Below are 1,153,433 nucleotides of genomic sequence, written 5' to 3' on the forward strand. Positions count from 1 at the left end.
ATCTTGTTGCACATGCCAGGCTGTGAATTCTCAGCTGGTATAAAGCTGGTAGAGTTGCCAACCCCCAGCCTAGGAGGTATTGCAGGGAAGGAAATGATGTATTAAGGCAGGGCATAATACATCTCCACTCTGCCAGTTTACAGCTGGCATATGCTCCTTTAGGGACCATAGCCAGCTCTCGTAAGTTAGAGTAGCCCCCGTCTGCTCTAATTTACATCTGGGCAAGGACAGCCTGAGAATCAGCCTGAGAAACTGAGCAGATCTTTGAGATGCTGAGCAGATCTTTGCACGGGACAGATTTGACCCATAACATTAGATAGGACAGACTTACAGAAAAGACCTAAGGTAACATTTTCTAAAGCACCTTAATAACTTGGGCTCCTAAGTCCCATTTTCAAAAGTGACATGGGCATTTAGAAGCCTAAATGTCACTGAAAAACAATGGAATGTGGACCAAGTGCCTAAATCACTTTTGAAAATGGGACTTAGGTGCTTTTGAAAATGTTTACCCTTTGTCTGAAAGAAAAAAGAAGAGAGCTACTACGTACGCATTGGATGTATTTAATTACCTTGATGTTAAACGTCTCAGTTTATTCTAGAAATTAAATACATTGTTAACAGTTAACACAAGAGGTCCTCAAGTAGCTAATATATCTAACAGAAACACGGGCTGAAACCTATTAGCCTCTGCATCAAAAAGTTCAAATTCAGGCTTAGTGTAAGCAGGTGCAACTCCACTGAAATCCAGGAAGCTGTATCTGTTCTTAACCCCACCCACGGACAAGAACATACAACTGGTGAGAGAAAAATGGAGATAGTGGGTGAAGTTTCTCCATAATGTAACTGCATTGACCTCACACAAGGTCTGAATTGGAAGTTATGGTCTAAGGCAGTACAGCTCAACCTTTAAGAAAAGCCACTTCATCATAGAATGACTTTGTAAAGAGCCATCTGTGACAAAGTTCCTCCTCTGCCTTGGTGGGTCCTGCGTTTATTGGTGGATTTGCTCGCCTCAGAGGTCCACGGCAGCCCTCAGTTTGGCCACTTTCATGGCTCAAATCTGCCGATCACTCAGTTAGCCTCACCACTGGCCAGCATATGGAAACGGAAGAAGAACAATCCCCACAGTCTCTGCTGATCCACCTAGTGGATCGGGGAACAAGCCAGAGACCTTCCCCTCTGGTGGAACCCACAGTCCAGGTCAACTCCTCCGGTATCAGGTAGGGAGTGGGAGGGATGGGGGGAACCCGGGCCCACCCTCTACTCCGGGTTCCAGCCCAGGGCCCTGTGGATTGCAGCTGTCTGCAGTGGCTCCTGTAACAGCTGTGTGACAACTACAACTCCCTGGAATACTTCCCCATGGCCTCCTCCCAACACCTTCTTTATTCTTACCACAGGACCTTCCTCCTGATGTCCGATAATGCTTGTACTTCTCAGTCTTCCAGTCATATACCTTCTCGCTTTCAGCTTCTTGCGCCTCTTGCTCCCAGCTCCTCGCAGGCACACCACAAACTGAAGTGAGCTCCTTTTTAAAGCCAGGTGCCTGATTAGCCTGCCTGTCTTAATTGATTCTAGCAGCTTCTTGATTGGCTGCATGTGTTCTAATCAGCCTGTCTGCCTTAATTGTTTCCAGAAAGTTCCTGATTGTTCTGGAACCTTCCCTGTTATCTTACCCAGGGAAAAGGGACCTACTTAACCTGGGGCTAATATATCTGCCTTCTATCACTCTCCTGTAGCCATCTGGCCTGATCCTGTCACACACCATACCAAAACATTGTGATGACCCGACAAAGTGTCTTATATTCAGAATCTGGGACCCTGTACGAGAATGCAGGGCTCGTCTGTTGGATCAATCTGATGTCTGGTGCTGGAACCCTGCATAGAGAGTCAGAGATTTTTGCAAAGTCACTCTCAGCTCAGATCAGGTGTGTCCAATTAATTCCAATCTAGGAGAATGAGGGGTTGCAGTAACTTTATAAGGCACAGAGAAGAGCGTCTCCTCAGCTCTTTTCCACCTCCCTCTCTTTTACATGGAAAGGAGGGAAAGGTTTTCCTTTGCTTGGTTCTCTAGTGGCAGGGAGTGGTCTCTTCTGTTTTCCTGACTCCCCTGACCCCAGCCACTACTGGCTGTTAAAAGGGAAAGGGCCCTTCTCCCCCTCACCTGCCTCCCTACTGGCTGCTGCTAGGAGTGGGATTACATTTGTCCTTTCCTTCCTTCCCTTCCCACATTGAAAATGCATGGCTCCTGCACTATCAGTGAGTTTGATCAGTGCTCCTCATTTTCCCTGGCCATATATAAATCAGCCTGGCAGCAAATTGATAATCTACAGTCTTCTTGCTCTGCCTTGGTCTGTAACTGACCATGTATCACAGCCACAGATCTTGAAGGAGTTTCATGCACAGCCCTTAAAAGCTGTGTATGTGGACCTAGAGCAGAAGGCAAAAGGATCACTGATCCGGAGAGGTCTCTGAGGTCATTTTTAAAGCAGTTGGAACTGAGGAACCCCACAATCATAATGATGTCCCTTAAAGAAAACAGAGATGGGGGCAAAATTCAGACCAGAATTTCAAACATTTTTAAATGTAGCCATGTTCTGATCCAGTGCTTCAGTTTAGTCCATTATAAAGACAGGAGACATTTGTAAAATATAGATATTGTTATATTATCGGGAAGTGCTATACATGTGCTGGACCCCCTTCAAGACACAAACTAAAGACAGGTACTGCCTTGAAGAGCTTACAATCTAGAGGGTAAACTCACTCCGCTCATCAGGAGTCTTTCTATTGACTTCCATGGGCTTTGAATCAGGCCTTCAGAGACAAGATATGCTGGGAAATCAAGAGGAGGGAATAATTTATGTTTTTTATATATCTATATGATTATGTATCTGGGGCCAGATTCTCAGCTGGTATAAACTTGCATAGTCAATTAGCCATTGATACATGGATTTACAACAGATGAGGATCTCTAACTACATATTTACTCTTTTATTATGAATTCACAAACTGTGGGCATGGCAGAAAAAAAACAGGCTTAAGGAGGGATTTGAATAAGCACGGAGGACGGTGGTGATTTGGCAAGCTGGGATTCAGAGGCCATTCTACACATAAAGAGCAGCCTGGAAAGAAGAACTCAGTTTAGAGTGTGAGAAGGAAACCAACAGAATGGTGAGACAAGTACTGGCTGGGTCTGACTTTAGATTTCAAACTCTTCCTATGTCCAGAGCCATTTGAAACTGGGCTTTTATTTCAAACCTATTTATTAAAAAATAAACATAGAGAGGGACCATTTAAACCCCTCATAAACAGCCAAAGAAGATGCTGATTTGTGCACAGCAGCATTCTGTATACAGGTATGATTTTTATTACCAACGTGTAACTTGAACATCAATTGCTAAGACTTATTTGCTTCCCAGAGAGTAGACTCTCTCTCAAAATGGCCTGTATTTCTCCACATTTGAATTCAGTGAGGAAAATTACACTGTAGAACAGCAAAGCTAATAAACATTTAACATTTTAGCAAAGGAAATAGGGCCTGATCCAAAGCCTACCAAACTCAATGGGAGTCATTCCATTGAATTCAGAGGGCTTTGGCTCAGGTCATAGAATGTCAATACAAAAAAGATTTGCTTTCCTTCTCCCCTGAATGTTAGTTTTCCAGTCTGAGATCATCCTCACTGTGCTCACATGCCAGCTTCACACTGTTCCTTAAGTTTCATAAGGTCTTGCACCAGGCTGTGATCTGCTCCATGTGTAACTTTCATAATGTTATAAGCCTTGAGAAGAGAGGAAAAGGGACAGGTTAGTTCACCATTTCTTACCTTCAAGTTCACATCTGCAGCTTTACTTTAGGGCAGTGATTTTCAACCTGGGGCATGCAGAGGTCTTCCAGGGAGTACATCAACTCATCTAGATATTGGCCTAGTTTTATGACAAGCTAGATAAAAAGCACTAGTGAAGTCAGTGCAAACTGAAATTTTATACAGACAATGACTTGTTTATATCACTCTATAAACTATACACTGAAATGTGAGTACAATATTCATATTCCAATTGATTTATAATTATATTGTAAAAATGAGAAAGTAAGCAATTTTTCATTAATAGCAAGCTGTGACACTTTTTTATTTTTATGTCTGATTTTGTAAGCAAATAGTTTTTAAGTGAGGTGAAACTTGGGGGTACGCAAGACAAATCAGGCTCCTGAAAGTGGTACAGTCGTCTGGAAAGGTTGAGAGTCACTGTTCTAAGGAACACAGTCTACATGTGGACTTGCCAATGCCACCTACTCTGCTGCTCCCTGTCTATTGTGCTGGTGATTCCCTGCCTTAGAAATTCCTGAAATACCCCCATCTTAAGTCACACCAAGGCCATTACATCTCATAAGACATTTCCCGATTCATTCATACTGCTTTTGACAGATTCCTGCTCTGGTTCTCAAGTCTGAGAGACCAGATTTCAATCATTCTGCTGTTGGGGAAGAATCTTTTCTTAAACAGTGTTTGGAAATTCACAGTATTCTTGCCAGCAACTTAGAGAAGTATGGGCTGGATGAATGAACTATAAGGTGGATAGAAAGCTGGCTAGATTGTCGGGCTCAACGGGTAGTGATCAATGGCTCCATGTCTAGTTGGCAGCTGGTATCAAGTGGAGTGCCCCAAGGGCCAGTCCTGGGGCCAGTTTTGTTCAATATCTTCATTAATGATCTGGAGGATGGCGTGGATTGCACTCTCAGTAAGTTTGCAGATGACACTAAACTGGGAGGAGAGGTAGATATGCTGGAGAGTAGGGATAGGATACAGAGGGACCTAGACAAATTAGAGGATTTGGCCAAAAGAAATCTGATGAGGTTCAACAAGGACAAGTGCAGAGTCCTGCACTTAGGATGGAAGAATCCCAGGCATCGCTACAGACTAGGGACCGAATGGCTAGGCAGCAGTCCTGCAGAAAAGGACCTACGGGTTACAGTGGACAAGAAGCTGGATATGAGTCAACAGTGTGCCCTTGCTGCCAAGAAGGCCACTGGCATTTTGGGATGTATAAGTAGGAGCATTGCCAGCAAATCGAGGGATGTGATCGTTCGCCTCTATTCAACATTGGTGAGGCCTCATCTGGAGTACTGTGTCCACTTTTGGGCCCCACACTACAAGAAGGATGTGGAAAAATTGGAAAACATCCAGCAGAGGGCAACAAAAATGAGTAGGGGACTGGAACACATGACTTACAAGGAGAGGCTGAGGGAACTGGGATTGTTTAGTCTGCGGAAGAGAAGAATGAGTGGGGATTTGATAGCTGCTTTCAACTACCTGAAAGGGGGTTCCAAAGAGGATGGCTCTAGACTGTTCTCAGTGGTAGCAGATGACAGAACAAGGAGTAATGGTCTCAAGTTGCAGTGGGGGAGGTTTAGGTTGGATATTAGGAAAAACTTTTTCATCAGGAGGGTGGTGAAGCACTGGAATGCGTTACCTAGGGAGGTGGTGGAATCTCCTTCCTTAGAGGTTTTTAAGGTCAGGCTTGACAAAGCCCTGGCTGGGACGATTTAGTTGGGGATTGGTCCTGCTTTGAGCAGGGGGTTGGACTAGATGACCTCCTGAGGTTCCTTTCAACTCTGATATTCTACGATTCTATGAACCTTATTTGGAACTGAAATAATATACATAATCTGGTGGGATGAAACGGCTCCTCTTTGTAGAACATACCAGAGCAGTCAATGGGAACAAGCACGATGGTCTCTAGAGTGAGGCGGTTAGGGTACCCACCTGGAAAGAGCGAAACCTAGGTTCCAATCCCTGCTCCAGCGTGGAGATTCAAACCTATATCTCCCATTCCCCTGCTGAGTTCCTAACGATGGGGCTAAACATTACAACATAGGCAGCGTCTCCTGACCATTTTATGAATTGAGCCCTTTAAAAATGCCCAGAAACAAAACATTTTGGGTCAAACGACCTGTTTCATTTAATCCAAAATGGACGTTTTCAATTTGCAACTTTTTGTTCGGCGTTTTGGTTCAACCCAAATCACCTTTCTTCCCCCTTGATTTGAAACTGCCAGCGAACTAAAAAAATCAGTGATTCGCCCAGCTCTGGTCACCACTAATGAACATAACACTTCTCTTCCCTCCCAGACACCTAACCGTTACAATGGCAAATATTGCATCTGGTCTCTCTCATTTTCTCTTTCCAGGGTGAACATCACCTTATTGCAGAGGGCTCCAATTAAACCCTGCATTAAGGGTCCTACCCTGGTTCCATTAAAATCAATGGCAAGTTTATCAATGACATCTTAAACCCTAATCCTGGAGCCACTGGAGGGCTTAAGTGGTGCTGAGGGCCTTATGCAGGCCTGCTATCCTGGCGTGATTTTCAGGCAGTGTAAAACACTTTCTACCAAGCTGAAGCTCAGAAAGGCAAATGCAGTTTTTGTTTTCGGAACACTAGCCTGTTCTCTTAAGCTTTTCAGACTTCCCACAGTAAGTAACAGAGATGAGGCTGGATCTTGTGGTCTCCCTCTCAGTTTAAGGAATAAATCTAATTATGAAGAACTACAGTAATCGTACCGCTGCAACACAGGGCATGGTGTCATCAGCCACACACTTTCTCCCTCAAGAATATAAAAACCCATTAGATGATTGGTATGAATGTGCCTCTATGAATGCAAATGAAAGCACAGCACATTCATTTGTGTCTGATTTTCACTGGGATTGGACGAGGTGCTGAACATCAAAGATGCATGTATCCGTATGCAAATGTATTGACGCATCACTCCATCATGATGAAGGAAGAAAGCAAACTGCATTGCACTGATGTGGTACAATGTGAAGGCCAGTGTACTGGAGAAATTATTTTTGTTTCACCTGTGTCTCTTGATTAAAACAAATGCTTGTTACACAGGGTAAAGGAAGAACAAAAGCCTTTAGATTCAGCCTCATTCTACAATAACCACAGCTACTGTTGCTCACACAGAATGGAAGCAGGGTCTAGAACAAAAATCTGTTTATATAAAGGGGGATTTCTGAGGTGTTGCATGGCAACTGGGGTGAGAGGGTTTACCCCGCTTTCTCTTCCACCTACCAAAGGGTAATAATGGTGCTGGGTTATGCTAGGAAAGGACACAGCTCAGCATCTGGATAATGTGTCACCATAGTGTGTATAAAAATTTTCTTATTTGCATGTTTATAAACATCATGCCACTACCTCAGCTACTGGGATTATAGTGAAGAAATTGATCCCGCTCATTTATAGTGATGGGCACACTAGAGTGGAGGGACAGGTTAGTGCTGTAACAGGGGACTCGTGAGCAAAACATCCAGGCAGCGGGGACTCTGCATTGAATAGAATGGCATGGCTACGATGCCGGGGACAGGACCAGTTACACACTGAGCATCTGCTCACAGAGCTGCACCTCCTCAGGAAGAGATCCATGGTTCACAGGGAAGCGAACCACGTAGTGCCACCTGTTAGTGGGATGCTGTGTGCTCTGTCCTCCAGGGTAAGTGAGCTGGGTGAGAAACCTAGTCCTTCTTCCAGGCCTTTTAAGGGGTGATAACTGCCCCAACAGGTCCCAGAAGCAAGTAGTTCCTGTGCTCAGGTAAATGCAGGGACTGAACTTTGCCCAGCCATTCACTGCCCCAACCTGCCTTGTGCAGCCAGTTAAAGGCCACATGCCATCTGGCCTCAAGTGTCACAAAACCATGGAATGATGGAGCAGTGGCCATTACCCAAGCCCCAAGGATAGAGTAAAAGCCGAGAAGGAACGGTGCTGCAGCCCTACGGAACAGCCATGGGATGGAAGATGAATTCCAGCCCTCTGCTCCACTTAGTTCCCCAAAGTCCAGCTGTGCACAAGCTTTGAATGGTGAGGAATTACCTTTCTGAACTGTGATAGGTGATTACTATTTAAATCAGTTTTTAATGCTTTGGTCAACAAGTGCCCTAGAAGTCAATCATACCTCTTTCCTTGACAGAGGTTTCCCATGTGCTCTAGGCACACACTTCTGCCGTTGACCTAATATGACAGTGCTGCTCCTTCAGGTATCTTTTCTCCTGATAGCTCACTAGTGCACTTCCATTATTGCCAATTTATTAGAACCATTCCTGGCTCCTCAAAGCCAATCTGCAGCTCAGCTACAGCTATTTGCTGGCAAATGTTTCACTGAACTATAATCTTACTCTCCCGTGTTCATTTTTTTTCAAACTTTTTAGTAAGGCAGAGTTATAATAAAACATTAATATACTACATCATAGATCACCCGTTCAGGATCAGGTTAATATTCAAAGAACCTGGCTAAAGATTCTGGCTTGCCAGCTGGGCAGCCCTCCTCTTCTGAGTATGCTAAACAGTGTGACCAAATTTCTAAATACTTATCCTCCTTTTGGCAGTTCTCTTGTGCATATACTTTGTGTGAAAGCTTTTCCACTACAAGGACAGTCTATATTTTACTATACCACAGTTCCATAGTGGGGTCACATTTTTTCAAATCACGAGCAATACAGAGTCTAGCTATTAACAATAAAAAAAGAAATTAATTTGCCTTTGTTAAAATGAGCCAGTTTCAGATTGTATTCCAGAAGTACAGTATTGCCTCCCTGTAATGTGGCCATTTCCTACTGGAGGATCTAATGTATTCTTACAGCCAGAAATTCACTATGGTGGAGAGGGCCATTACAAGGTCCTTTGCATCATTTAACCCCCAATTTGGAGCTGCGGAGACAAGAGGTAAATGGTGCAGGCGGGCGTTGATAGTGGGCTGACATGGAATGCAGCAATAGGGGCAGCCAAGGGGAAGGGGCATGACATTTGTTTATTCGGGGGTCTTAATACACTGCACACATAATGCAGAGGGGGTTGTCAACCCACAAGCTGGAGTAGTGGCTGTGGAAATCAGATTACATGGGATTTACATGAGTGATGTGAATCTCACTCAGATCCCAATTCCTTCTGTCTATCCCAAATCCTTCTCCTTAACACTAACACTGCAATCAGTCTGGCTAACGTTCCAGGAAGGATGATATTCAGTGTTGGAATGCATTAAACAGAGGACTAGAGTATAGCAGTTCCGGAACACAGGGAGGGACTCTAACATATCTAATTGCAAAGGGCCAAATCCAGCCCCAGTATAACTCTATGACTTTATGTGAGTTACACCAGGGAAGGATTTAGCATAAGAAGCCACATTCTACTCTGATTTACAAGGTAGCACAAGGCAGCCCGTTAGTCCCCTTCACAGGCTACCTACATTACCGGTCTCCCCAGTTTCATGCAGGTGGATGAGGGGAGGGCGGGCCGCATGGGGAATGGGTGGACCCTCAGCTTTGGCTTCCTCAATACACCAACCAGTGCAGCTGAGCTGGCACAGATGGGGAAGTAATTAGCTAAGGTGAAGATCAATAGCAGATTACTGATCCATGAAAGAAAGAGGGGAGCAAGGCTGGAGATTGTGATTCTGTGATTCCCTGTTCCCTCCCTGGTCAGTTCCTGGAGAAACACTGCTATGTGCCACCCCTTACGGAAGGTTTCAGAGTAGCAGCCATGTTAGTCTGTATCTGCAAAAAGAACAGGAGTACTTGTGGCACCTTAGAGACTAACAAATTTATTTGAGCATAAGCTTTCGTGGGCTACACGAATTTGTTAGTCTCTAAGGTGCCACAAGTACTCCTGTTCCCCTTACTGAAAGCAGATCTTAAAGTGGCAAGCTGACCCCAAACTGGCAATATAGTTTAAAACAACCAAACACCCCTTTAGTTCATCCAAATCATACATTCAGCCAGTTCTATGGGGATTCTCCTGATGACCATTTCTATCTAGTTTCTTACAATAACATAAGAGAATCAGAAAAACTAATACCAGGCAAGATGCATGTACACCCACTAGAATGTTATAGTAACATCTATGAAAGCTGAACTCGGACTGAGGACTCATTCCATCTCCTGACCAGTGAACTGCGCATGTTCGCAAGCTATAAATGTCATAGGGGAAATGGCAACGCATATTAGCTGGCACCAGACAGCCATATGGCTCATTGCTGAATAATGAAAAGGAACCAGAATTTATTACTTTCTCATCAGCTTTTTTAATAACCACAATTGGACACAATTTAAATTAAACCTATCAAGTGAGGATTTAACTTACTAAGACTAGCTAGGACAGACATCACATTAAATACTAATTTATTATTAAAAACATGGAAGTTCTCAACTATTCAACATACATTCATAATCAATTGTTAAACCTCAATCAATCTGTAAACAATTTTGTAAGGAATATAAAATAGTAATTTACACATGTAGTATATGGATGTTAAGTAATGGGAATACAAATATACAGACAATGTCTGCATTGAAGGAGACAGCTCTTAAGTTCCTCAATTGTATCACTGCTAAACAAACATAGAAGATAAATGGAAAAGAAATAAAATAATATCAATCTATACTTTGGGTCAGAGCGTGCTCTCAGTTATTCTCATGGAACTGAGAAAAAAATCAAGCCCATTTACAAGGACCATCCCAGGGAAAAGGAGGAGAAAGAGGCAAAATGATCTTATGGGTTTCAGAGTAGCAGCCGTGTTAGCAGCCGTGTTAGTCTGTATTCGCAAAAAGAAAAGGAGTACTAGTGGCACCTTAGAGACTAACCAATTGGTGCATCTTAGTGCATCTGCATCTTGAAATTCAGGGTGTACAGAATCCAACCGCATAACGTTAAGAAGAATGGGACAAACTCTGCTCTCCATTACATCAGTGCAGCTCCACTGTCCTCAGGGGCAATCAGCAGGTGACCATTAATACACTAAGCCTGATGTTGCTCATATTGCTGTCAGTGGCTGCCATCTTCACCTGTACCATGCTGTTGTTTAGTGCTTGTCTCTCACTCTATGTCTTACAAGTGGGGAACTGCGGCACGGAGGCAAAGTGACTTGCCCAAGACCACATAGGAAATCCGTGGCAGAGCAAGAAACAGACCCCTCGGAAAAGAAGGAGGGTTCAGTGTGTAGGGCACTGGATTGGGACTGTGGAGACCTGGATTCAATTCTTTGTTCTACCACAGCCTTCAAGTGTGATGTTGGGCAACTGACTTCACCTCTGTGTGCCTCATTTCCCTACCTGTAAAAATGGATAAAAGTGCTTCCCTATCTCACTGGGGTGTTGTGAGGATAAACACATTAAAGGTTGTGAGGTGCTCAGATACTAGGGTGATGAGGCCATAGAAGTACCGTAGATACAAAGAACCCACATCTCCTGAGTCAGAGGGTAACCGCAAGGCCATTCTCGCTCCCCAGCCCACCTCATTCAGTGTAGCTTGGGCTCCTTTGTTTCAGTAACAATCATCAGACGCTATGACATTTTCTATTGCTCCTTTCTACTGAGCTAAGAAGCTTTTAGGAATCATTTATCATTTAAGAGTACAACAAGTTCTGGAGGGAAAGGAGTCTGAGCTCAATGTAAATGATTATGCAGCACAGAAGGTGATGATTTGGGGGTAGACAGCTATGAGGATCACTTCTTTTAATTTGCTAACTTACACACATGGGGAAAATATAATGCCCAGATACCTGCATGGGACTCCCATTCACTTCAATGGGAGCTGTGCATATGCATCCAAAGCCATGACTCTGGCTGTGTATGCTAGGGATATGGAAATGGTGAATAGGCTTTGTTTCTTTGTGAGAATGAATGTCCTTGCCCCTGGTCTGATGGAGCCATAACCTTATTGATATATGGCTTAAGCTGATGAAAAGGCTTGACATTTCCCAGAATTCCACAGAGCCGTGGGGTGCAAATGTTCTCTACGCCCAAGTTTCCTCCCACTTACACAATGTATCTCCACTGACTTCAGCAGAGTTACTCCAGATTTACACTAATGTAAGTGAGAGAAGACTCAGGCCCCCGTGTACAGCATCAGCTATTTCTGCTTGCTCGGCTACACGGTAGCAGCTTCTGGGTAGCGCCAAGTCTCACATGAACGTGAGTCCCACAAAGAACATGACAGGAGTGAGTGTAAAATGAAACTGCTGCTTCAGCCGGCCTTGTAGCAAAGCATACCAATTAGGTGCTGTGTAGCGCTTGTGTTTTGTGATACAGTTTCAACAGAAAGCCTTGCCTGGCGTCAGTGCTGAGCCCCATCCTAGCCTAGCAGCAAAAAGACAAAAGGATGGAGCAGATGGCTTTCTGAGGCAATGAGCAGAGGAAAAAAGGAGAGAGTGTCAGACACCGGAGATGGGGAGAGAGACTGGTATAGGACCTCACTGTGTGTAGCTCCTTCAGGCCTGACTCTGAAATGGGCAACATCAATATTACAAAGTAGTAGCCAGAAGGCATTGGGGCAGCAAGTCTTATTGGGAGCTTGGGATGGGAGAAGACTTATAACCTAATGTCCCAAAAGCTGCTGTGGAATAGAGATACAAACCGCCTGTGTGTGTGTTTTCTTCAATATTTTTTAAATGGTAATAATGGTAATATAATGGCAGAGCAGAGCCTGGGGTGGAAGGAAGTGAATATAAACTCAGTTCAGGCACAACAGGGACGGCTTAAACCTGGAATATAACTAGATAGGAAGCATCTGCCAAAACGGATCCCAGTGAGAGAAAGAATTGGAATGATAAAAAATAGCATGGATTAACAGAAGCTGCTCACTGATTTGAAGTGGGGCTTGTAAGAAAACACAAGTGTTAAAACAAATTGAGCTCCTCTCTCAACTCACAGAGCCCAGAACCTGTGGAAATGTGGGGCAGGGCTTCTGTTTGGGAGCAGGAGGGTGGGGAATGCAGCGCAACCATTGCTATCCTCCTTCCACAGTTCCCATTGGAATTACACCCACTTTTCCTCCCTCGTAGGAGAAGAAGAGCATCTGGCCATTTAACATTACCAGTTTCTCCTTCTTTTTTACCCTTCACACCCACTCCGACAAGGAACAACTCAGGGCATAGTCAGAAATAAGAAGAAGGGGGAAGAACTGCATAAGGCACTGAAATATTTTTACCCTTCTCCAATTTAATAGCTGTTTTCCATTCAAGGTTAGGGGGTGATTAATGGCACCTTTGTGCTACTGACTAGTAATTAAAAATGACTGATATTAAAGGAAGCCTGCACTTGAAACACTAAGCAACAATGACCCATCACCACGCTCTGCAGTTATTGCCTGGGGAGTTGGCACTGAGAGAAAGACTGGGGAATGGTATTCAGAAGCATAAGGTGCAATCAGAGCTGGAAGGGGAGGAAAATATGGAGGATTCATGGAGAATATGGGAGGGGAGGAACACAGTAGTCAACACTGACCTGCTTCAAGGTTTTCAGTGCTTGAGGAAACATGTCTTGAGTATGCTGCAATTTGCCCACTCTCATCAACTGGACAGCCCTCAAGGGATGAAAGCTGGAATAATACAGTCTGTGGAGAAGAGGAGGAAAAATATAGTGTCACTCTGTCAGCTCTCACCTTCACAGTCTCTGCCTCCGTGGAGAGCTATTAGGGTGGGACTGCAAAATCATTGTGAATTTTAATAAAGTACTCAGAGAAAATTAGCTGCACTACTAAGAAGCATGAAATACTGAGGGGAATTAACAAATTATTATTGTCTGTCTCTGTGGAATACCTTTTACATTATCCTGTTAGAAAGTGACAGGGGATGGGATTATCTCATACACTACTGTTGGATAGTACAGTCACATTTACTGTACTTGGTGTTCAAAAAAAGAGAGAGAGAGACATTCAGTCTCAATACCACCAAAGCGATTTCATTTTCAAAGGGAAGTTTCAGCATGGAGCCCAACCCTGGATTCCTCATTCAGGGTAAGCCCACAGGAGAGGAAATGCCTGGAAACCTTATGACAAAAACAGTGTGTGTGCTGATTTTGAGAGCTGCCTGTGGAGTTCCCTCCCATAAAACAGTTGGGAGAGAATATGTTCCAGGAAGCTTCTAGTCACAGGGCTGGGCATTGTCTGGACAAGGTATCAAGAGCAAGTAGGACGTATTTGATCTCTCACAAATGCTCTCAATTATCTCAGTTTTACACAAGGCCAACGCTCCATTTCACTCCTGACTTACATTAGTTTAGGCGGATGAAAGCAGAATCACGATTCACGCCCTCTTGTGTTTAGAGCAGGGAACACATGTAATGCTGTGGTACCACAGTACACTGTGGAAGTGTCAGCATTGTATGGCAACCTTTCCGCATTTCCAAAATTGCAGAGCATATCTTTATTAATCATGCACGTTGAAGATTAAGGACCAAAGCATATGATTCCGCAAGGATAAGCATCACCTCTGATCAATATAAATAATCCATTTTCTCCATTACACCAATAATGAACTCTTAAAGGTTCTTTCTGAGTATAATCATTGGAGAAGCGCTGACTATAAAATCCCTGGGAAGAGACATGTCCTCTTTTACAATTCAGTAGGAACATTTTCAAAATGGTGGATTAGATTCTCCTTTCACTTATCCTGTCCTTACCTATGGGATTCCACTAACTTCAGCAGATTTATTTCTGATTTACACCATTGTAGGTGAGAGGAGAATTAAGCCCATTGTCTGGAGAAATTAAAAATAAATAACCTGATAACAAATTAAATGATTTGAACAAGTCGGATGTGCAGGAAATGCGCAGAAAATCCATATGAAAGGGGGATAAATTACCTTCCCCTTTCACTCTATGCTGAAAATGCAACCCTGAGTAAATATAGGCATCTATTTCAATAGCAATGAAGTAGAAAGTTCCCTGATTACAAATTCCAAATGAAGTATGGAAATATAAACATCATGTAAAGTAAACACAAAGAAAGTTTCTGTTGATTCCAAAAAGCTGCCACGAAGATGTACAAAGATACATAGGTAACGTATTTCTGACACATGCACAATATGGATGAGACCCAGCAACAACAGCCTCTTCCCCCAGAAAGCCCCCCTTCAAGCAGCAAAAGCCAACTCATCCTTAAAATAGCCAAAAAAATTATCCCATGCCTTCAAAATCTCCATCCTTTGTAACCACAAAGCACTATGGGGATGCGTTAGATTGCAAGATGATTTGTTTGGCCTTTTCTCTGACCAAAAGGAATTGAGAACCACTAGACCAGAGTGAAGAAAAAGATCAGCAGTAGCAGTGTCAGTAGCTAGTGAATATGGCAGTCAAAGTTTTCAAGAATCCATGGCTCCGAACAGACAATTGGTTTGAACACTTGAAAATAACCAGTGAGTTTATTTTTAATTTTCAGTTTCGGTTGTTACATCTATTGGCACGGGGACATCCATCCCCAGTTATACTGGAGGAAAAATGTAATAGAAGCTGAGTAGGTCAGATTCCAGTGTGATTACAGAGGAGTAATAGTAACTTCAATAACGATGACTTAGGGGGTAGACATGGTTAGCTGGCAATCAATTACAATACCTCAGTAAAACCTTCTAATATCCATATAAATGGTACATATCTGATTGTATGCCTCTATCCCCACCACCTGTATGTCAGTATGACTGCTACACTGGAGGACGGGCTAAAATGGGGCCCAGCTGGGGCCACCCCCTGCAGCACCCCACAGATCCAGAATTGTGTAGGGAAGACCACCACCCACAGCTCTGGGATCACTAGGACCCGATGGTGCCTCCCCCTTCCTCACCATGTGGCCTTGGGGGAAACTGCAGAGAGGAACCAGCCAGAGCTGCTGCAGAAGCAGCCAAAGACGGGACCTCCAGACATTCCGAGAACTTTCTACACTTTTGACTGCACTTCCTGTGCCCTATGCTGATTGCCTGTTTGTCCAAACCTCTCCCTCCCCTTTCCTCAGTTTCATCTTAGCTTCACTCCAGGCCTGCCCCTCCTATCCTCTTTCCCCCCTGCCCTGTCTCCTTCATCCCCCCTTCCTTCCCTTTTCTTTCAATTTATCTGATGCCCTCCTATTTAAACCTACCTAAAAGAAATCATGGCACTAACATGACATTTGCTACCATCACACGGTTCACTTTGCTAGTGTATTCTACTCCTCTGCTCATCCTGTATCCATCTGTAAACTCTCCAGCTCAGGGACTGTCTGCTACTCTGTGTTTGTACAGTGCCCTATTCTTGGTTGGTCTTTAGGCACGACTGTAATAAACATGAATATAACATAATAATAATAGGCTTCTGAGGCCCTGATCCTGCCATGTCTAGCATGCATGCAGGCTGCTGAGCCTGTGCAGAGCCCCTCTGCCTTCAGCGGGGCTGTGTGTGGGCATAGCAGTTTGCTCATGCGCTACTGTGGCTCTAGCTTGTAAGCTTCTCAAGGCCAGAGCTGTCTCTTCCATTGTGTCTGTGGAATGTCATGAACGGTGGGGCCCCAATCTTGAATAATAACAACTGATGTCAGTGGAGCTAGACCAGATTTCCTAAGGTTTATCTGAGATAGAATCTGTCCCTGTATCTCAATGGATATTTGTGTCCAGTTCTTAAGATAACTGGAATCCAGGAAGATTTAGGATTATGGTATATACGATACTAGACAAAGCAGAAGGCAATTCAACAACATGTCAGGCACACAACCAAGAACACTTCCAGCCATAAACGAATGCAAGTGGAAATTTCCGAGGAGGCGGTAGAGGAAGCAAGCGTGACACTGAGCGCGCTGAGTACATAAATATTTACAAAACTGTTTTACTGTGCTGATTTATGTGCTGATCTTATGCATGTGTTTAGTTACATTTCGCAAGCCTCAGTGCTAACATTTGAAATAGCTATTTAATCACCGTTCTCTGGAATAAATCTGTTGAACCATTGGAACGTCTTTTGTGTAGGCACGTCCATGGGGCCACCTTACAGGACGAATCTGAACAACATGCAGCTCTTCCGGGAGAAATGTGAAGAGGCAAAATACTGTTGGCTTCTTCCAGGCGTCCTCATTCCTGTGTACTGTCAAAAAAACTGGCGCATGGCAAGGACTAAGAAGATGCCTCAGGTATTTGTGAACCAATATGTTATCCCCAACAGTTGCTCTGATCAAAACAAGTGGTTAAAATTAAGACTCAGGAACGGATTCACCAGCCAGGGGATTGACATCTAAAGATCATCACTAAGAGGCTAAAGACCCTTACACAGAAACACATACTTTAAAAAGCACTAAGGCTCAAAGAATCTTACAGCCTCAATCTAGGAAGGATTTTCATGGATTTATCTGGGCCTAAGGTATAGTAAGAGCAGAGAAACTTACTGAGAACTGAAATAAAGGCCCAGAGTTCCATCGAGTCCACCTTTCCGGCCAAAGTCTGACAGTGTAAAGGAAAGTTAACCCCATACTACAACTAACAGGTAAGGCAACACTGTAAATGAAGAGGTTTGGGGGCACTGAGAGGATGTAAGGATCCATGGGACTAGAACCCTGGTCAGTGGAGCCTGATGGCTAGCATTGCCATGTTGTCACTGGGAGGGCAGGCAGAGACATATCCAGGGAACACTGTGGAGACTGGGCACTGCAGGAAGTACTACCTCAGTAGTCCTCAACCTATTTACCATTGTGGGCCGCATATGCAGCTCTCTATGTGCTATGTGGGCCGCAGCCACATGTTAGGATATAGATATTCAGGCCTGTCTGTAAAGACCTATACTCTAAGAATTTAGATGTATTCTTATCACTTAGCTAGTTATAGAGGTATAAAAGAAAGAATCAAAATCACTGTCTGCCGGTGTAAGGGCTTTCTCTTATTGTGACAGTCTGAGGCCCTGTTCTTAGGCTAAGATCTCTGGCTAAGCAGCAGAGGCAGCCATAAGCTGGGAAGCGAACGGACACATCCTTACATTCCAAACTAGTCACATTGAAATAAGGTGCTATTGGGCTGTTAGGAATACAATCCTGTCCTGATAATGCCTATCACCTCCAGAGAAAGGGAAGTGCCTAGAAAATGTAAAAGGAAACTTAGTTTGATAGCATCCTGTCTGGCAAGAACTCACTTATCAATAGCTGGGATGTGAAATCCTAATTTCTGTGGTGTTCTATCACTGTAGTCCCCATTTCCCTATTGTTTGTCTGTATAATCTCTGTCTGGTTCTGTGATTGTTTCTGTCTGCTGTATAATTAATTTTACTGGGTGTAAACTAATTAAGGTGGTGGGATATAATTGGTTACATAATCATGTTACAATATGTTAGGATTGGTTAGTTAAATTTCAGGAAAATGATTGGTTAAGGTATAGCTAAGCAGATCTCAAGTTTTACTATATAGTCTGCAGTCAGTCAGGAAGTAGGCAGGGAATGGGAACAGGGAATGGGGGTGGGGAAATTGAAATCATGTTTTGCTATGCGGGGGAATGGGAACAGGGACACAGATAATGCTCTGTGGTGTCAGAGCTGGGAAAGGGGACACTGTCAAGGTTCCTTCCCCACTCTGAACTCTAGGGTACAGATGTGGGGACCTGCATGAAAACCTCCTAAGCTTACTTTTACCAGCTTAGGTTAAAACTTCCCCAAGGTACAAACTATTTTACCCTTTGCCCTTGGACTTTTGCTGCCACCACCAACTGTTTAACCGGGTTACTGGGAAAGAGTTGTTTGGAAATGTCTTTCCCCCCAAAATCCTCCCAACCCTTGCACCCCCCATTCCTGGGGAAGGTTTGGTAAAAATCCTCATCAATTTGCATAGGTGAACACAGACCCAAACCCTTGGATCTTAAGAACAATGAAAAAGCATTCAGTTTCTGAAAAGAAGAATTTTAATAGAAGTAAAAAGAATCACCTCTGTAAAATCAGGATGGTAAACACCTTACAGGGTAATTAGATTCAAAACATAGAGAATCCCTCTAGGCAAAACCTTAAGTTACAAAAAGACACAAAGACAGGAATATCCATTCCTTTCAGCATAGCTTAATTCCTCAGCCATTTAAAGAAATCATAATCTAACGCATATCTAGCTAGATTACTTACTAAATCCTAAGAGTCCATTCCTGTTCTGTCCCCAGCAAAAGCATCACACAGACAGACCCAGACCCTTTGTCCCCCCCCCCCCTCCAGCTTTGAAAGTATCTTGTCTCCTCATTGGTCATTGTGGTCAGGTGCCAGCGAGGTTATCCTAGCTTCTTAACCCTTTACAGGTGAAAGGGTTTTTCCTCTGGCCAGGAGAGATTTTAAAGGTGTTTACCCTTCCCTTTATATTTATGACAGACACTAAGGAAGGAAACTGGAATTATTGGAACTGGAACTTGCTGAAAGTTCACCCCAATAAACATCGAATTGTTTGCACTTTTGGAGTTCAGGTATTGTTGCTCTCTGTTCATGCGAGAAGGACCAGGGAAGTAAGTGGGTGAAGGAATAAGCCCCCTAACACCACACACTATATATACTACCTGTATGGCCCTGAGGATGTCACATGGGCCACAGCTGTGTGCTGATTGGGCCAAAAGCAGCCGTTGGTTGAGAACCACTGAGTGATAGTACCCTGCAGGCCTCTGACTGGTCAAGTGCACTATTTAACCCTGGATGGGGCCCCAAGAAGTGGTCTGGGCAACTATACAGATTTCTGGCCTGCTGCAACTCCAGATATCACCTTGCTTTCTGATCTCTGATCTTCAGTCCTATCCTGACTCTTGCTTTCTGATTCCAGCCCGGTACTACCTCTGATCTCTGGTCTCTAAACCCGGCCTGACTGTGACCCTGACTCTTCCTTATTGCATCTGGCTCTAGCGATTCCTCAACTCCTGCTCATGGATTACCATCTTGTGGCCATCCTTGACATATGGACACCAGCCCAGCTGGGAGTTTTAGGCCAGATTGCCTATGTCCCAGTCCCTTACAGAGGAAGACTTTTCAGTTCTGTAGACTATCACGTTATGGGACTGCACTTGCAGCTGGTGAAAGCTTTCAATGGAACTATGCCAATTTACACCTGCTTAATATATGGCCCGTATTCTAAAAAATGAGATTTAATTATCTTTACTTCCATAGCTACAAACTACTTTGAAATAATCAACTCCTTTTCCAGTTCAGCCATGATTTTTGCCTGGATGATCTCCTGCAACAGTAGCTGACTATATGCTTTGTGGAGAAGTATTTCCTTTGCTTTGTTCCAAATATATCTGCTGTTCATTTCTTTGAGGGACCTCTTGGTGTCCTCATATTACAGGACACCATAAAATAAAAAAGCAAGGACTGATTTGTTTTACTTATGCACTTCATTTTCTTTAATACTGTATCACAATCAAATCCATTCAATTTCTACCCTTTCCTGGCTAAATAATCAGAGATTTTGCATTCTCTTGTGAGTTTAGCTAGCATTTGGTATTAAAAAAGAGAGCATCTATACCCACTATCATTTCTGATACTTTACAATTTAAAACAGATTAATAGATTTGCACTATTTTCTGTAATTCAATTTGCGGGGCTCACACTTACACCTCTGTCTTCAGTCTGATCTGATTTAAAACTCTCAGGATTTATAAACCCTGAAATGAGGGTTTATAATGGAAATGTTAAAAGACCTTTTAATTTGGTGACACTAAGGGCTGGTGCTACACATGGTTTTAATATGTTCTCTAATGTCTCTTGGTGTAAGTTAAGTAAATACAACAGCATAGAAGACCCGAAGTAGTTTAAGGATCTCTAGCAACAGAGAGAGAATTAAGAATGAGCTACCAGGCTACAGGAAATATGATGAGCAGAATGCAGAGGTGTCAGCATCAGCCTTCTGAAGGAAATGTATTATCTAAAGCTGGTGGAATTCATTGTAAATAAATTATCCAACAAGTTTGACCTAATTTTCTGTTTTGACTCAATCTTGATTTCTTTGACTATGCTCATTATTCATGATTTCAACAAAATACCAAATTTTACCAAATTTCAACCTGTCGGTTATTTGTAAACTGTTCTCAGCTATTTGCTCTTTGTTATACAATGTGTGATTGGTCACCTAATTCACATATTTTTTCTGCTCCTTGATTGAATGGCTGAAATTTTTTAAACAAAAGAATTATGGGAAACATATTTTCAGCATAAATTTAAGGAGAAATAATGATTTGTGCTAAAATACATGAAATGTGTGGTATCTATTATCATGTCCACAAATAAATCAGTGGTTGTGTGAATACTCAAACAACAAATTCTATGACCTCAACAATAAAAGTAGTCTGAACTACATTTAAGTCATAGATTCGAAGGCCAGAAGGGACCATGATCATGCAATCCTCCTACACAACACAGGCCATAGAATTTCACCTGGTAATTCCTGCATCAAGACCAGTAACTTGAAGTTGAAGTAGAACATATGTGGAAATTCACTATTCAGAAGAAATAGTCTGAAATCACTTTTTTATATAATTCAACCAACCAGTTCTAGTGCTTTTAACATAATTTAACCAGCCCCATGCAAGAGCATTGCCCGGCAGCTAGTGAAGAAATGGCACTGGCATTTAGTGTAGAGACAGTCTCTCCACCAGTCTATTGACTGGAGAGCTCAACATATTCAAAGTTGAAAGAAAATATGAAGGGAAATATTTTTGAAACAGGACTAAAGCATTTTGCTTTGTACTTTAAATGGTAAGGGCAGAATATAATCCGCAAGGTTCCCCTATGGAAGCCTTTAAAAGCAGTACCGACTAACATGCTATTGTGTCTGTGTTTGGGAAGGTGGGCTCAGGATTATCTCCTTTTTTAAAGTCTTATTCTTTCTAGCTTTTTTTTATTTCATTTTGTTCTTAACAACCTCCCATTTATTACTGTGGATCAGATCAGATTAAACTCCTTCAGGACGTGACATTACCCTACCCCTCTATGTGGCAGGCCTGTCATTTTAGAACAGCAGACTGAATCCTTCACCTGGGGGAGAGGTGATATACTCCAGCTGCCCTGAAATGTTTATTGTCCGTTTTATTCCCCTGTCACAGTGTCTTGCTGAAACAATCAGAACAGCAGTGAACAATTTAATGCAGGCCTCACCCTTTTTTTAATCTTTCCCAAACTTGACCTCTGTAGATTAGGAGTGTGAAATTGGCTCCTTGGCACCAGGAGTCAGGATTTTCTAGTGCTAATTGCTAGTGTAATGTCTGAGTGACATGCCTAACAGCTCCACCAAGCACTCAGAAGGAATGAAAGGGAAAATATCCTAAGATTTTTGCCCTTTAAAACCTCTCACACAATGAAGCAGTGAATGGTGACTTGCTGCTATATTACTGTAACACCTAGATTCAGGCCCCACTATTCTAAGCACTATACAAGTACAGAATGAGAGAGTCCCCTGCCCTAAAGAAATGGGAAACTGAGGCACAAAGAAATTAAGTGATTTGTCTCAGGTCACAATAGGAAATCTCTGGCAGAGCCAAGACTTGAACCTAGATCTCCTGACTGAGCCCTGAGCCAGTGTTTCAACCACAAGACCATCCTTTCTGCATGCAGAAGGCCTGAATCTCATTTAGCCAAGGGCTGTTTTACACAATTCTGACAGTGCAAAAGGGCCTTAATGGGATTGTAAATGTAATTTATGTCTTCTGTACACTGCTATAGTGATGTAAAGCAGCCGTAGTGGAAATAAAAATCAGGCCCAGAGCATTCAGTTTAGAAACTCTTGTGCCAAATCCTGAACTTCTTTTTGTTCCTTCAATGGGACTTTTGCCTCAGTAGGAAGTTCAGGATTTGGCACTACTAAATTATGGATCAAAATTCCCCTTCATCATATACAGATCTAGCAATGTCCCACTACACCTTGTTTCAGTAATTTAACTAACACGACCACATAATCAAACGCACGCCTAAATCAACTGAAGTCACAAGAAACATTAGATACCCATTGAATAAATTATTTCCTCGGTCCTTTGGTCCTTTTGCTGTGTTCCACATGCGGATAATTTGTATCAGGTTAATCAAATGGATAGCATCTCAGGTGCTGGCTCTGCTAAAATGTGAATTATAACTTAACTAAATGGCAAATCAGACACAAGTAATATCTACTGCAATTTTCACTTTCATTCGCCATCCATCTCACTCACCAATTTAAAATCCTAACACAGCAGCTGAGCTGCCCTGCCCCCAAGCTGTCAGTCTAAAGTGTCCACTTTGAAAGCTCTGCCTTTTTCTGGCATCAAGCTATTGATTTCAGATATCAAGGAAAGAAGATGCTGATTCAGAGCTGGCAGTGGGGCACAGTTTTCCAGAGATGGTCATGCATGTCCTGCTTGATCCCTGAGGAGTCCTTACAGCACTCCCATATTCAAATTCCTGCCTTGTGGCTACCATCTTTCTGGCTGAGGTGGACAGGCTGGACCAGGTCAGTGTCTCTCACTTATTTTGAACAGTGCCGGGCATTCATTTCTTTCAGTTGATGAGCACATTGCTTCAGTCCCCTAATAGCCAAAAAAAAGCAAGAGACCAGGATGGCAAAGAGAATGCATCTCCCACAGGGCAGGGCATTACCACAGGGCCACTAAGTCAGCAATGTAGCAACCTATTTCATAATATGTGTACCAAAGAGGCGGGGAAAGGGTCAAAAGGAAAGTGAAGAGGAATGGGTGAAAACGGCAGGGAGGAGGGCAGTAGGTAAAAGGATCAAGAAAAAGAACGGTAATGCAAGAGTAAAAGATAATAAAGGAGAGCAGGGGGAGAGGGAGCTAAATTACAAGAGAACGATGTACACTGGAGACAGTGTAATTTTGTGACAGTGACCTTGGCATTCATTATCTTCTCCAACAGTAGATCAATGAGCAGACACCCATCTTCCACTCTAAGTATGTTACATCCCCTTGGAGTGCAATTAAAAGGCTGACCATAGGCACAAGTCATGCAAGCCTGGGCCTCTGCATTTTGTGAGCGGACCATTTTGTCGCTCTGACTTGGCAACACCCAGTGTGGCTTGATCTTTTCTTCCCAGCAACAGTATCAAGAGTGCCTGGAAAGAACTGAATCTCGCTGCTCGATCCCTTACACCCTGGGATCCAGGAGTGGAAAGGGAATTTCATCTACTCAATTTCTTCTGCCCTCTACTGCAGCTTGGGGTCCCATCAATTACAATGCCAGCCCAGCACACGCATAACTGCCACTAGTGTTAACAGAAGCTTCAGGCACATATTGAGGGGAGACCATATCCCCGGCTCTCAGAACAACCTGCAGCCAGGGCTCCACTCCATGGATCACCTGGTAGGACAGTACTGTCATCTTCAGCCCACAACCCTCAATGTCCTCTCTCCATATGCCATCGTCTCAGGTCACCTCAAAGTACAGATTTCCTGCAACACAGGAAACTAGTGGGGTAGAAAGTAGAGCACTGGTGATCCTGGTTAACTGCAGTGCAGAGAGATTCAGAATTCCTGTACTATGGCCCACGTGGTGGTGAAGAAAGTATTTTTCCCCTTCATGATTACATCAAGCATAAGTGTCGTGGAAGAGCGACAGCTGCCTTGTCCTTGCTTTCGCTCTTAAGAGACAGGACCAGTTATTTTGTGCTGTGGGGAATTTTCTATTTACGTCACGGACAAGCCAGTTCAGAAATAGGCAGGCTGGGATGTGGTGACTGGTAAGTGTCAAGAAGGAATAAATGCAGCATCTTGTCTGGCTGGATTTCAGTCAGTCCCCACTGCTGGAGGCTATGGCATTATTATTTAATATTATTTCAGTATATAGAGCGTGGATGGTATGCTACCAATAAGCATTTCCCAGAGACAAATGAAGGCTAAGGCCTGGCCCAAAGCGTGTACGGAGTGAGGTTAAGATTGTAGCAGTCTTGGTAGAGCTGCTACTCTCCATCCTAGGTAGGTGAGTGGGACTTTGACTACACCTCTTCACTGCGCTATCCAGCACAGCTGAGCTGGCACAGAGGAGGAAGTAATCCTTGACTGGTATAAGGCTAGGCAAGATTATTTCCTCCTGGAAAGGGTGAGGAACCAAGGAGTGAATTATGACTCTGAATCATAGTTCAGTCCTTGATCTGCTACCGGGGCAACACAGCTACATGCTGTCCCTTTCTCAGCATACATTGGATTCTTACAATCTAGCCCTAAATAAACAATATACAAACAAAGGATGGGGAATGAGCTAAACGAACTACAGTGGCTGACAGTAAATTTGAGCACCAATATTGTTGGCTCCATGATTTTTGGTTTTTATTCTATGTATTGTAAATGCTGTTATACTTCCCTTGTAGTGAAATCCTATACAAGCGTAAAAGAAAATAATCTTTCCACAGATTTTTTTCAACCCACACGATCAATTTTCAGGATGGTTCAAAAATCCTATAGAACAGATCTCATTCTCTATTACTTTCTATAGGTTTTTAGGGAAACTTGTATAGAAGCCTATTCAAATTCTATGAAATCCTGTTGTTTTCACTGTGACACTGTATGGAATCTGGGGGACCCCTGAGGATATTATGAATATCAATATTGTAAAATTGCAATGAGTTGTGCCTGATATGCCATGTAAGGCATTTGCAAAAATGTTATAATTTGCCAGATATGATAATCTGGTCTATATGTTTGTATCACCTTCATATTATGGGTTATAGATATGTATGTATGTATGTATTTCAAAATTTGTGCTATGCTTCTGAGTGACACCCCCAGAGAGTTTGGCATCAGCACTGCCTAGCCTGTTTGATGGCCCATTAAGTACTCCTGAGGGCATTCTGTGCCAAAAAAAATTAAAAATTCTGTGCACAATATTTTAAAATTCTGCAAATTTTATTTGTCAAAAAAATGTCAAGGCTCCAGCATGGCATTGGGGAGCACAGGCCACTGGCTGCACAGAGGTAGAAGATCACTGTGCAGCTCCCCACTGGGACATGGACTCAGCGGTGAGGCTGTACCCAACCCTGACACAGTGCAAAGACCTGGCCCGCCTCAGAAACAACTCAGGGTCCTGCCACTCTGTGTGGGCAGGCAAGCTCAGCAAGGCAGGATCCAAGTGTGGAGGGGCTTAATGTGGGGGGATCCAGGTCTGGGTTGAGGGGGTTCTGTATGGGGCAATCTGGGTGTGGGCAGCTCAGTGGGGGATCCGGGTGCGGAGGAGATCTGGATGCACAGGGGCTTGTGGGGGGTTCTGGGTGCAACAGAAATGGGACTCTGCAGGGGGGTCTAGGAGAAGGTGCTTGAGGCTCAGCGGGTGGGGGTCTGGGAGGGATAGAGCTCGGCAAGGGGGTCTGAGTGTCAGGGGTTCAGTGGGGGGTCTAGATACTGGGGGAGTGGGGTTCAGTGAGGTGGGGATCCAGGTGCAGCTGGTTGGGGCTTGGTGGGGTGGGGATCTAGATGTGGGTGGCTCATTGGGGTGGTCCAGGAGCAGGGGGAGTAGGGCTCATCGGGGGAGGGGTTGTCAGTGCAGTGGGGGTGAGGCTCAGTGAGAGAGTCTGGGTATGAGGGGGTCTGGATGCACAGGGGTTGGGTGGATGGGGGAGCAGCTCCCTGAACAGGGATCTCTCCCCCTGCAGCTGAGGAGCGATGGGTGCAGGAAGAGGGGGGGAGGGCTACATGACCATTCTTGTGGCTTCCCTTTGCCTCCCCATCAAAAAGTCATTTTTCTGCAGGGAAGCAAAGAAATCTGTGGGGAAAATAAATTCTGCACATGTGAGTGGCGCAGAATTCCTGCAGGAGTAGTTAAGGACCATTAACTATACAAGTGATCCATTGAGAGAAGGCAAAGGATACACCTTATGACTCAGCAAGGCATGCAGGGACATGCCTATGGACAGAACTCTAAGGCTTCCAAGCCATCTGCTGGGCAGCTTGTGTTTGGGACAAAGGAAGCACAAGCCGCATGGCAAAAGACTAAAAAAGACAGCTACATCTTCTCCATTTTGTCTTAATTCCTGCTTCTTATCTCTGGAGTAACTTCGTTTCTACAAACAAAGCTCTGAACAAAGGACTGAATGACCTATCCAAGCTGTGGATGTGTCTTCTTGTTCTTTTTTCTTTATAATAAATCTTTAGTTTTAGATACTAAAGGATTGGCTGGCAGCATGTATTTTGGGTAAGATCCAAAAGATCCAGAAGTAGTTTCTGACTAGTTGGGGAGTTTAACTTCAGTGTTACCCACCAGTCTTGGGAGTATCTGCTCTCCCTTTTGCAGCCTGCCCTGATCTTGGCATTTCCAGTGACTGTTACCCTAGGCATACCGGGTCACGTTCACTGCCATTAAATTCAATAGGACTTTTCCATATAGTTTGTCTTAAAGTTCAGATATCTGGTTATTCAGCAGTCTTGGTTCTAGAGGCCTTTTCAGAAGAAATGCATTTTAGAGGAGAAACAGGAGGTGTGCAGAATGCACAGAAGTAGCTCTAGCATATGGAGTCATGTGGAAACAGGATGTGGAGACAGGGAGAAGGATGCAATAGAGACAAGGAGTGAGATGTATTGATTGGACAGGGCCCACGGTGGGTTGGAAATGAATTTGGTTTTCAGGATGCTCTGAGGCCATATTCAAGTTGCAGTGGGGGAGGTTTAGGTTGGATATTAGGAAAAACTTTTTCACTAAGAGGGTGGTGAAACACTGGAATGCGTTACCTAGGGAGGTGGTAGAATCTCCTTCCTTAGAGGTTTTTAAGGTCAGGCTTGACAAAGCCCTGGCTGGGATGATTTAATTGGGGATCGGTCCTGCTTCGAGCAGGGGGTTGGACTAGATGACCTCCTGAGGTCCCTCCCAACCCTGATATTCTATGATTCTCGGCTGATATAAATTGGCATTGTACAGCAGCTGGAGCTCAGGCTCCTAATATTGCATAAAATCATATGGAAATGACATTGACGGTGTACCTGTATCTTGAGTTTAGAAAGCACATTTTATAAATTATTAAATTAAAAACAACAGCATCAGCACTCACTTTCACTGGTCACTATTCTCAATACAACTGTGAAAAGAGCTGTCTCCTGAATGTGTGCAATAGACCAGCTGGATTAAAGATCTCCTCTAGCGAATGGTCAGCAACAGTGACAAATTTTGAGTTCAACAATTCTCATACAACGGGGTAATATTTCATGCTAACCATAACACAGCCAATATGCCTAATTTGTGTCATCATGTTAGAAGACCTAGGAAACCCTGACAACTGCAGTCAGGAACAGGGCCGGCTCTAGGATTTTTGCCGCCTCAAGCAAAAAAATTTTGGGCTGCCCCCGCTTTTTTTCGTGCCGGCTCCACCCCAACTCTGCCGCTTCCCAACCCCTTCCCCAAATCTCCGGCCCCGCCTCCTCCCCCGGTCGTGCCCATTCCCCACCCCATTGCTTCCTACGGCTCCCCCCCGCGCAACCCCCCACCCTAGCTCACCTCCACTCCGCCTGCTCCCCTGAACACGCCGCCGTTCCGTGTCTCCCCCCTCCCTCTCAGGCGAGGGAGAGGCAGTGTGTTCAGGGGAGCAGGCAGAGCAGAGGTGAGTGGTGGGAGGGGAGCGCAGGAAGTAATGTGGGGGGTAGAGGAACCGCTCCCTGCCCCAGCTCACCTCCACTCCACCACTGCTGCCTTCCCCGAGCGCTCCGCCACTCGGCTTCTCCTCCCTCCCTCCCAGGCTTGCCGAGGTGATGACACAAATTAGACATACTGGCTGTCTAATTGACATATTGACCAGACTAGAAAGAGGAGCGGAGTGCAGGGGTTGGACAAAGACTGGATGGGCGAATTGGTGGGAGTCTACAGTGGGAGAGCTGAACCCTGTAGAGGAAGGGGGTGCTAGAGAATGAACCGGGGGATGGATGGGAACAGCCAAGGGAAATGGAACAGGTAGGCAACTTTGTGTAGAAAGGGAACATGGAAAGAGAGAGGGAGAAGAGAGGGTAAGTTCCCAAAATCTAACACCAGGTTTGTGTTCAGTTTTGGGGCTGGGTGAAGGGGCCCTAACAGAAGCAGCCAGCCCTTTTTATCAGCACATTCTTATTTAGTCCAAATCGGTTTGCCCACCTTGTTTCAAATTGTCTGCTAAGCTCAGGCCTGCTGTGTTGAAGCCTGCTGTGCTGTCATTTGATATCAGAGTAGCTAAGGCTGTTTCTTTCGATTTTATTAAACAGTCATAGTCCTTGCAATGGGGTTTTTATATCCAAATAGACTATGAAACGAGTTCAGGGTGTAACCTGCATATCAAACACAGACCTGAATTGGATTATTTTTACTGACAGTCCAGCATTTCTACTGACACCAAAAAATGACTCTTAAGCCCTGTCCAATGATCACACTCCCCATCTCAATAAACGGAAGCTGTAACACACCACTCCCCTGAATAAAAACAAACAAACAAACAAAACCACGTGGGCCTGAATGCTCAGCTGTGCCGAGCTCACTCTCAGGGCAGCTGAGAGAGGTAGGGCAGGCAACTGTAAGCTTCCCTGATCCTGGGACAGGCCAAAGGAATGCTCTAAATCATGCTGACAGCATCAGTCCTATGTTGGCTGAACATCAGCCGGAGTGTTCTGTCCTCCAGCCTCCTTCCCCCTCAAGCCAACGTGTTCTCATTGTGTAGTGGCGAGCAGATAGAGCTGGCTACATTTGCTTTACACTACCCACGGATTCCACCTATGTCATTATTAATAATTATTATTTGTGACAGGTTTCAGAGTAGCAGCCGTGTTAGTCTGTAGCCGCAAAAAGAAAAGGAGTACTTGTGGCACCTTAGAGACTGAGATGCTCAAATAAATTTGTTAGTCTCTCAGGTGCCACAAGTACTCCTTTTCTTTTATTTGTGACATGTTTCCATACACTTCATTGCCTACGTGCATGAACAGGAATGTCAAGGCCTAACTTCAGTCACCCACATTTGGGTATTTTGGTCTTAATTGTTCCATGCCTCAGTTTTCCCATCTTTATCTACCCTGCATGGCTGATATGAGACTTAATTAATTAAAGTTTGTACAGAGCTTTGAGTGCTTCCGGTGGAAGATGCTGTAGCAGTTCAAAATAGCAGCAGCAGTAGTAATCAGAAATTATACATTTTTTGTAAATTATGCAATTATAATGCAATGGCTGAACCAAGACCATCTGTCTTATTTGGAGAACTTTAACTTGCATGCAGTCATTTAGCTGGATAGAAAATTTCCTCCATTGCCCACATGGAATTTCTCTGCTAAACTGTTTGAAAGAATCTTAGGGAATTAAGAAAGCTGGGGAAAGAAGAGGGGCAGGGGAAATCACATTTCGACAGGAAGAAAGGGGACCTGTCAAGCACAGTAATAGTCTTCAGTAGTCCCTCTTGGGTTCTAAAGTGCTGTCTGAAATACTTATCAATGCAAAGGATAGATTTATCCAGATAACTCCATTGTGTTGCCACATGACAAACAGGAGCTGGGCAGTAAGTAGTTCAAGAGACTGAGGCACTCTTATGCTGTCTGTCTGTAATCAGGAGTCATATGTTCAGCTCCTAACTCCTAAGTATTTTTAGAGCAAGGGGCTGTCAGCTGGTACGCTGTACACCTTGGTTAATGAGTGCTTCTACCGCTTGGGAGGACAAGGTGGGGAGGGACTCTTAAAAGGACATTTGTTCAGTGGGAATTACATCCATGAAATGAAGATTTCAGTTCTTCCAGGGTAAAGCAGTTTTCAAGATTTCATGCTTGGCATGGTAATTCATATGAATAGCCAGCTACATCTGTGAGCTACTCTCCCTAATGGCTGAAATTATCAGATGGCAAAATACCTTGGGCAATATCCTCAGCTAACGTAAGTTGGCATAGCTCCATTGACTTCAATATTCAGTGTATTGACTTAAAGGGGGTTATGTCATTTTATAGCTGAGGGTCTGCCTTGTTGCATACAAGTTACACCTAATGTTAATAGGAAGATCGCATAATAACAGTGTAAATTTCCAGAACAATACAACTTAAAAAACGTTTTACAATATTTTGGGTTAAAAGATTGATCTTCCACTTTTTTGAAGGAGTGCTGCTTTCCTTGCAGCATGCATCTTTCTACAGCAAGTACATTGCTAAACATAATTTCATTTGCATGCTATGCATTCCAGATGGGTTCACAGCGGGCTTTCAAACACCCCAAATTTCAGAGAGGGGTCAGATCCCGGTTATGATTCAGGATCACTGTCTAACATCTAAGCTATTTAGAAAGAGAATACTGCTGTTCTAATGTATATCAAAATGTTCTATTAAACATCTGATGATGTCTGGTTGTTAGTGTCCCTGCCCAAGATGTAAATAACTTGTTTAGAGAAGCGTGAAACAGGAAGATGAAGGACACAACCCAAGTGTTCCACACAGAATTCCCACTGAAGCCAGCCGAGCTTTGTGTGAGCATCAGTTACAGAACTGGGCCCTTAGAGGGCTGAGTCTAACTAATGATGTATTTGCATAGGCAAGATAAGGGATGAATAATTCATTTGTATAAGCTACTGTGCTATGAATCTGGGGACCTACTGAATTTGCCTATTCGGTAAAATAGAAATGGAGGATTTGCAGAATAGCCACTCCAAACATCTTTAAAAGTGTGGGATACAGCATGTGAGGATATAGTTCATCAGGACTTGGATGGCCTTCCTTCTGTCTAATGGCTGCTATTGTAGCTCTCGGGATAGACATACACTGCAATGACAAGGCGTTTCATTTTAAGGGCCAACCACTGGTTGACTTTTGGTTGTTGGAACTGTAGGGCCTGGGATGGAGAAGAGAAGCTGCAGGTGCTCAGCACCTCTCAGAACCAGACTCATAGCTGAATTCTGGAAGTAGACATGCAATGAGCAATAGCATGACCATATCTAGCATGGGCCCACATGCTACCCTGCTCGGGAAAAAACAATGGGTGGCTCTAAACCCCAGAGGAAATCCTATGAAACCACATATTGGGCCTGATCCAGCACCCACTGAATTCAATGCAAGTCTTACCATTTACTTCATTGCATTGGATAGGCCCAACAACTTCCAGCCTGGCTTCTCTGTCCTGGAGTCAGTGGGATGGACAGCTTTGCAGGTCAGAAGCCTGCAAACTCTACTGCTTCCTAAGGTCTGTGGTGAGAGCCAGGAATAGTGCTGTGGATCCCAGGCCATACCTGCAGAGGGCTGTGCCTGTTGCTCATGAAAGCTTATGCTCAAATAAATGGGTTAGTCTCTAAGGTGCCACAAGTCCTCCTTTTCTTTTTGCGAATACAGACTAACACGGCTGCTACTCTGAAATCTGATTCCTTGACACTGGCAGCCCACTTCTCATAGCAGCCTTACTGCTATTGGTTAATGCCCTCTAACCATACACTCTTTCGAATGAGGACAAAAGGCATGAAGAGGGAGTTACTGACTGACTGAACTGAATTCACATTAGAACTCTGCTGTTCCTAAGGGGAGCACAACTACAGAGATTGGCTGCTCCCTGGCTCTGCCCAATTACAGCCTTGGTTTTGGGCTCCTGAAGCCACGCCGCCTTTGCCAGGGCTGCTAGAGCTTCCAGGGTGTCTATAGACAGGACAGATCAATGCAGTGATGCTACTGATCTCTTCTTTCTGCAGCCTTGGGGATTTTTCTGCAGCACACAGAGGTGGTAATGTGAGTTTCCTGTTCCAGCTATAGGAAACACAGCCTGTCCTCACTTAAACATTGTTTTAGTCTGTTAAATTTCCATTTTCCAAAGCTGAAAACAGTTTTATAAATTGAGATTTGAAAAAGGCATGATCAGATTCTGTGCTTCAGAAGCCGAGAGTAAGACACAGTGTCTCCTCTAACTCGAAGGCACTCGAATAGAAGAGTTGTCACATTCTCTGTAAAAATATACAACTTGAGGCTACCACATTTTCTCTATTAGAGGGTTGTAGGTAGACAATTCCTGCTCATTCCCACTCTCTCCCCTTGTGAGACTACCCATTTTATTTTAATCCATGTCTTCCTTCTCTCAGTTCTGCCCAAGGGACCTCTTTGGGTTCATCCTTCTTAGTCTTGCTAGCTGTGGTGCTCACAAACCACTGGTTCAATCCTCTTTAGAAGTCTGAGGACTGAGTGGAGAGCTGAGCACTGATCAGAAGAGCACTCCCATACAGAAAGTACATCAGGGTGTTCTCTTCCATATTCTGCCTTGCTATTGCACTCAAGAAAGAACAGAAGGTGTGGGAACAAGGTGGATCTCTGCATTGCTAGTGGCAGAAGAGTACTGAGTGGCAAGCGTGGGAAGACTCCTTCATTGGTGGCCCAGTGTACCAGAGAAAATTACGATAGATGGTGCTCTTCTGCTCTGGCCTTACTGCACCCTGTATTTAGTTATAGTTCAATGAACTGGTCCATCGTGGGGGTGGTGGTCATATTCTCCAACAGAAAAAAATATAGTTCTGGTTAAGATCTTAACTATTTACCCAACCCTGTTTTGCAGTTTCTGTTATATTAAATGCAATTCCCCTCACTTTTCATCTCCCCACCAAAAAACCAAAGAATACCAGAATCTAGTCAGTTTAACTGTGCTTTCAATTTTTAATGTCCTACTTGTTATTTTTAAAGAAAACAATTAAACGAAAAATAAAAGAAACTAAGAACGATTCAGTTTGTGGAGCTTGCAAGCTTTGTTTGCTCTCCAATGGAGTTTGTTAGTTCCTTAAACCAACCAATGCATGAGTAAGGTCCAAGACTGCAAAGTTTTGAACATCTCCTAGGACATACATTTAACTCTCTCAATGAGAACTGAAGGCATTCAGTGTCTTCCAGGAAGCAATCAGCACTTTGTAGGTTACAACCCATAGCAAGCTGCAGATGAATGCCCAAAGAAGCTATCTTTACATTTGTCCCTATAAATTCTGCACTGACTCACACACATGCATATCCAGGACATTTACATCCCAGTTCAGGTGGACTGCACAGGATGTAATTAAGCTTGGAATCTGGACCAGGGAACTCTTCTATGGTGCATTCATATGGTACAGTTTTCAAAGGAACATACTTTTGGTAAATCAAATCCAATTATTTTCAAATCAAGAGAAAAGCACCTGTTCCTCAGAAAGGACTCTGTTCATGCCAAGTTCCACATACGACTCACTGTTGCTGTTGTTGTGTCTTTAGAAAGTGTTAAAGAAGTGTTAAAGCTTTTTTTTTTTAAACAGTGAAGTATAATTTACACTTTTCCATAACTCAAAAATAGATAAAGTGTGTTTGTCCAAACTTAACTCTCCCCACTCCCCCCCCCGAAACCTTTAAGGATGAAAAACCATAGAAACATTCATTCTAAAAGATTAATTCTTTGAAGACTTATAAGGGTTTGAAAACAAGCATTTGAATCTCATCTCATGCGCACTAGCGTAAATAAGCAGTAACCCCGTGAAGCAAATGAAGTTACGCCGGTATAAAACTGGTGCATCTGAGATCTGAATCCGGTGCAGGGGCTTAATAACAAAATATGTTTTACAACCTTAATTATAGTGGCTACCAACAGAGACTGCTAAAATAATAGCATTGCACTTTTTTCCTGCTAAAAATTGTTAGCTAATTTTGCTATACATATGTATTGAACTAAATAAGAGGGCTTGATTCTAATCTCACAACAGTGTAAAATTGGTAGTAACTATGGAGATCAGAATAAGGCTCACTTCTCAACGGACACTTAATTAGTTGCAATAAAACAGAAGGGCTGAATAGTTTGTTTATGCAAATAATCATTTTTACATGTTGCAATAAAGCATAAATTATGTTAGCTGTGCCAGTAAATTTTGCAAAGTATTATTTTCTTGCAACTGCTGGTTTGAGGCATGATATAGTAGGCTGTTTAAATGGCATGGCATTAATTTCTCGGTGACATTTGTTTATGAATAGAGATGACCCAAAAGGGAAATGTTGCTGCACCTCTGAACATGGAAGTGCGCTGACGGCATACACACTATTCTACAGCATAGGTATTCCCACTATGGCTCACACAGTTGGGTGGGCCAAACAGGAACATAAGCAGACATACCGACTGCATTAGCATTTACAACTAAGAACCCACGACAGATGAAATATGACAGTACTAGAAAATTTCCCCCATCCTTTCATTTATGATATAATTTATTTTAAACCAGTTCCAAGTGGACAAATATTCACATTAGGAAAACCACCACTATCACCACATCTGGCACTAAACTGACACCGTTCTTGTTACTCTCAACAGAGAGGCCAAAAATTGAAAAGCCTTAGAGGCGAAACTGCTCTCTCACTCCTAGACATGGTCCTTCCCGGTCACTCTGAACAAAGCTCACGGCTGAGGCCTGCTGGGCCTGTGCTACACAGAGGTCATTAGTCTCCAGGGCAAGTCAAGGAGGCACTTTTCTTGACTACTAAATTCACAAAATAAATATACATAATGTTTATATCATGTAAATACAGTTAATCTGGTTAAACTAAACACAAGAACTATCTCATTTCTAACCTGCAGCTCCAGTCTGCACGTGCAACAACGCATGAAATCACATGATGTGGTGCAACTAGTCACACTGTAGTAATGGCTCATGACAACAGCAACAACATACAAGTTATACACGTTCTGTTATAAAGAACACTTTAAGGATATCAATTTAGCTATATGTTTGGGACCTTGGCACCTTTCCTACTATGATTGTATTACAGTAGCACCCTGTGGAGATTGAGGCTCCATTGTGCTGGGTGCTATATAATCATTCAAATTTCAATTTCTAAACATTACCCTTTTTCCTTATTACTATTACTCAAACAGCTGGGAAGACAGCTGCTCCTTTAATTTTTTCCCCTACATTAATTAGCCTTAACAAATACCCATTATTTACATTTAATAACCTACCTTGTGTTCACTTAACAATGAAAAGCCTGTCAGAGGCATTCCAGCGATTTTCTTTTCTTTTCCAGAAATGTGAGTTTGAGCAGAATAAAATAAAAATCCTCAGCTATAAGTTATGGTTCTGATACCTATGTGACACCTAGCTTTTGGTTATCTGCATTCTTCAATCAGGCCACTGTTGTGGTCTATTGTCAGCTGACTGCTGGAATACACTGATCGCTTTCTGTCCCGCTGTCCAATTACTCTCCCCTTACGCTTGTACTTTTCTTTTTGGCGTCCTTTTTCCCCCTACTTCCACCACCACATCCTCTCTAAACTCCCCGCCATACAATCTGCCACACTCTCCGGCTCCCTGGTCTCTAATTTCATCACTCCCTTGTCCCCCTCACTATTCAACTTCTACTCCATGTCTGAGGTTTGGCAAAGAGAAACTGCCAAGATTTCCAGTCTCTGAAGTGATCAGAGATCTTGTCTATTTAGTCAGGAGTCTCACACATGGAGCACAGCAGCAAAGCAGGGAAAATGTGCTGGTACACTCTACTGAACCACTTCAACCCCTACTTCCCAAATGTCAACACTTTTGTAGTCTGACAGGTCCTAAACCATGTCTTTTAGTTAAAAGATTTGAATGGCCATATTACACATAAGCAGATTATGCATATCAGATTGCTGTACAGTATCTGGAAAACATTCAACCATCTGATTCATATGGTGTAAGCTAATCAGGATGTCCTTACCACCAGATAATCAATTCATAACTTTGATATTAATTACCGCACTGTCTGAATGTCACTATATCACATAACACTTCAGAGTATAAACATTTTTTAAAATTTTACACTCCATGCCTCCCTGATTTACTGTTCTAAACAGATTTTACTGCTTTGGCTGTAATCGGCCATTTTTGCAGAAGAAGGAGAGGCTATCTAGTTTGCAGATATGCCAGGCTATTCAGACTGAAATACAGCACATGGTCACGGAAAATGGATATTCAAGCCAGAGGGCTTGATTTATAACTTTTTATTGTACAAGTGGCTATTCCAGTATGCACGCAGATTTAGCACACAACTCATCTGTTACATATTACTAATCTAAACCCAGTCTGAACATATGATCTAAATGTGAAAAAATGTCATCGTTTCAGCTTTTTAACATTTAAAATGTCTGGTCATGCACTGACTTTTAGGAGGAGTTATCATCAGTTATGAAATGTGGGTAAAAACCTACTATGTAATAAATGCCCAAAATTTAGTTTGGATTAGATGCTGTGAATAAACAGAATAATCTCTGCAAAATCATTTGTCCAAAACATGGATGGTACCCCTTGAAAATAACAAGGGTACTATATCTTGGAACGCAGATCCAAAATGTGTTTGAAATCTAAAATCCCATACTATTTCTGCAGGATGCTGTATACTGCATTTCTGTCGTTTCATTATTTTTGACAGAAAAACACATTTTATTATTCAATATTCAACTATGAACTCTTGTATTACATATAAAAATAATGCCCGCTGTCTGGTTGCTTAAACTATGACATTTGAATAGCTGTTTAAGTGCGACCAAGCCCACTACTACAACCAATTTTGTGAAAGGAACCTCTGTCCACTAGGAACTAGCTCAAAACCACTAGCCCATTCTTTGAAATCAATGAAAAGCCTTTAGAATGTGCATTTGATTACTACCAACTTGGGCTGGATTTGAACAGGCGACCTAGAAGTGAAAGGTTCGTATCCCATTGCCAATTTCCAGAACCATTCAATTACCAGATTGTGAAGAAAGCATGCTTAGCCCTTTAGGGCACAGGAGAGAATGTTATGCATCTCACAACCACCACTACCCAGCTGACTTAGGAGTGCAGAGGGGCTTTGAAAAGTTTCCTTTGTATTTTTCCTTAAAGGCAAGGAAGACTGCTGCTTTTAGGGTGCCTTCAGGATGGAAAATGACAAGTTAACATGGAAAACAATTATTGGGTCTCCAGAAAGTTCTACCACAGACATGGGGCTCTCTATCCGAGGGTAAATTGCAATATGCTCAAATTAGATGTAAGAATAACTTTTGCATGATTAGGTTGGTAAACTGGTGGTTTTCTATTTTTATCCAAAATAAACGCTACACTAAGTATGAATTATTAAGTATGAATTAAAAATAGCAGATTGTGCTTAATGTGCTAGCAAATATAGAGCTACCAGCAAACATCATCAGTTGCTATAGTAATATCATGTCTTAGTCAGTGCCTTAAAAATCAAGGACTAAGGTGAATTTAGTCCATTACAGAATTTGTGTTTTCCCATTACCTTATCAGTGTTAACGGATTTTCTGTCCAATCCCCTTGTAGATATTATATAGATTGCATAATGACTACAGAGCATGGGACAGTTCAAAATATATGATTTGAATTGTTATTGAATATGGACCTTTTCCAACACACATTTCATTTGTTTGGTATCTAATTTACATCACAGTACCGATATTTCCTTTATGCTTATGCAAGGCAGACAAATGACAGCATCACCATTAGGAAACTTGGAAGTAGATCCAAGCAATACAAGATATTTAAAGCAAAATACAATAGTTAATTATTTCAAGTCAGCAATCTGGATGAAATTCACCCCTGTGCGGAGGGGCAGCACAAGTCCTATGTATCAATTGGTCCCACTTAAACCCTATTTTAAGGACTTAGATAAAACTTAAGAGGGTGCATAAACCTTGAGCTGCATGTCTTTATGTGGGTGAATTTTATCTACTGAGAATATACCTATCAATATGGCATTGAATTTTAAGATGTTAATTAGCAAATCAAAGTCCGAGTTCTCAGGCATTAGCACCCAAGATGCACTTGTTGACTCTTCCCCACCCAAGAAAACAGGGAGTTACATGCACAAAGTGAGCAGTTACAGTCAAATTCAGCTACATTCCTGGAATCTTAACATTTAACCTGCCCTGAAGGAAGATGGTGTGCTTTTTCAATTTGTCTTTTTCCCCTTTCCTTTTTAAGATTTCAGTTTTATTCAGTGGAACTCACCCTCCAGGTCAGGAAATCCACAGCAGGACAAGTGCTGGTTCAAGGCTCTGGGATGTTGTATGTGTGCACAATTACCTGTTTTGCTCACACAAATGCAAGCCTTTAAATGCATGACTGAAGCAGCAGTGACTGAAATTCTAGTCCCTTGTATATAAAAGTGAGCAAGTATTTGAGATTCATGAATCATTAGTAACCATAGAGATCTCTACCCCTGCATATATCTAATCTAGCTCGTCATTTCCAGGGATGACTGATTCAAGGATCTGGTTTGGATAAAATAAGAACAGAACCAACATCCCTAGACCTTCACCTATTCCTTGAATTGAATGTGAAATAAACTTTTTCTCTGAGAGTCAAAAAAAACTGATAAGCTTTTTCCATTTAAAAAAAAAAATCATCCTTTGGGGTTCTTTGTTCTTCCTAGTTTTGGTCAGAAGAGGCAGCAGAAGTGTGAGAAAAGCATATCCATCCTAAATTGTGAAATACAGGAATTTGGACAGAAAACCTTTTCCTCACAATTTCCAGGAGTTTGGATATGCTTAACCTTCAAAATGAACATGAGTGTATGCATCACTGGGACTCGACCCTGCAAAGTGCTAACAAGCACTTTCCGTGGAAGTTGGGGGCACCAATCATCTTGAAGAAGGTGATCAGGGACCACAGGATAAGTCCTACAATGTTTAGCTAAAATACAAACTTGAAATATGGGGCTTGCATTCAAGGCCCTGAACAATTCATAGCATTTCTCCTATTGTGTTCTCCCCAACCAGACTCCTCCTGATTCACCAAGGATACCAATCTTGATGCCTCATTAATTTATTTCACCCAATCTTATCTCTGTGCAGTCTTCTGTGATGCCTCCCATGACCTCCTTATCCCAGTCTGACAATCCATGGCCCTTTCCTCATTCAAATCCCTTCCTAAAATCTCACTTCTTCTACAAAGCGAGATTATAAAAATTACAACAGGAAAAAAACCTCTACATTACTCCCACTTCTGGATTTTCCAGTAAGACTATCTTCTGTGCCTCTATCCATCAGGCTGTAAGCTCTTAAGGCACGTGCTCTCTTTATACTACTGTGTATTCTGTAGTGACAGGTAAGCACTTAAGCACAAATTCTATCCCTGTTCAGGAAAGCACTTAAACAGGTGTTTAATTTCAAGCAAACGTTTAGGTCCTATTGACTTCAGTGGGACTTAAGTACCCACTTACGCGCTTTCCCAAGTCTAGACTCACTGTTGGTGCTAAACAAACAATGAATCATACATTCTGCTCTAAATTATATGTTAAGCCTCACTGACTTTTACTGGGCCAAGCACATGTCAGAGAGCAGAACTTGGCCCAGTATTAATAATTCAAGAACATCTTGTGGACTCAATTTTCAGCTAGGTTGAGTCACAACCTCCTGATGGTGGGTGTAATTTGCACCATACTTTGATCCTCCAAAATGAAGTGTGGGCACAAATCTGATTAGTAGGGCTTTTAATTAAATTATCTGTGCCACTCTCAAGTAGCTACAGGTACATGTCATCATAGTGCACAACAGAACTCCCACCCCAATTCTGTGGAGATAAACTGCACCTAAAAAAGAGAGGCCACCTAGTTGAAAACATGCCCCTGTATGTGTTAAATTTTCAAACATTTTCAATGATTGCATTTAATAAAAGCTGTAGCAGTAAATGTCTATAGATTAAGAGCACAATTCTCAAAGGCTCATAGCTTCTAAGTTATTTGAAAAACAGACACAATCTACACCGTGAAAAATTTAATTGCACTTCAATTACCAGTTAGCGGAATAGCATGAGATATGTATGCCTTCAGTTTTTAATAGCTTCTGCCACTTCCAGCAAATCGTAGAGAGAAATAATGATGCTTTGAGTATTCTTTCCTTCTGCTCCTTCCAAAATTAAAAAGACTTTAGAATCAAAATGAAGATTCAAATTCTTCTGGATCATTTGTAATCCAGGAGGACCACTAGCAATAATGAATATGAACACACAAATGCAGCTGCAGTGCTCATGTTAGCAGCCATCTAATGCAAAAACTTGCCTCTTTGGTCGAGTTCTGCAACATTAAACTGATGAAAAGCTCTTGGCTGGACTGTTTATTTTAACACACTCAAGACTACTGCTTTGTTTTCTAACGTCCTGGCTTTAACTCTTAAAAAAATCACTCCGAATATTGTAATAGTTTGCATACTGTCTGCATTTGGGACACTTTAACTGTTCAGGAAGAGCACAAAGTATTGTAAATACAGACAAATCCTAAAATATTTAGATAAAAATATATCCGTGTTCCTATGGCTTTTATCAAAAAGTCATTTAATAATTCAGACATGTAAGATTGGCTAGAGCGCTGATCCAGCACGGTTTTTACACTACACTCATCACATCATAGTACCTGTGTAGCAGCATACAAAACTATAATGATCCTCTGAGCAGTCTACGAATAGAACTGAATTTCCTCTCCCTCTTTCCAGAAAAAAGATGAATTTTCAGGAACTTCATTTCACTGGCCTTGTCCATCACTGCTTTCTCTTTAATCCCTCCCATCCGAGAGCACATTAACTCTTTGTTCTTTACATGTGTTTCTCATATGGGAAGGCTAAGGCAAAGAGGTAGTCCTTGCGTTTTGGCTTGCAGTCTGGTGGAGGGGCGTTTCATAGCTGTGGGCCAGCTGACTGTCTTCGTAGTAAAAACATCATTCCACGGGTCACTTCACTTCATGCAGTACAAGACAACGGAGGAGAGAGTGGAGTGTGTGTGTGGGGGGGGGGGAATGTTTGCCTACTCTTACCTTTAGGAAGGAAAGAGTAATAAAGAAGAAACATGGAGGAAAAGGATGTTTGAGAGGTTTTGCCTCATTGCCAGAAAAAAAGGGTCTGTTTTTACCATGGAACAATTAATGCTTGTTAGCTATGTCACTGCAGCCTCCTCCCCCCACCGTTTTTTCAGTGAAGATATAGCTTCAGAGTAGGTTTGGCTTTATTAGAAATCAATATACAAAGGTGCAGCATCCAACCTATTTTAACAGACACGTACATACCAGAGCTTTCCTTGGCCCTAGCCCAAATAAAGAAATATTCTTAGCTCTCACTAATACTCCCACACAGACTCTAAATAAAGTACCTGGACAGGCACAAAATAAGAGCCTTTAACTCACAGCATCTTTCAGCCAGCACACTTTCTCTAGGGTCAGTGCCACAGTTCTTCCTCAGTCTCTGGACCGGTTCCTGGGCATAGGATCCTCCTACTCGTGTCCTTTCCCAGAAAGGAGGAAGGGAGAGAGGTTGTTTCTCCCCCTGGGAACACACAGCCTAGCACTCCTTCCTGTATTTAGTGAGCCACCAGTTTTTGAGACCTTCCTACCTAGCAGGTTAAGCAGGCTCTGGCATGCTGTTAATCCCTTCCTGGACACAGTGTGGGGTATGTACACTGTGTCACAAAAAGGAAGTGAGAATAAGGCTATGGCTACACTACGAGGTTTTTAGCGACGCAGCCGTGCTGCTGCAGCCGTGTTGCTAAAAGCCGTGCAGTGTAGCTGCTGTTTGTTGGCAGGAGAGGGCTCCCCCTTCCATCCCCCACATGTTGCATCGGCTTTGTCGGCAGGAGAGCGCTCCTGCCGACAAAGCGCTGTTCACACCGGCGCTTTTCGTCGGTAAAACTTTTGTTGTTCGGGGTTGTGTGTTTTATTAACACTCCTGAATGACAAATGTTTTGCCAACGAAGTGCCAGTGTAGACAAACCCTAAGACATACAGGAAGAAGAGAGGAGATAGGAGAGGGACATACCATACAAATCCTGTTAGCAGAGTTCTCTCTTAACTTAGGGAGACTCATCAGAGAGTGAAGTTGTTTTGACTATTTTCTTCTGGACTCAGCTACATGAGCTGTCCCAGCCAGGAGTGTTATTAAAACTCACTGCTTCACTGACGAGCTCTATGAGATACAGCATTTGAGTAGGAGGCTGCAGCAACATTTGTGGGTGTCCCTCCTGGAATCTGATCCGGTACGATGAGTCTATGTGCTCATATTTATGTGGGGCGGTGAGGGCCAAGATTGCTTCTCAAAACTATTTTTTCACAAAGGCAAAAACCCATCCAACGTAATTGGTTTGAGCTAAGCACAGTCTGGCTAATGTAAATTATTTGGAGGCTGAGAGAATGAGACTTCCTTGCTGTGATAAGCTCTCTTCTCTTCTTTGGTATGACGATATAAATAAGATCGGGAGAGGGTTGGCCCCAGTCCTGTAAAAGCGCCAGAGCGTGACATTAGAGGTTAGTTGAAGTAAAATGTTCCATTTTGTTACCATAAATTTAGGAATCAATACTATATTTAGAGAGCATCACTGAGCCAGAACCATACATTTTCATCTGAAATCATAGAGCACACTAGTGATTTTGAAAGAAGCACTTCTACTTGTCTCATTGTGTCATGCCACACTACTATGTGTGGCCTCTCCAATGCCCTGCTGAGATGAAAAGTAAGAATGAAAGGCAACTAAAAGAAGGACTAACATTTAAAAAGCACACACTAATTTGTGGATAAGATATCTTCTATCAATGCACTTGTTATCCAACTTGAAAGTTCAGCAGACGTTGGATGTCCCCTGGAAGCAAGTAATTTTTAAGATGCATTTCACACGTACAAATGTGTATAAAGCCCACATATGTATGCTGTAATTATCATCATACACACAGACTGCAAAATAAAAAATCTGTTATGCTTATACTGTCTGTTTTCCCTGACAGGTTTAAAATGTTGACAATCTTTAGTTTATTAATAGCACAATATTATTGTTTTCTTTAAAAATGAAGCACTGAGAAGCCATGACTCTCTAGTGTTTTGAAATCCATCTGATAGGTGGTTACAAGGAGGTTAATACTAGTATGGTCTATTTTATGATTCTACTCCTCAACTTACGTGGCTTTTTTATATACAATATAAATATGCTCCTTGTACTCACTAGCGAACAACAAAATTAGAACATCTATAGACTGAGGAATGCTGTTACAGAGGATGGAAACAATAGCCTATGGAGCTCAAATATTTGAGTATTTACATCAGAGAATAATACAAATATTTTTCCTGATCTAGCATTATTTCCAGTGTCCTGGATGACTAATCAAAGCAGCATTGGTATTAAATCAGTTAGAACAGTTGAAACCTAGCAAAATGTGTCAGTTGTAGATGAATTTAACCTTGCAGTATTCAAGGAATGGAAACGATACCCTGGGGCATATAAGAGAAGAAAATAGATAGTAATTATCTAAAAGGAGATAACCAGCATGGATTTAGAAGGGCAAGCGCCTGCCTAACTAATCTACTTGACCTTTATCATAAGGCTAAAGACAAGGTTGATAATGGCTCTGCATATAAAATAGTTTATTTGTATATACAGGAAATAGAGGGAAGGGAGAGAGATCTGAAAGTGGAAACATATCTGGTTTAAAAAAACCTTTGAAAACTCATACTCACAAGGGACCCTATGAAAGGCTATGTCATCCGATGTAATATAGATGTGTAGGGAGAACAGGTGCAATAAAATCACAGTAGTATAAAAACACTTCAGAGTTGCCTCAGAGCGAGGTGAATGCAAAGTAATGCAAGCAGCAGTCAGCGGGTGTGGTTTTAGTGAGAACGGAAAGTCTAAGAAAGTTTGTCTAAGGTAGGAAAAGTTTTTATACTCATAGAGGATCCAACATGCTCTAATATATTAATCAGCTGTGGAATGGCAAATGCCTGTTATGATAACCAAAGAGATAATGCAAGGCAACAGATAACATTAATGCATGGATAGTGGGAGTACAAAATGGGTGTTGAGGGTAAAATGTCATGTGCAACTCACCATCAAGGAAAAAAGGATAATGGAATCATTTTAGCTAGAGACAGAAAACTTCCATTACCGGTCCATCATCCTGGCAGAGCCAGATCATTCCTTACAGTATTTATTCTAGTCGTCTTTTTTTGCTACCCCTTTCAGAATCCCCTTTCTGCAGCGGAACTGCAGCTGTTTTCCTAGGTCAGGACAACCTGCAGTCACAGAGGATGGGGGACATCTTGGCCCACAGTGAAGCAGTACTCCTCTCACGGAGTCTGACCCATACCCACTGAAGTCAATGGGAGTCTTTTCATTGACTAGAATGTTTTCTTGGCTCAGGCCCCTAGTGAAGTTTCACTTAACCATAATTGAGTTCCACCGTACTAGGAGCATTCATCACCAGGACCGGATCGTGCTGCGTTGCTCTTCCCACTTCTGCTTTGCCTGAGTAGAGGAGGAGGAGGGGGAGGAGATAAGAAGTTACTACCCCCAGGGGAGGTGGGGTAAAGAATATTCTCTGGCCTGGGCTACAGCAACAGCAATTTCTGAAAGGAGGATTAAGGTTGGCAGTAGTAACCTATCCTCAGAAATGAAGAGAGGAGAAGAGTCATTCGGGTCTTCTGTTCACTCCTGCCCCAAGGAGGCTGGCTGAAGGGGAAGGGCTCCCATGAAATAAGGCAGCCACTGGTGACAATTAGTTTTTGGGTTAGATTGTCAAGTCGTTAGTCAGAGCAATAGCTCATTATAACACCTTGGAAAATTACCCTACCTCAACTCTGCCACAAATTTAGCTCACCTGGCACCCTGATCACATCCTTACCCAGCTGAATGGGAAGAAAAGTGGAGGAAACAGGTTAGATAGCCATCAAGTGAGCTGAAGCTGGGAGGAACTGGAACCTGGGAGAAGAGGGAAGGGCATGAGCTGTTCCAGAGTTGCCCTGTATCAAGCCACCATGACAGAAAACAGAGACTACCATGGGAGAAGCTGGCAGACACTGCCTGGGAGAAGTGCTGGTAGAGGAAAGTGATCAGGAACAGTCAGCATGGATTCACCAAGGGCAAGTCATGCCTGACTAATCTAATTGCCTTCTATGAGGAGATAACTGGCTCTGTGGATGAAGGGAAAGCAGTGGACGTGTTGTTCCTTGACTTTAGCAAAGCTTTTGACACGGTCTCCCACAGTATTCTTGCCAGCAAGTTAAAGAAGTATGGGCTGGATGAATGAACTATAAGGTGGATAGAAAGCTGGCTAGATTGTCGGGCTCAACGGGTAGTGATCAATGGCTCCATGTCTAGTTGGCAGCCGGTATCAAGTGGAGTGCCCCAAGGGTCAGTCCTGGGGCCGGTTTTGTTCAATATCTTCATAAATGATCTGGAGGATGGTGTGGATTGCACCCTCAGCAAGTTTGCAGATGACACTAAACTGGGAGGAGAGGTAGATACGCTGGAGAGTAGGGATAAGATACAGAGGAACCTAGACAAATTGGAGGATTGGGCCAAAAGAAATCTGATGAGGTTCAGCAAGGACAAGTGCAGAGTACTGCACTTAGGATGGAAGAATCCCATGCACCGCTACAGACTAGGGACCGAATGGCTCGGCAGCAGTTCTGCAGAAAAGGACCTAGGGGTTACAGTGGACGAGAAGCTGGATATGAGTCAACAGTGTGCCCTTGCTGCCAACAAGGCCAATGGCATTTTGGGATGTATAAGTAGGGGCATCGCCAGCAGATCGAGGGACGTGATCATTCCCCTCTATTCGACACTGGTGAGGCCTCATCTGGAGTACTGTGTCCAGTTTTGGGCCCCACACTACAAGGAGGATGTGGAAAAATTGGAAAGAGTCCAGCAGAGGGCAACAAAAATGAGTAGGGGACTGGAACACATGACTTATGAGGAGAGGCTGAGGGAACTGGGGATGTTTAGTCTTCAGAAGAGAAGAATGAGGGGGGATTTGATAGCTGGTTTCAGCTACCTGAAGGGGGGTTCCAAAGAGGATGGCTCTAGACTGTTCTCAGTGGTAGCTGATGACAGAACAAGGAGTAATGGTCTCAAGTTGCACTGGGGGAGGTTTAGGTTGCATATTAGCAAAAACTTTTTCACTAGGAGGGTGGGGAAACACTGGAATGTGTTACCTAGGGAGGTGGTGGAATCTCCTTCCTTAGAAGTTTTTAAGGTCAGGCTTGACAAAGCCCTGGCTGGGATGATTGGGGATCGGTCCTGCTTTGAGCAGGGGGTTGGACTAGATGACGTCCTGAGGTCCCTTCCAACCCTGATATTCTATGATTCTGTGATTTCATATGGCGTGATCTGACAGATCTTCTCTGTGGGCTTGTTTGCACATACCTAGTTCTTCCCTGAAGAGTCACTGTCACATAATAATATCTATAGCCAGCTCTGATCCACAGATTTGCAGTTCTCCTGCTCCACCCTCAGGGGCAGGTTGGCTACTGAAATATACCAGTGTCCAGCTCTTTGATCAGAGCAGACAAAAGGAAGAGATGGTGTGACATGCACACATGCAACCTGTGAACCGAAGCCACCACCGCTAGCTCAGTGTTAGATTTAGCTGCCTTGAGAGAGGGTCCCTTTATAGCAGTCATCTTGCTTACAAGTTTACAAAGGAATTATTAATGGTTGGACTTTGACTCTAATCACCGTTGTTAGCAATGGGTCCAGCACAAACACATCACATCACCATCCTTCCCATTTTTGTTTCAGAATTAATTCTACATATTGTGTGTTTTAAGGTTGCTAAGGGAAGCCAAGAATCATTCTGAAAGTACTGAAATATAGAGGTATCCACGGTAGGCACTCTGAAAAGAGGTAAAGTGAAATTTGTATTCATATGCAAATACATATCTTTTTCAATAACATTCATCCATAAGCATAAATGCTCTGTATGTAAGGAGAGTGATCACTTTAGATAAGCTATTACCAGCAGGAGAGTGGGGTGGGGGGAGAGAAAACCTTTTGTAGTGGTAAACACCCATTTTTCATGGTTTGTGTGTATAAAAAGATCTTCTGTATTTTCCACAGTATGCATCCGATGAAGTGAGCTGTAGCTCATGAAAGCTTATGCTCTAATAAATTGGTTAGTCTCTAAGGTGCCACAAGTACTCCTTTTCTTTTTGCGAATACAGACTAACATGGCTGTTACTCTGAAACCTGTGTATATATACCTGCCTACTGTATTTTCCCCTCCATGCATCTGATGAAGTGGGTTTTAGCCCATGAAAGCTTATGCCCAAATAAATTTGTTCATCTCTAAGGTGCCACAAGTACTCCTCGTTGTTTTTTCTTAAATTCGGTGTCTCTCTTCATTCCATTGTTGTATGTCACCAAGTATTAAGGGGCCATTAAGAAAAAACAGGATAAGACTGAGCACTGGTATCTTAGGCCCTGAGGTTTTGTAGTTTTGAAAGCCCTAGAGTCTCTAAATGTACAATACACATATGGTACATATCTGTGGCCAACTTTTGCATATGCTTGTGTGTTTTTGGATGGTGCTTCAGGGAACCCTGTGGCTTACAAAAGGCAACATTTTAAATGTAAAGAAGGAAAACAGATCTCTTGAGAGCTTGTTGCTTCCTGGCTGGCTTTTCAAGTGGGAAAAAGGCAAGACAAAGTTCTGCAGAGCATGTTTCTTTAATAACACTTTTCTGCAATAATGTATTTTTTTATTAGACAAACAATGCCAGATGCAGCCTGCAGGAAGAGGATGCATCTCCAAAAGAAATCTCTCAACCAAAATCACTGCTGACCTATATATATGTATATATCAGTATAAGTGACAGGTCAGCTGTAAATTGGTCAGAAGATAGGCATAAGTGGTTGCAAATGGCAAAGTAAGGTACCTTTTGCCAACTTGGTGATGTGCAAGTTGATGTGCAAAATTAGAACGATTTGCATGTTAAGGGAGGGACAAAGGAGGAAGCAATCAACATCAAGATAAGATAAAGCAGCCCTCCCTTCTTAAAACTATGCTGCACCATCTCCAACATCCCTGAGGCCAAATGCAACTCTGCTGTAAGCAGGCACATATCTGATATTCACCTGCTTATGCCAAAGGCTGAACTGTATTCCCACAGAACATCTAAGGGCACGTCTTCACTGGCAACGTTAAAGCGCTGCCGGGGCAGCCCTTTAACATGGCTTGTGTAGTTGCGGTATAGATTTCCCAGCGCTCTAAAAAACCCACCCCCATGAGGGGAGTAGCTACCAGCGCTGATCCACTGTTTACACTGCCATGTTACAGCGCAGAAACTTGCAGAACTCAGAGGGGTGTTTTTTCACACCCCTGAGCGAGAAAGTTGCAGCACTGTAAAGTGCAGCGCTGTAAAGTCCTAAAAGGTGTAGGTTACACTCATTCCGCACATCCACTATGTGCCAAATCAGTCCAAAACTGCTTTCTGACTGACCAACAAGCCAGGAGACTCTCACCCTCCACAGTGAATATCAGGAGTAACTTCTCTGAAGCCAGTGAAAGTCCATCGGTGTAAAACTGCTATGAGAAGAGGATCAGTCACCACGGTGTAAGTTAATTACACCACTATGTTATCACTGAATTCTGCATACAGTCTTTTGGTGGTTTTTGGCACTACCTGTTAATTTGTGCGTCTGATCTCGACAGAGTGCTGAGACAGAGTTTCTCAGAGAAAAAGGTTTGTGATGAGTTTTATACACGTACAGGAATATCAGCTTGCTAAGGACTGCCGTTTGGAAAAGGATCATAACTTCTGATAACCTCCTGTAGTGCACAGTGTGCCTTTGAAGCAGAGAAAAATAATATGTTTGGACAGCTTAAAGATAATTAATTAATTATAAGTTCTCTTTTCATTTCCGTGATCTCTCAGCTTAGTATCTTTCTCCTTGCTACGCCTAGCCTAGAGAGATAATGAGGAAAAAAGATTTGATGATGCTTTTTTTGCATTGTCCAGAATCCCTTTGCTTGTTCCAACTGCAAAGTACATTCTGATGCTGCCTAAGGAAATCTTAACTTTACATTTTGTATCATTGTTTCATATGGGTTACACAGTATAAAACTTTGTAATCTTCAGTAGGCTATAAAAAACAGATGTCTTCATCCATAATGAGTAAGATTCAATTGTAAAGTGTGGCTATGCTAATATTAAAGAGCAGATCATGCCTCATGGACCACATGGAGAATTGGAAATATCTGTCAATACATTACAAAAGAAGCTGCTGTAGAAACCAAAGGTGATGGGCTTGATGCTCATGTCACTCAGAGCAATGGAGTTTTACCTGTGTAAAATCAGTGTAAGGGAAGAAAATCAAGGCCTGATTCTATAAAACTGTCCTTAGCGATAAAGAACAAATGGATAAAGTACACCAGACACTTCAATATGACTTATCAGTGACAAGTGAAATCCTGGCCCTACTGAACTCAATAGAAGTTTTGCCTTTAACTACAATAGGGTCAGGATCTCACCTGATGTTTTCACTTAGATATTAAGAGGAAGATCTTGCTTAAACTGGCAATATAATATGATTTAGTCCGGCCTTGGTATCGCAAAAGGTCTCTGAAGACAGGCATACTATGTACAGCAATATTTTCACACACAGGGATCAGATAAAGATGAAGCTGCTGCTTTATCTCCAAATTTCCCTTGTTTTTAAAATCAGGCCCTCATGACCACTTTTATTACATGGATTTTAGTAAGAAGCAATTTGGTAGGATAAAAACCAGCAAGGAAAGCAAAATATCTCCACACACACTGTAAATTCCATAAATCCAGTGCAATACAAACCAAACCATTACCTATCTTCCATTGAGAAATGCAATAACTGTGAGCAGTCATATCAATAAAAGTATAGAAGATGACCTTTGATAACATTGTTACAAAGAGGAATATGCACGGATCTGAGAATAAGTGAGAATTTGGGACCTATCACACTCAGAACTGGCTGCTCTTGCTTGCTCTCCTTCTCTACTCCCACTTCTTCCCTGTACTGTGGGGGAGTGGATGGAAACGGGGTTTCTTCTCCCCCTACAGAGGCGACAGTAAGGTGAGCAGTGGAACAATATAATAAAAACAAATCTTTAACTGAAATGTCAATAATTCATTTGAAGCTATTGCCATAGCAAGCACGTACTGGGTCTTCAGTGGCATACTATCTCTATACGCCTTAACATGTTATTCTGTTTGCCTGATTTGGGTAGTAAGATTATTATACATGATGCAGAATTCCAGGGCAAGAATTGTTTGAGCCACAGTGTTTTGTATTTAACAGCCCTACAATCTAAACTACACTTACGGCATATGCGTGTAGCCAATTTTCACATATGCTTGAAGAGGACCAACCTTTATAGTATCTTTTAACAATTACAGTCGTCCCAGGACATTATCCACAAACACACTAAAACATATGCAAAAGTTGGCTCAGTACAACTACATCAGGTAGTGTGCATAAAATGAATTGACTTAAGGGTTTTCAGAAAAATCAATACATCACTCTTTCCACAGTACACACAATTCAAACAAATACAATGATATATGCTGACATGCTATTCCATGCTATGACAATATGCAGTATTTCTAACACAAGCCCCCTGCAAATCTTTTGAAATCAAGTATATGCTGTACTACATGGAACGCAAGACATACTAAAAATCCACATCCTCTCGGTCTCCAAAATGGAACATTTTGACCTTTGTTGTCAGGTTACAAAACCAGTCTTCTCCGAATTTGATTTTTTTCTTCCATTAAATTACTGAACTAATTCAATTCAGTTTAAAAAAAAAAGCAGAGATGTAGTTGCACCTTCAATTAACAGCTTGAGGCCGCTAGGACCCTGCAAGTGATGAAGTTGTCATTGGAGCTCTGTTGTCATAGGGTCTGTCTGAGTGCATCACATTGTTTACTGTGCATCACAAATTTGTAAATGGTAGAACACAGATCGTCTGCATTCAGGATGAAATGCCCAGGTCTCTCCTTTTCAGATACACCCCTTTGGAGAAGCCCTATCGATTCAACACATAATTAGATCCACTTTCTATAGAATTCTATAATATAGTTAGAAAAAAAGAAACCCTGTAGAATGGTCAGCCTTAAATTTAATTGGTGTGTTGAGTGATTTCTACAGAACCCCACCACATTGCTACAGAACCCTATTTGTTTAGGGTAGGATTTTAAAAGAGCTTAATGGAGTTAGGTGCCCAATTCCCTTTGAAACTCTACTGAGATCCGGGCACCAAATTCCATTTGGTTGCTTTGAAAAATCACATCCTGCACCGACATTCAATTCTTTAAGACATTTCCATAAAGATACTGTAGTTTCCCCCCAACTTTTAATTTCAGGACCAAGATGGATTTCTTTTAAAATACCCTCTCCCAATAAAGTCTTGTATATTATTAATGCTTTTTTTCCCAAAAGCAGAGCTTCTGATACTTTACTGAGGATCCCAAAATCTCTGTCCTTTGTTTATATAGGTTAAAACAAAGAGGCATCTAATGAAGCTGATACAGGCTATGCACTTTGATGAATCAGTCTATTTTACGGGTTCCATCTGCTCTTAAATGCTTCCCAGCGAACAAACAATGTGTCACTATATTGCATATTTCCATTGCACTATCCCAAACACACTTGAGCTGCTGACAGATTAATGCTTAGTTCACTTGTGGCATACATTCTTGGGTTCTTACACAAGTTCTTATAAGGAAATGGAACTCAATAAGCACTTAATCACAAGTTGGGATAATGTTATTGTACTGAATACAATGCTGTAACTTTGTTTCAGATACAGACTAAGGTATCTCTATATAAGCCATTGCTGTCACCAGTGCCGCCAAGGACCCTGGAAAGCAAATAGCTTTTGTAAACCTTGAGTAAACAAAGCCAAGTGAAAATTTGCCAAAGGGTAGCTACTGAAGCCAGGAATGTCAAGGTGAGGAACGTTCAGAAGTCACCACATGAACTGTCTGCTCTGTATACTGAAATGCAGTTTGTTTGGCAGCATCTACTTTGTTCTAAACAACCCAATATAATGGGACCTCAATTGAGTGTGTACTAATACAATGATTGGGTGAATTATTGGGAGACAGATAAAGCCATTGCCCTGAGCAATCTGCCCTGATGGGGATCACTTATTGAGTGGAAAGGCAACAACAACAGAAGCCTGCTGCATGTGGTTATTGTGTGCCGCATGAATACTTGAATTCATGCCCATTGAGACATGCTGTTCCACTGAAAATTTTTCAACTAGATCCTCATCTGATGTAAAAGGGCATTGCTCCATTGAAATCAATTTGCACCACCTGAGAAGCTGGCCTTTTTTATTAATTTGAAGTATTTATTTAACTAAAGCACACTCAGCTTGTGAAATATTATTTTAGAAAAAGTGAACTTGAGCAAGCAATAAATCATTTTCTGTGACATTTTCCTCTTATTTCACATCACTTTTAATGTGATGAAAACCTAGGAAAGTTATTAACCAATTTTTTTTTGTCCTTTGGCATATTTTTTTTGTCACCATAATCAACTGTCTTTCATGTGTGAAATGAACTACATTTATATGCCACTGTTCCTCTATATACTCCGCTTCACTTGCCATACAAATCTTCTAAAAAGTGAAGCAAATTCTAGCCCCAAAGAATCTGACCAGACACATCAGAAACAGTGCACTCTGCTCCAAAACCAGCCCTGACTACATACTGAGACATATTCACCAATGGTGAAGTCCTGACCCCACTGAAATCAATGAGAATTTTGTCACTGACTTCAGTGCACCAGGATTTCACCACAAAAGGACACTGACTTCAGTGGAGTTGCAACCATTGATTCTAACAGTGAAGTGGGGACATTACAAACTAACTGGTAGAAAATACCTTTTTCCCACTCAGTTAATACAGACCGTACACTTCATTTTAATACTGCCAAGAATTAGGCCATTCAATCCATCCAGAGATAAATGGAACAAACTGATACTGGATGGTGATAAGTATTAGGGTCAAATTGTGTTTTGGCCTCTTTTAAGGTATGTGAGGGATCAAAGGATGCAATCAGTGGTACCCTCTGCACCAGCTCATAGAGCCAAATGCGTGCAGTGTGAAGCATACACTGCTCAAGAAGATGCAACAGCTGCCCTCTCCTTTCCTCCTCAAAGTACCAGGAAACGTAACTCCACCATGAAACTGGAGCTGGCTGTTGGGCTGTGCATTGTCCCCAGTGTGGGGCAGGGATTTGAAGGCACTACTGAGTCCATAATATTTTGAAAATCTCCATTTGTCTAGGAAACAACATACTTCCATTTAGTTCATAATCTTGTCTATGCCTTACTCCACAAGGAAAGAAAAGCTGGTCTCTCTCTGTCGACACAGAAAGCAGCCTTGCACAACTTGCTAGCTAATGCGCACCTCTTGATAAATTCCAGCATTGGTAGTGCTCACCTGTGCTGCAAACATGCCAACAAGACAATACACAGATCAACAGTGTGCAGACAGACAGCAATAGATAAAGGTAAGGGGAAGTATGCAGGATGTTATCTCACCTCAAGTACGTCACGTGCTTTTCATCGGAAAATTCTGACATGCTAAATGAGGAGAAGTAACTTTACTCAACGTGGCTTTACATTTTGAAATCCTTTGAAACATGCAAGGCCTACTAGACAACTACTGTACAATGGTAAGACAAGTGATCTAAGATAACTTATCTGTAACTATTCCTGAAAGCTAGCAACTAACATGTCATACATTCCCGTGGTCACAAGCTTCACGACCTCTTATAAGATCTCCTGGGAAACTGCACCATATTTCATAGGGTACAAGGCATATGTGATGGGCCGTCTTGTACGCTGCAACGTACCGCAGTTAATGAGTAGGATCTGGCATGATTTAGAGCAAAATCTTACAAAAACATATCGTGCCATTACCTGAAAGGGAATGATCTAAAAAAATTTGTGGTAAATGTTGCAAATTCCCTTGGTAACTATAAAATTAATCTCCTAAATGGTTTTCCTTTTCATGAATGTGTGTGTTGAGCCTTTTGTTTCATAGTGGTCTAAGATATAATTCCACTTTTCAAAGTCTGCCAAGCATGCTTCTGCACTAAGAGATTTTCTTTTCTTTTCTTTTTTCTTTTTCTTTTTTAATTTGGTTGAGAACAGATTGAAAGGAAAGAACTGTCTATCATGCTCCTACTTGTTGGCTGTCACTTTCATCAGTTACCTAGAGACTTCTGAAATGCTGACCAGCCTTATACGTATATTAAGTTTTCAGAGTGCATCGTTCTTGGTAAAGTACTGGAATTAATATGGAAATGTATTCATGATGGGATTGTAATAAGTATTCTTTGATCCTACAACTTTATCTTCACTTTTGGCAGCTTGTCGACCATGTCTTCCAAGAGTGCATTAAACAGCTGGAGAAAGATGATTTTCCTCTTAGGCAAGTGTTGCAGTTGTGACAGTATTTTGTTTTCTTTCTTTTTTTTTTTGCAGGGTCAGAGTGGAGAGGGGAGAAGGGGAGATGAAAAAATTTTTCTCTAGACCAGGAGTCTTTTTCTCTCCCCTCCTTTTCTGATATTTTCATTTTGCTCGTCATTCCTGCTGCTCCATGACCCCCCACCTCCTTCCAATTCTGTCTCTCTTCCCGGCAACTTTACCTGCACTCCACTTAGCATCACTGGAGAAATTCTACTCCCCCAACCCACACAAGTTTGTTCTTTCCTGCCTCAACTTTATACTTTCTCTTGCTAAACTACTACAACTTCCCCCTCTCATCAGCTTCCACTCCTCCACTACCAGAAAGTCTTCATTACTTCTGACTGCCTTCTTGGAACTACTGCCAGCTCCCCATTCTTCATCTCCTCTATCCAAGATTTTGTCAACTTCTTCAAAGGAAAACTAGACACTGTCTGATCACAATTGTCCTCCCATTAACTCTCTGCCTACTGCACTTTCTCCCACCTTAATACTTGTCTATGGTAACTGCTTACTCCATAGTCTGACTTCTCCTTTGTCTCTCTCTCTTCAACCCACCAGAAATGGTGCTGCTAAATTCATCTTATTTTCTACAGCCTTGACAGTGTCCCCTCCATCTCTCCTTCTATCTCTTCAGTGGCTTCTTTCACACAAAGTTCAAAGTTCTCCTCATTTTCAAAGTAATCCACAAGTGCACCATTGCCTTAATCTCCTACATTCCTCCTGCTCCCTGCTCACCATTTCATCATCCTGACTGCTCCCTTCCTCCTACCTCTGAATCCTGTCTTTAGATCACCTTGTATCCCAACCCTTGTGCTTAGAAAGAACACTGCCTGCCATGAACTCTCTCATTCTCCTTAGCAAAACTCCTACAAACCCATCTATTCTGCAAACCATTCCCGCTGTAGGTTCAATAGCCACTCCGTATATGTTCTGAAGTGTACATTATATCTGCTCATGTCTTTCTAGATTGATTTATCAGACCAGAGAATCTGTTGGCTATCTATTGTGCACAGTTATAGTACTTTATCATCATTTACATTTTGGGCATTTTGTCTCCTTTTATGGGTGTCTGCATACAAGTAGGTTGATGCAAAGAGCTTCAATCAGTACCATTTGATTAACATTTCCAGTACAACACATGACGGCTCTAATTACAATACAGAGACCTCCAACTCATCCTTCTTAACTGCAACAAAAGAAAACACTGCAGCTCTTAAAAGGAAGAAGATAGATTGGGATTACGATCCCTATTCTGAAGAAGTCCTGAAGTCCTAAACGGCCTACCTGAAAGAGGTCCTACAATGCAATCAAAGGAAAGCATCTAAAGACATTTTGAAACTCTAAATGACATACAGCCCAAATTCTTCCCATAATTAGCGCCTGAAATCCTATGCAAGCATTGCACTGGAGGTGGAGAAAAGTGTACACCTGTGGTTGTGCCAGAGAAAGATGAGTCTCTGCAAGCCTCTGTGATCTAGTTAAGAAAAAGTTCCATTCAAAAAATGAGTTATTTAGAACTGGACTACAAATTACTATCCACCAATAACAGAGTCAGGATTCATATAGTTCCTGATACATGTCTCACCTGAAATCGGGGAAGAATAGGAAGAGTCTAATGTCTAAAGTGCTAGACAGAGACATACAGAAAGTAAACAATGAGCCAGAAAACCTGTTTCCTAGGAGGACATGTGGTTAGGACATAGAGAGTTAGGCCAGTGGTTCCCAAACTTGTTCTGCTGCTTCTGCAGGGAAAGCCCCTGGCAGGCCGGGCCAGTTTGTTTACCTGCCGCGTCCGCAGGTTTGGCCGATTGCAGCTCCCAGTGGCCACGGTTTGCTGCTCCAGGCCAATGGGAGCTGCTGGAAGTGGCGGCCGGTATGTCCCTCGGCCCGCACCGCTTCCAGCAGCTCCCATTGGCCTGGAGCAGCGAACCGCGGCCAGAGGGAGCCACAATCGGCCGAACCTGCAGACACGGCAGGTAAATAAACCGGCCCGGCCCGCCAGGGGCTTTCCCTGCACAAGCGGCGGAACAAGTTTGGGAACCACTGAGTTAGGCAGTGACTATCAACTTACTTCATATAAGCCACTAAAAAGGCATCAGATTGGTAACTTTTGGTCACCAGTAACCTGGGGTGAGTTTGTTCTGGTGCCTTACATCCTGAAAGCTCTGCACCGTTCTACCAGTTCTCAGCCATTCAGGCCCTCTCTTTTCTTACCTTTCAGCCTCACCTACTCTGCTTTATTGTGTTTATGGCAACTGCTCAAATGCTCTAATCAGGATCAGTACTCAGGGCGCTGCACATTCACGTAGGTAGATGCAGCCCCTGCCTGAAAAAGTTGTCCCTATTCCTTTTATACAGCCGTGTAACTTAATTGCTCTTTTATCTTTTATCAATCCAACGAAATCATTCCTGAGTCTCAGTTCAAGTTCCAGTCATGACTTCATTCACAAATACCCTTTACGGTGGATCTATTTTTACACATTTATTAACTCCAGCCCCAAAGTGATCAGTTACATCACGAAGGAATTTACCATATGCATGTCTCAATGATTGTGTTTTCTGAATTTTTTGATGGAATGAAAGCATACCCGCCGTGCATGCCTTTTCTCACAGACTGTATTATTTTAGGCAGTTTTTCATTCATTACTTTTTTGTTGTAGTTATCAGTTTCTCTTCTTCCAATGAGCATTTGGCTCTAACTATCAAATATACACATATGCTGCCATGTTGTACAAACCATAAATAAGAGAGGAAAGCTGCATATCATTCTCCATTTCTTTGTCTCTTACAGTCTTTGTTTTTTACTTTCACAATTATTTGTTCTAATCTAGGGTGAACAGAGAGGTATGTTATGTTTACTCCAGAGGTTATAAGATCAAGACAATACCACTGAACTTTGTTCACTGAACTATCAATATGTTCACATATTCTCCAGTCAATCACAACTCTCTTTGGAACCTCCCACATTCATGAGATGCCCATTGGCTGCTAGACTTAAACCCTTAAACACCAGCATCCCCTAGTGGTGCTATGTATCACAACAGTTTGCTTCATTGCAGTATTCTTGGAGGATTGACTTTTAGTAGAAAGTACAGGCAGTGCACCTCTTAATGCCATGTTATACTGGGGAATCTTTGCCTCTCAGCTACAAATTTTGTAGAGTACATCAATAGAAACACAGTTTTATTTTAACTGTCTTTAGCCATCGCATCTATCAAACACTTATTACAAAAGACACACACATCAAAGTGCAAGGCTTATTTGTAAGACACATTAAATGAAGAGAAAAATCAATCAAATAAAAAAATGACATTTTTACCATAGAGCCTTCTTGGAGGCTTTAAAAGAAAAAATAAACTGAGTGACTATTTCTAGAACAGGATGTTCCACAGCTACTCACTTCTACTCAGCTTTTTACATCAAGATGGTTTGTGGAGAAGAAACTGTAGCAATCACAAATTAATTCATCTGTCTGCTGATTTAGTTGAGATATTTAAAGACCAGGATCTGGCAAACTTGCTAGATGAGAATTCTAAATGAGAAGTACCTGCTCTACATTTCATTAATACTTCATGAAAATTCAACAATCTGTTCAGAAAATATTCGGAGTCCTGCTGTGCTCTGCTCTATGCTCTCTTGTTTGTGTGTCTCTTGTTCATGTGCATAGACTCAGTGCCAGTTTAATGCAATATTCTCCAGTCCAGCTTTGAAGTAACAGCTCTCTTTAGACAGACTTGAAATCAAATTGAAATCCTCCCTCCTCATTCCCCACAAAGACTGAATCACTGGCCTTGGGACAAAAGGTATTTCCTTCCCTCAACCCTGAGACTGTACAGCCCTTAGTCTGCAATAACCCCTAATGTTGCTGCATAGGAGACCAAGATAGCAGCAGGTCCATCTGCAGGGAATGTGTCCTTAAAGTTAAGCACATGATTAAGTGCTGATTGTGACGAATAGGGATGAACATAAGTATGGGCATAAGTGCTTTGCTGAACCAGGGCCTCTGCAACAGAACATCACCAATTCCATTGCAGCTGCAGCCCTCTCCAGACTAAGAAGGGGAAACAAGATTTTACTCTGCGTATCTTACACCTTAAGTCCAATATGTCCATGACGTCACCAAATTTCCCCATTTAGCTATAGCCAATGTCGTGTAGCAGATTTTTATACCAGGTCCTTATAGGCACTGCTTATATTAGATGCATACTTCCAGTATTTGTCTGGAGTTAACGACTGGATGCTTGAGGTAGACAGAACTGAGCATATGTGATTTGATTGTAGTTATGGGCCAAATCCTATTTAATTTAGTACGAGTTTGCCTGAGTAAGTACCTCAGCTCAGGCTCTTTATGAGTAGGAGTGAAAACTGAGAGTGAATGTGTTAAGTGAGACATGACAAACCTGACTAGCACTTCTTGTTGATATTCTGTTATTTTTGTGGTTAGGCTCATGAGGATTTTTGTAAGGAAGTTTATTTTTGCAAGCTGTTGAGTGCTGACCATGATATGGGGTGGTTTTCATTTAAGTAAGTATCTGTTAACTTTTGTTAAGGTTCTTGGACAGACAAATTGTTACTCTGGAATTTACAAGAAAAGCTGTGTAAAATTGTTTGGTTTAGACTATTCAGTGAAAGTATATGTTGTCGGTTTCAACAAATTATGGACAATTATGGTTTAGGGCAAACGAATCAGTAGCTTTTCATTTTGACAGCTGTCAGCTCTCCTCTCTCTTTTCAAAGATCTAGAAATATTCAGCAGCACCCAGACACTATTTTTCATAAACTATTACAATTCCTTACAACTTGAAGGTAGCTCTTGAATATATAAGTTTGATAAATCGTTTTTTATGCAAGTTAGCCAACTGTCTGTGCCAGTAACATAAACTGGATGATTCTGAAAATTAAGTAACTATTGTAGTGAAAATATATATTAAAAACAGCATCGAGCATGCAGCAGCGAATATTAATCCTGCTAGTTAAATTATGGGGGACACACAATAAACACATTTCTTAAAATTAAAATTGTTTTTGACCAATTCTTTAGAGCCTTTCACCATTGTAGCAATCATTGCCCATATATACAGACTGCTTGAGTGTTTCAGTGATCCCTGTGGAGAATGGTATGAATATTTTTTCCAGAGCTGAAAAAGGAAAATAAATAGCTGTAATGGAACTGCAGGAGCAGCCAAGCAGTAGATTGATTCAACAGGAGAAAGTCAATGTATCCCAGAAGATTTCCTAGGATTTTCTCTCCTACTGCGTTGGGCGCAATTTGTTGTAATGAGAAACTGAGGATTTTTTGTCAGGTGTGTTAAAGCTTGTCGTGATGGCTGAAGGTAAAAAGAAATAAAGTAAAACTGAAAATGTCTCTCTTCAGAAAATGCTTTCAGATCTAGAAAGACTAAGGGCAACTTCCTTGAGGTACAAAAGAGGTCAAATTTCTCATGCATGTAACATTTCACAAAAGACACTTTAGCTGAATGTACAGGGTGGGGGAAAAAACAACCCTACCATATTAAGTGGTTTGAATACAAGAGCATATCCCAGAAAACAAACAGGGGAAGATTTATGAAAAGACCCAATGAAATTGCAGTCTGTCTTACTGTAATCTTTATGCTGTGAAATACATGGAGAAACCCACTTAGTATGGCTGGCCTGACAGTCATTGTTAATAGGTTCAGGGGGAAAAGACAAGGGAGGATTTTTTAAGTGAACATTCAAATGGGCATTGCATTCAGTTGGGGTAAAATTTGCCTCTGCGCAGAGAGCTGATACAATGTCTATGCCTTACTGAAGTTCCACATAAGCCCTATTTTGAAAGGTGAAGTGGGACTTGTGTGGTCATGTGGTTTGTGCTGGCCTATTGAATAGGGATGATTTTCACCCTTAAGGAGTTTGGGTGTTTCAAAGCACACATGCCCTCTCGTTATAACAAGTCATGGCCATTACAGATGTATGGTTTCTGCCACTCTTGCCACCCACAACTTATGCAAACCTTTTGCTTCTTATAATATGGTGGAAGCGCTTTTTACAATATGGAGCTGTGATGCACCTCAAGTCCCTGTCTAAGGCTTTGTCTACACTGGAACGTCATCAGCAAAACTTTTGTCATTCAGGGGTGTTAGTCCCCCTCTCCCCCCAAATGACAAAAGTTTTGCTGACAAAGAGTACGGGTGTGAACAGCGCTTTGTTGGCAGGAGCGCTCTGCCGCCCGTAAAGCTGCTGCCACACAAGGGAGGTGGAAGTTTGTTTGTCGGCAGGAGAGGTCTCTCTTGCTGACAAACAGCAGTTATACTGTGGGCCTTTGAGCAGCACAGCTGCTGAGGCACAGCTGTGTCGCTAAAAGGTGCGTAGTGTAGACAAAGCCTCAGCTATTCAGAGGTAGTATGCTACTGGACAGGTTCCCAAGCACAATGCCGAACACTGTCAGCAGCCTACCAAAATCAAAGATGTGCTGGGTGTGAGATGTTCATGTTCACAGCAGTATGCATTGTTTTGCATTTCCATGCCCCCTGCATTTCACTGCAGTCGCGGAGCCTCTTTGTGTGCTGCAATATCACATGATGAGGCAGGACTAAGAGAAGAAATAGATACTGTAATGAAAAACTGCATTTTCAGTTTACACAGCTATCACGCATTACGCCACGCACAGGGCCAGCACAGACGGTGTCGTGTCTATCAGGCACTTCACTTACTTGTGAACTCTCCACACATTCAGAATCAAAAGACCTGGCAACAGCAGAGGAGCCACAGGCCAATGCCAGCCATGCTACCTCCTTCCCCATCTCTCCTCCACCAGATTGCCAAGAACTGTTTGACAGTGCTGGGACCCAATGAATCCCAAACCCTACCCACAGAAAGCAGGATCATCCATAGCACCTTCCGTTGGCTTATGAGTGTATGTCTGCACTGCAGCTGGGAGTGAGCCTCCCAGACTGGGTAGACAGATGGTGTTGTGTCTGCACTAGTGGGGGTGGAGCTAGTGCACAAAAAACAGCTGGGTGGATATTGCAGCTGCAGCAGAGACTCAGGCTAGCCTCCTGAACTCAGACCCAGAGGGTCGGATAGGCGTGACAGCCAGAGCTGCTGCCAGAGTCGCAAGGTACCCATAACCTACAGGGCTAATGCCCTCAGAATCTCCTCCTGCATTTAGCACAAGAACCAGCACTGGCAACCAGGGAGGCACGTTCCTTCACCACCTCAGCCTCTTGATGTTAATTAAATAAACATCAATAAATAAATGATTAGGGGTTTGGAACGGGTCCCATATGAGGAGAGATTAAAGAGGCTAGGACTTTTCAGCTTGGAAAAGAGGAGACTAAGGGGGGATTTGATAGAGGTATATAAAACCATGAGTGGTGTGGAGAAAGTGAATAAGGAAAAGTTATTTACTTGTTCCCATAATATAAGAATTAGGAGCCACCAAATGAAATTAATGGGCAGCAGGTTTAAAACAAATAAAAGGAAGTTCTTCTTCACTCAGTGCACAGTCAACCTGTGAAACTCCTTGCCTGAGGAGGTTGTGAAGGCTAGGACTATAACAGGGTTTAAAAGAGAACTGGATAAATTCATGGGGGTTAAGTCCACTAATGGCTATTAACCAGGATGGGTAAGGAATGGTGTCCCTAGCCTCTGTTTGTCAGAGGGTTGAGATGGATGGCAGGAGAGAGATGACTAGATCATTACCTGTTAGGTTCACTCCCTCTGGGGCACCTGGCATTGGCCACTGTCAGTAGACTGGATACTGGGCTGGATGGACCTTTGGTCTGACCCAGTATGGCCATTCTTATGTTCTTAAACATTGGGCTATTCATTACTATTTTCTTCACACTTCATACTAATTCATTTACATTAATTCTATCACGGTCTGTGAACTCTACACACTGTACCTGACTGCCCCACATACACACTCCCACCCTCAATTTCAAACACAGGAGCTCCCACAGTGATAGTCTCTACCAACAAGTGATTTTTTGGTGATGGAATGATGGGTGTGATGTGCTTATAAAAAGATCAGATGTTGACAACGGCTACTGTGGATAATCAGAGCTGCTATTGTGGTTTCCATTAATATTTCACATCCTGCTCTATTGACTATCCAAGCAGAATGGATATTTTATTTCATATGCTAATCCAGAAAGCACACTGGGAAATTGCGGTTGAAGGTGTGCACCAAAGCACTTTCAGGAATAACAGTGATAAGCCTTAATTGAATGGTCTCCAGGGGGGAAAAATTCTAACTTTAATAAACAGACCATCCCTGTAGGACACTTGAATAAACCACAGTCATCACAGCTCTTACCTGTATGGTTTTAGCGTCCTTTTGCCATAAAGCAAGGCTTCCCCCCACCGTCTGAGATTAATACAGGCATCCATGGCGCAGTCAAGCAGTTTCAGCAGATAGATGTTTGTGTCTGGAAGACTATCTGCATTGTTATTTAGAAGAGCCTGGCACATTGCCAGAACCTGCTCCCACTCTGTTATTAACCTCAGTTAAGGATTCATCTTCTTCATCAAACAAAAAATACAAGTTTCAATGTTGTTAGCAAGGAATAAGAGCCATGGGGCATAAGATAAAAGAGATCCCATTATTCCAGGCTCTGTTTCAACTCTTGAAAACATACTTAAAAAAACATAAGTGGTACCTCAGGTAACTAAATTTTGTTTACAGTAAACAAACCATCTTCTAACGAAGGCTGCATTTTGAGTGGTAAGGAGTAAAGGAAAGGTGACAAGATGAGAGGATATATTATTATTTTAATACATAGCTGAAGCAAAACCCAGCTACCATTATTCTTTGGCTTTTTGAAACATTATTATTTTCTTAAACACCTTTCCTAGTTTCAGTGATTTCTTCAGTGTTCTTGTGAAATTAAAACCAAGCCTGCAGATACCTAATTTTCATTTTATTTGAAACAGTTCTGGAGAGCAAGGTTTTGTCAGTGATCTAATTGGCTGTGTCAGAGAAGCAGCACTGCGGGTTTCATGGATAACAGAGAAAACATTGCAGTTCCACTGTCTGATTGTTGCTTAGGTTTAAGGATCTTGGTGAGAAAGAATATTTTAATCTCCAATACAAGCAGGTTCTTTTGTATGCTGGGGAGAGAAGAAAAGTGAATTGGGGTTCACATTCAAATGAATGAGGCATTCACTATTGCAAACCACTCTGATCTTCACCATGTATTAAAGTTACTTAACCTATTTTCCTTTCACTTACACTGGTGTAAATCACAAATAACTCCTTGAGAGTTAATGGACTTACACTAGCGTAAAGCCCATGTAAAAGCAAAAAGAGAATCAGACCTAGTTTTCAGCTTTCTCATCTGTAAAATGGATACTATGGCCTTGATCCAGTAAAGCACTTAGGCATATTCTTAGCTTTAGCATGTGAGCAATCCCACTGAGGTCATATATACTAATATATGCCCTGGCAAATGAAATAATAATACTGTGCACTTATATAGCACTTTCCATCCAAGAATCTCAAAGTGCTTCACAATTTATTTAACCTCATGTAGCCTTTGATTAATTCAGAGGGCAAATTGCATGTCACTAATGACAGGTTCTTTACTCAGGTGGAGACATAAAGCTTTTATAATAAGTGAGGTTGGTGAGTAACATAAATATAGACTTGAAGACTTAATTTAAAACCCAAATAAGCCAAAGTATTAATGCAGTTCCAGAAAAAGAAACATACAACATAAAGAGCTGTAGTGTTATCACATTCACAAACTCCTAGAGACCTCTGAAAACAAATACAGAAGAAAGTAGTCAGTGGAGTACATTATGAGGGGAGGTGACAGTCCAGCTTGCATCTTCTTGTCAACCCCCATGTGCTCAACTAGGGTCAAGCAAACACCATTTTTATACACCTTTTCCCTTACACCCATGCATATCTGGGACAATGTTTGATCAAGACTCAAGCCCTGTCCATGTGTGGGATTCCAGGGAACCATAATTAGGGTTCGAGCTGCTTACACAAAATACTTTAGTCAATACGCTTCCCATTGGTCTTGATACATCAGTGCACTTAGCTCCCTGATTACATATACTTATAATCCCCCAAATCTACTATTTTAAACTTCCTTTTGTTCTTCTGTTGGTTTACTTATCAAAAGCTATATATTTCTAAATCTTATGAATGTCAAGCATTCATGCTAACCTTCAGGTCTACAGGCCTCAAACCTATTGCATAAAGCCTACTTTAAATATTAATATGTATACATTTTATGTTTCCCTACTGTCGTAACAGCTTTAATGGCTTCCATTTTTACTATTTAAATCATTTTAGCATTGCTTAGCACATAATGTATAGTTTAATCTTGCAAAACAAACTCCCCTAAAATCAGGTCACGGGGGTCATAGGTCCACACTCATGCCAATGCTGAAAAGTAGCACAGGCCCCAATCCAGCAAAGCACTCAAGCACGCCATGAGTACTCCCAGGGTGAGGGAATGAGTTTTACCTGACCATGGGAACACTCATGTACTTAAATTTAACAACATGCCTAAGTGCTTTGCTGAATCAGGATCAATAATACTCACTATAAGGCACAGTTACTGTGAGGTTAAATTAATTGTTTGTTATGTGTTTTGAGACCCTTAGATGGAAAGCATTTTATTAGGGAAGAAATTTATCATTATTTTATTTGCCAACAATGATGTGGTTTATGAATATTGATTTCTCACACACAATTCAGGAACTATATTGAAATGTTAATTAAAAAGAGTAACTATAAAACAGGTATAGCAAACAGTAATTTGACAAGAATTCTTACACTACGCCTGTTGAGAAAAGATTAGTATAATAATAATAATGATATTAATTTAACATAGAATTATAGACTCCTTTATAAAAACTCTTTTAAAGGCCGTATACAGTCATTTCAGATATGTACCTTAGGCCTTGTCTACACTGCCACTTTACAGCGCAGCAACTTTCTCGCTCAGGGGGGTGAAAAAACACCCTCCTGAGCGCTGCAAGTTTCAGTGCTGTAACGTGGCAGTGTAGACAGTGCACCAGCACCGGGAGCTACTCCCCTCGTGGGGATGGTTTTTTACAGCGCCGGGAAAGCTCTCTCCCAGCGCTGGTGCCGCGACTACACAGCCACGTCAACGTGCTGCCGCAGGAGCGCTTTAACGTTGCTAGTGAAGACATACCCTGAATCTTTCTCTCTCAGGCTATTCTTTATGGCTGATTAAGGATCGATGAACAGGAGAAAGCAAGATTATTTTCACTTGATAAAATGTTTGTAGTAAGCATAAAGCATTGACACTCCAGAGAGTTCAACATCTTAGCTGATGTTCAGCATCACTCAAGATGTTTTCATGTCTCAAGATATTGTTTCATACATTCTGTAGCATCTAATATGAAAAGTGTAATATTCCAAACCTCTTGAGGCCAAATTCTGGCTGGTAAGGTACATAATCACAAGCTAGAAAACCTGCAGTCAGCAGTTCGAATGCTATGGAGAAATTAGCTGTTCCAGTTGTAACTTAGGCTCAAGTCATTGTAACTTAGGCTCAAGTGACAATGACTATGCGGTCTTCCATTTCCCTCAAGCCAAAGGAAGACTAAGAACCCACTCTAATTTACACTGATTTGTACCTTATTAGATAAGTAATCCCACTGAAATCAAGGTACTATGTGAGCAAACGTGCCAGAACTGTGCCCAGTGTTAGATCAAAAAACTTAGTGACCGTTCTTTGTGCTAATAAATTGGTTTCTCTGATTAGAAGAAAATCCTATGTTTTGGCAAATGGAGGTCAGCTTCTCTGGAAAAAAATGGTACAAAACTGATCTGCTCTTTTCCAGCCTAGGACATCTCTAAACAAACAACTTTTTTTGCAAGGCCAAAATGGAGCGCTCAGAGATTCTGACCTATGTAGCTCTAGAGCTGTACCAAGATGCCAGAAAACAGCAAGTCATCCTGCCACAGTTCATGAGCCAAATTCATGGCCGGTGTAACTCCACTGAAATAAACGGAGTAAGTGCAAGGAGGAATACAGACCAATATGCCTATCGTTAGCTACAAAAATCTTTGTTTCTCCTACGCAACGTTTCTTGGTCATTTTGATGGTCTTTAAATGCTTACAAGGCTGCCATTATGCCTTAGCATGATTTATTAGTACAAGGCAGTCTCATTAAGTTTTGGCTTAACAATTGTTTTGAGTATTATAATGACTCATGGATTATATTAGGGTAGTGCCTAGAGGCTCTGCTTAGGATCAAGGCCATGTAAGTGCTGTACCAAGAGGTAGACAGTCCCTGCCATGATGAGAGTATAGGCTAAGAACCCTAAAATGACATAATCATTGGTACAATTAAAATATTATTTGGTTTACAATTCAAATGAATGCAGAGTATGTTAAAAAAAAAAGAAAAAAGGGAAGATTAAATAAAAAATGTTTTCTACCCCAAACGGGGTGCAAAAACTTACAAGGTGGGCACTATGGATTGTTAGTAAAAGCAAGGAAGATTAATTTGCCATTGACTGTCACTGAAAGGATACCTTCTTGTGACCTTGGGTCTCCCACTTTAGTTACAGCATCTTTGATTTCTTTCCAGGCTTTCTCTTCACCTGCCAGCATGTCAACATCCTGTTTTGACAGAAACAAAAGCAAGAAACAAAAGCGCTTGATAAGAAAAACAGAGTTGACTCTGAATATGTAAGAACATGCCATAATGATGAACAAAGGGTTATAAAAGATTACACTGGCACAAAGAGTGTTGGGCCCGTGTATCAATACATTTTCTCCCAAATCATATCTGGAATGAATAACGGAATTCACTGTTGGCCTGTGTTTGTGTCTCCTCTGTATTTGGTTTCCATGAATTTTCTAATGAATGAGATTACTCACTGGAATGTTCAAGGATAATGAAAATGTTAAGGAATATTAGAACATATCAAGGAAGGTGAATTTTGAATTCATAAGCAGTGAGTTTGCAGACCAGAAAGCTGATTCTAAGAATTATGATCATCTGAGCAGGGAATAGAAGCAATAGCATGTCTCGTGTTTCCTATAAATACAAACCAAACAGTTCAGATATCAGCTACTCACAAAGAACTTCTCACTAACAGTCTACAGACACACAAAACTATGTGTAGAAATGACTCGGCTAATAATTTTGAATGACTTCAATAAAACTAAGCTGAGCACAGATAGTTTGCAAGCAGAAAGAGCCTAGCTTCATTCAATATTCAAATTATAAGCACGAGTCCAGTGAATTAGTTTGCTGCTCAGAAAAGGTTACTGGGGGGGGGGAGGGGCGTAAATCACAGTTATCCCCGTTCCTGCCAGTAAACCGTACCAACAGTCACATTTTCACATCACTCTTCCATAATGCGGTGTATGGAGGCACAATGCTTAATGGTGACAGTAAGGGACTGGACATGAGGAGACAACTCTGCCAGTGACTTACTGCATAACTTTAGGCAAGTCACTTAGAGCCAGATTTTTTAAAGATATTTAGGTGTCTCGAACACAGTTAGTGGCATTTCCAAAAGTGCTTTTAACCCAATTGTGCTTCAATTTCTCCACCTGTAAAATGGGGAGAATAATACCCATTTTTGCAAAAGGCTTGGGTACCCTCAGATGAAAGCTGTTACAGCAGTATAAATTGTACTTATTTCCTAATATTTCAAATAATCTCAAAAACAGCCCTCTGGGGAAAATGATTACATGAAAGAAATTGGGTATAAGGAGCGAGCGAAGCACTTTTGAGCCAATACACACGCCATAGGTACGACAAGAACACTGCTGTTGAGAAGTTTAAAATCTATGTCTCTCTTGCACTACATAAATGGAGAGAAATCGGAGAAGAAAATTAATGATTGTAAATTCAAAATAACAGAAAATATTTGCAGGGCACATGTGCTCACTTTCATGTTTAATTTTGCAGTTATGTCTTTCACTCTGTCCAACAAAACAGTTGGACTCTTGCATTGTCCACGAGATGGTTAAATCAGAATTGGTCTCAGCTGTCTTACAATTCTGTAACATTCTGGATCAGAAAGGTATGAAGAGGGCAGCATTACCTTATTGCAATCTGCAAATGCAAAAACCAGTTCTCCAATTAAAAAAAGCTCACATGGAAATAATTTTGTACATGGCTAAATCTGCCACCAGAAAGGAAAAGGGTCAAAGTTGGGACAGAAGAGCTCATGTTGCTGTAGCTATGTTAGCACAGCTAATAGTACAGACCTAACCGTGTTAAGTTTTGTACCAGACTTACACTGAATGACTCAAATTCAACCTTGATATAACGCCACTGACTTTTACGGCATTGCATTGCTTACAACAAGGCTGAACTTGGTCTGACAAACTGTCCTGAATATTGGGCCTGATGGTGCTCACTGAATGCCTCTGTAAATCCAGAGTTGGTCCACTGATTTTCACTGCTATAAATGAAAACAAAATTTGGCCCATAAAATTAAATAATACATGACCACAAAATTAAGGTGGGGGATGGGGATTACATGAACAAAAAGGAGGAAATTTCCACAGCCACTGTAACTCAGCCACTTGCCCAAACACAGTAGTCGCCTTGCTATATATGTATATGCATTGTGTTAAAATCCAGGCTGATACACCTACAACCAAGTGCTCAGAGACCACTGGAATAACAAGCACTGGGCCAGATTTAGAGGTGAGAGTAAAATGGTGTACAGGAAATTACAGGTCACTCCAAAGATACAAGGCAGTGTTAAGGGGGTTAATTTACATGTTGTGGGACTAATGGATGGTATAAGTTTAAAGCATATGTCAAGGTAAGGATTTTAACTTGCACCTTCTTAGACCTATTGGGAGTTGCTTTTCTTGCCGCATGCCTCTGTTCCAGCATCTCAAGACGCAAGCTGCAGGGACATAGAATCAGATTTTCCCTAGCCCTTACACAGCAGCATGGGACACAAGGATACAAAGAGTCTCCCCGCCCTGTATGTCCCCTGCAAGACAATCACAGGCACTGTGTTTGGTGGAGCACAGAAACTGCACCCTGTGCACACATCACACTAGAGGGAGCTGGAGGCATGGCCTTGACCACCATCCCCAGGAGCCTGTGGTGCGGAGGGAGCTCTGGCCCTGATAAAGACTTCAAGATTTACATCACTACTTCAGTAGGAGATTTGCCTTTGTTCTCAGAATTACGCTGTTGGAGGACTTGCTTAGGTAAAGATTTAGCTCATTAAACATCCTTGATTCTTGGAAGAGGGTTCTTCCTATATTTTTGTTGCTAGTTCCAAACTTCAGACAGGACAGATTTTTTTCTGTCCTTTTCTGTAGGACTTTGCCCAGGGGATGCTGGCTACCCCTTCAATAAAGGCAGTCAATCGGAAGCAGCAAAATGACTGAGTGATCACTGTGAAAATACTTCTGCCTTACAGGCTAATAAGCTTTTCCCAGTAAGTTGTTTCTTTCACTGACTTAGACTTTGCTCTGAAAATCTTGGCCATATGATATGACTAAGACAGCTAAAAATACAAAGTTGCCTTGGAGTAGGAATTATAAAAATAATTGAAATGATTAATAGTTACACCAAACTGTTTAATTTCATCTAAGAGCATGGCAGTAACAAGATCTAAATGTCCATGAAATAATCCATTCAAAGTGACTCTTCAGAGCATGTTCCCAGCCAAACCTCCAGGTGTGCAGTTGCCAGCAGTAAAGAGGAACACGTCTTTTCATCTGTTGAAATGAAGAACCCAGCCTGTAGCAAAGTCAGCAGCCTTTGAACAACAATGAAAGTTTAGTGACACCGGTCTAATTATTTCCCCCACTGGCAATACTGGTGTTCAACACAAGGGTTTAGTCTTCAAAAGAACAAATTGATTTGATTATTTGGATCCAGTGTTGTTCTGAAAAAATAATTAACTGCATCACAGGGATACACGACGAACTTCCAGCGGATGAGGCCGGCACATTGACAGATTCATGTTTCACATGTGGAGGTGTGCTGATGAGGGAAGTGCAAGCAGATACGTTGAGTGGAAAGGTTCTGAGAGAAGGAGCGCACTGAGCAATGGCCCTTGCTGTTGCAGTACGTCCTGGTCCTACAGTATGCTTGTTGCCACATGCCAGCAGGAGAATAGGGTAACACAGACCTGGCAACACCGCCAGTATGACTGGCCACATTCCCTTGGAGTCATGAAGTGCCACTGGGCATGCTACTTGATCCAGTAGTCAAGGGAACCCAAGATCTGTGTTGTAGCTTACCCCAAATAGCTATCTTGAGAAAGAAGATCCCTGCACCTTCCTCACTTCCCCATGCATAGGGGATGCCCCCAAATTTAGCCCTTAGCTTGTCTCCTGGATGGTGACTAAGATCTTACAGTAAAACTTCTGTCCTGCTGAAGGCACAAGAAAGCTCTGCATTTTTCCCCTCCTTCATCCCTCCTTGTGGACAACTTTGGTAGCAGTGTGCAGCTTTCTAACTGCAGGGTGCCTGAGGATTCATGGTCTCCACCCAGAATATCTCTGGTACTTTGCGGGGACTGCCTACTCTTTCAATAGCTTTCCAGTTCAAAATATGTTCTTTCCCAGAGCCTAACTTGGCTTTTGTAGTAAAACGAGCCCCAACCTAAATCCCTCCCAAATGGTCTTGAGCAGTGGTAAATCCTGATACCCCAAAAGAGAAAATACTGTGCAATTTCAGACATTTTCCCCCCAACTCACTTTAGGAAATTAAAACTCAAAGATTCTTGTGTATAACTACAAAAGGGCAGGATTTTACCCTTCAAATTAATTTGGCAGTTCACACTGTTTACAGTGAGTAGTGTACAGAGGAATATGTAATACTATTATAAGCAGAATTTTCTTTTGGTAAAACTCTGGGGATTTTTCCTTCCCTAGCTAAGGCAGATGTACAGTTCCATAAAGGATTTGAGAACTCAGGACTAGCAAATCCCTTATGCACTTGGTTGAATATTATGAGTCCTACAGATTGTAAATCAGGACAGCATTGTTTGTTGTTTTTCCTTTAGAATACCCTGCTTGTAAATCCAGTTATCTTCCTGAGCAACTGTGAAGCTTGAGGTTGTAAGTGTGTAGATAGATATTCATCATCAATTTAAATGTAAGGAACTTGTAAGTGGTGTGCCCAGCTGTGTTCACTGAAAATGCTCATGAAAACAGTCTGCTGCACAACAGGCGTTATTAAAAGTCAACATTTGTCATAAGCCATCACAGTCTCTCCCCAGTGCAGGGTTCTTTTAGCCACAATTGTTGAAGTGGAGCTGAGACCACTGATAACAAGAACAAGGGGACAACATTGAAGAAAGAGGGGGAAACATTTGATGATGATGATTTCTTTGTATTGTGGTCATACCTAGAGGTCCTAGCCCCATGGTGTTACACACTATGCAAACATATAACGGAAAGTTGGTATTAGGTATCAATAGACACCATTCACCATAGGTACGGGACATGCTCCAATTTTTTCCACAGGTCACACGAGTCAACATCTGTCCTGTCATTTCTGCTACTTCTTGGTGCCTTAATAATTCCTGAAAGTGGTTTCTCTCAACTAGAGAGCAGTGTTGTCTCTGGGTACAGGATACATATTGTCTTCTATGCTCTGATTTTCTCTTCCTCCCCTGTTGTCTTTGACCTCCCTCTCTTGTCTTCTTTCTCTCATCTTACTCCCCATCTCCTTCTTTTCACTCTTCTTTGCCACTCACTTTCTCACCCTTTGTCAAAGCGCTCCCTAGCCTGTTCACTCCAAGCACTATCATTGTTATAGGTGATGTGTAATGCTGTTAGCACACCTACTGACTAAATCAATTACTGTTTCTACTAGAATCACATTTAAAATTTTGAGTGTTAAAACACAGCCCACATGGCCTGCTATGAGAAACACCAGTCACCTCTCCCCTGACCAAAGCAGCCTGATCTCAGTCAGTCAGGGACACTCAACCCCCTTGTCACATTCACAAACACACCAGTCTCTCACCACCATTCTGCCTACCCACCCAACACACCTGTCAAAATCTTCTCTCCCCAGAAATGAGGTTGCTGAGGATTTCTTCATGTAAAAAAAACACAGGAATGTAAAACTAGAGACAAAAACTCAGAAATTAAGATTGTATTTTTTCTTTTTTTCAAGATAAAAGAGATAGGTGGACAGATGCAGAGCAAGCAATATTCCATATCTCTGACCATTATTCAGGATATCTGAGTCAACAGTGTGCCCTTGTTGCCAAGAAGGCCAATGGCGTTTTGGGGTGTATAAGTAGGGGCATTGCCAGCAGATCGACGGACGTGATCGTTCCCTTCTATTCGACATTGGTGAGGCCTCATCTGGAGTACTGTGTCCAATTTTGGGCCCCACACTACAAGAAGGATGTGGAGAAATTGGAGAGAGTCCAGCGAAGGGCAACAAAAATGATTAGGGGACTGGAACACATGACTTATGAGGAGAGGCTGAGGGAACTGGGATTGTTTAGTCTACGGAAGAGAAGAATGAGGGGGGATTTGATAGCTGCTTTTAACTACCTGAAAGGTGGATCCAAAGAGGATGGATCTAGACTATTCTCAGTGATAGCAGATGACAGGACAAGGAGTAATGGTCTCAAGTTGCAGTGGGGGAGGTTTAGGTTGGATATTAGGAAAAACTTTTTCACTAGGAGGGTGGTGAAACACTGGAATGCGTTACCTAGGGAAGTGGCGGAATCCCCTTCCTTAGAAGTTTTTAAGGTCAGGCTTGACAAGCCCTGGCTGGGATGATTTAGTTGGGATTGGTCCTGCTCTGGGCAGGGGGTTGGACTAGATGGCCTCCAGAGGTCCCTTCCAACTCTGTTATTCTATGATTCTATGATACTGTTAGAAAGGCTAAATTAATTTTCCCAGTTACAGCTACTAGGACATGGCATTCATACAGCACTTTCCATTTTCAGAGTGCTGACGCTAGTAAGCATTTGGAAGCAGAGGCTAATGTTCTATATTGTGAGGCTATAAAAATATTTAACAGTGTCTGATGAGACATTTGGAATTGTGTTCTGCTTACTTAGAAGCCTAAAAGGAGGCAGCAATAACATTTCTGGGAGAAAAATTATTCAAAATTAGATTTGTATTTACAGAAAATATAGATCAACACGCAAATTTTCACAGGCCAATTTAATTCAACAGAATGCAAAGGGAGCAGGTTAACTGTGTTTCAGTAACACTATAATATTGCAGAGATCAGAAAACATCATGTTAGCACTGCACACAATTGATGATTATAGTGATTTTATGTTTAAACCTGTTGTTAAATCAATCTCCAGGGCACAGAGGTATAAATCTTTTTACAGAAAGCAAATACAAATGAGCTCCAAAAATTCTTTTCATTAGCCCTAAACCACAAAGTACAGTTGACTTTTGTTAATAGCATAAACACTCACAGATCAAGTATTAATATTAAAACCTTTCTTCTTTATGTGTGCACCGTGTAATTAAACACTAAAACAATTGTATTGTGGAAAGGCACCCCCCCCCCCCGCAACCAAACAACAGCATTTAAGGGTATTATCAAAAAAAGAAAAGGAGTACTTGTGGCACCTTAGAGACTAACCAATTTATTAGAGCATAAGCTTTCGTGAGCTACAGCTCACTTCCTCAGAGGGTATTATGTTACCTGGCGAAGAAAGAAAGATAATATCTAAAGACATCTGTCAGCATTAAAGCAATATATAGTGCTGACACATGTAAACTTCACAATTGCATCCTAAGCAGATCTGGAGACTCTTCAAATGAAAGATTACAACTTAACACATTCTGCAGTAATTCCACCATGTCCACATGATCACAGAGTTTTTATCCCAATCATAGCCCTGGACTTGTCTCACAGCATTTCATGCAGTAGTTCAGTCATACAGAACTCATGTCAGTGGGAGCGGACTGTGCCCAGTACCTCTCAGGATCAGGCCCCGTAGGTCCAGTCCTGTTCCCATTGAAGTCAACATAAATTCTGCTTTAGACTCCACGAGGAGTAATTTTAGGCCTTAAGCCTGTGGCAGTATTCCCATTGTAAACTCCCTATTTCCAGGAGCTTAGATACTGTAAAATTCCAGTCCAAACTGTATATCAATACAGTGTTTACAAACTGAAATAAAAATAGCACTGAACCTATCTGAAGTGTAATAAATAAAGGTTAATTACTTATCAACGAATAAAATGAAAAATAAACGTCTCTACATCTTAGGAAAGGAGAAGTGGGGCTTTATGCCAGACCCACCCAAAAAGACTTTGTGGCTTTGGGCGTTCTAGCACAGCTTCCAACATCAGCCCAACAGGTCTATGGATACTTGGCCAACCTGGCATGATGCTGTTCAGACAAGTCACTCTAGCATGGGGGGTTGCCTAGCAACTATGTGCTAGGTATTAAGGGCTGTCTCAGATATTTAATGCCAGTTGTTCCTTATCAACCAAACTAGGGATTATGGGACAACTATTTCCTTGCATTTAAGGCAGTGTTGTTACTGTGATATTCTAGGCACCTAAAAGTTAGGTGATGCAACGCTTAGCATCGCAACACCTAAGTGCCCTTGTGGATCTGAGTTGAGGCCCCAAGTTGTCAAAGTACTTAAGCATTCACTTAACATTACGCACCTGAACAATCCCATCAGTATTCAGCAATGTGGTTACCTTTAAGGACATGCATAAGTTTCATTGAAGTCAACAGTATGGAAGTATCAGAGTAACAGCCGTGTTAGTCTGTATTCGCAAAAAGAAAAGGAGTACTTGTGGCACCTTAGAGACTAACCAATTTATTTGCGCATAAGCTTTCGTGAGCTACAGCTCACTTCATCGGATGCGTATGGAAGTACTTGATTAAGTACTCTGCTGAACAGGGGTGTGTTTATTCATGTGCTTATAGTTAAGCATATGCTTGAGTGCTTTGAAGAGTTGGGGACCTATGTACATTGTAGGGCTGGGTAGTTACTGAAAATATGCTGGCCTCAAAAGCTGAACCCCATCTATTTTAAACAACAATAATATCATAATGTGGTATGTGTGTGCTTCTCTGTCCTAAAAGCAGCATGATACAGTGGTTGCTATGGTATCTGTAGTATTTTTATCTGTAAGTGTTAAGTACAAGGTAAAGAGAAAAAACATTACACTGGTACATATTGTTTTCTGAATATATTGTGTTCACCAAATACAGTGACTTTTGGCTTTACAAAGCGCATATGACACAGTCCCATAATTTGCTAATCTATTCTGTATTCAAAAGTATTTGACAAATCTCACAAGTGAAGAAATGTCTGTTTCTGAAGTGTTCACAAAGTCTCCTACCTTGGTATTTGGCATTCATGATTTGAAACTGATCACCCAAGTCACCAGTGGGTTGAATACACATATTCAATGTCGAACATATGTATTTGCCTGAATTATGCAGACCAGTTTCAAAGTTTTGGAAATTCATGAACACAAAAGGGTTTCAATCCAGTTGGATCAAACCAAAGCCCTTGTATGTACAAAGTATGTGCAGCTTTTCCCCCCAGGAGTTGATCTGCTTCAGTGAGAACTTTGATATTTCACAGACTGAAAATTATTTGGGTGCAAACAAATAACAGGTCTAAGGTCTATGGTGTCTCAAATAGAGGCAGCACAGTGAATTACAATTAATTACAATGAAGCACTTTTGCTTCGGAGAATCATTACATACTATCCTCAGCAATTAATACCAACTACAGTTGGTAGGTGTTCTAATGTTTAAATGAAGCTGCCAGAAACAGTCTGTAAGCAAATGAGTACTTGAAACATCCTGTTTCCTGTACTTTCCAGTATACTATTATTCTGTCTCAATATTGATGACATTTTCGTCATTATTATGTAAAAGAGGAAAATGGCTGCGTCCTGGAGCGTGAAGAAGACATTCTCTAAAAATGTCATAATGCCATGGAAACCACAATAATGACCTTGAATATTTCTCAGCGTCTGTATTTAATGTTTCAATAGCTGCAGGCCGCTGGCTCCTGTTGACTGCCATTATTACAACATGCTGTGTGGCTTAGCAATCAATGGAGATAGGGCAGAGTGATGCAAAACGGCAGGGGAGATACAGCTCAAATTTTAAAACTTGAGTGTTTAAAGTTAGACACCTCAATTCACGTTTAAGCACCTAAGTATGTGGCCTGCTTTTCAGGGGGGCTGAGTACCCATAGCTACAAGAGGACTTTCTTAAGAGGTCCCTATGAAAATGAAGCCAAATTCAGCCTCAGTGTATGCAGAAGCATATCCAGTGAAGTCACTGGAGTTGCCCCACCAGGGCAGAATTTGGCCCATAGGCTGTTTCTGTTCTAAAGCATGAAAAGCAGTTTGTGCCTGGGGCTGTGAAAACCCTACTGGATTCTAGGGATGGATTTACTTGGAGTTTGGTTTTAGGGGTTGGGAGAAAACCATAACTCGAAGATTAGGGATTGAAGCCCCTGCTACTGCCCCTCTATGCCCTTCCATCATAAAGATGGCAGAGCAGTCACAGGGAATTTCCCTAATGCAGGGGCAGCTCAGAGCTGGTATACAGAGCCCTATGCCTCCCACGCTGCAGCCTCAGGCATAGGGCCATGCTCGGAGTAGTAGGGTGAATAGTTGGAGTGCAGGCAATTCTCGGCTGCAGAATCCTTTCAGTACTGTTTTAACTTATACCAGGGGCCACACTGGCCCATAGAGCAGCCCAGAATTTGGGAAGGGAAAAGGTAGCTTAACGCTACCTTCACGCCCCTCTCCCCAGCCTCTAGGCTACACCTTCTATGCTCTGCCTCCTTAGAAAACCTGACCTTAGACTTTGATAAGCTTGAATCTATCAGGCCCTGCAATGGAGCATGCGGCACACGCACACCTAATGTGGAATGAACATGAGCAAGCTCTTGAAGAAGAACAGGCATTTGCCTGTACAACGGGCTTCATCCTGCCACCCACTGCTGGTCCAGTGTTTACCTGTTTCTGCCTTCTGATCCTGACCTCCCAGTATTCTGGCTTGACCTGACTCTTGATAACTGTCTCCTGGCTCCCGCCCTCCACTCCCTCAGTTCGCTCAGCCCCTGTCCCCAAGCCCAAGCAGAAAGCAGGCTGCCGCTGCCTCCCAGCCAGGCTCTCAGACAGAAGTGGCTCCCCGCTCCCTGCCAGCTGCCAGGGAGAGTGGCCAAACATGCCGGGGGGAGGTGCAGGAAGAGAAGGAAACAGGTCCCCACCCTGCAGGTATAGAATCATAGAATATCAGGGTTGGAAGGGACCTCAGGAGGTCATCTAGTCCAACCCCCTGCTCAAAGCAGGACCGATCCCCAATCATCCCAGCCAGGGCTTTGTCAAGCCTGACCTTAAAAACTTCTAAGGAAGGAGATTCTACCACCTCCCTATGTAACGCATTCCAGTGTTTCACCACCCTCCTAGTGAAAAAGTTTTTCCTAATATCCAACCTAAACCTCCCCCACTGCAACTTGAGACCATTACTCCTTGTCCTGTCCTTTTCTACCACTGAGAATAGTCTAGAACTATCCTCTCTGGAACCACCTCTCAGGTAGTTGAAAGCAGCTATCAAATCCCCCCTCATTCTTCTCTTCTGCAGACTAAACAATCCCAGTTCCCTCAGCCTCTCCTCATAAGTCATGTGTTCCAGACCCCTAATCATTTTTGTTGCCCCTCGCTGGACTCTCTCCAATTTCTCCACATCCTTCTTGTAGTGTGGGGCCCAAAACTGGACACAGTACTCCAGATGAGGCCTCACCAATGCCGAAGAGAGGGGAACGATCACGTCCATCGATCTGCTGGCTATGCCCCTACTTATACATCCCAAAAAGCCATTGGCCTTCTTGGCAACAAGGGCACACTGCTGACTCATATCCAGCTTCTCATCCACTGTCACCCCTAGGTCCTTTTCCGCAGAACTGCTGCCTAGCCATTCGGTCCCTAGTCTGTAGCGGTGCATTGGGTTCTTCCGTCCTAAGTGCAGGACCCTGCACTTATCCTTATTGAACCTCATCAGATTTCTTTTGGCCCAATCCTCCAATTTGTCTAGGTCCCTCTGTATCCTATCCCTGCCCTCCAGCGTATCTACCACTCCTCCCAGTTTAGTATCATCCGCAAATTTGCTGAGAGTGCAATCCACACCATCCTCCAGATCATTTATGAAGATATTGAATAAAACTGGCCCCAGGACTGACTCTTGGGGCACTCCACTTGACACCAGCTGCCAACTAGACATGGAGCCATTGATCACTACCCGTTGAGCCCGACAATCTAGCCAACTTTCTACCCACCTTATAGTGCATTCATCCAGCCCATACTTCTTTAACTTGCTGACAAGAATACTGTGGGAGACCATGTCAAAAGCTTTGCTAAAGTCAAGAAACAATACATCCACTGCTTTCCCTTCATCCACAGAACCAGTAATCTCATCATAGAAGGCGATTAGATTAGTCAGGCATGACCTTCCCTTGGTGAATCCATGCTGACTGTTCCTGATCACTTTCCTCTCCTCTAAGTGCTTCAGGATTGATTCTTTGAGGACCTGCTCCATGATTTTTCCGGGGACTGAGGTGAGGCTGACTGGCCTGTAGTTCCCAGGATCCTCCTTCTTCCCTTTTTTAAAGATTGGCACTACATTAGCCTTTTTCCAGTCATCTGGGACTTCCCCCGTTCGCCACGAGTTTTCAAAGATAATGGCCAATGGCTCTGCAATCACAGCCGCCAATTCCTTTAGCACTCTCGGATGCAACTCGTCCGGCCCCATGGACTTGTGCACGTCCAGCTTTTCTAAATAGTCCCTAACCACCTCTTTCTCCACAGGTAATGTGGGGTAGGGAGAGAGCAGCGGCCCCAGGCTTGGCGCAGGGCAGGGGGTGTTTACTGGGCAGAGAAAACACATGGGTGATCTCGTTTCCTCCCCTTTAGATTGTGCCCCCCCCCCCCAGCATGGGGAGGCATGAGTTGTTTTTGATCCTTACTTTTGGTCCCTGCCCTCCAGTTTGGCTCTCGATTCTGTTCTCCTGGCATTACAACCTGGCCTTATTGCTGGTAATTGGCTCCTGGACCCTCGGCCCATGCCCAACTCTAGCCCCTAAGCCAAGCCACCCATACTCTGGCCCTGACACAGCCACACACCTGAACCCTCTTTATTTCCCAACTCAACTGCAATTTAAATAAGGCCCAGGGCAGGGAGGATAGGGTAAACAAGGGAAGCCAGCTGGAAACAGAGAAGGTCAATGGCATTCCAAAGGGGTGAACAAACTTTGGCCATAAGATTTGCCAAACTTTATGTCCAAAAGGCTGAGGTCTGTGAAGGCATCAAACCTATCACCTAAGGCTCAGTTTGAAAGTGTGTCCATTTTGATGTGAAAGATCTCTATTTGTGACAAGGATGCAAGCACTTTTCCGTGATGACTGTTGGAGGGTCATGTTTTGAGTGTTTTATTCAGATTTAATCAACCAAATTCATATCTGGTACCTGAACTAATTACCAATGTTCACGGTCAAGACTACCACCTTGTAGGTAAAACCATCAGGTAAAATACAGTGGTACATGAAATGATACATTGTCAGCTAGAATACAACATAGATACTGTATGGTTCGCAATGGCCAATCATGAAATGTTTTCCATTTCTTTCACTTTAGCCTGGTATTTTATTGCCACAGTGATTAAGAAATGCTGTCAAAGCAAGAAATGAAGAAAAGAAAAAAAGAAATGAAGAAAAGAAGCCATTCACAGAAATTGGAGCAGAATATTTTGTTGTGATATCATTTAAATTGTGTTTCCAATTAATGCCCTAATTAATTGAGCAATGCACTAACAATGTATTTCTCTGTATTCTGATTACCTTTAAGTAACTGACACCTACCTTAAACAGTCTTCTGCGTCTATCAAAACATTTACATAGTTAGATGGATGTGTTTCATCCCTCTGAACACCACCGTAACTCTACCTTTGTTTTGTTTTTTCTTTAGATTAGAGCTTATCGTTTTCACTTTGCACTCTGCACATGGCTCCCCATCTTAATGAATTAACTACAATCTAATGTTCCAGTTCAGCAGCTCAGCCTATCAGTATTTTTTCTCTCTATCCTTTTAGTGACTATGCATTCCAGCTCTCACACTATTAGGCAGTAGATGGAACCACATCAACAGGTTGCACAGCTCAGAGGAGTTCCTCACTTGTCCTGGAATGCCACCTCCTTGGGTAATATTTTTCATCAGAAAAATGAGAAGAATGAAAGCTTAGTTCCTTGCTATGGATACAGAGGGCTGGGAAACTTGCATACTGCCCCTCACTTCTCAGCTCTGGTTAAAACAAAGCACCACTCCTGATGTCTTTCTAAGCAACATGACGTAGCAACAATTTTTTCTTAATGATTTTGTAAGATAAATCTTGGGCAGGGTGTTGTGAGACCCCCTTTTATGTTACCATTAACACACCCCAAACTCAAATCAATGCAGACACTGTTCTGAGTGAAAACAATAGCTTCGTAACCCAATCCATTGAGCAATCTTGTGGAAAATAATAGGAGATCCGGCAATGGGTCAGCAAATTACAACATTCCACCCATGTAACTCACATGGCTGGAGTTAATTTAGCCTCTGCGTGCCTGCTGCTCTTTAAAAAACAAAAAGTTCCTACTTATGGCAAAAAATAAATCTTGTAAGCGAATAATTTATAGCTATAGCTTTAGTTACTGCTTTGTTTTGATATTAATTAAGTTATTGGCAAGAAATGAATATCCCACAATGCTACCGTAACATTATTAAAGAGTCAGCATTTCATTCCAAAGCTGTCTGCCTGCAGCTTTAAAACCTCTGAAGTTATAGTCTCGCTATTCAAATAATATCACTCTTGCTTAGTAAGAACTTGGAGGATATTAGTTAAGGAATGGAATTGACTTGGGCAATAAATCCTCAATTTGTGGAACTTCTGACAAAATCCGTGAATTTTCTGTACCCCAGTTTCCAGATGGCAATGGGAGTTGCTTCTCCATGGGCACGGGGCATCACAAGTTGGTATACTGTCGCTGCAGCTTTGGGGTCACCTTTGCACAGATCTCAAAGAAGTTTGCCTTCTCCATCCTGAAATTCTCTCACCACTGCTGATCATCCCAAGTCTGTAAAACAATCCTCTCCCACCAATCCACCGTTTTCGCAGGCCCATAAATGACGCTTATGCTCAAATAAATTGGTTAGTCTCTAAGGTGCCACAAGTACTCCTTTTCTTTTTGCTGAATACTGTGTAACTGATCCAGGAATTTGCTAGAAATCTCCCGTCTCATGAGCACCGTGCACCTGAGATGGGAGATTTCTAGCTAGTAGTGTCTGTTGGTCCACACACTGTTGTTCTCCTCAGGCTCCAAACAGAGGGTATAAATGGAAATGTGGACTGATGCTCTCCAATTCCTCTTCTTACCCCAAATCCAGCCATGATCTGCACAGGGGATGGAGGACAGATAGCAGAATACAGATAGGGTCCACATAGCTCAAAGAGCTGTAGCACACGAAAGCTTATGCTCAAATAAATTTGTTCGTCACTAAGGTGCCACAAGTACTCCTTTTCTTTTTGCAGTACAGGTAAGTAACTTCATTTCTTCTTCGAGTGCTGGTCCCTATGTGTACTCCACATGTGGGAGATTGGTAAGCAGTAGTCAAACAAGAGAAGGGGATGAGGATGAGGGTGTAGATGTCTGTAATACTACCGTTCCCACAGTTGCATCTGCAGAAGAGGTCTGGACTAATGCATAATGTTTTGTACTTGCCCTACATATTTTCAGTAGAGATGCCACAGAAGTAGCCTGTGCTCTAGTGGAGTGGGCTCTTATCCCATCTGGGGAGGAATAAGCACCAGTTGGTAACAAAGAATAATGCAGCCAAAGATCCACAAGAGTTTCTGAGCAGAAAACGCTTGTCCTTTTGACAGCTCTGCTAACGCGACAACAGTCTAGGTATTTTCCTAATTGGTTTTGTTCTCTGCAAATAGAACACCAAAGCCTGTCAGACATTGCAAAAGAGTGACGTTTTCTCTCCTCATCAGAAGTACGAGATTTTGGAAAGAATACCAGTGAGTGAATAGGTTGGTTCATGTGAAACTCAGAAATTATTTTAGGGATTAATTTTGGATAAAAGTGAAGGGAGACCCCCTTTCGTTATGAAATGTGGTATATGGTGCATCTGCCAGTTTGCTTACCCTTTTGGCTGATGTGATGGCGACTAAGCAAGCAACTTTCATGAAGAGATAGGTGTGACATTCTAAACCTTGGGGGAGTGCCCTGTAACCTCCATATTCCTCATCTGTATATAATTGTGATTTTGCATATAAAGCATGCCATGTGAGGTATCAGGGAAAAGATTATGATCAGCTGAAAGCTACTGTTCTACCTAAATATGTGTATCTTTCGTGCATATGAAGTTATGTGATTGTGTTTTATGGTTGTCAATAAAACATGCTATAAGTTGGGGAATCAGCCAGATATTAGCTCCCCAGAGACAACAGCAAGGAAAGTAACCAGTGCCTGGGCAGGGTGTCAAACACCACATCAACAAGGGATGATGTCCAGCAAGGGAGCTACAATTCAATGACTCACCTGCCTAAGGCCACACCAGGGGAACTGCTCAACCTTGCCTGGAGACTCAGCAATGCCCACCAGACATGCCTGGACTTGTGTTCTCCAAGCACATGGGTCTGAGGGTATAAAACAGAACACAGGAGACCTTTGCTCCTGCCACTACCTATGCTGCAAGCAACAAGGACACTCATAAAGGAATGAAGACTCTAGCAGAGCAGACTGGTCCAAATTTAAGGGACAAAACCTGTATATTAAGTTCTGCAATATCCAGTGGGGTGGGAAAAACTGCTTATCCTAGATGTTGCCTAGTTTAATAGGTTGAGAGCTTAGACTGCGTGCTATTTTATTTTGGTAACTAACTGACTTTTTGCCTATCACTTATAATCACTTAAAATCTATTTTTTGTAGTCAATAAATTCGTTTTACTGTTTATCTTTACTAGTGAGTATGTATGAAGTGTGTGGCAAAACTGCTCAGGTTTGCAAAGGCTGGTATATATCCACTTTCCATTGATGAAGTGGTGAACCAATTAATAAATCTTCACTGCCCATCTTGAGCAGTGCAAGACGGTATATTCCTGAGGTACAGTGCTTGAAACTGGGGGGATTTGGCTGGTGCCTTTCTCTGTGTGATTCATGAGTGGCTATGGGAGCATTCATGCTATCTAGCTGGGTGTGGGGCTCCACATGCTGTTGGGCTAAGTGGTAACAGGGCCTGGAGGGGTTTGCTGCTTGTCACTAGCAAAGCATTGTGAGAGACAGCCCAGGCTGGAGTGTTAAGGGGGGGCACAACAGTCCCAGGCTACACCCCAGGGACCCCATCATAGTAGGACATGGAGCTGGCAGTCAGTGATTCAAAGGAAGGTCTGGGAAGTATTGAAAGAACAAGATTAAGGTCGCACTGTGGTGCTGGTTTCGCCACCAATAGAAAGTTCTAATGAGCCTCTTCAGGAATCTGGTTATTGTTGGGTGAGTAAAAATAGTATAGCGGATGAAAGGCTCTGACTGCAGCAAGAAGCACCTGTAACAAGCTAACGGAAAGGCCCGACGTCTTGAGAGTGAGTAGGTAGTCTAACTAATAGGAGTTCCTGCAGATTCTGGGGATAATTGTTTCTGCTGCGTCCAGGTAGAGAAATATTTCCAGATAACCACATAGCATTTTCTTATGGAAATCTTTCTGCTTTGATTGCGAATAGACTGAACAGCCACTGAACATAAATGCACTAGATCTGACATCCATCTAAATACCAAACCATGAGATGAAGAGGGCCTGGGTTGCGGTGTCTTGTCACACCAGTTTCTTGAGTCAGCAGCTACAGAAAGGAATGGAAGTGAATAGGAGGATGGGCTGATATCCTCAGAAGATCAGAAAACAAAAATTACTGGGGCCAGCTGGGCATGATGAGAATGATTCAAGCTTTGTTATAGCAATTCTTTTGTGGTATCAGTGGGGCTGGAGGAAAGGCATACCTCAGGTGGTCTTTACAAGGTAGAAGAAGGGCAGCACCCTTAGAGTCCTGGTGCAGAGTTGCTCTGGAGCAGTACAGGGGAAATTTCTTATCTGTTTGGGAGGCGAATGGGTCCCAGAATGGCATTCCCCACTGGGTGAAGATCTCGTTCAGAATGGAATTGTGCATCTCCCACTGTTGGTCTGTGGAGAAGTGCCTGCTGACACTGTCTGCCAGGGAATTCTACACACTTGGTAGATATGCTGCCGAAAAAGTTATGTGGCTCCTGATGCACCAGTTCCATAAGTTGATTGCTTCTACACAGAGAGGAAGGGATTTTGCTCCCCCAACCCTGTTTGTTTATGTAGTCATCAGGTTGCCTGACACTATTTGGGTCTGACAGGATCAAATGAGTGGAAGGAATGCATTGCTTAGATATATCATTCTTAGCTCTGGTAGGTTGATATGCATCCTGGCCTCTCGAGGACGGGCTAACTAAGCTATACTAACTGTGCTAAATACTAAAAACTATCAACGCTAAAAACTATTTACAATACATTTAAAGGTTAAGTTGAAGAAGCACAGAGAGAGCTGACACTTTTTGCCAGACACAGCTAACTAGTGTTATTTGGCTTTGGTATTTAGTATTTAACCCTTAAGGTACCTCAATGCTTTATAAAGTTCAATATCTTTTTAAAGACCAAAGCCGTGTCTGCAGCAGGGCACTCAAACCGAGGAGAATGGGAAGAGATACTGGATTTGTTTTTTTGGTAACAAAATAGCAGATAAGAGCTGTAGTAAAAGAATAAGAAATTTAAAAAGAAAATAGTGCCCCTCCGGAACAACAGCAGGGGTAAGTGGCACAAAATAAAAAAAGCAACATTAGGAAAACTGAGCCATAAGGTTCTGAGTAATCAAAATGTCACTTTAATAAGCATACATGAAAATTCTGTGAGCACAAAAGAAACAGTTACACCTTATGTAAAAATGTATATGGCTAATGTTATAGAAGTTAAATTATTAAAGGAATGTGCATTTTCCCCCAGGACATGTGCAGTAAAAGGGGTAAAAAAAATGCAAACAAAACATGCTACTGTACTTAATTAAAATCCTATTAGGGCTCCTAAAAAGAGCCACCATAGGTTGTGTTTTCTTTTTCAAATCACTGTGTGTTTTGGAAGCAGGAGTTGAAAGTGGAAAGAAATCAAAACTCTGGTGAAAGATGATTGTGTCCCTTTTAAGACAGAGTCTCTGAGCTGCTGATGGCTTTGGATCCAAAAGCAAGTCAGAAAGCATCTGTATTGATGCAAATTACCTAACTAATAGAGGAAGGAGAGAACTGCCCATAAATGGCAGCACAAAAGAGCCACAGATAAAGGACATACCATAAAGCTCAGCAAACAAACTACCTGAAACCAAAAGACTCAAATTATGACCCTCCAGAGGAAGGTGGAAAAAGAAGTCAAACCTAAAAATAAGAGAGGGATAGGTTAATCCTAAGTAGAAAAAAATGTTTTGTGTGTGTATGCACAGTGCTAAAATCTATAAACAAATACAAAAGGGGTCTGGTTATATGCATGACACCCCTACCTTTTAATTCACCCAAATACCAAGAATATAATTAAACTGAAAAGCCTATGCAAAGATTTTAAGAGGATATTGAACATACTGGGCTCAAAAACAAATTGCCTACATAAAAAGCATGGTATAACAAGATACTTTCCGAGAAAGCTACACCCTAAGTTCGCCACAACCATGTGTTCACACAATGCAAACTGAAAACAGAACAGGCGTACTGTGGGCACACAATTGGTATGATTTGCATACTGCAAGTTACCTGACGTACATAAAAGGCTGTGGATTAAATCCCCCAGGTAGATACTCCCTAAGAAAGGCAAGGGGATAGATGCCATCTATGCTGTTTTCAGAGTAACAGCCGTGTTAGTCTGTATTCGCAAAAAGAAAAGGAGTACTTGTGGCACCTTAGAGACTAACAAATATATTTGAACATAAGCTTTCATGAGCTACAGCGCACTTCATCGGACACTCCCTCTAGAGTACACCACAATCATGGAATATAATCACAATGTGCACCTTTATAGTAGTTTTCATCCAAAGCAAACTCCAAACAATAATTAATGCTCTCAGCACCCTTGAGTGATAGGCATTGTTATACCTATTTTACAGAAGAGCAAACTGAATCACAGAGTGTATTTTATTTGTTCAAGATCACACAGCAAGGCAGTGACAGTCGGGTAAACAGACCCCAACCACAGGATCCCTTATGCTATTACTTATGGTATGTGCCACTCATTGAACGAGGGATAACATTTTTAGAACTATCATAGCGCCTGATCCATAGCCCAATGGGACTATAGTTCACATAATTCACCTTCCTCCCTCCCTAGCCTTCTAGATAGTTCTCTGTTCCATCTAGATTAAGAACATATTCCATTTCACCATGAAGAGTTGTTGCAATGAAAATGATCTATCTGGACCTAGACTGTATTGTTTTTCCTTGACAAACATAACAAAGAGATTGGATTGTTCATGGACTTGGTAACAGGCTAGAGTCTTGAGCTTTAGGTTGCTGGTTCACATCTGGCCCATTAATAAAAGATGTTACCAGCTGATGGCTTTTACTGTACTTGACCTATGCAAAATGAATCAGTGGTCTTACTTCAGATCGTAGTGAGCAGATGTCTGCATTCCAAAAACACTCCTCAAATTTGTAATTATTGGGAAAGAGACTCCATCCAAAGATTCCCAAGCACATTTACAAACAGTAATTAACCTCACAATACCTGTGGCAAGGACTGCAACTTTTAATATCCCAATTTTATAGGTGAGGAAACTGAGACACCGAAAGGTTAAGTCCCAGAATCTCAAAGGTATTTAGGTGCCTAAATGTCTTGCCCAAGATCACAAAGGAAGTGTGTGGCAGGGATGGGAACAGAACCTATGTCTTCTGGTACCCAGTGCTATAACCATAAGACCACTCTACTGTTTTGTTCATGGCATACACAGAGAGAAGTTATACAAAAACATAAAATATACTTTCTGGAAGACTGCAATATAACACTACTTTATTTCTTACAACCCAGAACCTGAACATACAAGAACCAAAAACAGAGACATAGCAGGCAGAGAGGTACAAGTCAACCCACCTTGCTAAAGACTGACCCTTTACAGGCTGACTACTGAAGACCCAGAATGCATGTTTCCCTGCAGAGCCTCCTAGACTATAAGCAGGACCAAGAAACCTCTTATACTTAGTGACAGTGTTTTTTCCCATAACAGATTTGATCAGTGGCTCAAACTTGCATGACCACTACTATGTGCTGTACCCCTTTTATGGAAAACAGACATCTTGAGTCTCAGCACTGCTGCAAATCCAGCACCTTTCACAAGCATTAGAAAGCCACTTCTGATGTTAAGAGAAGAAACAGACATTATGAAATGTGTGTTTTCATATAAATGTTGCAGTGTTTCATAAGAGAAAAACAAACAATAGTACACTGTATGGAAAAGGTGTGAGAAACAGCTATTTCCTAATGCAAACGTTGATTTGCAATTTTAAAAAAATCTGTAAACCTCCAAGTTTTGTTAATAGTAATGTTCTCAGTATTAGCACTCAGTATTGTAATTATTACTTGTAATTAACCCTACTTGTGCTGTAAAACTCTGCGCATTTCTTTACTAGAAGCTATTACTTAGGTAAGGAGGGATTTTTCAATAGTGTCTAAGAGAGTTATGAGCACAAGTTGCATTGAATATCAGCAGAATTTGCCCTCTTGAATCACATACGTGTTTTTGAAAAATCCCACCTGTAGAGGATAAAGCAAGTTGACAGGAACTAGCACTGAGGAAAAGTGAATAAGAAATTAGTGTGAAAGTGATTTTATATGGTAGATAGAGAGTTTCTTGGAATTTTGTGGAGAGCGGAATGAAATGTCACCACTGATGCTTGAATTAATTAGTAGTGAGTTTGTGGCCAGAAAGATCTGATATTTGTAATTAGCTTGACTGCTCTTGCACTGTAACTTCACTAACCTAGTGAGCTTTTTTTTGTCACAATGAAATATGGAAGAGCCAGGAAGTTAGCCAAGAATATGAGCCTTATATCCATATTTCTTGTTAAAGATTATATTAAATGAAACCCTTCAGATCACATGAGTATACTATATTAAACTGTCCTCTTGTGAACACATATATACACTCTCTAGGTAAAGCTGAGTTAAAAAAAAGTTTGCATCACTAGAGGAAAAAAGAAACCATGCTTTGCCAGTTACTCGACAAAAAAAAAGACATTTTGCCTTCATATTTTCATTGCTTTCCACAAAAATGGAAAGTGATTTTTTCCTCAGGTAAAACCTAGGGGACAGATGTGGAAAATACTTTTTTTTTTTAAGTGAATTTTCAACCAGAGCATATGTGAGAAATGTTGTGTTTTGTGATGGGATTACATTTTGATCATTTTCATCATTGAAAACTGGTCAGTAAGGAAATTTCATATATAACCACATTCTGTTGGTTAATTCCTCTGGAGTTTACAATTTGTTATCCTAATTTAAATACAGTCGCTATTTGTAACAATGGCTTCAAGACAAACTGCCCAAAGACTCCTGACTGGATCAATGGTTTAGACTCCACCTGCCATAAACACAAATGCTAGTTTCTAGTCTTGGACTGGAGCAAAAAAGCACGTGGCACTACATAAACTCTGCCTTCTCCTCAGACAAGAGGGAGACTCTGGAGGGAAGTGTGCAGGACCCGCAACAGCTAGGAGTCTACAAGCAACCACAGCTGAAGGTGGTGATATTTCTTGAAGGAAAAAGGTTCCTTGGGACAGCAGCTAAGGTTTTGGCACTGAAGTGAAGATGGCGGAAACAATGTAAACTGGTCTTTATAAGTAGAGACTTTACTATCTTCAGAAAGATGGGGGGAGGGAGGAATAGAGAGAGGTTTTCTTGTTTACTGCAACTACATCAACAAAAGCAAAGGAATTCCACAGTCATAGCCCTTTGTTTGGTTTGACCTACCAGAGCCACTCTCAATACCACTCCAAGAATTGGTCACAATTAAATGCTTCAAAAGCAGGGCAATCAGCTTTTCTCTCCCAGGCAAGAAATGCATCAATTCTGCAATGTCCCTATCTACAACTACTCCTTGGAGAAGGAGATCCTGAACCCAAGTGACCAGCTTAGCTGCATGAAGACTAATTGACCCTGCAATGTTTCTCAATGAGATTAAAATTGAATATTAATTAAAATTAATGTCATTGGTTTAGTATCTCTTTTCCTGTACCTCCTAGGAAAATACAGCGCACCAAAACATCCATTCTACTGCAGACTACCAGAGAATTAAACCCATGTTATTAGCTAAGATTCCTCTCACACGGTTTTTGGCACTCTGTGTACTGTATTTATTAGTAACATATGTATTACTATAGATTGTAAGCTGCTGGTTACATGGATAAAAGCAAATATACACTGCAAAACTTCTTCAAATATGATAGATCATAGCTACCATATTTTGCAGTCAGCTGAAAAATCATACTTCAGGATTTCTTCCTCTTAATGCTCAATCTCACCAGAAGTGAGTATTATTAATTATTTTGTATTATTGTAGCATCTAGGAGCCCTAGTCATGGACCAGCACCCCCTTGTTCTATGTGCCGTACAAACACAGAACAAAAAGTCCGTCTCTACCCAAAGCCACATGCCAGCTTGCTGTGGGCTCAAATAAAGTTCATTTTAATAGGTTTATATTAATCTTAATAAGAAAAATCTGGTTTATTTACATTTTACACTTACTAGTACTCAGAACTTTAATTTCTGGGCTACTAAAATACTTCTAAGCTTGATAAGAAATTAATTAAATATGGACTTCTGTGCTCAGTAATGTTCATTGAACCATAGCTGAGTTACAGTTTGGTCAACCATTATTTGACAATTACTATCTGGCTTTACTAAATAAATTCCTCCCCTTTAATTCCTCATGCATGCCGTGCTGTGATCTGCCAGTTTGGCATCACCCTTCTAAGTCTTCCTAACAAGTATTCTCTGAAGAAAATTAAGTACCTTTCCCTCAGCTGGAGACTTACACACCTCTCAAACAATCCCAGACTCCTCTGACCCAGGACCAGATATTCACAAAGTTGGCTTTGAAACTAGGCATCTCAATTGATAGGGTACTGCACTATCATTCCGCAAAGATGTGGGTCTTAAAGTATTGCTTTTAGAAAAGAACTGCTTCTTTATCATAATTACAGGAGCCTCAAACTAGATTTGCAACTCAAGTGCTCCGAGATTGTACTGGTGCATTCTGTAGATTAGTAAGTGGTTCCAGCCTCCAAAGAATTCCCTTATCCGTCAAATTCATGATGTCAGTAGATTTAAACGGCTAAAAATATCTTTGTTTTCTTTCAGCTCCACTTTTAGAATATCCTTCTACTTACAGAACTACAGAATCTTCAGTATGGCAACTAAATTCTGTTTCAACTTGGACTCCATCTCAGCTGTGTCATTTTTATTTATCTTCAATAATTTTCAGTTAGGCTAACTAAAATTCATGCTATCTCAGATTACTCACAAATTTGCTGGTAAGAAATGCTTTCCTATAATCCACACCGTCTCTCAGTGTGTGTTTGTAAACATTATTATTGCTATTATCTATACTGCAGTAGTTCCAAAACCCCAGTCAGAGTGGGGCGTCTAGTGTTTTAGACACTGTACAAACTCAGTGCAAAAGAAAGTCCTGAAGAGCTCACAGTCTAAAAGGAGAGAAGCCAGACAAAGTGTAAAGGGCAAAGGATACAACATGGTAGTAAGTGTTCAAGTGTTCTTCTGGTGCATGTATTGTTGGTGCTGTGGTTTTGAGTTTTAAATAAAAATTATCTCCAAGTGTTCATCCGCGTAGCCATTAATGTGTTTCTTAAACCAATAATTTGCATGGTCATTCAGTTACACAATACAGTGTATGCACTAATGGTGATTGGAGAGTTGAAGACATTTACTGAAAAGCATATCTGTTACTTATGGCAGGAAAGATGGCATTATATGCATGGACATTTAGGCCTATCTGCATTACAATCTGTATTCTGGCTAAACCAGGCTGGGTGCAATGTAGGCAGGATGTAAATGTCAACAGACCATCTTTTGACTGTAGTAGAGGCAGGGATTTACTATAGGTGTGCTACATTAACATTCTTGAAAAGAGAGCATAATATATTGTCGACTGACATCACAAATCGGTGTCACTTTGACTTTATAAATATATAGACTATAGGCTTGATAATTCAAAAATTATTTAGACAGTAAGTCCCAAAGAAACATATAGAACTACTCTAGACTTGCAATAGTACCTCAGAATTGATATAAAGCATGACCATGACGACACTGGTTATTTATATCCATCTAGGTAAAAGTGTTTTATTTTGTAAATTGCAAGGATAAATTCAATTAACTGAATTCATTCATTTCTAAAAAGTAACTTATTTATACTATATATATACCCTATCTCCACTAGTCTTACATAAGATAGTAATTCAGAGAAAATTAACTATTCTCTTACATCACAGTACTATACTCAAATCAGAATAATACTGAACGTGCAGCAAGACATACACATCAACAAAAGAGAACAAGTAGATCTGAAGTCCATCAGAGGGCAGAAGAATAGAACACCTCTGGTCGTATCAGATGAAGAGGCATTTACAGGGTAAAGGGAATTATTTTTGACTGGTCAATGCTGGCTGACTCTGAGTAGCGGTGTCCAAATAAAGTCAGAGAAAGATGAACTTAAGGAAAGCAAAACTGCTTGCAAAGTCCTGAGCCCAATGGTGGCATAAGCTGAAGCAAAGTAATTAATTCAGGAATGCTTTAAAAAAATTACAAATAGTGGACTAGACTACAGCCTTGCAGATTTCCTCCACTGAAGCATGATCTCGACTCTTTCATCCCATTAAGATAAAATGTCATGGCTCTCTTAACTTCCAGGGAGCTGAACTTTCTCTCAAGGGATTTAGAGGGATTTGGACATGAATGGGGAGCACACTATTACAGGAAAAACAGATGAGTTGCCCTTGGCAAGAAAGGATGGGGAACCACCTTAACTTTGTGAAAGAATGGGACTGAAATAAGATACTGCACAATTCTCCAGTTCTCATGGCAGAAATTATAGCTAGAAGAAGCAGAGCTTTAAGGCTTACTGGTTTCAGAGAAATGTGAGAAAGTGGTCCATAAGGGGGTTGGCATCAGGCATTATAAACCAAATATGAAGTTCAAAGAAGAGGAACATTCCTGATAGGTTGACAGATATTAATAACCTTTCCTGAGGTGCCTTCACCGAGCAAGATTAAGTTCTCATGTCAAACCATCAAATCTATGAACTGGAGGTTCAGATGGAGTATTTGAGTTTGTGTTAGGCTCAGAATCCAGGAAAGCAGCCACAGGCTTCAATGCTTATTTGGAGGAGATACGTGAACCAAAATATCCTGGGGAACAGTGTCCAGAAGATTGTTTACTAGATCTAGTGTTGTCTTTCAAATAACAACTTCTGGTTTTCTCACTGCACCCTGTTCTCTACATGTTTGTTTTGGACTCTTGGCTCCCAGGGTGGGAGCCTGTCTTCATCTCTGTGTATTGTTCAGTGGAGAATGCATGGTTAACACTATACAAATAATAAATAAAAACAAATATAAATAATAATTAGTGCTGACTGCAGTGCCATGGGAACTGGACATTCAGAAAGGAACCAGACTACCAGGTGGGAGCTTACCTCCCAAAGCGTGAAACTCTGATAGAACTAGGCTCCATTCCCCTGGCAGGAAAGAGTTTCTGCTTAAAGCATCTGTCAGAAGATTTACATTTTTTTCTAGATGGCTGGTTCTGAAAGTAATGAGATTCTGTTCTTCCCAGATGAGTTAAAAGGGTTGGACTCCCAGGAGACAACTACCCTCCAACTCCTACTTTGGCAGTACAGAGACCCTATGACTGTGAAACTGTCAGACCAAATTGAAACTGGTTTGTGTCCCTGAATGTGAACAGATTCTGGCAGACTGCTCTGAAGTCCAGCCTATTTATATGAACTGTAGTACATTTTCTGTGTCCTCTGGCAACCCAAGCGAGCCTCCAGGATAGTCCAGCAGACCCATGCCCATTGTGACCAAAGCCCACGGAAACAATAGTCTTGAAACAACCAGGAGAGGTAGGCTTTTGTGATGAGAGGGATCAAAATCCATTTGTCAAGGTCTAACACAGTCTGCGGGCCCAGGCTTTTATCAGGAAAAACTGTAAATTCCAAATATGGATCAAGCCCAAGGAAACTTCACACCAGAGGACTCTGAAAGGCTGAAGAGATTAAGTGTTGGTTGAACCAACATCTGAGATTAGAAATGTTTGCCTTTGCTTTCAGTGTCGTTTCTGGCATTAAAAATACTCTGTCCGTGACTGCTTTGAAATGCATCCCAAGAGGATAAGATCCCCTCAAAGGAACGGAGCACTATTGGATTAGTTGTCAAGTTTCAGGAACATATTCAGGGTTCATGTCACCACCACATGGCTCTGCAGAAGGGAGTAACTGTGTTATCAGCTAGTCATCTAGATAAGGAACCAGTGATATGTTTCAGTAACTTGTGATTACTTCTGTTAACATCTTGAGGCTAATGTCAGACTGAAGAGATGGGTGGAATATTGAAGTGTTGATCCCCAGGACAAAATTTGGGATATTGTGTTTCAAATTCTGGGGTGATCTTTAGCTGATCTGAAGTGGCATCTTGAGATCAGCTAAATAAATGGCTCTCTTTTTCCCCTTGCAAAATTCGTAGCTCCAGCAGACCTCTCTCCCTCCCAGACTTGTAAAAGGAAGAAGAGAAACAAACAGTTATCTGTTATATCTTCTGGAACTGGATAGTTTTGACTAGTCTTGTGTCTTTGACCATACCACTAGCAGCAACGCTCACAGAATCTTGCAAAGAGCCACAGATCTTCCTCCTTTGGGTCCCAGTTTGTTTCATGCGCCTGTCCCCCACCCCCAATATATTTTGGGATGATTTTGAGATTTCACCTTTAATATTGTGCCTGGAGAACATGCTAAGTCCAAATATATATAAATGCAAAATAAATAAGTAAACCTGAAAATATCGATCAGGATAGAACGTCTCCTGGAAAGTCTGGACACTGACTTCTGGAAGGCAGCAGCAACACAGTTAGCAATTCAAAAAGAAACCTCACGATACGTTATATCAGTGGTGGGCAACCTGCGGCCCGCACGTAGCCTACAGCTCCCATTGGCCAGGAATGGCAAACCATGGCCACCTGTAGCTGCAGGCGGCTGTACCTGTGGATGGTTGATGTAAACAAACTGTCACGCGGCCTGCCAGTAGATTACCCTGATTGGCTGCATGTGGCCTGCGGGCTGCAGGCTGACCACCACTGCATTATACTGTATCATTTGGGTTTATCTGGAATATATGCTTCATGAGGGAGGGATGGCATCTTTCCCTATATTTTGTAGAGTACCAGCAATCTAGTGTTGCTACTGCAAAGTCTTTGCATGACAATCCACCAGTGATGAACATTCAACAACAGCAATTATATAATAGGTGGAATATGCCTTTGTGTGTTTTAAATAATAGATGAAATCCTGGCCCCACTGAAGTCAATGTCAAAACGCCCATGGGCCCTGATTCCACGCAACGTCTCTATAGTAACAGGGAGAAAATGTATGGAAATACAATCCCAATTAAACATTTGCAAGGGATATTCTAGCTCAGATGCAGATGGATTGGCCATTGTGCAGGAGACCCAATTTTAAGAGTACCTGAGTGAAAGAGTACTAAAGGAAAACAATAAAATGAGTAAACAAATAAAACACTTATGCCATTACATTTTAATTAGCTCTGGCAACTTTCAAATGCTGGCCAAATGGAAAAATGACTGGGGATTCAAATTCAAGTTCATTGCTTCTGACCTTGACAGCAACCTACTACTAAATAAAGGATTTCAAAAAACAAACTAGGCTAAAACATTAAATCTTGGCTCCCAATTAGAAGGACAACTCATAGCAAAGAGATTCAGTAAACACAAATCTCTCTGAAATCCTTGGCTGAAAATGTAGAACATTAACAATACCTTGGATTATGACAATGGAAAAAAACAGTCCCTCATTTAAAATGTTTGTCAACGCTGTAATCCCATCTTTAATTATAACTGATGTTAGGGACTTTTGTGTGCTGGAATGGTAAAACGCTGCCAAGAGTTCAGCTTCTAGGAAAGAACAGTTTCCGAATCATACTGAAGATTGATCTTTAAATGTCTGCAACAGATAATAATGTATAAACCTGTCAGAGGTACAATGAATTGAAGACATTACAATAGTAATACCTTAGCTACTGACAGTCAGCAAGCATCCTGTGAGCAAGTTTTCTGAATGTTTTCTTATTACATTTACTAACCTGCCCTTCAGTGTAGATCAAAATTGATTATTTTTATCAGTTAGAGTTGTGACCCATGCCATTAAATTTGGTGGTAACCCAACTTTCTAAAGAAGAATCTAAATTTTACTTTTGTTGATCTTACAATGAGACTATGTTAATTTTCCATTTTCAAACATCCAATGTCTAGGTAGTGAGCTAGGCTAACAGTCATTACCGAATGTGATAGGACAGTGGTGTGTGGTCTTTACATGCATATGTATTTATAGTTAGTTAGACAACTGTTAATACATACTGATGTGCAGCAGCCCCAGCTAGGATCAGGGCAGCATTACACTTGGTGCTGTATAAAAATATATGAAGAGACAGACTCTGACATGAATATCTTCCAGTCTAAGGCCTAGATAATGGAAGCCCTTTGTAGGTGAACAACAGAGCTCACCAACCATGGTTAGGGGACTGTTAAGGAGGATTATGCCATTGGAAAACTGGAAGCCTCCTCTTCTAAGCTGTATGAAGTTCCCTTATCTAGTCATGAAGAGCCACGAGACATTGGACAATGACACTGGTGGAATATTGCTGTTCTATGCAATTTTGGGGAAAATACCCCATTTGATGGAAAATAAACAAATATTCTGTGGTTTCCTGATTGATATATATATTAAAATAGCAGCTGTGTGAAGTTGTTCAGAGGCCTGGCACCTTAGAAATAGACCTGGCAGAGATGGATAGTTGAGGAAGTCAACGGTGCACTTCAATCACATGATTCTGTGGAGTCACAATTAATCATATAGCCCTGCAATTTATCACATGGATACCACTACCTCATACATGTGTGTATGTATATTATGGACCAAATGCTGTCCTGACTTGCACCCTTATGACCCAACTGAATTCAGTGGAGTTCCCCAGATACAATGGAGGGGCAGGATCTGGCCCTGTGTGTATATAAATCTAGTATACACAGTGGTTAGATTCTGAGGTCTATTATACCAATGTATATCTGGAGTAATTCTGTTGTAGTCTAATGACTGCAGGCTAATCCATTTATTCATTTCAGATGGCTGTCCCTGAGAGAAAATATGTTTGTTTCAATTTTTATTAGAACTCTAAGATACCACACTACAATAGGCACTACGTAAAATACATAATTAAGTCATACAACTAATAAATAATAATAGCTGCAGATACTTTCCAAGGTACTGCTTCAAGACAGACTGGAATGGGGAAGAAGATCCAACCCCATATAGATGGGAAAAAGGATAGAAGAACTAATAAATAATAATGCCTTACAATGGAGTGGGTGCCATTAAAAAAACCAACATTTACAACACAGGGACCTCAGAAACTGCAGGATTTTCCCATATGTAGAACAGGAGAAAACACCATAAGTCATACATTTTGGAGCAGCATCCATATGCTGAGTTTGTAAGGGAATCATTATCTTATATGCATATAGTCTGTTTTCTCCTGCAGATGTCAGAGTGTTTTATATAGGTGATTAAGAATCACCATCTCCATTTCAGTAGTGAGGAAACTGAGGCAAAAAGAGGTTAAGGACAAAATCTGCAGAATTCTGGACGCCCAATTAAAGACACCTTGGGTTTGACTTTCAGAAGTACTGAGCACACAAAGCTTCTATCAACTTCGGCTGGAGTGGTGGCTCCTCAGCAATTATGGAAATCAGGCCCATGGTGTCAAGGAGAAACTGAGGCCACATTTGAACTAAGTAAATTGTCCAGGGTCACCTAGCAAGTCAATACTGGAGTTGTAAACAGAATCCAGGTCACCTGACTACCAGTCCTCTGCCCAATCCACCGGTCTACTAAACCAACTAGAAATACAGCATCTTTTAACATACAAAAGAAACAACATGATTTTCCCCCATAAAGGACAGCTTTTGCCAAGTGTTGAGTACTCTCAATACACAAACTTCAATTTGAACCTCCCGAAAGGTTCTGAGCACCTCCTAGCATTAGCTTCTCTGAAAGTAAAGTGTCATAAAAAAGTACCAGGTAAAATCCTGGCCCCATTGAAAAGAATGGTAAAACTCCCATTGAGTTCAGTGGGGATTTCACCCATGGTTTTACAGTAAGTTGTTGGGTGCCTCCTGTGAGTGTATCCTCCACACCCACTGACTCAAACGCAAGCAGCGAGTGCTCAGCACCTCGCAGGAGTGCTCAGCGCCTTGCAATGCTGGGTCCCTAAAGTGCTAATGAACTAAAAATTCTATATAAAGGAGATGCTGTAGCTTTTTCAGGGTGATAATTACAATGGAAGAAACATTTAAGGACTTATCTCAAGACATAACAAAGCATTCCTCAGCTACTTGGGATTTGCATTTTTATTCATAATGAAATTTTACAAGCTAAAATGCAATAATACTGTCTTGGACTATGCCACTGTATTTACAGGGAAATCCTTCTGTTCGCCACCAATATGGTAATTTACTGTTGGTATTTGTTATCACCATACAGGACTGTAAAGAGCTTGTCACCCTTGCTGTCCCAGAGGCACAGCAGTAGCATGTTTTCTTGCTGGAGATTTGGGCTTGAGAAGACTTTTGGGACAACCCCCACAAAAGCTGGGGGATAGCAGGGGCATTCTAGAGGTGACACTCTTGAGCTTCACAGGGAGAACGCACACTGTACTACAGATTGCAGCACTTTTCAGCACACGTATCCAACCATTCTAGAATTTGAAAATGACTGCCTCTAGAATAAAGAGGCCTGACACTTCCAGTTCCTTCATGGCTAACACTGGAGTGTTAGCATATCTCCTGGCTTACCAATAGCAAGAAATACAAGAGTAACACGGAGGACAGAGGCTTCCAAGTTTCCTACACAGACAAATATATTTATAAAATCTTTCTCTCACAAAGCATGTGTTCCTTCATGGTTATATTTAATAATCTTCAGAGATGTTACTAGTACTGTCTGTAATGTACCTTGCAGTTTTGATCGGTTAGTCACCCTGAATCCACAACTCATGATGGTGAGTTATGACTAAAGAATAACTACTGTGTTCAAGAAAACTATTTTCACCAGAAACTTTAGATAATGCTTACACGAGTGACACACCAAAAAGCAATGGAGCAACTGGCTAATGCAATCATTCTCTGAATTCATATATAATTAGAAAACAGAGGTGATGGAAAATTGGTTACCACTTGATTTTCTAAGAATCAGAAAATATATATCAATATATATCTATCTATCTAACTATAATGTATCCCAAAGGAGGAGAAGATGGCTAAAAGAACACAATAAAACTATTGTCATTGTAAGAAAGAGTTTGAATCTGACATGTAGTTCATGGATAAAAATGACTGGGGGCTGAAATCCAGGTTCTATTGAGTGGCAGTAATAGAAAAGTGAAATCACAATTACTAAGTCAGCACAATTTACCAACAGTGTTCAAAAGAGATACAGATATTAACCATGGGACTACAGCAGGACACATCGAAAGGTGTTAGACCTGATCCCAATAGGAAGATGTCTTCCTAATAGACAATGAATGGCATGCCCTCAATTCCCACAGAAGTCAATGGGAATTGAGACCACCCAGAAGTTGGCATGAGGCTCTTAGCATCTCTCAGGGCTGGGCCTTTGGTCTTTACATTGTAGTAATACAGAAACATTGGGGGATTTCAGAATGCTGCCAGAACAAGCCTTCCAAAATATTTTGCAATAACATTTCCCCTGGGAAATTTGCCATTACACAAAATTAATTTTCTCCTAGAAGTCTCACTCTAAAAAAGATTAAGGGAAAGAGAGAGACTTTATCACTGTCTGAAGGGCATTTACAGCACTTTATTATTTTCATCAAGATGAGTACACGCAACTCCTCTTAAGATTTAGTGGGTGTGATACATGGGCTCTTGTGGTACAGCATATTCCACAGATCTTACTTCTTAACTCACTCACCATTTTTCAACATGCTGAGCACTCCTCACAATAATATCGCTACTGTGCTACTTCACAGCCTCTGTTAAAAGACCCCTATTTGATTTTTACGTAGAATTTGGATGCTCAACTTTCTTAAATGTGGCTGTACCCATACTGAGATGAATGTGTTGGATGCAGCGCACCCAAACAATCCTCAGATGCTATGGGACTCAAGAAAACAGTTAAAAAAGCAGGCAGAAACCCAGCTGCTTCCCTTTATTCTCCTGTTTACAATATTAGACCAACATTACAGCTATACATTGACATCACTTCACATGCCAAACTCCCACTGATATCAAAGAGTTCTCCGCATGAACAGAAAGCAGTTTACGGCCCTTAGTGTGCAAATAATTCTGCTATGATCCCTTTTCTTTGAAATGCTGGCTGCAGTTCCATAGGATTTGTTAGACTTTTCAAGGACTTGGCATGCTTTTAGGGGCATTGTACTCACCAGCACCCCTACCCTCCCTCACACCGAGTATCCAGAGGCAGTACATAACTGAAATGGAAATTCTGAATTTCTCTCTCTGTTCTTTGGAGTAGAAATTACATCTTGGATCACACATTATATCATCTCGTTCCTTAGAAGCATGTTTGCATCACTTTATGTCATGCACCTCTGTGGTCTGTTGGCAAGGCACAGCTACATTAAGCGAGGGACCCAGAGCTGACATTATCAATTTTAAAAAAAAATTCTACATTTAGTTTGAGGAACAAATACACACTGCTACAGAGACAGACTAATTCTGTGTATTCCACAGGATCTCACAACGTGTTTTGAAAAGTAGCTAACCCAGTTTGTGTTCACACTGTACAGCTATTAAACCATGCTTGAACCAAACTACAGGGGCCTGTTTGTGCCCTGCTAGGGAGCAGTCTTGAACACAGTTCTAATGCTGTTACAGCTTAGTGACCCAATGCTCCACAAACAACTTCCTATCTTCTTAATGGAACTTTCATGCAGAGTGCAGAGGAGCGGAGTGAGCTGGGAATAGAGTTTCACAACACTGGAGCAAATTCTGCCTCCAGTGGGTGCAGCAGGTGATCAGTATATCTCAAGATTTTACTGTTGTATATATTTTTCAAAATTGGTTTAGTTTTAGAGCTAGTGTGGATGGACATAGTTTTTCCTAAAATCATACAACTGTTTTCAGTTAAGAGCAATGATTTTCCTTTTGAAATAATGGCTCAAAGTCACATTAACCCTGAAGTTCAGAAGTCCCTGAAACTCAAACTGGTCTGACCTACAATATTTAGGACTGAAAACAAATTCTGGTTCAATAGGCATTACACATTTTAGCAAGTAAGGCTGCTCATCAGGTAGATTATTTGGCCTGCTTTTCTTTCATTTACACTTGTCTTTCACAGGAGCATCAACAGCACTGAGGGCAAAGGCCATTTGGTTCTGGATTCTGGCAGTACAAGTAACAAAAGATAAGTTCCTACAAATCGAGAAGGCAATTGGTCACAGGCCTTGGGAAATTATATTTCAGTGGCCAGAGATTTTACTCAACTTACCTTTTCTTGTGTCTGGCACAGAAGACAGTTGCATTCAAAGCAATACTGGCGTTTCAGATGTTTTTGACGCTCACTGCTGGGCATCAGTGATTCAATATAGGTGATAGTGAGCTATGTGAAACAAACAGAAAAAACAGAACTCTTATACTTAAACATCAATTCAGTATATAAGTAGAGCTGGTTGAAAAAAAACATTACCAAAATACGTCCCAGTCACAAAATCTGATTTCATATAAATGGATACATCCCACTGAGAAAATCTAAATACTTTTTGCATGTTAACACTGCCATTTCAAAGCATTTTTCGAACTTTTAATTTTGAGAAAACTTTTAATTCTTCAACTTTTTGTCCTGATTTTGAGATGAAAGCAAATGTTGAAGTATCCAAATTTCCTATGGGATGGAAATTCCATTTTCTGACTAACTCTGACTGTAATCCTGGACTCCAGCACCATCCAAGTGTCTAAAAATATTTTGACTTAAGGATACCACTTTTATTTGAGAATATACATTCTATTCTATATATGTCAACCAGGTTAGTTTTATTTCAATCCTATCTCACTATTTTAAGTATGTCTATAATACCAATCATTGGAATATTTAAGTGCTGTTTTGTTGTGACTGAAAAAACATAAGACCCTCCTATCTAGACTTGCTAAAAATATTCCCAAGTACTTGCAAGAAGATACACAACAACCCCAATTGAAACTAAATAATAATACCTGCATTTCTAGCCCTTTAAAAACCCTAATGCCATTCAGGTAAATTCCAATGAATAACAGCGAATTCCTTGTTAAAAAAACAACAGAAAACAAACAAACAAAAAAATTCCACATCAGCCAGAAGAAATTTTGAAAGGCCATAATCATGGCATTTATATAATGCTTTATATCAGGGGTGGCCAACCTGAGCCTGAGAAGGAGCCAGAATTTACCAATGTACATTGCCAAAGAGCCACAGTAATATGTCAGGATACCCAATGACCACTGAAGTACTCCAAAAAGGGCAGAACTAGACACCAGGTCACATTACTACATCTTGACCCTAGATACTTCAACTAACAGGGAGACGTTTTTGCATGGCTCCTAGTTAAATCATGAGACTGCATTCAAACAGAAATGACAGGGAAACCTTACCAATTTTCACTAATGACTGGGAGACCCAATTGTCAGTTACTGAGTTTTGCAAGTTACTGGGTAGTGTGAGTAAACAAACAAATAACAAGCAAGCATAATGCCTCTACTTTGTTCATTTGTTATTATGAATATAATTTCATATTTATTACACATATTAACATAGAATAACTATGTTAAATAACATTGTTAAGGTTGCAAAGTCAAGCATCCTAAATTTCCACAGGTTGGGGGGGCAGGAGAGGGGCAGGGGATAGTCTGTAGTTGTGTAATTAAAGAGTGTATCATAAGGCATACACATAAAGGGATCAAATTGAGGATGCCCAAGCAACTTTTACTCTGGCATTTCCAAAATTCTGAGTGCCTGACTGCAATCTTAACAGGGTGGAAATATGATGCACCAGGTGTAGACCTGGCACCAGGTATTAGCCCCTTAGAGCAAAGAGGAAACCAGAAAGCAGATTATGACTCTCAGCTCAGATCAGATCAAGTATACTTCACGAGCATGTTTCTCCACACTGAGCTACCCATAAGCCTCAGTCCTAACTGGGAAAAGGTGCGAATGTGTATCAGCCTCCATTAAATAAAGACCCAGAAGCTCAAATCTGAATCACCTTCCCCTAAATCTTGGTGGGAGTTGGATTTGAATCACTGGATCTGATCCCCTTCCTATGATTTTAGGTTTAGGTTATATCCAAAACCAGAAGAGACCTAATCTGGCTAAAACATGGTCCAAGATAGCAGAAATCTTGTGGGAACATTCATGTGTGATTCCTCCATTCAGGGCCAAAATATTGAGAGAAAAGGTCATAAGCTTTCAACACTGCTGAATCTAAGCATTAGAGGTGGTTGAGTCTCAAACCTGAATACAAACCACAGCCTAGATCTAACAGAGAGTGAACAAACCCCCACTTTGCCCATTTCCAGTCTCCAGACCTGTTCAATCCTTGTTTCCTTTCTGTCTGTGCTCCTGATAAGAGTACCAAGTATGATGCAGGAAACTTCATAAGAGGAACTAAACTGAAAGCTATTTCTTCTAGGCTACTAAACGGCTATCAGATGATAACAGTCACTAACAACCTGCTCTGAATTTGAACTTATGACCAAGAAGTGAAAGGCAACACATGATTAATAATCCCTACGATGTGGAAATTTACAACCCCTTGATTTTTTTTTTTTTGCAGTTAAACGGTCTGATCCAGCTCCCATTGAAATCATTGGGCATGTTTCCATTCATTTCAGTGGGAGCTGCATTGAGCCCTAAGTGAGCGGAATATTTTGTTGTTGCCAGATTGAACGGGAAAATGTAAATGTAATGTTCAAAAACATGACCACCCTCCCAGTGACTAAGTGTGTACTAATCATTTAATCAGTTATACACAGAAGCTCTTTATTAAAGTCTGTCTCTTACACTTGTTTTAATTTTGGATCTGTTCATTAGATGCAAAGCTCGTTTAACTTGTACACAATTATGAAATATTTACACTCATCAAATATTCCTTTAATAGTATTTTGTGTGTAGGATGTACAGTATTAATTACACCATTAATTCAGTTGACCAAAGCTTTACTGCATCCAACTGCACCCAATGATCCCTTTGAGGATCTGGGCCCCAGGTCCCATAATTTAATTTCATTTAAAAACTGCACTGTAACAAATACCCGTTAACGGGTGTTAATACTATAAAGACATGTTTTAAACAACAGATATTCTGGTTGAAAATCTGTACATACTGTGGACCAGTTATAAGAATTTCTAAAGTATACTTAGCATAGACAAGCAACCAACCACCCAAATTGGTTGTGTACCAGAATTGTTCTCTAATAGTAGGTCAGACAAAATTACAATGGAAACCCTGCAGCTACTTTAAAGTTGTTACTTAAGACAGGGGCACATTGGACGCCATCTTCAGAGCAGGTTTCTCTGCGTGTTTGAAAAATGTTCCTGAATATATATGAATTTGATAGTCCAGTTTATCCCTGAAGGAGCCACTTTAATCTCCAAGGAAATGATTTCTATGTTCTAATCTCTTTTCCCCACACCCCATATTTAGCCTATATTTTCTTTCTTTCAAAAATGAAATTAAAAAGAAAAAAAACTTTACATAATGCTTAGGGCCTGTCCTAAGGTAACAAAAACCAGGAAAATCAATGCTAAGACTGACATTATCTGAGCAGGAGAAGGAGGAAGGTCTTATAATTGGGTATGAGTGACTGGAAGCAAATTTGAGAGACTCCTGTATCCTAAGTTATCATTAGAGACACACAGACTGCAATTTCCACAGCTGACTTCCATCGTTTCCTTCTTCCTCTTATTAGACTCAATTATGCTCTGAAATCTGGCACAAATTAGGGTCAAGAGAGCAGTAGGAGATCCTCTCTCTCCTGCTTCAGCAGAGGGAGATCTGAAGTTGCTCCCAGCCCTCGTTTGTTTTCTCTTCACCTCTGCTTCTTTCACTCTGCTGCTCTGCTCTGCATATGCCAGATCCTGCTCTCAGAGGTGCTCATCTCCAGCATTTCAAACATCAGGATTTCAGTCAGTTTCACTGTGCTGCTAGTTACACCCCAGGTGAAGCTGTGTGCCCTTACAGCTCAGCCCAACACAGGGAAAGGAGATGAGGAAAACAATAGGGGAGAAAGGCCATAAGGGGAAGGTAAAAGAGTTCTACTAGGACCAAGATTCACAAGGGAATGAAATACAAACTCCAAGTTCCAAAACTGGAGGAGGTTCTTCCACATGGCTCCATTTCCGCCAAAGGGATTTTTTCTGTAAATGTCTTCAATACATTGGATGGGTACATAAGAGAGTAGAACTTGGGGCACAGGCCAGACACTGGTTTTTAATGTCATATCCAAAAGGACCTCACATACTGTATGCAACCCAATTGATCATCCTCATCAGAAAGGTTGTCAGCGATCCCTTGAGGAGGAGGAGAATCTCTTTCACGGGTTTTATTTTTCATGGGCCCTTTTGTGACTGAGGATTCTGATCCTTTAGCCACAGGTTTGTTGACAGACATTGCAGGTGGTGTTGGAAGACAGGGTTGGGCCATGATTGCTGCATGACAGTTGTCTTTCCTTTCTTTTCTGGCATTTTTCTGCGACCAGGGCAAGGCGATTTTCCACAAAAGTGGACGTTCCCTCTCTGACAAGTCTTCACCAGTCATCCCTATCCTGGGCTGCTGTCTCCCAGTGTGCAGTGTTGATGCCCCATCTCTTGATCTTTATCTTGAGGGTGTCTTTAAAGTGTTTCTTTTGGCCTCCTCGTTTCCTTTCTCCTTTGGTGAGTCGGGCCTACAGTAGTTTTTTTGGTAAGTGTACATCAGGCATGCACACACAGTGCCTGCCCCACCTCAGCTGGTGCTGGATAATCAGGGCCTCAACACTGAAGATGTTGGCCTCTGTGAGGACACTGACATTGAACTGACCCTGCTGGGATTCAAACCTATGTTTCCAAGGAGCCTAGGAATTCCATATCTGCCACTTAAAACTCTAAGGACTTGACTACACAAATATTTAGTTTGCAGCAAGCTGTGGTGTGAAGCTATGGCACAACTGTTCATGTACACCCTGCTGATACACATTAACTGTTTACCAATGCACTTTGATCTAGTCCTCTTTGAAAGGGGACCAGAACAAAGTGCATTAATGAACTGTTAATTAACGTCAGCAGGGTGCACATGGACAGTTGGTGCACGGCAAGCTAACATAGGGTAGATTCACACTCTAGCTTGCCACCAACTAAATATCTGTGTTGACAAGCCCAAAGTGTGAGGATTCTGGAATAAATGTTGTTGTAGAAATTGCTTTAAATTGCAAAATTCTATATTTGGTACTGATTTTTAATGTGTGTGTAAATATTTATCGTTCTATTCGTATTCTCTATATGAAGTGAGCTGTAGCTCATGAAAGCTTATGCTCAAATAAATTTGTTAATCTCTAAGGTGCCACAAGTCCTCCTTTTCTTTTTGCTCTAGATTTCTGTTACTAGGGCCAGGTCTACACTACAGCGTTGCTCCTGCTGATGTAAGTGAGCTGTAGCTCACGAAAGCTCATGCTCAAATAAATTGGTTAGTCTCTAATGTGCCACAAGTCCTCCTTTTCTTTTTGCGAATACAGACTAACACGGCTGTTACTCTGAAACCTACTCCGTCTTAATAACTCAACCACCATGAGAGGCGTAGTGCTTAGGGAGATATACTTAGGGCAGGGGTGGGCAAACCTTTTGACTTGAGGACCATATCAGGGTGCGAAACTGTATGGAGGGCCAGGAAGTCTGTGCCTCCCCAAGCAGCCTGGCCCCTGCCCACTATCCGCCCCCGACTGCCCCCCTTAGAACTCCCCACCCATCCAACCCCCCCTCTCCTTGTCCCCTGACCACCCCCTCCCGGAACCCCCACCCCTAACCAACTCCTCCCCCTATCTAACTCCCCCCGCTCCCTGTCCCCTGACTGCCCCCCAGAACCTCCGCCCCATCCAACCATCCCCTGCTCCCTGTTACCTGACTGCCCCCAGGGACTCCCTGCCCCTTATCCAACCCCCCCGGCCCCCTTACCATGCTGCTCAGAGCAGCATGTCTGGCTGCTGTGCTGCCCAGCCAGAGCCAGACACGCTGCCGCGCTTCCCTGCATGAGCGTACAGCCCTGCCACCCAGAGCATTGCCCCCGGGGAGGCACAGCTGTGGGGGATGGGGGACAGCGGGAGAGGGGCTGGGAGCTAGCCTCCTGGGCCAAGATCTCAGGGGCCAGGCAGGATGGTCCCGCGGGCCATAGTTTGCCCACCTCTGACTTAGGGCAATGCAGTGTCTGTGTAGACACGGCATTACTTACATCACCCGTCAGCACCACACTGAGCTCCGAGCCCAGTTGCCTGGTGCTGAGTTGGGCTGTCCCACCAGTTGGAAGTTCCACGCTGAACTGAGAGCCCAGGCTCTCAGCCCCCCACACAGCTCCCCTTAAGTTGGTGCAAGTGCTCCTGGTGAGGATGCCAACACCAGCAGAAGGAGGGTAGTGTGGACATGAAATACCGCACTAATTACTGTGGCGGCAGTATGTCAGCTTAACACAGATTGTCTTAATTGTGTAGTGCAGACAAGGCCTAGGTGTACCAGTTATGTCAGTATAGAAATAGGAGCTGCCCCTCTGAGCACTTGATGGAGTGTGCACTGGCAGGAACCTGGGAGAGCAGAGGATGTTTGTGCACTGATTCCATAGAACTTCACAAGTGTAAAACTGACATAACTGAGATCAGAGCCCACTATGGAACGTTTGGTTTCCTAAACAAAACATAACAACCAAATAATTCTCCATGTTGCTAACTCTTGCAATTTTATTATTAGCCTTGTGAAATTTCATTTTTCCCTAATGCCCCAGGGCTTAGAAACAGGTGATTATATGAGAATCTCAGTTTCTAATCTAAAAAACAGTAAGATTTTAGCATATGTGGTTGTGGAGAAAAGCTTGTAAATGTGAATCCTTAATGGCACATACCCCAGAAGGCAAAGAAAAAGATCCCCATATTTATTATTATTTTTAAGTCTGATGATTTTAAACTAATCTCTTGAGTTGCTGGTGGCCTGATTTGTGATTTTTGAATTCTTGGGGTAATCTATATTAAATTCTTCATAAACAAGATGCATTTATTACCAGGATATTTTGTATGTGATGTTAAGAGTGATTACATTTTCATCAAATTCAGAGTCACCTCAGACTCAGCAGTTTCTCTCTACGGGGATTTGTGCAAACATTTTTTTCTGTTTTAACCTGCCCAGTTTCACAGCTCCTGAGATTCACCTTGGTTTTGAGGTTTGAAAGAACCCCAAAGTTCAACGCAAAATGAAATCAAAACTAGTGTCACATGGTTTCACATCAAAAACATGCAAACCAACAAATTCCCAGTGGATGAGAGAATAAAACCATCAAACCGCTCCAGTTTGCTCAAAACTGGCAGGGAAAAAGAAAGCTGCACCATTTTTAGATGGACCATATATGTTTATCACTGACCTGATCAATATCATCCAATTCAAATGATAAGCGCTTTAGAACCTAATCTAGGCCTGATTCTGATCTCAGTTATAGCTGCTCCACTAGAGCTACACTGGGCCTTCCACTTTATATGATACTGAGATGAGCACAACAGCAGTGTCTAAAACCAGTGACCAGTGACTTAACCTCTCTGGATACATTTACACAGCTGCAAAGAGTGAGTCTTGCAGCCTGGCCTGACTGACTTACACGAGCAGGGCTCGGGCTAGCATACTGAAAATAGCTGTGTACACATTGTTTTGACATTTGGGCTTGAGCTGCCACTTGGGCTCTGAAGCCCACCCCTATCGATAGGCTGCAGAGTTCTATCTTCAGACTGAGCTGAAAGGTCCACATTCCTATTTTTAGCATCCTAGCGTGAGTCCCACTAGCACAAGTCTGTCAACCCGGGCTGCAAGACTCACTCCCAGCAGGTGTGTTGACATACCCTATGTCTCCATTTCCTCACTGGTAAAATGGGGATCATAAATCACTGATGACTGTAAATTGCTTTGAGATCCTCAGTTGGAAGGTGCTATAGAAGTGCAACATTATTTTTATTTCTCACTGGTCTAATGAAAATATAAAATTCTAGTGCTTCGTATTGCCCTGGCAAGGGTCTGGAATTCCCATCGAGTTTGTTCCTGTATGGATAACTACACAAGAGTGCTCTTTTTATAGCCTGGCTTTGAGTCACTACTGTGATTCTTTTTCCCCAATAAGTGTAATTGATTACTCAGACTTTTATTTGCCATTACCTAAGGTGCCACATTCTGCCTATAAATGGCTTTCTAATCCTTAAAATTCTTTGAACTTTCTTGTTGCTACATGACTTGAAACAACACCTTATACTTAACCTTAAATCCATTTTGGAAGCACTGTTTTTATACTGATACAGGGCCAGATTCTGCCCTGACTTGCATGTTGTACTGCCCCATCGGATCAGATTCTGATCTCACTTATACCAGAGAGAAGGTCGAAAGAGGCAGAGATATAATAGGAAAACCAACTGACATGAGGACACAAAATAATGCAGAACCCCCTACCTTTCCTTACCCCCTTCTAATAGATTATTTTTCTTTTCCTTTTTCCCGCTCCAAGTGTAAATGATATGCATTTGATATATTCATACCAAATATCACTTTATCATTTATATCCATTTTTTCCACTAACATACATGAATGCATAATTAACTGGCATGTAACTCAATCCACTATTTTTGGGTTAAATGAAGGGTTACCTGTATTACCACAAACCCTCAATGTTAGTTGCTTTTTCTCTATCCCACAACATCTGCCCTCTTCAGGCCAGATTTTTAAAAGAACTCAGCTCCTATTTAGGCATCAAAACAAGCACAGAACATAAGAACGCCATCCTGGGTCAGACCGATGGCCCATCTAGCCCAGTATCCTGTCTTCCAATAGTGGCCAATGTCAGATGCGTCAAAGGGAATGAGCAAAACAGGACATTTATCAAGTGATCCATCCCCTGTTGTCCAGTCCCAGCATCTGGCAGTAAGAGGCTTCGGGGTGGGGTTGCATATCTGATCATCTTGGCTAATAGTCATTGATGGACCTATCCTGCATAAATTTATCCAATTATTTTTTTAACCAAGTTATAGTTTTGGCCTTTACAACATCCCTGGCAACAAGTTTCACAGGTTGACTGTGCGTTGTATGAAGAAATGCTTCCTTTTGTTTCAGACCTCATGACAATTAATTTCATTGGGTGACCCATAGTTCTAGTGTTATGTGACAGGTTCGATAACGCTTCCTTATTGACTTTCTCCACACCACTCATGATTTCATAGACCTCTATCAGATCCCCCCTTAGTCGTCTCTTTGCCATGCTGAACAGTCCCAAGGTTTTTATTCTCTCCTCATCTGGCAGCTGTTCCATACCCTAATCATTTGTGTTACTCTTCTCTGTACCTTTTCCATTTCTAAAGTATCTTTTTTGAGACGGGGTGACCAGAACTGCAGGCAGTAATCAAGCTGTGGGTATACCATGGATTTATATACTGGCATTATGATATTTGGGATTATATTTTCCAATATGCATTACTTTGCAATTATCAACATGGAATTTCATCTGCCATTTTGTTGCCCAGTCACCCAGTTTTGTGAGATTTCATTGTAACTTTTCGCACTCTGCTTTGAACTTAACTATCTTGAGCAATTTTATATCATCTGAAACTTTGACACCTCACTGTTTACCCATTTTTCCAGATCATTTATGAATATGTTGAACAGCACTGGTCCTAGTAAAGACCCCTGGGGAACACTACTATTTACTTCTCTCCATTCTGAAAAAACCTTTTTCCTATCTTTTAACCAGTTCCTGATCCATGAGAGGACTTTCCCTCTTATTCCATGACTGCTTAGTTTGCTTCAGAGACTTCAGTGAGGGACCTTGTCAAAGGTTTTCTGAAAGTCCAAGTACACTATATCCACTGGATCAGCCTCTAATTGCCAGGATTGCCTCTGGATCAAGAAACTGAAAATAGCTCAACATATTGAGCTGATCTATTTTGAAAATCTAGCCTTTATTTCAATGCCTAAATGGGAGCTGAGAGTTTTTGAATATTTGCTCCCACATGTGAAAGTTGCATTCATTTTTAAGGTCCTGCGGCTGCCAAAGTCACTGCAAATTACATCTGTTTTCTGAGCAGCTTACAACCAGTGACTAATAAACACCATACTTATCTCACCACTGATTTTCAGCCAGAGGCTTCCATGAGTGATGCATTCACTTCCAAATTTAGACTTGGTGTGTCACAGCTTCTTAGGTCAAAGTCATAGTAGCGTTAGTGCACTGGTCTTACAAATCAGGAAATCAGAATTCTATTCATGTTCTCGTATTAGGCCCATCATTGTGCTATACTGAGTGACGTTCATGTTTGGTGAAATTCAACTGGAAAAAAATCCAAGCATGGAGAAAAATGAAGTAGCTTCAGAGTTTAGGATCTGTTCTTGGATACTGTGGAGACCTCGTTAAAGTTTATTCCACTCTTTTTTGTAATAAATAACTCACTTCAGTAAATTGGTAAGAAGGGCATGTAGTTAAAAAAAAAAAGGAAGAAAAATAAGTATATACATTTCTGGCCTGAATAAGAATTTTAGGCAGAGTGAAGTTTGCAGTTGATAACTGCAGAAAAACACACTGAATCCTGAGAGAGTGTTCCTGGCAAAAAAAGTATGTACTGCAAAGATGTTTTCCTTGATTTTCCTAAAGAATCTTATTATTATGGCTATGAAGGATTTTCACCCTTTACTTATCTCCATTGCATCGTTGTTTAGAGGTAGATGATTTTAAAAAAACAAAAAAATAGCATTAAGACGATAGAACATCAGATATTGCAAAGTTGTAAATGTCGAATCTATATGCCCTTCAGATCCCCAAAGACTGAGACACATAAATGCATTGGATTGAAGATAGGCCCTAGTTCTACAAAGACTTACACTGGTAAGTATTGTGATCTTAGAGGGGCTACTCGTGTACTTAAAGTTATGCACATGTATCAGTCTTTGCAAGATAATGGCCCTACTCAGCAAATTCAACACCAAGTCGGAGTGATATTTGTTTACCTGGAAATATTTCAGCCATCACAACTGATTTTAAAAGTAGTACAAATGGCAACTAAAAAACAAGTTGAGAATTCCTCACATCAGAACACATAAATCACTTTGAACGGGATTTCTCCAAGTCATTTTTAATGAAACTGACAAGCAAACAAATCCTGTCTTGCTACTTTCACTGCCAACGAAAGGTTTACTGCTACAGTGTGGTGGCAGCCTGACAAACTCTTATTGTTGTGATGACTTAGTGAGCGTTGCAATCGTCCCAGAAATATCATGCATTTCCATCAGGGTAAAGGCGTTCAAATACAAACAAAATTAAGTGCCTAAAGGAGGAATGGAGGAACAAGAATTTATCAAGGCTGCCTGTGATTTATGAGATGTAATGATTATGGGGCCCAGCCAGTGTGAAGAGATGATTCTATTTATCATCTTCTCTTTGATAGCTATGTGATAGAAACTAGCATCAATATATCAACAAAATATTAAACTGGTGACCCTGCAGTCTGGCATTTATTTAGGGAGATGTCACTGCTGCAGGTGTCAGTGATGGAAGGGAGGACAAGTTAATTACCTCTTCACCAATCTGGATCTCCCGGACTGACCGAAGTAGAAGCTGGCGTCCCTCAAAAACGATCACACAGTTTGGGTCACAGCTGTGGTTCAGGAGAGACATGCTGGGGTGGGAGGGGGGAGAGAGAGAAAAACAGAGAACATTAGAAAGAAGGATCCTCCACTGCCAGTACCTCCTGAATTATTTAACATGAGCTCACTGAGTTACATCTAATGCACCAGGCAATCAGTTTATCAAACAAGGAAAATCCCTGGTAATCAAGTGTGGTCGGTTAGGTGAAGAAAATGAAGGTTTAGAAGATTTATATTCATTAATAACAGGAGCCCCGCCTTGATCATTCTCCTTGACCTGCACATTTGCTCATTCCTCCTTCTCACTGTTCTGCATGGAAAGGGCGGGGGGGGGGGGAGAAGGGGGCTGCTGCCTCCCTGTGAGGGCTCTGTGTGAGGGAGAGGGGTGGGCCAGGGCAGAGTATATAGGCTGGAGACAAGGGAATGTGCTTCATTCCCATTGGTCCCCCCACCAGAATTCAGGGTAGAAATGAAATACATCCTAGAACTGTATATTTCTGTAGGTGGTACTGAAGGCACCAGGGATCCAACATCTCCCTTCGGATACTCTGGCCTCCAGAGGATCCATAGGATTTGTGGGGCGGCACTGCAGCCTGCTCCATGGTATGTGGGAATGGGGAGTAGTACACACATGCACAAACACATATGCCCTTCCATAGAACAATTTGGGAGGAAACTCTGAGGGGAGCCTCACTGAAATCTTCTCTCCTTAGTCCCCTCTATCAGAGGAGATGGTTTACAGTAATTTGTCTCTCTATATGTTTCGTATTTCCATGTGACGATGTCTTAGCACTGAGTGTGACCCTACCAGGCAGCCCTCAATTGCATAGCACCCAGGACAGAAGCTTGCCCTGTCATGGTGATGAACCCTTCATAAAAGAATTCCAGTATCGTCAGGGTGGAATCGGATTTTGGCTCACATCCGTTGTCCCCGTACTAACAAGTAAATTTAACCCAGCACCTTTGTGTAACAAAATGTGGCTCTCTGCCCCCTTCTAGCAGTTAGACTGTGTACAGAGGTTTGTGCTACTGCCTTTGAGGTAATGGGTCCGGCCTGTTAGCTCAAGCAATATATGCTCATGATTTTAGATCCACAAAGGCTGTAGTTCAATCCCGGTAGAAAATTCTACTAGGATGGTTCTTATACTGAGTATCTCTCGGATAACTTGCTTTTTGATTGCTAACGGGGGATATCTACCACTTAGCCACCAACCACCACTCTGCCAGTGTCCACCTTTGACTAACAGCCTTCAGGCAGACATTACCCAGGGACCACGGAGGCCTGGATACTGAGAGAAGGTATGGGACCAGAGGAAATGGGATGTGATCTCTCCTGGAAAAAAGCTGACGCACTGAGTGCCAGATCCTGCACAGTCACTAGTTATTAAAAACACCTCTTTTCCCATTGTCTTAATATTCTGGAGGACATGAGAATGAGAGGGAGCGCATAAAATACATTCAGCAGATCTCCAATCCCGCTAACAAAGGAGGAGACACCAGGAGGGAGGAGCAGCTGTGTGACGTGGAACCCTTTAGAGACAGCCCCTCCAAAGCTGTACGTGAAAAGGAGCAAGGAGAGATTGGCCACCTGCAGGGCTCCTTTCTTCCTTTATCATACTCAGCTGATTCAGTGTTGATGAGAGTGACCTTTTTGTCACCCAAAATGGAAGCTGTTCTGGTAAACCAAGTGGAAGGCTTTGCCAAGGGCTGCACTGAACCATTTCTGGACCCAGTCCTGCACTGAACCATACAGAAGCCCCTATGAATCTTGAGGAGGTCAAAGAAACCTATCTATGCCCTGGGCAAGGGAGATTTCATCTGACCATCAGCCCCTGTGCACGAAGGAGATAGCTGGCAACAGGAGGACAGAACACCAGCATCTGAGATTTGTACCTTATCCATTTCTAACGTATCTTTTCTGAGATGAGCGATCAGAACTGCATGCAGTATCAAGGTGTGGGCATACCAAAGTGTCATTATAATATTTTCTTGATTATTCTTAATTTTCATATCTAAAATCCTATATTCTCTTTCAATGTGACAAAAAGGAAAGTGGTGGGCTGCAAAAACCCTATTCTTTCAAGGAACTATTTAACCAAGCTTCTTGGTACTTTCTTAAGAAGCCCGAGTCTCATGTTTTAGTGGCAGTATTTATCCTTACCACTGCCAGGAAGAGATTAGGGTCTCCATGAGAACAAGAATTCAGGTATAAAAAGCTGTCCTATCTAAATTATGTTAAAACTCTGCAATTAGGAGTTTAAAAATATTTTTAAACTCAATAATGTTTTTCATGTTCTTGTAATTTATTTGCATTTCCTAATTTCTTATTTAGCTATGGTACCTGCTACTTCAGTGACCCCTCTAACTAGCTAGAAATAAAAAACAATAAAATAAAAAATAAAAAGCCACACACAGAGTTTTTGCCTGTGAATGAAACAGTGTCCACAGTACCTGGGATACAGGCCAACACCAACATCCTGCATTTCTCCATTACTGATGGTGAAACAGTTACAGGTCACCTGTAAAAACAAGGGAAAAAATCCAGGATTACCAGTGTCATTTAGAAATGTCATAACTAAGTGAAAGAAACTTTCAAAATAAAATGTAAGGGCATTTTGGTAATTAGATTGCAGATATTCAAGCCCAACACTGATACTCTTTCATTTTAGAGCAATCACATCTGGGACACACTCCCCTGTAAAACTATAGTCAATTAAGACCAGAAATATTAGTATCCTGCAAAAATGTGAGGTTAAACACATGCAGAGGCCCTATTTTCCTGTCCGGGGGGCTGCGGGGGGGCAGGAAATACATGAAGCCTACAAAGCACAGCATATAGACAATATAGTGGGGAACAGTGGCTGTTGTGGCTATACAGAGTAGCTGTTTCAGATCAGATTTGCGCCAAACTGCCACAGTACAGTTTATGAAAAACAGTGGAGCCCCAAGAATGAACCAGAGCTTTGAGGTAAATAGCTACACTGACTGGGGAAATACGGCTTGTGCCTGTGTAAACACAGAGAGTGACTACCTGAAGGGTGATCTCTTGCATGGCATTTATTTTCATAATAAGTGGGGAAAGGAGGGATAACTCAAATGGTTACAAGCTACAAGACATCTTATATTAATTATTCTCACAGGAAAAGAGCAATATCTTCTTCCATTTTATATTGCATACCCAACTGTAGAGTGTGTTTTTCTCTTATACAGTTTTCAGGGCTGAAATGGATTTGGAACTGAGATGAGAAAAGAAATAATTGCTTGCAACTAGAGAAGGGCCCAAGCTAAAACCCTGGATTTGAACTTTGGTGGTGGTCAAAATCCAAACCGGGATCCAAATTTTGCAAATGGCCACTGTTATTACAATCTATTGACCCAAAAACTAGAATGCAAAAACGTGCTGCATTTTGAAGTATTCCAAACCAGGATCTGAATTCTGTGTTAGAGTCCATCTGACTTTATTTGGAATAAAGGAGGAGCAATACTTTGTAATTTTTGATTACATGTGGGGCATGTCATGTCATCAGTTACATACTAATAAATAGGGCCCTACCAAATTCACAGCTGAAAAACGTGTCATGGACCGTGAAATCTGGTCTCCTCCCATGAAATCTGGTCTGTTGCGTGCTTTTACCCTATATTATACATATCTCACAGGGGGGACCAGCGTTTCTCAAACTGGGGGTCCTGACCCAAAAGGGAGTTCAAGGTTATGTTAGGGCGGTCACGGTATTGCCACCCTTAGTTCTGCACTGCCTTCAGAGCTAGTCAGCCACAGAGAGGCAGCTGTTGGTCGGGCGCTTCGCTCTGAAGGCAGCGCCCCACCAGCAGCAGTGCAGAAGTCAGGGGTACCCTAATAATACCATACCCCGCCACCTTTACTTCCGTGCTGCTGCTGGAGGCGGTTCTGCCTTCAGAGCTGGGATCCTGGCCAGCAGCTGCCGCTCCCCAGCAGCAGCACAGAAGTAAGAGTAGCAGTACCGCAACCCCACCCCACCCAATTACCTTGCGACCCCCCCCTCTCCACAACTCCTTTTGGGGTCAGGACCCCATCAATTACAACACTGGGAAATTTTAGATTTAGATAGCTGAAATCATGAAATTTATAACTTTAAAAATCCTATGACCGTGAATGGTTTCAGAGTAACAGCCGTGTTAGTCTGTATTCGCAAAAAGAAAAGGAGTACTTGTGGCACCTTAGAGACTAACCAATTTATTTGAGCATGAGCTTTCGTGAGCTACAGCTCACTTCATCGGATGCATGCCGTGGAAACTGTAGCAGACTTTATATATACACAGAGAATATGAAAAAATACCTCCTCCCACCCCACTGTCCAGCTGGTAATAGCTTATCTAAAGTGATCACCAGGTGGGCCATTTCCAGCACAAATCCAGGTTTTCTCACCCTCCACCCCCCCCCCACAGATTCACTCTCCTGCTGGTGATAGCCCATCCAAAGTGACAACTCTTTACACAATGTGCATGATAATAAAGTTGGGCCATTTCCTGCACAAATCCAGGTTCTCTCACCCCCTCACCCCCCTCCCAAAAACCACACACACAAACTCACTATCCTGCTGGTAATAGCTCATCCAAAGTGACCATTCTCCCTACAATGTGCATAATTAAGGTGGGCCATTTCCAGCACAAATCCAGGTTTTCTCACATCCCCCCCACCCCCATACACACACAAACTCACTCTCCTGCTGGTAAAACCCCTTCAAAACTGACCACTCTCCAAGTTTAAATCCAAGTTAAACCAGAACATCTGGGGGGGGGGGTAGGAAAAAACAAGAGGAAATGACCGTGAAGTTGACCAAAATGGACCGTGAATTTGGTCCCTTTTCTTTTCAAACATTTCTGTTTAACGGAACACGACTAGTTATAACAGACTATAAGGGTATGTCTACACACCAAAGAAAAACCCAAAGCTAGCCCCTGCCAGCAGATTCGGGCTCGCAGGGCTCAGGCTGCGGGGCTCTCTCATTGATGTGTAGACTGCCGGGCTTAGACTGATTCCCAGGCTTTAGGACCATGAGGGGGTGGGAGGGTCCCAGAACTTGGGCTGCAGCCCCAGCCCAGAATTCTAAACACCCCTGCAGCCCAAGCCGGGTTTTTTTTTTTTTTTTTGCTGTGTAGACATACCCTAACATAAACAAGAAAAATGTCTGAATCTTTTATTTTTAAGTTTGATTTTCCATTGGCATCATGAATTCTCTGCAGAGTGGTGAAAAGAGTTAGTGAGGAGATTTGGCAGGTGTGAGTTTTGAAAAATCACTGAGTTTTTTCATACAATATAATCGCCCTGTAATCATACCTAGTTTAAAGAAATACACTGAAACATAACATATTATATTTTACCTATGGAACTCACAAATTAATATTTGCCAGTGTGTTAACCATAAAGAGAAAAATAAAATTCTCCTTCAGAATTTTCTAATAAAATCTGATTTAAATGAACAAATATGCAGTAAGGTATGCATTTTAATGGTTTGATTAGTCTGTTATTTATGTAACCCATTCAAACATTCCTGATCACTTACAAAAACCATACATCTTAATTACTTCTCTCCTACTGATATTAGACATAGAATACCATACAACACTTCTGAATTAAGATTAGTGCTTGTTAAGTAGCAATTATATATCTTACAAAAATATTGTCTTGACTTCGGTATACAGTGAAAGAATAGATTGCCAAGTTTCTTCTCTGTACTGGATTATGCAATAAAATAAGTCATTCATAGTAGATCTAAATTCATCCCCTCTCTTCAGAAAATCTGCTATGGTATCTCACTCATTATTACCATGAAGTATTTACATTAACTATGTTGACTCCTGAACAGTGCAGATTTTGTCGAGAACTTTTACTGTTTCCCAATAAGTCTAGTTATTTTTGTAGTCTCGGGTGAAAAATGTTTACAGGAAAAATAACAAATTTTATTTTCCCCTCTTTTTGTAAACATGCACAAGTTGTGGATTTTCATTACAAAATGTATTTTACCGAGGTGAAAAGAAGATATGCTCCTAGACTCAACCATTGTGAACATTGGGAAATTTAAGTCCTGATAAGAAACTTGGTAACTCCAAGACAATTGAAACACACTTTTTTCAGGGCAGTTAGTTATAAGAAGTAGTTACAAGAAGGAAGTTTAGCTATACTGTTCACTGAGAGGAAATATACTGTATATATTCATTCATAAGCCAAATATTTTTGGTAAAAAAGTGAGGCATCGAAGAGCGGGGGTCAGCTTATAAACAGGTCTACACCAAAATTTGATGATTTTAAACACTATTTTAAACACCCTGGCCAACACAGGATTAATGAGCAGGTGGCCCCACTCTGCCACATCAGTGAGAGAGATCTGATTTGGAGGGAGGAGCTTAAAAGAGAAAAGCACACCAGAGTTGGCAGCAGAGCTAAAGGTGCTGTAAGAAATGAAAGGATATAGACAGAAATTTCCTTGAGTGAACAAAAGGAGTACTAGTGGCACCTTAGAGACTAACCAATTTATTTGAGCATAAGCTTTCGTGAGCTACAGCTCACTTCATCGGGTACAGGCAATTCTCGGCTGCAGAATCCTTTCAGTGCTGTTTTAACCTATACCAGGGGCCACACTGGCCCATAGAGCAGCCCAGAATTTGGGAAGGGAAAAGGTAGCTTAACGCTACCTTCATGCCCCTCTCCTCAGCCTCTAGGCTACACCTTCTATGCTCTGCGATGAAGTGAGCTGTAGCTCACGAAAGCTTATGCTCAAATAAATTGGTTAGTCTCTAAGGTGCCACTAGTACTCCTTTTCTTTTTGCGAATACAGACTAACACGGCTGCTACTCTGAAACTTGAGTGAACAGGAATTCAAAAGCCTAGTACAGAACAATTTTAAAAAGAAATGACAAAAAATTTAGATCAACAAAAAAAGAGGAGGAGGATTTTTTTGAATTGTGTCCTAGAGTTGAGGATTATGATATACGTCACACTCCAGAAAGGAAAAATGAAGTGTTTTTGTTTCGAGTTCTTACAGAGTACGAGCCTGCACTGTTTCTCACAGCTCCCATTGGCCGGGAACGGTGAGCCACGGCCACTGGGACCTGCGGGCAGCCATGCAACTGTAAACAAACTGGCGGCCCGCCAGCAGATTACCCTGATGGGCTGTGTGTGGTCCGCGGGCCGTAGGTTGCCCACCGCTAATGAAGACCATCTAGTCAAGTCTGCTTCTCCATGAAACAGAAAAAAAGAAAAGTTGGTGGCAGATGGGAGAGAGGGCTGGCTAAAGGCAAGTGCCCCTCACCTAACTGTTCCCTGATGGCCCCTCCCTCAAGAAAGAGAGGACCCCGTCCTCATACATCTTTTGAGACTATTTCTCCATATCAGTCTGTGAGCTTAGTTAACTCAACAAAAGCCTCTTTGAAGGCAGAGGGATGAACCACATCCCTGGGAATATTCATTTGCTTTTCTTTTGTATTTGTTAGGAACCCTGGAAAGGGCAAGGCTCACTAGCTGTTCAGGGCTGAGGCTCTTACGATTGGATTGGTGTGTTGGAACATGCAGTGTTACAGGGTGGCTTGCCTCTTAAGGGCTGGAAGGCTGGAGCTAGTCAGTCCTGATTACAGAATAAGGCACACCTGGGTTGAATCAGGTAATTCCCTGTAAAGGGCAGCAGATGCCTCCAGTGAAGGGAGATGTTCAGGGAGATAAAATATTCCTAGGCATAAGCAGGCTCCAGCAGAGATTCCTGCAACTGAGACTCCAGGCAGGGAGGCGCTGGGAGTGGCCTGCTACAACAGGAAAGGTTCCAGGCAAGAAGGCCTGGGAGTAGCGTGATCAGAGACTGCTAGGAGTAAACAGGCTCCAGCAGAGAGTCCCGGGACATGGGACTGAGACAATAAGCAGGAAAGGCCTGGGAGTGACCTGACAAGAGGGTAAAAAATGGATTTTGATTTGGGACTTTGAGTTTTACTTTTGAGTTTGTTTTATCTGAATAAACTCAGACCCCAAGAAGGGATGTTGTGGATGGACAAAAGGAATGTGCGGAGTTTGTTTAAGCCCTTTGAGGGAGAAATTGTTAGCAGGGGACTGCAGGGACACTTCTGGCCACGACTGGGTGCACGGGAGGCAACTGACCCAGCTATGCCCAGACATCACCGACCAGAGGCTCAAGTGAGTGCCCTGAGGAAGGAACCCAGTGACAGTGGCCTTCAAGAGTTGCCCAATGTAGGGCAAGTTACAATTCTATCCTTTCCATCTCAGATAGTGATCTGGTCCCCATTACAATACGAGTGCCTCACCATATTTGATGTATTTACTGTCACAAAGCCCTGTCAGGTAGTGAAATACTATCCAAATACTAACTATCCCCATTTTACAGATGAGCAATTGAGGTCAGAGAGTAAATTACTTGCCCAAGCTTACATAGGAAGTCTATGGTAGAGCAGAGAATTGAACTCAGGTGTGCTGAGTCCTAGGCTAACACCTCAACCATTCGACCATCCTTCCTCTCTCTTTAAAAGGAGGAACAGAAAGCATAGACAACTGTGGAGAGATGCATGTATGAGGTAGGCTACAGGTACAATTGTGACAATAAAAAGTTAACCTTTGCCAAGACATACCACTGTTATTTCCAGGTCTCAGTTTAGGGGAAAAAACCTATGGTAATCTCACATGTGTGGTAACTGTTGGCAAATTCTCATTTAAGGATGATCAAGCATGTATTTTAATCTATAGTCTGCTGCTATTAATAGGTATCAAACAGGAAACCCAAATGACCCTCTTATGGTTGGTTGGTTGTTTTTGTCTTTTAGCCTGGTTACAAAGATTTTAAAAGTCTATGGAAAAACCTCTACATTAAAAACATTTAATATTAAACAAAACTTTAAGGGGATCCACAAATCAAAGGTAAATATCAGCACCTACCATTTAGAATTCTGCCTAAATATTCACTACAAGAGAAGATGGCAAAGACAAGGACTAGGCAAGTTTGTCATGCTTGTCTCTCTCAAGGAACAAAACCAAGAATGGATTTCATTACACAGCATTTGAAGAAAACCCCAGCTCACAAAAACTCCTCAGAATTTCCAGACTTTTGTAAAGCCTAGACAATAGCTCTACTTGGTAAATCTACATGCTGCTGCGGAAGCAGCACAGTTGAGCAGCCTGTTGAGAGAAGAAGCGAGGCAACAGTTACAGATCAACCCCTACCGTGGATAAAAACAACAAAGCAAACCCTCACTAATTACTACAGGAGACATGGTTTCTTGCGGCTTTCTTGATCACGCTGTTGAGAGTATGTGTGCACACACTAACGACTGTATTGGTTTTCAGCCTTTGTGGGGTTTTTTAGTTAGCCATGGTAATCCAAGGACAACACACATTACTCCATATGCAGTCCCTTTGAGTGAACATCAGGAGCTCTACCACTTCCAATTTAGACAGTGTAAGCCACTCAGGGGTTCTGGCTAACAAATCTTACATTTAGAGAACGGGTATAAAGAAAGTATGCATCAAATATAGGAGAAACTCCAAACTGCAGACAAAGTGAGAAAGCTTTTTCATCACACCATGAGACAGTGAAGTCAACTTCATTAGGGAGAAATTCAAAAGACATTTCTTCAGAGCGAAGAAAGCTTTCTCCCCTTAATTTCTCAATCACCAGTTGACCATATTGATTTCCACATAATGGTTATATGGCCTACATGTAAGCAGAGCTCAGACAACTTGAAAACTAAAATGCAAACAAGATAGGCATGTGATATATTAGATTGTAACCTCTGCAGAGCAGGGACAGTCTCTTACTATGTGTTTGTACCATGGCTGGCGCTAGACGTCCTGATCATGAGAGGGTGTCTAATTGGCTTTTGCAACACAAATACATAATAATTATAACAGTAACTGTACTTAATCTTTTAAGTTTTCCTCTCTGAAGCCATAGGAGACAAAGGGTTGACTTCTTCATATATCAATTTCTTGCCTCAAAAAGAATCTTCTACTAACAGTTTCAAAGATGCACCTTGCAGAATGCTCTATAAGAAATTTTGTTCCTGGAATATTAGAAATCTATTGAAGAGCCAGGAAAATTATACATGACTTGACAACATATGGGAAAGTCTCTGTTGGATGGATTCAGAGGCCTCATTCCAGCGATATACTGAGCCAGATTCTGCTCTCGATTATTCTTTTGTAAATCTGGAGATACTCCACTGACGAATAGAGATTGTGCCCCAATTCTGATCTCACTTTTTCCAGTTTATATTCCAGATTTGCAGTGGTGTTAGGGAAACCAGACCACCCAAACCCTGATAGCAGAATTTAGCCCATGGTATTTTGGATGTCAGCTGTAATGAGATGTTCAAGAGTAGAAGAAAAAAATAAGTAAATGAATTCTAATTTGTTCTGGAGATCAGTTTAGAAACACGAGCAGAACTAAGTTCTGGTTGTGTTTCTACATGCTTCTTATAGGATCACAATGATATAGTCCTTAGGATATAGCTCCTCAAGGCTGGCAGGTGGGATGAGGTTAGTCTCTTCCTCTGGTGTACCAACGTCCCAGAATAGAGGTGGTCCCAATAGAAGGCGTAAATATGGATAAGTAAGAAGACGTCCACCAGGAAGAAATAGGTCTCTGATCACCTTGGGGTACAAGGAGAGTCCATTGGTGGAGCTGGCAAAGCCAGAGCTTCCCTGGGCACCATGGTGGTTGGAAGAGAGCACCAGGAACTGCTTATCTGAGCACCATCGGAGCCAATGTCAGAACTGTCAGACCCATACCCTTGCGCATCTCCTTCTCCTGTCAAGAAGATTTACTCAGGCCTAAGCCCTTAGCATCCATGCATGTGGTCAGGGAGGGAGCCTTTCTCCTTGGAGCCATTTTACATGAAGACTTATGTCTATGAGAATGCCCTTTGCTCTCATGTGAAGCCTTCTCTTGAGGCTTAACAGTTTTAGCCTCCATTCCCAAGCTTGTGCTCGGAGGGGTACTACTCACTGGGAGAGACTGATTACGGGGCGGCCCCTGGCCTGGATCTGATTGGGGCTTCATCGCCTTCCCCATGAGACATTTTCTGAGTTTCAGTTCTCTACCCTCACAAGTTCTGGTGGGAAAAGAGCAGCAGATGTCGCACTTGGCAGAAATATGAGCCTGACCCTGGCAGTAAAGACAATGTTGATATTCATTGCTCACCCAAAAGAAGCGAGGGCAGAAAACAGTTTTTGAACCCTGGGACCCTGGACATAATCCCAGACTTCTCAGTGAGAAGGGGAAAGGAGTCCCTGGGTGGGGAAGAAAATGGGGAAAAACTCCTATCTAACTATACTGTGACAACTACTAAAATTAACTATATACAATATATTACAGCAATAATGCAGTCAATAAAGGAGCTGAGGACACTGAAGATTCTAACTCAGACCATGCGGCAGTAAGACGGAACTGGAGAGTCATCAGCCTGTACCACATTTTATGTCCTTGGTTTGGAGCTCAAGGAGAACTATGCCACATGTGCGGACGAATGGTCATGGCTTGCAAAAAATTCCAGACTCAGGCACATGGTATGCATGCATATCCACAGGTGGAACACACACAGGGACCATCACTCAAAGAAGACTATTTAGACAAGAACCCAAATTTCAAAGCCGTAATTACTAAAACAAATATTCTGTCTGCTATGGGCATTCTAGTAAAATATAAACTGTTTGCCTTTAGCATGTGCAAGATGTGGTTAAGAATCAGAGAAGTGCAAAATTAAGAAATACAGATGTGCAACAGTAGTACATATTGGAGATGGAATTAAGTTTTTTTTAAAGTTCTGCAGAACTTCCACAATAAGGAAATTTGGGGGAAAAAATGATGCAAGCTATTTTCCACAAAAATGCTCCCCCAGCTGCAACCCACAGGCCTCCTGCTAGCTTGGATGAAATTCTAGCTCTTGCCATCCCCCAGGAAAAGATTTTTCTTTTCAAATGAGAATTCAAAGTTAGTTCTCTCTCTGAAGGAGAGTGATCACTTTAGATAAGCTATTACCAACAGGAGAGTGGAGTGGGGTGGAGGGGAGAAAACCTGGATTTGTGCTGGAAATGGCCCACCTTGATTATCATACACATTGTAAGGAGAGTGATCACTTTAGATAAGCTAAAAGAAAAGGAGTACTTGTGGAACCTTAGAGACTAACCAATTTATTTGAGCATAAGCTTTCAGTGAGCTGTAGCTCACGAAAGGTTATGCTCAAATAAATTGGTTAGTCTCTAAGGTGCCACAAGTACTCCTTTTCTTTTTGCGAATACAGACTAACACGGCTGTTACTCTGAAATCTTTAGATAAGCTATTACCAGCAGGAGAGTGGGGTGGGGTGCGGGGGAGAAAACCTGGATTTGTGCTGGAAATGGCCCACCTTGATTATCATACACATTGTAAGGAGAGTGATCACTTTAGATAAGCTATTACCAGCAGGAGAGTGGGGTGGGGGGGAGAGAAAACCTTTTGTAGTGATAAACACCCATTTTTTTTATGGTCTGTGTATATAAAAACATCTTCTGTATTTTCCACAGTATGCATCCGATGAAGTGAGCTGTAGCACACGAAAGCTTATGCTCAAATAAATTGGTTAGTCTCTACGGTGCCACAAGTACTCCTTTTCTTTTTGCGAATACAGACTAACACGGCTGTTACTGTGAAATCTGATCTCTGAAATAGCTAAACTTGATTTAGGCAGCCACAAGGCACCCACCTAGCCAAAAATAAATTGATTGTGCAGTTGATCAGGTTAAATTTCACAGTCATTCAGTAATATTTAATTGCCTTTTTGCTTTTGTCTGTCTTTAGTTTTTTTTAAATAAAGACCAGCATCTATCTGTTCTGTATTGCAGTACAAAAAATTTTGAAGGAAAAGGGTTAATTGTGATAAACAATGCTTTTCTTTTGTCTGCATTATTTTTACAGTTTTGGTCATAGTTCTTCTTATTAAAGGCTCAGGTTAAGTAAAGGACTTAAGCACCTACTTAACTTTAAGCACCTGCTTAAACAATGTTGTTTCAGTTTTTGGAAAATAAAAAAACGTTTTCCATTTTTGATTTTGGGGATTTGTCCCTTCTCTCTCTTTCTTTTTTACTCTCTACCCTTCCACCCTCAGGCTCTTTCCACTGGAAAAAAGGAGGGAAAGTTGAGAAAGTTGGGGAGGGACACTTTTCACACTCTTTTACTGTTTTCCTATTGGAAAAAAAATGGAAAACAGTAAGTGGGAGGGGAGGGGAGTTCGCAAATCTAAAACCTCAAAATAGAAAAACAATATTTTTCAGTTTCTAAAAACTGAAATGAATATTATAAGTTGAAATTTTCATTTAGAAATGTGATTTGAAAATGAAATCAAACAACAATTTTCATTTTTATTTGTTTAGGAATTTCTTGTAAAAAACAAAAAAATTTCCACCAAAACACTACAAATGGGGATTTTCCCCGCACAAAGTTTTCCACAAGAAAGAGCTTGGTTTTCCAACCAGCTCTTGTCTCAAGTTACTACTTAGTTATCCCCTAGCACATGGATGGCCAGAGAGTTTTAGAACTAAGCATGATATCACCTTCCTTCTTAATAAAGTGATAGAATGAATAGAGAGAACTGTAGGTGCCAGCATGTGATGTTCCATCTAGACTTGAGTATACTAGGACCCATGAAGACCACAGGCTGCATTAAAGGTGAGGCTAGCTGTAATTTGCTCCTTTCTATATAAATTAGGAATGCTATGACCACTGGAATACTGGCAGATTACAAATGCGGATCTTGTGTACAAAATTCAGGTACCTGAACCCTAAAATTATACTGAAACCATAGTTGTTTTTCATAAAGAAACACTGTGGCACAACCATTTCCCCTACATCCCTTTCCCCCAACCCATCTCCTCATATAATTTGGCTATTGCCACTTTTTTTAAAAAAAGACAATCATTGTTCATTTTATTGGTTCTTTAAAGCAAAAAATAAACAAATGCTGTGCAACCTATTTGTACACTGCTTCCTTTTTTGCATGTTCCTTTATTACTTCCCCACAGTGCAAGTTACCTACCATTCAAATTGGACTATATCCTCTAATATATTGTGTATTAGTTCCTAACCTCAGTGGGTCTGATTCATCCCTGATTTAACTCTATCAACACCAGTGGAGTTAAACAGGGAATGAAATTGGTCCAATTTTTTTCCCCTAAGAATCCCTTATTGGAACCCTTTACAAAATAATAAATTGGTTATATATAGCTGGGAAAAAAATGGTGTACAAGTCTGCTAATTGGCACATCGGATACCAACCAGAAGCAGGTCATTTTAATTATGCACAAAACAATATATTTAAATTGTACAAGCTGCTCATAAAACAGTGATGAGGAATTTCATAAATAAAGCTGCTCTCATCCTAAACTGTTACACACTGATTTCCATATGCCTGCAAAATTCCTTTGAGCCCACCCCAATTCCTTTTTTCAGAGGGCTTAGAATAAGGTCAGCAAATATGAAGATTGACACTGTACCATATATTCCCAGACGTTTTGTTATAGAATTCTATAACCAGTGCAATAGATTGGCTTCTAAAGCCAGACAGTAGTCATCAAATCCATAAGAGCAGGTGGTAATTAGAAGTTTAATAGGAGGAGGGAAATATGTGAAACAAGAGAGCCTGGTATGTACGTAATCACACAATACTCAAATATGCAAATGATTGATCTAAATAGGGATCTTTCAAAAAGTGTATTAGCGCACAAAATCCAGGCCAGAGATGGTTAAATCCAGACCACAGTTCTAGAACCTAGTTTCATTCACTCTGATAAAAAAAGGAAAATTGATAGAGGTCTGGCTCTGCCTTCTAGTATTGCTGGATAAACTTAGCCTTATTAGGAACTGGCAAGATCACTAATGCAAGAAACATTTGTCAAGTTCCTTTTCCTTATGAGGGTAGATTAGAGCAGATGTGTGCAAGGTAAGTAGCAAACACAAGGTAAACAACACATTAAAATCAATAGTAATGCTGAGGCCTGCTTTTCAGAGGCTTTCAACCCACAACACTCAGCGAAATTAACTGGAGCTGTGCACATCAACTCCCAAATATTTCCAGCCAGTAACTTTGGTATTTTTTCCACAACTCAGTACTTCTTGGGCTATCTCAAACTTTGGGCTGGTCAAGCAACAGTTTAAACAAAAGTCATTGCTGGAATTCCACAACACTGGACATGTTTAGTCTCAAAGCAATACATATCCAGTTAGTTGGTGTGAGGTACAGCTACAGCTTTCTTTCCTACTGGTGCCGCCAGTATTTTTATCCTTTCATAATCCAGTTCTGTCATTCTTGGACAATCTGATTTGATGATTAGATAGAGAGACAATCAATGGAGCCTCTCAGTGCCAAAAACATCACCCCCTTTCACTGAACAAAAATCCAAAATAACTTCTTCCCACTCTGCTATATTGGAGCCAGTTGTGTATTTGAGGGTAGTGCAGAGCCTTCCCACCCCATTTATAAATCTGGGAGGGATTTTGCCTCAGGGGGCTTTAGGATGGTGCAGCATGCTCCTTTGGGATTGCCTGGTTAACTCATCGAGCAGATGCGAAGGGGTGCCATGGCCCAACTTCCTACACACCGTTTGGGGTAGTTTGTGCCCCCCAGAAGCACTAGGAGAAAGCAGCCCCTGTGCTCCCCTGATGGTATTGATTGTGAATGGCCCTTTTGTGGAATTAAAGGGGACAAAGGCTCCTTGCACCCTTCCCTTCTTCCTTCCATGAACTCATGGAAGAACAAAGTACAATCAGGCCTGGTGACTTACTGTTAAATGTGCCTCCTTCCCTGATGCAGGATGAATTCTAACATCCAATTACACTGTCCCTAATTTGTTTTCATATTTGTGTAGAAACTAGGGATGTAAACATTGTTTAAAAAGTTAACCATTTAAACTATTAAAATTATATCGTTTAACCAGTTAACCAATTAAAGGGATTGGGGGCTGGGGCTGGGGCCGCTCCGGCCGGCCAGCCTGGGGCTGGGGTCAGCCGGCTGGCGCTGCTCTGGCCGGCCCGGGGATGGGGGTTAACGGTTAGGATGGGTTAATGGTAAGACTAATGCTTACACTTTAACCATTTAATATTTTATACTCCTAATAGAAATGTTATTTTTAATTCTCCATTGCACCAGTATTTTGGTTTATTAATGTTTCAGATCACTAATATGCTAATAATAATATCGCTAATATCGGTTCATAATACAATATTGTGAAGACTGGTCTGTCTCGTAGCCATATTCTGTGTCATCAGTTAAGGAAAACCACTAGAAAGATAACTATGAGCCATATTTCCCCATAGGAATAGGGGCCACAGAGTGAAGAAAATGTATTGACTTACTACACAACCAGCCTCACATGCTAAAGCCTTCTACTTGGTATGATGCCAAATCATGGGACAACAATAAAAATACAAAATAGCTTCATGCCGGAGAGCCTCTACAGGCACAAATAGGGTTGTGGAATGTGGAAATGTGGGAGGACTCTGGGAAAATCCAAACTACTTTGTGCGATACACTGTTAACCAAACAAAGCCTATTACAGAATATGCACTGTAAGTTATTGCTGCACTGGGCAACGGTTATCCACTATTGGCAGAAATCTGCCTTTAGGGGTACAATTATATAATCATTTCACTGATTCCTAAGAATACAGGGAAATCTGAAAATGGCAGGCCAGATCCTCAAGTAGTGTAAACTGGTGTAGCGCCATTCCATTGACTTTAGCTAAGAAGAGAGCTTTTTCAGGCCCCAACCGCCTGACATGCATGCCACACAGACATGCATACATCCAGGCCTCATCAGCTGATACAAATTGATGTTGTAACATTAAAGTCAATGGAATAGTGCTACCCCAATTTACGCTACCTGAGGATCTGGCCCACCATTTCTAGATCGCCCTGTATGTGGTGGAGTATAGCTCTTCCCCAACAAGTTTTCTGATTTTGCCTCTCTTCAATGCCTGGTTTTTTGTTATGCCCATGGCTGATTGTTCCAATAACAACACTCAGAGAGGTGCTATTATTTAAATTGCACTGCCCATTTTTGCAGTAACATTTTCAAGCTCTATGCTTTATACATACTGTGACGGGGTGTACTCACCCCACACTGGACAGGAAGGGGTTAACACTTCCTTGGTAGCTGAGGAAACCATGCCCCCACAGCCCTACTGGGCATGCTCCAGGTGCAGTGGCTGTATAAAGGCAGGCTGCCCAGTTCAGTTGGTGCTGACTGCTGGAAGCCCAAAGTGCTGAGGCCCCAACCAACGCCCAGGCGCTCACTGATACCCAGGAGGCGTCGGAGACGCTGGGAACAGCCCCATCCGAGCAATTCAAAGATGCCCCAACTACTGCCACCAGAATCGCGGTAGGAAGTAGCCTGGGGGGGACTAGCCATAGTCCTGGACATAGGCAGCATGTTGTGGTTGGATCCCCGCTGACCTCAGTGGCGGAACCCTCTGACACTACTAGGGCCCTGGGCTGGGACCCCCTACCCTAGGCTGCCACCCTCCCCCTGGGGGTGGCCCACTACCCTGTGAATCAGGGATGCCTCATTGACTCTGGCGACTAGGCCTGCAGCTCAGGGACTCCTCATTGACTCTGGCCACCAGGCCTGGGTACCCAGCAAACCAGGGAACCACTGCTGACTGTGGCCACTAGGCCTCGAGACACTGCGAATCAGAGACCCCCTATAGACTCAAGCCGCTAGGCCTTGACCCCACGAACCAGAGATGTGCCACTGACTCTGACCAGTAGGCCTTATTGCCCTGTCATGTAGGATAATCTTATCAGTGTAAGTTCATCAGGCAACCTACCCCAAAGAAACAGGCGCTAGAGGGATGGGGTGTACTCACCCCTCACTGGACGGGGACCCCCCACCCCGTCACACACACATTTATTGAAAAGGGAAATGCATGGACCTTCATTAAAACGTTACTACCCCTAAGCTAGATTGCCACCTCCTGATGAAAAATCGGTGTGAGGGGGTCAGATGGAAGCTAGGTGTGTCTCCTTATGGAGTTACAGTGTTCTGAAAGTTTTATTTTATCAAGTGTCTACCTAATCATTCCATTTGGGGGTGGGTGGCAGAGGATCACCTGCCAATGTAAGGAGGTGGAGCAAGGGGTTAGGAAACCAAACATTCAAGGAGTCCACTAGAGGCCCAGGCTGTCCCCAAGACGGTGCTCAGCTGACAGGGCTTCCTCCGCTGGCTGTTGCTCCTGGAATCCCTCCCTAAAAAGGGGTGTATTTTATAGTGCTGAGGGATCCCCTGGAAAAAAACAGCCTGACATTTTTGAGAGGGTTCATTACTGGTATCCAGGGGGTGTTTGCACCTAGCACATCCACTTCCCCATAAACCGAGCAGGAGTGGATGTGCAGTGGAGAGAGCTCTCACTTGCCATATGGACAGGAAGGGGCATCAACACAGAAAAGAAGGCCTTCTATGTGTGTATCCAAGTGGGACAATCCAGCCTCCTGTACTTCCATTTAACAGAGACTGGTCCCCAATGTGGCTCAAATCCTGAAAACCCAATTTAGACAAAACTCTCACTGAAGTCACTGGGAAAATTCACTGAGTAAGGACTTAGGATCTGGCCATCTAGTTGTTCAGCTGAGAAAGCAAAAGAAGGAGTTGAGCAGAATGAAGTGGGTATACCTTTAGCTTTGGCCATATCCAGTCACAGTCATGTCCAAAGGAAATAGTGAAAAGGATCCTGTCTATAGAATTTTGAGAGGAGAGGAAAGAGAAAAGATGGGCCGATCAGATACAGTACAGGAATTTACTGGAGATAATAAGAAGTAAAAGTGGAGATGTGCAATAACTTTGAGTTAAACATAATATATTTTATAGTCAAAAGAAATAACAGAATTCTTACTCATCTGCCTAACCTTTTAGATTAACATCAGCTCATAAAGTTAAAAATGGATATTGCAAATAATAAATAATAAAAATAAAGAACTTCCACCACCCACATAACTACATTATTAGATCTTTCCCCCTCTAGGAAAGAAAGCATACTTCATTTGTGACGGGCGTCTACCAGATGTCTTGGAAACATTACCAAAAGAAGGCAGAGTTAGACAAACACTCTGTTAAGCTCACAATTCAAATGTTTGTGGGTAGCCGACCAAAGTTCAGAGACCTGTACATAATCACTGCCTACAGGAAACAGTCTAGTTAAAGAAAGAATTTCTCTCCCCATTTCCCCTACCCTTACCCTTGCAGAAAGAAATGTCCTCAGATGCAACATTTTGGAGTTGAACAGAACTACCCCTGCTTTATAAGAAAAATTAAACTCATTACCTCACCTCCATGAATACAGACTGCCAACTTTCAGAAATCTGATTTTAGCAACTGGTAAATGAGATCTTTTTAAATAAAAGACATAACCTTAAAAAATATGATCTATTTTCTTGTTAGTTCTTCCTGTTACGACTCCATAAATACTAAGCACCCTTGTCCATTAAGACATCTAGGGCTTGATTTTCCTCTTCCTTACACAGGTATTAATTAGCAGTAACTTCATTGAAGTCACATGAGTTACAATGGCATAACACAGATGTTAAGTGAGGAGATAGTAAGCTGATCATCAACAAAAGTACGGATGATATTTTTTCAAAATTCTGAAAGTGGAATACTTCAGCTCCCTGTATTTACCCCTGTGTCTGTTTCAGACAGAACAAAACCTTGCTTTTAAGTACCCCCACATTCGGGATGTTGGAAGTCTGGACCTGAATACTGCATCTCAAGCTCATGTCTAAGTGCTAGCAGTAAAAAAACAAAATAAAACAATAACAACCCAACGTAAGTGGTATGAATGTCATTGGCTACAGTTTAGTAACCTGACAATCAACTTGGAATTTGGGCCAAGATTTTAAAAAGTGACAAGTGATTCTTATTGTTTCAATTTTTTGGTGCCCAACTTGAGAGACCTTAAAAAGGTCCGATTTGCAGAGGGTGAGTACTCAGCACTTTTTGAAAATCAGACCCTTTTAAGATGTTTGAAGTTGGAAACCCACAAACTAAGGCATTCAAAATCCCTAGTCCAATATTGCTAATTTATGGTTTTATCATGAGTCTCATTATTTTAAGGGTTCTCACTATACTCTGATTTTCTGCCTGAAAACTTACCAAGTTCTGCCTCTATCCACAATGGTCCCAATCTCCTTTTACTGTCAGTAGGACTGAATCCACAAGCTGCCATCAACAAGATGGTTGCCATACCCCTTTAACTGCTGCAGGGGAAAGTCAGGGTGCCCCAGAAAAGATGGCCACCACGTCTATTTGTTTCCAACTGGGCTGAAGTCCTACTGCTCTCAGGGAAGATGGTACTTCCTTAGTCACTACATGAAGGCCAGGCAAGAATGTGGAGGGGCCAAAATGAGACTGTGGGAGAAGGAAGGAGTGGGGCTGTGTTAGGAAATAGGATGCAAAACTATGAAAAATATGGGGAAGGTGAGGAGCAGGAGGCAGACTGAGGGGGATAAAAGAGCTTGTGTAATCACACACAAATTAGGGGCTGATGGCTTCCCTCTAAAGATGAAAAAATCAGAAGACAGGCGAATACCAACGTGATTGATTATTTTTAATAACATCTCGTGATGCTTAAACCAATCATGTCTTTTTTTGCAGATCTGATTCATGATTTTTGGATAGCAGGGGTTGACAATACTGCTGTTTGCTTTTGAAAAACTTGGCTTTGGCCACACTTATGTAGAGATGATATTATTTACTTTAAACAGACAAGATGTCTGTGCTAGCTTTTCAAAATTAAAATGCCTTTTGATTCACTGCATTCCTCTTTCTCCCTGCCCACCAGTTTTCATTGATGTACAGAATACTTCATTTCACTGTCAGCAAATCTTTATCTACCATTCCCGACGACCTTGACTTAAGGCCTTATTTCATCCTGAACAAATCTGATCTTTGCAGATACCCTAGGCAAGCAATCCAGCCAGACTAATAGCATCAGGGAATAGAAAACACAAATGCTGCCTTAAGCAGCCTACATTTTTGTCTTTGTGAACAGGTAAGAGTCAATGAGGACAAGAAAGTACACACTACTGTTTGGTCACAACAGTAAAGATGTTGGCTCTAGCTCAAGGGAAGAAGACCATGCTCCTAGCAGGAGGAAGGAGTGTCAGCACCTGGAACAGAGCAGTGCTGCAAGCAGGGACTGGGGTAGCTAGAGAGACCTAGAGGTGAGACCCTGAGGTAAGGGCAGAAGAGGATGCTGGAGCCACATGGGAAGCTGCCCCAGGGACAATTGACTGCAATTGCCACTGGGGGAGTGGCCGGACAGAGAATGCAGGTCCCCAGGAACGGGGGGAATACAGAGTGTGACACAGATGGAGGGCAGTGTCAATGAAGAGGACTCCGCAGTCCTGAGAATGGCCTGGGTCCTGGAACAAAAGTGACGGCCGCAAGGCACCATCGGAAGAGGGCACCCTGGCGAGTAGAGCCAATTCTCATCACAGCCAGCAGGACGCACCAGGGTGGTAAGTCCCACCCCATCATAGTGTCCTTAAGCAGCCATCATCATCTAAACTAAACTATTGGATCTGACTCTGAGCTCTAGAGATTCAATTATACCACTGAGTAATTGAACCTGAGGTCCCTATTTCACTGCATAGGCTGCAGCTGTACTCTATATTCTTAAACTTTCCATTTATTTTTTTTAACAGTGTATAGTCACAACGGTAGCAGAGCATCAAGGCGGTTTATGGAACTATTAGCACTTGTTTTATCATTTGAATCAATTATTTGATTGACATATGATTTTTTAAAGCAATAATCTTGCCCTCTTTTTAAACAGAAATTAATTGTTCAGGTCTCTCTCCCTGAATTTCATTGTCCATTCTCCAGTAGAAAACTCCTGTTTTTAAACATATGGTTACATAGAAAACTATAAGGTCAAGAGCAGTAGGGCATGAAAACTATAAAGTGAGTTAAATGCAGGTGAACAAATAAAAATACGAAGAGTAAAACTACAGAGGAGAACTTATTTTAAAAACAAATTCAAATAGGCACATTACTTTTTAATGGGCTTCTGATTTACAGGTTGTTTTGGGGAAGCGTTGGGTAGGAGAGGGTTTGGCTAATACAGCAAAACCCATAAACAAGTCAAACATTGTAAAATTCCCACATAATATTTTCCACAAGTGGTGCGATATGTGGATCACCCTAAAACACTCCTGTGAAAAACAAATAGAATTTGTTCTAAAACTAGTTATCAACATAACTTCTTAATATTGTAATTGGAGGTAAGGAGCAATCATCCTCTACAAACTGCAAGTCACTCATAAAACGCTGTTAAAACAGAATGAAAGTCAGTGGAAGTTTTGCCTCAGTAAGGACTGCTGAACTGGACCCAATCCTGTGAAGTGTTGAGCAAATCACTATTGACTTCAGGGAGTGCTCAGTATCTATCAAAATCTGGGTCCTACTAGATAAAGTCTGCTTTATAGAGCCTGGGCTGTTGTGAAAATGTAAACCACGGAGGGAAAATAATTGACCTTACAATGAACTCTGCAGGAGTGGAGGGATGTATTTACACTGAGCTCACTGTAGGATCAGGGCCTGTCCAAATCAGGAGAATGTACTCTTAACTGTAGGATGCAAAGTATCAGTCAGTTGCATGAATGAATTCCTGAATAAATACCAACCCTTTTCTTCTGTTTTATAAAGATTACTTTAAAAACACCACAAGCCTTTTTTTGTCACACCACCAAGTCGTCCTTCTCTCAGCATCCTATTACCTATAGGAGAATTTACTACCTCTCCGAGTTGGCTATCTCTAAAAGGTAGTATTTTGATGTCATTTACCACAAAAGCTTTTAAGATTCTAAGCAAATGCCAAGGTTCCATAGGAACACTCAGTTGTACCAAAACTACTTTTCAGTCTACACAATCCATTAAAACCCTACAAAAACCCACCCAAGACATTAATAAAAAGAAACCATCCCTGTTCTAACAGAGCTATAATTTGTTTCTATATGAGGTGATACGTATTTAATCCCAGTTACTCAGAAAACTCCACCAGGGTGGCCTACAGATCATTCAAAGTTAAAAAGTAAGGTCTGTGCTCAACAGAAAAGCAGATTCTGTCTCAAAACTCTCCACAACCTAGGAGGTCCGAAATCTGAGTAACTTGGAAATAAAGCTTTCCTCCATGCTCTTGTAACAGTTTGAGACATGAGGCCGTGGTTCTGCAGACACTTACACACCTGTTTAGTTTTAAACATGAGTAATCCCATTGATTTGAACGGAGGGGGCAAGGACATGGTCCTGCCTTCTCCCCATCTACTTTGGGGGACTGTGCACCCCAAAGGGAGTGGGAAAGGAGAAGTTAATGCACTCTACTGAATTCTGAGACTCCTGTTGTGTCTGGCCCTTACAGAGGCCCCTGCAAGAGGGGGGGGACGGACAGGAAGAGTGTCCAAAAAGACTCTCGTACCCTCCTCTCCACTACAGAGGGATCATGGGTCATACAAAAGCTGTCTCTTGCAAGGACTTCTCTACTACAGAAGCTCCTGATATCTCTACATGAGATGGAGCATGGGTGCCATAGCCACACATGGCTGCCTGTGCATATCCTGCATTCTCAGAAGACAGTCACTGAGTGGCACATGGCAATACACAATAGCTTATATGCAACAGTCTTTCACCTTTGGACACTTGTGTTCAGTTGAGGAATTTCATGTGGTGGGCATGTCATACCATCTACAGGATGACTTGTTCGTAACACAAGACCTCCATGCAATTTGATAGGACTGAGCAGCTCTGACACAAGAGAATCAAGCAGCGAGGTCTGTTGCAAATCAGGAGTGAGATGCATTAGCAGAGTCATGTGAAGAAACTGAAGCAGGTATGACTTTGTTAAAACAGTGAGTTTATGAACTCTCACTATAAAAGCTGATATTAAACAAGCCCTATTTATGCAAATCAGGTCAGGAGACATACAAAGAGATATATGCAAACTAAAACTCAGGGGTACTTATGCAGGATGAATTCTGTGAGATGGAATATTTTTTGTACTGTCCTGTAAATTCATGCATTTTGGCAAAAACAACAAAAACCCATGAAAAACCTTGTTGTTTATCAATATGGCCTTTAGCAGAAATGTTAGTGAAGAAGACACACATCCTGAAATCCAAGTAGCCATAGTAACTGTCTATATAGTAATTGAACATTACTATTTATCAGTTTCAAAATTATTCACAAATGAAACTAACTGCTGCAGATTTGAATGAATAAACATCTGAGTCTGCTCGTTTCCTTGATATGTATGAATAAAAATGTTTATCCGAATTAGAGCTGAGCAAATAATTTGCACCAAAGAATTTACCTTACAAATTCCACTTCTTTTTCTGCCTGTGAAATGTCTGCAAACTGATTATAAATTCTTCAAATTTACTCAACACTGTTTTTGTGTGTTATTTTTTACTCTTTGATTATGAACTTGTTGTCTACTCAGATTCACTATTCAGTGTTTGAAATCTGAGTGGTGTAGAGCCCTTATCCTTCAAACATACTTAGTTTAGGGCATGAAGGTCTGATTTTTATTTATTATTTGTATTGTGGTAATGCCTTGGACCAGCACCCCATTGTGCAAAGCATTGTACAAACACAGAACACACACACAAAAAGCTACAGTTATGAATTGAAACCAGTGGAATTATTCATATACTGAAAGATAAGCATGGTTTTTTTTTGTACATCTGGGGGCTTGGTTAGTAGTGATCGGCCATGACTGTTATGATGTTTGGATTTTGGGGCCAGTTGTTTTTAGTTTTTTCTTACCTCTTTGGATGAGCTTAGATCTTGTATTGAATGTATTTAATCAGGAGAAAGGTTTGAAGAAGACATTGGGGCTTTGGCTCTGTCAGGAAGAAGTATCAGTTTAAGTAGAGATATAGCAGGAATATGGAATTTTAGGAACTAATAATCCTTTCCCCTTTGGGCCCATGCAGTCATTAATTGAGGGAGAATTCCAGGAAACATGATTTTAACTAAGTTCTGTGGGATTTTTTTTTATTTAGTCTCCCATTATACTCTCAATAAGTCAAAGGATTCCATATATGTTTCATAATAAAAATTCTGAATAAAAAAAAAATTACAGCAAGTAAATTAAGTAATATTACAGACTTCTTGATGGAATGGGGAAAAAACCCTGTTTTTTCACCATCTTTTATTATGACTGGTACATACCAAAGAATTTCTCATGACTATACTGTATTGACTTTACAGTTCTTGTAGCTACAAGTTTGAGACAATAGTTCATTACAGATAATAATATTTGCATAAGTCCTTTGCATTTTTATAGCTCTTTTCACCCAAGGACATCACATCCTTTACAGCCCTATGAAGTACAGAAGGGTAAAACCAAGTCATGATGATGTTGAATGTAATGCTACAGTCACAGAATGAGTCAGTGACAATCTAGAATACAACAGAATTTTGTTTAGTGTCTTGTACACACTGTACCCATTATGGTATCTAAAAAGCTGAACCTCACTAAACTGTACTTTGGTAAATAACAAAACCACAAAATCCATAGTCAAATTGGATTTTTAGCCTTGAATTTCACGGAAGCACAGACCAATGATATTCTGCTGCCGTACTAGAAAACGGCCAGTGTTGGTCATGGTATGACAAATAGGTGCATTCTGTGCTTTTTGTCCTGGCTAAGTAATGCCCTGACATAGGCTGATAGTTCTGGGGTTCTTCCTCATGCATCTGACCAATCCACTTCAGGACCCTCCCCCGACCATGAGTGCAGATTAGTGAGGATCTATTGTGCTACCATGCTGAATTCATATATACATAGGCATGAGCGAGAAACAGAGGGAACGGAGGTGGATTATATTGGGGGTGGGAGGGGTGAGGGGTGTAGAAATGTATGCAAAAACAGTGTGGCACGAAAGGAGCATTTTTTTTAAAGGAACCTAGTATAATTCCATGAAATCCATTGTAACAGCACTGGACAGGTGGAATTTTAATGCTACAGACTACTTTAATACAAATTCCTGTTATTTATTTGTCAGAAGCAGCAGTAATGGAGGGCTTGGGTGCATAGACCCTGGAACTCCTGCATCAGTGGTAGGAAATGGCTTCAAAACTCTTAGAACGCCTCAAATTGAAGGGAAAGAAGGACAGACTTGTGGGTAGGGTGACTAGACATCCTGATAAAATCGGGACCATCCCGATTTTTGGTTCTTTGTCCCGCGTCCTGACCGATAGCAGTGTCCTGATATTGCAGCCGGCGTTTTTTGTTTTTTTTTTGCTTCCCCCATGTGTCCCAATATTTTGTCCGTCTCATCTGGTCACCCTACTTGTGGGGCCGTGCTGTTTCCTTTCTAGGCCCTGGAATTCTAGTAGCTTTGGTAGGATGTGGTGTGAACCCTTCTGGAGCTCACAAGGGGGAGTCATGAGGAGCAGGGTAGCTGTAGCTGAGTTAACTTCAATCCCCAGTTCAGCAATGAATGTGCCATCTTTAAGCACATTAGCAGCAATACTGCTAAGGCCTGCTTTCAAAAATCACAATTCAGGCCCCTGAAATCATGAGAATCACTTAAAAATCATGTGATTTAAAAAATAACATTTGGGGTCTTTTTAATTTGCCATCTGGTTTATGAACGGTTAGCTTTTCTCTGCAACCATGAGGGCTGGAAACCTACTCTTTTTTTAAATAAAAGCTGAGACCCTCACATAACTACCTGAACTTCTGGAGCTGGAGCTTTATGAAAAACACTAAATACCAAGAGACTTGTGATAAAAATCACAAGAGTTGGGAACACTACCGGTCCTCCCACTGTAGTCAATAGGCATATTCATGTGCTTAAAAGTTAGGCATATCCTTAAATTCCTTGATGAATCAGATCATGTGTTTGTGTTGATGGCAAAGTGTTGCCAAGCAAACATCTATTATAACATTTAAGACATAATCATAACAAAAATTAAGCCGTGCCAGACTGACAGCATAGATTAAAGCGAACCTTTCAAAATCTCTTCCCTCTCTATACGTTCACATCCGAAATATTTCAGGGGAATAAATGCTTGAAAGAAGCTTTAATTTAAGATTAGTTCGTAAACAGCTGAACCAAAAACAGCTGTCACAAGCAAACCACTTTAAGTACAAATGCTTAAGGTATCTGAACAAAATATATTTGCAGATCTGAAAGGCTAACGCCCCCCTGCAGTGATTTAAAAAAAAAAACCCATCATCACAAAGTTGTTTTCTAGAATGATACTTTTCTGTTAATATTGAAAGCATATGCAACTTCTGGCTCCAATATAAGTTGCTTATGATTGAATTTAGAAAAAGAAAGGATTCTTTTGTTTGGAAAGCGATCACACAACTACTTATTGCATATGACAAGAATTATCCCTATTCATTTTCACCGGGTAAGTAATATGAGTTGATTTCTATGGACAGATTGATAATACACAAACCTGGATTCTGCTCCCAATGAAATCTGTGTTTTGCCACTAACTTCAGTGGGAGCAAGATTGGGCCTATGGTGTGGTTTACTTCTGTAGCTGTTTTTACACCATGCCCCAAGCGTTGGTTCTTATTCAAACCCACATGCATATCATTTTCTCTCATACATTCTCTCATGTTCAAGAGACTTGTGCTGAAGTTCATCAAGAGGTTATGGCCTAATTCTGATTTCATATCATGCCTCTTTTCGCTATTTTACTTCACTTCATACCTTGAAAAAATACCTACAAGTACGAGGATTTAGTTCAAATGATGTGTTTAGTTTGTGCAATTCACCTGTTATCGCAGTACTGCACATAACATTTTGCTTAAAAGGCCAACCCACTCTGGCTCTTTCAGTAAACACACAAGGCCTCGTTCTCTATTTAGTCATGTTGGGATGAATGCTCAAAAGGACCATTTAAATCAATGGAAAGTAGGCGCCTAAAGAGAAGTTAGGAACCTAACTCCTTTTGGGGATTCAGCCCACGGTGCTGACATGGTGCTCACTTGGCATGTAGTCCCATTGAAACTAACAGAACTCCTTGCTCAGTAATGTATTTCTCAGTGCAAGTAAGAGATAAAATCAGGCCCATAGAAAGTAATGAAAATTGTTACAACACCAGGACACTACTTTTCACTGTTGTGGACGGTCTTTAGTGAGCCTTGATAGCTAGAGACCCCAGTAGGAGTACAAACCACCCATGTCAGGCATACACAATCCTAGGAGCACTGGCATCAAAGCCTCAGTCTGACCATCCATATTAGCTTTAGAACACAGTTAGCAACAACTTTGCTGGGACCGTGAGCTGAAGCAGCTGGAAAGAGTTTTCACTAGCAGGCTGGGAGCTTAACTTTGTAAAAAACACAAACACACTGTAAGTTAAATTTATAATGCCTTATTTGGACGGTAGGGGATGCATGTCCACACATCATACCCTGATGTAACTTGTTTGGATACTAGCGCCACTTGGAGCTGTTAGGAGACAGAGGCCATGATATGGCCAAGTCATAGCAGAACATGCTCTGAGGAGAAAAAAAAAAGAACAGAAAACCCAGCTTACCAGTGCTCAAGGATAGGAGCGTGCCTCACTAAGAAGGAAGTGCACTAGTACTGTAATGCTAATGCAGATATAGTATCATGATGATTGTGACTATAGATACAAGCAAAGGTATATTGTAAATAAATATTAGTCACAATGTTGCTGAAGAGAATGCGTACCATGTTATTGGACATATTTTAGAAATGAAAATGATGAGTTGAAGGAGGAGGACAAGAGTTGGTTAGAGTTGCTTGTTTCGTTTGAGCTGCTTAGATCCTTTCCCCAGACTCTTTCTGTCCTCTCTTTTGCTTCCCATCCCTACATTAGGAATGCACTGGAGTGTCTTCTTTACCTCCCTTCATCTAGCTACTTTTCCTTCTCTTCCAGAGCTGCATTTTCCTCTTGGATTCTCTTCTCCCTTCCACAGCTGCTACAAACTATTCTCTCTGTCAACTCGCCTCACTCAGATATTACCAAGTGGCCCTGAAGTTGTATTTCACTTGTTTAATTTCAACAAAGTTTATTTAATCCGTGACTGAAGTTAATTTAACAACATGGGGCCAAATTCTACTCTCAGTGTAAATCCACACTTCGGTGGAGTTTCAGTCTAGATTCACAGTCTAGATTCACGTATAACTGAGAGCAGATTCCTGAGATAATGCATGTAAAGTATGCCCCGTTCTACATCTGACAGCAAATGGAGGCTTGTGATGTTGGATCAGTTCCTTAGTTGATGTAAATCAGCATAGTTCTATGGACTTCAAATGGAGCTATGCCAATTTACACCAGCTGAGGATCTGGCCAGTTGTGCTCAGGGACTAACAAAGACAAAGTTTTTCTTTCTTTCTGTTGTTAAATATCTTATTGAGGCCATTGGCATTTGTGGAATTACTTTTGTCTGAGACTCACGTTAGTCTTGCTCTCCACCGGGAACTCTGTTAAAATGAGTATAAATTAAGCTTTAAGAAAAAAAGAAAACAAGGATAAAAAATTAATTGGCAATGACAATTAATCCATTATAGCACTTAAAAAAAAAAGCACAGTCGTTCATTTGCCAAAATACTGTTACTTACCTGAGAAACAGAGAACATTTAAATAAAAAACCAAAGTGGCTCTAACCCTAAATGCCCTACAGAGTAATACTGCTGAGCTGATCAAAGAGAAAGTACAGAAGATATATTTTAGAGGCCCATGACCTGATGTCCAAAGTGGCTTTTAAAATCAGTTTGCTTTTTTCTTGAAATATAAGAACCATTTTTCTTGCACTCATCTCAGACTTACTCTGCGGGTGTATCAATAAAATAAAACATCTGAAAATCTCTCACTAGTATAATGTCTCCACTCTCCGATACTTATATTATCTCTTAGTTTTTAAAGATTCCTCATAAATACTTGATGAATGTTGCCATTTCTACAATCATTTTAAATATTCAAATTAATATTCACTGTTGCTTTCTAAAATTATACTAGACACAGTCTCTGTCTAGGTTCTTAAACTGTCTCATTATCTAGCTAGGGCCTTATATTGGCACCCATCATTGCAGAATCTGAGTGCCTCCCAAAGCTCCGAGCACAACTGGAGATTTTGCAGCTGCATATTGTCCAAGAAGATTTTTGAACAACTAAAGGTGGTTATTCTTTAAGTCATGCAGTCTGATCCACGTGGGCAGACACCTGTGACCATGTTGTGCTTCACTGACTTCAGAGAGAACTCCACTTGGCTATAAGGGCTCTACTCACGAGACTTAAATTGCAAAATTAGGTTTTAAATGAGCCCTCTGTGTGGTGTCATGCCCCTTCTATTTGAAATGGGGGGGGGGGGAGAGAGAGAGAGCCATTTAATTCAAAAATGAGTTTATGAGGCAATTCCCGAGCAAGCTCTGAATCACGGAGTGGAAGGAGTACCATGACCTTGAATCAGTTGGCAGCTGACAGTTTACAGACAGAGGGATGAAAATGCAACTACTGCTGTTTAGTACAGCTTGGAATATTTCCCTAAAAGCCACACGTACACTGGGGAGATTGGGAAGCAGCAGCAGTGGGTGGAAGCATCATTTTGCATACAACAGACAAAAGAATAATGCCTAAAGGGCCACTGAAAGAAGCATCCTTACCAGTGGCCCTTGCTCCACCTTTAGAAAAGCTATAACATGCTCTGCTCCAGCCATTGGTTGGGGCGATAAGGACAGGACCATCACCATTCCCCCATCCCACCCTGGCACATTCCGTGGGGGGCTTTGACCACTGCTGATGAAACTAGTGCCCTCCCCCTCACTTTCAGGGCCTGCCGGAGGATCTGCCTCTCGTGGCGCAGTTGAGGGCAGTAGGTGAGGGAAGCACCCTGTTCCGGCATAAATGCACTAACTCTGGAAACCCATAATTTGGCCTTCTGTTGTTTCCCATACATTATTTACCTGTACCAAGTAACAAATACTAAAAGATACCAGCATCGGTAAGTTAACATAACTGGAAATATAAAATAAACATATGATTGGACGCCTGACTCTAGTCAGCCAGAAAAGTTCACAGGCACATACCAAATCCACCAGCTAAACTGTGATTTGTCACTGCAGCTGACAGCATAGGGAGTGCAGAGCACAATGGCCCTCTGGCTCCATGAGAGTTTGGGACAAAGCAACTCTTGCAATACACTTTTACAGGGTGCAGCAGGTGTTGCACCTGTGCTGGCTCAGTTACACAGACTAGTAGATGGCCATAGCCTTGCGTTTGCCCACCTATCCTCAACCCAGGAGTAGGATCTAGGGCCAACAGCAGTCATTTGACTCCAGTATGAATCCACATATGAGCTAGCCTCCAAGAATCACAGACTCACGTGTGACCTTCCACTGCAACTCATTTGAGACATATCTGAGTTAACTTGACCCTCTAAATGGTTTGTAAGGCAAGTTCAGACTTCATCATGGAAAAAAGCAACTGGGAATTTCTAAGGAAAGGTCTTAAACCTACACGACATTACTTAAATGAATAGATTATGGAAGTTGGTAATGATCTCCCGGGATATTAGTTATTAGTTAACATTTTAATAATGCAAATCAGGAAAGGCTCTTGGCTATATTCAGACTGTCACAGAGGATTATTCTAATGGAACTGATCACACAATATATACGTGGGATATAGATGGTGTGGTACATCAGTAAGTCCACACCACATATCTCCTTCCTAAAATAAGCTTTGTAGCCTAAGAAAATAAAAAATTAACAAGTGGCAAATACAAAAGGAGAAGAGAAGTAAAGGCACAGCATGATTTAAATTAGTTGGAGTTAATATGGTTGTCACCTGCATTAGCAATCAATAACGATCATTGTGAGACTAGCTTCTAGCACTAATGATGTTCTCATCACGGTGAAAGAAAGGGACATTTCTGTGGTTAAGAAACAGCAAAAGGGAATTAGGAGACCCACATTCAAATCCTGACTCTGCCACATACTTCCTATGTGTCTTTGGGTATTTCATTTAACCTCCCTCTGACCCACTGAATTCAATGGGCTTCAGCTCAGGCCCTCTGTTTCCCTACTTGTCAAATGAGGATAATAGCTTTTTTACAGGGGTGTTGTGTGACAGTAAAAACTCAGACCCTTAGTGCCCACTGGAACACAAAAGTCAAAATAATAACCATATTACTAGGGCTCTACCAAATTCATGGCCGTGAAAACATGTCACAGACCATGAAATCAGACTTCCCCTGTGAAATCTAGCTACTGGAAGGGAAGGGGGGGCAGGGTTGGGAGTGCCTCAGCCCAGGGATCCTGCCATGCCCCTGGCTCCAGCTGCTAGTCCCATCCAGTTTGGGGAGGTACGGAACTTACTCTTCCCCTGCACAACTGCTCTCAGGGGGCGATCAGAGCCATCTCTGGACTCCTACCCAGGCTGCAGGAAGTTCTGGGTTTGGGCAGCAACCCCAGAGCTTCCTGCAGTCTCAGGAGGTAGCCGGAGGTTGGCCTGATCTTCCCCCGAGAACAGCCAGGAAGAGCAAGCCCTGACCCTCTCCAACTTGGGCAGGACTAGCAGCTAGGAGCTCCTGTCTGGGGCACTCCCAGCAGCACAGGGGAGATCAGACCCGCCTCCAGCAACCTCCTGTACCTGCAGGAAGCTCCAGGGGCTGCTGCCTTCACAGCCCAGCTCTGAAGGCAGCGCAGAAGTGAGGGTGGCAATCCTGCAACACTCCTCCCTCCGTCCCTCCCCCATGACCACCAGTGTTACAACACCATGAAATTTCAGCAGTAAATATCTGAAAAGGTGAAACTGACTAATTTTCAAGTCCTATGGCCATGAAATTGACCAAAATGGACCCTGGATTTGGTAGGACCCTTCATATTATCATTCACAACATACATTATGAAATAAAGAGCTAATATCTCATTCACATGAAGAGAAAGTAAAAAATGCTAAATGATTAAACTATGTTCTTTTAGCAAAGAATGAGCAGTGGTTTAAATGAATCCAGTCTCATGATATTTGTCAGATTTCTAACCTCATCCCACCCGTGCCATAGTTACCTACAATGTGGTAATACCTTGTTGGCATACAGAGTTACTTTTAACCTATTAGCTATAAAATTCTGTTTCCGGCAGTAAATAAGCCCTGAGTCAGGCTAAAGTGAATCCTTTCTGAATGTGAAACCTGTTCATCAAACAGAAAACCAAGTGAGGGAAACATCAGTCTTTTCAGATGTCTGTGAACAGCTATTCAGCATTCCCTCGCAGGTGGACTTTCACAGGAGGGAGACTCTCGTTATCCTGTCTCCTATGTTTGATAAACAGACACCGGATTTCTCACACAATATAAAGATTTACTGCTATGTAAAAAAGTGCTGCCACTGTTTCTTAAACAAACTGTGGGCATCTTGCACTCCCTCCTCTGCATGACTCTTCCTAACAGCTATACCCTTTGTGATCCCACTTAACCAAATGTCATCTCCAATGAGACAGGAAAAGAGAAAAGCAGTGTTTACTGAATGTAGGTTTAGAAGGGAGCAGCCGGTTTACATGGTGACACTTTAAATGACAGAAAAAATGACTAGAGTGGCCCCTGTTTACTCCTATTGTAAACAAAGTATTCATGGGTGAAAGATTGCTTTAATTTAATTATACTTCTATATGGAAAAAACTCTACACATAAAACTTCACAGGATTTAAAAGATTCCCAGTTGTAAGATGAATTACTATGGTAAGGTAAAGGCTCATAAACTTCTAAATGCAAGGCCTGGTTTTGCTCTCACTTGTACCAGTGTAAATCAGAAGTAACTCCATCGACATCATCGAATTGCCCAGGTATAAAAGGGGTGTAAATGAGATCAGATTCAGGCACACGTGGTTTGAATTTTTTTGAGTGACTGCAAGCCAGTAAGAAGTGTTGGGCTGTGGATTCTAAATAACTAAACAACAACCTTGGCACATAGCGTGGGCTTCCTCATGCTACCGTTACAATTTGCCTCAAACATGACCCAGAAGAGCCAGCTCCATTGTAGAGAGGGTAGCTTGGTTTCCAGGGCCCATTTAGTTCTTGGTCTCTCTGATGAAACAGGCACAGTGCCTCCAGAGCATTCAGGAAGAGTACAGCATGCACAACCACAGACAAATGAAATGTCGAGCTTCCTCATGGCTCTGATCGCATCCTACCTTTAGTGCGGGGGCCATAATCCCCCAGACCTAATGTACCGAGGGTGCAAGGACCAACATTGTGCCTAGTCCCCACAGGGGCTCTGCCCATCCTTGCTCACCAACACAGGACCAGGCACAGTTGAACTACTCTGAAGTTTGGGACAATGAGATAAAGGCAAATGACACTTTTTTCTTCATTTTTTGTTTCAAATATTGCAAAACCGTGAAAATATCTTGGTGCAACAATGGCCTGATCCAAAGCTCACTGAACTCAATAGAAAAACTCCCACTGATTTCAAAGAGCTTTGGACCAGGCCCCAAATAAGTCTGAGATTTGATGATTGGCAGAGGATTGAGAAAAAAACAAAAGCTGTATATATTTTTATTTATTTGATAACATGGTATCTGCTAGGATTTCCTCCCTGAGAGGCTAATGTTCTTCCCCCAAGGATTTTTCCTGTTATCTTCTATGCTACTTCAATGTACCCCAGTATTTTAATACAAGGGACCCTTGTAAAATATAGGGATGGTGGATGGTCATTTATAAAAATGTTTGTTCCATTTCTAATCAGAATTCCCACCACTCATGCTCTAAGGAGCATTTTATTATTTTAAAAAAATACCCACACATAAAACCCCAAGAGAGTTCAACACTTGCTAGGTTAAAATCATTTTTAGCTCAATTTTTATGGCAGTTTCAAAATTCAAGTATCTTCTGATTATGTAAAAGTATATTCAATTACTTGCATACTCATCGTCGCTGTCTTGCTTATTCTAATGGATTGTCCATGCAAATGCATTGAACTTCAGGACAGAGCAGAACTGGAAAGGACTAGAAGCTGCGGCATGTACATGATCCTGGAGGGGGGACCTGAAAAGAGTTTAGTCTGCATGAAGTGTCGCCTGATAAGCTGATGGAAGAAAAGATCAGAGGATTGGAGATGCAGGAGGAAACTCTGGTTGAGTTTAGAAAAGGATTCGAGCGGATGATGGAGCAAAGACAGGAGGAAGCTGAAGAGAAAAACTCAGACTTACAGATGGAAGCAGGACCAAAGAACTCTGAGGGGATACTGCTGGGTGAGGAAAGTGGACAGTGGAAGCATGTGATTAAGAGAACCAGGCAGAGGAAAAGACGGGCTAGTGAAGGAGAAACAGAGCTCAGGAACAGGTTTGGGGAGTTGGAAAATGAAGAAGGGGCACAGCAGGTGGTCACTGAAGGTGAGAGGGCAAGGAAGAAGAGAAGAGCAGCTACTCCTATAGGAAGAGAGCAAGAGTCAATGGAGATAACAGCACCAAATTTGAGCCCCAGGAGGATACGGGATGGGTTGCAGAGGATTGCAAGGGACAATAGGAATCAAGAGGACTTGCAGCCAGAGGGAACAGGGGATAGACTGGAGAATCGCGCCATTGCCAGGAAAAGGCAGGTCTACATGATTGGGGTCTCCTTACTGAGAAAGAATAGACAGGCCTGTAACAAGAGCTGATCCAGAGAACAGAAGGGTGTGCTGTCTGCCGGGTGCTAAGATACGAGATGTGGAACTGAGGCTGAAGAGGATCCTAATGGGAGTGGGAAAGAATCCACTGATTGTCCTTCATGTGGGAACAAATGATACGGCTAGATTCTCGCTGGAATGTATCCAAGGAGACTATGCCAGACTGGGGAAGACGCTTAAGGAAATTGAGGCTCAGGTGATCTTCAGTGGGATTCTGCCTGTTGCTAGAGAAGGGCAACAAAGGTATGACAAGATTATGATGCTCAACAGATGGCTTAGGCACTGGTGCTATAAGGAGGGCTTTGAGATGTATGGCCACTGGGAAGGATTCATGGACAGAGGACTGTTCTCTTGGGATGGACTTCACCTGGGTAAGGAGGGAAATAGACTTCTAGGATGGAGGATGGCACAACTGATTAAGAGAGCTTTAAACTAGGAATCTGGGGGAGATGGTTGGGAGTTGTCCAGGTAATTTCTGTGCTGGATTTTAACATTGAGAAGGAAGAAAACGAAGTAAGAAAGGATACAGCCGTTGGTAGGAGAATGGACATAAGGAGGAAGGGTAGTGTACATACCAGTCTAATGCTGGTGATACTGGCGGTAGAATGTCTGTGCCTAATCGGGTAAAGAATGTGAGCGAGGCCAAACAGCAAAAATTAAGATGTTTGTACACTAATGTGAGGAGTCTAGGTAACAAAATGGAGGAACTAGAGCTACTGGTGCAGGAAGTGAAACCAGATATTATAGGGATAACAGAAACATGGTGGAATAGTAGTCATGACTGGACTACAGGTATTGAAGGGTACGTGCTGTTTAGGAAAGACCAAAATAAAGGCAAAGGTGGTGGAGTAGCATTGTATATCAATGATGAGGTAGACTGTAAAGAAATAAGAAGTGATGGAATGGATAAGACAGAGTCTGTCTGGGCAAAAATAACATTGGGGAAGAAAGCTACTAGAGCCCCCTCTGGGATAGTGCTTGGGGTGTGCTATAGACCCCCGGGATCCAATTTGGATAAGGACAGAGACCTCTTTAATGTTTTTAATAAAGTAAATACTAATGGGAATTGTGTGATCATGGGAGACTAACTTCCCAGATATAGACTGGAGGACAAGTGCTAGTAATAATAATAGGGCTCAGATTTTCCTGGATGCAATAGCTGATAGATTCCTTCACCAAGTCGTTGCTAAATCAACAAGAGGGAATGCCATTTTAGATTTGGTTTTGGTGAGTAGTGAGGACCTCATAGAAGAAATGGTTGTAGGGAACAACCTTGGTTCAAGAGATCATGAGCTAATTCAGTTCAAACTAAATGGAAGGATAAACAAAAATAGATCTGTGACTAGGGTTTTTAATTTCAAAAGAGCTAACTTAAAAAAATTAAGGAAATTAGTTAGGAAAGTGGATTGGACTAAAGAACTTGCGGATCTAAAGGCAGAGGAGACCTGGAATTACTTCAAGTCAAAGTTGCAGAAACTATCAGAAGCCTGCATCCCAAGAAAGGGGAAAAAATTCATAAGCAGGAGTTGTAGACCAAGCTGGATGAGCAAACACCTTAGAGAGGTGATTAAGAAAAAGCAGAAAGCCTAGAAGGAGTGGAAGATGGGAGGGATCAGCAAGGAAAGCTACTTTATTGAGGTCAGAACATGTAGGAATAAAGTGAGAAAGGCCAAAAGCCATGTAGAGTTGGACCTTGCAAAGGGAATTAAAACCAATACTAAAAGGTTCTACAGCCATATAAATAAGAAGAAAACAAAGAAAGAAGAAGTGGGACCACTAAACACTGAGGATGGAGTGGAGGTTAAGGATAATCTAGGCATGGCCCAATATCTAAACAAATACTTTGCCTCAGTCTTTAATGAGGATCTTAGGGATAATGATAGGATGACAAATGGGAAGGAGGATATGGAAGTAGATATTACCACATCCGAGGTAGAAGCCAAACTTGAACAGCTTAATACGACTAAATCGGGGGGCCCAGATAATCTTGTTCCAAGAATATTAAAGGAACTGGCACGTGAAATTGCAAGCCCATTAGCAAATTTTTTTAATGCATCTGTAAACTCAGGGGTTGTACCATATGACTGGAGAATTGCTAACATAGTTCCTATTTTTAAGAAAGGGAAAAAAGGTGATCCGGGTAACTACAGGCTTGTTAGTTTGACACCTGTAGTATGCAAGGTCTTGGAAAAAAATTTGAATGAGAAAGTAGTTAAGGACATTGAGGTCAATGGTAATTGGGACAAAATACAACCTGGTTTTACAAAAGATAGATCATGTCAAATCAACCTGATCTCCTTCTTTGAGAAGGTAACAGATTTTTTAGACAAAGGAAATGCAGTGGATCTAATTTACCTCAATTTCAGTAAGGCATTTGATATGGTTCCACATGGGGAATTATTAGCTAAATTGGAAGAGATGGGGATCAATATGAAAATTGAAAGGTGAATAAGGAACTGGTTAAAGGGGAGACTACAGTGGGTCACACTGAAAGGTGAACTGTCAGGCTGGAAGGAGGTTACTAGTGGAGTTCCTCAGGGATCGGTTTTGGGACCAATCTTATTTAATCTTTTTATTACTGACCTTGGCACAAAAAGTGAGAACGTACTAATAAAGTTTGCAGATGACACAAAACCAATACAAAGAAGGACCAGGCTATCATACAGGAAGATCTGGATGACCTTGTAAACTGGAGTAATAGTAATAGGATGAAATTTAATAGTGGCAAGTGCAAGGTCATGCATTTAGGGATTAATAACAAGAATTTTTGTTATAAACTGGGGACGCATCACTTGGAAGTAACAAAGGAGGAAAAGGACCTCGGAGTATTGGTTGATCACAGGAGGACTATGAGCTGCCAATGTGACATGGCCGTGGAAAAAGCTAATGCGGTCTTAGGATGCATCAGGCGAGGTATTTCCAGTAGAGATAAGGAGGTGTTAGTACCGTTATACAAGGCACTAGTGAGACTTCATCTGGAATATTGTGTGCTGTGCTGGTCTCCCATGTTTAAGAAGGATGAATGCAAACTGGAACAGGTACAGAGAAGGGCTACTAGGATGATCCAAGGAATGGAAAACCTGTCTTATGAAAGGAGACTCAAAGACTTGGCTTGTTTAGCCTAACCGAAAGAAGGCTGAAGGGAGATGTGATTGCTCTCTATAAATATGTCAGAGAGATAAATACCATGCAGGGAGAAGAATTATTTAAGCTCAGTACCAATGCAGACACAAGACCAAATGGATATAAACTGGCCATCAGGAAGTTTAGACTTGAAATTAGACAAAGGTTTCTAACCATCAGAGGAGTGAAGTTCTGGGACAGGCTTCCAAGGGAAGCAGTGGGAGCAAAAGACACATCTGGATTCAAGACTAAGCTTGATAAGTTTATGGAAGGGATGATATGACGGGATAGCCTAATTTTGGCAATTAATTGATCTTCAACTAGTGGTGGTACATATGCCCAATGGCCTGTGATGGGATGTTAGATGGGGTGGGATCTGAGTTACTAAAGAGAATTCTTTCCTCGGTGGCTGGCTGGTGAGTCTTGCCCACATGCTCAGCGTTTAGCTGATTGCCATATTTGGGATCGGAAAGGAATTTTCCTCTAGAGCAGATTGGCAGAGGCCGTGGGGCACGGGTCACTTGCCGGAGGATTCTCTTCACCTCCAAGTCTTTAAACCACGATTTGAGGACTTCAGTAGCTCGGACATAGGTTAGAGGTTTGTTACAGGAGTGGGTGGGTGAGATTCTGTGGCCTGCGTTGTGCAGGAGGTCAGACTAGATGATCATAATGCATAATGCCCCTAGATGATAATGCCCCTAGATGATCATAATGCATAATGCCCCAGCAGACCAGGCAGCCCCTGGGCCAGCCCCACCAGCTGCTGCTGGTGGGGGAGCTGTTTGGGTGTGGGAGGGAGCTCAGGCCTGGGGCAGGGGGTTGGGGTACGGGGTGGCGCTTAGCTCAGGGGGTGCTCTCAGCAGCAGCTGGTGTGTCCCTGCAGCTCCTATGCAGAAGGACCAAGGTGCTCTGCCTGCTGCCCCCCGCCCAAAGGTGCTGCCCCAGCAGCTCCCATTGGCTGCCATTCCCGGCCAATGGGAGCTGCAGAGCTGGAGCTTGTGACGGGGCAGCACACGGAGCCCCCCTGGCTTTCCCTTCCCCTAGGAGCTGCAGGGATACACGGAGCTGGATAGGGAGCCTACCAGCCCTGCCAACCCTCACCCCCAGCACCAGCGGGGGTCCCAAGCTGTGCGCCGCTGCCCGGCCCCCGTCCAGAGCACCCGCGGCACCCCTGTCCCACCCCTCCAGAGCACCCACGGTCCCCTGTCCCAAGTTTTAGTTAGGTGTATATAGTACAAGTCATGGACAGGTCATGGGCTGTGAATTTTTGTTTACTGCCCGTGACCTGTCCATGACTTTTACTAAAAATACCCGTGACTAAAACATAGCCTTACTCATAGACAATCATACCATGGTTCTAGCATACATTAAGTGCCTCTCTTTTACACAATCTCTTAATAACTGATATACTTGCCTCCTTCAGAGCAAGTATATTAACACGAACACCCAATCCACATACATATATATTTTAAATTTAAGTATTTCATTTATTCTCATGCAAGAATTTAAAAATCTTTTTTGAATAAAAAGTAAAAAACAGGTGCAAACCCACACCCACTCAAATCAATATAATTCCCATGCCTGTACCTTGGTGTCTGTCACCCCTAAATGTGGGATTCTACAATTAATCCAACTACAGAGAAAAAGATCTGTCTTGGTGTAAGCAGATATAACCTAATGGATGTTGATGGTGCGGTTCTGTTTACACTATTGAATTTGATGGAGATTTTTAGTGTAACCATGTCAGAAATAACATTTCTGTTCTTCCTGGGAGTTTGATATTTTCTTCACACGTGACCATAATAAATATATAGGAGGAACAACTCTACCACTGTTGTGACAAATTCTGTGGTAAGTACCCTGTTACGGTGCTTTGAAAATCTGTTGTTCCAATATCAAAATTTTCCCTACAGTCTTGTTCACTTTAAACAGATTTTTATCTTATAAATGTACAAGAAAGGTTGTTTTGTGTTTGATGGAAACTGTGCAAACCTTTTATGTTACTGACTTGTACTATACAGTGTGATATGGCTAATTAAATGACTAACACATTCTTTGTATAGTTTATGATATAACATTTAGAACTAACTTGCAAAAGTCCGAGTGAGGTACTGGATGCTTAAAAAGAAAAAGCATTTCACATCTTTCTTCCCTTCCATCTAATCACTTATATCAGGCAGAATGGATCAAATTCGTCAATGGAGTTACAATAGGGTTGGGGTTGGTCCAATATATCAAACTGAGGGTTACATCAAGTAAACAAATGACAATTACTTAATTCTATGTCACCTGCATGTCATTAAATATTATCTATCCCATCCTAAGCTTTCTTATACAACTTATTAGATACAATTGTTCATTCTCACTGTTGTGACTGCATCACCTCCTCTTCAAAGTCTTTACTGGCTCCACCTCTTTCTGTGACAAGGTCAGATTCTCCATCTTCACTTTCAAGAACCTATGCAATTCTACTTTGTTTATTTTTCTACTTTTATTTTTCTCCCTTTGGGCCTCCCAAACCTACCTCCTAGCATTTCTCTTTATCTCCCTCTCCCATGCCACTTCCTACCACGTAGAACTGCCTCATGCTTCTCTCTCATGGACTGTGTGACCTACATTTCTTTCTTCAAATTCCTCCCTAACACATCCTTCTTTCACAAAACTTTCCAATGATGATCTTTTATATTTTTCTACTTTTATTTTTCTCCCTTTGGGCCTCCCAAACCTACCTCCTAGCATTTCTCTTTATCTCCCTCTCCCACGCCACTTCCTACCACGTAGAACTGCCTCATGCTTCTCTCTCATGGACTGTGTGACCTACATTTCTTTCTTCAAATTCCTCCCTACAACATCCTTCTTTCACAAAACTTTCCAATGGTGATCTTATTTAGCATTTTTGCATCTCTTTCCATTTGAACTATATTGTACTACACTGTATGAATCTAAGTTAGGTTGCAAGCTACTAGAGCCAGGAACAGTGTCTATAATGTGTCTGTAATATTTTACATATTTATGACACTTTTAAATAAATAATAATAAATAATAAGTTGGTACAATAAGCCAGATAAGTTTTAATTGAATAAAAGAGGGGCCTGGACTCAAAGCTCTGAGGATGGAACCAGGGAGCAGCAATGCTAACAGCATTCCACATAGTGATTTGGGCTTAGCCCTGCAGACACAGTATGTGCTAAATGCATAAGTTCCAAACATTTCCAGGCAACTAGATCTATGGCCCTACCAAATTTGCGGCCATGAAAAATGCATCATAGAACGTGAAATCTGGTCTCCCCCCATGACCTTTGTGTGCTTTTACCCTATACTATACAGATTTCATGGGGGAGACCAGCATTTCTCAAATTGGGGGTCCTGACCCAAAAAGGAGTTTCAGGGGGGTCACAAGCTTATTTTAGGGTAGGGGGGTTTCACAATATTGCCACCCTTACTTCTGCACTGCCTTCAGAGCTGATGGCTGGAGAGCAGCAGCTGTTGGCCGGGTGCCCAACTCTGAAGGTGGCACGCGGCCAACAGAAGGGCAGAAGTAAGGGTGGTAATACTATACCATGCCACCCTTACTTTTGCGCTGCTGCCTTCAGAGCTGGGTGGCCGGAGAGTGGCAGCTGCTGACTGAGGGCCGAGCTCTGCAGGAAGCAGCACAGAAGTGAGAGTGGCAATACCATACCACGCCATCCTTACTTCTGCTCTGCTGTGTGCGGCGGCTCTGCCTTCAGAGCTGGGCTCCCAGCCAGCAACCACCACTCTCCAGCTGCCCAGCTCCGAAGGCAGCACCGCCGCCAGCAGCAGCACAGAAGTAAGGGTAGCAGTACCGCAAGCCGCTCTACAATAACCTTGTGACCCTTTCACAATTCCTTTTTGGGTCAGGACCCCTACAATTACACCACAGTGAATTTTCAGATTTGAACAGTTGAAATCATGACATTTAATTTTTTTAAAATCCTATGATGGTGAAATTGACCAAAATGCACTGTGAATTTGGTAGGGCCCTAACTATATCTATTTAGTAACCAATGCCTCTGCTGTACAAGCCAGCACCCATCACCTCTCATTCAGTTGTCATACTCTTACTTGCAATGGGGCTTAGGCTGCTCCAAAGCATTTGCATGGTGAGACTAACAAACATTTGGAGCAACTAAGCCATGAAGATACAGTTTAGAGCCCCAGTTTCACATGTCTAAAGCATAAGTACAGAAACATATTCAAGTGATTGGGGATCACTGTGCTAATCTGTGGCAGAAATCCTATAGTCACATCGAGAACAGACGGTTAAGAGGCAACTTGATCACAGTCTATTACTACCTAAACAAGGAGAAAATATTTGATACTAGAGGGTTCTTCAGTCTAGCAGGCAAAGATGTAACAAGATCCAATGGCTGGAAATTCAAGTAATCGAAGTTCAACTTCTAACTATTAACCATTGGAACAGACTACTGAGGGATGTGGCAAATTCTCCATCACTTGGACAAGTTACATTAAGCATGGATGTTTTTCTAAAACTACAATAACTTGTGGTTCAACTACAAGTTATTGTGCTCAATGCAGGAATCACTGGGTGAAATTCTGTGGCCTATGTTATGTAAGAGGTCAGCTCAGATTATTACAATAGTCCAGTCTGACTTAAAAATCTATGAATCTGAAAAACAAAATCTCAAACTACTTTATCCTGCTGTGGCAATTGCCTCTAAAATAAATGTATTAATTGCAGTTAAACTTTTCTATCCTTAGCATATAGGTTCCTAACCATTACGTCAATAGCAATATCAGTGTGAGAGAAGTCTGTGTTTTAAACTGAGAAGCAATTTTTCTGGTTGAGAGGTGTGCTGTCAATGAAACTCACCTTGTGCACTGATTATCAAAACTCCTTTATTTCCTTTATTCTCGCTTCATACACTTTGCCTGGAGTGATCACCATTAAAAAGTCAACATTTGCCACAAAACCCACACCATTATCTGACAAACAACAGTATTTCCCTATATTTAGTATGATCAATAAATATAGTACCTCACATACCACTGTATGGTACTGCAGGCAAAAGTTGACATTTAAAATGGTGATTGTACATCTTCCCACATCAACTGTGTGGTTTCTAGAAAATGGGCCAAATTTTGCCATTAGAATGCATACACAGTTATTACTCAGATGTATCTTAGGATGGAATTTCATCCAATGTATTCAAACACATTCCCATATTTTATGCAAACACAAAATAAATTACCTCTTAGCTGTTACATTCCTTGAAATGTATACACCTTACACATCTGCTTCCCATAGCTACCTTCTTCCTTCCTGCAGTCTTAGAGTTGTTTTTCTTTCAAAAAGAATTTGGCATTCTGAGGCATGTAACTTATTTTTGTCATTGACTAACTAGTGGGTAGATAATGACTTTGAGACTTTCTTAGGATCTGTGCTTAGTCTTGATACATTTTTTATATAATAAATGCTTCTATCATTTGTACATCTTTTGTCCCAAGATATTTTAAAGATCACTGTACATCAGATACTCTAATATGTCTTTTGTCCAGTGCTGAAATTTGTTCCATGACAATTTATATAATGTTGAGCAGATTCATTTGTCTCAAAGAATTTAAAAATTCCATCCTTACAGCCCTGAGTTCTAGCCAAGTGGCCACAATAATCTCCACTGTAAAACATTCACCTCTTCCCTTGCACACAATCCTTCAATCATACTGCTATTTGCAGACTTTGATTAGATTATATAATACTTCTCCTTTCCTTCTTTCACATTCTGCCATCTATTCACCAGGCAAGTCTTGACAAGATAACTTTCATTTACGCTGATATGAACTTGCAGCTCTTTTCACCTATTTCTTGCTATCATTATCCCAGACATTTTCTTCCTTAGAAGTACATGTGGATCTGGAGTTCAAGGGCACGATCCAAAGCCCACTGATCTCAGGAGACTTTGAATGAGGCCCTAAAATTGTAGACCATAGAGAAAGATAGGCCCAAAGCAACGCACTGAATTTGAACACCCTGAAATTCTGGGTGGTTTGTATCAGAAACAGGTCTGTTAATTCCCCTGGTCCTAAACAGCAAGTGTTCCTTTTGACATGAAGGTCATTGGCCTTTCCTGAGAAGAGTGTGAGAATGATGACAAGTTAATCCAATATATCTCATGAGAAATAATATTAATAGTCAATATGGGCAGGGCTTGATTTAAGGTGGTCTTGAGCATTAACTGTGGTCTTAGAAAAGTTGTTAGAGGTTCTGGAACTGATCGAAGGGAAGGATCTAGAGATACACAAAAGCAGGAGTGTTTTAAAACAAAAACAAATCTTACTCAGCCTTTGGAAAACCCAAACCAAGGATAGTTCAGTGTTTGATCCCATTTTGTCCAAACCCCCAACATTCAAACCAAGGGAGCGGGTGGGGAAAGTTTCAGTAAATGATTCTGGTTTCAGACGATCTCTATCAGGTCAGTGTAGAACTCAAGAGACATTTCTTCAGCAAATGGAGTGAAAGAGCCAAAACAGCTATTCCAACAGTCCACTGTGATGCTTGTATTGTGATGTGACATCCGCATGGCACAAAGGACCAGATCTATGACATCAGCTTGTGTAAGTCAGGACAGCTCCACTGAAGTCAATGAAGCTACACTGATTTACACCAGAGCTTTGTAATAAAATATTTTACATTTTCCTCCCAATCATTATTTCTGTTGTGTTACTGGAAAAATAAGGATGCAAACCCTAATGAGTGCTTCCATGTGTGGCTTAAGGAACTCTCAGGGGAGCCAACTTAGTCAAAATTATGCCTTGTTTTGCTTGAATCTCTATACAGGGCAACAAAAATGATTAGGGGTCTGGAACACATGACTTATGAGGAGAGGCTGAGGGAGCTGGGATTGTTTAGTCTGCAGAAGAGAAGAATGAGGGGGGATTTGATAGCTGCTTTCAACTACCTGAAAGGGGGTTCCAAAGAGGATGGCTCTAGACTGTTCTCAGTGGTAGCAGATGACAGAACGAGGAGTAATGGTCTCAAGTTGCAGTGGGGGAGGTTTAGATTGGATATTAGGAAAAACTTTTTCACTAAGAGGGTGGTGAAACACTGGAATGCATTACCTAGGGAGGTGGTAGAATCTCCTTCCTTAGAGTTTTTAAGGTCAGGCTTGACAAAGCCCTGGCTGGGATGATTTAACTGGGAATTGGTCCTGCTTTGAGCAGGGGGTTGGACTAGATGACCTTCTGGGGTCCCTTCCAACCCTGATATTCTATGATTCTACAGCTAATCCTTCTGGAGAGTGGTTGTTTCTATACATATAACACCTCTGGGTGGCTGAATGGTTCTTTGCGTCACTTGGCTTTTGTTTTTTTTCTTCACATGGGAAATGTTTTAATGAGATACAATCTTCCCTTAGTGCAGATTCCTCAACCTTGACAATTGCCAGTTGCATGTCTTGAGCAATAATGGAATCTTATTCACCCTGGTTTTGTAATGTATCTTTTTTGTCTGCAATAAATTTCCTACTATAAAGATTACAATCCTCTAAGTTATTGTTATCACTACTGACTTCATAAAAGAACATGACTAACTAGTAACTGTGATAGTCATAACATCTCAGTCTCTTAAAGGTGAACTGCAAAGCTGCTTCATAAATTAGGGAGGTTGGTGGGAGGAAGGTGTTTAAGGTGCCAGTTTCAGTAACACAAAGTATTGTGAGAAATGTGGGGATGTTCTTTAATAATGATTATTTCTGGATCTGTCATTAGCAAGATGTTCCTGTAAAATATTCTTGATTAAGTACTTCCCAATAGGGGACTGTCTGGAATACTCTAGCAGTAAAGAAGAGCCCCTTTATAAAAGTTGCTTAACAGCTTCCACTTAGGGGTTTTCAGAGACAATACCAGAGGCAGTAGCCTTAATGGCTCTAGCCTCTCTTAGGCAGCCTCCAAACGGATTTGAAGGAGAGGAGGTTAGGAGACTCCGGTACACCTGGTCAAGAACCCAGGAGTACAAAGGAAGGGGTATGTGATTGATATAAGGATGGGGGGTGGGGGTGGGTGGGAAGGGGAGCGTCAGAAAGAACCAGACAGATACCCACAGACACATAGGAAGATCTTTGACTTCTAAAAGAATGAGAGTTGGTTCCATTCTGTTCCTGTAACTGGCGAGGAAAGCCAATCTAACTTAGCTTGTAATGAAATACAAGATTAGAGCACAATTTAATCCTCCCCAGGCGCAGAAAAAATGAATTTCACATAAGATCAAACAAATGGTCCAAAACACTCCATCCAGGAACCAAGCAGCATGGATACTTGCATGGCTAATTTGCTGTTCTAACAGTAGGAAAGCATTAAAGTATATGGCCAGCCTTTCACAATTTATCCCCTCTTCAACATAATCTGGCAGCACTATGGGCTAAATCTTGCACTTCTAACTCTTTCAAAATTCCTATTTAAATTAACAGGGTAAGCAACTGAGTAAGTACTGAAGGGTTTGGCCTGCTACATATAGTGGGTGAAATCCTGGTTTCATTAGAGTCAATGGGAGCTTTGCTACTAACTTCAATGGAGTCAGAATTTCACCCAGTAGTTCTGTATGAAATCTGAAACCCAAAAGTGTTACTTTAATTCTGCAAACGATTCCTGTCATGGAATAGCTGTGGTTCAATGTCTGACACAAGAAGAAATCCACATACCAATGACTTAAAATCTATGAGTGACCACTGACAAATATGGTCAGCATTATTTTTATCATCTCTGTGATTGGAAGAGTGCCCATGTGGAGTTTATTGCACAGATTTGTTAACAGTAATTCACCAAACACACACACACAATTTGTTGTTTCTCCTATTGCTTATTGCCTGAGTTCTTCTTTTCATACCTAAATTTATTCCACAGTTGTCAGAATCAAAAATATATCTCCAATCTCTTCTTTTTTTACTCCATCCATCACCAGGGTCCTCCTCTCACTTCTACCCTCCCTTCAAAAGCCATTCTCTTTGGAGACTATCATCACCAATCTGTTTGTACCCACTCAGGGAAAGTGCAAAAGAGCAACTTGGAAGTTCTCCTTTCCCAGGGAATGAGTGGGTTGCTTCCACAGCACACCCAATGCCTGTAGACCCAAGATCAAGGGACTGGTCCTGGAACCTACAAGTACAAACAAAAATGGAGCTGGAATCTTTTTGTGGGGACCTTAAACCAAATCACTATTGGAATAGATACTGTAATACTTTTATTTCTTGTGCTACACAGAAACCTCTGATCACCTCAGGAAAGTCCATCTTTTTTAGGAGATTTGGACTTAGGGTAGAAAGAGGGGATTTGGATATTCTGTTCCTTGTTGAACTGCATGACCAACTTTATAGTGAAAATGAGCCCTGTTCTCAGAGTCAATTTTGTCAGCAGAAAACCACCACTGGTTCAGTGATGGCCACAAGACAATCACCTCGATAGTTCTCCAGTACAAGGAAACTGACTCCAACGCTGCAATTAAAAACAAATGTCTTAGGATGTCTTCTGGTTTTCTACTGAATTTCAACAGCCATTTACTCATTGCAAAAGAGGAAACAGATTAGCCCTTACATCATTCCTTCAGGTCTCTACCAACAATGAGCCAGACTGTCTGCTATCCCCAGAAAAAGATGAAACCAAAACACCACCACGTTTAAACATCTGTTTAATATCCAGTATATGTATGTGCTCCATTAGGGGATAAACATGGCATTTTGCAATCATGGCTGTGGTTCAGTTTCAGACAAACCTAGTAAAAAGAGCAAAGCACAAGTTTCTACATAAACTTTGCTATACATAGTGTAGGATCATCTGACTATTATTCTATTCTATTACAGAAATAATGCTAGATAATGTTACAGATCCAATATCAACCCACAAAAGCTTCTTGGTGAAATACTGGAGCACCGTTGTGTGGTATCAGTCAAGAGCAATTAGAGTGAAATTCACCTCTGTGCAGAGAGACAATACAAAGTTAGCGCACCACTTGAGTCCCACTTAAGCCTTAAGAATAAGCCATAAATAGGACCTTCTGCACAGGGGCAGTTTACAGATGTTCACTTGAAGGAGTGAGTGTATGAAGGATAAATATCCTTGTTTCTGTGGATGCAAGGCATTTAGGGTTACATTCTACTCTCAGATACACACACACAGGGTGAAATTAATCAATTCAAAGGAACAGCACAAGTCCTATGGCCCACTTAAGCCCCATTTTAGTCTTAATTCTGAGGTCTTAAATAAGACTTAAATGGTGTACAGACCTTGTGTGGACTCTGCACAGAAGCGAATGTCATCCATGCCGCTGAGCCCCTAACATTATAGAGCAAGTTCCTTCCTGGTTTGAAGCCAATGAAATTATACCAGTGATGAATATGGCCCTCTATCTATACCATGAATACTTTGAGCCAGATCCTCAGCTCATGTACACCAATTTAGACCAGTTGGGCATCTAGCCTATTTTGTTTTTTATCAACACAAAGTCTCTCTCACAGAACAGCGAAGGCCTCTTCTTAAGTCAACAGCTGAGACTGAGGGATGCAAAAATCCAGAAGAGGGCGGGTTGTTTTTTCAGAGTGCTGCTTCATCCTTCTTGCCCACCTGGTTTTTAGGAAAGCAATCATCCTTAGTGGGCTTGCCCTTTAGGAAAAGAACAGCTTTCCTGCGCTGAGACCTTTTAATCAGGTTTCACTGCAGAGGAAAAATTATTTTCATATACCCCTGAAAACTGAAAATGATGAATGATTCCGAACTACAGAGGCACTAGAAGTAGATACATAACACTCCCTGTTTTACAATTTTACGCATTTCATTTACTGTTGGTGGACCCAGAGCAGTTCAGTGACTAAGTGATGTCTACTCCATATGCTGAATAGTCAAATATACCATGTTAAGAAATAGTTATCTGTCTGTTGTATTTATAATGCCCCATCAGTGTATTCTCTAGACTGCAGGGCACCTGTACGACCACTAACATTAGTACTTAGGTACAGTAACTAATAAGCTTATATAAAATCAATTTCTTGCTAAATAAAATTAGACATTACTCAGTACATCCAGGTGCTTATATTCAAGTGACACTCTGCACGTCAATACTTTTGGCATATTGCCAGTGCTTATTCAAATATCATTCCTGGAAGGTTCATCTTCTTATAAAAGAAAACAGTATTACTTCCAGGAATGAAACAAAATACCCCATGGTGTCTCAAGTGGGCAGCTGAAGGAAGATACTAAATTGTTTTATCTCCCCTATATTAAAAAAAATCCTACATTATTCTACAGTAACGGTCCAAAACACTTCATCTTAAAATAGTGATTCTGCAGACGTCTCCGCTATGGCACATGAAGAGCTTTGGCTCTTGACGTGTGACTTAAAAGAAATGCAGTGTTTGGCAGGTCATTACATCTACACTATGACTAAAGCTGCAAGTCCGTCACGGAGGACACAGATTCCGTGACTTCTGCAGTGGCTGGTGCGGCTGGCCCAGTGGCCACCTAAGCATCTGGGGCAGCCCCTGGGCCAGCCACACCTGCTGGGGCAGTCTCAGGGTGCTGTGCCCCGCCACACCAGCACTAGCAGGGATCCTGGGCCATACGTTGCTGCCCACCCCCCAGAGCTCCCTGCCTCAGAGCACCCAAGGTTTAGTCAGGGGTATAGACTATAAGTCATGGACAGATCACGGGCCATGATTTTTGTTTACTGCCCGTGACCTGTCCATGACTTTTACTAAAAATACCCGTAACTAAAATGTAGTCTTAAGTATGACATATTAGTGCTGAATGCAAGTTGGCAATTCAGTTTAATTTACTGGGATTTTTTTTAAAACTAGGTTTCAGAGTAACAGCCGTGTTAGTCTGTATTCGCAAAAAGAAAAGGAGTACTTGTGGCACCTTAGAGACTAACCAATTTATTTGTATCTAAAGTGATCATCAGGTGGGCCATTTCCAGCACAAATCCAGGTTTTCTCACCCTCCACCCCCCCACACAAATTCACTCTCCTGCTGGTGATAGCCCATCCAAAGTGACAACTCTTTACACAATGTGCATGATAATCAAGTTGGGCCATTTCCTGCACAAATCCAGGATTTGTGCTGGAAATGGCCCACCTTAATTATGCACATTGTAGGGAGAATGGTCACTTTGGATGAGCTATTACCAGCAGGATAGTGAGTTTGTGTGTGTGGTTTTTGGGAGGGGGGTGAGGGGGTGAGAGAACCTGGATTTGTGCAGGAAATGGCCCAACTTTATTATCATGCACATTGTGTAAAGAGTTGTCTCTTTGGATGGGCTATCACCAGCAGGAGAGTGAATTTGTGTGGGGGGGTGGAGGGTGAGAAAACCTGGATTTGTGCTGGAAATGGCCCACCCAATGATCACTTTAGATAAGCTATTACCAGCAGGAGAGTGGGGTGGGAGGAGGTATTGTTTCATATTCTCTGTGTGTATATAATGTCTGCTGCAGTTTCCACGGTATGCATCCGATGAAGTGAGCTGTAGCTCACGAAAGCTCATGCTCAAATAAATTGGTTAGTCTCTAAGGTGCCACAAGTACTCCTTTTTTTTTTTAAAACTACTTCTCCTATAAATGTGCACATCTCCTTACTTTTCTTTTTTCCTTTGAATAAATATAATGCTTATGAAAGGTACCAGACTGACAGACATGGAGAATGAAGTCCACTCTTTATCAACAGACCATCTACGGCACACACAATGGATCTGGGGAAGGAACTGTGATCTAACCATTACTGCAGCAGACTGGGAGTCGTCCAGTCTGGTTTCAACACCTGACTCCCAAGTGAGTTACTGCATTACCTCAAGCAAATCATTTGTGTCTTTGCTGCTCTGAGCAATGCAGGCACTGGAAATTAATGCCAATAGAACCGTTATACTGCCTTTATGTACTCTCTCTCTCTCTCTCTCCCTCTCATATATTATCTCCTATACACACACAACAATATAATATATAGTTAATGTTGTGGCAGCAATTGCTATAACCCACATGCAAATTACATAAATAGAACATTACAACAGAAAAAAAACTTAAGCACTTAACATAATGGCAAAGACCAGCTAAAGTAACATAAATAATCCATTACTCTTACAATTCATACATTCAGTCAACAATATTGTCATGTTAACACTCACCTTTCTCGTTTCACAAACAACCTTCATTTTGACCTATAGCACATATTTACAAACCCTTTAAACGTACACATCGCAAACAGATATACACACATCAGTGCTTAGCTGGCTCGGCTCGAAGTTGGTTTCCTTCTAGTAACATATAACTTAAGGAGATTAATAGAGTCCAGTACCCTGGGCTACTTGCCCACATGGAGACCACTAGTTTATAGTTAAGTCAGTTAAATACTTATGTGCTTAAAATTTTAGCTCATAAAACACCACATAAACCTTTACAAGGTGGCTCTGCTGACAGTGAGCCAGTCAGGAATGATGAACAATACAAATAACTATTATTTCAAAAGCAGTTACCCAGTCTACTTTACTATGCAAATGTGTGTTTGGAGATTTATACCCGGGCAAATCTGTGTGTGTGTAGCAACTGTGAGGATCAGAGGGCTAAAAAATTGTGAGAGGTATGAGATCAGAATTTGTAGAGGAGTCAATTTTGGAGTTCCTGTCATTTCAAAACCATTAATTCTAGATTTTTGAAACTCTATACAAAATTCTCTCCCCCTTGGAATGACCTCATCAAAATTCACAGTAGTCAAAGCTTCTTTTGCTATTGAAAATGAGAGGGGCATGGAAAGAATAAAAATGATAATGGATCCCTTGTTGCAGCATGAACTATGGAGTCACACCAAGTACCTCTATAATAAATATAGAGATATTTTTATCAAGCTCATTCCAACTTGGCATATGGTACTCACCTGTATATAGAGAGGATATTCATGCATATCTTCAACAGAATAATGTAACAGTTACAATTTCATAAGAGTTATTTTTTATGTCTCAGGAGAGGTTTGGCTGGTAAGGAAAGTGGAGGGAAAGGCAGGAGGGAAAGTAGAGCTAAACTCATGGCACAACAGGTATCTTCATGCTACCACATGGCAGATCACACAAGCTGGGGAATGGCTAGGATTCCTGTTCTATGAGCAGGAAAAGACCAGAATCCTGACCAAGACTGTGACTCCTTCTGTCTTCAAGAGATGACATAATACCCTCTGTCAGTCTTCATGCACCTCCATGGGCAATAAGAGTGTACTGCAGGTGCAGGATGGAGTTATGCACAAATGGGAACCTGATTACTGTTTGTCTGCTCCCTCTGGCCACGCCACTCTTAACTATTCATTGTTTGTGGAGGATGTGAATGAAAACCCTGATGCCTCTGGCCTAATTTGTCAGAATAAAAGAAGAACAAAGCATTTTTGCTGAGTGGATTAACGAGGCAGCAAATCCCTGTTTGCTGATAATCTTTTACTGGGTTATTCAGGCAGGCTTCTTTGAAAATGTAATAAAACTGGATATTTCCAGTAAATAAAATCTCTCTTTTTCTTTTCAACAGACATTGTTCTTCAATATGGTTATTTGAATTGGCGTACGTGGTTTAGATCCAGGCCCCCTTTTATTAGAGCCACCAAAGCTCTGTGGGAAGGAGGTGGCAGTGTGGATGAAGGAGTTTCGGATTGGTCTGTCTCTAATTATTATAGTCCACAATGGTCAACAGGTTTTACAAATGCAAAAATAAAAAATAAAAACTACCTTACGGGCCTAATTGTGCATGATAGACACCCTCTAGCCCTCCAAATAAGGATTGATGAGGAGATGGAGCTTGGAAACACACAGGGGAGCATGCCTACTGCCAACAAGTCTATGTTTTCCTGTGGGGTATATTTATATATTTTTAAATCTTCACTCCTTTGATTTGCCTTATCGTCATGGAAGCTCTGCCTTCCACACTGCAGTAGCAGACGGGCAGCATTTATAGCCTGCAGTGGTGACACATAATATCCAGTTGGGGGCCTGTCCTGAATTCTATCCTGCCTTTTCTATTTTATTTATTTATTTATGTTGAGGGGTCAGAATTCCTCCAGTTTCCTGCAAAGGAGCTAAGACCGCAGACCGAAAATCCTGATGTGCATTTTAAAAATCTCTAAATGATATTGATTCACGTGTCCTTGACTGTTGAATGAAAGCTTCAGTGTTCTCTTCATCTGCAATTATGCAGATCACCTTCTGCTCTACCACAAATATTGATTTATATTCATATTTATATTCATCCTGGAAACTTCATGGCTTGCAGGCATGAAAGAAAACCAATTCAGAAATGTTTCTGTTGGTTTTCTGTTAGCCAGCACGTTTGTTTGGCAGAATAGGGCACACAATGAAGCCCTTAGGCAAGTCTGTAGGTACACAGATGAGAAATTTAAAAGTAGAAATGCTAGCAGTAATTGGGATATAGATTTTTTTTAAAACTCTAACACTGAACTGAATACTGATTTCATTCTTCTGTCTCAGAAGACCATATTTGGCATTCAGAATAAGAGAACAGCTCCAGGAATCACATTTCTACTAGGAATCCTCTAGGATTCAAGATTGTTATTCAGATGTTACAGAAGGATAAATTATATATTGTGCTTTTCACATGAAAACTCCCATGCTGAAGATTTCTCATTGGGTACCTACAGCATGCTGTTATTCATATGCACTGTGCAATTTCATTGTATGACAAATGGTACTACAGGACTTCCTCACTAATGTAACAATTTGCTTGAAATATTTCACTTCTTCAATCGGAATTTTTTTTTAAAAGTTGGTGTCTGTTTGAACAGAATCTCTGTACTCGATGAAAATTGGCAGTTCAACAGAATAACCTGATACACAACTGTGAAAGAAAAGTCCAGGTGCTTAATATATTGCACATGTGTTGTTGGAAGTGGTACACTTACATCTATTTATATGAAAGCTGAAGAGCGGATGATGATATCTAAAACGTAATACTGTTTTGCAATTAGATTTGGTTCTCACACCAACTGTGTTGTGATGTGCCAGCAACTTTGGCTGATTTGGGGTGCTGTTGGGAGTTCTTTCTGATCTAGTGGACTGTAGTTACAAAGTATCAGTAACAGGCAGGCACAATCCCACTGCAGTCAACGGGGTTACTCCCACTTATGCTTGCAGTGACAACCTTGGCTCTTGACAACTAAATCAGCATGCTTCTATATCACAATTACTACAACATTTGGCTGCTAGTGCCTAAAAATGCATTAACAAATACACTTTAATCAGAGGTAACATAATTCTGCAAACCTTTACCCAAGTCCATGTCCCTTTTGCAGAGAGGACAGTGTATGGAAGGGGGTTATGCGAAATCACTGAGCTGCCTCTATTCCATCTAGGAATTTGCCCTACATAGAGGAAGTGGAGAAGTAGAGTGGAGTGGTATACCAGAGTGATGTAACGCAGGAGGAATGCAGGTCAGAATTGTGGTCTGGGTCTTCGCATAAAAAATAAATCCACCACCACAATATAATATGGTTTTATTTGCAATCTTTTTCTTAACCTCAAGAAGAAGTTTGTGCCCCTCCCCTGTTCATTCAATCAAAGTCTTTTCACTCACTGCTATTGGTCTGATAGAATAGTTTATGATTCATCTCCAGCTGTTTAATTGTTAAAACCTAGGCATTTCACTAGCCTCTGCAGCTAAGGAAAATGATGTCTTACCTAGTCTTTACCCCTGATCCATCTAACCATGATTATATCTTGCTGACAGATCTGACACTTACTACCACTTGGACTCTAAAAAAGCTAAACTAAGACAGTTGAAAGTAACTAGGCTCAGGTATACGATATTTAATCTGCCCTCTTTATTATACAGTATACTAAAATAACCAGTCACTCCAGCAAACTTTATAAATTAGTAAATTATCTTATACAAAATCCATTAAACCAACATGTAATGCACTGCTCATGAATGTTGATCACCAAAGCCTCAGCCTTGCATCAAGACCTGCTAACAGGGGCCCCTGACCCCAGCAATGTCCTATTGACTTCTATGGGACTGCACCCTAGGGCACAGGGGCCTGCACTAACAGATCCCAGTGTAGGACCAGGACATAAAGTACCAGAGTAGGATCTATTAAACACCACCCACTGTAGCTGCAGACCCACAAAATCTGCAGATATCTTGTGACAAACCATTAGGGAGGTTCCTCATTGTTTCCTTTCTTTAGTTGGACACGCCTACCCAACTGCCACAGGAATAGTGGCACAAGTATAATGAGGACTCAAAGGAATAATGTCTTGGGAAGGAATGAACAGGTCCAGTGAATCCCTCAATTTACTGCAAGGGATAGGTTCTTCCCTGACTGACTGATTTTAAGTGTTGTTAGAGCTGCGTCAGTCCCAGGATATTGGAGACAAGTTGGGTGAAGTAATTTCTTTTATTGGACCAATCTCTGTCGGTGACAGAGACAAGCTTTCAAGCTTACACAAGCTCTTCTTCAGATCTGGGAAATGTACTCAGAGTGTCACAGCTAAATACAAGGTGGAGCAGATGGTTTAGCATAAGTATATGTGTTAATGCCTTATGCCAAACAATCTGTTCCACTTTGTATTTAGCTGTGACACTCTGAGTACATTTCCCAGACCTGTGTAAGCTCAAAAGTTTGTCTCTCTCACTGGCAGAAGTTGGTCCAATAAAAGATATTTCCTCACCCACCTTGTCTGACTGATTTTAACTCAGCAAGGAAGGAATTATAAGGAGGCATTGTGGTCTAAGGACATGTCCTTGAATGACATTCCCACTGGGGATACTCTTTCTGAGGGCCTGATTCCAATTCCCATTGACTGAGCATTCAGCTAGGCTGAATAGACCAAACCTTGGATGAATGTAGTGGATTTTTTGTTGGTGAAATGTCCAAAGTAAGTTGTTTTAAAGATACAGGCAAAAAAGATATTTCCATGAAACATGTTAGGGCCAAATTCTGCTTCCAGTTATAACAGGAGAAACCTAAAGGAATTAGTATAGTTACTCCAGCTGTAGACCCTGTCTTGCAACCAATAGCATATGGGCAGAGTGCTACAATTGTATGGAGTTCTACGCAGGGCTAGGAGTCCACCCAGCCACTATCAATTGCAGTATCAGGACCTCACACTGAAGATAACTGAAAGCAGAATTTGGCCTTTGCTAACCAGAAATTATGAGAACAGAAAAGTTGTAAAAATGATAGTACACACTAATGGTGCTTTAATGACATTTTAAAGTTAGCCTATATGAAGGGCCCTACCAAATTCACAGCCATGAAAAATGTGTGATGGACCGTGAAATCTGGTCTCCCTCCCCGTGAAATCTGGTCTTTTGTGTGCTTTTACCCATTATTACACCAATTTCACGGGGGAGACCAGAACTTCTCAAATTGGGGGTCCTGACCCAAAAAGGAGTTGCAGGGAGGGTCACAAGCTTATTTTTGGGGGGGGTCACGATATTGCCACCCTTACTTCTACGCTGCCTTCAGAGCTGGGCGGCCGGAGAGCGGCCGCTGTTTGCCTGGCACCCAGATCTGAAGGCAGCGCCCCTGGTACTGGGTAGCAGTACCACACACACACCCATAACCTTGCGACCCCGCCACAACTCCTTTTTTGTGTCAGGACCCCTACAATTATAACGCTGTGAAATTTCAGGTTTAACTAGCTGAAATCATGAAATTTACTGTTTTTAAAATCCTATGACTGTGAAATTGACCATGAATTTGGTAGGGCCCTATCTTTATGTAGCCAAAATCCTTTTACATTAATTTCCAATATCAGTGAGTAGAGATGAATTTCAGTCAGGATAATTTACTGTAGAAGCTAAATTTAATTTTAACATTGTGACCTAAATATAACATTAAAAAAGGAACAAGAATGTAGAGTCTTTAAACTGTTCAAACTATTTTTTGTTGTATAACCTTCCTTGTTGGAAAGGATTAATTTCTGAGGCGTTTCTGTGCTCGTTACAGTTTTAAGGATGTGCAGGGGAAAAGGCAAATACACCTGTCCCGTTTCTCTTTTAGTAATACAAGAATGAACTGTTCTAAAATTTGAACATTTTATCTGCCTAGAAAAAGTGAATGTAGGAAACACTGTTAGTATAACAGTAACTATGATTCTCAAGACAAAGCTGGCAGTGAGAAGGGTAAATGGCACACAATTCATTCATTCTGATGCCAGTCCTAGAGTGGTGGAAGTGCAAATTCTGGTTTTAAAAAAAACTGAACTTGCCACAAGGACGAATAATGCAAAATAAAGCCATTTTTGTAAGCATTTTAAAATACTGAGCCAAATGCAGACTGAGCATTAGTACATCTTACTGATTTCAATGGATGACAAGTGTACGTATGTAGAACTCATTTTTGTAACAACTAACTTATCTGGATTGTTTAGTTTCTCTACAAAACCCTAGGAAGAGAACAGAGGTCATAACTATAGTGCAGCTATTGAAACATCACAGACATTTAAACACAATAGGTTGAAGCTGTAGGTTAGCACTGAAGCTATAACACAGATCAATTTCTAACACCAAAGAACTAGTGAGAGAACAAGTGTGCAAAATGTAGTGATACCGACCTAGCAGGCACAGATTTTAGTAAGAGACCTGTGAACCTGCGCATCATGGGGAAGGGAGAGGAAAACATATATGTTACGACTGTGTCCACTACACAGAGGCATCATACGAAGAGAAATTACAAATTTTTACATTTTAGATTCCATTGTCTAAATCAAGGAAGGAAATAAGTTAAGGTCTATAAGTATGTGCCACAAGGAAAGTGATTGGTTTGTTTATAGACATTTTTGGCTGAATGAAAAATTCTGAAAATTCACTTTGGAATTGTCAATATGTCTTCTTTTGACATTTTCAATTAAAAAAAAAAAGTTCCAGCATTCCCGAATTGAAATATTTTGGATTGACACTGAACTGCGTCTGCCAGAGCTTCCATGGAGCCTTCTGAGAGTTGTTTTTCAAGTACTTATCACTCCCGTTCTCCTTTGTGGACCAGGCTTCCTGACGGGACTACATCTCTCATGATGCACGCGGTAGTTCAGCCAGAGGGGAGACTGTAAGGGAGATGTAGTCCAGGTAGAGAGCCTGGCATATAGTGGAGAACAGGGGCATGAGGCATTAGAACTACAGGTCCCATGAGTCACTGTGACGGTTCTAGCCAATACATTGGTCAAACATACCTGAAATGAAATTAAATGGATTCAGTTCAGTTTGACACACCAGAATGTTTCCATTTGGTTTGATTTGGCCCAAAATAGAATATTTTGTTTCTATTTCCTGACAGAAAATAAAAAAAATTCAGTGAAAACAAAATTTTCGCAGTGAAATGTCTGATTTTGTGGAAACCACATTATTTACTGAAAAAACATTGACAGAAATTTCCTGAACAGCTCTACTGACCTTTAGTGGGACTTAGGCTCCTGAAATGCCAAGACACTTTTGAAAATTTTACCCAGTAGCTACTAGTAAGAACTGTTGGAGTTCAAAAGGTTTCTGCTTTATTTTGTATTTTAAAGTCTATAAGCCTGATCCTTCAAGCTGCTGAGCCTCACCCAGAGGTGGTAAGTATCTCATAACCCAGATTCTTTGCTGATGAAAAATGGCACTGTGCCACTGAAGTCAATGAAGATGTACAAATTTATACCAGTAAAAAATGTGGCTCCAGTAGAACAGGCCTTTACTTCAGAAGAATGGGAGTTGGCACTAGTTTTAAGCGATCCTTAATCTTGATAAATAGTGAACACATCCATTTATCTTATTTGTTCCTATGTCAGAAATGTATTTATGAGAGTTCTACCTGAGATGTAAGAATTTCTTTCCCTGAAATGCTACATGGCACAGCATAGTAATTTAAGCATTTATTTCTTTTCAACAATTCAGATAATTACATTTAAGAACTTAGAACAAGCTTACATAAAGTAGCTCTACTCCATTTATTATGTGATAGAGACTGTATTATTGGTGAGTAACTGGAGCCTGTCACTTTGGAAAATTTCATGAAATAATATGTCCTATATTATGCATGCATGTGTAGTTCAGCATAGTCAAATGTAACCAAACAATTAATAAAACAAACCAAGAATGCATAATTGAAATGCTAAATCTAAGGGCTCAAAACTGAATTCTGACTAGGAGAGAATTATTCATTTCCTAGAAAAATACCCATTTTAAAGTAATCAAAATGCAGTCACTCAACCAACCTACAGCCTTTTAAAAAATTAAGTAGTGCTATTAGAAATTGATTATAGTTTTTAATAGCAATAAATCCCCCTAAAATTAGTTATTACTTACCATAGCTACAGCATTAACCTTTAGAGGCAAACAAACTAATGCTAATGACTGATTTCAAAGGAGATTATTGCTCAGTTAAATCATACCACATATACTGTACTCATAACACAGCATCATTTTCATTTTAGCTTCATTTTAAGGTGAGGCGTCTGTGTTGTGATGAACCCCATTAATTCAAAATCAGCATTTAGGCATATTAGGAGAAGCACGTATGCTACTTCCATGTCTTTCTTCTAAATGTCTAAAACTAAAGGTGTTTTTCCCGTAAATGCAGAGCAAATAAGCTCTCCAAAGTTGTTTTAATTCCTTCACAGCTTCCATAAAAGCCGGTGTCCTCTAGCAGCACCAGATTGGCTTTTCAATGTGACTCAAACATCAGGCCATCTGACAGACCATGGGAGGTGCCCGTTTGCAGAATGGACCCAGTTTGTCACTCAAGGCTTAAATTAGTCACCAAACATTAAAAAAAATAAAGAAATAAATCTCCTTTATAATCTATCCACTGTATGTATAAACATTATCCTACAGCAGCTACCGCTGTAGTCTCAAAGCAATGTTACAATGGAAATTTCAGCACATAATTTCAATGTATAAGATATTTGTTTCCAAAAGATTACCACCAGTCTTGTTAGTGCTTCAACTGAAAAAAAGTGGGTGGTGGGGGGTTGGATCCCAATTTCCGTGACCTCACCTCTTAATATTTTTAATGGTTTCTTCCTTTTTTAAAAACTAGTAGCAGTGAGAAGTGAGAGTATTGCATTATTATCCCCCAACCCCAGCAATCTGTGAACTTAACATTTCTCAGTAATAGCACACTACACAATTTGCAAACAAAGGTGTGAATCTTTTCTTATCAAACCCCAAATCATGAGAAACTAACGTGGTTTCAGTTTCAGACTGGCCTAAATGATAAAGACAAGGTTTGGATCTGGATTTGAAACATCCTAAAATCTGGGAGTGTTTGGAGCTGGTTGGTTTCTTAGTTTGACTGGGTTTTTTTGTTTGGTTTTCACAGTCATTAATTAAAGATAAGTACCATGTAAAAAAATAGGATATAGAATCATAGAATATCAGGGTTGGAAGGGACCTCAGAAGGTCATCTAGTCCAACCCCCTGCTCAAAGCAGGACCGATCCCTGACTAAATCATCCCAGCCAGGGCTTTGTCAAGCCTGACCTTAAAAACTTCTAGGGAAGGAGATTCCACCACCTCCCTAGGTAACGCATTCCAGTGTTTCACCACCCTCATAGTGAAAAAGTTTTTCCTAATATCCAACCTAAATCTCCCCCAGTGCAACTTGAGACCATTACTCCTTGTTCTGTCATCTGCTACCACTGAGAACAGTCTAGAGCCATCCTCTTTGGAACCCCCTTTCAGGTAGTTAAAAGCAGCTATCAAATCCCCCCTCATTCTTCTCTTCTGAAGACTAAACATCCCCAGTTCCCTCAGCCTCTCCTCATAAGTCATGTGTTCCAGTCCCCTAATCATTTTTGTTGCCCTCCACCGGACTCTTTCCAATTTTTCCACATCCTTCTTGTAGTGTGGGGCCCAAAACTGGACTTCAAACATCTGGCATTCAAACACCTCCTATGTTTGAAGAAGTTGTATTTGAGGTGTGGCCTTAGGTTTACCTCTAGGTTAGTTAAAACCCAAATGTCATCCTAGGTTCATTCAAAGGCTTGCAAACCTTTGGAGTAATCCTAGGCCAACTTTTAACCCAGCTCTTGCCAGATCATGCAATCTTGGCCAGTCTAGAGCATGTGAGATATACTGTATGGTTTCATTCAAAGCCATCTTGGCATGCTATTGACCCCAAATCAGGCAAAGCTGCATGGTGTTGGCTGTCTTCTGCTCTGGACTTTGTCTTGCTTCGAAGCTCAGCACAAACCTTGTACAGGGTGGGAAAGGACAAGCAAATCTACTCAAATTAAAACAAACAAACGAATTGTGTAATCTCCTTGTTAATGAAAATCACTAGGAGTTTTGCAGCACTCTATTTGTGAAGTCAGATATCTTCTTTGTTTAATTTTGTCTTTCATTTCTGTGCATATTTGAGATAAGTGCAAGCCATTCAGAGAACTGAATAGGGAAGTTTAGATCCGCATCTGAATTTTGTGGCTAGACTTATTTGTATAATGTACTGAATCAAAACCCCAGTTACCAAACAGCCCCAAACTTGATATAGATGAGAACTTATACTTTACTGTTGCTTTCATGCGCCCTGGAATTGTGACCATCCCCCTCCTCACAGAACCTTGGCTGCAAATCCGGATGAAGCCCAGTAGTGCAGAAATCCACCCCCACTCCTTTTTTTTCCTTCCATTTTTTCCTTTGCCGCCATTGGTTGACATATGTTGCAGAGGACCACCAACTAATTCCACAAAGTTGTAATCTGCGCTGTCACTTACAGCTATTAAATTAGGCAATGGAAGCAGAGTTGTATTTTTTTTTTTTAAATCCCACCTTCCTCTTCAGTTCTGTGTCTTGCTGCTGCTACTGTGGCTCTACAGTATTGTCCACACTAGAGCTGCACCCAAAGGAAAGCATGTAAAACTTATATGGCTAAGCTCCGATCCTATAAGGAGCTTCATGTGGATGGACCTCTGCAGATGTGAACAAGGCTACTGATTTCTATGGGGCTCCATGTGGGTGCAGGGGTCTGATGCCATGAAATTCCCTTCAGGGTTGGGGATCTTAGCCTCTGGCAAGAATGCTCTTCTATTACATGCATATACTTTGGCTAATACAATGGGGCTATGTCTCCTGATTGGGGCCTCAGCCTTAAATAAGTAATAGTAAATAATAATAGTAATAATAACAACAACAACAGTAAAGAAAAATTAGTGAATTTTGCCTTCTAATACAGGGGAAATTATGCAGTTATTCTTTGTGCTTATGCTACAATAGAATAGAAAGGCTGCTAAAAGTAACAGGAAAGTGTCAAAGGTGAATATACAAATTCCTTGCACTCACTATGGCCAAAAGCCCGAGGTGGCATCAAACACCTGCTAGCTGAGTTTTACAAGATTCATAAGTAAAAAGTAGCAATTTGGGGAGCAGAAAAGCACCATGATCTAAACCATATTCGATGAATAAACTCAGACCTTTCATTTTTCTTTCTTAAGCTTGAACTCTGAGCGAAACTGAACTGCTAAGTTTTGGGACACACAGTACCTATATTTTTATGATAGAATCCCATACTCCACCCTACAGGAGGGAACTGAAACCAATGCCTAAGAGTATAGCATTTTATGCCATTAATTCATAAAAGGTATATGGAAGACAAGGGATTTCAGAAGGCTTACACTAATAAATTATATCAAATACTGTGCTTCCGTCAAGAGACACTGCAGCCATCATAAATTTTAAATGATATATGCTTATGCAGATGTGTGGAGACTTACCCTCTGTGTGTAAATTCCTATGGAAGAGGATAAGGATACACCTCAAAAGGTGCATGCATTTGACAAAGGAGGAAAAGATTTATTTTTTTAATGAAACTTTCCCTACCCAAATTATATATTTTTCATATGTTTCCTTGAATATGTATATTGATAGGAACAGATCCTGCAGTCCTTGCTCAGACAAATCCCACTGACATCAGTGGGAATTTTGCCTGTATAAAGAGTGAAGGATCAGCCTAATAATTAGGTTCCAAGTGCCAAGTTGGCCCTCTGCTGAACAATGACATTTTTCCTTACATGCTGCTATAGAATCACATGTGGATGTTTAAAAATTTATAATTCTAAGCACTATTTAAAATTGCCCAGTCAGCAGCAACATATTGTTAACACTGAGGCTTGACTGATTCCCAAAGAATAATGAGTAGGAAATGTTTCTCCACCAAAATGTGAACACATTTATTCTTATTTGTTCCTCTAAGCTATGGCTGTACTTATGCAATAGCTGTACTACTGTCTTAATTGACAGGTTTCAGAGCAGCAGCCGTGTTAGTCCGTATTTGCAAAAAGAAAAGGAGTACTTGTGGCACCTTAGAGATTAACAAATGTATTTGAGCATAAGCTTTCGTGAGCTACAGCTCACTTCATCGGATGCATGCATGCAGTGGAAAATACAGTGGGGAGATTTATATACATAGAGAACATGAAACAACGGGTGTTACCATACACACTGTAACCAGAGTGATCACTTAAGGTGAGCTATTACCAGCAGGAGAGCGGGGGGGGGGAAGGGGGAACTTTTATAGTAATAATCAAGGTGGGCCATTTCCAGCAGTTGACAAGAACGTCTGAGGAACAGTGGGGGGTAAGGGGAGGGGGATAAACATGGGGAAATAGTTTTACTTTGTGTAATGACCCATCCATTCCCAATCTTTACTCAAGCCTAAATTAATGGTATCCAGTTTACCAATTAATTCCAATTCAGCAGTCTCTCGTTGGAGTCTGTTTTTGAAGTTTTTTTGTTGAAGTATTGTCACTTTTAGGTCTGAGTGGCCAGAGACATTGAAGTGTTCTCCGACTGGTTTTTGAATGTTATAATTCTTGACGTCTGATTTGTGTCCATTTATTCTTTTACGTAGGACTTGCCTTGCTTACAGACAGCCCCCCCAACCTGAAGCAAATACTCACCAACAACTACATACCACACAACAGAACCACTAACCCAGGAACCTATCCTTGCAACAAAGCCCGTTGCCAATTGTGTCCACATATCTATTCAGGGGACACCATCATAGGGCCTAATCACATCAGCCACAATATCAGAGGCTCGTTCACCTGCACATCTACCAATGTGATACATGCCATCATGTGCCAGCAATGCCCCTCTGCCATGTACATTGGTCAAACTGGACAGTCTCTACGTAAAAGAATAAATGGACACAAATCAGACGTCAAGACTTATAACATTCAAAAACCAGTTGGAGAACACTTCAATCTCTCTCGTCACGCAATCACAGACATGAAGGTCGCTATCTTACAACAAAAAAACTTCAAATCCAGACTCCAGCGAGAAACTGCTGAATTGGAATTAATTTGCAAACTGGATACAATTAACTTAGGCTTGAATAGAGACTGGGAGTGGATGGGTCATTATACAAAGTAAAACTATTTCCCCATGTTTATCCCCCCCCCCCTTCCCACTCCCCACTGTTCCTCAGACGTTCTTGTCAACTGCCAGAAATAGCCCACCTTGATTATCACGACAAAAGGTTCCCCCCACACACACTCTCCTGCTGGTAATAGCTCACCTTAAGTGATCACTCTGGTTACAGTGTGTATGGTAACACACATTGTTTCATGTTCTCTATGTATATAAATCTCCCCACTGTATTTTCCACTGCATGCATACGTCCGATGAAGTGAGCTGTAGCTCACGAAAGCTTATGCTCAAATATATTTGTTAGTCTCTAAGGTGCCACAAGTACTCCTTTTCTTTATACTATTTTAATTGTTAGACTTAAATCAGATTTAGATTTTCTGGGAAGTAACAAGAAGAGACCGAGAGTAAATGATCTGCTTATTGGGATGCAAATGCAACCAGATCATTTTGCACATTTGTGTTTTTCTCATGTTGTTACGGTCTCTAGAATAAATGTTGTGCCCGAATTAAGCAGTCTTTTAAGGTGTTAGAGTGACAGGAATGGAGAATGAAGTCTTTTGTTTATCCACAGAGCAGGTGCAAACTTACCTCACACTGCTCCACTAAAGAGTCTCAGCCCTGATCAAGAGGAAATATTCAGGTTATCCTTTTCAGGACCTGCTGAGACTGCCAATGAGGGGATGCCAATTAACGGCAAATGTGGTTATGGCATTTGTGATTCACACAAATGTCCACTGGGAATGGACATACCACCTGGTTTGCTTTGGGAGAAGAAGCATGGTCTAGTTGTCAAAAGCATGATACTAGGCCTCTCTGGAGTTTATTCCTTCTCTGACCTTGCACAAGGCACTCACTGTATCTGGATTAAAAAACAGTGTCTCCTTGCTGGGTCCTTCTTGTGCTTCCCTGTCTGTTTTTATGTAAGCAACTATAGCCTCTTTTTTTCCCAACTATATCCAGATCTTGGATGAGTTTGTGTCATAAATGGAGAAATGAGAGTCTTGTTATTCTTACTTCCAATTAAGCCTTGACTATTTTATTTCTTTTGAGGACCACAGGTCTTCAGACATTGCCCCATGTGTGCTCAGAGTGTCCCACTGAAGCCCATGTACATCTTTCTGTCAAGTTTTTATAGTCCGATCTGAGCATTACCCTGACCAAAGGACATAGCTGGAGAAGTGTCTTAAAATCCTTCAATTTCTCTTCATTTGGGAGAGAAGAAAAGATGGAGTCAAGTGGAAGAGAGACAGTCAAAATACTATGGACCATTGCACTTGAAAGCAATCTGACACTGCGACTATTCAAGGATGTAGGAAGGCTTGTGCTGGATAATATAGCTTGTGACGGATAATATAGCTTGTGGCATTTGTGCAGGGTTAAGATTCTGCCTTCCTGTATGTCAAACCATGCTTCCAAGTACATCGGCTTTTTCAATAGTGTCAACAAGATCTTTTCTCCACTGACGTTCTAATCATGGTTTTCTAGGAATTTGCTATTGTAGTAATACGTTGTTTTTTGCCAGTGGGTATCCTCATTTGTTTCAGAGCTAGTATAGAGTACTCCTGTGATAACTGGGCTTACACATTTATCCTAATTGTGAGTTCAACTGTAAAAAGTACATGCAAGTTCATGAGTGTCAAAATAACCTATAATAATAAATATTGGTAGTAAAAGACACTGCCTGAGAAACTAGGAAGGCAACGTTTACAGTCAGCTTTAGGATTTGGTAGCCTCCGGTGAAGCTATTCTTGGGAATCCTCAGTTCTTCAGCCTTTTCTTTCACCACAAAAATTACCTCAATCTTTCTGTGCCCATCCCTTACATCTCCTCTCAATCTCTACTCAACATTTTTCCTTCCCCAATAAGCAGTACCAGCTTTTAAGTACCGGGCTGAGACCTTCAGAATCAATCTCCTATTATGAGTTCCACATTATTTTAAAATTGATGCTTTTTTGTCAGAAAAATTATGAAAGAGAAAAGCAGGCACAATGAACAGAACTCTCAATTTTTATGTCTTACAAACATTAACTATTCAGCCTGGGGTTTTGTACCATACCCATTGCCATGGTATGCAAGTACCATTCTTTCAAAGTTAAAAAATATACAAGGTGAATTTCATTACTAAAGTTTTCTCTCCACAGCACCCAACTAGGGAAGTATGTTACACAATTATTATTATTAGTTTTATCTTTGTGCCTGGTTTTGTTGGTTTCAAAAGTGTCAATAGGTTATGAGTTGCTGTGTGGGACACAAGGTCGAAAAAGTGAGATTTGCATTGTACCTGAAGGTGGTTAGGTATGATAATTCTTAGTTCCTGCAGGAGCAAATTCCAAAGTGTGTCAGTCCTAGCATCTAAAAAGCCTGAATATTTTAGCCTTGCCTAGGTATACTGCTTGTTGTTCTTGATGAACAGAGCAGTGGCAGGTAGTCAAGATCCCACAGCGTGATGCTGTTTCTGAAGTATCATGAGTTCAGACCAACGACAGCCTTGCAAACAAAAAGAAAGACTTCACAGTTGATTTGATGTTCAATAAGGAGACAGTGGAGAGAGCAGGATTCAAGGCTGGCATGCACTTTGTGACCCCCTTTGCTGAATTTTACTTTTCAATGCAGATGCCTTAAAAACAAGTGTATTTCACTGCATTAATCTAATCAGGAGGTAAGGAAGGTACATATGGCAAAGCCAAGCGATTATCGGAGAAGATTAGATGATATACCCTGCCTAGTCATAGATAGTGCATTTTTATAGGTAACGTATGATTTAACACTTTTTACTGCAGATAAATGCATCCAAAATATTCTCCTGTAAGAAAGTACAATATTTTAATTCTTTAATAACCAAAATACTGACTGGGTACCTCAATAATCCTGAAAAATAAAGAATCTGAAATAAATAAATCTGCATATCCAATGACAAAACAATCCTGTATGTATTTTAATGAATATCTTCCAAAGAGACTAAATTATCATTTCCATTAGATTTATGAATTGTGTGTACATCTGTGAGGAAAATGTATCACAAATCTAGCTCCACATCTGTGCATCCAGAATGCTAAAAACCCCTCATGTTTGTTTACAGTCCTACTGCTCAACCCAGGCCTACTACACGTATATCCAGGGAGCACGATGTATTCAGGAATTTGCACTAAAGATGTTAAGTTGCCAATCTGTTTTTGACTGAACATATATTTCTAAAAGGTACTCCATGGTCATCTGGTTTTCCTATATCCTAACTACCTCTAATGGCTGCTCTGAACACATTTGTAGCATCAGATGCCTGCATCACTACACACACTGCAGCATGGGCAGCGGGTGAATGTGCCCTTGGGGGATGCTAGCCCCTGGCCCCTTCCTCTCTGCCCAAGGCCCCGCCCAGTCTGCTCCCCTGCTGGAGCCCGGAGCACACCACCCACCCCCCGTGTGCCCCTAGCCTCAGCGCTGGGCACGTGGGCGGCGTGGGCGGAGCGCCCCCCAACCCCAGCATGGTCTCAGCGCGGGGCAGGCAGGCAGCACAGCCGGACCACCCCCAGCCCTAGTGTGGTGTCAGCACCGGGAGGACGGGTGGTGTGGCGTCGTCTCGTGCAGCATGATCCCCAGCCTGCCTGCCCCAGCCTCAGAAGGGAGCAGCAGGCAGCAGGGGGCCTGTGGAGCATGCGCGTGGCCACGCTAGGCTGTTTGGGGAGGCATGGCCTTCCCCTGCCTATGATACCTGCCACCCATGCACTGCCATATTGTTTTTGCTGAGCTACTTGCCTTCACTTACACTTGCTACAATTCCACTAGAACTGGCATCAAACTTGGTAGGGGAGGCAAAATAAAACAGCACAGAAGTCACAAGGTCATGGTAAGTATCAGGGTGACCGGATAACCTATGTTTTTGACCACTTTGCTATCCCTCCTGAGTGCACCACTCAGATGACAGGCTTGGCTTCCTTTACCTCTCTCAAGGGTGGAATCCTGCAGTTCAGTCTCTCCTATCCTACATCTCTGGATCACAGCTCACATTTCCCAACTGTGGTAACACAACAGCCCCAAATGTATTTGATACCTGCAAGAAATCTTCTCTCTGGGAGCTTGTAACATGCAGTTGATTAAAGTGACCCAAAAACTGCTTCCTCAAAACAAATGTATTGTCCATTCACCAAAGATACACAGCTTGCAGAGAAAAGCGATAAAACAACAAGTCCATATGCCTGGGTCTTACATAAACCTTCTCCTTTCCTTGCAAGTTCTGGGTAAGTTCTACTCAGCCCAGGCCTCTTTCTTCTGAGCTGGGAGAAACAGACGGTGCTGCTGCATTCTTTCAGCATCTCTCTGTCAGAGTCTCACCTCTAGCAGCTGCAGCCTGCTCCCCCGCTCCCTTTCTTCTTTAGACAAGGGTCTTTAATGCATTTGTGTCCCTCTGACCCTAGGCTCTGGCATTGGGACAATAAATGTGTTAGGCATTTCCCAATTTACACCACCTCACCTCATTGTTCTCTTAGGGTATGTCTACATTGTAATTAAAAACCCATGGCTGGTAGGCAAGCCGGTAAACTGAGGTACATATATCATATCTGTAAACTATTATACAGATATTTCCTTTGTTCTTCACAATAAGTTTAGTACCTTCCATATTCATTTTAGAAATGGAAATCTATTCTCACCAGGACTGATAACACAATAGGGCCCTTTCTAGATCTCCCATTTCCTGTGAAGTTAAAGATTTCATCAGCGTAAGAATGATGAGAGAATGTTCAAAGCCAGCTAATGGTGACAGGAGAAATTTGGCTTTGTGTCACACAGATATAAAGCTGGAGTTAATTCCACTGATTTCAATGGAGAACTGAGTGTGGCCAACCTGGGGGTAGTCAATTATTTTTTTTCAAAGTCCAAATTTCTTGATCAAGATATAGCCAAAGTCCAGACTCCAGAGAAAATAATTTTAAAAATAATAACAATGATGATAATAATAAGCAAACAAAAATATTTCAGGATCCACTCAAAAGCATCTGGTGATCCGGATTCGGTCCACAGTCCGCGTGTTGATAACCCGTCATAGGCCATGGAATGAGGAGATGAGCAGCTGCGCACACTCCTAAGCACCTCACAATGGTAAAACAATATCTATCTGCATGCTACTGTATAATCACCCAGGACGGTATTTAGAGGATTTTTTATATTTATATAAATATGAACAACTTTCATTAGGAAAGAAATTTCAGGAAAACGCAAGCATTTTCCAAAGTTTAATAAAATTCAAAGGACTGTTATAACCTGAAAATCATGACTGTTGACAAATTGCAGTGACTGTCTAAGATTTCAGACATAAAAATTAGCATTCTTAGTTCAGAACCTGTCATACACCTGTGACACTCTGTATCTCAGGGGAACATCCTGCACTCCCATGTTCATCCTTATAATATGATTGTGTGGTATCCAATGCAAAGTTTGTCATGTTGGGTGTCTTCAGAAGGCTCATGATGCACTAAGCATTGTTGTTATAGTAATGTTATAGGTTGTAATTTCATGTATATAGTTATGAGGCTGAAATGTGTCCTCGTAGCTTAAAACAAGCCCAGGCAAATCTTTCCTGGAACAGAGGGGCAGTTCACATCTCCTTAGGGCATGTATGGGACAAACCCAGCCCAGCCTCACAGGAACAAAGGACACTGGCCTAGGCAGCAACAAAGGATCTGTTGGACTCTTGAAAGAGTCACCCCTTTCCCTTGGTCAGTCAGGGACTACGATGAGGTAATGCTCACCTGACCCTGAAGGGGGGGAGCAAAGCCAAGAGGGAAAAAAGAACATGATAAAAGGGAGAGACGTTTGCCATGCACAATCCAAGCAGTTTACATGCCAGAGGCTGTGCGTGAACAGCCCAGGAGTGGAGGTTCTCACAGCAGAGCAGGGTAAGGCTGGCTCCCAGAGTCAAGGATTGGCGTGACCTAGCAGATCACCGGTCCGGATAACACCAGAGGGGAACGTCACAATGCCTCTTATAGATAACTATATAAATGCCATGAAATAGGAACTGACATTACTAGGACAACTAGGCTCGAAAACCATGCATGGGCATTTGAGGGCATAGTTTGGCATTTTGAATCTTGTGATCCCAACACCAATAATTTTGAATGGCACAGTAATCTATTAGTAAGGTGCATGAATAATCAGATTAGTTTTGTGAGTGTATCCTAGGGCAGAAAATGTTTAAATGTGCACAAAAACACTAAATTGTAGTACCGGAGAGGAAGGGAAGAAACACCAACCCTAGCCATTGTAAACTATTGATTCCATTTTTTAGCTTGGTTCTTTTGTTGTTGTTTAGAAAGAAATTCTATTTGACTTTCATGCAATGGACAATGAATAGATTACCATGAAGAGATAGAGTCAGAAGTTTTTATTTCCTTTAGCATGCAATTATTTGCATCCAGAAGCTCTGAACTTCACAGTTGACTTCAGAATTCAAACAGAACCTCCATTTCCATAACCACCCACTGAACTCAAGTGAAGTGACAGCACATCTTAAACACAGGGTTACATTATTTTACTTTCCCCTGGTTGATCTAAACATCTTCATATGAATCACATGTTTATGTCTGCATTTTGCCTCTTTTAGTTTACAGATTACACAGAATCCACAAATATTACTGTCCATGTAACGAGGATGTCTTTCCAAAACCCTGATATTGCTTTACTTATTTACAAGACTGCCTTTGATATGGCATGACCTTTGGTTCTTTGAAGTCCTCAGGATGTGCTTTCCAAAAAGCAAATGTGTTTTTTCAGTATAAAATTACAAAGTACTGTAGGAGTCACAATGTTCAAAAGATGGAACTCCCAAGTGCTGATTTTGAAATTTGTAGTTTGCATGGTTTTTTCAAAGAAAAATACAATGTGGAAAATTCACCTCTGGCGAAATGCCATTGGCCCATTCGCGGGCTTACACTCTTGTTGATTTTGGCCTAATGTTCTTCCATTTGGTTTTACCATAAAGATCCATAATTTTCCCTAGAATATATGTCAGAATGAAGAAAAAAACAATGGGCCAAAATATAACTCTATAATATCTTTATAATTCAGCTGCAATAAAGCAAGGTCTATCAATCTGTAAATCCAGATTTTTTCAGACATAAATTTGCTCCAGGCTGAAATCTGACAGATAATATTTTTAAAACATTTTTAGGTATATATATATAAATATGAAAAAATAAAATATTCTCTTTGAACATTTCTTTTCACTTGCATAAATCATATATGACTTTGATTTATGAATTCACATTGGGGAAGTAATTAATCTATAATGTAGTCTAATCAATTTTGGTGTTTAAAAAGCCTCACAACAAAAATAACAAGGATATTTACATATTTAAATCTGAAACATTACGGAGAAGCATGCCTGTTTTGAAGGCTCCTGCAAGGACCTTACACAGAATGGATCTGAAACAATGATGGAAGTTAGGAAGATGCTCGCTGCTATTTTCATAGAATCATAGAATATCAGGGTTGGAAGGGACCTCAGGAGGTCATCTAGTCCAACCCCCTGCTCAAAGCAGGACCAATCCCCAATTAAATCATCCCAGCCAGGGCTTTGTCAAGCCTGACCTTAAAAACTTCTAAGGAAGGAGATTCTACCACCTCCCTAGGTAACGCATTCCAGTGTTTCACCACCCTCCTAGTGAAAAAGTTTTTCCTAATATCCAACCTAAACCTCCCCCACTGCAACTTGAGACCATTACTCCTTGTCCTGTCCTCTTCTACCACTGAGAATAGTCTAGAACCATCCTCTCTGGAACCACCTCTCAGGTAGTTGAAAGCAGCTATCAAATCCCCCCTCATTCTTCTCTTCTGCAGACTAAACAATCCCAGTTCCCTCAGCCTCTCCTCATAAGTCATGTGTTCTAGACCCCTAATCATTTTTGTTGCCCTTCGCTGGACTCTCTCCAATTTATCCACATCCTTCTTGTAGTGTGGGGCCCAAAACTGGACACAGTACTCCAGATGAGGCCTCACCAATGTCGAATAGAGGGGAACGATCACGTCCCTCGATCTGCTCGCTATGCCCCTATTTATACGTCCCAAAATGCCATTGGCCTTCTTGGCAACAAGGGCACACTGCTGACTCATATCCAGCTTCTCATCCACTGTCACCCCTAGGTCCTTTCCGCAGAACTGCTGCCTAGCCATTCGGTCCCTAGTCTGTAGCAGTGCATTGGGTTCTTCCGTCCTAAGTGCAGGACCCTGCACTTATCCTTATTGAACCTCATCAGATTTCTTTTGGCCCAATCCTCCAATTTGTCTAGGTCCCTCTGTATCCTATCCCTGCCCTCCAGCATATCTACCACTCCTCCCAGTTTAGTATCATCTGCAAATTTGCTGAGAGTGCAATCTACACCATCCTCCAGATCATTTATGAAGATATTGAACAAAACCGGCCCCAGGACCGACCCCTGGGGCACTCCACTTGACACCGGCTGCCAACTAGACATGGAGCCATTGGTCACTACCCGTTGAGCCCGACAATCTAGCCAACTTTCTACCCACCTTATAGTGCACTCATCCAGCCCATACTTCTTTAACTTCCTGACAAGAATACTGTGGGAGACCGTGTCAAAAGCTTTGCTAAAGTCAAGGAACAACACGTCCACTGCTTTCCCTTCATCCACAGAACCAGTAATCTCATCATAGAAGGCGATTAGATTAGTCAGGCATGACCTTCCCTTGGTGAATCCATGCTGACTGTTCCTGATCACTTTCCTCTCCTCTAAGTGCTTCAGGATTGATTCCTTGAGGACCTGCTCCATGATTTTTCCAGGGACTGAGGTGAGGCTGACTGGCCTGTAGTTCCCAGGATCCTCCTCCTTCCCTTTTTTAAAGATTGGCACTACATTAGCCTTTTTCCAGTCATCTGGGACTTCCCCCGTTCGCCACGAGTTTTCAAAGATAATGGCCAATGGCTCTGCAATCACAGCCGCCAATTCCTTTAGCACTCTCGGATGCAACTCGTCCGGCCCCATGGACTTGTGCATGTCCAGCTTTTCTTAATAGTCCCTAACCACCTCTTTCTCCACAGAGGGCTGGCCATCTACTCCCCATGTTGTGATGCCCAGCACAGCAGTCTGGGAGTTGACCTTATTAGTGAAGACAGAGGCAAAAAAAGCATTGAGTACATTAGCTTTTTTCACATCCTCTGTCACTAGGTTGCCTCCCTCATTCAGTAAGGGGCCCACACTTTCCTTGGCTTTCTTCTTGTTGCCAACATACCTGAAGAAACCCTTCTTGTTATTCTTGACATCTCTTGCTAGCTGCAGCTCCAGGTGCGATTTGGCCCTCCTGATTTCATTCCTACATGCCCGAGCAATATTTTTATACGCTTCCCTGGTCATATGTCCAAACTTCCACTTCTTGTAAGCTTCTTTTTTATGTTTAAGATCCGCTAGGATTTCACCGTTAAGCCAAGCTGGTCGCCTGCCATATTTACTATTCTTTCGACTCATCGGGATGGTTTGTCCCTGTAACCTCAACAGGGATTCCTTGAAATACAGCCGGCTCTCCTGGACTCCTTTCCCCTTCATGTTAGTCCCCCGGGGATCCTAAGCATCCCTTCCCTGAGGGAGTCGATGTCTGCTTTCCTGAAGTCCAGGGTCCGTATCCTGCTGCTTACCTTTCTTCCCTGTGTCAGGATCCTGAACTCAACCAACTCATGGCCAGTGCCTCCCAGATTCCCATCCACTTTTGCTTCCCCCACTAATTCTTCCCGGTTTGTGAGCAGCAGGTCAAGAAAAGCTCCCCCCTAGTTGGCTCCTCTAGCACTTGCACCAGGAAATTGTCCGCTACGCTTTCCAAAAACTTCCTGGATTGTCTATGCACCGCTGTATTGCTCTCCCAGGAGATATTAGGAAAACTGAAGTCACCCATGAGAACCAGGGCTAGTAGCTTCTGCGAGTTGCCAGAAGAAAGCCTCATCCCCCTGGTCCGCAGTTCTTATGATTTTAAATCATTGAGTTTTGTTACATAAGCTTTGCATGCAGCCATTCCTTCTGACAAGGAGTAGTATTTTCAAATTCACCTAAATGATCTAGAAACCTACCTCTCATATGCAAAAGTGACTTAGGTACTTAGACACTTAAGTGCCATTGACTTTCAATGACATTTAGATTCTTATGTTCCTAAATCAATTAAAAAGCTGGACTTAGGATAATATTTTGAAAAGTGCCTGAGTGACTTAGAAGCCTATGTTCAACCCTGATCTATACAAATTATGAAATTCTAAAAATCAGTGTTTCCCAAACTTGGGACGCCGCTTGTTCAGGGAAAGCCACTGGCGAGCCAGGCTGGTTTGTTTACCTGCCATGTCCGCAGGTTCGGCTCATTGCGGCTCCCACTGGCCGTGGTTTGCCGCTCCAGGCCAATGGGGGCTGCAGGAAGGGCGGCCAGCATGTCTCTTGGCCCACTCTGCTTCCTGCAGCCCCCATCGGCCTGGTGCGGTGAACCGCAGCCAGTGGGAGCCGCAATCAGCCAAACCTGCGGACACGGCAGGTAAACAAACCAGCCCGGCCCGCCAGGGGCTTTCCCTGAACAGGCGATGTCCCAAGTTTGGGAAACAATGTGAAAATGATAGCAATCCCTCAGCTCCTAACCACTCCCACCCCCAACCTCCCATACCCTGTATCCTTCAGCTCCTATTGAAACCAGCTTGGCCTCTCCCTCTGTTCCTTATCCCACTTTGAATTTCAATCCAGCTGCCTCCTCCTTCTCATGTGTTCTCTCCTGGGTACTAGGAAATGGGCTGGAGAGTTCAGGAGATATTCTCCCTGCTCTCAGTTCTGATTCTTGGCAGCCTGGAGGAGCAATTGCAGAAAAAGTTCTCCCCAGCCCCTGCAGGGGCGCACAGGCACTCTGTGAGGATAGCATATGCAGTCTGGTGGGCATGTAGAAACTGTGGAAGGAAAGATCATGCTCAGTCCAGATGGAATCTTCAGAGGATAAAGCTGCCAACCCCAACACACCTCTGTTGAGTACATAAGCCACAGAAAAATCGCAGTTCTTATAAACTGGCCAAGTTTGAGCAGACTTTCTCGGGGATGGAAAAGACACACCCTGACACTAGGGCAACCCCTGTGGCCACATTTCATGTCCTACTCCAAAGCATGGAGCCACTAGAGTTTCTCAACAAAATGACCCTAAGAATTTGCTAACACAAGCAAAACAATGCATCTTTTCCCGAATCTCATTCTAAGAAATGGCTGGACTGCTTTCAAAGAGACAGAAAAAAAAAAAAAAAAGAAGTCAGCCTCAGGCAGGCACTCGGCATTAAAAATTTCAATGTTGTAAGTAAGGCCCTTCATTTTTGTTATTTACAGATTTTTCTCTGAAAAATTCCAGTTTTGAAAAAGCCAGTATTCAGGTTATACCAATTTTCACCTGAATTCTGACTTTCTTAGGATGTGGGAATTTTTCACAGGGGAAGTGGACAGGGCTGTGCTTAAGCACAGGGGTCTCCAGGGGAGGGGAGGCTACAGTCCATGAGTACTGCCACCATCCCCACCAGCCCCCCATCACTGAAAAGAAGCCCCTGCTGATCTTGGCACCTCAGTGCAGCCTTAGCCACTTCCGGGGGACATGCTGAAGGGCTGGGGTCAGCAGGGGGCTCTGTCCAGCAGGGGAAGGGAATGGGGCTCTGTGCAGGGAGTATCGGCTGCCAGGACTAGGTTCCCTGCCAGTCTCACTCTTCTGCTATACAGCTGCAGCAGCCACCAACCAGCAGTTACCCTGCTCTGTACAGGTGCACTGAGGAAGCCAGCAGGGACTCTGCAAGTGGAGAGCGGAAGGCTGCAACCCATGAGGAAACTCCATCTGGCAAAGGGGGGAAGCAGACAGGACTCTGTGACCTGGAGAGTGAGATGGGCAGGGAGCCAGTTCCCAGCGACCGAGACCATCCAACTATTGCATCCTAAGTAACTTCTCTGGCTGTTGACCCCCATGAGTTACCGAGCATCCCTCCCCCAAATTTTTGAATACTTACAGATAAATTCCTAGGAAATCTTTTAAAAAATAAAAATAAAAAATGAAGGGCCTTAATTATAAGCCATTGATAACCACGTGTGGTTGGGCAACATTTACAATAGGTGACGCAATACACATTATAGATTAACTTGGCAGCTATGCCATTTTACCGCGGCCATTGGCAAGATCTCATTGTCGTGCCCTTCAACTACCGAAATGGAAGTTGTACTAGACGTGTTGGAGCACTGCAGGCTTTGCAAGCTTGCCATTAGTAGGTGTCAGAATATTAACCTACCAGTACAAATTACAAATACTCGCTCTCTCTCACACACAAACACACGCATTACCATATCAATGATGAGACAAGAAAGAAAAAACAAATTATGTCCTCATTTTTCCCATCCGCGGCTAATGCCAAATAGAAACATCTTAATCTATTATCACTGACAATTTGCTTTTAATAGTAGATTTCAAACTCAACAAAAAAAGGTAACTGTAATAAGAGAACCGCAGCCAATCAGGATGAGAGCTGAAGTTAGCTGCAGTAATTAGCAAAAGCATTGAGCTCCCATGACTGACCTTCAAAACAGCAATTTGCTAAGCATATGTGCTACCATAAAATAACAACAAACAAACATTTCAATGCTGCCACTGCTAAATTAACTCTGGGGCCACTCTATATTGCCTCACAGTACTGGTCAGAGCTTTCCACTACCAACCCAAACACAGGACGATGATCCTATACAGTTGCCTAACCCTTACTAGTGAAGGAGATTTCTTGTATCTGACTTATGCCTTTTGGATTTGCTCCTAGCGGATACATATGAAACATGAACCAGGCCACTTTGCTTACATTCTCTGAAATGAATAAGTTCCCAGCCAGCTGCTAAGCTGCAGGCTGTAGGAGAGCACGGTGATTGGTTTCTGTTACTGAGATCTTGTCTATCTCAACTTGCAATATGCCCAGAAACCACAGTAATGGGCACCAGACCAATGCCGATAAAAGAAATAAACAGCCACCACCACCACCAGTTTTTTAGTTCCAAATACATGAACTTTCTAAAAACCTGATGACAGTAAGCACAAAAAGTCAAAATCCCAGATGACATGTTCTAGAAAGACAAAATTCTGCCAAATTAATTGCAGATTTAAACAGCCTTGTTTTTTTTAAGTCTATCTGACTTTTAGGGCTGCTGAGTTTAAATAATACCTGAAACCAAAACACTTCCATTTAAATATTGTTGAAAAATATAGTACATATTAGTTTACTTCACAGTAAACAAGTTCCTCAAAGTGTAAAATGCTATTTGTTTAATATCTCTGACCAAGTTTAGGTAAGTGAATTTATATACAGTACCTTATTATGCACCTCACATCTGCCATGACTACCAGCTGCCAGCACTAGTGATTTGCCTCGCTCTAGAATTAGGCTCCCCTTTGAGTTTTAGCCTATTTCTGTTCAACATTTTGCAATATGAGCAGCAAATTATGGTTGCTCTTGTGCGGAAGAGGTGGGAGTGGGAATGGGACCCCCTTCTAGCAGTGTGCCCATGCAGCAGGCAGCCAAAATGTAGCTTCTTGTGCTCCTTGAGTACAAAGGGGACCTGGCGGTACTGCATGTCCAAAAGGCTAAGTGGGTGAGGGCGTGGCTGCGGCCCTATTCCCCTTGCGCCTCACTGGCCACTGCGTGGAAACCAATGTCGTCAAGGGTACATATACTACACCTTTTTTATTGGTGTAGCAACTGCTGCTACTGAGGCCCACTCCCACCCCAGCAGTCTTGAAGGCAAAATATTTGCCTTCCACAGGCTTAAATACCTCTTTCCACCAGCGGTCAGGCATGACAGCTCCTTAGCCACTCTCCAGGGCTCTCTGGCTCAAAAAGAAACAACATTAGCTTTAAATAATCCAAACTGGTTCAGATAATCACATTTCAGTTGCTAGATACCTGCACAGCTGAATGATCAGTTATATCAGAAAGGGATTTCCATATGCAACTGTTTGCAGGATTACAAGAAGGAAAGAAAGACCCTGATGATTTTACAAGAATATCTCTCACTGGTTCTTTACAAAGAGCCCAACCACAAACACAGCCATCAAATGCTGAATTAGATATCTGTAATTAGGTCATAAACTACCGCACAAAAACGGCTGTATTATAAACGTGCCCCTGAAAAACTGTCAGTAAAAAATATTTCCCAAACTGTCCATTTGTATTGCTTTTTAAGCAGAGACAGTAGTTGCTGCTTTAAAAGGTGTCCTACAATTCCCATACCAGACTCAACTAACAACTGAAACACAAGACTGCCATATTCTGGGAGGTCTTATGCATAGAATAAAATTATCGTATCAGTTGACTACACACATCAGTGGGATGGCACATGATTAGACAACAGTGGGGAATCCTAATGATCCCCGGTGAGGATTCTGATAGTGCATGTCTCTCATTTTCTGCTCCATGATGTGTAGATGAAAAGTACACCAGAATAAATGTAAGACTAATTACAATTCATTGCAGTGTAGATCCTAACATCATTTTCCTGATTACGTGGGAACATAGGAAAGGGCTAGACCACAAATATCAGTTTGAGAAAAAGAAATATTCTTTTTTAAATGGCTCCCTTAAGATCATATTGACTTTTCCACTTTCTTGGCCCAATTTGATCTGGTGTTTTTAAAGCAACATACCACAAACTGTCAGAAACATATAATAATAATAAAAAAAATCTGTTCCTTATTCTGGTAATGCAAATTCTTTTCTTTTTTCTGAATAAGAAGATTTTAAAATCCATTACAAACCACTTAGATGCATCCTACCAATTACAGCACAGGATATAACAACAGATCTCACTGTTACCTTGGGCTGCACCTTCGAGTACAAATTGGAAGAAAAAACTGTAAGGACACACACACAGGAAGAAAATATTTGTGGCATTTCAGTACAGCAGTAATGGTGCCAATGATGGGAAAGAGGTTGGGGTGATTAAAGTAACTTTTTTGTTTGGCCTATTCATAGCAATAAATGCACTTTCTGATGACTGTATCTTGTCCTTGTTTGATTTCTTTGGTATATTTTAAGAACTCCATGTCTTTCTCTTTCAAGAATTATAAGGTACTTTTCTTGCTAGTCTGACAGTTCCAAGAACCACTACCTTACCATTTGTGACATTTCATAACTTACAAACAGTGCTCTTCAGAACACTTCAGTTTTAGAAAGACAGGAAGGGGAGCCCTTCTTAATATATGCAACATGAAGCAAATTCAGTAATCACAGGAAAAGCTGGCAAACTTTTGTCAAATGCCTGTTACCTTTGTGAACACACACTACATGCTGAATATATTACATTTCAGTGAAGAACTACTGCATACACTCAGGTGATCAGGTATCTCCTGACCACTCCAGATATTTCATATCACACTCCAAAAGGAACCAAGATTGCTTCCCTCTTCTGCTCTGCACAGTTGATTCTGTGAGCTACATGCCACACTGTAAATAGGAACGGTCATACTGCATTAAACCAGTGGTCCACCTAGTCCAGTACCAAGTGATTTATATACTGGCATTATAACATTTTCAATATTATTCAATCTCTCTTAATATAACTTTACTTTTTGCTTGCTTTTTGATGACAAATGTGCATTCAGCAGGACGCTAGCAGCATAACGAGAGGTCGCTTTAAAGTTAGCTCAATTTTCTCTTTCTGTATGAAACATTAACACCTCACCCTCCACTTCTCCAAAGCTTCATTATCTATCTAATCACCACCTCACTGGTAACTTCTCTTTTTTCCTTAGTCCTCTAAATAGATATGATTCAGTCAATACCATCTGCTCACTCCTTATTGGTAGCAGGTTATCGAGTTAGCCTGAAACATTTTTCAAGCTGTCTAGCTTATGGCCAGATCTGAGGCAGCACTCTGGTGGTGCAAAGCATCCCTAAAGCTGACTAAATGGCCTAAAGTACATTGGACTTAAAGGGAAAAGGGGGTGTGGCTGGAGCATCCTTATGCCCTGCAAATTGTCGGCTGCTGGAATGGTCCCTTGCGTGCTATGGACAACTGAAGTCCAGAAACATGGCTTACAGCACTTTACTTCCCTCCCACTCCAGTCTTGGTTACACAAGAGGATCTGGTCTTATATCTACCTCTGTCCATCTAGTATTAATATCATACTCATTAACAGGGTACCTGAACACTTAACGAGAATGAGCACTGTGCAGAAAGAAATGCATTTTTCCAACCATCCCTGAGGACACTGATCAGGCGAGGTGAGGTCCATGACTCTTTTCTTTTTATTTTGGGGGTGTTTAATCAAACTTTTGGGGTGCAAAAGCAAAACTTTATTTATTTCATTTTTACAAACTGCATTGAATGAGAGCCCATCCAATGCTCTGGGGGCCCGGGACAGTTTTTTTTAAAAATACCCCCCGACCCAGTGCTGATATGATGTTGTTCTGAAGTAGCACAGAACAGAACGCTGCTTCCCCCTATGTTATTTTTAAGTACATTCAATTAAAAATAATTTCAAATGATTTTTGTTTCTCTTTGCCACTGGCTTGCAATGCCAAAACTATGTTTCTAGACAACAGGCATCATTAAACAAAACCCATTTATTGGGTAACTGAAGGCATTTCCAATACTAATATGTGAGTTAAAAATAGAAGACACTTCAGAGTGCTTAAACTGCAGACAAAAGCCTGTTTAATTTCAAAGGTGGCAGGGTTACTAATGCATCAGCTACTTCAAAAACAGCAAAATAAACTGTTTTTTTACACAACTGGCAGCTCTGTCCAACACTTATCGGAAATATATTAGGCTTACCAAATATAAAAGTTCATGAGGACAGTTTGTTTAAAAGTTCCCTTAATTTCCATGAGTGAGGAGAGCAGAAAGGCATAACTTAGCATCAACCATGGCTCAGCTATGAAAATTACTGTTCAGTCATGAAACTCAAATGATCAACCCATCAGGCCAACTTTTCCTGTTTTATGCCATATTAATAGCACTGGAAAAATAAAATGATTAGGGGTCTGGAACACATGACTTATGAGGAGAGGCTGAGGGAACTGGGATTGTTTAGTCTGCGGAAGAGAAGAATGAGGGGGGATTTGATAGCTGCTTTCAACTACCTGAGAGGTGGTTCCAGAGAGGATGGTTCTAGACTATTCTCAGTGGTGGAAGAGGACAGGACAAGGAGTAATGGTCTCAAGTTGCAGTGGGGGAGGTTTAGGTTGGATATTAGGAAAAACTTTTTCACTAGGAGGGTGGTGAAACACTGGAATGCGTTGCCTAGGGAGGTGGTGGAATCTCCTTCCTTAGAAGTTTTTAAGGTCAGGCTTGAGAAAGCCCTGGCTGGGATGATTTAATTGGGGATGGGTGCTGCTTTTGAGCACGGGGTTGGACTAGATGACCTACTGAGGTCCCTTCCAACCCTGATATTCTATGATTCTATAACTAAACAACTGTTGACATGCTGCATCCAAACTAGAACTTTTTTTTAAATCTTTCTATATGTATCAGCGATCTCTAGGTACATTTAAACTAGGGTTGCCAACTTTCTACTTGCACAAAACGGAACACCCTTGCCCTGCCCTCTGCCCCACCCCTCCCCCAAGGTCCCACCTCTTCTCCTAGGCACCACCCCCTGCTCACTCCATCCCCCTTCCCTCTGTCGCTTGCTCTACCCACCCTCACTCACTTTCACTGGGCTGGGACAGGGGGTTGGGGTGCGGGAGGGATGAGGGTTCCGGCTGGGGGTTCAGGCTCCGGGGTGGGGCCAGGGATGAGGGGTATGGGGTGTAGGAGGGGGCTCCTACACCCCAGAACACCATGATTATTGATTTTTTGTGTGGACTCTATTTGAGAGGGGGGGTGAAAGTATTTTACAACACCCTATTAGCATTTAAGAGCAAATAAATGTACGAAAGCATCCTTTTACCACATCCATGTTTATTGTATAATACCTGTGTCAGTTTCTCCACCTGTTATCAAATAAAAGATGTCACTGGAACAGAATGACTTTGTATGAATTAAAATACTCCATCTGAGGACCCTCCCAATTTGTAGGGATACTGAGCTTCCTCCCCTTCTCCTTTTACTTTCATGTTCTCATATTGATATCCTAATGAACAATAACTTTTCTGAAAAATCCTAAGCTCTTTACCCCGTGTGTCAAGATTTATAACGCTGCTTTTTAGGGGCCCAATCCTGAGAAGCACTGTGCTGAGGAGGCACTCAGCAACTCACAGGACCAGGTACAGAGATTTTAAATTGTATTCCAAACTTTCTAGCAAAGCTTCTCAATTCTATGAAGGATTAGGCAATATTGTTCTGCAGGGCCCTCTAAGCATCTGAACATGGACTATAGCCCAGATATGCTAAATGGAGGTGACAATGCTGCTAGTCATGAATGTAGTAGAGTAGATCATTTTAATTAACAAGACAATTATCTAAATTACTTGATTTAAATCAGCCCTTATTATTTTGTCTGAATTCAAAGCACATGTCCACAACAAACCTCTGGTGCAGGGCAAATGGGAAACAACTACGATTTTAAAAAGTGGTTTACTATATGCATAATGCTTCTATAAGTGGTCAGCTAAGTGAGTCATGTGATAGGAAGGCAAATATGCTACATATTCCGTCACTGGAACAGCTGGTACTTAGCAGAGCTTGGAAACATTCACTAGCAGAAAACAGAAACTGTGACGGGTAAGTGGCATTTCTGAACATCTACTGGTAGGTATTAGCTGGTTTTGCATGCACTGCCAGTCAATTTTTTATATTATAAATAGATCACATATGTGAAACACTGCATTAGGGCAGTCAAATTTAATAAGTTTCAGATGGGCTAATAAATGAAAAATAATCAAATTAATAAGCACTGTTTCTTCCATATGTTTGGTTAAATATAAGTTGGGAAAACATAAAACTATTGCACACAGCTTCTTGGATTGCTCATACAGTTGACATAAGGCCAAATTCTGCCTTCAGACATATTTGCCCAACTCCCATTGAAGTCAAGGGGTCCTACGCGGGCATATCTCTTAGAAGCCCAAACTGCCAAAGTTCAGAACCATATTTGGATTTGAACTTCCGCAAATTGTGGTGGTGTTCAGATCTGGGGTTTGAGTCTTTTGCTAAGAGAGTGAAGGTTCCTTTCTACTTGGCAGTCTTCTGAAGATTTCTTCCCAGCATGAGTCAGGATGGAAACACATTGCCAACGTAAATCCATGACTTTTGAACACTTTGGGTTGATAATACCATGCCTGCTTCTTCCTTCTAGTAGTGGGCTCGCAAGATATTGGTCCTGAGACAGAAACAACTGAAGCTTGATAGAGGGCGAGACAGCAATATGGTGTTCTCTATCTGGTTAGGAAAAACAGTTATACCAAAGCTAGAGTTAAAGATTGCAGAACTCCAGCCAGAATTGACTTCACCCAGAAATCATGCACATGGAGAGCTTGCAGTAGTAATTTGAATCCAAATGTTGCAGCAGACCAGAAAAAGCACACTCCAAAGTTGCAAACAGGCAATCATGACATTTGACAGTTTTTGCTATCTGGCCATATGTGTCTGTTTCTAATAACACTGACAGTTCATGCAGGCTGGCAGCTTTCCCCAGTCTTTGACAGCCCTTCATGACATTTCTTTTAATCTAAATATGTGGATCTTGACGTAGACTCTACAAAAGTGATCATGCAAAGGTGTTGCCATCTGTACTACCAGGAAAGTAATACCTGTAGCAATAGACTCTTTTCACATTTCTATCCATCTTTTTAGGCTAATAAGATTTGTGCATGTTGTTGCAAGCTAGGTTTATTTTTAAGCCAGGTCCACTGTTGCTTATGACAAATCCTTCATGCAGATCTAACAGTTTGATACGGTGATATTTACCACGTTGAGTTTATGTACGTTTTTTCCTCTGTGTTTTGGCTACTGTCATCAGGCAGCCCTGGCTGGAGCACCCACCAGTGGCAGGCCATGGCAGAACAGGTGCACTCCCTCAGTTCCCTCAGTAACTCCACGCCAGGTTCTCTTGCCTCAGTAATACCCACCCCCCGCCCCCTTCGGGTTTATTACCAAAAACATGCTGCAAAATAATCCACAACAAAAGACCAAAACATAGTCCATTTGTCACCCCACTGCATGTAGTTCTTAAAATCCCACACCATCTAGTCCGTCAGCATAGCACATGCCACATTCTGGCATCTTCTCCACTCCTGGAGAAGATCTTTGTCAGTCCTCTCCTGTCCTTCTGCCAGGAAAGCCACCCAGCCTTTCCAGTGGGAGTGCAGCCCAACTCTGCCCAGAGGGAACCCCCCCAGTCTCTCTGCTGGGCATTCATTCTTACCAGGAGAGCATCCATCTCTCCCTACTGGCCTTCATCCTTCCTCAGCTTCAGCTCTCTGGCTTCAAATCTGCAGGCAACTCCCTCTGCTGCTCTCGGCCTTCTTCTCTCTCCAGCCCTCTGGCCCTGGCTCTCTGGTTTGGGGAGGTCATCAGGCACACCCTTCTGCTTCTCTCTTGCCTTCAGCTTTCCCCCAGGGACCACCTACAGCTTTCTTCAGGGATCTCCTGCAGTCTCCTGATGCCTGGCAGCTCTCACCTGCTGATCTCTTACCCCCAGGCAGCTCTCATCTGCCCTTTTCCTGACTGAGCCAGGCAGCTCTCACCAGGCCTCTCCCCAGTCATATGGCCCAGTGGTTTCCTTTAAGCCCAACTGGGGGTCAGCTGATGATGATGTCCAAAATTTGGGATTTTTTTTAAAACGAAAGTTTCTCAACTAATAATTCAGATGGCAAGAAACATCAGACTGTGAAACATCTGACCATCAGATGTTTCTGATTATGAAAGAAACATTTGACTAAATATAAATACTATGCTTAGACCATAAGATGTATTTGATGTCTTTTTAATTAAAATTACCCATTTTTGAACCTACTGCTAATGTTCTTGATGATATCATTTGTGTCTCCAATAATACAGAAGGCCAATATAAGAATGTAAAAGCGATTTCTAAATGAAGAACTTTACCATCATCACTTTTAGCAAAGGGGATGGCATCCCTGTCAGAACATACAACTACTAACACCTAGGAAATCTGTTTCTGACATGCAAGCCCTCTTTTTGTTGACCATGGGCAACTGATATCAACAATTGATATCAGCTGGAGATCGGCTGTGCTTCAAGAATGGATGTGTAACCCTAATTTTGTGGTCCCAGCCCATGGACCATAATATTTGAGACCAAAGGCTCAGACCATCCATTCCTGCAGTAAAATCCAGGTGAGGAGGACCTGGAAAAGAAAGTCCCCAGGAAGATCCTATCAGAGAGCAAGGTTTTCAACCCTGACAGAAAAAACATCGGGGCTTCTCCCTAATCCTAGAAAGATTCCCAGGATCTAGGAGATCTACAGGCAGTCATTCACATGGAGGCCCCACCAGTTCTGGCCCTTGGCTGATCCCCTGCCTGCCTGACATGACTCAAGTGGAAGCTCTCTGCTCTGCCAAGGACTCCTCCGAGCTGCAGCTGACCTCAATGCATGTGGTTGGGAGAAAAAGGGAAGGGCTCCATGGAAAAAATAATACATCCTGGAGTTATATTATCTTCTCCTGTGGTTCTCAGTTGAGTTGGCAGGAGAGAGAACAATATGCATCCCTTGTTTCACGCATTACTCACCCCTGGCATATCTGGTCTATCCTTTTTGCCAATATGGAACCTAACTAGTGGAGAGGGTCTGGAAGGGAGTGGGGAATGGTGCCGCAGAGGCGGCTGAGCCCCCACTGTGACATTGCACTCCATATGTTTTATGGAAATATGTTTATAAGTGTGAATATGATGTAACTGGAATATGCTTCAAGCAAAAGGTCTCTTGTAAGGTATCATTACAAAGCTTATGATCTACTGAGTGTGTTCATCCTATTTGTTTGCATGTATTATTTCTATGTCTGGAGTTAGGAGAATAAGATATAAACTCATATTACTGATGTAAACATGTTAAGTGGAAGCCATTAACAGTGCTTCAGAATCAGTGAACAGGTTTGTTTACCTGCAAGCCTTCCTATGTATGTGTCTTCCAGCTAATAGGTAATGAAGGAGGTGGTCTTACAGTGACATGTGACCATGTCACCTGAACTGGAATCCATCTTACACCTGGTGCTTTTCCATTTAGAAGGGGGGTGGGGATCCAGAGAGACAAAAGTTTCCGGCCTTGTGTCAAAGCTCTAAAGAGGGTGGAACAGAACAAAGGGGGCTGCCAGTCATGAGAAATCCCGTAGTTACCACCTGAGCTGGAACTGTCAAGAACTGTACCAGGGGAACGGATTGGGCCCAGACTACGAAGGAGTCTAGTCTGTGAAAGAAGCTTATTGGAACATCTCTGAGGATGAGACTTACCTGTATTCAGTTTCTTAATGTATTACACTTAGACTTGCGTGTTTTGTTTTATTTTGCTTGATAACTTACTTTGTTCTCTCTGTTATTACTTGAAACCACTTAAATTCTACTTTTTATACTTAATAAAATCACTTTTGTTTATTAATTAACCCAGAGTAAGTGATTAATACCTGGGGGAGCAAACAGCTTTGCATATCTCTCTATTAGTGTTATAGAGGGCAGACAATTCATGAGTTTACCCTGTATAAGCTTTATACAGAGTAAAACGGATTTATTTGGGGTTTGAATCCCATTGGGAGGTGGGTGTCTGAGTACTGGAGACAGGAGTACTTGCTGAGCTGTTTTCAGTTTAGTCTGCAGCTTTGGGAGCATGGTTCAGACCCCGGAGCTGTGTTGCAGCAGGCTAGCGTGTCTGGCTCAACAAGACAGGGTTCTGGAGTCCTAAGCCATCAAAGAAAACAGGCTCAGAGGTAGTTTCAGCACATCAGGTGACAGTCCCAAGGGGGTCTGTGTGATTGAACCCGTCACACCACCTTCCACACAGAAATGGGGAAGACCAAGCAGCCTTTGTGCATGGATTTTGGGAGTGATTGGGATGCAATCTTTAGGCCATAATTCTGGTCTCTCCGCAAACTGAGTCTGACTTCAACCAGAGCCTTTATTGGAGTTGGGAGTGATCTCTGGTAAGCCTATTAGCATCATGTAGTTTCTTCTATTGGTTTTAATATGTTTTCTCTGTAATATTTTTATCTCTTATAAATGTGCTTGCTTACAGAGGGCTGTGTGGTAACTTATAACAGCTGATAATTATAGCTGTTCATAGCTTTCAGAGAGAAAGTAAAGCTCAGATCCTGGCCTGTGTAGGCAATCTGGGTCATTGGGGATATCACAGTGTAGACAGGGAAATGTGCAATCTGGAAAAGCCCGAGTCAGGAGCAAAAGCGATACGGGTCTCTACCCAAAAGAGGTGATGACTGAGGAGCCTAGAGTGGGTTTCCTCAAGGGACCGCAGAGGGGGAATACAGATGCAGTTGTCCCATACTGTGACAATGGGTAAAACTGATTAGCTATGTTTCAAATTATGATGAAAAGCTCCAGAAATGGGCTTGGGTAAATATAGTACTAGGCACTTGAAGACATTCTCATTGTTGATCCCTTAAAAAACAACCTTTTCTAGTACTGGAGGCCAAATTTAGGAGCCTTAAAGAAACTTGAGGAAAACTCAAATCCTACTCCTAGTCCAGGGGTCGGCAACCTTTGAGAAGTGGCATGCCAAGTCTTCATTAGTTTAAGGTTTCGTATGCCAGTAATAAATTTTATATTTACAAGGGCTCCCCAACGGAACCCCAGACTAACAGCGGGCTGAGCAGTGCCGGCGGCCAGGACCCCAGCTGGCAGGTGCTGGCAGAAAGAACCCCAGACCAGCAGCGTGGGCAGCAGACAGAACCCCAGACTGGCAGCGGGCTGAGCGGCTCAGCGCACTGCCAGTCTGGGGTTCCGTCCGCTGGCCTCTGCCAGCTGGGGTCCTGGCAGCCAGCCCCGCTCAGCCCGCTGCCAGCCCAGGGTTCTGTTCATCCAGGCCAGCAGTGAGCTGAGCGGGGCCAATGGCTGGGACCCTGGCTGGCAGCAGAGTGCCACTAAAAATCAGCTCGCATGCCGCCTTTGGCACGCATGCCGCAGGTTGCTGACCCCTGTCCTAGTCTATTGTTGGGGAAATGGCATTGTGCCAAATATAATAATGTATTCACAGAATAGATATGGGAGGAAAGACAAAGGAGGAATTATCATTGAATTCCATAACTACTTTATTATGAAGCTGATAAAATACTGTAAGGGAAGGTTCTATACAACGCTACTTGTCTGATAATAAAAACAGCTGGCTTTTGTTAATTGTTTAAATGACAAGTTTCACTAATACTGTATCTGATCCAGCATTTAAAGAAGTTAAAGATTTTCCAATTCTGTGCCTTGATTCTGCTGAGTGTTTTGATGAGAGAGAAGAGGAGCTACTTCAAAGTATTTATTCATTGTCCATTCACTTTTTTGACAAAAGGGAGATTTAAAGGCGTATCTGGCTGCCTGTTTCTGCACAGCAGTACTCAATTACTTGTCAGCTGGGATTAAACAAGCCAAATAGTGCTGAGTCCCTTCTACTTTTCATTCCTTTACAGGATTAAATTTGGAGAGTAGCCACACCATCTCTCCACTGCCTGCATACACCCATATATGAACAGCCATATCATGAGAAAACTCTGTTTTTCATGTAATTTTGTGCTCCTTTCTGAACAGTGATGCTATAGCAGCTGCAGATCTTGGATGGTGCAAGTACAGTAGCTGTCTGAGAGGCAGAGCCAGATCCTGCAAAGCCTTATGGATAGTCTTTATTCATTATCCATTTAGCCATTAACTGCAGGGAGGGGGGGGGGGAGGCGTGAGAAGCAGAGTCACACAGAGGTGTAGGTTGTTATTCTGAATGGTAATTATGACTTCTGGGTGTCACAAGCTGACAAAGTGTGACATGAGCTACAAAGCTGTGTTATAGAATAACTTTACTCACTTTCGTTCAAGTATCTTGAATTTGTAGGGAATGAAGAAATTTCAAACATTCAAACAACTGTCAAATACATTTTAAAATAATGTTTTAAATTAGTATTGGCCTCTGTGAGCCTACTGCTGTTTGGCAACCATCTTGTAACATGATTTGTGACATTGACAATATGGGAGTACAATGTATGAGAACTTTACGTCTCCAGCCTGCTTTAATAACCACTTGATAATCCACAGAGTTATTGGAATGCTTTAAAATGTCTGTTTAATTTTTTAATATTTGTGTTGTTTAAAGCAGGTATTATAGCAGCATGGAAATCACCAAAGTCACAGAAGACCAAATCCTGAAGTCCTTACTCAGCAAAACATCCAATGATTCAAATTCTGAACCCCCAATGCTTATTTGCAGACACACTCACAGATAGACAGAAAACTCTCACTGAAGTCAGTAGAAGTTTTGCCTAAGAATTAGAGCTGGATACACAGAGGACAAAATTAGCCATGAATATGCAATCAGATTTTTAGGTGAATTTGCTTTAGCTTTGTTCTCACCTCTCAAATGTTCATTTCTGCAAATATTCCATGAACCACACTCTCAAACAGGAGTTTTCACAGAAACAGGGATTTTAAATGAATATACCCTGTAGGCAAATTCTGAATTTATAATTTGCAAAAGAAACTTGATTCTACGAGCTACTTGCATCCACTCAGGGAACAGAAATATGTTACCTGCATGACCAATCAAATCAGCTTGAACATCAAGTTATAAATAGAGCTGGACCCAAAAAAATGGAATTTCCATCCCAGGGATATTCAGAGATTTAACATTTTGGCTTTGTCCTGAACGAGGACAAAAAGTCAAACTCTCAGAATTACCTCAATACAAAATATTACAAAATATTTCATTTCAACCATATCAAAATGTTTTGTTTTGAATTTATTGTTTCAACTATCTTATAAAAGTTGAACCACTGAAACTTTTATTTTAGAAATTATCATATAACACAAAAGTAAAAATAATTAAGTCAAAACATTTCAATCTTATTACAACAAAATGCTTTGATAATTTCCCACTGAAAATTTCTGTGACATTGAAATGTTCTGATTTGGTCCATTTTTCAACAGAAAATGTTCTAGCAAACATTTTTTGACCAGCTCTAATTATGCATTTAAAATACTTGAAGCAGCACATGCAAAAACTTTGCAGCCAACCCATGGGCTGAAGTATGTTCTCACAAAACATTATTCAAATAAGATCAAACCACAAGATGAGTAAAAACTTGGCTGTTGCAGATAATTTGCTAACAGAAAAAGAGGGCTAAGTATATTCAGTAAATTATTTATTACAATTTTATTCATGCAGCTCTGGTAAGGGCTGAGTAAAAACTGAAGATCAGGTCCTCTAAACATTTATGCATGTGCTTAACTTTGTTCTTTTGCACATGAGTAGTCTCATAGACTTCAAGCACTTACGTGTTTGCAGGATTGGAACCTGAGTAAGGACTTTCGGTTTTGGCCCACTGACCTCAGTGAGAATGTTTTCTATCCAAACATATGAGCAAATTTCAAAAATCTTAATGCCTACCATAAAAAAGGTATTCTAAGAAAGAAAAAAAGGAATGAAAAGTGTGATTACAGCTCTACAGGTTTTAGGAAATCTGGGGTCTATTCCCAACTTTACTGTTGACCTGCTATGTGACCTTGGGCAAGTCTACACTTCTCTGTGCCTGTTTCCCCTCCCACACTTTGTCTGTCTTGTCTATTCATATTGTGTCTTCAGGGCAGGGACCATCTCTATATATGTGTTTGTACAGTGTATGGCACAATGGGTCCCCAATGGGGTCCCCATGCTGAGTTAGGGCTCTCCAGGTACTACTGTAACGTACATAATAATGAGAAGGAATGTAGAGAACAAGATCTAAAATGTCTGTTCGATGTCATGATTTCTCTCCTGACATTTCCAGCCCATTACCTCACTATCCAATATGCCATATTGTCTCTAAGATGAAAATAATTTTAATTCTTTAATCAATTTATTTTTTCTATTTCTTCATAACAGCCATTTTACATTAATGTCATTCTTAGAGAAAACGAATGTTAACAACTCTAAATATCTGTTTGATGGATTACCTAATATAATCTCATGAACCATTCAAAGAAATTAATGATGTTGGTTGAAATATTGTACAATAAATAAAACCAAAGTCATGAGCTCTGCTTTCTTCTGTCTGTTTATTTAAAAATACCTCCATCAGCATCAGTGACTTTCTTTGAGGGCTTCCATATGCTTTGGTAAACCTGTTTACATAATTATTCTCCCCCATGACCAATCACTTGTCTTGGGATAATATTTTAAACGAGAATGTGTCTTTTTCTTAAACAAGAAACATTCACCTTGAAGCAAAGGAACTGAGATCATAGAATCATAGAATATCAGGGTTGGAAGGGACCCCAGAAGGTCATCTAGTCCAACCCCCTGCTCAAAGCAGGACCAATTCCCAGTTAAATCATCCCAGCCAGGGCTTTGTCAAGCCTGACCTTAAAAACCTCTAAGGAAGGAGATTCTACCACCTCCCTAGGTAACGCATTCCAGTGTTTCACCACCCTCTTAGTGAAAAAGTTTTTCCTAATATCCAATCTAAACCTCCCCCACTGCAACTTGAGACCATTACTCCTCGTTCTGTCATCTGTTACCATTGAGAACAGTCTAGAGCCATCCTCTTTGGAACCCCCTTTCAGGTAGTTGAAAGCAGCTATCAAATCCCCCCTCATTCTTCTCTTCTGCAGGCTAAACAATCCCAGCTCCCTCAGCCTCTCCTCATAACGCATGTGTTCCAGTCCCCTAATCATTTTTGTTGCCCTTCGCTGGACTCTCTCCAATTTATCCACATCCTTCTTGAAGTGTGGGGCCCAAAACTGGACACAGTACTCCAGATGAGGCCTCACCAATGTCGAATAGAGGGGAACGATCACGTCCCTCGATCTGCTCGCTATGCCCCTACTTATACATCCCAAAATGCCATTGGCCTTCTTGGCAACAAGGGCACACTGCTGACTCAGATCCAGCTCTCTTGCCTCCTTTCTTGTCCTCCTGGTTTTTAATCAAAATACATTAAGTCGTCATTTTAAAAGGCCATTAAATCACTTCAAATACTTAAGAACTGAGAAACTAGAGAGAGTTTGAAGTAGGAGGGGAGGCCTTGACATTGACATCCTATTCACTTTACATGAGATGTGAAACTGAAATCAATGGGCAACCTCATGTGAAGAAGGTGAACAGGATTTGGGCCATTAACTCCAAATATCCATGAAAAAGTCTTGATCCTGCAAGGGTCTGAGTGCTCTGGACCTTATTCAGCAAAGCACCTAAGCACATGTTTAAAGGCATTACTGGATCCGGACCACAGTGCTCACTCAGCACCTTGAATGACTGAGTCCTGGCCACTGAATTACCAAAACTTTTATTTTCAAATATGAAAAAAGAAGTTTCCCTCTTTTTATTACAAAGATATAGACATCACAATGTAGCTAACAGGCTGCTGGCCTGGTAACGTAGCCTTGCTGAAAACTTGAGATGAGCAAAATGTGGAATTTTGGTCTTGCAGGAAATTCCAACATTTCAACATTTGTTTTCATCCCATATAGAGGCAAAATGTTGAAATGTTGGAACTATTCACAGAATGGCAATTCCAAAAACATTTTATTCAAAAATGTTGAAACATTTTGTTTAGATATTTTAGATCGACAACATATTTAGATAGTCCCAAAATCAAAAAGGTTTGGTTTGTTTCAAGTCATTTTCTCACAGTGGTGCCTTCTGGGAGTTGTAGTTCAAAAGCCTGATCTCTCCATTCTCCCCTATGAGCCAGGCTCACTGTTCAGAATACATCTCCCCCAGTGCACCTAGAGTCATCTGACTCCCTTGATGCAACACACATCTTGGTCAGAGGAAAGCCATGTTGCACTATGGAGGATGTAGTCCTCTAGGAAATACAGTTCAAAGGAGACAATGGGGGCCCAAAATACAACTCCGATAAGTGAATGTGCCACAAAAGAAAGGCAGTTTAATGGGGGCGGGGAGGTGGGGTGGGGTGGAGGCGCCTTAACTGATTTGAAACAAAATACTTGGGTCAGTTTAAACAACAACATATTCCAATTCAGGTTGAACCCACCTGAAATGAAATATTTCATTTCAGTTTTCCTGATGGAAAATGAAAAGTTTCCAACTGTATTTTCTATCAGAAAGTCATTCCAACAGAAAATTCCCAACCAGTTCTATTGAAAACAAACTAAGTGGGAAGTCACCTTTCTTCTCCCCTACTTATTTTGATTAAGTCTGTTCTATTCAAAGTCTCACTGTGACAATTTAAATACTGCATTGTTAAACACGGGCAATTTTTTTAAAAATAAAGACATTAAATGCACAGTGCTACCTTAAAGCAATGTCTAGATTGCAGTTAAACATCACAGTGTGTGAAATGCTGGTCCCACTGAAGTCAATGAGAAATTCCCATTAACATCAATGGGGCCAGAATTTCAGCCAGAAATTATAAAGGCTAGCTTCCAACAGCAATAGTAAAGCCCATACCTGCAAACCCTTATTCATGTGAACATTCCCATTGGAGTCAATGGAATAGCTCACATCAATAAAGAACAGGTGCATGAGTATAAATTTGCAAAATCCAGTCTTCAACTCAATTTCATTATGTATAACTTGTATTTTCCAGTCATATTTTGCACGTTACATGTATTTGGATATGTAAAGGATATCCAGTTATTCAGTAAGCCTATCCTATGCTCTGGGCAGCCAGACAACAATTAAAATCACATCAATATCATCGTAGTAAACAATTAACTGTTCACCCTGCTATACAAAACATCAGACTCCTACAGTGCTCCAGTAACAAATAAATTCCAAAGCATCCCCTTCTTCAAATGATGAGAAGAAATACATAACCTAATACCACATTGCAGAAATACATTGTTTACTACATATTACCATTTATATGTTAAATTCTATACCATATAAAGCATAAGCAATAGGAATGAGTCCACACTGCATTTTGTGGTTTTGTGATTGTAACTTTGATGTTGCATTGCCTTAATTTTTTGTGCTTAATTCATGTTTCATATGTATTCAGCACCTTACGCCCTGCTTACTGGCTGCAGTGATTTCTTACAGCTCTGTTGTAATCCACAAAGACTTGCAAGGTCAATATTATCAGACATTGTGCAGCTGCTATCTGAAGCCTTTTGAAGGCGAGGTTTGTGTTAGTTTTCACAACATGAATGTGTCCTTCAGTTGTCCGAGCCCTGTGAGAGTCTCTCCCATCATTAACTCTAATATAGATAATTATAAGTGATATGAATATCTCCTTTCAACAAGATAAAAATCCAACTCCCTATATCAGAAATGCAAAGGTCTCAGTGAAGTCTGGAGTTCCTTCCTCCCTCTCTCTTCCATCTTAAAAGCTTTATCTAAACATTTTCCCCTTTAATTCTTATGTTTCTTTCACCTGGATTCATCAAATCGTCCTCTTTAATAATAGGGGATGAAGTCCGCTGAGAGAGATATAACCATAGTACAGCATAATTCAGCATTCTCTAGTTTCAGACTCCACTTTTATTTGTCCTTCCTTCCATGGGATAACTACTCCAAGATGCTGCTATTAGAGAAAGGCTCAGGCCACAAAGCCTTGTCTGGATATCAGCTTTCCAAAACTTCAGGTGTGATGAGATCCCAGTTTTTAGATTGATCCCTTACAGAGAGAGGAGTAAGTCATGAAGTTTGAATCTGATCCAGATCCAAATTAAGAGTGAAATTTTTCCAAAATGGAAGAGTGTTTGGATCCAGAATGGCAGCGGGATTTGTTTAGTTCAAAGTCTGGTTACTGTTTTGCCAATAAAGATCAAGATAGTTAATGTGTGTGTGAACTAGTTGGATATTAATAAATAACCTTAGACCAAAAACTGAACCTGACCCTTATTTGAAATTCGCTTATTTTCTGGCTGTTGATTTTGATTTTTGTGCACTTTGCAGCTCCTGCTCTTAGCTCGGACTGGGAAAGGGAAATCTGAAATACCATGAAATTATTCCCGAAGTATTTCCATCCTGAACTCCAGAACAAAGAGATCTTCAAGACATCTTCAGATAAGCATCCAAACTTTTTGTGGTTTGCCAGCTGCACACTTGTGTCTGAAATTCACACAATGGGAGAGCACTTGGATGTACACTCCAAAATCTCATTGCAGTTTAGCGAGCCAGAAAATTTAAAAACAAAAAAAAACAGTTTAATGGAAAAAAAAATAAGATTTATAAAGTAAACTAAAAGTGAACAGATGTAGAAGTTTCCTGCTCTGCAGGTGACAGAATTGCACCTCACTATATTTATTAAACATTTACAATGGTCCATGTACTACTGGATATTATGAGAAATTAATATAACTGGCTAGTAAAGTCTTGTAATTTTCCAGGTGTCTAGAAAACTAGGCCAGATAATTTAAGTGGGATAACTGATTCTACTGTAGTTGTGCTATAGACTGGGAGAGGCACGTACTGGGTGGCACTGAGCTGTGCCATTTGCTCTTGGGTCTTGGCCAGGCCTATGGGGAAGGGGTTCAGGAGACTGGCAGGGCATAGTGGAGTGGAAGGTGAAGTAGACAGAGCGAACTGTGGTGCATGGAAAGGGACAGGGAAAGACAGAGGTTCTCCTGCATGTTAATCTTCAAATATGCAGACATAACATTACAAGCACTTGAAGTTTTCAATGTGGACAAAAGGTCCACTTCTCCCCATCCACTACCATTAACCCCCATATCTCACCCTGCTACAGCTTCTCCTCCATCCCTACCATCCTGGGACCCAGGGACGCTTTGGTGCCAACTGGCAGAGGGCAGTGAGGGTGGATAGGGTTTTACAGGGATCCTCTGGGTGGGCCGTCTATATAATAGTTCACCAAAGGATGTGGCATGTGAGACCTGAGAGTCCATAGCCCTCTAGTCATCATAATCCTTGTGAAATTTCTATACCGATAATATTTAAGGAGTTATGTGTCTACAGTAAAATTACATTCTTAAGATCTTGGAGCTAGGAAGGTGACATACCTCAGACAACTCTCTTTCAGGCAGGAGATAACTAACACCTTTCACCGCCTCTCTGGCCATTGGGTATCATGTTTTGTATGCCTCACACTGTATGCCTGTTTGCATACTTAGCCATTTGTGAAATGAGAGCTTGTGAAATCTATAAGATAGGAAATCTACAGGATGAAATAAACAGCAGTGGGGGGCCTGTTTATGAATAAAGATATGGGATTGTTCTGGTATAGCATGGAGTGTAAGAAAATCATGGAATCCTCACCTAGGAGACAAACAGAGTGTGTTTCTCTCATGAAAGGAAGATCACAGCCAAGCCTGACTCTAAAGCACTGCAAGGATTTTGGTTGTGCATTACTTTACAAGACAAGAGAGTATTTTGTTATTTAAGCCCAGGCTCTAGAACAGAGGTGGGCAAACTACAGCTCACAAGACCCTCCTGCCCGGCCCCTGAGCTCCTGGTCCGGGAGGCTAGCCCCCGGCCTCTCCCGCACTGTCCCTCTCCCCCACAGCCTCCGCTCACTGCGCCGCAGGCTCAATGCTCTGGGCAGCGGGGCTGCGAGCTCCTGGGGCAACACAGCTGCAGAGCCCAGCCTGACCCGGTGCTCTGTGCTGCGTGGCATGTGGCTGGCTCCAGCCAGACTGCATGGCTGCCTGTCCTGATGCAGCCGCGCCGCCAGCCAACAGTGCTCCAGGCAGCACAGTAAGGGGGCAGGGAGCGGGTGGTCAGGTTGGATAGAGGGCACGGGAGTTTGGGGGGTGATCAGGAGCTGGGGGTGTGGATAGGGGTTGGGGCGGTCAAAGGGTGGGGAGCAGGGAGGTTGAATGGGGGCAGGGGTCCCGGGGGGCAGTCAGGAAGGAGAGGGGGTTGGATGGGGCAGCAGGGGGCAGTCAGGGGCAGGGGTTCTGCAGGCGGTCAGGGGACAGGGAGAAGGGGTGGTTGCATGGGGCAGGGGTCCAGGGGGGGCAGTCAGGAAGGCAAGGGGTTGGATGGGGCGGCGGGGGACAGTTAGGGGTGGGAGGTCCAGGGGTGGTCAGGGAGAAGAGGTGGTTGGATGGTGTAGGGGTCCCGGGGGGGCAGTCAGGAATGAGAGGAGGGATTGGATGTGGTGGTGGGGGATCCGGGAGCGGTGAGGGGACAGAGAGCGGTGGGGGGTGGATGGGGCAGGGGTCCCAGGGGGCCATCAGGAAACAGGGGGGGTTGGATGGGGCAGGAGTCCCGGGGGGGGGCCGTCAGGGGGCGAGAAGCAGGAGGAGTCAGATAGGGGGTGGGGGCACAGCCTCCCCTAACCAGCCCTCCATACAATTTCGGAAATCCGATGCAGCCCTCAGGCCAAAAAGTTTGGCTGCCCCTGCTCCAGAATGCATGTTATGATTTTATTTTATAGGTAACCATTTGTTTCCAATACTTCTGCTTGCTACCACTTGAATCCCTATGCCTTGTTAAATCAAGTTATACTTGATTTCACTATGAACGTATCTAAGTGCTGTGAGTTAGGCAGAGCAGTGATCTGAGGGGGCACTGGTTCGCTGTGGTGTACTATTTCTTTGGAAGCAGCAAATCTGTGAATACTGCAAGTGTCCAGTAGACCAGGGGCTGGATACTCAAGGGAGACGCTCGGAGGGCTTGTGGGCTGGGTTTGCCAATCACTAACCTGTCGAGTGACAGTGGGGCCTGTAAGGACCAGAGGGGAACATTTGTGTTGCCCGTAGCCGTTGGAATTGGGGAGCTGACCCAAGCTCAGAAGGTTTCTTCACGCTAAAGGCAGGTGGTTGCATGATGGGGTATCCTCGGGAAGCGTCACACATCCCCACCCACAGACTTCATAAAGTCTGCAGAAAGGGAGCTGTGCTTTGATCTGTCTCATATAATGTCAGAGCAGAGTTTCCCTCTTTGACGCATCTACAGCAAGCCAACTTAAAATCCTGGGGCTCATTTTAAGACCTGGGAAATTTGCTGACAAAATGCTTTTTTAGAAAAGAGTTCCGGTTGAAAGTTTGTTTCAGTGGAGGCCAGCAAGACCCGAAACTAATATTATACAAAGTCTATAATGTTCTAAAAACAAAAATAAACATCAGAAATCTTTGGAAATGAACAATGACGGGATTCATCCGGTTCCCCATTGCCATATAAGTCAATCTCAACCCACCTATCTTACAGTGCCTACTCAACCCCCAGAAAATCTATGGAATATATATTGCCAGTACAATACAGCATTCAACATGTGTAATTTGGAGTGGAGTGGAGTGAAGACCCTGTATAAGAGCAGAACAGCATCCTTCCCTTGGAACATTTCTAAAAAATACCTTCCTGCTCTTCCTAGTCAGTTACAGTGGTAAAAATAGGGTTCTTCACAAATACCCACAAGAGCCCAGGACTAAGTTATCTCTGGTGGGGATAGATTAGCAGTGTCCCCCGAGGAAGAGAAACAACTCTACTGGAGGCAGGGAAACCATCCCAACCCTCTTAAATTTGTGGATTGAAATTTTAAAAAGGGGGCTCCTAGTAACCGTATCCACTACTTCGCTGTCACTGTAGCATTTAAGCTGACAGTTACAGGGGTGGGGTATGGAGCTGCAGTTCCTTCAACAGCAGAGTAAGCACATGCAGGAGCAAATGACTACTACACTCTTTACAGAGATGCCTCCTGCTGTCTGACCCCAGGCGGCCCTCTAGTGTGGAAAGGAGTGGGGCAGTTGTCATGCTCCCATCCTGCCCTGCCACTAGCAATATGACTATCTTCACCTTGTGCACAGAGAGCACAAGCGTCTGGATTCTGGTTGCTCCCTGTGCTGGGGTGGGATGGTTCTGTTGTCTCCTAGACCCATGCATATCTTCCATGAGCAGCTACAACCAGCTTGAATTGTTTATGGTGTTGTGATTCTTCATGAGACTGTGGGATGGTCTGAATAGGGTGACCAAATGTCCTGATAGTAGGGGTTTTGTCTTCTTTGTCTACTACCCCCCCCCCGCACACACACACACACTTAATTCACACTGTTACTGGAAAACCTAACAGTCTGTAATGAGAATTAAGGAAAATAATCAAGCATGTAAGTAATGTGCTAGGGTATCTTTATGAACATAACTAAAGGTTAGCAAGGCAGCATAAGATCATTATAGACCCTCTGCATGGGCAAAAGAACTAACCATTTATTTAACCATAACATCTGCTAGTAACCTACAGTATTTCATTACTGTAGTATCTGAGTACATCACAATCTTTTCAATGTATTTATCCTCACAACTTATCTGTGGGCAAGGAAGTCTTACTCTACCCATTTTAGAGATGGAAAACTGAAGTATAAAGGGGAAGAAATGAGAAGGGGGTTACAGCAGAAATTTTCCAGGCAATTTCGATTAACACAATGCAACAAGAAACTCAGTGAACTGACTGACCCAAGTCTAGATCTCAGCCTCCAGAGTGTCTCCTCTAATTATTTCCTGGAAGAGCACATCAGAGGCTCACCAAATACATGGAACTAGGCCCAAATCCTCACACTGAGTTAAATTAATCCTTGCACGGAGATCTAACACAAGGCCTATGCACCACTTTAATCCCACTGAGTGGAATAGAATCCTCCAAAGGCCACATCGCACTAGCAGAGCCCTTCTATGGCTGTTAACTATACAGGTGGACTGTGCTATTTTCACAGCCCCTGCAGGTCTTCCATGATGTGCCACTCCATGTGCATAACTATACCACTTCTATGCCCATTGACATTGTATACAGCCACATGTGGCATGGGGAGGCGGCATCTGGACTCTCTATGTCTCTTGGGAGGAGAGGCCATTTTTGCACATCACCAAAGAATGTAAAAAGGATGAGTGCTTTTTTTTAAGGAGTTGAATATCTTCAGTACAAACATAAATCAACTAAACCAGCTTTCTGAGTGTCACTTGAAGAGAGGTTTCAGAGTAGCAGCCGTGTTAGTCTGTATTCGCAAAAAAGAAAAGGAGTACTTGTGGCACCTTAGAGAGTAACCAATTTATTTGAGCATAAGCTTTCATGAGCTACAGCTCACTTCATCGGATGCATTCAGTGGAATGCGTCTGATGAAGTGAGCTGTAGCTCAGGAAAGCTTATGCTCAAATAAATTTGTTACTCTCTAAGGTGCCACATGAAGAGAGGAACTTCGTGACCTAGAAAATACACAAAATCTAATATCTTTTGTTTGCTCAGTATGGCATGGGCTGTAACCATGCACAGAAACAGCTGACAAGAAAATATACTGCACAGAAACAGCTCTTTTCAGAACCCGTGACAGGCCAAAGCAGCAACATTCCTGTCTCTGTGCATTTCTGTTTTACGACATTAAACAGCCTGTTTCTTCATGCACTGATGTCAACAGTCAGTCCAAGTTTAGTCTTAAGTGGGATCAGAATGAGGACTAGATTTGCAATGCAATAGCCAGCCTCTGTTCTATTATGTTCCAAATGAAAACATTTGTTTTTCTTGAAAGTTAAAAAAAACCCTGCACCACTCCTGGCAAATGGATGCAATTTGTTATAATCATTACATTGTAGCCAAGACTGACTAACAGTCTAATTTTTCAGTCAAATCTCAAATTCTGCTCTTGGATGTGTGTGGGGCTCCCAATGGAACAGCTCAGTTGGTTCTGAAGGTGGAATTTCGCCTTTAATGCAAGTCAGAGGATATAGCATTGACAAGTGTAGGATCGGTTTCAAGTTTTTCTTTTAATTCATCTCTCTCTTAGGACCCAGCTTTCTTTGGGCTCTATAAAAAATGCAGGTTATTTAATGTTTCAGTAAAGGTGACAAAATAAATCAATTGTATTATTAATTTTGCATCAGACCGATGATTGATCCATGTAGAGTTATTGTTGAATTTAAAAGCTTATTGGAAATGGCAAACTATCACTAATTCCAGTTATTTTTTGTAGCCTGTTCATCTACTCCTTGAGGGATTTGAAGTTACATTTAGGATTTCAAACCTCGAGCTTCACTTAGGTTGGAAAATATTTGAAAGGAAACAGATAAAAACAACTTGGTGGACTACATTTATCTGTGGAATTGGCGGTAAAGAAGTGCTCAGACATTTCACTAATTCTACAATTCAAATCTATGCCATTCAATTCTTGTGGATAAAAGAATACACTATTTACAGTAACTACATTTTAATTGGTTTTCAACAGAGCTGAACACCTATGATCTTGGCCAGATTTTCAAAAGAGCTCAGCATGTTGGGTGATGAGCCTGTTTGAAAATCTGTCCATAAGTGTCACAATGGAAACTGCTGAGGGATAAGCATTTGTGGAAATATGGCCTTGTTTAGGCACCTAAATGGGAGCTGAGCACTTTGGAAAATCCAGTCCTATCTGTGGGTGCTGAGAACTTGAAAATTTGGCTCTTAGGCCAAGCTTTTAAAAAGAATTCAGGCATCGCTCCACTCACCGCTGCAACATCTAACTGATTTAGGTGCTTTAAGTCTTACTTTTAAAAGGATTTAAGAGCCAAAATCCCATTTTCAGTCAAATCCCATAGACAATCCTAAATCCCTAATCTCCTTTTGAAAACGAGATTTAGAGTTTATCTACAAGATGGGGTTATGCACTCTACAGGGGTGTGATTTCTAAAGCACACTAACATGTTATGCATTAATTGGTCTCTGTAGACCCTGCCAGTGCGCGCTTTAACACAGTGCTGGTGTGCTTTAACATAGTGTTAGTTCTACATTAAAGTGCACTAGGGAACCATTAGTGCGCATCAGCGGGTCTACACAGACCAATTAACATACAGCACATTAGTGCGCATTAGAAATCACACCCCTGTAGCACACTGCTGCTCCACGTAGACAAACCCTTACACTCGTGAATCAGTCACGTGTTGCAATGGTAAAAATGTAGGCCTTCATGCCTAATGCTCACTTCAATGGGGGTGGCACATACCACGTAACAGGATTCCTTATTTTGTATATCCCATTATGCTCTGTTGTAGCTCAATAAAACAAATGATCATACTTTTGTTAAAACTTTTTATAATGCCAAAGTTACAATGAAACACAAGCACACTGTATCACACATTACTTATTCAGAATCAGGTTTGTATTAAAAGGACTGGCTAAAGATTCTGACTTGCTGGCAGGGGAATCCCTCCTCCTCTGAGTATGTTAAAAAGGGTGAGCAGATTTCTAAATACCGATTCTCTTTTAGGCGTTTCTCTTCTATACATTGTGACACAGAAACTTCTTGGCAAAGGACCCCTTGTTGTTTGTAAATAGCTCTTACCCAAAACTTGATCAACTCACTACACCAAACACATGTATTACAGGATATTTATCCATACAGAGTAACAGGTATGATATCTACAGAAAGCTCACAACTTGTCAAGACTCATAACCATTGTGAGATGTATGGATGGATAATATTTAAGGAATAATGTATTTATATTAAAGGTATGCTTTACGGATCTGGAGTAGAAGTTAGTCACCACGTTATAATGTGTGTTGATGACCCATTCAAGTTAGAGGGAGTTGTCACCACTCCCATGTCAGTCACCAAGGGAATACAAGGTTCTGTTGTCTACCCTTGCCACAGTTAGTGGAAAGCCATCAGAGACAATGACAAAAAACTGAAATCAATTACAGGTAGAAAAGAAACTCTACAATAAGGCTGGGGTTTGCCCTGCCTGTGCAAAGAAACAAATAACTGTTTTCAGTATAACAGAGTATAAGGAAAGGCACTCTGTATTCATTCACTGGGGAAAAGAGGGTGTGCTTTCATGAATATTAGGATCCTGGGTCTTGTGAAACCATCCAACTCTGCAACGGATGGAACTTTGGTGATAAATCTGCTTTATTAGATAGGAAAGGGAACTATTGATAAGCGGACGCCCAGGTTGGTGTTTTATGAGTTTGTTTTGTACTGTAAATACTTGTTTCCACCATGCTCTCTCTCGTTTCTAGTTAAAGCCGTATCCTTTCTTACATAAACCTCGTTTTGTTCTATCATAAGTGCTCACAAGTTCTGTGTGGTTTAAGGTAAAACTGGTAAGCTGGGATCCACTGCACCTTCAGGTGCAGAGAATCTGGAATTTCTGTGAGTAGCCAGCGTTAGGGGCTGGACATCACAGGGGAATGATTCAAAGGAATTGGGGTGCACCTACCGCTAACCTGCAAGGAGAAAGAAGGGCTGGCATAGCCCAGAGGAGAGTATTTTGAGTGGCTGAAGGGCTGGCAGTGTCGGGATGCTGACACCCAGCTACCACATGAAAGAGTTCCTCTCACTAGAGGCAGGGAGTAACAAGGTGACTCACAGTCTCAGGTACCCCCAAGAAATTTCACTGAAGTACTCGGTGTGAAAGCTTTTCTGTTATAAGGACAGTCCATATTTTATTATACCACAATTCCATAGGAGGAGGAGTCAAATTTTTCCAGTAATGTGCAATACAAAATCTAGCTGTTAACAATGAAAAACCAATGAATTTGTCATTCTGTTTAAAGTGCAGAGCCTTGACTGGAGAGTTAAGTAAGCAGGTCAGAGGATCTCCAGGAAGCCAGCATTTTGCCTGAATAATTTCTTCCCAAAACTGACTAATCCTAGACACAACTATAACATGTCCAAGTATGTTCCCCCCTCCCCTCACTGCAACCCCTCTAACAGAGCATCTCCCTACTAGCAAAAATATGATGGCTCTTAACTGGAGTCAAATGTAATCTACATAATAATTGATAAAACTTTTCTTTCTGAGCTACACAAACTGAAGGTGTCTATCCCCCTTTCCTCACACAGAGACCGACTCACTTCAGATTAATTTCTTTGGCCATTCCCATCTTTTCATCCGGGTTGTTTTCTTATCAACTCTTCTTCAGTCAAAATTGTATACATCTTTGTGCTAGTCCGCCACTGGTTCAACTCCTCAAATGTGATCAAAGGTCTAGACAGAGCGGCCGCGTATCCAGATTTCACAATAAAATGCTTGACAACAGGATAGACATGGCCACACATTTTTAAAGGGCCTGGTATGATAAGGATTTAAACTGGCTGTAGATTCATGGGTGTGATTCACCACTGCCTGTAGGCACCGCCCCATGCAGCTCCCATTGGCTGGGAACAGGGAACCGCGGCCAATGGGAGCTTCGGGGGAGGTACACGCAGGCGAGGGCAGCGCATGGAGCCCTCTTCCTCCCCCTCTCTTAGAGGCCACAGGGATGTGGTGCCGGCCACTTCTGGGAGTGGCGCGGGGCCAGGGCACGTTGGGAGCCTGTCTCAGCCCCGCTGCGCACTGCTGCCACCCCAGAGCCGCTCCAGGTAAGCGGTGCCGGGCCAGAGTCCGCACCCCTCTGCACCCCAAGGCTTGCTCTGATCCCCCAACCCCATGCCCTGAGCCCACACCCCTTTTGCACCCCAACCCCCTGCCCTGAGCCCCTTGCTGCACCCTGCACCCCTCCTGCACCCCAACCCCCTGCTCTGAGCCCCTGCTGCACCCTGCACCCCAAGCCCCTGCCCTGAGCCCCCTGCTGCACCCCAAACCCCTGCCCTGAGCCCACACCCCTCCTGCACCCCCACCCATCCTGTGCCCCACCCCCTTGCCCTGAGCCCCCTCCTGCACCCTGCACCCTCTCCCATACCCCACACTCCCTCCTTCACCCCAACCCCCTGCCCAAGCCCTACATTCATGGCCCTGCATGCAATTTCCCCACCCAGATGTAGCCCTCAAGCCAAAAAGTTTGCCCACTCCTGATCTAGCCCTATCTCAGCTGACAATGTTTGGTCATTTTTATTAACCTAGATCGTAGAGTTAGTTCTCTTATTCAGAAGCTGATGTGGTACAGATCCTTCACTTGCTTTATTTTCTCTTTTCCAAATAAATGCAATTATTCAGAAATGTGCATGAGAAACAGGATATTGCTGATATGATCGCTCATTGCCACGACAAGAACATAGTTTTTGTGCAAACCCAAGAAAAAATGACTTTTTGTTTAGTAATTTGCTAGTGTATTTTTCTGTCCATGCTTTCTACACAAAATAGGTAGTTTCCATAACCTTGTCTGTGTATTAAATCCCTGTTTATTCACTCATTTCCCAACTCTATATTTTGCTCTACATTATTTACAATCATGAGACTGTTCTATTTTTATACATTCACCACTTTGAATCCCATGTTTTGGTCAGCATGTTATTTCTTCTGAGAACAGGCACAAATGTGATTTGTGTGGCACAGAAGTAATGAAACTACAGAATCAGCAGCTTTGATCTGTCCCTGCCAGTATGCCATATACACTAGGCATAACAAATACAAATGGAGAGCTCCAGTACATCTATAGTTCATGAACTGTTCAGGCAATGTAAGCTTTGAGCATAACCCTTGCTGGGGCCCATGTTTACGTAAGCTAGGAAGAGAAATGAAAAACATGAAGAGCACAAATAGATCTATATGCAAGACACCTAATACTGCCTATGGGATAAACATTCATAACAATCAAGAGTCCACTGGAATCCAAACAAATCAAATACATATTCTGGAACTATAATAAATAGAAAATGTTTTGCAAACTAACAGCCCATCTTAATAAGGGCAGAGTATAATATCCTTAAGTTATACAAGCTATCAACACTACAGCATTATCTGTATATTCTCTGACTTCAATAGATGTGTTTTGCTTGCTTTGCCCTCACCCACACATATTATTCTACATGCATCATGAACGGAACACTACATTACTGGATGTGTATATTGCTTTTTTTCAAGCAGCTCCCACCGATTTTTGTCTGTTGTTGATTGATTTTTCACTAATGCACTGAAGCAGGTGGGGAAAAAAAAAAAAAAAGCTAGATTCCACCTCCACCGGGTATATGCTGGTTTCTGCTGATATACTATCCTCTTGGCAGAAAGTCTATTTCAGCAGCACAAAATGGCCACAACCCACAAAATGGCTCTAGGGGATTGGCACAGCCCAAGAACTTGGTGAAGTTACCTAGTCAGGAGGGGTGGTGAGAAAGGGAACCCCAAAAGAAGTCAACATAATCACCTGCCATCCTCCAAGCTTAATAGCTGTAGGACAGAAGGAGCCTCACTCACTCAGAGAATTTGAACCCATCATGCCAGCTTTAGCAGACTGATTCTACTCTTGCTTACAGCAGTATAAATCAGGAGTAACCTAGGTTATCTTTACACTACCCACCACTTTTGGCGGCATGTAGCGTACCTGTAGCTATATGCTGCAGTGAAAAGCCTACTGCAACTGCAATGCGGGGTGCAGCTCCATGTGCCCTGCTGCTGGAGCCTTTCACTGAAGCGAGAAAAGGCTCTGGCTTTCCTCACTGCCGCCCGCTGACAAAGCCTTTTTCTGCTGCTGGATTTTTTCCCTGTGGCAGGGAAATGCTCCAGCAGCAGAGAAAGATTCTGCCAGCCTTTCCCTGCTGCCGGACTCTTTCCCTGCAGTGGGGAAGCAGCCAGGGGCTGGCAGAACCTTTCCCCTGCTTGAGTCTTTCACTGTGGCAATGAAAATTGCTGGAGCCTTTCTCTGCTGCCTCCCTCTGCTGTTAAAGCTTTTCCAGGAAAAGCCTCCAGCAGCAGGACACTGCACTGCTAAAAATATCAGTGTAGAAAGGGAGGCACAGCTTGGGCAAGTAGAGACCTGTGTAGGGTGTTGTTATAAATATAAAGGGAAGGGTAACCACCTTTCTGTATACAGAACTGTAAAATCCTTCCTGGCCAGAGGCAAAACCCTTTCACCTGTAAAGGGTTAAGAAGCTAAGGTAACCTTGCTGGCACCTGACCAAAATGACCAATGAGAAGACAAGATACTTTCAAAGCTGGAGGGGGTGGGGAGAACAAAGTGTGTCTGTCTGTCTGTGGGATACTTTTGCCAAGAACAGATCAGGAATGCTCTTCATAACTCCTCAGAACTTCTGTTAAGTTAGTAAGTAATCTAGCTAGAAATGCATTAGATTTCCTTTTCCTCCTCAGCATGCTTCCATTCTTTTTCCTTTACCTCCATAGCTCTCCTGTGGGCAGCTTCCATTTCATTTTCCTTTGCCTCCATTTCTCTCCTGTGGGCAGCCTCTTTGGCTTTTTCTGCCTTGGGTTCTGTCATCTTAGCCTCTCTGTTTTTAACTAACTTTACACCCGAGAGTTAAAAAAAAAAAAATGGCTTGTAAAATTTAGTTGTGCTGTAACCTGATACCTATGTTCTGTGATAGCTATTCTCAGCCTCCAGAAAAATCCTCTAACTACTCTTAGCTAAAAAAAAAACTCTTCAGGTCTGTGAAAAACTGGTGAATTTCCCTGCAGGAGGTTAACTACCCTGCCTTTAGGTAGAGAAAACTCCAGCTCAAAAAGAACGATCCCTTTTGTTATGCCTGCTGCTTTGGCCCCCAGGCAGAGACAGAAAAACTCTAATTGCTTTCAGCTTAAAACCTGCTTCCAAGCAGCCCAAAGGAAAAAAAATGTCCTTTTAAAATCCTGCTGTGCTTCTGCTTCAAAATGATCTAAAAAAAAAAAATCTCAAAATGATCCCACCGCTCTGCCACCATGTCAAGGTTCCTTCCCCACTCTGAACTCTAGGGTACATGTGTGGGGACCTGCATGAAGGACCCCCTAAGCTTATTCTTAACAGCTTAGGTTAAAAACATCCTCAAGGTACAAACTTTGCCTTGTCCTTGAACCCTATGCTGTCACCACCAAGTGTGTTAAACAAAGAACAGGGAAACAGCCCACTTGGAGACATCTTCCCCCCAAACCCTACACCTCCTTTCCTGGTGAAGGCTTGATAAAAATCCTCACCAATTTGCATAGGTGAACACAGACCCAAACCCTTGGATCTTAAGAACAATGAAAGAGCAATCAGGTTCTTAAAAGAAGAATTTTAATTAAAGAAAAGGTAAAAGAATCACCTCTATGAAATCAGGATGGGAAATACCTTACAGGATAATCAGATTCAAAACACAGAGAATCCCTCTAGGCAAAACCTTAAGTTACAAAAAGACACAAAAACAGGAATATACATTCCATTCAGCACAAACTATTTTACCAGTCATTTAACAAAAGGAAATCTAACGCATTTCTAGCTAGATTACTTACTAACTTAAAAGAAGTTCTGAGGAGTTATGAAGAGCATTCCTGATCTGTTCCTGGGAAAAGCATCCCACAGACAGACCCTTTGTTTTCCTCCCCCCTCCAGCTTTGAAAGTATCTTATCTCCTCATTGGTCATTTTGGTCAGGTGCCAGCGAGGTTATCCTAGCTTCTTAACCCTTTACAGGTGAAAGGGTTTTGCCTTTGGCCAGGAGGGATTTTATAGTTCTGTATACAAAAAGGTGGTTACCCTTCCCTTTATATTTATGACAGGTGTGTACTCAAGTAACACACCCACACCATACAGGCATGTCTTTGCTCTCCTAAAATATGTCTCATCACAGTCTTCACTGCTATTTATTCCAGTGCTAGAGGAGCTACATGGGTATGTACATTAAATGCCACCCAATGAGGCACGCAATATAGATGCACCCTCACGTTGTTTCACAGATATAAGTGAGAGGAGAATTACACCCAGGGACTATGACCCCAAAAATGCAACTGCAGAGTAACCTTTCTCAAATGCAAAACTCTAACCATTTTTGCACTTGCAATACACACAGTGCTAATTACAGCAGGATAAACATTGTTTACCCAATAACAAAAGCAAATATAAAACTCTTTTTTTTTAAACTCTCCTATTTTAAAGTAATAAACTAACTCTCTAATGTCTCTGAGATACCATCTTTCAAGTCTCGTGGCACTTGTTCCTTCACCCATAGTTTGTTAGAGTTTTGTTAGCTGTTCAATCAGAATTTCACTTCTCACCTTTAGGACCTCTGCTTAAATTCTGTCAACCCTAGGAGCTTTCCCCTGTTTGAGGCCTTTGATGGCTATTTTAATTTCATTGGGTGTTACTGGCCCCTCTTCTGTTTCTAACTTAGCATTGCCATTTCTCTCAAACCTGTGCATGACCATCAGCTCTGGACAGTTTAATACGGAATGGCTTGTCCTTCACACGTTTTCAACATCTGTCCATGAGAGTCCCCGATGGCCATGACATGTGACAGTTTGGTTCTTCCTGAGAGGTCTTTCACTATTCTGTAAAGCTGCTTAAAGTCTCCCCTCTGTGCTGCTTCTTCCATCTCAACAGCCTCTTCTGAACCCAGGCATTTCTATTTTGCATGACTGGTAAAATGAGCAGATCCCCAAGAATCTGCTGGGAAGTTTATAGAGTATCATGTGGACATAGCCCTAACCCCATGGAGAGAAATACTTTTCTTGTGAGTCTTTTGGTCCATCCATTCATAGTAGCACAACTCCAGCACCCACACCTGTGCTCTACCCTGATTCTCCAAGAGAGGTTACCGACACAAAGGGAAATTACCGATGGCCTCAATAGCAGTAACTACGGTGCAGATTTCCACTGGGAAATCCATCCTCTGCAGAGGAAAGAATGCTATGGCCACTCCCTGAAGTTCCATCTCCTCCCTGGTTCCTTCTCACCCTGTCCCTGGATCATACCCCAGATGTAAAGGGGCTTCTGCAGAGTCTGGAGGTAGAAGCTGGACTAGCTCCTTAACTTCTGCAGATTTGAAGGCTTTCTACATGGCCTAGCAGAACGGAATATGTACCTTAAAAATGTCGCAAAGCACACACAGACGAGTTACCATCAGCCAAACACTGATGCACATACCACCTACTCCACAAGCAATCTCATTAATTTAAACAGGACTTCTCACAAAGTAAGTATCTACTTTGCTCAATCTATTCAGTTTATGCAAGCTGTTTAGTTTACCCAAAAGAAGATTAAGAGGTGACTCAATCATGGTCTACAAGTACCTACATGGGGAAGAGATTTCTGATAGCAGATGGCTCTTTAATCTAGCAGAAGAAAGGCATAACACGATTCAATGGTTGGAAGCTGAAGCTATACAAATTCAGACTAAAAACAAGATGCAAATTTTTTTTCTCCATCACTGGTTTTAAATCAAGACTGGATAACTTTTTTAAACATGTGCTACAACTCAAACAGAAGTTAAGGGCTTGACTCAGATATTATGGGGTGAGTTTCTTTGCCTGTGTTATGCAGAAGATCAGATTAGAATATTAGATGATGATAATGGTCTCTTCCAACCTTAAAAATAGATTAATTTAAAGTGCTCCTCAGTGTGAATGTGTCAGCATCTGTACTGAAATAATTAAAACAGTACCGTTAACTTGTAATCGCCATCTTAAACATATAAACTGAACTGAAGAAAGATCTCAAACTCTCTTCACTTTAACAGATTGGTTCCAGGGTTTTCTAGCATCATTGCTATATGCATGATGTGGGCTTTCTTTGGGGGGAGGGGCAGGGTGGGTGGTTTGGTTTTCTTTTTTGGAGGGGGTTTTTGTTTTTTTGATGAGAGTGACTCTAAATAATTGACACATCTATTTGTAATCAAATGCTTTCAACAGTAAAGTGGCTAGTGTGGTGTGGGTGGGCGTGTACACATACACCATACTTCAGGAAAAATCCTGCCTATTGAAAAACACCAAAAGGTTAGAAGATTGTTCAAGATGACAACTGGATAGCTGCAATCTTTCAGAATGATTCAAGCTTCTTGGAGTTGAGGCAATGTCATATCCAGGTTAGAAATACTTTATAATAAATAAATATGCAGAGATGACAATGTTCTTCCAATAACCTTCCCGATATGAACAAAGGCATATAACTAGAACTGATTTAAATGGTTTACTAAATTAGGCACATTGTTGTGATGATGAACATCCCAGAAAGGTTTGGGGACTGAAATTAATGGTCAGCTGGCCACATACTATAATGTTTCTTACTTTGCAGTTGTTTTCTTCATAGATGTGGCTCATTGATGGCACCGATGCCCATTCTATGCAAAAAGACCGCTCAGAGTTTGAAAATGTAGCTTTTTTTTAAAAATTACAAGAAGATTCCAAAATATTTTTTCAAAAATTAGTTCAATTTTCATTTGCATAGGTGACTTGCAAATCGTATCTAACTTCCCCCCTTTGATAGCTTTTATTTTTAGAGCTAGATTGTGGCTGACCCCTGTATGAGCGTACAAGTTGGGAGGGGGGAATGACAGGAGCCATCAGCCTCCCCCAAGCCTTGCTCCTTTATGCAGGAGCCAGGAACAACTGCTGTTCCTGTTCTCTTGAATTAATATTTCTTTTAAGAAAGTTTGTGGATAGCAAGTCTCCCAAATCTCCTGTGTTTGTGCAAAAGTTCTGCTAAAAGTGATTTGTGGAAGGCGTTTGTAATTTCAGCCAGGCAGTGAGGGCCTGGAAACAACATCATGTACTAAGCTGACCAGTCACACAGCACCATTAGCAAATAACTAGTATAGCAAACAGCTTGTAAAAGTCCAGCTGGGGAGATGTTATTTGCATCATATATACATTGTATAGTTTCAAATGGTGAAAAAACTTATAATACTCTGAAAAGAGTACACACAATAAAGTCCAAACTCCCTCTCTCTCTGGATTTGGCTTCATTAACCAGGTAAATAATAAAAAAACGTAAATTCCAGCTCAACAATTCTCTCCAAGACTGGCTGTTCCTAAGGGTCTTCCTGCAGGACATCTTAGGCCTTATCTGCATGGGGAAGTCAGTGAACAGTAAGCTAGGGTGTCAATTTAAAGCACAATAGCTATTCCATATTAACTCCCCAGGTGGACACTCTTACTGTGCCCGCATGCAGTTTAACTCAATGAATTTTCAAAGAGCAGTAAGCTGTGCACAGTACAAACGCCCGCACAGGGAGTTAGTACGAAGTGTTAGTGCACACTAACTTAGCCCCCCCATTCTGGTTCCCTCTGCCCAGAGAGCCACTTCAACCGCCCTATACGCAGGGAAGCATTAATGGGCTGCACTTGCCACCGTCGGCCAGCAGGACTCAGCCAGCCACTTCATGCAGGGCTCGAGCACCTGCTAACACACTGGGTTACCAGAAGACACTGCCTGTTGTAATCACAGTTTCTGAGCAAACAACTCATGAAGTGAAGTGGAAAAAGTGGCCAAAATCATGAAGTAAATTAATTATTATCAATACTGCACCTGGCTCTAGCGGCAACAGGCATATCTACAGGTGTATATGTAGAAAAGGGGCCCATTCTCATTTCAGTCAAGAAACTGAAACCTGCTCCCACAGGAAGAATCTGCTTTGAATCTTGCTGAGTTTGTTTTCTATGTTGGTCAAAGAAAATATGTTATTGATTTAGCATTGGCATTTGCATCTTGCACTGATAGACCCCCTTGGCTACACATATGCTTTAGTGGGTTAGAGAAAACTACATGAAGATGCTAGTCATGCTAAACATATTTGTCAAAAGTATGAGCCCACTGCACTAAGGATCTGATCCAAAGCCCACTGAAGTCCATGTGGGAACTCCCACTGACTTCAACAGTTAATAGATCAGGTCCTCAGAGCTAGAATTAAGGATCTGATCATTCCACCTGGTTCAATGTACAGAGGAGACTCCTTCCTGTGTGGTTCACCCCCTTCCTTTGCAGAATGCAGGACTGCCATCTTCATCTCACTGCCCCACTGTCATCAGACCCTGCACAGGGCTTTAAATAGGGGTGAGGTTCCATAGCTGGGGAGGAAACTTGCTGAGGATCTGAGCAATCTGAACCATCATACTCATCACCCTCCACGCCAACCAGTGGTGAATCCTCTCAAAAGTTAACACTGCCTCAGGCTTAGAGCTGTATTGCCTAATTTTATTTATTCCAATTTATATTGCAATAACAGAAGAGCTGCCTCCCAAACTCTGGGTGCCATTGACAAACATTTTAAATGACATATAAAATAAACAGACTCCATTCATAACAGCAACCTGGAAGCATCATAGGTAAACAAAAACATTAATGCAGCCCCCTAACAAAAGCACCAGCTGAGTCTCCCTACTCTCCAGGGCCCAAGGAAAACAGACAAGATGGACCCCTACGAACAGGGATGTACATAAAGGCTGCCATGTTACACAACCGTCCTATCAAAGGCATAAACAATGTGTGACCCCAGACAAATCAAACACTGTAATAAAAGAAACTGCACTGAGATGTCTGCCCGATTTAGCCATAGTACACTTATACAGTACCTTAAGCTAACTGTGTGATTTTGTCACCTTTGAGACTGTCAGCTATCAGCTTTAATCCAGACCACACCACACAATCCATTGTCTACAGCCAAGCTCTGCGATACAACCACAGTTGCTCCAACCCCTCAGACAGAGACAAACACCAACAAGATCTCTATCAAGCGTTTTTACAACTACAATACCCACCTGCTGAAGTGAAGAAACAGATTGACAGAGCCAGAAGAGTACCCAGAAGTCACCAACTACAGGACAGGCTCAACAAAGAAAGTGACAGAACACCACTAGCCGTCACCTTCAGCCCCCAACTAAAACCTCTCCAGCACATTATCAGGGATCTACAACCTATCCTGAAGGATGATCCCTCACTCTCACAGATCTTGGGAGACAGGCCAGTCCTTGCTTACAGACAGCCCCCCAACCTGAAGCAAATACTCACCAGCAACCACACACCAAGCAACAAAAACACTAACCTAGGAACCTATTCATGCAACAAATCCCGTTGCCAACTCTGTCCACATATCTATTCAGGGGACACCATCGTAGGGCCTAATCACATCAGCCACACTATCAGAGGCTCGTTCACCTGTACATCTACCAATGTGATATATGCCATCATGTGCCAGCAATGCCCTTCTGCCATGTACATTGGCCAAACTGGACAGTCTCTATGTAAAAGAATAAATGGACACAAATCAGACGTCAAGAATTATAACATTCAAAAACCATTTGGAGAACACTTCAATCTCTTTGGTCACTCGATTACAGACCTAAAAGTCGCAATACTACAACAAAAAAACTTCAAAAATAGACTCCAATGAGAAACTGCTGAATTGGAATTAATTTGAAAACTGGACACAATTAAATTAGGCTTGAGTAAAGACTGGGAGTGGATGGGTCATTACACAAAGTAAAACCATTTCCCCATGCTTATTTTTCTCCCTACTGTTCCTCACGCCTTCTTGTCAGCTGTTGGAAATGGGCCATCCTGATTATCACTACAAAAGTTTTTTTTCTCCTGCTGATAATAGCTCATCTTAACTGATCACTCTTGTTATAGTGTGTATGACAACACCCATTTTTTCATGTTCTCTGTGTATATATCTATCTTCCTACTGTATTTTCCACTGCATGTATCCGATGAAGTGGGTTTTAGCCCACGAAATCTTATGCTCAAATAAATTTGTTAGTCTCTAAGGTGCCACAAGGACTCCTCGTTCAGATTGTTAAATGTATGGATTTGATATAGTGCTAGCTGCAATTATTTCCAAAATAAAGCATTAACGAGACATATCCTGCAGTTTGAGTTTGCTTAAATAGGATCTTTTGACTGCATTAGGACTTCACAATGGCTTCACCGTTCAGTCCAGAATTTCTTGTTTTTAAACACCCCAAAGAAAACAATGCATGCAATACTCACAAATTACGAGTCATATCCTGCCATCAACTTTTAAGCAGATTCCATCAACTATTTCAATTAGCATTTCTGCTTAAGATGAAACAAATAGCACAATACAGCCTCAGTCCTTTGGAAGCCACAAAAATCTATTTTTTTTTAAATCTGAGGCTTCTAAGGAAGGACAGGCTGCCTCTGTCATCATCTTATCTATGATAATGAAAGTTGTATAGAACTGTACATATATACAAGTCCTGAAGACGTGGAATAAACTCATACAAAGTAATTAACAGTATAAATTAAGTTTTGTTATCACATTGAGAACCAAGTCATTATCAAAAGATGGTATTTAGCTGGCTAAGCATCTGGCAAGGGCACAAAAAAAGATTATAGACTCCAAGTACAAGGTTTTATTTACCATTGTCATCCAGTTTTTATTTGTTGTGTCCTCTGGCCTTTCTACTGAAGATGTCTAGAGTGGATTAGCTCTTAATGAGAGAGAGAGAGAGAACTAGGAATATATGAAGTGAGCTGTAGCTCACGAAAGCTTTTGCTCAAATAAATTTGTTAGTCTCTAAGGTGCCACAAGTCCTCCTGTTCTTTTTAGGAATATACTTGTAACTAAACAAATTTGTGAACTAAATTCAAGCCTAATGTAAGCAGCATAATTCTCATTTCAATGCAGTGATGGTGCACATCATAACAACTACATTTTCCCCACCAGCCTTTATCAGCACATTAGGGTGATCACCACTCTATATCAGGCTACCTTTATTTTTGCTCCCTAAATCACACTGTCTACAACACCTGCATTTTTCTTGAGCTTTCCAACAATGTTTCTAAAGAAGTATAACGTAAAATAATTCAGGCTGCTGGGAATGGTGCTACTGTACTACACAATAAGTATATATGCAATGGGGAGATCTAAAGGGGCCTGGGGAAGGGCAGGGAAAGGGCAACCTTCCTGCAGGCTGCAGAGCTTTGTGGCAACTGTTTTTCCACACAAGATTTGGCTTCCCCCATTTCCACTCCTCAAGATTCCCGCTTGCTTGGGTGCAAAGATTCCTTACATTGCTGCTCTTTGCAGCACACAAAGAGTGCAGACCCATTAGCTGGGCTATCCACATCCTGCTCTTCGATCACAGTCCAGCAGAATCACTGCACTGGTTCCAAGTGCACTTCCCTGAATTGGCCATATGAATTGGCCTTAAAGGAGTAGCTGGGTCAACGGGAAAAGTCTGAAGCCAATAACAGGAAGTGCTTTTCTTTGAATTTGTCAGTCATTCCCCCATTAAAAAGTATCTGGTCCGGATGTGTCTATCTACAGCTAGCTTTCTAAAGGGTTTATTTGAAAGAATTCGGCAATGGGGTGCAGTTGCTAAGTGGGAAGAGGAGATAGTGCTAGATGGGTTTCCTGGCCTCTTGTCTTCCAAAAATTTCCCACATCCCTAAAATCAATCAGTCTCTCTCAGGATACCACTGCAGCCAACACTACTAAGAGACAGAGGGAGCAGTGCTATCTTCTGGGCTTCAGAACCAAAACAAATGGCTAAATACCCCAAGGGAATAAAATTCCCAGGTGGCACAGGAAGCAAAGAAACATTTTGTGCTTTCTCCTTTCTTTTTGTGCTTAGAGATTTGTTCAGGACTAAGAGTGACGCAAGCTGTTCAGTTATTCCTTTTAAAAAATTATACAGTTCTGTTGCTTTTGTTGGAAATGGAAAGCAACATGAGTTACACAGAATGTGCCAAGGTGCTCAGAAATCTCTTTGAAATCAATCTTTTACTTCTCTGAAGGGGTATTTAGAAAACTTAGAATATTTATCAAATGTTTACCAATTGTTGGAGCAATGCTTAATAGCTATAATGTACACTATGGGTAAGACACTATGCACTTGTGTCTCTGCGTAGCTCTAAAAGATTTTAGAGGGACATCGACAACTTAAAAATCACTCTTCTGTCTGAAAATTTTATACATACCATTACTACACATAACATATAAGGTTATGTCTACACTACCACTTATGCCGATATAACTTATGTCGCTCAGGGGTGTGAATAAGCCACTCCCCTGAGCAACATAAGGTACAACAACCTAAATGTGGGCCGTGCTATGTTAGCAGGAGAGCTTCTTCTGCCAGCATAGCTGCCACTGCTCATTGGGGCTGGATTAATTAAATTGATGGGAGAGCTCTCTCCCTTCATCTTAGAGTGGCTAGACTACAGAGTTTACAGCAATACAGCTGTGTGCTGCCGTAAGCTCTCTAGTGTAGCCATACCCTAGGATTACTGTAAGGGATAGAGATGAAAGAAGTAACAAGTGTTTTCCTCAATTTATATTTAATTTGTTTAATTTCTGCATTTAACAGCACTTCTTGCATAGTCAGTTTCACTGTTCTCCCTGCATAACTGCTCTTATATTTCTGTGAATCTTTCACCCAGCAACAGGAGAGAGAAAAACTATTGGAAAGGAAGTGTGGAGGAGGGGGACCCACAACTGGCAGGGGCATCTTTAATACTTTAAACTACTTTTAATTCTCTTCTATTTTTAAATTGACACCATGGTGTGTTGGTGGTGTCCCTTTAACAGTCCTCTTCCTTCACATGTATTGCATTTTGGGATATAAAATATTTATGCCTACTCACTTCTTTGTGATAATCGTTTTCATATTATTCCATAAATAATTATCATTTTGCACATGAACTGTGAGTAATATTTTTCTCTGAATCCCAGCATTAGAGTTTAAGGTGAAACCAAATAATTATTCTAGCATTCAACATTAGTATACTGTAAATCAATAGGAATTTGTTTTCACCTGGCTAGTATTCAGTTTGATATTTATTTTGGCACTAACGGTTATGGTAGGCCTCAGCTGAAATAAACTACTATACACAATCAATAAATGGACAACAAAATTCCTTCACAGCATCCATCCGCTTCTTACTGTTGATCTAGTGATTTATATTCTGCACTTGTAAAGAGCAAAGCATCCTGTTTAAAAATGGAAATAGCAATTATCACACAATATACATAATACAAGGATGCAATTACTGAGACTAAGCTAAATCTTCATTTGTCCTGTAGGCTGGGTAAATCAAAATAGTATAATCGTGTCACTCATACCTAAGTAATATTCTGAGTCCCATTTCCACATCTTGAGAGCAAGAAAACCACATCCACATAGAACATGCATAGCAGTATCTTGAATACAACCACAAGGATTTAAAATTATTCAGAGAATTATGGCATTATAATAATTTCTTCTTTCAGAAAGCTGATTAGAAAATCTTAATGGGAGGTCAACATTTCAACAACAAAAATTCTCTGCATAAGCTTAATGAGATCTTCAGAATGAAGAACCATCAATTACAGTTTTAGGAAGACCCGCTCAAGTCCCTTTAATTGCTCTTTCCTATTCCAATTAACCCCTCGAGTACCATGCCAGTCCTCTTTCAGTCATGTGCATAACCGAGTCTGATCCACTTAACCGGTGTAACTGCATGATGTACAGCACATGTCATTAGGACCTTACATGAGGCCCTGTAAAGGACATATTGTAAATAGGAACCTTCAGTGTATGTTTTAGAGTCTGATGAAATATCACACACATAAGGTACTCTATAGGTATTATATATTTTACTCTCACCTTTTGGCAAATGCTGTACAAAGTCATGCAATAACCGAAAGGTCTATTTTATTATTTAAATTCTTAGATTTCAAAGCCTTGTTACCAGTAGGAAAAGATCTACCCAGGAACTGTGCTTTTGAAAAAACTGACTTGAAATCCTCTTTGGTTGTTTGAATGCAGCTAAGTTCTGCAGTATCTTGTCACTAATCTGCTTGCTCTAGAGAAGACGTATTTGTTTCAAACTGCCTTTCATTGACCAGCCTTTATCTATGATTTCTGAGGAAGCAGGCAACTAATACTATACTTGTGGGTGAAAAATTTGTTTTAAAAACAATCCAGGAGTTTAGCTCTAGCATGCAGCTAGAAATGCTCAGACTGAGGAAGAGAAACCCAGCTCATTTACAGGGAAATGTCGAGTATAAATGTTCTTTGTATTCTTTTCTCTAAGACAGTTGATCAAGCTACTATTCCAGAACAGTGATAGCCACTGTATTGTAACAGAAAACTGTGAAACATAGCAATGGAATGTCAAGGAGGAGACGTCAACAAAGGTCCATACTATAAAGATTCTTCCAGAAGGCAGCAGGGGAGAAGTAGTTGAGAAAATGTAACCAGACCTAATACCCTTCATGTCAGGGGTTCTTCACATGCCTCTCCTACTTCTTTCCAGTATCCTTTGGCGATGTTTAGGAAGGAGGATCTCCACACACATACTTGCAACCTGTGACCCCTTGCACTTACCCACTTCTTATTCTAATTTCTTTGAGGTCAGAATTCATTTTCTCTCTGAGGAAACCTCCCTAACAGTATCTATCATCCAATGCCAGTTACCTTCATTAAAGACAGATTTCATTGCCAAATTGCAGAACTAGAGAAAGCAAAAAGGACAGCTGCAACACACACTGGCTTAATCAAATACTATAAAAAGCTCAGCAGTCCGTAAAACTAAGTTACCAGACACAGTTTAAGGAAAATCTTTGTATGAGTTGACCGAACAGCAGCAACACTGCATGACTCCCAGCCTTGTGTGTCACAGGTCCCTAGAAAAAATGTCTCTTTCTTCCTCCTTCTCCCCTCAACAGTGCAAAGCCATTCTCAGAGTATTGGTGAGGGGGAAGAGAAAGAGTCCAGCAACTCAGAGTGGCTCTTCCTCTTCCCCCCTCCTCTACTGTGAGCAACAGGGACAGCGCCTCTGCTCCCTCCACCACTTCCCTCTCTCTTTCTTCGCAACACCAGGCTTGGGAAGATACAGGAGATGACCATGCTGCTGCCCCCGCCCCCTTGGAGGCCTGGGGAGGGAGGGGAGAAGCTCCATGGGGAGCGGGGTGAGGCTGGGTGGGAGCCAGGGCCGGCTCCAGGCACCAGCTTTCCAAGCAGGTGCTTGGGGCGGCATTCAGAATGGGGCAGCAGTACGTGTTCTGCGGCGGCAATTCGGCAGCAGTTCCACCGCTGTTCTGGGGGCGGCGGCAATTCGGCAGCGGCTGCTTAGGGCGTCAAAATTGGTGGGAGCTATTCTGGTGGGGGGGCTGATATGATGGTGGGAGTGGGGGTGGGATAGCTATGGGGGGCTGGTTAGAACTGAGATGAGCTGGGAGGCAGTCCTAATGCAGGGACTGTGCAGGACAGATTTGGGGGGACAGGACTGATTTGGAAGTTGGGGGCAGAATACATCACTGGGCAGGGAATGTGCATATGTGGGGGTGAGAGCTCCTGCAGCAGGGGCCAAAATCACATTACCCAATAAATTTGGGAGAATGGGCGACACTTATTGTAACTTACACACTGGGGATGGGCATGGGGAGCTCAAAAATCAAAAGACCACGAAACACAACATACTCTTTTTTAATGGTGATTTTGGGGGAGCCAATCTCATGATTTCTTCTCTCTTCAGGGGGTCTGACTCATGATTTTTGATCTCTTGAGGTTGGCAATATTGTATCTTTCGTTCAAATAAGCAATGTTTGATCCACACCTCTGCCATTTAGCCTGGAAATGTTTTCCAAGCATAAATCCAAATCTAGCAGTCTGTCAAAGCAGCAGTGATGAGAACTGATCAGTGAGAGGCCAGGGCTCCAGAGACCAGTGGCAGCCATTTAGAGCCAAGCATAGTACTGGACTATCTGAGGGTGTGGCTAAGATAAGTACCAACCCCTATGTAAGGCCCAGGACAGTGCAGGGAGAAGCCTGGGCTTATCTGCACTAGCTGGACTGTAAATTCTAATGCGCACCAGTATGATGCACCTTAACTGGCTTGTGTGCACACTAAAATTTCCTTAGCATGCTTTAATGTAGTACTGTTTGAAACAAGACAACATTAACACGCACTAGAGAAACTGATTAATCAGGCCATCCACGTCTTGGAACAGTTCTGCTTTCCAGGATATCATGGTTACTATGGTGGAGGCCAGAAACAATTTTTACCTCTTGAGCAACTATCGCACAAGGCTTCAAAAACTCTCTATGTCACAATCAATCAGGCTCAGCCTAACTGCTGGAACTGGTATGTTAGCCATCTTCTCTCTACCTTCACTCAGGATGACAAGATATTTAGAGGTTAAGGTTTAGCTGCAGATCTCTTTGATGGTCTGCACTTTTCCGGGGTGGGAGCAGAAGAACAGCAGGCATGGCAGCATGTTTTAAACATCTGGAAAAGTAAATGGAAAAAAGACCAAGAGAGTATTTTTTGTTTGGGGAGAGAGGATGCTCTTGTGACTAAATCAGAGGACTGGGATTCAGGAGATCTGGGTTGGAGTCTCACTGTATTCTCAGACTTCTTGTCCTCCCCTCCCCCCCGGCCCCTAACTGCCGAACCATCAGAAGGCTCACTGCATTCCCCCAGAAAGACCGACACTCTCCCCCGCTGCCCCGGGTTGAGAACCTCTGTTCTAGAGAGTTGGAAGGGGTGACACACTGAAGTTTTGCCTAGGGCACTAGATTGTCTTGAGAGGCCTCTGGGAAGACATGACTCAATTCCTCTAAATGGAGATCCTCAGAGCTCTGTTGAAAGCCCAGGGAACACTGCATGCCTGATCCTCCCAACAACAAAAAACAACAAAGCAGAAATGTGGCAGGTACCAGTGCAACAATTTAGTCATCTCCAAGCATGCACTAGCTACAGACTTTTTGGGCAAAGTAGGTATTTTAGTAGAGTACCTGCCCGTTGGCATGTCCTCTGCAGCACAGACACCTTAGAAGCACAGCCTTGGCCCAGACTTGGCATTTCTGGAAATGACACTAGAGCTAAGTAAATGCTTATTCACTCAAATGGTTCTGATAGTACCACCTTCCAGAGGGTTTGCTTTGGCACATGGCTTTTCACTGTGGCATCCGCTGGTAATGCCAGGAGTAAACGGAAAGTGCACCTGCAGACAACTGTAGATGGTACTAGCAGGCATTTTGTTACCCATAAAATGACTGCAGTAATTCCAAGTACTGGATGCACCTTCTTCTTCAACACTACCTTTTATTTTTGCTCCACTGCCAACTCGTTTAAAAAACATCCACAGCTAATCAAACTTTTTTTGTTTTGTTTTGGCTGCTTCCTTATCAAAACTTTACAAAACTTTAATTTCAGCCTCATGAGCCCTGCAGCTGTAAATTAATTGAATAAAATTTACAAACATTATGCACTGATAAAGCACTTTAAAGGCTTTGCCCTATTCAGTTGACTTAGCTGCTTGGCATGACAGTTTTGCTTGACATGAGTTCAGAGCCTCTGGAAATCTTCCTAATCCCACTCTCCAGGCCTTGTGCCTATTCATGGAACCATGTTACCTAAATCCAGAAAATTAATAAACCTCAAATGGGCTTAAGCACTCAGAAACATCCCCTGACACTGCTTCCACATTCATTATATGGCAGGCATCTTTTTGCACTGGAAAATTCTAGCTCAGAAGACCTAAAGAGAAACGGAGGAAGTCCCCAAAGTTATTAACATTCAATGAAATATCTAATTTAAGATTATTGTGGGTTGAAGCATAAGTGAGAAATATGTTTATTGCAGTCAGCCAGTCTGCTTATGTTTTAGTGCAATATTCCAATGTCGGTTTTCAACTTGAATGTTTTCAGTACAAGTGTGGGATAGAATTTTTACAATTAAAAGAAGAGCAAAAAAGAAAATATTTTCCCGATAACCACAAATAAAATTCCTGATCCTGCACATTTCTGATAACTGTTCAAATTAGGCCAGCAGAGCAGCACTTTTTCCACTTCGCTGCAGTACCTTGGCACTGATAGCGAACTAAACATGATCCTTTACCCTTCATGCTGAAACAGGAATGCAGTCCCAGCTATACCATTCGTTAATGATTCAACTGCATACCAAAGGGGATTTTTTATTTCTTTTATCTGTTTAGCTTTTTGAAAGCAATTGTCAAGCCCTTCCTTACGGACTATTCCTACACTGAAGTGCAAGGGATTTGGGGAGGCCCTACGCTACCAGGACTCCCAGCTATCTTCGAGACACCACTGACTTCCTGAGAAAACTACAATCCATCGGTGATCTTCCTGAAAACACCATCCTGGCCACTATGGATGTAGAAGCCCTCTGCACCAACATTCCACCAACATTCAACATGGACTACAAGCCGTCAGGAACAGTATCCCCGATAATGTCAATGCAAACCTGGTGGCTGAACTTTGTGACTTTGTCCTCACCCATAACTATTTTACATTTGGGGACAATGTATACCTTCAAATCAGCGGCACTGCTACGGGTACCCGCATGGCCCCACAGTATGCCAACATTTTTATGGCTGACTTAGAACAAAGCTTCCTCAGTTCTCGTCCCCTAATACCTCTACTCTACTTGTGCTACATTGATGACATCTTCATCATCTGGACCCACGGAAAAAAAACCCTTGAGGAATTCCACCATGATTTCAACAATTTCCATCCCACCATCAACCTCAGTCTGGTCCAGTCCACACAAGAGATCCACTTCCTGGACACTACAGTGCTAATAAGCGATGGTCACATAAACACCACACTATACCGGAAACCTGCTGACCGCTATTCCTACCTACATGCCTCCAGTTTTCATCCAGACCACACCACACAATCCATTGTCCACAGCCAAGCTCTACGATACAACCACGTTTGCTCGAACCCCTCAGACAGAGACAAACACCTACAAGATCTCCATCAAGCATTCTTACAATTACAATACCCATCTGCTGAAGTGAAGAAACAGATTGACAGAGCCAGAAGAGTTCCCAGAAGTCACCTACTACAGGACAGGCCCAACAAAGAAAATAACAGAACACCACTAGCCATCACCTTCAGCCCCCAACTAAAACCTCTCCAACGCATCATCAAGGATCTACAACCTATCCTGAAGAACAACCCATCACTCTCACAGATCTTGAGAGACAGGCCAGTCCTTGCCTACAGACAGCCCCCCAACCTGAAGCAAATACTCACCAGCAACCATACACCACACAACAGACCCACTAACCCAGGAACCTATCCTTGCAACAAAGCCCGTTGCCAACTGTGTCCACATATCTATTCAGGGGACACCATCATAGGGCCTAATCACATCAGCCACAATGTCAGAGGCTCGTTCACCTGCACATCTACAAATGTGATATATGCCATCATGTGCCAGCAATGCCCTTCTGCCATGTACATTGGTCAAACCGGACAGTCTCTACGTAAAAGAATAAATGGACACAAATCAGATGTCAAGAATTATAACATTCAAAAACCAGTTGGAGAACACTTCAATCTCTCTGGTCACTCGATTACAGACCTAAAAGTGGCAATATTTCAACAAAAAAACTTCAAAAACAGACTCCAACAAGAGACTGCTGAATTGGAATTAATTTGCAAACTGGATACAGTTAACTTAGGCTTGAATAGAGACTGGGAGTGGATGGGTCATTACACAAAGTAAAACTATTTCCCCATGTTTATCCCCCCTCTCCTACTCCCCACTGTTCCTCAGACGTTCTTGTCAACTGCTGGAAATGGCCCACCATGATTATCACTACAAAAGGCTTCCCCCCCCCCCCCGTACCGCTCTCCTGCTGGTAATAGCTCAACTTAAGTGATCACTCTCCTTACAGTATGTATGGTAACACCCATTGTTTCATGATCTCTATGTATATAAATCTCCCCACTGTATTTTCCACTGAATGCATCCGATGAAGTGAGCTGTAACTCTCGAAAGCTTATGCTCAAATAAATTGGTTAGTCTCTAAGGTGCCACAAGTACTCCTTTTCTTTTTGCGGATACAGACTAACACGGCTGCTACTCTAAAAACTGAAGAAAACTATAAACCCTGTATATGATGGAAATCACACCCCTGGTAGCCTTAGTTCCAGCACCCCTGGCTAGGTGTAAATTTGGCCCAGTAAGTCTATCCCATCATCAGCCTTCCTTCACACTGTCCCTGTGTTCTGTGAAAAATTAACTACACACTATACCAAATTAAAGTGACTGAAAACAACAGATAATATAATTCTTTTATATGAACAAAAAGATTTCTGAAAGTGTCAGGTGCTTAATGAAGCTATTTGTGATAGTATCATACCACAGGAAAACTGCATAAAATTTTTGGGCAAGTAGTAAAAATGTAATTCAAACAAAATCCATTACATAAATAAAATACTGGAATTTATTTAGCCAAAAGCAGATGGAGTGAATATAAAACGTTGATAATGTTTTGGCAGATTAATCATTCTTGAAAACAATATTTGTATCAGCCCACTAAATCTACAGCTAGACCATCCCACTCCAAAAGAAATTTTAAGTATATTTTTTAATCATACCAGAAATATGGAGGGCCAAAAACTAAATAAATTATATTAAAAGGCAGTGCATTCTTTTAGCCCATCACATATATAATTCAGTCATGGACAACATTCATATATTGTAAGCAATCAAAATCAAAACTGAAATAAACTTTCAGCCGTAAGAAGAAGGACTTTCAAAGGCACAAAAGACAGGTAGATGCCCTATTGCAATAGAAAGTCAATGGGAATTGGGCGTGTGACGGCGCCCTCAGCCTTTCAAAATGTCCCACAAAATCTTCTACATGAATCAACTGTACCCAAGGTAGCAACTTTTCAAATACCTAACAATACATTTCAGGAAAAATATCTGCATAACCTTTTGGCGTTTAATGCAGTAAGAGACAATCCTGATGGGACTCTGAATGTGGAACATGTATGTATTGTTGGAACAATGAATAGCAAAGTCAGCAGTTCCCTGCAGGGAGTATTATAGTAATTCGACTCAGCCATATCTCTGGTAAAATAAAGAAGGCAGGGCCAAGCAAAGAGAAAGTAACAATTTAAAGATAATTGAATATGGTCAAGGTACAAAATCCAGCATTATTTAATACAGTCAATTTGCTGCATGAAAGCAAATAGGCCCTGGATGATCTCTCCAGTTGCTGTAAATCATCGCTTAGATTCCTGGCAAAACAATAACTAACAAGCCTAATATGCAATTCTTATGCATTTGATTATCTTTTAAGGTGGAGTCTATTAAAACTCCACCTTTGTCAACAGTTACCACTCTGGAAGCTGAGATACTACATTTATTTCCCATAGTAAATATAGGGGGAAACTGTTGGACTATGTTAAAAAATGCTGACCGTTTAGTGTGAACACTGTAATTGTATTTATATAAATATAGCCTTGATGGATCCTTGGCTTTTATATATAGCATCACTGAAACGCAGTCACCTCATTGGTGCAGGGCAGGTTAGCCTCATTTGCAGTACTTCTCATAAAATCTACCACCCTTTCTGTCTGAGGCACAATGAAGTGTCATGACATGGAAAATAAGATTAATATTGTTTAAAAACACCTAGTGTAACATTTATAGTTTTGACATTTATACATTTAACATTTATAGTTTAGCTCAACCGCAAACTGTTCTAAAAATGGAATCATGCTGCACCCAAGTGTATCCCCCTGTGTATCTCACTCCTTCATTTGAAATTCTAATCCCCTGTCCACCACTTCAACAGCAACATAAACCAAAAGAAAAGCTCTGTGTGGCCCGAAAGCTTGTCTCTTCCACCAACCGACGTTGGCCAAATAAACAGCGTGACTCACACACCTTGGCTCTATAATATTTTCAAGCAGGTACAATTTGCTTCATTATCTCTTTATTATAAGTTATATGCTTCAACATGCTGAGAAAACTTTCAAAGCATAACTGCTGTGTTTCTCAAATATATGGGACTCATCTAGGTTCTCTAATTGCTTAGAGAACCTAGATGCATCTATAACAATGTACTGTTGCATCTATAACAATGTACTGTTGCCCTTTTGCCAAGAGGTAGCAGATTTGGGGGATCTGTAATGGGCAAGTTTCCTTTTGGATATTTTCTCCTAATTTATTTTTATTCACAAAATGTACACAAGTCATGTGTACTTTGAAGAGAGATGGTGAAAATGGCAGCAAAGCCGCACAGAGACAATTCCATTTGCCAAGATCCCCTAGGTGATCCCACTGTGCCCATCGTTGTAGCCAGAAAACAGTTCTCTCTCTGGTCCTTGGTCCCTCCCCTCAGCACAGTGTCTGTGCCGCTGTATTTGTACCAAGTCACATGGCCCTCATCATCAATACTAAGCAAAAGCTAGCTCTAGTAAACCTAAGCATTAGCCTTTTGGGGTGGGGCGGGGCGGGACAGGGCAGGTATTTTTCCTCCCATTCTCAAAAGTTCAGTTCTCTTGTTCAGAGCAAAGTATACACACCCCATTAAAGTATGACACAGGATATTTTCAGAAAACACTGCCTGGGAAAGTATGTTATGGTATAATCTTTCAGATGTACTGCTGTGACCTCTCTCTTCAAGCTCAAGCACAAACGTGATTTAAGTGTTAGTCTAAATTAGTTAGGATGATAATCACTGAACGTTGCTGCAAGGAGAAACTAAGAGGGGGGGAGAACCACGTGTTTGGCTTGCAGCCAGGGCTTGAGTCAAGAGCACATGTATAAATCTAGCCCCCGATACGTGAGTAATGCTGGCTATTATATATGTTAGAAATATGCATGTGAAGGCTCCTTCCACAATCAAATCCACAAGCGGCAGGAGAAGAATGAGAATCATCCATTCAAAGAGTGAACCACCACACTGCTCATGTGCAGAGAAGGGCAGGAAAGAGGAGATTCGTCTAGTGATCTCTTGGAATGGATGATTTTGCTCTAACTTATCAGAGAAGGGGCCTGATCCAACGTTGGAGCCGTTCCATTTATTTCAGTGGTGCTAGATTGAGATATTTCCCAAATCAGTCACTACTTTCAGGCACGTGCCAGTCCACAAGGGTACTTGGGAAACCTTTCAAGATGGCAGCTTGCACCAGAACTTGAAGGAATCCGACCTCTAAGACTAGCAAAGAAAATGTAAAACTCACTTTATTTGGTCCGTCTACTTTCCTATTTGCCTGGAGCAAAGACTGGGAAAACAAAAAAATGGGCATATGTATTTAAGGCAACATTTTAAACCCTGAGTGCTTTCAATTAGGCACCTGCTTCCATAGTTAAGCAGCTAAATCAGTGGTTGGACTGTTGCAGGGTTTGAGCGCCAACTCCCTGACTTCAGAGCTGTACCTCTGAAAATCAAGTTGCTGATTTAGGTGCCTAATATGGATTTGAGTGCCTATCTTTAAGCACCCAAGGATAAAAAACAAAATTGGCCTTTATTCCTTGACGAACAATGCAATGTTCATTCCAGCTTCCACAACTGTTATTAATTTCAATTTAGGCACAGATGAGAGTTGAAGAACTACAATATAACCAAGGAATACTTTGTTCCTCCTTTGGAGGGGTGGGGCAGGAATCACTATTTTATAGTCAACAATTTTAAAGCGGGAGAGGGAACCCTCTGTCTTCTCCCTATCCACTTTGTGATAGTAATACCAGGAATAACTGCTAACACTTGGTTTAAAATAGGCTTAATTAAAAGAGGCAATGCTGTTATATAACTGTAAATGCTGCCGAAGGGAATACAAATTTAAGGATCACGGTCTGGTGCTGTTGACAGATCACCACCTATTTAATTACTGAGGACTGTACAAATTATGGAAAGGCATGCAAATTTAATTAGGAAGGTCTTTTTAATCAACTAACAGGAAGTGCCATACTCTTGTAAGTTGGACTCTTACTCGTTGCTACCGGAAACACCAGAAGCTTAACTTGTTAAAAAAGTTACACTTTGTTGATACACTTGTTTTTCACAAAGTGGTGAAAAATGCCTGTAGGAACCCAAAATGACTTCAGTTACTGTTGTTGCTGATTGTTAAATCTCTCCTCCTCCCACAAAAATGGTAATTGCTGTTCTGCTTCATTACTCCTTAGAACATGGACCTAGAGTATAGAAGCCATGTCTCCCCAAGAACAGACAAAGCCAATGCAGTGCTAATCCAGTGAACTCTAGTATCCCTATTAAACGTCAAGGCAAGCTCCATTACAAAGAGTAAAAGCAGAACTGGAGACAAAGTGTGCCAGTAAGGAGCCCAAAACTAGATCTGAAGTAAAGCAGATGGTAAAATGTCATTTCCCACCCAGCTCAACCATGAATTGTAATATCCATGATGTTACAGTTCTCTCTCTTGAGCCAGAGTTGTTTGTAACATAACTCAGGCCCTGATCCTCCAAAGGCTTATGCATCTGCTTAACTTTATATACTCACAGAAGTCCCACTGACTTTGTTGCACAAGTCTTTGCAGGATCAGGGTTAAGAATGAGAACCCCTCATCTATTTTCTTTTGTGTCCCAAAACAAGACTTTTAACTAAGTCTCCAGAAGTGGAGGATGATTTTACCAATTAAATGTACCCCTTACTGGGCCAATTTCATTCCCAGTATAACTCCAGTGAGGCAAAGAAATTACATCAAGGATTAATTTGACACATCAGCTGCAGCTTCAGTAATAAAACAGGAATACAGAAAATTACTGGCAAAGCTAATTGCTTTGTGTACACAGTAAGCAAATTTAATGCGTTTCTAAAGCTGTTTCAGTATGAAAATCTCTTTTTAAAGTTATTCATGAATAGCACTGCTTCTTGATTAATGAGATGTAATTCTGTAAATCAGCTAATTTTAAAACTACCAGAATAGGAACCTACTTTCTCGACATTTTTTTGTTTCTCATCTAAATAAAATGATATTTTTTCACTGCTTTATAAATCATGAACTGGTTACCATTGTACTTTGTAAATTAAGTTGCAGGTAGACGTGTATGAAATATTCAGCATGAAATTAAAGATAATTAATCTGTCTGGTTTTGAGTTCATGGGACTTCCATGAACATGCAGAGTATCAAACAAAATGCAAAGACTTTAGCAGCATCTGTTTCCATGTCAATACATTTCTCTTTGGCTAGACCCTGTGCACTTGAAAGCTACCCCACAATTACTGTGTATTTCAAATGTACAGCTGTAATGCAACATTCATATCATCTTCCAGTAATGTCACCTGCATTTCAACACCTGGCAAATAATAACTTAGTCTTGATTTAGATTTGTGTATTCATATTATTTTAGCTTAAATAAGTAAACACACTATTTTAATTTTATTAAGCTATATTTGAAAATAGTTTCTCTTTTGTCTAAAATAAAAACATAAAATTGATCTGGAATTTTGCCATTTAACCCAATCTCCTTGCTTCCCCATCTGTTTAAACACAATATAGACCATGTGCAGACCTCTACATATACAACGATAATGTAAAAACCTGTGCAAATACTAGTGCATAACAACAGTATCAGGCACCTGTATTCTTACCTATGTACAATAATACCACATCAAAACTCTGCATACCTCCCCCTGTGTATTACAGATGTATCCCCATAAAACACAGTTTTTAAAAAAGTTCTTTGCACTAGTCTATTTTCTATTTGGCAGGTATCCACATCAGACACAACAATTGCCACAACAGATACTAATCAGCACAATTTCTAGGACATTTACCATAAAGTGAACTATCTAGTCCCTTCCTTTCAGGTTTGAAGTACACTGGCAGGGCAATGTGGAGAAACTTGCACAGCTGCTACCCTAGCCAATTGTACAATGCCTTACATGGAGAGGAAATACCTTTGTGACCTCTTACATCCCAGGCAATCATCTTACTTCCCAAGGCAAGAGGTTAAGTATTCATATTGTTCTTTGTTTGATTAGTGAACATACAATTATCAAACCCTGTTTAAAATCCAGTATTTGAATCTGTGGTAATAAGTGGGCCGACAAATTTACCTTAATAGTGAGCTCAACTGTAAAACGTATGTAAAAGTTCACAAGATGGGGGGAATCTTTTATCATTTTTACCCATTCTGAGCATACAGCCAAAAAAGTAATAAAAGCCAATTTGTTCTTAAACATCTTACAAACATAACAGCAGCAGTTTTAAGTTTTGTTTCAGCTACAAATAAAGTTGTAAGTACAAATAAGTTGTAAGTTTTTGTTATCAAAAAAGTGTAATTGTAATTTTTTAAATATTTAATTAAGTAAAATCTGTAAATCAAAATTTTGGAATAAAAAATTTACAAACCTTAAAATATAATCAAGTAACTTTTTCTTTTCCTTTTTCTAAATGCTTAAACTAAAATAAAGTTTTTTGTTAGGTAAAGTAGTTTTATAAATAAATGTCCAGTCTTAGGCGGATTTGGTCCATAAAAGAAAAGAATTATGTTTTAATTATGTCAACAAATTTACTCTATGTATAAGCTCTACTGTAAAAAATATGTAGAAGCTCATAAAATGTCACAGTAACCTATAGTAACAAATGTTAACAAGAAAGTACAGAAAAGCAAAAAAAATTTATTAGTCTAAACAAAAAGCCCCACTAATACAGTATAACTCAAAAATTGTTAAAATCATGCTTATTAAACAAAAAATGTAAAGTCCAAAAATCAGTATACCAAAATTGGTGTATCAAAAACGAAACCGATTCTACCCATCACTCCCTTTTAAAGTGCTTAAAGAAAAAAGACTTGGGGGAAAAAGACAGAAAAGCAGACGAAAGCTCCTGGAGCAAGTTTCATCACCATGGTTGCCACCCACACCATTCCCTGGAAACGCAGGCCTTCGTCACCCTGATCCTAAAAAGTGTCCTGAACAGACCAAGCTAAAAGGAGAGGGATCTAGATAACATAATCACCTCTACCAACTCCTGCTAAATCCAGACCACCACTTGAAATGAAATGGGAGCAGCAGTAGCAACAACAGCAGCTCCTGTTCATCTCAACGAACTGCTTCTCTTTACGCAAAGGAAGCATATTTACTACCATCTAAAAGACTGTCAGACAAAGGGATTTTTTCCTTCTAAAACTCCCTTCAGCTAAAGGGAGAAAGAACAAATATTGTTGTTAAAATAAAAGCCTATTTAATACTTTACATTTCAAATGCTGGAACTGTTTTTCTTTCTTTCCTGTATCTTTAATAAAAAGTTTAAAAAAAATTAATGGTGGGTTTTGCCAGAAGACTAAGCAACTTAAGGTCTCTGTACACTAAACCCCAAACCTTGTTTAACACTGTTTGATGTTGACCAGTAACTAAGTTATATGAACACATTTTGCCCATTTATTTCATCTAAATTAATACAGCCCCTCTTGCACTGAATTCCACAGGTTGCCTAAATGGAAAAGTTTCCAATGGCTTCACTGGGAGCAAGAGCAGGCTCTTGGGCACTAGGAAAATACTCCACCAAAACCGGCATGATGACGACTTTAAAAATCAAACAAAAGTTTTCTACGGTCAGCCTCCTTTTCTGCTTGGGAAGAGGAGATGAAAAGTCCTGGAAGTCCCCTAGGGACCTCAACATACAGATTTCATTTAACTGGGATGACTTTGCATACACAGAAATAGGTGGCACAAGAAATCTTAAAATAGATATGGTATGATAGACACCAAAGTGTTGAAATGCAGAAGTTGGAAGTTGTAGAACAAATAGAATCTTCTTTATATCTAGGAAGTTTAATCACTGCTGATGGTTCCATCAAGGATGAGGTCAAAAGGAGATTTGCCTTAGCCCCAAGTGCTGTGCAGAAACTGACAGAATTGTGGACTGATAGAACATTATGTATGGTACTAAAGTGAAAATGTATCAAATCACTGTATTACTTTATTGTCTGGAAGGAGCTGCATTAAATGGAGAAGGCTGGAGGCAGCAGAGCTGAGACTTCTTTAAAAGATGGCAGGTGTAAAATGGAATGATTTCAGAAAAATTAAGAGGCGAGAAGGAGAGTTGGATGTACAAAAAGCAGCAAAATCATGATGGAAAGACCATCCAGGGGGATTCTGCACCCATAAATTCACAGATTCCAAGACCAGGAGGGACCATTGTTGATATTCTAGTCTGACCTCCTGTCTACACAGGCCAGAGAACTTCCCCAAAATAATAATTAACAGTGTTCTATAGTGGCTCGAAGGTAGTCTTTTGGGGCCAGGCTGGAAGAATGGCTAGTGTGTGACTAAGTATATCCACTGACCAAACCTTTCTGTCCAGGTACAAGGAAGGTTTGCAGCAAGTGCATATGCTATTCCCATAGTCCACAGAATAGCAGCAGCTGAACTGATGCTCTGTACTTCACCTCTGCAGCAGGGCTGAAGTGGGAGGGGAAAGTTTCATCTTCTCAACCTATGTGCAAGTCCACTGTGCATACTTTGTTTACTTGGCTTTGTAATTGGGACTAGGATTTGGACAGAAATCTCCTAACACGTGTTTTTGTTACTCTTGACAATATATATTTTTGGAACTGATTTTTTTTTAAGTTTTGATAACATTTATATCATCCAACATCAACAACATTGAAGAAAAGCTGAGTTTCCTCATTATTACTCACCTCATTCATATTTTGAAAACAAAGAAAGCTGAATACCATGGTTAGCAGGTAATTAAGCTAAATGTACTTATCAATTCAGTATTCCTGCAGTAAGATTAGCACATACTGCTTTGGAATAGAAAGTGCTTTTCTGAATGAGATGTAATATATAACATTTTATTTATATTATGTTGACAATAGAGCCAGTTGAAAAATTTTCAGTGGAACATTTTTCCATCTGGAAATACACTTTCATCTAAATCAGAAAGATTTGTGGGAACATGCCAATTTTGATGAATTTTCAACAAAAAAAGTTGAAATGAATCATTTCTCATTTTGTTTTAATAATGTTGAAATATTTTGTTTCAATAAAGCAAAAAGGTTTTGTTTTGGCTTTACTGCTTTGATTCATTTTGTTTTGACTTTATATTATATTAAACATTATTTGTATTATATTATGTGCATATATATGTAATATTATATATTGTCATATTTTGACATTATCAAAACAAAATGTCTTTACCTTACCAAAATGTTTGGATGCTTCCAAACCAAAATATTTCATCATTTCCATTCTGTGAAAAATTCTGACTTCTCATTCTGATTCACAATACAAACAAATTTTGAAATGTTGAAATTTCCCTGTGACAGGGTCAGGCCAGATGGCTACAAAAGAGTGGTCGAATGTAGATACGTTAGTTCCAGGTTAAGCAGGTCCCTTTTCCCTGGGTAAAACAACAGGGACTATTCCAGAACACTCAGGAACTTTCTAAAACTAATTAAGGCAGGAAGGCTAATTAGGACACCTGTAGCCAATTGGGAAGCTGCTAGAATTAATTAAGGCTAATCAGGACACCTGGTTTAAAAAGGCTCTCACTCCAGTTAGTGAGGTGTGCTCAAGGAGCTGAGAATGAGAGGGTGTGCTGCTGGAGGACTGAGGAGTACAAATGCTATCTGGCATCAGGAGGAAGGTCCTGTGGTGAGGATACAGAAGGTGTTGGGAGGAGCCCAGGGAGTTGTAACTGTCACACAGGTGTTACACAAAACACTATAGACAGCTGTGATCCACAGGGCCCTGGGCTGGAACCCGGAGTACAGGGTGGGCCTGGCCCAGGTTCCCCCCCATCCCCCTATTGGATACAGGAGGAGTTGACTTGGACTGTGGGTCCCACCAGAGGGGAAGGTCCTTGGCCTGTCCCCTGACCCACTAGGTGGACCAGCAGAGACTGTGGGGATTGTTCTGCTTCCTTTTCCCCATGCCGGCCAGTGATGAGGTTATCTGAGTGAACGGCAGATTTGAGCCATGAAAGTGGTCAAACTGAGGGCTACTGTGAATCTCTGAGGCGAGCAAAATCCGCCAATAAGCGCAGGACCCACCAAGGTAGAGGAGGAACTTCGTCACACCCAAAGGAAGGAAACTCCATTTTCCAACCTGCTCTAGTGAACAGTTAGTTACATTATTGACAACCTGTTCAGGTCTCAGTACCTTCAACAGTAATTAATACCAAGCTCTTCTCACTTGAAGATCAACGCTTACAGTTCTGGCTGCCAACTTCAAAAGTGAACAGGTGCATGAGATAAAAGAAATATATTCTATAATGGATTTGATGGGATTATGATGGATTAATAAGCAATTGTTGATTTGGTTGCATGATATTGAGAACTTATCAGAGTTGCCAGTAACCCCATAAGGGATATGAGCATAAATGCTCATAATAAAAGTGGATCAACCAAAAGAGCCCTTGTTTCCAACCAAACTTTTTTTTTTCTCTTTTTTTCGATGCTGCAAATTTATGAAGTGAAATACCTCTAAAGAGCATTAACACTGTAGGGCTATGTGACAGAGTGCTAGGAGCCTAGAGTCAACCCAGCGCTCTGGTCACTAAGATACTAGCTAGTCCCCCAGAAGTGGACTTAAAATTGGGAGAGGAATGCTCAATGGCTTAATTAGGCAGAAGGCTGACGAGCTAATAAGAAACCAGTTGCATGGACAACTTCCAGTTCCAGTGCTTGGTTTAAATAGAAGCAGGGAAGCAATCAGGAACCCCAGAATTGCACCGATCAGATCCCAGGACCAGAGTCCTCTGTTGGAGTTGAGTTTTTAATTCTGGCACTTGTTAACAGGTCACTGGATGGCAGGTTTGAACTCACTGGCTCCAAATAGCCCTGTGGATTGTGGTTCCTGACAGGTATTTCTCTGGGGTTGTTTACCTGTCCCATGGTCTGCAGAATTACACTGTCCCCTCTCCCACCACTGATTTTAGTTCCTGGACAGAGCTCTGTTCCCCTTCCCAACGAACCTACAATCCCTGGCTAACAGAAATACAGATAACATTCAGAGAGTATACAATAATCTCAGATATGCCTGTGCTCATCATATCTTTCACAACAATAGGCCAGGTCACATTTGTGAGAAAAGCAATTATGGCTGTAATCATCATCAAGATTTTAATATAAAACAAAATAAAAGGGTTTTGCTGTTTTAAATTTTAGCTTTCGCAACAGTTTCAATATATTTTATTTTTCCTCTGTATTTTCTAGAGCTTAATATCATACAGCAATAATTGTGTATTAATGGTTTAGTTCATAAGCAACTCTGAGTAGCACTGATTTTCCGAGCTACCATTCCTTAAACATATTTTAGACAAATGTTTATACAAATAAGGACATTTCTGATATAAAAAATCTAATATTTTTTCAAGTACCCAATATCATATTTTGCAGATAACTATCAATTATCTCTACAATACACACATTACAGACAGCAGATGAAAAGTATTAAAAATCTATATTTTTAAATAGGTTAAAGCCATCAGAACTTGAAACTCTAAGCTGTAAAACTGGGAGTCATCTTATTTGCTGGTAACTGATAAATTATTATGGATCAACACATCTGCTATGGATTTCCATGAGTAGTTGCTAACCATTAATCCTGTTCAGTGCTAATGGAAAATCCCTAAGTGCCATGTAATTTTCCACAAATGTATAGAGTCACTATTAACTTATTCTGTATGACAGTTAAAATTGATGCATTATCTTAGCCAAAAATATATATGACATCTTGGCCACACTGAAATCAAAACTTCCATTGACTTCAACAGGGCCAAAGTTTCACCCTATATTTTTTTTTAATCCTAGCAAGGTTATATTTTGTAAGCAGTTTTTGTAGCATCCTGAGAATTATATAACCAACTCTAAGATAGTACAATGAGATATTTCATAGGCTAATTCAGCAGAGTCAACCAACAAAACAATTAAACAGAAGGCAGAAAACTACATATTCTTGGAATTTTTACAATTAAAACAACGGCATGCAGTGCAACAACCAGTATCATTAAAGGGGAGAGCAGCAAATAAAATATCTGCAGTATGAAAAGGGTAGGTCTGTGTGGTCGTCATAACAGAACTTGGTTGAGTTGCTTTGCTCCCCTAAATCATACTGATATTTGAAAATGTGTAAGGCAGGAGCCAAGTAGATGCAATACAATGAAATAACTGCATCAAATAAAATAAAGAAGAAACTGCAGTGAGTACTTGCTATAGCTCTCCAGAAATGTAAAAAAAATTAAAATTCCTTTGGCAGCAAAGGAGGTGTTTGAAACCATAGAATACTAGAGTACTTACAGGAGACTGATGTTGGAATTACAGTAATTAGTATTTGTAAAGCACTAAAAGAATTCTCAGTATTATTATTACACTATTCCCAGTATCTGGGACAAATACAGCCAAGCATAGACGGAGAGAAGAGATTCTTAAATTAAGTTGAAAACAATTTAGTGATCTAAATAGAGGTCTAATTATAACTCCAGTGTGGGGGGCAGGATTATAAACGACACCTACATATGGGTGTCTCAATTCTTTGTGAAAAGCAGCATCAGGACACTTTAAATCTAATTACATTTCCGTATAGGAAAGCACCATGTCTAACTTCTTGTCCATCTGCAATTGTTTTTGGCCATGTACATTGGCCAAACCGGACAGTCTCTACGTAAAAGAATAAGTTGACACAAATCAGACGTCAAGAATTATAACATTCAAAAACCAGTCGGAGAACACTTCAATCTCTCTGGTCACTCGATTACAGACCTAAAAGTGGCAATTCTTCAACAAAAAAACTTTCAAAAACAGACTCCAATGAGAGACTGCTGAATTGGAATTAATTTGCAAACTGGACACCATTACATTAGGTTTGAATAAAGACTGGGAGTGGATCTGTCATTACACAAAGTAAAACTATTTCCCCATGTTTATTTTCCCCCTACTGTTCCTAACATGTTCTTGTCAACTGCTGGAAATGGCCTACCATGATTATCACTACAAAAGGTTTTTTTTCCTCTCCTGCAGGTAATAGCTCACCTTACCTGATCACTCTCGTTACAGTGTGTATGGTAACACCCATTGTTATATGTTCTCTGTGTATATAAAATCCCCCTACTGTATTTTCCACTGCATGCATCTGATGAAGTGAGCTGTAGCTCACGAAATCGTATGCTCAAATAAATTTGTCAGTCTCTAAGGTGCCACAAGTACTCCTTTTCTTTTTGCGAATACAGACTAATATGGCTGCTACTCTGAAACCTGTTTTTGCAAAGTGTTCTGGAAGTTTTTCTTTGAACAGTTACTGACAGATGACCTGACAGTGAGTGATATTACTATTATTAGTGCTTCTACTACAGTCACTTTGGGCCAGATCTTCATGGCACTCAACAAAGATCAAGAGGGGAATGGGAGTTGCTGCGGTGCCAGGCCAATCTACGGGAGTAAGAGAGCAACTGCAATGATTGTACTGACCTGTGTTGGGTGCATTGAACCCAAATTAGGTACTGTGCAAGGAGGTAAGGTTCAAATACTAAACTCCCCATATAAAGAAGAACCAGAACAATTCTACTGGAACTGGAACTGCTGTCTTCACAGGGAAAAAAGAGTATTTGCCCTGCAATTATTATTGTAACACATAGTGGGTATTTTGCATCTTCTCCTCACATCCACATATTATACAATTCTCTTGAAAATCTATTTTCTGTTTCCCAGACAAGAAAAATACAAAACTACCTGAGAGATAGGTAATGCTATCTCAGGAACAATGGAAAGCCCGTTATCCTAGACAGACAAAAGGTGTGCTTAGGGCTATGGAACAAAATAACACCAGTAAATATCCTGCAGATTGATTTTTGTCATTCACTTTCAGACACTGAAAGTTGTGACAAAGCTACCCACCATGTAATTTGAGCTTAACAAGATTAATGCAAAAAATCGGAACTTATCTCATCATTATCTTCATTATCTTACACTTACACTTCAATAAGACTTTCTGTACATTAATGCCAATGGCCAGAGACCCACAGGATCAGCAACCCAAACCTCAGCAGGCTGTTGAAAGGTAATCTTTTCTTCAGAGTACCCCATGCTGTACATACTTTGTTTTGCTCTTAAGCAGATAAAGATGGGAGAAATAAATTTTCTCTTTCCTAATTTGAAGCTCTATATTACTACAATGCTTGTGAAAGGATGGGCAAGAAGAAAATACCTTCAAATCCATGGGGCTGATAGACCAACTTCTGAAACAGCAATAAAGTATCTAAAGCAAGTATCTCTTACGGACATTTAGTCTCAAGGTTAATAAAACCTGTCCTCAATAGCAAACCAAATGATTATCAATGACATTAGAAACAAATTGGCTTCTGCACTCAGCCATATTTTTAAAAGCTTTATTCGGGGGAAGTGAAGAGTGACAAGAAGTCATAACATTTCAGTATACCGTGAGATGCCTTTTTATAGTCTTTATAATCAGCTTTGTGCTGGCATGGAACAAAGCAGGTCATGTTGTGCGTCCAGTTTCAGATAAATGCATTCATAAATGTGGTCCTGCAAACCTTTGTCTGCCCCAGGTTATCAAGGCTTGAACAACGCAATAACTGGATTCAGGGTCAGCTCACACAATTGTGTGGTATTAGGAAGAATGTGAGATGTCCCTCGTTCCTTTAGCGAGACTGCCATTGCCCAAAGGAGACGTTCTGAATGGGGGAAGCAGGAAGGAGAAGAGGATCTGGTAGAAGTAAAAAGAAAAGGATAAAGATGTGCTTGTTGCACAATTTCACTGTCTGTGAAGGCAGTGTCGCAGTCTGCAACTAGGTTAGTTTTAGAGGCTGGGGGCCTGATTCTCCTCATCCTTAAACTGGTGTCATTCAGGAATAATCTAATTGAAGTCAATGGAGTTAAACTGGTGGAAGGAAGAGGGGAGTCAGTTCCTGAATGTGGGAGGTCAGGAACCAATTGTCTTTTATTCGCCAGTTTACGGCTGTATCACGGCTAGAGTTGGGGGGGTTGGTTCAACAGTATAAAAATATCACAAGCTGTTCCTGTGGCATTTCATCCCAAAACGACGACAATATCTTTAGAACAGAAGTCAGTGTGAGATTGTCCACTCTCATGAGCTGCATCAAAACTGGATCCAAAAAACAGGCCCCTTCTGCATTTGGATCTGACTCCCGAATAAAACTGTAGGATGGCAGAGAGGAAGTGGAGAGGCTGGCAGCTGTGGGGATTCCAGTCCAGCATCTCTCCTTCCCCAAAACATAAAGGTGAAGAGATAGATTGATGGAGGTTGGATCTGAACCTCCCAGTTCTGCCAGCTTCCTTCCCCCACCCTACAGTTTTGTTTCAGGGTCAGATCTGAAATCCAAAAGGGGATCTCTCCAATAAGAGAGTATGTGCTTGTTTTTGGAGCATTCCAACCATTTCCAAATAATGAGTGACTAAGTAGAGGATGAACCAGGATTAAATGGGAAGAAGGAATTATAGTTGGCCTCTGGCATTATTCAGCTCCAAATTCCCATTGGGAGCTGATCAGCCAGGAGAGATCGAGGCTACATCTACACTACGAGCTAGGGGTGTGATTCCCCTGCCCACGTACGCATACTCGCAGGAGCTCAATGAGAACTAGCATGAGCAGAAATAGTAGTCTAGCGGCAGTAGCATGGACAGTAGCAGTGGAATCACGGCTGAGCTGTGCCGAGTACAAACCCGTGTGAAAACGTGGGATACGTGCTTGGGTCAGCCATGCCTCTGCTGTCACCGCCTGTGCTACTCTGGCTACACTACTATTCAGACTCACACTTGCTCTCGTCGAGTTACCACAAGTAGGTGTAGAGGAGGCGGGGAGTCACACCTCTATATCGTGTGTAGATCTCCCCTGAGACACAGTTACAAGCAGTGGCAGTAGGAGATTTGATCCCAAACTACACATGGCAGGTTGTTTTCCAAGAATATTGAGAAAGAATTCTGTTGCCAGGCACAGCCTGGTGAATCAGATGTCTCCTTCTTGAAAGACAGGAATATAGCGAGGCATACAGATTATCTGGTGATTTTAGTGTGTATAAAGAAGGCAATGCACACAGTAGGCAATGTGAGCCTGCTTTACCTCCAGACACACTCAAGGAGTTCAAAATCTAGTTCTTTGGCGGTTCTCCCTTCCGCATAGTATACAAGGAGGAAAAGGTCCTCTCTCTTTTCATGTGCATCTCTGCAGGAGAAACCACAATTAGCCTATACAGTGATGCCATATTTTTTCTAAACAGAATGGAACAAATTCTGCCCTAGATGTAACTGAAAGTAGAATATGGTCCATTTATTTCAATGAATGTTGGGCAAGCATATCCCAGGGCAGAATATGCTCCTTTGTGTTTAGAAATAATACTGACTGTACAGTACAAACTAGATTTTGGCTTCAGTGGGGTTGGATGAGTGTCAGGGCAGAATCTGGCCACAGGGAAGAAGTTATATACATGTAGCTGCAGAAAGAATTTGGGCTGAATTTTAATGATCTCTTGCAATATTTGTTAACTCTTTTTGCTTAACAATCTGTTCCACCTTGTATTTAGCTGTGATACTTGGAGTACTTTTCCCAGACCTGAAGATGATGTCTGTGTAAACTTGAAAGCTTGTCTCTTTCATCAACAGAAGTTGGTCCAATAAAATATATTACCTCACCAACCTTGTCTCTCTAATAAAATGAACATAGTACATATTAAATGGATTAAAAACTGGCTAACTGATAATTGTAATTGTAAATGGAGAATCATCATCGAGCACGTGTGTTTCCAGGAGAGTCCCGCAGGGATTGGTTCTTGGCTACACACTATTTAACATTTTTATCAATGACCTGGAAGAAAATAGAAAATCATTACTGATAAAGATTACAGATGACACAAAAATTGGGCAAGTGGTAAATAATGAAGACAACAGGTCACTGATTCAGAGCGATCTGGAATGTTTGGTAAACTGGGCCCAAGCAAAAAATGTGCATTTTAATATGGCTAAATGTAAATGTATACATCCAGGAACAAAGAATGCAGACCACACTTACATAATGGGGGACTCTCTCCTGGGAAGCAGTGACTCTGAAAAAGATTTGGATAATCTTGTTGCGGTGGATAATCAGCTGAAGATGAGCTCCAAGAGTGACTCTGTGACCAAAAGAGCTAATGCACTCCTAGGATGCATAAACAGGGGAATCTTGAGTAGGTGTAGATGAGTTATTTTACTGGTGTGACTGCTATTGGAATACTGGGTCCGGTTCTGGTGCCCACAATCAAGAAGGATCTTGATAAATTGGAGAGGGTTCATTGAAGAGCCAAGAAAATGATGAAAGGATTAGAAAACATGCCTTCTGGTGATAAACTCAAAGAGCTCAATCTATTTAGCTTAACAAAGAGAAAGTTAAGCAGTGACTTGATGAAAATCTATACGTATCTATGTGGGGAACAAATATTTACTAATGGGCTCTTTAATCTAGCAGAGAAAGGTATAATGTGATCTAATGACTGGAAGTTGAAGCTGGACAAATTCAGACTGAAAATAAGATATACATTTTTAACAGTGAGAGTAACTAACCATTAGAACAACTTACTAAGGGTCGCAGTAGTTTCTCCATCACTGAAAATTTTTAAATCAAGATTGGATGTTTTTCTAAAAGACATGCTCTAGAATTTATTTTGGAGAAGTTCTATGGCCTGTGTTATACAGGACATCAGACGAAATGATCACAATGATTCCTTCTGGCGTTGGAATCTGTGAATCTATTTTCAAACTCCTAGTTGCACTCCTACTGATCAATGTTGACACTTCTCTGCTGCTAGAAACAATAGCTGCAAATTAATGTTCACTGTTTTTCAAAGCATTCTTCAGCCTAAATAATTACATACATAGTATCATTCTTTTCTAGCAGGTAAATAATAAGGCCTGTTCTCTGGCTACTGATGTGGATCCAAGGTTTCTGATTATTTCAATGAGAGTTATGCTTTGATCCAAGTCATTCTGCACCCACCATTCCTTATTTATAAGATCGATGATTACCTGTTCTGTTCATTCCCTCTGAAGCATGTGGCATTGGCCAGTGTTCACAGACAGGATAATGGGCTAGATGGACCACTGGTCTGACCCAGTATGGCCGTTCTTATGCTATGTTCTTATAAATATTTCTTATTTGTTGATGGATGATGTTAAAAAGACAACTGGTGGTCCTCAACGCAAACTACCTTTTTTCCCCTCCTTCTCTCTTAATGATTATTAGTTTCAGCTTTCTGTTAGCACAGTCAGTTGCGGGAAATATTTCAAAATAGATTTCTTTATTTCTCTTTTAACAGGCTGATATCTTATCAAGGACTATCTTCATCATAGGACTACATATTCTCACTGCAGACTCCTTCCCTACAATCTCACCCCCACAGAGGTCAGCTGGGATGCTGCTCCTTGTTGTCACCAGTGATACTAGACACAATGGAGGAGGCAGGTGGGGCCCTGGCCCTGCGTTCCTTGCTCCACACTGGTTGGTGGAGTGGAGTCAGCATAGGAGTACATCTCCATAAAGAAAACACTTCTGAGCATGGTCTTCCCATCACTGGAGAAGCATTTTGCCTGTCTGTGTATACCTCAGGTAGCCTGACTTCGGGGACTGGCACTCCCCAGCCCACCTCACAAGGCTGTACTAAAGACTGCAGAGTAGTATGAGCACTGAGATATAGTCTCTATCCATTGTCATGCAAGGGCCGGTCTTTTAGTGTTACCAGGGCTCTCTCTAGACTGTATTTGGTCTGAAGCCCGATTCTTCAGCATCTGATATGCTGGAAGGAGTCACATGTTGCTGGAGTTTGGTTGTCGATATTTTCCATCATGGACCAAACCAGTAGGACCAGCTGCCGGCCTGTTCCCTGACTAACTTTGCTGCTAAGCAACCATTGAGCCCAGCTGCACTGCCTTGGAACTCTCAAATGGCTGCAGCCCTGTTTATAAGCCTTCCCCAGAGCAGTTCGGTGGCTGCTCAATGCATACCACGCCCGCAGCTGCACTTGCCCTTGTTCCAGCCCCAGCTCTAGTCTACTTCCAGCCCCGCAACTCCATGCTTGCTCCAGCCTGTTCCAGCCCCTGTTCCCCTCTGGCTTCAGACTGGCTCTAACCACTGCTCAGTCTCTGGCTTATGATTCTGGTTGACGTCTCTCCTTTACTAATCCTGGTCTCCGCCCCTGTTTTATGACTGGTTTAACTCCCCTCTGGCATTTGGCTTCTGCTCTCCTGGTACTGACCCTCGTCTAGTTTCCTGGGATCCACCCACCCTGAAGCCAGCTTTAACCAGCAGGCCAAACTCTAGATTCACCACTAGGCCTGACTGCCGACACTTCTCTATGATTTTGCCTAGGTATAGGAAGTTGGAGATAGGAGAAGAGTTGGGAGAAGTCATCCGCACCAAGTATTGGCTTTTTGAGTACCAGGCAGATAATTACCCCCTCCCTTTTTTTTTTTTTCCTAGCAAGGCTGGTAGGTTGGGTTTTGTAGGCTTTCAGTAGCCAGGAGAGGCACAGATTTGTTTTTAAGGTGATAGTTTGGGTTTCCACATCTCCACTGTGTGTGATGAAGCCAGACTCTACCAGGGTGGTTACTGCTATATGGCCCAGCTTACAGTCTACCACCTCATGAAGTTCTCATGATACTTTCTGCAAAAAATATTAAAGCTCTTCACAGCAGGCAGCATTTGAGTACAGTGTTTGGATTAGCCAGTTCACAATGTGGCACAACTTTACCAAATATGAATTTGCAGTTGTGACGGTGGAAGGGAAGACATTGCTTTGCTTCGTTTAGCACAGTCTTAGAGGAAGTCTTATGCTGTTGGTGAAAATATTGGGAGCAAGCAGGTCTTCTTCCTATGTGCTTCATGTGTCATGATTCATTGCTGAAGCATAGACATCTTGTGCTTGATGGAAGGGTTGAGGAGTGGAGTTGCGGGGGGAGGGGGAGGAGACCTGGGGCCAAGATGTCCATGATTGTGGACATCTAGCAATTACTCTGCTCTACCAACTCATCCACTCCTTGACCTTGTGGTTTGGTAGTTTATTTTTCTAAGCCATTCTGAGAGCGACATGGATTCAAGAGTTGTCAAGGATGAACCAGTTTTGTTGGCTCATTCTACTGGTGAGGGGGAGGGAAGGCCGTGATCTTCTCCTAAAATAATGTGGCTGTCAGAGAAGGAGAGTGTTACATCAGAAATGTCCAATCCTACCTGAAGCTCTGGTAAACATTTGTCCAGATAAATTTACGGACTTGTACAAAATCTGTATTTTTCCATGCAAGGCAAGAGATCCTTCATATTTTCTGTGTGGATGTTAAAGTCCTGGGGAATTCTAGCACCATGCTGGGCAGCAGGTCCATTAGCTCAAAATCCTCATTTGGAAGTCTGTGACCCTCCATTTGTATTTATTTATTCATTTTCTGCACTCCTGATACACAACAATCATTTTTCAGTCACAAGTACCAGTTTGGAGTTTCTGACTTTTAAAAATGACAGTGTTCTTCAGAATAATGGATACAGTACCACAGCATCCATCACCTAGCACACAAGCTGGGCTCTCGATCTGCTTGGTCATTTAGTTAATGGGTTGAAGTAATGAGAACTAAACAACAACAAAAAAGCACCATAATAAATACACTAGGTTAAAGCAGCTTTTCATATTTTACGAGGGTATTTTTTCTAATTTAAATAATTTGCATATAAGAAGGGTTTAACAAATGCATGTCTAGCTTGGGGCTACTGTGTAAAATAAACACTGGCAGAGCTCTCTCTCTTACACACACACACACACGCTAAAAAAAATTAAAAAAAATCAAACATGCCATCCTTTGCCCCAGAACAAAATCTTCTCGCTTATTTGGATTTCACATTGTACTACTAAAATAGGCTCGATGCTGCAACTGGTGTTTTACCAAGTAAAAAGTGCTTGAGTATGTATGGCCCTATGCATTATGCAAGTGTTCTGGTTAGAAACAACAATTAAGAGATTTCTAATAGTGTTCTTTAAAATAGAAGTGTTGTATAAACTAACTAGAAATTTTGTCTAAATGTAATCATTACATGGGGAAAAAGAATTCTTCGTCAATTTAAGACGAATCCTGCAAACATCCACATAAACAAGTATATCTTACTCATGCAAGGAAGGACTGCTCAGGTGAGCAAGCAGTTTACAAGAGCACGCCCTTACTGCCCTGCTGTGTGAGCTTCAGAAAGACCTCAACTCCCACTGACTTCAGCCCCCTGCACGATCAGACTATGAGGTTGTAAGGAATTTGAGGCGGGAACCTTTCTTTCTGATCCACGCCTGTAGCATGGTGCTGCAGAAATATATGAATGAAGACTACAAAGATTCGATAATACGTTCTCCTTCTGAAACATACACCCAGAATATCAGGTTTCAGAGTAGCAGCTGTGCTAGTCCGCAAAAAGAAAAGGAGTACTTGTGGCACCTTAGAGACAAACAAATTTATTTGAGCATAAGCTTTCGTGAGCTACAGCTCACTTCATCGGATGCATGCATGCAGTGGAAAATACAGTGGGGAGATTTTATATACACAGAGAACACGAAACAATGTGTGTTACCATACACACTGTAACCAGAGTGATCACATAAGGTGAGCTATTACCAGCAGGAGAGAAAAAAAACCTCTTGTAGTGATAATCAAGGTGGGCCATTTCCAGCAGTTGACAAGAATGTGTGAGCAACAGTGTGTGTGTGTGTGTGTGTGTGTGTGTGTGTGTGTGTGTGTGTGTGTGTGTGTGGTGGGGGGGAATAAACATGGGGAAATAGTTTTACTTTACGTAATGACACATCCATGCCCAGTCTTTTTATTCAAGCCTAATGTAATGGTGTCCAGTTTGCAAATTAATTCCAATTCAGCTGTCTCTCGTTGGAGTCTGTTTTTGAAGTTTTTTTGTTGAAGTATTGCCACTTTTAGGTCTGTAATCGAGTGACCAAAGAGATTGAAGTGTTCTCCGACTGGTTTTTGAATGTTATAATTCCTGACGTCTGATTTGTGTCCATTTATTCTTTTACGTAGAGACTGTCCAGTTTGGCCAATGTACATGGCAGAGGGGCATTGCTGACACAGGATGGCATATATCACGTTGGTAGATGTGCAGGTGAACGAGCCTCTGATAGTGTGGCTGATGTGATTAGGCCCTATGATGGTGTCCTGAATAGATATGTGGACACAGTTGGCAATGGGCTTTGTTGCAAGGATAAATTCCTGGGTTAGTGTTTTTGTTGTGTAGTGTGCGGTTGCTGGTGAGTATTTGCTTCAGGTTGGGGGGCTGTCTGTAAGCAAGAACTGGTCTGTCTCCCAAGATCTGAGAGAGTGATGGGTCATCCTTCAGGATAGGTTGTAGATCTTTGATGATGCGCTGAAGAGGTTTTAGTTGGGGGCTGAAGGTGATGGCTAGTAGCGTTCTGTTATTTTCTTTGTTGGGCCTGTCCTGTAGTAGGTAACTTTTGGGTACTCTTCTGGCTCTGTCAATCTGTTTCTTCAACTTCAGCAGTTGGGTACTGTAGTTGTAAGAACACTTGATAGAGATTTTTCAGGTGTTTGTCTCTGTCTGAGGGGTTGGAGCAAATGCGGTTGTATCATAGAGCTTGGCTGTGATGGTCACATAAACACCACCCTATACCAGAAACCTACTGACCTGTATACTTACCTACATGCCTCCAGCTTTCATCCAGATCACATCACACGATCCATTATCTACAGTCAAGCTCTACGATACAACCGCATTTGCTCCAACCCCTCAGACAGAGACTAACACCTACAAGATCTCTGTCAAGCGTTCTTACAACTACAATACCCACCTACTGAAGTGAAGAAACAGATTGACAGAGCCAGAAGAGTACCCAAAAGTTACCTACTACAGGACAGGCTCAACAAAGAAAATAACAGAATGCCACTAGCCATCACCTTCAGCCCCCAACTAAAACCTCATCAAGGATCTACAGCCTATCCTGAAGGACGACCCATCACTCTCACAGATCTTGGGAGACAGACCAGTTCTTGCTTACAGACAGCCCCCCAACCTGAAGCAAATACTCATCAGCAACCACACACACCAAACAACAAAAACACTAACCCAGGAATCTATCCTTGCAACAAAGCCCATTGTCAACTGTGTCAACATATCTATGCAGGGGACACCATCATAGGGCCTAATCACATCAGCCACACTATCAGAGGCTCGTTCACCTGCACATCTACCAATGTGATATATGCCATCATGTGCCAGCAATGCCCCTCTGCCATGTACATTGGCCAAACCGGACAGTCTCTACGTAAAAGAATAAATGGACACAAATCAGACGTCAGGAATTATAACATTCAAAAACCAGTCGGAGAACACTTCAAAAATCACTTCAATCTCATGGTCACTCGATTACAGACCTAAATGTAGCAATTCTTCAACAAAAAAACTTCAGAAACAGACTCCAATGAGAGACTGCTGAATTGGAATTAATTTGCAAACTGGACACCATTACATCAGGCTTGAATAAAAAGACTGGGCATGGATGTGTCATTACGTAAAGTAAAACTATTTCCCCATGTTTATTCCCACCCCCCCCACACACACACACACTGTTCCTCAGACTTTCTTGTCAACTGCTGGAAATGGCCCACCTTGATTATCACTACAAAAGGTTTTTTTCCTCTCCTGCTGGTAATAGCTCACCTTACGTGATCACTCTCGTTACAGTGTGTATGGTAACACCCATTGTTTCATGTTCTCTGTGTTTATAAAATCTCCCCACTCTATTTTCCACTGAATGCATCCAACCAAGTGAGCTGTAGCTCACGAAAGCTTATGCTCAAATAAATTTTTGTCTCTAAGGTGCCACAAGTACTCCTTTTCTTTTTCCAGAATACCAGGCCTATCAAATAAAACAAATGCAGTAAACTAATCATTTTAAGGTTTTATTGATTTAATTTGTGATAATTTTCTAAACAATTGCATGAGAATTGTATCATTAAGAGTCATACCCTGCATTTACTACGCAACAGATAGTACAGTACGAGCCAATTAACAATTGGCTAACAAGGCAAGGGCATACAAAGCCTATTCACACCAAAGCAACTGTATAATATTGCACAGCAAATAATTCAAAACCCATCATCCCAATGTCCCTTAATATGGCTGAGATTGTGAGATAACATCAGGGGCAATTCTAGATTCACAGGTGGATAAACAAAAAAAACAAACTGGAGAGTAAATCTGGAAATAATTTCAGCATATTTTAAAAAGCATCCAATTGTATGTTTGTGTGTGTGTTATAGACTTTTAAGAGATATACAAAGTGGCCAGCAAAATACCACCTAAACACATATCATGTTTATTTGCTGCAAACCAAATATTTATGTTAAAAGGAACCACAAGGAGATACGGCTAATATAAACCTAGAAGCAGCATGGGTCTATATTAGCCAATGAATACATGACAAAGGACATATTTTCAGTAGTGAGTGAAAAAACAGAAAAGTGTTAAAGTTTTAAATTTACCTGTATAGATCCATACCATCTCTGCATGAGAAACTGTTAAAGCCCTAAACTTCTGCTTCTCTACCATATAGTCCTTTCTTATCTTTAAGAGGGTAGGAGTATAATATGAATGAAAATATTCTTAGTATCTTGGTAGATAATGGAGGTTTTGGTTCTAATAGCCTCAGAGGATTTTCAAGGATTTTTTTAAAACAGAAGTAGCAAAGACAACTTTTGTCAGCAGATTTTTATATGTTGACCATCACTCAGATATGAAGCTGATTGACTCTGAGAATAATTTAACCTTGAGAAGTTCTATAGTACTATTACTACAGTACTACATTGCCTGTCTCTACCCTCTTTCTTCACAGTGGTTTCCATCAGTTTGAATGTGTGAATTTTAGTTTTAATTTCAACTGCATTCTTCACATAAGTAGAACATTTGGGGACATATTTCCAGCTATGATTGCAACTGGGATAGCTGTAAATCTCCACATTTTCAAATGCTTCTTTGGGTATGAATATTGGGTAACTTTGTTCTTAAATACCTGTTTGTCGCAATTGCCTGATTTGCAAGGCACAGCACTGTTGCTGAAATGTTGACCTTGCTGTTCTTGTTTAATTGAGAGTGGCCTCCTAGCCACTGTACAAAGTTCTCCACTTCCTAAAATGGCCAGATTAATTAACAAGTACCTTGAGTTGAAGACTCAAACATGCTAAGTACAACTAGGTGAAATAATGGTTTCAAGGAAAACACCAACCTTAGTGATAGAATTGTGCCCTATATTGTAAAGATTAAATTAATCATAGTATTTGTATGACATTACATTTATTAATTCACAGAAATTTGTACATAATTTAGACATATAACTCTCATTTAGAATTTAGACATATAACTCTCAATAGTGTCAATGGAAGTTTCATCCATAAATCTCTAACAAGAAGGGAATACATATTTCAGTAATCAAAAGATAGACAAGTGAGACATTAAACTGCAAAGTACAGTGTAATTTCGATAAGTGAGAACCCTTTTCCATCAGTTTGCACATAAATACTACAGTCATTAAAAAATTTTATTATAAATGTTCATCTTTTAGTCACTTTAATATCACCTTGCCACTATTAACTGTTAAAGACTCATCCAACTCACACGGAGTTCACTGGACATAGAATTGAGTCACTGATAAGATCAAAATAGATATTTCATTTTGTAAGCTAATCATGCCAAAAGTTGTCTTTTTTATGTCAAACACTCCTTCTGATTTGAACGTTTCTGGATATTTTCTCAAATTGGATACTGTAAAATAATTTACTAAAAAATTTAAATTATTCATAGCAAATTATGTAAATAAGTCATCAAAACTATGACTACTACAGTACTTTTAGGGTGTATTCTTTGTTCTTGGTGTTTTTAGATACAGAAGGGGAATAACTGTCAGAAATGATCATTCCCTGATACAAAAGTTCCAAGAAGAGTTGTGAGGGTTTTGTGATTTTGTTTTGTGTTAATAGGATATAAAACCATTTATAAAAGTTCAGAGTCAATCCAGTCCCTTCGATAATAATTAGAGTTTCTGCAAAGAGCATTCAAGAAATCAACATTGATTCTCTGGGATTAAAAGCTCTGAGAACATTAAAGTCAGGTGACAAAGTGAACAAAGGAAGACTAAAGTCGAGGAGAAACAGTTTCATACCTTTTAGTACTGTAAAAGACTCTGCCTTGAAAACATTAATCTTCATTACAGTGATCCTGTTTGTTAGCTTTGTTTTTAAAATGGCTGATTGACAGTAGTTGACTCTGAGTGAGCATCACAGTAGGTCAAAAGCTGAAGCCATGGCCAAATCAGGTGGGTGGCATGAATTATACAATTCCAAAATGCTGAGAGAGATGTACATGATATTTTGTAGGACTGAAATGGTTTTCTGTAGCTCTACTGTCATGAGACTAATGAATATTTGGTACTAGTATCAACAGTGACCCAATCAGGGAAAACGGAACTAAATATTTCAGGGCTAAATGGTCCTAGTTCAACATAGGAGAAGGTGCCATCAGCAGCAGCAGTGGGGTGCAGAAGAAGATCCCCATGGGGACAAAGTGGGTGGCTTAGCAAGACATAAGGGATTGCTCAGTGAAGCACAATGCCTCCATGGTCAAAGTGGGAGTATGGCAGGGGCAGAACCCAGCAACTGGCCTCCTTGTGCCCTGCACTTGTATGAGCAAATCACAATCTGGCCCTTAAATCAGAAAGGTCAGATTTCTGAAGATGAAGATCCAGAAAAGCATATCAAACTGTGTGGTGGCATGTGTATGTGATAGAAGGGAGGAAAGTCACAAATTAAATAGATGTTTCGTTAGGTCACTATCGTTTCTTTTCACAGCTGAATGTCTAGCTAAAGGATTTTTTAAGACTGTTTCCACAGTAAAGAAAGATTTACCTAGAGATGGAGCATCTCCATGGTCACATTTTAGATTAATCACTTTAATTTCTTCCTCCAATCATGTTCTCAAAGACTTTTCTATTTCCCTTCACCTTTAGGCTATGTCTATCCCTGGAGGCGGAGGAAGTGATTCCCAGCTTGAGTAGATATAATCATGCTACCTCTCCTTGAGCTAGTGTGCTAATTGTAGTAGGGTAGCCATGGTAGCATGGGCAGTATAGGTGCAGGAGTCACACAGTGTAGAGGACTGAGGTCTGAGAAGAACAAGGTTTCTAAAAGTCTTACATAACAATCACACTGACTTCAAAATAATGGATACCTGTAAAATGGGATGCAATTTAGGAATGTAGAGGTGACTACACATTACAGTGGCTGCACTTACAATGTTTTCAAGACGAGGTGGGTGAGATAATATCTTTTGTTGGCCCGACTTCTGTTGATGAGAGAGACCAGCTTTTGAGTTTACACAGAGCTCTTCTTCAGGTCTGGGAAACTAACTCAAAGTTCAGTTTCAAAGATTCTACTGATTTGACAGCTATTCCCTTTTACTTAAAATGGAGAGCACTGTTGGAAATGGAAATCTTTCTCGAACCAGAACCAACTCTCTCTCTCTCAAACCAGAATAAACATTATAGGATTGTAGATTATTTCCACTTTTTTTTTTTTGGTGGTAAATTTACTATCTTAAGGATCATTTAGGCCTAGATCAAGGGTGGTGCTAGCCTCTTCCCGGGGGGAGGGAGGAAGAGGGGGGGGTCTGTGGTGGGCCTTAGCTCCTGCTCGCCATGAACCCCCACCCCAAGGCCTTGCCCCGCTCCTCCTGTCCCCGCCCAAGGCGCCGTCCCCTGACCAAGTCAGAAGCCAGAGCCAGGCAGTGCACGGCACCAGCCGCTCTCAGGTAGTAAGAGTCACACAGGTGCGGGGATCAGGCTCCACAGCTGGCAGATCCCTTGCAGCAGATCCCTTTCAGGGAACAGTGACCATAGGGGGTGGGGCCAGCGCGGGTCAGTCCGGGCCATTGTGGGGAGCCCCCAACCCTCCATCTGCCCTGAGCAGCACACCCCGGTGGGTGGGGAAAATGGACTGGGGACTGCTCTCGAACACCCTGGCCCTTCCCGCTGCCTGGGCTTACTCCTGTACAGCTGCTGGAGCTAAGTGCCCAGACAGCAGCTGCCGCTCTCTCCGCTCTGCCTTCAGAGCTGAGAGGCCAGAGAATGGCAGCTGCTACGGCGGGGGGCTAAGGCAAATTTTGGAGTGGCTATAGACCCTGCTTGCTCCCCCAGCACTGTCCCTGGCCCAGATTCTTGCCATTAAACATGCAAACACCTAATGTGTGCACACAAATGTGTGCAGCCCTGTACATATGCAGATCATTTGCACACCTATATTATGGAATTGAACACATAAGCTAGCTATGCACAAATGTTTGTCTACAATTACACATACCTATCTTTGAATACCTGTCCTTAATGTCCCTTTAATATGCAAATACTTTCAGACAACACTATAACTGAAGTTAAAATAAAACTTGCCATAATTCCCCAACTGTAATAACCTCAGTTTGTTCCTTTTGGCCCTAAAGCTATACAGAAGTTGTTTTTCTGTTGTAGTCATGACTGATACTGATATGGTGCACAACAATCTCTGGCATCAGCAGTCAGAATCTAAGCTTTATGATTGATTTTTCTTTTGTGCTAGACTCGGTGAAACTGAAGAATAAATCTGAGCCATCCTTGCTAGAATAAGGTTCTATTTTGCTAATTTCAAAATGTGACAATGCTCCAAGCACAATGATGGGGGAGGGAATGTTGCATTCATTAATTTTTTTATTCCAAGAGCAGCTGAGAATTTATAACTTTCAATAAAAAAAACTGCTGAGGTTTTATATTTGCACATTAATAGCATGTTTCAGTATAAAATAGGATTCTTAATTCTCTTCACAGAGCAGTAAATCATATTTAAGAAAAAAAATAAACCCTAGATCAGCTATCTGTAGTTTTTCTCCCAAAAATTCTATTTTTCTTACTTTAATTGTTACAGCCCCACGATGACAACCTATAATAGCAAAGACTGATTACAGAACATTTACTTAAACTTTAATACAAAATTAAAATAATAGGATCAGGCTACACAAGACATGTTCCCCATTCATTCCTTCACTCATTCATTCCAAGCACTGCCAGGACAGCTGAAGGGCCCTGTCCTCAGGTCAGTGGGACTGCTTGTGTGAGTAAGAATAATTCATGAGTAAAGGATGCAAGACTGGCTGCAAATTCCTTTCAGCAACCAGAAAAAAAACCTTTAATTTATTACTTATTTCATCCACAGTCTCTGCTATCTTTTAATCCCTTTCCTTCCTCTCCAAGCCTCAAAGATATGTTAAGCCTCTTCTGGAACCTGGGTATTTTTGTCTTTTAATTAGGGAATAGTCCCACTTCAAAAGATTGAGTTTTGAAGCACTGCTAAACTCTGAAAACAAATCAAAATAGAAATGCATTTCTTGGGCTTGAAATTAAGGACGGTCAATAATAGTCTTCTATTAAAACTGTGAATGGATGGGAATAAGAAACTGTAGTGCAGTTCATGCAGTCCTCAAGGCCAGACATTTGGCTAAATTCTGGCCTTATTTACACCTCAGGTAAGATTTTGGGACTGCACATGGAGTAAGTCAGGTCAGAATTTGGCCACTGGATTTATCTCACTGTCTAATGGATCAGTAGAAATTAGTTACAAACACAGTATCTTCATATGATCATTTTGTTGACTCCCCTTCTTTCTCTCTTTTCTGCAGGTAGGATTTGGTTCTAGGTTGATAGAACAGTGCAGACGTTATAGTCCCAACTGAACGTAGCAATAGCACAGAAAAGATCACCAATTAATGACAACTGGTGTGGTGTTGGCGTTTTTATGCTAATTAGACTCCTCTTCAATAGCAATGTAACTAAGACCAACAATCTATTTTGCACAAGCCAGTAAACAACTAAGACAGCAAAAACTTTTGGACACTACCAGCCTGAGCTGTGTTTGAACCAGTGACTTACAGGTGTCTTGGTAAAGCTGTAATCTAAATAACAACACTGACATCTAGCTGCTCATACAGCCAAATAAATTAATACAAACCCTACCACGTTTAGTTTCCAGTGTCCCACATTTGTGCTTCCAAAAGCAGGCAGTTCAGTAAACAAAGACTCCTTTGCTATGGAGAAGGAATGTAGCTTTTTTTCTGCTCTGATTTTGCAATTTCTAACCATCCTCCTTTTCTCTTTGCAGCCACCTCAGCACAACATGAAACTGCTGGTCAGAAAGGCAACTGTTACAGCTTCCCTGGTGAGCTAACCTTAGTGCTGCATCAAGCCTCGGCCAGAATACTGCTGAAGGTGCAATTTGTATGCCTCTCCGCCCCTCTTTGAAGATTGAATATATTACACTGCCACTGCAATCCACTCAGCCTCCTCCCCCTCCAATTCAGGGTCTTGGATCAGCATCTGTTCTCAAAACAAGGTTTCAGAAATGGCAGCAATACTAAATTACTAGGCTAGCAGCATCATTTCAATTCAAGTCAGATTATTGATGCAAAAAGCCAATGACTTTAAACAATGTGTGTTTAGCTTCTAAACGTCTTTTAGAGACAATGACAGTTTGATTGACCCATTATTATTGAACTAGTTTTTAATGAAATGCTACTACTGTACCGTTATGTCTATAACATATGCAGCTCCAAGTGATTAATTATATCCTGGAAGAACATAATAACAGACTTACCATAATGTACCTTAACAAGGTAACTATTAATTTATTCCTCCTAATTCTCAAAGTAGAGATGGTGTAATGTACTCTCCATCTCAGAGAGCGTTGCAACAATTTTCTTATTTTTTTTATTTTCCCTCCTCCCCCCCCCCCCGCCTTTCTCTGGCTCCACTAATGGTAAGAGCACATCATAACTTAATTAGCTGACACTGATTTGTAATCTACACACTTCTTCTTAACTGGCATTTTTTCACAGCACCAACACTAATCGTCTGTTTTGCATAACTAACAGCTTTTGAAAAAGAGAGACCTTTAGAAAAAGCTGTAGCTTTTAAAGAGATTCGGGGGGGGGGGGGGGGAGAACGACGGACGACACACACCGTGCTCTTGCGTCACTGGCAGCCAAGTCGATAACTGCCCTCAGATCCATAGGGAATGCTTAATATTCTAGGCATTAGAATTAAACAGGAACGCTGGGCTGCCTCACTTTGTGTAAAAAGTAAAAACCCAGGAACTTTCTTTACACTTTTGATGCCATCCATTCACACTTGGTCCAGTCCTAAGGAGGAGGATGTTGGTGGACTGAGCAGTGTGAATTCATAATTCCCAGAAGATCACATCACAGGAGCTTATATTTTTACTACTTTGTCAAAATACCTGTTACAAAAATTTTAATTTTTACAACGGTCTCTTTAAGAAACAAGAAGGATGAGCCCGGATAGGCCAAATGTCCAAAGATAGGAGAGCTGGTCGGAAAATTTTCCACCATCACGTATTTCTGTAGGAATATGCTGATTCATCAAAAGCAACCTGTTTTGCAGAAATTTAGTCATTTAGACAAAAAAAAATCATTTGGAAAGAAAACTGCTTCAAAATTGTTAGCATAGAGAGCAATTAGGACGCTTCCTGGGTAAGACCATTGTTGATGGCTTTCTCCAGCATTCTAACCAAGAAATACTGATCAAAAACAGAATTTCACCAGCTGCTTCTAACTGCTGAGGAAAGCTCGTGCATGGTTATGGAAACTTTCAAATCGATCAAACTTAACACAAACCCATTTAACCTTTCACTAATTTTAATACACTTGCATAAGACCTCAAGGCACATTACACATTATTACTACTGAGCAATGAAGATGTACTATAAAATGGAACTCAAGGTATCCATTCACTTAGCTGACATTTCTGAATACTAGCCACTTGGTTTATAGCATTGCTCAGTTAATGTTCCTATCTGAAACCAAAGTGGCTCTTTGCCCAGGCTCTGAAAGGCTAGGAGATGATAGTGGCCGGGGTAGAAGTAGGGAACTTTTAGGAGTGCAGTCACCAGGACATTAAATTTATTAACATACGTACCAAAGGAAGAGAGGAGCAAAAATGTGGTCCTTGAGGATATATAATTAATATCTAAACAATAACAATACAGTCTTAATGCATGAAGTTCATTATAAACATTTAATCTAAAATTATAGCCCTAACAAGATAATTAACTGGGACCATCATCTGGGATCTCAGATATTCATCAGAGCTGGTCAAAATTATTCCACTGAAATTGTTTTTAATTAAAAATGATTTTCCACTACATAGAAAATTTCATAAGAAAAAAATCATTATTGTTGAAAATTTTCAGGTTTTCCACTTCCATGGAAACCCCGCAATGTGATTTTTTTAAAAAAAAGGTTTAAACTAAAACTTCTGTTGCTGAAAACCAAAAATTGCTGTACAAAAATTTAAAAAATTAAATAAAACCTTTTAAAGAAATAATTTTAAAAATATCCCAAACAGTCCTATTAGATATCCCTACTTGTTTAGGAATGAGGTCTTTTCATGTGCTCCTCACTTTGTCAGTACTGCCAACCCCACGCATTCAAAAATCATGAATCATGTGTTCCAAAATCCTGAGATTGGCTTAAAAATCATGAGGTTTTAAAAATAAAACATGATGGGGGAGGTTGCCCTCTGGACATTTTTTAATACCACAGGCTCATTCCCACCACACTAGTGACATCTATTTGGGATGCTTTTACCATACATTTTTTTAAAATGGAGACTGTAAACTAAAGAGTCGGAAAATAGGTTGCAAAATGCCAGACCTACGTATTGCATTGTTACCAGTAAAAAAAAAAAAATTGCAATTATTTTAGGCAATCTTAAAATTATTTTCAAGTCAAGCTTCAGGTCTACAGAGCTCTGCTTTTAACTGCTGAAGCATAATAACGACAACTGGCTCAGCAGACGGTTGTGTGTCATTTGCAGAATTATATGCACCATGTTGTTTGGTTAATTTGCACATGAAGGTGTTGCTGGTTGGCACAGGACAATCTGTTCAGGAACAATTACTTCCTATTTTGCCACTTATGTTGGTGGTAGCTGCATCCAAGGTACTTAAAATATCAGGTATTTGGTTTCAGCTAAAGTCATATGTCAGGATGCTCAGGTTAAAACTAGATCTGCACAGAAGATTTCTATTGCAGATACATTTGCCTTTGCAAAGCCCAGGGATGTTTTTGGGGAAAATTAATAGGGTGAAATCAGCCATTTTCTCCCCCCAGAACATAACTCTCAGGTAAAATGCTGCATCTTCAGGAACGATGAGTGTAATGATGCTTCATTGTTTGAGAAACCCACATGCCCCCAGAGAATTTCTGTCAGAAGCCCACAAGACAGGCTAGTGGAGCAGTCTTTATTTAAGCTCTAATGAAAGAGGTGGAAAAGAGGAGCTGAAAAAACACCAAGACAAAAGATGCTTTTATTAGAGACTGAGATGAATCTGAATCAAAATGTGCTCAGTTATATTTTCTTTTACAACTGGGAAAAACGCCAGCAAGAATAGCATGATTCCACCTTCCACTGCCAATATAATTCCTATTCTTATCAGACAAAGCTAAAAAAAATTGCCCAGTTATTTCATTAGGAGAAGCAGCTAATTTACAGGCACAGTAATTGTTCCCCCACAAAAGCGTATAATGAGCTTTAAACTCACAAAATTAGGGTCTGTTCTTCTAGTGATTATGCTTAATTTACAAAGGAATTACTGTCCGTCCGTCCCCCTTCAATTTACCTTTATAATAGCTACACTGACAAAATAAACTTCATCAGCTCTGAAGATGTCCTTACAGTCTGCCAGGTCAATAATACTTATTTTAAAAAGTCTATACATATACACGTCTGCATGAATATGTTTTATTAGATAAGATTATAACAGTTCCAGAGTAGGTATTATGGGTTAGCAAATCAATAATGCCAATCTAAAAATTCAATCTCACATGTAATTGCTTATTTAGATACTCTGGTGATAGGGTCTATAGAAAAACCTTAAGATAAGCACATTTTTAAATAGTCACTATTTAAACTGATAAACCATTAAACTGATATTTGCAGATTTGTGTGCTTAAAGACTGGGCACTTACTTAAATGAAAATTGGGCTACTTTTCTCGGTGCGTAAGAATTAATGGAAATGGGAATTGCAAGTGCCCACCTCCTCTAAAAATTATGTTGTTTATTTAGGTGCCTAAATACAGAACTAGGTGCCTTTATTGAAGTCATTCTGTGCCTTCAGTTCCACTAAAGTAATGGGAAATGGTGGCCATTTTGAATAGGGGAAAAATTGTAACACTGATGCCAACAATTTATCATGAGAAACTAATAAAACTCACCAAATATTGCAAGACTCATGATAAAAATCTTAAGAGTTGTCAAGTTCGAGGTAATGAATGCTGGGTTCATATATTTGAAATTTCTCTTTAGTTCAGGAGTTCTCAGAGTCATGGCAATTTTGCCTATTTTATTCTAGTGTTGGGACTTGGTCCTAGTGATTGTTTCAATATATAAGAAAATGGCAGTAGCTAGATTTTAAGCCCAAAAGGGACTTCTGTGATGATCACCCTAAACCTAGGAGCCGGACATGCTGGTGGCTTCCTGGGAGCCGCGTGGTATGGAGGTTAGCAGGGAGCCTGCCAGGTCCGCTATGCAGAGCTGCCAACCGGACAGTCAACAGCCCAGTCAGCATCGGGATCCCCTATCAACCAGGTGTTCTGGTCGAAAACTGGACCCTTTGTCACCCTACTGTGATCACTCAGCCTGACTTCCTGTAAAACACAGGCCAAACAATTATAGAGATAAAACACAGTTAAAAAGTTACATGTGTTAGAAATGCCAAAAAGTAGAGGAAAATGATGCAGTGAAGTGCACCAAGCCTGGCAGTCTACTGTAATTATGTGTTTGGAATTGGAGCAGCAGTTCCTCCAGTCAAAAAACAGATTAAGCAGCATTTTTAATACATCATTGCCATCTACTGGACACTGTAGAGAACACAGTTCAAAAACCTGGAGCTTAAAAAATAAGGATAAACTGAACAGCAATCTGGTGTTCAGACCTACTGGAAAGAGTGGTTGTGCTTCCCCTCCATCCCTTCTAACCGCACCTGCCACTCTCACATTCTCGGACAGCCCTCTCAAAATCTGAAGAAAGCTCTGTAAAATACACTTTCAGGCTGAACCCAGCAGAAGTGAGTAAGAGCTGCCTGGAGCCGTCTTCCACATTATTCCAGAGTCATCAGCTGTCTAAATCTGAACCTGAACAGCGGAGTAGTGAAGCAAAGGCTGATGCATGGCTAGGAAACCATGTGAATCTTCAAGCAGCAAGAAGCTGGGTGAACCCTTTGACTTGTATTCCTGACTAAAAGCTATGTGAGCTTCCTTGAACTGTCTTATCACCTCTCCTCCAGCTTGGAGTCAGTGGTGCATTCCAGACACAAAAATAGAACCCCTAGTAGACAGAGGAACTTTGCCAAATGAAGGAAGTTGACAATGACAATGGTGTGATCTGATGTTAAAAAAATCCTACTTAGAAGTAACTACCTAATTTCCAACTAGGGTTCCAATATATACTGTTCATTTAGGCCCCAATCCTACAAAATTTACACATGTGAGCAACTTTATGCATAAGATTAGCCCCACTAATTCAAGAGGACTATCACCAGTGTGAAGAAACTCCACACCTGAGTGTTTGCAGGATCAGGGCCAACATTTATTGAGCAAACATGAATCATTAAAAATAAACTAGCTAGTAAACAGTGAACACAAAATGGGCTTACTAATACACAAACAATGATATTCAAGAAAATGTAGATGCTTTACACGCAGCAGCATTTGGACACTGTAAATTATTTAAAAAGAAAAGGAGTACTTGTGGCACCTTAGAGACTAACCAGTGCCACAAGTACTCCTTTTCTTTTTGCGAATACAGACTAACACGGCTGCTACTCTGAAACCTAAATTATTTAACTTGTTCAATACACAGGGTTGGCTAATGCGTGAACTTGCACGACTGCAAGAAACCTTTGCTAGCAATCCCCCTATAGCCACCCCAAGGAAGATGGGAAAGAGGTGGGGCCGTAGTTCTCCCCCCGCACCATACGAAGCCAACAGAGCATTTCGTACTGCAACCTCCTAAAGAGTGCAACAGCGGGTATGCTACCTCTGCATGCTGAAGAGCTCCAGGAGTCATTGTGAAGTTCAGTTCCTCCCAGTGAATGTCCTGAGTCATAGGAGCTCCTTGCTGCTTCTTACCCTACAGCGTGGACTAGTGGATAGAACACTGGAGTGGCACTAGGTTATGTTCCTGGCTCTGTTACTGGTCTGCTGTGGATAACCTTGGACAAGTCACTTCACTGCTCTGTTTCTCCATCTGTGAAATGGTGATAATGATACTGAGATCTACTGATGACAAGTGCTATTAAGCTTATGGAAAGGATGATATGATGGGATAATCTAATTTTGGCAATTAATTGATCTTCAACTATTAGCGATAGATATGCCCAATGGCCTGTGATGGAATCTTAGATGGGGTGGGATCTGAGTTACTACAGAGAATTCTTTCCTTGGTGGCTGGCTGGTGAGTCTTGCCCATGTGCTCAGGGTTTAGCTAATCACCATATTTGGGGTCGGGAAGGAATTTTTCTCCAAGGCAGATTGGCAAGGCCCTTGGGGGGGTTCGCCTTCCTCGGTGGCATGGGGCACAGGTCACTTGCTGGAGGATTCTCTTCACCTCAAAGTCTTTAAACCACGATTTGAGGACTTCAGTAGCTCAGACATAGGTTAGAGGTTTGTTACAGGAGTGGGTGGGGGAGATTCTGTGGCCTGGGTTGTGCAGGTCAGACTAGATGATCATAATGGTCCCTTCTGACGTTAAAGTCTACGATTCTATGATCCTATGTATTATTGTTATTAAGCTACAGAACCCTCACTACCAATCTGAATGAATGACAATGTCCCAGAACTAGGTGTTTTAAACACATCTTTAATATGTTTCTTTGGGAATACAATCCTGCTCTGAACTATGAATGCCCTTCTTAAGTATGTTCATCTCTGGTAATTTTATTAATGTTTTTCCTGTCAATTTTCTTCTCTCATTTACTAACAGCCTCTCTAGTACTGCCATTCAGAGTTAGCGCTTGTAGTCCTAGCCACATCATGACACTCTCCTGTAGAATTCAATACTGGCCTTTTTCCAGAAATAATGTGCCAAATGGATAACACAATGTTACTCAAATATCCTCCATTCCTGTATGGAAAGGTCCTCAAACGCTGGATAATGTCTTGAGCGGAATGACTGAAATACGCACAGTAGACTTACTTCGTGTTCAAAAGTACAGAAAACTCTAAGACACTGAGCTACAATTAAACAACAGCACTAAGCTACACAGTCTTTCCTGGGGATTCATGCTCATCTGGGAGGAGATGATGGTACAAGGCTTACTCACCACTGGCCCTAACCAGCACTCTAATCAGGTCATTTTGGCTTTAGGGCTTGAATCCCTGGGTCTGCACGAGAGACTCTGCATGTGTGCACAGCACCTCCTGTGGTGCTCAGCACACTGCACCCGAAGAAAGAGATGTACGTACCTCTTGCATTGGAGCATTACTAGGATACTGATTAATGACTGCAGGAACATCATTAACCAATTAGATTGGGGAAAAATCCTACCACAGGTTTATAGAGTTCCCAGTAGTGATTGTTCTTGGTTTATAAATCTGGGTATGAACACTCCCACTGTGTAATCCCCAGCAATGACCTATCCCCCCGCTGCAGGAAGATGCAAACATGTAACAGCATAGTACTCTCTGTCACTACAGAGTAGTAGTGTATGCATGCGACTCTACAGCTCCAGACACATAGGTCAGTCACTGTGTTCTGGACTGTGCTGACAGCCTGTTTTGACTCTGTCAAGTAATAGGTCACCAAAAGCCATACGGTCACAGCGAGTGTGTGGGCATTTTGAGGGCATTCAGGCTTAAGAAATGCCAGTTTCTCAGCATGAACCCCATGGCAATATGCCTGGAGGATCACTGCATGAATGTAATTTGCGTTTTGTTGCAGCCACACGAAATACAATTTTTAAAAGTAGAACATTTGATTTAAATTGTAAGTTGAATTTTTAGTTTCCTCTGCACTATATAAAGTCAGTTTCAGTTTAAAAATACCTTATGGTATTATTGTTAGAGTATGCATACAGGATTAAGGACCTGTCAGCATGATCACTGCAAACTATGTTCTGGAGTATATATATTCAAGGATGTTTACAAGAGGGACTTGAAAGCTTTCAGCATCGATCCTGCAAGCTGGGAAGATGCAGCCAGCAACTGGCCACACTGGAGGGCTGCGCTGCACCAAGGAGCGAAAGAGGGTTGAGAGTGAAGAAGAAAGTGCAGCAAGCCTTAAGAGCTAGTAGCGCCCTGGCTTCATCTTCTGGCCCAGGGCCTTACACCTGCACTATTTGTGGTAAGAATTGTCACTCAAGAATTGGACTTTTCAGCTACTTGCGATGCTTCAGCGTGACACACTGAGCTGCTTTGGCGCTTACACCACGGTCTTTTGAGACAGACAGTTGCCATGACATAGGTCATATATGTTGGTTGTAGGTTGTAACTTTTATGTAACAAGCATTTTCAGCTTGGAAGATATGTTTAAGTGGTTATTTTCAAAGACTTAGGAAGAATAGATAGCTCAGGGAAAGCATCATGGGAAATAGTAATTCACCCATAGGTTGCTGATTAGAATCCAGCCCGGTTTGGCAGTGATCGATAGGTATCGTTCTCATCCAGTTGCTGTTCTATATGCAATATTCTTGGTAGTCTCCACACTGTCCCAAGCAGACAAGTATCCAACATTGCACAAACCACCATCATAGTTGGCACTAACTGGAAACTTTGTTGCCAGTGTCTGCAGATAGGCCAAGGAATGAAAGTCACAGAGACCAAAACATCCTCTTACTTCTAGCTGTGGCCCTTCCAGGTCAGGGTTCTTGAAGCATATTGTTACAGCAATGGGGGACAGAGCCTTCACTGGCGTTGCCCATGGTGGTACCTGCTCTGCGGATAAACAGGGCATTTTACTATAGGCCTGTCTGCGTGCCTTTCACCAGCACCAAATTCATCCTCTTCCCTCTCTCCCTCAGAAATGTGGAGATTTTGTTTGTTGGGTAATATAAAAATGGAGGGAAAATTGATGTTCTCTATTTGGGATGAGATTTCGTATTCATACAACTCAGAAACAATTTTAATGTTGGCAGGACACCAGATCATAAGGAAATATTCAAACCAATGCTAGACATGATTTCTAAAAGCCAAAAGCTTGTCAAATTTCCATAGTTTATACTTTCAAAAGGCTTTGATCACTTCCCTGAAGTTCTCACCAAAAAATAAAAAATAAAACAAAATAATCATCTGGTCTGAGACTTAGGAATTGAAATTTTCAGAACAAAAGTGTTTAGTTTCTGATCTTCTTCTTCTTCTTTAAGAAAGCTGAGTGAAACTGAGAGCTTAAAATGGAAGAATGGTTGGAACCTTAACTGTAGGGTCAAAACTGGGTGCATAATAGGACACCTTGGAAACCATCTATATAATACTGTAGCACTGAAAAAATTGATAAGGTATATATGTGTTTCATATACATACAGTATGCCAGTAGTGAATTTGGCCCTTAGAGACACCATCCAAATGTCAACTGGCAACAGAAAATGCTCTTGTGGGGGGACGGATTATAATTGAAATCCAGTTTATTTCACAGCTCTACTGTCAGAGAGGCTTTGTACAAATTTTGGGAAAATACCGTATAATTTTATACTCATGTCTGTGAAATATAATTAATTCATTTAAACTACAGTAGTTGGCAATGGGATTGAGGCCATATTTATTAAAGGTGAACTTCATTTTTAAAAAACCCATTAAAATGTATTTCTGTAGGTTGAAAGACCCAAACAACAAAGAGAAGAGGGGGCAGTATTCTGTTTTCATTTATTTCAGCTTGCCTGAAGTAGCGAAGGGTAGACTTTGTTCTTCTATGACACTCCGGAATGCAGAATTCTTTGACATCACTGTTACTACCAGAAGGCCTCTGGAGCATGGAGCCCACCCACAGATGTGGAAATAAGTAGCTGAGAACACATTGTCTAAAGACCTTACCTCTTTCAATGCAGCCACAGCCATAAAACAGCAGCACTTGCTCTCCTAGAGCTGGCAACAGGGGGCGCCATCTACCACAAGAATTCTGTTTCAGGTCTCATTCTCCCAGCCCCTCCCTCAAACCACACCCACCTTCAACCCTGCCAGTGGGATCGGGGAAGCCAATTACATGATTATGAAACACATTGCAGAAAACCATGCTACATAACAGACAAAAAGCAGTGTACCTCAGCCCCTACAGGTGGGGTTCCACAATGCAGCAGCGCTCAATATTTTCTCTAGCACGGTCGTGAGCTATAGCTCTCTAATGAGAGCTTACGACATAAAGCTTCCTACTTAAGATATTTTTATTCACAGCAATTATTCAAGGGGGAGGGGGACAATCCTGTAAATAACAGCAGGTAAAAAAATCCATTTGGCTACAGTTAGGCAATCCAATATCCACAAAACATGAGTGCCATTTAAGAATACATAAGAACATACAGTTTGCCTAGGGCAGTGGCTCTCAACCTTTCCAGATGACTGTACCCCTTTCAGGAGTGTGATTTGTCTTGTGGACCCCCAAGTTTCACTTCACTTAAAAACTGCTCACTTACAAAATCAGACATAAAAATACAAAAGTGGCACAGCACACTATTACTGAAAAATTGTTTACTTTCTGTTTTTTACCATATAATTATAAATCAATTGGAATATAAATATTGTTCTTACATTTCAGTGTATAGTATATAGGACAAGATAAACAAGTCATTGGCTGTATGAAATTTTAGTTTATACTGACTTCGCTAGGGCTTTTTATGTAGCCTGTTGTAAAAGTAGGCAAATATCTAGATGAATTGATGTACCCCCTGGAAGACCTCTGTGTACCCCCAGGGGTACGTGTACCCGTGGTTAAGAACCACTGGCCTAGGGTACTTCTAAGAGAAGAGAATCACAGCGATATAACTGGGGAAACCATTTTTTAAAAAAATCACAGAATTCCTTCTTCAGCACAAGAAACTACAATTACCTTCAGCAGCAAAGGGGTTATTAGGTCCGGAATGTGACTGAAACATATTAAAATAATGAGGGAGACAAAGATGAGCAGCTTTTTTTATTATTATTTTAATAAGTTCATAATCTAGCTGCTTTACTGAGATGAGGCCTGAATGGGGATGCACTGATCCAGTGTAATGATTTTTATGGAAGCATCCTGCTTTGGGTTTTGCTGCTATATCAGAGTGAATCCTAGTGAATCCTAGTGAGCAGACAGGAGTTCAAAATTAAGGCCTGAATTTTGATTGCCCATGTCAGGGAGAAAATACACAGCTACTGGAAGGGAAAAAATATATAATTATTTCCACTGAAATTCAATATTTAATGTAACCAATTACGATGAAAACAATATTGACAGTGCACTTGGGAAAATGTAAAGCCATATTCCTGATCATGTTGCTTTTATGCCGTTTTGAGAATGAAGAGTACTGGGGCAGCAGGGCCTATTATTTATTATTGTTGTCATTATTTATTATTTGCATTACCATAGTGCCTAGGAGCCTAGTCATGGACCAGGACCCCACTATGCTAAGCGCTTCGCAAACATGGAACAAAAAGATGGTCCCAAATTAAGATCTCATACTGATCAAAGATAGAATAGCTAAGGTATATAGAGCATGAAGTTGTACCATTAAAGCAAAGATGGTCACAGCTTTCCATTGATTCCGGTAATGCCAAGTTGCCCTCAGGCAAGATGGTGATAACCCATACTGTCAAGAGACTAGGAAGCACTGTGAGGAGCAGTGGGTGGACGAACACAATTTACCATCTCTGCTAAGGGCATCCTAGTGCCTCAATCCAGAATAATGGGAAACAGTGGCCAATTTGAGGAGACCAGCTTAACTCATGAGTAAGGCTAAGTTTTTATCATGGATATTTTTAGTAAAAGTCATGGACAGGTTATGAGCCATAAACAAAAATTCACGGAAGCCCGTGACCTGACCCTGACTTTCACCAAAAATATCCCTGACAGAATGGGGAGGCAGGTTCAGCACCGACTGCTGCTGAGGCTCTGGGGTCCCCCACCACTGCGGTGAGTGGGAGTTCTGGGATCCCCCCTGTGCAGTGGCTGAGCAGCTCTGAGAGAGCCCTGCCATGGACAGCAGCAGGGAGCTCTTGGGGGGTCTCCACCACCTGTGGCAAGTGGAAGCTCCGGGGTCCTCCCGCCTATGGGGGCTGAGCTGCTGTGGGGTTCCCCTTCCACAGCTGGGAGCTGCAGGGGCATTCCCCAACATGGCTGGGCAGCTGAAGAGGGTCCCCCTGCCATCTGTTGCAGCTGGGCAGCTGTGGAGTCCCCCCAACCAGGGCAGGGTTTGGGAGCTGCGGGGAGGCTGGCAGATTCCGTGACTTCCCTGACCTCTATGACATAATCGTAGCCTTATTTATGAATGTAAAAAAATTGCTTGAGCGTCTCTTTCATTACAAATTAAGCATTGGATTGGATTAGCTGCCAAGGATTTACTGTAATTTGAACTACTGCGTCCCCATTGCATCACTAGTTCGAGCATTAGCATCACTTGAGCAGTCAAGTTTCAACTTGTCACAATATAGCTGCCCTGCCCAGTGGGTCCCCTGGGTAAACACCCGCCTCATATGTTGCTAACGCTTTTGTATGTATTGGAAAAAATTTCGGGAAGGGTTAAAGGTATGAATTTGGAACGAAAGGTTTGTTTATAGGCGGTGAAAGGCCGGAGGGGGAGGAAAGGAGAAAAGAACAGGTTAACTTGATGTTCCAGCTAAAAAAGAAGATAAGGAGCTGACTCCAGCCCAAGGCCATTGCACACACTATGCTACCTGCCAAGAAAGAAGGGGGGGAGTCCACCACCCTCCCCCCCCGACCAGCTGTGAGAAAGGAGAGTTGCTCAACAAAATTGCAAGGGCCGTGAAAAGGAGTCAAACAACAAGGTCAACGAGGGAAAAATAACCGTCTCACGGCCCTGAAGCCGATATGTTTTGGGAAAGCTGAGGAAGCTATGGAAGGCCGGTTTGAACTGTGATGTAAAGAGCATGGGGAACAAAGGTCCCTGGACGAAACGCCCCCAGAAGAACCCAGGACTTAAAACCCTCCCAAGAGCTGAAGCAAGTTGGAGATCAACAGCGGACCCTGGACGATCCATGCACGGGACAGAACTCCCGTCCAACCTTCCCCCTCTTCTTCTTACGTTACACCCAGGCTTGGCCAGCCTTGTGTAGTACGTGTGTGAATATGAAAGTGGGTTAAGGCTTGGGGCACTAACGCTTTCTTCCTTCCCCTGAGTGATGTGGGGAACCCCCAGCACTCTCCACTGTTATTTTAATATTTAATAAAGGTTTATAATTTAGTCACTTGGTGTGCTCTTTCATCTCCTCCCCTAACAATCCTGCGGACTCAGCCTAATCACCTGATGCTTCAGGCAGATTGGTAACAGAAATCTGTCACAAACTCACCCACCTGAGGGTACGTCTATACTCCCAGACCAGGTACACAGACATGTGCTAGCCGGGCTCAAGCTAGCAAACTAAAAATAGCCATATAGATGTTGCAGCTCAGGCTCTGAAGCTCACGTACCTCCCGAGGCTTGTGAGCCTGAACTGCAATGTTGACACTGCTAACTCGAGTTTAACCACTTTACATGAGCTAGAGATTTTTGCATGTGGATGGGAGACCAGTTAGGGGTAACACTCAAGTTAAAACTTGAGCTAACTGTGCTGTGAAGAGACACTTTCAGTCTCATACCATGGTATCACCTGAATAATACCTCAATGGAAGTTTTGTTGAACCTGTGTATGGCACCATAATTTTTTTACAGCTCCCCTGAAAATAATGCTTCTAAAACAAAATGCTCATAACTGAGCACAACATATTTCTGAGAAAGCAATAATACCAGCAATGTCTGCAAAAGAGTACTAGGGCTATCTTTGATATTTCTTTCTCCTGGAAGAAAGAAGTATAATGTACTGAAAATATATATCAGAACCTCATTCAGTTGTGAACAAAAGTCATTACTAAACTAATGTACGTTCAAGTCAATTAGCACAAGCTTTTTCTAGATTTTATGCAAGTAACCTATGCATACAAAAAGGCTGATGATGTTCTGAGATAGAAGAGCTATTTATGTACCTGCCAACCCTTCTCAATCTAGGTCAGGACTTGAGATCTTGAGTACTTAGTTTGGAAGCCAGACAGCCAAAGAGAACTAGTGTGTCCGGTGGCCTCAATAAAGAATTCCCTTTATTTTCATCTGTACTCTACCATACAGATCTCTATACCAACTATTCCCTCTCTATTACACAGACAGACAGACTCACTCCTCTATACAGGGCCAGCCCACAACACTTTGGCACCTCAGGTGTGGAGCTCAAATGATGCCCCCATGTCCTCTCGCTTGGGCCAAAACTTTGAAAGGTCTCAATTCTGCCTTCTTCCTGGTCTACTCCTCTCATGGTACTGCTCCGCTACCTACCCCAATAAAGGAGAACTAACAACTTAAAATGCCTTGTTCAAAAATTTTAAGTAACACTTAACTTTCAAAAGCCTGAACAGCAAATGTAACTTTTCTTCTCTGCATAGTAAACACTGGCATTTTTATCTGTTTGAATAATCAAAGTGGTGCTTTCCGTGCCTTCTTGGCTGCAAAATTTGAACTGCTTCCTGCTGAAGGTCCACAGTCTGGGCCAGCTCATGCTCTATTGAGATGGTTGCAAGACCAACCAGCCTCTCCTGTGTCACTGTGGAGCATAGATGTGTTTTTATTAACTTCAGCTTGGAGAAGCTGGTTCTCCACTGGCAACTGTTACAGGAAGTGTCAGAAGTATGCCCAGAGCAACAAAAGCATTTGGAAAGAGGTTGGTCATCTTATTTGTGCATATATATTCCAGAACAGCCTTTGGAGTTGATCCTGCTGAAATGTATCCTGAAAGGGCTTTCAATTCATCAGCTAAATCACTTGCATCAGTATTGCGCATGTCATCAAGTGTCAACACTGTCTCTAGTGCCCTGCATTGCTGGTATAGGTCTTCTTCAGATATAGTGAGGAGTTTTGGAATATCATACAATATCCCAAATATACTGCTGTGCTCCTTGAGGTGCCTGAAACATTCTTCAACTGACTGTACTGCACAATCTAGCACCTGGCTAAAGAATTCAACTTTGAATTGTTGTTTGGGTCTCTTATGGGATTATCCTGTGCCTCATAATCAAAATGTCTTCTTCTTCGGTGACTCTTGTATTCTTGAATGGGTGGGAAAATAGCTTCAGTGTGAAGTTCCTCTGCCAACTTCTGTGCACTCTTCAGAACATTTTGAAATCCCTCATCTGACCGGTAAGACTGTAGGTAGGACTTTGCTTTCTCCAGTTGTTCCATTGCTCCAGATATATAAAGGTCAACACCTTGGAGTCTCTTCCTTACAACATTTATTTCAAACAGTATACCATGCCACAACACTAAGCCACACAGAAATTTGAAGTTATGTATGTTTCTGTTGATTCCATTTCCCTCTGCCACTGTTCTCCCACGAACAGTTCCTGTCATAGCATTATCCTCCATAATGGCAACTATGGCATCATCTATCTTCCCAGTTTGGTGTTTGATAGGCTTTACCGCCTCCACTCGACTTTCCCATTGTGAGGCACTCAGTGGTTTCAGTGTCAGAGAGGATATTTCCAGATGTTGCTTCAAAATTTGCCATTGATGAGTTGATGCAGAGAAAAATGCTTTGAATTACATTAAAAAATTCAACAGCCTCACTAGAAGCTGATGCTGCATCACTGACCACCAAGTTCAATGAATGAGAACTGCATGGGACAAAAAAAGCTCAAGGGTTTAACTCTCGGATCCATGTCTGCACTCCTCTGTTCTTTCCTCTCAGGTTGGCACCATTATCATAGGCCTGACCTCTCATGTCAGCGATCGCAATTCCCGTATCTTCCAGCTTTTTAAGAAGCACATTTGTCATACCAGCTCCTGTAGTATCATCAATGTCAATAAATTCTAGAAAATGCTCTCTGACAGTCACCATTGCAGGGACATTTTCCCTAGGTTCTGTTGTTGTTACAAAACGCACCATTAAAGTAATTTGTTCCGTATGGCTGATGTCAAGTGTGCAGTCCAGAATAACATAAAAATAACATAATAATCTTGCTGACTTCAGATCTGCCACAATCTTCTGTTTGACTTTTGTTGCCAGGAACTGTATAATCTAATTTTGAATTGTTTTTCCAAGGTAGTGGTGTGTGTACGTTTCTTGGGTGATGACTCTTCTTAGATGCTCCTGGAGTACAGCATCAAATTCAGCCATCAGCTCCACAATTTTAAGGACTGTTTGGCACATACAGCTGATCTAAAGTGCCACGCAGTGCTGGGTTTTGGGTAGCAAGCATTCTCACAATGGCAATGAGCCTTTTTAGAACATTTTGCCAGTAAAGAGACTCTGATGCAATCTTCTCTTGATGCTGATCATCTATGGTGGCCTTTAACCTTCGTCTCATCTCAAGCTCTTTCCACCTATGGAAGGCTCTCTGGTGATTTGCTGCCTTCTCATGGCATGCCAGATTTCTAGCCCGATTTTTCCAGTCCTTTGTTCCTGTAGAACCCAATGTGGCTGGAACATTAGACTGGAAGAGTTTGCAACAAAAACAATATGCAGCATTCTGGGTTTTTGAGTACATAAGCCATGGCCTCTCCACTTTGTCACCATTGGGAATTTCACGCCAGTAATGCGTTGCATGGAAACTTCTATTTTCATTGTCTTTGGGGAACATGAAGTTTTTCCCTTGCTGTGGCCCATGCAGTAAAAGGAAGTCCCTCAGGCTACTGCTCAAGTGGGTCCACAGTCCTGGATCTTCTTGACTTAAGGAATTAAATTCAGCAGCAGCTGTTTCTTGCGCCTCCACCACACTCTTCTCTGATCTACACTTTTCTTCAGGAATGTGCATGGTTACATCCATTTGAGATGGAGATATGGATGCTGCAGTAGCTGCCGGGTCACCTACACTCTGACTAACTGGAAGATCAGGCATCTCCTCACCACTCACATCCTCACTGGGTCCGGAAGGCTCACTGTGAACATGTGTGTCTATGTATCTCAGGAGAGCTCCTTCCTGCTTAGACAGAAAAGCTTCCTTTGCTTTCTTTCTTTTGCTGAATGCTGCCTTCTTTCACTCATGACTGCTGTTCTGTGCCAGCTATAGTGGCTCTCAACACTCAGCTGAAGGGGACAAATAAGCAGGCCGGTAGCAGGGCCTGCGTGAGGGAAGATATCAGCGTCTTAAGGGCCTAACTGGTTCCTACTACTTCAGTTGACTGCCTGTTCTCCTCAAGTGGGTTCAGGGAAGCAGCAGGAAACAGGAAGCTCCCTGAGAAGCTGGCGTTAATCAGTCCAGCCTCCTGGGGGTGCTAGAGAGGTACATAAGAGGCTCCTCCTCCTCTCTCTCCCTGCAGCTCCCACTGCTTTCTGTTATTCCCTTTCACCTTTTCGCCTGCCTGCCTGTTATGTCTCTTGTGCCCTCCTTCCTCCAGCACAGCACTGCACCATCTCTGTGCATCTAGAGCAGAGAGAATACATATGCACCAGCAACAGACACAATTTTCTATATTCTGGGTCCTAGTGGCGCCCCCCCACAGTCTGGCACCTGAGGCAGCCGTCTAAGTTCACCTCATGGTAAGGCCAGCCTTGCCTCTATACAGTAACTTGCTTTGAATGAAGGAAAGCATCAGCTTAGCTGGGGAAGAGCCCAGTCCTTGTGGGTGTCTCATCATACCGCCATGAGTTGTACCACATCACCCTCTCCTAACAATGCTCCTGAAAAGATCCACAAAAGGCCCTTTAATATGTAGTAAGGCGGTGGCTCTCACCCTGATCTGCAGCAAGACTCAATGTTATAACTGAAAAACATTCAGGATCCTCTCCCCGCCATCTAGACATACAAAAAGAAGACTATTCACAATCCCCAAGTTGAGAATGCATGCTAAAAGCAGAGCACAATTTCTCATTTGTTCCCTCTCTTTCTGCTAATCTTTAAGTCCCACTGCAAAACCTAAATCACTCTTGCACACACACACACAAAAATTATGAAAATCTTTGGGAAGAAACCCATAGCTGATCCAAGAGTCAAAACCAGGTGAAAATATGCAGAGGCAGACCACAAAAGATCACAAAGCACAGGCAGTGCTAGAGACAAACACCTCTGGAAGAGGTCACATTGCTACCACCTACCCATCAAAACAACAACAACAACACAACATCAAAAATTAAACTACTTAAATTACTGGTCTGGCACATACATTTGAGAGACTAGAACCAGAAATAGAGGAGATTATAAACTTACAGATGTTGTCCGAGCTACGGAAAAGATGGAAGAAAGGACCACCATGACTTGAGAAGGGGACTTGAGAAGGATTGAGTTGTCTAATCAGCTGAGTGGGAATCAGAAAAATCCAAAGAAAAATGCTCAAGGAGAAAACAGTGGACCTGAGAAAATAATAAAATAAAATGCAGTGAATTTTTTTAGGCATTCAAACATGCAAAATAGCATCCCTATAAAGCACTGAAAGGGCCCACCATGATGCTGGGACCACAAGAAACAGCATATTATGTGCAGTAATTAGAAAATTCCAAACCTTTGGGGAACAGGAAAAAGTGTTACATGTCTCTGGAGAGACTAGGGGTTGGGTGGTGGGGAAAAAGCTGATAATGGATGTTTCATTATCAAGATTGCTTGGCCAATATTCAAAAAAGACATGCAGAATCCACACAGGTGAGACAGCGCTACATATTGGACATCAGTTTTATTTTAGGATAGTCTACTATTATACAGGGTCATCTATCAAGTCAGAGCACAGCAGGAGCAGAGGAGATTCTGAGAAATTCCCCCCAGACTACAAGCAACAATACTTCTAAATGTTAGAGAGACACGGGTGAAAGTAAGTTAGAGGACTTACCGGTATGCCGGAGTCCTGAGCAGGGGGCATGGCCTCAACTAGAAGAGGCATGGCCTTAACCGGAAGACGCAGGGCCTTAAATCCCCAGGCCCTTTAAATCTTGATTTAAAGGGCCAGGGCTCCAGCTGCGGTAGTGGCAGCTGGGAGCCTGGGGCCCTTTTAATCACACCCGAGCTACCAGCTGCAGAGGTGGCTGGGAACCCTGGGGCTCAGGGGTGATTTAAAGGGCCCAGAGCTCCAGCTGTCACTACCGCAAAGGAGCCCTGGGCCCTTTAAATCACTGAGGAGCCCTGGGGGATCCCGGCTGCCACCGCTACCCCGGGGCTCTGGCAGAGCTTTAAAGGACCTGGGGCTCTGCTGTGGTAGCGGGTGCCGGAGCCCCGAGCCCTTTAAATCCCCACCTGAGCCCTGCTGGCCGAGCCCTGGGGTAGCGGCGGCCAGGCTCTGTCGGGATTTAAAGGGCCCCGGGCTCCAGCCGCCGCTACCCCAGGGCTTCAGCAGCAGGGCTCCGGCGGGGATTTAAAGGCCCGGGGCGGTAGCGGCAGCTGGAGCTCCGGGGCCCTTTAAATCACCACCAGAGCCCCCCACCCCTACCCCAGGGCTCGGGCAGCAGGGCTCAGGCGGGGATTTAAAGGGCCCCGGGGGGGTAGCAGCAGCTGGAGCTCTGGGGTCCTTTAAATCCCCACCTGAGCCCTGCTGCCCGAGCCCTGGGGTAGCGGCGATGGGGATTTAAAGGGCTGGGGCGGTAGCGGGGGCTGGAGCTCCGGGGCCCTTTAAATTCCCGCCAGAGCCCCGTCGCAGCTACCCCAGGGTTTCGGCAGCAGCGCTCAGGTGGAGATTCAAAGGGCCAGGGCAATAGCAGCGGCTGGAGCTCCGGAGCCCTTTAAATCCTCGCTGCAGCCCGGCCGCCACTATCCCAGGGCTTTAAATTGCTGTCTGGGAAAGCTGGTCCCGGTAAGGCGCACTGGCTCTTACTGGTACACCGTACCGGGGCGTACCAGCTTACTTTTACCTCTGGAGAAACACCAGGAGATTACACATACCTGTCTGGCATCCTCATGTGCTACAGTTACAAGTAACCTCTAACATTACTATCGGTAGAGGAAACAGGAAGGATGGAAATCTCATTTGACGACTTTGTGAATAGTCAATTTCAGTGTTTCCTAGAGCTGGGTGAAAATTTTCTGCTACATAGTTAATTCACCAAAAATGTGTTTTGGGTTAAATTCAGAAAATAGTTTTGGCTGACTCAAAACTGAAAACAACAATTTCACAAACATCAAAATGGTCTGGCTTGACATTTTCAAAATGTAATGTTTTGACCTTTTGTTTCAAAACAATGTTTTGTTTTGAAATTTAGATTTGTTTTTTTTTTAAAGATTTAAAAAACACCCAAAACCTGACAAAACAAAAACCTAAAACAATAAAACTGTTTCAGGTCAAATGAAACATTTACTTCCATCTGAAACATACATTTTTTTCTTTTTATGTTTCAGTGAGAAAAATCAAAACATTTCCATTTTGATTGGAAACAGATTTTTTTTTTTTTTTTTGGTTCAGCCACCAAACCGAAAAAAATTGTTTTTTCATCAGCTCTACTATTTTCTGTCTCCTTGGCTCATTCCTTTTATTTGTGTGGGCCTTTCACAAAGAACTAGGGGGAAACACTTTGAAAAGTAGGAAATGTGATTTTACAACAATTTAGAGACAGGTGGATCATCTGAAACCACTTTTTTAATGGCTAGATAGATGATGCCCTTTTAAAGACATAAAATAGCAGATCAATTTAATTTTATGTAATATACAGGATATACTTACCAGCAATGGACTGACAAAAAGGAGGAAAACAGCTACTTACCTACAAAGAAAGCAAAAAGTTAAACGCATGTTGCATTTCATAAAATACAGGAGTGAATGTAGTTTATGGCATTTGATTACACAGATCTACTTTTAAATCACATGCAGCATGAAAAGTAACACATGCTCAGAATGGGATGCAAGGATGGAGCAACCCGGTACTTAACACAAGAAGAACATGATCAATTACAAGGCGCTGGGTTGGGTACCATGATGGAATGTACAGAGCCTTCACTGTCCCATGGGAGACCCTGATTGACATGATTTATGTTGCCCCTAAAAGAAGGACCCTCCAAACCAAACAGTAGGATGGAGAGTTTGGGATTAAACTCAGCGGTGGGTTCAAGACTGGGTTTCTCAACTCCCATCTCAAACATATCCTTGAGCTGAGGGTAACTGAGCAAACCTTAGGTTTCTTACCTGCACTCGAGGTAATGAAGCTGAATATTGGTACATTTAGAGCCTTAAAGAGCCTGCCCAGAAAGCCAGGACACCGCGTCCTGGAGACACAAGAAGAGCATCCTGTTCAGACTATACGCTTTGGCATGTAAAGACTGATCAGCTACATGAAGCGGATGGCCAAAGAATTTTATTTTGGCTGTACCAAAAAAACTTGTAAATAAACCCTGAGACCCCAGAGAGGGTTTCTTTGCTTAATTTTGCTTTCTTAGCCTGTGGCTCCGGCCGAGTCTGAGTCTAGCTTGGCAGACCCTGGTCCTGCCTTGGGCAACTTTATTTTTCCATGTGTAATAATAGAGGCATGGCTGTGTTCTGACTCTCACAAAATCCCCCACAAAAAAGGCACAAAAGCTAGAACTTGGTAGTAGCGCAAAATAATTTAAATGATTTGCCCCTGCTGCTTTCTAATATATATAAGAACATAAGAATGGCCATAGTGGGTCAGACCAAAGGTCCATCCAGCCCAGTATCCTGTCTACCGACAGTGGCCAATGCCAGGTGTCCTAGAGGGAGTGAACCTAACAGATAATGATCTAGTGATCTCTCTCCTGCCATCCATCTCCATCCTCTGACAAACAGAGGCTAGGGACACCATTCCTTACCCATCCTGGCTAATAGCCATTAATGGACTTAACCTCCATGAATTTATCCAGTTCTCTTTTAAACCCTGTTATAGTCCTAGCCTTCACAACCTCCTCAGGCAAGGAGTTCCACAGGTTGACTGTGCGCTGAGTGAAGAACTACTTCCTTTTATTTGTTTTAAACTTGCTGCCCATTCATTTCATTTGGAGGCCCTAGTTCTTATATTATGGGAACAAGTAAATAACTTTTCCTTATTCACTTTCTCCACACCACTCATGATTTTATAGACCTCTATCATATCCCCCCTTAGTCTCCTCTTTTCTAAGCTGAAAAGTCCTAGCCTTTTTAATCTCTCCTCATATGGGACCCGTTCCAAACCCCTAATCATTTTAGTTGCCCTTTTCTGAACCTTCTCTAATGCCAGTATATTTTTTTTTGAGATGAGGGGACCACAGCTGTACACAGTATTCAAGATGTGGGCATGCCATGGATTTATATAAGGGCAATAAGATATTCTCAGTCTTATTCTCTATCCCTTTTTTAATGATTCCTAACATCCCATTTGCTTTTTTGACTGCCGCTGCACACTGCGTGGATGTCTTCAGAGAACTATCCACGATGACTCCAAGATCTTTCTCCTGATTAGTTGTACCTAAATTAGCCCCCATCATATTGTATGTATAATTGGGGTTATTTTTTTCCAATGTGCATTACTTTACATTTATCCACATTAAATTTCATTTGCCATTTTGTTGCCCAGTCACTTAGTTTTGTGAGATCTTTTTGAAGTTCTTCACAGATTGCTTTGGTCTTAACTATCTTGAGCAGTTTAGTATCATCTGCAAACTTTGCCACCTTGCTGTTTACCCCTTTCTCCAGATCATTTAGGAATAGGTTGAATAGGATTGGTCCTAGGACTGACCCTTGGGGAACACCACTAGTTACCCCTCTCCATTCAGAAAATTTACCATTTATTCATACCCTTTGTTCCCTGTCTTTTAACCAGTTCTCAGTCCATGAAAGGATCTTCCCTCTTATCCCATGACAACTTAATTTAAGTAAGTGCCTTTGGTGAGGGACCTTGTCAAAGGCTTTCTGGAAATCTAAGTACACTATGTCCACTGGATCCCCCTTGTCCACATGTTTGTTGACCCCCTCAAAGAACTCTAATAGATTAGTAAGACATGATCTCCCTTTACAGAAACCATGTTGACTTTTGCACAACAATTTATGTTCTTCTACGTGTCTGATAATTTTATTCTTTACTATTGTTTCAACTAAATTGCCCGGTACTGACGTTAGACTTGCCGGTCTGTAATTACCAGGATCACCTCTAGAGCCCTTCTTAAATACTGACGTTACATTAGCTATCTTCCAGTCACTGGGTACAGTAGCTGATTTAAAGGACAGGTTACAAACCATAGTTAATAGTTCCCCAATTTCACATTTGAGTTCTTTCAGAACTCTTGGGTGAATGCCATATGCAGAGAATTTTGGTAATAAAACTTTAACAAAAAAGAGGATCATTTCCTGATCTTGAGTCTATATTGGAAACTTCACCTTTCAGACAGTTCCCAGGGCCACCTCCTCCAAAGCAGAAAACATCCAACATCAAAGACTAGAGAACAAACTAAAATACTTAGCAACTTCACTGAGCAGGTATATGAGAAAGGGAGGATTTTCACACCAAGAGACCTCACTTCTCATTGACAGGCTTCAAGAACAGCTTACTTTTAAGTGTCCAGAAACTGGGTCAAGCAGATTTTATCCTCAAAACACAAGGCGTATTGTAAGGAGGGAGCAGGCATCTGTGTATTTAGTACTAGCCTCTCTAATAAAGAAATTTTAACTTTAGAGAGGTAGATACTAACGAATTACTTTACAGCACCCAAAAGTGTGCTCAAGGTTTCACAGAACAAACAAGACTTGATCCTTGCCTCAAGAGCTACAGACTGAGTTCAGACATGATGCAATGAAGGGGTACCAAAACATTAAGCAGGGGCCTGGGAGAGGAAGAACAAGAGTGACCAATACAGTTATGGGTGTGTGTGGTAAAAGCTAGGGCATGGCACACGAAAGCAAAAATAAATATTTTCTCATTAAAAATTAAACGCCTTTGTTGACTCATTTCTTCCAGGCACTGTAGTAGAAATGGCTCTCAAACAGAAATTTGAAAGAGCAGAGGCCTTACAAAGCAGAACCCTGATCCTGCAAAGTCATATGCACATGCTTCCTGTTATGCACTGTGAGTAGCAGTCTCTGTCATCATGTAAAGTGAAGCACATGCATAAGTTTTTGCAGGACTGGGGCCCAGTTGAGAAAGAGGGTTGCAGATTGTGTAGAAAAATAGCCCAGAGTCAGTTGTGGGAAAAGCAAACAATTCGGGGCATCAACGGTTCTCGGTGTTCTATCTTTTAAATGCATCACTATAAATAAAGCACAAGAATATTTAAGTCAAAACAAAGACAGTGTCTTGTCTTCCATATTATGGAAGGTAATTCTGAGAGAAGACAGCTATGTATTTTTCTCTTTATAAAACAAACATAATATGAAGAAACCACACAGACATGGTGGCATTCAATTAACCATGTTTACTGAATATATAGGACACACAAGGACTTGTTACCTATACACAGGTGCAGTTGGATACTGGCAGTTGCTAAAACAGAGTGTTAGGATATAGATATTCAGGTCTGTCTGTAAAGGCCTATACTCTAAGAATTTAGGTGTATTCTTATTGCTTGGCTAGTGATAGAGGTATAAAAGAAAGAATCAAAATCACTGTCTGCCGGTGTAAGGGCCTTCTCTTACTGTGACAGTTTGTGGCCCTGTGCTTAGGCTCAGGCCTTTGGCTAAACAGCAGAGGCAGCCATAAGCTGGGAAGCGAACGGTCTCATCCTCGCATTCCAAACTAGTCACATTGAAATAAGGAGCTATTCGCTGTTAGGAATACAATCCTGTCCTAATAGTTCCTATCACCTCCAGAGAAAGGGAAGTGCCTAGAAAATGTAAAAGGAAACTTAGTTTGATAGCATCCTGTCTGGCAAGAACTCACTTATTAATAGCTGGGATGTGGAATCCTCACTTCTGTATTGTTTTGTCATTATAGTTCCCACTTTGCTATTGTTTGTCTGTATAATCTCTGTCTGGTTCTGTGATTGTTCCTGTCTGCTGTATAATTAATTTTGCTGGGTGTAAACTAATTAAGGTGGTGGGATATAATTGGTTACATAATCATGTTACAATATGTTAGGATTGGTTAGTTAAATTTCAGGAAAATGATTGGTTAAGGTATAGCTAAGCAGAACTCAAGTTTTACTATATAATCTGTAGTCAATGAGGAAGTGGGGGTGGGCATGGGCACGTGTGTGGGGGGGAGATGGGAACAGGGAATGGGGGTAAGAAAATTGGAATCATGTTTTGCTAAAGGGGGAAATGGGAACAGGGAATGGGAGTAAGGAAGTTGGAATCATGTTTGGCTAAGGGTAGGAATGGGAACAGGGACACAGGCGTAAGGCTCTGTGGTGTCAGAGCTGGGAAGGAGGATAGTAAGGAAGGAAACTGGAATCATGTTTGCTGGAAGTTCACCCCAATAAACATCGAATTGTTTGCACCTTTGGACTTCGGGTATTGTTGCTCTCTGTTCATGTGAGAAGGACCAGGGAAGTAAGTGGGTGAAGGAATAAGCCCTCTAACACAGAGAACACACTGAGTGCCGCTAGAGAGGGATCCCAAACTATTTAAAGGGTACTACCCTACTGCTGCACACTATAGAGCCATAATCTCTTCCCCCCCCCCCCTTAGGAAAAAGTAAAAATCAGACACCTAGAAATGTAGGGCTGGAAGGGACCTTGAGAAGTAATCAATTCCAGCCCCTTGCATTGAGGCAGGACCCAGTACACCAGAGGTGGGCAAACTATGGCCCACGGGACCGTCCTGCCTGGCCTTGAGCTCCTGGCCAGGGAGGCTAAACCCCAGCCCCTCCACCGCTGTTCCCCCTCCCCTGCAGCCTCAGCTCACTGTGCTGCCCGCGCTCTGGCGCGCCGCTCCTGCCGGGTAGCGCAGCGGTGTGGCTGCGAGCTCCTGCCACTCTGAGCAGCATGGTAAGGGGGCGGGGAGTTGTATAAAGGGCAGGGGGTCCTGGAGGCCAGTCAGGGGACAAGGAGCAGGGGGCGGTTGGATGGGGCAGAGGTTTGGGTGGGGGGCAGAAATGGTCAGGGGATGGGGAACAGGGCAGGGGGGTTGGATAGGGGTGGGAGTCCCAGGGGGCCTGTCAGGGGTGTGGATATGGGTCGGGGGGGGGCAATCAGGGGACAGGGAGCAGAGGGGGTTGGATAGGGGCTGGGGCCCTCAGGGGGCAGTTTGCGGCGTGGGGTCCCAGGAGGGGGCGGTCAGGGGACAAGGAGCAGGGGGGGTTGGATGGCTCAGGGGTTCTCAGAGCGGCAGTCAGGGGGTGGGAAGTGGGAGGGGGAGGATAGGGTGCGGGGGCCAGGCTGTTTGGGGAGGCACAGCCTTCCCTACCCGGCCCTCCATACAATTTCACACCCTGATGTGGTCCTCAGGCCAAAAAGTTTGCCCACCCCTGCAGTACACGTAGACTATCTTTGACAGGTGTTTGTCCAACCTGTGCTCCAAACTAAGAAAACACTGACAATCCTAATACAAAAATGTTAAAATTGCTTAGCCTTAAGAAAGCCTTAAGATGCAATAATGTTTCAGAAGCCAAGTTATAATGATTGTTTTGTGAAAGATAACTAGCATGAGCCTGATAAAAGGTCTGGGAGAATACTAAGTAGTAGAATATTGAATAGCTGAATAAACAACTGCAAAGATAGAGTACAAACTAATGTAAAACGTACTTTTAAAAGATACTTGATTGTTTTCAGAAACACTGCAAAGCACCAAAGTTCATACTTCTCCTTTTTGGATAAACTAACCTTAGAACAAACTACACAGGAAAACCAACAATATCCTATTGGATTTAAATTACCTAAGCTTCAGTGAAGCTCGAGAGGAAACACTGAATGAAAATATTACCATAAAGGAGATTAAATCAGCACTACATTCTTTAAAAGCAGGAAAATCACTCAACCCTGTTGGCTTTACAACTGATTACTGCAAAACTTTCACTGATCAACTCAGCCTGACTCTTATTAGATAACATTTCACTACAGCTTAAAATCAGAAATAATCTCTGATGTGCAGCCCAAATAAAACTGGGAAAGGCTCCATATCTGTGTTCTTCAGAGAAGTCAATTTTGTTAGTCAGTTGTGGTGCAAAAGTAAGAGCCGAAAGTTTGGTCTAGGTTCTCTCTAGATTGATGGCTATAAACCAAATAGGCTTTATTACATACACAAAGCCTCTAGTGATGTAAGGAGATTATTTCATGTAATACATTATTCACATGATGACATACCATGCTGAAATTAAGTACTTGTGACACTTAGAGACTAACCAATTTATCTGAGCATAAGCTGTAGCTCACGAAAGCTTATGCTCAAATAAATGGGTTAGTCTCTAAGGTGCCACAAGTCCTCCTTTTCTTTTTGCGAATACAGACTAACACGGCTGTTACTCTGAAACCTGTCATGCTGAAATTATCTCCATGGATGCCAAAAAAAGGTTTTTGACTGCTGTTATGGCCTGGGAACTAAGCTGAACAATACTATTAAATCAATGGTGTGGGGATTTCAAAATATATGAGTATGGTTTGCTATCCTCCGACTGAAAGCATCCCTTTGTGGCTGTGGAGGCAGGATCAGGATTTCCCCTTCAGATTCTGGCGGTGCAAATGCACCATTCCATCGAACAGAGGCACCTCCTATGGGGCAACTACAAAACTGCACCTCAAGTGGCTCACTACAGCAACCTGATACCCCCAAGGAATTATTTAAATGACTCTTTTGACTCTTAAGTTATAAATCCCTTTCCAGCAAACTTAAATACAATACACAGAATGATTTACACAGAGCTGAGGAAAAGCATTTCCCAGTCCCAAGAAATGAGCAAAAGTTACACTTTTACTAGGTTCAGAAAAAACACAGGCTTTTCACCTGGTTTTGAGGAAGGCACTAACTTGCTGCACGGCCAACCAGAGGAGCACCTGATGTATTCAGCTGAATGGGGTTGCCAGATGTAGGGTACTTACGGTTGCCAACTTTGTAATATTTAAAAACCGGACACTTCAGCAGGAGTGCCAGAACCCCCTGCCCTGCCTCTTCCCCCTGAGGCTCCATCTCCACCCCACCCCTGCCCCCAAAGCCCACCCCCATTCACACTTCTTCCCCTCTCCCCTCTTGACCCCAGGTCAGGAGGGACTTGCCTGCGGAGCCAGGGCTGGGAGCTGCAGCTGCCCGACTCAGGTAGGAGGCAGCCCTGGCTGAGCAGGGGCTGGTGATGGCCCAGCGCCTCCCCGGCACGCAGTAACCAGACTTTTGGTGTCTGCTGAATAGATCTGACTGGACACTGTCAGGTCCCCTTTTCAACCTGCACTTGCAGTCAGTATGCTAGAGCTCATTTGTCACCCACAAAAATCAGGATGTCTCCTTAAGTTTTTAATAGACACTGAAAGCTGACATCTTCAGTTGTTAACCTCACAGAAGTTGGCTTCCGGCTTTCCACACACACGAGTTAATGAAGTTAACACCGTCACTGCCTAACAATATGAAAAGAAAAGGATGCACTTCTACTTGCACTGCATTGCCTATTTAAAGAGATGCTTTCTCTGTGTGAGCACATGACCCTGAAAATCTCATGCAAAACTCCCATTGACTTCAATGGTTGTACTGACTAAGGTTCTGTAGATTTGGGCCTCTACTGAAAATCTCTGATTAAAAACTATCCCTTCTTTAAGCCTGTGTGGGACACAATAATCTGTACATTTAATGGAAGAATCTCTTAGGCAATAACTAGGAGCAGTACCTAAAAAAAAAAAAAAAGTTAAGGCTAAACAGTCCTATGGCCCAGTAGTATAAAGAAGCTCCAAGAAGATGTAGCTGGACAAATGAAGGAAGCGATCCCTGCACCTTGACCTCAATCTATGGACTATCAGTTGCAAAATCAGGACCTTAGATTGTAAACTCTTCCTGGCAGGAACATTGTCTTCATTCTTCCCTGTAAACCACTTAGCATTCTTTAAGCACTATGGCTCCCATTCAGGAAGGTAATCAAGCACAGGCCTAACTTTAAGTATGGTAGTAAACTGTGAATTCAGTGGGAATCCTCATTCAGAGCCTGATCCAAAGCCTACTGACATGAATAATCCACTTTTAATTGGGCATTGGATCAAGCTTCCATTGCGTTAAGGTCAGGTCTGTGATTAAGTATCTTATTTAACTGGGATCTATACAAACAAATATTAATGCTAACAGTACAGTAAACACAGTAAAGGTTTGTTTCCCACAACATTTAAAAACTCCTATTAACGCTAGAAATATTTTTTTAACTTTCCTACCCTAATGTCTGACTTCATCTGCACAGCTCTCAGTTTTCTTGCGATATTTACATTACAATACTAATTTTAATACTGTACTTCAATGATTGCCTCATCTGATCTGCTATATGAAATCTGGCATCCCTTCTCCCTATTCACAGTGTTCTCCTTCACTGAAAAATGCCATCAGTGTCAGGATGAAAGCACTTACATGAAAGCAGCAACATCTCTGATCTCATTGTTTTCACCTGATCTCAGTCTCCCTGCAACAGCTCCATGTTTAATTTTCCTGATTTCCTGTTCTCCAAACATCTAATAGCTTAATCAACATTAAAAGTTAGCGTTGCCAAACAAATAAGAAACTGCTGGGATTACTCCTACAATTAAAGAAGGAAATATTTGTGATAGTTATGTGGCAAATACTCCCCCCCCCCCTTTTTTTTTTTTTTACTTCTAGGTCTACTACCCTGTTTTTAGAGTAGCAGCCGTGTTAGTCTGTATTCGCAAAAAGAAAAGGAGGACTTGTGGCACCTTAGAGACTAACAAATTTATTTGAGCATAAGCTTTTGTGAGCTACAGCTCACTTCATCGGATACATTCAGTGGAAAATACAGTAGGGGGATTTTATATACACAGAAAACATGAAACAATGGGTGTTACCATTCACACTGTAAGGACAAAGAAAAGGAGTACTTGTGGCACCTTAGAGACTAACCAATTTATTAGAGCATAAGCTTTCGTGAGCTACAGCTCACTTCCTCAGATGCATCTGAGGAAGTGAGCTGTAGCTCATGAAAGCTTATGCTCTAATAAATTGGTTAGTCTCTAAGGTGCCACAAGTACTCCTTTTCTTTTTGCGAATACAGACTAACACGGCTGTTACTCTGAAAACTGTAAGGACAGTAATCACTTAAGTTGAGCTATTACCAGCAGGGGGGGGGGGGGGAGGGGAGAGAGAGAGAGAGAGAGAGAGAGAGAGAGAGAGAGAGAGTGTGTGTGTGTGTGTGTGTGTGTGTGTGTGTGTGTGTGTGTGTGTGTGTGTGTGTGGAACCTTTTGTAGTGATAATCAAGGTGGGCCATTTCCAGCAGTTGACAAGAATGTCTGAGGAACAGTGGGGGGTGGGGGGCAGAATAAACAAGGGGAAATAGTTTTACTTTGTGTAATGACTGAGAGACTGGGAGTGGATGGGTCATTACACAAAGTAAAACTATTTCCCCTTGTTTATTCCGCCCCCACCCCCACACTGTTCCTCAGACTTTCTTGTCAACTGCTGGAAATGGCCCACCTTGATTATCACTACAAAAGGTCGGTGTGTCGTTTCCCCCCCCCCCCCCCGGGGCTCTCCTGCTGGTAATAGCTCAACTTACCTGATCACTCTCCTTACAGTGTGTATGGTAAAACCCATTGTTTCATGTTCTCTGTGTATATAAATCTCCCCGCTGTATTTTCCACTGAATGCATCCAATGAAGTGAGCTGTAGCTCACGAAAGCTTATGCCCAAATAAATTGGTTCGTCTCTAAGGTGCCACAAGTCCTCCTTACCCTGTTTTCATCATGTTCTTGGATAATTTAATAGCGTTTCTCCATAAACTTGTTCAGAGTCTGAGCTCTGGCTGCCTCTTCATTTTTCTAATTATATCAGGTTGCTCAATATTTCCCAAGCTTTGTCTTGCTGATTGATAACGTGGGTTGGAGTAAGTCGCGCATCCCAATGAGTAGTTTCAGCAATTGATGATTTCGTCTGGCTGGCAGAGACTCCGAGCGTGCGCCTTTTCTAAAGAGTCAGCTTTGCCAGTACTACCTTTGGCACTGTAGATCAATCAGCAGGCTCCCCAACACTCCCAGAGTGAAAAGTGCAGGAATATTGAGATTCACTGAACAGACGAGGCGAAAGAGAGGAATAAATTCATCCAGCGTACAACTCCAGTAAATTCCTCAGGTACACCAACAATGAATTTGGTCCAGATATTTTAACTGAAAATATCCAGAAGCAGGTCTGCGCTACAAATTTACATCAGCACAGCTGCACCAATTCAGCTACACTGCTGTAGCATGACTGGTGGAGATGCTCTAAGCCAAAAGAAGAGAGCTCTCCCATCGGCTAACATCACCACTTTGTGAGAGGCAGAAGCTCTCCCACTGACATAGCGCTGTCTACATGGGGAGGTTAAGGTCGGTATAACGACGTCACTCACGGGTGTGAATTTTTCACATCCCTAAGCGACGTACTCATACCGAAGCAAGCATGCTGTGTAGACACACTTTTGATACACTTTAGTCACAGGTTGTGCTTGGCCCCTCCCAATGCAAACTTAAGTCTATTTCTCAAATCTGTCAGACATCCTCTTTTGTGAACAGTCAGCTTCTGTTTCTCTTTTAGCAGCATATACCTCTTCTGTCAAACCATTATGCATGCCATCTCTTATTTTCTACCCTCCTCTTTTGTTTTATATATATATATATGAAAATGTTCTTTTGCAACCTCTTCTTCCATCTATTCATTCTCCATTTCTCCCTTCCCTCTTCAAAAAAAATATTTGAAACATCACTCTAATATTTCTTTTCTTCTTTTATGCTTGAAGTTTCATATGACATTCACTACCTTTGAATTATTTCTTCTGCTATTTCCATGTTCTTCTACATTGGCATTTTCTTTGTTGCTTCTAGTACATTTATTGCTACCTGGCAAACACAGAATAACCTTTTGGCATACATGAATACATGTTTACTCATCTTTTCATTTCACCCCATCCTCTTCTCCATTGCCATATCCCATTAATTTTCACAAACTATCTAACACAGTTTCAAAATTAACTACAAAAAACAGAGATGTCTACAACAATTGAGAGCTTCAAATCATGACTTATAAAATGCAAACACCAGAAGTGACTCTCTGACTAATCTCTCCACTCCTAGGAAGCCTTATCTTTTGTTCCTGCCATATTTTTAATCACAGTTTTGCACAAAATTCAATTTCATTCAGTTTACATAACAAGCGTGACTTCTAAACATAAATCTACAGCAGATTTACAAATGCAAACTCAATGTTCATGTTCATGAATACAATTTAAATAATTTTGGAAGGGAGTACAACACAGCACCATAAGACTTACAACCTTACAGAACTCCATTTGATGTTCTAAGACAAATGGCTCAGCCTCAGATTGGTCCCTACAGACAATCTACCTGTCAAGAGCTCAATCCTGCAGAGAGAGTGAAACTGGAGACTCACTAGAAGCTACTTAGCTTGGTGTTGTGCTACTTACATTCCAGGAAGATGAGCAGTGGAGCACAACTGATCTGACTGTACTTTTGCTTGTAGCAGGTTTACAATTGTCCTGGACAATGGCATCACTACCATACTGTTAAGCAGGGTTTAATTCAACGGCAATCCTGGTCCTGAGGGGCGTCTACAAATCAGAGCTGCAAATGCTCAGCACCCTTCCCCCACCCCCCGGATTAGATGGGAGGTGTGCCTCTCCCCTCTGCAACCTGCAGGATGGAAGCCTAAGACCCTTCCGCACAACTCCCCACATTTTAGCCTAATTGTGTGCCCAAGGAAGTGTGTGATAGGAAAGACACTGATTTACCTTGCATGCTCTGAGAAGCTGATAATGCCATATGAGAAAAGAGGGAGTTGTAAGTAAAGCAGTGCAGCCTTGTTATGGACTCAATAAACCCTCACAATGGCACAGGCAATGGCCAGTTTTCTGGCTCTACACCAGTAGGGGCTACTGTGCTGCAGGAGAAATTCACCACTGAGGGAGAACAGGTTTTATCTGTACAACCACCCTTCACTGGGGGCTCTGTCTGGAGAGGGTAACTTTAATGGATGTCCATGGGAGGCAGTGGAGGCTGTTGGGAGAATGCACTGAATCAGTCAATGCATCTCCCCAGGGTCATGCCTTTTCAGGGCTGGGCTGGGATCCTGTAGGTATCTTGTACCACCACAATTCTCTCTGGGTAGACTTTCCACAACTGGGAAACCTGCTCCGTAGGTTCTGAGGTTTGATGTAACCCACATCAGCTGAACTGATCCCTGCATTACTTTACCTGACCTATTTCTAGTCCACTAATTTAAGATTCATTTGCTTCTGGACTTTGTAACTTTTAGGAATGTATATATTATTTTAAGTTTGAATTTTTGAAACCCACTATTCTAAATCACTATGCCAAAGGAAACATCTGCCCAAGACACCGCAAGCAAAGGGCAAAACATGGCATAGCCTTTGCCTTTTATGAATGAAACAATTGCAATTGACAGTGTTTTAATGCTGCCTAGAACACTAGAGCACACAGGCACTTTAAAAATACATGTGCCCATTCATTTCTGGAACTCCAGGTTATAGCCACCAATGGTAGAAAGTCCATTCAGAGGAAAGGGATTTGCATTGGCACAACTAAACTCGTGCTCCACCAGAGGAGGCCGAGAAGAAGCTGCTGCAACCTAAAAAGTGAGCAGAACCAGCCTAATTGTGACATGGACTCTACAGAGCCCTGGCCAAAGTTAAAGCTGCCCTCACCTTTGGTGGAAGCTCCAGGGATGGGCGGTGGAGAACTGAGAGTGAATGACTACTGTTGCACAGACTGCAATGGCCTGAGCCCATGGAGGTGAATGAATCTCCACAATGCCTTATTATACTAAACCATTTTATGGAAATGAAGGCTTATGTTAATTCATTAGTTAATGTGTGTACAGGGCTTTGAACATGTAAAGTGCTAAGTATCAGCATGAGCATCAGTATATTGTATCAGCTTCAATGCATTCAAGAGGATGGTAGCAAAAAGATAATGCACATTAATCAGAAGTGATACTGCCCCCTATAATGTTCAGCATACTGGAACTTTGCATAAACTCTGAGCTCGAAAATCAGTCAGGAATGTACCTGACTCTCCAATATATCAGCAGATGCCATGACATTTTATAGTTTCCAAAAGGCCAAAACAAAACATGTGCCATTGTCACCACATTGGTGTGCTGAACATGGCAAACTGGCACATTTTGAAATTGTGCGGTCCACTGACTACATTGCAGTTTAAAAAAATGACTTTAGCCATATTCAATGTAATTACTTTGCGGAGTTATATTGTTGCTGTAATTTTAAACTTCTTTCTTAAATACAGTTTAGGGACCCAATCCTGCAAACCTTTACAGTTGTCGGGGCAGATTTAAGAATAAAGGCCCAGTGCTCAAGTAACTAGAGAGTGGGGCTCAATGATGGACCCTAATGAGTTACGAGACAGTCACATAGGAAATCAGGAGCTTGAACAAACAAAATTTGCTCTATTTCAGCATCCCATCTTCAACTTTATTTCTTTTTAACTGTCTGATTTTGGCGAGAGAATGAAGGTAGACCATTTCCTAGAAACATTCTTTTAGGTTTTGTTTTCTTTTTGTAGTGTATGTGAAAACATCAACAGTTTATTTGCCCTATCAATATAATGCTGGTTTGAGTCCCTCTTAAGTAACAATAGTAGCTGAATTGTCCAGTAGAACAAATTTGAGAGTAGGAGACATGAGTTTTAATCTTGGCTCAGCCAGTGATTTGCTATGTAGACATGGGCAAGACTCTATGTCAGCTCTCTGCCTCAGTGTCCCCATCTATACAGTGAGAATGGTAAACTGGTGAGCAGTTTTACTTGTACAGTATTTAGAATATGAAAAACACAGTATGTGTTATTATTGGACCAGGGCCCAATGTCCTTATTCTGTTGCTCCTGAGGCCAAACTCTCGTTGACTTGTTTTTTATTAGTATTTTTTGGACAGTACTGGCAAGTATTTTTCTTTTACCACCTTTTACCTACCACTTTTCAGGTAGTTATTCCTCGTTTTATACCAGTGGGGGAGCAGCATATACAACATACACCATGGTGTGTGGGTGACTGCTGAGTGGTGACCCTAACCAGCCCTGGTGTGCCCCATGCTAGCTTTCTCGGGCAGAGGACAGTAGGAAGGAGTTGCTGCACGGCTGTGCTTTAGTCCAGCAGCCTCCTCTCAGCTGATTGCCCCAGTATTTTTTCATTTTAAGTAATATTGCATATTCATTCATAACTTGGGCTGTCTGCCCCACTTTTCCTCTCCCGTAGCCTAGAGGGATACTTCTGAGCCAAGAGGTCGAACCAAGATGCTGAGCGCAGAGGGGTGTTCTGTTCCAAGGAGAAACTGCTGTGCTGCACAGAGCAGCCACCTGGAGCAGCCGGCTTCAGCTTCAGCCATGGAAGAAGTGGCTCCGTCCTGCTTCCCACCTGGGCCTGGCTGCCAGGGCAAGCAGCCGAATGTGCCCCGGGGGGGGGCGGGGGGGAGGCGCAGCGGGAGGAGAACGAAGCACCCCACCCCCACATAGGTAATGTGGAATGGAGAGAGTGCAGTAGCCCCAGGCTGGATGCGGGAAGAGGGGAGGAGAAGTCTCTGGGCAGAAGAGACAAGTTGGGCAGTCCCTTGTCCTCCCCTTTAGATTGTCCCGCCCTCCCCCTCTACCAGTGTGGGGAGGCACGAGTCGTCTACGTGTGTGAGGGCTTACCGGTGCGGGCAGAGCGGCATGCTCTTCCTGATGGCATCCCCTGATACATCTGGTGTTGTCTCCTACCGTGGGGGACAAACCACCCAAGAAAAGAATTCTCCGGTTTGTAACTGGACAAATAGCCTCCCTATCACAGGCCCTACACAGTGAGTGCCTTGTCTGAAGTCCCTAAATATTAGAGCTGGTCAAAAAAATTTCAGTGAAACAGTTTGTCATTAAAGAATGCCGTTCCATTGAAAAACAAAACATGTTGTGGGAACGTGTCAATTTCAACAGAATTTTTCAACAAGAAAAAGTCAAAATGTTTTGTTAGTATCATTCTTGTTCATTTCAATTGGACTTTTATATTAAAATATTAATTTAAATATATTTTAACATATGATGTTTAATTTTAACGAAATATTTCAATACTAGCTAAACACAACATTTCAATGGTCCTGAATCAATATATTTCAGAATTTTCATTTTGTGGGAAATTTTTAATTTCAGCTTTTCATTCTGAACTGGAAGTTTTGGGGATTTTTTAAATGTCAGAATTTCCGGTACCTAAGCAACTCTCCCAGATATTCAAATCTAGGTATTGTTGAGAACAATGATCTTAACAGGCACACTGGTAGTTTGGTAGAGAATCAGGCTCTCATCTAGCCAAGACCAAAACCACAAAGAGCTTCACAGACCAGAGTCAACACCCTGAATTGCACCCCGAAGCCATGTGTTACACATTTCTACAGCAGACAGTAATAGAGAAGCACTGGTCCCACCTTCGTTTTATAACTGTAGTCGCAGTTATCAGACTCCCTACGATATCTTACAAGGATTGATTTATTTTGCAACCTACAATCCAATGGCCTCTCTTTAAGGACGAAATTTCACCTGTTCAGAGCTCTCTCCTGGAACTTTATCTATTAACTATGTACAAATATACACACATCACTCTTTCATGGAGCACTTCTCTAATCTTCGTATTGCACAACCATGCAGGGATACAATGGGGAGTAAAGTCCCTACACCTATCTTCCTGTGTAGCCATGTAGACTTGTATGAACCTTGGGTCTGGAGTGCAGCAAAGAATTTGAAATACAGGTACTCCTCCCAGCAAGCAGAGTCAGGGCAGACCCCAGCTCAATCTGAGCATGTGTTTGTGCACTCTCTCTCTCTCTCTCTCTCTCTCTCTCACACACACACACACACACACACACACACACACGATGAGCTGGGGTGGGCAGTGAGTAGGAACAATCTGTATCCTTTCAAATTACTTCCTCCCCCATCCTGCAGCAAGAGAAGAGGAGGGAAGGAATTGTAACTCTGATACACAGTTTCTCCCTGTGGTTCCTCCTAGGGCAGCAGAACTACATGCTGTCCTTTACTCAGGGCTGGGCAAAAAGGCTCAATCTAATCTTAATTAATAGCAGAAACTTTACTCCAATTTTTCATGATTTCTTTGATAAAACTGCTAAGCTGGAGCACTTTTACTTGTTGTAGGGCAACCATTTCAATTCCAAAGGCTTTACAAATTTCACGTATAAGAACTACACTGCGAAGGGGAGAGACAAAACCTCCCCTTCTTCAAGGTTCCCCACCAAAAATCAACCTTTTACAATGACAGCCTATTAGAAAAATGAAATCATTGCCAATATTAACATTACACTTAGACCACAATATGAATTAATGAGCTTGCTTTCCACCTCCATCCCCACCAAATAAATGAGCCATGTTCCTAATAAAGTGTTTGAAAGGAAGGCTGAGAAATTTAATAATAAAATAATAATAAAAGGCTCTCTGAAATTAACTTCCTGGCAGTGCTTTTAAAAAAAGAAAATGTGATTACTTGGCCCTTTGCTTTTTCCCAAAGCAAATTTCAATCTTTTGAGGACAGCACTAATATAAAGCATATAATTTACAAACCTTTTATTCTGCAATTTGCCTGGTTCAAATAAGCAACTAAAATAGCAATTGCCAGTTGAGTATTTTAAAAGATTGCGGTTATAGAAGACAAACAGCATAATGCAAAAAAGAAAGTCTGTGTTGAAACTATCAAATATTAGCCTTCCAGTAAAGAGCAAAATGCAAAACATGCTAATTTACATAGGCAACAGAAGGGAGCATTAAGGAATGAAAACCCTAACGATAATTGCTGGAGTTTTATCAAACAAGTTTACTAATCTCAGCTCTTTTGCATTTACTGTTTTAAAGGAGACAAAGGGGGAAGAATGCCAGTGGGTTGTCTTAAACTACTCATTTTGCCAGCATCATACATGAGTATAATGTTGGTTAAATGAAGATAGTGGTTCATCAGTGCTGCTCCTTATCAAGGAGTCGTCATCAAAGTAGTCTTAACTACTTTAAAAATGGGGGAAAAATAAAAAGCAAAAATCCTACCAAACTAACAGAAAACAGCAGCAAGGCTGTTGTAATCTTTCCAGTTTTACCAAAGATGTGATATTTAATTTGGCTGCTTTTACACCTCACAGTCAAAGAATAATGGGTGAAATCCTGGCTCCATTAAAATCAATGGGAAGTTTGCCATTGATTTCAACAGCATCCTGATTTCACCCTTTGGCCTGGTGTACACTACTTGGTTAGTTTGTGCTGAGCCACCGACATGCCGCTTTTACAAAGAGCTGCAAGCCATCCTCAGTGGAGATCCCAGCACTACCCTCAGTAGCCCCGTGGATACTTTGAGGAGCCCGAGTCACAAGCCCCTGCAGTGAACAGTGAGGAGTAGGAGATGGATGAGGACGAGGAAGCAGCATATGGGAGACAGGTGATCAGGGGGACCCAGCTGTCAAGATGGCCTGCTTACGGCTTCATAAGCCATGGGAGTAAGGCACAGGCTGGGTCTCCCAGGATCAGTATTGGCATTTCAACATTCCCAATGGTAATTCACCAGTCGGGAAAGAAAGTTCCTGCTTGCAGCTTTCTGAACAGTCCTGTATCCTTAAAGATGCACCTGTCATGCACCCTCTCTGACCAGCCCACTTTGCTGTTGAAGTGTTCCTGGTGATTCACCAGCGCTTGCATAACCAAAAATAGCCCTTTCTGTTGATGTACTCTGTGGCAAGGTGGGCTGGTGCCAAAATAGGGACATGCGCGTCATTCTATTTCCCCACCGAAGTTGCTGCAAAGCCACCTACCATGTTCTGCACGTTGCCCAGTCACAGTCCTGCGTAGCACGAGGTAATGAATGGTCCTGAACATCTGTCTGACAATGGCCTCTCACTCCAAATTGATTCCCAACTGACTGGTAGCAATCTGGAGTTGCAAATTTCCACAGTGCAATTGCCACTTGCTTCTCAACTGTCAGTGTAGCTCTCGTTTTGGTGTCCCTGTGCCAGAGGGCCGGGGCGAGTTCGGCACACAGATTTAGCAATGTGACCTTGTGCGTCTGAAAGTTCTGCAGCTACTACTCATCAACCTACACCTGCATTACGTTGCGATCCCACCAGTCAGTGCTTGTTTCTCGGGCCCAGAACCGGCGCTCAACCATGTCCAGCTGCTCCGTGAATGCCACCAACAACCTTGAATTGTTTTTTTCCATGTCACAGCAATCTAGCCTCCAAGGAATCGTCGTGCTCTTTGCAGCTCCTCTTGTGGCTCTGCAAATACCGCAGGATCAGGTGACTCATGCTCACAATACTTGCGACAGCAGTGCAAAGCTGTGCAGGATCCAAGCTTCTGTCGGAGATGGCGGACAGCGAGGAGGGACGTGCAAGTTTGTGTGGGTTTTGAAAAGAAGGTGCAAAATATTATAGGATACAGATGAAATTATGGGATGGAGAGCACAGCATTATGGGAAGTTGACCCCATGCTCCCAGTCACCCCTGCATGACTTGTTTTGGCCCCATCAGGGATTGCAAAAACTTCCCCAAAAGACCCTGCACTGGATGGTGGGATACCTACAGTGTGCACTTTCTGCATCGATAGAAGCCCTCCTAGTGGGGGCATGCATCGCAGACACAAGAAGCCAAGCATGCATGCACATAAGCAATGTACTAACTGCGGTAGTTGTATGCCGACGTAACTTAGGTCAACATAACTTTGCAGTGTAGACATGGCCTATATCTCTATACATTTTTGTGGAATCATTCAAAGAGTTGTGAGATAGAATGTGATAAACTTACTCATATTTAGCAGTACTTTAGGGCTTGACCCTGCAATGTGCTGAGCACTCAGGCCCTAATCCAACAAAGCACTTAACCATGTGTTTACTTTTAAGAATATGAGTAGTCTCATGGGACTACTCATTTGCGCAAAATAAAGCACACAGCACTTTGCTGGATCAAGGCCAAAGGGCGAGACCCACTGCAGAACTGAGACCTTACTCTCAGCCAAGTAGTCCCACTGACTACTTGGGACTATGTATGGAGTAAGATATAGATCTTTATAACAAAGGGTATCATGATCTATCCCAATATAATTAATATGGCTATGTCAAATGGTCAATTCCATCAGTGTGTTGGTATGTGTGTGTATTTCTATGTTCGATATTTTTTAAATGTATGTTTTTATAAATCTTATCTACAGCAGATCTATACAGGAAACGAGCTCTTCACTTTGGACTACATTAGTGCTCATGATTCACACATCAGCTTAATCATACAGTAGCCTACTTACTTTCTTAACACAGTATCATTTATAGAAATGTAATTCAGCAGGAGTCAGTGCTTCCACTATTCACCCTCTTAAGTATAGTAATTTGCTTTGCTCTAAAATGTGCCACCCAAGTGGTCAGAGAGGAAGCAAATTTAGGAAGTTTAGAAAAGCTAAACACGGGGCCCAAGGTGCAAGGGTTGTTGTGAGCTGGGGATGTGGTTTGGCGTTTTATGTAGGAAAAGGCAAGCCACATAGTTTGGATCCAGATAATTCTAGGGTATTTGGATGTGGGGTTTTCATTGAGGCCCACCTCTGAAAAAACACATTTAGTTTGGTTTGTTAAGTAATAAAGTGACATGGATTAAAAGGGCACCTCTTGCACATCAGTGGAGTGATCTTCTAGATCAGGGTTGAGGCACTGTGGTCCATGGAAGTTTGCATTGCACTTGCCCATTCCGCACCATTTCTGTGAGCATTAATCTGTAAGACTGTCAGCCCAGCACCTTCCACAAGCAATTCACTATAAAAATATGGCATGTGAATGGAAGTGCCAGCTCACCCATAATAATAATGAAAGCAGTTCATGAATAAGCACATTTGAACAAGATTAAACATAAAAACTGCAAAGCCCGGTGCAGAGCATCCAGAATACATCCAGGTAACCAAGTGAGTAAACATCAAACAAAGGATTATCTTTCTTTGTAAGAAATTCATTACAGCAAGATATTGAACTGGGGACCTCTATGTCAAAAGGTAATAGGGGCATCTGTTGAGCTGTAAACCCATCTGCTTTTTCTGTCAGTAGTAGTCCTACGTGAGACCTTTCACCAACAACAAGATGTACAAAAGATAAGAAGAAATTACTTGGAACACTGACTAGCCTTTGCCAGGCTGCTATTCTCCTTAGGTCATGTCACAGCTCTGCAGCTACTGCCCATGAATTCACAAAAAGGGTGTTGAGCAGTGTTTACCCTGAGCAGACGTTCAATACCCTTCGAGGGTATATATTGTAAGTCTGATATATGATACCGAGAGGTTTCCTGACTTGTCAATCAGCATGACCTACATCCTCCCTGCCTCATTCCTTTCTGATTGATTGTTTCACCCACCAGTTGCATCCTGCCTTCAACTAGACTGTAAGCTTTGCAAGGCAGAAACTCTCTCTCTTACTGTGTGTTTGTACAATGCCTAGTACAACTGGGCCCTAAAAATAATGACAGTGATAATCACTCATGGTTATAAAAAAAAAAAGAGGAGTCCTTGTGGCACCTTAGAGACTAACAAATTTATTTGGGTATAAGCTTTCGTGGGCTAGAACTCACTTCATCAGATGTATGAAGTAAAAGATACAGGAGCAGGTATAAATACATGAAAGGATGTGGGTTGCTTTACCAAGTGTTAGGTCAGTCTAAAGAGATAAATCAATTAACAGCAGGATACCAAGGGAGGAGAAATAACTTTTGAAGTGTTAAGAGAGTGGCCCATTACAGACAGTTGACAAGACGGTGTGAACAACAGTAGGGAGAACTTACTATTGGGGAAATTAAGTTTAGGTTTTGTAATGACCCAACCACTCCCAGTCTTTATTTAGGCCTAATCTGATGGTATCCAGTTTGCAAATTAATTCCAGTTCTGCAGCTTCACCTCAGAGTCTGTTTTTGAAGTTTTTTTGTTGAAGAATTGCCACTTTGAGGTCTGTTATTGAGTGACCAGAGAGATTGAAGTGTTCTCTGACTGGTTTTTGAATGTTATGATTCAGATTTATGTCCATTTATTCTTTTGCATAGAGACTGTCTGGTTTGGCCAATGTACATCGCAGAGGGGCATTGCTGGCACATGATGGCATATATCACATTGGTAGATGTGCAAATGAACGAGCCACGGATGGTGTGGCTGATGTGGTTAGGTCCTATGAGGGTGTCCCTTGAATAGATATGTGGACAAAGCTGGTACCGGGGTCTGTAGCAGGGTTTGGTCCTGGTGTTTGGGTTGGTGTTTTTGTTGTGTGGTGTGTAGTTGCTGGTGAGTATTTGCTTTATATCACCCAGTTCAACAAGGCACTTAAAACACATGCATGAAATAGATAATATATACGCCTGTGAACATGTGGGGACAAATCTTCGGCTGGAGTAAATTGGTATAACTTTATTGATGTCAAAGGGGATATATCAAACTATTGAGGATCTAGTTCACTATGTATTGCACTAGCCATAAATCAATAAGGAAGGCAATATGCTAAATATGATTTTCTTTTTTTCCAAAATAAAAATGGGCTGAAGGTATTGTATGTGGATGGCTCCAGTATAAGTTTAGGCTAGAATTCAAGCAGGAGAGCAGTTCAAGTTTGGATTTGGAGTGAATAGCATCAAAATCTTGAAATCTCAACTCATGGGACTTTGGTCCCAAATGGGGAGATTTCTCTCTTTTTGAATGGGAGGAATCTTGAAACATCAGCTGCATCCAAACCAGAAAGCAGAACCTGTCCATTTTGGGCTATAATTTGGGTGAGGGTGGAGAGGTGTTTCAGATCTGGGATCTGAATGCAGTTGAATAAAAGGGGTTCTGACCCAAGGTTCCTATTTTGACCCATCTCCAGTTCCTCATCCAAGATGGTTTTACAGCAGAACTGTTTTTTCAAATTACACAAGCATTAAATAGTAATGAACAATTTCCAAACATTTTTATTTTCAAGATCAGATAACTCAAAAATGGACGAATGGATTTTTTTCAAATATCACTTTAATTCTTTTTTCTAAATGAAGACCATACATGAAAAGTTTCAATCTACAGATTTTTTTTTGAAAGCCATACATGGCAGAAAATGGGAAATTTAAACTGAAGTGCCATCTAAACCTTCACCATGAAATCACTTCTATGAGGCTCTAAAGCAAAATAATCTCTCTCTTTTCCTCATATTCTTACTGTGAATATTATAATCACAACCTATACACAAAGCCCAGCAATGAAACGTGTATAACTGATGTTACTGAAACATCCTGCATCATCAATTTCCATCCTGGTGTTTTCTCTCACAATCTTTTATGTATGTTTTACACCACTCTGCATGTATCTGTGGAGCTGCCTCCAACAGAAATGCTAAATGAAGAGATCACTGAAATCTATCTGGAGGCTTATGGAAACCTCCCCCTCAGGGGAACGTCACCAATCTGCAAGATACCATTAAGAGCAAGATTTTTGCATATGAATTTCTGATTCAGCTGAAAGTGGATTGTAACCACATGTTGCCAAACAATTCCCTTTGGTCTAACAACTGGTGGAGACTAAATTAGAGCAAAACCCTGCCCTGTGCTGCAAAGTTGCACTAAGACAGAAGGAAGTATAGGGAACTTCTGCCTCATGCAGGCAGCAGGACAGGATCCTTCCATAATCGTGCTAGGGAACTCTATAAGAAGAAACTGGTTACTGTTGGCACCAACTGATGCACCTCATTTTCAAGGGGGAACTGTCTACAAGCTAGGAAGCGTCCAAGCTCCCAGATTGCTAAATGCAAGGATCAGCCATATGCACAAGCTGGAATCAGTGTTTGAGGGTTTTTTTGTTCGGGGGATTTTTCTTTTTGCTTATTTTTCCCCCCTACCGTTACTCACACCTTCTTGTCAACCGCTGGAAATGGGCCATCCTGATTATCACTACAAAAGGTTTTTTTTTCTCCTGCTGATAATAGCTCACCTTAACTGATCACTCTCATCACTCTCCTTATAGTGTGTATGGCAACACCCATTTTTTCATGTTCTCTGTGTATATATCTATCTTCCTACTGTATTTTCCACTGCATGCATCCGATGAAGTGGATTTTAGCCCACGAAAGCTTATGCTCAAATAAATTTTAGTCTATAATGTGCCACAAGGACTCCTCATTCTTTTTGAAGGGTTGTTGAGGGACTGAAAAGGGGTTCTCAGTCAGTAATCCTTTATCCCCAAATAGCTCCCCCAGAACTATCCTGTGCAGCAGTCAAACCACCAATGGGTCTTAAGCCAAGTACAAGGCAGACCCCACTCCTCTCCCTGCTTAATTTAAGCAGTTCCCTCTGATAAGGGGCAGGATTTTAAGCACTTTAAGCACTTCAATTATTCCATGTAATAGGATTATATTTTTCTCTGGACAAGTGCACCTAAAACTCCTTTTAACATGAATGGGAGTTACGCCATGTATGTACCAAGAGCAAGAGAGCTCAGTGGAAACTGACAAGGTGTGCATAATCCTGGGATGAATTAAGAAAGCCAACATGCATGGGCAATTGCGTGGAAAACAGATTCCCAAAGGAAGAATCTCATCTTGAATGCTCCTACTTTGGGGGGAGGAAATAGACAGATTATCCCCCTACATCTTTTGCATCTGTGATGTAAAATGACACAGCTTTTCCTTGATGTGCACCTGATGAATGCTGAGCTAAGCAGATCCATAAACTGTCACTGTAGGAAAAGAAAATCATCTTAACATGTAAAATAGCTCATTTAGCATTTTGATGTGGTCTGGGGGGAAGTTGGTTTTCTGCATCTGAGGAGGAATCATTCACAGCTTCTAGTGCCAGAATGGAATAAAAAGTCCATTACATTACCTTGAAACATTGTCCAGGACCTGGCAATTAACAGGAATCCTCAGATTTAGTAATCTTATTGTTTCCCTTTACTGTGACATAAAAATAATCCTATGTAGTTTGCTCTTTATTTAGAAAGGAAATAGCACCTATCCTAACTGAAGGGCCAATTCTTTTGTTAACATTGTGAGGAAAGCACAAATAAAAGGCCAAATCCTGCTCCTACTGAGGTCAAAGACAAGATTCGAATTCAAGAGAAGGAGGCCCTCATTCTGGTTTGGGACCCAACCCTGCATTCTTGACTCCTTACAGACTTCCTGGGGAGTTGTGCCTGAGTAAGGAGGGCATGATCACAGGCTTTGTTAACAAGGGCTGAATTTCACATGGACATGAAATGCAGCTTCATTTAAATCCTCTGCGATAATATTCACAGAGTTTGGAGCAAGTTGTAATATCTCAATTGATGTATCTGCAATACTGAAAACCTCTGCGACAGAAGGCAAGCACGTTAGCCCACTGACAGCCTTGGAAGCAGCTACCCACAGGTAGATTTGGCATTGGTTTGGATCTCTTTGTTGGAAAGGAGACCTTAGGGGATATTAGAAAGGTGATGGTGCATTTGGGTGCAAGAAGGGGACAGCTGCTTGTTGTGTGACCATACGTTTCAGTATTTCTGATGTGTCTCTATCAGGGCCATGCTACAGAAAAGCTCTTTAGTTATCACAATCCTTTCAATATTTTTCTATGCACTTCCTAGTAATATTCTCTTTAATTTGTCCAAGTACAATATGTAAAATTAAGATTAAAAAAAACTAACCAGAAAATTAAATCCACCATAGGAGAGAAGAAGGGAGAAAACAGCAATGCTTTCAAGGCTCAATTCTCAGCCGATATAAACCGGTGCAGCTCCACTGATTTCAATGGAGTGGCACCAGTTTACATCAGTAGAGAATTGTGCCCTAAAAGTGTTACTGTTTTCTCTCTTCTTTAAGCATGTGTTTGAATTTCACAGCTAGCACGTCGTCTGTTTATTCACAGAACAGGTACAGCGCTATCCAGAGCGATGAAATCTTTCCTCACACTGCCATGCCAATCTGCCTCCACCTTCACCTGGAAGGACTCCTGTCTGGGTGGGATGGCAGAGTTGTTCAGCCTTCACATCCATCCACTCAGTGCTTGGCCTTTTGGTTGAGATTACCCACAAGGGTATGGGAACACAAAACCTGTTCCCTAAGAAGTAAACAAATGTTCCTGTTTTTAACACTGTGCGTGGTTTGGGAATGTTGCAAAGTGCTGATAACCTTTTCACAGGGTTTTATTTACACTGGGGTGGGCAAACTTTTTGGCCTGAGGGCCACATCAGAGTTCCAAAATTGTATGGAGGGCCGGGTAGGGAAGGCTGTGCCTCCCCAAACAGCCTGGCCCCCACCCGCTATCTGCCCCCGCCCACTTTCTGCCCCTTTACTGCCCTCCGACTGCCTCCCTCAGAACCCCCAACCCATCCAGCCTCTCCTGCTCCTTATCCCCTGACTGCCCCCTCCCAGGACCCCCCGCCCCTAACCACCCCCCAGGACCCCACCCCTTATCCAACCCCCACCCCCGCTCCCTGTCCCCTAACTGCTCTGACCCCTATCCACACACCCGCCCCCTGACAGGTGCCCCAGGACTCCCACGCCTATCCAACCGCCCCCTGCTCCTTGTCCCCTGACTGCCCCACAGAACCCTCTGCCCCTTATCCAACCCCCATGCTCCCCGCCCCCTTACCATGCCACTCAGAGCACCAGGACTGGCAGCCACGCCGCCCAGCAGGAGCTCGCAGCCCAGCTGCCCAGAGCGCTGGTGGCACGGCGAGCTGAGGCTGCAGGGGAGGGGAGACAGCAGGGGAGGGGCCAGGGACTAGGCTCCCCAGCTGGGAGCTCAAGGGCCAGGCAGGAGAGTCCCACGGGCTGGATGTGGCCCGCGGGCTGTAGTTTGCCCACCTCTGATTTACACATTAAAAAATTCCAATTGGAAATAAGAGATGAAGAGGAAAAATCAAACAGCTTTTAGGAATGTTGTTACAACAGCCTAGCAAAAAGGGGAAATCAACCAATCCCAGCGTGCGTGTCAGGAGCAGTCAGCTCATCCATCTGTATGATAAATGCTAGTGTACTTACTTGTATAGTTCATGTGACAGCTTTTGTGCAATTTATATTGGGGGTTTTGTAGCTTTTCTCTGACTCCTAGGAGGCTACCATCACTAGATGATTACATTTTCCTGCTAGTTCAGGTAATGATACTGAGTTTCTGAATAAGCAGCATTATCATCACCGAAGGGCACAGGATGGAGCTACAAACAATGGGTTCCTCCCTCACTAAGGAGGGACCACCAACAGTTGCTATCAGCAGGTTCTTACACTGTAAGCACTGGCACTTGTGTGAAGGGGGAACAATGTCTCCTATATAGCCTTTAAAGGAGAACTACAATGATTACATCTACTTAGAGATGAGTCTCAGCCACAAAATTCCATTTCAACTTTTGACCTGGATTTCATACATCCTCAGATTCCAGGGATGTTTGGGTTTGATTAGTTAGAGACACAAACCATAAGCCAAAATCTGGAGCGGGTTCAGGTCCAGAGTTTTATCCCGGCCAAAAATCAGAGGTGTTTTGGATTTGGGAATCAATGATAGTCTAGTTATATTATTTTAGATCTAGATAAATAGTCACTGGAAATTATGCTCCATTTATTAGGGCTGGTCTACACTGAAAAATTACATCGACATAGCTACCTCTCTCAAGGGTGTGAAAAATGCACACACCCCGAGAGACACAGTTAAGCCGATCTAACCTGCCATGTAGACAGCACTAGGTCAACAGAAGAATTCTTCCACCAACCTAGCTATTGCCACTTGGGGACGTGGGTTACCTAGGATGATGGAAGAACCCCATCTCATTGCTGTGGTAAGCATCTACACTGAAGTGCTTCAGCAGTGCAGATGTCTACAGTCTACTGAAGTGTAGACAGAGCCCTAGATACATAATAATCTGCTGCACTCACAACTTCCATCACTTGCATACCAATTCATACTCAACAGCTAGGTAATTTAAACCATTGAAACTTAAGGCCAGTGTTCCGTTTTGCATCCATGTTGTATACTAGCCAATACTCAAAAACTCTGCACTTTGATTATTCCCCTGCAGAACCTGCCTATTCGCCCACATCACTTCATGACTACAAATACTTGTGTATATTGTTGTTCTGTAGACTTGATCCGTTGCTCTGTCTCTCTGTAAATAATCTTATGAAATACAAATAGACAGTATCTAAAAGAAAGAAGGAATTGGAAGAAGCAAAACCATTCCCATTGTAAAAGATACATCAATAGAACACTAATATGACTTTTCCAAACAGTTTTTAGAACTTACTTTCATTAGGGAATGGTGTTGAAGTGCCCCTCAGCAAATAGAAGATGACAATTAAGAGAGTGAGCCTCTGACGAATGAAAAGCAAGGAGTGTCTGAGATTTTTAGCAATATTTATAAGCTCTATTTTTAAACACAGTTTAACTATAAACACCAAATGCTTTAAACAGGATGTCACTTATAGCAATTTCGGGGGGAAAAAAATCAGATTTCCCATTCATTCCAATGGTGAGAGAGATTCTCTGTGTCCTAAGATACATTGTTGCACTGTCAAGATAGCAATTTTTTAGTTCATTCTTCTTTATTTATATTTAAGACCTGTTTTAAAACATTTTTAAAACATAAATCTCAACACTTTTGTTTTGCTGGTTTGCCTTTCTTCGCAATTAGCTGGCGTGATTAGAATATCTTTTATATTATGGGTGGAAGCTACATTGTAAAAGACTTTGTTCCCCTGCTATATTATTCATATTTATGCAAATAGCAGCCTGTCCTTTGTGAAGATCACTACAAGGATTATGAACATGCCTGCCAAAGAGAAGGGTGAGTTCACTAAAATATATGCCTTTGTAATTCTTGCATAGTTGTCAAGCCGACACTATAGCTCACTCAGGAAAAAAAAAGTCCCTTCCTTTCCTCTGATTTAACCCAAGATGACATTCTGTCAGACAGAGACAGCTGGTAGCAAGATTGTCTGTCAATGTTTTGCAGATATTTTGAGTTGCCAGCTATTTGGAACTATTCCCAATCTTGTCGTACAGCAACTCTAGTTGTGTACCTGTCTGGCATCCAGCCATCATGGCAAACTGTGAAAGATTCAAAAGGAGCAAGAGATTTTCACAAAGAGGCTGGATTTTGGTGTGAAGTATTTAAAAAGTACAAAGAGTGAAATCCTCTCTGGGAGAAACATCCACTTGTGAGTCACTCCAAATGAGACCAGCCGGTGTGCAATCTTCTGCTGCTTACCCTTTCAATTCAAATGGTACCAATGTGGTTGAGGGAGGGCTATGTAGTCCCATGCTCTGAGTGATTTTTAATATATTTATTCTTTATCTGAAAATGTGGTCGTCACCAGTTAAGTGGCAAAATTTGAAAATGACACCTTTTTTTAGGATACTGAAAACTAAAGAAAACTGTGAAGAACTCCACAGGGACCTAACGAAGTTCAGTATATGGGCAACACCATGGCAAATGAAATTGAGGGATGATAAATGCAAAGTAATGCGTGTTGGAGAGAATGATTTAAATTGATCTTACACATTGCTGTTAACTAGCTGACACCCTGTTAACATTCAGGGGAAAGATCCAGGTATTACACTGAACAGCTTAATAAAAACCTCAATGTGAAGTGATTGTGGAAAAAAATGTTAGGGTGTAAAAAAACAAGAGGGAAAATGACATTGAAAATATTATTTGTAACTGGGTTGGTCCCAAGATATGAAAGAGACCAGGTGGGTGAGGTAATATCTTTTATTGGATCAACTTCTGTTGATGGAAAGAACAAGCTTCACAGATCTCTTCTTCAAGTCACTGAAAATATTAGGCTTTTATATGTACCACCAGCATGCCCTCACCTGCAGTACTGGACTAGATCCTCAACTGGGATAAATCCACAGCCAATTTACACCAGTTGAGGTCCTTGTCGAATGTGTTCAGTTCTGGTTACCCCTTTTCAAAAAAGATATCGTAGAAGTCACAGGGGCTTTGTTTGCCTGAAACACCTGACCCCACTAGCAGGCGTAGATAGTGATAAGAAAGTATGAAATGGGTTCTGCCGACTCACTGAGGCAAGGAATGCAGCAGTGGCTCTATAGTGAGAGAGGATCTGGGGTGAAATCCTAGCTCCACTGAAGTCAGCAGGAAAATTCCCACTGACTTTATTGACTTCACCCATGGGTGTGGGCCAAGCAACCCTGAGGAAGATAAACTTATGAAAGAAACATTTCACTTTTTACACAGCACATGATTAAATTTGTGGAGTTCATTGAAGAAGATTATTAGCGAGGCTAAGAGCATAAGACAATTTCAAAAGGATTAGGCATGGTAATGGATAAGGAAGACATCCCCATTTACACTAGAAAGCACTAAAAAGTTTTGAGGCATAATTCAGCCACTAGCTGACAGACATTAAGAAGAAATTTCCTCCCTGGGCAGGGTTTTTCCTTAGTATTCTTTCCATAAGGTTTGTTGTATCTTCCTCAGAAGCACCTGGTACTAGCCACTGTCAGAGGCAGGATACAGTAGAAGACTAGCTGGACCGCGGGTCTGATCTACCAATTCCTACTTCCTCTGCACTGGTCAGTGCACCTGAAGCAGTGCTCAACAGGACAACGGAGTACACACTGAAAGAGACAGAGTTCTAAGAGAACCAAGAGGAACCCTGTCTCATTCTGGGCTTCACCCACGTCAAGTGAAGTCAATGACAGTCTTTCCACTGACTTCAAAGGACAATGAACCGGGGCCTCCCTGTGTACTGGCTTGTGCAGTTGAAAAAGCATGTTTGCACAAAAATAAATTACACACACACACAGAGGGAAAGACTAAATTATTTTCTGCTGTGGGAGAAAGCATTTATCAGTATGAGAGTTTGGTATGACAGAGCCACAAATAATTTAAGCAGGTCATCCTAAATGAGTGCTTCAAAGCAGAGGCAGGAGTGAAGCAGCAGTGTCCCCATAAAGCACACACAACCATTCCAGCAGTAACAGGAAGTAAAGAGTAAGAGAACTGTGTGGTTTTCCACCTCTATAATAATGATGAAGTAAAAAATTTAAGAGTGAACAGAACTAAAAATATGGCCCCTAATGCTTATTCACGTGTCAAGCAGCGTCCTCTGAAGTTTAACTGGAACTCATAGAAAGTTATTTTTAAACAAGGAACTTGCAAGATGGTACAATTATTCCTGAGAGTTTCCACTACTTGCCAAGGTACTATATCTAAACCAATCGCCACTATGGAGGGTTGTGTTCAGGTGCTGTTAATTAACTGTCCCATATCTTTATTTACTTATTCTACCCACGCTGGCACCTGTCTGAAATTAAACTAATTTAAGAACTTCAGTTTAATATATAAAATGAAATAAAAATACAGAAGTATTGCTGTCCCCAGTAGCACGAGAACAAGGCAAAGACTCCAACTGCACATCCACCAATGTGATATATGCCATCATGTGCCAGCAATGCCCCTCTGCCATGTACATTGGTCAAACTGGACAGTCTCTACGTAAAAGAATAAATGGACACAAATCAGATGTCAAGAATTGTAACATTCATAAACCAGTCGGAGAACACTTCAATCTCTCTGGTCACGCAATCACAGACATGAAGGTCGCTATCTTAAAACAAAAAAACTTCAAATCCAGACTCCAGCGAGAAACTGCTGAATTGGAATTCATTTGCAAATTGGATACTATTAATTTAGGCTTAAATAGAGACTTGGAGTGGCTAAGTCATTATGCAAGGTAGCCTGTTTCCTCTTGTTTTTTCCTACCCCCCCCCCCCCAGATGTTCTGGTTTAACTTGGATTTAAACTTGAAGAGTGGTCAGTTTGGATGAGCTATTACCAGCAGGAGAGTGAGTTTGTGTGTGTATGGGGGTGCGGGGGATGTGAGAAAACCTGGATTTGTGCAGGAAATAGCCCAACTTGATTGTCATGCACATTGTGTAAAGAGTTGTCACTTTGGATGGGCTATCACCAGCAGGAGAGTGAATTTGTGTGGGGGGGTGGAAGGTGAGAAAACCTGGATTTGTGCTGGAAATGGCCCACCTGATGATCACTTTAGATAAGCTATTACCAGCAGGACAGTGGGGTGGGAGGAGGTATTGGTTCATATTCTCTGTGTATATATAAAGTCTGCTGCAGTTTCCACGATATGCATCTGATGAAGTGAGCTGTAGCTCACGAAAGCTTATGCTCTAATAAATTGGTTAGTCTCTAAGGTGCCACAAGTACTCCTTTTCTCTTATTAGAGTCGCAGGAGGGCAGACATACTTTGAGTTGGGGCAGAGCCTCGTATCTGGACCTAGCTGTTTGAACAGCACTATGTTAAAGCATGTTAGGGAACCTTTGGTGTGCACCAGCAGGGTCTACACAAACCATTTAATGTGCAACATGTTAGTGTGCTTTAGAAATCACAGCCCTGTAGGGAACCATGTAGACAAGCCCTATGTATATAAATCTTTGACTTGAGCAATCCTAAAACTGTTTCTGGCTGTATAAAAGTGAAAGGATTAATCCATGCTTCTGTATTACTATATAGTCTAAACTGAAAGAGCCCAGACTTTCAAGTTTTCTGGCTGATCACAGCCAAGACAGACAATCACAGTTACAGAATGAGATAAAAAGGCACTTAATGAAAAATAGGAGCAGATTCTACAGTCCCAGGCTATTTGACATTCTCAGGCTTGGACTGATTTAAAAAAAAGAACCTTAAAGATAATGAAGCTCACAGAATTGTAAGGCTGGGGCTCAGTGAAGTATAACAACATGTTCATGTCTCCACAGCACTACTAAATAGTCACAGCAGAACAGAATCCCAGCAACCTTTGTGCCCAATTTACACTGAAACCATTTTATGGTTTTACGTTTATTCGTTATATAACCAGCCCATCTTCAGCAAATTCTCAGTTTAAAAATACACAGGAAAATTGGGACATTGAGCTATCACCAAGGTTTTCAGGGGCATAGAGGGGACAGGAAACTTATGCTGGAGTCCACTGAAAGGGTGTACTGCATGTACTCTGCCTGCTCCAGCTCAGCCAACGCTACTGGTATGTAGGAGGATGGGGAGTGCTTTTGGGCAATGACCTCTCCCTCAACCCAGGTCCCTCCATCCTCTTTTGAGGCCAGATTATAAATTACTGTAAATCAGTTTAGCTCACTGAAGTCAATGGAGATGCACCAATTTCAGCATGGCCAAAATGAAGCATTCAAAATTCATGAGTCAGCCCCCCGCCCACTCCAAAAGAGGAGGGGGGGAAATATTGGCTTTAAAAATCATGAGATTTTTATATACACCATGTCTTTGGGGTTCTTTTTGCTTGTCCTCTGGTTTTCAAGCCTTTACAGTTCACTTGGTTCAAGTTTTCAGGTTTTCCCTGCAATCACAAAGGCTAGAAATTTACTTTAAAAAAAGAAAGCAAGCTGGGATTGCCACGTAATTATGTGACTGCAGGAAGCTGGGATTTAAGAAAAATACCAAATATCGTAGCACTCCCAGTAAAACTCATCAGAGCTGGCAGCACTGCAATTTACACCATCTGGCCTTTGGGATAGCTAACTGCTGTTAGCACTGGAGCTGAGCAGTGCTCACACTCAAGAAATACGAGGAGGACTGTGTTCAGGGTTGATGCCTGCCAGGAGGGTATAATACTGGGGTGAAGGTCTCCTTATATTTGACCATTCCCCTTCCACATTTGGGCACAACATAGTCTACCATTTATTATGCAGACACCAAACAAGAGTTAGCAAGATACAATGGGTCTATATTGATTTTTTTTAGCTGATATTTATATAAAATGCTCTCAGTAGAGAATCAGATTAACTTTCTTTGTTCGCTATTTACTATTGTTCTACTTGTCTTAAAATAGAAACTGCAAACACTCTGATTGACAATAGATTGCCATGTCTGTGTGGGGGAACGAAAGAGACCCGGAATAAGTCTGGATAAGTAGTAAAGATATAGGGAAGTCATCACTATTTAAATGAAAACTGCACCTGTTTACTTCAGTCGAACAGTGTGACATTTCATAGGATAAAAAGTGGTTTTCACAAGGCAACAATCACCCCATTGGAGAAAGCTCAGGCAAGGTTCAAAATCCTATTTGAATGCCACTCAGGTTATGTCTACACTGCAATAAAACACCCACACCCAGCTGACTCAGGCTTAAGGGGATCAGGCTGTGGAACTATAAAATTGCAGTGTAGATGTCCGGGCTCAGGCTGGAGCCAGGGCTCTGGGACCCTGCACGGGGGACGGTCTCAGAGACCAGCTCCAACCCAAGCCCAAACATCTGCACTGCAATTTTACAGCCCTGCAGCCTGAGTCCTACCCGTCTGAGTGAGCTGACACAGGCCAGCCCTGGGTGTTTTATTGCAAGGTAGACATACCCTCAGGCCCTTAATGCAGGGCTTTAAATGTAGTTACACTCCAAAGAGTGGCTGTGAAAGTGGCACCTACTCAGATCTCTTCCCTGTGCGTATGCAATCAGATCTGCTGACTTAGGGACATAACTATGTTTTTAATTCCATTACCACTGCAGAGACAACACAGTGCAGAGCATGAGCTCAACTCTATTGCTTCTCAGGTATGAGGAAAATTGGTAACGTTCTAGTTGCAGGGCCTTCTTTTACACCGGCTGCAATCCCTACTGCAACCTCCCCTCTGCTGGGGGATGGGGCGAAACAGAGGAGGGGGCTACAAAGGCAGCCCAAAGTCAGTTTGATTGGCTTTAGACTGGTATGTGGCCAGGGTGGCTGGGGAATGTGCTGATTCAGCCTCTGCAATACTCACTCCTCTCTCCTACAGGCACTACACCTGCCTGAAGTCAAAAGACCTCTAAATGTAGTTACTGCTGGGGTGGGGCACCTCAGCCCAAGCTGTGCCTTAAAGATACAACTGAGCACTCCAAGTGCAGCAGCTCACTTTTAATCTGGATAGGTCACAATTTAAACACTTTGGTTAAGTACGGATATTTTGTACCAGACTTTTGGAGGTCCTGAAAGCATCTAATGACAATTTTAAAGGTTTCATTACATGATCTAGGAAACAAAGTTTAACAGTAGTTTCAAGTGTTTTTAAAGCTTCCCCGAACTTCCAAAAATTGTTACAAAATCTTTTGTTCTGAGGTGTTTCAAATATTAACTTGGCATAAAACCTAAAATAGAGAGAGCAATTTACTGGCATAAGTAATTGCTTGGAAGTGTAAAGCCTATTTTATGTATGTCAATCAGATAATTAAAAATTGTTCTTATAAATATAGTGTAAATGAAAATTCATTATTTAGCTACACACTTCAAATGAGTTCTACAGAACGTATTAAAAAATAAATCGAGTTCAAACTATAGTCTCCTTTAAATCCATTTTATCCATCTATAAAAAGAGTGACAATCTAATTCAACATGAGTTACCGTTCATTCCGTGATAGCATATTTGCCCCCTAGCAACATACTCATTTAAGATGATGGCATTATCGCTAATTTGCCAAGACTATCCTTTTACAAATGGGGAGTTGGATGCTCGCAGTCTGCTCCTTGGTCTGCTCCCTGGGCAGCTCAACTGTTCACTGCCCGTACATGGGGCAGATGATCATTTTACAATCATATCAATACTTGGTAATTGTTATCATGAGCAGAACAGCCAGGGATAAAAACAGTGGAGACGAAAGGCATGTCTGCAGTGTAGACTACAGGAGTGCGAATTGCTGAGTGCACCAAAGCGTTGCAATCTAACTGCCATGTGTGGATGCTGCTGGTGCAAAATCCTGTTTGAAAAAGCACTATGTTAATGTAAACTAGGTACCTTTAGGTTTCAGAGTAACAGCCGTGTTAGTCTGTATTCGCAAAAAGAAAAGGAGTACTTGTGGCACCTTAGAGACTAACCAATTTATTTGAGCATAAGCTTTCATGAGCTACAGCTCACTTCATCGGATGCATACTGTGGAAAATACAGAAGATGTTTTTATACACATAAACCATGAAAAAATGGGTGTTTATCACTACAAAAGGTTTTCTCTCCCCCCACCCTACTCTCCTGCTGGTAATAGCTTATCTAAAGTGACCACTCTCCTTACAATGTGTATGATAATCAAGGTGGGCCATTTCCAGCACAAATCCAGGATTTAACAAGAACGTCTGAGGAACGGGGTGGGGGAGGAATAATAAACAAGGGGAAAGAGGTTACTTTTTATAATGATTCAGCCATTCCCAGTCTCTATTCAAGCCTAAGTTAATTGTATCCAATTTGCAAATTAATTCCAATTCAGCAGTCTCTCGTTGGAGTCTCTTTTCAAAGTTTTTTTGTTGAAGGATAGTCACTTTGAGATAAGAAATCGAGTGACCAGAGAGATTGAAGTGTTCTCCGACTGGTTTATGAATGTTATAATTCTTGACATCTGATTTGTGTCCATTTATTCTTTTACATAGAGACTGTCCAGTTTGACCAATGTACATGGCGGAGGGGCATTGCTGGCACATGATGGCATATATCGCATTGGTGGATGTGGAGGTGAACGAGCCTCTGATAGTGTGGCTGATGTTATTAGGCCCTGTGATGGTGTCCCCTGAATAGATACGTGGGCACAGTTGGCAACGGGCTTTGTTGCAAGGATAGGTTCCTGGGTTAGTGGTTCTGTTGTGTGGTATGTGGTTGCTGGTGAGTAAACCTTTTGTAGTGATAAACACCCATTTTTTCATGGTTTGTGTGTATAAAAACATCATCTGTATTTTCCACAGTATGCATCCGATGAAGTGAGCTGTAGCTCACGAAAGCTTATGCTCAAATAAATTGGTTAGTCTCTAAGGTGCCACAAGTACTCCTTTTCTTTTTAGGTACCTTTAATTCGCACCAGCAGCATCCACACATGGAAGTTCTATCACACAACACTTTGGTGTGCTCAGCAATTCGCACTCCTGTAGTCTGCATTGTGGTGCAGTGCAGATGTAGCCTTAGAGAAGCGGAGAAAGAAAATATGAGGATATTTTCTAAATAAATTAAGCTGATTTGGATTTACAAAGAAAAAAAAATAAATGTCACCACAAGCATAAAAGATGCAAGAATTAAAAATAAAGTATACTGTGTGTTAAAAGTTGAACCCAGAACAAAACCCCAGATCCGATGTCCTCTGAACTCTGAGAAAGTTCAGATCCATTGCTTTTAGTCTGCCTTTGAAGAAATAGAAGTAAGAAGAATCTGTTGGGTGTTTTACCCCCTTATCTATCAGGCACCTGCAAAGACTTAAAAGGGCACTTGTCAAACCATTAACAGCAGGACTCCAGTTTAACCTACTTCTGAAAGTTGTGTTATCTCATTGAGAATGTGCTTATTATTCCAATCTAGTATCTTCCCTAACAAATCTTTCCCAGACTGATTCTTTTAAAAATGCAGCACTGGGCATATGGCTTGTACATCCACAAAGCAATGCAAACATGCCATCATTAAGCATATATCAAATTGTTTATATTTAAGTACTATGATAATTACCATTTTTATTCTTTATTTATTCAGTTGTGAATCAATTACGTAAAATACACTAATAAACACAAAGAGAATGTTCCAAATTCTGCCTTGATTTACATCTCATGTAATCAAGCACACTGAATGGAATGGTGGAAATTATGACCTGTAATTGGCCTCACTTATACAACTATAACATACAGCTTTTATAATTTGACAGTGTGTTTAAAGAAACAGTAGTTAAATAAAATTCATATGTAATTTTAAAAAATTCTTACTGCATCTGTGTTACTAGGACAATTTTTGATGACATTTAAACAATTTTAGCAATCCACTTTACTACTTGTGATTCGTGCTCTTTATCTTTTGCCTTTCACTCAATTTGGACAATAAAACTAGACTGTCAATTTCATGTTCTGATTCTCACGCTAGTTTCAGTTCTGATCAGCTTCTCTTTTTGATTCTCTTCCACTGGCGCAATTGCTAGTTTTGGGGTTCATGGCACTATGGGACAATGTTTAAATAGAGAACCAAAAAAATCCTTTCACTGAACTTGCCTTTCTTTCATGAAAACATACTTATTCACAGTGGGTGAAACATACCCTTCTGCAAAGAGCCCACACAAAGAGTAAGAGGGATTTAAGTGGTGCATGGGGCTTCTGCAGGACCTCTGTACACCAGTGAATTGCACTTAGCCTTACCACAGCCATGTCAAAGGACCATGTCAAAGTGCCAGAGTGGTGGAAAGGGGACCTAAAAGTCCTAGTTCAACCTGGGGGCAGCCTTACAGCTGTCTTCCAAAGACTTCTTCACAAGCTCTGGCATAGGTGTGGCCGGCCCTGCAGCGATTTTGGGTAGCCGTGCAGCCACTAGGGCCCCTTACACCACTCTGGCATGCATATATCACCTCTGAAAGACAGAGTGCTCCACACACTCCGAACATCCTTTTAACTGAAATATTCCTTATTTCTCAACTATCTTCTTCCAGATCCACAAACATGTAGACTGTGCATGTGCCAAGTCTGGAGACACTCAGCAGGATCTCAGGTCCAATCCCGCTTCCAACGCCTCCCAGAATGACCTACTCCATTTGGCCAGCCCTTATCCTGAAGTTACAGATTCCGACGGCTGACTTTGTCTGCTTTGTTGCTGCTCTGGCATGGCCAAGAGCTCTTCGCTTTGTGTCTTTTGAAAGTCCGTTGAGGAGATGAGCACAACCCAGCAGGAGATTTACACCAGCTACCCTTGATTTTCAGGGGGCAGTAAGAACTCACTGGACTGACTGCACTATATGAATGCACTATAATGTGGGTAGAAAGTTGGCTAGATTGTCGGGCTCAATGGGTAGTGATCAATGGCTCCATGTCTAGTTGGCAGCCGGTGTCAAGTGGAGTGCCCCAGGGGTCGGTCCTGGGGCCGGTTTTGTTCAATATCTTCATAAATGATCTGGAGGATGGTGTGGATTGCACTCTCAGAAAATTTTGCGGATGATACTAAACTGGGAGGAGTGCTAGATACGCTGGAGGGCAGGGATGGGATACAGAGGGACCTAGACAAATTGGAGGATTGGGCCAAAAGAAATCTGATGAGGTTCAATAAGGATATGTGCAGGCTCCTGCACTTGGGATGGAAGAACCCAATGCACAGCTACAGACTAGGGACCGAATGGCTAGGCAGCAGTTCTGCGGAAAAGGACCTAGGAGCGACAGTGGATGAGAAACTGGATATGAGTCAGCAGTGTGCCCTTGTTACCAAGAAGGCCAATGGCATTTTGGGATGTATAAGTAGGGGCATAGCGAGCAGATCGAGGGACGTGATCGTGCCCCTTTATTCGACATTGGTGAGGCTTCATCTGGAGTACTGTGTCCACTTTTGGGCCCCACACTACAAGAAGGATGTGGATAAATTGGAGAGAGTCCAGCGAAGGGCAACAAAAATGATTAGTGGTCTGGAACACATGACTTATGAGGAGAGGCTGAGGGAACTGGGATTGTTTAGTCTGCAGAAGAGAAGAATGAGGGGGGATTTGATAGCTGCTTTCAACTACCTGAGAGGTGGTTCCAGAGAGGATGGTTCTAGACTATTCTCAGTGGTAGAAGAGGACAGGACAAGGAGTAATGGTCTCAAGTTGCAGAGGGGGAGGTTTAGGTTGGATATTAGGAAAAACTTTTTCACTAGGAGGGTGGTGAAACACTGGAATGCGTTACCTAGGGAGGTGGTAGAATCTCCTTCCTTAGAAGTTTTTAAGGTCAGGCTTGACAAAGCCCTGGCTGGGATGATTTAGTTGGGGATTGGTCCCGCTTTGAGCAGGGGGTTGGACTAGATGACCTCCTGAGGTCCCTTCCAACCCTCATATTCTATGATTCTATGACATTCCTGGAGCAAAAATACTTTCCAAGGCTCAGATTCCTATCCTGAGTTGAATCCATTTTAAATCCCAATGGTTTTTGAATTATCCAAGCACAAAAAGAAAAAAAACTGGGCTCCCCTGCACCTTTTTTTCAATGGGAAAGGCAGCATTTTCACACACACTGAGCTCGCTACATTCATCCACGTTTGGTGGCAGAGGGAGTGGGGGGGAAGACACACCTTTGGGCTGAAAGCCAGAAAAATGTCTGCTTAAGAAGAAAATTTTAGAAAATTATAAGCAATTTAGATGAGGTGTTTCGAATGGAATGACTCTGTCAGCCTTGACACGGGCATCTCTGCCACAGTGCTAGGATTTCAACACTTTCACTACAATCAACCACACAGCTGAATACTGACCTCAGTGCAATCGTTTTTTTTCTTTTTGTGCTTCAGCCGCCTCAGTTCCATAAACAGCCAAGCTCTACTGAAAATTTCACAAACCTGACCTGTATCTGGGGTTTGTAAAGAACCTTAGACACCAGCTGAAGCCACTTTGGCACAGTTCTAATGTATAAACATATTAATATTTTCAATAGCCTAGTAGCTTTCTCAAACATTTTAAAAATGGAAAAATAAAAGACTTACTAGCAGAGGTGAAAGTAAGCCGGTACGTCCCGGTATGGCGTACCAGCAAGAGCCCGTGCACCATATCGGGGCAGATCGGCTTCCCCAGGCAGCAATTTAAAGGGCCTGGGACTCCCAGCAGCAGCTGGAGCCCCGGGCCCCTTAAATTGCTGCCAGAGCCCTGCTGCCAGAGCCCTGGGGAAGCGGCAGCGTTTGGGCGGCGATTTACAGGGCCCGGGGCTCCAGTAGCCTCGACCTGGATAGCCTCGACCAGTAGCCTGGGTCCTTTAAATCGTCCCCGGAGCCTGCCAGAGCCCTGGAGTAGCAGCTTCGGGACTCTGGCGGCTATTTCAAGGGCCCAGGGCGGTAATGGCGGCCGGAGCCCCGGGCCCTTTAAATAGCCGCCAGATCTCCGCTGTCGCTTCCCCAGGGCTCCAGGGACAATTTAAAGGACCCGGGGCGGTAGCGGCAACCAGAGCCCTGGACGCTTTAAATCACCGACCGAGCCCTGCTGCTGGAGCCCTGGGGGTCACGGCAGCAATTTAAAGGGCCCGGGGCTCCGCTGTGGTAGCAGCGACTGGGAGCCCCTGGCCTTTTAAATCACTGCCGGAGCCCCCAGCTGCCACTGCTACCCCGGGGCTCCAGCAGCGGGGCTCGGGTGGCGATTTAAAGGGCCCAGAGCACCCACTGCCGCTACCCTCCGGAGCCCTTTAAATCACCACCAGAGCCCTGCTGCTGGAGCCCTGGGGTAGCGGTAGCGGGGCTCTGGCAGTGATTTAAAGGGCCAGGGGCTCCCGGCTGCTGCTCTGCCAGAGCCCGGGGCAGCAGTGGAAGCCAGGAGCCCCCGGGACTCGGATGGTTATTTAAAGGGCCTGGGGCTCCGCTGCGGTAGCGGCAGCTGGAGCCCCGGGGCCCTTTAAATCACCGCCGAGCCCCGGGGCTCCCAGCCACCTCTGCAGCTGGTAGCTCCAGGGTGATTTAAAGGGCCCAGAGATGTAAAGGCCCTGCCTCTTCCAGTAGAGGCCACGCCTTTTCTGGTTGAGGCCCCGCCCCCCCGAAGGACTCTGGAGTACCGGTAAGTCCTTTAAGTTACTTTCACTGCTGCTTACTAGCATAATTAATGCAAGAAACAAGGATCCATGTGAGGTGTTTCCAACTGAAATATGCAACTGCAACTTCACACATTTTAACAATTGTTGTTGGGGCGGGGGATCACAACTTGATCTGACTTTGTAAATTTAAATGGCTGGCTCACAGAAAAATAAGGGACATATTCCTACCCACAACAGGAGCTCTTCAGTGGTAGAGGCTTATCTTTTTGGAGCAGCAAGGCAAAGGTTCTGATTCCTGCTCTGTGGGTGAGACATTTATCTAATAACTGTGTTTGTTGTCTGTAGGAAATTATATTGTTACACACCCCTCCCTAAAAATTCAGATAACATGTAATGGACCAAAGACACCAGTTGAGTAAATTGGCCTCTATCCCGCAATCCTTATATAAGCACAGCACCCAATGACATCAGTGGGAATTGTACTTGCATAAGGATTGCAGGACTGGGCCTATTATTGGCAGGTACTGCAGAATAAAAGCAAGGAAAGAATTTAATTAGGAAGGGCTGAGCTGCTTTGATACCACAGGATGCAGGTTAATGTGGCATTCAATAGCAAATACAATATTTCTGACTTGGTAAAGAAGATTAATTGTGAACTGGGATTACTGTACAGGTCTAGTGCATGTAAGGATAAAATAAGAAAGAACAGTTCAGCAAACAAACAATCTGCCAGAATAGATTACAGAGATGTATTGTGCATAGATTATCCTCGTCAAGGGCTCTGACAGCTGTAAGATCTCTTTGTAACAGAATATGCAGGTTAATAAATCCTCCTAAAACAGCTCATCGCTGTTGGCTGTACATCACATTAAAATAGCTCTCCCAGGGTAGGTTTGAAACATATTAGCTTTTATTTTTAAATATCACATTGATATAGTAGCCTCTTTGCAAATGTATGGTTTATTCTCCTCTGAAACAATTACAATAGTTTCCTAAGACTTGTTGAAGCCAGGAAATTAGCCTCGCTTAGCAAACACAGTGAAGAGTATCTAGAAAAGCTCTCCCTTTTTGTTGCTCCTAGGGTTAAAATGTGCTCTGAGAAGAGCTGCAACACAGTAATAAACTAGGTAATTTCAAAAATAAAGGAACACTCTCAGAGTGAACTGTACAACACGTATGCTGGCCTATTGTATTGCAACCTGGCCTGCAAAAGCAATTCCACAATCTCACACCTTTAAATTTGTGTACAAACCAAAGTTTGAAGTGGTGCGTGCAATGTAACAACAGACATCTTGATCATCACTAGGGAAGAACCGAGTGCCTCAAAAGCTAGAGCACGAGCCTCGGAAGTCTGTGCTAAAGGAATAAGTCCCCTAGCTGGAAGCTGTAGCGGACTATTATCTTCTGGGGATCAGGTACAAAAGGGGACAACACACACTGAACACAGCTTTCAGATATATGTATGCAAAAACTTGGTCATGAAAACCCGAAGCTCATTTTATAGTTGATTATCATCATAATTCTATTACACACAACTCACATCTTTCTCATACTTCTCAGCAGAATGTCCAATCTAATGGTTAGTATTTGATCCAGATAATGCACTTCCAATCTGAATATGACCAAAACTTTTAAAAAATAAAAATATAGTTTATGATACACCAACCCTGAAAATCTCCTGCCTTTTTATGCAGGCAATAGCAGTTGGATTTCCATTGTCCTCAGCTATGACACATTAAGATAATTAACAATCACACAAGTGTGACAAAGCTCTGTCCTTGCCTCCGTGGATCCCGCATTTCCTGGCGGATTTTGCTAGCCTCAGAGGCTCACTGTGACCCTCCACGTAACCCTTCTCTCTCTAGAGACAAGGGTCACAGTCTACTGAGCCATTTTAATCATAAGCCAGTGAGGGAGGTGAGGAGAAGTTATCCTTCCTTGCACAGTCTCTGTTGTCTCCCAGTCTCAGTGATTAATCAGGGGGCAAAGGTGGGCGGGAGGGAGAGCCCGGGCCCACTCTCTACCCCGGGCTCCAGCCCAGGGACCCTATTAGTATCAGCTATGGTAGCTGACTTTTTAGAAACACAACATGTACAATTCCCTGGGCTACTTCCCCCACACAGCAGCACTCACTTCCTCAAGCTCCACTTCACCCTTACCTCAGGGCCTCCTTCCTTGTGCCTGATAATGGTGTGTACTACTCAGCCTCTCCAACAGCGCAACTTCCTCCCACAGCTCCTGACATCCACACTCACCTGACTAATTGGGAGGCTTTTAACTAGTTTCAGCCAGCCCCTGATTGGCTTCAGGTGTCCCAATCAACCTAGCATTCTCCCTGCCTTCTGGGAAGTTCTTAATTGGCCCCAGGTGTCTTAATTGACCTGGAGCAGCTTCCATTTCACTTATCCTGGTACCAGGGATTTGTTTAGCCTGGAGCTAATATATCTATTTATCTCCCACTACTTTTCTATAGCCATCTGGCTTTGCCCCGTCACACAAGTTACTATTTTATTCAACTTTTAGACACTTATGAGCTCCATTCTCTTTTTAATTAGAAAGGGTGATTAGAATATGTTCTATAGTATACAGCAGTGTTCTTTTAAATATTCCAAAGTTGCATTCTCTAATCAACATTAGATATTTTGCATCTCTCGCCCCCGCTCCCCCCCCATATACACTTTTTCCTAACACAAATTACACTAGGGTCCCATTGAAAACGAAACATTGTGATCTGACCTATTCAAGTTCACAAATCTTAAACAGCAAATTCCACACTTCAGTAAAAATTATCACAGAAAAACTCTTTGTTGCATCTGATATCCCCTTGAGCACTGGGAATTCTAGTTTTTCTGTTTATGTAGATGTTTTTAGTCTGTTTTTCTATCCAAGAATGGCTGTACAGGGTAGCAATCAGCAGCCAGTTTCCTATTTGGGACGTGTTGCCTTAAATGCAGTCACCAATGAATTACACAACTAGATCTGACATAAATAGAGTCTGAGAAGTAAGGAGCCATAAACAAGATTTCATGGGCTCTAACTGCAGCCTAATACAACATGAAGAACACATTCTGTTTTAGAATGTACATTGCATGGGTTCTATTTGCTCCCTGGTGATAAAGTGGTGACTTAAGCTGTGAAAATTACTATCATCCATCTCACCCCATGCATTCCCATGCTTGGGAAGAGGACATGAATGTGAGACTACGTGTTTTGCAAACAAAATGCTTCTGCTAAGTTGAAAAGAAAATGCTTTTATACGTTTCTCTAGGAATGATCAGACAGCATACCACTGAGTCCAGCCCATCCCAAATATAGTGCTACAGTGGTACATCCAGGACACTGCATCTTTTGGCATAATGGGCCAAATTCAGACCAGCTGTACACAGGTACAATTCCTTTGAAGTCTACAGAGTTACAACAGACCTGAATTTATTCCTGTAACTCAAAATGGCCTCATGTCTAACTTAGTAGACATGGCACATTCCCTTAGAGCTATTTTTAGTTGTATTGGGGTATTCACTGGGCTCCCCTTCTCTCCTCCATTGAGTTATACTGTGTAATAGAGAACCAGCTGCATGATGCACACTGAGCTATGCATCATACGATCATCACTGTGAGAGATTGGAGAAGCTCAATTGCATATGTTCAACAAAATACATTAAAGTCTTGACCTTAAACTAAGGAACATAGAAGTGGTATACTGGGTCAGACCAAAGGTCCACCTAAATCTAGCATTCTGCCTCACAATAGCCCGTACCAGATGCTTCCTAACAAGGTGCAAGAAACCCTGTAGTGGACAATTATGGAATATTCACCCATAAAGGAAATTTCTTCCTACCTCCACTCCCCTCAGTTACTTGTGTCACGACAGGTTTCGGAGTAGCAGCTGTGTTAGTCTGTATCCGCAAAAAGAACAGGAGTACTTGTGGTCTTTTTCCCCTCAGTTAGGGGTTGGCATACGCAATGAAGCATGAGTGTTTACATCTCATATTTTTAATTTTGTTTTTAGTCTTATCAAATATAACCAAGGATGTTCTCACTCCCCAATCCTTATTTGAATTTTGCTAAGCTCTTTGCCCCAATATCATGCGGCATTAAGTCCCACAGGACAATTATGTGCTATTTAAAAATGTTTTAAATCAGTGTTAAATTTGTTGCCTTTCAGTTTCATTGAATGCCATTTTGCTTTTGTATTAGGAGTTGCTAATTCTCCTTCTCTATACCACTGAATATTTTCTGTTCCTTTATCATGTCCCCACTTATCTGTCTCCTCCCTTAACTAAACAGTGCATATATATTTCAATCTCACTTTCACACAAAAGTGTTTTCATGCCCCTAATCATTTTCACTGTCTCCAGACTTCTAAAGCCCTTCTCTTTCTGATTTGCCACAGAATGCTTATTATATAATCCCAATAGGTCAATTATTTAATGGTAATGCTGCAGAATCAACTGCATAATTAATGTTACTTTTACAATGGGGAACTAAGACCAAATTTACAGCAGACGTAAGCAGGAACAAATCACTGACTTTTATGGAGCTGTGCCCACTTACTCCATCATCATATTTTGCCCCTAGTCTTTCTGTATTGTATTATTTCAGAAAAGCTTTTCAATTCCCATTTATATTTGGAGATGCAGCTTTTTAGTTAAAAAAAATTAATTCATAGGAAGAGTTTTATGAATCACATATGTAGAAATGTAGTTAGACCAAAAAATATTCAAGGTTAACTAAGAGGTCAAATGTGAGGTCCCAAATGTTACCTTCTTTAACGTAATTATGTTATTGGAAGGTCCAGTGACCCAAGATATCAGCAAGCTGAAATCAGTGCAGCTCCATCAGCTGGCGAACTAATTTTCCTCCCAGACTCCAAATTAAAATATCAACATGGCTCAACCTAGAGCCACTGACACGATGTTGGTAAAATAAATAAAGAAATAAAAGAGCATACATCAAGTAATGCTTGTTGTCTCACTCTAATGGTTAGTCTGTGTCACGTCTCTCTGGGGACCAAAGAGATGACAGCCTTCTTCCAGACACCCTATAAGGAGAAAAGGAAGCAGTACAACCAATATTGCTAGGTATCCAAAAGACAGATTACCAATTGTCAAAACAATAATAATATTGCTATTTACATTTCTACAGCACCTTTCATGAGAGCATCTCAGTGTGTTTTACAAATACTAATTAAGCTTCACAACACTTGTGCAAGGTAGTTTAGTATTATTATCCCCATTTTGCACGTGAGGGAACTGAAAAGTTAAGTGATTTACCCAACATTACACAGTGAATCAATCGAAAACCTGGGAATAGAACCTAGATCTCATCTCAGGCCCCAATTCACCAACATACTAATGCACATGTGTATCCTAAAGAACATTCACTTCAATAGGGTTACTCACATGTTTAAAATTAGGCATGTGCTTAAGTACCTTGCTGAATCATGGCCTCAAAGCAATGCATTAACCAGGGGTGCTGGAACAATTTGTACAGTGGGAGTGCTGAGAGCCACCGAACCACGCTGTAAACCCTGTATATGTTGGAAACCACTTCAAGCCAGCGGGTGCGACAGCACCCCCAGCACTCCTAGTTCTAGCACCTATGGCCTTAACCATAAGACCACAATTCCAGCACACCTAGTAAGTCCAATACTAGCCATTGTGAATTCGATAAAAACATTTTTAGTGGTGAAAAATAAACTCTTTAACAATGAATAAACTGCAAAATGAAGTAGTAAGAATAGAGGACTGGAAGATAAATTCCATTTGCTAGAACTCCCAGAGGAAGAAGAAAATAATGTTATTCTTAATAAGTGGCTGGAAAAAATGGGGACAGTGTACTGGATTTTGAAAGAGTGAGAGCATGCAAGTTTGCAGTCCAAAGCATCATCATGAATTAGGTTGCAGGCAGCTAAAGTAACAAATTTTAAAAGCTTCAGAACCAAGACATATTACCACATCTAGAAAGTGGAACAGAATCAAAGAAGTAAAAGGGAAACGACTTAATGCATTTTCCTGATGTAAGCACGGAGACTCAAAGCAAAGGGATCCACGTTAAAACGCAGCTGATGGATATATGTGATCTAAAATCAACCTTTGGTATCCTGCCAAGTGGAAACCCATATAAAGTACAACAGGCTACGTACAGTAAAGACCTCTGCAAAATTCTTCTTATGGTGGGGAATACCATGATTTTCTCAGAACTTATCCCTGGGTCCCAGAAATCCAGCATGAACAGTGGCAGGAACAAGCTGCCCCACGCAGGTAAGAGAAGGAAAGATTTAGCACAGACTATCCTTTCAAGCTTTTTACACCGCGTTTATCATCACTGTATCTGACAAGGCAGAACAGATATATTTCAATTAAAAAGAAACTGATCTTTTGACTCAGAGTATGCTGTTTTTAAAAGAGCTCATTAAAAGTTTTTACAACTGAAAATTGGGGGGAGTGAATGGGATGTTAACCCTTACTGTGCCCATTAGAGCTTTTGTTTATAAAGTATGTACCACACAACCTTGATTATACCAAGATCTTTTGCCTGCCTGCTCTTCGGGGCAGAGATTGCAGCTTCCTTTGTGTTTGGAAAACACTTAGCACATGTTGAGCATCACCATAATCTAAGTCATTAATAGCAAAATTTATCTTGGAGGACACCAGAAGTCTTCAGATATGTTTAAATAACAGAAGGCTCCAACAAGCATTGATGTCTATGCTCAATGTCATCAGACTTAATTCAGATTTCAAAGCCTGCTGGCTGGCTCCCCTGATTATGGTCATACAGAGGATGTTCCAATGGTCTGGGACAGTGCCTGGTGGAAAGGAAAGGGAATTCCAAGAGGAAGACACCAACTGGAGGAGAACATCTCCCAGCATCACAGAATCAAAGCTCTGCTCCTGCAGTGCTTCTAAGCATCACAAGGGTGAAGCATCAAAGACACTCCTCTAGCTCACTGTGGTTCTCCTCCTTGATCTTATCTGAAGCACATCTCCAGCTAAAGTTGAGGGGCACATGACAAGAGTTATCCTTGTTGAGATAATAGGGGATTTCAAAGGAGTGAGGTTTGGATAATTGAGACTGCACTGTATAAGACATTTGGAGTCCTAGATTCAAGGCAAAGCTGTGAGAGAGCATGTCCCTGCATAGGGAGGAAAAAAGTAGGTATGTGAATGGAGGAGGAGGAGGGGAAGCCATCCACTGGCTGACAGTATATTTCATACAGAAAGATCTGAAAATATAAAGTTTTCTGAAGTCGGAACATGGACTTTGTTGAGAATTGTTAAGTTAAATAACCACAGGAGAGAAATAGGAGAGAGAAGAATGGCTTGTAGAAGGATTGCTACAAGTCACTAGGCCTGGCTGATGTGTGCTTTAAATTAACATACTGGAATATTAACAGGTTAAACAAACCTATGCAAAGACATCAGGGAAAGCAATTAGAGTTGTAACATGATTATACACCTTTGAAATGAAAGGTATTATTGGGAAGATTGACATTAATATGAAATTTATTGAACTGTTAACTTGGTTTAATAAAGAAGAAAAAAGGCATTAGACATGTGGATGGAACCAGAGGGCTCACTAGAAAAGTACAACTAGAGAAGAAATAGTTCTACATCAGAGGACTGCATGTGAGTCCAACACAAGATAATGTGCAAGTTTTATTATATCCCAAGCAGATCTCCAGCACTGAGACTAGTGACCAATAAAAAATGCTGCACATTGTGAAAATGAAGATTCAATGGAACATGGCACACATTGGATGGTTTTGTCCAATATTTCACTCTTTCTAGGCAACAAAACAATCCCAATGACAATTTCTGGGGGACCAGCAGCGAGACTGCAAAACTCCCAAAAGCCACATTGAGAAGACCAAAAGACAGAACGAAGTTAGAGGAGGAGGGACATTTCTTCCTCTTCACTCCCAGTGGTCGCACACCTGCTTCTGGACCAAAATCAGAAATACTCTTAAAATATATAATAAGAATCAGGATTTATGTGTAGACAAGGGCCTGAACCAAAAGCCCATGTCCAAAATCCTCAAATTTAAGGCACCTGGAATATAAATCTGGATTCAGATCTGAATTTTGTTAATGGCTCCAATCTTCATAATGGGCTTTGAACAAACTGGCAGTGCCTGAAACACTCCACCCACTCAGCAAGTGTTGTTCCTGCTGGGAAAGTGTTAACTGGGTTCTGCTGAGTCAAGTAAGTGAGTCAGTCCTCCCAGCTGAATAAAAGGTTATTTGAGTGGCTCTGTTAGGAGAGAGTATCCAGGGATGTGGGCGGAGAAGTCCTAAGGAAGGGACCCCAGGAACAGCCATGCTTTGAGAGTATTTTGGAGCTGATCTTTCTGTTATCTTCTTTTTGCTTTGTTCATTAATAAAGTCAAACACCAGCAAGGGGATAAGCGCAGACTTTACATACCCTGTGGGCTGAATTAAGAGAAGTAGAGTGAGGAAAAAATGCTGCTTACAGGGCTGAACCAAAACTCCAGATCCAAACAAGGTTTGGAGTATTCAAAATCAGGACTGGCATTTTGCAACTTGGGCACATCTCTTTTTATGTATTTGTGTCCCAAAAAAGAAGACATAAGCTCTGATCCTACAAACACTTATGCATATGTTTAACTTTCCTTATGTGAATAGTGTCATTGATTTCAAAGGCACTATTCCTCTGAGAAAAGGTAAATATGAGCGTAAGTATTTGCAAAATTGGGACCATAATCAGGATAAACTGAAGGGTTGGGGAGAAAGGATAACATTTTTCTGCTAGGAAAATAACCACATTCAGCTGAAGGTGAAAGAAGGTATTCCCGTGGAACTACTGATGTTTAATAAAACCAGCTCATTTCTAGTTTCTTCCACCACCTGCAGAAGTGAAATTTTGGAAAATTAATGGAGGAGAAAAAAATAATTCGTAAAATATTTGAGCACTCATCTGATACATTGAGAAAGATGCAGAAGGACATACTGCCTCAAGTTTCCTACATATTTTAATGTATATTTTTGAACATTTTCCAGATTATATTGTTAAAAGATTCAGACTAGAACAAATTTACTATGTAGGTTTTATTTACTATACTTTTCCTGGAAAATGGCATCACTTTCCTATATATAAAAATCACTCTCCAAATGTATACTTTAGCAAACACTGATATTAAAAATCTTCACTTTTTGCGATTTTATAAGCTATAAAGATTTTTCTCTCACTAAAAGCTGCAAACGTAAGCACAGTTTACTAAATGCATTCTCTCTTCTGGTAATAAGTATCACTATATTAGACTCACTCAGGAGCTATTTATATCAGGTGCTTTTAAATAAAATAAAATATAACCCACTTTTCTCCTGAAACTACATAAACTCCCCAATATTTCTGTTGGAAGTGGAATAAATTGAACATAAAACCATAAAATAGCAAAAATGGTCTGTTTGAAGCAGCATGTAAGACATGTTCTATATAATCAAGAAATGAACAGAGAAGTATTATATCATTTTAACAGCAACCTAAATGTGTTAAATCTGCACAAGTGTGATCTATACAGAATTCTGGAATCCTAAATTAGGCAAAGAATTTTTATACAAAATAATGAATTTGAAATAACATAGGAACATAAAAAACTGGCAATCAAAGAAAATGCAGGAATCTGTATCTAGACAGCAAAAAGATATTATTAAATATGACTTTGAGAGGGGGGAAACAAGCAGCAATTTCAAAGCTAAGAACCATATTCTGACCCAAAATTCTATTCTCAGTTATACCGATATAAATCTGGAGTAACTCCACTGACCACAATACGTCACGCAATAGAGTTATTCCAGTTTTACTATACTGAAAGTACTTTCCTGAATCAGAGTTTTTAAGTACATGCCTACCTTTAAACACATCATAGGGTATGTCTACACTACGAAATTAGGTCGAATTTATAGAAGTCGGTTTTTTAGAAATCGGTTTTATATATTCGAGTGTGTGTGTCCCCACAGAAAATGCTCTAAGTGCATTAATTCGGCAGAGCGCTTCCACAGTACCGAGGCTAGAGTCGACGTCCGGAGTGTTGCACTGTGGGTAGCTATCCCACAGTTCCCGCGTCTCCGCTGCCCATTGGAATTCTGGGTTGAGATCCCAATGCCTGATGGGACTAAAACATTGTCGCGGGTGGTTCTGGGTGCATATCGTCAGGCCCCCGTTCCCTCCCTCCCTCCGTGAAAGCAAGGGCAGACAATCGTTCTGCACCTTTTTTCCTGAGTTACCTGTGCAGACGCCATACCACGGCAAGCATGGAGCCCCCTCAGGTAACCATCACCGTATGTCTCCTGTGTGCTGGCAGATGTGGTACTGCATTGCTACACAGTAGCAGCAACCCATTGCCTTGTGGCAGCAGACGGTGCAATAGGACTGGTAGCCGTCATCGTCATGTCCAAGGTGCTCCTGGCCACATCGGCCAGGATCGCCTGGGCAGACATGGGTGCAGGGACTAAATTTGGAGTGACTTGACCAGGTCATTCTCTTTAGTCCTGCAGTCAGTCCTATTGAACCATCTTATGGTGAGCAGGCAGGTGGTATGGATTGCTAGCAGTCGTATTGTACCATCTTCTGCCGAGTAGCCATGAGATGTGGATAGCATGCAGTCCTTCTGCACCATCTGCTGCCAGCCAAAGATATAAAAGATAGATGGAGTGGATCAAAACAAGAAATAGACCAGATTTGTTTTGTACTCATTTGCTTCCCCCTCTCCCCCCCTCTAGGGGGCTCATTCCTCTAGGTCACACTGCAGTCACTCACAGGGAAGGTGCAGCGAGGTAAATCTAGCCATGTATCAATCAGAGGCCAGACTAACCTCCTTGTTCCAATAAGAACAATAACTTAGGTGCACCATTTCTTATTGGAACCCTCCGTGAAGTCCTGCCTGAAATACTCCTTGATGTAAAGCCACCCCCTTTGTTGATTTTAGCTCCCTGAAGCCAATCCTGTAAGCTGTGTCGTCAGTCGCCCCTCCCTCCGTCAGAGCAACGGCAGACAATCATTCCGCACCTTTTTTCTGAGCGGACGCCATACCAAGGCAAGCATGGAGGCCGCTCAGCTCACTTTGGCAATTAGGAGCACATTAAACACCACATGCATTATCCAGCAGTATACGCAGCACCAGAACCTGGCAGGGTGATACCGGGCGAGGAGGTGACGTCAGCGCGGTCGCGTGAGTGATCAGGACATGGACACAGATTTCTCTGAAAGCATGGCCCTGCCAATGCATACATCATGGTGCTAATGGGGCAGGTTCATGCTGTGGAACGCTGATTCTGGGCTCGGGAAACAAGCACAGACTGGTGGGACCGCATAGTGTTGCAGGTCTGGGACGATTCCCAGTGGCTGCAAAACTTTCACATGCGTAAGGGCACTTTCATGGAACTTTGTGACTTGCTTTCCCCTGCCCTGAAGCGCATGAATACCAAGATGAGAGCAGCCCTCACAGTTGAGAAGCGAGTGGCGATAGCCCTGTGGAAGCTTGCAACGCCAGACAGCTACCGGTCAGTTGGGAATCAATTTGGAGTGGGCAAATCTACTGTGGGGGCTGCTGTGATGCAAGTAGCCCACGCAATCAAAGATCTGCTGATATCAAGGATAATGACCCTGGGAAATGTGCAGGTCATAGTGGATGGCTTTGCTGCAATGGGATTCCTTAACCGTGGTGGGGCCATAGACGGAACCCATATCCCTATCTTGGCACCGGAACACCAGGCCGGCGAGTACATAAACCGCAAGGGGTACTTTTCAATAGTGCTGAAAGCTCTGGTGGATCACAAGGGACGTTTCACCAACATCAACGTGGGATGGCCGGGAAAGGTACATGAGGCTCGCATCTTCAGGAACTCTGGTCTGTTTCAAAGGCTGCAGGAAGGGACTTTATTCCCAGACCAGAAAATAACTGTTGGGGATGTTGAAATGCCTATATGTATCCTTGGGGACCCAGCCTACCCCTTAATGCCATGGCTCATCGAAGCCGTACACAGGCAGCCTGGACAGTAGTCAGGAGCTGTTCAACTACAGGCTGAGCAAGTGCAGAATGGTGGTAGAATGTGCATTTGGACGTTTAAAGGTGCGCTGGCGCACTTTACTGACTCGCTTAGACCTCAGCGAAACCAATATTCCCACTGTTATTACTGCTTGCTGTGCGCTCCACAATATCTGAGAGAGTAAGGGGGAGACGTTTATGGTGGGGTGGGAGGTTGAGGCAAATCGCCTGGCTGCTGGTTATGCGCAGCCAGACACCAGGGTGGTTAGAAGAGCACAGGAGGGTGTGGTACGCATCAGAGAAGCTTTGAAAACCAGTTTCATGACTGGCCAGGCTACGGTGTGAAAGTTCTCTTTGTTTCTCCTTGATGAACCCCTCCCACCCCTTTGTTCACTCTACTTCCCTGTAAGCTAACCACCCTTCCCTCCTCCCTTCGATCACCGCTTGCAGAGGCAATAAAGTCATTGTTGCTTCACATTCATGCATTTTCTATTCATTCATCACACAAATAAGGGGATGACTACCAAGGTAGCCCAGGAGGGGCGGTGGAGGAGGGAAGGAAAATGCCACACAGCACTTTAAGCACAGCACTTTAAAAGTTTACAACTTTAAAATTTATTGAATGCCAGCCTTCTTTTTTGGGGGCAATCCTCTGTGGTGGAGTGGCTGGTTGGCCAGTGGCCCCCCCACCGCGTTCTTGGGCGTCTGGGTGAGGAGGCTATGGAACTTGGGGAGGAGGGCGGTTGGTTACACAGGGGCTGTAGTGGCAGTCTGTGCTCCAGCTGCCTTTGCTGCAGCTCAACCATATACTGGAGCATACTGGTTTGATCCTCCAGCAGCCTCAGCATTGAATCCTGCCTCCTCTCATCACGCTGCCACCACATTTGAGCTTCAGCCCTGTCTTCAGCCTGCCACTTACTCTCTTCAAGCCCGCCACCTCTCCTCCCGGTCATTTTGTGCTTTCCTGCACTCTGACATTATTTGCCTCCACGCATTCGTCTGTGCTCTGTCAGTGTGGGAGGACAGCATGAGCTCAGAGAACATTTCATCACGAGTGCGTTTTTTTTTCTTTCTAAGCTTCACTAGCCTCTGGGAAGGAGAAGATCCTGTGATCATTGAAACACTTGCAGCTAGTGGAGAAAAAAAAAGGGACAGCGGTATTTAAAAAGACACATTTTATAAAACAGTGGCTACACTCTTTCAGGGTAAACCTTGCTGTTAACATTACATACATAGCACATGTGCTTTCGTTACAAGGTCGCATTTTGCCTCCCCCCACCGCGTGGCTAAACCCCTCAACCCTCCCTCCTCCCCGTGGCTAACAGCGGGGAACATTTCTGTTCAGCCACAGGCAAACAGCCCAGCAGGAATGGGCTCCTCTGAGTGTCCCCTGAAGAAAAGCATCCTATTTCAACCAGGTGACCATGAATGATATCTCACTCTTCTGAGGATAACACAGAGAGATAAAGAACGGATGTTGTTTGAGCGCCAGCAAACACACACTGCAATGCTTTGTTGTACAAAGATTCCCGAGTACGTGTAACTGGCCTGGAGTGGTAAAGTGTCCTACCATGAAGGACGCAATAAGGCTGCCCTCCCCAGAAACCTTTTGCAAAGGCTTTGGGAGTACATCCAGGAGAGCCGCGAATGCCAGGGCAAATTAATCCTTTCACATGCTTGCTTTTAAACCATGTATAGTATTTTAAAAGGTATACTCACCAGAGTCCCTTCTCCGCCTGCCAGGTCCAGGAGGCGGCTTTGGGTGGGTTCGGGGGGTACTGGCTCCAGGTCCAGGGTGAGAAACAGTTCCTGGCTGTCGGGAAAACCGGTTTCTCCGCTTGCTTGCTGTGAGCTATCATCTTCTTCATCCCCAAAACCTGCTTCCATGTTGCCTCCCTCTCCATTGAAGGAGTCAAACAACACGGCTGGGGTAGTGGTGGCTGAACCCCCTAAAATGGCATGCAGCTCATCATAGAAGCGGCATGTTTGGGGCTCTGACCCGGAGCGGCCGTTCGCCCCTCTGGTTTTCTGGTAGGCTTGCCTCAGCTCCTTAAGTTTCACGCGGCACTGCTTCGGGTCCCTGTTATGGCCTCTGTCCTTCATGCCCTGGGAGATTTTGACAAAGGTTTTGGCATTTCGAAAACTGGAACAGAGTTCTGATAGCATGGATTCCTCTCCCCATACAACGATCAGATCCCCTACCTCCCGTTCAGTCCATGCTGGAGCTCTTTTGCGATTCTGGGACTCCATCATGGTCACCTCTGCTGATGAGCTCTGCATGGTCACCTGTAGCTTGCCACGCTGGCCAAACAGGAAATGAGATTCAAAAGTTCGCGGTTCTTTTCCTGTCTACCTGGCCAGTGCATCTGAGTTGAGAGTGCTGTCCAGAGCGGTCACAATGGAGCACTCTGGGATAGCTCCCGGAGGCCAATACCGTCGAATTGTGTCCACAGTACCCCAAATTCGAGCCAGCAATGTCGATTTAAGCACTAATCCACTTGTCAGGGGTGGAGTAAGGAAATCGATTTTAAGAGCCCTTTAAGTCGAAATAAAGGGCTTCATCGTGTGGACGGGTGCAGGTTTACATCGATTTAACGCTGCTAAATTCAACCTAAAGTCCTAGTGTAGACCAGGGCATAGTCCCATTAAAGTCAATGTGGGAGTAAGGTCTCCATAAGAATGTCAAGCTTTGGATGATAATTTGTGTTTGCCCTGCAGTCCTCAAACCTTGAGCTGAAAAGCCGGTGGATTATACAGTGTTGTTATAGTCGGATAGAAGAGGGACAAGGTGGGTGAGGTAATATCTTTTATTGGACCAAAATCCGTTGATGAAAGAAAGAGACAAGCTTTCAAGCTTACACAGAACAACCTATTCCACCTTGTATTTAGCTGTGACACTCTGAGTACATTTTCCAGACCTGAAGAAGAGCTCTGTGTAAGCTCAAAAGCGTGTGTCTCTCACAAACGGAAGTTGGTCTAATCAAAGACACTTCCCAAACCACCTTGCCTCTACCTGTTGGACTGTCATTCTGGACTACCAGGAACCATATACAATGGAAAGGCCAATATCAACACTAAGGGCCTGGGCTTGCTAGGGGCTAAACTCCTCGGCTCCCACTGAAATCCTAGAATTGAAGGTGCTGTGTACTTTTCAGCAGCAGACCCTCACTTAGACTGCCTGCATTGTATACTCTTATTGAGGTGCTCATTGGCGGAGTCAATACAGCTATGCTGATTCATGCCAGCTCAGGATCTGGCCCTAAGATGTTTTGTTAGGGGAACTTGTAACATGGAATTATTCTAGTAAATTGCCCTGTAGCCTAATCCATTAAAAATTAATTGACTCTGAGTAATATGAGAGCTCATTACAACACTTTGCTTTTACCCTTTTTCTAGGAAGTGCCATTTTTATAGTGTATGTTAATTAGCAAATAAGTCAGGACGTTTTGTTTTTCAAGTGTACGAGCACATTCTATTTGCTCTTTCACACCCACGAATGGACAAAACCACATCTGCTGTGCACGGGTTGCCCATTCTTCAGAACTTCTACAGCCACCACTGGACTGCATAAGTGGGAAATTGGATAGGCCTTGGTCACAGTAGGTCAGTGCACTGCATGGCTTGCTTTAGCCATAACCACTGTGTAGAGGAGTCGCTCATACTTGCGCTGCAATAGACACCATTACTCAGCACCATCATATTTTTGTGGAGTGAAAACCCGTTTTAGTCTTTTGCTCTGCAAAGCTGGGTTTGTCCCATAACGATTAGGCCACAAAACATTCCTTTCAAAAATGTAACACTTATGGCTTGCCCTTTCTTTTTATTTTTTGAATTAAGTTGCATGTTCTTTGAGAGCATGATTTTCTCTCTTTCCTTCTACCGACACTTGTTTTGCTCCTGGACCAATGCTATAGCAATAAGCAAGGTTTAAAACTTGAGAGAAAGAGAAGACAGACAAGCAGAGACAGACGGTCAGAAAGGTCTTGGACTGTTCTTTTTTTAATAGCTTGTGGAAATCAGTGTTTGTAATGGAAATGCTGAGACAACTATAACTACACTGGTACAGACTGTGTTGCTATAAATGTAAGGGCAATTGAAGAGTTGCTGTATTTCGTAAGATGCCAAGAGAGAAGAAAAACAGAAAAAAGAAGCAACCGCAGCATATGTCCTTTTCTTGATTTATTAGATGTTGGCATTGTGATGCCCTTTGCTGTTTTAAAAAATAACGTGCACCATCATTCCCTGCTGTTTCTAAAGCATGATGATAGAAAGCAAAGCTCACAATTATGGTAAGCTACAAAACCTGTCAGTCAAGGTGTTGAGTTGATAACACCAAACAAATCAGCAGGTTTACACCTGGAAAAAGAAACTATAACATACGAAATAGGTTTTCTTTGCTCTTGTTTATAAAGGGAGTGGGAGACTCGCTACAGGAGGTGTTTAGCATATTTACAGGATACCACAGGAGGTATTTAGCATATTGAAAAGCAACAATGGCAGTTTTATATGCAGAAGTTTAAACATTGTAAAATATATTCTTTCTTTGGCACTTCTGATTTCAAGCATCTGCATCTACACATGTCAAGATGAAATTTTCAGTCAAAGAATTTCTGCCATGAAAATTCCATGCCTTATTAACACTTCATGCTTACAGATGCTCTGGCATGAACTTTTTACTAGGAATCTCATGTTGGGGATTTTCTGCACAAAAAAACATGCATTAAGTAATGCTTCAGAATAATGGGTATGGCGGGGGGTAAAATGGTTTTGAATTCTGTATTGTGCTGTCACTTACACATTCATACATACCCACAAACTCAAAATTCCTTCTAGGTACCTGTTAAACGCTGTTGGAGTAATGGCATCCTAGGTTGCTGGAGCTATTGAAATCTTTGGCCCTTTTCTGGGGAAGACTAAAGAATCCATTTTTTCTGTTTCCCTCCTTCGGCCTGGGGAGGTTGGGAGGAACAGGCTGTGGAACAGGAATACTCTGGGCCAGTTGGGCAGCAAAAAGAGAGATGGATCTGACTCAAAGGAAGGAGACTCTGAGGCATGCGCTCGTATTCACTCACACTCCCCATGGGCCCAGAATAGGGAGAGCCCAGAGGGAACCTGGAGCCTGCAGGATTTAGTGAGGTTGTTGCTGCTTATCCCTCTATTCCTCTCAGTTCAGCTGCAGAGCCAGCTGTGCTGTAAGCAAGAGTTCTGACATCATCCAGCAACACTCTTCTAAAAATAAAAGCTGAGATTGTGGAGAATTTGATTATATTGATCATACTTCTCCAGAACAGCTTTCTACTTGATCCAAGAGGGAGGGATTTTTGCAAGATTGGTTTGTGTACTGGTATCCAGGATCAGAGGGGTAGCCGTCTTAGTCTGGATCTGTAAAAGCGGCAAAGAGTCCTGTGGCACCTTATAGACTAACAGACATATCGGAGCATAAGCTTTCGTGGATGAATATCCACTTCGTCAGATGGATGTAGTGGAAATTTCCAGAGGCAGGTATAAATATGCAAGCAAGAATCAGGCTAGGGATAACGAGGTTAGTTCAATCAGGGAGGATGAGGCCCTCTTCTAGCAGTTGAAGTGTGAACTACATGCATCTGACAAAGTGGGTATTCACTCACGTAAACTTGTGCTCCAATACGTCTGTTAGTCTATAAGGTGCCACAAGACTCTTTGCCGCTTTTACAGATCCAGACTAACAAGGCTACCCCTCTGATGCTTGACACCATGCAAGGCACTGCATTTAGCCGTATGGAGTGGAAATCCATCAACCTCATGAAGAACTTGCACAAGAACAGACAGATATCATCTTCCTTTCCAAATGCAAACGGATGGACATCATACAAAACGGACTGAAGGTGAAAAATCCATTGCTATCTACATACTACACAGACCACAGTGAGAGATTACGCCATACACTATCAAAGAAACTGAGGAACCACATGATCAGCATCTTATACAGCAAACTGGAAAACATAAAAAAAAAAAAGCACTCCAACCTGGAAACGGTCATAAATAACCAACCTTCCATACAAACGGGACTTTAATAAAATAAGACAGGAGATCTACATTACACACTTCACCTCTCTACGAAGGAAAAAGGACTGTAAGCTATCTAAAATCCTACCTGCCACATAGGGACACAACAGTGGTACCCCTAACTCACCCAGCAATATCGTCAATCTATCCAGCTACACACTCAGCCCGGCAGAAGAATCTGTCCTATCTCGGGGACTCTTTTTTTGCCCCACCACCCCCACAAACATGATACAGTTCTGCGGTGATCTGGAAGCCTACTTTCACCGTCTCCGACTCAAAGAATACTTCCAACACTGAATAGTGCATTGATACACAGATACCTTCCCACCAACAACACAAGAAGAAGAACTCCACAAGGACTCCTCCTGAGGGTTGAAATGACAGTCTGGACCTATACATAGAATGCTTCCGCCGACGTGCACAGGCAGAAATTGTGGAAAAACAACATTGCTTGCCTCATAACCTAGGTCGTGCAGAACGCAATGCCATCCACAGCCTCAGAAACAACCCTGACATTATAATTAAAGAGGCTGATAAAGGAGGTGCTGTTGTCATCATGAACAGGTCTGACTACCAAAAGGAGGCTGCCAGACAACTCTCCAATACCAAATTCTACAGGCCACTTTCCTCAGATCCCCCTGAGGAATACACTAAGAAACTGCACCACCTACTCAGGACACTCCCTACACTAACACAGGAACAAATCAACATACCCTTAGAGTCCTGACCAGGGCTATTCTATCTACTACCCAAGATCCACAAACCCGGAAATCCTGGATGCCCCATTATCTCGGGCACTGGCACTCTCACTGAAGGACTGTCCAGATACGTGGACTCTCCACTCAAACCCTACGCCACCAGCACTCCCAGCTATCTCCGTGACACCACTGATTTCCTGAGAAAACTACAATGCATTGGTGATCTTCCAGAAAACACCATCCTAGCCACCATGGATATAGAGGCTCTCTACACAAACATCCCACACACGGATGGAATACAGGCGGTCAGGAACAGTATCCCTGAGGATGCCACAGCACAACTGGTTGCTGAGCTCTGTGACTTTATCTTCATGCACAATTATTTCAAATTTGGTGACAATATGTACCTCCAGACCAGTGGCACCGCTATGGGCACCCGCATGGCCCCACAATATGCCAACATTTTTATGGCTGACCTGGAACAACGCTTCCTTAGCTCTCGTCCGCTCACACCCCTTCTCTGCCTATGCTACATTGATGACATCTTCATCATCTGGACCCATGGGAAGGAAACCCTGGAAGAATTCCACCACAATTTCAACAGCTTCCACCCCACCCTCAACCTCAGCCTGGACCAATCTACATGGGAGGTCCACTTCCTAGACACCACGGTGCAAATAAGTGACTGTTACTTTAACACCACACTATATCGAAAACCCACCGACCGCTATGCCTGCCTTCATGCCTCCAGATTCCATCTGGGACACACCACACGATCCATTGTCTAAAAACAAGCACTGAGGTACAACTGCATTTGCTCCAACCCCTCAGACAGAGACCAACACCTACAAGATCTTCACCAAGCATTCTCAAAACTACGATACCCGCACGAGGAAATAAGGAAACAGATCAACAGACCCAGATGTGTACCCAGAAGCCTCCTGCTGCGAGACAAGCCCAAGAAAGAAACCAACAGAACTCTACTGGCCATCACATACAGTCCTCAGCTAAAAACTCTCCAATGCATCATCAGTGATCTACAACCCATCCTGGACAACAATCCCTCACTTTCACAGGCCTTGGGCGGCAGGCCGGTCCTCACCCACAGACAACCCGCCAACCTGAAGCATATTCTTACCAGCAACGACACACCGCACCATAGTAACTCTAACTCAGGAACCAATCCATGCAACAAACCTCGATGCCAACTCTGCCTACATATCTACACCAGCGACACCATCATTGGACCTAACCAGATCAGCCACACCATCACTGGTTCATTCACCTGCACGCCCACGAATGTAATATACGCCATCACGTGCCAGCAATGCCCTTCTGCTATGTACATTTACATAGGGACCGTCCAGTTTGGCCAAAGGATAAATGGACACAAATCAGATATTAAGAATGGCAATATACAAAAACTGTAGGAGAACACTTCAATCTCCCTGGACACACAATAGCAGATTTAAAGGTAGCCATCCCGCAGCAAAAAAACTTCAGGACCAGACTTCAAAGAGAAACTGCTGAGCTTCAGTTCATTTGCAAATTTGACACCATCAGCTCAGGATTAAACAAACACTGCGAATGGCGAGCCAACTACAAAAGCAGTTTCTCCTCCCTTGGTGTTCACACCTCAACTGCTAGAAGAGGGCCTCATCCTCCCTGATTGAACTAACCTCGTTATCCCTTGTTATCTCACTTGCATATTTATACAAGCCTCTGGAAATTTCCACTACATGCATCTGACGAAGTGGGTATTCACCCACGAAAGCTTATGCTCCAATTCGTCTGTTAGTTTATAAGGTGCCACAGGACCCTTTGCCACTGGTATTCAGAAGGCACCCTTAAAGATATAGGGGCCAAATTCTGTTCCTCTTACTCATCTGAGAAGTACCTGTATCAAAAGCCACAGGAGTTAGTGGACTCTGATCCCTGCCATCTGACAACCTATTTATCATTGTGGGCCACATATGCAGCTCTCACTCAGTTATGGGGGCCACATCCACACAATATATAAATTAGCTGTATGGCCCCAAGGATGTCACAGGGGATGCACCTGTGTGCTGATTGGGCTGCAGGTTGTGAACCACTGTGATAGAGCTATAACCTTTTGTATCCCTAACTGATATCATGTGACAATAGCCCGCCAATAAAGAACAGTCTCTTAGCAGCTCTATGTCTCACGCTCTTATTTCAATGCCCAGTAATTTCAGTGGGACTATTCACATGAGCCAAGAAAGCAGGATCTGACCCATAGACATTAGTTGTCTTAATTCTAGATAATAATTAGGTTAGATTTTGAATGGAATTATTTTGTAAAAGTATTTTGCTGGTTTTTGACCAGCCTATGGGGTGGTTAAAATTGAAAAAAAAAATTTTAATTTCAACAAAAATTATCTGCAAAAATTGTCCTACATTTTTCAGTTAGCTCTAGTAAGACTTCAGAAATATTTATACAATTTTCTGAGGGTTTCTAGTAATGTGGAATCTTAAATACAAATTTAATTTACATTACTTGTGAAATACTCTGTATCGGGAGACACCGATAAAAATTCCAAATTCATATTTTCTAGATTTAGGTCTCTTTCGCCAAGATAAGGATGTGCTCTCCTTTATGTAATAAAAAGCACTTCAGAAGATAAAACCAGAAGCAGCTTTGTTACTTCTAGCCAAATTATAACTCAAATTTGAAAGAAAACTTTGTTAATGAATCCCTGGAGTTATTCTGTGATGAAATGAATAAAAGAGGCTGACAGAAGTTCAAAGGCTGAGGCTGAGAATTCTGGAACTTAACACAGACTTGTTATTTCTGGTCTTTCTCAAAACAGAACTATTTAAACAAGTTAAAATTTATGAGGAAATTCTCAAACGTACAAATAGGATTTAAATGTCCAACTTCCATTGACTTTTAATGGGAATTGGGTACCCAGGTAACCTTTTCAGCCTTTGAAAGTCTCCCCCATTAACCAATAGGTTGAAGTGTTCTTAAAATGATGGGCCAAACTCAGTCTTGATTTACCTCTGCCCACTTAAAATTGATTGATGTTTACATAAAACTGTGGATACAAATGATGGTATCATATGCAGATGTCTAGCCACTTGAGTTGTATGTCCAAGCATGCAGGTAGATACCAGATCACAATGTATTACTAAAAGTAACAGCGATTACAAAATGGGAGATTACTTTTAAAAATCAGGCCCTTAATAATTTGCTTTGCCTGATACAATACATTACTGGTTGTGTGACTATGAAAGAAACCATTTTCATGGCTTTTTCCTCTATCACCTGCTTTATTTCCCTTCCCCACACTGTGTGTGTGTGTGTTGTGGCAAAGTTACAAGACTGCCGATTATTATACCATTTATTTATTAGCTCAGTTTGAATGACTTAATACTCCCCTTTGACATAACAGTAACTGCAAATGGAGAAGTCAAAACCTGGCTCCGCCTATAACAGTTACTACAATACCACTGCTGTATTATTTGATCTATCAGGATATATGGCCCAAATTGTGCTAAATGAGTATACCTGAACAGATAAACTCAACTGTCTGGATTATTTACTACTGTAATATTTAACACTTTGGTAAGGTTCATAGTACTTTGATTTCCAGAGTGTACATTTCATAATAAATAAAAACACATTTGAACAAATAATTATCTGTACGTCTCCTTATACAGAACAATACTTTGATAGCAGATGGTTTGACATGTAATTGTTATATCTGTGATTTATTAATATGATCTGAAAATCTTTAGCAAACACTTATGAATTATGAACCATAGGAGTTTGTCACTATTATTGTTTTTATTCAGGAAATTAATGTTATATATGATCCTGTCTCAGCTGTGTTGTAGCCTTACATAAGAATGGCCCTACTGGGTCAGACCAAGGGTCCATCTAGCCCAGTTTCTTGTCTTTCGACAGTGGTCAGTGCCAGGTGTCCCAGAGAGAATGAACAGTACAGGTAATCATCAAGTGATCCATCCCCTGTCACTCATTCCCAGCTTCAGGCAAACAGAGGCTAGAGACACCATTCCTGCCCAGCCTGGCTAATAGCCATTGATGGACCTATCCTCCATGAATTTATCTAGTTCTTTTTTGAAACCTGTTATGGTCTTGGCCTTCACAACATCCTCTGGCAAGGAGTTCCACAGGTTGACTGTGCGTTATGTGAAGAAATACTTCCTTTTATTTCAGAGTAGCAGCCGTGTTAGTCTGTATCTGCAAGAAGAAAAGGAGTACTTGTGGCACCTTAGAGACTAACAAATCTGTTTGAGCACAAGCTTTTGTGAGCTACAGCTCACTTCATCGAATGCATGAGTAGAAAATACAGTGGGGAGATTTTATATACACAGAGAACATGAAACAATGGGTCTTACCATTCACACTGTAACAAGAGTGATCAGGTAAGGTGAGCTATTACCAGCAGGAGAGAAAAAAAAACACCTTTTGTAGTCATAATCAAGGTGGGCCATTTCCAGCAGTTGACAAGAACATCTGAAGAACAGTGGGAGGGGTGGGAGGGGATAAGCATGGGGAAAGTGTAATGACACATCCACTCCCAGTCTTTATTCAAGCCTAATGTAATGGTGTCCAGTTTGCAAATTAATTCCAATTCAGCAGTCTCTTGTTGGAGTCTGTTTTTGAAGTTTTTTTGTTGAAGAATTGCAACTTTTAGGCCTGTAATTGAGTGACCAGAGAGACTGAAGTGTTCTCTGACTGGTTTTTGAGTGTTATATTTCTTGACATCTGATTTGTGTCCATTTATTCTTTTACGTAGAAACTGTCCAGTTTGGTCAATGTACATGGCAGAGGGGCATTGCTGGCACATGATGGCATATATCACATTGGTAGATGTGCAGGTGAACGAGCCTCTGATAGTGTGGCTGATGTGATTAGGCCCTATGATGGTGTCCCCTGAACAGATATGTGGACACAGTTGGCAACAGGCTTCATTGCAAGGATAGGTTCCTGGATTAGTGGTTCTGTTGTGTGGTGTGTGGTTGCTGGTGAGTATTTGCTTCAGGTTGGGGGGCTGTCTGTAAGCAAGGACTGGCCTGTCTTGCAAGATTTGTGAGAGTGTTGGGTCATCCTTCAGGATAGGTTGTAGATTCTTGATGATGCGTTGGAGGGGTTTTAGTTGGGGGCTGAAGGTGATGGCTAGTGGCGTTCCGTTATTTTCTTTGTTGGGCCTGTCCTGTAGTAGGTGACTTCTGGGTACTCTTCTGGCTCTGTCAATCTGTTTCTTCACTTCAGCAGGTGGGTACTGTAGTTGTAAGAATGCTTGATAGAGATCTTGTAGGTGTTTGTCTCTGTCTGAGGGGTTGGAGCAAATGCGGCTGTATTGTAGAGCTTGGCTGTAGACAATGGATCGTGTGGCTTGGTCTGGATGAAAGCTGGGGGCATGTAGGTAAGTATAGCGGTCAGTAGGTTTCCAGTATAGGGTGGTGTTTATGTGACCATTGCTTATTAGCACTGTAGTGTCCAGGAAGTGGATCCTGTCACACATTTTTACTCAAACATAGAGCCCCATTCGTTTTAGTGGGACAGGCTGCATAAGTCAGGATTACTTAGACAAATAAAATTTGCCAGATGAGGACATCTTCTTCTGGGGGCTCTATTTTGAAAACTCCAAGTAGTTCTGATACATGGCTTGAACTAGGAGAAAGAAAGGCTACTTACCAGGAACTGTAGCACTTTGAGATGATTGCCTGTATAGATCACATTTTTGGGGATGCACATGTATGCTTGCCATTGAGTCAGAACCCGCTTAAAAACAGTGTCTGCTGGGGAAGTATATAAGCTCCTTTGCAGATCTGAATGTTCAGAGCAAAGGGTACATAAAAAAACCACATCTTCAACCCCACCCTCATTTAAAGTATCACAGCAAAGCTTCTTTGAACACATGCCCTAGTGACTATGAGGGTCAATTAGTGTAATTGCCCCTTGCAGGATTTTCAGCGGAGTTCCTTTCACACTTTCAGCATAATGAAGCTGCAAACCACCTCCTAGGAAGAACAGCTGCGCTCATATTATATTCTCTATGTATTTCTTAATACTGGCTGCCTGTAAAGTGGCAGACTCACTGTCATTATTTAACTAACAGAATTGCATGCATGCTAGCTATATTTGAGACCTCCTGGTCCCAAAAGGTCTCTGTTCTCCCACAGCTCTTGTATTTTACAGGTTCCACCATCACCCCAAAGATTATATGATTCATAACGTCACAGATTTTATGGCCAGAAGGAGCCATTAGATTATCCAGTCCGACCTGCATAACACAGGCCATAGAATGTCCTCAATTACTCCTGTACTGAGTACAATGATCATGTTTTAGCTGTGCTGGGTCTGAAGGTGTGGCATACACAGTTCCAGGCTAATCTGATCCTCATCTCCCAAAAAAACTGAACACTCTTTTTTTCCAGATATATTTTCAAATTTTAATTGTTTTGGCTTTTTGTATTAAAATGGCCCCTTCCTTCCTTTTTTTAAAAATGATCATCATTTGGCTTGTACTTATTTTTATATTCATTATTTAGGATATATGTGATTTACTTTAAATTGTTAGTGAAATGTCTTGTACAGCATTGTGATGTGGCATTGTTATTCAGCAGTTACAAAGACAACTCAAAGAGTGACTTGCAGAAGCAATTTTATTATCTGTTGGATAATTAATATCACTAATGTTTTATCCATTGCAAATATAACTACCAATACCTCTGAGAAACCAATGCTGTCTTCTAGAATTAATTTTAAATACATTTTAGATTAGTTTCAAAATCCTCTAAGAAACTGAAGGTTGCATTTCACTAATAGTTTTACTGTGTTATAGGAACATGTCCAGAATCCTCTCTTCTTTACATCAGAAAGTGTGTACAAAGAAGAATATACTGTATAATAGCAGACATTATATGAATATTGAATGGGCTCACATAACCCATGGATTATTTGCAGAGAAAACTGTTCAACCATTATGCTGGGCATGTAGCTTACCTATTCTAGACACTTACACTTTTAGATATATTTCAAACAAGAAATCGAGTAACTACAGCAATAATCTTTTAAGACACTTTGATATCAAGATCTATTTGATAAAACACTATAGATCATGGTAAACTTACAAAAATAGTCCTTAATTAGAAAGCTATTGACCCTGATCCTGCATTTCCTCACTCATGTGAAAAATCCATTGAAGCCAATGGGACTTCTCACATGACTAAAGGTTTGCAGGATCAAGATCACTGTTTGTAAAGCCTGGGTGTTCTGTAACAAAACATTTAACAACAAAAAATGGTTGCAAGTTTGCTCTCTTTTGAGAATTCTTACTTAAACTATACAAAACACAAACAGAAGCAAAAAAAACTAAAAAAATAAATATCAGCATCAATGCAATAGCAGCTGAACTAGTCACATATCCTGAGCACAATATTCAAGACATTTAGAACCATGGGTGCCGATTTTGTAATGTGCCAAAGGGTGCGCCCCTGACCCCACCCCAGGCCCTGCCCCCAAGGCCCCACACCTTCCCACCCCGCTCCACCCTGTTCTGCCCCCTTCTCCCAAGCGTGCCCCACCCTCACTCCTCCACCTCCCCGCAACACCTCCTGCACACCATCAAATAGCTGATCACACCAGTGGGAGGCACTGGGCGGGGAAGGAAAGGCACTAATCAGCAGGGCTGCTGGGGAGCAGGAGGCACTGGAGGGGAGGGGAGGGGAGAGGCTGATGGGGGGCTGCCGGTGGGTGCTAAGCAGCCACCATTTTTTTTCCATAGGTCCTCCAGCCCTGGAGCACCCATGGAGTCGGCGCCTATGTTTAGAACCTTCACTAGATATAAGATAAACAAAGCTTCAGAAAAATGGGCTTGATTCACCATTCATCAGGGGGTTGCAGTTTACATTTTCCCAGTATAATCATTTAACCCCTATACAAGCCTACATTTTCAAAAGTGCCTCGATGTTTTCATTATCTATTCCTCTCATTGAAGTCAATTCAATGAGCAGATGCTCAGCTGCACTGAAAATTAGGCTAAAGATGTCTCACATTCAGCAATCAAAAATTGAGGCACCCAATATTAGTGAACATTTCATAGAATCATAGAATCATAGAATATCAGGGTTGGAAGGGACCCCAGAAGGTCATCTAGTCCAACCCCCTGCTCGAAGCAGGACCAATTCCCAGTTAAATCATCCCAGCCAGGGCTTTGTCAAGCCTGACCTTAAAAACCTCTAAGGAAGGAGATTCTACCACCTCCCTAGGTAACGCATTCCAGTGTTTCACCACCCTCTTAGTGAAAAAGTTTTTCCTAATATCCAATCTAAACCTCCCCCACTGCAACTTGAGACCATTACTCCTCGTTCTGTCATCTGCTACCATTGAGAACAGTCTAGAGCCATCCTCTTTGGAACCCCCTTTCAGGTAGTTGAAAGCAGCTATCAAATCCCCCCTCATTCTTCTCTTCTGCAGGCTAAACAATCCCAGCTCCCTCAGCCTCTCCTCATAACTCATGTGTTCCAGTCCCCTAATCATTTTTGTTGCCCTTCGCTGGACTCTCTCCAATTTATCCACATCCTTCTTGAAGTGTGGGGCCCAAAACTGGACACAGTACTCCAGATGAGGCCTCACCAATGTCGAATAGAGGGGAACGATCACGTCCCTCGATCTGCTCGCTATGCCCCTACTTATACATCCCAAAATGCCGTTGGCCTTCTTGGCAACAAGGGCACACTGCTGACTCATATCCAGCTTCTCGTCCACTGTCACCCCTAGGTCCTTTTCTGCAGAACTGCTGCCTAGCCATTCGGTCCCTAGTCTGTAGCTGTGCATTGGGTTCTTCCGTCCTAAGTGCAGGACCCTGCACTTATCCTTATTGAACCTCATCAGATTCCTTTTGGCCCAATCTTCCAATTGGTCTAGGTCCTTCTGTATCCTATCCCTCCCCTCCAGCGTATCTACCACTCCTCCCAGTTTAGTATCATCCGCAAATTTGCTGAGAGTGCAATCCACACCATCCTCCAGATCATTTATGAAGATATTGAATAAAACCGGCCCCAGGACCGACCCTTGGGGCACTCCACTTGATACCGGCTGCCAACTAGACATGGAGCCATTGATCACTACCCGTTGAGCCCGACAATTTAGCCAGCTTTCTACCCACCTTATAGTGCATTCATCCAGCCCATACTTCCTTAACTTGCTGACAAGAATACTATGGGAGACCGTGTCAAAAGCTTTGCTAAAGTCAAGAAACAATACATCCACTGCTTTCCCTTCATCCACAGAACCAGTAATCTCATCATAAAAGGCGATTAGATTAGTCAGGCATGACCTTCCCTTGGTGAATCCATGCTGGCTGTTCCTGATCACTTTCCTCTCATGCAAGTGCTTCAGGATTGATTCTTTGAGGACCTGCTCCATGATTTTTCCAGGGACTGAGGTGAGGCTGACTGGCCTGTAGTTCCCAGGATCTTCCTTCTTCCCTTTTTTAAAGATTGGCACTACATTAGCCTTTTTCCAGTCATCCGGGACTTCCCCGGTTCGCCACGAGTTTTCAAAGATAATGGCCAGTGGCTCTGCAATCACAGCCGCCAATTCCTTCAGCACTCTCGGATGCAACTCGTCCGGCCCCATGGACTTGTGCACGTCCAGCTTTTCTAAATAGTCCCTAACCGCCTCTATCTCCACAGAGGGCTGGCCATCTCATTTCAAAACAACTAGGCCAAAATCTGCATTTCATATAGACAATGTGAAGACTTCTACTCTTATTTCTGTTGCAAAATTTCAAGTTTGGAATAATTAATTATTAGTCCTCTGGCTTGTTTATTTTGAACTAGGACTACTTTTCTAAAGGCAATGGAACAAACAGGACCACATTTGGCACAAATCATAATACACAATTAGAGAAGATAAGAGCATGAAAAGGCTGTGCTCAAGTAACCCACGTACCTCCTGGGTGAGAGAGAAATGAATTTGCTCTACAGCCTTAGCTAATAGCCAGTTGCCTTTTAGCTCATGCCATAGAGGCTCATGCACTAAGCTCCAGAGGTCCCTGGTTCGATCCTGCCCACCGACGACCAGGATCTGTCGGCGTTACACTCAGAGCACAGAACCACCAATGACACCATCTTCCCAAAGAAAACTCTTGTCAGGGCCCATATTGTGGGCTGTCTGACCTAGTGGTCAGAGCCAGGAGTAAAGTCAGGGTCATGGTCACACCAAGGGTCAAAGCCAGAGTCTGATACTGGGGTCGGGGCAAGGAAGCAGAAACCAGACAGGGACTTGGTCTCAGGGATCTGTGAAGCAACAGGCCTAGCAACTAGTTGCTCAGACAAGGGATGGGACATGAACAGAAAGCTTTATGCCTAGTGGTGACCACTCAGCAGTCTGCAGTTAGTCATCTGACCCCACTGAGTCAGGCCCGCAGGCTTGGGTTTGAGACCCGTAGTGCCTGACCGCTCTAGCCAACATCCTTCAACATAAAGAAGTTTGATCCAATATTAGTCAAACTATCATATACCATGTAGTTCTAGTTTCAAAAGAAAATTCTAATTTACTTACCACAGCACTCTGAAAATCCACATAACATGATAAGACCCTCTTCCAAATATAAGCTATAGGGGGCCAAATCCTACAGATCTTACTCAGAGCCTGATCATCCATGTTACTGCTTCAAACAAATGATAATCAGATTGGGTTGATATGGATTGGTATGTCCGGTTATTGCCCCATTTTCTCCCCTCCTCACCTGATCGCAGTGGGGATCAGGGGAAGATTGGCTGCAGCTGGAGAGGTGGATGCACTATGTGGTAATGCCCTCTTGGAAACCCATGTTTTACTCCAAGTAACATAATGCTGAGCCTATTCTCCCCTGATAGGTGAAACCTTGTGAGGGACAGTTGGCCAGACAGAAGGTATTGGGTAGCATTGCCCCGGACGGAGCTAAGCTGCCATGAGGAGAATGGGGAAGCAGTGTTGAGGAACCGGCCTCTGGGTGTGTCCTGAGATCTGCAAGGGCAGAGAACAACTGCAACAAATGGGATTTGCAGTATGCCCTCAGTAAAGGACTCTGAAACACGTTCTCCAGGATGGAGTTCCACAAAAGACCTTCACCGGAACAAGTGCTGTCCACATCCTAGATGTGACTGAACATAAATAAAAGGTTCAGCGTAGGCAACTGTAAGCACCCACCTTCAGCTGAGGCACTCACTCAATTCTAAGGGCTTAAGTTATGAAGGGTTTTAGGTACTAAGACCTTGGATATAACAGATATACTAACTTCAGAAGAACTGGACTCTTAAATAGTAAGCATTTACTTTTTTAAATAAATAAAAATAACACAAACTAGTATTACAGCAGAAGAGAAATCGGCTAACAAATTGTTACATTAAGCTGCCATTCAGCTGAAGTCACAAATACAATTTTTCATCTGCTTGCCAATTCTCTTAAAAATACCATCCGCCTGCATCAATGGGTGGGGAAACTTGAATCATAGAATATCAGGGTTGGAAGGGACCTCAGGAGGTCATCTAGTTCAACCCCCTGCTCAAAAGCAGGACCAATCCCCAATTAAATCATCCCAGCCAGGGCTTTGTCAAGCCTGACCTTAAAAACTTCTAAGGAAGGAGATTCCACCACCTCCCTAGGCAACGCATTCCAGTGTTTCACCACCCTCCTACTGAAAAAGTTTTTCCTAATATCCAACCTAAACCTCCCCCACTGCAACTTGAGACCATTACTCCTTGTCCTGTCCTCTTCTACCACTGAGAATAGTCTAGAACCATCCTCTCTGGAACCACCTCTCAGGTAGTTGAAAGCAGCTATCAAATCCCCCCTCATTCTTCTCTTCTGCAGACTAAACAATCCCAGTTCCCTCAGCCTCTCCTCATAAGTCATGTGTTCCAGACCCCTAATCATTTTTGTTGCCCCTCGCTGGACTCTCTCCAATTTATCCACATCCTTCTTGTAGTGTGGGGCCCAAAACTGGACACAGTACTCCAGATGAGGCCTCACCAATGTCGAATAGAGGGGGATGATCACGTCCCTCAATCTGCTCAGTATGCCCCTACTTATACATCCCAAAATGCCATTGGCCTTCTTGGCAACAAGGGCACACTGCTGACTCATATCCAGCTTCTCGTCCACTGTCACCCCTAGGTTCTTTTCCGCAGAACTGCTGCCTAGCCATTCGGTCCCTAGTCTGTAGCTGTGCATTGGGTTCTTCCGTCCTAAGTGCAGGACCCTGCACTTATCCTTATTGAACCTCATCAGATTTCTTTTGGCCCAATCCTCCAATTTGTCTAGGTCCCTCTGTATCCTATCCCTGCCCTCCAGCGTATCTACCACTCCTCCCAGTTTAGTATCATCCGCAAATTTGCTGAGAGTGCAATCCATACCATCCTCCAGATCATTTATGAAGATATTGAACAAAACCGGCCCCAGGACCGACTCCTGGGGCACTCCACTTGACACCGGCTGCCAACTAGACATGGAGCCATTGATCACTACCCGTTGAGCCCGACAATCAAGCCAACTTTCTACCCACCTTATAGTGCATTCATCTAGCCCGTACTTCTTTAACTTGCTGACAAGAATACTGTGGGAGACCATGTCAAAAGCTTTGCTAAAGTCAAGAAACAATACATCCACTGCTTTCCCTTCATCCACAGAACCAGTAATCTCATCATAGACGGCGATTAGATTAGTCAGGCATAACCTTCCCTTGGTGAATCCATGCTGACTGTTCCTGATCACTTTCCTCTCATGTAAGTGCTTCAGGATTGATTCTTTGAGGACCTGCTCCATGATTTTTATGGGGACTGAAGTGAGGCTGACTGGCCTGTAGTTCCCAGGATCCTCCTTCTTCCCTTTTTTAAAGATTGGCACTACATTAGCCTTTTTCCAGTCATCCGGGACTTCCCCCGTTCGCCACGAGTTTTCAAAGATAATGGCCAATGGCTCTGCAATCACAGCCGCCAGTTCCTTTAGCACTCTCGGATGCAACTCGTCTGGCCCCACGGACTTGTGCACGTCCAGCTTTTCCAAATAGTCCCTAACCACCTCTTTCTCCACAGAGGGCTGGCCATCTATTCCCCATGTTGTGATGCCCAGCGCAGCAGTCTGGGAGCTGACCTTGTTCGTGAAGACAGAGGCAAAAAAAGCATTGAGTACATTAACTTTTTCCACATCCTCTGTCACTAGGTTGCCTCCCTCATTCATTAAGGGGCCCACATTTTCCTTGGCTTTCTTCTTTCTTGATGGGGTCCAGAGGTGAAAGGGGGACAGTCCTAGTGGCAAGGGAGAGAGACACTTGCCAAGGGACAACAGGTAGCTCCTCCCTTTGGAGTCCCTGGTACCCATTGGCTAGCTAGGGGACAGGGGTGCTGATTGGCCAGCATTCCCCAGCTCCCAGGATTTAGCCCAATGCAAGGGCCCTGTGCAGCCCCTTTTGGCTCTGTTCCAGCAGCCCACCCTACTCACCCAAACTAGGAATGGGAAGCCAGCCTGACAGATACTACGGGTCTAGCCAATTACCTGTTTGGGGGTCAGGAAAGAATTTATTGTTTTCTCCCATGGGCCAGTTGGCAGAGGACCAGGGAGTTTTTTGCCTTCCTTACAGCACCTTCAAGCCACAGTGGATTGAGTAGGAAAGGTGCTTAGTACCTAACTGAGGTACTGGCGTGGAGTCGTTTATTTGTCACAACTTGTGGTCAAGAGAATAAAATGAATGGTTCCCAGAAGTAAAAGGCCTGAAATTTTGGTGTTAGGCCTTGGGCACATGTGATGGGGTGAGACCTTGATGCCTTCATGGGCGAGGTCAGACTTGTGGCCTTTACAGGCCAAGATCCCCACCTTGCTGCACCCTTTATCCTCCTCATTGGGAGGGGGAGGATGCTAGGACTCAGAGAGAGCTGAGTCCTGGGGGGTAGGCTAAGGAGAGCCTACCCTGTGTTATGGGTTATAGGGTAAGGAGCCCTGTAACCCTGACGCTAGTTACAGGTATATGGTAAGGAGCTCTGTAACCCCACACTGGAACCAATTAAATTTGGTGTAACAGAGTATGGGTGATAAACGGGTAGCGCCCCTTTCCTGTGTTAAAATTTAATAAAAGTTGCAGCCTGCCATTTAATTACATGCATGTGTCTGTCCTCATTTTGCTGCTGCATCCATATCAAACCATTTTACAGTTTGTTTGGGGGGGCGGAGACTATTTCTTACCATAAGAATTTTCAGATTTCTATGCTGAACAGAATGGGCACAGTTTTCTTTGAAAGAGTCGCTCTTCTACTGATTGAAGGAAAGACAGCACACCATGAAAAAATACCACACAGTAAACACAAACGGAATTATTGATTTTTTTGTGATGAATGGCCAAATATCAGTAGCTATGCAGAACGGACTTCTGTGCTTCATACACCCAGAGACTTTGTCATATGTTTTACATTGGAGTTACATAGGTCTGTGGACTGTAATATGTGAAAAGGGGCCACTTTCATTTAAGTATATACTTGACTGGATAGAAGTCCAATAGGAAAAATAGGGTACTAATATAACAACAGTGTATGTGTTACCTATGTTTTGTTCCATGTGGGAATCTACTCAGGAGAGATACTTTCTCCTCTCCTCTAGGCCCACATTATTAAAAAGATTTACTAATTAGTAAGTGAAATTAATAGCATGCCTTTGGTAATTTTTTTTCACACAGAATGGAAATCTTTCATTCCCTAGAGAGGAAAAAGTTAAATAGAAAACAAATGTATAATGTTTATATCCCATCAGTGTAAGAAGTTAAAATAATTGATATGCAAAGACAGTTGTCCTAACACCTATTATGCATTAGCAAACACCCACTTTTTTTCTAAGGATTTTATAACCCAAGCATTGCATTTGAAACTGATGGTAGAAGAATTTTTTTTAATCAAAATCTATTTTTTGAAAATGTATGTAAAATAAACAGCAATGGTTGGAGGAAATTTCCCTGGAGCAGGTTTAAAGAACTAGGGAAAATCCCTAGATCAAACCAGGATGATAAAAAAGATCACCACTAACTGCTGCATTTAGCTAACTATAAATTCTATTCTGTTTATTTGGTTCACGGATTAGTAGATATGGAAAAAATACACAATGCACAAGTGGCTGCTTAATACAATAATTTAAACCACTCAACAATACACAGCATTATAGATGGATGAGCTGGTTTGGATAAAACAAGAATACACAATAATCTTTGCCCAGTACTCCAAAAAGTTTGAGGTTAAAAAAAAATTCTTTTCACATTGTTTTGCACCTCCACATTGCTTGATCAGACAGAACAGAAAGCAGAAATGGCAAAATACAGAGACAGAGAATGTTCTCATTGTATTTCTGACAACACCAGAAGTGTCAGAAATTTCATAAGGCAGCCTGTTCTCAGGAGATCAAGTTTTGCAAACTGAAGAGGTCTGCAGAATTCTCAGAAAGTTTGGGTAAACATCTGCACTCAAAACAAAACAAACCTTCTGAAGTTTACCCATCAATTGTATACACAAGCATAATGCTCAACAGTTGGTGCTATGAAAGAGAGGGGGGGTGTGGTGTGTATCATATAAACAAAGTTTATATTACATATATACACACACACACACACAATCATTATTACTTCTGTATGTTTTGTCATCTACTTTTTCTACAAAATAATATTTTTGTATGTGTCCTTGTTGTGATTTTTCCCTGTCCCTGCTCCTTTGCTCCCCCTCGCGCCTTTTAGATTTGGCTTTACACTGTTTTTATCAGTGTCTGTTTCTGATAATTAATTTCTCTGTAATTATTTATGCTGGTTCAAATTTCCTGTGTTTCCTCCCATTCTACAAACCCAAAACTTTATTCTTCTCTCCAAGACATTTCTTCCCTCCTCTCTTTCTGTCTCTCCCTTTACCTTCTTATTTTCCCCTTCAGTTTTTCTTCTCTTATTTGGTGGTACTTTATGTCAATTCTTTCTGGTTTTCCTTTTTTTCCTCCCCTTACTGTCACCCTCTTCCTAATTCTCTGCTGCCTTATCTCAATCTTCTCCATTCCCAGTTATCCTTCTGTTTTACTTCCCTCTCCTCCTTCCTCCACATTCCATTCTCTTCCTTGCTCCTTTTCCCTTAATTCCATTTCCCTCCCTTCATTCCCCCTTAGTTCTATTCCCTTCTACTGTCTCACTCCATTCTATTTTATATTCCACACAGCACATTCCTGCCATCCTTAATGGAGATAAACAAAAATATCCAACTCTTCCCTCTTAAAAACTTGTTTTTGTTAGCATGTACTCTGAAGCCCAGTTTACTGGTCCCAATTAACATTACGATGACAGCGCTGCCCTTTCTCATAAAACCTGTTCTTGGAAAACCTGTTGGATTGAGAATGATACTGCAGAGCATAGTATAGCAGTGATTATTACAGTAGTTACTGGACATAGGTATATTTAACGTTGGCGGAGCTAGTTCTCATTTTTAAAAGTAGCCTGTTTTCATATAGAAAATTGCAAGCTGTGTTACAAAACTTGAAGATCTAGATTAACTGCCAAATCAGAATTCCTGTGTAGCGTAAAGGAAATTTTAAAGGAAAAGAATGTACTTCCCATGCTTTCAACATTTGGTTCACTGCTAATGAATGTATCCCTTAGTGGACTACCTTCTTCAGACTGCATTTCTCTTGAAAATTCTGCATTATGTAGCTAAATACAGGAGCAAAGTTGGGTATAATGAAGTTTACTGCATTATTATAATGCCCCTTCAACATAAGATGAAGGTTGGACTGCTTCACCTGAAGTCAGTGGGCAAGCACTGACTGCAACCTGCCCACACTGCACCTGGCTTGCAGAGCAACAAAAAGTTCTTTACGTGTGCAGTTGTTAGCCCTACTGACCTCTTCTGAATGTGCAGCACAACACAAAGTCAAAGAAAAAAATTACAAAGAACATGCTGATACTCCAGAGTTAATCAAACCATATGACTGTGTGTGTGCCCCAGCAAGCACTGACCTCAATAATACTATGGCTTTAAGGTTATTCATTGATTTCTGGGAATCAAAAATGCAATGAAAACAAGGCATTGCTAGTCAATTAATTTTTATCACAGACTAGCAGTCTGTGGTAATGGGATGACATGCTGTTCTGCATAGCAATTGAAAACAAGCCTTTTAGAGCCAGGTATCTGTCCTCAAAGACAAAACATGTCCCCTTTCCCAAGAACAGATGTAGCCTGCAACATGATTAATGCCTTTGCACATGGTACAGGACTGATTTTAGCAGCTGTCAGCAATTTCAGATGATATGGGCAGTACCTGTCCACTTATCATACACACATGATGCTAATGTGCTCTCAGTTTTAGTCTATAAGCAGAGGGAGGGCTTGTTTTTTTGTTGTTTTAAGAAAAATTATCATTGTCAGCTGAATGTAATGAAACTATTTGGAGCTTCTTTAAATAAAATGTCTACAGTTTACAGTATCTTAATTTAATTTTTAAGAGATAGGTTCACCCTTTCCATGATTTACTATTATTTGCCTACCAATGCATCTCATTACAATGAATATTCATACAACACTTCCAGTGGCTCTCACTGAATATCAAACCTACCCTAGTCATTAAAAGGCCCATCATCATACCCCATCAGTGCTTCTGGCACTTCTAAATTATCAGGCCGTAATCTGTGGCTGTCAGCATACAACAGAAAAATAAATTACTGGTATCAATTATCAAAGGTCATAATTTTCATCAGTAAATTTGAATTTTATGGTATCATGTAGGGCAGTGCACACTTTCCTTTATTAAGTCATTAATAAGCTATTCTTGATCAATCTGAGTAAACCGAAAATCACATTAAAATAGTTTTATTTTTATCTCACTGATTCATGAAATCTCCACTGTCAGAAAACAGATATTCTTAATATACCAGAATGTATATTAGTTTAAAAGAGGGAGGGTGGAAAGGAAGCTAGCATGAACTAGTTTAATTATATTCCCTTTGCGTGAAAATCCCTGTGGCAAAAAGGCCAAGTAATCAAGCTGTGCAGGGGGTACTAAGTGGGGTGGGAATTCAGGGCCTGATCCAAAGGCCATTAAAGTCAATGCGAGCCTTTCCATTGACTTCACACAGGCCTATGCACACCAGCAGCAGGGCCCACCTCCACTGTCGCTACTCTAGCCCACAGATTGTTGTAGCAGCTTCTGCCACTCTACACCCACTATACACAGAGTGTTAGGGGCACTATAGTAATAAACCTCATCCTCAGTCCACCCCACACCTCCCTTACCCACTCTCCTGTTAAAGTCGAGCACGGAGCAGGCAAGATTTAAGCAGCGCAAAAGACCTTGTGCCAGCCCTCGACACCACAGACGAATGTCACCCTTTCTGAATAGTGCTTATGAATACAATCCTACAGAAAGAGATTTTGGACTGTCTCCGAGTATTTGTAGCATCTCTGTTATGCACACAAATCTATTCTGCACTCTACGGGTTACGGTGCCAGTAAACTGTCTTACTGAAGTATGACATCCTGAAGGACTCTGCTGAGCATGCTATCCAGCTTTCAATCTTCAGACAGTCCTGCCCTGTATTATTGTTTTTATTAACACTGTGAACCACATTTTACCACTGTAAATACTTGAATTAGATATGGTGCATGAACTTCTCTTAGTGAGACAAGCTGATCTATAAAAACAGGAGAAAAACAATAACCCTGTATAAAAGAGAATTCCTTTATCATGTTCTTAGCTGGACATTTTAATGCACCTTGTTCACACTGCTGTCTCCTTTTCAGTAACTGTCACAGATCCTCTGGAACAGTCCCTGGGAAGACCCCTTCAGTGGACCAGACCCCCTTAGGGTCTCACTCTCTCACTAGGGTAAGCCATTTGGCTTCACAGCCTCCTGGGACCGAATCTCTAAGCTTGCAGAACCCCTGATTCACACCCTGAGTTCCCTTCAGCAAGTTCACCTGAGACGGGGACCTCAGGGAGACTTGTACCCTCAAAGGGAGCAATACACCCTCACCTTTAGCAGCTGCAGCGACTCTCAGCCAGCGTCCTAAAAACAGTAGGATTGGAACACAGCACAGAAAGCCCTTGATGAACACAGAGAAAAAAAGTTACAGCATAGTCCACTTTGGTTAGCCCAGAGCCCCAGCCAAGCAGTGACATCCCCCCACAACTCCTAAATCCAGAAAGAGTATCTCCAGTATTTGTCTAGACAATTTGCCTAGGAAGCACAAGACCATCATCAGGGAATCTAGGCTTGCGTGCCACTGCACTGAAAATGCATTGGACCTTTGACTAATTCCTAGCAGATGGAAACCAAGATGTTGATCTCCTTTCCCCCTCCCTGCCCCACTTCCTTCCTTTCCTTTCCCTCCCTGTCCTTTTGTCCATTCTCCCCTTAATTTTACAAAAGAAAAGAAAAGAAAAGAAAAGAAAAGAAAAGAAAAGAAAAGAAAAGAAAATAGCACTTGGTGCATAAAGTTGTTAACTGTGCCAGGTCCCCACCATCTCATGTAGAAAACCATAGGTTAAGGAGGACAGGGCTTCTGAAAAGCCTTTACCTTCTTTAGGCTATGCACACTTAACTGTGCAGCAGCGGTGCTGGAACAATTTGTAGAGTGGGAGTGCCAGGGGGTGCAGCAGCACCCCAAGTTCCAGCACTTATGCTGTGCAGTGCAGAAGGAAAGCATTCCTCCCTCATTCACTGCACAGTAAGGCCAGAATTCCCAGAAGTGCTCAGCACCCATCATCGAGAGCTAGATTTCATAAGAGCTCAGCTCCCTTTTAGGTACGAAAATTAGGGGCCAGATAATCATAAGTTGGTGCATGTTTGGAGCTGAGTTCTGAAAACCTGGCCCTGACTAGTGGGTGAGTGCAAAGACTCCCCATTCCCACAGGGCTCCTGATCTCCACAGTAAAGGACTATGAACCTGCTCTCTTGAAGAGTTCCTGAGCTTGCTTGTATATGAAGTTCCCTTGCACTGAATGAGGTAAGGTGCATTTTCACTTGACAAGTATGTGTGTGTACTTTACAAGTTCTGGTAAAACATTAAGATACGTTACTGAAAAGCATTTGCATTGCTTTAGATCACCATGCATGCACCAACTAGGATTTTGAAATCGTGATAACTCAGCCAAATCAAACCCAATTTTTACCTGGCCAAAAAAGGGCAGCTTCTCTCTGTAAGATCCATTTCCATATCAACTTTCTACTTCTTAGTCCCCTCCATTTTGGAACAAAAGCTATTCAAGGAAAAGTTGCTAAAAAGAATACAGAATGTGGTTTTACTTCCCCCGGGGTCATCGTTCTCAAAACAGCTCAGGTGTTTTAAAAAAAAAGAAATTAAAGTTGGTCCAAACGCATCCTCGGGTAAGGATCATGCCTGGAAGAGTTCCGTGTCAAAGCAGAACATTTCCTAAATGCATAAGCAATTGAAAATGGAGATTTAGAATGGAAATGCTTAAACAACCTTAAGTACAGGTGTTGCTAATATAGGGGGATATTTACGACCAGCCCTATAATGGACCTTTAGGTCACCCCTGTTATTGACCTCTTTCCACACTGAACATTAACCATTAATCCCCAATCAAATTAAACACCGCAGGTTTGCGGAGGTGCTGCAGACTCAAAAGTGGGCACATGATGAGTGCTTTGAATTTTCAGCTGAATATTTTGCACAGCCCTGGCGTGAATCCCTTTGTTTCAGCCATTGTAACGGTAAACTAAGCAGATGGTATGGGAGCATTATGAGAAACATTACATTAGGCCAGCGACAGGTACGGTAGTATCAGCTGTTCTAGCCGCTAGCCTTCATGGAATCTCAATAACTGTGGAGGAGTGATGCATGTTATTGTTGTTTTTTTCTCATCTCTACAAAACAGTGGTGTTTGATTCAGCACAATGTTGTATGTAACATGCTGTAATTAAACACATACAGACACGAGTGAATATATTCCAGGCTATGTAGGTCACCCAAATGGTGTGTTTAACGTTTAAGGGTAACTATGCAATGCACTTTGGGGTGATTTAGCCTATCCCCACCCCATTAACTTTGATGGCAGTCACTTGCCTAAATCTGCACATTCTGTATTGACTATTCCCTCCTAAAAGGGGGTTGGACTAGATGACCTCCTGAGGTCCCTTCCAACCCTGATATTCTATGATTCTATGAAAAGTTCCATAAAAAATAGTTATGTTAAAGGTACCTATCCATAAACATTAAGGACCAGATTGTTGTCCCATCTTGTGTGGCCAAGTCCCCCCTCTCCATTTTTGGCCTGGTAGGCAAAAACTGCAGCCCCTGTGCTTGGGTGCAACATAGGGCCGCCTTCTGTGTTTCTCCCCCTAACAAGCAACTCACTGGAAAGAAGGCAGAGGAGAGGTAGGCAGAGCACTGGTCTCCCCCTCTCTCCCAGGTCAGATTTGCTAGCCAGATGCCCAGGACAGAGCATGCTGTGCCATTTAAAGGGATGTAGCAGATTGTTCTCCCCACCCAACCTGCACAAATGCAGTGTTGCCAACTCTGACAACGAGTCTTGCAATATTTCGTGTTTTTCTTGAAATCCCAACTCAGCTTTCATTTACCTATGTAATCTATCTAGCTACAGTTTCTAGTCCTCATGGCTGCAGAGAAAAACCTGGAAGTGGGAAATAATTTTAAAGCCAGTTTCATGATTTTTGGGACCCCAGGTCATGATTCTGGGGGTTGGCAATACTACAAATGATGTACTCTCAATTCTGAGCCTGGGGTGGAGCTGCACTACCCCCACTGCAGGGATATAGCTGGATGCCAACTAGTTCTTAGATTTTATTAGCAAACCTTTACAGAGCTTTAATGTAACATATACAGCTATTTGCAATGAGCCCAAACCCTGTCACAAACCCTAAACTGCTGCAAATAAGCGTACTGTAATGCTCTCAGTAAATGCAGGAAGAAAAATTCTGCATAAACCCACTCCCTTCACTAGGCCATCCTTTCAGTAATCCTTAAAAAATCTGTAATCCAACAAAAAACCCTCATTCTAGCATTCTTGTTAATCCAGACATTCTCGTTCTGAGCCACTACGACTCCATTAAGTTGGGCTTTACTTGAGTTTATTTTTAAAATTATGCAAGCAGCACATGTTCTTGTGTATTAAAACAATAAGAGGCTTATGGCAATGACTCTCTTTAATAATTACAGTATTTCATATTTTTATTCTGCCTTTCATCTCACAGGAACCCAGAGAATTTGACTAACTATAGTCTCCTGCAAACAATCCCAAGCCATAGCGCCATTGACCCCCAGGTTTTTAGTGGAACATACAACTCCATTAAAATGGAAACAGTGGGAGACTAAATTTGGGCCAAGGAAACAGGAGTAAAATCCTGTTAATGAAATTGTTTGGGAACTAAAAATGTTTACACAGACCACACACTACCTTAGTTTTTAAGGTCTCACTCAAGAGAGCCCTACACAGTAAGCATGTCTCTTAATATATTCGTCTTGAGGAGGAAGGGTTGCATATAGCCATTTCAAACCTGATGCTTGGATGGATGAGCTAACCCCTTCAGCTACTGGGAAAAAGTTTCAGAAGTCCCTAATTTATTTAGGGCTCCTCTATACTTAAAAGTTTTATGGCATAGCTATGTCTGTTAGGGGTGTACACTATAAATGTACATTGGTATAATTACGTCGCTAAGTGGTGTGAAAAATCCTCACCCCAGAGTGACGCAGTTACACTCACCTAAGCCCCGGTGTACACAGCGCTATGTGGACAGGAGGGCTTCTTCCATCAACAGCTACCGCCTACCACAAAGGTGGATTAACTACACCAATGGGAGCGGCTCTCCTGTCGGCGTAATAGTATCTTCATTGAAACGCTACAGCGGCACAGTTGCAGGGCTTCAGAGTGTTAAGTGTAGACCCACCCATAGTTACTCTACTAAAAGTCCTAATGTAGGTCTACTTTTAAGGAAAGATGCCTTATCCTGAAATCTAATCAGAGCACAAGGCAAACAACAAATTCTCCTGCTGATCACACAGCTCCCTCTCCCAAAGCTGCCTCTACACAAACTCTTGCATAACCCAAAACTAAGAACAACACCACAGTGTGTCTTCCAAGAAATTAAACTTGCTCCCATGTTTAATAAAATCTTGGAAGACTGTCTAACAACACCACCTGGTTACGTGCCTCACCAATCTACTAGAATTCTTTGAGGTGGTCAACTAGCATGTGCACAAGGGGGATCCAGTGGACATAGCGTACTTAGATTTTCAGAAAGCCTTTGACAAGATCCCTCACCAAAGGCTCTTAAGCAAAGTAAGCTGTCATGGGATAAGAGGGAAGGTCCTCTCATGGGTGACTGGGTCTAACAAAACTGGATCTCACAAAACTGGGTGATGGGGTCTAAATTAGCTGTTACCACTCAAGAAAGAGATCTTGGAGTCATTGTGGATAGTTCTCTGAAAACATGCGTGCTGCAGCAGTCAAAAAAGCAAACAATGTTGGGAATCATTAAGAAACAGACAGATAATAATACAGAAAATATCATATTGCCTCTATCGAAATCCGTGGTACACCCACATCTTGAATACTGTGTGCAGATGTGGTCACCCCATCTCAAAAAAAGATATATTGGAATTGAAAAAGGTACAGAAAAGAGCAACAAAAATGGTTAGGGGTATGGAACGGCTTCCGTATGAGAAGAGATTGGTAATTTTCAGCTTGGAAAAGAGACGACTAAGGAGGGATATGATAGAGGTCTATAAAATCATGACTGGTGCGGATAAAGTAAATAAGAAAGTGTTATTTACTCTTTTTTATAATGCAAGAATTAGGAGTCTCCAAATGAAATTAATAGGCAGAAGGTTTAAAACAAACAATAGGAAGTATTTCCTCACACAATGCACAATCAACCTGTGAAACTCTTTGACAGAGGATGTTGTGAAGGCCAAGACTATAACAGGGTTCAAAAAAGAACTAGATAAATTCATGGAGGATAGGTCCATCAATGTTTATTAGCCAGGACGGTCAGGGATAGTGTCCCCAGCCTCTGTTTGCCAGAAGCTGGGAATGGGTTACAGGGAATGGATCACTTGACGATTACCTGTTCTGTTCATTCCCTCTGGGGCACCTGGCATTGGTCACTGTCCAGAAGACAGGATACTGGGCTAGATGGACCTTTGGTCTGACCCAGTATGGCTGTTCTTATGTTCTTCCTTAAGGCACACCAATAATAGTAATTCTCAGCATGTGTCCATTTTCTTTCAGACTTTTTATTATACAGAAGGAATCACTATTTTGTTTTGTGCTAAAGACAAAAGTTCCATCTCCCTCAAAATACCCCAGTCCTTCAGACCCTGCTCCTTTCAGTTGATGCAGAATGAGAAAATCGGTCAGGGAAAATTATGGTTTTCTATTATTCTGTTCTATTCCAACTAGGACTATAAGGGAGCGCTCATCAATATAATGCCGGATTAGTCCTTCTACCAGTCATTCTACTGTCTTGCACATTTGAAATAGAAGAAAAGGAAAAATGCCACCATCACTCTCTGTATATCGAGTGAGCCTCCCAGCCTTCGTCGACAAACTTGGGCTAGCAAGGTTCGCTCCAGTGCTCTAAAAATAGCTATGTAGACAGTGCTGTGAAGTTGGGCTTTGGAGCCCAAGATGTAGCTCCAGCCATGACTGCAGAGCGCAGCCTACACAGCTATTTTTAGAGCGCTAGCACGAACGCCACTAGCCCAAGACTGTTGACCTGTATCCGGAGGCTCGCTTCCGCGAGCTGTATAGATGTACCCTTAGAAAGAGAAGAGACATCTGCACTGGGAACTTCCTCCTTTCTGGCTTTCCTGACTCCACCTTACTCCCCCCCAGGGTCCACATAAACAGACACTGGTGCATCATTCTCACCATGTGTGACAATGGGATACCGATCTTCACTGGGGCCTATAGGCTCTACCAAAATAAAAATAAAATATAATAAAGTCATAATCAGGATTTGGAACGGAACTTTCCTAAAGGCTGGAGTAATTCAGAACCATGGTTTGAGTTAAAGCCAATCTCTATCTATGATAGGAATAGAAAAATACATTAACCAAGTCATCACTGACACCCTCCCCCTCCCACCTCAAAAAAGTATTATCTTTCTAGCAACTCCACATTTATTTTGGAAAAGAAACAGTTGTTCCAAAATGGAGATAAGAGAGCCAACAAATATTAATTGCTGGTGCTTTATGGTGGGGGAATAAACTTTCTATTACTCTCTAGCACTGACAGCATGACATCGTGTACCAAAGTCGACACAACAACTCAAGAGTAAGGATCTCTGCAGTAATTCATAGCTCTGAAGAAAACAAACCACGCATGAAAATAAAAATTGAAGATTCAGTCCTTCCACGATCCAAAGGAAGTTCCTCCAAGTAAGGATTGAGTAAAACTGGGTAGGGACTTCAGGATTTGGTCATGGAAGAACAAAGAAATGTAACAGCTTTAACAGAGGATTAAATGATTTTGTGCTCTGAATTAAGTAAATATAATACCTAAATATAATATAATACCTAAATACCTGCAAAAGTGAGTTCTTTACAACTTGTAAAAAAATTTAGTATTAAGAGAGTAACCTATTTTTGAGGGAAGCAGAAGACAGATTTTTGATAGAAATACCAAAAAATTAGGAAAAATCAATACTCAATTCTATTTCTAGATTTTCATCTACTGTAGTACACAAAGGCAATTTAGGTACTGACTGCATTGAATCCTTTCCTCTGGATTTTCCTAGACACGTAGATTTGTCATTGTCTCTGACAAACTATTAGTTATGTGGCAAATCAAGATCACTTTATATCTAGTGCATTACCAAAAAATGAGAAAAAAATGGACATACTGAAGAAATAACTTTACCAGAAAAAATATATTTATGTATTTTAACATTTGAAAGTCATGCACAACATGCAGGATGCTTAAAAGACAGTACTAGAAGCTAAAATAGCATAATCAATCATCAAATTATAGCTGGAGAAATCTGCACAAGAGAGTTCAGGGGCTTTCTAGAAACTTAAAGTAAAGGGCTTAGAAACTAGAAAGAAAGGTTGGCAACATGATTCAGAGTCTGAGACAACTTGACGTGCCCTCTACCTGTTCCATATCACTGCATCCAATATTGCTTCAACAGCAGTGAATCTCGGTAGTTCATGGAATGTTAATATTTTGGAGAAATTAGATGGTCAGTGGGTCAGTTCTCTTATGAGTAGGACGTGAGATATTGAGATGAGCTCCAAACACAAAATCTGGATCTAGATTTTTAACACTCCAAAGTGCAAGGGGGCTTGAATGTGGGAATTTGAGATGGCTCATTATAAACATAATGCAAAATTCAAATACGGATTTTGAAAGCAAACATACATACATCAAAATTTGAGAGGTGTCTGGGGTTGGCACTTCAATTTGTCCCTGTCTTTATTTAGATATGATTAATTCATGTAGTCCAGTGCATGGATATCACTTCTGCTACTACTAAGATGTTCACAACTTACTGAGTCCTTAAATAAAGTCTCAGGCCCCAGTCCTTCAGCCAGCTCCATATTGACACATTCCCACATCCATGTGGGGCCCCAAAGAAGTCAACGGAGTTCAATATGGGCTCCAGTGTCATAGAGTTTATTGGAGAGCTGGGGTCACACCCAGCATCGGTGTGAAATGTTCAGCGGTCCCCTAGACAGTCTTTGAGGATTTCATTTTTTCTTAAAATGTTTTTAATCTTTATTTGCTCCCTTGTATACTTTTCTTTACTTTTTTCGGCAGCACCAAGCAGGCTGTTGGTATTCAGCAAATAATTCATAAATAACCACAGACTGTTCAGCCCTCCTTTTTGCCTTTGAGCTTGTATAATCTTTGTGAATTTTTTTCAATTATTGTGTTGGAGTAATGTGTTTCTTTGCTCCTTTATTCTGCGTGTTTAGCAGGGTACAAATGAGGTCCCCACATCACTGAAGAATATGTTTTAGGTCTAATTAAAATTTCAGCACAGTGGAAGGAAAATGAGCGAAGATTACAGGACTCAGCAAAAACAGAAAGAAAGCCATATCCAACTGCAAGAAAAGAACAATGCAATGATTGGGCTGACAGAGAGACATGGTGGGATGAAAGACATGGCTACAGTGTCAAGAGGGTAGTTTATAACCTGTACAAGAGGGATCAGGAGGGGAAGAAAGGAAGGTTTATTGCACTATGCATCAAGTATATCTGCATGCTTGGTAAGGTTCAGAAGGATGAGAGAAGGAGTAAAAGCAAAAAATCTATGGGGGGGGGGGTCATAGTAGAGTAGGGGTGAAAGAAGACACAGGAAACAGGGCCGGATTAACTCTCCTTTGGGCCCGGGGCTATTAGATTTTTGTGGGGCCCCAGGGGTTTGGAGTGTGGGAGTGGGCTCAGGGCTAGGGCAGGGCTTGGGGTGCAGCTCCAGCTGGGGGGGTGGGCTCTGGGATAGGGCCAGAGATGGGACAGGGGGTTGGGGAGCAGCAGGAGGTTCAGGGTGCAGGCTCTGGGTGGGAGTTTAGGTGCAGGAGGGGCCTCAGGGCTGGGACAGGAGGTTGGGGTGCAGGTAGGGGTGTGGGGTCTGGGAGGGAGCTGGGGTAAGGGATTGGGGTGCAGGAGGGAGTGCGGGGTGCAGGCTCCGGCCAGGAGGCGCGTATCCCAGGCAGCTCCTGGTCGGCAGCGCAGCAGGGCTAAGGCAGGATCCCTGCCTGTCCTGGCTCTGCGCTGCTCTGCTCCACGAGGTGGCTCCTAGGCAGAGGGGCCAGGCCACTCTGCACGGTGCACTCTGCCCATGCCCGCAGGTGCCGCCCCTGCAGCTCCCATTTGGCCAATGGGAACTGCAGAGCTGGCACTGGGGCAGCACAGAGATTCCCTGAACGGGGATCTCTTTAGGGGCTGCAGGGGCACATCAGCAAGCTGGTGCTTGCGGCTCCAGCCCCGGGGTGGGAAGGGGGGAGGCTCAGGGACCGGTATCTGGCCCACGGCATAGAGACTTGCCGCAGGACGGATGAAAATAAACAGCAGGCCACATCTGGCCCGTGGGGCCCCCCCTTCGCCCAAGGCCCTGGTCTGCAGCCCCTAAAGCCCCTGCAGTAATCCAGCCCTGAGAGAAGAGTAGATGCTCAACACAGCAGTGGGGGAAAGTGGAAGTGGCTCTAAAACCATATTTCCATTCTCTTGATCCTGGGACGATTAAAGGCTACAGCAACCCTGTGGTAACTTAAAGCAGCCTAAGAACAGCTCTAAGTTATGTTGGCTGGAGCAACATAGGGATGACACCAATGACTGAGAACTGGCCACAGCTCAGTGCTTCAGCCCTGCCTCCTTACTCTTGTAGCTTCCCTCACTTCTACCTCCTCCACAACAAGAGGGAAATCTTCACTTGCCTTTTGAGGTAGTTTTAAGTCTGCTTTGTACCAAATAAGTGAAAAGGGAACTAAGGCAGGACCAAGGATCTGCCCCAGTGATTCTGGAGAATACATATCAAGAGTCCAAAGGACAAATCCCTGGCATAAATAGGTGCCCCTCTTACTTCAAATCCATGTGACTTGCAGCTGTCTATGCCTGCAATAAATGAATGCCTAAGCAAAACCAAAAAATTACAGAAACTAGTAATTATTGCAATTTTAATTTTAGTTATTAAGATATGTATTGGAAAATGAATACAGCAAAGCAGAGAGTATGACAGTTTCTTCTCTCAGAGACCAGAGAATTGAACAAGGAGAAAATTGTTGAGAATCTCAAAATGAATATAGGTTTCAGAGTAATAGCCGTGTTAGTCTGTATTCGCAAAAAGAAAAGGAGTACTTGTGGCACCTTAGAGACTAACCAATTTATTTGAGCATAAGCTTTCATGAGCTACTGGCATCCAATGAAGTGAGCTGTAGCTCACGAAAGCTTATGCTCAAATAAATTGGTTAGTCTCTAAGGTGCCACAAGTACTCCTTTTCTTTTTTTAAAATGAATATAGGTAATTCTGGTGTAAACAATCACAGACTGGTAGGATATTCTGTATTAGGAATGGACCTAAGGGATCCTACAACCTGACACCAAATTATAAGATGCGATGATATCAGACAGTACATAATATTAGAGAGTAGTAAATTACTATAATCAAGGTACACTGGCACAATAGTGATTGTTCTAAGAGGGAAAATTCAGAAAATAATTAGATTACACAAAACTGCTTTAGAAGCCAAAGTTAAAAAAATTCATACAATAAGAAAACAGAAAAGCTGAAGTGCAAGTGCACAGCATGTAGTGCCCACTAAGGACTGTAAGGATAAAACTAGGGACGTACAGTGGAGAAATTAAGTACTATTAGACAATGGCTTAAAATTGAATTTTTCCAAGTTCAATAAAGAAATCGGAGGCAAAAGGAATGCACCATAAAAAAAATAACACATTTTCAGATGTAGTGATCACATTGCTTCATTGATCCCATGCCTAACAATGTACACTGGCAAGCTTTATTAATTCATAATACACTGCCTGCCATATCCCAATGTTTAAATATGAAAGGTCTTGAAAGCTCTTTACACAAGTGTAGCTTTATTTACACTAATTTGCTTTATTTTAAAGTGAATTTAGGATCAATGAAAGTTGGTAGATTGACATCTGTAGAAAATGGAGCTCTCTAGTTATGTATAGAACAAGCACAGCAGCATAGGGAGCGTCAGTTCCACGTTTCTTGCCTCACCCCATTGATGTGTTCAGACACATCAGATCTAGGGATAAGAATACATTTACCATAATTCACTCTCCATGCCCATACAAACTTGGACCTCTGCCCTCAGTACCAAGAAAAAGCTGCCAATTAATTCGTCATAGTGCTGTGTGGTGGGGGTGGTTGTTTTTGTTTTCTGTTTGTGATGTAGAGACATCTGTGCACTAGAAACTGGACTGAGACAACCAACACATTTCACATATGCCACTGAACAGCTGTTAAATGGTGATGACTTTTGGGGACTGGGAGAATTGCAACTGTGGGTTTTTCAATATAACAGCTGATTCATAATAGAAATAAGACATTGAAAACAGTCATTTTCTGAGTGACTCTTGCATTTCTCTGGTGTTCGAAGTCATTTGTGCCTTTCAACCCACTTGAGCGTTAAACAATAATCACCTCAAAATTCATTGCTTGTCATGTCTAAATATTTTACCCTTAATCCACATGTGTAACTCTCAGTAATGTTAAGGGAAGTTATATGTTTGCATCAGAGGAGAACATACATCTTGAGACCAAGTGCTGTACTGGTCCAAATCAATCATATCTTCCTCTCGCAGTAATTAAAACTCTATTGCCATTCATGCCTAACCACTGAAGTGTTATGTACATTTCCATTATATCACACCAGGATTACATTAAGAAACACTGTTCTAAGTTGTTTTTTGAGGGCATCATTCATGTTGATTTCATAAGGTTTAAACAGTTGGGGCGGTGGAAACTTACCACTGAAAGCCCCTTTTAAACTCTAACATTACTCATTTTGAGCTTCACTACTGAAGCATGTTAAAGGTCTATTTAAATGAAAAGATCATTTATTTCCATAAAAATATACCATATTATTTTAATTGTACAGTAATTTCTTTGCCCTATCTTGAAGGAAGTTAACTGAAAAAAAATGGAAGTGATTTGTAAAATATAAATGTAATATAAAACATCTCCATTACAGAGTACATAAATTAATTACTACAATTGATTAGTACAAACATTTAAACCCCTATTCTTGATATTGCTAGTGACTTTATGCGCTACCTAATTTCTGTTATATTACATAATATATATTCATTTAACGGACCTCTTATGAGGAATGAAGAATAAGGTCAGGAGTAATATAAGCAATAATAAATTACTGGGATCAATTAACAACATCTTTAGGATTTAAGTATATAAACCACCTGCACAGCCAATTCTATGAGTCTGATGAATGAATAATAATGATCCGTAGAGTGAATTAATAATCTGTTGTGCGTTGGCCATTATTTGGATCTTAAGAAAATTACATTACCTGTAAGCAAAGATGTAGCTGTGCTGAAACCTCATTTCTCATTACCATATTTAGTTCCATTTAAAGTACACAGACATTCTACAAACTAACATAAGAGGTTGAATCTATTGCCCTCAAGCTGCTTGAATTTTAGGGATACTATCATAGACTGGTTAGTAAAAGATATCAGGAAAGCCAACAAAATTCTTCTTTCAAAACACTCAGTACCCTAATTTTAAACTAGAGGTAGTCCCCAAACAAAATAAAAGATTACAACATCACAGAATACTGCGGGTATTCCAAACCTGAATTCTGATCCAGTCTCCATCTGGTGTATAGCCCCAGTCTTTATAATGGGCCAAACCAAAATCCCAGATCCAAACTCTCCATGACTGGAGTGTTGGAAACCTGGATCAGAAGTTTGCAACTTGAGCCTAGAGTTCAGTGTTTGTGGATTATCTTTTGCTAAATATATTGTAAGAAGCCATCGTGATCAGATACAATAAGTAAAGAAAGGAAAGGAAACTCAAATTTAATACACAAGTTTTATACTATGTAAGAACTGTGAGTGGGTGAGTATACAGACTTTTATTCCTAAAATTCCTAATGGTTGCCACATCAATGCAGCTCCATTTAGTGTAGAAAAATCATCATTTTGTGCTCTAAAAGCAAAGCACCTTTCTTTGACCTTGCCTTCTCTAGCAAATGCATAGCAACCTGTGTGTGTATATATCTATTTATAAAGATAGATTTAAAAAATCAAAACAAAACACTCCATTGCACACATTTCTTCTTCTCGGGAGAAGATGAGAGAACACACACATGATAGATGTTAGTCACATTATTTAATGTGCTACCAGAAGTCATTCAGATACTACGGTGATGAGTGCAGCCTAAGAACGTGGACAGACTGGACTAAATTAGGATAGAAGGGGATATAGGAAAGATGGATGGGAGCACAAAGGATGTCATCCTACACCCTCCCCTCCCCCACCACCAGTTCCACATTATATGCATACACCCACTCACACACCTTAGTTTGACTAGCTATTGGCCTGCTTGAGGACAGGGACTCTTTTCATACTTTTATTACTTTGCCCCCATATTTTTCTGAATGCCATGTCCCCTCACACGAGATGATGCAGGCAAAGAGGGCAGAAATCTGATTAAATTTACAGTGCATCATTCAGGATGGTGGAAACTTTTTGAGATCAGCTAATCTTGCAAGAATTTGTCGCTCTCAGTCTGAAATCTTGGGAGCACAGCTCACCAAATTTCAGCACCATCAAATGTGAACTTTTAACCTTCACCTAACCCTAATCCAGCCCCTAACACTGCTTTCTTGGTCCATCCAATATAAATTCAATTTAGTTTTTAATTTGAAACATTGTCAGAGTGCACAAAAATGTGCTGGGTGCCAAGTACAAGTGATGAAAAGAGGTTGGGGGTTTAAATAAATGCTTAACTTGCAGCTCTTCAAGGGTAAAACTTATCCCCGTGTATGGCAATCCCCATGCAAGGCAGACAACATCTACATGGACACTTTAAGTCCTTCTTAAACTTTGAGCTGGCCCTCTGCACACAAGGGATATTTCACTCTAAAGCTATGGTTCTTAACCTTTACTGCAGCCTGCATCCCTTTGGTTCTCAAAATGTGTTCTCGCACCCCTTATCAAAAATTGTTGACGTAGGTCAGTTCTTTAAACCTAGATATATTTTTGTTTGTATAGTACAGTAATTGTTAAAAATGTATAATGTTAATAAATACATAGGTTTGATGAAACAAAGTAGTTGTACTTACATGCCTGTGCTTAATTTGTGTTTTTGATGATTTACCTTCTAAAAAAATCTGGCATGTCTTGCACCTCCAGAAAGGGCATCTCACACCCCCAAGTGGTGCGTGCACCCCAGGTTAAGAACCATTGCTCTAAAGGAACTGCCACAATATTATGCTCAATAATATTAAACAATTCCCAAGTTCTAAGTAAAACTGTATGCTTGGGTTCCATTCCCAGCTCTGTCACTGATTTACTGTGCAGGTTTGGTGCAAGTCCCCTAACCTCTCAGTAAGTCAGTTTCCTCTGCAGAAAAATGGGGCAAATTGTACTTGTCCTCTTTGCAAAGTGTTTTGAGATCTATGGGTGAAAAGAGGTATGTAACTAACTATGTATTAATGTTATTACTAATTGCTACATTTTCTCATTGGAATCCACTTTATACTATTCATCCTTAGGAAGAAGTAAGGGGAAGGTACTATAGGATTTTAGTTCTTGAATTAGGTCTTGTTGCAACTTCCTTCTGCTGCTGTAACATATTTTGTTGACAGACTCCAGTACTGTTGGCGTTAAACAATCAGGAGCCCTATGTACATCTGCTATGAAAAGGTTGCCTAGCAACAGCAATCAAAGTGCATTTTGCCCTCACAATTCTCCTGTAGATTAAGAGAAATCTCTCCACAATATTCTAATACCTTATGTTTCAATAGCTGTATATATTTGAATTTTTAAAATTTTATTTATTTATTTTGTGACCTAAGACCGCTTCACATCCAGAGAAGGTCATTGTCTGAAGCACAAAAAGGTTCAGAGACTCGTTTGATGTAGAAATATTCTTTGACAGCTCATTGAGTTTATTTGCTATCCCCCGTTCTTCTGCCATTTCAGAATCTATTCCAGCTGCCCCATGGGAGCTGGAAGCCATTAGCCTGAATTATCATTCTGAATGCAAATTTCACAAGGTAACACAAAATTGTAGTGGTTTTCATATCCTGTAGTTATAGTGGTGCATCCTCCTTAGAAAGGTAATGAGTCCCTTATGTGCTTGGTTATTAATAGCAATGATTTTCAATATGCTTCCTCATTGACAATATATTGTAACAATTTGTTAAAAATATGAAAACCAATATTTCTAGAGACAAAGGTATAGTACATAACATTTAGCACAGAATAGCTGCTGTACTTTAAGCATGTACATACTTAATATATTCACATGAATAGGTCCATACCTATTCAACAAAATACATACACTTGTGCTTAACTTCAAGCACATGCTTATACCCCTATGACTTCCATGGACAAACACATGCTTCAATGCTTTGCTGAGTAGGGACAGACTTAAGCACAAGTTTATGTACTTAGATATATCATGGCTAAGACTGGACCCTTGGTTAGAGAGATCTGAGTGCCCAGACTATAATTATAAATAAGTGAGGCAGCGGGAATGCTTGTCCCTGCCTGTCTTTCTAAAACCCTACTCACTTTCCAGTCTCTCTCTCTCATATAGACTGCTATTTAGCCAAATGTGTACGTTCTCTTACCCCACCTCCCCCACACTAGCACGTAATGCGGACCTCTCTCTATGTTAATGAACTTTCCTCTGTGAAGTCCAATATCAAATATAGCCTTGATTAAAACAATCAATAGAGTTTTCAGCTCCACTGGTCTTTATTCAATGGATGAGCAAATTAAAATGAGAATACCATTTTATCCCAGGTCAGGAACTTACACAAAAGCAGCAGTGCACTGGATGCAAGACATAATTTTGTACACTCGGGGTATTACTACAGAAACATACCATGCAGTACATTCAACTTATCATCCTTGAGCTGTGTCTACACTACCACTTGTGCAGTTCCATTAGTGGTAGCAACAGGGGCGCAGTTTGAGAAAATAAAGTGTGACATTGGCATGGACTCTGGCAGCAAATATATCTTAGCGACAGTTAGCAAATCCAGATCATGTGAACCTGGGATAGTAAGATGCCTGTTTGTAGAAGCAGCATGAATACAGTAAACAGTTCTCGGGGAAATCGACTTTAAAGTCACACCAGGATTCTTTAAGAGAGTTAAACATAATGCACCACTTATATTTTTGATGTGGAAAAATTTCAATAGTAGTTTCCAGCAAAACAATATTTAGAAATATATTTTGTACTACTTCTTTGGTGTGGTAAATCCAGGACAAACAGCTACAAAAAGGGGGTAGTAATTAGTCCTAGGGGATTAAAAGGCCCCTCCCTATCCACTGAGGAGAGAGAACCACGGGGCAATAAGGTTCAGCTGGAAAAGGGGTTGCTAGGGAAACAATTAGGTTCAGCTGACTCCAACTACTTGGGACCTTTTTAAACCCTCCCCTGGGTGGTAGGAGGGGAAGAGTGAGGGAGTAAGAGGAGCAGGGAAGCTGCCAGTAGGCTGTTTGCAGCAAGACACCAGACCTTCCCAGTAGGGAGGCTGCACTCACTCCCCAGAAGGGAAGGAAAACAAGCACAAGGGACTGACTGAGGAGAGGAGTAGCAGGACCCTGTGCCACCTATAAGGATTCGCCTTGCCCCGAACTTGAGTCTCCAAGGCTAAAAAGGACTGAGCCTACTGAGGCGAACAAGGTATTTTGCCACACTTGGTGTGAGAGGTGGGATGTGGTGAGTGAGTAAGGCTCTGTGGCAAGCCATCTCAGGGCAGGGTAAATCACAAAGGAGGATGTAGTGAAGGCGTTGGTACAGGCCACTGCGGCCCAACAAGAGGCTACCAGGGTGCAGGTGGCTGCCCAGCAAGAGTCAGTACGTGTCCAACAGGAGACGAACCAATTACTGATAAACCAGGCGGCCCAAGATCGAGCCACCCTGAATGAAATAGTGAACCAGCTAAAAGCCCTGACCATGCTGACACACGGGCCCCAGGGGATCCGGCCGCTGCAGACAAGCAACTATGTACAGAAGATGACTACAGTTGACGATATAGAGACATATCTCCTCGTCTTCGAGAGGACGGTACTGCGGGAGGCCTGGCCCCAAGACCAGTGGGCAGGTATCCTGGCTCCAGTTCTGTGTGGGGAGCCCCAGAAGGCCTATTTCGACATGACCACAGAGACAGCTATGGATTACCCCCAGCTGAAGGCGGAAATCCTGGCAAGGTCAGGTGTGACGTCAGCCATACGCGCCCAGCGCTTCCATGAGTGGAAATACCAGGACAGCAAACCGCCAAGGTCCCAGCTATTTGATTTAATCCACCTCGCCCAGAAGTGGCTCCGCCCCGAGAACCATGGGCCGGAGAAGATAGTGGAAATCCTCGTGTTGGACAGGTACATGAAGGGGTTGCCGCCGGACGTATGGGAGTGGGTCCGGCAAAACGATCCCTCCTCCTATGATGAACTAGTTGCCCTCGTAGAGAGACACCTAACAGCCCAAGAACTTTCGTGGACCACCAGGGAAGGAAGGCACCAGAATCGGAGACAAGACTCTGTGCCGAGGCCCCGGTTTGCCCTACCACCAGGCCGGATTATGGAGGGGAAGAAGGAGGCCGAAGAGCAGCCAGAGGTCCCGGAGAGACTTGAGGACTGGGGAAGAAAGGCTCAGGGGATAAAGCCCAGTAGCCCAAAAAATCAGGGGCTGCCCCAAGCAGGGAACCAATGTTATGCATGTGGCAAACTGGGGCATATCGCTGCCCAATGCCCAAATCTAGAAGAGCCCATACAATGCAAACTGGGAGATATGGGGGACCATGTGATCTAATAAGTCTAGTAGGGGTTGCAATGGTCCCTCATAGATGCACTAGACCTGTTAAGATGAATGGTATAGAAACCACTGCGTTAGTAGACTCGGGAAGTGCAATCACGCTGGTCTTGGGGAAGCTGGTTGGGCAGGACCAACTATCCCGGGCCAAATGCTCAGGAATATCCTATGTGCATGGGGATGTCAGTCACTACCCAACCATCTCCGTAAAAACAGACGTTCTCAGAAACCCCACTAAGGTGATGGTGGGAGTAGTTCCGAAACTCCCCTACCCAGTCCTTACCAGACAAGACTTCCCTGGATTTGATAGCCTACTCCCTGGGGAGAAGGTGGAAGAAAATAATGAACCCGGGACCCAGGGGGTGGCCTAAATAGATAACACCTCCCCAGCCTTCCACGAATTTGGCCAGGATTTGTTCTCCCCACCGGGAAAGCCTTGGAAGACTCAGAGGGAATGGAGGGCGGATAAAAGGAGGGGAATGAGGATCTTGACCCAGTACCAGAAATCTACGTTTGTAGGGGAAAGAGGTGGCTCAATGGACAGCGGGGCGGGGCAGGAGATCAACGACCCAATAGCCGAACCTTGTTCCCCAGGGGTTTTCCCCGAGGGGAAGGCAGAGGTAGATCCCCCTGGTTTTGGACAAATGGGGACCTCACTCGGGAATTTTGGTCAGGATCAGGCCAATGATCCAATATACAGCAATATTCGTAAAGAAGTAGTCGAGGTAAATGGGGTCCCCATGGAGGGGAGAGTCAAGGGCGCAGGGCCATATTATGTGATTAAGTGTGAACTGCTATACAGAGTAGTCCAGGTCCAAGAGCAAGTCGTAGAACAACTCTTGGTCCCACAGAAGCATCAGAGGGGTGTGATGGATCTGGCCCACAGCCATCTGTTTGGGGGCCATCTAAAGGTAGATAAGACCCTTGATCAGATTCTGCAGAGGTTTTTTTGGCCTGGCATTTATGCGGCTGTCCAGCGATATTGTACCTCCTGTCCAGAATGTCAGTTACATGCGCCCTGACCACACCTAAGGGCCCTTTTGGTACCTCCACCAATTATTGAAATCCCATTCAAGCGAATAGCTATGGATCTAGTAGGGCCACTGAAGAAGTCAGCCCGGGGTCATCAGCACATTCTGGTAGTACTAGATTATGCCACCCGATATCCCGAGGCCATACCCCTATGGAACATCATGTCCAAGACCATAGCCAAAGAATTAGTCTGGATTTTTTCCAGAGTAGGGATACCTAAAGAGATCCTGATGGACCAAGGGACCCCCTTTGTGTCCAAGTTAATGAAGGACCTATGTACAATGCTCCATAAACGGACCCTCCGGACGTCAGTCTATCATCCCCAGACTGCTGGTCTTGTCGAACGCTTCAATAGAACATTGAGGAACATGCTACGGAAAGTGGTTAGTCGCGACGGGAAAGACTGGGACGCCCTGCTGCCTTACTTCCTGTTTGCTGTTTGGAGGTTTCCAAAGCTTCCACTGGATTCTCCCCATTCGAGCTGTTATATGGTCGCCACCCCAGGGACATATTGGACATGGCCAAAGAGGTCTAGGAAGAACAGCCGAACACCGGGAGAAACATAGTTGAACATGTATTGCAAATGAAAGACAGGATAGCCCAAGTCACCCCCCTTGTGTGCTAACACTTGGAGAAGGCCCAAGGGGCCCAACGGGCATACTACAATCGCCAAGCAACAACCCGGAAGTTCCAGGTGGGAGACCGGGTAACGGTGCTCATACCCACGGCAGAGAGCAAGCTCCTGGCCAGGTGGCAGGGGCCATATGAGATAATAGAAGCCATAGGAAAAGTCGACTATAAGGTCCGACAGTTGGGTCACTGGAAGCTGGAGCAGATCTACCATATAAACCTGCTGAAACCATGGCAGGATAGAGAAGCGCATGTGGTTGCGCCAGGGGCACCATCCCCTAAAAGCAACCAGCCCGACCAAGTGGAAATATCCCCGGAGTTGACTCCGGAGCAACAATCTGAAGTGATCAGCCTGATTAAACGCAACCAGGATGTGTTCTCAGAAAAGCCAGGCAGGACTACTGAGGTTCACCATCACATCCTCACAGAGCCTGGAGTGAAGATGAATGTGAAGCCATACCGGATCCCGAAGGCCAAAAGAGAGGAGATCAGGACAGAGGTCAGGAAAATGCTGGCCTTAGGAGTCATTGAAAAATCTCATAGCCAGTGGTCAAGTCCAGTGGTTTTAGTGCCTAAGCCAGATAGCAGCGTGAGGTTCTGCAACGACTTCCGAAAGCTGAATGAGGTGTCCCAGTTTGATGCGTACCCTATACCCTGGATAGATGAGCTAATTGACAGATTGGGAAAAGCACGGTTTGTCTACCCTTGACCTGACCAAGGGCTATTGACAGATCCCCCTGGCCAAGGCCGATAAAGAGAAGACGGCCTTTGCAACTCCAGAGGGACTATATCAATACACCGTCCTCCCCTTTGGGTTGCATGGGGCGCCCACTACTTTCCAAAGGCTCATGGACAAACTGTTGCGACCACATGGCAAGTACATGGCAGCCTATCTTGACGACATTATCATATATAGCCCCGACTGGGAGACACACCTGGAGAAGGTGGAGGCAGTGCTGGATACCCTGAGGAAGGTGGGGCTGACAGCAAACCCCTCCAACTGCTCGCTCGGGCTAGCTGAAGCCAAATACCTCGGGTATATAGTGGGGAGGGGCGTGGCAAGGCCCCAACTCAACAAGTTAGAAGCTATACAGAAGTGGCCCTGACCACTCTGAAAAAAACAGGTCAGGGCATTCCTGGGACTAGTGGGGTACTATAGACGGTTCATTCCCCACTTTGCCACCAGGGCATGCCCATTAACAGACCTAACGAAAGCTCAGGGCCCAGACATAGTAAGATGGATGACCACGGCTGAAGATACTTTTTCAGATCTATGGACGCCTTCTGCACTGACCCCATACTCGTGGCCCCAGACTGGGGGAAGGAGTTTATCCTACAAACCGACGCCTCTGATGTAGGGTTGCGGTGGTACTTTCACAAATGGTCGGGGACGATGAACACCCCATCCTCTTCCTCAGTAGGAAGCTCCTGCCTAGGGAACGGAAATATGCTGGTGTCGAAAAAGAATGCCTGGTGATAAAATGGACCGTAGAAAGTCTCCGCTACTATCTACTGGGACGGAGGTTTACCCTTGTCACAGACCGTGCCCCTCTGCAGTGGATGCACCAAAATAAAGACAAAAATGCCAGAGTGACGAGATGGTTCCTGTTGCTTCAACCCTTCCACTTCAGAGTACAACATAGGTCTGGAATCCAACATGGCAATGCGGATGGCCTGTCGAGAGTGCACTGTTTGCCGACCCAAGTAGCCCAACCCCGTACTGTTGGGGGGGGGGGGATTTGGTAAACCCAGGACAAACAACTACAAAAGGGGGGTAGTAATTAGTCCCAGGGGATTAAAAGGCCCCTCCCTATCCACTGAGGAGAGAGAACCACGGGGCAATAAGGTTCAGCTGGAAAAGGGGTTGCTAGGGAAACAATTAGGTTCAGCAGACTCCAACTACTTGGGACCTTTTTAAACCCTCCCCTGGGTGGTAGGAGGGGAAGAGTGAGGGAGTGAGAGGAGCAGGGAAGCTGCCAGTAGGCTATTTGCAGCAAGACACCAGACCTTCCCAGTAGGGAGGCTGCACTCACTCCCCAGAAGGGAAGGAACACAAGCACAAGGGACTGACTGAGGAGAGGAGTAGCAGGACCCTGTGCCACCGATGAGGATTCACCTTGCCCCAAACCTGAGTCTCCAAGGCTAAAAAGGACTGAGCCTACTGAGGCGAACAAGGTATTTTGCCATATTGGGTTCAGTGTGGAATAAGGCTATTAGATGTGGTGTACTTAAAAGATGTGTTAAAATCTGTAGGCTGGCACTTTAAATGTCAGGGCTTATGGTAGTGGGCTTTGTAGGAAAATGTGCAAAGTGGCACAAGCTGCAATCAGTTTGCAGGTAGACAACCTAGAGTTAGGTGGGGTAAATTGCACCTTTCTGTCTTAGGGAGCAGCCTGCCTTGTCTCTCTCGCTCTTTCTCTGTTTGTGGGTTCTTATATGCTATTCTGAATTCTAAGAAATAAAGCAGTTTTATGTTGCAACCTTCCGGCAATAGTATTTATGTTTTTAGTTAACTCCAGTCTTCGTATCCCATGAAAACATAACACACCAATGCAAGGAGCAAAGCACATGCAATCCCTCTGGGACAACTTAGGCTGGGCTGCAGCTACGAGGGAAGAAGGGAATACATGCAAAACAGTTTAGGACAGGCCACTGTAGCCACTGGGACCTTGTGGGGACACTGTGGGAAAGATCCCATTGCTTCTGCACTCCAGCAAGGCCTGGGTGAAGAGATCACGTTGAGCAAAAGTGGGAGCTGCTGGATCAGGTCTTCTCATAGAGCAGAGGTGAGCAAACTACGGCCCGCGTGCCACATCCGGCCCCCAAGACCGTCCTGCCCAGCCCCTGAGCTTCTGGCCTCGGAGGCTAGCCCCCGGCCCCTCCCCTGCTGTCCCCCCTCTCCTGCAGGCAGCAGGGCTGTGAGCTCCTGCCGCTCTGAGCAGCACGGTAAGGGGGTGGGGGGGTGGCGGCGGTGGCAGCAGCAGTACACGTGCGGCGGTAACAGGATTGGGTAGGGGGTCCTGGGGGCAGTCAGGGGACAGAGAGCGGTTAGGGGCAGGGGGTCCCGGGGGGTAGTCAGGGGACAGGGAACAGTTGGATGGGGCGGAGGTTCTGGGGCGGTCAGGGAACAGAGTGGGTTGGATAGGGTGTGGGAGTCCTGGGGGGCCTGTCAGGGGGCGGGGGTGGGGACAGGTCGGGGCAGTCAGGGGACAGGGGGATTTGGATAGGGGGTGGGATCCCAGGGGGAGCGTTTTGGAGTGGGGGTTCCCAGGAGGTGGCAGTCAGGGGACAAGGAGCGAGGGGGTTGGATGGGTCAGGGGTTCTGAGAGGGACAGTCAGGGGGCAGGAAGTGGGAGGGTGCGAATAGGGGATGGGGGTGGGGGCCAGGCTGTTTGGGGAGGCACAGCCTTCCCTGCCCTCCATATAGTTTTGCACCTCGATGTGGCCCTCGGGCCAAAAAGTTTGCCCACCCCTGTCATAGAGAAAGCTACCAAAGCCATCTGAGCAGCTATATCAAAGCTCCCTGCTAAGAATGGGAGCTGACCTGCTATCCGCTGCTGCTGGACAAGGAGGAAGAGGGAGTAGCAAAGAGGCAGGATGGAATCAAATAGTGGACAAAGATCAGAACTGAGACAGAACTGCAGCTCCTTGCTGCTAAAAGCAGAAGACTGGGGCAATGGGATCTAGCATGTTCTTGAAGGGCCACTGTTTGGGTGCCAAAAAAAATTTGCCTCCGGCTGCCTCTAGTGTTTGGAGTAGATATGGTTCAACCCAGTAATGCTGACCATTCATGGAGAATGAGTCATTTGACTGAGAAAAACTGGCAGGAGAACACTGATGAGAATGTCTTGGTTTGGCACTAGCATGTTGTGATTGACCTAAGCTACTACCAGAAACATCTTTAATTTTACGCAAACTTACTGCAGCAGAAGTAAAATTATATGTGCTGAAAAAGTATTTTGGGAAGGGTGCTTTACTTTCTGGCTAGTCCCACCAGATTTATGACTTCCTTATTAAGGCTAGATTGTGACTTGTAATATGCACCTGCATAAGAGTATAAAGCGGAATAAGAACAGGAGTAAGCAGGTGCTGTGCACCTGTTGCTTTGCCCCAGGATCATGAGGGTGGGAAGGGGTGGGGAGTTAGCAGAGCCATGGCTCCATCTGTCCAAGTAACTAGCCAGCACAGCTGACCTGCAGTGGGGGCATCATAATCGTTACTGGTACCGGCTATCAACAAATTATCCCCCCCACACACAGAGCCAGAGGAAGTTGTGCCTCAGAGAGGTGGTGGTGGTTTGCCTGTGGGACAATGCTTCCTGGGGCTACTACTAGGCTGGTGCAGCTTGTGACTAAGAACTGTGCTAAAAGCACAATCTAGCCCTTCATTTTCAATGAAAAACGTTCCGAGACGTTAGATTCCACCTAATGATTACTAATTTGTTTATGAAGCTGACAGGATGAATTTCTTTCTATTTCAATCTACATTATGTGAGGCGTCACTTTGTCAGTTCAGGGGAAAGGCAAAGAAGTAGGAGCAATTCTCTATTTTAATTTTTTTTAAAGAAATAAAACCATTATAAGAATGAAATGAATGAAGGTTGTTCCTCATCGGTAATTTTGCTTCCCCCTAGGCTTGACAGTATTTACAAATGAAGTATTTTCCTTCAAATATAAAACGTGAACTACCTAGAATTTTAGTTGTCCATTCTCTCCATCCCCACACCCCCCTCAAAAATCTGCCAACTAATTTTCCTACTGTAATTAAATATTTACAGATGTTACCGTGCAGTATTTTATTTCTACTTTCTCACCTACGGCCCTGGAGGCATTTTTACATCTCCAAACTGTTTGCAATTGAAAAACTGTCACTAGCAACATCAATATCCTAAAAGTTTGTTTTTGGAGTGTGTGAGATGACTGAGCAAGCATCTTTTAAAAGTAAGTGAAATAGAGAATGCTTTCTACAGTATTTTGACAGCCAAGCACAATGGGGTCCTGGTTCATGACTAGGGCTCATAGGTACTGTAAAATAAATAAATAAATAACAGTAATAGAAAATGATAGGCCAAATCATTGTATCACTGGTGTAACTCCATTGACAGCAATGAAGTTATGCCGGACAAATGTGGCCAATTACAGTACTCATGCTTTGAATTTAGACTCTGACTAGTAGGGTTAAGTTTTGCATTCCAAGACTGAAGCAAAAGTCACAGCTGTTTAATAGGTGCATAATACTTCATTTTGTAAATTAAGTGTTAAAACAAGTTGTAGTTTTTCACCCAGGGCTGACTGAAGACAAACAGAGCCTGTAGAGAAGTGAAATTTGAAGTCCAACTAGTCAGAGTCCTGTATTTTAGATATTCAAATTCAAGTCTCTTGTCTCTGTGAATACTGGGCCACCTTCTGAGATGGTGTAATTCAGCAGAGCTGCATTGCAGAGTTATGCCAATTTACACCAGCTGAGGATTTGGACCTCTAAAATCCTATTAAAGGAAGTGATTTAGGGAGAGTCTGTTCTCCTGGACTGCTAACAGGACTGAGAGCCAGGATTTCCTCAATTCTAATATTAGTTTGGACACTGATATGTTGGACAGCCTTGGGACAATCAGTTAACCTTGGTGCACCTCATTCTGTGGCCTGTGTTATGCAGGACATAGCACTAAATGGGCTTAATAGTCCCTTCTGGCCTTAAAAATCTGTGGTTCTTTGCTAATTTTACAATGGAAATAATAGCAATTTCTATTTCACAGAGGTGTTGCAAGAACAACTTTGAACAGGGAAAGCACTACTGTATATAGTGTTAAGTGATATTATTCAGTGATTGAGACAATAAACAATGACCAAAGAGAGCATTAGGGGATGAATGAGAATCACCTAAGAGTTGTTACTCTTAATTTGCTTAATCTTTATGAATAGATATTTCTAGGGAAAAGAGGGTGAAAGAGCAAGCAATCCTTTTTCCACCCTATCACTGTGGAATCCCTCCACCTCAGACATCACTGTCTTTGTCATTCTCCACAGGCTCACTCCTCTTATTTTCTGTCAGTAAAGAACTTAAGTATGCGAATGGACCCATTGCTTTCAGCTAGACTCCTCACTTGCTTAAAGTTATACATGCGCTTAACTGCCTTGCAAGATTGGGGCTAAGCATGGCAAAAGGCATTATGCAGCTGCATTACATTTGCACTAATTTCAACACCATGAAATTGCATGTATGGATACAAAGTATATCTTTTGGGCCTCATATCTGATCTAGTGTAGCCCATTTTCAGTTAAACGAACAGTGAATTTGAAACAGATCTTCATTGCAGAGCCCCCATTTGTTATTCTGTTCTCATAAATAAAGTAACAAATATATTCAACAAAAGAAATAAATTAGCATAAGAATGGCCATACTGGGTCAGACCAAAGGTCCATCTAGCACAGTATCCCGTCTACCGACAGTGGCCAATGCAAGGTGCCCCAGAGGGAATGAACAGAACAGGTAATCATCAAGTGATCCATACCCTGTCGCCCATTCCCAGCTTCTGGCAAACAGAGGCTAGAGACAGTATCCCTGCCCATCCTGGCTATTAGCCATTGATGGACCTATCCTGCATGAATTTATCTAGTTCTTTTTTTAAAAAAATTAGCAACATCAAGAGAATGGGATTCTGCAACAAATTAATGTATTTATATATCATACTAAACCACTAAAATTTTTTGCGCAATTTAAATTGTACATATTCCCAAATGGTATATATTAGGTTATAATTTCACACAATGAGTTTATTCTTGAAATATGTTTTCTTCTCAAAAATACTTTGCATAAATTCATATTCACTGTTTCCTCCCCCTTCAAACACATACACCACCAACTTTTTATGCACTATTATTTTCTCACTATTACATGACTAGTTCTATCTAGAAGATACGTTACTGAGTTATTTCCATGTGATTTGTGTTTTCCTATTGATTCACTGTAGCACTTATATTAATTGCACTATAAACTGACTTATTTGCATCAATAAAATACTTTTTACACATCTCAAATACAAGCATGTTTTCTTTACCCTTGCTAATTCCAACAAAATTCTGTTCTGGTTTATTTCCACACCACTGTTTCTTTTTTGCTCTTTTCAGAAGAGCCATTAGTACCCATAAGATCCTCCTATGTTAATGCCCAGGTGGTCCAAATATTTAGTCTCTCAATATAAGTTTGCATCCCAGGTTGTTCAATAAGGTCACTTACCTGTCCAAACACACCAATGGGGGAGAGGGGAGAGAAAAGAGCCTCCTACAAAAGGCCTGTGAAATACTTAAGTCCCAGGTAAGCTCTATTCTAAGAACTGCAGTTGGAATTAAGTGGCACATAGACCTTGTGCAGGCCCCCAGCATAGAGGTAAATTTCACTCAGAGAAAACACCAGAGTTTCATCAGTCACTCTTACAGAGTCATGCTACCAGAAGGGAGTGCCACTGGGGACCCTCAAAGCTGGTTCAGGAGCTGAAGTCCTCCACATGGATGGCCCTAGTCTCTCACTGGATCCACTGGATGTGAAGGAGGGGAATCCCATTCTCTTTGATGGGAGGAATCTCTGAGAAGGAGTTTCTATGAAGATCCTCTCCCAAAAAGTACCAGGCAGTAGCTTTTCAGGTGGAAGGGAATAAGCTGGCACTGAATTTTAGAATACTTACACAACAGAGATCATTTGGTTCCTGACTTCAGTAACACTCAATTCCAAATATCTATCAGTAAACAATTTTATACCTAAATAAGCAATTTAGTCAGAGCACAATAGAACATTATTTGGCTGCATTCCTTGTCAGCGGCATTGTTTAATCTGAGCATTTATATTATCATCCCTTTGTTCTAAAATTATTGATCTTATTTGTGTAAGTGGAAGGAAAACTTTTGGATACTCTTCTGCAGTGGATGTTACAACACTATCTAATTAGGTCATCATCTCCCAATACGTCTGAGCATTGCTTGTTTTAGTAAGACCTGATATTCTTTGAAGTTTTAGGGAGTTGAAAAATGCTAATGTTAAATTGAAAGTATGCACAAAGTTTATCTAAATTAAAAATGCAATGACGCAATTGCTAATGTAAGATCTGTTAAAATGTCCAAGGAAAACATATTATTGTAATTTACACAGACAGTGAAAAGTAGGTAGCTGAGACAAACAGAATTTCAGAGAAGCATCAATCTTGTTCCCAATGGAAATGGGTAATGAAGTGAAAATAGCAGTACACTTTCAAACTAATTTTGCTAAGTGCATGGACACAAATGATACTCAGTTAAGGCTTCAAGTGATGTATATGTACTGCCTTTAACTATAAACATGGGAGTTGCTAATTCAAGACATCATTACAAGTTAACAACAAATCAAAACAAACAGATAAGTGTATTTAAAGACTAAAAAAATATACATGATTCTGATGCCATAACCTAACTACTCATATGGTTTGATACTCACATGGGAAAGAAACAAAACAAAAAAATTCACAGCAGAACAAAAGCAAGCATATTGTCCTCTGCAGTCCATTGCACGCAATGGGTATACAGCGGAGACTAAAGGGTCACCTATGTCTCGTATCACTCAAGAAGTTTTTTGGGGTGCAAGGTCTTAAAAAATAGTCATTGTTTTCTGGTGTCCATGGAAGATCTGCATGGACAAAGGAAAGAAAAAGGAAGGTAAAACTGTTCAGCTTCTATAGACAATCACCATGCATTATTCTTTTAACATACTATATGTAGTCAAGAGAGCTGAATTGTCAATGAAACATTCTGATCCTTGCCTCCTAGAAGCTCTAATGGTTTAAGGAGCTACATTTTTTTTCTTTCTTACTCTCTTATCAGAGCCCTTGTGACTTGTTTGTGGCATGTATTTTTTCTTCTCTTTCCATTTTCCATTATTTACTATTTTCAGCCTTTTACTCTGATTACTTAATACATCTATTTCCCTGCTGGCCTTTTCTGTCAATGGTGACTCTAAGCAGAAATAGCAGTAAGAAGCTGTTTGAAATCTAGGGACTTGGAACCGTTGGTGTGTAACTAGTAATAGCAAACAACATTCTTTGATGGCAGCCAATGCTTACTGAAGAGCTGACAGCACCATTTAGTTACAGTTTGCAAATGTGCAAGTCAAATTGTCTACAGACCAAAATCATCCTTAGAAACAATCAAAAATATCAGTCAGAGGCAGAAAATGTGTCTTAGATCTGTTTGTAAAGCACAATGTTGGCATTTTTAAAATGGATTTTGAGAAGAAGAAAATACAGTGAAAACCCCCCAAATCTATTTCCCTTTGATGCAATTATTTACATGTATGGATCAGCATTCAGAATTGTATCATACCCCCTGCATCACACAGACATAAATCATGCCCAGCTCTAACCTAAAGACAGTTGGGACAGATTCTGAATGTGAAACATTTGCACAGACATTGGCAGAGAGCTCTTGTGAAGATCCATTTGACCCTGACAAACATACATCCTGAGAGTATTTCAGCCAAAACACTTCCCAGATTGTTCTGCAGTAGTCTCAGTGGGTAAAATTCACCCCGGGGCAAAAGATCAAAGCCCTATGGCACTACTTAATTCCCACCTAAGGCCTATACTGACTTAAGAGGTGTGCAGGGGTGAATGTCAGCCAATATCACCAACGCACTGAAGAGACTGGGAGAATGTATTTAGAAGAGGGGTATGGATGGTATAAGCTAAACCAGGGGCTCTCAAACTGTGGGTCGGGACCCCAAAAGTGGGTCAGGACACTGTTATAATGGGGTCACCAGGGCTGGCTTAAGACTTGCTGGGGCCCAGTGCCGAAGCCCGAGCCTAGGGTGACCAAGTGTCTGGTTTTCGACTGGAACACCCGGTCGAAAAGGGACCCTCGCGGCTCCGGTCAGCAGTGCTGCGTAGCCAAGGCAGCCTAGTCCCTACCTTTCCTGGGGCACCGTGCTGTGCCCCGGAAGTGGCCAGCAGGTCCAGCTCCTAGGTGGAGGGGGAGGGGGGATGTGTGTCACAAGGCTCTGCGTGCTGCCCCACCCTGAGCACCAACTCCACACACTGGGAGCTGATGGGGGGGCGGTGCCCGTGGGCGAGACCAGCACATGCTGCGAAGCCTCCTGCCACCCCCCCGCCTAGGACCCGGACCTGTTAGCCACTTCCGGGGCACAGCACGGTGCCGCAGGATAGGCAGGCAGCCTGTCTTAGTGCCCCTGCTGTGCCGCTGATCACAAGCCACCCAGTAGTGCCCCAACCCTGAGCCCCAACCCCCCGCCCCAGCCCTGAGCCCCCCGCAACCCAGAGCCCGCTCCTGCACCCCAAACCCCTCATCTCTGGGTAAGACCAAGGTAAGCCCATACACCCAGCCCAGAGCCAGTACCCCCCGCTGCACCCCAACCCTGATCGTTAAGCCCCCTCCAAACCTGGAGTTTTCTCCTGCACCCCAGAGCCTTCACCCACCCTGCACCTCAAAACCCTGCCCCAAACCAGAGCCCCCTCCTGCACTCCGAATCCCTCATGCCTGGCCCCACCCCAGAGCCAGCACCCCCAGCCCAAAGAGCCCTTATCCCTCCCACACCCCAACTCCCTGCCTCAATCCACAGCCCTCTCCCACGTTCCGAATCCCTCGGCCCCACCCTCCCCAGCCTGGAACTCCCTCCTGTACCCCAAACCCCTCATCCCCAGCGCCTGCACCCCCAGCCAGAGCCCGCACCCCAACTCCCTGCCCCAAACTGGAGTCCCCTCCCACACCCTGTACCCCTCATTTCTGGCCCCACCCCAGAGCCTACACCCCCATTTAGAGCCCTCACCGTCTCCCGTACCCCAACCCCATTCTAGCCCAGTAAAAGTGAGTGAGGGTGAGGGAGAGCAAGCCCCTAGGGAGGGGGAATGTAGTGGGAGGGGCGGGGCCTCGGGGAAAAGGTGGGGCTAGGATGTTCAGTTTTGTGCCAGTAGAAAGTTGGCAACCCTACCCAAGCCCCACCACCCGGGGCCAAAGCCGAAGTCTGAGGGCTTCAGTCCTGGGTGGCAGGGCTCAGGTTACAGGCCCCCTGCCTGGCACTGAAGCCCTTGGACCTTAGCTTTGGCCCCCTGCCCAGGGTGCTGGGGCTCAAGCTTTGGTCCCGGCCCCCGAACCCAGGGCGGCAGGGCTCGGACAGGCTCAGATTCTGCCGCCCCTCCTAAATCAGTCAGTCATTTCTTGACCAGAAATTCAGCAGTTTTTTTCTATTCTCTCATGTTCCTGTGGCTGGTCCTGAGTTACAAACTCAAACCCTCCCTCTACCATTCCCACCCCCCAGCACTTGTATTTTTCCCCTGGTTCTTGCATTCCTCTTCTGATAGTGATTTTCTCCTACTAGGCAATATTGAATTGGATCAGTCTTTAACATTCCTGCCTTTTACCTATTCACAATTTGGATTTTCTTGGGATTTTTTTCAGTCTTGAATTTGAAATTTCCAGAATCATAAATTTTAGGATCTGTGTGCATCCCTACTTAGTAGACTATACATTATGTTCTCTCTCTCTTTCTTTTATGTTATCTTGCACCTTGTCAAATCATGCATCATATTACATCACAGCCTGCTAATTTTGAATGGTTTAATGTTTTGGCTGAGGTTTACACAGATGGACAGTTTTTGTTTAGCTTGAGTATTTGCCAACAATTTGAATGGTGTAAAACTGATCCCAAATGAAGCCCACACACAGCCAAAGACAAAACTGAAAGCAGAAGGAAGTATTGTATTTAGATTAGATCCATTCTTGTCGACATCAAAATTGGAAGGATGTCAAATTCCATAAGACATCTAGGTCTTCAATCAACATGAGTATACACTACCACACAAAAGAATGCATAAAATCCTCCATTCTAAATTACAAGGAGACAGGGGGAGAAAGCCAGAGTGTAACGTAAAGGAAAATGGTTTTTTTTTTCTTTTTAAATTGAACATAATGCTTGTGAAAGTTACCAGGTTGACAGCCTGCAGAGTGAAGTCCTGTAATTATCCATAAAAATAAATATAGCATTGGTAGCCAATCTTGACACAGAGGAACCACCTCAAGGGACCACTCTTCATGTCCATTCAATCCACTGCCACTCCGCTTTAATTGCCCATGAAGGTACCAATTGTGATGGTAATTTTAATTATGAGGAATCCTGTCTACTAGAATTTAAACTGGAAAGATCATCTATTTCTTATAGGGCACTGAAAAAAGCTGTTTCCTATTCCCAAACGAGGCTGATTTCGTATTCTACTGCCTCTGCCTTAAGGCTGTCATGCAGTCCTACCTACAAAACATCATCATCTTTTTTAAATTCAGAACTGACATTAATGGACAAAGAACAATGGACTTAAATTGCAGCAAGGGAGGTTTAGGTTGGACATTAGAAAAAACTTCCTAACTGTCAGGGTGATTAAGCCCTGGAATAAAATCCCTCATTGGAGGTTTTTAAGAGCAGGTTAGACAAACACCTGTCAAGGATGGTCTAAATAATACTGAGTCCTGCCATGAGTGCAGAGGGCTGAACTAGATGACCTCTCAAGGTCCCTTCCAGTCCTATGATTCTATAGGAATTGTTTCATTTTATACCAGTACAAAATGCAAGAGTTCAGTCACTTATACAAGTAACATTGCACACAGCCTACCTTTGTAGTAATGTTAAAAACCCATAAAGATCAGATTAATTTTAATTAAGATTTTTAAATAAAAATTGACAGACTTTTAAAAATACATTCTGTCATTACATGTTCAATTATTTGAACAGGTTAAAATACTGGTAACAAGGGTAAAACCTGCCATGAGCTCAAGCCAGGCTCATACTGAGAGGTGGCACACAACACAAAGGGGTTCATACTCTAAGATCTGGATGGAAGGTTTTTGGCCTCCTGAAGATTATTTTATTCAGATGAAAACTGATTTAATTCAGAATTTTATTTTGTGCCTCTGGGATAAACACATATGTCTATCTCTTCTTGAAAAGAAACTTGAAAACGGTTGTAGGGAATTATTTGATGGCTTTACATTTCTCAGGCTTAGTGTACATTTCTTTCCTCTTTCTCCAAATAGGATAAGGTTAAACAAAACAGGGCAAGCAAAATTCCTCATGATGGCTGCCTAAGGTCAGGCTTTCAGCCTGAGACTCAGGCTCTTAAGGGAGAGTTCAAGACCTCAGGACTGTTTCCAAAAGCTCAGGACAGTCATGATATTTGTCCCCATAAATTACATGCTGAATAGAATAAAGGGAAAACAGAGTCCAGGCAAGCTACAAAGACAACCATTCTTATGAGAAAAGAAAAGGACTTGTCGCACCTTAGAGACTAGCAAATTTATTTGAGCATAAGCTTTCATGAGCAGTTCACTTCCTCGGATGCATTTAGTGGAAAATATAGTGGGGAGATTTATATACATAGAGAACATGAAACAGTGGGTGTTACCATACACACTGTAACAAGAGAAAAGAAAAGGAGGACTTGTGGCACCTTAGAGACTAACCAATTTATTAGAGCATGAGCTTTCGTGAGCTACAGCTCACTTCATCAGATGCATACCGTGGAAACTGCAGAAGACATTATATACAAACAGAGACCATGAAACAATAACTCCTCCCACCCCACTGTCCTGCTGGTAATAAATCCGATAATGTCATGGCTAACCTGGTGGCTGAACTTTGTCCTTACCCATAACTATTTCACATTTGGGGACAATGTATACCTTCAGATCAGCAGCACTGCTATGGGTACCCGCATGGCCCCACAGTATGCCAACATTTTTATGGCTGATTTAGAACAACGCTTCCTCAGCTCTCGTCCCCTAAAGCCCCTACTCTACTTGCACTATATTGATGACATCTTCATCATCTGGACCCATGGAAAAGAAGCCCTTGAGGAATTCCACCATGATCTCAACAATTTCCATCCCACCATCAACCTCAGCCTGGTCCAGTCCACACAAGAGATCCACTTCCTGGACACTACAGTGCTAATAAACAATGGTCACATAAACACCACCCTATACCGGAAACCTACTGACCGCTATTCCTACCTACATGCCTCCAGCTTTCACCCTGACCACACCACACAATCCATCGTCTACAGCCAAGCTCTGCGATACAACCGCATTTGCTCCAACCCCTCAGACAGAGACAAACACCTACAAGATCTCTGTCAAGCTTTCTTACAACTACAATACCCACCTGCGGAAGTGAAGAAACAGATTGATAGAGCCAGAAGAGTTCCCAGAAGCCACCTACTACAGGACAAGCCTAACAAAGAAAATAACAAAACGCCACTTGCCGTCACCTTCAGCCCCCAACTAAAACCCCTCCAACGCATTATTAAGGATCTACAACCTATCCTGAAGGATGACCCAACACTCTCACAAATCTTGGGAGACAGGCCAGTCCTTGCCTACAGACAGCCCCGCAACCTGAAGCAAATACTCACCAACAACCACATACCACACAACAGAACCACTAACCCAGGAACCTATCCTTGCAACAAAGCCCGTTGCCAACTGTGCCCACAGATCTATTCAGGGGACACCATCACAGGGCCTAATAACATCAGCCACACTATCAGAGGCTCGTTCACCTGCACATCCACCAATGTGATATATGCCATCATGTGCCAGCAATGCCCCTCTGCCATTTACATTGGTCAAACTGGACAGTCTCTACGTAAAAGAATAAATGGACACAAATCAGATGTCAAGAATTATAACATTCATAAACCAGTCGGAGAACACTTCAATCTCTCTGGTCACGCAATCACAGACATGAAGGTCGCTATCTTACAACAAAAAAACTTCAAATCCAGACTCCAGCGAGAAACTGCTGAATTGGAATTCATTTGCAAATTGGATACTATTAATTTAGGCTTAAATAGAGACTGGGAGTGGCTAAGTCATTATGCAAGGTAGCCTATTTCCCCTTGTTTTTTCCTACCCCCCCCCCGACGTTCTGGTTAAACTTGGATTTAAACTTGGAGAGTGGTCAGTTTGGATGAGCTATTGCCAGCAGGAGAGTGAGTTTGTGTGTGTATGGGGGTGGGGGGGATGTGAGAAAACCTGGATTTGTGCAGGAAATAGCCCAACTTGATTGTCATGCACATTGTGTAAAGAGTTGTCACTTTGGATGGGCTATCACCAGCAGGAGAGTGAATTTGTGTGGGGGGGTGGAGGGTGAGAAAACCTGGATTTGTGCTGGAAATGGCCCACCTGATGATCACTTTAGATAAGCTATTACCAGCAGGACAGTGGGGTGGGAGGAGGTATTGTTTCATATTCTCTGTGTATATATAAAGTCTGCTGCAGTTTCCACGATATGCATCTGATGAAGTGAGCTGTAGCTCACGAAAGCTTATGCTCAAATAAATTGGTTAGTCTCTAAGGTGCCACAAGTACTCCTTTTCTTTTTGTAACAAGAGAGTGATCATTTAAGGTGAGCTATTACCAGCAGGAGAGTGGGGGGGGACCTTTTGTAGTGATAATCAAGGTGGGCTATTTCCAGCAGTTGACAAGAAAGTCTGAGGAACTGTGGGGGGTGTTCTTGTCAACTACTGGAAATGGCCCACCTTGATTATCACTACAGAAGGTGTCCTTCCCCGCCCCCCCCGCCCCCCGGCCCGTCCTCCCCTTCCCCGCTCTCCTGCTGGAAATAGCTCACCTTAAGTGATCACTCTCTTGTTACACTGTGTATGCTAACACCCACTGTTTCATGTTCTCTATGTATATAAATCTCCTCACTGTATTTTCCACTGAATGCATCCAATGAAGTGAGCTGTAGCTCACAAAAGCTTATGCTCAAATAAATTTGTTAGTCTCTAAGGTGCCACAAGTACTCCTTTTCTTTTTGCAAATACAGACTAATACGGCTGCTACTCTGAAACCTCTCATTCTTGTGAGAATGAGCCCCATTATTGTCTGGCTTCAGATGAAATAGGGAATAAATTATGCACCTGATTTTAAATAAAATGTTTATTTTTTCCCCCAAATGGCAGAGAAGTCAAACAAAAAAAAAAAAAGAACCTCAGGCTCTTCTATTGGCCAGCAGAACTTAGTATTTCTTCTGTTTCTGACCACTGATTACAGAACAAATTAGAAACATTACAGTGTGAAACTATAAACTAGTTTTCTGGTAAATTTCCCCAAAAAAAGGTTAATGTTATGTTTTCAGTGATTTTGCATCTCTCAAGGTTTGTCCTTCTGCAAGCTTCTGTAAAACAGCAATTTTCCTACTGAAAACATTCAAAATTCCATTTTTGGAAAACACCTTTCCCCAAGAACATGGTCATTTTCTCTCAAAGATGGGCTGATTTTCACTGGAGAAGGAGCCCATTTTTAAGTGAAAAAAAATTGTGAAACATGGCAATTTTTCAGTGAAAAAGCCCTATTTAAATACTTAAATTACTAGTACAGTACTTTCATCTTATATTGTGAATATTTCCTTCATCTATATTCAGAGTCTCATTTACGACATGTAATTTTTCTTTTAGGTATATGCTTTTCATAAATTATAGTAGCTCTCTGTGTTACATTAAGTATACAGTTGCAACTCTACTATTCTGTTTTACCATTATCTGTATTTCTGAAACCATGCTCATCACCATAATATCTAAGTGCTTTCCAATAGCGTATTAAGCAACAAGATAAACATCTGTCGTTTGTTTGTTCCTTCATCCTCTCCCAGGGGACAGATGTGTGCAGTGGAGTGTTTGTTTAATAATAATATATAGCAACACTTTGCTATATGTTTATGTTAAAGAAGGCAAGATCAAAGAAAGGTGCCTTGTACATGTACTCTTTCTCTTCTGTTTCCCCACAACTATAATTCTGTTAAAGAATACTCAGCAATCCCCAAAATGTCCAAAATGGGCTATTAAAAACTATGGCAGAAAATATAATCATATGGAAAAGAATGCTCTGTGTGTGTGTGTATTTACCTTTAAATGCTGCCATTTGGATTAAATGGATGTGCCTGGAAGAAGATATGCTGTATTTCACTGTTTATTACTATGCAAGTATAGTGAGGATAGTGGTCAGTTGTTTTCTAGCTCCACCGAAGGTAGGACAGGAAGTAACCTACTTAGTCTGTAGTTGGGGGGATTTGGGTTGGATGTTGGGAAACACTTTCTAACTATAAGGATAGTTAAGTACTGGAATAGGTTACCAGGGGTGGCTGTGGAATTTCTGTCATTGGAGGTTTCTGAGAACAGGTTGGACAGATACCTGTCAGGGATGGTCTAGGTTTCCTTGGTCCTGCCTCAGCACAGCAGGCTGGACTTGATGACCTCTCAAGATCCCTTCCAGCCTTACACTTCTGTGATTCTAAGTCAGGTGTACAGAATGTCTATTCAGTAATGTCCAGGAAACTACAAGAAATTTACTTCCAGCTCCTGAAGTCTTGCACATGAGGACATATGACCAAAGAGTGGAGCTCTGTAAGGATACTTCCTTTCAAAGGAGGTTTGTAAAGAACCAATTAAGGTCTATAAGTATAGAAGAAAGCAATGAAAAATTGAACAAATATTTTGGAATGTTTAAATGACCCATTTATGATTACCAAGTTCAGTCACAGCTATGTGCTGGAAGTGCTAATTTTTACTATTTACTTTCAATGAACTAATTAACATCATAAGCTGCTGTAGCAGAGCTTACTTCAAAAAGTAGTTCTGATTTCGGAGCACGGAGAAATTAAAAATACTCTTGGTACAGCTGCGGAGATCCCTTATCTGGGAAATGAATGGAATTAATAAACCCTTTTAATTCCAAAAATGTTAAAAACTAGAAACGGTCTCCTAGACTGTGGTGATTTAGCTACATGCTGAAAAATACTTCTACAGTGGCTTTATTATTATGTCAGCTCCCAAAAGTGCACTAGGTGCTTTATAGAGCAAATAAAAATGCATCAAACTGATTCTCCTCTCACTCACAGACTATCAACTAGTTTCATATTGATGTAGCTCCATAGACTTTAATGGAGTTATTCCTGATTTACTGTGGAGTAAGCAAGAGGTGAGTCACTGCCCCAAAGAGCTTAAAGAACAAACAGGATAATAAACAATGAGGGTAACAACCGTAGGGATGGAATGAGGCGAAAAAAGGCAAATGTTACACCAATAAGCTACACACACCCTTTGGGGGAAATCATACATATGACCACCCACCACAAAACTTTAACCCAAGGTTTATTACTAGTTATTTTCTACTAACAATCTAATTCTGCTCCCATTAAAGCCAATGACAAAACTCCCATTCAGTTGAATGGGATCAGGATCAGACTTGCTTTGTGACTAGATGTCTGCTAATTGCTACCAGAGATTCTTCATGATTTCAGCACTTAAAAGTGAACTGAATTAGCACCCCGGTATAATTAGGATATAGCTACACTACAGCAGTGAGTCTTAGAGCCCACATCACCTGACTTGGGTTAGCGGTACGGGGCTAAAAATATCAGCATAGAGATTCTCACTCAGGCTTGAGCCCAGATTCTAAAACCCAGAAAGGGGGGAGTGTCTCAGACACCGAGCTCCAGCCAGAGTACATCTATATCTACACTGTCATTTTAACCATGTAGCCTGAGCCCCATGAGCCTGAGTCAGTTTACCCAGGTTCTAAGACTCACTGCCATGTTTTGTTTGGTTTGGTTTTGTTATGTGCAGCGTTATATGTACCCACGGCTTCCTAAAGCAAGAGAGGGATTTCAGGCATAAGGAGGTCTAAAGGAGAGGAAGGGGAGGGCTTACTCGATTTTGTTGTTCATTTGATTGTTCCCTCCTCTCTCTGGTGATCTCCTGGATATTTCCTAAGCTATAAGGGATAAATGAGTGTCCATGATATTATGCATATAATTATGCACTAGAGCTGTCTTTCTTATATTATCCTATTGTATCCTTTTGACCACTCCCATTGTGTGAAAGACACTCACTGTACATATTAATGGCCACAAAGGACTCTATTACGGAGAGATTCTAGTGACTACCTTCAGATTGTTTGAATCTTGTTACAGGAAGAGTGGCTATTCTGAAAGAGAGGAGCAATGTGGGATTCAACATCCCTCTATCCACTCCTCCTAGCAGGATCCGTGATTCACTTAAGGCAACTCTTCTACTGAGGGTAGGGGACTATCAAGACCCAGGCCTCATCTACACTGAAGATTTGCCCCAATTTCAATCATGAGTGGCCAGCCACAGGCCTTGCTGCACCAGAGCACGCCCTAGTGTAGAGCAGGAAAGCCACTATTTATGCTAGTGGAGCTTTCTCCTGATTGACTCTAGAGTAAGATGCATGGATGTGAAGAACGGTTTGCCTGTTCATACCGGTAGTTGTACTAAGGCAGCTACACCAGGGGCTGTAGTGGGGGCAAATCCATTATGCAGACAGGAATCTTATACAGTCAACTCTGGTGGAGCTTTTCTAATCCCCCTAACTGATGCTTGAACAGCTGAAGATTTAAAGCACAAAATGAACATATCTTTATTTTCCTGTTTGATATGCCCATTAGCAGCCTCTATAGGCAACCTAACGATAGAAATTAAAATACTAGCCTTACTAGTTGCATTTTTGGGTCAGTCAGTTACTCTGCTTTTCATAGTGACCATTTCAAACAGCCAACCCAGTCACAGTTTCTATGCTTCTTAGGGTGGAAAAAAATCTTTGGTTTGTTTTTCTAATTGTTACAAACCCTTGGCTCTCTTTGGTGAGGCTTAACCATTTACAGAGGTTACCCTGTGTTACGTGGTGGTGGTGGTGGTGTCTACTCACTTATCAGCACATGGGACTAGATTGTAACAACACAACCGATCCTTAGGAGGTAGCTGCTCTGCCGCAAGTGCAGACCAGGAACCTGCGACTCTGAGGGGCCATGATTCAGTCCCTAGATCCCTCCTTGCTCCACGGGGAAAAAGAAACTGTGTCAGCCTTTGCCAGGTGCAGGTTACTCTCCTCCCCCCGCCACTCCACTGTGTCAGTTCAGGGGAGGAGAGGAATTCCAGGACTCCACCCTCTCATGCATGCCCTGTCCGTCTATGTGGGAGGCGGAGCAGCAGCCCCACAGAAGCCCCTTTGAGATGTGACCCACAATGCGGGTCGCCAAAGCACTTGAGGTTGGAAACAACTTACACCTTCAATAGGACAAATCTCAGTCAGTATCTCCAAGCTATGCCCTCTCCATTTTCAACAATCTTCAGCAGGCCATTTTTGCTAAGTGTCTAATGTCATGCAGAATGAACACCTAAATCTCTTCTCCAAACCATGGAATATTGGAGAGGTTGCTGGACAGCAGGGATGGTTTGGGGTAAATGGACACTCTCGTGGTTTGGAAGCAGTAGTTCATTACCTTTCATCAGCCTTATTGATCATCATAGTCTTTACCCTCATAAATAACTTCCAATATTTCAGAGCAGGAAACCATCTGACTGCTAACGCATCCCCAGAGAGAGTTAATACCATGCAATGGGAAAGCAGTGGAAAACAGAAATATTCATGGGGAAAACAAATGAGAATCTCCTCCCCATTTTGCTTAAACTGCCACACTCTGGTGCCCAACATAAAGGGAAAAGGTAATCAGAATTCAAACATCTTTCACATTAGAGATTGTCAAAAAGACAGGGAGGAAATTGTAAAAATTTCAAAAACAGTTTTGTTTTTAAGTTTTTGAAAAGCACCAATATGGAAAATGTTCACAATGTTTCCCACCTTTTATTACACAAGGAGGAAAAAGAGGAAGTCCAAAAATGAAGAATGTTTCAGGTTTTTTCACATTTTTTTTTTAAAAAAGAACATTTTTCATTAATGTTAGTTATTTTTAAAAGGCCATTTTTTGACCAAAAAATTTCATTAGAGAAATGTTGACCACCTTTACTCAGCATACACCTTAAAATCCAGCCTCCCATCATCATCTACACACTTGTCCATCTAGCTAGCTCACTAGCCATGAATGGCAATGCACCATCATAGTTGTATCTATGTGCCAGGTACAGCAGCTGTACTGTGGGTTTAAAAGTTTCTACTGGTTTGAGAGTTACCACCAATGGGCCAGTATTCCCTGTTGTGTGAATAGGGAATCTCTCCAGAGGTACAAACTTTCAAAGTAGTGGACACATTTTAAATACTACCACTGCACAAGAAAGAAAAGAGACTCTGAAATAGAGGGCACTGCCACCGTGCCAGAAATTACAGAAAAAAACCTCAGGTAACTGCAATGCCACATAGCCATGGAACCAGGACAAGAAATGCCAGTCAATCAGCACTATAGTAGCTTTTACATCCTCTTCCAACCACTCAAAATCACTTCTGCCATGTCCTTTAGCCCAGCTTGAGTGACTGCAGAAGATATTTTGCTTCCTTATGTTTAAGCTTAGAAGGATCAGATTTGTATTGGTAAATGCTGAAAAATGTCAATTTCACCACACATACACAAACAAATGAAAAAAATATTTCTATTGATAATAATCTAAATTTGCCAGATAAGAGCAGTAAGAAAAATGCTGCTTGAGAATTGATCACAGTTTAAGGCCATATATTTTGCATACTTTGACATATGATGTTGACAATGTGTATTTTAATGGTTATAAAAACTTTAACTTTTTGAATCTCAACTTCTACTGTCACTAAATAATTGACTGATACTCCCCCCCCATAATTTAAATCAATAAAAATTGGAAGAAAAATTGTTAAAACCCATAATGTTGTGCAACTGTAAAAATGTAAGTCGATAAACATTTAAAAATGCTTAAAAGTCAACATCGATATTACCTGTCGAAATTATTAAAAAATAAAAACCTAATTCTATCAAGCCCACTTATGTTCTATGAACCAAACCCAGTTCCCTTGAAATCAGTGGCAAAATTCCCAATTATTTATAATAGGATCAGAATCTTACCCTATATTTTGAAAGGGAGATACATGTAGCATTCATTTCCAGTCTCTTTGGCCACAGAGGGTTATAAGTATAATGTTTCCCCATCTGGGTGTTTGTGTTGGGTTTCCTCATAGGAATTTGGCGAGTCTTTCCTACATACCGTATATAGGATCTTCTGCCACATGAAGATTTAGAACTGATGGCATAACAGCATTTTATAAAGGAAACGAAATCCATCTCACCTTCCTCATTTGGGGCTCAAGAGAATTCTTATGTTTCTGGCACAAAGTTGGTTTTCTAAGTACTCCAGACAGGTTGTCTGCAACAAGCTTTTACATCAGTGCAGAGTGAGCTGTTATGCAGGTATCTCATGTTTTATCTTTATTGCTCAGAGTTTCCACTTGTGTATCTGGTTTTTCTCATCACTCCTCCAGTTTAGTTAATTTAGAAGAGATGCCCTTGATTTTTGTCTCAAGGGAAAATAAAGGTGGTTGTTGTTTCTTTATAGGTCATGTTCTTCTGCAATGCATGAAGCACAGGGTGTTGCAAGACCTGCAAAGCCAAAGGAAACATGCAGCTGGAAGAAACACAACTTCCCATTCTTACTTTTAGGCACAGACTGTATTAAAAATCTTCACCTACACACTGTCTAATCAAAGGTATGGCTTTTAGGTTCATTACATTTTAAATGAGAGCACATTTTCACAATAAAAAACTAGCTTATAAACAGCAGCTCTAGTTTATAGATATTCCTAGTTCCCTGGCACAAGTCCATTCCCACCTATAGCTTTTCAGCATCTCTCCCCCTGCACCCTGAGAACAAGCCCTAGATCTAAATAAAATTATCTTCAGGAGTGGCTAGTTAGCCCACTCCACCCCACCTCTCCAGTTTAGGCCATTTCTGGAAATGGCCTAAACATGGCTCACTACCTATCTCTGGAGGCAGGAGTTAGTCTGGTTCACCCACCCTTTCTTTAGCATACATAGCCAGGTGGCAGTACTCCTCTGTCTAGCTCTGTCCTGCTGTTCTCATCTAACCAAGGAGGCCTCTGGGACTGCCCTACTCTATATCACTCAGAATGCACCATTCACTTCAATAAATACAGAAGACAGGCTGTATCACTTAACGTTTCTGTGATGCGGCCACCAGGGAAAGGAGCATTCCCCTCACCCAACAACTTGACACTGAAGCAGAGTGGGCCACCTTACCGCTGACCTGCAAACGATAGAGGTAGCGTGATATCGAGGTGCCAGTGGGTTACCTCACCTTTCCTGAATGTCAAAAGCTCAGGCTCTCTTGAAGGAATAGGCAAAAAGTTGGTTTGGTTCTTACAAGTAAGAAGTCACCCATCAGTAACAAAGATGCCATTAACCTTTACTATTAGCCTTACCCTTAAATCATGCAGTTTTCTGTTTTCTTTCCACAAAGCCAAATTCATCACTGGTATAGCACGACTGAAACCTGTAAGGTTTTGTTAGGGAAAAAATAAGACCCGAAGTTTTTCCCAGCTGATAGGATAGGAAGAAAAAGCCCACAACAGAATTACAGTATTGTTTCCTACTAGAACAGATTTTTTTTTAAATGAGTATATTTGATATCTTTAAAATACAATCTGCATAATGAAGTTACATCAGACCCTTTGATAAAATGAACTTTTGCACATCATCACCACTCAAACTTGTAAAATTGAAAACATTTCCATGTACTTGGGGTCAGATTCTGATCTGGTGCCAGTCCAGAGTAACAATAATTGATGTTAATGGAACTACTCTGACTTTACACCTGCATCACCGAAATCAGAATCTGACATTTTGCCATTGACAAGGTACAAAATCCGACTCAGTTTCCTGAAAAGAAAAAACAAAACAAACAAGTTCACTTGAGTTTTTCTTTACTGGTAGTGAGGAAAGAACAGACTTCCTGCCTTTTTGAGCTGATGAAACTGGAAAGGTAGCCTCTACATGGCTGAGGTGCCACTCTACTAGAACTGAGCACACTAGTATGGTTGCAATGGTAAAAACAATGAGAAATAATGAATGAGCTCATTATAAATACAAAAGGGTTTATTTTACAAGTTATTGCCACAGGGTGCCATAAAGAAATGCTTTATACGCTCTAATCCATCGCTAACAGTCAATAGTCATCACGATATATGCTTGTTAATCAATACTATGACGTCATTTAAATTTAGCTGTCAGCCATTCCGTCACCAACTGTCTTGTAATCGCAAATTCACTAGCGTAGCCATTTTTGGCAAATGTTTTAAAAACTGTAGCTGTTAAGTGACTTGCAAGACAGCAATATGAGGGGATGGGGTGGTACTCTGCCACACCCTAGCATAGCCTAAGTAACTTTACACATTACATTCTAATAATGTATTGAAGTGGGAAATCAAGCCTGTTTTAATGATGGAGCATAAAATTACTGTCTTAGAAAATAAAGGCCCAAATACACTTCGGGCCTACAGTCGCAGTGAATTTGTCCTCTGAGAAAAAAATAGAGGGCATCTCTTCTAAATTATCCAAAACTGGAAGAGTGATGAGAAGAAACAGATATACATGTGGAAACTTTGGACCATAAGGATAAACACGAGATACTTACATCACAGATCACTGTACACTGATGTAAAAGCTCGAGAAAGGCAGCCTACTTGTAAACAACCATCTGGAGTACTTAGAAAACCAACACTTACATCCTAAATCTCATTTCACCCCATTAGTCCTGGTGCAAATCCTGAAGACCTTATTCAAAGTTAGTGAAAGTGACTTTTGCCTGCCGAAGGCCTCAGTAAGGACTTCAAGATTTGATTTAACATTCATTCCCTGGCTACAAAAACTTTGTGTTGTGATAGGATGTAGAGGTTGTGATAAATGAAGGAGGAGGGGGGAGCTCCCTTTGATGGACACCCAGCCAGCCAGTTAGCTGTAAAATCCCTCTTGGTAGCTGTTCTCTGCTTGCTTTACCTGTAAAGGGTTAACAAGCCCACAAGTAAAAGAAAAGGAGTGGGCACCTGACCAAAAGAGCCAATGGGAAGGTAGAACTTTTTTGAAATTGGGAAAGAAACTTTCCCTTTGTCTGTTGTTCTCTGGGCTGCAGGGACATGGAGCAGCAATGCTATATGCAGGAATGCTGTGTAAGGTTTGAACCAGGTATGAAAAAGTATCTTCCATACTTAGAAGAAATTATTTGGATAGGGAATGTTTCTTATTTTGGCTTGTGGATCTCCTCTGTGCTAACCCCAGATGCTTTTGTTTGCTTGCAACCTTTAAACTGAACCCCCAAGAAAGCAATTTTGGGTGATTAATTTGTGGAATTGCTCTTCTAAAATCCAGCAAAAGCCTAAGTTCCAGATGTATTTTTTCCTTTTTTTTTTTTAATAATATTTACCTTTTTTAACAACAGGATTGGATTTTTGTATCCCTAAGAGGTTCGTGCATATGTTGTTTAACTAGCTGGTGGTAACAGCTAATTTCCTTTGTTTTCTTTCTCAGCTCTTCCCTGAGGGGTGGGGGTGAAAGGGTTTGACGGTATCCCATAGGGAGGAATTCCCAAATGCGCCTTCCTGGATCCAAGGGTGTTTTTGCATTTGGGTGGTGGCAGTGTTTACCAAGCCAAGGTCAGAGAAAAGCTGTAACCTTGGGAGTTTAATACAAGCCTGGAGTGGCAAGTATTAATTTTTAGAATCCTTGCAGGCCCCCACCTTCTGCACTCAAACTAACAGAGTGGGGACTCAGCCTTGACAGAGGTCTTGCACCGTTTGTCAGCAAGAGGGTTAAAACTTTAACAGATGCCTTTGGTAACACAGCTCTGCCATTAGGAGAACGGGGCTGGGTGAAGTTGATTTCTCCATCAGAAATGAGAAGCGGAAATATTTACCAGTCATTTGCTGTAAATGAGTTGGAGTGAAATGGGAACAGATTCATTCCAAGAAAAAGTGTATGGAAAAGCTTTGCCTGCAGAAATCTTCCTTGCATGTGCAGACTTAGGTAGCAAGAGACCTTATTCTTTTGTTCTTTATGAACTCTGGCTCCAGAAACAAGACCTTTTCTCTGGCCTTGACAAAGGGAATCTCACCCTGCTCATATCCATTCCAAATGCTGCTGCAAAGATCATTCTTCTAGCCTGTCAGTCTGACTACATCACCCTTCTCTTTGAATCCCTCCACTGGTTCCCCTTCTCTGACAGACAACACAGAATGAGCTCGTCTTCACCGTCAAGGCCCTTCACGACCTAGCCCCACCCTACCTATCATCTTTCATTTATAATAGAAATATTGATTCCTGCCTTTGAATTGGCCCATGACGCCAGCCTCCACCACCCATTTGTTAAATTTTCAAACAAGCACCGTCATGCTTTCTCCCATGCTGTCCCTCACACGTAGGGTATGTCCACCCAGTAAAAACGGTTCATGGGCTAGCCCACCCAAGCTCACTTGTTACCCACACTAGCTGGATTCAACAGCCGTGAAGATGATGCAGTATGAGCTTCAGCACAGATAATACAGGCCTGGCGTGGACCCTGGGTATATACTTGGCTGGCTTGCTAGCCTGTTCTGAAGCCCGCGCTACTCTGTCTTCACTGGTACCGTTACCCCAGCTCGCTGAGGAGGCTAACTCATGCACAGCTTTTGCTGTGTAGATGTTACACTCCCAGACCCGTTTTAAAATTGGAGTTTTATTAAACTTAGTATCCAAAACCAAACACACACAGCTTGCACACGCCCGTTGCTGCTGAGTCTTTTCAGAGCGCACCAAACTCTGCTGCTGCAGCCCAAGACATCCCTTTTGACCCACTCAGCAGACCCTCAATCCTTAATGGGACAGAGTTCAAGTAAATCTAACCCTCTCATTCCCTTATGAGTGCTATGCTGACATTCCCTTCGGAGGAGCTCCATGTGAATATCCAAATGGCGACTTCATTACCTTCCTTCAAATCCCTCCTGAAAACTCTCCTGGGTATCTTCAAAACATTCAACATAGTTAAGCCGCTAGTGCACAGTTCACCACTTAGAACACCAACCAATACTGCCTTATTGTTTCCTTATACTCCCACTTTTTGTCTCATGTCTTACATTATAAGCTCTTTGGGCCAGGGACCGTCTTTTTGTTCTGTGTGTATACAGCACCTAGCACAATGGGGTCCTTGTCCATGACTAGATCTCCTAGGTGCTATGGCAACATAAACAACAAAAAGTAATAGAGGGCTGATTTTGTATGCTACAGCTCATCAGAAAAGAAAGTCAATCAAAGATTTTCACTAGCAGGGTGGTAAAGCACTGGAATGCTAGGGAGGTGGTAGAATCTCCATCCTTTGAGGTTTTTAAGATCAGGCTTGACAAAGCCCTGGCTGGGATGATTTAGTTGGGGCTTGGTCCTGCTTTGAGCGGGGGGTTGGACTAGATGACCTCCTGAGGTCCCTTCCAACCCTGATATTGTATGATTCTATACCTCTCCGATGTCCCAGATTTCGCAGTATGTTCTGCATTTTGGGTGAATCAGCTGAGTCAAGGCAGGCAATGTTCTGCAGACATAAAGGGACAGATTCTCCTGAAGAATCCCCTTTCGCTTAGGTGCCCTGGACTGTGAACCAGGCAGCCAGGGATTCTAAACTCACCTCTTCCATGCTGAATGCTGTTGATATTTCTGTGCACTTCACAACCTTGCCTTGAGCATGGCCTCATATGCTTATACTAAGACACAGGCAAGTATCATCCCCGTTTTATAAATAAATGGCCTGAGAGGTTATATTTCTGCAAGAAATGACCATAGAACCCAAGTCTCATTCATTCAGCCAAACTGACTCTCAGGCAAAATGTGCCAAATCTAGGTACCTATAACCACGGTATCACATACCAGCCTTTTCCAGGGCAGGATTAGAACCCAAGAGTCCTAATTCAACAGTTATATAACCCATTGACAAAGCGAATGCCCCATTCTCCACTAGTGGCTGGCTGGTCCATCTGAAGGATAACACTTGCTTCTTCAGGTCAAATGGTAGAGGTCTGTGCTGGGGCACTGAAGTTCCAGAGCTCAATCATTGCTGCTCAGACATTTTTCTGTTTTCTCGGTTGTTGCTTTCCTAATAACTGGTTTATTGCTAGGGTTGGTTCTGCTTTCAGAAGGGGGTTGAACTAGATGACCTCCTGAGGTCTCTTCCAACCCTAATCTTCTATGGCTCTATGATTAACTCACACAATTAAAACAACATCCTTAAAAGCAGATTTATAGTTATTAACCTTTAGTGTCTGTCAACTATGGTGTGAGGTGCCACAAAACACAGGTGCTCCACATTTTGATTGTCACATATTTTGGTTGCTTCCATCACATAGTGGCAGATCTGACAATTGAGAGATATGCAGTCAAATCCCATTGCCAAATGACAACGTGCTGGCCTTACCCTTAGGAAAATAAATGTTCAGTACAACTGAAAATTACATATACTGTACTCTAATTAATAAATGAATTCTTATTCTATAAGGTGTGTGTGCTATAGCTGCATATTATTCTAGAACATCAAAATAAAGCAAACACAGCCATCCAATCATGACTTTAAAGTAGTGGCGACATCCTGAGTTAAAGGCGTTGTCTACCCTAGAAAGGATTTGGCAGTACTGGCAAACCCTTCTTTTGACAGCACGGCTCATACCAGTTCCCTGACAAAATAAGGACATTTTGGCTGATATAACTATTTGTGCATCTACACTAGGAGTTTTGCTAGCCTAGTTATGTCGGTTAAGGATATGATATTTTTCATGCCTAACTAACATAGTAATGGTGACAAAACTTTTTAAGTGTAGACCAGGCCAAAGTCTCAGGCGTCTGGAAAGCCATCTTTCAAATTCAATTCCTGTCACAATTTAAATCAGTTCACTGGTCAAGTCTTTTAGAGAAGCCTTAAAACTTTTTATATAAAACACCTATTGTAAAAACATTGTTTTAAAGGCATTAGGTACATCTTTATCCTACTTTCTCCTTTTCTAGAATAAAAGCATGGAATGAATTCTAAAGGTGATTTGCAAAGGGGGGGGAGGTTATGTTTGTGCCCACTTTTGCTTCTTTAGGGTGTATAAAAAAGGCCTGACCCTTTAAAAAAAAAATAAAGGCCTCCAGGGAGACATGTTTCTTCTAGTAGAAACACTGGACTTGTTTGCTTGGGCACACTGGAGAGGGCACATGGGAAATGAAAGAGGATGATCTTGTGGCTAAGACTCTGGAAGGAGACTCAGGAGTTCCCTGCTCTACCCCAGAATTCCTGTGAGACGCGGGCAAATCACTTAATCTCTCCGCTCATTGCCTCAGTTTCCCATCTGTAAAATGGGGATAACAATACTTCCTTTTACTGCCCTTTGTAGACTGTAAGCTCTTCAGGGCATGGCCTGTCTCTTACTATGTGTTAGTAAACACCTAGCATAAAGCTGGGTCTCTGGGCCCTACAGTAATACAAATAATAAAAGAAGATAATTGGACACAACTTTTCCTTGACTGCTGGTACCACAGAGACAGATTCAACAGCAAGTTGAATCACAGATTTCAAGGCCAGAGGGGGCCATTATGATTATTTAGTCTGACTTCCTGCATAACATTAGCTATTGAATTTCACCCAGTAATTTCTGCATCAGGCCCATAACTTCTGGTTTTAGCTCTCCTTTTTTGGCAGAAACAGGCAGGGCAGAGCCCTCCTGGGAGCAGATACTGATTACACCTTTGTGGGGCCAATGGGACTGCCTGGAGCTGTAGGAAGATGTACTGCACAGAAACTGACCATACAGCCTGCAGTGTTAAAGATGGCATATGATCACTTGCAGAGCTATGGAGAGTTGGCGCCAGAGGTGTGATACATGAGTGGCAAAACAGACATCTCTTGAACAATCCCCAACCCTCATGTTGACCCCAGAGAATTTGCAGACCACCCACAGTTTGCCGATGCTTATTCATAGACCTGGAACTTCTGCCTCTGTTGTGGGAGAATAGGAACAAATGTATATTCCCACAATTGGTTTATTCAGCCCGTAGTTTAGGAATGCTCTTGGGTTACTCACTGATATTAAGCTCTCCTCACACAGTAGCATCTGTGAGTAGTGCTTTCTGCCATCTCTGGTTGGCTAGGAGATTCCATTCCCACCTGGCAGATGATAATCTAGTCTCAGTTACTCATGCCTGACTCACCTCTTGTCTGGAACTTGGGCATGAATCCATCAGTGCTAAAGAAACTCCTACAGAACACTGTTGTATACCCAATATGGGACACCACAAGCACATAAAACCTGCCCTCCAATCTCTACACTGACTTGACAAAGAAAATGCTCACCTGGAACCTTATATTCATAACTTTGCTAGACGCTACAAATCATGGACTGAATAGAGACACTGGATTTATGGCTTATTACAACAGTCTATAATCCACTAATAATTCTCCCCCCCATTACTTTCAACCCCTTCCTTTCCCCTCTATGACTGGAGGAGTGTTAACAGGTCACTCCACCTCAAATAGTACCTTGAAATGTGTGTTGAACTGTTACACCTTGTATTTAGCTGTGACACTCTGAACACATTTCCCAGACCTGAGTAAGAGCTCTGTGTAAGCTTGAAAGCTTGTCTCTCTCACCAAAAGAAGTTGGTCCAATAAAAGATATTACCCATCTTGTCTTTATATAATATGGAGTCATGTTCAAGGTCTCAGTCCTTATCTTAAGGGTGCTTCATGGCCTGGACCTAGGATATCTAAAAGATCCCCTAAAGCTCCAACATGAGGACCAAGGTCAACAACTCTGTTCCTCTGGCACAATGGTACTCTTTATGGTAAGGGTAAAACTTGTCTGTGTAGGAGACTGATCTTTCATGGGAACCACTCTGAGACTGTGGAATGAACTCCAACAGAAACTAGAAACCATCGCAGACCTCACCACCTTCACTCCAAGTGTAAGGCGAACTTCTTCAACCTCCCTTTTCTAACACAAACACAGAGCAACAGGGATATACAAACTAAACCAGCAGTCCTACCAAAACAAAACACTCACAACATGTACAATTCTCCCTAGGGGGAGAGGATGAGAGCACAAACCACACAACAGATGTTAGGTGTGTCATGTAATGCAGTACTGGAAGTCGTTCAGATCCTGTATCGATGAGAACAGTATAAAAACCTACATAAAATAAAATATAGAAAGGGGCAATGTAATGAGCTTACCCTCCCCTATTACAGTGTTAGAAGGTGGGTATGTTTTCAGAGAGAGGTCTGGGGAAATGATAATGAAACTGAGGGCTTGTGAGGGCTGCACTGTAACTCCGCCACTTGGCTGGAACTACATTAATGCGAACTAGGAACCTTTTTGTTCACACCCACAGTGTCCACATGGCAGAGTTACAGTGCAGCACCTTGGTGCACACCGCTATTCATACCCCATAGTTTCAACTGTGAGGCAGTGTAGACGTAGCAAAAGTGTTCTTTTGGTGCTGTTACCAGCTTTCAGGGAGGCAGGCACTGCTTTGTGTGGGCTCTGGTAGCATTAAAGTTTGTTTAAAACAAACAAAAAACTCCTAGCAATGTGGCAACACTTCATTAATTCAAATACCCCTGGTGCTACAATATGTTTTTAACAGAACCACTAAGAAGTGCAAATACCAAAACTGAGTAACTGCATCGTTTTATTACTATATCCCTGGTATTTCATTTACCACATCCTTCCTATTGTTTGTTATTCTCACTCAAGGTCATGTCTAAAATTAGACTGTAAACTCTTAGGGGCAGAGACCATAGCACGTGATTTTATTCACTCTCTCAAGCACCCTAATATACATATTTTGTATAATAATGTTATCCTTTAGCTGCATTTTAATATGCTAATGACTAATAATTTATTTCTGTAAAAAAGGCAGGCAAATATCCCTATTTGAATTTTGAAGGAATTTATTAACATCTAAGGACACCAATCATAATATTCTAGTGATAACATTCTTTGCATTTTAAAACTGCATCAGTTAACTGGGGACGTGATTGTCTATCACACACTTGACAAGTGAAGGTGTTTCATGAATGACTTTTTTTTAGTAGAACATATGAATTATTTCTGAGACAGATTATACTCCAAAAATATTCCCCTGACTTTCCACTGGTTCTAATTATATTTCAAAAAACACTAAGTCTCCCTGAATTTTATTTTATGTCAAGGAGGGAAATGTGATGGGAATCATTTTAAAATAATTTATCCTGCTGGTTTATTTTTTCTCAGTGGTGTTGACTGGAGTTCATTCAGTTTAATATAATTCTACTATGCCAACAGTTGCATCACTTCAGATCTCACACTCTAGGATGAAAGACAGCATCCTTGCCCTATCCCAGCACTTTGATCTTCTTGGAGTTGGACTTAAAAGCCCCAGTTTTCCAGATTTTCATGTCTGCAAGACGACGAATATAAAAGATTTCTAGTTGATTGCAAAGATTTTTCCCATTTATAATTAATCTAGTGAAAGCCTTTTCCTTTGAAAGCGCATTTGTGTTACACAGTGTACTCAGTGGGTAAGGGGTTAATGCATGAAATGGATCACTGGGCTGAAAATAAAAATCATGTTAAAAAAATGCTACACCAGGAGAATTAGGCACAACATAATATTGTAACCTGTGAGAATTCTCAACAGTAAAATAAAGCCTTGTACTCCCAGCATTTTCATTAGTTTTCCAGTAGTTCTGGATGTGGTGTGAATTACAATGAGCTGGAAAGCGGTGGCTGCTCCCTTTAAAGAACATGTACTGTATAGAGAGAAGTCATGTCTTCAAATCACACTGTTCAGGTTACTGGTTTGTATTTGCTGGTATGTATTTTAGCACCTAAAATTACATTTTCCCCGCTACTGAATGTTGCATATAGCCTGTAAAACAATAAATGTCTAGCAGATTACAAAATGAACCACCCTGTAATGTAAATTCTTGTTTAAAAGGCTACAGAGTGGTTTAAATCTGCTAAAGCAGAATTGTGTCATAAATCTTTGACTGGGAGAGTGCTGTTAAGTCCAGACAGTAGGTACTGTGTACTCATTAGAGCAGCTGAATAAAAGAAGATGACTAAAAGCCAGAACAGGAAGAAAATGCAGGTTGGTATAAGGTCCTAAAGTATTAGTGGTGTCCTGGACAGAAGTAGTTATTGATCAGCAGAAAAAATAAACAACAGGGTTACAAAAGATACCACAGTACAACATATGTCACAGTAATGTAACACAGGACACCACATATAGGAGACCAACAAACGTACATGGACAGAACCACTATTCCCTCTGAAACCACTATTTCTAAAGCTATTTTAGAGCTAAGTATTCCATCTGCATTTCATAGAAGGGCTTGAGTCACTTAGTTCAGATCCAGGTCTCAGCCCCAGCTTCCCCAAACACTCATTTGGGGACTCTAGTTAAGGCCCATTATAGAAATAGACTGAACAAGCAAAGCTGAAATTTAGGTCTGTATCCAAACTTCACAGTTCAGGTCAGATCTGGTGTTCGGGTTAAGGACCTATTTTCTAATAAAAATATGAAATGCAAATAACAGTGGCAAGGAACCATACGATTCCTTGTGGGGTTCTGATCTCATAAAAAATTTTCCCTTGCTGCTCTGTATTCACTGACATTCATTCCTCCTTGACTGACAGATGATAACTGGCTGGAATAAGGACAGAAGGCGGCCCAAACAGGGGAAAACCTGAGCATACTGAGTAAAGTCCTTGGACCTCATTTCCAAGCCCAACTGGACTAGGCAAAGTCAGATACTCTGCTCTTAGGAGGAAATCAGCATGGATTTCCATAATTCTGCAGCTACGATTGCAGAGCAAAGTTATTACCATCTCAGAGCCATGATTTCATTCTATGACTTTGGATCCCAGAAAGTCCTTAGACCCACAGAGATTCTGTGGACCAACTGCCTGATATCTTAAGGATCAATTAGGTTGTATCATGGACACCCTCCATTTTCTTTCAATTTAATGGCTTCTAATTTTATTAAATTCCATACAGACTACAGAAATCCCCTGTTCCTGAAAAGGTGAAAGAGCAACTGTTTATATTAGCATGGTTTTGACACCAGATGACAACTTGTGTGGATAAAGAAAAACATTTTTTAAAGATTGTTAAAAAATCCTGAAACACAGTAGGTTGGGGCACTCTGCGTACATGTGAGACAAACAGCAGCAGTAATTTTTTGGTTTTTTCCCCCTTTTTGCATGGTACACTAATGTGCAGAAATGATCCACAGCTTCCACATTTAGATCTGGACCTGAATTTCCCCAAAATGCAAGGGTATTTGGATATGGAGTTTTCGTGCATGCCCATTGATGATCATGCATTTGCAAATCTATGAACTAATTTTTATAAACACGGGTATTCTGTAATGTACTCCAACAATCAGATGGTCTACATCAATCCTTAGCTCCCATAAATGAATTTGACAAATCATATTAAAACCATTTTTTGATACATGATGTCAAATGTTCCTATTATTATAACAGTTCTGTGAAGTCCTCAGAGTTCTGTGGACATGGAACTTCTCTCTCCAGTACACTATTCACAAACGCTACATAAACTTAACAAAATTAAAAAAGAGGGGGCAAAATGTGCCCTGCACTACCCAGAAACAAGGCTTAGGGTACCATGGAAATCACAGTGAATGCCTTCCCACACATCTCTGAGCACAGCACTGAGTCAGATCGGGAAAAAGGAGGAAACTTTCGCTATGAGTTGACTCATAATTGCCTACCGCAGGGTTCTTGCACCTTCCTCTGAAACAAATGATGCTGACCGCCACAGGCACAGCCTTTGTGATTTCCCGGGGGGTGCCTGACCCCCACTTTGCCCCGCCCCTGCTACATCCCCTTCCCGCCCTCGCCCCACCCTGCCCCATCTCTTCCCACCCCATTCCACTTCCTTCCCAGAATGCGTCCCGCCCCTGCTCCTCCCCCTTCTTCCCAGCACCTCCTGTACACCGCTGAACAGCTGATCACCGGTGGGCAGGAGGCGCTGGAGGGGGGAGGAGCTGATTGGGGCCCGCTGGCAGGTGGGAGGCAGGACTGCTAGTGGGTGCTGACCACCCACTTTTTTTTTTCCAGGAGCTGAAGACAGTACCTTATTGTGGTTCAAGAGCTCCCCTGAATTGACCCTGCCAGAATCAAGAAAGTTATGAATGTTTAAGGGAAGGTAGGCCCTGGCTGTAAACAAGTCCAAAGTTGTCCCTATAAACAGTATCTTCTGTACATGGGATAATGCGGATTTTTTTACATTCAGCTGGAGACCCAACTCCTGGAAAAGAGCAAGTGCCATATGAGTGGAAGATAGCATTGCTTCATAGGAACACCCTTGAGTAGTCAGTTGTCAAGATATGGGAAGACTAGGATTGTTCTTAGTCAGAGGTAAGCAGCCACTACTGCCAGGACCTTCTCATCTAGAGAAAAGGATGAAATAGGTGTTTGAGGGGTGGCTTTTTTATTTTCCCTGGCCTCCTGCTCCTCAGACATCTCCTCCTTTGGCGGGTGTCATAAATATAAAGGGAAGGGTAAACACCTTTAAATCCCTCCTGGCCAGAGGAAAAACCCTTTCACCTGTAAAGGGTTAAGAAACTAGGATAACCTCGCTGGCACCTGACCAAAATGACCAATGAGGAGACAAGATACTTTCGAAGCTGGAGGCAGGGAGAACCCGTTCTCCCTGTCTGTGTGATGCTTTTGCCGGGAACAGAAAAGGAATGGAGTCTTAGAACTTAGTAAGTAATCTAGCTAGATATGTGTTAGATTCTGTTTTGTTTAAATGGCTGATAAAATAAGCTGCGCTGAATGGAATGTATATTCCTGGTTTTGTGTCTTTTTGTAACTTAAGGTTTTGCCCAGAGGGATTCTCTATGTTTTGAATCTGATTACCCTGTAAGGTATTTACCATCCTGATTTTACAGAGGTGATTCTTTTACTTTTTCTTCAATTAAAATTCTTCTTTTAAGAACCTGATTGCTTTTTCACTGTTCTTAAGATCCAAGGGTTTGGGTCTGTGTTCACCTATGCAAATTGGTGAGGATTTTTATCAAGCATTCTCCAAGAAAGGGGGTGTAGGGTTTGGGAGGATTTTGGGGGGAAAGACATTTCCAAGTGGGCTCTTTCCCTGTTATATATTTGTTAGATGCTTGGTGGTGGCAGCAATAAAGTCCAAGGGCAAAAGGTAAAATAGTTTGTACCTTGGGGAAGTTTTAACCCAAGCTGGTAAAAATAAGCTTAGGGGGTTTTTCATGCAGGTCCCCACATCTGTACCCTAGAGTTCAGAGTGGGGAAGGAACCTTGACGGGGGACTGGTTGGGGAGGAGGGGACTTTGACTCTAGCCTTCTTATGGTACCAGTGATCTGGAAAGTGGCTGCCGATAAGCAGTCCAGGGGTCCCAGTATGGTAACTGGTATGGAGGCCACATCAGAGCAGAGGTGGCATGCAGGGTTGGTTCCACCACCCTTGTTAATGAGCATGATCTTTCCTGTGACTGTTGAAGAATGGGTTCCATAAACAATACGTTGGAGAAATCTGAACAGAAATAAAAGACACTGACTGGAAGTCTCCTTCATCCTTCATAATATCATCCAATGGAGGAGCTCCCACAGAAAAAGGTGGAGAATCCTGTGGTACCAGAGGACAGTGGTGGTCTGGAAATCGGGGTCTCTGTACCGAGAGATGCTCAGTATCCATGAGGAGTGGGGACTCTGGTTCATCCGTTACAGACAGGTCCTTTCTGTATCTGAATTCTTGAGGTACAGAGTAGAGGATTAGTACCAATCTCACAATTGAAGACATGGTAGCCGAAGCTGACAGTATCATCAATGGGGCACGTACCAATTCAGGTGCCAGTGATGTCTGGCATCATTGCTTGCTCAGTACAGAAGGTGCCAAATTGGTAGGTCCTGCTGGTAGGGCTGAGCCTGATGGGACCAGTCCGGAATGCTTGACCTCCTTGTCCCGCATAGTGGGTATCAAGGCCCTGTCAGAGCTGTCTCTTTCTTTTGAGCTCTGGGACTTTCTGGCCCCGCTGATACCAAAGAAAGAGCCCTTTGATTCAATAGTACAGAGTCAAGAGGTCAAGGCTTCAGAGACTGTAGATATCATAGGCCAGGGGATCTGGGCTTTTTCAGAGCTGGTTCCTTAACATGAGAGTCCTGCTTCTCTTTTTTGGCAATCTTCCCTGAAGCCTCTAAAGTAAGGGATCTTGCAAAGAGGCTGAAGGGGCGCTGGAACTATCCGGACCAGATGTTCGGGGAAGAGGGGGTGTCACCTGACCTGACTCAGAAGCTGGTTGAAGGGAATGTTCCATCATTAACAGTCTAAGTTTAATCTTCCTGTTCTTCCTTGTCCTGGACCTAGGGCCAGGCAGAAGTTGCACTTGTGGGAGATGTAGGACTCCCCCAAGCAAAAGACACACTTAGAGTAGCTGTCGCTAACAGATAAATCCTCTTGGCAGGAGAGGTAGCGTTTAACCTGGCAAGTCATGCCTGCCCTGTCAGGAGAATAAGGCTCCATGAGGGGAGGGAGAAGAACCAAACCGTCTTCTCACTACTTATTTCTAACTAACTAACTATAACCATCACTAACAACTGACTATACTAACTAATCCTAAACAAACGACTAAAGAAACACTGCTCAAAGAAGAACCTGAAGTGTTTCCATCTATCAGTACCAAGCAGAGCATTTCAGGACATGTTTTTCACAGAGTCCTGATCTGCAACCTGAAACTGTGAACTAGGGAACTTTAACACATTCTTTCATTCAATACTCTTTTTTTAAGAGCAGTGTAAACTAGTGGTGCTACAGTTTTTGCATATTATTTTCAAATTTTAACATTACCTCCACTCTCTTTCAGTTCCCCATTATCCTGTTCTCAGTAGAAGCATTTAGTAAGGAAAGGAGTGTAATATACATTTTTCTTCTGAGGCTTAAAGATGGACACTTGCTATTTAACAGTATGTGCTAATACTGGAAGACTCAAACACACAGTTAACATGCATTAAGGCTTTTTTCACTAACAATCATTTGATATTTCTCTTGTGGATTTTTTTTTAAACACAAACAGCAAGCTATTTGCAAAGTAATTAAAATGGAGTATTTACTGCAAAGAAAGGAATACTAATAAACTAGACCAGTGTTATACTGTTACTTGCTGTTTTTTTGTTTTATTTGGTTTTCTGTTTTTCCTGTTTGTTTAGTATTTTGGTTTTTTTAATGTTAGGACTCGATCCTATAAAGCTTTACTATAAGAATAGTCCTGCTCTAGTGAATATTTCTACCAGCTTCAGTGGGACGACTTGTGGGCTTGATTATGACCTGCTTAGCACAGTGATGGAGGGGCATAAAGGGGTACAAGAAGATGCCCCCATCTGACCTCATGTCAGCTACCTGCACCACAGGTCACAGCACAAAAGTAGGTTTCAGAGTAACAGCCGTGTTAGTCTGTATTCGCAAAAAGAAAAGGAGTACTTGTGGCACCTTAGAAACTAACCAATTTATTTGAGCATGAGCTTTCATGAGCTACAGCTCACTTCATCCGATGAAGTGAGCTGTAGCTCACGAAAGCTCATGCTCAAATAAATTGGTTAGTCTCTAAGGTGCCACAAGTACTCCTTTTCTTTTAGCACAAAAGTAGAGCAGCTACTTCCCCACACTCCAGAGCAGGTGGACAAGAGGGGATGGAACATGGCTGGGAATGGGCATCAGAGCAACACATGCTGTGTCAAGTATCTTTACCTCCACCTCAGAGTAGCAAAGGCACAGGTGCTGGAACCAGGGGTGCTGCCACACCCCTGGCTTAAAGTGATTTCCATCATATACAAGGTTTACATTATGGTTCAATGGCCCCTCTATACAAATTGTTCCAGCAGCCCTGAGCAGAAGAACTGTCACAATCTGCCTCCTGGTCTGCTCCAAGAGTAGTGGCTTACTCAGGACCAATCATTATGTCAGGATTTAGCCCTGTTTGAGTAAAGTCACTACTTACGTAAGGGCTTAGCAGGACTGAACATTTGTGGTGCTCATGAACTGGTCCATAAAGCCATTACTCTCTCCTCCTTCAAAATCCTATGGGTATGTCAACCCTGCAATGTAAGCCCACGGTTCAAACTCAGGCTCAAGCCTAACCCCTCTTCCATCTACACACAAATGGTGCTAACTCAGTGCTTGGATCAAGGGTCCCAGAACCCCATGGGGTTGGAGGTTCCGAGCCTGAATCAAGCTGGGATCCAGAGTTCAAGACCTATTGTTTTGCAGTGTAGATGCAGCACCACTGGATTCGTGCTCTGGAAGTCCACCGAAAGTATCCCATAATTTTACTGCCAACTTTCTTTATCCTCTGGACAATCAAGTTTGGTGGACAGTCAAGTTTTCCCACACTGCACCATGAATAAAGGGCTAGAGCACCCACATTTTGGGAAGGCGCTAGGAAGTCTGGGATATAGGTGGTTGGACTCAAATCTGCATAATGGAATATAGACGCTGGAGCCCCAGGGTTCAACAATTACTAATCTCAGGTTACAAATAAGAGTAGATGCTCAGCCCTGGGTTAACAAACCCAGAGTCTGCTAACTCGAGTTATACTAACCTTGGGCTTACATTGCAGTGTAGACATACCCTTAGGGACACAGGGTCTCATAGCCTCGGCTCCAGCCCAAGCCCGAATGTTTACACTTCAGTTTTATAGCTCCACACTGTGAGCCCAAGTCAGCTGACCCAGGCCCGCCGTGGCTGCTTTCCTGCAGTAAAGACATACTCTAAATGACGTAGATAAATGTTCACTAGCCTGAGACCATCCTAATACCTCCCATCATTCATACAGCACCTTTCATCCCGAAGAATCCCAGTACATTTTACATAGCTAATAATAAGATTTCTTCAGCCACCCCGGAGGGTAACATGGCAGCTGTTTAGCAGTGCACAGTAATACTAAACAACCATTTAGGACAGGAAGTAGAGCATTGCATATACACATCTGAAATCACAGGGGAAATTTACACAGACAGAATGTAATTATCAGATCTGGAGTTTGGCCAGCACTCCAATGGTAGCACACGTCTCACTCTTAAAGCAATAGCACAGGACCTTTAGTGACTACCAAAAGCAGGAGTTGGACCTTGGTTTACATCTCATCTGAAAGATCCATCAGTTCAAAACCAAATTTGAGCCCAGAAATTATGACATGAAAACTAGGGAGGGATTCTTCTCTGACACTGTTGTTACTCCCAATTTAAGTGAAAGGAGAAGTAGACCTCAAATACATACACATATTGTGTCACAGCCTTTCAAAAGCTCGCTCCTGTCAGTTACAAAGGATAGAAAATGTATTAACTGCATAATATGTACATTATATTTCAATAAAACCCATTGCCTAGAACTTCACCTATTTTTACAAATGTTAGGAATAAAAAAATTACACGTTACGGTAAGCTGTTAAGAGCACTTATTATGTTTTGCCAGGTGTTTGGTGTGATTGGAGTGCTACAAATTTGCATAACTTTTGGATTACCTAGACATTGAGAAAGAAGCAAGCACAAAGAGAAGCCTGTGATTTATCAAGTGGTTTTTCAGGAAGGAAGAGTAATTTTCCTACACAAGCCATCTGTACAGTTTACCATGTAAATAATTCTTCTGTTCAAGACTACAGATTCATATTTTATTTGTGGGTTTAACGTATACAGCACATTCCCACTTCAATTCTGTTCCACCACCAGAGGCCTCATTAAGAAAGAGCCATCAATTAACACAACAGCTACACTAACAGGCAGACAAATGAAAACACATTTATACCTAGCACATGATCTTTTTTTCTCCTTTAATGTTTAACTAACATTAGCCAAAAAAATAACAACCACCATAACAGATTTAAGGTCTTTGCTACAATTGGAACTCTAGTCACAACCAAACTCCTTAAAAGAAAATTATGGTCCGAAAACTAAGTAAAAATGGGTTTCAGAGTAGCAGCCGTGTTAATCTGTATTCGCAAAAAGAAAAGGAGTACTTGTGGCACCTTAGAGACTAACCAATTTATTTGAGCATAAGCTTTCATGAGCTACAGCTTCTTAATAAACCTCTCAAGGATTTATTTATTTGTATGGCCTCCATTACCACAGTGTCTGGGAACACAAAGAAAATAAATTTGCTCCCCATATATATTCAAAATCTTATCTTCTGACTTTACCAAAGAGAAAAAATGTGGTTGTACTGCTCTTCTTAGCCCTGCTAACCCTACAGAGCCAAAAGAGCTAAGAGACAGAGAGCTGGATTCTATTCCTTCTGGTACATAATCAACAGAATTATTTACTAAGTTCCAAACACAGAACTGGGTGATGATCGAGCTGGAAAGAATCCAGCTGGACTTTCAGATCTCTGGCTGGGTTTGTACAAGACTGGCAGTCAGAGAAACCATCTTCTTATCAAACTTGACATGAAATAATGGACAACTGACAGTGAATTCTATGATACCACTTTCACAGAGTCACTTCAAGTAAAACTGTAACTTAAAACACTGCACTGTGAGTTTACAATAGATACACCTCTCTTCTGCAAAGTCAGCATCTGATTCAGGGCCATAAAATTCCATTTTGTCTTCCCCCTCTAATTAGGTTCTTGTAAGCATTAAATTTCCTTTTCATGACTTGTATTGCCATAGTTTGGTAACCTAGAGCAATACAGTTTAATACCGTCAGACACGTGTTCCTCAGATATGCAGAAGATGTAAAGCAATCCAAGAGATGATGAAGCCATAGAAGAAGATAGGAGAAGAGAAATCTTTCCATGGAATTCTAATGCCTAGTTTATTAATTAATACACAAATAAAATGGTGAGGTCATAGACCTATCTCTAACATTTCTCTATGAGAAGGAAATTCAGTGATGTGCCATCCCACTTACTGTACATTGCCTGTTACTGACATTTATTTTTCATAAAAGTTACTCATTAAAAACCACAGCTATTTCAGCAAGCAAGTAATGAATTGCTAAATAATTAGGTAGTTCAGGTTATACTTTAGTAACTTAGGAGATTTAGGGCCTTCACCTTCCTCAAGAAGATGTCAACACCTATGTCATATAAGAATTACATAGTAGCTTAGTGTTCTCATTTGTGTTTAAAGATCAATATTGATGACAGTCTGCCTTGAAGCAGCCAAACATACACAAATGTAATTCCTGAATACAAATTTACAAATAGAATGCACCTTTAGTCATTTTTACTTATTTTTAGGATTTTCAGGATCTTGCTCCTGTCAGTGATCAGAAACGACGAAGCCTGGCTAAAGGCAGTAAAAGACACTTTGCAAGTAGAAATCAGTCACATGTAGCAGCTAAATTCATACTAAATTCATCCCTTTTTAGCATAGGAGGAAAAAATCCTCCTTGCCAGACTCATGTGAGCCGTACTTACAGAAGCAGCCCCATTTTACTAACAGTTGTGGAAGCATCCCAGTCGGTGTGGCTCCTCCCCCTAACCTCTTCTTTCAAATGGCCAATATGCCATACAGGCTGCTTATAGATGTTGAAACTGGTGGCCATATAGAGGAGATTAGCCTCCTGCAAGAATGCATTTCCTCTCTACCTGGCTCCATTGTGATTACTTCCATGGGAAACTCAGGACCCTACAGCTTGGCCTACACTAGGCATTTATGTCGGTGTAAATACACCGCTCAGAAGTGTGGAAAATCAACACCCCGGAGCAACGCAGTTATACTGACCTAACCCTCGGTGTAGACAGAGCTATGTTGACAGGAGGGCTTTCTCCTGTCGAGACAGCTACCACCTCTCTGGGGGATGGAGTACCGAAGCTCTCCCATCAGCGTAGGGCACAGGTGACATCTTCATTAAGCATTACACCAGTGCATCTGCACTGCTACAACACTATACAAGCCCTTACAGAAGTTTCTTTTTATACTATTTTGGTACTGCTGGGGATTTGCTATTCGCTTAACAGGAAAACACAAATATAAATACATTTTTGCTACCTAGGGAAAGGATATGGAATCCAACCTTAAAAATGGTCTCCCCTGACTGGCACCCAGGAAGCTGTTGATGTTACAACCTAACATTCAGGAGACCTAACATTCTACCATCCTCAGAGGAATGTCTTTTTTGACAGAAATGCAGTATAATTTAATGGAATTTGCCCCTGCAAGCAGAAAATTCCCTGCAGGATAGACAGGATTTTAATGGGGCAGGAAATGCTACGTCAAATAGTCTTCCAACTGATGCATCTGATTGCTCAATTGGATGAAACACAGCACATGGTGAGAACTTTTCAAATAACATCTCTTCCATAGCAGTATTGGGGGAGGGTGTTAATTAAGAGGGCTATTAAACAGCAATTCTTCAATTATTTGACTAAAATGGACATATTACTCGTAGTACATTAGTAAAGAATGGAAATTAGTCTAATCTGTAGTAGAAATAACATTGTTCCAGTGAAAACACTGAACTACTACAGTGAATAGACGCTTACTACTGCTGCACAAGAATGTCCCGACGGCCTGCAGAACTGAGTGATACAGTCAGACGAGTACAGTCTTATTATTGGAAATAATTATGAATTTTACTTGTCAAAATGAGTTACATATTACACTGAATCATCCCCTGATCATGCTGATCTCATGAGAACAAGCTCTGAATTCTAGGGACTTCCTGCTTCAAATTGGGCTAGAAATAATGTGAGAACATCCTTTCAGCACTTCACTTCTGGTCTTATATGGAACGAAAAGAAGGGGTTTTTAAATGTGAAATAATGGGAGAGAGGGAGCATATACATTTTATTAACCCCCAAAACATTTGATGCGAGTTCAGTTCAAGTTTGGTGATGATGTAGGTTCTTCTTATTTTACATGAAATTGTCCACCCAAGCCTATCCAGGTATCTAGATACTTATATGACCCTTTCCATCACAGTATTATCTGAGCACCTCAGAAATTAATAGATTTATCCTTTTAACACCCCGATGCAGGGAACTGAGGCTCAGTAAGATTAAGAGACTTGCACAAGGTCCAATCAGGGCATCTGTGGCAGAGAAGAATATAAGAAAACCCAGGCACAGATAAGAACTTGAACCCCTTAAAAGCCCCGCTCACTTTGTGGCCATGTATGTCTTCCTTTCCATAGGCCACAGACGGAGAAGCATGTTGAGATCAGTCAGGACCCTGGGAAGAAGCCAGGAAAGAGGTTCAGCAATTGTCAGTTGAAGAGATCCAAGAAAAAGCAAGGAAAATAAGGATTCAGGTGTGTGTTTGAGGGGAGAGTGAGGGGGTAGGAGTACAGACAGTGAGAAGGGTTGAGGAACAGTCTGTGTCTGAAGGTTTAGGCGGGGGAACAACAGCAGAGTTGTAGAGCGGATCTGGACTAGGGAACTAGGAAGCCAGCAGGAGAGGTTCTGGTATCAAGTCTGGAGGTTCAAGAGAGCAGCAGCAAATGAGATTAGGTCTCTCAATCCAATTCCGCTCTTCCAGAAGCTGAACAGGAATTATGTATTTCAGGAGCTGCCAAGACACTGAAAATTCCACATACCTCCTCCAATTCTGTGGTTGTCTGAGTGTACTTTGAAAGTGGATGGTCATTGTACCTGATAAGTAGGGCCTCAAAGTTAATATGCCATTAAGAAGAATGGAGAAAGTTCACAGATTTCTTGATGTTGTTATTACTATATTCAATCAAAGTGCAGAGCCAGCAAATCTATACTACATAGGCATACATTGTCACCGCTATCTTTGAACCCAGAAGGGCATGAGATGTTGGTTTTTATAAATGAAAGATGAGATTCTAGACAACACAGCAAAATTCATGCAAAAAGCTTAATTCCACAGCTCTGTTTGTGTTTCTGAGAACACAGAGCTCCACTATTCCTATTTCAAGTTGTTCCCTAACTGGGATTCTCTTCAGTGTCAGCATGTCGCCAAGTCACAAGGCTGCCTTGTTTCAGCTCTTTTTTATGCTCTGTAATGTCCAACAGCAGCAGCAAAGAATTTCATTAATTTGCCAAACCTGGCTCCGAAAACACCTCTCCTCCTATGTCGTTCAGAGCATTGGTCGTTTCACTGCCGAATGTGATTAAGACAGCCGGACTGAGGTAAAAAGCTAGCTAATCAGATAAAGTAGACTGTTTATGGGCTACACTCAATTTTCCCTCACTGCATATGCTCACATAGGTAGAGAGTAGAAAGCACTGAATAAATTAGAAGACAAAGTAATTCTGTAAACAGCAACGTCACTGGCCCAAAGGTTACAGGAGATGGAAACTGATAGGGTACCTGATCTGAATTCAAGTTGCTGCACTACTATTGTAGCAGTACTGAATTGCTTTGCACTATGCCCCAGTGGAACTGCAATGAAAAATTAGCTGTTCCACATAACAAATTGCCTTGTGCTCAGCTACAGCGGGTAATGGCACTTCAAGGTGCATTTGCAGCCTGGAGGGGAGAAAAAAAAAATAAAAAGATGCCCAGTCTATACGCCTCACAATCTTTTCCGTGTACTTCCTCCAAATTCCAAGTTAAAGTTTTAAAATAATTCAGACTAGTTTTCTCTTCAGCTTTCGTTTTTGTTTAATTATTTATTACTTTGAAGAATAACAAAATAGGTGAGAGAACAAGCAGATGAAAGGCATTTCCACTGTTTAATATTCTGTTTCCTTCTACATTTTGCAGCAAATCTGTTTGACTGAGGCTCACCTTATCATCCAATGATCCATTTTATCGTCCCAAAACACAAAATCTGCTAGCCAAACAGAACAGCAAAAGCAGACTTTCCTTCCAAAACATTAGCTAGATAATGCTATTTGTATGCTGCCCAGAGTAAGGGGTTTTGCATAAACATGCTGCACCCAGGGCAATATTGGGAAGCTATGTGCATTGGAGAGATACAATACCTCATGAGCTCCCCTGTTATGTTTGTGAGGTGAGGGGGAAATAGTCTGCAAGATCCATTTATGGAGTAGCATGCCCCCGTCCATCAATGGCTGGGCATCAATGGCTGGGTCAAAGCTCTGACTACTCCTCACCCTCTTGCTCCCATGGGAAGATGGGATACATTTGGCCAGAAGCCCCAGTGCTTTCCCCAAATGCTCACAGACATGATCCAGACAGCCTTGACCTGGACTGTGTAAGTGACAGAGAGGAATCCTTACTCCCTCCTGCCTGCCCACAGGATGAGTCGGCACAATCTAGCCCAAAATTCTTATGCAAGCCACAATTAAGAAACTTCCTTCAACATGGGCAGCAACCCTCCCTGGTACAACCCACATTGGATAAATTCCACTACCTATGTCAAACTTGACCTGGAACTATTGTTAATATCAGCATAAGTATTGTATCCTGGCCTGCAACCCATAATTAGCTCTAACTATGGGCCAGATACTGTAACCCCTCCTGATATGCGTCGTCCCGTTGGAGTCATTGGGATTACCCACATGGCTGGGTGCTACTCATCACGAACATGGGTTGCAGATTCAGGCCCTTGATCAGTGTCGTTCAATGTAAATAGCTTATTTCCTTCAGTAGTGTTTCTTTCATGTTGTGGCCAAACTGTGACCAGCCCCTGCAGGAGTGTACAAGATGGGGAGGGGTGCAAGGAAAGAACCTTTCCTCCCCTTGCATCCCACCCCCCATCTCCTCATCATGCAGAGGCTGGCCACAACTAGTTTTTCTGCCCCACCCACCCTCTCCCCAAAGGATGAGGCGGCGGCAAGGCCAAGGCCCTTTACCTCCTTCCCCACCCACATATACACAGGTCAAAGGAACTGACCAGCTGCAAAGAGATGTGCATGCTGAGGTCTCCCAAGAGTATGCACAGCAGCTATGTTTCTCAGGTGCTGCAGGAGACCCTATGCCTTACTGCACTACATATTGCCACCCCGAGCTCTTCCTGGGTCAATGTGGATGCACATCACCCCACCACCCTGAGATGTGCCTTAGAGGCACAATCTGTCTTTGTGTGATTAAATAACATTACTATAGCATCCCTTAGCTGCTTTTGCAAGCTAAATAAATGCAATCCCCTTAATGTTTGCTTTATAACCAAGTATTAATAATAAAATAAAACATAAATAACAAGTATTATTTGTTATATGTCATTTGTATTATATCCTCTGTTAACTGCACTCTTTTGTCAGCTCTGCTTTGAGCCTTTTTTATCTCGATATCTTTTTAAAGAGTGGAGGATCAAACTAGAGCACGTTATTCCAGATGTGCTCTTACCAGTGCATTGAAGAGAAGCAACATTACTCCCTTTGTCTTGGAAGAAAAACTACTGCACAGTCCTCTCAGAACTGTATGGTCTTTTTTTTTCCCCCCAGCTGCACTGTGCTGAACATTCATATTCAGTTTGTTATCCTCCATTACCACAATCCTTTTACTTCACAAATGTTTCCTAGATAAGATTTATCACTATACCAGTAAGTAATCATCCTTAGTTATGTTAATTTTGCACTTCTTTATATTAAATCTCATTGCATTAGCTGTGCTCATAACCAGTCTTTTTCTTATGGCTTCTGACAGTTTAAATTTCAATATTTATACTGAAATGTTTCACAGTACAAAGAAGCTTGTGAACTTTTTGGCCTTTGGGCCAGCCATGTGACAGCATCTAAACTGCCATAGCATATAAAGTCTTTGCTATACAACATATATTTGGTGAAAACATGTGTGTGTTGTTTTTGGAAGGAAAACACATTTCCAGCCAATTTATTCAATAGAACAAAGATACTGGTCACTTGCACAAATGACAATTACAATCACAATCTACCTGAAAACTGTTGTAGCCCCTGTTTTAAAAGGAATAAAGAGATAAAACTAAGTAAAAATAGGTTGAGGTTTTTATGCAAGCCTATCTTAAATGCTATTTTTTTTCTATTTATTATCAATCTATACAAAATTACACCATAAAGACTAATAAATCCTGAATTCTCCTCTTGTTACGTCTGATCACAGTTCATAATTAACAATGTCATAAAAAGTCAATTTTTTTTATTTACTTATTTATTTTTGCTGACGCCACTTAAATCTTATAACTAATACAAGTTTTTACAATATACAAGACTTTTTTACATCATGCCATATGGTTCCTTTCTGTGTGGAAACTCATGCTGAAAAAAAAGCTCCCTGTGTTACCATATGTTTGCATTCAATTTCTTTCATTAGCAAAATTTACAAGCGGAAAGCATTTGACCAGGTCAATAAGACAATTACAGAACAAAAGGAATACTTTTTACACAGAAAAATAGCCATGATAGTACCAGTCCTGAGTGACTAAACTGCAAGATGGCCCTCCTCTCATGTGTAGCATGCTCACACTACTGCCAAATCACTCATTATGACTAAGAGACATGTATAGTTGAGCACACTGGTCTCTCACACACTTGCCAAATATAGTAAGGCACATTTGCTGATGACATTCCAATGCCCCAGACGCTGCGCAGTGCTTACTCCCAAAACCACAGCTACTTTCTACCCCCTCTACACAGCACCAGTATATAGATCAGAACAGAGTTGGCAGTCTGGGAACACAATGAGGAAACACTCAGGCTGCTGGGGGAAAACTGAATGGTCAGGATAATCAGAATGATCAGGATTGTGTAATGAGGTTTAGGACCAGGCTCAGGCAGAGCCATGTGTAGTACAAAGTACAGGGAGGAACAGAATCACATAAGAGGAAATAATGGCAGGATCCAGGAGACATGATGGCAATAGAAGAGCAGGAACGAGCAGAACCACAGAAGGGAAAATTAAAGAGCCTTCAAGTGTTTGTATTGCATTTACATGTGAAGGGGAAAGTGGGAGGACATAGACAAGAGAATGGTTGCTGCTGGGGTGAAAAGTCAAGTCACAATGAGATGCAGAGGGGAATGGGGGGGTAGGGGGGGTGGAAGAGGTCGTTTCTTCATCCTCCTCCCCATACAGGACTGTGTGGCTAACATCTTTTGGTTATCACTGTGGCTAAGATGCCATGCCAATTAAAGATTTTACATCCCTAGTGAAAAATATGATAAGCTCCAATCACAAATGGTCAAGACCTTGGGTTTACAGTGTGTCTCATCCAAAACAGAACACCCCAACAGTGCAGCTTCCCTTACATTAGCTCATTAGGGACACAGAGGTAAGACTGCCAGATCAAAAAATCTGTTATCTCACATTACAGGGTTTCTCCTCATTAGGGAAGGGGCAGGGGATTAGAAAGAACAAGTTTGGATAAGTCTCAACAAATGTACAGTGGAGACAATACATCAAGACACCAACACACAAGAGGTGGTTGAGCTTCACTGTGAAGGGCCAAAATCTACTTGCTATAGATGTAAGATCTTAATTACAGTTTCTGCTAAGAATTTTTCATATAGGCCCAGATGAGGACTAGCTAACAGAGAACTATACATGGCTAAGAGAAAGCTGGGGTAAACAGATAGCCTTGTGTGTTTCAAGTCAGTGAGCAGAGTCAGCATAACTCTGAATGTAATTGGGTGTCCTTATCGCGAGTTATAGATACATGAACCACTGAGAAAGGCCTCACGGTTACTCCCTAATGCAGGGAGGAGATAGTGGTACAATACCCCTCAGATCCCAGACAAAGTTCGGGGGGAGGCCTAATATGATTGACATGAGTTATGACACCCTCCCCACACAGATGTATGCCAATCCTAGCCCACGGAAATGCAAAGGTAAATTTATAAACCATTGTTATTGTTAAATACTAATTACTGCTTTTTTGCTTTAAATCTCCAGGAATTGTTGGTCAACAGGGAGAGCTGCTACCTCATTCCCCTGGACCCCAAAATTAGGATTTAACCTATATACTTTAATAGACATAGTTTGGGGGTAAATTACCTGTGTGTCAGCAATATGTTAATTTGAGCCATGGGCAGAGCTATTATTTAATCTTTTAGACCATTGGCTTATTGTGCTTATCTTGTCTTGCTGCTAGAACCTACCCAGGGGCTTGAGAAAACCTATCCCTGTCACTTCTCTCTGCCCAGTGAGTACCCTATATAATCTATTGTAATCAATTGTTCGGCAGTGTCTCTGAGCCTAATAAGCAAAGTGACACTCCACCAGCGCTGTGCGTAATAAACTCCTGTGCTTGACTCTACACGGTGTGGATTACTGTTCCTTTGACTGTCTAACTGCCTTTGCATGGAACAGGACACCACAGACTTTTGGAGAACAGAGAAGTTGTCAGAGCCAAAGAATAGCTATGAACTGAAACAAAGCAGAATGTAAGAATCCCATTCCCTTAATCTTGGAAATATAGTTTCCTGACCCATAGCAAGAGCATCCTTTCATAGCTATACTACAGTATGTGGAAATAGAAAAAAATACATCTCTATTTTTTATCTGTTCTCTCCTCTTTTTCTTATACAACAGTACTTGATTTCAACGCTAAGTATAAACTAATTTGTCTCTTGATTTAGGGGTTCCAGCAGCTGCCAGTCCCTTGGAATGAAGGATCATCTAGATTTGGGAAAGAAGAAGAGACTAGGTGGGATTAGCCAATTCTGATCAGTTAGAATGAACCCAAAAGGAGCTGCAATCTACTCTCATATTTTGCAGCTGTCAGACAGGGATCTGCAGTAATGCAACACGAACGTTTTCAGTGGTGCCAGGGTACAGTGACCCCTATAATGGGCCTATATTCAGACCACAATATGAATGAAACCAAGATGGCAGAAATTTCATGAGGACAGCTTACCATCTTGCATGATTTCAGCCATTAGACAAATATTTCAAGAAACACAAAATTTGATGCCATCTGAACCCAGACTTTAGCTTGAATTCCACCTTGAATCTGAACTCACTTAAACCGAACCATTATTCAAACACAACTTCCTTGACCCCCCTCCAATTTTTATTTTACATTTTCTAGAATTAACCTCTAGTTTTCAAATCCCATAATTCTGCAAATTCCACACTTTCCATATTCTCCCCATCTCCAAAGTTATTTAATTTATTCAAACACAGCAAGAAATCCTGACCCTTCTGAAATCTCATTTTCATAGCTCAGTACTCCTCACTTCAACTGTTGCTTGACAAATCTCTGCTGTTACTGTATATCTATTTAAGAAAAAACAATAGAACATGAAAGGTTGTTTGCAATTACTGTAATTTTGTAAAACACAATGCAAACAATCATTCATGCAAGATAAATAAGTGCACATAATGTATACACTTCATAAGATACATAATTCATGTTTATATATATTTCATTAGAGAAAATAATCTATTGAAATGTGCTAGCAGAATTAATGCCAACATACAAAAAATTCTCTAAATTATGTTCCACAGATTTTGGAGCCAATAAGGTTAAAGGTGCATACCTTTGAACTGCAACACAAAATACTTTAAGATGACAATGCATTCTTTGGGGAAGGGATTCTAAGTGAAAGTAATGAAGGGAGGAGGGATTTAAAAACTGGCATAAAAATTAGCTGTAGGACACACTGCTACAATATTACATTTAACTATTGCTTACTACGCCAAATGTGACCATTTCAGTATTACCTTGTTCTTTCCCATATATGGTCTCTTGTCATGTGTCTAGACTCTAAGCGCTGTGGGGCATGGACTATCTTTTTATTATGCGCCTAGTGCAAGATACGGGCCTTGAACCCTGGTGGGAGCTTTTACGTACTACCCTCAATACAAACAACAATAAAGATTCCCTCTTCATTCTCTACTTACTCTTTTAAATATGTTTAAAGTGAGAACAAATGTTCTGATTGTAACTATAACCTTTCTTCTGTTGAATACAAAAGTCAATAAAAAACTAAAAAGCATCTTGAAATTACAATTTTCACAGTAACAACACATTTTGCTAAAAACAACTGAGTTTTCCAAACTCAGGTTTGACAATAAACGTTGATTCAATTGTGGACATGCTGATCACGACTCTTTAATTAAGATTAACTTTCATTTTGCATTTAGAGCATGGATTCATGCTCTTTATTTTATATGAAAAATTCAATGTATAATCCCCAAATTTACATCACTTACTCGGAGTACAGAATGAATTTTCTGAGAATTCATAAGTAAATCCATTGATTCATTTAGAAGTTAAAATAAAATAAAAACAGGCTCCTTTAAGAAATCCAGTATCTGTGTCTTCTTTGTCCTGAATGATCTTAAGAAAAGACTAACATAGACTCTTTGAACTTTCTGTATAGTTAAAATTAACTGAAAGCTTGCACATAAATTATATTTGAATAAATTAGATTACAGATAAGCTAAGGTATTAACAATTGTTGTATCGAATTATTATTATATAGACTACAGACAGGCAAAGGTCAACAGCTCCCGTAAATCTTAATGTCATTGAGATAGCTGAGTTAACTCAGTCACCATCCTCTACAGCATGAGAGTTAGCAGTTTTTACTTGGTTCAAACATCACTGCTATTTAAAGATTCTGTGACAGCACCTGAAATGCTCCCATGGCCCTGCTGCCTCAGTTCCAAGGCCATTGACATAGCACTGCAGGAGCACACGGGCAGCTTTTAAAGCTTGGAGACATTTGGACCCAAGAATCGAGCTCTCCCTGCCTTCCCTTGACATAGCGTCAGTCTCATTAGCACAGCCTTCTATACCACAAAGTCAATTTCAAATTAACGGCCAGAATCACCAGTATATTGTGGCTGCTTTGCACTGTTCTGGCAAAGCAAGACAGCTGTCAACCCAACTTAACTGGCTGATCAGCTGTGGCTGCTTTATGCTGCTTTGCTGCAATGGCGAATCTGCTGCCCTTAAAGGTAAACCGTTTTAAAAACAATTTAAGAGGATATTACAGATCTTCAAATAATTCAAAATTTTGCATGGTAGTAATCTCCTTGAGTTTCTTGTATGAAATTTTAAATAACTTTTTTAAACTGGGGAATTAGGTTGAGAGTAATTTAAAAATAAAATAAATTATAGGGTTGTTGTAATTATCACAAAATCAAGCATTAAAAATACAGGCAATTGAGAGTTGCTCTAAAAGAAACCCAAAGCATGTTAAGGTTAAGCAGATAAGGGACACAATAAAATCTGACCTGTAGTGATGCCATGACAGAACAAATAATATGAAAAAAAAATCTACTGTGTCTTTAAAAACTACTTTATTCTAATCTTGGATCACAAACACTGAAATGCGTGAATAATAATCTTCCATTACTGTATGCAGTGTTGTAGCCATGTTGGTCCTAGCATATTAGAGACACAAGCTGGTGAAAAAGAGCTCTGTGTAAGCTCAAAAGCTTGTCTCTCTCACCAATAAAAGATATTACCTAACCCACTTTGTCTCTTTAATCATAATCATATGTTTTCTGCATGACATTTTTGCAGGGATGAGTTAAGGTTGTTTGGCTTTCTCACCTTAACATCTTTTGATTTCTTTAAAAGTGTAACCTTAATTCTGAATTTCCTGGGTCTGTAATACTTAGTTTTGGGATAATTATATTTTTTTAATTTTTAAATTCCGATAGATACCTAAACCTGAAAGTAATTTCTTTTCTGGGATATACAGTACATTTTCTTCATCCTGATTCCCCCACACACAAAAAAACATTAAGATTATTTTGTTAAATGTAAAAAACATCTTCTAAGAAACAGGGAGAAGTTTTCAGATTTCTTAGACTTGAACAAACATATATCTGTAAAGTCTAGTTGAACGTGTTACATGGGAAATGCAGACATATTATTTAGCACTGATATTTATCACAAACCCCCATCAATTAACATTAATCTTGCTCAGCTACTGTACCAGCAGATCAATCCTTAAATTTCAGTTCAACATTACTTAGCAACATAAGGGCTCACAACAGAAGTACCTAGGATAACATCTCTTTGTTATCAATATACTAAGAACCACAAAATTCTCACAAAAGGTGATAAATGTCCTTTGGCCATCTTTGAGAACAATCAGCTTTGCTCACTTCTGACTTGTACTGCCCATCCATAACGAAGAATGTCTGTTAACAGATATATTAAGGCTTTGTTAAAACATATGGCAGCTCATGAATGCACAATAACAGCAGCAGCATGACAACTAAACTTAGACAGCCATCCACCTGATAAAGATTTTAGAAAAGAAAGGACAGAACATATTTGCAAAGGCAGCCTGATTTGAGTTTTACAGATTTTTTTATACTATCTATCTAGGATGTAAGAAATGCATTTCAGCTTGATGCTTTTAATAATAGCACACGTTCGATTAACTTTGATATTGGTCTTCCAGAGGTGACAGTCTCAAAAACAATCTTGAAAGAATGCTCTGTTTTTCTAAAAATGGCGGACATGTCGCTACTTGTGAATGCAGCAATGATGTTTTCCATTAGAACCAGAAAATACTCATCCAACCAAACCTCCAAGTAGTAAATTGAAAGACTTTACAGTGGAGACTTGTCACCCCCAATTTTTGTCCTAAACTCCTAACTCATGTTGGTACATTTACAAAAACAGTCCCAATGAGAGTAAGCACTCAGCAACATGACTACCCTCTAGCCCGCAATGCAGCATTTAATAAAGTTGCAGAAGCAAGGATTGGTTGGAGTGCACTGGGTTGGATGACTCACTGTGCTCTTCACCTGGTTTTCCTACAGGAAAGTTTTAGTGACATTCTTTTAAGTCACCTCCTCATTCCTTCTTAAAATCAGCCAGGAGGACCCCTATAATGTGAGGCAGCCCTCCATCTAGCGGTTAAGTACCCTGTCTCCACAGTCCTGTAAGCAAAAGACAGGAATCCAATTTGGATTTCTCATCTCGCACGGCAGAGAGCAACCACTGAATTATCACACTGGTGCATAACCAGAGGCTTGATTTTTTTCAAAGGCAGCCCTAGCATAGAAAAGGTGTCAGCAGCCACCAGTGTTTCAACCACCTTACCAGGGTGGATGAAAGGGTATTTAAAATGCCAGTAGCCCCGGGCCTCTTGTACACACTAGCACTCCCATCGTAGCCACTAGCAATGGAGATGACAAGCAATGGTGGAGATTTTTCTAGCATAAAAGCCTAGAATAGTAAAAAAAAACGAGGAGTAGTAGTGGCACCTTGGAGAGTAACAAATTAAGTACTCCTCGGTTTTTTTGCTGATACAGACTAACACAGCTACCACTCTGAAACCTGTCACCATAGAATAGTCAAAGCTCTCATAGCACACCCACTGTGGTTGTCCAGTTGGAGTACTCTGCTGTGCAATCTAAGCAACCTGTGCCTTATTCTCTCTCATATTTTCTGGGGCTTGCTCTAATGCAGCCAAAAGTCTCATGAGAACAGCTTATTTCACATTTTGGGCTAAAATCTCACATAAACTAAATCAAAGCCTTTATTCAGTTTCAAACCCAAACCTTAACCTGACGAGAATCTAAACCCAAATACCACCTGCTCAACCCACCTTCTATTCTTAATGAAGAGCAGAAATATAAAGTATTAATGCACAAGGAAATCTAGACATAAATTTAACCCTGACATTTGTTTAGGAATAATTTTGTGTTCATTTATGCGCAAGTTCTACAAGCACTGTACACAGCCAATATTCACTTTTCAACTGTCAAAACAAGCCACAAGCTCTTATAAATCATTTTGTTTACCACAAAGCTTCCAAGTTTTTATAGTGTGTTCATATTGTTAATAATAGGAAAATGTCTCCCCTCTTTTTCTTTTTCTTTTTGTTTCTATAACTGGTCACTTGTAAGATCAATCAATTAATACCACAGGGGAGAAAACAGTATCCAAGGAATGTTTACTTTGTTACCATCAACCATATTTGGTGGTTCTTTTAAGACCAGTTTGCATTTTATAGCATGCTATGTACTGCACAGGGGTCTATTATGAAGTCTGAAGTCAAGTCACTGTACAGTATCTTAACAACTAGCTTTACAGCAACTAGCTTTGCACAAATAATACACTGTAGTTATGGGAAATCTATCACCACCTAGGGAATCTAAAAGTAAGTAATATTGATCATTGCCCAAATCAGTGGTCAACTCTTGAATGAACAATATCAATCAGGGAGGTCTTTATCGACACCAAGGCAGACAGCTTCCACACCCAGGACAAACCTTAGAATTTGACCTGGAGGTCTTGCAGCAACGTGATTTTCTGTGAAATACTAAATTGGAGCTCAGCAGGACATTTTATGATATTCTTGAAAGCACAGCTCCTCATAACGTTTATAACTGTGATTCTGAATATTTAGTGTATTTGTAGAGAGACTGCTAATAAATGGTAAAATCAAGAGTAATTTTTGAGAGTAGATTTTGAGTGGTCATAAAAAGTACATGCCAGTTTCTTTATTATTATGCTCTACCACAAGCCATCTCCCTTTTAAACCAAGGGATTCTTCTGACTGCAGCAGTGGCAGCATCACACAGGGAGAAAGGTAATCTTTTCAGGGAAGTAGGTACCAGACCATTGAGGACTTAATTGGTCAACACAAACACTTTAAATCTCACTAAGAAATAACAGCCAACAAAGGCAGACTACAGACCATTTGTGCAATGTGCTTTTGGTGGGATGCACCACATCAGAAGCAGGCAGACACATTCTGTTCTAGTTTAAGTTACAAAAGAGTCTTAAAAATAGAGCTGGTTGTAAATTTGCTGATGGAAGTTTTCTGTCAGAAAATACCGATGGTAGAAATTGAAAGCTTTTATAAGAATGTATTGATTTCTCCAATTCTCACTGAAAAGTGCTTTGTTTTGACTATATTGCTTCAATTTTTATATTTTATTATGCAAGTCAAGACAATGAATCCGGAACAAAGCATTTTGACTTTACCAAAACAATGTTTCAATATTTCCAAATTTTGTTTTGTGGGAAATTTCCAAGTTCTGACTTTTCACTCTAGTTCAGAACAAAAGGAAATTTTAAAATGTCAGAATTTCCCATGGAACGGAAATTTCAAGTTTTGACTGGCTCTAAAGTGCAATCCCATGAACAGTGTATTACAATAATCTAATCCTGAAGTGGCAAACACACAGATAACAAAAGCAAGATCCACATCTGAAAGAAAATGCTGTACGCCTTTACTGCCATTATTTATAGGGGTTAAAAAACAATCAGCCTGACTACAGCTGCTACTTATTCGTCTAAAAGCAGCCCACGATTTTACTAAACTCCAAAGTTGCAAACCCAAGGGACAAAAGGCAGGTGTGTCAACCAAAGCGCCAGATGTAAACTCTGCTATTTCTTAAAACTTTTACCTTCAACCTATCAACATTACCCCCATCCTATCTGTATTGAGCACTAGCCAGATGATCCTCAACCCTGCATTAGTCTCAACTAGACACCAGGAAAGAAGGCTCAGCTGCACCACCTGGGAAAGATGTCATGAATATATAAAGCTGGGCATCATTAACACACTAGCCAATGTTGCCTCACTAACCCTAACAGCTTCAAGAGAGACAAAAAGAAACCTTGCGGAACATTGGAAGAGAGAGTTCTAAAGGGAAAAAAAAGTAATTACCCTGTTACATTTTTCACTAAACAATCAGTTTCACTAAACAATGGTTTGCAACAGAACCACCACCACCACTGGCATTCATAGGCACCCTTGTTGACACTCAGAAGGGCCATAGAATATCAGGGTTGGAAGGGACCTCAGGAGGTCATCTAGTTCAACTCCCTGCTCAAAGCAGGACCAATCCCCAATTTTTGCCCCAGATCCCAAATGGCCCTCTCAAGGACTGAACTCACAACCGTGGGTTTAGCAAGCCAATGCTCAAACCACTGAGCTATCCCTCCCCCCAATGGAATATATGACTGTGGAGCGTAAACTCTTTCACCACTAGGGCAGTGTTCAGAAGGTCTTACTCCTACCTCTCCACATGCTAAAGTGCAAATTTGAGCTGCAATGTATGACAAATATCCATGTTGGATCATATTAAAGAAGTTCTGTATTAAAATCACAAATGAGTTTGATTCCCCAGAGTTTAAATTCCAGGGTATTACTAATTAAGAGGTCTCTTGGTTTTTGGTACTGTTTCTCTCCCTCTATGTGTGAAACTTGCAAGCTGCTAATTGTGTTAGTACATTCTAAGACAGAGTCTGTTCTCAAAGCAATTCACACAGAGAGAGACTCAAAGCAATACTCTAACAACAGAAACAGCACCCAGAGACTCCCCGCCCTTTTGTTGTATTAACAATTGTGATTAAAATAGAGATAGAGGATGTATGTGGATGGATGCTTGGTGTAGATAATAACTGAATGATCAGAGAGGTGCCAGCCTAAGAATCCAGTGTCCATCGGCTGAAGAAGGCGTCAAGTGGAAATAACCAGAGGACCCCCCGGAGGGCAGACTGGAATCCACCCAACAGCCTCAAGAATGGGAGAACCAAAGAACAAGATAACATCTTGGAGCCGTCAGGAATGTGCTATCTGCTGATTGATTCAGCAACAGCATGATGAAGCAATTTCCATAGACTGGCATAGGAAGAAATTCCTATAAAAATAGACTCTAAAAAGTGAGAACTTTGGGGTCTGATTCTGCAAACCAACTTCCAGGAGCATCAGATGAGCATCTGACAAGGCCCTGCTCCCTCCTCATGTCCAGGCCACCTGGCCAGTGGCTTGGCATGAGCAACTCTAAGGCTGGTAACTATGATAACAACCTTGCAGAACCTGTGTGTGTGGGTGTGTATGTGTGTGTGTGTTTGTATGAATGAATGTGTGAATAAATATGAGATTGAATGGAATGTTATAACTAGAACTAACTGCTTACTATGATTCTTTCTGTATTCACAATAAATGTGGTATTTTGCCTTTTTCCCTTTAATAAGATCCTGCTGGTTTTTATTTTATTGGTACAACATCCACAATGAGGGAGAGACAAAAATTATGAACGTAGGGAGCTTTAAATGCACGGGGATTGACTCTAAGTGGAAATAACTCTCCCTGAAATGTCAGTTTCATAATTCTGCATTTTTGAACTAAATAATTTAAATGTGTTGTTGTAGACATGTTGGTCCCAGGATATGAGAAGTAATTTTTTTTTTATCACTTCTGTTGGTGAATGAGACGAGCTTTTGCGCTACACAGAGCTTTGTGTAACGCAAAAGCTGGTCTCTTTCACCAACAGAAGTTGGTCCAATAAAAGATATTAACTCACCCATCTTGTAAGTAATTTAATACAATCATCATAAGGGGACACCAAATTGTTTGGAAGGCAGGCAGACTGGGACTAAAATGAGAAACACCCCTTAAATTGAAGAACATTTGAATAATATCCTGGCCCGGCTGTTGTCTATGATGCATCTGTTATGTAAATAAACCAAAGACGTTACTTTCAAGTGCCAAAAAACAGCACCTTTCACAAGCATTACAAAACATGCCATAAGTGCAGGGGACTGCACTAGATGACCTTTTGAGGTTCCTTCTAGTGCTACGATTCTACGAGTAGAAAAGGAATGCTTAAAAACTAAGACGTACCCATCTCAAACTTACATGTATTATACAGAGTTTAATATTAATCATGCTCTTCAGGGGAATAGTATTTCAGGGCTTCAGAACCAAAGTACAAGTTACTATAGGATGAATTCAAATGGGAAAAATATTAGAATTGGTATAATAGAAAATTTTCTGGAGACAAGAGACATACTGCAGAATTTTATATACCCGCTAACTGAATTTTAATGACAAACACTCTAGGATCATTCAAAATTCAATTAACCATGTAACAAGGAAACTGTATTAAAGCTCTACTGGATACCTGCCACTCTCCATCCGGTTCCATATCTCAGGCTCTCTTTCTGACCATTTGCAGTGGATGTCCGGGTGACAAATCTAGCTCAATATGGACCAAACTGAGCTTCCCTCTCAATCACGGTCAATAACACCATCATTCTCTTAGTTACTCAGCCCTGTAATCGGGGCATAATCATCTTTGCCATCATTCTTGACCCACACATCCGGACTACATCCAAGTCTTGCCTCCACTTATGTGACATTTCAAAGATTTGGGCTTTTTTCCCCCTATCCAGACTGCCAACACTCTAGTTCCAAGATTCTCAACCCGTGGCCCGATCAGCACACAGCTGCGGCCCATGTGACATCCGCAGGGTCATACAGGTAGTATATATATTGTGTGGATGCGTCCCACATAACACAGAGAGCTGCATATGTACCCCACAATGATAAACAGTTTGATAACCGCTACTCTAGTTCAAGCCCTCATTACTTTTCCCCTTGACAACTGTAATTTCCTCCTCTCTAGCCAAGATTCTAGCCACATTACCCTCCTCAAATCCATACAAAATGCTGCTGCGAAGTCATCTTCTTGACTCATCTGCGTAGCCACATTATCTGCCTCTTTGCAGCTTTTCCTCCTCCACTACATTAAACAAACTATCTGTCTTTGCCCTTACAGCTCTTTATCATTTAGCCCACTCCTATATATCACATCTAGTTATCTAGTTGTTACTGACCCATGATGGCAGCCTTGATCACCACCTGTCCACTTTTCCAGAAGTCCCTCTGTGCCTTCTGCCTACTGAGCAGCATGCATGGAGAAAACTACCCATCCACATTTATAAAGCTGCTACTTCAACCTCCTTTAAATCCTCATTAAAAGTTACCTCTGCTGTATTGCTTACAAGCCACACTGATCTGGCATAGGTTAGGCAAGTATTCAGCTAAACTCTGATTTATTTTTACCTCATCTTTCCAACCCACCAAGACACATCAGTGTGTTTTGTCTGTTGCGTCCTGTCTGACACCTAGACTGTAATTTCCCTGGGCCAGTCTCTCTTGTTACTGGTCTTTCCAGTGCCTACCACAACATGGCCCCTATCCTTGTGTGAGATTTCTAGGTGTTACCATAGTACAACAATTTTAACAACAACAGCAGCGAAGTGCACAAAAGGGATGGGGAGTTGAACCCTTATGTGCTTCGGTAAGATTTCATTTTTTTAAAGAATTACGTAGTTGAAAGCATTATTTTAAAAGACACCTGTTAACGGAATTAATAATGGTCTAGTACCCTTAACATTATATGCTTGGTTTCCCCCACAACTAGGCTAAGAGGAATATCGCACAGAGCGTGTTCATCCCCCAACATAAGCAGCCTTCATAGGCTACAGTAAGTGCAATTTTTGCAAGAATTTTGTCATTGAAATCTTTATTCTTTTATTATTTTACACCTTTCAAAATACATACAAATTGTAAATGAAAATTTGTAAAAGCCAAATCTAATAGTAAAAAAATGCACTTATTTAACTCCACCCTCAAAGACTGGCTTAATGCTCCCACATGATTCTTTGTGGTAGACAGGATGTCACCAGAATGGTGTCTGATAGGGCATCATGGAAAAGTGAGACAGACAGTTGCAAGCATTAAATGAACCGTGTATTTATAGCTGGTAATGAGCCAAATCCCTCTCTCTTAGCCTGATTAGTGGGGACAGCCAACAAATTCTGCTGAAGATGAAATAATTTTGTCAGGTATGTTTTCAGTGTGACCTGGAAATGAAGTTCATAGGTGATTTACAAATTCGGTTTAAAACAGCCGTTCACGGAGAAGAGCCTGCCAACATGTGATAACTACCTTGATCTAAAACACAGTTACAGATTAGAAATGAGACACGTTTATCACTTATAGCATTTCAAAACACTGGAACATTGCAATAGTAGCAGTATAAAAACAATTATATTTTAATATTTAATACCATGGTGATTTTGGAAGCAAATTGATAATATTTTCATCTGCTATGTATTTTGGCATTACAGCTTTAATTTAAAAGTGATTCTAAAATCATTTTAAAATGTGTGGACTAGAGCATAAGCTCTAATACAATACATTTTTGAAAATCATATTTCGCCAAGAATTCATCACTTGATGCTGATAAGGCCAATAAGGCTACTTATTGAAACAGTTTTTCTATTTTCTCCCATCAAAGATATAATAATCTTCAAAGAAAAATATTTATTAAATCATACAAGGTCATCAATCTGCAAGTTTAACAAACCTGTACAAAATGATCTAGGAAGAGATGAAACAGATCAAGAAAAATGGAAAATGCTGGAAATAGCAAAAAATGCATTAGCAAGGCAGGACTTGACCCTAGGAAATGCAAACACAGGTCTCTCCTTTCCATATAGTACACACTTTATTTTTCTGTTAACTGCAACAGAGGTTAAACCCATGAAGCACCCTATTGAATGGTACCAAGAGCAGTATTATACTCCCACTGCTGTTACTTAAAATGAACACTTCATGCAGTTCATCATTATCTGCACTCTACATAAAAAATTAAAGGGACATTATGTAAAGACTTGTCGACCAAATGTGTGACCAAGCAGGTGTGCTCTGGATCACAGATGTCCACATACTCACAAAACTTTCTTCATAGTCTCTTCCTGTGTTGTTCTTGTATGTGGCAGAAATATGAAATTTACAGTAATCCTGTTTTGAGTGTGCTGCATATACCGGAAGAAAGAGAAGCAGGTAAAGAAGACATAAAATGTTTCCTGCTACATCCCAGAAAACTCTGAAAAAATCTCACTTACAATTGTCTGTATTTCTCTAACTTTATGTAAGTATTTGTTTTGCTACATTTCCATGAAAACAGAATCTTAATTGTTGCTTTGAAGCACTTCTGTCCCACAGACTCATTCTTCACCTAAAGTTGCAATCCTAGTTTGACTGAGTAACAGCCGTGTTAGTCTGTATTCGCAAAAAGAAAAGGAGTACTTGTGGCACCTTAGAGACTAACCAATTTATTAGAGCATAAGCTTTCGTGAGCTACAGCTCACTTCATGCATCTGATGAAGTGAGCTGTAGCTCACGAAAGCTTATGCTCTAATAAATTGGTTAGTCTCTAAGGTGCCACACGTACTCCTTTTCTTTTTGCGAATCCTAGTTTGGGATATCACAATGAAGTGCTGCAGAGATTACGGAGATGTTATAAATAGAGGATTTTGACTTGAGGTGGGAAATTAGCCTCAGGAACAGATGAACTCCTAAGCCACAAAGATCCTGTTTTCTAGCTAAATGTCTTGGACCAAAACACCCTGAGCCTGTTAGCCAATACTGTTTGATGAAAACCTCATCTCTTTTGCTGGGTCTTTAGGATTGAAGAGGTACAACAAAGGCTGTTACTTGGGAGACGTTTGGGAACAAATTAAATACCCTGAACTAAATTAAAATAAGAAGCATCTCAAAAATGTGACATGCAAAATTACTGACTTTTTTTTAAAATGAGTTACAAGCACAATGCCAGACTTTTAGTAGAAAGTCCCCTGAAAAACCCAACATTTTTGTCTTCTTCAAAAATCACAACACCTTCCCCGTTCCAAAAAAAAAAAAAAAATTAGTTATGAGAATACATATATACTGAAATATGATACTGAAATATAAAGAAGAATTGCTAAATGGTAAAAATAAGGGTTTTTTTACTTTAACAGATTATAATTATGTATAGTGAATGAGTTTGGATGAAGTAACACTTGTGCCAAGGCCTTGGCCTAACTTTGCCTGGCAACTTTGCCTGCCTTGGCCTAACTTTGCCTGAGTGCTGTTTTGCCAATTTTTGTAAGCTTGCATAAGTAATGCTCACAGCTGACAGGGCAATGATGATGTTTTGTTCATGGAATGTGTTGCTTTGGAAGATTTTGCAAAAAAAAAGAAAAGTTAATTAGTATAATAAATACACATGCGTAATGCTAAAAGTCCCTTTACTGGGAAAAATTATAAGCGACAATAATACTGTCTGAAAGTGAATAAATAAAGGCAAAAACTGATTAAAACAAATGACTTTGCAGTTCATCAGGACTAATAATGCTAAAACATTATTTTCTCTAATTAACCACAGAATTCTATCATTTCTAGCAATCTACCAGGCTCGGTCCCAGTCTACAAAAGGTCACTCTGTCAGAGAATTGCAAATTATTATTATATTTATACTTATTTGTTATCCTACATCCTCACCAATGTGGTGCTACTTTCCCTCTCTCCCAAGCATTACACATTTATTGTGTGGTGGCATCACTGGCTAGACAAGCATGTAGCTTTTTTTCCCTATTAAATTATTCCATTACTGGAAATAACGGATTGGTATAATGTATGTAACAAAATTTCTTTAAGTCAGATATGTTTTTGCTTTGTTTAATTTGATATTACATGTATATTGATAAAATGTTGGAAAGCACAAGGTTATCCTAAGTACTGCCAGTAACTAAGTACTGTCCTATTGATTTTCTTCTGAATATTTCCCATAACACAACTTACAATATTCCACCATCTAACAGAAATTTGGTCTTTTTAAAAATATACTTGTGCCCAAAGAGACACCCTTTTTAAGCAGTGTCTGTAAATAATCAAGAATAGATTTGAAAAATATATTCTAGGAATAAACATTGCACTAATCATTTAACAGTATTCCTGGTAAAAGAAGAAATTAAAGCCTAGTAAAATGTATTTGGATTTACAGAATTCATATTAGAGCTTTACTGTGCAATCCATCTCCTTATCATTTAGAGAAACTCTCTCTTTACCTTCAAAGGGCAAGTCATAATTCAAAGATTTCCATAAAGGCTTTTACAAGTGTGTTGAGCAGAACAGGTACAGCATTTGTCAGCATTTCAATTGAAGACCCTTTACTGAATGGATTTGAAATCAACCACTTATAATTCACTAGCTAAATCTCATGCTAAAAGACATAGGTCTGGGTAGTAGTAATTCTCTTATTAAATGAGCATTTAATTTAAATCAATTTGGCTATTTCCTTGAAGAGGGATGAAAACAGAATGTTGACCATGTTCCTTTAAAACGCACTTTCCTAATGACAACAATGACAGATCTGAAACCACGAGGATCCAGTCCTTAAAGGAACTGAACTCCCTTTACCCATCCATGAGTTTCTCAGCATCACACAAGTTAGAGTCCTTACTACTTAATGTGATTTGATGTCTTAGCATTTGGGGGGGGGGGTAATTTTAGAGCAAGAAAGCTATTGAGAATTAGCTACTATGATCCATCCTTACTTTATTTAAACTTTATTTAACCCTTTGCCATCAATCACTTCCAGTTAAAAATGTCTGTTGTTCCATAGCGCTTTGAAAAATGTGTGTTCTCAGGAGGCTCTCTTTTTGTACTAAAGCTGATCATGAGAAAAATCTGTCAAGGTATTAATGAAAGAGAAGAAGCAGAACTAACATTTAAACTTCGGCCTCTGATAAGAGGCATGCTGACTACCTTTTCAGATAGAGAAAGCCAGCAAAAGAAACTTATACTCCTTAAGAGTGGATTCTGATCCTGCCTTTATGAGAACCTACGTTTTAGCAACTAAACCATTAACATTGTTTAAAAGTAAGTCAGAAATCCTGAAAAAAGGCCATATCACATGGTCAGCTTTTAATCAGAACTCCCTGCTGAAATAAATGGGGAGTTCTGGTTACAAACTAAGAGCTCACTTTGGCTCAAAAGAAAGCATAATACTTTGACTAAATGCAGTTAAGTGAAGACCCCTGTGCTCATTAGAGCAGCCACAATTATTTTTTTTAATTTGGGTATGTTATACTTATGTGTGTCTGGGTCCTCAAGGAGACTGGCTCCATTGGTAGGGTTTCATAGGACATTAGTAGCATTCTTGCTAAGGATGAAATTGCTACTTTACTAAACTCGACTCTTATACCTAAAATTGGCCGCACTACTTTGGGAAGTGCTTTGTCAACCAATATAGAAAACACACAGTTATGCCACCAATACCTTCCCCTCCTAATTTATTTATTTATTTCTATTGACTCCAAGCTCCTCGTATGGCTTCATTTTTTAGACCATCAAGTCCACTAGAAAGCAATTTATTCTCAATGTATTAAGCATTTGTGCCTGTGTCCTGAAGGTTTCCTACCAGGAAATCGTGAACTTTGCTAGAAATCTGCTTAACCTTCTATTAATTAGCAGTTGAAATACTTTTATAGAATGCAGTGTCTAGGCTCTGATTAAGAGTATCTAGATTTCTAGTCAGCACATCTTTCATTTCTATGAATGCAGAATTTCATATTAGCACCCTGCATGGGAACAAGAACTGTGAAAGTCATTATGAATAAATGTTCGTGATGTTATAATGTTGCTTGACTTTTCCAGTTTGGACACAAGTAAAGGATTTTCAGGAACAAACTAAGGGCCCGATGCAGCAAACATACATGAGCAATTTTATTTACATGAACAGTTCTATTAATGTCAATGTGCTCACCTGAGTAAAGTTGTTGATACGTATAGGTGCTTATAAGAATAGGTCCTAACAGTCTACTGAAAATGTTAATTTTTTCTAACCATTGCTGACCCTATTTTCCTGCTCCCCACCACAGAGAATGGATACCTCACTAATAGCAAAACCTGATTAATTATTAGGCTACAGATTACTGATGAATTTTGGGGACTGTGCTTTTTAATGAGCCTAGAGTACCAAATTACCTTATTGGAGGCCTGAGGTACCACTGCTTCTCTGACCAATAGGAGTGGTCCAGATTCCACCATCAATTTCAGTGGGAGTTGGAATAGGCCTTTTGGGCTGTGAAGTGTATGGAGGGTATTGTGTGTGTCTGTGTAGGTAAATAGAGTTATCTTTCTATTGCTTTTGTACAACATATTTTTCCTCAGAGCAGTGCAGGTTTTTGTACATTTCAGCTCTTCTGTACACTCTGTTGTATAGAAAGACAAACATTGGGCTCCTGAGAATCCTCTGGCCTTCAAAGTCTCCAGCAAATCATTACTCAGACCACCTACCTTGTGACAATGTATTTCAGAACAAATAGTTCCCTACTATTGCCTCTCATTCTGTGGGCCATTTTATACACTGGGGACATATTTTAAATGAACATTTCCATCCCCACTTACAGTCATAGTGGTTCCTGCTCTGTCACTACATGTTATTAGCCTTAAAGTGTGTAATTATAATGTGATTGATAGAGAATACTCACTGATTACAGTAAATTACTTCCACTCTTTTGTAGTTTTACCACTTTTGTGATATATTTTTCATTTTCACCATCCCCCCCTCCATCCCCCATCTTACAGTTCAATGTCCCCACACCAGGTGTTTGGCAATCAGTGTCAAGTGCCATAGTGCCCATGTGCAGTAAGGAAAGAGGCACTGGAATAAACCATGGCTTGGAACACACTGAGCTATGCAACACCTGTGCAAAATATTACAATATAGACACAGTAGACATATGCCTAGGGCCCTGGCTCCCAGAGTTGTTTGATCAGGTCAAAATCAAAGCTTTAATTTTAAAACAAATTAGGTCTCCAAGTCTCACAGTTATGAAGTAACCCCAGAAATGTGAATGGAGCGTGATGCAGTGACATTTGTTTGAGTCTGCAGACGGTCGAACTCTGCAAGGTGTGAACTGCCCCATTCATCTTAAGAGGCTGTTAACTCTGAAACCATTTCTTGGGGTGAGCATCTTGCTGCCACCACCCCATCCTGGGCACAAAAAACACACAGGGCTCTCTGTTAGAGTAGGCTGGGGCAGAGAACCCTTCCTCAAGGGTGGACCCCTACCACCTGAAGTCATAGTGGTGGGCCAAGGTCAGGAGAGGCCTCAGCCTGTGCAGAAGAGCAATAAGTTGTCACAGAGCCAGAAGTTGCCTCTCAGGGAGCACCCCTGTTGCTAAAACTCACACAAGGGCACAGGTGGGTGAAATTTTTTGGACAGATAGTTTATTCCCCAAAAATGCCGTTTGGGTCAACCTGAAACTATCTGTGAATTTCACACTAATTTGCCAAATAGTATCAGCCCAACAAATAAAAGGTTCAGGCTAGATTCACAAGGGGTCACTGAGCTGCCATTCTGGCTGATGTGAAGCAGAGATTTGAAGTTCGGTCTCCCACCTCCGGAGAGAGTGCCCAAACGACTAGACCATGGGATATTCTGGGGCAGGTTTCTCTCAGTTTCTCCTATTGAAGCTGTTCCAGTTTGTAAAAATAATTAAGTATTCATTGGAGCAGGGACTTCAATTTGGGTCTCCTACTCCTAGGTAAATGCCTGAACCATTCGGCTGCAGAACCATTCTCACTCTGCCTCTTACCCAATGACTAGTCAAGTATTTTGTACCAAGCAGAACACCTTCAACAAGAGAGACCAAGAGGCCTATCCCTGCATGCCCCATAGGGTATTCTCCTGGAAGAGGGGAGACGCAAGCTCAAATCCCTACTCCACATCAGGCAGAGGAGGAGAATTGAACCCAGGTCTCTCACATCCTGGGTAAGTGCCCTATCCTCCGGGCTAAAAGTTATAAATACAGCACTGATACCACCACCACCTTCACTTCCTCCTCCAGCTGTTTTGTCACTCTTTCCCTTTAAAAATGCCCAGAAACAAAAAGCACTAGAAACAAATACTGGGAAGAACTGACAAGATACTATTGGCAGGGAAGAAATCGTCTGTAAACTCCGTTCAGGGACTGGACTGGACAGAATTATCAATGAGTTATGACTTCTTTCTGGACTTGTAGAACCATCACAGGAGAATTAGTCTTTACTCTGTGTATGTAGTAATATTCACTACACTATGACTAGCCACACTTCACACACATACTGCACTTCACTTTCCACTGTATGGACAGTTAGGAACTCTGAAATCTAGAATCTTTAAAAATATATATATAATATACTTGGCCATGAAATAAAAACATTTAATTTACATTCAGTTGTAAACAAACTCACATGCAATTGTATCGAAGAATACTGTGCTCTAATCTGGAAATAGTTCCCTTTCGAATACTTGTTCCCAATATTTTATATGCCCTAAAATTGTCTCTCAGTTCATGGTCAACTTTGTAGAAAATTGGATAGGTCCTCAGCTATTTGCTGTATTAATTAGTGGTTATACAATGGTAGATATACAATGACTTGAGATATGAGTATTAATAAAAATGGAAAATATTTTGCCTGTTTGAAAATAAACTTTAGTCAAGACACATTTACGGAAAGAAATAAAAATAGAAAATTATGTGTAAATACGGTTTAGTATTATGTAACATAATTTAACTATATGCTTTTCTAATACATCAAGTCACATCAGCTTTAGTTACCTCATCTTAAAATTATAACATAACAGAAACAGAAGAGGTCTAGAGAATGGCAGTGAATTTGATTTAGCAGCCTGTAAGGATGGGAGTGTCTTCCACAAGAAGAGAGATTAAAATGTACAGATGGATCCAAGCTGCACTATTTGAACCTGGAGCCAGACAGGAATCTGAACCCTCCCAAAGCTTAGGGCTGTTTGGATCTGGGGTTTTGGTTTGGCCCACTATAGAGATAATTGCCAGGCAACAAATTTGGATCCGGGTCCACCTCTGAACATTCCCAGTATTCTGGGTGTCCAGATTCAGGTTTTGATTTGAGGCCAAAACATCTTTATTAAAAAAAGAGACCTGATTCTGATCTCATTAATACTAATGTGAATCAGAACAAACACTATTAAAGCCCATAGTGGTCCTTCAGTATGTTAGCTTGGCTCTAGCTACACTAAAGAAGATCCAAAAGAGAGACAACTAAATTGAAGGGGAAAAAAAAAAAGAAAACAAAAAAGAATGACTAATATTTTTCAGAGCATTAAATTTCCTTAAATATCCTCTTTCTACAGCTTGATAATTAAGATCAATCATTAGCACCAAGCAACATAAAGCAATTAAAGTTCAACAGCCTTTTCTAGCTCCCACTTTTTATTTTATCTAATGCTCAATACCACTCAAACGTTTGTCATTAGTGTAGGAATAGCCTCCTACATCCTCCTCTGACTAGTTAATTTTAAAGGTGAGTCTAGAGTTACTTGCAGATCTCACCACTGACCAAATAAAAGTGGTTAAACTTTTGGGACTAAATGGCACTGTGTAAATTGGTCTAAAAATGAAGGTGTGTAAACATAGGGTGACCAGATGTCCCATTTTTAAAGGGACAGTCCTATTTTTGGGGACTTTTTCCTTATATAGGCACCTATTACCCTCCACCCCCTGTCCCGTTTTTTCACAGTTGCTACCTGGTCAACCTATGTAAACATAATTGTTCAAGCAATGTAACTTGAACCAAACTGGTAATCAACTGTACAAAAACTGTAATGCTTACGGTGAGACGAGGCACGGGCTAAAGAAAAAGCAACTAAAAGGAAGATATGAGATAGGGTAGTAGGAACATGCTTTGTCTTAAACCCTCTTATTCGTTTTCCTGCTTCATTCTCCTTCTGCCGCCTCAGTGTGTACGTTACACTGATTTTGCATACCCTCTCAATGTCAAAGGCCATATTCTGATCTCAGGCAAACCAGTGTCAATTCAGAAAAACTCCAGTGGATCTAATAGAGTTACTTCACATTTACAAGTGCAACAACATCTGATCTGAAATTGGTGCAAGCTACAATACTTATACCAGACTTTGTCACCCCAGAATTTGACCTAGAGACTTCCATCCACTTGCATCAGGTCCAGACTTTCTGATGGATGTCAAGTGACAGTTATCACAGAAATTGTGTCTTGTTCTTATCTTGTATTTAGTATCACTATTTAGCCAACAACAAACTATGACCGTTTTAATTCACATTCATTTCATTTACGAAATCTGTACATCTCTTTTTACTATTTCACTGAAATAGTGGCTTTAGCCACTATCTAGGACATTACAGTATGTCCTATAAAGAGAGGACCTGCATTCAAAAAACCTTGATGGAAATTGCAGTGGTAATTTTACCAGCTGTCTACCAAATTTTATTATATACATAGTTCATTTCTAGTCTCTAAAATACAAGCTTCACATTTATTCTAACTACCGAAGTGTATAAATACTAAAACTGCAACTTCCACTGGTATTAAACTGACCCCTGCTGGCATGATTTCTAGTTCATGAAAATATCTGAATTTTTAAAAAGCTCTGAGAGGATGGTAACATTTTAATTAGCTATAATTGTAATGGCACCCAAAAGTGTGCTAGATAGCTCCCAGTACAACAATCCCTGCCCAAAGGAACTCTCAGCTAGTTTCAGATATGACTCAGAGGGGAGTAACCAAATGGTAGGGAAGAAAGACAAGGAAAATATCCACAAGAGGATATGGCTACCCAGCAAGGCTAGTGCCAGGAGTGATAGAACACATTGTTCAACTGTATGAGCTCTTCTGACCAAATCCAAACTTTATTTTTAAAAGAAGCAGGGTATGCATAGTCACAGGTTACATGAAGGGCTTGGCTACACTTGCGAGTTATAGTGCATTAAAGGAGCCCCTGGCGTACTAGCTCACTACCCATCCACACTGGCAAGGCACATAGAGCGCTCTGACTCCACGGCTGGTCTGCTTCTGGTACTCCACCTTGGCAAGTGGAATAACGTTTTCTGCACCCCCGCTGGAGCACCACGGCACCAGTGTGGAAACCCTGGTCTGTTAGTGCGCTCTGATCGGCCTCCAGAAGTGTCCCACAAGGCCCGGTCTAGCCACTCTGGTCATCACTTTGAACTCTACTGCCCTGCCCTCAGGTGACCAACCGTCAGACCTGCCCTTTAAATTCTCTGGGAATTTTGAAAATCCCCTTCCTGTTTGCTCAGCCAGGTGTGGAGTGCTCTCAACAAATCCTTCCAGGTGACCATGCCTCCATGCGCCAAGCGATCCCCAGTATGAAGCAATGGCGAGGTGCTGGACCTCATCAGTGTTTGAGGGGAGGAAGCTGTCCAGTCCCAGCTGAGCTCCAGCCATAGGAATGATGATACCTTCAGGCAGATATCAAAAGACCTGATGGAAAGGGGCCATGACCAGGACGTACTGCAGTGCAGGATTAAAGTGAAGGAGCTGTGGAATGTCTACCACAAAGCCCATGAGGCAAACAGCCTCTCCGGTGCTGCCCCTGCAACCTGCTGTTTCTACAAAGAGCTGGATGCTATGCTTGGGGCCGATCCCACCTCCACTCCGAGTACCACCATGGACACTTCAGAGCCCAGTTCAACAAGGTGGGAGGAGGAGCACCAAAGCAGGAGCAAGGGTGCTGAGGCGGAGGAAGACACCCCGGAATCCCTAGATGCATGCAGCCAGGAGCTGTTCTCAAGACAGGAGAAAGGTAGCCAGTCACAGCGGTCGGTGCTTGGGTAAGGACAAACACCAGAGGAGGTTCCCAGTAAGTGGCTTTTATTTTGGGAAGGAAGTTATTCGGTGCGGGCTCATGGGGTGAGGAGGGTTAGGGCTGCATGCGTGCCTAGATGCAGAATAGGGCGTTGATGTGCTCTCTCACGTCATGGTAATCGGCCTCAGTGATCTCTTCAAAGGTCTCATCCAGAACTCAGCAATGCGCTTGAGCAGGTTTCTCGGGAGAGCCACTGTGGTCCTTGTCCCAGTAAGGCTAACCTGTCCGCGCCACTGTGCCTTGAGGGACCGGGGGGGGGACCATTGCTGCACACAGGCAAGCTACATATGGGTCAGGGTGGAATCCGCATTGCAGTAGAAGACCCTGCCTTGCTTCCCAGGTCATCCTCAGCAGCGAGATATCTTCCAGGATGAACTCCTGTGGAAAATGTGGGGACAGTGTTCAGTATAGGGGCCCCTTGCCACTCTTGGCTCTCCCCAAGGCACAGTACAGCCGTAAAACAATCAGTCACGCTTGACCCTGTCCTTACTCACCATTTTGGGGCTCCCGTGGGTTATGTGCGCTCACTTTGGGACGGGCAAATTATGCTATTGTGTAGACTGTGCTTGCCCTTAAGTACGGGGGAATCATTGCTCTGTCTGGTGTGAATAATGCTGCTTCTTGTAAGTGTTGCATTTTGCCTTAACAGATGCAACCTTGAGATCTCAGCAGTCTGTGTTATCACGGGCCGAAAGACTCCAAAGAATCAGAAAGAGGCAATGAAGACATGTTGCATGAAGTAATGCAGCATTCAAGTAATGAAAATCAAAAAGTGCAGGAGTGGCGGGACAGCGAAAGGAGGATTCGCCAGCAGAATGAGGCGTGCAGGCAAAAAAGTGCGGTGCTGCAGCAGCAAAGCACGGATCGCCTGATAAGCATAATGGAGCGCCAAACGGACTCGATCCAGGCACTTGTAGCCATGCAGGCAGAGCACTACCGTGCCCGACCCCCACTGCAGCCCTTGTCCCAAAACTCTTTCCCTTGTGCCCCCATGTCACCTCCAACCCACTTTCCCCAACATTCGGGTTCTTACTGCCACCGGCTGCCTCCAACACCTGTAGCTTCACCACCCAGCCCTGAAAACTACAATCCACACCCACTCCACTCAACCCCCCTCACCACGAAGTACAGCCATCCTGAAGTGCCGCACTCATTGCACAGCACTCCAGACAGGAAGGCTGAGTATGATAACAGGACATACGCAAATCTGTGATTGTACCGTTCTCCACCCCGCCCCCTTGCCCTTTCTGTTTCCCAAGCAGTTGGGTTTCTTTTCAATACATGAATTTTCTTTTCAATTCATGGATTTTTTGGCTTTGAAAACATTCTTTATTATTGCATAAAGTAAAAGATACCTTAGCCCAAGAAACAAACAGGCACTGCAAGTCAGCATAGCAAACACAGATTCCTACTAACATTGGAACCACTGCTCTTCACTCCCATGCAGAGCACCAGACATTACTGTTGGCTTTCAGCCTCAAATTGCTTCCTCAAGGCATCTCTAATCCTTGCAGCCCCAGGCTGGGCCCCTCTAATAGCCCTGCTCTCTAGCTGTTCAAATTCAGCCTCCAGGTGTTTAACTTCCGAGTTCCATGCCTGAGTGAATCGTTCACCCTTCCCTTCACAAATGCTATGGAGGGTACAGCAGGCGAATATCACTATGGGGATGCTGTCATCGGCCAGGTCCAGCTTCTGATACAGAGAGCGCCAGCGGCCCTTTAAAAGGCCAAAAGCACACTCCACAGGTCATTCTGCATCGGCTCAGCCTGTTGTTGAACTGCTCCTTAGTGCTGTCAAGGCTCCCTGTTCAGGGTTTCATGAGCCACAGCATTAAAGGGTAAGCGGGGTCTCCAAGGATCACAATGGGCATTTTGACTTCCCCTATGGTGATCTTCTGGTCGGGGAAAAAAGTCCCTGCTTGTAGCTTCCTGAACAGGCCAGTGTTCCGAAAGATGCATGCACCATTCACCTTTCTGAGCCAGCCTACATTAATGTCAATTAAATGCCCACGGTGATCCACAAGCGCCTGGAGAACCACAGAGAAATACCCCTTCCGATTAACGTACTCTGAGGCTAGGTGCGCTGGTGCCAGAATTGGAATATATGTGCCATCTATCGCCCCTCCACAGTTAGGGAAACCCATATGTGCAAAGCCATCCACAATGTCATGCACGTTACTCAGAGTCACGGTTCTTCTGAGCAGGATGCGATTAATGGCCCTGCAAACTTGCATCAACACGATTCCAACAGTTGACTTTCCTACTCCAAACTAGTTCGCAACCAATAGGTAGCTGTCTGGAGTTGCCAGCTTCCAGATTGCAATAGCCACCCACTTCTCCACCATCAGGGCAGCTCTCAATCTCGTGTCCTTGTGCTGCTGGGTGGGGGTGAGCTCCTCACACAGTCCCATGAAAGTGGCTTTTCTCATCCGAACAGTCACTGCTTGTCATCCCAGACTTCCATGATGATGTGATCCCACCATTCAGTGCGGTTTCCTGAGCCCAAAAGCAGCGTTCCATGGTGGTGAGCATGTCCATGAATGCCACAAGCAAACTCGTGTCATATGCGTTACTTGAGTTGATATCGTCGTCAGAGCCCTCACTGTCACTTTGGATCACAAGGAATAACTTGACTGCCAAACGTGACTTGCTGGCGAGACTCGTCAGCATACTCCTCAGCAGTTCGGGCTCCATTCCCGCAGACCAAAAGGGAAGACAGAGCATGCAGTACAAAAAATGTTCAAAGATGGCGCCAAATGTGGACGGAAGCACAGGGATTGCTGCGATGCGAACCGATGTATCACGGGGCTATTAGGATGACTCTGGCTTTGTGAGTCCTTATTTTCCATATTACTCTGGGTAGTTATGGTATTGGTGGGAACACAAAGGAAGTGCTTTGTTCCAACTGGTCAGGAACACATCCCCCATCGATCGTTTCCCCAATCCTGCTCTCGAGCAGAATTTCAGACACTTGGTGTTGTGGGAAGTCGTGAATAGATCTATTTGTGGGTGGCCCCACTTTCAGAATATGCATTCCAGTATTGCATAGTTTAATTCCCATTCATGCTCATGGGGAAAACATCTGCTGAGTTTATCTGCTGTGATGTTCTGTCATGCAGGTAGGTAGGAAGCTGAGATATGGATATTGTGTTGGATGCACCAATTCCAGAGTCTCATAGCCTTGGTAGATAGTGAATCATAAAACATACAAGCAATGCATTGGTCATTACTCTGATGTTTTGGTTTCTTATGAATGGTAGGAAGTGGAGGTAGGCATTACAGTTGGCACAAAGTTCTAGGAGATTTATGTGTAGCCTTATCTCGATTGTGGACCATAATCCCTGAACTGTGCAATGTTACATGTGTGCTCCCCACCTAATGAGGGACGCATCCATTGTGATCATCTGTGATGGACGATCTTGTGTGAATGGGGTCCCCGAGCACAGGTTGTGCGGTTGAGTCCACCAGGTTAGTGAGTCCTTGACCTTGAGAGGCATTGTTAATCATGTTTAACCTGTGTTTGTTTGGCCTGTAAACAGTTGTTAGCCATCCTTGTAGCAGTGCATGTGCGTGTTTAACCACAAACATTCATGCAGCCATGTGGCCCAACAGTTGTAGACATTCGTGGATTGTGACCTGTGGATTGTTCCGTACTGTGGATACGAGTGTCTATCGTATAGAACCTGTTTGGTTACAGATTTATAGCATCCAAAGACAGTCTACAAAGAAAAACTAAATGCAACAACACAATTCAGTTGAGAAGCCTTAAATGGACTCTGTCTAGTCAGACCTTACACTTTTATTTTGGCATATTTTCTGCACTGACTATCCTGCTTGTGTTCAGCTCTTCTTGAATAGTCTCTGCTTTCATTTAATGTTTATGCATGGACAACATTATCTTTGCATTATCTTTGCAAAGGGATGACCTACCACCAAGCACCTTAATTCTACATCAACGTAGTTTTTTTCCATTGACTAATATTATTCACATGCAACCTTTATTTATCTCTTTTGATGACTATGTTAATATCACAAAATAAGCTTGTGTACCAGTAGGAATGCAGGAAATAAGAACCACCAATACTTGCTAGGCAAAAGAGTTGGCCTTTCAGGCTATATCTATACAGCATTTTGGAGCGAGCCTCTCAGCCTGGTCAACAGACTCAGACTAGTAGGGCCCATCCCCATCCCTAGACTTCAGAGCCAAAGTTGCAAATTTAAAGCACTATCTATATAGACATTTCCAGAGCATTAGCATGAGCCCCGTTAGCCCAAGTCTGTTGCTCACTCCCACGCACTCCAAAACGCAGTGCAAATATACCCTAAGAATGGAGAGACCTTCATTCTTGGTTATAGATAGGGCCTTACCAAATTCGTGGCCATGAAAAACATGTCATGGACCATGAAATCTGCTCTTTTGTGTGCTTTTACCCTATACTATATAGATTTAATGGGGAAGACCAGTGTGTCTCAAATTAGGGGTTGTGACCTAAAAGAGTTCCCAGGGGGTTGCAAAAGTTATTTAGGGGGGTTGCGGTATTGCCACGGTAGCCCTTACTTCTGCGTTGCCTTCAGAGCTGGGCAGCCAGAGAGAGGTGGCTGTTGGCTGGGCACCCAGCATTGAAGGCAACGCCCCACCAGCAGCAGCACAGAAGGAATGGTGGCAATACCATACCATGCCATGCTTACTTCTCCATTGCTGCTGGCAGCGGCTCTGTCTTCAGAACTGGCCTTGCTCTCCGGCTGCCCAACTATGAAGGCAGCACTGCTGGAAGCAGCAGTGCAGAAGTAAGGGTGGCAGAACCGCAACATACACACCCACAATAACCTTGTGACACCCCACCCAACTCCTTTTTGGGTCAGGACCCCTATAATTACAGCATTGTGAAATTTCAGATTTAAATATCTGAAATAATGAAATTTACCATTTTAAAAATCCTATGACCGTGAAACTGACCAAAATGGACCCTGAATTTGGTAGGGCCCTAGCTATAGAGCTGGTTGGACCCCACGCTGGCATTGTCTTTATTTGTTTTCTGCTTACATAAAAGCATTCACACACATACACAGTAATAAATACAATAAAACTAGGGCTGTCGATTAATCGCAGTTAACTCACGCGATTAACTCAAAATTAATTGCACTGTTAAACAACAGAATACCAATTGAAATTTATTAAATATTTTGGAAGTTCTTCTACATTTTCAAATATACTGATTTCTATTACAACACAGAATACAGTGTCCAGTGCTCACTTTATATTATTGTTGATTACAAATATTTGCACTGTAAAAATTATAAAAGAAATAGTATTTTTCAATTCACCTTATACAAGTACTGTAATACAATCTCTTTATCATGAACATGTAACTTACAAACTTAGATTTTTTTTTTGCATAACTGCACTCAAAAACAAAACAATGTAAAACTTTTAAGCCTACAAGTCCACTCAGCCAATCGCTAAGAGAAACAAGTTTGTTTACATTTAAGGGAGATACTCCTGCCTGCTTCTTATTTACAATATCACCTGAAATCAAGTTTGCATAGCACTTTTGCAGCCAGCGTTGCAAGGTATTTACGTGCCAGATATGTTAAACATTCATATGCCCCTTCATGCTTTGGCCACCATTCCAGAGGACATGCTTCCATGCTGATGATGCTCTTTAAAAAATAATGTGTTAATTAAATTCGTGACTGAACTCCTTGGGGAGAACTGTATGTCTCCTGTTCTGTTTTACCCACATTCTGCCGTATATCTCATGCTATAGCAGTCTTGGATGATGACCCAGCACATGTTCATTTTAAGAACACTTTCACAGCAGATCTGACAAAATGCAAAGAAGGTACCAATGTGAGATGTCTAAAGATAGCTACAGCACTCCACTCAGGGTTTAAGAATCTGAAGAGGGATAAAGTGTGGAGCATGCTTTCAGAAGTCTTAAAAGAGCAACAATCTGCTGCTGAAACTACAGAAGCCGAACCACCAAAAAAGAAAATCAATCTTCTGCTGGTGGCATCTGACTCAGATGATGAAAATGAACATGGATCAATCCACTCTCCTTTGGATCATTATCTAGCAGAACCCATCATCAGCATGGACGCATGTTATATGGAATGGTGGTTGAAGCATGAAGGAACATATGAATTCTTAGCGCATCTGGCACATAAATATCTTGCGATGCTGGCTACAACAGTGCCATGAGAATGCCTGTTCTCACTTTCAGGCGACATTGTAAACAAGAAGCAGGCAGCATTATCTCCTGCAAATTGTTTGTCTGAGCGATTGGCTGAAGTAGAACTGACTGGATTTGTAGGTTCTAAAGTTTTACATTGTTTTATTTTTGAATGAAGTTATTTTTTGTACATAATTCTACATTTTTAAGTTCAACTTTCATGATAAAGAGATTGCACTCCATTACTTGTATGAGGTGAATTGAAAAATACTATTTCTTTTGTTTTTTACTGTCCAAATATTTGTAAACAAAAATAAATATAAAGTGAGCACTTACACTTTGTATTCTGTGTTGTAATTTAACTCAATATATTTGAAAGTGTAGAAAACATCCAAAAATATTAAACAATAATAGAATACCATTTATTTAAACAGCCCAATTTTTTAATTGTTTGACTGCCCTAAATAAAACCTCAACCACAGAATTTTGAGTAGAAAAACTTGCTGACTGAAAGAGTGTCCTTTTGTTACTGAACAAGCTGTTCCACTCTGCCATCTTGCAATTTTTTATGGTGTAGCCATTCTTTTAATAACTGCAAATATTTCTCAGGCCTGTTGGCTGTTAAAAGTTGCAGTACATTGCTCCAGCCATATATGCTTTCATATCAAAGGAAACAGCCTATTAAATTGTTGTGTCATATATATTTACTTTGGAATGCACAATCTTTGACAATCATTTGTGTTAAGATACAGAGTCTGGTTTGCCTCTCAGTTACACTAGTGCAAATCAGGAATAACTCCATTGAAGACAATTCAGTTACATCTTATGTAAAGCTGGTGTAAATTGGTGGAAAAAAATCAAGCCCTTAATCTGAAAATATGATGCTGACGGACTGTCTGATTAACAGAAGTTTATATCAGATTTTAATGGCAAAACATATTTCTACCCAGCAGTCCAATAATTGTTAACAGATTAATTCAGCTTTATTTTTGGACTACATATTTTAAAATAACGTGTGATGAGACTATTAACCACTCAGCAGTAAAATTAAACACATTTAATCATTCATGAAAAGCATTCATAAGAACTCAACATCACTGCGTGAAAGCTTACTCTCCAGCACATGGGTATGTCCTTCAAAGCAAACTCCTCATGAAGTCATACAGCATACCTTTCCCAGAGCACCAAACACACTTGAACCTGTCCAGGTAAAACAAATATCTAGTCTTCTCTGAGAATCATATGTCAGTAGATGGGGGGGACTTCACAACAAGTCATTCAAAGAATCGGTCAGTTATCCACAGGAAAAATAAGTATTAAACTACATTCATCACTATGTGCACAAATTAGTGCTACTTGCAGATTGAACTCACTAATAAATATAGTTACCTGACAAATACGGGAAATAATCCCCTTTGGCTCTTTTTTTGACCACTTGCAAAATAATGCTGCCACACAGATTCACAATTCAAATTTGATGTCTTGTAAGTACGTTTAACAGATAATGTTCAGAGCAGTGAGATGCCATGCTAGAAGTTGCATTGAAAGCCTAATTTGTTGCTGGAATTTAGCCAGAAGCACTAGACCACATGTTTGGAGACCATTAGGAGGCTAAGAGGCCCACTGCATCTGGTTCTCTTTATGATATAGTTCTCACTGCTCATGTATATGTGAACTTCGGCTCAATTTCAGATAAGGTAATTTCCTAAATGAAAATGAATAAATAATGATTCTTTAAAAATGTAGCAATTTTCTTTACACACGGTGAGAAAGGCAGAGGAATGCTGAGAAACTTGGAATGCTACCACAGTAAAAATATGTAACCATTTTGCTGACAGAGTTGATAAGATCTGTACTAGCTTAGTCAACACAAATGTCCATATGTCTAGACCACTCAGTACAACCATAATTTGCTCATACAGAATGAGTAATTTATCTTACTTCCAAACTGAGCAGACATGGAAAACATTTTTGTTCAAATCCAGTTCACTTTTTTCACACAAGCAGCCCCACTAGGGTCAATGAGACTACCCAAGTGAGTAAGGCAAGAACGTCTTTTAAGGTCTTTTAAGGTTGTCAATGGATTCTATTATACGAACAATTTTTAGCTTTCTTAGAACCCTAGCTTATAAAAGTGACTTGGTGTGAAAATTGCCAGATATACTCTAAAGGCTAAGGAGAAATTTTTCTGAAAACTTTGAAAAAATATTATATTAAAAAAAAAATCAAACTGAAGAAGTTACTCTGATTTGAAATTCTCCCTTATTTTTTCTGTCTCCCTCTAGTTCTACCCCTCAAGTCATTAAACACAGTTAAACAGCCGCAAGAGGTTTATAGTCAGTATTTGATATGAGCAATTAAATCCACTTAGATTGGATACATCAGTCAAATGGTATATCCCTGACCCTTGATGGGAGGAGTATAATTCTTATGTTTTTCCTAGAATTCCCACTACAAATTCAAAATTTGCTGTCTGAAAAGATTCTGCAACATCTGCTTAAAATGTCCTGGTTCATCATTCATGAGAGTATTAACAGAAATTGAATACAAAAGGGATATGAACACAGACAAAGTGAATTAATCTGTACATTCAATCACATATCTGAGGAAGACCTTTAGCAATATTCACCCAACTCTAGAATTTATAATTTTAATATGAACTCTACACAAGATGTAATCAATGGATAGCTCATTTCTTTCCAATTAACTTTTAACAGCAGATAAGCTGGAAGAGTAATATATAATTAGTGAGCTGAGTAAAGTGTAAGAAAGTGCATCTAAAAAAGAAAAAGGGATACATACAGGAAATGGAAGGAGGGGCATATCACCAATGAAGTATACATGGGAATAGCATAAGTGTGTAGGGACAAAATCATGAAAGCCAAGGCAAAGAATGAGTTACAGCTGCCAAGAAATGTTAAGAGACCACAAGAAGGGATTCTTCAAATATATCAGACAAAAAAAAGAAAGATCAAGGACGGTGTGGGTCCGCTGCTCATTGCAGAAGGTGAGCTGGTAACGAAAGATGAGAAGAAGACAGAGATACTCAATGCCTACTTTGCTTCAGTCTTCTCACAAAAAATAACATGTCCGGACAACTAGCGAAGCCACCATAGACAATAAATGGAAGGGAATGCAGATTGGGATAAGTGAAGAACACGTCAGAGATCTTCTGACCAATTTGAATGGATTCAAATCAGCAGGTGGGATGCTATTCACCGAGGGTACTGTAGGAATTAGCTGAAAAAACGTCAGAGCCACTGGCAATAATATTTACAACTCATGGATGACAGGAGAGGCCCCGGAAGACTGAAGAAGGGCTAAAGTTGTGCCCATCTTTAAAAGGGGGTGAAAGGAGAAGCCGAGGAACTATAAGCCAGTCAGCCTGACTTTGATACCTGGGAAGCTACTAGATAAAACATTCCATTTGTGAATACCTGTAGGATGAAGGGGTAATCATTAGCAGCCAGCATGGATTTACCAAGAACAAATCATGTCAAATCAGCTTGATTTCCTTTTCTGACAGGATAACTGACTTGGTGGACAGGGAGAATGCAGTGGACATAAAAGTCTTGCTTTATATAATTCCAGGTATATTGACACAGTCCCACATGATATTCTGTTAAATAAGCTGGAGAATAAGCTTGACAGAGCTACTGTTAAGTGGATACATAATTGGTTAAAAAACCACAAAGAGTAACTATTAATGGAATTATGTTGAATTGGAGGGAGGTCTTAAGTGCGGTTACACAGGGATCTGTTCTGGACCCAGTGTTGTTAAAATCTTTACTAATGACCTGGATGTAGGTAGAGAGAGCATAGTGATCAAGTTTGCAGATGACACAAGGCTGGAGAGGGTTGCCAATACTTTGGAGGATAGAGCTAAAATTCAGAAGGATCTTGATAAATTGGAGAACTGGGCTAGAGATAACAAAATGAAATTCAACAAAGACAAATGTAAGGTGCTACACTTAGGGACGAAAAACCAAGTGCATGAATACAGAATGGGGGGAAACTGGCTTGGCAGCAGCACTGCTGAGAAAAATCTGGGACTTGTGGTGGATCACATCTTCAACATGAGTCAGCAATGCGATGCTGTTGCAAAAAAAGCAAATGCAATCTTATGCATAGCATAACAGAGGCATAGCATGCCAGTAACAGTAGGTGATAGTACCACTCTACTCGGTGCTGGTTAGGCATCAGCTGAGTACTGTGCCCAATTTCAGTCACCAGTGTACAGAAAGGATGTAGAGAACCTGGAAAGGATCCAGAGGCAAGAGACAAAGATGATCAAAGGGATGGAATGCAAGCCATATGTGCAAAGGCTGAAGGAACTGGGTATGTTTTGTTTGCAAAAGAGGAGATTAAGGGTGGATGATAGTGGTCTTCAAATACTTGAAAGGCTGCCATAGAATAGACAGAGAAAAGTTGTTCTCTTTTGCCACAGACAGCAGGACAAGAGGCAATGGGTTCAAACTACAACCTAGCATATTTAGATTAAATCTCAGGAAAAACTTTCTAACGGTAAGAACAGTAGCGCTACAGAACAGACTGCCTATGGAGGTTATAGAAGCTTCTTCATTGGAGGTTTTCAAAAGGAGGCTGGACAGCCATCTGTCTTAGATAGTTTAGACACAACAAATCCTGCATCTTGGCAGGGGGTTAGACTAGATGACCCTTGTGGTCCCTTCTAACCCTATGATTCTATGAAATCTGTGCTTCGTATTGTAGGACAATGCAGCATAGGGAATACAAATCAGGGTCACCTTTCCCAAAATATTAGGTTCTACCACTAGCCTACAGGATAATTATCTTCAAAACAGACACTGCCAAGAAATACGACGAGCTCTTGTGCACATCTGAGGACAGTGGAGATACAAGCCCTGGCCAATACGGTACTTTACAATAAGTTTGAACTCCTCCTCACCTATCAGATCAAAATCATAGATTAAGGAAGCTCTCACATTCAACCTAATAGCCTGTCTTGGAAAGGTAATTGGATGCTTTAAGTTTTCACCTGTTACTTAGGGTTATTTGAACACAAAGCTATGGTAACTAATTTCTGTTTTCCAGATAGCGTTAGACAATAAATCAGTGGGGGACACAGCATCTTTGTCTGATAAATTAGTGATACACACAAGAGTGCTTTCACTTAAAAATCACTAGAACACAAGCCAGAATAAGGAAAGAAAATTTAGAGAAGTTACATGTATACAAGTTGGCAGGGCATGACATAAATCACTTTATGATACTTAAAGAACTACCTGAAGCAATCTTGGAACCATTAGTGAGTATCTTTGAGAACTTACGGATGATGGGTAAGGTCCCAGAGGACTGGAGATGGACAAATAAGTTACCTATTTTTAAAACAGGGGACAATGACAGCCCAGGGAACTATAGATTGGTAAGCCTAACCAATTCCTGAAAAGATACTGTAACAAATTAACAAACAATCAATTTGTAAGCACCTAATGATAACAGGGTGAAAAGCAAGAGCCAATATGGATTTGTCAAGAACAAATCATCTCAAACCAACCTGATTTCATTCTTTGACAGGGTGCCGGCCTAGTAGACAGTGGGGAAGCAGTAGAGAGGATATATCTTCATTTTAGGAAATCTTTCGACTGTCCCACATGACATTCTCATAAACAAACTAGGGAAATTATGTCTATGTGAAATTATAATAAGGTGGGTGCACAACTGGCTAAAAAACTGTAGTCAGGGTAGTTACCAATGATTTGCTGTCAAACGTATTTAGTGGGATCTGATAGGGTCTATCCTTCGGCCAGTTCCAGTGTTCCCTCTAATTTTTCCCACCCATGTGCTGAATGAATTTTGTTATGTGCACCAATATGAAGATGATGTGTCATCATAAACTTCATGTCTTGGGGGTGGGGCCGAGGGATTCGCAGTGTGGGAGGGGGCTCAGGGCCGGGGCAGACGGTTGGATGCAGGGTGTGAGGGCTCTGGGCTGGGGGTGCAGGCTCTGGTTTGGGGCCAAGGATGAGGTGTTTGGGGTGCAGGAGGGTGCTCTGGGTCTACGGCGGGAAGAGAGGACTCCCACCAGCTCTCTCTCCCCACATCAGCACCTGTGTTGGGGCGGGAGAAGCGCCTCTCCCCGCCGTGGCAGCTCCAGGGCTGGGGCTATAGGATAGGCACCCCTTCCCCAGCCCCAGCAGGACCGGGCTGGGGCTGGGTTCAGGCCGGGGGAGGGGCACTCCAGCCACACCTGGGACCAGGTCGCTCCACTCCAGCCAAGCCTCGGGCTAGGCTGGGCCGCTCCAGCCACACCTGGGTCTGGGCCGCCCCGGCAGCGACTGGGCCCAGGCTGGCCAGGCCGCCCAGCCATGGCAAGCCCATGCCACAGCAGAGTTGGGGCAGGCGGAGGGGAGCCCCAGCCGGGGCAGGTCTGAGCCGTCCCAGCCATGGTAGGTTGGGAGCCGGGATAGGCTGAGGATGGGGGAGGTGCACCCCTCCCCCAGCCGGTCCCTGGCTGTGGCAGGTCCCCTGGGCGGGTTCCCTGAGCACCTGCACTGTGCTAAATAGGCTGCTGCGCGGCCATGCAGCTTACAGGGAACTTAGCGAGAGATGTTAAGAGTAACAAGAAAGGTTTCTTCAGGTATGTTGGCAACAAGAAGAAAGCCAAGGAAAGTGTGGGCCCCTTAATGAATGAGGGAGGCAACCTAGTGACAGAGGATGTGGAAAAAGCTAATGTACTCAATGCTTTTTTTGCCTCTGTCTTCACGAACAAGGTCAGCTCCCAGACTGCTGCGCTGGGCATCACAACATGGGGAATAGATGGCCAGCCCTCTGTGGAGAAAGAGGTGGTTAGGGACTATTTAGAAAAGCTGGACGTGCACAAGTCCATGGGGCCGGACGAGTTGCATCCGAGAGTGCTAAAGGAACTGGCAGCTGTGATTGCAGAGCCATTGGCCTTTATCTTTGAAAACTCGTGGCGAACGGGGGAAGTCCCGGATGACTGGAAAAAGGCTAATGTAGTGCCAATCTTTAAAAAAGGGAAGGAGGATGATCCTGGGAACTACAGGCCAGTCAGCCTCACTTCAGTCCCCGGAAAAATCATGGAGCAGGTCCTCAAAGAATCAATCTGGGAGGAGTGGTAGATACGCTGGAGGGGAGGGATAGGATACAGAAGGACCTAGACAAATTGGAGGATTGGGCCAAAAGAAATCTGATGAGGTTCAATAAGGATAAGTGCAGGGTCCTGCACTTAGGACGGAAGAACCCAATGCACAGCTACAGACTAGGGACCGAATGGCTAGGCAGCAGTTCTGCGGAAAAGGACCTAGGGGTGACAGTGGACGAGAAGCTGGATATGAGTCAGCAGTGTGCCCTTGTTGCCAAGAAGGCCAATGGCATTTTGGGATGTATAAGTAGGGGCATACTGAGCAGATTGAGGGACGTGATCGTCCCCCTCTATTCGACATTGGTGAGGCCTCATCTGGAGTACTGTGTCCAGTTTTGGGCCCCACACTTCAAGAAGGATGTGGATAAATTGGAAAGAGTCCAGCGAAGGGCAACAAAAATGATTAGGGGTCTGGAACACATGACTTATGAGGAGAGGCTGAGGGAACTGGGATTGTTTAGTCTGCGGAAGAGAAGAATGAGGGGGGATTTGATAGCTGCTTTTAACTACCTGAGAGGTGGTTCCAGAGAGGATGGTTCTAGACTATTCTCAGTGGTAGAAGAGGACAGGACAAGGAGTAATGGTCTCAAGTTGCAGTGGGGGAGGTTTAGGTTGGATATTAGGAAAAACTTTTTCACTAGGAGGGTGGTGAAACACTGGAATGCGTTGCCTAGGGAGGTGGTAGAATCTCCTTCCTTAGAAGTTTTTAAGGTCAGGCTTGACAAAGCCCGGGCTGGGATGATTTAATTGGGGATGGGTCCTGCTTTTTAGCAGGGGGTTGGACTAGATGACCTCCTGAGGTCCCTTCCAACCCTGATATTCTATGATTCTATGGGCCAGTATTATTCAATAATTGCATTAATGACTTATGAATTATAGAGCGGAAAAATTCACAAAATTTGCAGATGACACTGAGCTGGGAGGGGATGCAGGCACTTCAGAATTCAAAAGGACCTTGATAAAATGAAGAACTAGTCTGAAGACAAGTGCAAAGTACTACACTTAGGAAGGAAAAATCAAATGCACAACTACTACATAGGGGACAACTGGCTAGGTGATAATACTGCTTAAAAGGATCTAAGTGTTATAGTAGATCACAAGTGAATGAGTCAAGAATGTGATGCACTTCTGAAAAAGGCCAATACCATTCTGGGATGTATTAACAGGAGTGTCATATCTAAGACATAGGAAGCAATTGTTCTGCTCTACTTGGCACTGGTGAGGACTCAGCTTGAATACTGTTACTAGTTTTGCTTGCCACACTTTAGGGAATATGTGGAGAAACTGGAGAGAATCCAGAGGAGAGCAATAAAAACGATAAACGGTTTAGACCAGCGGCTCTCAGCCTTTCCAGACTACCCCTTTCAGGAGTCTGATTTGTTTTGCGTATCCCCAGGTTTCACCTCACTTAAACTACTTTACAAAATCAGTCATAAAAATACAAAAGTGTCACTGCACAGTTACTGAAAAATTGCTTACTTTCTCATTTTTACCATATAATTATAAAATAAGTCAATTGCAATATAAATATTATACTTACATTTCAGTGGATAGTACCTAGAGCAGTATAAACAAATCATTGTCTGTATGCAATTTTAGTTCGTACTGACTTTGCTAGTGCTTTTTATATAGCCTGTTGTAAAATTAGGCAAGTATCTAGATGAATTGATGTACCCCCTGGAAGACCACTGCATACCCCTGGTTGAGAACCACTGGTTTAGACAATCTGGGTTATGAGGAAAGGTTAAAAAACTGGACATGTGTAGTCTTGAGAAAAGAAGACTATAGGGGGACCTAGTAACAGCCTTTACTGTCCTCTTTGTAACAGCCCTTAATGTCTTTGATCAATTGTTCTCTATGCCCACCACACGTTGGACAAGAAGTAATCAGCTTAATCTGCAGTAAGGGGGACTTAAGTTAGATATTAGAAAAAAACTTTCTATAAGGATAGCTAAATATTGGAACAGGTTACCAAAGGAGGTAGTGGAATCCCCATAACTGAAGGTCTTTAAGAACAGGTTAGACAAACATCTGCCAGGAGTGGTCTAGGTATATTTGGTCCTGCCTCAGCATAGAGCATGGACAAAATGACCTCTTGAGGTCATTTCCAGCCCTACATTTCTATGATTCTATGATTAAAAATGTGTCAAACAAAGTGACTGCTATATTTCACATTCTTATACAACATGTTAAAAGCTCCATTCACTATTCAAAAATAGCCAAATAGGGTGAACCCCTCTCCATCTACATAAAGCCCAAGTATTCAGGCTCTATGCAGTGGAAAATGGAGAGGCTGAGAAGGTAAAATCCAGGACCATAGCTAAAATCCATAACAGACCCCTATGTAAGCACATAAATACTTACAGAGGTATGAAGGGAAAGATCATCACTATGATTATCACAAGGAACTCTCCTATAATGGAGTTACACCAAAACTAACTTTTCATACATTGATAAAAAGGTGTAAGGCAGCACAAGAACTTGTGGAAAATGAATCATCAACTTTCAGGAGCAAATTACCTGTGTTCCAGTATCTTTCTAGGTGATTAAATTGCCTCTTGTCTCTTGCTAAGAAGTATATAGTTTATGTCTACAGACATACTATTCAATTTAAAGCCTGTAATAAGAACCATGTTTAACTCTTCATACTCAGTGGAAAGTCTTTAATGTCATAATCGTTTTATTTTAACAAGAAAAGTCGAATATAAAATCTGTCAGGTTGCCACAGTGACAATCGATTTGAAATCATGATGTTTATAGCCTTCTAATGTTATATTTCTGCCAAGGAAACCGACAAAATATAGCCAACTAATTCAATAAAGAAACTGACAGACATAAATGTAAGACACTGTCATTCTGAGAAAACTAACAGGTTTTAAATGTACAGCAGCAGATGCTAGGGTTATGGTACCAACTCTACCTATAAAATTAAAGATTTTGACCTTGACACCAACGGTGGATGAAGCCACAAGACCTAGACAGTTAAATTCTCTGAGCAGCAAAGATAAATCATGAAACTATTGAGATTGAGGGAGGGACAGAGGGAAGTCTGAATTCACAAAGACAGAACAAAGACAGTGCTCAAAGGAAGCGCAGAGGTTTTAAACACAACTCCTACATAAAATTCAAACCATAAAGTTTATTTCTGCCATCCAGGATGTGCTTTCAGCTTTAAATCTTCCCCAGCTTTCAGGTACATTTTTAAAGATTCAGAAGGGCACTTCTAAATGCACTGAGGTATTTAAACTGCAAGTAAAGAGAGGGCAATTAAATTACATTTACAAAATATGCCATTCAAAAGCAAATTGAGCGAGTGAACAAGCACAACTCTATGTATTTTCAAAAGGTCTACAAAGAAATCTGCTAGGTATTCTCACAGCTTCCACGTGAATACAGCAAGGAGCTGCTCCCCAATTTATCTGCACTGCAGCTGCTAAAACTAAATCATATTCCTCTCTGACCACATCATCTTCCCTCTCTGCCAGAGTGACTTTCTGCCCCTTTACAGATCATCTTCAAGGGTTTACATAAAGCTCTTCCTCTATATAGAATCATAGAATATCAGGGTTGGAAGGGACCTCAAGAGATCATCTAGTCCAACCCCCTCCTCAAAGCAGGACCAATCCCCAATTTTTGCCCCAGATCCCAAAATGGCCCCCTCAAGGATTGAACTCACAACCCTGGGTTTAGCAGGCCAATGCTCAAACCACTGAGCTATCCCTCCCCCACATATCTCAGCTCTCTCCTTTTTACTTCCCACTTCTTGCACCTTGTGCTCTGCATCGGTTTTTCCTTTCGCTCCATCGCCAACTTTGTGCTTTTTCCCCCCCTACATCACCAGCTAAGACCTCAACCAGTCCCTACATTCTTTTGCACCAAGCAACCTCCCCTCCTTCCAACACCTCCTCAATCCCACTCCATTTGGCTAGCGCTCCATCACTTTTCTCCACTCCACTGCAATCTGCTCTTACTGTGCTGCCTGACCTTAAACAAAATGTTGGTAACTAGGATGAAATGTACGACAAGTAGCACACCTCATGCAACCTGCTCATCCAGGATTGAACCGGGTTGCAGCAGCTCAGCAAACAACTATATCCCCCTTCCAGCTGCATCTTTTTGCCCCACGATTTAAGCTTTCATTTAAAAATAAACGGGCCTTTCTCCATTGCTTTCCAGCCCCTTTATACCATTCTTGCACATAAAGACACACAGCCTCTGGGGAATGTCTTTAGTTGTTAGGGTTCCATGCTCAATCCCCTTGCAACCCCAGCACAGGGGGGTGCAGGAAGCAGGAAAGGAGAAGAGAAAGAGTTGGAAGGGATATGGCTGGAGCACACTGTGCTCCAGCTATTCTGGCGTGATGGGCACCCCACTGAGAACCGCTGCCACCAATACCAAATTCAGCCTTAAGGCATGAACTCCAATTTATGTTAAGGGAAGGGCAGGCTCGCAGGCTGCCTTAGAATATGGAGAAAGCCATGCTGGCTAAAAGCCATCTTCGCCTCTTGCTACGCTGTAGAAGGGCTGTACTAACTTATTCAACAGGTGATGGCTCCCAAGTGGAAGCCCACAAGCAGGGTGTAGACAGAGTGTATGCTATCCCCCATGTCTGACGCACCCCATATGAAAGGGGCTCTGGGGGAGGGCGGAACTTCTGCACTTTTAAATCACGAGTGTTGTGATATTTAGAGGTGGTTGCTTTTCCCAAAAACTTTTATTTAGTCTTCCTAATAGTGATTCCTGCTTCCTGTTCATGAATTTTCCACTATGTGAATTGACTGCCATTTCCCCTTATTCTCAATGGGGTTGAAGCCACGAAAGACAACTATCAAATCCCATTTTTTTTCATATGGTATGGAAACAAGGCTTCCCACAGTAAAAAATGGCTGCTGCTCTATGCATAAGGAGCTTGAGAGAACTTTGAGGAGACAAGAGAATGTGATGATCAGAAGGAAGCTAAAGAGGCACAGGGGGTTAGGAGGAGCAGGAGAAGAATTGGAGTGAAGGGCAGAAAAAAAGAGGGGTTCAGGGGAGAAAGAGGGCTTGGAATGTGATGTGCAGGAGGGAGCCTGAGGGGGTTTGCAGGAACGTGTGGAGTAAGAGTGGACACTAAGGGGAAAGGAGGAATAGGATGAGCAGAAGCAAGACTGAAGAGGTGCAGTGGATAGTGAAATAAAGATGATGACTGAGAGGGATAGAATGACAGCTCCCTCAGACCACAGGTTAAGCAATGGTAAGTGAAGTCCCGCTCTGGGCAGCTAACGTCAAGGCCTGTATTTTTTCCCATGTGTATTTAACATTGCTTTTTGAACGTGAAACAATCACACACACTGTGTAGGTATGTAGAGTCTCTCTAAAAGCTCAAAGGCAAGAAAGCAAATTAAACCCCAAATACTGCATGCAGGTGTGGTCACCCCATCTCAAAAAAGATATATTGGAATTGGAAAAGGTTCAGTAAAGGGCAACAAAAATGATAAGGGGTATGGAAAGGCTGCTGCATGAGGAGAGATTAATAAGACTGGGACTTTTCAGCTTGGAAAAGAGATGACTAAGGGGGGATATGATAAAGGTCTATAAAATCATGATTGGTGTGGAGAAAGTAAATACGGAAGTGTTATTTACTTCTCATAATACAAGAATTAGGGGTCACCAAATGAAATTAATAGGCAGCAGGTTTAAAACAAACAAACGGAAGTATATTTTCACACAACGCACAGTCAACCTCTGGAACTCCTTGCCAGAGGATGTTGTGAAGGCCAAGACTGTAACAGGGTCCAAAAAAGAACTAGATAAGTTCATGGAGGATAGATCCATCAATGGCTATTATGCAGGATGGGCAAGGATGGTGTCCCTAGCCTCTGTTTGCCAGACGCTGGGATTGGGCAACAAGGAATGGATCATTTGATGATTACCTGTTCTGCTCATTCCCTCTAGGGCACCTGCCATTTGCTACTGTCGGAAGACAGGATAATGGACCTTTGGTCTGAACCAGTATGGCAGTTAAAAAAAAAAAGGAATGGGGAGTGCGCAGCCGGTGCTCGGGGCGGGGGCAGCGTGCGGAGCCCCGTGGCCCACCCACCTAGGAGCCAGATCTGCTGGCCACTTCCAGGTAGGGACTAGCCTGCCTTAGCCCTGCGGCACTGCCGACCGGACTTTTAATGGCCCAATTGGCGGTGCTGACTGGAGCCACCAGAGTCTCTTCTCGACCAAGTATTCTGGTCGAAAACTGGACACCTGGCAACCCTACTCTTCACCAGCTGGCTTAAGGAGGTCTCACCAAGTGGGAGAATACAAACAGGAGTAGCAGGAGTCACTGTGTTGTCTGAATATATGAGGCCACAACCTTTTTTCCAGTAGAGGGAGCAGCAGCACCACCAACTGTAGGGATTATAAAAGTGCCTACACTGATTAGGTGCATCTTTAGGCATCTTTTAAAACAGGGGAGGGCAAATCACGGCCCTTCAGACATTTTAATACAGCCCTCAAGCTCTTGCCAGCAAGTGGGGTCCAGGGCTTGCCCCACTCCAGCAGGGGAGCGGGATCGGGGGCTTGCCCCACTCCACATGTGCCATGGCTCTGCACAGCTCCTTGAAGCAACAGCATGGCCGGGAACCAAGGCCAATGGGAGCTGCAGGGGCAGGGCAGCACGCAGAACCACCTGGCCGTGCCTCCATGTACGAGCCAGATTGGGGACATGCCACTGCTTCTGGGAGCTGCTTGAGATAAGCGCTGCCCGGAGCCCGCACCCCTGCCCCCATTCCGTGCCCCAAACCCCTGTCCCAGCCCTGATCCACCTCCCACTCTCCAAACCCCTCGGTCCCAGCCTGGAGCACCCCCTAGCCCCATCTCATCCTCATCCTCAGCCCCACTCCACAGCCTACACCCCCAGCCAGAGCCCTCAGCCTATCCTGAACCCCAACCCCCAATTTTGTGAGCATTCATGGGCCTCCATACAATTTCCATACCCAGATGTGGCCCTTGGGCCAAAAAGTTTGCCCACCCTGTTTTGAAATCTGGCCTTTTGTTCAAAAAAATGTGACCAACCCTAGTTGGGAGCTCACAAACATCCCCCTACACAGCTGCCTGCACGGTCTGTATGTGCATGTGACTGGAGTCTATTAGGCCTTCTCTGCCCCCTGACACTCCACTGTTCAAGGAAAACCCACTCAGACTGGGCTACCAGTAAGATTTAGTCCTCCAGAGGCCTAGAAGGGCCAGCAGGAGACACTGACCAATGTGGAGCCACCAGATGGGTTAAAAAGGCTTTCCTGCATCTTCTCAGGGGCAGTGCAGGGTGAGACTGGAACAGAGGAGGAGCTCCTCAGTGCTAGCCCAGAACCCCTAGCCAGGCCAGGGGCTTGCCTTCAAGCACTAATGCTTGCTTTTTAGTTTTGATTGATTGTTTAAAGGTGCCAAACAACAAATTCTGAGTTTCATTATCATTAGTTAACTATTCAGAGACTGATGCCGAGTTAATGGCACAGGTCTCTTGGCTCCAAGCAAACAGCACAAGTTATGGACTAAGACAGGGAGTGGCTGCAGCACCATGCTTGGCCTCGCTGGGGCACTACAGAGCAGCCCCAGCTGTGACAGTGCACACATACAACTTTTCTTAGCCCTGGTCTACACGAGGAGTTGAGGTCGAATTTAGCAGCATTAAATCGATTTAACCCTGCACCTGTCCACACGACAAAGCCCTTTTTTCCGACTTAAAGGGCTCTTAAAATCGATTTCTGTACTCCACCCCAGACAATGGGATCATCGCTGAAATTGGCCTTGCCGGGTGGAATTTGGGGTAGCGTGGATGCAATTCGACAGTATTGGCCTCCGGGAGCTATCCCAGAGTGCTCCATTGTGACCGCTCTGGACAGCACTCTCAACTCAGATGCACTGGCCAGGTAGACAGGAAAAGGCCCGCGAACTTTTGAATCTCATTTCCTGTTTTGCCAGTGTGGCAAGCTGCAGGTGAGTGCAGAGCTCAGCAGTAGAGGTGACCATGCCGAGCTCATCAGCAGAGGTGACCATGATGGAGTCCCAGAATCGCAAAAGAGCTCCAGCATGGACCAAACAGGAAGTACGGGATCTGATCGCTGTATGGGGAGAGTAATATGTGCTATCAGAACTACGTTCCAGTTTTCGAAATGCCAAAACATTTGTCAAAATCTCTGCATGAAGGACAGAGGCCGTAACAGGGACCTGGAGCAGTGCCATGTGAAACTTAAGGAGCTGAGGCAAGCCTACCAGAAAACCAGAAAGGAGAACGGCCGCTCCGGGTCAGAGCCCAAAATATGCCACTTCTATGATGAGCTGCATGCCATTTTAGGGGGTTCAGCCACCACTACCCCAACTGTGTGCTTTGACTCCATCAATGGAGAGGGAGGCAACACGGAAGCAGGTTTTGGGGACGAGGAAGATGATGAGGAGGAGGTTGTAGATAGCTCAGGCAAGCAAGTGAAGAAACTGGTTTTCCCGACAGCCAGGAACTGTTTCTCACCCTGGAACTGGAGCCAGTACCCCCCGAACCCACCCAAGACTGCCTCCCAGACCCGCCAGGTGAAGAAGGGACCTCTGGTGAGTGTACCTTTTTAAACAGTATACTTGGTTTAAAAGCAAGCGTGTTTAATGATTAATTTACCCTGGTGTTCACGGCCAGTACAGCTACTGGAAAAGTCTGTTAACGTGTCTGGGGATGGAGCGGAAATCCTCCAGGGACATCTCCATAAAGCTCGCCTGGATGTACTCCCAGAGCCTTTGCAAAAGGTTTCTGGGGAGGGCACCTTATTCCAACTACCATGGTAGGACACTTTACCACACCAGGCCAGTAGCACATAGTCGGGAATCATTGCAGAACAAAGCATTGTAGCATATGTTTGCTGGCGTTCAAACAACATCCGTTCTTTATCTCTCTGTGTTATCCTCAGGAGAGTGATATCATGCATGGTCACCTGATTGAAATAGGGTGCTTTTCTTAAGGGGACATTCAGAGGTGCCCGTTCCTGCTGGGCTGTTTGCCTGTGGCTGAACAGAAATGTTCCCCCCTATTAGCCACGCGGTGGAGGGAGGGGTTAGCTACACAGTGGTGGGAGGCAAAATGCAACCTGGTAACGAAAGCACATGTGCTATGTATGTAATGTTAACAGCAAGGTTTACCATGAAAGAGTATACCCATTGTTCTATTGTTCTGTGTCTTTTTAAATACCACTGTCCCTTTTTTTTTTCCTCCATCAGCTGCATGTGTTTCAAGGATCACAAGATCTTCTCCTTCCCAGAAGCTAGCGAAAATTAGAAGGCGAAAAAAAGGCACTCACGATTAAATGTTCTCTGACCTCATGCTGTCCTCCCATTGACAGAGCACAGACGAATGCATAGAGGCAGACAATGTCAGAGTGCAGGAAAGCACAAAATGAACGCAAGGAGAGCTGGCAGGCTGAAGAGAGTAAGTGGCGGGCTGAAGATGATAGGTGGCAGCAGCGTGATGAAAGGAGGCAGGATTCAATGCTGAGGCTGCTGGAGGATCAAACTAATATGCTCCAGGGTATGGTTGAACTGCAGGAAACGGAGCAGAAGCACAGATCGCCGCTACAGCCCCTGAGTAACCAACTGCCCTCCTCCCCAAGTTCCATAGCCTCCTCACCCAGACGCCAAGAACTCAGTGTGGGGGCCTCCGGCCACCCAGCCACTCCACCCCAGAAGATTGCCCAAGCAACAGAAGGCTGGCATTCAATAAGTTTTAAAGTGGTATGTGGCCTTGTCCTTCCCTCCTCCACCACCTCACCCGGGCAACCTTGGCAGTTATCCCCCTATTTGTGTGACGAATTAATAAAGAATGCATGAATGTGAAGCAACAATGACTTTATTGCCTCTGCAAGCGGTGATCGAAGGGGGGAGGTCGGTTGGCTTACAGGGGAGTAGAGTGAACCAAGGGGGTGGGTTTTCATCAAGGAGAAACAAACAGAATGGTCACACCGTAGCCTGGCCAGTCATGAAACTGGTTTTCAAAGCTTCTCTGATGCGCACCCCACATCCTCCTGTGCTCTTCTAACCGCACTGGTGTCTGGCTGCACGTAACTGGCGGCCAGGCAATTTGCCTCAACCTCCCACCCCCCCCCATAAATGTCTCCCCCTTACTGTCACAGATATTGTGGAGCACACAGCAAGCAGCAATAACAATGGGAATATTGGTTTCGCTGAAGTCTAACCGAGTCAGTAAACTGCACCAGTGTGCTTTTAAACGTCCAAATGCACATTCTACCACCATTCTGCACTTGCTCAGCCTATAGTTGAACTGCTCCTTACTACTGTCCAGGGTGCCTATGCATGGCTTCATGAGCCATGGCATTTAGGGGTAGGCTAGGTCACCAAGGATAACAATAGGCATTTCAACATCCCCAGTGCTTATTTTCTGGTCTGGGAATAAAGTCCCTTCCTGCAGCTTTTGAAACATACCAGAGTTCCTGAAGATGCGAGTGTCATGTATCTTTCCCAGCCATCCCACGTTGATGTTGGTGAAATATCCATTGTGATCCACCAGTGCTTGCAGCACTATTGAAAAGTACCCCTTGCAGTTTATGTACTCACCGGCTTGGTGCTCCGGTGCCAAGATAGGGATATGGGTTCTGTCTATCGCCCCACCACAGTTAGGGAATCCTATTGCAGCTAAGCCATCCACTATGACCTGCACATTGTCCGGACTCACTACCCTTGATATCAGCAGATCTTTGATTGCTTGGGCTACTTGGATCACAGCAGCCCCCCCCACCCCCTCCAGTAGATTTGCCCACTCCAAATTGATTCCCGACTGACCGGTAGCTGTCTGGCATTGCAAGCTTCCACAGGGCTATTGCCACTCGCTTCTCAACTGTGAGGGCTGCTCTCATCTTGGTATTCATGCGCTTCAGGGCAGGGGAAAGCAAGTCACAAAGTTCTATGAAAGTGCCCTTACGCATGCGAAAGTTTCGCAGCCACCGGGAATCGTCCCAGACCTGCAACACTATGCGGTCCCACCAGTCTGTGCTGGTTTCCCGGGCACAGAATCGGCGTTCCACAGCATGAACCTGCCCCATTAGTACCATGATGCCCACATGGCCAGGGCCTGTGCTTTGAGAGAAGTCTGTGTCCATGTCCTCATCACTCTCGTCGCCACACTGACATCGCCTACTTGCCCAGTTTCACTTTGGCAGGTTCTGGTGCTGCCTATACTGCTGGATAATGCGCGTGGTGTTTAATGTGCTCCTAATTGCCAAAGTGATCTGAGCAGGCTCCATGCTTGCTGTGGTATAGTGTCTGCACAGGTAACCCAGGAAAAAAGGTGCAAAACGATTGTCTGCCGTTGCTTTCACGGAGGGAGGGAGGGACTGACAACATGTACTCAGAACCACCTGCAACAATGTTTTTGTCCCATTAGGTATTGGGATCTCAACCCAGAATTCCAATGGGTGACAGAGACTGCGGGAACTGTGGGATAGCTACCCACAGTGCAATGCTCCGGAAGTCAACGCTAGCCTTGGTACTGTGGAAGCACTCCTCCGAGTTAATACACTTAGAGCATTTTGTGTGAGGACACACACAATCGACTATGTAAAAACGATTTCTAAAAAAACACTTCTATAAATTCAACCTAATTTCGTAGTGTAGACATAGCTTTAGGCTAGCCATGTGCCTGCTTGGCTCCATGGATTCCTTTCACATACACTTGTTCAGTTGTATTCATTCTTTCCTTCCTCCGTGGCACATCCCTACACTCATGACAATGAAATATCATTTCAACACGTGACATCAAATACAATCAGTAGAACTGGTGAGATCCCAGTCTTAATTTGATTAATTAACTATTGGTGCTGTGTCAGCAACATCACAGTAAGGTACTTTCATCTTAATTCAGCAGCTTAAAAGCATAGAGTCAATGAATTAACAAGAGACCTGTGGCTTGTGTAACCTATGCTAACAACGAGGCTCTGTGTTCTCCTCTAGTGGCTATATCATCTTCCGAGCTAACAATGGACTTTGTCCTTCAGTTCAATGGTAGTAAAGGCTCATGCTTTCACATCCAGAGGTCTCCAGTTCACCTCTGCAGATAAGGGGCATCCTCACATGTGAGGGCACATAATGGGATTTTTAAAACTGCTGTAGACCTCTGAAGCTTTGGAAAAGCTTCCCCAATTAGGGGGAAGTGCGTATCCTAACCTTATACAGTGTGGCTCTTTGTCTACCTCAACTGGCTAAACCACGTACAGAGGTTTTTGAGTCTGCTACTACATCTAAGGGTATGTCTACACTGGCAGAGTTACAGCACCGGAATGGAATGGTGCATTTGTTGTATGTTCACACTGTCAGCTGCCTGCGCAATAGTATGTTCATACTTGCGGCATTTGCAGAGCTATTCAGAGAGGTGCACTCTGGGCAGCTATCCCACAGAGCATCTCTTCCTCTTCTTCCGCTAAGAGTTGTGGGAAGGAGGAGGGGGTCACGGGGCATCCTGGGTCCTGTCCCAATGCCCCGTGATGCACTGCTTCGCATCCCTCTGCCTGCATTTGGTGCCATCTTTCCACAGTTTGTGTACTGCGCGCCCTGCCTCTTCAGTCTGCAGGAATGGATCCCACACTGTTGACCAATATGCTACTCACTCTCACTAACACGACACAAGTGGCAATGAAGTTATTCCCTAAACTACAAAGGCAAGAGCAATTTGCCGTTGATCTCGCCACGCGTAGTAGCTACAACACGAGATTGCTTTTGGCATTCACGGAGGTGCTGACCACAGTGGAATGCTGCTTTTGGGCTAGGGAAACAATCACTGAATGGTGGGATCACATCGTGATGTACATCTGGGATGACGAGCAGTGGCTGCAGAACTTTTGAATGAGGAAAGCCACATTCCAAGCTCGCCCCAGCCCTGCAGCACAAGGACACGAGAATGAGAGCTGCCCTGTTGTTGGAAAAACACGTGGCGATTGCACTGTGGAAGTTGGCTACTTCACACTGCTACCGATCGGTCACTAACCAGTTCGGAATGGGAAAGCTGACTGTTGGACTCGTGTTGACAGAAGTGTGGAGGGCCATTAATCGCATCCTGCTCCGGAAGACCGTGACTCTGGGCAAGGTGCGTGACATTGTGGATGGCTTTGCACAAATGGGCTTCCCTAACTGCGGAGGGGTGATAGATGGCGTGCAATTCTGGCACCAGACCACCTAGCCACCGAGTACATTAATTGGAAGGGATATTTCTCAATGGTTCTCCAGGCACTTGTGGATCACTGTGGGCATTTCACTGACATTAACGCAGGCTGGTCCAGAAAGGGGCATGATGGACGCATCTTTCGAAACACTGGCCTGTTCAGAAAGCTGCAAGCCGGGACTTTCTTCCGAGACCAGATGATCACCGTAGGGGAAGTCAAAATGCCCATTGTGATCCTGGGAGACCCTGCCTACCCCTTAATGCAGTGGCTTATGAAGCCATACATGGGGCACCTTGACAGAAGCAACGAGCGGTTCAACAACAGGCTGAGAAACTGCAGAATGGCTGAGCGTGCTTTGGCTGTTTAATGGCCCGCTGGTGCTGCCTATATAGGAGGCTGGACCTGGCCGATGACAATATTGCTGTGCTTATAGACGCATGCTGTACGCTCCATAATATTTGTGAAGGGAAGGATGAAAGCTTCACTCAGGGCTGGACCGCTGAGGCTCAGTGCCCGGAGGCTGAATTTGAAGAGCCAGAGACCAGGGCTCTTAGAGGGGTGCAGCACAGGGCCATAAGGATCAGGATGCCTTGAGGCAGCAATTTGAAGCTGAAAGCCACTAATATTTGTTGCTGTGCTTGTAATGCTAGGAAGTGATTGTGATTGGTGCAGACAATGCACTATGAAGGTTTAAGAAAATTGCCTGTTGCTTTGCAGGGCTCTGTTTGCTTTCAAGAATAAAGATTGCTTTCAAACCAAAACAATTTGGTTTGAAAATTGGTTTGAAAACCAAAACAATTTGATTTGATTTAGTTAGGGATTGGTCCTGTTTTGAGCAGGAGGTTGGACTAGATGACCTCCTGAGGTCCCTTCCAACCCTGATATTCTATGATTCTATGATTCTAATTCTTTTATTAAAAAACAACAACCGGAAGACCAAGACAAACAAAAAAACACATCAGCACTGGGGGGAATGGGGGAAGGGTAGGTCCCAGGAGGATGTGGGGTCCTGAAACAGTTGAAGATTTGTGTATGTCCAGGTATCATATCCAACCTTCTCCTTTGGAATACAGTGCAGTGGGTACTGTACTTTAGCAGGGCTAAACTGAAGAGGGACAGGTGTTGAGTGCAGTGGGTACTGGGGAGTCCGCGGGCTGGACTTTGACAGGGGAGGGGTGGAATGCATGGGGAGGGGTATAGACTGGAGCCAGGACATTGATAAGAGTGTGTTGGAGGTGTCTATGGGGCGCATGGGAAAGAGTTTCGCAACAGCGGCTAAAGGGGAGGGCAGGCGCAGAGCTGCTCAGTTTGCAGTGCTAGTAGCACCTGGAGCATGTCTGTATGAATGGCCATACTGTCAGATCAATGGTCCATCTAGCCCAGTATCCAGTCTTCTGACAGTGGCCAGTGCCAGGTGCTTCAGAGGGAATGAACAGAACAGGCAATCATCAAGTGATCCATCCTCTCTTGTCCACTCCCAGCTTCTGGCAATCAGAAGCTAGAGACGCCCAGAGTGTGGCGTTGCATCCCTGATCATCTTGGCTAAGAACCACTGATGGACCTATTCTCCATGAACTTATCTAATCCTTTTTTCAACCCTGTTATAGTTTTGGCCTTCACAACATCCCCTGGCAACGAGTTCCACAGGTTGACAATGCATCCTGGGAAGAAGTACTTCCTTTTATATGTTTTAAACCTCCTGCCTATTAATTTCATGAGGTGACCTCCAGTTCTTGTGTTATGTGAAGGAGGAAATAACACACACTTATTCACTTTCTCCACACCATTCACAATTTTAGACCTCTATCATATCCCCTCTTAAGTCATCTATTTTCCAAACTAAGAAGTCCCAGTCTTTTTAATCTCTCTTCATATGGAAGATATTCCATACCCCTAATCATTTTTGTTTGCCCTTCTCTATACCTTTTCCAATTCCAACACATCGTTTTTGAGAGGGGGCGTCCAGAACTGTATGCAGTATTCCAGGTCTAGCGTACCACTGATTTATATAGTGGCATTATGATAGTTCCTATCCTGTCTATCCCTTTCTTAATGGTTCCTAACATTGTGAGCTTTTTTGATTGTTGCTGCACACTGAGTAGATGTTTTCAGAGAATTATACATGACTCCGAAATCTCTTTGAGTGACAACAGCTAATTTAGTTCCCATTATTTTGTATACATACAGTTGGGATTATGTTTTCCAATGTGCATTACTTTGCATTTATCAACATTGAATTTCATCTGCCATTTTGTTGCCCAGTCACCCAGCTTCGTGAGATCCCTTTGTAACCCTTTGCAGTCTGCTTTGGTCTTAACTTTCTTGACTAATTTTGTATCGTCTACAAATTTTGCCACCTCACTACTTCTGGGGTAGTGTAACTTGTGGGCAGTGTTCACTGTTATTAGTCTCTGAAGAGGAAGCAAGCAGGTCTGCTTAGGTAGTCTGTCTTTTGCTGGGAATAACACAGCGAAGGCAGAGAACTTTCCAGCCTGGAAATGCCCCAGTCAAGAAAGTGAGAAAGAGAGAGAGGCAGGTCTCCAAGTAAGAAATGCAGTAATATTTAGGGAGCCCGAAGCCTGAGAATGAGTGACCTCACTGAACCACTAAGGGGAGGTACAGTTGCCCTGAAACCATGGTGGAGGTCTCTTGACATCAGCCCAGATGCTAGAGGTACTGAACCAATGACATCATAAAAGCCTGTGTCTTGGCATCATCTCAGCAAGAAAGAGGTGCCGAACCAGTGTAAAGTAAGGAGTGCAGCTCCTCCTCTGCTGAAGCCCTGTCCCTCTCCCTTTCCTGGGTTGGGAGCTGGTGAAATGAGGATTTGTCAATCAAGAAAATCTTCAGTGTAAGACACTTTATTTAATATTCTCTGTTAAAGCCCTGTGACAGTTACCTTATTTTATTAATTAGGATTAATATTTGTCCAGGACTTCGAAAATGTAGAGCAATATTAAGTGCTAAGCATTACCTTACTACTATTCTAGTTCTATTTTAGCTAGTGTTTGTGAATTTGCTTTTTAAAATGCCCAGTGAAAGCACTGGCTGTGATGGAATATTATGTAACTAATTGAACACAGTGTCACCATTTATGGTTTTCTCTTTACACTATAATATACAACATTTTACTATGGGAAATCCAAAAAGTCTATCAGAATGCAAGCCTGTCTGGGAAAAGTTTTATATCACTAACTTTTCATTATTAAAGGCAAGGTTTTGAAATGCCTATTTTGTTCTTGCCAACAGAGTGACATTTAATCTCTTTCTAATTCTTTCTCCATCAGATAAATTTCTTGGCAAAAAAGATTTTTTTCATCTTTTAAACGTTAAAATTTCATTTACTTTTTGGCCTGTAAACAGTGCAGGTCCATTATAGCTAACTGTAACAGGTTACGAAATCTCTCTAGCATTAATTACACTTTTAATTAAATTAAAAGATTTCTCCTGATGTGACCTCCATATCAGTCCCAAATGCATGTTATCTCCACTCAGACTTGTCTCATAGGACAGCAGTCTCCATATTACAGAATTAGACAGCTTTGCTTTTCTTGTGCCTGCCAAGAGACTCTTTGGAATTTAATTGCTAGTGTTATTTATGAATTATAACTGCAGAAACAGTTTGTGTGATTAATATTACATGATCTTTAATCTTTACTAGGGTGGTTATTATGGAAAAAATGGTAAAGAAATACTGTATGATTTTTAAAAGAACAAATAAGGTTGGCTTTGTTCTTCCTTTTTTACCTAATAATATTGCATGTCCAGAGATGGCTCTTGCGTTTGAAGGCCAAAAAATGTAACAGAACTTTCTGAGAAGCTAAATGTTCATGGTAGGTAACAACAAATTTATCTAGATAAAAATAATTGGCAGTTATGCCACTGGTCACGAAAATAACAAACGACAGCAGCATTGTAATATTCAGCACTGCAAACAGAGCAAGTGGGAAAAAAAAATTTGTGTATTAATCTTCTACTCTGGTGGAGGCTGAATACAAAAAAATAAAGCTCCAAAACTAAATCTGACATGGTCTGCTTAAAATGCAAAGCACATGGTAGAAAATGAAAACTGAACAACATAATGGGTTCCTTCCATGAAAGCATTTTTGCTATATAATTCTAGATAATGTCACTTTTTCCACTTTCTGAGCAGTCATAGCAGCAGCATTGGTTTTTCTTATGAATCTGTCATGAAACACTAGGGAACAGAAATCGAAGAGTTGCATACTGATGAAATGAAAGATAGGTTCCTGCCAAGAAGCTTGTTTTCAGACCTCAGCACTGCTTTTCAAGGGCTGGGGGCGGGGGGGGGGGGAGAGGGATGAGTCAACTCCTTCGTTTTCCTGAGCTTGGTCCACGTTTCTCTACTTCAGTTCTGGGCTAGTATACTCTGCCCGATTTATTTTAGGAGAATGAATAACAGATAAGTTTATGAAGGTGAGCAATGGCATCTGAAATGCAGGCATCCACCTTCCAGTATCGCTCCAAAGAAGTTACAGAACATGTTCAATGATATAAATAACAATACTAAGACACTATTACTTTTCCATGGGGAAGTCCTGCTGGAAACATGGGGGGATGATGCCTGTTCCCCTGCTCTAATCACTGTGTGCTCCTTCCCCCATGCAGACAATCCAGTTCATAGACTGCCTTCCATGGGGTCCAGCACCATGGAAGCAGCTAATGCCACTTTCTATACAAAAGAAGCAAAACCTGGATACTTAGGTCCTTTCCATATGCAGGTTAAGGTGTCATATGATATGGCCCCAAATTAAACCATCAGATAATTTGAAAGTATGACAAGTATGGGAGCTGAGGGATCATAAATTCATACATACTGATGCCTCTTGTGATACAAATGTTTTCAGTGAGATGGCATGGATGTCTAGACAATTTAGATTCATTTATTATAAATAAAGTCTCTTTGTAGATTTACTGGTCTGAATATCTCTTTAAAGTGAAAATGCCCTTGATGGGATTATTAGTGGAACGTCCATCTAGGAGAACAACTAATGTAAGAGAATCCCCGCTATTCTGAGAACTGCACGATGCACCAGCCTGAACAAAATGAGAGCACTTCAAATGAATGAGGAAGCATGTCCTGAGTGCTGAGAAGATAGTGACTAGACTGAAAATTAGTTTAAAGGAGTGTCAATGGAATTCAAATCCTCACAGAATAATAGTTCCTCACTGAAAATCAAACAACAAGGCATTTGTGGGAAAATTGATGAGGTGAAGATGATCCATTTAATTCTTAAAAGAAAGAGACAATTAGAAACCTTCCAAATCTCACTCTTTTGGGGGGCCATTCCCTCATTTGGACAATTAATTTCAAGGCAGTTTTAAAGCATCTCCCACTGATGAGGAAAGGTTTTGCAATGTGTTCAGTGAACCTAATTTTATATCTTACTCATAACTTTTTGCAGTCTTCCTCATTCAAACTGTCAAAGCTTGACAGCCCTGCACTGATCCTGTGACAGTGTTCCATTACACTAACTTTATTTCTGTTATACCAAATGATTGATGTTTTAATTTAATCTGATGAATACTGGTGCAATGGAGTGACAGTTGCTCTTTATACCACTAATTTCTGACTCAATTTTGATTGAATTAGGGCCATATCCGATCTATGTGTTTCTACTACTATTTTTACCATTGTAGCAAGTAGGCACCTGCTACACAAGTGAGAATCACACCGATGCTGCCTCAAGAGGCCAAAATTCTCCTCCTTTCCCTTAATTTCCCTGCTCTATTGTGTGAGATCATTCCTTGCTGGTCATTTTCCGGGAGGAAGTTGCCAGTCATTCTGAAGTTCAGTTGCTGGGGAAAGGCCTGCACTAAGAGGTGACTCTTGCATTGTGCCATAAAGGTATCAGGATTCCAGGTCATCCTGATCTTCCATAGTAGTGAGTTCTAAATCCTAGGGCCCTCTGCTGAAAATACTCAACCCCCAAGGTATTTGTATTGAGGACCATCAGTCACTATGTGTATATTTACCCACCTGATTCAGCGGGGCACAGAGAGAAAAAGACAATCACAGGAAAGGGTGATTCCAGCTTTCTACAGGGTTTGAAGTTAAGGACCAGAGGATCCCTAAGTGGATAGGGAACCAATGCAAAGTAGCAGTGTGGTGATGGACTTACCGCCCAAAGCCACTGTACTCCTTGGTGGCTCCTACAAGTTTCCTGGCATCAGCTACACCTAGTCTGGCTGTCAAAGTCTTTCAAAATCAAAATTATTTTTAAATCAAACCTTGATAACAAAAGTTCTTCCTCTCACTGTCCCCTCTGGGTGAAGTGGCTTCCTGCTCCTCTTCCACGTTCTCCTTTCCGGGCCACAGATCACCCCTTTCCCTTCCAGGGAGCTGAAGTTTTTCTGACAGAGCAGTCTCTCCCTTTGGTCACCCCATGAGAACAGGGAGCCTTGTGTCCTGCTCTTCCCCAGGGATTTATTTTAATTGGTTGGGGGACTCACTGATTGATTGGAAAAGGAGGTAGGGAGTTCTTAACTATAAGGCTCCTGACCCTGGGCCTTTCAGAGACAGTTGTCTCTTCTCACTGACACTCAGTGTTATCCCAGGACCACTTCCTCTCCCCCTATGTCTGTCCCTGCTGCCCCCAAGGCTTTTTCTACAGTTGGGGCTACTTGAAACATGGTAGCTTGGACCCGTTCCCTGCTCTGCCCACCCCATTCCTCTTTCCTTAAGGGCCAGTATACCCTATTACAACATGTCTCTGTTTTGTCCCACTCTAGTGGTAAGCCACAGCATGATGGACACGTTTCCGCTTCCATACAGTCCCTGGGGGTCAATCTTGGATTACAGTAGCATAGCCTGGAAGTGACAATCATGAATCACTACAGTCAGGTCTTGAGCAAAGTGGGTGGGGGTGCGACTTGTTGGCTAGCAGAAGATGGAAGCCACCATTTCTAACCACAAGGGCTATCTGGGTGCCTAGGAATAGCAATGAAACCAGCAGTACACCAACACTGCTCACTGTCTTGACAGAGGGCAGATGCCTTCAGGGGAAGGAGAAGATTCAACTCCCTAACAGTTACTCAAAACACCTTGCCATCCCAATTATCACCCCCTCCATCATTTAAGGATTTTGTTTGACCCAATTGCTTATATACAGGCTCCATCTTCCCACAGATGTTAGTATAGCAGGGAAAGCTATACAAACACACATTAAGGAAATTTAGGGCTGACTGTCATCAGCATATTGATGGTGCAGTAAACTGTAGGGGTCACACGGTCTCCCTCAGTTATTTTAAATTGATGCCTTATATATTCTCCCTCCACAGAAGAAAAAACAAACATGGGAGGAGAAAAACTGTATGAGGAACTCTACAGATGTTAAGTCACAGGAGGCCAGCCGGATTCTCCTCAATGAAGGGCTTGAGGGGTGGTGAGCATATCCTCTAAAGTCCACAGAACCTGAGAATCTGCAAGGAGATCCCATGACCCTAGGAGCCTCCTCATGGTTTCCCGGCCAATCCATGACTGTACAACCTCTCTCTCAGACTTGGCAACACAGCTCTCGCATGACCATTTGGTCTAATACATATTCAGTTTAGTATAACGATACAGACACATCACCATTATTCTAAGCTTACCATGACGCATTGTTAAAATATAGGAAAACTTAAGAACACATTTTTAAAATAAAAAGCATAAAACCCAGTTGTCAAGAAGGAATTTCAGCACAAAATAGAGCTGCTGTTTTATCAGCAATAAAAGAGGAAGCACCTTTTTCACTTTGTTGTAGTAGAGGCTATAGCACCTTAAATGTGATGCGATTATGAACAAAAAGAAAAGGAGTACTTGTGGCACCTTAGAGACTAACCAATTTATTTGAGCATAAGCTTTCGTGAGCTACAGCTCACTTCATCTAATGCAATAGATGCAAATACAGACTAACACGGCTGCTACTCTGAAACCTGTCATTATAAACAAAGGAGATCAAGCTACTGTCTAGGTGAGCTACTTTTTAAAGTAAACGAAGTAGTAGTGAACAAACAAAAGAGAAGGCCAGAAGAGATAGAGAAATGGAAAAAAAATTAAAACATCTGTATTCTACTTAAAGTGCATTGATAGACCATAGCCTGCAACAATAAATTTCAAGGATCTAATTTTTCTACACACTCTACTGGAAAATCTCTGAAAACGAAAAGTTTTTTAAAAGAATTGAGTGGAACAAATGTCTACAGAACAGTTCACGTACTTGTTTTCACATATGTGTAGAAATACAGTATGCCTGTTTCCAAAGCAAGCAAGTCCTATTTTTAGGGCTACTATTACTATAAAACAAAAAAAAATTACGCAGTTCTGTCTCCTAAGATATAAGAGGTTGAAAAAGCCAATTCTCACTTTTAATGTACTCATGAAATTTCACCCAGAAGCAGCATTCAACCGTAACAAAGCCAAATTACTGAAGCTCTCATTACACTCAAGCTGGTGCAAAGTCACAATTGATATATGAGTCAGTCACTCTCAGCATTGATTTGCAGAGGCCTCTGAATGTCTCTCAACAGTACTGTACCTTAAAAAGCATTTTTCCCCTCACTGCCATTCATCACAACTCAAATTGTCAAGTTTTATTTACATCTCTTTGTTAGGTTAAAAATATTCAACAATACAATTCATTAAATTTTAGTTATCTATCCTATTTTTCTCCCCCCCCCCCAGTATTAAACAGAAAGTAAATGAAGAGCAGCAAAATAGCTGATGTAGTTTCACTAATCCCTCACCACAGTCATAACAAGACTTTAAAAAAAAAATTGCAGATCTCTTTTTGAGTCATGCCAGTTTATATCTACTCAAAGAGCCTGTTCTGATCTCAATATTGCAATACACAATGGATTTCCAGCAGTTATGCAGCATATATTTTTAGCAGCAAGACAGCAACACACACAAACTACAATGGCTTACGCCATTTTTCAGACAATAACCGTTAGGTGGGCAATTCATGAGAATAAAAAATGGCAAGCAGGAAAAAATCTACATCAATCAACTTTTAAATACTCAGTTTAGAGCACAGCTAATAAGGAAAACAAGTCATGTACACTAATCTGGTATAGGAATTCACTGGGGACTTTGAAGGGAACTGAATATTTAGGGACAACAAGAGGGAATACAAAATGTAAGTGTAATGTTGCTACAGAGCTGGTCACCATGCTTTAGAGGAAGATCATCCCCCCACCATCTTCCATAGGGAGCTGGGTGGGTGGCAGGGTGATGCAAATGGCAGGAAGAAAGGATTCCTAGGGAGAGAATGGCTGGCGGGGCAGGCTAGGGAAGAATTGGATGCAAAATGGCAGGCAGCAGACAGGGATCTAGTGTGGCTGGCTGCTCCACAGAACAAGTGCAGGCGAGAGGGGTATGCAGGAGTCAACATCATTCCTCCAGGGGCCTCAGAGAAATTAAGAACTATGATGACAGACCCCAAAATTGGTAAACCCTCCCTCCAATTCTGAACTACTACACAGAAGATGCATTCCTTGTGACCCAATATGGACAGGATGGGGGATGAGATCAGTGCATATTTGACTAAATAGATCCAACAGACTTCCCCCGACAATCACCACAGACACAGACATGGATGCTGCAGCAGCCACAAGTAACACGTATGAAAGCTATATAATCCCACAGCTTCTATCCCCCAAAACAAGTTACAGTATTCCAAATGTTCTCTTTTTCCTTCCAATATTAATATTTTTATGGGGGCAAGGGGGATGAAGTATTCAATACAAAGACCAACAGAAAAGACAACATACTTCTAATATCTACGAAATACTGTAACATGACAGATACTAGAAATAAAATATATACTCTATTTTCAAAAGAACATGAATTTGAGCATGAGAACACTTAAGAAAACTTTACATAATAAAATACAGCATCTTCTAGAAATGGTTGCCCTCTTGCGTAAACAAGTAAGCACAACTATGTTACCAATAAAATCATTTATTTCAAAACTACAGCAAGTAAATTCAGACATACAATGAATCAGTTGGTAAAAATTCCCTATTGACAGAAATCACATCATTTGTATTCTGTCTAAAGTCAGTTGTAAAGAGGCATGGTCCTCATGGAAAGTAATGGAGATGCCTATTCAGCACGTTTACCAAACCTGTGTGTGCCCACACTGAGTTTTGAATGGGTAATCAGATTTAACAGGCCATGTCAAAAGGCCTGACGTGCAGCTGAGCAATTGTTGGAAGACAACTAAGGAAGGAAAAGCTGGTGTTATTCTTTTCATTGGCATGTACAGCATCTTGATAAAAGAATCAACTTATGTCAATAGGTGTTCTTGCCAAACTTCATAACCAAAGTTTATCAGAGGGGTCCTACAACAACAAAAATCCTAGACAACTAGGTAAAATATATTGTCATGTCTCCAGTATATTATTGTTTATAATCTTCCTCACAATGAACTTTGGACACAAAGATTTTTTTTTCCTTTAGAGTCAAATATCCTTAAACTTTGGTATAATTATGTGACACTTCATGGGTAAAAGAGGACAGGGCTGGAAGATAGATTTCTACTTGCAGCCAATGCTGTACACCTATTGTGCAACAACAACATCAAAAACAAAGCTAAGACAGAAACTTGAAAGACTTTATCTGTATAACTATTGCTTCCTTACATATTAGTTTGAACTAATCTTAATTTCCATCTGTAGCTCACGAAAGCTTATGCTCAAATAAATTTGTGAGTCTCTAAGGTGCCACAAGTACTCCTTTTCTTTTTAATAATTTCAGTATCTTTAAATTTATTCAAATCCTTCCTAAAAATTAACTTCCCACAAAACAAACATACAATCCAGACTCAAAATGTGCACATACCTAACATGATTTATCTTATACTAGAGTCATTATTCTATCTCATTTCTGACACACATCCCCCCCCCTTTTTTTTTTTACCTCCATTTGCTTCAATGCAGACCCTGAGTCTCCACTGACTTGCATCTTATATAGCCACCTGTGCAGAGTGGGTGTGAAACACTGCCATTTTGATTTAATAACGTTCTACTTCTGCTTTGCACAGGTGTTAATGACAGTACAATATGGACGGCAGTGAAGAATGAGGCCCTCAGATTGTAAATTCTTTGGTGCATGGACCTGTTTATTAGATTAAGGTCCTAACAAACTTTGGGGAACTGTAAAAACACTAATGAAAGCAAAAACACCAACAACGTGAACAAAAGCCTCTTTCCACACAAGTGTTTTAATCTCTTTTAATTTCCTTTACGTATTAATAAAACGTTCATTAGGCAGCCTGACAGGGTCCCTTTTTTCATTTAATTAAATCTTGAGCCTCTGTATTTGTAGTAAAAAAACAGTCACTGGATGAGGAGGATTCTTTGAGTAAAAAGTTGAGATTCAAAAAGTCCTTTAGAGCTTTGTCTAACCCTTCTCTAAATAAGTAACTCCCTGAAAAGAAAGGCGAGAAGTTTCTGACTGGGTGGCTAAACAGTTTGAATGAGACCACAGGATTCTCCAAGCTATAGGGTGGAATCTAAGTTTTTTGAGAGAAGTAAAAGAGATAGTGTTTAATTTTATTAGCGGAGTATTTGTTTTAAGATATTTGAGAGGGAGTAGTTGGGTTGTGTTTGTTTTTGGGAGAAAACAGCATTTCTTAAAGCTCTTAAAAACACTGTGATAATAAAAGACAGAGGTGCTCCTAAGCCAAGGGTGGAGATTTCAAATTCTGTCCTATTTTATTTTTCTAGCATTTCTTTTAAAAGTATGAGAATTTCACAAGGGTTGGAAAGTTAGCCACTCAACTGCCATTAAGTTTAATAAAGGTGAAATGAATCTGAATTGAAAACTAAAGTCAACAGCTTCCATTTCCCTTTTAAATTTTTTCACTGGAAAAGGGGAAAAGGTGAGAAAATGGCATAAGCATAAAGTCTAAGGGCAAACTTTTCAAAAATGACTAAATGACTTAAGATCCTAAATTTCATTTTCAAAAGTGACCTTGGCATTTAGGGGCCTAAGTCTCATTGAAAGTCAATGGGACTTAGGCTCATAAATCACTTTTTAAAAATTTACCCTATTGCTAAATCTACCACCGTGCAAAGCAGATAGAGCATTGCCAAATGGGAAAAAGAGCCATTGTCTCTCAGTGTTTTACTTTCCCCTCCCTTCTTCCAGTGAAAAATGTTGAGACACAGTAAGGGGTGCGAGCGCGCCAAAAACCAAGAACCTTAAAAAAATTCCAAAATGAAAATTGTTTAGAAATTATTGGGTCAAAACACTGAAAAATATCTACTAAAGTTATTTTTCCCCCCACAAAAAGTTTTGTTCTGGTCAAAACGTCATTTTTTGTTGGAAAAACTACCCAAAAAATGTTGACCAGCTTTTCTTGTAACTACTGTTATAGTGGCCTCACCTCCTGGAAACAATGCAACCATCCCAAATTTAACACAGATAAAATCTGTATATCATACCACATCTCTATATCTCCCATTGATAGACAGACAGACAGACAGACAGACAGGTGTATGATGCGTAAACACACACACACACACACCCCGCCTGCCAGTGTTTCTGCAAGAGAGCACAGGAGCAAAAAGATATCACCTAAGGTATCAAGACACCTAAAGCTAGTCCTGCTTTTGACCGATACACACCCATCATTATTTCCACATTTGATTTACCACGCCTCCCAACACTTCGGTGACCATTTCTTTTCTCTTTCAGAAAAAAATATGACTGTAATACTATGACTCAAAAGTTCACAATATAACAGAATCTCAGACTTAGCACACCACACTGCCAGTAAACTACCACAATGCTACCTCAAGCACCACACCAGATGCCCAGTTTGTGTAGCATGAATGCAGCAACATGAAACAAATGTATCTGTTATGATGCTTAACAGTCAGAATGCCTCAGATACAAAATTTATTAACAGAGAAATGTTATTAGCTCTATATGTATTCTGAATTTTTATTTTAAATCTATTGAATACAAAATATATGCTAGCAGCATGCAAATTAAATGTTGGTGTGACATTTAATCCATCTTTCAGGGCTTTGGGATTTTACAGTCATTGGAGGAAAAAATGTGGCCTCAAATAGGAAGTCACAACTGTGATGCCATTGCTAGACTTCAACAAACACTCACATGGAGGAGGCATACACTGTTTAATTAATCCCCGGTGATCAAAGTTATTTTATTCCTATAACAAGTTAATTGAACACTGTCAATTCAGTTCTGATATAATTAAACATTAGATCTTTACCCAAAAATAATATGCATTTGATAGTTGATTGGCATTTTTTGTAATATGTGCCGCCATTAAAACCTCTCGGGATTTCTCCATTATATTGGATGCATTAGAAGTCTAATAGGAAATTGTATTTTTCAACAGGCTTACACTTCATTTGTGATTTAGAAAGAAATCAGGTTTCAAGTGGAGAACATACTTTGATGTGTCTACTATATTCAAAGTCATTGATCATGTTTACTTGGAATATGATATCCGTACAGCATGTCCATAATTTACAACAGGCAAGAAATTTCTAAGAATAGTTATTTATGAACCACAGGAAATAAAGCCAATATAGACAGCTCAAAGTGGCACAGTTTGTTGATTTGGTTTGTTTGTTTGTGCGTGCACAGACAATATACTAACAAAAACAAAAAGATTGTCATTTATCTCCCAAGACCTGATTTCAATCATCTGTTTTTTCCCCATAAATCTATCTGCTCTGGTATTACATATTCCCAGTGCATTGCATACCCCTGGGTACCCAAAGTTTGGATTAATCACAACAACGACCCATCTAATATGCACCCAAAAGTGTTAGCCACCAAAACATCTTCAATAAAAAGTATGAGGATGGTGGAAGTCACAGGGAATGGGTTGGCGGTAGGGATCACAGGGTGGCCAGCAAGGTCCCAACGCACAGTCAAATGGAAATAGCAGCAGCAAGTGCAACTGAAGGGAGGGCCGAAGGAACAGCCAGAGGGAAGAGGGATCCTCTCCGTCTCTTTCTATCTCTTTAGGGAGTAGAAGAGAGATGTGGAAGGGTAGGGGGCAACTGAAAACAGAGAAAGGAATTTTTACAACCAATATTTTCAGACCTTTCAGTTAGATCAAAGTGATATACGCCAGCGTATGGTTGAGCTGCAGGAAAGAGAGCAGGAGCACAGACCACTGCTGCAGCCCCTGTATAACCGCCTGCCCTCCTCCCCAAGTTCCATAGCCTCCTCACCCAGATGCCCAAGAGCAAGGGGGGGGGCACTCCGGGCACCCAACCACTCCACCCTATGGGACTGCCCAAGCAACAGAAGGGTGGCATTCAATAAGTTTAAAAGTGGTATGTGGCCTTGTCCTTCCCTCCTCCACCACCCCTCCTGGGCTACCTTGGCAGTTATCCCCCTATTTGTGTAATGAATTAATACAGATGCACGATTTTGAAACAACAATGACTTTATTGCCTCTGCAAGCAGTGATCGAAGGGGGGAGATCGGTTGGCTTACAGGGGAGTAGAGTGAACCAAGGGGGCAGGTTTTCATCAAGGAGAAACAAACAGAACGGTCACATCGTAGCCTGGCCAGTTATGAAACTGGTTTTCAAAGCTTCTCTGATGCGCACCCCACACCCTCCTGTGCTCCTCTAACCGCCTTGATGTCTGGCTGCGCATAATCAGCGGCCAGGTGATTTACCTCAACCTCCCACCCCACCATAAATGTCTCCCCCTTACTCTCACAGATATTGTGGAGCAGACAGCAAGCAGAAATAACAATGGGAATATTGGTTTCGCTGAGGTCTAACCGAGTCAGTAAACTGCGCCATCGCACTTTTAAACATCCAAATGCACATTCTACCACCATTCTGCACTTGCTCAGCCTATAGTTGAACTGCTCCTTACTACTGTCCAGGGTGCCTATGCATGGCTTCATGAGCCATGGCATTAAGGGGTAGGCTGAGTCACCAAGGGTAACTATAGGCATTTCAACATCCCCAACGGTTATTTTCTGGTCTGGGAAGAAAATCCCTTCCTGCAGCTGTTGAAACAGACCAGAGTTCCTGAAGATGCGAGTGTCATGTACCTTTCCCGGCCATCCCACATGGATGTCAGTGAAATATCCATTGTGATCCACCAATGCTTGCAGCACCATTGAAAAGTACCCCTTGCGGTTTATGTACTGGCTGCCAAGGTGGTCCAGTCCCAAGATAGGGATATGCATTCCGTCTATCACCCCACCACAATTTGGGACACATCGCAGCTAAGCCATCCACTATGACCTGCACATTTCCCAGAGTCACTACCCTTGATAGCAGCAGCTCAGTGATTGTGTTGGCTACTTGGATCACAGCAGCCTTCACAGTAGATTTGCCCACTCCAAATTGATTCCCGACTGATCGGTAGCTGTCTGGCGTTGCAAGCTTCCACAGGGCTATCGCCACTCACTTGTGAGCTGTGAGGGCTGCTCTCATCTTGGTATTCTTGCGCTTCAGGGCAGGGGAAAGCAAGTCACAAAGTTCCATGGAAGTGCCCTTACGCATGCGGAAGTTTCACAGCCACTGGGAATCATCCAAGACCTGCAACACTATGAGGTTCCACCAGTCCTCGCTTGTTTCCCGGGCCCAGAATCGGCGTTCCACAGCATGAGCCTGCCCCATTGCCACCAGAATGTTCAAACTGCCAGGGACCGTACTTTGTGAGAAGTTTGTGTCCATCATCACCCTCGTCACCACACTGACGTCGCCTTCTCGCCTGCTTTTGCAGGTTCTGGTTCTGCACATACTGCAGGACAATGCGCAAGGTGTTTACAATGCTGATAACTGCTGTGGTGATCTGAGCGGACTCCACACTTGCCATGGTATGGCATCTTCAGGAGAGCAGAGCTGCAGCGGAAGCGGTGGATGACTATGGTTAGCACGTCTACTGCACCGTCTGCTGAAAGCAGTATGGAGTCCGCATGGAATAAAGGTGCAAAATGATTGTCTGCCATTGCTTTCATGGAGGGAGGGAGGGCCTGATGACATGTACCCAAAGCCACCTGCGACAATGTTTTTGCCCCATCAGGCATTGGGAGCTTAACCCAGAATTCCAATGGGCGGCAGAGACTGCGGAAACTATGGGATAGCTATCCACAGTGCAACGCTCCGAAAGTCGACGCTAGCCTCGGTACTGTGGACGCACTCCACCGACTTAATGAGCTTAGTGGGAACTCACACAATTGACTGTATAAAATCGCTTCTATAAAAATCAACTTCTATAAATTCGATCTAATTTCATAGTGTAGACATACCCCAAGAGCCCTCACTTCACCCCTTGTGAATCTTGTAAAGTGTGCAGTGAATGAGGCAAAAACTCTCTTTGGAGACATGCCTCATTCCTTGCACATCTTCTAAGTGTACAGGGACTGATGCAAGGGCTTTCCAAGGCTCTGCTCTTGCCACTGTCTGTGTATCTTGAAGAACAGAAGTGTGTGGCAGACAAAGTGCTCTGGTAAGCGGTTTCTTCCTAAGCAACTGGTAAAGCATATGGGACAGGACATCCCAGTGGTGTGTAGCTTATTTTCTTTCATTTTTAAAGCTAAAAAATTCCACCCAAGAAATAAGTTAGAGAAACATTAAGGCTGCATGGTTAAGCACTCAAACATCAGGAAATACCAAGTTAAGATTGTTATGCAACTTTAATTCTGCCCGCTTGCGCATATGAATTGCAACAGTCTTTAATTACATGATCACATACTGTTTCTCAGATATAACACATTATACCATTTTTCCTACATACATCCTTGTAAAATGCCCTTACATCAATCACTGTGCATCTTGTATATAAATGACTTTCATGAATTCTGTTTGCCTGGTACTATATGTACTAGAGGTACAGGATGCTGCACTTACTCATGTAATGTTATTTAAAAGTATATATTCAGCCAATAGTAAGTGATATCTGAAACTGCTAAATATTATTGAATACTGCTAGTATTCATGCACAGGGTGGAGAGGGCAGAGGTTTTGCTGCAAATACTTAACTGTGCTACACTTAGTGGAAGAGCTAGGGACAGTCACTCTTTGAAAAGACTTTTGTTAGAATTGACTGGTATGATCTACAATCATCTGGAATCCCCCTCTACTACACTTCTCCCTAGTGGTTTCAAAACAGGAATTGGGCTATTTTCCCTGTTTAGGAGAGTGATGGAATATCTGAAGTATTGAAGGTATTAGAAATTTTTTTAAAAAGATTTAAAGAATTCACTTCTAAAGCAATCCCAGCTCTGGAAATTTACCACATAGAAGATCTCTTACAGAATTTTGAACTTCATCTACTGCTTCAAGCTACATTTTTTGTTCTTCAGTAATCTGGAAGATTTTCAAATTCTCAAAAAATACTAATTGTATTATAGAGTTCCTGAAGGTAAATATATTCTTTACAGAATTTGAAATGTGTCAGATATTCCTTGGGTTTTTTAAACCAGTTATTGCATTCTGTTGTTACAATTGTGGGTTCTACATTTGGGGCATTAGTGGAATGGCATATTTTTAAAAATATACAAGTTTCATATTCACATACCACTTTTTTCACAGGAACTCTGCCTAATTTAACATGCACAAGGGGGAAAAATTAAGGATGTGAGGACAACCATAAATCTGGCATTTCCCAGCTATATGGTGCTTGACTTTGCAATCTATATAGCATTCTTTCAACTTAGTTTTTTTGTATGTAATTATATTTAGATTTGTAGAACAAATACTAACATGGGGGTGGATTCCTTTTATAAAGAAACGGTACCTACAAAATGTCATAGCGATTCCTAAAGCTCGCACACAAGCAACAAGGAATCTGACATGAGGGGGAAAAGAATGCCTCAGTTCACTGACATTACCCAAAATAAACGTAAAAGGATTAAAGAACTAGCAGGAATTAAGAAAACGTCTGCAAGGAACAGCATGGAGACAGGCAGCCTGTATCTTGCTAAACTGCAATTTTGGTATAAGTAAAAGCAACAGTCGAAGGCATATATCTTTTAGGAGGAAGGAAATACTTTTTGGACAAAATGTAACCTGAAACACATGGAGCTGAGACAGAGAGTGATGAAAAAGATTAATTTTCTCTTGTGGCTGGGTTCACAGTTATGGAAATGTGGCCTTTAAGGAGAGAGATAAATCTACAGAGGTGTTAAGACTTTACGTGTCCGAGAAGTCAAGTGAAGTGATCTATATTTAATTTAGATCACTTAAGGAAATATCCCATTGTTGTTTCATAGGAAAAGTTCATGTTGTGACGTTTCCAAATATATGGCAATAGCTGACCCTCCGGCTTTCTTCCCACTCACCACAAATTTAGTGGATGAAAAGGTAACAAAGTAGAATGTACCTGGAATCAATCTTTAAAAAAAAAAAAAAAAAAAGTTGTCTTGAAAGTCTTGTATATCCCTCTGTGAGGGGTCTGCAGAACATAAGACAAAAGATTAATGTTTTACTCAAGAACTTGAATAAAAGAACAAATGGAGCCAATTCAGATCCATATAGAAGAAATATCTTAAAGGAAATGTTAAGTCAAGTATGTAATCGAGAATGCATTATTGTTGACATGTCTACAGTCCCTAGAAGAGGGTGAACAGATTTGCTCTTGAGAGACCCTGCTCCTTTCTTTGTGAGAAGTCCCAGAGGGTAATTGTGGGTAATTGTTCATCTTCCCTGAAGGACTCTTTCAGATAGCATACTGCCTGGTTGTGACACTCCTTCTGTTCAACAAGCATGGAAAACTAGTAGGAGGGTTTGAAAGGAGACACAGGCAGCTCTTCGCTTCCAGCTCTTCACTTCCAACCCATCAGACTGTTATGCAGGAGGGCAGATGAGATGATAATTACAGTCCCTTCCGGCATTAAAAATCTATAAATCAGACCTGGTTGATTCATTAAAATTGGTGACTCAGTATACGAATGTGATTGGAAGCTGGACAAGATCCATCTGGCTGCGGACTGATTCAGACATAACAGGCAAAGCTAGTAAATTGAGGGAAGCAACCAGAACAGTTGTTGATGATTATATCAGCAGTGCTGGTTATCAGTAAATCCATGATTCGTTACACAACGTAACAGGCCATTACAAGTGTTGGCATCTCTTTCTGAAGCAGAGGAATCTAGATGCAAGGCCAGACAGGCCCTGTGGGGAAAAACCCTCACAAAAGCCAACCTCAGGAGAAAGCTGAGGCTGAGGGTTTCAGTAGCATCCTTGGTATTTAGCCATTGGAACAAATGACCATGGGCTGTGGTAAATTCTCCATCACTTGGAGTGTTTAAATCAAGACTAGTTGTTTTGGTAAAAGTTTTATTAGAGCCGAGGTGCTCTTACATGTTCAGCAAGCAACTATGGCCAAGAGCACCTTTTTCTGATCAGCACCTGGCGAGAAGAGTAAAACCTGTTTTATTATGGATATGATCCTCAGAAATATTATCCATGCCTTTGCCACATCAGGACTAGACAACTGTAACATACTCCAACCACAGCTAAAACTACAGACCGGGTGGAATTTGAAGTTAAGCAGGCAGCAGTATTCTTAACTATTAAGCATTGCTGAACACTGACAGCACAATAAACCTATCATCTGTATGACATTTCTAGCTGTGTACTACTTTCCAGATGGTGTTTAAGGTGTTCATTTTAACTTTTAAAACTTTAAAAGGCTGAAGAGCTAGCTATCTAAGAGATGGCATCCCAGCTAGAAGCCTTCTGGTTTAAAGCCAGGGCACCACTGGAAGGACGCTTTCCATCAGGAGTCCTTGATTCTGGAACACACTCCTTCCCTTGACCCAGCAGAGGTCAGACACACTAACCTTCAGGCACACTGTAAAGTTAGGCCTCGATCCTGTCAACAACCGCGCCCACGCAGGGGTCTGCATGCAGAGTCAGCTGCAATTGTGTATTTGGCAATCGGGCCATTAATCTTTTGTCTAGACTGGTCCAGATGGACCATTGGTCTGACCCAGTATCGCCGTTCTTATATTCTTATGTCTCAAGTTTTTGGATCTGGGGTGGGGTGAAGGACAAAGTGGTCATATTGGGATTATTATGGTTTATTATTATTATGGGGAAATTATTAATTAATTACTATTACTGTGGTAATGTGCAAGCCCTTCATTGTGTATTTTGTGGATTTTCCTTAGGGTATTTTTTTAAAAGCACTTCGAGCTTTCCCTTGCTGGATCCTTAAAAGAAATATTCTTAAGATATGTATATTACTAGTTGGGGATCCCTTCCTGAAACCCAAGAAATGACTGTTTTAATTATCTGCATATTACATTTTCTGTTTCACCAAAATGACTCTACAAACATAGATTTATGATAATACAGGAAACGCCCAGAAAATTTGACCATCAGGAAAAATATCAAAATTTGATTTGTGTTATCTTGCATATATGACCGAAGCATAAATGTAGTCTATCAGTCATCATCAAGAGATAGTGTTAAAGGGGTGGGAGATTAAAAGCGAAGGGGGGAGAATAGGACACAGGCCAGAAAAAGTCTGAGATTATTAAGAAGCTGTGAGATAATATACTTATCCATGTTATCTTTCCTATGCAGCCAAGATTTCCAAGTGCATTCCAAACAGGTATCTAATTAGTTTTGTATCACAATTACGGTACTAACCTTTCTTAACTATGTCTGTGTTTTCCTGGCATAATTTTTATCCTTACACAGCTTTTGATAAAAAAAAACTATTTCAGTAGAATTGGGGAACATAAGAATGGCCAAAGGTCCATCTAGCTCAGTATCCTGTCTTCCGACAGAGGCCAATACCAGGTGCTTCACAGGGAATGAACATAACAGAAAGTGACTGAAATATTTTGGCGAATCCTCTGTTTGCTAGAGATGCATTTTGTTGGACCTTACTCCAAAGCAGGGATGTAAAAAATATTTTTGTTATAAATTTTTTTTTGTTATAAATGTTATAAAATTGTGTTTTTTTTGTATGAATAGCAAATAACAGACAGCAGTATTCAATGACTAACAAACACAAATTATTCAGGGAGGAGGCAGAGTAACCACATTGTGGAATGTCACTGTAGAAGCAGTGTCATGACAAAATGATCATTTATAGTATATATGTTATTACAACTACAACTTATCCACATCGGAATCTATTTAAAACATACGCACCAAGAATAATCAGAATGATATTTCAAATGCACAAAAATGTGCAATTACTACATGATTCAAATTCTTGTTAAGTTTAAATACACCAAACCTGCTGTGAGACACTATATATATGCTTAATTTATCATATGGTGTATGTAACTAAAACCAAAAGAGGCCCCACCTTCCTGTAAGAGATGCATCTAGGTGATTTGTTCCACCCTACGCCCAACACCATCATGGAAGCACCTTCACAGAGCTCCCTAGGGTTGAGGCTCAGAGGACATGGAGAGAAGGCGTGGCTCCTCTACATTCTCTCTCCACTCGACTGTTGCAGCAGTTCCACTTTATATAAATAAATATTCATTGGAAGAGAGAGAGAGAGAGAGACTGACTCGACAGCCCAGTGGTCAGGGCACTCACCTGGGATGCAGGAAACCAAAGTCCAAATCCCTGCTCCAAATCAGGCAGATAAGGTACTTGAATCTCAACTATTGGATATCCTGAGGTTGGTGTGCGTGTCTGTCTCTCTCGCTGAAAATTTTCACGACAGGTACATCTACACTGTAAAAAAAGAACCTGCAGCAGCAAGTCGCAGAGCCCAGGTCAACTGACTCGGACTCACACTAAGGGGCTAAAAATATCAGTGTAGGCATTCCCACTGGGGTTGGAGCCCGGACTCTGAGATCCAGAGACCCCCGCAAGCCTGAGTCAGTTGACTCAGGTTTTGAGACTCACTGCTGCAGGTTGGTTGGGTTTTGTTGGCAGTGTAGACATACCTACTTTGTCCCTATGTGGGAAAGTGTTCTGAAATCTTGAAAGTTTTCACAGGACTGGAAAACCATTTTGACTGACTTCGGGTGCTCATTCTATTCTTGTCATGATACTCTGAGCTCTGACTCCTTGCCACAAACTCTTCAGTTATCCAAAACTAGCAGCATACATGCCCTCCTCTGCAGTCTGTAAGAGCCCTCCAAAGCAGTGTCATGCTCTGGATTATCCTCCCTTTCCTAGTGAGTGAGTCTAATCTGAGTTTACTATGGGTGCTGATAAAAGATCCATGGTATCGTATCAGGCCACACTTTTATGCAGTCTACTCGCAACCGGGAAGCTCATTTCTTTGCTTCGGAGGCAAAGTAAAAGGAAGCTGGCATGGTTTAACGGCATTTGGAATGTCTGATGAATGCCAGAATCCTAAAATGGTTATTCTGATAAGCAAGTCTACTATAGACCACCGGACTATATTATAGTCTACTATAGACCACCGGACCAGGTGGTCTATATAGACCACCTGGTATAGTACAGTCTACTATAGTATAGTCTACTATAGACCACCAGAGTCTATAGTATAGTATAGTCTACTATAGACCACAGGACCAGGGGGATGAGGTGGACGAGGCTTTCTTCCGGCAACTCGCAGAAGTTACTAGATCACACGCCCTGGTTCTCATGGGAGACTTCAATCACCCTGATATCTGTTGGGAGAGCAATACAGCGGTGCACAGACAATCCAGGAAGTTTTTGGAAAGTGTAGGGGACAATTTCCTGGTGCAAGTGCTGGAGGAACCCACTAGGGGAAGAGCTCTTCTTAACCTGCTGCTCACAAACCGGGAAGAAATAGTCGGGGAAGCTAAAGTGGATGGGAACCTGGGAGGCAGTGACCATGAGATGGTCGAGTTCAGGATCCTGACACAAGGAAGAAAGGAAAGCAGCAGAATACAGACCCTGGACTTCAGAAAAGCAGACTTTGACTCCCTCAGGGAACTGATGGGCAAGATCCCCTGGGAGAATAACATGAGGGGGAAAGGAGTCCAGGAGAGCTGGCTGTATTTTAAAGAATCCTTATTGAGGTTACAGGGACAAACCATCCCGATGTGTAGAAAGAATAGTAAATATGGCAGGCAACCAGCTTGGCTTAACAGTGAAATCCTTGATGATCTTAAATACAAAAAAGAAGCTTACAAGACGTGGAAGACTGGACAAATGACCAGGGATGAGTATAAAAAGATTGCTCGGGCATGCAGGAGTGAAATCAGGAAGGCCAAATCACACCTGGAGTTGCAGCTAGCAAGAGATGTTAAGAGTAACAAGAAGGGTTTCTTCAGGTATGTTAGCAACAAGAAGAAAGTCAAGGAAAGTGTGGACCCCTTACTGAATGAGGGAGGCAACCTAGTGACAGAGGATGTGGAAAAAACTAATGTACTCAATGCTTTTTTTGCCTCTGTCTTCACGAACAAGGTCAGCTCCCAGACTACTGCACTGGGCAGCACAGCATGGGGAGGAGGTGACCAGCCCTCTGTGGAGAAAGAAGTGGTTCGGGACTATTTAGAAAAGCTGGACGAGCACAAGTCCATGGGCCCAGTTGTGCTGCATCTGAGAGTGCTAAAGGAGTTGGGGGATGTGATTGCAGAGCCATTGGCCATTATCTTTGACAACTCATGGCGATCGGGGGAAGTCCCGGACGACTGGAAAAAGGCTAATATAGTGCCCATCTTTAAAAAAGGGAAGAAGAAGGATCCTGGGAACTACAGGCCAGTCAGCCTCACCTCAGTCCCTGGAAAAATCATGGAGCAGGTCCTCAAGGAATCAATTCTGAAGCACTTAGAGGAGAGGAAAGTGATCAGGAACAGTCAGCATGGATTCACCAAGGGCAAGTCATGCCTGACTAATCTAATTGCCTTCTGTGACGAGATAACTGGTTCTGTGGATGAAGGGAAAGCAGTGGACGTGTTGTTCCTTGACTTTAGCAAAGCTTTTGACACTGTCTCCCACGGTATTCTTGCCAGCAAGTTAAAGAAGTATGGGCTGGATGAATGGACTATAAGGTGGATAGAAAGTTGTCTAGATTGTCGGGCTCAATGGGTAGTAATCAATGGCTCCATGTCTAGTGGCAGCAGGTATCAAGTGGAGTGCCCCAAGGGTGGGTCCTGGGGCCAGTTTTGTTCAATATCTTCATAAATGATCTGGAGGATGGTGTGGATTGCACCCTCAGCAAGTTTGCAGATGACACTAAACTGGGAGGAGAGATAGATATGCTGGAGGGTAGGGATAGGAAACAGGGGGACCTAGACAAATTAGAGGATTGGGCCAAAAGAAATCTGATGAGGTTCAACAAGGACAAGTGCAGAGTCCTGCACTTAGGACGGAAGAATCCAATGCACCGCTACAGAATAGGGACTGAATGGCTAGGCAGCAGTTCTGCAGAAAAGGACCTAGGGGTTACAGTGGACGAGAAGCTGGATATGAGTCAACAGTGTGCCCTTGTTGCCAAGAAGGCCAATGGCATTTCGGGATGTATAAGTAGGGGCATAGCGAGCAGATCGAGGGACGTGATCGTTCCCCTCTATTCGACATTGGTGAGGCCTCATCTGGAGTACTGTGTCCACTTTTGGGCCCCATACTACAAGAAGGATGTGGAGAAATTGGAAAGAGTCCAGCGGAGGGCAACAAAAATGAGTAGGGGACTGGAACACATGAGTTATGAGGAGAGGCTGAGAGAACAGGGGATGTTTAGTCTACGGAAGAGAAGAATGAGGGGGGATTTGATAGCTGCTTTCAACTACCTGAAAGGGGGTTCCAAAGAGGATGGCTCTCGACTGTTCTCAGTGGTAGCAGATGACAGAACAAGGAGTAATGGTCTCAAGTTGCAGTGGGGGAGATTTAGGTTGGATATTAGGAAAAACTTTTTCACTAGGAGAGTGGGGAAACACTGGAATGCGTTACCTAGGGAGGTGGTAGAATCTCCTTTAGAAGTTTTTAAGGTCAGGCTTGACAAAGCCCTGGCTGGGATGATTTAATTGGGGATCGGTCCTACTTTGAGCAGGGGGTTGGACTAGATGACCTCCTGAGGTCCCTTTCAACCCTGATATTCTATGATTCTATGATTCTAAGTGACTGTTATAGTCTGGTCTGCCTTGGAATCAGCAATCAGCCTAAGAAAACTCTTATGTGTTTCTCTAATAATGCATGTTCTGCTCAGAATTTAACAGCTCTTCCATGTCAGTTACTAGGCATTCATATATGGGCAGAAGAAGGGTCATATCTGTGGGCATAATAGGAATCTGAGAATATAGTCAAAGTTGGGTGATGGAAAGCAAGATGGGAGGTTTTCATCCCCTTGAATCTAGATTAGGCTGCTGAACTACACCAACGGAAACAGAATTTCTACTGAAATGGGGCTAAAGAACCTGGGGGGGGGGGGGAGAACAGTAATGCTCCGCATTCTTTGTAAAGAAGCCATTAAAGGAAACTTCAACTTTAAAAGTCACTAATATAAAGCTTCTGACCTTCATGTCCTTTTTATAAAGAAAAGTAACAATAGTGTTGTCAGACTGGTATAAAACCAGCTACATTGTAGCATGGAAGATATTCCAAGGCTACAGAAAGCAAGAACAGACATAAGGTAAAACAGTCTTAAATTTGTTCTTATTTTGGTGGGGCGGGGGGGAAGGGGCGGGAAATGTCCTCCTTCCTATTAGTTTTCAACACTGGAAGAACTGATGTATTATCATATTGTTATCTTGTTTAAATACTAATTCATTCTTTTAATAAACCCTTCGGCTACCTATAAGTTTTCCATTAATGAAAAACAAGAACAAAGTGAACATGCCTAAGCTTTGAGAGATGAAAGAACGATAGGGCTGTTCAGAAGAACGATAGGGCTATTCAGAAACAGTAAGGACACGCTTGGGAACAAGGCTGCACCCACGCAGGCTTCACTCCTTAGCGCCATCTCATCAGAGGAGTGGAGCAATGAAGATTTAGGCCCTGATTCGGCAAGTATTTATGTTCACTCTTAACTTTGCACCCATGAGTAGTCCCACGGAAATGAAAGGACTACCTTCATGTGTAAATTTGGACATGTGTGTTTGCAGAATCGGTGCCTTAAATGCTTGGTTCTCCATCCTACACTTGGATGTACATGAGAATAAGGGTCTTCCCTCATGGATCTGATTGCAGGACTAGGGGCCTAGGTATGTGTGTTCCTCTGTCTCAGACCAGCTAACAGGAGTATAGATTCAAAAATGTATTAAGAGCAACTTTTTTCCTTAAGAAAACCACAAAAATACAGCATTTTGTAGATTTAGGGCTCGTCCACAGTGGTCATCCGTAAAAAATTACCATTTGCTTTAGACAACTAATTTACTGCAGCATCTGAAGTATTTCCAGCTATAAGCATAGGATAGTGTGAGGGAATATTATGGGTACCGAGGTGTACTTATCTATTTATCCAACAATATATTTACGTTTACTAGAAACTGCTATAAAAAAAGAAAATATCTTTAAAATAAAGCAAATACCAAGAGGGAGCCACATTTTCAAGATTGCATTTGCAAAAATGTGCACTTTGATTTGTGCATGCTAGTTCCTTGATTACACAAACAACAGTAAGTGCTGATAATACTTTAACAAGGGCTTGTACATTTCTTGCTCTCAGCCAGCGTGCCAGATGTGTACATGCTTACCTACAGGAACAGCAAACTGAGGAATGTATTAATTCATTTTCCCATTTAAACGGAACCAAAAATATTTCACCTCCATAACTAAAGAGTGAGGCATCATCACTATAAAATCCAAACTTATATTAAGGAGCTGCAGTGTTGCTGGAAGTGTTTATACTTTGTTCCTGAAAAATATAATGGGATAGAACCTCAGCTGGGGTAAATTAGCATAGCTCCACTCTAGTCAATGGAGATATGATCATATACACCAGCGGGAGTATATATAGTACATTATATTCCAACCAAAGTCCAGCTAGTGCAATATGACAAGAAAGCTGGGTGAAGATTCTGTAGAGCAATGGTTCTCAACCAGGGGTACGCATACCCCTAGGGGTACACAGAAGTCTTCCAGGGGGTACATCAACTCATCTAGATATCTGCCAAGTTTTACAACAGGCTACATAAAAAGCACTAGCAAAGTAAGTACAAACTAAAATTTCATACAATGACTTTTTTACACTGCTCTATATACTATACACCTAAATGTAAGGATAATATTTATATTCCAATCTATTTATTTTATAATTATTAGGTAAAAGCAATTTAAAAGAAAGAAACTAAGCAATTTTTCAGTAATAGTATGCTGTGACACTTTTGTATTTTATGTCTGATTTTGTAAGCAACTAGTTTTTAAGTGAGGTGAAACTTTGGGGGTATGCAAGACAAATCAGTCTCCGGAAAGAGGTACAGCCGTCTGGAAAGGTTGAGAACCATTGCTGTAGAGGGTTCCAATTATCTACACTCAGAATGTTTTTAAAATAGCCATCATTGTGTATAATATGACCCATTTCAAAGGATACAAATTTACTTTTCAGACCATTTATGAGGCACAGAAAGATGAAGTTCCCTAGTGCAGGGAAGATTTATCAGTAACCAGACAAATGGTGAATCCAAGAGAGGCAGAGAAAATGATCCCAGACTTCCCTTCGGTTTGGTGGAAAAAAATATACCATGTGGCTTCCAAGAACCCAATTCCAGCACATGAACAAAATGCAGGTACAGTAGTTATATGCACAACTGATCAGCTAGGCACCAAGATCCCAACAGAACAAGGAGAACTGCTGACCATTTTATTTGGGTGCCTAACTGGGATACAAGTGCTTTTGAAAATCTGGTTGTAATAGCCTGATTTTCATAGGTGCTGAACCCCCATAACTCCCACCAGAACACAGACAACTGTAGAATTTAGAAGCCTAGTTCACTTGCCTTTTATTCTCCTCTTACAAACACATACTATGTGACTATCAAGGCAGAGAAAAGCATTTGAGCCCAATTATGTCGGAATTTATTTTTGCCATGTCGAAAATGAACAAACAAAACATTCTCTTACACAATAACAGTGGGGGAAAAGAAAAGAAATTGCTACATTTGTACAAACTATTAATACGATTACATCACACAATGCTGATCCAGCTCAACTTAGTTTATATCATTTTAACAGACCATTAGAGGTGCCAGAGCTTTGATGTGAAGTAATTAGTCCCACCCCATTCAAAGAGGCTGATTGTTTAGAAACAGAACAAGAACAAACAAAGCCTTCTTTAACAAAGCAGTTTCTGGAGTATTTAAATACTGGTTATATTATTTAGAACAACCCAAATTGAGCTGTCAGAAGTAGATACTGTCCTCTATAATAAAGGCAAATGAGCTTGAAAACTAATCTTTGGAATGGACTGTTTTCATTAAAAAAAAGTCAGTGTGGTTATTATCATCCCTTTGAAGAAATCCAAAAAGTCTGCCAACTTTTAACATTCACACGTGGTAATCTGCTACATCCAGATTTTCAAATTTAATCACATCCCTGTAATTATCCAATAGTCAGAACTAGCTTTGCTGACAATGCTCAATGTGCACTAAAATACCAATTACAATTATTTTGTATTGAGACTCTTATTCACTCTGTTTCTAGTGGTATCATGGGGAAATCTTTCAGGGAAGGGGTTGGAAGAGGTGGGGCAGAGGCAAGGCCTCACGGAAGGGGTGGAGTGCGGGCGGGGCCGGGGCAGCGGTGTGGGGGTGGTCAGTGGTGCGGACCTTGGGCCAATGTACTAGTCTTCATGTGGCCTCATAGTCATTTGAGTTTGAGACCCCTGCCATAGGGCATAATCCAGCTTCCACTGAAGTCAACAGAAAGATAATAGCACTGATATTAAAAAAGGAGAAGGAACAGACCCATACATTTTGTCCTTCCAGGTCCAAAGTTAAAAGGTCATTTACCCATTCATTAGGACATCATCGCCTTTTATCCTTGTTGACCTTCAGCTAAGTACTCAAGTTGTGCTGAGGGCTTGGCTAGTTAGTAGGAGGTAGTTTAAGATAGAAAAAATTATACCTGCGAATACCCTTTTCATCATGTTGTCAGCTTGGAGTACCCAACTCATCTACATATCTGCCAAGTTTTACAAGTTAAGCTACCACTAAAGATAAGTGTTATATTTCACTTGGGTTATTGCAGGCAAAAAACAAGCATGGCTGGTATTATTTTAAATTAACATCAGAGACCAAAAAATATTAATAGGTCTTCCTGCTGCTGGGTCCTCTTTACATCACAGACCAGTTTACAGAGGACATGAAGGACTATAACATGACTGTAAAATCCATGAAGGCCCCTGCTGACAATTTAACCTCAAAAATTGTTCTTTCAGAATTTATTCACAAGGCAATGGGTAAGCATTCCTGAATAAACCTTGTAGTAGAGAATGACTGAATGAAAAGAGAAGAAAGTTGGGACTTCATAACTGAATATTTACTGTATATGTTTCAACTTGGCATAAATGCTTCTCGGCTTTTGTTTCGCTGCTTTCACAAACCTACCGGAAACAGTAATAGGAAAATACCTGAATTCACTTTTCCATGGTGTCATAAATATAAAGGGAAGGATAAACCCCTTTGAAATCCCTCCTGGCCAGAGGAAAAATCCTCTCACCTCTAAAGGGTTAAGAAGCTAAAGGTAACCTCACTGGCACCTGACCAAAATGACCAAAGAGGAGACAAGATACTTTCAAAAGCTGGGAGGAGGGAGAAAAACAAAGGGTCTGTGTCTGTCTGTGTGATGCTTTTGCCGGAGACAGAACAGACACGGAGTCTTAGAACTTAGTAAGTAATCTAGCTAGGTATGTGTTAGATTATGCTTTCTTGAAACGGCTGAGAAAATAGCTGTGCTGAATAGAATGAATATTCCTGTCTGTGTGTCTTTTTTGTAACTTAAGGTTCTGCCTAGAGGGATTCTCTATGTTTTGAATCTAATTACACTGTAAGGTATTCACCATCCTGATTTTACAGAGGTGATTCTTTTCTTTTTACTTCTATTAAAAGTCTTCTTGTAAGGAAACAATGTTTTTTTCATTGTTCTATGATCCAAGGGTTTGGGTCTATGGTCACCTATGCAAATTGGTGAGGATTTTTACCAAACCTTCCTCAGGAAGTGGGGTGCAAGGGTTGAGAGGATTTTGGGGGGAAAGACATGTCCAAACTCCGTTTTTTCAGGAACCCAGATAAAGTTTGGTGGTGACAGTGGAAATCCAAGGGCAAAGGGTAAAATTAATTTGTACCTTGGGGAAGTTTTAACCTAAGCTGGTGAAAGTAAGCTTAGGGGGTTTTCATGCAGGTCCCCACATCTGTACCCTAGAGTTCAGAGTGGGGAAGGAACCTTGACACATGGAAAAGCTCAACTGTGCAAAGAACTGTAAAACTAAATCCTATTTACAAGGTGTCTTCCAGTCCACCTGACCATTGTATGTGGATGCATGATTGATCCAAAAACAGTGAACTCGCTGAACTTTATGTTTCCTTGTAAGAGTCTTAGGACTTACTCTAAATATTTAGAAGTCAGAACTGCAAACCACTTAGAATACTAAATGCATCAGTGTCAATTTCAGAACAAATTTGGGCAATGTTCCAACATCAGAATGAAGCTGTAGATTAGTAACATCTCTTGCTTTGCTATTCCTCTCTCAGAAAGTGCCTTCAGGGAAAGCATGCTTGGTAAGAGGACACACGGCTGCAGAGATTTTAACAGTTAATCAAAAAACAGATCTTACAAGAGAGTGCTAGAACTGCCTTTTAAATCTCACTGGAATTCCAAGCATATCTTACCCTCTTACAAATAAAAATACTCAAACAACTAAAAAATCTGACATATGTTGGAAGCTGAAATACAGTTTGTTATACAGAGAATCTTTTTGTACCCTACTTATAGATTCCCCAGGATTATAAGAAAGCATAGGGTGATCGTCAAAAACCACAAGGAAACATCAAGAAAGCGACAAAGGTTTAACTTTTATTTAAATATAGCTCTCACCCTAATTTCCAAAATACAGGACCAACCCTGCAAGGGGCTGAAGGCTCTCAACTCCTATGGAGAGCTTTGCATATCCTCAGAATGAATCAAGGGCATCTAAAACTTCATAACATCAACCCTTACATTAGGTCGAAGACCTTTAAGAATTCAGAGTACAGAGTTCAGAGATGGGAAGATGGGAGGGATTAGCAAGGAAAGCTACCTTATTGAGGTCAGAGCATGTAGGGATAAAGTGAGAAAGGCCAAAAGCCATGTAGAGTTGGACCTTGCAAAGGAAATTAAATCCCATAGTAAAAGGTTCTATAGCCATATAAATAAGAAGAAAACAAAGAAAGAAGACGTGGGACCGCTAAACACTGAGGATGGAGTGGAGGTTAAGGATAATCTAGGCATGGCCCAAGATCTAAACAAATATTTTGCCTCAGTCTTTAATGAGGCTCATGAGGAGTTTAGGAATAATGGTAGGATGACAAATGGGAATGAGGATATGGAGGTAGATATTACCACATCCGAGTAGAAGCCAAACTCGAACTACTTAATGGGACTAAATCAGGAGGCCCAGATATTTTAAAGAAAGAAAAAAAAATTTACAAATGCCAATTAAAGCCACGTTTAAAGTTTATATGTAAATTTAGAACAATCAGAAGATAATACAGCAAAATATTCCCAATCCCAAGCCTGGAGGTATCAGTTCTGGAGCTTTAACGCAGATATCAGAAACGCATGTTTGATACTTTGTGCACTATCTTCAGTAGAGATAAATAAAAATAATTAAATTTTGAAGGAGAAAGTAGTTAAGGACATTGAGGTCAATGGTAATTGGGACAAAATACCACATGGTTTTACAAAAGTTAGATCGTGCCAAATCAACCTGATCTCCTTCTTTGAGAAGGTAATAGATTTTTTTAGACATAGGAAATGAAGTGGATCTAATTTACCTCGATTTCAGAAACGCATTTGATATGCTTCCACGTGGGGAATTATTAGCTAAATTGGAAAAGATGTGGATCAATATAAAAATTGAAAGGTGGATAAGGAACTGGTTAAAGGGGAGATTACAATGGGTCACACTGAAAGGTGAACTGTCAGATTGGAAGGAGGTTACTAGTGGAGTTCCTCAGGGATTGGTTTTGGTACCAATCTTATTTAATCTTTTTATTACTGACCCTGGCACAAAAAGTGGGAATGTGCGAATAAAGTTTGCGGATGACACGAAGCTGGGAGGTATTGCCAATACAGAGAAAGACCGGGCTATCATACAGGAAGATCTGGATGACCTTGTAAACTGCAGTAGTAGTAGTAATAGGATGAAATTTAACAGTGAAAAGTACAAGATCATGCATTTATGGATTAATAACAAGAATTTCTGTTATAAACTGGGGACGCAACACTTGGAAGTAACAGAGAAGGAGAAGGACCTCGGAGTATTGGTTGATCACAGGATGACTATGAGCCGCCAATGTGATATGGCCGTGAAAAAAGCTAAAGCGGTCCTGGGATGCATCAGGCGAGGTATTTCCAGTAGAGATAAGGAGGTGTTAGTACCATTATGCAAAGCACTGGTGAGACCTCATCTGGAATACTGTGTGCAGTTCTGGTCTCCCATGTTTAAGAAGGATGAATTCAAACTGGAACAGGTACAGAGAAGGGCTACTAGGATGATCCGAGGAATGGAAAACCTGTCTTATGAAAGAAGACTCAAAGACTTGGTTTGTTTAGCCTAACCAAAAGAAGGCTGAGGTTTGAGATATGATTGCTCTCTATAAATATATCAGAGGGATAAATACCAGGGAGGGAGAAGAATTATTTAAGCTCAGTACCAATGTGGACACAAGAACAAATGGATATAAACTGGCCATCAGGAAGTTTAGACTTGAAATTAGAGGAAGACTTGAAATTAAATGAAAGTTTCTAACCATCAGAGGAGTGAAGTTCTGGAACAGCCTTCCAAGGGAAGCAGTGGGGGCCAAAGACATATCTGGCTTCAAGACTAAGCTTGATAAATTTATGGAGGGGATGGTATGATGGGATAGCCTAATTTTGGCAATTAATTTATCTTCAACTAGTGGTGGTAGATATACCTATTGGCTTAGGATGGGATGCTAGATGGGGTGGGATCCAAGTTACTAAAGAGAATTCTTTCCTCGGTGGCTGGCTGGTGAGTCTTGCCCACATGCTCAGGGTTTAGCTGATCACCATATTTGGGTCAGGAAGGAATTTTCCCCAGGGCAGATTGGTAGAGGCCCTGGGGGTTTTTCGCCTTCCTCTGCAGCGTGGGGCACGGGTCACTTGCTGGAGGATTCTCTGCACCTTGAAGTCTTTAAACCACGATGTGAGGACTTCAATAGCTCAGACATAGGTTAGGGGTTTGTTACAAGAGTGGGTGAGTGAGATTCTGTGGCCTGCGTTGTGCAGGAGGTCAGACTAGATGATCATAATGGTCCCTTGTGACCTTAAAGTCTATGATTCTATGATTTTTGTGTGCTGTTCTAAATACTCCAGAGTTGGAAGCGCAGCTACATATATCATGTGGAGTTTAGAAAGATCCAGTTTAATTGAGTTACTAAATGTATCCTACGTGATTCCCAAGCTAGAGCTACAACCCCAAGCAATTCTGACTTAATTTACCTTTCTTTTGCACAATGACACATTCCAGGATCCATTCAACTGTTACGCAAAACAATGACTGAGAGCTTATTATAATGTAAAATTACTGCAAAAAATTAGTTATACTATAATAGTAATGCTAATTATTTCATCCTAAACCTAGCCTATAGCAATACCAGATGAAAAATGCTATTTGTATTAAATATGGTGTATGTTTCCTATTCTAGGTGTTCTCTTGTGATTCTTGTACTAGTTAAAATATGATCTTTTCCAGAATGCACAGACCAGTCAAAAGTAAACACACTTTGTCTTTGTATCAGTAACAGTTGCAAACCTGTAAAACAGGTGGGGGCAAGCTGCCAGTCTACTAGCAATGTAAATCAGGATGGGGTTCAAGTGTTGGTTCCTCACTTGTCCTAACCTCAGAAGCAGTGCACTTCGGTCTTGGCTCCTGCATTAAGTCAATGGAAAAACTTCAATAGCGCAGGAACCTGATCTTCACAAGTGTGGAGCACCTGCAAACGCCACTGCAGTCAGTGGGAGCTAAGGGTGATCAATATTTCTTAAGATCAAGCTGTTAGCCTCTGGGTAGGAGAAAGTACTTTAGCTGCATTTTAGGGAGACAGAACATTCAGCTAATCAGATCTCCAGCTGTATAAAGAAACCTTTGAAGATGTGGGTGAAAAAGGGAAATCACAGAGATCACTCTGACCTCCCAAAACTCAGGGGAGCAAATTCTGACCTGACTTACATTCTGTGCGGTTGCACAGAGCGCAAGTCAGCGCAGGATCTGGCCCGGAATGTTAGGTAAACATAGCTATCTGGTTAATGTTATAACCAGCTACCCTTGATTTCTACAAACTTTAAGCATTTTGGATGTAAAAATAAATTTATTTTCTTTGTTTCCATTCAAGTTAAATGAGAGTAAAGGGACTGATGGCTGAAGAGGCAATTTTGTAATTTATATGGTGGTTAGGGGTGGGATGGAGGAGCAATAGAAGCTATTAAAGTAAGGCTAATCACACTTTAAAAGGGCAAAATGAACGTTTTAGCCCTGAGGGACCCCATGCTTAGATCTTTTACTAGATTTCTTCAAACTCAGCTTTCTTTGAAACAATAAACCAAAAGCCACTGTGTACCCCAGTATTGTAAAGCCCACTATTTATCATTGCATGGATTTAATAAGCACCATTTGTTTACATGAGTTAGAACAGCCATCTTGTCCTTTCTCTTGAACTCTTCTGATAGCTCTGTGCAATTTTAATCCTGAAGAGCAGAGAGACTATTCATTGAAACATACTCACTGCTTCTGACTTGTTGACTGATGAAATTATATACAGAAGCACTGTAACTAGCCTACCTGGGAAAATTTTATAGGTCAATAGTAGCACTGGGTGCAAATCCACTGGCTTTAATCAAGGTTCTGGAAAAAAGCAGCTCAAGCTGTTGCAGTGCATTAATGTTTTACAAACAAAGCAAAAAGGGCAGACAAGTTAGGACCAGGAGACGATCCTCTGGCCCAATGTGTGTCACATGCTTTCAATCAAAAAAATGAGCTACTTTAAATTTTGGACATATCTGAAAACTAAGCCAATTGGTAAAACAAGGTTTTCAGTGTATCATGCAATGAAAGATTCAATGAAACACTGCCATTGCCGGTCACCTGCTAGAACTATTCTCTCGGCTGCTGCTGGCTGCTTGCTGCCACTATTCTCTCTCCTGCCACTCAGCTCTGCAGCTGCTATCACTGCTGCTGCTTGCCACTCATTGCCACGTCTGCAATGCCATGTTCTGAGGTTCCACCAGTTAGCCCAACCTTTCCATGATTTCGCTGGAGAGTGGGGAACCCTTCAGCTGCTGCCTTTTCATTGCAACACTGTCCCTGCACCAGGTCTAAGGATTAGCCACTAGACCTGCTCATCAGCTCTTGTAGTCACTGAACAGAAACAAGGACTGTCAGTTGAATCCGATGGGCTCTGTCTTGAAACACTGAAAGGCGAGAGACAAATGGTGTCTACGACCCTTTAAGCAGAGTCCAAACCATCAAGTAGGAACCTATCCCTACACCCTCTAACTTTCGCTGGGATTTGGCATCTGTGCCCCTGGCTTGGTGAATCAGGTTCAGTTTAGGGTGACAACCTCAGTCAGGGCATGCTGGATATAGTTCTGCTGCCCTTTACAGATTCAATACGGATAACAACATTTCATTACCCCTGCATTCCATACTGAAGTGAATTTTAACTCAAAATAGCCAAAACGGATCACTTTGGCAAAGTAGCTCTGTCTGCTGAATACGTACGAAGAGTAGTGTCCCCATTCAAATGTGGTCTGCACCTGAAGTCTTTCCCTGCCAGTTCATCACTAGATGCCAGGGAGAACTCATTCAGACCCAGATTACATCAACATAAGGAGAACCTAAATGCATAGGTGTGGGAACTGCTGGGGGAAAGTGGCTTTTTAAGCATGACCACGTCAAATCTCTCTTACTTTTTTTAAATGTACAGTATTACAACTTGTTTGTCTGCAAATTCAAGCCAAATGGAGCAAAGAAATCATGTACTAGATATTGATATTATGAATAGGCCACTGTGTGGTCTAACTACTATTTTAAGCAAAACAAACACTTGTTCTTCCAACATCAAGAGTTAAGACAATCAATATATTTTCCTACTGAAGCAATGGATGCCATATAGCAGATGAGCATGGAAAAGATTGGAAAGTCTGGAGAAAACTTGTCAAATTCAGCTACATATTCTATGTGTAAATATATCACAACAAATCATTAAATGAGACCCAAGCAAAGTCCTAATTATTCAGGACAGCTGACACAAGTTAGTTGCAGAGTTATTAAACATAACCCACATAATCCTTGACATTGCAATGCTTAGTAACTAACTATATACTTAGTAACTTAGTATTTGACAACTATATACTGTGGTGGTGGGTGCCATATAGGTACCTAACAGATATGCCTCCGTCCCCACCTGATTTAGTAAAAAAGTGTTCCCAGGAATGCTAAATGGAAAATAAAGGAAGATGGCAAAGGGCATACAAATTTGTGGCTATTTAAAAAAGACAGCATTTTTTTCATTTGGGAATATACAAGAGAATATAGATGGTTAACCATGGTGATTTTTGCTACCAGGCACATGGTGGTGTTGATTGTCACATTAGGACTGGGAAAGAATTGACCTGGACTGCACATTGGCATTGATGTGGAGGGTGAGTTTGCGTTCCTCTTTGGATAAGACAGAGCATATTGACAGACTCATCATTTTGCAAAGCTTTACTCTGGGCACTATTAGCTCTTCTGTCTCATTTAAGTACAGCAAGGAAACTGAGAGCAAGACTTGGCCAACTATATCATCTTGGACAAACAACCAAACGTTGGTTAAATGATAGTGGGCCTGCCACACAGTGGGAAATAGAAGGATGAAGAATAACCTTGTATCACTAAGCCAGCAAAAACTGCTGGATCCATATTTGTCACTGATACAAAGTTACTAAAGAAAAGCAAGCTACATCATTATATTATCAGTAGATGTTCCAGTACAAATATAATTTAATTTTTGTAAACATAGGCATATCTCTTTCTTAAGATATATGGGAAATAATACATTCATCACCTGGAGCATTAAAAGTGAAATACAGAGGAAGCAGAAACAACTTTGGACTCTTGACTGATTTCAGATATTTTCAAAATTACATTACTTAAAGACCTGGATGTCACTTTGGAGGGGGAAATGAGGGGAAAGCTGAGAGATGAAGGAGAAAGGTGTACAGCATTATAAAAAGGAAAATTATTGCAGTCACAAATGCACAACAGGAGTTTTCCAGGATCACTCTCTTTATGGATTCTTGAAGTACAAATGCATGCACAATGAATGATCTTGTTTAAAACAAGGATCTTTCATTTGCAGCCATACTGAGCAAATGGATGCAAAAAATCAGACACAGATCAACATGATTTTACTCTGTACAATCCTCTGCATTGTTGAGAAAATTGCTGCCATGGCCAGGAGCCATTCCCCCTACTGCCATCACTACCCACCCTGGAGAACCCAAACTTGCTAAGCGTCTTTCTCAGGGTCAAAATAAAGGATGATGATGCCACGGAACTGACCCTTGCAGTTTGATTTTGTGATATGTAGAAATATCCACAATGATTTTGTGATGTGTAGAAATATCCACTACTGAGCAGATGCCCAATCCTGCTCCCTTTTAAAGTCAGGGAAAAGCTTTGCTGTGGACTTCAATGGAGCAGGGGGAAAAAATAAAAAGGTCATCATTTGTGACGAGAGATAAAATGCAAAGTTCATCCCAGATTAAAAATTAAACAATAAAACACAAAACACCACTCCCCACGCACACACATTTTCTATTAGAAAACTAGAAAAGAATATTTCCATTGGTATCCAAATACACAAAAATATATAAATAAAATAAATAATGCATTCAAGTGAAAACCAGAAGTGAGTCACAAATGTCAATGCAAAAAATATCATGTTTATCCTCATTAATTAAGTCTTTTTAAATTGCTGCCAAATGAAGCCACATTGCATCTTTTGATGCTCTTTACAAGGGTCCACCGGGCCTGACTGATCTCTTTTATACCAGCTTCATGTTGAAAATATGCGGTGTCCACACTGGAGTTTTTGCCCCATATTTCCAGTTGGTCCCGCCACTAGTTTGGATGCACCATTGGTAGCAGCAGTGGGAGTGCAGACAGGATCGAGATGGCCAATGACTTCTTAAGCACTATGTCACCTAAACCCTGCTCAGAGCAGGTCTATGCAATACAGTGCATAAAAAAGATGGTGGTCACTGACACCTTGCCTACATTAACACGCCTATCACTGCTATCACCAGAGGAGCTAAGCCAATGGTAACAATGGTAAGAAGTTTGGGGCAAAAAAAGCTGTTTGTACACAACAAGGCCACAGCCTTCTACAGTATTACTTCTGATTAACAACAATATGAGAGGAGAAACAGCCCCACTGCAGACAGTGAGAAATACTTTATACTTATGGCCCTGCCATTCAAGACATTAACTTTCATAAGGTTTATGGTTTTCAAACAAAACTGATTTTACTTCCCTTAGAAAAATACTTGCCAATATTTTTTCAGGTCTCAAATGCATAGTTTCTACTAACAAAATGACCAATTTGGCCCACTCCTAACTCCCCTGGTCTTGTTGCTGTTTCATTTTTTGTAACACTTCTATTCTCGCATCACACTGCTCTCTATTGAGAAGACAGTGTGTACAATGGATAGCGCAGAGCACTGGGAGCAAGAAGACCTAGGTTCTACTCCCAGGTCTGTCGCTGACCTGCTGCGTGACCTTGTGCAAATCACAACCTCTCTGGGCCACAATCAGCTCTCACAGTTACACCAGTGTAAATCTAGATTTAATCGCATTGGAATAAATGAAATTAATCCAGATTTAAATGTGAGCTTCTGTGCCTCATTTTCCTCACATGAAAACCAAGGATTACAATACCTTTGAGATGAAAGATGCTATATAAAAAGCAGAGTGGATAAAAATCAATTATTTAAAAAAAATCAGATTTTTTTTTTTATAAAATACTTTTGGGAAAAAACCTATCTAAAGATAGCTTTAATAAGATACATTACAGCTCAAAGATATCTCATCATGGAATATGGATTATAAATTCTAATTCTATAATATGAGACAATATATTCATGCAATGTTTATGAAAAGTTTTGTAAATGAGTTCCAATAGTTCATGGATTAGGGACCCAATCTTATGGGGATCCAGGGGCTTCTGTATAGATTATTTAAATTAATCTTTCTATCTACCCAATGAGACTCAGTGCTCTGTCTAGAAGATACCATCAGAGATGCTTAGTTTTGCAGTTCTCAAACCGGGGATTTGTCTCTCCAGAGATAACATGCTTGTTATCAGCAAAAATGTTTTAAAATAAATAATACATATAGGTGAGCAATAACAGACCTCAACCCTACTGTCCCTCAGCAGATTTGTGTACAGAGAGTCAATCCCTTACATCTCTCTAAAAGTGCAAAGTTTCAACAAATTCAATGAACAGAAGATTGTTGGGGGCAGAATAGATCTGGACAAGGAGAAGAAATCTGGAGATGAATGTGAGAAGAGAGGGACAGGAAGTAGAAACAAAAGTGAAACTGTTTGAGCAGCATATTCCAGAAGTCTTGAGGTCTTTCTGAGTGTCGCCTTCATTGATTTGAAATCTACCATACCATTCTCTCACTAGAAGGGAAAACCTATAATGACAGCAGGCCATAAAAGAGACCCAGTTTGGGAATATTTTAATGAAGTTCCTCTACCTGTGGGTAAGACAGGCATGCGTGCAAAATGCAAACAGTGCAACAAAGAAATGCAAGGCTTGGTTGCCTCAATGAAACAACATCATAAGAAGTGTTACTTCTCAAGAGGAAGCTGTGTTGAAGATGATGAAAGGAACATGTCTGAACATGCAGGATCTTCAGGTTGGTCAACTTTTTTATTTCTTACTTCTTTCTTAAGGACTGCCTGTCTTCCTTCTGGACTATACTTGAATTCTCATGTTTGAGCAAAAAATATAGTTGTTACTCTATGGTACTATCATTTTAGATGCAGTTGTGATTAAAAATAAATAGCTGAAATAGGCAGATCTTCCTTTTACAATTTCACCTTTAAACTAGTACTGAGTGTCACTGAATGCAATGAGTAATACTAAATGAGCAGTATGGTAATAATAATTAAATAAATGTATTGACTTATTTTGTTTAGGAGAATCCACCCTCAACATACAGGATTCTGAAGACTATCCACCCTCAAGATCACCACCTCATTTTCTATAGTTTCAGAGTTCTCTGACAATGATAGTGATTCACTCACATAATGTATGTCATGTAGCCACAGTATATCAGCTGTAGCAAAAAGAAAAAAAAATCTCCATCATCCAGAAACGTCCATAGATAAGTTTGTAATAAGAACCAGCAGAATACAAAAATTGCCCAGTTTGTTTATTCAACAAACTCTCCTTTCAATACGATTGAGAACCCACACTTTATTAACATGGTTCAAGACCAGGATACAGTCCACCCAACAGAGCAAATGTGGCAGGCAAATTGCTGGTTAAAGTGTATGAAAGAGAAATTGAGCAGTGTGCAAAAGGTCTAGAGCGTGAAATTGTTAAGCTGAGTCTTGATGAGTGGAGCAATGTCCACAATGATCCTGTTGTATGTGCTTGTGTGACAACAGAAGAAGGGAATGTCTTCCTTAGAGAAACAATTGCTACATCAGGAAATGCACACACAGCAGAATACTTACAAGAAGTAGCAGTAAAAGCTATAACAAACTGTGAAAAAAAATTCAAATGTCTAGTACACAGCTTGGTCACAGACAATGCTGCAAATGTATCCAAGATGAGAAGAAATTTAGAAGAGAGTCCCAAGCTAACAACATACGGTTGCAGTGCTCATTTGATGCATCTCCTAGCCAAAGACTTCAGTGTTCCAGAAATAAAGGCTAATGTTGCTGAAATTGCAAAATTATTCCGTAACCAGCACTTTGCAGCAGCTGCTCTGAAAAAATTGGGAGGAACCGAGCTAACTTTCCCACAAGATGTGCGATGGAACTCAGTAGCGGACTGTTTTGAGCACTATATCAAGACCCTAATGTGATGACAGTTTGTGAATAAAATTGTGAAAAAATAGATGGCACTGTCACAGCCAAAGTTCTCAACATTGGGCGTAAGAGAAATGTTGAACACATGTTGAGTACCCTGAAGCCTATTTCTGTAGGCTTGAACAAAATGCAGGGAAATAGCTGTTTTATTGCTGATGCTGTTGAAATCTGGAAAGAACTGACTGAGATCTTAAAAAGAGAAATATGCAGTGACAGAGTTAAATTACAAGCATTAAAAAACAGATGGGACAAGCACTATCTCCAGCTCATTTTCTTGCAAATATTCTCAATACTCGGTACCAAGGTCAAACCTTAACTGAAAAAGAGGAGTAGGCTAGGACATGGACTTCCAGCAGTCATCCCTCCATAATGCCAACTATAATAAACTTCAGCGCTAAGGGTGAACCATTCAAGAAATACATGTTTGCTAATGATGTTTTAAAGAAAGTCACACCAGTGAACTGGTGGAAGTCACTTAAGCACTTGGATTCAGAGACTGTTGAAGCGATAAAAGTGAGATTAACAGCAGTAGCTTCTTCTGTTAGCGCAGAAAGAATATTTTCTTCCTTTGACTAATTCATTCCAAATTGAGAAATTGTTTGGGGCCTGAAAAAGCAGGAAAGCTTGTGGTTTTTTTCCCCCCCAGATTATGAACAAACAGGAAAACGAAGGTAAAGACGACTGAGTTAGCTGCAGAAGCCAGTATTTTAAGTTTCTCATGTTGACCTGGCTGACATAGTCTATTTACTTTTTGGTTGTTTTTTTTTTAAATATTTCATTTAACTATTTTAGTTAAAAACAATTTTAACAAAAACAAACCTAATTTTAAAAAACTTGAATGTTTAACTAAATTCAAAAATGTATATGCTTGTTTTTTAAAATATTATATGTTTGCTGTTGAAGAAAAAAATCCAGAATACATAATGTTGCTGTTTTAGTTAAATAAAACAATTTAAATGTCTGTCTGGTGATGTTCTCTTCCTAATACAGCATGGCAAGAAAATCCTCCAAATATTAATGATTAACCTGTTGACCTCCCAATGACTTCATAAATATCTGTTTCAATTAACTTTGGTAAATGAAGTAACCGAACAATCATTCATTTTCTGATATAGCTGTAAAACTAATCTGAAAAGTTTTTAAGATAAATCACTTTAAAAATGTATAGTCCTTACCTTCTAAAAATGAAACCTACATCTATCTCTGAGTTGTGAAGAATATATGTATTAAGGTTATAAAAACCAACAAGAATGCACTTTTATGTAGAAATCCAAGATTAAATAGAGTCTTCCTGATTAGTGATTTACATCAAATCCATCCTGATAAAAAGCATTCATCTTCATGAGAGCATCAATAAAAAACACAAACATACTAAGAGCTGAGCTGTGCAAAAATATAAGTGAAATAGGAAAAGTCATTTTTAAGCTAACCTGCTAGCCCTACTGCTTTCCCAAAAACAAACACACTGCTATTAACTCCATTTTCCTGCTACGCAGATTCTGAAACCCAAGGCTCCGACAGAAAGCTATTCTGTTCACAGAAGCCTGCCTACCTTATGATTTCTTTTATTGCTTAATTTTTAATTGAAGTCAGCAGTGCAAGTAGGGTGGAACGGTCTAGTCCACCGTACCAGCAAGGTATTTATAGCAGGTATGACGCACCGGAAAGAGGAGCAGCAGAATGTGGGGCCGCTGGGTGGCCCCACAGCAGCAGGTCCTCTGCCCCCCAGCCCTTCCACACAGTGTGTCCTCTGGCTCCCAGCAGCAGCCCCGCCAGAGGACAGGGCTGGGGGCGGTACAGCCGCTGCCGGAGAAGCTGTCAGCATTCTGCTCCTCTCCCTGCTGTGAGTCCCGGGAGAGGCCTGAGCTGCAAGGCTCTCCCGGGAACCACAGCGCGGAAAGGAGAAGAATTTAGGGCCACTGGCTGGCTCCATGCCAGCAGCTCCTCTGGTGTGGCTGCTGTACCGCCCCCAGCTCTGCCCCCCACCCCCAGCCCTGTCCTCCGACGGGGCTAGCTACTGTACAGATGGAAGAGACCCAGCTGGAAGGGCTGGAGCGGTAAAGCCACGCCGGAGGAGCTGCAGGCATGGGGCCGAGCAGCGGCCCCACATTCTGCTCCTTTCGCCGCTGCAGTGCCAAAGGCGCAGCGGGAGGAGGACAGAGCCCCCATGCCCAGGTACGGGGGGTGGGTCATGGGGAGGGGACAGAGGGAACGTGGGGTCCTGGGCTGGGGGTAGGGCGGGGAGGAGTCACTCCCCTGTCATCATCCCCTGTAAGGGTAAGAAATGGATTCCACTTGCACCACTGATTAAAGTTGAGGAAACAAGTTCCCCCACTGGATTACTAGCAGCAAATACTTTTTCATGTAGGAAGCCATGGCTGACTGATTCTGAAGCAGACAGTGCTTTGGCATGCCACCAATATTACCCATCAACAGTACGCTGCTGTCATGATGTTCTATTGCAGCATTTTACCAATTGCCTGGCATGAGAATAACTGCTAATCCTCCATGAAATCAACTGCTTCCCAAAGCCACCACTCTACTTGATGGTTTTCCTTCTACTGTGAGGTCTACATTTCTGGGGGTTTGCATTCTCCATTCTCTGTGCAATAGCCTCCCGTATGCCGTCTATACAAGTGTCTGCTCAATTTGAAACACAGGATTCTTCTAGGCTTGTCTTTGCCACATCAGGCTTTAATGTGTCTCACAGACTCCAGAGCAAACATGGATACAATTAAAATCACATTTTATTTTGAGAGAGCGGTTAAGATTTGCTTCTATTATTTTCTGGTACAACATGCCATGGTTCCTAAGAATAGCTATTGTGGCTAAAAGGTTAAGAGCAATGGTATGGAAAATTCTGTCTCCCCTGCTGTAAATCATTGGGATAATACGTGGAAATAAATAATATGAAAAAGTCACATACAAGATTAAACAAACTACAGCTATATGAAAATATATGGCTTCCATTCAGTAAAGTACATGCAGCGTACTCCTAAGGGAGTACTTACTATAGTTTTAGATTATTGATACCATATTTCTTCCAGTCTTAGTTAGCATTTTTACTATTTTATCAACATCTATTTAGATCTTTGCTTCTATGGCTGATGCATAGGGTGGCTTTGCCGCCCTTGGGAATCTCAATTTAAATAAAAAAACTCAGCACATAATGTAAGTAAATATTGCATGAATCACAGCAGCACTATGGAGTAATTCTTGAAAAATTAAGAAGTTACATACTGTAATAGCTAATATATAGGCTGTTACTCAAGCTACTCCTATACCAATTGTTTCTATGCTTGCTTAAGGCCACATTATCCATGGTAAAAAGGGTAGCATTGCCTTGTGATTAGAGTGCAGAGCTGGGAGTCAGGAGAATCGGGTTCTATTCCTGGCTCTGCCACTGACCTGCTAGGTGACGTCACCTCACATCTCTCCGAGACTTAAGTTTGCCTATCTGTCAAATGAGAGAAACAATATTTCTCTCTCCCCCTGGGGTTTTAGTCATTAATCTATAAGGTGCGCCAGAATCCTCAAATGGAATGCACCACACAAGTGTAAAACATTACCTTATCTTCAAAACCCATTTGTAAGAACAAAAGGCCCAGGAAATGCTGCAATTTCAATCTCAGACTTTTTACTTAATGCCTCTTGCCCAAGGGTGGCAGAGCTGGGGAGGGAGGATGCCAAGGGGGCAGGTGTATAGCTATTCAGAGCCAGAGAAATGAATCTTTACACACAGTGTAGTCCAGCTTCCCCAATCTCCTTTGCAGCATGACTCCCCTTAAAGCTGCCATTGGCTCTTCTTTCTGCACCTACTCAGTAACACCTCTCCCCAGTAAGGTATAAAATGCAAAATGGGATTTATGCCAAAACAGCATCTGGACCATTGACTTATGTTTACTGTCATCCTGGGCTTTTTTCAAATCAATGGCTCAGGGTTGAATAGTTCCACATTGTTATCCAACCCTGAACCATCCAGCCTCTAGCCACTGCATCTAACAAACCCAACTAAATGTATTCAGCAACTATTCTGTGCAGAAGTGATTAAAAATGTTCAGAGTTTCTGTAAGTGTCTACACAAAATAAGGTTCAAGTATTGAAGTCAGAAAATGTATAAGCAGAATATTCAAGTACATCATGGATATTATAGAGCAGAAATAACTAACTATATTTCATTTCCTCTTGCTGCAGTTACTATCACTCATTTGTTTTTAGTTTTATTTACAGCCAGTAGATTTGGCTCTACCTGTAATCTCAGTGTCAAGACAGCACGTCTCAGAAGCGAAGGTAAATGTTAAAGAATTGATAATTCATAAAGACTCATCTCATCTGTAAACAAACCTGAAGGTCAATGGTGGAAGTCAAATTCCAGTTGGATTACAGACAAAATCCATTAGGTAGTAACTGAGCAAGATATTTCAGAGGATCAAAAAGGAAGCTAATGAGTTTAGCGTTGGGTCTGGTCCTGACACTGCTGTCAATATGGAACTCTCATTGACTTCACACGCACACACACACAAGGCATTATGTTCGCATTCTGACCAACCAAAATCAGATTTTTCCAGATAAGCCAACCGTGCATCTGTAGATGAAAGCTAACTACAAATCATTAAAAAAATCTCACACGCTGGACAGGAAGATGACACAAACTGGCTTTTTATTATTTGGGGTTTTTTCCTGCCAAATTGAGTGAAATGAATGGGTAGGAATATGACATTACTTTAAATTCCTAAAATCCTTCTGATGCTAGAAATGTAGGGATGGTAGAAGAGGTGTAGAAAGATGTACCTAAATGAGTTAATTTGGATGTAATTTTCTGTTGAATTTTTAGCCCAACTTAATGTTTTGTCAACTGTAATGATCTTTTCAAGTTACATGCTATTATATTTGCATAGCATTATAAAAACCAACAGTGAAGGAGGCATTATTTTTAAAATACCTTAATATACAAATAAAAACGAAGTAGCTGGCATCAGCCTAGTCCCTAACAGCCATTTATCAACACCATAAATCCAATACATAATTCTGCACAAGTCTCAGCAGTGTGGCAGATTAGGCCTGAGTTACACTTACAGAGCTATTTCATAAATATACAGCTGCTTATACCACTATGGTACCAGAACTATTCAGACTTCTGTGACCACTCGAATTATGGGGAGGCTGGAGAGAGATCTGTAGAGTTAGTGCTGGAAACTTCATAACAGCAGACGACACTCCACACTGCCACTTCCCTTTTAAAAACAAAATAAAATTGTAACCTTACATTATTTCCCCACATCTCATATCCTATTAGTCCTCCTGACTTTGTCGGTGTAAATGGGTGTTCCTTCTCCACTAATATGATTACCAAATCTAGGAGCTTTTTCCTCAGCACAATGAAGAGGGCTGTATCTATGTTGGTGTTAAAAGGAACATCCTGAAGTGAAGGTTTGTTTGCAATGACCCCCTGTCAGAACCAATGTCCACAATCTGGGGCAGGGAGGACTGAGAGGTAGCATGAAGATCAAACCCGTTTTTTCCACTCACTCTGCCCTTAAATAGATTATCACAATTTAAGACTCCCCATTCCTGTTCACTTCCCCTGTCATCAACAACCCCCTGTGAGGGTCAAGCGAAGCCTCTGCCATCTCCCCTGCGTAGGCAAAAGTAGTATCAAAATTCCTTCAGATAAACAGGATCTGACCAGTGATTTTTTGGAAATTGTTTGTTTTAATGAAAACAGAACTGTACAAATTTAAAAATCTTAAAATTGGCAATGACTCGATTTATGTTGAAAAGAATTCCTTTCAAGAAGCCAAACAAAAAGAAGTCAAAGACTAAAGGTACTACTGAAGTGTATTTAAACTTTCAGACTTGAAGAATGAAAAAAAGGATCCTGAGGGACAGCACATCAGGAGGGAGCGGTCCTCCTTTACAATTCACAATATATTTTTTGCCTCCTTAATGTATAGGTTGAAGGATACACTTTAAGCAAGCATTGCTAAAGACTACCACCTCAGGCAGCCATTTTAGTTCTTTCCAAGATAATCAACTACTCAGACTCTACCTAAGGAGCCAGAACATCTTTCAGTTAAAAGTGAATGCTCTTTGCATGAGGAATCCCATATAACAAAAACCTACATATTTTACTCTATTTCACCTCATGGTCCAGAATAAACCTCGAAAATTTAAAGTGGACAAAAAACTTAGCTTGATACACTTCAAAGATGTCTATGAAATTCTAATTTATATGGACTTTTCTCCTCTTTGCTGTTCCTTTTTTTTTTCCCCCTTACATGGTTGCAAAAAGAACTTATAATATTCCAGGTTTATTCTTATTATCAGTCTAGACTGAAATATAGAGGAAAATGTAAGGCAACGTTTGATAGGAGACTGGTTGTTAGTAACCTATTATCAGATAAAGAGGAATGCATAGCTCCAATGCTCATAGATGTGTATGTCTCCTATTGAAATCAACAGAAGCAGAGCATCTGCTTCCAAAGGCAGAATTTGCCTATGAGTAAGAATTACAGGATTTAGCCCATTATGAGAATAATAGTTCTCTCTCCTCTCCACGCCATCCCACATTTAGAATGAAAGCACCAGAAATAATGGGCCAAATTCTGCACTCATTTCAATTGATATAAATCCCGGGAATTTTTGGAGTATAACAAAGAGCAGAATCTGGCCCCACATTTTATAAATGTAAGGATTTGAGAATAGGGAGGGGACCATTTAAAAGGTCACGGTTTTGTTCAGTTTACTCCAATATTAGTTATTTCTATTTCCTCACCACCTAAAAACACTTTGAAATAAACACTGGTACTTCAGACGAAAGGCGCACAATCTCAGAATACCTTGCAAACATTAAGAGCCAAATTCAGACCTGGTGTGAGCAGGAAACTTACTGAAGCTCCAGGTCTGAATTTGGTCTAATATGGACTCTTCTGAGGGCCAGTTTTATTTGTGGTGTAATTCTTCAGTGGAGTTACACCAGGTTTGAATCTGGCCCATGTTTTACAGATTTCGATAAATGATGTATGCAGTTGCTTTCACTACTACCAATACCTCAAAACTGTATACAATAAAGACTTGACCCTCCAGCCCTCACTCACTTCACAGAAATCCAACTGACTACTTAGTGGGACTATCCACGTTAGCTAGGAAGGGTTGAAGACTTAGATCCTAGGACTAGTTCCAGCTCAAGGTCATGGAGACACCGGTAAACCATAAAACTCGGTTTCAAGATTTATCTTGACATTCAAATTTCTCAATGGAATTAGAGCCGCATCATGTAATTAATTGTACACAAATCTGTGGTTAATATTGAGGATCAGAAATTAAACAAAATCACTATCCAAGTGTACATCAGACAAGCTCTATTTTAAGTATACTGGAGTTCGCACAGGGTGATCTAATAACCAAACTGCAAAACTGTGACACCTGCTCTGAGGATGGTGCCCATGAGAAGGGTTTGGCAGCTTCAGGAAGAAAGAAAACTGCATATACATGATAAGAGCAAGTTTTGAAACATATCATTAAGCCCATCTGCTATTTTCCAAAGCGAGCAGTTAAACTTTAGAACTGATCCCACAGAAACAGACAGAGTAAAATTCTTCTTCCACTGAAGTCAGTGGCTTAACTTCCATTGACTTCAACGGGGCCAGGATTTCACACTTAGTGTAATTGCTGTTTTTAAGTTGTCACGAGTATTTAACTGAAGGTATGTCTGTACTGCAATTAAACACTCCCGGCCGGCCTATGTCAATTGGAATTCGTGTCAGCTGACTCAAGCTTGCAGGGCTGTAAAATTGTAGAGTCCCAGAGCTGGGGCCCCAGCCTGAGCCCGAACATCTACACCACAATTCCCAGCCCCGCAAGCCCAAGTCAGCTTACTTGGACTAGCCAAGGGTGTTTAATTTAGTCAGACCTTGAGTTAGCAACAAATTTTCGCACACAGCAAAGATCAGAAAAGGAAGAGGACTGTTTAAAGCTAGCTTCTTGAGAGTTCTTTTGACCTGCAGAAGCTGTCTGGAATTCAGTCATCTCAGTGCAGGACTGTTTTTCTCTTTTGTTTTGCTGTCTGCTTATTTTCCTTCTTGAAGTTCTAGCATCTATCAGAATGAAAGTGACCTTTGACTGTATTCTTTTGCAGCATGCCGTTAAAGGATTGGTTCCCCCCAAAAAAAAGAGTTTAAAAAAAAAAAGAAAAGAAAAAAAGAAGGGGAGTTCAATTTAAGAAGGAGCACTTAGTGAACTTTAAAGAAATGTGGGGAAAACAATATTAGGACCTGAGACTACATAGATGTAGTATTTCTTTATTCTGTGACCATGCATATAAGCCATGACAGCCAGTCTCTTTCAAAGTCACTCTTGTAGAGAAGAGGCCACATAACCTTCTCATCACAGGATATACAGTGCTAAAGCCTTAAAATTTCACCTGAAAGAAAGGAGTATCCTCTTGTTAGATTTTAAGAAGAATTCAATGTTTTTCCACTGGCATTCAGCCTGTATGGCAGGAAATCCCCTGTAGCACAGGTAGAGTTTTGAGAACATTGGCTGCCTTCTCATATATGAGACAAAGATTGATATATTAAATATTAAACATTTAAATTTAACTGGAAAGGACAATATGTGCAGGTATATCACATGCTGTTAAAAACTGGGTACACTGTAAATTTATGTAAGGGAAATTAATTACAGTTAATTACACTACCTTCCAAAAAGATTGGTATATACAGTATTATAACTACACCTGAGAGGTGATATTGTTCTTAATGCAATGTGTATGGTTGGTTTTAGCTAGTGAGTCCCCAGTCAGTACAATTAGTCATTCAGATTCCTTCTTTCTGTAATTGCCGTTTTTATAATAAATGATAGAAAGTAACCATAGCTGTGGTAGGTCTGTGCCAGCTACTTTCCATGCTTCTAGAACCATCACGTGTGTTTCAGTAATGAGTCCACATAACCAGCACTACAGCTGATGGCATGGTCAGCCCATGCTCCCTATATTCCTCTTTCCCCTCACAATAAGACCCCATGAGTGGGGAGAGTTTCGACCTAGCACTGTCTTGCCAGTGACTAGATTATTCCAGAGTGGTCTCTGGATTCAGTTCCTATTTCTCTTTTTTATTCTTCTTCTTCTTCTTTTTAAAACTATACATATATATATATTTCCATACTCCTTTACAGAACCCAGCTGGGGAACGGAACCTTAAAATAAAATTGGAGGAACAGCAGCAAAGGAACAAGGGAACAGAAACAAATTAAAATGGACTGAGGGCCTCCTGATGTGCAGAGGAAAGACTGGAGAGGCAAGAGGTCCACAGCTCCAGCCACCAGATGCCACTAGTGGCAGAAATCGGGCAATTTGACAGTAAAAGCATGTTCATTGTCCCTACTGCAGTAATAACTACAACTTAAATAACAGAAGTAGCTTAGATACATTCAGCACAATGGTAACAAAATCATTCTTAAGACAGGGACATATTGCATTAAAAATATCTACATTTCTCATAGCATATCAAAACTTGCTATGATACACTTCAAGAACGATTGGCTATTTCACGTCCTCTAATAAACATAATATTGAGCTGGCAACCCCTGCCTTCGCTCTACCACTGATGTGAATCTCCATCACCCAACTGGGAAATTTTCAAACAAGCACTTTTGTGCTTTCTCCCACACTGCCTCAACTCGTGGAAGGAGATCCCTGTTAACTTCCATACAGCCACCACATTGTCCACCTTCAAATTCCTCCTTAAAACTCTCCTCTGCTACTTTGCCTATAAAAAAAACTCAACAGTGATTAGGCAGCTCATGTGCTATGACTGTTGCTTGCCAAGTAGATCATAAGCATCTCATTGTTACCTTGCAATTCCCTCCCACCTACTGTTTGTTGTACCCATGTGTTGTATCCATCTGTTTAACGGAATGTAAAGCTCTTCAGGGCAGGGACCACTTTTCTGTCATGGGTTTGTACAGCACCTGCTTCAGTGGGGCCTCACTCACAATTGGGGCCTTTGGGTGCTACTGAAACAAATAATTTGCTCCTTCTCTAGGCAATGCCACAAATACAAATAAATAAATATATTAATAAATAATACAGGTTTATCAAGCCACATAGTTGCAGGCCTTTAGTACCAGTTTCATAAATGTTAGTAAAGCTTTTTTCTAATCTATTTGTTTTCATATGAACTATAAGACACTAATATACAAGAACTAAAAGCAAACTCAAAGAGCCTTCATTTTCAAAACCAGAATTTTAAAAATCCCAGAAAATATATTGTAAATTCACTCCAATTATATGAAGTCTCAGTCCAGGCTGGAAGCAAAAAAAGAAATATTGTAAAAATTCTCATTTGGAACACAGGAAAGTAAGAATGTAGGAACTGTCATACTAGATCAGACCATTGATACAATTAGGCCAGTATCCAACAGCGGCCAGCAACTGGCAGTTGAGAAGATACAATTAAACCTATAGGGGAAAATTGATGAATAATCTGCCTACAGATAAAATCTCTTAGCTTATTCAGTTAAACCATGAAGCATGAGGGTTTATATTCTCTTCTGAAAAAAAACCCTGCTTCCTATTTAACGTACATCTGAACTTTTCCATCATCCAGCTAATCCTTCTTTGAATTGGATTAGGCACTAAGTTTAAAAATATACAAATACAACACTAAGTCACCCAGGAGTTTCTGCTAAGAAATCCATGCTCTGCACAGGGGTGCATGCCAGCTCCAGTGGCTACTCCCCTCTATACACCCATACAAGGAATTCCATAGTGTTAGAAGGCAGGGGAGGACAGGCAGTGGAGGAGCAGTTCTGTCCTTAGATAGGAGCAGGGTCATTTCTGCCTTACTTGTATGATATATATACTTCTATACGCTCACCATTATATCTGCATTTTGTTTCTTTCTGTACCACACAGCAAAGAGGAACAGGTGTCATAATATTTGCCAATTACTAGAAAATATAATAGAAATTACAATTTTTTCCATAGTGGTTTGCTCATTCTCCAAACTATGAACATCAAGTATCTACACAGTTTTGCCAAGCATGGAATAAATACATATATTTTAAAAGTCCTAAATAAACAATTAAGAATCCTCCTAATATCTTACAAAGACTTAATTTATTTCAGCCACCTTATATTTTATAAAGAATTTGGTGGTCACTGTGATGGGGTGTATAGATCCCAACATGGCAGCAGACACTAAAGAGTTAATAATGAGAGCAATCTCTTCTCCAGCTGCAACTAAATGGCTGGTTAGCAACTGCTGGAATAACAAGCTGCAACCCAGATGGAGCAGGGCAGCTACAGGAGGGGCTAGGAGCCATCACTGAAGAGCTCCACAGCATCAGACAGGGGAAAGCTGCCCAGAGAGACCAGTTTCCTGGCAGAAGCATCCAGGGGAAGATTACCATGCAGAAGATGCCTGCAAGAGATAGCAAGCAGCCCAGGGAGGCAGCAGGAGACATAAGTAAACAGTCCTTGACTGGCCAACTCAGAGATCCCAGGCTGGGACTCAGAGGAGAGGGCAGACTTGCATCCCCCTACCACTCTTCCCAGGGAAGGGAATAAAGACTGCTGAAGCTTCAGGGTGGTGGTCATAACATAAGACTATTTAACTTGATTTTTGTTCCTGCTTCAATTTCCTCTGTCCTTCCCCTGACAAGGGAGGGAAAGGGACATATCGGGCCTGAGACTACCAACTGGAGGCCCATTACAGGACATTTCAGCACTCACCTCTTACTACCCCAAAAGTGGAGGGAGGGCTGAAGCCACAGAGAGAGGCTGAGCACCACAGGCCACATTTCTAAACTGATATAGATGGAAACCGAGGCAAATGCCCAGCCACGAGAGGATGCATTAAAGGGGAGAAGCCAGATGACAGTCCGAGGGCATTACCCAAGGGACAGAAAGTGGGAACTATGAAAGGTATGTGCGTCTTTTAAAGGCTGTATTTTCCAGCTACTTCATAGGAATCTCTCTCTTTTGTATTCTATCACTACTTATGAAAACCTAAAAAAATTTTTAGAAGATTTACAATAACTATTTTTCATTTGTAGGCAATAGGTCCAATACTGCTCTGAAAGAAGTCCATGGGAAGAATAGAGACAGGCCCAGTATCATTACAGCCTCTATTTCATGGATTACTATTATGTACAAGGCCACACAGCACGGCAACCTATGACTTGATTGATTCCACTACCCAAGGCTCATCTTCTAAGCCTCAGATTTATTTGCCGTGATGCCAATTCTCTTCACAGGGTTAATACATATGTATATTTCAAGTAACAGCCACCTGGTAAAATTCATACCAGAATAGAGGGCTTGCACAAAACAACAAAAGCCTCTTAGTGGAACTTAAACACACTACATAGAGGGTTTGAGTGACTCATTGGGCTTTCTGTGAGCTTTCTTCACTGCCATAAATTTCACCTTTTGTAATAATCATGGTTTGCCAGAGAAAGTTGCAAATGACATTAGTCACCAAATTCAGAAATCTGTAAAAATTCAATCTAGACAATATATTTGATAATGAGGCTCATATTCCCTTTCAATTTTTCTTCCATTTCAAAAACATTCAACCCATCGTGCAAACAGACAAAAAAACCTATATACTGCAACTATTAAGAGACTCTCCCTTTTACAGGACTAAAAAAGTCTAAGGGTTATTTGGGTAACATCATAATGTAAAAACAGTTGACCACAACGTGTGTGTGAAGGTGAGAATGAGAAAGATCAGTCATGCTGGAGTATATGTGAATGTGCTAGCAACCAATCAGAAAAAAAAAACCACCATCTAAAATTCTTAAGTAGAAATGTAAGTATTCTCCATGTACAATACCTCTAAAGAAATTGTTTAATGAAACTTCCTAGAACAAAGGCAACAAAATACGTACTGGAAAAGTCAATGGTATATAGCACATAATGTATTGAACATTTAGTAGATGTGGAAATGAAACTCCAGTACTTCTACCAGATCATTTATGTCTACCGTCTCGTTACAGATGGCCTCCGACACCTGAAATTACCATTTGAGGAATGTAATAGTGTTATGGAACACGTTAACACTTGTTATTAAAAGGACAAAACAGGAACATGAATATATCTCCAACTACAGGATGTTATGTTTTGCAGAAATATTCCGAAGTATGAAACAGAGTATGGTGTACTCTTTAACATCTTTTTCAAAGGACAAGATAGTTGGAAAATAAATAACTTATTAATCATTCCAAGTCATTTTTCAATCTTTGTCCCTTATTAAATTACACCAAAAATGTCGTATTCATTTTAAAATTCCCTTTTCATGCAATTCCTTATTTTAATTTAAGTAACAATCATATCAAAAGAAAAACTGCTGTTCAAGGGATGGGAATTTGCTTAAATAATTACTGAAGTGGAATAGACTTTTCTGGTCATTCTGACATTATGTCATATATCACTGCACTTTCTGAAAGCTTTCTGGATGGATGTGTTGTACACCCAAAAACTAAATCAAGAAGAGAAGTAGATAATTTATAGAGTTGTCAGGAATCAGTTTAAACACTTACTTTTGCGAAGATCTGAAAAATGTCTATTGCAGGTAGCAGCTGAAAAGCATCCTGGATCTCCACTCTCAAATAAAGCTGCAATGTCTGTGCCAAGTGCCTGAGACCCTCTTTCATTTCTTCACTTAACTCTTCAATATCTTAGGGAAAAAATACAGCAAAGCATGAATAAAACCTTCTGTCAACATCTTTAAGAAGCCCAATGGCAGCAGTTCAATCTAGACACCTCCAATCCCAAATTTTATTTTGACAGAAAGTAATTATATACCACTATTTTTGACAGCTACGTATCACCACTAAGCAGAGTTTATCAAGTGCTACTTCCAAATCACAAACATTATGGTGAATGAACAATCAAAAGCCTAAAGATAAAACAGATGTGTAAGCAGATACAATATGTTAAATACTAAATTAGTCAATTCAGTTTGTTACAATTAAAATGTGTTGCATATTATCCTACAGTTTCATCCTCCTTACAACCAGATGCATTTCTATATCACATTCTTCTTATGAAGTGTCAAAAATTGCTTTATGCTGACAAATGGAATAAGCAGAGTACAAGGACTATGGTACACACAGAAAGGGAAAAATACCACAAAGATTGAGTTAAAGAAAGCTGAAATTTAAAACCAGTACTAATGCAAGTAAATATTATTCTGATATTAAATAATAAAATCACAATTTCAAAGGAGGACAACAGGAGCTGCATGTGCTCTGCATCTCTGCAAATCAGGCTAGGTGAATTGCCAAACAAACAAACAAAGAGCAAATCAATGTCAGAGCTGGGAAAAGAACCCAAAATCTCCTCTCAGTTCACTGGGCCACACTTCCTCCCTGTCTCCTCCTTCCTTTGAGTGTAGTTACAACGAAGGGAACAAGGAGTAATGAAAGAAAGGTAACGTGGATGAGTTTAAATGTCAATCATAGAGTAAAACTTAGAGGAAAGTTTCAAAGTGAGTTTATTATTATATGTTACTGATTAAATTCATCACTGGCAGAACAAGCAAAACTCCAGTGAAATTGCACCCATCTGCACCAAGGGTCAACTTGGTTCTGTTATTTTTAATGTTGAGCTGCACTAGGGAATAGAAATGACTTTCATAAGAGGTGGTCAAATCAAAATCCACTGAAATCACAACCATAATTCGGCAGGCATTTATTGGAGAAAATTAACAATATTAGACACCTGTAGAATAGATAGGGAGTTGGAGTAAAATAAATTAGTAGAGATTCCATCACCAAAAACACTAAATTAATCATCCAAAAGAGGTAGTGCTTTGGCATTCTACTCACTCAATTATACCTCCATAAACAGACTCTTCCACCTCATATGATCAAAGACGTACAGTAGGGCCAACAAATTGCCACTATCAGAGCACTGCCTCAACACACACAGTTGTGCTAAACCCTTCCAAATGTGACCCGCTTTATCCATATGCTGTGTGGCCTCAATAGACCATTAGATTGCTTATAGCTTCAAGCTTTATAAAAGATCATAATACTTTGCATTTATAAAAAAACATCAGTTCCAAATAGTCCAAATGCACATTACAGAATATTATTATTTATTATGAAGACGGACAGACTGGAATCACTTCACCCCCCACCACTGAAAGGAAACCAACTCTGTGACAGAATGCAGCAGTAATTTAACAGCCCCCTGCAGAGCGACACTACAGTTAGGACAGATGTGAACAAGAATATTGCATCAGCTGAAACTTCAGGGAGTATTTAGAGAGGCTGAAGCAGAATGTAATTACTCAAATTGGAATTTATCCAGGACACCAGCAATTCTTGCAAAAAAGTCCCATGAGATATTTAATGGCAAATGATCAGGACCTTGTTTTTCCCCAACTCATCATGAGACCAAAAGCAAAAATCAAAGTGAAACAGAACCTGTAAATACCTTAATTCTGTGTGCTTAGAAATATGCTCAATTGTGTCAGACCCTAGTCTTGGAGAGACAATGCTATATAAGGTTTGTGACAACTTTACTACATTATGCACAGGGATTTAGATATGCAGCTCCTGCTGATACTAGCAGGAGGCAGACAGCAAAGTATTTGCAAACAATGTTGTAAATATACTCCTTTCTGCATGCATTACAACCTTTAAAGAATAATATAGGATTTGAGTCTTGATAAATTTAAACACAGTAGAGCTATAGCCTGTAGAACCTTCACCGATTTTAGACCTTTAAGTACTAATGCATAAAGAGTAATGCAGAAGTAGCAAATGCAGTAGAAGATCAAGGTGACATTCCAGACCATTAATCTCAGATTTAGCATGTGCAACAGATTCTGGGTGATTATGAAATTGGCAGAGTAGATCTTGAAAAGAGGAGGGGGAGGAATATATTGCTCCTCCCAAAGGAGAATGCATATATACAGAGAGAGAGAGGGAGAGGGAGAGAGAAGCAAACGGGTGAAGTGATATTGGGGGTGTATAAACCACACACACAGTAAATCAAAGAAAATAATTCTCATTCCAAAGAAGTAGTACATAATAGTATTGAAAAGTAATGATCTGATGGACAGCAAATTAAGGTAGCGGTACTATCAGTCCATTATACAGATCCCTTGCAACTCCTAGTGGCAAACAAAAATGGCAGCAAAAATATTAACTTCTGTAAAAGTATTCACTTGCAGTTGTGACGTAGATGTCTAGACTAGATGCCTCTGTGATGTACTGAAGATTCCTGAAAATGGAGTGGTCTCCGGTAACAAAGATGGAAGCCAGCTTGTGTTGTGCAATGCCTGGATTTTCTTAAAAATGAGAATTTTATTGCAAGTTTTCTGGCAGCGGTTCGTAGGCTCTTTATCATTTTATTCACACTCAGCCTGATCCTTCAGCTACTTCAGCTCCTAATACTCCTGATTCCCACTGACTTTGATGAAGGCAAGGTAAGTTCAGGACTCTCAGCATCTCAGGAGATTTGTTTTCTATACCTTACCAGACTGTGCCCTCAGTTAATATGCAAGAAATTAAGACCATAAAGTAAGACTGTACCATAGCAGCAGCAGATACCCAATGCTTCAAAGGAAAGTCACTGCCCACTGTGCACCTGGTCAGACGTATACTATATTACGAAGGGAAATTTCTTACTGATTCCAGCAATGTCCTGAAGCATGAGGATCAATAGTTTTTAACTCTGTAATCTAACTAGAGTAATTGTAAATGCTGTTTTTATTCACGTGTCTAATCCCTTTTTAAATATTCCTAAACCATTTCATTTAAGAATATCCAGCACTGCATTCTACTAGCTGATAAAAGGAATCATTTTAATTTTGAGTTATCACTTTTAAATTGGTTGCCTTATTAATGTTCCTTTGCCCTTGTATTATGCAAAAAGGTGAATACAATGGCAAGCACTACAGCAGAAAAAGAAAAACAGCATAATAAGTAGTTGCGGCTTCGGGTTTTTTAATGTTTCAGTGAAGCTACATATATGAAGTTACTTAAAATCCAGACCATGTTTCCTTGTCAAATTAGAACAGTTTTAAAAGGCAAGCAAAATGTTTACATTAATCTACACAATGTCCCTTTTACTATTAATTTTCTCTTGTGCTGCAATAAATTGAATTAAGTGTACTCTTTGCCATTTAAGTCAGACTGACAGAGACTCTGAGCTATTAAAGACTTGAAAGGATCAGTATTGTCTATTTTAGAAGTAGCCTAACTTTGAAAGACTAGAAGGCAGAACCATTCCACGAGTACCTGAAACTTATGGAAACACAATCTGATCTTTTTGTCCACACTGAATTTTCAGAAAAACATACATTTAATAAGAGCTTCAAACAGTCGCATTTTTCTCTTATTAGAAGTTCCGTTGAATCTTTATGCACAAAGGCAATATTAACAACAAACTAAAATAGATAAAAAGGGTTTATGACCAAAAAGTGTGTGGATTTGTTTTTTTAAATTAGATTCACTCAGAAATTTCTACCTAATCTAGCAGATATGATGTCATCTTAAAGAAACAAACCTAACAAAGAAGGTGCATACTCTAAATCAGGCAAAAGTCCAGCTGAAGTCAATGAAAATTTTGGTTGTGCAAGACGTGAAGAATTGGCCCCACACTAGCAGTAGAAAACTGTAACTAATTTCCCACTGCAATTTCAGCAGTTCAAAGAGGACCTTTCATTCCATTCTACAGTTCGATTTTTTTCATTTACAATTTATTCCACAGAACAGAATTTCAGAAGGGCGAGCCAGAAGGAAACAAACCAATCATACTATGCATTTACAGCCATGTGGATGGTGATTACTTACTTGACTGAAGATCAGAAAAAGAGTAGAGTTTCTCAGAAGGACATGCTGCTGATTGTCCAAGCTGAAGAGAAAAAACAAAAATAATGAATGCATGATAATGAGCATTTATAGAGCACATTTTATCTCCAAAGCACTTTACAAACCTGAATTACTCATTACCATGAAGTAAGTAACAGCAGTGACATAAATCGCTTGTGTTGTTCATGTCACATATTCTATAAACTATCATAAAAATACTAAATGATTTTTTTTTTTAATGAGACTTCCCCACTAATTTATTTTCTTGGCTTTGGCAGTTTATCTTTAGTAATTTACTTCAGCCCTGCGTCCCTTAATAAGGAACAATTTATAAGACTAGAAGGCTTCTTTTACTTCATGTAATTAATATAAAGGGAATGGTATGTGTTTATATATATATATTCTCTTTAAAAGCATTGCCAAACATATATCCATAACAGTGTACAAAAGAATATAACAAATCATCTTTTAAGTCCTCAAACTATTCCAAATACATATATTTTGGTCTGGGAATAAGGGCATTAGGACTAGGGCCAGCAAAAAAGGCAAAATTTTTTGCTGATTTACAACCTCTTAGTCATAGGGTAGTTGAAGTAAGCATAGCATTTAGTCCATGAAGATTAATATGAGAACCACCATTGCTGAAAGATTGTAAACCCAGAAATTTCAGGTGAGTTCAAAAAAAATCTAACAGAGCCTAAGCTAACAAGTCTGCAGAGCACAGCATCGTACACCCCAAAAGAAAATATCCATCAGCATTCAATCCTTATGCAAAATCTTGTATATTCACCTCTACTCAAAAGGGGCTTGATCCTGCTCCCATGAAAGTCCATGCCAAAACGTGCATCAACTTCAATGGTGCAGGATCAAGCCCAAAGTGATATTCTTCCCTTTCCATTTCTGAGGGAATGAGTTTTGGGACTCAATTACATAGTCACTGCATAAGAAACTTCCATTGACTTCAACAGACATTGCTCTTCTGCAACAGTTTCATGAGCAGGCCCCTGCAGCTTAATTACGTCCATTTTCATATTTCCTGATGTTTCCAGTGTTGCTGGGAATTAATCAGCGATTTTGTAATGCAAAATGCATGTTCCATTTTGTTCATCCACCCAGCCACTGCTGCTTTTTAGTCTTTAATTACATTAAAAATTTACAGTGCAATCCTGTTTCTATGTAACTCTAGAATGGGATATGTTTAACAGAATGTCACTTACTAGTTTAAAAACAATCCTGCCAACAAGTCTCACCGAGTCAGGAGGAAAGTTAGGCTCAATACTCTTAAGACACTTGCATTCTTGCTTGTGCTCCTGCCAGGCTTCTTTCTGTTACATTAAAAAAAACAAGATCATACACTTTATTTCAGACCAACACATACACTAATGATATAGATTACAGAGGGAGCTGGGGTGCATGTATCAGTGTTCATGTCGTGCTCACCATCAGTACCTGGCCTGGAGCAAGAATTAAAACAAGGGAGCAGAATTAAAACTGCACAGGAACCTTATATTCAACATTTCAAACTTTTGAGTGCATGACAATGCAGTGTAAACAACCTTCTTTTAACTTCGAATTTTTTTTTTTAACACTATAACATGTTATAAATGCCATCATTGCTACTTGAGCTTTCAGTGACTGGGAAAAGTGAAGTTATTTAAAATATTTAATTATATGATAAATAAATGGAGCCTGATTTTCTTCTCATTTACCTCGTGCTTTTGGGTTTTTTTCCCCCCAGTACAATTTCATTGAGTCAGTGGCGTTACTCCTGATTTACAGCAATATGAAAGAAGAATCAGGCCCAGGACATTCAGTAGTGTTAATGACCTATATATGCACATCAGTATTCACCAGTTATGTTAGGGCATTAAATAACTTTGCTTCAATTTAACTACTTAATTCTTCTCTTCAGTTATTATCTGGCTGATGAAATCTGTGCAAGGTGTCATTAGAACTCAGTTATAAATCTTTTTAAGATCTCAATTTAAAAATTGGGGTTCCTCATTTATTAATTGTCATTAGTAGGCAAGTAAAGGGATTTTAAAAGCAGGGACGCTAACTGCTCACAGTTTTAAAAAATGTGAAAATTAAAAGCAGCAGGAATGATAAATCAGAAAATCAAGAACCTGAATGATTTATATTTGATCCTTTATAGGAACAAATCAATAAATCAGAAGCACTGGGATAGGAAACAATCAAAAGAAACCGAAAATAAAGTTCCGTTTCAGATCTTGAGATTGCAAACATTTATATATGGAGTTACTTTACACATGAGCAGTCCTATTGAAATCAATGTGGCTACTCATGAGAGTAAAGTTGCTTGTGTCTAAGTATATGCAAGACTGGGTCCTTAATGAACAACTGATAAAAATAAGTCTAGTAGAAAGCTATTTACCGAATGAACAGATTTAACGGGATAGAGGAATACCGGGGGGGGGGGGGAGATATAGGGAGGATGTGCACATACGCAGAACTGTGGCACTTTGTCCTTAAAATCACTGGGGAGCAGGAGCAGCAATGAGTCTTTAAAAGAAAAGGAGTACTTGTGGCACCTTAGAGACTAACCAATTTATTTGAGCATGAGCTTTCGTGAGCTACAGCTCACTTCATCGGATGCATACTGTGGAAACTGCAGAAGACATTATATACACAGAGACCATGAAACAATACCTCCTCCCACCCCACTCTCCTGCTGGTAATAGCTTATCTAAAGTGATCATCAAGTTGGGCCATTTCCAGCACAAATCCAGGTTTTCTCACCCTCCGCCCCCCCCCCCCAAACTCACTCTCCTGCTGGTAATAGCCCATCCAAAGTGACCACTCTCCCTACAATAAGTTTGTGTGTGTATGGGGGTGGGGGGGGTGAGAAAACCTGGATTTGTGCCGGAAATGGCCCACCTTGATGATCATGCACATTGTAGGGAGAGTGGTCGCTTTGGATAAGCTATTACCAGCAGGAGAGTGAGTTACTGTGTGTGTGTTTTTTTGAAAAAAGGGGGTGGGGGGTGAGAAAACCTGTATTTGTGCTGGAAATGGCCCACCTTGATTTTCATACACATTGTGAGGAGAGTGGTCACTTTGGATAAGCTATTACCAGAAGGAGAGTGAGTTTGTGTGTGTGGTTTTTGGAGGGGGGTGGGGGGGTGAGAAAACCTGGATTTGTGCTGGAAATGGCCCACCTTGATTATCATACACATTTTAAAGAGAGTGGTCACTTTGGATGGGCTATTACCAGCAGGAGAGTGAGTTTGGGGGGGGGGGGGCGGAGGGTGAGAAAACCTGGATTTGTGCTGGAAATGGCCCAACTTGATGATCACTTTAGATAAGCTATTACTAGCAGGAGAGTGGGGTGGGAGGAGGTATTGTTTCATGGTCTCTGTGTATATAATGTCTTCTGCAGTTTCCACAGTATGCATCCGATGAAGTGAGCTGTAGCTCACGAAAGCTCATGCTCAAATAAATTGGTTAGTCTCTAAGGTGCCACAAGTACTCCTTTTCTTTTTGCGAATACAGACTAACACGGCTGTTACTCTGAAATGAGTCTTTAAGCGCATCTCTCGTTATGCTGGAAGGTTGGGCTGTTTTTGTATTCCTTCAGTTTGCTTTTGTTACTTTAGTCAATCCAGATTTTTTTTAATGTTTCATATAAAGTCTGTGTGATGGAATTTGAGATTTTTAAGCCTGTACACATCTAATTTTGGCATTCAGAGCAAAGTCTGAAGCTACTGGGCTGCTTTACAGATGTCCATATAAAAGTGAAAAGGAGAAAAAGAAACAATTAACAAAAAGATACGATAACAGTTAAAACAAACATAGGACTCCACAAGGCAATTTAGTTTCTGACAGAAAGGCAGTAGGAGAAACGAAACAACCAACTGTGTAAAACCATTTCTGTCACGTATCAGCTATCAGTATCAGACTGCATGATGTCTGACACAGAAATAGCTCTTCTACAATCAGCAGTAAAATAGGAAATGATGGGTAGGAGAAGTAGGGATGCTATAATGCTTGAACAGGGGCAGGTGCACACTGCCCTCTGGTGAGGTGATTTAATAGTTTTAAAATTCTAACGTTGGAAGAATCCCCATCCCTCAGATGATAGGAACAAAGACCCCAGCAGTAGGAATTTATCATAGAAGACTATGAAACTCTTACAAGAGACCACCATCCCAGACAACTTCTGGCTGTAAGAGACATCCCAGAACACAAAACACAATGGTCCTGAGTCTCAGCTGGTGTAAAGTGACTCACGTCTGGCCTACTGAGTTCAGTACTATTCCACCACTATTAGACCTATATTAAGCAACCAGTTGTGGTCAGTCCCTTAAGACAGATGTCACTGTATTTTTTGTTTGCAGAATTCCAATTGCTTGGCTATATGAATGGCCCCAGAAGGAAGGAGAGAGTGTATCAAAAATTGGAAGTGGCAGTTCATGGGAATCTGTGAGCTGATGGGTTGAAAATAAATATCTAATTTCGCGTTCTGTGTGAGTAATCAGATGATTATAAACCAGTGGTTCCCAAATTTGTTCCGCTGCTTGTGCCGGGAAAGCCCCTGGCGGGCCGGGCCAGTTTGTTTACCTGCCACGTCCGCAGGTTCAGCTGATCGCTCCCATCGCTTCTAGCAGATCCCATTGACCTGGAGCAGCGAACCACGGCCACTGGGAGCCGCAATCTGCCGAACCTGCGGACGCAGCAGGTAAACAAACCAGCCCAGCCAGCCAGGGGCTTTTCCTGCACAGGCAGCAAAACAAGTTTGGGAACCACTGTTATAAACAATATAACACTATGAATAGCATCAGATGGATGATTTTTACTTTAAATAACAAGGTGTCAGTATCAGGTAGCAGTTATTTTACTTTGGACTATCTTTCTTGTACCTACAAGTAATAAATTAGTCAATATTTTTTTCTTCCACATGGGAAACTTGTTCTTATATTTCTTTATTTGTAACTCTACAAGTGAACAAAATGACCCCAACTAGACATTATAATACAGTTAGTGTCACTAAGTATCAGACAAATACAAGTTAAGTATCTACTACTAAGCAGAATTACTTTTGTCCCAAAGAAACAAAGGTATGCTTGTAAGTGTCCAGACATCGTTCTGTGTAATATAATTATATTGGCATTTTTATCTTGCTTCAGCTAAAATTGCTCTTTGGAGTCAGCCTTTATGTGTCAAAAAATTTCCGAACATAAATCCTGCATAGGATTTTAAATATGCTAACAGTGACATCAAAATGATTAATAGCTTACCCAACCAATAAAGCGCTAATGAGACGAAATATGAAGTATCACATAGCATCATATGTCACAGTCTCCTAAACTTAGAGATATGTTTTCACACTAGAATGATGTTAAGATTGCATCTTTTCCCTATCATTGCAGTCAAACCAAAACTGATCACAGAGTGGTTGCGTTTATTTATTTATTTTGCTGAGGGAATGCTGGAATGAGGAAAACCATTCAGACCTCAGAGACTGGCAAGAAAAGGTTGCAATTGCATTAACATAACATGATCAAACAACATTAATAGCACCCTGCCACAAAAAGGAAAGAATGGTGGGGGCTGCTGTCTCCCCCTCAACCATTCACTACCCCCACCAGTGATGCAAGTTATATAACCAAGCAAAACCACCAAGATTTATATCATAAAACAGAACCTACCCATAGATCAATGTCCAACAAATAAAGTAGTGCTACTTTACAACCAGTAAGAGTATTTTATGTTTTTATCTAATTTTATCTAATTTCTCTGCATGTATGCCAGGAAACACAACAAGCAGGTTTTTCTGAGCAGGTAAATCCTAACCATCAATTTCAACTTCATTTTGTTTGTTAGTTTATTTTATTGACTGTAAAAGGAGGTGGGGGGTAAAACCAGGTAAGAAAGTTAGCCTTAGATCTATATCCATAATTTAAAAAAAAACAAAAAAACACCCACACAACCCAACATGAAAGAAAGTGGCATTCAAATTCAAGAACCTTAAAGTCAATGAGAGTTGTAAGTATTCAAAAGTCAGGCCTCTTATTCAAATAACTAGCTTTGGGCATCCAGTTTTGAAAGTGTTAGCCTTAGTAAATGAGAGGAAGAGGCAAGCTGTGAAAAAGTTATATATCAACATTGTCTGCATTAGTTATATTAGTTAGGTAAATTAATAAGCATTAAGCAAAAGCTGCAATGAGAGGGTGATTTATTTATTTTTTTTGCTCATTGTTAATGACTTGTTGACTTAATGGATTCCATAGATGTCCAGAGACCATTAATGAGTAATGGCAACACAACATACTGAAAACCCCACAGCTAAACGGTTATTTTTTTTCTTTAGTAGCTTGTCATTATTTTTAAAAATGATCATTACCTGACAACGTGTATCACAGTATCTGGCAATTTTGCACTGAGAGCATCTAAGCAGCCGTTCATTCCTGTAAGAAACATCCTGTATTAGTTATATAGGAAAAATAAAAATATTTCCAAATATCTGAAGGAAAAAAGGAGCCACAAAAAGGACAAATTGTATTTATTTTTACATTCAAAGTCAAGGCAAGAACCTAAGGACTAGAGATTCTGATTTCCTTACTCATATTAAACAGTATCTTACCCTATGAATAGTTTATTTATTTACTAGTGTCAATGGGGCTGCTTGTGTGTTAACAGTAAGATTATCGGTGTCTAGACTTAAGAGGAGTCTCCCTACTCTCCAGTGAGATAAAACAGGAATCATTTGTTTTTCTTGCTTTGCTACCATACTGTCAAGGAATTAGATTTTGTGGTTAATGCAATAGAGTCTCAGACTATGGTGCAGCACAGCTGGATGTTGTCGTCTTTGGAGCCCAGCAACGTGATAATATGTTGCAAGGCAGAATTCAGGACCCTACTACCTGTCTTAAGCAAGATTCTTGCTGTTAATCTGCAGTTGTGACACTGAGTTATTTGCAATGTGAAGATCATAGAATCATAGAATATCAGGGTTGGAAGGGACCCCAGAAGGTCATCTAGTCCAACCCCCTGCTCAAAGCAGGACCAATTCCCAGTTAAATCATCCCAGCCAGGGCTTTGTCAAGCCTGACCTTAAAAACCTCTAAGGAAGGAGATTCTACCACCTCCCTAGGTAACGCATTCCAGTGTTTCACCACCCTCTTAGTGAAAAAGTTTTTCCTAATATCCAATCTAAACCTCCCCCACTGCAACTTGAGACCATTACTCCTCGTTCTGTCATCTGCTACCATTGAGAACAGTCTAGAGCCATCCTCTTTGGAACCCCCTTTCAGGTAGTTGAAAGCAGCTATCAAATCCCCCCTCATTCTTCTCTTCTGCAGGCTAAACAATCCCAGCTCCCTCAGCCTCTCCTCATAACTCATGTGTTCCAGTCCCCTAATCATTTTTGTTGCCCTTCGCTGGACTCTCTCCAATTTATCCACATCCTTCTTGAAGTGTGGGGCCCAAAACTGGACACAGTACTCCAGATGAGGCCTCACCAATGTCGAATAGAGGGGAACGATCACGTCCCTCGATCTGCTCGCTATGCCCCTACTTATACATCCCAAAATGCCGTTGGCCTTCTTGGCAACAAGGGCACACTGCTGACTCATATCCAGCTTCTCGTCCACTGTCACCCCTAGGTCCTTTTCTGCAGAACTGCTGCCTAGCCATTCGGTCCCTAGTCTGTAGCTGTGCATTGGGTTCTTCCGTCCTAAGTGCAGGACCCTGCACTTATCCTTATTGAACCTCATCAGATTCCTTTTGGCCCAATCTTCCAATTGGTCTAGGTCCTTCTGTATCCTATCCCTCCCCTCCAGCGTATCTACCACTCCTCCCAGTTTAGTATCATCCGCAAATTTGCTGAGAGTGCAATCCACACCATCCTCCAGATCATTTATGAAGATATTGAATAAAACCGGCCCCAGGACCGACCCTTGGGGCACTCCACTTGATACCGGCTGCCAACTAGACATGGAGCCATTGATCACTACCCGTTGAGCCCGACAATTTAGCCAGCTTTCTACCCACCTTATAGTGCATTCATCCAGCCCATACTTCCTTAACTTGCTGACAAGAATACTATGGGAGACCGTGTCAAAAGCTTTGCTAAAGTCAAGAAACAATACATCCACTGCTTTCCCTTCATCCACAGAACCAGTAATCTCATCATAAAAGGCGATTAGATTAGTCAGGCATGACCTTCCCTTGGTGAATCCATGCTGGCTGTTCCTGATCACTTTCCTCTCATGCAAGTGCTTCAGGATTGATTCTTTGAGGACCTGCTCCATGATTTTTCCAGGGACTGAGGTGAGGCTGACTGGCCTGTAGTTCCCAGGATCTTCCTTCTTCCCTTTTTTAAAGATTGGCACTACATTAGCCTTTTTCCAGTCATCCGGGACTTCCCCGGTTCGCCACGAGTTTTCAAAGATAATGGCCAGTGGCTCTGCAATCACAGCCGCCAATTCCTTCAGCACTCTCGGATGCAACTCGTCCGGCCCCATGGACTTGTGCACGTCCAGCTTTTCTAAATAGTCCCTAACCGCCTCTATCTCCACAGAGGGCTGGCCATCTCTTCCGCATTTTGTGATGCCCAGCGCAGCAGTCTGGGAGCTGACCTTGTTAGTGAAAACAGAGGCAAAAAAAGCATTGAGTACATTAGCTTTTTCCACATCCTCTGTCACTAGGTTGCCTCCCAAATGACCTGGTAATGGAAATGTATGCCTTAAAAAAAGGTTGCTTGTGATTGGTAAACAATGTGACTAAAGCAAAAACTCCATCTGAAAAAGACTACTGGTGGCGCACGGGGAGAGATGAGAAGTTTGAACCAGAGATACATTTGAACATTTTAATTATGATTCTACAAAGCACCTCTTGGCTTGAGTGAGATTCCCGATTGCTGGCTTAATTTAAGTCATATGACAAGCTGAGAACTTGACTTGGGGAGAAAATATAATTTACTAATAAAAGTTTTGTAAATTATTAGATGGTGAGGAAATATTTAGCATGAAATTATGCAGAAAATTAATCAAATTTACATGTCATAAATCAAATTCTGTTCTCAGCTGCACTGGCATTCGAATATGCTTTGTAGTAACATTCTTGCCAATTTCTTAGCTGTCACAGCACCAGCAAAAAGCCCAGAGGTTTTAGCTTTATATTTTAAAACAAAGTTAACCATATGCTTTCCTAGCATATATTGACACTGAGAATATGGTGTTATAAACAGAAGACTCAAGAGAAAAGAGACTAAATTAAGGACATACTAGCTAGCCAGACAGTAGGATTGTCCTTCCTACATTGTGGAAATACTCCTACTAATAGGCAGCTGGACACATTTCTTACACTAATAAACTACAGACTTATGCATAAAGACACATAGCCAGTCTGACAGATGCTTATGTTTGACAACCACTATACACAACATTAATTATTATATTAATACCTTTTTGCACTCCTAAAGCACCTTCCATTTGAAGAGCTGAAAATGGATTGCAAACATCAAGAGTATGTCTACACTGCAAGTTAAGGGGTGATCATAGCATTGGTGGGTATACCATACTAGCTTTAATCTGCCTGGCACAGGTAAGAATGGCAGTGTAGAGGTAGTGGCACGGGCTTCAGCACAGGCTAGCATTCAGAGTACTCCAGACTCCCTGTAGGGCTTGTACTCTGGATAGTTAACCTGTACTGCCACACCTACAGTGCTATTGTTACCCAGGCTAGCTATATGAAAGCTAGCATGAGTATACCTACCCGTGCTGCAATCACCCCTTTGCTTGCAGTGCAGTCATACCCTAAATGACCTTTGCAAGACACATGAGGCAAATAACTGTCCCAATTTTACAGATGACGAAAAGAAGGCAGAGGGAGAGAATAAAATGATTTGCTCCTGTTTATACCTTAAGGACCTGACCCTGTAAGATTCCTATTGTCTTTACAGGCATTCTATGGGGGCATAAGGGTCTGCCATGTGGATCACTTTGCTGGCTCAGACTTTAAATCAATAGCACAGCTCTCAATAAAACTAGACGTGATATGCTGGGCCCACTGAACTCAAAGAATTTAGTCATTGACCTCAATAGGGTCAGAATTTTACAGTCGGTCTTCTGCTATCCAATCTAGTACTTCTGATTTTCAATCTGGTACTTTGACCACGGAACCATTCTTCTTTCCTTTATTTAAATCAATATACACTCAGTTACCCCCAACTTTTACTCCCTATGTTCACTCTAAATTCACAGCAAATGCCTCGAAGAGTCATATGTCCAAATAAAGTGAGATGGCACCAACTTGGTCACAAACCTTAACCAATAACTTCTGAGCAATGAATTTGGTCCATTGATTCCATTAATTTAATTTATGACTAAGAACCTATAGCTATCCAAAACAACATAATAAATACAGAATGCCAAATAAAATAGATCCCTCTTGAGCACAGACTAAGTCCTTTGTGCAGAATTTACACCAGTGAGAATTCCACATGTGGAACAAAGTTATTGTATCAATGTGCACTAAATGTGCACTAAAATGCACCAGTATTTGCATATTAAACTCATTGCTGATTTAACTTTGCCTTTTTTAGAATTCTTATAAGAGATGGAGGAGAAAACAGGGAATCTCAAACATACACTAAATATAAGAGGAATTAAAATATAGCCATGTACTTATGTGGAAATAAAGAAATACAAGTTAAGTTATGTAATATACAGAAATATTTAGAGAGAATTCATTATGGTGAACTGTGGTATAAAAGTATGAATTTGGGTTTCCATTATTATTTAAATGTAGTGAAGCCAATGATTTCAATATACAGTGTATAAAACTACATATGATGGTGTGAAGCAGCTTAAAAATTTTATCTACATCAGGTCCAATAACTGCATTGGTTACAAGTTGTGAGGCCACGAATGAATCAGATGGATCATTCCAAATGAGTGCCAATCTTTGCGCATTCGCTTTCTTATTCTCCAACCCCTTTATAATTGAACTCATGATACCAAGGCCCTTACAGAATATGTTGTGTGATGTGCTGAATACCATACAACTAGCAGAAAGAAAATATTTTAGAAATGTCTGAGATTAAAATCCTGTTATTGCTCCTGTCTTTCACCCTACCTACAAAAAGTAAGGGCCTTGATATCATGAGTACAACTAGAAAGGGCTTGGAGAGTAAAAAAACTAATAATTTTAAAAATCTTCTAAATAGTACCTAAAATATCTTTCCCATACAAAACAGTGTTGTGATTTTAGAATCCAATGTCTGGGGACAATCCAAAGCTAGAATCAAGTGCTGGAAATCTCGCCTCTCCAATTGTATAAAGTTCTCATTTCTAGGGCCCAAAAATATCAGAACTCTAACAAAGCTACTGGTGAAGAACTGAATATTTCTCATTCTGGATTTGGATCTCAGATCAGTATAATGTAGGAGGAAAGAATTAAACATTTTTGTGGTAGGTTTATTTAGTATGAAAATTAAAGGACAATATTATTGCTCTTTGGAGCTGCTCAGATATCTGAATGTCAGAAATAGTCTAGGTGGAGACCATTAACGGATGTGCATACGCACACACAAAATTATCTCCATCTGGACTACGTCTGAGACATACATTTTGTAATACTGATCAACATGTTCTGTCAAGGATACAGGATAATCTTCAGGAAATCTACCCTTTCTTTCTAAAAATGGGGCAAATCCTCCATATTTATTTTAATTACATACATTAATGAGATCTTTTCTCCAGATCTTTCAAATCACAGGCAGCACACGCTACAAAAAGTTCTATTTCCTGGGTCATCAACACGTTATTGTGGAAGTCAGCCATACACAACAGATTCATCATGCTCAATGCTACCTCCTGCAAATGTGTATGGTAACATGGAATGATATAGAAAAGTAGAGATCTACGAACATCGTTTTCTATGTCATCATATAAAATTCTTGAGATTGTCACTTTCTGGAGTTTCCCCAAGTTGTTCTGCATAGTTGCATCATTACACAGTTTTGCAGGAACAGAAGCAGATCACAGGGCCTTTAGGTCTTCTTTATTTTGGATTATGGAAATGAGGAACTCTGTATACAACGTGTTCTACATCAATGGGTAAGAGCCTCTGTTGAACTTCTCTCTTTAGTCATTCAAATAATATTGTTTGACAGAGTGTGATCAGGCAAGCATTTTGTAAACACTCAGATTTAATTCTATCCATGCAAGTTCTACCAGGAGCTACTTAACTAAAATATCTGTGCATCATTTGAAAGTTAACCCCTAATTCAGCCAGGTGCAGAAGGACTGAGCAAAAGAAGTTTTTGTGCAGACCTTCTGTGCTAGGGTAAATTTCACTCTAACGGAATGATGATGAACTAGTATTTACATTCGGCAACATATCCATAGTTACAGTAACTGAAATGAAACAAGATCTTAAAGTACCAAAAAGTAATACTCAAATCCATTATCCACCACAAATATGACCCTTCAAGAGCCATGATTTATATGAATCCATCCCTTAGCAATTTAAGAACTTTCTAATACAGATCCAAAATTTAGGTCTTGCATCTATACTATTTAACTCACAGCACTGTATTGTACGACCTTGACAGACCGTTGCAATATCTTCTCTCAGTATTTTATTTTCTTCCTAAAAGATGCAAAGACTTGCTGAAATAACTGAAGTTAAGTACAGCAAATATTTTATTCTGCCATCTGAAAACCGCACATAGCTTGGACCTGATTGCAAGGTGCTAAGCTCCTTCAACTCCCACTGAAACCAATGGGAGATGACAGTGATCAGCACCTGGCTGCATTGGGTCCTTTTTTACCAACATTTAACAATGAAGTGGTAACAAAGATACAGAACATTACTTCAAGTTTATTTCCAACATCTGACACTAGCAGCCAAAGTATTTGAAGAATCTGACTCCCTGCTGGCACTGTATAATGAATGAAGTATCCATTCATCATCTTCCTCCCCACTCTCATCCCCCAAATGATGAGCAGATTTAGGATGTTTGGTGCAGCTGCATGTATTGACAAAACTGTTGCATTTTGCTTTTCTCCCAACTCCCTCCCAAACCTCCATCTGTAGGATTTATGGCATCAATTAATATTCTGACATGGAATTTTACAAAAGTAAACAGTATGATTTAAAATACTTAATCTGAAATTGAAGAATTCAGGAATAAGACTTCTTACAGGATTTATATATTTTGAGGTATTTAAAAACACAAATTGATGACAATTTGCATAGCTTCTACCCATCAGTATCAACACTATATTAACTTAATAGAAGCCGTTAAATATTTATAAAATTGTTATCAAATAAACTTTTGTTAGTTTTGATATGAGCAGAAACAGTTACACTCACTGGGTCAAATACTGCTTCCCTTACACATATGACTAGTCTCACTGGTGTCAACTCATTTGTAATGTGTATAGCATTTGGCTCAGTGTATTCAGAAATAATATTTTCTATCATCACTCAAAGGGTTTCCTATTTTCTCAATCCAAAGAACAGGGAAAGGAAATATAGTAATTTCACAAATATTACTGGAAGGGTTCGTATTTAAACAAACAAAATACATAGCCCCAGGTTTCTGGAAGTATTTGTTTTGATTTACTTTAAAAAAATCCTCAAAGCACTGAAATGAAATATTCTAGACACATCCAAAAGATGGAAAAGAAAATTGCATTAGAATGTCCTTTCTCCAAGAGAATGGACTATTAATAAAAGCATTCAGTACAGTCAGGTCTTGATTGTGCTGTACAAATGCAGGAGAGTAGGGGGCAGTGCGGCCTACCAGAGGCCCCTAGATACAGTGTATCCCGGTAAAGCAGCCCTTCAGAGTATGCTGGAGCTGGCAGCAGCTCCTCTTAGAGGTGGTAAAGCATGTGCTTATCTCCATGGCTAGCCAGCAAAGGTGGGGAGTGGGCCCATTTCCCTGCCTGCTACAAATTTGGAGGGGTTGGGGGGAGAGGAGAGATATTTGTGTCCTAGGAGCTGCAAGCAGGAAGGAGTCATCATGCTGAGACGAACAAGAGAACTGCAGCTGTTGCTGGTCTCTGCAAATTTTTCAGTACCTCTGATGAGCCCGTCCGTCTCTAGACCCCTTATCAGAGAGATGAAGCCTAAATCAGAATTTTAAAATAGCCCGTACTTACAAAAATGAACAGTACACTAATAGAGAATTGCCAGTCAGCACTGAAGTGTATTGATACAGCTTGTGCAAAGAAACTTACCCCGTGCTTGCCCGCACTGTCTGGCTCCTGCCAGTGTCCCTCCCTCACTATCACAATGTACAAAAATCACCCTTAAAAAAAAAAAAATCAAACTAACAATTTATTGAACAGCTGTGATTATAACATGGGCACGATGAAAAAAACGGTGACTAACCTTTCATAACTGTTGTTCTTTGAGATGTGTTGCTCATGTCCATTGCATACTAAGTGTGTGTGCACCACGCACACTGTTGCCGGAGATCTTTGCCTTAGTGGTATCCATTGGGCTGGCTCTGGCGCCCTTTGGAGCTGGGCACGTATGTGCCAGTAAAAGGCATGTACACACCTAGCATAGAATGGACATGAGCAAGCACGCAAAGAAAGAGGATGGCTTTCTTTAATGAACGCTCTGACAGTGTGATATCCAGTACACATGAAAGGGTCAGGACACAATTTTAAAACATTAAATAAAAGCAACTATACCATTCCATTGATAACGGATAATGCACCTGCACTTCTCAGTGACTGCACGAACTTGACTTTCAGCCTTGTACCTCACAAGGTAGCTGAGACACCCAGGTGTGACGCTCGTAAGCCAAGTGCCAGCTCTGGCCAAAGCTGTGAACTGACAACCAGGCCCATTCACTTGTGTATTAGTATAAATCAAAGTGATTGTTAAATATATAAGAATGTATTTCATGTCTAAACTTCATGAAAAGCAATGGAATGCGACATAAATTGTTTTCACTTATTTGAATTCTGTTAGAATGTAATAATGAACATTTACATTGTATATAACTCTGTAACTAAATTACCCATCAAACGAGAAAGAAGGCTTGTGTAGGCTTGTGTAATACAAATGAAGAAATAAAGGAAGAAAGTACCAACTCTTGCACATTTGAAGGCAAGTGGTCATTGCGTTGATGTTCAAAGATTCTATATGCATTCCTCTCAATAGAATCGGCTACCAGCGTTGTCTGGTGTGAGATCTAGGATGCAAATTGACCTGGGTGAGTGACTAGTCTCTTGTGACTCAATGTAACCTGATGTTTTGTGATTTTTGGTGTAAGTGACCATTTGTCACATAGTCCAACTTGCCTGGGCGGCAAGACAGACTGGAGTGTCTAAGGGGACTCTTCGTTGCTCCATGATATACTCCTGGGGGAATTCTGCACCACTGTGCATGCACAGAATTTATGTCCCCCACAAATATCTTTGCTTCCCCACCGAAAAATGACTTCCTGATGGAGAAGCAAAGGGAAGCCACAAGAGCAGTCATCCGACCCTCCCCAGCAGTACGTGTTGGGTGCCCAGGGCAGCTGGCAGAGAAGTACCTCATGGTGGGGCAGGAGGTGGGAATGGGGAAGACCCAGCTGGTGGCTCCTACCCTGTGGAGCTGGGCTGGGGAGGACAGGACTTCCTCTTCCCCTGCATGGGATCCAGGGTTAGGTCAGAACCACCCCAGATTTCTCCCCCAGCTGCAGGAAGCTCTGCAAACTCCCCCCTCACCTGCACCCATTGCTCCTCAGCTGCAGGGGAAGGGATCCCTTTACAGGGAGCTGCTCCCCCATCTGCCTACCTCCCATGTATCCAGACCCCTCATACCCAGACCCTCCTGCCAAGCCTCACCCCGCCCCGATGAGCTCCACTCCCCTTGCTCCTGGATCACCCCAACAAGCCACCTGCACGCAGATCCCCACCCCACCGAGCCCAAACCAGCTGCATCTGGATCCCCACCCCACTGAGCCCCACTCCCCCAGCATCTGGACCCAGCACTGAGCGACCCAGACCCCCCTGCCAAGCACTATTGCCCCCAACACCCAGACTTGCCCTGCTGAGCCCCAACCACCTTCCCCTGGACCCCCCCACAGTCCCATTACCATTGCACTCAGAATCCCCCCAAAAAGCCCCTGTGGATCCAGACCCTCCCCCGCACCCAGATCGCCCACTAAGCCGCCCAAACCCAAATTGCCCCACACAGAACCCACTCAACCCACACATGGATTGCCCCACATTAATCCCCTCCACACTTGGATCCTGCCTTGCTGAGCCTACCTGCCCACACAGAGGGGCAGGGCCCTGGGGTGTTTCTGGGGCAGGCTGGGTCCTTGCGCTGTGTCAGGGCTGGGTGCAGCCTCACTGCTGAGTTTGTGTCCTGGGGGGAGCGGGAGAGGGGGAAGCTGCACAGTGATGTCCCATCTCTGTAGCCAGTGGCCTGTGCTCCACAATACCATGCTGGATCCTCCACATTTATCCGACATATAAAATCTGCAAAATTTTGCAGAATTTTACAATGTTGTGTGCAGAATTTTTTGACGCAGAATGCCCTCAGGAGTAATTATCAGACTGTTGTACTTTGGGAGTTCATATTTGGTACTGGGTTGATGAAATCTAATTATAGAATATACTACCAATTGGGGGTGTATGCCCTGCTTTTCAAAGTCTACCTTCAGGTAGACACTCACAGTAGTGAGCCACTCCAGGCAGCATGACACCAGGTGTCAGATAAACACTACCCACAACACTGTGTGCAGTTATATCAAACATATTGGTGCTTTTCCTGTGATTCAACCTATTAACACTTTTCCCTTCCTATAAATCAGAGCTCACCCCCCCCCCTTTTTTTTTTTTTTAAGTGTGATCTCATTTTAAAACCATGCAGGATCTTTTTACTTGCTGTTTTTCATTTCAGAATCTAGGTTTGCTCCTTCAACTGCATGCCACATTGCACCAATTTTCCCAGCATTTTTTTAGCTGTTGCTGTAAATTGGTACTTCAGTCTGATACATGAACTGTGCAAAACCTACTCGGGTTTTGTTTTGTTTTTAATTTAAAGCCCTGATGCAACTGTGAACAAGCAACAACTGTTTTCACTAAACTTCAGTCTTTCATAGTGTTACCAACCCATTTCTGTCCTTAAATAATAATAAAACTTACAATAATAAATTATTAGACAGACAAGGTGGGTGAGGTGATGTGTTTTATTGGACGAATTTCTGCTGGAAAGAGAAACAAGCTTTCAAGCCTCACAAAGCTGGTCTCTTATTGGACCAACTCCTGTTGGTGAGAAAGCTGTTGCCTTACCCACCTTGTCTCTAATATCCTGGGACCGACACACCTACAGCTACACAGCATACTATAATAAATCATTAACATTTATGGTCCGGTATGTCCAAAGACAGCTGAATACTTCGTTAAAATGCATTTTTTTAAAATTCATCACGCCACCAGAGCCAGTCCGAAGACAATACACATCCCCAAATATACAGTAAGGGGTAGATTATGACTTGATTCTGTGCAGCAACATGGTGCCGAGTGGAAAGGATGCAGGAAATTTTCCACTTCCTCTGGAGCTCCTGCACAGTGACAATTCCCAGTCTTTGCATTACCAGATGGGCTAATCCCCACAAGTAGGGTTCAGAGGGGAGGGGAAATGATCAGACATTGGCCAAAGCAGGGAAAGAGGAGCACATGCTTCATTCTTTCAACAGATATAACAGGGTCCTTTCTTGTCTGCAGTCATGAAAACACTCTGCCCACATTCCTCATTCTAGCTCACTCAGTATCTAACGCCCACCCAGATCAAACTCCTTTTCAGTACTGACGCATTCATGCCGAACCGTCTCACCTCAAGATATTTTTAAGTCCTGAATAGTTCTTCTAACACCTATGACTCTGTTCTTTTTCCAATGCACCTGAGTAAGCCACAGGACCATGAAAAGGAGGTTAGACACGAATCAAGGAGAAAAACAGCTCCTTATAATTACCTTCCAAGACCAATCTGCCCTCTGCTAGGCTCAACATAATAGACAAAGATGTACTGATGTTCTTGCGATAACAGATATCAGAGTAGTGAGACAGCTAATAGAACAACTACAAAAATACTGTCTAACACATATTCAAGTTTATAAATTGTACACTGAAGCCCTAACTAAGAAAAATCAGCACTTGAAAGTCCCTGATAAACCTCCCAAAATCTAGAGTAGCCACTCTGGATTAAAATTCTCTTTATTTACTATCACAGAGTATGCTATGCCTTGTATCCCTCTACAGTCTCTTGTGAGTGCACCTTTCCTAGGGATACGCCCTGAGCCTCCAGTTCATTTAAGAGGCAGTACAGTGAATTTACCACTCTTAGAATGAGTCCGCAGGCTTCAGCACCCGTTATTCACAACGGTGCCTTTAGCAGAGCCAATTTGGCTTGGTTCCCTGCAAGCATCTTCTCTCTTGGGAACTTTGTAACCAGAAAATGTAGGCAAATACACAGTTCAGCCCTTTCAAAACAAAAAAAAATATTTATTAGTGAACAGGAATACAACTGTTTGAGAAATGGGGTTAAACTAACAGAAGAGTCATATACTCATAAACCCTACCTAACCTTTTAGGTTCTCCTTGCTTAGATAAATAGCTCTGACCACACCAAGCTGGGTGGGAAGAGAGCCCACACACCCGCAAGCCCTACCTCTATTTTCCAATCAGCATCTCCCAGAGTAGTCCTTCTCCATGTGGGACAGGGGCTGACCTTTAATCCAATTAAAAGGTCTTTGTTCCAGAATTCCAAAGCCTTCCCCGTCCAAGTCTCTTTGTCTGTCTTTGGTCTGGCCAGAATTGGGTTATGCTTCTCTCTAGGGGTCTTATTCCTTCCCTGGGTGTTGCCAGCTAGACTGTGGTTACAGAAGAGGCTTCAAAGGAATTCACACATATATTATCTTTGGAAGATAGCCATTGGGCTTATCTAAAGTGATTGTCTGCATCTCCTGCATACTACCAAACAGGTATGACTTAACCTTTAGAGTCCAATTAGGCAGCAGTACAAAACTGAGCAAGCAAAATTGATTGTCTCAATTACTCCATATCAAATATGCTCATTTTACAAATAAAACAATATTTCCCACTCTCCTTCACCTCTGCAAATTGCAAACTCAGCCTGGGCTCAGAAAGTCAATCAGCATTCTTTCCTTTTTACACATCAAGAATAATGAAGGTTCTACAGTCCAAATTAAGCCCTCATTTTCACCTGTGCATCCCTACGGTCTGCAGATTATGCCCTGTATTATACCTATGCCCACCCCTTTGCCTTCAGTCGACTTGCACAAATGTAATTTATTGGGATTTGATAAACAATTCTGCTGCTGATGCACAAGAAATAGAATTCAGTTCAATCATCTCTCTGCACACCCAACACAGTTGGGAAGCAGGAATGAAATGCAGAAAATCTTCTCTCACAGTCATCCGACATGACTGATGACACATAAAAGTGCCAGCACAAACTGGCTGCACTGACTCAGGGGCAGCTTGTTCCTCCTGTACTCAGGTTTGGTCTCATTTTGTTAGGTCTTGGAAGATGTCATCCAGAGAGTGCTGGGAGCCAGCTTGATACTCAAAACTGTCTTCTCATGACTTTTACATTAACAGGATGACATGTAGAATTATAGAATTTATAGATTAAGAACTACATTAGGGTGATGGACTAATTAAACTTATTGGTGCAGGAGTGTCCCCTACTGTACATTTACCAGTGTCTGGTTAAGTTTTAAATGCCCCAACACTTTCTTTGGAAGATAAATCTATGTTGCCTAATAGATCTGTGTTGGAAGTTTTTTCTTGATAGTCTAAATGTTCCCTTTCTTAAATTTATTCCAGGACTCCTAATTATATCCCTGTTTACACTTATAAATAATAATTCTCCATCCATAAGCACTTAAATACTTTGGTAATATGTCCCATGGAAAACTCTAAGACAGATAAGATGTAAAGCCTTCAAATACCTATAGATTTGTCTCACTGTAGTCATTGCTTAGCCAAACTAAAGTAAAATCCTTTAAAACTTTTATCATAAACCAATCACTCGAGTCCTCCAAACATTTTTGGTTTATCTTTTCTGAATTCCCTATAACTTGTCTATATTAGAGTAGGGTGGGAAACAGTTTCTCAGTTTTCCCATTTAACATCAGGATGATCCCGAGACCTTTTGAAGTTTTTTTGCAAAAAATCAGAGACCCCCCCCACACACAACTCCAAATAACCTATAATCTGGTAGTTAGGACCCTCACCTGGGATGCAGGAGACTGAAGTTCAAGTCCCTGCTATGAATCATGCCCTAAACACTGGGTTAGAGTGTCAGTCGCTCTCTCAAACACTCCTACTGGAGCTGTTCCATTTTGTATAAATAATGACATGTTCACTGTGTGTGTGCAAGAGAGGTTTTATAGTCCAGTGGTTATGGCACTCTGCTAGGATGTGGGAGACTCAGATAAAGTCCCTACTCCAAATCAGGCAGAACAGGGACATTAACCTGGGTCTCCCATATCCCAGGGGAATGTCCTAACCACCAAGCTATCAGCTCTTTTGGAGTCCCTGCCCCTGACTCTACCTCCACACATACCCCCTTTCTCTTCCAGAAATTCCATCCTGGACGAGAAAACCTTTCCCAACAAAAGCTTCATCAAAACGGACCAGGCATTGACAAATCATCATTTTCCTCACAAAAAACGCTTTGCCAAAAAACGCCCCCTCAGCTTGTCACTCTCTGATAACAGGGTGTTGTGTTTTTATTCTCTCTACATTCATCTGTATTATGGTTCTGTTCTAGTTACTGTTCACAACTTCTCCCAATTGACTGCCATCTGCATATTTCATCAATATGCTGATTTCTTCCCTTTCCTGCTCAGGAAGGGCTTGATTGTGCCATTTAGGCACAGCCTTGCCTTGGTGGTGACAAGGCTCCCTTCTGCATCACCCAGGGACAATAGCGGGCTGTCCATGCAGAGGTCTCATATTCACTATAACACCCCTCCATAGGGTGTAGCTTACTCCCACACCCAGCATGGCCGGACAGAACAATGACCCAATATCCTCTCTCTCACCGTCTTTGGGGCGCCATGCACACACTGCAACGTCTGGGAGAGAGCAGCAGTTTGGCCTGGCCTTTGCATGGCCTGCACGATGTGGGAAGGAAAACTCCTAGTGCCTGGCGCCCTGCAAACACTACCCCTGCACAAGAACCAGGCAAAAATCAGCCTCTAATATATTTAATAAAAATGGACTCAACACAAAAACAAATGTCTATGATACAATGCCACACACTTCCGCACAAACTCACAACTCTGCTGTTTATCAGTACCCTTAAATTACAGTCCTACAGACAGTTTAATTTCACATTACAATGTTAATATCCAAACAATCTAAACTGATCTGAGAATGAAGTTTTATGAGACCCCATATCAAATACTTTAAAAAAATCAAACTCGTTAGGTCTATTGCTTGCCTTTCCTCCATGGATTCTGTATGTAAATATACTCACAGCCATCCATTTGTCTACCTTCTCTGTATCTTAGAAGGCTGATGAATATTAGTTATTCCATCTAAGAGAGGAGTTAATTGGTTCTGCTATTGATACTCACGGTTAAGTGTGCTACCAGATTAGGATGAGCCTTTTTTATTGTAAGGATAAGGTAAAACTTTAACCATGGGATATAGTAGGTGGTTTTCAAAGGCTTTGAGATGGTACACCCTGAATTTACTAGACAATTTTAAAAGAATCAAGCCTTAGGCATGCTTAGTGCAAAGACAACTGGTAGCCTAGGATTACTAGAAGACAACACTATAATCTCCCCAGTTCATTTGTTGAATCAAAGGAGAAAAAAGGAATATGAGTGTTTTTTTCATCCATGCTCTCTCCCTCTGAGAAGTCTATTTTATATTCTTTTTACCTTTTGTCTACACAAAGTCTTTTCTTTCTACCCAGATTGCATCCTGATCTCTGGAGGATTTCGTTTTTATCTGTAAAGGTATTTTGATTACACTTATAATAAGCAATAGATCGGCCCATTCAAGATACTCATTATTTGTATAAAGAAGAGGAGTACTTGTGGCACCTTAGAGACTAACAAATTTATCTGAGCGTAAGCTTTCGTGAGCTACAGCTCACTTCATCGGATGCATTCAGTGGAAAATACAGCGGGGAAATTTATATACACAGAGAACATGAAACAATGGATGTTACCATACACACTGTAACGAGAGTGATCAGGTAAGGTGAGCTATTACCAGCAGTAGAGTGGGGGGGAGAGGAACCTTTTGTAGTGATAATATTTTGGGGGGGAGATGTTTCCAAGTGGGCACTTCCCCTGTTCTTTGTGTAACACTTTGGTGGTGGCAGCGTTTAACCCAAACTGATAAGAATAAGCTTAGGGGATCTTTCATGCAGGTCCCCACATCTGTACCCTAGAGTTCAGAGTGGGGAAGGAACCTTCTACTATAGGACAGGCCCAACAAAGAAAACAACAGAACGCCACTAGCTATCACCTTCAGTCCCCAACTAAAACCTCTCCAACGCATCATCAAGGATCTACAACCTATCCTGAAGGACGACCCATCATTCTCACAGATCTTGGGAGACAGGCCAGTCCTTGCGTACAGACAGCCCCCCAACCTGAAACGAATACTCACCAGCAACCACACACCACACAACAAAAACACTAACCCAGGAACCTATCCTTGCAACAAACCCCGTTGCCAACTGTGTCCACATATCTATGCAGGGGACACCATCAGAGGGCCTAATCACATCAGCCACACTATCAGAGGCTCGTTCACCTGCACATCTACCAACGTGATATAAGCCATCATGTGCCAGCAATGCCCCTCTGCCATGTACATTGGTCAAACTGGACAGTCTCTACGTAAAAGAATAAATGAACACAAATCAGACGTCAAGAATTATCACATTCAAAAACCAGTCGGAGAACACTTCAATCTCTTTGGTCACTCAATTACAGACCTAAAAGTGGCAATTCTTCAACAAAAAAAACTTCAAAAACAGACTCCAACGAGAGACTGCTCAATTGGAATTAATTTGCAAACTGGATACAATTAACTTAGGCTTGAATAAAGACTAGAAGTGGATGGGTCATTACACAAAGTAAAACTATTTCCCCATGTTTATACCCCCACACCCCCCGCTGCTCCTCAGACGTTCTTGTCAACTGCTAGAAATGGCCCACCTTGATTATCACTACAAAAGTCGTGTGTCCCCCCCCGCCAATAGCTCACATTACCTGATCACTCTTGTTACACTGTGTATGCTAACACCCATTGTTTCATGTTCTCAGTGTATATAAATCTCCCCACTGTATTTCGTGTAGCTCACGAAAGCTTATGCTCAAATAAATTTGTTAGTCTCTAAGGTGCCACAAGTACTCCTTTTCTTTTTGCGGATACAGACTAACACGGCTGCTACTCTGAAACCTGTCATTATTTGTATGACTCATATCAGCATAAACACAAAATAAATCTACAGAATACACTCAGATTGTCTTAAGATTTATTAAATTCCCTTTATATTTCTTTTTTTTTTTTTTTAATTTAGAGCTAGGTTGCTGGGCTTTAGTTGGTTTGTGGGCTTCGTTTGTTTGTTTTTTGACATTATGGAAAAGTGACCTACTGTTCTTACAGGGGAGTTTTCAACAAATTCTTTGCATGTTTTGAATGGTACAAGGTTGTCAGATGCTTTGCTTATTCCCAAGGAACTCACTGAGAAACTCACTTGGGCAGTAAAAGCACAAAGCCTTGCTTGTTCAGCCATGACTTCTCAAATGCTAGGTATCACCTTTTGTGTTGAGGCAGTTGGTTAACTAGATCTCTATAAAGGTTTATAGAGCAATGGAGAGGGCATACTGGATCCTGAATGCCAAAATGGGATGACTGACACACCATCAGTATTTGCTTTTAGGAAAGTAGTGGAAAATCTGGACAAAAACGGACTGTCGAAGGCTGAGTACCAATTACTCTAGTTAGGGCTGTGTTTATACTTTCTTTTGAGGGATTTAGGATGAGTAAATTGATTGTGGGTAGCAGGGGAAAGTAGTTGCCAGGAATGCTTCACCTCTCAGACCTGGAGCTAGACCCAAACCATTTGGAGCTCCATCAACAGTTCTCCAACATAAACTTGGAGAGAAACATATATAGTTGAAACAGAAGCCTCAGCATATTGTAACTGAAGTGACACCACATTTAGGACAAACACACACAAAGACAGTGATAAGAATGAAAACGGAAATAACATAATGTAGGCCATGTAAACAACCACATAACCTTGTTTTGTGTATTCTTCCTGCCCACTTCCCTAATGTCACGTGTAGTCTCTCATTAATACACAGAAAAATATGAGATCTAGAGCTCCACAAACAGAAATCATCATTGTAAATATCCCACGCACCGAGACCAAGCTCCATAAATACAATGTAGTAAGTAAATAAAATGCAAGTAGTAAGCTCTTAAAGACACACCATGCTGAAGCTCTCACTATTTGCCTTCTCCCAGCCACGCCCACTAATGTGTCTGCATACTAAAGAAAGACAATAGTGGACCAATTTAGAAGTAAAGATCAGTCTGACAGATGAAATTGATTTGTCAGTGAAATAGCTACCTGGGAAAACTTCTTATGTATAAATAATATAGCATCTTTCCCTTTCGGGGTGAGGTGTTTTATGATTAAATATTTCATCACAGTTGTTACACTAAGCCTGGCCAACTCATCTACTTATTAGAATGATGGGGGTTTTTTTGCAACACATACACATCAAAGGCTTTTCTTTTTAAAATTTCAGTTTAGATTTAGGGGTGCCTGGGACAAATTGTGTTCTGACTAACACCAGCACCAATCTGGAACAACTCTATTGCCTTCACCGGAGTTACTCTGCATTTACACTGACATGACTGAGAGCAGAATTTGGCCCCTCTGTTCATAACATTTTTGGGAAGCTAAGTAAATACTTAATAAAAATGCCCAATAAATTAAATAATGTGTTTAAATTTCTATTATAAAGGTTTATAAGATATATAGGTCTGATTCTCTTTTACACTGGTCTAGCAATGTAAAGAGACCCTAGAGTGGGTGTAAATGTAACTGGTAGTGTAAAGGGACCTCAAAGTAGGCATAAATATTAAACCTGCTTTTAGACCCATACACACTGCCAGATTCCTTTAAAGGAGCCTTAGTTAAATTAATCTGGCCCTTAAACTTTCCATTTCTAGGGCTATAACATAGTATGTATAAGACACTTGTTTGCAACTTCCTCCTGCCTTGGAAGGTCTCCAGGTACAGCAGGAACTGACCACGTCAGTCTTGTGGTTAGTATCCCATTGCAGACAGACTACACAAATGCCACCATTGCATGTTATGGTGACATTTCCTTCGCTGTTGCTCTTTCTCAATTCAGTGGCAACACCTCCCAGAGCATAAGGCAAGCAACCTTACAAGCATAACCTGTTCAATGCTCTCAAATCCCTTTGGCTTCTATCAGAGTTGAGAGGGTTCAGCACCTATTGTAGAATTGTTCAACCCCCTAGTCAACGGCGAGGTGTTTCATACACAGGTGATCGCTGGGGAGAAAGTGTACAGCATAAAAAGAGGAAATCATGAATAAGGATAATGGAGATTGCATGATTTAACTAAGACTTACCTATGCCCTTTCTTAGAGAAAGGCATGGAATAGGATAGTGAACTCCCAAGTTTTACTACCTATCCTATGGTACTTATTAGATACATATGAACATTTTTAAAATGTGGAAGGAGGCATTTATTTGTCAGGCCATTAAATAGCTTCCATCACTAGAATATGTCCATATGGTTTATTGAAATGTTTAACTTATTTCTGTATTGTGTATATTGAAATCGATGGGACTACTCACGTTAGTACAAGTTTGCAAGATCAGATTCTAAGATCCCAGACTAAACAGCAAGAGACAAATCACAAATGACTTTCACATTTCTGAACTCTGACTCTGTTCTCTGGTGACATCCTATGGATAAAAATGTAACTTCATAGGTTTTCTTCAATTTCACACAGATATTCTTCTCAGGTTCTCTTTGCCAAGTTCCATTTAACAAAAAATGTAATAAACCAAGTCCAAAATAAAAGAAACATCTGTAACTACCACTACTTTTGTAATTTTTTTAACTACAACTTTCACATCTGAGAACACAAGGGATTACTTGTTTTCACATGCCTTTCACCACCACAACCACCAAATATTCAAGCCTATCTGTCAAGTAAGCTTTAACTACATCCTCTGTTGTTTCCATCTCACTGGTTTCCAACTCTACTTAGGTCTTTAAAAACAAATATGCCAAATTCTAAGGAGTGACTCTCAGTACTAAATCAGCAACATCTTAATAGTGAGTTTTCTTCTTTAGGAAGAAATAGGAAATAAAAGCCTGATTCAGTAAGGCATTGATTGCAATGGGACTACTCCTTAGGCACATGCTTAGGTACCTTAGTGAAACAGGGCCCTATGTTATGAACTAGTTTATAATCATTACTGTTTCTATGGCTTCAACTTTACCGTCTATCCATGTACAGAATTTGTTTTAACACTTATTCCTAAGAAGGAAATTGTAACCATAGTAACATTCATATTATAAGATTATTTTATCCTTAATTTCTCCCATGCCCGACCTCTTGCTTTGGATTTTGTGTATAATGGAAGCTAACTGTAAGAAGCTTTTGACTAATTTTGTTTGAAAATAAGTAGGCTTGGCAGAATTCAATTTCTTTTAAATAATTTCTACAGATAATACCGATATTTTAAAGCTTTTTTTAGATTTTTATAAATTAAATGTTTACAGCTATGGGAAATTATGAAGGGACGGTCAGACAATTGCTAAATGATAAGATTCAAAGAAGTAAAGCAAACACCACCTATCAACATCACATGCCAAAATATGCAAAGTAAACATCCTTACATCAACACATCATTCCTGTTTTTACTGTTCATTCACTATTCCATTTGTAACAAGCCTAATTCAAGTCTAAATCTGGACTAAATCTGGATTTTGACTCAGTTCTCAAGCAGCATTTTTTTTTTAACTTTGCCTAACTGTAGATTTCAATGATAATCGATAGGAAAGATTTTTTCATCAGTATGGGGAAGTTGACATTTACTGACATTTGTCAATAAAATTCTAATCCTTCCAAGCTTAAATATAAGGTAAACACTGTCTAAGCTACCCAATAGTTCAGAACCACATGTTCGACCCCAATATATTTTTACATTTGTGGGAAATTATTCTCATTTGTCTTTTTTTAACATTTGCTCTCTTACACAGTTTACTAAAATAATGTATTGCTTTCATATGGGAATCAGAAATAATGAAATTTGGAAATCTGACTTATTTTTATTTAATGGAATAAAATTATCCTATGAAAAAAGCCACTGAATTCCAATACAGCATTTTTTCTTGTATCCAACCACGATTTTCAGTCTCTCTTACAACAGTGTCAACACATAGTAGGTGAGTCTCTGAAAATAGATGGTTAAAAAGAAGAGGAGCTGCACAGTCACAATATCTGCCATAAGACAAAGGATTGTCATTTACTTTCCTGCTCAGTTCGTCCAATCACATCACATCAGTGAACACATTTCCATTTCAAAAATTGTTACTGGTATTGAAGAGGCTTCAAAAGAGGCATAGATAGTGCAGTGAGGTCTGAAGTAATATGAGCAGTGACAAATTGATATGGATTGTTGGTGTTTTTTTAAATGGATTTTGCATGATTATTCAGTTAAAATTGTATTTTATGTTCCAGAAAATACTATATTTACATCACTATAATTCTTCAGTTAAATCTTATTTTGTCTAAGGCCAAGATATGTGAGCCTTTAATCATCCTACTGCAGCTTCTGCGATGGGTCATGAGTGAAACAGGATTATTTGTTTCAGTTCAACAACCATGGAACGAGACTTTGTAGAGCACAGCAAAGGAAAATGAAAAATATGTTGTTATTCTCTATTAGCAAAGGATGAGGCTGAAGGTTTAGTGATGGAGAAGTATCGGCAGTGAGCTGGAGTTTTAGCTCACCTGTGTCAATGTTGATATGGTTAACAAATATCAGCAGACCTAGAAGTGAAATAAAAATGTTAGACTCGACAACCATGCCATCCTTCACGGAATATATGAAATACCAGCACTTCCTGGTTTGAAGGAAATGGGTTCCTTTTAATTTCAAGAGTCAACCATGTCCAATGCTGATGAGCCAAACTGGGGATGGAAGGAGTGGCTCACTGCCATTGAAAAAGCCTCACATTTATTACAACTTTGAAATAACACCAATAAATTATCTATATAAAATGAACATCCTTCTGTTTCTCTTTTTTCTCTAAATTGTTCATCTGATCTCAGAGGTGACAAAAAAAGTCTTGCTATTTATAGCCACATTCTGCATATGTCACATGAAAATAGTTATATTCTAATTCTCCACCTTCTAAAAAATCTTTTTTTCCAGAAGTAGCACGTGGCTGGAAGTCTGGAACTCCAAATGGTTCCTATCCCAGCTCTACCACCTGCTTCCTCATAAGAGATCTTCATGTGTACATTTCTATAGTGTTCTGAATCCATGGTGATGTGTAGAACATAAGAAACTAGATAAATACTAGCTGTGTGGCCTTGGTCAAGCCAATTCACCTATTTACCTCTCCTCTCCTCTGCAAAAGGGAAATCATACTTGTTGGCCCTTTTTTAGTAGGGTACTAGGAGGATGAGAGCACATCACACCATTAAGGAGGAGGATCCTGGGAACTACAGGCCAGTCAGCCTCACCTCAGTCCCTGGAAAAATCGTGGAGCAGGTCCTCAAGGAATCAATTCTGAAGCTCTTAGAAGAGAGGAAAGTGATCAGGAACAGTCAGCATGGATCACCAAGGGCAAGTCATGCTTGATTAATCTAATTGCCTATGACGAGATAACTGGCTTTGTGGATGAGGGGAAAGCAGTGGACGTGTTGTTCCTTGACTTTAGCAAAGCTTTTGACACAGTCTCCCACATTATTCTTGCCAGCAAGTTAAAGAAGTATGAGCTGGATAAATGGACTACAAGGTGGATAGAAAGCTGGCTAGATTGTCGGGCTCAACGGATAGCGATCAATGGCTCCATGTCTAGTTGGCAGCAGGTATCAAGTGGAGTGCCGCAAGGGTTGATCCTCGGGCCGGTTTTGTTCAATATCTTCATTAATGATCTGGAGGATGGCATGGATTGCACCCTCAGCAAGTTTGCAGATGACACTAAACTGGGAGGAGAGGTAGATACGCTGGAGGGTAGGGATAGGATACAGAGGGACCTAGACAAATTAGAGGATTGGGCCAAAAGAAATCTGATGAGGTTCAACAAGGACAAGTGCAGAGTCCAGCACTTAGGACAGAAGAATCCCACGCACCGCTACAGAATAGGGACTGAATGGCTAGGCAGCAGTCCTGACGAAAAGGACCTTGGAGTTACAGTGGACAAGAAGCTGGATATGAGTCAACAGTGTGCCCTTGTTGCCAAGAAGGTCAATGGCATTTCGGGATGTATAAGTAGGGGCATAGCGAGCAGATCGAGGGACGTGATCGTTCCCCTCTATTCGACATTGGTGAGGCCTCATCTGGAGTACTGTGTCCAGTTTTGGGCCCCACACTACAAGAAGGATGTGGAAAAATTTGAAAACATCCAGCGGAGGGCAACAAAAATTATTAAGGGACTGGAACACATGAGTTATGAGGAGAGGCGAAGGGACTGCTTAGTCTGCGGAAGAGAAGAATGAGGGGGGATTTGATAGCTGCTTTCAACTACCTGAAAGGGGGTTCCAAAGGAGACAGATCTAGACCATTCTCAGTGGTAGCAGATGACAGAACAAGGAGTAATGGTCTCAAGTTGCAGTGGGGGAGGTTTAGGTTGGATATTAGGAAAAACTTTTTCACTAGGAGGGTGGTGAAACACTGGAATGCGTTACCTAGGGAGGTGGTGGAATCCCCTTCCTTAGAAGTTTTTAAGGTCAGGCTTGACAAAGCCCTGGCTGGGATGATTTAGTTGGGGATTGGTCCTGCTTTGAGCAGGGGGTTGGACTAGATGACCTCCTGAGGTCCCTTCCAACCCTGATATTCTATGATTATTTTATACTCTGTATTGGTTTTCAATCCAGTTCCACAACAGCTTCAAGGTTGTTATCCTAACCTGTAAATCTTTAAATGGCCTAGGATATGGCTACCTCTGAGACCACCCAACACCTCAGTGGCAGCTTTCACTCAAGGCAGATGTTATGGTGTGGCAGACTCAGATGTTGAGAACTTTTCATGAAAGACTATCGTACAACTTCTTGGATTTATATATAAATATCTCATTACAGAGTGGAGGAAAAAGAGAGCCCCACTTTAGAAAGGAAGGATGGTCCAGTGGTCAGAGTCTTAGACTAGAACTTAGAAGATCCAGGTTCAATTCCCCGCTCTGCTACAGATTTCCTGTGTCATTGGGCAAGTCACTTCATCTCTCTGACTCTCAGTTTCCATCTGTAAAATAGGGATAATAGCACTTCTCTATTTCACAGGGCTGTTGTTAGGATACAATACATAAAAGATTGTGAGAAACTCAGCTACTTCAGTAATAGAAGCCAAATAAGTACTTACAATAAAATAGAATTTTAGTCAAGAAGGGGATATTTATTAAGTGCTTGGCAGAACTGTGACATTAAAACTATGAGTAACATATACACATGTACCTCTCTTTATGATAGAGGGCTTCAATCTGCAGCATTGTTTGCCAATAGAAGAGGTATCACAAACGTAGCAGCTGTGCAAGCCTCTTCACACTAGTCTCCAGTGTACCTGAAGCAAGACTTGTGGGTAGGGTGAAGATATCAGCTGTATAGTTGACAGGATAGTGAAACTGCAGTACCCATTCAGGTTTTGACTGTTTTGCAGACACCTTAATGCTAATTATATTGCTTGTTTTACGATGGGGGCGGCTGTCCATTAATAATTGTACTGAAGCCATTGACTAATTTCACACAGACCACTAAAGAGCCTGAAGGATCCATTTCAGGAACTATCAGCATGGGCAGGATGCAACAATCAATAACTCAGTCGTGAAAGATTCCCTTCCAGTAGCCTGAGCCATCTGCGCTTCTAAATCAGGAAATTCTAGAGTGAATGTAGGAGAATCTGATTGTTTAAGTGTTCACAGCCCAGCTATCCAGAGAAGGAGGAGTTCTACTGTTAAAAATATTCACTTGCAAAGAAAAATATTAATTCAGCAAAGTTGAAAGTGCTGTGTTGTGGAAATCTTTCGTGTTTTGCGAAGGATAAACTGTGTGAAAACGCTTAAAAAACCCAACTGCAAGGCTAAAAAGTGAAAGAAAACTTCGCTCCTCTGGCACAATGGAACTCTCTGTAATAAAGGTAAAGCTCATCTGTGCAGGAGATGGAGCCTTCTCAGGGCCCAGTCCGAGACTGTGGAATGGACTCCCCTCCACCCCAGGAACTAAGGAGCATCACAAAACCTCACCACCTCCACTCCAAATACAAGGAGCATTTTTCTTTGACATTGCTATCTCTACCATAAAAAAACAGCCTCTCTCCCTCTCTCTGTATACACACACACACACACACACACACACACACAAACACCCAAGCAAAACAAGACACTCCAATGCACACACTTCTCCCCCAAAGGAGAGAATGAGAGAACAGACACGTAACAGATATTAGTCACCGCACTTAATGCACTCCTGGAAGGTGTTTACTTATTACAGTAATGGGAGTGGCACACAAACCTATATATAATGGAATTCTGAATCAGAAAGTGACCTTCCAGAGGATCCCTATAGCTTTCTTTCAGTTATTTTAGTGTTACATTAAAGGGAAATTATACTCAAAAAAATGACACTGAAAAATGGTATCCTGAGGTTCACCATTTGTCTTGATGGCTTCCACTTTAAACTGAAGATATCTAAAAGGTAAAAAAATGAGATTTTGCCTAACGGCCGGCCCTGTACACTCATCCTGTCAAGCTGTGTTCTTTCAGGCTCATGTATCATCACCATTAAAAAGGATTCAACAGGCCAAATTCTGCCCTTCATTACACCTGGGTGTGCTCATTCAGAAACAAATGAGGGGGCTGAATCAATGGGAGAGGAAGCCAGAAGGTTTTGAAAAGTATACACTCAATGCCCAAGGCCTGGAGTATAGAATTAGAATTCCAGCAGATCTACACTCAAGCTGGGATGGCCCCTTCAGACTGGCCAGGCTGGCATTTCGTCACTGTGCTCTGGAGGCACGATACTTCGACATCTGGCTCTTTGAAGAGAGGTGAAGTTCATCGCTAGAATATAACGTAGAATCAAACACGGATTTACTGCATCACAGTAAAACAGGATTTTGGTGGGAAAACTTCACACTCGAATTGAAAGGCCTGCAGCCATGCTGTTTTGTATGGTGATCTTCTCAGAGCTCACAAACTAAGCAGAAGTTTGGGATGGGTCAGTGTTAGATGAGACACTGCCATGGAGTAACTTGGTGATCAAAGAACTGGTGTGGGCAATTCAGTAGATGCCACTCTTTCTCTCAAACTTAACGCCACCAAGACCAAATCTACAGCATGGTGTTAAGTGGCATTGTGTTGGGGGAGACAGTCTTTCACAGGAGATAGAAAACAGAGGCCTAGACCACTTATGGTCACTGAAAATTTACAAAATTTTACAGTAAGTATTGTGAGAGTCATTGCAAGTGTTACTGGACTAATTCCAGCTAGAACTTTCCTGCTCTTATTGGATACTACATTTTCCTTCACTTCCTGTCCTAAAGTACTGCCTGGTATGGCTGTGCATTGTTAAAACAGCATCTGTGTTCCACCCCAGGGGTGGCTGCAGAGATTACTTAACCCACCTGACTGGGATGTTGCAAGGTTTATATTTGTAAAGGACTTTAAGATGAAAGGCAGAATTATCAAGTGCTAGTTATTAACCATTCTTGCAAAACTAATTAACTTTGAAAAATGTATGTGAACATTTAAACTGAATTATAAACTAAGATGTAAGACAGTAATTTATGTTGGCAATGCTCATGACAGAAAGGGAATTACAAACACATGTTCTGAGACTGCCTGAAAAACAAAAGGATTCTGAGATAAGATCTTACGAACAATTAATAATATTGCCAAGAGAAATAAATGTGCCTTCATCTGCTAAACTATGTATACTAACAGATGACCCAAAACTCATACGTATATTCTATGAAAATATCAAAGGGATTCACTTATGCTTGTTAGTGGCAAAGGTTATTATTTTAGGACACTGGAAGGAAATGTCAGGACAATTAATTTAGAAGAAATGGATGACAATCTTAACTGATATTGTCATATATAAAAAGATAACATATGGAAAAGAAAGCAAGAACAGTTTGGAATCTATTTGTGAAATATATCCAAGGAGTCAAAACTTCCAAGATCCGAATCAGGGTTAAGGATAAATATAGATGTAACTGACTGACGTATAGTCACATTTAGCTGGCCAGAGGATATACAGTCTCTCAGGGCACTGACTTCTTCATTTCTTAAAATCAAAAAGGGAGTATGACTATTTTATGACGTTGACAAAAAAAATTCTAACAGATCATACAGAATACTGCATTATTTAATCTGCAAAAATATTACCATATAAACACAAATAAATCTAATAGCAAACAGGCACAGTGGCCAGAATAAAGTATCCTAAGGTTATATAATGTTAAAGGATCTTCATTGAAAGAACATAAGCTAAGAAGAGGCTGAACTACATATCTATGCCTTGTTTGGTTGGATTCTGTTCATAAGGTACGTGGTCTCTTTCACATTACTCATTCCATGTACATGAACAGTAAAACAGGTCACTTTTAAGTAAACCTTTTACAAGTGGACCAATTTTTACATTATTACAATGTTTACAATTACTATCTATGAATAACAAGAAATGCTTTCAGTCAGTTTCATCATAATTTATTGATCGTACACAAATACACTGTAAAAAATAAAATAAAGGTTTGACTGGCCCAGGAAAATCAAAAAGGGATCATTAGTTTAAATTACATACATTTAAAAACAATTAGCAGATTTTCTTGAAAATTCCCTGGAAATTACTTTAATGCTCAAAGAGTACATGCTGTTAATTTGGGGAGGGGGGGGGAATTCACTAAATTATTCAACATAAGTACGTTTTGAAAGTGCAAATGTCAATGCAACCTTATTGGTCAGCAAAATACACCAGTCTCATTAATTGGATGTTTCTGCTAAAATGGGCCCAAATTGTAAATTCTTTACTCACACCGTTAAGCAGTGACCAATACGAGTAGCCCCACTGACTAGTTTAATGGCTCATGGTCAACAGTGAAAAAGTAATCAGTTTCAATATTAAAATTGCAATCTTTAGGTTTCGGGATCAACAACTCATTGAGAAGAATGGGTCAGATCATGCTTGTCAGAGCCATGGAGCCAGATTTTCACTTGGTGTAAGTCAGCATAACTGCATTGCTCTCATTGGAGCCAATGCCAAACCACATCAGCTGAGGTTCTGGTCCATTGTTTCAAGTGGTCTGGAGATTCAAGAAGGCAATGGTTTATCAATTTATTTGCTGTTCATGTTTTCAGAGTTCTTTTCTACACAACCATGAAGGCTAGAAATTTTTTTAAACGAAAACTGAGCTCCTAGAGTATCCATTCAATAACAAATATATTCAACGATAACATTTGTCAGTGAAAACAGTCATTGATAACCAATGCAATATAGATAGAAAAGGGTATAACAAATAGCGTTAATAGGGGATGTATTAATAAAATGATAAAAAAGCAATACAAATATCTTAAATATAGCAAAAATCTAGAAGGGAGTCAATTTTCAAATCTTAGAAATTAGGAATTTATTGACTAAAAGAATAGAAAGAAGTTCAGACTTTCCAAAAAAATTTCCTAAAGTCCTCATTAAAACAGATTTACTTGAAAATTAATTCTGTACTTCAGTGTTGTAAGTTTGGAAAGGATACAATAAAGTGTTCATAACAAAGAAGTTTAATACCTGCTTTGGATGCAAAACTGAATACATACTTAACAATAGAGCCACTATAGCACCTTTAAGGTAAAAAAACTAAAGTCTTCATCTGCTAGAGTGATTTAGCAACTCCATCTGAAAGAGGATCAAACATCTATACATATGATACCCTTGTGAGTTCATGAGACAGATCACTCTATCCATCATACCAAAAGGAAAGGAAAGGTTATAGAGGTTAATAGAGACAGAGTATCTGTAATTGATTTCTGTAATTCATTCCACACTCAATATACTCCAATGATCATTGAGCTATTTTTAATGTTCTTATGAATCAATGCGTCCTTCATGTTCAAAATACAGTATAAAACTATGAAGCCATAAAGTCTACCTACACAAATCCTCATTAAGGTCTATAAATAAGACCTGTATCGGTTTATATTAATAACTGAAATGCAAATACAAACTTAATTACAGCAGTTTGAATGGCAGTGATGAAATAGTTCAGATAAGATGCAATCTCAATATCTACTCTTTAAGCCACCTGGAAAATAAAGACATTTTTCTCGGGTGATATCTGCAATCATGCAGAACAGGCAGGCTGCCCACTTCAGGTGAGAGACTTGCACACACATTCAAATCTTTGATAAGTCAGCGCTGCCCTGCACCAAGCAAAGGAATCACTAAACAAATAAGGTGCATGGAATCCTTCCTTGTTTTCCTTTGAATTCTGTATTATTTGGTAAACCTAGAAATCAGTCTATATAAATAAAATAAGAGGAGCTGAATTTTTCCAGTATTTCTGGTTATTGCTAAATTCAGTATGAAGTCCTATTTTCAGGAGGTTAGCAATTTAACCAGAAAATGATTAGTGACTAAGATTAAGTATATATGACAAATACTTTGGTAAATTCTGTTAACATTTCAGAGTGTGTCGTTACACTGCAATACATGGACGTCTTAGTTCTTTTTATCCATTATATTTGTAAAGGTAATGTGATGACCCGTTCCTGGCCTTCATTCCTGGACTTCACACTGAATTTAGCAATAACCAGAAATACTGGAAAAATTCAACTCCTCTTACTTTTATTTATATAGACCAATTTCTAGGTTTACCAAATAATACAGAATACATAAGATACTGCGTGCTAAAGGTAACATTTTAGTTGGCCAATATACACCAGGAAACCTGTAGGAAAAATTTTCACTCCATCCTAATCACCACCCCCCCCCAAAAAAAACAAAAAAAATCATCTCCATGACAGAAACCAGGGAAGGATGCTCCAACAACCAGAAAACATGGTCCAGCGATTGTGTTTGTATGCTCCCTGAGCAAAGAGTAGCAAATTCATATTCATATTCAAATTCATATTCAACCCCCACCTCCGTTCCCTGTGCAAGTTATTCCTGCTCTGACCTCAAAACATATCATTCCACCTCATACATATACAGCCCTATTTAAACTGGTCCAAATCGTTCCACATATTTGCTGCTGGATCCTTTCCAAGCAAAGGGCCAAATTCTGGAACTGAACCTTTTGAACAAAAAAAATGTAGGAGGAAGAGGGGACCCCCCCCCCACCACTAGCGATCCAAAGGCAGGGCATGTTCATGCCCATAACAGCCCCACACACAGCCCCTCCTTGTACTAGGGTGACCAGATGTCCCGATTTTATAGGGACAGTCCCGATTTTTGGGTCTTTTTCTTTCGGCTCCTATTACCCCACATCCCCGTCCCGATTTTTCACATTTGCTGTCTGGTCACCCTACCTTGTACGTTCCAATCCAGAGTAGGTACATATGTGTTACTACCACTTGAGAAGACCTCCATTCACAAATATGCAGTACTGAACTGGCCTCTTCAATTTACCTTGACAGAGTGAATAAGGAAAGCATCAGCACATGTATAATTTTGTGTAAATTTCCTTGCAAGAATTTCCAGTTTTCAGAACTGAGCAAGTCTTGCTAAGCCTTTCCAAAAATATGTTCTAAACATACGAGGAAGAGAAACTATAATGTGGACTCATATTCCTTTACTGGAAGCAGCCATCAGTAAAATGTTGCAATATGTACTGCCCCCTCGCATGTGTAGGCAGATACATCAGGCTTTCAGAATTGGTCCACCTAGGTGGATGGACCAACTGAATAATTTTTCCAGTAGAACTCCTAGCATTAATCTTGTTATATCAAGAATACACACACTGTAAATCTATTTAAAAAAAAAAAAAGGACTCTCTCTAATGAAGTCTCCATACCAAGTTTAATCTTCATTTATTGCAAAAAGTTTAAACTTTAAGTTTTGCCACTCTCTATTGTGAAGCTATTGTACATGTTGTTCAACAGCTGCTGTTCAGGTCAGCAGTTCAGCTCTTTATGTCAAGCGGGAAGTTTCACGATCTGAACCATGCTGCTATTCGATGGAAGGGAATAAATCTGAAAGCAGAAACATATGCCACAATAACTAGAGGTTTTTCCAAGCAACTTCACCAGCAGTAGAGAAGCCTGTAACTGATTAACTTTGCTCTCATAAATGGGCTTCAAAGTTAGAGAAACCACAAGAGTTAAAGTATAGTTTTAATCTGAGAAATTATTATGTAAAAATGGCATCTTCCTACTCAACAGATCTGCTGGCTCTGAGCATTCAGTCATATCTGCTGTAAGTATCAAAAATAAGTTTTCATTGCTATTTTCTCTTGTTAGTCCTGCAAAGACAATACAATTGAGAGAGAAAGTTATATTGTATTCCTTTTTTTACATCATCATAAGAACTTATTACTGAATTCTGATCAGTTATAGGCCAGGTCTACACTACAAACTTAGATCAGTTAGTATAGTTATGCTGCTCAGGGGTGTAAAAAATCCACTGAGCGATGCAGTTATACCGACTTAACCCCCAATGCAGACAGCACCGTGTCAACGGGAGGGCATAGCTACCACCTCTCGAGGAGGTGGATTAACTATGCCGACGGGAAAAGGTCTCCCATCACCATAGTAGTGTCTTTACTAAAGTGGTACAGTGGTGTAATTGCACCACTTCAGCATCTGAAGTGTAGACTTGCCCGTAGGTGAACAACTCCACAGAAAGCTGCTCAGGTGTCACTGAGTTTGATCTTCAAAACTCTATTAATGTGGTGATGCACAAGATGGAAAGAACCCAGCAGGATTCCAGTCTGTATTTACAGAGTGGGTGGGGGAAGAGGGGAATCGTACTCGTAAACTGAGCACATTTGATACGGAAATCTTTGAGTCATTAACATTAAACTCCACAAAGCCATCTTTATAGGGTCACAATGCAAAGGAGAACTGCACTTTAAATATTTATATAGCATCATAACATTGTAAATTGCTTTAGTGAGATTTTAAACTGTAAATAAAACAGATATAATCCCTGCCGCAAAGAGTTTGTAATCCCACTGAGACAAACATACAAAATGAAGGTAATAGACAAGGGAAGGAGTTGAGAAAGGAGAGACAAGGTTTAAAATAAAAAGATAAAAGAAAAGGAGTACTTGTGGCACCTTAGAGACTAACCAATTTATTTGAACATAAGCTTTCGTGAGCTACAGCTCACTTCATCGGATGCATACTGTGAAAAATACAGAAGATGTTTGTTTTTATACACACAAATCATGAAAAAATGGGTGTTTATCACTACAAAAGGTTTTCTCTCCCCCCCACCCCACTCTCCTGCTGGTAATAGCTTATGTAAAGTGATCACTCTCCTTACAACTTGTATGATAATCAAGATGGGCCATTTCCAGCACAAATCCAGGTTTGCTCCCCCACCCCCCCCACCCCCAAACAAACCCACTCTCCTGCTAGTAATAGCTTATGTAAAGTGATCACTCTCCTTACAATGTGTATGATAATCAAGGTGGGCCTTCTCCCCCCCACCTCCACCCCCCAACACACACACACACACAAACCCACTCTCCTGTTGGTAATAGTTGGTAACATTGTAAGGAGAGTGATCACTTTAGATAAGCTATTACCAACAGGAGAGTGGGTTTGTTGGGGGGTGGGGGGAGAAAACCTGGATTTGTGCTGGAAATGGCCCACCTTGATTATCATACACATTGTAAGGAGAGTGATCACTTTACATAAGCTATTACCAGCAGGAGAGTGGGGTGGGGGAGAGAGAAAACCTTTTGTAGTGATAAACACCCATTTTTTCATAATTTGTGTGTATAAAAACAAACATCTTCTGTATTTTCCACAGTATGCATCCGATGAAGTGAGCTGTAGCTCACGAAAGCTTATGTTCAAATAAATTGGTTAGTCTCTAAGGTGCCACAAGTACTCCTTTTCTTTTTGGGAATACAGACTAACACGGCTGTTACTCTGAAATCTAAAAAGATAAAGTGACTCCTTATATACTGAGCAAGCCTTCCAAGTACGAATAATTTGCAATAAAGTCTAAGGCAGGGAAAGAGAAGGAGGAGATAACAGGACAGAAGGCCAACAGGAAAAAGCAAGGTGAAAGAAGCAGGTTTTGAGGAGGGATTTGAAGGGGGAGTGAGGAGGTTTGGCGCACAGGAAGAGGGATTTTATAGCAAGTGGTAGGAGCAATGTGGAAAGAGGACACTGAATCAGTGTCACCAACTCTTACACTTTTATTTTGATTTTTCTTAAAGCTCCTTGACTCATGAATATGGAAGAATCTCAACTTTCCTTTTTTTAAAGTAGGACTGGGGGGGTGTGGGGAGACAAGGGTTATTAATGATTTTTGATGGCTTCAGACTGGCACTACTGTAGAAATGAGAGCAGGAGCAGACAAAAATGGACCAAGGTGAGAAGAGCAGACAGAGCGCAAGAGAACGACCTGTGCAGGGGTCAGCCAGAACTCTGCTGCAAGCAAAGAAGGAGCCACCGCAGAATGAATTTGGCCTGAGACCCTTCACCTGTCCTGCACCAACTGTCAGACTGGGCAGAGGTTACAAGAAGTATAGGCTGTACCAAGAGAGCAGCAGTAGTTCCACATTTTCATGTGGCCCACAGGGTCCTGGGAGGCATTCATTCTGTCTTCGACTTCTGTAGGCAAAAGCCCTTCAGCCATGGCTGTTTGTGCACCTCCACAAGCCCTCCCCATTACTAACTCAGTAAAGCTATCATCCGGCTCTAAGTGCACATGTGTACCCTTTATTTTCTTCTACACATACACACCAGGGCTTGAAACGCCCAAACACCCACTTGCCACCTGACCTGCAATGTCCATTTGAAAGGATGGCGGAGCTGCTGCTGCAATCCCTGCTCCCCAGGGAACTTCAGAGGGGGTTCCGGCTGACTCAGCCAAAACACTTTTCATGGAGTTTCTGCTGGAGCACAATCCACGGCTGAAAAGCTAGTGTCTGCCCAGAACATGCCCACCCTACTGAGAGCATGGACATTGCTCCCTATCAGACTCTGAGATTCAGACATATTTAAAAAATGATTTTATTGAACAGGAGGCAGCTAACGTACCTATTTATCGCAAGACTTGGAAATCATTTTAAAATGAAGATAAACCTATGTTAACTATTTAATAACATAGCCAACAGGATTTGAAATTTAATAGGGGGGCTAGTCCAAAAATTATATACAAACTCAGATTAGTAAATTGAAAAATAACTGTGTAAATGGGCTTTTTGAGCATTTTGTTTTAACTCATTTGTGCATTAGACTGAAATACACTCAAATAAATTTTGGCATAGCAAACACTCAAGTTACGTTCATGTACACCCAGGGATCATGCTGGGATCAATACCTTCACTAATGTATATAAAATGACTGCCAGCCTGCCTGAAGATTGCCCAGATGCTCCATTGTACATCTGCACTGATGATGTGGTCATTCTGAATAGCTCTCTTTCCCAATCTGTTACAGAATACCTGTTTCTAGTTTCCACACTTGGGAAATAAGCTACAAAACCAAGTGGCTTGATGTTAATTGCCTCATATGCAGTCTGTGATGAACAACATGTCTGATACCATCTTGTCTTAAGAAACAGTCACGCATAAGCCATTTGGAGAACTGACTGTAGCATTTATGTAGATGATATACATGGCAGATTAATACATTTTGGAGCTTGCACTCAAGAGTCTTCTATGCAACAGTCCTGTGGCTCTTAACAGCAAATATGTTTTTGCCTTCAACATGGCTCAACTACACTGCCTCAGCGCACTAATAAGAGCAATCAAATGTTAGCCAACAGTCCTTTTTTATATTTATTACAATAAATGAATAGCAAAAGGCTGCCTCAAACAGAAAACATCACATTCATATCACAGATTCTGATGTCTGCGTACATACAGGATCGTGGATAGTGACAAATTCATTTGTGGTGCAACTCCACTGCCCTTTCAAGAGCTACACTGGCAATGAACTGGCCCCCTAGCATGTGAGTATGCAAACATAGATAGTTACGGATGACCTAAATCCACTGGACATGAAGACAGACAATTTTGGTGTGACCAAAGACTCAATGCTGGTTGTAGATAAACACTATTTTCACATCTGTTCCATTTACAGTCACGCATGCGATAGTAGACACTACCAGCCAACATTGGTAAACACAGAATACCCACATCCTTGGGGGGCAGAGCAAGAGGTTTTAGCTATTCATATGCAGACAAATGTTGTAAGTTTCTGTGACACCTTTTTGTTTGGTCTTATATCATTACATCTATTAAGAATATATCATATGCTGCACCTTTATCTGATTGTACCATGGGAAGATGGAAAGTTCCATATAAAAATCAATGAATAATATTTTAAAATATTTGAGGAAACTAAAAAGATATTTTATAGCAATTTTCAGTACTGGAAAAGGTATTTTTGGCAGTAATACAGTAAGATCTTTATTACATTCTAAGCTATGTTGCATGTATTTTGTTATTTGTAGTCTTACCACTAATTTCTCTATTATGCTTTTTTCCATTGTTCTGTCAAAATAGTTCTTCCAAAAAAAGTTACCTGACAATAAATACAGTATATTCTAGCTTTCATGTTGCATGAGACTAGGGCTTTCAATTATAACCCCCCATATTCTTATGTTCTTGAGTTTCTGAAAAAAATTCCATCCAGCCTTTCAGTCCCACACAGTGAACTTTAGTGGGGAAGGTTTTTGCCATTTTTCAATTACTGGAGAGTGGAGTGAAAAAAAATAAACATTTTAACATTTTAAGACTGGCTTCCTCACTCGTACCTCAAAGATGACTTGCAAAATGTGGGGTTTGTCCATGCATGTCATCCTTTTTGAGAGAAGGAAAAGGAAATTAAAAATCAAAAGACACCCCAAGGAATGGAAAAGTCACTTAAGAGCATGGTCAGCTAGCACCTGCTCAGCTTTTAGCAAATCCTAAAACTGATAAGGCCTCTGAGTGCTACTTCATATTATGCAAATCGAGGCCCATATCCTACTCTCAGTATCCCTGTTGAAGTAAATGAAAATATTTGTGTAACCTACACTAACACAGTGTGACTTTGCCCCCCCAGGGATCACACAAAGGTTCACAAATCTGGGCAGACTGAGCTAACAGGGGTGGGGCACTCCATCTTCAGCAGCAGGATCTAAATGCATAAGCCTCTGAGGTCCCAGGTTCAATCTGTACTGCTAATGACCATCCTTTGCTACCACCTTTATAATGCAACACCCCTGGATGGGTCATTTGCAGCAAGACTGAATCTCTGGATCTAAAAGCATGAGCTTCTTCTGCCTCTTATCTAAAAGACCTTGTTAGCATGAGGGAAGTAGCAGATTTCTAAACCTCAATAGGTCCACCACTAGAGGGGAACTGAAAGCAACACTGTAAAGATCTAGGTTACACATACATGAGAGAAGCAAGAAGAATTACACCTTGCTATTAATTCTATCTTTCTGTTCTTGCTAAAGCCTTAGATAAACCAAAGAACAAGGAAACCCAACTCCCTTTGTGTAATTTTCAAAAGGAGTTTGAAGCTCAACAGGCTGAGGACCCTCTTTAGGGCACAGAGTTCAGAATAGTTAATCTATTGATTAATCCGCTCCTATTTATGGCAAGTGTAAGTGGGAGAATTCAGCTGGCTGATCCCTGAAACTGGACATTTTTATTCTGCAGAAGTCAGGTTTCAGAATGTGCCTCTTTAGTGGCTTTATAATGGAGAAAGAATCCTACTGAGACAAGCCAGAGCAATATCAAATTGTAGCACAAGTGTATGCAAAAATACATCTAGTGTTTTGTGGTTAAATGCAGTCATTTCACGGACATTCAACAACTGGTTCCTTTACTTTCTGCAGAGGTTTGAGCTTCATAAAGGTTGATGATAAAAGTCACCATCTGCAGGTGATAAAGCACATTCCCCTGTCAGAAGCAGCTTTTGGGGGGAAAAGATGGCTGGCAAGATGATTATCTTTTACAGCAAGGGAGTGATCACAAGTAAATAAGCTTTATATTATTAAAAACCCCAGATGCTCTGTGAAAACCTTTCCTACTATTAAAAGAATGGGCAGTACAGTTCCAAGAAGTTACATTGTTTCCCAAATACATAATCATGTGGATCTGGAAATATCTACAACCCCTTTTTAGTACTGTGTTGTTTTCTGAATATTTATGTATCTATTCCCATTAGAACAGGGGTGTGCAAACTTTTTGGCCCGAGGACCACATCTGGGTATGGAAATTGTATGGCAGGCCATGAATGCTCACAAAATTGGGGGTTGGGGTGCGGGAGGGGGTGAAGGCTCCAGCTGATGGTGGGGGCTCTGGGGTGGTGCTGGGAAATGAGGGGTAGGGGGTGCAGGAGAATGCTCTAGGCTGGAACCAAGGGGTTCAGAGGGCAGAAGGAGGATCAGGGCTGGCACGCGGAAGGGAGTCAGGGGTGCAGGCTCCAGGTGGGGCTTGCCTCAAGCAGCTCCCAGAAGCAGCAGCATGTCCCCTCCCCCTCTGGCTCCTATGTGGAGGTGCGGCCAGGCAGCTCTGCGCCCTGACCCGTCTGCAGGTGCTGCCTCTGAAGCTCCCACTGGTTGTGGTTCCCTGGCCAATGGGAGCTGCGAGGGCAGCACTCGGGGCAGGGGCAGCATGTGGAGCCCCTTGGCTGCCCCTACACATAGGAGCCAGAGGGGGAAACATGCTGCTGCTTCTGGGAGCCACGGCACGTGCAGAGCGGGGCAAGCTCCCGACCTCACTCCCCGGCAAGAGCTCGAGGGCCAGAAACGTCTGAAGGACCTGATGCAGCCCCTGGGCCGTAGTTTGCCCACCCTTGCATTAGAAAGTGCTTATCACCAGAATATATTTCAGCCAAGAGCACCCTACATATATAGCAGGGGCAAATTATAAAACAGGGATAAAAGTGCAATAAAAAAGCCAATAAAAGATGGTCAGGTTTCTTTAAATATTTCAAAGAATGATCCAAAACACTACTGAACCATGTTTTTCCTGCCTCCTGTACTTGTTCATCTTGATTTCACCATGTTTAGACAGTATTCAAAACTCAGAACATTCAACAATACACATTACCATCATACCTATATATTTAGAGGAAATATATTACACATGAGTTAGTGTGCTTAAAACTATAATCTATGTATTATATTCCTTTAATGCTAAAAGGATTATTATATTTCTGTTCCAGTTATAAATGTATTAGTCATCCATCTAAACAGTATCTCCACAAGTAGTTATTTGAGAACAGTTCCCCAAAAAGTAAGCTAATAAACAACTTCATACTTTAAAATATTTCACAAGTGACATCAGTCAAAGTAGTGGATGTTGATTGTTCATGTGAATTATTTTGTTCCCTGTTTATTGAAAATGTGTCAGTTAATAAGGAAATTTGTTATCGAAACTGACATGTATATATATTTGTTATTTATTGACAGAGATGTTATTTTCTCCTGCCTGTGGTAGTGAACTCGGCAGAACTCCAGCAAGCCAATTAGACTGAAAGATTTGAAATGCCTTTGCAGGAAATAAATACCTTCCCCTACATTGAAATAAATGATGATAGCATTGAGAATAAATTTAGTCACTGTCCACAAATATCTTACGCACCAAAGGAAAGAAGCATAGCTATTTTCGTGATCAACACTGCAGTAGTTATGAATAATTATTTGTGAACTTAAAATCACCTTGGATATTACAGATGACTTGTAAGATTGTTTGCACCATCATATTTATCTAACAGGGCAAAGTGCATGGTGACCACTGTCAAATTAATCATCCAGTGAAAAATCAATAAGCAAAAGGTGTTAGTTCTGTTATGCTCTGTTGGACATAGTCATGTCTTTGATAACTGCCCCTTGGAGTTTATGGATCCTACATGACCTCTGTCCAAACTCAATCAACTTTGTCTCTGCAAATTTTATTAGAACTGGTCCCTGCATCACTGCCTACAGTCAGGAACAGAGCATTTGATTTGTATGTTAGTTTCATGTTTCAGTCCAACTCAGAAAGAACTAGATTTTATTTTTCATCTCTTTTTGAAATTTTGTAAGCAATTGCATCCCATTCTTCTCTACACCCCAAACTATAAAAATAAGAGTAAAACACAAAAGAGCTTCAGGGAACAAATGTACATTTTGTTTAAATATTAACAATTCAATAAAAATATTAACAATTTAATTTCCATAACTGATAGATCAGAAATCACTACAGTGCACACCATTCATTAGAATCATTGACCTAAAAATGAACCACACATAGTGATTGGATAAGTAGGGGCATAGCGAGCAGATCGAGGGACGTGATCGTTCCCCTCTATTCGACATTGGTGAGGCCTCATCTGGAGTACTGTGTCCAGTTTTGGGCCCCACACTACAAGAAGGATGTGGATAAATTGGAGAGAGTCCAGCGAAGGGCAACAAAAATGATTAGGGGTCTAGAACACATGAGTTATGAGGAGAGGCTGAGGGAGCTGGGATTGTTTAGCCTGCAGAAGAGAAGAATGAGGGGGGATTTGATAGCTGCTTTCAACTACCTGAAAGGTGGTTCCAAAGAGGATGGCTCTAGACTGTTCTCAATGGTAGCAGATGACAGAACGAGGAGTAATGGTCTCAAGTTGCAGTGGGGGAGGTTTAGATTGGATATTAGGAAAAACTTTTTCACTAAGAGGGTGGTGAAACACTGGAATGAGTTACCTAGGGAGGTGGTAGAATCTCCTTCCTTAGAGGTTTTTAAGGTCAGGCTTGACAAAGCCCTGGCTGGGATGATTTAACTGGGAATTGGTCCTGCTTCGAGCAGGGGGTTGGACTAGATGACCTTCAGGGGTCCCTTCCAACCCTGATATTCTATGATTCTATGATCCAAACCACTGGGACAAAACATTCCTATACTAACTAAAATACTCAGCTTGTAAGAATCAATCACTTATAAGAATCAAATCATCCAGGACGGATGTGATTCTTATAAAAGGAGTGCACTGCATTTCAATTGCAATTTTACTCTTTTAACATATTTTGCAGTTTATGCAAGACGTTTTTCTTTTATGAATTCCAAAATTGTCAGGATAAAGCAAACTGTGTCAACGTTTCCTTTAAAAAAAGTCCTCTCTATTTATCAGTAACTTGAGAGCTCCTTTGGAGTCAATTCCTCCCCAGATCCCCAGTTCCTAAGAGTGCTAAGAGGCTGCCTTGAGGTTTTATAATGGTGGTTGTATTTTCAAGTAAGTAAATGCATGTACTGCTACATGCCCATAGTGTTGCTGCACTCTTCATTGTTACCAGCATAGCTCACCATGCTAAGTCTACTTGAAGCTGCTTGAGAACATATGAAATTCCTCACCAGAAGAGTGGCAATAGAGGACATCACTCAACAAGAGAGAATCAGATACAGGTAAGAAGTTAGTTAAACTTTAGGCCTCCATTTTTTTTAAAATACCAGATGTAAATTTCTCTAACTTTGGATCTCTTCCAAGGGGCCTTACTCTTTAGAGCAGGGGTCGGCAACCTGCGGCACACATGCCAAAGGCGGCACGCAAGCTGATTTTTAGTGGCACTCTGCTGCCAGCTGGGGTCCCAGCCGCCAGCCCCACTCATCCCGCTGCCAGCCTGGATGGACAGAACCCCGGGCCAGCAGCGGGCTGAGAGGGGCCAGGGGCCCCACTCAGCCTGCTGCCAGTCTGGGGTTCCATCAGGGGGCCCCTGTAAATATAAAATTTATTACTGGCATGCGAAACCTTAAATTAATGAAGACTTGGCACGCCACTTCTCAAAGATTGCGGACCCCTGATGTAGAGAGATCATGGATGGGCGCTATCTATACAGGCAGAGAATGGCAAAACTGGTCGAGAACTGAGAGTGTAATGATGAACATTTTACAAAATTGTTCAGCCAAAACAATATTAACATTAACAGAGCACGAGCAGGAATGCTTACAAAAAAATAAACAGCTATGAAGCTATGGAGCCAAATGTCATTCGTTGGTAACTGTGACAAAGGATAAAAACTGCAGGAACCACCTTGGCCCTCATAGAGTTGGACCACAAAAAAACTGTCATCATTTCCGGAGAGGTAAAGACGCAACAACAAAACCCCCCACTCATCTACACAGGCTAGATGTGGACACAAATGCACCTTTCACTTTAGTTCAGAATTCCGTAGACAACTACAATGACCAACATAAAAAGCATTTACACGATAACTGACTGTGCTTTTGAGGTCAAGTGGTGTAATATGGGCTATCCCTGAGATATATGTATAGTAACAAGATTAAAACATATACAGCATTTTGTATGTTCGAAGTTTGATAACCTTAAAACTTACGAAATATGCACTAGAAGTTCAAAGGACTATGATGAAATTCAGAGGCCACATTAGGAAAGGAAAAAAAACAAGGAGTACTTGTGGCACCTTAGAGACTAACAAATTTATTTGGGCATAAGTTTTCGTGGGCTAAAACCCACTTCATCGGATGCATCCAATGGAAAATACAGTAGGAAGACATATACATACACAGAGAACATGAAAAAAGAAAGGGTGTTGCCATACCAACTGTAAAGAGGCCAATTAATTAAGGTAGGCTATTATCAGCAGGAGGGAAAAAAACCTTTTGTAGTGATAATCAGGATGGCCCATTTCAAACAAACAGTTGACAAGAAGGTGTGAGAAACTGTAGGGGAAAAAAAATTAGCATGGGGAAATAGTTTTTACTTTGTGTAATGACCCATCCACTCCCAGTCTTTATTCAAGCCTAATGTAATGGTGTCCAGTTTGCAAATTAATTCCAATTCTGCAGTTTCTCATTGGAATCTGTTTTTGAAGTTTTTTTTGTTGGAGAATTGCAATTTTTAGGTCTGAAATTGAGTGCCCAGGGACGTTGAAGTGTTCTCCGACTGGTTTTTGAATGTTATAATTCTTGATGTCTGATTTGTGTCCATTTATTCTTTTGCATAGAGATTGTCTGGTTTGGCCAATGTACATGGCAGAGGGGCATTGTTGGCACATGATAGCATATATCACATTGGTAGATGTGCAGGTGAACAAGCCTCTTATGGTGTGGCTGATGTGATTAGGTCCCATGATGGTGTCCCCTGAATAGATATGTGGACAGAGTTGGCAACGGGGTTTGTTGCAAGGATAGGTTCCTGGGTTAGTGTTTTTGTTGTGTGGTTGCTGGAGAGTGTTTGCTTCAGGCTGGGGGGCTGCCTGTAAGCGAGGAGTGGCCTGTCTCCCGAGATCTGTGAGACTGAGGGATCATCCTTCAGGACAGGTTGTAGATCCTTGATGATGCGCTGGAGAGGTTTAAGTTGAGGACTGAAGGTGATGGCTAGTGGCGTTCTGTTACTTGCTTTGTTGGGCCTGTCCTGTAGTAGGTGACTTCTGGGTATTCTTCTGGCTCTGTCAATCTGTTTCTTCACTTCAGCAGGTGGGTATTGTCATTTTAAGAACACTTGAGAGAGATCTTTGTAGGTTTTTGTCTCTGTCTGAGGGACTGGAGCAAATGCAGTTGTATCTTAGAGCTTGGCTGTAGACAATGGATCATGTGATGTGGTCTGGATGAAAGCTGGAGGCATGTAGATAAGTATAGCGGTCAGTAGGTTTCCAGTATAGGGTGGTGTTTATGTAGCCATTGCTTATTACCACTGTAGTGTCCAGGAAGTGGATCACTTGTGTGGACTGGTCCAGGCTCAGGTTGACGGTGGGATGGAAATTGTTGAAATCATGGCGAAATTCTTCAAGGGCTTCTTTTCCATGGGTCCAGATGATGAAGATGTCATCCATGTAGCATAAGTAGGGTAGGGGCGTTCGGGGACGAGAGCTGAGGAAGCGTTGTTCTAAGTCAGCCATAAAAATGTTGGCATACAGTGGGGCCATTCGGGAACCCGTAGCAGTGCCACTGACTTGAAGGTATACATTGTCCCCAAATGTAAAACAGTTGTGGGTGAGGACAAAGTCACAAAGTTCAGCCACCAGGTTTGCCATGACATTATCAGGGATACTGTTCCTCATGGCTTGTAGTCCATCTTTGTGTGGAATATTGGTGTAGAAGGCTTCTACATTCATAGAGGCCAGGATGGTGTCTTCTGGAAGATCACCAATGGATTGTAGTTTCCTCAGGAAGTCATGATGTCTCGAAGATAGCTAGGAGTGCTGGTAGCATAGGGCCTGAGGAAAGGAGTATAGGTTCTTCCTATTCAATACTTAAAATAGAGTAAGAGTAAGAAGTTGGAGGACAGGGCCTGCAGCTCTCAAAGAACGCAACCCAGTACGGTTAAATGTTAAATTTTAAATATATACTAGAAGCCTCAGAATCAGGTTTCGCAGCTCAAGATACTTTAAGAAGACACATGAAAGAGACCTTGGAGAAGAGATTAAGTGCAGGATTAAGAGGGGATTTTTTCAAAAGCCCTGACATCAGGAATGATATAGTTGCAAAGTAAGTCTTAAGGGAGCAGACTTGCAAACATAGGTCTAATATTGGGGAGCAAATTCTGATCACATTGACCTCAGTTTGATGATGATTTAGCCCTCGCAGAGGAAACAATTTTGTTCTGGAGCCCTAGAATAATCCTTGTATAAACTGAAATCCAAAAGTTATCAGGTTGTGGAAGGAAAATATTCATCTGTGTTGCCTTTAATTGAGGTGGCCAATTGTAACTGGGAAAGATTTGTAGAAAACCACTGAGAGATTTAGATAGCTATTGAACAGAAGAACCAATTCTTACTATTTTGTTGCTAGTCCCACAATTTTAAGCACTTGTTTTTTATTTTTTGACTGCAATCACTTAAGCAACTGTAAAAACAACAAGGAGTCCTTGTGGCACCTTAGAGACTAACAAATGTATTTGGGCACATGCTTTTGTGGGATATAACTTGATGAAGTGGGTTATATCCCTCGAAAGCTTATGCCCAAATAAATCTGTTAGTCTCTAAGGTGCCACAAAGACTCCTCGTTGCTTTTACTGACACAGACTAACACGGCTACCCCTCTGAAACCTGTCACTAAGCAACTGTAACTATCTGAGAGACAGAGAAAGAGAGATCCCACTCCTATCAGATGGAGAAATGGGGAGGATCCCCAAGTATGTATATTTTAGGTTTAAATTTTCAATCTGAAATGATCACTCAACATTATTTTGGGGGAGAAAGGGATATAGCCCTACAAGTTTCAAATACCAGAAACCAGACAAAAAACAACATGATTCATAGAGTTTAAAGCCAAAAGGTACCCTTAAAGCAGTGGCTCTCAACCTTCCCAGACTACTGTACCCCTTTCAGAAGTCTGATTTGTCTTGTGTACCCCCAAGTTAAGTGAGGTGCAAAAACTGCTTGCTTACAAAATCAGACATAAAAATACAAAAGTGTCACAGCACACTGTTACTGAAAAATTGCTTACTTTCTCATTTTTTACCATGTAGTTATAAAATAAACCAATTGGAATATAAATATTGTACTTACATTTCAGTGTATAGTCTATAGAGCAGTATAAACAAGTTATTGTCTGTATGAAATTTTAGTTCATACTGACTTTTCCAATGCTTTTTATGTAGCCTGTTGTAAAACTAAGCAAATATCTAGAGGAGTTAATGTACCCCGAGGGGTACGCGTACCTCTGGTTGAGAGCCACTATCTTAGATCATCTAGTCTGACCTCCTATATATCAAAGACCATTAAATTTCATCCAGTCATCCCTGAACTGAGCCCAATAACTTTGATTAAAACATAACTCTCAGAAAGGCATCCAGTCTTGATTTGAAAATGTCAAGAGAAGGAGAATCCATCACTGCACTTGGTAATTTGTTACCATGGTTAATCACTCTCACTGTTAAACATTTGTGCCTTATTTCTAATTTGACTTTTCCTGTCCTCAGCTTCCAGCTTTCTTGTTCTGCTTTTCTCTGCTAGATTAAAGAGTCATTTAGTACCTGGTATTTTATCCCTGTGAAAGTATTTATACACTGTAATCAAGATATCTGTCAATCTCTTTTTCATAAACTAAATAGACTGAACGTTTTAAGTCTCTCACTTTAAGGCACTGTCTCCAGCTCCCCAATCATTTTTGTAGCTCTTTTCTGATATCAGGCTAAGTGGCCTAGAGAGTTACCAAGATCATCCAGCTTGCCCTTTTTTAATATTAGGACTTGCTGTGTAGACAAAACCAGACAGTTAGTGTGTGGCAAGCCAGAGTGTGAATCTACAGCACAGCAATTTGCTGCACACTAACTTATTGCATTGTAACAATGGCCACATGGTAAAAGTCCCCAAGTGCAGTCTATCATATTGCAGGGAGTTAGTATGTCATGTAGACAAGACCTTCCAATCTTCTGGAATTTCCCTGACATTCCAAGATTTATTAAAAATTAACAACAGCAGGTCAGAGATCTCCTCAGCCAACTCTTGTAGGACTCTTGGGTGCAAGTTGTCTGGTACTGCAGATTTTTAAATGTTTAACCTTAGTAGATGTTATTTAACATCCTCCTCCATAACTACTGTTTAGTTACTTCACTGTTTGTTTTTAAAGCTCATTAATAATTTATCATTTATTATTATTATTATTATGGGTTGTCTCATGATTTTTGAACTCTTGGAGTGGGTTAAGTAGTGATAAGTGCCCGGGAAAAGCTAAGTCTTTCTGAAGTAAACAGAACATTTACCAGATTAAGTTTACAAACCTCTCTTAGAACTAGAGGGAATAAGAGGAAGAGGTAAAAGATACTCCTGAAACCATCTTCTGATGTTCCTGAATCTGTTTGACAAATTTGCTTTGGTTAGAGTCATCATGAGGCATCCAAATCCTGCACTCCCCTACGAAGGTGCATTAGCCAAGTCATATGCTGACCCAGAGAGATTAAACAACTTTCCCAAGGTCACAGAGGAAATCGATGGCAGAGCTGGGAATTGAACACAGATTTCCTGAGAGTCTGTTCAGTACCTAAGACTTCCTTCAAGAACCATGATCTCAGAGGAAGGTCAAAAGATATTCACTGAACCAGGTTTGACTCAGAGTCTTATTAATTAAGATCTTGTGCTAAGTACAGAGATACTCTAACTATACTCAGCAAAGCTGTGGTGATGAAACTTTCTTGATTTACTCAAAGGTCAGATTAAGAGATGCAGAAAATGAATAAGACACAAACACATTGTGGCTGGAGGCACTGTTCCAGTCCTAAAACATCCCTGGCAACCTTCTTGCCTGGGACAGAAAAGCCATCAGAAGTCTGCCACCACCTGGAAAGTAACTACTGGAATTTGTGTAGATAGAAAAACCTAGCAAATGGATTAAAAGCTGGAGTAAATTTTATCCATGGAACAGAAGCAGGACTGAGCCTTTTAAAGGCATTGAAAAAAGTCAAAATTACTTGTGTGTGCTTAATGTTAAAGAGGGACTGTCAAGGTTGAGAAGCTGGAATTCTGACCTTCTCCCTCTCTAAACAAATTCTAAATAGCACCCTAAAAACATATCCCTCTGAAACAAGGGCTTAAATAGGTCTTTAAACTGTCAGGTCTGATTTTCAGGCATGCTGAGCACCCACAGCTCCCACTGACTTCAGCTAAATTGTGGATGCTACGTGTTTCAACAAAATCAGGCCTTTAATCATCTGGGGTTAGCAAGCCAAACAAACCTACTAGGACTGTTTCTGTGCTTGTATATGAATGATGCAAGTTCACCTCTCTCTCCATTCCTCCTCCCAACCCACTTTTCCTATCCACTCTCTACTCCACTAAAGCAGTATTTCTAGTTACCTTAGTTGTGTAATCCTAATACATTAATTAAGAGGCATTTATATTCCAAATACAAGCCATTATAGAACATCACAGTGTCATTTTTAAAGCCTAAATTATTTTAAAGTCTAAATTAAATTGTGTGTTGAGAGTTTAAGTGGTACTGAGAGCATTATTCTGGCCCCTACACTGGGGGGTGAAATCCACTACATTCATGGTACTCCATTGACTCAGAGTCCCAGTGACTGTAGCATTAGGCCCTAAAACCAGAACACTGTACAACTGAACATCTCTTGCTTTAAACATGTCTTATTCTTAAAAAACAATATCCTTGATTGACACTGAGTATATGTAGTTAACTTTGGATGAGAGTACATTTTTAGAATCCTGGCTTCTGCCATTTACTAGAACTGGTTTCCTATACAAGAAAATATTATTCTTGAAATTCCAAATTTCTAACTGTGTCCTAAGAAAAAAAAGTGAAGTTATGAATTTTATTTGTAAAATGCACTGTTACCAAGTCTCATGGCACATGTATAATATTTAATAAAATGCATATTTGATTACATCTTTAACCAAAATAAAAATAGAACACATTCACTAAAAATAAAATCAACTCCAACCCACGACCAAAAGGATGTGGCAGACATAAGGCTACTCAAGTGTATGCTTGTTACCTTCAATATAATTTGTTAAAGGATTCAAAAATAATCCGGAATATCTGTCAAGGCTGGAATTAGATCCATTCATTTTGAACATCTCATACAATGGTGGCAGCAGTTATGAGATGCCCAATGAAGAGCCCATTATAATTTCTAATTTATAATCATTCATTTAAAATACTCCAAAAAGTGATTACATGTTTAACTCTGATCATTTTAAAATGGTGCTTTAATGAAAGAATTTTAGATAGTTGTCTCACATGGATTAGAAAGTTAATCATTCTGTTTGTTCTCCCAAAAAGAGTTTGTTTTATTTAAGGAAATTAAAATGGATATTGCATACAATTGAATTTATTACCCAGGAAATTACTGGTCTTTTCAAAACCTGAAATATGTGATCTGTGAAGTTGTTTTTCCTTAATGAATTCTACAAATGTACACTTGAAAGAAAATTTTCATTTGTGGTGACAGCTGGCTTTTCATTAGCAACTATACAAAAAACTAGCCCTAAACATGAAAAAATGTACAATTATATTTTAAATGACAGCTCCAAGATAAATCAAATCCATCTATAGCTAGCAAAACTCAGAATTGTCTCTTGCAAGTTGCGAACTCTACTCATACTCAGAGAAAAAGCATACTTAAAGGAATTCAGATCATCACCAGACATCATTAATCCATGTTGTGGATGCAGTTTCTCAGCCCACCATGATTGGCATAGTAGACAGACAAAGCCATTATTTTTCAGTGTCCATCCATAAGGAGCAGCAGCATTTTCACCCTCTCAGTAATGAAGCATAACTACTCAGATTGCAGAATCCTGTGTTTCAGCAAAGATCAGTCATGCATTTAGTAGCAAATGCCAGCAAAAAATTTAAATTTAACTCTCAGCTTGAAATTCAGATCATCTTTGCACTTCTTTGGCAGTTCTAACTCTATTTCAGCTTCACAATGAACACTATTTTTAATGCACAATCAATGTCATACAGCTCAGAATGGCCAGCGGAGCAGTTTCTTATCACAGCTATTCCATCAACATTTCTGAACCATTTCAGGATCTTGCCTCTTCCCCCAGACCAATCGAATCAAACCTCTCAGCATTCCCATGTATGCCACTCTGATATTCAATCAGTCCTCTCATACCACCCTCTAATCCTTTTCTCTCCCACACATGCCCTAAGATCCTCTCCCAGCGTCCCTCTGTTACGCCATTGCTTCCCAAATTCTATACATGCCTCTCAGAAGCCTTATCTCTGACAATTAGTTTTATTCCCACCTATTACTGTTCACTCTCAGTTCCCCATGACTTTGCTCTCACAGACAGTTCAGAATAGTCTGTGTACCATTAAGATATCAGTACAAATTTCAATAACAGTTACTGTACATGCTCAGTAACATGCTCAATAGCAAACTTCCAAAGTGATTATCCAGCCAATATTTGTAAACTAACAGATTTTAAAACTTATTTTTTAATCTGACAACTATTAAATCATTTATGTGAAAAGATAGCTGGGACTCTCAGAACTTGTCTACACTACAGAGTTTTGTCGACAAAAGGCAGCTACTGTCGACAAAACAGTGAATGCTTTCACACTGCGATGAGACTTTTGGCAGCAAAACTGCCTTGCTTTGGCAACAAAATAAAACCACCCCAGGAAGAGACATAAGGCTTTTGTGCAAAATTTTTGTCAACAAAGTGTCAGTGTAGATACCACACTTGATTTTATCACTTTAATTGGCCTCCAGGACGTCTCCCACTATGCCCATCCTGACCGCCCTGGTCGGCAGTTTGAACTCCACTGCCCTTCATCCAGGTAAACAACCATCCGCCCCTCCCCATTAAAAGCCCCGGAAAATTTTGAAATTCCATTTTCTGTTTGCTCAGGGTGGAGAGGTCTCATCGCATGGTGGTCTCAGGTGGAGAGGTCTCAGGTGACCATGGCGGCTTATCACAGCAAACACTCTCCCGCTCGAACCACTGCAGAACTGCTAGATCTGCTCAGTACATGGGAAGAGAAGGCTGTGCCATCCCACCTGCACTTTAGCCATAGGAATTTTGATACCTCTGGGCAGATTTTTCAAGGCTTGTGCAAAAAGAGGTAGGACTGGGACATGGTGCAGTGCAGAGCAAAGATAAAGGAGCTGAGGCAGGTGTACCACAAGGCGAGGGAGGAAACCATCACTCCAGCGCTGCACCTAAGACCTGTCGGTTCTATAAGGAGCTGGACACTATCTTCAGTGGCGACCCCACCTCCACCGCCAAAAGCCCCATGGATACGTCAGCGGGCCTGGAGGTGGCAGAAAGAGGACCTAATCCAGAAGCCGAAGTAATTGATGAAGAGGTGGAAATAGACAACAATGTGGAGCCCCCAGTGGGGCCACCCAGTGGGGCAGGCAGTCAGGAACTGTTCATGCTGGAGGCATCTAGCCAGCCTCAGCAACTGCTCTCCAGCAAGCAAGAAGCAGGAGACGAGACGCCTGGTAAGTGGCTGTGTTTATGTAGTGCAGAAGTGGGTTCAGAGTATAGAAATGTATGAGACTGGCTGTGTTTCTGCGTGCTAGACATTCCCCTGTGCAGCTAATCAGTATGTCGGGTGTTGATGCACACCAAATCTCATGGGAATCCTCTAGATAGAGCTCTAGGAAACTTTCCTGGAGGTACTCAGCAATCCTCTGCAGAAGGTTCCTTAGCAGAGCTGCTTTGTTCCTTCCCCCATGGTAGGAAACTTTCCCAAGCCATTCGGCCATCACTTGTGCAGGGACCAAAGCAGCACACCGGGAGCAGCATAGGTACCAGGGCAGAAGCCACAACTGTGTAGCAGATGTACCCTCGCTTCGCTGCTTACCATCAGGAGTGAGATATCTGCTACAATGACCCCTGCCTGTGGAAAAATGTGGGAGAATTTCAAATTTTTTCCCTAGTCGGCTGCACTGCAACCCTTGCAGTATGCTCTTTTCCCCATGTAGAGCGCTTCCCTTTCCCCCAGCCAACACTCACCATGCTTTGGTTGTTCGCAGAGATTTGGGCTTGCTAAGGGTCAGTGAGAAAGTGATTGTTATGTTACCAGAGGCGTATTTCACTGAAACGTTTCAATGCTGCAAATGAACTTAATCATGCTTCTGTGCATTGTTCCTTGTGCTTCACCCGATGTGTCCTTTAGGGACAGCCCACACACACCAGCAGAGTGTCTCCGCCATAGAAGAAAACACCCACGACGGAGCAAAGAAGACATGTTCCGGAAGGTACTGCACTTCTCCAATGCAGAGAAAAGGGAATGCAAGGAGTGGAGGGAAGGCAAAACGTAGGACAGAAAAGAAAATCAGGAGTCCGTTAAAGATGCTACTGTGTGGATGATTAAAGTCATGGAGGAGCAAACGCAGATGCTGAAGTCCTTAATAATGCTTCAGACTGAGCATATGTGCGCCCGCCCTCCACTGCAGCACATTCAGAACTCTTTTCCATGCCCTCCCCCCAAAAAAAACTCCACCTGCACATTCCTTTCTGCTTTTCGGGACTTCTCAGTTTCCCCTTCACTCCCCCCCGCCCCCCGGACAACTTTCAAAATGAAAGCTGGGCCTACACACAGCTCTGAAAGTCTGCCCTTCCTTGGTACCTCCTCTCCCAGTAACCATCTTTATATGTGTGTGTGTGTGCGCGCGCGCGCGCGTGCGGTTTCTTGTGCAATAAATGCCAAATTTTTGAACAATAACTCATCTTTATTTGTGTCCTAAAAAATTGAGATAAGAGATAATTTTGAGATATACACAGGCAGCTTAATCATTTGCTTACTGGAATGTAAGGCACCAAATTTCATCATTGCTTCCTTGGAAAACTACATGTAATGTAACATTGCAGCACCAATCACAGAGATATAAATTACTGATTCTCATTTTCAAAGTGTTGCTCAAAGTCTCCCTGATTCAAATTGCCCCCCTCTGATAGCCTTGGTATCTGGCTGCTCAAAATCAGCAGCCAGGCAGTCTGCCTCAACACTCCACCCCTGAGCAAACCTTTCACCCTCAGCTTCACAAAGATTATGCAACGTACAACACTTGGCTATGACCATGGGAATATTATCCTCACTGAGGTCTAACCTTCCATAAAGGCATCACCAGCATGCCTTTAATCTGCCAAAGGCACCTTCCAGGGTCCTCCAGCACCTACACAGCCTGTTGTTGAACCGCTCCTTGCTGCTGTCCAGGTTTCCTGTGTAAGGTTTCATGAGTCATGGCTGTAGGTGATGCTGACCCACCTGCAAGATCTGATAATGGAGATCATTGATAAGGCAAGAAAAATATCAAGATTTAGCGCAATCAGCTACGACCATATCTTCAGCATGTTAGGAATCAGCAACTATCATCTGCCCTGAGAGTGAGAACCAGAACTTAGAAACCAACACTTTACTACAGTGATCTGTTTCAGAGGATGATGTTGAGCAGTTGCTCACTTACTGTAAGGGTCACACAAGGTTGCTTTTTGTTGCTTTTCCTGTTAAAGGAGTATGAGAGTCTGGCAGGGAAGATAAATCATTTAGAGCTAAAGTGTCATCAGCATGCTGATGAAGCTCTGCTTTATATCATTTTATCAGACACAGGCCTGTAGAGTTTCTTTGCTTTCCTAACACCTGCTAAGGCAGGAACCTGGATCAGAATATGCTTGCTGATCTTCAGTCCAGATAACAGGGAAGTGATGCTTGTTGGCAGTGGAAAGCAACTAGCAAAATAGATGAAGATTCTGACAATTTCATCAATTGGTGGAGTACGCATACCACTTGCCAAAGAAGTCTGCAATCTCTGCATGCTTTTGGACCACAGACTGCTGCTGAACTGTAAAGTAGCAACAATGGCTCATACCAGCTTTTCACCTGCATTTTGTACAGAATTATCAGCAAAGCAAGGCTGCACAAACTCGCTATAGTCATTTCATTCTTTCTTACCCCTATGTTAGACTACTCCAAAGGTGTGCAAACTACGGCCCGCGGGACTGTTCTGCCCGGCCCCTGAACTCCTGGCCCGGGAGGCTAGCCCCGAGTCCCTCCCCCACCGTCCTCCCTCCCCCACAGCCTCAGCTCACTGTGCCACGGGCGTAATGCTCTGGGCAACGGGGCTGCGAGCTCCTGGGGCAGCGCAGCTGCAGAGCCTGGCCTGACCCAGTGCTCTGTGCTCTGCGGTGCGTGGCTGGCTCCAGCCGGGCGGCGCGGCTGCCTGTCCTCGTGCAACCACGCTGCCAGCCACCAGTGCGCCAGGCAGCACAGTAAGGAGGCAGGGAACAGGGAAGGGTGGTTGGATAGAGGGCAGGGCAGTTTGGGGGGTGGTAAGGGGCCGGTGGTATGGATAGGGGTCTGGGCAGTCAGAGGGCAGGGAACAGGGGGGTTGAATGGAGGCAGGAGTTCTGGGGGCCATCAGAGAGAAGGGGTGGTTGGATGGGGCAGGGGTCCTGGGGGTGGGAGGGAGCAGTCAGGAAGGAGAAGAGGGGTTGGATGGGGCGGTGGGTGGCAGTCAGTGGAAGGGGTTCCGGGGGGCAGTCAGGGAACAGGGAGGGTGGATGGGGTGGTGGGGGGCAGTGGTGGGAGGTCTGGGGGTGGTCAGGGAGAAGAGGTGGTTGGATGGGGCAGGGGTCCCGGGGGGGGGGGCAGTCAGGAAGGAGACAGGGGGTTGGATAGGGCAGTAGGGGGCAGTTAGGGGCGGAGAGGTCCGGGGGTGGTCAGATAACAGAGAGCAGGGGGATGGATGGGGCAGGGGTCCCAGGGGTCCGTCAGGGGGCGATAAGCAGGGGGGGGTCGGATAGGGGGCAGGGGCTGGGCCACACCTGGCTGTTTGAGGAGGCACAGCCTCCCCTAACCAGCCCTCCATACAATTTCTGAAAGCCAATGTGGCCCTCAGGCCAAAAAGTTTGCTCGCCCCTGGACTACGCCAATATATTTTTGTGTGTGTGTTACTCCTCAAGGCCAACTGGAAGTTTTAGCTACTGAAGAATACAGCAAGTGGAGCAAGTCAGTGTGGACACCTGCATTTCCCTCACCACACTGGTTTCCCATATGCTTCTGGATGCAATTTCAGATTAGGGGGAACTCGTTCAGTGAGCAAAACAGGTGCAATGTGCTCATGCTGCTCCACTGAGCAGTCAGACCACCATATTAGTCTCTCTCTGTCACTCCCAGCCTCCCTTAACAATGCACCATGATACATCATGCAAGTAATAATGCATGCCACAACTTGTTCTACTAGCAATGGGATTTGTGCTACAGCATGAGCCCTAGGAGCTACTCTGATTTACTCAGTCAGATTTCAACCTGAGGTTGCACAGGACAGGCAGCATGTGGCAGTGGGAGCTCTGACAGCTCCAAAAGGGTGAGATGTGAGCTCCCTACTAAAACCAGTCAGCTGTGTTGGCTGGTGGAGGAGGAGGAGGACAGAAATCCCTCCTCCCCCCTTTAAAGGATACAAAAGTGGACAATAAAAGCAAAAAACAACAAGGAGTACTAGTGGCACCTTAGAGACTAACAAATTTACTTGGGCATAAGCTTTTGTGGGCTAAAACCCACTTCATTTTAGCCCATGAAAGCTTACGCCCAAATAAATTTGTTAGTCTCTAAAGCGCCACGAGTACTCCTCATAGTTTTTATTTTTGCTGATACAGACTAACACGGCTACCACTCTGTAAAATGGACATTGGCACTAGTCTCACATAGTGCCTTAGCTCTCCAGCCCTTTGAGTAAGGAGAGGTGGAGAAACGTTTTTTAAACCCTTGTGATGGGGGTGGATAAACCCCACACTGGAGAATTAAGGGGGCAGGAAGAACTCTGGGCCTGGGAAGCCCTGCCCCACCATGCCCGGCTGGGCATGCTGCAGTTGGAGAAGGGACTTAAAAGGAAGTCTCTTCAACACAGCAGGGGGGTTGGCAGAGAGAGGCCGATCTGTGCTCACTGCTGCAGAGGGACTGTGCTGGAAAGCGTTCCCAAGGAGAGGTCTACTGAGCAGAGCCGGAACTCCCTACCCTGTTGAGACCCGTAGACCAGATTGCCAGGGATAACTGCCAGCCATGATGTGCCCCAAGGGGGGTGGGGGAGAGAATGACAAGAAGAGACCCTGGGGAGGGCGCTAGCTGGATTGTACATAGCAGACTCCTGCCTTATGCCGTTCAAGAGGGCCCCTGGGTTAGAATCCAATGGAGTGGGGGGGGGTCCGGGTTTCCCTACCCCCATACTGGGGAGTTGCTGCCACAGACCAGGGCCGGCCTTTGGGGTGGATGGCCTGGGTGGTTGCCCAGGGCAGCGCGCCAAACAAGGTGGCGTGTGCTGGCCCGGCCTGGCGCTCCACTTACGCACTGCGGCCAAGCGGCAGTGGCGTTAGTTCCTCTGCACCCGGCCCAGCCCCTCCCCCACCACCACGCTCCTGGGAGCCGGCGGGCCCACTGCTGCCTTCTCCCTCTCCCCCCCGCCCCGCTCCCTCCCTCTTCCTCTCCCTCTCAGCCAGTCGGCCACCAGCTGAGGGCTCCTGCAGTGACGGGTGTGGAGAGGCGCCCTCAGCCACTGCGGCTCCACTCCAGCCCCACCTCCCCCCCCCCCCCCCCCCGGAGGCTCCTACCACTTGGTGGAGCGAGAGGGGTGGGGAAGGGGGAAGCTTGGTGGGACGGTTCCCTTTTAGTGGGAGCAGCACGTGTTGATGTTTCGGCCAGCTTTGGCTTTTGTTAGCTGTTTTTACCCACACACACACAGTCTCCTCCAACACACATACCAGGGCTCCCTGCATCCAGGCAACTTTCTCCACCTGGGCTGTGCTGTGAGGCATCAGCAGCTGCTGCTCTCGTGCCCTCCCGTTACGCAGCCTAGGCAGGGAAAGTGACCTGGATGCAGGGAGCCCAAGTGTTGCTCCTCACTCTCCCTCTCACAGCCCCCTACGAGTGTGCGGGGCAGAGGAGCAGCAGTCCCGGGGGGAGCGAGCAGCAATGCCAGCTGCTTCATGCATCCAGGTTAGTTTCCTCACATGAGTGCAGGAGGGGGATGCAGGGGTTAGGAGTGAAGGGGGTGCAGGGATAAGGGGCACAGGAGGGGGAGCAGGCCTTTGGGGCGAAGGGAGGATGTGGAGCCTGGGGAGCCCATGGGGGCCAGGAGCAATGGGGGGCACAACACCTGAGGGAGCCAGGGGCACCAAAATGCAAAAACAGCTAGGAGTCTGGTGGCACCTTAAAGACTAACAGATTTATTTGGGCATAAGCTTTCGTGGGTAAAAAACCCACTTCTTCAGACGCATGGAGTCATGAAGAAATGTGTTTTTTACCCACCAAAGCTTATGCCCAAATAAATCTGTTAGTCTTTAAGGTGCCACTGGACTCCTCATTGTTTTTGTGGATACAGACTAACACAGCTACCCCTCTGGTACTTGGTACCAAAATGCAAGTTTGCCCAGGGTGCTATTTTCCCTAAGGCTAGCCCTGCCACAGACTAACCACTGGGCAGGCAGGCCCACCCCACTCACAGCCATCTCCACTAGCCTCCCTTAGTCTACCCACATAACTTCACCTGAAAGTCATCATACATATTGCATTTTAAAAACACAGGGTTGACTTTGCACACGCTCAACACCTTAAATGGCATTTGCATTATTTCACCCAAGTTTCAACCAGATTCTCTCACACACAGTACTACCACTGCCTGTGAAATGCTCTCTCTTCTAATATTCCACCATTTAATAAAATTTAAAAGGACCACTTGAACTTATTAGTTTCTTAATAGGATTAGTTTCTTGTTTGACAGAATGGCTAGAGAATATGTGATGTTCACAATACCCTCTTATTTTGGTAGGCAAAATAGTTGGAAGGAAAATAATACTACAGAATTAAAGACAGCCTTGAGATCCAAAATTAAAGTAAAAAAAAAAAAGTGTCATTCTCTATAGTATAATAGTGATTTTTCCCATCTGGTATGCAAAAAGGATATGACCATAAACCATGAAGACAGAACATCTTTTAACTGGAAATGACAGTGAACTGACTTTGGCAGAAGTTAAGAGAGAATTCTTCTATAACAAGTTCGACTCCCTTAAAGTACATACACATACAAAAGATATCTGTCAACAGAAAGAAAAACAGCTGGCAAAGTCCTTTTTTACTAAATAAATCTTTCTTCCTGCAAGTATGTCACATGATCAGATTACTGTTATAGCACAGTGTGTGTGCTTTAAATTAATTCTGAACCATCAGAACCATTTCACAAAGCATTCTGTGATCTCACAAACGAGTGATCAGCTACAGATGTATGATGTAAAGTGTATTCAGTTATTCACAGAAACCGCAATGATATACACAGACATTTGTGCAGAACCTCCTAAAATGTAATACAGAAGATAAAAAATTGTGATACTGCCTAAAGTTTGGGGTTTGGTTTTGCATTTTTATAATCCACCATTGTTACAATCTCTCCGGACACAGGCACATTTGTTTTTGCACAAAATTATCTATTACATACTTTAATGTTACCACACAGATTTTTGACATTTCATCAAAAGACCTGTCTACTTCCAAACAGGGCCTGCGCTGTCTGAGGTTGGTACACAGGCAGTTTATGGACCCTCTTTCCAGTGCATGATTATCTCTGTGTTTTCTTCTCTTCATAGCCATTTGGTTCTTCATAAGCAATCTGTCCTCCGTCACTACAAAAATTAATTTTCCCCTGCTGATACTCACACCTTCTTGTCAATTGTTTGAAATGGGCCACCTTGTTTGCATTGGCCTCATTAGCACTACAAAAGAGATTTCCACTCCTTGTCAACTGTTGAGAATAGCCCACTTCCACCTTAACTGAATTGGCTTGTTAGCACTGACACCCCCTCAACTTGGTAAAGCAACTCTCATCTTTTCATATGCTGTGTATTTATATCTCCCTAGTGTATGTTCCACTCCATTCATCTGATGAAGTGGGTTTTAGCCCACGAAAGTTTATGTCCAGATAAATTTGTTAGTCTCTAAGGTGCCACAAGGACTCCTCGTTTTTTTTGCTGATACAGAGTAACAGGGCTACCACTCTGAAACCTGTCAGAATATAGCAAGTTTCTATGGGGCTAGGACTTTCAACACTTCCATTCACACTGCCATTTCACAATCTATCTGTGGAGTCTAAAAGAGACCATCCCCCCTTAATATAGATGTATTGTACAGCTAATTTTCCAGCATAAGATGAAAAAGAATTTAGCTGGAAAATATAATTTGAAGACCCCTTTGCCTTTCACTGTAAATTACATTTCCTGTTATACCAGAGAGATAGCAAAGATTGCCAAAATATTTATTGGTATTTGGTGGGAACGTGAAGATCAGGTCCAGTGAGTCTGAATGTGACCAAAAATGGTTTGTGTGAGCCCCATGATTTGCCTCCCTTTCAACTTCCTTTTTGTACTTTTCTGGGATTCTTCTCAGTTTGTGTTGTACTGGGCAGCTGGTAGGGACTAGCTGGGCTATAACAAAGTTGGAGATGGCTTGAAACAAGGTCTCAATCATGGAGGAAGCATCTGCTGTGTTGTCTGAAATCAGATCATGCAAGATACTGGTTTTGTTGATGACTGATCTTGCAATCACCAGCATCGTCTTGAGGCAGCTGTCATCTCCTCCCATGGTGGTTGATGTTATGCGAGAGGGTGCCAATTAAGGGACTGACTTCAAATGCCTGGTTTTAGGACTATTTCTGTGATGTGGATCAGTTCCAATGACACCTGGGATTTGGATAAGGCTAAGGGATATTTAGGAACATGGAAAGGGCCAGGATTCCATTTCTCCAACTTCCTTGGTCTGGCAATGTCATGTTGTCCTTTCATCCATGGAATTTGTATGATGGCCCTTGTGAGGGTAAAGTTGGCATAAACACATGCTAGAATGCTGGAATGGGCACATGTTTGGGCGTGTGCTTAGTCAGTCAACTGGGAAGATGAAGGGATGATAGCAGGATGGCTTGATTGTTTTCTAGCTGTTGCTTTTGGTTACCAGTGCTGCTCTCCAGTAGTGTCATGGAGCACTGTGAAGAAGTTGGTGGTGTGAGCAGATGGACTTTGCACCAGGATTAGCTTCTGGATGATCTCAATATGTAACTGAATGCATTACAATAACCTAATCTTGATGGCACAAAGCTGTAGCAAAGTCCAAGCAAGCAAGGAAAGGATTAGCTTCTCATCAGCTACAGCTGTGGGGAGGAGAAGCAGTCTTGGTCAAAGCTGCTATCTGCAAATCCAGGAACTGTTTGTATGTAGCAAATCAGGATCTAAATTGTGAACCTGAACAACAAACTTCAGGTACGCTCCTTCTAACCAAAAGAGCTGATACAACCTCTACTATCTCTTCTGGTTAATTCCCCCAACCTGCTTGTCCAGACTAAGCCTTAACCAGGTAGTGTTCATTTAAGCATAAATCTCAGCCAGTTTCAAACCAGGCCAAATCAGCTGCTTCAACCAACATCAGAAGAGACAGAGACACAGCTGTCTCATCAGCATATGGAAAGCAATGCAACCCACATCTCCTCATTAATCTTGTGATGAGATGTTCACTCCATGCTAGCCTGGAAAGGGTTAATATGGCCCAGGAGGGATTAAGTATCCCAATAGGCCACACCTGAGGGAGAGTTAGACTTGGTGTATGTCTGTCTACACAGCAACTAGAGACCTGCAGCTGGCCCGTGGCTCAGGCTGCAGGGCTGTTTCATTGCAGCGTAGACTTCCAAGCTCAGGCAGAAGTCCAGACTCTAGGACCATGCAAGGTGAGATGGCCCCAGACTTCAGGCTCCAGTCCAAGCTCGGAAGTCTGAAATGAAACAGCAAGTGAGAGCAGAAGGAAGCTGCAGTGTGGAAGCCTGTAGTCACTCTTTGGGCTTTGACAGGGAAAGGAGGAAACCCGGGAGAAGAATAGAAGCCCTGAGGCTTGGCTCTGAAGGAAGTGTTTAACCAGAAGGGTGGTGGAGTAGAAGCGTGATACCAGTGGAGCAGGAAAAGGCTCAGGGAAGAGGCAGCAAGATTTGGGTAGGTGTAGACCTTGGCTGCTGATTCAATGGTTCCCGAGCTGGAACCCAGAGTAGTGGGCAGGCCCAGGTTCCCCTGCCAGGCACTGGGTAAATGGCACAGTCTGGGCAGAAGAACAGAAGACTGTCCAAAACAGATCGTCCAGTGAGACTTTGTTTCCCCAGAAGGGAAAATCCACATAGAGAGCCAAGCCACGAAAAGGGAGCACCCTGAGAAAGGTCGCTCACAAACGAGGGATGGAAAGGGGCATCAGGCTGGGCGGAGCTGTTCCCCAGATGCAGCCACAAGGAGGTGCTCCAGCGGTGAATATAGAACCCTGTGACAAACCCTCCTAAGTGTCTCAGATCTAAAAAAGTGACTACACCAAGATAGAATCACTACAAGGGAACAGATAAGCAATCACCCAATGCTATGCTCTGGGATCTCTCAGAAGGAAAGACACTCAAAAGCAACTTTCTGCTAGGAACCACCATGTTACCAAAACCTCAGACTTAATAGTAACAAAGGCAGGTGGCAGATCTAAAAGAGTCAGTAAGTAAGAACCTCATCTTTCATTAGGAGATCCCTGACCACAGATGGGCTCAAGATACCTCCACTGTTGCTACATCACTATTTTCTCAATTAAATTTCCCCAAAACACGAGTGATAAAGATCAGAGGCTGACAAGATTTCAACATTCACAGATAGTTTATTGAGCAGAAGCCAGGCACTCCTTAAGACAGCCTGGGAATCTGCCTTCCCAAAGGGAGGTGTCAATTTCCTCCCGCAACGTACCTAGTGTTTCACCATTTGCTTTAACAGACCAGGAAAGACATGGTTCCAAGTCAAAGTTTACAGCCTTAAACTCCCTTACTACCTCCAAAACCTCAGGGAGCAAGACCAGCCAAAATTCAAGCAGATTCAAGCCATCTAGATCCAAGCAATTTTATCCACAAGTGGCATAAAAATTCCTCACAGTGAGAAGATTCTGTAGCCAAATGGACAGCACCTTAGATTTACTAGCCTGTCCATCACCCAGAATTGTTCTGCTGTTTGAGGTCTTGCAGATGCTGTGGTGGAAATGAAGACACCTTTCTTCACCTCCTGCACAACCACTGAATAAGATTTAAAATGCTCTGTCACAATGTCCTCGATACATGCTTCCAGAGCTTTGAGAACACCCATGTTCTCTATGCCTTACTGTGATTAAAACATCTCCACCAAGCCCAGTATTGTGAAGATCTATTGTTGGCCATGGGCAGCTTTATAGGACACTTTCACAGCTCACCACCAGTGGGACGACATTGACCAAAGGAGTCTCTACAAAGAGATGCAAATCACACACCCCCTGCAGAAGCGAAGCACCTTTTCTCAGCCACATGCCCAGGAACAGATTCAAATCTCAGGAGATACACCTGTATAAAACCAGCGTCAGGATTAGAATCATGCCTCAAGTCTCTGCTGGCCATCAAAGTGAGAGACTGAATGTGAGACCTGAGTCAGAGTGGGTGGGAGTGTGCAGGATTAACTACAGGGCCATGTGAGTACCTGGAATGCAATGATTTTTCATAATCAGAATTAGCAAATTGTTTGCAAGTGTTTTAATATCAGACCAAATACTGATTTTTTAAAATAATATTCTAATCATTCCTGCTGCTTCTTGTGACCTAAATGTGAAATGTGACTAGCAGAAATTCACCAAAAGCTTTTGGTATTTATAAGTATGAAAGTCTAATTCATATCTGAAAGACTGTCAAAAAGCTGCATGTGAATCATTATTCAGCACACTAAATGTTCAGAGGCACACTGCAATGACTTACAGTAAGTGTGCCTTTTTCAGCCATACCAGAAGTCTCATCGGCACCAGATGTCATCCATATGTCTTTGAGACACAGACATGCCACCAGAGCAGACCACAGTAAGTGGACAAAAAATATTGCAGACCCTCCTTGCCGTGCCTTTTTATTGCATAGAAATAAACGATTTTTTAAAATGAAACTCATAATTTTACTAAGCATAAAAGGACAAAGTTGGAGTCAGCCTTTCTAACAAAAGAAAATGGACTAACTTTGGCAAAATAATTGCCTAATAACTTTGTGATGCCAGAAAAACACTATAGACTCATATTGTCCCTTTTTTACTGAAAATAATGAAGCTACGCTAAATGACAGAGGCAGGATCCGTGAGGAAAGAGGAGAGGGACAGCCTGTTTAAGGAGTTAAACCAAACTAAACATTTGCAATGGCACAAAGTAAATAGTTTTAAAGTAATATATTCTACTTGTGCTGAATACATGTAATTCACAATAACCTTAACCAATACTTTAATGGGTGCTCTATAGTCTCATAACCACACACGCTAGAGGGCATTATTCCACTTAAAATGTGATTTTTATTTTTATTTTTTTAAATAGAGGTGAAGCAGTGAGTTGACGGCAAGCATTTGTTTTCGGGCACTTGGATTCAAATCCTGCTTAGGTCACAGATGAAATAACAACCTAACTCTACCAGGATGCACATCTCCTACATGACATTGATCAAGCCCAACTCCCATTTACTTCATTGGGAGTTCAAATGGCTCAGTACCTTACCAGATCAGGCCCTACATCTGGTGGTCATCATCCTAGCACCAAATGAAAATGTGTTTTCAAACACCCAAAAATATGGTACAGCTGGAAACTGCAGCTCAGTTGAGGTGCAGAGGAGATGCCAGTCAAGATAGAGCTTGTACAGCACCAGCCAGCATTGTCTTGGAAAGTGTTTGTGCTTTGATCACTGATGTTCTGATCACATTAATTTTTAGTAGAGAAGATCTCACCCAGGCCAGTGACGAATTTATTTCAGATTCACTTTCAGGGGTGGTTGGATCTCATTCACTTATTTGCTTGACTTTTTATCTCTTTTCAAAATGTTTATTTCCTTTAAGTTATTATTTGAAATATATACATTCAGCAGCTGTCAGAAACAGAGTGCTGTCAAAGTCAGGGCTGATATGGGAGTTGATCAGAGTTGAGCTGCGAAAAGCAAATTATTTAAATAAGGTATTTTATTTCCTATCTGGAGAAACTGTACCTGAGACAATGGGTTAAAAATTAGCCCAAATCACAACTCCTCCGCCTCAGGGCCTCAATCTTGCATCATGGGCTGTGCTACCATAATTGGGACAGCTTCTGCCTAAGCCACACCAGTGTCTAAAGATCTGCCTGATAACTGAAAGGCCAGTTTACTGTATATACACTAGCACATAAATGGTCATTTAACATATAATTTTAGCATTTGCCTACATTTTCATGGGATTTCTGATGAGTAAGCCCAGTTAAAAGGTACCTGTGCAGTTCAAACCTACCACTGATCAATCCACATATGCCATATAATTATTTTATAAGTACTGATATTTCTAAAATTGGTTTACAAGTTCTACCAATAATATGTACTAAAATGACCCTCTTAACAAACCAATTAAGAAAAGCAAGCCAGTCAAACTAGTCCTCTGCCTCTCACCCACTTAAAGCCAAAATATCTGTTCTACCTTCCTCTCTCTCTCTTTCTGACCCACCTCCTTCCAATATATACCCCATTAGTACAGTGGTTCTCAGCCAGAGGTACACTACCCCTGCGGATATGCGGTCTTCCAGGGATATACCAACTCATCTAGATATTTGCCTAGTTTTACAACCAACTATATAAAAAGCACTAGCAAAGTCAGGACAAAATTAAAATTTCATATAGACAGTGACTTGTTTATGCTGCTCAATATACTATACACTGAAATGTAAGTACAATATTTATATTTCAATTGATTTATTTTATAATTATATGGCAAAAATGAGAAAGTAAGCAATTTTTCAGAAATAGTGTATTGTGGCACTTGTGTTTTTATGTCTGATTTTGTAAGCAAGTAGTTTTTAAGTGAGGTGAAATCTGGGGTACATAAGAAATCAAACTCCTGAAAGAGGTACAGTAGTCTGGAAAGGTTGAGAACCACTTCATTAGTGAATGCAATTGCTGAGAAATTAGCTGTAATGCATCCTACTTCTAGAAACTCAAAAAAAGAAACGAATTTCCAACTTCTATTTGATTAAATTCTACTGACTGGAAGCTTCATATCATTTTTTTCCCAGATGGAAGTAAGTAATACCACAAATTATTGAAATTAAATTTAGTCACTTCAGTGCTGGATCATTAGAATAATATCAACTCTATATGAAAAATCTTCTTGTTAAACTGATTTGCCATTCATAGCTTTGAGAGCTAGTAGTTCCTAGCTTATTATATTGTGGGGGAGGAGTGGAGAAGAGAGAGAAATTTATGTTCACAATATGCCATTAATGTCCCGTCTGTTTGAAATCAGATATTGTTTTTGTCTGGCATTGGCACAGCATCTTTCCAGTGAAATTTGGCATGCAATTAAATAACTTATTAAGAGTGTATCATTATGCTTTTTCAGTCCCATTAACTTTCTTACTGTTAAGTATCAAAAGACAGCCTGGGGGAAAAACTTGTAAAATAAAACTAGCTACAAACTACTCACAGAGAGGGGAAAAAATCCAGTATATTTCTGTTTCTATGAAATGTAAAAGATCTTGATTTTAGCTGGATAATCAGTGTGGCACGTTAACTCTGGAAACAGAAATAAGTTTTAAATGACCTCTTTTGAAGAGACAACATCATCTTAAAAACCATACTAAAGCAGCTATTTCCTTGTCTATTGTAGAAAGAATACCTTTGATTATTAAGGAATCATTTCCGTTTAATTTTCCATTATGAAGTTAGTTTACTTTCTACATTTCCTTCAGCTTGGTCTACACCAACGAAAAACTCCATAAAAGTATTTCCAGATTAAAAATTAACATTTTGAAGTGTTGGTAAATAGTCATACAACAAACAAAATTACACTTTTTAAAAAAATAATGTGTGTTACTATCACAAAGACAGCTTGTCACTCAACAGTGATACCAGTATATTTCATGGTGTGCAAGATTATTTTCCCAGTAATTTAGGATTCCAAACGAGTTTACCATGAAACACTGAGCAAGTGTCATTAACATTCACTCTGGCATTTCTTTTCACTCCAAACACTGTTCATCAAGCTGAATAGTCATTTCACTGGACTGATTGTTCCTAATAAACACAGCAATTTCTACTTAGTACAATAGGTCTTGAACAAATATTTTATAGTTATAAAAAATATATTTGGGTGACCCCAAAGTAGTTCTTAGGATGCTAGGCATCATACAAAAAACTGGAACAGTCCCAGTATAACCAGGAAGTTTAGTCACTAGTTGACTTCATTTTTGTTTTTAGTCAGTTTCACTTTCAAGCTCTCATTGGGTTAAGCCCAATGCTGCAATGGCAATGTTTGGCTCTCAAACACTGCAAGGGAATAAAAATTATTAAAATGTTTAGGGCAGGGATACTCAGACTGAGGCTCCTGAACTGCAAGTAGCTCTTTAATAGCACATGATATTAAAACACTGAGTAACTTAATTATTAACCAAGCTAAGTTATCAATCAATCAAGATGATTTTACTTAACCAATTGTAATTGATAAAATAATACTTGGTCAGTCATTTTGCGGTGAGAATAATATATTTTGTAACTGGGTTTCTTCTCCGCCTCGGCGGGTCCCGTGCTTTCTTCTAGCGGTGGGTCAGGATAGTGTCTCGTCTCTCAGAATTTCCCCCCTCTGTTTATAGTGGAGACAGAATTTCCCCACCCAAGAAGCCTTCCCAGTTCTGAGGCTGCTAGGCCCTCACTGCTTCACTGGGGCTTCTGGCCTCCTCGGTGGACATCCAGTGAGAGGAAAAGGGGATGGGGGGGCCAGGTCTCGCCCTCTACTCCAGACCCCAACCCAGGGACCCTGCAAATAGCAGCCTCAAGCTGCTAGCTTCCTTGGGTTATTTCCCCAAACCCATTGGCTTACTGTGCCCACTTCACTTGGGCAGGGTTCCTTCCGACCATCCTGCTGGGGGTGGGAGAGCCTTAAGTCTCTGGTAGCCCTTCTAGGAGTGGTAGCACCACAAACAAACACATGGCTCAGTCTCTCCCCTCTGGCAGGGTCCTTTTCTTCAGGTCTTTGGACCTGGAAGGGTCCTACGCTCCTGTTTAAGGTAGGGTTTCTCCCTAATCTCTATACCTGAGGGGTTCTCCCCTGGTCCTTGTCAGCTTCCTCAACACTTAGCTCACCTCCACTCTCACAATGCCTATCACCCCCACTGACTGGCTGGGGAGAAGGCTTTTAACACATTCTGGCAAGTTCTTAATTGGCTCCAGATGTCCTGATTAACCCCTGCTCAGTTACTAGGGGAAGAGGGACCTGCTTATCCTGAGGCTAATGTACCTTCCTTCCTGCACTCTCCTGTAGCCATCTGGCCTGACCCTGTCACTATATATATATATATTATGTATATAATAAAAAACCCACCACACACACAAATTATACACACACACACACACACACTATTTCCCATCATATTGTTTAAATATGAATATACAGCACTATAGTAAATGAAACAATTAATACACACTACTGTGGCTCTTTTTGGTAATGCTGATTGCTAATTTGGCTCCTACTGTGCTAATAGCACAAAGCCCAGAGCTGCACCTTCCCAAGGACTGCCCCAGACGATACACTGCCATAGAGAATGATTTTATTCATTCATTCAACAGAGTAGCTGTAAACCCCCCCAATTTCCTCTTCAGTTATACTGTGGCAAGATTAAGACGTGTACATTCTTCCTTGCGCCTGAAGTTTGGGTTTTTGTTGGTATTGTTTTTAAATAAATGAAAACACTGTTGAAGCAGGCAATGGAATTTGACTGCACAATTCTGAATCCTCACCCCTCTCAAAAAATAGTTTAGAAACCTTGAGCACATTTACTACAGAATAGGTACTAACCCACACATCATTTACAGTTACTGTGAATATAAAACAAGAGTACATATCCTTCTGTAGATTTGAGCCTTTGTCAGCCACATAAATTATGCAAAACACAGTAACATCCATACGGAAAGTAGAAGGAAAAAATCTGAACACACAGTAATGCTGTTCCAATAACTGTTATATTTTATATGAAGGTTTCTCCCATGAGCCTGAGATTAAAAGTGATTACTGTACCAAGATCACTGGCAAAACTCATCAAGCTGCAAATTGATTTGAGGGTCTGTTTCCAACATTAGATATTATTTCTCTCGTAGCACATAGTATTATTAGTTTCCATTCTGCTACAACAGAACTCACTTCACCAGTAGCAAATTACTTTTTTAAAAAAGTCCAGAGTAACTGTACAACAAATAGAGTCTTCAGTTATGCATTTTGGGGCATCTATCTATAAATAGATTATATACATAATAGATAATACAAAAATATATGCATTTTGAAAAATATAGCACTAATTGTATCAGACTTAGGAATTAAAGGAGGACAAAATAACTAGCTCTTAAAATTGACTTCAACAGGAATTTTGTCTGAGTGGGGACTGTAGGATTGTGTCTGCAACAGTTTAGCTTCCCCACAGTAGGAGCTCACAACTCCATCAACATTAACAATAGACGCGAATGTATCAAGGACACACTAGACCACTCAGGTCTCCAGCCTATCAGGAGCTGTGTGCCCTCGGTGCCATTGACTTCAATGAGAGTTGAGGTGTTCATTACCTCACAGGATAAGGCCAAAATACATTCTGTGCTAAAAAAGTGCTATGATAAAAGCTGAAAGCACTTCTATAACAGGTATCCACCTTGGCTGCTACTAGGAAGAGGCAGAAAAATAAAGTGAACACTATTTTGTTTCTCTTTTGAGGTGACGGGAGGGGGGAAATCACAAGTTCTATTACAGTGTATTACTAAATCTGCTACAGTTGGCAAGACATTTTCTTAAGGCAAAAATTCTAGGGAGCGATATGATGCATTCATTACAATTTGTAGCTAGGTTATTACCCATGATAAATTGATAACCATTCATTAACTTCTGAGTGCAACAGACAACTGGCAGGCTATTTCATGCCTCAGAGAATTTATAGCAAAAGGGAGAGATGGAGATACAAAGTCACCTGTGCTGTGTATCTGAAAAATAAGATGGATTTTTAAAAATTCTGTCACCTTCAGGACATAAAATGGATCAGTGTTTAAATGGCCTTCTATATGAAGCTTTAAGAATTCATGCCAAATCATTGTCTGTTGTGATTCGGGGGGGGGGGGGGGGGGGGGGGAGGGGAAACAGCACTTAGTCTTCAGTTAAAAACAAACATTTCTTACCCTTTGTTATGAAAGAATTTGAAATGAATTTTATAATTAACACCTAAATGAACATAGACAAGAGTGATCATTAAAATCATCACCAGCAGCTACAAGAGTCATAAAATAACATATATAGATAGGTACAATTTATCAGTCTCTAGAGGGGAGAGCATGATAGTTTCTTAGGTTGTCCAGGACTGAGTCACCTTGATAGCTTCCTCCCTCATCAAGAGAGAGACATGCTTGTGCTTAGCTGGATGTCTGCTCCCAGTGTTTTAGCTACATAAACCATCTCCTCACAGCTCTGCCAGCTCTTACTGCAGGTAACAATAGTATACCCCAGCCACCGAGCCCCACTCAAAGCATACCCCTGTAGTATCCAGCCCCTGTCATCAGACACTCAAATTACCAGGTTAGCTGTCCCCATGGGAACAGTATACACACAGCTTGATTGGTAGAACTCAGGATCAGGTCCTTTATGACATCAATGCCCTGAGATATAGTGAAAATCATACGTTTATTATCAAAGAAAGATAGATTTAGGAAATACTGAGTAAGGATAATAGAAATAGAAATGGGTACATATAAAATAAGAAGTATAATATGCTTCTTAAAGTTAAATTTAAACTCTAGCTGGCTAAAATTCCTGTCTATAGTTTCTGATCTAAAGCAAAATCTCCCCACGTTACCAACCAACATGGTTGGGATCTACTGTTCCTGAATTCAAAAAGAACCGTCTTCTTTGCTCTCTCAATAATGGAAAACAAGACTGAGCTGACTAATAGAATCAGAAAAGCAGCTCAGAATTTCGGGCTATTACATGGAATAACAACAAACTATCGACTATGCTGAAGATGCAAACCTGAGACTTGTGTGTGGTCATCCCCGCTTTATGGCTCAGAAACATAGACTACAAATAATAGGAACATCAGAAAACTGAACAGCTTTCACATGAGATGCCAGCATAAGATCCTGAAAATAAAAAGTGGTGCTTGAGCGTTCAGGACTGGCACACTTAGAAACCACAATCAAGAGGAGAAGGTTGCTATGGCTCGATCATGTCAGGAGAATGGGAAGACACCATATCCCCAAGAATATTTTGTACAGAGAGATTCAGAACGGCTCAAGAAGCTGGGGTCATCTTTTGTAACAGTACCATGATGTGTGCAAAAGTTATATGAAGTCATTCAACATCATTGTAGAAAGCTGGGTGGAGCGTGCAGAATCCCGTCCAATTTGGAGGGAATATCTGGCACTGGATGCAGCTCACACAAGAAGCGGCTTTGATCCAGAGGATAGAAGCAAAGCGAGAAAGAAGAAAGTAATGTGCTAGAACCTTGGACTCTAATTCAGACACCACATGGACCTGTGAAGTTTGTAATAAGCTGTGTCACTCTCCAATTGGGCTTGTCAGCTATAAGCGGATTCATCAGGCACCTGACTAGACCTCTTAAGCATATACCATGATCCAGTTTGGATTGACGGTTGCCAATGATATGTCCCAAACCTCATTGTTTTGTCCCCAGAGTCAGGGGACTTCACATAGTTGTGGTAACTCCATATACAAAATTGGCTTCCATTATGTTGGCTTCATCTACATATTAACCTAGGCTGACAGGTAAATATATATCCCTTTGTTTGGCAAAACCTGCTTGTCAACCCTGCCTGGGACACAGACTCTGAAATATATTTTCTGTACCTATACACAACTCCTTAAATATCATCCATATATACATCTCACAATGATTACAAGGATCAATATGACAGAAGCATTTATTAGACACCTCATGCAACCCTTTTTGGATAAATACTATGAAAGCAGTGTGATAGGAATTGCTGTTACAGACAGTGAACCCTTTTCCAGTTGGTACTGAGGGGTTCTTAGGGTCACAGAGGGTTAAAAAGAATAGGTGAAAATGAATAAATAATAAACCTACAGTACTGCTGTTCTGAAAGGGAAACCTCCAAATTCCTCCTTACTCCATCATAACTCCCACGGTTAATCACTGAATGAATGAACTGAATAAGGACACAGGACAGTCACACACAGTTTACTTTCTAAAGAACTGCAAAATTGGTAAATTTTGTAAATGTATTTTGACTGGTCCAAGACAGAATCATAGTCAGCATTCATGGAGAGAAGAAAATGACTTGTACTCACTAGAAGTCTTAGAGCAGCCTCTTTACAAAAAACAAAACCAAATTCCACCATGCATTATGAACATGAAACCTTGATATTACTGTGAGTTGTATGTTCACAGCCAAGGACAGAATTTGGCCTTTAATTATTTAGTTCTTCCAGTTCCTCGGGAATGAGATAATAAACCTATTTCAAGGCTGAAGTCTGTAGTGTGCCACAGGGGACTGACTCCTGTGAATGAAGTAGGTCTGGAGCCCCTGGGCCAGCACAGTTGTTCCCTATTTGGCCATTTGAGAGGGTGGGGCAGTACCCAGGGCTATAAAAGGTCAGGGAAAGAGACAAAGATCTGGTGAACCAGAGCTGCCTGAGTGGGAGTCAGGGACAGGTGGAAGGTCTCAGAAGGAAGCAGAAGGTGTTTCCCAGGGAAAGGCTGAAGGCAAGAAGAGCAGCAGCAGAGGTGTGCTAGCTGACTTCCTCTAGCCAGAGAGCCAGGGCCAGCGGGCTTGAGAGGGCTGAAGACAAGAGGAGAAGCAGATGGAGCTGCTGGTTGGCTCCAAACCAGAGAACTGGAGCCAAGGGACAGAGAGGGCAGGAGAGCAGCATAGGGGCTTATCTGCTGGTGTCTTCAAACTGGAGAGCTAGACTTAGAGAAACCTTGAGAGGGCCGGGGGGGGGGGGGTGAGGAATGCTCCCCTGGTAAAGATGACCTCCCAGTATAGAGGCTGTGGGGTTTCTTCTGGGAAGAGCAAGGTGCACTCCAGCGGGAGAAGACTGATCGAGAGCTGGGGCTGTGCTGGAGAGCCGGGGTGTGATGAGGGATGCTGGGTCTGTATTTGATGGTATTTGTCTGGACTATGGTTGCTGGACTTAGTATTGGACCTTGTTTTCTTAGGGTTTGTGCATAGAGGACTTTTGTAATAACCTAACCCTAGAAGGGCTACTGGCACTAAGAAAGACTGTTTAGACTATTTTGGGGCACTATGATAGGGGAAACTGAAGCAGGTGCACTTGTCATGGTACAGCCTGCTGAGAGGTGGGCTGTCCTGTGACAAGGTTATTCAGGGTCTCCATTTTTCACCCCTCTCTACTTTAAGATTTTATGTAGCATTTATCTTCACAATATCTATGCAGTCTTCCATCAAACGCCAACACAGCCACCACCAAGATTCATAGATATTAAGGTCAGAAGGGACCATTATGATCATCTAGTCTGAACTCCTGCACAATGCAGGCCACAGAATCTCACCCACCCACTCCTGCGAAAAACCTCTCACCTATGTCTGAGTTATTGGAGTCCTCAAATTGTGGTTTAAAGACTTCAAGGAGCAGAGAATCCTCCAGCAAGTGACCCGTGCCCCATGCTAGAGGAAGGCGAAAAACTTCCAGGGCCTCTTCCAATCTGCCCTGGAGGAAAATTCCTTCCCAACCCCAAGTATGGTGATCAGCGAAACCCTGAGCATATGGGCAAGATTCACCAGCCAGATACCCAGGAAAGAATTCTCCGTAGTGACTCAGATCCCAGCCCATCTAACATCCCATCACAGGCCATTGGGCCTATTTACCATGACTGTTTAAAGATCAATTAATTGCCAAAATCATGTTATCCCATCATACCATCTCCTCCATAAACTTATTGAGTTTAATCTTAAAGCCAGATAGGCCTTATGCCCCCACTGCTTCCCTTGGAAGGCCATTCCAAAACTTCACTCCTCTGATGGTTAGAAACCTTTGCCTAATTTCAAGTCTAAACTTCCCAATGACCACCTCTAGACACCTGAGCTGCCAGAGCCACACCACCTCTTGTCAGTGTGATTTCTATTTTGGATATATTTTTCACAGCAATTTTAATAGCCTCTGTCACGGTTCCGTCCCCACTCTGAACTCTAGGGTACAGATGTGGGGACCTGCATGAAAACCCCGTAAGTTTATTTTTACTAGCTTAAGTTAAAACTTCCCCAAGATACGAACTATTTTACCTTTTGCCCTTGGACTTTATTGCTGCCACCACCAAGCATCTAACAAATATGTAACAGGGAAAGAGCCCGCTTGGAAACGTCTTTCCGCCCAAAATCCTCCGCAAACCCTACACCCCCTTTCCTGGGGAAGGCTTGATAAAGATCCTCACCAATTTGCATAGGTGAACACAGACCCAAACCCTTGGATCTTAAGAACAATGAGAAAGCAATCAGGTTCTTAAAAGAAGAATTTTAATTGAAGAAAAAAAGTAAAAGAATCACCTCTGTAAAATCAGGATGGTAAATACCTTACAGGGTAATCAGATTCAAAACACAGAGAATCCCTCTAGGCAAAACCTTAAGTTACAAAAATACACAAAAACAGGAATATACATTCCATTCAGCACAGCTTATTTTATCAGCCATTTAAACAAAACAAAAGGAGTACTAGTGGCACCTTAGAGACTAACCAATTTATTTGAGCATAAGCTTTCGTGAGCTATAGCTCACTTCATCGGACGCAGAATCTAATGCATATCTAGCTAGATTACTTACTAAGTTCTAAGACTCCATTCCTTTTCTGTTCCTGGCAAAAGCATCACAGAGAGAGAGAGAACCTTTGTTTCTCCCCCGCCCCCTCCAGCTTTAAAAGTACTTGTCTCCTCATCGGTCATTTTGGTCAGGTGTCAGTGAGGTTATCCTAGCTTCTTAACCCTTTACAGGTGAAAGGGTTTTTCCTCTGGCCAGGAGGGATTTAAAAGGTGTTTATCCTTCCCTTTATATTTATGACAGCCTCTCTGCTTTGAACAATTGTCTAGATCACTTATCCATTCTGCTGGGCCTATTTGTGCACTAAGTTTTCCAGACTGATGTTCTTCAGGATGTTATACAAAAGCCTCCACCTTCTGCTCTGTATTCCTTTATGGCTTCAGCTCAGGTTTTTTTCCTCCATATTTGTCCTAATTTTTTCTTAGCTAATGGCTAATGTTTCATTGGTTTTAAATAGGGTTACCAACTTTCTAAGCACAAAACCGAAGACCCCCGCCCCGCCTCTTCCCTGAGGCCCTGCCCTGCCCCTTCTCCGAGGCCCTGCCTCTGCTCGCTCCATCCCCCCTTCCTCCGTCACTCACGTTCACCAGGCTGGGGTAGGGGGCTGGGGTGTGGGAGAGAGGTGAGGGCTCCAGTTGGGGGTGCGGACGCTGAGGTAGGGCGGGGAAGGGGGATTTGGGGTGCGGGAGAGGGCTCCGGTCTGGGGCAGGGGTACAGAGGGGGTATGGGCTCTGGACTGAGGGTGCGGGCTCTGGGGGGGGCCAGATATGAGGGGTTCAAGGTGCAGGACAGGACTCTGGGCTGTGGCAAGGGGTTGGGGAGGTGAGGGCTCCAGCTGGGGGTGTGGGCTCTGGATGAGGGATTTGGGGTGTGAGCTCCAGGAGGGAGTTTGGGTTTGGGAGGGGACTTTGGGCTGGGGCTCGGGGTCCAGGAGGAGGTTCGGGGTGCAGGGTCCCAGCAGCGCTTACCATGGCTCACACAAGTGGCTGCCTGGTCCCTGCAGCCCCTAGGCACATGGGCAGCAAGGAGGCTCTGTGCGCTGCCCTCGCACCTGCAGGCACCACCCCCGCAGCTCCCATTGGTCGTGGTTCCTGGCCATTGGGAGCTGAGGAGTCAGCACTAGGACTGGGGAAAGCATGCAGAGCCTCCCTGGCCGCCCATGTGCCTAGGGAGCACAAGGACCTGGCAGTCACTTCCAGGAGCTGCACAGAGCTAAGGCAGGCAGGGAGCCTGTCTTAGCCCTGGGCCCGTGCTGCGCCACCGACTGGACTTTTAATGGCCCAGTCAGCAGTGCCAACCAGAGCCACCAGGGCCCCTTTTCGACTGGGTGTTCCAGTTGAAAACTGGTCACCTGGCAACCCTAGTTTTAAAGCCAGAACGTCTAAAGATCTCTCGGTGTTAAAAACAAATAATGAATTAATCTTACAACATCCCTGAGAGGAAGATAAGCACTGCAAGAGTCTTACTTAAACTCATACAAGAAGCCTTTGGCAGACTTAGGAGCTGGTCTACACTACCATGGTAAGTCGACCTAAATTACGCTACTTCAGTTAAGTGAATAACGTAACTGAAGTCGACATAGCTTAGGTTGACTTACTACAGTGTCTACACTGTGCTGTGTTGATGGGACATGCTCTCCTGCCGACTTCCCTTATTCTTCTCAGGAAGCTGGAGTAACAGAGTCGATGGGAGAGCACTCTGTCATCGACTTAGCAGGTCCTGACCAGACCCATTAAATAGACACCACTGTATCGATCGCAGCAGTGCCGATCAATCGGTAAGTATAGATATGGCCTTAGAAACTGAACTCCCAATCCTGTGCCCTAACCACATGTTTCTGGCAAGCTCATTAAAGCATATCCCATAAAGAGTGTCTTCAGTTATACATATCAGCAAGTCATATCTGTTTAAATATGAAAGACGTAAGCATCTCCACTTTCACCTGGACAGTTCTCCTACCTTAAGTTCTAGTCTGCAAGACTAGCCCCAAAAACCTTGCAACTCTGCATTCAAAAGGGAGCTCCCTCATTCTGAGGAGAAAGTAGGAGGAATTTTCATGATATTTGGAAGAGGGTCAGGATGTTTGCAAGGGGGTCTCAGTCTCAAGCCTGCCATGTGGCATTTACAGTTTCCTTTGGAACATACTCTTTATAGAGAAATACAGGGGAAGTGAAAGATGAATGCTTGTTCAGATGCATCTTGAGTCAAATACCATAAAATGAAACTTTTGAGCTCTTAGTAGTCCTGTAGCTTTCTAATAGATGAACAAATACTGGTGGATCGACTTGGATATAAAAATGTTTCATAATTGGTTATTTAAAAAAAAAGTTTCATTATTCCAAGTCCCTACTTTGGGGTTTTCATTGCTGGAAATGAAATCAGCATATGCTGTATTTTAGTATTGTATCGTTAAACTTTTATTTGAAAATCTAAGAATGAAAAAACAGTTCCACCTGAATCCTTCATAAGGTCTTTAAAGCAAGAGGTTTTATATACATTATTCAACATATCAGCACTCTTTTGAATGTTTCATTAAAAATCTAATTGGGTTTGTTAGTATTGGGTTATTAGGATATGAAATAAGGATTTTCCATAGAACATACTTAGCTCAATTCAACAAAAATAACTGCCAAAGTAGTAAAGACTTTTAAGGGAGATCACAAGCCACTATTATATGAGCAATATACAAACTGTTGTAAGACTAATAAACGAAATGCTAAAATATATATTAGCCAGAAAGTGTCAAAATTAACTCTTTGCAATAAGAGGGGCTGTCAGCTAAGAGCCCCTACAACTGACTTGCCATTACTGAAACAGCATTTGTGCCAGGCATATATTGCTCCTCTTAGAGCTAATCAATGTAATTCAGCTGTAATTCAACCAAGGAAAGTAACATTCTTAGAGTAACAGATACTGTACTGTACTCACTTTTTGGCAATCAGACATAAGTAATAGTTTTAGCAGAAAACCCACAACACATTAGTGGTTCTATGCTGGATAAACCTGAGCAATAAAATATACTTTATTGGTGTATTTGTTTCATGGCTGATGTCATGTACATTTTAACCAGTGCGCTTCTCATTCTCTCCTCCTGGCCAGGAAATTCAAATTAATTTATCATCTTGTGTTGAGTTTCATTCCATATTACAAGAAAAATAATTCCCACTGCTTTTCCATCTGTTGCACATCAATCTCAACCAACAAGACAGCTTTAGGATAAAGAGAAAGTAAAAATTTTCTCAAGTGACTGAGGAGCCTAAATCCCATCTTCCAAAATGAAAAGCACTTAGGGCCCCAAGTCGCATTCAAGTCAAGGGGATTTAGGCTTCTTAGTCACTTGAGAAATTTTTATCCCATTCTCTCTCTAGACATCCTCACACAGTTTCAGGTTTGGGGTCAACCCATCATGGAGACTGTGGCAAGCTGCACAGTGCAGATCCATACTTAGGACTCATCTACATGAACATTTAGTTTGCAGCAAGCTGGGATGTAAATCTACCCTGTACTAGCCTGCTGCACCCTTGCGATCTGTAGTCTTTGGGAATGGGTTTCCAACCGTAGTTATCAGTGGTTCACAGTCAAGCTGGAAGGGTATATCAAGTGGGGTACCGCAGGGATCAGTTCTGGGTCCGATTCTATTCAATATCTTCATCAATGATTTAGATAATGGCATAAAGAGCACACTTATAAAGTTTGCGGACAATACCAAGCTGGGACGGGTTACAAGTGCTTTGGAGGGCAGGATTAAAATTCAAAATGATCTGGACAAACTGGACAAATGGTCTGAAGTAAACAGGATGAAATTCAATAAGGAAAAATGCAAAGTATTCCACTTAGGAAGAAACAATCAGCTGCACATACACAAAATGGGAAATAGGAAGGAATACTGCAGAAAGATCTGGGGGTCACAGTGGATATCACAAGCTAAATATGAGTCAACAGTGTAACACTGCTGGAAAAAAAAGCAAATATCATCCTGGGATGTATTAGCAGGAACTGATTAGGCTTCAAATGGAGTATTGTGTCCAGTTCCAGGCGCCACATTTCAGGAAAGATGTGGACGAATTGGAGAAAGTTCAGAGAAGAGTAACAAAAATTATTCAAAAAAAGTCTAGAAAACATGACCTATGAGGGAAGACTGAAAAGACTGGGTTTGTTTAGCCTGGAGAAGAGAAAACTAATGGGGGACACAATAGCTTTCAAGTACATAAAAGATTGTTACAAGGAGGCGGGACAAAAATTGTTCTCCTGAACCTCTTAGGATAGGCCAAGAAGCAATAGACTTAAATTGCAGCAAGGGCGGTTTACACTGGACATTAGGGAAAACTTCCTAACCGTCAGCGTAGTTAAGCACTGGAATAAATTGCCTAGGGAGGTTGTGGAATCTCCATCATTGACAATTTAAGAGCAGGTTAGACAAACAGCTGTTAGGGATGTTCTAGATCAGTGGTTCTCAAAGCCGCTCTGCCGCTTGTTCAGGGAAAGCTCCTGGCGTGCCGGACCGGTTTGTTTACCTGCCGCGTCCACAGGTTCGGCCGATCGCAGCTCCCACTGGCCAATGAGGGCTGTGGGAAGGGAGGCCAGCACGTCTCTTGGCCCGCGCTGCTTCCTGCAGCCCCCATTGGCCTGGAGCGGTGAACCGCTGCCAGTGGGAGTCGCGATCGGCCGAACCTGCGAACGCAGCAGATAAACAAACTGGTCCGGTGCACCAGGGGCTTTCCCTGAACAAGCGGCGGACCGGCTTTGAGAACCACTGGTCTAGATAATACTTAGCTCTGCCACGAGTGCAGGGGACTTGTCTAGATGACCTCCTGAGATCCCTTACAGTACTATGATTCTACGGATGCTGCTGGTGCACACTAACAGCTAGTGTATTCTGATCTACCTCATTTTGAGACGGGAGATCAAAGTGCACTAGGGAACTGTTAGTGTACAGGAGGGAGTGGAGAGAAGCGAGCGGAGAGGGCCTCGGGGGAGAAGAGGAGTGAGCAGAGGGCAGACAGAAGGGCTGCGCGAGAGGGGGCAAAGAGCAGCAAGTGTGCAGGGGGGCCTCGTTGGTGGGGGGCAGAACCTTGGGGGAAGAGGCCGAGTGGGAGTGGGGCCTCGGGGAGGAGCAGGGTAGAGCGCAGGCAGGGCCTCACGGAGAGGAGGCTGAGCAGGGGCGAATCGGGAGGTGGGGGCCACAGTCTGGGCATCAGTGCCTCCCCACCACTTCCAGGGAGCTTCAGGTGCTCGTGCCCAGCCTCCCCAAATGCAAGAGTCACGTGCCTATAGTTGCCACTTCATATTTACAGCTTTGTCTTCCCGGAGCATTCATAAATCACAATTCAGACCACACAAAAAATCATGACATTTAAGAATAGTAATTTTTTGGTTTTTTTCCCATTTGCCTTGTGGTTTCCGAGCCCTTAGGGTTCACTTGGATCACATTTTCAAGCTTTTGTCCACCGCCACAAGGACTAGAATCTTAGCTTTCATTGATAAATAAAAGTAAGTTTCTCATTAAATCATCTGACTCCAGGATCCAGGGCTTAAGAAAAAAACACCATCACAAAATTTGCAATGAACTTGCACGAGTTGGCAACACTGTATTTAGCTGTAGCTGAGAGCCTAAAAAAATTCAAGTAAGGGGAATTTTAATTCTGGGGAACAGCCACAGTAACTTTGGTGTTTGAGGAAATATTTGTCAGCTAAGCTAAGAAATACTAAACAGTGTATGCGTTTCTAAAATGTTAGTGCATGCTGAAAAACCAAAACATGACTGAATTTTTCAGGCCGTGCTACTTATACAGTATATAATTTATAAAGATGGAAGAAAGCACACAACTCCACTCATTTTCTATTACTGGTTGGGTTAAAAAGATATGCCAACCTTACATGGAAGTCTTTGGAAAACATGTTATTTAAACTAATTTTTGTACCTGTAGTCTGCATATTCTTTCCTTATTTTTTATGCTACTAGAAAAAATTTATGGAATAAAAGACCGAGGTTCTGTGACAAGCTCATGTGGAAGGAAAAAATCCAGTTAGCCGGCGTGAAAGAAATTTTGCTGCCACAGACATGAAATTTGCAAAAAGAAAAGGAGTACTTGTGGCACGTTAGAGACTAACCAATTTATTTGAGCATACGCTTTCGTGAGCTACAGCTCACTTCAATGCATCCGATGAAGTGAGCTGTAGCTGACGAAAGCTTATGCTCAAATAAATTCATTAGTCTCTAACGTGCCACAAGTACTCCTTTTCTTTTTGCGAATACAGACTAACACGGCTGCTACTCTGAAACCAGACATGAAATTATAACTTAGGGTAGGGAATAAGCAAGAAGAACAAACTCTTCAAAACAAAGACCCTGTATCATGAAAATGTGTCTAGTAAAAACATTTTAGAAAGTAAAAACAATGAGAGAAGAAAAAGTAATAGATAGGTATAAGATATAAGCACCATTGTCCCCAAATGGAAAGTTTAAAGCTCTTCATGTAGTTGTTCCTGACCCTACAGAATACTGTTAGGTCGCTGTACTACAGAATAATAATCAAGAACTTACTATGTAAATTATAAAAAGTATAAAAGAAATGTATTTGATATAACGTATTAGATGACACTGGTTGGAGAAATATAGAGTTTTATTCTTTATGTTTCCAACAGTGATCATCTTGAAGATGTTGTCTTCTTGCATAATATAAACAAAAGAATTTACAACACAGTTCAAATCCCTATACCAAATGAGAAGCTATATATTAGTGGAACTGAACTTTTACTGTGCTTAAAAACAAAAAAAACCACACAACCCAGATATTTACTTTATAGCTCTTTTAAAATACATGCACTAAATGGGTCCTTATAAAACAAAAAATTCTTTCACCCCTTGTCCTTCAGTCTTCACACTACTTTATTACTTAGGGTGTGAGGGTTTTTTTCTTTTGGGGAGGTGAGAGAGTCATATTTTGATTAAAAACAGAATAGGACACTTACCTCTGGAAGTGGTTCAGCTTCTGGAGATCATCCCGACACTGTTACCTTCCCGGTCCAATATGAATTTTATCTGCCATCTAAAATCTTGGGACTCAATCCTGCAGCCTTAACCTTTCTCCAGGCTCTGAAGTGGCATACCATTTATCAAGCATATCTGACTAGCAGTGTGAAATAGAAATGCTGTTGAATTCAGCTTCAAATAGAAATGCTGTTGAATTCTTAACTATGATGGTGATTAACTATCATCCCGTAACAAACCATAGGCCACAGTGCCATTTGCCTAGTTGTGTTGATTGAGCCACACATTTTTCCCATGCCTGGCTCTAGGCTTCCAGTTGTTCACACTCCATATTTACATAGTAAACTTAAGTTCTGTGTGTATAATGTGTAACTTATGCATAGACACAAAAAGTATACACATAACACATGCCCAACAATCATAAATATGAGGGCAAATTAATAATAAAAGTGAAACAAGTTACATTTCCCATATCACAAGGAATTTCTTGTCTCAGGCATACAAATTACATGGTCAGTTCATCTCAACTGGTGCAGCTCAAATGAGCCTCGAGCTGACCAAACCAGATTTCACCAGGACTTCTGTGTTGGAAACCCAGTGCTGTGGTACCCAACAATCACCATAGCTGTTGCAAATGGAAACAGTCAAGAATTTTAATGTGCTTCTGAGAATAGGTGTATGCTTTGTACCTGGAGAGCAACATCGTGAGGACAACAGCATTATGAACTTTGCTTTTTATCTGTAGACTGACTCCTTCTTGCTCTAGATTTGGTGATAGAGAGACTGTGTGTGGAGCTGGCTCTCTCTCTCTTTCATGGTTGTTTGTCGCTTCATTGTTCATCACACTACTGAGATAAGTAAACTGTTTGACAGCTTGGAGTGTGGTACCTTCGAAGTTTATTGATAGGTCATGGTAAGGTTGTTGAGGAGCTGGCTGATACATAAGCTCAGTTTTCTTTCGGCTGACGGTTAGGCCAAACTGATGAGCCACAACAGCAAAGCTGTTTGTAAGATCTTTTAGTGCTGCTTGAGAGTGCGCCATCAAGCACAATCATCAGCATAGAGCAGTTCCTGGATCAACATCTCTATCACCTTGGTTTTTGCATGCAGACGGGAAAGACTGTAGAGCTTACCACTGTGGAAGGGTTTAAAGATTCCATTTGAAAACCCACAAAAGGGCTTCCTCCAGCATTGCAGCGAAGAATAGACCAAAAAGGCTAAGAGAGAGCACACGTCCTTGCTTCACCCCATTCATGATTGGAAATGGGTCTCCTAGAGTGCCATCAATGCTCACTATTCCAGCCATTTGTTCATGGAATTGCTGAATGATGTTAATAAATTCGTCTGGACAGCCAAATGCAATGAGTAGGTCTATATGTAAATATATACTCCATCATACATCCACCACCTCCAACCCAAAATATAAATAAATAATCCACCACATTTTCAAAAACTAATATGAAGAATGATTTATAGTCCACATAAATTATAACTCAATATAAAGCAAGATGGAGACGAGGTCTGAGATGTAGGCAGAAGCTGAGAAATTCAGAGTTTTAAAAGGAAGGACAAGAAGTTGCTAGGGTCATCTGGGTATATCTCATTTAATCAATTCCCTCTAATTGCCAAGGCTTTGGGCATTCATAGAATCATAGAATATCAGGGTTGGAAGGGACCTCAGGAGGTCATCTAGTCCAACCCCCTGCTCAAAGCAGGACCAATCCCCAATTTTTGCCCCTGATCCCAAATGGCCCCCTCAAGGATTGAACTCACAACCCTGGGTTTAGCAGGCCAATGCTCAAACCACTGAGCTATCCCCCACCTCAGTCCCTCCTGTTCTCTACCTGTGACACACAACAATTTAGCCTCCTGAGGATTACAATACTTCGATTTAACTCTGGTTGCTGGAGTCTGTGTAGAGATGGCTGGGTGGTTGTTGGTGGCCTGGGACATACAAGAGGCCAGACTGGATGATCTGGTGGTCCCTTCTGGTGTTGAACTCTCTAACATTAAAACTTGATGCACAGCACAATGAAGCGCAACTGAAGTGACTCCAAGAAGTAGAGAGAGAAGGCCAGAATTACTTGAGAGAAATATTATCAGAGCAGCAGTTCTTTTGGATGGACTAGAGAGTATGAGCTTTGTGCCATAAAGACCTGGGTGCAAGGGTATTCCAGTAGTTGAAGCAGCAGGAGATTAAAGTGTGGAGAACTGATCTGGGAGAGAAGGAAAGGGGTATATTTCATAGTTACAGTATGGAGGAAAAACTTGATCAAAGCCTGGATGTGTGTGGAAAAGAAGGAGGAATTTAAGATGAACCCTAGATTTCAAGGAGGAGGATGGTGCTATCTATCATAATAGAAATATGAAGTAGGGTTTGGGAAGAAACATTTTAGACTCATTTTTGGCCACGCTGAGCTTGAAAATGCCAAAGTAGTTTGAGATGCTGGACAGATGGGGGGGGGAGACACGGACACCACCCTAGTCCAGCCCAGGGTCAAAAGTCTGACGTATTTCTAAATTATCGGGGAGAACAGAAATCCTCTCTACTGAATGCTGGACATGCAGGGGCCTAGAAAATCCCTGCTCTTTTACATTCATAGAACTAATATCCTGCCCATCCATCTGGAATAATCATTCTGTGCCAAATTAATTATGACTCTTCAAAGCCCACCTCAAGATCCTTCTCTTCCTTCTGACTTATTCCTCCTAACCCTCCATCTAAAACAAATCAAACCCTAGTCCCTGAGCCTCCCAATTTCCACTACTATATCATTCTCCCTGAAAACCTTTCTTTCACTCTTCATTTCTCCCTAAGGCCTAGGCTATCTACAGCCACTACCTGTGTAGTAGTGTAGCACAAATATTAGGTACACGTAATTAAACTAATACGAAGGACTTTTTGGTTACAACTGATGGGGAATTCATATTTCATTTTCTGTATATCCTCAGCACCACTGCACAGAATATGCATCTTTTTCTTTCTCAAGGACCATACTTTACCAAAAAAACAACAAGGAGTCTGGTGGCACCTTAAAGACGAACAGATTTATTCATGGATTTATTCCATGGATCTGAAGAAGTGGGGTGTTTTACCCACAAAAGCTTAAGCCCAAATAAATCTGTTCGTCTTTAAGGTGCCACCAGACTCGTCGTTGTTTTTGTGGATACAGACTAACATGGCTACCCCCTGATGCTTGACATACTTTACCAAGACCTTCTCAAAGTGACCCCCTCCTACATTCACAAGACTTGCCTCTTCAGCAAAGAGCTTTCTCACTTTGTCACACAGAGGATCTTTTCAGAGCACATGTGCACATTCATATTAGTATTTGAGCTAGACAGTATTCCCCTGAACTTAAAAAGGGGTTGCAGTTAGAAGGAAGTATGGTGCCTTTCCATCCATCCTCCCACCCAGTATCATTGTTTAGCTCTTTTCCTTCTTCAGGTCTTACACCCCTAGATCATGCCCTGTCCTGGTTACATGCCATTCCTATTTTCATCTTCTCCAACTTTATCCTTGAATGCTGGCAACAAGACTATGCGTTTGGTTAGCGTATAAAGGTCCCAAATCCTGCATGTTCCTTCCTGTAGCCCCATGCTCAATAATAGCGTTTCCTCTGTACAGACTACAGGATCGGATGTTCTGAAATATAAAGGCCACATTGATTACTTACTTTAAAAAATTATCTATCCTTTAGCTTCATCCAAACACCAACTATCAAACTAATAACAGAATGAACTCTGAGTTGGATGAGGATACTAATTAAGATGATAAATATGAGAGCTAAATATTCTATGAACAGAGGATTATAGTTTTAGTCAGTATAGGAATTATGCACTGGTGCTCAACTGATTGTTCCATTTGGCTTTCATTCTACGTTCATCAGGAAACCCCTGAGTTTAAAAAATTTATCTCAAGTCTATAAATAGAATGGTCTGTTAGCTGCAGAGAAGCACAATGCAAAGTATGATTACAGGCATTAAGCACAGCCCTTGAAATCAGATCAATTAGTAACAAAATTTGGTTTGTCTACATTTCCTAAAACTTCTTGAACAGAAAAAACTAAGTTAGAATAACACTCAGAGTCTAATTTAAAATCATCATAAGTAAGGAACATTCAGAGCACATCTTTTGAAACAAGAAATTATGTGAATATGAAACATTTCTCTGTATCTTATTGCAGAATCTGAGAACGTTTCTGTACAGTATTCCACCGAGCGTGAAGCTAGTGGTACTAAATCCACTGGGGATAGAAAACAACCTAAATAGATAGAAACTGGACTGGAGTCATGTAGGGCTAAATCCTGTCTCCCTGCATGAAGCTCAGATAGCCAGGAATGACACAGGCTGGAGAAGAGAAGGAATTCTACTGCAAGCCTCGTATCAAGAGCAGAGCAGCTCTGCACCTTTGGCTGCCGCCTTGCTGCTACAGCAGTCCTACCTCTCTTGCCACCTCCACTCCAAAGGGACAACAGCCTGGCTGAATCTATCTGCCTACCTAATCTTCTCTAAATTAGTGGTTTTTACCTCCTATTACGTCTCCTTGTACTCTTTCTTTTTTCAAAACTAAATAATCCTGGACTGTTTAATCTCATATTTTCTCTTCATAGAATCATAGAATATCAGGGACCTCAGGAGGTCATCTAGTCCAACCCCCTGCTCAAAGCAGGGCCAATCCCCAATTTTTGCCCCAGATCCCAAATGGCCCCCTCAAGGATTGAACTCACAACCCTGGGTTTAGCAGGCCAATGCTCAAACCACTGAGCTATCCCCCACCTCAGTCCCTCCTGTTCTCTACCTGTGACACACAACAATTTAGCCTCCTGAGGATTACAATACTTCGATTTAACTCTGGTTGCTGGAGTCTGTGTAGAGATGGCTGGGTGGTTGTTGGTGGCCTGGGACATACAAGAGGCCAGACTGGATGATCTGGTGGTCCCTTCTGGTGTTGAACTCTCTAACATTAAAACTTGATGCACAGCACAATGAAGCGCAACTGAAGTGACTCCAAGAAGTAGAGAGAGAAGGCCAGAATTACTTGAGAGAAATATTATCAGAGCAGCAGTTCTTTTGGATGGACTAGAGAGTATGAGCTTTGTGCCATAAAGACCTGGGTGCAAGGGTATTCCAGTAGTTGAAGCAGCAGGAGATTAAAGTGTGGAGAACTGATCTGGGAGAGAAGGAAAGGGGTATATTTCATAGTTACAGTATGGAGGAAAAACTTGATCAAAGCCTGGATGTGTGTGGAAAAGAAGGAGGAATTTAAGATGAACCCTAGATTTCAAGGAGGAGGATGGTGCTATCTATCATAATAGAAATATGAAGTAGGGTTTGGGAAGAAACATTTTAGACTCATTTTTGGCCACGCTGAGCTTGAAAATGCCAAAGTAGTTTGAGATGCTGGACAGATGGGGGGGGGAGACACGGACACCACCCTAGTCCAGCCCAGGGTCAAAAGTCTGACGTATTTCTAAATTATCGGGGAGAACAGAAATCCTCTCTACTGAATGCTGGACATGCAGGGGCCTAGAAAATCCCTGCTCTTTTACATTCATAGAACTAATATCCTGCCCATCCATCTGGAATAATCATTCTGTGCCAAATTAATTATGACTCTTCAAAGCCCACCTCAAGATCCTTCTCTTCCTTCTGACTTATTCCTCCTAACCCTCCATCTAAAACAAATCAAACCCTAGTCCCTGAGCCTCCCAATTTCCACTACTATATCATTCTCCCTGAAAACCTTTCTTTCACTCTTCATTTCTCCCTAAGGCCTAGGCTATCTACAGCCACTACCTGTGTAGTAGTGTAGCACAAATATTAGGTACATGTAATTAAACTAATACGAAGGACTTTTTGGTTACAACTGATGGGGAATTCATATTTCATTTTCTGTATATCCTCAGCACCACTGCACAGAATATGCATCTTTTTCTTTCTCAAGGACCATACTTTACCAAAAAAACAACAAGGAGTCTGGTGGCACCTTAAAGACGAACAGATTTATTCATGGATTTATTCCATGGATCTGAAGAAGTGGGGTGTTTTACCCACAAAAGCTTAAGCCCAAATAAATCTGTTCGTCTTTAAGGTGCCACCAGACTCGTCGTTGTTTTTGTGGATACAGACTAACATGGCTACCCCCTGATGCTTGACATACTTTACCAAGACCTTCTCAAAGTGACCCCCTCCTACATTCACAAGACTTGCCTCTTCAGCAAAGAGCTTTCTCACTTTGTCACACAGAGGATCTTTTCAGAGCACATGTGCACATTCATATTAGTATTTGAGCTAGACAGTATTCCCCTGAACTTAAAAAGGGGTTGCAGTTAGAAGGAAGTATGGTGCCTTTCCATCCATCCTCCCACCCAGTATCATTGTTTAGCTCTTTTCCTTCTTCAGGTCTTACACCCCTAGATCATGCCCTGTCCTGGTTACATGCCATTCCTATTTTCATCTTCTCCAACTTTATCCTTGAATGCTGGCAACAAGACTATGCGTTTGGTTAGCGTATAAAGGTCCCAAATCCTGCATGTTCCTTCCTGTAGCCCCATGCTCAATAATAGCGTTTCCTCTGTACAGACTACAGGATCGGATGTTCTGAAATATAAAGGCCACATTGATTACTTACTTTAAAAAATTATCTATCCTTTAGCTTCATCCAAACACCAACTATCAAACTAATAACAGAATGAACTCTGAGTTGGATGAGGATACTAATTAAGATGATAAATATGAGAGCTAAATATTCTATGAACAGAGGATTATAGTTTTAGTCAGTATAGGAATTATGCACTGGTGCTCAACTGATTGTTCCATTTGGCTTTCATTCTACGTTCATCAGGAAACCCCTGAGTTTAAAAAATTTATCTCAAGTCTATAAATAGAATGGTCTGTTAGCTGCAGAGAAGCACAATGCAAAGTATGATTACAGGCATTAAGCACAGCCCTTGAAATCAGATCAATTAGTAACAAAATTTGGTTTGTCTACATTTCCTAAAACTTCTTGAACAGAAAAAACTAAGTTAGAATAACACTCAGAGTCTAATTTAAAATCATCATAAGTAAGGAACATTCAGAGCACATCTTTTGAAACAAGAAATTATGTGAATATGAAACATTTCTCTGTATCTTATTGCAGAATCTGAGAACGTTTCTGTACAGTATTCCACCGAGCGTGAAGCTAGTGGTACTAAATCCACTGGGGATAGAAAACAACCTAAATAGATAGAAACTGGACTGGAGTCATGTAGGGCTAAATCCTGTCTCCCTGCATGAAGCTCAGATAGCCAGGAATGACACAGGCTGGAGAAGAGAAGGAATTCTACTGCAAGCCTCGTATCAAGAGCAGAGCAGCTCTGCACCTTTGGCTGCCGCCTTGCTGCTACAGCAGTCCTACCTCTCTTGCCACCTCCACTCCAAAGGGACAACAGCCTGGCTGAATCTATCTGCCTACCTAATCTTCTCTAAATTAGTGGTTTTTACCTCCTATTACGTCTCCTTGTACTCTTTCTTTTTTCAAAACTAAATAATCCTGGACTGTTTAATCTCATATTTTCTCTTCATAGAATCATAGAATATCAGGGACCTCAGGAGGTCATCTAGTCCAACCCCCTGCTCAAAGCAGGGCCAATCCCCAATTTTTGCCCCAGATCCCAAATGGCCCCCTCAAGGATTGAACTCACAACCCTGGGTTTAGCAGGCCAATGCTCAAACCACTGAGCTATCCCTCCCACAGCTTCTGTGTCTTCTTTGAGCCGTCAAAAACAAGTGGGAAGTCAGTCCAGATCTTGATGCTCTTGCACTATTTCAAGTAACAGAACCTCTTCTCAAAAGATGGATCCCAACAAACAAGAGTCTTTCTGCTCAACATGGATTAATTTACTGAAGCCATTCACTGAACATTGATATCCGTAAAAAGAGATCTAACTGTCCTGGCAGATGATATTGTCACAATGAACATTGCCAAAACAGTACTTAAAAGTTTGAAACCTTGCATTTGTAGGATTAAAGTTGCTGCTTCAACTGGCTTTGAAACAACTCTTCTGAGTGAAAATACCAGGTGATTTCACAATTAAAACTCTCCTACCTTGACTGTTGCAACTTCTTCGTCTTGGGACACCCATATCCTCCTCCTCCTCCAGTCCATGTAAAGTGTGTATCTTCCTCCCCTGTCATCCTCACTATGTCACCCACTCCTTGAATCCCTCCATTATCTCCCACTTTTTCTCTTCATTAAATTCAGTTTTCTAGCCCTGCCCTTTAAGGCCCTTCACAATTCTGTCCCTTCCAACGACCTGTTCGTCTGTCTTATTGAGTCATCCTTCTGCTTTGCCAGTGACGCCACAATCAACCTACTATTTGTGTGGTTTCTCCCATAAATGTCTCCACATTTTCTTTCAGGTTTCCCTGACACATGAAGTGCACTCTGTGAACTGGTTTGTAAAACCACTACTCTCTCCTCTCCTTTGAATCCCTCCTCAAGACCTACTCCAAAATGGTACATGGCTGGTGGAGCGCTAGGGGAGATTTAAGAGTTTTTTTGATTAGATAAACATCAACAATGATTAAGAACAATTGTAACATCCTGCTTTAAACTTGATGACAAACATTTCAGGTTAGGAATTACCTGTTCAATCGTACAGCACATAACACAAAGGGGTCCTAGACTGATTAAGGCCTTTGGGTGTAATCGCAATACAAATAATAAATAATGACAAATTAGAATAATTTCCCATGTCAAGAGAGCAAACATCATTATTGCCCCATTTTAAAAGGATTTATGAATTTTCTAATACAGTATAAAACTTCCAGTGACTGGTATAAAATAAAACTCTCCTGCTTTCTCAGGAGAAAACTAAAGCTAATTTTGTCCTTGCAAATTACATTGATTAAAATTTGGACAAATGCTAAGTACTTGCTTATCCCTCATAGCACTGATTTTAATTTTGCATTTGCAAAATAATTTACCCATGAAGAAAAATGAAGACTGAAAATCATAGATTCCCAATCTTATTTTGGAGGTGGTATTTTTACTACATGCAGAGAATTATCTTTTGGTGCTGTGATCAGGTGGGAATTTTCTGTAATATTTTTATGAATCCTAAGTGTGCCTTAGTTTCCCCTATATCTTGCATGACTAATCAGTGGAGAAAAAGAACTAAGTTTGCCCTCAGGGCAGGCTAAGAGACTTGGGGCAGGGGGTGGGTGTCTCTCTCACGTAATTATTTGAGTCTGACTGGGTCATTAAAAAAGGACTGGCCCCAGGATCCGGGGGCCACAAGTAGCTCCCTTGCAACTCCCCTTCTCAGGTGCACATAGCTTCCGAGCTACCATATTTTGCTATCTGGTCATAATTTAATTATTTATTTGATGATAAACAATGCTATTAACCCAACTAGCCTGTACTCAATTCACGTTGTTGGATTTTTTTAGAATCCACAATGCAGTGTTCATTTGACTAATTGTCTACAAATTCGTAATAGCCGCGAACTTGTTATTTTTGTCCCTTTTATTTGATTTCCGTATACTCAATGTTCTCAAACATACATTTTAAACAATTTAAATTCAGTACATGTTTTAATTATTTTATAAATATTGTATATGCACATTGTTTATACAGCCATTATAATATACTCCAAAATGTTCATGATGCTTAATTATCCTCCCCCTTTTGGGAGATAGATGGTATATAATTTGGAAATAGGTTTAAGTTACCTTTTTTGTTACTATCATGTCTTAGGCCTAGATTCAGGGATGCAGATGCTTAAGTCCTATTGAAGTCATGTGCTTAAGTGCTTTCTTAAATTGTGTCATTATTGAACAGTAAAGCATGTCATAATATACTGTGTCAACAGAAAAATACTGTATAAATGCCACAGCTGTGTTCCATCTCTCTCTGTTGCTCCATCATAGATTTGCTCAGTTCACAAGTAAAGACATATTTCCTCTCCCCTCCCACCCATTGCCAGCTCTGCAAGCTCAACTTAAGATCTGAAAATCAAATTGTGCTCCTGTATGCTCATGCACCAAGAGTAAGGCGTCTACAAGACATATTCAGCCCGATCTTATACCCATGCAACCCCACAGTATAAAGGAATGCAGTATCAGGCCCTGAATTTGGAACTTCACTTACCACTTTCATCAGAGGAGGACCTTGACCAGTGCCTCCCTCAGCCTTGTGGTCCATGTCAGCTCACCACATTTACACAGAGTAGGGGCAGAGGTTTCACAACTGTGCTGAATCCCTTGGGCAGCCAGAGTCTCAATCCCAAATTATTGCTGTATTAGTGTGATTAGAGCCCTGTAACCCACATGGAAACCTGTTAAATCCTTGTTATGCAAGAGTGGGGGGTGGGTACTCATAGAATATCAAGGTTGGAAGGGACCTCAGGAGGTCATCTAGTCCAACCCCCTGCTCAAAGTAGGACCAATCCCCAATTTCTGCCCCAGATCCCTAAATGGCCCGCTCAAGGATTGAACTCACAACCCTGGGTTTAGCAGGCCAATGCTGAAACCACTGAGCTATCAAAATGTGTTTCTTATGAGAAATATCAGTTACCTCACCTGCTAAGCCACCATAATAAATCAATTAAAGCACACAATATTGCCCAGGCTTACAGGAAAACCAGTTCACAATTACCAGTCAGAAGAAAGTCAGGAATAGCTCAAAAGTGATACTTCACTACAGAGAGAGAGGAAGTCAGGTTACCAGCATTTGCGGCCTGATCTGCATACTTTCAGTAACCTCTTCAGGCAGGGATCATCTAGTACTCTGTGTTTGTAGAGTGCCCAGCATAATGAGGTTATTATCTTGGTTGGACCTTAAGTCCGACTATAATGACTGAATAATAATACCACCCTGCCATTATACCTCAAACCTGTCCTGGAAGGACTTGTCCAAGGTCACACAACAAGTCAGCAGCAAAGCCAAGATTAGAATTTAACAGTTTGGGACTCCCACCCCTGTACTCATTCCTGTACACCATAATGCCTCTCACTGTGGGATCTAGAAGCGAAAGGTTCTTTACTCCACAATCAATCCTCTGAACCCGCAAGTGCCTTCTACACAAATCAAAGGCCCAATCCTACTAGATTTACACAAGTAGTAATATGGAAGTCAGCAGAACCATTTGCAGGACTAAGGGTTGCAGGATTAGGCCTCAAATTCTGATTTTTACATCTAACAGTCCTGGATTTCTAATCAGTTTCTCAAAATGCTTCAAAAATTTCAAAAGCATGCCAAGTATTTTTAATTTGTGTTCCTGTACTGCCACCTAATGTATTAAAGGTGCAAGAAGGCAAACTAAGCTACTGAATTTGTCTATTTATAACCCTAGAGAAAAGCAATAGTTTATTTTATAAATGCCTTGCCTTACGCAAACACTATACTGGATATTTTGTACTTGTTTATAAATATAACCCCAAATCCACAAAACACATTTCTATTCTATATACCTCAGTAGTTATATCTGTTTTTAAACTATGTATACAACCTTTATTTCTACAACCTTGAAACAAAGAACTAAAACATTGTACTTATATAATATACATATGCACACAGTGTTATAATATATTAAGTACTGAAGTTATCCTAAAACTAAGTTAATAATATTTAGCAACTCAAAAAAGGTCTGGAAGACTATTTTAATGAATAATCTCACTCAGGGTGGGGGAAGAAAATAGAATTACTAGGCAGGGCCTAATTTCTGCAAAATTTCTGAATTTTAGGGAAAAAAAGAACATTTGGTTTCATTATCGGTCAAATCAGTAATAACTCAATCATATAACAGCATTATGTCTCCATTATGCCTTCAATTGCTTTAACTGGATGAAAACTATAAGAAAACAAGAACAATTTTTTAAAATAAACTAGTTGGCAAAATGAGAGGGTCTTATAGTTTATAAACTATATCTAATCCTACTTCATTCTTAAATTCATTCTCAAACCAAAAGATTTCCCAATTGAAGCAAGAACTAAATACTATCAATCCTGAATGTTCCAAAGCTTAGAGGTGCAGTAACCCATAATTGCCAACCCAAAGCGTTCAAAAATTTTGAGCTAGGTTTCAAAGATGATGAGGTTAGCTAAAAATCACGAGATCTGCTAAATGAAATAAATAAAATAATAATACTAATGAACCCGGTCACATTTTCAAATCTTTCCTCTTCAACCATGAAGGCTAGAAATATTTTTTAAATGAAACATGAGATTCCCAGGTAACCACATCAATATAAGAACTGGCACTATAAGAAAAACACCAAATATTGGAAGATTCGTGATAAAAGATCATAACAGTTGGCAACACTGAGTTATAAGGAAGGCAGTAGAGCTTAGCAGGTAGAGAACTGGTCTAGGGCTCCAGAGACATTCGTTCTATTCCTGGCTCTGCCATTGGCCCCCTTGGTGACCTTGGGCAAGTCACTCCCCAGCCCCCATGTCTCAGTTTCTCCATCTGTAAAATCGAGGTAACAATACTTTCTTCTTTCTGACTACTAGAAGCTGGGACTGGACAACCAGATCACACAATAAATTGCCCTGTTCTGTTCATTCCCTCTGAAGCACATGGCACCAACTACAGTCAGAAGACAGGATACTGAGCTAGATGGACCATTGGTCCTATGTTCTTATCACAATTCTTAAAGCCGAAACATCACACATGCTTTTTTGTTTCCTAACCACAACCATTTCAGGAACTAAAATTGACAAAAAGATAATGATTGGCCTGGAAATAACAGAAGATCAGATAGTTCCCCAGTTTATATGGCTAAGGCTGGAAAAATCATACAGCAATGGCCTTTTTAGAAACATACAGGTAGCTTTTGGGTTTGCTAGTTTTTGTTGGGGGTGGGGAGGTGGAAGAGAAAGAGAATAGAAGGGGCTATTTGTGTCAGACCTCAGCAAATAAAACCGGGGTTCAATCCCTGACTCAGGATAAATACAGACAGGAGGCAGAAAATTCCACCAATTCACACTCATGAAATTTACTACATGTTTCGTCAAGCAGAAGGGTTGCCCATCCTGTCAGGGTGACTGCCCTTTAAATCCACAAATCACACCCTAAGGTGTGTGTGTGACCTTGCACTCTATATGATTTTACGAAAATATGCTAATGAGTTTGAATATAATTAACTGAAATATGCTTCACGCAAAAGGTCTCTTGTAAGGTATCATTACAAAGCTTATAGTCTACTGAGTGTGGTCATCCTATTTGTATAAATGTATCACTCTTGTATCTGAAACTAGAAATATGAAATATAACTCTGAGGGCCTACTGTAATTATGCAAAGTGTGGGCCATTAATGGTGGTTTGGAATCTTGATGGCTCCCATTAACCAGAACAATTGACTGTAGATGGCTCTGTTTTACTTGTAAGTCTTCCTGTATACCTGTGTGCTGGGAAGTGAGTAATGAAGTCTTACAGTGACATGTGATCATGTCACTGAACTGGAATCCATCTTTAACCTGGTGCTTTTCCACTGAGAAGGAGGGGTGGGAACCCAGAGGGACAAAGGATTCCTGCCTTGTGCAAAAGATATATAAGAGAGTAGAATGGAACAAAGAGAGGCAGCCATCATGAGGAATCCCCTAGCTACCACCTGAGCTATAACAAGGGCTGTACCAGGGGAAAGGATTGTGCCCAGACTAGAAAGGTGTCCGGTCTATGAAAGAAACTTATTGAAACATCTCTAAGGGTGAGATTTTATCTATATTCAGTTTTTATTACTGTACTAGACTTAGACTTGCGTGTTTTGTTTTATTTTGCTTGGTAATTCACTTTGTTCTGTCTGTTACTACTTGGAATCACTTAAATCTTACTTTCTGTATTTAATAAAATCACTTTACTTATTAATTAACCCAGAGTATGTATTAACAGCTGTGCATCTCTCTCTATCAGTGTTATAGAGGGCGAACAATTCATGAGTTTTACTCTGTATAAGCTTTATACAGAGTAAAACGGATTTAATTAGGGTTTGGATCCCATTGGGAGTTGGGCACCTGAGTGTTAAAGACAGGAACACTTCTGTAAGCTGCTTTCAGTTAAGCCCACAGCTGTTAGGGGAGGTGGTTCAGATCTAGGTCTGGGTTTGCAGCAAGCTAGCGGGTCTGGCTCCAACCAGGCAGGGCACTGAAGTCCTAAGCTGACAGGGCAGGAAAGCAGGAGCAGAAGTAATCTTGGCACATCTGGTGGCAACTCCCAGGGGGTTTCTGTGATCCAACCCGTCACAGTGTGTACCTCAGATCTGCGGAGGCCAGTACCAACTGTGCAGAGGCCCTGTGACTCAGCACTACTTCATGACCTCAGCCCTGGATTCCATAGTGGCACAGCCCCTCTGGGAGAAATGCTGCTGCTAGTGCCTCCCCAGCTGACACCACCTCTATGCCTCCTCAGGAGAGAGTTCACTGTGCAGTAGGGCATAGAGCTTGTGTTCTTCCCCTTCTCCTGTGCACACCCAGATCCCATTTACTAAATCTGGGTCTCCTCTCCTCGCAGAAGCAAAGGGGGCGATTTTTCCCATAGGATTTTCCAGCTTCTGCCCCATCGGATTTACAAGCTTCTGTGTAGTATGCTTCTCTCCACTGAGTGTGACCAAAATTCAGTCTACCTCCAATGCTATTACATTTGTTTATGGCCCACACAAAAAATGAGATATAAAAGACCTCAAGCAGAAACAATATGTATAAGATCTTTTACGGTTGTTGCTTTAGGGTTTTTTCCCCTTCTGCCCTTATTCCACCAGATCAGGGGTCAGAGTTATATGCCTTCTGCAAATTACACATATTTTCAGAAGTGAGCATTATTGTACTACAATCCATCCTCTTCACTCATTGTACCCATAACTGCCATGTTTACCTTCATACATAAACATGTCTGCCTACATTGGGAAATTATGTCATGTTAGTTAGAACATAAACATAAGAACAGCCATATTCTATCAGAACAATGGTCCATCTAAACCAGTATCCTTTCTTCAGACAGTGGCCAGTGCCAGATCCTTCAGAGGGAATAAACAGAACAGGGCAATTTATCAAGCAATCCATCCCCTTTTGTCCAGTCTCACTGTCTGGCAGTCAGAGGTTTAGGAACACACAGGGCATTGGGTTGCATCCCTGATCATTTTGGCTAATAGCTATTGATGGACCCATCTTCCACCGACTTATTTAATTTTTTTTTTAACCCAGTTATACTGTTGACCTTTGCAACATCCCCTGGCAACAAGTTTCACAGGTCAACTGTGTGTTGTGTGAAGAAGTACTTGCTTATGCTTAGAGATTAACCAATTTATTTGAGCTTAAGCTTTCGTGAGCTACAGCTCACTTCATAGGGTTAGGGTACCTTGATCATCTAGTGGCCCCACTGATTTGTTTGGCAGACTTCCTGCTTCTGATGTATGTAAAAAATATTTTGCTGGTTTTTTTTGTATCTTTAGCTAGTTCTTTTTTGGCCTGCCTAACTATACTTTTACACTTGACTTGCCAGAGTTTTATGTTCCTTTCTATTTTCCTCAGTAGGATTTGACTTCCAGTTTTTAAAGGATGCCTTTTTGTCTCTGCCTCTTTTACTCTGTTGTTTAGCCATGGTGGCATTCTTTTAGTCCTCTTACTATTTCTTTCCTATATTTGGGATATACATATAGTTTGAACCTCTATTATGGTATTTTTAAAAAAGTTTCCATGCAGCTTTCAGGCATTTCACTCGTGACCATTCCTTTTAATTAGCCCACTAATTTTTGTATAGTTCCCCCTTTTCTAATTAAATGCTACTGTGGTGGGTTTCTTCAGGTTTTTTCCTCTGCAAGCATGTTAAATGTAATTATATATTGATCACTATTACCAAGAGGTTCAGCTACATTCACCCCTTGGACCAGATTGCGTGTGCCACTTAGGACTAAATCAAGAATTGCCCCTCCCCTTTTGGGTTCCAGGAGTAGCTGCTCCAAGCAGCAGTTGTTAATGATGTTTTATACTTTGAAATCTCAAGCAGTTTCACTGGATTTTCTCAAGCACATACCACACAACAGCCTGTAATTACAGAAGCCAAGAGAGACAAACCAACCACATTATCGTTTCTTGTTCTGCTTGGCAGAATGGTGTAAACAGGCATAATCAGTGTAAAAAAGGCAGGTGGCAGAAAGATGGTATTGCTGTTACAAACAAAGGACTTCCTATCAGGGTCAGTTCAAGCAAATCTCGGGCCAAACAACTGGGAGAACGTCTCTGGTCTGTAAAGTCCAAGATTCACTATGTGTGCAACCTCCTCCTCCCACCCCCAAACTGCTTTGGAACTTTCCTATCAAGCAGAATGTTGACCATTGAGCCTGACCTGATCTTGGAAGGTTTATATTTTGAGTAACATATAATTTCTCCTCTAAGTTTAACAGTGAGAAGAACATATAACTGGGTTATTATGCTTATTATAATTATGGGCCTGTTGTATTGGTATGAGGCCTTGTGGGAATAGTTATGCTAAAGGCTGGGATTTAGCTGAAATCTTGTAGGTGTACTGAGATAATCCTAGGTCATAAATTCTGCACACTCCTTCTGAGAAGACAAATTGAAAGGTGGATAAGGAATTGGTTAACAGGGAGACTACAGCAGGTCCTACTGAAAGGTGAACTGTCAGGCTGGAGGGAGGTTACCCGTGAAGTTCCTCAGGGATCAGTTTGGGGACCAATCTTATTTAATCTTTTTATTACTGACCTCGGCACAAAAAGTGGGAATGTGCTAATAAAGTTTGCGGATGATACAAAGCTGGGACGTATTGCCAATTTAGAGAGAGACCGGGATACCATACAGGAAGATTTTGGATGACCTTGTAAACTGGAGTAATAGTAATAGGATGAAATTTAATAGCGAGAAGTGCAAGGTCATGCATTTAGGGATTAATAACAAGAATTTTAGTTATAAGCTGGGGACTCATCAACTGGAAGTAACGGAGGAGGAGAAGGACCTCGGAGTATTGGTTGATCATAGGATGACTATGAGCTGCCAATGGGATATCGCCATGAAAAAAACTAATGCGGTCCTGGGATGCATCAGGCGAGGTATTTCCAGTAGAGATAAGGAGGTGTTAGTACCGTTATACAAGGCACTGGTGAGACCTCACCTGGAATACTGTGTGCAGTTCTGGTCTCCCATGTTTAAGAAGGATCAATTCAAACTGGAACAGGTACAGAGAAGGGCTACTAGGATGATCCGAGGAATGAAAAATCTGTCTTATGAAAGGAGATTCAAGGAGCTTGGCTTGTTTAGCCTAACCAAAAGAAGGTTGAGGGGAGATATGATTGCTCTCTATAAATATATCAGAGGGATAAATACCGGAGAGGGAGAGGAATTATTTAAGCTCAGTACCAATGTGGACACAAGAACAAATGGATATAAACTGGTCATCGGGAAGTTTAGACTTGAAATTAGACGATGGTTTCTAACCATCATAGGAGTGAAGCTTTGGAACAGCCTTCCAAGGGAAGCAGTGGGGGCAAAAGACCTATCTGGCTTTAAGATTAAACACAATAAGTTTATGGAGGAGATGGTATGATGGGATAACATGATTTTGGCAATTAATTGATCTTTAAATAGTCATGGTAAATAGGCCCAATGGCCTGTGATAGGATGTTAGATGGGGTGGGATCTGAGTTATTACAGAAAATTCTTTCCTGGGTATCTGGCTGGTGAATCTTGTCCATATGCTCAGGGTTTAGCTGATTGCCATATTTGGCGTAGGGAAGGAATTTTCCCCCAGGGCGGATTGGAAGAGGCCCTGGAGGTTTTTTGCCTTCCTCTGTAGCATGGGGCACGGGTCACTTTCTGGAGGATTCTCTGCTCCTTGAAGTCTTTAAACCACGATTTGAGGACTTCAATAGCTCAGACATAGGTGAGAGGCTTTTCGCACGAGTGGGTGGGTGAGATTCTGTGGCCTGCGTTGTGCAGGAGGTCGGACTAGATGACCTTAATGGACCCTTCTGACCTTAATATCTATGAATCTAAGTGACCACAAAAAAAGTACAGTACACGGCAGAATTCCACAAAAAGCGAGTTCAGGGAGCGGGGGCTTTAGCAATCTGGTTATTAGGTGGTTAGCCTACTATAAAATACAGGAATTATTAAGAAATGTATCGTGTACTTTATCAATATTCATAATTAAAGTTGTAGCTATGGAAAGCTGAAATGCCAAATGTGAATAATGGACAGGTTTTAATCTTGTTACAGACATGGAACTCGATCAGATATGGCTATATATCCGGAAGGTTACATAAAGTTGGGGTATAACATATTCAATTTAATTCCCTATTCTCGGGTTTGTCAGGTCCCTGAGATGGTTTAAACTTAATCAGGACCACCCTTCTGATGAATTCCCTTTACTTTTCCTTATCTCTCTGTTTTCAATGGTCTCTGTAAAGTTGTAAGTATAAACAATGAAGGAAACCACTTTACTGTACTTATCTTATAGACTAATTTTCCTATGATTTCAATTATATTTGTCTGTATTAATTAAAACCCACCAAATGTACCTTCTTAACTAACTCTAAGTAGCTCCCTGTTATCTGTAAAAAGTGCATATTGCATCTCAACAAATAATTGATTAGGCTACAAGAAGGGTTGGAAGAAAATGCAATATGTGCGCCAGTCATGGCACAGTTAAAGTATCATAAGAGTTCAAAGGAATTTTAGTTTTGTTGAATTTTAACAACAAGGAATTTTCCAAAGAAGGGGATGACTCAATATCAAGCCCACTTCCAAAGTCCTTCTCATAAACAACATGAGACTCTCTTCTGTCCAGAAGAGAAAAGCTCTTATTGAGGAGGTGTGGTTATTTATTTCATACAACCATTAAAGATCCTCAGCTCCCCAGGTTGCTTATTCAGCTAAGAAGTAACAGCAAAATTATGCATCAGATCCAAGACTAAAAGAGAGGTGTATTCAGCTCTACAGGAAATGTCTAACTCACTAGGCCGCAGTGCCTTCCAGCCAAGTCATTCAACTTCCCTGAGCCTCACTTACCCAATCCGAAAAATGCAGCTAATAAAGATTTTTGCATTTACCTTGTGCTTTTTCATGTGCAGATCTCACAGTGTTTTACAAAGGCAGCCATGCATTCTGGCATAAATTTTCAATGATTTTTTGAATCTGAGACACCTTAAAGGGACTTGATTTTCAAAGGGCAGGTGCTCAATACATTTTGAAAATCAGGCCAATTTAATGTGTGTCTACTTGGGCACCCAAAATCACTAGGTACTTTTGAAAATTTGGACCTATTAGCCCAAATTCTATAATTTCCCTAGGTACAGAGACTTGAAACAATCTACATAAAAGGTGCCAGCCGTCTAGTGCAGGGGTCCCCAAACTGGTATGTGAGCTTGATACTCCACCAATTCACGTCACAATTTTTTAAAATTATTTTCAAGTTTAATAACTGTTAGTCTAGTGAATAAGACATACACCAGCTACCTCAGAGAGTAGAGCTCAGTTTCGATCTTTGCCACATACTTTCTTTGTACCTTTGTGAGATACAAAGTTTCTGTACCTCAAATACCCCATCTAGAAAACGGAGGCAAGGATACTGGTTCTCCTAATAATGGTGGTGCAGTCCCACTAAAACAGCATTGTGAAGTGCACATAATTATTCAGGCTCTGCAGTGAAAGAACAAGTTCTAGAATTCCGACGCCAAGGAGGCATTTTGGTGGGCTCTCCACAGTAACTTGGAATCTGATCCTGCAGTAAGTTCCATGTGGGCAGACCTGTGCACCCAAAGCAGAGCTCATCCCTGGGCTGGGCCTGGATTTACAATCTTTTGATAGATTAATGGAAATTAAGGAAACATCCAGTCTATCCAAGAGTAGTCTGATAGCTCATTTACTGATAACCTGTTTCTCAAGCCATCAACTCCAGCTAGAAAATCCTTCACTTTGGAGCAGTTTATGAACCAGGCTTTTCACTTGTCATTGAATCCAGCAACACTAATCTTGTCCATTAGTCTCCCAGACTCTCCAGACTAAAACTGACGAGGAACAGATGGAAACATGAGAACAGAATTAAATCAATTCATAAAAATGAGGGGAAGGCTTACTCTTAAAATAACCAGTATAAATAAATTACCAGGTTGTTTGTTTGCTTTCCTAACTGATTACTATAATCAAAATGCAGAAAGTTGGAGGGGGTTTAAAGCATTATGAGTGCACCCGAGTGCATATGGACGACAAAAACCTCATAATTAAAAGAAAAAAGGAACTGACAAGATGTGTATGTTAGAAACATATCATAACTGATTACTACTGTAATCATTCTTCTCAGTTCTCAACCTGTCAAGGTCCAAATTTGGGCCAGAAGTTATGACATATACTCAAAATAATAGGTGCCAACTTTTCCCGGCGCCGGTGCATGCTCAACCCCCACTGCCCCGACTCCACCCTTGCCCTGCCCCCTCCAGCTCTGCCCCCATTCCAACCCCTTCCCCAAAGTGCTTGCCACCACAAAACAGCTGTTTCACAGCGGGAAGCGCTGGGAGCTAGGGGGAGAAGAGGGGAAGGTGCACTCAGGGGAGGAGCCAGAGTGGAGGCAAGCTGCGGTGGGGAGCTGCCAGTGGGTGCAGAGCACCCACCAATTTTTCCCCGTGGGTGCTCCAGCCCCGGAGCACCCACGGAGTCGGCACCTATGCTCAAAATCAGACACACAAAATAATACATTAATGTATGAAAAGTTGTACCTCAGTGTGTACAACTCTTTCTATAATCTCATTTTCATGACTCTACTTTTGATGTAAATAATTTCACTATAAAAGTGAGGGGACATGTAATCTGTATGGATCGTAGATACTTTGAGGTTGAAATGAGGGACATTTGAGAGATATGGTTATAAATTGGCTTGGCAGTATTAAATTTTTGTTAGTAAACATCAATAAACATTGATTTCAACATAGTATTTTTTTTTCTAAAAGTACTGAACATCAAAAGCAGGAAGCCTGCTGAACAACCAGTGGGCCACTGGACAAGGACGATAAGGCCATTGCAGAGAAACTAAAGGAATTCTTTGCATCGGTCTTCACCACTGAGGATGTTAGGGAGATTCCCAAACCTGAGCCATTCTTTTTAGGTGACAGATCTGAGGAACTGTCCCAGATTGAGGTATCATTAGAGGTGATTTTGGAACAAATTGTTAAACTAAACAGCAATAAGTCACCAGGACCAGATGGTATTCACCCAAGAGTTCTGAAGGAACTCAAACGTGAAATTGCAGAACTACAAACTGTAGTCTGTAAGCTATCATTTAAATCAGCTTCTGTACCAGATGACTGGAGGATAGCTAATGTGATGCCAATTTTTAAAAAGGGCTCCAGAGGTGATCCCGGCAATTACAGGCCTGTAAGCCTGACTTTATTATAGTTTCAACCATTTTGCCTGGTACTAAAGAACAATATTGTCAAACATATAGATGAACATAATTTGTTGAGGAAGAGTCAACATAGTCTTAGTAAAGGGAAATCATGCCTCACCAATCTACTAGAATTCTTTGAGGGGGTCAACATACATGTGGACCAAGGGGATCCAGTGGATTTAGTGTACTTAGATTTTCAGAAAGCCTTTGACAAGGTCCCTCACCAAAGGCTCTTACACAAAGTAAGCTGCCGTGGAATAAGAGGGAAGGTGTTCTCATGGATTGGTAACTGGTTAAAAGATAGGAAACAAAGGGTTGGTATAAATGGTCAGTTTTCAGAGTGGAGAGAGGTAAATAGTGGTGTCCCCCAGCGGTCTGTTCTTGGACCAGTCCTATCCAACATATCCATAAATTATCTGGAAAAAGGAGTAAACAGTGAGGTGGCAAAATTAGCGGATGAAACAAAATTACTACAGTTAAGAACCAGGCAGATTGCGAAGAGCTACAAAAGGATCTCTCAAAACTGGATGACTGGGTGACAAACTGGAAAATGAAATTTAATGTTGATACATGCAAAGTAATGCACATTGGAAAGCATAATCCCAACTATACATATTAAATAATTATTGTCAGACACGCCCTACTGTTTGCCCCCTCCCTAATTTCCCATATCTATGAACATTTGAATTGGTAAAAAATCAGGGGGAACTGCTTAATTTTTATGGGAGATCGATGTTTATTTTTATCTTAAAAAAACAATCCAATTCTGCCAAGCCTAGACATAAATCTCATCCTCCCCTTACCCCTGCTCTTCCCCTCACCCTGTGTCACTGCCGTCCCCTCCCTTCTGGCGTTATGACTGGCCAATAGCACAACTCAGCACGGCAGTGCCCGTCCCTGCCCGCCCGGCGCTAGATACAAACTCCGAATGACCAAAAACCCGGGCTGCGGGCGCGCAGCGGCGGGGAGCCGGGCTCGGGGGTGGTCTATGGGTCTGTAACGCGCGGCGGGGGGCGCCCCCGGGTGGCCCCGCGCAGGGCAGGTCCCGCCGCACGCGGCTCCAGCAGGGGCAGGAGCGGGTGGGTGGGTTTGCGGGGAAGCCCTCCCAGAGCGGGGAGGGGCAGCGGGCGGGGACGCGGGCGGGCGGGAAGGGCGGCTGGGGGCTGCCGGAGGAGCGGGCCCGGCTCGGTACCTGCGCAGGCAGCGCTCGCACACGCCGCCCAGGCGCTGCTTGGTGACGGTGCAGGCGAAGGGTTCGGCCCGAGATAGCAGCTCGCCGGGCCGCGCCCGCTTCAGAGCGCGGAGGCCGCTGCCCCTGCCCGGGCTCGGGAACTTCTCCAGTCGCCCCGGCTCCATGTCCCGCGCCGCAACCCGCTTCGGCCCCCACGTGGTCCGGCCCCGGTAGCCGCCGGAGCCATCTTTAGTGAGGGCAGAGACCCGCTCCCCCGCCCCGCATGCCCTCACCTGCCTCCCGCCTGGGGCCTCGCAACCGGAAAAGCCCCGCCCCTGCGGCAGGCTGCCGCTGGGGGCAGAGGCGAGGAGAGCCCCAGCCCGCCGCAGGGACGGGGGACTTGCCGTGCTGCCTCTGGCTGAGGGGGGCGCTGGACTCTTCCCTTCCCCAAGGATGATGGGGAGGGTCTGGGCTCCCTGCCCCCCAGGCAGCTAGCAGGGGCCTGGTGTCCCTGCCTACTTCCCCCACGGTCCTGATGGGAGATGTAATGTAGTTGGGGATAGTCTGGATACAGATTTATATTAAAAATAATATTAATTATCAGGACATGGCCAACCACCATGTGATCACTTTGCTCCTATGTTGTACTCCTTCCCCCGAGCCTGACTATTGGCTTTTTAGAGTGTAAGATCAGGGCCAGGAGCCTACTATTTGTTTTGGCACACTGGAGGTTGCTAACAGAAATTTACGAAAATAAACAATAAAATGGAACATTTACTTCTTGAGTGAATAAATGTAAGGGAGGAATGGAGCTTTGCAGTGCCATTATCAAGAACTACAATACAGAAAAAAGTGAATAGAAACAGCAGAAAATGTACACACTGAATAAATAATACAACTGCAGAGTACCGGATATAGTTTTTCCCATGAAAAACATAAGTCATGGGAATAAAGCTTTGTTGTTTCATACTTCCCAGAATTCACAAGAAGAATGCACAGCTTTAAGGAACTAATCTCCACTTAAATTATGTAAAATTCTCAAGTGTGACAATATTCAGTTTTTGTTTTGTTTTGTTTTGTAGCTCGTGACATTGAATTTGCATTCAGTAATCAAACACTCCTATTTGGTATTTGATCACATAATTAATACCCAAAAAAAGTATGGCTGTACTAAATAAACCATGAAATTGGTCAGCATGATAGGACTTTCTTTAGCACTTTCTCTCAGGATAAGAATGAGATGGAAACAAAACTACCTGTCAGGTCACCTAGCCCTTCTCTCTTGGCAGATGCAGGATTATGCTCTACAGTATATATATTTATTTAATAGTCTTTGTCTTTAAATGACTGAAGCAATGTGACTTAGCCATAGTTACAAATACTATTTCAAATATATATTTAGATAATTCAAACAAGATATTGTGTAGGACTCAATGAGAAAGGACTAAAGCAGGGGTCTCAAACTCAACTTACCTTAGGGCCAGTGCCAGTCTTCAAATCCTCCCAAGCGGGCAAATAATGTCACTCATGCTGCCCAAAACTACACACACACATCCACACCCCCGCCTAAGGCTCTGGAAGGGAGTTTGCGTGGAGGAGGGGATCTGAGGTGCAGGCTCCAGGATGGAGTTTGGGGGCAGGAGTGGGTGTGTGGGAACGGGAAGGGGGTGCAGGCTCTGGGCTGGGGGTGGGAGGGTTCAGTGCTTACCTGCAGCTCCAAGGTGGGGCGGGCCAGGGGGTCTTCGCGCGCTGCTACCCCGAGGCACCACCCCCACAGCGTCCCATTGGCCATAGGGGTGCTCGGGGTGGGTGCAACACACAGAGGCACAGCCCCGCCCTGTCCCTGGGCTGCAGGGAGGGGCCAGCAGCCACTGGAGTGAGCAGGCAGACGCTGCTCAGCTTGGCTGCGCTGCCGGGGCCCCTGTGGGGGAACACCCAGGGGTGGCAAGTGGGGCCAAGGGAGAGACCTGGCCCCAAAACTGCTAGAGCCCCATGGGCCACACTGGGGAGGCTTGCAGGCTGCAGATGATCCACAGGCTGTGAGTTTGAGACCCCTGGACTAAAGAATCATCCATTAGTCCACATCCAGCCATTGGTAGTTTTGAACAAAATAATTACCATCATAAAAACATAAAAGACTGGCCGTATTGGGTCAGACCAATAGTCCATCCAGCCAAGTATCCAGTCTTCTGATAGTGGCCAGTGCCAGATGCATCAGAAGGAATGAACAGAACAGGGCAATTTGGAGTGATCTGTCCCAGTCATACCTTCTGGCAATCAGAGGTTTAGGGACACCCAGAGCATGGGATTGTGTCCCTAACCATCTTGGTTAATAGCCATTGATGCACATATTCTCCCTGATATTATCTAATTCTTTTTGAAAACAGTTATACTTTTGGCCTTCACGACATCCACAGGCAATGAGTTCCATAGGTTGACTGTGCATTGTGTGAAGTACTTCCTTTTGTTGGTTTTAAACTTGATGCCTATTAAGTTCATAGGGTGGCCCTAGTTCTTATGTTATTTGAAGGGATACATAAGAATTTCCTATTCCCTTTCTCCACACCATTCATGATTTTATAGACCTCTATCATATTCCCCCAATTTTAGAGAAGAGATTGCTACGGAACAATCCCAATCTTTTTAATTTTTCCTTGTATGGAAGCTGTTTCATACCCCTAACCATTTTTGGTTTTCCTATTCTGTACCATTTGCTAATTATATTATTTTTGATATGGGGCAACCATAACTGGATGCAGTACTCAAGGTGAGGGAGTACCATGGGTTTATATAGTGTCATATTTTCAGTCTTACCTATCCCTTTCCTAAGATTGGGAACTTTTTTGACTGCTGCTACACACTGAGCAGATATTTTCAGAGAACTGTCCACAAAAACACTCCAAAAATCTCATTCTTGAATGGTAACAGCTAATGTATAGTTAGGATTTTTTTTTTCCTCAATGTGTTTTACTTTGCACTTAGCAACATTGAATTTCATCTGATATTTTGTTACCCAGTTTTAGGAGATCCCTTTGTAACTCTTCAGGGTCAGCTTTGGGCTTAACTATGTTGAGTAATTTTGTATTGTTTGCAAACTTTGCCACCTTACTATTCACCCCCTTTTCCAGGTCATTTATAAATATGTTGACAAGCACAGGTAGCGGGGGACTCTGCTATTTACATCTTTTTCCATTCTGAAAAATTACCATTTATTCCTATCCTTTGTTTCCTATTGTTTAACTAGTTACTGATCCTTGAGAGGATCTTCTACCTTATCTCATGAGTGCTTACTTTGCTTAAGGGCCTTTGGTGAGGGACCTTGCCAAAGGCTTTCTGACAGTCCAAGTACAATATATGAACTGGATCACCTTTGTCACCACCAAAAACAAGATTCAAGGCACCCCCACAATGGCCTGCCTAGATTATTAACTCAATCCTCAGTTTGTCTGGTTGGTAAAAGGGGGAGGGGGGACAGCCCTAGAGGAATTGCTAGGGTTTTTCTTCTGGCCTTTGGGAAAACTCCCCAGAACAAACTAACTATTAGCCTTTGAGAGAAAATGGCTACAGCTTTCTGCTCAAAAGGATTCACACTTAGGTAGCAATCTTTGAAAAACAAAAGTAACGTTTATTTGACACAATAGGTCTTAATACAGTACATCTAAATCATCATATAGTCTTTCAAAAGGCATACATTAAAAAGGCAAAATAAGTTTCCTTAGCACATACACATATTAAAGTACCCCAACATTGCAATTTTATACAATAGGAAATAGCTTTAAGTAGTTATATTCCACATGTGATGGTCAGTCACATGCAGGATGCTGACAGCAAGTTCTTATTTAGACTATATATAACAATCAAATGTACATACACAAACATCCAACTTTATTATCCCAGACATATGCATTCATACACTCTAATTATTCCTTATGCGGGAGTCATCATGTTTACTTCTCTGTAGTCTTCTGTCCCTCTTGTCAACAGTTCCTTCTACTCTGTCTACTACTGCTCTAAGTACTTTTTCTTTCTTTAGTGATTTCAGCTCTTGATGATTTTCTCAAAGTTGATTTGTTTTCATAGTATCATCTATCATACTATCATCATGACAGCAATAACTGTTTCCCACAGCCTGTCAGCTCCTGCCTGATATACAGATTTGTAGCCTATTCTGATTGGTTCTGTCTTCCATCTTTATCATTAACATACCCATCCACCAATCATCTTTAAGCCTTCCCTGATTGGTCTGTTCTTATGGACCAATCACAGATTCTAAACTCATCTGTCAATCAAAGCAAAACCTGTTTGGAAAGCTGAGCCATACTCAACTGACCCCTCCCTTCAGTTTTTGGAGTGATCTTTATCTCACCTCAGCCTGCTTGTTTGGTATTGGCCAAATTGCTCCAAGACTACCATTTTAGTTTCTCTGGCTGTAATTCCCTGTATCCACCATCTTGTTATCCCTGGCTGAAATTGCTCAAGACTATCTTTATTAATTAGTAAACCCTTATAACTATAAACAATTACCTACTTATGTGCATCTTAACATTATGGTTCACTGTCACCACTCCATTTTTACTCATTTAAAGAAGTTAAATTTCAATCTTTCGCTTGCTTCAGCTAGTGGTGACAGGGCAATGTTCTTAATGCTGTATTCCTGACACAGAATAGAGCAGCTGGAAAATCACTTGTATCTTGTTGACACTTTTAAAGAATTCTGATAGAGTGGTGAAGTATGATTTCCCTTTACAAAAGCCATGTTGACTCTTCCCCAACATACCCATGTTAATCTCTGTGTCTGATAATTGTTCTCTATAGGGTTGCCAACCCTCCAGGATTGTCCTGGAGTCTCCAGGAATTAAAGATTAATTTTTAATTCATGATCATGTCATGTGATGAAACCTCCAGGAATATATGCAACTGAAATTGGCAACCCTAGTTCTCTACCATAGTTTCAATCAGTTTGCCTGGTACTGAGGTTAGGTATACCAACCTGTAATTGCCAGGATTCCCTCTGGAGCAATTTTTAAAAAGCAGAATTACATTAGCTATCCTCCAGACATCTTCTAGAGAGGATAATTTAAGCAATAGGCTAAAAACACAGTTAATAGTTCTGCAATTTCATATTTGAGTTCCTTCAGAACTCTTGGCTGAATACCATATGCACCTGGTGACTTACTACTGTTTAATTTATTAATTTTTTCCAGAACTTCTTCTAATGACACCTCAATCTGGGACAGTTCCTCAGGATTTATCACCTAAAAACAATGGTTCTGGTGCGGGAATCTCCCTCACAACCTCAGCCGTGAAGACCGATGCAAAGAATTCATTTAGCTTTTCTGCAACAGCCTTGTCTTCCTTAGGTGCTTTCTTGAGCACCTCAATTATTCAGTGGCCCCACTGATTGTTTCACAGGCTTCCTGCTTCTGTTGTACTTTAAAAAAAATTGCTCTTAATTTTTATGTCAGCTGTTCTGTGGCATATGTGAAATGAGTTGACAGTCTCAGTCAAATTCCTAATAGACTAATATACATGACAAAACCTAATACACCTACAGGCAGTCTTAATTCATTAGCAAGGCAAAGGAATAGTAAACTTCCATCTCACTCCTAGAGATATCCCTCCAGAAAAAGTCTGAAGCACAATACAGGAAACTTGCATTGCTACTGGCTGTGGTGTACCCAGAGCAGACCTTAGCATTCTTGGCATTGCAAAAAGAATTTCTTCCCTTTTCCAGAATATAACATATCCTGTCTACTATGATCACATCATTGCTTACAGGGCAGAGGTCAGAGAGGAAGAAAAGTGGCATTACCATTTCAAGCTTTGTCCATGTGAGAAAGGAAGTTAGTGGTGTCCTGTGCTAGCAGCAACTTGGGAGACACCTTCCCCACAGCCACAAATTGGTCTTGGGTTTCCTCAGAAACAGAGAGACTCATGGCCGTAGGTCTCAATGGCCAATGCCAGACAACTCTAGGGGGTCCATGAATAACCTTTGATATTTAGGAATATGACAAACATTTTGCCCTCACAATTGGTTTAATTTCTCAAGAAAGGAGTAGCAACTCTTCCTACCCTGATGCCCTCCCCCACCCCCCATGAGACTATCCTGGACATTTCTAGGTCTTCAAAATCTGGGAGGAAAGCCTCTAAAGTTGGCTTTGGCTCTATCTGTCCTGTGGCTTGGGGACTTCTGTGTCTAGAGCTATCCAATACATCCAGCACCTTAAACAAGCATTAAGGTGTTAGATTTTCAAAGGAGCCTAAGGAAGTTAAGCACCTATCTTCCTTAGGCTCCTTTGAAAATCTCAGCCTGAATTCACTTTTTAAAAAAGCAGCATGTACATATACCAATGTCGCTGCATATTTGTATGTTTATTCATGTTAGCATTTGTCTTTTTATAGTATGGTTGATTAGTCTCTGTAGCTATTTTGATGTGATTGAGTCATCAGCTTGCCTGACCATAAAAGACAGCTGCATGTTGATTGCTTTATTTACTTGGCAGTTTGTTAGACAATTTGCTCTTTATGATATAAACCTTGCAAACTATGGCATTGTAATGTACAGAAGGAATATTCCTTATTACCGTTGGGCTGAATTTGGGATCTTTAAGGGTGCGTTATTAAATCAGTCATACCTATCTGATGTATGTGCCTTCCTCAACAGAGTACATTATTCTAGATCAGTGGTTCTCAACCTAATTACCCTTGTGGGCCAGATCCAATACTATCTGTATGGCCCTAAGGATGTCACATGGGCCGCAGTTGTGTGCTGATTGGGCCACAGGTTGAGAACCAGTATTCCATATGAATGCCGAAAGTAAAGTATACTAGCGCACCAGCAGACATAGCCTTCACAGCTTACAAAAAAAGATAATGTGCCAAATTCTGCTGTCAGCTAGACATGTGCAACTCCCATTGTAGCCAGTAGGATTTACATGTGCATAACCTAAGGGCAGAATTTGGGCAAATGCATTATGGATTAGTACATACATTTATTGCTGAAGACTTGGGGCAGGTCACAAATAAATTAGTTTGGTAGTTTCATGCTAGTCCTCCATTGCCAACCTCACAAAACAATAGCATAATTTGGAGTGATTCTGCAATACTAGCAGCCTGCTCAGGCGAGATGGAGATTGCAATAGGCCAGTAATTCCAATCCAACATGAAAAACATTTGGAGACATTTCCCAGCTCCTGCCTGCACTGTCAGACTCACTCAATGCTTGTTAGTCTTCCACTGTTTTGCAATGTACAAAAAGATGTTTATAGTTAATCCAACTGAGCCAATCAAATATCACTCACTTCAGAAACCCCCCCAGAAACAATGAAAAATACCAAAAATACTATTTTTCTATCAGTTCATATGCCTCAGGATTCCTACTTCTGCCCATAGCACACACAAAACTTTTCTAAACTACTGAAATCTTCCTTTAAAGGTCACAAATACACCTGTTCCTTGTGATCCTTAAAATACTTTTTTGAAATATTAGAAAAAAATTTGCTTTTTACAAAAATATTTTTACTGCAGTCATTCCCATTTTATAAAAGCAGTAAAATGTTCCAAGACGTGGTACATCTTGGTTCTTTCAAAGCAAAATAGACTTAGAAGATGAACTTTCTGTTGCGGTGCTGAACCCAGTATTGTCCCATTCCTACTAGTGAGTAAATCATTTTCAGTATCAATACACTAAGATCTGTTGCTCACAACCACTTCCTGCAATAGGGTTAGGCTCTGCTCCTATAAATACTTATGCATGTTACTGTGCTTTATTTTAAACATGCAAGCAATTCCATTCACTTCAGTTAAATATACGTGCATAAATGTTTGCAAAATCAGGGACTTAACTTCCAAGCATAGATGGAGTTTTTGTGAATGGATGCACTGTCATCAATTACTGTATACCTGTCTCTTTCTGCAGTTGATGTTCGTCCACTAGTTTGACGTGAATGATTCCTATGTGAATAACTTTGTACTGTATATTTGAAAAAAGCAGCCAGAGGACGTTGAAGCCTAGCACTGATTTATAATAATCTCTCATACAGATTACTTTAGACAGACATTACATGCTGACCTTTTTTACATGATTAGTTTTATAATTGACTTTTGTTCTTCTGTCCCATTCCTCCTTGTCTCAGAACCATGTGGTATAACTTTCTTTGGAAGGCAGAAATAAACATAGCCAATATTAATATAATTTCTTAGCTAGCAGCCAAGAGCTGTAACTAGTTTATCGCTGACTCATTTCCTAGAGATAATTAGGAGGTGAAAATCATCTCCCATCATTGCAGGCATGAGTCAAGTATGCTACAGGGCATTATTTTTTTATTTCTTCCAGACAATATTTCTGAAAGGAAGTTTGAGTTTTAGTAACACTGATTGTGTGAGTGTAAGCCTTTTTAAAAAGTCTGATTTTCCTATTTTGGGGAGTAATGTTAAATATTTAGAAATTTACCCACAAGTAAAGTGTGAAGATGCATTGATCCACTCTAGAGATCAGGTGCTAGAACTCTGCTCCGTAAGATGATCAGTAACTACTGCTGACTCATTCTAGCTGCTGGCCCCTATTAGCTCCAAGCAGAATGTCTCCATGGCAGATTTCAGAGTAGCAGCCGTGTTAGTCTATATCCGCAAAAAGAAAAGGAGTCCTTGTGGCACCTTAGAAACTAACAAATTTATTTGATCATAAGCTTTCATGAGCTACAGCTCACTTCATCGGATGCATGCTTATGCTCAAATAAATTTGTTAGTCTCTAAGGTGCCACATTTACTCCTTTTCTTTTTCCATGGCAGAGGAACAAGAACGGGAGTTCTCAACTTTTTTCATATGGTTAGACCTTTAATCACAATGGAAAAAAATTCAGGACTCCCATTCAGCCATAAAGAAAGTGAGGCTGATCACACTCCCCTTGGACCTGTTTGCAACCATGCTGAGGGTATGTCTACACTACGAAATTAGGTCGAATTTATAGAAGTCGGTTTTTTAGAAATCGGTTTTATATATTCGAGTGTGTGTGTCCCCACAGAAAATGCTCTAAGTGCATTAAGTGCATTAACTCGGCGGAGCGCTTCCACAGTACCGAGGCAAGCGTCGACTTCCGGAGCGTTGCACTGTGGGTAGCTATCCCACAGTTCCCGCAGTCTCCGCTGCCCATTGGAATTCTGGGTTGAGATCCCAATGCCTGATGGGGCTAAAACATTGTCGCGGGTGGTTCTGGGTACATATCGTCAGACCCCCATTCCCTCCCTCCCCCCGTGAAAGCAAGGGCAGACAATCATTTCACGCCTTTTTTCCTGAGTTACCTGTGCAGACGCCATACCACGGCAAGCATGGAGCCCGCTCAGGTAACTGTCACCCTATGTCTCCTGGGTGCTGGCAGACGCGGTACGGCTTTGCTGCACAGTAGCAGCAACCCATTGCCTTCTGGCAGCAGACGGTGCAATATGATTGGTAGTCATCCTCATCGTGTCCGAGGTGCTCCTGGCCACGTCGGCTGGGAGCGCCTGGGCAGACATGGGTGCAGGGACTAAATTTGGAGTGACTTGACCAGGTCATTCTCTTTAGTCCTGCAGTCAGTCCTATTGAACCGTCTTATGGTGAGCGGGCAGGCGATACGGACTGCTAGCAGTCGTATTGTACCATCTTCTGCCAGGCAGGCAAGAGATGAGGATTGCTAGCAGTCGTATTGTACCATCTTATGCCAGGCAGGCAAGAGATGAAGATGGCTAGCAGTCGTACTGTACCATCTTCTGCCAAGCAGCCATGAGATGTGGATGGCATGCAGTCCTTCTGCACCGTCTGCTGCCAGCCAAAGATGTAAAAGATAGATGGAGTGGGTCAGAACAAGAAATAGACCAGATCTGTTTTGTACTCATTTGCCTCCTCCCCTGTCTAGATCACACTGCAGTCACTCACAGAGAAGGTGCAGCGAGGTAAATCTAGCCATGTATCAATCAGAGGCCAGGCTAACCTCCTTGTTCCAATAACAACGATAACTTAGGTGCACCATTTCTTATTGGAACCCTCCGTGCAGTCCTGCCTGAAATACTCCTTGATGTACAGGCACACCCTTTGTTGATTTTAGCTCCCTGAAGCCAACCCTGTAAGCCGTGTCGTCAGTCGCCCCTCCCTCCGTCAGAGCAACGGCAGACAATCGTTCCGCGCCTTTTTTCTGTGCGGACGCCATACCAAGGCAAGCATGGAGGCCGCTGAGCTCATTTTGGCAATTAGGAGCACATTAAACACCACACGCATTATCCAGCAGTATATGCAGCACCAGAACATGGCAACGCGATACCGGGTGAGGAGGCGACGTCAGCGTGGTCCCGTGAGTGATCAGGACATGGACACAGATTTCTCTGAAAGCATGGGCCCTGACAATGCATGCATCATGGTGCTAATGGGGCAGGTTCATGCTGTGGAACGCCGATTCTGGGCTCGGGAAACAAGCACAGACTGGTGGGACCGCATAGTGTTGCAGGTCTGGGATGATTCCCAGTGGCTGCAAAACTTTCGCATGCGTAAGGGCACTTTCATGGAACTTTGTGACTTGCTTTCCCCTGCCCTGAAGCGCATGAATACCAGGATGAGAGCAGCCCTCACAGTTGAGAAGCGAGTGGCGATAGCCCTGTGGAAGCTTGCAACGCCAGACAGCTACCGGTCAGTTGGGAATCAATTTGGAGTGGGCAAATCTACTGTGGGGGCTGCTGTTATGCAAGTAGCTCACGCAATCAAAGATCTGCTGATATCAAGGGTAGTGACCCTGGGAAATGTGCAGGTCATAGTGGATGGCTTTGCTGCAATGGGATTCCCTAACTGTGGTGGGGCTATAGACGGAACCCATATCCCTATCTTGGCACCGGAGCACCAAGCCGCCGAGTACATAAACCGCAAGGGGTACTTTTCAATAGTGCTGCAAGCTCTGGTGGATCACAAGGGACGTTTCACCAACATCAACGTGGGATGGCCGGGAAAGGTGCATGATGCTCGCATCTTCAGGAACTCTGGTCTGTTTCAAAAGCTGCAGGAAGGGACTTTATTCCCAGACCAGAAAATAACTGTTGGGGATGTTGAAATGCCTATATGTATCCTTGGGGACCCAGCCTACCCCTTCATGCCATGGCTCATGAAGCCGTACACAGGCAGCCTGGACAGTAGTCAGGAGCTGTTCAACTACAGGCTGAGCAAGTGCAGAATGGTGGTATTCCAATGTGCATTTGGACGTTTAAAGGCGCGCTGGCGCAGTTTACTGACTCGCTTAGACCTCAGCGAAACCAATATTCCCACTGTTATTACTGCTTGCTGTGTGCTCCACAATATCTGTGAGAGTAAGGGGGAGACGTTTATGGCGGGGTGGGAGGCTGAGGCAAATCGCCTAGCTGCTGGTTACGCGCAGCCAGACACCAGGGCGGTTAGAAGGGCACAGGAGGGCGCGGTCCGCATCAGAGAAGCTTTGAAAACCAGTTTCATAACTGGCCAGGCTACGGTGTGAAAGTTCTGTTTGTTTCTCCTTGATGAAACCCCCTGCCCCTTGGTTCACTCTACTTCCCTGTAAGCTAACCACCCTCCCCTCCTCCCTTTAATCATTGCTTGCAGAGGCAATAAAGTCATTGCTGCTTCACAGTCATGCATTCGTTATTCATTCATCACACAAATAGGGAGATGACTACCAAGATATCCCAGGAGGGGTGGTGGAGGAGGGAAGGAAAATGCCACACAGCACTTTAGGCACAGCACTTTAAAAGTTTACAACTTTAAAATTTATTGAATGACAGCCTTCTTTTTTTTTGGCAATCCTCTGTGGTGGAGTGGCTGGTTGGCCGGAGGCCCCCCCACCGCGTTCTTGGGCGTCTGGGTGTGGAGGCTATGGAACTTGGGGAGGAGGGCGGTTGGTTACACAGGGGCAGCAGTGGCAGTCTGTGCTCCAGCTGCCTTTGCTGCAGCTCAACCATACACTGGAGCATACTGGTTTGGTCCTGCAGCAGCCTCAGCATTGAATCCTGCCTCCTCTCATCACGCTGCCGCCACATTTGAGCTTCAGCCCTGTCTTCAGCCCGCCACTTACTCTCTTCAGCCCGCCACCTCTCCTCCCAGTCATTTTGTGCTTTCCTGCACTCTGACATTATTTGCCTCCACGCATTCGTCTGTGCTGTCAGTGTGGGAGGACAGCATGAGCTCGGAGAACATTTCATCGCGAGTGCGTTTTTTTTTTTCTTTCTAAGCTTCACTAGCCTCTGGGAAGGAGAAGATCCTGTGATCATTGAAACACATGCAGCTGGTGGAGAAAAAAAAGGGACAGCGGTATTTAAAAAGACACATTTTATAAAACAGTCGCTACACTCTTTCAGGGTAAACCTTGCTGTTAACATTACATACATAGCACATGTGCTTTCGTTACAAGGTCGCATTTTGCCTCCTCCCACCGCGTGACTACCCCCTCAACCTTCCCCCCTCCCTGTGGCTAACAGCGGGGAACATTTCTGTTTAGCCACAGGCAAACAGCCCAGCAGGAATGGGCTCCTCTGAGTGTCCCCTGAAGAAAAGCACTCTATTTCAACCAGGTGACCATGAATTATATCTCACTCTCCTGAGGATAACACAGAGAGATAAAGAACGGATTTTGGTTGAATGCCAGCAAACATACACTGCAATGCTTTGTTCTACAGTGATTCCCGAGTACGTGTTACTGGTCTGGAGTGGTAAAGTGTCCTACCATGAAGGACGAAATAAGGCTGCCCTCCCCAGAAACCTTTTGCAAAGGCTTTAGGACTACATCTAGGAGAACCACAAATGCCAGGGCAAAGTAATCCTTTCACATGCTTGCTTTTAAACCATGTATAGCATTTTAAAAGGTACACTCACCAGAGGTCCCTTCTCTGCCTGCTGGGCCCAGGAGGCAGCCTTGGGTGGGTTCGGGGGGTACTGGCTCCAGGTCTAGGGTGAGAAACAGTTCCTGGCTGTCGGGAAAACCAGTTTCTCCACTTGCTTGCTGTGAGCTATCTTCTTCGTCCCCAAAACCTGCTTCCATATTGCCTCCCTCTCCATTGAAGGAGTCAAACAACACGGCTGGGGTAGTGGTGGCTGAACCCCCTAAAATGGCATGCAGCTCATCATAGAAGCGGCATGTTTGGGGCTCTGACCCAGAGCGGCTGTTCGCCTCTCTGGTTTTCTGGTAGGCTTGCCTCAGCTCCTTCAGTTTCATGCGGCACTGCTTCGGGTCCCTGTTATGGCCTCTGTCCTTCATGCCCTGGGAGATTTTCACAAAGGTTTTGGCATTTCGAAAACTGGAACGGAGTTCTGATAGCACGGATTCCTCTCCCCAAACAGCGATCAGATCCCCTACCTCCCGTTCGGTCCATGCTGGAGCTCTTTTGCGATTCTGGGACTCCATCATGGTCACCTGTGCTGATGAGCTCTGCATGGTCACCTGCAGCTTGCCACGCTGGCCAAACAGGAAATGAGATTCAAAAGTTTGCGGTTCTTTTCCTGTCTACCTGGCCAGTGCATCTGAGTTGAGAGTGCTGTCCAGAGCGGTCAGAATGGAGCACTCTGGGATAGCTCCCGGAGGCCAATACCATCGAATTGTGTCCACAGTACCCCAAATTCGAGCCGGGAACGTCGATTTAAGCGCTAATCCACTTGTCAGGGGTGGAGTAAGGAAATCGATTTTAAGAGCCCTTTAAGTCGAAATAAAGGGCTTCACTGTGTGAACGGGTGCAGGTTTAAATCGATTTAACGCTGCTAAATTCGACCTAAAGTCCTAGTGTAGACCAGGGCTGAGGGTTGTGACTCATGAACAAGAGACTGAGACAATGGCAATTCTAGGGACACCCTTAGGAATAGCCAATTTAGGCTGAGATTTGTATTGTTGTAATGTATCAAGAATAAAGCCAAACTTTTTACATGTGTAGACTCCATCCAACAAGTGGAAACTTTACTTGTTTGTACCACATTTTTACATTTATGGGAGGCCACCAACTTAGCCTGTAGCTCTAACATCTAGTCAGACCATTACAGGGTCTAGCAGAAGGAAGTGGTATGGGTGATTCAAAAGGGGGTACTGCTAGTCAGTACTGAACTTAACACTCTAGCTTGATTACTGACTTTCAAAGGGCTTGTAAAATACAGGTGCTGACTACTTCTATTGAAACATACCTCCCATGGTATATTCTACAATAGTATGGGGATTGGTGCTGTTTCAAATTCTGTTGTTCTTACCTAAGCTACCTCTAGTTTCAGTTGGACATGGTATTTCAGGTGTACTGGCAAACAACTGTTTTTTCACCAGTTGAGTGGAAAGCATAGAATGGCATGTTTACCTTGAGCAATTATGGGTAAGCAACACAGGCAGATGGGTTGCTGAATAAGCACAAGATGTCAGCTGATCACTTCTGAGACTTAATTCCTGATCTGCCACTGACTTGCTCTCCATCCTTGAGGAAGCCATTTAGGCCCAGATCCTCAAAGGGATTAAAATTTAAGGATCTAAGTCTTAACAACTGTTATTTTCCCCATTTTCTGACACGGGAAAACTACTCTGCCCATAGTGATATGTTAATTAAGTTCTGTAAAGCCCTTTCGATTTAGAGGAAGCACAGCTAAAAATCATCTATTATGTGTAAACATTTCATAATAAAAAAAAATACAGGAACTCACGTCATATATGTATACACACACACACACACCAGAAGATGAAAAATTACAAGATGCATAGATTAAAAATAGATTAATCCTGTACCACTGAAATTAATGGCTACAAAAAAGTGAAATACTTCTTCATATATTTTATAGCCTGTAGGAATTCACAGGAAAGCAGGTATGCCCTTAGCTAGTGTGGCTAGGTAATTTTATGACCAATAACACCAGTAGTTACATATACCAGGATATAAGTATTCCAAACTCATAACTGAAGATATGAACAGATCACCACAGCGATTCAAGAAGTTTTCCCTGAGATGTAGGTTATTATAAAAGAGGTTAGGGGCATGAGAGAGATTTTCACCACCATGAACGACAGGCAAGATACAAAACACGATGGATTGCTGCTCTGATTTGGTATAGCAAGTCTGTCTGCCTAAACAGTGCTCCAAATAAACAATATATGAAACATAGTAGTGATTATTTAACTAATAAGGCTGAACCTGCATGAAACTATACACATGATAACGTATCAGTGAATTCAAAATAGACATTCTTCAAAAGATTTATTTACATTCATTCATGTTATTCTGTGGAATTTAAACTGCCACATCAATCTTTTATTATTTGTATCACACAGTAGCACCCCGAGGTCCAGATGCTGTTCCAACATATAAAAGATAAGACTCTGCTTCAAGGAGCTTCCAACTTAATTAGTATCCCAGGTAATTTTAAAATCATGCAGTTTTATATGACAATACCATATAAATTAAGTGCTGTAAGAAGAAAATATGTAAAATGCAAAGGAGACATCCCACAATTTTAAATATTTTAGTATGATAATCTGTGGATCTGGTGTGAACTTGAGATGTATTCAGTGCAACTGGCAGAAACAGGGGAATTCATTATGCTGCTCTTAGAGGACTGCTGCTAAAACCTTGAAACATAGAATTGCAACTGAAGTCAATGGAAATATCCTGGCCAAAGGAATGTTTTGAGTTTACTATGCTATCTGATTTTCTATAGGCTCTGCTGAATTATCTTTCTCTGTAGTATTTTGGTGATTTATCATTCTCTTGATATGAAATGACACCAATCTATGTACAGTAGTTCTGTTTTTGCTTTATGTAATTTCTAGCTTTGCTTTTATAAAATCTGAAAACTGAAAGTGATTGTAGGCTTGATTATACATGGATGCATGATGGGGCCTGGGGATTAAAGTTTTAAGAAGTCAGACACTTTTCAGAAAACAAAAACTTCCAACATCCCATTTTTAGGCCTCTTTTATACATAATAAGGCAGTAAATAAAGGCTTAACCCCTTTTCTTTCTCCTTTTCAGGTCACCTTTAGGTGCATCTTACAGCTAGAATTGCTAAAAGCATTAAAACTACTGACAGTGTAGTAGTATGTAGCTGTAATCCAGAGAGAATCATCTTTAGAGATGGGAACATGTCTCAGTGCAAATTTAAGGCACTATATGAATGCGTAATCATAAGTAAAACCAACACGTGTGTACCAAAATTGATTATTTTAAGTTTACATGCTTATAAGATTTAAGAATGAAAATATATTTTGCAGTTATAAAATTAAGTGTTCTTTTTTCATTGTGAGGTAAAAAGATGGTCCATCTAACTTTGCCAATTTATACTTTTGAATTACATAATTTGATGCTCCTCTCCCTTGCAACATCTCTACTTTCCTCTAAGAAAAATTACAAGAAGAAACTGAATTGAAGTATATAGTGCACTACACTTCCAAGAAGAAGCTATTTTTTATCCTCTAAAATTCCCAAATATGTCCTCCAGGAATTAAAAAAGTTATACTATCTAATCCATAGCTCAAAAAGTCATTGTATACTGGATATGAATCTGTATGCAGTCCTGAACCAGCATCTCAATAGCCTTTCTGTTCTAAGCAACTAGCAAAAGGCTTATCGTCATATTTCCAAAGCTACCAGGGCTAGCATTTGTTTCTAGCCCAGGTACATGCCCTTCCAATTATTATATTGCTCCCCTGTTCTAATTCAGACATACCAAAGTAGCTAATATCACAAATAGTGCAACTGGAATCCAAGGCTTTACCATCTAAAAAAACTCGGATTCCAGCTTTCAAATGGCATTAAACTAGCTGTTGTAGTTTGAGATACTGATTGCTAAAAATCACATCAGAATTTTGGGAGTGAGGAAGCAACATATTAAAGCACGGGAATCAGCTAGAATAATTTTTCCAATAACTTTAAGCCTCTCAATAGTTCAAAAAATGTTTCAATCCAAAGCATTTACCATGGCTCAACAAAATTAAGAGGAGAAATGTCTGAATAATGAAGTATTGATATTTTTCTTCAATTTATTTCACATTGGAATTTAGTTCCTTTCTCTGGGTTCAACTTGAGCTGCTGTTTATGACTAGGCCTCAAATGACTTCTCACATTTTATTGGAAGAGAGAACAGCAGCAGTGGGATTACCTTTCTTTAAGACATTTTAACAGTTAACAGTTAAAGCAAGTTAATGCCGTAACTATAATGAATTATGTTATTTTAAGGTCAAGGAACACTTTGGCAGAACAAGCAGAAATGTTTTAAGCATTGGTTGTGGACCAGTGATCAAAGAGATATTTAAGCTTATGGCATCAGTTTGTACAGACCTTCATTAGGAATCTCCTCCACAAATCAAAGTGCGATTTCAAACTTTTCCCTCCCTTTATGTGCTTCTTGACACATCAGCGTCTAGATAGATACATCTTCTCTTTACCTTATCCTGCCATGATCCTTTGTGATGTGTATGGCTATCGTGGCACTAAAGTACAAGATCATTTTGTTAAGATAATAGGTTCTACTCTTTCATGTAACATGATTCCCTGCTATTAGAGCAAAGCCCTGAACCATATGAAGAATAGAACAGCTTGACACCGAATCTTTTCAAACAATTTAGGCATGTGAAATTCTGAGAATTATGGTTAGAATTATTTGAAACAAACTAGAAAAAACAATCGATATAATATAGAGGTACATTTCATATTTTCCGAAATTTTGATTTTTTTTCAGAATAAACCCCACAGTGATATACAAGAGATGCAAAGCATTCTCATTCACAATTCCTCTTCCCACCCCGTCCCACTGCTCAGAGCAGTTCTGTGCATCCCCTGAAATAACCCCCATTTTGATCTACTTTACTTCTCCCACAGCACAACTATCTAAGTACATGGGTCTTCTTTCGAAGCCCCATCGATATTGCTCCTTAAGTCATCTGCAGAGGACACTACTGAAAATCCAGATACATTTTCTCCCCAATAACTGAGCATGCTGAACTCAGTCTGGTCAGGAACAAAGACAGACTTCCACATGAAACTGGTTCTCCTCCATGGCAAAGAATCAGAACTAGGTAACTGGGTCAGCATTCAACTTTCATCCCAAAAGAAGACTTGTTTTGCAAGACAGACAATGTTATAGTTCAAGCCCTTTGAGTAGAAATATTGTTGGACTTGCCAATAGAATGCCTATCAATCATCTCATTACATCTTAAAGAGCATACGCAAGAGATGACCGATCATTTTTAGTTGCTGTTTGGATTAAGTAACTTTTGCAAACTGAAGATTTGGGATATGACTGTCCCATGACTACAGCCCTCTCTCATCTTTGCCACACAATTACAATCAGCTTTCTGTTGGATGCATCTCCTGTTTCTGTCCTTGTTAACTCAATTACATCATCACCAACTGTATTCTCTAGTATCATGTTGTGGAACAGCTGCTAAGTAAGGCCCACGTATGCCAGAATATATACAAAAGCACCAACTACTGTGCTGCCTTTAAGAGTGCTGGAAGGACACTACAGTGGTATGGAACAAGGACTTCTTTATAAATATACAATCCTTCCACATGTACTCTGGGTAAAAAACAAACGTTAGAAAAGAACACTTACTTGTTGCATTTACTCTAATATTGATCATTATACCATTGCTCTATGGCAGTCATCAATAGATGCCTTAAGGCAGTGTCTCACGAACAATGTTGTGGGAAGGTTGTATGTGAGTTGCAGGCCAGGTCTTGAGAGGAGGCCTGGGGGTGAAGGTGGTGGAAAATGAGCCCGCCTTGCTTTCACCCTGCAGCAGCAACTTCTGTTCCCCAGGGCTTGGCCTGGCTTTCCACTGTGGGCACCGTGACTTGGCATATGAGGTCACAGCACCATGTAGGTTTGAGAAGTGGCCAGGCAAAAACTGAGTGGCACTGTGACCTCATGTGAGTTGCAAACAGATCATTGCAACAGTGGGCTAGCGCATGAGATTAAAGAAGTGAAGCTATAGACACTTTAGTTTTGATGTCCAAGTTGACTGATATAAAGCCAGTATTTTACACTTATTGCACCTTTTGGGATCTCAATTTACAAAGGCAGGCATCATTCTCCCCTTTTTACAAAAGGGGACAAAGACGTGCCCAAGGTCAGAGTTAGTGGCAGACCCATGAACAGAACTCAAATCTCCTAATTCCCAATCCCCTGCTCCAACCACTATACCATGTACTGACTCCTGGAGTGTGTGCATTGCCTTATTGTTTTGTAAACAAATGGCATTTAGAGTGACAGTAAATTATTTTTTCAAATTCAATGCTCACATATTCTAGCATTATCAGTAACGCAGGTAAGTCAGTTGCTTTATAATGACCATCTCCCTTCTATTCTGTAGCATCTTGATTTAGTGCAGGTATCTTGCTGCAACAAGAACCTGGCATTTGATGCCAGAGAAAAAACGCACAGGAGGAGTTACAATATTATCTCTTGCTGGCTGGCTGCGTCAGCAAGAACATTCAGTTATCACCTATTACTGCTACAGCAGAAATTAAATTGCTCCTGTTATATGCTAACTCGGCAATGGTGATCCCCCTGTAAATACAGATGCTTATAATATCTAAGAGTCAGGAAACGTGTGAATGGGAATATAATCTCAATATGCAAGAATTACTCCGGGACATAGTTAATTCTGTAGGGTGGAAAGGAGATTACATGAAACAGTCCTTCTGGCAGTTTCAGCACTTAAGAATTGCAAAAGATTGTCCACAGACTGTCTCCAGTAGAAGGGACTGCAGTAGTAGGACAGGGATAATGGCCCAGCCAGTGCTTCCCACCATCCCTCCTGGAGAATCAAGACACACTTCTCTATTAGCAGAAACTGAAGCAGCACAACTTCCCAGTATCTGAGCTATCCAAGCCTATACTTAACAGATATACTGTTGTCTTGTACCTGGACACCCCTACAGGAACATTCCTTGACACTTCCTAGCCCCAACACCAAATGTACAGGGGAAACAGGAAAGAGTTGATTAATGAGGGAGTATAGTGGCTGAGGAGAGGTTGTGTAAACAAGTACTCTGGCTAGGAATACAATTTTAGTGGGTTGTATTTATATACATATAATATACACACATTGTAACATAAATATATAAAGGGCATAGGTTGTGGGGAGGAGACAATTTTCATGGTTCATACAACGTTCAAAGGTCTGGTGGAAAAATTTTAGATTCAAACAAGATAGCAAAGACTATATGCATGTGGATGGGTGTCAGGGTATGTAGAAGAGACTGATCAACATCTTCTGAATTTTGAAATTTCAATTTTTCAAAATTACTATAAATATTCCTCTCTCCCCAGCACACCAGCTCTAGTAGACAGATATAATGCAGAGCATATGTTAAAACAAGAAACACATAACTAACCTGAGTAGCCATATTATTCTACTGTTTTCCGCTCTCCCATTTTTCCTCATCCCTTTGTTCATAACTATTATTGTATCATGTCAATTTTGGATTGTGTTCCTTAGGCCAGGGAGAAGGAAAATAGGTCTTATATTTATAAAGGGTCTAAACATTTTGGGGCACTGTGAAAAAGTTAATCATAATTAAGTATTCTGACACGCAAATCCAAATTGCACAAGTATTTGGTCTCATACTCTTTAAAATATAACAAATATACAGCAGAGTAGCAAAAAAGGCAGTTCCTTTTATGCCATATTTCCAAGAGCAACAACAGTTGCCATTATGCTGCTGGAGAAGATGCAAAGTTTGACTTCAATCCCATGCACACAGAACAACCTGTTAACTGCCATGCCTATACATGGTTTAAACAGTTTTTTGCCCGTGTAGACAGGCTGTTGCACCTCAAGCGACTTTATCTTCTGATTTGTGCAGGTGACAACACAATCTTTACTGATGGAATTCTAAGATTTTGAGCCCATTTCTTATTATTTGCATCACAATATAGTCACTGAAACAAATAATTTGTTTCAAAACCAGCAGGTTTAGATTTAGAAATTTATGTTCCTGGTATTTTCGAAGACTTCATCATAGAGCCAGCTTTGACTAAATTCTTTAGAGCGTTCCATAGCTTCAAAAAGGCGTCTGTACTCTTCTGGGTACAAATTGCCTGTTACAATGTTTTCCGGTATTTCTAGCTCCCTTAACAGTTTACTCCCACTGTCTGGACTCCATGAGCTGAAACATAAGACATTACAAAAAAAAAAAAGTCATGTTTTAGCATTTCTTTCAGTTACAAAGAAAACAACAGTAAGGTGCAACACTGGGCACAATTAATTCTCTCAACTTCAGGCTGTCAAGAATTCCCTCAGGTGACACCCATTATTCTCTATGAATGCTGACGATAGGGGCCTCTGTCCATTAGATTCATGAGTTTAATCACAAACTTCTCAGATGGTGCATTTTCCCCTCCATTCATTGTACAACTGAAATAACAGAGAACCTAGGGCATGAATGGGTTTAGATTCCAATGCCTGGGGACAATGAAAGTCATGTTTGTTATGAGGGTGAGACAGTCTGAAGGGTTTAATTACCCTTTTCCTTTTTTAATAATCCCTTTTCCCCCATTATATGAGGTGGTCTGTTTTACTGTACCCACTATCTCTCCCACTCATATTATGTCACTGCTATCAAATTTAGGAACTGTACAGTTCCTACAGATATCTTGACTGCATTTATTTTCAAGGCAAGGAAAAAGTATGTTTATTAATACACAGCAGCTGCAAATTGAGAGACACAAGGTCAGCTACAGATTCTGGCATAAGCAACTAGTGGAAAGTAAGCACCCTGTCAATTTGATAGTCTACAAGGAAGGAACCTGTGATACCCCTTTATACCAGTCTTCCTGACTGAGTTATAAAACGTCATTAGCATATTGCCAGGGGGATTATCCACCCACCGGAAGATTGACTACAAACCACCGGCAACACATGAAAGAAAAAACAGTTTGTTTATTGGAATAGTTAACCAGAGGCTGGTTCTTCTCAGGGAGCATTCATTTCCCATGAATGGAAAGAGAACACTAATAACCACACCACAGGGAGTAAATGGAGTAACAGTGGATAAGGAAGCCTGAATGTCTTGGAGTGAGGGGCTAAAAAATATTGGTAGGCAAAACTGACGGAAATAATTTAAAAGCTTAATTTATAAATTAGATAGTAGAAAACCACTTTAGGGCATCCAGTCTGACCCACTGCACTCTGCAATCTATTTTCAACAGTCTTATTTAATCTACTTTAGATTTTGGTATTTTGTACATATTAAACTCAATTTCTACTCAGCTTTATGCTGCACATATACATAAATCAAATGAAATAGCAAGAGCAGCTATTCAAAGGAAGTTTCCTCTCAGCTAAACCACACATGCGTGTGACATGCCAATGTAATGCTGGCAGATCTTTTAAAAACAGTGTACACACGTGAATTACTTTTTTAAAAATCATAACTTACTCAGATCAAAATCAATTTTCACCTAAACATTGAAAGGCATATCTATGACCTAGGGACTATGTCCCTACCAAACTTCAAGTTTCCATCGCCTCCTACTAGGGCTTACAGTTGTTACAACAACAACAAAAACTACCAAATTTTGTTTAGAAAAACATCTTATTCTATTCTGCCTGTGCTTTATAAACAGCCATGTTTGGTGAAACATTTTTGGTGAAACAAAAAGTTTATTCCCTGAGTGAGAACATACGAACTAAATTTCACCCAAAAAGAGTTATAAGGTTGAGCAACTCTAATACAGTTGTTGCTGTGTGATCTGCTTAAAACAGGTGGTTATTTTGCTTGTCGTAGCTCAACAGTCTAACTTCTTTGCACTGGGAGTTTGATTGTTCTGGGTTTTTTAGCTTTCTGTGCTTCAGTTTACGCGAGGTTCCCACTAACAGAAACGCTATTAGAATTGGCATCCCTACAGCACTCTGCATAATGTAACTTGACATATTTTCCCATTAGGACACTATACCATTTAATGATTACTAGGGCTGTTGATTGTGATTAATCGCAGTTTTAATTGCACTGTAAACACTAGAATACCAATTGAAATTTATTAAATATTTTGAATGTTTTTCTACATTTTCATACATACTGTATTCTGTGTTGTAATTGAAATCAAAGTATACATTATTTATGATAAATATTTGCACTGTAAAAATGATAAAAGCAATAGTATTTTTCAATTCACTTCGAACAAGTACTGTAATGCAATGTCTTTGTGCAACTTACAAATGTAGATTTTTGTTACATAATGCCCACAAAAACAAAAAGCAGAACTTCAGAGCCTACAAGTCCACTCAATCCTACTTCTTGTTCAGCCAATTGCTAAGACAAACAAGTTTGTTTACATTTACAGGAGACAATTCTGCCCTCTTCTTATTTACGACGTCACCAGAAAGTGAGAATAGGTATTTGCACGGCATTGCAAGGTATTTACATGCCAGATATGCTAAATATTTATATGCCCCTTTATGCTTTGGCCACTGTTCCAGAGGACACGCTTCCCTGCTGATGACACTCATTAAAAAAATAATGCATTAATTAAATTTGTGACTGAACTCCTTGGGGGAGAATTGTATGTCTCCTGCTCTGTGTTTTACCCACAATCTGCCATATATTTCATGTTATAGTAGTCTCGGATGATGACTCAGCAAATGTTCATTTTAAGAACACTTTTGCTACACATTTGACAAAACACAAAGAAGGAACCAATGTGAGATTTCTAAAGATAGCTACAGCACTCAACCTAAGGTTTAAGAATCTGAAGTCCCTTCCAAAATCTGAGAGGGACGAGGTGTGCAACATGCTTTCAGAAGTCTTAAAAGAGCAACACTCCAATGCAGAAACTACAGAACCCAATCACCAAAAGAGAAAAATCAACCTCCTGCTGGTGGCATCTGACTCAGATAATGAATGAGTGCATCGTTCTGCACTGCTTTGGATTGTTGTAGAGCAGAACTGTCATGAGCCTAGACGCATGTCCCCTGGAATGGTGGCTGAAGCAAGGAACATACGAATCTTTAGCGCATCTGGCACGTAAATATCTTGCGACGCCAGCTACAACAGTGCCATGCGAATGCCTGTTCTTGCTTTCAGGTGACATTGTAAATAAGAAGCGGGCAGCGTTATCTCCTGCAAATGTAAACAAACTTGTCTGTCTGAGTGACTGGCTGAACAAGAAGTAGGACTGAGTGGACTTGCAGGCTCTAAAATTTTACACTGTTTTGTTTTTGAATGCAGGTTTTTTGTACATAATTCTATATTTGTAAGTTCACCTTTCATGATAATGAGATTGCACAACAGTACTTGTATTAGCTGAATTGAAAAATACTATTTCTTTTGTTTTTTTACAGTGCAAATATTTGTAATAAAAATAAATATGAAGTGAGCACTGTACACTTTGTATTCTGTATTGTAATTGAAATCAATATATTTGAAAATGTAGTAAACATTCCAAAATATTTAAATAAATGGTATTCTCTTATTGTTTAACAGTGCGATTAATTGTGATTATTTGTTTAATTGCTTGACAGCCCTAATGATTATTCTCTTTAACCATTATCAGCGATACAGTTTTTAATCTATATGTAAAGGTGGGGCTGCCCCTGTGTGCCCCCTTACAGCCCAGTGTTGCACTGTGGGAGTGCCCAGCTTAATTCACTTGATCGCAACAGATTCACTTTAACAGCGAGGGGCACAGAGAAGCCAGCACACATTACAGAAGAGCATATCCTCTTTTAATAAGGCTCAGGACAGGAGCAATTCAAACAAACAGTTCATAAGGCCCTCACCTCTGAATCCTGCATCTGTTCCCACACAGACTCTAATTAGACAAGTCTCCTAGAGCCTGAGAGGAAAGAAGCCATGACCCACTGCAGTCTGCATGGCTTCCACTCCCATCTCTCTGAGCTCTCTCTTCCTGTTTATATAGCCCAACCCTAGGGCAGGACAGGGACCCCTCAATTTTACCCCAGCTGTTGGCTCCAGCCTGTCATTCAGACAGTAGTGCATGCCTGCACACCACAGTACAATATTTTTTGCTAATTACTTTTCTAAAATATTTTAATGCAGCATTATGTTGAATGTCTTGTTGAAATTCAGATTTATATACAAACCCAAAAATATAATGGGAAACCCTAATATTTTAAATGAGCATTTACAGAAACAAACCCATGTAAAGAAACTTGTTAATAAATTGACAGAGAAGAAAATCTTTTAACATGCAAGAAGCTAGCACAGTTTATAAAATTTAAAAATTTCCAGATTACGTTATCTGTCGATCTCTTTTAGAACCAACGCACGAACCCCTCTTCTAAACTAGCTCCATTATATAGTTTCATTTGTTTAAAAATATCCAGGTACAGAGTTGTGGGTTGGCAATGCTGATTTTGACATGCAACTTAATATTCTTATGCATGTTTGCGAACTGCAATTGAGAATACATTTATGCAAGAAAAAGAAATACTAGCAAGCATGACTGCATTTAAAAAATAAATATTTACAGTATGCAATTACTCAGCCCCACAAATGGCAGAGTAATTTTTAATTTGTTGCTAAAATCTTCATTTCCAATCACATAGTATTTTGAGCAACTGTAAGTTTATTCTGCATGTAGTTGTATAGAATTAAAGGAACACTAAACTGTATCTGGACTAAAACAATGAGGAGTCCTTGTGGCACCTTTGAGACTAACAAATTTATTTGGGCAAAAGCTTTCGTGGGCTAGACTGGGAATGGTTGGGTCATGACAAAACCTAATTTCCCCAATACTAATTTCTCCCTACCATTACTCACACATTCTTGTCAACTGTCTGTAATGGGCCACTCTCTTACCACTTCAAAAGTTATTTTTCATCCCTTGGTATCCTGATGTTAATTGATTTATCTCATTAGACTGACCTCACACTTGGTAAAGCAACCCCCATCCTTTCATGTATGTATACCTGCTCCTATATTTTCACTCCATACATCTGATTAAGAGGGTTCTAGCCCACGAAAGCATATTCCCAAATAAATTTGTTAGTCTTAAAGGTGCCACAAGGACTCCTTGTTGTTTTTGCTGATACAGACTAAGACAGCTACCACTCTGAAACCTGTATCTGAACTGTAAAGAATAATCATTTAAGAACAAAACACTACTAAATTGTCCTGAACCCTTCAGTCATTTGTCTGGTGAAAAATTGTAATATAACTTTTCCATATACTTACTTAAGTCTATCAATTAGTTTAGACTTGCGTTTAGCAAGACACTGTTTTATCATAAGAATAAAGGTAGATGAATTTGTGGTTGTCATGCCACCTGTAAATAAATTCCTCCGTGGTGTCATTCGTACTAAACATAAGTGGTTGTTTGGCAGCAGCTGCAAAAACAAAAAGAGTTAATGAAAATAGGTCACAGTTAAGATTGCATTTCCTTGATACAAATAGTGTATTTCTTTAAGTCACAGGAAAAGACTTCTCAAAGTAAACCATTCTTTTAGTTAGCAGAAAAAGGCATGAGATCCAATGGTTGGCAGCTGAAGCTAGATAAATACAGACTAAACATAATGTGCAATTCTTTTTTAAAACAGTGAAGGTAATTAACCACTGATGGTGGATTTTACATCACTTTGAGTCTCTAAATCAAGAAAGGTTATCTTTCTAAAAGATATGCTATAGCTCAAACAGAAGTTATAGGCTTGATGAAGAAATTTTCAGATGAGGTTATTTTGGCCTGTTATGCAAGAGGTTGCATTAAATAATCATAATGGTCTGGCCTTAAAAAATCTGAATCTAACTCATTTTAATTATCTGACTTTTGGACAAATATGGAATACTGTGGTGTAACATTTGTTAAGACTGTCCTCCCATCTGAGAAGTGTATGAATAACTTATTTTTATCCTTAAAGATAAAGGTAGTTTTGTACTGGCAGAAAGAGATACATGACCCAATAGATCATTTCCATCTCTAATTCCCTTGACTCTATGAAGTGATCTGAATGTATCTTAAACAATCCATTTGGTGTGTAGCCATCAGCTAAAGTGTCACCTCATATGACCTATGCTGTAATTATGGGGACATTTGATGTGTCTACAAAGCTGTCAGATATGATATAATCAAAACATGCAAAGTAACATTCAGTATTACCAAAAAAAAAAGAAAAAAGAAAAGTCCTTTATGGGTTTTATTGCTAAAAAGAGCAATCATTGGGTAATGTAATATACTGATGAGTTTTAACACCAAAGTTCAATAAAAATGGATACAAATGTCTTCATTTTTTTTTTTTTAAACTTCAGGATTTTGTTTCAATTTAAACATTGTCCCTGGCAATTTAAACTATTATATCTATAGCCCAAATAATTTTTGCATCATTGTGCTAGCATGAGAACATGAATTTGCAACTGAACAGTGAAGTACAAGTATTACGCAAAACATTAGAAGTAAAAGTGGATTTTGATTTTTTTTCAATTCTGTTTTACTAATCTAAAGTGTTATCAGTAGCAGCTAACACAATATATTTTTTAAAGAGATGATCCTGAACCCAAGTGTCCCTTCAAAAAGTCTCATTTTCTTCTTTTCCCATTTATTCTGTCTGCTGCATTTCTGTCACCTTGGTTAATAAAAAGATACTAGTTGGGTTCAGTTTCACTTTTGTTTATAAATCACAAATCCACTGCCTACATTTTATGCACAGAGCACATTGTGTCTGAATTTCCTATAATGAAAGGGAGTATTTCAATAAAAACATCTCAATTAAATAAAGTGAATTCATGAATTTTCTTATAAAAATTTGTAATGCAATTAACCCCCCCAAAATCTAAATTTTGGGCCTAAATTGTTCGACAGCATCTCTAAAGAAAGAGACCATATATGTGGGTCTTACCATGCTCTTTGGTATTGCAAGTCCCCTGGTTTTTGAATTAGTCAAAAATGAAGACCAAGGTTCCTGGGAGGAAAATAAAAAAGTTAAAGTTTAGAATATTTTGTCATGCCTTCGTAATTTTTTTTTTTAAGTCTTTTGCCAAATATTACACTAATATTGTTTCTAAAACTTGATCTAAAATTGGCGGAATATATTGAAAATAAAAACATGAACTGAAGAGTACAATGGCCCAGATTCAGGAAGTTACTTAAGCATGTACCTAACCTTAAGCATGAGAGTATCCCTATTTACTTCAGTTGAACTACTTGGGTGCTTAAAGTTAAGCACCTATTTAAGTAACCTTCCTGAATTGGGCCAAAAGCTGCAAAACTGTGGAGAAAGGAATTATTTCTCGGGAAAATACCTCTAGCTTTCCAAGTTCTTCCCACCTTTTGAAATATGGTCCTTTACAGCCAAAATTATACATGAACATTTGTATTGGCTTAATTTCTAAAAGAAACCCTAGCACGAATCCCTTTTATGTCCAGCAACTGCCAATTCATATATGCTATAGTTCTGTCTACAGCTGCCTACTGCTTGTTCATCCTGGACTGGATCCTTCCTGCCCACTCATCTTACTCTTTCTTGTGCGCCTGATGCACCTCTCTGCCCATGGGTTCTGTCTAAGTACTTATCTCGCCCCCATCACTGTTGTATCTGAGCATCTCCCATACATTTATGACTGTATGGTCACAGCCCCTGTGAGGTAGGTCAGAAATAATTCCATTTTCCAGATGGACTTCCTGCTATCAAAGGCAAATGGGTTAGCTGGTGCCAGCCTTTTAGGGGTGAGGAGAGTGGAACAGGACAGGAAGAATCAGTGTGGGTCAGGAGCGTTATTTCTATTCTCTTAATGCCAACCCAAACCTTTCAATACATACTGAAAAAAGCATGCAGCCAATCTCTAAAAGCCTGAAACACAGAATTGCTTCTGCCAAGAAAACTAAAGTGCCCTAGGGACTTTAAAAAGTGCTACTAGGCTTATTTATTTAAATACCCCATTTTAAAGCTGCATGTGTCGGAGGTTTTTTTTGTTTCTTTTTAGAGCAACCTGTCCATAGTTTAACACTGCTGAGTTTCTTGTTTTTAATTTAGAAAAGATGTTCCAACTTTAAAAACGCTAGTTTTAGATCTAAACTAAAAATAATTGTTTACATTTCAATCAGATTTGACTTAAAAAAAAAAGTAAATATCTGGGGTAACAAAGTGAATAAGTACATTTTATGTCACAAATTCTGAAGACAGGAAGTTCTAAAGAAAATGTTCACAGATCATTAACTATAATGGTACCCTTATAAAAGCATTTTCAACACAGAAAACTAAAAATATGTAGCGTTTTAGAAAATTTCATTGTTTACTATAAAAAGCATTTAGCTCAGTAGACATCATCATAGACAGTACAAAATACTCACCATGTGCAGAAGCTTAATTTCACAGGCTGTTTGCCATAGCACGCTTAATGCTTGATAACTCCTTAGTTCACCAGGTTTTGCAGTCAATACCTGACAGAAAGACAAAGTTGGGAAAAAAAAGAAGATTATTTCTGTATCTATTCACTCCAAAATCCTTATAAATGTGACTTAAGTTCTCAAGAGACAGCAAATTCAAAGTTAAGTCTAAAATTTCAAGCTCCACTCACTTAAGCTCCACTCTAAGCTCAACCTTAGACCTCACACAACATGCATCACACATTATTTTAGGCCTCCCTGTCAGATGAACACATTAGAAAAACAGACTCCACCATAAAACCACTTCATTTCATACAATATTTTAATATTTAAAATTACCTACTTAGACTGCATAAGAACGTCTATATTAACCTCTTTACTAGGAGAGTGAAAGAAGTCTTATGAAAGAACAAGAAAATACTCACCCATTCACTCTACCTCTACAAGAGTCAAAGGATTACCCAAGTTTGGGATTTGTTATTGCATAGATTTCATTTTACATTAAAGCTAGTACTATTCGTAAGAAAGAGGATCATGCAGCCAATTTGTTAAAATATCTCCAGATGATGGATTGTGTGAATGCCAAAAAGGTTTTCTAAGGCACCTTCATAAGAAGCCTGGCAATTCAACTCAATACTATATGTCAAACAACTTCCAGAAAGGAAAAAACCCAACATTTCAGTTAATCCTGAACTGAGCAAAGACAGAAGTGCGTGCATCTATTGTGGAGTGATTTCATTTTTAACTATAGATTTGACACAATGATCAACTGAAAAATGGAGCCAGATGTACCCTTACCTAGGGAAGTGGATTCCAACAGTATTTATCCAAGACAGGCATTCAGCTCATATCAGGGTGAGGGGGGCGCTTTTGGGGGAGGGGTTACAGAAATTGCATGAAGAGAGTGGTAAATTAGTGTAAGGAAGTAACACCATAGTGGTGACACTAAAAGAAATGGACTGCCCTTTTTGCCAATCATTTTATCATTAAAGAAAATCACTGCTGAACTGCAAATGTAGTGGTATTTAAACCCCTTATTTTAAAAGGGAATACAAATTTAGAAATTATTTAGTATTTATAGTATTTAGAAACATATGGGATAAACTGGATTACATAGGTACATCTAGAAATCCTAATATTTACAAGAAATACCTGATATTTATATCAAGATTTAGTAGGATTTGTTTGTAAAAAAAAAGATATGAAAATCACAGGTGTAGGTCTCCCAGTGGAACGTGGTCCCCACTGAAAGAATATATATTACTTTCAGCCAGATCCTCCCTGGAAGAGCACGAGCAGTGGCGCCAATTCAGATGTTTCTTGGAGGGAAGGCAGATTCTGGTGTTCCCCACCCTGCCAGGGAGGCGTTCCAGCCCATGCTTGTGTCACCCCCGTGTCAAGGATGCTGAGTCTCTCTCAGCCAGGGACTCCTCTCTCGTACTTACAAAGCGCATGAGCTGGTGCCACCAGTAGTTGAATTCTTGGTGGACTCCCCTGTTGTACAGGAACAGACTCCCTGTGTGCCAGGGGTTGCAATAACATTTGGCTGGGCCACACCTGTTTGTATGGAGGAGCAGCTGGTCAAATTTCAGTGGCAATGTGACCATGCAGCCAGAGCAATGCTCCAGGCCACTCTGGCAGCAGCCATACTGATTTAATACAGAATCACTGCTTAAACGGTGTTGGGCCACGCTCCCCAGTTCCTGCCCGGTGACCTCTAGAACTTTGGGCAATTGCAAAGACTTTGGCAGGAGGGGGCTTCACTGGATCCCTCTCTTCCAGCATGCAGGGTGGCAGGCCAAATAAAATGAGGCCAGGCTGCATGTGGCCTCTGGGCTACCAGTTGCCCATCCCTTTCTTTTGGTCTGGTGGTAAACCCCCATGATAGTTTTCAAAGTAGACCGTTAAGATGGAGTGTTCATTTATGAAAAGCCAATCTGAATACCAAGCACCAGGGGAGGGGGCTGCATCAACAGAGGTGATCCCAAAGGGAGTCACAGCATAAAAAAGTCTGGGAACTACTGTTACTGCATTAAAAAAATATACAACAGAAGTGTTGGTTTTCCATCAGGCACCAGCATGTCTTCAATATATCTGGCTTCTACTGACTGTCCCTCACATGAAGAGCACTCTAATTTGTGACACTCACTTCCTTTAAAACACACTGTGTTTTCACAGACAAACATTCCTTCAGGAGGAGCAAGCAGCAGAGAGACAGTCCCTCCCACTTTTGTTAGAAAAATATCCTTAATAAAAAGGAAGAACATTTTTTAAGCAAACACATGGACAAAATGCCTCTACACAGAATGTTCTAGAGTTTTCAATGAAGCATCAGCTTCTCTTTATTAATCAGTGAAATCTCTTGTACTTAAACATACCTTGTACTCTTTTTCACTAACAAACATGTTCAGTTCTATTCTTCCATATCTGTATATGGAACTGCGTTCATACATGACAAAGATAAGCTTCCAAAGAGTGTTTCTTTCCTTTTTTTGGGGAAGGAATCCAATAATTTTTACAGGAACATCTGTTTTGAAAATGAGCAAAGGTATCTTTGAATTTTCAAATATGTACTGCACAACCTCAACAACACTAAAGTGTAAGTTACAACCATGAGAGCAAGCATTATTTTAACCTGAATGTATTTACAGATTTTGTTGTTGCTCAGGTATGGCTTACGGTATGACCCACCACTGAATGCAGTTTGTGTCTGTCTGAATCTCCATTAAAGAGGTGCAAACAACTGACACTACATATTCCACCATACACTGTTTTACCTCTTACTAAAATGCCAGACTACTGGGCATGTAGTATCTATGAGTCATATCTCTGTATTAAAGAAGATGATAGATGTACTCCACTCCATTTTATACAAAATTAAGCAAGGCCCTCAAGCACCTGCCAAACTGCCTCTGAGGCCTCAATTACGTACCCACAACATTAGGTTGATTTTCAATTTACCTGCTGTCCAAGGAACTGCCAAGATGCCCAAATTTTCAAAAAGTTTCTCAGAGTACATAGCAGGTGGTTTCATAGATCCACAGCCCAAAGGGTCCAATCTGAAGAAGTCACAATAAACAACTTCTAATTGTCCATGTAGGCTGTTCTCCAGAGACTGAAAGCAATGGTGAAGTTAAATTTTAAGTTTTCAACACCAATAATTTAGACACATCCTAGGCATTTTTCCATCTGAAAACAAAAACTCAATGAATTATCTTTAAAATAAAAAGATTCTGTAACTACTAGTTAAAAATAACAAACATTGCTCACAGACCTAGCTATTGAAATGTTGCATGTAGGCCAGCTACTTTTATGATGCAAGGCAGATGTATTTTTTACATATTTAGCGTTTGCTCAACTGGAACTTTACAATGCACTATTAAACTTGTGTAACCTTTGGTAATTTTTAACAAACATTTGATTAGCATAACAACTAAAAATGAATATACACAAAGAAGTTGAGCGAGTTGCTCATGCTTATGCCAAGTCAATAGCAGAGCTGGAAACAAGTAGGAATCTTGGCTCCCAAATCTCAGTCTCTCCGAAACAGCAAAAAAAGCTCCAAATCTGCAGACCTCCAGGCCCATGCAAAGCCCCACTAAAATCATGGACCCAACAGTCTACATGCCTGGAGTCAACTGCAGGATCCAGGACAGAAGTTTAATCAGGTAAAATAATCATTGAAAGTAGATAAGAATATTTGTAGAAGCTTCTGAAGACCACATGAAAACTATCTTGCTTGAAAACACAGTCAGGATTATTTAGGTGACTATTAGCCACAAATCTAAGTATGTCCCTATTTAACGAGACCTCAACTCGAAATCCTGCACAAACAGGAGAAACTGACTGGCTATATATGAGAAACAGTGAAAGGCAAAGTGCTGTCAAATGTGCAAAGTAAACAAATTAAAAAAAGAAAAATATTTTTTCCTGCCATCTTTAACTTGTATCTATCTTAGATGTTACTTGTAACAGGTAAAAAAATTCAAACAGATGTGTGATTTTAAATTAATTTCTCATTTTCCTACCTCACTGCAAATTTCAGATCCCTTAGAAAAAAACATACCTGTAAATCTGGAAAGAAAGCTTTGTCACTCTCCAGAGCTACCACTCGGGCACCTGCATTGAGTAGCGTCCGGGTCAAGACTCCAGGACCTGGAAAAATCATCATTGTTTAGCTCTATCCTTTAACATGGACTCCCAAAGGACATAACTAGTGCACACGCCTTTCAAGAAGGAGAAAAATAAGTTTACCTAAATATTGGAGGGGGAGCAGGAGGGAGGTGGAGGGGGACAGATTAGATAAAGAATTATGCCCTAAGTCTGCAACATGTGAGTAAAATTAAGCATGTGTGCAAATTTTTGCGGCATAAGAGCTTTAGACAGCAGTCAGACACGCTCTCCCAAATTTCTGGAGATCTCTACAGTTGTTCTACAATTTTCTCTTCAAGCTCTGACAGTCTAAATGGACCTTCAGCCTTGATCTGCATTGCTACTGTTTAGCAGCTGAGCGTCTCCTGTGCAGTGACTGAGAAATGTGTGGTTGTACCGTAAAGAAAAAGGCAGTGTGGATATACTGAGACCACATTTACTGGACTTGTGATAAGAAGTTTTTGAAATAAAAGGTGTGTATGTAGTTCAGTCAAAAATGTTTCTATGCTGAAATGTAGGCTTACAGGTAACATAATATACAATACCAAAATAATAATTTAATTAAAATTAATTGTATTTAACTGTTCATGCATATTCAAAATTACTTTTTCCTTTATTAAATGAACTGGTGAGGGAAAATAACTAATGAGGCAACAGCAATCCCTAGCTTTTCAATGTTTCTCCCCATGTGGTAATGCTATGAGCCCTACACTTTAGACACTCTGTTCTGAGTTCTGTTTGAAATATTTAGACAATGTGCAGAACAGGGAAAGGTAATGCCAGCAAAGCCAATGGTAAAGCTTCCTTTCACATCAGTGGGGCAGCATCAGGCACTTTTCCATAAGAGCTCCAGACACAGAGAGCAGGCAGGACCTAATTTTAATATCACATGCAAAGAACAACCAGTAGGACACAACACCCCACTATTGCACTGCAGTGTCAGCACTTAATATGAACCAGTATCAGGGTGTAGAGATTGAAGCTGTGATCATAACCTTCCAGCAAAGATGCAAGACCTTATCGTGTTACTGAAACAGAACTTTCTAGCATTAAAACTACTCCTAATGAAGTCTGATAATTTCTTTATAATCACCATCCCTCTTCAAATACTAAAGCCTAAAGTCAGTTTTGCAGAGACCTGCAATCAGATTTAAGTTCAATGCACTAACTTTTCAGGCTGTGCGGATTGCCAACCTAGCCCCAGAATATCAGACCAATTCTGAAGACACTGGACAAGACCCACCACTTCACTCTTTTTTTCCCCCAGCATTATGTTTTACGTCGTTTTGCTTAGGTCTTTCCAAAAATATTAAGTTCATTATTTCCGTGTGAACATTTACAAGGTTTCCCTTCATCCCATCCCCAATGACCATTAGCCACCAAGCCCAACTGTCCCGCTAACACAGAGGCTCCTACCCAGCACCAGATGCGGTCAGGGCCCTAACGATAAAAGAGCTGGGGCGCAGTTGCCCCGTTCCCAGAATAACCCATTGGCTTTCCCCGCCAGCCTGGGGCCCTGCCTCGAAGTGGCTCCCCCAGAGCTGACGAGGCCCAGCCGACACGTTTGAAAGATTTAAACTCAGACGCTGACAGGTTTTTAAGCAGCTCTTAGTCTCCCACCTCCCTCCTCCGCGAGCCCAGCCCCGGCGCATGAGGGCGAGGTCTGCCGCGGCCCAGCGGGTCCGTGCTCGGCGCTGCAGGAAGCGACACGGGCAGGGCCGCGGGGGGCGCTTACCCGGCTGGCACTCCAGGACGACGGGCTCGGGGCCATGGGCCGAGCCACACTCCAGGCTGGCGCGCACGGCGCGGGCCAGGTCGGGGCAGGCGATGAACCTGCGCAGCGGGGGGGAGGGCCGCGCCCTCTCCAGGACCAGCCGCGCCGCCTCGGCCGCCTCCGGGAGCCGCAGCTGGAGCCGGCAGTGCGGGTGCTGCCGCGACTCCTGCCCCAGGCCGCGCCGCGGAGCCCGGCAGCCGGGGAGGCCGCACAGCAAGGGCCTGAGCGCGGCGGCCGCGGCCCCCAGAGCCGCCAGCACCGAGCGCCGCCCGCTGAGCCCCGGGGACGGCAACGCGGCCAGCATCTCCGAGCCCGAGCCGCACCCCCACGTGGGTGACCTTCCCGGCCAGTAAACACAGGGCAGGGCGCAAGCGCCCGGGCTACGTCACTTCCGCTTCCGCCAGCAGGCGGCCGTACACGGTCCCAGGCGCTCTAGCTTCTCCGCTCTATGATTTTGGGCCGTCAAGTTTCCTCTTCTCTATGGTGCCAGCCCTACGTCGCCGGGAGTCCGCCGCAGAGCCCGCTAGAGACCTCCGCACCCAGCGTCGGCCATGGCCGCCCGCAGCCCTGCCGGGGCAGCCGGGCACCTAGGTAGGAGATGGAGGCTCCTCTGCCTACCCGCCTTCCCCTGCCCGCGCGGAGCCGGGGGCGGGACCCCGGGCGGGGGTCACCCGGGAAGGGGCAGAGGCGAAGGAAGCGGGGTGGCGGCTGCGGGGCTCGGAGCCCGGCTGGCCGCGGCTCTGTGGCGGGCAGAGCGCGGTGCCGGGTCATGGGGGGCGGGGGTGTCGATGCGGGGCGGGGGGCGCGACGTGGAGCCGGGCGGAGGCTCTCACATCAGCCCGCGGGAGGGCGAGGAGCCTGGGGCCGAGAGGCCGCCTCTCCCGGCGCGCAGCCCGCTGCCAGTGCCGCCCTTGGGGACGGGTAGACACCCCGCGGGGCGGCGGGCCGGGGGCTGGGTCTTGCTCTGAGGGAGGACCCCGGCGGGTGGCTGGTCGGAGGGGAGCCTGCGAGGTCGCTGCGCTGCTCTGGGCAGGAGCGCCCGGCGCACTGGGGAGTCCAAAGGCTGGTGAACAGTCGGCGCTAGACATTCACCTCATGTCTGATTTTCATGTGTTTGTTTGGTGTTTGAATGGGTCTGAAGCCATGTAACTTCTAGAGCAATGGAAGAGACAGTCATACATATTAATATGATCTGACTGCAGCACAGTGTGAGTAATGAAAATGTCACCAATGGTTGCTCAACCTTATAAACCAAGTTTCAGAGTAGCAGCCGAGTTAGTCTGTATCCGCAAAAAGAAAAGGAGGACTTGTGGCACCTTAGAGACTAACAAATTTATTTGAGCATAAGTTTTCGTGAGCTACAGCTCACTTCATCGGATGCATGCCGTGGAAAATACAGTGGGGAGATTTATATACATAGAGAACATGGAACAATGGGTGTTACCATACAGACTGTAACCAGAGTGATCACTTAAGGTGAGCTATTACCAGCAGGAGAGGGCTGGGGGGAGGGGGTGACCTTTTGTAGTGATCTTATAAACCAAGATATTAATTACATATTGCTTTCCTTATAATTTAGGAGTTCTGCTGGAGGTCAGCAGATGAAGCTGAAGATTAAATAGGAAGGCTTATTTTAGAAGGTATTTGATTAATTTGAAGTCACCCACTCTACCTCCAAGCCTCTGGAGTCATAGGTGAATGGGCTTCTCGTACTTGTGAATAGGTTCAGTGCCTGCCTCTGCTTCTGGGCCTATCAGAGTGCACTTGACATGATACTTGTCACTTACACTATTGCCCTGTCCACCAGGCTTTGACTAGCAGCTGTGAAACTTCATATAATGGTCATTTTTGCTGTTGCTGTGGTAAAGCTCTAAGGTGCAACATAGGCAATGGAGATGGCTATCTGCATACTCAGGACTGAATTGGTTTAAATGTCCTTTATAATTGGAAGGTATCTTCACAACTGTAAAGTCTAGCAAGTATTTTTTTAAATGAGCTTACATTCTGGAGAAACTGATAGCGTAAACTTTTCCCCACCACCCCGTAGCCAGGGAAAGTATCTTGTTGGTCACTCTTTGTAAATTTTTCAAGTCCCGGAAACAAAATACGACATTTTGGGGTTTGTGCCAGTGCTTTTGACACTTGGAATTCCTTGACCCTTTGGCATCTCCAATCAAATAGTTGATTTAGACCCTGATTCTGCAACTGCATTTGAGTACCATGTTTCAGAGTAACAGCCATGTTAGTCTGTATTCGCAAAAAGAAAAGGAGTACTTGTGGCACCTTAGAGACTAACCAATTTATTTGAGCATAAGCTGATGCATCAGATGAAGTGAGCTGTAGCTCACGAAAGCTTATGCTCAAATAAATTGGTTAGTCTCTAAGGTGCCACAAGTACTCCTTTTCTTTCTGAGTACCATGTTAATCTTCACTGAATCTTAGGGGGAAAAAATCTGTTCAGCTGAGTGCTGTGTAAATTCTCAATCTATTTTTGAATGAGGTTTTTGTTTTTAATTGAGAAATTAGTAACAGAGAGCCCAACAATTTACTGATCATAAAGCGTTCTGTTTTCTTAGAGAAACTGTTTGCTGCTGTCCCCAAATATAGTTTTACTGTGCAATTTTGTATCCTTTGTTTTTAAATGATACTGAGGTGTTCTGCAAACACTTCTTGCCAAATGTAGTGCTTAATACAGAAATAATAGTCCAACTGATGTCAATAGGGTTGCTCAGAGTAGTTGGGACTTATTCCAGGGACTATTTGTATGATCAAGCCCTAAGCTTATTCTGCTGTCCTTCATAGAGAAGACACTACTGTTTTCTTCATATCAGAATTTATTTGAGTACAGGCCTTTCCTTCACTAAGGATTGTGGTTGACTTTAAGGTAAATTGTGCTTCCTTTTAACAGGGGAATTCTGTTATTCTGTTCTCTTTTTATGGTGTAGAAATAAGAACTCTTTTACATCAAGAATTTTATAGCCTTCTGTGTTCTGACATTATGATATAATAGCATTGGTTTTATGATAAGATTTCTCATACTTCTCATCTTTCCATTCTTTTGTGTATTTTGAGAACTGGGAATAGACTCCTATATACCACAGCTACAGTCAAAGAGATTTTTCCTCTATTAACCCTTGTTGTTACTGGGAACATATACATTTTTGGATGAAATAGATAGAATAAACAATATTTGTTTATGGTTAGAACTTACTGTCATGAAGTACCCAAATGTATCTTGTTTTAAATACTTTATATTTACTGAATTGTGTTGCAGAATGAGAGCCTGCCAGATAACTGCATATTGACTCTTTCAGGGCTAAAGAAATCTTGCTGTCCTTACAATATCTTTGAGAAACTATTGAAGTTTTAGGAAAATGGTAAGTGCTGTAATTTTCTTATTTAGAAAATGACTTGAAAAGGTGTATAGTATAGAAAAATAACATGACTGATTGATTGTACGATATACACTTTCTAATTTGTGAAGACTTATACCTTCACCAGGTAAAAAGATTCACATATCTGTGTAGAGTGGTAATCAGTTCATTGTTTTAACAAACTAAGCAGCCTAATGTACTCAGCAGGGGTGCTTCTTGTCAGCCACTCTGAAATTCTTGGTTTCCTTTCATGACTGAGGATTATAAAAACTCGGGGAAGCAAGAGTCCGAGGCTGCTTGGAAACCTGTCTGTGCCATATGACAATGTAAAAAGCTTTCAGGCTAGCATCTTAACCCCTTCTTTATCAGGTTTTTCCCCTTTAGATAGGTTGAGTCAATCTTGCATATTAGTGGGGAGCACTTCTGTGCAGTCTGTGGCTAGAAATGCCAAGTTAGTTGCATTTTGAGGTCTTTTCTGAGCACTAGATTCATGCTGAATGCACCTCATTAATGCAAGCTGATGTGAAGTAAAATAATATCAGGATTACTCCACCTATAATATATTTTGTTTTATGGTGTTTGACATTCTGGCTTTACAGACCCTGCATTGGTCTTGACAACTTGACAATAAAGGAATTAGCTAGCAAAGAAATGAATAAAACTTAATAAACTGGTGGTCTCTGTTCAGTCCCTAATGAACAGATCTGTGTCCAGTGATGCTAGTGGTAGTGTCCGTATCACCATACCATTGGCACTAAGTGGCCAGTCTTTTTGACAGTCTCAGTAGAGAGGACGAGGATTGTGTTGGCATGGAGATTGTCACTTCAGGTATGGGTTGAAGCGCTTTGGCAGTGGAGCAACCTTTTCCATTCCATGTGTTGTATCTGTTCTCTGAATAGAGGGGACTTCAGTCTTCAGAGCTATTAGAGCTGGGACCTTTCACCAGCACTAAATTAACAGTAAATATTCCTTTTGGCCGGGGGGAGGGTGAAGAAAGCATATTTTTGTAACATGCTCCTTTTGACTTGCTGCAGGTTAGAAGCATTCTGAATATGGGCGTGCAAATGAGTGCACTTTCCTTTCCACCCCATTGTGTCTCAGAATTCCTGTTTAGAATTACTACTGAGATGCTTCAACTCACCCTAGTCATCCCCAAAACCTGTTTGCAAACCATCTTAGTAGTTTAACTCTTTGCAGTCCCTTCTGTGCTCATCCCACATATCTTCGTTGCTCTGATGCTGTTCTCTATTTTATCTTCAAGCTAAACCCCTAAAATCTTACCTGACCATGTGTGCACTAGATTTGCCTGTGTCATCCTATTTGATAGAATTTTCTTGTTTAATTTTCTTTGGCAAGTTGTCTTTTTTTTTCACTGTAATTTCGTGACGAACTCCATTGAAAATCTGTTCAGCTTTCATAGAAGATATAATCAGGATACATTTTATTAGAAAATCCCTTTATATGCACTTTATACAGTAATTGTCTAGGTTTTTACCTCTAATCATCTTGTACTTCTGTAAACCCCACCAACCAGAGTATTTGCTGCCTCTTGATAAAATGGGCAGCCAGTTGATTTCATTGTAGAACCTGGAATATCACTGTTATTGAATTTTGTTAGTTAATGTTTTGCAACTTGGAGTATACATCTTAAAGAATTCTTTCCTAATGGTTAAATCTTTGAATTGTGTGTACATTTTACCTTGCAATTAGAAAGCAATGCTGTGATGCTTTAGACCAGGGGTTCTCAAACTTCATTCCACTGCGACCCCCTTCTGACAAAAATTATGACACCAGGAGAGGGGGACCGAAACCTGAGGCTGCCCAAGCCCTGCTGTCCTAGGTGTGGGGGCAAAGCCTGAGCTCCAACATTCCGGGCAGGGGGCCAAATCTGAAGCTCAAAGACTTCAGCCCCCAGGTAGGGAGTCTGTAGCCTGAGCCCTGCTGCCCAAGGCTGACAATCTTGGGCTTTGGCTTCAGCCCTTGGGCCTAGCAAGTCTAATCCAGCCCTGGCATCCCCATTAAAATGGAGTTGTGAACTACTTTGGGGTCCCAACTCACAGTTTAAGAACTGCTGCTTTAGATCAGTCTCTCATTGCTAAATGCATGGAACAGGAGTGTATCTGTTCTGCAGCTTTTGAATTACATTTGCATATTGTGATCAACCCATAAACTGGATAGCCTCTGTCTAGAAAGCTGTAGAGAAGGCTTGTAAATTATTCAGTAATACAGTGGCAACTTCTGATATACATGTCCTTGTGCCCTTGCAGAGGTATTTGAAGTTCACAGTATGGAGTTTTCACATTTGGCCATAGGAACATTTTAGGTCCTTGACTAGTTAAATGCATTTACCCTGATTTCTTTAGAGGCTGCTTAATTTATCTTCTAATTTTATATCTTTCCATGGGATATTATTCAAATCTCTTACTTTGGTTCCTAGAGGCAGCATTGTCTAGTGGTTAGAGCAGCATGGTACTGGGAATCTAGTTGTGTGTAATTTTATCCTAGCTCTGCTGCTGTCTCATTGTCACCTAATCTCACTGTGCTTCATATTTCCATCTGTAAAATGGAAGTGATTCTTGTCAAACCTCCCTTGCAGTGGTGTTGTGAAACTTTTTATTAATGTTTGTGAGGTGCTTTGAGATCCTTGTATGGAAGGCTGTGTATATTATTAGTTCCACAGGAAGCCTTTTCTGTGGAAGTAATTTTTCATGCAGATAACATCACACCCATTTTAGTTGATCTTTAGCTATCTGGACATAGGGGTGTTTATTTTTAATTATAACTTCTGTTCAACAAAGGAGACCTTTACTAAACAAGTCATGTACTTGACTTTTAATAGAATAAAAATTAAATCTTAAAAACTTGTCCATGAAACCTTTCCAAAAACTTCTTGCCAAAATTATTAGAAAGACAGTAGCCTGCAACATCTTAGACAGTTAGGACCAAAATCATATGGTTTAGTCACTGCTCACAGGAAGAGAGATAATCTAGACATCAATCAATTCGGGCCAAATTCATAACTGGCATAAGTGGCCACAACTCTATTAATGTCAACCTTTTATGCCAATAATGGAATTTGGTTTGTTTTTAAGATGTAGTTGGCTCACATGCTTGCTTCTCTCAGGTTACACATGATTGAGATGTCCTTTCTGAGTGTGATCAGTGTGAATATGGTATAGTCAAATTTTTCAAATTCTGGTACCTAAAACAAGGGCAACTAAATCCATATCTGTCTATCATACTTACGTGGACTTCATTACCATAGCATCTGAGTGCCTCAGAAACTTTAATGTATTTATCCTTATAACACCCCTGTGAAGTAGGGCAGTACTATTATCCCCATTTTACAGTTGGGGAACTGAGGCATAGAGAGGCTAAATGATTTGCTCAAGGTCACACAAGAAGTTTGCATTAGAACAGCGCTCCCTAGTCCTAGACTAGTGCTCTAATCACTGGACTATCCTTCCTTTCCAAATAAAATAAATGACAGTTTTTCAGAGACGTTGAATAGCCACTACTCCCACTGAAGTCAGTTAGTGATGCTCCATAACAGTAAGTAGTAATTTTGAAAATTCCTCGGGTTGGGCCTGCAGAATTAGTAATAGAGAGACTGTACCCTGGTAAACTCTGTAGATAATGCCTGCAGGCCATAACTGTTTCATAAGGTGTTACATTCAGATGTCCTCCGTCCCTGTCCTTATGTTTGCAGCCTGTGGTATGGTATAGAGACTAGAAGTTGTGTTGTCCATGTTGATTGTTTGTTTGAATTAGTCAGAAGCTTTTAATACCACTGATCATGAGGTTTTGTTTCCTTAACTATGAAACCAGGCATGAGTGAATGGAAATAGTCTTGAAAAGTTCTGTTCTTATTTCAGACAGGTATTTCTGGGTAACTTCTCATCTTCCCTTCGAGATCTCTTTTGAAAGATGGTATTCTGTCACTTCTAACTTTCAACGTATATGTGATATTGGTGGCAAGGATAGTGAGGCATTTTGGACCATGGAATCAGCAGTTTGCCAAAGGCATTCAACTCCTACTTTCCTCCTAATCTAATCCAGATGGTACAGTATATCAGCTTTCTCAGTGCCTGGCTGAGCTAAGGATTTAGCTGAGAGTGAGCTAGCTAATGCTCAATTCAGATAAGACAGGTAGTACTTGTTAATTGGAGTTTACTGAGGGTGGTTTTCTTGCCTTTGTCAAGGAAGGTTTCTCAATCTTGGAAGACCTTTAGATCTTGATTTGCAGGTGTTCAAAACAGCATTTTTTTCTCAAGGATTAAAATAATTTATCTCAATGTGGAGCTTTCTACAGTTATCCATGCTTGTATCTCCTTCAGATGGTATTATGTTGATCTATCCTTAAAGATATTTTCAATACATAAATTATTTTTCACACATGGATGAGGTATTTATGTACTTAGGTTTGTTGGATAGAAAGTTCTTAAATTTTATACTCTATGAAAACTGCTGCTGTCGTACGCATGTAATTTGTAAAGTGTAAAAAAAGCTGAAAAGGGCTGAGAACTTGAACACTGGATGATAACAGACTGCAAATCACAGTGATGACTGAACTTGCTGATAGTCTGAACAAATAAGAGTTCTCAATTATGCTTGTAGCTATTTCCAGCATTTCACGCTAACTCAGACATTCTAGGCTTCAAAGTGACACACAAAAAAATGAGTGACAATCCTGGAATCTCAATTTTTTTATATTACATTTTGTATTTGTACATGTATTCAGAGACGTAACAATGGACACCTTTTTAAAAACTGAAAATATAATGCAAACTTGGCTTAAAGAAAAACTTCTTGTGGGCTTGCCCAATAGATGTTAAATTCTTGGTTCCTTTAGCTGTAAGTCTTGGGATCTAAGAACACAAACAAAATGTGGAAAATCAGCAATGGGTCTAACTGCCAGTCTTTAGCAATTGCACTTCAAAATAGTGTTTTACTATGGACAATAACAAGGAATAAAACCATTAGTACACATTTAAAAAACAAAAACCAAGGGTCAAATTCTGTTCTGCTATATCAGTTTAATTCACAATGTAGCTGAATGCAGAATTTGCCCCAATGAAACTTGAAAAGGGAAAATGTCAAGTATTTTTATAAAACACAAAAGTAAAAACTAGCTATACATAAGTGTCTGAAAATACTTTGCACATTTGAAAAGATTAAAACAATAATGTACTCTGTTTGTTCATTTTTAAAAACAGTTGGTAGGAATTATCTTCTCTCACTGAGGGCTGGTCTACACACTTTAAGCACTAACGTAACTTGGGAAGTTGCACTGATTTCCTTAACACAGGTTTTGAACTGTTTTAGTTAAATCTGTGCTCTAACTGTGTGTATCAGACCTAATACAGTTCGACAAAATGGCAGGCATCAAGAACATTACTGTGTCATTTCACACCTGCTTTTCCTTCTCCACTTCTATTATTTAAAACACTACTGATATTTGAGTGTAGGTTATTTTTAAAGAGGTGTGGTTTTTGTCCATTTGATGATGTAGCCTTACAGTATTTTACAGCAAAAACATCATCATCGTAAGGATAGGAGAGTAGATTTTGTCTGGTGTATTTTCAGGACTGCTTCTCAGAGCTGTGTAATTAGTAGAACTCGGAAAATTAGACCTTGAAAACAGCATATGCAGGCTTCTTCTCAGAAGACTCCTAGTGATTTACTATTCCTGATATATAGATATTATAAATATAAAGATTAAGTGCCAGTAAATGTCACTTGACAGATATCACTATAACACTAGAAAGTGACAAACCACTAAACTGTGTGTATGCCCGGACATGTTGTTTGAAAATAAACTGGAATTAGACAAACCACTGTTGTTTATGTATGCTTTGTGAGGAATGCTCAGATTTCACATGTTCTGAGAGAGAACTACTAAACAGAATATCTGACAAAGGAAGCAAGAGACTCTTCAGGGGTTATTTGAATCTGCACTGCATTCTTTCATAGAGGGAAATATAGCCAGCTGACATACATACTCAAAAGGCTATTAGAAATTGTCCAGTAGTGAGGATATCCATTAATGAGATTGTACATGACAAGATTATCCTGTGATGAGATAAATCACGATTGAGTTCGTGCTGCGAGGCAACAGTCCAGAGTGGTAATTATCTCTGTAGGAATGGAAGGTTGGGTGGTGAAACTGTAGCCTTAAAATAATTTTTGGTCCTTCAAAAAAAAAAAAAAAAACTTAACCATTCTGAGAGGATTTTCACCCTTGAGTCTTGTGCTTCTAGCACAAGCTAGAACAGAACTTCCCCAGCTGGAAGTTTTTTAGCTTTCTGAGGCAATGATAGTTAAATGAGACACTACCATCTCTTCTTCTTCCGTGTGCTGTCTTTCACAAGCACACAGCAATGAGTTGTGCATGATCAGCTAGCACTATCATAGCATCTAATACTTTCCTTCTTGAGCAGGGGTCTCAAACTCAAATGACCAGGAGGGCCACATGAGGACTAGCACATTGGCCTGAGGGCTACTGCACTGTCTCCCCCATCCCCGCCCGCTGCCATGCCCCCACTCCACCCCTTCCATAAGGCCCCAACCCTGCCCCACTTCTTCCCACCCCTTCCCTGCCCCCATTCCAACCCCTTCCCCAAAATCCCCACCTCAACTCCGCCCCCTCCCTGCCCCCAGGGGGTGCGGCAGGGGTTCGGGGTGCAGGAGAGGTGTGGGGTGTGGCAGGGGGTTGGGCTGCAGGAGGGGTTCGGGGAGTGGGCTCCAGCCTGGCATGCTCCCTGCCTGCCTGCCCTGCCTCCGTGCCACTCCAGGAAGCGGCTGGAAAGTGTTGTGGGGGGAGGGGGCAACAGGGATCTGTGTGTTGCCCTGACTGCACCTCCAGGCACTGCCCCGTGCAGCTCCCATTGGCTGGGAACGGGGAACATTAGTTGTGGAAAAACTACACCTAAACCAAATGATTGAGCATACTTTTTTTTAAAAGCAGACCTTTCCCTTTATAAGGGTATATGAAGTTTCCTTGCCATTTAGCTCTTGTAACAATATGTTAGTTAAGAATTGTCATTTTTAAATGAACGCAGTAAACCAGAGATGGTGTATTTCATGTAGTTTGACTTTTTCATATTGTCATGAAGCCGCACTTTAGGTGATGCTTTATAGGCTTATACCTGTGCTCACTATATATGCTTTATACGCTTATACCTGTGCTTTCCCATTCACTTGTACTCTGTAACCACGTTAGCTCTGGCTAATATTCTTTGTGTGGGTAAAATGAATATTCATGTTATATAATAGGCTCAACTGTGTCTAACCATATAGTACCATCTTGTCTGGTGCAGACGAGTTACACTGAGTTTTCATTTTGAACTAATGAAAACCATTTGAAATAGACTGTGTTCTCCTGCAAAACTTACTATGATAGTCATTTAAAATTGAGAAAGGAGTAAGGGGAACCACTGAAAACTTAGGTCCTTGAAGGTTTTGGTTATCAATAATTGGCTTCATGCGAACACTGAAGTTTTGTATGAGAGAAGCAAACTGATTTTAAAAAAAATCCAAGTTCACAGCCAAGCTTACTTGGCCGTTATATCACTAACCTTTAAATAAAAGGTCTCTTAAAAACACTAATGTAACCCTCCCCCACAGACACCTCAAAAAAACCCACCAGAGTTTCATTTTTGCTGACTCAACCCAGCCATAATTTTCGCCCACTTTTTATTAAATGGTCAGAGACTACTATTACTTGACTTATTATGCTCTGGTTTAAGACTAACTGGTGCTGCTGTTGAAAACATTTTGGTAAACTTTGCACTGTTTGACTTGATAATGTCCACTTGAATGTTGAGTCTTAATTCTACTAGTGCAGTCACTAGTTTTACAACAGTGAAAAAGGATAACTCTCAAATAGCTAAACTTCCTGGAATGGTAGGCTTAAATCTTGGTAGGGTCAGCCGAGTCTTTCATTCTTCTGAGGTAGACAATTCCCAGCAACAACAAAACAAATTGTTAATAAAAAGTTAACGGTATTGCAGTACTGTAACTTCAAAAAATTAAACGCAAATTGTGACAGAAGCAGTCAATATGATTGCTGAAAGTTTTGAGATTTAAAAAAGTGAATGGAAATAGAAGCAGAGGTAAATAAACAAAAAATAGTCAGTTAAGGTTTGCAGCGAAAAGATATGGGCAGTCAATGAGCTGATGAAAGTCAAACAAGTTAAGCGGAATAAGAAGGCTGACGTAATATAAGGTGGGGGTTGGGAGTGGTAAAAAGGAGAAAATGAAAAAATGAGATGGGGAACTAAATTAGTGATTTTTAAAATGGCTAAGATATTAAACTTCTTCTTTAAAACATCCTTTGAAAAGAAAAAAGCTTGAAGGGAGAGCCTATAAAAATAACTATAGGGAAAGAGACGGTAAGGGAATATTCTTAGGCTCTCCAGGCCAGTTCCTGCACCATAAGTCAATGGGAGGTTTGCATTGACTTCAATAAGTGCAGGAGCAAAGTCCTCAGATGGTATGGTGATGGCTTGGATAAAAAACTTGGATACCTGGAAGATTTGAACATATGCATGCCTGGATGATATGCATTCTTAAGGGAATTAATGAACAGATTTAGTCTACCGTGGAGTATTTTTCTTGAAACACAGACAACTGGGGAGGTACCAAAGAAAACCCGCGACCATGCCAATGTTCCAAAACACTGATCTGTAAATAGAGCTTCTGTTTTCAGTAAAATAATGGAATAAATATGTTTTTAAAAAGTAAATGTCAGATATCAGAACTGTGTGTAAGAAGTAACATAAGTTGATAAAGAATCAATCTTGCCAAAAAACTTATGCTATTTTTGATAGTTAAATAAAAATGGATGATGATAACACAGTAGATTGAAACATTTGAATTTTAGTTAGGATTTCACAGCAGTATGAAATGTTTATTTAACAAGTCAATGCAAACTGGCTTGGGTGCAGTCGCTTGTGAACTGAAAACTCAGGCATGTAATCAAAGGGTAATGTTAAACAGCAACATCTGGGGAAAGCGTGGATGGTTGACTAGCCAATCATACGGATCAGTATTAGATCCAGTATTATTCAACATCTTTGTTAATGATAACGTAACTGAAAATAAACAACATTTTAATGATATTTGCAGATGATGCTTGTCATAGATACTCTTGCTGGAAGGCTGCAACATAATATTATTGTATTTCCTAGAATTCAGAATAACACGCACAAACCCAAAACACAGAGAGAAAATGGCACGCCTCCTAAAGCGGAAAGGCACAACTCACCCCCACCTTGCTTTAAGATGGCTTTTTCTGTACTGACTCTGATCACGCACTTTGTGACACAGTCCCTAGCCTGCAAGCATGACCAGGACAACACTCCACCGCATACTCTTAGGGCAGAGGTTTTCAACTTTTTTCTCTCTGAGTCTTCCCCCATCCGGAACATGCTATAAAAACTTAACAACCTACCTGTGCCACAACGACTGGCTTTTTTGGCACATCCAATAGATTAAAAGGCAGGGCCGGTGTTCAGGGATAGCAAGCAGGGCAATTGTCCCATGAAGCTAATTTGCTCAGGCTTCGGCTTCAGTCCTGGGCCCCAGTGAGTCTAACACCAGCCCTGCCGGTGTTTTAATTGTGTCTTATTGCTTTGGAAATTAAGTTTAAAATTTTGTTTAGGACATGCTACTTCCAACAAGCTGCATAAAATAGCTCACAGGTGAAACTAATTGTGCTGCTGGATAATTTGTAACTAAAAAGGCACTGCCTCTCATACTGTGGGTGTCTCTAGTTAGTGTGTTGTTTGGAGCTTAAATTGTAGGCATCTCTTAATGGCTAGTCATGAAAATCCTATGTTTAACTACATTCCATTGTAGTATTATTGAGCAACAACCATCACATTTTATAATCAACTGATCTTACAGATGTCATATGGTGATCATGAATTGAAAAAATCATCTGTGCAATTGAATGACTGGATTACTTATATTTTATATGCCTTAACTTCTCTCTGAAGGCAGGGCTAATTGAATTTTGGGTTGAATGGACAGTAATAGCTAAGAGAGGATTTCCTTCCTACTTTCATTGCTGCTAGTGCCTTGGATAAGGCAGAGGAGGATAAACCTAGTACTGAAACCTCATTCATTATTTAATTATTAGCTTGCTATGTATCTTGTACTTCATTATTATTTTATGTGGCACAGAAAGCATGAGACATACAATTGAGTTATGAATTACAGTACAATTTTCAGTTCACTGTCAAATATATGTTTTATGTGTATGGCTCATTTAGAAATACCCCAAAACTGTGATTCCTTTAATTTACACTATATTCGGCAAAGCAGGTTAGTTATTTGAGTGGGAAAGCTTCCTGGGTCTTAGCAATAATAATTTTCTGTACATGCATGCACACGCAATACTCCACTCTCCTCCTCGCTATTCCTCTTTCCTTTGGGTAACTCCAGTCAGTGTCTAACCTTGGATTTCTTAATTTGGAGTGAAGCCCAGAGAAGTAATAAAATTTGCGCTTCTGGGGATAGGGAAAGAGGCACTGAAGCTTTCTGGAGAAAACTTAAGTGTGAAGATTTAAGAGGAAGGAAAAAGTATTCAGAATATAACAAAGAATTTCAGAAATGCAGATCAAATGCAGGTCTTGGAAACATCTGATTTTATTCTTTAGTTTAAAATTCAGTTATTTCCAATAAATATATAGTGACTAATACAATATTAATGGTGTTGAAAAGATCAGAAGACAAGCATGTGAAGTCTGTAAATATATTTTGTAGTATAAGATGAGTGAACTCCTAAATGTTAAGGTTTTGATCATCAACCAGATGTTCCATGTGTGACAGGGCTAACTGCACTGTTGACCCCTCTTGGTTTCTCTGAGTGTACCTCCTCAGGTGTTTGACCTCATGCTTTTACCTCTCTCAGGGCAGAATCACATGATTCTCCCAATCTCAAACTGGGTACTGACTTGCAGTCCCCTTTACATCAACCATGATCACTGCAGCAGGTTTTGCTTCGGCTCAGACCCTGCAGTTCTGTTCCCTTCAGGGGCATGATAGTGATATCTAGTAACCAAACAGCTTTCTTAAAGCAAAGTATAATATATTTAGAACAAAAGCATTTAAGGGAAGAAAATGTAATGCTTGCTTTTCTCTAACACTTACCATGCCCTGCGTATGAGAAGGCACACTTCCTTTCAACTCCTCTCTACCGCCTGCCTCTTTCTGTGTCAGCCTGTCCCCTGAACTGCTGTTGACAACTGCCTCCCTCCCATCACCACCACACCCTGGAATCAAAGCACTAACTGTTTATAGCCCTTTCATCTGGTAGGTTCCAGCACTGTGAAACAAGGTTTACAACATTATTGAAGGGAGATAATTTCCCAAATCCTGTATCTACAGCTGGGCCCCTTTGTCTTTCTGGTGGACTCTTAGCTGTTCTTATCTGGGAACCCATTCTGTTTCCTTGTTCTTCTCAGAGCCCCAATATAAGTTAGAACAATGGATTCACACCGGAAAGTCTTATAACCAAATATAGAATAATTTCGTCTCACTGACCTGGTCACATAGTGTTCATACCATTATTGCATATCAATATACACAGAATAATATACAGCGATTCCTGCACTATTCATAATATTATTGCATGTCATATGCATTTCGGTCACACTACGTACTTATTTCTCTCAGGTGCTGGATGAAAAACAGCTGGCTCATGTTCACCCTTGGTAAAATGGTGATACTAGTTGGGAGAGGACAATACTTCAAGGAAATGCCTCAAACTGTTATCCTCTACTGTGGGCATTCTCTCTGATTATCCACGTAATGTAGAGTTTGTCTTATTGGACTCTGCTGCTCTTAGACGCTCAAATAGTGATAGGGACCAAAAATGCCCTTTTCTATCTTCAGGTAGCTTAAAAAATGCCGTCATTCTTCTCTGAAGAGACTATCAAAATGATCTATGCTTCAGGTTATATTACTGCAATACACTATCTGTTGCACAGAAGGCCCCACACAAGCTTCAGGATGCAGCATGGTCCAGTGGATAGGGCATCAGACTAGGAATAAAAAAACATGGTTTCTGTTACCTGACCTTCCGGAGATCGGTTTTGTCCTTTGGCAAGTCACTTAACCGTGTCTAAGTTTCACCCTCTGTAATATGGGGATAGTATGCTTAACCACATTGTGTGAAACTCTCTAGGCCTAATGGAGGATGTTCTTGGTGGCAGATATTTGGCTATAGAAGTGCCATGAATATTCCCTGAGCCTTTCCTATTTAAAGAGTCGTATGCAAGAACCATCTTATAGGTACAGTAACTCCTCACTTAACGTCATTCCAGTTAATGTTGTTTTGTTGCTGATCAATTAGAGAACATGCTAGTTTAAAGTTGCACAGTACTCCCATATAATGTTGTTTGGCAGCTGCCTGCTTTGTCCACTGCTTGCAGAAAGAGCAGCCCGTTGGAACTAGCTGGTGAGGGCTTGGAACCAGGGTGTGCCGGCAGCCCCCCTATCAGTTTCCTGCTCCTCTAAGTTCCCTGTGCGGCAGCTGCTCAGCAGGCTATCAATTGCTGGGCAGTTGAGGTGTCACTTCCCCCACTACCATGTGCTGTTCCTGTCCTCTGTCTCAGAGCTGCTCTTGGGAGCCTCCTGTTTGCTGTGTGGGGCTGGTCGGGGGGAAAGAAGGGTGCTAATGTCAGGGTGTCCCCCTTCCCCTGCTCCTTTACCCCATCTCCACAGAACAGGAGGGATGGACATTACAGGGCTCAGGATGGAGGGAGCTTGCTGGCAGCAGCTGCTGTCTCAACTTGCTGATCAGCTTAAAAAGGCAGTGTACTTAGAGTGGGGTCAGCATACTTAAAGGGGCAATGCTGTCTCCCCTCCCTCCATTCGTGCTGCCTTGTAGAGTGCCAGGCTACATTAACAACAATGTGTTAACCCTTGAGGGCTCCACCGAGTGCCAGTTCATCATTTAGCAGTAAGGCATTCCCTGGGAAATATGCCACCCTCTTCCACCCTGACTTCACCACCTCAGCCAAGCTTCACACTTATCATTGCTATATACAGTATTAAATTATTTGTTTAAAACTTATACTGTATGTATGTATGTATACGTCTCTTTTCTGGCGAAAAAAATTTCCCTGGAACCTAACCCCCCACCTCCCATTTACATTAATTCTTTTGGGGTAATTGGATTCACTTAACATCGTTTCACTTAAAGTAGCATTTTTCAGGAACAACTACCATGTTAAGCGAGGAGCTACTATAATAATTATTCAGTAAGAATTAAAAAAAGAAAAGCACAGTAATACGACACAAAAACAAGCAATTTTAAAAAATCAGTTGAAGTAAAGTATCCTAAAACAAGGGACAGTGAAGAGTATGGTCCTTTGTGAATTGAAATGAATCAATTTTAAATATAGTGCCAAGATACCCCAGTGAAGAGTGGTTTAGAAATGCATAACCATTGTTTGCTTCTTTGTTTTTTTAACTTGAAAATATATCTAATTTCCTCCTTTCTAATTTTGTCCTTTTGTCATTACTCCTTGGATTGGACTGGAACTGTAATTACCATGTCTGGTTTTTATTTTTAACAAAGGCATTAGTCTGTGTGACAACTTGAATCAAAGCACTTTTGTTTTCAGCTCCACTTGATGTCAGCACAGTTCTGTTCAGTGCTGGCTTTTTCTCAGTTCAATAAAGCCAGCAAACTTTGTGCAGGAAGAAGGTCTACAATATGTTGTCTATTTATTGTTTATATGCTGCTATTGTTTTCAGTGACAAACTGTGAAATACTTATTCTCTGGTAACAGTTAATTACTGTGTTTCATTGCACCAGTGAATTAATTTCATTTTTCTTTATTGGGGAAATATTTCTGCAACATGAATTCAAACTGGATAATTAAATGTTTTAGACAGATCTAGACTCCATTCCTGCAGTTCAGAGAACCTAGGTGTACTGCTGCACCTGCACCAAGCCTTATTAAAGTCGGTGGAGCTCCACATGAGTGCAGAGAATAGCAGGACTGGAGCCATAGCTGGGTTGGTAGCGTAAAATAAATAAAAATAAAAAAATCCGTAAGTTTCTATTTGAAAATTAACATCCCAGCACTGCCCTAAAAGAAATTGTTGCTGCAGGAATTCTTTCCTGGATTTTTGTTCACTCATTCTGTGAGCAGTGTGAAGGCCTGTGGGAAGGCATATACTTTTAAAGACCAGTTTTACTGTGACAAGTAACAAATTTAAAATCATGAAGCAACAGAGTAGTTGGTCCATGTTGGATGCAGACATTCATTGGTACCTCTTTATAAAGAAAGTATAGTTTTTCTGTTGTAGCTAGACATTAAAATAATAGAAGGTGATTTAATTTTTCTTCCTGAAAATTTGCTCCTTCCATGTGGAATGTTTTTTGAAAGAAAGGTGTAGTCTAGTGGTATAAACAAAGGAGTGGAGCCCAGGTACCTCCTAAATTTTAATCATAGCTTTTACAGTGATTCCTTTTTGATGCTGGACAAGTCACTTTTAGTGTCCTCGTGTGAAAAGGGGGTATTAGTACTTTATATGCTGTTGTGAGAATTATTTAATATTTGTAAAGCCCTTTGAAATGGAAGAAGCAAAGTATTAAAACATTCGTGGAATAATTCTGTGACTTTTCTTTGTTCTTAATGATTACAGTGTGCACTGGCTTTCTTTGGTTAGTTTTTTTAAAAACAGTTTTTCATTTAATAGGAAGGATAGAACTAATTGAGATAATCTCTGATTTGAACTGTGTACTTGATATTTCTAAATAGACCTGGATGATGGCTGAGATTGTAATTAGCATTGCGTAGGTAATTCTATGTCCAGGTGTTACATAAATAATAAAATACTATACCTTCATTTAATCAAATTACCACCTGCCCAAGAAAACTGCAAACATAAAATGCATAATTATAAACAATTTACAGACCTGTAAATCCCAGTCTCAAGACAGAGGTTGAGTTTGAAGAGAAATCTTTTATTATTTTGAATAGAGACATGATTATCATTTATAAATCAACATAACTTTAGTATCCCTAAAGATTATTGTAACGGAGGACACTCGCCTCTCTGTGAATGCCTCTTGTCGTCTGCGTGTGGTGCTGCTACAATCTTTTTTTTTTCTCCTGGCACCCCCTGTAGGTTGTCGACCTCATTAGGCGGGTCTTCAATGGCTGAGCCCTCCGGTCAAGTCACACAGTCAATATTAATCCTTTCTGGGTATTCAAATTCAAAACAAATACAAACAAAAGTCTTCCAATCCCTGGCTCAAGATGGGCTCAGCCCCTCCTTCCTGAAAGTGTCTTTTCTCTTCAGTCCCTTTTGGGCTCCTTTAAATCTAGCCCTCTGTTTGGGCTTCTAAAGGAAACATATCCCCATCTTAGTACTTAGTAGGGTGACAAGACAGCAATTGTGAAAAATTGGGATGGGGGTAGGGGGATAATAGGAGCCTATATAAGAAAAAGACCCAAAAATCGGGACTGTCCCTATAAAATCAGGACATCTGGTCACCCTAGTACTTAGTGAAGAGTCCCACCAGAACTGCCAGTTTACTGTCACCAGGGCCTTCAGGCCTGTTTTGGGGGCCCTTTTTTGGGGCTTTTAAACTAGCTGTGTCTCCTTTCTAGGGCTTAGGCCACTCCAGCACTGGCTGGTGGGAGAACCCGGGCCTGCCCACTCCTCTAGGTCCCAACCTAGAGATTCTATAGATAGTGGTCACATGCTGCTTCCTTTACTTGGTTTTTGCTGGGCCTCTTCCCACCTGGCCTTTTCACCTCTGTCCATTACCTTCGGGCTAGAGCTCTCAGGTCCTTTCGCTCCCAGGTTTAGCAAATGCAGCACACTGAGCTCCTTTTGTCCAGAGCAAAGCACCCTTCTGCCCCTCTGGCCCCAGCTAGGAACTGACCTGCTCAGACCTGCAGCTCCTTTTATCTGAGACTGCTGCGCTCTGATTGACTGCATTTGTGCAGCCTTTCTAGGCAGGCCTGGGGGACCCACCTTCACTGCTCCTTTCTTGAGGAGGGATGTAGTAGGACCTTAAGGCTTCTAGCAGGGCGCCTGGAAGGGCCAGGTACACCCAGTCACAATTATACTCTAGTGTTTTTTAGTAACTTTTGCTATTCTTTCTGGTCTGATTTATTTCTTGTTCTTCCCTTTTAACTCCTCATTTCAGCATTATTTCTCTTTAAGGTCTAAATGTATTTGAACAAGGTGCTTCCCACTAGATGTACAGAATCATTTTCTTGACAGTGATACTCTCTGAGCTGCCTCCTTCACCTTAAGATCTTTCCTTTCCTTTTGAAATGCAAAAAATGACATTTTTATAAGTTTAAATGGCAAAAAAAGTACATAGATCTGCTTTCCACCCAAGTGGGCCTGCCTGACAACTCATTAACCTTCCAGCATTGACAGATACACAACACTTTTCAAAGATGACCAATTTTTGACCAAGACTAAGAATAGCAAAATTCTTCTTTTCAAAGCAAAGGAGTAACTTGCACAGACCAAACTGATGGTGTGTCCCCAGCCCTATGTGCACCTTCTCAATAAAACTTCTAGAATGTGTATCTTATGAGTTTCCTTGGCAACTGGCCACCATAACATTCCTGGCATGTGCCCAGCTTCACAAACCCTATGAATGCTGTGGGAGGTTTTTATATGGGTAAGTCTGTGCTGCCCAAGCCTTGAAAGCTATTGAAAAACTTGTAGGAAAGCAATTAATGAAGTGGCCCAGGAATACCTAAGAAGTGCGGCGAAATAACCACTCTCTAAGGAGACCTAGGCTACAAGAAGTGACCATAGCACACTGCATGGTAATTGTTCAACAAAACTTGCGTTGCAAAAGAAGGGTGAGGTGTTTAAAATAAGTTAATCAAAATGGCTAGTCAGAAGTGCAAGCAAGCTTTTTTTAAAAGAAAAATAGGGAAAATGTGGGTTTTTTTTTTCTTTAGAAAATTATGAAGGTAGAGAATAAACTATTGAAAAGTCTCATTCTCTGGTAGTCACAAATACAGTCTCCAAATTATTAGCTTTTTTGAGAATCAAGCCACTTCCAAGAATGGGTTCTTTCAAGTTTTCTTAATCTTATGTTTATTTTGCTCTGTAACAAATCTTTCTAACAGCATGAACAAATCTCCTAATGTTCATTTATTTATATGCAATATGGTTGACTGTATATTCTATTTTTATTTCAAATTTCCTATTCTGTATGGTTTTGACTTTGTAAATAATGTTTAATAGAGCTAGATGCATCCAGTAGTTTTTTTGACAACAATGTATTTAAGGATGTTCCCTGTCAGGAGATTTCTGGAGGCCTTGTCTCCAAAAGAAAACCAGATGGCTATAGACAGAGTTATTTTGACGTGCTGGACAGAATGGAAAATGCTTGAACCAAAAGTGAGCAATACTGCCTAGAACAGAGGTTCTCAAACTGTGGTCCATGGATCACTGGTGGTCCACAAATTCCATTCAGGTGGTCCATAGATAGTTCCCTCTAAGGTGCACACCTGGGTGGCCACACACGAGAGAATGAAGGGCCACCCACTGAATTAGTGGAGCCCCGCAGGCATGGCTCCACTAATTATGTGCCTGGACCCTGGAGAAGAGGCACATGTAAGGTGAGGTGGTGGCCTTGTGGGGAATAGGTGGGATGGGGCAGTGGGGTGGGAAGAAGGGATGGGGGGGAATCTGGGATGTGCAGGGCTGCGGTGGCCAGAGAAAGAGGGGACTTTCCCCAGCTCCAGGGTTGTGGCTGCCAGGGAGAGATGGCCTTCCTTTCCAGCCACAGCCAGGGGGAGAAGTGGCAGGGAGAGACGCCCCCTCCTTCCCAGCCCCAGCTCAGGGTCTGCCGCGGCGCAGGGGGGAGGGAGTACATCGGTCGCATTAGAAAGGTAAAACTACTGATATGAAAATATGAGTTATGTGCTTTTATTCGTAGAACAAAAAATGTTAATTATTAAGGGGTTTTTTTGTATGGTGCTTTTATCCAAAGTGCTTTACAATAGTTAGATAATGGTACAAACAGCATATGGAAATATTATTAAGTGGTTCACCAAGACCCTCAGCAATTTTCAAGTGGTCCGTGGAAAAAAAAAGTTTGAGAACCACTGGCCTAGAAGATGTAATTAGAGTAGCCTCAATGCTAAATTTATGTCAGAGCTTGCCAGGGCTGAGCTCCTGCACCTCTAGATTTGGAAGTTCATAGTGCTGGCATCTCTGGGCTTGCTGCATCAGTTACGATTGTAAAAAAAATTGCTTGAGCCCCAACACCTCTTTCATTACAAATTAAGAATTGGTAGCCTGGTGTATATGGTGCTTCAACATAATCCCGTTGGTAGCCTCTACTGCCTGTGGTGATCCGCTTTTTTCCCTTGCCCCTCTTCCCCCCCCTACAATTGAGAGTGCCTAAAGGGCAGGTGACGGTGAGAAAACTACCTCCTTTCCCTGAGGTTCAGTACTCACTGGTGTGCATGAGGTCTTGGTGGCACACGATGGCAGTATTTACAATTCCTTGTGTCAGGCTAGTGAATTTGACCCTACCAATGTTCATATTAAATCTAGCGTTCCTTAGGCGCCACTCAATCTTTTGTTCAACTGAAAAGTACTTAAAAGTAAGGCAAAACAAAATCACAGGCACACTTTATTAAGTGTGTATTTCATCTGAAATGTTGATTTCTTAAGGGGCATTATGTAAATCTGGATAAAGTATTCTGCTTATAGCTTGTTCTGTAGAATGTCGTCTTTTAGGGGGGGGTCCTTAAAATGTTTGGAAGTTTTTCTAAACTTTGCTTTAATACAAGTATGCAGTGCATTTTTAGGGTTATTATTTAAACACTTCAGATTATTTTTATCTAGTGTGTGTATTGGAGTGATGGATCATTATGATGGCTTGATAACTTAGGTCATCAGCACTGCGATGCTTGTAAAAGCCAAAGAAGTAAGCAGTCAATACAAATGTAGAATTACCTCAGTAAGAACGGTACGACTTTCTCTTGTTGGGGTCTACTTTTGCCTTTTGTACATATCAGTTTAATTTCAGCATTCATTGGAACTATGTATGCACAAAAGGGCAAAATTGACCTCAGTTATGTGGGAGGGGTTTGTTTCTTAAAGCTCTATCTGCTGCTTTGTGTGCTTAAAATATGTTTAATGTTTTCATGAAAACAATGTGATAATTTAATTCAGTAAACAATTTTCTTGTATATTTAACTGTTGTAACAGTGCTCTTTTGCACATCTGAAGTGATATTGTGTCTGGCAGAAATAGGAGTTCTCTTGTTTGTCTCCCACCTCTTTATTCCTTACTGGCCTTTTTTTACCTCAGCTGAACCACATCTCTTTATGCAACAAAAATGGTTTCATTTTATTGGTTTAAAAATGTAGATAAGGAGTTTATTTCCTGGTTACTGATAATATAGTGAATACTACTGTGGAGAACACATACGTACATATATACATACAAATATATAATTGATTCCAGTAAAAAGGTCCACAATGTAGCCTCCTGTCTTCTAGAGCAGTATTGATAATGTACATAAAATATGGTTTTAACCATGTAGAGATATCTTTCTATATGTGTTGTGATGTGGCAGTAGTGCTGCTGTATTTAAGGGCCTCTTAACATTTTTGAGGAATACTTGCCTTGGCTAGCTTAATTCCATATTGCCTGAAATTAGACATAAAGACCCTCTCTTTCGTATTTGTTAATATTTCCTGATTTTATATTTTAGACCTAAGAACTGTTTTGACAGCGTTTAAGCTGTTCAACAAGAGACGCTCTAATGGATGACGGAGAATTTCCTACAAATGATTTACTGATAGACTCAAAGGACAGACTTCATGCTGGTGACAGTGTGGGAAATGTGGGAACTCGTTTGGCTTCTTCATCTGATGAAAATGAAAATCAACTTGATGGTGACAGGAGTGAGGTTCTGACCAGCAGTGACAGTGCAATGGGAATGCATGAGAAGGTTGAGCAGGACAATATCAATAACAATGAAAATCTGGACAGTGGAGACTGTACACCAAGCTGCAAAGAAGATGAGACTGAGAAGATCTCTGAAAGTTTCCGTATGGACATTCATCGAGAGGAAAAGCCTGTTCTAGAAAAATGGACAGATGGAAAAAGAAGACCAACTTGCAAAAAAGACTCTTTTAGAAAATCTACAGGTATTTTCAAAAATTATATATTCTTGTTTGTTTTGTTTTGAATAATGAAGCTCTAGTTCTATTCCATGAGTCAGTCACATTTACAACTAATGTATACGCTTGTTTTTAGTTACAACAACTTTCAGTAAAATGGTATTACACCTCTACCCCAATGTGAATTAGGATATAATGTGGTAAAGCAGCGCTCTGGGGAGCGGGGCTACTTTACCTCGTTATATCCAAATTCGTGTTACCGCAAGTGGTTCCTCTACGTGCCCCCCCACCCCTTACTTGCTGCGGCCCCCCGCCCCAGCTCACCTCTGCCTCCTCCCACGAGTGCACCGCCGCTCTGCTTCTCCCCCCTCCCCACCCTCCCAGGCTTGCCGCGCCCAGCAGCTGATTCGCAGCAAGCCTTGGAGGGAGAGAGGGAGGTTAGAGAAGGGAGTGGCGGCGGCACGCTCACGGGAGGAGGCGGAGTGGAGGTGAGCTGGGGAGGGCCGCAGCTGGTAACCAGGGTGGGGAGGGCGCAGAGGAACCGCTCCCCGCCCCAACTCAACTCCGCTCTGCCTCCGTCTCCTCCCCTGAACGTGCCGCCCTGTTCCGCTTCCCCCATCCCCCCCACCCCACTTCCTTCCTTCTAGGCTTCCTGCGCCAAACAGCTGATTGGTGCAGCAAGCCTGGAAGGGACGGGGGGAGAAGCAGAGCGGCGGTGGCGTGCTCAGGGGAGGAGGCTGAGGCAGAGCGGAGGTGAGCTGGGGCGGGGAGTGGTTCCTCTCCCTATCCCGATATAATGTAGTCTCACCTATAATACAGTAAGATTTTTTTGGTTCCCAAAGATCGCATTATATCGGGGTAGAGGTGTGTTTATTGACATGCTGACAATAGTAAACCAGATACAAAATACAGACTGTCCCTACGTTTAGACCTCAAAATCTAAACCAGTGAGAGACAGTAAACAGTACACACTGGTGAAATAAATGAATGGATAAATTACGAAGTGAATTTCTGCCTGAAGTCCAAATACAGAGAACATGTTTCTTGATTATTTGAGTATTCAAAAGCAAGATTTTGGTGTCCTATTAAGGCATCAACGTTTGAAAACTTGGCTTCTATCACAAAATATCTTGATCTTGGACTGCTATTACCAGAATTTACTTAAGTTTACCAAGCTTAATAAATACTTCTACTATGTACATCTTGAGTAACACACTGTCCATAAAATATGTGTAAAGCTGCTGCCAAGTTTTTAGATTGTATAATTCACTCTTCCAAATCTAACTTTAGATCTTTAAACTAAGTGGCTAAGGATAAATTTTAAAATAATTTTCTATTACATATTCTGCTTTTTTTAAATGTTCCTTCCCTTTGCGAAAATGTTTCTGTTGATATTGATTTTACCATGTCCGGTTTTATACTTTTTGTAGTGTTGCAAAATATACTGATGAATACAGTGCAATTTGTTTTAACCTCATTGGTATCTTGGAGGATTGTTTAAAGGTCATTAGGTAGGATTCAGCGATGCCCAGGCTGTTTTTTTTCTACAATTTTTTTTCTCTTTGTTGTTGAAATTTTTGGGCTCTCGGCTGAGAATTAACAGCTAAACTGACTAGCCGTGTACAGTAGCAGGCATTTTCAATGTCACTTTTTTCATCTTGCACTACCAAAGCTATCCACTAAATAATCAGTTTGTTTTTCCCTAGAAATACATGTTTTCAAACCAAGGTTTTACAAACACATTCTGGTGGGTGGTTTTATAACACTTGATTTGCTGTGCCCGAGAATTGTTTCCAGTGTTTTGTAACGTTTTCCTTGAATGATTTTTCAAATAAACCAGATACGGTGGAGGAGAAAGGAAGCTGTGGTCAGCCTGTGAGATTGGGTGTGCATTTTGTTGAATTTTGGGTTGTTTTCATATTGGTATCCTAATTCAAGGCCTAAGGAGATTTATGGTTTGGATAAATATCTAGAAGTTTGGATATTTATCTGAACTTATGGAAACTGCCCTATATGAAAGTCTGTGTTCCTCTCTCACTCCTGTCCTCCCTCCCTATCCAAAGAAACACTCCAACAATAGCCTCTCACTACTTACAGTTGTTTCTTGGAGAAAAAGTCCGCCTCCATAGTGTTTGTGCCAGTTCATCTTCAGGAGGCTTCTCCAAGCATTTCTTAGTGGCAATGGGGCATCTCCCTTTCTTTTCTCTTGGGAGAGACATACCAAAGCTTGGATTTGAGATATTTTGGTTCAATAATACATCTGAAGACAAATGAGCACTAAATGCAAGCAGAAAAGAATATAATTTAAAACATGCATGCATTCAAAAGACTTGTGTCAGAGATAAGATTTTAAATCCATACAAGTGTAAACAAACCAGAAGCTGATGATTTTAGAATTAAGGTAACTTGAGTGTAGAGCAGGGATCGGCAACCTTTGGCACGGGCCGAGGGATGCACTGGCCTCTCCTTCCCACAGCCCCCATTGGTCTGGAACGGCGAACTGCGGCCAGGGGGAGCTGTGGTTGGCCGAACCTGTGGATGCGGCAGGTAAAAAAAAATGGCCCGGCCTGCCAGGGGTTTTCTCTGATGAGCCGCGTACCAAAGGTTACCTATCCCTGGTATAGAGTGTGTTTTGACAGATGGACTCTAGTGTTAACATTTTGATTTCATCCATATTTCTTTACAGAGATGTGGGCATTAATGATTCTGCCATGTATGACCCTAAGCAGATCAGTAGAGACTATAGGTCTCTGGGAGTGAGCGTGAAGGAGTCAGGGTCATAGGTGGTGGTCTTTTGCACCCTGCCAGCTGAGGGAAAGGGCCCAGGCAGGGACAGATGCATCGTGGAGATGAATGCATGGCTACACAGATGATGCCAACAAGAGTCCTGTGGCTTTCTTGATCATGGGATGCTGTTCTCTGAAGAAGGACTTCTGGGAAGAGATGGGGTCCATCTGATGAAGGGGAAGAGCATTTTGAGACACCAACTCACCAATCTAGTGCAGTGGGCTTTAAACTAGGTTCAAAGGGGACAGGTGACAAAAGCCCACAGGTAAGTATTTTTTTTTTTTAAAAAAAGTTGACCTTCACAGGGGGCTGAAAGTTGGGGATGAAATGGAAGATTAGAGTAGGGTGAATAGGAGCAACAAGAGGGAAAACATTGGGGGCATCTGCTCAACATTTTAGATGTTAGTACACAAATGTAAGGAATATGAGGTGTAGATGGAAGAACTGGAATTCTAAATTCACAAGCCAAATTATGACTTAATTGGCATCAGAGATTTGGTGCGATAAATCTCATGGCGGGAATATTGGCATAGAGGGGGATAGCTTGTTCAGGAAGGACTGGCAGGGAAAAAAGGAGCAGTTATTACATTATACATCAACAATATATACACTTGTTCTGAGGTCCAGGAGGAGGTGGGATGCAGCCCAGTTGAAAGTCTCTGGATGAAGACAGAAGGGGGAAAAAAATAAGGGTGATGTCGTGGTCGGGGTCTATTGTAGACCACCAAATCAGGAAGAGGAGGTGCTGACACATTTCTAGAACAAACAACAGAAGTATCCAAAACACAAGACGTGATGGTAATGCAGGATTTCAAATACCCAGATATCTGTTGGAAAAGTAACATGGGAAAACACAGTAAGTTCTTGGAATGTGTTGGGAACAACTTCTTGTTTCAGAAGGTGGGGGAAGTAAATGGGGAGGCAGCCATTTAAGACTTGATTCTGGCCAGCAAGGAGGAGTTGGTTACAAATCTAAAGATGGACAGCAGCTTTGGTGAAAGTGATTCTGAAATGAGAGATTTCATGATCTAAGAAAAGGAAGGAGTAAGAGGAGCAGAATGCAGACAGTGGACTTAAAAGCAGAGTTTAACAAACTGAGAGAACTAGTAGATGCCATGGGAAGAAAACCTAAGAGGGGAAAAGGAATTCAGAAGAGTTGGCAGTTGTTGAAAACCAATATTTAGGGTACAACAGCAGACTATCCTGATGTGAAGAAACTAGTATGAGGCCAATGTGGCTGTAAAGAGCCCTTTAACTATTTGTTTATTTAGGAAATTTTAACAAGTTTACAAATCTTGGCTATCTAAATATCAGAGACAATACAACAATCATTACAACAGTGAGCTTTTGTTTAGAGAAACATTATACAGTAATATAATCATTAGACCCTCTCTTTCAGAGTAGCAGCCTGTTAGTCTGTATCCGCAAAAAGAAAAGGAGTACTTGTGGCACCTTAGAGACTAGCAAAATTATTTCAGCATAAGCTTTCATGAGCTACAGTTCACTTCATCAGGTGCATGTAGTGGAAAATACAGTGGGGAGATTTTATATACGCAGAGAACATGAAACAATGGGTGTTACCATACACACTGTAACAAGAGTGATCAGGAAAGGTGAGCTATTACGGGGAGGGGGCGGGAACCTTTTGTAGTGATAATCAAGGTTGGCCATTTCCAGCAGTTGACAAGAACGTGTGAGGAATGGAGGGGGAGGAAATAAACATGGGGAAATAGTTTTACTTTGTGTAATGATACATCCACTCCCAGGGAGTTACCAAGATGCAGAGTGAGCATCTTTACATTATGCTGACATGTTGTTTATAGTGATTCTACTAAATTGAGGAAAGTCTCTGATTGTATACATTTAACAGATCAGGCACGGCTATCAAATGTTAATATTGAAAAAACATTAGAACGTTAGATGGTTTTGCTTGGATTTTTTTTGCAGGTGAATATACTTTTCTGAGTATTGAGTAAAAGGTAACCCGATATCTCAACATCTATTTGTGCTCTTGACTGTTTTGCTGGGTACATCATTGTGGTGTTAACTTTTCCATAACAACCACCTCCCATATTTTTTTTGAACCATTCCTCTAGAGTTGGATTATTTTTCTTTCCAGTAGGAGGCTATCAGTACCCTAGCAACTACTAGCAGGTGTGAGATTAATTCTTCTTTTCCTTCTGTGTGACTGTTTCCCCAAGGAAGCCCCAAGAGGATTACCAAAGGATCATTTGGTAATAAATGTCCAATAATTTGTGATATTTAGTTACAAATTGCATCCCAATACACTCTAGTGACAGGACACATCCAACATATATGCATAAAATCTGCTGTTTCACCACAATTTTCCCACCATTTATCCCATTCAATCTCTATCTGTTTTAAACCTAATTGGTGTAAGGTACCATTGAAACGGTAACTGAAAGACATTTTCTTTTATTGTGCTACAGACTCTGGTTGCTGGTCCCCTTTTCCAGATCAAACCCCATTCCTGTGTGGTAATTTGTCTATCCAGATTCTTTTCCCAGTGTTTCATCTATGGACTTTTTTTTTTCCATTACAAAATTTGTCTGCAAAGATTGATGTAAATGAGTTATAATTTTTTGTTTCCAGACACCACCATCACTTCTGTGCATTAGCTTTCTTTCTAAAACAGCTTTTCTAGACAGTTGAGAAACATGCCCAACTTGAAAGTTTAAGTACTATCGGAGAGTGGGCCAGTAAAAGTTAGTTTTGATCTCTAAATAGGTTTGAAAAGTTTCTTTACAGAATAGTTGGTCAACCATTTGTATTCAATGGCTCTCTCAATCTTTAAAGCTATCTGCTTTGTGACTTGGAATATGATCCAGATTATTTGCAATGTGTGTTACTGGCAAGGAAAAATAACCTATTTTATCTCCAGTTCTATACCAAACCCATGAAGTAGCTTTTGCTAAAGGATGTGTATAAATTTCCAGAGGGTGGGTTTTGTTTTGTTTTTTTAATTATTTATTTATTAATCCTTGGGAGTCTAGTTGAGTAGAGACTCAGTGTTTGGTTGGGTTAGAGTACACACAATCCACTACTGCTTTAAACTCGTTGTCTTGTAGTACCATAAAATATTTGGAACAGTTAGTCCATAGTTCACTCTGGTAAATGGTTTCAGAGTAGCAGGCGTGTTAGTCTGTATCCACAAAAAGAAAAGGAGTACTTGTGGCACTTTAGAGACTAACCAATTTATTTGAGCATAAGCTTTCGTGAGCTACAGCTCACTTCATCAGATGCATGCAGTGGAAAATACAGTGGGGAGATTTTATATGCACAGAGAACATGAAACAATGAGTGTTACCATACACACTGTAACAAGAGTGATCAGGTAAGGTGAGCTATTACCAGCAGGAGAGTGGAGGGGAACCTTTTGTAGTGATAAGCCTTTTGCTCTGTCAGTCTGTTTCTTCCCTTCAGCAGGTGGGTACTGTAGTTGTAAGTGATAGAGATCTTGTAGGTGTTTGTCTCTGTCTGAGGGGTTGGAGCAAATGCAGTTGTATTGTAGAGCTCGGCTGTAGACAATGGAATGTGTGGTGTGGTCTGGATGAAAGCTGGAGGCATGTAGGTAAGCAGAGCGGTCAGTAGGTTTCTGGTATAGGGTGGTGGTTATGTGACCATCGCTTATTAGCACCATAGTGTCCAGGAAGTGGATCTCTTGTGTGGACTGGTCCAGGCTGAGGTTAATGGTGGGATGGAAATTGTTGAAATCATGGTGGAATTCCTCAAGGGCTTCTTTTCCATGGGTCCAGATGATGATGATGTCATCAATGTAGCGCAAGTAGAGTAGGTGCATTAGGGGACGAGAGCTGAGGAAGCGTTCTAAGTCAGCCATAAAAATGCTGAAGTGAAGAAACAGATTGACAGAGCCAGAAGAGTACCCAGAAGTTACCTACTACTGGACAGGCCCAACAAAGAAAATAACAGAACGCCACTAGCCATCACCTTCAGCCCCCAACTAAAACCTCTTCAGCACATCATCAAGGATCTACAACCTGTCCTGAAGGATGACCCATCACTCTCACAGATCTTGGGAGACAGGCCAGTTCTTGCTTACAGACATCCCCCCAACCTGAAGCAAATACTCACCAGCAACCACACGCCACGCGAGAAAAACGCTAACTCAGGAACCTATCGTTGCAACAAAGCCCATTGCCAACTGTGTCCACATATCTATTCAGGGGACATCATCATAGGGCCCCTAATCACATCAGCCATACTATCAGAGGCCCATTCACCTGCACATCTACCAATGTGATATATGCCATCATGTGCCAGCAATGCCCCTCTGCCATGTACACTGGCCAAACTGGACAGTCTCTACGTAAAAGAATAAATGGACACAAAGCAGACGTCAAGAATTATAACATTCAGAAACCAGTTGGAGAACGCTTCAATCTCTTTGGTCACTCAATTACAGACCTAAAAGTGGCAATTCTTCAACAAAAAAACTTCAAAAACAGACTCCAACGAGAGACTGCTGAATTGGAATTAATTTGCAAACTGGATACAATTAACTTAGGCTTGAGTAAAGACTGGGAGTGGATGTGTCATTACACAAAGTAAAAATATTTCCCCATGTTCTCCCCCCCCCCCCCCCCCCCCCCGTTCCTTGCACGTTCTTGTCAATTGCTGGAAATGGCCTACCATGATTATCATGACAAAATGTCCCGTCCCCCCCCCCCCCCCCCAAATCTCCTGCTGGTAATAGCTAACCTTACCTGATCACTCTTGTTACAGTGTGTATGGTAACACCCATTTTTTCATGTTCTCTGTGTACATAAAATCTCCCCACTGTATTTTCCACTGCATGCATCGGATGAAGTGAGCTGTAGCTCATGAAAGCTTATGCTCTAATAAATTTGTTAGTCTCTAAGGTGCCACAAGTACTCCTTTTCTTTCTGTTAAATGGGTCTGTTCAAAGTATCTGCATTTACTCTTGGTCTTTCCTTATTCTGTATAGTTTTCCACATCAGGAACATTTTTATGACCTGAAAATACAACAGAAATCCTACCAAAAATGGAAACATAGAAAAATTGCTAAGAATGAGTACCAAAGAATAGCACAAGCATATAGAGATAAAATCAGAAAGTCTAAGGCATAACATGAGTTACAGCTAGCCATGGATATAAAAGGCAATAAGAAGAGGTTTTATAAATACGTTAGGAGCAAGACTCAGATGAAGGAAAGTGTAGGTCGCTACTTATCAGGGAAGGAGAGCTAATAATGGAGATGTTTAATACTTAATAAAAGAGCTGAGATGTTTAATGCCTCTTTTGCCTCAGTCTTCACTAAAAAATTAATTGTGACCTAGTGCTTAACACAGGAGTGGGCAAATTATGGCCCGCAGGCCTCTTCCGGCTCTCTTAATCCGGCCCTCGAGCTCCCACCATGGAGCAGGTTTGGGGGCTTGCCTTGCTCCGGCGTTCCAGCCAGGGGGCTTTCTGCGCGGCTCCTGGAAACAATGGCATGTCTCCATTCCGGCTCCTATGTGTAGGGGCAGCCCGCCAAGGGGGCTCCACATGCACACTGCCCATGCCCCAAGTGCCACCCACTGCAGCTCCCATTAGCTGGCGCCTGCCAGAGGGGGGAATGTTGCTGCTTCGGGGAGCTGCTTGAGGTAAGCGCCACCCAGAGCCTGCACCCCGACCCTCCCCCACCACCACACACGCCTCAACCCCCTGCCCCAGCCCTGATTCCCCTCCCGCCCTCTGAACCCTTCAATCCCAGCCCAGAGCACCCTCCTGCACCCCAAACCCCTCACCCCCAGCTCCACCCCAGAGCCCACACCCCCAGCCGGAGCCCTAACCCCCCCCCCGCACCTCAACCCCCTGCCACAGCCCGGAGCCCCCTCCCATACCCTGAACTCCTCATTTCTCGCCCCACCCCAGATCCCACACCCCCAGTTGGAGCCTGCACCCCAACCCCCAATTTTGTGAGCGTTCATGACTTGCCATACAATTGCCATACCCAGATGTGGCCCTCAGGCCAAAAAGTTTGCCCACCTCTGGCTTAACACAATTAATCTTAACAACAAGGGGAAAGAAACACAAATAAGAATAGGGAAAGAACAGGTTAAATAATATTTATAAAGTTAGATGTATTTTAGTCAGCAGGGCCTGACCCAATGTATCCTAAGAGTACTTAAGGAACTAGCTGAAGCAATCTCAGAAACATTAGTGATTATCTTCGATACCTCATGGAGGACAGGTGAAATCATAGAGAACTGAAGAAGAGCAAATATAGTATCTGTATTTAGAAGGAGACGAAAAAGGACCCAGGGAATTATAGACCAGTGAGCCTAACTGTGGTACCTGGAAAGATACTAAAACAAATTATAAAACAATCCATTTGTATACACCTAAAGGATAATAGAGTGATAAGTAATAGCCATCATGGATTTGTCAAGAAGAAACCATAGAATCATAGAAATGTAAGGCTGGAAGGGACCTAGAAAAGTCATCAAGTCCAACTTCTTGCACTGAGGAAGGACCAAGTAAATCTAGACTACCTCTGCCAGATATTTGTCTAACCTGTTCTTAAAAACCTCAGATGATAGGGATTCCATAACCTCCCTTGGAAGCCTTATTTCAGTGCTTTAACTAACCTCATGTTTAAAAGTTTTTCCTTTTTAACCTAAATTTCTCTTGCTGCAGATTAAGCCTATTAGGTCTTGTCCTACCTCCAGTAGACATGGAGAACAATTGATCACCATTCTCTTATAACAGCCCTTAACATAGTTGAAGACTGTGAACAAGTCCCCCTCCTCAGTCGTCTTTTCTCAAGGCTAAACATGCCCACTTTTTTAAACCTTTCCTCATAGGTCAGGTTTTCTAAACCATTTATCATCTTTGTAGCTCTACTCTGGACTCTCTCCAGTTTGTTTAGATCTTTCCTTAAGTGTGGTGCCCAGAACTGGACACAGCACTCCAGCTGAGGCCTCACATGTGCTGAATAGTAGGACGATTTTCTCCTGTGACTTGCATATGACACTCCTGTTAATACACCACAGAATGATATTTAACATGGGAGCATAATGCAGTAAAATTTTATTCCATGAGCAAATTAGTGATGGAAAGGTAAGGGAGCTGTCATTTGATTTGTAAAGATCTACAGAATCATAATTTCAATGGTATCACCCACTGCACTGTGGCAGTGAGAACTGGTTATCTCCTGGCTCCCAGCTCCAGGTCCTCTGGTTGCTGGAAATTTTGATAATACGTCGTCAGAAATGGGTCATGTTGAGTATCATTCAAAAGCCCTTTCTCCCATGAATACAATGGTACCAAATATGACAAACCTAGAACAGTTATATAGATATATTCTGGAGAACATGTTTACAAATTAATGTTTTTTAAATGATACTTTAACACAGGGATGCATTGCTTTGGTAATCCTAGGGAAGTTAGCCTGGACATCTCTGAGTGAAAACATTTATCTAAGTCATCAGCAGTGTCATCTCTGTTTAGGGCACTGCTGCTAGACATGTCACACTGATCCTCATCCACACTGCACTCGCACATCCCCATACAAGACAGACTGCTGGCCAAACATTTGCAGGGTGGTGAGCATCTGGTGTTTGCATATAAGCATTTGATTAAATGAAGGATGGATTCAGGAGTGCATGTTACTTCAGATGTAAGTAGTGTGCTCTGTTCATCCTCCAAGACCCTTTGTGCTCAATAGGGGAGGGTAGTTTTGGATATGCTCATTCTTCCAGGAGCCATTCCATTGCTGGATAATAGCAGGTATAAATGCACCCCTTGTTGGTGGCAGTTTGTCTCCATTTTCTGCTTGAAAAACATCCACCAGTGTAGCTCTGCAAGTGTTATAATGTTGGTCTTCAAATGGTAAACTCAGAGTGTGAATGCCTCTAGTGAATTTATGACCTTATCAGTGACTGTCTCAGCCATTCTGAGCACCTACAGAGTGAGGAAAAAGTCTTCGGAGACTGAACCAAATGAGTTCCAGTCAGATAGTTTGGTCGTTCCAGCCAAAGTTTCAGTAGTGTCACATCCTGAAAGGACATGGAAACCTAGCAGTGCGGCAGATTTTAATAGACCAAGTGATCGGTACAAGTCTCTGACCCCTGTGGAGAACCACTGGATACCTCCATCCAGTTTGACAGTGAACCATTGATAATTACTCTTTGGGTATGATTAGGGCCCTACCCACAGTGCATTTTGGTGAATTTCACAGTCATAGGATTTTAAAAATCATAAATTTCATTATTTCAGATATTTAAATCTGAAAATTCATGGTGTTGTAACTCTAGGGGTCCTGACCCAAAAGGGGGTGGGTCACAAGGTTATTGTAGGGGTTTGCAGTTTTGTTGCCCTTACTTTGGCGCTGCTCATGGCGGTTTTGCTGCCTTCAGAGCTGGGCAGCTGGAGACCAGCAGCTGGTGGCTGGGAGCCCAGCTCGGAAGGCAGCACCATTGGTAACAGCAGTGCAGAAGTAAAGATGGCATGGTATGGTATTGCCACCTTTACTTGTGTGCTTCTGCCTTCAGAGCTGCGTCCTTGGCCAGCATCTGCCACTCTCCAGCCACCCAGCTCTGAAGGCACTGCAGAAGGAAGGGTGGCAATACCATTAATCCTCCTAAAATAACCTTGAGACCCTCCTCCCCGCAACTCCCTTTTGGGTCAGGGCCCCCAGTTTGAGAAATGCTGGTCTCCTCCGAAATCTGTATAGTTTTGGATAAAAGTACACAAAAGACCAGATTTCACGGTGGAGACCAGATTTCATGGTCCGGGACGTGTTTTTCACGGCGTGAATTTGGTAGGGCCCCAAGTATGATCTTTCAACCAGTTGTGCATCCACCTTATAGTAATTTAATCTAGACCATATTTCCCTAGTTTGCTAATGAGGACATCTTATGGGACTGTGTCATGGGGTTTCTACTCACTGCAGCTGTTCTGGGAATTAGCTCTCTTCCGGGCCCAATGCCTTCATTTGTAGTCTCCCTCAGGAGCTGCAACTTCCTCTTCATGACTTGGCCCTCTGGCCAGGTCACTGGATGGTTTCCCCTTCTAGGGTATAGGGTCTCACTGTACTTGCTGTCCAGGCTATGCCACTTTACAAACCCATGTCTAAATTTATTATCTGCTATCTTCTCCATATACTTTTTGGAATTGCTGTTGTCTGGATTTATTCCCGCTACTTCATGACTTACCACGTTCACAGAGTAAAATCCTGACCCTATTGATGTCAATGTGAGCTTTGACATTGACTTCAATGGGGAAAGGATTTCACCCAAAGACTATGAAAACAAAAGGTCCTGTGAAAATCCATATTGACATTTCAAGTAGTGTATCATTAGAGAGACATAGGAAGAATTACAAGGGGAATGTTACAGCATGCTCTGATTTGCTTCTGTTTCAGTACTGTGGCATGTTATAAAAACTTGGGAATTTCTCAGAAAAGCAAATAAATGAATGCTTAGGAAACTGGCTCTGTGACCGTCAAGATTTGGAAGATTGGATATTGGGTGATAACTGCAAAGAAAATATGATTTCTTTAGTTCTCTTCAAAGTTTGCTCAGTGCAGAGTTCCAGAGATTTCACATGAGAAGTGTATCTGTACGTGGAAACTCTAGGTTATATTTGAAATAGGGCTGTTGATTAATCGCAGTTAACTCACACGATTAACTCAAAATTAATCACGATTAATCGCAGTTATAATCGCACTGTTAAACAATAGAATACCAATTGAAATTTATTAAATATTTTCGATGTTTTTCTGCATTTTCATATATACTGGCTTCTGTGTTATAATTGAAATCAAAGTGGATATTTTTGATTATAAATATTTGCACTGTAAAAATGATAAAAGAAATATTTTTCAATTTATCTCATGCAAGCACTGTAGTGCAATGTTTGTCATGAAAGTTCAACTTACAATTGTAGATTTTTTTGTTACATAACTGCACTCAAAAACAAAACAATGTAAAACTTCAGAGTCTACTAGTCCACTCAGTCCTACTTCTTGTTCAGCCAATCGCTAAGACAAATAAATTTGTTTACATTTACAGGAGATAATGCTGCCTGCTTCTTATTTACAATGTCACCTGAAAGTGAGAACAGGTGTTTGCATGGCACTTTGGTAGCTGATGTTGCAAGGTATTTACATGCCAGCAGGGGTAAAAGTGAGCTGGTACAGGCTGGTACGGCGTACCTGTAAGGAGGCAGTACTGGCCTGCGGCAGCACTTTAACATCCCTTCCCCTTTTGCCTCCCCCATCAGCGGCCCAGGGCAAAAGGGCAGCTGCCCTGGGGGTGGTGATTTAAAAGGGCTTGGGGTTCCCAGCTGCTGCCACTGCTACTGCAGCAGTGGCCAGAGTCTCGGGCCCTTTTAAATTGCTGCTGGAGCCCCTGGCGGCAGGGCCCAGGCACCACGGAGGGGCTGGTGGGGGGGCTGACCCCACCCCTGCCCCTTCCATCCGAGGCACTGGCCCTCGTACCGGTAAGAATCTATTATTACTTTCACTGCTGCATGCCAAATATGCTAAACATTCATATGCCCCTTCAAGCTTCAGCCACCATTCCATGCTTCCCTGCTGATGATGCTCGTTAAAAAAATAATGCATTAATTAATTTTGTGATTGAGCTCCTTGTGAGAGAATTGTATGTCTCCTGTTCTGTTTTACCTGCATTCTGCCATGTATTTCATGTTATAGCAGTCTCGGATGATGACCCAGCACATGTTTATTTTAAGAACACTTTCACAGCAGATTTGACAAAACACAAAGAAGGTACCAATGTGCGATTTCTAAAAATAGCTACAGCACTCAACCCAAGGTTTAAGAATCTGAAATGCCATTCAAAATCTGAGGGACGAAATGTGGAGCATGCTTTCAGAAGTCTTAAAAGAGCAACACTCAGATACGGAAACTACAGAACCCGAACCACCAAAAAAGAAAATGAACCTTCTGCTGGTGGCATCTGATTCAGATGATGAAAATGAACATGCGTTGGTCTACTCTGGTTTCGATTGCTTTCGAGCAGAACCCATCTTCAGCATGGGGCTGTGTCATGTCCTCTGGAATGGTGGTTGAGGTATGAAGGGACATGAATCTTTAGCGGATCTGGCACACAAATATCTTGTGACGCCGGCTACAACAGTGCCACGCGAACGCTTATCTTACTGTAGACAAGAAACGGGCAGCATTATCTCCTGCAAATTGCAACCAAACTTGTTTGTCTGAGCAATTGGCTGAAGTAGGACTGAGTGAACTTTTAGCCTCTAAAGTTTTACATTGTTTTATTTTGGAATGCAGTTAATTTTGTACATAATTCTACATTTATAAGTTCAACTTTCATGATAAAGAGAGTGCACTACAGTACTTGTATTAGGTGAATTGAAAAATACTATTTCTTTTGTTTTTTACAGTGCAAATATTTGTAATAAAAATATAAAGTGAGCACTGTACACTGCATTCTGTGTTGTAATTGAAATCAATATATTTGAAAATGTAGAAAACATCCAAAAATATTTAAATAGTATTCTATTATTGTTTAACAGCACGATTAATTGCGATTAATTTTTTTAATTGCTTGACCGCCCTAAAACAAATACAAGCCCTGAATGACTGAAAGTGTTCAGATGGTCAATTAAGATCACCCAAATAACTAATTCTGTCCCCTGACACCATTCTGAGAACAACCAGAAAATCTGAGGTAGCTTTATCCTTCTATCACACAAGTTAATGAAAAGTAAAAGGGAAGTATTAACACTTTTTGTGGTCGCTAATGAACTTAATTTGTGTATGGATGGATAAAATAGTTCGTGTTTTGGGTGGTCGTTCGATTACATGGTTGTGTGTATGTGTGCTTGCAAAATGGATCCTTTATACCTGGAAATTTCATGATTTTTAAATTTTTGTGTTTAAGAAAATGGTAATGTTCATTTAAGGCAGGGGTTCTCAACCTTTTTCTTTGAGTCCCTCCCCCGCCCCTTCCCCATGCTATGAAAACTCCATGGCCCACCTGTGCCAAAACAACTGTTTTTCTGCATATAAAAGCCAGGGCTGGCATTAGGGGGTAGCAAGCAGGGCAATTACCTGGGGCCTCATGCCATAGGGGGATGTGCAAAGCTAAGTTGCTCAGGCTTCGGTGTCAGCCCCATGCGGTGGGGTTTGGGGCCCCAGGCTTCAACCCCATGCGGTGGGGCTTCATCTTTCTTTCCTGGGCCTCAGCATGTTGAATGCTGGCCCTGCTTGGCGGACCCCCTGAACCAGTTCACAGCCCTCCTAGTGGGCCCCAGACCCCTAGTTGAGAACCACTGATTTAAGGGACCTTCGGCTGAAATAACTGATAGATTCTTTCAGCCTTCATTCTTAATTAACAAAGTTTACTTTGTCTGGGATTTTCCCTACGTTTATAAAAATATTTAAGAATTTTGTAGTAACAGAATTCCTTGCAGATACTTGCATAATGACAGGTTTCAGAGTAGCAGCCGTGTTAGTCTGTATTCGCAAAAAGAAAAGGAGTACTTGTGGCACCTTAGAGACTAACAAATTTTTTGAGCATAAGCTTTCGTGAGCTACAGCTCAATGCATCCAATGAAGTGAGCTGTAGCTCACGAAAGCTTATGCTCACATAAATTTGTTAGTCTCTAAGGTGCCACAAGTACTCCTTTTCTTCTTGCAGATGCTGTGAGCTGTTCAGGTACTGAGACATTGTCAGCTGCAGAGCATGCTGTTCCTTCCCAAACAGCCTTCTGTCCTCATATCTAGAGAGAGAATATTTAGGCAATTCTCTCATAAATTTTTTAAAATAAATTCATTTACCCCATGTGTTGTACCAATAAAATAAAAACCAGCAGGATCTTATTAAAGGGAAAAAGGCAAAATACCACATTTATTGTGAATACAGAAAGAATCATAGTAAGCAGTTAGTTATAGCTATAACATTCCATTCAATCTCATATTTATCCACACATTCATTCATACAAACACACACACACACATATACACACCCACACACACAGGTTCTGCAAGGTTGTTATCATAGTTACCAGCCTTAGAGTTGCTCATGCCAAGCCACTGGCCAGGTGGCCTGGACATGAGGAGGGAGCAGGGCCTTGTCAGATGCTCATCTGATGCTCCTGGAAGTTGGTTTGCAGAATCAGACCCCAAAGTTCTCACTTTTTAGAGTCTATTTTTATAGGAATTTCTTCCTATGCCAGTCTATGGGAATTGCTTCATCATGCTGTTGCTGAATCAATCAGCAGATAGCACATTCCTGATGGCTCCAAGATGTTATCTTGTTCTTTGGTTCTCCCATCCTTGAGGCTGTTGGGTGGATTCCAGTCTGCCCTCCGGGGGGGGTCGTCTGGTTATTTCCACTTGACGCCTTCTTCAGCCCATGGACACTGGATTCTTACGCTGGCACCTCCCTGATCATTCAGTTATTATCCACACCAAGCATCCATCCACATACATCCTCTATCTCTATTTTAATCACAATTGTTAATACAACAAAAGGGTGGGGAGTCTCTGGGTGCTGTTTCTGTTGTTAGAGTATTGCTTTGAGTCTCTCTCTCTGTGAATTGCTTTGAGAATAGACTCTGTCTTAGAATGTACTAACACAATTAGCAGCTTGCAAGTTTCACACACAGAGGGAGAGAAACAGTACCAAAAACCAAGAGACCTCTTAATTAGTAATACCCTGGAATTTAAACTCTGGGGAATCAAACTCATTTGTGATTTTAATACAGAACTTCTTTAATATGATCCAACACATGTTCCTTTCTTTTAAGTCTGTTGACAGGGTAAACACATTGAGCAGTAATCTAGGATATGTTACCAACAGGTTTATTATTTACTATTATTAATCATTTGTTTATGCTGTGATGTACTTCAAGCATTCCAACATTCCAGAAAGAATGATTTGTGGGGGGGACCTTGTCCCAGGGAGCATGCAGTCCAAGGATAAACAGAGCTTACCTTACCATTTTAGACAGAGGTTAAATTTTGGTAGCTTACCTCTAAAGTTGAATCAGATGAAATTCTCAGTGAAAAAAATGTGGAATACTAATATTAGAATCATCAAGGTTGTTTCTGCTTGTCTTCCTCTTTCCCTGGGATTGTCCACCTAAGCTTCTCTCTGTTTTTCTTCCCATCATCCTATGGTTCGTTTCCTCACCTTTCTGTATTTTTCTCTCTCTTTTTCTGGCTTTGTTTTTTCCAGTTTCTGGGTTTTTCTGACTTTTCTTTTTGAGGCCAATGGCAGATAATAAAGGTGTACTCAAGCACAGCAGTGATTTACATTTGGATCCAGACCAGGTTTGGAAAAATCTTATTGCAGAAAAGTTGGAAAAAGTAGAAGTGCTATGTGGGCAAGTGTCTGTATAAAGGCAACAGGGGAGGTTGGTGTGGGGTGAGTGACATGAGAGGCAGCAATGAGCTGCCAATCAAATAAGAGGTTGGGAGGGACTTGGTAAAAGTGAAATAAGGTTAGCTGAACTGCATCAGGCTAAGGGGATGAGTAGGAGTTGAGCAGAGCAGCAGAATTGAATTGCTGTGAGAGGAGAGGACAGGGGAATGGGAGGAGGAGGAGGACAGGCTTAACACAGCAGTAGAACTAATCTGCCTGTCAGGGTAAGCAATGGACTGATGTCAGTAATGCAAGTAGTGCCTTGTGAGAAGCTAGTGGGACCATGGAGAAATGCACTGCATAGCATGCTTAAGGTTAAATCATACTTTGAATGTGGTATCTCTTTATGCTTTGGTCAAAGGTATTTGATGGCTGGGGACTGAGCTTTTTGACTACCTCAAGTACTTCAGAAGAAATTATTTTTTTTGGTCAGAAAACGAAGAAACAGCTTGATTTTCCAGCCAAGCTAGAGTAGGTTGTGTAGTTAAACTAAAATGTGATGTGCAGCTGCTGCAAAGCAGTTTGATTTGATTTTGGGAGGTAAATGGCTTCTCTTTAATACTTTGTCTACCACCTTTTCCAGCTGCAAATTTAGCTGCTACTTCAGTGGGCAAGCAGTTGTGTTTGCAATTCATTCCATGACATAAACTATTTTAGATCCTTTTGTATAAAATCTACATACTCACAAACTTGACTGATGTAAAATAAGTATTTGAACAATGTATGGAATACATGAAAGCATCCTATTGGAGGTTGTGGGGCGGTAAAAAATATCCAGCAGCCTGAATCAGCAGAGGTAATACTGCCTCTGTGCCAAGTAAGCATAACAAACAAGGCACAGAACAAAATAATTAAAAAGTGAAATAATTTTTGATCCTCACAGAATGAGAGCCCAGTATAAGCCAGCCATACTACAGAAACAATGTAGGGTGACCAGATAAGAAAGGTGAAAAATCAGGACAGGGGTTGGGGGGGTAATTGGCACCTATATAAGACAAAGCCCCAAATACTGGGACTATGCCTATAAAATTGGGACATCTGATCACCCTAAAACAATCTGAAGAAAACATATTCTTAAGTATTTAAATAAAATGCTTTAAAATAATGTTTAAACGGTCGTGGAAAAGACAAATATTGAGTCAGGATGGAAACTAGTTTAAAATCTCAGACACTGGGCTATGGAATCCCATAGAAATTGCAATATGTCTACAGCAGATAACGTAGAACACATAATCTTAATTAAAACTTCCATTTCAAACAGTTTTCTTGTGAAAAGTGGCTCTTACTTGATTAGTACTCTGGATCTTGCACCAAGCTAAAAGGTGCAGGTTTTGAGGTTTTTTCACTGAATGATAACGATAGTAAATTTGAACGAGAGCAAAAATATTAAAAGGATTATATTTACTGAAGGCAAAATGATGCCTTGTGTTGTATGAGGAATAAGGTGGGAGGTAGAGAAGGAGTGAAGGAGCACCTCCCATAGCATCTCTGTACAGTCACGCTTACTGTTTGTGAGCGCTTGGAAAAGGGGCCTAGCTAACATGACTGCCACTGCTCCACCAAAGTAGCAACATCTCTAAAAGGTCCCAAGGCCCAGTTCATTTATTCCAGTGTGTAAAGCACATGCTAGCTAGGGATGCATATTGTTCCCAGAAAGTAAGGGGAAATTAAATAATAAAGAGAGAACTGCAGAGCTTCAAGACAAACTTGTGGTGTACAGAATACTGCAGGACCTGAGCAATCTTGTTTCTCATCTTTTTTCTCCTCACCTTTTTTCTCTTCAGAGGGGCAAATTCCTGTGACTCCTCCTAAAGTTTTATAATGCTTAGTATTTATAGTTAGTGTTCAAAGTGTCATCACTGTGGTGTAAATATAAAAGAGCAAGCCTGTAGAGCAGGCGTGGCCAACCTGTGGCTCTGAAGCCACATGCGGCTGTTCAGAAGTTAATATGCGACTCCTTGTATAGGCACCGGCTCCAACTTTCCAATATGCTGGGGGGGTCTCCCTGGTTCTGCCACAGGCCTTGCCCCCATTCCACCCCTTCCCATCCCCTCCCCTGAGCCTGCCCTGCCCTCACTCCTTCCCCCTCCCCTCCAGAGCCTCCTGCACGCCACAAAACAGCTAATCAAAACAGCTGATTGGGAGGTGCAGGCAGGGAGAGGTAAGGCGCTGATCGGTGGGGCTACTGGTGGGTGGGAGGCCCTGGGAGTGCGGGGGAGGGGGGAGCTGATGGGGGGCTGCCGATGTATTACTGTGACTCTTTGGCACTGTACGTTGGTAAATTCTGCCTCCTTTGCACCTTGTCCACCCCTGCTGTAGCGTATGGTTGATTTCACAGGTTCTGGTGCACAAGGTGTGCAAGTCTGCTACATTTTAAAAATGCAGTTCTACTCTGAAAAGTAGCAATATAAGTATTCAGAGTCATAGCTGCTTATTTTATTTAATATATTTTTAAAACTTGCTATTTCTGCTAGCTCTGAAGAACCAACACAGTTACAGTTGTGTGAGCTGGATTCTGTTGCTTCCTGTATATCAACAGAATTGTTTACTAAGGGTTCTACAAACTCAGTGACAACTACAGGTTGCTCATGTGTCACTAAGGTTAGAATTTGGCTTGCAGAACCTATATTGCTGATAACAATGCATGCAGGGTTGTCAGTTAGAAAAAGAAGCATCTTTTTTCATTTAATTCAAGCACATTTGATCTGAAAATCACTGAGGCATAAACATGGAACTCCTTGATGTCACTCGTGCGGTCCCTTTTTAGTAAAGAACAACTCATTGAAAATGACAATGAAATAAAAGGAATTCTTTAAACTTAAGGATTTTACAATAATTCATCTACCTGTATCTGTGTTCAGTATTGCGGTTATAGTAATCACTATGCTCTGGCATATCAGTTCAAGGGCTGACACTTTGTTTTCAACCACTAGTTCATGATAATATCAAGTCCTGGACCTTAGACTGGTGTAATTTTCATTCCCTGTATTGAAATTAATCCTCTTATATGTGAAGATATTTATTGTATTTTAAAGTATTATTAAATTTTCACTGTAATTTGTCAAATTCTCATTTAATATTCATGGCATCACCTTGTAAGGTGAAAAATCAAGTTTATGGATAGTGAAATTGAGATCTATGCAATTTTTAATCAATTTCCATTTCTGTTTCTTCTCAAACATGAAAGGGAAACTGCCCTGAGGCTGATTCCAGAGTGTTATTAACAGTGATGAAATTGGGAGGACAATGATGTCTGACATTGAAGTGTGTTGCGGCAAATTTATCATTATCTGTATCTAAAGTGGCATCAGATATACAGAATATATATTCTGGACCTCATAATCTGTCAGAGGGATGTACAGTGTTCATTTTGTTTATCAGGAAAAGCTTTAACTCAATTATTTTATGTCACATGATTCTATAAGTACTGTATGTTCTCTCCTCATACCAGGGACCCCCAAGCTTTTCTGGGAGTCTCCCCTCATCTCTCCCATTCACCCCAACCACTGTGTTCCCAAATGTCATGATTTGTTCCTCTTGCTTGGAAGAGCTAGATAGCTGAGCGTATGTCTACACTGCAATTAGACACCCACAGCTGGTCCATGCCAGCTGACTCAGGCTTGTGGGGCTCAGGCTAAGGGGCTGTTTAACTGCGGTGTAGACATTCAGGCTCGGGCTGCAGCACACGATCTGGGACCCTCCTATCTCTGTGATCTCCATAACAAAATTGCATCCTTGGTCATGGCAAATCTCATCACTTTTCACTTACAAGAAAATGGTGATATCCTGAGCATCAGGTTGCTGCTTTCCCCAATCTGATAGTGGGGAAACACCTTTCTGGATGGTGGTGGGGAGGAAGAAATGAAAACCCTACAATATATGTAACTAACAAATCTGTTCCCATTCTTCCACACATTCACTTGTTTGGGTGGGGTATCCATGTTTCCCTACCCTTTCTATGTTTGTGACTTTAGAGTGTAAACTCTTCAGCAATTGTCTCTCTTCTGTGTTTGTACAGCACCCAGCACAATGGGGCCCCAATCCTTTAGGTGCCTGCATATATAAATACTTACCTCTACTAATACTAAATTCACACATCAATGTTTGATCATCACTAAGAACTGTAGTGTTGATAATCAGCTTTCATGTTTTACAACAGTTAGAATGAGAAACAGCCCCGTAGTGAATACAATAGTGAAAAATTAAAAGTATTATGAGCTAGCTATCATTACACAGAATCATGACATTGGATTATATCTTCTCACTTTCCAGAAGCTTCTTGATTCTGTCAAACCAAGTCTTCCCTAACAGTTCACAGCTCCATGTACTTTGCCCCTCTTGTTAATATCCAGTGAGAGTCGGTTCCACCCACTAATCTTCCCAGTAGGTAGAATATTAATGTAAATACTTCAAAGCGACAGTTTTTTAAAAATGAACAAAAAATTCACAAGGAATACAAAACAAACAAAATCCTGTTTGTTTTTTTCACAACCCTCCTTACGGTGGGGAGACAGGATTTTGAGGAGAAAAAGTCAAAGGTGCAGAAGAAGTGGTGAGGGAAAGAGCAAGACTTAATCAAATAAGCAAAGTGGAGTTGTTTAGCGAGGAAGACTACAGAGCATGAGAAGAAATGTGTAGCGAGAAATTTGATGTGGTCCCTGGACTTCCTTTAGATGCATTCAGTGGTAGAGTGGGAATAATACAAGTGAATGCAAGGAGTGAGCTAGGACTGGGAGGTTGAGAGTAGAGGCCCTGAAGTTGATTAAGGTGAAGATTGCAAGTGCAGATGTAGGAGTTCGGGACATTTGAGAGGCTGATGGCTTAGAGGTCATAAAAAGATCATGAGAGGGTGGAGGACAACTGAGGGAAATGCAGTGCTGAAGGAAATGAGATGGTTTTCTGAAAGGGAATTAGGCAAGCAAGAGCACAAATTTGGGTCAAGATCAGACCAAGACTGACTATAATGGTGGATGGGGGAGTCAAATCACAGCTGCAGGTGATGAGATGGTAATGATTCCTAGTGTTTTCTAACTTGGACCAGATTTAAATTGATCCTTAAAGACTCAGGTCATGACATGCAATCTTCTAGGCAATCCACTTATAAAGCAAAATATTCCTCTTAAACTAAATCCTCTAGATGAGTTTCATCTCAGTTTTTAATGTCATAAAAATAAGATCTGGCTGTAGCAACAGCCATAATTGTTATTTCACAAGATAGGAATTCTTCATTGTATTATGTTAGCTATTTATTTACCCTGGAAATGTATACTGATAAAGGCAGCTGTAAAATATTTTATCAACTATAGTGTGAACAACTAAATCTAACAAGTAGATACTGTATTAAGACAACACTTATAATAATCTGTTTGCAAATAATACAGATGATTTTTATTGATATTAAATCAGTAAGTACATCAGTAAGTTCCAGAGTTAACTTGGATAATGTAGGTAGTCCTCATAGCCTGAAACAATTTTTGAAAGAAGCTGTAAGGATAGAGGAACCTATTGAATATGTAACATGGCAGCAGCAGTACACACCAAAAACTGAGCGTAAAAGATGATGTATTTGTGGAGAGCAGATGTGTCAAGTGAAACTTAGTGTTTTTAAAATAGTAGAAAGATATATTGAAACTAAATAATTTGGAACAGTCATGTGACCATTTGAATCCTCTGCACCAGACCTCTAGAGAAATCTCAGTCAATTTAATTAGTAAGTCATTATTCCTCTAGAAGTCTGTCATAAAAATAAAGGGAAGGGTAAAACCCCTTTAAAATCCCTCCTGGCCAGAGGAAAAATCCTCTCACCTGTAAAGGGTTAAGAAGCTAAAGGTAACCTCGCTGGCACCTGACCAAAATGACCAATGAGGAGACAAGATACTTTCAAAAGCTGGGAGGAGGGAGAAAAACAAAGGGTCTGTGTCTGTCTGTGTGATGCTTTTGCCAGAGACAGAACAGGAATGGAGTCTTAGAACTTAGTAAGTAATCTAGCTAGGTATGTGTTAGATTATGATTTCTTGAAATGGCTGAGAAAATAGCTGTGCTGAATAGAATGAATATTCCTGTCTGTGTGTCTTTTTTGTAACTTAAGGTTTTGCCTAGAGGGATTCTCTATGTTTTGAATCTAATTACCCTGAAAGGTATTCACCATCCTGATTTTACAGAGGTGATTCTTTTTTTTACTTCTACTAAAAGTCTTCTTGTAAGGAAACTGAATGCTTTTTCATTGTTCTATGATCCAAGGGTTTGGGTCTGTGGTCACCTATGCAAATTGGTGAGGATTTTTACCAAACCTTCCCCAGGAAGTGGGGTGCAAGGGTTGGGAGGATTTTTGGGGGAAAGATGTGTCCAAACTCCGTTTTTTCAGGAACCCAGTTAGAGTTTGGTGGTGGCAGTGGTTATTCCAAGGACAAAGGATAAAATTAATTTGTACCTTGGGGAAGTTTTAACCTAAGCTGGTAAAAGTAAGCTTTGGGGGTTTTCATGCAGGTCCGCACATCTGTACCCTAGAGTTCAGAGTGGAGAAGGAACCTTGACAAAGTCGTACAAGATCGAGAATAGTACTAGAGCCCTGCTGTTTGGTTTGTCTGAATGTGCAGGATCCTGAAGAGTTTTTTTATGAGAGTTCCAAGCCATGTCATAGACATATCCGGGGGTGTTTTTGGGAGCCCATGACACAAAGTCCTACAATTGGTACAAGTTCACCACATTTGTTTCAATAATCAGCAATGTACATATGATTATAATAGGTCTGTTGTGCTGGGGTGTTCCATGAGATCTTTCTAGGGAGAAGCCAGATCTGAGTATGTTTCTTTGGCATGATTGCACTGGGTCATGGAGTCTGTCGCTAAACCGAGGAGCACTTGCTTCTTTATCTAAATGGCTCTAGCTCTGCATATAACAACTACTTTTTACAGTACATTAATCTGACTATTTTTTTTCACTTTTGGTCAGATAAAGTGAAATACATGTGGGTTTCATTTTCCTGTGAGGTTTTTCGGCTCTGCATTTGCTCTGATTCCAGAGAGCAGAATGAGTGCAGTTCATTTAATTTCAGTCAGCAGCCTAGATTTGAACTGGAAAGAACAGATATTAATTTTTCCCCAGTTGCCTGTTAGTCCCCTTGCTTTGAGATTGTTGTATAAACATACCTCACACAGCTCTAGTGTTTGGCCAAGAAGTAAAACATCAGAATGTAGGTTAAAAGTCAGGACAACGTTTGAACAATGTAAATAAATAAGTAATGGGTTGAATTAGGGGAAACAGTTATAAGTGAGCCTCTTGTACTGGAGAAAAAGGGAAATGGTATTCACTTATGGCCTGATCTGGCTCCCCTTGAATTCTGCCTGTTTAGTCTACCTAGCTCAGTAGTTCTATGCTGTGGCCTCCTATTATATCAGAAAATAATTCCCTTACCCCTATTGTTCAGGGCCGCCCCTTCCATTTTGCCATAAAGGAAGGCCTCCCGGTAAAAAAAAAAGCTTTTCTCCCAGACTCATTGCCGTAGTACTGAGTGCCTTACAAAATTATATTATTCCAGCAGGTAAACTAAATATAGTCTCACTCTTCAGTGCTCTCCTCCTTTCTCTGCATTGAAAGAGGGTTTTATTTTTATATTTCTCTATTGATAATATTTATTGTAGTAAAATCGTTATGAGAAAACAGTGGTGAAGCTTACAGCTTTTTCCTTTTGTCCAGAAGGCAGTTAAGGTTTACAGCCATTCTCAATTCTTATTAGGAATAGTGTGTAGGCATGGGCCAGTCCCCAGGAAGACTGTTTTCTGCTTTGACAAGTCTCACACTTGCTCTTGATAGACCCACAGAGTGCAGAACATCCACTGACTACAATGGAGCAAAATTGGCCCTTTCATTCATATTCTCTTTAAAGGCTGTATGCAGTCAGCTATTACAAAATGACTCCAAAACGCAGGATATGCGTAATAAATAGCAGTAAAACAGGATATTCATAATAAAATAGCAATGTTATCAGGCAAAAACAGAGAATGCTTTGTAGAGAAAGCATAAATGTACTAAATTCGCTGAAAGAAGTATAGAGGCATAGAATGCCACTATAGGGATGAATGAGCTGTCTAGCTGCAAAAATGGCAAAACTCCACAAAGGATTAGAAACATAGTCAGGTTTAAAAATCAGAAGCTTGAAAACAAAATCCTTATTTTACTGATAACACCTAAGATTATGAAAAATGAAAACCCAAAATTGAAATTTTAATTTACTTTTCACCCCAATTATGCCCCTTGTTTTAGTCAGTTTCACGCTCTGGTTCTCATGCCCTGTCACAATGCAGCAGTATTTCTGTTGCAAAAAAAAATAGAGGGAAATGCTTGAATAAAATGGAATTTCTTCTTCTTTTTTTATCACACTGAAAACAATCCAATTAGCTTTTTTGTATTTTTATCCTCGTTGTTTCTACTACCTGGGTGTCCCTCTACACATAAGAGCAGTGGAAACAGAATAGGAAACCAAGCTACCAAGTGGAAACACAGCATGTAGAGAGGAAGAGAAGGCTCTATAAAAATTGAAAGGGGAGTTGTCAAGGGGAAAAGACATAGGAAGCAAGTTATAAATATTTTTTCTCCTGTTAAGAAATCATGGGCAAGTTGGTCTTGACTCATACATATGGAATAGATTTTCAAGCCTGGGGGGAGGGAGAGGAAGCTTTTAAAGAAGTCACCTCTTCTGAAGCACTGATGTTCAGGTCTGAGTCAATCTTCTTTTCTTATTTCCCTAAAAACAAAGGTGACAAGTCAAATGGGTATGTTATTTTTAAACATTGCTATTATGTTGTCCTAGAAAACTGAAATTTGACTTCCACCACCACAGTATCCATCTCCTTGGTCTGGTGCTTAGAGCAATGCAGTGGGAGTAAGAAGCCTGTGTTTTCATTGGGACTCTACCATTGATGTGCTGCATGACTTTAGGGAAGTTCATCTTCCATTGTGTGACTGAGTTTTCCCAGTTGTAAAATGGAGATCATATCTGCCTTTGGTATAGTGCTTTAAGAGTCTGTGAACATTGCTTCTAGAAGCACAAAGTATTATAAATGTTTCTGTATATGTTCACAGTAAACTATCCCTAGAATTAGGCTCTTAGAATGGCAAACAAGTGACCACTAGGATTGCTACATTAGAGACTTTTGTGTGAATTATCCAATGCAGATCTTCAAACTCAGACATCTGCTTTGCATCCTGAATCTCTTGTAGGTTCTTTTCCTATTCCATTGGCAGAATATTGTCACACAGCAATACTAAGTTTAATATTAGCTGTAATATTAATATATTCAAAATTGGTTGAGCAGGATATACTGATTAAGGAGATGATGCAGCTTATAAGTGAGGGAACTGAAATCCTGATGGGTATTTATAGTCAGATTGCATTTGATGAGCCTCCATAATTTCAGTGCAATAGCAATGATGATTCATGAGTGTCAGCTGCTTAAAAGTAAGGTCTATGGAACATAAATTTACAAAGGAAGAACTCTAGAATTATTCCTATTCCTTATGGAGTTATTTTGTTGCATTTCCAAAAGATCAGTCCTGGCACAATTGTAACCAAATGCTGTAAAATGCCATTGTATGGTACACTTGAGATAATACACAGCTTGGTGCAATTCATATTAGCTTTCCTACTCATGGCAGCATTTGATAAATTATACAGTAAATACATCCTCTTGTTTATATTTTTTCCAAACTAAGTTCTACACATACACTGTAAAAACTGATCAAGCTATTTCTCCTTCAGGCTGGGGAAAAAACAAATCAAATCTATTTGGCCTGAATTTAGATGGTGCAGCAGTGAATAGGAGCTATTCATATAGACTCATAGACATTAAGGTTAGAAGGGACCATTATGATCATCTAGTCTGACCTCCTGCACAATGCAGGCCACAGAATCTCACCCACCCACTCCTGCAATAAACCTCTCACCTATGTCTGAGCTATTGAAGTCCTCAAATTATGGTTTAAAGACTTCAAGGTTCAGAGAATCATCCAGCAAGTGATCTGTGCCCCATGCTGCAGAGGAAGGCGAAAACCCCCCAGGGCCTCTTGCAATCTGCCCTGGAGGAAAATTCCTTCCCGACCCCAAATATGGCGATTAGCTAAACCCTGAACATGTGGGCAAGATTCACCAGCCAGATACCCAGGAAAGAATTCTCTGTAGTAACTCAGATCCCACCCCATCTAACATCCCATCACAGGCCATTGGGAGTAACTACCACTAATAGTTGAAGATCAATTAATTGCCAAATTCATGTTATCCCATCATACCATCTCCTCCTTAAACTTATCAAGCTTAATCTTGAAGCCAGATAGGTCTTTTGTCCCCATTGTTTCCCTTGGAAGGCTGTTCCAGAACTTCACTCCTCTGATGGTTAGAAACCTTCATCTAATTTCAAGTCTAAACTTCCTGACGGCCAGTTTATCTCCATTTGTTCTTGTGTCCACATTGGTACTAAGCTTAAATAATTCGTCTCCCTCTCCGGTATTTATCGCTCTGGTATATTTATAGAGAGCAATCATATCTCCCCTCAGCCTTCTTTTGGTTAGGCTAAACAAGCCAAGCTCCTTGAGTCTTCTTTCATAAGACAGGTTTTCCATTCCTCGGATCATTCTAGTAGCCCTTCTCTGTACCTGTTCCAGTTTGAATTCATCCTCCTTAAACATGGGAGACCAGAACTGCACACAATATTCCAGATGAGGTCTCACCAGTGCCTTGTATAACGGTACTAACACCTCCTTATCTCTACTGGAAATACCTCGCCTGATGCGTCCCAAGACCACATGAGTTTTTTTCATGGCGATATCACATTGGCGGCTCATAGTCATCCTGTGGTCAACCAATACTCCGAGGTCCTTCTCCTCCTCCATTACTTCCAGTTGATGTGTCCACAGCTTATAACATAAATTCTTGTTATTAATCCCTAAATGTATGACCTTATTCTTCTCACTATTAAATTTCATCCTATTACTATTACTCCAGTTTACAAGATCATCCAGATCTTCCTGTGTGATATCCCGGTGTTGCCTTCTCTGAATTGGCAATACCTCCCAGCTTCGTGTCATCTGCAAACTTTATTAGCACATTCCCACTTTTTGTGCCGAGGTCAGTAATAAAAAGATTAAATAAGATTGGTCCCAAAACCGATCCCTGAGGAACTCCACTGGTAACCTCCCTCTAGCCTGACAGTTCACCTTTCAGTATGACCTGCTGTAGTCTCCCCTTTAACCAGTTCCTTATCCACCTTTCAATTTTCATATTGATCCCCATCTTTTCCAATTTATTAATTCCCCATGTGGCATCAGATCAAATGCCTTACTGAAATCAAGGTAAATTAGATCCACTGCATTTCCTTTGACTAAAAAATCTGTTACCTTCTCAAAGAAGGAGATCAGGTTGGTTTGGCATGATCTACCTTTTGTAAAACCATGTTGTATTTTGTCCCATTTGCCATTGACCTCAATGTCCTTAACTACTTGCGCCTTCAAAATTTTTTCCAAGACCTTGCATTCTACAGATGTCAAACTAACAGGCCTGTAGTTACCCGGATCACTTTTTTTTCCCTTTCTTAAAAATAGGAACTACGTAAGCAATTCTCCAGTCATACAGTACAACCCCTGAGTTTACAGATTCCTTAAAAATTCTTGCTAATGGACTTGCAATTTCATGTGCCAATTCCTTTAATATTCTTGGATGAAGATTATCTGGGCCCCCCGATTTAGTCCCATTAAGCTGTTTGAGTTTCGCTTCTACCTCGGATATGGTAATATCTACCTCTGTATCCTCATTCCCATTTGTCATGCTACCATCGTCCCTAAGGTCCTCATTAGCCTTATTAAAGACTGAGACAAAGTATTTGTTTAGATATTGGGTCATACCTAGATTATCCTTAACCTCCACTCCATCCTCAGTGTTTAGCGATCCCACTTCTTCTTTCTTTGTTTTCTTCTTATTTATATTGCCCTGGAGATTTTTTGCTTTCCTCTGTAGCATGGGCACAGGTCACTTGCTGGAGGATTCTCTGCTCCTTGAAGTCTTTAAACCACGATTTGAGGACTTCAATAGCTCAGACATAGGTGAGAGGTTTTTCGCAGGAGTGGGTGGGTGAGATTCTGTGGCCTGCATTGTGCAGGAGGTCAGACTAGATGATCATAATTGTCCCTTCTGACCTTAATATCTATGAATCTATATGGCTACAGAACCTTTTACTATTGGTTTTAATTCCCTCTGCAAGGTCCAACTCTACTTGACTTTTAGCCATTCTCACTTTATCCCTACATGTTCTGACCTCAGTAAGGTAGCTTTCCTTGCTGATCCTTCCCATCTTCCACTCCCTGTATGCTTTCTGCTTTTTCTTAATCACCTCTCTGCGATGCTTGCTCATCCAGCTTGGTCTACAACTCCTGCTTATGAATTTTTCCCCCTTTCTTGGGATGTAGGCTTCCGATAGCTTCTGCAACTTTGACTTGAATTAATCCCAGGCCTCCTCTGCATTTAGATCCATAAGTTCTTCAGTCCAATTCACTTCCCTAACTAATTTCCTTAATTTTTGAAAGTCACCCCTTTTGAAAGATTTATTTTTGTTTATCCTTCCATTCAGTTCAAACTGAATGAGCTCATGATCACTTCAACCAAGGTTGTCCCCTACAACCATTTCTTCTATGAGATCCTCACTACTGCCCCAAACCAAATCTAAAATGGCATCCCCTCTTGTTGGTTAAGCAACTACTTGATGAAGGAATCCATCAGCTATTGCACCTAGGAAAGTCTGAGCCCTATTATTATTACTAGCACTTGTCCTCCAGTCTATATCTGGGAAGTTAGTCTCCCATGATCACACAATTCCCATTAGTATTTACTTCACTAAAAACGTTAGAGGTTTCTGTCCTTATCCAGATTGGATCCCAGCAGTCTATAGCACACCCCAAGCACTATCACAGGGGAGGCTCTAGCAGTTTTCTTCCCCAATGTGATTTTTTGCCCAGACGGACTCTGTCTGATCCGTTCCATTGCTTCTTATTTCTTTACATTCTACCTCATCATGGATATACAATGCTACACCACCACCTTTACCTTTATTTCTGTCTTTCCTAAACAGCACATACCCTTCAATACCTGTACTCCAGTCATGACTACTATTCCATCATGTTTCTGTTATCCCTCTAATATCTGGTTTCACTTCCTGCACCAGTAGCTCTAGTTCCTCCATTTTGTTACCTAGGCTCCTCGCATTGGTGTACAAACATCTTAATTTTTGCTGTTTGGCTTTGATCACATTCTTTACCCGATTAGGCATGGCCATTCTACTGCCAGTGTGACCTATTGGACTGGTATCCATACTGCCCTTCCTCCTTATGTCCATTCTCCTACCCACAGCTGTATCCTCTCTTACTTTGTTTTCTTCCATCTCAATGTTAAAATACGGTGTGGTGCGCAGGCCAAGTTTAGACAAGACACTTCTCCTGTTAGTATGGTGTGCTTAGCCAACTACAACTTTGAACTTGCCATCATGGACCTCAGAAAATATCCCTATCTTTAACAAGTTTGAATTTATTTTGAAGTACATTTTCACTATATACCAGTGAAGTCCCAAAAGATGACAGCTACTGCAAGTTGTTTCCTGTAACTGAACTATTTGGGAGGTATCCATCATGAACGCTGAGTTCTAATCAAACCAGAGCACTGAAGGCACTGGTCATCATTTGAATATAACCTAGTTGAAATATATGGCAGAAACTGAGTCAGGGACTGATGCAGCTGAAGTTAAAGGCATTCGTGGGGAGATGAAGATGAGCACATTTTGTGTCTTGATGAACTTGATCACCACTGCAGTGAAAGATAAACTTGGTCCTTATGTGTGAAAACTTATCTTTTGTGTTGGCAAATTGATGGAGTAAAGACTTCTGGGTCTCTAAAAGTAAAGCTGCAGAGAAATCAGATCTATCTAGATATGTCTGAAGATGCCGTTGAAAATATGGATGCCAGAATCACCAGGCTAAAACCACCACTATTTATGTGGTTTGACTACTTTGAATCTAAACAAAGGCCTTCTGATTTAAAAAAAAAAAAAAAAAGCATCAGCCCATTATAGCACTAAACAAATTGACCATTTTCTAGACTATTTTACCCAGGTATTGCACGAGGACCAGGAAACATAACATGGACAGAGTCACGGTGTGCTCCTAACACCAGCAACTGGAAGCACTAGTGGAGGAGTAGACTAGTGCTGTTCAATATAATCAAATCTATATTAAAACAGATGGACATTATCCATAATATTATTTAGGTAGCCAAAATAAAATATTTCATAGTGGCAGCTCTGACTTGCATTCTCAGACAGGTGGTGGTAGGGGCATTTTATGTTGTATACTAAAGCAAGGACAAAACAAAACTTATTACCAAATGGGTGTCAGGCACACTGAAAAGAAGAGAATACAAATAAGACCTAGGCACAGTACCCTAAAGGGAGAAAGCAGAATTTAGAAAAATGCTTCCAGACAATCTCAGCAGCAACAATATTTTATTTAAATTTAGTTAAGAGCATGAAACCACAGCTTCAGGATTGGGACAGCCATATTTTCATCTTGGACTACCACATTTGAAGTTTTAGCTGGTTAGGGACCAGTGATCAGAATGTATATTCTCATTGAGTCTGAGACCCATTAATTTCATCAGGCTTATTCAATATAAATTGGTTGTAGAATCAACACCTTATTGTCTGTCCATTCGGCGATTGGATCGCTGTTAATTTTTACATTTAATTTAAAAATGTAACAAATTTTTTAAAAGTACATTTCACTTAGTTATAATGAATTTGTTTTTGCACTGAAAGGCCTGTAATGTGGGCCATTGCTACCATCCACTAGTGATGTGTTGCAGTTTTGCAAATGGAAATACAATTTAGAATTAAGCTCTGTTCCTTGCACTAGAAGTAACAATAGTTTAGAACTCTGGAAAGTTCAGCCTCAGAGAATAAGGAGAACTTGTGAATGAACTCTTTGAATATTAGGAAGTTACATTTGGTCTTCCTAGGTTGGGGGCAGGAGAGCAAGGGGAACACTTCTAAAATGGGGAGAGAAAAATGAAAAGGGGAACCCAAGCAGCCTCCCTACACCACATACACAAATGACTGAAATGCTTCAGCCACAGATAAAGGCTCTGGCTTATACTGCTAAAAAAGGCACTGATTCTGCCTTCAGTTACACTGGTGTAAATCAGAACTCCACTGACTTTAGTTGAATTACTTCAGAATTACAGTGGAGCAACTTGGACGGTAGAATTTGGCCAAAAGTGAGTCACAGTATGGCTGCTTGCGGATCTGAAACATACTTTCTAAATGAATTTAATAACAAGGATGCCACAGTGGTTTCATTAAAATGTCATTTTTCCATGACAGCAATTGCAGAGTATGGTTTACTCAGAGCTCATGTTGTGCTTTATAGATCACCTTTAACTAGAGAATATGTAGTTAAGAAGTGTAGTCTGAAGTATGACATTTCTTCGGGAGTAAAGGTTTGCTGAAGTTGAAAGCAATATTCAGAAACAGGAGAAAACATAGTTAATGATTACATGACAAAGTTCTGAACAGAAAACTATTCTTTTGAAACAGTGTTGGTTCCATCTCTAATGTATCCCTCAGTAAAAATGTTTGGACCAAATCTGGCTGAAAACAGGCATGAATTAATAGTTGAAAAGCACAGGCACAAATTTATACAGGAGAGGCAGTATTAAGTTACACTCATATTTTGGAGGGCAGTAAGCCCCATGTATGTATCCACCTATAGAGATTATTAGTATTCCTGTCTTGAGTAACTTAGGCAGGGAAGAAGGTTTAGCAACTGTACGTGGAAAAGAGGGATCCTTGTGGGAACACAGACAGCACTTCTTGAGCTTTACACTCTATCCCTGAACCACCATTATGTGGTTCCACAGGGAGAGAACACAAGGAGGGCCTGCAAACTGCCAGCTTCCAAAGTTTAGAAGGAACCAGGGTCAAAGCACAGCAATTACAGAACTGGTGACAGCTTGGAGCACAGCCACCAAATGTGCTGGTACTCAGTCTTGCAGTTTTAAAATAGAGAAGGTTCATAAACTCGCACAAACTGGCTTTCAGACAGTTTTAGGGGTTTCTGAAAGTTAAACAACCATGACCAAAGTTTACGAAGCACATTCCAGCCATGAATCAATATATTCAAGTTTATATCGTAGATGAGGTATACTTCTTGAGTTGTTGCCTAAAAATTTTTGAAAACACCTCAGGGATGTTTTTGGGGTTTTTTTTAAATGCCAGTACTAAAAATAGTCTATACGTCATTACTGTGTACCTCATTTATTCAGGACTCTGATTACTCATCTGTTTTGCTTTAAATTACATCAGTCATGTTGTGTACATGGCTGAGACTTTATTTAATTCCAGTATCAAAGAGCCTTTCTGCTTGTTTTATTATAAGCATGTATTTTAAGAAAGTTATGGTAGTCAATATGTAGAGTATAACTTTTAGTCATTGTAAAGCAACAGACTTGCCATATTTCTCAAATTATTTTAAGTGTGACTTTTTAAACATTAATGAAAAACGTGAGTGATTGGCAGCAATGGAAGCCAAAGCCTTCTGTGTGCTCGTGAATTTAAGAGGTGAATGGTAGCTTAGTCTCCAAGCCTAATCAGCCCTTTACCTCTTTGTTAGGATTTAAAAACAAACAAACATGCAAATCATAATTTTCTCTCTTTATATTTGGACATTTGTCCACTTGGAACTGTGCTTCAAAGGTTTCATTTGTGGCACTAGCTGTGCATTTTTAAGTAACTGCTGTGGTACCATCTGTAATCCCTTTTTATTTTGAATCATCCCATAGAGGGGTGATTCAAAAACCAAAGTGGATCTCCTTTCTGAGAAAAATTGTGTAAATTTCCATTTCTGCTGCCATCCTTCCCCAAAGGCAGGATATGCAAGCAAAGAGTGTCTTCCTTATTGGATGAGCCATTGTTCTGTATTCGCCAAAAGAAAAAATAGGCATAGTACAGTGACTGAATTTTTTTCTCTTTTAGGCTGAGTCTTGGTCTCATGGTTGTTTTGTTAATTTGGAAAGTTTGAGAAAAATCTCTTTAGCTGTTTGAGTTATTGATGAAGGAAAAAACTAATCTTTCCATTTATAAAGAGAGACTTAATAGCTCAAAAATTGCAGACTTCAAACTTAGAATGTGGCTAGGATAGCTGAGGAATTGGTTGCCTTGCTAAGGCTTAATCTACATTCAAATCTGGTTTATTTATTTATATAATTTATTTCAGCGAGTGGGCCATAAAACAAAGTTTTTAGCTATTATAAATGTACAATTGAGCTTGCTAAATACCAAATTCCTAAAGATTTTTGTGGAACTTAAAGGCACGCAGCTCCAGTGAATGATGAGGTGAGATATTAACGTAGGGAACTAGGAGATCTCTGCTCGGTTTCCTTCCTAGTTTAGCAGGGAATTGAACATAAGTGAGATGCAGTGCTGATGGAATTTGTGTGAGGGAACTGTATCTCTCTCTCCTACAAGTCCTGCCATCTGCAGAGTTCATAAATGCTGTTTATGCACTGTGAATAACTTCTTAATGCTTAAATAATCATAGCTATTTATCAAACTGAATTTACAAGCTCTGCAATTATATATTGCTCTTAACTTCCCCAGAACCTCTCAGGGAAGTTGCATCTGCAGAGTCCTTCATGTTGCTCCCAAAGTGTCAGAAGGGGCCCTTTAATAGTGAGAGGAGGGGGGAAATGCCATCAGCCATAGTAAATGCCATCAGCCTGTTGTTTATGAAGGCTAATGTTCAAAACAACTTTGAAATTTTTAAACTAAGCCATTTTTGAGTTACGAGCCCACCAAAAAGTTAGAAGTCTTTTAAGTGCCAGGTCTCCGAAATTAATCAATCTCAAACTTCCAACAACAAAAATGCCTCTTTGGACCAAGGCCACACCTGATACTTTTCAAAAGGAAGTTTTAGAAAATGTTCAAAGGGGTCAAAATCAGGATTACTATAGAAAGTGTCATAGCCTTCGCTATATGAAGTCATTCAGGCCACTAATCTCTTTCTGAATTATGTAGAACAGTTTTAACTGGTTCAATATTTTTCCAAATTGGACCACAGCACCCCTTTAGTTATAACTATGAAAAAATGCATGAAGTGTGTTAGTGTTTCTTAAATAGAGTCCTGCATCAGTGTCAGTCCATCTGTTACACCTGACTTTAACAAGACCGGCAGCTTTGTTTTCAGTTTCCTAGTAATACTTGCATCCTAACCTAGATATTTGTTTCCATTTAAAGGAGTTCCTTCAGTGGACACCACAGCACTCAAGAAAGAGAATGCTCTCCTTAAAGCTACAGACTCAGTTCATTATGACGATGCTGATGAGACAAATGTGAACTATCAGCAAAAGCAACAAAAACAGACTTTGCAGTCCCTTTTTTCCATGCTTCGAGAAGAGTTTGAACGGATGGACTCGAGGATACTCCCTCTGTGTCTCCATCAGGTATCCCGTGTATCAGCATGTTGTTACATGTGATTATATTTTTATACTATTTTTTGTCCTAGAACGTGTCCTCGCTGGAAATAAAAAATACTTTAACACGTTTTAGGTAACACATGCGAAAGTCCTACTGTAGACAAGTGAATTTGTAGTTTTAAGATATGTTATGTGGTTCAGGAAAACCCTAAGGGGGAGGTTTTCCTTAACTATCTAGTACATGTTAAAACTGCAAATTACCTTGTGTTAAAATCTTAGTATAGACATGTTAAACCACACCTTTTTTTATGGATATGGTCCCAGAGTAGTTGCCAGACACCCAGTTTTCGACCAGAGCACTGTTGAAAAGGGACCCTGGTGGCTCCAGTCAGCACTGCTGACCAGGCCACTAAAAGTCCGGTTGACAGCGCAGCGGGGAAAAGCAGGCTCCCTGCCTGTCCTGGCTCCGCACAGCTCCCGTAAGTGGCTGGCATGGCTGGCTCCTAGGTGCATGGGCGGCCACAGGGGCTCTGCATGCTGCCCCCATCCTGAGCGCTGGCTCTGCAGCTGCTGTTGGCTGGGAGTTGTGGGATGGCACCTGTGGGCATGGGTAGTACATGGAGCTCACTGGCACCTCTGCCTAGGAGCTGGACATTCCAGCTGTTTCCGGGAGCCATGCGGAGCCAGGGCAGGCAAGGAGCCTGTCTTAGCCCCACTGTGCCTCTGACCAGCGGTGCCTGGCTAGAGCCCGCACCCAGACCCCTTGCTCTAGGTTGGAACCCCCTCCCGCACCCTAACTCCCTCCCAGACTCCACACCCCCTCCTGCATCCCAACCCTTTGCCCCAGGTTGGAACCCTCTCTCGCACCCTAACTCCCTTCCAGAGCCTGCACCCTTCACCCCCGCCCTCACCCTCCCAGCACCCCTACCTCAACCCTGAGTCCCCTCCTGGAGCCTGCACCTCACACCTCCTCCTGCACCCCAACCCCTTGTCCCACTCCTGAGCTCCCTCCCCCACCCGAACTCCCTCCCTCATCCCCATCCCCAGCCCCACCCCAGAGCCCACACCCCCAGCCAGAGACCACCCCTCTGCCCCAGCCCTGAGCCTGCTCCTGAACCCCTCATTTCTAGCTCCACCCCGGAGCCCGCACTCCCAGCTGCACCCCAATCTGCTGTCCCAGCCCAGTGAAAGTGAGTGAGGGTTGGGCAGAGAGAAGGGGGCATAGAGGGAATGGGGCCTTGGAGAAGGGGTGGGATCGAGGGCAGGGCAAAGGTTTTGGTTTTGTGCAATTAGAAAGTTGGCAGCCCTATCCCAGAGTTGGTTACACACAGTTTAGGGGGGACACATTCCTTTAAAATCATGAAAAGATTAGACATTGGTATAAGTAATTGGTTCTCTAAATAGCATTTTAATCTGGAAATACTCTTATTGCAGACCTAGCTTAATGTATGGATCATAAGGATCACTCTTACTCAGTTGAAGGTAGTTTTTATTCCATTAATATGTGCTGCTGATTCTTCTTCCATGTAACCTGACATAGTGCAGTCACTATCTTAGCTCTACATTAGGCCAAGAGAATAGGCAGTGTTGTAAGATGTATAGCTGTGGATTTGAAAAATAAGTGAGAATTGATGTACAGCTGTTTATTTCTACCAACAGGCTAGTGGCTTTGCTCCCCTGCAAAGGGTGACTGGAAGTGTGACTTTAATGTAGCATAGATATGTGGCTAGGATCTTTTGAACTACAATACACAGTTCAACAGTGTTGGTTTGCTGAATGTTGGCTCTACATCAGGAATCGGCAACCTTCGGCATGTGGCCCTCCCACGGTAAGCACATCCTTTGGCCCTTGCCACTTCTCGCAGCCCCCATTGGCCTGGAATGGCAAACTACGGTCAGTGGGAGCCGCGATCAGCTGAACCTGCGGACGCAGCAGATAAACAAACTGGCCCGGCCCGCCAGGGGGCTTACCCTGGTGGGCCGTGTGCTGAAGGTTGCCGATCCCCTGCTCTACATATTGACCAGAAGGATGTATTTTGAGGGGATCACTTTAGCTTCCTTTTTCTTATAGTGTCTGACAGTGCTACTTGATGGACTTACTCTTTTGCCACCGTTGTTGAAAACAGTGTTCTCATTTGAAACTGCTCTTCAGCTGATTTCTGCGGAATAGTGGTTCCTTTGCTGCTGCATTGCCTCTTGTTGTCAGTCATATAAATTATCAAAATGAGTAATAAATAAAATAGGTGTCAGGTTCCATAAATATATTTTACATTAAAAAATAAATATTTTACTGGCAGTTTACATTAGCAGTGGAATTTTTCAATTTTTAAAAAATGGTGCTTTAGTGAAAAGTTTCTATTTCCTTGCATTAATTATGTATGTGAAACTTTGTTAGCACTAATTTAGTCTCTTGCCTGAAACAGTCTCTAAGTTTTGTGCTGGCTCGTGAATATCAACACCATATAAAGAAGGCAGTGTAAATAGTGCAGAGATCTCAAAGTGCTTTACATATATTAATTAATTTATCCTCACAACACCTCTGTGAGTATGGAAGCAGGTAAATTCTAGTTGTTGTTCTCCCCAATTGAGGTACAAAGAGGCAGATTCTTTCAAAGTCATGCAGGAAGCCTCTGGCAGAACTGAGAATAGAATCTGTTTCCTGACTCCCAGCCATGTGTCCTAACCACAAGACCAACCGTCCTTCCTGAGACAAGTGAAACAAGCCCTAATAAAATGGTTGAAAGAAAGTCAATAAGTACTTGACATGTTGGCCATAGTATATTTTTATTAAGCTGGAAAAAATCAAATGGTTGGAGAACAAAGCTTGTTCTTTTCTTGTGAAATGAGCAGTAATTAGAGCATCATCTTCTTTGGAATGGATTAATCTGTCATGAAGGGCCTGATTTACTAATACAGCCTGCCAATAACTTGTATATGTAATGTGTTTCTATCATTTTCTAATATGATGAGCCGTAACGTCTCACAACTGTTCACCCAGTATAGAATTAATTTTAATCACCTTTTTATTTCATATGAACAAGTGCAATTTAAAACCAACTGCTGTATTACAGAATCACTAAAGCATTAAAATTCAGAATGGTATAATAAAAAACTTACAATAATTTTTTTCCAGGCATCAGTATTCTAGAGGGTGTAATAAGGATTAAGTTTAATTAAGCAGAAAATTATCCTTTGATGTTTAACCCCAGAACATGCTTTTCAGATTTCTAGGAGTGTGCACATAATTTGTTTCTGCCATTAGAAGACAAAAAATATAAATGGTCCTTGAGTTGTTCCAGGAATTTCTGGGACTACCATTCCAGGCAGCAGCCAGAATATACAAAAATATGAGTCTTAGAATTCATCTGTCAATTCCCCTTTGGAGATGTTGGCTCAGAATAGACTAGTAGGACTGCGTGCCAGGAACACCCAATTTGTAACCCAAGTTCTGCCACTGACTTGCTTTGTACCTTGGGCAAGCAAAAATACTTGCTATATTCTACACCTATCCTACTATGGCATTCAGGCTATTTGTCTGGGAGTTCGGCTGCTGCTAAATACTTGCAGTTCTGGCTTTCCAGTACCAATTGAAAGTCCATTGCTACATAATCAGTAACATACCCATTCTAGTAAACTCGGCATTTAAAAAATTAGTTTTGTGAAGACTACACTGATACTATATCTTGGTTTTATTTCCATGTCCATGTTTTGATATGGAAAGTTTCTCATGGTAACTCACTGGTGAATATTGTTGGTCCCCTTCTGTGCCAAACTACAGAAGATAAGAGTTATTTGTGCCCCAAGCTGGGAAGTCTTAGCTCTTTAGCTGCAGCTGTAGCACCTCATGCTTTTAGCTCTGGAGATCTCCACTTTAGTCCTCAGTGCATTGGCTGAGATGATGGCCATCACTCTGGTATTTAGCTTCAGGTTATAGGCTGGTTGAGTTTCAAAGATTAGAGGTGAATCTAACCTCTTCTTTTTCTTCTTTCTTGCATTAATCCCATCAAATGGGGTCTGCTCTATGAGTCCTCTCCCTCCAAAGTACTCGTTCAATGCCGTATCCTCTATCATATTACGTACTGACCTGTCTTCCTTTATGACATCCCCCCACTTCTTCTTGGGTTGACTGGTCTGTCTTTTTTTTCTTGGTGGAGTTTCTCAGTACTGTGCTTTACATGACCAAACCATCTCAGCCTGCACTTCCTAATTTTTTGTTTATGGGTGTTAATTTGAGTATATCTCTAACATACACATTCCTTGTGTGGTCTTTCTTACTTATACCATTCATCTACCTCAACCGTTGCATTTCTGTGGAACAGATTATTTGCTCATGTTTCTTCTTTGTTGCCTAACACTTAGCACCAGACATTAAAACCAAACGGACCATGGTTTTATAGACTTTCCCTTTTAATCTTCCTGTCACATGCTAAACCAATTATCTCTCCCCATTTGAGCCACGCTTTTATTGAAGCTCTCATTTCATCATCCATTTCCACATTTTCCTGGATTCTGGAAACCAGATACTTGAAACTTTGCATTTTCAGTATTGTCTGTCCCTTTAGTTTCAAGAAATTAAATACTATATACTCTGTTTTTCCTCTGCTTATTTTGAGCCCATGTGTCTCCAACAGACTAATCTAACCTTTCTTAAACATTTTTACATGATCTTCTGAAATATTACTTCAAATAATCAGTCTTCCCTCCTTACTTAATTTTTACCGGTACCTGTCCTTGGCAATGTTTTGATTTCCAAATTAAACCTGAAATGGTACTGTGGATTGTATATGGAACAGGCAAAGTTCACTAGCCTTCTGTATCTATCTGCCAGATAGCTTTTTGTTTGTTCTGACACGCATGGGTTAGGTCAGCCTAGATCTGGTAGAACAGTCTTTAAATGCTGTGTCTCTATGTTTCTCATTGTTTTCCTTTGGCAGAACTGTCACTTAAAGGTCATGTTTAACCCCTTCTGTTACAGCAATGTCATTAAAAGGGGAAAAGACGTAAGTTGGTTCTACCTCATAAAATCTATAATGCAGGTCATAGAGCTGCCATCTGGCTTCATTTTGTGCCTGCTGTCATGTTGAAGTTTTTTTGGATCTCAAGACCCCGGGCTTAGTGAATTGAGGAAAGATGGGTAGATGCTCTTCCACATGGGTCCTGTAGTTGGTCCTTTCTGTTTCCTGCAGAAAAATTTTTTATCAGAAGTCTGGCAATAATTGATACTTTTCTTAAAGCCCCAGGTCCTGAAATCCTGAGCTTTTCATGAGGATTTCAGCTTTCATTTAAAAAAAAAAAAAAAAAAAAAAGTTTCTGGCCTGTGTAGTTGCAGAAAAAAGCTTGACTGTCATCTATAAACTCAAAAACTAGAAGACAAATAAAAAAGACCTGTTTTTTTTTAATTTTTAATCTTGCAATTTTTTTTGAGGCCCAACTCATGATTTTCAAATGTTTGGAGTTAACAGTGCTGTGAAAGGGACCTAAAGAGGAGAGTAGTTATATCTGTGGTCTGTGACAGGCTGCATTTCCACCCCACCCCACCCCCCAACACCACACCTTTAAAGTTCTCTATCCAAAAATTGCTCTTGCATGATAAGTCAGGACACTGGCCCTTCAGAAAGAGTGTTCCCCATTTCACCTTTTAGCAGATTGTGCTGTAGCATTACTCAAGAATTCCCTCTCTGCAATGATCTTACTTCCTGCAGTCCTGAGGGAGTAATATCTGATAAGAGAATTCATACTCTCATCCCTTGCATGTAAGTAGAAATGTGCACCATCTAGAATGCCTTAATATAAAGCTCTTTGTTGTATAATCACTTAAGCATAAAAACCTATCAGTTTAAAAGATCTAGAACCCAACTAACGTTTGGGCTTATCGGTTTCCGTGAATATAAGAACAAGGAGTTATATTTGCTACTTGTATGGTCTTGTCAGTATTTATTGTTTCCTACTCACTTGGTTAATCTCAAAGACCAAATATTCGTCTGCAAAGTATAACTTTTTTGAAATATATCTGTTTGTCTTAAAATGAATATAGTGGATGGGGTTTTTGTGTTTTTTGTTTATAAAATGATTTGATTTTCCTTTTAAAAAACCTTTTCTGGAATAACAACTTTTATGTCTAGTTTTAACATAGAGCAAATGTATACAAATAAAATATGAACTCTTAAAAATTAAGATAATATTATACATGCATGACTATAATAAAGAATCAAAGAATCGTGATGTTAAACATTATTTTCTTTTTCCTTTACAGATAGCTGAGGCCTATTTTCAGGAGGAGGAATGTATCCTTTCATTGATCAAAATTAACAGTGCTCCATTTTGTAAAAAAAATTAAAGTGGCATCATAATAAAAATTTGAAAGGAAAACTGACTTTGATGGTTCACAGGCTGTGGATGAGGGTTAGGAAAAGGTGAACATGCCATGTTTTATACATGAGTAAGCCTACAATATGTGCTTTCTGCTGTGTTTTCTGAGCCAGCTAGCTGGAGTACAAGTAAAGAAATAAATCCCCTTTCCCAAAGCTGTACTGATATAATTGGTAATGCCTGCCAGAAACAAAGACATAAGCAAAACAGTTATATGCTTCAAAGAAATCAACTGTTTTACATGAGAAATCCTCTTCTGAGTATTAGGCATTAAGAATATGCCTTATCCAAATAGGATATATATCCTAATTTATAAAAATACTACTGTAGTGATGGTGGGCCTTGTGTGTGTGTGTGTGTTCTACTGACCTCTGCATCAGGATAATGATAACTAGTGCACAGTGTTGAAGGAGAACTTGCGGGTAACAAAAGCAAAACAATTACGTATGATTTTATGTTACATAGGCATACAGTTTAGTTTAATAGTTTCTCAAACCACAGACAGTTGCTTCTCGGAACAGCTAGTTCTGGGGCACACATGGGGAGAGGTTACTCTTGACCTGTTCCTAAATAATACACAGGACTTGATTCCAGAAGTTGAGCCAGTCATGGTGACTATAACATAATCTAAGTTAATTTCATCCTAGGAGGATTGATCATACTAAAACCTAATGCTGTGATGTTATACTTTAGGAAGTATGGTTTTTCAAAAAACTTGGAAACTCTTTAGAACCTAAAGATGAAAGCTAAGAAATATATATCCTTAGTATGGGTGTGGAGGCTACTTAAGTGTATCACATTAGTCATGGAACTTATGCATATCCTTAAACAAAAAATAAAGCAGGCAATTTAAAAATCATTATGATTAAATAGCAAAATACAAGATTTTACAAGTTTCAGAAAGTATTCTTCCAAATATGGAAATCTAGCCCAAGTGATATTAAACTGTATTTAGAAAGGGATAAAGAATAATTCTGAAAATACTGTAAAGCTAGTATTTAAAATAGAATGTATGTCACCACCTTGAGCATTACTTTTGGTCATCCCATCTGAAAAAGGGATAAGAAAGAAAGAAAATAAATGAAAATGTAGAGGCATGGGAAATATTTGTCAGTGAGATTAAAAGATTAGGACTATTTAGTTTAGAGCAAACTTGACAGAAGTACAGTATAGCGAAAACCACATGGGTGCTCACATTTCATACTAGAAGAACGTTGCTTTAATTGAAAAGCAATACATTGAAAGCTAGTCAAAGGAAATATGTTTTTAACACTATGCTTAGTGAAGCTGTCTAACTCAATGCCACGAGACAGTGGGGCAAAGAATTTAGAATGGATTAGACATTTATATCAATAGTAAGGGTAGGTAAAATTGTGCTAACTATAATAAATATTTGTAAGGGATAACAGCTCTTGCAACCATTAACTCTGTGGAATTAGGAAAGAATTTACCCCTAACTGTACTCTTGCATAATTATTCATGATAGGGATTTTAAACCTTCTTCTGAAGAATCTGATATTAACAATCAGTGGAGACAGGATACCGGATTAAATGTGCCATTGGTCTGATCCAATAAGGCAATTGCTGTGTTCTGTGTTTTATTTTCTACTAAGTTTATACAAGGCAAGGAATATGAACTCCTTTAGTGCTGTTTGTTTGTCATTTGTATCCCATAGTTAGTAAAAAGAGCAAGTACTTCTTGTATCTTTATGGTGGTTACTATAGTATTTTATTTGGTATAAATAATGCAAATATTGTGTCTATATACTCAGAACCTGATTCACTCTGTTTTCATCTCCAGTATATTGCCAAATGGAATTTGAAATAGCTGAATGTGTAAACACCTGGCAAGAGGTGGTTTAAAATGGAATGAGTGTTAGCTAACTTCATACTGCTTGGCAGGAGAAGAATTAGTAGGAAAGTATACAGCTTTTAGAACGCATTTGCAGACACAGTGAAGGCCCTGCAGAGGGGGGGAAAGAGATGGTTGGTAAAGGAGGAATGCAGGGCCGGCTCTAGGATTTTTGCTGCCCCAAGCAAAAACATTTTTGGCCACCCCCACTTTTTTTGGTGTACACCCCGGCTCCGCCCCTTCTCAACCCCTTCCCCAAATCCCCAGCCCCACCTCCTCCCCCGGGCATACCACATTTCCCCCCCCCCGGCTTCTTGCGGCTCCCCCCCACAACTCCCCACCCTTCCTCACCTCCGCTCCGCCTGCTCCCCTGAACACGCCGCTGCTCTGCTTCTCCCCCGTCCCTCTCAGGCGAGGGAGAGGCAGTGTGTTCAGGGGAGCAGGCAGAGCAGAGGTGAGTGGTGGGAGGGGAGCGCAGGAAGTAACGGGGGGGGTAGAGGAACCGCTCCCCGCCCCAGCTCACATCTGCTCCACCACCGCCTCCCTCCCCGAGCGTGCCGCCGCTTGGCTTCTCCTCCCTCCCTCCCAGGCTTGCCGCTCCAAACAGCTGTTTTCTGCGCTGCAAGCCTGGGAGGGAGGGGGGAGAAGCGGGGTGGCGGTGGCGGCGTAGTCAGGGGAGCAGGTGGAGGCGGAGTGGAGGCGAGTTAGGGCGGTGGGGGCATATTCCTAGGGGCGGCATGGCCGGCACCGGAATGCCGCCCCTAGAACTGTGCCACCCCAAGCACCTGCTCTGGAGGAATGGTCAGCATAATCTCAAAATATTTCACAAAAAATGAGACCCCTTCATACTTCAAAAATAGATTGTCTGAGGAGTAACTTTTGCTGGTGGCTGTTCACACCTTACTGCAGCTGTGCAAACAAAGTATTGTATTAGAAGTCCTTGTCCTAAGAAGGGGAAATCAAAATGCTTGCAGTCCTTTAAAGTTATGCCCTGTGTTTTGTCTAACAGGTTTTTGGTGAAGATGTGTTCTTTGGGAAGAGATAAATTGCCTCCAAGTGCTACTTTTTTATTATTGGTTAAGCTTCTACAGCAGGGGTCGGCAATCTTTGGGAAGTTGTGTGCCACGTCTTCATTAATTTAAGGTTTCGCTTGCCAGTAATAAATTTTACATTTGCAGGGGCCCCCCGACAGAACCCCCAACTGGCAGCCGGATGAGCAGGGTCGGCGGCCGGGACCCCGGCTGGCAGGGTCCAGCGGATGGAACCCCAGACCGGCAGCGAGCTGAGCAGCTCAGCACGCTGCCGGTCTGGGGTTCCGTCCGCCAGCCCCTTCCAGCTGGGGTTCCGGCCTCCAGCCCTGCTCAGCCCACTGCAGGCCTAGATGGACAGAACCCCAGTCCGGCAGCGGGCTGAGTGGGGCCGGCAGACAGAACCCCAGACCAGCAGCACGGACGGCAGATGGAACCCCAGACTGGCAGCGCGCTGAGCTGCTCAACCCACGGCCAGCCCGGGGTTTCGTCCATCCAGGCCAGCAGTGGGCTGAGCAGGGCTGGTGGCTAGGATCCCGGCAGGCAGCAGAGTGCCACTAAAAATCAGCTCTCATGCTGCCGGTTACCGACCCCTGTTCTACAGTATGCTTAGTGCTGTTCAAAACACAGAGGAAATGCACTTGATGTCTTTGGATGTGAGTGGTTCTGTCTTTGAGTGTAGTAATGCTTGTCTTTGCTTTTGGGGTGATTTTTTTTTTTCAATAAGTAAGTTAACACAAAAATGTATAATGTACCTGCACTTAGACTCATTGTTGATCAAATATGCTTTCTCGGGGTCAAACTTTGTGGAAAGAGATGATAATGTAATAAAAGAATCTTACATGCTGCTTTTAGGAAGATATATTTTCAACTCTTTTTCAGTTTTTGTTTAGTTTAATAATTTATTCAAGTCTATTAGAGTGCTGACCATATAACCACTCACACAAGTACAAAAATGGATGTATCAGGTTTCAGTCATAGAACTAGACTATGTCCTTTTGAATGTGGTATCAGATATAAGTATATCCCAATATGTCTGTCTGTATCTGTATTTCTCTTTAACCTTCCATTCAGATGAGAAGGCAATGAAGTTCATTCAGCTTGAACGACTATATCATGAGCAGCTACTTGCAAATCTTTCTTCCATTCAGGAGCAGTGGGGTAAGTACAGTCTGTTCTAATGTGGTGGAGAGGAGAGTTATCTTTTAGATAAGCTTATGGAACTTGTTCTTTCTAAATAATAAAACAAATATTTTTCTAGTCAATACTGTGTTGCAAAAACAAAAGTAGCTTTTTCACCAGAACCTTTAAGAGCCTGTCATGAGAAAATTATTCTTTCCTTGGATTTTTCTCTTGTCGTCTTTGTGAAGAAAAGGCATGCTTAAGGGATCATTCTTTGTCTTGGTCAGTTTCTATACTTTGAATTCGCTACCATGGTCGATTCTTATATTCTCTGGTGAAACTAGCATGACATTTGTTTCATTTCTTGAAAACACAATTTATTGTGTCATGATGATATGCTTTTTATCTAGAGTCTTCTTCGTAATTGTACAGCGTACACAGAACAGATTTGTTTTACTGATAAAAAACAAAATTGGACTTGAACATATTTTGCCATAGACTAGTCTCTTCGGCTTCCACATTTTTATGGCTAAATACATGCTAATTTGTAGCAGCATGGCTAAAACTATTTGTGGTTTAATTTAGAAACAAAGTGGAAAACAGCAGTGCCCAGTACAGTTACAACTCTGAGTAATTCAGCTAAAGGACTTAACAATGAAGAGTTAGAAAATCTTGCTAAACTTTGTACATCACATCAAGAGTAAGTATAGCAAACTTTATTACTTTAGCAAGTGAAAGTGTACTTCCTTGTTATCTGTATGGCAGATGTTTGAAATGGATTCAACTACATCCCCCAAAATAAAAATTGTAGCAGTTGATTTAAAATGGGTCAAAATCAATTCACAACTGCAAGGCAGATGCTGTTCTTGATAGGAAATGTTTGGTTTTAATCTGTAGTAAGAATACTTTGTTCTACAGTAACTTCTCAAACTGGATTAATATTGTTAAAAATATTTCTACAGAGTCCAGGTATTACTTTGATAGTCTGGGGAGTTGAAGAGTTTATACTTGGATCACATTACTGCCTTCTTTTGCTGAACTGGTGAGGATTCAGTTGGACAAAATTGTCGTTTAGTCCCCAAATATACAGTTATGATCAGTCATATTGGGGTGGCAATCCTCAAATAAAGTGTGATATGATGTAGTGTTTGCTAATAAAGTTACTATTCAAGATGAAACAAAACAGCAGATGAAAACTGTGTACTATAGAGATACCGGATTCTACCGTCTGATGTAGTTATCTGATCATGTTCTGGCAAGACACAAACACAAATAATTCAAACATAAAAATCATCAATGAGGAGCTTTTAAAAGTTTAAAGTTCAAAGTCTGGTGCCTGCAGTACTAGAAGGTTGATGAAGCATGCTAGTGACTTGCACTTTAACCATAGCATAATTCTTGCCACGGCTTGCATTTAGCAAGTCATTCAGAAAAGATTACAGTAATATCAATCAGTGGCTAACAGTTGGGTCCCTTAAAACCAAGGTGTTTAGGCATAAGAGTTAAGTAGTTTCTTTCTATACAGCAGAGGAGCTGCTCTCATATTTTTGAGTTTCTCTAGTGCCATTGGGAAGGAATGCACTACAGGGACTCTCTCTTTACCTGAAGCAATTATATTAATAATAAATAATAGTGCTTAGCTCCTTTATTTGTTTGTTTGTTTTTTTATCGTAGTGTCATAGAAATGTAGGGCTCAAAGGGACATTGAGAAGCCATCAAGTCCAGCCCTCTGACTATACTTAACAAGTGTTTGTCCAACCTGTTTATAAAAACCTCCAGTGAGGATTCCACAACCTCCCTTGGAAGCCTTATTCCAGTTTTTCACCACTTTTATAGTTAGAAAGTTTTTCCTAGTATCCAATCTAAATCTCCCTTGCTGCAGATTAACGCTGTTACTTCTTGTCCTACCTTCAGTGGACGTGGAGAACAATTGATCACAGTCCTCGTTGTAGTTTGATTACGGTTTTGAGTATGGTCTTTCAACCAGTTATGCACCTACATTATAGTAATTTCAGGTGGACTACATTTCCCTAGTTTGCTTATGTGAGAATGTCATGCAGGACTGTGTCAGAAGCCTTACTAATATATTTATATAACATTATAAGATAACAAGAGGCACCATGGCCTGAAGGTCAACAGACTTGGGACTGTTCTGGACTGGAGGGAGCCCTTTCTGAAGGAAAGAGGCTCTCACAGTATACCTGGACAAAAAGTCCCCTTTCTATTATGTTGAGGCTATGTCTACACTACCGCGGGATCGATGCGGCTGTGATCAGTGCACTGGGGGTCGATTTAGTGGGTCTAGTGAAGATCCTCTAAATCAACGGCAGATCGCTCTCCATGGTCTCCAGTACTCCACCGGGAGTGAGAGGAGTAAGGTAAGTCAATGGGAGAGCGTCTCCTGTCGACCCAGCGTGGTGTAGACACCGCAGTAACTCAATCTAAGCTACGTCTACTCCAACTACATTATTCATGTAGCTCAGATTGACTTAGAATATCAAGGTTGGAAGGGACCTCAGGAGGTCATCTAGTCCAACCCCCTGCTCAAAGCAGGACCAATCCCCAGTTTTTGCCCCCGACCCCTAAGTGGCCCTCTCAAGGATTGAACTCACAACCCTGGGTTTAGCAGGCCAATGCTCGAGCCACTGAGCTATCCCTCCCCCACACTACACCACAGTAGGGTAGACATAGCCTGAGAGTGCTACAACGCAGGCAGCTGCCTGGATCTCAACTGTGATAGTGTGGCACAGAGAGAGAGAAATAAACTCTCAAGCAGGTCCAAGGCCATTAAAGTGTTGGTATTAACCAACAAAGCACTGAAACTCCACCCAGAAACCCACAGGCAGCCAGTGCAAATCTGGAAGGCGGCTGTTATATGTCTGAAGCAGGATCCTCCGCTTAACAAGCAGCATTCTGCACTTGTCAGATGGACTTAAGGTAGAGCCCCAAATGGAGCATATTGCAGTAGTCTAGCCTTGAGGTGACAGTCATGAATCACTGCATTGAGATTTGCTTTGGTAGGAAAAGACTACAGTGTCCTGGGCAGTTGCAAAAGGAGAGAGCCATCTTCGCTATCACTGAATGGTGATCATCCAGTAGTAACTGAAAACTAACCAGATTCCAAGGTTGTAAAAATGACTGCACATGGCAAAGAGATGTGCTTAATCAGAGGGACAGATACAGTTTTTGCCATATTTTCCATTTGCTTTCTCCAGCCTTCTATCATCCCTTCCATTCTTGCCTGGCAAATAACTTCAGCCAGCTTGCTCTCATCCATGTGTCACTGAGGGAATAATTTGGCTTGCAGAACCTTTATCACAGGTGGTGATGCATAAGAAGAAAACCGCTTGACTGTCAAAGCCTAGATTAGGTTGTCTGGCTGGCAGTCAGAAAAAAATAATTTCTTTACTTATCATCTGAGCACATTTGATATGGAGCCATTGGAAAGCAGAAACCTGAAACCCTGCTAGGGCAACTGAGGCAACTTTTAGCCCTGTGGCTGCAGTAGCAGCTTGCTACTGGTCTCTGACTGATAATGAAGGATTCCTTTGCCCAAGTGTCTGTCAGGTTCCCTAATATACAGCCTCATTACATGTAGTCTTGGGATAGAAGATTTGGCCCATATAGTTTGGATTTCGGCCAAACTATAGGCTTGGAATAGGAGATTTGGCCCGTATACTCAGCATCTAGCAGCATCTCTGTAGGCACAGAATAGCAGTCTTATTGTAAATAACTGTTTTCTCCTTTCAGAGTAGCAGCGGTGTTAGTCTGTATCTGCAAAAAGAAAAGGAGTACTTGTGGCACCTTAGAGACCAACAAATTTATTTGAGCATAAGCAAAAACAGCAGAAGTACTGTTTTCTCCTTGAAATTTGTTCCATGTGTCCTCACTTTACTGACTAAAATTCAGATACATTACATCTACTATATTCCCCTCCTCCACTAATTATGTAACTTAATCAAAATTAGTGACCATGTTTTTTTGGCATAACTTGTTCTTTAAATATCCATGTTATCATTCCTGTTGTCAGTATTCTGTAGATGTTTATAGATTCTTTTAATAGTTGTTCCATCTTTTTTCTAGGGATTGAAGTTAGATTTACCTGGTGACAAAAATCAAAATCACTTTTCTGTTTTGTTTTTAAGATGGAACTCTTTGAATATTTGAGTTATGTGTTTTTCTAATTGAGAGCATAGATGTGTGATTTTTTCCCAGTAATTTATTTTATAATCCAAATGCTCATACTGGACACTTGTTTTTTTTTTTTTTTAAGAGACTATTTTGGGCTGTTTCTGCTTTGCCTTTGCAAAAAAAAGCTTGTATACCTTAAGGCATATTGTCAAGTTACAATCTAAACACTTTAAAAAAAAATGTGTTAAACATTGTTTCTGTTTGCCCTGAAACCTCTTGCCAAGTGTTGTGGTTTTATAATAATTTTTAAAACAAATTCTCTCTCCCTTATTGCTGTGTTTGTTTATATTGCTTATTGACAGGACTGACTATACAGGATAAATCATGGAGCTAATTGTGTATCTAAAGCTGTAGAATACATAGCTTGATTTTCAGTGGTGTTGATCCAGCTGTGGGTCCCACTGATTTCAGAGGGAGTGATGGGTGCACAATTCTTCCAAAAATCTGAACTAGAATAAACTGGGGGAGAGGGGGAGTAATATTTTCTCCAAATCTCTTTCAGTTACAGCAGATGTTACTTTTAATGCTAGTTGGTAAAACATTTGCAGACAGAAGTATGATTTTTGAAGTTGTGTCCCTTTCAAAACACATTTACAAGAAGTTTAGAACATTTCTGATGTGTTTTTATCCTTTTAACTGCCTTCTCAATTACGTGCAGCAACGTCCATAATAATTGGCTTTCTAATGATGTTAACATATGGTACAGCTCTATACTTTAAACTATGCTAGTGCACTGATAGTGTTTCAGTGTTGGAAAAGTTCTGTGCTAATATTAGAGCACGGAAGGGACTAGTATGATTTGTGCAGTAGTTATTGTGACATTGGTTGTGAAGAATATTGTTACTGAAAGTGGTCATTTCTTCTTCTTTTCTTTATTGCTGCAGGCCACTTGTATCCAAACACAAGGTAAGAATTTGTTTTCCTTGATGCTGCTTTACCAATTGAAAATATAAGTAAGGGTATTCTTTAGTGTGCTTTGACATACTTTTTATAGAGTTGGTTTGGACATTTTGTACAGAGTAGACTTCTCAAATAATTGCAGTGTTTGAATATAAAATCAACAGTTACAGTAAGTGCTGTCCTGTTTTACAGCTAGTAACTACTGAAAAGTCCTTGGGAGGCAATCGGTTTGGACAATTAATGGGATCAGAAGATTTAAAAGAAAGAGAGGCTGCTGCTTGTGATTCAGGTACATCTTGTATAGATTGTGTACATATTTTTAAATGTACTCCTGTTGATATTGTGCAGCTGTTGCATTTGGAGTTGCAGCATATAACAGGAGCAGAAAAGAGAGTGCACATCATTTTTGCAAACTTTAATTTTTCACAGAATATTATAAAGTATTTGCACAGCATAAATAATGAATAGTTCTAGGTAGGGAATGGTCTTCATAATAATAATTACTTTAAATAGCATTTTAAAATATTTTAATTTTTTTGTGTTGTATCAGTTCATATAACATACAAAAGGCTATTCTTAATAGGTACAAATGTCATACTAGTGCCAACCCAATGATCCTTCAATATATAAAATGCCTGGCTAGCAAGAGATCTTGTTATAAATATTCTAAGTTGTGGCCATTAAATATAATTAATTATTTAAAAGATCCATATTTTGGTCTGACATGTAATGTACCAATCCTGTATAAAGCTTCATTTTCCATACCAGCAAAGAAAAAATTAAGAAATGCATATTTGGGGGTCTGAAAGAAAGAAAATGCATCATTAATATTTGTTCAGGATGATAACTGGAAGTGTCTCTCATCTTTACTTCCCTTTTCTGCAGTGACACAGTAGTGCTCTGTTTGAGGATAGCCCATACAGTACAATTACATGGGAATGGAGAAGGAAGATAATTTCTAAGCTATTTAACCCTAGTACATCTTTTCTCGCTATGAACAAAGATTTTTGCATGTTCCTGAGGTAGATGGTGAGAGTTAAAGTGGTCTAAAATTCAGTGCTTTTCTCTCTCCAGTGGCAACTGCCATCATCCAGGAAATTTGGCGGGGGGTCAGAAGCTAGGAGGTGATGGTGGCAGGGAACCACTGCTTCTCTACACACTACACTTCTCCTTCCATTCCACAACTCTATCATTGCCACCATCCCCACCCACACATACAGTTATCTTTCTGTCTGGATTCTTATAGCACATCCACTACCGTGGCATCTAAGCTCATTCACAAGTTTGAAGAAAGTGCTGTCAGCTATCGTAATTTTATCATGAGTCTTGTAATGGTTGGTATATTTCTTACAACACCAGTTTCTGGAATCAGGAGATTGCATGAGAATGTCCGATTGCCTTCTGTTTTTTAAGTAAGTTTGTGACTCTTATGGTTGCAGAGAAAAGCTTAAAATCATGAAGCGGCTGCAGCCTGAAGGTTCAGAAACCCAAAAGAAACCAAAATTTATTACTTTTATTGCTGGTTGGAAAACAGAATTTCTGTTCCACAGGAAATTCTGACATTTCTAAATTTACTTTTTTTTTTCAGAATCAGAACGAAAGGCAAAATTTCCTGCAGAACAGAAATTCTGAAAAATTTAATTTCAGACCCATCAAAATGTTTTCTTTTGATGTCAAAACTTTATAATGTACAATATAAAATATTTGTATATAAAAATTATAATATTATAAAATTCAAAACAAATGACATAATTGTCGAAACAATTTATTTAGACTTTCTTACCTCTGAAATTTTGTGAAAATTGACATGTTCCCTCAAGATATTTACATTTTGACAAAACTGTGTTTCCACTGGAAAACTGTACCATCAAAAAAATTCCAGACAAGCTCTAATAGTTGTTTAAAAATCTCATGATTTTGGAGTGCCTGACTAATGATTTTTGAATGCTGAGGTGGCAATACTGTGAAGAGTGTTTATGTAACTTCCTCCCCACCTCCCATGCTGACACATGTCTTTGGGAAGCAGTGGATATGTGTCCTTGGCTCTCACACTAGCAGATCTCTTTTAGGAGGAGAGTGGCTTTTAATAAAAGTCTATCTTAATCAGCTATTATTGCCTCGCACAATCCAGGCATGTCAGCAGCAGGGGGCAGCATGTTCTTCTGCAGCCACAAAGAAGAGAATTATGGGTGGGTGAGGGAGGAAAGATAAAATTAGTCTTTATTCTGGAAAATGTATTTATATTATCACATTTTTTAAATAGCATGGAGAGACCTGGGAAACTAAAAAGCCAGTTTTGTCTCATCTATTAGTTGGCTGTCTCCGGTCACTTGGCTTTTAGAGGCAAGATGTGATTATAGTAGTAAGAAAGGAGAGGGAAACTTCCAAGGAATTTGAAGAGGGCCTTAGTGAGAGTATAAATAGCCAAATTAAGAGGCTATCTAAAAGGGGAAATGGCCCGGAATAGCTATTGTAGAATGATGCCCCATGAGGACATTCGAGATTAAGTGGATTAAGCTATATTGTATGGAATTAGCATGTGCATCCGATGAAGTGAGCTGTAGCTCACAAAAGCTCATGCTCAGATAAATCGGTTAGTCTCTAAGGTGCCACAAGTACTCCTTTTCTTCATGTCCACATGGGAATCTATTGTGGAATAGCAATTCTATAATAGCTATTCTGAGCCATTTCCCAAGTAGACAAGCCATTAATTTGGTCATTTATAAACTCATTGAGGCTCTTTTCTAAAGTGGATTCAGCTAAACAGCCTAGGAGTGCCTTTATACTATTTGTACACTTACAGTAGCATGTAGAGTACATATACTGCATGGCTCCTCCCCCTCTCCCCTGCAGCATGGGCGTAAATAGCACTGTAGAGGGCGAGGCATGGATTAGGCAAGTAGAGTACACGCACCAGAACCTCAGGGGTGTGTACTCTACAGTTTTCTATAGGCCCAAGCAGTGCCTCCCCCATCTACACTGCTGTTGTTAGCAGTGTATTGTCCGACTGCTGCAGCCTTTTCCCACCATGGGAAAAGCTCTGGCACGGGAGAGGCAGCAGGGAAAGGCTCTAGCAGCAGGAAGTTGTTTAAGCCTTTCCCCACTGCCACCCCACCTGCTGGAGCCTTTCACTGCCACATGTAGCTACCCACCACACCGTGAGTTTAGCCTGCTTGTCACTGCAGCTTGTAGCTATGTGTACCCTACGTGCCACTGCCTGTGTTCACAAGGCTTTAGTGTGGAATAAGTGTATCCACATGGGGAGAGAGTGCAGAATAGCTATTGTGCTTGATTTTCAGACCCTAGCTTATTTTGCAATAGCTTTTCTTTCTAGACAAGCCCAAAGACTCCGCTTATCTACCATGTATAGAGTGGGGGTTGGGGGGCATGTGTGTGGTGTCTGTGTAGATATATAAAACTGTAGGTATGTAATTTAGGTAAAATATATATAGTGTGATAGCATCCTTGAAAGAAAATGCCGCTTCTTCATTAATCTAAGTCACACTTGGCTGGATTCATCTAGTGCATGTGCAAAGGACTGCAATTTGTGCCTTTTGAAGACAGCTGGCTCCAAAGGGGATTCGCCATTGTTCCCCCCTTGAGATTCTTCCTAGGAAAGCAGCTTTAAACTCCACCCAGGCCTCCATCAGAACCCAGCTGGCCGAGGATGGTGGGGAATGCGTAGACTCCCCTATTTTACAGCTTGTGCTGCTGTAACCCCTCCCTCTCATACAGTTTCGGCTGCCAGGGTCCTGGCGCTTGATTTCTGCCTGCTGAATGAATCAGGGCCTCTAAACCTGTGTATTGCTCTTAAAATAGTAGAGTTGGAGCACATACTGTATGTATTCATTTTTTCAGCACCCGTCTGAAAGTCTTAATACTTTCCTGTTGTAACTCAAGATGGCCAAAACCCTACATATTTGTCTTGTGTGAAAACTCTCTTGAATGAAATAATGAATAATGAATTTAGTAAAATATTTTACTAAAATATTTTAAAATATTTTACAAACTGTAAACTGCCCTAACTCTAATCCTAACTCTATGGGCAGGTGGCGTATGTGTGCATTCGGTGCAAGGAGCTCTTGGCCCTCAGAGACTGTGTACAGGCTTTGGAGGCCAGGGTAGCTGAGCTGGAGGAGCTAAGGGAGACAGAGAGGTACACAGATGAGACTTTCTGGGATACAGTAGAACGGTCCCACTCCTGGTCTGACAGTTTCTGTGCTGTTGAGGAGGATGAAAGTCTCAGGGAAGAAGAACATCCAACTGGAACGGAGGGAAACGATCCCATCGTTGGGACCCTCCTTCCAGATGATGATGTGGTATCCTCTTGCACTGAGGATACCTCTCCAGCAGGAGGGAACTCCAGTTATTAGGAAAAGACAGGTATTAGTAATGGGCAATTCGATCATGAGGACATAGATAGCTGGGTTTGCAATGACCAGGAGAACCACATGGTGACTTGCCTGTCTGGTGCAAAGATTGCGGATCTCTCGAGCCATCTAGATAGACTTATGTGTATTGCTGGGAAGGAGCCGGTGGTCGTGGTACATGTACATACCAATGACATAGGGAAGGATAGGAGAGAGGTCCCTGGAGGTCAAATTTAGGCGGCTAGGTAAGAGATTGAAGTCCAGGACCTCCATGGTAGCATTCTCTGAAATGCTTCCAGTTCCACATGCAGGGCCAGTTACACAGGCTGAACTGCAGGGTCTCAATGTGTGGATGAGACAATGGTGTAGGGAGGAGGGGTTTAGATTTATTAGGAACTGGAGAAACTTTTGGGAAAGGGGGAGCCTATATAGGAAGGACGGGCTCCACCTAAATCAAAATGGAACCAGATTGCTGGCACTTAATATTAAAAAGGTCGTAGAGCAGTTTTTAAACTAAGAGCTGGGGGAAAGCTGACAGATGCAGAGGAGCACATGGTTCGGACATCCCTTAGGAGAGGATCTATAAATGGAGATTCCCTATGTCCTAATAAGGAGGAGAGGATGGAAGATGATAAAATACAGGTAGGATCTGATGAGAAACAGTCAAATGAAAAAAAGTCCCATTCAATTACATCATGTAATGGCAGGTAGCTAAAAAGTGACAAGTTTTTAAAGTGCTTATATACCAATGCTAGAAGTCTAAATAATAAGGTGGGTGAATTAGAGTGCCTCATATTAAATGAGGATATTGATATAATAGGCATCACAGAAACTTGGTGGAATGAGGATAATCAATGGGACACAGTAATACCAGGGTACAAAATATATTGGAAGGACAGAACACGTCGTACTGGTGGGAGAGTGGCACTATATGTGAAAGAAAGCGTAGAATCAAATGAAGTAAAAATCTTAAATGAACCAAACTGTAACATAAAAACATCTGAAGAAGTGGGTTTTTTACCCATGAAAGCTTATGCTCAAATAAATCTGTTAGTCTTTAAGGTGCCACCGGACTCCTTGTTGTTTTTGTGGATACAGACTAACACGGCTACCCCCGATACTTGAAACTGTACCGTAGAATCTCTATGGATAGTAATTTCATGCTTGAATAATAAGAATATAGCAGTAGGGATATATTACAGACCACCTGACCAGAATGGTAATAGTGACTGAGAAATTCTCAGGGAGATTAGAGAGGCTATTAAAATAAAAAAACTCAGTAATAATGGGGGATTTCAGCTATCCCCATATTGACTGGGTACATGTCACCTCAGGATGGGATGCAGAGATAAAGTTTCTTGACACCTTAAATGACTGCTTCTTGGAGCAGCTAGTCCTGGAACCTACAAGAGGAGAGGCAATTCTTGATTTAGTACTAAGTGAAGCACAGGTTCAGGTCCAAGAGGTGAATATAGTTGGACCGCTTGGTAATAGTGACCATAATATAATTAAATTTAACATCCCTGTGGTGAGGAAAACACCACAGTGGCCCAACACTGTAGCATTTAATTTCAGAAAGGGGAACTACACAAAAATGAGGAGGTTAGGTTAGTGAAACAGAAATTAAAAGATACAGCACCAAAAGTAAAATCCCTGCAAGCTGCATGGAAACTTTTTAAAGACACCAGAATAGAGGCTCAACTTAAATGTAGACCCCCCAATTAAAAAAAATAACAAGAGAACCAAAAGAGAGCCACTGTCACTAAACAACAAAGTAAAAGAAGAAATGAGAGGCAAAAAGGCATCCTTTAAAAAGTGGAAGTTAAATCCTAGTGAGGAAAATAGAAAGGAGCATAAACTCTGGTAAATGAAGTGTGTAAATATAATTAGGAAGGCCAAAAAAGAATTTGAAGAATAGCTAGCAAAAGACTCAAAAAGTGATAGCAAAAAAAAATTTAAGTACATCAGAAGCAGGAAGCCTGCTAAACAACCAATGGGGCACTGGATGATCAGGATGATAAAGGAGCACTCAAGGACAATAAGGCCCTTGAGGAGAAACTTGATGAATTTTTTGCATCAGTCTTCACGGTTGACGATGAGAGGGAGATTCTTTTTAGGTGACAAAGCTGAGGAACTGTCCCGCATCCGGCCCTCCAGACATTTTAATCCAGCCCTCAAGTTCCCTCCGGGGAGTGGGGTCAAGGGCTTGTCACTGCTTCCAGAAGCCTCATGGAGCAGGGCATGCCCCCCTCCGGCTCCTATGCATAGGGGCAGCCAGAGGGTTCCACACACTGCCCCTGCCCCAAGTGCCCCCGCAGTTCCAGTTGGCTGGGAACTGCAGCCAATGGGAGCTGCAGGGGTGGCGCCTGCGGAAAGGGCAGCATGCAGAGCTGCCTGGCTGTGCCTCTGCGTAGGAGCCAGAGGGGGGACATGCCACTGCTTCTGGGAACTGCTTGAGGTAAGCACCGCACAGAGCCTGCACCCCTGTCCCAACCCCCTGCCCCAACCCTGATTCCCCCCCCACCCGCCCTCCGAACCCCTCGGTCCCAGCCCGGAGCACCCTCCTGCACCCCAAACTCCTCATCCCCAGCCCTACCCCAGAGCCCACACTCCGAATTTCATGAGCATTCATGGCCCACCATACAATTTCCATACCCAGATGTGGCCTTCGGGCCAACAAGTTTGCCCACCCCTGATATAGGGGCTTGTCTGCATGGCCCCACAGTTTGGGCTATAGGGGTGTAAACGGCAGCATGCACTAGCTGAAACAGGACACATTAATGTAAACAAGGTACCTTATAGTTTTCCCTTGCAGAGCCTACATGGAGCAGTCACAGAGCAACACGCTAGTATGTGCTGTAATTTACACACCTGTAATCTGAACTGCAGGGCCGGGTCAACATGCTCTAGTTTCATCAAGGTTTTACAAGGATCAGTGTGATGGGCTATATAGGCCCCACAGGGCTGCGGTCACTAAAGAGTTAATGAAGAGAGCAATGCCTCACTGCAGCTAAATGGCTGGTTTCTGACAGCTGGGATAAAAAGCTGCATCCCAGACAGAGCAGAGTGGGCACTGGAGAGGCTGAGAGCCACTGTGGAGGAGCTCCACAGCACTGGATAGGAAAAAGCCAGCCAGCAAGACCACTTTCCTGGTGGAAGGATTCAGGGAGGGTTGCAAGACAGCAGATATCTGCAGAACACTGTAGGTAGGAAGCAGCCCTGGGGGGCAGCAGGAGACCTAAGCACACACTCCTTGATTGTCTATCAAGCCCTAGGGCTGGGATTCTGAGGAGACGGAGGGCCTCCATCCCTGACACTGAAGGAGGGCAAAGACTGCTGACGCCCCAGATTGCAGCTGTCTGTCCCAACTCAGACTATTGAACTTTATTCACAGCTCTGTTTTGACTTTTTTTCGTCCCTTCTCTGACGAAGAAGGAAGAGGGAGAATTCAGACACTGGGAGCAGCGAATGGAGGCCCCTCACAGGGCCACGAGGACCTTGGGTGAGACCCCTTACTGCCTCAAAAGGGGTGACTCAAACACCGTAAAGAGAGGCCAAGCTCTATAGGCCACATGATCACATGGCCAAATAAAGGGAAACTGGGGCAAGACTATCGCTATCAAACACTCAACCACAAGGAGGTGCATTGAAGTCACTACAGTCACCCATCATTGTAGTATCCAAGTACTCTGCTCTCTGGAAAACAAATTAAGGGCCAGGTTCTCAGCTGATATAAATCGGTGTCGCTCAGTTGAAGTCAATGAAGCGATGACGATTTACAGCATCAAGGAGTCTGACCCTGACAGCGTCCACAGTAATAATGGACGGATGAGATGCAAACTCAATGTTTCTCATCTGATTTCAAGCACATCACATTGTGTGGTCCTCCTTGGGTACCACTGGGTGGGGGGAGAGGTTTCCCCTCTCTTCCCCTCCCCCACCCAACCCCAGGTGGAGCAGTTTTTGCTGCTGCTCCTCCAGCCTCCACCAAACACCAAATTGCCCTGTTCTGTTCATTTCCTCTGAAGCACCTGGCATTGGCTACTGTTGGAAGACAGGATACTGGGCTAGATGGACCATTGGTCTGACCCAGTATGGCCGTTCTTATGTCTAGTTTGTACCCTCGGCCCTTCCTCAAAATGCAGGAGAAACTACTCAACTCCCAGATTCTTGTAGGCCTTATTAGGTTCAATCCCAAATGGAAAAAATCTGTGCAAGCCTCCAGCTGGCAGGTGGCCACAGGATATCACTCTAGCAGACTGTCTTGGACAAACAAAAGGAACAGGTTAAGACTGTGGCTTCCCAGGACCCACAAGAGAGTTTAATTTTCTCAGTGTGACTCACATCTGGAAAGGCACTTTTAAGTTCCATAATGTGCTTTTGGTAGTGGAAAATTTTCAGGTGACATTTTTTGCATCTCTCTAGCAGCAATATTATAAATTATTGCTCTCCTCATTAAATTACTGAAAAGCAGCCTTAATGGATTTTTGCGAATATCTTGAGTTGCCTTATGTTTACTGTTGGTGTGAGCCACATCAGCTAAAAGGTATGTGAGTTGGCCAAACAAACATTTTTAAATGTTCCCAGGGAAGCTACAAAAAACTCCCCAAAATTTTACATGAACTTTGAAGGCGATCATAAGATCTCACTTTCCTGGATCTCTGTTAATGCCTCATAATGCTAGAAGCATTTATTACTTTCTTATGAACAGAATACTATTTTTCTAGACTGAGTTTTTGCTTCCATACTTGAATTTAGTTCTAATTTTTGTTTATTTTGGATGCCTCTGGTTTTGGGCATCCGACATGACACCTTAAAGGAGCCTGATTTTTAGAGAGCAGGTTCTCATCACTTCTGAAAATCAGCTGCCTTTAAAGTAACTTGAATTGGACGCTCTCTCTCTCTCACTCTCTCCAAAAAATGAGCCACTCAAAATCACTAGTCACTCTTGAAAATATAGGCCTTAATATTCATAAAAAGACTGACAGCACTGGACATTGAAGTCCTCCATCTCTAGTACAGTTACAGCATTGACATACAGTGTAAGCTTCCCCACACAGACATGTCTGTCTGTTACAACCCAGACCACAAGGGGCCATCTCGCATGGTAAAAAGGTTGATTTAATTTCCATGTCCATTTAATCTTTGGTGTTCCTACTTGCCAACAAAGGTGCCTGTTGTAACATGGTCATATCAACTGGGAAAAATTGACAGATGGTAATGAAATCCTGCTCCTGACAATCTGGGCTGTATTTGAACTTGTGACCTATACATGTATCCCATTACAAACCCCTCAGCTGTCTTGTCCTCTGTGCCTAATTTTCAAAACTAACTCTCTCTCTCTCATACCCATTTCTTCTTTCATTATCCTATATAAGTTAGCTTCTGTGCATCCCTTCCATCTATTAACGTTCGGATTTTTATTCATCCTCAAGTAGGCTGCGTGGTCTTTCATATAATTTCTAACCTTACTTTTCATGTTCAGCTACTATTTCATTAAGTTTTAAAATATGAGGATTATCAGCAAATATAATCTTTCCTTTAAGACACAAAAATTCAGCCCTGTTTCAAATATATTTGAGAGCTGAGCAGAGGAGGCGGTGCTCTGTTCCTGTGCAGGTTTACGTTAGGGTTCAGGTTTGATGCAAAATCCATAGCTAGCATGGATTCAGATTGAATGGCATAAGAATCTTGACAGGTTTCAGAGTAGCAGCTGTGTTAGTCTGTATTCGCAAAAAGAAAAGGATTACTTGTGGCACCTTAGAGACTAACAAATTTATTTGAGCATAAGCTTCATCAGATGAAGTGAGCTTTATAAGAATCTTGTGACACTTCAGCAGAAAATGGTGGAAATTTCTGGGGCTGCTTGAGATTTCTTCATCAACCTGATCCATAGATGCTTCTGGTTTTGAGACTGAACCGAAAAATCAATTAAGTAGATTTTGAGTTAGGAATTTGTTGTGTATTATTTAAAAAATGTCTGTTGAATAGAGATTGCTTTGTCATTTGAATCTCAGACACTCCCTTTTTCTCTTCCCAAAACTGATGGGGTGGGGGGAAGAAGATTGGATTTGAGGTTCCAGTTAAGGCCCATATCTAATAAGTTTAGTCACAACTCAGATTAGCTTTTTGGTCTTCTGCTACATGACCATATTGTATTGATGCTGAATGTACTATTTCTTAAATTCGTACTTTGTTAGAAATAAATAATTATTAAATTATAAGTTCTTTAACCTACCGATAAATAATTTACCAACATTTCCTAACCAAAAATGAATGTAACTCTAAACTTTTTTGAATTCACAGTATTTGTGTATTATTATTCTCACTTCTCTCTAAAATAAACTTCCATAACAGCTCAGTAAACAGAGATCACTCTCCCCTGGTAATTTTATATTGAAAGTATCTGAAACCAAACATAAGCTAAATCCAAATTGTATTTGTGTTTTTTAATATATAACCCATACTGGTTACCCACACAGAAGTCCATAAAAGAAATTTTAGCTGTGTAATTTATCTATGACTATTGTAATCAAATATTTTATTTTACTTTGCATTAACTTAAGGAAAGAGTTAAATATTAAAGACAAAGGACCACATGGAAAATACATTCAATTCTTGTGATGTTAGGCTTTTTTAAAAATGCACCTACATACCTCAATGAAGTGTGTGAATTATATAGATAACAATAATACTAATATGTCTGCGCTACCCATTGCAGTGGAATCAGGAAAAAAATTTCTTCTGTAGTTATGACATCGTATCCCTCTTACCTTCCCACCCCTCCTTCTAGAAATCTTGGAATAATCTACATGTAGTTCCTTGCATGAAATATGTTTGAGGGGGAAATTAAGCCTTTATTCCTTGAGACACTTAAGAACATTCTTTACTTTAAGCATGTGAGTAATCCCATCCCTTTTCAGCAAATCAGTTAAGGCATGTTCTTAACTTTAAACATTCACTTAAGTGCTTTGCTGAATTGGGGTCTTTTTTATGATTTATTCTCGGTATTTTGTGTTTTCTACTAACTGGAGCAGCGTTATCTGCACTGGAGGGGAATTTATTCTGAAACATTTGTGTGCAGTGTTATCAAGTCATAGTGTGCTCTTTCTACACACTACTGATGTTTTGAATCATTTTAAAATGCTGGAACTGTCTTCCTGTTGCATTTAGATACTGAAACTTGGCCTGGCATTGGACCAAGAAAAGAAAACCAGCGCAGAGAGAGACAGATGAGTGAGAGCTCCCTGTGTGATAGTAAAACTGATAGGCTTATAGAAGCAGCAAGTCTTCAAACAGCTGCAGGGAAGGACCACATGGAGGAGCAGTACTGCAATGCTGAATCAACACTGGAGCCTCACACCCAGTCTATAGGGATAGTGGGCAGGCCTTGTTCTGACTGTTTATCATCTGGGGATGCTGGTAAAGATAACAGTTTGCAGCCGAGAGAGAAGCAGTTCTCTAAGGATGTGGCAAAAATAGAAGACGTGGCTAAGGAGCCTGGAGTGGAACTCTCTGGTGAGTCAATGGTAGACACCTTAGTTTTAACGGACGCTGATTATATCCCTCCTGATTTGATTTCTAAAGATGAAAATGTACAAGCTGAAAGAAATGTTCTCAGGTCAAAACATAGTGCAGGCTCTACTGAGACTGCCAGAAGCCAGCTAGGAAACAGTGCATTAGACCAGCAGCAGCAGAAGTCTGGTTTAGGATATGAGGATGGAAAATCCCCACAGGACAGAACGGCATCAAACATTTGTGAAAACATGTGTTATGGAAGTAACAAAGCACCTGAACATATCAGTCGTGCACATCCAAAAATATACAAGGGACTGCAGGAGATGGCAAAGCAGCAGGAGGAGGAGGAGGTAAATCATGAAGAACCGGAAGATTTTTTTGGCAGATTCTTAAATGGTAGCATAAAAGACACTGAAGAATCCCTTGCAAATTTAGAAAACCAAGAGGACTCTGAAACTCTTCCAGATATTCCACTGGAGCAAGCATCATACAGTTCAACAGAAGCTTTATTATTAGATGACAGCTTTTCTTCGCTCGATGAACTTGCAAAAAGGATAGAGATTGCAGAGGTAAACACTGGGAAAACTATAAAAACTTTTAAAAATAATTGAATTTATTATAATCTTAGAAATTGATGCCGTCTTTAAAATGTGTGTTAAATATATATTCCTACACATCACTTCCTTATTTTTAATATGAAAAGAAAACAAAATTATTTGTTTTTATTCTTCCTCTGAATTGATTTACAGCCTGATTGTTTTTTCCAGAGATACTGAGCATCCACCGCTCCCACAGAAGTCCACGGGAGTTGTTGGGGGCTCAGCACCTCTGAATATCAGACTTTCACTCATCTCAACATGAAATATTCTTACCATTATTATTTTATACACAGAGACTGGTATTAGGAGAGCTGAGAAATCATAATTTCTTCCCTTGTAATTTTATACAAAGAAGTTGCACAGTAAATGGCAGGTGCTGTAAATTATCTTCTTAATTGAGTGTTAATCATTCTTATTCATTGATAAAGTAACACTTGTTTTTCCACTGCCCATTCCCATAGGTGAGTAACAGAAGAGAGGGGAATTACCTATATAATATACTCTGTAACACTTTTTTTTATACATCTCTTTATGTGTTTTTAAATAGGAACAGGAAAGCCTAGACAGGAAGAAACCTTCCCTGACCCATTTTATTTATGTACTTATAATTTTCCTAACCTCTGTCAATTCTGTTGTTCAAACAAAAGTAATTAGGAGCCTCAGGGCTTGGTCAATGGAACCATTAGTGCTGTATTAGTATGGCCCATAATGAGGATCAACAATTAATTCTAAAGATCAAAAGCTCTTCTAAAATATTTAAAAATAGAAGGCAAAATTCTGCCCTTATTCCTTTGAGCCCCATTACAAGAATGTAGGATGTTAGGGATTAAGCAGAGGTTTCCTCAGCCACTATGCTTATGCATGTGGCAGGTGAAAGGCCTGGGATAGCGTGTAGTATTGGCATCCCTAAGCATTCAAAAATCACAAGTCAGGCCTCCAGAATCATGAGATGTTTAAAAATAATACTTAGGATTCTTTTTTTGTTTGTCTTCTGTTTTTTCAGCCTTTAGGGTATACTTAGTTCATGTTTTCAGGCTTTTGTTTACAACCACGAAGGCTAGAAACATTTTTTTTTTTTTTAAATGAAAGCTGATATTCTCACATAATCATGCGATTCCAGCAACTGGGGTTTCAAGAAAGGCCTGCATTGCTGTAGTATCTGAGTGTCTCACAATCTTTAAAGTGTAGGAAAGTGCTATAAACTCCATTTTACAGATGGGGAATTTAGACTAAGAGTCCAAGGCCACACAGGAAGCTTGTGGCAGACTATAGAATTGAATGCTGGACTCCCAAGTCCAGGCTAGTGCTCTAACCACTGGATCATCCATCCTCTCTGTTGTGAGATGCATGACAAAATCACAAGAGTTGTCAGTACAGAGTTTGCCCCAAAGGTCTCCTTACTGCTGCTCCAAGATTGAGCACACTGCATTCCTCCAGTGCCTCTTGCATGAGATCAGGAGCCTCACTGGGTACCATGTTCATATAGTTGGCTGACCTCAGCTCTTTGGATTCATTAGCTTAACATTATGTATGTGGGTCAAATGTCTGCCGAATCAGGGCCTGAATTTGCACGTGTAAACACCATAATTTGCATGCATCATTGAATTAATTAGTCTGCTGATTTGCATGTGCAAAACTCTGTGCATAAACTGAGACTGCTTTGGAAAATTTGTAAATTATACCTTACAGATAGTCCAGTCCAACCCCTGTGGAAATATAGAAGAAGAGCCCCTTAAACATCCTCCTTCCATGTTGGGTACCTTCTGGAAATTCAATATATTGAGCTACACAGCTAAAGCATTTATTTTACTATAGAAAGGAATTCTAAATAAATTCTATAAAAGTTAGCAGTTTAAACATACCTGGTCTAACAATTTAATTTTTTTATCCAGTTTCTTCACCAAAGTTAGACCTGTGCTGGCTCACTGAACTGATGATATTGCTTTCTTATGGGAAATCTTGTTTGATTCCTGGTTTCGTTCTGCTCCCAGGGCTTTAAGTGCTGTGGCAGCACTATTCAGTCAGAGGGAAGAGAGTACTTGCATAACTCAATAACAAATTCTCTCTTGCCAAATAAGGAGCAATGTTGGTTCGCTCCAAAGAGAGTCTTTTTCCAGTCATCCTTAGCAGGAGACCTGAGTTTGTGAGGTATAAATCAGGGGAAAAGGAGGAGGGGAGTTAATCTCAAAAAAGTTATAATGTGTAGTATGCAGGACCTTACACTGTTCTGCGATGCCTGCAATTGTTAGACTAAGCAGGGTGAGTTAAAGACAGTATAGCCCATCTGTATTCTGTTTCCTTGTGTGGTTTTTTTTTCCAGTTAATCTTGCCACTTAATGTTATTTTAGGACTTAATTTTCAGAAGTGCTAAGAGCCCACAACTTCAGTGGAAGAGAACAGAATCTCCAAGTGCTCAGCACTTCTGAGAAATCAGCCCCTTAATTTGTTTCTATTGTTAATTTCTTTTAATACAAATAATAAATAATAACATTTTGATTTTTTTTGTTAGCAGTACTGTTAAAAATAATTTAAATTAAGATAACATTTTGACAAGTCAACTGATCTTTGCACTCAATATGTAATTTCTCCCACTGTTGTCATGAAACCTTTGAAGTTGGTTTTGGCAAAAAGTATGAATAGTATGTATTGACGCAATATTCTGTGAAGGAAATACTTGATATTATCATTTCAATGTGTAATATTTAGAAAGCAGAAATCCATGCATAAATTTTACAGTGGTAATGGAAAAACAAAACCGTTTAATTAATCCTATAGTTAAGGCCCTACCAAATTCGCGGCCATGAAAAACAAATCACGGGCCGTGAAATCTGGCCTTCCCCCATGAAATCAAGTTGCAGTGGGGGAGGTTTAGGTTGGATATTAGGAAAAACTTTTTCACTAGGAGGGTGGTGAACCACTGGAATGCGTTACCTAGGGAGGTGGTAGAATCTCCTTCCTTAGAAGTTTTTAAGGTCAGGCTTGACAAAGCCCTGGCTGGGATGATTTAATTGGGGATTGGTCCTGCTTTGAGCAGGGGGTTGAACTAGATAACCTCCTGAGGTCCCTTCCAACCCTGATATTCTATGATTCTATGAAATCTGGCCTTTTGTGTGCTTTTATCCTATACTATCCTAATTTCACAGGGGAGACCATTTCTCAAATTGGGGGTCTTGGCCCAAAAGGGATTTGCAGGGGGATCACAAGGTTATTTTAGGGGAGATTGTGGTATTGCCACCCTTACTTCTGTGCTGCCTTCAGAGCTGGGCACACAGAGAGCAGCGTCCCACCAGCAGCAGCACAGAAGTAAGGGTGGCAATGCCATAGCACGCCATCCTCACTTCTGTGCCGCTCCTGGTAGCAGCTCTGTCTTCAGAGCTGAGCTCACAGCCAGCAGCCACCGCTCTCCAGCTGCCCAGCTCTGAAGGCAGCGCCACCAGCAGCAGCAGCACAGAAGTAAGGGTAGCAGTACCGCAACACCCCCTACAATAACCTTGCGACCCCCTCCCCCACAACTCCTTTTTGGGTCAGAACCCCTACAGTTACAACACCATGAAATTTCAGATTTAAATAGCTGAAATCATGAAATTTACAAAAATCCTATGACCATGAAATTGACCAAAATGGACATTGAATTTGGTAGGGCCCTACCTATAGTGGACTACAAAGTACTGGATGGGTCAATCTGATCAGAGTAAAATTTATCATGGAGCAAGTCTCAGCAGGAGTAAAACAGAACACAGATGACTTGGAAAGGAAATGGGAAATAATTATTATTTCAAAATAAGTTGCATAGACTTAGCCTACCATATGGTTTGTATCTATTTGGTATGATTTGTCTGGGTCTAATGACACTGTAACTTAGATTTCAATAAGTTATTGAACATAAAAAAATCATTATATATACATAAAAAGCATACATGCATATTCTTGTAATATTTATCGTAAAGAGAGGTTTTTTATTAGCCCTATATTTGGATCAGAGAATTATTTCACACAGTATCCCCATTACATTCTAAGTCTGAATTCAAATACTAATTATACAAATAGAATGGAGAGTTCCTACTTTTATTTCAGGCATTTATACATGGTGGCCTTTTTCTCAGGACTTGGGAACCTCACAATAAATGTAAAATATTGCTAACTGTTGGTCTTTCCAAGCAAAAACCCAATAAATCATAAAAAACACCCTACCAGACAGACGAAAGTTGGAACAAACATATAGCCTAACAAAGGGCCTTGAAGCTCACTGAACTTGGGCTCTGGAAGACTATCAGCTGGAAGAGATTTCAGAGATGGAAGCCGTCTTCTCAGGTCAGCTTGCTACTGTTTCTGAAAGGATCAAGAATTGACAGCAAGAGCAGTTGAATAGATTGTATGCACAATGGAACAGAATTAAAGGTACCACTCAGTCATCATTTTACCTATCATTAAAGGGTCAGACTCTCACAGATGTAACAGATGCAACTTGACCTATAAGGTCTATGTTTACATTATACAGTTTCTGTTTGAGTGGCCAGATTCTTTGGATGATATTAGGGCCGTTACACAGAAATCAAGTGTGTCCCTATCTCTACCAACAAGGTCCAGAGACGACACCATGTTGAGATTCCTAATTGTTGTATATAGCCCTTATCCTGTAGATTGGAGTTCAATGGAACTATTCCTGTACCTAAAACTGTTCACATGTGTAAACATTGGTAGGATCAGGACCTCTACTGCTATGTACTGAAGCCCAGGTAGCCGTTTGTGAGTTTCTTAAAAAAGAATGGTTAGATGGCATCTAAATATAATATGAACAGCAGCTAGTGAACCTACCCAATAGCCCCTTTTCGAAGTTTAATAATTCATATGTATTATCTATTTTTTGCTAATATAGCAAAAGAGATTTGGTCCACTTCAGAATGAAACTGCTAATAGCTTAACTATGTAGTCTTGCCTTTGGCAGTTTCTCACACTTGTTAGGTCAGAGGGTTAACACATCCCAGTGACCATAACTTCAAAGGTGAAGACATTGGCAGTTCTACTGCTGCAAGATTGAAAGGCCTCACTCACTTTCCTTAATGGGGAAGATGGTGTATAGGGTGTTGAAAGTCTAAGATGCCTGGGATTCAGTCTGTTTTAGTCCTTTATGTATTAGAACTAAAACATGAAACTCAGTCTGTATAACAATCGGCAGGCAGGGCAATGAGTGAAACTCAGAGTAGCAAGACTTCCTTCACACAGTTACAGCCTGAACCAGTTAACAACACACTGCTAGTGATAACTAGCCTGCTCCTTATGCAGTTCAACAGGAGCCATCGATCCTCTTTATCACAAGCAATACAATTATAGCAACACATTCAGGTGTCAAACATTCTAGTTTCCTAAAGCATTTCCCCTCCCTCCCTTCCCCCCCCGCCCCCAACAGATGAGTAAACTATCATTCTCTGCTCACCCTTCATTTTATCATGGTAAGGAAGTGTGAGTAGTGTTTTTGCCTGGGCTGGTAAATTTTTATTAGCATTTTGCAAGGCTAATTTAACAACACTACCAATGACAGCTTTGCCCAAGTGTCTTTTTCTATTATGATGAGCTGATTGTAGACAATTACTTCTAGTTCATCTGGGTCAAATAACATTCATCTCATATATAACCAATTTAGACACTCTTTTTCTCGCTGTGTTTGCTGGGTTTTAATGTGCTTTTTTGATTCTTCCTGTTGTTTCATTAAGAATAATAGCTTAAGCCCCTAAGTGACAATCAGGGTATGGGGTTTACTTTGAGTATCAAAAGGAAATGTGCATCAGAGTTTAACTTTATCCTTTCAACTATATTTGAATGTGGTTTTAAAACTGTATGCTTCTGAAGTGTGTACAAATGCACCTTTTTTGTACTTACACTTTGTCTCAATGCAACAGTTGTTTGACTAGCTAACGGTTATAAAATATCGCCAGTAGCTGCGAGAGCCAAGCTTAATCATTATCTTTTACCAGTTAAGTCGCTGAAAATACGAAATGACATTATTGGTGCAGTGCCTACTGGATTATGCCATCAACCTCTGCTTTTAAACACAGCTCTGTGGAGTGTCTTGACCTTTCTCTGTCTCTGATCTGTCTGATTAGAATATGCATTTATGCAATATGTAGCTCCTCATTGTGGGGTTATTTAGGAAGCAGAAATTGTGAAACAGACCGCTTGTTTTCTGTGTTTGTGCTATTCGTATCATTTCTGTAGAGTGCCAGCATGTTGTCATATCCTCTGCTAATTTGATTAGATTACAATGGGTATTACAGCAGGCCAAAACCATAAAAGTAGCCTGGAATATTGAGTTTTGAATCCACATATTCTGTGAAATTGAGACTGACGATTATAAATATGTTGGGTCTTGTCCCTCATTAGTAGATGAAAGGTATATTTGGTTCAGTGGCAAATCATATATATATCTAATGCACCCTCCTCATCTGTAACATAAATGTATGCAGCCAATTCCTGCTAATTTTCAGAGTAACAAATCTGTTTTTACTAACTCCTTCTAATACAGAGTAGGTATAAAAGTACTAGTAAAATTTCCCTCAAACTTAATGCGGGGGATAGATGTTTCTCTTCTTAAGTAAAGATGATGTCAGGACAGAAATGGGCATGTCTAAATACATTTTCTGTATTTAAGTCCCGTTAATTTCCAGCATGGACATAACTGCCAACCTATGAAAGCTATAAATAGGAATATCTGGGGAGGAAAAATTGAGGCACACCTTCTAACTCAACTGAAATTCAATGGCCAAAGGGCAGCATGGAAAACTTAGAATATTTTACTAAAATATAGTAACTATCCATTCTGCAACAAGGGACAGTTGTTATCCACACTTCTGTTTTATGTATAATGTATACTTACAACTTCAGTTTTATTTATAGATTTTTTTGTACTGCTCGTCATTGTAGTATCTGCACCAATTTTAAATAGTTGGTGTTCTTGCCAGAAAGGATTATGTAATAATTGGAAAATACAGTAGGTGTTTTAAAGAGAGGCTTTGTGAACAGACACTAGCACTTAAATCTTATTTTAGTTTGATTCAGTGTGAATAGTCTCACACGGTTTTGTTGTCTATTGCTTCTGTGTTTTAATTTGTGAGAGATGTTATGTTCTTTATGTATCCTAGAAGTTTGCTGAAGCATAGTCTGTCAGTAAACTAGTAGCCTCTCACATTTGCCATATGATCCTGAAAACTCAGTTGCAGTGTTTAAACAGTTGACTGTTCCTATCAGCACCTGGATCACAGGGAATCCGTGCTACTGCCCTTACCATTTTGGTGTCGGATTTATAGAGATATCTCAAATGTGCAAGTCTTACATCCAGCAAATGTGAACACTTATAGTTGCATCCTCTTACAATGTTATAAACTAACTTTTTAAAAGCTCTTGTCTAAAAGTCAGTTGAATACCATTTTCTGGAGAACCTTTTCTTTTTGTGCAGTTGTGACCATGTTTATCAGATAGTGATGACACTAACACACTAAGCAAATTTTTATATATGCATTTACATTACTACTCAGACAACAGTTCCCTGCGCCATCTAGCTACTCTCTTACTTTGAAACGTTTCCTTTTTTCTTTTCCTAGTTCATGCAAGAACCCAAAAACAGAGAGAGAATATAGGCTTCTCCCTAAGGCAGCAAGGCACAGGTCACTCCACCTTGCTTTAAGCTGTCTTTTTAGGACTGTCTCCCATGCTTTGCTACAGAACACCATAGTCTGCAAGCAGGACCAAGAAACAGCCGCCCTCCCACCCCCTACTCTCACACTCTAAAAAGTGATAACTTGCAATTCCAACACAGTCCTCAATATACCACACTGTACTCTTACTAAAGAACATCTCTAGTTGTAGTAATACTAAAATTAAGAAGCCAGTTAAAGCCAGCATTGTTTGGTGCTTCTGTTTGAAAAATAGTAATTTGGAAGGTGGAGGTAGGTTTCTACCTCTAACTGCCCAGAGTAGGTAACCTTTTACCCTCTTAATATGTTACAGTTTAACCAGAAGTAGTCAGAGTTGTTACTGCAATTTATATATATATAAAAATTATTTTTATTGTAAATACAATTGTCTACTTTGGTTGTAAATGGTCATGTTACTTTAGTATTGAAACAGCTTATTATTTAGAGCTTAATATTTGGTCTCTACCAAAATATGAGTAGAACTACAGATAAACACATTTTGTCAATAGATTGTAATTTTTCTAAAAAGCCATGGTCCTAAATAGCTTCCCTATATTTAGATCACTTAGCCTCTTGTGTACTAATGGGAATCTCTGTATATACTCAACTCCATTGGAAGTTGAATAGATCCAGGTGAAGCCAGTAGAAGTTAACAACTCCACATCACCACTTGAGCATCACTGATATGCTGGTTTCAGAGTAACAGCCGTGTTAGTCTGTATTCGCAAAAAGAAAAGGAGTACTTGTGGCACCTTAGAGACTAACCAATTTATTTGAGCATGAGCTTTCGTGAGCTACAGCTCACTTCATCGGATGCATGCCGTGGAAACTGCAGCAGGCTTTATTTATACACAGAGAATATGAAAAAATACCTCCTCCCACCCCACTGTCCTGCTGGTAATAGCTTATCTAAAGTGATCATCAGGTGGGCCATTTCCAGCACAAATCCAGGTTTTCTCACCTTCAACCCCCCCACACAAATTCACTCTCCTGCTGGTGATAGCCCATCCAAAGTGACCATTCTCCCTACAATGTGCATAATTAAGGTGGGCCATTTCCAGCACAAATCCAGGTTTTCTCACATCCCCCCCCCACCCCCATACACACACAAACTCACTCTCCTGCTGGTAATACCTCATCCAAACTGACCACTCTCCAAGTTTAAATCCAAGTTAAACCAGAACATCTGGGGGGGGGGGTAGGAAAAAACAAGAGGAAATAGGCTACCTTGCATAATGACTTAGCCACTCCCAGTCTCTATTTAAGCCTAAATTAATAGTATCCAATTTGCAAATGAATTCCAATTCAGCAGTTTCTCGCTGGAGTCTGGATTTGAAGTTTTTTTTGTTTTAAGATAGCGACCTTCATGTCTTACCTAATCTTGCCAAACAAAAATTGCTTGGTTACTGCGACAACCAGTGAATGCATATTTGGTATCTTTATTCTGCAAAATTATTGTTTTGAGCTGAGAAGTCCAACTTTTTCCTACTTTTGTTCTGTTGGGATCTCTCTGCCTAGTCTCTTCTGCTCCTAAGTATGCACAAATAATTTCGTTTGTTTGGTATATTAAAAAAAATTTGCTTGCTTTTTGTATTTTGAAGGAACAGTATTTTCAGTTATTTTCTATTAAGCTGTCTTAGATTCTTTCTCAGACAGTTTGATACCATGTCTCTTTAACGCTCACCAGGTGCTACAGCCTGAACATCCCAATGCTGAATGACAGTGGTACCATTTATTAGAATTAGATCTATTAGAATAAGATAGTAGTTTTCCTGTGCTCCAGGGTGTGCTTTTGAAATGTTCTTCTGTGTGCCCATCTAATGAGATCAGCACCAACATTTGGGGAAATGTGAGGTCCTACATCTTGGAACAAAGACAGTGGTCGTACCGGATGGCAGATTCTATCTTGGGAAGCAGTGACTCTGAAAGAAGGCTTAGGATTACAGTGGATAGTCAGCTGAACATGAACTCACCATGTTCCGCTGTAGCTAAAAGGACTAATGTGATCCTTGGATGTATAAACAGGGGAATCTCCAGTAAGAGTAGAGCAATTACATAATCTGTGTTTGGCTCTGGTGCCACTGTTACTGGGATATTGTATCCAGTTCTTTTGTCCACAGTTCAAGAAAGACATTGATAAATTGGAGAGGGGTCAGAGAAGAGCCCCAAGAGTGATTAAAAGATTGGAAAAAATATTTTTAATGATAAACTCAAGGCGCTTCATCTATTCAGTTTAACAAAAAGAAGGTAAAGGGGTGACTTGATCACAGTCTATAAGTACATATATATTGGTAATAAAAAAATTATAATGGGCTCCTCAGTCTGGTATAACAAGGTCCAATGGCTGGAAGTTGAAACTAGACAAATTCAGATTGGAAATAAGGTGCTAATTTTTAACAGTGAGCATAATTAACTATCAGAACAATTCACTAAGGGTTATGGTGGTTTCACCATCACTGACACTTTTAAAATTAAGATTGGATGTTTTTCTAAAAGATATGCTCTCATTCAACCACAGCTATTGGACTTACAGCAAGAATTAATTCAGGGAAGTTCTATGGATGTGTTATGCAGGAGGTCAGACTAGATGACCATAGAGATCCCTGTCCCTTCTGGCCTTTTAATCTATGAATAAATAATACACATTCCCTGTTGTATTTTTAATTGGGAGGACATATCCTAAAATATGTTGCAGTCAGACAGAAATCTGATTACAGCATTTACTAACTTATTTACAAGGGCAATTGTACAGCATAGAAAACAACATAAAAATGGAATTTCTATGGAACTCCACTGTTAAAAACTACATACCAGATCTATTCTTGCTATTGGGAAGCTTTTGTTGTTGAGATGTCTGAAAGCTAAAACTTTGAAAAGTTTACAAACACCCCTGTTTAGAGATGCTAGCCAGTCTCCTTTTACCTCAGTAGAACTCAGATGACACACCAGTGATTAATATAATTGTGAAATGTATGTACTAACACTAGATCAGGAGTTATGGATGCCCATTGATATTAGGCTGTACAGTTTGCCCAGACAGGAGGGGATGTCATAGCTAACTACCTGTCTCCGAAAATTAAGCCTGATGTAATCAGAAACTATGGAAGCCTAATTTACATAGAAATCGTACAAGGAGATGGGAAGCCCACAGGAAGGGAAGGAAAGCATCCTGCCTTTTGAAAGAAGTTTATTGAATTTTGGGAGCCATCTTTACATCCATCACTAGAGAGACACTCGGGAACAGAGCTCTTGAAAGCTGAGAAAAATGGGTCCTTCAACCAAGGGCCGGGGGGAGGGGAGGGAGGTAAAGTCTTAGGAACTAAATATAGGCGATAAGAAATAGGTTCCCAACCTTTTTGGATAGAGACCTTCCATGCCCACCACTCCATGTCAGTTGCTGGGTGGTCCAGCACCTCTCTGTGTCTTATCGTGCCATCTTCTAATTCATTTGCCTCTGTCTCTCCTTTTAGCTTTGTTTTCTCTATGTAATCGTCTTTATACTGTTTTTAACTCTCCAAGTATATTTTAATTTTCAGTCTTCCCCCTCCCACATCCTCTTGGCTTTTGCTTCTCCCTCCCTACCTGCTTGCCCTCTCCGTTTCTGCTCTCACCAAAAAGTTACATGCTAGTTGGAGTAGGGGCGGCATCCTTTGTTGGCTGTGTGGGGGTAGACAACGTGTTCTTGCAGCTGACCTGATTGCTGCAGGAAGGGAATGGAAAAACTGGATAGTGACCTGCTGTCCAGAGCACTGTTTATGTGAGTGTTCCCATGGCCAGCTGTATTATGGGGATGCCAATAGAGCAAAGACCTTTGAGTTGCTGCCTGCTGTTTTACCCAGAGAGCTTATTACAGTGAGAAACTAGAAGTGGCTGTCAGGCAGCTTTCCCTCCCCCTGCTGTTCTTCTATTGTACATTGTGTCCCCAGACTAGTCTGTTGCCTCCCAGGGGAGCCAGGTGTGCTGCCTTAGAGTCACAACGTTGGGCAATGAATCAAGCAATGTAATTTCCAAGAGTGGTTTGTGAGGGTCTGTGCAGGGTTACTGACCTTTAGAAAAAGAAAGTAAATTTATTGTCCTTTTATTGTTCGCTGAAGGTATTGAAGACCCATATTCATCACTACCTCTATCCCTCATGAATATAAGGCCTTAAGCTACATAGAAACTAATAGAGACTACAACATAATACATGATCCAAGAGAATAGATCTCTGGATACTTAACTTAGAGAACAATTAAAGAGAAGTTTTCTCCTCTTACACAGCAGGAAAAGGAACGATACTGCAATTTGGCACTGCAGTTGTCCTATCTATTTGGAGATCTACTCATGAAGAAATAATTTCACAAGTGCAGCAGCATTACAAGAAAATAAACAAGGGGAAACTGTTTCTTTGCTGGTTCTCATTCCCTTCTCCCCTTACAGCCATTACTGAGTGGCTTTCATGTCTGGATTTCTAACACAGTCTGTTTGTCACTCTGTGCCAAATGATTCTTAAAAACTTTCATAGGTTGCCCCAGCAGAGGGACTGGTGTCCATTCTAAAGAAGAGAGATGACAGTGAAAGAAAGACACTTGCTCAAATCCAGCAGAGAAATCCAAAGAGAAGAGTGAGATTCCAAGAAATGGAAGACACCTTGGATCAAGGTAGCTTGCCTATGTTAATTTATGTGTTTTCATAGTATACAATTACAAACCATATCTGTGCTTTCATTTATTAAATAGGAAAAAAAGCAGGAAATAGTCTGATTTAAACCAATTATTGCTATTGTCTGCCCTGTATTGGCTTGCTAGCTATTCTCCATGCAGAGAAAGTAGCAATGGACTGTACTAAAAGTTATTCTAGAAATGGATAGGGATGTGCAAAGGTTTTTGTGCAACAAGTTAGTTAACCAGAACAAAGGGGCTGAAGGAGGGATGCTCCTCTCTCTCATATGCTTGACAGCTTTCTGCTATCTGGATTTCCCTTCATTTAATTTCTAATCCTTAGAAGTGGAAGAAGTAGGTTTTTGTTCATTAATCTTACCAACATGTAAAAAAAGCAATGCAAAAAACTTGCATGTTTGTTTCCCCTTACATAACTCGCCCTCCAAGATGACCAGGCCTGCTGAGAAACCATATTTGTAGAACTACAGGATTGGAAGCCTTGAGGCTTTAATCTTGTTTTATAATTACTAACACAGGTGTCAATATGTTTGCAGTTGAAATATGGTTTAAATTATGTTTAATGTATCCCTGTCTACTGATGGGGTAACTAACTGCAGGGGAAATCCTTACTTCGCTGTCATTACTGGAATGAGTTTTACTTCAGTCCATCACTATCATCACAGCACCTTTATCACAATCGTGGCAGCAATAAGAGTCACTCCACACTTGAGCAGGGTGGGGGCCCAAAAAGATCGTTCGCTGTTACTGTATCTAGCCAAAACTTACTTTTCTTCTTTTGAGGCCATTGCTCCTCCTTGTCTTATTGTCATCTGAGACTAGGCCTAATTCATACTTGCCAAAATCATCTAACCAAAAACCAGTAGAATTTATATTTGTATTTAAAATATTTACTGATGGGGCAGGAATTCATGGTTTCTCTTCTTCTGGGCTGAAGGACAGATTGTGTTGTGGTTGTTCCGAGAGAGAACTAATCCTGGCTCCTCTCCCTCTGAGAGGGGCAGGGCACAGAGATTTTGGGGATTCAGGGAATTTGTGTCTGCTCTTTTTCCTGTGTGGGGTGGAGGTGTCAGGTGTCCTGGCTCCTCCTCCCAAGTATTGCAGGTGTCCTGGCTCCTCCCCACAAGTGAGAGTGATTGTCCTTTGTGGTTTGGAAGGAGGGAGTTTGCAGCCCCTTTCTGAGTTAGTGAGGGTGAGGTTTGGTCTTGGGAGGTCCCATTTCTCAGCCTCTTTAAGGCTCCTGATTCAGTGTACGTCATGGTTGGGGCTGTTTCTCTTCTTTGCAGAGGCTTCTTCATGGCCCTGTGGTCAGGTTGAAGGATATGGGGATGCAGGGGTTGGATCCAGTAGTGGAAGGATCCATCTCCCAGTTCTTCAGGACTGTTTGGCAACATGGTCAGGAATGAGTGCAGGGAGTGGCTCCTCTTCCCTTAGGAGCTCTCAATGCTTGAAGCTTCGAGGAAGTTAGATGCTGGCCACTACATGTGTGAAAAGATGCCTTTCTACACACACACAAGCTTTGATTGTATGTAGGTATAATGTGAAAAGGAGCTGAGAAGAACTCAGGTTTACTTGTCAATTTATTTTATTTTCACCATAAACCATAGGAGGGACCAAAAACCAATAGACAATGGAAGGCCAGGACCTATAGAATAGCAGGCATACTAATTACCTTTGTTTGTTCCTGTTGTTCCCCTGAAGATATATCATCTCTTAATTCTTCTCTTAACTAGACTATTTGAATTCTGCTCCCCTTAGTATCTCCTCTTGTGTAGATTGGGAGTGGGGAGAGAAGAAGAAAACCCACTCCATTGGGAGTAGAGGTATGACACTAGGTTTTAAATTGGTACAAGTGATTATGAGAATATCAGGGATATTCTCTTGGTGGAATTGCCACATAGTGTTGAATATTTTATTAGCAAAGGAAATTAGCCAGGTAGTGACTTCAACAGATTTTGGAGCAAGGCAGTGTTTTGTAACCTACCAGACAAATAATTAGAAATATTTAAAAAGGGTCACTTTCAGCATATTAGATCTTGTGGCTCCCACTGTTGCACGAACGTTAAAATTTTCCATCTACCAAGAAAGTGCCGGGATAAAGTTTCTCCCACAATGTATTTTTAACTTGTTGTGGGAATTTCAGTACATTATCCTGTTACAATTTTGGCATCCAGGGATTTTTAAACACATAGGTAAAGTGAGTTGAAGCATGGATTAAAATGTAACATTCATTGGGCCAAGTTCATCTCTGCTGTAAACAATTGCAAACAATAGAATAACCATTGGAGCAATTTACTTAGGGATGTGGTGGATTCTCTGTCACCTGACATTTTTAAATCAAAATTAGACGTCTCTCTTAAAAATGTGCTCCAGCTCAACCAGAAGTTATGGGCTTGATGCAGGAACTGCTTTGTGCAATTCTATGGCCAGTGTTACACAGTTTAGATGATGTGATCATAACGATCCCATGTGGCCTTCAAATCTATGAGCACTGACAATGATTGTGGCCCCTTTTTCTCCAGGTGGTACTTATGTTGTGTTTTAGTTGTACTGCATGTAAGGTTGTAACTTCTGGTTTGCTGACAAATTCTAAATCCTCCAAAAACAGAGCGTTTCTTTCTCCTTGTAAAGTCACCTTTTATTAGAACTGGTTTGGAATTTTGTGATGAAACATTTTTTTCATCATAAAATGCCAGTTCATTGAATCTGAAGCTTTTCATGGGAATATACCAGTTTCAACAAAAGATGATTCGGAAATGGTTTCTCAGGTACAGGATGGAATTTCTGGCTCAAACAAGAGAGATTCCCACCCCAAAACAGACAATAACCCACTGGTTTAACCCCAGGCTCAAGTCTCTGATACATCTGATTTAAAGCAGGGAATTGAGCCTGGGTCCCCACATCCCAGGTGAGTGCCCTAACTGCTGGGCTGCTCTCTCTTTCTGACCCAATAACTATTTATGTACACAAACTGGAGTAACTCTAACAGGATAGATTGAGAGAGACCCATCCCAGAATAGCCAGTAGCCAGGTGGGTAGGGCACTCATCTGGGATGTGAAAGATGCAGCTCGCGCATGCTCGCTTGCTCTCTCTCTCTCTCACTCACTCATCAAACAACTTTGATAGATTTTAATTTTGTCCTGATGTGAAATGGGAAAATTTTAAAAATCTCAAATGCTTACGGGATGGGAAAACCCATTTCCTGCCCAGCTCTACCTTTATTGCTGGGAGTTATGTTCCCAGTGCCCAGTGGAATCCCTTAGTCAGTAAATATTATCTTATAGTTGCGATCCATTTTTATGGTGATATACTGAAAACACTAATTTTTTTTTAAAAAGCTAATACTATTCACTAAATCAGCAGTCTCATGATCTTACATTATAACTTTTCTTTTCTCTTCGCTCTAATCTTCACCTTCTCACTGTGTTCTAAGATAGACTGTAAACTTTGGGGGACAGAGACTGTCTTAAATATCTGAAAAGTGCCATGTACCCTTATGGTGCTGTATAAATAATTAATAATAATTTTCAAGGTATCCTTTGCATACTCCCACTTGTAGGGATGTTTGTCCCCCACAGCTGCAGAAACTTCTGGAAAGCAGATCTCTTTGAGGGCACACAAATGCCCTCTTGCAACACCAAAAGTTCAGAGCTTAGGTTATAACAGGTCCTAAGCTACCTCGATTCCTTCCTTCCAGGGCTGGGGTAGGAACTTTTTCTGTGCCCAAAGTTGTTGTTTTTTGGTTTTTGTCAGACTTGTAGTTTTCACTAAATAATTCTTATTGTAAATATTTTTGAATAGTTGTTAGTTTTAGATAGTTTGTATGTATCTTTTAGGTAATTCTGTACTATTGTACAGTTACATTTGTGAATCAGTACTACCTGAGTTCTAGAGATCAAATTCTGCTCTGTGATTCTGGGGCAACTCCAGACATCGATACGGAACACTAGAGTTACTAAGTGGAATTTGTCTTTATATTAGAAACTGTTTAGAGTGTATTTACAGCAAATGATAAGCTTTGTCTTCTGATACTGCATAAAATAGCTGTAGCTAAGTCAGTTCACTCTTGTTGCTTTGGTTAGCCAAAACAGAGTACAAGTAGCATCCATAAGAATAATATTGTAAATAAGATCTTGCATGGCAGTGGAACTATTCTAGGCTTGTAAAATATATATTTTAAGATACAAGCATAATCCTTCCTCTCCAAGTGTCAAATTTTCCTGGCCCAATATCCACAGTTGACATGGGATCCACTGCAACATTTTGCTTCAAGTAATGTGCCTTTAATCTAGAGAAATCACTGAGCAAATTTCTGTAACTCCTCCTCATGTTTATATTGTACCCAACATCTCAAACCTTAAAAACAGTCTGGTAGGTTACAATATGTATCCGATAAAACAGCAAGGAGAAATATGTCTATAGCTCCATTTATTCTTATGTGATTGTTTTTCCCTTCTCTCTATAGCCATAACAATCTAAGGACCTAATAGTGAGTGAGAGAGAGAGGTATTGAGCCTCTGCAACTCCACTTAAGTCAGTGGGAGTTGCATGGCTGTGCCATTTCATAATATTTTAAAATGCTTCCTAGCCATGTTTCAGCCTTCACATTTATAATATAATCGGTTTCTATTGCTGTTAGATAAAAACCAACTATCAAAATTTAGATCTTAGCTAGAAAACAGCTAGAGAGAGGAGGAAATGTATAACACTTATTTTAGATCTGTTTCTACTGTCTATCCAAGGGAGTTTTTATTACAGTAGCACCTAGGCCAGGATTAGTGCACCATTTTACTAGGCACTGTGGAAACTTATAGTAAGACATAGTCCCTGCCCAGAAGAGTTTACAATCCAAATAACAAAAGGGCTAGTTTATATTGCCAAATGGAGTAAAGGGGTTAAAAATGGAAACAGACTTTGGTTATTTTCATTATTTTTATGTAGGAGGGGCAGTGAGAGATTTTTTAAAAAGTGAAGCATTTTTGTAAAAAAATAATAATTTACCATTGAACAAGCAATTCAAATGTCTGAAATTCTTGATTTTACAATTTACAGCATAAATATCCAAAAATAGAGGTTTTTCTCTGAGAGTCTAGCAAAGTATTATTTTATAGTTATTAGTTGCAGAGCTTATAGCATTCCTGGGGTACAGGGTAATTGAAGGGGGAAAGGAAAGACTGCAGTTAAAGGTTCTTGATTTATATTTCTGTTGTCATCACTAAGAGCATCTTTACACAGGATAATTAATCCTGTCTAAAATAATGTGTGATTTTAAACCAATATAGTTATACTATTGTAACACTGGTGTGGAGACACTTATTCCAGTATAAGAGGGCCCTTTTTGGTTTAGCTTATGTCACTTGGGAAGGGATTTAAGCTAAACCAAAAAAAAAAAGTCATATCAGTTTAACTACACCAATATAAACTGGTAAAACTTTCCTGTGTAGACAAGCCCCAAGTGGCAAACTTTTCAGACTAGAGTTAAAAGATCTCTACTGCTTGAACTGAAGGGGAATTCTTGTAGCTACCAATACTGGGATATCCTTTATTCTCTGAATGTGCCAGCTGCTCGAGAGCAGTGTTGTTGTTAAGCACCTGAAAGGGTTCAGGTTTGTTGCATACAAATGAAAAGACACATTCTCTCCCCCAAAGAGCTTATTATCTAGAGCTGGCCCTTTTTCTCCCTGTGAAAATTTTGGAACAGAAACTTTTTTTTTTTAATTTTTCATTTGAAATGTGTCAGATTATTTTTGTAGGAAAAAGGCAGTAAAATTGTGTGGTAGTAGAACTAACCAGGTGTGTGAGTGTTTGCAGGGTGATGGTCTAAATCTGAAAAGACTCAAGAAGAGGACAGGAAAAGGAGAACAGGTGTTACAGAATTAAGGTCATATGACTAATGATGGGTTGTCATATTGGTACAGAAACACATACATGCACTGTTTGTTTGTTTTTGAATGTACTATAATTTGTAGTAATTTTTGTCACTTTGACATGCACAGCCCCGGTACCTGCCATACTCCCCAATCCTCCAGTTAGACAAACCTCAAATTTCTCTCTAGATTTCATATGGCTAATCTCAATAAGTACAAAGCTTTTGTGTAGTCTCTTATTTTATCCACTCTATATCATGTGTTTTATATTTACAGATGAAGGTGGCGGCTCCTGTGTTTTGCTGATTCTGTTGTGCATAGCAACTGTTTTCCTTAGTGTTGGAGGAACTGCACTGTACTGCACCTTTGGTGACGTGGAATCGCCTGTATGTACTGACTTTGCAGCCAACATGGACTTTTACTATACCCAGATATTGCAGGGTGTGGAGGAACTTAAACACCGGATAACCTTCACATAGTTGAAATGAGCAGGGACAACACACTGACAGGCTTACCAAGGATTACCAGAGAGGTTAAAAAAAACTGTGATGACGAGTTTTCTGTAATATGTGCCACCTTCAGGTGAGGTACAGCTGATGACATAAACCTAACCCTTTAAATACCAGTTGAGAAGAACTATCTAATCTAGTAATCAGGTGGGGAGAAATCAAGTGTGGAACGGGAGAATAATAAGCAAAATGTTATTGCCTTCACCTTCTGAAACCAAGCAAGTAGCCATTCAACATCTTTGGGAAGTGAAGAAGATAGAAAACTGATTAGCCTCTACACAGTCTCCAATTGCCACACATTGTAAGCAATCTTAATGAAAGGACAATTTTGATTTACAGCTGTTTGCACAAAAGTGTTGCCTCCAGCTATCATGCAATAAGTCTGTGTTTTATGAAAACGTTTCCTTATTTTTCTTTTAAGTCTTAATGTATTTTTTCATTTTAAATGTCCTGGTGAGCTGTTTAATTATGCGTGGAGTGAGGAGAATGCATTGGCATTTTCAGTGCCCTCATACTATGTTAGTTAAATGGATTGGCCTTATGTCTTTAAGTGCGTGGCAGTTATCATGAGTGGGTTAAATCTGAAGGCAGCTTTGCCAAATTCTCTGGAATTTTATTCCCCAAATTGGGTGGACAGTGTTGGAAAATTGTGGGATTTTTTTAAAAGAAAATTCATTCCCAGCACACAATACTAAGTGTAGGAAATTATTCTTACTAATAATAGTAAAGCAGCTTGGGCCAATGAAAGGGGAATGGGACTAGGAGTCAGGATACATGGGTTCTCTTTCCAGCTTTATTACTCACTTGCAGTGACTTCTTTGCCTCAGTTTCCCCCTCTGTAAAATGGAGATAGTGATTTTTGTCCTCCTCTGTAAAATGCTTTAAGATCTACAGATGGAGCGTGGTATAGAACTGTCTGGTGTTATTATTTATAAGTGCAAAATGTCCAGAGGTTTTGTACAACCTGGCATATAGCCAAGACCAGCTGCAAAGTTCAGAGGCAAACTTCTCCAGATTTCCACCTCTGAGCTTTACTGAGTCATTTTGAATAAAATTGACTCTATTACACCAACTCTTGTTCTCTCGGGGAAAATCCTCTCCATCTCTCTGACATTTTATTTCACCCTGAGATCTTTCAACTCCCTCATATATTCCTATCACCCTTTTTTCATGGAGATCTACTCTCCCTAGATTTTTCTCTTCTTTTCCTGTCCAGATCCCATGTTGAGGGGAAAAAACAAATAACCAAAAAATATTTTGAGAATATATAGATATTTTCATTTTTAAAACTTGCAATATTATTTATATGGGAGATCCCTTCATATTTATTCATCACCCAAACCACAATATATTAATATGTGAGCTGAAAGTTTCCACTAAAACCCTCACCAGATAAATAGTTTAAAATTGTGATATTTTAGTCCATTAGGGTTCATTCTGAACACACGACAGAGATGAACAGAGCAATTCATACGTCTCCATATTAATTTTTAGTTTCCGTCTGTCTGCAGACTTGGAAAGGCAGAATTGTGATAATTTATATTCGAAAAGGTAACTCTGCAATGAGGGCTTGCAACATAATTTAAAAAAAACAATAAAATTTTAAATTCCCATGTTTTAGATGTTTCCAATGTGTTCTATGGAAGAGCCCTTAGCGTTGCACTGTATCCCATGTACCAGTCAGGAGAAAATATCTGAACTCAGGATCAAATCCTTAGGTGCTTTACACCCCTTCAGAAGGGCCAAAAGGAGATACTGTTCAGAGATACAAGAGTCTTGGAGAACCCATTCAGTAGGATTCCACAGGTAACCTTGTCAAAAATACCTAAATCCCATTTTCAAATATGATTTAGGCACTTGGGATTTGATCCTGTGCTCATCAAAGTCAATGATAAATTTCCCATTGACTTCAATGGAGAGGAGCAGGCCTTTGGACCCTAGGTCTCACTGAAAGTCAATGAGACTTAGGGTCCAGGTGCCTAAGTCACTTTTGAAAATGGGACTTGGGCATCTCAGATACTTGATGCGGTTAGAAAATTTTACTCTAAATGCCATTATGCAATACAGGGATCACCACAACGGGATGGCTTAAATCCTGGCTCCACTTAAGTCAATGACAGGATTTCACCCTCAGTATTAACTCCCCATGGGATGGGGATATGTAGGAAGCATGGTCTGAAGACCTGTGTTGTTATAACATGGCGTAAGTGGAGAGCAGCTATCTGTAGCTGCTAATGCTATCTTTATTTGACAGTAACTGGAAGTGACTCAGCTGTGCAGGTGCTCCAGGTCACATGGGTTGCAGTCACAGATGAGGAATTCCCTCATAGTTCCTTCAGGCAAAGCACTTTTTACTCTGGCTTTGCTCCCAGGACTGAGGTGTGAGTCACTAAGTACGCCCTGTTGTTTTTCAATATGTGCAGAAACAAGTTTACTTTTAAATTGTAATAATTAATTATTTTAAATGAACTGCTGTTTTTAGCTGGTGCATGATCCTTCATATATGTAGGGGAGAGAACCACTGACAAGATAGCAAAAGGCAAAGTTGGACCATAGAGCCCTTTGCCCTAGCCATGGCCAGAATATGGTAGCTGCTTCTGCTAATGGCATAATGGACTAGCCAGTGGAGGAGTCCTGACGTGAGTGTTAGTATGAAATGATACATATCCGTCTCAGGATACAGTATGCTTGGGGGCTCCAATTCAGTCCACCCAATATTGTAAATGCTTACTAGGGTTGTATGATGGAGTATGTCCAGGTTTAGTCATTTACTGTATAAAATAACATGAAGTGAAATCATCAAAATATCACTCAGAATGAGAACATAGTCATGCTTTCTTGCATTTGCAGGTGGATTGTTCCTCTAGTATGTTTGACTATTCCTAATGCACTCTCATGCTTAAGTGTTTGTTTTTAAGTGAAAGTTGAAATCACTATTTTCCAGAAAAAATTGCATGTGTTGGTTTTTGTTTTTAAGTACCCCATCTCGGAAGCTCAGTTGAGTTACACCTTAGGAAGCCTCATTTGCAGCTTTATATTATAACTAGCCATTTAAAATTCTAGATTAATACAAAACTTTTGCTTTCTAAATGAAATATGAGAACAATAATTTCTTTTTTCCCCAGGAAGGGCCTTGTGTTTTACAGTATTGTAATGCTGGGTTAATCTAAAAAGAGAAAGGAAAAGTCACTTTTATATCCTGAAGTGTTACTGGCTGGATCAGTACATCACTTTAAGTCTGGGTTTATTTATTTATTTCCAATTGATTTTAAAGAAATTCTCTTATTTTCCTGGATTTTGTTTTTGTTTTTTTGTAAACTGCTGATGGAGTGTTGATAAGCATGCATTCAGTTGTTACAGTGCTGCATTTATAATTACTGTGCAGTTAGTGTGTTTTTGAGTTAGTGTAACTTTGCATTCAGTGTTTCAGCATATTAAGTTTATGTTTAAAGCACCAACTGTTAATTTCAACTCTTAAAAAACCCAATAACCTGGTTTAAATGTCTGTGCACCCAGTCACCAAAAACTTCAAGAGTTATAGCTAAAAGTATTTATTTATTTAAAAGTATATCAGATACAGAGATCAAAGATCCTTATACTTTAGGTTCATATCATTACAAAACTATTTTAAAGCTGTTCTACTGTAAATTTTAAAGAGATAAAAGACAAGGTAATTTTAAAAAGCAGCTCACTTTGCACTTGCTGGCCCAGACCCTGCACTGTGGCCTGGATGCTTTGTGCTGCATTGCCAGTGCAAAGCCACTCCAGAGTCAGCATAACTGGCCACAGGAGGATCACCAAGGGTAGGGCGATCCTTCAGTGACATAGAGCCAGTGTAACTGCCCCGACACTGCCCCTCTCTCTGCCCTGTTGCTTGTGCAAAGAGTGTGGCTGGAAATTATGAGCAGACAGTCCCTAGCTGGTGTAATCTAGAACAGCTTTCCAGCTGCTCCAATTTATGCTGAGGTACCAGACCGGCACAGAAGCAGCCTGGGATTGGAGGGAGTCCAAAGGCCATCTTTGCACACACTGCTCTCCTCCTGTGTTATGTAGCATGCCCCTCAGCTGTAGCCTGGCAGCTGAGCCTGGACTGAACCTTATTCAGATTCCTTTGTAAAATGCTAATGGTACTAATTCTTGTTTTACAGGACAATTCTATTAGCAGAAATAGCTTACATGGTCTTCGGTGCATTATCAAATGCTTGGTTAAGAACATAGCAAAAGTACCTATACTTGGAGGTCAAAACAGTTTGTGGGTAAGGCCAGCTGGGAGGCCTTCCTGCACATTCTGTTCTATTTAGATTGTTACACACCATCAGTCTCCGTCTGAGTGGTTAGGGCCCTGCAGTCTGGTAAATCCAAACTAAAGGGAAACCGTCAATTCAGGAAATTACTCTTCTGTCCAAAAATTATGTAGCTAGTAACAAGTAATGACTGAGATTACTGTAACAGAAAGAAATGAAAGGGGGGGAAGTATTTGTTTACTTTGTACATATGATGGCCAATTTCAGTTAGTCCTCCCACCTCCCTACATAGCAACAGGGGAGAGACAAAATAGGATTGTGCAATGGCAATCCATAACAACTGGTAGGGCGATTCAGGGGCTGGTGTGGTATTCAAAACTACTTGAAACTTCTTTCTTAAAATATGACTAGATTTCAACTTGACAGTGTCCCTATAAGGAAAAATTGTGTGATCGTTCCTCTGAAGGCATATTGTCAGCAGCCTCCCTATTCCACCGTTCTCACTAAGCATGTTTGAAGTCTTGCAAATACCTTCACTCTTTTGCTTTGGTGCCTGGAAGAAGTATGTGTAATCTTGACAGCAAACAGTGGGAAAGAGAAGGCCACTACAAAATAGTGGAAACTTGTTAGTGTAGCTCTGTGAATGAAGGACAAGTTTGAAATCTCAACAAGTCAAATTAGGTTGAAATTTGGATTTCTTGTAAAACTGGGGAACATTCCACGCAATGACTAAAAGGGCTGCTACCCTCATATGAAAACATTGTTGCCTAATTCTGTTAACCAAGACCATTTGAAGGCACTAGCTACAATCTATAACAAATTTAACACGAGCCTCCTTTGTCAAAGGAAGGCAATAAGTATATTTGAGACCATCAGCCAAGCTTGTAAATTAAATACTGTAGCAAAAAATAAAAATAAAAAAAGTGTCCCAGAGAAAACATCTGAACCTTTTGGGTACTGTGATTTGTAAAGATATTAAAAGAGGGATCGGCTATGTAATGAAAGGAAATAGGAAATAGTTCCTGAAACTCTCAGTGGGAATATCCTAAACCAGGCCTGTGAATCAAGAGTTGTTTGTTGATTTTGGAGAGTTTTTTATTAATCCAAGAACACTTGTCTTGTAAATACCTTTACTGCATTTGTGTCACTCACATTGAAGTTTTTCCTTTTTTCTGGCAGTTTTACTAAATCCCTGGACTCTGTTTGCTAAATGAAAAGCCATGCTTCTAGATTAAACTAGGTTGGTTTTCAGCACCATAATTTAATTTTAATCCAACATTCTAAAATCAAATTGGCAGATTGTAACTTTCCAATGTTCTAATGACAGACCAGGGCCCCATCCTGCTCTTATTGAATTGAATGTAAAAGAAAAACAAAAACCTTTAATGACTTCAGTAGGAGCTGTGGCAAATTGCCAGTACAATTATGATGGGTCCCACGCTTCCTCTTCTTGGGGGGGCGTTCAGGGCACAGTTTCCCACCCCTGAAATAGGGTATTTACTGTCCCACTACTAACCCAGAGAAGGGTAGTGGAGAGGGAGGGACCCGGGCCCACCCTCTACTCCAGGTCCCAGCCTAGGGGCCCTCGGGATCGTGGTAAACCACTGAAATTAGTGCTTCTTTCCCCTGGGCTACTTCCCTCTCCTCCTCTTCATCTTGTGGGGCTTCCTGCCCTCTCTCTCTGTGCACAAGCCGGGTGTCTCTTTACCTAGGGTCTTGGTCTTCTAGCCAGCCACGGCTCTCCTTCAAACTGCTCTCTGCTCCAACTCCTTTTTCTGGCTGATTGAAGCAGGGGGGGTTTTATCAGGTGACTAGCTTCAGGTGCTCTAATTGCCTTCAGGTGCTTTTAATTAATCTATAGAAACCTTTCTTCCCTCTACAGGGAATAAGGCTTCTCCTCATCCTGGGATTTACATATCTCTCCTATATCACTCTCCTGCTGCCTTCTGGCCATGCTGTATCACAGAGCAGAATGCAGTATTTCCAACCCCAGGTTTTCAAAAAATCATAAGTCAGACTTGAAAAGTTTGTGAGATTGGTTCAAAAATAATGAGATTTTAAAAAATTGAAAAGGTGGGGGTTCATTTTATCTGTCTGTGGTTGTTGAGCCTTTAGGGTTCATGTTTTCAAGCTTTTCTTCGCAACTTTGAAGGCTGAAAACTAACTAAGTGGAGATTCTTATGTAATCACATGAATCCTGGATCTGGGGCTTTAAGAAAATACCAAATATCACCAGATTGACACCAGTTAAGTCACGAGAGTTGGCAACAGCCCCACCTATGTTTTGTTCATTTGTAAGCATTGTTTGCTATTTTAAACAATTTTCAAACAGATAATGACTAGATGGTTCCAAGATAGGGAATAGTGACCTTTCACCATTGGATCAGTGGTCTGAATCTGACCGAAGAGTGTTGATAATTTTGGGGAATTGGCGGGCTTGCAGAACTGGTAAGTGATCCCTTGTCCAAAGGTGAATACTGGATCTACATCCTGGGCCCAGTCTGTTTATACACAAGTTGCACTTATTTAACTGGGGGGGAGGGAGGTGTCACACTTTGTTCCTTGCCCATTGCACACACCAGGGTCTCTTTGCATCCCTCCATTCCTCCCTACAAGCTACCTCTTTATACCATTATCCCATCCCCATTGGCAGTGGGTACAAGAGGCTAGGAGAGGCTAAGCCTCCCCAAACAAGGAGGGGGCAAAGAGACACGAGTGGCGGGTGGGGTGGGTTACATGCCACATTCCTAGGGGAAAAAAATTGTTTGAATTTCCACATACCAATTTCTCCTTTTTGTGCACATTTAGTTTATATCTTAATAGACTTAACATAAGTATTTTTGGACACTATATATCAAAATAAATGTCAAAGGAAGCCTGAAGTGTTCAATTTTAACATCCTTTTTAAACATCTCAAGTTTTTAAACATTGCATCAAAAAGAAATACAATGAAGAAGCCATTATTATAATGGCTAACCCTAACTAGGGTGACCAGACAGCAAGTGTGAAAAATCAGGTCGGGGTGGGGGGTAATTGGCACCAATATAAGACAGAGCCCCAAATATTGGGACTGTCCCTATAAAATTGGGACATCTGGTCACCCTAACCCTAATTCATTTTACTAAATTTGAAGATCCTGCTCATCCTTACCTGGATTATTGTTGAATATGAGCCAGTGTTCACTTTGCTTTCCTTGTTGCAACACTTAAATAATGAAAAACATATGTTTTTTCTTTAGTAGCCATGGAGAAAATGAAAAACATGCCATAGATCAGAAGGGTATGATTGCTACGTAACATGGTTGCTTTATGTCAAGAGAGATATTGGTCAGCTTCAACTGAAGGGCTAGTTCTGCATTCAGGTTCGTCCTGGATTTGGTTTTTAATGGTGAGCAGGGCAGAAAAAACAGCTTCACAAAGGTACATCATGCTGAGGGCATCCAGAATGTTAAGAGCTCTGTCTGATATCACACCTCCTCTCTCCTTTTCAACTAAAAGTCACTGAATTCAAGCTTGAGTCCACCATCAGATGACAGTTCAGTCAGCTTTTCCTTGTCCTTTGCCAAGAAGCAATCTGGCAGAGTGTTGTCTATTGAAAAGGGGTCCCTGATTCATTTGGTCTCATTTGTTACACTGTCTGGAAAGTACTCATTAAACTTGGTGACCAACTTCAGACCAAATTCTTTCATGTCAGCAATGAGGTCGGGATGAATTTTCAATATGGAAAATTTTCCAAGGTTGGGAGTGATTGGCAATTTCTCTTTTCTTTTTCTTGTACTATAAACTGCAGTTTCTTTATCATTGCCTTTATGTTGTCGTGAACATTAAAAGGCATAGTTTTCAGCCCCAGTAACTGGCATTCATTTCATGGAGATGTGTGAACAAGTCAGCTAGATAAGCTAGTCTTGACAGGCTTAATTCATCCACAAAGCAATCAGCACACTCAAAATTAAAATAATTAAGGAAAAATTGTACTTCAGAATGGAGTTCAGAGAACAGACATCTTCCCACGTGATGACACTTTTGTATGGAGAAGGTGTTGGTGTTCACTTCCTGTTTCAATGCACAAAACTGAAAACAAGTGTGAGTTCAGTGCTTGTGCTTTAATAAAATTAAACGTCTTTACAGCCTGATTCAGAATGACTTTCAGATCAACAGGCATTCATAGGTGCTGGAACTAGAGGTGCTGGGGATGCTCCAGCACCCCCTGGCTTGAAATGGTTTCCATTATATATAGGGTTTACAGTTTGGTTCAGTGGCTCTCGGCACCCCCACTATAAAAATTATTCCTGCCACCCTGCAGGCATTTGTTGGCAACTAGTGCCTCATGATTATGCACTGAGTGAACTTAGCATGAAGAGCCACTATTTTAATTTTTGCCAAAACACTGCCGAATTTCCTGGTCATTGCTTGTGCTCGCATGCCTGAGTGATGTAACTATGGTGACCTAAATTTTAAGTGTAGACCAGGCCTTATTCTATTTTACACCCAGCTTTTCCTTTATTTGAGAAGCCATGTCTCAAATTCTTCTTGGCACGCTCTTAGATAAAGAAATGATATCCAGCCATTTTGCAGGTTTATCCCCAAGAATCGATGACAGATCCTTTTTTGCCTGCAGGTATCACAAGAGTCTCACCAGTTTGAGGTTTCCCAGTTGAAGCAATTCTCAAACTTACATGGTCTGATACTTCTAGGGTCTTCCCATTAATGGTTCAGTGAGGCACTGGTTCACTTTCTTCACCACTCAAAGTAAATCCAAATGAAGAGTTGAGATCATACCTTCTAACAATCTTGCACTGTTTATTACTTGTAGCAGGAAGTCTACCGACAGTGCCTGGACTGATACAGTCTGCATGCATAGAGAAATAGGAAGTCTGAGAATGTGAGAAAAACAGAGAAAGGTTTGGAACTAATCCGCATGAGCCACCTACATTCAGTGTAATAGACCGTGAATTCATAGAATAAACGTTCTGAAAAATTAAGGAATCTATATAGTGAAGATCAGAGGAAGAAAGTTAACAAAATCTGTCCATGTAGAAAATAGTAGCATTGTTCTGAAGAACCCCATAAATACATACTAACTATAGCTGGCCTGAAAAAGAAGAATGCAAGCAGAAAATGGCCAATGTGGCTTCCTAATGACTGTCTCAAAGATCTGAGGTTTTAAAAATAATAAATGAAAAGAGAGACAGCTATACAAGAATGCACATGGAAAAAGTAAGGACTGAGTTAATGCTAGCCAAGAGGGCAGAAGGGAATAATAATGAACTTTCATTAAAGCTTGTCTGAAAATAGTAGACAGAAAAAAAACAACAACTTCTTTTTGTCCATTTGTTTTCATTTTCTGACCGGTCCTCTATAGCTGACTGGCAAATTGCCACTGAAAAATATTTGATGAACACTCAGATGCTTTTCAACAGTAAGTGTCATTTAAAAAAAAAATCACATCTTCCAACTAGCTCTAGCTTTTATAGAAATATAACAAGGAGAAAGAAAAACTAGAGAAAGTAGTTCAGTAAATAAGGTGTGTGTGTGGGGGGGAAACGACGACATGACATTTAAATTACTTGCCGAAGTCACACAGCAAACCAGAGGCAGAGCCTGGAATAAAACCCATGAATCCCGTCTCCTATTCCACACTTCTAGATCAGACCTTTTCCAGGACTGGTCATGAGTCCACCAATAAGGGAAGTTGAAAGGACAACTTGTAGTTGCTGCAACATCCTTAGACTCAGTTGTGTGTGGTACACATTCTGTATTTTTATAGTTAGTTAACCTCTGTGTGACCTTGAAAGAAATGTAATACTGTAAGGGAATTTCTTTTCCAGCCTATGGCACTAAATCTTAATGCCATTCTTATTTAATAAATAATGTAGTGAGCATACCCATAGCAACTGATGCTGTTCACATATATTAAAACAAATTGCATTAGCAAGCCACATAGGGATCCTGCCATCAGGGAGTTGTGGGGCTAGTTTTTATATTCATTTTATAATTCACTATCTGGCCCTTACTATTTCTGTCCTATCAGTTGGGGGAAAGTACAAATAATAAATAGAGAAGGCCCTGTTGAGAAGTTCTGCTTAAAAATCAAAAGCATTTTTGACCCACAGTCTTCATCTCACAGCTCTGTCAATCTGGCTGGAATCCTCTGCATGCTCGAAGAAGAGGAATTCATTAGTGCAAAAATGAAACTATGCAGAAACAATGTTATTCCATCTTTCACGAGACTCCATCTCCCAGCAAAAGTTAAGTTCTCTTGAAGCACTGAAACATTTTGACCATAAAATATATGTCATTATCACTGTCTGGCTACATGAACTGCAAAACTATTTCAAATGTATTCTCAGTCCCTCAAATGTGCTTTTAACACCCTAATTTCAATTTTTTTTATTGTTGAAAGCTCTCTGTAAATTGGAAGCCAGGAGAAAATTAAAGCAGCAGTAAACTATTATTTTATAAGTGACACACACTGCACTTCCCCATCTCTGAGCCAATTTGCTGGTGAATAATGGCCCTGTGACATACCTACAATGTCAAAATAAGACAGCCATTAGCAATAAATGACTCATCTATGATAGAACAACACCATTAAGAAGAGCCACCCATATCAACTAATGTAGTAAAATGAGCAAACTTATTGTTTACAGTGAACTGGTTGATCAGTGTTGCTCAGAGGAGGCCACCTGCAGCCCACCAACTCTACTGGCTCAGTCTGGCACATTGCTCATCTCTGCACAGGAACATTTCACAGCTATTCTTCCACAGTACAGAGCGGCCAAAGAGGCAAGAATTCTTTTCCGCTTGCTCCTTTTTTTTTTTTTTTTTTTTTTTTTGCTATATGTAGCGATGAGCAGAAGGTGATTAGCCCATCACAAACCAGATGAAATGTGTAAAGGCCTTTATGGTATGGTCAGGAGAATCTTATTTAGCCTCTCTTTTCATGCATTACCCTTGTTCTAAAGAGAGGCTGGGATGTTCCAGCTGAGAGTCCTTAGATTTGTACGTCTGGGGAAGAGACTTCTTTGTGCAGGGCCTTTTGCTCTACTTTACAAATGTAGCCATTGTGTATCACAAGCAAGATATTCTCCTAGCAGGAGGACAAACAGCCTCCTCCAGGACCAACCCCAATATTACCATGCTGATGGGCCAACACAGGACAAATGTGCCTTAAGCAGCCATTCCCCTCCTTGTTTCCAAAATCCTAATGTGACACTTCTGTGATGGGCTGTTCTTAGGTGTGAATTGTGAATGCTAAATTGTATTCTACTGTTCAGTCATGAGGTGGCTCTCTGTAAAATAATACCTTATTTAAACTAAACTCACCAATACCTGGCAGAGCATTAAAGAATATTATGATGAACACATCTGCTGGGTATAAACAAGCTCTGTAGCCAGTCCATATCTGGTACAGAAGCACATGACATAATGTTAGGAGTAAACCAAGAACAGACACAGAAGAAAAACAGCAACTCAGGTTACAGACAGTAGGAACAAAGCAACAAAGGTGGCAGGATCTCATCAATATGTCACTCGTCAAAACTCCAGAGAACTTCAGCTTTGACAAACTTTCACAACGGGCAGACTGGAAGCAGTATTTGGCAAGATTTTGAATTACAAACAAACTCTACAAAGAAACTGGAGATACACAGGTATGTATTTTCTTTAATTTATGTTGTGGGAAAGCAAGCAGAGCACATCTTTAAATCCTTTGACTTTACTGAAGACAGCCACAACAATGACTATGAAAGGGTTCTGATTATGTTTGCTGCATACCTTCTACTTTAGAGAAATGTGATTTTATGAAAGAGTATGTTTTCAGCAGAAAATTCAAGAAACAAGGAAATGCATAATGTTTTATAAGAGCTCTGCATACGTTGGCTGAAAACTGATTTTTGGAATGCACAATGTGAAAATATCAGAGACAGGCTGGTTATTGGGTTAACAGATTAAACATTCTTCAGAGCACCGACAACTGAAGAGAGATTTAACCTTCGCTACAGCTATACAGAAAGCAAAGCAGTCTGAGCTGGTGAGACAGCCAAACAAAGAACACCTTGAAAAACAAGCCATCTTAGAAGTTGTTAACAGATGCAGCATGGGTGCTAAAAGACCCCTGAAGCAAGGAGAGAGAACTTCCAGGCTAAGAGGGACAAATTCCAGCCTACATGTACAAGGTGCAGGGAAAAGTCATATCACAAGACATGATGCATGTCCAGTGAGAGGCATATTGGCATAAACAAATGCATTAACTGTGGGCATTTTGCAGCTGTTCGCTACACCAAAGCAGTCAGGGAGTTGATTTATATTACAGACAATCAAGAACTGTTTCTGGGATCTATGACTTGTGATGACATAGAGCCTTCCTGGGGAGTAAAACCGAATATTTATGGCAAGACTACTGACTTTAAAATTAACTCAGGAGCTGATGTCACCATCATCTCAGGAGGGACTTACGATCACCTTCAACCCCTTCCAGAGCTGAAGTCACCTGACAACTCTGACTAGCCCTGGAGGTATTCTGAACTGCATGAGCCAGTTCACTACAGAAACAACTTACAAAGACACAAGCTTCAGAGGGCATGTGATCAAAGACCAGCAACCTTCTCAGTTGCAGTGTGGCAACCATGAATGGCCTACTACAGGGCCAGGCTTAGGGAAAATGGTGCCCTGGGTGAACTTGTATTTTGATGGGCCTGGCGCTCCCCTCCCCACCATTGCCCCTGGCCCCTGTGGGCTCCCAAGGCTCCCCACCCTCCCCTCACCCCAACCCCCTGCACTGTGTCCCCTGCACCCTTAACCCCTGCATCCCCCTCTTGCGCCCACATGGAGAAACTGATCTGGATGCATGGAGCAGCTGGCAATGCTGCTCCCCCTCCAAATACTTCTCCTCTGTGTACCCCTAGGTAGCTGTGTCGGGGGGGCGGGGGAGTGAGAAGCAACGTCAGGACTCCCTGCACAGAGTCACTTTCCCCATCTGGGCTCCCCAGGTGGAGAAAGTGACCTGGATGCAGGGAGCCCTAGTGTTGTGTGTGTTGCGGGGACTGTGTGAGGGAGACCGTGTGTTGGTGGAATGTGTGAGTGTGTGTGTGTGTGTTGGGGAGTGTGTGAGAGAGCATATGTGCGTCGGGGGAGTGTGTGTCACTGTGCATGTGTGTGACACTGTGAGAGTGTGTGCGAGACAGCATGTGTGAGAGAATGTGTGTGTGTGTGTATGTTAGAGGCAGTGAGTGTTGGGGAGTGTGAGAGAAAGAGGGTGTGTGTGTGTGTGTGTGTGTGTGTGTGCTGAGGGGAGTGTGTGTGTGCCTGGTTGAGTGTGTCATCTCGCTGTCTCTTTAAGAAAGCACTCGGGATCAGGAGCTTGAATGCTTGTTCGGGCACAAGCAGCTGCTGGCAGCTCCCACTTCTGACCCAGAGAGGCAGCAACACAGACAGATTCCCCCCTGTCCTGCCACCTCAGCTCAGCGGAGACTGGGTACACAGGTGTGGGGAGGAGAACACCCTACCTTCATGGCTCCCACCTGCTCTGCGTAGAAGACAGGACGCTCGTGGTCCAGAGCAGCATGGCCAGAGGGGACGGGGGGAGGGAGAAGCAGTGGTGGCTGCAGACAGCAGTGGAGCAGGTAGGAGGGGCATCCCTGCTCTGGAGGAGGGTTGTCCAACTGCCCCCCGGCTGGATGTCCAACTGCCCCTTGCAGCTCTGGTCCCTCCACCCTCTCCGGATGCTGTTGCTTGCCTGTCTGGCTCCCTCTGTCAGCCCAGCTGGCTCTCAGCAGGTCAGGTGGGACTCAGATACCAAACCCTGTGCACGGTGCCCTCTTTGGAAGGATGTACTGGGCTGCCACACAGGCTCCTGACTGGGCCGCCCACCCCCATGGCCAGCCCTGGTCTACTGAGAAAGGTGGAAGAACTCGATAGAAGATTTGATGATATTGGACTTTTGAACGGAGATCCAGTAAAAATCAACTTGAGATGATGATGCTGAACCATACAGTGTACAAACACTTCTACTAGAGAGACTTAGGAAGAGACTAGCTTCCAACTTATGCAGGTTCATCATTACCTAGTCATAGTGGACTGTTTTTCCAGGTATTTAGATGTACTTGAAAGGCATAATATGTTGCAGTGTTATTGAGAAACAGAAGGGCACTTTTGCTCACTACAGTATTCCAGAACAACTAGTGACAGACAGTGACCACAATTCACTTCAAGAGAACTTGTCATTCCAAACGAGATATTATTTTGAGCCTATTATGAGCAGCCCACATTACGCACAAGGGAATGGAGATGGTAAGAGATCTGTATAGACAGCCAAGAAAACCTTATAGTATGAAGATCCATTCCTTGCTCTTTAAAGTTACAGATAAACACCGATAATAGCTACTGGATATAATCCAGCACAACTCCTGTTGGGAAGATAATTCAGAACTACTGTTCTGAATTTGGACTGTCAGTGATGCCTTGCTTGTGCAGAAGTCAGAGAATTTCATCCCTGCCCTCTAAAGTCTCCAAGATGCTACCTGCACTATGGGGTTGAATGTCTCTGCACGACAAGAACCTCTGGAGCAGACAGAGTTGAGTACAGTGGAGAACATAGACAAGTTCATTTACCTAGGCTGCAAGACCAGTTCCAACTGTCACAGCAAACCACATAGTCTTTGGTGAATAGACCTTGCCACGTCCTGCAGAAAGTCCATGTCTCACATATAGATACAAAAATGGCTTGCACTGAGATCTATCAAACCTGGGTATTATCTGTATTGCTTTAGGGATCAGAAACCCTCTTACAGGCAGACTTGGAGTGGCTAGAGGCATTCCATATGTGCTCTCAGTGCCAAATCTTGAGCATAATGTGGATTAACTTTGTGCAAAATGTCGTCATCTCACAGAGATCTGGGCTTCCTTCAGTCACTCATTATATTCCAAAGAGGCATTGCACACTCTTCAGCCATGTCACCAGGATGGACAAAAACATCCCGGCACACTGAGCTCTCAAACACTCCATCAACATGTAAAGGGGTGGACACCATGACCCTACCTGGCACTGTCCATGGCGCTGCCCTAGAGATTCATGGATTTGCAGAACTGAGTCAGATCTGGAAACTTCGCTACACCAACGTTTGGTGCGACACCATCCACAGTGATCACTCTGAATTGTGCGATGGTCACCCACAGGCTATGCAGGTTTGATGATGCTGATATTGGTGAATTAAAGGCACTCTGCTCATTGCAGGATTGGGCTCTCTGCGATGATGATGATACAGAAAAGCTGAAGGAGTTTCAAAGTCTTTCTCGTGTCAAAGCTCAGAGAATGGGGTTTCTTTCTTAATCAGACATAGAAAATGATCTATCTGAGGAGGTAGAGAGGTGCTGTGATGAGTAATCATATACAATAGCAGATTTCACAGAGGGCAGCTTTAATATTTTAAACCTTTCTCCTGTGCTTTCCCCTCTAGTAGATGAGCTCCACACAGTCAATGTGCATCTCTGGTTTCACTATTGTCCAATACCCTAGAACAATGTATTTTTAACAACCATTCTGAACAGATCTGCTTCCCCAAAGGTCCAAGTGTTCTGAGCAAGCCACCTATGACTGCTCATTATCGTACCAGCTGCTGTTGTGTTATCGTTATTATTATTTCTATTGTAGTAGAACCTAAGGGCCATAAACAGGGATTAAGGGCCCCATTGTACGAAGCACTGTACAAATAACACAGACAGCCCCTAACCCAGCAAGTTTGCAACCAAATGATGGTCCCTGCCCTGTAGAGGTTAACTTCTAAGTGTCAGACAAGACAGCAAGTGGCTGTAACAACCTGGGGGAGAACAAGCTCACAATGAGATGATTATGATCAGCATCATTTATAATGCCATAAAGTCAAATGCCGCCGTCCTTATTCTCTCACTAGTCTCAATGGGACCTTTGCCTGAATAAAGGCAAGGGGTTTGATTTTTCGCTCCCTACTCAGTCCATTCGTTAAGGGCTGCCTGGTTTGGCTGATTGCATTTCAATTAATTAGCACTACAGAGCCAGTAGAGGGAGAACATGGGTCCAAGACATTGGTTTTACCTCTGTCCTATATATACAATATCAGTTTGGCCTTTTTTTTTTTCATTTCATGCTGAAGCAATGAGTTTTTAAAAGAGTTATTAGTTCATAAAAATATGGATGGTCCTCCCTCCCTTAGATTTTAACAGCTTTAATGTAAGTCACATTTTTGGGTTAAGCCACACAGGCAGATGATATGAAACTAAGTGATGAGGTTAAGATGTAGACTCAGCTGTTTTACAGTACTAATGGGCTCAGAAGTGGAACATGATATTTAATGAGTGTCAGTGTAAGGTGATGCTCTTGTGTCGAAGTAAGTATAGTTTTAAATGGTACTGAATTAGTTACTATAGCAAGGGAAAAGATCTGGGTGTACCAACAGTTCCAACATCTGAGTTCTCACACTAGTGTGCAGCAAAAGTGAAGAAAGTTGATAAGCTATTGGTTTGTGTTAAGAGGAGTATATCATTTATATCTAAGGATATTGTGCTACCACTTTATAAAGCACTGGTTAGAAACCATTTAAAGTAATGTCCAGTTTCAGTCACCTTATTGGGAAAGAGTTGTAGTTAAATGGGAGACACTACAGAATAAGGACCGTTACAATGATACTACATCTAATTCATTTTTTGAAATTGAGTAGGTTTCAGGTTAGTAATGTTCCTTTGAACTAACTAGCAGGTCTATAAACTGTATTTGGGTTTTGGTATTTCCCCCTGGGAATGAGAGAGAGGAGAAGTTGGTGCTTACTGAACTACAGTAAGTCAGGAGATAACACCAGGACCCAGTCCACTTTACTGCATAACAACTGCTTTTAATTAGCCTTATGTTATTGTCTATCAGTTAAAGAATTGTTGGCCACTTTTGGCCAGGCTGGAGTTGAAGTGTGTATACTTAAAAACTCCTACACAATGGTGATTTTACAAGTTTCGTTATTTGTTATACTAGTATATATGCATCATTCTTGTGTAACTGAGCATAGAGACAGTAAAAAGGGATTATTGATTTAGACACATTAATTTGACTGAATAATTAACACACAAAAGCTCCTGAGTCCTGGCTTGGATAGATACATATCCTGAAGGCTTACAGTTGTTGAAGAGAAGCTGACAAAAAGTAAAAGGCAGGCATGGCCAAACTATGGCCAGATGTAATCCATGACTTCAACAACACAGTCACCCTCCACCATCATCTGTCTTACATTGGCATGCTCTGTGGAAACTCCACATCCCAGCATGCAATGTTCTGTCTTGATCTAGGCCATGGGATATCCCATTGTATGCTACAAACAGTGGTCTCTATAGGCTGCACTTCTGAAGGCGGCTTCAGTCTGATGTATTTTAGGCAAATTGGCAATACAGCCTCCTCCTTTGCCGAAAGTTTTCGGCACCCTTGGCATAAGGTACAAATTCAGTATATTTGCTTTTGCTAAAGTGACCTTCACATTCTTCTTTTGCAGAAAGTCAGTGGCTCTCTCTGTTGCTAGTTTCTGTTCAAACATTTACAAAAGTTGCAACAGCTAAGTCTGATGGAGTTAGTCACTCAGTGAAGTAGGTCAAAACTATCCCCACATTAGACAGCAAGTAGCTAAAATACTGTTGCATGTTCATTCTTTTGAATCTATGTGTCCTGTGTTTTTCAGTGGATGTTGCTGGTACTAATTAGAGATCAAAAGTTAAACACGTGCCACCTCCATTGCACATGGGAAAAAGGAAATAAACCTAGCAGATGGATTACCCAGTCTACCCACCTATCCCTTACAATTCAATGTCAAGTCTTCACAACCTGAATTAATTACCCAAATATGACTGGTTGGGATGGAGTTAAATATTGTTTATCAGCACTTGACACCACTGCTATAAGATGATGATGTGTGTATGTTTAGGTAGGGGGAATAGACTGCAAGATAAGGACCTTTAATTTTTTTTAAAAAAAGCGCCAATTAGATGAAAAAGATAATATGATCTAGATTTCCCCATGATAGACCCTCTTCCCTCCCAACTTATGCAAAATTACATTTTTTTTTTAAAATGTCAATACAATTGTAAATGCACAAAGTTAAAAATCAGAGCCAAGAAGGCACTGTACTGCAGCAGATAGGGGACTGGAATGGGCATCAGAGCTGGATATTCTCCTCTGAATTGCCACTGACCCTCTGTGCCACATTGGGAAATCCATTAACCACAGTTTATCTTCTTTTCCCCATCTGTTATAATAGTATTCATCCACATTTGTAAAGTGCTTTGATATCTGAATGGAAAGCACTATTCATGTGCAAAATATTCTTACTATTTAAGCACTAAAACTGGAATGAAATTAGGGTATATTACTGAACAACACAACTACAGACCTCCATAGCACGTTGTAAACACTGGATAAAGATAGATTTTACTATCCTCTTAGGGCACTAACTTTCCTATCAAAACACCAGTGATCTACCACAACTCCACTTTCCAGACTAGTAAATGTGTTAAACGTAGTGCTGACTTTCTCTTCTGTTAAGATTAATAAGGGTTCTGATTTGTTTACAGTAGTTTCTCATGCAGATCATCTATCACAAGATTCAGGAGACCTACGTTCTATTGCCTACTCTAGCAGGGCATATTATAATAGCCATGTCACTTAACTTCCTTGAGGCTTATGTTCTCCTGTGATACAGGAGGGCCAGGGAGCAGTGGGAGAGTGCTAGAGGGGAAATATATAAGCTCAAGGCTAATTAAGGCATGGTTCCCTGTAGACTTAGGGAAGGTGGCTGCAGGTTAATTGGAGCACTTGCAGTCAATTAAGGCCCTGTTAGGAATCCAATAAAACCCCCTGCGTCAGGCAGACAGAGGAGGAGGAGAAAGCACTGGAGCTTGGAGGTGTGTTGAGAGATTTGGAAGACCTGAGAATTGAAGTAAGGGAGACCCTGCCCAGCAGGACAGGGAGATTCCCTTCCCCCCAGCATCAAAGGACTGAGGGTAACCGCACCGAAGGGGAATGAGGGTAAGAAACCCACAGGGGTTGAGAGGGGCTGGGACTCAGAGCAAGGAGCAAACCCCGACCCCTCCCCCGCTTCCCTCCTCTACCACCTTCCCAGGCTAGCAGCGGGGCCATCGGCACCCAAGAGCAGGGGCAAAGAGTGGCATCTTAGTTCCCCGCCAAGAAAAGGGCAGGACCCACCAGACTAAAATTGGCCATCTTACCACACCCATCTCTAAAATGTGGATAATGATGTTTACCGACCTTTGTAAAGTACATTGATATCTATGGATTAAGAGTGCTGTGTAGGTCCTATATTCATATTATTCCAAAGAATATGCTCATGTTTGGAACTCTTAATACGTTTGTTACTAGGCAGTGGGAGACGGCATCTAGTATTTTTCCTGAGTCCCCCACAGATTAATCCTAAAAGAAAGCCAGCAATTTTCATTTGTCCCTTGAAAAATCCACGACATGAAATATCCACGCAGGCCTCTCAAAGCGAGCTACCAAGGAACAAATGGGAAACCATACAGTGATAAATGAACCCTTCTGGCAGGCATGACAACTGCCTCTGCCCTTGGGCCCTCTCTTATAACTGTTTCCCTGGCTCATTGAAAATTTGCATCCAGGCTGGCCTCAATTCTGTTTCCAGTTACTGCAAAATAAAAGTCAAATAAGAAGTCACAAATCCTTTGGTCCACAGGAAAAAAGCATTAATGGGATCACCACTCCTTTTAACCTTCTGAGAAAGTGTTTGTAAAGTAAACTGCTGATGGGCCCAAGTTTAGTGTTCAAAAATCACTATTATATAATGTGTATTGGTTAAGAGAGATTCCACCTCTTTGGATTTCCTTACTATATGGGTATGATTTAGGCCAGGGGTGGGCAAACTACGGCCCGGGGGACGCATCCTGCCCTTCAGATGTTTTAATCTGGCCCTCCAGCTCCCGCTGGGGAGTGGGGTCCGGGGCTTCCCCTCTCCGGTGCTCCTGCTGGGGAGCAGGGTTGGGGGCTTGCCCCACTCTGCATGTTCTGTAGCGCCGCCTGGCTTCCAGCGGCATGTCCCCACTCTGGCTCCACACGCTGCCCCCACCCCAAGCGCTGCCCTCGCAGCTCCCGCTGGCTGGGCACAGCCAATAGGAACTGCAGGGGTGGTGCCTGTGGACTGGGCCGCACGCAGCACTGCCTGGCCGCACCTCCACATAGGAGATGGAGGGAGGACATGCTGGTGCTTCCGGGAGCTGCTTGAGGTAAGTGCTGCCCGGAGCCTGCACTCCTGACCTCCTCCCACAGCCTGCCCCAGCCCTCCAAATCCCTTGGTTCCAGCCTGGACCACCCTCCTGCACCCCAGAGCCTGCACCCCCAGCCGGAGCGCCCCCCCTGCACCCCAACCCCCTGCCCCACCCCAGAGCCCCTTCCCACACCCACAACTCCTCATTTCTGGCCCCACCCCAGAGCCTGCACCCCCAGCTGGAGCCCTCACCCCCTCCTACATCCCAACCCCCAGTTTTGTGAGCATTCATGGCCCCCCATACAATTTCCATACCCAGATGTGGCCCTCAGGCCACAAAGTTTGCCCATCCCTGATTTAGGTATATAGCAAACCTCCCATGTGACCACATTTGAAGGTCAAAACCTCACTTACATCTAGAAATGGCCTATGGAATGTATCTGAATTCACACCCACAAATTGGGTCAATTTGTTCTGGAGGCCAGTTTTCTACCATGCTAGGATTCAGCCCCATCATAAGAGGTCACTCAGTTCTATGTACCCTTAACCCTGTCCCTCCCCCCAGTATCCTGCAGTAAGATTACAGTAAACTTCAGTCTTTTATTGCTATAGACTACAAGTATTGTGGCTGTAATTCTGTTTAAGGACTGGGCAGGATATGCCAGGACAAGGAGCCTCCTTACTCCTCCTCCCACCACCACTGTGCAGTCATGTAAGAGACTCCTAGAACCTAATCCTCAGTGACCTTCAGCATTTAACTATCTATGCCTCTGTTTACCATCTGTAAACTGAGGATGAAAACCACTGTGCCTTCCAGAAGTGTTGTGAGGCTTAGCTAACATTTGTAAATTGCTTTGAGATTGTCTGGTGAAAGACTTGTATGATATATAAGTGTAAAATATCTTCATTCTAAGATTTGACACTAATACAAATCTCCAGCAAACGTGATATTTTACCAATAGCAGAATGACCCTTGAAAGCCCTGTAACCTGCTGTTATAATGTTCCTGTTGTTTCTAAGCCTTGTTATTCCTGAGTACATTTACTCTTTTTGAATTCTTAATATTATATTTCAGTGATTGGAATGCTGTAGAATGCCTCATTTCTCATCATCACACAGTCAGCTTTGCATTACTGCTTTTTGAGGTAAATTAGAAAATAAGAGATTCTGTTTTAATAAGTTTTTTTATTTTATTGCAACTAATCTTTTTCTCACTGAGAGTAATTGAATTTGTTGGTGACCTAGTTCCAGTTATAGACTAATAGGTTACTCGCTATCCCTGGCTTTTTGTTCCTTGACCTTAAAATTGTTTCAATAATTAGACTTTTGAAAATAATTTTTATAGATATAACAACAATTGCTCCTTCGTTTCATTGCATTTCTTATTTAAAAAAAAATTTCCATGTAGCTTTGGTAATTCCTTTTTTAGAATCCATAATTCAGCAATAGGGTGATTATTATAACCAGTTGAAAACAGGGTTATAGTCTAGAGTTTAATGGTTGTTGTTTCACTTTCTGTCAGGATCCCAACAAAGGTAGTGAGGGCCAAGGGTCAGAGCAGAGGCAAACCTAAGGCTAGGAGTACCAGAGGAATTCATATTTTAATTTGTTCTTCTCTATCATCCTACGTCAGCACTGTAGCCTTCTCCCTCTCGTCCAATATCTGGGTTTGGATTATTTTACCTTCCTACATTTTTAATCTTTCTAGAGCCCTTTGTATTTATTATTTCTCTGTTCTTGATGGCATTTGCACCTCCTCTCACATTGCGTGCTTTTCTATAAAGTAGTTTTCCCCCGATACCCTGAATATCTGCAAACAGGGCATGGAGTATCATGGGGAACATTGTCAATTTTTGATCATTTAAAATATCCACCGCAGATTTGTGTCTTGTTTTCAACACCTATAAAGCAGTTGAGGAACCTGGCTGCTGACAGGACTTGTTCATGAGTTAATTTTATTGTTGTATAATTATTAATTATTGTATTTTGATTCATTTTATACAGTTTTGTTGAGTCCCTTTGAATGATCATGGATACCAACTTTGAAAGCCAGCACCCATTTCCAGAAAGATCAATTAAAATAACATTGTGCCCTTAGCACAGATCATAAAATGGAGCAGGTATTTAGTTTTTCCCCCCTCATACAAAAGGGTTGACCTCTGCACAGTAAGTTGTTTCAAGACTCTACTTCAAAAATAGATCTTTTCACTGAATTTTTCCTTTTCTGGACTTCTATCCTTTCCCCAGTTACAGCTGGGAAAAAAAAGTCAACAACTCTTTGCAATCTGGGACCTAAAGACAGAAAATCATCCTAACTAGGTCACAAAACATATTCACAGTCTACAGGCCAGTGTCAGCAATACAAAATAGTAAGCTAAATACAAAAAGAAAAGGAGTACTTGTGGCACCTTAGAGACTAACCAATTTATTTGAGCATAAGCTTTCGTGAGCTACAGCTCACTTCATCGGATGCGTACTGTGGAAAATACAGAAGACGTTTTTATACACACAAACCATGAAAAAATGGGTGATTATCACTACAAAAGGTTTTCTCTCCCCCCACCCCACTCTCCTGTTGGTAATAGCTTATCTAAAGTGATCACTCTCCTTACAATGTGTATGATAATCAAGGTGGGCCATTTCCAGCACAAATCCAGGGTTTAACAAGAACATCTGAGGAAGGGCGGGGGGGCGAGTGTAGGAAAAAACAAGGGGAAATAGGTTACCTTGCATAATGACTTAGCCACTCCCAGTCTCTATTCAAGCCTAAGTTAATTGTATCCAATTTGCAAATGAATTCCAATTCAGCAGTTTCTCGCTGGAGTCTGGATTTGAAGTTTTTCTGTTGTAATATCGCAACTTTCATGTCTGTAATCGTGTGACCAGAGAGATTGAAGTGTTCTCCGACTGGTTTATGAACATTATAATTCTTGACATCTGATTTGTGTCCATTTATTCTTTTACATAGAGATTGTCCAGTTTGACCAATGTACATGGCAGAGGGGCATTGCTGGCATATGATGGCATATATCACATTGGTAGATGTGCAGGTGAACGAGCCTCTGATAGTGTGGCTGATGTTATTAGGCCCTGTGATGGTGTCCCCTGAATAGATATGTGGGCACAGTTGGCAACGGGCAGTCCTTGCCTACAGACAGCCCCCCAACCTGAAGTGAATACTCACCAGCAACCACATACCACACAACAGAACCACTAACCCAGGAACCTATCCTTGCAACAAAGCCCGTTTTCTTTTTGCAAATACAGGCGAACACGGCTGTTACTCTGAAACCTATCAAAATACAGAGGCCAAACAACTCCACAATGCCATCTAGTGGCTTCTCTGTGGCAAGTTGTTTCCTTTCTCAGAGGATATGGACAATGTTTACAGAAATTATCAGCTATATTAAAACCTCAAGGAAGATTAAATGTCCTGGATGTAACTAAAGACAGTAGTAATGAACATCGGGCTACAATTGAAATAGAATTTGGGTGGGAAAAAGAGTAGTAAGTGCAATATTTTCCTTTGATTTCTAAATTTGTTTTACAGTACATAGAGAGACAGGCTAGAACGCAAGTAGCCGTGAGTTAGAAGGATATATGTGCCCATCAAGAGGTTCTCATAACTTCATGGAAATATAGGTCCCAATCCTCCAAGGTGAGCAGTACTGAGCAAGCTCATCTCTAACTGACTCAGTTGACCTCCTTGGCTAGTGTGGTAAAAGCTCCCCCCCGCCCCTTCCTGTTTGTCTATTTTAATCCTCCTCTCTCTCTTTCACACAGTATGAGAATCCCAGAGGAGCAGTTAGTGAATTCAGCATAAACTGTAGCCAGAATCACACACAGCCACATATAGGCCATTGGCAGCAACTCTGTGATTTGGATGTGTGTGGTGCAGAGAGACTGGAAAAATGGGTAGTTTGAATAGGTGGTGTAACCAGGGCCGTCTTTAGGATTTATGGGGTCCTATGCAGTATTATTAAACTGGTGCCCCTATTCCCAACAGCAGCCTGAGCGCGCATGTGTATTTTAGATAAGGGTGGTCTTCTGAAGGATTTATTTAGAAAACCATATGTCTGAAGATCCAAGCATTTAAGGCTAAAGATGAATACTCATATTGTGCATCTAGAAAAGGAGTACTTGTGGCACCTTAGAGACTAACCAATTTATTTGAACATAAGCTTTCGTGAATAAATTGGTTAGTCTCTAAGGTGCCACAAGTACTCCTTTTCTTTTTGCGAATACAGACTAACACGGCTGTTACTCTGAAACCTGTCATTCTGCATCTAAAAATCTATGCAAGGATTTTTTAGCGATGTGATTTTTATAATCTTCAGCAACACACTAATGAAATATTTTTAAAGCAAATTTTAAACTAAGGTCCTGTAGACTAACATGTTCTGAGTAAATATTACAGTCATGCACAACTGTTTTCGTCAGAAGATTCAGAAACTGACAGTATATACCTGGGGGTTGGCAAATGCCTGTTAAATGACTTCATCACCACTTGAATGGCTCTTTAACAGTTTCAGTGTTGTGCTAATAGGTCTGGCAAGCTGGAAGGCTTTTTCACTTTTAAGTACTAGATCCCCTTCAGGGGAAGACTCACCAGGCTGCAGCAGCCAGCTGTGGTGGGAGCCTGCAGGAAGGGTCAGAACAGGGATAGGAAGAGGCGGGAGGATGGACACTAAGACCCAGGGGTGCCTCAAATTTTTGGGTACCTTATGCAGTCGCATTTGCTGCGTATGCCTAAGGACGGCCCTGGGTGTAACTTACTGTCATGGTTGGAGGACACATCACAATTTGGTGCAAAAATATTAAGAGGTCAGAGAAGGGCAATGTAGGAAAATACTCATGGTTATTTCCACTGTTTGTTCATTATTATTATTTATACTGTGGTAGCGTCTTGGGGCAGCAACCAAGCATAGGGTTCCATTGTGCTAGGCACTGTACGAACACAAAGTGGGAGACAGAGATGAAGTGGTCACACAGCAAGCCAATGACCGAGCTAGAAAGAGAACCTGGGTCCCTTAACTCCTAGTGCAGTGTGCTGTCCATTAGATTTTCAATTTTCATTTTGTTTAACAATTTCCATTTTTTCTCTGAAAAACTTAAGGGGGTCACACATTTGGTAGCTTCTCTAGGCTAAGTGTATTACACACATCAGGAGCTCCTTGCATTCCTTCATGCATTTCCCCCACAAGCCCCTGTGTGCCACTCTCCCATCCCCCTCTATTTCAGAGACACATAAAAAGTGAAGCTGTGTTAGGGCATGTCTTCACTGGCAATTTTAAAGCACTGCTGCAAGTCTAAGCCTAATACAGAAGGAAACTAAATGCAGGGAAATCTCACCCTCAGAGATGTTCCAATATGCTTCTTTCACAGCCTAGACTCCTTCCTAGTCTGGGTCCAGCAATCACTCACAAGTTACTGTCCTTTGTTCCAGTTTCTTTCAGGCATCTCTTTGGGGTGGAGAGGCTATCTTTTCAGCCAACTGAAGACAAAATGGAGGGGTTTCCAGGGCCTTTTATATTCTCCCTCTTGTGGGTGGAAACCCCTTTGTTCTCCTGTGCAAAATCACAACAACAAGATGGAGTCTGTAGCCACTGGGTAAGCCACATGTCTATGGATGATTTAGCTTTTTGCAGGCCAATGCCATTGTTTACATGTTAATTTAAACATTCCCAGGAAAGCTCCGATGTGGATTGGCATCTCCCAAAGTCCATTGTCAGTTAAGGGTTTCTTGATTGGGCACTTGCTGAGAATAGTCCTTTCTCAAGAAGCTGACCAAATGCTTCACTGAGGCTACTTAGAATAAAACAAGTACATATCCAATACTGATAATTTCAAATACAAAAATGATACAGACAACACAATCATAACCAGCAAACTACAACCTTTCCACAGACACCCCACTTGGCCTCCTCTGTACAATACCTGGTGCAACCATCGGACCCTGGTTGCAACAATGATCTATACAGTGACAGTTCCTGTCAATAACATCACAGGCAGTTTGCCTCGCATGCCTTGTGGTAGGTGTTCCGCAGCTCCTTCACTTTTACCCTACATTGCCATGTGTCTGGTCATGGCCCCTTTTTGTCATGCATTGTGAAATCTGTCCGTAGGTATGGTAATTCCTACAATTGGAGCGAAGGTGGGACTGCACAGCTTCCTCTCCCCAAATGCCAACAAGGTCCAGCAGTTCAGCATTGCTCCAAGCTGGGGATTGCCTGGTGTGTGGAGCAGGCGTGGCCATCTGGAAAGATGTGCTGAGACCACTGCACTCATCACCGATTAAACAGGAAGGGGACTTTCACATTTCCAAAGGAAAGTACGGGGTGGGAATTATAGTTGGTACATGAGGGCAGGGCAGTAGAGTTCAAACCAATGACCAGAGAGGCGAGAACAGGCACTGTGGGACACCTCCCGGAGGCCAATCACGGTGCTGTAATCGCCCCGGTGTCTGCAATGGCACCGCAGCACTATAACCCCGGCACAGAAAGCTGGCAATGTTAAAGCGCTCCCGTAAGTCTAAGCCTAATACACCTCTTGTCAGGGTGTTTTTTGGGTTTTATTTTTTTTTAAAGCGCTACAATTGCGCAGTTTCTGCGCACTAAGTGGCTTGGCAGTGTGTACACCTCGGGAGTTACACCGCAGAAAGCTGCTTTACTGTGCAGAAACTTATCAGTGTAGACAGGGCCTCAGTTCCCATTTTGAACATTATTTTTGCCACTACAATGACTAACAACTTTATTTTTTTATTGAAAGTTTAAATTATATAGCACAAGATGGTCGTCTCCATGAAATGGTACCAGCTTGCTGAGCTGCTGCAAGCTGCTTTAATTCAATCCCTTTGTATATAACTGTTAGAATTTGGTTTCTTCTGTACTGTACCTTTACCTGTCCAGAAGTCTGCTTGTCTTCAAAAGCAGCCTACATATTGAGAAAGCGTTGATGCAACATGTTACAGAGCAGACATATAGCATGAGCTCTTAAGAAGACTTGATTTTTGTTTTGTTGCTTCCCTTAATCTGAACTAAAAGTCATAGGGTTTGTGTACAGAAAAACATAATACAGTCCACTAGAAGGAGCTCAAAGACAAAGGAGACCTAACCCTTCATCCAGCCTTCTTTTTTTTACGGGTTTAAACAAGTCTTTCTCTTTGAGTCACTCACCACCTTTACTGACTGTGCAGACTTTAGTCATTTGTTTCATGCAATCAGCTATTTGTGACAAGCAATTAATTTGCTCAACTTTACATTATTTTTGTGTGAGTCAAGCAGACTTTGATATGTGAAAAGTAAGATGACACTGCTTACTGAAGTAAAATCTTAATAAATATACTGAGATTGAGTCCCTTCATGCTGCTCTAAAAAAGCCTTCCTTAAAATGAATGGAAACTGATTCTATATAGTGGAGTCTCCCTGACATACGGCTGGTGGTGTAGAACTCTACAAAGGCCTGGTTGTGTGTGTGTGTGTGTGTGTGTGTTGGGTGTGGAGGGAAGGGTCAGGGATGTGACCAAGATGCACTGAATTACAACTATTTTCTGCTTCACGGGACTTCAGATCTCTTCCTGTTTCTGATAATTGAGGCACTGGTCCTGCGTGGTGCTGAGCAACACTGGCCTATAAAATGTGAGATCAGATAGAAATGGGGAAGACAGACCAGCTCTACATAACATGTGTGTTTTATTTGGGTTCTCCATGGGAAAATGTATGTGCACTAATGACCAAATCCTGAGCTCAGTCTTGTACATCCTCACCTGCTATATCGATGGGAGTTTTTCCTGTGTAAGGCATGAGTCTGAAGGCTAGATCACTTCCTCCCACAGAAATACACAAGAAAAAATTCTCAGAGTCCCTGGAACCTCTCTGTCTCAGGGCTTGTTGACACTTGCAGATGTAGAGCGCTTTGGGTTAAACCTCTTTGGAGAGCACAGTAGCGAAAGCGCTGCAGTCTGTCCACACTGACAGCTGCAAGTGCACTGGCGTTTCCACATTTGCAGCACTTGCAGCTGCATTAGGAGCGGTGCATTATGGGCAGATATCCCAGCGTTCAGGTAGCTGCAACATGCTTTTCAAATGCGGGGGGTGGGGTGGAGTGTGACAGGGAGTGTGTTGTGTGTATGTGGGGGGAGAGAGAGTGGGTTTTGGGGGTGCTGAGAGTGTGTCAGCACGCTGTCTTGTGAATTCAGACCTCACTCCCCCCCCCCCGCCTCTCTCTCACTCACTGAAAGCAAACAGTAAATATGTGCTATTTCTCGGACCGGATAAGCAGACGCTGTCCGAAACGGAGCTTTGAAAGGGCACTTACCATTCCTGCAGCCGATTTCACGACAATGACAAGAGAGGCCACTTGCTTAAGGGGATTATGGGATGTTTCCAGAGGTCAGTCGGAGCGCAGTAATGTAACTCTTCGTTCACACTGACGCTGAGGCGTCTCAGCCAATATGCAACAGACGTTATTCCTCTTGCCAAGGTGGAGTACCAGGAGTGCTCTAGCCCGGGAGTCAGAGCACTCTACATGCCTTGCCATTGTGGATGGAGAGTAAGGTAGAGCACTCTGGGTGGCTTTATTGCAGTATAACGTGCAAGTGTAGCCAAGCCCTGAGAGGAGGGGATTGGGACTTGTGGATTTTGGAGACCACACCCTATTCCAACTCCACAGATCCTGACTATCCATTAGAATCCTTTTTGTGAAGAGATAGGAGCCATCTTGCAGTGAGGGTTGCTGCTGCCCCCCAACTCCTTCCCTACTGGCAGAGAACAACTCATAGGCTTGTCTTGTAGCTGCGTGGTAGTAGCGATGTAGGAGACCTAGAAGAAGATAATTACTCCTGAGGGAATTCTGTGCCATTACACGCACACAAAATTCATGTCCAGTGCAGAATTTTTTTTCCCCACAGAAAATACATTCTGCCTTAGAAGTGCTGCAGTTCTGCCTTTCACCCACCAGAGACAGCTATGGCACCAGAACAGCCAGCAGCTGGCTGCATTCGTCACAGCACCTTGTCCATGGACCCAGGTTAGGACAGACAAGAGTGGGGTACGCAGGGCTGCTGGGGGTGTCACAGAGTGGGGTTCAAAGATGGGCTAGTGTGGGGGACAGACTGCGGGGAACAAGAGCTCAGGAGCTAGTGGGGTGACATCATTGAGCCAGGGGCTGAATGGGAGGGGTGCTGCAGGGCACATGGGGATGCGGGAGGAGGGCTGCAGGGCCAAATGGAGATGGGAGGTACAGGGACAGGGGCAGATGTGTCTGATTGATTGGGAGAGACTTTGAGTCAGCCGGGGTCTGCATGGGGGAGGCTCTCCAACTCCCTAACAATCCCTCCTCTCCCGACCCCCAAAACACTTGTTCAATACTTCTCCCACCACATCCAACAACCTTCAAGGTTCACTCCCAAGCTCTTTCCCTCTTCCGCAGCTCCTCCATTACCCCTGACTCCCCCAAGCCTTTGCACTGATTCTGAGGGGTGCAGGAAATACATTTCTGTATTGTAGTTTAAATGAATTACTCAATGTTCTGTATTAATATGCCTAGTAAGGAATCTATTTGTCAAAAAAAATTATTTGAATTTTTTTTGTCTGTATTGTTACAGACATACTTGCTGACAGGTATTTTGAAATAAATTACCAAAATAATTGAAACTGGCATGATTATATTGTGTTATTTTGACAAATAAAATATGCAGAATCATGCAGAATTTTAAAATATTGTGCGCAGACTTTTTAATTTTTTGGTGTAGAATTCCCCCTGGAGTAGACAATGCAGCTCCAAGGTGTATTACCAGATTTCTGTATTGTAATCCCTGCAGGAGATGGTGCCACAGAGAGCAGTACCTCTGCAGTCCCTCCCACCACACACGCTCTCACACACGGCCTCTGCAGAGGTCTGTCCAAGTAGATCTCCTGTGCAAGGGCATCTGTATGAAGCAAATGGATGTTTTCTCCTGTCTTTCTACACTGGCAGAGGGAGGACCATGTGAACATGGGTGAAGTGGTCCTTCTGTAGCACCATATATTCTTCCACAGTCCCATGCAATTGCACCTGCACAGGAATTCCCCTCGGAAAGAGCTACAACAATTTATGGGGATGGGGCACTAGCTGGAGAGGTTGGATCAAGGGAAGTTGTTTATGGTAGGGGAAAGGGTCTAGATAATTTTATGACCAAAAATCATAATAAAGATTAAAGATGGAAAATAACAGTCCAGTCCACCCCCTGCTATTGCAGCACTGTTCCCTAGCATACATTTTCTCCAGTCTAGTTTTAAATGTACATCCCATCCCTCAGGAGACTATTCAACAGCTGAAATCATCTTGTTATCAAACTTACCTATTAAGTTTTTCCTATTTTTGCTCCATTTCTCTCAGGAATACCCCTTTGTGACAGCCTAAATAATTCTACCACCAAATACTTGTAGTGTTGTCCTAGTTGCCTGCAGGTATGTCTTAGGCAAATTATACATATATAGTGCTTTTGATCTTTCCTTATGAATCAGTCTCTCCGGCTCCCTAATAACTCTTGCTGCTCTTCTCTAAACTTCCTTCAGTTTGTCAATATATTTATCAGAATGAGGTGTCCAGAAAAGAATGCAGTACTCTAAGTGCGACTGACCTTAGAACTTTTGAGAGCGACACTTTTACCTCCTTCTCTGTAACTTGATGCCACTATACATGCAGCCCAAAGATCGAAATACCTTTTACATGTCAGGCTGCAATACTAATCCATGTCTGATTTGCTGTACACTGTACCTCAATTTCTTCCAGCATTACTGCTCTGCAGGCTTCATCCTCCCACTGGATGTGTGTATTTCAAATTCCTTTTCTACAGATGTATTTGCTTGCATTTTAAAAAATGTGAATCTCATTTGGTCATTTCTTTAGGTCTCTTTGAATTACTCCTCTCACCTGATACATGTTTGCAATTCTCAATTTACTGCAATTTACAAATGTCATGAATGAGGTATTTATTCTCTCACTGAAAATGTTAAATAGGATCAGACTTAACAGTGATTTCTATGGTACCCAATGAGACACTATATATAGTACTTTACAATGGAGTCACTGTAGTGACTGGCTCTCCCTTGTAAGCCTGGTTTTGACTCTTCCTTCCAACTTCATGGGCTGTGGTCCTGTGAAGCGCGAAGTATGAGCAGAAGCCCACAGCGACATTTGTTTTCACGGGTGCTGTGTGCCGTTTATAGGCACCCTGCATGGGGTCCACGTCTGCTGCATGTGTGGTGGGCAGGCTCGATGCCAACGTTCTTGTCGGCACCAGGGTGGAATGTGCTGCTGGTACCAGGTCTATCTTCGGTGCTGACGGGACTGATGCTGAGGAGAGCTTCCCATTGTGGGAAGTCGGGTCCCTGCTTTTGTGCCCCGTTTGAGCCGCAGCTGAGGTGTTGGGGCGGTCGGAGGTGCCTGCTTTTAGCACTGCCAGCACCAAGGGTAAAAGATCTCAGAGGAGACCTTTTACCCTTTTGAAAGTCTCTGTGCGGAGACATTGGGGCTTCCTGCCTCTTCGCTTGAGAGGGTGAAGCTGCGCTCCCGATTGGTTTTGACCTAGCAGGGGAGCGTGAGGGAAAGGGTTTACTTGTGCCTGTCTCCATAGGCAGCTGCACAGATTGCTCCATCAGGAGAGTTTTTAGCCGTAAGTCCCGGTCACAACGAGCCCTGGTTTTCAGGCTGGTACAATGGAGACACTTGGCAGGCACTCGCCAAGGCACTTCACGCATCGTGAGTCTCCGTCAGACCATGGCATAGGCTCCTTACAGGAGTCTCATTTCTTAAAGCCCCACAATACTACGACAGCTCTTCTCCCACTGGGGCACCCCGTTGATAGATCTGTTTGCCACAACTCAGAACTGCAAATGACATCTATTTTGCTCCAGAGTGGGACTCGGGACCGCATCCCTAGGGGTTGCGTTTCTCATTCCGTGGAACAAATCCCTCATGTACGCTTTTCTGCCGATCCCACTGATACACAGGGTTCTACGCAAGTTCAGAGAGGACAAGGCCAGGGTCATACTTATTGCCCCAGCTTGGCCCAGACAGACATGGTATCCTTACTTGCTGCGCATGTCCATCCATCCTCCAAGGACTCTCCACAACAGACCAGTTCTGCTCTCCCAGGACAATGGTCGGCTTCTCCATCCGCAGCTCCAGAAACTCCATCTGATGGTGTAGTTCCTTCATGGTTTCAAACCCATGAATTAGCCTGCTCGGATCAGGTCCAGTACGTCCTCCTGCACAGTAGAAGAGACTCCACTTGTAAGACTTACCTGCAAAAGTGGAAACGGTTCTCCACATGGTGCTTCCACAGTTGCTTGACACCCCAGACCGCGACCCTCCCTGACATCTTAGAATACCTTTTAAAACTAAAACAGGATGGGCTCTCACTCAGTTCTATCAGAGTACACCTCACAGCTCTCACCACCTTCCATGATCTGCTGGATGGATATTCACTTTTTGCCCACCCCACCATAAAATGCTTCCTCATTGGCCTGCAAAATCTCTACCCTAAGATTCATCCACCAGCAGCCCCCAGGAATCTCAACCTAGTTCTCCGAGGTCTTATGAAACCTCTCTGCGAGCCTCTGGCTACCTCACCCATGCTCCACATGTCTATGAAAGTAGCTTTTTTGGTTGCCATAACGTCAGTGAGAAGGGTCGGTGAAATAAGCGCCATGATGGCCTACCCTTCCTACAAGATTTTCTCTAAAGACAAGGTAACAATGTGACCCCACCCCAAATTCCTTCCCAAGGTGGTTTCTACCTTCCTCCTTAACCAGCCAATACACTTACCTGCATTCTATTCCAAACCTCATAAGACCCCACAGGAAGCGACATTACATATCCTCGACATCAGACGGGCAATTGCATTTTATCTAGACAGAACTAAGCCATTTCGTAAATCCCCATGGCTATTTGTCTCCACTACCGAGAGATCAAAGGGTGCTGCTATCTCTAAGCAACGACTCGCCAAGTGGATCTCTGACTGCATCAGATCCTGCTACCAGACTCAGAATACTCAACCACCAGAGGGCATCAGAACTCACTCTATTTGGGCGATGTCAACATCCATTGCATTCCTCCACAACATACCTATTATCGACATATGCAAGGCGGCCATGTGGACATCTGACCACACAGTCGCCAAACATGACATCACACAGGATACCACAGCAGACACCACAGTAGGCCACACAGTATTGTCTACCATTATCACTACCGCAACTCCCAAAATCCCACCAACCATAGTGGGTACTGCTTCACATTCACCTGGATTGGAGCACCCACAGGGACAGCACTTGAAGAAGAAGAAGAGAAGGTTACTCACCTGTGCAGTTAACTGAGGTTCTTTGAAATGTGTGTCCCTGTGGGTGCCGGACTACTCACCCTCCTCCCCTCTACTTTGGAGTCCTAATCAGACAACTCTACAGTAGAGAAGGAACTGAGGGGGGTGCAGGACGCGCATGCTCAGGCAGACCCTAATGATGCCGCGAGACAGCAGCTGAGTGCGTGTGTCCTGGCCAGGCACTGGTACTGAAGACAAGGGCGCCGGGACGCACTGTCACCTTGAGTGGAGCACCCACAGGGACATGCATCTCTAAGAACTTCAGTTACTGCAAGGTGAGTAACCTTCTCTTTTGTAAAAGAGACTTCAAAAAATTAGTGAGATTTTAGATGTTTTATTATATATTATTATTTACCGCAAAATCTATTTTTTTTAAATGGAAAAGACAAACTATTTCTTGAGAGAGAAGACAAAAGAAACAGAAGTGGGAAATCTAGTAATGTTGTTTTATTGTAAAACATTTACAGATATGCAGCCTCTCTTCTTTCTTGTATATTGAACATCCATCAAATCTATTAGTTCAAGCCCTGCACCTGGTTCACCTCTTACTCCTCACAAGGCTGCATTGTAATTTGAAATGCAACCCTGATTTTGGTACTTATAGAAGATATAAGTCTTCTTTAAAATATAAATACAAGGTTATAAAAGAAACAGCAAAATCCTTCATCTCCAGAAAGTGAGGCTTTAAAAACTAATTTAAGATGAAGCCAAACCGAGGAAGCCTCCCTTGCAGGCAGGGACTGGGCACTGGATCTGTACTTATGTCTCAGCTCACCTCTTAATAAACAACTCTACAACCCACTGCTTTCCCATATATTAATTTATTATAGTTGTGTTAGGCAACACTTAAGTAATGGAGAGTAACTAACCTCTGCCCCAGTTAAGATTGGAGCAAACCTTCTATTATAAGCATGGATTCTAGTTTCCTGTGATTAAACCCCTCCCTCCCCCCAAATTCTCCAATTAGAAACTCCCAGAAAAATCAATGTTTCCCACAATTAAAATGAAATCTGACAGAGGGATCCCTGCTGGCTGGGGCTGTTAGCCCAAGTCCTTCCAGACTTTCTGTAAAAGCACAAATTCTGTGTTTTTTCTTTGGCAAACAGAAACAGATTTCTAGGATCCTGATTATAAAATAGATTTTGACACCCCCCTTACATTTGCTAGGCAGAAACCTTTCTGCCTGAAATTTCACAGGCATGAATTTAATCCAGCATAAAATTTTTCTGGAGCATTTGAATGAAATTTCACAAGGCTTTTTGGAACAGTGGGGTGTAAGAGGGTTCCAGACAGGTAAGTTTGCAGTATTACCAACCTCAAGTGTTCTAAAAGCATGAGTTGTCTTGCCAAAAATCATGAGATTTTACAAAACAATAAAATTTAAGTTCTTTTTATTTTTCTTCTGGTTTTTGCACCTTTATGGGTCATGTTTTGTAGCTTTGCTTTGCGACCATGAAGGCTAGAAACTTTTTAAAATGCAAGCTGAGATTCTCATATAATCATTTAGTACTGGGTACTGGAGTTTGACATATATCAGATGTCGACAGAATTATGAGGCAAAATCATGGAAGTCAACAACATCAGCTGGTTCCAATTTAACAGGACAGCTTGGAGCCATAAGTGTGTAGAGGGTGCTCTAAAAAGTGAGGCAATTTCTCTCTCACTTTTTAGATATTTTTTTAATTAATTTTTTTAAACAGCTTACCTCAACACAGTTTGGTACAGAAACTTCACATTTGGTTAATTGTCTTTGAGTACTGATGCCATTAATTAAATGTGTAGGTATTAGGGAGGAGAAATTATTAAAGGTAGTTTCAGAGTAGTTAGGGTACTGCAGTGTTTTGCACTCCCCAATCGAGAGGACTAATGTACACTTACTTACCAAAGAACATAATCACTGCATATATTGCCTGCCTGCCTACATGCTTCATGAGCTGCCAGCTACAATGCACACTTCATAATGTACGTATGGCTCCTTGTGGATGTTATGAAGTCTGTATATCGCTGATGCCCAATGTAGACTTCTATAGACTATGTATTGTCCTGTGGTGAACTTTCTAAACTCTGCCTGGGAGTGGCAGGCAGGGAATTTAAAGTAGGGAAGAGGCAATATGGAAGTGAGAGAGTGAGGGAGCCAAGGGGCTGGTTCGGTGTCCAGTGGGAGGAAGTGGCCTGGGCGAGATGGGGAAGAGCAGGGTCTTGCGAACTGTGCTAGAACCCCTATGCATCTTGCAAATTCCATGCAGTCTTCTGTCACTAAACAGTTCTAAAACATTTATTCAAAATGTAAAGAAGCATGAGGCAAAAAATTTTTTTTCCTATGGTTCAGGTTGGGAAAAAATCTAAGGAAAGACCATTTTAAGTCTCTCCAAAACAAAAAACTGTTCAAAGTTTGGAAATTAAACTAAAATTCCAGTAAATAAAATAAAATGGGGTGAGTACAGTTATGTTTATCTGAAGTCAGTCAACCAAGAAATGTATCTTAGTGATGTGTTTCCAGAGGCTCTTTAGTCCTTTTTTTTTTTTTCCCCCTAAGGGGAACTTTAATTTCAAATTTCTGAACTTACCATATTTTTTGTTTCTAGATAAAACTCCAACTGTTTCTTAATTTTTTTTCTGAGAAGAGCGAGGATTTCTTTCTTTCTTTCTTTCTTTTTCTTTCTTTTAACCTTAATTCCAGGAAGCCAAAGTTTTCCCCTTGGAATAATAACAATATTTTGCACATCTATAGTGCCTTTCATCCAAGGGTCCTAAAGTGCTTTACATGAATAATTCTTAGCATTCTTTAGCCTTTAGATGGTGAAAGCACTTAAATATAAATAAATACACACAACTCTCCCAAGAGGTGGGTATTATAATCCCCATTTTATAGATAAGGGAACGGAGCAGAAAGGTTGTCTTTGAGGATTGCCAACAATCCCTTATAACAAGATGTCCCTTATTTTTTCATTTTTGTACAACTAGATCAGGAGCTGCTGAGTGTTGAAAAAGCAGCAAGAAATACCTCTGGTGAATGTCAGTGAGCAGGCCCTCTCGGAGGTCCAGAGAGGCCCGGGCCACTTCCAGCTTTTGAGGTCCCTAGCCATAATAAAAATAAAAAATGATGACACATGAAAACAAAATAAGGCACCAAAAAAAAAGTGTGAGGCATACTTTGAATATTTCTTTATTTAACAAATGCTTTTCTTGTCTTTTTCTGCGCAAATGCACTAATTATTGAGGAAAAATCTAGCTTTCGTGCAATGTCACAGTTGATATTAAGCATGGTGAGCCCATTCAAACGCTCTTGTCCCATAGTTGAACAGTGATAGTTCTTTACCTGCTTCAACACATTGAAGGTGCATTCACCTGAAGCCACTGATACAGACAAACTGACAAAAATACGCAATGCAATTGTGATATATTAGGAAGCACCCCACAGAGTCCAAGTTTGAGTATTTCTTGAAGCAATTCCTTTGAGGTCCCCTTTGAGCTTGAGGCCCAGGCTAAAAGACTCTTCTGGGCCCCCACTCTGATTGGCCCTGTCAGTGAGTACCTTGTAGTATTATTATTATTAATGATGATGATTGGGTGGGGTGCTGAGAAAACAATTCCTTATATTTGAACTACAATGTTGGCAACCCTATGTCTTACTCAAGAGTCAGTGTTAGAGCTAGGATCATCACTGAACATTTATATTGCCTAAAAGCCTAAAGCAGGCCACATTGTTCTGGGCACTGTACAAACATAAATAACAGATCCTGCCCTCAACTGTTTACAGTTTAAAAGACAAGACAAGATATAAAAGTTGGATGAGACAAGTAAGTGGGGTAAGTTGAGGAAGATACAATCAGAAATAATCATATGATGTGTGCAACTTGCAGCCAGACAATAACAGAAGTCATTCAAGGCCTCCCAGCTTCCAAGCCCTTGTTCACTCCAGTCCTCTAGCAACCCTGTGGCAGAGCAGGAACTATATACCTATGTTAGGGGGCTTATTTCTTCACTCTCCCACTTCCCTGGTCCTTCTGGCATGAACAGAGAGCAACAATACCCGAAGTCTGAAGGTGTAAACAATTCGATGTTTATTGGGGTGAACTTCCAGCAAGCTTAAATCCAAGTTCTTTTTTCCTTATTTTCAAATCCCAACTTACTTCCTGTTTGCCCCTAATTTATATAGTAATAGTTTTAGCTATACCTTAACCAGTCATTCTACTGAAACTTACCTAACCAATCCTAACATATTGTAACATGATTAGCTAACCAATTATATCCCCCACCTTAATTAGATTACACCCAGCAAAATTAATTATACAGTAGACAGAAACAATCACAGAACCAGACAGAGACCATGCCAATAAACAATAGCAAAGTGGGAACTATAATGACAAAACGATACAGAAGTGAGGATTTCACAACTATAAAGACATAAGGGTTTCCCAGCTGTGTCTATTGATAAGTGAGTTCTTACCAGACAGAAAACTATCAACCTAAATTTCCTTTTACATCTTCTAGGCTCTTCCCTTTCTGTGGAGGTGATAGATCAGATCACCTTCCTAACAGCCCCATGTTGACTAGTTTGGAATGTGAGGATGGGACCGGTCGCTTCCTAGCTTATGGCTGCCTCTGCCGCTTAGCCAAAGGCCTGAGCCTAAGAACAGGGCCTCAGACTGTCACAGTGAGAAAAGGCCCTTACACAGATCCTTTCTTGTATACCTCTATTATTAGCTAAGTGATAAGAATACACCTAAATTCTTAGCGTATAGGCCTTTACAGACAGGCCTGAATATCTATATCCTAACAACCTAATCTCCTCAGTCTCTGCTCTAGCTAGGACTCAAATTGTTCTCAGAGATGCAAGATCAGGCACTCAAACACAAAACCATCCTTCCTCTTAACAATAAAGCTACTGAAATTGAAATTATTTCGCCTACAGCCTGAGCAGTCGCTTTGCTTGAATAGAGAAGGGAGGACTTGTGGCACCTTGGAGACTAACAAACGTATCTGAGCAGAAGCTTTCCTGAGCTGCCGCTCACTTTATGGGCTGCATTCAGGGGAAAATTTGGGCGGCGTCCGGAAATTCGGAAATCCACGGAAGGGGCGGGGCTGCAGTGGGCGGGGGGTCACGTGATTCCTTTCCTGTGGCTCGTTGCGGGCTGGCGTTGGGTCGCGCGCCCACCGTTCGCAGTCCCGGAGCAGCTCGCGCCAGCTTCAGCTGCTCGCGCGCCCTCTGTCTCTATGGCGACCCACGGCGGGGCGGCGGCGGCCGGGAGGCCCTACGAGCTGGTGGTGTTCGGGGCCTCGGGCTTCACGGGCCACTTCGTGGCGGAGGAGGTGGCGCGGGTGGCGGCCGGGGATGAACTGCGGGGCTCGCTGCGCTGGGCCGTGGCCGGCAGGAGCCGGGACAAGCTGGAGAGGGTGTTGGACAAGGCGGCTGAGAGGTTGGGTAAGGGAAGGGAAGAGGAGGGCGGAGGCCTGACGGGGGCTAAACAAACGGGGGACCCCGGCTTTTCACTTCCCCCCGTAATGCTCCCCCCCCCATAGCTCTGCCCGGCCCCCCCTTCCCCTGTGGTGATAGTATCCCCCTCCCTGCCCGTGGTCCTGTCTGGCCTTCCCCCATGGCCCTGTGGTGATAGCAGTACCTGCTCCCCCCCATAGCCCTGCCCGGTACTCCTCCGCCCATAGCCCTGCCCCCCCCCCTTCCCCTGTGGTGACAGCAGTACCCGCCCCCTCCCCCATAGCCCTGCCCAGCCCCCCCGTTCCCCCTGTGGTGATAGTGTCATCCTCCCTGCCTGTGGCTCTGCCTGGCCCTTTCCCCCCTCCACTCCCCCCCCCCGCCCCGCCATGGCTGTGTCCAGGCCCCCCCTTCCTCCTGTGGTGATAGTATCACCCTCCCCCCACATGGCTCTGCCTGGCCCCTCCCCCCTCCCCCCCTGCCATGGTCCTGTCCAGCCCCCCCCCTTCCCCTTGTGGTGATAGCAGCACCTGCCCCCTTGGCCCTGCCTGGTTCCCCCCCCCCGGGCCCAGTGGTCCTACCTGGGCCCCCCCCTTCCCCCACCACCCTGGCGGGTCACCCCGACCCCTGTGGTGATAGCAGCACCCCCTGCCTGGCCTCTCCCTACATGGCCCTGCCCAGGCAGCCCTTCTCTCTGTGGTGATATCAGCATCGCACCCCCTCTCCCTCATGGGCCTGCTGGGTCACCCCTTCTGTCTGTGGTTGTAGCAAAATCCCTCATGGCCCTGCGTGGGTTCCCCCTTTCTCCTGTGGTGATATCAGTATCTCCCCTTATGGCCCTGCCCAGTCACCCCTTCCCCTGTGGTGATATCAGCACACACAGCCCACATGGCCCTGCCTGGTCCCCTTCCCCCTGTGGTGGTAGCAGTTCCCCCCGCATGGCCTGGCCCCTACCCAACCTCCCCCCCCTTCCCCTTGTGGGCATAGCAGTAATTCCCTACAGGGATGGCAATGTCACTTCCCCAATGGCTCCTCATTTCCCTCTCCCCCCATGCAGATACCAGTGTCCCATGCCCCTCTCCACTGGTGGCTGGGGCCTCAAGAGCTCTTTTTCCTGTTTCAATCTCCTTTAACTCCTAACACTTTGGATGGAAGGGGCATCTGGGCACAAATGTTGGGGGAGCCCTCCTTCAAGCTCCTGTGGATGGAGTGGGGATCTGGGAGATCGGTCGCCACAGGCTGCTGAGCAGTCAATAAGATTTGGGCAGCCCTGCTGGAATGGGGTGGCCTTGTCATCTGTGTTTGGGGCCTTTGGGAGCAACTGTGATAGCAATTATTATTATTCGTAATAATAGTCATAGTCTACTGGCCCCATTAATTAGGCCAAGATCCCTTGCAACTGTTGGGAGGTTACACAGGGTGTTGCTGGTGTTTACCTCTGACACCACTGGGGTTTAATCTTCCTCTGCCCCACAAAATGGAGGGAGAAGTCCTAGTTTGTTAATGTGCTGGAAAAGGGTCCCGTTTCCTTCCTATCCTTGTTTCTATTCATACCATAAATAAGAATGGTAGTTAAAAGAAAGAGCTAGTAAATTTGATGAGGATAGTAACCTGATAGTACCAGGCTCCTCTTGTACACTTCTTTCGATTCTCAGGAAAACCAGAGCTAAAGTCAGAAGTTGGCATAATACTCTGTGATGTCAGTGACCCATCCTCCCTTGCTGATATGGCTAAACAGGCAGCTGTTGTTCTCAACTGTGTAGGCCCAGTAAGTATCAGTCTTCTAAGTATCAGACACAAAATGGACAAACAAGCAATTCATATGCTGTTACAGACAAAAGGCGTTGGTATACTGTAAACATGTAATAACTGAGTATGCTGCCTTTTAAAGTCAAAACATGAGCTGCGAAACTCTAAAAATTAAATATAGTTTCTGGAATAAATAAATATTAATGAGATTGTGCTGCTGCTTCGGACAGTAAATTTGGAATGGCTGCTTATTGCACGTGAAGTATTGCACCATAATTGCATGTGTTTTGTTTAGAAAATAAAACCAGTAAAGACAATTTTATCTACTTTAGTATTAATGCAAAACAATAATAAAACAAATTTAGATTTATCATGTGCTCTACTCCTCCATTCTACGCGTCTTGGCAACACCTATCTTCCAGCTCTTGCCCTTTGATCTACTGTGGATGAGTTGGCAGAGGGAATTCTGCACCTGAAAATTTAAAGGGATACTAGCAACTATCAGACAACTATAATAGCTAAACATTTTTCAGACAGTAGTAACCACACCGATGTCTACAGCTGAAAGATTAAAGAAAACAGTTTTTCTGTTTTGACAGCACTTCAGGTGTGTATTGACTTTGAATGTTTCCCCAGTGTAATTAATTTTCCTTGTTTATTGCTGTGTGAGACTCACACAGCAATAGAAGAGAGAACATCTTAATTGAAATATGTAATATAAATCCACAAAAACTGGCTGAGGAATCTGAAATAGATGAGAACATTTTAATTGAAATATGTAATATAAATCCACAAAAACTGGCTGAGGAATCTGAAATAGATGTAGTGCCTGAAAGTACTTTGAAGTGTTTGTCTTTTAGATAACCAATTAAATTTCAAGTTGATGGTTTCCCTTTAAATTCCTCCAAAGAATGAGTTCAAGAATTTTAGGTCAGCATAGGGCAAACTCTGTTACATTTTGTTGACATATCCTAACAAATGGTAATGCCTAACCTACTGTGATGATTTAGCAAATCTGTCTGTAAAATTGTTTTATTGCACATTTGCCAAGTAAGATAAATAGCTTCCTTTTCTGTTTATAGTACAGGTTTTTTGGAGAGCCAGTAGTGAAAGCTTGTGTTGATAATGGCACAAGTTGTGTTGACATCAGTGGAGAACCTCAGGTATGTGGCATGAACAAACGAATGAATTACCGCTTGAAAACATCAGATGAATAATTTAGTAAAGACCGTTTTATTGAATATATTTGGGTCACATCTTTAGTTCTCACTGATATTCCTGAACAGGAAAAATATTTTCCAGTCTCTAAGCTGTGATTTTAAATATGTTCTTAGTTTCCCTTTCTTACTCTTAGTCAAGAGTCATTAGAAACAGTGTGGGACTGAAAATCAGGAACTCATGAATTTTAAATCTCAGCCTTGAATGTGATGTCATCTGGGGGTTTCAACTCTTGCATTATTTTCCAAATCATAAAATAGGAATATTAAACACTTGTTTTCCTACTTCACAGGGGTGTTGTAAGGATTAGTTCATGTGTATAAAATGCTTTGAGTACATATAGAAGTGCTGATTAATAATACTGAGTACAACTTTCAAAAGTGCTCAAGTGATTTAGGAGGCTAAATTCTACTTTAGAAATGATTTTAGCTAAATCATTTGGGAAATCTTGAAAATTCAAAATTAGTAAAATGTCATATCTTCTGGTAGGTCCCCTAGACATAGATTGTAACTTTTCTATAAGATGGGTTAATGGTCTATGCTACATATGTGAAATACCTAATCTTGCTGGAGATTAAGGTTAAAATCTTGGTAGAGTTGACTCATGGAATTGTTTTAGAAGAGATCTTTAAAATGGAATTCCTTTCTGCTGTGTGTGTGTGCATTAAACATTCCATGTACACTATTTTTAAGAGTAGGTATTTGGTCTGATGATCTTGATTAAAATGCTCCCTCCCTCCCAAATTGAGCAATGTAATATGTACCTAAAAGATGCCAGCTTCTGCATTTCAGTGACTCGGTATATGTATATAATCTTCCAGAACTTGGAGATGATAAAGATGCTATTAATGTGAAATATGGCTGATCAGATGTGGATAGATAAGAGGATAGATAAATAAATAGTAAAGGTGATTCTTTTCTCTCTTGTTCTGCTCCCTTAAAATAAATTATAGTTTGTACAGTTCTGTCTTACCAGAGTAATGATGCTTTAAAAAATAAAATCAAGTGAGATTTTAGGCCGCAATTCAACAGAACATTTAGGAATGTTCTTAAAGTTAAGCACATGAGTAGTCCCATTTATTTCAGCAGGACTACTCCTGTGCTTACAGTTAAACACATGATTAAATATTTTGCTGGTTTGGGGCTTAAAATCTCACTTGAAAAAATCCCTAGCTGTCATGGTAGTTTAGGACTGGAATAAATTGCCTAGGGAGGTTGTAGAATCTCTGTCATTGGAGATTTTTAAGAGCAGGTTGGACAAACACCTGTCAGGGATGGTCTGATAATACTTAGTCCTGCCTTGAGTTCAGGAGACCTCTCAAGGCCTCTTCCAGTCTGATGGTTCTGTAATTCAAAATGATAAAATGTTCTGCTGGTTAGTGATATTAGCTCTTAATGGCTCATAATTTTCTTTGTGGTATTTGTGTAAAGGAAAATGAGGAAAGCATAATTATGCAGAATTAGTCACTGGCCTTAGGGGGTGGCCAGAATGTAACACTGTGTCTTCCACAGGAAAGAGAACAAACATAACTTTCACTGAAAGACCGGATTTAAAATATTTCATTACTGTGAAGTTAAGTGTTTCTGTGTGAGTGGCTTTTCAGTTGAGCTGTTCGTTTTCAATGTCCAAGATACATGTCTTGATTGTCTTATACTTTACACAAAGATGCTGTGAATATGTTATGACTAAAGAACATTGAATACTGTAAATAGATACATGTGGACTACTGCTATACTGTTACCACCAGGTGGGACTTGTGTTATAAGACAATATGTGTATGATGTGGAGTTTTATGAATAAATAGGCTTGTAAGTGAGACCTCTACCACACTTTATTTTATTTAGAATATAAACCGTACTTCTTTGAGTGATGGTCTCTATATGTATTCCAAATGTGGATGCGCATGTGTGCCGGAGCTGGAGGTTTTTCAGCAGCACTGTCTGTTGACCTGCACGTGGTGATGTAAGGCTCCTTTCTAAATGAACCCAAAAAGGAGGAGGTTCTCTCTGTGTTATGGTTAAAGTTAGAATTTAGTTAATTTAGCATGTTTCCTTGAAGTTCAGATTACACCACAGTCCAGGATTATTTGTCTTAAAATGTTTGTATTTAATATTTTTCAGTTTCTGGAAGGAATGTATCTGAAATATAATGATAAAGCTGCAGAAAAGGGGGTATATGTCGTTGGAAGCAGTGGCTTTGACTCTGTTCCAGCAGATATGGGAGTCTTATACACCAGAGACAATTTGAAAGGTGATTTATCTAAGTGTGACCTTTATCTTGATAGTTATGTTGGGCTGAGATTCACAATCCTTGATCCTGGCTTGTTTGTCATGTGTTTATTGCTAAGGCTCAGATTTTGTCACAGATATTTTTAGTAAAAATCACGGACAGGTCATGGGCAATAAACAAAAATTCACTGAAGCTTCTGACCTGTGCTTGATTTGTACTAAAAATATCCCTGACAAAATGGGGAGGGAGGAAGGTCCAGCACCCACAGTGGCTGGGAGCTCTTATTCTCTTGTGCCCCCACAGCCTCTGGGCAGCTGCAGGGGGGTCTCCCCCTCGCCACCCACAGGGGCTGGGAATCCGGAGTCCCCTTGTTGCCTGACTGTTAGGAGCTGCTGCGGGCCTGCCAGCAGCGGATGAGAGCTGTGGGGTTGCCTGCTGACCATTCCAGCCCCAGGGCAGAAAATGTCACGGAGGTCTCTGGAAGTCACAAATTCCGTGAAATAATCGTAACCTTTTTTTATTGCTTATGAGAGAGATAGCAGTAGATGTTGGAACCATCATATACTCTTTCTGTCAGTGTTCGACTGTCACTATTTTGTCTTTAAGAAGGACAAATGTGTAGAAGCTAGGCTGAAATGACTAAAGTCATTTCAGCTGTAAGTTGACCCCACTCTCAGTTATGGATTCTGTGTCCAGCAGAATTGCATTTAGTATACTGAATACCTTTCATTGTGACCTTCCTTTAAAGTGTCAACACAATTACTTAAGTGGCCCCACACTAATTATCTTGAAAATATATGCGCACATATCTACTGTCATAATTGCTATTAGCTAAAAGGATTTTCCTTAACATCTTAGTATACTAATTTTCACTTTAATAAAAATGAATCTGTATTTAGCAGTTTGATTAGTGAGAAAAATGAGTGTACTAATATATGGGGGTTTTTCTTGACATTTGTTCTTCCTCTTTTCTCTTTCTGATGTTGTTTAATGGTCTTGGGGTCTGTTTGGGCAATACCAAGGACCTTGGGGATGGGGGAGGAATATGTTTCTGACAGGGTACTGATATTGCCCATACAGCTCAAAATACTTTATAATATTAGTAAGAGTCAATCAGGTGGGGATACTTTTTTATACATTTTTAAAAGGTGGTATCTTGGCTTTAAGATATAGCAGACAGTAAACTAGGTTTGGGAGAGAAAATTTGTTTTGCTGTTCATTACAGAAAATTGAACTACTTAGCAAAATGTAAAATATATACAATAAGTTAGGTGCAGTGGAACAAGTTGATTTATAGTATGGCACTCAAAAGGGCTACCAAATTTTGTGACTTCATTTCTAAGTTTCAATAGCCTACATAATGCTTAATGTCAAAACAAAGGCGAAAAATGCTTTGGGCCTTGATGTTGTCTTTTCCCTTTTTTTAATTACTGAGCTGTCCTTTCTTTATATAAAACAAGGATGGGAGCTAGTGAGTGAGGATAATACCATACACACTCATAAAAGCACTTCGCCTGTGGTACTCAATGTGAGTAAAATAACCTTGGCTCACAATCTTACTAGTTTATTTTCCTTGGAGATAAAGTACTTCAATACTGGAGTCTTACTTTACTCTTCCTTCTCTGCTAGTGATATGAGTCCTCTGACAATCTGGATGTGTCCCTCGGTGGGTGAACTACTGTATGACTGCATATGCTATGAGCTACCTTTTTTTATACACTTTTTCCCCCATTAAAGGTACCCTAACTGCAGTTGAAAGTTTCCTGACTGTGAAATCTGGACCTGAGGTTAGTTTGTTTATATTGTCTTCTGAAATTGCATACTTATTAGCCACAAGAATACATAATATGAAAATTACGAAGTTTGTGAGACATCAGCTAACCAAATAAATATTTTTTACCCATAATCAAAATATCATACCCTTTGCAGTAGCTTTGCAAAACTGCCATGAAGCTACATCGGACCATGGAACAAGCTAGATGCCAGCCCTTTGTGGTAGTGATGAAAAATAATTGTATTGGTCTTGATGTGACTGAGAACTAGTCTTTTGATAAAAAACATTTATCATAGCAATGCTCATTTGTAAAGAGTTGGCAGGGAAAACATGTGCAAAATACATAACCTGAGCTGCTGTCAGCAGTGCCAGTGCCGCTATATTTTTTTAATGCAGCTGGTCGTGCACGTAGACATAGTATGAGAAATGTTAAAAGTAGTAATAAAGAAAGAGTTTCCCCAGGCTGGATTAAACATTAGGTCAGGATTTTAGATAATGGAATAGTTAGTTTCATGGTATTTCACTAGGGTTACAGTATCCATGATGGAACCTGGAAGTCAGCTATTCATGGCCTTGCAGATCAAGACAATTTGAGGAAGCTTCGAAAACAGATAGGACACAAACCTCTCCCAATCATTGGTGCAAAACTAAAAAGAAGGTAGGAGAAACTTTTAAGACCAGAACTTTGTTTTGTTTTAATCTTTCCCCTAAAGCTTTATAATTATATTATATTTTAATATAAATTTCTAAAAGAAGGAATGTTTCCTGTCTGGTAAAATTGGAGGAATAACTTGTTTAAATAAAGGCTTAATGTATCTGATATTTCAATATAAGGTACAATGAGGGGGAAATGCATCAAAATTGATTGGGTTTTTTTGTAACATCACCTGTACTGAAAGCTTTATTAGAGAAACTGTTAGGAGTACCTTTTGATCCTAGATTTACCAACTTAATCACATTTCAAAAGCTATTCCTGCTATGGAAGGACAAAAAGGACAAAAACAGGGAGTAAGTCAAATTCATCCCTTGGTAATGCAATTGACTTTGGTTTGTGGTAGGGATAAATTTGGCTCAGGTTTTTGGATTATTTATTACTTAAACCCAAAGGAAAGAGAGAGTATGGGGTAAGAATGCTTAAGGAAAATGCTCTATTTTTGTCCAAGTTCTTACAATTGTAAGTCAGTTTTACAACTTACTAAGTTTTGAAAAGAATAGCAATACAAGTGACATTACTGAAAGTGATGGAAAATATTAATGAATGTTTCTTTTGCCTTCAGAGGACTAGTGTTTTACAGTCAGGAATTCAAAGAGTACTCCATTCCATTCATGGGATCAGACGTCTCTGTTGTAAAACGAACTCAACGGTATTTGCACACAGATTTGCAAGAAACACCTGTAAGTTTGCTTTTATGTTTATAAAATCAGTGTTCTGTTGTGTTCTTTGTAGCGCTTTCAGTGGCATGAAGCATCTCTTCAAATCAACTATCTTCAGACTAGACTGGCTACAGATTTAGGGTTGCTAGAGAAGGGACAAACACATTGTCTTTTCTCTTACTAAGCTTCAGTCAAAGATCTTGTGGGAGCCTCATTTGCTCCTGGAATCTCAGCTGGCTGTGGTGTCCTAGTTTTTTGTTTTGTTTTTTTTTGTTTTTTACCCTTTCCCACCCTGCAGTCTGTGCTTTGCTAGCAGGGTACCATCTTTCAGGTGTGGACCTAATGCCATTTCTTCATGAATCTTGTCAACTGTAGGCTAAACTACTTAACATGCTCTTTGCAGCTTGTCATCTTAGTGTTGTGAGCCATGTTGTACAGTACATAAAACAAGAACTCTGTACGCTGCAATGGCCTCCTCTTTGCTTTTGAGCGCAGATTAAGTTACAGTTAACCTATAAATCCCTATAGGGTCTGTACTGTGGCTATCTAAGAATGCTTCTCTTTATATATCTTCCATACAGATGAGATAGAGATGAACAAGTTCTTAAACTCAAACTTTGTGGGAAGGGTTTTCTCATTAGAAGTTCTTGACCCTGGAACTCGCCTCTCTTGTCAGTTCATTAGAGTAGGTGTTTGCTCACCTTGGAAAGTAGGGTAAAGTTAATCTTCTACTTCAGGTTTTTGCTGGAGGAAGGCTGAAGAGTGTTTCACTTATAACCCAACTGCTTCACCCAGTTTTACAATATTGTTTATGCTCTTTAGAGAAGTACTGGAGCAACTTTAAGTTTATTTCTGTTGTTTTTTGGACAGAGTCAAGTGTTGGACCTATATATAGTTAATAATTTTCATTCTAATTATGAAGTAATTTATGCCCAGAGGTTTAGGCGGTTAGCCCATATTACAAACATAAAATGTAACAAACTTTGACTCTAGCTCATTCCATGTGATTCTGCACTATTTTAAACATCTGTTAAGATTAGATACTGATCCATATTATGCATAGATCTTTATTATTTTAACATTACTTACAGCATTAAACACTCCTAAAAATAGCCTCTTTTCTAGTTTAACATCTTATAATGGTTTCCTCTGTGCATTAAGGAATACTGTCATTTCATTCCCTACTCCCTGCCCCCAAAACTGTCAGGTCTGTGTAGCATAGCAAGCAGATTGTGATCAGGGGGTAATGCCACTCTTGATCTGCACCTGGTGTTTTTATTGATGTCTGTGGGATTTGGGTGTGCAGATTGAGGGCAGCATTAAGGTGAGAAATGCTCTATGTTCACAGTGCGTGGGTACTGAGCTTTACACATTTTCTCAACAGGAGATGAGTACCAGCAGTCTCTTGAATCATTTAAAACAAAGTTAGTTTTGCTTGTGTTGAGGCAAAAAAAGATGGGAAATGTAGTTTTAAAGGAGGAAGAAAAGTAATGTGTGTCTGGCTTAAGATCTGTTCTGTGCTGTTCTGTTTATCGTATCCCCTCTCTACAGCTTGCACCACAAAATTATAGTTATTCTCCCCTTATTTTTTGTACTCACTGTGAATACTGAAAATGCAGCATTAGTCAGAGATGGTCGGAACTGAGTGTATGCGTATATCAGAAATGTTACAGCAGCACAACTGCAGCATTTCTAGTGTAGATACTTTGTATGGCGATGGAATGGGTCCTTCTGTTGCTGTACTAAATCCACGTCTCTGAGAAGCAGTAGTTAGATCAATGGAAACATCTCTTCTGTTGACCTAGCAGTGCCTATACCAAGGCTTAGGGAAGCTTCACTATGTTGCATAACGTGTGAAATTTTTCACAGCCTTGGGTGATGTACAGTACTTAAGTGACCTAACTTTGTAGTGTAGGCCAATCCTAAAAGTTGTTTGAAGGTTCTTCAGAATTTTTATGCTGTGGAATATCTTTCGACATCAGCACAGTGGAATAGTTTTTTTTGTCTTAGATAAGAGCTGAGAGGCGAGTAATTATTATGTAAATCTTTTACTGAAAAATTATCATTTTGTGTTCCGTTAGGTGCAGTATGCAGCTTATGCAACAGTGGGTGGTATTGCATCTGTTATTAAGCTGATGTTTGCTGGCCTTTTATTTTTTCTTCTTGTGAAGTTTAGCTTTGGAAGAAATCTCCTGACAAAAGTAAGTATTGTTTTTCATTTTTTAACATTTCAGACATGCTGGCCAGTTGCTTTTTCTAATTTAGTTTTGGGTTTTCTTCTGCAGTACCCAGAATTTTTCTCTAGTGGACATTTTACAAAGAAAGGACCAACACAAAAGCAGGTAATTTAATTTTTCATCCCCAGTTATACAGCATTTTGGTGTTTGCTTTTATTATGCAAATTACAGAGCAAGAGTCTAGAGTCTGCCACTTAGGGGTGTGTCTACACTGCAATAAAAAACCCATGGTAGAGACTTTAGGACATGGCTACACTTGCAGATGTAGAGCGCTGTGAATTAAACCAGCCCTCAGAGAGCTCAGTAGGGAAAGTGCTGCAGTGTGTTCACACTATCCGATTCAAGTGCACTGGCGTGGCCACATTGGCAGCTCTTGCAGTGCCACAGAGAGCAGTGCATTGTGGAAGCTATACTAGGATGCAAGTGGCTGCAACATGCTTTTCAAATGGGGCGGGGTGTGTGTGTGTTGTGTGTATGGGGGCGGAGAGTGGGTTTTTGGGGGGCTGAGAGCATGTCAGCATGCTGTCTTGTAAGTTCAGACAGCAGCACACCCCCCCCCCCCATGCACACACGTGCGCGCCTGTCTCTCTCTCTCACACTCACAGCAAGCAATATTCCACAGTAGTGGTTGCTTTGTCCTAGAGCAGATAAGCATGCCAGCTGTCGGAAACGGTGCTTTGAAAGGGCATATCCACATTCCTGCAGCCAATTCCAAAACAATGACAAGAGTGGCCACTTGACTTAAGGGGATTATGGGATGTTTTCAGAGGCCGATCGCAGTACAGTAATGCAACACTTCATTCACACTGACGCTGGGGTGTTTCAGCCAAGGTGCAGCAAGCGTTAAGCTTCTCGTGGAGGTGGATTACCAGCAGCGCTCTAGCTGCAGAGTCCAGGCGCTCGAAGTGCCTTGCCAGTGTGGACGGGTCATGAGTTAGGGTCTGAGGCTGCTTTAATGCGGTCTAACTTGCAAGTGTAGCCAAGCCCTCAGTGCCTGAGTTAACTGACTTGAGCTCTTGGGGCTAAAAATTGCAATGTAGGCATTCGGGCTGGAGCCTAGGCTCTTAAATCCTTCAAGGAAGGTTTTAGAGCCCAAATATCTACACTTGCTATTTTTAACCCACAGCCCAAGTTAGTTAATCTGGGCTGAGAGACTAGAAAAGTTGTTGGTGTAATATATATTGTTATGAAAAGGTATAAAAGATGAAGTATGCTTTCTAGATACAAATTGTTGTATTACATAAAGAAATGGCTACTCTGTAAATGAATGCACTTCTTGTTTTCTGCATTGCAGATAGATGGATCATCCTTTACAATGACATTTTTTGGTGAGGGATACTGTGAGGGCCAAGATCCACAACAGGGCAAACCAAATGTAAAAATCTGCACTCAAGTGAAAGGACCAGGTAAAGAAGCCAGAATGCTTTATTATGGCCATCTTAAAAATCCAAGGTCAGCTGTTTGTCATGTACCCCTCTTCTACTGACCATTATTTTTAGCATTGTAAAGAGTATTTGACTAAAGCTGGAAGCCATTGTATAGTTGCCAGCTGTTCTAAAGAGGCAGTGATGTTGGAAGGAAATCTGCTTGCGGGTGTTACGTAAGCAAGAAGTTAAACTGGAGAAATGAAACCACCAGATGTAAATAACACTACTACAATTAAAAAAATTAGCTTACTACCTTAACTTACGGAGGACTTCCATTTCATATAGCAACCTGGAATTTCAACACTAATTGCATCTCACTCTATGGTTATTCCAAGGCTCAACACAGCCATTGCTACTAACAAGCTACTTTTCCATGATTTTTTGGGAAGAGTGCCTGTGTACTGTTCGCAAAAAGAAAAGGAGTACTTGTGGCACCTTAGAGACTAACCCATTTATTTGAGCATAAGCTTTCTGGTCCACCTTGATTATCATACACATTGTAAGGAGAGTGGTCACTTTAGATAAGCTATTACCAGCAGGAGAGTGGGGTGGGAGGAGGTATTTTTTCATGCTTTGTGTGTATATAAAAAGATCTTCTACGCTTTCTACAGTAGGCATCCGATGAAGTGAGCTGTAGCTCATGAAAGCTTATGCTCAAATAAATTGGTTAGTCTCTAAGGTGCCACAAGTACTCCTTTTCTTTTTGCGAATACAGACTAACACGGCTGTTACTCTGAAACCTGTGTACTGTTGTTAATTTTGATGGAATATAATGGGCACAAAGAGTTAAAGTTGTTATATGACCCTGTCACTGTCTAATGTTAAACAAGGGTTTGGTATAGAGAGACCTTAACCTGCTTAGCATCATAGCAAACACATCATTAGAAATATTTTTAATCCTTTATTAAAGGTATAGATAAGAAGGAAAAAAACAGTTAAGGCTTTTATTTTAGGAACATGCCTTGCTCCCTTTCCCTCTAGCTCAAATGTTTTAAAGAAGGACTCCCCATCCCCCTTTGACAGTGTTTAGGTAGTAATAACTGTCTTTGGGGTGGGGGAAGTTAGTTGGGCTGTTGCTGTTCTTAAATCCAATCCCATTTCCTAAAAACAAAACACACACACACAAAAAAGAACAGCAAAAATAGAAAATACAGCTTCTCTCTAGTGTTGACTCACTTCCATTCTCACTACTGGAAAAGTACTATTGCACATGGTCTTATCGGCCACTCTAGGACCTGGCAAACTTGTACAGGTTTTAACTGCCTCTTGGTTACAATCTTACAGCAGTGCTGCAAAATATAGTCTATACCAGACTCTTATTAAGACAGAAGGAAAAAGAAGACAGACAAGAGAAGACATGTGAAGGGAAAGGAAAAAGGTACACATGGTGTTTGTAAAAGAAAAAGTCTTTTATCCCAGGTGGTAGATGGATTGAGGAAGCAGGAGGAGGTGATGTTATCTGGGTCCCTCTCTGGAGCGGGAAGATGAAGGCCTTGTTGTGTGTTATGGCAGATCCTGGTGTCCCATGAGACAGTGGGGGTGGAAGCCATGATGGCAAGTCTCTCTGCAGCTCTTGTTGTCACAGCTGCTTCTTGATTTCTCCTTCCCCCTCCAAAAAAGGCGTGATGGGTGGAATAACCCATCCCCATATATTGTCCACTAGTTAGGCCTACTTCCAGAACAATACATTTTGATTTTCAGTCCCACCCGGCATGATATTAACGCTATCCTTGAGTTATATCAGTAGGCCTTTTTGTTTTTATTAATTCAGTCTGTCTCCTTTAGGCATCTTTTTCCATCAATATATGTTGTTTATGGCTTATTGTGACATTTTATGAACTTTTACTCATATGTCACAGTTGAGCTCACCATTAAAGTATATTTGTAGGCCTAATTACACCTCTACCCCGATACAATGCAGTCCTTGGGATGCAAATAATCTGACCGTGTTATATTGAACTTGCTTTCCCTCCCCCCTTGTTCCCTGACCACCCCCTCCAGAGACCCCTGTCCCTAATCACCCCCAGAACCCCAACCCCCCTGCTCCCTGTCTCCTGACTGCTCCGACCCCATCCACACTCCTCGCCCCATGACAGGCACTCACCGGCAGCGGCGGGAAGCGGAGCAACATGGCCCCAGCCCGCTCCACTCCTCCACCTCCCAGCTGCAGTGCTCCACTTACTGCTGCTGGTGAGTGCGGGGAGGTTGGGGAAAGGACATCCCCCGTACTCACCTGTGACGGGAAGTGGAGTGATGCAGCCCCAGCCTGCTCCGCTTTCCTTGCCTGGCCTTAGCTGTGTCGCTGTGGGGGAGGTTGGGGAAAGGTCCTGCACTCATCTGGGGCGGGAAGCAGAGCGCTGTGGCTGGGAGTGGGAGGAGTGGAGCGGGCTGGGGCTGGGCTGCTCTGCTTCTGTGGCTGCTGGTGAGTGCGGGGGGGATTCCCTTCCCCCAAGCCCTGTCCCCAGAGCGACACAGCTGGGTGAGGGAAGCGGAGTGGGCTGCTCCTGGCCCGCCCGCTAATCCCCTGGGCCACTTGGGACTGCAGGACCCCCAAAAGTGCCCCCCCACAGCTGCCTCCCAGACCTGGGGAGGGGGGAGGAACCCCTGACTGCCCCCCAAGACCCTCTGCCCCTTATTCAACCCCTTGGCCCTGGCCCAGCACCCTTAACATGCCGCTCAGAGCAGCGTGTCGGAGCTTTACTGTGTTTTATGCGAACCCGCATTATATCGGGTTGCGTTGTATTGAGGTAGAGGTGTATTACAACAGTACTACTTATGTAAATTGATTCAGTTTCTGATATTCCACCTAGGAAGTGAGAGACTAAGCAGCTAAAAGTGATGTGAAGAGAGAGTACTTCTGTGATTGTTACAAATTGGCCTCATGCCTTACTGTATAGTCATCAGTCTATAGAAATTGGACCCAACTGCTGGGTCCCATGTACTTCAAAGTTGACTGCGGTTGACAGTAAGGGACTCTAGTGCTCACTCCTAGGTACAGAGATTTTGTCTGATGCCCTTACTTGGGATGTGGGATCTAGCTGCCCTAGACTCTGAAACCAGTGCCTCAGAACTCCCAGCTGGCCTATGGTCACTCTGGGCTTCTAGTTTAATTTATTTTGGGACAACTTGGGAGGAAAGCAAGGAATACAGGTAACTTCTTTGCAGCTGAGAGTTACAAATCTTTGAAAAGAACGAAGTCCAGAGATGTACCTTCCCTGAGTCTCATCTCACCTTTTCTGTGTGTGTGTTGTCATCTCTTTCCTGCAAGTCCTTACTGCGTGTCATAAATATAAAAGGAAGGGTAACCACTTTTCTGTATACAGTGCTATAAAATCCCTCCTGACCAGAAGCAAAACCCTTTCACCTGTAAAGGGTTAAGAAGCTAAGGTAACCTAGCTGGCACCTGACCCAAATGACCAATGAGAGGACAAGATACTTTCAAATCTGGGGGGCGGGGGACAGAGGGAGAACAAAGGGTTTGTCTGTCTGTGTGATGCTTTTGCTGGGAACAGATCAGGAAGGCAGCCTCAGAACTTCTGTTAAGTTAGTAAGTAATCTAGCTAAAAATGTGTTAGATTTCCTTTTGTTTAATGGCTGGTAAAATAAGCTGTGCTGGATGGAATGTATATTCCTGTTTTTGTGTCTTTTTGTAACTTAAGGTTTTGCCTAGAGGGATTCTCTATGTTTTGAATCTGATTATCCTGTAAGGTATTTCCCATCCTGATTTCATAGAGGTGATTCTTTTACCTTTTCTTTAATTAAAATTCTTCTTTTAAGAACCTGATTGATTTTTCATTGTTCTTAAGATCCAATGGTTTGGGTCTGTGTTCACCTGTACAAATTGGTAAGGATTCTTATCAAGCCTTCCCCAGGAAAGGGGTTTTAGGGCTTGGGGGGATATTTTGGGGGAAGATGTCTCTCTAAGTTGGCTCTTTCCCTGTTCTTTGTTTAAAACGCTTGATGGTGGCAGCATATGGTTCAAGGACAAGGCAAAGTTTGTTCCTTGGGAAAGTTTTAACCTAAGCTTAGGGGGTTTTTCATACAGGTCCCCACATCTGTACCCTAGAGTTCAGAGTGGGGAAGGAACCTTGACATTGCACATGGAAGGGCCTCACCACTGCCTCTTAAATATGGTCTGTGTGCCATGTGCTCATCCTAGGAAGCTCCAGATCTACCAGTCATGCTGCTTCTCTACACAGGAGCCTGCAAGAAGGAGACTTTTAGTCCACAGGGATGGGCCCATAGTCAAGACCATCAAAATCAGTCACCTAGATTTCAGTCTTAATGATAGGGTAAAGTTGTAGGCCTAATTATTACAAGAGTAATTGTGAGCTCAACTGTAAAATGTACATGAAAGCCCATAAGTAAGTGTAAAAATAATTTACAGTAATGTTGAAAGGAAAAGTTGCAAAAGGGAGACAGATGGAATTAGTACAAACAAAAAGGTCTACAGGTATAACTCAAGGTCTGTGTTAAGATCAGGCCTGCTAAACAAGAACTATGGAACCAGAAATCAGTGAACCAGAATTAGTATCAGAAACTAGGCCTAATTGGTGGACAAAATAATGAGGATGGGCTATTCTACCCACTGTTCCCTTTGTGGGTCTTTAAAGACAGCTTGGCTAAGAGCAAGCCTCACCATGTAGCTGCCACCTCCCACAGTCTCCTGGGATGTGAGGGATGTACTGGTCAGAGAAAGGGACCCAGATGACACCACCCCCTCTACAGCTCCAGCTGAATCCCAAACACTGAGGAAATAGGACCTGACTTCAACAGCAGCAACAGTCTCTAAACTAACTTTTTCTCCTGCAAAAAGTCAGTTATTACCATCTGTCTGCCAAACAAGGGTTTTTCCTTTAAATATTCTCTCAACTGGAAAAGGAGCATGAACTGTTGTTAAAATGAAAGCCTTACTTAATACTTTATAATTCAAATGCTTTAACTGTTTCCTTCATCTTTAATAAAAGGTTTAAAATTATGTTTAATGCTGTTTTTCCCCCATGGTACTAAACAAGCTGAGGTCTCTTGCTACTAAACTCTGATCCATGTTTAAAACTGTTTAATGTTGAACAGTGACTGGGTTGTGTTAGCACCTTGGGCTCTATATTTCATCTAATTATATACATCAGTCTTCAACAAGCTGTCACACACCTTACTGGTGGTCAACAGATAGAGATCTACTCCATTATCACATGTTTTGCAGATGCTGGCTATGTTGCTACGGCAGTAGCAATGGTTCAGGCAGGTGTAGCGCTGCTAAAGGATGCAAGTTCTCTTCCTAAACAGTGAGTCTTTATTTTCCTATGTACTGTATGTGTGCATTCAGACAGGGGCTCTTTTTAACCCCCTAGTTCTCTGTGCATTTAAAATGGAGCTGGAAAACGAATATCCAGGAAACACACAGTATGCTCCTTGTGTATAGAGTTATCCAATTTTTTTCTACAGAGATTGATGTGAGCTGTGTCTTCACAAAATCAACCACCTTATTAAGTTCTGGAAAAACCCCAAGCCAAGCAAAGCTTTCTATAACTCAGTGCATAATTATTTGTAATAACCAATCCTCACAATTTTAAATCACTTTAATTCTGATAACTGCATAAAATATTATCAGCTAAATTATTTGTCTTGTCTTCTGTAATTAGAAATGTGGACAACTAGCTTTTTAATTTTTAATTAGTCTTCCCCCTCCTACCTTGGGGCTGCTTCTCTGGCTGGCACAAAGGAGGTGTAGTAGAAGAAAAGCTACTGCTGCATCCTGGGCAGAAGCATAATTACAATTAATTTTTGGTTATTTGGGCCATTGAGATTTTAAATATTTATATAGCTATCAAAATAAATCACTTCTATACAAAAAAGTTACCTTTTGAAGTGCTTCAGGGCTGGCCATGCTGGTAGAGCTCTGTGTGAGAGCGTGCAGGAGATAACTTGTCAGTGATCCCTGCCTTCATGGATGGATTAGCATCAAGGGTCCTGGGGCAGCAAGAAGCAGAGGGAATCGCTGAAGAACTACTACTGGGTCCAGGACCCTGATGCAGCAGCATTTCCCTGCCTCCTGTTGCTTTGAGACCCCTCTCTGCTATAGAGATAGTCCATCCATGAAAGCAGGGGTAAGGGCAGGTTGGTGTCCTTAGACCAGGGGTTGGCAACCTTTCAGAAGTGGTGTGCCAAGTCTTCATTTATTCACTCTAATTTCAGGTTTTGTGGGCCAGTAATAGTCTAATATATAACTAAACTATTGTTGTATGGAAAGTAAATAAGGTTTTTAAAATGTTTAAGAAGTGTGAGTGCCACTGAAAATCAGCTCACAGGCTGCCTCTGGCATGAGTGCCATAGGTTGCCTTGGCTGTAAAATCCCCAAAATGAGCTTGCATCATCACAAGAGCTCCTGTTGCAGGCACCAAAATTCTGAGACTCTCAATTAATTCACAAGCATAAGCAATACTGTAGTTAAGACAAATGGTTGTATCTTTGGTAGTCAGGGGATAATTGATAATTAAGTACTCAAATTAGATACATTTGACCTATTTTGTAATTCATTTAACAGAGGTGGCGTATATACTCCAGGAGCTGCTTTCTCTAAAACAAAACTGATTGATCGGCTGAACAAACATGGCATTGAGTTCTCTGTTATTAGCAAGTCAGAAGCCTGAAGTTTCAAAATTAATTCCAAGGAAAACTACACTTGCATGAACTAACATACTAAGAGCTTATTCAGATTTAAAACCGAATAAAAACATTTACAAATCAGTTGTATTGTTGCTAACAATGGTATAAAAAAGGATTGTAGCATTTTGTGTAGTGAACCAGCTGATGTAAAGAGATTAATACTCCTAAACTATGTGGTTAGAGAAATTACTGCTTCAGCATCTATTTAGATGTCAAAAATTAATCCTGTATAAATATGAGCTGAAAGAGGTTAATGGGATGCATGTGTGTTTTAGGGCTGATCATTTTAATAGGTATTGGTAAATCGGGGGCAGTAGTTGGAGAGCTTTCAGCTAGCATAATGGTAGGTTCTAGTTATCTGTCAGTCAAGGGATTAACTCCATTTACCACTGAAGGGCCTGGAGAACAAGTGCCTTAGCTAATCAAGCCATTATTTATGACTGTTTAGGGGAAGGGATCACTTATTTGTGCTGTGGTCATTTTGTATGATTTGGTACTTATAAAAACAAGACTGGCCTCAACTTCTTGTAATTCTCCATAACTTGCTGTAATGGGCTTAACTCCTAGAAATACGGAGCTAGACTTCCCTAGTGTAAACTGAAAAACAAGAACACATTAGGAGTAGATGGAGTAATTAAGATAAAGACAGTTGTTAATGCAGGTCAAACAAGGCTAACAAATTAACTTACATGTTATGTGAGTGCAGAAGCTATGAGGATAGGCGCTTCATAGTATAAATCTTATTCATGTGATTCTAGAGATGTGGAAGGAAATACTTTTGTAACCTGAATTTTGACGATTTAGTATGACAAGCAAGCAGCTTTGGTCTGTCTTTGTGTATAGTACAATATGTGACCTACAGCAGTGAAAATTACCACATTCTAAAATTGAAGTCTTTGTACAAATTATCTGGGTAATTAAACAAGAAAGCTGAGCTGCTTGGTCTTCCACCAAGTATGGATTAAGCTAAGCCTAACTCTTTATGCTTTAAGGTTGTGGTTTAGCTATCCACCTACAAATGGCAGACTGCAAAGTTAATAAGTAATTAAGTCACTATTGCTTAAGAACTGCTTATGCTATGCTTTCTCTCTTCTTTTTAACTATAAGAGCAACATCATTTTTCAATCTGCATATGCTAGATTCAAGCTGCTCCCCAAAATCCTTCAACATGTGTGATTGTCTCTCTGTAAAAAGACGTAGCATCTGAAGGTTATCTTCTTCCTGCAAAAGACCAATAAAATGAATGAGTACATATTGGACTCAGTGTGCATGCTATTTTATATATCTTTTCCTCATGGATGTCTTAGAGTGGCATGGTGGTGATTAAGGCAATAACTAAAAAATAGCAGGTAATAGTTAAAACACCACTAAATTCTCTCTAAAGCAGAAAGGATGGGACAAATCACAGTTAAATTGAAAGCTAGAGATGGATTCATAGTAGCAGTGGTGTTGCCTGTTGAACAAAAATAGCACACAGAGTTGGGAAAGGTAAGTAGGAGAGCAGAACAGGTCCTCAAGCTAGAATCAGCAGCAGAGAGTGGTGTTGAAGCTATGCAATGCTTTTCATCTCTCCAGGGATCTCCAGATTGCACTACTTTCACACCTCCTCCCCCAAATAAAGATCAGTTTACGCACACAAATTAATAGCAGTGATGTAGAGCAAGTGCATTTCTACTAGTTCTTTATCGCCAAAATAGGCTCCTGACAAATACATTTAATATCAAAACACTGTACCAACCTGTTTCTACAAGAAATAGAAAAAAAACCTCACACATTTGGTCAAAATAGGTACAGACTTGTATGTATATTTTCCTTTGGTACCCTGTCACACTGGTACTAATGACCTAACAACTTCTATGCACTGCATTTTGAAAACAAATGACTTGTACTATGCCTGTTTTCCCCTCATCATACATTTTTATTCTATGAGCAGAAAAGATTAAATGACTCCCTTTTACAGTGTCTGTTCCTACAGAACAAACTTTAAAATGGAGAAGTGATCATTTGCTTTATTATAATGCCAACCCCACTACCAAAGGCTCCTGTACATGGATATAGTAATAGTTTTCCATATAGCAATACACATTTAATTCCTATTATACAAAATGCCTACTTCTGAACTCTCCTGTTCAGACTGCAAAACATCTTTGTATCCTAATCTGCATGGGTCCTCAGCATTTGAGCAACTATAATTTAAAAAACAAAATGAAATTACTGCTCCTTCTGCAGCTAGAACACTGAGGATTAGGATCAAATGTAAGAGAAATTACTGATAGTTATTTGCAAGGAGTTGAACTAGTAACAGGCTGGTAGTTGCTACATCTGTGTTTTGTCCCCTTCAGAGTTTGGTGTTCTTGTTTCAGAATGTATAACAAAGGTCTAAAAGATTTCTTACGTTAGAAATTCAGCTCGTCTACCCTGTTAGACTCTATGGGTGATTTAAGTTACAACATTTAATGCTAAAGACTTAGAAGGCAAAGATTTTTCCTCAGTTCAGATTGGAAAAAAAAACTTAGTCTAATGCTTCTTTCCATTCTCAACAACTAAAGTCCATAACAGACTGTTTTTTAATGTAAATATACACACAAAAATATCAAAGTAGTAAAAAAGGCCCCACACCCCCTCCTACCCATTTCAGCTCACCCCTGTTTTATTCCTAATGTTGTGCTGAAGTACAGTACATGTAAAATGAATAATTACTGAGTCACAATGAAGTGACATGAGTTTGCTTACTCACACCTGGAGTAGCCCAGAATCTTGATTAAGCTGCTGTAAGGTACACAGTGCTGCCAGAGCAAGTAGCGATCTACCTATCTCCATCTTCAACCTTGTGATAACACAGATATTGTATTCCCCTCCCCTATTTACTTGCAGAGACTCTTATAGTTGCTATAGAAGGTGTAGGTAAGATGTGATGTACACATAACTAGTTATGAAGAACTGAGAAGGAGCAACCACACAAGGTTAACTGAGCAGCCCGAGGGAATGCACTCTGCATCCAAGCCTTACTGTAGGCAGAGTAAGACAGCTACAAACCTGTGGCTGGCAAGGAGCTGGGAGTTGTGGGCCCTTGAGTGGAGGAGCTTAGGCAAGTGAGCAGTAACAGCAGTTGTTGTGGCCTTGATAAGGAGGAGGAGGAGGTCAGGGAAGCCTAGAAGCATCAGGCAATCACTGTTGGTAGCAGCTGCCATTGACAGAAACAGGAGATGTAAAAAAGGGGTGATCCTGCCAATTGCCAGTTTTCAAGGGTGCTCCAGGCTATCAGCTATAGTCTAACAGCAGTATTATGCTGCACAATCAAAGAGACTGACTTTTAATAGGGGACTGACCGATTTTGGAGTTTTTCATGTAGAAATATTTTTCTTACACAATCAGGTTACTCCAGGGGGATGAGGCTTTAGTGAAACAAGCCAGGAAAACTACACCATGGAGATTTTTCTGCCAAGGCCTCTTTCTAGGGGCTGGAACTAGAAACTAGTGCATATCCTTTCTTATGAACAACATCATAGAAATGTAGGTTTGGAAGGGACCTTGAGAGGTCAGCCTCTTGTGCTGAGGCAGGACCAAATAAATCTCGACCATCCCTGACAGGTGTTTGTCGAACCTGTTCTTAAAAACCTCCAATGATGGGGATTCCTGTGGAAGCCTATTCCAGAGTTTAATTACTCCCATAGTTAAAAGTTTTTCCTAATATTAACCTAAATCTCCCTTGCTGCAGATTAAGCCCATTGTTTTTTGTCCTACCTTAGTGGATATGGAGAACAATTGATCACAGTTCTCCTTATAACAGCCCTTAACATATCTGAAGACTTATCAGGTCCCCCTAGTCTTTCTTCTTTTCTCGAGAATAAGACTTGTGAGCCTAAGGTATTGACATCCTTCCTCCTTGCTGGCTGGGATAAAACACTCATTTTCCATTAGCCAAGTAAGCACTTCGCTCCTTGCATTTGAAGCATCAGCAGTGTGCGTCTTTACACTGTTAGCTACTCTTTGTGGACCTTGATATTGATAATACAGCCATGCAAAGCACATGGGGGAGAGGAGGTTGGTTCCAGTACAAATACAGGAAGGAAAATAGCAGCCACAGCAAAGGACAAGATGAGTTGTATCTTCATTCTGAGGTAATCAAAGCTTGGTATACACAATGACTCAAGTCATAGAAGAGTCCCTGTCAACTGCATAAAAATCATACATACGGGGGGCTTGCTGTGCTTCAGCTTCAGGAATTGCCCTCTCACTAAGTTCATGTTTTGGTAGAAGACCTTAAGAGCTTTGGCAAATTCAGCATCATAGCTGGTCCGATGGTTGCACATCTGGTCAGCTTCCTTTGATGAGAGAGGCTGTTTGGTCATCTTAATTGCCCTTTTATTAGGAGACTTTAATTTCTTACCTAGAATGCAAAACAGGAGGGATTTTATTAGTTAATAATAAAACCTAGACTGACAGACACAAAATATTTCGTTCTGCATTTTTATATGGTCATTAGCTGAAAGTGATGAAATTTCATCCATATTCTCTCGTTGGAGAAAAAAATTCAGTGGCACATAAACTCTCAGCACCAACTGTTCCAGGAGGCTCTCACCACAGTACACCTTAACCATAACAGAAAAATGCAATTTTGTGGCATGGTTTGTGTTTTGCACTGACTTTCATGGTGTCCTGTCTCCCACTTCTTCACTTTATCCTTAAGAGATGCATTTTCTTCCCTTAAAGCTCTGTTAATATCTCTAAGAAGCTCAGTCTCCTCTTCCAACTTCAGCAGCTTCAGGTAAAGTTCAGATATCTGGTTAGCTGTGCCCTATTAAAGAAAACATTTGAGTATCAATACCAGTAAGGATTTTTAGCTCTCAAGACCTTCTACAGATGGATGTAAGGTTTTATTGGAATCATGACCTACCCTGCATGGAAGCAGTTATGTACCACACACTGTTCATGCTATTGTGCAAACTAAGTTTGAGGAGCAATTTATACTTCAATCCACCGATCAATCAAAGAATCAATATTAATATGCCACCACTATGATATCAAGGGCCCGTGTACACATTTTACAGTTGCACCACATCTGCCCATACAAAATCCTAATCGCCACCACTGTTTGATTCAGCTGTTCACTGTTTTAATGTCAGATTTTTAAAAATAATCAGTGTCATTTGACCAAGAGCAATTATACCAGATCTTACAACACAAAGACTGTGCAAGTGTGTACAGAAAGACTGGCTATCTAAGAGTGACTACAGTATGAAAGGTAGAAAGAGAAGCATTTAAGTAGGAACTTCAATGGTTTGCTTTTTAACTAATTAGGGACTATGTGACATCAATTTACTTTTTTAGAAAATCAAGTCCTGCAGGTCCTGCATTAAATGATCAAGAGGAAGCAAGAGAAATAAGATAGTTTTCCAATAAGAGCATTTGCTATGTGCCATCCTAAATAAATTCAAATCAATTGAAAGCAGAAAATAAAGAACACAGGTCTGTGTACAGCAAAGCACCTGTATGATTTACAGTTCTGTTACCCAGTCTACAGGGACGCTCACTTGCCTTTCATTTATTAACACTCTATGGATAATGATGCTGACCTCTTTTGAAAGCTGATGAGAAGTGCTCTGTAAGAGCTAGGTATTTATTATTCAAGTGGTCATTCATTTTCTTTAAACTGTAACTCAAACTGTTAATTTCTCCAGCTGAAATTATCATATATGACTAGCTAAAATAACTTTATTTTGCAACCAATTCATTTCAATGAGATTTTTATTAGCATAACAGGCTACACAAGTGTTGCCAGAGTGTAAAGAAGAGAGAGACCAGATTCCCAACTGCTCCAATGTCCTCTGAGGTTGCTAATAGTAGTGGCTAGAGGGGGTGCTATGCTGCCTATAGGAATTCTGAGGTCCTGCTTGTTTCCTTCTGGAACGTACAGGTCATGGTCTCCAGGGCTACTCTGCAGTCCCTTTCATGAATGGAGTGCCTCAGCAATCTTTGAATCAAAAAGTTAATTGCCTTCAAAAGGAAGGTTCTCAAGGGTGATGTGGACCTCCCTAGGCATTCTTGATACCTGGAACCAGGACGATCTTGTCACTGCCACAGATGTAGCCATGGTGCGTACCACCGTATCTGATGTGTCAAGTGCTGTTTGTAGGGAAGTATGAATTATCAGCTGCCCCTCATTCAATATAGATTTTAACTCATTCCTATGTTCAGGAGTAAGCCTGTCCATAAATTGAGACAGCATATCCCAGCGTAAATAGGTTTTGTGAGAAAGGTTTGGTAATTAGCTACTTGCATCTGGAGGCTGGCTGACTAAAACTTTATGTTGATGTACATCCAACTTTTTGGGGTCTTTCTCCCTATGTGTTGATTTTGGGAGGCCCTTGTGGTTTGGATTTCTCCTGGGCAGCTGCTACAAGAGATTCTGGTACTGGGTGAGAATAAATGTGTTCCAAGCCCTTGTCAGAGACTTGGCCTGCCTGCATCTTGGATATAGCTGCAGTCTATGCTGGAGTCTGCCACAGGTCTTTTGCAGGCTCCAACAGCCCTTGATTTACAGGCATGGCAAGGTGCAAAATGCCCAGCAGTTTGTGATTTATCTTGTACCACCTCCAACAATATGTTGAAAGACCCTGCAATGTATTTAATAAGATCCAGGAACACCTTAAAAAGTGCAAACTGGAGAAGAGGACAAGGGGGTCACTACACTGTTGCAGACGTGTAATCCACTCAGCACATCGAAGATGACGTGCACAAGCCCAGCACACTGAAACAGGAGAACTCTGCCTAGCAGTATCTGTAGGAGTGGCACTCGTGCTTTGTGGCCTTTACCCCTTCTTAGGCTATTTAAGGGCAATGCCACCCCAACCTCCTTCCCTCTGTTCTTTCTAAGCACCTGCAGCTGGAATCGGAGCTGTGTGTGGTATTTACCCCATGCTTTTCTATCTCAGATTTTGTTGTACATAGCTGAAAGTTACTTAGCTTAGTACTACCTTAGGTTTAGTTCTAGTAATTAGGATAGATTGTTATCCTCGTGCAATACCCTCTCCAAAGTTTTAACATTGTCCATTCCCAATATGACCCTCCAAATGATGCCTGTGGTGCTTGGGAGAAGTGCACATTAAAGAAAGGTGATCTATCTGCACAACAATCAAGAAAAGAACACAGGTGGTAAGGGACTTGCACTTCAAGCAGCACCTTATGGAGCAGGCCATGAGACCCCTACAATGCTGGGGATCTCCAGGACTGTCTGGCCCCTCTGGCAACTTCAGAACCAGAGTGAGCGGATGTTCCTTGGCCAGACTCTGATGTCTTCCCCAGGAGGGAGAGAGATCATTCTCCTGTCTTTGGTCCTCCAAGGAAAAGGCCTCACAAAATGGACTGCAACCACTCCAGAGCTCAGGAAGATTCTGCCTCCTCTTCCAAGAGTGCAGACTGATATTGTGATTCTTCTGGTACACAGGATGGAGCCGGAGCATTTACCTACTCTCAGGTACTGAGGTGGCATCAATTGGAAGCTGTACCATAAACTCCAGTACCATCCATGGGATGCCCGTTGAGTCCAGTACTGATTACATCAGCCCCAGCTCTTCCCACTCCATTGCCACAGTAGGCAGTATCAGATTTGCCTTGCCTCTCTGTTCCTGACTCCCCAGTTATTCAGGAGCATTCAGCTGATGGGATGACTTCTGTGTGGTCCTCAGTGCTGCCAGGATTGATTGCAGACTTGTCTCAACTGACTGCACCATAATCTGTATTGTCTAAGGCTCAGAGTGGGCAGCCAAGGTTGACCTCCTTATGGTAACAAAGGGGCCCTTTGGCACAATTACTATCTTCAGTACCAATGAGGACTGCAGGGTAGACCATGTCTACAAGATCGGTAACAACCCAGCCTTCGCTGTTGCCTTCTGTTTTGGTACCGTACCGAGTGGGAGTGTGATCCCATGTCAGTCCTCAAGGCATCGACTTCTGTATCTGCCTTGGTACTGATGCAACTGACGTATTGGGCATCGGACAAGGCTGGATGTTTGCTTGCTCCTCCTGCAGTGGCTCCCCCATTGCCTTTGGATGACTTGAGTGTTGGTCAGGATTGAGCTCGGGGACATTCCCCCCCTCTACCTTGGCTTTGAGACACCAGTATTGTAGATTGTCAAGACCTCCTATGGATCACAGTCAGTCCTGAGACTGTCACTGCTTCCGCCATATTCCTATCACCAATGTTTTGGAACCTGGGGGACATTCCTTGATCTGAACATTCGCAATCCTCAACACACTCCATGGCAAGGTCATCCAACCAGCCTGTGGTATCCCCTCCTTGCAGACTCGGATGGAGGCGGATTCCTCAGAGCAAGTTCAGTCTGATCCACGTGTACAGGGACCTCGACTGAGAGGTTCCAATGGCTCTGCTTATTTCATCTTCCGGGCACCGAACGAGACCGCAGTACTGGACTCTTCCTTTCCAGGGGCTGAGGATTTTAAGTTGCATCAGGATCTCCTGAAGTGAATGGCTTCAACACGAGTTTGTGCAGGAACATACCCACAAGCTGGAGGACATTCTGCAGTCCTCCTTATAAATGAAGCACTGTTAAAACCCGCAAAGAGTGCTTCTAATCTCATCTGGCCCCTAAAACTCTCTTGTACAACAGCAGCTAATGAGAGATCGTGGCAAGGAAGTCTATGCCTAAGGACAAGGATTCTATTCATGGTATTTCCTGATTTGCAAATCCAAGAGAGGAGTGGGATCTATTCTTGATCTCTGGGGTCTCAACAGGTACAGCAAGTACATGAGATACCAAATGGTGACCCTAGCTACTATCCTATCAGCTTTGAATCATGACTGGTTTGTTGCTCTTGATCTTCAGGATGCTTATTTTCATGTGGCAATTTTCCTGAGCCACAGAAGTTTCTGAAATTTGTAGTCTCAGGGCAGCATTATCGTTACACAATGCTCCCTTTTGGTCTCTCCTTAGCTCCTTGGGTTTTTACCAAATGCATGGCTGTAGTAGCGACACTTCCCAGGAAGAGAGAAATACACGTCTTTCTCTACCTGGAAAACTGGGTCAAATCCAGAGATCAATTCCTTAATCATGTCTGGTTCACACAACATCTCTTCAATCGCTTGGGTCTGATCCTAAACAAAATCAACTTTAGTACCTATGCAAAAAAACTGAGTTCATTCGGCCCAACTAGATCATACAAGTTGGTGGGTATTTCTACCGAGTGAGCAATTTCACACAATTCATCATCTTGGTCTGTCCCTCCAGTCTCACCCTTCCCCTAGGTATCGTGTATGCCTGAAGTGGCTAGGTCATATTGTGGCAAGTACATATGTAGTCTGGAATGCGAGGCTGCGTCTTTGTCTTCTCCAGGCCTGGCTCAAGTTGGCATATTGCCCAAACTGTCAGTCATTGGGATGAGTTCCAGCTGAAGTCGAGCTATGTCCTTCCTTTCAGTGTCCAACAAGGCTTACAGAGAGCACTCCATTTAGGTGTGCCTTTCTAGCTTTTTGAGACCACTTGGAGAAGGAGTGACGTGTGGAACATCACTCAAATATGTCCCTCTCCTAATCAAAATAGGAAACTAGAGTGCCCATGATTAGGTGGTGTTGAAGCATCACTAGAGGGTGGTATCCTTCATGGAGGGGCCAAACAGCCAGCTGGCTTATTTTACAAATGGAGGATCACAGCCAAACTTGCTGTTAAAGGCTAGGAGAAGAACTTTGAGTGAGAAGACATTTTGTTGTCTAATGAAGTTTATAAGTTAAGTTTAGGCTCTAGAACGCATGTTATGATTTTATTTTATATGTAATCATTTGTTTCCAATATTTGTGCTTGCTCTCGTTCGGATCTCTGTTCTTTGTTAAATAAAATTCTTTTTTCCCCACTATAAACAAATCTGAGACCTTGTCTTCACTACAAAATTAAGTTGACTTTAGTTAGGTCCATGTAGAGCCACTGAAACAATTACTGCCAGGGTTCATGTCTACACTACGCCCCCTCTGTCGACGGCGCACGTCCTCACCAGGTGCGCTTCCACCGACTTAGCTGTGAGGGGCATTGTGGGACACTCGCTGCTGGAGCCTCCCACCCTGAGGACGACAGCCCAAGCTCTCAGCCCCATGGCCATTGTCATTAAATGGGTCTGCTAATATATCCCAGATTTTAAAAATTAGTTGAAACAAAACTACGTAACGGTGGTGCTTTCCAAAGCATTGTCTGAAGCAGGTCAGCAGCTAGAAGGCTGTGTACAGTAGCTCTTTGATTAAACTCATGAGTGGACAAGGTGCGTTATCTATGACAGTGATTCTGTGCTGTACATATGGATCACTGCCTCTCATGAAATGCTGCATACTTCCAGGGCCCAATCCTACAATCTTTAATCACTAGAGTAGTCCCATTAAGGTCAAAGGACTACCTGCGTAAATAACTACTCAGACCTGGTCTACACTAAAAAAAAAAAAAAAAAAAAAAGGAAGTAAAAGCTTGCAGGTTCGTCAGATCCACTGATTTTATCAAAGAATGTTACTAATAATTTAAGTGGACTCACCAGACCAATATCCTTTGCAATCACAGTTTTTGGATTATCAACTATAATGGTACCCTCGCTTGTGACCATGTCTTGTAGGGAGTAGTCCAATTCAGCGCACCCTTCTGCATTGTGGGAAAGAGAGCCCAGTTAAGACTGTTGTCACATGCCTTCACTATTGTATCTGCGTTGTACATCAGTTGAAATATTTAGGGAGAAATAAAAATATTTCGCTCCAAGCTCTGACAAGTCTCTTGAATTTACACCAGTAATCTCCATTTTCTCAAACTTGCCTCCAACATATACCATTTGGATAACACATCTCACATCACACGTTTGATTCTTTTAAACACACACATCAACAATTAAACACTGAAAATTTCAGACACCAATTTCACAATTAGCGACATTAGAGTTCTAAATACGTGGGATACTGGGCTGTAAACCTACAGATTTTTAGGCCCCGTCTACAAGTACAATGCTGCAACGGCACAGTTACACTGATACAGCTGCTCCACTGCAGCACATCTGGGGAAGACGCTCTCCCCTGTTGGCGTAATAAAACCACCTCTGCAAGCAGCGGAAGCTTGTCAATGGGAGAAGTTCTCCCGCTGACGGAGCGCTTATGTCAGGGGTAACTTTTGTCCCTGAGGGGGTGGTTTTTTCACAAGGAAGATGTATTTGGGGAGACTTGGGACTGGAAAGGCTGTTGGGGTTACCCTGCAAAGAGTAACTAGGCTGGTGAAAGGCTTGTGGGATGGCTACTGGTGCCAGGGAACTGCACCACAGCTGCACAAAACATAGGCCCCCAAAGTTACCGGTCAGAATAGTCCCCAAAATGTCACAAGAACAGTAAAGATTTTTTGGGGAAAAATGTTATGAACTTTCATTCCCCTCTCCTGTTACCCATCCTCTTCTCTCTGCCCTTTTGTCATCCTTTTTGCCATTGAAAAATAGAAATTGCGGGGGAGAGAGGGGAGAGCATGAAAAGATGAATCAGATTCTGCCACGTTAGTCTGGAGCCACAGACGACTGTGAAGGCGCATGAATGAAAAATTCACGGAAGCCCACGACCCCCCCCTGACTTTTACTAAAAATATCCGTGGCAAAATGAGGAGCCCTGGGCAGCTGCGAGTGGAGCTCCCAGGGCCCCCTGCTGCCCGCGGTGGATCCGTTTTCCGCTCCCAGCCTCTGCAGGGGACCCTGCAGCTCCCAGCCGGTGCTGGCTGAAGTCACGGAGGTCTTTGGCTAAATCACAGCCTTAGTCATAAGTCATGCCACAGCACCTCCAGGATGTCCTGACCTGATCCATTATACCAGAGATAACAGTGCAATCTAAGCACTCAAACCTCCGAGATTTAGGGCCCAATCATACTTCAAAAAGCGCTACATACAAGAACTGCTCGCTTCTGTGGCTTATTGGCATCCACGTTCAATCATCTTCTATTTTTAGGATGGACTGAACAACTTACTGGCTATGCTAGGGAACTATATCCATGCTAGGGAACAGTAACTGTCTTAGTTTATAACACTAGGCCTAGATCAAAACCTATCCTATAATATGTTCCCTAACAGTCAGGGAACTGTCACCCTGTCCACACGAATGCTAAACAATAATGTAAGAACACGGATGCTCTTAACAATGGTACCAGACTATGTTTCTACTTTTGCTTCTATCCGGCAAACCAGTCTGATGGGTTGACGCCTGCGTCCTGGAAAGTGTTTGCTGGAAAAAAATCACTAACTCTCATGAAAGTGAATATTAGTATTTACAAGCTGTCGTATTCATGCAGTCACACTTCAGACTCTGTTCCTCCCACCATGAAGAGTAGGGGACTGAGAGTAAGGACTAATGTCTAAGCCAGGACTACACAATATGTTTCCCATCTCTGACAATGAGTTGGTGTATGGCCTTGGGCAAGTTACTTAGCCTCTCCGTACTTCAGTGCTCTCACTTGTAAAATGAGGGTAATAATGCTTATCTACCTCAGAGGGGTGTTGTGAAACTTATTTCATTAATGTTTCTAAAGCAATGAGATTCTTAAATTTGAGATGCCACAGAGCTATTTAATAGAGGCTGCTTTAAGCATCAAATGATGTAAATGATTGGATCCTTCTTGGCTAGGTTGACATGCTCATTCTGAGATGGTTACGCCAAGCAAATTCTAATCAGTCTTTAAATACTGAACTAATATTGAATTAAAGCATCACAGTAATATAAGTGAGCATGCTCTGTCTTGCCATCAGGCAGTTTTATATTTGAAAACTATGTTAGAATATGGTTTGATTCTATTTACAACCCACAGCCATGAAGAACTATGCAAATTAAAAAGAATTATTATAAAGAAATACCTTGAAGCCCCCACAAGTCAACAATTAAAGCATTTTTTTGTAAATAATTTAAAAATTCATGGGATGCACTTAGGGCTGAGAAGTGGACTGTCTCTTCAATCTTAGCATTCATGTTTTTCCAGACAGGCTTGGTGTATAGAGAGTGTAGAAGATCATAAACTCTGTACCTAGGTGAATGAAACATTAACATAAAATGTAAATAACTGCCCAGTTCAGTATTTGGAAAGGTCAGCTACTTGAACAAAGAATATGTGAACAAAAGAATTATGGCAACATTTTGAGGTCAGCTGTTCTCTCTTGTTGAATAGAATGCTTTGTGCAGGCACTCACCAACCACGTTATGTGAAAATATTACTTCACTTGATTCATTTTCAGGGTTTATTTTGTTGACTGTAGCAGTTTGTCACTGAACATTCTGTCATCCTCTAAAAATGCATTTGCTTTAATGATACAAGATTTTATTTTGTATTATAGAGCTTAAAGTTTTCTCTCCTCCCAACCCCCACCAACCCACAGACGTGTTTTGCTCCCATTCACTGAGGAAATTCACCTTTGTTTGGAGCAAATGAGTTCAAATATTCCTGTTCAAGGCAGGGCTTACCCCTATTAACATGTCCTTTAAGAGGACAGCTGTGATTTTGAGCCTGTGACATTAAGTAGATCCTGCAGCTTAGAGATCTAACAGATGATAGTAGTTCATGCGATTTGGAAACTTCTGTTGGGATAACTATGAAACTGCTCTTGCTTTCACCAATGATTCCAACTGAACATACTGTGAAGGAAGCAGTGAACTAATGCAACCCCTCACCCTATCTGAATGCCCCGTTCAGTGACTTCTCTAAGCCATTTGACTCCAAGGCACTGTAAGATGTGAATCTGGAAATCAATTCTTCTTCCCAGCAATTCCAAAGGGTCAATGATCATATCATCCTCTCCGAAGGCTCTAAAAATGTAGGAATAAGGATATGACATGTCAAATCTGGCTCAGCTTTCACAGCAAATATATGACAGTGACATTAGTGAATGAATCAGGTCAGTGAGGAGGAGGCTTGGAACAGAGGAGAGGACAGCTGTTTACACACAAAGAGTCTGGTAACCACCTATGATAGGAAAGGAAACCATGTGGAAGGGACTGTATATTACAAATCTAGCTCATTTCCTTTGCTACTGGCTCTCCAAGATGGCAAGATTAGGAGATAGGCCTGGTATCCTTTGAAGGAGTGAGAGAGACAGGGATTAGGAGAAAACAAAGAGGTGGGGGGAAGGGAAGTGCAATAAAATCTTTGAAAGAGACACAGAATAGACCAAAAAAGCATAAAGTATAGAGGTAGGGAAGAGAAAGGGGCACACAAACACCTTCCAAAAACATTTTTCCACACTGTCTTTACAAAGAAACCAGTTTCCTAATTCAGTGGATTACAACTAAACAAAGATATTTGTTTAACCAACCTTATCAAGCTATAGAGCTTTCGGGTGGTACAATGTGAGGCTGAACCATGAAAGCAGACACAAGTTATCTTAGTACACGTTGACATGTAGTAAAGTAAAGCACACAAAGGCACTTTGTAAGAGAGCCCACATGGGGAGTTAGATTTGAGTAATTAGTGATGTGTAAATTCACACCTTAGCTTGCTGTGCACTAACTTCCCAAGCAGACAAGCACTGCAAGGAAGATTCTGCATTAATACTGACTCTTTTCCCCTTACTGGCCCTGGAATATAAACATCACTTAATATCTAGTGTAGACAGGGTTTAATGCCTTTACAAATGTGTTAGCTGGTCAAGGTCTACACTCGGGGCTAAGTGGTGTTTAAAATAGTGTTAATTAAAACATGCTACCAACACTTTTTTTTTTTTTAAACACTCCTTCCCCAGGCTAGAGAGGATCATCACCTGCCGCTCCCACTACTCTAAGCATTCCAGGTCAATTTGTGGTTTGGTCTGGCCTTCCGTGCGTTTGTTAAACTTCAATTACGGTGATGGAAAATCTGCTTACAAATAACCTTCAAACATCAGACAAAGCTGCCGTTCATGGGGTGGGGCTCTAAATGTAGTTGGTCACCTGATTTTTTGGAAACCCTTACCGTCCTTGACCTACAACTATCCAGAAGTGCCACTGCTTGAAAACTGACTAAAGCTTCACCTCTGTGGTAAAACCAGCTCTGCTTCCCACAGGGCAGAGCCACACAAACCACAGCTTGAAAATCACCGGTGCAAAATGTTTGTGTTTATTGTCTCTGTATCCCCCCAAACCTGTTTTATCTGGAGTATCACCACTGCCTTCTCCCACACAGTACTACTGCCTCCAGAGCTTCCCCACCGAAACATTTCCGAGACAGCTGAGCTCAGTGGCATACTACCTCATGTACGTAGGGTGCTTTGTAATAGTTTTTCAGTAGCAGGTAAAGTATGACAGAAGATAATGGGTAGTTACTCATTATACACTTTCTTTGTTCCTCTTTCCCAGAAGGTCCAACAAGACTTCACTTATTTACAATTTTAAAATCTTCCACTAAGGCCCTTCCTTACACAACCCATCTCCATCTGGCAAAGAAGTCTGGCAGCAGCTCCCTCTAGAGTTCATCAGTGTGGTTCTTTCACTTAGCTAGGGTAGGACCCTGGTAACAACTCAAGGGACTTCAACTTCCCAGGGGCTGAGCAGCTGTCATCGTAGCACCCAATCCCAGGGAGATCAGGACAGACCTGGACATCAATGGTACTGTCACATGGCATATTTTCCCCATGTGCTAATGTCTTTGGGTCAAATCCTGCTCCTGTTTATACCTGTGTAAACTTGTTCGAATTTCACATGGTCTTTATATTTTCCCCCATGTTTTTAGCCTCCATCTCCTACCAGACATATCACCCTGTGAAATTCCTGAATTGGATTTTTTTTTTAAAAGCGATCTTAGATAGGAGCTAGTTCAAATAAGGAACAGCAAACCTTTACCTTCCATCACTGGAACACGGAACTATATTTATAAGTAGAATAGCTTCTTCCATTCCTTCAGAGTTCAGAACTTCTGTTTGTTCTTCCAGCTTCATGCAGTAAGCAAGTGACTGAAGCCAAATGTGAGCAGATCCTAAATGAATGACCTCAACAGGATCCCAAAATGGGTCGCTGTCTTGGCCCACATACACATCCTCTCCATCTAAAAAATGCTGGTAAACCTCCTCCATTAGGAATTTCCTGTTGATGAACTTGGCCTTAGACCATACCCACACCTAGAGATACACAGGAAAGATGATAAAATAAACGGTCATGGGTAGAGCCCTACCAAATTCATGGTCCATTATGGTCAATTTCATGGCCATAGGATTTGAAAATTGGTACATTTCACATTTTCAGCTGTTTAAATCTGAACTGTCATGGTGTTGTAACTGTGGGGGTCTTGACCCAAAAGGGGATGGGGGGCTGCAAAGCTATTGGGGTGGGGGGGAGGTCATGGGATTGCCACCCTCACTTCTGTGCTGCCTTCAGAGCTGGACTCTGAAGGCAGCAATCACAGAGCTTCCTGCAGCCAGGTTCCCAGAGGTGGACATGGGTCTGATCTCCCCCATGCTGCTGGGAACACCCCAGCCAGGGCTCTTAGCTGCTAGTCCTGGCTCGCTTGGGAGGGACAAGACTTTCTCTTCCTCTGCACGGCTGCTCTTGGGTACCTCTGCAGAAAGGTCCGCACCTTACCCCACAACTCACTTCTTGCTCCCATCGTCCACAGCTGCAGGGGGAGAGGTACAGAGTGCCCTCCACCCCACCGATGCAATTATTAGCTTGTTTCAATAAGATAAAGAAAGGTCATGTGAACTTGACAGGATGTATTGATTGACACTTTACAGCAGCAACCACCACCAAGTCTCAACTCCCTGATTGGTAGATATGGGCATCAGAGTTTCGTAGGGAAGTGATCTCAATTGGTAGCCTCAAACTTGTGAACCATTGCCTTAAGTTAAAAAAAAAGTTCTGGTTTCAAATGTCATTAATTGAATGTCAGCCTGGAGCATCCAGCAACTTCATTCCCGGTCTCTGTGCTGAACACACCTGTCCGTGTTGAGACACTGCTCTCTTTGCATCTACGGAGTTGGTTGGAACGGTCAGACAGCGCCTAGCTAGCCTTGCAAGATGGGGGATTCTGCCTTCCGCCGAGTTCCAGAACTGTAGCACAGGCAAACTACAGTCTGCTTCTTTCACAATATTTTTGTAAGGAGGCATCTCCAGCTTACAATTCTTATGAAAGCCAGGAGCTGCATTAAGCGAGCTGAAATCCACCATCAACAGGTGCATTTGTGTGAGGTCAAAAATATGCACTGCTTTTAGGAACCTTGCTGCAGGTTGTTGAAAGTTTTGAGCCGTTTTTGCTACATCGCTTGACTCTTCCCCATAGCAGTAATATTGTCTGAGCTTCTTTGCCAGGCAAGAACACACCTGCTGAGCACTGGCATTTAACTCAGCATTGTCAGAGTGGATTTTGTTTGACTGTGCTCCAGCCCAGAAAAGTATGTCCATTACTTTGTGGTACGCTTGGTGGGTTCTGACACGTCGAGATTCAAACCAAGTGATTAAGTCCATGAGTCCTGTGGCATTTTTGGCAACAAACTGAACTTCCTCATTCAGCTGAGCATCATTTAGAAGGGTTGACAGTTCTGTTAAAACCTGCGTTATTGGAGTCAGCGTCCGCTCTTCTGAGACGAACTCGGAGTAGTACTTCAGGTGAGCTGCATGGTATTGTACAGGCCAAAACCGGGAATTCCAATGAGTAATCCTGGCTCTGGGGGAAGTGCAATTATTTCTTCCCCAATTTCAGTCGTGTTTGCAATGTGCTGCCTGTATCGAAGTTTGCGGCTAGGGCAGTGTCAAAAGATCTTTTAATGTAGCTGACCAGTTATCAACTTTACCAAACTAACATCCCCACAGCTCACTGACAAGAGAAATTATATGTGCATTACATGTTATATGGACAGCATTTGGCATTAGACCTTGGAGAACCGATTTTAAAAATTTCATCATGTAAGTTGCATTGTCACTCATGAAAGCAGATACTTTATTAAAGTTCACACTGTAATTTGGTTTTAATTAGCACTTGAGAAACTGTAGTGTAGTTAACAGCATCCAAATAAATGAAGTCAGCGAGCACTGTTAGCTTTCCTGTCTGTACATCTTCAGCCTTGTCAGAAATAAAATCAAAGAGACCATGCAGTACATAGTTGTCTTGCTCATCTGTGGACTCATCCAAAATAATTGCAAAATACTCACATGAGTTAATTTGACACCTTATCTCCTCAAAATGTGTAGCAAAAACCTTTGGAAGGTAGTTCTGTTGTAGCTTATTCGCATGTGGTAAGCAACCGGTATTTTGTACATTCTGTTGAATGAACTCATGCAACTTTGGGTGATCAAGTTTTTCCAATGGACTATTAGCACTTGCAAATGCAGCCACAAGTTCCATTCTAGCTAAATGACGGGTCTCAGAGCTCTCTGTCGTCGTCTTAGAAAGAGAAGAAATTGTGGGTTTTTTTTTTAAACTTTTGGTTTACCAGCAATGCGCCATCCCCAGCCCTCTTTCTGCTTTGATGGGTTTCCGAGTCTAAGTGGCACTGACCTATTGCCCGATGTGTGTGATCCAATGAAACACTGCAGCTTGTACAAAATAGTTGGTCACCACTGGCATGTAGAATTTGGCTTCCAAATTCTTCCACACGATCTGTTGCAGTAATCATTTGAGGTTCCTGATTTACTTTGCACTCTCATTTTACAGTAATTGCATGTGTCTTCTGGTAGGCAGTCAACTGAGATCACTACGCTACAAAACGTCTCCAATGTCCATATCTACCAAGCTCAAGTGAGTTGAGCCCTGAGTGGGATTTGCTGCTCTAAAGTGTCAATCAAAAAATTCTGACAAGTGCCTCACCTTTCTTTCTATTTTTATTGAAATAAGATGATAATTGCATGTGGAAAGGGGGGCAGTTCCCTGTACAATGTCCCCTCCCCAGGCAGCGGCAAAGGGAGGGGGACAGGAAGTGAGTGGAGAGAAGGGGGTCCGGAGCTATCTGTAGCCAGGAGAGCTGCCCTGCAGGGAAAGAGCAAGTCCTGTCCTGCCCCAGCCCTGCCCAGACTAACAGCTAGGAGCCCCCTGCTGGGGGGCTCCCAGCAGCACAGGGAAGATCGGACACAACTCCACAAGTCTCCTCCAGCTGCAGGAACCTCTGGGGTTGCTGCACAGTCCCAGGGAGCATCCTGCAGCAGAGGGAGGCACCTGGAAGTGGGTCAGGTCTGGTCTCCCCCTCCCAAGCAACTGTGCAGCCGGAGCTAGAAGCCCCCTTTGCTGGGGAGCTCCTAGGAACAAGGGGACATCAGATTTCATGGGGAAGAGTTTATTTCATGTCCCGTGATGCATTTTTCATGGCTGTGAAATTGGTAGGGCCCTAGTCACGGGGTTCTCACTTTGGTGCACTCAGATTTCCCAAATTCTTCAGGTAGCTTTACCAGTGACTATGTGCAACCCATAGGATGAACACCAGTAAGAGAAAGAGGACCTACAGGTCAGTGCACCAAATTCAGCCCTTCGGTATCTACAGTGACACACACTCTGGCTACCTTTCTAGTATTTAAATATAACACTCCTGTGAGCCATCATTCCACATGCAGAGAAACAAGATGCTTTTAAAGGCAAGTAGAAAGCAACACAACCTGTGATCGCTTTATATTGTTCGTGTCAGATTTGAGCAAACAGAAAAGCTGGGAACCCTTTAAGAAGAAAAATTGCACTACATTCTACAACTGCAATAGTTTGAAAGGGGAGATGGGTTTTTCACTCTGTCATGGAAGACATACCAGATCAAAATAAGGATCACGTTATTGTGACACTCTATACCTGTAACCCACATATTCCTCATTTATATACAATTGTGAACTTGCATATAAAGCATGCCCTGTGCAGTATCAGGAGAAAGAACAATGACTTTCAACAGATCATAACCTATCTAAATATGGATATTATTAGTGCATATGAAATTATGAGATTGTGTTGTATGGTTGTCAGTAAAACATGCTGTAAGTTGGGGAATCGGCCAGATATTAGCTCCCCAGAGACAACAGCAAGGAAAGTAACCAACGCCCGGTCGGGTGTCAAACAACCCATCAACAGCCACAGTCCAGCAAGGAGAAAAGGAGTACTTGTGGCACCTTAGAGACTAGTTAGTTAGTCTCTAAGGTGCCACAAGTACTCCTTTTCTTTTTGCGAATACAGACTAACATGGCTGTTACTCTGAGTCCAGCAAGGGAGCTACAATTCAGTGACTCACCTGCATAAGGCCACAACAGAGGAATTGCTCAACCTTGCCTTCTCAGCATGATTCACAAGTGGCTCTGGGAGCATCCTGCACGCTAGCTGGGTGTGGGGCTCCACGTGCGGTTGTGCTGAGTGATCACAGCACCTGGAGGAGTTTGCTGCTTGTCACTAGCAAAGCTTTGAGAGAGACAGCCCAGGCTGGAGAGTTAAGCGGGCACAGCGGTCCCACAGTCCCAGGCTGCACCCCGGGGATCCCATCACAATTATAACATGCTCCTGTAATAAATCAGTTACAAATAGGGATGGACTCAAACCAGAATTCCCTAGTGCCTAAACTCTGGGATTAAAAATGTAAGAGATGTTCAAATCCTTCCCTTGACAATGACTATCCCAATGATAAAGGGTAAATGGAGACAGACAAGTCGCTAAAATTTCAGTTTTGTAAAGAGAAAAATTAATAAGTGTCTCCTTTATTATATTAACCCTGTAGCTTTGTTCCATTCATCATCAAGCAGCCTGTGAACAGTTACAATCAAATTCTCCATCAGAGCGGATCTAGAGGATACATTGGTAAAAATTCCAACGGTCAGTGGACACTAGCATTCCTACTATTGACAGTGCTGACAAAAATGAACAAGTGCTACAGCAATGATGGGTGTTCATCAGAAAACCCTCAGCAGCATAGACACAGCTGTGATATGAGATTCTTTGGCCACTTCTCTCTGCATTTAAACTCTTTTTAAAGAAGATTTTGGTACCAAGTACTCATCTCTTAAATAGTTCAACAACATGAATTTCATCACCAGCTTCTCTGTTGCCGAATGCTGAAACAGAAACTAGAGCAAAAGTCTTAATGTAGCTAATTGAGAGTTCATTTTGATTTAAGTTGAAGGAAGGCTCAAAGTCGAATTAGGTGATGAAATTAGGGTGGGGTCTTGAGAAAGGAGTGCCTGTTGGCAGATCCAGGAATTTGTACTTGGAAAGAACATAAGAACGGCCATACTGGGTCAGACCAAAGGTCCACCTAGCCCAGTATCCTGTCTTCCGACAGTGGCCAATGCCAGGTGCCCCAGAGAACAGAATAGAACAGGCAATCAGCAAGTTATCCATCCCCTCTCGCCCATTCCCAGCTTCTTACAACAGCTTCAATATGAATAAGGAGTGTATGGTGGGGGGAAAGGGGAAGGTGGGTGGGAATGTGGGGTTGAAATAAACTGGAGGGTATAACCAAACTCCAGTGTTTAGAACCCAGCGGTCAGTGGTGACCCGTTTCCAGGCCTGGAGGAAGTGGGAAAGACGACTGGAAAAAACAGGGGTAACAGAAACTGGATCACGAGGAACTGGTATGCTGTCCTTGACAAACCCATCAACATGGGTGATTCAAGGTGCCCGCGTGACGCTGGGCCGATTGAGAAGGCCCCGTAGAGAAGGAGGAAGACGGGAATGACCTACACCCAGAACATTTGTTCCTATGCCTCCTATGATCACAACAATTCTGGTGTTTTCTTTTTGCGAATACAGACTAACACAGCTGTTACTCTGAAACCGGTGTGCGTAAAAACAGCCATGCTGCTGCAGCCTATATTGCTAGGCTGCAACTGGGACTGCAAGCCCAGGGACTTCAATGTTGCCTTGGTGTCTTTAACCCCATGGAGCCTGGTGTCTGTCGGCTCCGAAAAAAGCGAAGGTCCTTCAAATGGCAGATTTGGTATTCCCTGCTGGACTTCTTGGGGGAACCCTGCCACCTGTAACCACAAGCTCCTACGCATAGTCAGAGCTGTGGCCACAGACCTAGCCACTGAGTCCGCAGAGTCAAGGGCCACCTGCAAGGAGGCTCTGGCCACTGTTCTGCCCTCAGCCACCAGGGTGGAGTACTCCTGCTGACTATCCTGGGGAAGTCTGTCTCTGAATTTGTTCATTGCCTCCCACATATTATAGTCATAGTGACTCAGCAGCCCTTGCTGGTTCGCTATCCTCAACTGGAGCCCCCGTGTCGAATGGGATTTTCTCCCGAGAAGATCTACCTTCTTGGGTTCCTTTGGCTTGGGGGTAGACCCCATCTGACCTTGGAGGTCCTTTTCGTTGGCAGCTTCCACCCCAAGGGACCCGAGAGGAGGATGAAAGAACAGAAACTCACAGCCCTTGGCAGGCACAAAGTGCTTCCTTTCTGTTCTCTTTGCTGTGGGAGGAACAGAGGCAGGAGTCTGCCAAAACAGCCTTAATCAGTCCCAAAATGGTATTGTGTAGGGGCAGGGCCACCTTAGCAGGGGCTGTGGCTGACAGAATATCCAGGAACCCATCTGAAGGTTCCTTGATGACCTCCGCCTGCAATCCAAGGTCAGAGGCCACTCTCTTTAACAGGTCTTGGTAGGCCTTTAAGTCCTCCTGTGGCGGGAAAGACCCTTTGAGTATGAGCTCGTCCTCTGGAGACTATGAGGAAGAGGCGTGCGCTGCCATAGCATCCCCTGCTGCCTCTTCCCTAGGTCCACCGACGTGGGTAATGGTATTGGTTCCGGTACCAGTCTCGGTACCTGGGAGCGGTCCCGGCTTCAGGGCTGGCCAGAGTGCTGGGATCTGCTCTGGCACTGGCCCTGGGGGTTGGCTCTGGGGTATCTCTGTGTGCTGCTATGGTCTCTGAGCGCACTGAGTAGGAGTGGTGTGAGTCGGTCCCTGGGCCTGGGGGAAGCCCCCACAGGTTCCAAGAAGGCCATTTCAGGGGTGCTGGACCCCATGGGCCCATACACCAAGTCTCTTGGGTCATTCCTGCTCCTAGAGCTCCCAATGGTAGCATTGCCTGTGGGGACTGGTGCGGAGCTTCCCTTTGGTGCTGACGTCTCAAATAATCAGATCCTGAAGGAGACTGTTCAGAGGACGACGACCTAGGTGACCACAGTGGGGCCGATCCTCCCAGTACCATGGAGGCATTTCTGGTGAGGCAATGAAGGGGGTTTTTCCCCTAGAGGCTGGTCTTGAAACTGGCTTAAAGGTGGTCAATGCCTCAATGCCACTGGGTGGTCCTGTGGGTGCCGCCTCCTGTGTCCTGGCCAGAGACATTAGCTCCTTAGCGGCAGCATAGGCTTCTGGGGTTGAAGGCACAGCAAACTGGGGTCCACTCGATGCTGACCCATCAGTTGGTCAAGCGCGACTGGAGTCTGTGCTGCTGGCACTGGTGTCTCTGCCAGCTGTTGTCGCGGTGCCAGGGAGGGAGAGTGGCCTGGCACAGGTCTCACTCTTCCCGCTGAGCTCGCTTGTCTGCCTTCGGTGCCGGCGAGCGAGTCTTCTCCCGGTGGCCCCAGTGCCGCTTCTTGGCCAGGAGGACCGTTGCCAAGAGCCCCTAGCCGCTGACGGCGCACTTTGCACTGATGCCGAAGTACTCAATGCAGTCTGATCTTGGCTTTGAGGCAGGTCTGAGCGCTGCCTCCATAAATAGGACTTTCAGCCTTGCTGCGTACGGGGCTTAAATTCCCGGCAGATGTTGCAGCGCTCTTGTCTATGACCCTCTCCCAAACACTTGAGACAACTCAAATGAGGGGCACTAGTAGGCATAGGCTTGCCACACGAAGAGCACTGTTTAAACCCCGGTGGCAGAGGCATGCCACGGTACTGGGGGAGGGACAGACCGCCTCTAACCTAGAACTAACTAAACTACTACCCTATGAAACTACTTACAACGAAGGCACAGCGGAAAGCACTAAAAGCACTTTGCTCAAGGCAAAGGGGGAAGTTCCAACAGCTGCACAGGCGGTAAGAAGGAACTGAGGAGCGCAGGCTCGGTGGGAGCCCATTACACCAGCGCGATGAGTGTGCGACCCTGGGGGGGCCCCCTACGCCGAGCCTATGGATACCATGAGGGGAAAAACCTCGACAGCTGTTCTTGGGGCGCTTGCACACCTAAATCGGAGTGGATATGTGCAATCATTTGAAGAACAACCAGGGACACCGTGTAAGGGTGGGAAAAGTTATGTAAGTGTACAAATAAGAGAAAAAGCAGTAGGGGGACTGAGAAAGCTCCCTGTTTGTGACAGAGGGAGAGCAGAGCTTATTGCAGCGTACATTACAGTAAATGTCATGTGTAGCTTGCATCTTATTGATTCTCTCCAGTGAACTCTGCTACTAGCCCAAGACTATGATTAATGGCTCAGCTTCTTTACCTGGTTAGACATTTTGTTAGTCACTTTTACTATTACTTCCTTTTGCAGATCATAACCTCTGGAGTCAGATGATGCTAGATTTTTCACTTTCAGTTCCAACTTGAGCTCCTGTAAAGGAAAAAAGAATGTTTCTCAAGAGAATATAATATAGGACATTAGTATCCAAGTGTGGATTTAGCTAAACTTCATGAGACTATGTCACAATATGGTGCAACATAAAGGGCTAATATATTAAAGGATTACTATTAGAAGTTTTATTGGGTAGCATATCTCAAATACATTTACAGGAGACAGAAGTTAGAGAAATTCTAACAATGGATTAACTAACAACATCTGGAAGTTTAGTTCCCCTTCCCAGGGGAACTGTGGCATCTCCAACTTTGGAAATTCATCCAGATGTTGAAGACACCTCCTCAGCCTCACTTACTGCCACTCTGCTGTGTACTGCAGGCAGCCATTTTAGATCCACCTTTTATAGTGTAGCACATGAGTTACCGTCACCACTAGAGAGAAATCTGGTACTAACGTAGGAGTGGGTTTTGACCTTCCAATGAGTCATCTAACTAGCTCAAGTTCCTTCCTTTTGATGACCCTCTCCCCCCAACTGCACCGTCACAGGCTCTTAATCTTGGGTACAAACATTTGTCCCCTCTCAGGTGCTAGTATTCAAATGGAAAGCCTAGTAAAATAGCTTTCCCTCTCTCCCCTAACAACCAGAGGGAGGCTCCAGAGCTTCTAGGTCCCTTACTTGTTGGAAGAAGAAAAAAAAACTTAATAGGCTACTCCAATGCTGAATGCAAAGCTTGCCTGCTTTGGCACTTAATCCCGCAGCAACAGGGAGATTTTACTCAGTGAAAATCATGGCCAAGCTGCCATCGGTGCTGGTCACCCTAATGAGATCTACAGACAAACAGTGAATTGCTATAGATAAGGAAGGACTATTGGAGAGTTTCAGAGAGAGTGGAGAGACAGCATGGTACTTTACTAAACTTGAGGAATGAACTAAGGTTCAGGCGGGTTACTTTATTCAAGCATGCTGTGATGAAGCTTCTGAGTAGTGAGGAATCAGCAGAGGGCAGTGTGGAATTCTTTTTATCCAGTCTAAATTTTTCCTTGCTAAATTTCATGTCATTACTCTAACCTTTACCTCCTTACACAATCTAAACAATTCTTCTCCCGTTTTGGTATTTACACTCCTCAAATACTTGCAGTTTGTTATCTAATCCCCTCTTTAGTAATTGCTTAGCCAGGTTATACAGCACAAAAAACTTTATTTTCTCTAATATCCTGCATGCAAACTGTATTAGAAAAGGCTTTACTGAGTGTACTTAATACAGTTACAAGAAAACAACTGCACAGAGAGATTGATAGAAAAAAAAATAATAATGTAGCTTAACTCTCTCCCCTGCCTGTCAGAGAGCTAGAAAGATGGGAGACAGAGAAAAGACCAGAACACTGGTGGGATGAAAGTGCTACAAGACTCTCACACTGTTTGTCTGCAGTGTTCCAGAGGCTAATCTATTAGTTTAAAAGAAAACTACAGCAGTAGCTGGGGAGGAAACGTGTATACTGCTACTTACCTTTTTCAACTCCTCGCTCATCTGATTTGCTTCTGCAACCAAAGGCATTAGCTTGATATAATCGTGGAATACTGCAAGAACACTAGGATCTGGTTTGCCATCCTTATGATTGACAACACCTTTAAGAAATGCAACATTCAATGTTAAACAGAGGAAGACGCTCCATTTTCAGGAAGAGTTTAAACTAGGGTTACTCACGGAGGGCAAATACTATCAGTGTGTGTGTGTGTGTGTGTGTGTGTGTAAAATATTCCCCAGAAACCTTTATATATTGTAATATGTACTCAAAATTTGATATGGTATCAATGGCACGGCCATTCACCAGTCAGTTGGTCCTCATGTGCTTGCTAGAGATGAGTCACAGCTAAAAAGTCTGGACCCCGGATTTAGATTTTAAACACAAGAAGTCTGGATGGATGTTTGGATCTGGAGTTTTGCTTCAACCCATTATGAAGATTTGCAAAATTTGGTTGTGGAGTTGGGTACAGTTTTCCAGCTTCCCTAAATTTTATAGGTGTTACTGTTCAGAAATATTTTTGGTTTATTATCTTTTGGAGAGAGGCAGTGATAGTAGTAATTAATATACTGTATTATACAGTTCCTTATCTCCCAAATAATTTTACAACTATATGGAATCACTGCACTTTTCTCTGGAACTGAGCCACCTGAGATGTGAAACATAGCAGCTGTTCAATAACATACAGCAACCTGACAACAGTTTAGCACATGGAGTCGCATACAACAGTGTATTTGACTGAAACTGCAGGGAGCCATTTCTTTAAGAATGGTAAATTCCTACATTTACAAGTGCTTCTCAGGATTTCTCTGTTCTAATATCCACAAACCAAAATTTTGCCTTTGGGACTTGTAAGAGGGTGGGACTCACCCCTGCGGCACCTCCTGCTGGTCATTGGGAATTAGCTCTTTTCCAGCATGGAGCGCCCTCTGCAGGCCGCACAACTCTGGCCCCCAGTGTCCTTCACAGACCCCAGTGCCCCTTTCTTTGGGGTTCTGACCCCTGACAGTACCCCCACACTCTGCCTCTGGGTCTCCCCTTCCTGGGGAACCCCCAACCCACTATACGCACCTTGCCTCAGTCTGGGCTACTGCCAGTCATCACCAAGTCCCCACTCCCTGGAGCAGACTGCAGTGTAAAGGCCACTCATCATAGGCAAGGGGGGTTCAGACCTGCTGCTTTCCTCTGCCTCTCAGTACCTCTATGGGGCTTGGACGAGGCCCTATAGCCTGGGGAGTTGCCAGCCTGGAGCGCCCCCGCTCAGCCTGCTCCTTCCCCAGCCCTGCACCACCCTCAGTACCCTGTCAGGCAGGGAGCCACTCCTTGGGCCTCTGGCTCACAGTCTTTTTATACAGGCCAGCTGGGGCCTGATTGGGGCGTGGCCTAGCTGCAGCTGCTTCCCCAGTCAGCCATCCCCAGCCACAGCCCTTTCCAGGGTTGCTTTTAACCCCTTCTATTTTAGGAGTGGGGTAGCCACCCTGCTACAGGACTGAACAAGCACAAGTGTTACGTTTAAAAAAAAAAAAGTACGAACATTTCATTTTAAGGAAAGACCTTTTGCAGTGTGATCTCCTAGATGCACTGCAAGACAAATGTAATTATATAAGAAAGTGGGAGCAAGAAGAGGAAGACCAAATTTTAGGTGGGAGCTATTCGGAGAAGAGCAAGGAATAATTCCATTTCAGTAACAATATAAGAAAGTTACTATCAAGTTTTGTACCAGTAGTACACAACTCAGTAAGAACTGAAACAGTTTATCAAAACTAAGTACAGCTGATTGCAGGAGGAGTAGTGGAGCAAGGGGAAAGGTACACCACTTCTGGTGCTCCTGCCCACACGAAGCCTTCTGGAAGATAGCTATAGAAGAACACACATCATGGATTGCTCACTTGACAATCTTGTGTGGACTTCTAGTCTGGGTGTTTAGGTTATTAAAAATAAACTGATCTAATTTCTTATGCCATGTCTGCACTGCAGCTGTGCTGATGTAGCGTAGTTGATTCCTATCTCGAAGGAAGGGTTTTTCCATGTAGGTACTCCACCTCTCCAAGAGGTGGTAGCTAGGTCAACAGAACTCTAGTCTACAGTGAGTGCAAGGTCAACCTAACTCTAACCCATAGGGTGTGAGATTTTTCACAGCCCTGAGTGACAGCTAGGTAAACCCAAGTTTTAGGTGTTGACCAGGCCTTAGAAGCTGGTGATTGCTGCTTACTGGGGAAGTTTGATTTTTTTTTTTTAAATAAATACTTCAAGTACTTTTGAAATAACATGGGAAATCCTGGTGAGTAATAAATTGACATATACTTGAAATGAGAGATAATTCTGGGAGACATGACAGGCAATCAATTAACTTATTCTGAGAGACTATGCAAAAACTCAGAACATCTTTTGTTTATTCACAACAGTACAGTATAACCCCCCAAATATACACTAATGCTACAGGTGTTAGGTTTTAAAAACACGTACATGGATACTGGAGACAAAACATACATAATAAATATTGTTTTAATGAATGAATTAGCTTTCTCGGTGTATTAGAATAACTTTAAAAAATCTAAAATGGAAAACATTTACAAAATAGAAGAATTTGGGTAGGTAAAATGCGATTGGTAGGCTCTCATCTTTCCCATGAGGCAAAGTGCAGCATCAGGACCACATTAAGTCTAGCTGCAAAAAGGAAAGGTAGATTTAGAAGTACTCTCCTCACACCCCCATCCACCTCACAGAACTATGTTAGCTCAGTACACAAGCAGTAATGCTTACCAAGTTTATCTACACTGAAGCCCTCTGCTGCCGCCAGCTCTGACTGAAAGAAATCATAATCATATCTGACCAAGTCCTCATTGGTGCGTTCTGCAGGAAATCCAACATAAAGGTAAGCACTGTTTGATCCCAAAATAACACGATCCTGAAGATTAAAGTACATGGTGCTGGTTAAACTCAAGGATGTGATGTTTCTTACTTCAAGTGCTTTCTTTTTATGTGTTTGCTATCTGCAAACTGATATGCAGAAAGCTGCTATCCCATAAAGAAGGCGAAGGGACTGAAGAAATGTGCTATCTGAAAGGAGATAAGAGTGAATATCCAGTATTCTAAGGGCTAGGAAAGGAAGTACCCTAGGATAGCTAAGAATGACAACAGGGTAGTGACTGAACAAAGCACTCTAGAAATCATAACAGCAATAAACATGGCAATAGAAGTTGGGAGAAACTGTTTAACTTTTCAACCTTACAGCATTTCTGTAATAGAAAAAAGCTCCTGCTCAGTACTTTACATGTCTACTACTTATTGCTTACCAGAGTAAAAATGAAACTAGATAACAACTACTTGATGCTTCCATGAGTAAGACATTACTTCTGGGGAAATTCTGCGTCATTGTGCAATGCAGAATTTTGCAGAAATTATTGTTGTGCATTTAGAATTTCCTTTCTCCCACAGAAATGGACTGCAGTGCTGCTGGTCGCCACTAGGGGCTGCTGGACCTGGCAGAGCTCAGCTCGCACATAGAAGACACTGCTGAGGGGAAAGGGAAGGAGCTAGAGGGTTTGTGTGCGTCTGTATTGTTACAGACATACTTGCTGACAAGTATTTTGAAAGAAATTACCAAAATAATTGAAACTGGTGTAATTATGTAGTGTTATTTTGACAAAATCTGCAGAATTTAGCAGAACTTTAAAATATTGTATGCTGAATTTTTAATTTTTTGGTGCAGAATTTTTAATTTTTTGGCACAGAATGCCCCCAGGAGTCAGACATGCATCTTAAACCATTAAACAACAGTGGTTAACATTCAGGTCTGTACTAAAAATACTAAGGTTAACGACATTCTTTTGACTTAAGCTTCAGTAGTAAAGAAAGGTTATTTATTTATAACTGGAGTTCTTCAAGATGGGCTTTGCATAGTTACACTTATGGGTACTGTGCCCCCTTGCGGCGGAACCCTCTTCTAGCAGTGTCAGCTAGAGCGCTTTCATGCCCCAGCTCCTCCCCTCAGCGTCCCAGTGCACTGAGGGTGAGACTATACAGGGGCATAACATGCTCTCCACCTCAGTTCCTTCCACCGCAAAGCCAGATACACAATCACGGGGACTCTGACAGAGGAGAAGGAGGGTGGGAAGTGAATATCCAGAGCCATTTTGAAGAATTCTGGTTACAGGTAAGAACTTTCATTTCTTTCTGAGTGGTTATGCATATTTCTAGACAGTCATTTCCCATTTTGTATTCGTGCAAGTGATTATTCCATCCTAAGGGTAGTACTTTGCATTTGTCCTTACTGAATTTCATCCCATTTAATTCAGACCATTTCTCCAGTTTGTCACTGTCATTTTGAATTTGAATCCTGTCCTCCAAAGCACTTGCAACCCTCTCCCATCTTAGTATCATCCACAAACATTATAAGTATACTCTCTATGGCATTATCCAAATCATTTATGAAGATATTGAATAGAACTGGACCCAGGATAGATACCTGTGGGATCCTACTCAATATGCCCTTCCAGCCTGACTGAACCACTTATAACTTCTCAGAATATGGTTTTCCAACCAGTTGTGTACCAACCTTACAGTAAGTTCATTTAAGCCAGTGGTTCTCAACCTATTTATCATTGTGGGCTGCATGCCACAGGTTGAGAATCACAGTGTGCTCCCCACAGAATCCCCCCCACAAACCCCTATGCCCAGCGCCTCCCACACAGAGACCCCATCCGCAAAGTGAGACTAGGAGTGGAGCTCCAAGTGGGGTGGGCTGGCAGCAGGGACCCTGGACACCACTGTGTGGGGCCCAGCGGCAGCCCCGACACTGGACCTGGCAGCTCTGGACCCCGCCAAGCCCCACCACATGGGACTGGCAGCCCCATACCCTGCTGAACCCCATCACGCAGGGCCGGCTGGTGATCCTGACCCCACTGTGCCGTGCCCTGCCGGGACGGGCAGCCCAGACTCTGTGGTGCTGAGTGGTCAGGCAGCCAGTAACCTGGATCTGCGTGGCCTGCGGCCTTTAGCACGCAGCTGTGGCCCAGCCATGTGCTAATTGGGCTGCACTCAGCCCGTGGGTTGAGAACTGTTGATTTAGGCTATATTTCTCTAGTTTTTTTATGAGAAGGTCAGGAGAGAGAATATCAAAACTCTTACTGGAGTCAAGATATATATTTCTTTTACTGCATCTCCCCATCCACAATGCTTGTTGCCTTGTCAAAGGAGGTTATCAGGTTGGTTTGACACATTGATGTTGACTGAACATGACTGCTCAAGTGCAGACAGAGTTACAGTCAGATCATCCATTCTGTCAGGTGAAGGGTCTGCAGGCACTGGTGAAAGATGCTGCCCCCTTCCTGGGACAGAAGATCTGGAGACAGAAAGAGGCGTGTGAAGATTCCAGACAGCTGAAGGAGATTTGTGAACCACGGTTAACAAGGCCAAGCTCAGGCAATGGGCCTCATCCTTGCTTTGTCCTTACGTATCTTCCTTATCCCCTTTTGTATCAAAGGAAAAGGCATACATTAAAACCTGCCCTCACTGTAGAAGGAAAGTCTTTAAACCACAATTTGAGGACTTCAATAGCTCAGACATAAGTTAGGGGTTTGTTACAGGAGTTGGTGGGTGAGATTCCATGGCCTGCGTTGTGCAGGAGGTCAGACTAGATGATCATAATGGTCCCTTCTGACCTTAAAGTCTGTGATTCTATTTAACAGAGACAGATTGTGCCTCCTTGCTCTGCAACGGAAATAGCACATTTTCCATTGAGCCTTGTCACAAACAAGTCCATCATTTGTTGATCTCATCTGGAAAGAATAGTCTGAACCAGCTGATCCTTCAGGGATCATTCATGCATCTGGGAGCTGCTCCTGCTGAGACAATCTGCAACTACATTATTCCAGTACATTGATAAGCAACGTTCTTTCATGAGTATCCCCCCCACTCAACCATTGATTGACACTTCCAACGTCACTGTCCAGGATGGACACTGAACTGCACACCCATGAGCATGTTCATCCTACTTGACCACCCGTCTAGAGAGGCTATGATGTTCTGAGGCCTGGTACTCAACAGCTGAAGACTGTCCCAACTTGGGCTGTAAACCTGGGACATCTAGTGGGGCATAGGTCTCATTCTCAGATGGGCAAACAGAGTCACATATGTTCTGGCTGCCATAAACCCCATGAGACCCAGGAAGAACCTTACTCTCTGTCTGGGGCAACTTTGAATCTTTAATAGGCATTGCTTCATTCCAAGAAACCGGTCTTCTAGCAGCCCAAGCTGCCATAATGACAGAACACTCTGGAACCAAGGAGGTAGCTGGGACCAGAACAGAAGTTGGATCAGGAAACAACAACAGGTCTGAAGGTTCAATCATCAGATCTGAAGATACACATGGACTCATCTCCTTCATTATTGAAACTATAGGTCTCCTGTTAGGATCCATAGCGGCCCTAGCCAAATTAGACAGGTGCAAGAGTTCTGATGCATGGGAACTGGCATTGTTAACATTGGCCGTCTTGCTCCTATGCTTCTTTTTCGTTGATACTGCAGCATCTGAGGTTGAAGGCGCTAGCAGCCCTTGTTCAGAGGCACTGCTTATATCCATCTTCAGGGATCCAGAAGAGGCATTTGGAACCAATCCTGGTCCTGCACCTGCAGAGGTACAGAACAGACAATGATGGCTGAACTGATCCCTGACTTGTCTTCTGGAACAGGAAGAATCTGACCATGCTGCCCTTGGACGTATCTCACCTTGTGGGCTTGACTGAGGGAGCGGCAGAAACAGAGTCTGGTCCTCATAGGGGCTGCAGCTTCATGGAACCCTGCAGTAAGCTAGAACCTGGAGGCCACTGGAGCTGAGGCTGCTTTTTTGACCTTGAAACAGATGACTGAATGGGTCCAGAAGGTGTAGCCCCGAGGGTTTCCTTCAGCTGAAGGAGCTGCAGATGAGCCTCCCTGTCCTTGTGGGTTCTGGAGGTGAAGGTCTCGCAGATGGCCCAGATACTTCAGATAATGCACATGGTCATATGATACTGAGAAGACAGCTGTGCAGGAAGCATGTCTCTTAAATCCTGGCTTTTTTTTTTTTTTTTTTGCTTCTTCAGTTCCTCCATATCCTGGAACTAAGGAAATAACATAACTACTTGCTGACTAACTACAGTAGAACCTCAGAGTTATGAACACCCGAATTACAAATCGACCAGTCAACCACACACCTCTCATTTGGAACTGGAAGCACAATCAGGCAGCAGCAGAGACAAAAGGAAAAGCAAATACTGTACAGTATTGTGTTAAAAGTAAACTGCTAAAAAATAAAGGGAAAGTGTTAAAAAATATTTGACAAGGTAAGGAAAGATTTTTTGTTTGTTTTGTTTAAATTAAGATGGTTAAAAGCAGCATTTCTCTCCTACTTAGTAAAGTTTCAAAGCTGTATTAAGTCAATGTTCACTTGTAAACTTTTGAACGAACCATAATGTCTTGCTCAGAGTTACGAACAACCTCTATTCCCAAGGTGTTTGTAACTCTGAGGTTCTAGTATATGTAAACTAACACTAACTAGAAGAAAAGGAGTACTTGTGGCACCTTAGAGACTAACCAATTTATTTGAGCATAAGCTTTTGTGAGCTACGGCTCACTTCATCGGATGCATACTGTGGAAAGTTTAGAAGATCTTATTATATACACACAAAGCATGAAACAATACCTCCTCCCACCCCACTCTCCTGCTGGTAATAGCTTATCTAAAGTGATCACTCTCCTTACAATGTGTATGATAATCAAGTTGGGCCATTTCCAGCACAAATCCAGGTTCTCTCACCCTCCGCCTCCCCCCCCCACCCCCGCCACAAACTCGACTCTCCTGCTGGTAAAAAAAAGGGGGGGTGAGAAAACCTGGATTTGTGCTGGAAATGGCCCAACTTGATTATCATACACATTGTAAGGAGAGTGATCACTTTAGATAAGCTATTACCAGCAGGAGAGTGGGGTGGGAGGAGGTATTGTTTCATGCTTTGTGTGTATATAATAAGATCTTCTAAACTTTCCACAGTATGCATCCGATGAAGTGAGCCGTAGCTCACGAAAGCTTATGCTCAAATAAATTGGTTAGTCTCTAAGGTGCCACAAGTACTCCTTTTCTTTTTGCGAATACAGACTAACACGGCTGTTACTCTGAAAACTAACTAGAAGAAAACAAGACCCGAGCGTTGAAGAGACAGGAAGGGTTCACATCTGTTCTGGCATGCAGTTGGGAAGGAAACAAGGTGGAGAGGGTGGTCCACCCCACATAGTCTCACCCTCAGTGTGTTGGGATACTGGGGGTGGGGGTGGTGTGTGGAGTATGAGAGTGCTCTCGCTCAGGGGTTCTCAACCTTTTTCTTTCTGAGGCCCCCCCGCAACGTGTTATAAAAACGTCACGGCCCACCTGTGCCACAGTAACTGGTTTTCTGCATATAAAAGCCAGGGCTGGCGTTAGGGCAGGGCAATTGCCTGTGGTCCCATGCCACAGGGCCCCCCTCCTAAAGCAATATTGGTCAGGCTTGGGCTTCAGCCCCAGGTGGCAGTGCTCAGGGCCCCAGACTTCAGGCCCATGCAGGGGTGCTTTGGCTTTCTGCCCTGGGCCCCAGCGAGTCTAACACTGGCCATGCTTGGAGGACCCCCTGAAACCTCCTCACGGCCCCCCCCAGGGAGCCCTGGACCCCTGGTTGAGAACCACTGTTCTAGCGGACACTACTTGAAGAGGGTTCTACTGCAAAGTACCACAAGGTGGCACGGTACCCATGAGTAGGAATATGCAGAGCCACTCAAATAGGAGCTATGTATTTTTAAAAGGGGCAGGTACTCATTTAAAATGTACTGTCCCTAGAATACCTCAAGTCCCAATCCTACAACTCTTATTCCCACAAGTAATCTTTACTCAACATGAAAGTCACTAGTGCTATATTCCGGACAGAGATTACTCAGGCAAGTAAGGATTACAAGAATTAGCTCTTTTCTTCTCCAAAATACCTTTTTTTTAAATGGGTACCGTCTTTTTAAAAACACATGGTTACTCCTGTTTATTAAGTTAACCTATTTATTAAAAGTTACAGTAATTATCTATAATGTTCTCCCTACTTAGAGAAACGATTTCAGGTTAGAATTTTTAAGAATCTTTCTGCAATCCTCATTCTTGATTCTTTCATTCTCCAGGAAAACTTACCAAATGCTGCAGTTTAGTTTTCATAGTGATGGGTACACCATTGACAACAACTTTGCACTTTTCCCGTGGCGTTATGGTAACTTTACCCTCAGCATTTGTGAATGTAGCATGCTTGTCTAAAATGCTGAAAGATAAAATACTTTTTGCAATTCATGGATCTCTTAAGAATCAAGCTAAAAGTAAACATTTCCCATCTCAAAATCCTGGAAAAAAATATTTATTCTAATTTTGAAGATAGTAAACTTTTACTTGTATTCCAGTAGCTCCTACAATGTGCTAGGTAGGCACTGTCCACATCACCCAACCTGAGAGAAACTGCCTCTCCTCCACAGGACATATACCATGCTTGAGATCAGCAGAGGCACCAAAACTGAAGCTCCCTTGGAATAGAACAGAAGTCGCTGCTGGCAGGGCATTCTTTGAGGGCCCCATGACTTTGGGATTCAACTCCCTTAACTTGGTGCAAAATAGCATAAATTTGTAGACCCTCAATGCATTCTGCAAAGCCTATTACTGTTGAGCAGGCATTTGGCAAGGGCTGATCTGGCTGGTGGTGGGGTTTCTTTCGGGAATTTGGGTGAGGAGATACCGATTCGGTTTGTGATGCGATTTGCTGCTGGGTGGCTATCTGTACAGGGGAGAACGTGCTGCAGTTGTAGATCTGTAATGATGTTTGTTGTGTGTTTTTATTTGATGGCAAGAACACCCAGAATCTAGGATAAGCCTTACTGTGTATCTATTTAAATCCAAATAAATAAATACCCTGAAGAACTCATGAGCTAAGGCCCTGTGTAACATGTAACATGATTTAATTGGGGATCAGTCCTGCTTTGAGCAGGGGGTTGGACTAGATGACCTCCTGAGGTCCCTTCCAACCCTGATATTCTATGATTCTATGTCACACAGTTGCTAAAATCAGTTCAACTATATTTATATATAAATATATAAAATATATATATATATATATTTTTTAAAAACACAAAGTTTGTCTCTCACTCTCATGTTTTGTGAGCTGCACTGTCTCAAAAGCATGCAGCTACCTTGGTGGGTTATGATGCAGCCACTGAGGTAGCTGGTTTTGGAGCGGCTGATGGCCTTGAAAACATGAGCTCTAAGTGGCTCAAAAGCTTGTCTCACTCACCAACAGAAGTCGGTCCAATAAAAGACATTACCTCGTGCACCTTGTCTCTCTAGCTCATCAGGACTAAAGTCCCCAAATTAAGAGTAAATCAGTATTTTTGAAGTTGTTGTATAGGTTTTTAGTTTTATGACAATTCAATAGCTGAACTTTGAATTAAATATTGAAATTTAACTTAACACTTGTTACAGTTTTGAAAAGGGCATTTTTCAGAAACAATACATAATACACTCAATGAGTTTCCCCCTAGCCTATTTTTCCTCCATTCTTCATAAAATGGGTTCATGGTACAATAGCCAAGTTCTCACAGCTCATATATACACAATATAACATACATTCCTCTGGTTAAAAAAGACACAGGCTATTGTGTCTTGTCTCTTACTAATGTATATATACTTACCCTAAACCTTTAAGGGTTATTGCATTTGAGGCTGACTGACCAACATCACATGAACCTGAAAGAATTAAGTTTTTGGCATAAGTGATGTGCTCTGGGTAACAACAGTTACACTCACCACTTAAAATAATTGCATTTCAACTTTTTTCTCCTATGTGAATCTGATGAGTTGTGCTTGACTGAGAGACCTGTCATGTTATTGCTATTATCTGAATATTAAATATATTTTTAATGCTTTTAATGTATTCTGGGTCCTGATTTATATAAAAGCTTCCACACTTGGCTTCTGATTATGGAGGCATTTTATAACATTTAGAAATGGAGCTATTCCTGACACAGAGGATATTTAGTCCTGTGGACTAAATGCCATGTGCACAACACCTAATCACCTAATTGGTCTGTGAGCTGCCTGATCCTCATTAGTTGAGCCAGCCCTCCAAACTGCAGCTCCTGAAAAGAAAATGTTGCTAGTGGAAGAACCAGCGTTTTGTAGGCAAAGGAAAAGAACCAGATGGAATCAGGTGACAAATGGTGGAAGCTGGATCAGATATCAATAAATTAACTTGCAAAGTGACGGGCATATTTCCAGCTATTAGCGACTGACACCCAGCAAGTCTCAGATGGTTACTTTCACAGGTTAGGTTTATATTGTATTTTAATACCCGAAAACATTCCTCTAATTTGAACCCTTTTAAGTGAGCTTTGCCACATTAACAAACAAAAGGAGCACGTTTGACAGCGGAAAAAAACAGCTTAGACAAGATTAGACCCTGAAAAAACACGACAATCTCATTACATGTATGTGTGGCTGAGCAACACGATACTTGAGCATATATTAGCACAACAGCATTTCTGTTATGATGAATCATAAGATACAGAAAGAAGCATTCCTATGAGCTATGTAAATTCGTGCAGCTCTTAATACTAGAATATGAAGCAAATACAATAGAGTACCGTCCTGAATGAAGTGCTTGAGAACCCCGGAGAGCTGAGGGTCTTCATTGATATTCAGGAGATATGGGAATGTCTCCATCATCCATCTCTCCTGATGAAGAGTTCAGATTCACATTATTTTAGGGTGACATGTTGGAAAGCGCCAAATGACAGCTGATAATATACATGGAGGATTACTTTTTTCCTCTTTTGTTAAGGAGATCATAAACACTGGCTGTTCAAGGACATCCTGAAAAATATCTAAATACCAAACATTCACAAGACTAAACAATAGATAATAAATTGTCACACAAACATTTCCCAAAACACAATGAAACTGTTTTTCAAAAAATGCCCAGATGCTACAAAGGTGGAACTATAAAAGTAGGTAGAAAAATGGTTAGTTTGATTAATGATTCAATTACAATTCATGTTGTTTAGGTTATTACTAGCCTCACTTCAGCTTTAGTAAGTTTTAGAAAGATGCAGACAGTTGTTTTTACAAATTATACTCATGGATTATGTTAGCTCACACTCTGTTATTGGTGGTGCTGTTTTATATCATGAAATAAAATATAGGCTCAAAAAGAGGGCACTCTTTAGGAATTTCCCTCTGGCCTACTATCTGTTAAGTGGCATAGGCATAATATTTATTATTATTCAGTGTTTGTATTGCAGTAGCATCCAGAAGGCTCAGTCAGGATCAGAGTCCCACAGGGAGAAGCACTGTACAAACATTCTGTCAAAGATCGTCCCTGCTCCTAAGACCTTACAGTCTAATTTAAGACTGGACACAAAAAGTGGGTGTAACAGTGAATCAGAAAGAACAGGGGAGGATGCATGAAACAGTAATAAGATACACTGATGTAGGCTAATTATGCAGACAGCTAGATAATTGTGAGCACACTTTTAAAAATACACTATAAAATATAAATAAATATCATGTATCCAAACTGACCATCCATGTAGCCATTATCAGTTGGCAGTTACCGTGTGTGTCATAGTAGAAAGGGGTCTTGAGGCGAGATTCAAAGGAGGAAATGGTAGTGGCTTTGCTGACTAATTCAGGGAAACCATTCAAAACAAAGGATGTCTTGGAAGAAAACACAAAGGTGATTTGGGAAGAAGAAGGCACATGATTGATGGAGGCGGACTTCATCAGCAGATTGCAGATGACAGGAATGAAGAGATAAGACACAAGAGACAATAAATTGGGAGGGGCTAACTTATAACTTGCCATAACATGGATCTTCCTATCCCCTCTCCTTCCCTTAATTCAAAGGTAAGATGGTATTTTTAAATACATGCCAAAGCTTTTTTCATTTGGGAAAAAAAGTCTAGAAAAAATTTGTATTAAGAATGGTTACTTTTAACACTCCAGTTAAAAAAGTTATATTATTTGAAAGAATAAGTCAGAAAACATTGTAAATGTTTGTTAAAGTTAGTTACTCATATTTCATTTAAAGGGGAAATCTTTAGTTCTATCCCTCAGTGCTTGGAAGTGATACAGGCCTGGGTCTTGTAAGTTTTGTACATAATTTGATTTTCTTTATATACAGATGCTGTGTTTCCAAAAATAACCACTCCTCCTCATAATCAGATTAAATGGAACAATAATGGCTATAAACAAAAGATGTTATAACTGATTATTATATAACACAGTTTAAGTGGCGTGCTTTTGCAATTTATCCAAACTTAAAGACACAAGAAGAGGCAATGCTATTTAGAAGAAAAAAAAACTTCAAAAGTACTGTATCTTTTAAAGCAAGCCAAGTGTGGACAGACATGGTAGCCAAAGGAAGACTAGAAAGGAACTATAGTAAGTCTATAATTCACACTGCCCTTTAAAGAAAAAGCTTACCTGAGTAATTGCAGCATACTGCTGTTCCCATTCCTTCCGAGCTTCTTCCAGCCGATATTCCCATGTTAGCTGAATAGTCTGAATCCGCAGTTCATTTTCAGCCAGCAAACATTGCAGCTCTTCTGGAAGGGGAGAGAGGGAGGAAATTTCAGCTAGGATGTGTGTACATACAAAGACACAAAACCCCTGTGAATTTAATCTTCATTTATTAATTTTTAACTTCCAAAAGAAGTACCTGTTTTGATAATGTCTGAATAACCATTATAAAGTGATTAAATCATAATATAGCATCTCCGAATTTACAGATAGAAATACAGGAGCTCCGTTAGCTCCCTCTGTTAATGCAGCAACTTTCAGATGCAAAGTTTAGAAAACAAGCTGGACTCTTGGCAGTCCTCTGCTAAAGGAAAAGAAAAAGGTCTAAATTCAGAAGTGTCCTTGGAATGGTCTTTCTACTCTTCTTGTATGTGTCAGATAACCTCTCTGTGACTGACTCCCATCTGTAAAATAGAGATGGTACCTGCCCGCCTCACAAGCATGTTGTGAAGATTACTGCTGCCAACCCTCATGAGTTTATGCTAGTCTTGTTACATTTGGGGGAGGTGTGTGTATGTGATTTTTTTTTTAAACCCCAACTACTGGAATCATGTGATTACATGAAAATCTCAGCTTTTATATTTTTAAACAGTTTTTAGCCCTTATGGTTGTGGAGAAAAATCTGAAAACAAGAACTGGGTATACCCTGAAGGTGCAGAAACTGGAAGCAAGTAAAAAGAGTATACACTTTACTATTTCAGTAAAAAGTCTCATGATTTTTAAGCCAATCTTATGATTTTTATAGGGCTTGACTCATGGTTTTTGAACGCTTGAGATTGGCAATAATGGGTTTAATGTTTTGTAAAGTGCTTTGACAGCAGCTGATGAGACATGCTATGCCAGTGTTAAATATTTTTAGTAATATTACGTGACCATCTGTAAAACTACATATGCACGATAGCTTTACCTTGTTCCTTAGAGGGTCTCCAACTTTCTCTCTTGTCCAGTTCAGAAGACAGAACGTCTCATGAACCTATCCCTCCTTTCAACTCTACCAGTCCCCCTTTGCTGTTAATGCCATGGGCCACTAGAAAGGGTTCCAGATGCCATTTTGAGAAAAACGGATGCATCTGGTACTTGTAGTTCCTTTAGCACGATTAACTTTGTAATACATACTGGTTTCATCTGCTACTGTTTTCCCAGAGTTTCCAAGCCCAGTCAGTCTGGACAACAGTTTGTTATTTTCCGCTTTCAGCTCCATTATATGCTTCTCCATTGGACTTGCATTTATTACTGCTTTGTTCTTGATCTTTTTTGTTCTTTCACATATGCAAATATGAAAAAAGAAGAAGAAGAGGCCAGTCAGTTATTACACCATGATGCAGCCAGCCTCAGCACAGAGCCTTGACGGGCGGAGAAGAGCTTTCCTAGGCAAAAATGCTTTTTTCCTATTTTTTTCAGAAATATTAAGTGGAGTTTTGGAACTTTACAGATAAAAACACCAGCACTTTCTCAGGTGCTGCAGGCATACGAGGTCTTCCCCTGCATTGGAAACAGGAGTCCCAGCCCTTTTTTCCCCTCTACCAGCACAGTAACCATCCCCTTCTTTCCCAGCTGGCTCTTTTCGTAGGGTCTTGTTGCAGTGGTACAACCGCAAAAACAAGATGTCAAAGCAGACCAGGAAGTAAGAATGCACTAAGTCTGAAGTCACACAGAAGACATGAACAGGATAGTAAGAAGTTGGGTTTGCAGGGACATGCTCTCACCATCCTCTCAAGCAGTTGCACATGTGCCCCACTGCTGGCTCCTAGTCCAATTCTCAGCCCAGGAAACATCAGGGGGAGGCAACATGTGCATGCTGCAGCAGAGACTGAGAAATGGGGACTTCCTGGTACAGAGCCCACAGCAGACCTATGCTGAAAGACTGGATACTTAGGAAAGGTAGAGAGTGAGTGAGGATGTCTTGGGAGAGCATGGAAACCTCTTCATAGAGTCATAATTGGGGTTAGAAGATGATTAGGAGGGTGAGGAAGATAGAGAAGTAAGCCGGAGTGGAGTAAGAGACATATGTTGGAGGTCCAAGGTTCCCAGGACAATATATAACCAGCACTCTCCATACAATTTAGTGATCAGAAACCTCACTCTTAATGTCTAAGGATGAGCTCCTAATTTACTACTTCAATCCACTGCTTTTGTTTATTCAAGTTTCATACACTTTAAAAACAGTTTAAAAACACTGCAGTCTCTTTTTATTTTGCCTAGGTGTCTGGCTGCATCTTGGACACACAGCAGAAATGCAAACAATTTTACAGTTCCTGAAAAACCACAAAACTATACCTCTCAGCATATCGTAATGTTGACAAAGTCTCTTCATAGCAGATGTCTGCTGGACTTACAGCTGCAATCTGTGAATACATACAAAAAGTGTTAGTACAATTTAAATTCCCTATTTGAGTTCTGTTTATTGGTTTTACAATCACCAAAGATATTACAGATCAGAGAAGGTTTACAAAGGACAAATCCATTGGTTAACCCCTTAAACATAAAGAGAGTCCTTAGCGTCACTAAGACAGCAAGTCACTTTTTGTAATACAGAAATGATGATGATGATGATGAACCACCACCATCTTTAGAGGTCGTGCAAGGAAAATGAAGAGAGAGATTTTAAACAGATTAACCTAATTTGTACAAAATTAGTCATGTAGGCCTGGATCCTGAATACCTTTATTTACACTGGTAGTCCTTACTCAAGCAAATAGTTCCAAGACTTCAAAGGGACTACTCGTATGATCAAGATGTGGAGAATATGGCCTTTGGTTTGTTTCACACTCCACCGAGGAATGGAAGACTCAAGTTTGAAGAAAACTGGCTCAATAATTTAAAAGTTACGAAAATTTAGACGTCAGCATTTTCATGCATGCACACCAGCCCCTTCAGATTCATTTTCTTGCTACCCTCACTTAACAGCACTGTAGAAATGGATAGTCAGTTGGAAGCAATGACAGAATCAAGGGGAGTTCTGCTTTATTTAGGATGGCAAAATCTGGCCCACGGCATGGATGATCAACAGTGGGCTCCAAAGAAAATAGTAGAGACCAGTTTTCAAAAGGCCATATACAAAAATGTGCATGCACTTTTGTGCACTCATGCAAATTCCACTGTGCTAGCAAACCTTGATTTGTGCACAAACCCTTTGTGTGTGCAAAGGTAGGTATGTGCAGGATGCTGGTACATTTTTAAATCTGATTTTCAAATGACTCAAATACTGACTAAGAAAAGAGTCCTTTTAAAAAAGCCTTTAACTTATCTTGAAGTATAGACAATAAGCTTCATTGTTTACTTTATTTTTATGTTATAAAAGCAAAGAGACTTAAAAAGGAATGGTTATAGATATTACTGTACAGGCACACTTCTTGAGGGAAGCGGGGTCAAAAGAACATGGCCTTGAATCTGACAGTGCACATAAGGGAGGGTGTTCTCAGAATTGCCACACTTGGTCATTGGGACAGAAAGTGAGCGAGCAAGTAAGCATGAGGATGACACTGCAGCCTGGTGGTTAGAGCCCTCACCTGGAAGGGGGAGGACCCAAGGATCCAGGCCCCCTCATCCAATGGCTTTTAAAATTATTTATCCAAAGTGGAACTGCTTCAAGAGGAGACAGAGCCCCACATCACAATAACCCATAGCCCAGTGGTTAGAGCACTCACCTAAGAGGTAGCAGATCCCTGTTCAAATTCCTTCTCTCCTTCAGGTGGAGGGGGTACTTGAACTGGGGTCTCCCACATGCCAGGTGAGTACCATAACCATTGTGCTAAAAGATATGAGCAAGTGCTTCCTCCTTCCCTGTCCTCCATGCCCAGACTTCTTGCTAAAAAAGCATAAGCACCTAATGCCAAGAGAGGGTTTGCAGCTGAGAATCTGAAGCAGAGAGAGGTGGCTCCCTCCAGCCTGGACTTAGTCACCTATCTCCAAGAGAGTGGTGGGGCTTAGGACAGACCCTTCGCCTTGGCATCTCTGATTGGCTAGCTTAGATGAGGCACCATTCTAGCTTTTGTGAATCCAACTCTTGAGGCGCTTCTGTCACAATATAGTTGCCCCCCCCGGAAGGGGGTTGGGGGCCAGGTAGACACTAGCATCATATGCTGCTAATGCTTTTGTAGGTAATGGAAAGAATGTAGGAAAGCGTTAAAGGTATGAATGCGGACTGAAAGGTTCTTTTGCAGGTTGTAAAAGGCCGGGAAGGGGGAGGAAAGAAGAAAAGAACAGGTTAACTTGATGTTCCAGCTAAACCCGAAGATAAGAAACTGACTCTAGCCCAAGGCCAGCCCCCCCGACCAGCCATGAGAAAGGAGAGTTGTTGAACGAAATGCAGGGCCCTGGAAAAGGAGCGAGATGGCGAAGGCCATCAGGGAACAAACAGAACTGTCTCACAACCCTGAAACCGGTGTGTTTTGGGAAAGGTGAAGAAGCCACGGAAGGCTGGTTTGGACTGGCACAAAAGCAGCAGGAACAGACGTCGTGGACTGGAACACCCACAAAGGAGCCCAGGACTTAAAACCCTCCTGAGAGCTGGAGCAATTCGGAGATTGGCAGCAGACCCTGGACGACCTGTGTGCACAGGACAGAACTCCCGTCCACCTCTCCCCCTCACGTTACACCCAGGCCTGGCCCAGCCTCGGGGAGTGTGGGTGTGAGTATGAAAGTGGGTTAGGGCTTTGGGAACTAATGCTTTCTTCCTTCCTCTGAGTGATATGGGGAGTACCCATCACACTCCGTTATTTTATTATTTTATCAATAAAGCTTTAAAACACAGACACTTAGTGTGTTGTGTCATCTCCTCCCTTAACGATCCTGTGGCCTAAGCCTGATCACCTGACACCTCAGGCAGATTGGTAACAGAAATCTGTCACACTTCTCCCCCCCCGCCCCGTTCATCCTATAGGGAGCTGAGGTGCCTAACCCAGGCTTTTGTGAATCCCAGTGATTTTCTAAGTGCCTAGAAGTTAGCATGATGATGCTGAGCATTGTCACACCTAAGTTCCTTTGGGAATCTAGCCCACTGTGCTCCTATTTTAATAAAAAAATACCAGAACCCAATTTCTGAGCAAGTCAGTCAACTTTACCATGATAGTCCTGCTGTTCCCCCCAAGAGCCGACTGTAGGAGTTTTGTTAGAACAGAGTCTCTGTATGGGATGTGTAACACTTTCTTCCCCATAGCCACCTCAGCCAGAGCACTAAGGGAAAAATGATTGAGTGAGTAAAGGGTTAAACAATACTCTTGACTATAAATCTAACTAAAGAACAAGGAGAAATACTTTCACTAGCTGTACCTGTGTAGACACTTCACTATATTAGCCCGTGGTACCATAATTATACATCATATGTTAGCTAATCTATAAAAATAATGGCCAAGATTTTCAAAACTAGTAACTTGGGATGCCTCCATTTGAATTAAAAGCACCTGATTTATTTAAAAGGTGCTAAGCAACCACCCTCAGAAAATCAGGGCATTTTAAAGGTGTCTCAAGTTGTGTGCCTGAAAATTGAGACACGCAAAACTACTAGTTGCTTTAAAAAATTCTGACTAACCACCAAGTGAGGCAGCACATTATGATTTCCCTCCCCAGATCTGACCCAGACGCTGAGCACATAGGCAAGTCAATGTATATTCTATGCTTCAGTTTCTCCACTTTTAAAATGGAGATAAAATTAATTACCTTTCAGGGATGTTGTGAAGCTTAATTTATTAATGTTTATAAAGGGTTTCCAGATTGCTCCATAGTATGCACTGTGCAAGTGCAAAAAATTATGTTAAGCTTAATAGGTAGAAGATACAAACTGAGGGAAGGCTGCCATTCCTACCTTTTGAACAAACACACACTGTTTATGTGCCACTTGCAGAAAGGTCCCTGTTGTACCTGATGACGTTTCCCAAGGTGGTTAAACTCAGATTTACACGTGTCCCTTCTCTCAGTCTGTCCCCTTCAGAGCCTGAAGACTTTTGCCTTTCACTTCCTGCCAAGTCCACCATATTTATAATGGACTGCTTGGTGATATCTTCATCTAGAAAAATCTGAAAGAAATTCCATCAGTGAAAGGAAAATGAGGTATTAGGCCATATCCTTAAAATCACAGCAAGGTACGGCAACCTAAAATCTGTGTGGATAGTCTGAGTAAATATATTGTGATTATGTACTGGCATTAAGAAGCAGAGAATTACTGAAAATATGGAAAGTAACGTTATGGCTCAAGGAGAATGAACTTTTGTGTAAAAATTAAGCAAGACACTTAAGAAGGGGTGGGGGTAGGAAGATAAATTCAGCTGTGATACAAAGAGTTACATCCATACCAATGGACCAGCATCAGCAGGGGAGCAAACCACAGTGTACAGAGAAGGAGAGTATATAGAAGTTCAAAGAAGCCTTTGAAATAATACTTGCTAAAAGACATGTCAAAGCAAGACTTGCCCAGCAAAACAAATACCATACTCAGACGCACTGGAACAACGGACACCTAAAGGAGGTTGCAATAATCTTGGCCTTGCCTGCATTGGGAATTTGTTGCAATTCCAGCAAATGATGGCCAGACACAGTTATAGTTTCATCAGTGCATGTGTGGACAAAGAATGCCATGGCTGGCACAAGTGGAGCTTATCCTTGCAATAAGCCATTTGTGACAGCAGCATCACTTTTGCAATCCTATGCCTGCACTCCTATAGCTCCATCTGCATCTGAGTCCATGTAAGGAGGAACTCTCTGCAACCAGCTTGATAGTGACAGGCCTGTTGTCACATACAGCTCTGTGTAAGGATGATCACAGCAGTGAGAACTACAGCAATTACAAATTATTTCCAAATCACAGAATGATAGTACTGGAAGGGACCTTGAGAGGTCATCTAGTCCAGTCCACTGCACCCATGGCAGGACTAAGTATTATCTAGACCATTCCTGACAAGTGTTTGTCTAACCTGCTCTTACAAATCTCCAATGATGGAGATTCCACAACCTCCCAAGGCAATTAATTCCTGTGCTTAATCACCCGGACAGTTAGGAAGTTTTTCCTAACGTCCAACCTAAACCTCCCTTGCTTCAGTTTAAGCCCATTGCTTCTTATCCTATCCAAAGAGGTTAAGAACAACAATTTTTCTCCCTCCTCCTTGTAACCACCTTGTATGTACTTGAAAACTTATGTCCTCCCTCAGTCTCCTCTTTTCAAGACTAAACAAATGCAATTTTTTCAATCTTTCCTCATAGGTCATGTTTTCTAGATCTTTAATAATTTTTGTTGCTCTTCTCTGGACTGTCTCCCATTTGTCCACATCCTTTCCTGAAATGTGGCTCCCAGAACTGGACACAATACTGCAGTTGAAGCCTAATCAGCGCCAAGTAGAGCAGAATAATTACTTCTCGTGTCTTGCAACACTCCTGCTAATACATCCCAGAATGATATTTGCTTTTTTTGCAACAGCGTTACACTGCTGACTCTTATCTTGACAGGTTTCAGAGTAGCAGCCATGTTAGTCTGTATTCCCAAAAAGAAAAGGAGTACTTGTGGCACCTTAGAGACTAACCAATTTATTTGAGCATAAGCTTTCGTGAGCTACAGCTCACTTCATCGGAATGCATCTGATGTAGCTCATGAAAGCTTATGCTCAAATAAATTGGTTCGTCTCTAAGGTGCCACAAGTACTCCTTTTATTTTTATCTTGTGATCCACTATAACCCCCAGATCCCTTTTTGCAGTTCTCCTTCCGAGGCAGTCATTTCCTATTTTGTATGTGTGCAACTGATTGTTCCTTCCTAAGTGGAGTACTTTGCATTTGTCCTTATTGAATTTCATCCTATTTCCTTCCAACCATTTCTCCAGTTTGTCCAGATCATTTTGAATTTTAATCCTATCCTCCAAAGCACCTGCTACCCTTCCCAGTTTGGTATCCTCCACAAACTTTATAAGTGTACTCTCTATGCTATTATCTAATGTAAGTGAACCCCCAAACAGTTTAAGACAGTGGTTCTCAACCATGGGTACATATACCCCCTGGGGGTACACAGAAGCCTTTCAGGGTGTACATCAACTTACCTAGATATTTGCCCAGTTTTACAACAGGCTACATAAAAAGCACTAGTGAAGTCAGTACAAATTAAAATTTCATACGACCTGTATAGTACCTAGAACAATATAGACACTGAAATGTAAGTACAATATCTATATTCCAATAGATTTATTTTATAATTATATGGTAAAATGAGAAAGTATGCCATTTTTCAGAAACTGTGTGCTGTGACACTTTTGTATTTTTATGTTTGATTCTGTAAGCAAGTAGTTTTTAAGTGAGGTGAAAGTTGGAGGTACACAAGACAAATCAGACTCCTGAAAGGGGTACAGTCATCTGGAAAGGTTGAGAGCCACTGCTTTAAGATTCTATTAAAAGATCACCTACTGTAACATACTAGGAAATGTGGTCAACGCATATAAGGAAAATGAAGGGGCTTTGAATTTGTGTCTGCAATGAACTTAGGAGAATTTACCTTGTGAATTTAACCTTTCTTGCAGAATTAGTTAAATAAGAATTTTAATCTTGTGAAACAAATATTCTGAATAGTGGAAATAGAGCTTCCTCATACTGAACCTGTTTGAATTGGATGGTAATGACCATGTGAGATCGACTGCTGGTAGCATTCATGCTGGTTGAAGCTGTGGTTCTTATTTTAGTTCCTTGTTCCATTAACCTCTCAATTTGTGCGTAGCTGTCACAAGGCACCAGTTTCAAACCATCCACATAAAAGCCTTGTTGCTGGTCTTCTCTAACCTTGAGTCCACCGGGTTTCTTGGTTTCAGATAGTAAATCTATTACCTACGGAGAGGCATTTACAGTCAAAATGTGTTACTGGATATAGCTATGTAGTGATTGAAAAGAACGTGAAAACAAAGAAGGGAAAATATCTTTCAAAGTCAAGAAATGATAGCGTGATTTTGTAAGTAGCAAGCTGTAAAGCAATTAACTATACAAATACTGTTTGTTACCATCTGGCACATCATAAAACCACATCTAGTTGGTAGAAATGCTTGTTACTTTGAATATATAACACAACTGTCATTTTAATATGTATGGAATTGTTACTCTCTGCACATTAATATGAAATGGCAATCCTCTAAGCATTCTGAATATGGAACTACCTATCTTTCTCTCCAAGAGGAGTTTCATGCACAGAGTACTAGCAGAATTAAGCCCATGGTTTTTTTTAAATAGCATCAATAGAAATAAGCATTGGCCTGCTAAACCCAGGGTTGTGAGTTCAATCCTTGAGGGGGCCATTTAGGGATCTGGGGCAAAAATTGGGGATTGGTCCTGCTTTGAGCAGGGGGTTGGACTAGATGACCTCCTGAGGTCCCCTCCAACCCTAACCTTCTATGACATCTATGACATCCAACCCATTTGCAAAATTCAGGATAAAACAGACGACACAAAGTCACAATGCATGAATGAAACATGACATTTGACAATACCACAACCAAATAAAGGAAATAAGAGTTTAATCTTATCCCCTCTGACTGTTTGACTTCTATATTAGTGACCTCTCATATTCTGGAGGCACTAACCCTTGTCATATGCAGTAGGAAATTAAGAATATTCTAGTCTGGAATTAGGCATCAACCACCACAATCTAACAATCTGGTGCTTAAAATAGGAATTAGAAAGATCAAAACCTTTTCTTCATTACCCAGGTCTCTTAACATCTCTCTGCATCCCTGATGTTTCCAGAAGCATTCTGGCAATAAAGTCCTCATACTCCTGGAAGCTATGCAGATAAGTCCTGTCCTCCTGCAACTCTCTGAGCCCTGGTCTACACAACAGGGTTAGGTTGAATTTAGCCACGTTGGGTTGATTTTAAAATGAATGGGTCTACACAACCAACCCTGTTCCATTGACCTAAAGGGCTCTTAAAATCGATTTCTGTACTCCTCCCCGGCGAGGGGAGTAGCGCTAAAATCGACCTTGTTGGTTTGAATTTGGGGTAGTGCAGACGCAATTCGAGCTATCCCAGAGTGCTCGAATGTGACTGCTCTGGACAGCACTTTGAACTCCAACGCACTAGCCAGGTACACAGGAAAAGCCCTGGGAAATTTTGAATTTCATTTCCTGTTTGGTCAGCGTGACGAGCTCAGCAGCACTGGTGACCATGCAGTCTCCCCAGAATCGCAAACGAGCTCCAGCATGGACCGACAGGGAGACACTGGATCTGATTGTTGTATGTGGAGAAGAATTTGTGCAGGCCAAACGCCGATCAAAAAGAAGAAATGCTAATATATATGCCAAAAATCGCACAGAGCATGGTGGAGAGAGGCTACAACAGGGACACACAGTAGTGCCATGTGAAAGTTAAGGAGCTCAGGCAAGCCTACTAAAAGACAAAGGAGGCAAACGGTTGCTCCGGATCAGAACCCCATACATGCTGCTTTTATGATCAGCTGTATGGCATTCTAGGAGGGGACCCTACCACTACTGCACCACTGTCCGTGGACACTTGCAAGGGGGGGGGGAGGTCTCATGCAGCAGGGAGGAGAATTTTGTGGATGAGGAAGAGGAGGAGAATGCGCAGCAGGCAAGCAGTGAATCCATTCTCCCCAGCAGCCAGGACCTTTCCATCACCCTGGAGCCAATACCCTCCCAAGGCGGGATCCCCGACCCTGAAGCCAGAGAAGGCAGGTCTGGTGAGTGCACATTTGTAACTACAGTACAGGGTTTAAAAGCAATAGTGTTTAATGTTTGATTTTCCCTGAAGAATTGGGATGCATTCGCAGCCAGTAGAGCTACTGGAAAAGTCTTAACATGTCTGGGGATGGAGTGGGAATCCTCCAGGGATATCTCCATGAAGCTCTCCTGGAGGTACTCTGAAAGCCTTTGCAGAAGGTTTCTGGGGAGAGCTGCCTTATTTCGTCCTCCACGGTAGGACACTTTACCACGCCAAGCCAGTGACAAGTAGTCTAGAATCATTACAGCACAAAGCATGGCAGCGAATGGTCCTGGGTTTTGGTCGCATTCAAGCAACATTCGGTCTTTATCTTTCTGTGTTAGCCTCAGGAGAGTGATATCATTCATGGTCACCTGGTTGAAACAGGGGAATTTTTGTAAGGGAACAGTAAAAGGACCCTGTTCATGCGGGGTTGTTTGTGCTTAGCTAAAAGGGATCATCCCGGAGAATAGCCATGCGGCGAGGGGAGGGGTGAAGGTATCATCCCAGAGAATAGCCATGCGGTGGGGCGGGGAGAGGTGTGTGCTGCACATCCACCTGAAAACCGCAGCCCCTCCTGTTAAATGTGAAACCCAATCGGCATTGCTTGCTACGGGAAAGGAGGGCGCTGCAGTTTGAAACCATTCTCACATGTCATGAAGGCGGAAGAAGCCAACCCAGTGTACCAAAAGGCTTACCATGGCTGCCTGGAAACCAAATTCTGTTGCCCAGCCATGTGTGGTGTGTCACCATACTGGCAGGCTCTCAATATAAAAGGCAAAATGCGACCTTTTACTTAAAGCACATGTGCTGTGAATTGCTTGATTCACTGTAAAAGTCTCCCTTTTGTTCTCAGAAATGTATCATCTTAAATTTTACTCTCCCTTTTTATCTCCCCGCAAGGTGAAAATGTTTCTATGCTCCCCCTATCATCTCTGTCCCTGAGGTTATCGCAGATTAGAAGGTTAAAAAAAGCACTCGCGATGACATGTTTTCTGAGCTCATGCAGTCCTCCCGCACTGATAGGGCACAGCTTAATGCATGGAGGCATTCAATGGCAGAGGCCAGGAAGGCATTAAGTGAGCTCAAAGAGCAGAGACAGGAGGCGATGCTGAGGCTAATGGGGGAGCAAACGGACATGATGAAGCATCTGTTGGAGCTCCAGGAAAGCCAACAAGAGCACAGACCCCCGCTGCATCCATTGTATAACTGCCTGCCCTCCTCCCCAAATTCCATATCCTCCTCACCCAGATGCCCAAGAACGCGGGGGGGAGGCTCCAGGCACCCAGCCACTCCACTCCAGAGGATGGCCCAAGCAACAGAAGGCTGTCATTCATAGAGTTTTGATCTGTAGTGTGGCTACAATAAGCAATATGGCCTTGCCCTTCCCTCCTCCTGCACCCCAACCGGGCTACCTTGTCAGTTATCTCACTTTTTTTTTTAAATTAAGAAAGAAAGAATGCATGGTTTCAAAACAATAGTTACTTTATTTCCTTTGCCAGCTGTGATCAAAGGGGGGAGGGTGTTTGGCTTACAGGGAATTAAAATCAACAAAGGGGGCAGGTTTGCAGCAAGGAGAAATACACACAGCTGTCACACCGTAACTTGGCCAGTCATGAAACTGGTTTTCAAAGCCTCTTTGATGCGCAGCGCACCTAGCTGTGCTCTTCTAATCGTTCTGGTGTCTGGCTGCTCAAAATCGGCCGCCAGGCAATTTGCCTCAACCTCCCATCCTGCCATAAATGTCTCCCCCTTACTCTCACTGATATTATGCAGCACACAGCAAGCAGCAATAACAATGGGAATGTTGGTTGCGCTGAGGTCTAACCTAGTCAGTAAACAGCTCCAGCGAGCTTTTAAACATCCAAAGGCACATTCTACCGCCATTCTGAACTTGCTCAGCCTATAGTTGAACTGCTCCTTACTACTGTCCAGGGTGCCTGTGTATGGCTTCCTGAGCCATGGAAGCAAGGGGTAGGCTGGGTCCCCAAGGATAACTATTGGCATTTCAACATCCCCAACGGTAATTTTCTGGTCTGGGAAGTAAGTCCCTTCTTGCAACTGCTCGAACAGCCCTGAGTTCCTAAAGATGCGAGCGTCATGCACCTTTCCCGGACATCCCATGCTGATGTTGGTGAAATGTCCTTTGTGATCCACCAGTGCTTGCAGCACCATTGAGAAGTACCCCTTGTGGTTTATATACTGGTTGGCAAGGTGGTCCAGTACTAAGATAGGGATACGTGTTCCGTCTATCACCCCACCACAGTTTGGGAACCCCATTGCAGCAAAGCCATCCAGTATGACCTGCACATTTTCCAGAGTCACTACCCTTGATAGCAGAACGTCAGTGATTGCACTGGCAACTTGGATCACAGCAGTCCCCACAGTAGACTTGTCCACTCCAAACTGATTGCTTACCGACCGGTAGCAGTCAGGCATTGCAAGCTTCCACAGGGCTAACGCCACTCGCTTCTCAACCGTCAGGGCAGCTCTCATCTTGGTATTCCTGTGCTTCAGGGCAGGGAAAAGCAACTCACAAAGTTCAAGGAAAGTGGCCTTACGCATGCGAAAGTTTTGCAGGTACTGTGAATCATCCCATACCTGCAACACTATGAGGTCCCACCAGTCTGTGCTTGTTTGCCGGGCCCAGAATTGGCATTCCACTGTATCAACCAGCCACCATGATGTCCCAACTGCCACAGCCCATGCTTTCAGGAACATCTGTGTCCATGTCCTCATCACAATTGTCCTCATGCTGGCGTTTCTTAGCTCAGTTCTGCACATACTTCGGGATAATACGCGAAGTGTTTACAATGCTCACAACAGCAGCGGTGAGCTGAGCGGGCTCCATGCTTGCCATGGTATGGCATCTGCACGGATAACCCAGGAAAAAAAGGTGTGAAATGATTGTCTGCTGTTCCTTTCACACAGGGAGGGAGTGGCGACTGACAACACGTACCCAAAACCACCCGCGACAATGTTTTTGCCCCATCAGACATTGGGAACTTAATCCAGAATTCCAATGGGCAACGGAGACTGTGGGATAGCTACCCACAGTACACTGCTCCTTAAGTCAATGCTAGCCACGTTCTTGAGGATGCACTCCGCAGACTTAATGCGTTTAGTGGGGACATACACAATCGACTGTATAAAACTGATTTCTAAAAATCGACTTCTATAAATTCAACCTAATTTTGTAGTGTAGACATACCCTTACATGCATTATGAGGGACTCCACCAACAGACACCTCTCACACCAGATAGTTCCCCCTGCCTGCTTCATTGGCAGGGACATGCAGGCTGCATTCCCAACAAGTCAAAACCAGAGCTTGGGTGGAAGCCTCCAGTCAGGATGCCTGTCTGGTGGGGGCTCCCTCAAGTGAAGGAAGAGGAAGAGCTAGCAGTGGTGATGGTGACACACCATTTTCCTCTCACTGAGGGTTCTTTATTGTAGAGTAACTGCTAGGCTATGTCTAAATTACGGTGGCATGTAAAATACAGGTGCTACACATGTAGCTATGCAACACGGTGAAAGGCAGGCTGCGTCCAGACTTGTCACCGCAGTGTGTAGCTACACGTGGCAGCGAAAGGCTCCGGCAGTGGAGCGCTGCCGGAACCTTTCCCCACTGCCTTCCCACTGTGAGCGCTTTTCACTGCAGTGGGGAAAGATTCTGGCAGCAGGATACTAGACTGTTAAAAATAGAGTATATATGGCAGGGCTTCAGGACTGTAGGGCACTCTACTCACCCTAACGTCACCAACATTAGCACTATGTCTCTCATGGAGGTGGAGTTATATCAGTGTAGCAGGGCACTTACATAGGTGGCACAAGGCTGTAGAGTGTGCGTTGACATAATTAGACCTACATAAGTTGTCTTATGTCAACCTAACTGTGTAGTGTAGACCAGGCCTGAGAACTTAAAACAAGTAAGTTAGTAAATAAACATAAATGGAAAAAGATTAAGATTCAGTATTAGCATGATATACCAACACCATTACCTGCTCGTTATAAATTTCCAGCATACTGAAAGTAACCTGCAAAGACAAGAAGCAGCTGGGAGATAAAAAGTTCTCTTGAAAAACAGCAAACTTTTGATATACAGTTATCTCTAAGTAAAAGGAACACAGATTGTCTGTACAAAAAAACCATTTGTCTCAAACTAAACCGACAGTTGGTATATCTTGTGTCAATGCATAAGCCATGCATACAGTTGGTTTGTGTGACTGTTTTCCAGATCCACACTGCTCTCTCCTAACTCCCATTTCTATGAATCCCCAACCTCCCTCCTCCATCTGTAGCCTTTGTCTCCTCAGCTTGTCTTAGGAAAACTCCATGTTAGCTTATCCATTTTAAGATGAAAATGTTGGACTTTAATAAATCATTTTTCGTCAAACTACACTAGATATTAATAGTTACAAAATTTCATTCTTGCAACGTTATGGTTATGAGAAAAATTCAGCAAGTGCGAACGTTAAAGATTCAGACATTAATCTGGCAATGTGGCAAACTTGTATGATTTATGGTACACATTTTATTAAATAAACAGCAATATATTCCAGCCACATTCATTCAGAAACCAGAAATGGAAAAACACAGTTTATGCATAGCCAGAACAAGCAAGCATTGCTGTTGAAACCTTAACTATTGCACTTCCTAAATTTTGAGATTTTAACTGCAGCCTTAATCGTGCATAAACACAGTTTTTCACACTTAACTTTTATGGAGTTACTTTTGTTTGTTCAATAACGAGGAGAAAGTTTCATAATGTTAGTGTAGTCCCAAATAGCCTTTGCATTTCCACTTCATTATGGTGAATGCGGTGGTAATAGATGAGTTTCAAAGTTTACTGCTGCCATCAGGTCAGAGAGTGGAAAACCCACGTGTGGCACCTAACAAAGTGGGGAAATTCAAGAAGATTCCCCCCGGTAATGTCTATGTAAGGGGCAGCGACAACTGCAGTTCCTATGCTCGCATGCAGAGCCAGATCTCTACTAGCACCAACTTAGATGCAAACCACTCCAAAATAGATGGGGAGAGGTTGAGCTATTGAGGCACTGAGAGGAATAGCAGCTGGTGTAAGTGTTCTGCACCTTAGATTCAAATGTAGCTAGAAGGAGCTATCAGGTTCCTATTAATTATTCATGGTAACTAGTGAAAGCTAACACTCATGGTTACACTGGAGTCTATGAAGCTCTTCTACTCTTGTTATATGCAGAAATTATTAGGAACACCAGAGCAGAAGGAAAAAATAGAAACTATTTTTGTGGTTGGACACAGGTGACGTGGGAGAATTTAATAATCGCAAAACCTGTGCTGCAATGCGAGGCCCATTATTTCTATTGAATATAAAAATGTTTGACAAAACATAAATGACAATTTAAATGACTAAAAGAAAAGTTATTCCTTTCCTTCAGTAGTGAGGGTTGGAAAGTCTGTTGATGCCTGTTTGTTAGACTTTTCCCTTGTATCATGTTGAGGAGAGGCACAGCTAAGATAAAGGAGTAGGTAAGTAGAGGTTCAAAATGTAGGTAACTGTTCAAATGTGTAGTCTTCTGTGTGGAAAAGATAGGTTGTGACTAGACTAGGGGTGGGCAAACTATGGCCTTGGGGGGAGGGAGGGCACATCCGGCCCTCCAGACATTTTAATCTGGCCCTTGAGCTCCCGCTGGGGAACAGGGTCCAGGGCTTACCCCACTCTGGCACTCCAGCCAGGGCTTGCCCCACTCCACGTGGCTCCCGGAAGCAGCCGCATGTCCCCTATCCAGCTCTTAAGTGTAGGGGCAGCCAGGGGGCTCCACACACTGCCCTTGCCCCAAGTGCTGCCCCTGCTGCGGGACGACACCTGCGGACAGGGCAGCATGCAGAGCTGCCTGGTCGCGACTCCACGTAGGAGCCGGAGGGAGGACATGCTGCTGCTTCTGGGAGCTGCTTGAGATAAGCACTGCTTGGAGTCTGCACCCGATTCCCTCCTGCGCCCCAACTCCATGCCCCAGCCCTGATCTCCCTCCCACCCTCCAAACCCCAGTCCCAGTGTGGAGCCCCCTCCCATACCCTGAACTCATTTCTGGCCCCACGTCAGAGCCTGCACTCCCAGCCAGAGCCCTCACCCCCTCCTGCACCCCAACTCCCAATTTCATGAGCATTCATGGCCCACCATACAATTTCCATACCCAGATGTAGTCCTTGGGCCAAAAAGTTTGCCCACCCCTGGACTAGACATTAGGTAAAGTTTTCAGAAGTGCCTCAGTTACCTCAGTACTTTAAAAAGTCATACCCAGTGAAAACAAAAAAGTGTTCATGCCCGGATTAAGTTAGCTATTACTGGGACAGGTTCATGTTCTCCTGTTTTAGATCAGCCCCTCAATTCAACACTGCTCACTTGTTATTTTGCATTATGTTTGATTATCGCTGGAAGTTAGTTTTAAAATGGCAATAGCATTTTTCCAAATTTGAATTTGAGAGCATAAATGGAGGGGTCTTGAAAACAAAACAGTGTACACCATACCTGATATTGCTTGTTCTTCTGGTTCTGAATTGGTTTGAAGAGCTCTTCACACACAACTGGAATTATGCCTCTGTTTGCACCATATCCAATCATAGAATAGCTCTTCCCTGAGCCAGTCTGGCCATACGCTAGGAGAGTAGCATTATAACCTTGCCAGGCATTGTCCAGAACTCCTTGACCAAGGTCATGAAAGACCTCTCTCTAAAAGTAGACATTTTTACTAATAGAGAATGTAAACACATGCACCAGAATGGGATACAAAGAAAACAACAACCCAACACCATGATTAAACACCCCCCAGCCCTCCAAATTTTTTTAAAATACAGGTTTAATTAAAAAAATAAACCTAATTAAAATTAAATTTGAAGTGACAACTATCCACAAGGCCTAAATTTACTATAATCTTTTAAAATAATTTAAATAAAACAATATTAAATACTATATGTCTGCAGCCAAGTTTTAAAGAAAATCAAAACAATTGAACTAGTTGAGGTCATTGGCTAAGCACCTGGAATCAGAATTTGTTGAAGTGCTAAACCAGCTTTTCACAGCAGTAGCCTCTTCTACAGGTGCAGAGAATATTTTCTTAATTTCAGTTTATTCAACTAGTTCAGTCCAATGATTAGTTCATTAAAATGAAGAAACCAATGAGACAACAAAAGCAGAAAAAAATCTTGTTTTCCCTCTTCCAATCTATGAATAAAAACTACGTCTGAGGATGAACTCTACTAGTTCTAAAATCTTGAAGGACATGATGACCAGAAACAATCAATTCAATTCACTAACCTACAGATAATACCTCCTCTGTTTAATAAATCAGTTATTCATGCAAGTCATATTTTGATAAGGGAAAAAAAAACTTGAGAAAATTTATGTATCCAGCACATCTAAGTTATTTTAGTTTATTAGTTAAGAACTGCTGTATTTGAAAAATATCCATCCAAAGACCTTGGCACAAATCACAAGGAAAAAAGTTAAATATAATTCACTATTTTATAACATAACAAAAAATGTAAAAACAAAGTATCTGAACAATTGTAAATTAAGCTAAATAATTACTTAAATAAATGTTTATATAGTGCATACTCCTGGTTAGCAAAAAGAAGCACCAGATTTTGTGAAAGGGCTATATTTAATTGCAAATCAATGTATTTTAATGGTTAAGAACTAATGGTTTCCTTTCTTTAGGAAAATAACTTAAGAGCACAAATGTAAAACAAAATGATTAAAACCATGATTTAAAATCAAGGCTTCTGGCTTATTGATTCACTTCAATTTAAATCAATCCACCTTGACATGCACACACATAAAAGCACTACTATTTAGTTAGTACAGAGGTTAGTAATTACTATTTTAAACTGAAAGTCTGGTTTAATTATGACAAATATATACTTCATATTAAGGTACTTCAAATATTAAGAGTTCCAGAAACTGGAAGCATAAATAAAAATGGAAAGTAGCTTTAGATGTTGGCTTGAAACATGCACTAAGTAGATACAGATAATTCATCTCAGTTCCACTCTTGGGAATTGTAACAATTGCAATCACCAACAAAGTGAGTTGTTTAACATTTTATACTGGCAGGAAGTGCTATTAAATAGCCCTCTGAATACATTTTACCTGGCCTGCATATCTGCTGTTGGATCCAGATGAAACGAGCATGCCATCTTTATCCTTTAGAAATCCACTGTGGGACCAGTAAGCCAGGTCAAAGGTAAAGGTTTTCATGTGCCCTGGATTCTTAGGATCATATATGCTTGTGCTGCTGGAATTCATAGAAATCACACACCTGCTGCATGCATCCTTCTCCCTCTGTATCAAAATTATAAATCACATTATCAAACCAGTAGCAGTTCTAGTTGCTTACTCAAAATTTATATTTTGGACCAAATCCTGCAAGCCCTTTGTATGTGGAACTCCAAGTAAAATCAACAGGAGTTTTGTAGTTATTTGGGTATGGAGAATGTGTACGACTGGGACACATAACAAAACATATTCATCATAAAAGGTCCAATACATTAACTTCACAAAATTACACAAAATTTCTCTTGAACCAAACAAGGTAAATGTAGTTTAACTGTAATCAGGGAATAAATGCCATAGAAACAGATTTGAACGGAAAAGATAGTATCTGTAACCAAGTCCAAATTTGCTTTTTTCCTGATTTTGTAAACATCAGCCATTAATGTTGATAAGCTATTGTTGGAAAATCCTTCACTATTGTAGGTATGGCCATAACAGAACAAAGAATCGTACGCTATGTATGTTATTCCTGGGGGAATTATGCGCCAAAAAATTAAAAATCTTGCAACAAAAAGTTAAAAAAATCTCACACAGTATTTTAAAATTCTGAAAAAAAATCTATATATTTTATTTGTCAAAACAACACAAAATAATCACACCAGTTTCAATTCTTTTTGGTTATTTATTTCAAAATAACTGTCAACAAGTATGTCTGTAACAATACAGACAAAAAAGATTCAGGAAATGTTTTATGATAGATTTCGTTCCCAAATAGATTCCTTACTAGGCATATTAATACAGAACTCTGAGTAATAATTCATTTAAACTACAATACAAAACTATTTCCAGCACACCTCAGAAGCAGTGGAAAGGATTTGGGGAATCAGGGATAACGGAAGAGCTGAGGGAGAGGGAAGTACATTGCTGGAAAGGAGCCTGGGTGTGAACTTGGAGGGTTGTTGGGTATGGGTAGGTAAAGTATGGAACAGGTTTTTGGCAGGGTGGGGAGGGATTGTTAGGGAGCTTCCCCCATGCAGACCCTGGCTGACCCCAAGCCTCTCCCATTAAGTCAGGCATATCTGCCTGTCCCCATGTGTTCCTGCATCCCCATGTGTCCCTCCAACCCCACTCAGACACCCACTCCTCCCATCCCCATATGGTCCTGCACCCCCTCCCCCACCCCCATGTGTCTCTGTGCCCCCCACCCAGCCACCCCATCCGTGTGTCCCTGTACCCTCTCCCCTTGTGGCCCTGCACCTCCCTCCCCCGTGGCCCTGTGCCTCTACTCCCATTCAGCCGCTGCCCCCGTCTGTCCTCCCCCACTAGCCCTTATGAGCCCCCGTCTGATCCCCCCCACCGTCCCCAGCACCCCACGCTGTATGTCTTCCCATAAACCCTGTCTCCTGACCTGCCCCACAGCAAAGCCCCCTCCTCTCTTTCTCCCCCCCATTGCTGGCAGGGAGTTGCTGCTTTGTTCTAGCACCACAGTGCCCTCTGATGGGCAAAAGGTGAAACTACAGCAACATTTCAGCAGAAGCTTTTTTCTGCGCAAAAAATTAAAAACATATGGGGCTCAATTATGCACAGGCACAGTAGAGCGGAATTCTCCCAGGAGTAATCTCTCTCAAAAGTACATCCTGAAAAAGTACATCTTTCTCAAAGAGCACAACCCTGTTGATTTACTTCAGTGGGAGCAAGATTATGCCCACTAATATTCTTACAACTAAAATTCTGCTCAGTGAACAGAAGGTTCACACAAAAATGGAGAGACAGTAAAGGAAAGCTTATTCCTTTGCATTTTGATTATTGCATATTACATCGTATGATCCTAAACTGATCAACATTTCTTTTTGACCTTGACTGACAGAGGTCAAAGATGCTTTTGTCTGTAGGCGGATTTTTCCAAGTAGAAACATCCAGACTATCAACAGCGTTCACACAGTAATTCATAATCAGTCAAATGAAGATTGAAGCTGTTATACATATCATTATTGTCCTTATAAACTCGATAGAAGCCTTTAATCAGCCAGGAGTCTGAGAATTTTGATAGAGGGTTTGCTGTGAACGATCACCTGCTTTCCATGGGCTTGTCCACACAGGGATGCTCAGGAAAGTTAAGACGAATTAACGAAGATGTGAAGTTAATGTGCATTAATTAAAGTACATTAAACCACTGTGTGAACACACTCATTCAGAAGTAAAAGTGCCCTTAGTTCGCTTTAGCTTAATTCTTTGCGTTTTAGGGATCCTGCTGAATTCAGGGCTTGCCTTTACCATTCCTCCTCAATGACCTCTTTGAAAGATATTTCCCATCCATAACAAGAAAGTACCAGCCCTTGGCTTTAGTTTGCTCATCTTCTCTCCATGGCTGGAATTCAGAAGAAGCCACCTCCTTCCTTCTCCTACTTTAAAACGTGTATCTGAGAAAGAATGCGGTCTCCTTCTGTGATTTAGGCTTATCCAAAGAACAGAGGTCCCCTTCTTTGGAGAAGGAGCTAGAGCTTGTGGAAAGTAGGGATGCTTTTTCGTCTTTTTTCTGTGCTAATTGTCTGTTTGCCTTATGGAAGGGTAAATTCCCCCCCCCACCCCGAGGGGGAATGTCTCTTCTTAGCTAATGTTCCCTTTTGGGTTACAGTCTGCAGGGACATGGGTGTTTGTCTCTCAAGTCTCAGTAATCCTCATCAACTGATGTTGAATTGGAAAGGATGTATTAGGGAGTGCCCTCGAGAGCTCAAGTTCTTCCTTTCAGGAAGGAGAATCTAAAAGAATGCCAGATCCCATGCCAAGTGACTCAATTTTCTGCTTAGGAACAGATGCTGGGAGCCAAGCATTTAGTGGTGAATTAGATTGAGTGATTCAGAGGAATTTTCATGTTTACTCCTGAAAGGTCTCCTGAAATCTGTATCTCAGGAGTGGGAATTATGTCCCTGATGCTATCCCATAACGAAAACATAACCCCTTGTACTTCCCAAGGCCTCCCCTCCCCTCTTCCTTTCCTAGCACTGTAGACACAATCATCATCCTCCGCAATACACTTGCGAGCAACCTCAGTGTTGAATCAGGCCTGGTCTACACTTAAAATCTTAAATCAGCATCAGCATCATTCCCTCTGAGCAACATAGCTATACCAATTTAAGCCCTGGTGCAAACACAGCTAGGTTGATGGAAAAATGCTTTTGTTGACCTAGTTACCACCACTCAAGGAGTTGGATTTCCTATAATGGCAGAAGAATCCCTTATAATCAACTTCAATTTTCAAAAAAACCCTTCAGAATACCGCACAATCTACCAATGCCTAGATCTCTGCTCTAATTTCCTTCTATATCTCCCCTCCCAACATTCCCATCTGAAATCCTGTTTTACCATTTGTCTGTGTACTCTATGCCTGGTACTCCCTTCTCTTAATTCAAATGCCTCCTTAAAATTTGTCTTTCTTTGTGATAGTACAGTCCTGATCAATGCCATCGAAGTTCAAAGAATGTGTTTTAAAGTTTCAATAGTCCAAAATAAATGGATTTTAATATATGATATTTATCTTGGCAAAATCTCTTTTAAGCAAATTTATTGGATCTTAAAGCTTCTACGAAATTACAAAATTAATGCCAGGTCCAAATATGGTCAATACTGTTACTCCAATCACTACCAAATAGACCAAACACTAAGTGTTGCCAAACTATATACACTTTACTAGAACTAGTTTGAAAATAAAATAGTTTACAAATTCTTTAATACTCAGTCAAATCGTTAAACATTTTATGTAGCAGTTTGATGTACCATCATTTGCTGTGCTTATTTAGAGTGAATTTTTTTTCATACTGGGGGAAAAGACACAAATAACTAGAATATGTTAAAACCCTGTTAAGCTAACACCATGCTTACTACGATTTGATTCATTCTATTCTAACAGGGATTTCAGCACTTGGTTTTTACAAAACATTTTGGTTTGGTACATGAAACATATGTTGATTTAAAAAAAAAAAAAGAGTTAGCTGTCACTTGCTTTTTAAGTAGTTTGCTCCTTTACCTAGTATTCATTTTTAAGTATTTCACTGTATTTCTGTACACGTAATTTAGGTACAAAGCATTACACTCAACATGTTAAGAGCTTCCTCTTTTTTCCTTAAGAGCCTATTAAAATTTAAATCTAAGTACAATAAAATTTAAAGTAACTACTAACCTGACTGAAAGGTCTCACGCGTACTGCCACTTTCACACCGTCAATGCTTGGCATGCTATTTATTGCTTGCACTCTTCCCAGGATATTCCAAAGCCGAAAAACATTTAAAACAAATACGACTCCTTCTCTAGAGAAGCTCTGTTTTGAGAAATCAAAAGCACAGCCAGGGAAGCTGTTTCTTTTTTATAAGGTCAGTCTATTAATTATTAATATTTTCTCATTGTGTACAAGATACTAGTTACCTGATAAATTATTTCTTAAAGTAATTGCAGTAGCTTTCACTAAATGAAAACGTTTAATTTCAGGTTTCACTGTTCTGAAGTCTTCAAAATTGCACCTGGATATGAATCGACATATATGAAATATCACCTAAATTGTTCAAAGAATTAAGACTGCTATATTAAAAGACCAGACTAGCACATCCCAAGTCTGCGTGAAAAAGGAATAGCTTTTTCCTATTGTTCATACTATTTTAGTCTTTAAAGGGACACTTTCACAGCCACCTGAGATAATCAGTGAAATAGCTGTACAAAAATCTGGTTTGTAACTATGATCTTTGCATACTTCTTGTATTGCTCTCAGCTTAGACAATTAAAATAATTGAAGTCAGTTTCACTAACAGGTTTTCAATGCTACGATGTGTTGATTTTGAACACTGTAAAAGCATGTAGGTTCACAGACAATTGTTCATTATTTTAAATTGTGGTAGCATTTCTATTACTCTAAAGTTTGCTAAAAACATATTTTTTTCAAATTTGGTCCAAATTTATATAGGCAATGTCCCTTTAAATGTATATCTTATAGAACATAATTGAAAATACCAAAGCACCTATATAGCTAAGTTTATGCTGACACAGCAAATTGGAAAAAAAATAGGGAAACATCTGAGGTGTGATCTAGTTTTATAAACTCAAGAGCAGCTTTCCCAAAGTTTAAGACAAATACAAAAAAAATATTGCACAGGTTCAATACAATTGTTTACATTCTGACTTCAATACAGTACATTTTAACCATGATGTAAGGAATTAGCAGCTTGTGTTCTACAATCCCAATTATTGGTGCCAAAGTGTTAAACATTTTCTATAAAATTTAAAACAACTATCAGGTTTTAAATTTTTAATCATTATAGTAAGAATAAACAATTTTTTTAAAAGGGTTTTGGCCTAATATTGGAGGGTTAGTAATTATGGCGAGACAACATTAAGATGTTCTCAAGCAATTTGGTCCACTCAAACCATTATTCCCTCTCAAAAATCTAGCAGACAATAAGCATATTGTGAAGTATACATTTTTATTTAACATTCCTAAAATAAGCTGTATTTACATATATAAATGTATGAAGTCTTAATATAAAATAGAAAAACTGCATTGACTGAAGAAATCACACTCCATATGGAGTTACTTATTGAAGACTGTTTATGAAATTTTACAATAATTTATATAAATTATTCTCTTCCAAATTAGATGATTTTTTTTAATAATCCACACAATTTTGATGACTTTACAAACAGTGGTGTACATTACAAATTAAAAAACAGTTATAGCATCTTCCGGCGTACAACTGGCTTTGGGAAATTAGACAGTCTCTTTTTGTTCTTTCGAAGAGTCTTTTCTGCTGTTTCTGCAGTTTCTTTCTGTTTGCTTTTTGTCCCATCCACAGGACTTCCAAACGGAGAAATGAACTTAATCTCCACTGGTGGAGGTGACCAAGAACATTCTTTCCCTGTGGTTCTGCAAGAAACGACACGTCCCAACTAGATTACATCATGCTTTAAAAAAAAAAACAAAAAAAAACCAAAGAGCCCCCAAAACCACATTTCTGGATGTTTTGATAGAAACAAAGCCAAAAAGCTAAATTAAAACAAATAAAATTATAGTCCCCTCCACACCAAAGAAATTCTATGATCAAGCAGGATCTTACAAGGGAATAATTTATACTAATAACTTCATGTAAAGAGTGAGATTTTTCCATGTATAACTACATTAACATTTATGACTGAAGCTCCTGACAATCAAAAGAGTAACTGGAAGATCATAATTTTCAGGAAGATAAAAAAGGCAAATAAATAGCTCCTGATGGAACATGAGATTATGCTACCTTAAATTTATGCCTCTTTTGAGAGCTTAAATGAGGTCAACTGTCCCATATCTCAAGTGTCCCATATCAGATTTGTTCCTGATTTAGGTCTATTGTCACCACTATGCCTCTAATTAAGGACATAGTCAAGGATTGATTGGAGCAGCAAAAAAAGAAAGACTAAAGTTAATCTGCATACAGCTGCTAGAGAGGAGGAAATGGGGAAGACTACGACTCTGCCATCAGGGAGGGGAGGGCAGGCAAAAAGGTATACACAACTATAGAATAAATAAGGCTGTACTTGACCAAGTGGATTCTGGTCCAAAGGTACTGAAGAGGAAAAATGTGCCCCATCGAGGAGAACTGGTTTATATACTGAGAAACAGAAGACTTAAAAAAATTGGAATATATGGCTTGAAACAATAGCATACACTAAAGTGTTCCTTTCATTGTACTCCCTATGTTTATAAAACTGAAGTTTTGCTAGAAGTAGCAAGAATATTTATGATATTCGTTTAAAAATGCTAAACCATCATGAAACTTTCCTTCTTCAGTTTTCCAACTGCAAGGGGCTCTTTCCTTCATGTATATGGTCTTAAATCTTACTGAAATGAAATTAAAAAGACCCCCGTGCATAATTTCCTCATTTACCTGATACAGAAAGCCAAACTAGTCTTAAATACAAGTCCTGAAATTCAGGTGGGTGGAGAGCAATTTAGGCTTTACTTCTGAAAAAAAAACTTTATTCCAGAAAAAGAATTCTGTTTAATGGAAATACAACTATTGATATATTTGAGCCTTGAAAATAATTAAAAAAACAAACCAACAATAAATGGATCAAGAGGCACAATAATTTTCCCCAACCATTTAAACAAAAGAGGATATGGAACACCCAGTTGCACACAAAAGGGCCCAAAGATAAACTCAAGAATTCATTTTCACTTAGCTAAAAATCAGCAGCTCTACAGTATCAGAAAATTTATATCAATATTTCAAACTGGCAGTTAGCAATATTGCTTACCACCCAAATTTACTGTGAATGAATACTCTCAAAGGCTTGCTGGTGCTTTTAAACCAGTTTGTTCAGAAGAATGCTTATAGAGCCATCAAAACTGTAAAACGAGGAATTCAAATGTCCTCAAGATGCAGTTCTTTGGCTTCCTGCTGGAAAACCTCTCTCTATTCGCTCCTCTCCACTGTATGGAGTGAACTATAGACTTTGCAAGTTTACCTCCTAAACCTAGAATGAAGAATTTTTGCACTTTCATGCAATTTTTGTAAAGATGATACAGTATTAAGCATTTCATACTTGCTTGCTTTCTGTGTTTTTGATTTTGTAGCTCTTCTTCGCTTCACTTTCTGCTTTCCCACAAACTCTACTGTTTTGTTATCCTCTTCTTTAATTGGTAACTCCTGTGTTAAAGCAACAGAAAACATATACATGATTTATACTATAAACGCCCTCCCATTCCTAAGGAGTGCTGACTGATTTATAAACATGCTTAGTCCCAAACAGTTTTAAAATCTGATTTATATGAGAATGGTTATTCAATAGAGCATTACAAATTATTTTGGGCAAATAGTAAATTAGCCAAAAATGCATCTGTCAGTGCACCAAAACTATCCATGAATTCATGCCGAATTCAGCTAACGGTTTTGGCCAGAAAAATCCCCTGCCCCCCATGGAAAAGTCAAGCTGTTTCAAAAAGAAATGTCAATTCAAATAGACATTCAAGGTGTTTTGTTTGACTCAAATGAATTTTTTTTTTTTTTTTTTGCTTTTTCATTCTGCCGGGGGGGGGGGGCGGGGGGACAAAAAAGATTTCAATTTCGGTTCAAGATGAACTAATTTGGTTTGTTTTGTGGCCAAACTGAAAAAAATCAATTATTTCCTCAGTTCTATTATTACTGAAGGAGAATGCTGATAAAAATACAAAGTCCACATTTCTTAAGACATTAGCAGTTATTTTCCCTTACATCAGAAGTATTGTACCAACATTTGAAAATTCAAATTTGAATATTAGGAGTTCATTCACCATAATCATAGAATCATAGAATATCAGGGTTGGAAGGGACCTCAGGAGGTCATCTAGTCCAACCCCCTGCTCAAAAGCAGGACCCATCCCCAATTAAATCATCCCAGCCAGGGCTTTGTCAAGCCTGACTTTAAAAACTTCTAAGGAAGGAGATTCCACCACCTCCCTAGGCAACGCATTCCAGTGTTTCACCACGCTCCTAGTGAAAAAGTTTTTCCTAATATCCAACCTAAACCTCCCCCACTGCAACTTGAGACCATTACTCCTTGTCCTGTCCTCTTCCACCACTGAGAATAGTCTAGAACCATCCTCTCTGGAACCACCTCTCAGGTAGTTGAAAGCAGCTATCAAATCCCCCCTCATTCTTCTCTTCCGCAGACTAAACAATCCCAGTTCCCTCAGCCTCTCCTCATAAGTCATGTGTTCCAGACCCCTAATCATTTTTGTTGCCCTTCGCTGGACTCTCTCCAATTTCTCCATATCCTTCTTGTAGTGTGGGGCCCAAAACTGGACACAGTACTCCAGATGAGGCCTCACCAGTGTCGAATAGAGGGGGACGATCACGTCCCTCAATCTGCTCGCTATGCCCCTACTTATACATCCCAAAATGCCATTGGCCTTCTTGGCAACAAGGGCACAAGGCTGACTCATATCCAGCTTCTCGTCCACTGTAACTCCTAGGTCCTTTTCTGCAGAACTGCTGCCTAGCCATTCAGTCCCTAGTCTGTAGCTGTGCATTGCGTTCTTCCGTCCTAAGTGCAGGACCCTGCACTTATCCTTATTGAACTTCATCAGATTTCTTTTGGGCCAATCCTCCAATTTGTCTAGGTCCCTCTGTATCCTATCCCTGCCCTCCAGCGTATCTACCACTCCTCCCAGTTTAGTATCATCCGCAAATTTGCTGAGAGTGCAATCCACACCATCCTCCAGATCATTTATGAAGATATTGAACAAAACCGGCCCCAGGACCGACCCTTGGGGCACTCCACTTGACACCGGCTGCCAACTAGACATGGAGCCATTGATCACTACCCGTTGAGCCCGACAATCTAGCCAACTTTCTACCCACCTTATAGTGCATTCATCCAGCCCATACTTCTTTAACTTGCTGACAAGAATACTGTGGGAGACCGTGTCAAAAGCTTTGCTAAAGTCAAGATACAATACATCCACTGCTTTCCCTTCATCCACAGAACCAGTAATCTCATCATAGAAGGTGATTAGATTAGTCAGGCATGACCTTCCCTTGGTGAATCCATGCTGACTGTTCCTGATCACTTTCCTCCCATGTAAGTGCTTCAGGATTGATTCTTTGAGGACCTGCTCCATGATTTTTCCGGGGACTGAAGTAAGGCTGACTGGCCTGTAGTTCCCATAATATCGCTAAAAGGTTTGTTTATTCTTAGTTTAAATATATTCAGATTTATTTTTGCAAGTATTAATTATAATTAACTCTCAAGAAGAAAGGCAAATAGTTTTAACTTAATTGATTTATTTTAAATTTTTCTTGTAAAAACATTACGGTTTTACAGAACAGGGTCTGCAACAGTCATAATTAAAGAATATAGTTTGTAAAAGAGTTACAGAGAAAAGCTTGAAATTGATATGAAGTAATTACAAATATTACTTACCAATTCTTTCACGATCCGTGAAATACTGGATACATGTTTCCTCCTCGACCTCAAAAGGGGGGGTGAGAACACAAACTGAGAAGACAACTCTGGGTCTAAATCCTTGAGCTGTACAGGATGCTCTGCCTTTTCAGCTACAATGACAAAATGTACAGTTAATGTAAATACAAATGATGGGGAAAGATTAAAATACAACTAATATTTAAGCACAGAATAGCAAAACCAAGATTACACCCCAGTAAAAATCTGTTTTTAAATCTAAAACAAGGGTCAAATTGGGCTGTCTCATGGAAGCTCAAAGTTCTGGTACATTCCCATAACGGCTGCATCTTGGTCTCCCAAGTCTTACTGCAAAATGTGAGCCAGATAAAAACTAATCCAATGATGCCTGTCTGGGTATCCAGATAACGTGAAACACTGGCTTTGATAGGTGTGAACTGTTCATCATTTCAGTGACATATTAACTCTTTAGTTCTGGGATAACAAAGCTAACACATAACTACTTCCCAACCAAAGCACACAAGATGCATGAAGGACAATCACATACTGAAGAGCTGCAAAATCTACTGAGAGATGCATCTCATTTTGGTGCTACAAGTAGGGGAACTCAAACTTTACATAGAATTTGGGAGAGTAACACACTATTTCTTCCACAAATGAAAAACAAAAGGCAGGCGTATGTAATGAAATTAATGATTTGAAATACTTAAGCTAGATAGAAATTAAAAACAAAGACAAAAGATCAGACTAGGTTTCATTCCACTGGACTTGTGATATTTCAACTCCCTCATATTAAGAGGCTTCTATAATAACCGAGTCCCGTAACTCTTAGACACGAGTAAAAAAAAGAACTGTATCCTTCAATATGAATCTTAACTTTTGTATGATTACGTTCCTTACATAAAACTCTACTCAAAATATGTTTCATGTAGTTGACAGGCGAGAATGAAATTGTAAGCATTCCTATTTTGTGTCAGAAAATAATTCAGGTACCTTTTGATTTCTTTGTAAGCTTTGTGAGAGGGGGAGAGAAAAAGAAGGACTCATTTTCCTCTAGGGAGAGCTTCTGATGCATGCCAGTTTTGCTGGATCTGGTCCTCGTAACACGAGTACCATGAACTGCTAAAGTTCTCTCCATTTCATCAAGTCTTGATTCAGTTAGGTCTGCAACTAGCAAAGAAGGATTGCAATCAGTTACTCGAGGCAAGCCTTCTTCCTCTGTGCTTTCCTCTGATACTGACTGTAGTTGCCTCTTTCTGTTTCTATGTCCAGCTCTTGCTGAAGTCCTGGTTGCAGCCAATGCCTCAACTGGCTGAACAGGTGTTTTCTCTAGAGTGGGTTTTCCAGTACCTGTTTTTTCTACTTTAGCAGGTGTAACTCTTGTTGCTCTTCTCTTGGGGGTATCACGCATTTTCGCTCTCTCCTCTGAATGTATGTCTTCCAGAGTGGGTATAGAATCTGTACCTGCAGGCAGATTTAGTGTCCTCCTTCTAATATTTCGTCTAGTAGTTACAGAAGATTTAAGTTCCATTTGATGATGAGAAGGCTTAGATGTATCAAGCTCAAAATTTTCTGAAACTTCCGATGATGTACTAGTCTTTTTCCTCCTGCCTCTTCTAGTTGGCACAGGCAGCTGCTGCTCATAGGGCTCTGTCTCTTGATCAGTAATGATGTTTTCAGTAAGCTGTAAACCAACACTTTTTAGTTTTCTTCCACTTTTACTGGGACTAACTGCCATTTTTACCTTGTGATCAGTGAAAAGTTGGCTATTTTCTTGATCCCCTACTGAACGTTTTGCACCTCTACCAGTCCTTTTAGAAGTAGCAGGTAGCTTAATTGCTTCTTCAGCAAGAGGAATTTCCTCATTAGCCTGTTCAGAAAGTACTGATGCAGGTTCCCTGGCTCTCCTTAACCCTCTCCTTGGGGTACCAACCATCTGTAATGACTGTCCAATAGAATGAACGTTGTCTGATGTTTCTAAATGATTCCCCCTAGTTTTCCTGGAGCCTCTCCTAGGAGTATCAGGGATCTGAGATATTTGCTGATCTTGAGAATTTCCATCAGAATCAAGATGAGAACCTTCATGAATCGCAGAAGTTTCTTTTGTTCGCCTAGCACTTCTCCTCAGGGTACACGGTCCCAACAGATCTGGTATGCCTGCATTTGACAGCTGTTGAGCATCTGTTGAGGGGATATTTAGATTTTTTCTCTTTCGTCCCCTTGGACGTTTAGGTGTCACCACATAGTCTACTTGACAAACACTGGCATTATCTGCATTTGCTTCCTGCCCAGTTGTTAGTGGAGTCTTTATTGACTTCTGGGAACTAGTTACCATTTTGCTCATTAAAGGTATACTTTCATGAACAGACTGTTCCACTACTTCAGAAGTGAATTCTTTACTTCTTGTGTCTTTGATTACATCTAATAAATTTTCAGCAATAGCTACCTTAACAGGTTCAGGCACATATGGGAATGGCTCTGCAATATTCTGAGACTCCTGATCACTAGTTACAGTGAGCACTGAATTCGTAATGTTCTCTTGGTTATCAATATTGCCTACATGATTCATATGCTTGTCCTCTGTTTTTGTGCTAACTGGTTTAGTAGACATATCTAACGTTATAGGGTCTCCTGTCTCAGTTTCACCTTCTTCTCCTTCTAATATTAAAGTAAAATTGCTTTCAGACATGAAAAGCTCTCCATCCCCTTCAGCTGCGTCACATTCATCGGTGTCTTTAGTATCAGGCAAGTCACAAGTGAACTGCTGTTTGATAGCATCAAAGTTATATTGAAGTTTAAGGGTGCCTGATGGATATTGCTCATTAAATGGAGGTGTCTCAGCTGTTTCTTCTGAAGCTTGGACATCAGATGTGCCATCTTCAATAATCTAAAATAAAAGTAAACCGGTTTGTTAGTAATATATTAATGTATGTTCATATATTAGTTTCTGCATATACTAACTTTCAGCAGGCCTTGATATGATTGAGGTCAATGGTGTCCCCTTCTTTTGAATCATTATTGAGCACAATAGTTAGAAGTAAACAAATCATTCTCTATTACACACAAAATGCACGCAATTTAAGGGACTGAAAATAAGTATTTATTACATGGAACCAGATAGTTAAGCAGTTTTAGATTTTCTGTTTACAATTACAAAGATTTTCTAGCAGCAAGGAATCAACTATATTGTTTTATAAGTCTGAGGTAGATCGGAAACTGCCTCCAGTCTATTCTAAGAGGAATGTAAGTAAAGTAAAAGGGTTGAGCCAAAACCCCATATTCAGACATTCTTAAGAACTCCTCAAAAGTGAGCATTCACTTCTCATTTTCCTGCCTCCTGTCCTCTTAACAATTGCTAAGAAATCTTATTAAGAAAGCCTGCCACTCAAGTGTGACTAGGAGACTGACTAAACCCAAGGGACACTGACATTGTACAACCTTCAACACTGACGCAAAGACTGTCAACAGAAAAGTAGACATCCCGCTCTAAGCTCAAGGCTTTAACAATAGGGGAAAAGAAGCCAATGAGGGAAGCCTGCAAGTATGCTAGTGGGAGAAGGAGGTGGGAGTTAGGCAAGGGTAGAAAAGCCCTTCCTATGCTCCAGGTGGCTCCCTACCAGCAGCTGTGTCACCAACCTCAGCAGCTTTGCCTCTCTCATGGCAGCTGCTCCTTTCTTTTCCCCACAGAGGGTTCTTAACTCACTATTCCTAGAACCAAGAGTACTCTGACCTTCTATACCCTGGCCTCCAGTTTCCAAAGCTGGCAAAGGCAGAATGTCTATATACCTTCAGAGTCTCAGCCAAGAAATGGAGACTGCCTCCCTGTGCTTAGCTGTGTGCTCAGAATGTGTGTGTTGTACCCTCCTACCCAGCCCTTTGATCCTGACAAGATGACAACAGTGCAATATCTCTTCTCACCACAGTCATAATACTGCACAGTGATTCTGAGTCTGCCCTGTATGCTGCTCACATGTGTCTCAATAACTCCCACAGCTCTTTCTTCAACCATACGCGGCCAGAGGGGTTGTAAAAATCACATCAGAGATGAAATTCAGTAAGACAACTGGAGGTTTTAACAATTCTATTTTTTAGTTTAAGAATACTGCAGTGAACCGCCCTTTAAAATCATAACTAAGAATGTGAGTCTGTCACGGCGGTCATGGATTCCGTGACTTTCTGGGACCTCCATGACTTCTGCAGCAGCTAGTGCAGCTGGTCCGGGGGCTGCCTGAGTAGCTTGGGCAGGCCCTGGGCCAGCTGCATCATCCGCTGCTGGGGCTGTCTCGGGCCACTGTGCCTGCCCCGCCCCCCGCCCCCCCCAACACCCAAGCATCAGGAGGCGTTTGGGTGTAGGAGGCGGCTCAGGGCTAGGGCAGGTGGTTGGGGCACAGGAGGGGGCGAGAGCTCTGGGCGGTGCTTACCTTGGGGGGGCTCCCCAGAAGCGGCAACATGTCCCTTGACTTCTAGGCGGAGGTGTGGCCAGGGACTGTCTGTGCACTGCCCCCAGCCTGAGTGCCGGCTCCGCAGCTCCCAATGGCCAGGAACCGCAGCCAATGGGAGCTGCAGGGGTGACGCCTGCAGGCAGAGGCAGCATTCAGAGCCCCCCAGCCGCTCCTCTGGCTAGGGACATGTCGCTGCTTCCAGGGAGCCACGCAGAGCCAGGTAGGGAACTTGCCAGCCCCGCCAACACCCCGCCACCCCTCAATCAGTAAAAGGAGCCCTGGCACCCCCGGGACGCCCCAGAGCAGCCAAGATTTAGTCAGGGGTGTATAGTACAAGTCATGAACAGGTCACATGCCATGAATTTTTGTTTACCACCCATGACCCGTGGATGCCTTTTACTAAAAATACCCGTGACTAAAACGTAGCCTTAATCATAACTAATGTCAGAGGTTCTATAAATTGGGATTTGAACCCTAAATAGAATTTCTATTTAGTTGGAAACAACCTGGCAGTCCAATTATTACATTACTGAGAAACTATTTACACTAATTAGGAACAGTGGATAAAATTTTCCAACTATTTAAGTTCCTATGTCACTTTTGAAAACAGGACTTAGGACCCTAAGTCTCTGAAAATTATTGGAGTGTGGGCACCCAAATCACTTCAGCACTTCTGAAAAGTTTACCCAGTGAGCCTCAGTTTTGTTAAAATGAAATTGCACTGCCCCCTCTACTTGCTTTTAGCCTTAAAACAGATGTTTGATTTTGGACCACTTCACATAAGGCCTTGCATAAATGTTTATATTTAAGCAAATCAGATTAATATGTAACTGGTCCAATCTGATTTTGGGAAAAGAAGGACGTTGACTGTGTGTTCTTAGTTTTTTGTATTGCTGTAGCAATACCCATCTTGATTGGGGTCCCATTGTCCGAGGTGCTGTGGAAACACAAAGATCTCTAACTAAGCACTGAAGTTAGTCATGCTAAGTCAATTGAAGAGACTTACAGGTCACATGAAAACATTTAGACGCCAACTGCCAAGCTTCTCAGGTTTCCTAAGAGTTTTTCTGTCTTGTACTAACTTAGTAAAATGGACAAATAATTCACTTACGTTAACTTCTTTAGTTTCAGGAGGACTTTTAGAAGTAGATGTTTTTTCTTGCAGGAACAGAACATTTTCTTTTATTGCAGCTTCCTCTGACTTCTGATCTTCATGTAGGTCCTCAACCCTTTCCTCTTGAAGCTGGTTTTCTGAATGAGTCCTGGGAATATCCTCACTGTGACGGATACTGATCACAGCTGAAAGAGATTTTTGCCCCAGTAAATTTCTGACTTCAAGTTGTCTGACATAAAAAGCTGCACAAGTTGGACTCATTTTAACTGCTGCATAAATACTGAGGATTGTATTAATTGATACTCTGTAGGTATGCTTCTTTAAAACATTGGTCTAGATCCTTGAATCGGGTGTTGGTGGGGCATAGGGAAACAATAGTACTTTTATACAGAAGAATCACTGACAGAGTGGGATAGTGGATATTTCCACACAATACTAATATTCGTGCATGTTTATACACAGGTCAGACAAAACTGATTCAGCAGAATTCAGTTCAATCCACAATTCATTCATCCCAGCCTCATACTGTTAAGACCAACTGATTTCACAAGTGTCCTCTAAGTTGTTTTTTTTTTAAATAAAGGATTTTCCTGTATTGAAAAAATAAAAGTTTGTCTTGCTAATGCGCAGCCATAACAGAGAAATTACCATTTTATAATGGACCAAAGTATGGCATAATCCCAAATGCCAATTTGAGATTTAACACTTAAAACCAGGGATACTCAGCTCTCAGTGGTTCAGGAGCCAAATTAGCCAAAAGAGCCACAGTAGTGCGAGTTCATTGTTTAATATAAAAATTATATAATTCTCACAGCAAAATGACTATTATTTTTATCAACCACAATTGGTTAATAACATAGTAAAAGCATCCTGATTGCTTAATAACTTTTCTTGGTTGACATTATGTGCTGCACAGAGTTGCAGGAGACATTAAAGAGCAACTCGTGGCTTGCAAGTCTCAGTCTAAGTATCACTGACAAACTGTCCAGGCCTTCGGGCTGTACCCTACAGGGCCTCTTTTTGTAATAGAGTAGACCAGGGGAACACATTTCTTGACATGCGATCTGAACAAGACTGTTCCAGAGCTGTAAGAAAGAGTTTTTCTGAGTTAAAATTTTTCAACTAGTGTAAACACTATATTATCTTACATTTAGTGGCAGATTAGCAACAATATTTGATAAGATATCGAAGAGCTACAAAAGGATCTCAAAACTGGGTGACTGGGCAAAAAAAATGGCAGATGAAATTCAATGTGGATAAATGCAAAGTAATGCACATTGGAAAGCATAATCCCAACTATACATATAAAATGATGGGGTCTAAATTAGCTGTTACGCTCAAGAAAGATCTTGGAGTCATTGTGGATAGTTCTCTGAAAACATCCACTCAGTGTGCAGCAGCAGTCAAAAAAGCCAACAGAATGCTGGGAATAATTAAGAAAAGGATAGATAACAGGACAGAAAATATGTTGCCTCTCTATAAATTCATGGTACGCCCACATCTTGAATACTGTGTGCAGATGTGGTTGCCCCATCTCAAAAAAGATATACTGGAATTGGAAAAGGTTCAGAAAAGGGCAACAAAAATGACTATGGTATGGAACAGCTTCCGTATGAGGAGAGATTAATAAGACTGGGACTTTTCAGCTTGGGAAAGAGATGGCTACGGGTAGATATGATTGAGATCTCAAAAATCATGCCTGGTGTAGAGAAAGTAGATAAGGAAGTGTTGTTTACAACTTCTCATAACACAAGAACTAGGGGTCACCAAATGAAATTAATAGGCAGCAGGTATAAAACAAATGAAGTATTTCTTCACACAATGCACAGTTAACCTGTGGAACTCCTTGCCAGAGTTCAAAAAAGAACTAGATACATTCATGGAGGATAGGTCCATCAATGGCTATAAGACAGGATGGGAGGAATGGTGTCCCTAGCCTCTGTCTGGCAGAAGCTGGGAATAAGCGACAGGGGATGGATCACTTGTTAATTACCAGTTCTGTTCATTCCCTCTGGGGCACCTGGCATTGGCTACTGTCGGAAGACGGATACTGGGCTAGATGAACCTTTCACTGACCCAATAGGGTCATTCTTATGTTCTTGAGTAAAGAAATTATTCTTTTTCTGTAAATTCGGTAATAAAATATTCTCTTAAAACAGCATGAACTGGGTCTCAGAACTGTTAATAAAAACAGTTAGAAACCGGCGCACACAGCCAGGAGATGATGATATATTGAGTACAAGACCTATATGCTCTCGCCCCACACAGTGCCAAACAAAAGCTAGCAAAGGACATTACAAGTCTGGGGACAACCAATCTACCTCAAATATCACTTTGGAGGTCTACTTCCTAAGGTCCAAACAGCCGAACTAGTTCACTGTTACATCCAATGCATTATGCCTGCCACATTTCTGCAGCTGTGGAACAGGGTATCAGCAACATTTTCTGCTGGCTTGAAGCCACAAAGAAAAACAATTCCTCTGCCTTGCTATCCACATGGGCTGCCAATGCAATGCCACTGAACTCATCTTGCCTCCATGTAGGATGAGAAAGTAGGTGCTCCATGTTCCAAAACCTAGTAGCCAAGCCCACCTCATTTGGCAAGACTGAATTATGTAGAGATAAAGGGCCTCACACCAAAGAGTCACAAGGAAGGAGTTAAGAGCCCTCAACACTTGAGACAGGAAAAGTGATTGTACAGACACCTTCCCTCCTTGCTACTTCTTTCCTACAGCTTGAGTACCAAGCCCCCTGCCATCAGTTAGAAGGGTGTTTAAAGCGTGTGTCCGTTGCACACTTGAACTCAATTCTGCAGCAAAGATGTACAATTTGCAGCAGTGTGCTATGCACATAGAAACAATGAATTGTAATATCAATTTTCCTAAATCTCCAATTCAATAAAAATGTATGTGTTAATTCTGCCTCCTCTAAACAGAGGTTCTTTGATAAGTATATTCTAGCTCTAAGTTGACAAAAATTTGCATTGCCAAGCTTCACTTCAATCTGTTAAGTGTGGAGTGACAGGGTAAGTTGTGCATTTAACCCTGGCAGCTCAAATACTTTTTATGAACCTAACTACAGCTACCTTAACTCAACAGTTAAAACTTTCACTTGTTGCTAAATACACCATACATACATACATTCAGAAATTGCTCCTGATGCCTCCAAAGCCTGTGATCTTGTGAGAGGCAGCTCTTTTTCTTCTGATAAAGATGGTATCTTGGACTCTTCGGTGGCGGTTTCACTTTGTAAACAGAAAAGAAACAAGAGGTTGAACCTCTATATGCGTTTTAAAAATGTTTTGTTCTAGTTTTAAAATACTCATGTCCATGCTCATAACAGAACACATTCAGAACAAAAATTGGAACTCCCTACCCCAAAATATTAGCATTCAGCTCAGGTCTCATTGTAACTAACTACACACATACATTAAGTAATGGCATGATTCAAGTATTAAATGTCCCTTCACTCTAAGTGTTTTCATCGTTTAAAAAAATGACAGTAATAAAAATACTGTTTTCTGCAGAATGATTATTTATGTAACTACTAAAACAAAAGTTTAGAACAAGTTGTACAAAAAGTAAGGTCTGTGCCAATAAAGTTACCGTAAATTATTCAATTTTCCTACATGTGCTTAGGTACTTGCAAGACTTTTCAATACAATGAAATACTTAATTAAGAGAGAGCAAGATATATATTTTAAGAAAACTGATTTTGTACAAAATATTGTCAAAATACACAAAAGTAAACCAACTGAAGGAATCCCCCAGAAAACTTTTCAGTCATAGGAACCTTAGATATTACTTTTAATTACATGAGGTACACAATTTTCAGACAAAAGTGAGACTTTCAAGTACAGAGTGTCAGTTTAACAGACTCAAATTGGGAAAGCTTTAAATAACTTCATGATTGAATTAACCAGTTTGTAACCACAGTACTTTGTGAAGACGGTCTTTCTGAGAGTTAATGTTTGATTATTAACCACTGAGGTTATGTTTATGCAGGAAGATGCAAGGAACCCCGATAGGATGTAGGTTATGAAAGTAAAATAGAGAACCAATCTGAACTTAAGACAATAGAGCTTTTAAAGTACAAGAAAGCCAAATGGCACTCATTTGTATACCCAAATTATTTATTTTTACATATTTACCTTTCACCGGCTGACAAACAAGTAGAGGCTCCAGCAACTTGAAAGGTGCTTAAGTGATTCAACACCAACATACCCTCCTCAGGAAGGGTAGGACACGCTATTTCTGTCCTTTCCAGAAATCCTAGGAACAACATTGTTAACAGCTGAACAACAGGTAATTACTTGCATTAAACACAACTCAAGTTCTTTGAAAAAGTTTACCTGGTTTTAAATTACAAACCTCATTATGTGCTTCATTATTTTGCTTATTTAAAATGCAAAAGTGATCTACTAATACACTGCTGTTGTTGAGATTTAAATGCACAAAAAGTCTGAGTTATTGCTCCCACTACAAAAGAAACTAATCTCTCTCACACAATCATAGAAATGTAGGGCTGGAAGGTACTTCAAGTGGTTGAGAACCTTCTGCTGAGAAGTATTTTTCCATTACCGTATAATTTGATGTCATATTTTGTCACCTTTGCCCTCGTATTATTTTTCTTTCAAGGGCAACAAATAAACGAATGACAAAATTTTAGGGGGTAGGAAAAGATGTATATAGTGGCTGACTATTAAAAGTCAAAGAACAACTGGATTAGCTACTGAAAACTTCAAACAAAAGCTTCTAATTTTAAGAACAAAAGATAAAGTCCACCTCTTCCCTTTCTTTGGATTTTGGATATTTATCTCCATATCCTTTATTTTGTTTCTTCTCCATCCTCTTACCAGAGACCTTTCCAATATGCCCTTTTGTGTTTCCATAATGTTGAACACCCTGGTTGAGATGGGCTTGAATTTGGCCTCCCCAGAGGTGGGTAATGCTAGTAACATCCTTTTACTCCACTGCATCCCCAAAAGGTAGGAGGGGAGAGAAGCACAATCAAATGCTTTTGGCACTTGAGCAAGGGATAAAGCTTGATCTTAAACTAATGCATTGCCAGGCTAAACCACTGAACACCACTATCATTTCTGTCTTGTCATACTTCATTTTGTGCATTTCTTTAGCCTCTTTCTGGTCTGGGTGCCTGCTTTCTCCCTCTTCATATTACTCTCAGTGACCTGAATTAGGATCACACTGCTGGACCAAACAAAATGGTTTAAGTAGAAGCAGCACAGACTACCTTCTGCTGCTGCCAGTGATAAAATATCACATTTATACTGCAATTGTACAGAACCCTTTCCATCACAGCCCAACATAACAAGAAGGTTTCTTGTAAAGATTACCTAGTGATTATTATGCTTGCAAAAGCATCTTGTATTTCTTGTCCAACTACAAATGATCGTTAAGGTCACTGAGCTATTTTATTACAGATATTTGGACCTGGATCATTCCCCTCTGTTATGTAAATAAGTGGAGACTGTAGTTGAGAACTTCTGCTGCTCACATAGACATGGGAGTGAGGCACCTCACTGTCGACAAATCAGCCCCCCAGACCCTGCAGAACCTTTCAATTCAAATACACTATGTGCATTAATACTTGACTGCATAACCCACTGGTGTGAACACAGCAATTTTAAGATTCCATGCCACAAACAGATGGACACTTGCATGTCTCTACCAGAAATAGTGTATCTTGGATACAATTCAATAGACAGAAAAGATTACTATACAGTCCCAATATGATGTTTTCAAATATGTCTAACTTATCAACATTTTCAAATAGATCAAAGGCCTTCTCAATGAGGACTAAGCCTATGACAAATCTGAAGCAACTGTTTAATCCTAAGCATCAAAGAATGGGTAAAAATGCAGCTGATGAAAAGTCTTTCATACTCAAACACCAAAAACAAAACAAAAATAAACAAACAAAACAAAAAACCCACATGTAAACCCAAACTAGAAATATCCGCTTTCAAAAATAAGAAATTGTTGCCTCTTGGCTGAGACTAAGCACAAGGAATGTCAGCCCAAAGCACAACATATGAGAAAGTTAAGGATGCCTCAAAATAGAGGCTTACAGTGGAAGGATCTTTTCAAATATGGAGGCCTAGCACACTATATCAATATTAGCTACTGTCCACTATAATTATCATTTAACCTTTTAAAGGGCACCCAAATGGTCATTTAATTAGATTACTTAAGTGACCACATGACAACACATACCAGTTTGTTTCTCCAGCTCTGAAGAAGTCTGTTGTTCAAACTGCAAAGGCTCACTTTTGACAACCTCACTGCCTTCTTCCTCCATCTCTTCCTGTATGATAGCAACACCTTCGCCGGAAGAATTAGCTGGTTTAGAAGTTATGAAGATAACATCATCCTCAAAGTCGCCTGGTGATCTTGCATCATGATATTCCAAGGTAGTCTGGTCTGACCTGGCAGAAAAATTACTAGTTTCTTTGCTGACTTCCATTTTCTCCAGGACATCTCCTGCTATACCTTTTGAGGACTCATTCATTTCTGCAGGATCCTCCCCGGGACAGCTCAAAGTAAAGGGAGAAACTTTATCTCTGTCCTTAGACCAAGTGTCCTCCATTTGAACTCCAAGGTTATGTTCAGATGAAGCTACAAGGGGTTTTGTTTTATCATCTCCCAGCATCTTTATTTAAAACAAACAAACAAAAAAAACAAATAAATTAGAGTCATAAATGAAACCCAAATTTTTCCAGGGAATAAAGACATATGAAACTTATTTCTGATATTTGGACATAGTCAATATACTGACAATTAAAGCTATTTCTTAACCATGTTACTAATACCATCTTAGCTTTTAAAACTAGAGTTTAAAAATTGAATGGACTTTTCACTACAGTATTTATTCACTGATTTCAGACAGCTTGGAGGGTTAAAGTGAACTGTGGTCAGTTTATTTTCTGGTTTCAGAGTAGCAGCCGTGTTAGTCTGTATTCACAAAAAGAAAAGGAGGACTTGTGGCACCTTAGAGAATAACAAATTTATTTGAACATAAGTTTTGTGAGCTACAGCTCACTTCATCGGATGCTCAAATAAGCTTATGCTCAGATAAATTTGTTAGTCTCTAAGGTGCCACAAGTACTCCTTTTCAGTTTATTTTCTGTTTGTAGTCTCACTTTCTGGTTCTCATATTCCAACCCACTACTGTTTTCAAGTTTTCAAAAAGAGGGAACTTCCCTTACACATTAAGGTTGGCCCTAGTCTACTTGACAATGTCACTTTAAATAATATCCATTTTATATAGATTATAAAAAGGTTTCAGTGTTCATTAGTCTTACAGTCTGGAACAAGTAGATTAAAGTTACCATACTCCACTATTGAGATTTAAAAATAAATTATTAACATACATGAACTCTCCATACAAGTATTAATAAATCTTATTCATGACTTGTATTTGTTACCTTTAAAAGACCATTTGTGCTTGGTCAACCTGTTATCTGTATATTCTGTTCAAATTCCAAAAATGGTAGCCATATATTATAAAATCTACTGGATACGGATATAAGACTGTCTCTTTTTTCCACTGAAATGATTTCCCATACTTCAATTCTCCATGCCACTATTGCACATTTGGCTGCTAGCAGGAATTGTATCATCAGTGGATCCTTCCTCAAATCAATAACCTCCTTTGGATAGTAACCTAACAGAGTCAGTATGGGTTCCTTGGGTTGGTAGCATAACTTTAGTTATCCTGAAAGTTCTATTTATTATTTTTCTCCAAAATATCATTTCAGGACATTCCACCACATATGCAGAAAGGTCCCTATTTCCTCACATCCTCTCCAGAATTTATGACTCTTTTGTTCATATTTTCTTTAGTTTAAATGGAATGAAATACCATTGATAAAGCATTCTGTAATAATTTTCCTTAATAGTTACACAAATAAATGAAATTTTGGCCTTTCTCCAGACACTCGTTTCAAAGTGAGATCTGCTTTTAGATCCTTTCTCCATTTTTCCAGTCTTCTCTTCTAGATCCATCAGTAACAATGTTACACCATGCACAGATCAGGCCCTTAGAGGAGGCCTTTCTTGTAATTAGTATTTCTATCCTTGTTTTAATGGTCTCCTGAAACTTGGGCTTCCTACAGGGGATATGATATTAGGCTTTAGTTGCAAATAAGCCAAAATTGGCATATTATTTTCCAAGAACTCATGGTGAATATTGTTTGAGATATCTGTATCTCTGTTGTATTATGAGTGAAGATTTTAGCACTAACAATGACAAGTCCTTGTGGCATCTTAGAGACTAAAAAATTTATTTGGGCATAAGCTTTCGTGGGCTATAACCCACTTCATCAGACAAATGGAATGAAAAATACAGTAGGCAGGTATAAATATACAGTAGGAGGGATAACTCAGTGGTTTGAGCATTGGCCTGCTAAACCCAGGGTTGTGAGTTCAATCCTTGAGGGGGCCATTTAGGGATCTGGGGCAAAAATTGGGGATTGGCCCTGCTTTGAGCATGGGGTTGAACTAGATCTCCTGAGGTCCCTTCCAACCCTGATATTCTATGATTCTATGGGCACATGAAAAGATGGGAGTTGCCTTACCAAGTGTGTGTGTGTGTGTGGGGGGGGGGGGGTTGTTAGTGCTAATGAGGCTAATTCAATCAGGGTGGATGTGGCCCATTCCCAACAGTTGACAAGAAGGTGTGACTACCCAAATCTGAACTTCCATGAGGTAAGCCTATTGCACTGAATTCCAGACAGCTTCCCTGCCCAGGAAACATACTTAACACCTTTTTGAAGGATTATCACTGAGAAACCATCAAGACTGCAACTTGAGGCCATCTATTTTGCTTGTCTTAACTGTTAGCTCACCCTGCCCCCAGAACAATGGTTTATCTACCGGGGCAAGAAGCATGGGTGGAAGGGAAAGGAAATTCTCAGCAGGGTACATGGCAGAAAGATAAGAGACCTTACTTAATAGCAAAGTTCTGCTCTACGCAGGTGGTGTGATCATTGCCAAACATAAGGACTAGCAGGAGAGAGCAGCCAGGAGGGAGTCTGCCCGCCTGAAATGTTGACAACTTAAGACTATCAGAAGGTGTGAGATCAGATGTGAGTAGCATACTTCCCAGGACTTCTGTTGCTTTCAAAAATCTGTAACTCTCGGGTGCTTTAATAATAAAGTTTTTGTGGTTAAGAAATCCCTTTGTTAAGCCTGTGTTCCTTCTTTCCCACCATATTGCCTCTGAAGGGGTTAAACTAGAAGCTAAGTGATCACAGCATGGTGGAGCATGTATAAGTGACTGGGGGGATCAGCAGGTGCCATATGGGGTCTAGGACAGCTAGATGGTGGCATCCCACATTCTGAGGAAAGGAGTCAGATGTGAGGTCTGAGCTTAAGGGTATGCCAAATGGTCCCAGAGCCAGAAATAGTGATTAGACACTACCCTGGACCCAGCTGGCTTAGAAGAATGTGAGACCCAGCTACCGTGTCCACTTGTGTACTAGGCCAGGTTGTAACAGTATTAATTTCCATAATTCTACCATTAAAGAACAGCTGGCCAATGATTGTATAACCTTTTTCTTCCTATACAATTGAAATATTTTCAGTGGTACATAGATTGCAATTTCCTGAAAGAATTTATATGGAAGAGCAGCTTGTATTTCCTGTCCAAAAACTTGTGATAGGACTGTTACGGTCATTGCGCTATTTCATTATACTTGAATCTCCGTTTGCATAAATTCTATTACCATTAGAATAGTTTTTGATTTCTGAGTTAATTTTTGCTTATCCTTTGACTTGCCATTATACACACATAACATACACTGAACAATCTACAATGACATACTGCAAAAGCTTTTAAAAAACATACACCAAGTTGCAATCTACAAAGCTTTAAAACTCTCCACCATCACTTCCCTTTCACCAACTGTAGCCCAGCTTACCCCAGCTGTCCATTTGGAAGTTGCATTCTCTTCCCTGAATGAAATTCTGGGTTCTTTTGCCCGTAGAGGAGGAGTAATTGATCTTCCTGAAGATGCAGAAGGAGTTGCTATGGGTGTGGTACGAAGACTGGATCTCAAAATAGATTGCAGAGTAAATCCAGGGAACCCAGAAGCAGCAGATGATGTGGCCAAAGCTTTAGCTCTCTATGTAAAGGAATAAACATCTTAATTTGATCTCTGAACTGAAGACTACATGGAAAGTGTCAATTTCATGGAACATCACTGCTGCACAAGCTGCGCGAACCGGGCATTGAAAGATGGGTCATGAAAATTATTAAACATATGGAAAGTAATCTGTATGAAGAGATATTTAAGATTGAGGATGTAATTTCAGAACAAAGATAAATAAGTATGGTCATGACAGAGTACAAATATAACGGCACCAAATAGATAAATCAAAAGTTCCTTCATACTTTCATTATTCAACAGAGAGATTCAAATATGGCAGCAAACTGTAAACACAAAAAAAATGTATGTATGAATAATGAAACAATGGCACTTACGGTCATAAGATACCGTTGAGGCCATGAGGTTAATGAAGTTCACAAACAGACTGACATTTATACGCATAAAAACGTCTACAGTTACAGTAGATGGGAGAAGAAAATATAAGGGATATAAACCATCAGGCTTAGGAATTTAAGTCAAACTAGCTACTAGGGGCTAAAATAAACTTCCCCTAGGGGCTAGTTATTCCATAATTGGCATAATAAGTATTTGGACATGTTGACATTCCCCATTTCAGCACTCTTGCCCTGCACGTCAATAAAAATAAATTTGTTTTATAAAGCTATTTGGTAAAGTATAAACTGTTAATAGATAACATAATTTTATCATTTTGTAATACTCCTCTCCTTAAGTCGGTTTTCCACATATTGCTTCTAATGGAATTAGGTACATACAAATAAAATGCATATATGGGAGATCCAACAATTCAATACCTACATGCTTGGCATTATGTATTGTGGGGTGTTTTTTTTTCCCATAAAAGAAATTTAAAAATATTTCAAGTTTACCAATTCTACATACCTTAACCACAAGAGGAGTCTCCAACAAATTCAACTCTGATGCTCTTGAAATGTTCGTGTGCAATATGGGGCTCCGTGAGTTTGACTGTAATGGACTGGATATAGTACATGAAGTAGAAGCTCTACATGGTGTCTGCCAATTACTCTCAAATGAGGGAGAACACAGAGGAACAGGACGAACCACCAAATCCAGCAATCTGCGGAGATTTAAATGAGGATATTAATATAATAGCCATCACAGAAACTTGGTGGAATGAGGATGATCAATGGGACAAGTAATACCAGAGTACAAAATATATCGGAAGGACAGAACAGGTCGTGCTGGTTGGAGAGTGGCTCTATATGTGAAAGAAAACGTAGAATCAAATGAAGTAAAAATCTTAAAAGAACCAAACTGTACCATAGAATCTCTATTTATCGTAATTTCATGCTCAAATAATAAGAATATATCAGTAGGGATATATTATCAACCAGCTAACCAGGATGGTGATCGTGACTGAAATGCTCAGGGAGATTAGAGATGCTATAAAAATAAAAAAAAACTCAATAATAATGGGAGATTTCAACTATCCCCATATTGACTGGGTACATGTCACCTCAGGATGGGGTGCAGAGATAAAGTTTCTTGACACCTTAAATGACTGCTTCTTGGAGCAGCTAATTTGGGAATCCACAAGAGGAGAGGCAATTCTTGATTTAGTCTTAAGTGGAGCACAGGATCCGGTCCAAGAGGTGATATAGCTGGACCACTTGGTAATAGTGACCATAATATAATTAAATTTAACATCCCTGTGGCGGGGAAAACACCACAGCAGTCCAACATTGTAGCATTTAATTTCAGAAAAGGGGACTACACAACAATGAGGAAGTTAGTTAAACAGAAATTAAAAAGGTACACGGCCAAAAATGAAATCTCTGCAATCTGCATGGAAACTTTTTAGACACCACAATAGAGGCTCAACTTAAAATGTATACCCCACATTTAAAAACATAGTAAGAGAACCAAAAAAGCGACACCATGGCTAAACAAAGTAAAAGAAGCAGTGTGAGACAAAAATGCATCCTTTAAAAAGTGGAAGTTAAATCCTAGTGAGGAAATAGAAAGCAGCATAAACTCTGGCAAGTGAAGTGTAAAAATACAATTAGGAAGGCGAAAAAAGAATTTGAAGAACGGCTAGCCAAAGACTCAAAAAGTAATAGCAAAATTATTTTTAAGTACGTCAGAACCAGGTAGCCTGAGAAACAACCAGTTTGGCCACTGGAGCATCGAGATGCTAAAGGAGCACTCAAGGACGATAAAGCCATTGTGGAGAAACCAAATGAATTCTTTGCATCCGTCTTCACGGTTGAGGATGTGAGGGAGATTCCCAAACCTGAACCCTTCTTTTAAAGTGACAGATCGGAGGAATTAGAGGAGGGTTTGGAACAAACTGATAAACTAAACAGTAATAAGTCACCAGGACCAGATGGTATTCACACAAGAGCTCTGAAGGAACTCAAATGTGAAAGTGCAGAACTAACTGTGGTTTGTAACCTATCATTTAAATCAGTTTCTGCACCAAATGACTGGAGGATAGCTAATGTGATGCCAATTTTTAAAAAGGGCTCCAGAGGTGATCCTGGCAATTACAGGCCAGTAAGCCTGACTTCAATACTGGGCAAACTGGTTGAAACTATAGTAAAGAACAAAATTGTCAGACACAGATGAACATAATTTGTTGAAAAGTCAACATGGTTTTTGTAAAAGGAAATCATGCCTCACCAGTCTACTAAAATTCTTTTGGGGAGGGCCGTGGGAGGGAAGTGTTTCAAACAAGCATGTGGACAAGGGGGATTCCAGTGAATATAGAGTACTTAGATTTTCAGAAAGCCTTTAACAAGGTGCCTCACAAAGGCTCTTAAGCAAAGTAAGTTGTCCTGGGATAAGAGGAAAGGTTCTCTCATGGATTGGTAACTGGTGAAAAGATACAAAACAAAGGGTAGGAATAAATGGTCATTTTACAGACTGGAGAGAGGTAAAGAGTGGTGTCCAGCAGGGGTCTGTACTGGGACCAATCCTATTCATCATTGATAAATGATCTGGAAAAAGAAATTAACAGTGAGGTGGCAAAATTTGCAGATGATACAAAACTACTCAAGATAGTTAAGTCCAAAGCAGATTGCGAAGAACTACAAAAGGATCTCACAATACTTGGTGACTGGGCAACAAAATTGCAGATGAAATTCAATGTGGATAAATGCAAAGTAATGTACATTGGAAAACAAACCTAACCATACATATAAAATGATGGGGTCTAACTTAGCTGTTACCACTCAAGAAAGAGACCTTGGAGTCACTGGATATTTCTCTGAAAACATCCATTCAATGTGAAGTGGCAATCAAGAAAGCAAACAATTTTGGGAATCATTAAAAAAGGGATAGATAATAAGACAGAAAATATCATATTGCCGCTCTATAAATCCATGGTACACCCACATCTTGAATATTGTGTGCAGATGTGGTGGCCCATCTCAAAAAAGATATTGGAATTGAAAAAGGTTCAGAAAAGAGCAATAAAAATGACTAGGGATATAGAACAGCTTCCATGTGAGGGTAAGAAGACTGGGACTTCTCATCTTTGAAAAGAGACAACTAAGGGGGGATTTGATAGAGGTCTATAAAATCATGACTGGTGTGAAGAAAGTAAATACGGAAGTGTTGTTTACTCCTTCTCGTAACACAAGAACTAGGGATCACCAAATGAAATTAACAGGCAGCAGGTTTAAAACAAACAAAAGGAAGTTTTTGTTTTTTTTCCCCCACACAACACACAGTCAACCTGTGGAACTCCTTGCCAGAGGATGTTGCGAAGGCCAAGACTATAACCGGATTCAAAAAACTAGATAAATTAATGGAGGATAGAGTCCATCAATGGCGATTAGCCAGGCTGGGCAGGGATGGTCCCTAGCCTGTTTGCCAGAAGCTGGGACAGGGGATGGATCACTTGATGATTACCTGTTCTGTTCATTCCCTCTGGGCACCTAGCTTTGGCCACTGGTCGGAAGACAGGATACTGGGATAGATGGACCTTTGGTCTGACCCACTATGGCCGTTCTACGTTCTTAATTTAAATTTAAAATGTGAAAACAGAAAATTAAGTTGCTTTCATATAAGCTGATCTGATAGCTTACAAGATGTGACCTGATTAGAATATTTGAACTCTACTTTTTGAATTATTACAGCTGGCTTAATAGTGCGCAGCATGCAGCTACACACCAATGAGGCCTAACTAGATATTGCTTCTATTGCCATTTTGTTTCTTTATCAATTACAAAACAAAATCTCACAACTTTGGCAAGCAGCTGTGTGGGAATGTATGAAATGATCCCTCCTGAGAAAAAAAAGTTTGTAGGAGGAAATTCCACTTCTCCAAAGGCGACAATGTAGTATTAGATATCCACTCACGTGAATTACAAGTCCCGGAACATTCGTTAAATAGGCTGATTAGAAAACACTTTGTGTTTTTAAAAAAGGTAACAGGTAAGGTTCCCTTCAACTAGCTACAGCAGTTGTACTGCCCAACTTTTAGCTGGGCGCATTACCTAACATCCTATAACCACTTGTCTAAAACATTCTCAGAGTTTCTCCTATATTACTGTTACTATATTATATTACTGTTAAGTGTTTGCGTTACATTAGCACCTAAAAGACTCCACTGAGATTGACTCTCCATTGTGCAAAGGCAGTCAGTCTTTGTACCAAAGAGATTATAATCTAAACTGAAGATAGGAGAAATATTATCCCCATTTTATAAATGGGAACTGAAGAACAGAGAGAGAGTGAATGTAACACAGCTCTCCTGACTGCCAGTCTAGCCTTAACCACCAGACAATCCTTTCTCTGTACTGAGCCTCTCCTTTTTGTTCCCCGTCCATTCTAACCTTCTATTCTCTATCTCCTTTCATCCTCTTATTCCTCTTCCTACTCTCAGGTTTCAGAGTAACAGCTGTGTTAGTCTGTATTCGCAAAAAGAAAAGGAGTACTTGTGGCACCTTAGAGACTAACCAATTTATTTGAGCATAAGCTTTCGCTGTAGCTCATGAAAGCTTATGCTCAAATAAATTTGTTAGTCTCTAAGGTGCCACAAGTACTCCTTTTCTTTTTCCTACTCTCAGAAACCCAGTTCCTTCATCTGCATCCTCTTCATATCCATGACAAACTCTACTCTGGCCCCACCCTTTATTTTTACCCGTTCCTCTTCACTCTACCAGCCCCCCTTTCCCAACTCTCTATCCTCTTCTTCCCATATGCAGTAACCTGAAGAATACTTTGAGATGCACCTCAAATTTACAGCATTGAAGAGATGACTGACAAATATGCCTCTAAGCAAATTAAAGAGAGATCTTATTCTGATCTGAGCAGGAGGAAAAAAGGTATGAACTGAACAATCAGAAAAAAGGATTCTCCTTGGCAGTCAGATGATTAAAAGAAGAGGTTGGATCTATTCCAAACTACAGTATTGACATTGACCTACTGAGCTTACGACACAGTACTACATGAAAAATATTTATTCTCCTTAATTGAGGATTCAAAAATAAATGGTCTTTTCTACATCTTTATTTAAGAAAAAGTGTCATTTTATTGTTCCTTTGCATTTTATAATCATTTTTAAAATCATGACCATTGTGGAAAGACTGATAAAGTTTGTGAATCATATTAACAATTTAATGTTTATCTATAAAGACTACCCCTGCCATGAATGTATCCACAGTATTTTATAAATAAAGAGTGCAAATTCTCTTCCCATTAATACTGGCATAAATACAGTACAAAACTACTGACTTTGAGAATCACTCCAAATTTATACCACTGTGTCAGAGCAGATTTTAACTCACAGGTTTAAAAACATTTTTCCCTGAGAGATTACGGAACTAAATAACAAAAATGAGAAACGTTATGAATAGAAAAGGCTAAAAAACAGGGACTAGAATAGTTATGAAGACAACTTAAACTAAGGGCTTGTCTACATGGGACATTAACCACTTCCTTTCAGGACAGCACCTAGGTAAAACTGAAGCTACTTGCACTCAGAATGGAAACTGCTCAACAATTCAGCATACTCCCACACCCACTCTAAATACTTAGTCTGAAGATATACTATACCTGGAACTTTTACGCGAAGACTTTGTAACTGGAGTGCCAACAAATGGATCAGGTAGTTCTGTATCAGAGAAAGGCAGTGCCATAGGTGGTGGTTCTTCAATTCTAGGACTGCAAATGAAAGAAGAATATAATTGACTACTACTTGTAGGTTCTGTGAGTGGGTATTTGGATTAAAAATTATTATAGCTGGAGTTGGTTGCCTCTAGCTGAAGTTGCCCAACACTTCTGATTATAAGACCCCACTTTCCAATTGCTTATAATATTCCCAAACTAACTATTTGGGCTGAAATGAGGCAGATGTCCTTTGAAAAAATTGTATTTGATCATGTAATTAAAGAACAACAATGCAGATGCACAAGGGAGATGAATTAAGGTTCACAGGGAACCTTAAAACTGGCATTTCCTAACTTTTGAATGCTTGACTCTGCAAACTTAAGTTTCTTTTAACATAACAAATAAAAAATTACAACATTTTCAGATGAGGATTTAGAAAGAGAAAGCCAGAGGTCATATATGCAGAATTAACAGACTACACTTCCCACACCCTTACACTCCCAAAACTGTCATTTTCACCTTTGTCTATCAGAAGTGAGGGTTAATGGACTTCAAAGCAGTTATCAATACAAGAATTTGCCAGTGCATGTATCACAAGCTCCTAAGAAGACAACTCAGACACCATCAATTTCCATAACTTTAACCTGTCTTGTAACAAAGTAGTCATTTCTTGCACTACATTGTCCCTTTTCTTTTTTGTCCTAGTAGTTTGAACAGCAATTTCATATGGTAACATAGGAGTTCTTACCTATCATACTGTGAGAAATCACTTTTCTGCTCATTTCCCACCCAGACCTCTCCAATTTTAGACAGCACATTATTAATGAAAGTTGCTCTTGTAAGCACATTCCCTGCAGTAGTTTGTTTTGCCACAGTTGACAATGGCTTGGGTCTTGAAACTAAAAATGAAAGGGGGGGAAAAAAAAAAATCAAATCTCTGAACACTAACCAAGAGAAATTAATCATTCATGGATTCTTAAGCAAAAAACTCACCTTCTCGCAGAATTGAAGAAGATAAGTGGTAAGGCTTGGCCCTCTCTACAGCCAGCTTCCTTTGCACTCTAGGAAGGATCTTTCCATACTGGTCTAATATAGAATTTCTGGCAACTGACCTCTCTCTCAAACGAGGATCATGATCATTCTAATGAACAACCAATTAAAAGCACATCAGCTAATTATGAACAAATGTTTGTTAATACAAACAACTGACATATTTGCAGCATCTTAAGAAATTCTGAGGGTGTTTAAGTTTGTGTATGGTTTTTATACATATTAGACACAGAGGATCAAGTTCCACCCTTCAATCCAGACTATATGTTTCATTTTATTTTTTTATATTTTTTTCCTTCAAAGTCTGCGACAATTACTCACACTATGTGGAAAGTGGTGTAACTTTCAGTGAAGCAAAAGGCATATTACATACACGTTACCTTGCAAGTTTGTGTTTATTTTAATATACACACACACAAAAACTGGCATTTCTTAGTCATACATGTTGGCTAAGCAGTTTGAGGACTACAGTTTAAGCTAATGCATGTTTTATTTTTTTAAACCGAATATAAATCAGAGTTACATTGCAAGTGCATGTTGCTTTCCGTAGGAGGCCGTTTGTTCTATACTGGCCAATCAGAAAAGGGAACACTAGCCATCAATCTCCTCAACAAGCCTCCCGTACTGGGTACAGATAAGTGTTAAAATATATAACAAGTCTGGCAGAAGCAGGGATCAGATAACTTTCCGCACAGCAAAAATTCCAAGATACAGCGTGCAGAAGCCTAATGGCAGAACTATGTAGTTTGGACACCTTGGTAGCACTGAGATCTACTGAAATTTTTCATTTGCATGCATATATAAAAAACAGTAGAAGCTATCCCTTAGAATTCAATTTAACAGATTACTCCAGATACAGAATGTGATTGTTTTGTAACATTTAATTTTATCTAAAACTACTTTCTGAATTTGTTTGTGTCTGAAAAGTACTTTAAGTGTTAAATTTTGTTGTAATTTCATGTTGGGCAATTTATTCTAAATATTTAAAAAGAACGGCATAAAACATTTTAAAACATACAATATATATTAGAAGTGTAGGCACTAAGTATTTTTACAGCATGATACCAATTAACATTCAGTGAAATGATACATAATGCATTTACCCCACCCTAACAGAATTTGAAGCTTACCATGAGATTAACTTTCAATGACTGATTCAACTGTAATGCAGGGATGTAATTGGCACGCTGTAGATGATGGACTAAAAGGAACTCGTGATTCTGGATACCAGCACTGGTTTGCAAAAACTTCTCTAAACATTCCTAAGAGAAACAAAATTGTTTAGAGTTCTGCTTCCTTCTTCCAAACAACTGATTAAGACTTCATTCTTGCTCATGCTTACTTGTTCAGTATCTGTGAATGGTAGTTTCAACAAATCTTCCATTAGTCCCATCTCTTGACAGACTTCATACATGTGTTTTAACAACTCTTCTACATTTAACCTGGTGGAGTGCTGCCGCAGAAGACTCCAAGCCTCCACCATACACCTGAAATTAATTTTTGAAATGCAGAGGAGGATTAACACTTGGATCAACAATTTTAATGAAGCAAGAGATGCATGACTTGTGTTAAAAAAGAAGAACTAAAGACTAAAAGATTGAATAAAATACACAATGAAAGCCACAATCTGTTCTCTATTTTTTTTGTATAGTTTTTAGACTAACATATTAATCAGGATATATTTTCTATTTCTTTACCTATTAAACAACAAAACAGTGAGGTGAAGTGCAACTTCACTGCTACTTGACATTGATGGCTTCATCATCTGTATGTATCTGAGGGCTTGTCTGTGCTCTCCTTGGCACATCAAGGCTTGAATAATTTTCATATGTTGCCATGACATTGTTTTGATTGTAGCTGGATGAAATAAAAGGGCCAATGAATTCTGCAGAAGTTAGAAAATGAAAGTTATTAGAACTATCAACACACTTAACCCTTACAACAAAAAGTCTAAAACTTCCCAAGTGAAAAACAAACATCTTTCAGGTGCATTTACAACATTAGAAGTAATAGTATGTTTATACTTGAAACATATATTTGCCCTTCAATCTAATTTAATAAAGTAATTGGAAAGAAGACAGATTCAGTTAACCACATAATATGATTTCAGTTTCAAATGAGAAATTCTTAAGTTCCCTGGTTAAGAAAAACCCTGTATGTCATCTAAACTGCTAGTGACACCACCCACAATTTTATGCACATATGATTGCAACCAAATGAAATTAGCACTTTATTCACTAGTCATTTCAGTACTTCTGTTTGGCTTTCAGTTGATTGTTTCTTGGGTTGCACTTCGTTTAATTCTTGACAATTTGGTCTCTCAGTCTCTGGAGGCAGCAGTGAGAATGTCCTTTTAATACTACTCACTGAGGATAGATTTGGAAATTTGCTCTTTTAACTTCTTAGCAGTTGCTATGTAAATTATTCTACCAAACTTGAAAAGTGTACTATATTAGCTATAATATCACAGGTAAGGAATTAACCAAAGTATTAAAAACATACACAATTTAAATCTGCGTTGGGTTTAAAAGTCACTTTTACAGAGTTTTGCCTCATTTCTTGGTGCAGAGTCCTCGGCTATATTTTAAACATTTAAATCTGCATAAAACCATCTTTGGAAATTTGCTCAAGTGCTTTGATGAATCAGGTAGCTAGGAAAATTCAAATATGTGTAAATAAGATTGACTACAACTATTCCATTTAAAACTAAATAATCAGACTTCAGAGTATAATTTATTGTTGCTTTCTGTTTCCATTAAGTTTATGCATTAACAATATTTAAACAGTAAAGGTTCTAGCCCTTTATCTCCCTTGACTAGTGATTAGATGCCCTAAGTTCATCTTGAGACCATAACGTTGCATCTTTATATAGGTCTTAAAGTAAACTATTTACCTCATAGTCATTGTGATCCAAAAGCCAAAAACCTTGAACAAGTCTAACCAGACCCCAAGGGATAGCAAAGGCAGTTGGGAAGGAGTCAAATGAAGTCTCTGTTTTGTTTGGAAAGGAATGCATGATATCTAACAGCAAATAAATTGTCTGACAGTAAGTACTTGATTAAGGCTAATAACTTTGCAAGAAGGGAAGTTTCTTACATAAATTTAGGGAAGGTAACAACAAAAATAAGTATTACAAGCAGAAAATAGTTGTCTTGCAATTTTCAGCCCACTGTAACCCGCCAACCCAGGTTTTAATCCCAAAGCTGCATTTTGAATTAACATAAAAACCTACTTTTGATTTATAAGTGTTGAAAGAAGCTGGAATATTTTCCCATTTTAGTAAAAGAACACTAATGCACAAGTCTGGAATGGTAGTGTTATTGTGATGGAGCAGGGATTTGCACTCCTAGTTGTACTAAATGTACGACTCCTTTGTTTTGTGATAAAACTTCACATAAGGAAAGAATCCCGTACTTCTATTAAGAGAAACTGCTATGGAATTCTGGATAGCTTCACCATTACTTGAAAAATAGTCAAGGTAAAGGAGCCAGTCACACAAATATGTTGTATATAGGACTTAACCATATCTCGATGATTGAGCTAATGCCTCAGATTCCAATGCTTTAGAACAGAGACACTGTTACAAGTTTTAATCATACTGTGACCAAGTTCTTAGACTTGAAAATACAGTAGAACCTCAGAGTTACGAACACAGTTATAAACTGACCAGTCAACCACACACACCTCATTTGGAACAGGAAGTACACAATCAGTAGCAAAAATCAAAAAATAAAAAAGCAAATGCAGTACAGTACCGTGTTAAATGTAAACTACTAAAAAATAGAGGGAAAACAGCATTTTTCTTCTGCATTGTAAAGTTTCAAAGCTATATTAAGTCCTTGTTCAGTTGTAAACTTTTAAAAGAACAACCATAACATTTTGTTCACAGTTACGAACAACCTCCATTTCTGAGGCTCCACTGTAACAGTAAATTCAGCTGTGTAGAGAATAAAAATTAAATATGAATGAGAAAGCCTTCCCACCATGCCATAAATAAAAAAAAACTTCACTGGGTTTGTAAAGAACCTGTGCATCCTGTGTTTTCCTAGTTTCTACCTGTTCCCTCTGATCAGTGCATAATTATTTAGTTAACAGGTTAAAACAACTGTGGTGTGAAGTTGCTGTGTCTAAAATCCGAACTGTCCCTTCCTACCTAGGTTAACACACAAAGTTTGGCAAAGGCAAATGTTTTATACATTTTAGCAGCTTGAAAATTAAGCATTTTCTCCATCACATTCTCCTTTCTCTGGGTAATAGTCCATGTGCCCGCGTTTTCAGTAGAACAGAGGCAAACATTGTTTCCTGTGCTGGAGAATTGCTGATTTCAGCAAGAATGTGTACTGCCGTAAATAGTATTGGGTAACTGTTGCTGCTTCAGAGAACAGAGAAGTCTCATAATTTTGGTACAGGCATCACATCCTAAGAATAACTTCCTTTATTTGCTACAGAATCATGTCATTTTAATGAAGCCATTAAAATGAAAAATCTAAAGTATGAAAGAAAACAATTATTCCAGTACATTAATCCTAAATTTATGCTCATTCTGTCCAAAATACGGTAATTTTCCTGTTTATGCTACTGTGTTTTATCATTAATTTCTTAAACTTTTGTCTCACACACACATTCAAGAAACATTCTTTCAAATGCAAATATATTGCGTGGCTATATCTTCAATCTCTCTCAACACTGTCAAAAGGATACAATTGCATGTTTGTAAGTTTCTTCAATATTTTGTAACAAATAGAGATCAAGCAGCGCCTGTGATGAAAAAAGAAAAATTAACCAAATATTTTGTAAAATCATTATTTTTTTGCCTTTTTAAGAAGTCCTACTTACATGCAAGCTAGCAGGGGGATATTTCCCAGTTCCTCCTTCATCTCTTCGCCACAATTTCTCAACTTGATCTCCTAACTGGGAAAGCAGTCCATCAATCATCAAGCAATCGGCATTCCATTTCCCTCTGCAATCGAAGAGAACATGGATTTGATAGCATAAAAAGAGTGCGATAATTCCAACCTGACATGAAAATCCATTTACCAATTAAGGAAAATCCAACCAAATTTTGTTTGGTAAGATGCAGGAAAAACCACTATACAACAAAAAATATGAAAACTGAATTTAGAACGTTTACACAAGTGAACTAAAAAGGGAACATAGCACCTCAGTTGGTCATGTTTAAAAATAATCCAGAAAGTTATATTTTAATAGATATTCTAAATTCACAATTTATTAAGGCAAGATTAAGGATGACCTGGTTTTCAGATATTTTTGCTATAGAAGGGCTAATGGTGATTTCATACATCAGGAAATGTAAAGTTGGAACGTTCCTGTAAATTGAAGCATCAAATTAAGTTAGTTGCTGTAGTCTACTATCTGTAAGAGAGTTTGGCAATACAATCACTGGAAGAAATTATTCACCTTGTACAGTAACGATGGTTTTTAGTGATGTGTGTCCCTATGGGTGCTCCACTGTAGATGCATCCCTGTGCTGCTGATAGTACAACTTCGGTAGCTGCGTTTATTGGGCCCGCACATGTGGCGCAGCACAAGGTGTGACAGCACAAGGCTAACCAGTGCACACGGGCTAACCGTCCTCAATTCCTCCTCTACCCTAGAGTCATAAGTGGGAACTCTGAAGTGGAGGAGGAGGAAGGCAGGTTGTGGAGCACCCATAGGAACACATATCTCGAAGAACCTTCGTTACTGTACAGGGTGAGTGACTTCTTCCAGTAGTGGCCATATGGGTGCTCCACGGTACGCGACGTCCAAGCAATACCTCTCTTGGAGGGCTGGGACTTTGGTGTCACGTTGGCACTGGAGGTGGAATCCCAGTGCCAATGATCGTAGAGTGTTCTGCGAAAGTGTGAACTGATACCCATGTCGCTGCTCTGCAGATCTCTGAGAAAGGGACATCCTTGAAGGAGGCAACGGATGAGATCGACTTTGTGGACTGTGGACTGTTAGAGTCTGATGGGATCAAGTTATGAATTTGGTAGCACTGTCTGATGCAATTCGAGACCCACTTAAGGAGTCTGTGGGCTGATATTGCTCAGCTCTTGGATCTTTCCACCATAGAGAGGAAAAGTTTAGGGGACTTCCTGAAGGCCTTTGTCCTATCAAGATAGAAGACCAGTGCTCTTCTAACATCTAAGGTATGTAGCAGAGCCTCCCTATTGTCTTGGTGAGGCTTGGGGTAGAAGATTGAAAGAGGAATCCATTGATTCATGTGAAACAGAGAGGTTACCTTAGGGATGAATTATGGATGTGGCCCTGTCTGAAAAGACCTTGTCTGAAAAGAATATTGTGAGGGGGATGTGATATCAGAGCTGCTCTCTCTCCTGTCCTTCTGGCCAAGTTAATCGCTATCAAGAAGGCCATTTTCATTGATAGGTACGTTAATGAACAGGTGGCCATCACCATGCCTCCATGGGTCAAAACTGAGAATACCAAATTCAGGACAAACTGCTAAGAAATAGGGCAGATACACTCCAAAAGTGGTGGTTATTCTCCCTTAAGATATACCAAACTAGCAACAAAAGTAAACTTGTGTTTTACGACACTGGCTAACAAGTCGTCAGAACAGCAGTTTCCTTAGGCATTCCAGTCCTTTTATCACCACCAAAAACACTACAGACTTTAAGATGAGTGGTTCTTTACAACCAATATCATTACATGAAAGGTTCTTCTGATCCCAAAGGATCAGCCGCACACCCAGATCAATATATAACTCAGATCTTAACCAATAATCACATTGTTGCCAATCCTTTAGTACAAGGGTGGCCAACCTGTGGCTCCAGAGCCACATGTGGCTCTTCAGAAGTTAATATGTGGCTCCTTGTATAGGCACCGACTCCGGGGCTGGAGCTACAGGCGTCAACTTTCCAATGTGCCGGAGGTGCTCACTGCTCAACCCCTGGCTCTACCACAAACCCTGCCCCCACTCCACCCCTTCCCAGAGCCTGCCATGCCCTTGCTCCTCCCCTCCCCCCCAGAGCCTCCTGCACACCACAAAACAGCTGATCAGGAGGGAAGGGGAGGCACTGATTGGTGGGGCTGTCAGTGGGTGGGAGGCGCTGGGAGTCGGGGCGGGAGCTGATGGGGGGCTGCTGATGTATCACTGTGGCTCTTTGGCAATGTTCATTGGTAAATTCTGACTCCTTCTCAGGCTCAGATTGGCCACCCCTGCTTTAGTATCTAAAATCTAAAGGTTTATTTATAAAAAGAAAAAAGTTGAAAGTTAAAATTGGTTAAAGGAATCAAATACATACAATAATCGCAAAGTTCTTGGTTCAGGCTTGTAGCAGTGATGGAATAAACTGCTGGCTTAAGTCAAGTCTCTGGTTGCTTCCAAATCATTGGAAGGCCCTCAGTCCCTTGGTTAGAATACTCCTGTAAGTATAAGTCCAGAGGCTTGAGCAGGAAAAATGAAAAATGGAGATGTTTCCAATCCAAGGCTTTTTATAGCTTCTGCCATGTGGCGGGAAATCCATTGTTTCAAACAAAGCCCTCAGCACAACTAGTGGAAAATTACAGGTAAAAGATGGAGTTTGGAGTCACATGAGCAAGTCACATGTCCATGCATGACTTTGCTTAGTCGTGGCAGGAAATTCCATTAAGAGTAGACAGGAGTCTTCCATTGTGAGTTAAGTGTCCAAGGACAGAAGAAGAGCATCATCCATAGACAGCTGTCCCATCCCTGCCCTGGAGCAGAAGCAGGGACATGTCTTGTTCTGGTAAGTCATGAATACAAGTCTGTGTACAGTTTTCCCCATCGTGTGAACAGGTTGTGGAGTACTGACAGGTGCATCTCCCACTCATGATTTTGTGGGAATCTGTGACTGAGGTTGTCCGCTATAGAGTTCTACAGGTAAGCCACAGATAAAGTGATGTTGTGAGAGATGCACCAGTTACATAGTCTCATTGCCTCTGTGCATAGGGAGGGCGACCTGGCCCCCACAATGGTTGATGTAGTACATGCAGGCTCTGTTGCGTTAGGATCTTTGTATGTGATCAATGGGAGCAAACGTGCAAAGGCATTCCTGACCACTCTCAATTTGAGGAGACTGATGTGTAGAGACATCTCTGTAGGTGACTATTAGCCTTGCGTTGTGAGGCAGTTTAAATGTGCGCCCTACCCTATGAGTGATGGTGGTAAGGAGCAACGACAGTGACGTGTACGAGAAGGAGATCCCTTTCACACATTGGTTGGGTCTTTCCAACAGTTTAAGGAATTTTCGAAGCTGGTGGGTAGTTACAGGGGTTTGTCCCATCGGTCCCTCTTTGGTCTGTAAGCTGAACTGACCCATAGTTGGAGGGACTGCATGTGGAGTCTGGTGTGTGGTATCACTGCTGTGCCTGCTGCCATGTGTCCCAAGAGTTGGAGACAGACTCTGGCTGGCATCTGTGGACTGTATTGAACACTGCCTGTGAGTGAAACCAGGGATAGGAACCTGTGTTGAGGTAGGAGGGTGTTGCCCTGTATGGCATGTAGGTCAGCTCCTATGAATTCCAGGCATTGCACTGGGGGTGAGAGTTGACTTCTGCGTGTTGAGCTGTAAACCCAGTTCTGTAAACAAGTGTATTGTAGTGTTGACAGCTTTGTGGGCCTCCTGGAGAGATCGGGCTCTGAGGACACTCATCCAGGTATGGGTAAATCATTCTTTCTTCTGAGCATAAGTGAGTGGCTACCACACAGAGAACTTTGGTAAATAGTCTCGGGGCCGATGACAGCCCAAAGGGAAGGACACTGCATTGATAATGATCCTGTCCCAGAATGAACCTGAGAAATTCTCTGTGAGCCAGTAGCATCTAATTGTGAAAGTAGGCATCCTGGATGTCGAGGGCCGAAAACCAATCTCCCTATTCCAGTGTTGGAATGATCATTGATAAGGTGACCATCTTGAACCGCTGAGCTCTGACAAACTTGTTGAGAACTCTGGGAATACTGTGAGACCACCTCCTTTGGCACAGTCTGAACCCTCACTAGATAGTGGAAGGGCATGGCATGATTGAGGGCATAATCCCCGTGCCTGGTAAAGGCTTGCTGCCACGATATCGGTATCAAGGCGGGGACTGAGGTGCATCCCGCACGCTGAGGTCTTTGGTGTGATGGAATTCCACTGGTACCAAATGTCCCAATGGCGGGGGAGACGTCAACCTGGTGTGTACCAGTCTCTCAGGTACTGGGCGAGCCACCGCTGGTGATACCGAGGTAGACTTGGTACCAGGAGTGCCTTCTTGACTCTCGGTACCAAAGAGTCGGTGCCCATAGGGTCCATGGGCCTGTCAATGGTACCAGTAGCTGACCGTCGCTGTGCTTTGGTGCCGGACTGTGATCTCGGTGCCAGCGGTGCTGAGGATACCAAGTGAGATGGAGATCACTTGCAGCTATCCTCAGGCTCACTTAGGGGACTTCCTGTCCTCTTCTTGGAGGACTTACAAGAGGAGTCCCCAGCCTGTTTCTTCGACCCACTTCGCTTAGAAGTTGAAGGTTGTGGGGACAACTCACATCTGCCAGGAAATTGAGGTTAGAGAGCTGCCTCCACAAAGATAATCTTCTGGTGGAGCTCTCTGTCCTTGCGGGATCTTAGTCGGAGCTGCTGGCAGAGGGTGCACTTGGACTTCACTGAGGCAACAGTTTGCGCTGAGAGTGCTTATCCACAACTGGGATCACCTCATTTGAACTTGTATATGGCCACGAGGTTAAGGGGCCATTTACAGTTGGTGAAGCAGCAATGGGAGGGGTTTACACCTTCTCCAGGAACTAACATTCTGGACTTTGTAACCAACCTACAAAACCCTCCGAACCTCTTTAGCCCTTGCTAAAGAAAACCTACAGGATGCTCAAAAAGAGCAAAAAGCCTGGTATGATAAACATGCCAGAGAGCGTTCCTTCAAAGTAGGGGACCAGGTCATGGTCTTAAAGGTGCTCCAGGCCCATAAAATGGAAGCGTCGTGGGAAGGGCCTTTCACGGTCCAGGAGCGCCTGGGAGCTGTTAATTATCTCATAGCATTCCCCACCTCCAATTGAAAGCCTAAGGTGTACCATATTAATTCTCTTAAGCCCTTTTATTCCAGAGAATTAAAGGTTTGTCAGTTTACAGCCCAGGGAGGAGATGACACTGAGTGGCCTGAATGTGTCTACTACGAAGGGAAATGTGCTGGTGGCATAGAAGAGGTGAACCTCTCCATGACCCTTGGGTGTATGCAGCGACAGCAGATCAAGGAGCTGTGGACTAGGTACGCGCCGACGTTCTCAGTCACCCCAGGACTGACTGAACGGGCATACCACTCCATTGACACAGGTAATGCTCACCCAATTAAAGTCCAACCTTACCGGGTGTCTCCTCAAGCTAAAACTGCTATAGAACGGGAGATCCAGGATATGTTACAGATGGGTGTAATCCGCCCCTCTGGCAGTGCATGGGCATCTCCAGTGGTTCTAGTTCCCAAACCAGATGGGGAGATACGTTTCTGCGCGTACTACCGTAAGCTAAACGTTGTAACTTGCCCAGACAACTATCCAATGCCACGCACAGATGAACTATTAGAGAAACTGGGACGGGCCCAGTTCATCTCTACCTTGGACTTAACCAAGGGGTACTGGCAGGTACCGCTAGATGAATCCGCCAAGGAAAGGTCAGCCTTCACCTCACATGTCGGGCTGTATGAATTTAATGTACTCCCTTTCGGGCTGCAGAATGCACCCGCCACCTTCCAAAGACTTGTAGATGGTCTCCTAGCGGGATTGGGAGAATATGCAGTCGCCTACCTTGATGATGTGGCCATATTTTCAGATTCCTGGGCAGAACACCTAAAACATCTACAATAAGTCTTCGAGTGCATAAGGGAGGCAGGACTAACTGTTAAGGCTAAGAAGTGTCAAATAGGCTTAAACACAGTGACTTACCTTGGACACCAGGTGGGTCAAGGAACTATCAACCCCCTACAGGCCAAAGTGGATGCTATCCAAAAGTGGCCTGTCCCAAAGTCAAAGAAACAGCTCCAATCCTTCTTAGGCTTGGCTGGATATTACAGGTGATTTGTACCGCAATACAGCCAAATCGCCGCCACACTGACAGACCTAACCAAAAAGAAACAGCCAAATGCCGTTCAGTGGACCGAAGAGTGTCAGAAGGCCTTTAAGCACCTTAAAGCGACACTCATGTCTGACCCTGTGCTAAGGGCCCCAGACTTTGACAAACCGTTCCTAGTAACCACAGATGCGTCCGAGCGTGGTGTGGGAGCAGTTTTAATGCAGGAAGGACCAGATCAAGAATTCCACCTTGTAGTGTTTCTCAGCAAGAAGCTGTCTGAGAGGGAAAGCAACTGGTCAGTCAGTGAAAAAGAATGTTACGCCATTGTCTACGCTCTGCAAAAGCTACGCCCATATGTTTGGGGACGGTGTTTCCACCTGCAAACCGACCAGGCTGCGCTACAGTGGCTTCATACCGCCACAGGAAATAACAAAAAACTTATTCAGTGGAGTTTAGCTCTCCAAGATTTTGATTTCAACAAACAACACATCTCAGGAGCTTCTAACAAAGTGGCTGATGCACTCTCCCGTGAAAGTTTCCCAGAATCAACTGGTTAAAATCGTCCTTGAGATGTGGAAAATATTGTTAGTCTTTATATACTCGGTAGTATATTTACAGATGCACGTGTCTTATTAACTCTGTTTTCTCCTAGAGCTCCAGGAAGAAACCACAGCCAGCATTTCACCCTATCTGTGATTTGGGTGGCGTGTCATAAATATAAAGGGAAGGGTAAACCCTTTTAAATCCCTCCTGGCCAGAGGAAAAACCCTTTCACCTGTAAAGGGTTAAGAAGCTAAGACAACCTCTCTGGCACCTGACCAAAATGACCAATGAGGAGACAAGATACTTTCAAAGCTGGAAGGGGGTGGGGGGCGCGGCGGGGGACGACAAAAGGGACGATATATCTCTCTGTCTGTGTGTTGTTTTTGCCGGGACCAGAGCAGGAATGCAGGTCAGAACTCCTGTAAAAAGTCAGTAAGTAATCTAGTTAGATATGCGTTAGATTCGGTTTTAAATGGCTGATAAAATAAGTTGTGCTAAATGGAATGTATATTCCTGTTTGTGTGTTTTTTTTTGTAACTTAAGGTTTAGCCTAGAGGGATTCTCTATGTTTTGAATCGGATTACCCTGTAAGGTATTTACCATCCTGATTTTACAGAAGTGATTCTTTTACTTTTTCTTTAATTAAAATTCTTCTTCTAAGAACCTGATTGCTTTTTCATTGTTCTTAAGATCCAAGGGTTTGGGTCTGTATTCACCTATGCAAATTGGTGAGGATTTTTATCAAGCCTTTCCCAGGAATGGGGGGTGTAGGGCTTGGGGGGATTTTCTGGGGGAAAGACATTTCCAAGTGGCCTCTTTCCCTGTTATATTTGTTAGGCACTTGGTGGTGGCAGCAATAAAGTCCAGGGACAAAAGGTAAAATAGTTTGTACCTTGGGGAAGTTTTAACCTAAGCTGGTAAAAATAAGCTTAGGGGGTTTTTCATGCAGGTCCCCACACCTGTACCCTAGAGATCAGAGTGGGGAAGGAACCTTGACAAAGTGCTTATCCACAATCGGGATCACCTCATTACAAGTGTGGCACTTCTTGAAGCCTGGCATACCTCACTAAGGGGAAGGGTCTCCCCAGCAGAAAAAGGTGGGAAGAAAAGAAAGAGGGGTTGATTTTTTTTTTTTTCGAAGAGTAGGAAAAACAAACAGAACTACAACCAGAACTGGGGAAAACTAACTGCGAACAGAAGAACAATAGCCTTAAACAGACTGCTAATGGCTCTCTCTCTCTCACCAGGGGCAGATGAGAAGGAATTGAGGACAGTTAGCCCGTGCACACTGGCTAGCCTCATGGCGCAGCAAAAGGAGAGACAGCGCATGTGCAGGCCCAATGGATACTGCTACCGAAGTTCTTCAATCAGCAGTGCGGGGACGCAGACATACCTATGGTGGAGCACCCATAGGGACACTACTGGAAGAACAACTATTCTTTTTGTATAGATCGATCACCACAAAGTATTTTCTAAGTGTGCCAACACAGAAATACTCAGCCAAAATTAAGGAAAATTCATGTTTTGCTTTCTAATCTCATTTTTGCCATTGAAAAAATTCCAATTTCATGCAGCTGTGCTGTACATAGATGTTGATATGAACAAGGGAAACACACTGGTTTGAAGTCTAGTCACACACACACACCCACCCACCCACCCCAACCTTTAATAGTAATTTTAATTCCATTCATCAAACACCATTGGAGACTCCTGGTGGCAAAAGTACCACCTGCAAATTCCCAATGATGTTAAAAACAACGAGGAGTCCAGTAGCACCTTAAAGACTAAGACTGATTTGGGCATCAAAATGGTAGTCTTTAAGGTGTCACGGGACTCCTTGTTTTTGTGGATACAGACTAAACATGGCTACCTCTCTGATAAATTATGTTAAACAGAGTTAGTAGGATAAGGCCTGGTCTACACTGCAATTAGGTCAACATAAGGCAGCTTACATCGACCTTACTCTAAAGTGTCTACACTATAACGTTGCTCCCGCTAATGTAAGTCACCCATTACATCGACTTAACTCCACCTCTACAAGAGGTGTAGCACTTAAATTGATGTAGTTAGAGCAAGGCAATGTCTGTGTAGACACTGCGTTACTTACATCGTCTCTTGGCTGTGAACCCCAGGACAACAGAGCTCCAGGAACTGCCAGTACCCCACAATGCCCCACTTCAGTTGGTGAAGTGCTTCTGGTGAGGACACACACGATCAACAGAAGGAGCATAGTGTGCATGTGAACCACCACTTTAATTACTGCGGTGGCTGTACCTCAACTTCGGTTGACCTAATTTTGTAGTGTAGACAAGGCCTGAGTGCCTGCTGTATTTTTCCACCTTCTCTCTACTATCTTTCTTAGCTCCAATCCTACTGGAAAAATTTTATAATTATTTCTATTTGGTTTGTATCAGTGTGATTTTAGATTTAAAATCTGTATTAATCCTAGTCAAGACATTTCACATGAAAAATAAACAAGTCTGTAAAAAGTTCAGATAAAGATGTAATTTCTAACTGGGTACCAAGTTAGAAGAGGGCTAATTCTTTAAATGTTCCAACTGAACACAACGGTGAGGGCCACCTTCTTGCAGTATAAAAATGTACACAAGTGAACTCCAAAAAAAGGATTTAGTCCTAAAACAGACATTATGTCTTATCAAATAGTCATTTAAAGAGCTAACCCTTTTTGAATAGTTCATCTTTGCATGCCTAAACAAAAATTTTGGAAACTTGGTGCTGCCTATCTGTTTTGAATCAGAGACCATTAAATGCCACGTTACCAAATAAACCACCTTTTTGAACTGCAGAAGTCACACAGTTTAGCCTTTGGATTAAATTATTTACACTATTACCCAATATATTTCTAAAATCAGGTCAAGGATTGTTTCACTTTACTTCAAACAGTGAAACAGTGGTCCTGGGCCCAAGAACACCCCTCCCCCACCTTTACATATGAAAGCAGTCCCTCTGAATTCAGTGGTGGGTGTGTTTATGAACGAACCTTACCTTGACAAGCGCTCTAGTTTCTGTCTATGACCAGTACAGTAGCTTTGTATCAGTGGGTAATTGTAGAAAGGCCTAGACAACTGCATATCGTCATCTACATGCAACAGAAAAAAAAGTACGTAGTTCAAGAAGCCTAATAAAATCTGAAGTAATTTTAAAAGAACTGAAACAGACAAAATTGCTGAGTTTCATTTTTAATATTAAGAACAAGCAATTTGACAACTTTGGAAGAAAGTGATTCTAATTCTGCTCTTTTACATTTTTTTTTTTTTTTTTTTTTTTAGTAAGACAGCAGTAAGCCACAAGGTTCACTTCATTCCTCAATTTAGTAAGTGACCCATATTTGAAAATTATCCCGTAAATAAAGATTACTGGGTAATTCAGACCATATGAAGTAAAAGAGTTTCTGTGTTATCTCTCCCCAGCAGAATAAAATATATCTTTAGGTGATCTCAGATGGGGACTGCTTTTCTAAATTTTGTAAAGGGAGCATTTATAGGCAGATTGTTTTCTAAATCTATGTAAGCCGATACATGCGTTTTTACGGCATAAAAAAACGCTATAAAAATACTGGCTATATAAGGACATTTACCTAGGAAACTGAATACACCAAGTTCTAAACCTAGTAAGAGACTTCTTAGGGAAGGAGGAGTTTACCACCACAAGTAAATATTTACCAAAATGTGTGGAATACTTAAAAGTAAAGCCAGCGTTGGAACTGGATTAACACAATTACATAAAAGGTTAGTCTATGTTGACTAAACTTAAGTATACATTACAGCTGTACCAACACGATTTGTTGATAAAAGTAATTTACCAAATATGGTTTTAAGAATTTTTCTGTAGGAAGCAAATATTGCACAAAGTGGTAAGTGCCTGTCACATCTGAAGTATGTATTTGTTCAAAACTTACCTAAACCCTCTGGAAGGAGACTGGATCGGCAGAACCAAATGACCACATGGGAATATTGAGAAATGAGGCTGGTTACAACCTGCTTATTTGTCAAATCTGTAAAACCTGGAAAGAGTTTATAAAATTATGTTGCCATTCAACTCCTTCAGTTACCAAAAATATTAACTATGATGACATTGATAAACTGGTTCTTTTTTATTGTATTGAAAGCATTCAAGAAATTTTTCCATTTCTTATTTCTAATCAACCCTTGGAAACAACTGTTCCTTTACAGTTTTTCCTCTGCATTTCTTATGGAGACACCTGGATTTGCTATTTTAGAGCTCCTTAAGCCCTGGATTCCCCTCCACCCCCTTTATTTTTGAGAGACAGCTATCACCCTGTTCAAGACTTCAGGCTTCATGAAGTGGCAAGAAAATTCTTGGGTATTACTAAGATATACCTCACCCTAGAGGCTGCAGCTTCTAACCCAGAGATGGGGAACCTACGGCCTGCGGGCCAGATCCAGCTTGCTGCTTCATTATTTCTGGCCCGCAGCAGAGAAGCTGTGGGGAGAAGCAAGGGTTCCCAGGCTCTTAAAAGTCCGGTTGACTCTGTGCAGCTCCCAGAAATGGCTGGCATGTCCTAGGAGCCAGGGCGATCAGGTAAGCTCCGCATGCTGCCCCCTCCCCCAGTGCTGGCTACGCAGCTCCCATTGACTGGGAACCACAGCCAAGAGGAGCTGCGGGGGACAGCGTGCACCGCACAAAGCCCCCTGACCCCTCCACCTAGGGGCCAGACATGGTGGGTGCTTCTGGGAGCAGCGTGGAGCCCCGGCAGGCAGGGAGCCTGCCTTAGCCCTGCTGCGCTGCCGACCGGGAGCACCCTGAGGTAAGCACTGCCTGGCCGGAGCCCGCACCCCAAACCTCCTGCCCCAGGTTGGAACCCCCTCCCACACCCTGACTCCCTCCCAGGCCCCGTGCCCTCACCCACATCCCAACCCTCATCCCCAGCCCTGAGCCCACTCCTGCACTCCAAACCCCTTTGCCCCAGCCCGAAGCCCCTCCTGCACCCCAAACCCCTCATCCCCAGCCCCACCCCAGAGCCCATACCTCCAGCCGGAGCCTTCATTCCCTCCTGCACCGCAACCTCTTGCCCCAGCCCAGAGCCCCCTCCCGCACCCTGAACCCCTCATTTTTGGCCCCACCCCAGGATCTAGGGGAAGCCCTGAGCCTCTGAGCCCCCCCACGGGGCTGCGTGTTGCCCATGACTGATCTTTTCTGTTGGTCAGTAGCCCCGATAGAAAAAAAGATTCTCCACCCCTGTTCCAGCCAGTGGCCTCTTACACAACTTCTTGTGCTGACTACCCTATTCCACCCACATGCACACTCAGTAAGCAACCTCCCATAGCCTCCTCCCTGGGGGTTAACTGACAACTGCAATGTTCCCCACCCACAGACTCGATCCTTCTCCCAGCTGCTGAACCTGACTGCCAATTCCAAACAAGCAGCTTGATCCTCCTTTGCAAGCTGGAGAAAATTAAAAAAAAAGTAAAACTGAAAAAGGGAAAATAGGGAAAGCTCACGCTTTCAGGCCTATTCCTCTACCTTAGAAAACACATTTCATAATAAAACATACTCAAGTTGATAATACTGTTACAAACCTCTCTCAGTGAGCTCTTGTGCTTCTGTCAGAAAGCAGTTCAAGACTGTGCTAAGGTTGCTAAGAAGCAATTGGCAGTGCTGAAGAGACTGTATAGTCTGTGGATCAATGAAGTTACATGAGCCATCAAACAGTGGGACACCTTATAAAGGACAAACATTATATGGTTAGTCTGTACACAACTTCAGGAGAAGAGTTAAAAGCATTTCTGCGTACATACAAACTATCATGTCAAGTACTAATACACCCGCATTACTGCATGTATTCAAATTAGGAAATATAACACTTAATTCCTGGAAAATTACTATAGTACTATACTATAGTACTTACACATTCGGTCAAACTCATCTTTTGTGTAAATCACTTTATTCCATGTCCACTCGAGAACAAAGCGCAGGTTAGCAGCTGAATTTGGTTGTTCTATTTAAAAAAACAAAACAAACAAAAAAAAAAAAACATGAGAACAAATTCTTGTCTAGGACAAAGAATAAAATTAATAAAAAGCAGAACATTACCTTCAGCTGTCCACTGTTTGATGCAGCCAGTAAGAAGTCCTAAAGAACTTGTTTGGACAGCAGCAGATAATATAGCTTCTAACTGCTCCTCCTAAAAATGTAACAGAGATAAAATAGATAGTAAAAAAGATTCAAATGCTTTCAAGCCAACAATAGTAAATAAGATTTATTTCTAATTGTATGCAATATATCTGGATGCCAAAAACAAATCAATTATTACGTTTGAACAAAATCAGCACAAAATTAGTAAAATTTTTTACCCCCAGATGATTCTTTCCAGACCATCTTAGCTGTAGATAAAACGTTCCAAAAGCAGAGTTTCAAAAAGTGTTTAACAGAGTTTTCCTCTTATCCTTTTCATCCCTTCAAATACTGAATTCTAAAAAGTTATTTACTCTGTAATTAGGGGTAGGACACACCAAAGAATAGGAAGAAATACCTATATGCTATAAGTGCGCTGGGGGAAAGGCATCTGTGTGCTTGCTGTTTGTTGACCTTACTGTCCAGAGATTTGAAAACTAGCAACAGTTTTATGAAAAAGGAGCAACACAATGAAAACAGTTCTTTGGTAAGGGTTTCTTGCACTTTACTGTTTTATTACAATATAAAGACTTCACTATTCCTGCCTTCAAAATACATATTTTGGCTGGAGAAGTAAGAAGTACAGCTAAAAATCACATCTTTCCAATAATCTTGGGAAAGTCTGTTAACAAGGAAGGCAAGTGAAAAATCAGGTATTTCTCATGAGAACAAGAAGAAGGTGGCTTCTTTCTGCTGGAAGTGCATCAAGTAATTTTTAATACAACTTTAAAGAGCAGAAGAAGGTAAAACCAATTTTGTTTTGTTTCACAGTTCCCTCTTTATTGCCATCATCGGAATTCCCAATGATCCTAGCTCTGGTGGTGGGAAACAGTTTTCAAAGTCGATACACTTTACAATAAGATGTTTGGGTTTTTCAGCTTAAGCTCATTTTTAGTAGTTTCCCCTCTATCTCAACCCCACTATGCAAATTTCAACACTAGCAAGTTCAACAGACAGCATGATGTTTTTCCTGTCACAAAATGTAGGCAACAGCTAAGCATTGTCATGCAATGTTAAAATGAACAGTTGATTTTAGGCAAGTGTATTTTTACTGTTATTTTAGGTAAACCAATACTTCTGATCATTATGCTGTGGTTCACCCTTAGGACTACTTGACGTTCTGATCTTGAACACTGTAAAACATTCATTCCTTTCCAGCAAAAATAATTTATTCATAATAATTTACCCAGAAGTTATGACGCTCAGATTTCTAGAATTTAAAATGCTATTTCAACTTTCTCTTTCAAAAGCTTTGCTATAGCTCTTTCTATACGTAAAAAGAACTCTATATCAAAGGAAAATCCTAAGCAAGTTCCACATCACCACAGTGCACAAGTTTATTACTAGAGTAGAAGGTCAAGAGTAAGTCCACGTCAATAAATTCATAGTTCAGCAATGGATACAAAAATTTTTGACACCAAATTAAGTCAGTCATTCTCCAGCTCAAGTTGATCTATAGGACTTACTTACACAGTTTAATAAAATTAATTTGCATTCATTTAGAAAATCTATTATTTCAGCCAACTATAGTATATATGTGTGTTTTTTATCCCACAGGCAAATCGTATGAAGATATTTATTACATTTTCTTGTAGTTTTACAATAATTTCATTTAAACAAAATGCCAGTATATACTCACCTGACTTAAACTAGAAGGCTGTACATCAATAAGTCTCGGAGAGAGCAAGCCAGCAATAAGACATCTATTGAAGTTATCAGGAATGGCTTCATTTAAAGAAGAACCAGATTTCTTTAAAAAATGTAAGGTCTGAAACATTAATGACAAAATTTCAAATTAAGACAGCTATAATTATTCAACTCTGATGTTTATTTGACTGACAAATATGAGTAGTTATTTACAACAGAAATGTTATAAACACCCTTAAAATGCTTTCCTTCTCAAAATAGAAGCAGCAAAGAAATCTTACATTGCAAGTATACTTTACCAAGTTGGCATGTAAATTTAACAACTGTATATCTTTAAGATGGCATACTAAAGCAACAAAGTACATACTTGAACAATGACAATTCACAAAATAAGTCTCAGATTACTCAAATAAGACATCAGCCATTAGACTATCTTGTCTAAATATCTGTCTAGCTTCTCTATTAATATACACACCATGCTGCTTCTTAAATGCTGCCTCTAGCATCCCAGCAGAAATGAAAGCTAAAATTATACACACACAAACCAAAAACTTAGTGAGATTCTCTCAGTTTTGATCTGTGGGAGAAAGAGATTTGAAAAAACAGCCAAAAGATGTGCAATTTTTTGGTCTCCTTAGTTGAGCTGCATGGTTGTAATTTACCAGATTTGTCTTAAATCACAAGAACAACTTTGGAGAAGTGTAAAGGAATGCCCACAAGGGCCAAGAATGCACACTCTTGTAGCTTTTTTTTTATTTTTTTTACCACCTACAGGCGCTTCTCACACAGGGACAGCAACAAAGTCGGAAGTGCATCAGCCATAGCTCTTTGCCTGAGTGGCTGAACCAGCACCCCAGAGTTTACAGTAACTCTGCACTTAAAGTTGTTTGGCAGCCACCTGCTTTGTCCACTGCTTACAGAAAGAGCAGCCCATTGGAACTAGCTGGTGGGGGCTTGAAACCAGGGTGGACCAGCAGCCCCCCATAAGCTCCCCGCTCCCCTAAGTTCCCTGTACAGCAGCCGCCCAGCAGGCTATCAATTGCCGGGCAGTTCAGCTGTCTCTCTCCCACCCCCCACGACACACACACACAGAGCCATGTGCTGCTCCTGCCCTGGAGCTGCTCCTGGGAGCCTCCTGCTAGCTATGCAGAGGTGGGGGGGGGAAGAGGGATGCTAATGTCAGGGTGCCCTCTTCCCCCCGCTCCTGCCGCCCCCATGCTTCTCTACCTTATCTCCACATTGCTGGGGAGACACAACAGGGCTCAGGACAGAGGGAGCTTGCTGGCAGCAGCTGCTGTCTCCATTTGCTAATCTAGTTAAAAAGGCAATGTACTTAGAGTAGAGCCAGCATACTTAAAGGGGCAATGCACGTCTCCCTCTCACATACACTGTATCCGTCTCTCTCTGCCATGCTGTCTCCCCTGCCTCCATTCGTGCTGCCTTGTACAGTGTGAGGCTGCATTAACAACGCGTTAACCCTTGACGGCTCAGCCGACTGCTAGACCATCACGTAGCAGTAAGGCATTCCCTGGGAAATATCCCATCCTCTGACTTCACCACCTTAACCAAGCTTCACAATCATCATTGCTGTGTACGATATTAAATTGTTTGTTTAAAACTGAGAGAGAGAGAGAGAGAGAGAGAGAGAGAGAGAGAGAGAGAGAGAGAGAATATATATAAATTAAATAAAATGTAGTCTTTTGTCTGGTGAAAAGAAGTTTCCCTGGAACCTAGCCCTCCCTATTTATATTAATTCTTATGGGGAAATTGGATCCGTTTAACATCATTTGGCTTAAAGTAGTATTTTTCAGGAACATAACTACAACATTAAGTGAGGAGTTACTGTATTTCTGCTGAAGTGCCAGCTAATGAGGGAGCAAGGACTAGACAGTATCCAGCTCATGAATATTTTGAAGTAATGTAAACATGTGCTGAAGACTCTCTCTTCTACACAAGTGTTGTGCACAGAACTACACTCAATTTCTACTGCATATGGAAACACCTACTACATGTATAACTTCAGTTTATAACTACTTAAGTACCAAAAATTTAGTGAGGTGAAATGTAACTGGTTCTCCCTTTTCCAACTCAGAAAAGAATTTCCCTCCTAAAAATGTAAGGTCCCAGGTCCAAACTCTCTTGCAGTAGCTCTCATCCATGAAATACTTGAAAGCTGTGCTTGGACATGTATGCATGAAATACACAAACAAAATCCTCTCCATCCTAACTTATCCACCAAATTTTCAAATCTTTTACCTGTCCTAAATTGTATAATGATGAAAATCTAGGCTTAAAAGAAACAGTTGCAACCTTATGTATGGAGAGACAAGGATGTTACCTCTCCATAATCTAGAATTCGAACCAAGTCATATACGGTTTTATTGTTACCTCCTGAGAAATCTACACCAGACTCATCTACACATATTTAGGACCTGTTTCAATTGAAGCCAATAGGAATTTTACCACTGACTTTAATGGGGCAAGATATAGCCCTTTTGGCACAAAATGCTCTCCCACCTCCATTGGTAAATATAAGTCTGTTCAATACAAATGACAGAGGATGAACTTTTCTAGATATCAGAAAGAAAGCTAGAAAAAAAAACAAAAGTAGTACCTCCTTCTGAAACCCAGTGCAAGTCATGTGAACAACTCCAGAGTTCAACAAACAAGTAGCATCTAAGAAAACAAAGAGCACGTGGTTAAAAGTCTACATTTTTGACGGTATGGTGCAGCAATACAAAGTAAACAGCTTCTATTAAAAATGGGGTTAATATTGGGAGTGGATTAAAAAGCTGAATAACTAGTTATTTGGCTCATTAGTTCACTTACAGATTTTGCAACATTCACACATCTGTGTGGAAATTTTACCTAGGCTGTATACTATATAGAACAGCTCTAGCACAGTACACAAATTAAAACTATTTGATTTTTATAACAATCATTTCTTCACAGGCCATATTACAAATGCATTAGATATCAAAATTTGGCAATCTGTGTCTAAAATACTTTCCAATAGTAAAGAAATATTTTGAAAGTAAAATATAAAAGTGTTTCTAATTGTTAAAAGTCACACATAGGAAGCAAAAAAAATAAAAATAAATCAATAAATGACAAGTTAACCTCAATTCTCTTATTAAGCTTGCTCTCCTAAAGTCAGCTAAGCCGAAATACATACCAAAAGTGTAGGTGCTTGGATTAAAAAACTGCTCAGGAGGCGGATATGAAGGAGGAACTCCACGACTTAAGCTTCGCTCATGTACCAGAATATCCAAGATGTGGTGTGGAGAAGTCATACTCACTACAGCATCCAGCGACCATAATGCAAAATAGGGGCAATTATGAAGAAATTCCCCTGGTCTTAGATAAAGTAAATACAAACAAGTAAGATGTTAATTAATCATTTATAACCATTTTGAAAGCTACGTAAAATACACCCAATGAAGTCTCACCTTAAAGAATCAGGCATTTGAGCATGGTACCAGCGATTTATGTCAAATATGCCCAAGTAAGTAGAAGGTTTGCCCTGGCCATACGTATTCACTTGCCAACTGAAGACTGACACACTGGTATCAGGAGATATTACTGTAAGAAAGATGGCATTTCTTTAAAATAAATCAGCAGATACTGCTACACAGTAATGAGTTTTAGTTCAACTTGTCATACTACTTGTTTAACACTTTTTTAGAAACACAAAACTCAGTATTTTGGCAGAATGCCTTACTGACTTAAAGATAATGAAACGTTAAATCCTTCGGTAGCTATAATCCAGTTTCATTTTGTTCATATATCAGATTTAATAAAATATCTATTGTTGGGACCAGGCTAATCTGAATTTCCCATATTTACACAGTTAATTTATCAAAATATGTAGCTGTGTTAAAAAAATAGAAGTTATCACCTTTAAGAAATATCATCAATATGAAATTAAGATGAATGTCAGATTAGTGGTTTGCATTATTCATTTATTGATCATTGTGTAATTGCCTCATTTACATGCTTCTAGAATAGCCACTTTTCAACCAGATTCAAAATACAAGTGTCACAAGAATATCACATAACATAACTGGAATACCTTAATTTAAAAACACAACATATATTGCCTAATACTACAGTAGTTTCCAATAAGGGTTGTTTTTTGATGGGGCAGAAAGGGAGTTTCCTCTAAATGTGAGCAAAGCACGGGACGTTAAGATTCTCCTATTGGTGTAGGGAATATGGGAAAAAAAAGTAACTATACAAATCTAATATAGGAATATTTTTACCATTATTAGGTTCTTCTAGGTACATCATTTCCAGTCTGGGGTCCCCATCCCATTTCCTACAAGTGTTCTTCTGTGAGCCTCTGTTCTATCTTCTGTTTTGTTAATTGCTCAAATTATCTTTGAAGTTATTGATTCTTTAAGTTTAAAAAACAACTGCATCAGTTTACCACAACATAGCTTTTGCTCTTTCAGCATGTGCTCTCTGACCAGCAGTAGCAGAAAGTCTTCACAGAAAATCTTAAGTGCAAAGAAGCTGTCTTCTTCCCTCCTTCACAGGAAGCCTACTATTCTATTTTAGATCAATGGCTCAAATAACTACAGGCTTGTCTACACTTAGAATGCTGCAGCGCTTCAGTGTAGACACTATCTATGCCAACAGGAGGGATTCTCCGATCAGCACAGGTAATCCACCTCCCCAAGAGACAGTAGGTAGGTTGACAGAAGAATTCTTCCATCGACCTAGCACAGTCTATATGGGGATGCAGGTCAACTAAACTACACTGTTCAGGGGTCTGGATTTTTCACACTCCTGAGTGACTTATGCCAACCTAATTTTCTAGTGTAGATTAAACCTAAAGGCAGGTCTACACTACAGCCAGGATAGACGCTCTGAGATGGTGGTCGATTTAGCGGGTCAAGTGAAGACTTGCCAAATCGACAGCAGGCTGCTCTCCAGTTGACCCCTGTATTCCACCCCCGACGAGAAGAGTAAGGTAAGTCGACGGGAGAGTTTCTCCCGTCAACCCCCTGCAGTACAGACCCCACGGTAACTCGACCTAAGGTATGTCGATTCATACCTCATAGCTATATTATTCACGTAGCTGGAGTTGTGTAGCATACGTTGACTTACGGCGGTAGTGTAGACTTAAGTAAGACTATAACAAGGAGTTCACTATCTACCTGAAAGGGAGAAGAGAATTGCAAACTATAACTTGGACTGATATCATGTGGGAACATTTTCAGAATGCAGTTTGTGCCTATCTGTCATATGAGTGAGCCTCAGACTATTGCTTCAAAGTGAAATAAGTACAAGGGAGATTGGGAGAGAGGCAGTTTAAAGGAATACTTAATATCAAAAGTTTTATAAATAATTATAGGTGGAACTGGCAGGACTTCATTAGTTAAAACTGCTTAACATTTTTCATTGTAAGACCCTGTTTTCAGCTGCTTATAACTGCCAAAGTTTAATCATACAACCATCTGCCCTGGGCTGATTTTTTGTTTTAAGGATTTCAACAACAAAAAATGGTTCTGACATTTCTGAAAACAAGGTAAGGGAACAAAGATGTTTCGCCAATGTTAAATTTGTACAGAGGTTCCACTGAGAAAGTCTAGTGGGCTCCATGCTTTAGAACAGAGAAGTATAGACTAGCCCCAGGTTAACAATGTGCGGCGGGGGTGGGGGGAGTCCAGGGAGGTTTAATTTTGTCTTTTACAAATCCTGGACCCCATCTTTCCATAAAGAAAAATGATGTTAATTTTATCCCTCAAACAGTTGTAGACACTTAGATTTACTTGAGGGGGATGGGGGGGAAATACTTTTCAAATACTTTTCCCCATGAGTATGGGTGTTTAAAGTTCATCTTACTTCCTAGAAAAAAAAAAATCACCCAACTAAAGTGCTTTTTTTCCCCACTCAAAGAGAGCTATTTTCATTGCGTTTGTTCAAGCTACAGAGGTTAAGGGGGGGGGGGGGGGAGAGAGATGACAACTCCTTTCTCCTCATACATGGAAGTTTTCCTTCACAGATGCCCCTTTTGGCTCATCAGCACCGCAAGCAGCTGACGACTTTCCGGTTTCAGTATATAGTTAAACAGATTATCTAGAGTTTAACAGCGCAATCTAATTTGGCTATTTAAATACAAACAAACTTGAAAGCAGCCCAGTTGTCTACACAGAAGGAATATGCACAACAGCCTACAGGAGAAATTGGCGAGTAATATGAACTCCATGTTTTAGGCAGCCTTTGTAGCTTATGCCTGCTGTATCTTCTTTTTCTGCAACTACTGTATGTAAACAAAAATTTCACATTCCTTTTTAAGTCCTCCTCACAACAAGAGCAGGACAGCATTAAAAAGGCCTAGCCAGAATACAGCTTTGGACAATCTGTTTCCAAAGCATTATTATACTTTTAACTTACCTTTAAGTTAAAAAGGCAGCTGAACATCAAAAAGCCTACACCTCAGAGAGAGATATAGATGTAATTTTTCCAATTTAATCATGTACTTTATGTATCAGGTTTCCCTGTTCCATTGTCATTTTCCATATTAATTGCAACTCAAACATCTTCTTTTTAGTCTTTAAACATGTTTATTCTACACAGCTATTCAAGTAAACTGTTAGGGCTGTGGGTACAGCACTAACATTTTTAGAATTCAACTCTACTGTTTTCTTCAAAAGCATTATGTTACAGTTCAACTGGAAAATATTTTGGACCTAGCAACAAACCTTCATTCACGCCATCCTCTCTGTCAATATGGCTGCGAAATTTTTCTATAGTCTGACAACTGAGTAGTTTGGTATTGCTAGTCTGCCCTCTTAATGAAAAGACTTCACCTGTGAGGTCTAGACTGTACCTTTCTTCACAGTACTCCAAACCCTGAAAGACAAATACAAGTTATTTGAAATGAATGTGTATGATATTACACTTAAGAGATGCAGTCTCTTCCATATTTATGAGTCAACCAAAGGAATCCCAAATTACATATTTTTTAAGAATATATTCTGGCATGTTACAGAGATTAAGTGCAATAAAATATTCAATAACCCTAGATCTGAGGAACTAATTTTGGTAAGTTGATACAAAACCAAGTAGATACAAAATAATAATAATGTCCATCATTTTCACTATTCAGGAGAACTCCTACTATTATCCAGTTTTACAAGGACTTGGCAGTAGCTATTGACAAATAGTTAAGTATCAAGTTTTCCTTTTTTATTTCTTTAAAACCCCTATAATAATAACCTTAAAAAAGCTAAATATACATTTCTACAGTCATCCTAATCTACCCACATTTTCAAGATTTTTTTTTTTTTAAGACAAAATATAAGTCCACACATTCCTCCAAATCACACTCTCTCATCCAAACAAGCTTTATGTAATGTGAGAAGAAAAATGAACATTTCACATGCACACACTTAGCAACTCTGGGAATTCATGTATAGTTAGTATGCCAGTCAGATTTTATCAAAAGATACATCTGAAATCAAGCAGTGCTGGGGTACACAAAGTTTGTGTGTCAACGCATTGGTACAGGGCAAATAAGGGTAATGGAAGCCATGAGGTGGGAACTCTTATGAGGTATAAAAATTTGTGCGTGTTCGCTTGGAGGGTGGGGGTGGGAGATGACCACACACAGGGAAGAACAGAGAAAAAGATTTTTTAGCCAGAGCTCTAGTACAACAGCATAAAGTGAAGCACAAACAAGGAAAATTGAAGCTGAAGGGAGAAAAAATAATTTTGAGAAACTTCCCCATATCCTCCTGCCAAAGCATTCATGGCAATGTAAAACGAAAAGCATGACTAAATTACAATGCAAAGCCCTTCTAAAAAAATCAAAACCTAAGGTAAAGCAGAACACATTCTGTTAATCCAGAAGTGTATGAACTTTGCTTTCACTGTGACTGTGCATGTAAACGAAGATAAAGCAATGGCATCCATATTTAGAAAAAAAAGTTTAATCACTTTATAATATTTATACCTTGTCCTCATACTATCAATTTTTACTTTGCAAAATTGAAAAAGACATCTTTGAACAGTACCTAAACATTTATATAGTCAACACTCACATGAACTATGATGGGAAAGGAGCTTTTCTTGCTGTAAGGGATGCACATGACAGGAGTCAGAGTAACAGCCGTGTTAGTCTGTATTCGCAAAAAGAAAAGGAGTACTTGTGGCACCTTAGAGACTAACCAATTTATTAGAGCATAAGCTTTCGTGAGCTACAGCTCACTTCATCAGATGCATATCGTGGAAACTGCAGCAGACTTTATATATACACAGAGAATATGAACCAATACCTCCTCCCACCCCACTGTCCTGCTGGTAATAGCTTATCTAAAGTGATCATCAGGTGGGCCATTTCCAGCACAAATCCAGGTTTTCTCACCCTCCACCCCCCCCCCCCCCCCACAAATTCACTCTCCTGCTGGTGAATAGCATGAGCTATTACCAGCAGGAGAGTGAGTTTGTGTGTGTATGGGGGTGGGGGGGATGTGAGAAAACCTGGATTTGTGCAGGATGTGAGAAAACCTGGATTTGTGCAGGAAATAGCCCATCTTGATTGTCATGCACATTGTGTAAAGAGTTGTCACTTTGGATGGGCTATCACCAGCAGGAGAGTGAATTTGTGTGGGGGGGGGGTGGAGGGTGAGAAAACCTGGATTTGTGCTGGAAATGGCCCACCTGATGATCACTTTAGATAAGCTATTACCAGCAGGACAGTGGGGTGGGAGGAGGTATTGGTTCATATTCTCTCTGTATATATAAAGTCTGCTGCAGTTTCCACGATATGCATCTGATGAAGTGAGCTGTAGCTCACGAAAGCTTATGCTCTAATAAATTGGTTAGTCTCTAAGGTGCCACAAGTACTCCTTTTCTTTTTACATGACAGGAGGAAACTGAAAACACGGGGAGATTTAAGCCTATGAAAGTAGCTATTTTTCAAGCCAACAACATAGTAAAGCCCTACAAAAATATCCTAAATTCATACTTCAAAAAGTTAATGTAAATTATATGCATCCACACTGCTTCCAAAATATTTGGAAAGAGTAGTTTCAAAACAAAAGTGGAGTGGGTAAAGAGGGAGGAATTGCTACGTCAGATTACTGTCATTTGTGTCAAACTTTCCAGAAGTAGTTTTTTCAAACCTTAATAGTGCACAGCACAAAGTGATTTTTGTTAAGATTAATGTGGTATAAGTATGACAGATTCGCAGCGGTCTGTAATAATTTATGAATACTGTATCTGGATCAGGTCATTGTGTTATTTATTGTATACATATATTGTGTTAATTCACTAGCAGAATTGTCAAGAAATAGAGGTGATTTTCTCATCTCCTGACAAACGCTTCAAGAGAGTAGAGACAATGCAGATACATTCACTCAGACAGCTGCTGAGCAGCCCAATCAGTTTAATTAGGTCCAAGAGTCACAGGAAAGAACAAAGACCTTTGACTAGATTTAAAAAGGGAGTCCCTGAAGGTCAGGGAGACTGAGGTACTGATGGCCACCCATACCCCAGAGGCAAGAGAGTCTGGGATTATATTGATCTTCCTAAGCCTTTAGGGAAGAAACAAACCATCTATAAACATGGGTTGTTTAAAAAAAAACAAACCCAAAAAACCCCTCTTCTCTTATGCTTTGATTTAAGAAAGCTGTCTCGGTTACAATATATACACTACTGGTCCCAGCTCCTAAAGGGAAGTAACCAAGGTATCAAGTCCAGTGGAAGGTAAACACAGTTGATACACGTGGTACTACAGCCTAGTACTCCCATCTAAAAGTGGGAGAACCGAATCCATGCAGGTAAGGCATGAGACCCAAGGCCTGAAATTAGTGTATTCAGAAAGACATGAGGATGGTATCCATCCTTCCAATTTTAGATTAATACACGTTAGTTGTATTTCACAGACACACATACTTTACCTCATACATGATTTGTCCTGATGCCAAGCGTTTTCTGTCACCAAAGGCTAACTGCAGCAGATGCAAACTCACAACATCTCCTTCACTAGAAAGAAATTACAAGTTTGAGCATAATTTCAGCACCTTTGTAATCCACCTGAAATATCTGATAAGTAGCTATTGCCAAAGCAAAGCAGAATCATATTGTATTGCACATTTAAAAGGATGATGTCTCTGTTATAAACTGGAAAACAACCCACTTTCCAAACAATTACAATTTGTCATATTTGGACAATTGTAGGAGAAGAGGAGATAAATTTGAAGATTTTTTCATTTGGCACTCGGTATTTAATTGACTGAATTCCGGAACTCTGCTTTTTTTGCTTAACTCCATGGACTTCAGATTAATGTTAACCACACAATTTTCCAGAGCGTTAACATTCATCTATAAAAAACACTACCAGCATCAGTTCTTTACAATGAAATGTTAATGCAGGAACCTTTACCAAAAGAGCCTTAAATTTAAACTTACAATCTACACAGCATGCTCTGATTGTATTATTTTGTCATGATATGAAACTAAAGAACCACCAAAGTTCTGAGTTTGAGAAAGAATGATTAAAAGGATAGTTACTTCTGTTTTGCCTACTTTCTGAAAACCTGAACAAATTAAAGTTTTTATATAAAAGCATTCCCCAGGCTCTTGGGAAACAACCAAAATACAACAAAAACAGCTCTAAGACAGCTATTTGAATAAATGTAATAAAAAACTGCTCTGAAAGCCACAACTCAAATGGAGAGAGTATTACACAGGAAAGAAAAAAAAGTGTACAAAATATATATAAAACATATATATACACACACATATATATATACTGGTGCTCAGATATAAGATGATGGGTACCTTATAAATGTCAAAGACAGAAATAAGGGGTCATGAAATACCTTCGATAATGAATAGTCTTCCAAGACAAGTGATAGTAGCTTATCACTTGGGACATTTAAAACCAGACAAAACAAAACACTAGAAAATTGCTCTAGGAAAAAGGCATTTCTAGGTGTTCATCACAGTAGTACTCAGTAGGTCCTGTCCCTCTGTACTTGCAGGAGATCTATGAAAGCTACCTAAAAGTCAAGTATAAAGCTTTTTGTAAAATACAAAAAGTAAAGTCATTTGCATGGCTGCAACTTTCACTGGCATTTCACCAGTGCTATAATGGTTTAAATTCTATTTACGAGAGCAATTAAGATTCACAATCCCATTTTGTAGCAAGAAGGCAACAGATTGAAGTTACACTTCAAAGCTTCACTACTTCTCAGCTATTATAGAGGTGGCACTTGTGGTTCCATTGTCAAGGTTATACTGAGTACACTTACATTTTCTAAGTGATCAAAAACAATTTTTTTAAAAAATGCCAGAGTATATTCAAAAAGAAAGATTGAAATGATTCATAGCTACAACACTACATATTGGCCCTTCAATTGTAAACAAAAATGTAATATTAAGGGATCAAATCTCCAATTAGTAGCCCAGGGAAAGATTTACATTTATAACACGTTCAGAGTTGCGTATGTATGCCCTCCCAAAGTCAGTTGGACAACAGATCATTTAGTTTTCTAAATCAGTCTTCACTCACCTTTCTTGTGTAGACTGAACTGCCCATAAGTAACAGCAATTGCGGGGATCATTTTCAGGTTCTTGAAAAGTAACAGCATAGACAGGTATCCTCCCTCCTTCCAGCTGAAAGTGGTATCTAGAACAAAGTGGTGGGAGGAATTAAATCAGGTGATTAGATGTCTGACATTTATCCTTCCAAGTGTTCCAAGCAGCACTTCAAAAGCCACAGCATTTTCTCATGCCAGAAATACTTACAATTATTTAAAAGTTGATTTTAATTTTAGAGAACATTTTTAACAATTTCAGAAGGATTTAATAAAGCTAGACAATCGAGCAACATAACCGCAAATAAACTTCAATGTAAATAAGTACAATATTATGAACATTTGGACTACTCACACCTATTGATGTGTTCTATGTTTTTTCCTGGGTGATTGTAGTTAAATGAGCAGTCAGCATGAATAGTTGGGTGGAAAAAATCTGCTCGAAACACAACGATGACCAAAAGAGCAAACAAGTAGTTGGGTTACTTTTAGGACTTCTACCTGTTTCCTTTTGATCAGACCAGAAGTTTTCAAAAATGCTATGTAATTTGTTTAATCCAGCTATGTAAAATAAACTTAATCTTTCCTCAGACTCATTTGAATTGGAAAGACCTTCCAATGAGTCTTCTAATCCAGTGGTTCTCAACCTTTCCAGACCACTGTACCCCTTTCAAGAGTCTGATTTCAGTCCCAAGCGGCAAGGCTTCAGCCCAAGCCCCACCACCTGGGCTGAACCATGTAATTTAGCTTTGTGGGGCCCCCTGTGGTGTGGGGCTCCAGGCTATTTCCCTGCTTGCCACCCCCCAATGCCAGCCCTGCACTTGCAACACCCCTAAACCTATCCCGCGATCCCAGGTTGAGAAACTCTGATATAGCATACAGAGCAATATAAATAAGTCATTATCTATATGAAATTCTAATTTGTACTGATTTCACTAGTGCTTTTTATGTAGCCTGTTGTAAAACTAGACAAATATCTAGATGAGTTGACATATTCCTGTAAGATCTCTGCATACCCCCTGGTTGAGAACCACTATTCTAATCTATCCCCTGCATTGTTGTAGGATCAACGCATTCTCTCTCCTTTGACTCTTCTAGGAGGAATGTCCAGCTTTGAACATCTCCAACAATAGAGTAGCCTGTTCTATTTAACTGAAGTTTTACCATGCATCTGAAGGAGTGGGGTTTTTTTTACCCACGAAACCTTATGCCCAAACAAATCTGTTAGTCTTTAAGGTGCCACCGGACTCCTTTTTGTTTTTGTGGATACAGATTAACACAGCTACCCCTTTGATACTTGGTACCTAAAACCATTTCTTTCTTCCTTCTTTCCTTGATGATTAACATAAGTGGTTTGGGATAAATTATAACATTTCCTTTGCACACCTGACAAGGTAGAACTCAAACTAATTATCTGAGCATTTTATTATAGGCCTGATTTTCAAAATTTTATCTTTTTTGCCTATCTCCTCTGAATTGTCTTTTTTCAAAATGTGGTACCTAAAACTTAGCACATTGTTTCCAGCTGAAATCAAATCAGTGCCAAGTAGAATTAATTACCTGTTTCTAGACTAAGGGGTTTAAATACATTTGTCTTTGTGACCTACTCACTCTACTTACCCGAAGCCCCAGAACCTTCTTTCTAGTACAACCACTTACCAATATTGCACCCTTGTATATGTAAACATTCAACAATATCTGGTGAGCCATTACACGTTTGCTTAAATGAATCCCATTTTGATTTAAGTTAATTTTCTAATCTAATAATGTATTTTAATCCTAGCCTCTAGAATATTTGAGGTCCTTCCCCATGTTTCTATTGCCTAAAAGTTTGATTGGCACACTCCTTGTTCTATACTTCAAGATCTTAGCAAACATGTGGGATCTATTTTTATCAAGACAGTATTATTCTTTTAAGAAAAAACAATTACTTACCCATCTAATTAACACTGGAAAGTATAAATGCTATATATTATTTAAGCATTTTACAAGCCAACAGTGAAGATATAACCCACTTTCCCAGAGAAAGAGGACATAATGTAGAACCACATCTACACACCCAGAGTCTGTGGCCCACTATATAAGCATCCAGTTTTCACTGATACATCCCTTTAACCACATCAGTAATAGATGAGACACTGGAGCAGTGATAGAACAAGAGTGACCAGTCCCAAGGTGGAACAGTCTCCAATCTCAGTCATGACTGGAATGTGGGAAAGGCTATTTTTCAGGCACAAATGATCTGTTAGATGTTTTAATTAGGGCTGTCGATTAATCACTGTTAACTCATAGGATTAACTCAAAAAAATTAACTGATTAATTTTTTAAATCACCATTAATCGTAGTTTTAATCGCACTGTTAAACAGTAGAATATCAACTAAAATGTATTAAATATTTTCAAATATAATTATTTCAATTACAACACAAATACAAAGTGTACAGTGCTCACTTTATATTATTTTCTATTACAAATATTTGTACTGTAAAAATGATAAATAGTATTTTTTAACTCGCCTCATACAATTGCTTTAGTGCAATCTCTGTTGTGAATGTACAATTTACAAATGTAGAGTTTGTTACATAACTGCACTCAAAAACAAAACAATATAAAACTTTAGCGCCTACAAGTCCACTCAGTCCTACCTCTTGTTCAGCGAACCGCTAAGACAAACAAGTTTGTTTACATTTATGTGAGATAATGCTGCCCACTTCCTATTTACGTCACCTGAAAGCAAGGTATTTACGTGCCAGATATGCTAAACATTTGTATGCTCCTTCATGCTTCGACCACCATTCCGGAGGACATGCTTCCGTGCTGATGATGCTCATTAAAAAAACTGCAGTAGTTACATTTGAGAGTGAACTCCTTGGAGGGGGGTGGGAGGGAGAGATTTCATGTAATAGCAGTCTCAGATGATGACCCAGCATACATTGTTTGTTTTAAGAACACTTAACTGCAGATTAGACAAAACGCAAAAGGTACCAATATGACATTTCTAAAGATAGTTACAGCACTCAACCCAAGGTTTAAGAATCTGAAGTGGCTTCCAAAATCTGAGATGGATGAGGTGTACAGCATGCTTTCGAAAGTCTTGAAAAAGCCACACTCTGATGCGGAAACAGAACCACCAAAAAAAAAGTCAACCTTCTGCTGGTGGCATCTGACTCAGAAGATGAAAATGAACATGCGTCCCTCCGCACTGCTTTGGATGGCTATTGAGCAGAACCTATCATTAGCATGGACACATGTCCTCTGGAATGGTGCTTGAAGCACGAACTAGCACACTTCAGGTGACATTGTAAACAAGAAGCGGGCAGCATTATCTCCTGCAAATGTAAACAAACATGTTTGTCTGAGCGATTGGCTGAACAAGTAGCAACCAATCGCTACTAAGGTTTTACATTGTTTTGTTTTTGAGTGCAATTATTTTTTGTACATAATTCTACATTTTTACGTCCAAATTTAATGATAAAGAGATTGCACTATAATACTTGTATTAGTGAATTGAAAAATACTATTTTTTGTTTTTTACAGGACAAATATTTGTAATCAAAAATATAAATTGAGCACTGTACACTTTGTATTCTGTGTTGTAACTGAAATCAATATATTTGAAAATGTAGAAAACATCCAAAAATATTTAAATAAATGGTATTCTATTATTGTTTAACAGAGCGATTAATTGCAATTAATTATTTTAAAATCACTTGACAGCCCTAATTTCAATCTGTCCCACTGGTCTCATCTAAGATTTTAAGTAGTCACAGAGATATTTTTAACAGTTATGTAAATAATATACTTTAACTTTGTAAAGAAGTACACCTAGCTGTGACAGGGTCTTGGAAAAATCATTACAGTAAAATCAATGTCTTCTAAATTTCCCTTATTCATTATACACTACTGAAAGATTGAACTACTTTGTCTTAATTTTACACAAAGCAGTTCTCTCATATTCTAGTCATTATAACCAAGATTGTTTATTCTGTAGATGAAGCAGTTAAAGGAATCAGTTAAGAGAAAGAAAAAAAAAATCAGTTAAAACCACTAAAAAAGATTAATCTAGGATTGGCTTCTAAAGGTTTCAACACTGTATTTAAGAATTTCAACACTCAGTATTTGATCAAAGTTACTTTTCTATTTAACCTAAATCAGTTAAGTGAAATAACTGAGTTCCCCACCTCCAGATATTGACATACATATAAAGGCATACTTACTCCTTCTTCAAGGTTTTCATATTCCACAGTGAAAGATAGCCATCTGAGAATCCCACAACCAGCTGATTGCTCCTGCTTATGTAGCATAAGGTTGTTACAGCTGCTCCCGATGGACTTAGTAACTGGAAACAGAGATGTCGTCCCTCTCTGGTCACAGCTTCTCTTATTTGTGGGATTTCAGCAGGGATCCCAGTGATCACTTCTAGGTCTACACACACAAGATCATGCAACATAAGAGGTTACATTCTTCAGCTTTTTCAGGATAAATGTTAAGAGCTTAGCATTATGCTGTATATTATCAAATACCCTACTCCCTGTCAAATGTGCAGTTTATGCAGTGTTTTCAATTAGTATTTATGCTTCAAGCTCATTTTAAGAACACAGGAATTATCAAATTGGATTAGACTAGTAGTCCATCTAGACCAGTCTTCTGTCCCAGATACTTTAACGTACAAAAATCCACATAATAGACAATTATGAAAAAGATTGGTTCACAGGGTAAGTTTCTCTCTAGACCCTGTCAGTTAGTGGTTTACTTATGCCCTCAAGCATGAAGTTTATTTATATCCTTTAAGCCCATATTCAAAAGCGACCCCCACTATGAAGCCACTAAGATATCTCCATAATAACGAAATGTTGGATGCAATTGAGAGATTCTATACATCCAAATGCAGGTTTGCTTGTTTTTTAAATTAGGGTTTTTAAATGTCCCTCTCCTTTCCTCTACGTGCCCATGCAGAGGAATTATCATTTAAACCAAGTGTTTTAAAAAACTGTTACCTAAAATTACGTACAAGATCATATTTAGGCATTTAACACACCTTCTTCCATTGAAGTCAAAGGCAAACTTCCACCAACTTCAGTGGTGTAGGGTCAGGCTATGTATAAGGATGTAAGAACCTAAATTTAGGCTTTTTTGAAAAAAAGTTTTGGCCTTAAGAACCAGAAGATTAGAACATCTTTCAAAGAAAGAATTAGCACATCAGCTAAGAATTCATGGTGTCAAGTAGGCTATTATAAGTAGTCCTAAGCCAAACAGATCTTAAAGACACAGGATGCTTATGTTTTATCAGATAGGAAATGCACATTCCTCATTTAGGAAACTTGAGTTTTCTTACTTCTCAACCAGAAAATCTGTTTAAATATAAAAATGCTAATTTACCTGATGCCTCTATTTCATTCTGACTACATGAGAAATCATCCAAACAAAGGTCAATCAGCAGGATATGACCAACATCTGTAACCACAGCTGCCACACCAAAAAGCCATCGCAGACTCTGGTGCAAATGTTGAGTGCTGACACGAGCTCCACCATGATTAATTATGGGTTCAATAGCGGTTACCTAGAAGAAAACTGCATGTTAACTTTTAAGCCATTTGACAAACTATAAATAAAGTGTTGCAATGTAGTACAGGACAGAAGTTGGCATATTAGGAATATGATTCTGTAATTACTTTCTAATTCATAAGATTTAAAAGAAAAGTATTTTCTCAGATTATTAAAAAAAAATTTACAGCCCTGAGCAGGAGAAAGAAGGGAGTCCATTATATCCTCTAATATTTTTAGAGGAATGTCCTAAGATATTGTACTACAGTTAAATAAAATACTCTTTAAATGGTGCTCTCTAATATTGCAGCTCACCAGTTTCAGCTACCTGTTTGAAAATAATATTTTAAGGCAGCTTTATATTAAAAACTCAAAGTGCAAGCTGATTCTTCCTCTGCTCATATGATGAAAAACATTACCAATGTGAAGGACAGTGCCTTTCCTGTGAAATATAAATTGTACTTGCTATGTAATCTCATGAAGTTTTAGGTGTTCTGTAAATTATGCTATGTAGTGACTAACCTGCCTAGAAAGATGGGCCATTTTCACGATAATTAAACATTCTCACTAACAATTGAAGGCAATCATCAGGATAAGACTATGCAAACCACATCTATATATAGGTTGCATTTGATTAGACTAACCCCCCTCCCCCCAAAAAATCATCAGAACAAGTCAGAAATAAGGTCTTTTTAAATGCACATCCCAATGTACTTTTGGGAATACTGATGAAGGAAATCAAGCAGAAAACAAAATTGTGAGAGGCCACCATATGTCTTATATGCAAAACTAGCCCTGGCTGAACAGGAAGAAATGAAATGAATTACTGGGTAATGAAAGCATTTTCTCTAGTTAATTTAAGATTAAAAATGTGACTCTGGATGTGCTAAAGTGCACCCCAGGAAAATACTCAACACTACAGTAGAAGTTTTAATGTGTGCAGCCTTCTGCACTAAAACTGTACCACAGCACAGCAACATACGCTATCCCTTGATTCTCTTATGAATTAGAGGCTGAGCATAACACACAAAAGAAATAATGGAATGTTTTGTGTCACAGGGAAATGGTTTACATATAGGGCGCTATCAAATTCACAGTGCCGGGGGTTCTACCATGCACCAGACTAGTTCTGGCCCGGGCTGGGGAGGGACAGGACTTCCTTTTCTCCTGCAAGGGCTGCTCCCGGAGCCAGGTCAGACCCACCTCTGGGAAACTCCCCCAGCTGCAGGAAGCTCCACTGCTACTACCTGGGAGCCCAGCTTTGAAGGCAGCACAGAAGCGAGGGTGGCTGTAAGTCCCCCGACCTGGGTGGGGGTCTGTGGCCCCAGCTTTCAGCCCCCCCGACCTGAGTTGGGGGTTGCCAGTAAAACTGATATATGGTAAACTCCCCCCCCATACCCTGCAACCCTCACTTCTGAGCTGCTGCTGGTGTGGATTTAGAGCTGGGAGTCTGGCCAGCAGCTAGCAGCAGGGCAGAAGTAAGGGTGGCAATCCCATGACCCCCCTACAATAGTCTTATGACACTCCCCTGACACCATGACCCACTTTTGGGTCAGGACCCCCATAGTTACAGTACCTTGAAATTTCACATGTAAACATCTGAAACCATGAAATTGACTATTTTTAAAATCCTGACTGTGAAATTAACCAAAATGGACCGTGAATTTGGTAGGTCCCTAGTTATGTAAGAACAGGCCAAAGAGTCTCTTGCCTCACGTGTTAGCGGGGGGGCGGGGGGTATGATGATGGGGGGGACGGACGGGACACGGATCTGGAAGCTATGGGGTACATATGTACTGGAGCTGGAGAAGTAATTTCCAGCTCAGGTAGACATACATGCCCTAGCTTTGAGAGTGCACTAAAATCAGCAGCATGTATGGCAGTATAGGCTAGCCACCCTCAGCACTTACATAGGGTCACAGATGGGATCATACTTGAGAGAGCTAGGCTGTCCCACCACCACAGCAACCCCGCTATTTTTAGCATGTTAGCTCAATCAAAACTACAGTACAGAATTACACCTCCAGCTCCACTGCAGACATACCCTCCGTCAGGGTTTATTGTGATTACACAGCCATGGAGTCCAGCATTCATGTCAGTCACAGCAATTCCGATCTATAACAATTTCAATTGCCATCTTTGGGTCCAGATCTCTATAAATCAAGCTTCCTGTTTCCCACACTAGTCAAAGGATTATCAACAAATTTTAAAAATGGATTAAAAACCTTGCTGAATTACTCCTGGTGGCAGCAGTAAGAAGAAAAAGTACTGAAGTAGGATGCTTGCTGAACTCCCTTTCTACAAATGCTGCTTCTGGTTTCTTTTTCTTTATGTAGCTTTTTTCTTTAGCATCTGGCTGCAAATAAGAGTATTTTTTTGCTTTAACATACAAACTTCCTAGCATTTTCCTTATTTCGAATTTACTTTTCCATGTGGGAGCCTCTGAAAGAGTATTTTTTTCCCCACTGTGGTACAGCCTGGGTTTTTGTGTTTCCCTATGCCATTGCCAACTCATATTCCAGAAATGAGCAGACTAAGAGAACTTTCCCCAGCTCACTGAATCTGAACGTTATTCTTCTGCTACCATGCAAATCTGAAAAGTTCATGAAAATGTTTGTTGATACTTTCTCAAAGCAACCATTTAAAAGTACTAAATCTGTGCATCATTGATGTGGTCCATTTTTAGATTCCATTAAAAACACTTCTGAAGCATAATATTTTTAGTCACTCTTTTATTGTTTGTTTATTTTGCTAATCTGTTTTTAATTCACTCCTTGGGAATGATTACGTCTTTTAATATGAAAACACTTATGTTAAAGCTGATTTAGGTGTTAATAGTTTGACACCTTGGCCCAAATCAGAGATCCCAAATCAGTTGAACGGGCATAATTTAACTGACTTCTAAAAAGGTAAGACAATTTTTATCCACTGAGAATCTAGCCCATAATTTCAAGGGTTCATTAATGCTTTTAAAAAAAGGACAGAAGAAATGAATTACAGAAAATGAAAGCTAAAATTTGTTCTAAATCATGTTAAATGTGTTGAATACAAAACTTACCCACACAGGGCTACAAAGCCAAGAGAAAAGCTTAAATATTTTAATAATGAAGTTCACAGCAAATTAGTGAAAGACTGAACACACATTAAATAATTAGTTCTTTGTCTACACTGAATTTTATTTGCTTCTCTACATTCCTAATCACAGCTCAGGGCATTCCAATCCAATCCAGTGACTGCTTCTAATTCCTGATTAAACTAACTTGAGTCTAATGGCAAGATTGGTAGAAAGCAAAATGAAAGCCACAGGTCAAACATGTTTGTAAAAATGTATACTGTTTATTCAACTCTTCCTTGGGCATATATGAAATATATCCCACATAATGCAAGTCTATATAGAGCACAAGGCTATCAATAGTAAAAAAAAAAAAAAAAATTCAGATAACCCTTGCCTTCTCTCTGAAGTTTCCAGGCCTCTACCACCCAACAGCCAGCCTCTCCTATAAATACCTTCATGCTTTCTCCACACAATTTTTAATGCATGGGGAAAAACTAACAAAACAATCTACTTGCTGATCATGGCTAGGAAAAGTGAAGACCTGTGACCATCCCTCTTACCTTGCCTTCCTTTCCCTACTTCCTTTGTCTTATTAACTTCCCATTGCTTTCCCAACCTGAATCTCAATCTTTTTTGAAAAGCCCAATAAAACATGTAACAAAACTATGCCAATTCTTCACCAAATAAATTTGCTTATATGTTATATACCATCTTCTACCCTTGATTGTCTGTCTTGTAAACTAAGCCCTTCAGGGGAGAGAAGGAAGTCTCGTGTTAGTCCAGCACCCTTTGGATGCTACTATAATATAAATGCTTACTACTACAGATGACACTCAAGAGTTTAAAAACCCCTACAAAAGAGAAGAAGACTCAAACTGCTCAGAAAAGGGAGGCAGTGAAAGAAGTCACTGTGAAGGCAACTCCAATTGTTGCAGATACTAAGACAACTGAAGTGCAAAGAATCCTTCAAGCTCCTAGCAACCTGATTTGGACATTGTCTACTTTCAGAAAATTTGCATATTTGTTAACTACATTGATTTACTAACAGTTGGTAGCTATACCAGTGAAAGCTTTCTGAATGTAGACAAAACCATAGTGAGAGGAGTACCCAAGAATCAAACGTGCCAGTCCAAGGGAGAAGGAACTGTCACTTAAATGCCTAGAAAGATCTCTCTCCTTCCCACAACAAAACAGGTTTATATAACTAAGTTAATTAATGGGTTCTTTGCCTGCACTACTCAAGTTTCTCTCTTCACTTCGCACACAACATCGTTGTGGCAATTACAGGAATTAATTAGAGAAAAGCAGTATTAGGCCAGTATAATACCTTTAGCTGGCAAAACTATGTAGCAGGTAGAACCAAGGAGAGGTGACCAGACAACTCTCTGCAGACCACTAAATGTTCTCTGAACCACAGCTTGAGAACCTCTGGTTTAACAAGGGGCAATATCCCTACTTTCTATTCTTCATCCTGTGGGAGAGGTAGCATTGGGGCTGAGGCCAGTAATGAGTCAACAGAGGGAAGGATAGGTTTTGTGGAAAAGGTGGACATCTGATTCTCCTTTAGTCCCTCTAATCCGAGTTAGAATGTGCCATCACAGAAAGTTACAATATTTCCAACTGGGATTGTTGTTCCATCTCAGTAAGCAATAGCTACAACTTTCTATTGGCTAGTTTCCTTAAGAGAAGGATGACTGAAGGTCATAAACCCAGTAGAGCAACTCCAGACAGTTAAACCAGTTAAGAAAGTAGGGTCCCAAGTCCAAGGTGCTTCTTTTTAGATTGATACTATCTAATTTGGGGGTACCAATCATATATGCAGGAAACAGACTTGCAAGGAAGTTGTGCTTCCCACTAGATGCAAGCTCACCTGTGGATATGAAGATAACTGGTTTGCTAATGCCCCCTGCCTTATTCCAAAACACAAAAGAAAGTTCACAAGTCTAAGCGCACAGTCTCCGGTTAGCTAGTTTGAGATTCTAAGGGAGTCATTGTAATTTATTTACAACACAAATCAATTTCTAGGATTTGCAGTTTTATTAAAGATATTGTCATTTTACTCAAAGAGCTTTTAAGAATATGTGTTGGAAGGAGGCCTAAAGTAGAAAGGGTATGGTTGTTTTTAGGTTTATATGAGCAACTGGTTCTTCACATCTTTCATCCCCTTCTACTCACAAAAATCATAGAAATGTAGGATTGGAAGGGACTTTAAGAGGTCATCTACTTCAGCCCCCTGTTTTGAGAGACCTAGCAGACCAAGCAGACCTAGATCATCCTTAACAGTTAGCCAAACATCTAACTTGCTCTTAAAAATCTTCATTGACGGGGATTCCACAGTCTTCCTTGGAAGCCTATTCCAGATTTTAATTATTCTTATAGTTAAAACGATTTTCCTAATATCTAACCTAAATCTCCCTTGCTGCAGATTGAGTCCATTAGTTCTTGTCCTACTTTTGGTGGATACGGAGGACAGTAATCAATTGTTCTCTTTATAACAGTCCTCAACATACTTGAAGATTTAGTTCTCTCCCAGTCTTCTTTTCTCACGACTACATATGCCCAGTGTTTTTAACCTTTCCTCATAGCTCTAGTTTCCTAAACCTTTTATCATTTTTGCTGCTCTCCTACGGATGCTCCAGTTAATCCATGTCTTTCCTAAACTGTGGCACCCAAAACTATACACAACACTCCAGTTGAGGCCTCACCAGTGCCGAGCAGAGAAAGACAATTAGATATGACACTCCTGTTTTCACACCCCAGAATATTAGCCTTTTTCACAACTGAGTCACACGGCTGGCTCATACTCAATTTATAATTCACTATAACCCCCCAGATACTTTTCTGCAGTACTACTCCCCAGACAGTTATTCCCCATTTTGCATTTGATTTTTCTTTCCTGGGTGTAGCACTTTGCACTTGTCTTTATTGAATTTCATCTGGTTGATTTCAGACCAATTATCCAATTTATCAAGATCATTTTTAACACTAGTCCTGTCCTTCAAAGTGCTAGCAACCCCTACCATCTTGGAGTCACTTTGAATAATCCAACAGCTAAGAAACCTGTAGTATCTTGTTCTGTAGTACAAGTGAATTTTTTTTTTTTTTTTTTTTACTTTCAGCATTAGTTAAGAGACAGTTGGTACCTTCCAACCCAAGTTCTGATATCAAGATTAAGTCCACTATGTACTGTAAGTTGGTATTTTTGCAACCATCCATATAAAACCTTCCTCAAAACAGAATTCTATGGCATACAACAGAACAGAAGCTTTGCTTTTAGATTAAAAAGTACGTACCCTTCCTGGAAGAACAACTGCTTTTACCACTCTTGATACTCCAAGGTCATACAGACAGAGAACACTCCCTTCTGCTTCTTCCAATCCAACTAGAAGTCCAGTTCTTTTCTGCCAGGAAAATTCCTTCACCACAAGGACAGTGGGTGGGTGTTCATTTACTCCATTGAAACGATATGCAGACAGCCGTTCTCCCGTGATAGAGTTTACTACCTCAAGCTGAGGACCACAGGCCAAGTAAGCCAGCCCATTTCTCCCTAAAGTGAAATAAGGGGAAAAGTTTATGTAAGAATGATAAACACAGAAGGATTCATTTGAAATTATAAAATCTTAGATGATGATTTGGGGATGAGTCCACCCAAAATAGTTTAGTTAGAAATGTACATAGTTTTAATGTATTACTATGTCTAAGTTTGAGACTGTGCACGCATACACACATACAAAACAGAATTAACATACACTCTTTTACTACAACATGAAATTTAAGAACAATGGGATCTACACAGAGCTAGGACCAAGTGGGTTACTGAATTACAGGCAACAGTTTAAAAATAGCAGCATTTTGGGAAAACTCACCTGATATGAACCTCCTGGCTTCATAAAGCTATTGGTAAACTCACCTGATACATCTTAATGGAGCCAACACATTTCACAAGTAAAATGAAAAGGAGTACTTGTGGCACCTTAGAGACTAACCAATTTATTTGAGCATAACCTTTCGTGAGCTACAGCTCACTTCATCAGATGCATACTGTGGAAAGTACAGAAGATCTTTTTATACCCACAGACCATGAAAAAATGGGTGTTTACCACTACAAAAGGCTGTTACTCTGCCACAAGTAAAATGTATCACTACTATATGTATTTAGATAACCCACACTCACAAGTAATTATTAATTCCAATATTAACAACAAGTTTCAGAGAAAGAGGATTACCTCCAGCAAACTTCCCACGAAGTACAGATTCTAGTGTTATCTCATCTTCTCCAAGTGCTTGAACAGTCACTTCTGGAAACTGCAGCAGACTGCTTGTTACCTGAGCGGTTAGGTCTCGCATACTTCACTGTAAATAAAGAACTACATTAAATAAGTATATTTAGTCAGCACCTAACAAATCTGACATTTTATAAAGAGTTTGTCAAACAATACAACACCCTGAATTATCTGTAGTTCTTTCCATCATATCCAATAGTATCAAAATACTTCTCCCTACAACTTCCTCCTAAATACCTTCCTAGAAGTATGTTGTAGCAACTTTAATGGCCCATTTTGTAAACTTTGGCAACTAATTTAAACCACCTTTGGATAAAGACAGGAGACACAGATGGACTTTCAAACCATTTTTCTTTTCCCCAAGAGCTGGAATATTCATCTCATGATGAAAAAAAGCTCAGAAAGAATTGTCCAAAGTTTTATTTAAAAAAAAAAAAAAAGTGAATTATTCCTCTGTCCCCTCACTCACTGCTGACTACTTTTGATCTTGAGGCTTATAAACAAGCAAAAACTTTAGTGCCATAAAACCATTTGTCTGCATCAGCTGCTCAGTACATGTCCCATTTTCTCAGCCACTCACTCTTGTACATTCAGACAGGAATAATAAGGCCAACTGGTGACCCCACAGAGCAGTGTGCTCAGTTTCTTGCTCTTCAGATGCCTGTAAGGTCATCAGTAACCTGAAGGGCAACAGTACTAATGCTAGGTCATGGCAGGTAAATAAATGAGAAAGAACTTAAGTCTACCCACTTACTTGTTAGTAAAATAATAATTGCTAGTTAAAACAATTTTTAAAAGACATTTCAATTTACCATTAAGCATTTGGCTTTTTGATTCCCTCCTGCTTAATCTTATAGTTTACTTTGGCAATTATTATCCCTCACGTTAGAACACAACAAATAAGGGCTGCCTACAATCTCTTGAGTTCATGGACTTTGACAGTTAGCTCATCAAGTCTTTCTAAAATTCCATTGCCTCTGGTGTAGATTTCAAGAGTTTTTCAGAAAACAGATCACACACACAGACCCAACAATAGATTATCAATCAGGTCAACAGGTAAGATATTGTGCAGTTTTTTTTGTTTTTTTTTTAAAACGACAAATGTGTGGTTCTATTATAAATCTATTCTTGGAGATACCTCTATCACTAAACTCATTTGAGGAAATAATATAAATTTCAGAATGGTTCTAGTAGAAAAGAAACACAGTCGGACACAAACTGTTAGGATAACAAAAATCTACAAAATATTCCTTCTCTAGGATCTTTCTAGTAAAGGGCTTGATGTTTTAGGACCACAACTTTCCAGGATCTCTTCCTTTTGACTCCTTTCACAGTATTCTGACACTCCAGACAGAATATTTTTAATGTGGTACTTTGGGACTCAAATAATACTTCAGATTCCCAGGAAGACTCATCTTATCAAATTTCAGAGGATGGCTTTATCTTACTGCATAGGAAATTCATCAGTTTCAAGAAGACCATGCAGTCACATGTGTAGAGATAAGTTTCTCTCTTTCCGCAAGAAACTCTTTTTGAAGGAAAAACCCTTAATGTTTTGATACAAGAAGTCAGAGATTGATTCCGCAAGAAGAAAAGCTCTGTTATCATGGGGACTTCAATCTGAGTGACATATGCTGGATGTCTCATCCTGCCAGGACTAAAACATCCTCAGAATTGCTAAAAATTATACATGACAGTTTCTTAACTGAAGTAGTATTGGATCCAACACAAGGGAATTCTGTATTAGACCTCATCTGACAGATAAAGAGGAACTGATATACAATTAAAAACTATTGATAGCTTACAAGTGATTATGGCTTGATTATATTTATGTGCAAACAGAATAAAATTCAAACCAGTAGTAAATAAATACACACACACACGCACTTTAAAAGGGCCAATTTCACAAAGCTGGAAACCATTTTGAATCAAATCAGTTAGGAGAAAAAATTTAAAAGAAAAATGTGAATGTCAATGGGGAACTATTTAAGAATAGTTTACTAGATGCCCAAAACCTCACAATTCCACAATCAAGAAAGATGCCCATCCTGGTTAAAAAAGCCAAACTGGCTTAGAAAGTGAAAGCGAAAGCAGATATACAGAATAAGAATAATGCAAATGGAAGTTGATAGCAATTAATATAAATCACAGGCTAGGAATTGAAGAAAACTGATAAGGGAAGCCAAAGGACAAAAACAGAACTCTACAGCCAGCAGAGTTAAAGACAATAAGAAGGAATTTTTAATTTGTACCAGGAACAAAAGGAATCCGAATAGTAGTACTGGTCCATTACTAGATGGAAACAGTAGAGTTGTCAACAATAATGCAAAAAAGGCAGAAGTCTTCAATAAATATTTCTGTTCTGTATTTTGGAAAAAGTCAAACGTGGTTATATCATATAATGATAATATACCATCCCAACAGTAACTAAGCAGGATGTTTAGCAACAGCTGCTAAAAGTGTCTAGCTTTAAATCAGCAGGTCCAGATAACTTGCACGCAAGAGTTTTAAAAGACCTAGCTTAGGTGCTCTCTGGACAATCAGTGTTGATTTTGGAGAAGTTCCAGAGGACTGGAAGAAATCTAATATTGGGCCAATATTTAAAGAAGATAATTACAGGCCTGTCAGCCTGACATTGAACCTCGACAAAATGCTGATATGGGACTCAATTAAAAAAATTAAATCAGGGTAATATAATTAATGCCAATCAAGGTAGGTTTATGGAAAATAGATCCTGGCAAATGACTTTTTGTGAGATTATGAGTTTGGTTGATAATGGTAATATTGTGGATGTAATATACTTAATACTTCTGACACTGCATTATATTTTGATTAGAATAATACAAAAACACAGCACTCATTAAATGGATTAAAAACTAGCTAACTGATAGGTCTGAAAATATAACTGTAAACAGGGAATCATCATAAAGTGTGTCCTAGTAGGGTCCCCCAGGTATCCGTTCTCGGTCCTATAGCACTGAACATTTTTATCAATGACCTGAAAGAAAACAACATTATAGATTTAAGTTTACAAATGATACAAAGATTGGGGGAGTGGTAAAAAAAGAATAGGACAGGTCACTGATATACAGCAATCTAGATCACTTGGTAAGCTGGATGTAAATAAACAATGTGTGTTTTAATATGGCCAAATGTAGAGTCATACTTCCAGAAATAAATAATACAGGGTATACTTACAGGTTGGGGGTTCTATACTGAGAAGCAGTGACTCTGAAAAGGGCTTGGGAGTCACGAGCTCTCAGTGTGATATTGTGGCCAAAAGGGCTGTGATCCTTGGAAGCATACCTCTACCCTGATATGACGCGGTCCTCAGGAGACAAAAAAAATCTCACCATGTTATAGGTGAGACCGCGTTATATTGAACTTCCTTTGGCCACCCCGTACCTTGTTCCCTGACCACCCCCTCCAGAGACCCCCTCGTCCCTAATCACCCCCAGGACCCAACCCCACCCCCCTGTTTCCTGTCTCCTGACTGCTCCGACCCCTACCCACACACCCTGCCCCCAACAGGCGCTTACCAGCAGTGGCGGGAAGCAGAGCAACGTGGCCGCAGCCCGCTCCACTCTGCCACCTCCCAGCCATGCGGCACTCCGCTTCCCGCCGCCGGTGAGTGCAGGGAGGTTAGGGAAAGGACACCCTTCATACTCACCGGTGGCAGGAAGCGGAGCAACGTGGCTGGGAGCTGGCGGATTGGAGCAGGCTGGGCACAGGCTGCTCCACTTCCGCCGCTGCCGGTGAGTGCCGGGGGGACCCTTTCCCCCAAGCCCCATCCCCCGAGTGATACGGCTGGGGCTGGGGCAAGAGAAGCAGAGCGGGCTGCTCCTGGCCCCCCGCTAATCCTCCAGGCCACTCTGGGACTGTGGGGCCCCCAGAAGTGCACCCCCACAGCTTCTACACTTGCTCAAAGGCTTGCCTTCGCATATAGCACTACAGCTGAGCCTCTGTAACACTTTAGTAAAGATGCTCCTACGCTGACAAGAGAGCTTTTTCCGTCAATGTAGTCAATCCATCTCCTCAAGAAGTAGCTATGTCAAGAGGAGAAGCTCTTGTTGACATAGTGCGGTCTACACCGGTGGATTAAATCAGTATAACTACATCATTCAGGGATTTGGATTTTTCACACAACTGAGCAACATATAACAGACATATCAGTATAACTAGTTTATTTAATTTTATATATGTTTATTCTTTGCAGAGATCCAGGTGTAACTGATGCCTGGCTGTCTGGGCCAGGAGGCCATGTCCATGGAGAGTCCCAGAAGACAACTGCCTGGATTTTGGCACCTAGCAACTAATGACCATGAAGGGCTCACACTCTGCAGGAAACCAACCAGGTTTGACCAGCTGGAGAACAAAGGGCTATGGAGGAGGGCCAGGTGACAATGTTTGCCCTGGAACAAGAACAAAGGACTGAGGAAGGGTCAGGGGGGTTGTTAAGTGTGGGCTGTTGGAGGGGAGAAGCAGCTTCTGGACTGGGACTCAGAAGGGATCAGAGGAGAGATCTGGGCTCTGAACTGACCCAGAGGGACTATGCTGTAACCTTCTGTTTTCTGTCATAACCAAGGACTTTCCACTCTGTGTTCCAGACATCTAATAAACCCTTCTGCTTTTACAACACTGGCTGAGTGTCACTCCAGATTAAGGAAACTGGGAGTGCATTGCTCCCTTTGGGTACGTAAATCTCCTTCTGGGGTCCAGTCCAGGTGGGAGATTCTGTAAGGAGTTCATGGCAAGAGGCAGAGGAGCCAAAGGCTCCAAGATTCAGTCCCAGGAGGCAGTGAAGCCAAGGGACTTATCCCAGTGAGAGTGAGATACCCTAAGGGGACTGACACACAGAAGGAGGTCATCACGGGGACTGTTCCAGAACTATTTGAGAGCACTGAACCTGTGGATCCGTGACAACAGGTGCTGCTGAAACTGGTGCAGATAACCATTGTAAGTGTTAGGGCTGGTCTCCACTACAAGGAGATCAACGCTGCTGCAATATAGTAGGGATCGATTTAGCAGGTCTAGTGGAGATCCGCGAAATCAATGGCATAGTGCTCTCCGGTCGACCCCAGTACCCTTACTCTTCTTGGAGAAGTTGATTGGAGAGCATCTCCTACTGACTCAGCACTGTGAAGACACTGGGGTAAGTCAACCTAAGCTACATCGAATCCAGCTACGTTATTCACATAGGTGGAGTAGCTTAATTTAGGTCAACTTACCCCCATAGTGAAGACAAGCCCTAAGTGTGGATGGAACAACCTTTTGCAGAATCATACATCCTGGCAACTAAGTTGTTTTCAACATCAAGTCAGCAGCACCTACTGTTCAAAATTTGTCATTAACTAGTCGGTTCATTAGTGTAAATAGGCTATGGTGATCTAGATTTAACAAATAAAATGTATGACTGTTACATAGGCATTTTTGTTAGTCTCCTGCTATTCACTTTGGTAGGTGGTGCAAACACACAGCATCTCTGAAATACAGGTTTAGAAGCCTAATTTTAGGCTTTGAAAACTTTGGCCACTGTACTTAGCATTTGCTTTGAACAAGTACAATCACAATGGTGGTGAGAGTACCTGTGCATCATTTAGAACCTTATATGTGGACACTGGCACATTAAGACATTCCAGGGGCTTATAACTAAGGCTACGATTATGTCACAGAGGTCACAGAAACCCCAGAAGCTGTGGGTGCTGGACCCTCCTCCTCCCTCATTTTGTCAGTGGTATTTTTAGTAAAAAAATCACAGACAGATCATGGGCGTCTGTTAATTTTTGCTTATTGTCCGTGACCAGTCAGTGATTTTTACTAAAAATATCCCTGACAAAATTTAAGCCTTACTTATAACAGTGATTGCAACCTAAATGTTGTAGTGCAAATAAAGCTCTTACATTATCAGTGCATGCTGGGAGAGAGATTATAGACCAGAGGTGGACAAATGACAGCCCGTGGGCCACATCTGGCCTGGCCCCTGAGCTCTTGGCCGGGGAGCCAGGTGTGGCTGGCTTTGGCCAGGCAGCGGGGCTGCGAGCTCCTGCTGCTCTGAGCAGCATGGTAAGGGGGAAGGGAGCGGGGGGCTGAAGAAGGGGAAGGGGGGTCCCAGGGGGCATTGGATTAAGGCATGGGAGTCCCAGAGGGCCTGTCAGGGCATGGGGGTGTGGATAGGGGTCAGGGCAGTCAGGGGACGGGGGGGGAGTGGATGGGGGGGTGTCCCGGGGGCAGTTAGGTGCAGGGTGTCCTAGGAGGGGGCAGTCAGGGGACAAAGAACGGGGGGGTTGAATGGGTCAGGGGTTCTGGGGGTGGTGGTCAGGGGACGGAGAATGGGAGGGGGGGTTGGATAGGCGTGGGAGTCCCGGGGGGCCTGTTGTGGGGCCAGGGTAGTCAGGGAACCGGGGGGGGGGGTTGGATAGGGGATGGGGCCCCGGGGGGTGGTTAGGGGTGGGAGGTTCCGGGAGGGGCGGTCAGGGGACAAGCAGCGGGGGGGGTTGAATGACTCAGGGGTTCTGGGGGTGGTGGTCAGGGGACGGGGAATGGGGGGGAGGGGGTTGGATAGGCATGGGAGTCCCGGGGGCCTGCTTGGGGGCAGAGGGTTGTTAGGGGTTGGGGCAGTCAGGGGACAGGGGGGTTGGATAGAGGGTGGGATCCCAGGGGTCGGTTAGGGGCGAGGGTCGGGGCAGTCAGGGGACAAGGAGTAGGGGGGGTTGGATGGGTCGGAGGTTCTGAGGGGGGCAGTCAGGGGCCGGAAAGTGGGAGGGGATGGAGCCTAGGCTGTTTGGGGAGGCACAGCCTTCCCTACCCAGCCCTCCAGTTTCACAATCCCGAAGTGGCCCTCGGGCCAAAAAGTTTGCCCACCCCTGTTATAGACCATTGAGATGCCATTTATAATAACTACCTTGGAAGACACACACAGTGTGGAAACATCCATACCATCAGAAGGAACACAACTTCTGTTTACAATTAAGTTACGTACAAGCAGTAACCTGGGGGACCTGACTTATTCCACATCACACAGAGACCCTATTTGAAAGATGTTTAAAAAGGTTTGTGCGTCTATTGCCAGCATCAAAAAAAGCAGCATATACCAATGGCAAAAAGTATCACAGACAGAGCCTGGTACCAAGAACAAGGCAACGTTTTGAAAAGAATGTTGCTGATGGCAAGGATGCTGCTGCAGTCAGCCAGACTGAAAATTCTGGATCTATTGTTTCCTGTGCCAACATAAAAGACACAGAATCACAACAGAGACTGTTAGAGTTTCTAATGGGATAAGATAGTACGGGCAGTGAGTTTTTGTTGTTTTTTTTTTTTAATCATTTTAAAGTGAAAATGGGCTGAATATTTTTATTTGCTACAAAAACCCCATAAGGAAAAAGGCTTTTTAAAGTTTTAACATGCTGGTATTAATGGCTTTGCTTAGTTTAATTCTAACAATAAACCAAATATGCTTTGAAGAATAAATTAATGTCTAGTAAGTCAGAAATACAACAGAGACCTTTATTATAGAAAAAAAGAAGACTAAAGAACAGCAATTTGTAAAAACAAGTCATTGTTTGAACAAGACACCAAATGGAAATATTAGCTTGGTAATAAGTTGACTATACTTTTAAAACATCAGACAGATAGAAGATTTTTGTCTCTTCTACCAGGTAAAAAGGCAAAATTTCTCTTTAAGATACTTAAAGATAAAAAAATTTAAATTGTTGATTTAAATCAGTCCCTTTTTCAGCTAATTAAAGGACTAAAATAAATTGTAAAGGCTGGTCTTAAATCAATGGTTCACAAGCTAGGGTCTGTGGAAAGCTGGCAAGTCACATGGTGCTAATCCACCACCCATTCCCAGTCTAGGTTTTTCATTGCAAAAGAGCCTGGAGGCCATAAATGCACCTGGAAACAAGGAACCAGCCTACAGACCACTGCTACATTAGAAGGAAAAAAGAGAAATAACTACCTTGGAAGACACACACTGTGCCCAAAAAGAAAAGGAGTACTTGTGGCACCTTAGAGACTAACCAATTTATTTGAGCATAAGCTTTCGTGAGCTACAGCTCACTTCATCGGATGCATACCGTGGAAAGTGTAGAAGATTTTATTATATACACACAAAGCATGAAAAAATACCTCCTCCCACCCCACTCTCCTGCTGGTAATAGCTTATCTAAAGTGATCACTCTCCTTACAATGTGTATGATAATCAAGTTGGGCCATTTCCAGCACAAATCCAGGTTGGGCCATTTCCAGCACAAATCCAGGTTTGATCAAACCTGGATTTGTGCTGGAAATGGCCCAATTTGATTATCATACACATTGTAAGGAGAGGTTTCAGAGTAACAGCCGTGTTAGTCTGTATTCGCAAAAAGAAAAGGAGTACTTGTGGCACCTTAGTCTCTAAGGTGCCACAAGTACTCCTTTTCTTATTGTAAGGAGAGTGATCACTTTAGATAAGCTATTACCAGCAGGAGGGTGGGGTGGGAGGAGGTATTTTTTCATGCTTTGTGTGTATATAATAAGATCTTCTACACTTTCCACGGTATGCATCCGATGAAGTGAGCTGTAGCTCACGAAAGCTTATGCTCAAATAAATTGGTTAGTCTCTAAGGTGCCACAAGTACTTCTTTTCTTTTTGCCAATACAGACTAACACGGCTGTTACTCTGAAAACTGTGCCCAAAGATACTGAAGCTACTAGTGGGAGAATAATATGTAGAGGAGGTACAATCCGGCCAGGGAATACATCCAAGGGAGTAGTACAGGGGTCTCCAAAAGTGAATGCTTTTAATGGCTTTCCAAATATGGCTCCATTTCTTTCCAAATATAGCACTTAGCATTTCCAAATGGGTAATGGCAAAAAACAGCAGGCTCACAAGGAAATCCCTCAACTTTGCAGAGCCAGATTGAAAATCAAAACTAAGAAGGCTGCGTTTTTTTGGGAGGTGCTATGTGTAGAGCAAAAACCCTGGGTTCTTCTCTAGGAGTTTATTCTGTGACACTATGGCTTTGTCTATAGCAGAGACATTTAAAAGTAATTACCGCTGATTCCAACACCAGTTCAGCTGAACTGATGAGAATTGTGAAGACAGGGCTCCAGTGGTTGGCCCCACTTTTAACACAGTGTTCATTAAACCCTCTTTTCAGCAGGTTTAATTAAATGGTGGTACATATAATTGTCAGAAGCTGCCAGCACCTTGTCTACACTAGGGCTTCCTCCAACAAAGCAGGGGAGTTTTGTAAGTTTTGTGAGGAACATGGAACTGCTCTATAATTATGAATTCTGTATATTGACCTGGTTATTGGGACATTAGTGTATGAGTATACTGAGTAAATCAACAGGGCTGCTGGGAAACAAGCGGGAAAGCAAAAAGAATGGTTCAGGTTAAGATACCTTCAGCAAAGTACAAAGGGAAAGTCACTGCCTCCCTGACTCCACCACTTGCTGAATTCACCAAAGTAGTATGGACAAGCAGGGCCAACAACTAGGAACAGATCAGATCAAAACCCTGGCTGGATTAAAAATGACTCTCTCTACAGGGAAGCAGTTCTTGGGGAGCTGTTCAGATTGACAAAGGCACACTCTGAAGTATGTGAAGAAGCTAGAACTGCCTGGCCCACCATTACAGGACTGTAGGTAAGATATGTGCATGTAGCCTGGTTTAAAAATCCTTTTTCTTATGATTTGTCCTACCATTAAGGTTCAGCAATACTTTGGTTTAAGACGACTGTCTGGTCACTACACTCACCCTGGTTTCAGACTCCCAAAAGGAAGAATCAGAAGCGCTCAAACCCAGTTGGACCTGCTGGGTACACATGGTCTAGACACAGTGTACTGTAGTCCCAGGCCAAGTGAGAAAATGCAGAATTCAAACCCAGGAGAGGTAAATACATGAGATCCGATACTCGAGTGGGGGCACTCAGATACATCAGAGAGTAGGTAGAGGTACAGCTAGCCCTGTAAGCATGACAGTAGTATGTTCTTAGCTACTAAAAACAGGCAGCCAGCAGGGGAGTTTGAAGTGGTACTTGAATAAGCCAAACCTTTAACTTCCAGCTCTTTCCTGTTCCAAAGTAGTAATTTTGGAAGCTCACACTTCAACCATTTCCTCCCTATACTACATACTTCAGTTCAAGGCATACCATGGGCTATTTTGGAGAAAGTCAACGTGCTATGAACCTATCAAAGCCAGAGATCTGGGACAAAAGATGACATCAGTTTCAACTGAAAGGAGTAACCGCAAGACTGGTTCCCAGAAAAGTAGTCTTGTTTGCCTACTGTAGAGCAAGTCAAAGAAGGGCTCAGTGGCATACAGAGGACTTTGTAAGAGGAATCCTCAACATGCTCTTTTGCAAGGAGGACTGAGTAGAGGCAGGGTAGAAAAGACATCATCCAAGATACTATCCTTCATTTACCAAAAGTCTCAACATTACAGCATCTATCACACTGGATGAGGAAGGCTGAATGTTACTTCTTCTGGAGTCAACATTTCAATCAGCCACACAAGAAATCTGTTAAAACAATTTGAGGCATTGTAGCTCCCAGCTGACACTGATCCAGGGAGTACAGGACCTAGTACTTTATATTTAGGGAGGCAACAATTATTACACAACAAGTACCGGGGAGGGGTTAAGATGATCTGGTTTACTGACTAGCAGTAAAAAGTGTGTGTAAAACTCTAGTATGTTGGGGGGAAAATGGGAAGAGTCTGCAGAAAGGGAAATGAGAGAAGATAGCCAGTTCACTTTGGAAAACACCATCCTCCACAGTTTATATTAGGTAAAGAAAACTGTTACAAAACTATTTTTCTCTGGTTTCCAGTTCTATGGCTTTTTCTTTTTTAAACCGGAAGTATTTGATAAATCCTGGAGGGATGTTAGGAGGAGCGGGAACTTTAAGCACAATGCTGCTCATGTTCAATGAGCCAGCAATTCTGTCATATCTTCCCATAAAAGGAATAAGTAAGTTTGTGATTTATTGGTGGTAGCAGTTGGTAAGCTCATCCCTACCTGTATTCAGAAACAAGCCCCCCTGCGCAGGACCCATGAAGTTTTGAATGAGAACCTTGATATTTAATCTAGAAACTAACCATCACTCTAATAAAGCCACTGGCAAGAGAGAGCTTGTCTATGGCAGAATACAAAAAGAATCAGGCCTATTTCACTATTGCCGTTATCCATTGCTTTCTGAAAGGAGGCAGGAGTGATGAGTCACGATTTTCGTAGTTTCACTCTGCTGCCTCAGGAATTCTATGTGCAGCAGCAGGAGTGAAAATGGGAAAAAGGACTCTCTCTTCTTCATCCCTTCTCCAAGCCCACTGAGCTTCTGCATTAGCTACAGCCAATAAACTTAATCTACCACTTAAGCATTAGAGTTATTAGTCTTGACACACATTAAGTTTGATGCAAGATTTAAATAATTTTCAGCCATACGTTCAGAAACAGCACTGCACCAAAAAAGCGTATGGCAATAACCATGCTATAGTATAGGCTTATTTTTTGGGGTGAGGGGGAGCCTGTCATAAATATAAAGGGAAGGGTAACCACCTTTCTGTAAGAGCATGTATACAGTGCTATAAAATCCCTCCTGGCCAGAAGCAACATCCTGTTACCTGTAAAGGGTTAAGAAGCTCAGCTAACCTGGCTGGCACCTGACCCAAAGGACCAATAAGGGGACAAGATACTTTCAAATCTTGGGGGGGGGGAAGCTTTTGTTTGTGCTCTTTGTTTATGTGGTTATTCTCTCTTGGGACTGAGAGAGGCCAGACAGAAATCCATCTTCTCCAACCCATCCTAATCCAAGTCTCCAATATTGCAACCAGTATAGGTAAGCCAGGCAAGGCGGATTAGTTTATCTTTTGTTTTATGTGAATTTTCCCTGTGTTAAGAGGGAGGTTTATTCCTGTTTTCTGTAACTTTAAGGTTTTGACCAAAGGGGGATCCTCTGTGTTTTGAATCTGAATACCCTGTAAAGTATCTTCCATCCTGATTTTACAGAGATGATTTTTACTTTTTTTTTTTTTTAAAATAAAATCCTTCTTTTAAGAACCTGACTGATTTTTCCATTGTTCCAAGAGCCAGGGGTTTGGGTCCTTGATGATTTTGTAACCAATTGGTTAGGATATTATTCTCAAGCCTCCCCAGGAAAGGGGGTGTGTAGGGCTTGGGGGGATATTTTGCGGGGAAGATGTCTCCAACTGGTCTCTTTCCCTGTTCTTTGTTTAAAATGCTTGGTGGTGGCAGCATACTGTTCAAGGACAAGGCAAAGTTTGTACTGTGGGGAAGTTTTTAACCTAAGCTGGTAAGAATAAGCTTAGGGGGTCTTTCATGCGGGTCCCCACATCTGTACCCTAGAGTTCAGAATGGGAAGGAACCCTGACAGAGCCACAAAGAAGTTTACATCAGGTTTTTGTCTACACCACACAATGAATCTTAAACTATTACAGTAAATAGCTATCACTGCTTTCAACAGAACCATACTTGACAGTCATTTTTAACAAGACTATACCTATTACAGTTCTACACCCAGCATATTGACTGAATAAGATTCTGGTCAGTTTCAATCCTGATACTCCTATGGCAGTGATTAACCTAAACTTCACTGTATGGCAGTACAGAAATGATTCCAGGACAAACAAAAGCAAACAGAAATAATGGAGGGAAAGAGTGGGGATGTATCCCCAGCCACCCCAGGAGGCAGGAAGCTTGTAATGCTGCCCACATGCAGTAACAACTATTAGTCAAGATTGATAGACTGGACAAGACTAGATCCCAAGAGGCATTCCCCTTAAACCATCCCATTCCCGCCCTAACAGGGGACCAGCCTTAACTGAATTCTGATTCGAGCCCCTGCTGCAGAGCCCCATTTTACACCACCTTCTGGCTGTCAATGTTAGGAAAATTAGCGGACAACAAAAGGTTAAAAATATTTTTCCCACTGATGGAAGTTCTGAGCTTATTGTGGTATATCTAAGATTTAAGAAAACCAGAAATGAAATTCGGAACTATTTAACATCATTATAATCCGCAACTTTGTGCCCTACCCATTGATACATACAGTACTTTAAAAAAGCATGCACCTAACAGCAGGCAATGGAAAGTTGCACCGACTCTGTAGCCACATAGCTACAAGAGTCAAAAATGCACGGGAACCTCACAAAAACGCACTACATTTCGACAAACTATCAAAAATGCACCCGCTTTACGTGCAAACCTTCCCATCCCCCCTCCCTGAAACCTAAGGTGTCTCCTGCCCAGATGTCCCCCTAGAAACTGTCTGACGGGGGAGGGGGACGGGCTAGGGACAAGGCAGCATCATTGCCCGGGATCAGCACAGCTCGTTTGGCCGGCCGGGCTGCCGCGATCCCCACACCCCCACCAGCGCCTCCATGTGCTCTGCCCGGGCCCAAGCGCTGGCGGGGCGGCACCGAGCGACCCTCCCGCCTCACCCGCGGTCGGGCTGCAGCGGGAACAGGCTGCGGCCCCTCGCTCGGGCACCGGGCACCAGACACCGCCATGTGCGGCGGCGGCTGCGCGGCCCGGGGTCACTTACATAAGGGGCCGGCTCCCCCGCCCCCTCGCCTGCCGGGCCCGCAGCGACTGCGCCGGGCCGCTCCCTGCCCACCCCAGCCCCGTGTGCCTCCCGGGCCCGGCGCCCCGCCGGGGAGCCGGAGCCGGCCTAGCCGGGCGGGCTGCAGCGGAACCTCCCGCAGGTACCTGCTGGGGCGGGTGTCACCGCCGTCTGCCCCCTGCCCGGCGCGGCTCCTCTCCCCGGTGCCGGTCAGGGCGGCGGCATCTCCCCACAGCGGTTAAGGCGGGCGCCTGCCTCTCCCGGGCCTGCCCGGCTCCGCCGCACTCGGTGTCTGCGCAGCAACCCGGTCCCCCCCCCGACGCACACCCGCTCACCACCGGGAAGGGAAGGGGGGGCAGATCTCGCGAGTGCAGCCGCCGTCACCGCGGGAATTTTCAAATTCGCAACCTTTCCCCAGGCTCAAGCGGTCCGGGGGGGAGGGGCAGGGGCTCGAACGCAACGGGCGCAGAACTACAAATACCAGCATGCACCGCTCCATCCGCTGCAGGGCGGATTCCGGTAGTCCATGGACCATTGCAAGCCGGGAATTGTAGTCTCTTTAGGATTACAAAGTTGCTCACCGTTCAGGCCGGAAGGGGCTGTTCTTTGGCCACCCCAAAGAGCATTTGAGGATTTCTTCTTTCCTGTTTTTTTTTCTCTTCTTCCTCCTGTCTTTCTTTTTCTTTTCCTTTCTTTTCAGTCCTAGAGTCTCACTCACTAGCACAAGGATTCAGTGTCTGGGCTAGGAACACATCAGGAATGGCTTATTTGTTTAGAAAAGCCTTTTCCAGAAACCTCTGGTAGACAGCAATTGTTAGACTCAGTTTTAATTTTCCATGCTTCGATGTTAACTTCCTGAACACGACTTGACCATATCTGAATTAGACTGAGGGCGCATACCTCACCAATGTCTGCAGAATTTAAACTTTAATTTAAATCAAATAAATGCATAGCCTTTATTGCGGTCATCATATCATTTAAATAGCCAAAGGCACTTTCATATTGTTGCTGCTTAGGATGACCTGAGCAACAGCAGAGGCAGGCACAGAGGAGCCTCCTTAAAAAAAGAAAAGGAAGGATTGTATAGCAAAGATCCTCCTTCCATTGCAGCCTTCAGATTAGCAATGAGGCTAGACAGAAGAATGTCACCCCCTTGCAGCTCCTTTCTTCAAGTATCTGAATAGGTAGGGTGCTTCAAATGTGCTCGGAACTCACTAGCCAGAGGGTGGCAAAAGGATGGAGTACCCTAGCAGGATCCAGACAGAGCAATCCAGAAAGAATCTTAGCACCCTCTCTCTTCTCAACAGCTGGGAATACAGACAGGGCATATGTGCCTCACTTCAAGCTTTTGTTCTGAAACTCAAGCTTTTAGGTAATTTCCTATCCCTATATCAGAAAGGAGATACTGTGGCTGGCATGAAAGAGAAAAAGAGAGAGTAGGGTCCTATTCCACCAGCCCCAAGGCTGACAGTGCTTACTATCATGCAGAATCCTTTAAAAAAAAAAGGATATATTATTTTCCCGATTAAAAAAAAATTATTGCAGCATGTTAATTCTTTTTCAAATGGCAAAGTGGTGCAAGTGGTGATGTCACTCAAGAGCAAAGCCTCTTTAATTTCCTGCTGTAGAAAGGTATAGTCATAGACATAGATTTTATGGGAAGAAGGGACCATTATGATCTTCTGGTCTGACACGTGTAACAGGCTAGGAAATTTCACTCAGTAATTCCTGAATTAAGTCCATAACTTCTCATTGAACTACAGCAAATCCTTTAGAAAGACTGACTTCTGATTTAAATACTTCAAGAGATGGAGAATCCAATCTATCCCATTTTGGATTACATTTGCTGGTCTTTCCTCCCCAGCAAAGCACCATTATTTTTATAGCTGTTTAAGTCCTAGATATGTTAAACAGAGACTTATAATTTAAAAAAAAATGTTTAAACACAAAATAGTCCCCCAAAGCGAAATATTAAGAATCCCCCCTCTGGGTGTGTACACCAAGTCCAGGTTCTTTTTAGATCTGATGTGTCAGAAGAGACAAATACCTCCCTATCAGCACTGTAATACAGGCAAGATTTACTATTCAAGGGGATCCCATCATCTCAAAGCCTGTGGAGCTTGCCCCAATCATTTTTCTTGTCATCTTCTAGCTAGCAGAAGTCTGGTACATTTTACAAGTGCTGATTTAATGTTTTAATAACTTACATTAATCAAACTATGTATTTGAGGTAAGAGCAGGAGGTTAGAACTTTAGATTTTTGCACTTTAATGTTGTCAAAAATAGTTTTACAGACCTAACTACAAGTTTCCTAACAACAACCAAAAATAGTTGAATAAAATTTGTCAGTTATAGCTAGCTTTCAAACTTAGGCTCTACAGAATATTTAGATCTCTGGTGGTTTTGGTCAATGCCATCCAACAATGAGTTTCTTTTGGAGTCATAACAGACTGTTGTTTTCAAGACCTGTTTTCTTGGAGTGAGAAGAGTTCCTTGAATGTGCTAGGTTGTGGTTGTTCTATTTTTAATATGGTAGAAAAATTCCTATTATACTCCCCCCAACTGCCCTTTCCTCCCTTTATGTCATTGGAACTCCATCTAAATGGAGAACTTTTTGCAATTCTCCCAACAGACGCTGCACCTATACTAGGCCAAAAGTGGAAGAATTGCCAAAAATTCTCAATGTAGGCAAGACTTCATTGTGGATATGTCCACATTTGGAGGGTCAAATTTACTGCTGTTCAAATCCTTCTCATCAGGCAGAGGAGGGAAATGAAGTGGGGTTTTCCACATCCTAAGTGAGGTGAGCCTAACCCCTGGGCTAAAGATTATAAGAGAGGCTACCATCTTCTCCTCCTTTCCCCCAGTCATTTTGTGTGGAGTTCGGCATTTTCTGCACACATCTACAAGAGTGGGTTCTGCGGGCAACACAGGCAAGGGATCTTCACCTGCTCTGAGGATCACCCTAGGTAGGGCTTAGGTGTGAGATAGGCATCTGGACATCTGCCTGAGGCATTGTGTCCATGCTCAGAGGCTGAAACTTTAGGTGCCTAGGGATTTTTAGGAACCTCCACAATTAGAGACAGATGGCAGTTAAGCAGAGGTTTCCTGCCAATGTAACTACACTGCTATGCTGACTTAATTCCACCTCCACGTGCAGTGTAGAGTCAAGGTCAATGTAGTTAGTTTGATGTTATGTCAGCACAGACACTGTGTTGCTTATGACAGGTTTCAGAGTAGCAGCCGTGTTAGTCTGTATTCGCAAAAGGAAAAGGAGTACTTGTGGCACCTTAGAGACTAACCAATTTATTTGAGCATAAGCTTTTGTGAGCTACAGCTCACTTCATCGGATGCTGTAGCTCACGAAAGCGTATGCTCAAATAAATTTGTTAGTCTCTAAGGTGCCACAAGTCCTCCTGTTCTTTTTGTGTTGCTTATGTTGACTGTTACTGGCTTTCAGGAGCCATCCCACAATGTCACGCACTGATAGTACAGTCGATACAAGTGCTCCTGGTGAGGATGAGTACCGCTGACACAAGAAGAAAACTCTAGATACAAACTGGCGATGTAATTATTGCAGTGACTGTATGCAGTGACTGTATGTAAGTTAGGTCAACTTAATTTTGTAGTGTAGACATGGTCTGAGTCAAGTCACACAGCCTTTTGTTTTTTGCCACCCAAACAAAGAACACTTTTACAGCATTGTGAAAAAGAGCAGTCTTTGCATTCTGTATTTAAGGTATGTTTGAATGACAGCCATCTCCCTGCTTTCCTTTGTTCTAATGTTTTTCCGTTTACATTGTTTCAAGTAGGATAATAAGCTGCACATTATGTAAATGAGCACCAGGTAACTATGCCCATTATTATCTCTGGAATAGCTTTTGTCAGTTTAAATTGAATACATTTGAATTCTCTATTGTCAACTCTTGCAAGAAGAATATGGAATTCTTTGCTGCTCCCTTGCATTTTAACAGAATTTGGCTTTCTTGCTTCTTTTTTTCCCCCATACAGTGTGCTTCATGAAGAAATGTTTTCAAATAATTTTCAAAGTATTTGTATCTGTGATTTATCTAAGCAGTCTGGATGAAAAGTGGTGCAGTTTGAACCCTCACTTGAATATTAAATATTTAGCATTTATGGAGCCTTTTTTAGGTATAGATCACACACAGCTATACACAGCTGGTATCAGAATGCAGGTCTTCTGATTTTCAGCCCTGTGCTCTATCCCTGGACCACTTCCACACTGCATTTCATTTATGTTTATTTCAGATAAGAAAACATGACAAAAGTGGAATCTACATAAAAATCTATACTGATATGTAATCTAGTTATTGAGAGAGACTGTATAACTAAGACCTTGTCTACACTGCTATTTTACAGTGCTGCAACTTGCAGCGCTCAGGGGGCTGCTTTTCACACCCGAGTGAGAAAGTTGCAGTGCTGTAAAGTGGCAGTGTAGACAAGGCCTTATACTGGGGTTATAAGACTTTCCTGTGTGCATGTATTGATCTAACTTAACAAAGGGATGGGGGAAGAGCATATCATGGCTTTCCAGATAAGGACACTCGGGTGCACATTATAAAGACAATAGGCCATGGTGATAGCTTCTAAGATACTTGTTCCTGTAGTCAGCCTTGTTCTGCAATGCTGGGACCTACCAGATCCAGAGAATGGTAAGCATGGGGAAAAGCAAAGCTGGTTTACTAGTTTTAAGCTCTGTTTTCTTTTAAATGCTTTTGATATAGCTAAATACTTTGCCTTAAAGGAAGCTGTTTGGTCACAAATTACCACAGTTACTGCCTATGTAGGGAATATCACTGCAGGGTCTGACCATAAGTCAGATCTGCTAAGGTGATCACAGCTGATATACAGGGAACTTCTACCCAGCCTGAGAGGTGATGGACGCAACTGTTAAACAGAGCCTGTCAGAAAAGTGATTCAGTCAATTAATATGCTTCCTAGACAGCTAATTTGCATGCAACAATTCAATTGATTGTAATGAGTCAGTGGTATGAGAGAGACAGTTCCCACTGGTAGATTAAAGAGCTGTGACAGACTGTAAAGCTGCATGCTAACTTGTGCATGTGGGCATGAAAGGCTTCCCATAGTACTCTACTGGGGCAACTGAGGTAGGGTTACAGGGAAAGCCCATAGAGCAGGCTCATGGACTGGACTCTCCCTGCCTCCATTCACTCTTTACATAGGGCTGGTCTCCCAAGCTCAGCCTTTTAAATCAATAAAGTCAATTTCAAGTTAAGGATGAAATTCACTAGTGCTCTTCTGCAACTTTGAGCTGCTCTTGCACCGCAATAAACCAAGCTTAACTGGCCAATGCACTCTGGCTGCTTTGGTGTTCCAATGAATCTACTTTTAAGAGTTAAAACTAAATAATTGAAGGTTGATAATATTTCTAATGATTTTGAAGCTATATCTCATGGTAGAAATATCACATCTTTGGGTTTCTTGTTCAGAGTTCATATGGAATTTAATATCTTTTAAAGGAAATTCCCAGACAAAAAACTGTTAACTTTGTGGTAAGGTTGAGAGTATGTATCAGTAACTTAAGGTAAAACTCAGAGAGTTGTAATTATCCCAAACCAAGCATTATAAACCCAGGAAATTCAGAGTTAAGGTTATACTTAAAATCTACTTCAAACATGTAAATGTAGGAAATGCACTGTTACGAGACCCAAACAACCTTAACTCAGCCCTGGCTGGACACCATAAAGAGAACATATGAAAAAAATTGAGCCTGACTTTAAAAGCCAGTTTAATCTAATCTGGGACTACAACCACTAAAATGCCTTAATCATAGTCTCAAGATTATTGTATGGAGTCACTACAGGGCAGAGTTAAGGTTGTTTGGGTGCCTGAGCTGTGCATTTCTTACACTTAAGAAAAATGCAAACATGTTAAAGTAACTTTAATTTCCAGGGTTTAAAATCTTGGTGTTGGGATAAGTACAATATTTCGGATCCTTAAATGATAGACACGTACTCTAAACCTTCACGTTAATCCAGTTTATCTGGTTTTATTAAACTATATTATTGTAGGAGCCTGATTTTATGAACATCACTCTTATGAACAGTTGGTTGTATGAACCATTTTTTTTCTGCCACTGAAGTATTCTTTTTAGGGCTGTTGCTTAATCGCAATTAACTCACATGATTAACTCAAAAAAATTACACAAGAAAACCAACTGAAATTTATTAAGTATTTTTGGATTTTTTTTCTACATTTTAAAATATATTGATTTCAATTACAACACAGAATACAAAGTATTAGACAATACAGAATACAAAGTGTGCAGTGCTCACTTAATATTTTTGATTACAAATATTTGCACTGTAAAAATGATAAAATAGTATTTTTCAATTCACCTCATACAAGTACTGTAGTGCAATCTCTTTATCATGAAAGAGCAAATTATAAAAGTAGATTTTTTTTGTTACATAACTGCACTCAAAAACAAAACAACATAAAACTTCAGAGCCTATAAGTCCACTCAGTCCTACTTTTTGTTCAACCAATTGCTAAGAGAAACAAGTGTGTTTACATTTAGAGGAGATAATGTTTCCCTCTTCTTATTTACAATGTCACCTGAAAATGAGAACAGGCATTTGCATGGCACTTTTGTAGCCGGCATTGCAAGGCCAGATATGCTAAACATTTGTATGCCCCTTCACGTTTCGGCCGCCATTCCAGAGGACATGCTTCCATGTTGATAATGCATGTTAAAAAAAAATGCAATAATTACTTAGTGACTGAACTCCTTAGGGGAGAATTGTATGTCTCCTGCTCTGTTTTACTCGTATTCTGCCATATATTTCATGATAGCAGTCTTGGATGATGACCCAGCATGTGTTGTTCGTTTTAAGAACACTTTCACAGCAGATTTGACAAAAAACGCAAAGAAGGTACCAATGTGAAATTTCTAAAGATAGCTACAGAACTTGAACCAAGGTTTAAGAATCTGAAGTGCCTTCCAAAATGTGAGAGGGACAAAGTGTGGAACATGCTTTCAGAACTCTTAAAAGAGCAACACTCCAATGTGGAAACTACAGAACCCGAACCACCGAAAAAGAAAATCAACCTTCTGCAGCTGGCATCTGACTCAGCTGATGAAAATGAACATGGATCGTTATCAAGCAGAACCCGTCATCAGTATGGTTGCACGTCCTCTGGAATGGTGGTTGAAGCATGAAGGGATATATGAATCTGTTTTTTACAGTGTGAATACTTGTCATCAAAAATAAACGTGAGCTCTGTATTCTGTGTTGTAACTGAAATCAATATATTTGAAAATGTAGAAAACATCGCAAAATATTTAGATGGTATTCTATTATTAACAGTGAAATTAATTTTTTAATCACTTGATAGCCCTAATTTTTTTTTGCTGTCAAATGTGACTTCAGTCCTTCAGCCAACAATCAAGCAACTGTTTAGGTGTGAAAAGATTATGATTTGGTGTCAAAGAAGAGATGCAGTTCTCTCAAATTAAAATCAGGCACTCTGTATATGTTACCATTATATATACTATCAGTGAACAAATAAATTAACTTATGCACCATACATACTGTAATTTTGAGACATTACATTTTATTAACACCTCAATCTCCAATTACTTCATAAATAGGGATTCTACTGTAATTGTATTACTCATATCGTACATTTAAAAATATGCATCGATTACAGACGTCAAAACCAAAGCAATTACTGGCTTAATGAACCAGAAACAGTATAATAGGATCTCTACTGTTCTCCTCTCAAGTAGGAGTAATTTAATATAAAAGGGCACCACAGAACTTCCTGGAGAAAGAGACAATTAAATGATGATAGAAGCTGCATAAAGAAAAGGAGACAGAAGTGTCCACATGTCAATGCAAGCTGAATAATGGATGTGTATGAGACCTGAAACTGCTTTCTAAACCAACACAGAATATATTGTTCAAGTTTCAACTTGGTCTAGTTAAATACCGTAGCCTGATTTTTAGAGGTGCTGAGCACTTGCAGCTGCCATTTGCTTAATTGGTAATGGTGGGTTATCAGCCCATTTCAGCATCAGGCCGTTTTATCTTCTAGGAATGTCTTCCAGAGTCTAATCTATTTTTTATTCAACAATGTGTTTTAAATAGCTTCAGGTGACCTATAGCATAATAGCCATTTTTAAAAGTGCAGCAGCTCAATCCAGGCCTACTTACTGAAATATTTTAAAACAGAACTTTGCCATATGTGCTTTTGAGAAGGAGAGGCCACTCAGGCCCCCAATGATGACAAATGAGAAAAGATGACCTGACAGAAGAGACAGGAATAGTTACTGTCTCCTCATCTAATTAAATGAGTTAAATGTGGGGAGAGAAAGGAGAAAGCGGAAGAGGTGATATGCAGGGAAAACATTGAATTGGGTGGAAGTTTTGAATCCAAAATGGAGGTTAGAAAGGGTGTTGTCCGAGGCCTAGATTCTCTTGAGCAGTCATTTGGTGCAGGACTGGGGATGGGAGGGCAAAGTTATTTATACCATCGTTCATTTGCTTGGGCTGGCCAGGAGCCAGTGTGGGACCTAGTAAGAATAGCTCTAAGATCAGTTCGGGCAGCCAAGGATCTCTGGTGCATAAGGATGCCCTAATTATCTCCCTTCCCCCTGGAATGGCCCCTATGCTGTGTGCTGATAGAGGGGTGAGATAGAGTTGAACAAAAGAAAAGGTTTCTGCGAAGTTTGAAGAAAATCCATCAGATAGTTTTGGAGTCATAGGTCTTTAAAAAGTTACCCTGATCTGAAATTTGAACTTGTCTAATATTTCTTTGGACTTTGGGCCCCTTTTAGCTCAAAAATACCTTGCTAGAGTTGTTTAATCTCCTTGAACTCATGGAATGGCTGTAGTTGAAAAAAAAACAAGGGTTGTAAAACAAAGATGTTAATTATTTTTATTGTGCGTAGTTTGGAGCCGAGTCCTTTTACTCTCACTGATTTCAATAGCCATTTTTTTTTTTGCACCATTAACTTCAGTTGGAGCAGGATTGGGTGTTATGGATTCTCCATTTCTGTGCTCAGTGGTTAGGAGGTATTGTGGCATAGCAGATTAGGCGTAGGCTGTAATACTGAAAACCCTGGATTCTAGTGTTTGGTCTGGCACTTACTTTGCTATGATTTTTTCCATCAACATTCAAGAATGAAAGCAGGCTGTGCATGAATACATGACTAATTTAGCAGAGTGAATGTGTGTCTCCTGTGGTGTGAATGAGGTAGGGATCAGCCAGAGCTTTCATCTGGACCAGCACCATGCACTGCTTTAATTTAATAATCTGGTGACACAGTTTCACAAGTTTTAAATCAAGGAGATGGTATGTCTTTATTTAGCTATACATAATTAAAAAAAAAACTTTCAAAAACTAAACTGAAGCTGCTGAACGACAGCAACTTTTCCTCTTGATCATTTGTAAAACCGAGTCATTTAAAAGCAAGGAAATGAATACTTTAGGACATCAAAATCTTACACTCATGACATAAAAAGTTATTCTTATCGAGTATAAAGAACTGTATATTTCTTCACAACACAACAGCCTTAACTCTGACCCAAAATTAGTACTAATTCTTTCATTAGTAATCTCAAAATATAAACACAAAACCATTTTGTATTTAGGTTATATCAATATGTTCTCATTAATAATCACAGTATGCATCAAGCTCAGGATAGCTATTGTTACAGCCTGATGAGTGCATACCAGTCACATATCCTTCCTAATGTGGGAGTCTCCCACATTCTCATGTCCTGCACCCATCTCATGAATGTTCCAAAATCTCTCAACCAGCTACATTTATCATAAGGCGGGGGGTGGAAAGAGCAGCTGATTATATGTCAAAGTGTTACAGGGAAGATCATGACGCATCACATTTATGTAGCCTTTGCCTAACCTTTCTTTGTTTTTTTATGTGCTTGTAAGGAAAGGTAGGTGGATGCTTAAATATTTCTAAAGTGATTAAAATATATATTTTTAAAAAAATGAATAACTCACCACTACCATATTTGCTTCCTTTGCAGCTTGTTATCAGTTTGCAGCACAGGAAACTCTGATGTTCTAAACTAGCCTTGTATCATTACTACTTTGTCCAACCCTATTGGTAACTGATGGATTCACTGACATTCTAAATATTAAATGCAAAGAGATTTTTATGCAACATTTAGATTACACAATGAAAATATCAGCCAGTCAAGAAATGGAAAACTAACGTTCAAGGAACAGTAACTTGACTGCAGTGTCCATTTTGAGCTGCAGAGTATACATTTTCCAACATAAATATTAATATGGTACACATTTAAAAAGAGAATAAAAACACTAAGTATCATATGTGTAACATGGCCAAGATAGTATTGCTGTTAGCTCTGAAATTTTTTATGGCCTCATTTTGTTGGTAATTTTCACTGTTAAAACTTTAATGTTCATTAATCCAGATTTCAACTTTTCCAAAATTTGGGAAGAGGGGAGTGCCTTCTGAGCTGGGATTTCAAAGTTCTGGCCCATCTGCAGTTTCAATCAGTTAGTATTATTTGTAGTAGGGAATACAATAGAAGGCTAAGTAATTATCAATCTCTCTCTCAAATATAGCAAACATAACATTTTAAAACTTTTAAAGAACAGTATTTAAACAACTAACCATTATGAACATGTGTATCTTACAACTGAGTCACCATCAGCTTTAGGGCCTTGCATCAGGATCCACTAGCATTGACCTCTGTGCCCAAGTGGGGTTCTATTGACTTTAGTGGAAACCTTTATGGAGCACAAGTTTGACCTACCAAGTCTCAGTTCAGAACTGGGGCCTCGCTCCACTCGGGGGATTAGGTGTTGCAACGCTGAGCATCATAGTGCCTAACTTTTAAGTGCTTAGAACAAACAAACAAACAAACAAAAAACCAAAAAGGAATAACACTGTGGAATTAGCAAAAACAATGAGGACTCCTTGTAGCACCTTAGAGACTAACAAATTTATTTGGGCATAAGCATTCGTGGGCTAAAACCCACTTCATCAGATGCATCAGCCTCTTAGCACGCCTACTGGGTCAGGCCTCACAAACAATTTAGGCAAAGGAGCACCTAAACTTCGTCCGGTTTGTGAATTGCTCTGGGTCTTAGGTGGGAGATAGGCACCTGGATATGTAGAATGAGGCAAGCTTAGTGCCCGAAACATATGCACCTAGCAAACTTTTACCCTGAAAACATAGGCACTGAGTGAGTTTAGGTACTTACAGAATTAGGTGGCAGCGAAGTAGGGTTTTGTGGATCACAGTGTTATCTAACAGGACTTACATTAACAAGTGCCAACTTTTCCCGGCGCCAGTGGGTGCTCGCGGCCGCCTCCGGCCCCACCCCGACTCCGCCCCTGCCCCACCCCCATTCCAACCCCTTCCCCAAAGTCCCCGCCCCAACTCCACCCCCTCCATGCCCCTATTGGACCCCTCCCCAAATCCCCGCCATGGCCCCACCTCCTCCCCTGAGCGCGCCGCATTCTCCCTCCTCCCCCTTCCCAGCACTTGCCGCCATGAAACAGCAGTTTCGCAGTGCAAGCACTGGGAGCCAGGGGGAGAAGCAGGATGTGGCAGTGCACCCAGGGGAGGAGGCAGAGCGGAGGTGAGCTGGGGGGGCGGGGAGCTGCCAGTGGGTGCAGAGCACCCACTAATTTTTCTCCAGCCACCATGAGCACCATGGGGCACCATGAGTTATAAGTCAAACATCAGATGATTCACTCACTTTTTCATACTTCATGTGGATGCATTTTTCCTCTCTGACTTTCACTAGCAGTCTGGTCCCCAGGCATGTTGGTTTCTCACAAAAGCCTGAGCTTTACAGGGCTGCTGCTGTCACAATTTCTGAAGGAATTAAAGGAAATGCTTATTTGACTCCTGTTAGTTTCTGTGGGATCATGTTATGGGACTGAGATCTGGAGAGAAAAAGAAATCTCTCTTCTTCCTTGTTGCAAATTTGCAATCAGCATTCTTTCCTTATCTCTGATTTCAGAGATAGTGCAGTAATTTTGATACCTGCCTTGTTTGTCACAGATTCTTTTCTAACTGGGTTCTTGTAACTGCTCAAATAACTGAGATCATTCTGACAGGTTTCAGAGTAGCAGCCGTGTTAGTCTGTATTCGCAAAAAGAAAAGGAGGACTTGTGGCACCTTAGAGACTAACCAATTTATTAGAGCATAAGCTTTCGTGAGCTACAGCTCACTTCCTCAGATGCATATCGTGGAAACTGCAGCAGGCTTTATATATACACAGAGAATATGAAACAATACCTATTCCCACCCCACTGTCCTGCTGGTAATAGCTTATCTAAAGCTATTATCTTTTCTTTTTGAGATCATTCTGAATATCAAGAAGAAATAAGTAGTTCAAAAAAGGTGATGAAATCAAAATCTGCCTTAGCTGGGGATGGTTTGGGCTTGCAAATCATTTTCCACCGGCTCGTTTTTTTCTCCAAATAGATTGCTATTGTGACAGCCACTCTGAAACCAGCATCTCTGCTTATTATTTTCACTTGTTTGGATGTGGTGCTCTCTATCGGGTCTGACAGCAGCTATTCACAGGAGGCATGGGAGCACAGCTGGGGCAGAGGCCTCCGACCTCCCTGCAGATGTCTGTCTCCCGCAGAGCCTCAGCACCTACAATACAGTCATAAAGCAGGATCTTACGAAGCTACATTTTAAAACCCAACTTTCAAAATACCAAGTGTACCAGGGGACTCACATCAACACACTTAAAGTCAATTTCCCAATGATTTTGGTGATTGCCATTGTTACAGAAGCGATTTTTGTAAACCCAAGTTATGCAGCACAATGGCAACAGGCAGTGCAGTGTTGCTAGGTGATGCAGAGGAGTTACAGACCAACCTGCAGATTTTTTTTTTTAAGACAAAAAACTTCCAACAACTAGGGGCTTGTCTACACACTAATTGGCGCCAAAAATCACTACAACACTCTGCTTTGATGCACGCCTTTTGTTTTGGTGCACGTCTGCATGTAGACACCTATGTTTTGGATTAAGAGTGTCTTATTTTGACAGTTTAAGTCAGTAAGGAATCCGCTTAAGAAAACTGCAGTAAGACATTTTTTATCTAAGCGGTAGCTGGCATCAGATGGAGAAGACATATCAGCTCTATCTGCGTAAAGACAATAGTTTCAGATTATGGCCAGTTTCAAGAACTGATTTTGAAAGGGCATAACCCCCCCACCCCAAGTTAGATTCTGCAGCTCCTTAGGCTGCAGAGAGTCATTTTGGTTCCTTGAGGCAGTGTGCCCTAAAGGACAGGATATCTTAAAACCTGCTGCAAGACTAGTTCTTGAAAATGGTTTGAGAAAAAGAGCAGTTTCCATGTGCAGCCAGAGGTCAATGGCCCAAGCCATGTGGCAAGCATTGCTGAAGATGAATGACTAACGTTTTTGCCAGCTCAGCAACCACAATACCTCCTTTATTGCTTTGTAGACAGTCTGGACACCTCAGGCATTAAGGACCCAATTCTGCAAGGTGCTGATCATCTCCTGCGATGTGCTGAGCACCCTCAATAACCAATGTTCTGTACAACACAAATGTTATCCTGGTACCCATAGTTCAGTTACTGAACTTCAGCACCACAACAGATAATGACCTTGAAGGAACCATTATGACTTAATCTGTGAACAATTCAAAAAAGGGGGCACTGAAACCATTCATTATTTTTGGGGGCAGAGATTTGCTGTTAATAATCTGATTCTATTCCTCAAGGCCATCAGGCAAAGTGACTGTTGGAGGAGTCAGGGGACACACACATCATGTTTGTTACAACTTTGAAATACATTTTGACTGACTCAGCTCATGCTTCCATTAGTCTTTTCATTCCAAGCTGAACAATTTGCATGATGTAAGTTAGCTATATGGAGGCAAAGAAACAAAGCATGCCTTAGCTAATACAGATGTACAGCATGGATTTGTTATGAAGTAACATTGGATATATTTCAGTTAAAGCAAAATTGAATGGGAGCCAGCAAGGTCCAGTGAATAGGCCACTGGACTGGGAGTCAGGAAACTTGTGGCTCAGCCCTGGCTTTTCCACTGACATGCTGTGTGACTGTAGGCACTTCAGTCTATGTAGATATCTGAAAGGGAGCAGTTTATATCCCTGCATAGGTGCAAATGACAACATGAGGTGCAGGGCAGTGCAGAGTCAAGCCCACACTCTTAAGCAGAACGTTGAGATTATCTCCTTATCCTGATTCTGGATACCTAATTACTGTGGCATGTATTTGTGTATGGTAGTGGTAGGGGTGAGGAGTTTGTCACAGCCCCAAAGGCTGGCTTTAGTAGATATTTCTAAATTAGCTCTGCCAGAGCTTACTTTTATCTCTAGAGCTCAAAGATATTATGAGGAGAATGCTTTTTGCTGCTGGAATGCACCAGATTGCATCTAGTGTCAGATATCTGCAAATGAATTGCTCCAGGATTGATACCACTGAAATCCCTGAAAGGTCTTTACCCATCCCCCTTCAAATGACACAAACTGAGCATGTGCCACACTAAACACAACACACAGTACATTTTTCCAAAGTCAAGTAGAAACATATCCAAAGAAAGTCTATTTAACATTAATTTCAGAGTAGCAGCCGTGCTAGTTTGTGTTTGCAAAAAGAAAAGGAGGACTTGTGGCACATTAGAGACTAACCAATTTATTTGAGCATAAGCTTTTGTGAGCTACGGCTCACTTCATCAGATGCATGCAGTGGAAAATACGGTGGGGAGATTTATATACACAGAGAACATGAAACAATGCATGAAACATACACACTGTAATGAGAGTGATCTCTTATGCTCAAATAAATTTGTTAGTCTCTAAGGTGCCACAAGTACTCCTTTTCTTTTAACATTAATTTGTTTACCAAGTTGTGCTGTTGCTCCTTCCTTGGTTATAAGAAAGTGTTTGTTTAAAGTGAGAAAGCACATAAGTAAATCCCCTACAAACCTGTATACCCTTGGGTACATGAGTTTTATCACAGGCTAAGGGGAGTTTATGGGAGTCCCTTCCGAAAACATTAGAAACACATCACTGTTCCATCCTCTATATAACGGTCAAAAAAGGCTCTCCCTCTTTTTCCTCCCTCTCGTACGCCAACTCCCAGCGAGGATAATGAATCTGGGAATATAGCAAATGCGGCAGAAGGGAGAAAGTAAATGAAACTAAAACAAGGTACCTACTCCCTTGCCTTCAGAGGTTCAAACAGAATCTGCTTGTTCTGCCACGTTGTCTCCACAGTAATTAGTGGGAGAATTCCACATTACAATGGTACAAAATGATACTAGCCCGTAGAGTATAACTTTGTTACTTAAAAACAACGAGGAGTCCTTGTGGCACCTTACAGACTAACACATTTATTTGGGCATAAGCTTTCATGGGCTATAACCCACTTCATCAGATGCATGGAGTGGAAAATACTGTAAGCAGGTATAAAATATACAGCACATGAAAAGACGGGAGTTGCCTTACCAAGCTGGGGGTCAGTGCTAACGAGTGCAGTTCAATCATGGTGGATGTGGCCCATTCCCAACAGTTGACAGGAAGATGTGAGTATCAACAGAGGAAAAATTATTTTTTGTAGTGATCCAGCCACTAGTCTTTATTCAGGCCTAATTTGATGGTGTCGAGTTTGCAAATTAATTCCAGTTGTGCAGTTTCTCACTGAAGTCTGTTTTTGAAGGTTTTTTTGGTTGAAGAATGGCGACTTTTAAGTCTGGTATGGAGTGTCCAGGGAGATTGAAGTGTTCTCCTACTGTTTTTTGAATGTTACAATTCTTGATGTCTGATTTGTGTCCATTTATTCTTTTGTGTAGAGATTGGCCAATGTACATGGCAGAGGAGCACTGCTGGCACATGATGGCATATATCACACTGGTAGATGTGCGGGTGAACGAGCCCCTGATGGCGTGGCTGATGTGGTTTCGTCCTATGATGGTGTCCCTTTAATACATATGCAGACAGAGTTGGCACTGGGGTTTGTAGCAGGGGTTGGTTCCTGGGTAGTGTTTCTGTTGTGTAGTGTGTGGTTGCTGGTGAGTACTTGCTTCAGGTTGGGGGCTGTCTGTAAATGAGGACTGGCCTGTCTCCCAAGATCTGTGAGAGTGAGGGATCGTCCTCCAGGATAGGTTGTAGATCCTTGATGATGTGCTGGAGAAGTTTTAGTTGGGGGGCTGTAGGTGATGGCTAGTGGCGTTCTGTTACTTTCTTAGTTGGGCCTGTCCTGTAGTAGGTGACTTCTGGGTACCCTTCTGGCTCTGTAAATCTGTTTCTTCACTTCCCCAGGTGGGTACTGTAGTTTTAAGAATGCTTGATAGAGATCCTGTAGGTGTTTTTCTCTGTCTGAGGGGTTGGAGCAAATGCGGTTGTATTGTAGAGCTTGGCTGTAGACAATGGATTGTGTGATGGGGTCTGGATGAAAGCTGGAGACATGTAGGTAAGTATAGCGGTCAGGAGGTTTCCGGTATAGGGTGGTGTTTATGTGACCATCACTTATTTGTACTGTAGTGTCCAGGAAGTGGATCTCTTGTGTGGACTGGTCCAGGCTGAGGTAGATGGTGGGGTGGAAATAATTGAAATCCTGGTGGAATTCCTCAAGGGCCTCGTTCCCATGGGTCCAGATGATGAAGATGTCATCAGTGTAGCGCAAGTAGAGTAGGCGTGCTAGGAGACGAGAGCTGAGGAAGCATTGTTCTAAGTCAGCCATAAAAATGTTGGCATACTGAAACAGATTGACACCCCTTCTTGTCAACTGTTGGGAATGGGCCACATTCACCCTAATTGAATTGGCCTCATTAGCACTGACCCCCCCACTTCGTAAGGCAACTCCCATCTTTTCATGTGCTGTTTATTTATACCTGCTTACTATATTTTCCACTCTGTTCATCTGATGAAGTAGGTCATAGCCCACGAAAGCTTGTGCCCAAATAAATTTGTTAGTCTCTAAGGTGCCACAAGGACTCCTTGTTGTTTTTACTGATACAGATTAACACGGCTACCCCTCTGAAATTTGTTCCTTAACTCATTGGTAAGTAACAGGATGTCATGGACACCAGGAATTTAGCAAGACTCAAAGGAGGACTGGATATTTATGTAAACAAGACTATCCAGAGTTATAATAGTTACTACTGAAGAGTTAGAAGGGCTATAAAACCTGAGGCTTGAGGATTTAAACCAGTCTCTGACCATTAGAAATCAGGATGAGACCTTCCTGAGTAATCCCACTTTTGCCTACTGAAAAGTTTCTTGCACCTCCCTCTGAAGTACCTGATGCTGGCCACTTATATAGACAGCTGCAGTCTGATCCAGTCTGGCAATTCTTCTCCCAACAATCAATAGTGTTTCTCCAGAACTCCAAATCCCCGGCACATCAGCTCCAATTGCCTTCCCCTCCTACCTCACATCTGATGACCCTGTAGTCCCCTCAGTGCTCTAGTCAGCTCGGTCCTCTCCCCCAAAACCTACTACCCCTCCCAATTTAGCTCAGCACCCCCACCCCTCCCTCCAGCCTGAGATCCACTCCCTCCACATCTCACAAATCCGCTCCACCCCCAGATCCAGGCTCCTACATCACCTTACCTCTTTCAGCTCAGCTCCTTCTCCACAGCCTCCCATTCCTACTTAAAAACACCCCAATATTCTCCAATTGCTCTGAACCCCTCCTGCAATCATTTCCCCCCCCAACCCATCTCCTCATCCCCTTCTAATCCTCCCCACACATTCACTTCCCCTTGGTGGCTGTAAAACAGATTGGGGATGTGAAGAGAGGGCCTTTCTTGACACCCCAACATCTACCTGGGATTAGGGGGAGCAGTGGCCTCCCCAAAGAGAGAAACTGGGGTGGCCCAGTCTGGCACCCTCAGGAGCCCATAGGAGCAGAGAGGGGATCACCCACAGAGCCTCCCCAGATGACTCCAAGATGGAGTCCTGTGGAGGGTGCCTGGGAGAATGGAGACAAGAAGCTGGAACAGAGATGGGCAAGGGGAGGGGTTTTTGAGCTGGGTTGGGGGGAATAAATGGTCACAGCTGGGTTGAAGTCAGGGGGGCAGAACTGAAGTTAAGGATTTTGAGCCGGGGTTTGAGGCACAAGGGGAAGCTTGAGCTGGAGAAGGCGGGGGGGGGGGACAATTACAGTTGGAGCAATGGGGTTTTGAACTGGCATGGAGGAGGACAAGAGGAGACAGAGTTGGAGGGACAACAGTGTGAAGGGGAGGGAGAACTGTAACAGCAGTTCCTGCAGCTGCCCTCATGCCCCTCTCCCTGACCTTGGGATAGTTGGAAGGGGGCAGGGATAAGAGGCAACTTATGGAGCACACGCAGGAACCCTTCCACTGCAACCACTCCTGGCTGTGTTGACATTCTTGTGGGCTACAGGAGCCTCCTACAACCCATGGGGGTGGAGGGTCAAGACCCAGAAGTGCCTCCAGCTTGAGAGATCATTCCTGTGCTCCACCAGCTGCCCCCCTGGCATCCCTCTGGCCATCCCAGGGAGAGGTGATGGGCAACTAGGCCAGCTGAAAGGAAGGGGAGACCCAGATAACAGGAGGAATCCAGGGAAGGAAGAAAGAGCCCAGAGCTAGAGGGTGGGGAGGAGGCTGCAGCAGGAGCAAAGCTAGAGCACTCCTACTCATTTCACTGCTCAGATTCTGGCTCCAGATTCCCTCTGTGGCTCTTGAGTTTTGATGCTTGGTCTTGGCGACAGGCTTTAGCTTATCTCAGGGTGACTCCACTGATGTCAATTTCACATGGCTACTTCCCCTAGCATATTCCTCAGACCAGTGCAAAAATTATTAGAACATTTTTACAAACAAGGCATTTTGGGGAGTGCAGTATCCTGTGGAAAACTTTGACCGAATGACCCCAAATTTGCATGACTAAACCTACCCCAGAATCCTATGAGGCACAGCAATTTTCAAGACAATCTACATATGCACATGGATTTTAGAGCATTTAGAAAAGCAATCTGTTAAGTAGTAAAGCTAGTCTCAACCTTAACTATAGCATTGCTACCATCCTGCTATAATTATGGGTCTGGCCTAAGAGTGAGCAGTTTCCCCTCCAGCCCTGGAAACCCTGGCTAGTAAGCCCACTTGGTGATTAAGTAGCGCAAACAGTCTACCAAGGTATATTCATTTATTATTATTATTTCTTGCCTTCTGTTTTATGCACACTGCAACATGGTAGCAGATAAAAGGAAACTCCTTCCTAGTCCTTGGCTCAGCCTTTTACACAGCTTGCTTTTTTCTCTGCTATCTAGCTGGTAAGTTAATTACTTCATTAGTGCATCAGAATCCCTACAGGTGCAAGTGATCCCCACTCAACTTCCAAATCCAATAAGACTACCTAATTGCTTCCTACTCTAACTACACCCAAGTTATTGTTGTCTCCATTCTGCCTTTGATTCACACCAGATATTGTAGGAGTTGTACTGAACTCATACATGTTACACATACCAGATATCGTATCTTGTTTTTTCGTATGACAGTGGTGTCTAGATTCCCCCATTGAAATCAGGGCCCTCTTGAACTAGACACCATACAAACACATAGTTAGAGACAGTCCCTGTCCCAAAGAACTTGCAGCTTCAATAAAGGGAGGAGAAATAGCTGACTCTCAGAACTGTACCCTATCCACTGGATCCTACTGTGGCCTTAATAAGGTGTATGCAGTGACCCCCGATTCTTAGACTATTTAGATTAGCTAAGGATGGAATAGTCATCTCAAACCTGAATATTTATGTCCTCATCAGTTTAAGCTAAACTTTTAACAAAACTTTCACATTCGGTGTGTGTTGGCCAGATTCTGCCATGCTGAATAGCACCTTACTTTACAAATAGTCCCATTGAGTTAATGGATGCTCATGGAGTAAGGCATTACTCAACATGAATAAAGGTGGCAGAATCTAGCCATCCATCATTTGTTCAAATATTCAGGATCAGTGGGACGTGGGTGGATCTGTAAATTCACTTATAAGAATGGTTGACAGTTTTACTGCCGTCTCCAGAGAAGTAGGCTCAAAAGACTGTACCATTAAATAAATAGCACAGAGAGGGAATTGTTAGCTTCCTCCTGTCTAGCACGTCACTCAAGGAACAACTCAAGCAACTGCTGCTCTTTCGGGACAGTCAACATTATCCTCCACTAATTTTGCAGAGATAATAGTATACAAGAACCTAGAACTGAGGGCCATATGCTACCATTGACTTTTAAGCAGACTTTCCCATTGATTTCAACAGGGACTTAAAGTGAAAAGGTGTAATGATATGACCCTGACTTTCCATAATATAGATTCATGGATATTGAAGCATTAATAGACCATTATAGAACCATAGAAATATAGGGTTGGAAGAGACCTGGAGAGGTCATCTAGTTCTGCCTCTTGCACTGACCCAGGACTAAGTATACCTAGACCATCTCTAACAGGATGGTCTCACCTGTGTCACAGGTCCACAGAATCAGTGCTAAGCCCCAGCTTTTAAACCGTCTCTTGGAAGAACCCTTTCAGTATGCCCAATGGGTCTCATTGTTCCTTCATGGTTGGCCATGTAGCCTGACCACCTCTAAGACTGAGTTTCTGGGCTCCAGCTGTGAGCTCTGCCCTGCGAGTTCACACTGAGATAGACTCATGGTCAGAGACTCGTTCGCTCTTCAGGGACTAATGCACCACAGCAGGTATCTGCAGTAACAGTCAGCAGCATTTTCAATACAGAGCAGGGTTTATTAGACAACTGGAACACAACACTGGAAGTCCTTAGGCTAGCACAGAAACATGAAGGTTGTTTAGTCCACCTGGCCAAGCCAGAACAGTCTGCCAGTCAAGCTGTAGTGGATCCCATCTTTGGCTCTGTCTTTCTCTGACTCCTTAGTCAGTCCCAGGTGGGCATGGAGAACAATTAATCATAGCCTTCTTAGAAACAGCCCTTTAAAGTATTTTAAGATTGTTCTCAGGTCCGTCCCCACCCCCTCAGTGTTCTTCTCTCAACACTAAAAATGCCCAGATTTTTCAACCTTGCCTCATAGGTCAGATTGTCTAAACCTTTTATCATTTTTGTTGCTCTCCTCTGGGGGCTGTCCACACCTTAACACAATTTATGGTCCGCAAACTGAACTTCAGCTGAAGTCTCACCAGTGCCAAGTAGAGCAAGAAAATTACCTCCCATGTCTCATATAGGATACTCCTGTTAATACATCTCAGAATGACATTTGCCTTTTTTGCAACAGCATCACATTGTTGGCTCATATTCAATTTGTGATCCACTGTGACCACAAGATCCTTTCCTACAGTACTACTACCTATCCAATTATTCTCCATTTTGTAGTTGTGCATTTGATTTTTCCTTCCTGAGTGTAGTACTTTGCACTTGTCTTTATTGAATTTAATGTTGTTGATTTCAGACCAATTCTCAAATTTGTCGAAGTGGTTTGGAATTTTAATCCTGTCCTCCCAAGTGCTAGCCTTCCCTCCTGGCTTGGTGTTGATCTGCAAATTTTGTAAGCATACTCTCCACTCTATTATCCCAAGTCATTTATGAAAATCAGACCCAGGACTGACACCTGTGGGACCTCACTAGCTATGCCCTCCCGGTTTGAGAGTGAACCATTTATAACTGTTCTTTGAATAATGTTTTTCAACCAGTTGTGCACCCACCCATCCAAACCACATTTTCCTAGTTTGCTTGTGAGAATATCATGTTGGACTGTGTCAAAAGTTTTACTAAGAATCAAGATATATCACATCTACTGCTTCCCCCTGCTTCCATCCACTAAGCCAGTGACCCTGCCAAAGAAAAAGATTAGGATAGTTTGGCATGATTTGTTCTTGACAAATCTTGGCTATTTCTTATTAGCTCTTATTGTTTAGGGCCTTACAAATTGATTGTTTAATAACTTGATCCAGTATCTTTCCAGGTATCGAAGTTAGGCTGACTCGTTTATAATTCCCTAGGTCCTCTTTGTCCCCTTTTTAAAGCTGCAGGACCTGATGATGTCTTTCCAGAATTTGTTAAAAACCTTGGAGTCAAGGGACAGAAATGGCTGGCAGCGCAGTTCTCCAATATCCATGCCTCTGGGCTTGTCCCAAGGATCTGGTGTGAGGCTATGGTTATCACCATTGCCAAGCTTGAGAAGCCAGCCAGTAATCCTCATTGTACCAGCCTGAATCATGCCTCTGCAGATCTGTACAGGCCTATGGAGAGACTATGACTGGCAAGGATTATGCTACTCTTTACCAAATGAACAAGTGGGTTTCCAGCCAGGCTGCTGCTTCACTGACCAAGTATTAGCTTTGGCAACACACATTGAGGTAGGATTTCAGCAAAATCTCAAACTGGGGCAGCTTTTGTAACCTTATCTACAACACCCTGCGGAGGAACAGCCTCTTTCTGAAAGCCAGAAAAATTATCTCATGTAATGCAACAATAAAATTCTTCTGAGAAGTTCTGACCAGCTGTAGGTTTTGTGTTTTCCTTGGTGACCAGGTCAGCAGACCACGCACTCTCGTAATAATGTCCTACCACAGGGATTGGTCCTAGTATCATTTCTGTTTAATATCTACGCCAGCAACCTTCCCTGAACATCATCACAGAAATGTGTTTATGCTTATGCCATTGTTCTGAGACTACACAGGCATGGGATTTACCTATCGTAGGACAAATCGTGACTAACAACCTTAAAATCATGGAAGAATATTTCAGTAGGTGGCTAAAACTAAACCCCACTAACACTGTCTTGTCAGCATTTCACCTAAAAAAAATCAAAAGGCTAGGGCAGAGCTGCATGTGCATTTCTGTGGCCACCAGATAATACACAATCCAACCCAGAAATATCTTGATGTGATATTAGAGTGAAGCCTCAAATAGGACCACTACCTGAAAAATATTCACAACAAAATAAAGTTGCATGTAAAATCGCATCCAGGAATGACCCACAGAGCTGATACAGAAACGCTACAGACCTCCTCACTGACTCTTGTCTACTCTATAGCAGACTACTTGCCCACCCATCTGGACGCCATATCTCCCACACATCACTTGACAAGTCTCATTTTAATACTGGCATGTGGATTATTATGTGTACAGTAAAATCAATGCCACAACCATGGCTTCCTGTACTAGCACATATCCAATCACCTCAAATTCATCACGACATGAGAATTCTTTGGGAGTTCCATCAGATTAGAAGAAACATATATTGGAAGATCCTTGAAGACCTAAATAATATATTGAGATTCCAACTCAAATCCAGAAAACCATTTTGGCTTGCAGCACTAAAGCTCAAAGACTCAGGGGTACCCCCGGATGCCCGAAGATCAATGGTGATCAAGGTGGAAGGATGCCAGCTTCCCAAATAAACACCTCATCAAGGACCCAACTGAAGAATTCAGTGGCTTTTCACTCTCACATAAAATACAGTCCACTTTGAATTGCATCCAAACCTCACATGGCCTTCTTTCTCCATAAACAGGGCCTATTTGTGACTGTGAATACTGACTTCAAACTATGGAACATTTCACCAATCAAAGTCCCAAATGATCGTATCTCTGCTATCCACTCTGCATCACCTGAAGCAATCAATTGGATTGCCAACCTAGACTTAGAATCTAACATTGCTCTTTTTAAAGACATATGAAACAAGAAGATAGGTGCTACGTTTGCTCTTCTCCAGTCCTCTAGGACCTCACCCATCCTCCCTGAGTTCTCAAAGGTAATTGCTACTGATTCTGAGATTGCTTCAGCCAATTCCTTAAATACCCTAGGATGAATTTTGTCAGGCAACTTGAATACATCTAAGTATATCTAAATATTCTTTAATCTGTTCTTTCCCTCTTCTGGCCTCTGTTTCTTCCCCCTTGTTGTTAATATTATTTATTCTAGAAATGCCTCAACCACCGACTCTTCCTGATTTGGCAGTCTAGTATTTCCTACAGTGACTTCACCCCTGTTTTTGATTCCCCCTTCCCCACCCGCCTTTATCACCACCCAGAGATTTGCAGCTCATTTGCCTCTCACCTCCTCCTGGACCCCTGAACAAATGTGTACATTCTTGATGTACAATGCAATTCCTCCTCCCATTTTTCCTGTCTGTGCTTCCTGAACAAGCTATACCTGTCTGTACCAATACTCCATCATGAGGCTTATCCTAACAAGTCTCTGGGATGCCAATTAAGTCATAATTTTGCTTGTGTACTATGTTAATGATCATGTGTAGTCTGACTTCCTGCATAATAGAAGCCATAGAATTTCACCAAATGGTTTCTGCATTAAGCCCACAATTTTTGTTTGAGTTGTAGACTATATAGAAAGCCTGGTCCTGCAGACCTTGATTCAGCAAGACTCCCCTCCACTTCCATTGGAATTAAGGGAATTGAATCCCTTTTCCCCCCAACACCTCTGGCCTCCTAGAGGTATTCCACAAAAATTGAAAATTCTCGAGACTGCAGTGAGCCTTAGAGGAGTGCCAGGAACCCTAGAATACCTACGCTATGGCAATGCACTACAGTCAATGCAGCAGAGTGTGGAACACAACTGGTAAGAGGTTTATTCCAGTGCAACATCTATAGTCTGAACATACATAATTAGTGTAAAATACATCTATTTAATTACTCTGCTGCATGTTATACCGGTTGAAATTTCCTGTGTAGACAAGCCCTTAGGGATTGGTCTAGCTAAGCATTTTACTTCTGTGCTCGCTCTAGTTAGTTAACATGGTTGCAAATGTGACGCTACACATTCTATGAGTATTTGTAGTTTACCCTAGGGCTCAGTCTGGGGCAGAGGTGCTGGAACAATTTTTCTAGTGGGGGTGTTGGGAGCCACTGAACCAAACTGTAAACCCTGTATATAATGGAAACCACTTCAAGTCTGGGGGTGCTGCAGCACAGCCCCATCCCCACCCCCTCCGCACCTCTAGTTCCAGCACCTATGGTCTGGGGTCATGTGGAGACATGGGCTACAAACCCCAGCCTAGGGCATGATCAGAGATTGTGGCTCCTATTCCAACCCAGAATATGGAGTAATAGCTGCTGCGTAACTACTCCATGCTCTACACTTGTGTTAGAGGATAGATTCTGTCCCCCAACTGCCGTGTATTTGACCCACATAAAGCCCCTTTACTCTAGCACTGTGTCTGTGGGGAAGTGGAAGTACTGAATTTCACCTTTAATCTTTCCTAAAGTCACAAGATATCTTAAATCCTTGCCTGCATGATATCTTATGCTATTATTATCACTAAATCCCTGTTGGTCTGCAGCTTCAACTTTATTAAACCTAGTTGGCTCCTTTAGTTGGAGGATTAGGTCCAGAATTTGCTTTTGGCTGTTACTTGTTAAAAACACCTGTGGCAAAAAACAATCCATTACTGTTGCTCTAGAAACATGGCCCTGGAGATCTAGAAAATACAAGGACTAGTGTATCTAATTTTCTTTTATTGTGCTAAAAACTCTGTAAGAATTTAATAAGTTAACTCTGAGTTCACAGTTCAAACAGGATTATTTGATATAAACTCTGTGTGTGGAGCAATATCAGATATTAACAAAAACATCACACAGAATAAACTTTATCCGGAATATGGAGGGATGTACAACCAAGATACAGTTTCAGAAAATGTCTGCGTTCCACTCCAGCTGGGAGGGCAGAGTGTGTCATCAGATGCAGGGATGGTAAATCCATTTGTCAGCAATGCAATGCTGTTGCATAAAAAGCAAATGCAATTTTAGGTTGTATTAACAGAGGCATGGCATGCAAGTCACAGGAGCAGAGGCACATTAAGATTTATTGGGGGCCTGGGCACAAAGAACATTGCCCTGCCCCCTGCTCCTCCCTTTCCCCCCACGGCCCTGCCTCCTGGCCTAGCTAATCATTAATTAGCAAGAACAAATAGGACAAATGCCCAGTTTTGCCAAAAAGGACCTCGGGGGGATGAGGGGTGGGAGACAGGGCTTAAAAAGGGAAGGTCTGTTTACAAAGACAAAGCGCAAAGGAGCAGTGCGTATATATATTTAAAACAGAGAGGAAATTTTGGTTGTCTAAAAGGCCCATTTAAAGAGGGAAGGAATGAATCTGAGTGAGGGTTAGAGGGAGCAGAGAAAAACCTAGATAGTTTATATGTAATATACTGGGCTGACTGGAAAAGTCTTTTAAAAAAAAACAGCTCTGGGGGGAAACCAGCTATTTACTGAAGACAACAAAGTCACCGTGTACAGTTGCTGCACTTTATTTTACTGCCTTTATTGTTTTAAATGAGTTAGAACTGCTTATCTTATTGCAATGAGTTTAACAAAGAAAAACATGTAAGGGTTTAAAATACATCAATTATTCCTGTTTAACTTAGATACGATATGTGCATCTTCCTTTTCAAGTGGTTTGAGAAGCTGATGTAGTCAGGGCATCTGAGCACAGACTGCGGAGCCAGAAAAATGAATTCTCTTCCTCGCTTGGTGATCTTTGCTTATTGCGTAACTTTGCATTGTCTGAGTTTCCACATCATAAAATGATTTTTACTTACTTACCTCCCAGAAGGGAGTAAGGATTAATCAAGTTTTTATAAAGCAGCTTGAAGTTTAAAAACTCTAACTATAAGCTACATATTCATTGGAAAATCCTGGATTGTAAACTGCTTAGGGCGGGAGCCTTGTCTCTTTACATGTCAAAGAATCAAACACAAATATGAAATAGGCAGCACAGAAATAAATATGGATGAAAATAAATGGTTCAATCCACTAAAAATGTGGCTATCTTAAAGTTGTCATCTTGTCAATACATTGTTTGGTTTTGAATGAATAACCCTGCTGATACTTATGACAGTAGTTTTGGAGCCTGTAGTTTCACGTGAGTGAGTGTGGACAGCTGCAGCTGTCTGTACACATAATACAGCATTAAGAACATAAGAACAGCCATACTGGGTCAGACCAAAGGTCCATCTAGCCCAGTATCCTGTCTTCCGACAGTGGCCAGTGCCAGGTACTTCAGAAGGAATGACCAGAACAGGCAATCATCAAGTGATCCTCTGTCACCCACTCCCAGCTTCTGGCAAACAGAGGCTAGGGACACCATCCCTGCCCATCCTGGCTAATAGCCATTGATGGACCTATCCTCCATGAATTTATCTAGTTCTTTTTTGAACCCTGTTATAGTCTTGACCTTCCCAACATCCTCTGGCAAGGAGTACCACAGGTTGACTGTGCGTTGTGTGAAGAAATACTTCTTTTTGTTTGTTTTAAATCTGCTGCCTATTAATTTAATTTGGTGACCCCTAATTCTTGTGTTATGAGAAGGAGTGAATAACACTTCCTTATTTATTTTCTCCACCCTAATTATGATTTTATAGACCTCTATTTTATTCCCCCTTAGTCATCTCTTTTCCAAGATGAAAAGTCCCAGTCTTCTTAATCTCTCCTAATACCGCAGCCGTTCCATACCCCAACCATTTTTCTTGCCCTTTTCTGAACCAGTTCCAATATATGCCAAAGAACTCTGCCTAAGTGCCAAATATTGTAATAGCTGAGACATGAGGGTTTTTATTAAAACAGCATTGTCTATTGATAAGTGTTGGAGACTGGCAGTCAGGACTCTTGAGTTCTCTAACTAGCAGTGATACTTGATTCACTTTGTGCTTGATTGTAGGCAATTCACTTAACCTCTGTGAGTTTCACAATACCCATGTGTAAAATGGGGGCCAAGGGCAGTGAGGGGGGGGAGCAGCTCTGTGAGGGAGGAGAGAAGGAGAGGGACTCATGGGGGGGTGCTCAGCACGGGCAGGAGAGGTAAGGAGAAGGGCTTGGGGGCAGCTCTGCGCCAGAGAAAAAGGGAAGGAGAGGGGCTCGGGGGAGGGGGCAGCTCTGTGTGGGAGGGAGATGGAAGAATAGGGGCTGGGGGGGCAGCTCCACACAAGAGGAAAGGAGGAAGGAGAGGGGCTCGGGGTGGAAGCTCTGTAAGAGAGGTGGGAATGTGCTTACCCTACCGCTCCTGCCCTGCCCCTCCGTCCTCTTCCCCCTGAAGCCCCGCCCCCTGGCCAGGCCGGATGCACGGCCCCGGGGGGAGGGTGAGGAGGAGCAGGGAGCAGAGCCAGAGTTCCAGCGATCCTGCGGGGCCCCCCAATTGGCCAGGGCCCCTGGGCACAGGCCCCTTGGGCCCATATGGTAATCTGTCCCTGCACGGGAGGCGATGGTACCGCTCAGTGTTTTCCCCAGGAATTGAAAGTAGGGGGGGTGTTGGAATATTCAGGGGGGGAGGTGGGTGTGAAGGCCGATGAGGGTTGAGACTGTGAGGGCAAAGGTTGGCTCTACGGCACCATAGTAAAAACTGAAAAATATTTCACAACCATTTTATTAGATTTAACTCATGTTTTAAAATCATCACAGAAATTAAAGTTGGCTACTCAAGCCTACTATGAAGCACAACATCTACAACCTTCTTGGTTTCTTGTTGTAATTTTGCACTCTTTGGTGTCTTCTTGTGTGTCTGTTACTTCCAGTCCTTCACTATATGCTCATGCTCAGGCAGAGGGCAACTTCATTCAGAACACAAAATTCTATTCAATGAGGAAAAAGAACGCTCAACTGTAGCTGTTGTGACTGGGAGTAGCAAGAGATGAATTCCTACTTCTTTTGTCCCAGGAAACATAGCACAAAGGTTGGGTCATCAAGATAACATATGCAATGACTTAATACTTGATGCCTATTTGAATTGGTGCATTCATCAGTCATGTATGCACATATTTTGAATATGGTGAGAGAGTTCTTCGCTCTTCACTTGTCAACTGCTGGTCAACTGTCAACTGCTGGTCCCCGTCCCCCACCCCACCCCACCCCACCCCACCCCCGGCCGCGCTCTCCTGCTGGTAATAGCTCACCTTAAGTGATCACTCTGGTTACAGTGTGTATGGTAACATCCATTGTTTCATGTTCTCTATGTATATAAATCTCCCCACTGTATTTTCCACTGCATGCATCCGATGAAGTGAGCTGTAGCTCACGAAAGCTTATGCTCAAATAAATTTGTTAGTCTCTAAGGTGCCACAAGTACTTCTTTTCTTTTTGTCTTATAAGGCTTTCTGCATGTCGATACAGTCCAGAGGCATGGTGTTTTGCAGCCTTTTCATGTAGGTTGTTAATATTGGCTTAGCTGATCAGTCTGGCTACCCAAGCTCCTCCACTTTTACTATATGAATATATGATATGCCCACATCTTGAATACTGCCTGCAGTTCTGGTCACCCCATCTCAAAAAAGATATATTGGAATTGGAAAAGGTAAAGAGAAGGACAATAAAAATGATGAGGGGTATGGAAGAGATTCCAGATGAAGAGAGAATAAAAAGACTGGGACTTTTCAGCTTGGAAAAGAGACGACTAAGAGGGGATATGATAGAGGCCTATAAAATCTTGACTGATGTGGAGAAAATGAATAAGGAAGTGTTATTTACCCCTTCACTTAACACAAGAACCAGGGGTCACCCAATGAAATCAATAGGCAGCAAGTTTAAAAGAAACAAAAGGAAATATTTCTTTACACAATGCAAGTCACCCAGGGAACTTTTTGCCAGAGGATGTTGTGAAGGCCAAAATTATAACAGGGTTCAAAAAAGAACTAGATAAGTTCAGGGAGGTTAGGTCCATCAATGGCTATTAGCCAGGATGGACAGGGATGCAACACCATGGTCTGAGTGTACGCCAGAAGCTGGGAGTGGATGACAGAGGATGGATCACTTGATGATTCCCTGTTCTGTTCATTCCCTCTGAAGCACCTGGAATAGTCACTGTTGGAAGACAGGATCCTGGGATAGATGGACCATTGGTCTGACCCAATATGGCCAATCTTACATGAAAATAATTATAATAATAAAAAAGTTTAGTACAGAAACTCCCCAAGATAATGACCTCTTGAGATAGTGATGTTTGAGATAACGACCTTGGCAAATAATGTATTTTTAAAATCTTGGCCTACTAGGAAACATATATTTATATAAGTTTCCCAGTCACAAATCTAGCATTCTGGAGCAAAGTCACTAAAACATAGTCCAATACTCTGGCCTCTGTTGTTTGTCGTACCACCGTTCACTCTATTGCTCTGCCCCAATGGCCCTGCACTGTCACCTTCTGCTGCCACCAGCCACCATGGCCTCTGCGAGTTGGTCTCTCAAGGTTCCACCAGCTCTCGGTGATTTCAGCTCTCAGTGGGGGAACCTCACTGCTAGCGCACGCTGGGCCGTCTCTTCCACAGAAACACTGTCCCGCAGCAGGTCTAAGCACTTAGACCTGGTTATCAGTGATTTCAGATCTAGTGGTCATTTAGCAAACCAAAAGACTCTCTACGAAGCCTAATCAGTTCTATTTCTAAACAGGCGAGAGGGGCAGGTCAAATAGTGCCTGTGACTCTTAGGCAGAGCCCACACCACCAAGCAAAATACCTGTGCCCCACCCTCTCTCTCTTCGCTAGGGTATGGCATCCAAACCTGCTTGGGGAGTGCCGTTCAGCTGCGGGTGACCGGGGCTTAATTTGTAATGAAAGAGGTTCCAGGGCTCAAGCAAGTTTGTTACTTTCATAATTGATGTGAGAAGCCCCAAGATCCCAGGGCTATGAACAGCTGAGCCTAGAGGTGCTGGGGCTGAGCCCTGGCAAGCCCTATCACAAATTACGCACTGAGCGAGACCCCCTCATTCAGGCAGGCTAAGCACAGCTCTGCTGCCCTTTACTCCTACAATACGGATAACAACATTTCATGACCCCCACATTTAATACTTAAGTGATTTGTAACCCAACACCTGCCAAAATTGATCACTTGGTAGCACAGCTCTGTCTGCTGGATACCCAGGCAGAGTAGGTGTGTGCATGTAAATACAGTCTGGTCATGAGGCCTTTCCACCCACCACTGGCTCATCACTTGTGGTCAGGGGAGAGCTCATTTAGACCTTGCTTATAAATAATCATTCGAAATTAGTAGGTAGGTCAATATAGCCAAAACAAATGTGCTGACATAGTCATAAATAACAGTTATGTGAGGAAGCTAGTCTTTGTTCATACTTTTCAAACCCATTATGCTTTCTCAGGTACAAGTATTTTCTCATATACTGTATATGCTTTTAAAGTGTGTATTAATGTTTCAATTTCAATTCAAATTTCCAGCCAATGACTAAACTGGCAACACTGCATGTACCTGGGAAGGGGTGTTGGGGAAATTCAGGGGGAGTCTAGGGAAATCCCTGGTACCGCTCTACTCGGCGCTGGTTAGGCCTCAGCTGGAGTTCTATGTCCAATTTTGGTCACCAATGTACAGAAAGGATGTAGAGAAACAAGAAACGATCCAGAGGCGAGCAACAAAGATGATCAAAGTGATGGAATGCAAGCCATATGAGCAAAGGCTGAAGGAACTGGGTATGTTTCGTTTGGAAAAGAGGAGATTAAGTTGGGATGATAGTGGTCTTCAGATACATGAAAGGCTGCCATAAGAAAGATGGAGAAAAGTTCTCTTTTGCCACAGAGGGCAGGACAAGAGGCAATGGGTTCAAACCACAGCATAGCAGATTTAGATGATGTAAGCAGTGTCAGGATGAGCTCCACCCTGACATCTGGTGGTGAGGTGTGGCAAGTTGTGGAAAAGAACTTCAGGGGCCGATCTCATTTGCATAGGCACACCCACCCCGCCTAGAATGAGGCCATAGCTGCCCAAATGGTCACTTTGGCTGCTGTGGGATCCCCAGTGTCTCTGTTATTGGGGCAGGAAGAATAAATTGTTATTACCCTGATTATGGGAACTCTGCTTGGAACTGTACTTGGCCTTTTGTTATGATGGAGGGACTCTCCATCACCTAAGTAGCACTCGCTAGGCAAGGGTCATGGGTTCCAAAACTCTGTGAATGGAGAGAGGCTGGGGACAAGTATTAATACTTGGTGGCATAGGCCCCTTGGTGAGGGCCTTACATGCTAATTGCACTTCCTCCTCTCTCCACTGTGGAATATCAGAGCTAATTTTGATTTCATTAGAAGTCAAGTTACAGGCTGCTGAGCTCACTTTGGGCTAATGGTGCACTAGCACTGAGGCTCCCCTACTACAAGCTGAATTCACCTAAGAGCTGAAATCATGAGTGTTGTGTTAAGTAGTGGGGGAGCCTGAAGATATATTGTGGAGCAGTTTGTGGGACGGCTGGAGTGCCTTGTGGACGGGCTGGTGGAGCAGTTCGTAGGACGGTGGGAGCTGCTTGTGGGCCGCGGAGCGGAGCTGAGTAAAGGAGTTCGTGGGGCAGCTGGCGGAGCGGAGCGAAGTGAAGGCCTATGGAGCTGTGGGGCGGTCAGCTTCAGATCATGTAAGGTGCCTCTTACCCCCATCCCATCTCCACCCAGGTTGGGAGATAAAGCTCCGCAGATAAACTTTCGATCTCTGGGGCTGCCCTGACCAGGGACAGAGACTTTTGGGTCATTGGACTTTTGGGACTTTGGGTGATTTGGGGTTGCTGGACTCAAGAACCAAAGGGAAAGGGGCATGCCCCAATTTGCTTGGGGTGGGTTTTTTTTTTGCTCATGGGTTGTGTTACGAATCCTGTTGGTGGTGTTTCCCCAACATAATGCCACATTTCAGAGTAACAGCCGTGTTAGTCTGTATTCGCAAAAAGAAAAGGAGTACTTGTGGCACCTTAGAGACTAACCAATTTATTTGAGCATGAGCTTTCGTGAGCTACAGCTCACTTCATCGGATGCATACCGTGGAAACTGCAGAAGACATTATATACACAGAGACCATGAAACAATACCTCCTCCCACCCCACTCTCCTGCTGGTAATAGCTTATCTAAAGTGATCATCAAGTTGGGCCATTTCCAGCACAAATCCAGGTTTTCTCACCCTCCGCGCCCCCCACACAAACTCACTCCCCTACTGGTAATAGCTCATCCAAAGTGACCACTCTCCCTACAATGTGCATGATAATCAAGGTGGGCCATTTCCAGCACAAATCCAGGTTTTCTCACCCTCCTCCCCACACAAACTCACTCTCCTGCTGGCAATAGCCCACACAACAGAACCACTAACCCAGGAACCTATCCTTGCAACAAAGCCCGTTGCCAACTGTGCCCACATATCTATTCAGGGGACACCATCAAAGGGCCTAATAACATCAGCCACACTATCAGAGGCTCGTTCACCTGCACATCCACCAATGTGATATATGCCATCATGTGCCAGCAATGCCCCTCTGCCATGTACATTGGTCAAACTGGACAATCTCTACGTAAAAGAATAAATGGACACAAATCAGATGTCAAGAATTATAACATTCATAAACCAGTCGGAGAACACTTCAATCTCTCTGGTCACGCAATCACAGACATGAAGGTCGCTATCTTACAACAAAAAAACTTCAAATCCAGACTCCAGCGAGAAACTGCTGAATTGGAATTCATTTGCAAATTGGATACTATTAATTTAGGCTTAAATAGAGACTGGGAGTGGCTAAGTCATTATGCAAGGTAGCCTATTTCCCCTTGTTTTTTTCTATCCTCCCCCCCCCCATGTTCTGGTTAAACTTGGATTTATGCTGGAAATGGCCCACCCTGATTATCATGCACATTGTAAGGAGAGTGGTCAGTTTGGATGAGCTATTGCCAGCAGGAGAGTGAGTTTGTGTGTGTGTGGGGGGGGGTGAGAAAACCTGTATTTGTGCTGGAAATGGCCCACCTTGATTATCATGCACATTGTAGGGAGAGTGGTCGCTTTGGATGAGCTATTACCAGCAGGAGAGTGAGTTTGTGTGTGTGGTTTTTGGAGGGGGGTGGGGGGGTGAGAAAACCTGGATTTGTGCTGGAAATGGCCCACCTTGATTATCATACACATTTTAAAGAGAGTGGTCACTTTGGATGGGCTATTACCAGCAGGAGAGTGAGTTTGTGTGTGGGGGGGGCGGAGGGTGAGAAAACCTGGATTTGTGCTGGAAATGGCCCAACTTGATGATCACTTTAGATAAGTTATTACCAGCAGGAGAGTGGGGTGGGAGGAGGTATTGTTTCATGGTCTCTGTGTATATAATGTCTTCTGCAGTTTCCACAGTATGCATCTGATGAAGTGAGCTGTAGCTCACGAAAGCTCATGCTCAAATAAATTGGTTAGTCTCTAAGGTGCCACAAGTACTCCTTTTCATAATGCCACATTGTTTCTCTCTGTTATTAAAAGGCTTTTTGCTACACTCAGACTATGTGCTTGCGAGAGGGGAAGTATTGCCTCTTGGAGGCACCCAGCGGGGGTGGTATATATTTGTCCCAGGTCACTTGACTCTTGTGGCCTAACCACAAAAGCCGGTTTGCATTGTGTTATTGGAATGGATCCCCTAGATATTGAACTTGGCCCTTGTTGCTGCCAACTCTGATGGGCAGAAGGGTTACAATTAAATCTCAGGAAAAACTTCCTAACTGTAAGAACAGTAGGACAATGGAACAGAAGCCTCGGGAGGTTGTGGAAGCTTCTTCACTGGAGGTTCTCAAAAGGAGGCTGGATCCATCTGTCTTGGATGGTGTGATACATTGCGGGGGGGGGGGGGGAATAGCTCCCTTTGATGGACACCCAGCTAGCCAGTTAGCTGTAAAATCCCTCTTGGTCTGTTTTCTGCTTGCTTTACCTGTAAAGGGTTAACAAGCCCACAGGTAAAAGAAAAGGAGTGGGCACCTGACCAAAAGAGCCAATGGGAAGGTAGAACTTTTTAAAATTGGGAAAGAAACTTTCCCTTTGTCTATTGTTCTCTGGGCTGCAGGGACGGAGCAGCAATGCTGTGTAAGGCTTGAACCAGGTATGAAAATTCATCTTCCACACCTAGAAGAAATTATTTGGACAGGGAATGTTTAGTGAGACACAAACAGGTTTATTTTTTATTTTGGCTTGTGGATCTCCTCTGTGCTAACCCCAGATGCTTTTGTTTGCTTGTAATCTTAACCCTTTACAGGTAAAGCAAGCAGAGAACAGACCAAGAGGGATCTACAGGTAACTGGCTGGCTGCGTGTCCATCAAAGGGAGCTACTCCCCCTTCCCCCCCTTCATGTATCACAGATGGTTTAGACACAACAAATCCTGCATCTTGGGAGGGGTTTAATCTAGATGACCCTTGTGGTCCCTTCCAAAACTATGCTTCTATGAGTAACATACTTCCACCTCATCTTCTCCATAACTATCAACTGCTGTGCAGCTCCATATGGGACATTTTATGCAAAGTATTTATTGAACTAATCTGCAAATAAATTATATATGGACCACAAACTTCAACTAATGGGTAACACACCCTGTGCTGAGCAGTGGCAGGGGAGGACACAGAGCTAACAAAACTTGGGAGCTCTGGCTGGGGGAACTAAGCTGTCTGATAGACCCACCCAGCTAGTCTAACATCACTGCCACCAGCGGAGAATTAGGGAGCTGAATATTACCACTGCAGACTCAGCTAGAAAAGAAAAGTGACTTCCCTAAGGTCATATAGCAAAGCAGCAGAAGAGGCAGGATTAGAACCCAGGTCACTTGACTCTTGTGGCCTAACCACAAAACCACACTGAATGTAGCACAGCGCTATAACCGATAATATTAATAGTTAATGCCTAGATTCCAAGGCCAGAAGGGCCCATTTATGATCATCTAGCTGACCTCCTGCATAACACAGGCCATAGAGAATTACACCAAGTGATTCCTGTTTCAAGCCCATGATTTCTGGATAAGCTAGAATAGATCTTTTAGAAAGATATCCATTCTTGATTTAAATTGAGTGGTGGAGAGTCCACCACAGCCCTAGGTAAGTTGTTCCAATAATGAATTACACTCACTGTTAATTTTTTTTTTAATCTTATTTCAAATCTGCATTTGTCTAGCTTCAGCTTTTAGGGTTATTCCAGTGATGGTCTCTCTAATGCTGAACAACACCTCTCTACTTCTACTTGATATTCTCCTCCAAGGATTGCATTTGTTCTCTTAGCCACTGCATGGCACTCTGAGCTCATGTTCAGCTGATCATCTGCTGTGACTTCGTAAGTCTTTAGTCTTAGTAAGTCATAGCTCACGAAAGCTTATGCTCTAATAAATTGGTTAGTCTCTAAGGTGCCACAAGTACTCCTTTTCTTTCTGGAATAGTTGAGCTTCTTTTGCCTCTCACTGTAAGGCAGGTTTTCAAAATCCCAAATTATTCTTGTAGCTCTTTTCTGACCCCCTTTCCAGTTGTCAACATCCTTTTAAGAGTGTTGACACCAGAACTGGCACACGATTCCAGCGATGGACTCCCTGATGCTGAACAACACCTCTCTACTTCTACTTGATATTCCCCTCCAAGGATTGCATTTGTTCTCTTAGCCACTGCATGGCACTCTGAGCTCATGTTCAGCAGATCATCCACTGTGACTTCGTAAGTCTTTTACTGAATCTTGCTTTCCAAAATACAGTCCCGTAGCCTATAGGTGTGCTCTATAGTCTTGGTTCCTTAATGACTTTGCATCTGGCTGCATTTAAACATGTTCAAATCAGCCCATCTTACCATGCAATCCAGATCACTCCATAGAACCAATCTACCCTTATTAAGTTGTCAGCTACTCCGCTAGTGGTTATCCATAAAGTCAGTTTAACAACAAATATCAATTATTTAGGTAAATAACCAGAGTATGCAGCAGCTTGTAAACATATTTTAGTCATGCTTTAAAATTATTTCATAGCAATTTAAACATATAGTTATACATTCATATAGAATCTATTTTAAATAAATATATGCAAGGCAAGAAAGAATTATTCAGTGTAATTCCATTCCGAGGACTTTCAGGCTGGGTCTATATTACCATTTTCATCTGTGTTTGTCAATAGGTATAACATATAGCTGTCCCAAGCACCATGCAACTGATGTTGAATTCAGTTGTCCATGGTGTGGGCTTGGTCAACCAAGTTCAACATCTGTTTTATCAAGTCATAATCAACCCCTCATTGTCAAAAGCAGTTGGAAAGTCTAATGCAGATACAGCCTCAGTTGAGAGGAGATACAATAAAACTTAGTTGTACTGTAGGCTGAACCTATTCTTGTCTGGGTTATAAGAACATTAAAATATTATGGACTAGATTGTGCACTGTGCTTCTCAGGTACCATCCAGCAGGCTGTGGAGCAAAGGTGTCTGTAAGCATTCCCCGTGATCCAGACCTTAGAACCACCATTTGGATTAAACTCTCTTAAAGAAAGGCTAACCATGGTGCCAATCTCCACCAGCACAATGGCACTGCAGATGGGGATCCCTGATATAATAATCCCAATGGGCAAATACTCCTCCAACTGCTATTGCACAGCGCATCAGTCACTGTTTAGATGGCACTCCACAAAACAAAGGTCAAGATGAAGATGCTTACCTGTACAGATCATTTTTATCCACACAACATTGAGCTCAGCTGCGTGATCTTTTCACAATGATTAGCTTCTTTGACTTGTTGGCCTCATTCTGATTATTGCCAGCACGTCTCAGAGGAGGCCATCTTGCAGATGTGCTGCCAATTGGTATGAGACTGACATTTAGGTTCTGGTATACATCAGAGGAGAGGAGGAGATCCAGGACCAGCTGAAGTCAGTAATTTCAATATTTTAATAACTGATCAAATGGCTGAGTAACAGGTCAAAATGGTTATCACTCAGATCAGCAAGCAGTGTTGTGAGAAAATAAAGGGATTCAAAGTCCTATATAATAGGGCCTAGAACTATCGCAGTCAGTCTGGTTTATGACTACCCCTTTTGCCAAGAACTGTGTCAGGGTTCCCTCACCACTCTGAACTCTAGGGTACAGATGTGGGGACCCGCATGAAAGACCGCCTACGCTTATTTCTACCAGCTTAGGTTAAAAACTTCCCAAGGCACAAATCTCTATTTGTCCTTGGACTGAGGTATGCTGCCACCACCAAGTGATTTAGACAAAGAATCAGGGAAAGGACCATTTGGAGTTCCTATTCCCATAAAATATCCCCCCAATCCCTTACACCCCCTTTCCTGGGGAGGCTTGAAAAATAAACAAGGTGAGCACAAACCAGACCCTTGGGTTTGTAGGACACTAAAAACCCAATCAGATTCTTAAAAAATAGAACTTTATTATGAAGAAAAAAAAAGTAAAAGAAGCACCTCTGTAATATCAGGATGGAAGGTAATTTTACAGGACAATCAGATTCAAAACACAGAGGATTTCCCTCTAGGCAAAACTTAAAAGTTACAAAAACCAGGGATAAACCTCCCGCTAGCACAGGGAAAATTCACAAGCTAAAACAAAAGATAAACTAACGCATTTCCTTGCTTTACTTACAATTTTTGTAATCTAGATGCTTAGTTCAAGTAGGGCTTTGGGAGATGTATTTTCCCTGTCCTGTTTCCTCGCTAACCCGGAGAGAACCAACAAAGAGAACAAAGCAAAAACCTTCCCCCACATATTTGAAAGTATCTTCTCCCCTTATTGGTCCTTTTGGTCAAGTGCCAACCAGGTTACCTGAGCTTCTTAACCCTTTACAGGTAAGGAGGGATTTTATGATACCCTTAGCTGTATGTTTATGACAAGCTGGTTCAATTAATTGGAACTTATCCCCTCCGCTCAGACCGAGGTGCTTCTGGATATCATAGAGGCTTAGTGCAGTGCATTGGGGAGTGACAAGAAAGAGGCAAAGGTTACCAGGCCCGTGAACCAGGAAGAGCAAGGGGACAAGGACCTAAACTGAGACATGCCACACACATTGCCAGGATCCTATAATCTGCTGAGGAAAACAAGGATCCAGAGATGGTGAATGAGCAGTTTGGCAGGAGGAAGAAGAGAAATAGAAGACTGAAGGGCTCCTAATACCAGGGATGTGGCTTTTTATTGTAATATGTGTCAGTGGGGATTGGGTTTGCTCAGAGCAGGTCTAGTTGACATGGAGGCTATAGCTCAGATGTTCACTGATAGCCTGTCTACACTAGCACTCTTGTCTGCGCTACCCCTGCTGGAACTGTACTGGTGGTAGCAACACTGGATTTTTTTTTAAAGTCTAGTTTAGACACACCCTCTGCAGCCCACTAATGTGACGTGATCTTGTCTAAATCTTCAGTTTTAGAGAGGGGCTAATGCATTTTGGACCAATTGCAAATTTTATGTGGCCTTCCCTGTCAGCTAGCAGCAGAGTATAGCAGTAGTCCAGACTTAAGGTACCAGAGACACAGATCACTGTGGACATGTTTTCATTTCGATGGAACAGGCACATTCCAGTAGTTCAGTACATAAAAAATTAAGTTGCTGTTGAGGAAGTGACTCATAAGCAAGACAGAAAAAGAGCGTGACTTGTAACAGGTTTACAGGACTGAACATGACGGGCAGTTTGGGTTTGTGCCCTGAGAAATAACAAGCACTGACATTTTATTGTTGTTTTGGCCCCTTTTCTAACATTCATAAAGCAAACATGCCTGTTTTTGTGGCTGTTAAATATTTACATTTAAATAAACCTTTGCCTCTTTCTTGTCACTCCCCAATTTACTGAACTGTTCTTTTTCTTACTCAACTTTTTTATACACATAAAATGTGTTTAATCCAATTAGTATTACAAAAAAAATATAATTTCCAGTTAAAGTGACTCAGCAAGAATGTACAAACAACCATTTCTTGGCTTTTGCCCCCCCTTTTAAAAAAATCTTTAAAGATGAGCATTAATAAGGCATTAATTATCCTTGCCAGAGGCAACAGCTGTTATAGTTGTGCTCTATGAGGTAGAAAATCTTCTTGTACCAATTGCTCTTTAACAGCTTCTCCATTCTCTCTTGAAAGGGTGAAACAGCTGCTGGTATGGACACGTTCTCCATTCCATCTTGCATTTCATGCTTATTATAACAAATGTTTGTTCAAGTCACAATATCAGCCTTTAGTAACAGCGCATGTTTACACACAAAAATATTTAATTCCCCATTCTGTGTGAAGACACATGAAAATTTAGTTTAGCTATAGTAACTATACTGACATAAAAATAAGAAATACTCCAACCCACACAACATTTACTTAAATACATCTGTGCCAGTGGTGGCTAGCAAACAAACAGCTAAAGTATTTTCATCAAATCCTTTGGAATGAGAGATTAAAGGCTTTTTATCACAGTCTAAAAGAGATTTACAACACCCTGACCCATAGGTGCCGAATCTGTGGGTGCTCTGCACCCACCGGCAGCTCCCCGCCCTGGCCTCCCACCCCAGCTCACCTCCAACTCCGCTTCGCCTCCTTCCCTAAGCATGCCACCGTGTCCTGCTTCTCCCCCCTCCCTCCCAGTGCTTCCGCTGGGAAACAGCTGTTTCGCACGGCAAGAGCTGGGAGGGAGGGGGAAGGAGGGGGAACACAGCATGCTCGGGGAAGAGGCGAGGCCGGGGCGGGGATTTGGGGAGGTGTCCAATAGGGGCAGGGAGGGGGCGGAGTCAGGGCGGGGCTGGGGGGGCGTGAGCACCCACCGGCGCCAAGGAAAGTTGGCACCTTTGCCCTGACCCAGGCAAAAGCTCTCTTGCTCACTTTTCCAAAATTTCAGCTTGTGGGGAAGTAAACGGCTGACTCCTCCCTTGGTTTAGATGGGCAAAAAGTCTTTGCCAAAACATCCCTTTCTTTGAGCCCTCTGAAGGAACTTCTCTGAAGGAAAAAACAGAAACAACCTTGGACCCTGCCACGCCAGGCAGCTGGGACCTGAGCCCCACCGCATCGGGTGGGGCAGCTGGGACCCCCACCACAGGCTGGCAGCCGGGACCCCAGGCACGGGGCCAGGATTGGAGCCCCATGTAAAACCTGTGAGTGCTGCAATATCCCTGCAAACCCCCAGTTCCCATGCCTATGCTGTTCAGCTCCCCTTTTCCCCTCACTGCCCAGAGCCACCCCATAAACCTTCTCAGAGACCTACTCTCCCGCACCCTGCCTCCCTGCGGCACTCACCAGCCTGCTGCTGACAAAACAAGAAGGAATGGTCTCAAGCTGCAGTGGGGGAGGTCTAGGTTGGATATTAGGAAACACTATTTCACTAGGAGGGTGGTGAAGCACTGAAATAGGTTACCTAGGGAGGTGGTGGAATCTCCATCCTTAGAGGTTTTTAAGGCCTGGCTTGACAGAGCCCTGGCTGGGATGATGTAATTGGTGTTGGTCCTGCTTTGAGCAGAGGATTGGACTAGATGACCTCCTGAGGTTTCCTCCAACCCTAATATTCTGTGAGTCTATGATTTTATGACAGGAGGCATTCCAGCAGGGCTGCCGGTCGCGGTACCCTCCTCAGACAGCCTGGCCTCAGCCCCAGCCAGACCGGAGCAGCTAATTTTGAATTCTTTTTTAGCACACAGCTGGGCCACAACTGTGTGCTAGTTGGGCCGCCTGTGGCCCATGGATTGAGAACCACTGGGCTAGAGCTTGTTACCTAATGAAAATATTTTGTGGAGGGGGGGACTCTGTTTTACCACTTGAACATGCCACTATGTATCCAGTATGCCTTAGCTGTAGCAAAATCCTGCTATTGGGTCACCTGCAGAAGGCATTAAACATACAGAGGGTTTATCTCAGGTAAGCAGCAGCTGCAGCCTCATGAAGATCACTTGCTCCATAGAGGAGAGTTAGAAATGTACAGAGTGTTCCTAACCATGACAACACCTTTCCTGTGACACCTTTGTCTGCACAATGGCCCTTGGAGAAGGCTCTCCCATGGATGGAATCCAGAAGCTGAGCACATTATGATTCACTGGTCTGTACTGAACCTCACAATTCCCAGCTCCCACAAATACCCATCACTGGTGGGCAGATATCCAGGGTGGACACTGTTGACTTCATGCCCGTTGATTATTTAAATCTGTTTGGAAGTGAGAATTTTGTCTTTCTTTGTTACACAGGCCAATATCTATGCCAATTCACACTACAATTTACCATCCCATTCATAGGTGCAGAACTGAGTGACAATGTGTATACCTAAAATAAGGAGATTTGGGGGTCTCCAGCTTCTTTTGGGAATAATCAGAAAGCAGAAGTTTTTCATTATTGGTCCATGAACCCAGTGTACTCTCCCACATTGTTTTCTCCCACATTGTTTTTACACAGTGATGGTCAGGGACACGTTTTTCTTCTTCCTGCACTACTTCCTCCACTACCATCAAAACACAAAGACTACAAGCAGCCATCAATCTAGCTTTGACAAGCTGTACAGGATCAGATCTCTCACATCACCTGCTGTGGAGATTTATGGAAGTGTATGCCCATACACAGAATGTGTAAGTATAGATACATCTCTGATGAGGTTCACAGGACATTGTGTAGCATTTCTCCTGTATATCTCCAGTTTACAGTCATGTTATGGGACTGACCTTCATAAAGGCTGTTAGAGCCACACTGTTATTTGTACAACTTTCCAGTACCCACTGCAGAGAAAGCCAATGATTCCCAGTGACTTGGCAGAATCTAGTGACATTGTCTGGGAGCTTGTTAGATCCCATCACATACAACAGTGCCATGTGAATGCCCGTTCTCACTTTCAGGTGACGTAAATAAGAATTGGGCAGCATTATCTCTCATAAATGATTGTACCAAGTGATGGTTTGTTTTAGTGATTGGCTGAAAAAAAAGGAGGACTGAGTGGACTTGTAGGCGCTAAAGTTTTACGTTGGTTTGGTTTTGAGTGCAGTAATGTAAAAAAAATTTTACATTTGTAAATTGTACTTTCACAATAAAGAGATTGCACTACAGTACTTGTATGAGGTGAATTGAAAAATACCATTTCTTTTGTTTATCCATTTTACAGTGCAAATACTTGTAATCAAAAATCAAAGTGAGCACTATATGCTTTGTATTTTGTGTTGCAATTGAAATAAATATATTTGAAAATGTAGAAAAACTTCCAAAAATATTTATAGTAAATTTAAATTAGTATTCTAGAATTAACAGTGCAATTAAAACTGATGAATAGTGACTATTTTTTTAATCATTTGACAGCTCTAAAATAAATCCTTTTCAGTAAGTTCGCTCCCGTGAGATCAACTTGAGATGAGGTGTTTCCTTAACTCCCCTGCTGGGGCACTTCATATTCAGCCGTTTGATGAGAATTATTAACTTTTGGGACATGTATATCACAGTATAAGCTTGGAGCAGAAGAGGTAACTCAAATATGTAAGTTAGTCACTCATAGTACTGTAACTGGACAAGCTCATAAGTGCAGGTAGGGCAGACAACAACTGGGAAGTAAACTTGATATAAAACGGAACAGGTACTCAATTCACTGCAGACTGTTTAAAAAACATTCTGTTTCTTGTTGCTTTTAGAACAGATGCACCTCACCCACCTTGACATGAAACTGAGTTGAAAATTTTATAAAATATTTGAGCCCTCGCTGCTTGGCAAGTACCCTTGCTCTTCTAAAGGTTGATCTCTGTTGTTGAACCACATCTATTGCAAAATCTTGAAAAACAATCCCCCCCCCCCCATACAAGCTAGCTGCAATACTATTATTAATGATTTTGAAAAGTAAATCTGAGAAATTTGGTAACCAGTGCACAAGGTTTGGTATTTGAGGCTGGTTTAGGAGCCAGGTACCTATATGCTCTCTCTAAATCAAATTTAAAATCGTCCACCCAGCTGAGTACTTCTGAAAGGAGCCAGGGAACAAATTCCACTGGGTTGCCTTTTTCTGCTCCTTCAGATACTCCTATAATTTTCAGATTATTGCAGTGAAACCTTCCCTCGAGCTCTGCCACTTTAGATTTAGAAGATAAGTCTAGGGCTTTTCTGCACTTGGGCAGAGAGCCTTTGTACCTGAACTTCCATCAATGACATTCTCCCTTCTGCCCCACTTCACCCATCCTTTCAGTGCTTTTTAGAGAAGAAATAATTGAGGTAACAGTCACTTGTATTTTGGCCTTGATATCTACTGTGTCTGCAGCAACTCTCCCAGATAAGTTCATGAAGGATAGATGAAACCCCCTGCTCTGGGTGTCCCTAAGCTTCTGACTTCCAGATGCTGGGAGTCTGGGCCTGGACAGCAATGGATGGAGCACTTGATTGCCCTGTTCTATTCATTTCCTTTGAAGCATCTGGCATTGGCCACTGTCAGAAATCAAGATACAGGGCTAGATGGACCATTGGTCTGACCCAGTATGGCTGTTCTTATGTTCAGCAGGCCCATCATAGACACAGTGCTCTCAGCTGCAGCCATCTTGTTCTGGGGGTGGGGAGCCTCCATTTTCTTGTTTGTCGGCTATCTGTACAGCTCCCAGCAGCCAAATCTTTGCCCGCTGACATTCCAGAGATTTTGGAGTACCTGTTCCTTTACTGCGGGGGGCAGCCAGGGACCCAGGGCTGCAGATGGAAAAAGATACTAGCAAATGACTCTGGAACTCAAGGGTTGTGCTCCTCCATGCTGCACTGCGCTCCCCAGAGTCCCCGCTGAAGGCCTTTATTAACCCTCTTACCAATCTCTCCCAACCCCCTACTGTTTTCCTGGCCTGGTACCTACCGTGCTCCTCTTGCAAGTCATTCCTCGGTTCAGACCCTGTGTTTCTTTTCCAGAGGGTCTCGTTTCCTGGGGGGCTTTGCCCGGGTCTGTTGCTGACAGCCCAGTCATAAATGACTCATGCCTCCTGACACTGGGGGTGGGGTGGGGGGAGCACAATATAAAGTGGGGGAGGACATGTGACCGTCACACATATCTCCTCCGTCCAGTAACCTCCCCGCCCTGCACCTGGCCCAGGGCTGCCGCGCTCTCCCCGCTGCACCAGAGTTACCTGCGGCGGTGGGGGTGAGGGGTGCCCTCTGTCCTTCTCCCGCTGCACCTCCCCCCAGCACGTTCAGCACTCTCCCTGGCAGCCAGGCCCCAGCGGGGAGCGGGAGGGAGCCACTTCTCATGCCGGCTGAAGCTGGCTGCTCTGCGTCGCTGACACTGTGCAGCACGGTGGCTGCCTAAGAGAGCCTGGCTGGGGCAGCGGCCCACTCCGCCCCCTCTGCGCCCAGCCCAGGACAGCTCCCCCTCTCCTACCAGCACATTTCTGTCTTGCTTGGCCCCTGTCCTGGGCAGCCAGGCCCAGGCCACCGCCCCAGCCAGGCTCTCTCAGGCAGCCTCTATGCTGCACAGAGCAGTGACCTAAAGTGGCCAGTCTGAGAAGTAGCTGGTCCCGTCCCTTCTGCTTCCCACCTGGGCCCGGCTTCCAGGGACAGGGGCCGAGCATGCTGGGGGGCAGGCACAGCAGGAGAAGGGAGCCCCCGCCTCCTTCCCCCCACAGGCCAAACAGAAATCTGGGGGGACACTTTCTGGACTCCACATGCCCTCTTCTATGCATCGCCTATGGCCCCTGTTCTCAGTGGCTCCTCAGCCTTTCTGGCACACCCTAGGCTGGATTTCAAACCACCCTTATGGTTTTCCCTCCTTAAGGGATGAGTTGCCCCAGCCCTCCTCCTGGAACTGCGATTGTATTTTAGATAGTGCCTCTGACTCTTTCCACCAGGCAGGAGTCACCCAACTCTGCTCCTGGAAGCTGAACTTGTAACCTGGGCCAGCTGCAGGGCTTTAGCCCCCGCTTCCCATTTAGCTGGCCCCCTTTCCCACTTCATCCCCAGAAAGCTCAGCATCAACAGCTTAGGCTTCTGCTGCTTCACACCTGCATTACTACAAAGGAGAACGCAGCATATACGGATTCCCTTCCTAAAGCTTATCCCGGTTGGCTGGGGAAAGATGGGAACCTTGCCCCACACACTCTGCAAGGTGCCTGGCCTGGGACCCTTAAAGGGACAGGAACAGAATTCCTCCCAAATAGCAAATAATTCCCAGGACCATTTCCTCTCGCCCAGTATCTCCTGGGTCTTTGCATGTCAGACCTCCCAAAATCATAAAGAGGCTATGCCACATGGCTGACTCCTTAGGCATCCTTACCCTTAAAGGGCAAATCATCCCATCACAGGCTCACAAAGAGAAACCCTTGCAGGGTCCAATCCCAGTTGCACCTCTGAATTAGTCATGGTTGGTGCTAGGAGGCTGTAACCCAGGTCCAGGTCTGAGAGCAGGCAAACTGCAGAATTCCACCCCAGAAGAGGTAAAGGCCCAAGGCCTGACACCTGTGTGTGTACACATGCGCATGTGTGGGTGGGCAACCAGGGAGATCACAAGAAGGGACAGCAGGGGCAGCCTACCTAACGACAGTGGCAGAAGCTACCCCCAAAAGGTACAGAAGAAAGCAGGCACATGGCATTCTGCCCCTGTCTTACCTGGCAAATGAGACAGCTAGCCACAGAAGTTACTATATACTGCACTCTCTTGAGGGGTGGCATTGGCTCAAGGGGTACTGAGGAACTTAAGGAAGTACTGAGCTTCTTGGGGTAATGGGATGAAATCGCCCCATACTTAGGTCAGTACCTTCATGAGAGCACTGTGGCGCTATAAAAATAACTGTTCAGTATCCACAGCTTGCTCAGTGTATAAATGTAACACTCCGCAGTATGGCTGTTCGCTAATGTTTGTGGCAAAACCATAGTATATTGTCATCTGCAAAAATCAAACCAAATTTCAGCTGTTTGTGTATTCAGCTGAAAGGGGAAAATCTGAATATGACAAAATTAAATTGGGGGGAGAGAGAATTGGTGGGTTCAGCTAAACACAAATATTTCCGCATTAACACTATTGAATATTGTTTAAATGTTCTCTGTGTGATGTAATAGATCATATGTTAAACATAACCCTTACATGTATTGCAGTATCTTCATAAAATGTGAAGCAGGTGCATTTTAAAATACAAGCCTGTGCTGCAAAATATTATGTTATTAGCAGGACAAAAACTTGTTATGGGTTGACTCAAAAAACCTGTGAATTAGTCCCCCATTTAAGACAGTTGTAAGAGACTATTCTGCTCACAAACTAGTACCCCAGGTGGGTAGACGGTTCGACTGGGCATTGTGACCAGGGATGGGGGAGAGAACACACAGAAAACTGAAAAAGAGTGGGAAAGGCAGCCTGAAGAAGCAGTTGAAAGCACCGTGGCTGACTTTGGAAAAAACCTGGGAAGAGGTTTTTGGGTCAGGGTGAAGAGTGTTCTCGGTGCTGTGAGCAAATGAAGCTGTTTCCTTTTGTGTTCAGAGACACAGCACTTTGTATATTCTTAGTAAAGAAAACTGCATCAAAGAAATACCTGACTACCACCAATTTCTATTCCCAACTGGATCACTCATAAAATTAGCCACTTGGGGTAACAAGTACATGCTATGCATTGTCCAGTCAGATTCATTCCCTATGACCAGAATAGAGTAAATGTTTCCAAGAAATAAAAGCAAGAAATGCCAATATATTATCAGAACATTGTTTTTCTAGTCTGTATGGGAATGGGTTTACGTACATTGTAATCAGCTGTGTCAGAGACATGGAAAACACCCAACATGCACTCTTATCTCTCAGTGGTAGATTAAAGCATAAGTAGGTAAATTTATTGCACGGGCAAAATAAGGGGAGGCTGAGAGGGGTCGTATGGGCTACAAGGTGTGCTAGCATACAATAATGGTTAGATTCTTTCCATGAAAATGAGGGTAGTTGTGACCGGAGTCCCAGGGGAGCCAACTGGGGTCACTCAATTAGGGGGAACTGCAAAGAATGGGGCAGACAATCCCCAAAGCTGGTGGATAGTCCAATACTTAGATTTACCAAACCAGTACAAAACAGCTTCTATAAGACCTCACTGGTTACCCAGAAGCCACAGGGTAACCTCACTCGTTTCCTTAAAGTAACCTGGCCTCAGGCCTTCACCTAGACACCCAAGTTAAATATGATGAGGATTACTGAAAATCTTATTCATCATATAAAAAAATTCTACTAATCCCAAAGGATCAGACACATTACCTCCCAGATTCAGAGCAGTCAAGGAATTATGATGTGATTGGAATAACAGAGACTTGGTGGGATAACTCACATGACTGGAGTACTGTCATGGATGGATATAAACTGTTCAGGAAGGACAGGCAGGGCAGAAAAGGTGGGGGAGTTGCATTGTATGTAAGGGAGCAGTATGACTGCTCAGAGCTCTGATATGAAACTGCAGAAAAACCTGAGTGTCTCTGGATTAAGTTTAGAAGTGTGAGCAACAATGGTGATGTCGTGGTGGGAGTCTGCTATAGACCACCAGATCAGGGAGATGAGGTGGACGAGGCTTTCTTCCGGCAACTCACAGAAGTTACTAGATCGCAAGCCCTGGTTCTCATGGGAGACTTCAATCACCCTGATATCTGCTGGGAGAGCAATACAGCGGTGCACAGACAATCCAGGAAGTTTTTGGAAAGTGTAGGGGACAATTTCCTGGTGCAAGTGCTGGAGGAACCAACTAGGGGCAGAGCTCTTCTTGACCTGCTGCTCACAAACCGGGAAGAATTAGTAGGGGAAGCAAAAGTGGATGGGAACCTGGGAGGCAGTGACCATGAGATGGTTGAGTTCAGGATCCTGACACAGGGAAGAAAGGAGAGCAGCAGAATACGGACCCTGGACTTCAGAAAAGCAGACTTTGACTCCCTCAGGGAACTGATGGGCAGGATCCCCTGGGAGAATAACATGAGGGGGAAAGGAGACCAGGAGAGCTGGCTGTATTTTAAAGAATCCTTATTGAGGTTACAGGGACAAACCAGCCCGATGTGTAGAAAGAATAGTAAATATGGCAGGCGACCAGCTTGGCTTCACAGTGACATCCTTGCTGATCTTAAACACAAAAAAGAAGCTTACAAGAAGTGGAAGATTGGACAAATGACCAGGGAAGAGTATAAAAATATTGCTCAGGCATGCAGGAGTGAAATCAGGAAGGCCAAATCACCCCTGGAGTTGCAGCTAGCAAGAAATGTTAAGAGTAACAAGAAGGGTTTCTTCAGGTATGTTGGCAACAAGAAGAAAGTCAAGGAAAGTGTGAGCCCCTTACTAAATGAGGGAGGCAACCTAGTGACAGAGGATGTGGAAAAAGCTAATGTACTCAATGCTTTTTTTGCCTCTGTCTTCACGAAGAAGGTCAGCTCCCAGACTACTGCACTGGGCAGCACAACATGGGGAGGAGGTGACCAGCCCTCTGTGGAGAAAGAGGTGGTTCGGGACTATTTAGAAAAGCTGGACGAGCACAAGTCCATGGGCCTGGTTGCGCTGCATCCGAGAGTGCTAAAGGAGTTGGCGGATGTGATTGCAGAGCCATTGGCCATTATCTTTAACAACTCATAGCGATCGGGGGAAGTCCCGGACGACTGGAAAAAGGCTAATGTAGTGTCCATCTTTAAAAAAGGGAAGAAGAAGGATCCTGGGAACTACAGGCCAGTCAGCCTCACCTCAGTCCCTGGAAAAATCATGGAGCAGGTCCTCAAGGAATCAATTCTGAAGCACTTAGAGGAGAGGAAAGTGATCAGGAATAGTCAGCATGGATTCACCAAGGGCAAGTCATGCCTGGCTAATCTAATTGCCTTCTATGACGAGATAACTGGCTCTGTGGATGAGGGGAAAGCAGTGGACGTGTTGTTCCTTGACTTTAGCAAAGCTTTTGACATGGTCTCCTACAGTATTCTTGCCAGTAAGTTAAAGAAGTATGGGCTGGATGAATGGACTATAAGGTGGATAGAAAGTTGTCTAGATTGTCGGGCTCAACGGGTGATCAATGGCTCCATGTCTAGTTGGCAGCCGGTATCAAGTGGAGTGCCCCAAGGGTCGGTCCTTGGGCCAGTTTTGTTCAATATCTTCATAAATGATCTGGAGGATGGTGTGGATTGCACCCTCAGCAAGTTTGCAGATGACACTAAACTGGGAGGAGAGGTAGATATGCTGGAGGGTAGGGATAGGATACAGAGGGACCTAGACAAATTGGAGGATTGGGCCAAAAGAAATCTGATGAGGTTCAACAAGGACAAGTGCAGGGTCCTGCACTTAGGACGGAAGAATCCCATGCACCGCTACAGACTAGGGACCGAATGGCTAGGCAGCAGTTCTGCAGAAAAGGACCTAGGGGTGACAGTGGATGAGAAGCTGGATATGAGTCAACAGTGTGCTGTTGTTTCCAAGAAGGCCAATGGCATTTTGGGGTGTATAAGTAGGGGCATAGCAAGCAGATCGAGGGATGTGATCGTTCCGCTCTATTCAACATTGGTGAGGCCTCATCTGGAGTACTATGTCCACTTTTGGGCCCCACACTACAAGAAGGATGTGGAAAAATTAGAAAATGTCCAGCGGAGGGCAACAAAAATGATTAGGGGACTGGAACACATGACTTATGAGGAGAGGCTGAGGGAACTGGGATTGTTTAGTCTGCGGAAGAGAAGAATGAGGCGGGATTTGATAGATGCTTTCAACTACCTGAAAGGGGGTTCCAAAGAGGATGGATCTAGACTGTTCTCAGTGGTAGCAGATGACAGAACAAGGAGTAATGGTCTCAAGTTGCAGTGGGGGAGGTTTAGGTTGGATATTAGGAAAAACTTTTTCACTAGGAGGGTGGGGAAACACTGGAATGCGTTACCTAGGGAGGTGGTGGAATCTCCTTCCTTAGAAGTTTTTAAGGTCAGGCTTGACAAAGCCCTGGCCGGGATGATTTAGTTGGGGATTGGTCCTGCTTTGAGCAGTGGGTTGGACTAGATGACCTCCTGAGGTCCCTTCCAACCCTTATATTCTATGATTCTATGACTCTATATCAAGTATCAGGGGGTAGCCATGTTAGTCTGTATCCACAAAAACAACAAGGAGTCCAGTGGCACCTTAAACACAAAGATTTATTTGAGTATAAGCTTTTGTGGGTAAAAACCTCACTTCTTCAGATGCAAGAGATGGAGCAGAGATGGTGAGCTTGGTAGATGCAAGAAGTTCTTTCAGAAATAGCTCATAGGTTATAGTCCAATGTTTATATTCCGGGTGGTCCAGTCAGGACTGGGATCTCAGTCCTTATGGCTTAGGCTTCCCCTAAATGAAGCCTCAAGCAGATCTGAGATAAAAAGGATTGGGACCCCAGGGTCTTTTATACAGTTTTCTAGCAGCCACTTGACCACACAGTCCTGGGTGAATAATAGGCTTTTGATGTAACAATATGTTTCCTAAACCTCACTGGTAATTAACTACATGGATTAACATAAGATAATTTATCCATTAAGCAGTTTATTGCAAACTTTAAAGATAGACAATGACATTATTGCACCCAAGATTCATCTAAATGTTAATATTCCCTTTTGATCTCTGAATCAATAGCTATAGTGACAGACAGGAACTGTATGTTTACACGGCTAACATTTAGGATTACACACAAATAATTAGGATCACTTCTAACTTCTAACAATATAGGTTTGCATTTCAAATTTCTAGCCTATCTACCATTGAATGGCCCTAATTAGCATTTGCATACTTTCCTGTCATGACTTTAAAGGTTGGCTCTGGGTTATTTACCTTGCAAGCTGCTTAACCCTTTCTGGCCATACGCCACACTTTGTACATGATTCGTTGCAATTATATAGCAGTGGTAGCAATAATGATTTGCATGATTATATTTTAATTAGATAACATCACATTAGTATTGTCCTAAGGGAATGGAGTCTCCTTTTTGGCCATTGTCCAAGAATTTGCAGTTACTGGAATCAGACAAATGACAATTGACTCATAGTTTGTTTAAATCAGTGTTCTGAATCTGTTTTTAATTGTGGGTAAACATTTTCAAAAGCACTAACTTAGGAGGTTTTGAAAAATTTGTCACTCCACCCTTTGAACACTTCCTGGACCTTAGAATGTTTTGTAACTAATTTATTAATCTTCCTATCAACAGCTCCTAGAATTTCCTCAGTGTGAAAATGTCTATGTATGATTTGTATTATGGTAGCACCTAAAGGTCTCAACCAAGACTCTCCCCATAATACCAGGTGCTGTATGAACACACAATCAGAGATAGTCCCTGCCCTAAGGAGCTTATAGTCTAAACAGACAAGAGGTGGAAGGGCAAACAAAGCCATAAAGTGGTGAAATCACTTGCCCAAGATCACACAGCAGGTCAGGGATAGAGCCTAGACTAGAATCCACATATCATGAATCCCAATTTATTACCCTATCCATTGGACCACACTACAGTGAACTCCTAGAGTTGTGGTTCCTTGTGCTTCAGCATTTACACTAATAGGGGTTACAATGATATAAACATAATGAATTAGTTCTCTTATTTTATGGCAGGATTGTGCTCTTTAGTACAGATTTATTTCACAGTGGAAAGTATAGGTAGAACTATGCTTCCAGAATATGTTATTATGTGGAGTTTATACAGGCACACAATGAATTTCAGTCCCATGTACGGGAGGCCACCAGAATTCAAGGGGAAGGGAAACACTGCTTCTGGGACAGTTTCCTTCCCTCACCTCAACCCCCTCAACCAAAAGATGATCATATAGAGACCATGTCTGGTCCTACTGATATCTCTGAGAATTTTGTCATTGACTTCCATAGGAGCAGGATTAAGCCTATATTTCGTAAAACAAACAAAATAATAGTAACTACAAATGTATTCCTTGCCTGTAGCTGTCTTGTTCATGTTCATGTTGTTATCTTGTCTTGTGTAACCTCTCACTGAGAGCACTGGTGCAAAGACTGAAGTGCATGCAGGGGAAAGAGATGAGAATAAGAAACGCCAAGGTCCATTGTTCTTTTAACTTCAGAAAGAACAACATTTAATTGAATTTTACAGTTGTTGCGAGAGATTAGATAACTAAACTCTGGTATCAATAAGTGATTTGTTTTACCATTTAGTAAGGTGCATTAAATGAGTTTTACAAAGAGAACTGACAGACATATGACTAAGCTATTTGTGTATCACCAAAATGGTATAGCTCAGGGGTAGGGAAAGTCAGATTCTGAAGAACATCTTTTTGAACAATGTAGAAGTAATTAAATTAACAAGGGGCTTTAGGATGATGGATTAATTTTCCCAGGTAGGTTTCTTTCTCTGCATGGGGATGGATGAAGGGATAGCAGCTCAACAGAAGGTAAGTAGAAGACCTATGCTCAGAGAGGTGCTAGGGGATGACCTTCAGAGAGAAACAGCATCTAAGCCAAATTCTTCCTCAGAGATAATGAAGGCAAAAAATGTGAATATTGGGAAGAACCTAAAATAAAACATTTATTGAAAAAGAGGAAGAAAACAATGGGCCCCCCCAAAATAATTATTAAAATCGCTTACCAGAAAAAGACATTTGTGTTAGTTCTATTTACATATAAAGCTGGCAGAACAAAAGGAGTTAAAACAAAGAGAGAAGGGTATTTGGTTTCAAATCTTTATGGTTGTTTAGGGATAGTCTGCAACCATAATATGTACCCATGCTGTGACATTATTGACATAATCTGGGACTGTAGATCCTATAGATCATTGTTGCAACCAAGGTCCTGTAGTGGCAGTGGGGTAAAACCAAAGTCCAATCTGTCTGGCTGGTTTGGTTTGCCTTAGAGATGGAAAAACCCCAGCCTTGGGCTGTAACTGCCCTGCTTAAAGCAATTTGTCCTGAATTGTCACTCAGTTGGGTCCTACCAGAACCGGCATTGTTACACATGCCACCTCTAAAAGCTTGGGGGGAGGAAGAGGTTGTGGTACTGAGATGCTCTTCAGTGTTTTTCTCACAAAGAGCCCTTGTTAAGAACATAAGAATGGCCATACTGGGTCAGACCAAAGGTCCATCTAGCCCACTATCCTGTCTTCCGACAGAGGCCAGTGCCAAGTGCCCCAGAGGGAATGAACAGAACAAGTAATCATCAAATGATCCATCCCCTGTTGCCAGGGCCAGTGTAACCATTAGGCAAACTAGGTGGCCGCCTAGGGCGCCAAGATTTGGAGGCGCCAAAACATAGTGCCCCAAAATTGTTTTTTGCTTCATCCAAAATGGGATGGGGCGCAGTTCAGTCCTTTTCCCAAGCCGCCTTCCCCCGTACTCGGGTCTCCCTCGCACTCTGTCTCTTCCACATGCTACATTGGGCAGCTCTGGCCCATTCTGTGTGCAGGTTGCCTCATGGCAACCCAGCCGTGCATGCAAGGAGGGTTCATCTTTGTTCCTTTCTCCTGCCAGGGAAAACCTCTTCCTGGTGTAAATAAATAGAGGAGCCGGAATCAGAGGGCTTGGGAATCGCCCCCATGGGAAACTTCCAGCCTCTCTCTGCCGGGCAGATGTCCACGGCAAGGCATGGCTGCTCGCACTTTATCACAAGCCTGTGCCCTGGACCTGAGGCAGGGCACATCTTCTCACGGGCGAGTGGGGCTGGCTCTCCGGCGACCTGCCTCGGTTGCATTTCCCAGGCACTTCCCTTGTCTCTGGGGAGGGAGGAAAACGCTGGAGAGGAGGAGGAGGGAAGGAGACACAGTGATGGAGGAAAGGGGGGAGATGACAGAGGGGACAGGGAACACAGGGTTGGAAGGGGAGAGGTGGAACGCGCAAGGCTGACCCTCCAGGGTGCGCCTCTGTCCATCCGTCCCCCCGCTTCCCCTCTCCCTGGCGCTCTGCTTCTCTCCATTCCGGTGGCGCTTCTGTCCACTCCCAGCCTGGAGCTCTCCAACGTGCGGGGAAGAGCCTCTCCAAAGCGAGCGAGTTGCTGAGGTCCCTGCGCCTCGCCACGGGCTTCCCCTCTCTCTGCCAGGGCGCTGTGCTTCATCCGATCCCGCTTCGCATCCAGACCGGCCTTGCTGCTGCTGTGGCTGCAATCTTCCTGGGAGAGAGGTGTGTGTGAGAGAGAGAGATTGCCTGCCTGGGCTCCCCACCATGGTGACATTTGAATTTGGTGATTTATGTGTCATCAACAGCACAAGCACTAGCCACCACTGCCTCTCCCCGCGACCCCTCTCCCCCTTCACCTCCCGGCTCCCTGGCGGAGCAAAGTTCTCTGGGGAGGCTGCGCTGCGCGGTTCTGAGCACTCCCTTTGCTACTGCAGCTCTCCGGGGCGCAAGGTGGAAGTTTCGCCGGGGGCGCAAAATATCCTGCACTGGCTCTGGTGGCACCCCCAACACTATTCCTATAAAAAGCAGTTACAGACTGTGACAGCTCACTGTTTTACATAGACTTTATTGTACTGTGTATAAAATTGAATACAATCAATCCAAAGGCAAGTTTCAAAGGCACATAATGTGTGTAGTCTGTGGGAGTCTGACCTTTGTCTTCCCCATCTACTGGGATAATTATTGTGATCTATGTTATGGTCTAATAAGTAACTAACAATATCAGGGTCTTTTGGGAATTGTGTTCCTATTGGAACTGGTGAAACCTTTGGAAAAATTCCTTACTACCTTCTGAAATTAGCAGGAGACACGCTGGGCTTCTGTGGAAATTCAGAAATGTTCCTGCGTCAGTTCAGAAGATGGAGAATATCTGACAATGTTCTCCTCGGACAAAATTAACTACTGGCATCAGAGAACATCTTCATTCACTAGAAGATGTCTTATGTGGTTTTTATTTTTGTCCTACTTTCAGCACCTCTGGTCTTTGTAAGAATAGCAATTTACATGTCTGAAGAGAATCTGGATTTTCAAGTCAAAAATCCTGAGGTAGCTGTGAATGCTTTAATAAACAACATAATGATCCCTGATGGTGAAATATTAGTAGTCTAGCCATAGAAAAGTTATTGTTTAAAGAGGTAACTCAGATATTGGGCCTGATTTTCTACTCTCATACACCAGTGTTAAACCAGTGTAACTTCATTGACATCAGTAGGGTTACATCAGTTTTACATTGGTGTAACTCCATTGACAATCATGCCCATTGTTTGGCAGGGCTCCCTTTGCACATTCAGCTATGTCAGTGTCACCAAATAAAGTTATCTGTGGTACATACTATAGTTAAACACAAGAGTGTTAGTTCGGAATTACATTATTGATCATTTAAACCAACAATATCATGTTACACAAGTTTTTTACAGTGAAACCCCAGTTTAAAATTAGGCTGTGTAAAAAACCCCTAAAAACCAAAGGAGTCCTTATTTTCAGACTTTAAAAAATGAAAGGAATCAGGGCTTTCCTGGACTTTGGATAGTCTGTAAACATCCTGAGATAGTACCTGAAAGACAATAAATGAGAGTGAACCTTCATGTATGCCCAGAAAACTTCACTTATTGCTTTAATAAAGCTTAATCTTCTTCCATCCTGAAATCCCCTTCAAAAATGCCTCACTTTGTAACCAATTTCAGTAACTGCACAAAAGAGACGTTTTAAAAGATTTACACAAAAGTAACATTAAATATCAAAACTTAATATAACGTTAAAGTTATGACTTAAATCTGAATTCTTCTTGAATATCTTTTGTAGCTCTAAGGGCAAAATCCCACTCTTATTCACACCCGTGTCAATCCAAAGTAAATTGCTAGGATCTGATTCACATTTACACTATAGCCCCTTTACACTGCTGTGGCAGCCAAAAGGGGCCTTTAACGTGAGTGGGAGATGTAATGTAGCTTACAGTCATTTTAAGCTCCTTTACATTGCCAGAGCTGTGTAAGGGGTTTAATGTAAATGACAGTCAGGCCCATTGACTATTTTGGAGTTACAGTTTACTGCTGTCCTTATTTCACCCTAAAATGTCCAGGTATGGATCACTATGGTAGCTAAGAACTGCTCCTGGACTAAAGCACTTTCCTTGACTGCTGCCTCATGGAAGCTCAAGAGGCTTGTAAGAATGCTCAGCAATAGAGGCTGTTACCTTTGTTGATGGAACACTTTCTTCCATTTCAGTGTTGGCTACATAAGCCACATTAATGAAGTCTGATTTTCAGAGGATGGATGGTCAATACTTTCTAAAAATCAGGCCCCATTAAGGTGCTTCAAGTTGGGCCCCCAAAAATCAGTGTACCCCAAACCATAAGTAACTTTTAAAAATGGAGGCTCTAGAATAGGGTGGACAAACTTTTTGGCCTGAGGGCCACATCGGGGTTGCGAAACGGTATGGAGGGCTGGGTAGGGAAGGCTGTGCCTCCCCAAACAGCTTGGCCCCCGCCCCCTATCCTCCCCCTCCCCCTTTCCGCCCCCTGACTGCCCCCCTCAGAACCCCCGACTCATCCAACCCCCCCTGCTCCTTGTCTCCTGACCACCCCCTCCTGGGACCCCCTGCCCCTAACTGCCTCCCCAGGGACGCACACCCTATCCAACCCCCCCTGCTCCCTGCCCCCTGACTGCCCCGACCCCTATCCACCCCCCCACCCCCTGACAGGCCCTCTGGGACCCCTGACCCATCCATCCCTTCCCCACTCCTTGTCCCCTGACCACCCCCTTCCAGGACCCCCATCCCTAACTGCCCCCCCGGACCCCACCCCCTATCCAACTGCCACCCTGCTCCCTGTCTCCTGACTGCCTCCCCCGAACCTCTGCCCCATCCAACCGCCCCCTGTCCCCTGACTGCCCCCTGGGACCTCCTGCCCTCCCTCCATCCCCTTACCTTTACCAGGCCGCTCAGAGCGGCGGGACAGGCTTATTTGAAAGCCTTGGAGGTGGGCGGGCGCAAGCCACGCTGCCTGCACTGCTGCATCACTGCAGAGAAGGGGGAACAGCAGGGGAGGGGCTGGGAGCTCAAGGGCTGGGTAGGACAGTCCCGCGGGCCGTAGTTTGCCCACCCCTGCTCTAGAAAATGTAATAGGGAATCAACTGAAAACTCCACTTGCTAAACACCACCACATCAAGCTTTTTCCTGATGTCCCCACATTATATGTTCTTTTCATTGAATAATGAGGCATTTCTGCTTCCATATACAGTACTGAGCATTTCAATTTTATCTTGAATCCGCCCCCATCCCAGGGATTATGCAACTGTAGGTGAGCATGAAGCAATCTTGGTTTTGATACCTGTGATGGTGATAAGCACGTGGCCCAATGAAGCACAGTGTAAAAAGTGCAAATGCAAAGGCTGGTAAGGACCAGGTTGCTGTGGCATAGCCAAACCATTCCACTATCTCACCAAAGAAATTAGCTCCAGATACATATGTGAACAGTCCCCCTGCATTCAAAAAAAGTCACAAGTGCATATAAGAAGAGTGAAAACTAATTACCCTCATTTCAAGTCAACAACAAAACATTGCAGGGTGGGGACTGTAAGTCACACTTTTCACATTTAGAAGGCTTGATTTTCCTCCCACTGAACCCATGTAAATCAATGAATAATTCCAAAGCCAGTAGAATTATACTAAAGTAAAACTGGCACAAGTGAGAGGAGAAATAAGTCCACAGACTTCAAACCACTTTACAATCATCAATTCTCACAGCTAGAGACAGGGCTGAACCTATTTCACAGATCAAACTTGGTGGAATAGGGCCTGTGTTATTCAGATGGTCAATCTAAATGATTGAATGGTCTCTTCTGGCCTTAAAAATCTATGAATCTATAAACTTCGGGGAGCTCAAATTCTGGATATATTTTGGAGCTAGAGTCCATTGCTACTCACCAGACCCATGTTAGGGTAAATTAGTAACTGAGGCAGAAAGAGGTTACCAGAGGCAACAAGCCAACAGAAGGAGTCAGAGTCAAGATCAGAATTAGAACCAGAAAGATCCTAGATCCCCATATTGAGCTCAGACCACTTCTCTCTCAAGGACAAGACACTCCCAAATCACTTCTCTCTAAAGAGGACAGAAGATGGAGCAGGAGAGGGGTTGATGACCAGGTTTGGCAATGGCAAAACATAGATCCAGAATATTGGTCAGGGCAATTTTTACATGACATGCCACAGATTCATCAGGGGAACATGCCATAGGCAGGGGAGCATGACACAGAAGTCTTCAGCTCTTTTGCCCTGTGGTGGGTCATTTCCACATGCCAGTCAGAAAGGAGTTAAAGCACTCCTCTGGGCACAATCAGCATCAACCCAGCACACCTGTGCGGCTTGATTGCTGCTCAGTGCAGGATGGCGCTCTGAAAGAGCAGGTCTGCAACTCAGAGTTTCCCTGAGCCTTGGAAGCAGGGGGCTGCTGACCAAGAATACAGCTTGAGAGTCTAGGCTACTGAGGGCCCCTCAGAAAGGAAGAGTGTTAGTACTTTTCTTTTTTTTCCCCTCTTTATTTTCCTGAAGGCCTAGGTGTAGTGACAGAGGTATAGCAGTGGAGAATGCTTATGTCCCAACCCTGACGTAAGGGTAAATCAGAGGGAGATTTGAAGCCTGTGCACATGAGAGACAAAGAGACCACGTAGCATGGATCCAGAGCAAGTGCAAGTGGCTGACATGGAGCCAGCCAGAGCCGTCAACCCAGCAACGGGAGTTTCAGCAGCAACTGTTGCAACGGGCCACTCAACAACAGCTCCAGACAACCCAACAACAGCAGCTGCTATCCGAGATGGCGACCCAGCAGAAAGACCTGCAACAAAACCTGGTACAACAGTTACTTGTGGGGCAACAGGTGGCCCGGGCAGCCAGGGATCCAGCGGCCAGTGAAGCGGAATAAGATGGGGCCTGATTCATGTTTTAAAAGATTTACACTAAAGTAACATATAATGCAGGGGTCGGCAACCTTTCAGAAGTGGTGCGCCGAGTCTTCATTTATTTATTCTAATTTAAGGTTTTGCATGCCAGTAATACATTTTAACGTTTTTAGAAGGTCTCTTTCTATAAGTCTATAATATAGAACTAAACTATTGCTATATGTAAAGTAAATAAGGTTTTTAAAATGTTTAAGAAGGTTCATATAAAATTAAATTAAAATGCAGAGCCCCCCAGACCGGTGGCCAGGACCCGGGCAGTGTGAGTGCCACTGAAAATCAGCTCATGGGCCGCCTTTGGCACACGTGCCGTAGGTTGCCTACCCCTGATTTAATGTAAAAGCTTATTATAATGTTAGAGTTATGACTTAAATCTGAATTCTTTTTCTGGTTTGTGTTTTAAAATATGACCCTGGGGTTTTCTTGACCACTTTCAAGCAGGACCAGGAACAGGCCTCCAGAGCACTTGGCCCTTGTATTCGCCCCCTACCTGACTGACACAGCCTGCTGAGGACTTGACCCCGTGGCTGCTTAGGACAGGGCCGTCCCTAGTGGGGTGCAGGGCCTGGGACATAGGCACCAAGTTTCTAATATGCCAGGGGGTGCTCCCCCTAACTCCGGCCAGGTCCCACGCCCAGTCCACCCCTCCCCCAAAACCCCACCCCCTTCCTGCTTCTTCCCACCCCTGCCCTGCCTCTTCCCGCCCCTGCCCCTTCCCCGCCCAGTTCTGCCCCCTCCCCTGAGCGTGCTACACCGTCACTTCTCTCCTCTCCCCGCCAGCACTTCCTGATGCAGTGAAACATCTGATCCACGGTAGGTGCTGAGAGGGAGGGGGAGGTGCTGATCAGCGGGGTCCGCTGGTGGGCAGGAGGCACTGAGGGGAGGGGGAGGTTCTCATAGGGTGACTCCTCCTTGCCCCCCCCACCTGCCTGCCCATCTCCTGTTCACCTCCTCACCCTGCTCGCCACCTGCCTCCCACCTCACCTCCCCGCCTGCCCACCTGCGGAGCTTCCCAAAGCACGGGGTCTGAGGTTGTTGCCCCGATTCACCATACCCAAGGGACGGCTCTGGTTTGGGATTACACACTGATTAAGTCTGCCATTCTGGACTTTCTCTATATCAGCAAAGAAATGCTCCTCGACCACTTCTGTACGCAAACATGTCCCAAAGGAGTCCAGCCACAGGTGATGGCCCAAAAACTGAAGGACCATTTCTGGTAGTCGTTACGGTCGGAGGAGAGAACTGGAGTACTTGTCCAGCAGTTCATACAAATATTCCTCACTCAGGTATGGGAGTGGGTACTGAGGCATCCGCCAAGGTCATTAACAACGGTGATGCAAATGATGGAAAACTTTTTTGCTGCTATGGAACCCCCAGAGAACAGATGGAAGGGGACAACCTAGGGCTTAGAGGCTGACCCAGCCTGATGTGAAGCCTGGACAGGTGAAAGGCACCCCATGCTGGTCAGGGACAAATACCCTTGTCTTCAGTCTCTCAGTGAGTCCCAGCAACAGGCCAGAAAGGGCCCAGATAAAATCTAACCAGGACAGTTGATTCCCAGCCCTGCTAATGAGTAGGGGTTACTACGGACTTAGATGCCAAACCCCTACAACAAGCAGGGTCATCGCTGAACAAGAAGATGGGCTCAGACCACAACATGGTGATCTTTTTCTCATGTAGGCGACTGGGACACATCTGAAGAGAATGTCCCACGATGGAGTGCGAGTATACCCAGATGTGGACAACAGAAAGCAGAGCAAGGAAGAAAGAGCCCGCCAGAATAACAGTACTTGGATTGATTAATGGGACAAAAGTGCATGGTCTGTTGGACTCCAGATGTAGCCAGACCTTGATCCAATCTCCCCTGGCTGCTGTAGAAGGGATCGCAAGTGAGATAATCTTCCTCCAGTGCATACATGGAGATGTGATGGCCTTCCCCAGCTGATGACTATAGTTAACTGTTGGTCAGCATATGGATGCCCACCTGGTAGCTCCTTCCTCAAATATTGGCACTACCCTGTCATTACTGGTCAGGACTGGGAATATTTTTGGGAAATTATTCACAAAGTAGGAAAACTGGAGACTGTGACCTCTGACCTAAGGCTAATCCTGGCACCTGGCTCAAGATCCATGTGACTGCCATCCAGGTTGCAGACAGAAGAGGTAACTGGGGGATTGCCATTAGCACTGCAGGCACTCGTTGTACGGAAAACAGGATGGCTCTAGCACACAGAAAGGGAGCATGACCAGCACTAGGGCCCAAGAGGCAGCATCCAGCTGCAGAGTCAGCGGAGCCAAGCAGCACCCTCATTCAGCTGGACAGATCTACGCTTGCTGAAATGGTGGGGGACAGTGGCACTACACCCATGGGCATCCCCAGCCCGGCATCCACCCCCATACAGTTTCCCATAGCTTCCCCATCTGCAGGGAAGCATAGAAATTCTGCAGAGTGACATGAATTCCGCATGCGCACAGTAGTGCAGAATTCCCCCAGGAGTATATGCTATGATACTTGTCTCTCCAACCCTATATTTTTAGAGTACAACATCATGCAGGAAAGAAACACAGCAATGAAGACTTCTTTTGTGGGAAGTGGGGGAGTCACACTTGGATGATGGGATTCTGACCTCCATCATAAGGGGGGAGGGTATGTGCTGGGGCAGATCCTCTGGGCACAGTCAGACTCGACACAGTGCACCTTGTGAGACTTGGCAAGCCTGGAAATGGGCAAGTTCTTAAAAGGGAGGATCCCTGCTCAATGCACGGCAGCACGCTGAAGGAGCAGGACTGTAACTCAGAACTCCTGGTCCCCCGGAATAGGAGGTTACTGACCAAGGCTTGAAAGTCTTGGCTGCTCAGGCCCTCTCAGAAAGAAGGAGGGCTGGTACTTTCCTCTTCGGCTTCTTGAAGGCCTAGGACTCTGCTTTTTTATGGGCTGTGAAAGCAGACTGAATTTTTGTTTTAACTACTTTAACTCCCCTGCCAGGGGGCAGATGCCCTGAACTCCAAGACAGGAGCAGCACCTGCCCTGCCCCAAGGGGGCGCTAGAGAGGTATAGCCTAGGACACTTCCAAACCCACAGCTGGGCATCCCTCCAAAACCCAAGCTGTGCAAAGTTCACATAGAAAGTGTTCTTCAGGACTCAGAGGGTAGGAGTGGCCTGCTGAACTCTCTCCCCGTCATCACTTCTCCCCGGCAAAATTTAGGCCAAAGATGTATGATTACCATGCCTCTGCAATTAATTCATGCTGTAGGGGGGTACATCTGAGTCAAGTATCCATGTGGAACTAATGGCTCCAAATAATTTTAAGAGCTTTGTGTTTTGATGTATATTTTACTTTTGCCAGCCCCCCTCACCCCCCTACTATTTATCCAGTTGTGCTTCTCTTTTTGGGTGAGGGGCATAGGGAGAATGTACCTTGTGGAATCTTGTAAGTATGGTCTCCAGGTTTCCTTAGCTGGCGTAGCAGGATGTCACTGTGAATATTGATTCCCATGCCAAACAAAAACAACAGAACACCTACAGAATGAAAATGAGATATTGATTGGCATGATAGCTCCTGGTCTGGCTAATTACAGAATCATAGAAACGTATGGCTGAAAGGGACCTCAGAGGGTCATCAAGTCCAGCCCTCTATAGTGAGGCTGGACCAAGTGTCAGGTCAGCTGGGCAACTAGCCTTGTTGGAGCAGGGACAGGCTGGGGCAAGAGCAGGGACAGGCTGGAATAGGAACAGTCTGTCAGAACCACTATGCCGCTGGAAGTAACCCTGACAAGATAGTGACATTGAGCAGCGTGCTTTCATTAGGAGTCTATATATCTGCTTTGGGGTCACTTGGTTAGACCCTTGGTTGTGGATTGGCTGGAACCTTACTATTTGCAGGAAATTACTTCAGATGACTCATCAGGCTCAACTCTTCATCACACTAAGTAGATCTAGACCACCCTGACAGGTGTTTGTCCAATCTTTTTTAAAATCCTTCAATGATGAGGATTCCACAACCTCCCTTGGAAGACTATTCCTGGCCTTAAATACCCTTAGAAAGTTTTTCCTACTATCTAACCTAAATCTCCCTTGCTGCAGATTAAGCCCATTACTTCTTGTCCTACCTTCAGTTGATGTGGAGAACAATTGATCGCCATCCTCTTTAAAACAGCCTTTAACATATTGGAAATCTGTTATCAAGTCCTCCCTCAGTTTTCTTTTCTGAAGATTAAACATGCCCAGTTTTTAAACCTTTCCTCATAGGTTATCTAAACTGTTTATCATTTTCGTGCTCTCTGCTGGACTCTGCAATTTACCCACATCTTTCCTAAAGAGTACTCTAACTGAGGTCTCACCAGTGCCAAGTAGAGCAAGACAATTACCTCCCAGGCTTACATAGGACACTCCTGTTAATATACCCCAGAATATTAGCCTTTTTCAGAGCTGCATCATATCCAATTTGTGCTCCTCTATAACCCCCAGATTCTTTTCTACAGTACTACTGCCTACCCAGTTATTCCCCATTTTGTAGTTGTGCATTTAATTTTTCCTTCCTAAGTGCACTACTCTGCACTTATCTTTGTTGAAATTCATCTTGTCGATTTCAGACCAATTTCTCCAATTTGCAATTTCAGACCAAATTCTCCAATTTTGAATTCTAATCTTGTCCTCCAAGTGCATACAACCCCTCCTAGCTTGATGTCATCTGCCCAATTTATAAGCACACTCTCCACTCCATTATCAAAGTCACTAATGAAAATATTGAATAGTACCGGACCCAGGACTGACCTCTGTGGGACCCCACTAGATATGTCCTCCCAGTTTGACAGTGAACTATTGATAACTACTCTTTGCATATGGTTTTTCAACCATTTGTGCACCCAATATAATTTCATCTAGACCACACTTCCCTAATTTACTTGTGAGAATGTCATGTGGAACTGTGTCAAAAGCTTTACTAAAATCAAGGTATATCACATCTTCCCCCTATCCAATAGGCCAGTAACCCTGTCAAAGAAGAAAATTAGGTTAGTTTGGCATGATTTATTCTTGACAAATCCATGCTGGCTATTCTTTATAACCCTATTATCCTCTAGGTGCATACAAATTAATTGTTTAACAATTTGTTTCAGTATCTCTCCAGGTATCCGAGTTAGGATGATTAGTCTATAATTCCCTAGGTTCTCCTTGTTCCCTTTTTTAAGATAGGTATTATGTTTGCCCTGCTCCAGTCCTCTGGGACCTTGCCCTCCTTCAGGAGTTCTCAAAGATAACTGCTAACTGTTCTGAGATTGCTTCAGCTCGTTCCTTAAGTAACCTAGGGTGAATTTCATCAGGCCCTACAGAGGTGAGTAGATCCAATAGATGCTGCTCACAAAGTTTCAGGAAGCTTATGGTGCAGGTACCTTGATTGCCATAAGTGGGATCGGAAAGGAATTTCCCCCCAGGTCAGATTAGCAGGGACCGTGGGGTTTTTTCACCTTCCTCTGTAGCATGTGTGTGTGGGTCACTTGCCAAGCTTATCTGAGTATCTTACTTAACCATATCCCTGTGATTGCGGGAGCCTCAGGCCCTGGTGCACCTTGATCCCTCCTATTCTCTGCATGTGGCACATAACAGTCCAGTCTCCTGTGGGCTGTAATTCTTTGGTCTAATTTCAGTCGTTGTGCTTAGTGTGGGGGTGCTGGGTGGGGTTGGTGGCCCATGGTATACTGGAAGTCAGACTAGATGATCTAGTTGTCCCTTTTGGCCTCAAACGCTATGACTTGAACACATCTAACTTATCTAAATATTCTTTCACCTTTTCTTTCCCTATTTTGGCTTGCATTCCCTTCTCCTTTGTTAATATTAATTGTGTTGAGTATCTGGTCACCATTTAGCTTCTTAGTGAAAACTGAAGCAAAATAGGTATTTTTTTTTATAATAGACAATCATTTGTATATGATTATAAAATTCATCTTATGATCAACAAACCCTGCCCTGAGCAGTGACAGGGGCCGGATATGGGGTTGTGCAGAACTTGGCTGCTGTAGTTGGGAAAGGTCACAGAAGGATGGCGGCTAGGGTATATGGGTGGGTGAGTGCTGGAGGGCATCTAGGATGTGGAGAGGTGGGTGCTGGACAATGCTAGAAGTCTGGGGGAAGGTGGTTAATGAATGTTGGAAGGTGTTTGGAGACACTGGATGGGCGCTGGTGTGTCTGGAATTGCTGACAGGTGCCTGAGGATAACTGGGTGGAAAATTGAGGGGGTATATTTGGGGGGAAACGGGACCACCGAGAGTCTGGCAGGGCTGGGCATCTGGAAGGGTTAGCTGGAGGCTAGAGAGTGTTATCTGTCTGTGAGAAGCTAGGGGAGCCTGGCACTCCCAGAACTAGCATCTTCTCCCTGAAGTCTGCTGTCTGGTCCTCCTCTCGCAGCTGCTTCTCCCACTGTAATTCATCAGGAGGAACAGAGTATGTGGCAGATTGTGTATCACAGCGACTCCTGCTGGCTGCTGGACACAATTACAGACATTACTGCCACTCAGCTGAATAAGCCACATCTAAGCAGGCCTGCGGGAAAGTGTACTGGGCTGCTAAGTGCATGACTGTCATGTGAGATACATTATAGTTAGCAGGTCAGTGTTGGTTGTCAGGGCTGGGTCATGAGCACCTGTAACATCTTGGCTACAAACACAATCTTCCTGTCTGACGCACAAGCTTAGGAAAGCCAATCTTCTATTAACAGAGTACTGAGAACTGCTAGCTAGAAGAATCCATTGACCATATCTGTTTGGCTGACAAGCTGGAAGTATTTGATCTGGGGATGGAGAGCCTCTGAAGCTTCATTCCAGGTCCAACAAATTCAGGTGACATGTGCTACCTTTTGGACCACACTATAGCCTGAGAGAATCATCTCTGACGATGATCAGGAGGAAAACAAGACTGTTTATTTGTGTGTGAAAATAGAGTGTAGGTGTTATGCTAAAGCCTTACATTTTTAATAGCAGCAAGTTTGTGAAAGTCTGTATGAAAGGACACTTATGTAGATTTACTAGCCAATAGCTTTTTGTTTACAAGTTATTTAATACTTCAATACATTTATATTTAATACTTAAATACTTCAACTACACTGTTTTTCTTTGTTTGCATTAAATATAAATATTTGTTTATTGGGCAAATTGTGTGGTACTTTCTTTTTCTGAAAGTGACTGGAAGCTGTTACACCAAAATTCAGGGGCTTTATACTGTGTAATGCTTTCTGAAAAGACAACTCTGGCCTTGCTTTCAGGAAGGGGTTAAGCTGAGGTGCAAGAAAGGGGAGTATAATACTAACTGTATATAACTCACCCCCACCTCGCCCTATGCTGGCTCTGCTGCTGACTTGTGGTGTGACCCTGGGCAAGTTTCTTCACCTCTCTGGCCTCCCCACTCTGTTTTGTCTATTTTGACTGTAAACAGGGGGAAACTTTTGCTAGGTTTGTTCTGAGTGTCTAGCACAATGGGACTCTGACCTCAGTTGAAGCCTCCAGGCATTACTGCAATTCAAATAGTAAGCCACGAGATCTTTCTGCAGAACATAGATCCCCAGCATGTTGCAGAATATATAGGGCCCTAGTTATAAGTAAGGCATTTTATATAAGGCAAGGTTTGCCTTATATAAACCAAAAGAAGGTTTGCTCAACCGCCCGCCCCGCCCCCCATTTATCATCATTTCTTGTATTAACATTTTTAAAAATCTTCCCTTGAGCTGAGCACAACATGAGTAACAACATCAACTGGCTTCCTCTGCTAAATAACTCACTCTCAGTGAATTTCCAGGGTCAAATTCAGCCTGCATACTACATTGCTGAAGTCAGTGGAGTTGAACCTACTTACACCAGGACCAAATTTGTTCTTTAGACTTTCCATGTGCCTCAGGAGGAGAAGGAGGTTAGTCTCTGAGGCCGTGTTTACATAGGGGATTTGCCCTGACTTCATCCACCAGTGACCAGCCATCGGTGTAGCTGCATCAGTGCAAGCCCCTCATATGGGCAAGGAAAGCCACAAATTGCATCAGCGGAGCTTGTGACTTTGTTTTGTCCGCAGCAGTGCAACTCCAATGGCCAACTGATGGAATTAGGGAGAATCCCTAGTGTAGACAAGGCCTGAGAAGTTCATTTGGAATTTGCAACTCCTCAGGCCTTAACAAAAGTCTAATGTGGTGCCAAGAAGGATATAGCAAGGCTAATGATCTGAGTCTGTGCTTTAATAGCTGGTGTTTTCAAAGGTGGCTGCTTGGCAAAAAGCTAATACATTTAACTCCTCTATTTTCATTGTGAAAATGGTTCTTTTTAGTCTTTACATCTGGGCCAGCAGGCAGGTTTTGTGCTGATTCCTGTCACCACTGACTTTGACTCACAAGTGCAATAAAGTTTAGAACACAGTTCAAAATGCTTACAAACTGCTTGGAGAGTAGATACTGGAAATCCTGTAGTCTGTAATTACCTGATGTAAATCTGAAGTCAGTGAACCAATCTTTTGGGTATTGAGCGCAGTAAATCATGTAGTACCCTTGAAGGAAACCATTATAGATACAGAATAGTATGCCAAAGAGAAGTATCTGCAGTGGGAAAGGTCTGCCTCTCGTGAAGAATGAGTAAATAAACGTCCTAAGGTAGATAAAAAACACAATCAAACCAGAAGTAAACACCACATATCAACACATACATAAATAGATCTTGGTAAAATGCTGGGTTTAAAAAAAATAACATTTTCAGCTTATGTGTGCTAACACTACCCTAACATAATTCTTTTACTATTTTTTTTCCCACTGTGTCTTTATTAGGAAGTTTATAACAGGTTTACAAATCCTAACCGTGTAAATATTAGTGACAATACAGTGATCATTACAACAGTGAGCTTTTGTTTAGAGAAACATTATACAGTGATATAATCAATGGATCTCTCTATTTAATGGGATGTTACCATGTTACAGTGTGAGCATCTTTACACTACTCAGGATATGTCTACTAATAGTTTCTGTATTGTAGAGAAACAAACCTTACTAAATGTACTGGATGATCAAACTAAGTAAGACTACATTAGCATAAGTAATACAAATAACTACCAATGAGAACAAGTAGCATTACAGAAATGTATACTCATCTATAAAATACAACATTCCCTAGTTGTCTGAGCAGAGGACTCGGAGCTAGGAGTGCCTCATTTAGACATCATCAAGGATCTACAACCTATCCTGAAGGACGACCCATCACACTCACAGATCTTGGGAGACAGGCCAGTCCTTGCTTACAGACAGCCCCCCAACCTGAAGCAAATACTCACCAACAACCACACACCACACCACAGAACCACTAACCCAGGAACCTATCCTTGCAACAAAGCCCGTTGCCAACTGTGTCCACATATCTATTCAGGGGACACCATCATAGGGCCTAATCACATCAGCCACACTATCAGAGGCTTGTTCACCTGCACATCTACCAATGTGATATATGCCATCATGTGCCAGTAATGCCCCTTTGCCATGTACATTGGTCAAACTGGACAGTCTCTACGTAAAAGAATAAAGGGACACAAATCAGACGTCAAGAATGATAACATTCAAAAACCAGTTGGAGAACACTTCAATCTCCCTGGTCACTCGATTACAGACCTAAAAGTCGCAATATTACAACAAAAAAACTTCAAAAACAGACTGCAACAAGAGACTGCTGAATTGGAATTAATTTGCAAACTGGGACACTATTAAATTAGGCTTGAATAAAGACTGGGAGTGGATGTGTCATTACACAAAGTAAAACTATTTCCCAATGTTTATTCCGCACCCACCCACTGCTCCTCACATGTTCTTGTCAACTGCTGGAAATGGCCCATCTTGATTATCACTACAAAAGGTGTTTTTTGGTTTTTCTTCCCCTCTCCTGCTGGTAATAGCTCACCTTAACTGATCACTCTCGTTATAGTGTGTATGGTAACACCCATTGTTTCATGTTCTCTGTGTATATAAAATCGTCCTACTGTATTTTCCACTGCATGCATCCGATGAAGTGGGCTGTAGCCCATGAAAGCTTATGCTCAAATTAATTTGTTAGTCTCTAAGGTGCCACAAGTACTCCTGTTATTCTTGAGAAAGTCAATTGACCTCTCTGCCTTGGTTTCCCTCTTTATAAAATGGAGATCACATTTTCTATCCACCCTCATAGAAGTGTTGTAAAAATTGATTGGTGTTTATAGTGCACTATATGAATGCTAAATATTGTTGACTTCTGACACTAGTGTGCCATTCTGACACCAGTGTCCCGCTCTCCCAAGTGGAAGCAGAATTCCAGGGCCTTGCAAGTTGGCTCCTCATTGGATTAAAAAATGAGTGAAACAGAATCTGGGCATATTCTATGTATAACTTGCTTAATTTACAAAGTCCTGAAACAAGATGGTTAAACAGCACACAAGGAACAACTCTGCCTCAAGAGTTGACTCTAATCAGAAACCAAGGCAGAGACCAAACTCCCCTGTTGTTCACACAGCACTTTCTAATCTACACAGAACCCTGTAAAACTAAAAAACTACCATAAACATTTCTTCCCAGACCAAAAACGTACTCACAAACTATGAAAAATTACATGGGAGACTGTAACAGCAGCATCTGATGGATGCCTGCCACAGCAGTATTATCTTCTTTCACTAAAAGGATCAGTTTATGATAGTTTTATGTCCTCATTATTGCCCGTCTGGATGGCACCCTCTGAGGTCTGATCTAGCCATATCTGTAGGGTATTCCTCAAAAGCCAAGCATCTACATACATACAAAAAGAAAGGAGGACTTGTGGCACCTTAGAGACTAACCAATTTATTTGAGCATAAGCTTTCCTGAGCTACAGCTCACTTCCTCAGATGCTTATGCTCAAATAAATTGGTTAGTCTCTAAGGTGCCACAAGTACGCCTTTTCTTTTTGCAAATACTGACTAACACGGCTGTTACTCTGAAACTACATACATACAGTACATCAAAGTACTGCTAAAAAATGCCTCAAAGCCACTTCCCAAGGTCTTCTACCTACAACAGAAAGCTTTCTTTTAAACACCCACAGAAACATCTGCATAGGAAATAGTTTTATTCCAATCATTGTTGTGATGGTACCCTTGTTCTGAGCTTCAAGACTACCTTAAAAATGTGGTATTTGTGCCTTGACATAATTCTTGTGCAGAACTATTTATTTGTGGGGACAAATCTTTATACTAGGATCCAAATAATATTTAGAGCCCTGGAAAGACTCCTGGTCTGATTGGGTTTTTTTGCAAAATTCATGTAATTAAAACCTTTCACTCATGCCTTAGACCGATTTGTTCACTAAGGACAATTTACTTGTGGTTTACAGAGAAACTGCATCAGTGAAGGGGGAAGTTTATTCTCTGTGTATTCACTTGTCCTCACCCCTTTGCTTATTTTTTTTCTTTAAACTATACATTGTATATAGGGGTTGGAGTGATTAATGCCACTTTACCATTTGTTTTAAAACTTTACTTGAGGGATTAGGTTAAGCGGTTCTTACACCGTGGATCAGGACCCCAAAGTGGGTTGCAACCCCATTTTAATGCAGTCGCCAGGGCGTTAGACTTGCTCAGGTACTGGGCTGAAGCTGAAGCCTGAGCCCCACCACCCAGGACTGAAGCCAAAGACTGAAGGCTTCAGCCCTGGGGGGGCAGGGCTCAGACTTCGGCCTGCTCACATCTGGGGCTGAAGCCCTCAGGCTTTGGCCCCCTCTGCCCAGAGCAGTGGGGCTTGGGCTTGGACTCAGGCTGTGGTCCCTCTTCTCAGGGTTGTGTAGTAATTTTTTTTGTCAGAAGGAAGGCGCAGTGCAATGAAATTTGAGAACTGCTAACCAATTCACTTTGATAAGCCACACACTCACAAACCACTTGTTACAATTTAATTAGGGTGACTGTATGTCCCTTTTTAAAGCCCTGTCCTGGCCGTCCTGACTTTTTTTGGCAAAAGTGGTAATTTGTCCCATTTGCTCTTGCCAACTTCATCAGTTGGCAAGAGCAAATAGGACAAATGCCCACATTTGTAAAAAAAAGAAAAAAAAAGTGGGGTGTGAAAGAACATGCGGGGGGCGGAGCGGTAAGTGATGATGCCAGCCCCATGCCAGGGGGCAGGCAGGGCTTGGGTGAGCAGTGACACTAGCCCCGCATGGGGAAGGGGGCTTGGGCAAGAGGCTCGGGCTAGCTCCATGCGGTATTCTGTTTTCCTTTTGGGAAATATAGTCACCCTAGCTATAACACACTTATTTGCTTTTATGGAAGTTACCAGAATTTATCAGTATTTTTAAGATGCTGTCTTCACTGCACCATTGTAACGAAAATGACCTCAACAGGGTTTTTCCAAATGTTTAAGCCATATATATTTTTAATAAAATAGAAGAAAGTAACAAGACTTCCACTATTATTAAATTTATGCAAAGGAGAAGGCTAATATTATTAAGAGATCCAATCCTTCCACAGTTAAAGGTGAAGCTAACTAGAAATAAGACCAATTTTCAGCTAACCCATCAGCCTTTCAGCTTCACTAGAAATAAATCAAGCCAGTCAGGATTTATCTGAAATGTTTGGACCATATTACACGAGAAGTTTGAGATATGGGAAATGGACAAGTAGAAATGTACTTGAAATACACTAGAAAAAGTATAGAAACTTTCATGATAACTTTTCAGAAACATTGCTAACAATTTCTTGGTTTGTCATATCTGCAAAATAGACTCTTGTAAGAGCTTCAAACATCATTTCTCAAAGAGTCCCTAATAAGTATTGGTATATGTGAGAATCAGAGAGGATTTTAAAAGTTATCATAAGTACCCAAAACTAAAGACATAACCACTTTTTAAAAACCATAATTTATAAAAATATAATAAACATTTTTAAACTGTATTATACAGCTCTTTGGGACTGGGAGCATCTTTTTGTCATGTGTTTGTACTGTGCTTTATACAAAGGGACCTCATGGTACTACCACAATGCAACACATTCCTAAATATACTTGTGTATCTTTTAAAGTATATTTAATGCAGATTTCAGTTTCGTATATTACACACATCAGTTTGCTGTAGACTTTGTAAAGAGCATGTTAGGACATGCACATTTTGCAAAGTATGCAAGGCTTAGATGCAGATGGTCATGATTGAGGTGGGAAGGAGGATCCTAAATGGCGGCAGGGAACAACACTGAGGTTAATCTAATCTGAAAGAATTGGGAGAGGTTGATCCTTATCAATCCAATGGTTTAACCACGAGAATATTCTTTCTACCCCCTCACCTCCTCCAGCCAACACACTTCTTGGGAAACAAAAACCATTTAATATTTCTGTAGTTTTTTGACAAAGCATAGTAGAGGAAACCTCACAAGAAAATAAACTTCACTCCACAGTCTGCGTTCAAACCAGAGCATGAGTACAGCACAGATATAGTGGGAAATGGGTGCCTCAGTCAGGTAACAATTTCTAAATCAAAATAATTTGAACACAGTAAAGAGCCGACTCTCACAATTTTATTACAAATCTCATCGTATCTGATGTTCTTCTTGAAGCCCCTGCTCCTCACAGAAGCCCATGGCCCCAGAATGACAACTTTCATTTATTTATTTAGTACTACTATTACCAGGAGACCCAGTCACAGACCAGGACCCTATTGTGCTAGGCACCATACAAACAATAAAAAAGTAAAGTTTCTAGTCCTCATGGTTGTGGAAAAAACCTTGAAAACATGAATCAAGTGAATGCTAAAAGCTCAAAAACCAGAAGGCAGATAAAAGAAACCAATTTTTTTTTTAATTCTCATGAGTTTTAAGCCAATCTCATGATTTTGGGAGCTTGATTTATGGTTTTTGAATGCTTGGGGTTGGCAATGATCAGAAAATACAACTGTACCAACCTCGTGTAATCAAACCCCAAGTGAGCAGTAGGGTAAATATCTATACAACTGGAAATTCAAGCAGTTTATGGCCTCAGTCCTCCAGTGGGATCAGCAGGAGCAAGAGAAACTTCATTTAGGGGTTTATACTTACATGAACTGGTCTCAGGGCTTTTTGGCAATGATATCTTTAAAAAAATGGAAAACCTATGAACCAAAAAGGGGGTCAGCAATATGCCAACACCCAGCAAAAAACTCAAAGTGTGGCCTCAACAGATGCTTCAAATTAATTAAGAGAAGGATGGCACCAAGCCAGTATCACAGTCCTGCATACTGCCAAGTTAACAACTTATGCTGCAGAGGAGAAAACAGCAAATGCAGCAAGGAAAACAACTTGGCAGTCCATCAAAGACAAAATAAATCAGTCCCCAGACCAAGAGACCAGGGATCCTGCCAGAACAACAGTGACCTGATGGACTGTGAGAGGCAGAACAAATCTGTTTGCAGTACAAAAGACATGAAAGACCACTGAAAAAGAAACTTGCTGTTTCCCTTTAACAGGATTCCACGTAAACTGCCTTAGAATACTTAGTTCCTTAGGAAATTGCTGGGCAGAAATCTGGGTGGCTCTGCAGATTGGTAATTGGATACAGAATATTTAACCTCTAGGTTATCAGACACAAGTCAGTAGTAACTTTAACTTTGTTACAGGCTCTATAGATGCCCTTTGTGAAATAAATTAGTCATCTCCTTCTAATTCCTAGTGGACAGGTGGAAATGATACAGATACAATAGCAATGGGCTCCATGTAAGAATCTAAGATAGATAAGTAGGTGTGCACAAAATACAAGTCATTGTACCTGACACTATATACAGCTCTCTCATACCTCTTTGTGCAAACTCAAAAGCTGGTCTCTCTCACCAACAGAAGTTGGTCCAATAAAAGATATTACCTCACCAACCTTGTCCCTCCAATATCCTGGGACCAATATGGCTACAACAATGATGCGTACAAAGAATCGCATGTAAGGTCTCTAATGAAAGCCTGTATCATTCTAGTAGTGTAATCAGTGCAAGAAGTATGTATGGAAAATAGGTGGTGTTATGTATATATGCTGAAAATTATGTTCTGTAGGTCTGTGAGTTAAGGCAGGCCACGTAAACCTGCCAGGCAGGGGCTGAGGAGCCTTCCCAAAAGTGAGGGGGCCAGGGACCCCTGCCTCCTCTGTGGCCCCACCCCTGCCCCTTCTTCCCACCCCACCCCCGCCAAGACCCCATCCCTGGCCAAGCCTGAAGCCGAAGCAAGGCCAGGGAGCCCGGGTCTCTCCACCTGCCCAGGTTTTGGGGGCATGACAGCAACCCCTGGCCCTTGTCCGCACCCCCTGAACTTCCTGCCTAGAGCAGGTGGATGGTCCGCAGCTCCTCACAGCTGCCTGAATGGCTCTTAACCTGCCTGGGCTCCAGTGGGTGGGGCTTCAGGGGAAGAGGAGGGGCACGGGTGGGACCCATGGTGAAAAGTAGACAGGCCTGGCCTCCTGGCCCCCCCCGTTCCAGCACCTGTGCTGCCAAGCAGGGGCTAAGAGATGCTTCTCTCTCCTTGCCTGGTCATGTGCAAATTAGGTATTATACAGTTCACAATGGAAAGGCCCCCGGAAAAGACTGCATACCGTCCGAGGTCATAGAATGCAGAAAACCTATTCTACTGCAACATCTTCATGAGTTGCTCTTCCTGTGCTGGAAAGAAGGTGAAGTACCACAAGAAATGAGAGACACCAACATCATCACTCCCTGTAAAAACAAGGGTGATAGGAGCAACTGTAACAACTATCGTGGCATTTCCCTTCTTAGTATTATGGGAAAAGCCTTTGCCCGAGTTGTTCTGAACAGACTTCAGACCCTTGCAGACAGAGTCTGTCCTGAATCACAGTGCAGCTTCAGAGCTGAAAGGTCTATTATCGACATGATCTTCTCGCTAAGACAACTACAAGAGAAATGCAGAGAACAAAAAAAGTCCCTCTACATAGCCTTCATTGATCTCACAAAGGCTTTTGACTTTGTCAGTAGAAGTAGACTTTTCACACTTCTAGAAAAGATTGGATGTCCCCCCCAGCTCTTAAGCATGATTTGATCCTTCCATGAAAACATGTACGTCACAGTCCAGTATGACAGCTCAGTGTCTGAGGCTTTCCAGTTTCATAGCAGAGCTAAGCAAGGTTATGTACTTGCCTCAACTCTGCTTGGGATCTTCTCCCTGCTACTGAAACAAGATCTATTTGCACACAAGATTGGATGGAAAGCTGTTCAATCTTGCAAGACTCAAATCTAAAACCAAGACTAGGGAGGCCCTTATCCAACAACTCCTCTTTGCGGATGACGCAACAGTGACAACCCACATAGAAGCTCATCTTCAAAGCCTAATGGACAGTTTTTCCAAAGCCTGCCTAGACTTCGGGCTTAGTATAAGCCTAAAAAAGACTAACATAATGTGCCAAGCAGTTGAGGAAGCACCCTTCACCAAGATCAACAATTATGAAGTGATGAACGAGTTCACATCCACTATTGTAGGCAGCCTTTCACTTGAAACGGAACTCAACATCAGCATTGGAAAAGCCACCACAACGTCTAGACTGAGCAAGAGGGTATGGCAAAACAACAAACTGACAGAACAAACAAAGATCTGTGTGTATTGTGTGTGTGTTATCAGTACATGTTTGTATGGGAGGAAGACGTGGACCTTATACTCCCCAAGAAAAGATGCTCAGCCTTCATATGCATTGCCTTCATCGAATCTTTGGAATTCTCCTGGAAGGACAGAATCACCAACACTGAGGTACTCAGGCAGGCCAGCTTACCCAGCATGCAAACATTCCTCAAACAGAGATGCCTCTGCTGGCTTGGGCATGGGTGCCGAATGAATGAAGCGTGCATCCTAAAGGACATCCTGTATAGTCAATTGGCATCTGGAAACAGACCCAAAGGGAGCTCAAAATTGCGTTTCAAGGATGTGTGCAAGTGAGAAGAAATGGACATGGATGTGGACAAATGGGAAAAATCACACTCAAAACTGCAGCTTTTGGAACCAAGAGCTTAACAAAGATCTCTGGACTTATGAGAGGAAGCAGTCCAGCTTCACAGAGGAGAAAAGAGCTCACAGAAGGCAGAGCCCAAAAGGTTGAAACATCACCTTTAAACGTGACAGATGCGGCAGAGATTGCTTTTCTCAAGTGGGTCTCTTCAGCCATATTCGCGGCTGCCATAAAACCAACTGAGTAAATTCCAGGGGCAACAAGTTTGTATAATTTTTGGTGGTGCCCAGAACGGGTCTAAGTCCTGCCCCTCCTCCCACTCCTGCCTAAGGCTCTGGGAGGGAGTTTCGGTGCGGGAGGAGTGCAGGCTCTGGGAGGGAATGTGGTGAAGGCTCAGGGCTGGGGCAGGGGTGCAGGAGGAGGTGCAGGGGGGCGGGCTCTGGGAGGGAGTTTGGGTGTGGGGTGTGAGCTCTGAGCTGGGGCAGGGGGTTGGGGTGCAGGAGGGGGTGAGGGGTATGGCACTTACCTCAGGCGTCTCCTGAAAGTGACCCACACACCTCTCTGGCAGTGGCTCCTAGGCAGGTAGACCAGGGGAGAGCCACAGGCACCGCCCCTGCAGCTCCCATTGGCCGCAGTTCCAATGGCAGAGTTGGCGCTCAGGGTGGGAGTAGCGCGTGGAGCGAGGGCGGGCAGGAAGCCGCTTTAGCCCCGATGCACTGCTGGTGGTGGCGGCAGGGGCCCCCAGGCCCTTTTAAATTGCCCAGGGCAGCAGGAGGGGAGGGGGGAGAGACCTGGCCCTGAACATTGGTGGAGTCGGGCCCCCATGTTCTGAATATTCCTGGAGCACAGGCACCATGGGTCCATACAACTCGCCACCCCTCTAAATTCCTTACCTCTCAGAGGCACATATCCATGGTCTCTTGAGACTGAAGGATGCCAAATACTACTGCAGTTCACAATGGATGTCCCTTTACACTCTGAGCAAAATACTAATCAATAGATTGTGAGTCCTGCAGGACAAAAACAAAACCAGCTGGGGTATCCTATTTACAAGTACAGACAAGGAACTTTTGAAACTATATCTAGGGTGCAGAGGGATCCCCAGCTATCCTTTCCTGAGAAAGTAAAGTGGCAGTGGGCTTGCATAATGAAAAATGGACCTCAGCCAGACTTGGCTGAAAACCCTGGGAAGAAACTTTGGATGAGATAAACTTTTTAAGACAGAAAAATAAAGTTTTAGTTAAGTTTGGGCCATAGAAAGCTTTTGTTTTTCTTTTCGAGGTAACGCTTGGTATCCAATATTTTTGTTTGCTACGGTATGAATCTCTTTGTTAAATAAACTTAGACTTGTTTTCTCTATAAACAAATCTAAGTGTTGCGTGTCAAGCAAAGCTGTGCTCTGAGATGTAACTAGTGAGCTGTGATGTTTTATTCCTAAGGGAAACATGGGCCTGGCAATTCTGTGAGTGTTCAATGAAATGGGCTGGACATTACAGGGGATGTTTGGAGGACTTGGGAGTTGGAGTGTGCCTATCACTAACCAGTAAAGAGAAAGCGAGGCCTGAGTAGGTCTGGAGGGAAATGCTTGTGTTGCCCATGGTCAGTGGCATTAGGGAGTTGATCCCAGGCATGTACACATGAGGCTCCTTCATGATAAGGGCAGGTAGTAACAAGGTGCTTCACAACCCCAAATACCCCCAGGGAGTATCACAGCCCTTAGCTATTTTCTCTGATTCTCTCCTAATTGATTTTATCTTTGTTAGCCAGCCAACATATTGATGTGGAAGGTAGGGGAGGGTCCAAGGTGGACACCTTAGATACCATGTTGCACTATAGCACAATGGGTTTTCTTGAATCCTAGGGACCTAGTAAATCCGGTGATTTGTCTGGCCATCGTCAGAGCATCTGGAGGGAGAAGATGTGCATTGATGGATTGAAAATCTCTACTAGACAGTACTGTGGGATATTGTCAATTGTGTAAAGCAGGGGGATGAGTCAGCATCAATGACTTTTAAAGGGCTGAGTGGCACAGGTCGCTGTGGATGTATTCTGCTACATAAAGCCCGGAGCAAATTGACATAAGGCTGTTTCCTAACTAACAAATGGATGTCTCCATCCACTCACATGACCAGAAGGAACAAAGATTGTGTGTGTGTGTAGGGTGAGAGAAATGACATTTATCTATGGTACTTATATAGCCCCCATTACCATAGTAGCTGAACGCCTCATAATCTTTTTGTATTTGTCCTTACTATTATCCTGTGAGGCAGGGAAACACTATTATCCCCATTTTACAGCTGGGGAACTGCAGCACCAAGAGACTAAATGACTTGCCCATGGTCACAAATAAAGTCTGGTAGAGCAAAGAATTGAATCCAGGACTCTTGAATGCCAGGCTAGTGCCCTAACCACCAGATCATCCTTACAGGGACAGGACTAGACCTAGGCACAGGTGCAGTGTGGCTACACACGGTGCCTCTGACCTGTAGAATAGCCTTCGTGGACAGATTTCTGAGGCTGGACCGATGGCAAAGCAAGGTGGGGCTTTTTATAATGAGGACAAATGAAAGAGCAAGAGTGGTAGGAGTCTCCTGGTAGGAGAAAAAGTGTGGTGACTGACGAAGCTGGTGCCTCTGTATATAAGAATCTCACATTGGAGCATGGAAGATGCCAGACCAGCTAAAGGGAGGACACGTGATCTCCCCATATGTCTCCTCCCTGCCCCACCCCCAGCCTGGGGTCCCCATGCTCTCTCCCTCAGCCCCATGCTATGTTACCAAGGGGAGGGGAGCTCTATCCGCCCGCTGCGCTGGTTCCCTCTCTGGCACATCCGGCTGCTCTTCCTGGCAGCCGGAGCCGGGCAGGGAGCGGAATAGAACCACTCCTGGATGCTGCCTGGCTGCAGCAGCAGTGGGCTGCCTCCTGCCCAGGCTTGGCTGCTGGGATAGCATGCTCAGAGTTGTCTCCTGTGCCCAGAAGTTGCAAGCTCCACATCATGAATGGAATAGTGTGGTGGAGACACTGTTCAGACAACTTCATGTTGTGTTACAAGTTACTTTTCCTATTCAGCAGGTGAACTTTAATGAAAAAGGAAATGGGCTTTAACACATAATTGTTCCTAGTATTCTCTGTTGTTGGGGCTCTCTATGACATTTATTGCTGTAGTATATGAGTATTACTAATAGATGACCTCCCTTAAAGAAGCCAGTTTGATCAAAAATAAGTTAAGCCATAAAAGTATATGCAGTCCTAAAGCTACAAGTTTAGCTTGAATCTTATCTTATATGTCAAGCAGTGAATAAAGTGACTACAACCAGCTCTGTTATTGTGTTAATTCCTTTATGAACCACAGTGATGAAAGCCAAGTTTCCAGCAATTATGACAGAGATTAAGAGTACAAAAAAAGTGCTGAATACTTCCAAAAACAGGAGTGAAAGTTTAGAACTGTTGAAAAGTTTTACTAGACAATGGCATAAAAATCACCGTTTTTAATATCCAGTGGAAGGTGGTGCTGCTTGGATTTGTATTGCCACTTACTCTGTTTTTTAAAAAAAATCCTATCCACCTCAGAAATGTGGTGTTGGAGATATGACTGGGGGAGATCTGCACTGGCAAACTAACCTGCCCAGGTTAGGGAAACTTGCACCACGCAATCTGGGAAAAAGCCCAACTGTGTAGAACCAGCAGACGTTAAGTTTATTACAAAGGGGACTCGCCCAACACGTACGGTAGCCACATTGACTTAAACCTTCTAGTACACAAATTGAGTTCTAGCATTTCTAACCTTTTGCCACACATGTGAACAGAGGTTTCCCTTCCCCAGATTCCCCATTATCTCCAGAATGCAATGCAGTTCCTCTGGACCCAGAATTAAGCAACAATGCAACCAAAACACTTCCTGAATTCACTGCTGTAGAACAGTGGGGCACCCAGGCTGCATGCCCCTTGAAATAGACTTACCAGGAGTCCTTATAAGGAAAGGAGGGAGAAAGCAGGCCTACAGTACATAAAGCCATTGTAACTTACTCTTTATACCCTTCCAGGCAATGGAGATCAGCCAGAATGTGTTTGTACTCTGCTCCCAGGTTCTATCCGAACTGAGCCAGAGGCAGGTCTTGTTCTGTTCAAGTGGTGCAATCCTGGCTCGATTGAAGTCCATGAGAATTTCGCCATTAATGTGAATAGAACCAGGATTTCACCCAAGTATCTTACCTATGGAGTTACTTCTGAGGTGGTCTGCTGGATACCTGTGTAGTAAGGTTGTGGAGGATGAAAATAACTAGCAAGGTTGCGTAGATGTAACAGAACAGAATCTGCCCATAGCATTTCCTATAGATTTAGAGGGATGTGAATTCAAATCCATATTGTGGTTTTATTAAGATTTTCCATATGGTGTGCTGCAAATTCATCCTGGGTGTAATTCCACAAGGCCAAATTCTGCTCTCGCTACGTCTGAACAACCCAGTTAAGACTTTGCTTCAGAATAACAGCAAAATTTGGCTTTATGGAGTTATATCAGCAATGATTTGACCTAACCTGTTTTCCTTTCTGTGTGGTATGGATGACGAACCTGTCACCACTTAATTATCTTTATCAGCCAAAGCTATGATGAAATTTATTTAGTCAGCTGCAACAACTTTCCCTTTTGAAGTAGTGAACAATAAATCACGTGTCTTGCTTTTCATCTCTTATTTTCCAACAAAATATATTTTAAAGAGAAAATTAAGTTAAAAGCCAGTCAATTTTCATAGTTTAGTCCAGTTCACCTGAAGAGTATATATACTTCCAATCAATTCTAGAAAAATTAAGTGTCTTAACTTTTTTACAGAAGCTGCTAATCTTTTCATAATGTTAACATAACCCACTAACAATGGTGCTGTCTGTCCTCCAGTGGCTTGTTCACAAATTGAGATTTGTGTGTCTGCAACAGCCTTTGCACTATGGACCCTGAGTTCTTCAGTTCGGGCAGTCAAAGCTGTTGCTTTTAGATCCAGAGGTGCAGTGGGATCATATTTTACCCTAACCAAAGGTCCAGTGAGACCTGCAAGGACCTATTTAGGCTTGAGTGGGTTGGATTTTACTTGATCTCTCTGGCACCACAGGGAAGAAGATCAGTGATCAAAGAGGGGGAGAGTACACATCATCTCACTCCTCCCATAAGTCCCACAGGGAATCTGACAGGAAAGTAATGCAGCCTCAGCCGACGCGAACCCGAGTTTAAAGAATGGTTATCATCTTGGGAATGCCTCCAACTCCACTGGATCTGTGCTGCCTCTGGCTCATTTCAAGATATAGAGCACCCAAAAGAGCAGTACTGGCTGCTAGGGAATCTGTGATATTTGGGGAAAAAACACCTCTCCCTACTCTGGGAGCTAGGGATACTGAAAACACATACTCCAGATGGAAGAATTAACAGAAGACTTTGTTAGAGGATCTGGGTAAGAATCCTCTCCCAGGAGACTCCTTCCCCCTCTCCCTCTCTCGCCACCCCCCAACCACTGGGTATTTCTGTGATAGGAATTGATCTGGTCCAGAGTTAATGCTTTTAACTTTGATTATACTTGAGTTATATTTTGTTGATTCCAGATAAAAGTTATACAGACAGTGTCTCAATTCCTGAGTCTAAATGTCTGCACTTACATTCTGCAGGTGTAAAACTGTAGGCATAACTTGGTGCCTAAGATTTATGAGCACACAAGTCATTTAAATGTCTAAGGGTTGCTACTGGAAATACATGTATGGCTATAAGTAAACATTTAACATGCGTATCCCAAGCTCTAAATGCTATCGCCATCAGTTAAAAAATGCAAAAAGTTATTTCAAAAGCAAAACAGCAACATATTCCCTGCTGCCAACAACCAGGCTGCAAGAACATACCATAGAATCATAGAATATCAGGGTTGGAAGGGACCCCAGAAGGTCGTCTAGTCCAACCCCCTGCTCGAAGCAGGACCAATTCCCAGTTAAATCATCCCAGCCAGGGCTTTGTCAAGCCTGACCTTAAAAACCTCTAAGGAAGGAGATTCTACCACCTCCCTAGGTAACGCATTCCAGTGTTTCACCACCCTCTTAGTGAAAAAGTTTTTCCTAATATCCAATCTAAACCTCCCCCACTGCAACTTGAGACCATTACTCCTCATTCTGTCATCTGCTACCATTGAGAACAGTCTAGAGCCATCCTCTTTGGAACCCCCTTTCAGGTAGTTGAAAGCAGCTATCAAATCCCCCCTCATTCTTCTCTTCTGCAGGCTAAACAATCCCAGCTCCCTCAGCCTCTCCTCATAACTCATGTGTTCCAGTCCCCTAATCATTTTTGTTGCCCTTCGCTGGACTCTCTCCAATTTATCCACATCCTTCTTGAAGTGTGGGGCCCAAAACTGGACACAGTAGTCCAGATGAGGCCTCACCAATGTCGAATAGAGGGGAACGATCACGTCCCTCAATCTGCTCGCTATGCCCCTACTTATACATCCCAAAATGCCATTGGCCTTCTTGGCAACTTGGGCACACTGCTGACTCATATCCAGCTTCTCGTCCACTGTCACCCCTAGGTCCTTTTCCGCAGAACTGCTGCCTAGCCATTCGGTCCCTAGTCTGTAGCTGTGCATTGGGTTCTTCCGTCCTAAGTGCAGGACCCTGCACTTATCCTTATTGAACCTCATCAGATTTCTTTTGGCCCAATCCTCCAATTTGTCTAGGTCCTTCTGTATCCTATCCCTCCCCTCCAGCGTATCTACCACTCCTCCCAGTTTAGTATCATCCGCAAATTTGCTGAGAGTGCAATCCACACCATCCTCCAGATCATTTATGAAGATATTGAACAAAACTGGCCCCAGGACCGACCCTTGGGGCACTCCACTTGATACCGGCTGCCAACTAGACATGGAGCCATTGATCACTACCCGTTGAGCCCGACAATCTAGCCAGCTTTCTACCCACCTTATAGTGCATTCATCCAGCTCATACTTCCTTAACTTGCTGACAAGAATACTGTGGGAGACCGTGTCAAAAGCTTTGCTAAAGTCAAGAAACAATACATCCACTGCTTTCCCTTCATCCACAGAACCAGTAATCTCATCATAAAAGGCGATTAGATTAGTCAGGCATGACCTTCCCTTGGTGAATCCATGCTGGCTGTTCCTGATCACTTTCCTCTCATGCAAGTGCTTCAGGATTGATTCTTTGAGGACCTGCTCCATGATTTTTCCAGGGACTGAGGTGAGGCTGACTGGCCTGTAGTTCCCAGGATCCTCCTCCTTCCCTTTTTTAAAGATTGGCACTACATTAGCCTTTTTCCAGTCATCCGGGACTTCCCCGGTTCGCCACGAGTTTTCAAAGATAATGGCCAATGGCTCTACAATCACAGCCGCCAATTCCTTCAGCACTCTTGGATGCAACTCGTCCGGCCCCATGGACTTGTGCACGTCCAGCTTTTCTAAATAGTCCCTAACCACCTCTATCTCCACAGAGGGCTGGCCATCTCTTCCCCATTTTGTGATGCCCAGCGCAGCAGTCTGGGAGCTGACCTTGTTAGTGAAAACAGAGGCAAAAAAAGCATTGAGTACATTAGCTTTTTCCACATCCTCTGTCACTAGGTTGCCTCCCTCATTCAGTAAGGGGCCCACACATTCCTTGGCTTTCTTCTTGTTGCCAACATACCTGAAGAAACCCTTCTTGTTACTCTTGACATCTCTGGCTAGCTGCAGCTCCAGGTGCGATTTGGCCCTCCTGATATCATTCCTACATGCCCGAGCAATATTTTTATACTCTTCCCTGGTCATATGTCCAACCTTCCACTTCTTGTAAGCTTCTTTTTTATGTTTAAGATCCGCTAGGATTTCACTGTTAAGCCAAGCTGGTCGCCTGCCATATTTACTATTCTTTCGACTCATCGGGATGGTTTGTCCCTGTAACCTCAACAGGGATTCCTTGAAATACAGCCAGCTCTCCTGGACTCCTTTCCCCTTCAAGTTAGTCCCCCAGGGGATCCTGGCCATCCGTTCCCTGAGGGAGTCGAAGTCTGCTTTCCTGAAGTCCAGGGTCCGTATCCTGCTGCTTACCTTTCTTCCCTGCGTCAGGATCCTGAACTCAACCAACTCATGGTCACTGCCTCCCAGGTACATCATACAGCAAGTTTGAATCTTTACACCCGTTTTACTCCTTTCTCCAAATTTCCACCCCCAAGTGCCTCTGCCTTCCCCAAATGTCTGTTCAAGCAAACAGGCTTTGTGGTGTACCCATGAGATCAACAAATTGGGAGTATTTTGAACCACAAGGGTAGCAAGTACATTATTAACAACTGTTTGCACTGTTAGTGCCTAGAGTCCTTTAATGCCACACACACACAGAGTCATACAGTCTCTGCCCCAAAAAGCTTGGAATAAAAATTGAGCTGTATAAATATTGTGGTCCAAACAAAACACAAAATACCAAGGCCCCAGTCCTGCTTGCAGGACTGAAATCAATAGGGCTAGTCATGTATGTGTGTAAAGTAGACCCAGAACAGAAGGCAGATCACTTCATTTATTACCTTATAATAAATGCCCTACTTAATTTGTGATATTGTGGATTACGCATTATTAGGCTTCTACTGCAATTTTGTCAGCCATTGGGATCTGACGGCAGGAGCCCTGGCTGGCAGCCCCACGTGTTAATGACTGTAATATAGTTGCAGCAAAATGACTGGTTATCAAAAAAAATTAGCAGGCAGAACATAATACTTGAGTGCTTATGTTGTTCCAGCAAATTTTTCTTGAACAAATAGGTCTTCTCCGGCTTTTCCAAATTACTGCAATTAGTAAAGTTCCATTATTATTTTTCCATGATTTTCCATCTCTTATTCATGACTCAGATGCAATTATTTGACAAGCACTTCAAGTAGGGCCTTACTTATAATGCTGCAGTTGTACAGTAACTTCTGGTGAGGGGGCGATGCGTGCGTATGCTGTTCAGATCTTTAACTACAAGCAACATAAGCTCTACAGGGAATAGGAAGGTTTGGGGCACCATATGGTGGTGTCTGCTCATAGGACGACAAGTTAACATTTCTAAGGTATGATTTAAAAAACATGTCGTCCCCCTCACCCTCCTAGATTGCATGCCACCCTGCATTTCTATTTTAATGAACACCCACACCAGTGGAACTGTGTAAACTTATGAATTGCCTGTGGTAACTTGCTGTTTTAGTGCCCAATCTTGTAAACTCCTATTGAAGTAAGAGGAGTTTGACTAATGATTTTGATGGGAGCAGGAACACGTCCTTTATTATTTGATTAGCTCCAGAACTAGTTCAAGGATTCCCAACACACAGTTTGAATCCACTCTCCTTTCACAGTTACATGGAAACCTCCCTCCTACAGCACTCCTCAAAATGCATTTGGATAAGCCTGTGGTCACTGTAATTTAATGCATGGGAAAGAAAACAATACTGAAGAAATTATAAAGCAGCTGTACAAAACGCTGGTACACCCGGAATACTCAGGTCATTTCTGGACTGAAAGAAATAGAGGGGATTGAGAGATGGATGACAAAATGAGCAGATGCCTGGAGAGACTTCCATATGGGAAAAAAAAAAGATTGAAAAGGCTGGGACTGTTTAATTTAGAAAGGAGGCTAAGAAGAAGGGATGTAACAAAGGCATTGAAAATAAATGGTATTGAGAAAATATTGGGCACCGCTATTCACCACTTTCTTGTAACACAAAGAGGGAATGCTCCATGAATCTGTGCTGGATCATATTAAAGAAGTCCTGTATTAAAATCACAAATGAGTTTGATTCCCCATAGTTTAAATTCCAGGGTATTACTAATTAAGAGGTCTCTTGGTTTTTGGTACCGTTTCTCTCCCTCTGTGTGTGAAACTTGCAAGCTGCTAATTGTGTTAGTACATTCTAAGACAGAGTCTGTTCTCAAAGCAATTCTTTGTAACAACCACTCACACAGAGAGAGACTCAAAGCAATACTCTGTAACAACAGAAACAGCACCCAGAGACTCCCCGCCCTTTTGTTGTATTCATCTCGCTTTGTTAACAATTGTGATTAAAATAGAGATAGAGGATGGATGTGGATGGATGCTTGGTATGGATAATAACTGAATGTTCAGGGAGGTGCCAGCCTAAGAATCCAGTGTCCAATGGCTGAAGGTGTCAAGTGGAAATAACCAGAGGACCCCCGGAGGGCAGACTGGAATCCACTCAACAGCCTCAAGAATGGGAGAACCAAAGAACAAGATAACATCTGGCAGCATGGAGCTGTCAGGAATGTGCCATCTGCTGATTGATTCAGCAACAGCATAATGAAGCAATTCCCATAGACTGGCATAGGAAGAAATTGCTATAAAAATGGACTCTAGAAAGTGAGAACTTTGGGGTCTGATTCTGCAAACCAACTTCCAGGAGCATCAGATGAGCATCTGACAAGGCCCTGCTCCCTCCTCATGTCCAGGCCACCTGGCCAGTGGCTTGGCATGAGCAACTCTAAGCTGGTAACTATGATAACAACCTTGCAGAACCTCTGTGTGTATGTGTGTGTATGAATGAATGAGTGAATAAATATGAAATTGAATGGAATGTTATAGCTATAACTAACTGCTTACTATGATTCTTTCTGTATTCGCAATAAATGTGGCATTTTGCCTTTTCCTCTTTAATAAGATCCTGCTGGTTTTTATTTTATTGGTAGAACATTTGAAGGCAGCAAGCTTAATACGAAGAAGAAAAAACACTTTTTAGCACAACATGCAGTTAGCCCATGGAACTCATTTCTACAAGATATCATTGCAGCCATGAGTTTAGCAGGATTGAAAAAAGAATTAGACATTTATATAAATAATGAGAACATCCAGAGTTACATTCATAAAGATGAAGAATATCCAATAATTTTGAATGTACATAAACCCTTACACTTCAGGGGATAAGCTGTCCCTCTAACAAAGGGATTTAGGAAGCAACCACTTCTGTGATAATCTCAGGGTTTACTGCCCTTTCCTCTGAAACATCTGGTACTAGCTACTGTCAGAGACAGAATACTGGACTAGACAGACCTCTAGTCTGATCCAGTTTAGAAACTCCTTTGTTCCAAAGTCTCACATCTCCCATAATTGCCTTACATACAAACTGAACAGGAGGAGAATGGACAGAGCAGACGAACAATTGCCCAACACTATCCTTTGGGATCAGTCAAGGAGGACAGAGTCACACCAGACTAATATGGAGAATTCCAGGTGGGTTTTAAAGGCAGGACAGCAGCACCTTGTAGCAACCAACAGTATTCAAGACCACCAGTCAAAAAGAATCAGCAAATGTGCCTGACCTTTGTTTACTGACTCACAGATTTCAGAACATAAAACAAGATCCTCACCACTGGCTTAGAAAAGATTAGCTCGATAGAGTATGTGAATAAAAAAATAAATCTATAAATATTTTGCAAAAGCTTGTTTCTAATTTTCCTAATCAGATATACAAGATGCATTAATATCAATCAACTGAGTATTTCTAAGAGAAATTTAAAGACTCTGGGTTATATAATCCTGGATACAAATACTATATGTAGATCCAGCATCAGTCATTCTGGCAAGCAGGTACTAATTATTATCTTATCTTAGCATCGGGGAGCCCCAAAACTGCCATGATTTCCCTTGTTATTGTTTATGTGATGATTACAACTTTTACAAAAGCTGTTAGGAAAATAAGAAGGGCAAATAAAGTTTTGCAATGAAAATGAGGATAGATTTTTAGATAGATTAGATATAAAAAAATTACCTTTTCTGTATCAATAAAAACAAATACAACAACTGAAAACAATAAAAGAAGTTGACTCAACAAGATCCAATAATGGATAGTTATTAATCACGATACAAAAGATTACTACAGCTGTTTGGACTCAGTTGCTAGATAGTTATTTTAGATCCTGGAAATTCATTAGAGAAACAGCCAAATTTAAAAATACTTTCCAAAATTGTGGTGTCAGTGATTCCCCTCATCCACTCCTGTATTTCTCAAATAGTCATTGGAAACCCTGTTGTCTTCCAGTGACTTCCAGCAGGACACCCAGCTGCAACAAGTAAGTGTGCTATTAACTCTTTACTGGCCTGATCCTGAACTATTGATGCAATGGGAGCTTTGCCACCGACTTCACTGGGTGCAGGATTAAGCTCTATACTTCAAATATTGATTATCCAGAGGAAGACCAAAAATAGAATCAATCAGTAAACTATGATTGGTAATAAGTCTACCTGAATATTTGTTTCCAAAATTTTACCATGTTAGGGCACAACCACCATATAGGTTTCAAATCCCCTTACCCTTAACTTGCACCCTCAGCAAGTTTGCAGATGACACTAAACTGGAAGGAGTGGTAGATACGCTGGAAGGTAGGGATAGGATACAGAGGGATCTAGACAAATTAGAGGATTGGGCCAAAAGAAATCTGATGAAGTTCAACAGGGACAACTGCAGAGTCCTGCATTTAGGACGGAAGAATCCCATGCACTGCTACAGACTAGGGACTGAGTGGCTAGGCAGCAGTTCTGCAGCAAAGGACCGAGGGGTTACAGTGGATGAGAAGCTGGATATGCGTCAACAGTGTGCCGTTGTTGCCAAGAAGGCTAACGGCATTTTGGGCTGTATAAGTAGGAGCATTGCCAGCAGATCAAGGGACGTGATCATTCCCCTCCATTTGGCATTGGTGAGGCCTCATCTGTAGTACTGTGTCCACTTTTGGGCTCTACACTACAAAAAGGAAAAATTGGAAAGAGTCCAGCAAAAGGCAACAAAAATGATTAGGGGCTGGAGCACATGACTTATGAGGAGAGGCTGAGGGAACTGGGATTATTTAGTCTGCGGAAGAGAAAAATGAGGGGGGATTTGATAGTTGCTTTCAACTACCTGAAAGGGGGTTCCAAAGAGGATGGATCTAGACTGTTCTCAGTGGTAGCACATGACAGAATGAGGAGTAATGGTCTCAGGTTTAGGTTGGATATTAGGAAAGAATTTTTCACTAGGAGGGTAGTGAAGCACTGGAATGCGTTACCTAGGGAAGTGGTGGAATCTCCTTCCTTAGAAGTTTTTAAGGTCAGGCTTGACAAAGCCCTGGCTGGGATGATTTAGTTGGGGATTGGTCCTGCTTTGAGCAGGGGGTTGGACTAGATGACCTCCTGAGGTGCCTTCCAACCTTGATATACTATGATTAAGACTCTACTTTATTTATGTTTGCTGTTAGATAATTTTTAGTGTTTTACCCCTTGTTCTTAATCTGCAAAAAAGTTTTGGATGAAATCTTAAGATTAATAAAAGTTGGGAACAATGGGACTGGATGCCCATCATAAAAAGATAAACATATGATATCAGAACAGGCTGTTTAATCTCTTTCTCACCACTCCTTGCCAAACTGGTCAACTGAACTGGGGAGAGAACTTTCTCAAAAAGATTAGGATTTGTGCCTAGGATATTTTGGTCCGTAACCGCCAGAGATTATAAACTGAGGCTATAAGAAATGTAAAGGCCCTGATTCTGCAATGTGTAATAAGCAAGAGGATTGCCACATCTTTGCAGACCCCACACTGGAGTCAACATGGTTCTGTGTAGCCCCCACACACTACACATTGCAGGACTGTCTGGATCTTAAAATCCTACAATGGGAATATCATTGACATGCTTCCCAGGAGTACCCAGGGTTGAGGGGCACCTTGTTACCACCTGTCCTGAGCGTGAGGAAGTCTTGTCTGGGCTTCCTGATTCCACCGGCTACAGGCAATACAAGCACTCCCTTCTCAGCCTGTGCAGTCTCAACTGTCCATCTGCAGGTTAGTGGTAGATACACTTCAACCCATGTACCCTCTGAGAGTCCCTCGGGAGCATCCAGCCCCTGTTCCACTGCAAACTTGCTGTAGTCACAGATTCACTGCTCCCAAAGGGAGTAGTACAACCCAGCTTACCAGTTACACCTCAGATCTCTGCCCCGCTTAACACCCAGCACTTAGATATGTTTGTAGTGAAAACAAGCAAAAGTTTAATTAACAAAGAGGATAGATTGAAATGATAGCAAGTGGAAGTACTGGAAACAAATATACATATAAGACAAAAACATAACATGCATTCTAAAACCTGGGTTTACTTAACTAGTTTCTTTCATGTCTTATAGGGAAAGACTCCCCACAATCCTTTCAGAGTATTACAGCCAGGCTTGGTGATGATCTTCTGTGCATGAGACAAGTCATGCTGTCAGCTTGCCTCCTCAGTGGAAAAGATTCATGGTGTCCTCCTGCACCCCCAGCTATGCCCCTCAATTCATTCTCTATACTGGTAAGCAGGACATCCCCTGCTGGTTGTTTTTTCCCCTGAATGCTGCATTCTTGTCAATTTCACAATTTCCTGATTAGCATTTGGGTCCCTCTGTAGATAGGCCTCTGTTGCGAAGTGAACAATATACATAGGATTGCCAATTTTGGTTGGACATATTCCTGGAGGTTTCATCGTATAACATACTCTTTAATTTAAAAAAAGGAGTACTTGTGGCACCTTAGAGACTAACCAATTTATTTGAGCATAAGCTTTCGTGAGCTACAGCTCACTTCATCAGATGCATACTGTGGAAACTGCAGAAGACATTATATACACAGAGACCATGAAACAATACCTCCTCCCACCCCACTCTCCTGCTGGTAATAGCTTATCTAAAGTGATCACTCTCCTTACAATGTGTATGATAATCAAGTTGGGCCATTTCCAGCACAAATCCAGGTTTTCTCACCGTCCGCCCCCCCCCTCCCCCCCCACACACACAAACTCACTCTCCTGCTGGTAATAGCCCATCCAAAGTGACCACTCTCCCTACAATGTGCATGATAATCAAGGTGGGCCATTTCCAGCACAAATCCAGGTTCTCACCCCCCACCCCCATACACACACACAAACTCACTCTCCTACTGGAAATAGTTCATCCAAAGTGACCACTCTCCCTACAATATGCATGATAATCAAGGTGGGCCATTTCCAGCATAAATTCAAGTTTAACCAGAACGTCTGGGGTGGGGGTGGGGGTAGGAAAAAGCAAGGGGAAATAGGCTACTTTGCATAATGACTTAGCCACTGCCAGTCTCTATTTAAGCCTAAATTAATAGTATCCAATTTGCAAATGAATTCCAATTCAGCAGTTTCTCGCTGGAGTCTGGATTTGAAGTTTTTTTTGTTTTAAGATAGCAACCTTCATGTCTGTAATTGCGTGACCAGAGAGATTGAAGTGTTCTCCGACTTCAGGAGGAGGTATGTGTGTTACAACTTCACATGCTACCTTTTAGTGAATTATGTATATTCCTGACCCGGGGATTCCTATAGAACTCTAAGCACTCCTTGTGCCCTCTGCCAGTTGTCACCAAGATGTCCCTGGGACACAATCATGCTTCTTTTGTCTGGAAGGCCAACCTCCCTTTAATATTTACTACATCTTCCTCCTTTGCAAGTGCAATATATCTTGCACTTGCAGGTGGATGGGCTCTCTGTCTTTTCTATGTTTAGCTTTGTGATATTTATCATAAAACAGGCTTGATTACTGGAGGCATTTACATACATTATGCACATTACAGGCAACACTGGCAGTACCACCTATTTCTAAGGCTACCCAAGGCTTCCCATAAAACTACCGTTTTCAGTTGCTTACAACTTTGCCAAACTTTAACCTTTGAAAAAAATTAAGCCAAATTGGTTCAGCTGTTTCCAAGAACAAGGCTAGGGAAAAATATGTTTTGCCCATGTGATCATTTCTCTGAGAAGCCCTAGGGTGCCCCATGCTTTTGGACCGGGGACTCAGAATTTGGCATGTGCCTTTTTGTGTTCCTATGAAAATCCACCCAAATTTGATCAAGTTATAAGCCTTGGGGGATGGGGGAGAAGAAATCACAGTTCACATATGCTCAGTAGACAGCTTTGGAGCTAAATTCCCTGAAGACTCCATCCATACTGAGCATGATGCAGCCCAGGGCTAAGCAGGATTTTTCCTGCAACTGCAGATCTGGGATGCTGTAGGCTGGGTCAGTGGAACTGAGAGCAGGGAGACTGTGCCTCCCATGCTCTCAATGTCCCCTTGCTGGGCCCAGGCAACATGGAGAAGGAAGATACCAGATTCAAATGAATAAGGGCCAAAGAGCGGGACCTGGGACAGGAAGCAGATTGATACATGGACCCTGGGGGGGGGAGGGGGGGGAGAGAGAGAGAGACACAAGGATCTGTGGAAGACAGGGACAAACACTGAGACTGGACAAGAAGCCCAAGGAGGAAGACTGGGACTGGCAGCCGGTGAGGATAGGGAACATGGACAGAGGTAATTGGAGGCCAGGGTGGCAAAAAGAGATCAATTGAGGACCTAGGAGGTGAGCGCTGGGAGCAGGCAAGAAGACTGGAACATGGAGTCCAGAGGGGTGACTCTAGGACTTGCTGGGCCAGGAAACTGAGAGGAGATATCTGAGGAGTGGAGACTAGGTGAGGAGATTTGTATATGGAGCCAGGGCTGGGGAAGACAGAACTGACAGAGACAGGATGAAGCCGCTGGGGTCAAACTTTGAAGGAATGGGTAGAGGAATCTGTCCCCCTAGAGCACCCGCCCCTTCAAAACCTCGACTGGATCCCAAGGTTCAAATCTCATCATTCCTCTGCTGTCAGCAAATATCTGTGGAAAAAAGTATATGACCATGTAATGAAAGACTATAATACATATTTGTATTACTTGTGTAGATTTGCACTCACTATAGACACACACCCTTGTGGGTGGATATGGCAGAGCAGGTTTTTCCAGTCTGGTGGCCCCTGTTGATGGTTGCTTCAGTCCAGCAGTGGTCTGCCTCCTCATGACTCAGGCTGCCTCCAGCTAGGTCACATTTTAGTTCTACCCCATCTTCCCCCGTGGCCAGTAGGGGAACCCAAGCCCTCCCATTACAATCGGTTTTACAGCTCAGGGACCCTATAACCAGCAGCCAACATCTGCTCTGTCAGACTCCTTGATAGTGCCTCCAAGGACTTCTTCCGACTACAACTTTTCTACAGGCCTTCTCTCCACAACCTCCTGAGATGCATCCTTCATCCAGAGCTAGGGCTGTCCAATGGAATCCCTCAACAAAAATCCCAAACAAAAAGTACAAACTTAAATAAACTTTGGACCTCTTCAGGCTTCCTCCTTTCTCTGCATGAGCCTGTTTCCCCACAGATCCACCCACCCTCTACTATCATAAGAGAAACTGCAGAGTTCTTCACTCTCTCTCTGGAGCCCCTCAAACATCAGTCCAGATTCCCCTTAGGCTATACAATCTGAGGTTTCTCCCCCTCATTCAGAACCACCCACCTCTGCCCCAGGCTTCCTGTTGGCTCAGGATTCTCTGGTTCTAGTTCTACATCTGCCTCCTAGCCATCTCTCTGCCTTTAGCTAAGAGAAGAGACACCTGACTACCAGTCTCCTCCCTGGCCTTTTCCCCACTACTCCTTTATGAAGACCCAGCTCCTTCCCAGCTGGGTTTGATCATCAGTTATGTCTAATACCTCTCCAGGTGCCACCTGGTAGCCTAATTGGGCTCAGGCTCCTGTTAACCATGGTTGACCAGTGTGGGACTTATATACCCCCATCACAATTTGCAAACATTATGGTCTTTTCAAAGTGGAAGTCAAAATTATTTTGAAGGGGTCTTTGTTTTTAATACATTGATATATGCCTGGATATATTCTTCCATCATGAGTAACCTATTTGATTATGACCCAATCCTACATATGAAGTCAATGATAAAAACAGCACTGATCTCAAAGGGGTCAGTCTTAGGCCTATACAGCTTTCCATTTTTATACAGTTACCATCTATTGACCTAATACTCATCAATTCATAAATAATGTGTTTTTTTTTTATTTTTGAGTGGGAGTAAGGGAGGTTCCTTGTTTTGTGAGGGGAGAGAAATGCTGCCTTCTTATCTCCAGTAACCTTTGTTGTTGTGGAGGGTTAGACATAGTTTTCTCTCTAATCTCTCTTTTACGTGCTCACAGGCTTCCGGCCTTTTGCAAATAAGAGGTGAGTGTTCTTTGATCTTCCCTCAAACTTGCAGAGCTTCACTGGGTATGTCTTCACTCCAGGGTTAACTCAGGGGATTGGCACGCAAGCCTGAGCACCTGAGCTAGGCTAGCCCAGGTGTGTACAGCCACACTGCAAAGCCATAGCTGAGTTTCTGGAGCCTCATTGGTGCTACACTCACGCATAGCTGCAGTAAGCTGAGCTGCTCTATGATTGTTTCCCAGTGAATTGTGGAAGAACTTTTTCTGTTCTTCTGGCACATGAGGGGAGGAGGGGGGAATTGTGGGATGACATTAGAAGACTATCAGTATTCAAACGGTTTAGCCCACGTGCCCATCACAAAATGGGGGGGTGGGGGTTACCAGCCTGTGTGAAAGCCCCACTCTGGCTTTAGCTAATCCTCCAGGATTGCCCAGTAACCCTGGGTTGAAAGCACCACTAAACTAGGGTCAGAGATTTTTGTATGTGGCTGGGAAAGGGGTTAGAGACCTTTACCCAAGAGCCCAAGTTACTTCTGCAGTGAAGACATACCCACTGATACCACAATGTTTCATGCCTGCCCTTGCTACTTCCTGTTTGCTGTATCTGAAGTGCAGCCGCGCTAGCAAATACATCAAAGGCATAGTCAGCTGGGAAACACAAGTGTATATTTCAACAATATATCCCACGCTATTCTTCTCCAGAAATAACCATTTGATATTTATGGAGACAGATGACTTTGTTCCTATTGCTAAAAATGTGTTTCTGCCAAAAACATGAAAAATGTGTGTCAGTAACTTAGTGAGACACAGTGCTATGAACTTCAAAAAACTAGTTGCTCCATTGGAGCAGAGAGTTCAAAGAGTTCATGAGGGATCAAAGTGAGAACAGCACAAAAGCACTCTCCTCTACTTTAAAAGTGGTACAAATTCCAAGGATAGGCAGACATTTATTCTGAAAACTCCCTTTATCAGAGAAAGTGCAATTACTTTCAATATGTGACCCACATGAGGCCATGTAATGACACAGAGAGAGCAAAGATATTAAACTTGCCTGCCCAATGTCAAACCTTAGTCAGATTCTACCCATGTTGACTTATGCTATACCTTACAAATATTGAGAAACTCCCCGGAGGGAGTGGGTTAGGGTGGAACTGTGCTTGACAGGGGATCTGATGGTCCTTAAAATCCCCTCATCTTGCTTCTTCCACTCTGTCCTACTTCCCCTCTCTCATGGTCTCCTTCATCCCTAACCTCCCATTCTTGCTCCTGTTGTCCTCTGCTCTTCATTAATTGTCCTTTCCTTTGCCTGCATTTCTTTGCCCCCTTCCTCTTCTTGGTTCTCCTTACCTCACAGTTCTTCACTATGGTTCTTTCCATCTTAACATCTATCTCTCTTCCTTCCTTAGTGGATCATTGCATTTTAAGCCTCTTCTCTTCCCTGGCTTGGTTTGGTGCCTGCACACAGATGCTGCTTATTCATACAGATCCCACAACACTGGGACTGCTCCTTGGCTGCCTATAATCAGGGCCCTGTATATTTTGCTTGATCTACATTTTGTGGCAACATTCCTGGATTTGGTGGAACTCTGATACAGCTGACTGGAAATTCTGCAGTACCTTCATTTAACTTTTTAAAATTCTGATTGTTTTTATTAATTACACATGAAAATGAATAATACTACCAGTAAAGTATCTCTCCCCCCCCCTAAAAAAGGGGGGGGGAAGCAGTTTAGGACTCTGCAAAAAGCACAGTAGCAAGATGGTTCCATAAAAACCATCATCAGGGAAAAAGTTAACAATGCTGCCATTCAAAAATTGGCCTCTCCAAGTTTATTTGAGGGGTCCTTCTCCTTCAATAATTCAAACGTCTGTTCAAAAATGGGTGAATAAAGTTAGGCTCCTAAATGATTAGGTGCAAAAATTAAGTTAGGTTTCTAAATCCCTATGAACCCATTTTTTTATATCTTCGCTAAATCATCTGACTTACATTTGAAAAGTAGTAGTCCAACTGCACTTAAATGCAGGTGGGGTTACATAGTGTAAAGGAGAGTATAATTTGAAATAATGAGTTTAGATGCCAAGTGTGTACTTCCATTAAAAATAGAATAGATTAGTTTTTAAATCTATTTTCTAAAGAAGATAAAGAGGGCTGCCTGGGGCTGATTTCTAATAGCTCATATTAACCTTCCTTTACCCCCAGAATGTGTGTCTATATATAACTTTACATCAAAAATATGCTAACATTAAGGTTTTAAAGCCAAGCACAAAAGTTAGAAAATGCCAGACTTAAGGGTACCCTTTCCTCTCCAGCTGGCTCTGCAGCTCTTCCTCCTCCCCCTGCATTCAGATCAGTTTGCTTACTTGTTCTTCTCCTCAAACAAAAATGATTAGGGGTCTGGAACACATGACTTATGAGGAGAGGCTGAGGGAACTGGGATTGTTTAGTCTGCAGAAGAGAAGAATGAGGGGGGATTTGATAGCTGCTTTCAACTACCTGAGAGGTGGTTCCAGAGAGGATGGTTCTAGACTATTCTCAGTGGTAGAAGAGGACAGGACAAGGAGTAATGGTCTCAAGTTGCAGTGGGGGAGGTTTAGGTTGGATATTAGGAAAAACTTTTTCACTAGGAGGGTGGTGAAACACTGGAATGCGTTGCCTAGGGAGGTGGTGGAATCTCCTTCCTTAGAAGTTTTTAAGGTCAGGCTTGACAAAGCCCTGGCTGGGATGATTTAATTGGGGATTGGTCCTGCTTTTGAGCAGGGGGTTGGACTAGATGACCTCCTGAGGTCCCTTCCAATCCTGATATTCTATGATTCTATGATTCTATTCCACACCACCTGGCACCAAGGACAGGGGAGACAGTCACTGTTCTCAGTTCCAGTACCTGGGGCCACTGCCAAGAGTAGCAATTGCAAATAAAGTCCTGCTCAGCCTCTGCAACCATGGGCTAGAGCATGCTCAGTTGCTCTGTGAGGATGGCACATGCACTGTTCAGTCACAAGCAGGAACTGTGAAGGGATGGAGCATGTTCATTGAGGACAGAATCTTCAGAAAATTTAGGGAGTCAAATCTAACAGAGGCTTATGACTTGGCCAGATTTGGACAGCTTTTTACAGGAATAATCAAAGGCACATCCTTGACTCAGAATGGTCCCTCTGCAAAGTTTAAAGTCCCTGCTCCAGTGCACGGGAGGCTAGAATGTCTCAACAAAACAGTTATAAGAATTTTCTGAGTGTGGGCCAAACAGTGTATTTTTTCATAACCTTGTTCTCAGAAGGGGCTGAACCATTTTAGCTGAATGTGAACCCGTGGACTCACCAGCCCCAAGGCATTCAGATGACAATCACTGTGGTGACTTAGCTCTCTTCCTAAACCCCATGAGTCCACCTCTTCCAGGATTAGGATTGTTAATCCTCTAGGATTGTCCTGGAGTCTCCAAGAATTAAAGATTGATTTTTAATTAAAGATTATGTCATGTGATGAAATCTCCAGGAACACGTCAAACCAAAACTGGAAACCCTATCCGGGGTATCAAAGTCCAACAAGTCTTCTGCTTTTCTCCTGAGCTTCTCTGTAGCCCTCCTGGGTTTATTTTAGGCTCCATGATCTTTCAAAAGCAGCAGTCACACTCACTAGGCAGCCTTCAGCATCCACCTTTCTTTGGCCTCTTCAGAAGCAGCACTCCTTCCTGCTACAGCTCTCTGTTCCGCAGTGGAGTACAAACTCAGCAGCCACAGCCAGCAATCTTTGCATGCTTAAATTTTGGAACTGGGAATAGAATCCAGATGTACTGGTCCACAGTTCTATGTTTTAACCATAAGGGACTCCTTCCCCCAATAATCTTAACTACACTGGTTTAAGTTTTGAGTAACTCCTTTTGGAGTCACTGGTGTAACTCCAGATTTAAGCCAGTGTAGCTGAGGTCAGAATCTGGTCCAATGCAATTAGGCCAGGGGTGAATTTTGCCCAAATAGTCCACCTTGCAGACATAATTTCTTTTTCTTAAATCAACTGTGCCACATCAGCCTGAATTCAGCAAAAACATGCCCAGCACCCTGAAGTTGTTTGGATGTAAAATTAATTGGTTTAGAAGAACTAGGACTATTTCATCTTTGACTCTGTGGTTTTTCTATTAAATAAACCTTTTGTTTATTTTGATCCCAAGATAGTGTCTGGTGTGCAAATCTTGTGCTGTTTGTGTGTCAAAGGGAATTGATAATTGGGGGAACAGTCCGAGTGCCTGGTACTTAAGATCTCGGGGAGAATGGATTTGGGGAGACTCGGGACTGGAAGGGCTGTTGGTGTCATCCTGCAAAAAGTAACTAGGCTGATAGAAGCCAGGGGGAGCCCTTGTATTTGTCAGGAAATTGAATCAATGCTGCACAGCACAAAGGCCCCCAGCATTACAGGGCAGGTGATAACAGGATTTCTTACCCATCTGGGTGATCCCCACAATGTCATTATTGTGTAATCACATTGCAGGTGACCCCTTTGAGGTCTGTAGTACTTCCCAAATAGCAAACAGTAATGCTGTGAGTAGCTGATCCCAATGTCGAAGGTCCTGAGTGAATAACTTTGGGAGCATTTTCTTCAAGGTCTGATTAAACCACTCAACCAGCTCATCAGTCTGAGGGTGGTATGCAGATATCCAAAGGGTCTTCATCTTCAACAAGCTGCAGACTTCCCACATCATACGGGAGGTTAAATTGATTCCCTGTTAAAATCTCTTCTGGGATTCTGACTCACACAAAGACTCAATAATTCACTAATGATTATTTTGGGTCACAATGGTACAGCTTTGTTGGAGACTAGCTGGAGCAGCTAGGAGGGCATTAAACTACCAATACCAGGGTAGGGTGCTAAGGAGGCAAATGCAGTACAAAACTCAAACTCAAGATGTCATGAACAAATGGCACTGATGTGGCAAAGAATGTGAAGAGAAGAAATTTTTCAATTGCTTATATACCAAACCTAGGAGTCTGGGTAACAACTAAGAATTAATTAGCAATTCTCATTGATGAGGGAAAAAATTATATAACTGGCATTACTAAAACTTGGTGGGACAATTCACATGACTGGCTAGAATGTGTTTAGGAAGAAGAGAATGGGTAAAAGAGGATGGGGGTGACACATGATATTAAAGACATCTTACTTGTTTTAGAGTTATCAGTAACTCAGAACCACAGAATTCTGAATGTATATGGATCAATGTGCTAACTAACAAAGCCCAATTTGGCATCTGGTGGGGGTCTGTTACAGGCCACTGACTCAAACCAGAGAACAGGATGAGTTCCTCTTTACAGACAGGTGCTTAATGTTTTGCCAGAAACAATGTTGTTATGGGGAGTTCAATTTGGGAGACATATTCTGGAGAACTCATGCAGCCAGTAATAAAACATCATTCCAGTAATTAAAAATTACAGATCATAATTTTCTAGCACAGAAGGTGCTGCACCCAATACAAGGTAGCTCTATTTTGGTCCTCAATAGGACAGATAAAGAATTAATCACTGGACTGGATGTTGGTGGTTGCCTAGGGATGTGTGATCATAACCTGATTACATTCAATATGGGCAAACAGAGGACAGTCCGAACAAGTAATATATAAACTTGGTGCTGCAAGAGGGTTACTCTCTCAAAGATGAGTAAATTATGAGTGAAATTGATTGGAAGAAAAAGATAGACAGGAAAACATGCATGAAAATTGGGAATTCTTAAAGGAGAGTTTATTAGATGAACAAAAAGCCATGCTTTCACCCAGACCACACCGCACGATCCATTGTCTACAGCCAAGCTCTACGATACAACTGCATTTGCTCCAACTCCTCAGACAGAGACAAACACCTACAAGATCTCTATCAAGCATTCTTACAACTACAGTACCCACCTGCTGAAGTGAAGAAACAGATTGACAGAGCCAGAAGAGTACCCAGAAGTCACCTACTACAGGACAGGCCCAACAAAGAAAGTAACAGAACGCCACTAGCCATCACCCACAGCCCCCAACTAAAACCTCTCCAACGCATCATCAAGGATCTACAACCTATCCTGAAGGATGACCCATCACTCTCACAAATCTTGGGAGACAGGCCAGTCCTTGCCTACAGACAGCCCCCCAACCTGAAGCAAATACTCACCAGCAACCACACACCACACGTCAGAACCACTAACCCAGGAACCTATCCTTGCAACAAAGCCCGTTGCCAACTGTATCCACATATCTGTTCAGGGGACACCATCATAGGGCCTAATCACACCAGCCACACTATCAGAGGCTCGTTCACCTGCACATCTACCAGTGTGATATATGCCATCCTGTGCCAGCAATGCCCCTCTGCCATGTACATTGGTCAAACTGGACAGTCTCTACGTAAAAGAATAAAGGGACACAAATCAGACGTCAAGAATGATAACATTCAAAAACCAGTTGGAGAACACTTCAATCTCCCTGGTCACTCGATTACAGACCTAAAAGTCGCAATATTACAACAAAAAAACTTCAAAAACAGACTGCAACAAGAGACTGCTGAATTGGAATTAATTTGCAAACTGGGACACTATTAAATTAGGCTTGAATAAAGACTGGGAGTGGATGTGTCATTACACAAAGTAAAACTATTTCCCAATGTTTATTCCGCACCCACCCACTGCTCCTCACATGTTCTTGTCAACTGCTGGAAATGGCCCATCTTGATTATCACTACAAAAGGTGTTTTTTGGTTTTTCTTCCCCTCTCCTGCTGGTAATAGCTCACCTTAACTGATCACTCTCGTTATAGTGTGTATGGTAACACCCATTGTTTCATGTTCTCTGTGTATATAAAATCGTCCTACTGTATTTTCCACTGCATGCATCCGATGAAGTGGGCTGTAGCCCATGAAAGCTTATGCTCAAATTAATTTGTTAGTCTCTAAGGTGCCACAAGTACTCCTGTTATTCTTGAGAAAGTCAATTGACCTCTCTGCCTTGGTTTCCCTCTTTATAAAATGGAGATCACATTTTCTATCCACCCTCATAGAAGTGTTGTAAAAATTGATTGGTGTTTATAGTGCACTATATGAATGCTAAATATTGTTGACTTCTGACACTAGTGTGCCATTCTGACACCAGTGTCCCGCTCTCCCAAGTGGAAGCAGAATTCCAGGGCCTTGCAAGTTGGCTCCTCATTGGATTAAAAAATGAGTGAAACAGAATCTGGGCATATTCTATGTATAACTTGCTTAATTTACAAAGTCCTGAAACAAGATGGTTAAACAGCACACAAGGAACAACTCTGCCTCAAGAGTTGACTCTAATCAGAAACCAAGGCAGAGACCAAACTCCCCTGTTGTTCACACAGCACTTTCTAATCTACACAGAACCCTGTAAAACTAAAAAACTACCATAAACATTTCTTCCCAGACCAAAAACGTACTCACAAACTATGAAAAATTACATGGGAGACTGTAACAGCAGCATCTGATGGATGCCTGCCACAGCAGTATTATCTTCTTTCACTAAAAGGATCAGTTTATGATAGTTTTATGTCCTCATTATTGCCCGTCTGGATGGCACCCTCTGAGGTCTGATCTAGCCATATCTGTAGGGTATTCCTCAAAAGCCAAGCATCTACATACATACAAAAAGAAAGGAGGACTTGTGGCACCTTAGAGACTAACCAATTTATTTGAGCATAAGCTTTCCTGAGCTACAGCTCACTTCCTCAGATGCTTATGCTCAAATAAATTGGTTAGTCTCTAAGGTGCCACAAGTACGCCTTTTCTTTTTGCAAATACTGACTAACACGGCTGTTACTCTGAAACTACATACATACAGTACATCAAAGTACTGCTAAAAAATGCCTCAAAGCCACTTCCCAAGGTCTTCTACCTACAACAGAAAGCTTTCTTTTAAACACCCACAGAAACATCTGCATAGGAAATAGTTTTATTCCAATCATTGTTGTGATGGTACCCTTGTTCTGAGCTTCAAGACTACCTTAAAAATGTGTACCCATGTGTACTTGTATACCATAATTTAGACATGTCACAGTCTTCTTTTTGATAAACTAAACAAATTGATCTCTTTAAGTCTCTCACTGTATGGCATTTTCTCCAGCTTTTGAATAATTTTTTTGGCTCTTTTCTGTGCCTTTTCCAAGTTTTTCAACATCCTTTTTAAAATGTGGACAGCAGAATTGGGTACAGTATTCTAATATGAGTCTCACAATACCATAAACAGAGGTAAAATCAGTTTCCTACTCATATATCCAAGGATCACATTTGCTCTTTTTATCACAGCAGTGGGAACACATGTTCAGTTGCTTGTCCATTTCATTCATGACTTGGATAATGGAGAGGAGACTATGCTTGTAAAATTTGTGGATGATGCAAAGCTTGGAGGGATTGCAAGGATTTTGGATGACAGAGTTAGCATTCAAAATGACCTTGGACAAGTCTGAAATTAACAAAATGCCATTCCATAAAGACAAGTGCAAAGAAATACATCCAGGAAGGAAAAATCAAACAGACAACTAGAAAATGGGCAATAGCTGGCTATGCAATAATACTTCAGAAAAGATTCTGGGGGTTATACTGGATCACAAATTGAATATGAGCCAACAATGTGATGCTGTGACAAAAAAGGAGTATTAACAGGCATGTTGCATGTAAGACACAGGAGGTAATTGTTCCTCTCTACGTGGCACTGGTGAGGCCTCAACTGGAGTATTGTCCAATTCTGGGCACCACACTTTAGGAAAGATGTGGACAAACTGAAGAGTGCCTAGAAGACAGCTACAAAAATCATAAAGGGCTTAGAAAACCTGACAAATGAGGAAAGTTTTTAAAAACTGGGCATGTTTAATCTGGAGAAAGAAGACTGAGTGGGGACTTGATAACATTCTTAAAGTATGTTAAGAGCTATTAGAAAGAGGACGGTTATCAATTGTTCTCTGTGTCCACTGAAGGGAGGACAAGAAGTAATGGGCTTAATCTGCAGCAAGGGAGACTTAGGTTAGGCATTAGGAAAAACTTTCTAATTGTATGGATAGTTAAACTCTGGAACAGACAGCCAAGGGAGGTTGTGAAATCCCCATCACTGGATGTTTTTCAGAACAGGTTGGACAAATACCTGTCAAGGATGGTCTGGGCATTCTTCATCCTGGCTCTGTATGGGGAGACAGACTTTATGGATCTTGAGGTCCCTTCCAGCCTTACAGCTCTATGAAGTTATGATCCCTAAATCCTTTTCAGAATCACTGCTTTCAAGGACACAATTCTCCCGTCGCCTCCGTTTGGTACTTACGGCCTGCATTCCTTGTTCCTAGATGTATTAAAACATATTTTGTTTGAATCCGACTGCTCTGTCCTCTTCATTATTTACCAGTCTGCTAATCTTTGTATCATCTACCAAACTTCAACAGCAGTGATTTTATATTTACTTCCAGTTGTTAATGAAAATGTTGAATAGTGTTGCGCCTAGTATTGATCTCTCCAAAACCCCACTAGAAACACCCACATTCTGTGATGATTATCTACCATCAACTACTTTTTGAGTCCTGCCAATTAGCTATTTTGTAATCCATTTAAAATGTGCTTTATGGGTATTGGATAGTGCTAACTTTTTAACCAGAATGTTGTGCAGTTCTAAGTATATTGTATCTATTTTATGGAGGCCCTTATTCTGCAGTGATGAGCATGGCATCTGAGCACCTTCCAGCAGCGCATAAAGCAATGTGACTACACAACTCTTGTATGGTGTTTTTTCTCTCATCTGATCCCAGGGATAGGAACATGTGAAGGGGAGTATATTGTTTTGGCAGGGTTTTAGCTTTTTTGTTTGTTTGTTTTTGTTATTTAAATATATGTGTTGCTTTGTGTTTGTTGGAGAAGGCAAGATCAAAGAAATGTGCCTTGCAGTTGGAGCAGAAGGTGGTGAGGTTTGTGATGGTTCCTGAGGGAGTTCATTCCACAGTTTAAAATTGACCGCAGAGAAAGTTCTTATCTACTACACAGACAAGCTTTACCCTACTGCAGAGAGTTCCGTTGTGGCTGAGGAGTGGAGTTGTTGACCATAGTCTCTGTTCCTGGAGCTTAGGAAATCTTTTGGATATCCTGGGCCCACGCCATTGTGCACCTTAAAGATAAGGAACGGGACCTTGAACTTGATTCAAAATCCTACAGGAAGCCACTGTAAGGAGGAAGGACAGGTATGTGATGTATGCATGATAGCCTCTGTTGCTGAGGAGGTGCCTTGCAGTGTTCTGTACTAGTTGGAGTTTCCTAAGTGCTGACAGCTTCATGCCCAAGTATATTGCATTGCTGTAGCCGAAAGGTGAGGAAGGCATGAATAACTGATGCCAGGTCATTGTCTTCTAGGATGGGATGGAGTCTCCTAGCTGGTCGGAGATGGCAGTATATCTCGCGCTGCAACATGGCTGCAAATTCTTTACCTTTGTTAACCAAACTAGAAATGCCATTAAAAAAAAGAAAAATCAAGTTTGTTTGACAAGACCTATTTTCCATGAAACCATGTTGACTGTAATTAATTGTATTCCTATTCTTTAATTCTTTAGCAATTGAATCCTATATCAGCTTTTCCATTGTTTTGCCCAAGACTGATGTCAAGCTAACCTGCCTACAGTTACACAGGGCATACTGCTTGCACTTTTTGAATATTTCACAATATTAGTATTCTTTCAGTCTTCTGGAATTTCCCTGGTATTCTAAAATGTATTTAAAATTAAAATTGATGGGCCAGAGATCTTCCTAGCTCACTTTTTATAACTCTTGGGTACAAGTTATTAGGGAATTCTGATGGTCTGGAAAGTAGTTCATCAGTCTCATGTGATACAAATATATCATCCTGCTTCTTTTAAATACAGACAGAAATATTTATTGAACACTTTCTGCGTCATTGCTAACAGTTCTACCAACTCTATCTAATAATGTGTCTATTCACCTATACCATTGCTGGGATTTCCTTAGTTACGAATATTCTTTAAAAACTCCTTCTTATTGTCAGGTTTCAGAGTAGCAGCCGTGTTAGTCTGTATTCGCAAAAAGAAAAGGAGTACTTGTGGCACCTTAGAGACTATCCAATTTATTTGAGCATAAGCTTTCGTGAGCTACAGCTCACTTCATCGGATGCAATATTGCGACTTTTAGGTCAGAGATCGAGTGACCAGAGAGATTGAAGTGTTCTCCGACTGGTTTATGAATGTTTATGAATGTTAAAAATCAATGGCCCACCTTGATTATCATACACATGGTAAGGAGAGTGATCATTTTAGATAAGCTATTACCAGCAGGAGAGTGGGGTGGGCAGAGAGAAAACAGTTTGTAGTGGTAAACACCCATTTTTTCATGCTTTGTGTGTATAAAAAGATTTTGTGTACTTTCCACAGTACGCATCCGATGAAGTGAGCTGTAGCTCACGAAAGGTTATGCTCAAATAAATTGGTTAGTCTCTAAGGTGCCACAAGTACTCCTTTTCTTTTTGGGAATACAGACTAACATGGCTGTTACTCTGAAACAAAAACAACAAGAAGTCTGGGTGGAAAAGAGCTATTCAAGCCCAAATTAATGGTGTTAAATTTGCAAATGAATTTTAGTTCTGCTGTTTCTCTTTGAAGTCTGTTTCTGCAGTTTTGAACAAGCTTGAATAGGGACTGGGAGTGGCTGGCTCATTACAAAAGCAGCTTTCCCTCTCCTGGAATTGACACCTCCTCATCTATTATAGGGAGTGGACTACATCCACCCTGATCGAATTGGCTTTGCCAACACTGGTTCTCCACTTGTGAGGTAACTCCCTTCCCTTCATGTGTCATTATATAATGCCTGCATCTGTAATTTTCACTCCATGCATCTGAAGAAGTGGTGTTTTACCCACGAAAGCTTATGCCCAAATAAATCTGTCAGTCTTTAAGGTGCCTCCAGACTCCTTGTTGTTTGTATAGGTGTAACCAGTGATAACACTAACAACAGCAACAATTGCTCAATTAATTAAAATATTTTTATAACAATAAATAACAACATTTTACTTCTTTTACAATTTCAGAGTCAAAGTGAACAAGGGCAATCGGATTACATCAACTAAATATGTATAATTTCATTAATGGTGAACCATGCACCTTATCATTACGCTGACAGTTAAGTCTGATCACAGAAAGATTCAAAAATTTGACATTCTGCTATTTCCATCAGAGATTTCTGTGCATGACAGCACGTAAGTTAAAAGAAAACAAGATGTATTTTGTGGATGCATCTCAAAATATAAGTATAAGTATAAGTAGGGGCATAGCAAGCAGATCGAGGGACGTGATCGTTCCCCTCTATTCGACATTGGTGAGGCCTCATCTGGACTACTGTGTCCAGTTTTGGGCCCCACACTTCAAGAAAGATGTGGATAAATTGGAGAGAGTCCAGCGAAGGGCAACAAAAATGATTAGGGGACTGGAACGCATGAGTTATGAGGAGAGGCTGAGGGAGCTGGGATTGTTTAGCCTGCAGAAGAGAAGAATGAGGGGGGATTTGATAGCTGCTTTCAACTACCTGAAAGGGGGTTCCAAAGAGGATGGCTCTAGACTGTTCTCAATGGTAGCAGATGACAGAACGAGGAGTAATGGTCTCAAGTTGCAGTGGGGGAGGTTTAGATTGGATATTAGGAAAAACTTTTTCACTAAGAGGGTGGTGAAACACTGGAATGTGTTACCTAGGGAGGTGGTAGAATCTCCTTCCTTAGAGGTTTTTAAGGTCAGGCTTGACAAAGCCCTAGCTGGGATGATTTAACTGGGAATTGGTCCTGCTTCGAGCAGGGGGTTGGACTAGTTGACCTTCTGGGGTCCCTTCCAACCCTGATATTCTATGAAAGTACTGGCCTGCATATTTTCAAATACCATTCACTGACTATTCAGACAAAAATGAAATGTTCCCACCCCAGAAAAATCCTTCATCTGTCCTCTTTTCCATGTAACTTGAAAATAGCATTGATTAGTTCAATAAAAGTCATCAAAGTTATTTGTATTAACAGTAAAATTTTTAAATTATTATTTTAAATTATTAAAGAAAAGGTGTTGTCATTATAGGTACAAAGTTGTTGGGATAACATATAACACTGGGAACCATTTTGTATGGATCCAGAAACTTGGTAAAACTGAGGACTTCATGATGGAATTTTGGAATTAAAAAGGAATCGAGGTGGAGATATTCCAGCCTAAAGAGTTCTCCAGATTCCATTGAACTGTACCAAGCCACATTACTATTATATGAATTTCACAGCAACACTACAGATGCTAGCTCCTTCAAAGAAAGATATAGAATAGTATTCCTTCATGTAGTTTTTGAGTGCTGTAGTGGTGCTCACTGTTTTCTATGTTTTAGAAGCTATCAGAAACCACTCAGAACAGAAGTGTGCATTAAGCTAGGTCTTGTACATTTGCATACAGTTAATAAACAAGATTATTTGAGAGTCACCTGCACCCTGGTAGTGTCTTCCTATTATTTTTGTTGTGTAACAGGGAAAAGACAACACTAAACATAACAAATGTTTCTAGATTTATAACAAACAATTTTTGGTAACTTTAGCCATTTTCCCTGTTTTTAATTAATCTAACAACAAAACAAAGTTCCTGTAGACTTCTTCATTTGTAATTATCATATAATTTGTTAAAACTTTACAGCCGGATTTCCAACAAATTGGCTAAATACTGCTTTTTGTTGATATTTACAAAGAAAATATACAAAAGAATATTGTATGTTTACTAACAAAGAAAGCACATATTTAAAATTGGGGTAATAAATTTGTCAGACCGGAAATAAAGGTTCACTTCTGGGAGTGGCATATGCTTAACTCTGCATCATGAAAGAACAGTCACAGGGAGGTGTCACTAGGGTTGACTCAATACCTATTTTGTCAAGCACAGCCAGTCGAAACCCAGCTCCTATTCAAACTCCATCTACAAAATGAAATGGGGGGATGGAATCACATCTCACACCATAGTGCTCAAGAACAAACCTGTGGGTCAGGAAGTGACATGTCCCAGCTCCTTCAGAACAGTCTGACAGTTGTGGGGAGTGACCGAAGTCACAATTTGTCACCTAGAGTCAGTGAACCCCCAGATCCCTATTCAAGCCCTTTACAATATGGAAGAGGTGTGAGATCTGACATGGGGCAGCATATTGCACAAGAACAAAGCTTCAAGTCAGAGAGTGGGATGTCCCAGCTCCTTCGGAACCACAGGACAGTCACAGGGACATGTCACTTGAGCTGACCAAGACATTTTTGTCACATGCAGCCAGGCAAAACGCAGTTCCTTATTAATGCACCATTTGCAATATGGAAGCGGGGTTGGGACCAGACACTACAAACCCATGAAAAAAACGCAGAAATTGGGCATGTTTTTGGCTTAATTGGCTTGTGAGTTGCTTGTTGGCTAGTTTTTGGCTTGTAGCTTGTTGCTTCTTTGGCTTGTAGCTTGTTGCTTGTAGCTTCTTTTTTTTGATCGGCTCCCAGCAAGCAGGGGCAAGGGGAGACAAGCAGGGGTAAGGTGGTGAGAGAATCAGGGGTGCACAGTGGGCCCAGCACAGCCCCAGATTGTGTGCCGGGGGATCTAGTCACATAGAGAGTTGGGGTTCTTAGGGACTGGCTTGTTTTGGCCTTGTTTTGAAATGGGATTAGCTTGATTTTTGGCTTATTGTGAAAGTCAGGATGCTTATTTGCCACTGAAATTTGGCAACTGTGGTAGGGACCTCACATCTTACAGCACATTGCACAGGAGCAAAGTGAGTGATACCTCCCAGAGCCTTCAGAACATGTTGAGGGGGCCAGGTGACCTGAGCCTCATTTTGTCACAGCCAGCCGGTCACCACCCATCCTCTGACTGGATTATTTAAATTCATGGATAATTACTGAGACACTGACAGGCGATTAGAAATTAAAAGTTTTGACCACATTCCATGGATGACATTTCTAAAAGTGGGACGTGGCCATTTGAAATAAGTTTGGCCTTTGAATAAGGAGGCACTTAACAAGGAACCGGGAGTAAAGAACCAACTTCAGCGTCTTAACCCGAATCCGGTCGTTCAGACTGATCCAGTCGGCAGTGAACAGGGCCAGGAGCATCACCTCGCCAGTCACAGGAGGGAGCCAAGGTAGAAATCCAGCACCCAGCCCCTTCCACTGGGGTCAGAGCCACCGTCTGCACCGCCAGCCCACTGCGAGAGCCCGCACACACACACACCCCAGCAAGCCTCCTCTCCCCTACAGAGCCACCAGACACCCTTTGCCACCCAGCGAGCCCGCCCCCCTAGAGAGCCACCCAGAGACACTTCACCAGTCAGCGAGCCCACCCCCCCGGGGGGCCACCCAGTGAGTTCTGCCACCCCGAGAGCCACCCAGAGACCCTTCACCACCCAGCGAGCTCCCCCGCCGAGAGCCACCCAAAGACCCTTCTCCACCCAGCGAGCTCCCCCCCCGAGAGCCACCCAGAGACCCTTCTCCACCCAGCGAGCTCCCCTGCCAAGAGCCACCCAGAGACCCTTCTCCACCCAGCCATCCCACCCCTCCCCCCAGGGAGCCTCCCAGACACCCTTCGCCACCCAGTGAGCCCCTCACCCCCCCCCCAGGGAAACACCCAGACACCCTTCGCCATCCAGCGATCCCACCCCCCCTCGGGAGCCACCCAGAGACCCTTCGCCACCCAGTGAGCCCCCCTACCCCCCCTAGGGAGCCTCCCAGACACTCTTCGCCACCCAGTGAGCCCCCCTGCCCCCCCAGGGAACCACCCAGACACCCTTCACCACCCAGTGAGCCCTCCCCCGCCCCCACAGGGAACTACCCAGAGACCCTTCGCCACCCAGTGAGCCCCCCTGCAGGAGCCACCCAGAGACCCTTCACCACCCAGCGAGCTCCCGCAAGCCCCCCCAGTGAGCCATCCAGAGACCCTTCGCCACCCAGTGAGCTCCCACCCCGAGAGCCACCCAGAGAGCTCCCCCTGCCCCCCCAGGGAGCCACCCAGACACCCTTCGCCACCCAGCGAGACCTCCCCAGGGAGCCACCCAGAGACCCTTCTCCACCCAGCAAGACCTCCCCAGGGAGCCATCCAGACACCCTTCTCCACCCAGTGAAACCTCCCCAGGGAGCCACCCAGAGACCCTTCTCCATCCAGCGAGACCTCCCCAGGGAGCCACCCAGACACCCTTCTCCACCCAGCGAGACCTCCCCAGGGAGCCACCCAGACACCCTTCTCCACCCAGCGAGACCTCCCCAGGGAGCCACCCAGACACCCTTCTCCACCCAGCGAGACCTCCCCAGGGAGCCACCCAGAGACCCTTCTCCACCCAGCGAGACCTCCCCAGGGAGCCACCCAGAGACCCTTTGCCACCCAGCGAGACCCCCCCCCGAGAGCCACCCAGAGACCCTTCTCCACCCAGCGAGCTCCCCTGCCAAGAGCCACCCAGAGACCCTTCTCCACCCAGCCATCCCACCCCTCCCCCCCAGGGAGCCTCCCAGACACCCTTCGCCATCCAGCGATCCCACCCCCCCTCGGGAGCCACCCAGAGACCCTTCGCCACCCAGTGAGCCCTCCCCCGCCCCCCCAGGGAACTACCCAGAGACCCTTCGCCACCCAGTGAGCCCCCCTGCAGGAGCCACCCAGAGACCCTTCACCACCCAGCGAGCTCCCGCAAGCCCCCCCAGTGAGCCATCCAGAGACCCTTCGCCACCCAGTGAGCTCCCACCCCGAGAGCCACCCAGAGAGCTCCCCCTGGCCCCCCAGGGAGCCACCCAGACACCCTTCGCCACCCAGCGAGACCTCCCCAGGGAGCCACCCAGAGACCCTTCTCCACCCAGCAAGACCTCCCCAGGGAGCCACCCAGACACCCTTCTCCACCCAGTGAAACCTCCCCAGGGAGCCACCCAGAGACCCTTCTCCACCCAGCGAGACCTCCCCAGGGAGCCACCCAGACACCCTTCTCCACCCAGCGAGACCTCCCCAGGGAGCCACCCAGACACCCTTCTCCACCCAGCGAGACCTCCCCAGGGAGCCACCCAGACACCCTTCTCCACCCAGCGAGACCTCCCCAGGGAGCCACCCAGAGACCCTTCTCCACCCAGCGAGACCTCCCCAGGGAGCCACCCAGAGACCCTTTGCCACCCAGCGAGACCCCCCCCCGAGAGCCACCCAGAGACCCTTCTCCACCCAGCGAGCTCCCCTGCCAAGAGCCACCCAGAGACCCTTCTCCACCCAGCCATCCCACCCCTCCCCCCCAGGGAGCCTCCCAGACACCCTTCGCCACCCAGTGAGCCCTTCACCCCCCCCAGGGAAACACCCAGACACCCTTCGCCATCCAGCGATCCCACCCCCCCTCGGGAGCCACCCAGAGACCCTTCGCCACCCAGTGAGCCCTCCCCCGCCCCCCCAGGGAACTACCCAGAGACCCTTCGCCACCCAGTGAGCCCCCCTGCAGGAGCCACCCAGAGACCCTTCACCACCCAGCGAGCTCCCGCAAGCCCCCCCAGTGAGCCATCCAGAGACCCTTCGCCACCCAGTGAGCTCCCACCCCGAGAGCCACCCAGAGAGCTCCCCCTGCCCCCCCAGGGAGCCACCCAGACACCCTTCGCCACCCAGCGAGACCTCCCCAGGGAGCCACCCAGAGACCCTTCTCCACCCAGCAAGACCTCCCCAGGGAGCCACCCAGACACCCTTCTCCACCCAGCGAGACCTCCCCAGGGAGCCACCCAGAGACCCTTCTCCACCCAGCGAGACCTCCCCAGGGAGCCACCCAGACACCCTTCTCCACCCAGTGAAACCTCCCCAGGGAGCCACCCAGAGACCCTTCTCCACCCAGCGAGACCTCCCCAGGGAGCCACCCAGAGACCCTTCTCCACCCAGCGAGACCTCCCCAGGGAGCCACCCAGACACCCTTCTCCACCCAGCGAGCTCCCCCCCCGAGAGCCACCCAGCGAGCTCCCCCTGCCCCCCCCCCCAGGGAGCCATCCAGAGACCCTTCGCCACCCAGTGAGCTCCCACCCCGAGAGCCACCCAGAGAGCTCCCCCTGCCCCCCCAGGGAGCCACCCAGACACCCTTCGCCACCCAGCGAGACCTCCCCAGGGAGCCACCCAGAGACCCTTCGCCACCCAGCGAGCCCCGCAGCGAGCCCTCGCCCCACCCCGCTCCTGCCGCCCGCCACGCCGCGGCGGCGGGGGCTCGCGTTACCTGTGGAAGTAGTGCGCGCAGAACATGCAGCAGAGCAGCCGGCAGCCCAGGGGCTCCAGGCGCGGCGGGCTGCGCAGCGCCAGCAGCAGCGCGGGCACCAAGAAGGAGGGCAGCTCCTGCAGGAACCAGGCGCAGCGGGCAGGCAGCCTGGCCCAGGGCTTGCCCGGCTTCTCCTGGTGTTTCCCGTACCTGGACGGGGCACGGAGGTTGAGGCAGAGCAGCAGGAACCCCAGGGCGCCCAGGAGGGAGCTGAGGGCGAGCACCAGGCTCGGGGAGCACTGCATGCTAGGGGTGGCGACAGGGCAGCCCAAGCCACCGCCAGCCCCTGCCTTAATAGAGCAACGGTCACCCCGCCCAGCCGGGCTGCCTCCACTTGGGCTGACTAGGCTGCGGAGCCCCTCCTCGAGGGAGGGGGAGCTGGGGCAGGGAGGGGCGGCCCGACTAGACTGGCCCCTCAGGCCGGGAATCCCGCGCCCCTCACCTGCGCTCCGACCATCTGCCCCTCCTGTGGGCGTCTGGAGAGGGCTTGCTGCGCAGCGCGCTGAAGTCCCTGGGAAGATTCCCATTGATCTCAGTGGGCTTTGGTCCAGGCTCCCTATGTCAGCGTCTTTCCCTTTCCCTAGACAATCTTTGGACCAAAAACCCGGTTCCCACTGGAGATGGGAAAGTATATAAAGGTGTCAGAAGCTCAGTAGGAATATTTAGCGCTGTGCTTCATGCAAGGGTTAATACTAAAATGTCTGTTCGGCTATAGCAATAAAGGGCCGAGAACTAGAAATGTGAAACAGAAAAACATTACTGCACAGCGAGCCCCGCCCCAGGGAGCCACCCAGAGCACCCTCGCAGCACAGGACCAACCTGCGCTTCAACAGGATGGCGGTTTTCGAAAGTGAACTGAGCGAGAGGAGGCTAAGGAAACACAAAAGCTCACCCACCCGTTGAAAGGCACATACTGGACCTAAGCAGAAGACGTGACAGGAGGAAGGATGCTTCGGGGAACAGCGCTCATGACAGGAGGTCTGTAGTCTGTAGTCCTGGCTGGCTCTTCCACACATTACCCAAGTAACCGTGAGCAAGGCACTTATCCACTGTACAAGAGTTGCTCCGTCTCTACAATGGGATAATGATTCTTTATTCCCTGGCTCATGGGGCTGTTGTAAGGATTAATTCATTAATATTTGTAAACCATTTGCAGATCTTTGGGTGAAAGATGCTGTACTGCAGGGGTCTGAAACTGGAATCGCCAGGAGGGCCACATGCGGACTCGTTCGTTGGCCCGAGGGCCACTGCCCCCATCCCCCACTCCACCCCCGCCCCTGCCCGCGGGGTGCAGCAGGGGGCTCAGGGCAGGGGGTTGGGGTGCAGGACGGGTGTGGATGTGGCAGGGGGCTCAGGACAGGGGTTTGGGGTGCAGGAGGGAGTGTGGGGTGCAGCAGGGGGTTGGGGTGCGACAGGGGGCTCAGAGCAGGTAGTTGGGGTGCAGGATGGGTGTGGGGTGTGGCAGGAGGCTCAGGACAGGGGTTTGGGGTGCGGAAGGGAGTGCAGGGGGCTCAGGACATGGGTTGGGGTGCAGGAGGGAGTGCAGGGTGTGGCAGGGTGTTGGGGTGCAGGGTGCAGCAGGGGGCTCAGGGCAGGGAGGTTGGGGTGCAGGAGCGGTTTGGGTTCCAGCCCGGCGCTCTTTACCTAGAGCGGCTCCAGGGTGGCAGGGGCGTGCACCGGGGCCAGGGTAGGCTCCCTGCCTGCCCTGGCCCCGGCCCCAGCCCCGTGCCGCTCCACTCCGCTCCAGGAAGCGGTGGGCACCCTGTCCCTGCAGCCCCAGGGGGAGGGGGAGCAGAGAACTCCTGTGAGCAGTTCTTGCTTGTGGGTATCTCCCCTGAAGCTCCCATTGGCCGCGCTTCCCCTTTCCCAGCCAATGGGAGCTTTGGAGGAGGTAATTACAGGCAAGAACAGCTCACAGGAGTTCTCTGCTCCCCCTCCGCCCAGGGCCTCAGGGAAGCGGTGCGGCGTCCTCAGCACCACAGGGTTGGCAAATCTGCAAACCAGCTCCAAAGCCCTGAGGGGCTGGATCCGGCTCTGGGCGGTAGATTGCCTACCCCTGTCCTGGATATAGGCTGGGGACATAGCACGCTGTGGAGGGGACGGGGGGCCGCAGGGAGCTTGTCGGGTCCCAGGGAAGAACCCTGCGGCCCCATGTTTGAGACCCCTGCTGTAGTGCAGATATGGGGAAAAATATGCCAGCGATGCCCCTCTGCCATGTACATTGGTCAGACTGGGCAGTCTCTACGTAAAAGAATAAATGGACACAAATCAGATGTCAAGAATTATAACATTCATAAACCAGTTGGAGAACACTTCAGTCTCTCTGGTCACTCGATCTCTGACCTAAAAGTCACAATATTACAACAAAAAGACTTCAAAAACAGACTCCAAGGAGAGACTGCTGAATTGGAATTAATTTGCAAACTGGATACAATTAACTTAGGCTTGAATAGAGACTGAGAGTGGCTGTGTCATTACACAAAGTAAAACTATTTCCCCATGTTTATTTCCCCCCACCCCCACCCCCCACTGCTCCTCAGACGTTTCTGTTAACTGCTGGCAATGGCCCACCTTGATTATCACTACAAAAGGTTTTCTTGCCCCCCACCCCCGCTCTCCTGCCGGTAATAGCTCATCTTAAGTGATCACTCTCCTTACAATGTGTATGATAACAACCATTTTTCATGTCTGTGTGTATATAAATGTCACTGTATTTTCCGCTGAATGCATCCGATAAAGTGAGCTGTAGCTCACAAAAGCTTATGCTCAAATAAATTGGTTAGTCTCTAAGATGCCACTAGTACTCCTTTTCTTTTTGAGAAGGATGGGTGGTTGCTCTTTGATATGCTCCCAAACGTAAAATACCTTTGTAAATCTGGTACTAATCTACCAGTGCTTGTCCTAGTAGTATCTGATTGTCCAATCCTCAGATAAAGACTACAAGGGATGGTAAGCTTATGAAGGCAGAGAAACTTGGAAGGAGCCATGATTTTATCAATTAGAACATGATGTTAGTTGTTCACCTTAAATGATCAATTCATGAGACATCATATAACTTGGCTCAATCAGTTTATTAAACATCGATAAATCAGTGCAAACAGAGAGGTTCATACATTACCAATTTGGAGAACAGTCCTGCAGCAGTTTCAATCTGTTCCAAAGTGTGGGCTCAATTCTGCTCATATTTATATTCCCCTTGTTTAAAACAGATAGAAAATTCCACTGTATCATTACAGACCTTACTCACCTTTACTTATCTAGTTTCATACCTATTTTTCTGAGTACAAAGACATCTGTGCCAACTGTCCCTAGCACTCTGTACCAGCTGTAGCTAGCCCACTATTCATATTTGGCAAGCCTCAACTGAACATACATCTTGTTTCTGACAGATTCTACATATACAAAGAACAGAGGTTGTATACAAAGTTTACCCACTAGTAAATTCCACTATAAAGTGCAGCATGAGTACAAGGCATTCTGGATGTAGAGTTCATAGTTATACAATTTAGCATAAGTACAGAACCTTCTAGAAATATATGTTGGTTAACAAGGACATCAACCAAGGCTGTGTTTATCGAATACTTGACATGTAGGAGCTGTTGTAAGAGGACATGTGATTTGGGTTCGTCACGCACCTTAGTACAGAAAAAAAAAAAAAAATCAACCAGGAGTATGAAGCTGCAGCAGCTATGCGAATATGGAGGAGCCTGTTACAAAATCTCTGCAAATCTAGATGACTTTTGATTCATACCACTTTCAGAACTGTTTGAATCTGAGCCCTCTAGTCACTTACACATGCTCCCCCAGAACTCCACCTGGGCTGTGGTCGCACTGAGATTCTAGTTTCACTCTTTGGGGACAACATGGTAGGAAAGTAAGGCACATAGCCTTAGCCAAGGAGTTTCTTAGCCACAGGCAGTTTATTCTTAAAGCCCTCAAGAACTATTAATTTTTGAAAATGACAGAACAAGTCATGAAACACACCTTCCCCAAGTCTGAGCTCAACACTTCTGTAGTTTCTGTGGTTTGTCAGAGTTACAGGCTGGGCAGAGTTCGTCCTGCCCTCTCTCTTCTGCAAATCCTCCTTACATGTGGTGATGGTTGGCTCCCTGCACAGAGCGGAACCGTGCTCTAAAATAGGGCATCCATTTCTGTGCCATGTGCCAGTAAGTGTAATTGAGGGTAAACACAGATAACTGGAGTTTACCCACTTCTCATTTGGGGAATAAGGCATTTACCCACTTCTTATGTAAGAAATAAAGCTTTAACTCATCCTACTCTCCTATGATAAACAAATCCTGGCTGCACAACCAACACAACTGATGTGCAAGTTATCTACCGCTGGTTATGCTCAGCAACTGATCAGTCACAGAAATGCTGGCCTGTAAAAATCTGCAACAAGCCAGTTCTACTGCATGTGTGAATTGACAGCATACATCTGCCAACCATTAAAAAGTATGACATTTATTTTTTACAACTTTACAGAATTTACTTTTAATTTGTAGAAAAGGAAGCATCAGCAATCAAACCCTCTTTTATTTTTGGGGAAGAAACAAAATGTTTCCTCAACAAATTTGAGTTTGGTTTCTGAAATCGAACTGTTCCTATACACATTGTAGCTTGCCTTCATTTATTAATTATTATTAATTTGTAAGTATAACTGTTATTTTACTGATACTGCACACCTTTAGTGCCTGCCGTGCCACTGCCCAACCTGGAATACAAAAAAGGTTAGTTTACCCACTTCTTTTTTTTACCACTACACCACTGCCATGCGCTCCCGCTGGGACGCTCCAGATCAACCAGTCGTGCCTGCCCCCTTCTTGTGGGCCTGTCAAAGAGTAGAGTCAGTGGTGGCACACCCCCTCATGCCTGGGTGCACTGTAGCAGGCTCTCTTCCTTTGGTTCCCTCTGATGACAGCTGCTCCAGGTCTGCAGTGCTCTGCTTCTTCTCATGACTCTGCCCACCGGCTGGGTCACATGTGGTCCCACCACTTTCAGGGTAAACCAAGTCCTATCTGCCTGTCACCCAGAGGCTTCAGACCAGGTCTTCAGCTCAACTATAGACTTAAATCCTTTCCAGCCTTTATCGCTAGTGTCTCCATGCCGCCTTTGTCCCTGGGTCAGTAGGGGAACCCAGACACCCCTTCTGCTCTGGGTTCTGGCCCAGGGACCTGTAATAAGAAGCTATTCAGACTCTCTGCTTCCTCCCTGAGCCACTTCCTACCACAGCCTACCTCTAGGCCTTTCCACCTGGGCGCACTCCTCCACAGATCCCAAAAGGAAAAATCCCATAATCCCGGAAAACAAAGTCCATGTAAGAGTCCCCTAGTGAGGCTCCTGACTCCTGCCATAGTCCCTGGCCCCAGCTAAGCCTTTTTTCAAGGCGCTAACACAAGCTAATCCCTTCCTCATTCTGATCAGCTCCCAATGAGCTGGGCTTTCCCCCTTTTAACTCCTCTCTCCAGACTTGATACTGTCAAGCGGGCTCACGAGTGTGAGTGCCAACCTCAGGGCAGACTGCCCAAGTGTGATGCTATATAAAAAAAAGAGTGACCATTTATAGTATTATTGATACCATTATTATATAATTGCAACAAATCTTGTACGAAGTATATCATGTAAGGTATCAATGGAAAAGTACAGTCTGTCAAGTATGATTATCCTGGTTAAATCCATGTATCACCACTCTATCTGAAGTTATGAATATTGGCTATATATTTGTATCGCAAATGTATTTGTTCTTGGGGTGACAGCCACAAGGTAGTTTACATCCATTCTCGCCAGACTATTATGAATGGACTATTCAAGATTGATGGGCCATTAAGAAGACTAGCTAGCTAGTACTGACTCCAGATAGCTCTTCCTGAGGACGCCTCAGACAGTAAGGAGCCAATGGCCAATGGTGATTCAGCAGAATTTGTAAGGGCATGTGATGTGGACATGTGACCTCAAACTCCATCTTTGTCAATAACTTTCTATACATGGGGCTTTGTTTGGGACAGTAAATTTCCATGCACATGGCAGAGGATATAAAAGACACCTAAGACATCTCCATTTTGCCTCATTCTGCTCCAATTCTCTGGATTTGCAAGTATAAGGAGTATTTTGAACAATAGACTGAGGACCTTCCAATCTTTTGGAAGTTACCAGAGAAGACTTTTGCTTACACCCTTACTTCTGCGCTGCTGCCTTCAGAGCTGGGCGACTGGAGAGTGGCAGCTGCTGACTGAGGGCCCAAATCTGCAGGCAGCAGCACAGAAGTAGGGGTGGCAATACCATACCACGCCATCCTTACTTCTGCTCTCCTGCTGGCGGTGGCTCTGCCTTCAGAGCTGGGATGATGGCCAGCAGCTGCCGCTCTCCAGCTGCCCAGCTCTGAAGGCAGCGCCCCTGCCAGCAACAGTGCAGAAGTAAGGGTAGCAGTACCGCAGCCCCCCCCTACAATAACTTTGTGACCGTCCCACAACTCCTTTTCGGGTGGGGATCCTTACAATTACAAGGCCATGAAATTTCAGATTTAAATAACTGAAATCATTAAATTTATTATTTTTAAAATTCTATGACCATGAAATTGACCAAAATGGACTGTGAATTTGGTAGAGTCCTAATCATGATGCATCACAATGGCCCACTTAGTTTTGATAGTCTTCCTTGAATGGGCAGGGAACCACTACTCCTGCCTGAGTTCACAAATTCAGAGCAGGCATTTTTATAGTTATAAAGCAAAACTTACATATTACCTTATAGCATGGGATACAGACATGACACATAAGATTAATGCATGCAGCAACTTACATGTATTTTATAGAGTCTAAACACCATAGGCGCTGACTCTGTGGGTGCTCCGGGGCTGGAGTGCCCATGGGGAAAAACTAGTGGGTGCTCTGCACCCACTGGCAGCCAAGCTCCCCTCCACACCCTGCCCACCTCACCTCCTTAGACCCTGCCCCACCTCACCTCCTCCTCCACCTCCTCCCCTGAGCACACCGCAGCCCTGCTCCTCCGCCTACCTCCCAGTGCTTGCCACCATAGCAAGCTCCAGGAGGGAGTGGGGAGGAGTGGGAACGTGGTGTGCTCAGGGGAAGAGTTGGGGCGAGGGCAGAGATTTGAGGAAGGAGTTGGAATAAGGGGAGGGAGGGGGCGGAGTTGGGGCAGGACATTGGGGAAGGGGTTGGAATGGGGGTGGAGCAAGGTTGGAGTTGAGGCAGGGCCGGGGGCATAGAGGGGTCAAGCATGCACCAGCGCGAGCAGAAGTCGGTGCCTATGCTAAACACATCTTTAGATATCTAACACCTGTCTTGAACAATATTAACATAGAGGAGAGCTGGTCAGGTTTCCATCTAAGAATTTGTCAGTGTTCAGCTGACACCTACAGCCTTGTCAAGTGCTGGCACCTGGTTCACGAGTGTCACACTTATAACATGGGACGCAGATATTATAAGCAGGATAAATATGTAACCCTTCTGCCCGTCAGAGTTGGCAGCAACAAGGGCCGGGTTCAATATCTAGGGGTTCCATTCCAATAACACAATGCAAACCGGCTCGAGCCCCCACCCAGTGACCTGGGAAAAATATATACCACCCCCGCTGGGCGCCTCCAAGAGGCAATACTTCCCCTCTCGCAAGCACATAGTCTGAGTGTAGCAAAAGTCTTTTAATAACAGAGAGAAACAATGTGGCATTATGTTGGGGAAACACCACCAACAGGATTCATAACACAACCCATGAGCAAAAACAACCCCACCCCAGGCAAATTGGGGCATGCCCTTTTCCCTTTGGTTCTTGAGTCCAGCAACCCCAAATCACCCAAAGTCCCAAAAGTCCAATGCCCCAAAAGTCTCTGTCCCTGGTCAGGGCAGCCCCAGAGTTCGAAAGTTTATCGGTGGAGCTTTACCTCCCAACCTGGGTGGAAATGGGACGGGGGTAAGAGGCACCTTACGTGATCTGAAGCTGACCGCCCCATAGCTCCATAGCGGCGCTCCGCCAGCCGCCCCACGAACTCCTTCGCTCAGCGGCGCTCCGCTCCGCCAGCCGCCCCACAAACTCCTTTGCTCAGCTGCGCTCCGCTCCGCCAGCCGCCCCACAAACTCCTTCGCTCAGCTGCGCTCCGCTCCGCCAGCCGCCCCACAAACTCCTTTGCTCAGCTGCGCTCCGCTCCGCCAGCCGCCCCACGAACTCCTTCGCTCAGCTGCCCCACGAACTCAGCTCCACGGCCCACAAGCAGCTCCTGCCATCCACACACTGCTCCGCGTCGAACTGCTTCACAAGCCGTCCCGCAAACTGCTCCACAATATATCTTCAGGCTCCCCCACTACTTAACACAACACTCAGTGATTTCAGCTCTTAGGTGAATTCAGCTTATAGTTGGGGAGCCCCAGTGCTGGTGCACTGTCAGCCCAAAGTGAGCTCAGCAGCCTATAACTAGACTTCTAATGAAATCAAAATTAGCTCTGATATTCCACAGTGAAGAGAGGAGGAAGTGCAATCAGCATGTAAGGCCCTCACCAAGGGGCCCATGCCACCAAGTACTACTACTTGTCCCCAGCCTCTCTCCATTCACACAGTTTTGGAACCCATGACCCTTGCCTAGCGAGTGCTACTTAGTTGATGGTGAATCCCTCCATCATAACAAAAGGCCACGTACAGTTCCAAGCACAGTTCCCATAATCAGGGTAATAACAATTTATTCTTCCTGCCCCAATAACAGAGACACTGGGGATCCCACAGCAGCCAAAGTGACCATTTGGGCAGCTATGGTCTCATTCTAGGCGTGGTGGGTGTGCCTATGCAAATGAGATCGGCCCCTGAAGTTCTTTTCCACAACTTGCCACACCTCACCACCAGATGTCAGGGTGGAGCTCATCCTGACACTGCTTACATCCTCCCCCCAGCCGAGACTTTGTCGTCCCGACAAATCACACTCCCTTTATACCAACTCATTGGTTTCCTCCAAAGGGCCTCAGGAAGCCCACTTTAGCTTCCACAAGCCTGTGTGCTAAATGTATTGGCTCCTCACTAGTCACCCCAGGTGCATCATAAGTTAACCGTTTCACTGGTCTTATCACCCTGTCTCGTCTATTGAGAATCTCTGTTGCCGAGGTAGGGGGAACATCCTCTTGAGTGACGGATGGAGAGGCTTCCCTGGAGGGTCCCTCGGCTACTGGCGTAGGCCCCTGCACTCCTAGTTCTAACGCTGGAGGGTCCAAGGTGCCCAGGACATCCTCTACCTGTCTGTCCCCATTGTCCAATAACCTGTGTGTGTCATCACAGGGGGGTCTCATCAGCAGCACCGGGGTATCAGAAATGGGCCTAAATAGTTCCGCCATTGGGTTTAGGGCGGAAGAGGGAAAACTCTCGTTTGGTTCAGCTGATCGAGACTGAAATCTTGTCTCCATCCCAGGATACACCAGGGTTGTGTCTTCCTCCTCAGACTCACTCTCAGATGTGCAGAATAGGGGTAAGTTAGCTGCAGGGGGCCCACTGTCTGTGTTGGATGGCGGCTTTGGTCTAGCACCTCTGTTCTGCCCGGCGGCCCTGCCGTGGCCCATCTCACAAGGGGTGCTTACCAATTCCCCCACAGGGAGCAAAAGGTTTCTATGCACCGTCTTTATTTGCCCTGGACCGTCTTCAGGTTTGATCTTGTAGACTGGCAGATCTCCCAGCTTTTCCATCACCAGGTAAGGTATTGCCTTCCATCTGTCAGCTATCTTGTGTTTGCCAGCAATACCCAAATTTCGCAGCAGGACTCTGTCCCCCGGCTGGAGCTCCTGCGAACGCACTCTAGCATCATATCGATGTTTGTTGCGGTCTGTGTTCTTCCGAGCCGCAGCGGTAGCTAAGCGATAAGCATCCCGCAGCTTTTCTCTTAGTCGGGATACATACTGCTGATGAGTTTCATAGCTATCTCCATCCTCTGATACACCAAAGCACAAGTCTATGGGTAATCTTGGTTCTCGCCCAAACATCAAGAGATATGGGGTGACTCCCGTAGCATCGTTCTTTGTGGCATTGTAGGCATGCACCAGAAATGCGACATGCTGGCTCCAGGTTGCCTTCTGCTCTGGTCGCAAAGTTCCCAACATATCTAATAGGGTTCGATTGAACCTCTCGGGCTGAGGATCACCTTGGGGGTGATAAGGCGTTGTCCTAGACTTTTTAATTCCTGCTATCTTCAGCACCTCCTTCAGAAGGTGACTCTCAAAATCCCGCCCCTGATCAGAGTGTATCCGAGCCGGGAATCCATAGACTGAGAAATATTTGTCCCACAATACTCGAGCAACGGTGGTGGCCCTCTGATCACGTGTGGGATATGCTTGTGCATACCGTGTAAAATGGTCAGTCACTACTAGAATGTTTCCAACATTCCTCTTGTCTACCTCCACAGACAAGAAATCAATGCATACCAACTCCAAAGGTTTGTTGCTGGTGATGTTCTTGAGATATGCAGCCCTCGTGGGCAGAGTTTTCCTTTGAACACATCGAGCGCAAGTCTCACATTTCCTGCGAACATCTTCAGCCATTCGGGGCCAATAGAACCTACTACGAATAAGTTCCAGGGTCCTCTCCATCCCTAAATGCCCAAAGTCATCATGCAGGGCCCTCATGGCCAGGGCTCTGTACTTTTTTGGCAGTACTAGTTGTGCTCGTTGTTTTTGTAAAGGGTCAGTGGTCATTCGGTGTAGCACTCCCTGAATCAGTTTTAGTTTGGTCCATTCTCTCAATAGTAGTTTACCCTCCGGGTTAGGTGGGACAACCGCAGCTGGGCTTCGCCCCTCCCTTTTGGCAAGTAGTGTATCACGAATGTCAATATCTTGCCGCTGGGCTTCTTGCCAGTCAGCCGCATTGAGCATGGGCAAAGGAGATTGGTCTAATGCAATATAGTTCACCGAAGCAGAAGGCATGCATTCAGGGGGCAGGCCCAAAGCTTCTGCAACACATCCCTGAAAGTCTTCACGGGCCTCTGGCTCTCGGCGACTCACACTGCAAATAGCTCTCACTCCATCTGTGGGTATCACAGCAACTTCTGGAGCCTGCGGACGCCTGGACAATGCATCTGCATCTACATTGCTTCTCCCTGATCGGTACTGAATGCTGAACTCATAGCTAGCCAAGGCGGCCACCCATCTCTGCCCTGTAGCATCCAGCTTAGCACTTGTTAACACATAAGTCAGTGGATTGTTGTCTGTCCACACCTGGAACTGAGCACCATACAAGTAGTCTCGAAATTTCTCAGTGATGGCCCATTTCAAGGCCAAAAACTCCAGCTTGTGGGTGGGATAGCGAGTTTCACTATCAGACAATCCTCGGCTGGCAAAGGCTACCGGTTTACATTTGCCTTCCACTTCCTGGTACAGGACTGCTCCCAGACCCTCCAAACTGGCATCAGTATGCAGGATAAATGGTTTGCTTGGGTCAGCAAAAACTAGGACTGGAGCATGAGTTAGGCAAGTAATGATTTCTCGAAAAGCCCTTTCACATCTCTCATCCCACCGTGGCCCAAATGGTGCAAAGGGGCCATTGTGTCTCTGCACAGGAGGCTTTGGGGACCTCCCCTTATTCTTGGACTTAGATTTGTTCTTGCTGGACTGATGTCCCCTGGTAAGATCATTCAGAGGCTTTACAATCGTAGCATAGTTTTTCACAAATCTGCGGTAGTAGCCACTAAATCCAAGGAAGGTCTTGAGTTCTCTGTAGTTACTTGGACGTGGCCATGTAGTGAGTGCTTCTATTTTATCAGGATCGGTACTCACACCTTCTTGGGACACAATGTGACCCACATACTTCACTGAGGTTCTGCAGAACTGGCATTTGTCAATTGAAAGCTTCAGACCATAATCCTCCAACCTATCAAGCACTTTAAGAAGTCTTTCTTCATGCTCCTCTAAGGTTCTTCCAAACACAATCAGGTCATCCAAATAAACTAACACTTGCAGTAAATTCATGTCTCCCACAACTTTCTCCATGAGACGTTGAAAGGTGGCAGGTGCTCCAGAAATCCCTTGGGGCATGCGTTCGAACTGATAAAACCCTAATGGGCAGATGAAGGCTGTCTTCTCCTTATCTTCTTCTCCCAGAGGGATCTGGTAGTATCCACTTCGAAGATCCAACACAGAGAACCACTGGCTTCCCAGCAAACAGTCTAAGGCGTCTTGCACTCGAGGCATAGTGTACTGGTCGACCACAGTACGGCTGTTTAGGGTGCGGTAGTCAATACACATCCGGATTTTCCCATTCTTTTTGCGGACTACCACAATGGGTGAGGCGTATGGGCTGCGGGACTCTGTAATGATGCCATTCGCAGCCAGCTCCTGAAGATGATGTCGCACATCTTCCATCTCAGAGAGAGCAATCTTCCTAGATCTCTCCCTGAAAGGTCGAGAGTCATGTAGTCTGATATTGTGCTCTACTCCTTTTGCACATCCCACATCCCACTCATGCAGTGAGAACACCTTGGATCTTTCACAAAGTTTCTTCCTCAGGCGATCTTTCCAGTCCTCGGACACTGGTGAATCTCCAAAGTCAAACTTTGCTGGGTCTATTGCCGAAACTGGAGTTTCATACTGGGGTTTTACAATCGACTCAGGCTCAAAGAGGTCTGCTATCTTTTGTCCTTGCTTCACAAAAATATCACGACTCGTTTCATTAGCAATCAGTATAGTCACCCTTTCCTGGGCTTCAGCAGGTAGGGTTATGACTCCACTGGGGACCAGCACTCCTTCAGGGAGCTCTCCTCCCATCGGCTGCTCTATCATTGCTAACGTCCCTTTACTGCCTTTCAGACAGGTACTCATGACAAGCACTTCTTGCTCCGTCCTTGCAGGCACTACTAAGGGGGTTGTGCCCGCGTACTTCAGTGCCCCAAGCGGTAGCTCAGATGTGTCCCTTTTAGCGCTCTCAATTTTCCTATAGGCTTCAGCACAAAGCGTATGGATCATCAGGGTATTCAGGTACTGGTCTCCAGCCCGCCTTCTGCAGTAATCCGCGAGTACCTTGAAGAGACTGGAGTTGGTCCCTATCAGCACAGACACATCGGAAGTCCCTTTAGGGTCAGGGCATATTAAGGCAGCTGTGTCTACCTCTTCTCTTACCCCAGCAACCTCCTCTGGGAATTCCAGGTGCACTATGACATACCCTTGATAGGGGTATTCATCCATGCTGAGGCCACATAGGCCAAGGCCAGTCAGTGGCTGTATAGGCAGGTGCCTAAGCATCTGTTGGTAGAATGACTGAAATATAATAGTCACTTGAGATCCAGTGTCAAGCACTGCTTTACACTCCACCCCTTCGATCCTCACCATGACCTCTGCTCGAGGCCCTATCAGTCCTGCAGGGATCCCAGCTGGACAGTCTTTTCTGGGGGAATCTTCAAATCCTGCAGACCTGGGGGGTCCCCGTCCCCAGACCCTCTGGCAGCTACCGGATCTCTCCCAACTGATCCTCAGCTTTCCATACACTAAGGAGGGGTTTTCTTCATTACGGCACTTGGCAGCACTGTGTCCATCCTGACCACATCGGTAGCAGAAGAATTGACCTTTCCCCCTTCGCCTGGGGGGGATGGTGGCTCTAAGTGCGGGCTTCTCAATCGCCACAGTTTGAGGCTTCTTATTCCTAGAAGTCTTAACTCGGTCAACGGTACTTTGCAGCTCAGCTATCCGTTCCGTCAGGACCTGCATTTGTTGGGCAAGTTCCTCTCTGGTGCTCACCATCAGTACACTGGCCATTTGCAGTGGTGTTGTGCTGGCTGGCTCCGATGTTTGGGCTTCCCAAAACTCACTGGCAGCCTGCCTTTCTTCCTCCTCTCTGACCTCTTTTATCAGCTGGGAGTAACTTGGGGGATGTTCCCGTCGTTCTCTTAGCCGGAGATGAAGTAGAATCGGGTTCTGATACTGAGTTCCTCTTACAATTTGAGCCAGTCTGGTCTGATCCATCTGCTCAGCAGTCACTGCTCCCCTCATGACAGCTCTCTGAAGCAGTCTCTCCAGTCTCTGTATGTAGGCTGAAGCCTTCTCGCCCTTTTGTTGTCGGGAATTAAGGAACTTACAGTAGCTGTCTTCAGGGCCCTCTACGCTCCCAAAGTTGTGTTCAAGGGCCTCTAGGCAGTCCTTCACACTGACCCCAGGGTCAATGAGCTTCAGGGTGCGAATCACATCTAATGCTGGGCCGCCAAGGCTCTCTATAAGGCATCTTCGCTTTTCTGCATCTGGTACGGCCCACTCTTGCAGCATTTCAGTGGTATGCTCTAACCAGGGTTCAAACTCCTCCTCCCCAGCAAATAATCTTAACTTACGACAAGAGTCTGACTCAGCATGGGGCAGCACAACCTTTTCCAATATTTGCCCCAGAGCTTTTGTCCAATCATCAGCCGAGGCTGCAGCCTCCGAGCTAGAAGCTGCTGAGCCAGGGCCCAACAAACCTGACATATTAGCCATTATACAAACAGTAATTTCCTCAAAATATAAGCACAAACAAAAAAATATAAATTGTTTCCCAATGTAGTGGATCACTCAACAGGTGCTTGCGAGGGGTACTGACCCAGGCGATCCCGGACGAGCCCCCAAAAATGTAACCCTTCTGCCCGTCAGAGTTGGCAGCAACAAGGGCCGGGTTCAATATCTAGGGGTTCCATTCCAATAACACAATGCAAACCGGCTCGAGCCCCCACCCAGTGACCTGGGAAAAATATATACCACCCCCGCTGGGCGCCTCCAAGAGGCAATACTTCCCCTCTCGCAAGCACATAGTCTGAGTGTAGCAAAAGTCTTTTAATAACAGAGAGAAACAATGTGGCATTATGTTGGGGAAACACCACCAACAGGATTCATAACACAACCCATGAGCAAAAACAACCCCACCCCAGGCAAATTGGGGCATGCCCTTTTCCCTTTGGTTCTTGAGTCCAGCAACCCCAAATCACCCAAAGTCCCAAAAGTCCAATGCCCCAAAAGTCTCTGTCCCTGGTCAGGGCAGCCCCAGAGTTCGAAAGTTTATCGGTGGAGCTTTACCTCCCAACCTGGGTGGAAATGGGACGGGGGTAAGAGGCACCTTACGTGATCTGAAGCTGACCGCCCCATAGCTCCATAGCGGCGCTCCGCCAGCCGCCCCACGAACTCCTTCGCTCAGCGGCGCTCCGCTCCGCCAGCCGCCCCACAAACTCCTTTGCTCAGCTGCGCTCCGCTCCGCCAGCCGCCCCACAAACTCCTTCGCTCAGCTGCGCTCCGCTCCGCCAGCCGCCCCACAAACTCCTTTGCTCAGCTGCGCTCCGCTCCGCCAGCCGCCCCACAAACTCCTTTGCTCAGCTGCGCTCCGCTCCGCCAGCCGCCCCACGAACTCCTTCGCTCAGCTGCCCCACGAACTCAGCTCCACGGCCCACAAGCAGCTCCTGCCATCCACACACTGCTCCGCGTCGAACTGCTTCACCAGCCGTCCCGCAAACTGCTCCACAATATATCTTCAGGCTCCCCCACTACTTAACACAACACTCAGTGATTTCAGCTCTTAGGTGAATTCAGCTTATAGTTGGGGAGCCCCAGTGCTGGTGCACTGTCAGCCCAAAGTGAGCTCAGCAGCCTATAACTAGACTTCTAATGAAATCAAAATTAGCTCTGATATTCCACAGTGAAGAGAGGAGGAAGTGCAATCAGCATGTAAGGCCCTCACCAAGGGGCCCATGCCACCAAGTACTACTACTTGTCCCCAGCCTCTCTCCATTCACACAGTTTTGGAACCCATGACCCTTGCCTAGCGAGTGCTACTTAGTTGATGGTGAATCCCTCCATCATAACAAAAGGCCACGTACAGTTCCAAGCACAGTTCCCATAATCAGGGTAATAACAATTTATTCTTCCTGCCCCAATAACAGAGACACTGGGGATCCCACAGCAGCCAAAGTGACCATTTGGGCAGCTATGGTCTCATTCTAGGCGTGGTGGGTGTGCCTATGCAAATGAGATCGGCCCCTGAAGTTCTTTTCTACAACTTGCCACACCTCACCACCAGATGTCAGGGTGGAGCTCATCCTGACACTGCTTACAAATACATGCAGCAGCCTACAAGCATTCCATAAAGTCAAAACACTAAATGCAGTCTTATAACTCTAATACCTATTTTAACAGCACTAACACATAGGTAAGCCAGACTGATTTCTGGTTATGCATTTGTCAGTGTTGAGTGAGACCTCAGGCCTTAGCATGATCTGGCACTCTAGGCATCCAGCTTTGAGAATATTGTAGCTCCTTTCACTTTGAGGAAGTCACCCAGTGTTGGGGAGGATATATTTTGCTCTCACAACTGCTTCATTAAGTTGTTTAAGATCCACACAGATTCATATTTTTCCATTTTTCTTTATAACTGGTACCACTGGGACACACCATGCTGTTGGCTCAGAGATTTTTTCAATTATATCACTCTGTTCCATTCTCTTTAACCCAGTTTCCACTTTATGAAGCAATGGGATAGGAATCTTGTGCAGTATATGTACACTATATGGTTCAGCATTGTCTCTTAAGGTTATTTGTACTGGATCTCCTTCCAAAAATCCAGTATCACCAAATACTCCAAGTTCTTTCACCTTTCTCACTAGGCCCATCATGGCTGCCACGCTGAAGCTGAGAAGGTTGTTGATCTTTGATCCTTTGATCACGTACACTTGGAAAAGCTTTTGTTTTTGAAAGTTGTTTCTGTGGTGAACTGGCCCCTGCAGTTCACAATACCTCCAGGGATAGTCAGAGGTGATTTCAGCCTTGGGAGGAGTGAAGGTGATTATAAATCCTTTTTAAGATGACTGTCACTTCTGCTCCTGAGTCAGTTTTAAAATCAATAGTCTTTCCATGAATATTCAGTTTCACTCTCCAGGCAGGCTCTGTGTTATCACACATGATAGATCCCAGAAATAGTGGCTCTTGGTTCTCTGTAATAGTAGTCAACTCCCTGACTGCTTTTGTGCTGCAAACAGCTGCAAAATGTCCATATTTTGCTGGGCATATATCAGTTGGGCTATGAATTTTTACACATTTTGTATATTTCATCTGAAAGGCTTTTGTAGCTTACCTGGAATTTGTTTCTCTTAGCTTCAGGGGTCATATGATCATTACTTTTAACACTCATGCTGCGTTTGTTTAAAGCTTCTAAATTAGTTTCTTGTTTTTCAGGACTGTCAAGATAGTTTGGCTGTTTCACAAGTTCAGATTGCACTGCTCTTTGGATAGCTGTGTCTGTCTACAGCAGGGGTCTCAAACTCGAATCACCAGGAGGGCCACATGAGGTCGTGTACGTTGGCCTGAGGGCTGCTGCCCCCATCCCCCACTCCACCCCCACCCCTGCCCGTGGGGTGCAGCAGAGGGCTCAGGGCAGGGGGTTGGGGTGCAGGAGGGAGTGCGGGGTGTGGCGGGGGTTGCGGTGCAGGCAGGGGGCTCAGGGCAGGGAGTTGGGGTGTGGGGTGCAGGAGGGGTTTGGGTTCCAGCCTGGTGCCGCTTACCTTGAGCAGCACTGGGGTGGCAGGGGCGCACACCAGGCCCAGGGTAGGCTCCCTGCCTGTCCTGGCTCTGGCCCCGGCACCGTGCCGCTCCGCTCCGGGAAGCGGTGGACACCCTGTCCCTGCAGCCCCAGGGGGAGGGGGAGCAGAGAACTCCCGTGAGCAGTTCTTGTCTGTGGGTATCTCCCCTGAAGCTCCCATTGGCTGCGCTTCCCCTTTCCCGGCCAATGGGAGCTTTGGAGGAGGTAATCACAGGCAAGAACAGCTCACAGGAGTTCTCTGCTCCCCCTCCGCCCGGGGCCGCAGGGAAGCGGTGCGGCGTCCTCAGCACCACGGGGTTGGCAAATCTGCAAACCAGCTCCAAAGCCCTGAGGGGCTGGATCCGGCTCTGGGCGGTAGATTGCCCACCCCTGGCTTGGATGTAGGCTGGGGACATGGCACGCTGTGGAGGGGACGGGGGGCCGCGGGGAGCTTGTCGGGTCCCAGGGAAGAACCCTGCGGCCCCGTGTTTGAGACCCCTACTGTAGTGCAAAATATGCACTCTATCATCTGTGATCCAGATAAAGAGAATCCTCCCTATGGTACTTATATGGTCCCCATTACCTCAGTATATTAATATGTTTATCCTCACCATTACCCCCATTTTACAGATGTGAACTGAGCGCCTAAGTGACTTACTCAGTCACATGGGAAGTCTGTGCTGAAGCAGGGGCTTCAACCAAATATTTCTAAATCCTTGGCTAGTGCCCTAACCACTGAGTGCCTCTTCTTCCTTTCTGAGTACCTCCTCTTCTCCTGAATACCAGGACAAGAAATATGACAAGAAGATTGAGGAAGTGTTATTGGAGTGCTCTGTAGCTGTATGTAAATAGTTATTTAATAAGGTAAAGTGACAGTGGAATATGATACTCAAGAATATGTACCTTAATTCCTGGGTTTTGTAGGACCAATATTATGGACTAGCAGCTTTTTTATACTAGGTCTTAACAGGAAAAATGCAGGGGAGTGTATTTCCACTTCCGTATGAGAACCAATAACATGAGTGAAGAGATTTTACAGAAGCAAAAATAAATTTATGGAGCTGGGAAGATAGCTGAACTAGGGGTCAGAGCAAGTGATCTTGAAAATTATTATGGTGTCCCCTGAAATGTCCACTCCTCCTCTGACCACACCTCCAAGAGGCTCTTATACTGGAGGTTGCAAGTGGGGGCAACCTTACCTCCAGGGCAGCACATAATTCAGAACTTAGGCCTGGGGTATTTAGGAGACTACCAGCCACACATACCAAGAAAATAATACAGAGGTGGATGTGTACAGCATGTTGTGCAATCTATGGCACCACATGATGCTCCTTAGTAGTTTCACTTGTATTGTCAATAAGAAGCAACAGGATTGAGACATTGTGGTATTGTATAAGTGAGGATATTCAAAACAATTTTCATCCCACCATCAACCTCAGCCTGGACCAGTCCACACAAGAGATCCACTTCCTGGACACTACAGTGCTAATAAGCAATGGTAACATAAACACTACCCTATACCGGAAACCTACTGACCGCTATTCCTACCTACATGCCTCCAGCTTTCACCCAGATCACACCACATGATCCATTGTCTACAGCCAAGCTCTGCGATACAACCACATTTGCTCCAACCCCTCAGACAGAGACAAACACCTACAAGATCTCTATCAAGCATTCTTACAACTACAATACCCACCTGCTGAAGTGAAGAAACAAATTGACAGTGCCAGAAGAGTAGCCAGAAGTCACCTACTACAGGACAGGCCCAACAAAGATAATAACAGAATGCCACTAGCCATCACCTTCAGCCCCCAACTAAAACCTCTCCAACGCATCATCAAGGATCTACAACCTATCCTGAAGGACGACCCATCGCTCTCACAAATCTTGGGAGACAGGCCAGTCCTTGCCTACAGACAGCCCCCCAACCTGAAGCAAATACTCACTAGCAACCACACACCACACAACAGAACCACTAACCCAGGAATCTATCCTTGCAACAAAGCCCGTTGCAAACTGTGTCCACATATCTATTCAGGGGACATCATCATAGGGCCAAATCACATCAGCCACACTATCAGAGGCTCGTTCACTGCACATCTACCAATGTAATATATGCCATCATGTGCCAGCAATGCCCCTCTGCCATGTACATTGGTCAGACTGGACAGTCTCTACATAAAAGAATAAATGGACACAAATCAGATGTCAAGAATTATAACACTCATAAACCAGTTGGAGAACACTTCAATCTCTCTGGTCACTCGATCTCTGACCTAAAAGTCACAATATTACAACAAAAAGACTTCAAAAACAGACTCCAACGAGAGACTGCTGAACTGGAATTAATTTGCAAAACTGGATACAATTAACTTAGGCTTGAATACAGACTGGGAGTGGCTGTGTCATTACACAAAGTAAAACTATTTCCCCGTGTTTATTTCCCCCCACCCCCACCCCCCACTGCTCCTCAGACTCTGTTTCTGTTAACTGCTGGCAATGGCCCACCTTGATTATCACTACAAAAGGTTTTCTTCCACCCCACCCCCGCTCTCCTGCTGGTAATAGCTCATCTTAATTGATCACTCTCCTTACAATGTGTATGATAACACCCATTTTTCATGTTCTGTGTGTATATAAATCTCACTGTATTTTCCGCTGAATGCATCCGATGAAGTGAGCAGTAGCTCACGAAAGCTTATGTTCAAATAAATTGGTTAGTCTCTAAGATGCCACTAGTACTCCTTTTCTTTTTGAGAAGGATGGGTGGTTGCTCTTTGATATGCTCCCAAACGTAAAATACCTTTGTAAATCTGGTACTAATCTACCAGTGCTTGTCCTAGTAGTATCTGATTGTCCAATCCTCAGATAAAGACTACAAGGGATGGTAAGCTTATGAAGGCAGAGAAACTTGGAAGGAGCCATGATTTTATCAATTAGAACATGATGTTAGTTGTTCACCTTAAATGATCAATTCATGAGACATCATATAACTTGGCTCAATCAGTTTATTAAACATCGATAAATCAGTGCAAACAGAGAGGTTCATACATTACCAATTTGGAGAACAGTCCTGCAGCAGTTTCAATCTGTTCCAAAGTGTGGGCTCAATTCTGCTCATATTTATATTCCCCTTGTTTAAAACAGATAGAAAATTCCACTGTATCATTACAGACCTTACTCACCTTTACTTATCTAGTTTCATACCTATTTTTCTGAGTACAAAGACATCTGTGCCAACTGTCCCTAGCACTCTGTACCAGCTGTAGCTAGCCCACTATTCATATTTGGCAAGCCTCAACTGAACATACATCTTGTTTCTGACAGATTCTACATATACAAAGAACAGAGGTTGTATACAAAGTTTACCCACTAGTAAATTCCACTATAAAGTGCAGCATGAGTACAAGGCATTCTGGATGTAGAGTTCATAGTTATACAATTTAGCATAAGTACAGAACCTTCTAGAAATATATGTTGGTTAACAAGGACATCAACCAAGGCTGTGTTTATCGAATACTTGACATGTAGGAGCTGTTGTAAGAGGACATGTGATTTGGGTTCGTCACGCACCTTAGTACAGAAAAAAAAAAAAAAATCAACCAGGAGTATGAAGCTGCAGCAGCTATGCGAATATGGAGGAGCCTGTTACAAAATCTCTGCAAATCTAGATGACTTTTGATTCATACCACTTTCAGAACTGTTTGAATCTGAGCCCTCTAGTCACTTACACATGCTCCCCCAGAACTCCACCTGGGCTGTGGTCGCACTGAGATTCTAGTTTCACTCTTTGGGGACAACATGGTAGGAAAGTAAGGCACATAGCCTTAGCCAAGGAGTTTCTTAGCCACAGGCAGTTTATTCTTAAAGCCCTCAAGAACTATTAATTTTTGAAAATGACAGAACAAGTCATGAAACACACCTTCCCCAAGTCTGAGCTCAACACTTCTGTAGTTTCTGTGGTTTGTCAGAGTTACAGGCTGGGCAGAGTTCGTCCTGCCCTCTCTCTTCTGCAAATCCTCCTTACATGTGGTGATGGTTGGCTCCCTGCACAGAGCGGAACCGTGCTCTAAAATAGGGCATCCATTTCTGTGCCATGTGCCAGTAAGTGTAATTGAGGGTAAACACAGATAACTGGAGTTTACCCACTTCTCATTTGGGGAATAAGGCATTTACCCACTTCTTATGTAAGAAATAAAGCTTTAACTCATCCTACTCTCCTATGATAAACAAATCCTGGCTGCACAACCAACACAACTGATGTGCAAGTTATCTACCGCTGGTTATGCTCAGCAACTGATCAGTCACAGAAATGCTGGCCTGTAAAAATCTGCAACAAGCCAGTTCTACTGCATGTGTGAATTGACAGCATACATCTGCCAACCATTAAAAAGTATGACATTTATTTTTTACAACTTTACAGAATTTACTTTTAATTTGTAGAAAAGGAAGCATCAGCAATCAAACCCTCTTTTATTTTTGGGGAAGAAACAAAATGTTTCCTCAACAAATTTGAGTTTGGTTTCTGAAATCGAACTGTTCCTATACACATTGTAGCTTGCCTTCATTTATTAATTATTATTAATTTGTAAGTATAACTGTTATTTTACTGATACTGCACACCTTTAGTGCCTGCCGTGCCACTGCCCAACCTGGAATACAAAAAAGGTTAGTTTACCCACTTCTTTTTTTTACCACTACACCACTGCCATGCGCTCCCGCTGGGACGCTCCAGATCAACCAGTCGTGCCTGCCCCCTTCTTGTGGGCCTGTCAAAGAGTAGAGTCAGTGGTGGCACACCCCCTCATGCCTGGGTGCACTGTAGCAGGCTCTCTTCCTTTGGTTCCCTCTGATGACAGCTGCTCCAGGTCTGCAGTGCTCTGCTTCTTCTCATGACTCTGCCCACCGGCTGGGTCACATGTGGTCCCACCACTTTCAGGGTAAACCAAGTCCTATCTGCCTGTCACCCAGAGGCTTCAGACCAGGTCTTCAGCTCAACTATAGACTTAAATCCTTTCCAGCCTTTATCGCTAGTGTCTCCATGCCGCCTTTGTCCCTGGGTCAGTAGGGGAACCCAGACACCCCTTCTGCTCTGGGTTCTGGCCCAGGGACCTGTAATAAGAAGCTATTCAGACTCTCTGCTTCCTCCCTGAGCCACTTCCTACCACAGCCTACCTCTAGGCCTTTCCACCTGGGCGCACTCCTCCACAGATCCCAAAAGGAAAAATCCCATAATCCCGGAAAACAAAGTCCATGTAAGAGTCCCCTAGTGAGGCTCCTGACTCCTGCCATAGTCCCTGGCCCCAGCTAAGCCTTTTTTCAAGGCGCTAACACAAGCTAATCCCTTCCTCATTCTGATCAGCTCCCAATGAGCTGGGCTTTCCCCCTTTTAACTCCTCTCTCCAGACTTGATACTGTCAAGCGGGCTCACGAGTGTGAGTGCCAACCTCAGGGCAGACTGCCCAAGTGTGATGCTATATAAATCAGTCAGCAGATGGCACATTCCTGATGGCTCCCTGCTGCCAGATGTTATCTTGTTCTTTGGTTCTCCCATTCTTGAGACTGTTGGGTGGATTCCAGTCTGCCCTCCGGGGGTCCTCTGGTTATTTTCACTTGACACCTTCTTCAGCCGATGGACACTGCATTCTTAGGCTGGCACCTCCCTGAACGTTCAGTTATTATCCACACCAAGCATCCGTCCACATCCATCCTCTATCTCTATTTTAATCACAATTGTTAACAAAGTGAGATGAATAAAACAGAAGGGCGGGGAGTCTCTGGGTGCTGTTTCTATTGTTACAGAGTATTGCTTTGAGTCTCTCTCTGTGTGAGTAGTTGTTACAAAGAATTGCTTTGAGAACAGACTCTGTCTTAGAATGTACTAACACAATTAGCAGCTTGCAAGTTTCACACATAGAAGGAGAGAAACAGTACCAAAAACCAAGAGACCTCTTAATTAGTAATACCCTGGAATTTTAACTATGGGGAATCAAACTCATTTGTGATTTTAATACAGAACTTCTTTAATATGATCCAACATAATCCCCCTTTTGACACTAAGATTTATAATCGTCAGTGTCACTTTCTATGTAGCCTATTCAAGAGAAGGTACTGTGAGGCAATTTGAGTTTGTGATTCCAATTCATCCCACATACATGATCCTAGTGATGTATCTTTACTACAAGGTTCTGGGGCAACAGGCAAGGTGAGGCACTCCCACTTTTGAGGAGTCCATTCGGTACAACCTCTAGTGTCCAATAGCTTCCCTCCCTCCCCAGCCCACTGGCTTGAGGTCCAGGGTAGCCAGAAGGATCCCATGTGTAATATGGGGAGTGGGCTAACCTTCAATACCTTTGCCTCCAGGGACTGTTGGTGTGCAATTTTGACAACAATTTCTCCCATTAACAAGTCTGGTTTACAATACTGGAAACGTATTGCATCCATTCATATTGATAAGTGTCAGACAATAATCTCTTTCTTTGTTTTAACAAATGCATCAAACCCTTAATATTTCCCAGTATGACCCAGAACATTTCATGTTCCAAAGTAGCTAGGGCAAGTATCTGCATTTCAGTGTATACCATAGCTGTGGCTGTGTAGTTTCCTATTTCTAATTTTTTTTTCTTATGCATAAGCCATGTGGTAGTATTAAGCCATTTCCAAAGATTCCATCAGGCTTTTAGGTTACCCAGACCAATTTGGACCAAGTCTACATTGGCATGTACTTCTTTTTGTATCAGGCTGTCCTGTAGCTGGGACAGAGAGCTTAATTTATTTTTAAGTACCTGCAGGTCTTCAGTATTTTTTTTTTTAAACACACAACAGTGCTAGCAACAAGACAAAACACAAGACAAAACATAGAACACAAAACACAATTTCTATTGTGACAGTAGATTCATGGTATTGGGTTGCTCTTCAGCTGGCATCAGCTTTTCCTGATTTTCTGAAAGACAAAAGGAACATGTTTCTACCCCTTTTGGGGTGGCAGATTATTATGCTTAAAATATTTCTTTTACAAATACCCTTGCTGATTGCAGGCAAAACAGAGGAATTACCCCCACATTTTCCTGTTTTTGTTCTATAGGCAGGCCAGGTTCCAATAGCTTGTCTTTTAAGGATTATGGGGAAATATCCCACTGTTTAGTCATTAAATCCCTGAGGTGGGGTACCCCAGTTTCCCTTTTTATACAGCAGACCAAGTTTATAATGTTTTTCCTGCTGTGTTAAGCTTTAAGTTTATTTACAGGTAATAGCTGAGAAGCATCATTACCATACGACCTTAAAGGGTTTTTCCAACAATCATACACACTATACATTGACAGGTTTCAGAGTAACAGCCATGTTAAAGTCTGCTGCAGTTTCCACAGTATGCATCCGATGAAGTGAGCTGTAGCTCACGAAAGCTTATGCTAAAATAAATTGGTTAGTCTCTAAGGTGCCACAAGTACTCCTTTTCTTTTTACACTATACATTGTTACAGGGGTACTTATTATCATTAAATTTATTAAAATTATCTTGTTATCCCATGCCTTTTATTTATTTTTATTTATGTTTGCTGATCAGGTATGTCCTTTATCTGCAGCTCCTTTGTTCTGCTAGTTCTTTCCTTCCTTTATCAATTAGGTAATTTGCATTTTCACAGATGCTTCCTGCTTTTGGATTTAAAGCCATCAGCCACTCAGAGACTCTATCTTAAAAGAAAAGGAGTACTTGTGGCACCTTAGAGACTAACCAATTTATTAGAGCATAAGCTTTCGTGAGCTACAGCTCACTTCCTCAGATGCATATCGTGGAAACTGCAGCAGGCTTTATATATACACAGAGAATATGAAACAATACCTCCTCCCACCCCACTGTCCTGCTGGTAATAGCTTATCTAAAGTTCACTGTCCCAGCAGGACAGTGGGGTGGGAGTAGGTATTGTTTCATATTCTCTGTGTATATATAAAGCCTGCTGCAGTTTCCACGATATGCATCTGAGGAAGTGAGCTGTAGCTCACGAAAGCTTATGCTCTAATAAATTGGTTAGTCTCTAAGGTGCCACAAGTACTCCTTTTCTTTTTGCGAATACAGACTAACACGGCTGTTACTCTGAAACCTATCTTAAAAGAGATACAATCAACTTTCACCAGAGTTTTGATTACTTTTAACTTCTCCTTCCAAAACACACAGCAATCTGAAAAAGAAATCCCAACCTATTGTGGCTCCCTTTGGAGCCCTAATAGCATTTTAATTAAGTAGCATGGTATGTTTGCATTTCTTTTGCCCTTTCTACAATATACACTGCACATGTTCTGGGGCAAATGCACATTCTTTCCATAGTTTAACTTCTATAACATTATCCATATCAATTTTTATATAAGATGTAACTATTTCTTTTCTTTTTTTTTTTTTTGCTTACAGAGTTTTCATGTACCTTTATCAAAGTGACAGTCTGATTACTCAGAGCCATTTTAAGACTCAGTGTTTCTAACATTGCTTCTTTATGTTTTGTGCACGTCACCCCTGCTGTTGCTTCAGAGGGGCACTGTCTTTTTTAATTTTTTTTTCTACAGCTCTCATCTGCTATTTTGTTACAAAACCAAACGAAAACCAAACAAACAAACAAAAAGAATCCAGAATTTTTTTTTCTCCTGATTTTGACTGCCCTGCTTCAGCCACAACTTAAAAACATTTTAAATTTTGTAAAGCATTGAGTTACCTTTTAAGGGTTAAATGCCAAATCCCAAAGCCAAACACTAATTACCTGTGTCTAGCAAAAAGGTCTGTTAGTCTTGTAACTTTGAATTAAAGAGTCAAATGGATTTTTAGTGGCATTATTTAAAACAAAAACAAAACCAGTTGGTCCTTAGAACTTTACATATTTACACACACACTTTCTTTTCCTTAACATCCCTTCCACACTGCCCTGTTTTTTACATCTTACATTCCCTTTATATATTTGAGGCAGTTAAGTTTGTCAAAGTCAGATTCAGGACTCACATAATTTGTCAGACCACTCTGTTTATTAGCTAAGCGCTTTGCTAATGCACCCAGATGTGAGCCCCTCTCTAAGGCTCAAGATAAATTATTTATACAGCTAAGCCAAAGCCAATTTAACATAAGAGACAAAAGAAAGCAGAAACTGACAAATATACAAACATATCTTATTTGCATACTAACGTTTACCAATCTCCTAGCTCAGTAGGAGCTCTAAGTTAATTAGTTTGAGGACCCATTGTCTCACATTCCTTAATGTTTCTCTTCCTGACAACTATATTTCAACAAACCCTTCAAGTAGCATTTAATGAATTATAATTTCAATATAATTCATTCTACTTTCACAAGTTCCAATAGAACCCTCTTATGTTCTTTTAGCAAATTTGACTACATTGTCCCATCAAATGATTTTAATCAGATAGTTTATTTTTGCCTGGCTAATTTACAGACATTCCTTTGGAAAAGGGACCATTTTTCCTTCAGAATGGCTGCAAAGAAACCAAGAATGCTCTTTCTCTAACACTTTTCCTTTTTAACATTTTCACAAAGTTTAGCTGCTTAATTCTCTCCAGCCTCTGCAGAGTTAACTTTTTCACTCTCTTTTCTTTTTGTAATTATGTCTGGGGGTGCCGTATATAGGACCTTCTCCCCCTTCACCTGCTGTAATGGCTGCTACCTGTTTAGAGGAAAAGCCCAATTTTTGTCTCAGACTCTTAATTAGTGATTCACAACTACTATGATTTGCAGTGCTCTGCCCTGCTTCAAGGTTAATTTCTTTACCATACCTTGGAGCACATGATTCTCTCTTTCAATTTTCTCAGAGGCTTTAGCTTGGTCTGCCAGGAATCTCTCTCTTTTTGCATTCCTGGAGTGCCTCTTTCACTATTTGCAGCTGACTTTGGGTATTTGTAGCCAGCACCTTCCAATTGTCTGCTCCCTTTTCCGTTTGTGCCTTTTCCTCTTTACATGAAGACAAGCTGAGGGAAGAATCCTTACATGCCTCCCACAAAAACCAAATTGCTGCTGCATCTCTTTTGGCAGCACTAGAAGGTTTGTATATGAGGAAATACTGAGCCAATGTATCCTCTAGGTCCGAAATAGTGCAGACATCAGCTAGAGTTTGTTTAGTCCAAGGACTGTGTCCAAATTTTTGAAGGATTTGTTTAAAAGGTATAATTTTTTTTTTTTTAAACAAAAGGTGAGGTTGGAGTTCCTTCTGACTCCATTCCTCCCTCTGGTACTAGCTTACCCTGTTTTCTTTTAAAGATCTTAACACGGATATTTCAATCTCTTTGTCACTCCTCGTATTACTTAGCAAGTGACACAGCCTAGATTCTGAAATCATAGCTTATCAAATTTCCTCGTCACACCTGGCACAGGTCAGTGAGTGACACAGCCTAGATTCTCTGAACCTGCTACTCCTTATTCCAGTGAGTAGCTTATCCTGGCCCTTAGGCCTTCTTGCTGCCCCGATACCTCAGTGAGCAATAGGACTTAGGTTTAGTAATCCTAGCTTAATCTATGCGTTTTTCCCCTGCTACCTTCCTGGAGGCCAGCAGGTCCCCTGCTACCTTCCCGGAGGCCAGCAGGTCTGATTAACCTGTTCTTCCCTGCTACCTTCCAGGAGGCCAGCAGGTCTGGTTAACCTAATAGAAATGCCTAGCTCAATAGAGCGGGCGGTGTGCACACCAATATTTACAATAACTGAGGTTTTTTACCAATATTCCCCCTTTCGCAATTCTCCACCAAAATGTTCTACCAATAAAATAAAAACCAGCAGGATCTTATTAAAGGGGAAAAGGCAAAATACCACATTTATTGTGAATACAGAAAGAATCATAGTAAGCAGTTAGTTATAGCTATAACATTCCATTCAATCTCATATTTATTCACACATTCATTCACGCACACACACACACACACACACACACAGGTTCTGCAAGGTTGTTATCATAGTTACCAGCCTTAGAGTTGCTCATGCCATGCCACTGGCCAGGTGGCCTGGGCATGAGGAGGGAGCAGGGCCTTGTCAGATGCTCATCTGATGCTCCTGGAAGTTGGTTTGCAGAATCAGACCCCAAAGTTCTCACTTTCTAGAGTCCATTTTTATAGGAATTTCTTCCTATGCCAGTCTATGGGAATTGCTTCATCATGCTGTTGCTGAATCAATCAGCAGATGGCACATTCCTGATGGCTCTGTGCTGCCAGATGTTATCTTGTTCTTTGGATCTCCCATTCTTGAGACTGTTGGGTGGATTCCAGTCTGCCCTCCAGGGGTCCTCTGGTTATTTCCATTTGACGCCTTCTTCAGCCGATGGACACTGCATTCTTAGGCTGGCACCTCCCTGAACATTCAGTTATTATCCACACCAAGCATCCATCCACATCCATCCTCTATCTCTATTTTAATCACAATTGTTAACAAAGTGAGATGAATACAACAAAAGGGCGGGGAGTCTCTGGGTGCTGTTTCTGTTGTTAGAGTATTGCTTTGAGTCTCTCTCTCTGTGAATTGCTTTGAGAACAGACTCTGTCTTAGAATGTACTAACACAATTAGCAGCTTGCAAGTTTCACACATAGAGGGAGAGAAACAGTACCAAAAACCAAGAGACCTCTTAATTAGTAATACCCTGGAATTTAAACTATGGGGAATCAAACTCATTTGTGATTTTAATACAGAACTTCTTTAATATGATCCAGCAACAGAGCTTCCACCTTCAGAGAGATACAAGATGATGTGTTCTCCTTCAGACATCTTTAGTGCACTCCTTGGATCCAGATATGACCAGCTCAGATAAGGTATGTTACACATGGCATTGCCTAATGTCTGAGAAGTATAACATAGTTTAACATTCCATTACAGGTGTAATCATGGTTCTCCCTTTTCCCCTGGCATGGCATGGTAGAGGTAAGGGGTGCATGCCATGCTGCCATCTGTTATGCTGGGAGATATATGCAGCAGCAACCAAGGACTTTTCCATGGAATGGAAAGGATGCTGTGTAGAGGGTCTATGGGTATTTAGCTCAATAACGGTCTGCAACATCTGGATTTTTTGCCTGAGCACAGCCATAATGTCCCGGTGCACTTGCTGATGCACCTCTTGGTCCCTTTGGCTCTCCCCCAGCATCTGATCTCTCCATTCCTGGTCCATCATCTTGGTCTTGGTGATTTGACCCCTCCAATCACTGTGTTTATTGTCAGCAGCTGCAGAGAAGAAGCTCAGAGAACATATCCTCTCTGGTCCCTTTCTTCACGGGATATGGGTCAGGCGCTCAGCAGGTGTGGAGGGGGCACCTCTCTAGGACATCCCAGCAGGGGATGCTGAATAAATCAGACACATACGTTGTTAGATTAACATTCGCAGTGGAATGGGAAAGACAAACATCCAAACTCTCTTACATTTTTCCAATAAAGATCTTTAGGGAAAAATGCAAAGTGGCAGTTTAGCTTTGGAATGGCTTGTTACAGCACCGCTGTGCAGCTCAAGCCATGGTGAGTATGGAGGGGGTGGCTTGCTGGGTGGTTTAGATTCTAGATGCCCCTGGGTATGCGTAACATAAGAACAGCCATACTGGGTCAGATCAAAGGTCCATTAGCCCAGTATCCTGTCTTCCGACAGTGGCCAGTGCCAGGTGCCCCAAAGGGAATGAACAGAACAGGCAATCATCAAGTGATCCGGCCACTGTCGCCCATTCCCAGTGTCTGGCAAACAGAGGCTAGGGACACCATCGCTGCCCATCCTGGCTAATAGCCATTGATGGACTTATACTCCATGAATTTATCTAGTTCTTTTTTGAACCCTGTTATAGTCTTGGCCTTCACAACATCCTCTGGCAAAGAGTTCCACAGGTTGACTGTGCATTGTGTGAAGATATACTTCCTTTTGTTTTAAACCTGCTGCCTATTAATTTTATTTGGTAACCATAATTCTTGTTTTATGGGCTATCAAGTGATTAAAAAAATGAATTGTGATTAATCGCATGATTAATTGCACTGTTAAACAATAATAGAATACCATTATATTTATTTTTATTACAAATATTTGCACTGTAAAAAACAAAAGAAATAGTATATTTCAATTCACCTAATACAAGTATTGTAGTGCAATCTCTTTATAATGAAAGTTGAACTTACAAATGTAGAATTATGTACAAAAAAATAACTGTATTCAAAAATAAAAGAATGTAAAACTTTAGAACCTACAAGTCCACTCAGTCCTACTTCAGCCAATCACTCAAACAAACAAGTCTGGTTACAATTTGCAAGAGATAATGCTGCCCAAGTCTTGTTTACAATGTCACCTGAAAGTGAGAACAGGCGTTTGCATGGCACTGTTGTAGCTGGCATCACAAGAAATTTACATGCCAGATGTGCTAAAGATTCATATGTCTATTCATGCTTCAACCACCATTCCAGAATATATCCATCCATGCTGCTGATGGGTTCTGCTGGATAACGATCCAAAGCAGAGCGGACCAACGCAAGTTCATTTTCATCATCTGAGTCAGATGCCACCAGTAGAAGGTTGATTTTCTTTTTTGGTGGTTCAGGTTCTGTAGTTTACACATCGGAGTGTTGCTCTTTTAAGACATCTGAAAGCATTCTCCACACCTTGTCTCCCTCAGATTTTGGAAGGCACTTCAGATTCTTAAACTTTGGGCCAAGTGCTGTATCTATCCTTAGAAATCTCACAGTGGTACCTTCTTTGCGTTTTGTCAAATCTGCTGTGAAAGTGTTCTTAAAACGAACATGTGCTGGGTCATCATCTGAGACTGCTATAACATGAAATACATGGCAGAATGCAGGTAAAACGGAACAGGAGACATACAATTCTCCCGCAAGGCGTTCAGTCACAAATTTAATTAATGCATTATTTTTTTAACGAGCATCATCAGCATGGAAGCATGTCCTCTGGAATGGTGGCCGAAGCATGAAGGGGCACATGAATGTTTAGCGTATCTAGCACATAAAAAGCTTGCAATGCCGGGTACAAAAGTACCATGCGAACACCTGTTCTCACTTTCAGGTGACACTGTAAATAAGAAGCAGTCAGCAGTATCTTCCATAAATGTAAACAAACTTGTTTGTCTTAGCAATTGGCTGAACAAGGAGTAGGACTTAGTGGACTTGTAGGCTCTAAAATTTTACATTGTTTTGTTTTTGGTGCAGTTATGTAACAAAAAAAAATCTACATTTGTAAGTTACACTTTCATGATAAAGAGGTTGCACTACAGTACTTGTATGAGGTGAATTGAAAAATACTATTTCTTTTGTTTATCATTTTTACAGTGATAATATTTGTAATAAAAATAATAATATAAAAAGTGAGCACTGTACACTTTGTATTCTTGTTGTAATAGAAATTAATATATTAGAAAATGTAGAAATACATCCAAAACTATTTAATACATTTCAATTGGTATTCTATTGTTTAACAGTGTGATTTGTTATGATTAATTTTTTTAATTGCAGTTAATTTTTTGAGTTAATTGCATGAGTTAACTGCATTTAAATCGACAGCCCTAGTTATAAGAAGGAGTAAATAAATTTCCTTATTTATTTTCTCCACACCAATTATGATTTTATAGACCTCTATTTTATTCCCCCTTAGTCATCTCTTTTCCAAGCTGTAAACTCCCAATCTTATTAATCTCTCCTCATACGGAAGCTGTTCTATACCCCTAATCATCTTTGTTGCCCTTTTCTGAACCTTTTCCAATTCCAATATATCGTTTTTGAGATGAGGTAACCACATCTCCATGCAGTATTCAAGATGTTGGTGTACCATGGATTTATATAGAGGCAATATGATATTTTCTGTCTTATTATCTATCCCTTTCTTAATGATTCCCTACATTCTGTTAGCTTTTCTGACTGCCGTTGCACACTGAGAGGATGCTTTCAGAAAATGGTACACAATGACTCCAATATCTCTCTCTTGAGTGGTAACAGCTAATTTAGACTCCATCATTTTACATGTATAGTTGGGATTATGTTTTCCAGTGTGCATTACTTTGATTTATCAACATTGAATTTCATCTGCCATTTTGTTGCCCAGTCACCCACTTTTTTGAAATCCCTTTGTAGCTGTTCACAGTCTGCTTTGGACTTAACTATCTTGAGTAGTTTTGTATAATCTGCAAATTTTGCCACCTCACTGTTTACTCCCTTTTTGCAGATCATAAGCACACTATATCCATTGGATCCCCCTTGTCCACATCCTTGTTGACCCCTTCAAAGAATTCTAGTAGATTGGTGAGGTATGATTTCCCTTTACAAAAACCATGTTAACTCTTCCCGAACAAATTATGTTCATCTATGTGTCTGACAATTCTGTTCTTTACTATAGTTTCAACCAGTTTGCCCAGTATTGAAGTCAGGCTTACTGGCCTGTAATTGAATACAGGAAAAGAGCAGTGAATGTTGCTGATATTTTCACAGGCAGTGGTGGTTCTGGCTGATATCTCGCTCCTGAGGGTGACAAAAGCCCAGAGAATGCAGCTGTTACTGATATCCTGAAGCCACCAAGGGCTGTGTGCTGCTAGCCTGTTTGCTGCAATGGTGCCAGCAGAACTCAAGGCAGAGGGGTGTGGGAATGTCTCCTCTAACGGGGGAAGAAACAAGGCCTAGAAATATTTGCGAGGGGACTGAACACTGTCTCCTTGAAAGTTTCATTGACATTGTTCAAGAGAATAAAAAGGACAGCCCTGTACAGATACACAAAGTTCATGGTGAGAGTTCTGGCTCCTATGCTAAGCACAACAAGTCAAACAAAGGGAAAATGAACTCCGCCACCTTTACCTTTTTTCCCCCCCATCTCTGTCCCAGCAAGGACAGTGATCTATTGTGAATTCTGTAAATTCAGACTGCTACATTAAACTTTTTGAATACATTTCCTAATATGTAATAGTTGAGAAGTGGCAACTATATATGCATTCCAAATAATTAATTCTCTAATTGTATTTCAGTGTGGTACTTAAAAATAAACTGAGGAATCAGAAGTCACTTGCTTTGCTCTCTAAATGTGTGGCTAGCTGTTATTTTTAAATAGGAGAGCAGAAAGTACTCTGGGAAGTGCAGTGCAGCATGGAGGAGTAGATCCCTTGAGCTCCAGAAGCATTCACTAATATCCATTTCTATGCCGGGCCACTCAGCTAACTCCTGTGATAAAAAGGAACAGGTACCCCCAGATCTCTGGGATGTCAGCAGGCAAAGATTTGTCTGCTGGGAGCTCTACACGTAGATGAAAAGCAAGGAGAATGGAGGCTCCCCACACCCTAAACAAGATGGCTGCTGCCCAGGACACTATGTCTATGGTGAAGGATATAGTTGCTGTAGACACAGTAGATGTCAAGACCACAATGGCCACAATACATCTGACAATGACTCCTGTCTGCAAGTTGTGACAGGATGGATGAACGAAGCAGAAGGGAGAATGTGAACTGTGGAAGATCACATACAAGGGCTCTCTGCCCAGCTGCAGAGAAGCCTTGCAGACTTATCTTCTCTTAAATCTAAAGTGGCAGACCTCAAGGCAATGCTTTGAGAATCATAAGAGTCCCTGAAGGAGAAGAGAAAGGCAACACCTTAGAATTTGTTCCCCAACTCCTTTAAGAAGTGCTCAGCCTGCTGGTTGATTTTAAATTTGATTTAGAGAGAACACATAGGTCCCTGGCCCCTAAGCCCACCTCAAATGCCAGATTTCTTAGATTTACTGTAAAAGAAAAAACGTTGCAGCTAGCTTGTGGAAAAAAAAATAAAGAACTTAACGAGGGATGCCACAAAATAAGATAATGATTTTTAAGGTTTGCAAAAGATGTGCTTGAACAGAGATCAGTCTTGAGAAGAACAGGGGAACTTGCCAAGCAACGAGGCCTCAAATATTTTATAGGTTCCAGCTGACTTTCATGTCAACGCTAGTAAATAAATGCATCTGTTCTAAAAGCCACAAGAAGCAGAATAGTTTTTTTAAATTGAGTACTTGCTCTCTTTTATACCAAGTTTACTTACCAGTTGTTGTATCTGCCCTATCTGTACTTATAAGCTTATACAGTCACTGTGACTAACTTACTTAGTGATTTGGATTATCTTTTCTGCTCCAAGCTTTTATTTATTAAGTTTTGGGATATATAGATCAATTATCCTCAAATGGCTGAATGTGAAGCACCTCAGAAATGGAGTTAAGGGAACGCCTCATCTCAAATTGATCTCACTGGAGTGAACTGACTGTAGAAAAGATTTATTTAAATAATGTATTAACAACATAAAGTGCCTTTGCTCCTGGAAATTAATGAAACATTTGACAACATCCCTCAATGAACAGATCAATAGGAACCATTTGCTTGTGATTATACAAGGCCTGCGTGTTAGCTCGTCACCAGCATACACCAAAGAGATCACCAGGGTGCAGGATAGCTTTCTGTTGCTCTGTAGAAATTTGAGGGCTCCAATACCACTTCTTAAAATTCTTGGCAGTGTAAAACTCTGCTGTGTCATCATGCTTTACCTCTGTGGGTCCTAATAGCCCAGGAGCTTGGCATCCTGTGTGCTGTAAGTGTGAGAGATGGTTCTCCTCCCTGCAAGATGTCATGAAAAGCTGCACAGGCGCTGAGCAACATAGTTGTACACCCTGTGGACCAACAGAGCAGTGAAGACCAACGTGGGTTGCTGAGCTACATGGACAGTGATTTCTGATCTCCCTACCAACCCCCTACTTCCTCCCTCTCCCCCTGCCCCGCTTCCCCTGGGCACTTCTAAGAGGTAATACTTCCCCTCTCACAAGCACTGAGTCTGTGTATAACAAAAGAGAACTCTTAATATAAGGGAAAGGGAACCAAGTATTAGTTTGGGAAAACACCACAACCACATTCAAAAGCATGCAACCATAAGTAAAACCTGACCCCACAGTGCACTGGGCAGTGTCCTTTGCCTTTTAGATGCCTCAAGGGGTGGTGTTAAATTTTCCAGATTATTGGGTGGGTGCTTGAGCTGGTTCGGTTTTGTATTGTTAAGAGGAACCCCTAAATACTGAACCTGTACTGCTGATTCCATCTGAGAGAAGGGTTACATAATCTTTTCAGTTTGCCAAAGCAAACAACAGAGTATTGGTAATTCAGTTCGGTGGCATTGTATGTTGTAGGGATTATTTTCCAAGGGCCACAAACTCCCTCTCCCTTTTAGTTTACAACCATATATTCAGCTTCCTTTCCCCATGTTAAAAGAACATACAGCTAACAGGGAAAAATCTAACTGTTCCCACTGCGGTGGGAAAGTCTAACAAATGTCCCTTTAACACATGGCTCCTCCCTCCCTCCGCTGCACCCTACTCACAGCTGGCTGTCGTTGGTTAGGGGTTCATCCCAAAACAGGGTGGGGGTGGCATCAGGCAATGTCTCTGTGGTCCCTGTGTGCCTCTGCAACTGACTGCTGCTGCCTCCACGGCTTTTCTCTGTGGCTGCTGGTTGTGTGCTGTCGATGCTGGATGCTCACTGCCACTTCTGCAGCGCCATGTTCTGAGCTGCCACTGCTTAGCCCAGGTCTTCAGTAATTTCAGCTCTTAGTGATTGCACAGGGCAGCAGGGATCCTCACTGCCAGTATAGCCTCTGCGTTGTCTTTCCTTTCACCACTCTCTCTACACCAGGCCTAAGCTGTAGCCTCATGACCGGCTTATCAGTGAGTCAGCTCTGGTACTCACTGAACCAAAACAGTGACTCTCAATTGAGTCTAATTAGTTCTGTCTTTAAACACTAGAGGGGAAGGTCACATGGTTTCTATGACTCTTCGGGCATACACCACAAGGTAAGAACACGTGTTCCCCCAACCTCCATAATTTGGCATCCCTACCCCCTGCTTAGCGAGTAAGGTTCGGTTTAGAGTGACCCTCTCAATCAACCCAGGCTAAGTACAGTTCTGCTGCCCTTTACTCATACACTAAGGATAACATTTCATTACCCCTACACTCAATTGATTTGTAACCCAGCGCCAGCCAAAAGTGATCATTTTGGCAAAGCAGCTCTATCATGCGGTGTACCTAGGCAGAATAGGCATGACTATGTAAATAAGGTTTGCTCTTTTCCCCCAGCTCATCACTAGATGTCAGGGAAGAGCTCATTCAGACCCTGTTTACAATTTCAAATTATGGGATAAATCACAGGCATACCCTCTACATACCAGGTTAAGAAATATTATATTTGTGGAGCGTGTGCGCCCTTTCTATCTCCTTACAATGTAGTTACTACTTTGCGATATGGGGAAAATAGGATGCCTGTTAAAAATAGTAATAATTTAGATAATGGATATTGATGGAGCTCCTGGCCTGTATGGTGTGTCTCCCTGGCCTGCCACCTCTGGAACTTACGATTGGTTCAGTTTTGTTTGTAGTGTTAAGTGTTTATTTGATAATCATTGCCTTTTCATTGTGATCTACTATGCTTGGTAATAAGTTAAGATGTTCTATGTTTGTTATGTATTTTTATATTTTTGTTTTAACTTGCCTTTTTGTTCTCTTCTCTCCCCCTCTTTAGTGCCCTCTCCGTTCTATTCCCTGGGAGTCTGGCTGGTGGTAAGCATCAGGCAAGGTAATCCAGAGGCACTGTGGGGGGAGTGTGGGGGAAGGAGCTGATAGGTGGGGCTGCCAGTGGGTGTTGAGCACCCACTATTTTTTTTCTGTGGGTGCTCCAGACCCAGAGCATGCCCAGAGTCAGTCCCTATGCATTCTATCACCTTCGTTTGTAAGACTACACATCCAAAAATAATTCTTAACACAGCCAAATGGTCCTGCATGTTAATTTTATTTCCTGGAATGTAAAGGGTCTCAACACTCCACTAAAAGAAAAGAAAAGGGTACTTGTTAGATAAAGGAAGTGAAGCCAGATGTAGTGCTTTTGCAGGAAGCACACTTGACTGCAGATGAGGCTGCTAAATTAGAACATGACTGGGTGGGAAAAGCAGTGTCCTGCTGTTTCTGCATCTGTGCACTACAGCAGTGCACAGACAATCCAGGAAGTTTTTGGAAAATGTAGGGGACAATTTCCTGGTGCAAGTGCTGGAGGAGCCAACTAGGGGGAGAGCTTTTCTTGACCTGCTGCTCACAAACCGTGAAGAATTAGTAGGGGAAGCAAAAGTGGATGGGAATCTGGGAGGCAGTGACCGTGAGTTGGTCGAGTTCAGGATCCTGACACAGAGAAGAAAGGTAAGCAGCAGAATACGGACCCTGAACTTCAGGAAAGCAGACTTCGACTCCCTTAGGGAACAGATGGGTAGGATCCCCTGCGGGAATAACATGAGGGGGAAAGGAGTCAAGGAAAGCTGGCTGTATTTCAAAGAATCCCTATTGAGGTTACAGGGACAAACCATCCCGATGTGTCGAAAGAATAGTAAATATGGCAGGCGACCAGCTTGGCTTAACAGTGAAATCCTTGCGGATCTTAAACATAAAAAAGAAGCTTACAAGATGTGGAAGATTGGACAAATGACCAGGGAAGAGTATAAAAATGTTGCTCGGGCATGTAGGAATGAAATCAGGAGGCCAAATCGCACCTGGAGCTGTAGCTAGCAAGAGATGTTAAGAGTAACAAGAAGGGTTTCTTCAGGTATGTTCGCAAAAAGAAAAGGAGTACTTGTGGCACCTTAGAGACTAACCAATTTATTTGAGCATGAGCTTTCGTGAGCTACAGCTCACTTCATCGGATGCATGCCGTGGAAACTGCAGCAGACTTTATTTATACACAGAGAATATGAAAAAATACCTCCTCCCACCCCACTGTCCTGCTGGTAATAGCTTATCTAAAGTGATCATCACGTGGGCCATTTCCAGCACAAATCCAGGTTTTCTCACCCTCCACCCCCCCACACAAATTCAAGAAAGCCAAGGAAAGTGTGGGCCCCTAACTGAATGAGGGAGGCAACCTAGTGACAGAGGATTTGGAAAAAGCTAATGTATTCCATGCTTTTTTTGCCTCTGTCTTCACAAACAAGGTCAGCTCCCAGACTGCTGCGCTGGGCAACACAGCATGGGGAGTAGGTGGCCAGCCCTCTGTGGAGAAAGAAGTGGTTAGGGACTATTTAGAAAAGCTGAACGTGTACAAGTACATGGGGCCGGATGTGTTGCATCCAAGAGTGCTAAAGGAGTTGGCGGCTGTGATTACAGAGCCATTGGCCATTATTTTTGAAAACTCATGGCGATCGGGGGAAGTCTCGGACGACTGGAAAAAGGCTAATGTAGTGCCCATCTTTAAAAAAGGGAAGAAGGAGGATCCTGGGAACTACAGGCCAGTCAGCCTCACCTCAGTCCCCGGAAAAATCATGGAGCAGGTCCTCAAAGAATCAATCCTGAAGCACTTATACGAGAGGAAAGTGACCAGGAACAGTCAGCATGGATTCACCAAGGGAAGGTCATGCCTGACTAATCTAATCACCTTCTATGATGAGATTACTGGTTCTGAGGATGAAGGGAAAGCAGTGGATGTATTGTTTCTTGACTTTAGCAAAGCTTTTGACACGGTCTCCCACAGTATTCTTGTCAGCAAGTTAAAGAAGTATGGGCTGGATGAATGCACTATAAGGTGGGTAGAAAGTTGGCTAGATTGTCGGGCTCAGCGGGTAGCGATCAATGGCTCCATGTCTGCATGGCAGCCGGTATCAAGTGGAGTGCCCCAAGGGTCGGTCCTGGGGCCGGTTTTGTTCAATATCTTCATAAATGATCTGGAGGATGGTGTGGATTGCACTCTCAGCAAATTTGTGGATGATACTAAACTAGGAGGAGTGGTAGATACGGTGGCAGGTAGGGATAGGATACAGAGGGACCTAGACAAATTGGAGGATTGGGTCAAAAGAAATCTGATGAGGTTCAACAAGGATAAGTGCAGGGTCCTGCACTTAGGACGGAAGAATCCAATGCACCGCTACAGACTAGGGACTGAATGGCTAGGCAGCAGTTCTGCGGAAAAGGACCTAGGGGTGACAGTGGACGAGAAGCTGGATATGAGTCAACAGTGTGCCCTTGTTGCCAAGAAGGCCAATGGCATTTTGGGATGTATAAGTAGGGGCATAGCCAGCAGATCGAGGGACGTGATTGTTCCCCTCTATTCGACATTGGTGAGACCTCATCTGGAGTACTGTGTCCAGTTTTGGGCCCCACACTACAAGAAGGATGTGGAAAAATTGGAGAGAGTCCAGCGAAGGGCAACAAAAATTATTAGGGGACTGGAACACATGACTTATGAGGAGAGGCTGAGGGAACTGAGATTGTTTAGTCTGCAGAAGAGAAGAATGAGGGGGAATTTGATAGCTGCTTTCAACTACCTGAGAGGTGGTTCCAAAGAGGATGGTTCTAGACTATTCTCAGTGGTAGAAGATGACAGGACAAGGAGTAATGGTCTCAAGTTGCAGTGGGGGAGGTTTAGGTTGGATATTAGGAAAAACTTTTTCACTAGGAGGGTGGTGAAACACTGGAATAGGTTACCTAGGGAGGTGGTAGAATCTCCTTCCTTAGAAGTTTTTAAGGTCAGGCTTGACAAAGCCCTGGCTGGGATGATTTAATTGGGGATTGGTCCTGCTTTGAGCAGGGGGTGGGACTAGATGACCTCCTGAGGTCCCTTCCAACCCTGATATTCTATGATTCTATGATTCTCATCCAGTCCAGAGGGGTAGCCATCCTTTTCCTTAAAGCACTGGCAGTAACAGTCTCTGAGTCAATTTCAGATGAAACAGGGCAGATTTTTAATCCTTAGAGTCACTAAACATGGATCTGAACTAATCGTTGCTAATATGTATGGGGCTCATCTTGATGATCCTGAAATCTTTCTTAGTTTTTTACTAAATTATTTGGAGAACCCCATATCCCTACTGTGATTTCTGGGCCTTTTAATGAGGTGTTTGACCCTTTTGTGGCTAAATCTCAGCCTTAGGTTCACAGGCCAACCAAACTAGAATGGCTCTGGAGTTGCACATTAAAGATGTGGGACTATGTGGTATCTGGCAGTTTATACATCCAATGGGTAGAGACTATTCATACTTTTCTCTGGTAAATGGGTTGTATTCCCA

At 42.0% G+C, this 1,153,433-nt stretch overlaps 7 protein-coding genes across 13 annotated transcripts; 2 read left to right on the forward strand and 5 right to left on the reverse strand.

Annotated features, from left to right (window-relative positions):
- Positions 1-2,638: 2,638 nt before the first annotated feature.
- On the reverse strand, positions 2,639-653,016 carry SMYD3 (SET and MYND domain containing 3). Of its 2 annotated transcripts, none has more exons than XM_084625210.1 (12): positions 652,785-653,016; positions 550,934-550,997; positions 545,787-545,894; positions 544,552-544,612; positions 540,283-540,419; positions 115,574-115,641; positions 113,052-113,154; positions 101,745-101,855; positions 67,387-67,474; positions 63,178-63,352; positions 13,269-13,377; positions 2,639-3,776 (listed from the first exon to the last, which is right to left on the reverse strand). In XM_084625210.1, exons 1-12 carry the CDS (start codon positions 652,946-652,948, stop codon positions 3,684-3,686), a joined length of 1,281 nt encoding a protein of 426 aa, XP_084481336.1. In that variant the 5' UTR covers positions 652,949-653,016; the 3' UTR covers positions 2,639-3,683. The 2 variants fall into 2 exon arrangements, with proteins under 2 accessions (XP_084481336.1, XP_084481337.1); XM_084625211.1 differs by lacking the exon at positions 652,785-653,016 and adding an exon at positions 595,439-595,457.
- Positions 653,017-672,772: 19,756 nt separating this feature from the next.
- On the reverse strand, positions 672,773-688,377 carry TFB2M (transcription factor B2, mitochondrial). The gene is made up of 8 exons (XM_084625214.1): positions 687,938-688,377; positions 686,117-686,205; positions 685,012-685,165; positions 684,429-684,577; positions 682,015-682,104; positions 680,564-680,626; positions 678,909-679,060; positions 672,773-673,880 (listed from the first exon to the last, which is right to left on the reverse strand). Exons 1-8 carry the CDS (start codon positions 688,278-688,280, stop codon positions 673,694-673,696), a joined length of 1,227 nt encoding a protein of 408 aa, XP_084481340.1. The 5' UTR covers positions 688,281-688,377; the 3' UTR covers positions 672,773-673,693.
- Positions 688,378-688,447: 70 nt separating this feature from the next.
- On the forward strand, positions 688,448-800,860 carry CNST (consortin, connexin sorting protein). 5 transcript variants are annotated; one of them, XM_084625207.1, is made up of 14 exons: positions 688,449-688,567; positions 689,118-689,452; positions 689,556-689,616; positions 691,291-691,353; positions 711,089-711,527; positions 747,010-747,215; positions 753,441-753,471; positions 757,511-757,597; positions 758,144-758,258; positions 762,634-762,655; positions 762,842-762,938; positions 774,193-775,106; positions 787,329-787,464; positions 793,627-800,860. In XM_084625207.1, exons 5-14 carry the CDS (start codon positions 711,140-711,142, stop codon positions 793,827-793,829), a joined length of 2,199 nt encoding a protein of 732 aa, XP_084481333.1. In that variant the 5' UTR covers positions 688,449-688,567; positions 689,118-689,452; positions 689,556-689,616; positions 691,291-691,353; positions 711,089-711,139; the 3' UTR covers positions 793,830-800,860. The 5 variants fall into 5 exon arrangements, with proteins under 5 accessions (XP_084481332.1, XP_084481331.1, XP_084481333.1 ...); XM_084625206.1 differs by lacking the exon at positions 689,118-689,452 and having other exon boundaries at positions 688,448-688,567; positions 689,556-689,670; XM_084625205.1 differs by lacking the exon at positions 689,118-689,452 and having other exon boundaries at positions 688,448-688,567.
- Positions 800,861-832,817: 31,957 nt separating this feature from the next.
- Positions 832,818-853,070, forward strand: SCCPDH (saccharopine dehydrogenase (putative)). Its single transcript, XM_084624960.1, has 12 exons — positions 832,818-833,134; positions 834,799-834,911; positions 835,975-836,055; positions 838,232-838,361; positions 840,078-840,127; positions 840,642-840,772; positions 841,392-841,509; positions 843,570-843,689; positions 843,774-843,830; positions 845,020-845,131; positions 850,356-850,437; positions 851,697-853,070. The coding sequence occupies exons 1-12, from the start codon at positions 832,927-832,929 to the stop codon at positions 851,800-851,802; spliced, it is 1,308 nt and encodes a 435-aa protein (XP_084481086.1). The 5' UTR covers positions 832,818-832,926; the 3' UTR covers positions 851,803-853,070.
- On the reverse strand, positions 851,707-910,271 carry LOC311518873 (kinesin-like protein KIF28; the record flags this gene model as incomplete). The annotated part of the gene is made up of 22 exons (XM_084624941.1): positions 851,707-853,077; positions 855,984-856,208; positions 856,466-856,616; positions 862,349-862,452; positions 864,680-864,846; positions 865,488-865,622; positions 867,630-867,904; positions 876,117-876,224; positions 877,697-877,815; positions 880,476-880,620; positions 886,891-887,014; positions 888,429-888,483; positions 889,380-889,470; positions 891,220-891,341; positions 892,432-892,574; positions 893,593-893,660; positions 896,379-896,490; positions 897,175-897,329; positions 899,886-900,110; positions 905,989-906,024; positions 908,496-908,696; positions 910,116-910,271. 22 exons carry the CDS (start codon positions 910,269-910,271, stop codon positions 852,890-852,892), a joined length of 3,105 nt encoding a protein of 1,034 aa, XP_084481067.1. The 3' UTR covers positions 851,707-852,889.
- A 5,062-nt stretch (positions 910,272-915,333) lies between these two features.
- Positions 915,334-1,000,725, reverse strand: AHCTF1 (AT-hook containing transcription factor 1). 2 transcript variants are annotated; one of them, XM_084623276.1, is made up of 36 exons: positions 1,000,704-1,000,725; positions 986,749-986,875; positions 985,816-986,069; positions 979,303-979,483; positions 978,141-978,348; positions 973,900-974,016; positions 972,284-972,368; positions 969,083-969,233; positions 965,822-965,954; positions 965,548-965,729; positions 964,987-965,048; positions 962,365-962,493; positions 960,645-960,735; positions 960,460-960,549; positions 960,131-960,271; positions 958,489-958,593; positions 957,576-957,669; positions 947,827-947,950; positions 947,692-947,748; positions 945,884-946,030; positions 944,688-944,875; positions 944,333-944,477; positions 944,121-944,252; positions 942,934-943,081; positions 942,689-942,839; positions 941,887-941,994; positions 936,745-936,940; positions 935,656-935,859; positions 931,949-932,384; positions 929,866-929,986; positions 928,856-928,959; positions 925,713-925,900; positions 921,153-923,046; positions 920,160-920,293; positions 917,802-917,905; positions 915,334-916,146 (listed from the first exon to the last, which is right to left on the reverse strand). In XM_084623276.1, the coding sequence occupies exons 2-36, from the start codon at positions 986,867-986,869 to the stop codon at positions 915,954-915,956; spliced, it is 6,918 nt and encodes a 2,305-aa protein (XP_084479402.1). In that variant the 5' UTR covers positions 986,870-986,875; positions 1,000,704-1,000,725; the 3' UTR covers positions 915,334-915,953. The 2 variants fall into 2 exon arrangements, with proteins under 2 accessions (XP_084479402.1, XP_084479401.1); XM_084623275.1 differs by lacking the exon at positions 1,000,704-1,000,725 and adding an exon at positions 1,000,515-1,000,696.
- Positions 1,000,726-1,055,928: 55,203 nt separating this feature from the next.
- SRD5A2 (steroid 5 alpha-reductase 2) lies at positions 1,055,929-1,113,157 on the reverse strand (the record flags this gene model as incomplete). The annotated part of the gene is made up of 5 exons (XM_084622328.1): positions 1,055,929-1,056,363; positions 1,058,138-1,058,288; positions 1,063,180-1,063,281; positions 1,068,214-1,068,377; positions 1,112,874-1,113,157. The coding sequence occupies 5 exons, from the start codon at positions 1,113,155-1,113,157 to the stop codon at positions 1,056,297-1,056,299; spliced, it is 768 nt and encodes a 255-aa protein (XP_084478454.1). The 3' UTR covers positions 1,055,929-1,056,296.
- Between the last annotated feature and the right edge of the window lie 40,276 nt (positions 1,113,158-1,153,433).

The sequence above is a fragment of the Lepidochelys olivacea genome, assembly GCF_965140295.1.
Source record: "Lepidochelys olivacea isolate rLepOli2 genome assembly, chromosome: 3".
Lineage (NCBI taxonomy): Eukaryota > Metazoa > Chordata > Testudines > Cheloniidae > Lepidochelys > Lepidochelys olivacea.

Bases quoted from the DNA above. Each gene is read 5' to 3' on its own strand.
- SMYD3 (XM_084625210.1), bottom strand. From the start codon at position 652,948: ATGGAGCCGGGGCGACTGGAGAAGTTCCCGAGCCCGGGCAGGGGCAGC. The intron at 540,420-544,551 runs GTAAGTAATCAC...TTTTTCCCTAAG, and splicing joins TTTTTCTGATCTTCAGTCAA to ATATTGAAGAGTTAAGTGAA. The intron at 67,475-101,744 runs GTAAGTTGAGTA...CTGTCAAAACAG, and splicing joins TGTGCCAGACACAAGAAAAG to GATGTTGACATGCTGGCAGG.
- TFB2M (XM_084625214.1), bottom strand. From the start codon at position 688,280: ATGCTGGCCGCGTTGCCGTCCCCGGGGCTCAGCGGGCGGCGCTCGGTG. The intron at 684,578-685,011 runs GTAAATTGAAAA...TTTTCAAAACAG, and splicing joins GGCAGTTCCTTGGACAGCAG to ATGTTCCTGTAAAAATTATT. The intron at 680,627-682,014 runs GTGAGTATTTTG...TTTTCCTCCCAG, and splicing joins AAATTAAGCTTCTGCACATG to GAACCTTGGTCTTCATTTTT.
- CNST (XM_084625206.1), top strand. From the start codon at position 711,140: ATGGATGACGGAGAATTTCCTACAAATGATTTACTGATAGACTCAAAG. The intron at 762,656-762,841 runs GTAAGAATTTGT...CCTGTTTTACAG, and splicing joins CACTTGTATCCAAACACAAG to CTAGTAACTACTGAAAAGTC. The intron at 775,107-787,328 runs GTAAACACTGGG...AAACTTTCATAG, and splicing joins AAAGGATAGAGATTGCAGAG to GTTGCCCCAGCAGAGGGACT.
- SCCPDH (XM_084624960.1), top strand. From the start codon at position 832,927: ATGGCGACCCACGGCGGGGCGGCGGCGGCCGGGAGGCCCTACGAGCTG. The intron at 834,912-835,974 runs GTAAGTATCAGT...TTCTGTTTATAG, and splicing joins TTCTCAACTGTGTAGGCCCA to TACAGGTTTTTTGGAGAGCC. The intron at 843,831-845,019 runs GTAATTTAATTT...TCTGCATTGCAG, and splicing joins AAGGACCAACACAAAAGCAG to ATAGATGGATCATCCTTTAC.
- AHCTF1 (XM_084623276.1), bottom strand. From the start codon at position 986,869: ATGCGAGACCTAACCGCTCAGGTAACAAGCAGTCTGCTGCAGTTTCCA. The intron at 957,670-958,488 runs GTAAGTTTTGAA...TGTTGCATGTAG, and splicing joins TCTCCTTCCAGAGGGTTTAG to ATGACGATATGCAGTTGTCT. The intron at 928,960-929,865 runs GTAAATATGTAA...CTGTTTACAAAG, and splicing joins TGTTTGTCAGCCGGTGAAAG to TGAAACCGCCACCGAAGAGT.